At 36.8% G+C, this 1,153,433-nt stretch overlaps 1 protein-coding gene and 3 pseudogenes across 4 annotated transcripts; 3 read left to right on the top strand and 1 right to left on the bottom strand.

The window, feature by feature from the left end:
* Positions 1 to 110,643: 110,643 nt before the first annotated feature.
* Positions 110,644 to 781,200, top strand: SPOCK3 (SPARC (osteonectin), cwcv and kazal like domains proteoglycan 3). 4 transcript variants are annotated; one of them, XM_054252809.2, is made up of 11 exons: positions 110,644 to 110,730; positions 111,351 to 111,533; positions 329,829 to 329,874; positions 413,764 to 413,872; positions 549,360 to 549,483; positions 596,510 to 596,624; positions 719,302 to 719,421; positions 767,347 to 767,568; positions 773,490 to 773,552; positions 777,019 to 777,156; positions 779,506 to 781,200. In XM_054252809.2, the coding sequence occupies exons 2-11, from the start codon at positions 111,351 to 111,353 to the stop codon at positions 779,673 to 779,675; spliced, it is 1,290 nt and encodes a 429-aa protein (XP_054108784.1). In that variant the 5' UTR covers positions 110,644 to 110,730; the 3' UTR covers positions 779,676 to 781,200. The 4 variants fall into 4 exon arrangements, with proteins under 4 accessions (XP_054108784.1, XP_008990730.1, XP_078222439.1 ...); XM_008992482.5 differs by lacking the exon at positions 110,644 to 110,730 and adding an exon at positions 110,851 to 110,934; XM_078366313.1 differs by lacking the exon at positions 110,644 to 110,730 and adding an exon at positions 110,851 to 110,934 and having other exon boundaries at positions 779,512 to 781,200.
* A 66,029-nt stretch (positions 781,201 to 847,229) lies between these two features.
* On the top strand, positions 847,230 to 848,514 carry LOC100411018 (glyceraldehyde-3-phosphate dehydrogenase pseudogene; annotated as a pseudogene).
* Positions 848,515 to 895,511: 46,997 nt separating this feature from the next.
* LOC144581671 (glyceraldehyde-3-phosphate dehydrogenase pseudogene) lies at positions 895,512 to 896,750 on the top strand (annotated as a pseudogene).
* Positions 896,751 to 1,089,480: 192,730 nt separating this feature from the next.
* On the bottom strand, positions 1,089,481 to 1,090,351 carry LOC100411369 (mitochondrial translation release factor in rescue pseudogene; annotated as a pseudogene).
* Positions 1,090,352 to 1,153,433: the final 63,082 nt, after the last annotated feature.

Consider the following 1,153,433-nt stretch of genomic DNA (forward strand, 5'->3'; position numbering starts at 1 on the left):
AATCCCCCCACCCACTGCTATCCCTCCCATATAACCCCCACTCCCCAACAGGTGCTGATGTGTGGTGTTCCCCTCCCTGTGTCCATGTGTTCTCATTGTTCAACACCCTTTTATGAATGAGAACATGCTGTGTCTGGTTTTCTGTTTTTGTGTCAGTTTGCTTAGAATGATGGTTTCCAGCTTCATCCATGTCCCTGCAAAGGACATGAACTCATCCTTTTGTATGGCTGCACAAACACAGTGTATATGCACATATCACAGTGTATATGTGCCACTTATTTTGTAATCCAGTCTATCTTTGATGGGCATTTGGGTTGGTTCCAAGTCTTTACTATTGTGAACAGTGCCACAATAAACATACATATGCGTATGTTTTTACAGTTGAAAGTTTTATAATCCTTTGGGTATATACCCAGTAATGGAATTAATGGGTCAAATGGTATTTCCAGTTACAGATTTTTGAGGAACTGCCACACTGTCTTTCACAATGGTTGAACTAATTTACACTCCCACCAAAAGCATAAAAGCTTTCCTTTTTCTCCACATCCTCTCCAGCGTCTGTTGGCTCTATATTTTTTAATGATTGCCATTCTACCTGGCGTGAGATGGCATCTCAATGTAGTTTTGATTTGCATTTCTCTAATGACCAGTGATGATGAGCTTTTTTTATATGTTTCTTTTTTTTTTTTTTTTTGCTGCATAAATATCTCCTTTTGAGAAGTGTCTGTGCATATCTTTTGCTCACTTTTTGATGGGGTTGTTTGTTTTTTTCTTGTAAATTTCTTTAAGTTTTCTGTAAATTCTGGTTATTAGCCCTTTGTCAGAGGGGTAGATTACAAAATTTTTTTCCATTCTGTTGATTGCTAGTTCACTCTGATGATAGTTTCTTTTGTTGTGCAGAATCTCTTAAATTTAATTAGATCCTATTGGTCTATTTGGCTTTTGTTGCCATTGCTTTTTGTATTTTAGTCTTGAAGTCCTTGCCTACGTCTATGTCCTGAATGGTATTGCCTAGGGTTTCTTCTAGGGTTTTTATGGTGTTAAGTCTAATTTTTAAATCTTTAAACCATCTGGAGTTAATCTTTGCATAAGATGTAAGGAAGGGGTCCAGGTTCAACTTTCTGCATATGGCTAGCCAATTTTCCCAAGACCACTTATTAAACAGGGAATAATTTCCCCCATTGCTTGTTTTTGTTAGGTTTGTGAAAGATCAGATGGTTGTAGATGTGTGGTGTTATTTCTGAGACTTCTGTTCTGTTCCATTGGTCTATATCTCTGTTTTGGTACCAGTACCATGCTGTTTTGATTGCTGTAGCTTTGTAGTATAGTTTGAAGACAGGTAACATGATGCCTTCAGCCTTTTTTTTCTTGCTTAAGATTGTCTTGGCAATACAGGCTCTCTTTTGGTTATATAGGAAGTTTAAGGTAGTTTTTTCAATTCTGTGAAGAAAGCCAATGGTAGCTTTATGGGGATAGCATTGAATCTATAAATTACTTCAGCAGTATGGCCATTTTCATGATATTGATCCTTCCTAACCATGATCATGAAATGTTTTTTCATCTGTTTGTGTGCTCTCTTATTTCTCCCTGAAGAGGTCCTTCACATCCCTTGTTAGTTGTATCCCTAGGTATTTTATTCTCTTTGTAGCAATTGTGAGTAGGAATTCACTCATAATTTGGCTCTCTGTTTGTGTGTTATTGGTGTTTAGGAATGCTTGTGATTTCTGCAAGTTGAATTTGTATACTGAGACTTTGCTCAAGTTGCTTATCAGCTTAAGGAGATTTTGAGCTGGTATGATGGGGTCTTCTAACTATACAATCATGTTGTCTGCAAATAGAGACAAATTGAATTTCTCTTTTCCTAACTGAACACTCTTTATTTCTTTTTCTTGCCTGATTGCTTTGGCCAGAAATTCCAATACTATGTTGAACATGAGTGGTGAGAGAGGGCATCATTGTCTTCTGCCAGTTTTCAAAGGGTATGCTTCCAGTTTTTGCTTATTCAGTATGATATTGGCTGTGGGTTTGTCAATAGCTTTTATTATTTTGAAATACATTCCATTGATAGCTAATTATTGAGAGTTTTTAGCACAAAGGGCTGTTGAATTTTGTCAAAGGACTTCACTGCATCTTTCGAGATAGTCATATGGTTTTAGTCTTTGATTCTGTTTATGTGATGGATTACATTTACAGATTTGCATATATTGAACCAGTCTTGCATCCCAGGGATGAAGCTGACTTGATCATAATGGATAAGCTTTTTGATGTGCTGTTGGATTTGGTTTGCCAGAGTTTAATTGAAGATTTTCACATCAATGTTCATCACGGATATTGGCCTGAAATTTTCTTTTTTAGTTGTGTCTCTGCCAGGATATGGTATCACAATGTCTTTGGTCTCATAAATGAGTTAGCAAGGATTTTCTATTTTTGTATTTGGAAGAGTTTCAGAAGGAATGGTACCAGCTCCTTTTTGTATGTCTGCTAGAAATAGGCTGTAATCATGTCTTGACCTGGACTTTTTTGGTTGGCAGGCTGTTAATTGCTGCCTCAAGTTCAGCCCTTGTTTTTGGTCTATTCATGGTTTCAACTTCTTTCTGGTTTAGTCTTGGGAGGTTGTAAGTGTCCAGGAATTCATCCATTTGTTCTAGATTTACTGGATTATGTGCATAGAGTTATTTGTAGTAATCTCTAATGGTAGTTTCTATTTCTGTGGGATTGGTGGTAATATCCCCTTTATCATTTTTTATTGCATCTATTTGATTTTTCTCTTCATTTTTATTAATCTGGCTAGCAATGATCTTTTTTTAAAAAAAGCAGCTCCTAGATTTATTGATTTCTTTAAGGGTTTTTTGTTTCTCTGTCTCCTTCAGTTCTACTCTGATCTTAGTTATTTCCTGTCTTCTGCCAGCTTTTGAGTTTGTTTGATCTTGCCTCTTTAGCTATTTTAATTGTAATGTTAGGGTGTCAATTTTAGATCTTTCCTTGCTTGTCATGTGGGCACTTAGTGCTATAAATTTCCCTCTAGAGACTGCTTTAAACGTGTCCCAGAGATTCTGGTACATTGTGCCTTCATTTTCATTGGCTTCAAAGAATGTCTTTATTTCTGCCTTCATTTCATTGTTTATCCAGTACTCATTAAGGAGCAGGTTTTTCAGTTTCCAAGTAGTTGTGTGGTTTTTAGTGAATTTCTTAATCTGAGTTCTAATTTGATTGCACTGTGGTCTGAGAGACTCTTTGTTAGAATTTCCATTCTTTTGCATTTGCTAAGTAGTGATTTACTTCCAATTATGTGGTCAATTTTGGAGTAAGTGCGATGTGGTGCTGAGAAGAATGTATATTATGTGGATTTGGGGTGGAGAGTCCTGTAGATGTCTATTAGTTCAAGTTCAAGTCCTGGATTTCCTAATTTTCTGTCTTGTTGATCTGTCTAATACTGACAGTGGAGAGTTAGAATCTCCCACTATCATTGTGGGAGTCTGAGTCTCTTTGTAGGTCATGAAGAACTTTATGTATCTGGTTGCTCCTTCGTTGAGTGCATATATGTTTAGGATGTTAGCTCTTCTTGTTTCATTGATCCCTTTACCATTATATAATGGCCTTCTTTATCTCTTTTGATCTTTGTTGGCTTAAAGTCAGTTTTATCAGAGACTAGGATTGCACCCCCTGCTTTTTTTTCCTCTCCATTTGCTTGGTAAATCTTCCTCCATCCATTTATTTTGAGCCTATATGTGTCTTTGCATGTGAGATGGGTCTTCTAAATACAGCACACTGATGAGTCTTGACTCTTTATCCAGTTTGCCCTTCTATATCTTTTAATTGGGGCATTTAGCCTATTTACATTTAAGGTTAATATTGTTCTGTGTGAATTCGATCCTGCCATTTTGATGCTAGCTGGTTGTTTTGGCAGTTAGTTCCTGCAGTTTTACAATAGTGCCAATGGTTTTTACAATTTGCTTTTGCAGTCATTGGTACTGGTTGTTCCTTTCTATATTTAGGGCTTTTCTCAGGAGCTCTTGTAAGGCAGGCCTGGTGGTGACGAAATCTCTCAGGATTTGTTCATGAAGGATTTTCTTTCTCTTTCACTTATGAAGCTTAGTTTGGCTGGATATGAAATTCTACATTGAAAGTTCTTTTCTTTAAGGATGTTAAAAATTGGCCCCACTCTCTTCTGGCTTGTAGGATTTCCGTGGAGAGATCCACTGTGAGGCTGATGGGCTTCCCTTTATGGGTAACTGGACCTTTCTCTCTGGCTGCTTTTAGCATTTTTCCCTTCATTTCAACCCTGGTGAATCTGAAAATTGTGTGCCTTGGGGTTGCTCTTCTTGAGGAGTATCCTGTGGTGTGCTCTGTATTTCCAGAATTTGAATGTTAGCCTGCCTTGCTAGTTTGGAGAAGTTCTCCTGGATAATATCCTGAAGAGTCTTTTCCAACTTGGTTTCACTATCCCCATCGTATTCAGGTACGTCAATCAAACAAGATTTGGTCTTTTCACATAATCCCATATTTCTTAGAGGCTTTGTTAACTTCTTTTCACTCTTTTTTTTCTATAATCTTGCCTTTTCACTTTGTTTCATTGAGTTCATCTTCAGTCTCTGATATTCTTTCTTCCACTTGATCGATTCAGCTATTAAAACTTGTGTATACTTCACAAAGGTCCCATGCTTTTTCAGCTCCATCAAGTGGTTTATGTTCTTCTCTATGCTGGTGATTCTGGTTAGCATTTCATTTAACCCTTTTTCAAGGTTCTCAGTTTCCTTACATTGGGTTAGAACATGCTCCTTTAGCTAGGTGAAGTTCATTATTTTCCACCATCTGAAGCCTGCTTCTGTCAATTCATCACATGCATTCTCCATCCAGTTTTGTTTCCTTTTTGGTGAGGAGTTGTCATCCCTTGGAAAAGAAGAGGTGATCTGGTTTTTGGTGATTTCAGCTTTTTGTGCTGGTTTCTTCCCATCTTCATGGATATATCTACCTTTGGTCTTCAAAGTTGGTGACTTTTGGATGGAGTCTTTGAGTCAACTTCCTTTCTGTTGATGTTGATGCTATTTCTTTTTGTTTTTTAGTTTTCCTTCTGACAGTCAGGGCACTCTGCTGCAGATCTCTTGGAGGTCCACTGCAGACCCTGCTTACCTGGGAACCACCTGCATGGGGCTGCAGAACAGCAAAGATTGCTGCCTGTTTCTTCCTCTGGTAGCTTCAGCCCAGAAAGGTATCTGCCAGATATCAGCCATAGTTCTCCTTTACGTGGTGTCTCAGTTGGAAATGTAAATATCACTCACTGGGAGCTGGGACTGGAGCTGTTATTTGGCCATCTTGGCTGAAGTCTGCATCTTATTGCATATAGTAGTTTACTTTTTTAATATACCACATTTTTTAATCTGATCTACTCTTGATAGACATTTGATAGGCATTTGAAATGGTTCTAGATGTATGTTACTAATTATGTTGCTATTAATATTCTTATACATGGCATTTAGTCAGTGGTGTGTTTGTGTGTGTGTGTGTGTGTGTGTGTGTGTGTACGGTGCATTTCTATTGAGTATGTACCTTATAACTAGAGAAGAAGTTACTGGGTAAAAATGATACATATGTTTGGTTTTAGCAGATAGTGCTAGCTTTCCAAAATATTTGTAACATTTATATTTTCACCAGCAGTACTAAAATGTTCTGATTTGCTCCATATTCTCACCAACACTTGAAATTGTCAGAGGTCCACATTTTAGCTATATCTGGTGGTGATTTTAATTTATGTATCCCTGATGACAAATAAATGTAAGTATTTTATTCTGAATTGGCATTTCTGAGAAATTTTTTTTTCATATTTAAGCATTTTAAATATATTTATTGGTCAGTCACATATTCCATTTTGTAAGGCATCTATATAAATTACTGGTTTATTTTTCTACAGGTTTTTCTTTTTATCTAAGGTTTGTGTTAGTTCTCTATATATTCTGAATATTAGGCTGTTGCCAGATATATGTATTGCAAATATCTTCCCTCATTCTGTGGTTTAGTTTCATTTTTTTCTTGTGTCTTTTGAGTAGACATTCTTCACAATCATGTAAGTTGATTAAAATGTTTTTTTTCCTTTATGGTTTGCATTGTTTTGTATTATGTTAAAAAAATGTACTCCAGGTCATGAAATTGTCTTCTCATAATGTCTTCTGTGGATTTTTATCACTTACCTTTTACATTTAGACCAGCAATTAATACATAACTTATTTTCTGAATGGTGTGTGGAGACAGTCAATAATGTTTTTCAAAACATGAAGATCTCAAAAACACTATCATTTGTGAAAAGACTATATATTCTACATTGTACTGTGGTGACACTTTTATCAGTTATCTGGTATTTGTATATACGTAGAATTCCTTTTCAAGTCTATTTTGTTTCGCTAATCTACTTTTTATCTTTATACCAATACCATGTTGTTTATTATTGCTTTGATAGATGGCAATATAAATATTACAATTTTATTCTTCAAGAATGCCTTGACATTGCCTGGACATTTATATTTTTATACAAATGTTAGAATCAGTTTGCCAGTTTACATACACATAAGCAAACACATTCACATTCCAGTTGGTATTCTGATTGAAATTGCATTTACTCTATAAAATTGAAACTTTTACAATACTGAGTCTATTTATTAATATATTATTACATTTCTTAGGATATAATTTAATTTCTTTAAATAAACTCTAAAGTTTTAGTCTGTATAAATGTCTTATATTACATTTTGTTAGCTTTATTTTTTTATATTTTCCTAATTTTGTAAAAGAACTGCTTGGTACAGTAAATATTAAAAAATACACTGTCATTGACTTATTTCATAGTTTTAGATTTTTTATTTACTTAATGTAGTGCTTAGTGAGTTGTTACTGTGGATTTGTCTTCAGTTTTCATTTCTTGTTTTCAGAAGCTCATTTTCCTCTGTGGATGTCCTTGGTTTCTGGATATTCTTTTAAGGGCTACAAAAGGTTATGATGCTACTATTCTCACAATACGTTGGAGTGCAGAATTCTCTAAATGCTATGCTGTTAGAAAATTCCTTAGGTAAGCAGGAGTGACAATGATGAAGTAAACCACCTGTATGTGTGTAAAAAGGTCATGATAGATAACCTTTGTATTTTCTTTCCCCATCAGGCTGTAACAGCTGGTTACACAGATAACAGTGACCAGTAGTAATAATATATTCTAGCAAATTCCTCTTTAATATTAATACCAGGAAGTAAATAGCTTAATAACATATAAATAAAAAATGATGAATGCTAAGGGTAATGCAAAAAGTTTCATAGCAATGAATATTATCTGTTTGATACCTAGCTTTCCCTAAATCATCCATCATGAAAGGAGTATGAACACAGAACAAGACAACATAGGAGAGTAGAAAAGAGAAAATCAAATAGGAATCTCAAATGCAGCCTCCCCCTTGCCTCCAAAGCATTGTGAACACAAATCTCAATGAACATTCTGGTGAATAATGGAAGTATATTTCATTAATGTCAGTCAAGCAGGCAAACATAGCTTTTGTTTTGTTTTTGTTTTCAACATTGAGGGCTCACTATAAAGAAAGCAATTGTTCAAGGGATAGCTGATTTATAATAATCTTTCAGTGTGCTCATGAAGAATATACAGTTATATAAGTATAGCTAGAAAGGTGTGAATTTCTCATTAGCATAACAATAATTGGTTTAAACTGGGAAAAGTTACAATCAAACTGTTTGGCCTTAGGTCAGGTCAAATGCTATGGAACAGAATTCACTTATTCATTCTTTGATTTATTTTTTCTTGGTTTTCAATATTAATCCAGTACCTAGTCTATGCAAACAGAAACAAAAAGGAAAAAAGAAAGAAAGAAAAAAAGGAAATATGTTTCTTGTCCTCAAGGAATTTTCATTTAGTGGGCATTAACATTCTGACTTATAAACAGTGAGTTGACACTGAGTACAAATATTATCTTCCTAAAATAATTCATTGGATAGTAACAGTGAATATATGAAAGCCTGATGTGTCAATTATAGTGGTGAAGATGTGAAAAGATATCCTTAATTGGCATAAAAAAAATCAGACCTTTTCATTGTAATTGAGGATTCACTAAAAGTGCTCCTTTCTGATATTCTGGAGACAGTATTGTTGAACATTGGCTTTACAAAATTTTAAGTGGCAAAATGTGCTTTTAGAAAACACAGAGTGCCTGGTTAATAGAGGTATGCACCCCTTTTATGCAATTGTTTAATTGCAAATGATCCAGAGACTGAATAAGGCAGATTATGTTCCTAGATCTTATCAGGGTCCTCAGACAGGCCCATCTATGAAAATATATATTTGTCATTATTTTTGTTAAATATAATTGTGAAGCTAGGGTCTGAAAGATAATACACAATTGTTTTAAGAAAGGATGGCATTATATATATATATTATATCAGATAGATAGACAACATTCCAAATTGTAAGCTTTAAGTATTTCTTCTTGTATGTCTGCTTTGAAATGAAGGGCAGAAAAGTATAGTTAAGGGCACATTTATTTCTTTGTGTCCTTTCTACATGTTGCTGTTTATCTGTAGCATTACTTTATAAGCTCATGTAGTTTTTGTTTTATGACATATTATTGAGCTCTTTCTACACTTTGAGTAACTTTATTTTCTAAGTATTGCAGAATGATACTGTTAAAATTCAGTAAAATAAAAATGATTTTCATATTTCAATTGAAAATATGTAAAGCTAAAAGATAATACTTCAATCATAGTTCAGAAAGCAAAATCCAACAGTTTTCAAATAATTGTTGTAAAATTCCTTTCAACTAATCAGTTCTTTATAATCATACAGTTTTTAAATTTTTTTTCTTATTTTCAGGAACATAACCTTAAGAAGTGCTTATGAAAAGAAGAACAGAAAGTCCAAGAGAAGAGAATGGGAAGCAGCCAGAAGGATTCTACATAGTACACTTCTACTAAAAAACTATAGGCAGCTTCTGAAGGACATAAAAAAGATAAATCAAGTGTTTACTCATAACCATGCACCCTTTATTCTGCTTGCCAAATGTTTATTTTAAGCAGCAAGGACATTGAACAATTAGTAATGAAGGCTCATAGTATGAAAACCACAACACAAGATTTAGTACTATATTTATGTGAAATCAAACAATTTTTAATTAGCATTTATATCAACATATTTGCATGTTAAATTTTATGATCTAAATAAATTCTAGCTGCTAATTGTGAGATGCATGAACAAAAAAATGTCACATTTATTGTCTTTTCTTAAAGTAATGTGTACTTGACTAAACTATGGTTCTCAATTGTTGAGGTTAGTAGAATTTTGCTTTTTCTAAAACATCTCAACCTAGCCAAATTATCTATCTATCTGTCTATCTATGTATTTATTGATCGATCTATGTTTTAGAAAACTCTTTTGCCAAAAAAGAAGGGCTTATATAAAAATTTATTTCAACAGTTTATAATTTTTAACTGAGTAAAATGTATTTTAATATATTCCATGTCAATTTACAGTTTAAAATATTCTCTAGAAATTCACTGCTGATTTAACATAGAGAAAGATGTGGGACATTCATTCCTATATTCATTTTATAATCAATGATGTCATGAAAAATCTATTCTTATGGAACTGTTGCTTTCCTATTTCTCTGTAGATACTAAACTTCTCTTCCTAGCCGTTTAAAATTTTTGAATAAATTAAGCTAACATTCTGCCAACTCTGAACCATTTTTTTCTCCCCCCATAGCCTTTTCTATAATCAGATTATTAGAGAAATAATCAATTATTAAGCAGAGGTTTTGAGTCTTTGTGCCATTTGTTTTTTATGAGAACAAAAGGTAAATGTGAAGCAAAAGCAAGTATTCTTTTGGACAATATGAATATGAAGTACATTTGATTTTATATTGAGAGAGAGAAAAAACACACATACATGCACATATATACTGGCTTGATGTAATAGTAACTGCTAAGCCATTAGTAATCTATGACTCATGTAAATCATCCTCAATATCCAAATATAAAAAAAAATTAAATGTCTTTTTATGCCAACATTCCTCTTCAATGCACACTTTAGTGATTACATTTTCATTTTTCAATTAACACTCTTCTGGAATATAAATGCAAAGAACTTCAAAATTATGTTAATTTGACATTATAAATGGTTTTCTATCTTTTTTTACTGTTATGCTTAATAGCTTCATCAAACTTTTCTCCCAAACATTGTTATTTATATTGTTTATACTTTCATTCTACAGAAAGAATAACATAAAACTAAATTTCATAAGAAAATGAGACACTATTTCAAACCAAATATTCTTTTTTTATAAAAAAGCTGGGTAGATGATATATATGACAAAATGAGATGGCAAAAGCTTTGCTGGCTGTAGTGGGACACATCAGCGGAATGACAGTGTTGCCAGTGAGCATTCACTCAGATGATACCGAATTGTGTCAGTCCTCCTCCTTCTCCCATTCAAAACAAAATATGCTTGATGCAAGAATTATTTCTTGCATAGGCCTTAACAGTTACTTCATTAACAATCCACTTTCAACCGGTGACCCAAAATTAAAACACTACATTTCACGAAAGTTCTGGAGAACACTAAACAAGACTTTAAAAATGTCATATCTGAGGCAGGATCCAAGATGGTGGATTAGACACAACTCCAGCGCACAACACCCAGTGAGAGAGATGCAGAAACCCAGAGATCTTCTAGCTCTAACAGAGATACCAGTTGTATTTCAATGGGTCTCATCTAGGGTCAACAAAGCCCACTCATGGCAGACTGAGGCAGGGAGAGGTGCTGCTTCATCCACAAAGTGCATCTGATTGGCGAGTGGAAGTCTCCACCTCTGGCACTCTGGTCCAGATACAGCACATACCCTAAAGCCTCAGCCATACACAGAACAGGGGATTTTTGCCAGTCAAGCACTGGGAATTACAAGGGAGGAGTTGAATAAAAGTCTGCAGACTGAGCTATCGCCCCTTCCCCCTTCCTGGGGAGAGAGGGAGCTGTAGGCTGGAGCAGCTGGGCAGCCCCTGCCCCATGACTGACTGGAGGGAAAGAAAGCTGAAAGGGGGATACTGCTGGGTGTGGCTGTGTGGGTTCCTACCCTCCCACACAAACCCCAGAGGGCTGAAGTTCCGACTCCAGTGGGTTGTCTAGCCAGTGCCACAGTCTGAGATGATCCCTGAATGATCCAGCCCAGTGGAGGAAAGGCACAACCTACCACTAGAGGGGTGGGACTGGGCTACATATTTTAACAAAAATCACAGGAAGCCTATGTAGCAAAAGGACAGCATTCGTGACAACCCAGCAGCACCTACAGGTCAGCGGAAGAGGTGGGCCTAATCTCCCATCATAAACAAAAAGACACAGGAAGCTTCCTTAGTAATCTGAAGGAGTCCCAGGAAACCCAGTAGCACCCCCACAGGCAGACAAGTGACCTCATTGAGCAGGTCTCTGACACCACAGCCGGATAAATCCACAAAGATGGGGGAAAAAACAGCGCAAAAAAGGTGGAACCATCAAAGATCAGAACACTTCTTCTTCTTCAAGAGACCACAACTCCTCAACAACACAGAATCACAACTTGAAAAAGAAGGACTGTGAGGAATTGTTGGAAACAGGATTCAGAAGGTGGATAATAACAAATTTTTCAGAGCTAAAGGAAGACGTACTAACTCAATGCAAAGAACCCAAAAACCTTGAAAAAAGGTTAGACTAAATGCTAACTAGAATAACCAGCTTATAGAGGAACATAAATAACTTGATGGAGTTGAAGAACACAGCATGAGAACTACGTGAAGCAAACACAAGTTTTAATAGCTGAATCGATTAATCAGAAGAAAGGATATCAGAGATTGAAGACCAAATCAATTAAAAAGAAAGAGAAGGCAATACAGAAAAAAAGAGTGAAAAGAAATAAACAAAGCCTCCAAGAAATATGGGATTATGTGAAAAAAACTAATCTACACCTGATATGTATACCTGAATGTGATGGGGAGAATGAATCTAAGCTGAAAAACACACTCCAGGATATTATTCAGGAGAACTTCCCAAGCCTAGCAAGGCAGTCCAAATTTCAAATTCAAGAAATATAGAGAACTTTACAAAAATATGCCTCAAAAGAGCTCCCCAAGGCTCATAATAGTCAGATTCAACATGGTTAAAATGAAGGAAAAATGCTAAGGGCAGCCAGAGATAAAGGTGAGGTCACCCAGAGAGGGAAGCCAATCAGACTCACAGCAGATCTCTCAGCAGAAACTCTACAAGCCAGGAGAGAGTAGGGGCAAATATTCAAGATCCTTAAAGAAAAGAATTATTTTTTTATTATTCTTATTTTTTTATTGCATTTTAGGTTTTGGGGTACATATGCAGAGCATGCAATACAGTTGCATAGGTACACACATGGCAGTGTGTTTGTTTGCTTTCACCCCTTCACCCACATTAGGCGTTTCTCCCCAAGCTATCCCTCCCCACCACCCCCTCCCACTGGCCCTCCCCTTTTCCCCCCAATAGACTCCAGTGTTTAGTACTCCCTTCTCAGTGTCCATGTGTTCTCATTTTTCATCACCTGCCTATGAGTGAGAATATGCGGTGTTTCATTTTCTGTTCTTGTGTCAGTTTGCTGAGGATGATGTTCTTCAGATAAATCCATGTCCCTACAAACAACACGAACTCATCATTTCTGATTTCTGCATAATATTCCATGGTGTATATGTGCCACATTTTCCCAATCCAGTCTATAATCAATGGGCATTTGGGTTGATTCCAGGTCTTTGCTATTGTAAACAGTGCTGCAATAAACATTCGTGTGCATGTGTCCTTAAAGTAGAATGATTTATAGTCCTTTGGGTATATACCCAGTAATAAGATTGCTGAGTCAAATGAAATTTCTATTTCTAAGACCTTGAGGAATCGCCACACTGTCTTCCACAATGGTTGGACTAATTTACACTCCCACCAACAGTGTAAAAATGTTCCTTTTTCTCCACATCCTCTCCAGCATCTGTTGTCTCCAGATTTTTTTTCCAGGCTAAGAGCTCTTTTATTTATATATGGTACAAAAGCAAATGTTTTAAATTTTATTTAATAAATTTTTAGAGTCAGGGTTTTGCTGTGTCACTAAAGCTGGAGTACAGTGATGTGATCATTGCTAACTGCAGCCTCAGCTTCCCAAGTAGCTTGGAGTACAGGCACATGCCACCATTCCTGGCTAATTTTTTTAAATAACTTTTATTTTTTTTAATTTTTTATTGGATTTTAGAATTTGGGGTACATGAGCAGAGCATGCAAGACAGTTGCGTAGGTACACACATGGCAGTGTGCTTTGCTTGCCTTTTCCCCTTCACCCACGTTTGGCATTTCTCCCCAGGCTATCCCTCCCCACCTCCCCCTCCCACTGGCCCTCCACTTTTCCCCCCAATAGACCCCAGTGTTTAGTACTCCCATTTCTGTGTCCATATGTTCTCATTTTACATCACCCGCCTAAGAGTGAGAATATGCGGTGTTTCAGTTTCTGTTCTTGTGTCAGTTTGCTGAGGATGATGTTCTCCAGCTTCATCCATGTCCAAACAAAAAAACACAAACTCATCACTTCTGATTGCTGCATAATATTCCATGGTGTATATGTGCCACATTTTCCAATCCAGTCTATAATCAATGGGCATTTGGGTTGATTCCAGGTCTTTGCTATTGTAAACAGTGCTGCAATGGACATTTGTGTACATGTGTCCTTATAGTAGAACAATTTATAGTCTTTTGGATATATACCCAGTAATGAGATTGCTGGGTCAAATGGAATTTCTATTTCTAAGGCCTTGAGGAGTCACCAAACTGTCTTCCACAATGGTTGAACTAATTTACACTCCCACCAACAGTGTAAAAGTGTTCCTTTTTCTCCACATCCTCTCCAGCATCTGTTGTCTCCAGATTTTTTAATGATCGCCATTCTAACTGGCGTGAGATGGTAACTAAATGTGGTTTTGATTTGCATCTCTATGATGACCAGTGACAATGAGCATTTTGTTATATGATTGTTGGCCTCATATATGTCTTCTTTTGTAAAGTGTCTGTTCATATCCTTTGCCCACTTTTGAATAGGCTTGTTTGTTTTTTTCCTGTAAATCTGTTTGAGTTCTTTGTAAATTCTGAATATCAGCCCTTCGTCAGATGGGTAAACTGCAAAAATTTTTTCCCATTTTGTTGGTTGCTGATCCACTCTAGTGATTGTTTCTTTTGCCGTGCAGAAGCTGTGGAGTTTAATTAGGTCTCATTTGTCTATTTTGGCTTTTGTTGCCAGTGCTTTTGGTGTTTTGTTCATGAAGTCCTTGCCTACTCCTATGTCCTGGATAGTTTTGCCTAGATTTCCTTCTAGGGTTTTTATTGTGCCAGGACTTATGTTTAGGTCTTCAATCCATCTGGAGTTAATTTTAGTGTAAGGTGTCAGGAAGGGGTCCAGTTTCTGCTTTCTGCACATGGCTAGCCAGTTTTCCCATCACCATTTGTTAAACAGGGAATCCTTTCCCTATTGCTTGTTTTTGTCAGGTTTATCAAAGATTGTATAGTTGTAGATATGTTGTGTTGCCTCTGGTGCCTCTGTTTTGTTCCATTGGTCTATATCTCTGTTTTGGTACCAGTACCATGCTGTTTTGATTACTGTAGCCTTGTAGTATAGTTTGAAATCCGGTAGTGTGATGCCCCCCGCTGTGTTCTTTTTGCTTAGAATTGACTTGGCTATGTGGGCTCTCTTTTGGTTCCATATGAAGTTCATGGTGGTTTTTTCCAGTTCTGTGAAGAAAGTCAATGGTAGCTTGATGGGGATAGTGTTGATTCTGTAAATTACTTTGGGCAGTATAGCCATTTTCACGATGTTAATTCTTCCTAACCTTGAACATGGAATGTTTCTCCATCTGTTTGTGTCCTCTCTGATTTCGTTGAGCAGTGGTTTGTAGTTCTCCTTGAAGAGGTCCCTTAAGTTTTTTGTGAGTTGTATTCCAAGGTATTTTATTCTTTTTGTAGCAATTGTGAATGGCAGTTCTTTCTTGATTTGGCTTTCTTTAAGTCTGTTTTTGGTGGAGATGAATGCTTATGATTTTCGCACATTGATTTTATATCCTGAGACATTGCTGAAGTTGCTTATCAGTTTCAGGAGTTTTTGGGCTGAGGCGACGGGGTCTTCTAGGTATACTATCATGTCGTCTGCAAATAGAGACAATTTGGCTTCCACCTTTCCTATTTGAATATCCTTTTTTTCTTTTTCTTGCCTGATTTCTCTGACTAGAACTTCCAGTACTATATTGAATAGGAGTGGTGAAAGAGGGTATCCTTGTCTAGTGCCAGATTTCAAAGGTAATGCTTCCAGATTTGTCCATTCAGTATGATATTGGCTGTTGGTTTGTCATACATAGCTTTTATTACTTTGAGATACGTTCCATAGATACCGAGTTTATTGAGGGTTTTTAGCACAAAGGGCTGTTGAATTTTGTCAAATGCCTTCTCTGCATCAATTGAGATAATCATGTGGTTTTTGTTTTTGGTTCTGTTGATGTGGTGAGTTACGTTGATAGACTTGCGTATGTTGAACCAGCCTTGCATCCCCGGGATGAATGCTACTTGATCATGATGAATAAGTTTTTTGATTTGCTGTTGCAATCGGCTTGCCAATATTTTATTGAAGATTTTTGCATCTATGTTCATCATGGATATTGGCCTGAAGTTTTCTTTCCTCGTTGGGTCTCTGCCGGATTTTGGTATCAGAATGATGTTGGTCCTGTAAAATGATTTGGGAAGGATTCCCTCTTTTTTGGATTGTTTGAAATAGTTTTAGAAGGAATGGAACCAGTTCCTTTTTGTGTGTATGGTAGAATTCGGCTGTGAACCCATCTGGACCTGGGCTTTTTTTGTGTGGTAGGCTCTTAATTGCTGCCTCGACTTCTGACCTTGTTATTGGTCTATTCATAGTTTCAGGTTTCTCCTGGTTTAGGCTTGTGAGGACACAGGAGTCCAGGAATTTATCCATTTCTTCTAGGTTTACTAGTTTATGTGCATAGAGTTGTTTGTAATATTCTCTTATGATGGTTTGAATTACTGTGGAATCTGTGGTGATTTCTCCTTTATTATTTTTTATTGCATCTCTTTGGTTGTTCTCTCTTTTCTTTTAAATCAATCTGGCTAGTGGTCTGTCTATTTTGTTGGTCTTTTCAAAAAGCCAGCTCTGGGATTTATTGATTTTTTGAAGGGTTTTTCGTATGTCAATCTCCTTCAGTTCAGCTCTGATCTTAGTTATTTCTTGTCTTCTGCTGGGTTTTAAGTTTTTTTGATCTTGCTCCTATAGCTCTTTCAATTTTGACAATAGGGTGTCAATTTTGGATCTCTCCATTCTCCTCATATGGGCACTTATTGCTATATACTTTCTTCTAGAGACTGCTTTAAATGTGTCCCAGAGGTTCTGGCATGTTGTGTCTTCGTTCTCATTGCCTTTGAAAAACTTCTTTATTTCTGCCTTCATTTCATTGTTTACCCAGTCAACATTCAAGAGCCAGTTGTTCAGTTTCCATCACGCTGTGTGGTTCTGGGTTGGTTTCTTAATTCTGAGTTCTAACTTGATTGCACTATGGTCTGAGAGGCTGTTTGTTATGATTTCAGTTGTTTTGCATTTGCTGAGCAGTGCTTTACTTCCAATTATGTGGTCAATTTTAGAGTAGGTGTGATGTGGTGCTGAGAAGAATGTGTATTCTGTGGATTTGGGGTGGAGAGTTTTGTAAATGTCTATCAGGATTGCTTGTTCCCGGTCTGAGTTCAAGCCCTGGATATCCTTGTTTATTTTCTGTCTGGTTGATCTGTCTAATATTGACAGTGGAGTGTTAAAGTCTCCCACTATTATTGTGTGGGAGTCTAAGTCTCTTTGTAAGTCATTAAGAACTTGCCTTATGTATCTGGGTGCTCCTGCATTGGGTCCATATATGTTCAGGATCGTTAGCTCTTCTTGTTGTATCGATTCTTTTAGCATTATGTAATGGCCTTCTTTGTCTCTTTTGATCTTTGTTATTTTATCAGAGATTAGAATTGCAACTCCTGCTTTTTTTTGCTGTCCATTTGCTTGGTAAAACTTCCTCCATCCCGTTATGTTGAGCCTTTGTGTATCCTTGGATGTGAGACGGATTTCCTGGATACAGCACACTGAAGGGTTTTGGATTTTTATCCAATTTTCCAGTCTGTGTCTTTTGATTGGTGCATTTAGTCCATTTACATTTAGGGTTAATATTGTTATGTGTGAATTTGATACTACCATTTTGATGCTATGTGGCTGTTTTGCCTGTTAGTTGTTGTAGATTCTTCATTATGTTGATGTTCTTTAGCATTTAGTGTGATTTTGGAATGGCTTGTACTGGTTGTTCCTTTCTATGTGTAGTGAATCTTTAGGAGCTCTTGTAAAGCAGGCCTGGTGGTGACAAAATCTCTGAGTACTTGCTTGTTCGCAAAGGATTTTATTTTTCCTTCACTTCTGAAGCTCCGTTTGGCTGGATATGAAATTCTGGGTTGAAAGTTCTTTTCTTTAAGAATGTTGAATATTGGCCCCCACTCTCTTCTGGCTTGTAGTGTTTCTGCTGAGAGATCTGCTGTGATTCTGATGGGCTTCCCTTTTTGGGTGACCCGACCTTTCTCTCTGGCTGCCCTTAGTATTTTTTCCTTCATTTCAACCTTGTTGAATCTGACGATTATGTATCTTGGGGTTGCTCTTCTTGAGGAATATCGTTGTGGTGTTCTCTGTATTTCCTGTATTTGAGTGTTGGCCTGTCTTGCTAGGTGGGGGAAGTTTTCCTGGATGCTGTCCTGAAGAGTATTTTCCAGCTTGGATTCATTCTCATCGACCCCTTCTTGTACACCTGTCAAACGTAGGTTAGGTCTTTTCACATAGTCCCACATTTCTTGGAGACTTTGTTCATTCCTTTTTGCGGTTTTTTTCTCTGATCTTCGTTTCTCATTTTATTTCATTGATTTGGTCTTCGACTTCAGATATTCTTTCTTCTGCTTGGTCAATTCGGCTATTGAAACTTGTGCATGCTTCGCGAAGTTCTCTTATTTTCGTTTTTAGCTCCTTTAATTCATTCATATTCCTTTTTAAGTTATCCATTCTTGTTATCATTTCCTCATATTGTTTTTTACGTTCCTTAGTTCCTATGTATTGATTTAATACATGCTCTTTTAGCTCACAAAAGTTTCTCATTATCCACCTTCTGAAGTCTAATTTTGTCATTTTTCCACAGCCATTCTCCGTCCAGCTTTGTTCCCTTGCTGGTGCGGAGTTTTGGTCCTTTCTAGGAGGCGAGGTGTTCTGGTTTCGGGTGTTTTCCTCCTTTTTTCGCTGGTTTCTTTTCATCTTTGTGGATTTATCCGCTTGTCGTCTGCATAGTTGCTGACTTTTCGATTGGGTCTCTGAGTGGACACCCAGATTGTTGATGATGAAGTATTTCTGTTACTTGGTTTTCCTTCTACCAGTCTAGCTCCTTCGCTGTACGACTGCTGAGGTCCACTCCAGGCCCTGCTTGTCTGGGGTGCACCTCTAGCAGCTTTGGCACAGCGAGGGATTCTACCAGTTTCTTTTTCTGGTATCTTTGTTCCAGGATGATGCCTCCCAAATTTCAGTCTTTTGGATATAGAGGGGTCAGGGAGCTGCTTGAGGAGACAGTCTATACTTTATAGGAGCTCAATTGCTGAGCTGTGATCTCTGTTGTTCATTCAGGGCTGTTAGGCTGCTATGTTTGATTCTGCTGCAACAGAACTCATTAAAAACACCTTTTTTTTCTCAAATGCTCTGTGTTGGGGGGTTCAGGCTTTATATTTGGATGTCCATTGATGTGTCCTGCCCATCTAGGAGGCAGACTAGCCACTGTTTGCCTGCTGAGGCTCCACCCTGCTGTTGTAAGTTTCGCCCTATGGCTGCAGGCTCTGCTGTTCTGCTGTGGTCTCTGCCACGTCCTGCGGCAGAGTGTCTCTGTTTTAGTGGGTTGCCTCGACAATGGCAGGCTGCGTCAGCAGTGGGCGTGTATCTCAGTAGGGACGGGTTGCCTTGGCAACGGCTGGGTGCGTCAGCAGTGGGCGTGTATCTCAGTTGGGGCGGTTTGCCTCGGTAATGATGGACGCCCCTCCCCCACAGAGCATCTTGGACCGTCTGCTCGGCATCGTTTGAAATCACGGTTTTGTTCGTCCCACTGGGCTACCCCAGACGCTCTGTCCCTGCAATTCTCTGGGCTGGCCCACTGTCCAAGTCTCGTTCTGTCTAAAGTCCAGCCCTCTCAAGTCTCAGGTTGCCGGTTCAACAGGGCACCCAGACAAGCACGCCCTGTGGGGAGTGCTGGGTGGGGCCAGCTGCCGCCACCCCAGCTGCCAGCTTCACCAAGCAGAGGTACTGCCTGGCATCCTATGTCTCCTTTATACTTGGGGAATTCCCCGTCTGTGGGCAACAAAGATCAGTCTGGAAATGCAGCTCCGACTCACCTCTCTGCAGATTCAATGAGAGCTCCAATCCTGTGTTGTTCTCACAGCGCCATCTTGAGTCCTCTCTCACCCTTTTTTTTCTAATCTTGCCTTTACATTTTATTTCATTGAGTTGATCTTCAATCTATGATACGCTTTCTTCTTCTTGATCAGTTTGGCTATTCAAACTTGTGTATGCTTTGCAAAGTTCTCATGCTGTGTTGTTCAGCTCCATCAAGAAGTTTATGTTCTTTTCTATACTGGTTATTCTAGTTAGCATTTTGTCTAATCTTTTTTCAAGGTTTTTAGTTCCTTTGCATTGGGTTAGAACATGTTCCTTTAGCTCAATGAAATTTGTTATTACCCACCTTCTGCAGCCTGCTTCTGTCAATTCATCAAACTCCTTCTTCATTTAGTTTTGTTCCCTTTGTGGTGAGGAGTTGTGATTTATTGGAGAAGGTGGGCCTTCTGGTCTTTGATGATTTTATTCATTTTGCACTGGTTTCTTCCTATCTTCATGGAATTATCTACCTTTGATCTTTAAAGTTGGTGATTTTGGATAGGTTCTCTGAGTGGACATCCTTTCTGTTGATGTTGAAGCTATTTCTTTTTGTTTTTTAGTTTTCCTTCTAACACTCAGTTTCCTCTGTTATATGAGGTAGGTTTTTTTGGTTATACAGGGATCAGGGAGCCACTTGAGGAGACAGTCTGTCCCTTGTCTGTCTGCAGACATGCTGCTGTGCTGCCTTGAACTCAGCCTGTCTGCTGTGTAGGCTTCCTTTGGCTTTTGTTTACACAAGTGAAATTAGAACTGCCTTGGCATGCACTTGCCTCCACCAAGCTAAATTGTCCTGGATAAAACACAAACAAATGTGTTGGCTGCAGAGGGCTTCAGTTATCTGGTCTTTGTGGAGGTGGAACCTTACAAACCATATCACCTGTCTTCCCAATTTCAGCTCTCCCTATTTCTGGGGGTGGGTGGGTAGATCTGTCCTGCAAATGCTCTCCATGCTAGTCAAAACTTCCACCCAGTTCTTTGTTAACAACTTATGGTGCTGGGCTAGCCAGAGATTTTGCTCAGATCTGCACTAGCAACTCAAGGTACTTTTCAATCCAGTGGCATTCTTCCAGACTGTGGGTTGCAAACAGCATGGTATATTTATCTATCTATCTATCTATCATCTATCTATCTCTCTGTCTACCAACCTACTAACCTTCCTTACCATCTATTCTGATGTAAATAGTGGTGATGTAAAAGACTGAATTCTGACTGGAGAGAGAAAGATGGCCATTTAGAAACAGCTCAGGATTGCAGCTCCAAGTGAAAGCACAGAGGGCGAGTGGACAATGCATTTCCAGACAGATTTTTATTGCCCACAGACAAGGCGATTCCCAGCTGGAGGAGCCCCATAGGTTGCCAGTGCAGCTGTTTCGGTCAGCACAGCTGTCTTCCCCACACCCAGGTGTGGCAGTTTTCCACACAAAACACACTAGTCTGGTTTCCCTTTTAAGCTGGCAATTGGAGCTCCAGGAAGGCAGATTTTCCCATTCATATGATTAAACAAAGCTCTGAAACAGGGTGCCAGGCCAGAAGATTCCTGGGCAAAAAATGTGCCATAAATCTCAGTGCCATTGTTTCAGCCAGAACACTGGGTCACTGCATAGGAAATCACACAGATCCTGGCGCCTTCTCAGCAGGTGACTGGAACACTTGGGAGACAGTCAATTGTTCAGCTTAAAAAAAAAAAAAGCTCTAGGGCAGGGAGCCAGGTGATCAGGTTCAGTGAGTTTCATCCCCATAAAAAAAAACAAACAAAAAAAAACCCAGCAATTGAAAACGCTCAGGTTAAGAGTTTCATGACAAGCACAGCTCAACCTGGGATGATGCAGCTCTTTGAGGGAGGGCTGTCTGCCAATACTGTGGCACTCCACCCCTATGAGGTAGTCCACCATTGCTGAGGCAGCCTGCCATTGCCAAGAAAACCTGCCATAAGAGAGAGTCCATCATTACAGAGGCAGGCCACCATTGCCGAGGCAGTTCTAACTCATGCAGATAAACAGGACTGCAGGGAAGTTCACATGACAGCAGGGCGGAGCCCAGAGCAGCTCATCCAAGCCTCTGCAGGCAGACAGAAACTAGGCTGCCCCCTTGCTGGGCAGGGCAGCTGTGAAAAAAAGGTAGTAGCACAACAGGAACTCATAAATAAAGCCTAACTCCCCGGGTCAAAGCACATGGGGGAAAAAAACAAGGGTTTATAAGTTCTGCTTCAGCAGACTTAAACAGACCTGACTAGCAGCTCTGAATGAACAATGGAGGACACAGCTCAGCATGTGAGCTACTATAAAGGACAGCCTGTCTCCTCAAGCAGATCCCTGACCCCTGTATATCCAAAGAGTCACCTTACAAAGGACCAATCAGATTGACATTTGGTGGGCATCATTCAGGGACAAAGATAGCAGAAGAAGAAACTGGTAGCAACCCTTTCTGTTCTGAAGCTGCTGCAGGTGAAACCCAAGCAAGCAGGGCCTAAAGTGGACTTCAGAAGTCCTACAGCAGAGGGGCCAGACTGTTAGAAGAAAAACTAAGAAACAGAAATAACTTCATCATCAATCTGGACGTCAACACAGAGACCCAATCTAAAAATCAGCAACTACAAAGACGAGAGGTGGATAAATCCACAAAGATGGAAAGAAACCAGTGCAGAAAGGAGAAAAACACCCAAAACCAGAATATCTGTACTCTTACAAGGGATCATAACTGCTCCCCAGCAAGGGAACAAAGCTGGATGGAGAATGAGTGTGATGAAATGGCAGAATCAGACTTCAGAAGGTGGGTAATGAGAAACTTCTGCAAGGTAAAAGAACATGTTCTAACTCAATGCAAAGAAACTCAGAACCTGGAAATAAGATTTGAAGAAATGATAACAAGAATTGACAACTTAGGAGACATATAAGTGAATTGATGGAGCTGAAAAGCACAACACAAGAACTTTGGAAAGCATGCACAAGTTTCAACAGATGAATTGACAAAGCAGAAGAAAGGATATCAGAGGTCGAAGATCAACTCAATAAAATAAAACAAGAAGGCAAGATTAGAAAATAAAGCACAAAAAAAATGAACAAAGTCTCCAAGGAATATGAGACTATGTGAAAAGACCTAATCTACGTTTGATAGGTGTACCTAAATGTGACAAAGAGAATGAATCCAAGCTGGAAAATACTCTTCAGGATATTATCCAGAAAAATTTCCCCAACCTAGCAAGGCAGGCCAATATTCAAAGCCAGGAAATACAGAGAACACAACAAAGATATTCCTCAAGAAGAGCAACCCCAAGGCACATAATCGTCAGATTCACCAGGGTTTAAATGAAGAAGAAAATGCTAAAGGCAGCCAGAGAGAAAGGTCGGGTTACCCACACAGGGAAGCATATTAGACTCACTGCAGATATTATGGCAGAAATCCCGCAGCTAAAACAGAGTGGGGGCTGATATTCAACATCATTAAAGAATAGAACTTTCAACCCAGAATTTTATATCCAGCCAAACTAAGCTTCAAGAGTGAAGAAAAAATAAAATCCTTTGCAAACAAGAAAGTACTCAGAGATTTTGTCACCACCAGGCCTGCTTTACAAGAAACCTTGAAAAAGGCACTACACATAGAAAGCAACAAACAGTACCAGCCACTCCAAAAACATACCAAATGGTAAAGAGCATTAACAAAATGAAGACTCTGCATCAACTAACGTGCAAAACAGCCAACTAGCATCAGAATAGCAGGATTATATTTACACATAGAAACATTAACCCTAAAGGTAAATGGGCTAAATGCCCAAAGCAAAAAACACAGACTGGCAAATTGGATAAAAACCAAAACCCATTGGTGTGCTGTATCCGGAAAACCCAAACCACATGGAAGGATACACAAAGGCTCAAAATAAAGAAATGGAGAAAGATTTACCAAGCAAATGCAGAGCAAAAAAACGGCAGAAGTTGCAGTTCTCGTCAGTGATAAAATAGACTTTAAAGCAACAAAGATCAAAAGAGACACAGAAGAACATAACATGATGGTAAAAGGATAGATACAAGAAGAAGAGCTAACGATTGCAAATATGTGCAATCCCAATACAGGAGCATCCAGATACATAAGGCAAGTTCTTAATGACTTACAAAGTTACTTAGACTCTCACAATAATAGTGGGAAACTTTTGCATTCCATTGTCAATATTAGACAGATCAACCAGACAGAAAATTAACAAAAATATCCAGGACTTGAAGTCAGACCTGGAAAAAGCAAACTTGATAGACATTTACAGAATTATCCACCCCAAATCCACAGAATATACTTTCTTCTCAGTACCACATCAAACCCACGCTAAAATTGACCACATAATTGGAAGTAAATCACTCCTCAGCAAATGCAAAAGAACGGAAATCATAACAGTCTCTCAGACCACAGGGCAATGAAGTTAGAACTCAGAATTCAGAAACTAACTAAGAACCACACAGCTTCATGAAAACTGAACAACTAGCTCTTAAATGCTGACTGGATAAACAATTAAATGAACGCAGAAATAAGGAATTTATTCAAAACTAATGAGAATGAAGACACAACATACCATAATCCTTGGGACACATTTAAAGCAGTCTCTAGAGGAAAATATATAGCAATAAGTGCCCACATGATAAAAAAGGAGAGATCCAAAATTGACACCCTATCATCAAAATTGAAAGGGCTGGAGGAGCAAGACCAAAAATCTCAAAATCTAGCAGAAGTCAAGAAGTAACTTAGATCAGAGCAGAACTGAAAGAGATAAACACACAAAAAAAACTTCAAAAAATCAATAAATCCAGGAGCCGGTTTTTTGAAAAGATCAACAAAATAGACAGACCACTAGCCAGATTGATAAAAAAAGAAAAGAGATACTAACCAAATAGATGCAATAAAAATCGATAAAGGACCAGGTGGCTCAAGCCTGTAATCCCAGCACTTTGGGAGGCCAAGGCGGGTGGATCACAAGGTCAACAGATCGAGACCATCCTGGTCAACATGGTGAAACCCCATCTCTACTAAAATTACAAAAAATTAGCTGGGCATGGTGGCGTGTGCCTGTAATCCCAGCTACTCAGGAGGCTGAGGCAGGAGAATTGCCTGAACCCAGGAGGCGGAGGCTGTGGTGAGCCGAGATCGCGCCATTGCACTCCAGCCTGGGTAACAACTGTGAAACTCCGTCTCAAAAAAAAAAAAAAAAAGATAAATGGGAAATTACCACAGATTCCACAGAAATTCAAACCACCATCAGAGAATATTACAAACAATTCTATGCACATAAACTAGTAAACCTGGAAGAAATGGATAAATTCTTGTACACTTGCCTCCTCCAAAGGCTAAAACAATAAGAAGTCGAAATTCTGAAGACCAGTAAGAAGATCAGAAGTTAAGGCAGCAATTAAGAGTCTACCACACAAAAAAGCTCAGATCCAGATGGGTGAACAGACGAATTCTACCATACACACAAAGAAGAACTGTTACCATTCCTTCTGAAACTATTCCAAATAATCCAAAAAGAGGGATTCTTTTCCAAATAATTTTATAATACCAACATCATCCTGATACCAAAACCAGGCCGAGACTCAACAAGTAAAGAAAACTTTAGACCAATATCCATAATGAACATAGATGTAAAATTCTTCAATATAATACTGGCAAGCTGATTGCAAAAGCTTATCCACCATAACCAAGTAGGATTCATCCTGGGGATGCAAGGCTGGTTCAACATACGCAAGTCTATAAATGTAATTCACCACATAAACAGAACCAAAGACAAAAAAAAAACCATGATTATCGCAATTGATGAAGAGAAGTTCTTTGACAAAATTCAACAGCCCTTTGTTCTAAAAACTCTCAAGAAACTAGGTATTGAAAAAACGTATCTCAAAATAATAAAAGCTGTCTGTGACAAACCAACAGCCAATATCATACTGAATGGGCATAAACTGGAAGCATTCCCTTTGAAATCAGGCACTAGACAAGAATGCTCTCTCTCACCACTCCTACTCAATATAATACTGGAAGATCCAGGCACAGCAATCAGGCAAGCAAAAAAAAAAAAAAAGGGTATTCAAATAGGAAAGAAGAAAGCCAAATTGTCTCTATTTGCAGACAACATGGTAATATATCTAGAAGACCCCATTATCTCAGCCCAAAATCTCCTGAAACTAATAAGCAACTTCAGTTAAATCTCAGGATACAAAATAAATGTGCAAAATTTACAAGCATTCTTATACACCAATAACAGACTGAAAGAAAGCTAAATCAAGAATGAACTGCCATTCACAATCGCTACAAACTGAATAAAATACCTAGGAATACAACTAACAAGAAACCTAAAGGACCTCTTCAAGGAAAACTACAAACTACTGCTCATTAAAATAAGAGAGGACACAAACAGATGGAGAAACATTCCATGTTCATGGTTAGGAAAAATCAATATCGTGAAAATGGCGATACTGCCCACCGTAATTTACAAATTCAACGCTATCCCCATCAAGCTACCAATGAACTTCTTCACAGAACTAGAAAAGTACCACGTTAAAAATCATATGTAACCAAAGAAGAGCTCCAATAGCCAAGTAAATTCTAAGCAAAAAGAACACAGCAGGAGGCATCAGGTTATCAGACTTCAAACTATACTACAAGGCTACAGTAATCAAAACAGTATGGTACTGGTGCCAAAACAGAAATATAAACCAATGGAACAGAACAGAGGCCTCCGAGCCAACGCAACATATTTACAACCATACCATCTTTGATAACCCCGACAAAAACAAGCAATGGGGAAAGAATTCCCTGTTTAACAAATGGTGTTGAGAAAACTGGCTAGCTATGTGCAGAAAGCAGAAACTGGACCCCTTCCTGACACCTTACACTAAAATTAACTCCAGATGGATTAAAGACTTAAACATAAGACCTAACAACATAAAAACCCAGGAAGCAAATCTAGGCAAAACCATTCAGGACATAGGAGTAGGCAAGGACTTCATGAACAAAACAGCAAAAGCATTGGCAACAAAAGCCAAAATAGACATATGGGACCTAATCAAATGCCACAGCTTCTGTATAGCTAAAGAAACAGTCATTAGAGTGAATCGGCAACCAACAGAATGGGAAAAAATTTTGCAGTATACCCATTTGACAAAGGGCTGATATCCAGAATTTACAAAGAACTCAAACAGATTTACAGGAAAAAAACAAACAAGCCCATCCAAAAATGGGCAAAGGATATGAACAGACACTTCACAAAAGAAGATATACATGAGGCCAACAAACATATGAAAAAATGCTCATCATCACTGGTCATTAGAGAGATGCAAGTCAAAACCACATTGAGATACCATCTCACGCCAGTTAGAACGGTGATCATTAAAAAATCTGGAGAAAACAGATGCTGGAGAGGATGTGGAGAAAAAGGAACACTTTTACACTGTTGGTGGGAGTGTAAATTAGTTCAACCATTGTGGAAGACATTGTGGTGATTCCTCAAGGCCTTAGAAATAAAAATTCCAGGGAGGAGGACTCAAGATGGAGTTGTGAGAACAACCCAGGATTGGAGCTCTCGTTGAATCCGCAAACAGGTGAGTTGGAGCTGCATTTCCAGACTGATCTTTGTTGCCCAAAGAATGGGGAAACTCCCAAGTATAAAAAAGACACGGGACGCTAGGCAGTAGGTTGGTCTGGTGAAGCCGGCAGCCAAGGCGGCGGCGGCCGGCCCTACCCAGCAATCCCCACAGGGCGCGCTTGTCTGGGTGCCCTGTACAACCGGCAACCTGAGACTTGAGAGGGCTGGACTTGAGACTGAACGAGACTTGGACAGTAGGCCAGCCCAGGGGATTGCAGGGACAGATCGTTTGGGACACCCAGTGGGATGAACAAAACCGCGATTTCAAACTATCGTGAGCAGACGGTCTGAGACGCTCTGTGGGGGAGGGGCGTCCACCACTACCGAGGAAAACCGCCCCAACTGAGATACACGCCCACTACTGACGCAGCCAGCCATTGCCGAGGAAACCCGTCCCTACTGAGATACACACCCACTGCTGATGCAGCCTGCCGTTGCCAAAGCAACAATCTACAACGAAGAGACTCCGCCGCAGGGCATGGCGGAGACCACAGCAGAGCCTGCAGGAACAGGGCGAATCACAGAAGAGCAGGGCGGAGCCCCGGCAGCCAAACAGTGGCTACTCTGCCTTCTAGCTGGGCAGGACACCTCATCGGACATCAAAAAATAAAGCCCGAATCCCCCAACACAGAGCATTTGAGGAAAAAAGAGTTTTTTTTAATGAGCTCTGTCACAGCAGAATCAAACATAGCAGCCTAACAGCCCTGAATGAACAACTCAGCAATTGAGCTCCAAAAAAGAACAGACTGCCTCCTCAAGCAGCTCCCTGACCGCACTATATTGAAAAGACTGACATTTGGCAGGCATCATCCTGGGACAAAGATAGCAGAAAAAGAAACGGGTAGCATCCCTCACTGTGCCACAGCTGCTAGAGGTGCACCCCAGACAAGCAGGGCCTGGAGTGGACCTCAGCAGTCGTACAGCAAAGGGGCTAGGCTGGTAGAAGGAAAACCAAGTAACAGAAATACTTCATCATCAACAATCTGGGTGTCCACTCAGAGACCCAATCGAAAAGTCAGCAACTACGCAGAAGACAAGTGGATAAACCCACAAAGATGGGAAGAAACCAGCGAAAAAAGGAGGAAAACATCCGAAACCAGAACAACTCGCCTCCTAGAAAGAATCAAAACTCCTCACCAGCAAGGGAGCAAAGCTGGACGGAAAGGACTGTAATGAAATGACGGAATTAGACTTCAGAAGGTGGATAATGAGAAACATTTGTGAGCTAAAGAACATGTATTAAATCAATGCAAAGAAACTAAGGAACTTAAAAAAATATGAGGAAATGATAACAAGAATGGATAACGTAGAGAGGAATATGAATGAATTAAAGGAGCTGAAAACCACGATACGAGAACTTCGCGAAGCATGCACAAGTTTCAATAGCCGAATTGACCAAGCAGAAGAAAGAATATCTGAAGTCGAAGACCAACTCAATGAAATAAAACGAGAAACCAAGATCAGAGAAACAAGCGCAAAAAGGAATGAACAAAGTCTCCAAGAAATGTGGGACTATGTGAAAAGACCTAATCTACTTTTGATAGGTATACGAGAAGGGGACGAAGAGAATGAATCCAAGCTGGAAAATACTCTTCAGGACATCATCCAGGAAAACTTCCCTCACCTAGCAAGACAGGTCAACACTCAAATGCAGGAAATACAGAGAACACCACAAAGATATTCCGCAAGAAGAGCAACCCCAAGGCATATAATTGTCAGATTCCACAAGGTTGAAATAAAGGAGAAAATACTAAAAGCAGCCAGAGAGAAAGGTCGAGTTACACACAAAGGGAAGCCCATCAGACTCACAGCAGACCTCTCGGCAGAAACACTACAAGCCAGAAGAGAGTGGGGGCCAATATTCAACATTCTTAAAGAAAAGAACTTTCAACCCAGAATTTCATATCCAGCCAAACTGAGCTTCAGAAGTGAAGGAAAAATAAAATCTTTTGCAAACCAGAAAGTATTCAGAAATTTTGTCACCACCAGGCCTGCTTTACAAGAGCTCCTATAAGAGGCACTACACATAGAAAGGAACAACCAGTACCAGCCATTCCAAAATCACACTAAATGCTAAAGAACATCAACATAATGAAGAATCTACAACTAACAGGCAAAACAGCCACATAGCATCAAAATGGCAGTATCAAATTCACACATAACAATATGAACCCTAAATGTAAATGGACTAAATGCACCAATCAAAACAAACAGACTGGCAAATTGGATAAAAATCCAAAACCCATCAGTGTGCTGTATCCAGGAAACCCATCTCACATGCAAGGATACACAAAGGTTCAAAATAAAGGGATGGAGGAAGATTTACCAAGCAAATGGAGAGCAAAATAAGCAGGAGTTGCAATTCTCATCTCTGATAAAATAGACTTTAAAGCAACAAAGATCAAAAGAGACAAAAGGCCATTACATAATGGTAAAAGATCGATACAACAAGAAGAGCTAACGATCCTGAACATATATGGACCCAATGCAGGAGCACCCAGATACATAAGGTAAGTTATTAATGACTTACAAAGAGACTTAGACTCCCACACAATAATAGTGGGAGACTTTAACACTCCACTGTCAATATTAGACAGATCAACCAGACAGAAAATCAACAAGGATATTCAAGGCTTGAACTCAGACATGGAGCAAGCAAACATGATAGACATTTACAGAATTCTCCACCCCAAATCTACAGAACACACATTCTTCTCAGCACCACATCACACCTACTCTAAAATTGACCACATAATTGGAAGTAAAGCACTGCTCAACAAATGCAAAACAACTGAAATCATAACAAACAGCCTCTCAGACCATAGTGCCATCAAGTTAGAACTCAGAATTCAGAAACCAACCCAGAACGGCACAGCTTCATGGAAACTGAACAACTGGCTCTTGAATGTTGACCGGGTAAACAATGAAATGAAGGCAGAAATAAAGAAGTTCTCCAAAACCAATGAGAACGAAGACACAACATGCCAGAACATCTGGGACACATTTAAGCAGTCTCTAGAGGAAAGTATGTAGCAATAAGTGCCCATATGAGGAGAATGGAGAGATCCAAAGTTGACACCCTATTGTCAACATTGAAAGAGCTAGAGGAGCAAGATCAAAAAAACTCAAAACCCAGCAGAAGACAAGAAATAACTAAGATCAGAGCTGAGCTGAAGGAGATTGAGACACGAAAACCCTTCAAAAAATCAATAAATCCAAGAGCTGGTATTATGAAAAGATCAACAAAATAGACAGACCACTAGCAAGATTGATTAAAAAGAAAAGAGAGAACAACCAAATAATTGCAATAAAAAATGATAAAGGGGATATCACCACAGATTCCACAGAAATTCAAACCATCATCAGGGAATATTACAAACAACTCTATGCACATAAACTAGTAAACCTGGAAGAAATGGACAAATTCCTGGACTCCTGTGTCTTCCGAAGCCTAAACCAGGAGAAAGCTGATACTATGAAAAGACCAATACCAAGGGCAGAAGTCGAGGCAGCAATTAAGAGCCTACCACTCAAACAAAGCCCAGGTCCAGACGGATTCACAGCCGAATTCTACCAGACACAAAAGAGGAGCTGTTACCATTTCTTCTAAAACTATTTCAAACAATCCAAAAAGAGGGAAGCCTTCCCAAATCATTTTACGAGACCAACATCATTCTGATACCAAAACCCGGCAGAGACCCAACAAGAAAAGAAAACTTCAGGTCAAAATTCATGATGAACATAGATGCAAAAATCTTCAATAAAATATTGGCAAGCCGATTGCAACAGCAAATCAAAAAACTTATTCATCATGATCAAGTAGGATTCATCCCGGGGATGCAAGGCTGCTTCAACATACGCAAGTCTATCAACATAATTTACCACATAGACAGAACCAAGGACAAAAACCACATGATTATCTCATTTGACACAGAGAAGGCATTTGACAAAACTCAACAGCCCTTTATGCTAAAAACCCTCAATAAACTCGGTATCGATGGAACATATCTCAAAGTAATAAATGCTATTTATGACAAACCAACAGCCAATATTATACTAAATGGGCAAAAACTGGAAGCATTCCCTTTTATATCTGGCACTAGACAAGGATGCCCTCTCTCACCACTCCTATTCAATATAATACCGGAAATTCTAGCCAGAGCAATCAGGCAAGAAAAAGAAATAAAGGGTATTCAAATAGGAAATGTGGAAGCCAAATTGTCTCTATTTGCAGACGACATGATAGTATACCTAGAAGACCCCATCGCCTCAGCCCAAAAACTCCTGAAACTGATAAGCAACTTCAGCAAAGTCTCAGGATATAAAACCAATGTGCAAAAATTACAAGCATTCGTCTACACCAATAACAGACTTAAAGAAACCCAAATCAAGAACAAACTGCCATTCACAATTGCTACAAAAAAAATAAAATACCTTGGAATACAACTCACAAAGAACGTAAGGGACCTCTTCAAGGAGAACTACAAACCACTGCTCAACGAAATCAGAGAGGACATAAACAGATGGAGAAACATTCCATGTTCATGGTTAGGAAGAATTAATATCGTGAAAATGACTATACTATCCAAAGTAATTTACAGAATCAACGCTATCCCCATCAAGCTACCATTGACTTTCTTCACAGAACTGGAGAAAAACACCATGACCTTCATACGGAACCAAAAGAGAGCCCGCATAGCCAAGTCAATTCTAAGCAAAAAGAACACAGCGGGGGACATCACACTACCGGATTTCAAACTATACTACAAGGCTACAGTAATCAAAACAGCATGGTACTGGTACCAAAACAGAGATATAGACCAATGGAACAAAACAGAGGCACCGGAGGCAACACAACATACATACAACTATACAATCTTTGATAAACCTGACAAAAACAAGCAATAGGGAAAGGATTCCCTGTTTAACAAATGGTGTTGGGAAAACTGGCTGGCCATGTGCAGAAAGCAGAAACTGGACCCCTTCCTGACACCTTACACTAAAATTAACTCCAGATGGATTAAAGACCTAAACATAAGACCTGGCATGATAAAAACCCTAGAAGGAAATCTAGGCAAAACTATCCAGGACACAGGAGTAGGCAAGGACTTCATGAACAAAACACCAAAAGCATTGGCAACAAAAGTCAAAATAGACAAATGGGACCTAATCAAACTCCACAGCTTCTGCACGTCAAAAGAAAGAGTCACTAGAGTGAATCGGCAACCAACAGAATGGGAAAAAAATTTTGCAGTTTACCCATCTGATAAAGGGCTGATATCCAGAATTTACAGAGAACTCAAACGGATTTACAGGAAAAAAACAAGCCCATTCAAAAGTGGGCAAAGGATATGAACAGACACTTTATGAAAGAAGACATATATGAGGCCAACAATCATATGAAAAAATGCTCATCGTCACTGGTCATCAGAGAGATGCAAATCAAAACCACATTGAGATACCATCTCACGCCAGTTAGAATGGTGATCATTAAAAAATCTGGAGACAACAGATCCTGGAGAGGATGTGGAGAAAAATGAAAACTTTTACACTGTTGCTGGTAGTGTAAATTAATTCAACCATTGTGGAAGACAGTGTGGCGATTCCTCAAGGCCTTAGAAATAGAAATTGCATTTGACCCAGCAATCCCATTACTGGGTATATATCCAAAAGACTATAAATCATTCTACTATAAGGACACATGTACACGAATGTTCATTGCAGCACTGTTTACAATAGCAAAGACCTGGAATCAACCCAAATGCCCATTGATAATAGACTGGATTGGAAAAATGTGGCACATATACACCATGGAATATTATGCAGCAATCAGAAATGATGAGTTTGTGTCGTTTCTAGGGACATGGGTGAATCTGCAGAACATCATCCTCAGCAAAGTGACACAAGAACAGAAAATGAAACACCGCATATTCTCACTCCTAGGCGGGTGATGAAAAATGAGAACACATGGACACAGAAAGGGGAGTACTAAACACTGGGGTCTATTGGGGGTAAAAGGAGGGCCAGTGGGAGGGGTAGGTGGGGAGGGATAGCCTGGGGAGAAATGCCAAATGTGGCTGAAGGGGAGAAGGAAAGAAAAGCACACTGCCATGTGTGTACCTACGCAACTGTCTTGCATGCTCTGCTCATGTACCCCAAAACCTAAAATTCAATAAAAAAATTTAAAAAAAGAAAGTTACACCAGACCACTAGCTCCTGCAGAGTCCCTGTAACTTTCTCTAGACCCTAGAACTGGTGACAAGTGCCAAACTGGGATTGCAGCCACTGCGGGGAGAGCATCCTGAACAGAAAACATAAGCCTTTGTGATTCACATCACTGGAGCCCTTCAGACAGTCCCTGGCCCATGCTACACAGGGCTGGGGGACCCAGGGGAACTGGGGCGGGGGAGGCAGAGAAACTAAGCGGCTCACAGCGAACCTGAGGTGGTCAAAGAGGAACTAAAGGGGACCCAGTGGTGTAGGTCTCTTCTTGGGGACGCCTGCTTCTAAGGGAAGGGAGAAGGCAGAGCACCAAGAAAATACCTCTGGTGACAAAGAACACAAGGTCTCCAGGGAGGAGAGTGAGGCAGCTTCCTATCTCCAAGTCTTTTTCTTTAATTGCGTTTTAGAATTGGGGTACATGTGAACAATATAAACGATTGTTAGAAAGGTACACACATGGCAGTGTGATTTTCTGCCTTCCTCTGCATCACCTATATCTGGCATTTCTCTTATAGTAGCCCTCCCCTACTCCCCACCCCTTACTGTCCCTCCCCTATTTCTCATGAAAGACGCCAGTGGGTGATGTTCCCCTCCCTGTGTCCATTTGCTCTCATTGTTCCACACCTGCCTATGAGTGAGAACATGTGGTGTTTGATTTTCTGTTCCTGTGTCAGTTTGCTGAAAATGATGTTTTCCAGGTTCATCCATGTCCCTACAAAGAACACTCATCATTTTTTATGGCTGCATAGTATTCCATGGTGTTTATGTGCCACATTTTCCCTGTCCAGTCTATCATTAATGGGCATTTGGGTTGGTTCCAGGTCTTTGCTATTGGAAACAGTGCTGTAACAAACATTCATGTGCAGGTGTCCTTATAGTAGAACTATTTGTAATCCTTTGGATATATACACAGTAATGGGATTGCTGGGTCAAATGGAATTTCTATTTCTAGGTCCTTGAGGAATTGCCACACTGTCTTCCACAATGGTTGAACTAATTTACACTCCTACCAACAGTGTAAGATTGTTTCTATTTCTCCACATCCTCTCCAGCGTCTGTTGTCTCCAGATTTTTTAATGATCACCATTTTAACTGATGTGAGATGGTATCTCAATGTAATTTTGACTTGCACTTCTCTAATGACCAGTGATGATGAGCATTTTTTTATCTGTTTGTTTGCCTTATGTATGTCTTTATTTATAAAGTGTCTGTTCATGTCCTTGACCAACTTTTGAATGGGCTTATTTGTTTTTTTCTTGTAAATTTGTTGTAGTTATTTTAGATTCTGGATATTAACCCTTTGTCAGATGGGAAGACTGCAAAAATTTTTTCCCATTCTGTTGGTTGCCAATTCACTCTAATGACTGTTTCTTTTGCTATACAGAAGCTGTGGAGTTTAATTAGGTCCCATTTGTCTATTTTGGTTTTGGATGCCAATGCTTTTTATGTTTTGGTCATGAAGTCCTTGCCTATGCCTATGTTTTGAATGGTTTTGCCTAGATTTTCTCCTAGGGTTTTTATGTTGTTAGGTCTTATGTTTAAGTCTTTAATCCATCTGGAGTTAATCTTGGTGTAAGGTGTCAGAAAGAAGTCCAGTTTCTGCTTTCTGCACATAGTTAGCCAGTTTTCACAACACCATTTATTTAACAAAAAATCCTTTCCCTATTTCTTGTTTTTGTTGGGTTTGTCAAAAATCGGATGGTTGTAGATGTGTTGTGTTGCCTTGGAGTCCTGTGTTCTGTTCCATTGGTCTATATCTCTGTTTTGGTACCAGTACCATGCTATTTTGATTACTGTAGCCTTCTAGTATAGTTTGAAATCTGGTAGTGTGATGCCTCCAGCTTTGTTCTTTTCGCTTAGAATTGATTTGGCTATGCAGGCTCTCTTTTGGTTCCATATAAAGTTTAAGGTGTTTTTTCCAGTTCTGTGAAGAAGGTAGTTGGTAGCTTGATGAGGATAGTGTTGAATCTGTAAATTGCTTTGGGCAGTATGGAAAATTTCACAATATTGATTCTTAATAACCATGAACCTGAAATGTTTCTCCATCTGTTTGTGTCCTCTCTTATTTCGTTGAGCAGTGGCTTGCAGTTCTCCTTGAAGAGGTCCTGTAGGTTTCTTGTTAGTTGTATTCCTAGGTATTTTATTCTGTTTGTAGCAATTGTGAATGGCAGTTCATTCTTGATTTGGCTCTCTTTAAGTCTGTTATTGATGTATAGGAATGCTTGTAATTTTTGCACATTGATTTTGTATCCTGAGACTTTGCTGAAGTTGTGTATCAGTTTCAGGAGATTTTGGCCTGAGATAATGGAGTCCTCTAGATATACTATCATGTCGTCTGAAAATATAGACCGTTTGACTTCCTCCTTTTCAATTTGAATATACTTTATTTCTTTTTTTTGCCTGATTGCTCTGGCTAGAACTTCCAATAATATATTAAATAGGAGTAGTGAGCCTTATAGGTTATTAAAATCTAAAATGTTAAGTCTATCTATTTGGATCAGAAAATTCCTTATTATTGGGAACTATTTCGTGAATTCTAAGACAGTTAGGACCATTTATGGCCACTACTCACTAGACACCAGTAATATTTTCACCTTGCTGTGACAATCAAAAATATCTTCAGATTGTGCCAATTTTTTCCTGGGGTAAAACTGCTCCATCTCTGTTAAGAAATTCGAGTCTAGGAAAATGTTCAGAGAAAACTTATTTCTTTTTCTTCTACTTTCCCTTACAAACGTTCTACTTTTTGATGACTGTGAAGTACGAATAATCTGAAAAATATCTACCATTGAAATAGTTGGTTATGTTTTCAGCTTTTACTACAAGCCTTAAAAAGCTGATCAACCTCTGAAAAATTGGCTTTAACTAGAAAGGTTAGTATTCTTTTTAGCCTCCCTCATCTATCAATCACCCTTTTATTCTACCAAACTCTTATCTTGTTCTTTAATATTATTTTTTGACAAATTAAATTGAAAGATTATTTTGTTCATGCTTAGAAATGGAGAGTACAAAATTATTTCAAACTAAACTATTTTGTTACATATAAATATTTTTGTCCTTCCAGAGAAGTATGATACTCTGCGACCTTAATTAGCTTCATTGCTCATAAATTATTGACTGTGGGCAAACAGTTGTCAAATTAGCCTAGTAATTTTATATTAAATCCCCAGTCTTCCATTGACCAAATTACACATTTCTCATTAGTACTACATTCAGTTTAATAATATATTGAATGTCCTCCAGTGTTTCAAATATGCATAAGCCAAAGTTCCCAAGGTCATGGCACCCCCAGTCTCAATGTGAGCTCTGCTGCTTCTTGGATATACACTACTTCCTGTTGGTATCCCTGGCAGTTCCTCTGAGAACTCAGAGGAACACATGGTTCTTTCTATGGTGTCCTAGGTTCATAATGAAGAGTAAACACAAAACACGTCAGATTCATGCTACACCATCAGGAAAATTCCAATCAATGCAAGCTCAGCAGGTTTATTCCCTAGAAACAGTGTTCTATCTCTAGAGAGCCACCTACGTGGGCATAAAAATGGAAAACAGCAGCAGTATATGCATTCTGTGAGCGAGCGTTCTAGAATGTTTAGTGGTTTTCTCAAAACTACTTTCTGATAAGTCTCCATGAAACATTTTCTTTCTACTTCCAGTAAAATAAATTTAAAATTAAAATAGTTTTATGTGCAAAAATAAAGTGCTGGTTGTGTTTAAGGATGAGAAAAACCTTTTTTTCTTAATTAACAAATTTTGCTTAAGATTAGCAGACCTCACTTTTGTATAAGTATTCAGAAATTACGAGGGGGCACTCTTTTAGTAAATACACCAGGGAAAAAAGGTCAGATTTCAGTTTGTGACTTTTTTAAGTTGTTTATTTCATGATAACAGTAGTTTTATTGATATACATATAGTATTGTTTTTAATAAATTTAGGATATTTTTCACGTTACTCTGTCCATTAAAAACTCAATTCACTAACAACCGCAGCAAAAAGGGTAAATAACTGACTTCCCTTTAAAATTGTATTACATTTTTTTCTTGAGAAAATTTCTATTGAGAATGAAAAAAATATTTTCATTGAGAATAAAAGCGTCAGAATATATTTTACTAACTACACCAGGGAAAAAAGGTTGGATTTCAGTTTATGACTTTTTAAAAGTAGTTTTCTTATAAATTATGTGTATATCACTTATATTAATATACATATAATATTATCTTTAATGTTAAACTTAGAATATTCTTTACCTATTACTGTGTCTGTAAAAAAACAAACTCAAACCAGATCCAAGATGGCTGATTAGGAGCAACTCAGGATTGCAGCTCCCAGCAAAGTGCAGAGGGTGAGTGGATGCTGCATTTCCAGAAAGATTTTTATTGCCACAGACCAGGAGATTCCCTGGCAGAGGAGCCCCACTGGTCACCAGCATGGCTGTTTAGGCCACCACAACTGTTTTGGCCAGCGCTGCAATTCTTCACACAAAGTACACAGGTTCAGTCACCATTTTAGCTGGTGATGGGAGCTCCTGGAAGACAGAGTTGCCCATTCAACTGAAAAAAAGGGGGTCTGAAACAGGGAGCTAGGCCAGGAAATTGCTGGGCAAAAAAGGACCATGAATCTCAGCATGGCTCTTTCATCCAGAGCAGTGGGTCACTTCATGGGAAATCACACAGATCCCAGCACCTTTTTAACAGATGACTGAAACACCTTGAGGACAGAGTCACCCATTCAACTGAAAAAGACAAATAAAAAAGACTCTGAGGCAAAAAGCAAGGTGATCAGGCTCGACTGGTCCCCCGACCACAAAAAAGCAGCAATTGGAAATGCTCTGGATTGAAAGTTTCACAGCAAGCACAACTGAACCCAGGATGATCCAGCTCCATTGCAGGGGGCATTTGCCATTAGCAAGGCAGTCCATCAGTATGGAGGTAGTCTGATATTGCTGAGGCAGCCCGCCATTGCCAAGGCAGCCCATTATTACAAAGAAAGTCTGCCATTATAGAGGTGGGCTGCCATTGCCAAGACAGTTCTAACTATACCCATATAAAGAGGACTGCAGTTAAGTTCACATGGCAGCTGGGCAGAGCTCACAGAAGCTCATCAAAGCCTCTGCAGGAAGACAGTGACAAGGCTGCTTTCTTGCTGGGCAGAGCGGCCCTGAAAAAAGCCAGCAGCACAACAGAAACTCATAAACAAAGCCCTAACTCCCCAGGACAGAGAATCTGGGAAAAGAAAGGGCAGCGGGAGGTTATGAGTTCTGCTTCAGCAGATTTAAACATACCTGCCCAGCAGCTTTTTATGAACAACAGGGCTCACAGTTCAGCACTTGATCTACTATAAAGGACAGACTGTCTCCTCAAGCAGCTCCCTGACCCCAGTATATTCAAAGAGTTACCTCATAAAGGAGAGCTCAGACTGACATTTGGTGGGTATCCTTCTAAGGCAAAGATAGCAGCAGAAGAAACTGGCAGCAACCCTTACTGTTCTGCAGCCATTGCAGGTGATACCCAGGCAAGCAGGGCCTGGTGTGGACCTCAGCAGTCCTACAGCAGAGGGGCCTGACCATTAATAGAAAAACTAAGAAACAGAAAGTAATAACATCATCATCAACAAACTGGACATCCACTCAAGACCCAATCTGAAAGTCAGCAACTACAAAGACGAAAGGTGGAAAAATCCACAAAGATGAGAAGAAATCAGCACAAAAAGGATGAAAACACCTGAAACCAGAATGCCTCTCCTCCTAAAAGGGATCACAACTCTTCACCAGTGAGAAAACAAGGCTGGATGGAGAATGAGTGTGATGAATTGACAGAATCAGGCTTCAGAAGGTGGATAATAAGAAACTTTGGTGAGCAAAAAACAAAAAACATGTTCTAATCCAATGCAAAGAAACTAAGAACCTTGAAAAAAGATTTGATGAAATGCTAACGAGAATGGACAACTTAGAGAGGAATATAAGTGAATTGATGGAGCTGAAAAACACAACATGAGAACTTCACAAAGCATGCACAAGTTTCAACAGCCTAATTGACTGAGCAGAAGAACGCATATCAGATGTCAAAGATCAACTTAATAAAATAAAATGAGAAGGCAAGATTAGAGAAAAAAGGGTAAAAAGGAATGAACAAAGTCTTCAAGAAATATGGGACTATGTAAAAAGACCTAATCTATGTTTAATAGGTGTACCTGAATGTGATGGAGAGGATGAACCCAAGCTGGAAAACATTTTTCAGAATATTATCGAGAAAAACTTCCCCAACCTAGCAAGGCAGGCAACTATTCAAGTCGAGGAAATACAGAGAACACCAAAAAGATATTTCTCAAGAAGAGCAACCCCAAGGCAAATAATCGCCAGATTCACCAGGGTTGAAATGAAGGAGGAAATGCTAAGGGCAACCAGAGAGAGGGGTCTAGTTATTCACAAAGAAAAGCCCATCAGACTCATAACAGATCTCTCAGCAGAAACTCTACAAGCCACAAGAGAGTGAGGGCCAATATTCAACATCCTTAAAGAATGAACTTTCAAAGCAGAATTTCATATCCAGCCAAACTAAGCTTCATAAGTGAAAGAAAAATAAAATCCTCTGTGACCAAGTGAGTACTCAGAGATTTCATCACCACCAGGCCTGCTTTACAAGAGCTCATGAAAGAAGCACTAAATATAGAAAGAAACAATCAGTACCAGCCACTTTAAAAACATACCAAATGGTAAAAAGCATCAACACAATGAAGAAACTGCATCAACAAATGGGCATAACAGCCAGCTAGCATCAAAATGGCAGCATCAAATTTACACATAACATTATTAACCCTAAATGTAAATGGGCTAAATGCCCCAATCAAATGAAACAGACTGGCAAATTGGATAAAAAGCCAAAACCCATCAGTGTTCTGTATCCAGGAAACCATCTCCATGCAAGGATACACTAAAGCTGAAAACAAAGGGATGGAGGAAAATTTACCCAGCAAATAGAGAGCAAAAAAAAAAAAAAAGCCAGAGTTGCAATTCTTGTCTCTGACAAAATAGACGTTAAACCAACAAAAATCAAAGGAGACAAAGAAGGACAATACATAATGGTAGAAGTATCAATGCAAGAAGAAGAGCTAACGATTCTAAATATACATATGCACCCAATACAGAAGCATCCATATACATAAAGCAAGTTCTTAATGACTTACAAAGAGACTTAGACTCCCACACAATAATAGAGGGAGACTTTAACACCCCATTGTCAATATTAGACAGATCGACGAGACAGAAAATTAACAAGGATATCCAGGACTTGAAGTCAGACATGGAACAAGCAAACCTAATAGAAATTTACAGAACTCTCCACCTAAATCCAGAGATTGTAAATATACATTCTTCTCAGCACCACATCAAACCTACTCTAAAATTAAACACATAATTGGAAGTAAATAACTCCTCAGCAAATGTGAAAGAATGTAAATCATAAAAAACAGTCTCTCAGACCACAGTGCAATCAAGTTAAAACTCAAAATTCAGAAACTAACTCAGAACCACACAGCCTCATGGAAACCGAACAACTGGCTCTTGGATGGTGACTGGATAAACAATGAAATGAAGGCAGAAATAAAGATGTTCTTTAAAACCAGCGAGAATAAAGACACAACATACCAGAATCTCTGAACACATTTAAAGCACTGTCTAGAGGAAAATGTATAGCAATAAATGCTCACATGAGAAGCAAACGTAGATCTAAAATTGACACTCTATCGTCAAAATTGAAAGAGCTAGAGGAGCAAGATCAAAAAACTCAAAATCTAGGAGAAGACAGGAAATAACTAAGATCGGAGCAGAAATGAAAGAATAGAAACACAAGAAACCCTTAAAAAAAATCAATAAATTCAGGAGCTGGTTTTTCAAAAAGGTCAACAAAATAGACCACTAGCCAGATTAACAAAGAAGAAAAGAGAGAAAAATCAAATAGATGTAATAAAAAATATAAAGAATATATCACCACAGATTCCACAGAAATACAGACCATCATCAGAGATTATTACAAACAACTCTATGCACATAAACTAGTAAACCTGGAAGAAATGGGTAAATTTATGGACACTTGCATCCTCCTAAGCCTAAACCAGGAAAAAGTCAAAACCCTGAATGGACGAATAACAAGGTCTGAAGTTGAGGCAGCAATTAAGAGCCTACAACACAAAAAAAGCCCAGGTCCAAATGGGTTCACAGCTGAATTTCACCAGACATACAAAGAGGGGCTGGTACCATTCCTTTTGAAACTATTCCAAACAATTCAAAAAGAGGGAATTCTTCCCAAATCATTTATGAGACCAACATGTTCCAGATCCCAAAACCTGGCAGAGACTCAGCATAAAAAAAAAGTTCAGGCCAATATCCATCATGAAGATAGTTATAAAAATCTTCAGTAAAATACTAGCAAACCAACTGCAACAGCACATCAAAAAACTTATCCACCATGATCATGTAAGCTTCATCCCAGGGATGCAAGGCTGGTTTAACATTACACAAGTCTATACACATAATTCACCAAATTACAAAAAACCAAAGGCAAAAACCACATGATTATCTCAATTCATGCAGAGAAAATCTTTGACAGAATTCAACAGCACTTTATGCTAAAAAAAAACCCTCAATAAACTAGGTATTAATGGAACGTGTCTCAAAATAATAAAAGCTATCTATGACTACCAGCCAATATCATATTGAAAGGGCAAAAACTGGAAGCATTCCCTTTGAAATCTGGCACTAGACAAGGAGGCCCTCTCTCACCACTCCCATTCAATATAGCATTGGAAGTTCTAGCCAGAGCAATTAGGCAAGAAAAAGAAATAAAGTGTATTCAAATAGGAAAGAAAAAAGCCAAATTGTCTCTATTTGCAGACAACATGATAGCATATCTAGAAGACCCCATCATCTCAGCTCAAAATCCCCTGAAACTGATACACAACTTCAGCAAAGTCTTAGGATACAAAATCTATGTGAAAAAGTCACAACCATTGCTATACACAAACAACAGGCTTAAAGATAGCCAAATCAAGAGTTAACAGCCATTCACAATTGCTACCAAGAGAATAAAATACCTAGGAATACAACTAACAAGAAATGTGAAGGACTTCTTCAAGGAGAATTAAAAACCACTCCTCAATGAAATAAGAGAGGACACAAACAGATGGAGAAACATTCCATGTTCATGGTTAGGAAGAATCAAAATCTTGAAAAGGCCATAGTGCCCAAAGTAATTTACAGATTCAATGCTATCCCCATCAAGCTACTAATGACCTTCTTCACAGAACTGGAAAAAAAAAAACACCTTAAACTTCATAGAAAACCAAAAGAGAGCCTGCATAGCCAAGTCAATTCTAAGCTAAAAGAACAAAGTGGGAGGCATCACACTACCTGACTTCAAACTATACTACAAGGCTATAGTAATCAAAACAGCATTGTACTGGTAACAAAACAGAGACATAGAATAATGGAACAGAACAGAGGCATCAGAGGCAACACCACACATCTACATCCATCTAATCTTTGACAAACCTGACAAAAACAAGCAATGGGGAAAGGATTCCCTGTTTAATAAATGGTGTTGAGGAAACTGCTTAGCCATGGGCAAAAAGCAGAAAATGGATCCCTTCCTGACACCTTACACTAAGATTAACTCCAGATGGATTAAAGACTTAAACATAAGACCTAACCATAAAGACCCTAAACAAAAATCTAGGCAAATCCATTCAGGACATAGGTGTAGGCAAGAACTTTGTGACTAAAACACCAAAATTATTAGCAACAAAAGCCAAACAGACAAATGGGACCTAATCAAGCTCCATAGCTTCTGCACAGCAAAATAAACAGTCATTGGAGTGAATCAGCAACCAACAAAATGGAAAAAAATATTTACAATCTTCCCATCTGACAAAGGGCTAATATCCAGAATCTAAAATAACTACAACAAATTTACAAGAAAAAAACAAATAAGCCCATTCAAAAGTGGGTGAAGGATATGAACAGACACTTTATAAATGAAGACATACATAAGGCAAACAAACAGATGAAAAAATGCCCATTATCACTGGTCATTAGAGAAGTGCAAGTCAAAACTACATTGAGATACCATCTCACACCAGTTAAAATGGTGATCATTAAGAAATCTGGAGACAACAGATGCTGGAGAGGATGTGGAGAAATAGAAACAATCTTACACTGTTGGTAGGAGTGTAAATTAGTTCAACCATCGTGGAAGACAGTGTGGCAATTCCTCAAGGACCTAGAAATAGAAATTCCATTTGACCCAGCAATCCCATTACTGTGTATATATCCAAAGGATTATAAATCATTCTACTATAAGGATACATGCACATGAATGTTCATTACAGCACTGTTTCCAATAGCAAAGACCTGGAACCAACCCAAATGCCCATTGATGATAGACTGGACAGGGAAAATGTGGCACATATACACCATGGAATACTATGCAGCCATAAAAAAATGATGAGTGTTCTTTTTAGGAACATGGATGAACCTGGAAAACATCATTCTCAGCAAACTGACACAAGAACAGAAAATCAAACACCACATGTTCTCACTCATAGGTCGGTGTTGAACAATGAGAACATATGGACACAATGAAGGGAGCATCACACAATGGATACTGTTGAAGGGAAATTGGGGAGGTACAGCAGGGGTGGAAATTTGGGGAGAAATAGAATGGGGAGAAATGCCAGATATAGGTGATGCAGAGGAAGGCAGCAACTTACACTGCCATGTGGGTACCTATTCAATAATCTTGCATGTTCTTCAAATGTACCCCCAAACCTAAAATACAATAAAAATAAAACTCAATTCACTAACAATTGCAGCAAAAATGCTAAATAATTTAACTCCCTTTTTAATTGTACTAAATTTTTCTTTCAAGAGAAAAAGATTTCTCTTGAGAATGAAAGAATATTTCTATGGAGAAGAAAAGCTTTAGAATGCATTGAAATGACATTATATTTCTGCTTGAACTTAGAAATATATTAGTGAGTTTTCCATTTTCAATGTTTCCTTGGTCATCTGGTAACTTGAGCAAACATTTAACATTCCCCATATTTTATATTAAACACTTTAGCAGGAATCCATAAAAATTCTGCATTAAGTTTTTGGGACTCAAGATGGCGCTGTGAGAACAACACAGGATTGGAGCCCGCGTTGAATCCGCAAACGAGACCCAATCAAAAAATCAGCAACTATGCAGACGACCAGCGGACAAATCCACAAAGATGGGAAGAAACCAGCGCAAAAAGGAGGAAAACACCCGAAACCAGAACACCTCGCCTCCTAGAAAGAACCAAAACTCCTCACCAGCAAGGGAACAAAGCTGGATGGACAATGACTGTGACAAAATGACGGAATTAGACTTCAGAAGATGGATAATGAGAAACTTTTGTGAGCTAAAAGATCATGTATTAAATCAATGCAAAGAAACTAAGAACTTTGAAAAAAGATTCGAGGAAATGATAACAAGAATGGATAACTTAGAGAGGAATATGAATGAATTAAAGAAGCTGAAAAACACAATATGAGAACTTCGCGAAGCAAACACAAGTTTCAATAGCCGAATTGACCAAGCAGAAGAAAGAATATCTGAAGTCGAAGACCAACTCAATGAAATAAAACGAGAAACCAAGATCAGAGAAAAAAGCGCAAAAAGGAATGAACAAAGTCTCCAAGAAATGTGGGACTATGTGAAAAGACCTAACCTACGTTTGATAGGTGTACCAGAAGGGGACGAAGAGAATGAATCCAAGCTGGAAAATACTCTTCAGGACAGCATCCAGGAAAATTTCCCCCACCTAGCAAGACAGGCCAACACTCAATTGCAGGAAATACAGAGAACACCACAAAGATATTCCGCAAGAAGAGCAACCCCAAGGCACATAATCGTCAGATTCAACAGGGTTGAAATAAAGGAGAGAATACTAAGGGCAGCCAGAGAGAAAGGTCGGGTCACCCACAAAGGGAAGCCCATCAGACTCACAGCAGATCTCTCGGCAGAAACACTACAAGCCAGAAGAGAGTGGGGGCCAATATTCAACATTCTTAAAGAAAAGAACTTTCAACCCAGAATTTCATATCCAGCCAAACTGAGCTTCAGAAGTGAAGGAAAAATAAAATCCTTTGCGAACAAGCAAGTACTCAGAGATTTTGTCACCACCAGGCCTGCTTTACAAGAGCTCCTAAAAGAGGCACTACACATGGAAAGGATCAACCAGTACCAGCCATTCCAAAATCACACTGAATGCTAAAGAGCTTCAACATAATGAAGAATCTACAACAACTAACCGACAAAACAGCCACTTAGCATCAAAATGGCAGTATCAAATTCACACATAACAATATTAACCCTAAAGGTAAATGGACTAAATGCACCAATCAAAAGACACAGACTGGCAAATTGGATAAAAATCCAAAACCCATCAGTGTGCTGTATCCAGGAAACCCATCTCACATGCAAAGATACACAAACGCTCAAAATAAAGGGATGGAGAAAGATTTACAAAGCTAATGGAAAGCAAAAAAAAGCAGGAGTTGCAATTCTCATCTCTGATAAAATAGACTTTAAAGCAACAAAGATCAAAAGAGACAAAGAAGGCCATTACATAATGGTAAAAGGATCGACACAACAAGAAGAGCTAACGATCCTAAACATATACGGACCCAATGCAGGAGCACCCAGATACATAAGGCAAGTTCTTAATGACTTAAAAAAGGACATAGACTCCCACACAATAATAGTGGGAGACTTTAACACTCCACTGTCAATACTAGACAGATCAACCAGACAGAAAATCAACAAGGATATCCAGGGCTTGAACTCAGACCTGGAGCAAGCAAACCTGACAGACATTTACAGAACTCTCCACCCCAAATCCACAGAATACACATTCTTCTCAGCACCACATCACACCTACTCTAAAATTGACCACATAATTGGAAGTAAAGCGCTGCTCAACAAATGCAAAACAACTGAAATCATAACAAACAGCCTCTCAGACCATAGTGCAATCAAGTTAGAACTCAGAATTCAGAAACTGAACCAGAACCGCAGAGCTTCATGGAAACTGAACAACTGGCTCTTGTATGTTGACTGGGTAAACAACGAAATGAAGTTAGAAATAAAGAAGTTCTTCGAAACCAATGAGAATGAAGACACAACGTGCCAGAACCTCTGGGACACATTTAAAGCAGTCTCTAGAGGAAAGTATATAGCAATAAGTGCCCAAATGAGGAGAATGGAGAGATCCAAAATTGACACCCTATCATCAAAATTGAAAGAGCTATAGGAGCAAGATAAAAAAAAACTCAAAACCCAGCAGAAGACAAGAAATAACTAAGATCAGAGATGAGCTGAAGGAGATTGAGACACGAAAAACCCTTCAAAAAATCAATAAATCCAAGAGCTAGTTTTCTGAAAAGATCAACAAAATAGACAGACCACTAGCCAGATTGATTAAAAAGAAAAGAGAGAACAACCAAATAGATGCAATAAAAAATGATAAAGGGGAAATCACCACAGATTCCACAGAAATTCAAACCATCATCAGAGAATATTACAAACAACTCTATGCGCATAAGCTGGTAAACCTGGAAGAAATGGATAAATTCCTGGACTCCTGTGTCCTCCCAAGCCTAAACCAGGAGGAAGCTGAAACTATGAATAGACCAATAACAAGGTCTGAAGTTGAGGCAGCAATTAAGAGCCTACCACACAAAAAAAGGCCAGGTCCAGACGGGTTCACAGCTGAATTCTACCAGACACACAAGGAGGAGCTGGTACCATTCCTTCTAAAACTATTTCAAACAATCCAAAAAGAGGGAATCCTTCCCAAATCATTTTATGAGACCAACATCATCCTGATACCAAAACCCTGCAGAGACCCAACGAGAAAAGAAAACTTCAGGCCAATATCCATGATGAACATAGGTGCAAAAATCTTCAATAAAATATTGGCAAGTCGATTGCAACAGCAAATCAAAAAACTTATTCATCATGATCAAGTAGGATTCATCCCAGGGATGCAAGGCTGGTTCAACATACGCAAGTCTATCAATGTAATTCACCACATAAACAGAACCAAAAACAAAAACCACATGATTATCTCAATCGACGCAGAGAAGGCATTTGACAAAATTCAACAGCCCTTTATGCTAAAAACCCTCAATAAACTCGGTATCGATGGAACGTATCTCAAAGTAATAAAAGCTATTTATGACAAACCAACAGCCAATATCATACTGAATGGGCAAAAACTGGAAGCATTCCCTTTAAAATCTGGCACTAGACAAGGATGCCCTCTCTCACCACTCCTATTCAATATAGTACTGGAAGTTCTAGCCAGAGCAATCAGGCAAGAAAAAGAAATAAAGGGTATTCAAATAGGAAAGGTGGAAGCCAAATTGTCTCTATTTGCAGACGACATGATAGTATACCTAGAAGACCCCATTGCCTTAGCCCAAAATCTCCTGAAACTTATAAACAACTTCAGCAAAGTCTCAGGATATAAAATCAATGTGCAAAAGTCACAAGCATTCGTCTACACCAACAACAGACTTAAAGAAAGCCAAATCAAGAGCGAACTGCCATTCGCAATTGCTACAAAAAGAATAAAATACCTTGGAATACAACTCACAAGGAACGTAAGAGACCTCTACAAGGAGAACTACAAACCACTGCTCAACGAAATCAGAGAGGACACAAACAGATGGAGAAACATTCCATGTTCATGGTTAGGAAGAATTAATATCATGAAAATGGCTATACTGCCCAAAGTAATTTACAGAATCAACGCTATCCCCATCAAGCTACCACCGACTTTCTTCAAATAACTGGAAAAAACCACCATGAACTTCATATGGAACCAAAAGAGAGCCCGCATAGCCAAGTCAATTCTAAGCAAAAAGAACACAGCGGGGGGCATCAAACTACCGGATTTCAAACTATACTACAAGGCTACAGTAATCAAAACAGCATGGTACTGGTACCAAAACAGAGATATAGACCAATGGAACCAAACAGAGGCACCGGAGGCAACACAACATACATACAACTATACAATCTTTGATAAACCTGACAAAAACAAGAAATGGGGAAAGGATTCCATGTTTAACAAATGGTGTTGGGAAAATTGGCTAGCCATGTGCAGAAAGCAGAAACTGGACCCCTTCCTGACACCTTACACTAAGATTAACTCCAGATGGATTAAAGACTTAAACATAAGACCTGGCACCATAAAAACCCTAGAAGGAAATCTAGGCAAAACTATCCAGGACATAGGAGTAGGCGAGGACTTTATGAACAAAACACCAAAAGCATTGGCAACAAAAGCCAAAATAGACAAATGGGACCTAATCAAACTCCACAGCCACTAGAGTGGATCGGCAACCAACAGAATGGGAAAAAATTTTCGCAGTCTACCCATCTGACAAAGGGCTGATATCCAGAATTTACAAAGAACTCAAACAGATTTACAGGAAAAAAACAAACAAGCTCATTCAAAAGTGGGCAAAGGATATGAACAGACACTTTACGAAAGAAGACCTATATGAGGCCAACAATCATATGAAAAAATGCTCATCGTCACTGGTCATCAGAGAGATGCAAATCAAAACCACATTGAGATACCATCTCACGCCAGTTAGAATGGCGATCATTAAAAATTATGGAGACAACAGATGCTGGAGAGGATGTGGAGAGAAAGGAGCACTTCTACACTGTTGGTGGGAGTGTAAATTAGTTCAACTACTGTGGAAGACAGTGTGGCGATTCCTCAAGGCCTTAGAAATAGAAATTCCATTTGACCCAGCAATCCCATTACTGGGTATATATCCAAAAGACTATAAATCGTTCTACTATAAGGACACATGTACACGAATGTTCATTGCAGCACTGTTTACAATAGCAAAGACCTGGAATCAACCCAAATGCCCATTGATAATAGACTGGATTGGAAAAACGTGGCACATATACACCATGGAATATTATGCAGCAATCAGAAATGATGAGTTTGTGTCGTTTTTAGGGACATGGATGAATCTGGAGAACGTCATCCTCAGCAAACTGACACAAGAACAGAAAATGAAACACTGCATATTCTCACTCATAGGCGGGTGATGAAAAATGAGAACACATGGACACAGAAAGCGGAGTACTAAACTCTGGGGTCTATTGGGGGGAAAGGGGGAGGGCCAGTGGGAGGGGTAGGTGGGGAGGGATAGCCTGGGGAGAAATGCCAAATGTGGGTGAAGGGGAGAAGAAAAGCAAAGCACACTGCCATGTGTGTACCTACGCAACTGTCTTGCATGCTATGCTCATGTACCCCAAAACCTAAAATCCAATAAAAAATTAAAAAAAAAAAAAAAGAAAGAAAATCACTCAAAACCATGCAATTAGAAGGAAATTAAACAACATGCTTCTGATTGACTTTTGGTCAATAATGAAATTAAGGCAGAAATAAAGATGTTTTTGAAACTAATGAGAACAAATATATAACATACCAGAATCTGGGGCACAGCTAAGGCAGTGATAGGAGGAAATTCATGGCATTAATGCCCACATAAAAACGTTAGAAAAATGTCAAATTAACAACCTAACATAACAACTGAAAGAATTAGAGAAGCAAGAATAAATAAATGCAAAAGCTAGAAGAAGACAAGAAATAACCAAAATCAGACCTAAATGAAAGGAAATTGAATTATAAAAGAGTATTCAAAATATCAGCAAATCCTGGAATTGTTTTTTTAATAAAAACTAATAAAATAGTCTACCAGCTAGACTAATAAAAAATAAAGAGAGAGAATATCCAAAGATACACATTTAGAAATGTCAAAGAGGACGTTACCGCTGACCTCACAGAAATGCAAATAACCATCAGACACTACAATGAAAACCTCAGTGAACACAAAGTAGAAACCCTAGTGAAATAGATAAATTCCTGGACAAATACAATCCCCTTAAGACTGAACTAGGAAGAAATTGATTACCTGAACAATCCAATAATGAGTTCTAAAACTGAATGAGTAATAAATAGCTTACTAACCACTCACACACACAAAAAGGCCAGGACCGGGTAGATTCACAGTTGAAATCTATGAAATGTTCACATAAGACCTGGTACCATAAAAAAAAAAAAAAATTCTGCATTAAAATGAAACTGTATTATTCTCCTTATATGATGCTAGTGTTATTTGGAGTGTTTTAGAGATGGTAATGATATTTGAAGATAAACCAATAGAGATTTTCTTTACTGACAACATTAGGACTAGAAATATGAGGTAGTAGGTGTATTAATAATCTAAGTGTTTCACATGAGTATAAAGCCAACATTACACTAAGCCAGAATATAATGTATTCCTCTTATTAATTTTCATAAATACAAATGAAAAGTAGATAATAACTCTTACAATTTTAATTTTAACACTTTTTATGTGAATTAAGGGTATTCCAAGATAAACAATGACAAATTTATTAATTTGGTATTATTATTTTAATTTAAGATGATTTGGTCAGATTTCAGTTGTTTCAAATGAATGATTTAAATGAAAGTTAAGCCAGTCAATAAAAGAAGTTTGAATAACAAATATAATTAGGTTTATAGGGAAGCTAGAGCAGAGCTTAGAGTAGTTAAAAACCTCTAGGAGTAGTGAAAAAAAAATAGTTAGATGAGTTAGGGGTTCCTAGATAGCTGACTAGAAGCAGCAGTGATCAAAGGCGCCCATCACAATGAACCATGATAGCATGTGAATTCTGCATCAACAATCAAAGTATCCAGGTTATCTTATCAGAACTGACTATGCAGTGGATGTGATCCATGGAAAGGAAGGAAGAGCAATGTGGTGCAGTGGCCCACTCAGAGTCACACAGGGCAGGGGTGCTCCCACTGCCCAGTCAAGGGAGGCACCTCCTTTAATGACATCTCCAGGCATGGGAGAAAAACAGATGAATAGGGCCTGAAGTGGACACCTAGCAAACCACAGAAGCCCTACAGGAGAGGGATCCGACCATTGAAAGATAAACAGAAAGCTGCAACACCAACATCAACAACAACAACAAAAAGACCCCAAAAAAGCCCCATCCAAGGGTCAGGAACCTCAAAGATCAAAACTAGATAAACTCATGAAGATGAGAAAAAAATTACAAAAAAAAAGATGCTGAAAACCCAACAGGCCAGAGTGCCTCTTCTCCTCCACATGACAGCAATGCCTCTCCAGCAATAGTGCAGAACTGGAAGGAGGTTGAGATATATGAATTGGCAGAAGTAGGCTCCAGAAGACGCATCATAAAAAACTTCTCTGAGCTAAAGAAGCATGTTCCAATGCAATCCAAAGAAGCTAAAATCCTTGATAAAAGGTTAGAGGAGCTGCTAACTAGAATAACCAGTTTAGAGAGAAACATAAATGACCTGATGCAGCTGAAAAACACAGCACGAGAACTCCATAAAGCATACACAACTATCTATAGCCAAATCAACCAAGCAGAAGAAAGGATACAAGATTTTGAAGACCACCTTGCTGAAATAAGACACAAAGACAAGATTAAAGAAAAAAGAATAAATAAGACCTTCAAGAAATGTGGTACTATGTGATAATACTGAACCTACGATTGATTGGAGTACCCGAAGGAAACAAGGAGAATGAAAACAAGCTGAGAAACACACTTCAGGATGTTATCCAGGAGAACTTCCATGATCTAGCAAGACAGGTTAACATGCAAATTCAGAAAATACAGAGAACATCACAAAGATGCTCCACAAGATCAACCCGAAGACACATTATCATCAGATTCTACAAGGTTGAAGTGAAGAAAAATTGTTAAGGGCAGCCAAAGAGAAAGGCCAGGTCACCAATAAAGGGAAGCCCATCTGACTAACAGCAGAATTCTCAGTAGAAACCCTACAAGCCAGAAGAGAGTGGAGGCCAATATTCAACATTCTTAAGCAAAGAATTTTCAACCCAGAATTTTATATCCAGCCAAACTAAGCTTCATAGTGAAGAAGAAATAAAATCTTTTTCAGACAAGCAAATGCTGAGGGATTTCATCACCACCAGACCTGCTTTGCAAGGGGTCCTAAAGGAAGCACTAAATATGGAAAGGAAAAACTAGGACCAGCCACTGCAAAACACACCAAAATATAAAGACCAAGGACACCATGAAAAAACGTCATCAAGTATTGTGCACAATAACCAGATGGCATCATGAAAACAGGATCAGGTTCACACATAACAGTACTAATCTTAAATGTAAATGAATTAAGTGACAATAAAAAGACACAGACTGGCATATTGGATAAAGAATCAAGACCTATTTGAGTGCTCTATTCAGAAGACTCATCTCATATACATAGATACACATGGCTCAAAATAAAGGTATGGAGGAATAGTTACCAAAAAAAAGAAAAAGCACAGGTTGCAATCCTAGTGTCTAATAAAACAGACTTTAAACCAACAAAGATAAAAAAGACAAAGAAATTGTTACATAATGGTAAAGGGCTCAATTCAATAAAAAGAGCTAAATATCCTGAATATATATGTACCCAATACAGAAGCATCCACATTTATAACACAAGTTCCTAGAGACCTACAAAGAGAGTTAGACTCCCACACAATAATAGTTGGAGATTTTAATACCACACTGTCAATATTAGACAGATCCGTGAGACAGAGAATTGACAGGGTTATTCAAGACTTGAACTCAGTTCTGGATCAAGTGAACCTAACAGACATCTACATAACTCTCCTCCCCAAATCAACAGAATATACATTCTTCTAAGTACCATGGTACTTACTCTAAAATTGATCACATAATTAGAAGTAAAATACTTCTCAGGAAATGCAAAATAATGGAAATCATAGCAAACAGTATCTTAGAACACAGTGCAATGAAATTGGAACTCAAGATTAAGAAACTCACTCAAAACCAAATCATTACATGGAAACCGAACATCTGCTCCTGAAGTTCTCCTGGGAAAATAATAAAATTAAGGCAGAAATCAAGACATTCTTTGAAACCAATGATAAAGAGACAATGTACCAGAATCTCTGGGACACAGCTAAAATAGTGTTAAGAGGGAAATGTATAGTACTAAATGGCCACATAAGAAAGCTAGAAAGATCTCAAACTGACACCCTAAAATCACAATTAAAAGAGGTAGAGAAGGAAGAGCAAACTAGTCCAAAAGCTAGCAGAAGGCAAAAATTAACTAAGATCAGAATAAAATTGAAGGCTTTAGAGACCAGAAAAATTCTTCAAAAAAATCAGTGAATCCAGGAACTGTTATTTTTAAAAAACTAACAAAATAAATAGACCTCTAGCATGACTAATAAAGAAGAAAAGAGAGAAGAAGCAAATAGGCACAATAAGAAATGATAATGGAGATGTCATCACTGACCCCACAGAAATACAAACTACCACCAGAGAATACTAACAACATGTCTATGCAAATAAACTAGAAAATCTAAAAGAAGTGGACAAATTCCTGGACACACACACCCTCCCAAGACTAAATCAGGAAGAAGTCGAATCCCTGACTAGACCAAAAACAAGTTCTAAGATGACCAGACAGACACAGCTGAATTCTACCAGAGATACAAGGAGGTGGTACCATTCCTTCTGAAACTATTCCAAACAACTGAAAAGGAGGGACTCCTCCCTCACTAACTTTATGAAGCCAGCATGATTCTGATTCCAAAACCTGTCAGAGACAGAACAAAAAAAGAAAACTTTGGGCCAGTATCTCTGATGAACATCTATACAAAAATCCTCAATAAAGTAATGGCAAATTGATTCCAACAGCACATCAAAAATGTTGTCCAGCATGATCAGGTTGGCTTCATACCTGGCATCCAAGGCTGGTTCAACATATGAAATCAGGAAACATAATCCATCACATAAACAGAACCAAAGACAAAAACCATATGATTACCTTTATAGATGCAGAAAAGTCTTTTGATAACATTCAACATCACTTCATGTTAAAAACTGTCAACAAACTAGGTATTAGTGAAACATATCTCAAAATAGTTAGAGCCATTTATGACAAAGCCACAGCCAATATCATATGAAATGAGCAAAAGCTGGAAGCATTCCCTTTGAAAACTGCTACAAGACAAAGATGTTCTCTCTCACCACTCCTATTCAACATAGTATTGGAAGCTCTGGTCAGGACAAACAGGTGTGGGTAAGAAATAAAGGGTATTCAAATTGGAACAGAGGATATTCAAATTGCCTCTATTTGCAGATGACATGACTCTATATTTAGAAAGCCCCATGATTCTTAGTCCCAAAACTCCTTAAGCTGATAAGCAAATTTAGCAACAGCATACAAGGTCAGTGTGCAAAAATCACAGGGATTTCTTTAAACCAAAAATAGACAAGTGGAGGGCCAAATCATGAGTGAACTTCCATTCACAATTGCTACAAAGAGAATAAAATACCTAGGAATACAGCTAACAAGGGATGTGAAGGACTTCTTCAAAGAGAACTCCAAACCACTGCTCAAAGAAATAAAAGAGGACACAAACAAATGGAAAAACATTCCATCTTCATGGATAGGAAAACTTGATATCATAAAAATGGCCACACTGCCAAAAGTAATTTATAGATTCAATGCTATTCCCATCAAGCTATCATTGACATTTTTCCTAGAATAAAAAAAATCTACTTTAAATTTTATATGGAATCAAAAAGGACCCTGTAAAAACAAAACAATCCTAAGCAAAAAGAACAAAGCTGGCTACATCATGCTACCTGACTTCAAACTATACTGCAAGGCACAGTAACCAAAAGAGCATATTTCCTGGTGCCAAAACAGACATATAGACCAATGGAACAAAACAGAGGCCTAAGAAATAACACCACACATTTACAACCATCTGACCTTCAACAAACGTGACAAAAATAAGCAATGGGGAAAGGATCTTCTACTTAATAAATGGTGCTGGGACAACTGGCTAGTGAAAAACAGAAACTGGAACCCTTCTTTACACCTTATACAAAAAATAACTCAAGATATATTAAAGGCTTAAATGTAAAACCCCAAACCATAAAAACCCTAGAAGAAAACCTAGGTAATATAATTCACGACATAGGCATGAGCAAAGACTTCATGGCAAAAACATCAAAAGCAATTACAACAAAAGCAAAAATTGACAAATTGGATCTAATTAAACTAAAGAGCTTCTGTACAGCAGAAGAAACTATCAATAGAGTGAACAGGCAATATATAGAATGGGAGAAAGTTTTTACAATCTACTGATCGGACAAAGGTCTAATATCCAGAATTTACAAAGAACTTGAACAAATTTACAAGAAAAAAAAAACAAACAACCCCATCAAAATTGGGCAAAGGATTTGAACAGACACTTCTCAAAAAAGCTATTTATGTAGCCAACAAACGTGAAGTACAGCTCATTATCACTCATTGTTAGAGAAATGCAAACCTAAACCACAATGAGATACCACCTCATGCCAGTCAGAACAGCAATCATTAAAAAGTCAGGAAACAGTAGATGCTGTTGAGGCTGTCGCAAAATAGAAATGCTTTTCCACTATTGGTGGGAATGTAAATTAGCTCAACCATTGTGGTAGACAGTATGGCAATTCCTCAAGGATCTAGAACCAGAAACAGCATTTGTCCCAGAAATCCTATTTCTCGGTATATACCCAAAGGATCATAAGTAATTCTACTATAAAGATACATGTACATGTATGTTAACTGCAGCACTGTTCACAAAAGAAAAACATGGAATCAACTCAAATGCCCACCAATAATAGACTGGATAAAGGAAATATGGTACATATATACCATGTAATACTATGCAGTTTAAAAAGGAAAGAAGTCATGTCCTTTGCAGGGACATGGATGAATCTGAAAGCCCTCATCCTCAGTAAACAAACACAGGAACAGAAAACTAAGCACTGTGTGTCCTCACTCATAAGTGGGAGTTAAACAATGAGAACCAATGGACACAGTAAGGCAAACAACGCTCATCAGAGTATGTTGGTGGGTAGGGGCCCAGGGGAGGGAACTTTAAGGATGGGTTAATAGCTGCAGCAAATCACCATGCCACATGTATATCTATATAACAAACCTGCACATTCTGCACATGTATCCTGAGACTTAAAGTAAAATTAAGAAAAAGTTAAATATTATTCTGGCTCTCTCATTTCATTAGTTGTACAGTTGTGCATAGATCAATTGACCCCCGAGATTCTTAAGTTTTTAATTGCAAAATGAGATAAACTATATTAACTTTTAAGTCCCTTCCATTTCTAATATCTATGATTCTAATAATTACCTTTAATAATACTTATACCTCATATAATAAGCAATCATTTGCTGGTCCTTCAAGTAATTAAGGATCAGAACAGTCAGTAAAGGAAGGCAAACTACTTTTTCATGGAGTTCGTAAATGTCAAATTACATAATGACATGTTCTAAGATTGCAATAACCCTGTAAGAAATTTTAAAAAAACAATATGTAATAATAACTTATATTGAAATATATGTAAGAAATTTGCATGACCTAAATTAACATCCTAGCAAAATTACGTGACTTTTAAAAATAAATACTGTTGAACAACATTAGAGAAATGACAGTTATCATAATAAACCATCAGGGTGAAGCTCTTAGAATTTCTTCTCATTATACTCAGATTTGCATTTTAAAATTTATATTTATGCCAGATATAATCATGTGTTGATTGTGGTTCTATGCATGAATTTTTACTATACTGATTTTTAGAATGCTCTGTGTAATTTAAGAAAATGTTACTGTTAACGATTACATTGGGCACTCATTTTAACATTGGGTTTAATCATTCAGTTTCAACAATATTTTAATAGCTTCTTGTTCACCAAAGCCAAACTATATGTCAAAACCTCACAGCTGGTTTTAGTCACAGCTTTGAATTGGAACTCAGTTTATTTAATTGCAATCCTAGTGATTTTTCTTCCCACGATGTCAGACCTTCCAGAAAATATATTTCCTGTGTAGTTGACCATTAGTCTGAAGCTTTAGAATAATCTTAAATTTTAAACTGGTAGACACTTGAGAAAACTATGTTTATCATGATTTTGTTGTATCAAAATATAATTGACTTTAATTACTTGGGTGTTTTAAAGAAAACTATACCCCTGAAAAAGAAAGCCCAACTTCTCTGTCAACATATTTTCCTAATATCATCATGGCATGTGTTTGCATCATGGTAAAACTGTTGTGGGTTTTGAAAAAAATATGATAATAACCCTTAAGGAGGGATGGCAAAAAAAAAAATAGGCATGACTGAAGAAGTGTTTAAATGCTACAGGCATTAAAAAGAGATCACCTATTGTTTTTCAGGATGTACTGTACTGACTCACACCTGAAATTCTGAGTAATGCACAAACATCAGAAATAAGGACTTGCACTGAGAGAAGAAAATGTATATGACTGTATAGCTTTTCTATAGCAACATGTAAGCCAAAAGTATAATTTTCTTTTTTTCTTCCTTCCTCCTTCTTTCAGTTTTTCCTTGACTAATTTTTCCTAAATCTACCCTTGACTTTTTCCCTTTCTACTTTCTTTTTATAGAATATAATTGCCTAATAATTTTTTCACATCAGTCATCTGCATTATTGCCAAGAATATGTTTTAGACATGCTGGTGGGAAAATGCTGTTTCTCTTCCATATGTTTGCTTTTTTCTTTTTGTTTTTTTTTAATTTTTTATTGGATTATAGGTTTTGGGGTACATGAGCAGAGCATGCAAGACAGTTGCGTAGGTACACACATGGCAGTGTGCTTTGCTTTTCTTCTCCCCTTCACTCACATTTGGCATTTCTCCCCAGGCTATCCCTCCCCACCTCCAGGAAAACTATCAATAAGAAACAATAGTATTTTATGTTTAATGAGCAATTGACCACAAGAGAAAAAGAAGAAAAGTTGCCCAGATAAATTTGGGGCCTTCAGAGACATTTTGAAGAAGAATTTAGGCTTGAAAGTGTTTAGGTGTCATGAAGCCATCTAGGAAGGTAAAACAGCATATGTTAAGGTATGAAAACTTTTCACATGTATTATAAAAATCCAAAGGAGGATACAGCTGTAAAGAAAAGTGTAGTAAACTGTGAAAACTGCCAGAGAGATGTCAGGAGGAAAAACAATGTTGTTTTGACCTCGGGAGACTCTTGCAGCACTGTGGTATGGGCAAGAGCCAGATTGTGTTGAGTAGAGTGGTGAATAGGGAATGAGAGCGGAAATGATAAAATGAAAGATATAGGCTCATATCTCAGTGGCAGAATAAGATTAAGGGAGGTGGGTTTTATTTCGGTCTTCATTAGTAACATATTTATTGATGACTTACTCTACATTCTAAATTGTAACAATATAGCAGAGAACAAAAAACAATCTCTGCTATTTGTTACTGATTTCCCATTTGGGGTAAACATATGTATAATATGAATATATAAAAACTAAACAAAATAATCTTAGGTAGGTAGATTCCTTGAGGAAGCCCACCATGGTAATATGGCACTTAGCCACATGGCAAACCTGCTTGACAAGAGGTCATGGAAGATGCTATGTTGAAGTTATAGTTCAACTACAAAATTGATGTTATAATGAAGACAGTCATTAAAAGATCTGGTGGAAGAGGATCCTAAAAGAAAAAAAGTGGAAAGGTACTGAGACTGTTAGGAGCTTCATGAATTGGAAGGAGGGAAGCTACTATATAGCTAATGAAAAGGACAGAGAAGAGACAACAGGGTGGGAGGGAAAGTTAGCAGACATATTATAGAGGGCCATGTGGGAAGGAGTGTGGTGTCCTGATGTGTATTCTAGTTGAAATGGTGATCTGTTAAAGTCTTAAAGAAAGAAGCAACATAATATATATTTTAGGAAAATTGTTTTGCTTGCTTTGTGGACTTAAAATAGAAGACAGAGCAGCTCAAGAGGAACCAATGAAAGTAGAGCTTGATGCTAATTTAAGCTATTGCATTGGGAGAAAGTTATACTCTTTTGATAGTTACCATATTTTCTTGAGTATACTATATTTTGTAAATTTGTAGAAGCTACTTGAGCCTTATATGCCTCTGTTTTCTAAGCTGTGAAATGGTTTAGTAAAAATAACTTTCGTACTCCTCACGGGTTTGTTATTTGGATTAAACAGAGTCTTCTCTACGAAAGCTTTAAATAAGCTGTAAAGGATTTGACTTGTGCTATGATGATCTGCTCTGTTAAATTGGCACTGGCAAGAGCATCTGCTTCCTCAGAGTTACTTCTAACACTGAAAGGACTAAAAGGAAATATAACATATAACAGTTTTCTTTGTGAAACTCAACAGAAAGTATATATATTTCTGTGAAATATGACTTAATGGTATTAGTTTTGATGCTTAGTGACTTATCCAAATTCCCACAGTTATTTAGTAGCGGACTTGACATTAGTCAATGTATCATGCTCAGATGTCTATTCTTCCTTTCAGTATTCAGCGATCAAATATTAAAATTATAGCCCAAATAATTTAAAATAAACAAATTAAGGGGTTATGCTTAATCACTATTAAAATTATGCTCAATCAAGTCAAGAAATATGGTATATATATGTGTGTGTGTGTGTGTGTGTGTGTGTGTGTGTGTGTGTATGATTTCTTGAGTGGTGGTTACCAAAAAGACTCAGTGTGACCAAATCAAAGTTACAGATGCATTTAGGGGAAAAGTCAAGGCTTTCTATTATCCCACTAATGTGGTCTCTATGCACTTTCTGTCATATTTCACTTTTAAGTTAAATAACACTCTAAGCTATATGGCTGCTATTGATAAGTATTTGTTTGGTTTCTGATGTGTTGTAAGTAAATGCACACTCCTTTCTGCTTACTCCACTCATGGAAACAAAGAGCAATCTAACATCAAAATGATACTGCAATTTTGTTTTTTTCACTTAGCATTTTTTATTTGTTTTGTCAATTATGAGCAAATTGGAATATCCAAACTTATAATTTAGGTGACTTCTTGACCTGTGCATTTTAAATAAATTTTAAATTCTTCAGATTACTCCATTTTATTTCTAATCAGAATTATTTCCTTTATTGAAACTCTTTAGACCAAAATCCTTTTGTATATTTTGGGCTACCTAAAAATTGAACAATAAATCTATAGCAAGATTACATATTTCATAAAATAAATCTGTTATTTTAAAATGAGTCCAACTTGAAACTAATAGTGATTCATTTGTTTGATAATTACATATTGAATACCTTTTCTTTTCTTTTTTTTTTTTTTTTAATGCCACTTTGGCAATAGAAGTGCTAAGGCATTGTTCTCAGCACTTGGTACACATGGATAGAAAAAAAAATCCTGACAAACATGGAAATAAGTTTCTAGTTGTAGGAGACAATCAGTACACAATAAACATAATGTTGAATGAGGTATATGATATTAGAAGTGAATTAACACTGGGAAAAAATTAGAGCAGTGTAAGGATTTGTATATCTATTTCATACCTTCTTTTTTTCTGATGACCTACTTTTACAGAACTGGCATCCTCAGCCTCAGACTCTGCATTTATAGTTTAATTTTGGTGTTCATCCCAGACTGGCAGGAATTCTTCAATGTCATTTCCTAATTTCTGTGGGAGAGCATCTGACTGTTCCAGCTTGAGTCAGGGTTATAGTCAATTATGAACCAGAGCCAAAACGTTATAGATCTGAGTTAGAGGCTTATTTCTGTGTATGGAAGAGAATTTCTCACAGATGAGGGTGGTGAGCTAGGCACACATAGTGTATTGGCTTTTTATCTTCCAGTTCGTAATTGTAAAATGTCTCACAGAGGATGTATTTCTATGGCACCCATTCAGTGTTCCAAAACAAGGCAGATTGGTGAGATAGTTTGAGGAGAGTTGTATTCACATGTCTTTTTTTTTTTTTTTTATGAAGGAATTCTTCTCCAGACACTCTTCTTCAGACTCTCATATCTCATTGGTCAAGACCAGTTAGATAGGCAGGCCATGTCGGTAAAGAAAATGTGGTAGGAGATTTAGGAAACCCATGGAATTGGCTAGAATTAAATTATCAGGTTTTGTGACACTCCATCAACGTATTAAGTGCATTTTTTTTGTCCTTTACTCATTAACCTTTGTAGAAGTTAAAAATACATAGTTTATGACATTTTATTACAAAAATTAGCTTGGTTAAAATTTTCAAGAAACACTGGGAAGTTTATTAGTTAAATATTGTAAATACACTTACATAAATAACTTACTGAACATAAGTAATATATGAAGAAGCCAAAGATCTTAAAGATATAATTAAATGATTACTAATACTTTTACTAAGGCAGTTCAATTAAAATATCTAAAGTCATGTTTATGTTGATAAATTACAGTTTGAATTGACCAGTGTCTATTTTGAACTAAATTTATGGCAAACACATAGAATCTAATTATAAATCAGGATGTTTTGGAGAATAGATTTTGGGGGACATTAAATATAGAGCAAAAACTCAAAAATTATTTCTTCAAATAGAAACGTTTTGTTCTCCTTTCTCTGTAAAACACAGGGACATTCTTCCCATACTGAAGACCAAAGAAGAGAGTAAAAATGTTATTCTTTCTTTTAATAAATAGGTCTTCACTGATAATTACTATTCGAAGCTTAGGGCACAATGTTAAGTTATTCATATTCTTGTTACAGAAAAGGGTCCCGAAACAGATCCCAGGAAAGGGTTCTTGGATCTCACACAAGAAAAAATTCAGGGTAAGTCCATAGAGTGAAAGCAAGTTCATTAAGAAAGTAGAGGAATAAAACAATGTCTACTCTATAGACAGAGCATCCCTGAGGGCTGCTGGTTACCCTTTTTTTATGGTTATTTCTTGATGCTATTCTAAACAAGGGGTGGATTATTCATGCCACCCACTCCTTATTAGACCATACAGGATACCTTCCAGATGTTGACATGACAATTGTAAACTGTCATGGCCCTAATGGGAGTGTAGCAACTAGGAGAACCAGAGGTCACTCTCATGGCTATCTTGGCTTTGGTGGGTTTTAGCCAGTTTCTATATGACAACCTGTTTTATCAGCAAGGTCTTTATGACCCGTATTTTGTGCTGAACTCCTACATCATCCTGTGATCCAGAATGCCTAACCATCTGGGAATGCTGCCCAGTAGGTTTCAGCCTCATTTTTCCCAGCACAATTCAAGATGGAGTTGCTTTGGTTCACAAGCCTCTGACACTCTGGTTTTAAGGACAGTGCTGTGTCATCTGGTAAAGATATTGGCATGAAAAAGTTAATTAAAATAAAATATAAAGGCTATAATAGAAACATGAGAACAAGATACAATATTTTCTGGGAACATGGAGGAGTATTTATTACCATTGCATAAAGAAATAGAGGAAGTTTCTAGAGAAAGGGGGCATCTGAGCTTGTTGAATAAAAATTATTTTCCCATAGAGTTGAAAACAAGTGGCCACCAATGGGGAGGAATCAGGATACACAAAAGCACAGGGATAGGAGAAAGGCACTGAGTATTCAAGAAATGCTTAATCTATGTATTGAGAACAGAAGAGTAAGAGTAAAAAAAAAGACAAAGATGGGACTGGTAGTATGATCACATGACATGATGTGTTCTGGAGCATTGTGAAAGACCCTAGAGTGATGCTGAGGAGAGGGACTTTTTTTTGTAAAGGAGCAGGAAAGCTACCAAGTCACCAAAGCTGTTGAAAGAAGAAATGGTATGAACTCATTTGATTTTTAAATTGTCATTCTGACAGCAACAATGAAATACCATTAAACACCCACCAGATGTCAAAAACTAAAAGAACTAATGACATGGAAAGTTGGCAAGAACATGGTACTCGAGTAGTTGGTGCACTCAAACACTTGGGGAGTGGGAGTAGGAGTGGGAGCATAAAATGTACATCACATTAGGAGAGTGTTCCGTAGCTTTTTACAATGTTAAACAAATAAACTTACCCAGTGGACCAGGAATTCTACTCCTACATATTTATCCAAGAGAAATGTGTGTTTATATATACATATATATGTATATATATGTGTGTGTGTATTGCACTAGAATTTTACAGCAGTATTATTTATAATTGCCAAAAATTGGATTCAATCCCAATGTCCCTAATGGCAAAGTAGACAAACATATTGTGATATATGCATACAATGAAATATGACTTAGCAACAAAAAGGAATAACCTACTTTAAAATGGGAAAATATGAATAAATTTCAGAGACATTATGCTGAGCAAAAAAAACAAAAGCTAGCCACAAAAGAGAATGTACTGAATTCACCTATATGAAGTTTAAGAAAAGACAAATGAATCTATTAATATATATAACATAACAGTGGATTGTTATGAGAGATGAAGATTGACTGGAAGTGCCCTTTGAGGAAATTTTTGGAGAGATTAACATTTTCTAAATCTTCATTAAGATCATGACTACATGAAGTATATATTTATTAAAACTCATTAAATATTTTGTATTCTCTGAATTTTATTAAATGTTGCTAATTGAGGCAAATATTACTTCAATTTGTAAAAAATGACAACTTTGAAAGTAATATAGAGAACTACAAAGGGAAGAGACTGATACTAAGAATAGCATGGAGGATGACTAATTACAGGTAGAAGGTACAGAATTGAGTGAAGACAGTGTGATGCACAGAAGAGAGCAGATTCTGTAAAATTCCAGAAGAGAGACTGGGTTAACAATAGCGTGATGTCAATGTTGGGTGAGAAGAAAAGAAAATTAAGAATAGATGTATTTTGTTGTCAATGTTAGATAAAAGGATTGAAGGGCAAAAGTCCAAGAATAGCCAAAGTAATAGCTAAAAAAATAATGAAGGCTGACATTATCAGACTTCAAAACTTACTCTAAATCTTCAGTAATAATTGCAGCATGGTATTGGTGAAAGAATCCGCAAATAGATCAGTGGTACAAATGGATAACTAAGAAATTCGCCACACAAATATAGATAACTGGTCTTTTAAAAGAGCAATTGAATGCAGAAGAGATAGTCTTTGCAGTCTAATGATGTTGGAACAACTGGACGTCCACATGTAAAAAAGTGACAGATTTTATACTTTCAACAACAATGAACTGAAAATGAATTGCATACCTAAAGGCAAAATGCAAAACTATAAAACTACTATGCTAAGAGAAAACCTTAGACAAATTTATGTTAACAGAGTTTAACTGAGCAAAGAATAATTGGCAAATCGGATAGCCTCCAAACCAAAATGGGATGAGATAGATTTTAGAACTGTCATGTGGTCAAAGAAGATTTACACAGAAAAGGAAAGGAAGGTGCAGAAAATTTAAGTGAGGTACACAAATAGCCAGATCAGTTATAGCTCAGCATTTGCCTTATTTGAACATTTGAACAGTTGACTGCCACTGATGGGCTGAAGCTTGATGATTGGTACAAAAGAAGATTACAGTCTATTTACACATCCAGTTATGTTATAGTTCACTATGTACAGAGAGACCTTCAGGTTGCACTTAAAATATATAAGAAGGCAGCTTTTAGCTAAACTTAATTTAACACCTAGAAGAATCTTGGGTTTGGAAATGACTTCTTTCATATAACATCAGAAGCATGGCCCATGAAAAAAATTGACAAGTTGAACTTCATTAAAATTTTAAAACTTCTGCCCTGCCAAGGACACTGTTAAGAGAGTAAAAAGAGAAGCCAGAGACTGGAAGTAAATATTGACCACATATATGATAACAGAGAACTGTCTAAAATATATACAAAAGAAACAATGTAAAAAAAAAATGGGCAAAGGATCTGAATAGACACCTCACCAAAGAATATATAGAGATTGTGTATAAGCATGTGAAGTGTTTGTCCATATCATAGGTCATTAGGGACCTGCAAATAACAACAACAATGGAATGCCACTACATGTATACCAGAATGGCTAAAATGCAAAACACTAATGACAGAAAATGCTGGTGAGGATAGGCAGCAACAGCAACTCTCATTTATTGCTTGCGGGAATGTAAACTGTTATAGCCACTTTGAAAGACAGTTTGGCAGTTTCTTACAAAGCCAAACATATTTTTACTATATGATCAAGCAATCAAACTCTAGTATTTACCCAATGGAGTTGAAAACTAACGTCCACATGAAAGACCTGCACACAAATATTTATAGCAGCTTTACTCATAAATGCTAAAACCTGGAAGCAACCCCACCTTGAATAGGTAAATGGATATGTAAATTGTGGTATATGCAGACAATTGAATATTATTCTGCAAGGAAAGAAAATGAATTGTAAGTTACAAAAACAATGAAAGAATCTTAAATGCATAGTGCTAAGAAAGAAGCCAACCTGAAAAGGCGATAGAATATATGATTTCACTTATGTGACATTCTAAAAAGGCAAAACTGTGAAAACAGTAAAAAAGATCAGTGGATGCCATGGTTTAGGGAAAGAGGGATGAATAGGTGTAGCTGAGGACATTTTGCAGGTGTGAAATTATCTAATATGATACTATAACGGCAGATAGATGCTATTGCACATTTGTCAAAACCCACAAAAAGTACAACACAAAGATTAATCCTAATGTAAACTAGGAACTTTAGTTAATAGAAATACATGAATATCAGCCCATCAATTTTAACAAATGTACCACACTGAAGAAAAATGTCAGTAGGGGAATTGGGGAGTATTGGGGAGGGAAGGTATAAAAACTTTCTGTATTTTCTGCTCAATTATTCTATAAATTTAAAGTGCTTTGAAAATATATATTTAGGAAAAATACTAAAGAAAAGATTTAATATAAAACAATGATTTCAGTTTGATGTAGGCTATGTAGGTCATGTTTTTTATTCAGGGGAAGAAATATAAAAGCAGTGAATATATCTAAGATTCAATAAGACATGAATCTAAATATATGTAGAGGAAGAAAAACAATAGTCTACCTTAGAAATCTAAGAAACATCAGCATTTAAGATGAAGTTGATGGCTGGGTGTTGTGGCTCACGCCTGTAATCCCAGCAATTTGGGAGGCCCAGTCAGGCAGATCACTTGAGGCCAGGAGTTCAAGACTACCCTGGCCAACATGGCAAAACCCCATCTCTACTAAAAATACAAAAATTAGCCAGGCATGGTGGTGCATGTCTGTAATCCCAGCTACTTGGGAGGCTGAGACATGAGAATTGCTTGAACCCCGGAGGCAGAGGTTTGTTGCAGTGAGCCAAGATGGCAACACTGCATTCCAGCCTGGGTGACAGAGCAAGAATCTGTCTGGAAAAAAAAAGAACAAGTTGACAAGCCAGAAAAAGAGAGAGTGAGGTATTGAGTAAGAGCTGAGAAGAAACAGAATGGATTGGTTTTATGTAAGCCAAGAATGAGTAGGTTTTGTTGTGTCAAGTGCTGCAGAAAGATAAAGAAGCTTATAGATAGTGGGAAACAATGTGAAACCTAGACTACTATTTTTAGTAAAGTGGTAAGGATTTAAGCCAATTTGTAATGAGTTGAATTTTTAAAAAGGGTTTGAGAACTTAAATTAGAAGTGCAGAGTCATAATTTAAAAAGTATGATGAAGAGGAAAAAGAAAGGGAAACCACCACTGAATCATGATTTTTTTTCTGGAATTTCAAGTCAGCTTTACTTCACTAGAGTTAAAATGGGAAATTCAGGTCTTTGATGAAATTTTGCTGTTGTTATTGCTGACATAGCATATAGCTAGTAAATTTTGAACTATACCTACAAAATGTAATCAGTTCATGGACTATCCAACATATAAAATAAATTTCTCCAGTATATATTTAGCAACACATTATTGAAGCCCTTTTTTTTAAATTTTCTTTCTTTTTTTTGAGACAGAGTCTCACTCTGCTGCCCAGGCTAGAGTGAAGTGGTGCAATCTTGGCTAACTGCAACCTCTGCCTCTGTGGTACAAGAAATTCTCCTGCCTCAGGCTTCCAAGTAGCTGGGATTATAGAAGTCTGCCATGACACTGGCTATTTGTTTGTTTCTTTCTTTTGTCTTTTTAGTAGAGACTGGATTTCACCATCTTGTCGAACTGGTCTTGAATTTCTGACCTCGTGATCAACCTGCCTTGGCCTCCCAAAGTGCTGGGATTACAGGTGTGAGCCACTGCCTTGGCCATGATTGAAACTTTTAAGAGATATATGAATGTGTCTGCTTGTGATATTTAAACAGAATCCCCTGGAAAGCTAAAGATACTTTTACACACTTTATCTTTACCTCTAATTTATGTTTTATTATTAAATTTAATATCAGGTGTCAGTCTGAAAAGTATAGTTTTTATTTTTAAATGATGTATTGATTACAACAAAAGTATTTGTCTTATTAACACATTTTCTGTTTAGGAAAAACAGTGAAGTTTACTGCCAGTGCTTATTTAATTTTACTTAAACATGCTCTTTGAGATCAAAGCAAATGTGACTGATTTTCAACGTGATAATAAAACATAAAACATAAAAACTGCTCTTGGAGTTCTTTATAAACAAAACTGGTCTCTAATCCTAATGTAACAGAAATGTTATAGGTTTAGAGAGAGAGTATTCTCAGGACAAATGGGAAATGGGTTAATAGTTAATTTCCTAAGATAATCAGGTTGACCATATAATAATTCAGCATTTAGGCAGTTTGGTCACTCACATTAGCTTTTGTCAACTATTATTTAAGCTTCTCTCTAAAAATGTTTATCAAAATAGTGAGAATAATCATAACATTACAAACGTGATTTACTGAATAAATGAGATACAATGTTTTAGAAATACTCGGAACAATAAGAATTTTAATTTTAATTTTGTTTTCTGATGGGCTTTTGGTTGTTAAAAGGTAATTCAGGAGTGGATCCAAGATGGCCAATTAGGAGCAACTCAGGATTGCAGCTCCCAGTGAAAGTGCAGAGGCTGAGTGGATGCAACATTTCCAGATAGATTTTTATTGCCCACAGACCTGCAGATCCCCAAGCGGAGGAGCCCCATGGGTTGCCATCGTGACTGTTTTGGCTGGCATGGCTGTTTTGCTGGCACCCCAGAGCAGCGGTTCTCTGTATAAAATACACTGGTCTGGGGGCCCTTCTAAGCTGGTGATTGGAGTTCTGGGAAGGCAGAGTCACCCATTCATTTAATTAAAAAGGGGATTGAAACAGGGAGCCAGGCCAGCAGATTCCAGGGCAAAAATGCGCCATGAATCTCAGTGCCCCCTTTTCAGCCAGTGCAGTGGGTTGCTGCATGGGAAATCACACAGATTATGGTGACTTTTCAACAGAAGACTGGAACAAGTGGGAGATAGTTGACTGTTCAACTAAAAAAAAAGGCTCTGAGGCAGGGAGCCAGGTGATCAGACTCCACTGGTCCCACCCCCCAACACACACACAAAAACAGCAATTGGAAACCCTCTGTGTTGAGAGTTTCACAGCAAGCACAGCTGAACCCAGGATGGTCCAGCTCTGTGGGGGAGGGGCATCCACCATTACCGAGGCACTCCACCACTATGGAGGTAGTCTGCCATTGCTGAGGCAACCTGCCATTACAGAGAGAGTCCAACATTACAGAGGCAGGCCACCATTGCCCAGGAAGTTCTAACTACACCCACATATACAGGACAGTAGAAAAGTTCACACAGCAGCTCAGCAAAGCCTCTGTAGGCAGACAGTGACTAGGCTGCCTCCTCACAGGCAGACAGTGACTAGGCTGTCTCCTCACTGGGCAGGGCAGTCCTGAAAAAAGTCAGCAGCACAACAGAAACCCAATAAACAAAGCCCTAATTCCCCAGGACAGAGCACCTGGAAAAAAAGGTGGGGGAGGTTGTGAGTTCTACTGTAGCAGACTTAAACGTACCTGCCCAGCAGCTCTAAATAAACCCCAGAGCTCACAGCTCAGCACTTGAGATACTATAAAGGACAGATTGTCTCCTCAAGCAGCTCCCTGACACCTGCATATCCAAAGAGTCACCTCATATAGGAGAGATCAGACTGACGTTTTGTGGGTATCCTTCTGGGACAAAAATATCAGAAGAAGAAACTGGTAGCAACCCTTATTGTTCTGCAACCATTGCAGGTGATCCCCAGGCAAGCAGGGCCTGGTGTGGACCTCAGAAGTCCTATAGCAGGGGGCCAGACTGTCAGAAGAAAAACTAAGAAACAGAAATAACTTTATCATCAACAAACTGGACATCCATTCAGAGACCAAATCTGAAAGTCAGCAACTACAAAGACAACAGGTAAAAACCCTTCAAAGAATCAATAAATCCAGGAGCTGTTTTTTTGGAAAGATCAATGAAATAGACCACTAGTCAGATTAATAAAAAAGAAAGGAGAGAATAACCAAATAGATGCAATAAAAAACGATAAAAAGAATATCACTACATACTCCACAGAAATTCAAACCATCATCAGAAATTATTACAAACAACTCGATGCACATAAACTAGTAAACCTGTAAGAAATGGATAAATTCCTGGACGCCTGTTTTCTCCCAAGTCTAAACCAGGAGGAAGTCAAAACCCTGAAGAGACCAAGAAGAAGGTCTGAAGTTGAGGCAGCAATTAAGAGCCTACCACATAAAAAATGTCCAGGTCTAGATGGGTTCACAGCCAAATTCTACCAGACACACAATGAGGAGCTGGTACCATTCCTTTGGAAACTATTCCAAATAATCTAAAAAGAGGGAATCCTTCCCAAATCATTTTATAAGACCAACATCATACTAATACCAAAATGCGGCAGAGAATCAGAAAGAAAAGAATACTTCAGGCCAATATCCATAATGAACATAGATGCAAAAATCTTCAATAAAATATTGGCAAGCTGATTGCAACAGCACATCAAATAGCTTATCCACTGTGATCAAGTAGAATTCATCCTGGGGATGCAAGGCTGGTTCAACATATGCAAGTCTATAAACGTAATTCAACACATTAACAGAACCAAAGACAAAAACCACATGATTATCTCAATTGATGCAGAGAAGGCCTTTGACAAAATTCAACAGCACTTTATGCTAAAAACACTTAATAAACTAGTTATTGATGAAACATACCTCAAAATAATAAAAGCTATTTATGACAAACTAACAGCCAATGTCACACTGAATGGGGAAAAACTGGAAGAATTCCCTTTGAAATCTGGCACTAGACAAGAGAGAACAAGTGGTCCTCTCTCACCACTCCTATTCAATACAGTACTGGAAGTTCTAGCCAGAGCAATCAGGCAAGAAAAAGAAATAAAGGGTATTCAGTTAGGAAAGGAGGAAGTCAAATTGTCTCTATTTGCAGACGACATGATTGTATATCTAGAACACCCCATCATCTCAGCCCAAAATCTCCTGAAACTGATAAGCAACTTCAGCAGTCTCAGGATACAAAATCAATGTGCAAAAATCACAAGAATTCCTATACACCAATAACAGACTTAAAGAGAGCCAAATCAAGAATGAACTGCCATTCAAAATTGATACAAAAAGAATAAAATATCTAGGAATGCCAGTAACAAGGAATACAAAGGACCTCTTCATAGTGAACTACAAACCACTGTTCAATAAAATAAGAGAGGACATAAACAGTTGGAGAAACATTACATGTTCCTGGTTAGGAAGAATCAATATCATGAAAATGGCCATACTGCCCAAAGTAATTTACAGATTCAACACTATCCCCATCAAGCTACCAGTGACCTTTTTCACAGAACTGGAGAAAAAAAAATTTTTTTCTTTTTTGAGATGAAGTATTGCTCTTGTTACCCAGACTGGAGTGCAATGGTGCGATCTCGGCTCACTGCAACCTCCGCCCCCTGGGTTCAGGCAATTCTTCTGCCTCAGCCTCCTGAGTAGCTGGTATTACAGGCACACACCACCATGCCCAGCTAATTTTTTGTAATTTTTAGTAGAGACGGGATTTCACCATGTTAATCAGGATGGTCTCATCTGTTGACCTCATGATCCACCCTCCTCGGCCTGCCAAAGTGATGGGATTACAGGCTTGAGCCACTGCGCCCAGCCGAAAAAAAACATTTTAAGCTTCATATGGAACCAAAAGAGTGCCCGCATAGCCAAGTCAATTCTAAGCAAAAAGAACACAGCGGGGGGCATCACACTACCGGATTTCAAACTATACTACAAGGCTACAGTAATCAAAACAGCATGGTACTGGTACCAAAACAGAGATATAGACCAATGGAACAAAACAGAGACATCAGAGGCAACACAATATATATACAACCATACAATCTTTGATAAACCTGACAAAAACAAGCAATGGGGAAAGGATTCCCTGTTTAACAAATGGTGTTGGGAAAACTGGCTAGCCATGTGCAGAAAGCAGAAACTGGACCCCTTCCTGACACCTTACACTAAAATTAACTCCAGATGGATTAAAGATTTAAACATAAGACCTGGCACCATAAAAACCCTAGAAGGAAATCTACGCAAAACCATCCAGGACATAGGAGTAGGCAAAAACTTCATGAACAAAACACCAAAAGCATTGGCAACAAAAGCCAAAATAGACAAATGGGACCTAATGAAACTCCACAGCTTCTTCATGGCAAAAGAAACAGTCACTAGAGTGAATTGGCAACCAACAGAATGGGAAAAAATTTTTGCAGTTTACCCATCTGACAAAGGGCTGATATCCAGAATGTACAAAGAACTAAAAGATTTACAAGCAAAAAACAAACAGGTCCATTTGATAGTGGGCAAAGGATATGAACAGACACTTTACAAGAGAAGATATACATGACGCCAACAACCGTATGAAAAAATGCTCATCATCACTGATCATTGAGAGATGCAAATCAAAACCACATTGAGATACCATCTCACGCCAGTTAGAATGGCGATCATTAAAAAATCTGCAGACAACAGATGCTGGAGAAGATGTGAAGAAATAGGAACACTTTTACAGTGTTGGTGGGAGTGTAAATTAATTCAACCATTGTGGAAGACAGTGTGGCTATTACTCAAGGACCAGAAATAGAAATTCCATTTGTCCCAGCAATCTCATTACTGGGTATATATCCAAAGGATTATAAATCATCCTACTATAGGGACACATACAGGCGAATGTTCATTGCAGCACTGTTTACAATAGCAAAGACCTGGAACCAACCCAAATGCTCATTGATGATAGACTGGACAGGAAAAATTTTGCACATATACACCATGGAATATTATGCAACCATCAAAAACGATGAGTTCGGGTCCTTTGTAGGGACATGGATGATCCTGGGAACCATCATTCTCAGCAAACTGACACAAAAACAGAAAATCAAACACCACATGTTCTCACTCATAGGCAGGTGTTGAACATTGAGAACACATGGACACAGGGAGGGGAGCACTACACACTGGGGTCTGTTGGGGGGAAATAGGGGAGGGACAGTGGGGGTGGGGAGTTGGGAAGAGAGAGAATGGGGAGAAATGCCAGATATAGATGAAGGGGAGGAAGGAAGCAAATCACACGGCCACATGTGTACTTATGCAACAATCTTGCATGTTCTTCACATGTACCCCAAAACCTAAAATGCAATAAAAAAATTTGGAAAAAGAAAGGTAATTCATAGGGCTGGGCCTATGTCTCAACTTTAATTAGTTAGGTTTTTGTTTTTGTTTTTTGCAATACTTTCAGTCTAAGAAGGTATTTTCTTCACTTTTTGGCTAAACATTTTAAATCTGAAATATGTTGTATGAGGTTTTCAGATAAATCTAAGTTCTGAAATATTCATACTCTTAAGGTATGACTGTACATAAAAGGTAAAATATTCCAAAAATTCCAATAGCCTATTTATGTTGATTTCATGCCTTATGAAGATAAAATACTAAAAACTTCATCATGTTTTTAGCAAGCAAGCACACTCATGAGAAGATCACAACATAGTTGAAGTTCTCTACTAGCACAAATTAAATCAGTCCCATAAGACATCTTTAAGAATTATTAAACATTCTATGATAATCATATTTGTATCACTGAAATGCTTATTAGGTTGCTCTGGTCAATGGAATTAAATTAAGAGCAACAGTTGATATAAAAATAGATTGCTACAGGATAATTGCTAATAACTGTAGAACATTCAGAACTTTTTTAGTTTTACCTGGGATAAGTAACAATGAAAGTTGAATTTAGTTATGTTGATGTAGAAAAGATTTGCAACAATGCAAAGATACAACAATGAGCATTAGTTAATTTAAAGTAATACTATGAAATCATTTTAAATTATATGTTCAAGACTGTAATGGTATAAAAGATATTAATAACATAGTGGTGAGGTGAAAAAATTCAATTGTAGTGCCTTTTGAGGAAGACAAATTCTTACTCTAACAAGTGATATATTTTATGCAATTTCTGGAGACCTGGACTCATTCTCATAGAGAGAAGATGCCAATTCTACAAGCTTTCCTTGTATGCTTGTATTTAAGTTCAGTTCAGATGGAAAAGGGAAGTTTTCTCACCAGGAGGACCAATTCTTTGATCTTTATGTTTCATACATTTTCTAATTTTTACAGTAATAGAGAAAGAAATTATTGTTAAAGAATGGTTCTCACAGGTGCCTTAAATAAAATTTGTTATAAATTAAAATCACAGAATGACATATTTGGCAGGAACCTTGGAAGTTATCTAGTTTCTCCTATTATTTTAGTGGAAAGGGACATTGAGGAAGTAAACTCTTGACTTAGTTCTGAGTTCAAAAGTTGACACATTTTGGGATAGAATTCAAAACATAAATATTATGCAAAACTTACCATAGATTTTAAGTATGGAACAAACTTGGCAAAAATTTAATAAGAAATTGAGAAAACCACATTTCTCAGTCATTGTGGGAGACTTTATTACAACTCTTAGAAAACAACAGATGGCTTACTGAAATACAAGTAAGGATGCAAGGTTTTGGGTAAGAAAATTTTAAAACATGATCATATATAATATATCTATAGAGATATACACATGACTAATTAACAGAAAAAATGTATTATGTTCAATATTGTACATTTCCAAAAAATAAGAAGAAGTCAAAATTTATAAAAAGAAAATTCTAAAATGGTATAGAAACTTGGTGAAGAAGATTAGTTAGTTGACAGACACACTAATATCTTCAAAAGATATATAAACTAATTTCCTCCCTCATTCTTGAGTTACTGAACAGTCTATGTTTTGTCTTATCAATATTAAAGGAACTCTTTAAAAATACCCATTTATTGTCCATATATTTTGCTAACATCCATTGAATGCTTAAGGTATAATAATATTTATTTTCTGTTTAACATATAATGAACTAAGTAAATTATCTAAACTCATTCAAATTAGATGTTTTCTATTCTGTACCTATCAATTTAATGTTTCTCTATTGAATCGTAAAATATTTTCTTATGATTTATATTTTTTCATAATAAATGAATTGATCCTATTTGTATGTATTAAACATACATTTTCCTCAGTTTTTGCTATTATTTTACTTTTCTTTTGGCTACTTATATTGTTTTGCCTAAAAATTATTTTCTTTTTTTGTTGTTATTAAATTGAACTGTTTTGATGTTTTTGCCTTCTGGGTTTTGGTTATTCTAAACAATGCGCTCCTCATTCTAAGATTACAAAGTTAATATTCTTTAAAGATTCTGTTTCTATGGTTTAAATGTTTGATACACCAAGATGTAGTCTGATATGATGAGTGAGGTGTTAGATTTTGGAGTCAGTGTGATGCTGACACCTACAAGATTCCATTTTTTTTTAAGCATTAAAACTGTTTTTATTTATTTATTTATTTTTAAATTTTTTATTGCCTTTTAGGTTTGGGGGTACATGTGCAGAACATGCAAGACAGTTGCATAGGTACACACATGGCAGTGTGTTTTGCTTCCTTTCTCCCCTTCACCCACATTTGGCATTTCTCCCCAGGCTATCCCTCCCCAGTTCCCTCTCTTGCTGGCCCTCCCCTTTTCCCCCCAATAGACCCCAGTGTTTAGTACTCCCCTCCCTGTGTCCATGTGTTCTCATTTTTCATCACCCGCCTATGAGTGAGAATATACGGTGTTTCATTTTCTGTTCTTGTGTCCGTTTGCTGAGAATGATGTTCTCCAGATTCATCCATGTCCCTACAAATGACACAAACTCATCAATTATGATTGCTGCCTAATATTCCATGGTGTATATGTGCCACATTTTCCCACAACAGATGCTGGAGAGGATGTGGAGAAATAGGAACACTTTTACACTGTTGGTAGGAGTGTAAATTAGTTCAACCATTGTGAAAGACAGTGTGGCCATTTCTCAAGGCCTTAGAAATAGAAATTCCATTTGACCCAGCAATCCCATTACTGGGTATATATCCAAAGGACTATAAATCGTTCTACTATAAGGACACATGCACACGAATGTTCATTGCAGCACTGTTTACAATAGCAAAGACCTGGAATCAACCCAAATGCCCATTGATGATAGACTGGATTGGGAAAAAGATTCCATTTTGTAACTTTCGAATAACTTAAATAACTTTATAATTTACCTGCTTCTAGAAGATTTGAGGAAAATTAGTCTATGTAACAACCCCTAACATGCCATTTTTTCTCAATTTCATTTGTGCCAGTTAGCACTTTTAGTATAGATAATAATTTTCTTCATCTTTTTGTGGTAAGGATGATTTATATTTTTATGGAAAATTATTAGTTTATTCCAAATTCTTTAAATGTATTTGCCTATAAATGGGGCTAAAGATATTTGTATTACTAACATGTTTACATCAGAATATGCAGTTATTTATCTAGTCAGAAGCCAAATTTAGGTCATTCTTCCTTTTGTTTTTCTAGATTAGGTTACCTAAATGTTTTTCACTTTTACCCAATCATTTCTGAAGTTATTTATCAATTCCATTTTTTTCAGATTAATATTTATATTTTCTTTATACATTCAATGGGGTTTTCTGGGTTTCTTTTGTTCTTTTTTGGTTCTCTATAAGTATTTATGAAATAATCACTTCATTCATTATAAAAATGAGTAATTTTCAAGCATATACATTTAAGGTTAGTCATGTCTTAGTCTCTTTCTTTACACCCATGGAAGACCTCCCCCTTCTCCCCTCCCACTGGCCCTGTAAACCCTATTGTATTCCCTGCTTATACTAGTTTGAGCATTATAGATACCTCATGTGAGTGGAATCATGTATTTTTTTTTTTTAGGTGCCTGGTTTGTTTCTCATTGCATACTGTCCTCTAGGTTTAACAAATAGTAACATATGACAAGATGTCCTTCTTTTTTCAGGCTGAATTTTTTTCCATCCTATGTATGTGCCACATTTTCTTTATTTATTCATTAATAGACCTGTACTGTTCCCATGTCTTGGCTATTGTGAATAATGCTTCTATGAACAGGAGAGTGCAGATTCTCCTTAAAATCCTGATGTCAGTTCTTCTTGATGTACATCTGGGAGTGAGACTGCTGAACTATGTAGCTGAATTATGTGAATTATTACATTTTCAATTTTTAGGAAATTACATACTATTATTTTAGATGATGCCCCATTTTATGTTCCCATCAACAGTGCAAAAACAGAGTTTTAATTATCCACAAACTCCTGCAAACTTACCTTTGTTCTTTTACCACAGACATCCTAACAGGTGTGATGTGACATCTCACTGTATGTTACTGAAAATGAATGATGTTGAGCACTTTTCCATACACATGTTGGCTATTTGATGTCTTCTATGCAGAAATGTCTGCTCAAGTCCATTGGCCATTTTTTAATCATTTTTTTGGAGTTTTTTGCTATTGACCTGTAGAAATCCTTTAAACATTTTAGAAGTCAACTCCTTATTGTGCATATAGTTTGTGAATATTGTAGGTTGAATTTTTATTTTGCTGATGATTTCCTCTGTTGTGCAAAATTTTGACAAACAGAACATAAATAAACCCACATATATACAGAAATAAACCCACATATATACAGTCAACAGATCTTTGAAAAGACATTCAAGAATACACAATGGCCAAAGAATAATCTGTTCAACAAATGATATTGGAAAACAGAATATCCAAATATAAAAAATGAAATTTAGACTCTACCTTCTTCATAAACAAAAAGCAACTCAAAATTAATTAAAGACTTAAGTACTCCTTGTCTGGGTAGCAACAAGCAGCCTGTGGTGGTCAGCCTCTAAAATCATTCCTCTGGGACCCTGGTCTCTTCCAGTACCAATATTTGCCCTAGAGTTGGCTAGGGGAGATAAAAGACAATAAAAAAAAACCTGTCAGAGGAAAGAACTTTGCAAGATAACAAGACATTCTTCCTTAGAGGAGATAGAAATAGTTATATTGAATAATCAAATCAGTTAATCCTTTTGGAAAAAGCTCTAGTGCTGGCAGCTGTTGACCAGTATGTTCTGTGTTTTTCTTTTACAATTGGGAATTTTTATTTGGCTCTACTGTTACCCATCTGCCACTGTACACGGATGTACAGAGACAAGATATCATGTCTATTAGCTGATGGCTAGGATATGAGCAGCTATATCTTAGATTGAAGGAGAGCATAGCACATTGCCCAGAAAACCCAACTTGAAGCTGGTGGAACAAAAGCTTGGCTCATTTATGAAGGCCTGAGTATTTTGCAAGCATAGAAGTACATATGGAGATATAGATACTAAAGGGACAGTTGAACGTAGGTAGATAGATACAACCCAATATCCGCTTTCCCTGTCTTAATAAAAACCATCTTGGCTTTTGTTGAGCACATTGCTAAAGCTAAAAGAATACATTCCTCAGCTTTGCTTACAGTTGGGTATGAGGCCATCCTTAAGTTTTGGCCAATGAAAGCTAATTGAAAAATATACCCTTACTATACCTTTCTTTGCTTCTTCTTCAATTCTATTATTTAAATATGATGTCTACATGTCCAACAGTCATTGTTGATAACATGACGGCCACTACCTTGGGATGGTTGAGAGCTGGAAGAATTTCTAGTTTCCAATTAATGTGACACTGCATTAAGAGGCATGCTTATGTATGGGATTCTGTTATGTGCTACTATATTAGCTAGATAAGGATACTATTAAATTGGCTTTCTATAATATATTCAGTCAAGCTTCATCCTAATTGATACATTAGTTTTTTCAACTGTTATAAATTGTATTACTCACCTTTTCATGTCCTTATATTTTGCCTTCCTCATTGGCCATGGGCTAAGAAACATGAACTAATATTTTAGTATTATTAAAGTTCTAATAATTTCCTACACACTATCATTACTCTTTTGTTTACATATTTAATATGATTTGTTGTATTTACATATTTCTAAGAGTGATTTCAATAACCTTAAAAATTTCCATCAAACTATATATAGCTATACAGCCTTCTATAAATTTAAAAAACAATAATGGAGGGGAGAGGACTCAAGATGGTGCTGTGAGAACAACCCAGGATTGGAGCTCTTGTTGAATCCGCAAATGGTGAGTCGGAGCTGCATTTCAAGACTGATCTTTGTTGCACACAGAACGGGGAAACTCCCAAGTATAAAAAAGACATGGGAGCCAGGCAGTAGGTCTGCCTGGCAAAGCTGGCAGCTGGGGCAGTTGCGGCCGGCCCTACCCAGCAATCCCCACAGGGCGCGCTTGTCCGGGTGCCCTGTTGAACCGGCAACCTGAGACTTGAGAGGGCTGGACTTGAGACTGAACGAGACTTGGAGAGTAGGCCAGCCCAGGGGATTGCAGGGACAGATCGTTTGGGAAACCCAGTGAGACGAACAAAACCGCGATTTCAAACTATCCCAAGCAGACGGTCTGAGATGCTCTGTGGGGGAGGAGCGTCCACCACAACTGAGGCAACCCACCCCAACTGAGATACACGCCCACTGCTGACGCAGCCAGCTGTTGCCAAGGCAACCCGTCCCTACTGAGATACACGCCCAATGCTGACTCAGCCTGCCGTTGCTGAGGCAACCCGTCCCTACTGAGATACATGCCCACTGCTGATGCAGCCTGCCATTGCCGAGGCAACAGCTACAATGAAGAGACTCCGCCGCAGGGCATGGCGGAGACCACAGCAGAGCCTGCAGGAACAGGGTGAATCACACAACAGCAGGGCAAAGCCTCGGCAGCCAAACAGTGGCTAGTCTGCCTTCTAGCTGGGCAGGACACATCGGACATCGAAAAATAAAGCCCGAACCCCCAACACAGAGCATTTGAGAAAAAAGGGTATTTTTAATGAGCTCTGTTGCAGCAGAATCAAACATAGCAGCCTAACAGCCCTGAATGAACAACAGAGCTCACAGCTCAGCAATTGAGCTCCTAAAAAGTACAGACAGTCTCCTCAAGCAGCTCCCAGACCCCTCTATATCCAAAAGACTGACATTTGGCAGGCATCATCCTGGGACAAAGATAGCAGAAAAAGAAACGGGTAGCATCCCTCACTGTGCCACAGCTGCTAGAGGTGCACCCCAGACAAGCAGGGCCTGGAGTGGACCTCAGCAGTTGTACAGTGAAGGGGCTAGGCTGGTAATAGGAAAACCAAGTAACAGAAATATTTCATCATCAACAATCTGGGTGTCCACTCAGAGACCCAATCGAAAAGTCAGCAACTATGCAGACGACAAGCGGATAAACCCACAAAGATGGGAAGAAACAAGCGAAAAAAGGAGAAAAACACCCGAAACCAGAACACCTCGCCTCCTAGAAAGGACCAAAACTCCTCACCAGCAAGTGAGGAGAATGACTGTGACGAAATGACGGAATTAGACTTCAGAAGGTGGATAATGAGAAACTTTTGTGAGCTAAAAGAACATGTATTAAATCAATGCAAAGAAACTAAAGAACTTAAAAAAAGATATGAGGAAATGATAACAAGAATGGATAACTTAGAGAGGAATATGAATGAATTAAAGGAGCTGAAAAACACAATATGAGAACTTCACGAAGCATGCACAAGTTTCAATAGCCGAATTGACCAAGCAGAAGAAAGAATATCTGAAGTCGAAGACCAACTCAGTGAAATTAAACGAGAAACCAAGATTAGAGAAAAAAGCGCAAAAAGGAATGAACAAAGTCTCCAAGAAATGTGGGACTATGTGAAAAGACCTAACCTACGTTTGATAGGTGTACCAGAAGGGGACGAAGAGAATGAATCCAAGCTGGAAAATACTCTTCAGGACATCATCCAGGAAAACTTCCCCCACTTAGAAAGACAGGCCAACACTCAAATGCAGGAAATACAGAGAACACCACAAAGATATTCCGCAAGAAGAGCAACCCCAAGGCACATAATCGTCAGATTCAACAAGGATGAAATAAAGGAGAAAATACTAAGGGCAGCCAGAGAGAAAGGTCGAGTTACACACAAAGGGAAGCCCATCAGACTCACAGCAGATCTCTCGGCAGAAACACTACAAGCCAGAAGAGAGTGGGGGCCAATATTCAAGATTCTTAAAGAAAAGAACTTTCAACCCAGAATTTCATATCCAGCCAAACTGAGCTTCAGAAGTGAAGGAAAAATAAAATCCTTTGCGAAAAAGCAAGTACTCAGAGATTTTGTCACCACCAGGCCAGCTTTACAAGAGCTCCTAAAAGAGGCACTACACATAGAAAGGAACAACCAGTACCAGCCATTCCAAAATTACACTAAAAGTTAAAGAGCATCAACATAATGAAGAATCTACAACAACTAACAGGCAAAACAGCCACTTAGCATCAAAATGGCAGTATCAAATTCACACATAACAATATTAACCCTAAATGTAAATGGACTAAATGCAACAATCAAAACACACAGACTGGCAAATTGGATAAAAATTCAAAACCTATCAGTGTGCTGTATCCAGGAAACCCATCTCACATGAAAGGATACACAAAGGCTCAAAATAAAGGGATGGAGGAAGATTTACCAAGCAAATGGAGAGCAAAACAAAAGCAGGAGTTGCAATTCTCATGTCTGATAAAATAGACTTTAAAGCAACATAGATCGAAAGAGACAAAGAAGGCCATTACATAATGGTAAAAGGATCGATACAGCAAGAAGAGCTAACGATCCTAAATACATATGGACCCAATGCAGGAGCACCCAGATACATAAGGCAAGTTCTTAATGACTTAAAAAGAGACTTAGACTCCCACACAATAATAGTGGGAGACTTTAACACTCCATTGTCAATATTAGACAGATCAACCAGACAGAAAATCAACAAGGATATCCAGGGCTTGAACTCAGACCTGGAGCAAGCAAACCTGATAGACATTTACAGAACGCTCCACCCCAAATCCACAGAATATACATTCTTCTCAGCACCACATCACACCTACTCAAATATTGACCTGATAATTGGAAGTAAAGCACTGCTCAACAAATGCAAAACAACTGAAATCATAACAAACAGCCTCCCAGACCATAGTGCAATCAAGTTAGAACTCAAAATACAGAAACCAACACAGAATCACACAGCTTCATGGAAACTGAACAACTGGCTCTTGAATGTTGACTGGGTAAACAATAAAATGAAGTTAGAAATAAAGAAGTTCTTCGAAACCAATGAGAACAAAGACACAACGTGCCAGAACCTCTGGGACACATTTAAAGCAGTCTCTAGAGGAAAGTATATAGCAATAAGTGCCCATATGAGGAGAATGGAGAGATCCAAAATTGACACCCTATCGTCAAAATTGAAAGAGCTAGAGGAGCAAGATTAAAAAAACTCAAAACCCAGCAGAAGACAAGAAATAACTAAGATCAGAGCTGAACTGAAGGAGATGAGATACAAAAAACCCTTCAAAAAATCAATAAATCCAAGAGCTGGTTTTTTGAAAAGATCAATGAAGTAGACCGACCACTAGCCAGATTGATTAAAAAGAAAAGAGAGAACAACCAAATAGATGCAATAAAAAATGATAAAGGGGAAATCACCACAGATTCCACAGAAATTCAAACCATCATCAGAGAATATTATAAAACAACTCTATGCACATAAACTAGTAAACCTGGAAGAAATGGATAAATTCCTAAACTCCTGTGTCCTCCCAAGCCTAAACAAGGAGGAAGCTGAAACTATGAATAGACCAATAACAACGTCAGAAGTCGAGGCAGCCATTAAGAGCCTACCACACAAAAAAAGCCCAGGTCCAGACGGGTTCACAGCCGAATTCTACAAAACACACAAAGAGGAGCTGGTTCCATTCCTTCTAAAACTATTTCAAATAATCCAAAAAGAGGGAATTCTTCCCAAATCATTTTAGGAGACCAACATCATCCTGATACCAAAACCCGGCAGAGACCCAACAAGAAAAGAAAACTTCAGGCCAATATCCACGATGAACATAGATGCAAAAATCCTCAATAAAATATTGGCAAGCCGATTGCAACAGCAAATCAAAAAACTTATTCACCATGATCAAGTAGGATTCATCCCGGGGATGCAAGGCTGGTTCAACATACGCAAGTCTATCAACGTAATTCACCACATAAACAGAACCAAAAACAAAATCCACATGATTATCTCAATTGACGCAGAGAAGGCATTTGACAAAATTCAACAGCCCTTTATGCTAAAAACCCTCAATAAACTCGGTATCGATGGTAAGTATCTCAAAGTAATAAAAGCTATTTATGACAAACCAACAGCCAATATCATACTGAATGGGCAAAAACTGGAAGCATTCCCTTTGAAATCTGGCACTAGACAAGGATGCCCTCTTTCACCACTCCTATTCAATATTGTTCTGGAAGTTCTAGCCAGAGCAATCAGGCAAGAAAAAGAAATAAAGGGTATTCAAAGAGGAAAGGTGGAAGCCAAATTGTCTCTATTTGCAGACGACATGATAGTATACCTAGAATACCCCATCACCTCAGCCCAAAAACTCATGAAAATGATAAGCAACTTGAGCAAAGTCTCAGGATATAAAATCAATGTGCAAAAATCACAAGCATTCATCTACACCAATAACAGACTTAAAGAAAGCCAAATCAAGAACGAACTGCCATTCACAATTGCTACAAAAAGAATAAAATACCTTGGAATACAACTCACAAGGAACGTAAGGGACCTCATCAAGGAGAACTACAAAACACTGCTCAACAAAATCAAAGAGGACACAAACAGATGGAGAAACATTCTATGTTCATTGTTAGGAAGAATTAATATCGTGAAAATGGCTATACTGCCCAAAGTAATTTACAGAATCAACGCTATCCCCATCAAGCTACCATTGACTTTCTTCACAGAACTGGAAAAACCCACCATGAACTTCATATGGAACCAAAAGAGAGCCCGCATAGCCAAGTCAATTCGAAGCAAAAAGAACACAGCAGGGGGCATCACACTACCGGATTTCAAACTATACTACAAGGCTACAGTAATCAAAACAGCATGGTACTGGTGCCAAAACAGAGATATAAACCAATGGAACAAAACAGAGGCACTGGACGCAACACAACATATCTACAACTATACAATCTTTGATAAACCTGACAAAAACAAGTAAGGGGGAAAGGATTCCCTGTTTAACAAATGTTGTTTGGAAAACTGGCTAGCCATGTGCAGAAAGCAGAAACTGGACCCCTTCCTTACACCTTACACTAAAATTAACTCCAGATGGATTAAAGACTTAAACATTAGACCTGGCACCATAAAAACCCTAGAAGGAAATCTACGCAAAACTATCCAAGACATAAGAGTAGGCAAGCTCTTCATGAACAAAACACCAAAAGCATTGGCAACAAAAGCCAAAATAGACAAATGGGACCTAGTGAAACTCCACAGCTTCTGCACGGCAAAAGAAACAGTTACTAGAGTGGATCGGCAACCAACAGAATGGGAAAAAATTTTTGCAGTTTACCCATCTGACAAAGGGCTGATATCCAGAATTTACAAAGAACTCAAACGGATTTACAGGAAAATCAAACAAGCCCATTCAAAAGTGGGCAAAGGATATGAACAGACACTTTACGAAGGAAGACTTATATGAGGCCAACAATCATATGAAAAAATGCTCATCGTCACTGGTCATCAGAGAGATGCAAATCAAAACCACATTGAGATACCATCTCACGCCAGTTAGAATGGTTATCATTAAAAACTTTGGAGACAACAGATGCTGAAGAGGCTGTGGAGAAAAAGGAACACTTTTACACTGTTGGTGGGAGTGTAAATTAGTTCAACCATTGTGGAAGACAGTGTGGCGATTCCTCAAGGCCCTAGAAATAGAAATTCCATTTGACCCAGCAATCCCATTACTGGGTATGTATCCAAAAGACTATAAATCGTTCTACTACAAGGGCACATGTACACGAATGTTCATTGCAGCACTGTTTACAATGAAAATGACCTGGAATCAACCCAAATGCCCATTGATAATAGACTGGATTGGAAAAATGTGGCACATATACACCATGGAATATTATGCAGCAATCAGAAATGATGAGTTTGTGTCATTTGTAGGGACATGGATGAATCTGGAGAATGTCATCCTCAGCAAACTGACACTAGAACAGAAAATGAAACACCGCATATTCTCACTCATAGGCGGGTGATGAAAAATGAGAACATATGGACACAGAAAGGGGAGTACTAAACACTCGGGTCTATTGGGGGGAAAACGGGAGGGCCAGTGGGAGGGGGAGGTGGGGAGGGATAGCCAAAAAAAAAAAAAAAAAAGAAAAAACAATTATGTATTAAATTTAATCATATTTAATGTTAATATATCAACCCATGCTTTCTTTTCCTTGTATTTACTTGGTTTTATTCCCATTTTAATTTCAACATTTTGAATCACTCTTTCTTTTTGACAGTCTATTGATTGTGAAACAGGATATTCACATATAAGAAAATAGAGTCAATACTGATATAGTCAATATTGGAACTCATTTATTGATCAAATCTGATAATCTTTTATTTGGAAAATGAGTTAATCCCAATTATATGTGTTTCATTTTTTTGTTTGTTTTTTGAGGCATTTTCCATCTTGTCTCCTAGGCTGTTGTGCAATGGCACAATCTTGGCTTAATGCAGTCTCCGCCTCCTGGGTTCAGCTGATTCCCTGGCTTCAGCTTCCTGGGTAGCTTGCACCTGCCACCACACCTGGAGAATTTTTTTGTATTTTTGTTGAGATGGGGTTTCAGTATGTTGGCCAGGCTGGTCTCAAACTCTTGACCTCATGATCCATCTGCCTCAGCCTCCCAAAGTGCTGGGATTACAGGCAAGAGCCACCGCTCCCAGCATTTATATGTATTTCATAACCAATTTAGTTGGCCTTAAGCCTGTGTTCTAATTTTAGTATTATGTACTGTTTTATTTTCAAAACTTCCTTGCTCCTTCATTTAGTTTCTCTTTTTAATTATGTAATCTTTATTTGTTCATGATTTTTCTAATTTGAAAAGAATGATTTATTTAGTTTTATAGTTGTTACTATTTGAATATTAAGTAATATAGATAAGCCTTCATGGTTTAATTTACAAGCAGAGGGTTCAGTTGGTGGTGGCTGAGGACCCAGGGTTGAGTATGTCTCTTTTAGTTTTCAAGTCATCAGGGGAATTCACAGGAAGCAGATTATGAATAACAATGTAGAGAGAGCTGAGGATAACTTAATCAGTAATTTCAAAATGTTTAGATATATAACATATAGACCTTCATTTATATGTACACTGGCCCAGAACCCATAAATATTAGGGAAGATATATATTTTTTAAATCACCATACTGAAATATAATTATTATAAAATATTTGAAGCAACATTATGTTCAAAGGCTTCTCCCATCCCTAAGTCTTGAGATTAAATTGACATGCTTAGCATCACTGTGGTGAGTAATACCATACCTATGAAAGACCCATTTTCTCTCTTCAGAAGCAGAAACCCCAAATTCCTATTATACTTGAATCTTTCCAGTTGGAATTTGCCAGTAGATTCATTTATACTCACTTACAACATTTGAGAGTGTAAACTGTTCTGCATTATATTGACATGAATTTTTATGTAATAGATATGTATCACTTTGGCTTTGGAAATAATTGTGCATACACAGCTCTTATATTCCCTACTTATTGTTCTTCTATTTATTTTATCCCTTGAAGCAAATACAGTTTTCTTATGTTTTGTTTTACTGTAATGAACAATTTTTTTCTTGATCAAAATATGTGAACTCAAAGGACTACTTTGAATTGATTTTTATCTAAGTCAATATGTAAAAGAAGTTTGATGAGGACAATATGAAAGCAAGAGAGTTATCTGTGAGGTTGATAAAAATATTGCAAAGCTTACCAGACAGTAGCAGCAGTAAATAATATCTGCCTGAAGAACTCACGTGGTAAAATCTATCTATTTTTCTAACCTTACAGTAGTAATGCAATATAATTTTAATTGATTGTTAATACTTAAATTCTCAGTGTTATCTCCTTTTGCCCCATAATAAGATAAAAGGCATTTTACAACAGATTTCAAAAGAGAAGATTCTCCCAATGGCAAAGGATTTTCTATTAAATGTTTCAGGAAGACTCATTTTACCACTGAAATATTTAATGTGAATATATTGTCTTGTTTTAAGGTGAGAAAGGTAAGCTTAACTCAGGGCTCATAATACTTACTGGCTCTGATGGACAGCAGTGACCTTCTATGTGGTTTACATGAGTTTTTTAATTTTTAAAACTAAACTGAAATCTCATCTTCAGTGTGTCCATCTTGAAACATCAACAGTTTTATAATTATTTCTAGAGAATTATAAATCATTTTTTCCTCACAAACTAATGAATAGGTTGCAACTAATCTAAAAATAGGGACATGATTCAGTCTGAAACTCTTCAAATGTTTTATTTTATTAAAAATGATTTCATATTAAAAGAAGACTTCAGGAAATATGGAAGATAGAATACATTCATTAACTTTCGCCCTTTCTTAAAACCACACTAAAATGAAGATAAAGAAATTTTTAAAGGTGCATAAATGAAGAAGGAAAGAACAAGGCAGTTTACATCAGGTACAAAATGCCAATGATGAACATTAGATGTTGAGAGAAGATAAGTGACCCCCAAAACACAGAATCCTTAGGAGGTACACAGGAAAGCAAATTACACCATTATAACACTGCACCATCCCCACAAGACAACAAAATAAGTGGAACCCAGTTAGTTTTACATGTGTAAGTGAAGAAAAGGCTAAAATAAAGAGGATTAGCTGAAAATTCACTTAAGAAGCATATTCCCAAATCAGATCCCCCTTGGATCGATGCTCAGAATATATAAACCCAATATACAGGCCCAAAATAGTCAGTATATGAGTTAAAAGACATATGAGGTAACATTTAAAAAAAGATAGAAAGTAAGATAAAGAAACAGAAGAAAGCAACAAAAAGAAATCAAAGTTTGGGCAGATTTTAAAAATAATTCAAGAACTATAATTAACATCCTTGGAAAGATTGGCAAAAATGCTGCAACCATCAATCAAGAACAGAGTACAATAAAATTGGGACTGTGAGAGGAAACAAAGAGCTCTTGGAAAAAAAGATATATATATATATATATATATTCATATTTATATACATGTGTTCATATATCCTTTCTGATTATATGCATGTCATAAAGAATATCTCAACATAATATTCAGGAATTGACATGGCAGACAGAAGGGAAATTATTTTCTCTGAGAGTAGAGAAAATGCAAACAGACAAATAAAAGTGGGACCAAGACTCTTTTTTCTAAGTTCAAGAGATTAAAAACGTAAAATAAAGGAATTCTAGAAAAGAGGAACCAAGCAAGTTGGGATTAAAAATAACTAATAACTGTTGTTAATGAGGATTTTTACTTCCCTTCTACACTCATAAGGACATCTACTGGATGGTGTATTCCACCAAACAAGGGCAAATTCCAAGAAAGAGGATGGTGCCAGATATGCGGTGGGAGGTCGGTGGCAGAAGAAAAGCATCAGAACTCAGCAAGGTGATGGTGAAGGTCGATCCTAGGAGGACAACTGTGTGCTAAACCGAGAGAAGAAGGCAAACCATCCAGTTGGGAGTGGTCCAATGTCTCTGATTTAGATTTCTTCAGAAAGATAAAAGATGGCAAAGCTGTTTTCTCTGGACATTTTCAAAGAGGATTTAGAGAATTGGTAAAAAGCTAAAATGTGTTACAAATTGAAAAGATCTAAAAAGAACGTTAACTTCAACAATAAAATATTTGCAAGAAAGAAAAAGCAATTACAACTTAATACATGGTTCAACTCTGAAAAGCATTTACTTCATGAGATGAAGCAAAAGCTGTATATTTCTATCTTCAAAGTGATACTACACTTGTGCTGGGATGATGGGGGTGTGTGTGGGCAGCAGGTGAGTTGCAGAGAAGGAAGCAAGGATAATCAATAAAGGAATACCTAATAACAGAAGAATAAAAAGTAGTAACAAATGTATAATGGAGAGACATGGAAGTGAAAGGTAAAATTAACAAAACGGTGAAAAAAAATCAAGAAGTGGGAGAAAAGAAAGTGTTGTTCTGCAATGCTATTTATGCAGAATGATTTATCTTACACTGGGAGGCTGAGGTCAGGGAATCACTTGAGATCAGGAATTTGAGATCAGCCTAATTAACATGGTGAAACCCTGTCTCTACTAAAAATACAAAAATTATTTGGGCGTGGTGGCACATGACTGTAATCCCAGCTATGTCAAGTTGCATGTCAAGCTCATTAGTGAGCTATGAAATGCATTTAGTTGGCTCCACTGCTTTAACCAAATAGGTACAATTGGAATAACAATACAGAAAATATTAAGGCAAAAAGAATACTGCTATCAATGTAGTAAAGGTGAGTTGTTTTTGTGAAACTTGTGTCTGTTTGAGTTTTTTTGCATTGTTTTAATGTGATATAAAGTAAAATGTATTACGTACTTCTAATTTGAAAATACATTGTTTAGTTAGTCTAATTCTCTAGTTATAAAGAGGGAAAGAGTGCCAAGTAGGTGTTGACTTTTACACAGAAGCAGGTAGCTGAGAACAAAACTCCTCTTACATGAGGGCAATTAGTAAAACATCTAATGTAATGGAGTGTTCAAAGCCTGTCAAATCAAAAGAACCTATGGTGATACTTTTGTAAATCAATTAAATGGCCCTACCATTTAATTGATTTACAAATAGTGCTGACTCCTTCAGTTTTCTGTCACCTCTTCTCCTGCTCTTCTTGTCTATTTCATTTATAACATTTGCATTGTTTTATCATTTTTGAGGTTTCCTAAGGAGCCAGAGATAAATGCCTATGTTTGATTCTCCAGGTTGAACTCCAGTCTGCTAACCTTCTATTATGCTGTGATGAGAAAAACGTGCTACCTGAGGGATTGTGTTGCTTACTAACTTTATAGTTTGGGATAATATTTATTCTCTGGCCTTCAGCTTCTCTGTTCATAACATAATGAGGCTGGTCTAGTGTCATATCTCTACAAACTCCACTTCAAAAATCCAAGTTTGTCCTTTATTTTATGGCCTATTCCTTTCCAATGTCCATTTTTAGAGTTTTTAAATAGAAATCTTCCAATTTGAATAACTAAGTCTCATAATTTAATAAGGAATTACTTCTTTTTCAGAAAAGCAACATGAAATAAAAGGCAAAGCTTACCAAGAAACTAAGATCAAGTAACTATTGTAAATAATATGATGTGATTTTAAACTCTGTCATTTAAAAATTTTCCCTAGAGAGAGATACCAACGTGAAATTTGGTTGGCTAAGAAAATCAAGTGTTATTTTGAGTTTATGTGTGTGTTTGTGTCTGTGCCTGTGTTCATGCAGACAGATACTTATATACTAATTTGCTTTGGGGTTTGTCACCATCACTAAAAGAAATTCTAACACAAAAGTTAGTACAGTTGGTGGATGAATTATTTCTTTGAGGCTGAGATATTCTAACAAGATGCCTAGGCAGATTAAAAACCATATAGATTCAGAAGTTCAAGGTAAAAAGAACTTTACATTTGTTATCCATTCAACTGAGGCAGAAATTCCTTACAGATATTTCTTTTTTTTTTTTTAATTTTTTATTGCATTTTAGGTTTTGGGGTACATGAGCAGAACATGCAAGAGAGTTGCATAGGTACACACATGGCAGTGTGTTTTGCTTCCTTTCTCCCCTTCACCCACATTTGGCATATCTCCCCAGGCTATCCCTCCCCAGCTCCCCCTCCCGCTGGCCCTCCCCTTTTCCCCCCAATAGACCCCAGTGTTTAGTACTCCCCTCCCTGTGTCCATGTGTTCTCATTTTTCATCACCCGCCTATGAGTGAGAATATGCGGTATTTCATTATCTGTTCTTGTATCAGTTTGCTGAGAATGATGTTCTCCAGATTCATCCATGTCCCTACAAACGAAAAAAACTCATCATTTCTGATTGCTGCATAATATTTTATGGTGTATATGTACCACATTTTTCCAATCCAGTCTATAATCAATGGGCATTTGGGTTGATTCCAGGTCTTTGCTATTGTAAACAGTGCTGCAATGAACATTCGTGTGCATGTGTTCTGATAGTAGAACGATTTATAGTCCTTTGGATATATACCCAGTAATGGGATTGCTGGGTCAAATGGAATTTCTATTTCTAAGGCCTTGGGGAATCGCCACATTGTCTTCCACAATGGTTGAACTAATTTACACTCCCACCAACAGTGTAGAAGTGTTCATTTTTCTCTACATCCTCTCCAGCATCTGTTGTCTCCAGATTTTTTAATGATCACCATTCTAACTGTCATGAGATGGTATCTCAACCTGGTTTTGATTTGCATCTCTCAATGACCAGTGACGATGAGCATTTTTTCATATGATTGTTGGCCTCATATATGTCTTCTTTCGTAAACTGTCTTTTCATAGCCTTTGCCCACTTTTGAATGGGCTTGTTTTGTTTTTTTTTTTTTTTTTTTTTTCCTGTAAATCTGTTTGAGTTCTTTGTAAATTCTGGATACCAGCCCTTTGTCAGATGGGTAAACTGCAAAAATTTTTTCCCGTTCTGTTGGTTGCCGATTCACTCTAGTGACTGTTTCTTTTGCCGTGCAGAAGCTGTGGAGTTTCATTAGGTCCCATTTGTCTATTTTGGCTTTTGTTGCCAATGCTTTTGGTGTTTTGTTCATGAAGTCCTTGCCTACTCCTATGTCCTGGATAGTTTTGCCTAGATTTCCTTCTAGAATTTTTATGGTGCCATGTCTTATGTTTAAGTCTTTAATCCATCTGGAGTTAATTTTAGTGTAAGGTGTCAGGAAGGGGTCCAGTTTCTGCTTTCTGCACATGGCCAGCCAGTTTTTTCAACACCATTTGTTAAACAGGGAATCCTTTCCCCATTGCTTGTTTTTGGAAGGTTTACCAAAGATTGTATAGTTGTAGATACGTTGTGTTGCCTCCGGTGCCTCTGTTTTGTTCCATTGGTCTATATCTCTGTTTTGGTACCAGTACCATGCTGTTTTGATTACTGTAGCCTTGTAGTATAGTTTGAAATCCGGTAGTGTGATGCCCCCCCGCTGTGTTCTTTTTGCTTAGAATTGACTTGGCTATGCGGGCTCTCTTTTGGTTCCATATGAAGTTCATGGTGGGTTTTTCCAGTTCTGTGAAGAAAGTCAATGGTAGCTTGATGGGGATAGTGTTGATTCTGTAAATTACTTTGGTCAGTATAGTCATTTTCATGATATTTATTCTTCCTAACCATGAACATGGAATATTTCTCCATCTGCTTGTGTCCTCTGTTTTTATGTTGAGCAGTGGTTTGTAGTTTTTCTTGAATAGGTCCCTTACGTTACTTGTGAGTTGTATTCCAAGGTATTTTATTCTTTTTGTAGCAATTGTGAATGGCAGTTCGTTCTTGATTTGGTTTCTTTAAGTCTGTTATTGGTGGAGACAAATGCTTGTGATTTTTTCACATTGATTTTGTTTCCTGAGACTTTGCTGAATTTGCTTATCAGTTTCAGGAGTTTTTGGGCTGAGGCGATGGGGTCTTCTAGGTATACTATCATGTCGTCTGCAAATAGAGACAATTTGGCTTCCACCTTTCCTATTTGAATACACTTTATTTCTTTTTCTTGCCTGATTGCTCTGGCTAGAACTACCAATACTATATTGACAGGAGTTGTGAAAGAGGGCATTCTTGTCTAGTGCCAGATTTCAAAGGGAATGCTTCCAGTTTTTGCCCATTCAGTATGATATTGGCTGTTGGTTTGTCATAAATAGCTTTTATTACTTTGAGATACATTCCAGCGATACTGACTTTATTGAGGGTTTTTAACAAAAAGGGCTGTTGAACTTTGTCAAATGCCTTCTCTGCGTCAATTGAGATAATCATGTGGTTTTTGTTTTTTGTTCTGTTTATGTTGTGAATTACGTTTATAGACTTGCATATGTTGAACCAGCATTGCATCCCCGGGATGAATCCTACTTGATCATGGTGAATAAGTTTTTTGATTTGCTGTTGCAATTGGCTTGCCAATATTTTATTGAAGATTTTTGCATCTATGTTCATCATGAATATTGGCCTGATGTTTTCTTTTCTTGTTGGGTCTCTGCCGGGTTTTGGTATCAGGATGATGTTGGTCTCCTAAAATGATTTGGGAAGGATTCCCTCTTTTTGGATTATTTGAAGTAGTTTTAGAAGGAATGGTACCAGCTCCTCTTTGTTTGTCTGGTAGAATTTGGCTGTGAACCCATCTGGACCTGGGCTTCTTTTTGTGTGGTAGGCTCTTAATTGCTGCCTCGACTTCTGACCTTGTTATTGATCTATTCATAGTTTCAGCTTCCTCCTGGTTTAGGCTTTGGAGAACACAGGAGTCCAGGAATTTATCCATTTCTTCCATGTTTACTAGTTTATGTGAGTAGAGTTGTTTGTAATATTCTCTGATGATGGTTTGAATTTCTGTGGAATCTGTGGTGATATTTCCTTTATCATTTTTTATTGCATCTATTTGGTTGTTCTTTCTTTTCTTTTTAATCAATCTGGTTATTTGTCTGTCTATTTTGTTGATCTTTTCAAAAAACCAGCCCTTGGATTTATTGATTTTTTGGAGGGTTTTTCGTGTGTCAATCTCCTTCAGTTCAGCTCTGATCTTAGTTATTTCTTGTCTTCTGCTGGGTTTTGAGTTTTTTTGATCTTGCTCCTATAGCTCTTTCAATTTTGACGATAGGGTGTCAATTTTGGATCTCGGCATTCTCCTCATATGGGCACTTATTGCTATATACTTTCCTCTAGAGACTGCTTTAAATGTGTCCCAGAGATTCTGGCATGTTGTGTCTTCGTTCTCATTGGTTTCGAAGAACTTCTTTATTTCTGTCTTCATTTCGTTGTTTATCCAGTCAATATTCAAGAGCCAGTTGTTCAGTTTCCATGAAGCTGTGCGGTTCTGTGTTGGTTTCTGAATTCTGAGTTCTAACTTGATTGCACTATGGTCTGAGAGGCTGTTTGTTATAATTTAAGTTGCTTTGCATTTGCTAAGCAGTGCTTTACTTCCAATTATGTGGTCAATTTTAGAGTAGGTGTGATGCAGTGCTGAGAAAAATTTATATTCTGTGGATTTGGGGTGGAGAGTTCTGTAAATGTCTATCAGGTTTGCTTGCTCCAGGTCTGAGTTCAAGGCCTGCATATCCTTGTTGATTTTCTGTTTGTTTGATCTGTCTAATATTGAAAGTTAAGTGTTAAAGTCTCCCACTATTATTGTGTGGGAGTCTAAGTCTCTTTTTAAGTCATTAAGAACTTGCCTTATGTATCTGGGTGCTCCTGTATTGGGTCCATATATGTTTAAGATTGTTAGCTCTTCTTGTTGTATCGATTCTTTTACCATTGTGTAATGGCCTTCTTTGTCTCTTTTGATCTTTGTTGCTATTTTATCAGAGATGAGAATTGCAACTCCTGCTTTTTTTTTTGCTCTCCATTTGCTTGGTAAATCTTCCTCCATCCTTTTATTTTGAGCCTTTGTGTATCCTTGCATGTAAAATGGGTTTCCTGGATACAGCACACTGATGGGTTTGGGATTTTTATCCAATTTGCCAGTCTGTGTCATTCGATTGTTGCATTTAGTCCATTTACATTTAGGGTTAATATTGTTATGTGTGAACGTGATACTGCCATTTTGATGGTAGCTGACTGTTTTGCCTCTTAGTTATTGTAGATTCTTCATTATGTGTATGCTCTTTAGCATTTAGTGTGATTTTGAAATGGCTGGTACTGGTTGTTTCTTTCTATGTGTAGTGCCTCTTTCAGGAGCTTTTGTAAAGCAGGCCTGGTGGTGACAAAGTCTCTGAGTTCTTGCTTGTTTGCAAAGGATTTTATTTTTTCTTCACTTCTGAAGCTCAGTTTGGCTGGATATGAAATTCTGGGTTGAAAGTTCTTTTCTTTAAGAATCTTGAATATTGGCCCCCACTCTCTTCTGGCTTGTAGTTTTTCTGCTGAGAGATCTGCTGTAAGTTTGATGGGCTTCCCTTTGTGGGTGACCCGACCTTTCTTCCTGGCTACCCTTAGTATTTTCTCCTTTATTTCAACCATGTTGAATCTGATGATTATGTGCCTTGGGGTTGCTCTTCTTGCGGAATATCTTTGTGGTGTTCTTTGTATTTCCTGCAATTGAGTGTTGGCCTGTCTTGCTAGGTGGGGGAAGTGTTTCTGGATAATGTCCTGAAGAGTATTTTCCAGCTTGGATTCATTCTCTTTGTCACATTCTGGTACACCTATCAAACGTAGGTTAGTTCTCTTCACATAGTCCCACATTTCTTGGAGACTTTGTTCATTCCTTTTTTGCACTTTTTTCTCTGATCTTGGTTTCTCATTTTATTTCATTGAGTTGATCTTTGACTTCAGATATTCTTTCTTCTGCTTGGTCAATTCGGCTACTGAAACTTGTGCATGCTTCGCAAAGTTCTCGTATTTTGTTTCTCAGCTCCTTTAATTCATTAATATTCCTCTCTAAGGTATCCATTCTTGTTATCATTTCCTAGAATCTTTTTTCATATCTTTTTTCAAGGTTCTTATTTTCTTTGCATTAATTTAATACATGTTTTTTTAGCTCACAAAAGTTTCTCATTATCCACCTTCTGAAGTCTAATTCTGTCATTTCGTCACAGTCATTCTCCGTCCAGCTTTGTTCCCTTGCTGGTGAGGAGTTTTGGTCCTTTCTAGGAGGCGAGATGTTCTGGTTTCGGGTGTTTTCCTCCTTTTTGTGCTGGTTTCTTCCCATCTTTGTGGATTTATCCACCTGTCGTTTGTGTAGTTGCTGACTTTTCGATTGGGTCTCTGAGTGGACACCCAGATTGTTGATGATGAAGTATTTCTGTTACTTGGTTTTCCTTCTACCAGTCTAGCCCCTTCGCTGTACGACTGCTGAGGTCCACTCCTGGCCCTGCTTGTCTGGGGTGCACCTATAGCAGCTGCAGAACTGTGAGGGATGCTAACAGTTTCTTTTTCTGCTGTTTTTGTCCCAGGATGATGCCTGCCTGATGTCAGTCTTTTGGATATAGAGGGGTCAGGGAGCTGCTTGAGGAGACAGTCTGTACTTTATTGCTGAGCTGTGAGCTCTGTTTTTCATTCAGGGCTGTTAGGGTACTATGTTTAATTCTGCTGTAACAGAACTCATAAAAAAATCCCTTTTTTTCTCAGATGCTCTGTCTGGAGGGGGGGGGTTGGGGCTTTATTTTTGAATGTCCGTTGCGCTGTCCTGCACAGCTAGGAGGCAGTCTAGTCACTATTTCCCTGCCGAGGCTCTGCCTTGCTGGTGTGATGTTCGCCCTGTTTCTGTAGGCTCTGCCCTTCTGCTGTGGTCTCCACCCTGCTGCCGTGGGCTACGCTCTGCAGTGGAGTCTCTCTGTTGTATCGGATTGCCTCAGCAACGGCAGGCTGGTCAGCAATGGGCGTGTGTCTCAGTAGGGGCGGATTGCCTCCGTAATGGTGGACGCCCCTCCCCCACAGAGCTGTGCTTTCAGGGACTGTCTCCACTGGGAGCATTTGGAATTGCTGTTTTGTCTGTCCCACTGCACTACCCCAAATGCTGTGCCCCTGCAATCGCTGGGCTGGCCCACTGTCCAAGTCCTGTTCAGTCTCAAGTTCGGCCCTCTCAAGTCTCAGGTTGCCGGTTCTATAGGGCGCCCAGATAAGCGTGCCCTGTGCAGAGCACTTTTTAGGGCCTGCCACAGCCACCCTGGCTGCTGGCTGCACCAGCCAAAACCTCTGCCTGGCGTCCTATGTCTCCTTTATACCTGGGAATTTTCCCGTTCTTTGGGCAACAAAGTTCAGTCTGGAAATGCGGCCCTGACTTATCTCTCCACACATTCACTGAGATCTTCAATCCTGGGTTGTTCTCACAGCGCCATCTTGAGTCCTCCCCCCTTACAGATATTTCTTACACCAAGTATTTCTCTGGCTATTTCAGTCATTGAATACCCAATGTTATTCAATGACTAAAAATTTGTCAAATCATTGCTCTGTTAATCATCTCTAAGGCAGTATTTCTGGATCCTTCTAACTGTAGTGGATATCTGCTGTGTTTTTTGGTATTTTTTGAAGAATCATCTTCTGTTTAAGGAAGTTTCTTACAGGTCCTGGCTACCCAAGACAGAAGTCAAAAACTTGTTTGTACAGTCTTGCTGAAGTTAGGCTCTATGGATCAGACACTATTACATTCCAACAATGTCATGCAGCATGCATAACTCAGGACACATTTTTCTGGCAATGATGGTGGCAGTGACTAGAGTGACAGAATCTTCACAGGAACAGTTCTGGGTAGGTCAGTGTTTTTGAAAGTATAGTCCTCAAGAATGATTTTCTGGCTGTCCTGGATACTTGATGAGTTTCCCCAGATCTTTTTATTAAGAACGTTCTGTTTAACCTCAGCTGTCTGGATACTGCAGAAGGAAAGTGACCCAAAGACTAAGATTTTCTTCATGTCTACTCATATTAGGTGAAGAACTAGGGCCGAGTTGGAAAGCATTAAAAAGGAAAACTACATATGAGATAATCGATAAAATAACCTTTTCAAAATTTAATTCAGTTTCTCTTATCTCTAATTAGAGATTTGCTCACTTACCATGTTGAACACCTATTTTGGCCCAAGGCATGCAAAGATCATTAAGCAAGCTCTCTTCCTACAGGAATATACAGCATAGTTGGAATATAACAAATGGAGAAAATTGTAGGGCACTGTTTTAGTAAGTACCACAACATAGAAATACACAAAGAAAAACAGATAGAGCAGAGAGTAGCCAGTCAGTAACAAGGGAATCAAGGAAGGCTTTCCACAAGTGCTATTTTGGTTAAATAGACACATCTCTAGACTTAAAAATCTTTTAATCCTTATCCTAAAGTTAGAAAAAAAATATGTTGTCTTGTGCAAGGAGGTAGTTCATAAAGAAGAATAACCCAAAAAAGCTTGCCTTAGGAAATGGTAAAGAGCATGTGTAAGTGACTTAAATGGGACTGTGTGTCCCTCATTTTTCCATCTCCTTTTACAGAAAATGTCTAATCCCACCCTCTTCAGATACCTTCCTTTTTTAGCTGTTCAACTGGAATATGTAACCTATCTTGTTTTTAATAGAAAAGACTTAGCCCCTTCCTGAGAATGGATATAGCATGTCAGACTATTGATGGTTCCATATCGTTCAACTAAGTGGGGGATGTTGGCCATAGTTAAAGAAAAGTAGGTCAATGTGTAGAGAGAAATTGAAAGATGTGGCATAGTCATTGTGGCTCTCAGGTTTCAGATTATGATGTTCGAAGTCCAACTATATCCCAGTGCTCCTCACAGTGTTTCCATCCCCTCCTCTGAGTAAGTCCATCAGTCCAGATCAGGTTCAGATGCCCTATTACAACATGTAACACACAAACACACACACATACACACACACACACACATACACACAATAAATGACCTAACATAATAGACTTTGCATTATTTATTTATTGCTGCATAGCAAATTATCTCCAAAACTTAGTGGTTTAAAGCACTAAGTATTTACAACTTCTCACAGTTTCTGTGAGTCAGGAATTCAGGAACAGTTGACTGGTCAGTTCCTGTTCAGAGGCCCTCATAAGGTTGCAGTCAAAATTTTGTCCAGAACTACTGTCATTCAAAATTTTAACTGTCCATGGAAGATGTGCTTCTCAGAGTGGCTCACTCCAGGCCTGGCTGGTTGGTAGCAACTCTTACAACATGGTGGCTAGCTTTTCTAGAGCAAGCAATATGATAAAGAAAGAGAGACATACAGAAAGCCAGGTGAAAACTATTATTTTTATTACCTAGCCTCGGAAGTCACATAGCATTATTCCACATTTGATTTGTAAGACATGAGTCACTAAATTCAAAGTATTTGCAGACATGTTTTAAAACCATCCCACTTTTATGAGTTTGTTTGTTTGTTTGAGACAGTTTCAATCTTGTATCCCAGGCTGGAGTGCAATGGCACATTCTTGGCTCACTGCAACCTAGAGTGCAATGGCACATTCTTGGTTCATTGCAACCTCCTCCTACTGGGTTCAAGTGATTCTCCTGCCTCAGCCTAAGTAGCTGGGATTACAGGCATCCACCACCACACCCAGCTAATTTTTGTATTTTTAGTAGAGGCATTGGCCAGGCTGCTCTCGAACTCCTGACCTCAGGTGATCCACCCTGCCTCAGCCTTCCAAATTGCTGAGATTACAGGGGTGAGCCACCATGCTTAGTTCAGTTTATTTCTTTCTAACTGAAGTGGCTACCCAATATCATCAGGGATTCATGTTCCTATCATGCTATTCTGACATCTTCAATAACTGATTGCATTATGGAGATGACAAAACGGCTGGTAGAATTCTAGCCATGTAGGCCTTTATCTCAGAAGTGGGAAGAAGAAAACTGGTAGCACCCTTACCTTGTAAAGACACTTCAAGAAAGTATTAATGAATTTTATTTAAACTTGGCTAGAACTATGTTGCTCCCTTAGCTACATGGAAGACTGAGAACTATTATCTTTTATTACCAGCTAAACTTTGGGGTTTTGTTTCAAAGAGGGATAGTGAAAGCAGATGTCAGGGTAGAGCCAATGAATTATTATTTAAAAGCTCTAAAGAATGGCCAGGTGCAGTGGCTAATGTCTGCAATCCCAGTACTATGAGTGGGTGAGATAGAAGAATTGCTTGAGGTCAAAAGTTCAAAACAGAGTGAGATCACCATCTCTACAAAAGACTAAAACAGCAGCAATAACAACAAAAATTTAACCATGTGTGGTAATGGGCACCTGTAGTCCCATCTTCTTGGGATGGTGAGGGAGGAGGATCACTTAAGCCCAGGTGTTCAAGACTGCACTGAGCTGTTGTTGCACCACTACAGTCCAGCCTGGAAAACGGAGCAAGACCCTGACTCTACAAAAAACAAAACAAACAGTCAAGAGATTCCTAGTTTTGGTGAAAATGATGAAGTAGCCCATTTTGCCCAGACCCTCCTTCTTAACAACAGAATAATACCCTAAACACAATTCAAAATATTAGTATGGAAAACTCTGAAAGGTGGGAAAGAAGGAACAGAACTGCTTAGGTACCTCAAGATTTGAGAAACAACATGAAGGTGAGTTTCCCAGGTTCCTTATTCTTATCCATATATCCCAGACAAGGTACTGCAGAAGGTTCCCATAATGAAGTTACAAGGGGAACAGATAAAATCCTCAGAAAAAAATCTGGTTTTCTTTAGCAAAGGACTCAGAAAAGAGTGCCCTTACAACAGAACATGTTGTTGGCAGAACATGTTGTTGGCCACTCTACTCCAGCCAAATATAAGTGAATAAACAGCAATTTCAATGTGCAGCTGAGTGTCCACCCTCACTAGTCATCAAAAGATTTAATAAGATAAAGTGAGTCTCAGGTAATCAGCACTCCACTTTTTCCCAGTTATTAGTGTTACTGGAGTCCAGTGGGGATTCAAACTTCCATACCCACCAGTCATTAACAAGGGTGACTGAGGTACTGGGAGTAGAAGCCAGTTGGCATTTATGTCTCTATCCCATCCTTTAATGTCAGATGTCTCCAGAATAGTTGCACTTAGCAACAAAGAAGTGTGGGTTGCTCTTCTAATTCCCACCTCCCAGATGCAGTCATTGCTCAGTAGGGAGCTAAGTTCCCTGCCTTGCTCCTCAACCCAAAGGGAACTACTTTTGCTGGGAAGATGTTGGCAGTGGCTCAGTGTCCACCTCAAGCATCTTTCAAAGACAATATGATGCTCCAATTTTGCCAGCAGTAGGGTTGGCAAGACCCAGACAGTGGGAAAACTGAACTTACCTACCTAGCTCTGGTTATATAATTCAATAGGGGTGTCTACTAAAAAAATGATTAAATAGAATCAAGTCGTAACAGAATATCCAAAATGAGAAAGACAACTGACACACATCAATACCAAGGTGAATCAGTTGTTTGAATTAGCTGACAAAGATTACTGAAGCATTAAAATGGTCTTCAACAAGCAGTTACAAATTCTCTTTAAAAATGAAAAAATATTAGCAAACAAACAAAAATATAAAAAGAACCAGATGGAAATTACAGAACTGAAAAGTATAATAAGTAAATCTGTGGACTTGAAAATCAGTGGAACACATGGACACAGGGAAGGGAGTACTACACACTGGGGTCTACTGGGGGAATAGGGGAGGGACAGTGGGGGGGGCGGGAAGGGAGGAGGGATAGCCTGGGGAGAAATGCCAAATGTGGGTGAAGGAGAAGACGGCAGCAAAACACACTGCCATGTGTGTACCTATGCAACTATCTTGCATGATCTGCACATGTACCCCAAAACCTAAAATGCAATAAAAAAAGAGGAAAGCTGAAGAAATGTTTAAAAAAAAAAACAATTGAATAAAAGTTACTGAATTGCGTGAGATTAAAAAAAAATATATAGTCCAGACACAGAATAACCAACCCTGGTAATGACTTTATCTCCATGCATCTAGCTATTAGGATTGTTTTAAAAAGGCTTAAACAATAAGGACATTTAGTAAGGTTCCTGTTACTGCAACCAAAAGCATTTCAACTGATAGGCCTTTTCTCTTTCAATAGTTTCACCCTTACATAGTAGGTTTCTCAATATAACAAGGGGTGTTAGGTTGGATAACTGCCAAAATTTCCTCCCATGATCAAGCTGCTTAATGTCTATTTTCCTTTTCCACCAATCTAGTCCTTCTGTCATGAATACTGCAGAAGTATGTAATGCCAGTTCCAGATTTAGGCTTTAAGAGAATTAGCATCTTTCTTCCTCCTTCACTCTCTTGGAAGCCAGTCACCATGTAAGAAAGCTTAGGCCAACTCTTGAATGGAGAGAGTCCTTGTGGAGAAGAATCAAGTTAGCTGCAGCTAAGAGGCAGCACCAAGACTTCAGCAATATGAGTGAAGCCATCTTGGACCTTCCACCCCAGTTAAGTGAAGACAGCTGCCTTATAAAGCAGAGACTAGCCATCACTGCTAAGCCCTGTCTGAATTTCTGGCTACAGAACTGTGAGCAATAAAATATCTGCTGTTTTTAGTCACTAAGTCGAGAAGTTCATTATGAAGTAATTGATAATTTATAAACAAATTAATATTATTTGGTTTTTCGCTTTGTAAAATTGCTATAGTCATTTCGCAATGATAAAGAATTATTTAGTGAGTCACTAATAGCTTTGAATGCTAATAAATATTTTTCTCAAATACTTGTATTTTAACAGCCTTGGCTCATAAAGGAGAATTTGTTTCTATGTATCGCCTTGTTATTATCCTATGCATTTTTTTAAAAATATAACATTTAAAAAATATGTAACATTTAAACATGTAAAATGTAACATTTTAAAAATAAATACAAATAAACGGGGGGGGAGGGGCGGGGAAAATAAAAGAAAATCAGCGAACACATCAATCAAATGTATTTAAAAAATAGAGAATGTCAGTGAGCCATGAACCAATAACCAAAGAGCTAACATTTATTTATTGGAGTCAAAGAAGAGGACTCAGAAAAAAATGCTAACAAGGTACTTGGAAAAAAATAATGGGTAAATACTTCACAAATCTTGTGAGACACTGACCTACTAATTCAAGACACCAAAGAAATATAACCCCCACACATTCTAAACTTCCCAAAATGAGAAATAAAGCAAATAATCTTGAAACTGTCTGTAGAGAGAGACTATGTTATGCAGAGAATAATAATTCACATGATAGTGGATTTCTCATATAAAACAGAAATCATGGAGGATAAAAGAAAAGGGTCCATCATTTTCCAAGTGGTAAAATAAAAGTACCATGAATACTGTATATGGTGAAACTATCATTCACGAATGAAGAAGAAATAAAGACATTTTCAGATCAAAGAAAACTAAAAACAAAAATCACTAGCAAACCTACCTTAAGTTTTCTAAAGAGAAAGAAAATGATAACTCAAAAAAGTCTTAGAACTTCAGAAAGAAAATAAGAACATTAAACTGGGCACAAAGCAGGGTAAATAAATGACTCTGCTTTCATAAGTTTGTTAAATCATATTTGATGGTTGAAGCAAAAATTATAATGTCATTTAAATGTAGTGCCTAATGTATGTAGAGAGAATGTTCAAGGTAAGGAATGAAGGTAAGATTTTTTAAGTTTTGTTCAGAGGTAAAACCTCAATCTGAGAAGTTAAATATGTACGTTTTCTTGTGTATAATAACTAAAATCTTTGGTCATAAAATAAATCTCAGCCAATTAAAAATATTGAATCATACAGAATATGTTCTCTGACCATTGTGAATAAAACTAGAAATTAATACTAAAAAACGTAAAAATCTCCAAACATTTGGAAATTATACAACACATTTCTAAACATATATGTTAAAGAAGAATTCTGAAAGGAATCCAAAAATCCATTGAACTGAAAAAAAATGAACATAAAATACATAAAAATATGTGGAGTGAAACTAAGGTAGTTCAAAGAGGAAAATTTGTTACATAAAATGCTTATAATCAGGAAAGAAGAAAATTCCTAAATTCATAATCTAATTTCTTACCTTAAGACATTAAGAAATAAAGAGCAAAATAGCCCCAGACAGGCAGAAGGAAGAAAATAATAAATATATGAAATAAATAAATAAATAAAATTGAAACCACAAATATTTTAGTTTGGCGCAAAAGCAATTGTGGTTTTTGTCACTAAACATCATTAAAGGTAATGAAAAAAACTGCAGTCACTTTTGTACCAATCTACTAATAGAGAAAAATCAACAAAACAAAAAGTTAATTCATCAAAAAACTAACAAAAGTCATAAACCTCTAGCAAGACCAACAAAAATTAGATGAAGAAACAAATCACCAATCTTGGTAATAAAACAGAAGCTATTACTACAGATCCTGCAGCCAGAAGAAAGATATGAAGAGAATGGTACAAATAACTTTATATTCATAAGTTCCAAGATTTAGAAGAAATTAATCAGTTCCTTTAAATCTACCCACTACCAAGCCAAGATGAAATATATAATTTGAATAGTTCCTATACCAAGGAAAAGATGACATTTGTTTTTAAATCGCCTTTAAAATGTTAAGAAAAATACCTCAATTCAGAGTACAACCCAAAATAAATTGAGCTGTCATTGCTGATTGCAGCCCAGAGCTTGATTAGAAGAACAAATCATTTAAATTAATGTTGCTTGTTTAAAACATTTTAAGAGCAAAAATATTTTACTTATTAAAAAAAGAGGAGTTTGCATTATGGATCTGTGTTATCCCAAGTGTCATTATGTTCTAAAAAGGAAGACAAGAATTTGCTTGATTCACAGGAGAATTCTCTGAGCATCAGTGAGCACTGGAAAGCTTTTCATGCTGCTAAGTGAGGCATATTAGTTTGAGAAACACTTCAAAATGCATTTTAAGAGAGTTTTTTTTTGCTTTGACTTTTCACTTAGTGTTATACACTCTACTTGTGTCTATGTACTAATGTTTAAGGTAAGAAAAACCAATATTAATGTGAACATCATGTTATTTCACAGCTCTCTGATTTTACCCATCTTCCTCCCTCCACAAGACATATTATTTTTACATTTTTCCTAGTAACTCTCATTTTTCAAGGTTCACATCTTGTCTCTTAAATGGCTCATTTCTTTGCTCCCACAGCATCCCCTGCAAGTCTCTGGTAGAATCTGTTACATTTGCCATCCTTGATCCTGCCATTGGTGAAAAAAATGCCCTTTGGAGAACTAGGTCCTCTCAGACTTACAAATCAAAGATTTGGTAGTAACTGCTTCCTATCACTGCTTGAGAGTTGGGTTACCATTGTCCACTTCTCATCCCCCTTGTCACCAGGGATTAGTTCAGGGTTGGACGTGTAACCAAATGAAAACCAATATGATTCAAGGTCAGAACTGTTAAAGCTTCCAAGGTGGAGGAACTCTCCTTTTCTTGTGAATGAATTTTAGGAAAAGAATCTGTCCGTTTTCCATAATGTGAGATATGTAAGTGATACTCCATAATGTGAGATGTGGAAGAATTGTGCCATTGTTTAAGACACCTGAATTTGGAGGGTTGGAGTTTCATGTTATAAAGTCCATTGACTGAAACTGACAGATGATGGGAAAGATCACTAGCTTTGAGCTGTTTGTCTGAGGTCAAGCCTTACCTTTCAACTTTTTATTTATATGTGACAATACATTCAGATTTCAGTGCCCTCATATTAGTTCAGGAAGAAACCTGTTTCATATATTACCTATCTTCACTCATCATACTCTAATTAAATTATTAATTTATGTGTTTTTTTCTCACAAGAGTTTGAGAGATAATATAGCAACTTAGATATTTTTAGCCCCAGTTTGAAGCTTACAGCATACCATTTAGAGAACAATGAGTAAACATATTTAAAAACTGTTTCACATTTTAGTTTAATTTTTAGTTCCTTTCTTTACTTTCAGTTATCTTGTAGAGAACAGGATGCTTGGCACAGTATGTACAAACAGTAATTATAACCTTATATTCATTTTTAGTATGACTGCCTCACATTAAGGGAACTGTCCATTTACCCAAGAGGACAGAAATAAGTGGCAAGAATTTGCAATGGCACTTGGAATAGTTTTTGTCTTCTGAAACAGCTAGCCCATGGCAATTTAACAGAGAATGATATATAATGCCTATTTTGCACTAGTTAGCTAACAATAAACAAACAACTTACAAAGATAAACATAAAAGGTTCTTTGTCAGTCCTGACTTAGAGACTCTATATCCATTTTAGAACAGTATGCTTTACCAGGACAAGTAGAATTCTGAGTCAAAGAATAAACTGGCTCCACATATATTCTTATATTAAGATTATTAAATTAATAAATATGCAGGTCTCACAAAATTTTAAAACCACATTGGTGTAAATCTATAGAGCCGAAGTGTTTCTAGAAATCTTTTTCACATGCAAGTTTTTAAATTTAATGGCCTTAAGAATATATGTATTTCTGTTCATGAGCATAGAGTGAAATTATTTTAAAACTATTCTTAAACATTTTATTTTATCCTTTTTGGTGTCAGTACCTCATATAAAAATTTAAGTATTTCTAATTAATGCTCATTGAAATTTTTTAAAAAGTCTTTATTTTACAAAGTCAATATATCTCAATCTAAACAAAAAACAAATTTTAATTGTCTTGCCGTTTTCCAGTATCATATACTTAGTAATCAATTAATTCAATCAGATTCACCCTATGGTTTAAATGTTGAAAAATACTTTTAAGAATTACAGTAATTGAACTGACTGATGTGCTTCCAATATCTACTCCAGCTGTTAAAGTCAGTTTATTTACAGAATGTTTTAGATTAAGTTAAATCACAAGAGGGCCCGTTTATCAAATTAGGTATCTAATATTGTCTAAGTTTACTTAAGTGGATTCATCTCTAAAAACACAAACAAATAACAACAAAAGCCTGTAAACATCCTATTCTAGAAATTTCATTCTGAATTTTTTTTCTTTTTTTTGAGATAGAGTCTTGCTCTGTCACCCAGGCTGGAGGGCAATCTCAGCTCACTGCAACCTCTTCCTCCTGGGTTCAAGTGATTCTCCTCCTCCCCGAGCTTCATGAGAAGCTGGGATTATAGGCACCTGCCACTGTGCCCGGCAGCTAATTTTTTGTATTTTTAGTAGAGACGGGGCTTTGCCATATTGGCCAGGCTGGTTTTGAACTCCTGACCTCAGGTGATACGCCGGCCTCGGCCTTCCAAAGTGCTGGGAGAACAGCTGTGAGCCACTGCTCCAGGCCCTCCATTCTGTTTTTCTTGTTTGTTTTTGATTTCCTCAATGCAAACATTAGTAGTTGCTGCTATTTTCTATTAAATTAATATTTTTAAGACTTACAAGGCTTCAGTAAATACAATTCCCAATTGAAGACACAGAATGTTCCTTCTTGACATCATTTTATATTGTCTTTAATTTACTCGTGAGTCTTTAATATCCAGGTTTTTGCTTTATTTTTTTCTCTTTTATATGCTTAATTTAAGCTCACAGATGGATTTGGTATAAGACACCATTCTAGATGGTTGACTTTTACAGATCAGGTACTGTTTCCCTAGCCTTATAATGAAATGTTTAAGAAATGGCCAAATTTTTGTTTTTAGGTTAACTCATCCATCATTAAACTACAGCTTTGGGTGAAGTCAGACACTTGGAAGTCCTTTAATGCAAATGTCTCCATATCTTCCATCAGCTGGGAAGGTGATGGGAAGAATGTCTTCCTACAGAGAAGACAAACAACATCTGCTTGATTGGCAAACACTTTTGCAATAAGGATCAACACACAGACACTCTTGGTTAATTCCCTTCTCAGTCCAGTTGGATTGCCTGCCAGGCTACTGGCTGGATGCTGCTGAGATGAAAGATTCCAGTGGACAGGGTCATCATTTGAGTCAGGGACTAAGGTGTTCATTACACAAGTGCAGCTGCTTCTTCCTAGCTTAGTAAGCTCCCTGATGTAGCCATTCTCTCTTTTCCTGCCTTTAATTATAGATGAGTTCTAGCTTTTACTGAAACAGAGATAAATAATTATGCAACAGGTGGAGAAGGAAAGATATGGGGGCAGTAGAATTAAAAAACATAAACAGAAAATGATTCAGAGATATTTCTAGATGGTGAAAAAAATATCTAAAAACAATGTAGCTTGATCATTCTCCAGAACTTTCCTTTGCACTTACTAGCTATGGGATCTTAGGCAGGCAGTGAAGAATGGCTCTGTGTCTGGCACATGGAAGATGTGCAATAAATTGGACCCTTCCTACATATTCTCATGTTGGTTACAGATAACAGAGTAGCATGCTTTCATACTCACTGCAAAAAAAATCCTATGAAAGACAGCTCTGTGTATGTGCATGCACGTTTGTGCACATGCTTGTATGTGCATGCATTTAAATGGTGTTATATTAAGGTCTTCACAGATCCAACCTCAAAGGTGGTTAGAAATGGACCAGCTGTCATTATATATGCTTAGCATTTTTCTTTCTAGAGCTGTGGCAAAGTCTGAAAATGAGGGTAAGGAAACCTACAGAAGAAATGAATTAAAATAATACCTATCAAAAATATTCTTTATATCTTTGATAATAGATAATTTTGGACTGATTTACTGAACGTTTAGTAGAGAAAGAAAGGGACAACTAAACAAATATGAAGGCAAAGTTCAATCTAGCAGTGGCACCAGTACTGGCTTTTCATATCTAAACTTTGATTCTGCATGAGGTGGCTGAGTGACACAAAGGGGCTGGGAATTTGAAGACCTGTGCCCTGCTGTGAGTTCCAATTTTGTAAACCATGATCAGAAAAATAAAATCAAGTCCTGGCCATGGACCCAGTGTCTCACTCTACCTATCTCCAATGCTGCACCCTGCTTTCTGCTTTTATGGCTTCTCCAGTTTCTTAAACTGGCTCTCCATCAAACTGAGAAGTACTCAGTGAAGTATTTCCTGTCTACTCACCTCCGTTGACTTGCAAAGTTCCTGACTACTCTTCCAATATCTTACCTCCCACCTAATCCTCTTTCCTTATTTTTCCCTGCTGTGTTTTGCTCTCAGCAAGCTTTCAGTGAATCCCCACTAAGGTGATAACTGATAACCACAAGTGTTAACTGAAGTGTGAATTCCCCTAGGATTATTTAAACCTTGAAAGCAGGCTGTTTGAGGACCCAAATGTTGATGTATAGAGAAACTGACAGAAAGCTTTCCCTGTGATTAATAACATCACAACGTCACACCTATTACACTTTGACTCTCACTACCAAGGTGCCTAGTGACTTAACCTAGAAGATGACAGTGGCTTAAAAAGAGAAGCTTAAGGAGCTGTAGAAGCATGAGCATGACTGAACCACACCAGGCCAACAAAAACACACTGTAGACAGGTGCACTCTGCCTCTTTCCACTTTAGAATTTTAAACTTGCAGTTTGCTGGTGAATCCTACTCTATCATCAGACATGGAGTTTAAGACCCTATCAAAGCCTTTTCTCCCAAGATGCATTCAACTGTCATTATTTGTTTTTCAACAAATTTCACAACTTGGTGAAGTCCCTGTGGAGATGCAGTATGGGAAGCTGCCAGTGAAAGTCAGATGTGAAAACAAGCTATGAATATTAGAGAGTCAGCCACAAAATAGATGTACTGGGGGGGGGGGCGGGGAAGGGATGTGGTATTAACATATGTGCTTCCAAAAATCTAAAGGTGACCATGTTGGGCTTAGATGGTCGCAATTACTGAGCTAAAATGTATGGCAGATGCTGAAGGGGATGAGTGTTTGAGGATCATTCCTCAGCAAATATTTTCTAGCTAATAGCGACTTTTTTAAAGGTAAGTTACAAAGGTTTGAAGGTCATTTTTACTTTTAAAATTATTGACTTCTGCCGCATTTCAGTTTCTCATAAGAAGCAATTTCTGTGCTTCCCCTATTAGATTTCAATTTAGAAATAATGAGGTTATAAACCATAATGAGATATTAAGAAGAAAGTATTCCAAATTCTGAGGTAGAGAGCTAAGGGTGAGAGTGTGGGAGGTGAAAGGACCAGGGGGTCAGAAAACGGTGATAGTGGAGGATGGACCACCACTACTACTGTCTTAATAAATGTAGTAAACAAGAATTTAAATATGGCAACTTCAAGGCCACGACCCTCTGTGGATAGGCTAAAATAAATATCTTTGAAGAATTAGCATACATCTACATTCTTAGAGTTTTCTGACATTTGTTTGTGTCAATCAGGGCTCCCATGAATTGCAATAGTAAGTTCTGTGCTTTTTCTCCATTCATCACAGTAGAAATGGGGGCAATTGAGGAAAGTATCTTTTTTTCTAAGTTAAAAATAGTAATTTCTTTCCTATGCAAATATTACATGCATATTTCCTACCATACGTATTATATGTTCATTTGGAAATATTACATTAAAAATAGAAATTAATATTAATCATTGTACAGTAAATACTGTATCACTGTATCAATCTAGTCTAAATTTCTAGTAGCCTCCAAACACTAAAGTGTACTGCTACTATTCAAATATCTTCTTAAGTTTTGGAGGCTACTAGAAATTTTCAAAGGTCATAACTTTGGGAGATGTAGTTTTGGCTGAAATCTTTAATAATTCAAATAGTGATACAGAACATTATCGCAGTCTATTGGCTTGCAGACATTTGTTGATTTACGTGAAATATTCACGTCCCCTAAATCCTCTAAATATGAGAGGTTCTCTGTATCAGATTCTCTCTACAGGGGGCTAAACACTGATTTCCTCCCAGTTTATTTAGAGCACGTCGAAAAGACATGGAAAGCCAATATTTTGTCATAAATGAACAATGGAATACAGAACTGGTGTTCGGGCTTCCAAACTCTCTTCTGGTTTTGCAGGAAGGAGACAGTAGGCTTTAAAAGTTTCTGATTGTAAAGTGCAGTTGCCAGGGAGTTTTTATAAAGGGAAAAATACAGATAGAGTATGTGGGAGATACAGGTGTTCTTCAACGCCTTACCTGGTGATGCTTCTCTCTTTAAAAAATGAAAGAAAGAAAGAAAGAAAAAACAAAACAAGAAACTGCCACCTTTAACACGAAACTTCGCTTTCGGTAATAATCCGGAATTTCACACAAACTTTAAATTTTCTGAAATTAAAGAGTTCTCCCCAGACCTCCTGGGTATCCGGCGTTGCTGGAGGGCGGAGCTGGGTGCAGAAGGCCATCAGGGCTGGAAGCTCGGGGATTCGAGTCTGTGGACCCAGGAAGTTTTCCTCAGCTCTCCTTCCTCTTTCTCGCGCCGGCCTGTGCACCCGAGACTGTAGCAGAGCCGCCGCAAGAGGTGGCGCGCCGTGTTCCTCCCGGGCGCGGGGTGGGCGGGCGGCTCCCACGCGAGCCCCTCTCAGGAGGGGGAGGGGTGTAGAACGGGTCCAGATTCTCAGGCGCGCAGCCACCTCATCCTCAGGTTCCAGCCGAGCGTCCTGCCGCGGATCCCGCGCGAGGAAGGTGGGACGGGAGGGGGAGGAGGAGGAGGAGGGGGAGAAGGGGCGGGGGAAATGAGCGGAGCTCCGCGTGGGGCGGGGGGGCGCCGGGGAGGGAACGGAGTGGACGGCTTGACACAGCGGCGCGTGCGGCTCTGGAGCGCGGCGAGTTGGCAGAGCCAGGCTGCGCTTCCGCAGGAGCGGCGGGCACCGTGGGGCTCCCGACAAGGTGAGGTGCGGGGCAGTGGCGGGGCGCCCTGGCGGCGGGGCTGGGGCTGGAGCTGGGGCTCCGTTCTCACCCCATCACCCTCCTCCCGGGTCTCCTTCCTCACCCGTCGCCCTCCTCCCGGGGCTCCCTCCCCAACTAGCGCCCTCCTCCCGGGTCTCTGTCCTCACCCGCCGCCCTCCTCACCCCACCTCTTCTCGGGTCTTTCTCCTAACCCAGCGCCCTCCTCCCGGGTCTTCGACCTCACCAGCCGCCCTCCTCCCGGGTCTGCTGAGCGTGTGCGCGGGGCCGTGGGGGCACAGCCTGCAGGGAGGGACGCGCGGCCTCAGCCGGTCTCCCCCGCACCCCCGCGGCTCGCCCAGCTCCCCGGGCCCCGGCCTTGCCCCTCGCCGACGCTAACGCTCCCCGTGTCCCCCCAGATGCTGCGGGTCCCAGCAGTGCTGTGCGTGTGCGCCGCCGCCTGGTGCAGTCAGGCTCTGGCCGCCGCGGGGATCGCGGGCGGGGGGCGCTCGGACGGCGGCAATTTCCTGGATGACCAGCAGTGGCTCAGCACGGTCTCGCAGTACGACAAGGAAGCCGGGCGCTGGAACAAATTCCGAGACGTGAGTGCCGCTTGAGTGCGGGGGGGCGGTTCCGAGCACCGGGGAGGGGGCTCCGGGGCGCGCGGCGGGGGTGCTTCGCGGCTCGCGGCCTCTCCGGTCCGGCTGCCGGGCTGTATCTCGGAGGCGCCAGGCTCGGGTCTCAATGGGTCCCACCGGGTCCCGCCCCTCCTCCGCCCTTAGCTCGGGTCCCGCAGAGTCCCGCCGGGTCCCGCCTCCTCCTCCCGCCCCGAGTTCGGGTACCGCCAGCTCTCTCCTGGCCCTCCTTCCACAGAGGCTGAAAGCGCGGCGCTCCCTCCGCACTTCCCAGAGGCGTCGCCGACCCGGGTGCCAGTGCTCGGTGTCGCTGTGAAAGCCCCTGGGATCGATCCCTTCACTAATGATCCGTTAAGGAATTTGAGGGAAGGTTTCTAAAAGCCACGCGGGCGGTAGGGTGTGTGGCGGCCCCAGCTGGCGCTCGTTGAACTGCTCCCGATGACCTAAAGTGTCGGCCAGGTTTACACTTCGGTGTGACTTTAATCCACAGCACTTCGTAATGCACTTTAATTTCGCTTTATTCCAACATGGATCGGTGACCTGAGGTCTTCGGGGAGTGCGTGCGTGGGCGGGGGTCCGTGACAGCCATGAAGGGCTTAAACCTTAAACCCCCCGTCCCCCCCCGTGTTTTCACCACCGAGATTAAGGGGGAGCGAGGTTCAGACCCCCGAAGCCAGTCCTTATTTTCCTCACTTGATGTGAGCTGAGCCCTGTGAGAGCCGCCTACGTGGAAGCCTTGAACTCGGTGGTCCCAGGAAGAGGCCGCCCTGATGGTGGGTCCCCGTCCCCAGCCCAATTGGCCTGGAGCGGGACAGGTTCATAGGCACATGGCCAGTCCTTCACGTGACACTGAAGGTAATTTCTCGTGAAGTCCATCTGCAGTGCACTACCTGGAGATGATGGGTTAACTTCTGCCATCAGCTCTGACTTGGGCACCACTAGGGAAAATAAATCCGAGCCTAAGCGAGCTCCGTCCGGCCTCCCCTAACCCATTCTCTCAGACTCTCCAGGAGGTAGCTGACAGCCAAACCTAGCAGAGCGATTCCTGAAGAAACGCTCATGCTTACTTTAACATTTGCTGTAGCCAGTTGATTGGGAATATTTAATAGAGAACTTTGCCTACATACTTTATGAACAAAGCTTAAGCATCATTTTATTGATAAATAAATGCCCTTATAAAAGCATAACTTTTGCATCTTTAAGTTTATACTTATATTGAGTACAAGGAAAAAAGCAAGCAAGTGAGATATTCCTATACCTAAAGAGAATTGGTTTATCATGCCCTCATTTGGCAAAAACATATTGAACATTTTATAAGTATTTGAACAGTTTCATATTACGGCATTTCATTATCTAATGGCTGCTTGAAAATCTTTTAGAAATGAATTTTTGAAACCCCTTTCAACCATGGGATATGTCTAGCGGATACTGGTTGCATGCTGTTTTCTATTTGTTTTTTTCTTTTTGTTTGTTTCTTTGTTTAGCTCTGTTTGATAGTGATAAAATCAACTACAAAAGATTCCTCAGTGGGAGAATTGTAGGAGTACAATTATAATACCTTCACCAGGAGCGGAGATAAAAGCTTTCTTCTCTAAATTGTATTTTAAATTTTGAGTACTTTGTATTCTTACTTTATTCAAATTAGTTTATTGAATTATTGAGTGACTTGGATGGTTTGTGAATTTGTTTGATTTAAACTATTGAGACAAGCTGAGTTGTCTATATAGAACTAAATATGCTAAAATTTATGCAGTCAATTTCTGTAGAGACAGTATTCTATTGCTATATCATTTTCAGATATTCTTCTCTGATCTCAAGGAAAAAGTCCATCAAAATTGTACATACATTTTCAAAAGGATTTACTGATACATTGTAAGCAAATATTTGCTTTGAAGTATATGCAATACCTAAAAATATAATACTGATGTACTGGAAAAACTTTCATCAGGTTTGAGTATTACCATTTTAGTAAGACAGTTACATTTCTGTAAAGATGACTTCTGCAGGGCATGGAGCAGATAAACGCTATCATGTTTTACCCGTGAACCACCTGTTGCTTATTCTTAACATGATGAAATGTATGCTGACAGTGTGGTTTCTCAAATAATAACTCAGAGTGCATATTACAGAATCCTTATCTAAAGCTTCCATCCCACTGCTATTTATGCATATTCTTTCCCTTTTGGGGAATCATTAGCTTATTAATCTTTTCTGTAGCTTTCAGGATGTTATTTTTCAGTTCATTTGCAGCTGGAAGCACATGATGATAAGGCATTACTTGAAATAATACTCGACTGCATGAATCTACCTTTAAATGTTCTCCATGAGCTTTGTTATCTTAAATAATGGATTATGTACTCAGTTTATACGAGGGCAAAGAAACATGGAATTCTGAACCTCTTATTTGAGAAACAATTTAACATTTGTGTTTTTCCCCCATATTTTTGAGGTACATTTGTGCTTTTTTCTCCCATGTTATTTGTGAGGTACATTTGTGCTTTTTTTTCATATTAATTTATTTATTAAAAAAAAGCCTTGGGAAGCATCAGCATAATTGTTGCTGAGACTAATCCTTATGTTTTTTTCTTCCCAAGTGACTGTTTAACATAATCAGCATTGCTTTGCAAGTAACTCCTTAGTGAAAGTTTGAACTGTTCCTTCTTTTGAAATATATTTGAAAACTATCTGAAATAATTAAAAAATATAATTTATCATTATATTTAAATAGAATGATTTAAAAATGTTTCTTTTTGTATATTTTATATGTAATGTGTAAATATAATTTATTTATAAGAAGGTTTTAGGAACAAAGGGCATTGATGGAGTTACGTGAGAGTAGGTGAGCATGAGAACCTCTGTCATTGAGGCTCATTTTCTCAATTTCCCCAATATAAATGCCAGAGAAGTAATGACAGCAAAGACAAGCTTACAGTGAGAAAGCGTTAATGCGGAAGAAACCTCAAAGACTTTTGACTACTCTATGCTAGCAATGTCTGTTAAAGTTCATTACCTTTGTTGTCCTTTTGAAAAACCTTGAATATACCATGTTTAATGCTATAGATGTAAAGAGCTTTCACTGTTTTGAAAGTTATTAATTTATTTGGTTATTAGTATCAAAATTCTGATAGAGATTTTAATATCCATGTTTTAGGAAAAGATAAAAGTTTCACTTAATCTAAAGATACAGAAAAGTCAACACATTTAAACCTAAGTACAGTAGATAGAACCAGCATGCTTTACTTCGGTTATAATTATGTAATTTTTAAAAAATTGTACTTTAGGTTCTGGGGTACATGTGCAGATCAAGCAGGATTGTTGCATAGGTACACACATGGCAATGTGGCTTGCTGCCTCCATCCCCTATCACCTACATCTGGCATTTCTCCCCATGTTATCTCTCCCTGACCTCCCCCTATAACTCTTTCAACAATGGGATATATTCAGTAGATATACTGTAGTGATAAAATTAAGTATGCAAGATTCATCAGTGGGAAAATTGTGGGAATACCATTATCTTCTCCCAGAGCTGGAGTAAAGGATTCATTCATCCCATTCTTGTGACTATATTAGGAGAATTGGAAATCAGGATCATTATGAGCAAACTGAATTATTAGCTCAGGTGGCTTATGTATTGCATATTTTAAACATATTTTATAGTTTAATTAAACCATACCCTTTATCATGTAATAAATGAGTATGGAATTTGGAACCAATGAATTTATTAGTAATACACGGTATAATAATATTATTAAAATTATCTATTACTGATTTTACTGAAATACATGCAGTAATTAGGGATGACAAAGATAGAATATGAGAAGCCCTCAAATACTGCATTTTGGAACCAGAAAAAAGAGGAATGATGGCCATGCTATTTTTAAGTAAACTATATAATGAAAACAGGATTGTACTCTTTAATGGAAATTAAAATAGTTCTAGATTAAATTTGTTTTTCAATAAAAATACCTGGGGCCCATTTTGAACTTTTTGTTTTAAGGAATGTTTAGTGTTGTAAAAACCATAATCAACTTCAGTTTACATTTATTCCTTCAGTGATGTTTGATATCCTTCAGATATATTTAATACGATAATCAGGTTCTACAGTATAACTTTGCAAATTTAACCTTAATATGAGCTTAAGGACATTAGAATATTGGGAAAATATAAAATACAGGCTGACGTGTCTCGGAGCACTCGATATACGTTGACTTTTAAAAAATACTGATTTGGGGCCATTGAAGAGTAAGTAGAACATTATAATTTCTTTTTTCTTTTTATTCTCCTTTTTCATCTAAGGTGAGGTTCTTAAGTGTATGGATTATTTAAGAGATAATGGCTGATGGTGAGGGATATTTCCTGGCACTTAGTGGGCTACAGAGGAGTAAAGGTTCCCTAGGGTCTGTCAACTTCTACTGTTGTTAAAATGTAAATACAACAATTGGTTTCTATATCTATGCAAAATAAGGTATCCTATGGGTCTAGAGAACATGAAAATTCAAGCAATGAGAATCTTTAAGGAATGCTCTCTCAGTACATTTTTTAGGTTTATGATGTGCCCTGGTTGTATTTCTTGAGTCCCACTCATACCCTTACCATTGAAGGATCCTTTTTTCTGGCAAAAAGTTATGCTATTATACTTTTCAACAGCATGTATCAAAAATGAAATTAAACATTTATTAATAATTTGGATATATTTAACAAACTACAATTCTTTCTGTCCAAGAATGCTTTCTCAATAATGGATATCCAATTCTTATGAAAATGTACATTTTCAGTGTTTCTCACCATGGAGCAATATTTGTAACCTTGGTAATAATTACCTGTACTTCACTGTAGTTGAGAACACAGGCATTTCTTGGGAATTCTTCACAGTTAATTGCGTGCATTATTATGAGTGTTTTTCTCTCTTTTGCTTTTATGGTGATTGTGAGCACTGTGTTTAGTTCTTAAAAGCTTGTGAATATAGTGTATCTGTTTGCAGATAGAGCTGTTGAAGACTGTAGCACCCAGTAGTATTTTTATTGGACTATTATTCATATTGTTTAAATCATGGGGAGATTTAATCGAGAGAGGCACTTGACCTCCTAAGAGAAGCAATAGGCAACCTTTGACAATTCTGGGGCCAGTGAGTACAGCAGCAAAGAGTTAGGCTTGGCAGCATCCTGACTGTTGTTTCTGTCATCAGGATACCGCTTAAGCCATGATCATCGTATCAGTTCCACACCCGTTTATTAAACCTGCTACTGCAACCACTATCATGCTTACCAGTCAGGATTTAAGTTTGGTTTTGTCATCAGTTATCACATGATGAAGGAAGGCAGGTCAGAGAATGTCCATTCATCTGATTGTTTCTGGAGGGAATCTTAGCTCTAGCTGGTATCACATTATCAGACTCTGTCTGGAGCTATGAATTGATCACAGAACTTTAGCCCATTTTCCATGGGTTCATTTTAACAGAAATTAAAGAGCATAAAACAATACTTTTAACTCTCTGGCTCTCCTAACTTCCAGTGAATGATTAGAAAAGTGTAACTAAGTGTAAAACTGTAAGTAAGAGAAACAAATTACTCTGTGTATGTTATATATATTTATAAGTATTTATGTGTAGATTCATGTGTGAATGTATATCTGTTACGTATATGTATTATACGTGTGTATGTCAAGTTGATAACAGATTAATCAAAAAACAGAGGCAATTATATATTGTGCTATACTTTTTTTTGTATGCACCATAAATGTGTGTAGTTATTATATATAACATGTTGAGTAGAATGCCAATATCCATCTACCCACCCCCAAAATATTAAGACATGTTAAGTTTCCTTGTTTTTTGTTTTGTCCTGGTTAGGTTTTGTTCATCTTGTAACTTGAGAAGTTGATTTCATTTACTGTTACATGTGTGGACACAATGTACTTTTCTGTTTTTTACAGCTAGTCAGCTTGTTTGGCATTACATATTTAAACTTTTTAGCTAGATATACAAAAGGAACATCGTGTACTGCTATAAAGCATTTACTTTGCTGCTCTGACAGTAAGACTTTGGGGTTGGATGCTTTTAGATCTCATGATTGTGACTCAGAGTGACATTTTATGTTCTTATATAACTTTAGTTTTCATGATCTGGGTCATAATTTTATCTCATTTTTTGTACTTATTTTTAAAAGCTGACCTTTGGCTTCTATAAACACTATCCAAGTCCTGTAAGCTCCTGGAGTATTTATATGTCTTTTTTCATTTCTGAAAATCATCTTTTCTCCTCTTTCTGCCTCTTCTAGTTTATAGATTTGGACACTCCATTAGACTGTGAACTCCTTACAGCTACAGATTCTAGTCTCCATTCCTCTCCACAGTCCTATAATTCACCTGGCATTACCACAGAAATTGTCTCAGAGTTATCACTAGAAAATATTTACTAAATGAGGGAACATTATATTCAAAACACATTGCCAATTGAAACATCCTTACCTAAAGGTTTTTTAGAACTGTGTGGTCTTTCATTGGCCAATTCCATTTCTGATCACCGCAAGCCCAGTTTTGCAATTTAAATAAAAATTCAATTTTTATATAATGTAAAGTTATATGTATTAAACCACTTAAGTCCTACAGGTTCCGAAATGTGTCAAAATAGAAATGCCGTGTGCAAACTGTCATGGTCAGTTTCAGAATAGTCAACAGCAGATGACATTAGCGTGCATCACAGTGCTCCCTCTGCCAATTTGTCCAATTTTTTTTCCGTAGTTTCTCTTTGACAACATAATTCTGTCACTCCAATATCTTTAAATAGTTTTCCTGCCTAATAAGTAATATCAATCACTAGTATCTTCCCTTTCATCTTCAACTACTGAACTTCAATTAATGGTTGTATAGGTAAGTCCAGATACTTTACCAACAGTTCAGATTTATTTCTTTCATTTCCACCTCCCTCAGCTGCCACTGCATTGGTTAGAGAGAGATTCAGTTCCTGTAGAAAGAAGACCCTGGCCGGGCGCGGTGGCTCACGCCTGTAATCCCAGCACGTTGGGAGGCCGAGGCAGGTGGATCACAAGGTCAAGAGATCGAGAACATCCTGGTCAACATGGTGAAACCCCGTCTCTACTAAAAATACAAAAAATTAGCTGGGCACGGTGATGCATGCCTGTAATCCCAGGTACTCAGGAGGCTGAGGCAGGAGAATTGCCTGAACCCAGGAGGCGGAGGTTGTGGTGAGCCGAGATCGGGCCATTGCACTCCAGCCTGGGTAACAAGAGCAAAACTCCGTCTCAAAAAGAAAAAAAAAAAAAAAAAAAAAAAAAAGAAAGGAGACCCTGAATCAGAGTACCTGAGAAATGATAGAATTCTGCTGGCCAAACATGAGACCATCAAGAAGTGGGTGTCCAGCCTGGGCTTCATGGTGACTTCCTTAAGCAAGCTTCTCTATGAATGGCCATTTCCAATCTAACAGGAAGGGTTTAAGAGAAAATCTAGGACAATCACCTTGTCCCAAAATTGAACTGAAAGTGATCACACATGACGTCTACTTGTATCCCACAGGCCTGAACTTAGTTACATGTCAACACCTAGCTGCAAGGGACACAGGGAAATTTAATCTTTAATGGGAATGACTGACCCTTAAAGAAAGAAAGCAATACTCAGCACTAGGAGAAAATTTTGGTAACTGTGTTATCTGGTTATGCTCTTTCAGTCATCTCAATAGCTCTTGAAGATATTCACCCCTGTGTCCTCTGATGGGATTTTTTTTTAATCATTGTCTGTCCATTGTTTCCTTCCCTAATCAGTCTTTTGAATTCCATATTATCCCAGTATCCTCTTAGCCATGATGAACACGCTTGAGTAGTGCTGGTTGGGCAGAACTATGACACCTAGTACATAAGGTTCTAGGTGTAGGAGTTTGGTGATGAGTAGTAGTGTGCTAATTTCTAAGAGGAAATTTTGAAGGTCAAAAACCAAAGAAGAGTATCCAAAAAGTTATCATGTTAAGGAGAGCCTGAATCTACTGACCAATGCTATTTTCCTTTAGTGAAATCATTTAGCCTGTTTTCTGTGAAACTTTTTTTGAGCTGTAGGTCTTCGGTGGTAGGTCTGGAATTCCTGTGTTAAGGCATTTATGGTGATTGGTTGGAAAGAATCAGAATTTGCTTCTCACATCTCTTAGTTAAAGAACAGGATACTCTCCTGCTGCTGCTGGTGTATTTCCCTGATGCAGAAAAAGGAAGGTAATGAACACAAACAACATTTGGCTGAAATAATAGTAGAAGTGACACCCTTGCCAGGTTCATGTAGCTCTTAGGCTTGAAAGCAAAGAAAACAGTCTTTTTGGTTCTAGTATCTTTGGAACAGTTAGGAAATAAGAACTGCAGCAAATCAGATTTGCCAGAATTCCCATACAGCCTTTAATCTTTAGAATTTTTTTTTCTTGACATAGGAGATTGCTGGCAATTAGAATGCTTGTGCTCCTTAACTGAATCATAAGTAGAGATGGTGAATTGCTCTATTTGTCTATCAGGTTTTGTTTTTTTGGAGAAATCCTTGATTTTTTTCCTTCTTCCTACTTGATAAATAAAAACTTCCATATTTATTTATTATTTTTATACATATTCATGGTATGATTATATTACAAGGGATGATTATATAATTTTGCTTAATATTTTATTACACACAAATTAATAGTAATAATATAATTTACAGATATATAAGGTAAAAAGGTAGGTAAAAAATCTTCATACAGTTATTTTTCCCTTGCAGTCATGTCGTTTCTCCCAAAGGATTGCTGCTTTCCCTAATATTCTTCAACCAGAAGTCATTGGGCCTTCAGTTTTCTGCTCACAAGCTGATTCCTTTATCAAGGAAATAATGGTCTGAATCAGAAATATTGTGTCCCACCTCCAAATATATATTGCAGATTTTTCGATTTAGAATTTAAGAATAATGATCTAATAAAATTTTTTATTTGATCCTTCGGAAATATCATCATTAAATTTCATTAGTTCATTCATTGGTTTTAAAAGCATCATGTTGAATAAATAATAATCTTAAGAATCTGTGTGAGGTAGATTTTTTCATTTTTGTATGTGGCTTGTATGCTTTGAATACTTTTAAGCCATATTATCACTCTTATTGTCAAACAGATAATTAAGTTCAATATTCTGTTTTCATAACTGATTAGGAAAGTTATTGATTATTTAAATTATGCTATTTCAATATAGAAAATAAAGTTTAAGTACCATTTTATTGCAGCAGTCTGTAATTATATTATTTTTTTGTTAGGTTTGAACATTTGGTAGCTTGGTTAACTACTAACATAATTTAGAAAGGGCACTAACATTTGGTATACATAGCTATTTTATACACACAATCAAATAGCAAGTGACATATACAAAAAGTGCTTCTTTTTCCACAGCATTCACTTAAGCTTTTTATATTGATTTAGGAATGAAATATATACTAATATTTCTATTTTCAGATTATTATAGAATTTCATCAGTAAAATCATACCACATCCTTATTTATCTATGTTTTTGAATATACAAGGAAGAAATAAAGTCGATTTTAACTTTTCCATACTATTTTATCATGGATTCCTCTTTTTGCCTTATTTTATTGTCTGAAAATTCCGACTAAGTATGACAATTATGTCTAAATACAATGTCGTTGTAGTGCGCTAAACATGTGTATAGTAAGCAAGATGCCAAAAATGGAACAATATGTGTTGGAAAACTGGTCTCAGAATGTATAAGGTAAATACAACTTTATTAGTTATTTGCCTGAAAATAATTAAAAGATTTTAATTTAATTAATGGCTGTTTTTCTAACCAGATTACTTTGAAAAACAAGCTAAATGCATAAAAGATCTGTATTTTATGTGTGGATGGGAACTCAAAGTTTGACTTATTTTGGCTATAAAGGATGATGATGATAGAATGCACTCATCCAAAATATTAAATGAGGTAAGTACTAAAAATTTAATAATAAAAATATAATGACAGGGTCCTTCTGGTCTAGAAATTGATAATAATATAATAATAACAAGCTCTTTTATATGGCATATTACATGCAAGTATTATAAGTTCACTTTTAATTTTAATTTTTTAGGGATAGGGTCTGGCTATATTGTCCAAGCTGGCCTTGAACTCCTAGAGCTCAAGTGATTCTCCTCCCTTGGCTTCCCCAAGTTCTGGGATTACAGATGTGATCCACTGTGCCTGACCAGAAAATGTATTGATTAGTAACATCCCTGTAAGGAATGTGCAACTTTTAATCCATTGTGTAGCTGAGAAAACTCAGGGCCAAGATCACACAGATAGTAAATATGGTCAGGGCCCTCCCTCGAGTAATAGAATTTTGACTCCAGAAACTTTGTCGTTAAACATAGGAGAGTAATACTTCTTCATCTGTTAATGCTGTTTGGAGTATCTGTTATATGCTACACACTTTAAATATGTTGTCCCACTTAGTATAATCTCTCTCTATATATAATTTTATTATTTACATGTTATTAAATTATATTATTCATTGTATATAATTATATATATAATTTTTAATTGTAAAAAGCACATAATATAAAATTTTAAATTGTGGTAAAAAACACTTGACATAAAATTTACCATATAGCAATTTTTAAGTCTGTAATTCAGTAGTATCAAATATATTCACATTGTTTTGTGACCAATCTCCAGAATGTTTTCATTTTGGAACTGAAACTTTATACTTATTTAACCACATCCCATTTCACCCTTTTCAGCCGCTGGGAAAAACCATCCTACTTTTTGTTTCTACGAACGTCACTAATTTAGATTTGTAAGTGGAACAATTGTATTTGTTTGTTTGTGACTGGCTTTTGTTAGTTAGCCTAATGTCCTCAAGTTTCATCCATGTTGTAGCATGTGACAGGGTTTCCTTTTTCTTAAAGATCAAACAGTATTCTATTATTTGTATATTCCACATTTACCCACTTATTTGTCAATAAATACCTTGGGTTACTTCTACCTTTTTGCTATTGCAAATAATTCTGCTATGAACATAGGTATGCAAATATTTCTTCAACATCATTCTTTCAGTTCTTTGGATATATACTCAGAAATGGATCATATAGTATTCTATTTTTAATTTGTTTTTAGGAACTGTCATACTGTTTCCCATGGTGGTTATGCTGTTACAGTCCCACTCACAATGAATAAAGGTTCCAGTTTCTTCACACCCTTGCTAACACTTGTTAATTTACGTTTTGTTGTTGTTGTTCTTGGTAGCATTCTGAATGGATGTGAGCTGATTTCATGGTTTTGATTTGCATTCCCCTAATGATTAGTAATATTAAGCATATCTTTGTATACTGTTAGCTACTTATATATCATTTCTGAAGAAATGTCTATTCAGGTCCTTTGCCCATTTTTAATTGGATTACATTTTTTTTTTCTTTTTTGGAAAGTCTTTTAATCAAAAAAGTAGAGATTAGTAATCTTCTTACACAAATAATGTAACTCAGTATCACCAAGCTTAATCAACCTGCTCAAAATCAGTGGAGTATGAAATGATTTTTCAACTTTAAAGACCACAGGTTGTTTGTTTGTTTAATTAACAGTTGACCACTTTAAATCAGTTATTACAGACAGCTCAAATTGGTTTTTTTGTTGTTTTAATTATTTTATTTATTTATTTTTTAAGAGTCAGAGATTTAGCAGATATGCAGGGATAGCATTAGGAAAAATACCTAATGTAGATGACGAGTTGATGGATGCAACAAACCACCATAACACCTGTATACCTATGTAACAAACCTGCACATTCAAGTGTACCTCAGAACTTAAAGTATAATAATAATAATAATAATAATAATAATAGTCCACTATTTGCTCTGTTGCCCAGGTTTTAGTACAATGGTGCCATCATAGCTCTCTGCAGTCTGGAACTCCTGGGCTCAAGTGATCCTTCCACCATAACTTCTCAAGTAGCTTGGACTACAGGCATGTGCCACCATGTGTGGCTATTTTTTTTTTTAAATTTTTTAGAGACTGGGGTTTCACTTTGTTGCATAGGCGTGTCTTGAACTCCTACGGTCAAGGCATCCTCCCCACTCACCTCCCCGAATGTTGGGATTACAAACGTTGCACATTGTTTCTGGCTTGGTTTTCTATCTTTTGACTTACAGTTAGTCTTTTTAACCAAGGAAGTGATTAAGATTTGTAATTTGTATAAGAATGTGTTGTTCTTTATACAGAATCACTATGATCTTGCTATAATTCAATCACTGTATCTTGAAGCTGTAGTAGGAAACTTCTAGTTGCCTGTCCTTCATTAGTCTTACAAATGTCAGTAGCTTCAAATCACATGCTGTTCAAATAGTAATGTTTATCCCTATAGAGATATTATATTTGACCACAGCATATTACTGGCATTTTTATTACCGACCTTTTTTGATGTCACAGTACAGGTCTGAATATTTTATGTGGTCAGAAATAGCTGTTAAAAGAAATACTAGGCCGGATGGGATGGCTCACGCCTATAATTCCAGAACTTTAGGAGGCCAAGGTGGGAGGATGACCTGCTGCCAGGAGTTTGAGACCAGCCTGGGCAAGAAAAACCAGACCTCCTATCTGCAAAATTTTAAAAAAGAAAAAAAAAATGGTGGGTGTTAGTGGTACATGCCTGTGGTCCCAGCTACTTGAAAAGCTGAGGTGGGAGGATTGCTTGACCCAGGAAGTTCAGGCTGCAGTAAGCCGTGATCATACCAGTGCACTACAACTTGGATGGCAGAGTGAGATCCTGTCTCAAAAAAAAAATTTTTTTTCTTACAGCTGCTGTTGTTTGTCTTGTAAGTTTACTTAACATCTTTGGAAGCTGTTTTTTTAAAGTGTTACTATGCCTAATTTTTAATTTCTAGAGTTGTGTCCCCACCCTGCCTTGTTTTTGGCTGAAGAGACATTAACTTCCTACTATTATCAAATTAGGTAAAACGGAAATGAAAAATGAATTATTTTTTAAAATTAAAATTTAGGAGTTCACAACTTGTTATATATAATCAACACATACAATATAATTGTAACCATTGTTGAATGAGTTCTAAGAAAACTTACCAATCTCTGTCCTAGTAAGAAACGTAGTTTTCTGTTTTCCATGTTGAATATCAAAGAGAGATTTAATGTTATTGACTTAAAAATGAAATCTTTCAATATATAAGATAGATTGGAATATATGTAAGTTTTTAAGAATATTTTGTTTACATATATTTTGGAGTCCTTTATATCTAGAATTTCATTTAAGATATTATGAACAATAACACTGAACATGGATTCTATTTTGGAGTTTTTTTAGCAAAATACAAAAAGCAAAATTAATCTGCTACACTGAAGAAAATATAGAATAAATTAAAATTCGGTAATTTCTATAATTTATTTTTAAGTTACAGAGAACATAATGCTAAATTTCATACTAAGTATGTGAACTAAATTGTTATATGGAATATTCTCTGATGAAAATTAAATCTTTCAGTCAACTAGAAATCTTTGAGTGTTTCAGATAATTCTGTGAGTTCTTTATTCTTAGCATAAGTAAAAATCTCATTTAGCAGGAATGAGAGAGGAACCAAAAATGCTACAACTTAATCTAATTGTCTTCTGAGTTATAAAACATTGTAGGCCATTGTGTGCCTGAATACTGCTAAAATATTAGATATAGTTCCTAAAAATAGGAATTCGATAGTCCCTTAATCACAGCTCAGTTTTACTCTTCTATCACCAGGCTACGTTGTGACTTTCAAAATATTTACATAGGGTGCTATAGGCAGTATACTGTGAAATATGAGTTTGTTAATTGCCTTAGCACATGGTATTAGCATCTGCTGAGAATCAGTTTTAGAATATCAGGATAATATTTATAGCCTTTCATGGCATACAGTATAGTGTGAAATTATAGGCAACCTGCTAGTCTTCCAGTAAGGCTGCCTAAGGTGCCCTTGGCAACATCTGATATTCTCCTCAGATGTCCCTGAGGCAGTCAGATTCATCTAAAATGAACATTCCCTGAGGCAGAACTTTTCTAGAACATTGTATCAACAGCATTAACCTAGTATTACCTAAGACATTTTTCCTTGACATAAAATATATTTTTTTGAAGTTGAGATGTTATACACTTGATAGTTTTAAAGAACTATTGTGCTTACTGAAACTGTGAGTTAAAGGCACACTCCATACTGATAACTAAGGAAGTGCTAGTTTGAAAGCTGTGAAATTTGAAAGTAACACAAGGCAAAGCGATATTTGTACATAGACCACAGGTTTAGTATATTACCCTTGGAATTTCTTATTACGTATATTAACTTTCTTTGCTAATGTTATTGTCATTTAAAATTGTTTATTTCAGAATTAAAATATTTTTTGTCTTTAATCTACATATTTTTCTAGATAAAAACTTTTAAAAATGGGAAAGTTGTCTATGGGGAATGACATGTTTGACTCAAATAACAAATTAGTAGTCAAGATAGGAAAAAGAATATCCCACATTATTTTTTTAAGGAATATATTAAAAAAATTAAATGTATGCCATGAAACAAGTTTGGAATACGATTGAGAACCATAGGCAGTTTTTAGGTCAGTGAATGAGATCTGGACATTTAATTTTAAAGCTGTGTGGTTTGCTCTGAGTAGCTGAAAGCCACCTGGCTTTGCTACAAAAAGTCTTATGTTTATTCTTGGAAGGAGTATCTCTTTATTGAATGTGCTGTTTGCTCTGATGTGTGGATTCTAGAGGAAGCTTGGCATTTCCCTCAAAGATGACAAAAGCACTCCTGGGGCCCGTTGCTACTCCTGGAGCTAGGATCAGAATTCAAGTAAAACGTCAACACATCATCTGAGGCCAAGTTAATGTTCACTTGGGATCTCAGACACTTCTTTTGCTAATAATGCAGGATCATTTTTGAGCTAAGGGCAGTTCCCTGACTTCTGATTGTTCAGCCTATGTGCTCCTGAATTGCTTTTAAGTGCTATTCAGAAATACTCCATCTTAGAAACATAAGTAAGATATTTGTGAACAGTAGTTCTTTTTTATTTTGAGACAGAGTCGCTCTTGCTACCCAGGCTGGAGTGCAATGGCGCAATGTCGGCTCACCGAAACCTCCGCCTCCTGGGTTCAGGCAATTCTCCTGCCTCAGCCTCCTGAGTAGCTGGGATTACAGGCACGCACCACCATGCCCAGCTAATTTTTTGTATTTTTAGTAGAGGCAGGGTTTCACCATGTTGACCAGGATGGTCTCGATCTGTTGACCTCGTGATCCACCCGCCTTGTTCTCCCAAAGTGCTGGGATTACAGGCGTGAGCCACCGCGCCCGGCCACTCAAATTATTCTTTAACAAACTTTTGTTTTCTTTTTAAAGTTCATATCCCTTAATAAAAGGCAAATAAAGTAGCCACATACATTTTATTTCACAGTATTTACCAAATTGTTTCTCGATCTTTAAGAAAGCCATTGGCTAAGGCAATTTGTACATGTGTTTAGTTTGGCACAGTAGTTTATTCTCTGATCTTATTTATATTTATTTTAGGATTTTTCTATAATATTGTCATTCAATTATGAGTGTTTACTTTTGCAACATAATTAATGAAGTGCTTCTACATTTATTAAACTTATGCTTTTCCAAAGCTAATCTTCTGAGCTAAAAATTCTTAATTATTTTGGGGTACAGAAACTCAGAATTTGAGGCCATCTGTGGTCACTTTTTGAGAAAATATTTAGATATACCAAAAATTGTGTATAGTATTCAAAGAATTCATAGTTCTCTGCTGTGATTAGTTAAAACGTAGGTAAAACTGAGCTGTGCAGTGAAAGTCTTTTCTACAGAACATAATCCTTAAAGCTATCCAAAAAAGTTTTAAATGATCTTGTAATTACAGGAAGTTTATTATTGCTGATTCCTCCAACTCCTGTCTTCCTCCTCAGTGTTCCCAATCAAATCACTTGCATATTTTGTCAGGGTCTTCTCTGCAGTATTTTTTGAATCCAAGACTGTTCACTCTTCCTTGGGCCAGATCCTCATTTTCTATCCCCTAGGCTAGTTGTGTAGATAACCTTCATGTTTTCAGGCTGCTCTCTGCCTGCAAGCACCTCTAATGCTTTTTTGATCAATTAACTTTTTCCAAATCATAGGTCCGATCTTGTTCTTCTGTTTAAAAGCTTCCATAGAGCCTTTCATTTATTACAGAATAGGATTGCATATAGCTGCCAACTATAAGTGGCCTTCCAAAAATCTGTGAACAAGATTGTTTTTGGTGAATAAACTGCAAACTCCATATAAAGGATCAGTTCATATAGATGTATAGTCAAGTTAGAGGGAGATCATGTGATTCCTAAGTCTATTGGAGACTCTTTAAATATTGTAACATATACTTGAAGAAAGATTGTTCATCAGAAGGAGTCTGAAATGAGACAGAGGAAAATCATTTACCCCGGCAAACTTTGCCAGTGTTAAGGAAAGAGAGTGGTCATTTCTAACATTAGTCTAATGTTCTACAACATGTACAGGTCAAAAAATTTCCTTTCTTTAATTCCATGCTCACCCAGCAAATTTCTGATTTTAATGTAGCTCAGCCTCAGGGAACAAATGTACCAGTCTTCCCGACATGTGTTTTCTGCTGACAGAACCAGGTTTCTGAGGCTTTAGGGCTGAAGTCCAGATCCTGTGTGGTGGTAAATTCAAGGCAATACTGCAGTGTGAGCTCTTTCACAGGTATCCAGGATGTTCCTGATGATAGACTGGTCTCACCAGGAGCTTTCTATTCAGATGTCAACACCAAGCAACATCCAATATTCCTATTCCCAAATCCAAAATCCCACTACCTACCTGCCTCCAAAGCACATGTGCTTTCTTATCCTTATTTCCTCTTTCATGCATTCTTCTTTCAAATCAGCAAACACCTATCTTCATACCACATTTGCAGCTCTTTCTTTTTTTGTGTCTTCTTCATATTGAATTGTTTTACTGGGAAAGAAGGCCTTTGCCCTGTTATTTATCTCATTCTCGTTTTTCACGACCCCTTTTTATGTTTCCCTTTTTCCATGACCTCTTCCATGATTTCTGTAGTCAAATGCAACCTGTCTTTTCCATAACCACCTGGAGCACTATTTGAGAGGCAGTGTCAGCAGTGGAAAAAGCCATGTTTCCTCAGAGGTCTGTGCCTTGCACTCCAGGAGTGCAGAAGGAATATGCATAAAACATTCAAATATGAGTAAGTGAAGCAAACTGTAACCCATTTTCTGCAGATTAAGTATAGGAGTTAGTAGTTAGAATAAATACCCCAACCCAGATTAATACTATTAGTTGTTAACACAACATTTTATCTTATTTCTTCTGGAGAAATTTTTTATTGAGTCTGGCAGTTATGGAGCACATGTGCATTTTTAATTTCTAGTCAGTCTTTCCCAAATTTTGGTTTATGCATTTAAACTCATTTACTTTACAAGAATACTTCTTACTACCATGTTTGAACCATAGTAAATATACGTATTTAATAAATATATTGATATATATAGTAAATATATATATATATATATATATTAGCAAGGGTTTGCCATGTCATATGCAACACGTTTTTGCTCTTCAGAGCAGCCAACTCCTGATCTATAATTACTATGAAAATGTCAACAGTAGGCTGCTGGATTTCTGCCATAAGTCATCACAGAAATTAGCTGCCCCAAGGTAAGCTAGATAAAGAATTTTCAAACCTAAAGAATTTTCACTGCCTCTTGTTGTCTGAACTCAAAATTTCTAAAAATGAGAAACATCTTAGTTAAGAAGAAACATTGGTGACCTGCCGCTAAGACTCAAGTGATTCTAAGATTCACTCTTAAGATTCATTCTCTGTATGTAAAATTAGAGAAAAGTGAAATTTATAGACTTTCTGTTTTCTGGAAGAGCATCTATTGTAAGCTAACTTTTAAATCTAATTTTATAATGAAAATATGATAAGAACAATCACTGGGGAAAAGCCAGATGATTGTTACTGAGAAGCAAATAATCTGAGATATATTAGGTAACTTGAAGTTTTATTTATGAATTTTAAAAATTACAATGTTTTTAGTAGCTCAGACAAAATTGAAAACACAATTTTTCAGAAAACTTTTTTTTTATTTTGCTTATAATGGTATAGTGTTGTACATTCAACTCTGGAGAATCTAAAATACTAATGAGAGACAACTGGATATATAATCTATGCTATAAAGTTACTTAAGAAAGATAATGACAACTATTGTTTATAGGTATTTCATTCTTTAAACTACATAGAAATAGTAATAAATACAATACTGAAAACATTATAAATACTACCTATTGGGTGGTTTCATGATGTTATGCTTTGCTATATTCTTAAAACCTCTTCTAACTTTATATCTTGGAAGACATCCTCAGCCAGTTTAGTAAAGGTGGCCTCTACACTCAAAGTCAAAACAGAAATGAGGCCTTTGAGAACATAATTTGGTATCAAATTATGTGCTCTAAATGCTTCAATATTACTATAGCATTTTATAGTATTGGATTATATTGTTTCAGTTTTCATCATAATAAAAAATAAAAATATTTATATCATGTGATCTTATGACAGAGCAATAGATAAACTCATCTATGTGATGAAATGCCACCTTGATGTTTACCGTTTTTTATGGTGACTGCTCATTTATATTGTGATGTGATATTTTATACATGATATATTTATACATCTTTTATAAGATTTTTAAGGATTCAAGATTCATGATGCATCATCTTTTAGGCTTTCATCATCAAACACTGATAATACAAGGTTATGAATTTAGGAAGCTATGATGTTTTGGCTTATAATTGGTTTTGAAATTGATCAGGGGGAAAAAGACATTTCTATTTCCTCCATTATATTTAAATGAATATTTCTGGCCAGACTGTTTATGTTTCAAACTATAGCTCTATTTTCTCCATAAAATAGCAGATTATACTGGTGAAAAGATGAAAGACCACAATAAAATAAAAATTTTCTTGTTAAATATTTAAGTTTTCTAAGTTATGGGGAGAGTTAATGTTATAATATCACTTAGAACTTCTACTGTTATTATTAATGCAGTTTTGTGACATGAGAAAAATCCGGAATATTTAATATCAAATAGCAGAAAAGATTTAAAAATAGTTACAATTTTGAATAAATTGTGATATATCTATATGGCATTTTGACTCCATGTGATACAGAATTGCATCTGCTTTTGCACAAACATAGGAAGAAATTGTACATGTAAACAGTTTTATTCCATACACAAAAATAAAACAGTAGGTTGATGTTTTAAAATCACATGAGAAGGGCAGAGCTCTTTCCCTAGCAAGGAACTGAGGCCTAGAAGAGCAACTTTGCTGCTTACTTTGCCATCGGTGAGCATATGCTGACACCAGGCTATCTATGCTAAACTTAAATGATTCAATGACATGCTGCCGAGTGACAGTATTAACATTTCTGTAAATACATGTCTAGAAAACGCTTAGATTTAGATTGTTAATCTTCATTACAGACAGGAGTAGTGGCCAAATGAAATATTCTAAGCTAGTTCTTAAAGGCATGTGAGAATGCTCTATGTTTCATTTGTTTTGTATTTTGTTATGCATCTTGAAAAAAGTTCAAAAATCACTCTAATTTTATAAAAATACTTCAACCTTATCAGGTATTTCTAGTACCCTCGAGTATAATTTCTAGTGACATTGTGTAAGCAAATTGCAAAAAATATTACTTTATCAATTTTGAAATGACCCTAAATGTATTTCGAATTGAATGTGATTTCTGTTCTCTATTATGATGTAGTGGATGAAGAAATGTGTCCCTTGAATGTTGGTTCTCTGAATTACATTAAATAGTTTACTGATGATTTCTAAATTCTGTCCTTAAATGTGAAAAAAAGAAAAGATTTCATGATCCATTTAGACTTAATTTAAACTGGAATAAATAAATGCTGAAATGTTTTATTATGGGTTAAAAAATAGTTTACTGATACAGATACAACTTGTGCAAAGCAATATTAATAGAAAAAAATGATTTATGTTAAAATTATGAAAGTTTTGAGTCCAGATTTCTGTCTGTATTGAGAGGAATAAGAGTAAATATTTTTTATAAAGTCAAATAGACAAAAGAAAAACTGTAGTGAAAAATCTGAAATGAATATTACCCAGAATGTAGTGCCTTGGAGTAAAAAAATCATGTATTAGAACTGGTTTTGTCATGTATTACGTGTTTGTTTATATTAATAACCCTGTAAGGTAGGTATTGTTGTTTTTTTCCAGAAGGCCAGAGTAAGCAGATGAACAGAAAATAGTGGTCAGAGATTTGCCAAATGATGCTAGAGGTAGTACATTTACGCTGTACATTGTATAGAAGTTTGAACAATTTGGTAAATAGTAATGCAAATCAGTCTTGAAGTTTCTGTTTTATATGTGCATAGTTCAGCACAGGAAAATTGTTTCATTAAAACGATTTAAAAGTATGCCAGTGTCTATTGTTAAAATGAAAACTACCATATTTACTATATTCCAGTATATGCATGTATTAGTAGGTTTTCACACTACGGATAAAGACATACCCTAGACTGGGCAATTAACAAAAGAAAGAGATTTAATGGACTTAAACAGTTACACATGGCTGAGGAGGCCTCAGTATCATGGCAGAAGGTGAAAGGCATGTCTTACATGGTGGCAGACAAGAGAAGAGAGCTTGTGCAGGGAAACTGCTCTTTGTAAAACCATCATATCTCATGAGACTTTCTATCACAAGAACAGCATGGGAAAGACCTCCCTCCATGATTCAGTTACCTCCTAGTGGGTAATTACCTCCTAGTGGGTAATTGTGGGGTCCCTCCCACAACACCTGAGAATTCAAGATGAGATTCTGGTGGGGACACAGCCAAATCATGTCATTCTGCCCCTGGCCCCTCCCAAATCTCATATCCTCACATTTCAAAATCAATCATGCCTTCCCAACAGTCCCCGAAAGTGTTAACTCATACCAGCTTTAACTCTAAAGTAAGTTTCATCTAAGACAAGCAAGTCCCTTCGTCCTATGAGCCTGTAAAATCAAATGCAAGTTGGTTACTTCCTAGATACAACGGGGGTACAGGCATTGGGTAAATACAGCCATTCCAAATGAGAGAAATTGACAAAAACAAAGGCCGAAATCCAGCGGGGCAGTCAAATCTTAAAGTTCTAAAATTGTCTCCTTTGATCCTGTGTCCCACATCCAGGTCATGCTGATGCAACTATGTATATTAAGTACATACATAATATATGCTTATCATTATTTCTGTCATTATCAATTACATAATTTATAAATTAAGTTGAACTTAAAATCATTCATTGGCAACTAAACCACATTTAGATTAAGCATGTTTTCCAAAATATGTAGGGTCTATCATTTTCCAGTATATCAGAAGTATCTATGCAATAACTAAAATATGTGATCAGATATTAAAATTATATAGATACATGTAGAGAGTGACATAGGGAGAGAAACACGCCTTCCACACTTATCTATTTTGCTCTAAAGCTAGTCATATATTTGTGTGACTCAGCCTTTAAAAATGAGAATGATGTTTGTTTTTCAGGAAATGAGAGGATTATTATGAATATCAGATAATCAAATGTATGAGAAAACACTTTGGAAAATAATAAATTGCTAAAATATATTTCAAAAACAAACATTCTTCTGTAGAAAATTAAAGTCCTTTGCTAAATACACACATTTATCTTTTAATATTTATAGAATTTATAATAATCACTGAGATTGAAAATACGTCAAAAAAGAGGAAAAGCCTTCTTTGTTTTTAAATAATCATATGTGCCACTTTTAGCCCACTACCCAAGACATGCCATCTCCTCCCTGAAGAATCCTTGTAAGAGTTGAAGAAATTGAAATATTGAATAATGATTCAATGCACTGTGACAACAGAGGCCAGATAAGTATATGCAAATTACATGTGTAGGGGGAGGTGATTCAATGAAGGCCTCAAGGAGTCCATGACACTTAATCTTTGTTTTGATGAATGAGCGGAGTTTGCTGTTTGGACAAGTAGAAGAAAGCATACCTGACAGGGATCTACATGTGCAAAATTATAGAGGCATAAATGCACATGGCATATTCCATAACAATAAGAAATTAAGCGTGCATAAAGAGTGAATGATAGGGAATCCCCACTATCGAGAGAAAAGACTGAAAATTAATAGGACTAGGAATTGAAGTTTTTTCCAAAACCTGCTAATCTGATGATTTTCATAAACAACAGAGAGTTCCCACAGTTGCCTCCTTGACAGATTTTGATGGATATCCACAAGGTCAGAGAAAAACCTTTGCAGGTGCTGCTACCTGAACAACTTGTATTGCACCCTCACTGCCATATATGCAATTCAAAATAGAAAGCAGAGTGAGAAGTTAGTATAAGAAATTCCAGTGAATTTGTGCCTTTTTCTCCTGTGATGTCTACTTTGCTTTATTTCAAAAAAATTAAGAATACAAAATTTATTAAAGTTTTAAAATTTTTTCTTTTATATTATAATTTGTTTGAGTGTCCCCAATTTGTTAGTGTTTAAGCACATGCTCCTAAATTCTCAGGTAATGCAGTACAAAATTATTGATCTCCTATGTAATGGATGGTGAATCCATCCACATTTTGTAATCTGGCTATTTAAGTGAGAAAATGAGAACTGAGAAAATTTGTATTCTAAATAGGGCAATAAGAATTCTTTAATGAAAGTGGGGAGTTTTTGAACCTAAGGATGTACAAAGACATGAAAGATTTTCTTCTGGCCTCCAAACACAGAAAATGTGATTAATTTCCATACGATATCAGATTGAAATACTCTTCAATGTTGGTATTATGAAATATCTTTGAAATATCATTTTTATTTAAAATTCGTATGCCTTTTGCATTCTGTTCCATTTTCATACTATTGAAAAATTCTACTCATCCATCAAAACCTAGTTTAAGAATCAGAAAACATATTTACTTCAACTTAAAAATAATATTTTCAAATATTATTTAGAAAACTGACATATTGGGAGTTCAGGAGAAACCACTATTTTTCCAGTAACATCAAACATTCTGTGTTATGTCACCCAATACATGAACCCCAGTCTGAGAAGCACAATGTTAACAAAAGCTAGTTTACTTTTTTCTTGGCTTCTTGAAAGTAAATTCAGATGCCCTTCTGACTTTAGTCGTGACTCCAATAGTTGTGATTGTTTTACGGCAAACAAGACAATAATCACAGTATAGTCATCCACTTCATTTGTTTATTAAAATGCCAATGAAGAAATTTCACTATTAGTGATCTATGTGCAGAATACAAATAAATGATTCTTAACTAGCATAAGTAATTTTTGAAAACAGTGATTGCAAACAAATATAAGCTGTTCACAAGATTTTAATGTTTCCCTTATGAAGATACTAAGATTCTTACTAGTTGTAACCTTCATAGGACAATTTCCAACTATTAATAAAATAATCACTATTCCTTTTAACAGATAAAATCATGCTATATTTACAGTAATATTTTCTCATATTTTTAGCAGATCTACGTGTATAAACAAAAATCCGAATCAAATGTCATTCAGCTTACTATCAGGTGGGAAATGTGCTTAGTTCAACAAGGATTAATGAGATAAAAAAGAAATAATAAAGGCCAGTTAAATTTGGAATATTAGATTGAAGATTTTAGATGTTTGCTCAAAATGCCTTAACTAGTAAGTCTTAGAGGTGGCCTGTTTGATTCTGAAGCCAAAGATCGTAGTGTTCTCTACTGATTTCCCAAATTGCAAAGAATTTTCCTAAAAGTAAGTGACTTAATAACTATTTGGAGAGAAATATTGTTCCAAAATAAAAGAAACCAACTACATTTCTTTCTTTCTTTCTTTTTTTTTTTTTTTTTTGAGACGGAGTTTCTCTCTCGTTACCCAGGCTGGAGTGCAATGGCGCGATCTCAGCTCACCGCAACCTCCACCTCCTGGGTTCAGGCAATTCACCTGCCTCAGCCTCCTGAGTAGCTGGGATTACAGGCACGGGCCACCATGCCCAGCTAATTTTTTGTAATTTTAGTAGAGACGGGGTTTCACCATGTTGACCAGGATGGTCTTGATCTGTTGACCTCGTGATCCACCTGCCTTGGCCTCCCAAAGTTCTGGGACTACAGGCTTGAGCCACTGCGCCCGGCCCTACATTTCTTATTAAATCTCTGCTCTCAGAGGAACAACTATGAATGAAATAGCAAAATACAAATAATTGAAATAAATGTTCCGTCTGTTGTTATTATACCATTTTAATTTTAGTTATCATTTAGTAAATCTCTAAGAAACTGCCCCCTGACCAGTTTGTTTCCCACTTTCTGGCAATGATGATTCAAAGACAAATTTTTTTTTTTTTTTTTTTTCTTGAGACGGAGTTTCTCTCTTGTTACCCAGGCTGGAGTGCAGTGGTGCGATCTGGGCTCACCACAATCTCCGCCTCCTGGGTTCAGGCAATTCTCCTGCCTCAGCCTCCTGAGTAGCTGGGATTACAGGCATGCGCCACCATGCCCAGCTAATTTTTTGTATTTTTAGTAGAGACGGGGTTTCACCTTGTTGACCAGGATGGTCTTGATCTCTTGACCTCGTGATCCACCCGACTCGGCCTCCCAAAGTGCTGGGATTACAGGCTTGAGCCACCGCGCCCGGCCCCAAAGACAAGTATTTTAAGGGTCCTGCCTTCATCTTTTCAGTTGGAAAATTTCTTGTAGAACACGTTTTATTGGCACAACTGTTGAATGAAAAAGTGTTTGCCTAATGCTTAGGCATCTGGGACGGAGTTGGCCTTCAAATCAGATGGAGCATTGAGTAAGAGCTAGTCCATGGGAAGCTCAGAAGGCCGTTTACACATCAAGCTTCCTTGGCTTCAAGATAAAATGTGTTTTCATAAAATGAAAAGCATTGTGGCTCAATTCTTAGTTACCAGAGACAACTGATAACTGAATTTTGTATATAGTTCAGAAAATGAGTGATTCAAAACTTATAATTGCATATCAATTTATTGAAATAGGTTTTATATTTATTATTAACTATTACTTGAAAATTCTCTAACCTGCTTCACAAGATTTGAAATGAGATATTAAAAGAAGTATTTTAAGTAGGGCCACAGACCTGGGTTTGTAGGTAATAAATGAATAACCAACATGGTTTTACATTATGCTCTTTATTGTTTAAAATAATTAAAGGTTTATATTTTAAAAATATACAGCTTTAGTGATTTTATACCAAATACATGACATATGATGTAGTAATTAAAAATATTTTAATTTTGTTTTCTACGTTTATTTTTTAGTTTTTATATTAGAAAGTAAGACGGTGTTCTGTTAACATATAATCTTTCTAAAAATACAGTCTTTCTAAAGTCATAATGCCAGGACTCTGAGAATGCTAGCACTTGAATGTTCATTTAACTCCATGAGCAGATCTTTATTTTGTCAAAGTAATAGTTTGTTATCAGAGAGTTTAAATAAATCACAATATTATCTAAACAGTAAATCAACAAATCTGTCAATACTTAGTACCTATGCATTCTCATGTAATTTTATTTCAAATAAATGAAAAAAATTAAAAAAAATTATACTTTAAGTTCTGGGGTACATATGCAGAATGTGCAGGTTTGTTACATAAGTATACACAGGCCATGGCGGTTTGCTGCATCCATTTCCAGGTCATCTACATTAGGCTACATTAGGTATTTCTTCTAATGCTATCTCTCTTCTATTCCCCCAGCCACGGCTATCCCTCCCCTACTCCTCGCTGCCCCACAACAGGCCCTGGTGTCTGATGTTCCCCTCCTGTGCCCATATGTTCTCATTGTTCAGCACCCACTTACGAGTGTGAACATGTGGTATTTGGTTTTCTGTTATGTGTCAGTTTGCTGAAAATGATAGTTTCCAGCTTTATCCATGTTCCTGCAAAAAACATGAACTCATCCTTTTTTTTGGCTGCATGGTATTCCATGGTGTATATATGCCACATTTTCTTTATCCAGTCTGTCATTGATGAACATTTGGAAAACAACTTTTTAAAGACAAAAGCCATAGTTTGTTTTTATAAGATTTAATTAAAATTTTAAAGATGAAATATAATAGTTGCACATGTTTATAGGGTACATAGTATTGTTTCAATACATACAGTATATAGTAATCAGATCAGGGTAATTAGTATATCCATCACCTCAAACATCTATCTTTTTTTTGTGTTGGAAACATTCCATATCCTTCTAGCTATGCAGTCATCCTACAGTGCTGTAGAACACTGGAACTTGTTTCCCTATCTAGATGTAGCTTTATATCCTATAAGAGATTTTTTCAATGAAGTATTTTCAAATTGGCAGGCGGCCACTTAGTTACATAATTTTTATAATTTTTAGTAAGGTAAGTTGGTCCTTATACTAAAAACCCCCAAGTCCAGGACCATAAAAAAAAAAAAAAGATACTGTGACAAAAAAGAAAAAAAAAATAGTTGGTATCTGTTAACAGAATTACTGGAGTCTTAAGATGGAGTTTTATTGTGTTCGATTGATACAACATTCCTTTGAATTTAGTATCTTCTATTTCACTGGAAATATTTATTGCTCCTCAAGACTCACTGCTACCAAAGCAAACATACCTTTGTTGAGAAAAGTGCCACAAGTCATTCTTGCTGATGAACTTTTTAAAGAACATAATAGTTTTATCTTTTTATGTAATGTTTATATATTTTTAAACAGCTATTGTTTAATAAAAAAATAATTCATTAAATTTTGTTTGCATATATATATATATATATATATATATATATATATATACACACACATACATTTTTTTGTTTGTTTGTTTGTTTTCAGGATTTAAATGTTCTGTGTATGCAACATACTTTTTTTTTTTGAAACAGAGTTTCACTCCTGTCACCCAGGCTGGAGTGCAATGAATGGCATGATCTTGGCTCACTGCAATTACCACCTCCCAGGTTCAAGCAATTCTTTTTCCTCAGACTCCTGGGTAGCTGGGATTACAGTCACACACCTTCATGCCCAGCTAATTATTGTATTTTCAGTAGAGATGGAGTTCTACCACATTGGCCAGGCTGGTCTTGAACTCCTGACCTCAGGTGATCCTCCTGCCTTGGCCTCCCAAAGTGCATAAACAGACTACTTTAAAAAATCTAAAATTATAGGAACGTAATAGGAATATACAGGTAATTAAGTTGAAAAATCAAAAAATTTTCTAAACTATTTCAACAAATTTAAACTGAAAATAAAAACTATTTTTGGGATGGGCTCAGTGGCTCATACCTGTAATCCCAACACTTTGAGAGGCCAGGGCGGGTGGATCATTTAAGGTCAGGAGTTCCAGACCATCCTGGCCAACATAGTGAAAGACTGTCTACTAAAAATGCAAAAATTAGCCAGGTGTGGTGGTGAGTGCCTGTAGTCCCAGCTACTCCAGAGGCTGAAGCAGGACAATGGCTTAAACCCAAGAGACAGAGGTTGCAGTGAGCTGAGATTGTGCCATTGCACTCCAGCCTGGGTGACAGAGTGACGACGTCTCAGGAAAAATCAAAACAAACTACATATTATTTATATATGTATATATAATATATATGTATATATATTGCATGTACTATATATATTTTATAAAATATATATTGTGTTATATATATTTTATAATATGTTATATATGAAATATATCTATTTTATAATATATATAAAATATATTTTTTTTCCAAAAAACAAACAAACAAATATATATTTTTTGTTTTTTTATTTTGGTTTGTTTTGTATCTGTAAAGAAATATATATTTATATTTATATAGGTTATTATTTATATGTAAATATATATGTATTTACAGCCAGGCATGGAGGTTCATGCCTGTAATCCCAGCCCACTGGGGCACAGAGGTGGGAAAATCACTTGAAGCCAGGAGTTCAGGACCAGCTTGGCACCATAGCAAGACCCCTTCTCTGTCAAAAAAGAAAAACAAAAATTAGCTGGGCATGGTACTGTGCAGTGCCCCCAGCACCCATAGAGCTCACTATCTGGGAGACTGAGGGAGGAGGATTGCTTGATTCCAGAAGTTCAAAGGTGCAGCGAACTGTGATACTACCACTACACTCAAGTCTGGGGTGACAGAGCAAGACTTGATTTCTAAAAAATAAATAAATAAACAAATATTAGTTTTATTAGAATAAAAGCTGTAATTATAACAAAGACTCCTTCTCCCCAAAAAATCAATGACTTTAAAAGGTTAGAAGATGATTTTTTTTCTTGTGTAACAAGACTAATGATAGTGGCACAGTGTGTGGGTGATGTGGTCTGGCTCCATGTTTCCATCTGTAATAGTAATCTAATCTCATCTTGAATAGTAATTCGAATTGTTATCCCCACGTGTTCAGTGAGGGACCTCGTGGGAGGTGATCAGATCATGGGGGTGGGTCCCCCCCATGGTGTTCTTATAATAGTGAGTGAGTTTTCATGAGATCTGATGGTTTTTTAAGTGTCTAGCATTTTTCCTGCTGGCACTCATTTTCTCTACTGCTGCCCTGTAAAGAGGTGCCTTCCGCCATGGTTGTAAGTTTCCTGAGGCAGCCCCAGCCATGTGGAACTGGGAGTCAGTTAAACCTTTGTCCTATAAATTACTCAGTCTTGGCTGATTCCTCATAGCAGTGTGACAACGGATTAATACAGGGGGATACAAGTTTTTCTTTCCTGTTTTGTTCCATCCTTGTTTCTAGGGAGTTTTTATCCAGTGGCTTATGATAGCCACTCTCCTTGAGCCAGGACACCTATATTCCAGCCACTGGGAAGGGGAGGGAAGGAGGAAGGGCAGGATTACTTTACAGGGCTCAACCTAGGAAGTTGTATGAAACAATTCCCTTCATATCTCTTTTGCTAGGACTTAGTGATATGTGTTCACATAGCTACAAAGAGATCAGGAAGTCAAATCTTTAGCTGTGTGTACGTCTAAAACTGGAGGTTCTATTACTGTCACAAGGAAAGAATGGATGTTAGATGAAAACAAGCAGTTTCTGCTACAGAAATGTTAGAATGTATTATTTTAGAAATTTTACAGAGAAATAATCCTTGCCTTAAATAGTAGTGTATCATTTAGAATATTTCCAGCTGCAAGTATTAGGCGACATAGCTAAAAGTGGTTTGTATTATAAGAATATTTTTTATCTCATATGGGTAGAGCTGTGACATGATTGGTTATTTCATTTCACAGGGATTTTATCAAGGACTACACTCTTTTTCTTCAGTTTTACTCCACTTCCTCAACAAGATAGTCATTCATAGTTGTTTCTTCATGGCCTTAATCAGTATCACATTCCAAGAAAGTCATATCCAAATGCAGGGAGGATGGTTCCTCATTGCTTTACGTTTCTTTTCTGTTTTTTTTTTTTTTTTTTTAAAAATCAGACAAATATCTTTTCTGTGATCTCCTAAGCAGTCTCATCTCAGGTTTCCATGACAAATACTGGGTCACACATTCTTTTCCTTAGTTTCAGGGAGTATTAATATTGGCCATTTTTAGCACTTTACCAGAAAAGAAGGTATTTAAGAAAGTCTGCTGGGATGACATCCAAGGGCCTCTACCACAATTAAATGATGTAGCTTAAAATATATATATAGCTAAGATGTTTGCTTATTTACTTAAAAAAAATCCTAGAAAGTTTATGTAGAAGTTACTACACAAACTGAAGTGTTTTGCTTCTTTAACATTGGATTTCTAATAAATAAAATGTTGATGACCTTATGTTATTGTACTAATGCTATTCATAAACTTTAGAAAAAAAATCAGTATGTAATATTTTCACATTATAATAGTAATTACAAAGTATAGAAATTCAGTAATATCTGAAAAGAATTTTGGAGTTTCAAGTCATGATTTCATCTAATTCAATATCTTATAATTTACTCACAGAAATAATCATATTTTAATTGTGTATGCATCAAAGCAAATATCAAAATAACATGATTATTATTTTATAATATTGACCTTTTAAAAAATCAAAAGAAATATAAAAATTACAAAAGAATGTTTAATAGGAGAGAAAAAAGTTACTATTAAATATTTTTAAATATAGGCCAAATGGTTTAGTATTCCCCTTTATCTACATCTTAATATTGCTGACATCTGTTTTTGAGCTAAGAATGCTTGAATAGGCGAAAAAAAGCAGTCTCCACGGGTTTGTTCATGAATACACTTAACTTTATTTTTGGAAGAGTTCATTTATCAAACTTATAAAGAGATCTTTATTTCATAGGTGGAAGGTGATATATTCATATCTCTACCCTTCACAATTGAGATTGGCAATATGGTTTGTAAGAGAAGTATCAAAAATCAGAAGGAGAATTATAACAAATTTATTGCAAATAGTGACAATTGGATTATTTAAAGTGGTTGTGGCATAAATGCTAGGATTCATGTGGTATTAATGAATGCCCAATCCCATGAATAGCAAGTGTGTTTTAATGATACCTGCTGACTAGTTAAAATGGTTACTTTCACACAGCTGATATATTTTATATGCTTTGCATAAATTTTCATGTACACAATCTATTTTTTCTTTTTCTCATGTCTGTGTAAACCTTTATAAAAACTATAAAGTGATTCTGTATATACTACTTTAATAAAAATTACTATGTAATCTGCATAAATAATAGATTGCAGTTATGAGACTGCTAATATAGTACTGCATAATTGGAAAAAAAATTTGATGAAAATTACATTGTTTCAAGTGTGCAGGTGGAACATGGCATGTAAGAGTAAAGTTTAACATTTAATGCAACTATATATTTGGATTAGGTGAAGGAGCTAGTTCTAATAATGGTTGTAAAATTATAAAACAACATTTTCTACATTGTTATTTGATAAATTACAGTTAATTTTTGATGGCAAAACATATTGACTTGACCAAAAGATCAATAAATTCTGATCTATAAATTAAAGTTCATGAAGATGAACAAAGTTGAAGAAGAGTAATTATATCCTTGAGAGTTTATGATAACAATATATGGAACTGGAAAATAAATCATACACAAATCATATTATCAGTTTGGTTTATTCTGGAAAGGTCTGCAGGTACAACTCTAAATTTCTTTAGTTAGGTTCCTTAGAAGATACACTAGTTTAAATTTAGTTCTCCTACAATATTGCTAACTTTAGGTACATCACATAACTACCAGATGCAATGTGTGGTTTAGAAATTGTTCCACATTAGTAGTGATTAAAGAAGAAAAAAAAAAAAGAAGAAAAAAACAAGGGTGATTTCTTCTTCTGTTATAATTCAGTAAATGTGTTTTTAATATGCATATATTTATGTAGGCACATATTTTTGCATCTTGATAATTACATAAATTTATACAAGCATTTTTATTAGACAATATTACTCATGCAAAAGCAGGTATGCATTCATTTATACATATATATATATATATATATTTATTATTATTTTTTTTAAGACGGAGTCTTGCTCTGTCTCCATGCTGGAGTGCAGTGGTGTGATCTTGGCTCACTGCAACTTCCGCTGCCTGGGTTCCAGCGATTCCCCTGCCTCAGCCTCCCAAGTAGCTGGGACTACCGGCGCCTGCCACCACACCTGGCTAATTTTTTATATTTTAGTAGAGACGGGGTTTTACCATGTTGACCAGGCTATTCTTGATCTCCTGACCTCATGATCCACCTGGCCTCCCAAAGTGTTGGGATTATAGGCATCAGCCACCACGCCCTGCCCTATATTATTTTTAATCACTGAGAAAAATGTCAGCATCAATTATCATCATCATTTGAAATAACTTTTAACCCATTATAATTTTGTAACAATGTACAGTAATCATATTTGTTACTACTGTTGAAAAGAGAATGAATACCGTATGGCTATGATTTTCAAAGTTTTTGTATTCTTACCTAATTCTTGATTCATTTTTATTTTTCTTCTCCTGACTTTTCTCTTCTTAGACCTTGAAATATCTCTCCTCTTTCCATCTCTGTCTCTGCTTTTCTTTCCATCATGGCTCCAAGGAGAAATTGCCAATATCTTAAGGAAGAAATTGTACTCAGCTCAGTTGTTTTAAAGTGTGATAAGAAGCTGTAATAAACTGTGCAGCAAGAGTTAAAATTAAGTTGTTTAGTTATAGCTGGTGTGCCTGCATACACCACCGTGGGTGGCTTCTGCTGAAGGGCTGTGTTTTGGATGAATTGCTATGAAGAATGCCATGCCCAGAGGATACACTTTTATTGTCAACCAAAATTTCCAGGTGCTTTTGTTTTTAATACAGTAGTGTTTTAATCTCCTACATTTATAATAAAGTGATGCGATATAACTCAATAGAATTTCCAACTTGTTTTCTCAACTTCCAAGCTTAGAAATTTCCTAGTTACTCTTGTGGGAGCCCTGTTGGTGGTGAAATCAGCAACTCTGGGGAGGCAGTTTACATCATTTGACCTTCTTCTGCTCCTTAGTATCTGTTCATTATCTACTGACTTTCCATTCATAGCTGTTATCAGTTGTAATATTACATGTATGTTATTAGAGTAAAATGCTTAGGTATGAAATATATGAAAAAGTTGTTTGCTGAGAGCACTGTATGGCATATCTAGTGACTGATGGAGCCCATTGCCTTTTCAATATAGCGCTCCTTGCTGTACGTTGTGATTTCAACCTATAAATTTAGTTGTTAGTGAAATTTAATGTGGCATCCTTAAACAACATAAAGGGTATATTTTATAATAGTATTGTACCTGTGTCAGTGAAACAGACTAGATTTTAATTTCTACACTAGTTTTATATGTTTAAGCCAACAGTAGATGCTATTGTGTTTCTTTGAATACATAGAAATATCTAAGCTGATCATCTGTTTAAGCAGGATTTCAATCCATCAAGTAAATGAATCCCCTTTGTATTTTATCTCTTGCATCTTGGATTTTCAGACAAGCAGAGATTATTGGAAATACTTGATTGTATTTTTACTAATATCTATGGAACAAATTTTATATGTTGCTACTGAGTTTCCATTCTCGAGAAATCCAGAAATTTAAAAAGTACTTTCTTGTCTATATAATACTTATATCCATATTTGAAAGCATCTGTTATGTCTTCTATTTTCTCAAATATTCACTATTGAATAGATTATATATTTTTCATGGAGTTTTTTTCATTTTTAGTAATTACATAACTTTTTCATTTATTTGTAGGATTTTTCTAAAGAAAGATTTTTTTGGAAATATATAAGGGGGCTCAGATTTTGGTATATACAATAAGTACAGAAAAGTACAGAAAAATTTTTCTATTATTTCATTACTCAGAGATGATAATAGTTATATGTATTGGTACTTAAAGTTATTATTATTTATTTCACACATTATAAGATGGGTTTCTCAGAATACCAGCTTTCAGATTTGAATGCAAGAGGTTTCCTGGGGGCTATTCTTTTTGAACATCTATGAGAGGACAAGGGGAGAGAACTGGGTAGAGGAAGAAGCTGACCTGGAATGAAGTCACAGCAGCTGCCGTAACCAATCACATGAGGAACTGTGAACCCTTAAGAATGACCCGTAAGAACTGAATCACTGGAGGGAAGGGGCCAGTCTTGGTTTCTGCATATTGACTAGTATTTGGATATGGGTTACTAGAGGGATAGAGTGTACCTTTGGGTTAGGCAGCTGCCACTGGCAGAAGGCATTACCTGCAGAGTATCTCACCTGTAAGCCATGAGCAACCAGTGTACCTCACAGCTGGAGAATGAGATACCTGAAGAGATGTCTGGGGAACACTACTAAATACACACACAGATATTTGGCCTATTGAGGATCATGACTAATATAATTCCTTGAAATTGTTTATACTAACAATGATTTCTGTGACTTTATGCATTACAAATTTCGGGCAACAATCAGTGCTATGCTGCTTTCAAGTAACATGAATGCAATTTGAGCTTTACTTATTTGTTTCTCTGATGAGTCTATACAAATAGTGATCACTTTATTATGTATGTAAAAATATACTTGTGGCCAATACAAGATGAATAATTGGATAATTTCCATAAAAATGATGGTGTTTTTAGCTACTACCTAATGTTTTCTGGACTTTCTTAAACTAATAAATAAGCTTTAGAAACATATTATAGGTTGGATTAATGAGAATTTAAATTTGTGATTTATGCTCTAGCCTATTACATTAGAAACAAATTTACTGAGTTTAATGTAATCTAAGTAGGTTGCTGTAAAAGTTTCCTTGAGTGAGCTGAAATCTGTTGTCATATTTGAACTATGGTTCTTAGAAACTGAGCTGGGCAAAGAGGTGAGGTAGGATTCAAAGCATGTACACTAAGAGATCTGAAACAGGATAACAAAATAAAAGAAAAACAAATAAAAACTAACACAAAAGTATGGTTTTCCTAATTTTTTAAAAAGTTATTTTGAGAAATATCCTAATAGTAGATTGTATATACTGGCCTTATATCAACCAAATGCAGATTTTGGTATTTCTACTCTAATTGACATTTGGTAATTTTAGAAATATGTGTGAACTTATTGCATAGACATAGGATTCACGAACTCTTACTTTTTAGAGAAGCTACAGGTTCAACAAGGTGGAGTTCACTATTTCCTCCAGAAAGCTGTGAGACATCTATAACCAAACTATCAGATTAGGGATGTCACCTAGCAGGGCCATAGCCATGCCAGACACTCTAGCCTGGCTTTGGGGATTGGGATAGGGACCTCCACAGAAAGCCTTTTGTTTTTTTAAATACTAAACAACAAGAAGATTATGATAGCATTAATAACATCAAATGGATCTCATTCATCATAGCTCCATTTTGAAATTCTTATTTTCAAGAGGAAAATATATTTTTCAAGACCTGTATTTCTGTGGTTGGCTAAAAATATGTATAATCTGGTACCAGCTATATTCTATTTTAGGGGTTTAAATCCAGCCATGGACATAGATTTTTTGTATATCATAAAGATGGACCAAACACAAATGAATAGAAGGCACACTCTTTAGTGAGAAAAGCTACATTAGCAACTTAGTGGAATCATTGTCAAGAATGTCACAAACCCACACAGGTTGGTCTCTTTGGAATCAGAGAGAATGAGGTTTCTTCTGTAGACTTGTCCTACACAGTTTGGATTTGCCCTTTATGAATAGTAATGAGGAAAATAATGTTTATTGTAAGGATCAAGAAACTTCCTTTTGCAAAGGCCATTTGGGGGTTCACTTCATTTTTCATGCTTATTATTTTTATTGTACTTTAGATTCTGAGGTACTTGTGCAGATCATGCAAGATTGTTGCATAGGTACATTCATGGCAAGGTGATTTGCTGTCACCATCCCCCCATTACCTATACCTGACATTTATCCCCACATTACCCCTCCTTAACCTCCCTCCCACTATCCTTCCCCTAGCCCTCCACAACGGACCCCAGCATGTGATGCTCCTTTCTCAGTGTCCACATGTTCTCATTGTTCAACACCCACCTATGAGTGAGAACATGCATTGATTGATTTTCTGTTCTTGTGTCACTTTGCTGAAAATGATGGTTTCCAGATTCATCTATGTCCCTACAAAGGACACAAACTCATTGTTTTTAATGGCTGCATAGTATTCCATGGTGTATATATGCCACATTTTCTTTTTCCAATCTACCACTGATGGGTATTTGGGTTGGTTCCAGGCTTTGCTATTGTGAACAGTGCCAAAATAAATATGCATATGCATGTGTCTTTATAATAGAACAATTTATAGTCCTTTGGGTATATACCCAGTAATGGGATTGCTGGGTCAAGTGGAATTTCTGTTTCTAGATCCTTGAGGAATCACCACACTGTCTTCCACAATGGTTGCACTAATGTACACTCCCACTAACAGTGTAGAAGTGTTCCCATTTCACCAAAACCTCTCTAGCATCTGTTGTCTCCAGATTTTTTAACCATCACCATTTTAACTGATGTGAGATGGTATCTCAATGTGATACCATCTTGATTTGCATTTCTCTAATGACCAGTGATTATAAGCATTTTTCATGTGTTTGTTGGCTTCATATATATGTCTTCTTTTGAAAAGTGTCTGTTCATATCCTTTGCCCACTTTTGAATGGATTTGTTTATTTTTTCCGTGTAAGTCTGCTTTAGTTCTTGGTAGATTCTGGATATTAGCCCTTTGTCAGAGGGGAAGATGGCAGAAACTTTTTTCCCATTCTATTGGTTGCTGGTTTGCTCTCATGATTGTTTCTTTTGCTGTACAGAAGCTCTGAAGTTTAATTAGATCCCATTTGTCTGTTTTGGCTTTTGTCACCATTGGTTTTGGTGTTTTAGTCATGAAGTCCTTGCCTATGCCTATGTCCTGGATGGTTTTGCCTAGGTTTTTTTCTAGGGTTTTTATGGTGTTAGGTCTTATGTTTAGGTATTTAATCCATCTGGAGTTAATTTTAGTGTAACATGTCAGGAAGGGGTCCAGTCTCTACGTTCTGCACATTGCTAGCCAGTTTTCTCAACATCATTTATTAAATGGGATTCTTTCACCATTGCTTCTTTTTGTCAGGTATGTCAAAGATTAAATGGTTGTAGATGTGTGGTGTTTCTCTGGAGGCCTCTGTTCTGTTCCATTGGTCTATGTCTCTGTTTTGATACTAGTAACATGCTGTTTTTATTACTGTTGCCTTGTAGTATAGCTTGAAGTCCAGCATCATGATGCTGCCAGGTTTGTTCTTTGTGCTGAGGATTGTCTTGGCTATGCAGGCTTTTTTTAGGTTCCATATGAAGTTTAAAGTGGTTTGTTCCAGCTCTGTGAAGGTCACTGGTAGTTTGATAGGGATAGCTTTAAATCTGTAAGTTACTTTGGGCAGTATGGCCATTTTCATGATATTTATTCTTCCTAACCATGAGCATGGAATGTTTTTCCATCTGTTTGTGTCTTCTCTTATTTCATTGAGCAGTGGTTTGTTGTTCTCTTTGAAGAGGTCCTTTACATCCTTTGTTAGTTTTATTCCTAGGTATTTTATTCTTCTTGTCACAATTGTGAATGGGAGTTCGCTCTTGATTTGGCTCTCTGTCTGTTATTGGTTTATAGGAATGCTTGTGATTTTTGCACACTGATTTTGTATCCTGAGACTTTGCTGAAGTTGCTTAGCAGCTTAAGTAGAGTTTGGGCTGAGACGAAGGGGACTTCTAAATTGACAATCATGTTGTCTGCAAATAGGGACAATTTGACTTCCTCTTTTTTAATCAAATACCCTTTATTTCTTTTTCTTGCCTTATCACTCTGGCTAGAACTTCCAATATTACATTGAATAGGAGTGGTGAGAGAGGGCATTCTTGTCTAGTGCCAGATTTCAAAGGGAGTGCTTTCAGTTTTTGCCCATTCAGGATGATATTGGCAGTGGGTTTGACATAAATGGCTTTTATTATTTTGTGATACATTCCATCAATACCTAGTTTATTGAGAGTTTTTAGCATAAAGTTCTGTTGAATTTTGTCAAAGACCTTCTCTGCATCTACTGACATAATCCTGTGGTTTTTGTCTTTGGTTCTATTTATGTGGTGGATTATGTTTTTGGACTTGCATATGTTGAATCAGCCTTGCATCCTCAGGATGAAACCTGCTTGATTGTGATGGATAAACTTTTTGATGTGCTGTTCCAATCGGTTTGCCAGTATTTTATTGAAGATTTTCACATCTATGTTCATCATGGATATCGGCCTGAAGATTTTTGTTGTTGTTGTTGATTTTTGCCAGATTTTGGTATCAGAATAATGTTAATCTCAAAATGAGTTGGGGATGATTCCCTCTTTTTATATTGTTTGGAATAGTATCATAGTTTCAGAAGGAATAGTAACAGCTCCTCTTTGTATGTCTGGTAGAATTCGGCTGTGAACCCGTGTGGTCCTGGGTTTTATTTGGTGAGTAGGCTATTAATTGCTGCCTCAACTTCAGCTCTTGTTATTGGTGTGTTCAGGGTTTCAACTTCTTCCTGGTTTAGGCTTGGAAGGGTGCAAATGTCCAGGAATTTATAAATTTCTTCCATGTTTACTGGTCTATGTGTATAGAGTTGTTTGTAGTAATCTCTGATGGTAGTTTGTATTTCTGTGGGGTCACTGTTAATATCCTCTTTATAGTTTTTTATTGCATCTATTTGATTTTTCTCTCTTTTCTTTTTTATTAATCTGGCTAACAGTCTATCTATTTTGTTGATTTTTTTTTTTAAAAAGGTCCTGGATTTATTGAGGTTTTGAAGGATTTTTTCTGTCTCTGTCTCCTTCAGTCTTGCTCTGATCTTGATTATTTCTTATCTTCTGCTAGCCTTGAGTTTTTTTTTTTAGATCTTTTCCCTCTAGCTATTTCAATTTTTATGATAGGGTGTCGATTTTAGATCTTTCCTTGTTTCTTATGTGGGTATTTATTCTATAAATTTCCCTCTATTTACTGTTTTGATTGTGTTCCAGGGATTCTGGTACGTTGTGTCATTTTTCTCATTGGTTGCAAAGAACATCTTCATTTCCGCCTTTATTTCATTGTTGATCCTTTCCACATTCAGGATCAAGCTATTCAGTTTCCATGAAGCTGTGTGGTTTTGAGTTATTTTTTAATCATGAGATCTAATTTGATTACACTGTGGTCTGAGAGGCTGTTATGATTTCCATTCTTTTACCTTTGCTAAGGAGTGATTTACTAGCAATTATGTAGTCACCTTTAGAACAAGGGCAATGTGGTGCTGAGAAGTATGTATATTCTGTGCCTTTAGGGTGGAGAGTTCTGTAGATGTCTATCAGATCTGTTTGTTCCAGTTCTGTGTTTAAGTCCTGGATATCCTTGTTGGTTTTCTGTCTTGTTGATATAATGTTGACAGCAGAGTGTTAGAGTCTCCTATATTGTGCAGAATCTAAGTCTCTTTGTAGGTCATTAAGAACTTGCTTTTATGAATCTGTTTTTTTCTGTATTGGTTGCATATATATTTTGGATCCTTCGCTCTTCTCGTTTTTTTCTTTTTTCTTTTATTCCATTTTAGGTTTTGGGGTACATGTGAAAAACATGCAAGATAGTTGCATAGGTACACATGGCACTGTGTTTTGCTGCCTTCCTCCCCTTAACCCACATTTGGCATTTCTCCCCATGCTATCCCTCCCCAGCTCCCCGCTGCCACTATACTGCTCCTATTCCCCCAGTAGATCCCAGTGTGTAGTGCTCCCTTCCCTGTGTCCATGTGTTCTCGTTATTCATCATGCACCTATGAGTGAGAATATGTGGTATTTCATTTTCTGTTCTTGTGTCAGTTTGCTGAGAATGATGTTCTACAGATTCATCCATGTCCCTACAAAGGACATGAACTCATCATGTTTGATTGCTGCATAATATTCCATGGTGTATATGTGCCACATTTTCCCAGTCCAGTCTATCATCGATGGGCATATGGATTGGTTCCAGGTCTTTGCTATTGTAAACAGTGCTGCAATGAACATTTGTGTGCATGTGTCCTTATAGTAGACCAATTTATAGTCCTTTGGATATATACCCAGTAATGGGATTGCTTGATCAAATGGAATTTTTATTTCTAGGTCCTTAAGGAATCGCCACACTGTCTTCCACAGTGGTTGAACTAATTTGCACTCCCACCAGCAGTGTAGAAGTGTTCCTATTTCTCCACATCCTCTCCAGCATCTGTTGTCTCCAAATTTTTTAATGATCACCACTCTAACTGGCGTGAGGTGGTATCTCAATGTGGTTTTGATTTGCATCTCTCTGATGACCAGTGATGAGCTATTTTTCATATGTTTGTTGGCCTCACCTATGTCTTCTTTCGTAAAGTGTCTGTTCATATCCTTTGCCCATTTTTGAATGGGCTTGTTTGGTTTTTTCTTGTAAATCTGTTTGAGATTTTGTAAATTCTGGAAATCAGCCCTTTGTCAGATGGGTACACTGCAAAGATTTTTTCCCATTCTGTTGGTTGCTGATTCACTCTAGTGACTGTTTCTTTTGCCACGCAGAAGCTGTTGAGTTTGATTAGGTCCCACTTGTCTATTTTGGCTTTCATTGCCAATGCTTTTGGTGTTTTGGTCATGAAGCCCTTGCCTATTCCTATGTCCTGAATGGTTTTGCCTAGATTTTCTTCTATGGTTTTTATGGTGCCGGGTCTTATGTTTATATCTTTAATCCATCTGGAGTTAATTTTAGTGTAAGGTGTCAGGAAGGGGTTTAGTTTCTGCTCTCTGCAAATGGCTAGCCAGTTTTCCCAACAACATTTGTTAAATAGGGAGTCCTTTCCCCATTGCTTGTTTTTGTCACGTTTATCAAAGATTGTATGGTTGTAGATATGTTGTGTTGACTCCAAAGCCTCTGTTCTGTTCCATTGTTCTATATCTCTGTTTTAGTACCAGTATCATGCTGTTTTTATTACTGTAGCCTTATAGTATAGTTTGAAGTCTGGTGTGATGCCTCCTGCTGTGTTCTTTTTGCTTAGAATTGACTTGGCTATGCAGGCTCTCTTTTGGTTCCATATGAAGTTCAAGGCAGCTTTTTCCAGTTCAGTGAAGAAAGTCAATGGTAACTTGATCGGGATAGCATTAAGTCTGTAAATTACTTTGGGCAGTATGGCCATTTTCACGATATTGATTCTTCCTAACCATGAACATGGAATGTTTCTCCATCTTTTTGTGTCCTCTCTTATTTCGTTGAGCAGTGGTTTGTAGTTTTCCTTGAAGAGGACCCTTACGTTCCTTGTAAGTTGTATTCCTAGGTATTTTATTCTCTTTGTAGCAATTGTGAATGGCAGTTTGTTCTTGAGTTGGCTTTCTTTAAGTCTGTTATTGGTGTATAGGAATGCTTGTGATTTTTGCACATTGATTTTATATCCTGAGACTTTGCTGAAGTTGCTTATTAGTTTCAGGAGTTTTTGGGCTGAGATGATGGGGTCATCTAGATATACTATCATGTTGTCTGCAAATAGAGACAATTTGGCTTCCTCCTTTCTATTTGAATACCCTTTATTTATTTTTCTTGCCTGATTGCTCTGGATAGAACTTCCAGTACTATATTGAATAGGAGTGGTGAGAGAGGGCATCCTTGTTTAGTGCCGGATTTCAAGCGGAATGCTTCCAGTTTTTGTCCATTCAGTATGATATTGGCTGTTACTTTGCCATAAATAGCTTTTATTATTTTGAGATATGTTTCATCAATACAGAGTTTATTGAGGGTTTTTAGCATAAAGTCCTGTTGAATTTTGTCGAATGCCTTCTCTGCGTCAATTGCGATAATCATGTGGTTTTTGTTTTTGGTTCTGTTTATGAGATGAATAACGTTTATAGACTTGTATATGTTGAACCAGCCTTGCATCCCCGGGATGAATGCTACTTGATCATAATGGATAAGCTTTTTGATGTGCTGTTGCAGTCGTCTTGCCAGTATTTTATTTAAGATTTTTGCATCTATGTTCATGGATATTGGCCTGAAGTTTTCTTTTCTTGTTGGATCTCTGCCAGGTTTTGGGATCAGGATAATGCTGGTCTCATAAAATAATTTGGGAAGGATTCCCTCTTTTTGGATTATTTGGAATAGTTTCAGAAGGAATGGTACCAGTTCCTCTTTGTGTGTCTGGTAGAATTCAGTTGGGAACCCATCTGGACCTGGGCTTTGTTTTGTGTGGTAGGCTCTTAATTGCTGCCTCAACTTCAGACCTTGTTATTGGTCTGTTCATAGTTTCGGTTTCCTCCTGGGTTAGGCTTGGGAGGACACAGGTGTCCAGGAATTTATTTCTTTCAGGTTTACTAATTTATGTGCATAGAGTTGTTTGTAATATTCTCAGATGATGGTTTGAATTTCTGTGGAATCTGTGGTGATTTCCCCTTTATCATTTTTTATTGCATCTATTTGGTTATTCTCTTTTTTTCTTTTTTATCAGTCTGGATAGTGGTCTATTTTGTTGATCTTTTCAAAAAAACCAGCTCTTGGATTTATTGATTTTTTTGAAGGATTTTTCGTGTCTCTATCTCCTTCAGTTCTGCTCTGATCTTAGTTATTTCTTGTCTTCTACTAGGTTTTGAGTTTTTTTGATGTTGCTCCTCTAGCTCTTTCAATTGTGACAATAGGATGTCAATTTTGGATCTCTCCACTATTCTCATGTTGGCATTTATTGCTATATATTTTTCTCTAGAGACTGCTTTAAATGTGTCCCAGAGATTCTGGTATGTTGTGACTTCATTCTCATTGGTTTTGAAGAACTTCTTTATTTCTGTCTTCATTTCATTCTTTATCCATTCAACATTCAAGAGCCCATTGTTCAGTTACCATGAAGCTGTGCAGTTCTGAGTTTTTTTCTGAATTCTGAGTTCTAACTTGATTGCACTATGGTCTGAGAGACTGTTTGCTATGATATCCGTTCTTTTGCATTTGCTGAAGAGTGGTTTACTTCCAATTATGTGGTCAATTTTAGAGTAGGTGTGATGTGGCACTGAGAAGAATGTATATTTTGTGGTTTGGGGGTGGAAAGTTCTGTAAATGTCTATTAGGTTTGCTTGTTCCAGGTCTGAGTTCAAGTCCTAGATATCCTTGTTAATTTTCTGTCTGGTTGATCTGTCTAATATTGACAGTGGAGTGTTAAAGTCTCCCACTATTATTGTGTGGGAGTCTAAGTCTCTTTGTAAGTCATTAAGAACTTGCCTTATATATCTGGGTGCACCTGTATTGGGCCTGTATATATTTAGGATTGTTAGCTCTTCTTGTTGTATCGATCCTTTTACCATTATATAATGGCCTTCTTTGTCTCTTTTGATCTTTGTTGCTTTAAAGTCTATTTTATCAGAGATGAGAATTGCAACCCCTGTTTTCCTTTGCTCTCCATTTGCTTGGTAAATCTTCCTCCATCCCTTTATTTAGAGCCTTTGTGTATCCTTGCATGTGAGATGGGTTTCCTGGATACAGCTCACCCATGGGTTTTGGCTTTTAATCCAATTTGCCAGTCTGTGTCTTTTGATTTGTGTGTTTAGTCCATTTACATTTAGGGTTAATATTGTTATGTGTGAATTTGATACTGCCATTTTGATGCTAGCTGGCTGTTTTGCCTATTAGTTGATGCAGATTTTTCATTTTGTTGATGCTCTTTAGCATTTGGTATGTTTTTGGAATGGCTGGTACTGGTTGTTTCTTTCTCTGTGTAGTGACTCTTTCAGGAGCTCTTGTAAAGCAGGTCTGGTGGTGACAAAATCTCTGAGTACTTGCTTGTTTGCAAAGGATTTTATTTTTCCTTCACTTATGAAGCTCAGTTTGGCTGGATATGAAATTCTGGGTTGAAAGTTCTTTACTTTAAGGATGTTGAATATCAGCCCCCACTCTCTTCTGGCTTGTAGAGTTTCTGCCAAGAGATCTGGTATGAGTCTGATGGGCTTCTTTTTGTGGGTGACCCGACCTTTCTCTCTGGCTGCCCTTAGCATTTTCTCCTTCATTTCAACCCTGGTGAATCTGACGATTATGTGCCTTGGGGTTGCTCTTCTTGCATAATATCTTTGTGGTATTCTCTATATTTTCTGGACTTGAATATTGGCCTGCCATGCTAGGTTGGGGAAATTTTCCTGGATAATATCCTGAAGAGTATTTTCCAGCTTGGACTCATTCTCTTCATCACATTCAGGTACACCTATGAAACATGGATTAGGTCTCTTCACATAGTCCCACATTTCTTCGTGACTTTGTTTATTCCTCTTTTTGCTTTTTTTTTTAAATCTTGGCTTTTCATTTTATTTCATTGAGTTCATCTTCGACTTCTGATATCTTTTCTTCTGCTTGGTCAATTCGGCTGTTGAAATTTATGCATGCTTCGCAAAGTTCTCGTGTTGTGTTTTTCAGCTCCTTAAATTCACTCCTATTCCTCTCTAAGTTGTCCATTCTTGTTATCATTTCCTCAGATCTTTTTTCAAGGTTCTTAGTTTCTTTGCGTTGATTTAGAACATGTCCTTTTAGCTCACAGAAGTTTCTTATTATCCACCTTATGTAGTCTGATTCTGTCAATTCATCACACTCATTCTCCATCCTGCTTTGTTGCCTTGCTGGTGAGGAGTTTTGTTCCTTTGTAGGAGGTGAGGTGTTCTGGTTTCAGGTGTTTTGCTCCTTTTTGCGCTGGTTTCTTCCCATCTTTGTGGATTTATTTACCTGTCGTCTGAGTAGTTGCTGATTTTCTGATTGGGTCTCTGAGTGGACATCCAGACTATTGATGATGAAGTATTTCTGTTTCTTAGTTTACCTTCTAACAGTCTGGCCCCACTGCTGTAGGACTTCTGAGGTCCACTCCAAGCCCTGCTTGCCTGGGGAACACCTGTAGCAGCTGCGGAACCGTGAGGGTTGCTACCAGTTTCTTCTGCTGCTATCTTTGTCCCTGAATGATGCTTGCCAAATGTCAGTCTGATCAGTCCTTTGTGAGGTGACTCTTTGGATATATGGGGGTCAGGGAGCTGCTTGAGGAGACTGTCTGTACTTTATAGTAGCTCCAGTGCTGAGCTCTGAGCTTTGTTGTTTATTCAGGGCTGCTAGGCAGGAACCTTGCAGCAGAACTCATAAAGCCCCTTTTTTTTTCCCTCAGGTACTCTGTCCCGTGGAGTTAGGGCTACATTTATGAGTGTCCGTTGCACTCTCCTGCCCAGCATGGAGGCAGTCTAATCACTGCTTGCCTGCAGTGGCTATGCTGAGCTGCCATGGGCTCCGCCCTGTTGCCGTGGGCTCTGCCCTGTTACCGTGGGCTTCACCATGCTGCCGTGGGCTCTGCCCTGCTGTTGTGGGCTCCACCCTGTTGCTGTGGGTTCCACCCTGCTGCCATGTGCAATTCCCTGTAGTCCTGTTTATATGGGTGTGCTCGCCTCTGTAGTGGTGGACTCTCTGTTATATCGTGGTTTGCCCCGGCAGTGGCGGGTTGCCTTGGCAATGGCAGGCTGCATCAGCAATGGCAGTGTAGCTCTGTAGGGGTTGAGTGCCTTGGTAATGGTGGACGCCCCTCCTTCTCTGAGCTGCACTGTCCTGGTTTCCTCTGTTCTTTCCATGAAACTCTCAACCCCAAGCGTTTCCAATTGCTGTTTTGTTTGTTTTTGTGTGGGTGGGACCCACTGAGCCTGATCACTTGGCTCCCTGCATCAGAGCCCTTTTTTTTTTTAAGTTGAGCGGTTGACTCTCCCAGGTGTTCCAGTCGCCTGCTGCAAGGGCGCAGGGATCTGTGTGATTTCCCATGCAGCGACCCACTGCGCCATCTCAAACCACGTTGCTGCCCGGGAATCTCCTGGGCTGGCTGTCTGTTTATGTCTCGTTTAATCAGAAGAATGTCCTAATCTGCCTTCCAAAATCTTTAATTGCCCGTTTAATGGGGCAACCAAACCAGCGTATTTTGTAAGGAGTGTCACTGCGCTGCAGCCATGGCCCAAACAGCCGCGCTGGCCCAAACTGCAGCATGGCTAGTGGGGCTCTTACACCTGGGTATCTCCTAGTCTGTGGACAATAAAGATCCATATGGAAACGCAGCATCCACTCACCCTCTGCGGATTGGCTGGGAGCTGTAATCCTGAGTTGGTCCTACAGTGCCATCTTCCTAAGTCCCCCACCAGCTCTTCTTGTTTCATTGATCCTTTTTAACATTTCCTAATGTCCTTCTTTGTCTCTTGATCCTTCTTGGTTTAAAGTTTATTTTACTAGAGACTAGAATTTTAACTACTGCTCTTTATTCCTCTCCATTTGCTTGGAAAATCTTCTTCCATCCCTTTGAGTCTACGTGTGTCTTTGTGTTTTAGATGGGTCTCCTGAATACAGCACACTGATGAGTCTTCACTTTTACTCAGTTTGCCAGTCTTTGTCTTTTGATTGGGGCATTTAGGCCATTAAAATTAATGTTAATATTGTTATGTGTGAATTTGATCCTACCATTTTGTTCCTGGTTGTTTGTTGTGCCTGTTTGTCGCTGCAGTTTTCTCATTGTGTCTTTGGTCTTTACCGTTTCATTTTTGCAGTGGCTGGTACTCGATGTTTTTTTCTGTGTTTAGTGCTTCCTTCAGGAGCACTTGTAGGGCAGGCCTGGTGCTTACAAAATCTTTCAGTAATTGCTTGTCTCCAAAGGATTTTATTTTTCCTTCACTTATGAAGCTTAGTTTGGCTGAATATGAGATTCTGGGTTGAAAGTTCTTTTCTTTAAGGATGTTGAATATTGGCCTCCACTCTCTTCTGGTCTGTAGTGTTTCTGCTGAGATATCTGCTGTGAGTCTGATGGGCTTCCCTTTGTGGGTGATCCCACCTCACTCTCTGGCCGCCCTTAGCATTTTTTTTTCATCATTTCAATCCTGGTAAATCTGACTTTTATGTGCCTTGGGGTTGCTATTCTTGAGGAATATCTCTGTGTTGCTCTCTGTATTTCCTTTATTTGATTGTTGGCTTTCTTTGCTTGGTTGGGGGAGTTCTCCTGGATAATCTCCTGAAGTGTGTTCTTCAGCTTAGATTTATTTCATCTGTCTTCTTCAGGTACACAGATGAAGGCTAGATTAGGTCTTTTTACAGAATTTCATATTTTTTGGAGGCTTTGTTCATTTCTTTTCATTCTTTTTCTCTTTTCTTGCCTTCTTTTTTTATTTCATTGAATTCATCTTCAATCTCTGATATCCTTTCTAATGTTTGATCAATTTGGCTCTTGAATCTTGTGTATGTTTCAGGAAGTTCTCATGCTGTGTTTTTCAGATTCACCAGGTAGTTTATGTTCTTCTCCAGGTTTGTTATTCTAGTTAGCATTTCATCTAATCTTTTTTCAAGGTTCTTAGTTACTATGCATTGGGTTAGAACATGTTCTTTTAGCTCAGAAAAGTTTATCACCCATCTTCTGAAGCGTGTTTCTGTCAGCTCGTCAAAATCATTTTCTGACCTGATTTGTTGCCTTGCTGGTGAGTTGTGATCTCTGGGGAGGAGAGGTGTTCTGGACTTTGATGTTTTCGTCCTTTTTGTGCTAGTTTCTTTCCAACCTTTCTGAGTGGATGTTTTTTCTGTTAATGTTGGGGTTATTTCTCCTGTATGAGGCTTTTCTTTTTTTTCTTTTTTTTTTTTTTTTTAATGCAGGTGTCAGTGTGTCGATTGAGTCAGTGTCCGTTGTCTGTCTGTGGAGGCGCTGCTGAGCTGCCTCAGACTCAGCCAGACTGCTGTTTATTTTTCTCCTGGTTTCCCATTAGGCTGGTCATCTTAGCCCCACCTTCCCAGTGGCAGGCTTCTTTCCCTCTGCCAAGCCTGCTGCTCCCAGATCGAGTTCTGTCTGATGTGTTAACTGCAAAACTCTCCCAGGAGAGAGGCTCTGGTCACTAGATCTTGTGGGGGTGAGGCCTATCTGGCCATATCTCTCTACCCACTTCCAAGTCTCCCTTCTGTGGGATGGCAGTTCCTTTTCGCAAGCTATCTTGATGTTAGTCCAAATCTCTGCCCTGGTCTGCACTGACAAAGTACCAGTCTGTCTGCCGCTGCTGGCCTGGGCTTTCGTCTGGGTCTGCAACTCTGGGCAGTTCTCAGCCAAGTGGCATTTTCCTGGTATGTGTGCTACTGAAGTCTCAGAGTGAATCGCTGTATCTGATTCAGAGTTCCAAGGGAGTGATGCCCCACCAGTCCTTTGTGCCAGACACACTTTCTAGGAGGGGCAGTGCCCCACCTTGCCTCGGCTCACCCAATTTGGTCTGCTTTCACCTCCTTTTTGGGGGGTTAATCTCACCATTCAACCAGTGTTTTGGGGATGAACCAGGTACCTCTCTTGGAGATGCAGATATCGCTCTGGTTCTGTGTCTCACTTGGTGGGAGCTTCAGTCTGGAGAAGCTGCCTTTTGGCCATCTTGGATCTTTCATGCTTATTTTTTGAACACAAACTTAAAAGCTAACATTAGATGAGCTTGGAAGTGGAAATAGCTAATTGTGGCAAAACGTTATTTTTGTTCTATTCCTTAATTATTTTAACTTTATCTAAATTACTTTCACAAGTTTACTTTCACTTTGATGTGATGTTTCTTTGTTCCTGGTTGAAGACAATTAAAATATTAGAGTACAATCTTAAAATAATGTTAAGGAAACTTAACTTTTGAGCATTTATCTACAGATTTAGAATTAATGAAGTATAAATTTCTCACACTTAAATTTCCATTAGTTTATTTTCACTTTTGTTACAATTTCATCTACTTTATAGGTAATAGCCTAAATTTCTTACACAATAAATGAAAATGTGTAAATTTAAAATAATTTCTAATTTTTATAGATGTTTAACCTGCTTGTTTTGCATTTGGTATTATTTTTGAATAGCTCAGAATGTACTCCTTAATCTGTATTATTGAAAATGGTGAAATTATACAGCGTACAATTCTGCATTTCAGGTAGATTTGAAACTTAATTTGACCTCTGATAAAGGCAAATTGACAGCACACACAAAAGCTTTAACAAAAATGTGTAATAATCCATCCCAAGGCTAGAAATTCAAGACTGGGTAAATTATCATGGCTACACAGAGTGGACCCAAGCATGGTAGGTGTACCCTGAGGTAACCCTCAATGAGTCATACCCTCACACCCTTGTATTAACCTCTACCTCTAAGTGTAGGTGGAAACTGTGATATGCTTCTCAGCAACAAACCTTTGTAAAGGTAATAGAATGTCATTTTCTTGATTAGCTTATGTTATATGGCAAAAACAATGGACAGGCCCTCCTATGATAATACCACAGTATATAAAATTCCATTTTAGCAGACTATGGGAAGAGATTCTCCTGCTGGTCTTGAGAAAGCAAGCTGCCAGTGTATGAGAGGACCGTCTGACATGTGGCAGTGGCTTCTGGGAGTCAAGAGTGGATCCTGGTAATATCTATTGAAAAAAATGAGGTCTTCACTCCAGTAATAGCAAATAAATGAATTTTGTCAACAACCATCAAAGCTCAGAAAAGGATCCTGAACTCTAGAAAATAATGCAGCTGGTCAACACCTTGATTACAGTCATTTGAAACCTTGAGTTGAGGAACCAGTGAAGTTGTGTCCAGATTACTGACACATGGAGAGTGTGAGATTAATTAATGAGTGTTGTTTTAAGCCCTTATATTTGTCTTACATAGCAATAGATAACTAATACAACAAACGTTAATTTTTGCAGTTCTGTATACTTTAAAAATGTAAATAAAACCCCAAAACAAAGCAAGTACAACATAAAGTAATAGGAATATTTTGGTATATTTATATACCAGGGTACCCAGGCATTAAAAATGATATAGTAACTGTTGGTGTATTTTTAAATGATTAAAATTGGTTGCAGAGTTTACTCTTTGCAAGCATTCTGAGTATACAGTGAATATGCTCTGTATGATACATTTTTTTTCTTAAAAATCAGTAGATATAAATACATTACAAAATAACTGATAGAATATACACTGAATCAAATATGGAGAACAGGTTTATGACAATCTAAAGTTTATTTGAGAGTGACATGAGCAATAGGACAGACTGGGAGGCTCCCCGCTGGGTATCCCCCACAGCAACAGTAACTTGGTAGCCATTCACAAATAAAAGCACCTTTGTAAAAGTTTTGGGACCCAGGTAGTAGGTTGTGACACCCTGGCCATTTTGAGAAGGAAAGTCTGCACCCAGGTGGCATAACTTCCTTGACCATGGTCCCTGCCACAGACACAGAAACAATCCCCTCCTCCTGTGGACCCATCTGCAATGCTGTTTAGCCTCAGTCCTGCCACCAGCACCATCTACCAAGGGACCCAAAAAGAGTCACACCCACCCACATATGGGGTAATTGGCCTGCTGATCTTAGTTCCACAGTCAATACTAAAATAGCTCTAAACTTGGCTCTAGCCTGTCTCAGTCCTCATCTAGGTGAGGTTCTGCTTAGCTGGGAACTCACCCAGTGACATGCCTGTCTATGCCCTTAGATGCAGGCTCACCAATCTGGTCCCACAGCAGATCTTGAAATGGCCTGCAGCGTGGTTCTAGCCTTTCTCAACAGTTATGCACTTTCAACTACCTGCTTGGAAACACATCCATAGTGACCCTGCAGGCAGGCTTGCTTACTCTAGTCTGACTTTGGATCCTGAAATGGCCTTGTAACTCATCTTCAGTCCCTCTTGGTCATGGTCTGAAAATGGGACAAGGAGTAACCTGAAGAGAGACTCATGAATCCACACCTTAAGTTTCAGGCCGGCTGTCCTCAGATTGAATGCAAATCTTGAAGCAGCTCTGTACTTAGGCTCCAGCTCCTCTTAGCTACAGTCTGAGAACAATCTTGCCTGCCCAAGTACCCAATGGGTGAGAGACCCATCAATGTCCCTTGGTCTGACATCAGATCCTGAAGCAATGCTGTGACCTGTCTTCAACTTGGCTTACTCATGGTCTGGGTCAGTCTTGCTCACCCTGGAATCCAGCAGAAGGCATGCCCATCCACTTCAGTGGAGTTAGTCCTGCAGACCTCAGTTTAGCTCTGGACCCTGAAGCAGGCCTGACTCAGTTTCAGATCCCCTCAGCTGTGGTCTTGGGGCTAGTACTGCCCAGGGCTCCTCCTAGAGACCCAGTGGGAACCATATCAATCCAAGCTATCGTAACAGTCCCCATGTCTTAGGACCCTACTGTGGAGCTTGAAGTAGTGTAACGATGTCCCAGCACTAGCCCTACTGGCCAAGGTCCTGGAGACAATCCAGTCTTCTCAGGGAATAGACAGGATCCACAACTACCCACGTCCATGAGACAGGCCTGCCAGTCAGGGACCCAACAGCGGATCCTGCAGCAATACTGTGACCTTGTTTCAACACTGGTAAGCTACAGTCCTAATGGCAATCATATCAGCTGAGGCATTAAAACAGGAGAAGGTCTTTACCTGCTGAAACTAGTCTTTACACCGAGAAAGGCGTTGACTCCTTCAGCTGCACAGACACCAATGAAAGCCTACATGGATCACAAGGAATTAGCAAACATGACACCACAAAAGTAAACTAATAAAGCTCTAGTAACAGACTTGAAACAAATGGAGATCTATAAACTGCATGATTTAAAAGAAATTATCTTAAAGATGAGATGCAGGTGGACAACTAAACAAAATCAAGAACACAAAAATGAGAAGTTGAACAAAATAAGAAGTGTAATACAAAATTAGAAAGTGTAAGAAAGAGAACCAAACAGAAATTCTAGAACTGGAAAATACAATGACAGATGTGAAATATTCAGTAGAGAGTTTTAACACCTGATTGAGTCATGCAGAGAAAAGAATCAGTGAACTTAAAAGCAGAGCATTTAAAGTGAGACAGAGGAACAAACTGAAAAGAGAATGAAAAAGAGTGAAGAAGGCAGAGGAACAAACAATAGAGAATGAAAAACTATAGAAAACATACTGTACCTATGGGATACCAAAAAGCAAATGAATATGTACGTTATGTAATTTTCAGAAGGGGAAGAGAGGAAGAAATGGGTAGAAGGCATATTTAAATAAACAATGGCTGAAACATCCCATATCTTAAGATATGGACATCTAGATTTGTGAAACTCAGAGAACTCCAGGCAAAGTCAGTCCAAAGAAATTGACCATGAGATATGTTTTAATCAAATTGTGAAAAGTCAGACAGAAAAAAATTAAAAGCAGCATGAGGAAAGTGGTTTGTCACCTATAAGATTGTCTTTGGGTTTCTCAGCAGGAACATTGCAGACCTGTAGAAAATGGATTAGTATATTTAAAGTGTTGAAATAAAAATAACTACCAATCAAGAATACTATATATGGTAAAACTGAACATAGAAAACTCACGGGTAAAGACAAATGTATAGTGAAGTTGGAATATTAAAATACTGTAATGCTGATATGTAAATGGTGTGCATAAATTACTTTTAACGTTATCAAAAAGTTAAAAGACAAAAGTAAGCAATAGCTTTAATTTATTAATAGATGTGCAGTATAAAAAGATGCAAAGAATAACACTGATAGTATAAAATATATGTGGAGAAGAAAAGGAAATGTGTTGGGTTTATATGCAATTGAAGTTAGTTATCTTAAAATAGACTGCTATATTATAACAAAGTTGTTTTATGCAAACCTCACAGCACTAACAGCACAAACCTCTAACAGGTATGTAAAATACAAAGAGAAAGGAATAAAAGCATACTACTACAAAGAAAATCAGCAGGTTACATAAGAGACAGCAAGAGAGAAAGAAAGGGACAAAGGAACTCTAAAACAGTCAGCAAACAACAAAATGGCAAAATAAGTCCTTGTAAATCAATAATTACTTTAAATGCGAATGAATGGACCCAACAGGCACATAATGAACACTTCACCCAGGGGCAGCAAAATACATATTCTACTCACACAGAACATTTTTGAAGATAGATCATATGTTGGGTTGTAAAATAAGTGCTAACAAATTTAAGAAGACTGAGATTATTTCAAGTATCTTATTCTACTGCAATAGTATAAAACTAGAAGAAAATAACAATAGAAAATTGGGAAATTCACAAATATACAGAAATTAAACAAGACACTCCCGAACAACCAATGGGTCAAAGAAGAAATCAAAAGAAATAAAAAAAGTATTTTGAAACAAATGAAAATTGAAACACAACATATTAAAACTTATATATGGGAGGCAGTAGAAGCAGTTCAAAGAGAAAAGTTTATAGTGATAAATACTGCATTAAGAAAAAAAGAATTTCAAGTAAATAAGTGTACACCTTGAGATGTTAGAACAAACATACTAAGCTGAAAGCTAATAGAAGGGAAGAAATATTACAAATTAGAAGATAAAAAATGGGACAAAACTAGAGAGACAACACAAAATGTTGGTAACTATAAAAGAATGATTTTTCTTTGTTTGTTTTTGTTTTTGTTTTTTGAGATGGAGTCTCACTCTGTCACCCAGACTGGAGTGCAGTGGCACGATCCCAGCTCACTGCAACTTCTGCCTTTGGGGTTCAAGCAATTCTCCTGCCTTAGCCTCCTGAGTAACTGGAATTACAGGCCTGTGCCACCCTGCCCAGCTAATTTTGTATTTTTTTGGAAGAGACAGGGTTTCACCCTGTTAGCCAGGCTGATCTCAAACTGCTGCCCTCAGGCAATCTGCCCACCTGGGCTTCCCAAAGTGCTTGGATTACAGCCTTGAGCCACCATGCCCAGCCAAGAATGTTTTCCTTAAAAGACAAACACAATAGATAAATATTCAGAAACATACAACCTACTAACAATGAATCAACAATAAATAGAAAATGTAAACAAGGCAATAACAAGGGTGGAGATTGACACAGTGACAAAAAAAATCTCTCAACAAATAAAAGCGTAGGAACAGATGACTTCCTGAAGTAAATTACACTAAGAATTTAAAAAAGACTTTGTTCAATTCATATCAAACTCCACCAAAAAAATTGGACTGGAGAGAACACTTTCAAATTCATCTTATGGGGTTGGAATATTATGAGGCCTAATACCAAAGCTAGAAGAGGAAATTACAAGAAAAGAAAATTATAAGCCAGTATCTCTGAATAATTTAAATGCCCAAATATTAAAGAAAACTTTTATCAAACCAAACTCAACAATGAATTAAAAGGATCATATAGTATAAACAAATAAGCTTTATCATTGGAATGCAAAAATTGTCCCAACATAAATCAATAAATGTGATATACTGAAGTAACAGAATGAATGGTAGAAATAAAATGATGATTCCAATAAGTGCAGAAAGATTATTTAGCAAAATTCAATAGACTTTTATGATAACAACTCTCAAAAACTTAAGTAAGAAGGAATATACTTCAATATCATGAAGACTATATATGAGAAACTTGTGGCCAACCTCATATTAAATAATGAAAACTGAAGGCTTTCTTTCTAAAATCAAGAACAAGATGGGATTGCCACTCATCACTTCTATCAATATGTTACTGGAAGTCTCAGCCAGGGCATTAGACAAGAAAAATAAATGTAAAACATTCAAATATGAACTGAAGAATTTAAATTGTCTTTGTTTGCAGATGACATATTCTTATATGTAGAAACATCTAAAAACTTCACAGAAAACTGTTAGAACTATGGCATGAATTCAGTAGAGTTGTATCATACAAGTCGGTAAACAAAATTATTTGCATTTCAGTCTACTGCCAACTATCTGAAAAAGACATTAAACAAACAATCCATTATAAATAGCATCAAAAAGAATAAAATGCTTAGGAATAAATCTAACCAAGGAATTGAAAAATCCATATACTGAAAACTGTAAGATACTGAGAAAAGAATTTTAAAATGACAGAAATAAATGAAACGATATCACATGGATATATTCATAGATGGAAGAGTTAATGTTGTTAAACTGTCCTTAAAATCAGCTCTTGAGCCACTTGCTTGAGCTCACTTTCACTATATTGAGTGTACTTTTGTTGAAACAAATCTGTGCTGTTTTCATTCTTTTCTTGCTTTGTTTGTGAATTTCATCCAATTTCTGTTCAATAATAAAAAATGTTTAAATTTCCATATAATCGATTTTAAACTACAAATTTAATGCAGTCCCTGTAAAATTTTCAGTGGCATTTTTCACAGAAATTAGATATATAAAAGCAAGCCTAAAATGTTTATGAAACCACAAAAGACCCTGGATAGTCAAAATAGTGATTAGAAAGAAGAGCAAAGCTGGAAACATTATACTTCCTGATTTCAAAATATACTACTAAGCTATAGTAATCAAAAGAGTATGTTCTGGCATAAAAACAGAAACGTAGATTAATAGAACAGAATAAAGAGATCAGAAATTAATTAATACACTTAATGGTAGACTAATCTTTGTGAGAGGTGTCAAGAATACACAATGAAGTCCGGGCATGGTGGCTTAAGTCTGTAATCCCAGCACTTTGGGAGGGCGAGGTGGGTGGATCATGAGGTCAAGAGTTCAAGACCATCCTGGTCAATATGGTGAAATCCCGTCTCTACTAAAAATACAAAAAATTAGCTGGGCATGATGGCACGTGCCTGTAATCCCAGCTACTCAGGAGGTTGAGGTAGGAGAATTGCCTGAACCCAGGAGGTGAAGGTTGTGGTGAGCCGAGATCATGCCTTTGCACTCCAGCCTGGGTAACAAGAGCGAAACTTCGTCTCAAAAAAAAAAAAAAGAATACAGAATGCAAAAAGATATTGGATAAATGGTAGTAGTAAAACTAGATGTTCAAGTGCAAAAGAATGAAATTGGACCCATATATCATACACAAAACTTACACAATGGATTAAAGACATAAAAGTAAAATCTGAAACGGTCAGACCCCTAGGGAAAAAACATAGGAACAAGCTCCTTGGCATTTGTCTTGGCAGTGATTCTTTGGATATGGCACCAAAAGCACAGGGAACAAATGCAAAAATAAACAAGTGAGACTACATCAAAATAAAAAGCTTCTTCATAGCAAACAACCAACAAAATGAAAAGGCAACCTGTATATGGGAGAAACTATTTGTGAACCACAAATCTGACAATGGCTTAATATCCAAAAATATGTAAGTAATGCATGGAACTAAATATACCAAAACAAACAATTTAAAAATGGTCAAAGGACATGAATAGACTTTTTTCTAAAGATGAGATGTGAATGTCCAATAGGTCTGTGAAAAGATGTTTAACATCACTAATAATCAGGAAAACACAAATCAAAACTGCAATGAGATATCACCTCACCTGGCTAGGTGAGGGTGTCTAAAAGAGAAACCTTATACACTGTTGGTGGAACTGGAAATTAATACAGCCAGTAGTATAGCGTTTCCTAAAAAAATTAAAAATAGAGTTACAATCAATAGGACCTAGCAATCTTGCTCTGGGTGTATTTCCAAAGGAAATGAAATCAGTATCTTGAAGAGATATCTGTATCTATGTATTTATTGCAGTATTATTCACAATAGATGAAATATGAAAACAATCTAAGTGTTCATTATGAAGAAATAAAAAGTTATATATATGTACAATGGAATATTATTCAGCCAAAAACAAGAAATATTTTCATAGGTGAAAACATGGATGAGACTGGAGGACAGATTTCTCCTGTACTAAGTAAAGTAAGCCAAACTCAGACAAATACTGTGGGATATCACTCATACATGGAACCTTAAAAGTTGTACTCATAAAAGCAGAGAGTAGAACAGTGTTTTGCAGAGACTGGGTGGTGGAAGAAATGAGATGCTGGTCAAGGATACAAACTTTCAATTATGAGGTGAGAAAGTTCTGGGGATTTAATGTACAGTGTGTGATTCTGACTAGTTAATACTGTATTACGTTCTTGAGGTTTTTTGTGAAAATACATCTTAAGTGTAATCACCACACACACACAGTGGTAGCTATTTGTGAGGAGTGAGGGATGTGTTAATTAACTTGATTTTGGTAATCAAGTTTCATAATGTATATGTAATCACATTGTATGCCTAGAAATTTTTATTAGCCAATTATACCTCAATAAAGCTGGAAAAAATAAAATTTTTTGAACTTATTAATGCCTTTACAAATTTATAAAATCAGCTTGTTTCTTTGTTAAATGGTATTATTGACTTATATGGTAAGTGTATTATTAATTGCATTTGTAATGAGCTGGCAAACTGTTTCTACATATGATACGGCAAAGTAAATTAATTGACTTTTAATGTTGAAGCAGTCTTGCACATTTTGCACATTTAAGTGAACTTCAAATTTGACTTTGTGTAGTGTACTTTTCTTATTACATATTGTTGGGTGTTATTTGCTAATATTTGTAAAGGTTTTTTATGTTTTCTCTTTTGTATGAACTCACGGGAATACTCCTCTGTAGTTTTCTTGTAATATGTGTATTTTTGACATTGGGGTAAGGTTGACTTCATAAAATGAGTTGGAAGGTGCTTCCTTCTTTTCTTGTTTGAGAAGAATGTCTATAGGGTTGTTGCTATTCATTCTGAAATGTTTGATAAACTTTAACAATGAAGCCTGGAGTTTTGTCTGGGAGAAGAATTTTAACTGCAAATTCAAGTTCTTTAATGTATCTAGGGCTATTAAGGTTACATCTTTTCTTGTCTTAACTTTGGAAATTGGTATCTTTTAATCATTTTGTCAAGTTCGTTTAAACTGTTGTATTTATTGACAAATACTTCTAATAATCCCTTATCATCAATTTAATGTTATAAGATCTACAGTAATGTTCCCTCTGGCTTCCTTCATATTAGCAATTGTGGCTTTTGAAAAATAAATGTGGTGGTTGTTTAACAAGTACAGTGATATTTTTAAAGAACCAGGTTGTTTTGATAGATTCTATTATTTTCTGCTTTTTTTTTTTTTTTTGAAATGGAGTCTAGCCCTGTAACCCAGGCTCAAGGGCAGTGGTGTGATCTTGGCTCACCACAACCTCTGCCTCCCGGGTTCAAGCAATTCTACTGCCTCAGCCTCCAGAGTAGTTGGGATTATGGGCATGCACTGCCACACTCATCGAATTTTTGTATTTTTAATAGAGATGGAGTTTCGCTGTGTTTATTTTTTTCTGCTTATTTTGGGCTCAAATTTTTCTCCACTTTTCATGTTTATTGATTTTAGACTTTGTTTTGTTATTTTTATTTCTTTAATCTTCATGCTGTCATTGTGCTCTTAAAGTTCCCCATCTTTTATATATTGTTCACTTTTTTCTGTATCATCATATTAATTATAAATTTTAAAGACCTTTTTTCTTATAGTTTCAATATCTGTGCTATTTCTAGTTATATGCTGTTCACTATTCCATTTATCAATGGTGATCTCTTTTCCTCTTTGGTATGTCCAGTAATTTTTTATAGAATGCCCAGTTTTGTGAGTAAATATATAAATGAACAGTAGAAACTGAGTTAAGTAATATTTACTCCCCAAAAGGAGCCACTCTTCTTTTCATCAGGTCTTTAGTATGGGAGCCATAATGAATACAGCGGGTTGTTGGGCTGAGTTTGGGTTTGATTGCTGTCATATGTACATTTTGTGCATGAGTCTTCAAACTCTTTCAGTCGTCAACCTCCACTACTTTGTGCTGTGTGGATTACTGTGGGATTTTTCTCAATATTCCTCTATCCTCAGCTTTTGGCAGCAGACCCTTTTCTGAAACTCAGAACAGAGGATTTCTCATATTCCTATCACTCCTCTGGTACAAACAACCTCTGTCTGCCACTCAGTGCAGCGTGTAGTGGGCAGTCTTTCTTCTTCCCCTTCCCCTTTCCTGACAGCCCAGATCCACTTCATATGTGTCCATTATCTAAGACATAATTCATGGCCTTGCATAGCAAATGTCGTCTGTAATTAATGGCGTCAGAATAATATTTACTAAAGTAGCACTGCACGTAACTCATACTCATTTTAAATGATGAATCATTTGATAATAAAGGAGTTCATTTTTCTAAAATTATTGATCAGAAGATATATATATGAAAATGGAAGTTCCTAATAAAAAGATTTTAAGTGAAAAATTAATAGCATTTATAATATCTTAGTGACCAAGAAAAAAATTTAAAGCATAAAAATACTATTTACAGTACTTTACAAGAGGAAAAAAAGACTGCAGGTGGGGGGAATACCTCTAATCCCAGCAGTAGTTCATTTGTTTAAGAACTTGTGGAATCAAAAGTGGATGATTACAAATGAGTGAGAAAAAATTGTAATGTGTAGGGTGCTATAATATGGAGAAAGTAGAGACCATATTGGATTCATGAGGGAGGCCATCTGACACACTGTCATTGAGAGAGGGAAAATCAAAGTAGAACCCTAAGGTTGCTTCTAGAAAGAAGGGGCAAAGTTTTGTGCAAAGGAAACATCAAATAGTCAAAGATAAGGCAGAAGCTGCAGCATCATGAGATCCTGAAAGAATGTAAGGTTGCCATGATAAATGAGGTGGCACATGATGGATGCTTTAATATGATCCCTGTAAGTCTATTAACTGTGTATTTTTTAAAAAAATAGCCAGCATAAAGTTAATATAAAAGTATCATTTCTGACCTCTGTTCTTAGGGAGATAATTCATATCTAGGAAGTGGACTACTGTGTACTGTCTTTTTTTTTTTTAATACAAGAAATAAATAAGATCAGAACAGAACTGAAGGAGATAAGAGACACAAAAAAACCCTTCAAAAAATCAATAAATCCAGGAGCTGGTTTTTTGAAAAGATCAACAAAATAGACAGACCACTAGTGAGATTAATAAAAAAGAAAAGAGAGAACAACCAAATAGATGCAATAAAAAATGATAAAGGGAATATCACCACAGATTCCACAGAAATTCAAGTCATCATCAGAGATTATTATGAACAACTCTATGCACATAAACTAGTAAACCTGGAAGAAATGGATAAATTCCTGGACACTTGCCTACTCCCAAGCCTAAACCAGGAAGAAGTCAAAACCCTGAATGGACCAATAACAAGATTTGAAGTTGAGGCAGCAATTAAGAGCCTACCACACAAAAAAAGCCCAGGTCCAGATGGGTTCCCAGCCGAATTCTACCAGACACACAAAAAAGAACTGTTACCATACCTGCTGAAACTATTCCAAATAATCCAAAAAGAGAAAATTCTTCCCAAATAATTTTATGAGACCAACATCATCCTGATACCAAAACCGGCAGAGACTCAACAAGAAAAGAAAACCTCAGGCCAACATCCATGATGAACATAGATGCGAAATTCTTCAATAAAATACTGGCAAGGCAACTGCAACAGCATATCTAAAAGCTTACCCACCATGATCAAGTAGGATTCATCCCCGGGGATGCAAGGCTGGTTCAACATACGCAAGTCTATAAACGTAATTCAGCACATTAACAGAACCAAAGACAAAAATCACACGATTATCTCAATTGACGCAGAGAAGGCCTTTGACAAAATTCAACAGCCCATTATGCTAAAAACCCTCACTAAACTAGGTATTGATGGAGCATATCTCAAAATAATAAAAGCTATTTACGACAAACCAACAGTCAATATCATGCCAAATGGGCAAAAACTGGAAGCATTCCCTTTGAAATCTGGCACTAGACAAGAATGCCCTCTTTCACCACTCCTATTCAATATAGTACTGGAAGTTCTAGCCAGAGCAATCAGGCAAGAAAAAGAAATAAAGGGTATTCAAATAGGAAAGGTGGAAGCCAAATTGTCTCTATTTGCAGACGTCATGATTGTATATCTAGAAGATCCCATCATCTCAGCCCCAAATCTCATGAAACTGATAAACAACTTCAGCAAAGTCTCAGGATACAAAATCAATGTGCAAAAATCACAAGAATTCCTATATACCAATAACAGACTGAAAGAGAACCAAATCAAGAATGAACTCCCATTCACAATTGATACAAAGGGAATAAAATACCTAGGAATACAACTAACAAGGACTGTAAAGGACCTCTTCAAGGAGAACTATGAACCACTGCTTAATGAAATAAGAGAGGACACAAACAGATGGAGAAACATTCCATGTTCATGGTTAGGAAGAATCAATATTATGAAAATGGCCATACTACCCAAAGTAATTTACAGATTCAACACTATCCCCATCAAACTACCAATTATCTTCTTCCTAGAACTGGGAAAGTTCTATGGAGTTTAACCACCTTAAATTTCATATGGAACCAAAAGAGAGCTCACATAGCCAAGTCAATGCTAAGCAAAAAGAACACAGCAAGAGGTGTCACACTACTGGACTTCAAACTATACTACAAGGCTACAGTAGTCAAAACAGCATGGTACTGGCACCGAAACAGCGATGTAGACCAATGGAACCGAACTGAGGTCTCGGAGGCAACACAACATATCTACAACCATTTGATCTTTGACAAACCTAACAAAAACAAGCAATGGGGAAAGGATTCCCTGTTTAATAAATGGCATTGGGAAAACTGGCTAGCTATGTGCAGAAAGCAGAAACCAGACTCTTTCCTGACACCTCACACTAAAATTAACTCCAGATGGATTAAAGACTTAAACATAAGTTTTAACACCATAAAAACCCAGGAAGAAAACCTAGGCAAAAACGATTCAGGACATAGGAATAGGCAAGGACTTCATGACCAAAACACCAAAAGCATTGGCAACAAAAGCCAAAATAGACAAATGGGACCTAGTCAAACTCTACAGTTTCTGCATGGCAAAAGAAACAGTCATTAGAGTGAATCAGCAACCAACAGAATGGGAAAAAATTTTTGCAGTTTACCCATCTGACAAAGGGCTGATATCCAGAATTTACAAACAACTAAAGCAGATTTACAAGAACAAAACAAACAAGCCCATTCAAAAGTGGGCAAAGGATATGAACAGACACTTTACAAAAGAAGACATATATGAGGCCAACAAACATTGTTTTTTTGAGACAAAGTCTTGCTCTTTCACTCAGACTGGAGTGCAGTGGCACAATCTTGTTTCACTGCAACCTCCACCTCCCAGGTTAAGCAATTCTTTTGTGTCAGCAACCTGAGTACTTGGGATTACAAGTGCATGCCACCACACCCAGCTAATGTTATATTTTTAGTAGAGACAGGGTTTCACCATGTTGACCAGGCTAGTCTCGAACTCCTTACATCAGATTATCCACCTGTATCGGCATGCCATAGTGCTGTGATTACAGGCATGAACTGCCGCACCCATTTGGACTACTGTCTTTAATAGAGATTTGTTTTAAATGTAAACGAATATTTATAAAATGAGAAAAGTGTAAAGCCAGAATATTTATTTTTAAACATAAACTTTTAGATTTTTCTCTTTGTATTATGAATCTTATTCTACTTTTTGCATTTATGTTTCTAGTTGAGTGGTAAGATCCAGGTATAGTATTTTACAATTAATTGTTTTATTTGATTTTGTTTTTCTGAAAAACATTCATCCTAAAGAGAAACTCTGCATACTATGGGAGTCTTCTAAATTATTCTTCCATCTTGGTTCTCTTTCCAGTATCAGTATCATCTACTTTTACATCTTCAGAGTAAATAAATATCAGCCAATGGTATGAATATAGGGCATATGTTATATTTGAGGGTACATATGCAGTTTGGAATTAGTGCAAAGCATTTTACTATTCCCTTTCTGTAATTAATATAGTGGTGTTTGTGAAAGAATGTAGGTTATCAGAATCTGTGATAAGGGTGAAAGAAAGAAATGAATTAATATTTTCATTTTTATTTTAGAAAGTCATTGGTTACAAAAAGAAATCCTATGATTGTGTTGTCAGGATCTACATTCTAATTTTTGTGAAAGGGCAGCTGTTGCTAATGAGGAATGCCCCTCCCACACTATCAGTTTATGCTAAAGTATGGCGAACTCCAGTCTTTCTGGTTTTTTGTGCTCCTTATCATAGATCTGACTTCACTGAAAATAGTATTTTCCTAATTAGCTCAATTATTTGTGGGAGAAGGTATATACCATGTAGCAGGTGGTATTTATACAGGGAACCTTGACTCATGGTTCACTTTGCAGAGCTTTGGATGATTTAGGGTCGGTTCTCTGGTGGAGAAAGGAAAGAAGGAAGGGAAGAAGTCAGAGGAACAGGAAAAAAGAATGGAAAGATTAAAGAACAGACAGAAAGCTTCACTGACTGTTCAGTGTGTAGGCACAGGGTGAGGTACCTGCTCTTGGAAGTATGGGTAACTGTGGAGGCCAAGAGGATATGGCTGCCAATGTATCAATGGTGGGAAATTACAGTAAAAGATAAATGTGGGACAAATTATCAACTGGGTTTAATCATTGTTTTAATATTTAGTTAAACGTGATTCCAAATGCCCCCATATTCCATGCCCTGATGAGAGTTCAAGGCCTTAAAATTTTTTTTAAGGATTTCTGTGAATTTTTAAGAACCTAAGATTGTCATGATTACTACGACATTTTACGTTTTGCTTTCACTGAGTTAAACTAATATAAACCCAGAGATAGAACTCAGACTCTTGATTTCCAACCATCCACAATACGTAACGCAAACAAAATATAATTCATATAAGGCAGATAAAATGTAACCAACTTGTTAATTCGAAATAGGGATTGGTAGGGGTTTTATTTACATATTCAAACAACTTACAATTGAATATCAGACATTTCTGTTTTTAATAACAATTTCTACTCCCTTTCTACTACATAAATGTCTTGACTTAACTCCAGTTCACTCTTCAACACCAACTTGCCTTGCATTTCATATTTAAAGGAAGTTAATGGTGATTTTGTTTTCTTCCCTAAAATATTACAGATAGCTAATTTTCTCAGAGTCTCAGCTTCCAAATTAAGAAATTTTAAAGATATTTTAAAATCAGACTGTTCACATACTAAGAGGAAATCTAGTGATAACTTTTATTTTCCGGTTTTTAAGAGTTGTGACATAATGGCTAAGAGAATCAGTCTGCCTGGAATAGTATGCTGGTTCCATCTAGGGTTAGCAAATCTATTCCTTACTTCTCTAACCTATAAAATCGAGATGACAAGATAGTCTATTTTATAGGTTGGTGATGAGTGTTAAAGGAATTAATTCTGGTAAAGTGCCTGCCTGCAGTGGTGCCTGGCTCATGTGAATGCTCAGTAAAAGTGATCTGCTACTAAATCTTGCATAAATGAATTTTTTTGCTGAATATGACAGAGTACCAATTACCATAGGAGAGAATGATATATAATAAATTAGGAGCATTTAAGACATACATAACCAAGGGTCCATGCTATTCCCCTTCTGAATTCCTGTGAGTGGAAATACAACACCTAAAACTGAATTGGCTGTTTCTTGATTAAATGTGGTGATATATTCTCTTGTCAGACTAAAGGAATAGTTAATGCCTAGATACATGTATGATGATTCTTTTGGGAAAATAGGGAAGAGTGAAAGGGGATTAATTTCAAAGTCCCTCCAAATTGAAGCCTCCATTTAAGAGACATGTTCAGTGAGCACGTAAAGGGGACAATTTCTTTCAGTGTATATGCATTTAACAAGAACAAACGGGAAGTTAAACAAATTACCTTCACAACCATTTTGATTTATTAGCATCTTGGTAACTCATGAACAATTTGGACTTCAAATAAATAATCCTGGTATAATATTCAAAAAAGTTTTCACTCAATGTTTTATGACCATCTCTAATAAAAGTTTCCATGTCTAGATATTTCATCTGCATCTTCTTTAATAGGCCCTGAGGGTTATGTTAGGTTGATTCTGGTAAGCTCTCATGGCTGAAGACTATTTGCTGTCATTGTTCTCATAGGACTTTAGACAACCTCTTATTTACAGTCTGATAAATTGTAGGCTTCTCTTCATTCTATTTTTCAAAGGGTAGCTTTTATTATTCTAGGAATTCATTTCTTTTCATCAAACTATAATTTTATGTGGCTACTGTACACTAAGATTCTTTTTGAAATAATAAAATATTAATATCAATGAATATCACAAGTATTTTATTCTCTTTATTTCTATTTTGTTTTGTTCAGACATTTTTTAATTATGAAAGCACTTCAGTATCATATTTTATTCATATTTCTTTAAGAAGATAATTCATTAGAAATTCCTTCTATGCATTTTGTTTTAAAGAAGTGTCATTCTTTTCATGCCGAATATTTCAACCTAAATTCTGATTAGAAGTCATTTTATATTTTTGTACTCAGTTGAACTTTTTTTTCTCACTTAGAAAAGAAAGGCTTTTAAGTAAGTATAAAAGATATTTTGGAAAGAAGATTATATTGGTATTATGATGTGCATAATAAGCTACCTAAAAACTCAGTGGCTTAAAACAATTAGCATTTATTATCCTTCGAATGTCTGTGGCTGGACCGGTCTGGGCTGGGCCATGCTGAATGCTTTTTTCAGGACTTTGTGGCTGGGAGTCTCTGCTTGTTAAGGCAGTGCTGTGGGTTAGCTGGAGTTGCTCTGCTCCATATTCTCTGATTGTTCTAGTACCAGGAAGGCCTGATGTAATCATTGTAATGCTCAAGAAACAAGAACAGGGCCGGGCGCGGTGGTTCAAGCCTGTAATCCAAGCACTTTGGGAGGCCGAGGCAGGTGGATCATGAGGTCATGAGATTGAGACCATCCTGGTCAAAATGGTGAAACCCCGTCTCTACTAAAGATACAAAAAATTAGCTGGGCATGGTGGTGCATGCCTGTAATCCCAGCTACTTGGGAGGCTGAGGCAGGAGAATTGCCTGAACCCAGGAGGCGGAGGTTGCGGTGAGCCGAGATCGCGCCATTGCACTCCAGCCTGGCTAACAAGAGTGAAACTCCGTCTCAAAAAAAAAAAAAAAAGAAAAGAAAGAAAGAAAGAAAAAAAGAAAGAAACAAGAACAACCAGGAACTTGCCCAGCCTTTTCAACTCTGCTCAGAATGGCCATACTGGGCACATGGGCAGGATGCAGAGTGAAGGGATGAGCATCTGCTTTGTCAATAATGAAGCCATGGACAGGTATGAGCACAAACACATGTAAAAGACTGAGGGCAGTATTACAATCTGCCAAAAGATAAGGAAGAAAGATAATGGGCCAGAGTGGTGGCTCACACCTGCAATTCCAGCACTTTGGGAGGCAGAGGTGGGCAGTTCACAAGATCAGGAGTTCAAGATAAACCTGGCCAATATGGGGAAACCCCATCTCTACTAAAAATACAAAAAATAACTGGGTGTGGTGGTGTATGCTTGTAGTCTCAGCTACTCAGGCGACTGAGGTAGGAGAATCGCTTGAATCCAGGAGCGGAGTTGCACTGAGCCAAGATTGAGCCACTGCACTCCACCCTGGGCAACAGAGTGACTCTGTCTCAAAAAAACCAATAATAGAAAGGAAAGAAAGAAAGAGAGAGAGAGAAAGAAAAAACTGCTTTGCCAGTACTTGTCAGGTATATTTTTATGATTGCAGATTATTTTTTTATTGACTTCTGACTTCTTCCAAATATCTTCCAGCATGAGAGGAGTATATCTTTTTTTTTTTTTGGTCTTTCTTTTTTCTTCAAGGAACTCCTTCTAGAATCCTTTTGTTCATATATAAATGTGAAAGGATTTGGTGGAATCAGATTGAGGGGGATAATGTTAGTTCTGCCCAAGTATGCATACTTTCTTTTCTGCTGGAAAACTAGAAAGACAATTGTAGTCTATGGTTGTACTTTGAGGGCTAGGAAACTAAGCATTGTTTCAAATCGATAACCAAGGGGATAAAAAGTTGCCAGATTAGGTACTATGCATTCTCTAGTATTTTGATAAAAAACAGAAAAATTGCTAGAAATTTACAAATTGTAACTCTGTACAATGAATTATTTAGAAAGTCCTTAATGGATAGATTAAAAGACAATAGCTTAAAAAATCATGAAGTTCTAATTTTTCTGCTATTATTTAATTTATCCAATAGATCTTTATTGAGCATCTAATCACACGTGCAGGGGATACTACAGGGGACCTCATGGTACTTACATTTTAGTGGTAGAAGACAAATATGAACAAAAATGAGTATTACTTGGGTGACGACTGAAATAAAGAAAAATATAGCAGATAAAGTTAGTGAGAAGAAGCAAACACAGGATGATCAGAAAAGACCTCTCGGCAAATGCAGCTACTGAGTATAGCCTGGAACAAAAGGAAAGTAAGGACCGTATGTTTATTTAATTAGAGAGCTTTGCAGTTAGAAGACAAAGCAAGTGAAAAGATCGTGGGATGCGAGTATGGGAATTTGAGTTACACCAAGGAGGCCTTTATGACTGGAATGGAGGAAGCTGAGGGAAAATACAGAAGACAAAGTCAGAGCGGTAGTAAGGAGCAAGATCAGAATATAACCTTTAGGCAAAGACTAATAATAATAATTTTAGACAGATAAAAAGCTATTGGAAAGTTTTAAACAAAGCAATAAGTTGATCCAATTCTCTGAAGAATAGACTAAAGGTAGAAACATGGAGCCAAGTTAGGAAATTCTTGCAACAGTCTTGCAGAGGAGGACTGGTAGCAACAGAGATAGAAGTGGTTAGACTGGAGATAAAGTTTGAAGCAGGCAACCACAGAATTTGCTGATGAATCCTTGGGGAGAGGAGTCAGGGATGACTCAAGGCTTTTCGTCCTGTGCAGTTTAAAAATACAGTTCCTTTTTAACAAGATGGGGAATGCTTACGGAGAGATTCAGGAGCGTTTTTGGGAGCATGCTAAGTTTAAGGTCAGTAGGGATATAGATTTCACAGTCTTGAGGATTAAGGAAAACATGGGAACAGAGGTATACATTTGCAAGTCATTAACCTATGCCGGTAATCCCGGCTACTCGAGGCTGAAGCAGGAGAATTGCTTGAACCCAGGAGGCCAAGGGTGCAGTGAGCTGAGGCAGGAGAATTGCTTGAAGCCAGGAATCCGAGGTTGCAGAGATTAAGCCACTGTACTCCAGCCTGGACAATAGAGCGAGACTGTCTCAAAAAAAAAAAAAATGAACTAACAAAAGTATATTTATATGTATGCAGTCTCTTATATGGATGTTCTTATTCTAAAAATATTTGGCCATGTCTTCCTGATTTAAATCTGACCTTTCTTAAATACCTGGATTATTGGATTCACAGTCATAATCTATGCAAATTTTCAGGTGGCTATAAAATATAAACAGGCCAGGCACACAATGAACCACCAACCAGGTTATTAATTTTAAAATATAAATGCTGCAATATCAATGTGATCTATCACTGTGTGCATAAAAATGAGACTCCCTGATAGGCCTCAGTATTTTTGCTTATTAGAACCCATGTGCATATTTACAGAAACGTAACCTCTTTCAAGGTTCTGTTCATGTTATGCTTTCTTCTCATGGGTAATGAAACTTGAGACTGTGATTGTGGTTTATCACTAACTCTCAGGCTGCCGCCCACATGGTCTTGCCCCTAATGCCCCTGTTTTGGCTTGACCATGACCGCCTCTGCTTTTGGGGGCACTCTTTAGTGTTCAGGTGTTCCTGCTGCTCAGTACAACTTTGTATGAGCTGAATCATCCTCGATTCTGCCTCTCGGTCTCCTTGGCATATGTCCTTCTCCTCTGATTTCTGTGTAAGAAGCATTCCAGAGCAGAGTTTCCTAAGACCCTGAGTAGTTACTGTTTTTCCAAATGTAACTTGGCTCTTTTCCACCAAGGTGCTCCCAAGGAAGGCTGGATCAATTTGAAATAGCAGTGCCACAATTTTACTCAGAAACGCTACTTCTCTCAGACCCTCTGGCTCTGTCACTGAGTCCAGCTTGTACACCATAACGCTTTCCTTGAAATGGAATCCCTCCCTGGAAAGCCACCTTCCCTTCTTGCAGTATACCTTTTTTGGGGCATTAATCTTGCTTCTCTGTCCATCCTGTACTAATCCTGGTACATTTATCATTCTGTGAGTTACTTAATTCTCACCATTATATTTTGAGTTCTATTCTTGAAAACTCACAAGCCTCCAAGTCAGTCGGTAAACACAAATACATTTTAAATGCAAGGAGAGAGATTTCTTCTTAGTTCTTCTAAGAGACATGCCTAAAATTCAGTTTTGACATAACTGAGACCACTGCTTCTTACATACTGTGAATGAAAATATCCTTATTAATATAATGTGCTATCATTCTGACATGCATATAGCAAAATGCGCAATGTCTACTGCTTTTGAAGGTTAAAGGATAGCAGGTAAAATCAATATAGATTGTCATGGTTGTTCATGAAGTTTTTGTATTAAGATTTTAAGAAATCCATATGTAATAAATTAGATAAACAAAATAGAACATCTATGAGTGAATAAAAGTTACTTGATTATAAAAAATATTTCCTCTGGGATATTATGTTAGCAACTCAAAGAGGATTGTGGAACCACAACTGCTCAGGTGAGGGCATGGGAAGTAGATTAATACGTAAGTTTATGTGTGTGTGCCTGTGCTCTGGTACCTTTGTAGGGCTTGTCTGTGGTGGTTTTTGTTTTGTTTTAAAGATTGTGAGCTGGACACAGGCTCTGAAGCAGAGAGTCTGGCTCATTGGTTGTAACTAGCATAGACATGTAAAAGGGAGACTCTCATCCTGGGAATTTTCTACCTTGATTAGTAAGGAAAACGCATTTTTGTAACAATGGAATGAAACGTCAGAGTATCTAATCAGGCCCTATCTCCAGTGTAAATGTTATCCTAGCCTCCTGGGGTTCCATTTGGTAAAGACTCTCCAACTGTCTTGTGCAAATAGCAGTTATAAGTCAGTCATCTTTACAAATTTTATTCAGGAAATTCCAAAAATAATTCTGGAAAAGAAATAACTACTTGCAAAATTTTTAAATTGACATTGAAAGTTTTTCATCAAATTTAATTCGATATGATATAATCTCAAACATAGTATAAAAATTGGCATTTTAAAAATTCTTTTTAGGCCTCTAACAGTATATAAAAATATGCCATTTTGTAGTACCATGTATTTTATTTTAATTACGAATTTTATGTTTACATCATCTTTTATTTTTATGAAATCATGGTTTTTATCCCCTTTCTTAAATTGTACAGATTTTCTAAATTACACTATAACATTTTGAAAATATTTTGCTCAGGATGTTATTATCATATCTCTTTGAATAAATGTTAAAAGTTATTGAAATTTTTTCTTACATCGTGAGTGTCTAAATGTTAAAAATGTCTTTAGGATTAAGTTATATGAGAATTAATATTAATATATATTGATCAAATAAAGAGCATATATTATAAACTTATTTTAATAGTTAGCATAAAATGTTAGGAAGGTGATGAAATTGGGACTGCCAGGGAAACAAATGGGGAAGTTTGGTGACTTGATTAAAGGTAATTTCATGGACAACAGTATTTTAAGTTGCCTTAGTGATTTTTCATTTAGGAGGTTTTTTCATCTCGGTGTAATGCTGAACGTATAGTAAGAGTCCGCATAAATGAAAACTGTTATTCATATGGAAGAATATAAATTATTTAAACCACGGCAAAAAGTTGAAAGTAAATATTGCGATGTAAAACCCTCACCTTTGGCACCCATTCAGGCAGAGTAGTTTTAAAAATAGAAGTTTACAGTCACAGAAATTGAATCCTATGAAAGCATTCATAGCATCATACCTCTGAGATCTTTGTAGGAGCTTTGGACTGGGGAATGTGGCATTATGTTTGTCACTACAGCTGCTACTGGCTCCTGATAATGCAGCACAATGGCCAAAGGCTTAGAATCTGGAACTCAGTTACTTGGGTTCAATTCCTGCTTTGCACATAGCTCAATGATTTTTCGTGAGTTTCTGAAACTTTCTGAGCCTTTGCTTCTCAATAGATAATACAGAGACTGAGACAGAGGGAAGTAGCCGTGGTATTTGGAAAAGGAACTTGAAAACTTATATCTAGGCCTTAGTGTGGGTAGGAGCTGCCCTGGCAATCACAGCAAAGACTTGGTGTTCTCCTATGAGACATAAAGAAATCTCACAGAACATTAACCTTGGACAAGATGATTCTGTGACCTTCATAAAGACAAAGAGGCAAGTTGACAAGTTTGACAGTGCAGATAAAAGAAAAAGGTCACTGTAAAAACCACAAAATGTCTGCAGATGTGAGGGATTGCTACTTCGTTAGCTTTATTATGTACTGGCCTCCCTCTAGAAAACATGTATTAATATACCCAATCATAGAATTATTCCTGTCTCTCCACAGCACCCAGACTAGAGAGATCTGCTTTCTGGAGCCCTGTTCCCAAATCTCCTTGCTTAAGACCGAATCCCATAATAAGTCCTTCCTGTCACTCTCTGAGGTGCGCCATGATTCTCCATGTACATCCCTCACTGCCACAAGTATTAAATCCAACTCAGGGAACTACAGATGTTCCCTTTGTTTTCCTTGCTTAGAAGCCATGTCAGTACTGATGTTTTCACGATGATTAATTAGTATGTGGAAAGTGCTCAGAACATGCCAGACTAGAAAAAAAAGTGCCCCTCTGTGCCTGTTTCCTGGGCCTTTTGATTTGTGTTTTTCTATGTTCTTCTCCTGAAGACCTTCCATTCTCTGTCATCCCCTGCTCTCAGGTTATTCTCAGGTCAGTAACTCAGTTGTCTGTTCATATCAAGAAGAGCCTATGATGACTAGTGCCTCGCCAAATAATTGCCCTTCCAGTTTCTTGAACTTGGCAAACACTTTAACCTATTTGGTAGAGGTTAGTTGAATATTGCCTTGTTAATGATAAAATTGGGGATATTTTGAAAAAATAGCCTGTCTCTCATTTTGATCAACTGATTTACTCAGCAATCAACAATGCTGAGGACATAGGTGGGAACAAACATAGTCCTTGTACTTGGTACTGCTGTGATCCTGTACTGTGATTTTGTGCTAAGTAGCTGTGTTCACAATGTTTGACAGGGCTCTGTCTGCCCCTGTATTCCAGTTGGCCTTGTCTGCATATGGAGCAGTTCTTACTACCTGATTGTAAATGCTGAGGATTTCCCTGCTATGTTATGGACAGTTTTATTTCTACCCTATTCAGTACCAATCCCTTTTTTGTATCACACTCATTATCTAGTTTCTACTGCTCCATGTTTGGTAGACAAGACTGAATGGGATATAGTGAATTGATACCCAAGAACTGGAAGAGATGGAAGCACTTAACTGTATGCAAAAAATTAGTTGAATATACAGACAGTGAAGATATATTGACAAAAAACAGCATTTAATGATGTAATTTAAGAAGGTTTAGAGTAGAGCAATTCATTAGAAATACATAAAAATAAAATCCTCAGGTAAAATGGGCATGCTAATAGTATGTACTTTATAAAGTGTTTGGGAAGATGAAGATTAAGTGGTTGGTGAGAAATTTAAGGTAAAGTACTTAGCTGGTTGCTTCTGTGTGCTAATCACTCAATATATTTGTGGTAGGTAGAAAAATGGTTCCCCAAAGATGGTCATGACCTGATTCCTGTAATATGCATATGTTACTTTACATATGAAAAGAGATTTGGCAGATATAATTAAGTATTTGAGGTTGGAAGATTATCCTGAATTATCTAATGGGCCCAGTGTAATCCTTAAGAGTCATGATAAAAGGGAGGCAGGAGGATCAGAGTCAGATAAAGAGATTTGGTGATAAAGAGATCAGAGTCAGATAAAGAGTCAGAATGGCCGGGCCTTGAGCCAAGGAATGTAGGCAACCTCTAGAAACTAGAAAAAGCAAGGATAGAATTCTATAACACCTCCAGAAGGAATGCAGCCCTGATTCCACCTATATTTTAGTTCAGTGAGACTCTTGACTTATGGAAATATAAGATATTAATTATCATTGGTTAAGTCATTGTTTGTGATAAATTGTTACAGCAGCAATAGGAAATGAATACAATATACTAAATAGATTTATTATTATTGATAGTATTGTATTAGTACCAAAGTGGCGTAAACAGCAGAAATCGATTTTCTCATAGCTCTGGAAGCTAGAAGTGTAAGACCAAGGTGTGAATAGCGCTATGTTTTGTAAGGCTGTGAGGGAAGGATGTGCTACAGGCCTTTGTTTAGCTCATGGATGGCTGTCTTTCCCAAGTCTTCGCAGCATCTCTCCCCATGCATGTTTCTGTGTTCAATTTTCCCCGTATTCTAAGGACATCAGTCATACTGTGTACAGGTCCTCTCTAATAAATTCAGTGTAACCTGATTACATCTGTAAAGATCCTCTCTTCAAATAAGGTTACACTTGGAGGTATGTCGCTTAGGCTTTCAACTTACACATTTTGAAGGAAACAAAAAATCCATAATCATTGTTTTGTTATTTTAAAGAAAATTCTAAAATTTTAGAGCAATGACTGTATTCTCAGAAACACAAAATATCTAATAATTATTTTAATCATAACTTTGATTTGACAAAGGTGATTCTTTTAAAGGACACTATAATTGGGAATGTGCTGTATTGCAGATGGACCATGACTTATTGGTTTAATAAGAAGTAGTATCATTGATTCTACCATTGGGATACAACCTCAATTATGGGAAATGGCAATTTAACAGTTCTAAAAACAAGTCCCTTTCATAATTATAGAGAATTTCCTCTAGTGGCATCAGAAGGTCTTTAAGTCACTCATGTCTTCCCCCGAGGTCCCCGTAACTATGTGGTTACTACATCATTTTGAGTATCCCTGATAGTTCTGCAGATAGTAGGCAAAGTATCTTGTTGAATATAGCATGTAGCAACAGTATCCTAGTACAGAAGAAGCAAACCAAATCAGAATTAACAAAAATCTGCCTTTTATTCGATTTGTCCTGCTTAAAACTTCAAGGATTCCTTTGAGAATGTGTATTACAAAAGAAAAAAAAAAGACTAGTTTGTCATTGGAAGAGTTTGTGTGCAAGCCTGTGTGAATATGTATGTATGTGCTTAAGGTTGCATAACTTTCAAACAATAAGCTTCAAAGCTTACGGATGGAGCCCCCAAGGCCCTACTCTAGAATGTTTTATCTGAAGCAGTTTTTCCTCAAGATCTCCTTTGCTTTAGCCACTTGTTAAGATGCCGCATCTTTTTTGGCTTCCAGAGCCTTCATTCTCATTCTACAAACTCCAGGCTCATCTCTTGATTCCACAGCAGTACCTGCTACTTAGTGTTTGACTTGACTGGTCCTTTAAAACTTCTCTGAATGCTGTTTTTCATCAGCTGCCTCCTCCTTTCATCCTGGGAACTGTCCCTATATATTTCTGGTCACCTCTGTTTACTTTCATGGAGTGTTTTTATTCTTTTCAAAATTTTAGTGCAATCTGTAGTGCATATTTAACTAGTAGCTTTGCTCATATCTTTTTTCTCTGAAACATAAAATACACCATTAAAACACATTTTTATGAGAGTGATCATGTATTTTAAATTGTATATCTTTTATTCTTTTAAAAAGATTATGATTTTTTATAATTTTTAATAAAATTGCAATTTGCTTTATGAATTACAATAGTTCTTGTACTGACAAATCATACACTAATATAATATCTGTGACTGCTGTTTACATCAATATTATATAGTTGTATGTTTTATTTGGATGGATATTCCATTGTGTTCCTGCATAAAGAAGTCTTGAATAAAATGTTATTGTTTCATTTCTGAAGCTATTAAAAACAACAATAGTAATCGAATATTGAAAATCATGAGGAAAATGTAGCAAAAACCTTAACTTGGAATGAATTATGTTGCATGTTACCTTCACTTTATTTCTCCACCTGAAATGTCTGGTTTATCTTCACTTTCTTCAAGTTAAAACTCCATCAGTGAAGCATTTCCTGAACCTACAATTTAAAACTCCATCAATGAAGTATTTCCTGAACCTCTCAGGCTTATGGGGCCCTATGAATCCAGGGATACTCTGTTTAAGCAATGATCATATAAGGTTGTAATAGCTTATTTCTTCTTCCTCTTCTCTTTCTTGTCTTGGTCATCATCCTCCTCTTTTTTTGTCAGCTTTTCTCACTGTACTCAGATTTGTGAAGTCAAAGATGGTTATTGTTTGAAACCCCAGCATTTAGCACAGTATCCGTTACTCAGTAGGCACTCAAGCATGCCTGTTCGGTCAAGAAAAGGAAGCTCAAGCCAGTAAAGAAATGATTGGGGACAGGGCTTGGAATATTTCTTGTATTATAAAAAAATTTTTTTGTCATTGTTGCTATGAAATAATTTTAGAAGACCATATGAAGAAATTTACTAGCAGTATGTAATAAACATCTCCTTTATATTCAGGGCACTGGTCAGGTAGATGTAATTAGGGAAAAGACAAACACTTCTTTCAGGAAAGTAGTTGGAAATATAGGCTCAAAGTACCAGAAAGAAAAGTTACAAAATTCAAAGGAACTTAAAAATATGTAAGGCAATATTTTTCAGGCAATTTACATATATATTGAGAATTTGTAATAAAGGCGATTGTACTCACTGTAATAGAAGGAGCAGAAAATAATGAAAAGTTAAAATACAGAGATATTTTAGTTTGTTCTGCAACATCAAATAAAGTGCCACTTCTGCATAGATAAACAAAGTGCTTCTGGGTGTCTATTTCCTGCCTTTCATCCTGAGGAATGAAAGTGAGAAATCATAAAAATACAACTCTAGGCAAGTGGAACATAAACATGGACTACTGTCCTGGACTGTAAATGCCTCGTGCTAATGAATGATAGAGATGAAAGGAAGACATTCAATTGGCATATGGTTCTATACATTTACAGCTTAATTAATATAAAGGATATGAAAGAGAAATAAGACAAGGATTTATTTCCGTGATCAATTATCTAAGATTTTTAAATAATTGGTACATGAAAAATTATTTAAAAGAATGTGCTCTTGAAAAAGCATAAGCTCTGAAGTCTTGCCAAATTCCTTGAAACCTTTGGTGAACTGTCGACTAGATAATGTCTTTCCAAAATGAAATACTTGCACATGCGCGCGCACGCACACACACACGTACACACACACAGATGTATACATACATTTACACATATACATATTCTCTTTGAAGAATGTTTGTTACAAATTGTAACCAATTTATAAAAAATATGTCCCTAGAAATAACTTGAGTATAGTAAAAACTAACTGATTTAATTCATTTGGACGAATTAAGGGAAACTGGTTTGAAATTGCTTATGTATTTTAGGAAATATTCTTTCATTGACACTAATTTGAACTATCAAAAGAAGAAATAATGATTAGGAATCCTATTTCAAGAAATAGATATGAATGGTTGATTGTCAGTTTATATATAGAAACACTGGATTGAGCAGCTTTTGCCTTCATTAGAGATGTGCCATTTTAGAAAACGAGTGACTCTCTGTTGGGTATGAAAAATGATATTTGATCATTTACTTCCACACTGTCAAACTAAAAATTGGTATAGTCCCAGTGTAAAGACAGATACTAAGTCAATGAAGTTTAAAAGGATGACCTGATGAAGAAATTCTGATTATGAATTTTGGTTCTTACTTCGTGTGTGTAATATTGGATTTGTAGACAGGGAGAATGCTGTACCCTTCCCCTTCCTATGTCTGTCTCTCTGTCAGTCTCTGGGTGCCTGTCTGGAGTGCCCATGGCTGACAGACTCCAGGCTGGTCTGCACAGACTCCTCTGCCTAGAGATTTGCCAGAAGCAGCTGACTTTTGCTGTCCTACCCATTAGCTTCTTTTATGTCTTATAATCCTGTTAAGTTCATCTCCTTCCATATCTTTTTACCTTTATGCAGAATCCTCTTTATCCTGTTCCTATAGTTCAGCCTTTTCTATTGCTTTTTTTTTAAATTATCTGAGGGAAAAAATCCTCTTCTTTTCTTTTCTTTTTTTTAATTTACTCATTTTTTTTTAGGCCCTCCCTGGTGGTCATATTCTAGCTTTGCTGTGTTAGCCTGCTTTCTTTTGTTTACATGAGACAGGAGTCATCAGCTCACAAAGCACATGATGTCAAGTTTCTAGAACCAGATTGACTAGGGCCTGCTGATGAGCTCACTCTCAGGGTCTATGTTCTTGCCTGGAAATACAATATTGCATACATTTTTAAAATAAGCCATTTGGGCCAAAAATTATTTTTAAGCTCATTGCAATGGTTTCTAGCTGTTTGTCCTCATTTTCATAGCTTTTAAACAACTGGATAAACAGAAAATTCCTGTCTTGTCCCACATACAAGAGAAAAGAAATATATGAGATCATGATAGTGATGCCTAGTAAGACATAAATGTTATGGGGAAATAAGGGAAATATTTATGTTAAGGGAAAAAATGCCATGTGTTTTAATGCAAAGTTAGATATAATCAAAATATAGTAGCATTAACTTTCAAAACATACTTACATCCCCAGGGTCTGCTCCTGGATTGTCTCACCTGCCTTGTAATCTTCTTCTAATTAAGTCTGTGTTGTCTTCTGAAACAAACATTTAGGAGGAAATATAAAATGTGGTCATTTGGTTAATGAGCACATCATGATATTATTATCTACTTTTTATAAATACTAACATTTCAGTGAAAATAAGGCCTGATTAAGCTATTGATGATCAGCGTGATAACTTAAGCACCTTTTATATATTTTTTCCCCTTTGAAAAATGGGTTACCTACTTTAAACAAGTACTTTAAACACACACTCTTGGAAGCCAACCTGCTTTGTATTTGGAGATGTCTGAATTACATTAAATTTCTAATGATACACTGAATATCTCATACTGTTTAAAAGATGTAATCCTCTTAAACTGCATATTTTCAGTTCTTATCAACCTGTGCACATTCTACACCTTTAATGTGTAGCTGGTTAGTTTAAATAATCAAAATAAATCATTTGTCAAATAAATAAGCCCTTCCTTTCTCATTTATTGCTTTAGTAAGTCAAATTTTTATTCATACCAAATGTGTTTTAACTGAAAAACTTGGGGAATTGGATGCTTTAGTTTTTCAAGTTGTCTGTTCTTTATATAGGTAAGGCAAAATACCTTTCAAGCATTTTGGTAGTTTCTGAAACATGCTGTTCTTTTGGTAATTTCTGAATCATGATGTTCTTTATGAAGTATGTTTAGGTTTTAGATAATTGTTTATTTTCTTTATCAAGTTTTCTTATGAAAACATAAACTTATAAACTTGATAGAGACTAATAGCTTAAATATTTGGCTCACAGCTAAATTGCTGGATTCAAAGATAAGTTCTGTCACTTTCCAACTCTGTGACTTTTGCAAGATATTATGACTCCCGTGTGCTTTGGTCTTCTCTTAGGAAAACTGGAATGATTATAGAATTGTCATGAGGATTTAATGAGTTAATACAAGTTAAGTATCTAGATTAGTGCCTTTCCCATTGAAATTGTTCAATAAATGTTAGCTCTCATTATTATCTTTGATTAGAAAAGTATATAGTTGATGATGGCCATATAGCAAATATTATTGAATGCATGATGTATTGCCTCTAGGTACCATCAGTGCCTGGTGCATTTTTAGGGCTTTTGAGTTACTTAAAGATATCAGACGTACAAAAACTGTGTTAGAGTAGGTAAAGTTTAGGTTACTTTTCTTTCTAGCATTTTATATAGAGCAAACCAAATAGACATTTCTTATTTCTATTTTAGTGAAACAGTAGCTTTCCTAAATGGTGACCCTGGGCATAAAGACAGAAATGACTAGTCTTTTAAATCAAATTTCAGCAATTTTAATATTATTCTACCATTGTTAAATGTACTATTTGTATTAGTCCATTCTTAGCTGCTAAAAAAAGAGATACCTGAGACTGGGTAATCTGTAAAGGAAAGAGGTTTAATGGACTCACAGTCTCACATGGCAGAAAGCAAATGAAAAGCAAAGTCATGTCTTATATGGTGGCAAGCGAGAGAGCTTGTGCAGGGGAATTCCCATTTATAAAACCATCAGAACTTGTGAGACTCATTCACTCCCATGAGAACAGTATGGGGGAAACTGCCCATGGAGATTCCGTTATCACCACCTGGTCCCACCCTTGACACTTGGGGATTATTACAATTCAAGGTGACATTTGGGCAGGGACATAGCCAAACTATATTATTCCTCTCTTGGACCCTCCAAAAATCTCATGTTCTCACATTTTGAAACCAATTACCAAAAGTCCCCCAAACTCTTAACTCATTTCAGCATTAACTCAAAAGTCCACAGTCCAAATTCTCATCTGAGACAATGCAAATCCCTTCCTCCTATGGGCCTATAATAACAAAAGCAAGTTAGTTACTTCCTAGATACAATGGAGATACAGGCATTGGAAAAATACACCTACTCCCAATGGAAGAAATTGATCAAAACGAAGGGGCAAAAAGCCCCAGGCAAGTCCAAAATCCAACAGGGGAGTCAAATCTGAGAGGTCCAAAATGGTCTCCTTTGACTTCATGTCTCACATCCAGGTCACACTGATGCAAGCATGAGCACCCACAGACACTGTGGCTTTGCAGAGGACAGCTCCCCTCCTAGCTGCTTTAACAGTCTGGCATTGAATGTCCATGGCTTTTCCGAACACAGAATGCAAGCTATTGGTGGAACTACCATTCTGGGGTCTGGAGGATGGCAGCCATCTTCTCACAGCTGTGCTAGGCAGTGCCCCAGTGGGGGCTTCAACCCCATTTTGTTTCTGCACTGCTCTAGTAGGGGTTCTTTATGAGGGTCCCACCCCTGCAGCAAACTTATTCCTGGGTATCCGGGCATTTCCATATATCCTCTGAAACCTAGGCAGAGGTTTCCAAACCTCATTCTTGACTTCTGTGCATCTGCAGGCTTAATACCACATGGAAGCTGCCAGGGCTTGGGGTTTGCACCTTTTGAAGCCATGGCATGCATGAGCTGTATCTTGGATCCTTTTAGCCATGGCTGGAGCAGCTGGGACTTAGGGCACCAAGTCCCTAGGCTACACACAGCAGTGGGTATTATGTGCCTGGCCCAGAAGACCATTTTTTCTCTTATGCCTCTGGGTCTGTGATGGGAGGGGCTACTGTGAAGGTCTGTGCCATGCCCTGTCAAGACATTTTTCCCATTGTCTAGGCAATTCACATTTGGCTGCTTGTTACTTATGCAAATTTCTGTAGCTACTGGAATTTCTCTCCAGAAGATGGGTTTTTATTTTCTCTTGCATTGTCAGGCTACAAATTTTCTAAACTTTTATGCTCCGCTTCTCCTTTAAACCTAACTTCCAATTTCAGATCCTCTCTCTCAAGTTCAAAGTTTCACAGACCTCTAGTGTGGGGGCAAAATGCTGCCCGTCCCTTTGCACAGCTAGAGTGATCTTTATTCCAGTTTCCAAAAAGTTTCTCATCTCCATCTGAGACCACTTCACCCAGGACCTTACTGTTTATAATCACTATCAGCATTTTGGTCAAAGCCATTCAACAAGTCTCAAGGAAGTTTCAAACTTTCCCATATCTTCCTGTCTTCTGAGCCCTCCAAGTCTCTCAGAAGTTCCAGACCTTCCTACATTTTCCTATCTTATTCTGAGCCCTCCAGATAGTTTCAACCCCTGCCTATTACCCAGTTCTAAAGTTGCTTCCACATTTTCACATATCTTTGCAGCAGCACCTTATTCTACCAGGACCAATTTACTGTATTAAGTCCTTTCTCCTGCTGCTAGTAAAGGCATATAAAAGACTGGGTAATTTGTAAAGGAAAGAGGTTAAATGGACTCACAGATGTACATGGCTGGGAAGGCCTCACAATCATGGCTGAAGATGAATGAGGAGGAAAGATATCTTACATGGCAGCAGGCAAGAGAGCTTATGCATAGGAACTCCCATTTATAAAACCATCAGGTCTCATGAGACTTATTCATTACCATGAGAATAGTATGAGGGAAAGTGCCCCTTGATTCAATTTTCTCCACCTGGCCCCACCTTTGAAAATTGGGGATTATTACAATTCAAGATGAGATTTGGGTGGGGACGCAACCAAACATAGCACTACGATTTAACACTATTTGTACGTATGTTAAAGGGACCGATATGAACAGTGCCCTGAATTTTCAATGCCTACAGTAGCATGTTTATTATTACATATACAGAATTGTTAGTATATATTGATAAATTAAATCAAGTCTTCTCAACTGCTTTATACTGGAGCAAACATTCCCTGACTATATTTGACTCAATTTGATCTTGGTGTATCTTCTTATTATACAGATCCTCTATCACAGAAAGTGAAGTTTTGTATTTCTTAGAATGAATTATTTCACAACAGATACTAATTATTTTTCTTTCATGCTCTTCTCTTCATAATAGAAATACTATACACTCTGATTTTTTTTTTACAATTTTCCAAAAGTGTTTAATAGGCAGACGGAATTTGACGCAAGTTAATTACATCGAATTGCAAAGCACTTGGAGAAAGATGCCCCAGCTTTTAAATCATATCTCATAATTAAGAATTGCCAAAGGCTGTTGGTGAAAGAGGGATCTTGCTAAAAAACACCCCGAATCTTACCAAAATGCAATCAACTTTCACAAAGGCAATGGAATGACACTCCTTAAATCCTCTTCTATTTGAAACTATTTTTAAAACATTCAAGTTTTGGCCAGGCGTGTTGGCTCCTGCCTTTGGGAGGCCAAGGCGGGTGTATCATCTGAGGTCAGGAGTTCAAGACCAGCCTGGTCAACATGGCAAAACCTGACTCTAATTAAAATGCAAAAAAATTAGTCAGGAGTGGTGGTGGATGCCCGTAGTCCCAGCTACTCAGGAGGCTGGGGCAAGAGAATTGCTTGAACCCAGGAGGTGGAGGTTGCAGTGAGCTGAGATCATGCCATTGTACTCCAGCCTGGGCAACAAGAGTGAAACTCCATCTCAAAAAAAAAAAATGAAATAAAAATTGAAGTTTTAATACTGTGAATATTATATTTGTATGCTTATGTCTGGGATTATTGGTGATCTCATTCTTTGTAATCTAATTGAATTATTCTTAAGAAAGATAAAGAAAACAGTACAAAATGTCCAGGTGAAATTTGCATTGGGAAAGACAGGACTGTTACTTAAGGAGCAAGAATAAAAATAACATGCAACAAAACATCATATGAGAGCAGCTGAGTTAGAAGTGTCCTATAAACTCCCAGAAATATATGGAAGCTTAATATTTTCATGACATTTTAAAAATATTTAGGACATGGGACACCATTATAATTTATTATGAAAAGACTCAGTTTATTTCTTAAGACTTAAATCTTTGAGAAATACTCAGAATAGGTTCATTTAATATTTTATTCCACTACAGAATCATGATACAAAAAGAATCCTTGGTATTTTAAAACCATTGCCATTTTAAAAATCCTATGCATACATTTTTAACAGTTGTCAAAAGAAATATGTAAACTGCTATTCTTCCTCCAAGGAGTGAAATTAATGATAGGTGGGCCACATTTCAACAGACCATTTACCTTCCATTGTCATAAATATTAGCTGTCTGACAGGGCACTATTAACTAGTCCCCAGGAAACTAATTGCTGAAAAGGCTTACAGGTGCTTTTATAACCAGAGTTATAAAAATGCAGAAAACTCTTACAGTAAGAGCTCATGAACTCTTGACAGTATAGTAAGAAATTAAACATTTTCCTGCTCTTGAGAGATAGATTGTAGAACCAGGGTCACTGACAGATCAGTTTACCTTTTAGTGCAGTATAAAGAGAGAGGGTTGTAAGCTGTCAACTACTTGAGGAAGTAAGAAAAAAAATGTTATGTAGCTTTGAGGTACAGTTGAAAAGAATTGTGCCTATTGGATTCTGTGGAATACTCAGTTATGTTTTAATTTCTTGGAATCGTAGGTATTTACTTCTTATTTTTAAAAAGATTTTTTTCCTGAAATGTTCTAGTTTTGTCTAGAGAATATTAAAATAGTGTAGAATTTCTAGTTCTCTACAATATCAAAGCAAATAGCTATACTGGATTTGATAAAATACAAGTTTTGTAAAAGTAATAATTTTTCAATATTTTTTGCTATAGAATTTCATTGAATGTGGTCTCTGTTGTCTGTAATTGTTTATTTTGAGTAGTAACTTGTCATCTATCTTAGAGTTTACTGCCTTTTCATTAAGATGGTATTTAAACCATATAAAATTTTATAAGTCACTACCTGAAACATTATTTTTACTCTTTTCATTTCATGGGTTACCCTAATGATGCCAATTACTGGTTGAAAATAACGACAAAAAATTTAGTACTTCTCTGTTCTTCTAAGTGCTGTGAATCTCTGTGAATAAAGATTTTCCTGACCCATCCCAAAGAGATTATTTTTCTTCAGTTCACATATGTCCTCTTAGGGTGATGTAATATCTTTTCATTTACATTTGGATTTTTCTTGAATCTTTGATAACTCCCTCTTGTGTGCAATTGCAATATTGTGTGATTGATAATATTTTGGTGTGCTCAACAGGTCTCCCTCACACGCATGCTCCATTTGAAAGTCATTTCTTATGGCATTTATGTGTAGTTTTAACCATAATATTTTTGGTTTATGTATACTTTTCAGTGTGTGTATGTATGCTTTCAGGTATTGCTTCTAATTTCTAGGAATTAAACCAAATTTAACACTGGAAGAGCTTTTACCTTGTTTCTTGTTTAGAATTTGTGATCCTGACTTTTTAATAATCACCATTCTGACTGGTATGAGATGGTACCTCATTGTGGTTTTGATTTGCATTCTCTAATGACCAGTGATGATGAGCTTTTTTTCATATGTTTGTTGGCTGCATAAATGTCTTATTTTGAGAAGTTTCTGTTCACATCCTTTGCCCATTTTTTGATGGGGTTGTTTGTTTTTTTCTTGTAAATTAGTTTAAGTTCCTTGTAGATTCTGGATATTAGACTTTGTCAGATGGATAGATTGAAAACATTTTCTCTCATTCTCTAAGTTGCCTGTTCATGCTAATGATAGTTTCTTTTGCCTTGCAGAGGCTCTTTAGTTTAATTAGATTCCATTTGTCAATTTTGGCTTTTGTTGCAATTGCTTTTAATGTTTTAGTCATGAAGTCTTTGCCCTTGCCTATGTCCTGAATGATATTGCTTAGGAAAAAGTCAGGAAACAATAGATATTGGTGAGGTTATGGAGAAAATGAACACTTTTACACTGTTGGTGTGAGTGTGAATTAGTTCAACCATTGTGGAAGACAGCATGGAGATTCCTCACTGATCTAGAACCATAAATGCCATTTAACCTAGCAAACCATTACTGGGTGTATATACCCCAAGGGTTATAAATCATTCTATTATAAAGATGCATGCACACATGTTTTTTACTGCACTGTTTACAACAGCAAAGACTTGGAACCAAACCAAATGCCCATCAATGATAGACTGGATAAAGAAAATGTGGCACATGTACACCATGAAATACTATGCAGCCATAAAAAAGAATGAGATTATGTCCTTTGCAGGGACGTGGTTGAAACTGGAAGATAACATTCTCAGCAAACTAACACAGGAAGAGAAAACCATATTCTCATTTGTAAGTGGGAGTTGAACAATGACAGCACATGGACACAGAGAGGGGAACATCACACACTGGGTCCTGTCAGGGGGATGGGGGCTTGGGTTGGGAGAGTATTAGGACAAATACCTAATGCATGTCAGGCTTAAAACCTATATGATGGGTTGTTAGGTGCAGCAGATTACTATGGCACATGTATACTTATATAAAAAACCTGCACATTCTGCATATGTATCCTGAGCTTAAAGTAAACTTAAAAAAAATTAAAAAAGAATTTGTGATCCTAATAAATCGCATTTTTTAAATTCACATGTTTTTTATCAAATTCATGTATACTTAGAACAAATACTTTTAAATTTCTGAGCAGTATAATAACATTACTTGTAAAAACCCATATGATTTTGTCATATATGTGAATATGCTGAAATCGTTTATTAGCTAGAATGTTACGTATTTTGGGGGATACAAAAAGGAATAATTTGGGAGTTTATTTAGTTAATTATCAAAATACATTGATCACAACATCCTGTTCCCAACTGAAGCTTGTGTAGTTCTTGTCTGGACAAGAGTAAACAGTCTTGTCTTTTCTGGGTTTAGTATTTTAAAGAAAATGAGATCTGAACATTTTAACCTTAAATCCTACAATTTTATTTTTTATTCCATGCTCTCAAATCAAATTTCTAAGATTTCATCACATGTCTAAATTTTTTATGGAGTAAATGAAGACTTTTCTTCTAATAGACTATAATTGATATGTTATAGAACCAGTTACATCACATAAAAATGTGATAACTCTTGTCGTAAGACCTAATTTATCTTCACATTTAGGTCAGAATTTTTTTCTGGATCATTCTAAATTGAATCACATTCATTGTTCACTTGAGTGATTATCAGCTAATTTGCTGGTTAAGAAAATCTGGCATGAAGAACACATATTCTGAGTGAATCTACAGGACATTATGTTAAGTGAAATCAATCAAGCACGAAAGATAAACTTCACTTGTTCTTTCTTATTTGTAGGAGCTTAAAATTAAAACAATTGAACTTATGGAAATAGACAGTGGAATGGTTACCAGAGGTTGGGAAGTGGGGAGGGGTGGAGAAAGTAGGGAGAGTTAATGGGCACAAAATATAGCTAGATGAATAAAATCTAGTGTTTGATAGCATGTCGGGCTTACTATATAGTCAATGATAATTTATTGTACGTTTAGAAATAAGAGTATAAGTGGAATGTTTGTAATGCAAGAAAATGATAAATATTTGGTGTGGTGGATAACCCATTTCCCCGATGTGATTATTACATGCTGTGTGCCTAAATCCAATATCACATGTACCCCATGAACATATACACCTACTATGTATCCATCAAAATAAAAAAGTAAAGAAACTTTTCATGGAAAAAATAATAAATGTTTTTAAAAAAGGAACATGCTTAATATGATGAGGATTACCCAAAATTTAGGTTTGGCAAAAAAAAAAAAAAAAATTCTTCCCCACCCAAAATAGACTACATTTTAATTATTGCATTCAAGTAGTACAAAAATTTTATTTAAATAAAATTTATAATAATAAAGTTAAGAAAATTTTTAAATAATACTTTAATATAATTCAAACAGGTTATAGTATCAACTATGTATCATAAAACATGGACGATGTATAAATTTATATTTATATTTTATTAAATAATTATAAATAAAAAACTATGTAACCACCCAGAAAATAAAAATAAGCTGTTATTGCCACTGTGGAGTTCACCTGTAAATCCCCCCCACTATAATTGTATAATTAATTTCCCACTATAATTTTGCATAATAAATTTAGTATGATTATTGAATAAACACTGCACATCTTCATATTTGTTGTTAAAAATTACCTGGTCCGCACGCATTGGCTTATGCCTGTAATTTCAGCGCTTTGGGAGTCCTAAGCGGGTAGATCACCTGCAGTTGGGAGTTTGAGACCAGCCTGACCAACATGGAGAAACCCCATCTCTACTAAAAATACAAAATTAGCCAGGCATGGTGGTGCATGCCTGTAATCCCAACTACTGGGGAGGCTAAGGCAGGAGAATCATTTGAACCTGGCAGGTGGAGGTTGTGGTGAGCTGAGATCATACCATTGCCCTCCAGCCTGGGCAACAAGAGTAAAACTTCATCTCAAAATAAATAAAATAAAATAATATCCTTTAAAAAATTACCTTCAGATTTAAAATTATGTAAGCAAAAGTTGAGAGTAAATACAGTTGGCATTTGCTGAACATTTGGCATGATAGGAAAGGCAGAATTATGCAATGGAAGCAGAGGGCCATGATTTTCTTCCAGCTGCCAACCTTTCTGTAACTCTCTTTCCTCTTCTGTAATATTAAGAGGTGATTGGTAATAATGTATATTTTGAGCAGCCCTGGCCCACCGGAACGTCATCTGTGGTGATGGCATTGTCTGTATTCTGTGCTGTCGGTCATCGGGTACATGTGCCAGCTGAAGTGAAAAACTACATCTTACTTTTGATAATTTAAACTTCAGTAAGTACATAGGGCTAGTGACAACTGTATTGGACAGCACAGGTTTTAAAGTGTGTTGTTCAAGTGTTAAATGAGATAATATATGGATAGTGCTTAAAATAATGCCTGGGTCAAGTAGAAGAGTATTTATTTTCCCCACCCATTGCTAGGTTTGGGGCTAAGTCTTCTATAAAAAAAAGCAGATTAATAAAAGAAATGCATATAAATTTATTTATGTGTAGTGTAACACAAAAGCCTTCCAAAATACCTCAGAGAAACAGATAAAGTTGTGTATTTTTTATGCTAGATTTGGTGAAGAGGTAGATAATCAGGGAGACATGTTTAGACACAAGGGTATAATCTAATGTTCATTAACAGGTGAGCAGTGGCTTAGCAAGGCCTGTTTATTCAGAGTCTTTTCTGTGTCTTCTTGGAGAAGTAGTTTTATTTTCTCTGGGTTCAGGGGGCCATCTCAGGATAAGGATATTATGACCTGCATTATGAGAGAAGGGCAAATGGAAGATCAGAGAGAACTTTCTGCTTCTGATATTTTCTCAATTGCCAAGATGCCATATTTTGGGTGGTTGTTCTGAATCCTATCACAAGCATATGTTAATTATTATAATAATAATCACCATGGCACATATTGTAATAAAAATTAAAAAGACATTTTTTTCTTTTAATACTTACAGTAGTTATGCCAGATAGCGATTACTTTTTAGATGAGAAAATAAAAGCGTAATCAGGTTAAACGACTTACCTCAGATTATGAAGGATTCACACCAAGGAGAGATGGATAATTAGAACTCTGTTCTTGCTAGTTCCTGTGCATTTGCTAACATATATCATTGTGTGTTTGAGGATTGAGCTCAGTAAGATGTTTCCTTTTGAAGTTTTTGTTCTAACTCTGTATACATGAACACATCTGGTTATGTAGCTCTTCCTGCCTTCCAGTTTGCATAAGTAAGTATTTTACTCTTACTGAACTCTTTCCACGGGAAAAACAGACAATAAACAAAATAAAAATATTCTGATGAACACTTACCTCAGTTATATTTATTTAAAAATCCTCGGTGTTATCTACTGTAAAGATTTCAATTATAAATTCAGGTAAGAGTTTAGATAACATGTATGGATTTCATTTTACTACGAATTTTACTTCTCCTATGCTATTTCCAGGAAATAGAGCTTGAGTTGAACTATGTGAAAACTAGAATATTCTTAGGCTTTTATTAATAACTATTACACATCATGTTCTGAAAGAAAAGCACTTGAGGGTTGGTTCATTTTTTAGTAAGTCTCAAAGGTTATTTGCTTGGTTCTAGGCTGAATTGCGTTCTGGTAGGGAAAATGATCTTCTGTGTGTAATAACAAATCCTGACAAAACTCCACTGTGCTTCAGAATTAAAACAAGATATGTGATGGATTGTTACTGACAAGCTAGTGATGACACCCACCATATTTCATATGGATGTGTATATGTATTCACATTTGATGGCCAGGCTTGACGTCTTAATATCTTTTTCAATTATTATTTAAATAATTATGTTTAAAACCACAATAGAGACCATTCTTGGGGATGATGACATAAGGAGGACTCTATATTTCTGTGACTTATTACCAAAGACTATAGTGTATATCCCATTTCTGTGTTTCTTTTTAAAGCACCTCATTTAAGCATAGAGCTTAAAATCACTATAAGCTACAACTGAGTAGGTTTAGATTTGTTTTATTTTACATGTATATATTTTTTTCTATCCTCCTTGGACTATGAACAATCATTTTCAGCATCAAATATCTATGTTATATTAGTAATGAAATGCTGTAATGATATGCTTATTTTTATACTTGGTCTATACAGCAAGTCAAACATATTTGCAATTTAAAATATAAAAATTGAAAAGAATATAAAGAAGACCTTTGGATTATTATCAAAACAGAAATCCACAGTGACTTGCATATATGGCTTGTTGCAAACCCTATTACTTCCATTACTTTCACTGAAGTGGAACTGATGTAGCAAGAAAGAAATACGGTCAGAGTGGGATGCAGATTTCCATAGATTTGGAGAAAGCTCAGAGAAACAAAAACTAGGTTTGTATGTGTTTATTTTCGTACAATAATAATAGTTACACTATAGTAGCATTTCCAGAAGTGTGCTTTTTAGAATCTGGACTGGTAATATGTTTACTAATATTATATTAAAAAGGTTAAAAAAAAGAGTTTTTAAACAATCATTAATTGTGGCATTAAAAAAATAAAAAAACAATTTTTCCTATCTGAAAATGCTTGGTAAATGGCTGAGAGAAGAAATATAATGTGTTTCATTTCCCAGATGTTATTAATGCCAGAAACTCCCACCCCCCCACTCCCCACTGCCACTTTTTTTGTGTGTTGATCAATCCACAGGGTTACTCAAATTAAAACATTTTATATATAGTTGGTCAAGAAAAATTCTAATAGCTTTATGCAAGTGTTATTTTATCACTTTGCATAAGTACAGTTTAAACCAAAAAATCGTAAATTTCTTTAAATTATTATATGCTTCACCTTTTAACTTATCCTCCCAAATCATGATATAATACTATACTTAAACCATGTCAGAGCTTGGGAAATCAGCCTTACAATCTTTGTAGAGCTGCTTATTCTCAAAAATATAACAGGTAACAAACTAAGCTTTATGGTTTTGAATTTTTCCTCACTTTCTCCCTCTACTACTTTTTAGTTAATAATCTGTTTCATAAGTTGTTAAAGCAGAACTTGGGTAAAGTCATAGGTTTTGAAGGAGTTGTTCTGAATATAACTATTTTCTGTACTTCCGCTGCCCCTCCCAGAATAATGCGGTCACAGACTTTGTAAGTAAAATTTAATGCAAGAGAACCATCATTTACTGTCAGAGTTTCACATCAAGTTTCAGTATCATGATATTTGTTAAAAAATTACAGAATATTTTCAGTGAATCCTTTGTTAGAAATACATTGTTTGGCCTAATTCCAGTTCAAGTAATTGTCTTTCTTTAAGTCTTGCCCTGTAATTTCCATTCTTGAATTGTGGAACAGCCTTAATAATTCCATTTTTAGCTCTTTACATGTCTTGGATGAGAAACTCTGGATGCTATAAATGCTTACAATGGGATTGGCATAGCTGATCATGCTTCAGGGCTAATTTTGAAGAGACTGTTTTACATGAATTAGGGAAATTATGCACACATCAGTAAGTCACAGAATTTATTTTTCTAATTCTTTGCTTTTTTTTTTTTTACTTTTAAGTAAATCCTGTATTTTACATTTTTTATAATTAAGAGAAAACACTTTTATGTCTCATAGTTTTGGTCCATGGAGTTGCTCTTGTTTATCTTTTCACCTGCCTGAACTACAAAAAGGTTACTAAAGCACTCAGTGCTTAACACTCATACTCAAAACGTCGTTCATGGTGCAGACAGATCAAGCTGTGCACATGTTCTTACATGTGCAGCATGTCTTCCGTTGTTACAAGATAATTGGCAGATGATTTAGAAAAATCAAGTTCTAAGTTATTAACTTCCCTGTGTTTTTATGGATTAAAGTTCAAAGAGTCATGAAACAGGATGATCATCATTGCATCCTCATTCCCATTAACCATATCTCTGTATCTTTGCTGGCCCATAGGGTCACTATCAAGCACTTGGAAGGCAGATGATACAAGTCAAGATTTTGCCATAAAACAGAACACACATTGTGAACACTAAGTGTTAAACATAATTTAAACTGGATCCCTTCCTAACACTTTACACTAAAATTAACTCCAGATGGATTAAAAATGTAAACATAAGCCCTAACATCATAAAATCCCTAGAGGAAAACCTAGGCAAAACCATTCAGGACATAGTCATAGGTAAGAACTTCATGACTAAAACACCAAAAGCATTGGCAACAAAAGCCAAAATAGACAAATGGGATCTAAACTCCAGAGCTTCTGTACAAGAGAAACAATCATTAGAGTGAACTGGCAACCAACAGAATGGGAAAAAATTTTTGCAATCTACCCATCTGACAAAGGGCTAATATCCAGAATCTACAAAGAACTAAAACAGATTTATAAGAAAAAAACAACCCCATTCGAAAGTGGGTGAAGGATATTAACAGACACGTTTCAAAAGAAGACATATATGAGGCCAAGAAACATATGAAAAACCGCTCATCATCACTAGTCATTAGAGAAATGCAAATCAAAACCACATTGAGATACCATCTTACTCGAGTTAGAATGGCGATCATTAAAAAATCTGGAGACAACAGATGCTGGAGAGGATGTGGAGAAATAGGAACACTTTTACACTGTTGGTGGGAGTGTAAACTAGTTCAGCCATTGTGGAAGACAGTGTGGCAATTCCTCAAGGACCTGGAAATAGAAATTCCATTTGACCCAGCAATCCCATTACTGGGTATGTACCCAAAGTATTATAAACCATTCTGTTATAAAGACACATGCACACCTATGTTCATTGTGGCACTGTTTACAATAGCAAACACCTGGAACCAACCCAAATGCCCATTGATGATAGACTGGACGATGAAAATGTGGCACATATACACCATGAAATGCTATGCAGCCATAAAATAGGATGAGTTTGTGTCCTTTCTAGTGACGTAGATGAATCTGGAAACCATCATTCTCAGCAAACTGACACAAGAATGGAAAATCAAACATTGCATGTTCTTACATTAGGTGGGTGTTGAACAATTCGAACACATAGACACAGGGAGGGGAATATCACACACTGGAGTCTGTTGGGGGTGACTAGTGGAGAGGCAGTGGGCATAGGTAGTTTGGGAAGGGATAACAGGGGGAGAAATGCCAGCTATAGGTGACAGGGTGATGGAGGCAGCAAACCACATTGCCATGTATGTACCTATGCAACAATCCTGCATGATCTGCACGTGTACCTCTGCACCTAAAGTTATATATAAATCTATAATGTATACAACTATATATATATATATATATATATAATGTAAACAACTATCTCAACAGATACCGACTAAATGTTGCAATATTATTTTGAATTGTATTAAATATTTTGTTAAAATTTATTTTATCTGTTTTGTTTTACTTTTCTTTGTGGCTACCAGAAAAACTTTTTTTTTAACCTTTTTTTTTTCTGGGAGGCTGAGGCTGGTGGATCACTTGAGGTCAGGAGTTGAAGACCAGCTTGATCAAGATGGTGAAACCCCATCTCTACCAAATGTAGAAAATATTAGCTGGGCATGGTGACAGATGCCTGTTATCCCAGCTACTCAGGAGCTGAGGCAAGAGAACCACTTGAAGCTAGAAAGTGGTGATTGCAGTGAGCCAACATTGCACCCTTGCACTCTATCCTTCAACAGAGCAAGACTTCTCCAAAAAAAAAAAAGTGGATACATCACAATATTTTGGAATAAATTATAATACATCACTAGACATACTATGTAACTTCCTGTTATGAGGGCAATAAAACCTTACTTGGATGACTGATTTAACACAGGTATTAGGTCAAAATAATTTCAAGGCAAAACATTAAAATAATTGAATACTGTTTTTCCTCTCATCCTCATAATTACCAAACACCAAGAAAACAGGAGAGATTGAAAAGTGCAGCATTATTGTCACCACTTTGCTGGATGCTGGCAATTTCATGTAAGATTTCTGTGATCAGATTTTTGAGATGCTATTCAGCAGGGCTTATATTTCTCAACCGTGGATTCCAATAAAATTGACACTCTGTAATGACGCTCTGAAAATCTGTAGTCATTCTGTAACGTAAAGATTGATTTGTAGGAAGATCACAGATTTGATAGAAATTTTCAATTTTTGTTGAATAGCAAGTAATGATAGACAGGGGGGATTGTTGAAGAGGTTATGTCAGGATTGTACTGGAAAGGAATGCTGAAGAAACTTTCCCCTGACTTCTAGTGAGATAATTTGTTTCTTTAGCTCAGTTCTCTAAAGCTATGACAGGTGCGTAGGAACTGAGAACTAAAATCGTTTAGCATGGCAGCCAGTTATTACTTTTTTTCCCCTCTAACCTTCTCATATTGGAAAAATAAGCTCATTTTTTTCTTGGTGATGACCCACATTCATTCTACACATATGATTTATGCTGGGGCCCCTGAGTGTTCCTAGAACCTTAATCCTGGTCCCAAAACAGGCCCCAAATTTGAACTGCTTAACCCCGTTTCTGGGAATTTTGGAGTTTAGGCTAGAGGGAATATAATTTTACCCCATTTAGATGCAGTATTCATAAATTGTGTGTGTGTTTGTGACAAGGGTCACTTTGGTGAAGTCTATATACCCCTTCTTGGAAAAATGTTTTCATATGAATATAATAACATACTTGTGATTTTAAAGGAAACCAATTTTATTAAAATGTATCAAAACATAACAGAAAAACTAAATCTGTGATAAATATTACATGTGATTCTTACAGAGAGAATAAAAACTAGTATGGATGCTGGAGGTGGAAATGGGGATGAAACAGTGATGTGGAGAAAGCAGAGAGGAGACATGGAAAGCAAGGTTCTGACAGGGATAAAAGCCCTGGATCTACTTTTTCCCCAAAACCTACCTATGTCTTGTCATTTTTTCCTACTTAAACTAATTTGGAATCAGTTACTGTCACCTGTAATCGGAATATCACTCAGTAATATAATTGTATTTATTAGCTGATGACTTAAAAGCGCCTTCTGTTTTGATGCTATGAGTCATTTGAATGCTAATGATGTATTCACTGTGATTTATAGACATCCAACGTGCTAAGAAAAGTATTGCTAACATTTAAAGCTGCAAAGTAAAATATATGACTTTCTGTCTCTAAGATTTTTAAGGTAATGGTATAATAGAGTGTTGTCCAGGAAGACTTTCTGTGATAATAAAAATGATCTATATTTGCGCTATCCAGTACTGCAGCCACTAGAGCTGTGTTGTTCCGGAGCACTGGGAATGTGGCAGGAGTTTCTGAGGAGCTAAATTTTTAAAATTCAATTTAATTTTAATTATTTTGATTTAGGTTCAAGTAGTCACATATGGGACAGCAGCCCTATAAAGCAATCCTGTTTATTTTCTATAATCTAACAGTTTTCTAAGCAAGAATGTCTAGAATCGATACCAGAAATGGCTCTGCTTTACTGTCCCACGAACACCCCACTTACTCCCATGGTTTTATGTTTTGCTTTTGTTTTTTGAGAGTGATTGCTAGGTGCACAGCAAGAAGATAGCACATGGAGTGCATAGGGCATTAGAAGACAGACAGACAATCTGCAGTTCAGTGAAAGCCTGATCACACACTAACCATATATGATGATAACCTTTGATGAGTTGTCTCACATTCCTGGACCTCAGTTTTATCATTTGCAGAATGACGAACGTAATCTCTCTCTCATGGTGTTGTTAGAAAAAAAAAACTAAATACCTTTAAAGAGCTTAGCACAGAAACTAACATTATTGTTAATCAATAAATGATAGATATTATTGGATTTCTTTACGTTGAGTAATTGTCAAACTATCCAAATGGAGTTAAACAAATAAAACGTTTCATCTTAAGGAAAAAATTTAATTTTTATCTCAATATATTTGGAACACATTTTAAAAAACATTTTGATAAGTACTCTGGTCAATATATTAATATATATATTAAGTGGATTATTACTTTGAAAGCATGTGATGCTTCATTTATTTGTTTTGTTGAACTTTACCTACTTTTTGGAAAGATGAGTTATCCTCCTGAAATGGGAAATTCTGCTCTCAGCCATCAACAACCACTTATAATTACATTTCACTTACATTTAAGAGGACTGTGATTATTGAAAAGCTGAAATTTCAGTTTAGCCCTAGCTTAGATGATTATTTCAAGTGTTCAGGCGTTGCTTTTATCACATAGATCTGTCAGATATCTGTTACAAACTATGAGGGAAATGAGTGTTTCATGACCGTACTCAACTGTCTGGATTAGTTTCATTCTCTACACTGATTAAATTCAGAAACTACTCCATGGTTCATTGTTACATATGTAAAATATCAGCATTGGTCACATTCTTCTAAAATATTTCTGTCCTTAATCATTTTGCCTCTCTTTTCATCCCTGTGTAGTTATTGGTAGATAATCTGGTTTGTGTATGCTGAAACTTTTAGTCACCTAACAACTCTTCCACAGTTTTCTGAAACATTTATATTAATGGTGTACTTTAGCTTGTAATCTTAAGTCATAAAATTATCTATGGATGTTCTCATAACTAATGGCCATTTTAGGACATGCAGTGTTATTTTTTACAAAGACAAAAGCAATTTATATTTGTATCTTAAAAGACCTTATCTCACTTTGTAAAACTGTTATTTTTCTTCTTTATTAATTTGCCTTGGGACTTCATTATGTATTTTAAACTCTAAGTAAAAATTTCAGTCATTAGTGTGTTTTGTATGAACAAAGAAGGTTTGTTAAGAGGGCCTGTCTCTACTACTGTCTAGCACTGAAAGTCAGTCTGACACTAAATATGCATGCAGTAAGTCATTAGCTGTGAGATGTCTTACTTAGCAGAGCATAGCAATGAAACCATTAAGCTACAGAATATGACAATATTTTCACAGTTAGAGGAAAGATATTTCACACACTTTAATTTTCTCCCTTCTTTTGCTCTTTATCCTTCTATCACATTGAAAAGTCACTAACAACAAAAAGCTAGCCTGAGCAGCCTTTGGGTTGGCAGGCTTGTACCTGGTCCTGCTGTGCCCTCTGTCCTGAGCTCTTGGTAGCCTGCTCTTGGTAGCCATCCTCTCCAGAGTGAGGCTTCTATGCAAAACCTGGTGCCTCGTTTCCTCAATTTAGAGTAATGAGTTTCAAACTTGACTACAAATTGTAATCACCCGAAAAGCACTAAATGTTGTTGATGCCTGAGACCTACCTCAGAGACTCCAGTTTAGCTCATCTTGCGTACGGCCTGCACATCAACATTTCTATAAACAATTGTCAACAGATTATTGTAATTTGCATGCAGTTTGAGAACCACTACAGAAAACATCGACATCCTGATCTAGCACATCATGCTTCACCAGATGATGGGCTCAGTTGCAATATTATCTTCAGTTGCCTCAGCCAAAAAGGAAAATAAGGCAATCAATACTCTTAAATTTTATACTCTGATTATAAATATTTTTAAAATGAAGAACATGCTTATCATTCACAGTAATTTGGGGATCCATACTGGTGACTCTGGATTACTTGATTGTCTTGACACAGTGAATTTCAAAATATTGACTGTGGATATCAGCTGCCATCCTTAGGACTATTTAGGAAAACTCCACCTCTGCAAGCACTAAGTCAGTATGTCCCCACTGACAGTCGGATAACCCCTTGAGAGCCTCACCCTCTCACTTTGTGGATCAAACATAATTTCCTTACTTATTCAACAATATCAGATATTCATCTCTCATTACACGCATACGACTATACTGATTTCTCACAACTGTACATCTGCAGTTTTCTATTTTCTTACTATATTTAGCCATTTATGTTTTAGTACTGTCCAAGTACTGGTTTGCTCTCCCCAGACAGTTTAGTATTTGGCTATGTCGTCCACTTATTCCACCATGTTTTAGGACATTTCTTCCTCTGATCATTTCTGATTTCACCTTGCCTTTCCCTACTTTTCCTGGTTGTACATAAGATTAAGAACAGAAAGCCAAACACCATATGTTCTCACTCATAGGTGGGTGTTGAACAACGAGAACACATGGACTCAGGGAGAGGAGCATCACAGACTGTGGGCAGTTGGCGAGGATGCGGGGAGAGGTAGGGAGAGACAGCAGGGGATGGGGAGGGAGGGAGGGTGGGAAGGGATAACATGGGAAGAAATGCCAGATACAGTATGCACCTAAAGTAAAATAAATAAATTAAAAATAATAAAAAATAAAACAAAAAAATAAAAATTTACATCTGTTCTTCCTCTTTCACCTAAATATTATATATTTATTCAGTAACTTTTCTGCCAAACTCCTCCTCTACTATTTAAAGTGTATTCATTTTTACATTAAACAAAAAAATCAGTAGTCTTTACAGCGTACACACTGACCTTCAGACTAACCATACTTCTAATAATCTTTGTAAAAAAAAATTATAGGGTCTTTATTGCCAAATTCAAGGATGGCATTTCAGGACTCTAAATGCTCTTGGAAAACATATTAAAAGCCTTTATTCCATTCATACATTACTTGGAACAGTTACAGAATATCTGATATGTAGGTGTCTCTTTGAAAAAATTAGTTACACATCAAGAGAACAATTTAGCTGTTTATTGAGTAGTTATTGTAGTCAGATAGTTTCCCCCCAGTCACTCCTTTTCATCCTCATGACAAGCATTTAAATGAAATACCTGAAGCTTAGAGAAGTGTCCTGCCCAAAGTCACAAAGTAAGTAAGTGGCTGAGTTCAAATTCAAACTCAGATCTCTGCATATATACTTTTAGTATATGTGTATGTGTATATATAGTAATAAGCATTATGTGTGTATATATACATACATATAGATATAGACTGTATATCTATATACACTGTATATAGATATGCATGTATGCATCTCAAATATGGAAGATTCTCTACAATTAAGGAACTCATGCATTAATAGTAGTAATATTGAATATTTGGTTAGCAGCTGAAAGACATCCTGGTATATGTACTTTAAGACTCCAAAATGAGAGAAAGCAATGTCATGCAATGGTAATAGCCACGTGTTAATGTTCAAACACTAATAGGTTTAATAAATATTTAGATTTTGACTTGATTTCAAAATGTTAGTATATAAATGAACAATGTAAATTTATGTAGTTATGAGCAATATCAAGGAATAGAAGAATCTATTTTCTTCAAAGCATAATTGTAGCCCAGGGCATATCAGTTTACAGTATCCCATTGACATATGTATTTTGGCAGGTATTTCCCTCATGAAGATGTCACAGGAATTTTTAATTGTGTGCAAATGAACAATTTTTAGCAAGAAGTACCTTCTGCATAGCAAGTAGGGATTGCTTAGGAAAAAAATTTAAAATGAGTAAGTAAACCATGAGTAAGTAAATCAGCATGAGAACAAAGATTATGCCTACCTTTTTTTCTGTTGTTTTCTCAGTACATTGGAATTTTTTTTTTAGCATAGTAGACTGTATATATTTGCTGTGCACAAGAATGAATTGAGAACTACTGAAATAATTGAGTGAAATACAGTTGTAATTGCTTTCAAATATCTATTAGACCAAAAGCAGTTATTGCTCTTGTTGTCACATGGCTTAGAGTTCTTTTTAATTTAATTTTATGTATGCATTATTATTGCTCAGTGAATTTAGTTCAAGAGACATGTCCAAATTTTCTTTTTTTATATGGTCAATAGTCAAAATATTTACTCAAATTAATACATTCTTCAAAGTGAATCAAAATATTCAGTCTATTATGTAGCACATCTTAGTTTTATTTCGATGTTGTTTGATTCTAAAATAATTTTCCAAATAATTATTTTAGCTTTCAGAACAAATAAATTTACCTTGTTCACTTTGCCTTGAAAATTATGTTTAATATGTATGAACAGCTTTATGAAATTAATTTATTTAGTTTTGGTTTCAAGAAAGGCACTATATTCAAAGGAAAACCCAATTTGTTAAATAATTTTGAAATCTGAAATTAAATTTAAAAAATTGCATATCTTCTTAACTGCTATTAGGTAATGTATACATGTGAGACTATACACGGTTGTATTTATAGGAAGCTTAGGGAGATATCAGTGATAACAGAAATCTATATTTAGAGAATTACATTTTTGGGGGGACCTAGTCTCACTCTGTCACCAGGCTGGAGTGCAGTGGTGCACTGCAATCTCTGCCTTCTGTGTTCAAACCATGCTCCTGCCCCAGCCTCCCAAGTAGCTGGGACTACAGGCACCACACCAGCACACCCAACTAATTTTTTGTATTTTTAGTAGAGACAGGTTTTCACTGTTTTAACCAGGATGGTCTCCATATCCTGACCTTGTGATCCATCCACCTTGGCCTCCCAAAGTGCTGAGATTACAGGCGTGAGCCACCATCCCAGCCTGATTTTCTTTTATAAGATGATTATCTAGTATGTTGCCCTCATTTTAATGATGACAAAAGAGGTAAGGGTTAGTAGAGTAAAAGTTTAGTATGATTGGTTGAAGTCAATTAGTTATAGTATTTTATCATACTTAAGACACTATTCCTCATTTGTGAACTCTGAGAGTCATCATTTCTCGGAATGACCAGGCCATGCTAGAAGATTCCTTCAGGGAAAGGTTTTTCAGTCTCACCGCCATAGACATATTTGGCCAAAGAATTCTTTGTTGTGAGAGAGAGGCTTTCCTGTTTGTATCAGGACATTAGCAGCATCTCTGGTCTCTACACACTAGATGCCAGGAGCAACTCCCCAAACATCTAAGTTGTGACATCAAAATGTCTCCTGATATTGGCAGAGATCCACTGGAAGACAAATTCAGTGGTTGAATACACTGTTGAGAGTGATGAAATATGGAAATGAGACCGTATCTCCATCATTCCACTGCGACTTCTGATTTCAAAATCACCAGTGAATTGCTGGCTACAGAGGTCATTTTTTAGGTTTCAGTTTACTGCTTTGTCTGAAACATTTCTCAGCATTTCTTTCTATGTTGAAATACTTTCTTCCTTTGGCTTCTGAAAAATCACTCTTGATTTTTCTCAGATTTCACTGGCATCTCCATCTCAGCTGCTTTTTGTTTGTTTGTTTGCTTGCTTTTTGGTTCCTTTTCATTTTCTTGGCCTTTAAATTACAGTGACACACAGCCTCACTCATGACAACTCTTTTTCATAAATTTCCTTGGTGACCCTGTTCAGGACCATGGCTTAAAAAAATTATATGCTTCCCACGTTTATATCTTCATATATCACTACTAATGTATCTGACAGCTTAATGATACTTCCATCTGATTATGTAATAGGTTTCTTCAAGTTCATATGTCCAAAGCAGAAATACTGGTCTTCCCACCTGCCCAGCTACCTCTCCCACAGTCTCCCATCTCAGTAAAAGGCAATCCTGTTCTTTCACCTTATTCAGCAAAACAAATAAAACAAAAAATAATCACTGACTTCTCTTCTTGATGGTACATATTCAGTTTATCAGTAAATCATATTGACTGTATTTCAAGTAAATCCAGAATTAGTTTCTCCCCATCTCCAGCATGACCACCCTGCATATATTATCATGTATCCACACTGGGATTAATTTCGTATCTCACAATGCTCTGTGATGCAGTTTTTTTCTGAACAGCTTTGTAGTTGTCCTTCTGAAAATAAAATGAGCTTGTATCATTGCTATTGATTTTGAGATGCCTATGACAATGCTACGTTGTCACACCCCCCAATGGCTCTCTATATTAATGATAGACTCTTTGCTCAACAACTCCTCTCTACTCTCTGCTTAACTCTGACCTCTTTTCCACTCTCTTCTCCAGCTTCCTGCTCTGAAACATGTGATATGTTGCTTCCACATCAGGATTAATTGCACTTGCTTTTCCTTTTACCTAAGGTTTTTTTCCCCCTAGATATCTGCATGGTTCTGTCTTTCACATTTCTTTCAGTGAGACCTGTTCTGTTTTAAATCACAACCTTCTACTTTTCTCTGATTTATCTTTCCTCCCTTCTCCCTTCTCCATATCATTTATTAACTATCACTATCTAATGCTCTTTGCTAATATTCTTTTTTCTCTGATTTTATATCTTATAGAGTACTTGTTAAACCCGAAATCTAGGGCTATGCCTGGCCAATAGTAGATGTTTACTAAAAACTTGCAAACTGAGCAAATGAATGTATGACATGTAAACAGCATTAAGCAGCTATTTTTTTTTTCTGGAGACATTAAGCACTTGAAATTATTTTAAGGAGTTAGTGCATAATTTTGCACAGCATATTTTCTTATGTGTGGGCAATTGTACATTATAAATAGGGGTTTTTTTTAGTGTAGTTGAGAAGTTACTTCTACTGAAGCACAAAGATAATTGTTACGGTGCTTTTATCAGGTTACTCATAGAAAAAAGTAGAGAAAGTAGACTGTTTATGATAGTTCCATAGGCTTTTATTTTTATTATTTTTTTTTAGGGAGGGAAGGAGGAAGGGAGGAAGGCAGGAAGGGAGGGAAGGAGGAAGGGAGATAGGAAGGAAGGGAGGAAGGAAGGAAGGGAGGAAGGAAGGAAGGGAGGAAGGGGGGGAGGGAGGGAGGGAGGGAAGGGAAGGAAGGAATTCAAGCAATGAGAGAGACATTGCTGACCTGGATCTAGAGGTTTACAAGTTGATTTCTTTTTTTGAGAGAAGGAAAGAAAAAAAAATGAGTAAAGGATAGAAAGAAAGAGGAAGAGAGAGAGGGAGGGTGAACAGAAATATTGCTTTATTCTGAAAAAAAAAGGGTATTAATAATGGCCAATCAATGTTTCATTTAAACCTATGAGTAGGTGTGATGTGGTATTGACAAGGATGTGTATTTTGTGTATTTGAAGTGGAGAGCTCTATAAATATTTATTAAGTTTGTTTGTTCCAGATCTGAGTTCGAGTCCTTGATATTCTTATTAATTTTCTGTCTCATTGAATCTAAGTCTCTATGTATCTGGGTGTTAGGATTGTTAGCTCTTGTTGTTGTATTGATCCTTTTACCACTGTATCTTTGTTGCTTTAAAATCTATTATATCCGCTATGAGAAGTGCAACTCCTGCTTTTTATTTATTTATTTATTTTTGCTCTCCATTTGGTTGGTAAATCTTTCTCCATTCCTTTGTTTTGAGTCTTTGTGTATCCTTGCATGTGAAACAGGTCTGGATGTAACATGCCATTGGGTTTTGGCTGTGTCTTTTGATTGGGGGATTTAGTCGATTTAAATTTAGGGTTACTGCCATTTGATGTTAACTGGCTGTTTGATCCATTCATTGATGAAAATTCTTATGTTGGTGCTCTATACTTTTTGGTATATTTTTAGTAAGGCTAATACTGGTTGTTTCCTTCTGTGTGTAATGCCTCTTGCAGAAGCTCTTGTAAAGCAGGCCTGGTGGTAATAAAATCCCTGAGTACTTGCTTGTTCATAAAAGATTTTTTTCTTCAGTTGTGAAGCTTAGTTTGGCTGGATATGAAATTCTGGGCTGAAGGTTCTGTTCTTTAAGGATGTTGAATATTGGCCCCCACTCTCTTCTGGCTTGTAGAGTTTCTGCTGAGAGATCTGCTGTAAGTCTGATAGGCTTCCATTTGTGGGTAACCTGACCTTTCTCTCTGGCTGCCCTTAGTATTTTCTCCTTCGTTTCAACCCTGGTGAATCTAACGATTATGTGCCTTGGGGATGCTCTTCTTGAGGAATATATTTGTGGTGTTCTTTGTATTACCTGGGGTTGAATATTGTCCTGCTTTGCTAGGTTAGGAAAATTTTCCTGAATAATATCCTGAAGGGTATTTTCCAGCTTGAATTCATTCTCTCCGTCACATTTAGGTTCACCTATCAAACCTAAATTTGGTCTTTTCACATAGTCCCACATTTCTTGGAGACTTTACTCATTCCTTTTTATCCTTTTATCTCTAATCTTGTCTTCTTGTTTTCTTTCATTAAGTTGGACTTTGACCTCTGTTATCCTTTCTTCTGCTTGAACAATTCAAGTGTTTAAACCTGTGCATACTCCTCAGAGTTCCTGTATTGTATTCTTCAGTTCCATTAATTCACTTATATTCCTCTCTAAGTTGTTTATTCTCAATAGGATTTTGTCAAACCGTTTTTCAAAGTTCCTAGTTTCTTTACGTTGGGCTACAACATGTTCTTTTAACTCACAGAAGTTTCTTATTATCCATTCTTTGAAGAGTGATTCTGTCATTGGATGCGCTCGTTCTTCATCAAGCCTTGTTCCATTGTTGATGTGGAACTGTGATCATCTTTAGAGGGAGAGGCATTCTGATTTTGAGTATTCTCAGCCTTTTTATGCTGGTTTCTTCCCATCATTGTAAATTTATCCTCCTGTTGTCTTTGAAATTACCAACTTTCAGATTAGGTCTCTTGATTGGATGTCCAAGTTGTTAGTTCCCAGGGCCAGAACAGCGGCGTTAAGACTGACGGTGCTTTTCTGCCCAGGATTCTCCTGTCTGGCTACCTTTTTGTGTCCGTACTGGGCAACTCTGCCTTCCCTGGGCTCCAAACTGTGGTCAGAAGGGGAACCAGTCTCGTTTACTCTGCGCCGAGAGCTGCCACGCTGAGGTGCCGTCACAGCCACTGCGCCGGTCTCAGGAGTCATGCTGGGGACCCGTGTGGGTCCTCCAAACCTGGGTCAGAAGGGGAGCCGGCCCTGTTTACTCTGCTCTGAGAACTGCCACACGGAGGTGCCGGCAAAGCCACTGCGCTGGCCACAAGAATCGCACTGGTGACCTGTGTGGTTCCTCCACTGGGGATCTTCTGCTCCGTGAGCGACCAGAATTTGTCTGAAAGTGTGGCATCCTCTTGTTCTCTGCGCTCTGACTGAGAGCTGCAATCCCGAGCTGTTATTGATCGGCCATCTTGGATCGTTCCCAGTTCCATAGGCTTTTAAGTTGAGGTTGTTATAGATGTCCCCAGGAGAAGAGGAAAAGAGTAAAACAGGAAAAGGGAAGGCTAGAAATAAGAGAAAGATATGAAGCAAGTTTCTGAAGAGCATGTGCTTGTTTGACTCCATTGTATTCCAGCGACTTCTTCCATGCCTGGAACATAACGTGTGCTGTGTAGCATTAGTTAGGTAAACGAATTGTGGATAAGTATCTTCAGTGACTTTGATGCCATCCACACTGTCTTCCATCTGGCTTGCCCAATATTAACTTTCATGCCAATTTCCAAATCTTTATCAGGTCTATTATTTTATTGGTTACACACCTCATTCATTGAAAGAATTTTGCATATAAGCTAAATGTTTATTTAAAATATTTGGCCTGTTTCACATTAAAGTTTTGCCATTTGGGGCAGTGGGGTGGTGAGTAGTGTCTGACTGTATTGTATTGACTTTCCATTTGGAAAATAAATTGAAGTTTATTTTAGTTTTTGATTTTTAAGCCATATTTTTTGCCTAAGATGCTATCTATTATAAACCAGTCCTATTTCAGGGATGATAAAATGTAAAAAAATGGTAGCTGGCAATTTTAAGACACAGTTGCTTATCCTCAGCTCAGCAAAGTAAAGGGTAAGTATCTTTGAGTCAATAAAATACAGTAGCTGGCTTTTCTACTGCCTGTATTATGTTATCAAGGATGGGAGGGGACTAAAAATAATGATCACTTACTGTTTGCTATGTATTCATTAAGAGCTTAACTTTTGTATTATTTGATTTTTTAATAAAAAATATTATCATACTTGGAGATAGATGACAAATCAGAAATTCATGAAGTGAAATCCAAATCCAAGTTTCTCCGAATCCATAACCCACAAAAAATCTTTCCACTTACAAGTAACATGAAGGTGGCTGAAGGACAAAAGTATCTTTGGCACGTTTTTCAGTTTGCTTGTGATTCTGTAGGAGTGTGAAAGAGATGTGTATTCTATTGGACCAAGCTAATTTTTACTTGAAATTATTTTAAGGAGTTGGTGCATAATTTTACACAGCGTATTTTCTTATGTTTGGGCAATCTGAGTAGCATATGCACACAGTTTTAAAGACTTGAATAGTATTCAGAGGATATAATAAAAATGGGACTCTCTGTCTCTATTTCCTCACCGTTGATGCAACCATGATCTGTTTGGCTTTTACACATCTCTGTATTTCTAACTACCTGGGAAAGCTGCTAACTATTAATTGATCAGCTTGTGTCATCACAGTATGTATTGACTTCCTGTTATCATAATGAGGAACTGGTGGTATTGCTGTGTGCACACCTTTGTTGCCTTGCTCTGTCCTTCAATTTATTTAGTTAAAATTTTTACTAAATCAAATATATAAAAAATAAATTTATATAGCATACCTTTGTTCCTATTGTTCATTTTTAGCATTATTGTGTGCTCTGATTATTTTTCCATTCTTAATCTATTTCCCAAAATTAATAATTTGGCAACTAGTTTTCATTTGCTTAATCTCCTTTGCATCTATTGCTACTCTTCCTCAAACTTTCAAATAAAACTTCAGTGCAATTTTCAATGAGGTCAACATAAGGTGTGATTTCTTTATCCACATTATTTTCTTCCATTGTTTTGTTTAAAGCTTTCCTCCTAAAAATAACTATACTCTTTCTATTTGTGTGGCTGTTATGTGATGTCATTCTAAGACATTCTTTTTCAGCATAATTTCTCATTGGATTTTTTTTCTCTCGTGGCTGCCTCTTTTTTTTTTATTTACTGCTTTAATAGGTAAAGATAGCATCCAGTAGTTTGCTCAGCATGAAAGCATGGTGATGGCATGCCTGCTCACTGAGTCTTACTGCACCAACCTTTTGTGTCTTAGAATGGTTGCCAGCCTGGAATCTCACCTCACAACCATTATGGAGTCATCCTTGACTATTCTCTTGACTAGATCTTCAGTTTTCTCTATTTTGTGGCTGCCATTTATTTGTTTATATTGCTTGGGTACCTCTTCCAGAAGCCCTGAGGAAACCCAAAAGTTTTGAGACTTTTCATGTTTAAAAATGCTTTATTGTTCTCACATACTTAATTGATGTGTCAATAAAGTATATTGCAGTTTTGGGCAGGGTAAAAGCATTCTAAATCAGAAATAATTTTTCTTTAGAAACCATGGATCCATTAACATCTTCCTTCTAACTGCTGTTGAGAAAGCCAAAGCCATTAGATTTCTTTCCTTTTCAAATAAGCATATTTGCTTCTGAAAGACAGATGTTTTCTTTGCTCTAATTACAGTATGTTGCCTTACTATAGTTTTTAATCTGTTGTGCTGGGTTCTAGGTAGCCCTTTGAAGTTTGGGAACTGATACACTTCAATTATAATTATTTAGTTTATAATTTGTTGCCTTCTGTTATCTCAGTGTAATGTATCCTGTACTTTTATTCAGAAGTTGGTCTTCTGGATTTGCCCTCTAATTTCCCTATCTATTCTTTCCTATTTTCCATCTTGACCTTTTTGCTCTATTTTCTGGAGGTGTAATAACATTTATCTGCCACCTGCGTTATGCACCAAACACAGATGGACAGGAGCACACAGCAGACCTATTGGATCAGCTGCCATTGGGAAAGACACTATGGTAGAATAAAAGCAAGTTTGGAGATTCCCATTTATGTCTGTATCCTAGGGCTGAATTGGCAACCAGATTTAGGAGAGGGACCCTGATTTTAGAGCTGTGGTGCTTTTAAATGTAATGATTGGAAAAGCACTAGGTTCTCCCTTATTGTGATCAGAGATTAGAATAAACTAGAAATGTGGTGTCTTGAACATTTGCTCTATTTATAGCCTGTCAACACAACCCCAGTGGTGAGAGATGAGCACTAGGACATCTGGAAAAATTGGGAGGCTGAGGTTCAAGAGTTTTATTTATGACTGTACAACATCTCATACGAGCTTCCAGATTTGCCACAATGGCATTTTGGTATGAGAAAATATAAAATATCTACCCTTCTCCTGGTGTAATTGGGGCTGATGTCCAAATCTGTTAGCTGAACAGGACTTCTTACCTTAAGCAATCAGCTAAAACTATTTGCCATACAGCTTCTCAGGAGGCCAGCTTCTCTGAAGTCAGCCTAAAAGGATTGCAGGGACTAAGAGAATTTTTCCTCCCCGTCTGAAGGTTAGAATCTGCTGAAATAAACTGATGGTTAATAAACAGGAAAAAAGCATATATAAGTTTATTAATGTGCACATGAACATGGAAATCCCTCTATATGAAACTTAAAGAAGGGCCAGGTGGTTGGTGCTTAAATAGCACCCTCTTTTTTTTCCTCTTTGATGAATTATATTATTATTATTATTTATTGTACTTTAGGTTCTAGGGTGCATGTGCAGATCATGAAGGATTGTTTCATAGGTACACACATGGCAATGTGGTTTGCTGACTCCATCACCTGTCACCTACATCTGGCATTTCTCCCCATGTTATCCCTTCCTGACCTCCCCACCACCCTGCTGTTCCTCTCTTGCCCCCCTGCCCCGCCACAACAGACCCCAGTGAAATAGCACCCTCTTTAAAGGAGAGAGAAAGATAGGGGATGGAGGCAATTGTGAGGGTAGTAAACAATTTTTGGGGAAAATCAATAAGACCAAAAAACAGACCATGGCCTGAGACAAAGCTTTTCTGAACTCTCAGGGTGGTGGCAGGAAATGAGGGGTGGAACTTCACTGTGAACAGAGGTTTTCTTATTTTGTTAATAAAGTCTCCCAGATAATCTCTTGAAACTGTCATCAGGAGAATAGATACAAAATCTGTCTGGTTGCAGTGACAACTTTTAGTCTTTTCTCCAATACTTAATTTTTCCTGGTTGGCAGATGAGATTCCCAGGGAAGGGGTCTTAGGACAATTGCAATTCTTTGGAAGCAGCTTTCTTCAGGCAGGTAAGTTCTCTGTCACCTAATATTAGTATTTACACTATATAGTATTGGGGAAAATGATCTATTTGAATGAGTAGTGGTGTTATTTGCTATGAATTATTTTAAGTGCAGTGAAGCTATGCACATCATAAGACTGATTAGGTATAAACTATATCTATTAAGATAAATATGTATAACATTTTCAGTAAAGTTAATCTTCCAGAATATTTACAACTGTCACTGACAATATGTTCCAGAAGATTTATTGTCTTAAATGGAGTTGATGGAGCATATACACTCATTCACTATTATCCAGTGTGCTTTGTGCTACAAGCAACTGAAAGCCAAATTCAAATATAAAAGTAAATGAATCCATCATCTCACAGAAGGAAATCAAAATTAAGATGGCTGCATCTGGTACATTCAGCTACTTAATTATATGACTGAGCACCCAGATTCTTTCAGCATCCACATTCTGCTATCCTGTGTTACAATTTCTGCTGCAGACTTGATTCCATCATAATGACAAACTTGCTCAGGTATCATATTCAGATACAGTAATGTCCAGGAGATTAAGGGGGCTGCCTACTTCTTGATGAGAGGATAAAACATGTCTCATAAGACTGTGGTGCAGAATTGGGTTGCATGGGGACAACTGAGTCACATAGCCTTTTGTAAAATAAAAATTGGCTAGGGTAATGTAATTGCCACAGCTCAGTTCAAGTAATAATCTGAGAGATGAAGGATATAAGCTATAATGGAGATGTTATATAAGTTACTTTTTATATTGAATTGAAATGGCTTTGTAAAATGAAATTCAGGGAAATTACTGAGAGTTTGGCAAATAAAATTGTTATGAAAATATGAGCCATTGCTGATTGTGTTAAGAAAACCTCAGTCATCTTATTTTGAAAATTCTCATAGCCACATCCTCCAATTTTACATTTAAAGAGAAATAAAAATACTTTTATATATTGAAAATATATCAAGAAATTGACTATTAATTATTACCCAATATGTCAGCTCTGTTAGTCCATGTTTCTATTTCATACTAGCATAACCTTCAGATTGACAATAATTTTAAATCTAGTTTTTCTATAATTACTTTCCATGTTTTCTACCAGAATTATTATTTCTTACAGAAATTTGGGCCATATTTATAAACACATTTAACATGTATAGTTTTGTATGCTTTGTTTTTTAGTGTAGTTCATTAATTTATATGTATCAGTTGAGTGAATAACATTCAGTGACGGACACATAACTTATTTTCTAAGTGTCTTCTGAAAAGTTTCTGGATGCAATTGTATACTCACATTTACATGTTCAGCTTCTTATCTGCTTTCTTACATGATTTCAAGTGGATCAATGGACTATGTGAATCAATTATATGGGCTTAGAGATGAAGCATGGATGTAGGATGGAAGGGCTTCTGCCAGAGACCCTTCATATTACAGAGAAAAGGCACCTAATGAATAGGTCTTGTCAAATTGATCCTATTAAGTGACATTTTTCACCGCCCTTATCTTCCAACAGATTTTCTGACACTGCAGGGTTTAACTTTTTATTGTTTTTAAAATTCTAATGAATTAATTCAATTGTAAGTCATATTAATTATCATGGAACTGCATTAATTTATTCTAGTCCTGTGAATATTTTCCTCTTCAAATGATTCCTGGAAATGTTCAGAAGATATAAATATCTCATATAAAAGGTTCCCACTAGTATATTTCCTTTTATCCACTTTTGCATTTGTTCTTTTCTTTTTAGAAAATAGAATGACGGCTGGGCGCGGTGGCTCAAGCCTGTAATCCCAGTACTTTGGGAGGCCGAGGTGGGTGGATCACGAGGTCAACAGATCGAGACCATCCTGGTCAACATGGTGAAACCCCGTCTCTACTAAAAATTACAAAAAATTAGTTGGGCACGGTGGTGTGTGCCTGTAATCCCAGCTACTCAGGAGGCTGAGGCAGAATTGCCTGAACCCAGGGGGCGGAGGTTGCAGTGAGCCGAGACCGCGCCATTGCACTCCAGCCTAGGTAACAAGAGCGAAACTCCGTTTCAAAAAAAAAAAGAAAAAGAAAAGAAAATAGAATGACATTGACATTTTTAAGGGTATTTTTCCCAAAGCAAATTGACTTTTGCTTAAGACCACTCTTTCTTATCAGTGGGGATGCAGCATGCAGCACGCTCTCACTTCTCCCTTCTCCCAATCTTATGTGTTCTTGATATGAACTTATTTATGTTTTTATTTACAGTGCCCAAATATTGGTTTTCTCTTTAGACTCTTAAAGTAGGTGGGAAATGAATAGAATCATTCTAGGCTATGACGTGTAACCAGCTCTTCCTTCTTCCAAGCCTGGAAGAAGAGAGAAACGAAATCCTGAATCTAATTATTGTTTTTCACTCACTTTAAAAGTCTCTGTATATGTCTTTCTCAATGACAATGTAAGTCTTTAATAAATAATACTATATATATATAAACAATCATAAAACTGTGAGAATAATCTTGTTCAGTGATAGAAATTCAGTAAATAGGACTAAACATTGAAGGCAGAATATAGTAGAGATACTAGAGGTGATCTGAAGTTGACACCTAATGTTTTCATGATACCCTGTTCCAGAACCTTCTTCCTTTATCATGTCTGCTCCTGTTGTGTCTGTGGATACCATGAAAAATAGAGAAATGACCCGAGAGTTGCTTTCATTCTAGTTATCTAACATCACTGAATAAAACTGACTTATTAATACAATGGTGCTGGGATAATTGGTCATTTAGGAAAATATAAATATAAAATACTATTAGAGTCAAAACCAACAGTAAAATAAATTTAAGATTATTTAAAATGTTAAATATTAAAACGTGATACCATAAATATCTTAGAAAAATATGAGTATTTGAGTTTTACATCTTCCAATAGAGAAAGACCACCTTAGCTTAAAACCAATAGCAGAGTCACATTAGAATAGTTTCTATTATATATTTCTATTATTAGAATAATAGAATGCATATTCATATATTAGATTTATTTGCATAAACACTTAGGCATATTTTAAAATGCAGTGGTATGAAAAATAAACATACTAAAGCCCAAGTGTTTTAGTTACTATTTCTGTGATTTTGGTATTTTTTTAAAGTTTTACCACCTTTCTTTTTTCTGTATTTTGCCTATTACCTATAATGGCCAGGATTTAGTTGTATAGTCAGAAAATAAGTAAAAAGTGGTAGCCCTTTATGAAAGAATCAATGATATCTAGTAATGAGGTCAGGCTGAAGTGTTGTAAAGTTGATAGCTGAGATAAATTAAAATTTTATTTTAGATTTTAAACAGCATATATGCAAAAATCAGATTTCATCCAAATAATTAATCAATAAAAGTAATAGGATTTTCAATTTTAAATAAAAATAATGGATTTTAAAATTTATTCTATCCTCCTTTATATTGAATTTTTTAGAAGATGCCAAACTAAGTTTGAAACGTAACCAAACCTATTTTATATGATACTTACTTAACTCAGGTTCTGTTATTTCTCTATTTTCCACTGGATCCCATGGATGACAAACACTCAGGAAAAAATGGCTGTAAGTATTTATGATTTTTGTTTTCACAGAGCATTTTTATTAGCAATTTATCTACTAATTTATTTATTGCCTCAAGATATTTCAGAGGAAATGCAATTTTTCTCTGTGCTCAGTCCATATTTGCTTTAGGGAAGCCCTCACATAAGGAAGAGAAAGGGAAATGAGAGGCTACATTTATGGTTAATACAGTACTTTACATAAAAATTACTTATATTTAGTATTTGGCAAAGTGGTCTACCTATTACCCCAGAATTATAATGCAGGATTTTTTTTATAATCAAAGATGTTAATGTTATAGGTGAGAGAGGTGAGATGCCACAGGATTAAATAACCTGATCAAGGGCATTCATTCATCAAACAACTATTGACCACTCACTGAGCCAGCTTCTCAGCACTGGAAATCTAGCATTAATATATTTCATGGAAATTCCTACTGTCCTGGAACTCGTGTTCTAATGGAAACCCCTGAATTTTCCTAAATGCTATTCTTAACACTCCCTCAGCAATGGAAAATTTTGTTAGTATTAGCAAACCCTCACGTCTGGTATTCTTTAAAAAATTATAGAATGAAATATTTCTCAGCTTTTTTGTTTTCTAGATCCTCTCTAGCATTCTAAATGGGCCAGAAGTACCAGAGATTCATAAAAAATAAACTGCAACAGTAATCAGCAAAATCGTTTGACAATATTTGGAGTAATAGATATTTATTACTGCAGACAAAGAGTACTGCTCGTTAAAACGAATGTTTCCAAACTTGTTTGAAATATATAGAATTTTTGATATGACAATAAGTTATACTTTCACTGTTGACCACCCTACTTGAGTGCTTTAATTGTTAAGTTTATTTTGTTCTTTTTATAGAAATATATGTTATCGGTGTACCCAGCCCAAAAAAGGCATTAAGAGAAAATTTCAAATCATTCATAATCTTACAACTAGAAAATAAACTTTCTTTTTTTTTTTTTTTTTTTTTTTTTGAGACAGAGACTTGCACTGTCACCCAGACTAGAGTCCAGTAGCGCGATCTGGGCTCACTACCACCTCTGCCCCTGGATTCTCCTGCCTCAGCCTCCCAAGTAGCTTGGATTACAGGCATGTACCACCATGCCCAGCTAATTTTTTTTTTCTTTTTTTTTTTTGTATTTTTAGTAGAGCAGGGATTTCACTGTGTTGGCTAGGTTGGTCTGGAACTCCTGATCTCGTGATCCGCCCACCTCAGCCTCAAAGTGCTAGGATTACAGGCATGAACCACCAGGCCCAGCCAAAAATAAACTATTTTTCATCTTTGTGTCATATCTTCACCACACACAGACACACACACACATACAAACGCATACACTTACACATGCTCAAATACCCTCTGTCCCTAGATGGCCATAGAACAGCCATTCTCAACTTTAGCTTACATGAGAATCACATTGAGGACTGACAGATTCCTGGGTTGCACCACCAGTTTCTGAAGCTCCTGGTTGGGGGTGGGGCTAGAGTTTGGATTTTTAACAAGATTCCAGGAGGTGCTAATACTGCTTGTCTTGGAGTTCACACTTTGAAAACCACTGCCTGAGAGGGGAATACATGAAAACAAGCATATTTGGACAGTAGCTAAAGGGTGGGATATTCTTTTTATCTCTTCACTGTTTGTTGCTTTAGGAGGGTTTTTATATTTACTTTTAAAAAATGGTCTATTCTTAGTAGGACATTGAAAGGATATGGTTTCCTTTTTTAGCTCATTGACAGATCAGATCAGAAGTAGGATGATACCTTTGCAGCATTATGTAACTGGAGAATGCATGTGTTTTCATTCAGTCATTCCGGTGACAAGTATTTTATTCAGCAATCATTAAAACTTTTGTTTAAAAAAAAAAACAAAAAAAAAAAAACTTTTGTTTTAGTTTCTGGTGGATTAAAACAGCCTGACAATTTTACACATACACGTGCACGCACACACACACACACACACACACACGTTTTCTATAGGAAAATCACATTTTCTATAGGAAAATAAATCTATTAATGTATCTAGGTTAAAAATGGATAAAACATTGTATACATGCTAGGTTTTTGATCTGCCGTGAAATTTCAGTACATTTCCAATATGACTTCTATATAATACACTGGTGGTCAGAGTGTTTACAGGCTGCTGAGACAGGTGAGCTCTCTCCAGTGAGATGTTGAACACGGAGAAAGATGACGACTACTTGTGACTGAATCTGATTAATATTATCTTCCAATGATGACAATCCCAAATTACTCGTTTAGATCTATGTACCTTCTATTACAAATGGCAAGATGGGGAATCACTTTTCTCCTCCCATGTGTGTTACATTTTAAAATGGAACATTGCCATCTTTTAAACATTTCCAAATCTTTTATATATTTTGAATGGTAGTGGATACAATGCCTTAAAACAAGATGGTTTCTATGTACACATTTTTAGACTCTGAAGATAAATGATAAGACAAATAGTCTTTTCACTTTTAATCTAGACATAATCAGGAAAATTCAAATCAGTCACTAATAATTAAATATATATATGTACATATATATTTATATTTTATGTGTTTGAGCCAACAGCATCTTAAAAGTATTTTCTTAAGTTCTACTTGAACTATAAAGTAGACTACTATAAAGTAGACTTTATAGTTCAAGTAGAACTTAAGAAAATACTTTTATTAAGTATTTTCTTGGGATTAATCCTTTTTGCTTTATGGATCTGGAAACTCTAAATAGAACTTGGAATAAGGTATTGAATAATGCTGACCAGTGCACTAAGAAAAAGTCAATAAGATGAAACTGAGAAATAATCTAAGTTAGAAAGGTAAACTTGCTACAGAGTTCTATCTTTTCACTTTACTTTTAAGGAAATCTCCTGTAATGGAACAATGTGGGCAAAATAATAACAACTGAAAGACTATATGCAACAACAACATAGAATAGTCTTAGTGATGGTAAGTATGAGTTTTGAAGGCTTTGAATACTTTTGATAACCTTCAGAATTTAATTTTAAAAAGAAAATTAAAGTTTGTGATGCATAAATAAAACCAGCAGAAATTCTTAACTTGACAATCGTATTTGGTAAGGCCATAACTACCCAAACAACTTTCATGCTATGAAAACGACACTGAGGTTGGGCGCGGTGGCTCAAGCCTGTAATCCCAGCACTTTTGGGAGGCTGAGGAGGGTGGATCACAAGGTCAAGAGATCAAGACCATCCTGGCCAACATGGTGAAACCTCGTCTCTACTAAAAATACAAGAATTAGCTGGGCATGGTGGCATGCACCTGTAGTCCCAGCTATTCAGGAGGCTGAGGCAGGAGAATTGCTTGAACCTGGGACGCAGAGGTTGCAGTGAGCTGAGATTGTGCCATTGCACTCCAGCTTGGCACCTAGTGACAGAGTGAGACTCTGCCTCAAAACAAAAAACAAAAAAAAAAAACAGACACTAAAATGGAAAAATAATAGCAAATAAAAATTAAATTGAGAAATCAGTTTATTAATATCAGTACTCCTTGCCATTTGCCCTCCAACAGCAATGCTCCCACCTGCAAATATCTAGCTTTTCCTTCAGGAAAATTTAAATGAAATGTGTACAAGTTATCAAAGGCCAGGCATCATGGCTCACACCTGTAATCCCAGCACTTTGGGAGGCCGAGGCACGCAGATCACCTGATGTCAGGAGTTGATCACGCTGACCAAGATGGCAAAACTGCATCTCTACTAAAAATACAAAAAAAAAAAAAAACTAGCAAGGCATAATAGTGCAGGCCTGTAGTCTCAGGTACACACCTGTAGTATCAGCTACTGGGGAGGCTGAGGCAGGAGGATTACTTGAACCAGGGAAGTGGTGGTTGCAGTGAGCCAAGATCATGCCACTGCACTCCAGCCTGGGCAGCAGAACAAGACTCATCCCCAAAAATATTAATAATAATATAAAATAAAATAAATGTGTACAAGTTATAAAAGTAATAAGGCAAAGCCTAACAGATTCTGTTTGAAATTTATTAGCTGTTTAATACTCTAAAGTGATTTTTATACCAATTTATTTTATAGTTTTAAACATAAAGTTTTGGACACAGGTTTCTAATAGGGGAAGGACTTCTGAGCATGTTCCTTGAAATGTTGTGTCCATTCATTACCTGTCCTCTTACAGCATGAATCTCAGGCATCGTTTATAAGCCAAGGAAACACAAAACAAGCTTCTAATTACTAATGATGTTAGAATTGAACCCAAGTTAAGTAAAATAACTCATGTGATTAAAAATAAAATAGATTTTCTTCACTTTTCTCAGTTAGGCAGTCTCAACTCTCTGCCTGACCACAGTAATCAGGCTCTGTTCTTAAAAACATCTACAAATGGTTACCTGCTTTACAAGAATGCCCAACAGGGCATTAGTCTCCTATTACTCTGCAACATATTACCTCAAATTTGGTGGCTTAAAACAGCACACATTTATTATGTCACAGTTCTGGAAGTGGAAGTCTACAGCTGGTCTGATGAGGCTAAATTCAAGTGCTGTGATACATCTGGGGGACCTGAAGGATACACTCTTCCTTGCCTTGTCCAGTTTCTAGGCACTGCCGGCAACCCTTGGATCCAGGTTCCATCACCCTGACCTCTGCCGCTATCCTCACATCTTTCATGCTTACCCTCCAGCCTTCCTCCTAAAATGATGCTCCAGATGATATTGGGCCCACCCGAATAATTCAAATACTCTGTCTATCTCAAGATCTTTAATTTAACCAGTCTGGCAAACACTCATTTGCTTTGTAAAAACGTAACATGTTCCAGGAATTAGGATGTGGACATATTTGAGAGGCCATTATTTTGCCTGCTATAGACAATAATGGAAAAGTTTATATAATTATGATATCTAGTCTCTGCTGGATTGAATGGTAGTCCCCAAAAAGATACATCCATGTCAAATCCCTGGAACCTGGGAATGTTATCTTGATTGGAAGAAAGGACTTCAGCAGATGACGTTAAGGACCTTGAGAAGACGAGGCCACCCTTGATTATCCAGATGAGACCAAAATCCAATGGCATGTGTGTATATAAGAAACACACAGAGGAGAAACAAACAGAAGAAGGAGAACGTGTGAAGATGGAGGCAGAGATTGGAGTGAAGTGGCTACAAGCCAAGGAATACCAGGGTTCACTGGCAAGTATCTGAAGCCAGCAGAGAGGCAAAGAATGGGTTTGTTCCCCTCGCTTCTGCCAACACTTTGATTTCTGACTGCTGGCCTCCACGACTGAATAAAAATACAACTCTAGTTTCAAGCCATCTAGGCTTTGGCAATTCATTACAGTAGCCAAAGGAAAGTAATACAGTCTCTAAATTTCAAAGTTCAGAAATATCCTTCAAATACTAGGGGCTTTTTAAAAGGAGATTAAAATAAATAACTTTTGATAGTTACTTATTTCATAAATTGTAACTGTATGATCTTCAAGACCTTAACATGCTAAGACACATCTTTAAACAACTATGTAGAAATCTCATCTCTGGATATATGATTTGTCATTTATGTTAATATATGGCTTGTATTCTGTGATAACAATATGACAATTGAAAGATAAATGCTTGGTCTCTGGTATGAAAGGTTTTAGATTAATGATTTTCTTTTCTTGAGACTGAGTTTTGCTCTCGTTGCCCAGGCTGGAGTGCAGTGGTGTGATCTCGGCTCACAGCAATCTCTGCCTCCTGGGTTCAAGCAATTCTGCTGCCTCAGCTTCCTCAGCAGCTGGGACTGCAAGCATGCACCACCACGCCTAGCTAATTTTGGTATTTTTAGTAGAGATGGTGTTTCACCAGTGTTGGCCAGGCTGGTCTCAAACTCCTGACCTCAGGTGATCCACATGCCTCTGCCTCGCAAAATGCTGGAATTCTAGGCGTCAGCCACTGCACCCAGCTTTACTCCTAGTTTTTTGATGTCATAATGTAGCACATCTTATCTTTGGTTGAGTTCATTCTTTAAAAGTTTATTTTTAATAATTTAATTTTTAATGTAATGGAGAAAGTGGCAACACTTGAGCTATGGGCAATGAAAATAAAGTAATCCTGGCTATGTCACTCACCATTGGATCTTTTTCATGTCTCGTTGTGCTTGTACAATTAGTTTAGTAATATTAAAAAAAATAACAACTCTGAGCCTTAAATTTACTCTACTAATATAAATTTAGAATGTAAGCTTTATTAAGGTTTGTTGATTTTTGTACATCATTACATCTAGAGTCTAGTTCACCTAACATTAATGTAATTGCTTAAGGAAAATAGATATGAATGACATCTATAAGCTATTTATTAGTAATATTTTCCTCTAGAATTAAGCCATCTTTTAAATAAGTATATTTAAGTATGGTGCAACATATTGTAATCTAGATTTTTCTAGTGACATGTTTATAATACATGATTTTATGATTCACTCTTTTGCTTGTAGTTTTTGTTTTGATGACTATAAGACAAAAGTGATTTTATAGAGCATTTCTAGTAGAGAAATTGCTAGTCATACCTTGTAAATTGCTAGTCATACCTGTCTTACTTGCATGGGTTTTTTTAACTGCCAGTTTTTGATGATAATACTGATTTTACACAGATGACTATGATGTTTATTTGCAAACTGCTGGTGGAAAGATGTTTATAGTAAGTACAAAAACATGTAAACTAAATACTATTTTTTATTTTAAGTTTCACAAATGACTCATTAGGTTAAAATATGGGTAACGAGTGTGAGTCATCAGAAATGTTTAGGCATTATACCTAATGATTTGACATCTTTCTCCATATTGACCTTGCCTCTTATTCTTATATTCTATATGTTACCCACTAGATATGCAAAATATGCTTCTTGCAGTAAATTCAAAAACCTCCAGATTTTTATGTCTAATTAAAATTAAATTTTTATGTCTAATTTAACTTTGATAATGAGAAATTAATACAATCTATTATTTTAAATTTATTTAAATCTAGTATTTAATTTGGTTGGGTGCAGTGGCTCAAGCCTGTAAACTCAATGTTTTGGGAGACTGAGGTCGGAGGATTGCTTGAGGCTGGGAATTTGTGACCGGGTTGGGCAACAAAATGAGACCCTCTCTCTACAAAAACTGGAAGGCTGAGGTGGGGGTGAAGATGGCTTGAGCACAGGAATTGGAGGCTGCAGTAAGATGTGATTATGCCACTGCACTCGAACCGGGGTGACAGAGCAAGATCCTATCTCAAATATTTTTTTAATGAACTTTATTTTTGGAAAACATATTTGGAAATATGTTTTTGCCTTAGGTTGTTAAATGTAGATGTCACTGAAACATTCTCTCATGACAGCTTCCAGATTTTCACTGTGGAGATGAAATAAAAAACTGTGCAAGTTGAGCATAAGAAATTTCAGTGCAACTTTAAATAATATATATCTCACCCTTTTATGCAGTTTCAAAACTGACAGTTTTTCTCCTTCCATTATAACAAATTTATATTTTATTTTTTATCTAGGTTCTTTCATAGTGAAATACAAGCTTCTAAATTTATGTATTCTCAAGTCCATAGGTTTAAGTGCATTTGCTGACTACTTGTTTAATGGTTCTACATAGCAGTCTGTGCTTTCACTATCATATTTTTTTAATATTGTATTTGGAGTGACAAGGAAATGAAGAAATGTTGTATTTCAAAAAAACAAAGAAACAGGATGTCTGAAATTAGAAATGGAATAGACCAAAAGTATACAAGAAAAAGAGATTGTTCAAACACTAAACGGAACAGGATGAAAAAGATGAAACAGAACGCTGGCAAGGAGAAACTCCAATGTGCTGTGCCTGCCTCAGTAAATAAATGATTCAGGAGACAGGGCACCAGATGAGAGTGTGTTTCCAGAAATATTCCCCAGGGCTGTTTTTAGTGAGTCCAGAGCTAGCACATTGGCACTTAAGCAGGTATCTGATGTTCTCCAGCCATGTTTCTCAAACTTGGGCCATGTTTCTCAAACCAAGTCATGCAATGAGATGCTTAAAATTCAGTTTGTCCTATCTTCACAGTCACCTAATTGGTAGATCTGGGGCAGGACTTGAGAATCTGCATTTCTGACGTCTTTCTGGGTGATGCTGATGATGCTTTTACATGTGTCAAAGACAGTAAGTTGAGAAACACTACTCTGTGCCATTCTCAGCCTTGTGCCTCTCCTGGTGTCTTTGTGTTAGGGGATGGTGACAGTGGGAAGCAGCCACTGAATCATGGGAATGGAGCAGGGATACAGTATGCTCTCGGGGTCATTTCTCATCAGTGTATTTCACCCCACTGTCTGGTAGGAATTGGAAATGGCCCAGGTGCCCACAAGAATAAAATAAAGCCCACCCATCACCTGGGAATTCTCCATTCAGGGTGGGTGAGGAGGAAGACTGTTGGGATTGGGTGCTCCTGGTAAGCCTAACAAAAGAGACAAAGTAAGCAGGGAGAGTGGGCTTTAAATTCCTTCATGTAGAGGAGTGATTAGGAGGAGAACGAATGGTAATACAGGTTTCCAACCCTTGGTATGAGGACTTTTTGCTTATCTGTGGTGGCAGATATCACGAAAATTTTGCACAGACCTTTTGTTTAGCTCATCAGCTGTCATTAGTGTTAGTGTGTTTTATATGTGGCCCAAGACAATTCTTCTTGTTCAGATGTGGCCCAGGAAAGCGAAATGGTCAGACCCCTCCATATACTATGTGGGAATGTGCAGGAGGCACAGCAAGTAAGAGACAGGGAGATAAATACTGAGAAGAAGATGAGGGCCACTACCTTTTTGCACAATGTAATAAATGGTGGTATACCAAGAATTCATGTGGGGAATCAGAAGAGAGATAAGTGATCTACAGTGTTAGATTTTACAGAGATGTCCAGTAAAATGAAGAGTAAAAAGCCTATGTTTGAGGCCAGGTGCGGTGGCTCACACCTATAATCTCAGCACTTTGGGAGGCTGAGGCAGGTGGATCACGAGGTCAAGAGATCGAAACCATCCTGGTAAACAAGGTGAAACCCCGTCTCTCCTAAAAATACAAAAATTAGCTGGGCATGGTGGTGCATGCCTGTAGTCCCAGCTACTCGGGAGGCTGAGGCAGGAGAATTGCTTGAACCCAAAAGGCGGAGGTTGCAGTGAGCCGAGATCGTGCCATTGCACTCCAGTCTGGGTAACAACAGCAAAACTCCATCTCAAAAAAAAAAAAAAAAAAAAAAGCCTATGTTTGGCAATAAAAGGACTAACTTTGGGAAGAGTTGGGTGAAGTGATTCTGGGAGAAGCAGGGTGGTTTGGGGCTTAGGAATGAATGAGGGGAGGTGCAGGGAAAGAGCTTTTCAGTGTGCTTGAGTATTCAGGGAAAGAGTTAGAAGATCTGTCTAAGTAATTTTACAATTTATGCATGAAAAAGAAGCTCGAACAATTTTATCTGCTGAAAGCAAAGATCTAGTGAAGAGTGAGTTTGAAGAACCAGCAGGAAAGTGGTAATTAATTATTGGGGAGGAAGATAATTGATCCTGCAAGTTATTTTGGGAAGTGGAAGGGATAATGTGTCCAGAGCACCAAGGGAGCTATGAAATGTGTAATGCTGTTTCAGAGGTCTTCCTCAGACTGCTGTCACAGTGTACAGTAATTTGTTTTGATAATTTCATTATACCTCTTTTGTAATGGGAAACCAAAGTCTGAAAAAGTTTAGGAAAATTTATTTTCTTCCCATCTTTTTCAGGTCTTTGCTATTCATCATCACTCTATTTTTATAGAATAATTATAAAATAAAAGAATAGTTGGTTACCAATTAAGAAATTTTCCAGGCTGTGAGAAGAGGCTCACCCCTATAATCCCAGCACTTTGGGAGGCTGAGGCATGTGGATCACCTGAGGTCAGGAGTTTGAGACCAGTCTGGCCAACACAGTGAATCCCTGTCTCTACTAAAAATACAAAAATTAGCTGTGCGTGGTGGCAGGTGCCTGTAATCCCAGCTACTTGGGAGGATGAGACAGGAGAATCACTTGAATCCTGAAGGGAGACGTTACAGTGAGCCGAGATCAGGCCACTGCACACCAGCCTGGGTGACAGAGTGAGACTCTGTCTCCAAAAACAAAAACAAAAAAAGAGAGAAATGTTCCAGTAATCTTTTCCCCAACTATCTTTTAGATGGCTTATTTTTTTTCTTTAATATAAAAAAGTAGCCTTGGGAATACAACTAAGTACAGAAGAAATCAGTTTGACTTGGTGTGTGTGTGTGTGTGTGTGTGTGTGTGTGTGTGTGTGAGAGAGAGAGAGAGAGAGAGAGAGAGAAAGAGAGAGAGAGAGAGCACATGCTTGTGTGTGTTTGGTTTGCTTTGGTTCCCTATATTTATCAAAGCAAATTAGTATCTGTTGATACATATGAGGCATAAAAAAGAACCAATACTTGATTTTGAGTCAAAATCTTGATAGTATCTTTCCGGAATACTTTATTGGAAACCTTTATAACACATCTCGTTTTAAGTTTAATTTTCCTTCCTAAAATATCAATCAAAAAGTCAATTCCATTCAACCAATTGTCTGTTCTATGGATGGTTCATAATGGTCTGAGCCATTTATTACCAGGATATGTCCTGGCTGTGCCTTGTGGTATGATGGTAAAGTTGCCAGAAGAAGAGAGGGGAATATATAGGCCCAGGAACAGGGCAGGTTTCTTTGGTGTAGTTTTCTACCAAAAACAGTATGAGACTAGGTAAGTAGGAAAAAGTGAGGGGTGGAAGAGGGAACAGAGGCAGAAATGGAAGATGGAGTAGGATTCAAATGCCTGGAACAGATAAAATAAAATTAAGCAGATTTTGCTGTTACTGCATATGTAGTTAGTTTTCTAAAAGGGTAAGTCATGGGCTAATTAGGACTTAATTGTTAGGATGAAAGGCTGGCATACTTAGGTGTGCTCAGGTATAGTGTGCCTGAGAAGATCATTGTCTATTTTAAGGATTATTTTTTCTTTTCTATTTTCAGTATTGCAAGAGTTAGAAATTCATAGGTATATAAGCTTATCAATATGTTGGAAATTAACTTTATTTTTTTTGAGACAGAGTTTCATTCTTGTTTCCCAGGCTGGAGTATAATGGCATGATCTCGGCTGACTGCAGCCTCTGCCTCCCAGGTTCAAGCAGTTGTTCTGCCTCAGCTTCCAAGTAGCTGGGATTACAGGTGTAGTTTTAGTAGAGGCAGGATTTCGCCATGTTAGCCAGGCTGGTCTCGAACTCGTGTCCCTAGGTGATCTACTCCCTTCGGCCTCCTAAAGTGCCGGGATTAGAGGTAGGAGTCACAGTGCCCAGCCTGCAGTGAACTTATTATAAGGTTTCTTTTCAGACTTGTCCAGTCAGACTGTGGACTGACCGACCTTACCTTAGGTGTCAGTCACTGTACTTGATATAGGATTAGGAGTTAAGAGTTTGTGGAAACTTTTGCCTCTTTTAATCCAATAACACTTCCACCCTTTTTTTGTTTAAGCTGGATGTATATATATATATACACATAGTGACCTATAAGTATGTATTTCCAAGCCTCTGTTGTGGTTAGGTGTATTTGTGCCTGTTAATGCCAATAGGCTATGAATAAAAATAAAATGTGTGACTTCTGGATTGTGCTCTTGAAGAGAAAGGAGGTCATGCCCTCCATCTCCCTTTTCCCTTTCTTCCCTGCAACTGTAAATCAAAAATAATGATCATGGGAGCATCTTAGAGCATGAAATGAAGCCAAGATATTGAAGGTGATAGAGCAATCAGTTAGAAATAGCATCATTCACCAACACTGTCAAACTGAACTACTATTTCTGCATTCCCTGAGTGATCTACATGAAAGAAAGAAATGGAATTGGTATTTTTTTAGCACCATTTTCTTTCTTTCTTTCTTTCTTTCTTTCTTTCTTTCTTTCTTTCTTTCTTTCTCTTTCTTTCTTTCTTTCTCTTTCTTTCTTTCTTTCTCTTTATTTTCTTCTTTCTTTCTTTTCTTTCTCTTTTCTTCTTTCTTTCTTTCTTTCTTTCTTTTCTTTCTTTCTTTCTTTCCTTTCTTTCTCCCTCTCTGCTTTCCTCCCTCCCTCCCCTCCTTTCTTCCTTCCTTCTCTCTCTTCTTTTTTCTTTGTCTTTTTTCTCTTTCTTTCTTTCTCTTTCTTTCTTTCTTTCTTTCTTTCTTTCTTTCTCTCTTTCTCTCTTTCTTTCTTTCAAGCAGGCTGTGTCCTAATTAATACACTTGTCAAGATCTCTCATCAATTTATTTGATAAACATTTATAAAGTGCTATATGCCTGCCTGTTTTCTAGATCCAAAAGAGAAACAAAACTCTGCCCCCATAAAAAGAACATTCTTACTGAGGAGTTACCCCATAAGAAGGATAAGTAAGTGAAAAGGTATAATTTCTTAACTTAGTACTATGGATGATGTAGGTGATGGGGAGGAAGGCAGCAAATCACACTGCCGTGTGTGTACCTGTGCAGCAGTCTTGCATGTTCTTCACATGTACCCCAAAACCTAAAAATGCAATAAAAAATATGAAAAAAGTACAGTAAGGGAAGGAGGAAAATAAATTTTAAGTGGTAAGTAAATTTTAAAATAGCATCACCAGAAAAGACTTTGCTGAGATAGTGACTTTAGAATGAAACATTGAAATAAGTAAGTAAAGCAACCAGGCAGATATTGGGCAGAGAAAGAATATTCAAGCAGAAGCCCAGTGAAAGCCAAGACCACATGGCCTTACTGTGTCATAGCGAGGAAAGAAGACAGCTGGAGGTGAGTGAGGGAGATGAGAGTGTTGAAAGATGAGGTCAGTGTGATGAAGGGACTGTAGATTGTAAGTCATGGTAAGTACTACGGCTATTCCACAGATGAACTGTGAAGACAACTGAGGGCTTCTATCTGATGACATAATTCGATTTGTTTTAAAAAAGTCATTCAGTTTTTTAGAATTCAGTTTTAGAATTTGTAGAAAATCAACTGAACATCTCAAAAAAAGAAAAAAGAAGGCAAGCTTCATAGGAAGCTGTTGCATCATGCAGGGTTGAGAAATGTTAGTAATTGAGTTAGGGTGTTGACAGGATATATTTTGAAGGTAGAGCTGACCGAACGGAGGGTGTGAGAGAAAAAGAGACATCAAAGTTATTGGTATGAGGAACTAGAAGAAAAGACTTTCTGTTAACTGAGATGAAAATATCTGACCACATGAAAACCTGATCCTGGCTGTGGGAAACAAAAAATAAGAGGGTTTTAGATATTCTGAATTTGACGTAGAGATGATATATTGAGTAGAGAGGATATACATCTCCAAAGTGTAGGGGAGAATCTGAGTTGGAAAAATAATTTAACAAATCCTAGCATTTAGACTATATTTTAATCATAAGCCCAGCTGAAGTCCCTGGGGAGTGACAGGCGAAAAAGAAACAAATTCAAGGACTAGTTTGTAGCCTTGGGATTTCATCATTGAGAGGTCAGGAATATTAAGAGGAAGCAATAAGAGGTAATAGGAAGGAGGAATATATATGGGGCTGGTATCCAGAATTCTTAGTGAAGAAAACATACTATAAGGATGTCTTTTTGCAGCTATCTTTTCTGGGCTCTGAGAAGAGCAGAAAATATGACTGAAGGGTACTATCTTCTGCAGACATGCCATGCATATGTTAATTAGACTGTCAGTCTGGCAGAGAGTGGCAGAGGCAGATGGAACGGTATACAATCAATTCTAGATCCATGGAAACAGCTTGGTACAAGAAGGTGATTGGCAACTGTAAACTGACTGAATCCTGCCAGGAGTGTTGATTATCTGAATTGCTGTAGATCTATACATTTTAACCTTAGCACAACTACCAGTATATTTGACGCTTTTTAAAAGAAATTTGCGGTACCTAGTCTGGATAGCTCATTGAATAGAACTCTACACCGTTTTTAGGAGGTAAGCTGGGAAAGAGAATATTAAGTTATGACACTTTTTCTCACAAAATGATACTGGACTTCTAAGGATATATAGCTGCTAATGAAATCACTTAATTGTTATTATTCATTAACTTGTTAATTCCCAAATCAGTCATAGTAAATGATTTATAATAGGCTGCTTTGTGTCACTATATTGAAATAGACTTTACCACCTTAAACATTTTTCAGCTTTTCTACATTCTTGTGTTTTGTTTGCCCAGCTTAGCGTTAGCTTCTTGCAGACTGGAGTGATTTTTTTTACTTTTTCTATTCTGCCCTCCCTGCTTATTCTACCATTTTCCCCCTTTAACCACATTAGTGTTCTTGAGGACATGATTTTTAGTTTTTGAAAATAATCTCTTTAGTTCTGAAAATTCTCCATATTTTTTAAATTATTTGGTAACATACTGTCTAGTGCTAGTTACCATTATTCTGAGCCTGGCACTGCTACTATTTTGAATAAAAGGTAAAGATGCTTGGTAAAGATTGCAATGGTGGGTAAACTTTATTGAGCTGATTATTGTTCTTAAGCGCCATTCATGAATACATTGAAAATTTATTTTATAATTTAGTGTTCTCCAGAAGTTGTGAGTTTGAAGTAATTATACATTTTATTAATATTCATATATCTCTTTCCTATATTTACTTCCTTCTTTAAATACCAGCTCTAAGTAACAAAGGAAGAATAACTGATATGTATACACATGTCAGTGTTGTATTATATTCATCTGAATGGATGATGACTTTACCAGTACAATAGAACAATGTTTTTACACTACATTCTAGTTGTATCATGTTCATGAGGTATTGTATCCCAAAAGGAGGTAAGATGACTTTTCCTCCCTATCTACAGGGATGAAAAAATTAACTGATGGCCTTTTACGATTTTTACTGCATAGTGTGACATAACACAATTGAAAATTATTAATCGGAGGCCAAAGAGGGTAATCATTTCAACTCAAGAGTTCTAGACCAGCTTGGGCAACATGACAAAACCCTGTATTTACAGAAAATACAAACATTAGCCAGGCATGGTGGCTCATGCCTGTCTCAGCCATTTAGGAGGCTGAGGTGGGAGGATTACTTGAGCCCAGGGAAGTTGAGTCTGTAGGCCTCAGTGAGATGTGGTGATAGAGTGGGAACCTGTCAAAAGAAAGAAAGAGAGAAAGAAGTGAGCGAGAGAAAGAAAGAAAGAAAAGAAAGAGAAAGAAAGAAAAAGAAGAAAGAAAGAAAGAAAGAAAGAAAGAAAGAAAGAAAGAAAGAAAGAAAGAAAGAAAGAAAGAAGAAAGGAAGAAAGAGATAAACTCAGGGGAAAATGCAATTGGATTGCTGACAGGAAGAGAGATGAGAAGTGGCTAAGAAAGAAAGAAAAAGAAAGAAAGGGAAGAAAAAGAAAGAAAGAAAGGGAAGAAAGAAAAAGAAAAGAGAGAAAGAGAAAAAGAAAGGAAAGGAAGTTGGAAAGAAAGAAGAAATGAAGGAAGGAAGGAAGGAAGGAAGATAGACTATTAATGAAGAGAACTGGAAATTATGGTTTGCCATGGGTAAATTCACATTTCTATTGTTTGTAGTTATCTTACATTATGTGAATGTATATTTTATTCATTATACTCAAAATAGTTTTGAGTATAGTATTAATATATTAAAGTTATCTGAATTATTATTTCAAAGGGATGGCTTTTTAGTGTCCCCAAACTGAGAGGAGCCTCAAAGCAACTGTATTTTGATGAAAGTGTTTGGAACAGCGGGCTATCACTGCTATGCAGTTGTTTTCTAAGGGTGAGAAAATGGGGAGGTAGTCGGTGAGCATGAATCCTGCTGGAAATATTTTTCCCAGATTAGAAATGAATAGTATAAAATTATGTTATGCCGTCTCATAATATGAGGAATTCTATCAGATAAAATTTTGCCCTCCTTTATCTCTTTCAATATTCTCCTCTTATCTCTTCCTATTGCTTCCTATCACTTGATTTAGCTCTGAGGTAGGAAAATTAATCTCATCCACATTCACTTTTTTTAAATTTGAAACCAGAGAAGAAATCTCTACATGAGGTGCTAATGGATTCTGACATCTCTCATCCAACGCTATAACACAAAACTCGGGGGAAAATGCATTCAGATTGCTGACAGGAAGAGAGATGAGAACTGACCAAGAGAGATTTTTTTCTTTATTATTGTACTTTATGTTCTGGGCTGGTGTTGAACAGTGAGAACACATGGACACAGAGAGGAGAGCGTCACACACTGGGGTCAGTTGGATGGGACTAGGGGAGGGACAACATGGGGTAGGGAGGGATAATGTTGGGAGAAATGCCAAATATAGATGATGGGGGAATGGAGGCAGCAAACCAACTTGCCACTTATGTACCTATGCAACAACCCTGCATGATCTGTCCATGTACCCAAGAGAGACTTTTTAATGAGGAATTTATGATTGTTATCCATCCTGTGATCTGCGAAAATACAAGCCATGGCTAAGGAAAGAATAAGCTTCTTTAACCTGGAGAAGTCCTGTGTGGTACATAGCTATATCCTAGAACTGTTCTGACCATTTGCATATGAATTTATATAAATTGTATGTTGTTTAATATGTCTTAGATTGAGACATGGCTATCCTTTGTTTATGATTAATTTTAAACCAGATTTTTTTTTTCTTTTTTAAAATTATACTTTAAGCTTTGGGGTACATGTGCAGATCGTGCAGGTTTGTTACATACGTATACATGTGCCATGACGGTGTTTTGCTGCACCCATCGCTCTGTCATCTATGTTAGGTATTTCTCCTAATGCTATCCCTCCCCACTCCACCCACCCCTGCTATTCCTCCCCTAATCCTCCACCCCTTAGGCCCTGGTATGTGATGTTCTCCTCCCTGTATCTGTGTGTTCTCCTTGTTCACCCACTTATGAGTGAGAGCATGCGGTGTTAAACCAGATTTTTAAACATACAGGTTAGATTGTTGAACTTGTCGGTGCCATTGAGTGGTTTCTGGGTCTGCAGAATGAGTATCAAAATCCACTGAAGGTTGAGGAGTACTAATAATCTGGTGGAGTTAGGCATTTTAATATATAGAAAAAATAGACAAGTGGTAGTTATAAATTTAAGTGACTTAATTTACATTGAAACTATGATGTTACCCAATGTTGGAATTGATTGAAATGGCAACATTGGAAAGAACAGATCTTTAATCTATAGGGTATACATATCAAAGGGTAACATTTTTTTAAAAGTGCAGTTAGCAAATTCAGTAACAAATCCTAAATTCAAGGACAAACAAAAATCCTCTTCATTATTTCTTGACAATATATGCTAACAGAAATGACTAACTGTAATACTAAATACAAACACTAAGTGATTGAATTATTAATTTTTCAAAAGCATTTTAGTAATCAGTGCTCGATTGTCAAGTTGTTCCTACTTTAACACGATAGCCAGAAGCAACAATGTTGCTCCTGTTTACATAAATGGACTTTGAACATAACTATAAAATCTAAAATTTCTACAACCTTACTATGTACCAGGTACTGTGCTAAGGAATTTATATATATAATATATAAATATAATAATATTAATATATATTATATATAATTATTATATTAATATATTATATATTATATATAATTATAATATGTAATATATAATTAATATAATACTTACTATAATATAATTATTATATTAATATAATATATTTAATTAATATATAATTAAATATGTTGTATTAAATAATAATATATAATTAATATATATTATATAATTAATATATATTAATCCATTTAATCCTCACATCAACCATTTAGGATAAGATACTGTCATTTCTATTTTATACATTAGAAAATTGAAGCACATTGTTTTTAAGTAGCTTGTCCAAAGCATCATAGCTAGAAAGTGATAGAGCAGATATCTCAACTAAGGAACCCTGGGCACAGAGTCTAACTTGTTAACCACAATATTATTGTGCCTCTTGAAATTAGGCATAATTTTGACACTTGCATTTAATATACAAACATATGTATGTGTACACGATGTCCCTTGTTTACAGAAACATAAAATCTATTATGTATATAATTTAAGAGGCATACTGCTTTAACGTAAGATATTTCATTGGAAATGATGTACCAGTTTTAAATGTAGCTATTTTCATCAGCAAGGAGTTTATTCTATTTTATTTTTTCCTTTTTTGGTTGAAACCTTTTTAGAAGAAAAATTATTATTTGACAGGACAGTAGTGATGATCATACAAAATCACATCCCCTTGTATTCTGGGCTCCGTCAGGTAATGAAATTGTTAAACAAATGTTAACGTGGAATAGTGGGTAGCAGAGTATCCACTATGTTATAGACATAACATTCCCTATTTAAATACTTCAAATTTGCTGTTTCTCTGGTATGCGTCAAACAAACAAGTCAGTGATGGATGTCATCCCTCAGGCCTTCACTTGTAGTTTATTTCTGCTGTATCATAATGCCAGCATTTCTCATGATGGTTTAAATTACTTCAAGAGATGTTACTTTGGCGATTACTATTTTGTTAAGATATAATATCAACATTTGTTATTCTGAAAACTTCAGTAACCTTTTATTTACTGGCAAAAGTTATTTTTAAGGGATATTAGAATAAAAGCCATCAAAAAGCATTTTTTTTTAAATAAGGCTCAGGGATGTCAAATTCTAAAACATCTGCTCTCAAATGTATTTATTGGGAATTATTTCATATCTTCACTCCATCCTTTCATGAACGTATATGTGATTACTCTCTGATAACATCCTGTATGTGAGAGATTGTTGAAATGTGCTCTTCACCTATCTTAGAGGCTACGTTCCACCATAATCAATAGAAATTGTGTTTCTATTTAATTCTAGAATTGCCATTACAGGTTATTCTTGTGCGCCATCATTGAAAGGAAATGGTGCTTTTCCCCCCCCGTTCTTCTAGTTCAGAACATAAAATTGCAGTGAACTAGCTGTGGTATGTGATAGCTATTTGTGCACCTCTCGTTTACTTGGGAGCATGATAAACTTCATGATTCAGCCCAGACTCCTAGACATGTATATGAATTGGAAAGGCTGAGATTGGTTGCTGAGAGAACAGTGAGATTCTGAAATAATCAAAGTACAAGTAAGGAGGGCTTAAACCAGCAGCAGATAATAGAAGATGGGGGATAAAAATGGGAAGGTTGATATGGGTTACATAAATCCCTTCTCATGGATTTGCTATTGACCTTTGTGTATTTAGGAAGAAGGTAACAAAATAGCTAAAAGAAACTAGCATTTATGCTTCCTGAGCAACAAATGCCAAGTTGTCCTTTTTTTTTCCTGTAGGAAAAAAAAAATGCTTGTGAAACAGGACATAATGCCACTTTGATGAAGCTCTTTCAAGAATAACTATACATGAAATATGAGCAATTTGTCTATTTAAGATTTAACTGAGATGGCAGCTGGTGTTCAGAGGGATTCATTGACATGAATTTTAAAGTTGAAAATGCTGCATAAGCAATCATAAAATATAGACACAGTCAAAATAAATGAGACCATCTCTAAAGATATGAACTATTCATAAGGACATTTAGACTATAACATCACCACCTTTTAAAAAGAGTAATAATGGGTATTTCTCGGTATCATTAGGATGAATTTATTTAATTAAGGGTGAACTTTAGAGATAGGCATTCTATGAAATATAATGGAGCAGTAACCAAAAGAAAAGTAAGGAAATAATTACATTGGATTTATAAGTGATTGTGGAGCTCTTATGGTAAGAAAGCACTTAAATAAGATGTGTGATTCTCATTATGTTCTATAAGCTATAAAATCACTTTGAGCTTCTGGATCTAGCTAGTTTACTTTTTGGATTAATTATAATACACACATAGAAAGAAATAGCACATTCAGTACATTATTGCTTAGCCAAATTCAAACAGGCTTTCAAGTAGGAAAGGTTGTTAGAATACCTAAAGAACTTTTCAAGCAGGAGATCAGAGCCCAAATGTTGCTTTGACCCAAAGAGTCTAGTGCTTCTAATTATGGGTCACATCTGCTGCGTACCAAACGTTTAATGTAAAAGAATAGTAGAGGCTGAGATAGGTGCCATTTCCTCTCACTGTTTCTCTGCCATGCTCCCAAAGTGGAGTCAGAGTCATCATAATCTGTATTTGTGCTGAGTTGTGTGACACAATCTGTTGGGTCTTAGTAATCTTTGGTTGCATTTTAGTTAGACTCACTTCTCATCTGTTTCAAAGATGTAGAATGAGACTAAGTCTTTCCCTGGAATATTTTCATTCACTTCCAGAAATCTCTCTTTTTTTTTTTTCATTGAAAAGCACAGAGACTTAAAATACTTATAAATTGAGACCAGTTCATACACTATAATGAAGGTACAGTTACATTGTCTATTTTCTTGGTATAAAAGATGAAAAAATTAATGGTTTTCCTTTTAATCAGCCATTTAATCTTGTAGATAGTCTTCATAAATGTCTTCCTTCCAATCTTCATTAGTAATATTCTTTCCTTTTTGAAATAATAGCTCAAAACATCTGTATTTTATTTGCTATTTATTTTATTTTTATGTTTTTGGGCTAGAAGAGGGATAGCAGGGGGTGGGGAGATAGGGGAGGGATAGCATTAGGAGAAATACCCAATGTAGATGATGGGGTGATGGTTGCAGCAAACCACCATGGCATGTGTATACCTATGCAACAAACCTGCATGTTCTGCACATGTGCCCCAGAAATCTCTTTATTCCTTGCCGCCTAACTATCAGTTCTCAGGATAGTAACTGGAGATTGCACTTGGCTCTCCAGAGCCTCCCTTGGATTTTCACCTCCTGGGAGAGCCCTTCCTACCCTGCTGCTCTGCCCGAGATTTCAATTGTGTGCTGCTTTTACTTCCTGAAAGCCCTGGGCATGTTCTGTCCAGAGTTCTGCGTTCACCCTGGCTTCGGGCAGCTCTAGTCTGTCAGTGTACTAGGAGGCTGTGTACTACATGGGCGCGGGGTCCCCTCTCTCAGTTTCTCTGCCTGAGCCAGCCTGCTGCAGCTTTCCGCTGCTCTGTGCACTGCAGGGCATAACCTTCCTCTCTCTTGCCTGTGACTCAGACTTCCTCACATGCCCCCCTGTTGTCCTATGGAAATGAATTGGTAGGCAGGTCAGAACACATTGCATGACTAAGGCTCTTCAGAATTCTCCCTCATACCAGCTCACAAGTGGCAGTTTACTGTGTGTTACATATTCTACTAATGTTACTTTTCTTCTTCTTTTTTGAATTTTTATGAATATGTAATAGTTTTACATAATTATGGGGTATATGCAACTTTTTGATACAAGCAACAATGTGTAATGATCAAATTTGGGTAATTGGAATATTCATCACTCAAACATTGGTCATTCCTTTGTGTTGGGAGCATTCCAGTTTTTCTCTTGCATTTACTATGGCCCAGGGTTGGAGGCAACCATGGGTCATTTCTGTCCCAAGAAGCATTTGTCTGTATCTGGAATTTAGTGCATCTAAGTTTTCTCTATGGTGGGTTTAAAATATAATAAAATAATATTGTAATTTATTTGACTTGCTTTCATTTTCAAAGAGGAAGCGATAGTCTTTTTGTATTTTTCTATGTCTTAACTATAATTGGAGCTACATTTATTATGTTTCCAGTTTTTGCCATTAAAATTAATATTGCAAGGAATTTTCTTCCTCATGCCTTTTGGGGTGTGCATGTGTGCACGTGTATGTATGTGTCTGTACACATGCATATAGTCGGGTATTTTTACAGGACTGAAATTTCTGGGTCACAGAGCCTGCATAAGTCATGAATTTTATTTACATATATTTTGTACTCCATAGATGTTATTAATGCTTTAATCATTGATATTTATTTAGGTTACCCACATAATTTTCCTTTTTATTATTCTTTATTCCTTACTGAATTTTAGTCCTTTTCTCTGTTATATCCGCCTACCTGAAGGACTACTTTCAGTAATTGTTTCTAATGTGACCCCACTGCTGATGAATTCTCTGTTTAAGTTTGCTTGGATATATTTATTTTTATTCTTTAATTTCAAGTATATGGGTACAGACTTTTGTTCGGTAAACTATTTTCTTTCAGGACTTTAAAGATGCTCAAAATTATTAACTTCTGTTATAATTTCTTTCTCCTGGCGTCTGGCTTTCATCATTACAGCTGAGAATAGTTAGCTGTTAATTTTAATTGTTGCCCCTTTGAAGGCAAGCATCTCCATCTTTCTCTACTTCCTAACAGCTGCATTTTAGTTTTGGCTGTTGTCCCTTTACCTTCGACTTTAAGGTGCCTAGGTAGTTTTCGTATGTTTGTTTTTATTCACCAACACGAAAATCATATTTCTTGAATCTATAGTATATTTCACTCCTTTTAAAAATATCTCAACAATTATTTTAAGTATTACAGCAGTATTACTTTCTCCTCTCTTTCTTCAATTATAATTACACGTAAGTTATCCAAGACCCATATTTTTTTTTTTTTTTTAAGAGACGGAGTTTCGCTCTTGTTACCCAGGCTGGAGTGCAATGGCGCGATCTCGGCTCACTGCAGCCTCTGCCTCCTGGGTTCAGGCAATTCTCCTGCCTCAGCCTCCCGAGTAGCTGAGATTATAGGCACGCGACACCATGCCCAGCTAATTTTTTGTATCTTTAGTAGAGACGGGGTTTCACCATTTTGACCAGGATGGTCTGATCTCATGACCTCGTGATCCACCCGCCTCGGCCTCCCAAAGTGCTGGGATTACAGGCTTGAGCCACCAGGCCCGGCCCCAAGACCCATATTTTATCTTATGCTTCACGTTTTATTTCCATTTAAGATATTATTTTGGTGCTTCAATCTGGAAATTTTCTCCTGAAATATATATACATATATATATTATGTTCTCTGGCACGGAAGTTGATATACGTGTCAACAATTTTACTGCTTCCCCAAGCCTGGAAAAAACAAAGTTCTTTTCTTTACTCTTTCTTCTGAAGCTGTTCTCATCTCTCAGGTGATTCTCTGGGAATCTCCCGCCCTCCTCTACCCAACACCACCCCATACTTAAGGAGGTATTCCTATGGCAGAGAAAAAGGAAAAGCTGCTCACTCAGGGTTGTAGTTACTCCTTCTCTTACACTTCCCAGTGAGCTTTACAGAGACGAGGAAAGAGGCAGCGATGCATGCAAATCCCAGAATTGGTGCCCAGCCAGAAGGGTTTGTGGCTTTGCCCAAGAAAGAATTCAAGAGCAACATGACAGTGCAAAGTAAAGCAAACTTATTAGAGTAACAGAGTAGAGGAAAATGGCACTTTACAGAAAAAATAATAGTAGCAGTAGCAGCAGCCGTTGTGGATTGCTGCATAGCTATATATGTGGCTATTTCTTGATTACATGCTAAATAAAGGCAGGTTATTCATGCGTTTTCTGGAAAAGCAGTGGGGAGTTGCTGGAAACAAGGGTTCTTTCCCTTCTTAAAGTATATAAAGTAACTTTGGGGTGTTGTGTGGAATTTGTACATTTGTCACACACTGATGGGAGTTTCTTGTAGCATGCTAATATATTGTAATCATTATGTAATGAGCAGTGAGGGAAACGAGGTTATTTTCATTACCATCTTGGTTTAGCTGGAATTGACCACTTTTTTTGCTTCATCCTATTTTGATCAGATCCTGTTTGTTCAGTGGGGTCCTGTGTGCTCAGAAAATAAGTCCTCCTGATCTACCTCATTCCACTGTCAGAGAGTATATACTCCTCCTTAATCTTAAAGGGTTGTAGATGTGTGAAGGTACATCTTCTGTAACTGCTTCCTGCTGATTTTTTTTTTTAAGGAGAGAAGGAAAGAAATAAAAGGAGTGGAGAGGAAGAAAGAGGAAGAAAAAGAGGGAGAGAGAATGGAAATGTTACTTTATTCTAAAACTGGGTATTAATAATGGCCCATCAATATTTCATTTAAACCTATGAGTAGGTGTGATGTGGTATTGACAAGAATGTATATTTTGTATATTTAAAGTGGAAAGCTCTATAAATATTTATTAAGTTTACTTGTTCTGGATCTGAGTTCAAGTCCTGGATATCCTTATTAATTTTCTGTCTTGTTGAGTCTAAGTCTCTTTATAGGTCTTATGTATCTGGGTATGAGGATCGTTAGCTCTTACTGTTGCATTGATCCTTTTACCACTACATCTTTGTTGCTTTAAAATCTATTTTATCAGATGTGAGATTTGCACCTCCTGCCTTTTATTTATTTATATATTTTTGCTCTCCATTTGTTTGGTAAATATTTCTCCATCCCTTTGTTTTGAGACTTTGTGTATCTTTGCATGTGAAATAGGTCTGGATGTAGCGTACCATTGGGTTTTGGCTGTATCTTTTGATTGGGGGATTTAGTCGATTTAAATTTAGGATTATTGCCATTTGATGTTCACTGGCTGTTTTATCCATTCGTTGATGTACATTCTTCTTTCTGCTGATGCTCTTTACTTTTTGGTGTATTTTTAGAGGGCTAATACTGGTTGTTTCTTTCTATGTATAATGCTTCTTTCAGAAGCTCTTGTAAAGCAGGCCTGGTGGTAATAAAATCTATGAGTACTTGCTTGTTCATAAAAGATTTTCTTTTTCCTACAGTTGTGAGGCTTAGTTTGGCTGGATATGATATTCTGGGCTGAAAGTTCTGTTCTTTATGGATGTTGAATATTGGCCCCCACTCTCTTCTGGCTTGTAGGGTTTCTGCTGAGAGATCTGCTGTAAATCTGATAGGCTTCACCTTTGTGGGTAACCTGACCTTTCTCCCTGGCTGCCCTTAGTACTTTCTCCTTCGTTTCAACCCTGGTGAATCTAATGATTATGTGCCTTGGGGTTGCTCTTCTTGAGGAATATCTTTGTGGTGTTCTCTGTATTACCTGGGGTTGAATATTGTCCTGCTTTGCTAGGTTGGGAAAGTTTTTCTGAATAATATCCTGAAGAATATTTTCCAGCTTGGATTCATTCTCTTTGTCGCATTCAGGTACACCTATCAAACAAACGTAAAAGAGTCTATTCACATAGTCCCATATTTCTTGGAGACTTTGCTCATTCCTTTTTATCCTTTTTTCCCTATTCTTGTCTTCTCATTTTATTTCATTAAGTTGGTCTTCGACCTCTGATATCCTTTTTTCTGCTTGATCAATTCGAGTGTTTAAACCTGTGCATACTTCTCGGAGTTCCCATATTGTATTCTTCAGTTCCATTAATTCGCTTATATTCCTCTCTAAATTGCCTATTCTCATTAGGATTTCGTGAAACTTTTTTTCAAAGTTCTTAGTTTCTTTACATTGGGCTACAACATGTTCTTTTAACTCACAGAAGTTTCTTATTATCCACCTTCTGAAGCCTGATTCTGTTAATGGAATGTACTCGTCCTCCATCAAGCCTTGTTCCCTTGTTGATGAGGAACTGTGATCCTCTTTAGAGGAAGAGGCATTCTGATTTTGAGTATTCTCAGCTTTTTTTACGCTGGTTTCTTCCCATCATTGTAAATTTATCCACCTGTCGTCTTTGTAATTACCAACTTTCAAATTAGGTCTCTGAGTGGACGTCCAAGTTGTTAATTCTCAGAGCCGAAATTTGAGCAACCCACTGCGCCGGCCAAAACAGCGGCATTAAGACCGCTTTTCTGCCGGAAATCTCCAGTCTGGCTTCCTTCTTGAGTCCGTAATAGGTGACTCTGCCTTCCCAGAGCTCCAAACGTCGGTCAGAAAGGGAACCAGTTCCGTTTACTCTGCACCAAGAGCTGGCACGCCGAGGTGCCGGCAAAACTGCTGTGCTGGCCACAAGAGTCACGCTGGTGACTCGTGGGGCTCCTCCACTGGGAATCTTCTGGTCCGTGAGCGACAAAAATTTGTCTGAAAGTGTGGCGTCCTCTCGTTCTCTGTGCTTTCACTGGGAGCTGCAATCCCGAGATGTTAGTGATCAGCCATCTTGGATCGTTCTCCCTGAAATATATTTCAATCAGATATTTTTCCTTGCCTAATTCTTGTGTCACTATTTTTTTCTGTAAAAGGTCAGATAGCAAATATCTTTTACTTTGTGGGACACACAGTCTTGGTTCACAGCTAGGTGACTCTGCATTTAGCACAGAATCCGCCATAGACAATATGTAACCAAATGGACATAATTGTATTTCTAAGAAAAATAGTTCTCAAAGCAAGTAATAAGCCAGATTTTGCCCATAAACTTCATCTTCCACTCTGTGGATCAATCTAATCTATTAGTTGCTCACAATTTTAATTATTATATTTCCTGTGGCTATAGCATTGCTCTATTTATAGGCTCTCATTCCCTGGTGAAATTTAACTCATTTACTGCTATTTTCCAAGCATATTAGTTTAAATTATTTTAACATAGTATCTTATTTTAATGTGTGGGTCTGATTCTATTGTTTATTTTTTCTCTAAGTCATGTCTCTTGTTATGCCTAGGGTAAACCTTCCATGAATGCCGGAGTCTTAGTATGAATACTCTGGTGACTCTGGATGAGACATTATCTTTAGCACATGGTTAATGTAGGAATGTATCACCTTACCACAACATGGTGAGTTATATCAAGGCTGAGTTTTAGTACCTACAGACTAAGTCTGTTTCTTGTTCTGCGTTACTCCTAGAGTTACTTATTTTCAGAAATCTCAAGAGAAAATCTCAGGAATTTACTAGGAACTCCAGTTATTGCCAAGCCTTGTGTGTCACACTTTATCTCCCTGCCACTCTGACTACTGAAACTTACATTTAAAGCCTCACATCTCCATACTGGATATATTATTATTTTTTCTGTACCTGCACTGCTTATAAATGTGTGTGAGTATTAGAGGGGATACGTGCAGGCCTTCTTATCTTCCTTTCTTGAGGGAGCTTGTATATTTAATCTTTGCTGTCTTACAATCCCTGAATTTTATCTACTGGTCCTAAGAAATGGGAAGACACTCTCTTCAGATTCTCTGTCTCTTCACAACTGTTCTACTTGCTTATCAGCATCTTTTTCTCAACTTAGAAAATGGTATTTTTACCTTTCACTGAGAAGTGGCATAGCTATTAGGTTTTCCTCCATGAGTTTCTCTTCTTCAAAATTTTGGCTTTTCAAGTACTGGCTCACTTGCTAGCTCTCCAATGCCTCAAATAGTTGTGTATTTTCTCATTGTTTGTTTGTTGGATTAACTTCTATCTTCTCTTGTTTGTTTTAGAGGAGAGTTTTGTCTGCTATAAGCAGTCTGCCATTCCTGGAGTATAAACATTCACCTATGACTTTTTAATTTCTTAAATACAATTAAAAAGGAAGGTTTTCCCCTCTGTCTCTCACTTTGTGCTGGTTATTTCCACTTGCTATTTCCACTTTGTTCTCTGTATTTTTCTATTCTGCTCTGTGCCTCAGAAGATTTTAGAATTGCCTTTGGCCACACTCCCTTGCTGAATGGCTTCCTGTTGGGTTGGAGAGAAAGAAGCAGCAAATGAAGGAGCAGAGTGCTGCAGCTAAGAGAGGCTGAGACACTCATTCCCTCTCCACATTTTTTCACCTTTGGCCACAGTGCTTGTGGGTGGGTGATCTTCCACTTGGTGCTGGTATCATTACATTCTGCTTCTTTGTTGTACCTTAGGCCAACGAGGATTCCTGCTGTTGCTTGAAAGTTGGTGTGTATCCTGCCTTTGGTTGTTCTTTTAATCCTGCCAACAACTCCCTTAATAGACCCTTAAGTAAAGTTTTTATCAGTTAATCCTTTGAAAGTGCCATCTATCTGCTCAGACACTGACTGAAACACATTCTTATTCCTATTCTGATAATTAGAGGGTGTTTTAAGCCTATATGGCTAGGATAGTTTTTGTCTAAAACTATGGCCTTTTTCCTTATTCAGACTTGTGTTTGATTGAGAACAAAGCCTATAAGATAGTTAGTAGTAAAAAAAACTTCGTAAGAAGAACCCCCTCCACCATGCAAGTGCATATTACTATAAATGGTATAATCATAAAGCACAGGATTGAAAATCAGAAAGTCAGGTTACTGTGTGGAAAAAGATTTACAGAGTTGTTAAATGTGAATCTAAGTAGCAATGTACTTCAGAAATAAGTCAGTAATTAAAATGCAGTGGCTTGGACTAGAGTGAGATTAAAAAAGCTCAACCAGCTTTAGTTTGTCACTGTCACTGACTTTGAGTAGTTTTCATTACTACAACAATTGGCCTAAGATTTGCACTTCTTCTCTTGACATGTTGACCTTTTCACATTGATTCTTTCTACCTTCTGCTAAGATACAAAATCAATATGATCAAGCAGGCAAATCACTTGATACTGAAATAGCCTGATAATAGGGGAGGAAATCCAGTTATCCAGTGTCCTTGGATGTACTTATACAAGTATAAAGACAAGCACACAGGACTACATTCAGGTAGTTCTTGGTTTACACTTACACATCTGTGACTTTTATTTTTAAAAGAGCACTTTTGAACAGAGTCCTGGGAACATAGGTTTTTTTAGGAAAATTTGTGATGGGGTCTCTCTTGGATCACACATCACGATATTTCTGTCTGTTTTCATTCTAAAGCAATTTTGTGAGGTTTCCTCCAATACTCATTTCTTTCCTATTGCTGCATTGCACCTGACAGAGCTCTTTGAAACCAGGTCTGTACTGGAACAATTTTCAAGGAGTAATACAAATGGTGAAACTTTATGTTTTTCTGCCCTTTCCCATCTTTTCCACCTTCTGTTGGAGACATTCCAATCTTTTGAAGTATTAGCAACAGCCCCCTCATTCTCTGTGTTTTCCTGCAAGGGTCCTGGATCTTGAGGAAAAGCCCAAAACCGTTTGTTTTCTTCATGTGGGAATAAAGCAGGTAGGCAGACCCTGGCAAAATCCATTAAATAATAGCAAGCCAGTACCTATCTAGTTATAAAAATGCTTTAATACACTATTTAAGCAATTTATATTTAAAAACTGACAGGAGTTACACACTTGTAACATTTTAGAAAAGTCATTTTAGAACACTTTGCTCTATTGTTTAAGTGTTTGTGGTTACTTAATATTCTATCCTCTGCCAAAAACACTCCTCTGGGGCTTCATATAATTTAGATGTTTTCAGGAAATTATATTGTACTCAGGTGTTTTATGAGCTAATAGTTTTTTTGTTTGCTTGTTTTTTGAAATGGGGTTTTGCTCTTGTCACCCAGGCTGGAGTGCAATGGCTCGATCTTGGCTCACCGCCACCTCTGCCTCCTGGGTTCAAGTGATTCTCCTGCCTCAGCCTCCCGAGTAGCTGGGATTACAGGCATGTGCTACCATGTAGCCTGGCTAATTTTGTATTTTAACAGAGATAGGGTTTCTCCATGTTGGTCAGGCTGCTCTTAAACTCCCAACCTCAGGTGATCTGCTCGCCTCGACCTCCCCAAGTGCTGGGATTACAGACAGGAGCCACTACACCCAGCCAAGCTAATAGTAAGAGTGTTAAAGCATTTATACATATTTAAGATGCTAGCATATTTCCTGTTGAATGTTTCACCAAACTGAAGCTTTTTAAAAGTTACTTCTAGGCTGGGGGTTGTGGCTCAGGCATTTTGGGAGGCCAAGGAAGGAGGATTGCTTGAGCCCAGGAGTTTGAAACCAGCCTGAGAAACATAGTGAGATCCCATCTCTACAAAAAAATAGAAAAAATTAGGCTGGCATGTTGGTTTACTCATGTAGTTCCAGCTACTTGGAGTCTAAGGTGAGAGAATCACAAAATCCTGAGATATCAAGACTGCAGTGAGCTGTGATTGTGCCACTGCATTCCACCCTGGGCGAAAGTGCAAGACCATGTCTCAAAAACAAAAAACAAAAAACAAGCTCTATTTTTAAACTAGTAGCACTATCTTTTATGATCCATTGTTATGAATCCAGTCATCAACTCTAGCAACAGGATGCTTTTCAAAATTTACAACCCACTTTGGCCTTTGTCAGCAATCTTCCTATAACTGAACTGTGATAATGATATTGTATATTCTCATGCTGGGGTGAAATAATGTTAACTAGAGATAAGCTGAGATATTTACTTTTAGTATCTGGTGACAAATTAGTCTCAAACATTTTTAATTGTTACTTTTAAAAACTAAGCAAGTCTTATGTACAATAATGTCTTTTAATAGTTTACTTAGAATAAACAGGTCAGATGGGGCTAATGGTATTAGCCTGTCAGTGAGAGCCTCATAATGTTTGGCTGGGATTGGGTCTCATTACTGTAATTTAAAAACACATCCAGGCTAAAGACCAGTAGTTTATCTCAACATTTAATGAAAAAAAAAAAAAAGATTGGGCCGGCGCGGTGGCTCAAGCCTGTAATCCCAGCACTTTGGGAGGCCGAGGCGGGTGGATCACGAGGTCAACAGATCGAGACCATCCTGGTCAACATGGTGAAACCCCGTCTCTACTAAAAATTACAAAAAATTAGCTGGGCACGGTGGCGTGTGCCTGTAATCCCAGCTACTCAGGAGGCTGAGGCAGGAGAATTGCCTGAACCCAGGAGGCGGAGGTTGCGGTGAGCCGAGATTGCGCCATTGCACTCCAGCCTGGGTAACAAGAGCGAAACTCCGTTTCAAAAAAAAAAAAAAAAAAAGATTGTTGTGAATGTGAAAATTATGAAAATTCTCCCTAGGATTGTGCTGCAATTGGAGAATATGTTTTTGAGTCAGCAGGCTTTGTTATCTATCTTAATGCTTTTATTTGCATGTTTACATTTTGTGTTTGAATCAGTTGAAAAATTTAACCAGTTTTTAGTTTTGAACTTTTTTTCTTATTTAAGAATTATATATAAAGTATATATGTAGTCTATACATATAGACTATATATAAAGCATATAATCTATACAGCCACATTTTAAAATGTGTCCTTTATTTTTAAAAAGGGAAAATAACACATCAATGATTTTGTATTAAATTATATTTTCTTTTTTGTCCCTGTAAGTGTCCAGTAGCTCATTATCAAATAAAATATATTAGTATGCCATTTCAAAATACAGTGATGATAACTATGTAGCATACTCTTAATGATTATATTTTCAAAAAAATAAAAGAAAATAAACTATAAAACCTCCCAATCAGTATAATAAATTACACGGTAACATTGTCAGCACTGACAGACTCATCTTCATTTTAGGAACATTCACTAGTGGGTACTAATCTTATGTTGAAAGGGATTTTTTTTTTTAAAGAGATCTTTATATTATTAAAACTATCCTGGAATTTGGGGCTGTATTTTAGAATTTTCTCCCCCATAAGTGTATCTATTCATTCATCCAAAAAATATTTATTACTTCTTTACACATAATAAGGATTCAATGGGTATTGTCTTATGGATAAATGATTAAATAGAAAACACATGAAGGTGATATTCATTCTTTCTTTGATGAATTCTTCCCTTTTACCTTTTTGTTCTTTGGTTCATTGATCTTTCATTGATTAAGAGTCTATAATTTATCAGCCCTGACATTGGATTCTGCAGTAATAAGTTCAGCAACTAGAATCGTGTAGATAAGAGGTGAGAATCCCTTCTACAACTATGTATTTCCTAAACAAAGTAAGATTTTAAAAGACATTTTTGTACTCAGACTCCTCCATAACCTAAAAAGAAATGTAATTATGGTGGTGAGAGTTTGTGAAGTAATTTCTTTTTCTTTCCTCTGAGAAATACAGAAAAAGTGGCCATAACCTGAGGAAAGATGGGAGAGAAGATACTGCCACTTCAAGAAAGAAAGATGTGGAATACTCTTGGGGGAATGAGAGCGTGAATGCATTCTAGGGCAAAGGGTGTTTGGTACCATTAAGCTTCCCTTTTAGATGAGAGATCACAAATGTCAAAGCTTGTGTGGCTGAGTGACTCCCTCCAACTCCACATAGCTTTGTATTTCAGACCCCAAGGAGCATTGGATGTGGCTGAAAATAGAATTATGATCTACCCAAGCAAATACTCTAGAGAGAGGAAGGCATCAGGGAGTTGTGTGTTTATATGTCTAAAAGAAATTAAAATAATTACCACGGAATTTAGGCTAGTAAGACTGGAAAGGAGGACATGGTAGGTGGGGTGGTAGAAACATTGACAGTGCAGCAGGAATAGGATTTTAGGATGGCTTATACTGCGCTGTTTATTTTCATTTTTTCTGAGTGGAAGCTTTCATTGTTTCTTCACATAGTACTTTGTTTTTCTCTCTGTTTTCTTTTTTCAAGGTTTTGTTTTTCATTTTATTTTGTTTTTAGCATAATTTGTGGTTCTTTGCATATACTTTTGTGTGCTTCAAGTATTTCTGTTTGTAAAACAAGTAAGACCAAGAGGTGTTAGAAGAATTAAACTTTATGTGAGTACATATTTTATATATATATACATGGGGTACATGAGACATTTTATTAATTAATTAATTTATTTAAATGTACTTTAGGTTCTGGGGTACATGTGCAGATCATGCAGGATTGTTGCATAGGTACACACATGGCAATGTGGTTTACTACCTCCATCCCCCCATCACCCACATCTGGCATTTCTCCCCATGTTATCCGTCCCTACTCGCGTGCTGTCCCTCCATTCGCCCCTCTCTACAGACCCCAGTGTGTGATTCTCCCCTCCCTGTGTTCATGTGTTCTCATTGTTCAACACCCACCTATGAGTGAGAACATGTGGTGTTTGATTTTCTGTTCTTGTGTCAATTTGCTGAGAATGATGGTTTCCAGATTCATTCATATCCCTATGAAGGACACAAATTCATTGTTTCTTATGGCTGCATAGTATTCCATGGTGTATATTTGCCATATTTTCCTTGTCCAGTCTATTGTTGATGGGCATTTGGGTTGGTTCCACGTCTTTGCAATTGTAAACAGTGCTGTCATGAACATACGTGTGCATGTGTCCTTATAAGAGAATGATTTATAATTTTTGGGCATATACCCAGTAATGGGATTGCTGGTCAAATGGAATTTTTATTTCTAGGTCCTTGAGGAAGCGCCACACTGTCTTCCACAATGGTTGAACTAGTTTACACTCCCACCAACTGTGTAAGAGTGTTCCTATTTCTCCATATCCTCTCCGACGTCTGTCTTCAGATCTTTTAATGATCGCCATTCTAACTGGCAAAAGATGGTATCTCAATGTGGTTTTGACTTGCATTTCTCTAATGACTAGTGATGATGAGCATTTTTTCATATGTTTGTTGGCCTCATGTGTGTCTTCTTTTGAAAAGTGTCTGTTCACATTCTTTGCCCACTTTTTAATGTGTTTTTTTTTTTTTTTCTTGTAAATCTGTTTTAGTTCTTTGTAAATTCTGGATATAACTTCTTTGTCAGATGGGTAGATTGCAAAAATTTTTCACATTCTGTTGGTTGCCATTTCACTCTAATGATTGTTTCTTTTGCTGTACAGAAGTTCTGGAGTTTAATTAGGTCTCATTTGTTTATTTTGGTTTTTATTGCCAATGCTTTTGATGTTTTAGTCATGAAGTCCTTGCCTATGCCTATGTCCTGAATGGTTTTGCTTAGGTTTTCTTCTAGGATTTTTATGGTGTTAGGTCTTATGTTTAAGTCTTTAATCCATCTGGATTTAATTTTAGTGTAAGGTGTCAGGAAGGCATACAGTTTCTGCTTTCTGCACACTGCTAGCCAGTTTTCTCAACACAATTTATTAAACAGGGAATCCTTTCCCCATTGCTTGTTTTTGTCAGATTTGTCAAAGATCAGATGGTTGTATATGTGTGGCATTGCCTCCAAGGCCTCTGTTCGGTTACATTGGTCTATATCTCTGTTTTGGTACCAGTCCTATGCTGTTTTGATTACTGCAGCTTTGTAGTTTAGTTTGAAGTCTCAGGTAGTGTGATGCCTCTGGCTTTGTTCTTTTGGCTTAGAATTGTCTTGGCTATGTGGGCTCTCTTTTGGTTCCATATGAAGTTTAAGGTGGTTTTTTTTCCCACTTCTGTCAAGAAGGTCATTGGTAGCTTGATGGGGATAGCGTTGAATCTATAAATTACTTTGGTCAGTATGGCCATTTTCATGATATTGATTCTTCCTAACCATGAGCAATGAATGTTTCTCCATTTGTTTGTGGCCTAATGTGAGACATTTTTATACAGATATGCAAAGTAAAAACATCAAGAGCATGTGATTTCTGCTCTTTCTCTGCCTGGCTGATTGCACTTAACATAATGACCACCAGTTCCATCTATGTTGTTGTAAATAGCAGAATCACATTCTTTTTATGGCCTAATACTAAGCCATTGTGTATATTTACCACATTTTCTTTATCCATTCAACTGTCGACAGACACTTAGGTAGCTTTTAAATGTCGGCTATTGAGAATAGTGCCACAATAAACATGAGAGTGAATATATCTCTTCAGTATACTTATTTCCTTTATTTTGGGTATGTGCCTAGCAGTGAGATTGCTGGATTGAATGGGAGCTCTATTTTTAGTTTTTTGAGGAACCTCCACACTTTTCTCCATGGTGGTTGTATTAATTTACACCAACAGTGTATGGGGGTTTCCTTTTGTGCACATTCTCACCAGTCTTTGCTATTACCTGTCTTTTGGATAAAAGGCATTTTAACTGGGGTGAGATATCTCATTGTAATTTTGATTTGCATTTCTGTGATGATGAATGACGTTGAACATCTTTTTATATGCCTGTTTGTCATTTGTATGTCTTCATTTGGCAAATGTCTATCCAGACCTTTTCTCAGATTTTGATTAAACTATTAGATTTCTACTTATAGAGTTGCTTGAGTTCCTTATAAATTCTGGTCATTAATCCCTTGTTAGATGGAATACTTCACTTTTTTTGTTAAACTAATTTCTAGGTATTTAATTTTATGTGTGGCTATTTTAAATGGGATTATCTTTTTTATTTCTTTTTCACATTGCTCACTGTTGGCATATAGAAATGCTACTGATTTTTGTATGTTAATTTTGCATCCTGTAACTTTACTGAATTTGTCCTAATTACTTTTCTGTGATGTCTTTAAGTTTTTCAAAATATAAGCTTATGTCATCAGCAAACAAGGATAATTTGACTTTTTCCTTTACAATCTGGATGTTCTTTATATCTTTCTCTTGTCTGATAACGGTGGGCTTCCTTATTGTGTTACCAATCTTAGAGGAAAGGCTTTCAGTTGTTCTTCATTCAGTATGATACTAGCTGTGAGTCTGTCATACATGGCTTCTATTATGTTGAGGAATTTTTCTTCTGTCACCATTTTTTGCAGGTTTTTATTATGAAAGAATGTCAGATTTTATCAAATGCTTTTTCATCATCAACTGAAATGATCATATGGTTCTTGCCCTTCATTCTGTTGATGTAATACATTGACTGATTTGTGTTTGTTGAACCATCCTTACATCACTGGGATAAATCTCAGTTGGTCATGACTAATGATCCTTTTAATATGTTTTTGAATTCAGCTTGCTAGTATTTTGTTTAGGATTTTTGCATTAATATTCATCAGTCATATTAGCTTGTAATTTTCTTTTATTTACATGTCTTTGTCTGGTTTTGGTATCGGGTAAAACTGGCCTAGCAGAATGAGTTTGGAGGTATTGCCTCTCCTGCTATTTTTTGAAATAGTTTGAGTAGGATTTATATTAGTTCTTTAAAACTTTGGGAGACTTCAGCAGTGAGGCCGGTGGGTCCTAGGCATCTCTTTTATTGGAACTTTTTATTATGGCTTTTATTTTTTTAGTTGTTATTGATACATTCAGGTTTTTAATTTTTTTCTTTGTTCAATCTTGGTAAGTTTTATTGTCTAATAATTTATCTATTTCTCCTAGATTTTCCAATTTGTTGGCATAAAATTGCTCATAGTAGGCACTAATTATCCTTTGGATTTCTGCTGTATCACTTATAGTGTCTCCCTGCTCATCTTTTATTTTAATTACTTAGGTCTTCTCTCTTTTTTTAAATTTGTTAGTCTACCTAAAAGTTGTCAATTTTATCTTTTCAAAAAGAAACTTTTTGTTTTATTGATCCTTTACATTTTTTTCTTATTTCAATTCATTTATCTGTGCTCTAATCTATATTATTTCTTTTCTTCTACTAATTTTGGGTGTGGTTTGCTCTTGCTTTTCTGAATAAATCATTACACTATTTATTTGAAGCTTTTCTTCTTTGATTTAGGTACTTATAATTATATATTTTCCTCTTAGTACTGCCTTTGCTATATCCAATAGGTTTTGGTATATTGTGTTTTCATTATCATTTGTTTCAGTAAACTTTTCAAATTCTTTTCTTAACTTTTTAATTGACCCACGGGTCATTCAGGAGCATATTTGTTTGATATCCATGTGTCTGCATAGTGTCCAAAATTCCTCTTGTAATTGATTTTTCTTTTTATTACATTGTGGTCAGAGAAGATGTTTTATATTATTTCAGTTTTTGTTTGGAATGTTTTAAAATGTTTTGTTACCTAACATGGTCTGTTCTTGACAATGATCCATGTGTTGAAGGGAATACTGTGTATTCCAAAGCTATTGGATGAAATGTTTTGTATGTACCTGTAATTGATTATATTATGTAGACTAAGTCTGATATTTCTCTGTTGATTTTCTGTCTGGGAGATTTGTCCAGTGCTGAAAGTGGGATGTTAAACTCTCCAGCTATTATATTGAATCTCTCTCTTTAATAGTATTTGCTTTGTTTATCTGGGTGCTCCAGTAGTGGGTACATATATATTTACAATTATTATATCCTTTTGCTGAATTGACCACTTATCATGATATGATGTACTTCTTTGTTTCTTACAATTTTTGTGTTAGAATCTATTTTGTCTGATGTAGCTACTCCTGCTCTTTCTTGGTTTTCATTGTCATGAAATATCTTTTCTAATTGTTTATCTTCAATTTATATGTGTCTTTACAGGTAAAGTGTGATCCTACTAGACAACAGATCTTTGAGCCTTTTTTAAAAAAAAATTATCCATTCTATATTTTTTAATTAGAGAGTTTAATTCATTTACATTCAATGTATTATTGATAAATAAGGATGTGCTTCTGCCATGTTTTGATTTTTTGTTTCCTGGTTGTTTTGTGGTCTCTCTTCCTTGTTTTCTTTGTCCCAGTCTTCCTTTTAGTGAAGGTGATTTTTTTCTGGTGGTATGATTTAATTTTGTGTGGGTTTGTGTGTGTGTGTGTGTGTGTGTGTGTGTGTGTGTGTATTTGTTGTATTTTTTAAAAAATTGAGGTTATCCATCAGTGATAGACTGGACAAAGAAAATGTTGCACAAATACACAATGGAATACTGTGCAGCCATAAAAAATGATGAGTTTTTGTCCTTTGTAGGGACGTGGAAGAATCTGGAAACCATCATTCTCAGTAAACTGACACAAGAACAGAAAATCAAACACTGCATGTTCTCACTCATAGGTGGGTGTTGAACAATGAGAACATATGGACACAGGGCGGGGATCATCACATACTGGGGTCTGTTGGTGAGGGCTAGGGGAGGGATAGTGTTGGGGAGAGGGTGGAGAGGGACAATGTGGGGAGAAATGCCAGGTATAGATGATAGGGGGATGGACGCAGCAAACCACCTTGCTAGGTATGTACCTATGCAACAATCCTACATGATCTGCACATGTACCCCAGAATCTAAAGTACAATTTAAAAAATTTGATATTATCCTGAGACTTGTAATTATTATATTCTAATTGATTATTTTAAACTGAAGACAACTTAACACTGATTGCATAAACAGAAAAGCAACCAACAGAAATCTAATAAAACTGTTTTAACTCTGTTCCTCTGTTATTTAAATTATTCTTGTTTCTATTTATATCTTATTGTACCTTCTCTGTCTTGAAAAGTTGTTGTAGTTATTATTTTCGATTGGTTCGTCATTTAGTTTTCTTACTTAAGATTAGTTTATACACCCTAATAAACTAATATTCTGTTATAATATTCTGTGTGTGTTTTTTTTTATCTTTCTGACTTCAAAACTCTCTTGCATTTCTTGTAGGATTGGTCTCTTGATAATATCCCTCAGTTTTTGTCTTGGAAAGCCTTTATTTTTCTTTATATTTGAAAGATGTTTTCACTGGATATACTATTCTAGGGTAAAAGTTTGATATTGTTGTTTTTCTTTTCTTGCTTCAGCACTTAAAATAAGGCATGCCACTCCCTCCTGGTTTGTAAGGTTTCTAGTGAAAAGTCTGCTGCCAGATGTTTTGGGGCTCAATTGTGTTATTTCTTTTTTTTGGCTGATTTTCGGATTCATTATTTATCCTTAACCTTTGGGACTTTAATTATTATATGCCTTGAGGCAATGTTTGGGTTCAATCTGCTTGGTGTCTCTAACCTTGTTTTTCTTGAATTTTCCTAGGTTTGGGAAGTTCTCTGTTGTTATTCTTTCAATAAACTGTTTACCCCTGTCTTTTTTGTTACCTCCTCTTTAAGGGCAATAACCCTTAGATTTGTCCTTTTTGTCTATTTTCTAGATCTTGTAGGTGTGCTTCATTCTTTGTATTTTATATTTCTTTTGTTTACTCTGACAACTTGTTTTCAAATAGCCTGTCTTCAAGCTCACTAATTCTTTCTTCTACTTTCTCAGTTGTTATTGAGAGACTGTGATGCATTCTTCAGTATGCTAATGCATTTTTCATCTCCAGAATTTATGCTGATTCTTTTTAATTATTTGAATCATTTAAATGTACCTGATAGAATTCTGAATTTCTTCTGTGTCCTCTTGTATTTACTTGGATTTCCTCAAAACAGCAATTTTGATTTTTCTATCAGAAATGCACATATCTCTATTTCTCTATGACTGGTTTTTGGTGCATTATTTAGTTCGTTTTGTAAGGTCATGTTTTCCTGAATAGTTCTGATGGCTGTTGGTGTTTATTTGTGTCTGGGCATTGAAGAATTAGGTATCCATTGTAGTCTTCACAGACTGGGTTTGTTTGTACCTATTCTTCACGTGAAGACATTTTAGGTACCTGAAAGGACTTCCATGTGTACTCTAAACCATGTCTGCATTAGGGCCCACCGAAAGCCTAGTAATGCAGTGATTCTTGCATACTCATTGTCGTACCGGATTACCATACAGAGATACTTGTTCTCTTATTTTCTCCCAATCAAATGGGATCTCTGTGCTGAGCTGCCCAGAGCTGAGCATGAGGAGACACAAAAAACCCTGTGGCCATCACCACTGGGACAGCACTGAGTCAGAATTGAAGCTAGCACAGCACTGGGTCTCACCAAAGGCCCATGGTAACCATTCCCTGGCTACTGCCTTTATTTGCTCAAGGCCCGAGGGCTCTACTCTCTGCAGGTGGTGAAGCCAGCAAGGCTTGTGTCCTTCCCTTCAGAGCAGTGACTTCCCCCAGGCCTCAGGTGGATCCAGAGATGACATCTGGGAGCCAGGAACTGGAGTCAGAAACCTTAGAGATCTACCTGGTGCTCTATTTTACTGCAGATAAGCTAGTGCTGAAACTGCAAGACAAAGTTCTTCCCACTCTTCCTTGTCTTTTCCACAGACAGAGGAGCCTCTCACATTAGCAGACACATAGGAGCTACTGCCAGGCTACTGCTGATGCTTCCATAGACTAAAGGGCTCATCAGCAAGCTTGTGGTGAGTGGTGCCAGCCCTGGGATTCACCACTCTGGGCAATGGGATACCCTCTGGTCCAGGGCGGATCTAGAAATACCACCCAAGAGCTAAGGCCTAGAATCTGAGACCTCAAGAGCCCACCTGGTGCTCTGTCCTACTGTGGCCAAGCCGGTACCTGAAGCCAGCATTCTCAAAGTCTTTCACAATATCCATGATGTACTACCTGGGTATTGCTGTTGGTTTTTCAGTGACCAAGGGCTCTTTAGGCAGCTGGTAAATAATTCTTCCAAGACTGCGTCCTTCCCTTTCAGGCAGTGGGTTCCCTTTTGGCCTAGGGTGTCTCCCGATATGTGGTCTGGGAGTTAATACCTAGAATGGGGCCTCCTGACCCTACCTGTGCCCTCTCCCAATGTGAGTGAGCTTGTATTCAAGATGTAAGACAAAGTCCTCTTTACTTTTCCCCCTCCTCTCCTCAAGCAGAAAGAAAGAGTGACTTTGCTGCTGTTGTTACTGTAAGCTGTATTGCCTGGTGTTGGGGAGGGGCAATACAAATGCTTTTTTGGCCATACTGGCTGGTGTCCCACATTCACTGTCTCTGAGCCCAGGACAGTACTAGTGCTTGCCTGACAATGGCAGTCCTTGTGGTCTAGAATGCCTTTCTAGTTTACTTGGTACCCCAGAGCACTTTAGGCCATGGTGGTGAGGTGTGACATAATCCAAGTTTCAGCCGCTGGGGTGGACAGTTCTCCTCTGGCTAGGACTGGTTTAAATGCTCCCTTCATGTATGGGCATTGGCTGAGTTTAGCCCAGTTTTGATGTTCACTGTGACAGAGCAGTACTGAGTTCAATACAATGAGTTCAGCAGCACGGGGTCCCACAGTCACTGTACCGTCTCTCCACATTGCACACATACTCTCCACGCCATGGAGTCCACTGCTGGAGGATGGGGGAGGGTGGTATTAGCAATTCAATACTGTCTTTTTGACCATCTTCAGAGCTTCTTGGTGATATGAAGTAAAACCAGGTACTGTGATTGCTCAACTGATTTTTGATTCTTAGGGAGGTGCTTTTTTGGTGTAGATAGTTGATAAATTGCTGTTCCTGAGGGGAAAAGGAGGCACCTGGTGAAGGCTTCTATTTAGCCATATTGGTCTGCCCCATCTGGAATGTTCTCCAGAATATTTAAACTTGAGGTTGTTGTCTACTGAGGGCTGATCTTTGAGCTTTATTTTGAGGTCATTTCAAACCACAGCTGAAGAAAGAGATGCCATCTATAATCCATCTTGTTACCTAAGGCTTCAATCTGATCTCCTTAGAAAGCTGCTTCTTCCCAGTCTCCACTTGTCCTCATTTCAGCTTAGATAATAAAATAAAGTTGTTATTTCAACCCACAATAATCCAAGTTATGACACTCTTGCTAATTTAGATTTTAGGCTACAAAAAATAAAAGGAAAAAAAGAGTAACAATGATGAATTGAAGAGACTGGTGAGTCTTAGGCATTTGGGGAATTAGCATACTGAAAGAAACAACCTGGAGAAGGAGGAGTAGCTGCTGGTGAGGAGGATGTTTCAATTGAGTTCTTAAATAAATAGCACTATTGCTGGTTGACAAGCTTAGATATACTCTTGGGAGTGTCTGAGGTATGTAGAGAATTGTATCATTGAAGAAAAGGGCAAGTACCTGAGAGGCCAGTATGGAAAGTCATCAGCGTGGATAATTGAAATTACCAAGGATTTTGATGAGAGTGGTTGTGGAGAAATTGTCATTAAGTCAGTCTCAGGGAATAAGTGGGGTGACTAAAGAGTCAAAAGAAGGTTATAACTAGGGAGAAAGGTAGTTAGTACAGTAAGAAGGGTATAGAGAACCAAAGTATAAAATGTTTGGGAAAGGGGAGGGAGAGAGAGCTTAGAAATGACAAGCAGGCCCTGTCACTGTTCTTAGAAGTCAGAAGAACAACTACCCCATGCCTGGGCCTTTGCAGGACGAGTGTAATAAAGAAAACAGTCACAGCTGAAGAGATCATTAGGGAAAGCAGTATCCTTAGTACAGAGTCAGTTTCAATTAGAGAAAATATTAATGAGAATATTGTGACTAAACATTTAGGAAGTTATACCAAACTGACCCTGAGCTTCAAACAATTGCCATGCCTGTGTTGCAGGATGTGTACAGTGGTGTTATGTAACTCAGTGAAAATTTGAGGTGATGGTAACACATTTAGGGTTTAAATCCTAGAAACTCTTTATGCAAACATAAGAAACTAGAAAGATTTGTAGAACATTCTCTCTTTCTCAGAAATATATTCTAGAAGTAAATGCAAGTGATTACCTATTTGGGAATATAATGATCTGATTGATTGTATTTTGCTTAACCAAAATCATCTCCTGATAAAGTAACTAACATGTAAATAATTAGCATACAATAAAATAGAAACATCAAAACGCTTTTCAGAATATTTTAATCTTTTTATTAGATGCAAATCCATTGCTTTTCAGTTGATATTTTATATCCTAATTATTTCTGAACATTTTTAATGCAGAAGGGATAAGATAGGAGTGTGAGGTTGACTCTTCATTGATTAATAAATCTGAGAAATAATATTCTGAGATAGAATGAGGTTTTGTTTGTGTATGTGAGAGAGAGAGAGAGAGAGACTGAGACAGAGACAGACAGAGACAGACACGGAAAGGGAAGTGGAAGATGTATCCTTCAGGATGTTTTTGGTCACTGAGCTAAGCAAGCAGTGAGATAATCACTTTTAGTAACAGAAAAGAGAAGGCTGGCAGCTACTGAATAGAATCAGCTGGTTAGAAGAGGTCAGAGAAAGAGAGGACATTGAACAATAGCTGCCTGTGTTACATGGCATTTGAAATTACTGAGACAAGAGACCTTGGCAAATTACATCTTGGTTGCTTTATTTATTGATGGAAATAAAATATTTTGTAAGAAATAAGTTGATAGAGTTTGACATTCATTACTTTTAAAAAGGATAGACATGTCTTAGTGATATAGGCATAAATTCATATAAAATGTAAGAATAAATAACTTCTGAGTGTATCATAAATACAAAGTGAAGCCTAAGTGATATTAGGTTATACTTATTATGATACCTCAGACCAAGTTGTACATAATTGTCATGAAGAAAGAAACTATTATGTCAAATTATACTACAATTTTGAAAAGCTCTTCAAGGCTTTACCAAGATGCTTTTGAATTGTAATATAAGTTTTTCTGTGAAGTAATAGGTTAATCATTTGAAAAGGGTCACTTAAGCAGAGGAAAGAAAAAATTACAGTGACAGACCTGATTCAAACTGAAGTCCATTAAGTGACAACCAAGTGTTCTTTTTAAATTAAAAAAGTAAAAAAAAGTAACAAAGTTTAAGTAACTACAGTTTATATACCTGTTGTTTTCAGAAGGTAATAAAATGAAGAAATTATAATTAAGAGAAACTTTAAATTTACTGCTTAAATGTGAAAGGTAAACATAAAGCATAGCTTTGTGTATATGCCACCAATATCTGAGCCTTTGCAGAACTTTGCATGTCAAATATGCTTGTTTTTCATTAACTCCAACTTTCGCAGGTATTAAGTTTCATATACTTCTGATCTAAGTCATTTGTCACATATGCATCTAATTTTCAACAAGAAAATATTATTTTGATATATCAAAATAACCATTATATTTGTCCTTTTATATTCCTATTTTGTGCCTTTACAGTAGGAAGTCAGGAATTATATATGCTGTTAGATCAGCTTTATTTAATCCCAGTTTTTTAAAATATACAAATATTTAAAAAATATTTGTATATTTTAAAAATACACAAATATTTAAAAAAATATTTGTATATTTTAAAAATATACAATGTCTTAAAATTATTAAACTACTAATAAATGAAGAAAATATTAAAATCTTGCAATTTTATGCTTTTAATACATGAACTGAGATTTGAAAACATAATTGTATATGTTAACTATGAAAAGTATAATAAAAATAATGGGAAAAAATCTCTTAAAAAGAATAAAAAACAACTATTATGTTCTTACTCATTTATAATAACATAATGATTCTACATATCCTATGTGACATACTTACTATACTTGGTGATCTGGATCTTATGAAGTTGAATTAGACACTGATCCCTTCCTTCTAGGTGCATAAATTGCAGTAAAGCAAATAATCCATAATATAAATAAGCATAAGCTTTGTTAGAAAAGGAGCCATACATCAGAAAGCAATAGATAAAAAGTTATGGGCATTAAAAAAAGGCATAGAGTTTCTTCAGGGGAATCTGGAGAGGCTTTTTGGAATATTTGCCATGGAGATGCTTATCAAAGGTTAGAAAATATTTGGACTTGAAGACAGTAGCAAAGAGTGACAGTTAACCCACCAACAAAGCAATGATAAAGTGGCTAAATTAAAATGCTGGAAACAGGAAATAAGCTGAGTGGGAGAATCACAGATGTGAAAGAGAGAAAAAAAACAAGGTTGGAAAATCACTGTACTTCATTTTGTAGGTGATGAGAAGCTTTGAAGATTTAAACAAGGTTGTGAAATAAGAGCTGTACATCAAGATCAGTTCTATAAATATGTAACACTTAAGTAAGTGGAGAATTATTTTCAAAAATTTTAAAGATTAAAAAATGACTTTAAATAAATAATAGATTAGATGGAAAGAAAGATAGCTTAGATATTCTTGCTTGGAGCAGAAGATAACTGAGTAACAAAGTACTAGGAACTCTAAAATGTTCATCAAGAAAAATTGTTGGAGGGTGTGTGAAGGCTAGGCAGAGATGGGGAAATCCCTAAAAATCTGTAGTCTTAGGAGGAAGAACCCACTTTATTCTGTGCTTTACCTCCAGAAATTCGAGCAGGTTCTCATAGTAAAACTCTGAGAAAGAGTCCTTCTTGGTTCAAGCAGGTGGAGGGTAAGAGTAATCATTGCTTAACACACCTAGAATATTCTTCATGATGAGACTTAGTCTCCAGTAGAAAAGATCTTCTATTTTGGCTTTTGTTGCCAATGATTTTGGTGTTTTTGTCATGAAGTCCTTGCCCATGCCTTTGTTCTGAATAGTTTTGCCTAGGTTTTCTTCTAGGGTTTTTATGGTGTTAAGGCTTATGTTTACATCTTTTATCCATCTGGAGTTAATTTTAGTGTAAAGTGTCAGGAAGGGGTCCAGTTTCTGCTTTCTGCATTTGGCTAGCCAGTTTTCCCAACACCATTTATTAAACAGGGAATCCTTTCCCCATTGCTTGTTTTTGTCAGGTTTGTCAAAGATTGGATGGTTGTAGATATGCTGTGTTGCCTCCGAGGCCTCTGTTCTATTCCATTGGTCTATATCTCTGTTTTGGTACCAATACTGTGCTGTTTTGATTACTGTAGCCTTGTAGTTTAGTTTGAAGTGTGGTAGTCTGAGGCTTCCCTCTTTGTTCTTTTTGCTTAGAATTGACTTGGCTATGCAGGCTCTCTTTAGCTTCCATATGAAGTTTAAGGTAGTTTTTTCAGTTCTGTGAAGAAGGTCATTGGTAGATTGATGGGGATAGCGTTGAATCTGTAAATTACTTTGGGCAGTATGGCCATTTTCACGATATTGATTCTTCCTAACCATGAACATGGAATATTTCTCCATCTGTTTGTGTCCTCTCTTATTTCATTGATCAGTGGTTTGTAGTTCTCCTTGAAGAGGTCCTTTATGTTCCTTGTTAGTAGTATTGCCAGATATTTTATTCTCTTTGTAGCAAATGTGAATGGCAGTTCATTCTTGATTTGGCTCTCTTTAAGTCTGTTATCGATGTATTGGAATGCTTGTGATTTTTGCACATTGATTTTGTATCCTGATAAGCAACTGATAAGTTGCTTATCAGTTTCATGAGTTTTTGGGCTGAGATGATGGGGTCTTCTAGATATACAATCATGTCGTCTGCAAATAGAGACAATTTGGCTTCCTCCTTTCTTTTTTGAATACCCTTTATTTCTTTTTCTTGCCTGATTGCTCTGGCTAGAACTTCCAGTACTATATTGAATAGAAGTGGTGAGAGAGGGCATCTGTGTTTAGTGCCAGATTTCAAAGGGAATGCTTCCAGTTTTGCCCATTCAGTATGATATTGGCTGTTGGTTTGTCATAAATAACTTTTATTATTTTGAGATACATTCCATCAATATCAAGTTTATTGAGGGTTTTTTAGCATAAAGTGCTGTTGAATTTTGTCAAAGGCCTTCTATGCATCAATTGAGATAATCGTGTGGTTTTTGTCCTTGGTTATGCTTATATGGTGAATTACGTTTATAGACTTGCATATGTTGAACCAGTCTTGCATCTCTGGGATGAAGCCTACTTGATCATGGTGGATAAGCTGTTGTGGATAAGCTGTTGTAATGGGACCTAATCAATCTCCACAGCTTCTGCACAGCAAAAGAAACAGTTACTAGAGTGAATTGGCAACCAACAGAATGGGAAAAAATTTTTGCAGTCTACCCATGTGACAAAGGGCTGATATCCAGAACCTACAAAGAACTAGAACAGATTTACCAGAAAAAAACAAACAAGCCTTTTCAAACGTAGGCAAAGGATATGAACAGACACTTTACAAAAGAAGACATACATGAGGCCAACAAACATACGAAGAAATGCTCACCATCACTGGTCATCAGAGAAATGCAAATCAAGACTACATTGAGATACCATCTCACGCCAGTTTGAATGGTGATCATTAAAAAATCTGGAGACACAGATGCTGGAGACGATGTGTAGAAATAGAAACACTTGTACACTGTTGGTGGGAGTGTAAGTTATTTCAACCGTTGTGGAAGACAGCCTGATGATTCCTCAAGGACCTATAAATAGATATTCTATTTGACCCAGCAATCCCATTACAGGGTATATATCCAAAGGATTATAAATTGTTCTACTATAAGGACACATGCACACGAATGTTCACTGCAGCACTGGTCACAATAGCAAAGACCTGGAACCAACCCAAATGCCCATTGATGATAGACTGGACAGGGAAAATGTGGCACATATACACCATGGAATATTACACAGCCATAAAAAATGATGAGTTCATGTCCTTTATAGGGACATTGATAAAACTGGAAACCATCGTTCTTAGCAAACTGACACAAGAACAGAAAGTCAAACGTCGAATATTCTCACTCATAGGCGGGTGTTGAAAAATGAGAACACATGAACACAGGGAGGGGAGCATCACACATGAGGGTCTGTCGGGGGAAATAGTGGAGGGAAAGCAGTGGGTGGGGAGTTGGGGAGAGATAGCATGGGGAGAAATGCCAGATGTAGGTGATTGGGTGGAAGTCAGCAAATACACTGTAATGTGTGTACCTATGCAACAATCTTGTATGTTCTTCACATGTACCCCAAAACCTAAAATGCAATTAAAAAAAGACCTTCTAAGAGCCTTCTTACAGGTCTGGGATAAAGGCATTTCTGCCACTAGTAGATACTCTAGCTTTTTTGTTGCATCTAAGATGAGCTGCTTGGGGGAAGCTGTACCACTAGGACACATTTGTGACAGTCACAGGTCAGAGACACAAGCACACTAAAAGATTAAGATTAATCATGTATTATTTAGTTTGCTCTTTTTGTTTTAATTTGCTTAGAATAATGGGCCCCCACGACATCCATGTTGCTGCAAATGTCATGATTTGCTTCTTTTGTATGGCTGCATTGTATTCATGCTTTGTACGTATCATGTTTTCTTTCTCTAGTCCACCAGTGATGATCATCTACACTGATTCCATGGCTTTCCCATTGTGAATGGTGTTGTGATGACGTGAGTGCATATGTCTTTTTGGTGGACAGATTTGCTTTCTTTTGGTTATATACCCAATAATGGGACTTCTGGGTCAATATGCTCACTACCTAGGTAACAGGAACAATTGTACCCCAAACGTCAGCATCATGCAGCATATCAACATAACAAGTCTGCATATGTGCCTCCTGAGTTAAAAATTAAAGATAAAATTAAAAAATTAGTTATAAGGTGACAGATTGCTTCTACTCCACACATCTTACCACCATAAGACTCGAATAAAATAATAATAGTAGATTACAGTAAAAAGCAAGGTCACACACAGCTTTTTTGCTGAGGAGCAGTATTGATGAAACCCGAATGTCAAGAAAGTAGACAGAAAAAAGCAAAGATACTAAAGAATATTTACTAATAAACCAAGACAAGTAATAAAATGATTCATTATAAAATACTTTAAACTTGAGAATATACGTTCTCAAAACTGAGAATGCAGAAAACAAGAGGCTTAAAGAAAAAAGGCATGCAACAAATAGAAAGCAGTTATTAAAATATTACGTGTTAACCCATAGTCCTAATATATGGTGATTTTTTAGAAACTCAGTTTAAATGTAAACATATAGATTGGTTACAAGTAAAGAAATAAAAAATACATGATATGCTAACTCTAATGAAAATAAGATAGGAGTAACTGTATATTAATTTTAGATGAAGTCACCTTCAGAACAAAGAAAATTATTAGGGATAGAGGGGGCATTATACAATGATAAAGATATCAATTCTCTAAGAAGACATAGCAATACGAAACCACAAAATAGTGTAAAAATATGTAAGGTAAAAACTGATGGAACCAAAAAGAGGAATAGATGCATTCCTTACTATAGTTGGAGATTTTAACATCCCTCTTTCAGTAATTGATATTTCAAGCAGGCAGAAAATATGTGAAAACACAGATGACTGTACAGTAGTATTAATCAACTTGATGTAATCGACATTTGTAGAATACTACATCAAGGAGCAGCAAAAACCCCCACATTCTTCTCAAGCTCCTATGGAACATTCACGATGACAGACTATACTGTGGATGACAACTTAACATCATATATTTGAAGAATAAATATCATTGAAAATACATTCTCAGATTATAGCAGAATATATTAGAAATCCATAACAGAAAGATAGCTGGAAAAAGCCTAAAGAACATAATTCTAAATCACACATGGGTCAAAGAAGAAGTATCAATATATTTAAAAAATAGATCTAAATAAAAAATGAAGTTAAAACTTACCCAAATTTGTGGTATGCAGCAAAAGAAATGCTTATAAATTTATGATGCTAAATACCTATGTCATCAAAGATAATTCCAAATTCAATAATCTAAGTTTACATTTTAGGAAAACCAGAGTTAAAATGAAGTGTATTGAAATATAGTTGGCTGGGCTTTTGATTTTGACTGTACTAAATCTACAGAAAAAAAATGAGGAAAATCAACATTTGAATGATATTGAAGCTTCCTATCTGCATACATGAACAATCTCTCCATTTATTCAAGTCTTTTTATGGTTTTCTTCAGAGTTTTGTAGTTTTGCACATACAAAGCAAATACCTATTTTGTTATATTTACACCTGAGCATTCCGTTGGTTGATAACATTGCAAATGTTCTGCTTTTTTAAAATGAAATTCTTATTGTTTCTTGAAAGCACATAAGAAAGCCAGTAACATTTGTGTAATTATCCTTGTATGCTGTGTTTTTTTGCATCCTTGCTTATTAGTGACAGGAGTGTTTATTTTGTTGCATTTACTAATAAAACAATCAATGCTAGTTCTTTCTTTTTAGAAGATCACTAATTATTAAAACAATCACACACACACACACACACACACACACACACACACACACACACATTCAGATAGTCTGATTTCCCTTATGGGAGTTTGGGTTGTTTATCTCATGCACAGAACTGATCCATTTCAACTAAGGTATAAATTCGATGAGTACAGAGTTCTTTATAGTATTTGTTTATTATCCTTTCAATGTCCGTGGGTGGGTAGTAACTGAGTCCTCTTACATTTTTATATTGGTATCTTGTTCTCTCTTTCTCTCTCTCTTTATTTACTATGATTACAATTTTATTTTCAAACAACATGTGTTAATTTTATCTACTGTTTCAATTTTCAATTTCATTTCTGCTCTAATTTTTGTTATTTTTTTCTACTGCTTGCTTTAGGATTAGTCATAGAATATAATAGAGTACTTTCCCTGGTTTTTCTAAGGTATAAATTTAGATTATTAAACAGAATTATCTTTGATGACATTACTATTATTCAACATACTACTGGTACAGTAAGACAAAATAATAGAATAAAAAAGTAAGTAAAAGTTATATAGAATCACAAGGAAGAATTCAAACCATCTGTGATGGTTTATTTTATGTGTCAGGTTGACTGTGCCAGAGGGTTCCCAGATACTTAATCATTATTCTAGGTGTGTTTGTTAGGGCGTTTCTGAATAAGATTAACATTTGCACAGTAAACTAAGTAAAGCATATTGCCCTGCTCAAAGTGGGTGGGCCTTATCTAGTTTGTTGAATATGCAAATAGAATTAAAAGCTGAGTAAGAAATAATTCCTTTTGTTGCGTGACTGTCTTCTAGCTAACAGTGGTCCTCCTCTGCCTTCAAATTTGGATTCAGACTGGAATTGATACCATTGTCCTACTCAGACTCAAAGTGGATCAATACCATTGGGTCTTCTGCATCTGGACTTCTAAGGTTCATAATAATGTGAACCAATCCTTAGAATAATCTCTTTCTCTCTGTATCTATATCTATGTACATTATTCTTTAAAAAACCCTGAAAAATACATAATCTTTGTTCTTCTATGACAATGTGTTCTGTATAGAAAATTTCTATGAATGTAATAATAGTAATAAGAGAAGGCATAATTTACCTTCTTTCATATTGTTAGAGGAAAGTGTATAGTTTCACATTATTAAGTATAATAATAACACTAGGGTTTTTGTGGATACTGTTTTGTAAAGTCAAAAAAGGTGACCTCTGTTCTTAGTTTGCTCATAGTTATATTATGAATACATGATGGTTTTCTCAGATGTTTATTCAGCATTAATTGATAGGATTTTAAGATTTTTTTCTCTTTACCTTTTGATGTGGGTGGATTACTTGTATTGATGTGGGTGGATTACATGTATTGAGTTTGAATTTTGAACAAGTTTGTATATCCAGAATAAATTTCATTTTGTCAGTGTATATACTTATATGTTGTTGATTTTTGCCTGCTAATATTTTGTTGAGTGATTTTACACATATGTTTATTAGAGTGTGTGTATGTGTATAAATTTATTTATACTCACAATGGAAAGAGCCCAAAAGTGAGCAGGAAGAAAATAATGTGCTTATATTTTTTTATTTTAAAAATATTGTTATATTTTTGTAAATGCAGTACCTCAGCTGATAGTCTTCTTCTATCTTCTTATAAATTTCTGAATTATTCTATTTTCAATTTTAATAAATGATCCTCATTTTACATATGTTATCACATGTATTAAACTTAATATTAAAGATATAATATTTACCGGCAGTTTAAATTTCCCTCTATTTTATATTTACAAAAAAATCTGTTACTGAAAGTTAAGTTACTGTGACAGATGCAGTTTAAGAGAATTATACATTTGTGCTAAACCAAACATTCTTAGTCTATTTACTCTGTACATATATGCTGTTATGTGAGGCAAAGGCAAGTAAGTACCATCAAAATGCATATTGAGATTCTTCAAGTATCTAGAACCAGAAATACCATTTGACCCAGCAATCCCATTATTGAGTACATACCTAAAGGATTATAAATAATTCTACTATAATTATTATATTTATAGAATTCCAAATAATTCTATAAATAAAGATGCATGCACACTTATGTTTATTGCAGCACTGTTCACAATAGTGAAGACTAGAACCAACCCAAATGCTCATCAGTGATAGACTGGATAAAGAAAATGTGGCACATACACACCGTGGAATACTATGCAGACATAAAAAGGGTGAGATAATGTTTTTTGCAGTGGCATGGAAACCGTCATTCTCAGCAAACTAACACAAGAACAGAAAACCATATACCACATGTTCTCACTCATAAATGCATGTTGAACATGTTGAACAGTGAGAACATATAGACACAAGGAGGGGAACATCAACCACTGGGGTCTGTTGGTAGGTGGGTGGAAAGGGGAGAGATAGCATTAGGAGAAATACCTAATGTAGATGATTAGGGTTGATGGATGCAGCAAACCACCATGGCACCTATATAACAAACCTGCACGTTCTGCACATGGATCCCAAAACTTAAAGTATAACTTTAAAAATTGAAAATATAAAGCTCCTTTATGCTCACCACAAAATCAAGTGGAAATTACATGGAATTCCTGTAAGCTCCCAGTTCCCACACACACATGCACAACCTCCCCCACTATCAATGTCTGTATCAGTGTTACATTTGTTACAGTTGATGACCCTATATTGACACATACTGTTATGCAAAGTCCATACTTTGTATTAGTGTTCAGTCTTGGTGTTGTATGTTCTATTGATTTGGACAGTTACATAATAATCTGTGTCCACCATTATAGTACAATACAAAATAATTTTACTGTCCCTGATAGCTCTGTACTCTTTTTATTTGTCCTTTCTCCCCTGATAAACCTGGCAAATGACTGATCATTTTACTAGCTCCACAGTTTTGTCTTTTCCAGAATGTCATTTAGTTGGTATAATACATTATATCGCCTTTTTAGTTGGTATAATACATCGTATCGCCATTTCAGATGGACTTCTTTCACTTTTTAATATTCGTTTATGTTTGTCCATGGCTTGATATCTTATTCCCCTTTAGGACTGAATAACATTCTATTGTCTAAATCTATATTTACTTATCTATTCACTAACTGAAGGACATCTTGGATGCTTCCAAGTTTTTGCAATAATGAATAAAGTTGCTTTCATGCGTGAGTTTTCATGTGAACAATTTTCACCTCATTTGGGTAAATACCAAGGAAAACAGTCGCTGGATTATATGGAAAGAATACATTTAGCTTTACAAGAACCTGCCAAGCTATCTTCCGAAGTAGTGTTACTATTTTGCATTCCCACCAGCAGTGAAGGGAGTTCCTTTTGCTCCACATCCTTGAGGACAGGAGTTCAAGACCAACATAGCCAACAATGTGAAACCTTATCTCTACTAAAAACATAAAAAATTAGCTGGGCATGGTAGTGGGCTTATTCTTATCAGTATTAGGTGTCAGCTTTTTAGATTTTGGTCATTCTAATAGGCATATAACAGTACCTTGGTGTTTTAATTTATAATTTCTGAATATATAAGATGTTGAACATCTTTTCATGTACTTATTTTCCATCTTTATTTGTTGGTAATGTGTCTGTTCAGATCTTTTGCACACTGTTTATATTATGTTTCTTGTTTCTTTTTCCTGAAGACTTTTTTTTTATAAAAAACCTGTATTAGATTTATTTTTTGCAATTATTTTCTACCAAACTGTGGCTTATTTTCTCATTCTCTTGAACAAGCTATTTTTACATATAGAAAAACTGATTTAAAACTTTTTTTAAAATCTAGCATAGTCAACACAATGCTGAAAAGAAAAACAAAGTTGCAAAATTCAACCAGATTATACAAATTTTATTTTTATTTCTTATACAAATAAAAAATTATTTGTATAGCTATCGTATTCAAAACAGCATGACTCTGGTAAAACCAATAGACACATAGGTCAATGGGACAGAGTAGAAAGCGCGAAATTGAACCAATACAGATATTATCAACTGGTCTCCAACAAAGAAGTAAGTTAATTTAATGGAGAATGGATTAGTATTTTCAACAAATGGTGTTGGAACAACTTGATGTTCAATGTCAAAAGAAAAAAGAATTTAGACACAAACATTTGATGTTTTACAAAAGTTCCTCAAAGTGGATCAAAGACCAAAATGTAAAAGACAAAACTCTAATACTTCTTGACAAAACTCTAATATTACTTGAAGCATACATAAGAGAAAATATGCATGAACTTGGTTTGTTTGATAAGATTTTAGATATGATCTGAAACCATGCTCCATGAAAGACAAAAGGATATGTTTTGCTTTATTAAAATTAAAATCTTCTACCTTGTGAAAATTGCTATCAAGGTAATGTGAATTATAAGCCACGGATTGATAGAAAATATTTGCAAAGCACATATCTACTAAGGACTTGAATCTATAATATACAACAGACATTTACAACTCATTCATAAGAAAACAAACACATTTGTAAATGGACACAAGCTCTAAATAGACACGTCACCAAAGATGATATAGAGATGCCAAATAAGAATATAAAAAGAAGTTCAACATGCTTTTCAATAGACAATTGAAAATTAAATCAGCAATCAAATACCATCTATATACCTATAAGAATGGCAAAAAAATGCAGAAACGGACACAACCAATTGCTGACAAGTTTGCCAAGCAATAGGGATTGTATATGAGACCTAAATGAATTAAAATGACATGATATTTTGAGAGTCAGTCACTTAACCTGATTAACATATATAATTATAAAAAAATTATTTGTATTTTTTTCTTTTTATTTATTTGCACTAATCTTATAGCTATAGGCTATGGGAATTGACAGAATACTGGAATTGATTATTTTATTGTGACTGTGTAAGTGTAACTATTTTGGTTTGTAAAATATGTCTTATAAAAATTGTTCCCCAAATAAAGGTTTTCCTTCATGTTAACAATATTTGAAAAAGCATATATTTACAAATCATTTTGTTAATAGAAGCCTGAGAGTTGAATTTCCATTTTAGCCTAGTTGTGTGACATTCTTCACTAAATTCCAAATAATTTATGTGGAAAGATTTGAACAGTTATTAAAGAGGGATGACAGTCTTCTGGTTAGTCTCTCTATAGTTATACATTAGAAGATAATTTACAGCATAAGAAATTTATTATAGTTTTTTTCTCAAAGGCCATAGATCAAACTGTTGCTTATTTTAAAAATATGGTAAAGAAATGTAGGCCATTTTGCTCCTGCACATGCTCACTTTAAAGTATAATTGAGTATGATAATAGTATGATGAAAGAGTTCCTCCTTTATGAAAACATTAATCTCTAGTCTAAGGGATTTCCCCATTAGTGTCACTAACATAAACAAAACCTCTTTGATGTGTCTTCTGGGTTGTCTCCTGATTTCCTTCTGTAACCAACAGTCCCAACCTGCTCCCTAATCTCCTCAAATACTCCTGACAAACATTTTCTTTTTGTCTCAGTGCCTTTCTTTGAATTGTCTCTCCTTAGAATTACTGCATGGATCTGATTTGATAAAATGTATTTGAAACTTTCAGTGATTTGCTTTTGATTTTCCTTTTATTTAGGTAACTTTAAATTCTTTGTAGAAATTGAGAACAGTGATAACTTGGAGGATATAAATTACTGGAATATCCAAAACATGATTTTTAGCCAGATCTTTCCATGTCTTGATTAGTAATTTGTAAACTTTCTATTCTGTTCTGTATTGTGGCAGAGTCTATATCCTTTTAACGTAATTTCTGCAGATACTCAGGATAATGCTGAGAAGCTGTAAAATGTCCAACAGTGAAGAATAATAGGGAAAAGTTTTCATTCAAAAGCTTGAATGAAAAAATTAAACAAACTCCTAAAATTATTGCCTTCACCAACTCTGAAAATTACCCTGATACAAAATACGGTCCTCCTTTTCACTTTTTACATTCCCTATAGTGTCAGATAAATAATAGTGCGTTTTTCATTTGTCTATGCATTCCATTTTCCCTTTGGCCAAATAGTTTGTAAGTTCTATAAAATATATTTAATGAAAATGACAAAGAAATTCTGGAGAATTAATGATTAAGTGCTTAATTTTAATTCTTTTCAGAAATTATAATATTTTCTTACTTCACCCATTTTAATTCCTAAGACTTGCAACTTGGAAATGTTGCCTCTGTTACAATGCACTACTTCTGTTATTTTTATTTATTGTACATGTCATATTGTACCATAATTATATCAAAAATCTTAGAATCCTTTTGTTTGCTTTGGAGAATTACTCAAATCTCTACTGTGAATAATGAATACATATTGATAACCATTTAATAGAATATATCCCTCATTTCTTTTTTTTTTTAATTTTTTATTGGATTTTAGGTTTTGGGGTACATGAGCAGAGCATGCAAGACAGTTGCGTAGGTACACACATGGCAGTGTGCTTTGCTTTTCTTCTCCCCTTCACCCACATTTGGCATTTCTCCCCAGGCTATCCCTCCCCACCTCCCCCTCCCACTGGCCCTCCCCTTTTCCCCTCAATAGACCCCAGTGTTTAGTAATCCCCTTTCTGTGTCCATGTGTTCTCATTTTTCATCACCCACCTATGAGTGAGAATATGCGGTTTTTCATTTTCTGTTCTTGTGTCAGTTTGCTGAGGATGACGTTCTCCAGATTCATCCATGTCCCTACAAATGACACAAACTCATCATTTCTGATTGCTGCATAATATTCCATGGTGTATATGTGTCACATTTTTCCAATCCAGTCTATTATCAATAGGCATTTGGGTTGATTCCAGGTCTTTGCTATTGTAAACAGTGCTGCAATGAACATTCGTGTACATGTGTCCTTATAGTAGAACGATTTATAGTCTTTTGGATATATACCCAGTAATGGGATTGCTGGGTCAAATGGAATTTCTATTTCTAAGGCCTTGAGGAATCGCCACACTGTCTTCCACAATGGTTGAACTAATTTACACTCCCACCAACAGTGTAAAAGTGCTCCTTTTTCACCACATCCTCTCCAGCATCTGTTGTCTCCAGATTTTTTAATGATCGCCATTCTAACTGGTGTGAGATGGTATCTCAATGTGGTTTTGATTTGCATCTCTCTGATGACCAGTGACGATGAGCATTTTTTCATATGATTGTTGGCCTCATATATGTCTTGTTTCGTAAAGTGTCTGTTCATATCCTTTGCCCACTTTTGAATGGGCTTGTTTGTTTTTTTCCTGTAAATCCGTTTGAGTTCTTTGTAAATTCTGGATATCAGCCCTTTGTCAGATGGGTAAACTGCAAAAATTTTTTTCCCATTCTGTTGGTTGCTGATCCCCTCTAGTGACTGTTTCTTTTGCCGTGCAGAAGCTGTGGAGTTTCATTAGGTCCCATTTGTCTATTTTGGCTTTTGTTGCCAATGCTTTTGGTGTTTTGTTCATAAAGTCCTTGCCTACTCCTATGTCCTGGATAGTTTTGCCTAGATTTCCTTCTAGGGTTTTTATGGTGCCAGGTCTTATGTTTAAGTCTTCAATCCATCTGGAGTTAATTTTAGTGTAAGGTGTCAGGAAGGGGTCCAGTTTCAGCTTTCTGCACATGGCTAGCCAGTTTTCCCAACACCATTTGTTAAACAGGGAATCCTTTCCCCCTTGCTTGTTTTTGTCAGGTTAATCAAAGATTGTATAGTGGTAGATATGTTGTGTTGCCTCTGATGCCTCTGTTTTGTTCCATTGGTCTATATCTCTGTTTTGGTACCAGGACCATGCTGTTTTGATTACTTTAGCCTTGTAGTATCATTTGAAATTCGGTAGTGTAATGCCCCCCGCTGTGTTCTTTTTGCTTAGAATTGACTTGGCTATGTGGGCTCTCTTTTGGTTCCATATGAAGTTCATGGTGGTTTTTTCCAATTCTGTGAAGAAAGTCAATGGTAGCTTGATGGGGATAGCGTTGATTCTGTAAATTACTTTGGGCAGTATAGCCATTTTCAGGATATTGTTTCTTCCTAACCATGAACATGGAATGTTTCTCCATCTGTTTGTGTCCTCTCTGATTTCGTTGAGCAGTGGTTTGTAGTTCTCCTTGAAGAGGTCCCTTATGTTCCTTGTGAGTTGTATTCCAAGGTATTTTACTCTTTTTGTAGCAATTGTGAATGGCAGTTCGTTCTTGATTTGGCTTTCTTTAAGTCTGTTCTTGGTGTAGATGAATGCTTGTGATTTTTGCACATTGATTTTATATCCTGAGACTTTGCTGAAGTTGCTTATCAGTTTCAGGAGTTTTTGGGCTGAGGCAATGGGGTTTTCTAGGTATACTATCATGTTGTCTGCAAATAGAGACAATTTGGCTTCCACCTTTCCTATTTGAATACCCTTTATTTCTTTTTCTTGCCTGATTGCTATGGCTAGAACTTCCAGAACTATATTGAATAGGAGTGGTGAAAGAGGGCATCCTTGTCTAGTGCCAGATTTCAAAGGGAATGCTTCCAGTTTTTGCCCATTCAGTATGATATTGGCTGTTGGTTTGTCATAAATAGCTTTTATTACTTTGAGATACGTGATACCAATGTTTTATAAAATATTTCATATAAGAGAGGTAAAACAATATGTAGATGATGTTAAGATAATGAAACAATACCATCGTAAGCAACATCAGATTAAGAAATAAAACATGGTTAAAACTTTTAAATCTCCTTTTGCAATTCAATTGTTCTGCCTTACACAAGAGTAATACCTGTTCTGAATTTTGTTTGTATTCTCTTGCTTTTCGTTGTAGTTTACTGCATAAATATACTCCCATTCATATATTCTTTTTCTATAAATGTCACTGAGTTGGATGCATAGTTTCACGTTTTCACATAGCATTGTTTCTGATATATACATTGATATATGTGTGTATATATTTGCATGCATATATATGCGTGTGTGTGTATATACAATTGAATTTTTTACATTGATGTATGCTGTTTCAGTGAATGGATGCTATGCATCATTATACTATAGTATAGAATAATGTACATCCTAGTGATATATTTATTCACTGAAATTATATGTAAATGGTAGCCCTTTTAAGTGTAGATATGTTCTTCTCCCATTGGTGAACACATTTGGATTGTTTCTGTTTTTCTGCTACTAAAACAGTGCTTTTGGGAACAATTTACCTACCTGTAAGAGCAGAACTACTGTGTTGTGGAGTATATATATCATCACATTTAGAAATACATAGTCCCAGTCTGGTGCAGTGGCTCAAGCCTGTAATCCCAGAACTTTGGGAGGCTGAGGCGGGCAGATCACGAGGTCAGGAGATCGAGATCATCCTGGCCAATGTGATGAAACCCCATCTCTACTAAAAATACAAAAATTAGCTTGACATAGTGACGCGTACCTGTAGTCCCAGCTACTCGGAAGGCTGAGGCAGAAGAATCCCTTGAACCAGGCAGTTGGAAGTTGCAGTGAACCAAGATGTTGCTACTGCATTCCAGGCGGGGCAACAGAGCAAGAATCCATATAAAAATAAAAAAGCATAATCCCATATTATAAGAGTTCTACATATTTACGAACACTTGGTATTGTGAATGTTAAAATTAGTCCAGTTTATTTGGCTCAAATAGTATATCTTATGTTTTGCATTTCTATTTCTATGATATAATGTTTGACAGTCTTTAAAAAGATTTTTTTTTTGGCCATTAGTATGTTCTGTTCTCTAAAATATGTATTTATGAAGTTTGTTTGTTTTCTATTGGGTGATCATTTTTTTTTGTTTACAGTTGTCACTTTTAAACAATTCTAAATAAAGATTTAGTTGATTTTAAGAGCAAATAATTTCTTTGGTAGCTGTTTCTTTTAAAACTTTTATTAATTAGTTACTGTTTATTATATAGTTCTGAATTTTAAGGCATTAAATTAATCAATATTTCTTTTTGTAAGAACTTCGTGTTTCTTATGAAAAAATCCAGCTGATTTTAAAGTCATGGTGATATTCTTTTAACTGCACTTCAAAATTTCCAAATTATATTTATAAGTTAGCAACTTAAGGTTTAGAACATATTCTTATGTTTGTGTTAAGTGTGAGATCATGATTTATTTTCATTTCTTTATAGATAACCTGTTCTCTCAGAACATTTATGTAATAAGATTCTGGCATGTGACCTTAAATGAACATCCTGTCCTGTATAAATTTTTCTTATATGAATGCATCAGTTTCTGGGACGTCTAATCTCTTCCAACTGTCTATTTGCACTGATATCAAACAATTTAATTACAATATGTTTGTAAGTCTTTAGAACAAGTCTTGATATCCTGTAAGACATATTGTTTCCCACTTTGTTCTTGGGTATTCTTTGTTTCCCACCACCATAAGAATTTTGGTATGAGGCTATCACATTTCATGAATAAACAAGTTGAGACATTGATTAGGGTTGCCTTAAATTACCAATTTAGAAATAAATGACATCTCATTCAAAGTTATTCTGGTTGTCTATCCATGAATGTAATATAGTTATTCATTAATTGAAGTTTTCTCAATGACTTCCAGGTTTGCCATCTTTCTTTAAGCATGTATGTAATTTATCATATTCATTAGACTCTAATGTATACAATTTTAAAATTTAAGAAATTCTATTGTATTTTTAAAATCTATATCTTTTGGTATCAGTCATTTGTTATTTGCTTTTTTATATAATGCATTTGTCTTCATACCTTAAATATATATTTATATTATGAATCTCATAATCCAGCATATGAAATCTTGGCTCTTGAAGATTTAAATTTCATTATTTTTTTGTAGTTACACTTTCTCCCTATACACTCTTATTAATGTTTGCTTGTTTCTTCATAAGTTTCATAATTTTATTATCATATTTTTTTATTGAGACAGAGTCTCACTCTGTTGCCCAGGTAGGAATACAATGGCAGGATCTTAGCTCTCCACAACCTCAGTGGTTCAAGTGATTCTCCTGCCTTAGCCTCCCAAGCAGCTGGGACTATAGGCACGTACCACCACACCCAGCTGATTTTTGCATCTTTAGTAGGGACAGGGTTTCACCATGTTGGCCAGACTAGTCTCAAACTCCTGACCTCGTGATTTGCCCGCCTAGACTCCCAAAGTGCTAGGATTACAGGCGTGAGCCACTGTGCCCGGCCAAGTTTGGTCATTTTAATATGCAGTGCTTGAACTTAGTTTTGTGGAATACCCAGGAACCTGCATTGGTCATGTTTGTACTTTAAGAAAAGATTGGAGTTGACTATAAGTTCACAATCAAACTGAATTCATTTTAATTGAATTTCTCAGTTTGAGGCTTCCCACAAAATCATCATAATGTATTTTAGTGCATGAGTCTCATATGAAAGGAAAGCGGTTACAAATATGAGCAGACAATATTACTATTGGTGATGTTAGTATACATGTTTTAATAAATAGGATTTCTCCTTGGTTACGATTGACTGTGTATTTTTTTCATAGCTTAATATTTTATTGTATGTACAAACCCATTTTTAGTTTTGTTGGTTTTTTGTGAGACTGCTGATTTGCCTGTTCAGATTAATTCAAACACAAGGCTTACTCTCCCATTCCTCTTATGTGGCTAACAATTCCTGAAATTCTAGGTTACTGATACTCGTCATTTCTTCCAAGTAACCCAGCTTCCATATTTCTTTAAGTGCATTATTTTAACGTGTGTGTTTGTGGTGTGTTTGTGTGTGTGTGTGTCTACTATTTGGCTTTAGAGGTATCTTAAAAGTTCAGTAGTACATTTAATAGTATGTTTCTTATAGTTTATCCAGCAACTGTATATTTTATGAATTCAAAACCTCTCAGTCTCTCTAGTCTTTTAATTCAAATGTCCAGGTCTTGTGTTAATTTCTGTTACCTATCAAAGTTCTTGACACATAATTGGCATTCAATAAATATGTAACATGATAGGTTAAGATAAGCTTTCTAAACAATTTCATAACCTTTTGTAGAAAAATATTTCCTGTTCCCTCTCTTGCTCTTTCTATTTTTTATTCTTTATTATTATTATTATACTTAAATTTCTGGGATGCATGTGCAGAATGTGCAGGCTCACTATGTAACTATACACGTATCATGGTGGTTTGCTGCACCCATCACCCTGTCATCTACATTAGGTATTTCTCTTAATGCTATCTCTCCCCTAACCCCCCATGCCCTTGTCAGGTCCCAGTGTGTGATGTTCCCCTTCCTGTGTCCATGCGTTCTCATTGTTCAACTTTCACTTATGAGTGACAACATGTGGTCTTTGGTTTTCTGTTCTTGTATCAGTTTGGAGAATGATGGTTTCCAGATTTATCCATGTCCCTGCAAAGGATGTGAACTCATCTTTTTTATGGCTGCATAGTATTCCACACTGTATATGTGCCACAATTTCTTTTTCCAGTATATCACTGCTAGGCATTTGAGTTGGTTCCAAGTCCTTGCTATTGTGAACAGTGCTGCAATAAATATACATGTGCATGTGTTTTTATAATAGAATGATTTATAATCCTTTGGATATATACCTAGAAACGGGATTGCTGGGTCAAATGGTATTTCTGCATCTAGATCATTGAGGAACTGCCACACTGTCTTCCACAATGATTGAACTAATTTACACTCCCACCAGCAGTGCAAAAGTGTTCCTCTTTCTCCACATCCTCTCCAGTAGTTGTTGTTCACTGACTTTAATGATCACCATTCTAACTGGTGTAACATGTTGTCTCAATGTGGTTTTGATTTGCAATTCTCTAATGACCATTGATGATGAGTTTTTTTTCATGTTTGTTGGCCACATAAATGTCTTCTTTTGAGAATTGCCTGTCCATATCCCTCCCCCACTTTTTGATTGGATTTTTTTTTTCTTGTAAATTTGTAGATTGCGGCTATGAGCCCTGTGTCAAATGAATAGATTGTAAAAATTTTCTCCCATTCTGTAGGTGGCCTGTTCATTTGATGGTAGTTCTTTTGCTATGTAGAAGCTGTTTAGTTTAATTAAGTCCCATTTGTCAATTTTGGCTTTTGTTGCCATTTATTTTGGAGTTTTAGTCATGAAATATTTGCTCATGTCTATGTCCTGTATGGTATTACCCAGGTTTTATTCTAGGTTTATTATAGTTTTAGGTATTACATTTAAGTCTTTAATCCATCTTGAGTTAATTTTTGTATAAGGTGTAAGGAAGGGACCCAGTTTCAGTTTTCTGCATATGGCTAGTCAGTTTCCCAGCACTGTTTATGAAATAGGGAATCCTTTCCCCGTTGCTTATTTTTGTCAGGTTTGTCAAAGATCATATGGTTGTAGATGTGTGGCATTATTTCTGAGGCCTCTGTTCTATTCCATTGGTCTATATCTCTGTTTTGGTACCAGCACCATGGTGTTTTGGTTACTGTTACACTGAAGTCAGGTAGTGTGATGCCTCCAGCTTTGTTCCTTTGCTTAGCATTGTCTTGGGTATGTGGGCTCTTTTTTCATTCCATATAAAATTTAAAGTAATTTTTTCTAAATTCTGTGAAGACAGTCAATGGCAATTGATGGGGATAGCATTGATTCTATAAATTACTTTATGGCCATTTTCACAAATCGATTCCTCCTATTCATGGACATGACATGTTCTTCCATTTGTTTGTGTCCTCTCTTATTTTTTTTTTTTTTTTTTTTTTGAGCAGTGGTTTGTAGTTCTCCTTGAAGAGGTCCTTTACATCCCTTGTAAGTTGTATTCCTCTATATTTTGTTATCTTTGCAGCAATTGTGAATGAGATTTAACTCATAATTTAGCTCTCTGTCTTTTATTGGTATATAGAAATATTTGTGATCTTTGCACATTGATTTTCTATCCTGAGACTCTGGCGAAGTTGCTTATCAGCTTAAGGAGATTTGGGGCTGAGATAGTGGGATTTTTTTTTTTTTTTTTTTTTGAGACGGAGTTTCGCTCTTGTTACCCAGGCTGGAGTCCAATGGTGCAATCTCGGCTCACCACAACCTCCGCCTCCTGGGTTCAGGCAATTCTCCTGCCCCAGCCTCCTGAGTAGCTGGGATTACAGGCACACGCCACCATGCCCAGCTAATTTTTTGTATTGAAGACCTTTTCTGCATCTATTGAGATAATCATGTGGTTTTTGTCTTTGGTTCTGTTTATGTGATGGATTGTGTTTATTGATTTGTGTGTGTTGAACCAGCCTTGGATCCCAGGGATGAAGCTGAGTTTATTGTGCTGGATAAGATTTTTGATGTGTTGCTGGATTTGTTTTGCCAGTATTATTATCATTATTATTATTATTTTTTTTGAGACAGACTCTTGCTTTGTTTCCCAGGCTGGAGTGCAGTGGTGTGATCTCAGCTCACTGCAACCTCCGCCTGCCAGATTCAGGTGATTCTCCTCAACCTCCCAAGTAGCTGGGACTACAGGCACCCACAACCACACCCAGCTAGTTTTTTGTATTTTTTTAGAGATGGGGTTTCTCAGTGTTAGCCAGAATGGTCTCCATCTCCTGACCTTTTGATCCACCCGCCTTGGCTTCCCAAAGTGGTGGGATTACAGGGGTGAGCCACCATGCTTGACCGATTTGCCAGTATTTTATTGAGGATTTTTGCATTGATGTTCATAAGGCATATTGGCCTGATTTTTTTTTTTTTGTATTGTCTCTGCCAGGTTTTGGTATCAGGATGATGCTAGCCTCATTAGAGTTATGGAAGAGTCCCTCTTTTTCTACTGTTTGGAATAGTTTCAGAAGGAATGGTAACAACTCCTCTTTGTACGTCTGGTAGAATTTGGTGGTGAATCCATCTATTCCTGGGCTTTTTTTGGTTGGTTGGCTGTTAAATACTGCTTTAATTTCAGAACTTGTTGTTGGTCTATTCAAGTATTCAACTTCTTCCTGGTTTAGTCTTGGGAGGCTGTATGTATACAGGAATTTATTCATGTCTTTTAGATTTTCTGGTTTATTAGCATAGAGGTGTTTACAGTATTCTCGGATGGTAGTTTGTATTTCTGTGGGTCCAGTGATGATATCCCCTTTATCACTTTTTATTGTGTCTATTTGATTTTTTTCCATCCATTTATTTTTAATCTATGTGTGTCTTTGTACATGAGATGGTTTTCCTGAGCACAGCACACTGATGGGTCTGGACTCTACCCCATTTTAATTTTATCTTGTCATTATGGTGCTATCTGGTTATTTTGACTGTTAGTTGATGCAGTTTCTTCAAAGTGTCAATGGTCTTTAAAATTTGGTATGTTTCTCCAGTTGCTGGTACCAGTTTTTTCTTTTTCACATTTAGTGCTTTCTTCAGGAGCTCTTGTAAGGCAGGCCTGGTGGTGACAAAATCCCTCAGCATTTGCTTTTCTGTAAAGGGTTTTATTTCTCCTCCGATTATGAAGCTTAGTTTGGCTGGATATAAAATTCTGGGTTGAAAATTCTTTTTTTTAGAATGTTGAATATTGTCCCCACTTTATTCTGGCTTTTAGGGTTTCTGCCAAGAAATCCACTATGAGTCTGATGCGCATCTCTTTGTGGGTAACCCGACATTTCTCTCTGGCGGCCCTTAGCATTTTTTCCTTCATTTCAACCTTGGTGAATCCGAGGATTATGTGTCTTGGACTTTACTGTTCTCAGGGAATATCTTTGTGATGTTCTCTGAATTTCCTGAATTGGAATGTTGGCCTGCTTTGCTATTTTGAGGAAGTTCTGCATAATATCCTGAAGAGTGTTTTCCAACTTGGTTTCATTCTCCCCATTGCTTTCAGGTACTCAAAACAGATTTGGTCTTTTCACATAGTCCCATATAACTTGGAGGCTTTGTTTCTTCCTTTTCATTCCTTTTTCTCTGATCTTGTCTTCACTGCTTTATTTCATTAAATTGATCTTCAATCTCTGATATCCTTTTTTCTGCTTCATTGATTCTGCTATTGATACTTGTGCATGTTTCATTAAGTTCTCATGCTGTTGTTAGGTTATTAATGTTCTTCTCTAAACTGGTTATTCTTGTTAGCAATTCCTTTGACCTTTTTTCAAGGTTCTTTGCTTCCTTACATTGGGTTAGAATATGCTCCTTTAGCTCAGAGGATTTCGTTATTAACCCACTTTCTAAAGCTTACTTCTGTTAATTTTTTGAACTCAGTCTCTGCACAATTTTGTTCCCTTGATGTCGAGGACTTATGCTTCTTTGGAGGAGAACAGTTGCTCTGGTTTTTGGAATTTTCAACCTTTTTGTGATGGCCTTTTCTCTACCTTTGGTCTTTGATGTTGGTGACCCTCAGATGGGTATTTTTGTGTGGACATTCTTTTTGTTGATGTTGATGTTGTTCCTTTCTGTTTGTTAGTTTTCCTTCTAACAGGCCCATTTGCTGCAAGTCTGCTGGAGTTTACTGGAGGTCCATTCCAGACCCTGTTTATCTGCATATCACCAGTGGAGGATGCAGAACAGCAAAGATTGCTGCATATTCCTTCCTCTGGAAGTTTTGTCCCAGAGGGGCACCCACCAAATGCCAGTGGGAGCTTTCCTGTATGAGGTGTCTGTCGACCCCTGCTGGGAAGTCTCCCTGTCAGGAGGCATGGGGGCCAGGGACCCACTGGAGGAGGCAGTCTATCCCTTAGCAGAGCTTGAGCACTGTGCTAGGAGACGTGCTGTGCTGGGAGATCCACTGATCTCTTCAGAGCCAGCAGACAGAAACATTTAAATCTGCTGAAGCTGTGCCCACAGCAGCCTTTTCCCCCAGATGCTCTGTCCCAGGGAGATTGGAGTTTGATCTATAAGCCCCTGCCTGGGGCTGCTGCCTTTCTTTCAGAGATGCCATCCCCAAAAAGGAGGAATCTAAAGAAGCAGTCTGCCTGCAGCCGCTTTGCCTGGCTGTGGTCAGCTCCACTCAGTTAGAACTTCCGGGAGGCAGATTTGTTTATTTACACCATGAGGGGACAACCATCTACTCAAGCCTCAGTAATGGTGGATGCTCCTCCCAACACCAAGCTCAGTGTCCCAGGTCGACTTCAGACTGCTCTGCTGGTAGGAAGAATTTCAAGCCAGTGGACCTTATCTTGCTGGGCTCTGTGGGGGTGGGACCCGCTGAGCAAGATCACTTGGATCCCTGGCTTCAGCCCCCTTTTCAGGGGAGTGAATGGTTCTGTCTTGCTGGCATTCCAGGCACCATTGAGGCATGAAAAAAAAAAAAAAAAAACATAAAACTCCTGTAGCTATTGTCTGCCCAAACAGCTGCCCAGTTTTGTGGTCGAAATCCAGGGCCCTGGTGGTGTAGACACCTGAAGGAATCTCCTGGTCTAGCAGGTTGCAAAGATCCTGGGAAAAGTGCAGTATCTTGGCTGGAATGCACTGTTCCTCATGGCACCGTCCCTCACAGCTTCTGTTGGCTAAAGGAGGGAGTTCCCTGACCCGTTGCAGTTCCCGGGTAAGGCAACACATCACCCTGCTTTGGCTCACTCTCCGTGGGCTGCACCCACTGTCTAACCAGTTCTAGTGAGATGAGCTGGGAACCTCAGTAGGAAATGCAGAGATTACCTGCCTTCTGTGTTGATCTCACTGGGAGCTGCAAACCAGAGCTTCTCCCCTTCAGGCATCTTGCCAGCCAACCCCTGGTGGAAGGAGAAGGAGGCACTTTCTTCACAAGGCAGCAAGAAAGACAGATATTTTTATTACTAATATCCATTTTTCCCCTTACTGCCTTGCCATTCTCATTGCAGGGAAAGACTTATGTAATTTCATTTTGCATATTATTTGGCAAAAATATAGATTATACACTATTGTTCATAGGACATAGAATTTAGTAAACTAGTAGGGAGAAATGGGTTCATGGAGGCTTTTCACTTTCTTTATCCTTTAGGATTTCACTATTTGGCTACAGTATTATAAAAGTTAGAGCTTTTCTATTATTCTCCAGGATCATTAGAATGTACATTTATTTCTGATGGAAACATTGCTTATGGCATGCAAAAAGTTGTGTCCACAACTGTATTAAATAAATTATATCCTAATGAGGGAGCAATGATTTTCATATTTTAAATTATATATTAAGAGACACAATATTAATATTTAAATATCAATATACAATCTAGAGAGTGTTTATATATATTTTTAAAAACTGTAAAGTAGTTATTTTCACCATTTGCAAATGAGGAAATTAAGCTTTGAGAATGAATATAACCTTGTCACGTAATGAATACTTTATACTGGCATAATTCCATGCTGATCTTCAAAATCTCTGATCCTACATATATTTAATATTTCATTATGAAATATTGTAGCATGTTATTAGTACTTGTAATCAGTTCATTGTTAATAGTATGCTATTTTTGTTATACCTTGTAGGTATTTAAATATTTCAATGTCATTTAAAATAGAATATAATTTTTTATTTGGCATCTAAGACATAAGATGGTTAGAGAGGCGTCCAGGGCCAGTTGTTAGGGGACAATTTGCAGCATTTTACTGTGAAATGCTTTAAACTATGATGTTTTTGTTGTACTTAATTATTATAAGTATTTGGCCAAGTCTGAACTAATAGTATGTAGCCAAAGTAATAAAAATACTTTTATTTGATTATAATTGGATAATTTTGATTACCTTTTAAACTTTTAAAGACAGTATGTCCTGATTTCTACTTGAACCTCTCAATTTCTTAGATCTCCATTATTTGTTGGAAAAATGTAATGTTATTTAATGATGGTTAATTTTGTTCTTTAAACCACTCAACTGTACTTGAACTTTTTTTTAAAAAAAGGCTAGTAAAATAGTTTTCAAAATATCCATATCTGCTTCTATTGCCTCGGAAATTTAAAATATTACATGCTAAAAAATAGAGACTTCACCAAAGAGGCCATAACATAATCAACATTATTAGTCATTGTGTAAATGCAAATTAAAACCTAAATGAAAGACCACCATACCTTATTAGAATGACCAAAATAAAAAAGAATGAAACGGAAAAAAAAATGGCAATGCCAAGTGCTGATGAGGATGCAGAGCAACTGTAACTTTACATACTATCCCCAAATGTAAAATGGTACAACCAATTTGGAAAGCAATGTGGCAGTTTCTTACAGTTAAACCTACACATATCGTATGACTCAGCCATCCTACTCATAAGTTTTTATACATGAGAAATAAAAACATATGTCCACACAGAACCTGTTATAAATATGCTTAGCACTTTTGTTCATAATTACCCCATACTGAAAACTATCCAAATGTGAAGCTGCCGAAAAGATACCCAAATTGTTGTACATACAGACAGTGGACTATTACTCATCAATAAAAAAAAACATACTACTGAACATTGCAGCAATATGAATTAATGCATGCTATGGGAAAGAAGCAAGGACTGAGAAAGCTATGTGCTCCATTATTCCATTTTTATCACGTTTGGAAAAGACAAAACTTGGGGAGAAGAAAGCAGATCAGTGCTCACTGAGGCATGAAGATAGAGAATTTACTAGAAAGGGATATGAAAGAACTTTTTCAGGTGATGGAAATGTTTTGTATCTTGTTTGTGTTGATATTGACAAGACTATATATTTGATACACTTCACTGTACATCTAAAGGGGGAAGTATGTCATACATAAATTAGACTGCCACAAAATTGGCATAAATATAAAACATATTATTTTTGTAAAAGTCTAATTTGTGGGATTAAAAGTTCCCCAATATACTTGATGTGTTTATTTTGGGCTGAAGCTGTCAAGGTCTCAACTTTAGATTTTGTATAAAAGCCATATAAATGTTCAAAAGTAGCCAATCACAGAATAAAAACTATATAACTGTCATATCAGAGCACAGGCTAAAATCATAGAAAACAAAGCAATGATTGATATTTTAAAAATTCAGGGAAAAAAATAGAAAATTTAAAGAGTAAGGTGGAATCCCTTAACTCATGCAATTTTTCTGGGAAGCTATCCCTGGACATATGTTATTATCTGGAATAATTTTTATATTATGCATAATTGCAACATCCTAGACATTCTTGCTCTTTTGCATTTTCTTTCAGATTTTGTTTGGTTGGTTTTCTTTAGCAGTAATGTGAAATGGCATGTGTAAATATCTGTTGTATGTATATATATATATATAAATGTATGTATATATATATACACACACATATATATTTAAAATTATTTTTAACCTTTATTCTAATTTACATACCAGGTTTGTCTGTTTTTTGTTTATTTTACATCAGCACCTCATAACTACATGCAGTTTCAATATGTATATGCTGACCTAATGAATTGATGAATTATTGAACACAACAAATAAACTTTGTATCTGACATACAGGATAAACATATCTACAAAGAGTAAGGATGGATTAGTCATTTGTTGTATGGGAACAAGTGTGAATGACTAAAAATAAATCAAGTATTTACAACCTGTTTGGTACAATTACGATTACAACAAGTTGGGATTCATCATTGAATGTAGATACTAGCTACTATAGAAGGGATTTTTTTAAGCATAAACATTTTTAATACCTCAATTGACTTTAAAAATGAGCATGATCATTTTTCATGGGTGTTATTTGCAAGACAACCTATATTTCCTCCATGTTTGGAAACAGAAAGTGATTCAAGGCTGGTGGTCTTTCACACCAGCTTTCCAAGAAAAGATTAAAACTCTAATGCAATGATTCTATTGTGGCACCAGACGACAACAGCATCAGCATCCCCTGAAACCTTGTGTGAAATGCAAATTCTGAGGTTTAACCCAAGACCAGCTTACTATCCTGCTGAGGATTGAGCCCAGAAATTTATCTAATAACAAATTTCTGTGTAACCACAAGTCCATGTTATAGCAAGTCCTCTTGGTAATTCTGTTGTAAGCTAAAGTTTGCAAATTCCTAAGACATCTATTATATGTTAACTTTTCTCCTGTGCCTCTAGAACAGTACTAGTTATATATCATCCTTAGGAAAAATTAAGAAAAGAGCCATCTTTACTTTTGCTCCTAAGATGTTATTTTCTGGAATAATTTGTCTTATTTCTGATTGACATAGCTCATAAACTCTCTTAGTGTCAGTATATTGGTGGTATATGTTATCAGATTTTGCTTATCTACTACCATGTTTATCTGGTTCCATAAAAACGACAGTTAAAAAGTATCTATATCCACATCACTGATTTTATTAAGCACAATTCTGATAGCTAAAAGCAGTAGGCTTTTATTTAGATTATAAACAAATGATTAAATGTGCCAGAATTCTATCATGATAGTCTACTTTCGCTCCCTAATATGTGGGAAGTAAGTGAAACATGAGGAAATGAAATATCTTCTATGTCAATAATGTTGTTTACTTTATATATGATAACTTGAAATAAATTCCATAACTTTAGGCAATTTACTGCTGGAGCAATCTCAGATAGCATGTACTCATCATCAAACAGTTCTAAATTATTCTGAATGATTCCTAACATCTATCTTATGGTGACATGTTGTAAGAATTGTTTAAGCACCTAATGGGGGAAAGGAACAGATATGTTCTGGGGGTAAGATTTGTGGAAAAGTATGCTCTGTTGTCACTAGTTCAAGTAAAAGTAAATTTTCTATCAGTGGTTTGTACTATAACCTCAAAATATTTATTAGAAATGTCAGGATAATTACACTCCATATTTTAAGCAAGTAGTGATGCCACATATTTTGAAATTCCACATCATGATATGGTAGTTAGGAAAGCAGGAACTGTACATCCTTTGCCTGGTTTCAAATTCTGGCTCGAAATTTATAAGCATTGTGGTCCTGAGCATGTTATTTATTTAATATCTATGTTGCCATTTTCTCACCTATAGAAAGGAAGTTATAGTAACACGTGTACTTTATAGAGTTGTTAATGATTATTAAATGAATAAAAAATATTAAATTAATACAAACACAGCCTGGTATAGACTAAACACTATCTAAGAAATAAAATTATATGCAGATAAATTATTTAGTTCATTTTGTTCAAAGAAATATGTCCTGTTTATAGTCTTATAGATTCAGTTAGGCCAAGTACCACAGTTTGCTGTTTCTGCATCATGACTGGATAGTTTGCTCATTAATATTCATTGTTAAGTCCCTAAACTAGCTTTACCTATCAATTTCTGAGGTTGGTTAAAAAAATACTATACGAGGAGGGGACACAAGATGGCGCTGTGAGAACAACCCAGGATTGGAGCCCGTGTTGAATTCGCAAACGGTGAGTCAGTGCTGCATTTCCAGACTGATCTTTGTTGCCCACAGAACGGGGAAACTCCCAAGTATAAAAACACACGGGACGCCAGGCAGTAGGTCTGCCTGGCGAAGCCGGCAGCCGGGGCGGCGGCGGCCGGCCCTACCCAGCAATCCCCACAGGGCGCGCTTGTCTGGGTGCCTTGTTGAACCGGCAACCTGAGACTTGAGAGGGCTGGACTTGAGACTGAACGAGACTTGCACAGTAGCCCAGCCCAGGGGATTGCAGGGACAGATCGTTTGGGATACCCAGTGGGACAAACAAAACCGCGATTTCAAACTATCCCGGGCAGACGGTCCGAGAAGCTCTGTGGGGGAGGGGCGTCCACCACTACGGAGGCAACCTGCTCCAACTGATATACACGCCCACTGCTGAGGCAGCCAGCCGTTGCCGAGGCAACCCGCCCCAACTGAGATACACACCCACTGCTGACACAGCCAACCGTTGCCGAGGCAACCCGTCCCTACTGAGATACACGCCCACTGCTGACGCAGCCTGCCATTGCTGAGGCAACACGCTACAAAGAAGAGACTCCGCCGCAGGGCGTGGCGGAGACCACAGCAGAGCCGGCAGGAACAGCGCGAATCACACAACAGCAGGGCGGAGCCTCGGCAGCCAAACAGTGGCTAGTCTGCCTTTGAGCTGGGCAGGACACCTGATCGGACATCCAAAAATAAAGCCCAAACCCCTCAACACAGAGCATTTGAGAAAAAAAAAGGGTTGTTTAATGAGCTGTGTTGCAGCAGAATCAAACATAGCAGCCTAACAGCCCTGAATGAACAACAGAGTGCACAGCTCAGCAATTAAACCCCTATAAAGTACAAACTGTCTCCTCAAGCAGCTCCCTGACCCCTCTATATCCAAAAGACTGTCATTAGGCAGGCATCATCCTGGGACAAAGAGAGCAGAAAAAGAAACTGGTAGCATCCCTCGCTGTGCCACGGCTACTAGAGGTGCACCCCAGACAAGCAGGGTCTGGAGCGGACCTCAACAGTCGTACAGCGAAGGGGCTAGACTGGTAGAAGGAAAACCAAGCAACAGAAATACTTCATCATCAACATTCTGGGTGTCCACTCAGAGACCCAAACGAAAAGTCAGCAACTACGCAGACGACCAGCGAACAAATCCACAAAGATGGGAAGAAGCCAGCGCAAAAAGGAGGAAAACACCCGAAACCAGAACACATCGCCTCCTAGAAAGGACCAAAACTCCTCACCAGCAAGGGAACAAAGCTGGACGGAGAATGACTGTGACGAAATGACGGAATTAGACTTCAGAAGATGGATAATGAGAAACTTTTGTGAGCTAAAAGATCATGTATTAAATCAATGCAAAGAAACTAAGAACCTTGAAAAAAGATTTGAAAAAAGATTCGAGGAAATGATAACAAGAATGGATACCTTAGAGAGGAATATGAATGAATTAAAGGAGCTGAAAAACACAATACGAGAACTTCGCGAAGCAAACGCAAGTTTCAATAGCCGAATTGACCAAGCAGCAGAAAGAATATCTGAAGTCGAAGACCAACTCAATGAAATAAAACGAGAAACCAAGATCAGAGAAAAAAGCGCAAAAAGGAATGAACAAAGTCTCCAAGAAATGTGGGACTATGTGAAAAGACCTAACCTACGTTTGATAGGTGTACCAGAAGGGGACGAAGAGAATGAATCCCAGCTGGAAAATACTCTTCAGGACATCATCCAGGAAAATTTCCCCCACCTAGCAAGACAGGCCAACACTCAATTGCAGGAAATACAGAGAACACCACAAAGATATTCCGCAAGAAGAGCACCCCAAGGCACATAATCGTCAGATTCAACAGGGTTGAAATAAAGGAGAGAATACTAAGGGCAGCCAGAGAGAAAGGTCGGGTCACCCACAAAGGGAAGCCCATCAGACTCACAGCAGATCTCTCGGCAGAAACACTACAAGCCAGAAGAGAGTGGGGGCCAATATTCAACATTCTTAAAGAAAAGAACTTTCAACCCAGAATTTCATATCCAGCCAAACTGAGCTTCAGAAGTGAAGGAAGAATAAAATCCTTTGCGAACAAGCAAGTACTCAGAGATTTTGTCACCACCAGGCCTGCTTTACAAGAGCTCCTAAAAGAGGCACTACACATAGAAAAAATCAATCAGTACCAGCCATTCCAAAATCACACTGAATGCTAAAGAGCTTCAACATAATGAAGAATCTACAACAACTAACAGGCAAAACAGCCAGCTAGCATGAAAATGGCAGTATCAAATTCACACATAACATTATTAACCCTAAATGTAAATGGACTAAATGCACCAATCAAAAGACACAGACTGGCAAATTGGATAAAAATCCAAAACCCATCAGTGTGCTGTATCCAGGAAACCCATCTCACATGCAAGGATACACAAAGGCTCAAAATAAAGGGATGGAGGAAGATTTACCAAGCTAATGGAAAGCAAAAAAAAGCAGGAGTTGCAATTCTCATCTCTGATAAAATAGACTTTAAAGCAACAAAGATCAAAAGAGACAAAGAAGGCCATTACATAATGGTAAAAGGATCGATACAACAAGAAGAGCTAACGATCCTAAACATATATGGACCCAACACAGGAGCACCCAGATACATAAGGCAAGTTCTTAATGACTTACAGAAGGACTTAGACTCCCACACAATAATAGTGGGAGACTTTAACACTCCACTGTCAATACTAGACAGATCAACCAGACAGAAAATCAACAAGGATACCCAGGGCTTGAACTCAGACCTGGAGCAAGCAAACCTGGTGGACATTTACAGAACTCTCCACCCCAAATCCACAGAATACACATTCTTCTCAGCACCACATCACACCTACTCTAAAACTGACCACATAATTGGAAGTAAAGCACTGCTCAACAAATGCAAAACAACTGAAATCATAACAAACAGCCTCTCAGACCATAGTGCAATCAAGTTAGAACTCAGAATTCAGAAACCGACCCACAACCGCACAGCTTCATGGAAACTGAACAACTGGCTCTTGAATGTTGACTGGGTAAACAACGAAATGAAGGCAGAAATAAAGAAGTTCTTCGAAACCAATGAGAATGAAGACACAACGTGCCAGAACCTCTGGGACACATTTAAAGCAGTCTCTAGAGGAAAGTATATAGCAATAAGTGCCCATATGAGGAGAATGGAGAGATCCAAAATTGACACCCTATCGTCAAAATTGAAAGAGCTAGAGGAGAAAGATCAAAAAAACTCAAAACCCAGCAGAAGACAAGAAATTACTAAGATCAGAGCTGAGCTGAAGGAGATTGAGACACGAAAAACCCTTCAAAAAATCAATAAATCCAAGAGCTGGTTTTTTGAAAAGATCAACAAAATAGACAGACCACTAGCCAGATTGATTAAAAAGAAAAGAGAGAACAACCAAATAGATGCAATAAAAAATGATAAAGGGGAAATCACCACAGATTCCACAGAAATTCAAACCATCATCAGAGAATATTACAAACAACTCTATGCACATAAACTAGTAAGCCTGGAAGAAATGGATAAATTCCTGGACTCCTGTGTCCTCCCAAGCCTAAACCAGGAGGAAGCTGAAACTATGAATAGACCAATAACAAGGTCTGAAGTTGAGGCAGCAATTAAGAGCCTACCTCACAAAAAAAGCCCAGGTCCAGATGGGTTCACAGCCGAATTCTACCAGACACACAAGGAGGAGCTGGTACCATTCCTTCTAAAACTATTTCAAACAATCCAAAAAAAGGGAATACTTCCCAAATCATTTTATGAGACCAACATCATCCTGATACCAAAACCCGGCACAGACCCAACGAGAAAAGAAAACTTCAGGCCAATATCCATGATGAACATAGATGCAAAAATCTTCAATAAAATATTGGCAAGCCGATTGCAACAGCAAATCAAAAAACTTATTCATCATGATCAAGTAGGATTCATCCCGGGGATGCAAGGCTGGTTCAACATACGCAAGTCTATAAACGTAATTCACCACATAAACAGAACCAAAAACAAAAACCACATGATTATCTCAATTGACGCAGAGAAGTCATTTGACAAAATTCAACAGCCCTTTATGCTAAAAACCCTCAATAAACTCGGTATCGATGGAAAGCATCTCAAAGTAATAAAAGCTATTTATGACAAACCAAGAGCCAATATCATACTGAATGGGCAAAAACTGGAAGCATTCCCTTTGAAATCTGGTACTAGACAAGGATGCCCTCTCTCACCACTCCTATTCAATATAGTACTGGAAGTTCTAGCCAGAGCAATCAGGCAAGAAAAAGAAATAAAGGGTATTCAAATAGGAAAGGTGGAAGCCAAATTGTCTCTAGTTGCAGACGACATGATAGTATACCTAGAAGACCCCATTGCCTCAGCCCAAAAACTCCTGAAACTGATAAACAACTTCAGCAAAGTCTCAGGATATAAAATCAATGTGCAAAAATCACAAGCATTCGTCTACACCAATAACAGACTTAAAGAAAGCCAAATCAAGAGCAAACTGCCATTCGCAATTACTACAAAAAGAATAAAATACCTTGGAATACAACTCACAAGGAACGTAAGGGACCTCTTCAAGGAGAACTACAAACCACTGCTCAACGAAATCAGAGAGGACACAAACAGATGGAGAAACATTCCATGTTCATGGTTAGGAAGAATTAATATCGTGAAAATGGCTATACTGCCCAAAGTAATTTACAGAATCAACGCTATCCCCATCAAGCTACCATTGACTTTCTTCACAGAACTGGAAAAAACCACCATGAACTTCATATGGAACCAAAAGAGAGCCCGCATAGCCAAGTCAATTCTAAGCAAAAAGAACACAGTGGGGGGCATCACACTACCGGATTTCAAACTATACTACAAGGCTACAGTAATCAAAACAGCATGGTACTGGTACCAAAACAGAGATATAGACCAATGGAACAAAACAGAGGCACCGGAGGCAACACAACATACATACAACTATACAATCTTTGATAAACCTGACAAAAACAAGCAATGGGACAAGGATTCCATGTTTAACAAATGGTGTTGGGAAAACTGGCTAGCCATGTGCAGAAAGCAGAAACTGGACCCCTTCCTGACACCTTACACTAAAATTAACTCCAGATGGATTAAAGACATAAACATAAGACCTGGCACCATAAAAACCCTAGAAGGAAATCTAGGCAAAACTATCCAGGACATAGGAGTAGGCAAGAACTTCATGAACAAAACACCAAGAGCATTGGCAACAAAAGCCAAAATAGACAAATGGGACCTAATGAAACTCCACAGCTTCTGCACGGCAAAAGAAACAGTCACTAGAGTGGATCGGCAACCAACAGAATGGGAAAAAATTTTCGCAGTCTACCCTTCTGACAAAGGGCTGATATCCAGAATTTACAAACAACTCAAGCAGATTTACAGGAAAAAAACAAACAAGCCCATTCAAAATTGGGCAAAGGATATGAACAGATACTTTACGAAAGAAGACGTATATGAGGCCAACAATCATATGAAAAAATGCTCATCGTCACTGGTCATCAGAGAGATGCAAATCAAAACCACATTGAGATACCATCTCACGCCAGTTAGAATGGCGATCATTAAAAAATCTGGAGACAACAGATGCTGGAGAGGATGTGGAGAAAAAGGAACACTTTTACACTGTTGGTGGGAGTGTAAATTAGTTCAACCATTGTGGAAGACAGTGTGGCGATTCCTCAAGGCCTTAGAAATAGAAATTCCATTTGACCCAGCAATCCCATTACTGGGTATATATCCAAAAGACTATAAATCGTTCTACTATAAGGACACATGTACACCAATGTTCATTGCAGCACTGTTTACAATAGCAAAGACCTGGAATCAACCCAAATGCCCATTGATAATAGACTGGATTGGAAAAATGTGGCACATATACACCATGGAATATTATGCAGCAATCAGAAATGATGAGTTCGTGTCGTTTGTAGGGACATGGATGAATCTGGAAAACATCATCCTCAGCAAACTGACACAAGAACAGAAAATGAAACACCGCATATTCTCACTCCTAGGCGGGTGATGAAAAATGAGAACACATGGACACAGAAAGGGGAGTACTAAACACAGGGGTCTATTGGTGGGAAAAGGGGAGGGCCAGTGGGAGGGGGAGGTGGGGAGGGATAGCCTGGGGAGAAATGCCAAATGTGGGTGCAGGGGAGAAGAAAAGCAAAGCACACTGCCATTTGTGTACCTACGCAACTGTCTTGCATGCTCTGCTCATGTACCCCAAAACCTATAATCCAATAAAAAATTAAAAAAAAAAAAATACTTAACTTGAAAAAGTTTAAATTTGTGATCTCATTAATTCAGTGATCAAATATTTCTCCGTCAACTGTTTTGTGTATGGTGCTAAAGGTTGTAGAGGTAGAGGCTTTATAAAGAATGAGCCTTGGTTGTTTTTAGGGAGCTTTTTGTTCAGTGGAGTAAATTCAATATTTATATAATATAGCAGAAGTAGAAAGTGATGATTTTCATCTGAAATAGGAAAAAAAGTGACAGTTTAATGACACTTTCTCTGTGCTTAGAAGAATAAAAGTGTTGATTCTTACAAAAATGCTGTGAAATAAACATTATCATTATTCCCATTTAATAGTTGTAAACAAAACAAATCTGAAATTTCAAGATAACTTTCTTCAAAGCACAAAGCACGTCAGTTAGCAGAACCCAGAGCGATGTTCAGACTGATTTGATTCCAAACTAGCTCCTTTTTTTGTCTGCTTCTTTGGTAAAAGGATGACAGAAATAAGATCTGTCTGAATTTCCACTGTTGGCATCCTTTTGTTTTAGCTGCTATTGTGTCTGATCAGTTGATCGTTAGTGATTGGAGAGTATGTTAGTCCCACTTTAAATAGATTTCTATTTACAATATTAAATAGAATCTATTTACAGTCTCATTGTAAATAGATTTTATTATATGAAGCTATGATATAATTAAAATATGATTCATTTTCCAATAACAAAACAAGGACCAAAATGTCTTCTGATGAAGACATTAATTTTAAGTTAAGTATAGTTAAGTATATTATTTCCAATAGATTTTTCAGAAAATATTTCCAATAGATTTTTAGAAAAAAATTAATAGATTTTCAGAAAACATTAAAATCAATAAGCTAAGTATAATTGCACTATTTTATTATCAAATAATTTTATTTTTTGACATTTAAAAAGTTTATTTGTTGGAAAATGGCTCCTTCCTTTCAATGGGAGGTAATTTTTCTTTTAATGAGGGGGAGACATGTGGTGAAATTCGTCCTTTGAAAAGGGGAATGTAGCGTCATGAAGGAGGATGTGTCATAGCCAAAAGAGAGGAGAGTCATTCTAAATACACATTCTAGGAATGGCTGGATTAAGATAAAGAACATAACCCGATAAATACATTAGTAAAGAACTGTAAAATGTTTCCACCAATAATTTACTTTCTCACAGCCCAGTAGGCCAAATATCTTATTCTCTTCTTCCTGCATTACCATTATAATCTGGTAGTTTATCTCCATAATGGATGTTTATTATTAACTACTCACAATATGTAATATGCTGTGTTTAACATACATAGCTGTATCATAATGAGATGTCATTTCTGTTCTGGAAACTTAATATAAACATATATTAATTCCAGTTTGAGTTGGTATGGACTTACCATCTTGCCAAATAAGTTACTGTCTATACAGGACCTTATAAAACTGGACTGTATTTCTCCAAGTAAAAATGATGAAGGAAAGTTACAGAAACCCAGTATAGCACAGCATGAAAATTTAGTAATTCCTACAGTGTATATTTAGAATGACTCTCCTCTCTTCGCCTATGACACATCCTCCATTATGACGCTAGATTCCTCTTTTCAAAGGATGAATTTCATCACATGGGTCCCCCTCATTAAAAGAAAATTTACCTCTCATTGAAAGGAAGGAAGCAGATATTTCAATTTAGTGTTGTTTGATCCCAAAGTCACCAAACTTATGACCTCTTAAAAATGGTCATGTAAAGAATATTGAAACTGGAAACAGAGGTCCTGGAATAAATTTACTTGTGCTTTTTGCCAACCAATATGATCTTTCTGGGCACTTGCCAGAGTTCAGTCTGATTTGATAAGCAATTTAATAGCAAAGGAAAAAGTCTGTTTGGCTTTTTTTTCTCTCTCTTCATTTATTCTCTGCTCTTTCAAGTGTTTACTCTTCCAAGATAAGCATCTCAAATTCCTGTAGTCATTACTCAAAGGACATTTGTTTTTTTTCCTAGATTCAACTATCAGACAAGGGAAGAATGAACTGAGGTTATTACTTTCTTTGATCGTGACATTTTGCTTGGCTGCATTTGATGACATTGGAGTTTTTATCCAGATCCCTGTTAACTGTGTCAAATGGTTTGCTCACATAAGCTTGCAGCCAAGTGAACCCATCACCCTGGATCCCTCTGGACAAAAGCAGAGGGAGAGGAACAAAAACAGATTCCTCAATTAATAAGCCTCCCACTGTCAAACTGAATTTCCAGCAGCTGTTTGTACTTGCAATACTTTATATTATATAATAGTTTTCTATTTATGATTGCTCTCATTTTTATATATTTATACCTCACATTGTTATCTACTTTAACATTTTAATGTGAAATTTAAAAAATATTATTTCTTGCTGATTATTAATAATCAGTGTGTAGCTTATATTTATTTTCAGTCTAACTTTCACCAAAGACACGAAGATGTAAATTGAACTCTTAGGAGGGCGGGCACTTCAGATACCTAAGTTCCTTTAGCGTGGCTCCTCCAACACTTCTTGTTTCCTATGAAAGGCAATTGACAACAATTTCGAGACTGAAGGCAGTACTAGTCATCACTAAAACGTTTTTGGCTACAGTCCATGTACATAAGGGGTGCTGCAGAAGCAGCTGTCAAGGTAATGTTTCTGAACTCTGCAGTTTCTATCTGGATTTCAATAGACATCAGTGTATTTGCCTGGGGGCTGTGCAATGACATTGAGTATCCAGAGTGGACTTATTCTCAGAGAAGAAAAAATGTAAAAGAGAGAAACACACAAATGAGGAATATATTGCAGAGAAACTGAATTTAAAGAGGAAGAAAATATATGCCATAGTGTCTTACTGTAGAACCAAAGCTATTATGTACATTTCCTCTTTGGAGGTTGACAGAGACTATGATTTCCAGCATACTCAGGCAATTATAAATGCTATCATTTTTTTTTTCTGGTTCACATTCTCTCATGATATAACCTATATCTTTTAATAACTTTTAATATATAATACAAACTGAGAGACCTAATATTACATGCTATTGTACATGTGTCTTAGCAACACATAATCTCATAAACCATGAAATCTGAGACCAATTATTATAGTGTGGTAATGCTCATATGTTTCAAGTATTGCAAACTAAGGATTCTCCTCCATATTTTACATGACCTTGAAAAACACTGGACCTTTCTGCTAAATAGTCACCCAAGTCACTGACATTTTATATTAATTAAAAGTTTTCAGTTAGCCTACCCAGAGGATGTACCATTACTTACCATTTGGTGATCTTGGTGGAAATATGTAACATAAGAATTTAGGTTTAAGAGCCCTGTAGCTAAAGAAACTAACTTCTGAGACTTCAGTGTTATAATTGGTGTTCAGGAACTGTGAACAAAGAAAATTAATAACTTGTATAAATTTCTATAATCCTCTTTTGTTACCCCTATCCTTCTGATATTAATATAAATATTATCAATGGGTTTCACATCATTCATGCAGACTCAATACTCTGCTGAATGATATAACCTAGTTTGATCACAGCATTTCAGGTAGACAATTGTACTAGCAAAAGTCCTAAACTAAGCCTTCCCCTGAATGTAAGTATAAAATGAACTTGAAATGAAAGGACATGCTTTGTTGTCTGTGAAATATGGCAAGGTTTCTCTTCAAACAGCCTCCCCAAACTTTTATTCTTTAATTCCAAGTACCTTCCTCCCCAACTTCTCTTTCTTCTCTTTTTCTGCTTTCTAATTTTACTACATGCCCAGGCATGCCACAACACCAACTCACATTTCTTTCCTTATTTGGGAAAGTACTGGTTTTCTAGCCCGCCACAGACAGTCCCTTTCTCCTCTCCCCTCTCTCCCATCATGCATCCACCTTATCTAAAAAAGTTTAAATGTTTAGTCATCTGGTGTAATTTAAATTTTCTGTGGTCCAACACTAACCAATAAGGAAAAGACACAAAAATGAAAACTGCGTTAGAGATAATAAAAGCTCCTGCTTTCCTGTGTTCTGTGTGCTCTCGCCATTACTCCATACACGAGACACACCCTTCTGCAAAAATAAATTTACTAAAAAATCTTTTGTCTAAGTGCTTGTTTTCCTTATGACTCCAAGCTTTATTTCTAACATTGTCTAAACAAGATGGTAATATAGTCCTCCACAAGTTGAACAGTCTGCATGCAGAGACCAGGTTTACACTCTGCTATCTTGCAGACAGAAGTACTAAGAAAGGAAAGGCCAGGCCAGTTGCATCAGGACATGGGAAAACTTAGAGCTGAGCCATTTGAATTCGTTCCCCACTGCAGCAAGGGCGAATGCATATGGTGGGGAACTCAGGGGCATCTCAGGATGAGGGGCTGAAAGGAACCTGATGCAGGATTTGGGCTTGGTTGGAGGAAGCTTAGGGAAAGTCTGAGGCTTGCTTTGTGTTGGGAGTGGACAGAAATTTGGTTGCAAATCTATGATTGGCTATCTCAATACATCTTATCTGTAGGTAGACTAGTCCAGGCTGACCATAAAACTGTAATTAGTTAAGAAGTATCACAAATTCATTTTGTGAGAAGGGGGCTCTTTGCTATTTTGAAGTTTTTACAATGACCTTATCTAAAGTGAGTGTTCTTTAAGATTGTGAATATCCAGCAGGAGACCATAATGGCATATCTGTGAACCCAACAAGTGTAAAATCACATTGAGCATGAGCTCTGGAGTCACATTGGTTTCCAGTATCCTCTCTCTCTCTCTCTGTCTCTCTCTGTCTCATACACCCACTCTCACTCTTTCTCCCTCCCATTCCCTTTCCCTCCCTTCCTCTGCCTTCCCTCCCCATCCCTCTCTCCCTCCGAATTGAAAAAAATGAAAGAAAGTAACTCTTAGAAAATTGCAAGAAAATTTAGGCTAGTTTTTGAGTCTGGTTTTGTTTTCAAATCAATGTCAGTGGTTCTCAAACTTCTGCATGCATCAGGATCACCTGGTTAGAACATAGATTGCCTTGTCCTCAGATGTTCTGATCAGTAGCCAAGGTTGAAGGCTGCCCGTCCTTCCTTCCTTCCTTCCTTCCTTCCTTCCTTCCTTCCTTCCTTCCTTCCTTCCTTCCTTCCTTCCTTCCTGAAAAACTTCCAACATGGCATTCTTTTGGGATTTGTGTTACTACTAAAAACTAACCAAAGATCAAGGAAGACTGTAGGTCCCTGCCCCCACAACCTCACCAAGACATGAGTAAAAGGAAGTCTTAGTCTTAATTTATCCAGCTTTATTTTAGTAAGCAAGCATAAATCCTCACATAGCCTCTGCTTTTATATGCTTCCATATCTTTCCATTCTCATTCCTCAGAAACAAAGAAGCTACTTGCAGAATTTCCTACTAAAAGGAATGCAATGATGTAAAGCAGAGCTCATAAAACTTTCTGTAAAGGGTCAGATAGCATATGTATTAGGTTTTCTGGTCCATTCAGTTTCCTCAAACTATTAAACTATGTTGTCAAAGTTTCTAAAGCATCTACAGACAATATGTAAACAAATTACAGTACAAGTTTATTTACAAACGGGCAGTAGCCAGTTTTGGCCTGTCAGCAGTAGTTTACAAAACTCTCTTTTGAAGGCAAAATGAGCTGATCTTCTGGTCATATTGGGCAACTTCTTCTGTAAAAGATTTGGCATAAAACCAAACAGATCACACCAGGGATTTGGGGCTCACACTTTTTCTATCCAACAATATGACTAACCTGTACTGGTTGATTAATCTTGTGCAGATTTCCATGACATGAATGTTGATTCACGTCATGAATCATAAGTCACATGTATGATGATATAAGGGATTTCAAATGCAAAGTAATCAAATGTTAAGCACCTTTTAAACATAAACAGCACACATGTGTGTGCTTCAAACTCTTCATACCAAAGTATTTAAAGTAAATTGCCACTTAGATGATGTATCTGTGAGATTTGGGTTTGGTAGGATAGAGACTCACTCTGATACCCTAAGTATGTATTGGATATTGAGTATGAGGGTGAATATGCTGATAAGAGCCATGCATGAAGAATTCATGGGAGGAACAAAACTCCAGCTTGACATTGTGAAGGCTGGAAGGAAATGTCAGTCAGGAGATGAAACAGAAGCTAGCCAGTTCTTTTGGTTTGCTCCTATATCTTAATAAGACTCAATTCTGCTTTCTCTACTTAACCTGCCTATCCATTCTGGGTCTCTATATTTTCTTCTTCATAATTTCATATTAGCTGTAGATTTTCCTTGGCCATCCCTGTGGCATTCTTCTATTTTTGGCTCCCTCATTGCCTCTCTCTTTCCCAAGGAATTCCAGCTGCTGATCTTGCTACTGAATCTTTATTTATTCACATAGTTCCCATTTAAATGATCCGGAGGGCGATTTTAACGACAGCTGGATCCTGTTGTAAAAGTATTTTTCCATACTTGGTTTTGCTTTTTCTTTTTATGGGGTTGTGGCAGAGGTATATAAATGGTATGTTTGTGTTGTCTTTATTTCGTTTTAACTACACATGAACATCATAGACATGAGCGAGTGAACATGACCATCGTAGGCATGAGTGAATGAGTGAATAATATGAACAGAGTGTTGATTCTCTACAATCGTAACAGGAGAGCCACTGGATGATTTTTCCCATTTAACATTACTTCATAATCAAAAAAGAAGACATCAAATAAATTTTCAGTTATTTACTGAAAGCTTGTTAAATGCTGGAAATTGTGCTTGGTGTATTTATGTATTCCACATGGCAATATCTTCCAAGTCCAGTTTTGCCGTTTTTCTGTTGAAGATATTGAAGCAAAAAGTATATATAACTTTTTCAGTGACCTGCACCCGTTACTGGTTGACCTAGAACTTTTACCCATCTCTATTATTTCTAGATTTTCTGCTATGCCATGCTGCCTCAAAAGCCAGCATAAGAGCAAAAGCAGGGAGTTATGGGGTAAGCTTCAAAGAAGCATTCTTTGAAGAATATAGGATATCGTCATCAAGAATATGGGTCATGATCATGAAGATAAGACAAGAAGTTGGCATAGAAAATGGGATCTCAAGGTCTCCTTTTGACCTCTGCTGGGTGTGCCTCCTCCTATCCTCCTAGAATGGGATAATCTATTATCCCCTTTATTTTTCCATCTCAGGTAGGTAGAGATAGACAATATAACTTTTCTACCAAAACCTAGGTCAGAATTGCATGGCAGGTATCATTTTGTCATTCCACTTACTCTTCTAAATCTAATTCTTCCTAATTCCTCAAGCTGCCCTATAGGGTTTTAAACATTGTTTAGGGGTCATTCCTAGACTTCTGCTTTCCAAAAAGGGCATATGATCTTAAATGACTGTTTGTCCTTTCTATTTACTTGGGGTGGAGATGAGAGAAAGACATTCCCATTAATAAGAGTCTAGTACTGCTCAAGATTGCTGTATTTGCATGTTCTCAGGGAATGTTTGTAATACAAAAGGGAAGTTATCAATCAAAATAACTAATTGTTGGGACGATTGGAAACTTGTTTGCAAGTGGCATTCCTTAGTGTCAACTAACTTTATGCCATTTCACTTCCTCGGCCACTAGTGCAACAGAACGTAAGTCAGACAATACTGATGGCAAATTGCCTTACTTTTGCCTGCAAGGTGAGCTGTCTTAGAGAGTATGCAAGTGACCATTAGGAATATATGTAGTTCTGAAGCCAAAATCCATGAAAAGTATTCAAGTTTGGAAAACGGCGGGAGTGGAGAACATCTGTAAAAGGCAAATTTGCCATCTATGCATTTTGCAAGAACTCTGCTTGGTGAGAGATTACCTACTCGCCCCCTATAGCAGATTCTCTCACCTTCATTATAGGGATTTTTAACTCTACTCACTGCTTTTTCAACTGTCTAAATCCTTTTATCTTTATAGCACATATGGCCTCCCACTCTGAAAATGGTAGGCACAGTTTCTGATCTAATTTAATACCCACATTAGAGTATGCTTTAAATATCATTTCACTAAATCCATTAACAACTATGCTAATGTATGAAGTAGCTTGGCACTGCTCAAAACACACTGCAGTTGCCAACACCATAAAATCCCATTTACATTTGCTTAAAAGTGTTTGATATTGAGTTTGCTTTCCCCTGAACAATAATTAACAGTATTCTGAACTGTTTACAAGATTCAATTGACTGGCAATATTAATCACACGTCCACAGAGAAGTTGACTATTACATTTGATTTTTCTCTTTCTTACGTGTTTTTGGCATCTAATCACTGACGAAAACTAAGGAAATGGCCCTTTTCACCATGCTCCATGGACATTTATTTTCTCTACGTGTTTAGTATATAAGGATTTTTCCCCATTTTTATTGGATACTGATTGTAAATTTCTATAGACTATAGAAGTAAACCAAGAAACAGCATTTCTTGTCAAGAGGAACAGTTTATTCCAGATAATTAAATCCAGGAATGTTAAAAGAAAACACAGCAAGAAGCATAAATTAGATTCTATCAAGGGATATAGGTCATTCCTCGTGAATGGATACTGACAACACAATTTTGTGGGAAGCTTTGAAAAGTCATTAATAGTTTTGAAAGTTTTGAAGACTAGCACATTTTGAAGAGGAAAGAAATAAGGTTTAGTTCTCTGTTTTAAAAATGTACTTCAGACATTCACAGATGTTTCAATGTTTCCTTTTTTTGTACTTGACAGTATCTTTGAGCCTGCATCTAAGATTTCTGTGCATACACAATTATAAATGCTAGGGAGGTCTTTTTTGTTTATTTGTTTGTTTTATTTGCATTTGTCCAAATACCATTTGGAAATACAAAGAATAAAATGTAAACGTCAAAATAGAATAAATTTAGAAAAACTGAGATATTCCCAGTGGTTGTACAACTGTTCTCTTATTTATAAAAATTATTTAGAACTGTATTGAGTACAAAGTCCCAGAGTCACACTGTAAGCTCCAGGCACACACAGGCAGTTTACCATTTGCTTGTAGCTGCAGTATAAGAGGACAATAAATATTTGCTGAGTAAATCAATGAGCAATAATAATTTAGGTTAGGATTCCTAAATTATTTTTCTTAGCAGATTGCCACTTACATTTGGAAATTAGATAATAAAAATTAAACACTGGAAAATTGAAGCATAATAAAATTAACTTCTTCTTGTCTGTAACTTGAGGTGAAGGACGACACCTGGATTACAGGGTGATTACAATGTTGAAAGAGTGACTAGTATATGCTAAGCCTATATATGAGATTATGGTTATTGTTATTCAACAAAACCTTAATACCTAAACTCTCTCTAGGTATTAAGGACTCATACAAATATATTAATGTATTGATTTTTCCAGAATGCACACATCAACCATAGAACACTTAGGCTTGCTTTGAATCTGGAAATAAGTAAGAAATACATAACTTGCAAAACCAACCCTGATTACGAGTTTGCCTGTCTTTCTGTAGCTGACTTACCTTTCGCTCTAGCACCTACACCCATTCCCATTTCTTCCCAACATTCCAGATCCCCCTGCACACACACACATACAGAGTTATGATCTATGTGATTTTGACACACATAAGTATACACTTACATAATAATTATAAACTTAATGATTAACTTATAAACACAGTTTCTGATCTGATAGTGCCTGTGGTTTCTAGACTTCTCTGCACTTTTTTGCATCTCTGTGTCTTTCTATTTGTCACTATTTCTGCATGAAAGATCATACCTTGCCATTTTTCAAACCATAGTTCTTGTGGCGTGTACTCTGACCCTGATCATATCAAGTTAAGGCAGGTTTTACATTTTGCATTCATATGTAGCTACATTATGTTGCTGCTATGACTCTTTCTATAGAATGTAAATTACATGAGAACAGACACTGTGCATATGTATTTTCATCTTCCAATGGCTAGAGGCTACTGGCGCATAAAGGTGTTGAAGGAATGGTTCATTAAATTAAAACCATGTTTTCTCTCCCTGTTGCCTCCCTTTTTCTTTTCTTCCTTCTTTTCTTCCATCTTTCCTCTCTTCCATATATAAATGGACTTACCTGAATGTACTAAGTGCAACAAATAATGAAACTAAATATATAAAATAGTTACCAATAGTAATATTTCTTCCAGAATATTCAAAACTTACTTAACTTTGGGCCATATTAAGGTGTGAATGAGGAGCACAGAGCATCAATAAAACCAAATATTTGGTAAATATTAGTATTGAACCACATTAGAAAGTCATTCTTTTTCTTTTATTCAAAAGAAGGAAAAGGAAAACAGTATTTTATGTCTTAGATGTTTGAAGCAACTTTCTTTTTTCTAACTTAAAACACATGTAATAGAGATACTGTCTTTATACGCAGGATTCTTCTAAAGGGAATCTTGCTCTCTTAAAATTGTTCTGGTAGTGTAAGCTAAGATAAAATTAGATAAGAACATCTTATGCATTTCCTTATGAGTTTTGTTTCTACACTTTTGATTTGGGCTATAGAATTTTTTTTCTGTTATGGATAAGATAACATTAGTGCAAAATAGTAGGCACTGCAGTTTTATTTGCCTCTAAGGAATTTTGAAGTGTGTGTGTGTGTGTGTGTGTGTGTGTGTAGAATGATTATCCTTTGAAAACTTATCTCTCTATATTTTATGAAAATTATTATCCTTTTAAAACTGACATTTTCAAATCACAAATACTGAAGAAATCTCATTATTTTAGATGCATATATTATTTAGTGTCACTTAATATAAAATGAAATGCGAACCTTTCTGGTGCATTTCACCTGTACAATTTTTCGTTTCTTATTTTCATCTCAATTGACATATTTTAATGCAATTTCTAAAATATCAACTTAATTCCATGCATAGGTTACACAGAAGTTTCAGATTGCCAGATTTTCATTTTAATCTCATGTGCAGACTTTACTTAATAATGGTAAACATGTATTTTTTGATATGTTGCTAAAAGGATGTAAAAATAACAAGCTAAGTTTTTAAAATACTATATACAATTTAAATATTTCTGTTTTTAGTTTTTGATTTTTGAAACCACATCGTTTGGAATTTCTTGTTACACATTATTCTATTCTATTCTACTGGCTGATGCAAAATATAGTTTCGCATTGGGGCTTAAGCTTAATTATTTATTGAACACCTAAGAAAACAAGCAGTTTGTACAGTTTTAAAAATTTGTTTATTTTGTAGATTGTTTATTGTTATAGGGAATATTTTTGATCATACAGGGTAGAATTTTTATATTGGTTTTTATTGCATAGAGTGTAAGCATTATTTAAAATCTTCTATTGTGTATAGTTCATTATAATTGAAGATGAAAGATGCAAATGATATAATATTGCCTATATTATACAGTTTTTCTGTGATTTATTTTTTGATATAATAGACTTGGGATTTTTTAAGTTTCCCAGAAATATTGAGCAAGCAGAAGGTCCATAGTCTCCCATACACTCTCTACCCCCACTGCTCAGGTCTCCCATTATCAACATCCCTATCAGAGTGGTCACACTTTGTTACAATTGATAAACCTTCTGGACATATCATTTGCATCCAAAATCTATAGTTTACACTATGATTCATTGTTGATATTTCTCATCCTACTTGTTTGAACCAAGGTATAATGACATGTGTCCACCATTATAGTATGGCACAAAATAGTCTCCCTGACCCCAAAATCCTCTGGGCTCTGCCTCATCCTTCTCTCCACCCAAACCATGGCAACCATTGATTTTTTTCTCATGTTTCAATAGTTATACCTTTTCCAGAATGTCATAGAGTTGGAATCATACAGTTTATAGCCATTATAGATTGACTTCTTTCACTTAGTAATATGCCCTAAGTTTCTTCAATGTCTTTTAATGGCTTGATGTCTCTTTTAATGTTAAAGATGTGATTCATTTTAATGTAAGTTTTTAAATGTGCAAACATATTTATCTTCCATGGCTACATTTGTTGATAGCTGCTTGATGGGTAGAGTAAGGTAAGACAGAAAACAGATATATGTCCTAAATCACATACAAATAAGAAGTAAAATAGTGATGAGGTGTGGTGGTGTGCACTTGTAGCTCTAGCTACTTGCAAGGCTGAAGAGGGAAGATCTCTTGATCTCAGGAATTCAAGGTTGCCAGGAGCTGTGAACATGCTCCTGTATTCCAGCCTGGGCACACAGTAAGATTTCATCTCTAAAAAACAAAAAGAAAGAAGTAAAATATGGTTATTGTGTTTCTCTTCCTTTATCATTAGCAAAAATGATATGTATACTTTTCCCAGTTATCAAATTAACTAACATATTCACAGCCTTTTGGAGATGTGACATTTTATTATTGGTTGAAATCACATGTTTTTATCAAAAATTGCAAACTTTGAGGCAGATGTGTAGGAGACACATCTCTACCTACATTTCTCTATGTCCTGGAGGTCAATGTGGTTCAAAGAATAGTTCACAGATTGGTGCTGCTTTGTAACCTGAGTGGGATGGGTGTAGAAATTGAGTGTTAGCCCTGGAAAAGCTTTCACAGCAACTTGACAGAAAAATTGTATATTGATTAATTCTAATAGCAATACATTTGCTTTTGTATTTTGCATGTCTTCTTTTTCGTTTCAATTTTTAATTGGTTAATTTTCTTGTATTTTATAGAAGATTATTCAGTAATGGATTGGAAAAAAAATCAAACTGTTTTTTCGTGACAAATAGCTTTAGAAGTGCTGCTAAATAGTACAGGAATACATAGCAAAGTTTACTGAATTTGAAATTAAACAAAATGAGTGCACAGTAGGGCAAGTTTAGTTAACAATAACTTATTGTATTTTTCAAAATAACTAAAAGAGCGGAATTAGAATGTTCCTAAACCAAAAATGAAAAATGCTTGAGGTGATGGATATTTCAGTTTCCCTGATTTGATTGTTACACATTGTAAACTTGTATCAAAACATTATATGTACTCTATAAATATGTATAACTATTAAGTATCCATAAGCATTTTAAAAAGAAAATGAGTGAGGTTAGACCTTCTTTCTTTGAACATCCTGATAATAGAAAAATGAAGCACTCTTGTGTCAAATAGAAAAAGAGTTTCCAGAGGTTTTCCAGTGACTCCTCGCCCTCCCTCTGTGGAAGAGAACCTTTAAGATGGCCACCATGACCCTTACATTCTGATATTCATGCTTTTGTGCTCAAATGTGAGCTCATGACTCACTTCTCACAAAACAGTGCTATAGTGATAGGATGTCATTATGAAATCGGCTTAAAAAAAAAAAAGACCGCATTCAATAGCAGCCATCCTCCCACTCTCCTGGAGTTCTCTCTCTAAGGGAGGCCACCATGTGATTTGGCCTGTGGAGAGGCCCCTGTGGCAAAGAACTGGAGCTGAACCAGTGAGAACCTGAAGCCCTCAGTTCAACACGTAACAAGGAACAAAATCCTGCCCCCAAATACGTGAAGGAGTGGAAGATGATCCTCCCTTGGTCAAGGCCTCAGAAGTGCAGACAGCTCTGGATGACACCTTGGTGTTAGCCACATGAAGAGGTGCAGGTAGCAGCATTTTACTCAACCATGCCCAGATTTCTGAGCTTCAGAAAGTGTCAGATAAATATCTGTTGTTCTAAACTGCCAAATGTTGGCATAATTTATTTTGTAGCTAAAGACAGCTGATGCATGTTTACTGAGAAATGAGACGTCACTTACTGCCACTGCAAACTCAAGTGGATTCTTGAGAACTATTGTTAGCTATTGTCTTCCGTATAACTCTTGACTGATTATTATAATTCTCAGTTTGAGTTTCAGGAAAACTAGCTATTTTTAAGAAAAAGTGTGTTGATTATTTGGCAGTATTACTTTAGTGTTTTGAAAAAATAGAAATCTAAAATATAAATATTGGGACAAACCCCAAGATATACATATTACACTAAATTTTTGAATGGTACAAAGGGTTATTTTTGAGTCTTTGTTTATATAATGCTAAAGGGATAAGAAAGGCTAATAGTCACAAACTAAAGCTTTTAGATAAAAATGAATCATATTTTAGTTCAAAGACTTTAGAAACCAGTAAACTATGAATGTAACACTGTTACTACAGATAATAGCAATTATGCATCAGAATCTCAATTTATGCATGTAGAAACCAAATAACAACAATGAAATAAAAATAGTATCTTAAAAACAAAAATCAAAACTCAGTGGTAACAAAACAGCTTTTAGTTGGTGTCTAAAAACAGATATGTTCAAAAAGGTATTCACAGGTATTAATCACAATAAAGGACTCAGAGGGAAATAATTAAAGTTCAGTTATACATTCATACTCCCTAAGACCTAACCAGTATAAAATACAAAAGAGCTTATTTTTGCTACTAGAGGGAAAAAGAAGCATAGAAATACATTCTTGACACAATAATGAAACAATGAATGCAGTGTTTCTCAGGATAGCCCATTCTTAAAAAAATAACTTTTCCTTTACTTTCATTTATGAGGATCGTTACCGACTTTACACAGTATTTGGTTAAAATTTGAACAGCACTGTATTTTTATTGACTCTGAAAATATTTAATCAGATTGACATGCATTTAACATGTAAATGTTATATAAGTTTATTTTTTATTTATATTTGATGATATGATTAAACATTCTTTTAAACTATATGCAGTATTTAGCATTATAGAGGATTTAAAAATCATGAATTTTGGACACTAAGATAATGCTGTTATAAATATCAGATGCAAAATAAATATGTAAATAGTATAAATATTTTATAATATAATACAAATATATTAATATTTATTGTACATGTAGAAACAAATTTTCACAAAGAATGCAAAATAAATATGGAAATATTGGCATTGTTATTTGCTTAATCACCAAATAATATCTAAAGTTTGATTTACTAATCTAAGAAATATTCTAGGATTAGAAGCACATTTTTAGTACTTAGAGGTGCTTAACCTTAATTTAACCTTTGATTTTCATTTTAAATTGAGGATCATGAAAATGCAGAATAGACATTTGAAACCTGTGCCTAAAATCTTTTTGTATAATACATCATAAAGCTTTTTATAATCATATTTTCCTTGGCTTCAGATTATACATCGTGCTTTTTTTTTCTAAAAATATGATACATTCATCTGTAGATTGTATCCAAAGCTAGATGAGATACTGATGGTCAGAAATGAAAAATAAAAGTACTTAGAAAACTTAGAGGTGTTAAGATTTTAGACTAGAATTACGCAAATTCTATTAATGTTCTTAAAATTAATGTTTTTTAAGAACAACAAAAATCTTCCCCAGCTCCACAAAAGATTTTTTGTTTCCTATATGGAAATAGAGAAGTATTCCATTAAATATTGTTTTCTCACTTTTTGAGCCTTCTTTTATAGGTAAGATATAGATAGTGTAGAACAGGGGTCTTTTTCAGTAAAAGACCAGATAGTGAATATTTTAATCTTTGGAGGCTTAATGGCCTCAGTCATAACTATTCAACTCTCTACTGTAGTAAGCACTAAAGCAGTTATAGCAATATGTAAAAGAAGGGGTGTAACTAATAAAACTTTATTTACAAAAACAAGTGGTAGGCCTGGGCTGTAGGCCATCATGGCTGCTGACCTGTGGTATACTGGAATGATTTCAAATGCAGACTTTGGGTTACACTTCTTGGGTTCAAATACCAAAAGTACTTCTAAATAGTAGTGTAAATATTAGCAGATTCTGTAATCTCCTTGCTTCACTTTCACATCTGTACAATGGGAGTGATAGAATCACCTACCTCTTGCAGATATTGAGAGTAAAATGTTTAGAATAGTTACTGGTACAAGGTAAGTGAGTAGTAACTTCAAGCCATTATTTTCCTTAAATTTTTTTACATGTGTTAATGTCTTTATAGTTACAATGAAGATTCCCAATATTTAAAAGTTCTTAGCATATTTCTGTTTCTTTGTGCCTTTCTTTGACATAAATGAATCAGAAGTTTTATATATATCAATGTAAAATTAGCCAGTATACATTCTCTATATATTCGGAGGGATTCTAACCTCAATTTTCAGAGACTTTCAGAGACAGGTGAGGAATTATCTCAGTGTCACTGTCCTTTTTACACAATGGATTTTATTTATGTTTTTAATCTGTGGTAAGTCAGGGAGCATAAAATGCTCTGTAAAAAATAAAGGCCTCACCAAAGTGTTACAAATGAATTCTTTCAGGATTCTAGGCCACAACATGGAAAAATGAGTGCTACGTGAGTAATAAATATGACAGTTGGGGGCTTGAAATTGATAGTTTGTCTCATATAGATAATTCCTTTATACCCAGATGAAGCTTTACCTAATCTATCTCGTGATCAAATCATGCCTTAAGTATTTCTATACAGAAAAGTTTCCTCTTTTATGAAATTTATTGGCTTCACTATTATGCTAGCCATTCTTCCCATAATAGGATGAGATATGTAAATGAGATCATATATATGCCATAATCTACAACATATTTCAGAAAAAAACAGATTTCCATTGCTATTTTTTAGCTTTAGAACTAGCAATGCCTTATGATTTAGCTGAGCTGTCAAAATATAGCAAGCAGTAAAAGTTAATTATAATAGGAAAATTCTAAAGTTTCGTTTGAGAGGGTTTGGGGGATTATAATCACAAAATACAAAAATCATAGAAAATTTCCCTCTCAACTCCTTGGCATAGAGTTACAAAATTATTATATTATTTATACTTCTGTGTAGACATATAAAGATAACAAAGTATTTGTCAGTAAGTGGAACAGTAGCATATTAAACTTGTGAGGTTGACTGAAAGGATGGAGGCAGACCCAGGATCAGGTTTAGCAAGTTTATTTCAGCCTGCCAGGTTGGCTGCCTCACCACAGGCAGTTAAGGCAGCAGCCTGGCTTACAGGCTATGGGGATTATGTAGGGGGTTTGCAGGTAGCTGGGTGCTATTCTAAGAAGAACTGCATCCTGGTTCTCAGGGGCGGACATTCTGCTTAATTGGGTTAGTATCCAGGGTTCGAGAGCCGGATATGACCGCATTCTGGAACCTGGGTGTGCTGTTTACAAGGGTTGAGGTTGTTTTTGTTATAAGCTTGGCTTTGCAGGGAAAATGGGGAGGGGGTCTATGGGATTCCCTTGATGTGACCCTAACACAACTTTGCTTTGATTATGGAGATTTGAATAAAAATAAAAAGGTTGTAGAAAGGTTAAAAATCAGGGCTGTCTCATTTATACTTTCCCCAAATATGAATATTTTGCTTTTTGACCTTCTTCTTGGGAAAAAGTAGGATCTTTCAGTGTGGGACTTCTGACCCAATCTTTTCTTTCCTGGAGAAGACTTGGGGCACAAAACACTTTCTGCAATTTTTGTTGTGTTTGTAATTATGTCCTATTTGGATGGAATGTGAGGCTAGGACCCATTTTTCCACATACTGGATTGTGGAAAAAGAATTCAACAGTGATGGTCATTGCTTTCAAGCAAGACTTAATCAAAGCCAATGCAACAAGATTGAGAAGTTAGTCAGGAAAGTAGGTTTGGATTCAGAATAACTGATGGGTAACAGGGGATAAATTATTCCTTCAGACCATGGGATAGTTTATCAGTACAGATGTCACTGTGTGGACACAAATGAACCAAGCAGTTGACCTTTCCATGTAAAGTTCAATTCTATACTATACCCAAAAGGAGACAGCCTTTTACAATACTACTGCTAAGATGTTCACTGTAATAATATAGTGTCAATAAATATAGTAAGTAGTACCATAGCTGAATCTAAAGTTGGTTTGTATGTATTTCAAATGGATGACTGTATACAAAAGTCTTATATGAAATCCTAGAGAGTTTGACATCAGACTTCAGGTAAGAAAGTGAAATAGTATGGAAACATTATTAGCTAAACTGTTTTGATGTAGATTGACCAGAATATTCTATCCCCCACACAGAACTGGACTGTCTTATTTACTTAGAATATGAGCATATTTTATCAAAAATAGCTACCATTGATAATCATCATTTTGACATTAATTTTATATTTGAAATGTGCCTTCAAAAGTATTATCCTCTGTGTCTCACTTCATAATGATGTGATCTTTTTCTCCACAGTTTAAAAAAACTTTGGAGCAGTTAATATAAATTGCAAAATAGTAGTGGGAATATATGACAAAATTTTGTTCAGTAGACTTCAGTCGTAGCTCTGTTTACTAATATTTAAAAGTGGGATGCTTCGTTAGCATTTCTGTTCGAACATGGATATTTAGTAAGATTTTATTGCCAAAACAGCTCTTCATAGCCACTAGGATGGCTTAAATGGCTTGATAATGGCTACCATAATGCCTGAGGATTACTTTTTATGTTCATCTGTAGGCATTTATGGAGCTTTTGGGCATCAAGACTCTCCTATTCCCAATTGATTTTGTATGAAAATCTATGAGGATGTTTAAGCAATCTCTCACCTAGTTCTGCGCCAATTGCAATTATTCCTTCAGACCATGGGAGAGTTTATCAGTACAGATGTCACTGTGTGGACACAAATGAACCAAGCACTTGACTTTTCCATGTAAAGTCATCCTTCTGACCCACTTTAACTGTACAAAGCCTGGTTGTAAGCAATTATTGGGAAAGGAAACCTGTTTCTTAATGCTGGATGTTGGGTTTCTTTACACTGATGACCTTTCTGAACTTAGTTATATTTTTTATTTATAAGAAAGTAGAAATTTAGTCGGATATATTTTTATGTTATTTATTCTAGCTAAATATTATAAGCAATATAAAGGCATAGACATGACAGCATAGCTAAATAAATGATGGTAAATTCCTACCAAAGGGTATTATATAGGCTATTAAATATTTTGAAGAAAAAAACCTATACAGTTGTAAAATGATCTTAATAAAATGTTACACAAACTTCGACATTTAAAGTGGAATGCTTAATACGCTATCAATATTATACAACGTTTGTGAAGAAAATCTGTTACTCGTAGCAGTATTTTGTTATAAGATATTTTGATTCATTTGTCTTTATTTACCAACAACTCCACATCAGCAGTCCTCAGATGAGTGATTTTTCTTCCAGAGTACATTTGGCCATAACTTGTCACACTTCTCTTTTGTCCCACTTTCGGAGAATATCCACACTGGTATCTCATGAGTAGAAGCAGGGTACACTGCTAAATAGAGAGCAGTGACAGGAAAATCTCCCCACCCCTGACACAACAAAGAATTATCTGGCTCAAAATATCAATAATGCCAAGGCTGAGAAACTATGCTCTGCAATACCTAAGTGTTTTCAATAAAGTACATATATATTTTATTTAAAATTAGAGGAAAAGATACAGCATTAGAATCACAAGGAAACAGTTTAAATAATAAATTATATGAACCCAATTTTTATGTAGACTTTATTTTATGGAAAAATTACAGTATTATTTTTATAAGTACAAGACATTGGCAGTGGTGTAATACTAAATTTGAATGGTCTCTGTAACTCACTAGCATGCGTTTTTGAACGTGCGTGACAAAAATCCAACTTTGCCTCTTGAAACACTCAGGATTGGTTTCAGTCATTTAAACCCAGAATTTCTCCGGTTGAGGGCATTTCTTGTAGTTGCTTTCTAAATCCCTGGTTGACTTACTTTGCATCAAAAGTGAAGCCTGAGAACTATCAATATTCACACAAAGCTTTTGAAACAAAAGAAATTGCACCTGAATCAACATTTATGTGAAAGTACTTTTATTTCTTACCCTTGCAAAATTCCTAACATTTAATGAGGTGAAACTGTTTTTTTTTTTCTTATTTTTTTTTAAACAAGTCTAATGGTGTGAGAACACAACGAATATGTCAAAAATTGGCTTAGTAGTGGAATGACTTTGCATTTCCATCATATATTTGTTTGAGCCTCACAGTGGCCAGACTTCAAACTTGCCCTTGACATAACCAAGAGAACGAAGTTCATGTTTTACACTTGTGATTACGGATTTTTAAATAGCTATGGTCCCAGATGAACCAAACTTGACCATATTATTCTGAAGGAAGATCATTAAATGTGGTTGAGATCAAATTTCAAAATTATGTTCTTTTTAAATATGCATTCCCCTAATTCCTGCTCATCTATACAGGTGTTCAGTGTTGCAAATGCTGTGTGTTGTGTGAAACACACCCCTTTGACATGATCTGACGTCAGTGCTAACAGTGACAATTAGTTCTACACCTTTTCCACCTTCTTGGGCTCTGTGATGTTTATATGAATGGAGTCACTGTCACAATAAAAACAGCCACATCATTTTGGGTTTTGCTACTGGTAGCCATACCATGTCAGAATAGTCTGAGATGATAGCAAAGACATTTGCCTTCTTGCGTTTACTATAGCAATAAATGTAGGCATTTACAAATTTGCTTCATTTGACTGTTTTGTTTTGTTCTTGTTGTTGTTGTTTTTTCATTGCAGAGGAGCAGTTTAGACATTGGATTTGAAAATAGTAGGAGAAGTTTATGGCTGTTTGTAAGAAACCCGAAAAAGAAAGGATTTGGTGAGCTTGCCCATGGTGTTACCCAAAGACACTGATAGATGTAAACTTGACCCTTATGGGTAGCTATTAAGATTACATGGACAAAGGGAGGGGAAGACCATACACTGGGGTTTGTTGGGGGCTGGGGAGCTACTGGAGGGACAGTAGTGGGTGGAGAGGTTGGGGAGGGATAACGTAGGAGAAATGCCTGATGTAGGTGACGGGGGAGATGGAGGTAGCAAACCACCGTGGCATGTGTGTACCTATGCAACAATCATACAGGATCTGCACATGTACTCCAGAACTTAAAGTATAATAAAAAATCACAAAACAATGGATACTGTTTATTAGACTACTCAAAAGATAATAGGCAAATTAGTTTTATAGAAAGCTGCTCTTTTTAAAATTCATTAATATTTTAAATTATCAAATCATAATTTTATGCATTTATGGGGTACAGTGTAGTGTTTTAATATGTATATAATGTGGGATGTTTAAAGCACAATAATTAATATAAAAACAAGATTTAGCATCTCCTCTAGTTCAGATACTGTGCTGGCATTTTACACATTTGATAACTAACTCCAATATACCTCCTCTCAAATAGGTAGAGTTTATTGTTCCAACTTTAGTCACAGGGATCTTAGGAGAGTCTAGGCCATCATCTTTTCTAAAGTGATGCAGCTAGTGAGTGGTAGAGCCAGACTTAAAGTTCTGGTTTGCCTATCTCCAAATCTATCACTCATCTATCACTCACGTGTGCACGTCGAGCTTTCTGTTCAGCTTCAGGGGAGACCTAAAACTGTAGCTGCCCAATTCCTCCCTATGCTTGAAATGAATAATAGTCATCATCCTCAAATAATAAGATACATTTTTAAAAATAAAAGATATTAGATGAGTATGTAATGATGCTTAGCTCAAGTTTTGGGACTTGATGGGAGTAATTTAATTTGAAAGTCTAATCTTCCAAGAATTATATCATGCTATAATTGTATTTAAAATATTTTTAAGACAATACATAATCAGTGTTTATTTAATTATCCAATGGCGTTATCCTTCCTTAATCTAATCCTAAAAAATTTATTGCAAAATATGTTGGAGTAGATTGCTATAATTTGCCCTCCTCTTAATATAACCCTATCTTTATACAAATATATCAACTACAGTGATGTCTTGTCATTTTTTTTTAATTTGAAGTTGGTGGGGTAGGATTACAGAAGGTAGTGATGAACTGTTAAAAAACTTTTGAGACTTAAATTTTCTTAAATAAAAAATTGTATTTATTTCTATAATTAAAATCAGTGCTACATTTTCTTCCTTATACATTGGAGATACTAACAAAGAGGTTAGAAAGAAGATTTTAATAAGGAAAATAAGTCATTACATAAAAGGGATAACTGCACTTGTATGTTTATCACAGCACTATTCAGAAGAGTGAATGTTTTGGATTCAATCTAACTGCCCATCAACAGAAGATTGTATAAAGAAAATTGAATACTATTCAACCATAAAAAGGGAATGAAATTATGTCTTTTGCCTCAACATAACATAGGTGGAACTGGAGACTATTAAGTGGAACAACTGAGAAAGAGAAAGTCAAATACCTCATGTTCTTACTTATAAGTAGAAGCTAAATAATGTGTGCACATAGACATAGAGTGTGAAATAATACACATGAGATACTTAGAAGGGTGGGACAGTGTGAGGGGTGAGAAATTTCTTGATGGGAACAGTATGCACTATTCAGGTGATGTTTACACTAAAAGCTGAGACTTCATCCATGTGTGATATTCATGTAACAAAATCGCATTTTTGCCCCTAAAATTTATACAAAGAGAAAGAATCTCTGCTTAGCCCCGTTGAATTCTGTAGGTTCTGTAGCTTTCCAATCATCTGACTTGAGTGGGTCTGATAGTATAGAGCTAGGAAATGTGACAGCTTCACTGTCATGAGCCACCATCCTCTGGCAGGCTACCATAGTGAAAACAGTGCCTTGATTTCAAGAGTGACATCTTTTTATTTACCATAAAATATGATATTAACGAGATAATTCTATAAGGCTTTTAGAGTGGTAAAAACGGTAAACAGACATAGTTCATTTGGCTTAAAATTTTTTTGTGTGTGTACTTTAGGTTCTGGGGTACATGTGCAGCTCATGCAGGATTGTTGCATAGGTACATGCATGGCAATGTGGTTTGCTGCCTCCATCCCCCCATCACCTATATCTGGCATTTCTCCCCATGTTACCCTTCCCCAACCTTACCACATACTGCTGCCCCTCCCCTAATCCCCCCAACAGACCCCAGTGTGTGAGGCTCCCCTCCCTGTGTCCATGGGTTCTCATTTTTCAACACCTGCCTATGAGTGAGAACATGCAGTGTTTGACTTTCTGTTCTTGTGTCAGTTTGCTGAGAATGATGGTTTCCCGATTCATCTATGTCCCTAGAAATGACACAAAATCATCCTTTTTTTTTATAGCTGCATGGTATTCCACAGTATATATGTGCTACGTTTTTCTTGTCCATTCTATCATCAGTGGGCATCTGGATTGGTTCCAGGTCTTTGAAATTGTAGACAGTTCCACAGTGAACATACATGTGCATGTGTCTTCATAATAGAATGATTTATAATCCTTTGGATATATACCCAGTAATGGGATTGCTGGGTCAAATGCAATTTCCATTTCTAGGTCCTTGAGGAATCGGTATATTGTCTTCCACAATGGTTGAACTAATTTACACTACCACCAACAATGTAAAAGTGTTCCTATTTCTCCACATCCTCTGCAGCATCTATTTTCTCCAGATTTTTTAAAGATCACCATTCAAACTGGCATGAGATGGTATCTCAGTGTGGATTTGATTTGCATTTTTCTAATGACCAGTGATAATAAGCATTTTTTTCATGTGTTTGTTAGCTTCATATATGTCTTCTTTGAAAAGTATCTGTTCATGTCCTTCAGCCACTTTTCAATGGTTTGTTTTTTTCTTGTAAATCTGTTTTAGTTCTTTGTAGATTCTGGCTATTAGCCCTTTGTCAAATGAGTAGATTGCAAATTTTTTTTTTCCATTCTGTTGGTTGCCAGTTCACTCTAATGATTGTTTCTTTTGCTGTACAGAAGTTCGGTAGTTTAATTAGATCCCATTTGTCTATTTTGGCTTTTTTTTTTTTTTTTTTTTTTTTTGAGATGGAGTTTCGCTCGTTACCCAGGCTGGAGTGCAATGGTGTGATCTCGGCTCACCTCAAGCTCTGCCTCCTGGGTTCAGGCAATTCTCCTGCCTCAGCCTCCTGAGTAGCTGGGATTACAGGCACGCACCACCATGCCCAGCTAATTTTTTGTATTTTTAATAGAGACGGGGTTTCACCATGTTGACCAGGATGGTCTCGATCTCTTGACCTTGTCATCCACCCACCTCGGCCTCCCAAAGTGCTGGGTTTGCAGGTGTGAGCCACCGCACCCAGCCTATTTTGGCTTTTGTTGCCAATGCTTTTGGCATTATAGTCATGAAGTCCTTGCATATGCCTATGTCCTGAATTGTTTTGCCTAGGTTTTCTTCTAGAGTTTATATGGTGCCAGGTCTGATGTTTAAGTCTTTAATCCTTCTGGAGTTAATTTTAGTGTAAGCTGTCAGTAATGGGTTTAGTTTCTGTTTTCTGTACATGGCTAGCCAGTTTTCTCAACACCATTTATTAAACAGGGAATCTTTTCCCTATTGCTTGTTTTTGTCATGTTGTCAAAGATCAGATGTAGATGTGTGGTGCTGCCTCTGAGGCCTCTGTTCTCTTCCATTGGTCTATATCTCTGTTTTGGTACCAGTACCATGCTGTTTTGTTTACTGTAGACTTATAGTATAGTTTGAAGTCAGGTAGTGTGATGTCCCCAGTTTTGTTCCTTTTTGCTTAGGATTCTCTTTGGATCCATATGAAGTTTAAGGTGTTTTTTTTCCAGTTCTATGAAGAAGGTCATTGATAGCTTGATGGGGATAGTGTCAAATCTATAAATTACTTTGGGCAGTATGGCTATTTTCACAATATTAATTCTTCCTAATCATGAGCATGAGTTTTCCATCTGTTTGTGTCCTCTTATTTCCTTGAGCAGTGGTTTGTAGTTCTCCTTGAAGAGATCCTTTACCTCTTTGTTAATTGTATTCCTAGGTATTTTATTTTCTTTTTAGCAATTATGAATGGGAGTTCACTCTTGGTTTGACCCTAGTCTGTTACTGGTGTATATGAATGCTTGTGATTTCTGCACTTTGTTTTTGTATCCTAAGACTTTGCTGAAGTTGCTTATCACTTTAAGGAGATTTTGGTCTGAGATTATGGGGTCTCCTAAATATATAATCATGTTTTCTGCAAATAGAAACAATTTGAATTTCTCCTTTCCTAATTCAATACCCTTTATTTCTTTTTCTTGCCTGATTGCTCTGGCTGGAACCTCCAATGCTATATAGAATAGGAGTCGTGAGAGAGGGTATTCTTGTCTAGTGCCAGATTTCAAACGGAGTGCCTCCTGTTTTTACCCATTCAATATGATATTGGCTGTGATTTTATCATAAATAGCTTCTATTATTTTGAGATGCGTTCTGTCAATAACAGGTTTATTGAGAGTTTTAGTCATAAAGGCATGTGGAATTTTGTAGAAGGCCTTTTCTGCATTTATTGAAGTAACCATGTGGTGTTTGGCTTTGGTTCTCTTTATCTGGTGGATTGGGTTTGTGGACTTGCATATGTTGAACCAGCCTTACATCCCCAGAATGAAGCCTACTTGATTGTGATGGATAAGCTTTTTGATATGCTATTGCTATTGCTTTGCCAGTATTTTATTGAAGATATTTGCATGTATTTTCCTCATGGATATTACCCTGAAGTTTTCTTTTTTTGTTAAGTTTCTGCAGGGTTTTGGGTATCTGGATGATTTTGGTCCCAAAAAATGATTTGGGAAGGAATTTCTCTTTTTGGATTGTTTGGAATAGTTTCAGAAGGAATGGTACCAGCTCCTCTTTGTATGTCTGGTAGAATTCAGGTGTGAACCCATCTGGACCTGGGCTTTTTTTTGGCTGATAGGCTCTTAATTGCTGCCTCAACTGCAGCCCTTCTTATTGGTCTATTCAGGGTTTCAACTTCTTTCTGGTTTAGGCTTGGGAGGGTGCAGATGTCCAGGAATTTATCCATTTCTTCCATGTTTACTGGTTTATATGCATAGAATTGTTTGTAGTAATCTCTGATGGTAGTTTGTAATTTCTGTGGAATCAGTGATGATACCCCCTTTGTCATTTTTTATTACATCTGTTTGATTCTTCTCTGTTTTCTTTTTTTATTAATCTGGCTAGTGATCTATTTTGTTGATCTTTTTTTAAAAAAACAACTTTTGGATATATTTATTTATTTATTTATTTTTTTATTTTTTATTTTTTTTTATTTTTTTTTTATTTTTTGAGACGGAGTTTCGCTCTTGTTACCCAGGCTGGAGTGCAATGGCGCGATCTCGGCTCACCGCAATTTCCACCTCCTGGGTTCAGGCAATTCTCCTTCCTCAGCCTCCCGAGCAGCTGGGATTACAGGCACGCACCACCGTGCCCAGCTAATTTTTTTGTAATTTTAGTAGAGACGGGGTTTCACCATGTTGACCAAGATGGTCTCGATCTGTTGACCTTGTGATCCACCCGCCTCGGCCTCCCAAAGTGCTGGGATTACAGGCTTGAGCCACCGCGCCCGGCCCGGATATATTTATTTTTTTTAAGGTTTTTTTGTGTCTCTGTCTTCTTCAGTTCTACTCTGATCTGAGTTATTTCCTATCTTCTGCTAACTTTTGAGTTTCGTTGATCTTGCTCCTCTAACTCTTTCAATTTTGATGATAGAGTGTCAGTTTTAGATCTTTCCTCGCTTCTAATATGGGCATTTATTGTTATAAATTTCCCTTTACACACTGCTTTAATCTCTGGGACATTGCACCTTTGTTCTTGTCTGTTTTAAAGAACATCTTTATTTCTGCCTTCATTTCATTGTTTATCCAGTCGACATTCAGGAGTGAGTTGTTCAGTTTCTAGAAGTTGTGTGGTTCTGAGTTACCTTGTTAATCCTGAGTTCTAATTTGATTGCACTGTGATCTGAGAGACTGTTATGATTTCTGTTCTTTTGCATATGCTGAGGATTGATATTACTTTCAATTATGTTGTCAGTTTTAGAGTAGGTGTGATTTGGTGCTGAGAAGAATGTATATTCTGTGGATGTGGAGTGGAGAGTTCTGTAGATGTCTAGTACATTCCCTTGGTCCAGATCTGCATTGAAGTTCTGGATATCCTTGTTAATTTTTTGTCTTGTTGAGCTGTCTAATATTGACAGTGGAGTGTTACATTCTCTCACTATTATTGTGTAGGAGTTTATGTCTCTTTTTAGGTCATTAAGAACATGGGGAGAAATGTCAGATATAGGTGTTGGGGAGGAAGGCAGCAAACCACATTGCCATGTATGTACCTATGCAACAATATTGCATATTCTTCACGTGTACCCCAAAACCTAAAATGCAGTAAAATATATATTTAAAAAAAAGAATTTGCTTTATGTATCTGGGTGCTCCTATATTGGGTGCATATATGTTTAAGATCATTGACTCTTCTTGTTGCATTGATCCTTTTAACATTATATGATGCCCTTAATTGTCTCTTTTGATCTTTGTTGATTTAAAGTCCATTTTATCAGAGACTAGGATTGCAACTCCTCCTCTTTTTAATATCCATTTGCTTGGTAAATCTTCCTCGATTCCTTTATTTTGAGCCTATCTGTGTCCTTGCATATTAGATGGGTTTCCTGAATACAACACACTGATGAGTTTTGACTTTTTATCCAATTTGCCAGTCTGTGTCTTTTGATTGGGGCATTTAGCTCATTTACATTTAAGGTTAATACTGTTTTGTGTGAATTTGATCCTGCCATTTTGTTGCTAGCGGGTTGTTTTACCCATTAGTTGATGCCGTTTCTTCATTGTGTCAATGGACTTTACCATTTGGTACGTTTTTTGAGTGGCTGGTACTGGTTATTCCTTTTCATGATTAGAGCTTCTTTCATGAGCTCTCATAAGATAAGTCTGGTGGTGACAAAATCTCTCACCAATTGCTTGTTTGTAAAGGATTTTATTTTTCCTTCACTTATGAAGCTTAGTTTGGCTGAATATGAAATTCTAGGTTGGAAGTTCTTTTCTTTAAGGATGTTTAATATTGGCCCCTATTCTCTTATGGCCTGTAGGGTTTCTGTGGAAAGATATGCTCTGAGTCTAATGGGCTTCCCTTTGTGGGTAAGCCCATCAGAACTTTCCCTCTGGCTGCCCTTAGCATTTTTTTCTTCATTTCAACCCTGGTGTATCTTACAATTATGTGCCTTGGGGTGGCTCTTCTTGAAGAATATCTTTGTGGTGTTCTCTGCATTTACTGGACTTGAATGTTTGCCTTCCTAGCTAGGTTGGGGAAATTCTCCTGGATTATATCCTGAGCAGTGATTTCCAGCTTGGATTCATTCTCTTGTCACATTCTGGTACACCTATCAAATATAAATTTGGTCCTTTCGTATAATCTCATATTTCTCAGAGGCTTTGATTTTTTCTTTTCATTCTTTTTTATCTAGTCTTACCTTCTCATTTCGTTTCATTGAGTTCATCTTCAATCTCTGATATCCTTTCTTCTCCTTGGTTGATTCAGCTATTGAAATTTGTGTATGCTTCAAGAAGTTCTCTTGTGTTTTTCAGTTCCTTTAAGTCATTTGTATATTGTTCTCTAAGCTGTTTATTCTCATTAGCATTTTGTCTAGTCTTTTTTCAATGTTCTTAGTTACTTTGTATTGGGTTAGAACACGTTCTTTTAACTCAGAGAAGTTTGTTATTACCTACCTTCTGAAGCCTGTTTCTGTCAATTGATCAGACTCATTCTCCATCCAGCTTTGTTCCCTTTGTGGTGAGGCATTGTGATCCCTAGGAAGAGGAGAGGTGTTCTGGTTTTTGGTGCTTTCATGCTTTTTGTACTTATTTCTTCCCATCTTTGTGGATTTATTTACCTGTGGTCTTTGTAGTTGGTGACTTTCAGATGGGGTCTATGAGTTGGTGTTTTTATTTTGTTGTTGATGTTGAAGCTATGTCTTTCTGTTTTTTAGTTGTCATTCTAACAGGCCCCTCTGCTGCAAGACTGCTAGAGGTCCACTCCATACCCTGCTTGCCACTCCAGACTCATGGGGGCTGCAGAACAGTAAGGCTTGCTGCCACTTTCTTCTTCTCTTATCTTTGTACCAGAAGGGTACCCACCAGATATCAGCCTGAGCTATCGTTTATTAGGTGACTCCTTGGATATCCAGGGGTTGGGGGCACTGCTTGAGGAGACAGTCTGTCTGTTATAGGATCTCAAGTTCTGTGCTGGAAGCTCTGTTGTTCCATTCAGAGGTGCTGGGAAGGTATGCTTAAGTCTGCTGCAGTGGAACTCATAACTGCATCTTTTTCCTGGATCTCTGACCTGGGAACATAGGGCTTTATTTATACATTTCTGATGTGCTGCTGCCTTTTTTCAGAGATGCCTTGCCCAGCAAGGAAGTAGCCTAGTCACAGTCTGCCAGCAGAGGCATTGCTAAGCTGCTACAGGCTCTGCCCAGCTGCTGTGTAAACTTCCTTGCAGTTTTGTTTACAGAGGTACAGTTAGAACTCCCTCTTAATGGTGGACTGCCTCAGTAATGGTGGAGTGCCTCAGTAATAGCTGATGCCCTTTCCCCCACCGAGCTGGACCTTCCTGGGTCCAGCTTCATTTGCTGCCTAACTGGCAATCTTGAGCATTTCAGATTGCTGGTCTTTGTGGGGGTGGGACTTGCCAAGCCAGATCACCTGGCCCCCTGTTTTCAGCCTCCTCTTTTTCAGTTGAATGGGTGGCTCTGTCTCCCAGCCATTCCAGGTGCCAGTTGAAACTGCCTCCTAGATTTGTGTGAGTTTTTCTGCAGGAACCTGTGACACTGGGTGAAACAGCTGTGCTGGAAACAAGTGGCACTTTTTGTCCTGGAAATCTCCTGTTCTGTGGCTAGTAAAAACTTGTCTGGAAATGCAGTGATCACTCACCCTCTGCATTGTTCTCGATGAGTACTGTACTCCAGAGATGTTCTTATTCCACTATCTTGGATCTCCCTATCTGTACTTTAAAAACTTCTTTTCAGTGTATGTTTCCCTACATTTGTGCTGTAATGTCATATTTACTAAGTATATTGGAAATATATTGCTTTGATTCTTTTCATATTAATGAATTAAACTTTAGGCAGGACTTAATTAGGTGTGCATTTTTTTCAACCTCTAGGTTGTATTTTGATGAACTTAGATATTCAATTAACAAGAGAATGATTTGCATAAACCATATTTATACTCTATGGGCTATTGCAGAATTACTTGGTAGTTTCTCTACAATATGAATAGTTCCATTTTCTGTTGTATGAGGGGGAAATGAAGTTGTATAATTGGAAAGTGATAAGATACTTAATTGCTTATTAGCTTAGGGTAGTTATCTGCATGTTATATTATGTGCTGAATTGTAATTGAAAGTATTGTGTTGTAATATTTAGGAGAAGTGGCAAACAAAAATAGTTAAATTGTAATAGTAAACTTGACTTGCAATGAAGATGAACACATTTACTGAAAGACATTTCTGTAACTTGCAAACAGTGTGTTCCATTTTGGTAACTATTCTTTTTCTCTTGTTTCTTTTTCATTTTTATTTATTTATTTATTTTATAATTCACTGCTTGCCATTGCAGGAAGTAGAGGTTTGTATACATCTTCTGTGTTTCATATTTTATTTTAAATTTTTTATGTACCCTTGCATTTTAATTACTCATATACACTCAATTCACATTATTTTCCCTTTTAGGATGATTATTTCCGTACTTGGAGTCCAGGAAAACCCTTCAATCAGGGTAAGAATCTAAATATTTTAAAATAAAAATCTTTTCCCGTTCATAATCTTGGTACTTTTAGAAATGATATTTATTGTCTAGTTAAACTTGAAAACACTAGATGGAAGAACTTACAGGAATGGGAAAATTTATGCAAAAAATGTCTTCCATTTCAGCATACTTTTAGACATAAGCTAATTGGTTACGATTATGTCAGCATGTCTTTTATTTTTAGATACATGTTTTAGATTACTCTTTTGGGCTTCTGAACTTTACCGTGTTTATTTTTATCAGTAGATATAAGTTACTTCATCCAGTTATCAAGCACATTCACTGGGCAATATATTTAATGTGCACACTTTTAAAACAAATGGCTTTTTGGCCTCTTTTCCAATTAATAAAAGGTTTCATTTAAAATGAGTAAATTGGTAATTAGACTCAGCTGGCAAGACCAAAAAGGAAAAGTGTTATACAAAATTAGGGCTTCCCCACCTCTTCAAACAGCTTGCAGTTCTGATTAACTTACCTTTAAGAGGAAAACAGAAATATGGATGAGAATGAAAATACTTATACATGTGCAATGAGAATGGACACCTCAAACACCCAGCAATCATAGTCACATAAATGACTAAAGAAATTTGTTCACTAAATTTCACATTTAAAAATAACTTACTTGTAAAGTTTCTTTATGTTACTTTCTATAGTCTGTGCGAAGTAGAAAAAATTCTTCTTTATATAGACTTCATAGTATCTGTGCAAAAGATAATATTCTCTGAAGTAGGCTGACTTAAAGATAGAAGTCTTTGTAAGAGTGCTTATGTAAGTGATTGGTTGAAGAAGAACTAATATGTTATTTAAAGGAGCTTAAAGTATTTTACTCTACTACCAGATTTTTACTTCATGTTTGGGATAAATGCTACAACAACTAACCTGTATGAGTGAGAAACAACCTGTGTGGACCTAGACATAGACTGTCATCAACATTGGTATTAACATGGAGTCTGAACAGTCATTCACATCTAGTATCTTCTTAGAATTAGCTTTTTTCCTGTATATATTTTATACAATTTCACTATTGCTATCCAGAGTGTTTTTGGTATCTGCTTGCTTGCTTTCTTTTCCTTCCTTCCTTTTCTCTTTCCTTCCTTCCTTCCTTCCTTCCTTTCTTTCTTTTCTTTTCTTTTGTTTTCTTTTCTTTTGTTTTCTTTTCTTTTCTTTTCTTTTCTTTTCTTTTCTTTTCTTTTCTTTTCTTTCTTGAGATGGAGTCTTGTCACCAGGCTGGAGTGCAATGGTGCAATTTCAGCTCACTGCAACCTCCACCTTCTGGGTTTAAGTGATTCTCCTGCCTCAGCCTCCTGAGTAGTTTGGATTACAGGCACATACCACCATGCCTGGCTAATTTTTTTGTGTTTTTAGTAGAGACAGGGTTTCACTATGTTGGCCAGACTAGTCTTGAACTCCTGACCTTCCTGAGGTGTGATATTCCCACCTCAGCCTCCCAAACTGCTGGGATTACAGATGTGAGCAACCACACCCAGCTAGGATCTGTATTTTAAAATTCTAAAAGAATTAATTCTTAATTAGTCACTAGTACGTCAAGCCAGGGCTCTAAAACGCAGGCAATAAAACAAATAATGACATGCAGACAGAGATGTTTTTTGCTGGCATTCTTGGGAAATGAATTTTTATGATGGAATCATAAACCTTGAAAAATGGGTGTTATCTATGAAATTTGTCATACTTGGTGCCTCCAGTTATAATAAAGATGCTTTCATTTTTCCTTTGTGTGTGCATGACAATGTATTGAATTTTGGTTTATCTCTCTTTAAAAGAGAATACTATATGAGAGTCTTCCAAACAATTAATGATACAGGATTGACTTGCTTTAATTTTCAGAGAGATTTTTAACCTACTAACTAAAAAAATATTATATTTGTCAGCCAGGGATAAGCTTATGACATGATATCTAATATTTACGAAGAATGTCCTATTTTGAGTCACTACTGCAGGTGTTGATACATAGTAATTAATTTAATCATTATAGCTCTGCAAGGTAGATTAGAAAGTTAAGATATTGAAAGAAGTTAAGCTTCTGCTCAGGTTATAGTCCCACAGTATGGCAGTGTAGGGATTTCGATTCAGTCAGTGTGAACCCCCAAACCTGTTTCCTAGTTGCTCTGCAATATTACCACACCTATGATAACACTAACAAGAAATAATGGCATACTAATGATATTTTGAAGTTTATGCTTTAAAAATGTACATTTACTGGAACAAACATTAGAAATGAAGTGTGCTTTATTCCTGTATGTTAAAATAATATTTTGTAGACTATCAGACATGGAGTTTTGAGTTTTTGAACATGTATAGTTAATAAACATGTAAGAAAGTTTTGTATCAAAAAAATAAAAATAGAACAAAAATTAGATGGAGGTGTGTATTTGTTTTTGGCTTTGTGTCAAATTAATGAACCCAGTTTTAGATCACAGTGAGGAGTGAGCAAAATAATCCTATTTCCGTCTAGCTCTGAGTAAGAAAATGTGTATCAACTAGACAGAAAAGACTTGAGACATGTCCATTTCTAGCTTCCTGTTTTTTCTGATGACAGACCCTTCTTCCAGTAACATTTTCAAAAGCTGAACGGTGTGTTGAACATAAAATCATTTAAAAGGCTTTTCAAGAGTGTTTATAATTTTTAATTTACCATGTTTTTCACTGAATTATGGACATCCTTATTATATCAATATGTTTTTTTTTGTCCTATTTCCTTGTAAGAGGTTTGCATGTTTCCTTAAAAAAGTGAAGAAAAAGTTACTTTGTCAGTATATCTTTATAGTGGTATTTATAATTTTAAAAGGATTCATATATCCATTTAAGGTTATCTTTAACTTCCATTTCTATAGAATGCACCATAAAGCATGCTGAAATTAAAGTACCACTAATGACAATATTAATTAATATTTTATAATATGAAGGGTATAACTATTCAGCACAAAATTCCTTTTTATACATATGGATACATATGCACACAATTACAATACATACATAAACATGTAGATTACAACATGTTTACACACAGACAGACACATGTGCACTTGCAAAGTTGCTTCTAGGTAAAATCAACTGATTGTTCATATGCATCTGATCTACCTTTTGGTTTAACTGTGACATATTTTTCATCTCATTTGTTTCTTTTAAGCAATGATTTTTCCAGTATGTTAATTTTTTTAGCCACTAAAACAGTAAGAGTTTTGGGGAAATAAAATGTTTTCAAATAAGCTTAAGTAAATATTCTATTTTTATGGTGATAAATCTGCTGCAAAATGGAGTAAATCATGCCAATTCTGACAATCAGTTGGTCTGGAAATCTCCACACCGATTGTCCTGAGCTATTATTTCTCTTCATTAGTGCGGCTAATCATGAGTTAACATGACAGACATTACCTGAGAAATGGTTTTGATGAGGAAAGACATCTTCAATAAGGTGTAAAAATACACACACCTTACTATATTTACTATGCTAAATAAACTCAAGGGAAATGTCTCTAGGCATATGAACCTAGGTAATACATGATAAAGCTTTTCAATGATTTAATCAATGCTTTAGATAAATATGCTATAACTTTCAAAATAAATATACACATCTTTCCATTCACTCTTAGGTCTGCCTTGTTTATGAACATGTTTTAATATTGGTGTGTAGCAGATACATGAGTGAGATTTCTAGCAGTGAATCCTTATCATCATTCACAGAATCTGTTTGAACCAAGGTGCCCTATCTACAAGGATCACTTTTTATTTAAACATTATTTTCCCCAGTATATGATAAATATCATAAAACTCCAGGTGTCCTGAGGTGAAAGATTTAGAAGAAAAATATGCTTTCTGTGTTTTCATAACTTCACTATCCAAAGGAGCTTTGGGTTGCTCTACTTGGCATCTACCATAGCAGTAAATTAAATAAGAACAAATCCGTTGCATTTTTTGATGTGTTTCTTCTGCTCCTGAACAATTTTGGGGATCTGGAATTAGGAGCAAGGAGTAGCTGTGGCTTAGATCAGCACCCTTCTGTCTTTTCTCAGCAGTTTTGTTATATCAGAGTGAGTTCAAAAGAATGTGCCACACACTAAGTTCCAAATTATGAGTCCTTTTAATTGGCTGGTGACCAAGAGATGGCTAATGATCAAAGTTCTCTCAGCCTCAAGGAAGGGGCTTGATTATCTTTTATACCTTATTTTAAGTAGGGGAGGGAGGACCTAACTGAAGCAGAATTTTACAGAAGCAGAAAAGCAGGTTAGAGGAAGGGGCTGTGGGCACAGGTGGTTTCCATACAATTCAATGATCAAAGGAAATGGGCGTGATCAGGCTCTACTCACACAATGATCAAAGGGAAACATTTTTCTTATAATAGCAGGGGGAGGTATGCCAAGCAAGCAAAAGGATGCAGTACAATGGTTACAAGTATTAAGAACAGTATGCTTCAATGCTTCTAAGTGCAGCATGACCCAGTTATGCACCCAAAGGGGCTGTGGTCAGGAGGGGGAAGCCGGTTGGAATTCACTGCTAAGATGGAGTCAGTGATGTTAGCTCACGGTAAGTTATTACATTCCCCACTTGTGTTATGGGGGAGTGAAAGCATTTACTCCTCAGTTATAACAAGGGGGTTATAGGGGATCCTGAGATACATGAGTTTAAGAGAATTTATGCGCTGCCTTATAAAAGTAAGGAGCCAGTTTAATAGGCAGGGTCCAAAGATTAAGCCTAACAGGAGAAGGAGAAGAGGTCCCCTAGCCCAATTTCTAAGGTAATTAACCATGGGCTCCAGTGAAACATGTTTTGGAACCATGTGGCATTCTTATTTCATTCTCATTGGCGTCTATCTAAGTTTTCCTGGAGCTTTTGGAGGGTGTCTTTTATGACTTCAGAGTTATTAGCATAAAAAAAACAGCTTTCTCCCAATGCTGCACATAAACCTCCTTGGGAGAGGCATACTAAATCTAAGCCTCGGTGATTTTGGAGAACTACCTCAGCTAAGGATTCTACTTGGGCATGTAACATCCTTATGGCAGACTGGATGTTTCTTAAATCAGAGTCTACTTGTTGAGTTAGGGACCTTAGTCCAGTTTCTCCCCAGACCAGGGCTGCCAATGACTGCTGATCCAGCTATGCTGAGAACAACTAGGATAGACACAATGAGGGGGACACCTCGACGAAACCTGGAGTGTAGCCCCAGAGAAGGAAGGAGGTGTCATCCTTCTGCTCTGCTGTACACATAGACCTGGGGAAGCACGTGAACCAACAAACATAGGACAGGTCCAGGTTCAGTTTCATTGATGCAGCTGGTGAGGCCTTACGTGCCGGCCAGTCAGGTACTGTTGGATGCATTGTAGGAGACTGAAGTGTTTAAGGTAGTAAGTAGAGACCGGTTACAGGTAGCCTGAAAAGGAGAATTAGACAGTTTATATCCATTGCTAATTAGGCAGGTGGCATTTCCAGCAACGTCCCCTAGCATAAGGGAACAGGGGAGCATCTAGCTGGTCAGAGGACCGGAGTTGAGAGAGGCCACAACTTCTCAATGGGGGTTTTGCCTTCAGGCACAGCCATAACTCCTGAGCCAATTGAGGCTGGGTGTTATTAAGGAGGAGACACACTTCATTTAGTATGGACATTAGGCTGGGTTGGAGATGCTCGCTTTGGAGCTAGGACTGGCAATGAGGCTGCTGAACTAGCTGATTCTGGTGAACTGACCAAGCTGACTTGGTTAGGGTGTAGAAGAAACATACGATCACCCAGATAACTTAAGGGACCGATCGGCTTAGGTGAGTGCAACGGGACTAGAAGCTTCTTTTGGATGGTGAACATGGATCCAAGGTCAAAACCTGTCATATATAATCTGAATCCCCAGGACATGCCATAATACCAATGAGCCAAATTTGGGCCATGGATGGTAAAGACAATAGGGTTGCAATTCCCCTTATAATGCTGCCAAGGGGGAGACCCATGGGCAATGGAAAGAGTGGAGGACAGAGTAACACAAGACCAGGAAGGGCAGAAGAATTCATAACTTCGGAGGCATTCAACATCTTTATGGTCTCTTGGACACATGCAGAAGTCGATTGACTGAAGCCTTTGTTCAGCCTCGCCTGATTCTCCATATCTGGGTACCTGTGTCCTTCAACAAGGTCAAGACCACCAAGAGGAAGACAGAGCTTTTCCTCATGTGTTAAATCCCAACTTGGAGAGTAAGAATTTTGAAACTAATCACACATGTCAAACTTAAGAAGGAACCGATTAGAAGTACCTTCTTCCCAGGAGGTGTTTGCGAGCACGCACACATTTCTAAAATCAGGAGAAAAGAGTAGATGGGGGTAGAGGGCATGACTGGAGGAAATAGACCAGACAGAGAAGAGGATAATAGGAATTATCTGAGGGGTTCTACCTGACTTAGACTCAACATTAAGGGACCTGAGCCAGGCTGTGAGAACCATGTTTCTTCTGGATGTTTACTGGCCTTCTTCATACATAAGTAGTGGATCCGAGTAGGAATAACATCAATTTTCAGAGCTGTTGGGGTGGTGAGAAGGTCAGTGTGAGGCCCTTTCCAGGCATGGGTGAGTCCCTCCTTTTGGAACTTTTAGACATAAAAGACCAGGTCATCAGGATGGAAGGGGTGGCAGGGCCCAGTCAGATCAGGAACTGGATAAGGGTTTGCTACCCAAACAAGTGGCTGGATGATGTCCTGAATCTGTTGGAGAGACTGTAAGTTCTGTAACAGATTTGCTGGGGATATTTCTGCCAAAAGGGCATCCTTTAACCTGGTGGTATAGGAGGTGCCCTTCCATACATTATTTCAAAAGGAGAGAACCCAGCTTTATAGGGAGTGCATCTTACTCTAAGAAGGGCTAAAGGAAGGAGATTGGCTCAACCTTCACTGGTTTCCAAGGTTAATTTTCTAGGAGTACTTTTTAAGGTCCGATTCATGCATTCTACCTGTCCAGAGCTCTGGGGCCAACAGGCACAATGGAGCTTCCATTGAATGTTCAATGTCTTGCTGACTGATTGAGCTATGGATGATGTGAAGGCTGGCCCATTATCAGACCCTATGGCAAATGGCAGCCCATGTTGAGGGATGATCTCATTGAGCAAGAATTTAACCACTGTAAAGGCAGTCTCATTTCTGGTGGCAAATGCCTTAGTCCATCCAGAAAATGTGTCTACCAACACCAGGAGATACTTATATCCTGCCTGGTGTGGCTTTATTTCAGTGAAGTCTATTTCCCATCTTTCTCCTGGGCTACATCCGCGAAGATGGCATCTCAGTCCAGGTTTTGGGCCTTGTCTGGTTTTTACCTGCACACATGCTGTGCATTGGGAGGCTGCAAGGTTAGTCAAATCTTGAAGATGGGAAATTTAAAACTGGCTTCTTAGAAGCTGGTCCAGTTTTGTTCCCCCTAGATGAGTGGATGAATGGAGGCAACCAACCAAGGCCTTTCCAAGGGTCTGGGCAAGAAAATTCTTGAATCTGGGAGAACCCACCCTCTGTCCCAGTTACTGGCCTGAAGATCCAATGCTTGTTTTTCTTCTTCCAGAGAGTAGACTGGATGATTGGGTAATTCAGCCTGTGGGAAAGATACAGTGGGTAATAGAGTTAAAGGGGTAACTGGAAGTTGGGCTACCTCTTGGGCAGCAGAGTCAGCCCTTTGGTTCCCTCAGGCAACAGCTGTATTTTCCTTTTGATGTTCTTTGCAGTGGATTACAGCCACCTGCAGGGGGAGCCAAACGGCCTCGAGTAAGGCCAGGATTTCTTTGTTTTTGATCGTTTTTCCAGCGGAGTTGAGAAGCCCGCACTCTTGGTAAATAACTCCATGAACGTGCACAGTTGCAAAGGTATACCTTCTGTCAGTGTAAATGTTGATGTGTTTATTCTTACACTATCGGAGGGCCTGAGTGAGAGCAATTAACTCAGCCTTTTGCTCTGATGTTTTGGCTGGCAGAACCCGGGCCCACACACTGTCAATTTCAACGGTGAAGGCTGCCCCAGACTTTTGCACTCCCTGTTTGAGGAAACTGCTGCCATCAGTAAACACCATAGCATCAGCCTTCTCCACGGGAACATCCTGATGTCCGGGTGGCCAGTCTCCAGAGTTGCCAACAATTCCTGGCAATCAGACTGGTGTGGTCAGCTCTGGATGAGGTAACCAGAGTGGCTGGATGTAAACACCTGGCGAGGGAGAAAGTTAAACATGGCTGATCTAACAGCAGGCTTCGGTATTGTAGAATGCAAGGCATTTGACATCCACTTTCCAGAGGCACTGCCCAGCAATGTCTCAACAGCATGAGGAGCCATGAGGGTTAAGTTCTGACCCACAGTTAATTTGTCAGCTTCCTGGACTAGACTTACAGTTGCTGCCATGGTTCGCAGATTGGCCATCCGGAGGCCACAGGATTAAGCCTCTTGTACAAATAGACCACTGGGCAGTGCCATGGCCCCAGGGTTTGATTGAGTACCCCCTCAGTGACCCCCTTTCTTGAACAAACAGGTGAAATGGTTTTGAGATATTTGGGAGGGCTATAGAAGGGGCTTCAGTCAGTGCCTTTTTTTGGTTTTGGAAAGCTTGCTTTTCCGTGTCAGTCCAAACCAGTGAGCTATTCCCACCTCTAGCCATGTACAGAGGCTTGGCAATTTCTGCAAAACCCCATTGCCATAGGCGGCAATATCCCATGGCCCCCAAAACGTCACGTACCTGTCTCTTGGTGGTAGGAGTGGGGACATGCAGCATTGCCTCTTTTCGAGCATTGATGAGTACCCTTTTTTCTCTGTTTATTTTGTACCCCAGGTAAGAAACCTTGGAAAGACAAAGTTGGGCCTTTTTGGCTGAGACCCAATTCCCAGGTTTCTGAAGGAGGTAAAGCAAGTCTTCAGTATATTGCAGGTAGCTGTCAGTAGTTTTCATAGCCAATACGAAATCATCTACATATTGAAGCAAAGTACAGTTAGGATGGCTGGCTCAGAAGGGTGTTAAGTCCTGTTGGATAGCCTCCCCAAAAAGAATGGGGGAGTTGTTGAAAACCTGGGGCAACCGAGTCCAAGTAAGCTGGGTGGTGTCACCCAAACCAGGATCTGTCCATTCAAAAGCAAAAATTGCCTGGCTTTTGGGGGCCAAAGGATGGCAATGAAGGCATCCTTTAAATCAAGTACTGTGTATACCATATGCTCCAATATGGTATAATGGCTTGGGGACAGTTGGATGGACTGTGACTGTCTGCTTATTGACTTCTCACAAATCCTGTACTGCTCAGTAATCATTTGTCCCAGACTTTTGGACTGGCAAAAATGGAGTGTTACTGGCTGGCAAGGCATGAGTATATGGGTCTGTAATAGCCATTGAATGTAAGGGTTGATTCCCTTTCAAGTTCACTGGCTTACAGAGTATTGTTTTACCTGAACTGGCTGAGCTGTCGCCAGAAGTTCTACAACTACTGGCGAGTGGTGTTTTGCCAGTCTGGGGGGATTTGACTCTGCTCAGACTCAGGGGATAAAAGTTTGTAGATTCTGTAGGAGGGGGTTAAACTCATTTTCCACTAGTTACAAGGACGGGGTTAAGAGGTACTCCTCTGACAAGGGGGGAAGTTAGTAGGAGCTGAGCAGTGGGAGGTGTTGTGGTCCCCATTGTGAGGTGGGCTTGATCTGCTGAGAAGGAGATAGATACCTGTAACTTATGGAGTAGGTCTCATCTGAGGAGGGGGAAAGGGCATTCTGGCATTACAGGAAACATACGGGTTACTCTCTTTTGACTCAAATTTACTTCCTGGAAAGGGGTAAGTGGATATTCCTGAAAAGGTCCTGTGGTGCCCTGCATGGCAATCTTTTGGTTGGAGATGCTACCCAAAGGGGCTTGTAATACAAAATGTTCTACCCCAGTGTCAACTAAGAAATGTTCTGCTGGCCCCCCACTGCAGCAGTAACCTTGGGCTCTCAGGGGCTGGAGGGCAGGGAGCCCCAGCCCCATCAGTCCTCCTCCAACTCTCTGGCTTCCGGAAGAGTGAGAATTTTCCCTTCCAACCTTTTTGGATATTTCTTCTTCCAGTGTCTAATGTTTTGCAGTAGACACACTGATTCTGTGGTAAGGGCATATTTCCCTTTTTCTTGTGGGGGTCTGAGGTTTTTGACTTGAGCCTTTCCCCAGTATAACTTTTCTACAGAGGGCTGTACTTTTGTTTCCTGAATTGCAGCTACTATGATTTTTGCCTGTCTCTGTGATGCCTTTTCACCTGCCAAAGCAATCTGTTTCTATTTTTCTTGTTCTTGATTGTCATAAATTTTTTGGACTATGTCCAGGAGCTGGGAAATATTCATTCCAACAAATCCCTCAAGACTTTGCAACTTTCTACAAATATCTGGGGCTGCTTGGACCAGAAATGCTAAATTAATAGCACTGCCGTTTTTGGTAGCCACTGGATCAAATGGTGTATGAGTTTGATAAGCTTACTGGAGGCACTCTACAAATGATCCAGGGGACTCCTCAGGCCCCTTGACAACTTCCAATATCTTAGACAAATTTATGGGCTTTCAAGTGGCTCCCTTAATACCTGCTAGAAGATACCGGTGAAATTGTCCAAAGCTTTCCTCCCTCCTGCAGTGTTTGGGTGCCAATTTGGCTGAGTAGAGGGGAAAACCTCCTTTAACTGGTTTTTGGCCTCCTCTCCTGGCCTACCTGCTGAGGTAAGAAAAACCTTTCTAGCCTCCCTACAAATGCGGTCCCTTTCCTCAGTGGTAAGGAGGCTTAGAAGAAGCTGCTGGCAGTCATTCCAAGTGGGTCGGTCAGTTTGAAACACAGACTCCACTAGTGCAGTCAGGACCTGGGGTTTCTCAGTAAATGGTGGGTTTGATGTTTCCAGTGGTACAGGTCAGAAGTAGAAAAGGGAATATAGGGCCAGGCATGGTGGCTCAAGCCTGTAATCCCAGCACTTTGGGAGGCCGAGGCAGGTGGATCACGAGGTCCAGAGATTGAGACCATCCTGGTCAACATGGTGAAACCCTGTCTCTACTAAAAATACAAAAAATTAGCTGGGCATTCCAGCTACTCAGGAGGCTGAGGCTGCGGTGAGCCGAGATTGAGCCATTGCACTCCAGCCTGGGTAACAAGAGCAAAACTCCATCTCAAAAAAAAAAAAGAAAGAAAAGGGAATATAGGCCATAAGCAGACCAGCTTGTCTGCTGCCTGGTGGGGGCAGTGCCTCTCTTAGGGGAAGCAATAATGTGACCTCCTCTGCCTGGGACTGCAACCTAGAGGCTATGGGCTAAGGATCTGTAGGGGAGGAGAGGCCACAGGGGACGAAGTTGAAGAGACAGAAGGGGATCCCAATGGAGGTGAAGGTGAGGGCAGTGGAGGATTGTAAGGTGGAGGCAACGGAAGAGAACTGTCTTCCTCTTCTGAAGTGGGCAACACAGGAGGAAGGGAGGGAACCCAGGGTTTGGGCAAAGGAGAGATTTGGCTTAGAAGGACCCTGGATGAGGGATTGTAAGCAGTGCAGGATTGTAGCCAAGGAGGGGATTCTGGACTAAGTCCAGCCATTGATTAATATTGGGAAACTGATCAGGGTGCTGAGATGTTCTGATAATGACTTCCCATGCTGCCTGTACCATTTTAGCATCTAGTGACCCAGCTGGGGACCATCCCATTCCAAACTTTGGCCATTCCACTTCAGAGAGTTCGGAGCCTACCTTTTGTAAGGCAGACTCTGTACTCTCCTGAAATACCTGAGATAAAATTATTCACCGTGCACTGGAGGGGTGTAGAGGGTGGAGAAGAGGAAGAACCCATTGTGGGAAGTACTGAGGGAGACAAGTTCTTCCCGGAACAACACTTAACCTCCTTCTGACAGAAAAGACAAGCTTGGGGAGACCAGCCCAAGCAACAAATGAGAGAGATGAGGCACTGAGGTAGATAAATGATTGTAGTTTTTAATAGACAAGGGGAGGGGAATCCCGTATAACTCTCAGATGCCCTCCTGGCCGCTCCCCTTATGGGGACGCCAGTGCCTCTTGACACAGACAGTTCAGTATAAACCCCCGACTCAGATCAAAACTATTCCAACTCAGCAGAACTAGCCTGATGCTGTCATTAGGCCATTTGAGGTCACCACAGAACCACAGTTGGGACTCTGTGGTTGCCACAAACTGGATCCTTAGACGCAAGCCTCTAAGGCCCCCATGCATGCACTTAGAGGTCATTACAGTCTTTTTACACTTTGTAAACAGTTTAAAACCTGAATAACTTTTTTTGGTCTTCTTTGTAAATATTTCAATTAAACAGAAACCAGGGACTCCATCCTCCAGCATCCTGCAGTAGCGACAGAGTCCAGAGGATGTCCTCATCAGGGCTGAACCCCTCTAAATCAGACAGAAGGACAGAACCAGGGACCCTGGACACCCAGAGTCCAAAAACCAGACAGAACCAGGAACTCTAGACCCTCAGAGTTCAAAAAGAGAACAGAATCAGGAATCCTGGACACCCAGAGTTCAAAAACCAGAACCAGGGACTCTTCCAGAGTCCAAATACCAGAACTAGGACCAGGGATTCTGGGGCACCCAGAGCCCAAGATCAGAGAAATCACTGTAGTCAATTCTGGCCTCCTCGTAATTGGATGACCCCTGTAACTTCCAGAAATAACCAGATCAGGCCTGACTTACCTTCTCTGTGGACTCTGAAGAATAATTTGGTGGAGCATGCTGGGAGTCGATCTGCTCTTCTCTGGCAAGGGATGGTGTTTGGGACCCTTTAATATCACAGGGGGCACCTCCCCTATAGTCCACCTCCCAGCTCGGAGGAGCCCAGAATGAGTCCAGTCTGCACCCAGTGGCAAAAAAGAATAATAGGGATTATCTTGCTGGGGCCTCCGAATGTTTTATACTAGTTAGATAAAAGGAATGTGCCACACACTAAGTTCCAAATTAAGAGTCCTTTTAATGAGCTGGCGACTCATTTAATGAGCTGGTGACTTTTAATGAGCTGGCCATCTCTTGATGGCTAATGCTCAAAGTTCTCTCGCCCCAAGGAAGGGGCTTGATTATCTTTTATACCTTATTTTAGGTAGGAGAGGATGTACCTAACTGAAGCAGAATTTTACAGAAGCAGAAAAGCAGGTTAGAGGAAGGGGGCTCCGGGCACAGGTGGTTTCCATACAATTCAATATTCAAAGGAAATGGGGGTGATCAGGCTTTTCTCACACAATGATCAAAGGGAAACAGTTTTCTTATAATAGCAGGGGAGAGGTATGCCAAGCAGGATGCAATTACCGTGGTAACAAGTATTAAGAACAGTATGTTTCAATGCTTCTAAGTGCAGCATGACCCAGTTATGCACCCAAAGGTGCTGTGGTCAGGACGGGGAAGCCAGGTTGGAGTTTAGAGCTAAGATGGCGTCAGTGATGTTAACCCAGGGTAGGTTATTACAGTTTCATTGTATATTTTCTTCTTAAATCAGAGCCTATCAGGGAAGGGCAGCCTAACACCTACTGGTTCATTGAATGACAAGTTTTTGTTTTTTTTTTTTTTTGCGATCGAGTCTGAATGCAGTGGCCCGATCTTGGCTCACTGCAACCGCCGACTCCTGGATTCAAGAAATTTTCCTGTCTCAGCCTCCCAAGTAGTTTGGATTACAGGTGCCCACCACCAATCCCAGCTAATTTTTATAGTTTTAGTTGAGATGGGGTTTCAATGCATTGGCTAGACTGGTCTCAAACTCCTGACCTCAGATGATCTGCCCCTTGGCCTATCAAAGTGCTCAGATTACAAGCCTGAGCTACAGTGTCTGGCCAAGATTGCAGATAATTCAGTGAAAGTTCCTGAAGGGGAGGTATGTGAGGAAACAATTTTTTTTTTTTTGAGACAGAGTCTCACTCTGTGGCCCAGGCTGGAGTGCAGTGGTGTGAAGTCAGCCCACTGCAGCCTCCACTTCCCAGGTTCAAGCAATTCTTTTGCCTCAGCCTCTTGAATAGCTGGGATTACAGATGTGTGCCAGCATACCCAGCTAATTTTTGTATTTTTAGTAGAGACGGGGTCTCACCATGTTAACCATGATAGTCTCCATCTCTTGACCTCGTGATCCACACACCTCGGCCTCCCAAATTGCTGGCTTTATAGGCATGAGTCAATGTGCTTGGCCAGAAACTCTTTCTAAACTCAAGCAGCTCAGATAGTCTAGCCATGAGTGATAGATACATGGCAGCTAAACTTATAACTAGAGGAAGCATTTGGCAAGGAACAGAGTGTCAGGGATGGGGCATCGTGAGAAAAAAATAACTAGCTCTTTGGAAGGCAGTCATGTGTTTAGCCGTATACTTACCCATTGTATATATCTCTTCAGAATCATTTCTTAGAGCTTTGTCTCACTCCCATATTTTTTTCCATCCATATAATAACAGTCACAGCCTGATATGTCCTTTTGCAATCAGTATTTGGCTACAAAGGAAAAGCTGTTGAGATTTCATCTGGAGCTTTTATTTCCTTCAATGAACAGAGCTGTTCATAGCGTTATGGGTGTAATTATTTCTGAAACCAAAAAAGACTTGTGCTTGAGGAAATGCATCATAACTTGGCCTCCTCTTCTGAAAATGCATTATCATAGTTTTTAAGGAATAGTTATGTAGATTAGACAAGGTCGATATTGGCTGTCTTCCAGTTGCCTTTCATTTTTACTTGTTTACATGAGTATCATTTTTCGTATGTGTTTTCATATGGCATTTTTATCGATAGCATTCTGAAACAATAGAAGGGTCTGATTCATGCATCAGAGTATGGGCATGGTGGTATCTTAATACTACTTTGTTTAAGAGCTCGGGGACTTTGGGCATTTTTCCAGTGGAAAAAATGGTGTTCCCAGAATTGAAATTCAGTGGAGGCAGCACGCAAGGCTGATTACATGATTACAGCATTTCCCGAAACTGATCTCAGTCATTTAGAAATGTAAATTGTGAGCCTTTATTTGATTGAATCATTAGTTGATTAATTCACATGAATTGATTTAGGATTTTTGGACAAGTTTCCTGCTAAGATATTCAACTTCTAAAGTTGTATCAATTTATATCCTACATTGGTTGGATCATCCATATTGACAACTATAGAACATAGAAGTCCTTTGTATCCCTGAGGAAAACCTGCTAAGAAATTACGTTCATCCCAGAAACCAGCAGTAAATGCTCATTTACTCTGTGTCAGATTTAGTACCTAAGAAGTACAGAGGGCTTCTAAATGAGAAAATTACTCCATTATCCAATTCTTACTTCTTTATACAGTGATGGTGTATTACTTGTTTTACACCATAGCCTATAAAACATAGGACCAAAAATCTTAAATTGTGTTCTATACCAAATGAAGATACATGTTCCATAATATAATAAATGCTATGTAAAGGTCTATGTTTTTAATTCATAAGGTAAAATCAAGATTAGTATATAATACTTGATTAGCTTCATATCACATTAGCCTACACTGGTGGACAAGAAAGCAAATTTTGTCATTTTCCATGTCCTTATGTGGAATTAAATTGTAAATCAAATAGATATAGCAGGAAACTAATCAGATTTATTTTGAAGGTGTTCAGTGACTTAAGAAACAATATTCTTCACAAGCCAACCCTGACTTCCAGGAAGTGAAATGAAAATGGCAGAATTTATCCAAAGTGCCACAATCTAGAAAGAGAACCACTGCTCTTTTGACAGGTGCCATCTCAGTGGAATCACTGGAAAGTCCAGATTGCCTGGTACACTGGTAAGCAATGATTGGGGGGTCAGTTCAGAGTCCGGGTCAGCTCGTGAAAAGTTGTTAAACAACATATTGAAAGTAAAATATCAATCCTCACTCTAAACTCTGCCTGTTCCGAGCATTGAATGAAGATTTTGTCAGGTTTTCTAATGGCCGTCCGATTTTTGGTAGTCTATGGAAGAAGAGAGTTTAAAAGTTGTTGCATACTGTTAACAATTTTCCATGCATTTCCTGCCTGAAATACCAAGATTGTTTATGATGAGTATATTTAATAAAGCGGGATATAGTTTGGCTTTCAAAAAAATAAAAGAAACCACTTTCTTATCTCAAGCCTCATTAATCTAACACAGAAGTATTATGAAGATTGAATAAACTCTGGACATATCTAGAAAGTCATACTTTTATCGGGAAGTCTCTACTGGCTAGAGAAGTGATTCTGAGTCTTGGCTGTGCATCAGAATTACTTCACACTCATTTAAAAAGTGGAGTTGCAGGACTCCACATTTAGATCCCCTTCCACACTCTCATGGAAGCCTATCTTCCCCTCCAAAACTCCATCTCTCTCTCTATTCCCTTCCACTCAGTGTGGAAGCTGCTTTCCTTCCTGGATTCCATCTTTCTGGATTCCATCACTCAGTGTGAGAGGAGCTTTCCTTCTCTCGTTTTCCCCCTCTGGGAACCCTTCTCAGTCAGTGTGGGTGGCTTTTCTTTCTCTCACTCAGTGTGAGAGTTAGCTGTTTCTCTCTCCTTCTCCTGTTCCTCTATCTCTTTAAATAAATCACTTTCTACAAACAAACAGACAAAAAGTGGAGTTGCCTAGGCTTGATCCTTGAATGCTTGATTTAATTAATCTGGAGCAGAATCTGGGCACTTGGTATGGGTGTTTATGCTTGTTTTGTGTGTGTGTGTCTTTTACTTTTTAAAAATATTGCAGTAATATATATATATATATATAATATTTACCATTTTAACCATTTTTAGGAATATAGTTCAGTGGCATTAAGTACATTAACACTGTTTTGCACTCATCATAATTTTCATCTCCAGAACCCTTTTCATCTTCCCATTAATGGCTGCCTTCAGTTATTGGATATGAACTGAAATTATACATGCACAAGGCAGTAACTCCCATTTCCCCCCACCCAGCACTTGATGACCCCCATGATGCTTTCTGTTTCTTTGAATTTGACTTTTCCAGGCATTTCCTGTAAGTGAAATCATACAATCTGTGTCCTTTTGTGATTCGCTTATCTCACTTGGTGTGATATCTTGAAGGCTCAGCCATGTTGTGGCATGTGACAGAATTTCCAACTTATTTAAGGCTGAGTAATATTTCATTGTATGTATATCCCACATTTTGTTTCCCTATTTATCTATTCATAGACACCTATGTTATGTCCAGCTTTTGGCTATTGTTAGTAACACTTCTATGAAAGTGTGGGTCTAAGTATGCTTGGGTCTCTGCTTTCAGTTCTCTTGGTTATGAGCCTGGGAATGGAATTGCTGGATCATATGGTAATTGCATTTATTTGAGAAAGCACCATATTGTTCTCGATAGCAACTGCATAATTTTACATTTTCACAGGCGATGCACAGTGTTTCAATTTTTCCACATCCTTATCAACTTTTTTTATTAAAATCTATCTTAATGGTTGTGAACGTGATTGGGTTTTAAACTCCAAAATTTGTTGTTTTATGCAGGTATAGTAGAAAAGCAATGGCTTGTCAAAATAATTCCTTTCTGTCATTTCATTTGGTGGTACTGAGAATTTTCTGTTGAAAGAGCTCTTCTTTTGAAAACAGCCCAGATTGTCAGAGCATTTTAACTAATCTATTCACTTTTTCAGACCTGGTGCCAGAATCACGTACCAAAGGGCTTTGAGAATGAATTGAGGGAAGCAAGGAAACCTCCAAAGAAAAATCACTGCCTCCATTGAACAAACACCACTTAGATGCTGAGTATTTTATAGAAAACACTTACACTACCTTCAAAAGTAGATACAAAGCTAGCAAATGGTGTAGCAGAGGTTTGGAATTTTTTATTGGTTGTTTTGAAGGACATTTACTTTTTTATTATGAAATGCTAATTTATAATCAGTTTACCTGGTTTATTTCTCAAATGAGACTACACCCTTTTAATGAGAAGACATGCTGGGAATGGCAGAGGTGAACAAAGGCAGTGAAAGGGTCAGTGATTTGACAAATGTTGAATCATATTTGGAATCGTTCCACAACAGAGGATATGAGGTGTTGTTTGTAACTTGTATTCTAATTTTTAGAATCTAGAAATATAGTTTTTTAAACAGACTGCCTCCAATATCTGATCTTTGTAAATGATCTTTGGATAAATAAAGCATTCATTTAATAATATATCAATTAATATCTAAATTTTAGAGCCTAATTTTCTGATTCTAATGAATATTCTACACCAAATCTTATAAAAATCCTTTCTCAGGTCAAAATATATCTATTTTCACTGCTCCTCAAACTGACTAATGGTCAGTGTAAAAATGAAGTGATGAAATACAGGATTCTGTATTTTAGAATCCTGATTGAGACCCCAGTGACATTAGTGTGTTTCTTTGCTTCCACATAAACCTTTTCAAAGTTCCACATTTAATCAACCTATACTTCACTTCCAGCTTTTAGTCAGTGTATGTTGTATTGTGAAGAAGCTAATATCCTAAAGAATTTGAAATTTGCTAATATTGTGCCCAGTTTCCTTATAAATATTTAATAATTCAGTTTTGAATCTTTTTTACTAATAAGAAGGGAAATAAAAACAATAAAAATCGCAAAGATGTTCAAACCCAGGAGGTGGAGGTTGCAGTGAAAAGAGATCACACCATTGCATTCCAGCCTGGGGTGACCAGAGTGAAACTCTGTCTTAAAAAAAAAGGAAAGGAAAAGGAAACTTTCCTTGAAATGCATTGGAATATCCTGTGCTTCTATCTTTGCATATCTGATTATATCCATAAGTTTAGGATTTAACTTTGATATGAAAAGGAGCTAAGTGATTATTCAGTTAACAAATTATATTTTTATGGTCAACCACAAGTAATTCTTAAAAGTAAACAAATACTTTTACACAAATACCTCTCCCCAACCTATGTGTCTATCATTATTTATCCATATGCCATAATGATTATTGTGTAATTAATTGGTCCAAAATTACAAGAATAAATAAATGAATTAATGAAGAATAAATAAAAATACAATGACCACTCAATTCTTCAATCCCAGTTGTATTGAGATTGCATCTAATTGGAGCCTTCCACTTAATCAGAAATGAATTAATATGGCCTTAGATTTAGAAACTTATAAAATTATCTTCACTAAAACAAGTTTCCCTCTATTACATATTTTCCTCCATGGAACTATTCTTTTATAATTTATGTAGTGGCTGAAAATCTTTTCCTAAGGCATTTTTTGTGGAAGGAAATAGCATTTCCTGAGCTGTTGAGTTTTCTAGGTATGTTCAGTTTTATACGGTTGTCAAGAACTTCCAGTTTTCCTATCATCTGTATAACAAAATACTATGTAATAAGATATATTAGGTGTGTCTGGTTTTCTCTGACACTGTTTTAAAACAATATAAAATCATGTATATTTTTACTTACTTACACTTTTTAAAGATATCACACACTGCTTTGTTTTTTCCTTTTGTATATCTGTAAGTTACCTCATAAACTCGTATGTAAACTCTAGACTAATGCTTGCTTATGTGAACTTATATGTCTAAAAATATGATGATTGAACGTATTTACTTCTATTAATGAATACGAGATTTTTAGACAATATAATTAATATATAATTGTTTTAGGAAATTGTCTCTTACATGCTTTAAGATAATGTCTAGTATTTTTATACACTTCCTATAACTTTCTAAAGGAAATTATATGTATGGAGCTCAGGAATAGTTCTAATTAACATGAGATTACAGATGCACATCACTGCACCCAGCTAAATAAGATGGTCTTTTGCCATTTTGACCAGGCTGATCTCGAACTCCTGACCTCGAGTTATCCGCTGTCCTAGGCTTCCCAAAATGCTGGGATTACAGGGGTGAGCCATTGCACTAGGCCTACTTATTTTCAACTACCACTTAGCCTTCTCATTTAGTTTCAATTATTACAGACTAGTTAGTAAAGATAGTGGAAACTTCAGTAAGAACAAATATTAAAATCTCTATGGAAATATCGTTGTCTGACTACCAAAGTTAGAATCTAAATTTTTATAGTGTCTTAAGTTTAGGTCAGTAATGATAAACAAGTTGGCAAGCTTCATAAACCAACCAATCCAATAATTCCAACATAATGCATAAATTCATATTATGCATTTTTCTTGGTGGCTTATTTTAGGAAATTCATATAATTATTTAAAATTCATAGTTTGGCCTTTGAAAAAGATAAAAGTTTATGACTACCTATCAGTCAATATGAACGTATATGTTTTGCTTCATAGAGTTGTTAGAATACATCTTCAGTCAAAAGGAAAATAGTACCTTTTCTGATTTTTTAATCTTTAACTTTCTACTTAGTATAACTTCTCTCTATTCAGATTATTTTTAGAGTTACCTTACCTTTAAAATACTCATTAGATGTTACAGGCAGTTACATTTATGACAAGATGTTATCTATCAAATTCCAGCTCTGCTCTCCTTATGAATATGCCTCTTCTGACTGTGAATGCATTCTCTTTTAAGTCCACTATACTTAGCTTCAGGAATGCCTGCTTTAGAATTTACTTGGTCTTTGTTTTGTGAGAGTTAATGTGCCTTCTTGATTGAGATCATGAGCTCGTCAAATTTCCAGCACATAGTTATACCTATATGTCCCCTACAATGCCCTGCACCATTGTAGATAAATATCATACACTCTTTACTAGAGTCACATTTAGACATTTCTCTGTCCCCATTTTGTTTCTCTATTTCTGAGTCTTTGCTTCTGGCTCCCAACCACTTTTTTGTTACTTCTAGTTTTAATGATCAGCCTTCCTCTTAACACTATTGTTTATTTCATGCTCATTATGTACAGCTATCTTACAATAATTTGAGTTTTTAAAATAAATACATAAGAATTAAGGCTCATGCCTGTAATTCCAGCACTTTGGGAGGCTGAGGTGGGTGGATCATGAGGTCCAGAGTTTAAGACCAGTCTGGCCAACATAATGAAACCAATCTCTACTAAAAATACAAAAAGTTAGCTAAGTGTGGTGGCAGGTGCCTGTAATCCCAGCTACTCAGGAGGCTGAGGCAGGAGAATTACTTGAACTTGGGTGGTGGAGGTTGCAGTGAGCTGAGAATGCACCATTGCACTCCAGCATTGGTGACAGAGCGAGACATTGTCTCAAAAAAAAAAAAAAGAAGAAGAAAAAGGGGATATCAGAAAGAAAATAAAGATAATAAAGGAACATAAATATTTGGAAAAAATAATGATATAATTTTTTTAAAATTTGTGTCAGGCACCAAGCATGGATCCAAGAATCTTAGAGAACATAAAGAAGAACAAATGCAGAAGAAAACTACCCACATCTAGGCATAGTATTTTCAAGCTGCAGAAAATAAAAACAAAAGAAAACGAAACTCAAAATAATCTGGGCAGGAAGAGGGGAACACATTACCTGAAGAGAGTCAAACACAGGAGTCACACTGGCTTTGCCTCAGAAACCATACAAACAAAAAGAGTGAATCAAAAAATCAACATGCTAAAAGGGGGGGACAAATTAGAAATATATACCCTGATGTACCTTGGTAAATTTTACTTCAAAAGTGAAAGAGAAATAAAGAGTTACCCATACAATGAAGATCAAGGGAATTTGTTGCCAGTAGACATATATGCCTTGCAAGAAATATTGAAAGAAATTCTTTAGAGACAAGGAAAATGATATAATTTAGAAACTGAGATATACAAAGAAAAGGAAGTCTACTGAGAAAAGAAAAATGGAGGATAAAGTGAATACTAGTTCCTTTTAATTTTAATGTGTTTAATAGATTTTAATTGGTTCAAAATTATAATAGCAACAGTGTATTCAAGTAGATACATTTATATATCTATGCTTATTTATGCTTATGTATAGGTGAAGTGAATGACAACAAAGGTATGGAAAGAAAGAATTATGAATATTTTATTATTATAAGATACTTGCACTCCCCCATAAAGTGGTAAAGTATTATTTAAAAACGGATATGGATAGTTACAAATACGTGACACAAACTCTAGAAAAACTACTTAAAGTAGTATAATATAAGTAGTAGAAACTACTTTAAACAAGTATGATAAATATTCTATGAAAGGAGATTATTTGAATCATAAAAATCTGCTCAAAAGGCAAAAAAGAAATAAAATGGAAACAAAGAACAAAGCTAACAAATGGAAAACAGTAACACATATGGTACATATTATTCCAACTATGTCAATAATTACTTCAGATACCATTAGTCTAAAAGCACCAACTGAAAGACAGAAATTCTCATAGTGGGTCAAATATGAGACCCAACTAGATATTTAAAAGGAACCCAATTTAAATTTAAAACTACATATAAATTAAAAAATGAGAAAGATATACCATGCTCACTCAAAAATAAGCAGCAGTAACTGTATTAATTTCAGAAAATGTAGACATGAGAACAAAAAAAAATCATCAGGAACAAAGACGGGCATTATATAATGATTTTCCAAAGAGATTATCTTTAATTTGCATATGCCTAAGAAAATAACAGCAAAATATACAAGGCAGCCCTGAGGGAACTGCAAGGAAAAGTACAACTCACTATCATACTTTATACAACAGCATATATATATATATATATATATATATACACACACACACACACACACACACACACACATATGAATATACAGTATATATATATATATATATATATATATATATATATATATAATGCACAGATCCACCAACAGGCAGGAAATTAGACATAGTTGAACTCACAGCGCCATCAATCAAATGGATGAAATTGACAGCAATAGACTGCTTCATCCAACAACAGCAGAATAAACATCCTCTTGGAGCTCACATGGAACTTTTGTCAATATAGGCTACATACTGTGGCATAAACACACTTCAACAAATGTAAAGTAATAAAAATCATACAACAGCTGCTGACTGATCACAATGGAATTAAAGTTGAAAGCAACAACAGAAAGATAACTGGAAAATTCAAAAACACATGTTGATTAAGCAGCACATTTGTAGATATCACGTGTCAAAGAAATATCAAGACAAATTCTGAAATATTTTGAATTAAATAAAAATCAAAACTATCAAAATTTTTGTCATGCAGTGAAAGAAGTGCTTACAAAGAAATTTATACCATTGAATGCATGCATGAGAAAATAAGAATGATCTAAAATCAGCCATACAGGCTATCTTAGTAAACTTGAAAAGCAAATTAATTCTGAAATATAAAGGATAAAAAAAAAAAGAGGAAAACAGGAAATTAATTGACAGCAACACCAAAAACTGGTTCTTTGAAAACGTCATTAAAATTGTCAATACTCTAGCCAGGCTAAGAAAAAGAGAGGACACAAATTACTATTATCAGAAGTGAAAGAGACAAAATAGCTACAGATTTCATGAACATTATAAAAATAATAAGTAAATACTATGACCAACTCTATGCCCATAAATTTGGTAACTTAGATGAAATGGACCAATTCCTTAAAAGACACAATCTGCCAAAACCTGCACAAGAAAAGATAGGCAATTTTATACCCTGATGTGTATTAAAGATATTGAGTCTATAATTATTTACCTGCCAAAACCAAAATATTAAACTGAGCTGGAGTTACTGGTGAATTCAAATAAACTATTAACAAAGAGATTAAAATAATTATCTGCAATAGAAGATAGAAGAAGCAAAGGAAATACTTCCAAACACATCCTAAAAGGCCACCTTTATCCAAATACCAAAATCAGACACATACATTACAAAGAAAAAAAAATACAAAATACAGATTAGGCTCTGTCGTAACATGGATGCAAAAATCATCAAGAAAATATTAGCAAATTGAATCCAATAATGTATAATAAGATAAATGTACTACAACTAAGTGAGATTTATCTCAGGAATGCAAGACTGACTCAATGTAATTGAAAATCATTTATCCCAATACAATAATATTATAGAGAAGGAAAAAAAAATTCCATAGTCACATAAAGAGATGTATAAAAAGCATTTGAAAGAAATCAACATCTATTCATGATAAAAACTATATATAAGGTAAGAATTGAGGTTGACTTCCTCAACCTGATAAAGAATGTTTATAAAAAACCTATAGCTACCATCATCTCTAATGATGAGAAACTCTAAGCTTCAGGAACAAGGCAATGATGTTCCTTTTCACTACTGCTTTTCAACTGTGTAAAAAAAAAAAAAAGTCTTAACTAACGTAATGAAACAGAAAAGGAAACAATGGTTTATAGATTGAAAAGAAATAAATAAAACTGGTTTTCCTCCCTACGGATGTGGTCATTTATGTAGATTATCCTAAAACAAAAACTCCTGGAATCAACAAAGATTATAACAAGGTTGCTGAATACAGAGCTCTCATGCAAAAGTCAGTGGCTGAGGATTCTGCCAAGATAGCTGAATAGGAACAGCTCCAGAGTGCAGCTCTCAACAAGAGAGATGCAGAAGGTGAGGGATTGTCATATCTCCAACCGAGGTACCAGGTACATTTTAATGGGACTGGTTGGACAGTGGGTGTAGCCCAATGATGGCAATCCATGACAGGGCAGGGCATTGCCTTATGTAGGAAGTGCAACTGACCTGAGGATCAGGGACTTCCCCCCACCCATGGTACTCCGGTTCAGACATTGTGTTTCTCCCATTCCCACTGCCACCCACAGACAAAGAGATCCCCACCAGGCTGAAAAGTGCCACGAGTTACCACCACAGATCTGAGAAACAGCTCCGGGAGACTCCACAGGTTTTTGGCAAAGATCTGGGTGAACGTTTTGACTGGCACTGAGAACACCTGCAAGACGGATCTACCCGCTCTCCAGAAAGGGGGAATTGAAAGCAGGGCAACAGGTGATATGGCTGGGTGGGTGCCACCCCTTAAAACATGAGCAAACTGAAGCCCTCTTGCTTGAGAGTTTCATAGCCAGCACATCAGTTCAGGCTCAACCCCGGACAATAGAGCTCGGTGTGAGGAGGACAGGTCTAAACCCACATGTGTAAACAAAAGCCAGAGAAAGCTTACACAGTAGCTGGATTCAGTTCATGCCAGCCCAGCAGTGCCTCTGCAGACAGACAAGGGACAGACTGCCTCCTCAAGCAGCTCCATGACCCCCGTATAATCAAAAAGATGTCTCATACAGGACAGCTCTGGCTGTCACCTAGGGGCTAACCTTCTGGGATGAAGTTACCAGAGGAAAGATTAGGCAGCAATACTTGCTGATCCAAAACCCCCATGGGTGATTCGCAGGCAAGCAAGGTTTAGAGTGGACCTCCAGAAGTCCTACAGCAGAATGACCTGACTGTTAAAAGGAAAACTCAAAAAGAAATAGCTTCAACTTCAACAGAAAGGACATCCATAGAGAGACCCCATCTGAAATCACCAACTTCAAATATCAAAGGTAGATAAATCCAGGAAGATGGGAAGAAACTAGTGCAAATGATAATAATAATAAAATCATAAAAGACCAGAACGCCTCTCCCACTCCAAGAGATCGAAACTCCTCACCAGCAAGGGAACAAAACAGGATGGAGAATGAGTTTGATGAATTGTCAGAAGCAGACTTCAGAAGGTGAGTAATAACAAACTTCTCTGAGCTAAAAGAACATGTTCAAACCCAATGCAAAGAAACTAAAAACTTGAAAAAGGTAGACAAAATGCTAACTAGAATAACCAGCTAAGAGAAGAACACAAACGACTTGATGGAGCTGAAAAACACAGCATGAGAACTTCATGAAGCATACACAAGTTTCAATAGCTTAATTGACCAAGTAGAAGAAAGGATAGCAGAGACTGAAGATCAACTCACTGAAATAAAACTAGAAGGGAAGACTAGAGAAAAAAAAGTGAAAAGAAATGAACAAAGCCTCCAAGAAATATGGGATTATGTGAAAAGAACTAATCTACACTTGATCTGTGTACTTGAATGTGACGGGGAGAATGAATTCAAGCTGGAAAACGCTCTTCAGGATATTATCCAACATCCCCAACCTAGCAAGGTGGGCCAACATTTAAATTCAGGAAATGGAGAGAACATCACAAGCAACTCCTCAAGAAGAGCAATCACAGGTCATGTAATCATGAGATTCACCAGGGTTGAAATGAAGGACAAAATGCTAAGGGTATCCAGAGAGAAAGGTTGGATCACCCACAAAGGGAAGCTCATCAGATGTAAAGCAGATCTCTCAGCAGAAATCCTACATGCCAGAAAAGAGTTGGGGCCAATATTCAACATCCTCAAAGAAAAGAATGTTCAACCTATAATTTCATATCCAGCCAAACTAAGCTTCATAAGTGAAGAAGAAATAAAATCCTTTATGGCCAAATAATTGCTGGGGCATTTTGTCACCACCAGACCTGCCTTACAAAAGCTTCTAAAGGAAACACTAAACATGGAAAGGAACAACCAGTACCAGCCACTGCAAAAATGTACCAAATGGTAAAGAACAACAATGCAATGAAGAAACGGAGTCGACTAACCAGCAAAACAGCTAGTAAGAAGATGGGAGGATCAAATTCGCACATAACAATACTAATTTAAGTGTAAACAGCCTAAATGCCCCAATCAAAAGACACAGACTGGCAAACTGGGTAAAAAGTCACGAACCATCATTGTGCTGTACTCAGGAGACCCGTCTCATGTGCAAAGACATACATAGACTCAAAATTAAGAGATGGAAGAAGATTTACTAAGCAAATGTGGAACAAAAAAAAGCAGGGGTTGCAATCCTAATCTCTGATAAAATAGACTTTAATCCAACAAATATCAAAAGAGACAAAGAAGGGCATTACATAACGGTAAAGGGATTGATGCAACGAGATGAGCTGACTGTCCTGAATATATATATGTACCCAATACAGAAGCACCCATATACATAAAGCAAGTTTTTAATGACCTGTAAAGAGACATAGACTCCCACACAATAATAATGGGGGATTTTAACACTCCACTATCAGTGTTAGACAGATCAATGAGACAGAAAGTCAACAAGGATATCCAGGAACTGAACGCAGATCTGGACCAAGTGGAACTAATAGACATCCACAGAACTCTCCATCCCAAATCCACAGAATATACATTCTTCTCAGCACCACATCAATCTTACTCTAAAATTGACCATATAATTGGAAGTAAATCACTCCTCAGCAAAACAAAAGAACAGAAATCATAACAAACAGTCTCTTACACCACAGTACAATCAAATTAGAACTCAGGATTTTAAAACTCACCCAAAACAGCTCAACTCTGTGAAAACTGAACAACTTGCCCCTGAATGACTACTGGATAAACAATGAAATGAAGACAGAAATAAAGATGTTCTGAGAAACCAATGAGAATGAAGACACAACATACCAGAATCTCTGGGACACATGTAAAGCAGTGTCTAGAGGGAAATTTATAGCAATACATGCCCACATGAGTAGCAAGGAAAAATCTAAAATCGACACCCTATCATCAAAATTGAAAGAGCTTGAGCAAGATCAAAAAAACACAAAAGCTAACAGAAGACAGGAAATAACTAAGATCAGAACAGAACTGAAGGAAATAGAGACACAAAAAAACCCTTCAAAAACTCAATGAATCTAGGGACTGGGTTTTTGAAAAGATCAACAAAATAGACAGACTGCTAGCTAGACTAATAAAACAGGAAAGGGAGAAAAAATGAATAGATGCAATAAAAAATGATAAAGGGGATATCACCACTGATTCCACAGAAATACAAACTACCATCAGAGATTACTACAAACAACTCTATGTACATAAACCAGTAAATCTGGAAGAAATGAATAAATTCCTGGGAACGTACGCCCTCCCAAGATTTAACCAGGAAGAATTTGAATCCCTGAATAGACCAATAGCAAGGGCTGAGGTTGAGGCAGCAATTAGTAGCCTACCAATCAAAATTTCCAAGTACAGATAGGTTTGCTGCTGAATTCTACCAAATGTACAAAGAGGAGCTGGGACCATTACTTCTGAAACTATTCCAAACAATACAAAAAGAGGAATTCCTCACTAAATCATTTTATGAGACCAACATCATCCTGATACTAAAACCTGGCAGAGAAACAACTACAAAAGGAAACTCATGCCAATATCCATGACGAACATGAACACAAGAATCTTCAACAAAATACTGGCAAGCCGACTGCAACAGCACATCAAAAAGCTTATCCATTACGATCAAACAGGCTTCACTTTGGCGATGCGTATTTCAACATACACAAATCTATAAATCACATCACATAAACAGAATCACCAAGACAAAAACCACATGATCATTTCAATAAATGCAGAGAAGGCCTTCAACAAAATTCAACAGCCCTTTTTGCTAAAAACTCTCAATCGATGGAATGTATCTCAAAATAATGAAAGCTATTTATGACAAAACCACAGCCAATATTACACTGAATGGGCAAAAACTGGAAACATTCCCTTTTAAAACGGACACTAGACAATGATATTCTCATCATTCCTATTCAATATAGTGTTGGCAGTTCTAGCCAGAGCAATCAGGCAAGAAAAGAAAATAAAGGGTACTCAATTAGGAAAAGAGGAAGTCAAATTGTTCCTGTTTGTCAACCACATGATCATATATTTAGAAGACCCCATTGTCTCAACCCAGAACTTCCTTCAGCTCATAAGCAACTTCAGCAAAGTCTCAGGATACAAAATCAATGTGCAGAAATCACAAGCATTCCTATACAACAAGAACAGACAACGTGCCAAATCATGAGTGAACTCCTATCACAATTGCTACAAAGAGAATAAGATACCTAGGAATACAACTAAGAAAGGATGTAAAGGACCTCTTCAAGCAGAACTATAAACCACTGCTCCAGGAAATAAGAGAGGGCACAAACAGATGGAGAAACATTCCATGCTCATGCTTAGGAAGAATGAATATCAAGAAAATGGCCATACTTCCCAATTATAGATTCAATGATGTCCCATCAAGATATCATTGACCTTCTTCACATAACTGGAAAAAAACACCTTAAACTTCATATGGAACCAAAAGAGAGCCCACATAGCCAAGACAATCCTAAGCAAAAAGAGCAAAGCTGAGGCCATCATGCTACCTGAATTCAAACTATACTACAAGGCTACAGTAATCAAAACAGCATGGTATTGGTACCAAAACAAAGATATAGACCAATGGAACAGAACAGAGCCCTCAGAAGTAACACCACACATCTACAACCATCTGGTCTTTGACAAACCTGACAAAAATGAGCAATGGGAAAAGAATTTCCTGTTTAATTAATGGTGTTGGGAGAACTGGCTAGCCATGTTCAAATAGCTGAACCTGGTTCCCTTCCTTACATCTTACACTAAAATTAACTCCACATGGATTAAAGATTTAAACATAAGACCTAACCCCATAAAAACCTTGGAAGAAACCCTAGGCAAAACCATTCAGGACATAGGCATAAACAAGGACTTCATGACTGAAACACCAAAAGCAATGGCAACAATAGCCAGAATAGATAAATGGGATCTAATTAAACTTGAGAGTTTCTGCACAGCAAAAGAAACAATCATCACAGTGAACTAGCGACCAACAGAATGTGGAAAAAATTTTGCAATCTGCCCATCTGACAAACGGCTAATAATCCAAAACCTACGAAGAACTAAAACAGATTTACAAGAAAAAAACAAACCCATTCCAAGGTGGGTGAAAGATATGAACAGACACTTTTAAAAAGAGGACATTTATGAGTCCAACAAATGTGAAAAAATGCTCATCATCACTGGCCATTAGAGAAATGCAAATCAAAACCACATTGAGATACCATCTCACACCAGTTAGAAAGGCAATCACTAAAAAATCTGCAAACAACAGATGCTGGAGAGGATGTGTAGAAACAGCAACACTTTTATACTGTTGGTGGGAGTGTAAATTAGTTTAACCATTGTAAAAGACAGTGTGGCAATTCCTCAAATAGCTAGAAATGGAAATTCCATTTGACCCAGCAATCCCATTACTGGGTATATACCCAAAGGATTATAAATCATTTTATTATAAAGATACCTGCACATGTATGTTCATTGTGCCACTGTTTACAATAGCAAAGATGTGAAACCAACCCAAATTCCCATCAAGGATAGACTCCACAAAGAAAATGTGTCACATATGCACTATGGAATACCATGCAGCTATTAAAAATAATGAGTTTAAGTCCTTCACAGGGACATGGATGAGTCTGGAAGCCATCATTCTCAGCAAACTGCCACCAAAACAGAAAACAAAACACTGCATGTTCTTACTCATAGGCAGGTGCTGAACAATGAGCAGACATGGGCACAGGAAGGGGAACATCACACACTGGGGCCTGTTGGAGGGTGGGGAGCTAGGATACGGAAAGCAAGTGGTGTGGAGGTTGGGAGGGATAACACTGGGAGAAATGCCTGATGTAGGTGATGGGGGGATGGAGACAGCAAACCACCATGACATGTGTGTATCTTTTGAACAATCCTGGAAGAGCTGCACATGAATCCCAGAACTTAAAGTACAATTTTTTTTAAAAGTCAATGGCCTTCCTATACTTCAGAAATAAACAAATGGAATTTTATATTAATGCAGTATCATTTACATTAGTACCCTGTAAAATGAAATGCATTGGTATAAGTCTAGCCAAATATAAACAAGATTTTTATAGGAAAAGCAGAAAAGACTGATGAAAGAATGAGCTATCATGCCACAAAGGAATGACTGAGGCATACTACTAAGTTAAAGAAGCTGATCTGAAAAGGTTGCATACCATATAATGCCACCAAAATGACATTCTGTAAAAGACAAAACTATCGAGGCAGAAAAAGTGATGGGGTCGCCTTGCATGGAGAACCAGTGGTGTGTGCCTCACCAAAATTCCAGCATCTCAAAAAAACAGGATAATCTGCTACCGGTAATAAGTAAACATAACTGAATAGCAATGATTGGGACACACCTATAACTACCCCTGACCCAACTTAGTTTTTATGACTTACTTGACCCTTAGGTATCAACCTGAGTTCTTATAAAGGATCTGGAAATAAACTTGGTTGATTATTCTATTTTTTTTTTCTAAAAATTCTATGAACATGTTCAGAAATACTAGATTATTTTTGAAGATATGATAGTGAAATCCTTTTTAACCTTAAGAGGGATTTATTGTTTTTCCTTTATGGGGGTGGTGTAAGTATAAAACTGTCTTAAATATGTATTACTTTTCACATTTCTCTTTTCTTCCATACACTAATTTAAGACATACTTGATAAATCAGAGTTTTCTGATCAGCCTACTGATGAAACTCCACTAGGTAGGACTTTAGTGTATAATTGTATGAACCTCAGGCCTGTGTACTACATCATCAGCTCCAAGCCTCAATCTCTGAACTTCTTATATTTACAAATTTCATAACATATGTATTTGATCCAGACAAGTTAAAAAAATGAATGACTTCTATTTGTTGGTTCTCTTCTTTTAATGCTGTCTTCTATAAGTAGCAGTTATAGTCAGCCTGCCTTATCCACAGGTTCCACATCCAAGGATTCATCGCACATGGATAGAACATACCTTTATATGGATTGAATCCCTTGATTCAAAACTCATAGATAAGGAGACCCGACTAATGGACTTGGGCGTCTGCACATTTCAGTGTCTTCTGGAGATCCGGGAATCAATTCTAAGCCAATGCTAAGGGATGACTGTACATTGTGTTATCTGTTATGTTGGGATATTTATTTCCACAGTTGATATATCTAATTAAAGGACTAAATAAAAGTCTAATAGGATGGAAAATGGATTTTGAAACTTATTTTATTCAAATGTAAACAGATGAATTTGTCCGTTTAACGCAATGCTTATTTTTTAAGAAGTTATTTTAAATATATTTAACTTGTAATTTACATTTACCATTTCTTTTTTATTTAATTTTTTTTGTAATTAATACAATAATAATTCTATATATTTATGAAGTACAATGGGATTTTTTAATGCATGTATGCATGGTATAATGTCAAATCATATGAAATACCATATCCCTTACTTTAAGCACTTTAAGCACTTACCATTTCTTTGTGGTAGCAGCATTAAAAAATCTTTACTTTCATCTATCTTGAAACATACAATACATTGTTATTTGCTATAGTCACCCTGAAGTGTAATAGAACACGAACGCTGTTTCATTTCTTTCTTGAAGTGATTTTGCTCCTCGTTAGAGCATTTTCATAGTGTTTTTCACATACATTGATTCATTTTTCCTCACAAGAAAAAGCTTTCAAAATTTGTAGGGGGAGTAGGATTGTTGCTAATTCTAACACAAGAAGAACCTGGGAATATTTTAGGGTTTGTTTTGCAGAGATTACACCAATATTAACACATGCAGTTGAGATTAGATTTTAGATCTTCTGGATACTGGTTTTGTGGTTTTCAAGATATCATGTAGCCTTTGTTAATTTAACAGTTTATTAATAATGGTTTATTGTCAGAATAATTTTAATGAGTGCAAAATTTAATAATATTAGATTTTATCTGTTGAACACAAACTATACACCATTAGCATTTAGCCTATCTCACTCAAGTCTCACACAAGCTCCCATTTTTATTGCTTTTATTCTGTGGCACTGTTTATTATCTTACTGCTCCTATTATAAAGAGGAGAGTCATTGATATTCAATGAGGAAAAATAATTTGTCCATAATTCTTTTTTTTTTTAATTTTTTTATTGGATTTTAGGTTTTGGGGTACATGAGCAGAGCATGCAAGACAGTTGCGTAGGAACACACATGGCAGTGTGCTTTTCTTTCCTTCTCCCCTTCACCCACATTTGGCATTTCTCCCCAGGCTATCCCTCCCCACCTCCCCCTCCCACTGGCCATCCCCTTTTCCCCCCAATAGACCCCAGTGTTTAGTACTCCCCTTTCTGTGTCCATGTGTTCTCATTTTTCATCACCCGCCTATGAGTGAGAATATCCATAATTCTACAGCTATTTATAGTAAGAACCAGATTTTAAATCTATTTTATTTTACTCCAGATTTGGAGTTTCTCTACTCATACATGTTGCCTGCCTCTGAATCATGAATGAGGTGGTCATTTATGCCAGTGAGCTTGACTCTTCCCATGACCACCTGTTACACCTTCAAGTGAGACCTCATGGGGAAGCTGCTGTTGCCACTAGAAATTAGACTGAATTATTGCCACTCATTGTAACTTTGTACTAATAATTTAATCAAATCTATTGGATTTTTAATTTTTTATTTTTAAAATGAAAAATTGCAGAAAATAACTTCCAAGATCTATTTTCTCCCATTTTATCATTCTAATATTCTGCAAATTCATTGAATGACATATTAATAATCATGTCTTTGAATGTAAATATTGACACATTATAACATTTAATTTTGCCAATAGTTTACATTCATATTTCTGTGCAGAAGAAGAGTGATTTGTCTTTATAAGAATGAATTTAGCTTTTAAGATAAATTTACAAAAAACATGTTGTGACAGTCCTTGTTAGCAACATATTTTATTAAATGTATTTTAAAGCACATACAATCAGCTAAGCATTAGTCAATAAATGCATCTGTAATATTTTTCAGTTTCTTATACATTCTAATTTGAGGCTAACAACATGTCTATATGAATGGGAGAATGAGGCTTGCTATTCCCAACATCACAGTCATGTAATCAAAAAGGTAAAGGACTTGCATAAAGGTACATTAATGGTACATTAAATAACTATACAGCTAGCCATTTATATTAAATGATACATCTAGGGCCACAACTCATGTCATTTGTCACTGAGTGCTGTGCCTTCCTACTATCTCTTCTAAAACAAACACATGCTACTTTTCACCATTACATTAAAGATGAGCTAGCTCTTGCCTCACTGCAGTGGGGTTGCCTGTGTTTCCAGGTAAAGCCAGAACTTTTAGAAATTAAAATATGTTTAATGCAAGATAGGAAGCAGTATATTTAAAGTTTCTAAGTGACCTTTAGCAGAAGACAGGCAGCATAACTTAACAAAATTTAGTCTGTTTTGGAATCAGACAATACTAGACTTGAGTCTGGGCTCTACAACTTAGTAGCTCTGCAAAACTGGAAAAATTAATTAACTCACGGCCAAAGGTAACATTTCCAGATTAACATTTAGCCTAAGCCCAAAAGAATTCCAAGAGATAGATAATAAGGAAGGTAGAGAAAGAGGAGGGCTGGGACAATTCGATCTGTCATTCAGGCTCAAGGTGTCTCCCTTGCTTATACAACTCTATAGTATATATACATAACATTCATGCATTTTGAAGTGCTTTTTTATATACATTTAAATTATGTGTAACATCTTTTAGTCTAAAATATTAAAAATTCCCAATTTTCACTTAATTTTGACACTCTATACAGTTTGCAACTTTTCAACTTTTTTTTAGTAAATGGAGGTAAGAGCCAATGCATACATTCCTATCCTCTACTCATTTTAAATTAAAGTATCCTCTACTCATTTCTATCCTCTACTCATTTTATTTCTTAGGAACAAAATGGATGTTAATTCTGTAATATATAATATATATTACATATATATAATGCTGTAATATATATATATATATACACACACATACATCCATACACACACATATGCAATGTAGTAGACATTAATCCTAGAAATAAAATTTTTACATTTATTGCATGTAATATTAGATTTTAAGTACTATCGCCTCCTATAAGGTAAGGTGAGGTCAGTGTTGTGGATGGAGTTATGTTCCCCCAAAGATATATTGAAGTCCTAACCTCCTGTACTTATGAATGTGACCTTATTTGAAAATAAAGTCATTGTAAATATAATCAAGTTAAGACAAGGTCTTTAGGTGAACCTTAATCCAATATGACTGGTGTCTTTATAAGAGAAAAAAGAAAGACATGGATAGACACACAGGACAAGGCCACATCATGAGGGAAGTAGAGACTGGAATTATGCTGATAGAAGCAAGGGACACCAAGAATTGCTAACAGCCCAGGAAGCTAGGAGAGAATAATGGAATAGAGTGTTCCTCTGAGCTCTCAAGGACCCAACACTGCCAATTCCTTGATTGCAGACTTCTAGCTTCTTTAAATGTAAGATAATAAATTTCTGGTTTTTTTTAATGCTGTCTAGTTTGCAGTACTTTGCTACAGCAGTGCTAGGAAATGAATACAATTAATCTTATTAAAATAATTTTTAAATAATTTGTTATTTTTTTATGTAGCTCAGGTTTCATCTTTTTCTAGCAGCATTTCTTTTTTTTTAATACTTTAAGTTCTGGGGTACATGTGCATATTGTGCAGGATTGTTGCATATGTATACACATGCCATGGTGGTTTGCTGCATCCATCCACCCACCACCTACATTACGTATTTCTCTTAATATTATTTCTCCACTATCCCCCCAACCCCCTAACAGACCCCAGTGTGTGATGTTCCCCACACCATGGAATACTATGCAGCCACAAATAATTTCTATAATTTCTGAACATATTCCATCATATAAATGCAAAACCTGATGTAGAATAAACCTAGATGAATGCCTAACTTTGATTTTAATAATATTAAAAATATATATTAATTATGTTTTAATATGTGAGTTAATTCTGTAACTTTATATAGAGTGTATATATTTTGGATGAATATTTTTGGTGAAGCAGTAGCTGTTTTTTTGGCTTTATCATTCTGGTTTTTTTGTTTTGTTTTGTTTTTGGCAATAAAGAACAAAACAGGCACTGAACTCTTAGTCTTAGAACACAGGTTCTCTATAGGTGGATGACACCCTGGGAGAGGTCATGTGACCCCGATGTGACCAATTTCGAGCCTCCCTGCCCTCTGCTCTCAGTGAGCAGTTACCATAATCAGGGTATTTAGATTCTGGGACGTGCAGAGTGAATTATAGGAATGAGCAGCTCTCTTTTTCAGGATTAGGTAGAAACCTAAGTTTGGAGATAATCAAGCCACCTTGGCAATAACACAAAGTATAGGAACACTGTGTTAAGAGATGAAGAAAGTATGCCATGTCAAGCAAACATAAACTTTGCTTTTTCTTTTCTTTACTTGGTCAAGCCAGTTTTGATTCTCTTATGTCCCACAGAAAGTGTTCTAATGATATAGATGCTAGTGTCTGAACCTAAGTTGTAAGGAATCCTAAATTTTAGAAGTTGAGTGAGCTGAGATAGTGGTAGAGGGGATTCCTCATATATAAGAAGTTGGCATATTGTGCTGTGTTATAGGAATGCAGTGACTATTCTGTAGCCTGCTGTCTCTGGGGTCTCATAGTGTGTGCTGTTGAAACTGGTTCTTTTGGGGACATGCCAGGTGATTGTCCTTTTCATGAAAATTGCCTATGTTCATAGTGTATAAAATTGCATTTGCCCTAAAGCTTTCTTTTTCTGTGACTGGCCTTTATCTAATTAGGTCTGTAGACAAGTTCAGGAAAATACTCCATGTAACTATGTTATGACAAATTGTATGTTTGGAAAGAGCCAGATTTTCTTAAAAAGTCCAAGACACCTCCACCTAAGTTTATTGTTTCGGTGATACATTCAGTTATAGTGACTTCTTTGTTGCTTTTCCATCTAGCTCCAGCAATGCAGAAGAGTCCAAGTGTCTCTTAGAGCTCAGGCATAGAGTGTGCAGGTGGAGCCTGAGCTCTGAGAGCAGTGAGCTAATCGAGGCAGCCGTGTTGGAGATGCTTTGAGATACTGCAAAAAATCCTTAGTGTGTGGACAGTTTTCCTGTAAAATAATTTACCTGAGTAGTTTATATGAAGTGCAAGCAAATATCCTTAATTTCTTCCCTACTTTTGAGGATGGCAAAGTTGCCTCAGTGAGTGAACAGCTGAGCAGCAATGGTCTCAAACTCAACTCTCCAACCTCTTTTGTAAAAAAACGCATAATTTGTAAGTGTAAATTTTCAACCTATCTTGTCATTTGACAGTGGTCAAGACCTTTCAAGCAGTAAGAATAAGATATGAAACTAGACCCATAATCTCACCCAGGGAGAAACACTTGACGTGATCTCTGAATGTAAAATTACAAAATTTTCAAGCAATGTGGATCCCCCAGAATATTATTTTGTTCTTGGTGTAACAGAGTTAGAGGGTATCCATCCATCTAAGCCATCTAAATATTTTTTAAATTAAACCATAAAAATCTAGAGCCATATTGATTTTTATTAGAATATAGAATAGTATAAGCAATATGTGAGGCTATAACTTGCTTGGCTGGTAGCTGTATATTTTTGTTGTGATCGATTGCACTTCACAGAGAGGAATAAAAAAACACAGAATTTAATTTTAGACTATTTCATGGAAAACATTTTATATTTATTATTATTATTATACTTTAAGTTCTGGGGTACATGTGCAGAACGTGCAGGTTTGTTACATAAATGTACATGTGCCATGGTGGTTTGCTGCAACCATCACCCCGTCATCTACATTAGGTATTTCTCCTAATGCTATCCCTCCCCTTCCCCCAACCACTGACAGGCCCCAATGTTGATGTTCCCCTCTCTGTGTCCATGTGTTCTCATTTTTCAACACCCACTTATGACTGAGAACATGTGGTGTTTTATATTTCAAAATACGCCATATCTTAAAGGTATTAGCTACTCTATCAGAAGTCTTTTATTTCTGAGGCCACTAAATAACAACCTAAAATGATCTTGAATAACTAAGTCAGCAAGAATATTTTAAAATAGTTTTTTTGTGCATTTCTTCCTCATCTGCCTTACGGTAAGACTAAAATTTATTTTTGGATGAAACAGTGACTAGGCACAAGACTGAAGTGGGGATATAAATAAAGAAATAAGGTCAAGGAAGACAAGATCATGAATGAAGGAGAAGAAACTTTCAAACACTGGGTGTTTTTCACTTAATATAGAACAGATTTTTTAAAAAGCAGAAAAGGGCACTTTAAAGTCAAATGATCAGTTCTAAATGTCCAGGGAAATACATTTTGACACATCACAAAAGCATACCAAATAGAACTCAAATATTGGAGCCAATTTGGGTGTCTCCTTAGGAATATTACCTTCTATCACTGGGTAGCTACATGAGTAGGGAGATTCTGATTTAAATATATTTGGACAAGGTAGATTAAGTGGTCTTTTATAAAAGTTTAAAATATGAAGTTAAAAAAAGGATTATCTTATTGGGAGCTGCATTCAGCAGAAACTCAAATGTAATCTTTATCTTTAATGATATTTAAGCTATGGTGAATAGTTTTTCTAAAAGAGAGGGAAAATAGGAGTTGTTAAGGTAAAAGTAAATTGGAACAGAGTTGCTAATGCAGAATGACATGAAATTTCATAACTCAGGAAAAAGTAGTGATTGTAGAACTCCCAATAGTAGGCACATGAGTTTATAGGTTTTAGCTGACAGGACATCTAATGCTTTAGGAAAAGAATGAAGGTTTGACTACATCAGGGCAGATCTAAGTCCAAGCTAGGATTCTAGGAAATGTTTCCTAGCCAGGATTCTGGTAGGGAAAACAGATGGGGGAACCAATTACCACAACTGTGAAAATTGCAGACTGAGTTTCGGGTTAGAGAGTAGCCTGATATCACATGTGAGACATGATCAGGGGTGGTTTCATAAAAAGAGTAGTTCAGGGTTAATCCATGGGACTGTGTTACATTTGGAGCAGTTTAATTTCCTTCTGCTTAAGGAAAGGTAGGTCCTGTAGGGACTTCTCTTTAGCTGGCCCATAAGGTTTCATTGTCCTACCCTGGGATACTTACTTTTTATCACATCTTACATTATTTCATCTGCTTATCCTGACATTTAAATGTGTTCTACTTTCTGAATTACCCTCCAGTCTAAATATGGGATCACACTGAGATGTTCTGGTAATTATATAGAAATAATAAAAGGCATACAGCAAAACTCATAGACAACAGCAACAATAACAACAAAAATTTCTGCTACATCAGGGTTTTACAGAAGAAATAGCTTTTTATGTCCTTTGACCTTTACCCCCAAACTTTACTCGTGTTTGTATTTTTCTTCTACTTGGAGTTGACCTACGTATTTAAGTCATCAGATACTCACTTATTGCTACTCACTAGTCTAGTTTTTTGGTTGTTTTTTAAACTTATACTGGATACGTTGCTATAAAGGCTTAAACTGATTTATGAAGGTGTATATTTTATCCACGGATAGATATGAATGTGGGAACTAATGCATTACTCAGAATATACTTGAGAACAAATGTATTTGTTGATAAAATATTTGCTTACCATAGGAAGAGTCTCAAAATTTGAAATTCTTTATGGAGTTAAACTACTTTTATATTCATGTATTCTGCCTTTTTTGTTTCCAACCTGAACACCACATTATTGTTGATTAGTTTAAAATAACTGTGTCCTTTCAAATGAATTTAACATTATTTCATATGTAGATATATTAACCCCCAGTGATTTTTCTATATAGAGCATTGCTGGCTTAAGTTAAATTGGAATTCTCACCAGATACAGATCTTGGAGGCCATATTTTATCTATATTAAAAAGTTTTCTAGTAACATGGGGAGAAATGCCAGATATAGTATGCACCTAAAGTTAAATAACAAAAAATAAATAAAGTCTATTCTGATTTAAAAAAAAAACAAACAAACAAAAAAGAAAGTGTTGCCAGACTCTGTGTAACCAAAAATGGAGTAGACAATTTAGAGACTTCTGTTTATTTTAGCAAGTCTTTTGGAATTGGTTAAGTCTTTAAACAATGTATATTGTTTAACTTTGTACATGCATGTAAACTGTACAGATACATGATTAAAATAAAAAAATGTTAAAAAGTTTGCTAGTGAGAGTACACGTGTAAGAGCTATAGTTTTAATCATAGAATATGACTTAAGTCTTGCTGAGCTGATAAAAGTGAAGTCATTCCCATGCTGCCAGGGCAGGTTTTATATCACAGTAGTGTTTTTAATTAGGTGGTTATCCTGGTCTCAAAGTGTGCTTTTAAATCTTATCTCTATCTTTCTATTTTTTTTTTTTTTTTTTTTTTTTTGAGATGTTGTCTTGGTCTGTTGTCAGGCTGGAGCTCAGTGGCGAAATCTCGGCTCACTGCAACCTCCACCTCCCGGGTTCAAACAATTCCCCTGCCTTAGCCTCCTGAGTAGCTGGGACTACAAGCAAGGGCCACCATGCCTGGCTAATTTTTTTTTATTTTAGTAGAGATGGGGTTTCATCATATTGGCCAGGATGGTCTCGATCTCCTGACCTCCTGATCCACCTGCCTTGGCCTCTCAAAGTACTGGGATTACAGGAGTGAGACACCATGCCCGGCCATCTCTATCTTTCTATTAAGCAGAAGACATTCAGTATCTCATACTGAAAAATACAGGGATGACCTTTTATCAGTTGAATCTCTCCCATGCCCAAGTTAGTTTGTTATTCAGCAGTTTCTTTTTTGGTGTTGCTTTGATACATATGGGTATATGGACTCAAATTTTATCTCTAATTTCTAAGACTCATATCTTGTTTGAGAATGCCTTTTTTGCACATGAAAAATTAGTAGATACAATTTTGCATATATATATATATGTATATATATAAATTTTTTTTACTCATTCCTACATTGGCTACATTTAAATAGCCTTATGAAATTCATAAGAATTCTGAGGGTTTTGATAATCTGGAAATCTTTTAGTTCTAATAGATTCTTCCTGAAAGTTATTATCATAAGATATTTCTGCAATAAGATAGTGGCTATTTCTGTTGATATTTATTTTCTTATGATAGATATAATTTCTGTGGGATAGAAGGGAACTCTGAAGTCCAGAAGTACATAAAAAATTCACTAATTTACTTAGTAAAACACTTTTAATGAAGTATAAGACAGCTTATGAATTTGACGTGTGATTACTAGAAGAAAACAAAGAATGTATTGTAATTTTATAGAGGACTGCCTTAATCTAGTAAGTTCAAATGGAGAAGTAAGACTGTTTACTAGTAACACTAACCTTAAGTTCATCTTAAATTTCTTTAAGTATTTTTGGTAACACTGGGGCAGAGGCAGGCAAGGAAGATTCCCTTAGCATCCTAATTCCTGTGATTTGAGACCATTATAGTGTGGTGTTGAGAATCATTCTGAGGTTCACCATGGATAAGGGGTGTGAAGACCTGCATGCCATGTATTTACTGACTTGGTAGAGTGATTATTTAATTGTCACACTGATGATTTCTATTATTATGTGTTCGTCTCTGTCCTTTCAATTCAACCTTCACTTTCCTATCTTCAAATAGTAAAAAACCTCATTTTATAAGACTTGTGTGAGAATTAAATAAGATCAATGAAGCCTTGAGAACTTTAGCTCATGTCAAACGATTAATAATAATGAAGATGATGGTTAATTACATATATCATGGAAATATAACTTCTTGAATTATTATTTAACAGACTATAAATATAAATTGGGTATTTTTTGTTTTTCCAGACATGACGCTTTCTTTATTTAAAATATATTTACAATATATTGATTTGAAAATACAAGCTCTTAAAGATGTTCAATGGTGAATTACTTTGGCACTAGAGAAGAATTATTTTTAGTTTAAAAAATTCACATAATACTGCTTGACACTGGTGATTTCCTCCTCCTAATTTAGCAATAATGTTTATTATAGTAATGATGTCATGAAGCCATGATATTATGACTAATATGTTCTGCCAGTGGCTCTGAACTAAATTAAATCACAGTGACAATAATGGACAATCCTGCTGAGTATCTCTGCTAAGCATGAACAATTAAGAAACAAAGTCATTAGTAATTAAAGAATTTCTGTTTATATATAGCAGTATTTCACAGGGAACTTAGAAGATGAATCCAAAGCAGCCCCAAATAATGAAATAACAGTCCTCATTGCCCCACTAGCATCTTGAGAGACAGCGACAATTGAGCTCTTCCCTGTGTTTTTGAGAACCTAATTAGAAATGCAGCTTTTAATTTTCAGAATTGAATACAGATCATGTATCTGTCAAATCTCATTAAAGTTGGAATAGTCTCTTCTATGCCCTTTTCCTATGATAATTAATAAAATTAAAATTATATCTTAGTATTATGAAGTATTTTCTTTTTGTAAAGCTTGGGTATTTTAGTCATAAGCACATATGTATGTTGTGCATACATGTAGGGATTCACAGCCAGTTAGCAAGTATCAGCTGAACATATAATACCGGCTGAGAGTGACATAAGATACTTTTTATTATCTTAGGAATTGCACAATCCACTAAGTAATTTTACTGATGAAGAAACCAAAATTCGACAGTGTTGTAATCTGTGAAGCTGGCCAACTTTTAGCCCTTCTAGCCCAACCATTCTCTTCAACAGCAGAGCAGCCGCCAAGCTTCATTCCTCATTATCTTATTTTATTTTCTGACTGATACCCAGTTTGCTATGCCCAGAAATAATTACCATGTCAATTTTTGCCTCTGGAGCTTCAACTGACCACGTCTATTAATGAGCATTAATATTATTAACTGAGCATCTTTATACTAATGAATTAAATCATATGTAAAAAAAGTGGAGAACTTTATCTTTGCTTCATATACTACCTCCCTCTCAAAAACAAAATTCTGTCCTAAAATCTTGGTTTCATTTAATGATATTTGCTATTTTGATTTATTGGGCTTGTAAGTTTGGATTTGTTTTTCAGCCTCTTCTAAATTATGATTCTTTGTTAATTTGCTGAAGTAAGTGTTCCAGCTATAGTAAGTTTATGGGAATTTTGGTCTTTTTGTTTGTTTTTTGAGATGAGTCTCACTCTTGTTTGGCAGTCTGGAGTGCAATGGCACAGTCTTGGCTCGCTGCAACCTCTGCCTCCTTGTTCAAGGGACCTCTGCCTCAGCCACCTGCATAGCTGGAACTACAGATGCACGCCATCACGCCTGGCTATTTTTTGGTGTTTCAGTAGAGACGGGGTTTCACCATGTTGACCAGGCTGGTCTTGATCTCCTAACCTCGTGATCTGCCCGCCTTGTCCTCCCAAAGTGCTGGGATTATAGGCATGAGCCACTGCACCCGCCGAATTTTGATCTTTTAGTGCAAGCAAAATAAACCAGTCCTGGCCAAGTTAAGCAAACACGAAATGACTAACAGATCCTGAGATACTTTAAATAAAGGAATAAATAACGTTGCTACCTCTGTATATGGTCTAGACACAAAATCTTAAAGAACTGATTTTGAATGGCAGAATTTAAATATTCCCTTTATAACTAAAGTTCTGTCATGTCTACCTTTGTAGTACAACCACATTGGCAGGAGGAAGGTCAGCTCCTGAAAGGAGATGCAACAAAGAGAGGAAAAGATTGCTGGCTGATGTATCCACCCTGTTTTTAATTACTTTCCTTCCATTCCTATGTCATAATCCTCTACTTCATGCCCAGTCTTGTCTCTAGTTATTCTTTGCTTAGTGTTTTAATCCACTGTAGGTGAGCAGAGGCATCTGTAAACATTTAGCTCTGTAATTCAAATTGTTTCTCTTTTCTGCCATGTTCACTTAACAGTATACCTTTTTCTTTTAAGTGAGCCATTTATCATTATAATAATATTGGAATATATTCAAAAATACTTTGATCACAGTAATGTGCTTTTTAGGACTTTATGTTGTTGTTAGGGAATATAGTATTTTAGTAAAATGGGACAATATTTGTGTTTGTGATAGACGATTAATAATTATCAAGTAACTGGTTTTTTATTCCCCTCAGCAAATGTAAATATCCCTTTACTAAAGTAGCTCCAATAATAAAACAATTGGTAATACTTAGGCTATAACAAATATATCCATTCTATTTATGTTGGTTTTTTTTCATAGCTCTAATAGAGATAGTACCTTTGAGACTCTCAATATTAGACCAGTTTTTTATTAATTGGAAGCTTTTAATCTGAATATAAAAATATATGTATTTATCTAAACATTAAGGTGAAGATTAAATCCAAATTAACTTTTGGTGGTTTACTCATTAAATATAATTTGTCAATTATCCTTCAAAGATATGATGTGATATATAGAATCTGATGATAGAAAAATTTTAAAACTACACACATGACAGGTATCTCATGAATGGGAAATGGTGCAATGTGCCTTGTTCAGGCTGTGTGCATTTTTACTTTAGTCTCAAATCATAAAGAATTAACCTAGAGTCCATTCAGGTTGTTGGAGAAACAAGGATGAAAAGTGTCCTTGCTAGAAACTTTATATAAGAACTAGAATTACTATTCAAAAATATGTTTTGGGTTAAACGCAAGAATTCAGCAACTGTGTCCTGTCAACTCCAGTGGCTTATGGTAGAGTCTCTTTACTGGGGACATTCACACAGGAATATTTAAATGTCTTGTCTATGCTGAACCATCAAATCGAGCCAGTCCTCAACAAAATGAGGTGCAAATCACAAAAAAAATAATTATTTTAGCCAAACAATGTAAAAAGGCTAACATATCATACCCCCCAAAACAGTCATAGGCCTATTGCTATAGAATGTCATTCTATAGAGCTATAGAATGTCATTTTCTTGCCTATAGGTAACACATTTCACTACTTTGGCAAACAGTTAATACCTTGAGGTAAACAAGAAGTCAGTCCAGACCAGCTATGATTCACATGTTCCTTGCAGCCAAGAAACTAAATCAATTGCTAAAAAACAAACTCAGCACAAGCAATGTGAACAAAATATGATAATCTGATCTTGATAAAAGTGTTTATCTCACTCAAAATGATAATTAAAACAGGTATTGGAAAGAAAAAACATTAATCAAAAGCAAGTAAATGTGAAATGAGACTAGGTGTATAATTTTAAAATGTAATTAGAAAACCAAAAAAGAAATCTCTCTACAAAGGCCACAGGTAGATATATCTACCACAATGGGAAGAAACTAGCACAGAAAGGATGAAAACACCAAAACCAGAACACCTCCCCTCGTCCAAGGGATCACAACTCCTCACCAGCAAGGGAACAAAGCTGGATGGAGAATGAGTCTGATGAATTGATAGAAAGAAGCTTCATAAAGTGGGTAATAACAAACTTCTCTGAGCTAAAAGAACATGTTCTAACCCAATGCAAGGAAACTAAGAACCTTGAAAAAGGTTTCACAAAATGTTAACGAGAATAAATAGCTTAAAGAAGAATATAAATGACTTGATGGAGCTGAAAAACATAACATAAGAACTTGGCGAAGCATACACAAGTATCAATAGCTGAATCAACCAAGCAGAAGAAAGGATATGAGAGATTGAAGGTCAATTCAGTGAAATGAAACAAGAAAATTAGAGAAAAAACAGTGAAAAGAAATGAACAAAGCCACCAAGAAGTATGGGATTATGTGAAAACACCTAATATACATTTCATAGGAGTACGTGAATGTGCTGAAGAGAATGAATCCAAGCTGGAAAACACTCTTCAGTATATTATGCAGAAGAACTTCCCCAAACTAGCAAGGCAGGCCAACATTCAAGTCCAGGAAATACAGAGAACACTACAAAGATACTCCTGAAGAAGTGAAACCCCAAGGCACATAATCATCAGATTCACCAGAGTTGAAATGAAGGAAAAAATGCTAAGGGCAGCCAGAGAGAAAGGTTGGGTTACCCACAAAAGGAAGCCCATCAGACTCACAGTGGATCTCATGGCAGAAACCTACAAGCCAGGAGAGAGTGGGGACCAATATTCAACATCCTTCAAGAAAAGAATGTTCAACCTATAATTTCATATCCAGTCAAACTAAGCTTCATAAGCGAAGGAGAAATAAAATCCTTTATGAACAAGTAATAGCTGAGAGGTTTGGTCTCTACTAGGCCAGCCTTAAAAGAGCTCTTGAAAGAACCACTAAACATAGAAAGGAACAACCAGTACCAGCCACTCAAAAAATGTACCAAATGCTAAAGACCATAGACACAATGAAGAAACTGCACAAATTAATGGGCAAAACAACCATGTAGCATTAAAATTGCAGGATCAATTTCACACATAATAATATTAACCATAAATGTAAATGGGCTAAATGCCCCAATCAAAAGAAACAGACCGGCAAAATTTATAAAAAGTCAAAATAGGTGTGCTGTATCCAGTAAACTCATCTCACATGCAAGGACCCACATGGTCTCAAAATAAAGGGATGGAGGAAGATTTACCAAGCAAATGGAGAGCAAAACAAAGCAGGAGTTGCCATCCTAGTCTCTGATAAAATGAATTTTAAACAAAGAAAGATCGAAAGATACAAAGAAAAGCACTACGTAATAGTAAAAGGATCAGTGCAACAAGAAGAGTCAATCATCCTAAATATATATGCACCCAATACAGGACCACCGAGATACATAGAGCAAGTTATTAATGACCTACAAAGAGACTTAATAATAGTGGGAGACTTTAACATTCCACTACCAATATTAGATCAACAAGACAGAGAATTAACAAGGATATCTAGCACTTGAACTCAGATCTGGACCAACAGACGCTAATAGATGTCTACAAAACTCTCTACTCCACATCCAGAGAATATACATTCTTCTCTGCAACACATCACACTTATTCTAAAATTGACCACATAATTGGAAGTAAATCACTCATCAGCATATGCAAAAGAACAGAAATCATAACAAATGGACTGTCAGACCACAGTGCAATCAAATTAGAACTTGGGATTGCAAAAACAACTCAGAACCACAAAACTTCATGGATACTGAACAACTGGCTCTTGAATGTTGACTGGATAAACAATGAAATGAAGGCAGAAATCAATTTGTTCTTCAAAACCAACAAAACAAATACACAATGTACCGGAACCCCTGGGACCTCTAAAGCAGTGTCTAGAGGGAAAATGATAGCAGTAAAAGCCCACAGGAGTAGCAAGGAAAGATGTAATATTGACACTCTATCATCAGAATTGAAATGAGGAGCAAGATCAGAAAAACTGAAAAGGTAGCAGAAAAAAAGAAATAACAAAGATCAGAGCACTGAAGGAAAGAGAGACACAAAAAAATGCTTCAAAAATCAATAAATCCAGGAGCTAGCTTTTTGAAAAGATCAAGAAAATAGACAGACTGCAGCCAGATTAATAAGAAAAAAGAAAGAACAATCAAATAGATGCAATAAAAAACGATGGAGGGGATATCACCACCAAGTCCACAGAAATGCAAACTACCATCAGAGATTACTACAAACAACTATATGCAAATAAACCAGTAAACCTGGAAGAAATGGATAAATTCCTGTACACTTGCACCCTTCCAATCCTAAACCAGAAAGAAGTCAAAACCCGGAATAGACCAATAACTAGGGCTGAAGTTGAAGCAGCAGTTAATAGCCTATCAATCAAAAAAAGCCCAGGTCCAGATGAGTTCACAGCCAAATTCTACCAGACATACAAAGAGGAGCTGGTACCACTCCTTCTGAAACAATCCAAAAAGAGGAAATCCTTCCCAAATCATTTTATGAGACCAACATCATCCTGATACCAAAACCCGTCAGAGACTCAACATAAAATGAAAACTTCAGGCCAATATCCATGATGAACATAGATGCAAAAATTTTCAGTAAGATACTGGCAAACTGACTGAAACAGCATATCAAAAAGCTTATCCATTATGATCAAGTAGGCTTCATCCCCAGGGATGCAAGCCTGGTTCAATATGTGCAAGTCTATAAACGTAATCCACCCTATTAAAAGAACCAAAGACAAAAACTACATGATCATCTTAATAGATGCAGAGAAGGCCTTCAACAAAATTGAACAGCCCTTTATGCTAAAAATTCTCAAGAAACTAGATGGAACATATTTCAAAATAATAAAAGCTATTTATGACAAACCCACAGCCAATATCATACTGAATGGGCAAAAAACTGGAAGCATTTCCTATGATATCTGGCACTAGACAAGGATGCCTTCTCTCACCACTGCTGTTCAATATAATTGGAAGTTCTAGCCAGAACAGTCAGGCAAGAAAAAGAAATAAAGGGTATTCAATTAAGAAAGGAGGAAGTCAAATTTTCCCTATTTGCAGACAACATGATTATATATTTAGAAGACCCCATAGTCTCAGAAGAAAATATCCTTAAAGTAATAAGAAACTTCAGCAAAGTCTCAGGATACAAAATCAATGTGTAGAAATCACAAGCATTCCTATACACCAATAACAGACAGAGAGCCAAATCATGAGTAAACTCCCATTCACAATTGCTACAAGGAGAATAAAATACCTAGGAATACAGCTAACAAATGATGTAAGGGACCTCTTCAAGGAGCACTACAAACCACTGCTCAATGAAATAAGAGAGGATACAAACAGATGGAAAAACATTTCATGGTCATAGTTAGGAAGAATCAATATAGTGTAAATGACCATACTGCCCAAAGTAATTTATAGATTCAGTGCTATCCCCATCAAGCTACCTGTGACTCTCCTCCCAGAACTGGAAAAAAACACATGAAACTTCACAAAGAACCAATAGCGAGCCTGCATAGCCAAGACAATCCTAGCAAAAAGAACAAAGCTGGAGGTGTCATGCTACCTGACTTCAAACTATACTACAAGACTACAGTAATCAAAACAGCAGGGTACTGGTACCAAAACAGAGATAAAGACCAATGGAACAGAACAGAGGCCTTGTAGTCAACGCCACACATCTACAACAATCTGATCTTTGACAAACCTGACAAAAACAAGCAACGGGGAAAGGATTTAATAAATGGTGTTTAATAAATGGTGTTGGGAAAACTGGCTAACCATGTGCAGAAAGCAGAAACTAGACCCCTTCCTGACACCTCACACTAAAATTAACTCCAGAAAGATTAAAGACTTAAACATAAGACCTAACACTGTGAAAACCCTAGACAAAATCATTCAGGACATAGGCATAGGCAAGGACTTCATGACTAAAACACCAAAAGCTTTGGAAAGTAAGAAGCCAAAATAGATAAATGGTTCTAATTAAACTCCAGAGCATCTGCACAGAAAAAGAAACAATCATTAGAGTGAACTGCCAATAAAGAATGGGAAAATTTATTTGCAATCTACCCATCTGACAAAGGGCTGATATCCAGAATCTACAACAAACTAAAACAGATTTACAAGAAAAAAACAAACAAACCCATTCAAAAGTGAGCAAAGGACATGAATGGACACTTTCAAAAGAAGACATATATGAGGCCAACAAGCATATGAATAAATTTTCATCCTCTCTGGTTATTAGAGAAATGCAACTGAAAACCAAATTGAAATATCATCTCACGCCAGTTAGAATGGCAATCATTAAATAATCTGGAGACAGCAGATGCTGGAAAGGATGTGGAGAAATAGGAACACTTTTACACTATTGGTGAGAGTTTAAATTATTTCAACCATTGTGGAAGACAGCGTGGTGATTCAGGGACCTAGAAATAGAAATTCCACTTGACCCAGCAATCCCATTACTGGGTATATACCCAAAGGACGATAAGTCTATCTATTATCAAGACACATGCACACGCATGTTCATTGTGGCACTGTTTACGATTACAAACACCTGGAATGAACCCAAATACCCATCTATTATGATAGACTGGACAAGGAAAATGTGGCACATATATACCATGGAACACTATGCAGCCATAAAAAAGGATGGGTTCAGGTCCTTTGTAGGGACATGGATGAATCTGAGAACCATCATTCTCAGCAAACTGACACAAAAACATAAAATTAAACACCACGTTTTCACTCATATGCAGGTGTTGAACAATGAGACATGGACACAGGGAGGGGAGCATCACATACTGGTGTCTATTGGGGGTCAATAGGGGAGGAACAGTGAGGGGTGGGGAAGTTGGGGAGGGATAACATGGGGAGAAATGCCAGTTATAGGTGATGGGAGGATGGAGACAGCAAACCACATTGCACTGTATGTACCTATACAACAATTCCGCCTGATCAGCACATTTACCCCAGAACATAAAGTGCAATAAAATATATATATTAAAAAATGAGAAAGTCCAATACAAAGAAAAGGTTTAGAATAATAGAAGGGTGATTAACTCAACATTGGCCTAATATGAATTCCAGAAGTTACTATTAAGTGAAAATGAAAATAACACTAGAACATTTAAAAATGTAATCATTGAGAATTTTCTATTTTAAAAGAGGAATGTAAAATATATATGCAACAAACGTCACGAAAGATTGAAAAAATTCATACACACATCTTTATTGATGAAGAGCAAATGTAAATAAAAATTATAATCATGCTGGAGAGAGAAGACTGATTATCTAAAAGGAAAGCCAATTATGCTTATGGCATATATCTTACTACTAACAATAGATATGGAAGGAAAATTGACCCATATCTTTAAAATTGAAGGAAAGGAAATTACAATGTACAAGTCTATATTTTGTTAAATTGTAATCTGAGAGCAAATGTAAATAATGACAATTACAAACACATAGAAAAATAATTTTTATACTTAGGCCCCTTCTAAAAGAACATCTGACAGTTACGCTTCAAAAGAAGAATAAATAACACCTGGGAATAGAGTAAAATGCAAAAAAATAATGGTACATTTAGGAAGATTATCAGAAAAGATAAGTAAGTTTACAAGATAGTAAATTTAATTTATTTTGACTCTAAAAGGCCAGAGAATAATTTTATGTGCCCAAAATGTTTCAGCCAAAATGTTAGAAATCAATAATGAGTTTCATGTCAGTACTAGTTGGTGTGATTGATGATTGCTGGAAGCCATTCCCCTCAGCAAACAAACTCAGGAACAGAAAACCGACCACCAAATTTTCTCACTTATAAGTGTGAGCTGAATGAGGAGAATACATGGACTTCTGGTGGGTAACAATGCATATGTTGTGGGGGGATCAGTGAGAGCATCAGGAAGACTCACTACTGGATGCTGGCCTGAATACCTGGGTGATTGCTTGATCTGTGCAGCAAACCAGCATGGCACTCCTTTACCTGTGTAACAAACCTGCACATCCTGCACATGTATCCCAGAACTTAAAATAAGCACTTAGCGAAAGTAATTGCTAAGAGCCTAGTGTTTGAGAGAATAGACAGTGAAGACTTCAGGATTTGTTAGTAGAAACTAAGAGTTAAGTTAGTTTATGAAGTGTGATATGTTCCTACTTAAAGGATATCTATGATAGAGTGTTCATGGCAGAAAATGGATGTTGTTCCTATCCTTTTTTAATAGTAGAATGGCAAATTTTTGTTGAGCACTTGGCTACCCAAACTAAAGAGATTTTTCAGTCTCCTTGGAGGCAAAGTATGGCCATAGGACTAAATCTAAGTGGAATACTTTTGGGAAAGTCATATGTAACTTTGGAAAATTATACATAACTGGAACTCAAGAGGTCATGATAGACACGAATAGCAAGCCTGGTGCCAAGAATGGCAGAACAGTACAACAAGAATGGCTGAACATAACAGCTACAGACTTGGGCTCTCAAGTCTGTAGCTCCATACTTGGCCCAGACAGCATAATTTTTTATTAAATTATTATTACTTTTTATTTCAATAATACACATGCATTGTTCTTTTTTTTTTTTTTTTTTAAGATTGGTCTCTGTCACCCAGGCTGGAGTGCAGGGATGTGATCATAGCTCACTATAGCCTCGATCTCCTGGGCTCAGGTGATCCTCTTGCCTCAGTCTCTCAAGGAGCTATGCATGCAGCACCACACTTGGAATTTAAAAAATAATTGTAAAGACCAGGTCTTACTCTATTGTTCTGGCTGGTCTTGAACTCCTGGCCTGAAGTGATCCTTCTGTTTCAGCATCCCCTTATTCTTAACAATACATATTTTTACTCAATTTTTTTTTTAAATGAGAAGAAGAAGGAGCATTACTATTTCAACAGAAGGTATCAAGGAGAAAAACAGAAGTATGGTAAATAAAACAAAAAATAAGGGGACAAGAATTTCAAGCATGTGCTGATCACAATTAAATATAAACATATGAACCCAGCTGTTACGTTGAAGAAAACAAAAACCAAAATTTAGGTACAGTTAATTCTTGAACAACATGTGTTGAACTGTGCATGTCCTCTAAACAGATTTTCTGACACCTCTGCCACCCCTGAGACGGCAAGACCAATGCCCTCTTCCTCCTCCTCTTCCTCTGCCTATCTAACTTAAAGGCAATGAGAATAAAGGTTTTTATGATGACCCAATTCCACATAATGAATAAAAAATATATTTTCTCTTTTTTATGATTTTCTTAATAACATTTTTTTCTCTAGCTTACTTTATTGTAGAAATATGGAAAAGAATGCAAAATATATGTAATGGACTGTTATTGGCAAGGCTTCCAGTTAACAGTAGGATGTTAAAAGTTAAGTTTTGGGAGACTCAACAGTTGTACATGGATTTTTTCCCAATCCCTATGTTTGAAATTAAAACAACTAAAACAACATAAAAATTTTATAATAGGAGGTTTAATTATGTATACCATTGAATAGCACAAAGAGAATCCCCAAACAAAATTCGAGACAATCTGCATTACCTAATGAGAAAAGGAACAATTCCCCAAGAAAAGATCAGGTATCATGAAGATGTATGAACCAAACAACATAGTCTTTAACCTGTGAATACTGACAAAATTAATGAGAAAATGGATGAAAAGTGCAAATATTTAATAGAAATTTAGTACATTTTAATCAGAAACATTTTAGAACAATTAGATAAATGTTCTAAATTGTGAAGAGTGTATGAAGAAATTTTTCACAGTGTTATGGTGTCATATTAGAAGAAAACCTGATCTTTTTTGTCTGAAGAAGTTGGGAAAGATTTCTCTGAAGAATGACATTTCAAAAAATGTCAAGGATAAATTAGGAATTAATCAAAGTGAGGGGGTGACCAAATTCTAGGTAAAAGAACATGAAAGAAAAGATTTGGGGATTTAATGATTTGATTAGAGTTCAGGGAGAAAATTATATGATATAAGGTAAGAACAGGAAATTCTGTACAAACCATGTCATATAAGGTATTCTATGATTCTCTTCAGTCACCACAAAATGTCACATTTTAGAAAGGAAGATGTATGAATTCAAAAACAAAAGCCAGACACTTGCAGGAAAAAAAAAATTCAAATGCCAGAACTTACTTTCCACCACTGTGGTATGCTTTCAAATTAAAATAACTTAACACATAGAATAAATTATATTAAAAATGCATACAACACCTAGATGTAAAATAGTGTATTGTCATAAGCTATTTTTATTAATTAATTCATAGAAATTCTTATGTTTTATTTTATTATTTTGACTTCAACAATAAGAAACAGCTGACTTAGAATTTAATAATTTAATTAATTACTACTGTATAGTAATATCTGCAGTGAGTTTAGAGCTATTATTAGACTTGCTCAGAGGCCTAGGCCAAATGATTTTATTTGGCCAAAGGCGTCACTCCAATCATCATCTTCTCTGTCTCAGAAAGGACTTCCAATAAGCAGAAAATTGCAGAGTTGTTTTCTCCCTTATGTTACTATCCTTAATATTTTCTTTCAGATATTGTTTATAGTTCTTGATAAAGATGCCCATACCTCTAATATGAAGAATTGAGGTAGTGATCTGACATACATGGCAACTGAGAAATTCAAACACTAAGTCTTATTGAATTACATAAAGTGAGGAGATGACCCTGACAGGGCAGTTCTTTCCTTTTCTCCAGTATGTGGCTAGTTAACCCGACACAGGGCTCTGCATGGCATGTATTCAACATGGATTGATTTACAGTCATGTGCCTCATGATGCTTCAGCCAACAATAGACCACACACAGGACGGTGGTTCCATGAGATAACAAGCTGAAAACTTCCTTTCACCTCTGATGTCATAGCCACTGTAACATGGCTGTGTGACGTAATTAACTTTTCTGTGTTTATATATGTTTAGATGAACACGTTTTTTTCTTTTTCTTTTTTTTTTTTTGAGACAGAGTCTCACTCTGTTGCTTAGTCTGAAGTGCAGTGGCGTGACTAGGCTTGGCTCACTGCAACCTCCACCTCTCGGGTTAAGCGATTCTCCTGCCTCAGCCTCCTGAGCAGGTGGGATTACAGGCTTGCACCACCACGCCTAGCTGATTTTTATATTTTTAGTAGAGACAGGGTTTCACCATCTTGGCCATGCTGGTTTCGAACTCCTGACTTCGTGATCCACCTGCCTCAATCTCCCAAAGTGCTGGGATTACAGGTGCTAGCCACTGTGCCTGGCTCATATACACATTCTTACCATTGTGTTACAAGGATGTACAGTGTTCGGTGCAGTACCATGCTGTACCGGGTTGTAACCTAGGACAATAGGCTATAGCATGTAGCCTAGATGAGTAGTAGGCTTTACCATCTAGGTTGGGTAAGTACACTGTATGATGTTTGTGCAAGGATGAAATCGCCTAACAATGCATTCCTTAGAGGAGATCCCCATTTTTAAGTCAGGCATGACTGTATTTATGTTATCTAGTATTTTTAAAATGTAAGAATTATTCAAGAGGTAATTATAATTTAAAAACACATGCAGCCAGGTGTGGTGGTTTACTCCTATAATCCCAGCACTTTGGGAGGCCAAGGTGGGCAGATCATGCAGTCAGGAGATCCAGACCTGGCTGACACAGTGAAAACCTGTCTCTACTAAAAATTTTAAAAAAATTAGCCAGGCATGGTGGCACATGCCTGTAGTCCCAGCTACTTGGGAGGCTGAGGCAGAATAATTTGAACCTGTGAGACAGAAGTTGCAGTGAGCTAAGATCCCACCACTGCACTGCAGCCTGAACTACAGAATGAGACAAAACAAACTCACATGCTTTTGGGGTGATATCTTGTCCATTTTGTTTGTACTACTTTGGGGTTACACGCTCTGGGTCTGGAGTTGTTGGTTATACTGACAGTTGCTAAAGCTGACTGTAATCCTGCTTTGGTTCTCACAGCCCTAGGTAACTGACCTGGTAGAGAAACCCCTGGATGATCAAGTGGGCCTCTAATTGGGTTAGTATTGTTATACATAATATTTCTAAGTTAAATCCATAGTAAAATGTAATTAAATTTCAGAAAGTCATGGTGCACACGTTATTATATTTAAGGCCACAGGTGTAGTGCGTTTGTATTCTTTCAACTTGTTTAAGACACTGCCAGTTTCATTCAGAGAGCTGCGTAATGGCTGCTTTCATGGATGAATAATTTTGGTAGGCTTGGCCTGCTGGTGAATGGGGGAGTTTGAAACTTGAAGTCAGGGTGAAACCTTCTGGAAATGGGTGTGTTTTTCTAAGAATAAAAAACATTCAATGGCTAAAGAATTGTGCACAGCTGCTGAAGATCAGAGAGTGTCTAAGGAACACAAATAGAAGGACAAAGATATTTTCAGATCTCTTATCTACTCACATGGCATCTGTTCCAAGAGGACTATGCACATATCCCTCCCACTGCATCTAATCCTCAATGATCCAGTCCAGCCAGAGAGCTTCTTATAACCCATGGCACAAATCTAGGAAATTAATAATTTACATTTCTGCCATTGAAAGATAAGCATGATTTCAAGCACTGAAGAGGCACAAAGAATAAAATAAGATATTAGTAAATACATGAAGTCCTTGCCTATGCCTATGTCCTGAATGATATTGCCTAGGTTTTCTTCTAGGGTTTTTACAGTGTAGGTCTTAAGTTTAAATAGTTCATTCATCTGGAGTTAATTTTTGTATATGATGTAAAGAAGGGGTCCAGTTCCAGCTTTCTGCACATGGATAGCTAATTTTCCCAACACCATTTATCACCAAAAGCCAAAATAGGCAAATGGGATCTAATTAAATTTAAGAGCTTCTGCACAGCAAAAGAAACAATTATTAGAGTGAACCAACAACCAACAGAATGGAAAAATTTTTGCAATCTACCCATCTGACAAAGGGCTGATATCCAGAATCTATAAAGAACTACAACCAAATATACAAGTGAAAAACAAGCAACCCCATTAAGAAGTGGGCAAAGAATATGAACAGACACTTTTCAAAAGAAGACATTTATGTGGGCAATAAATGCTCATCATCACTGGTCATTAGAGAAATGCAAATCAAAACCACATTGAGATACCATCTCACACCAGTTAGAATGGCAATTATTAAAAATAGCTGGAGACAACAGTTGCTGGAGAGGATGTGGAGAAATAGGAATGCTTTTACACTGTTGGTGGGAGTGTAAATTAGTTCAACCATTGTGGAAGACAATGTGGTGATTCCTCAAGGACCTAGAAATAGAAATACCATTTGACCCAGCAATCCCATCACTGGGTATAGACCCAAAGTATTATAAATTGATCTGTTTTAAAGACACATGTACACATATGTTCATTTCAGCACTGTTTACAATAGCAAAGACCTGGAACCAACCCAGATGCCCATCAAAGATAGACTAGATAAAGAAAATGTGGCACATACTCCATAGAATTCCATATAGCCAATAAAAAAGGATGAGTTTGTGTCCTTTGCAGGGACATGGATGAATCTGGAAACCATCATTTTCAGCAAACTGACACAAGAACAGAAAACCAAACACTGCATGTTCTCACTCATCTGTGGGTGTTGAACAATGAGAACCCATGGGCACAGGGAGGGGAACATCACACAACTGGGTCTGTTGGGAAGTGGGGGTCTAGGGGAGAGAAAGCAAGGGGTGGGGAGATTAGGGAGTGATAACATTAGGATAAATACCTAATGCAGGTGACGGGGGATGGAGGCAGCAAACCAATATGATGTGTATACCTATGTAACAGTCCCGCAAAATCTGCACATGTACCCCAGAACTTAAAGTAAAATTAAAAAAAATCAAAAAGATACTAGTAAATACAATATTTTTAAAGGACTCTTTTGAGAAAAATATATTTTTCTTTTATTTTTCCATAGGTTATTGGGGGTATAGGTGGTGTTTGATTACATGAGTAAGTTCTTCAGTGGTGATTTCTGAGATTTTGGTGCACCCCTCACCCAAGCTGTGGGCTCTACAACCTGTGTGTGGTCTTTTATCCGTTGTCCTCACTCCCACTTTTCACTCCAAGTCCCCAAAGTCCATTATATCATTCTTATGTCTTTGGGACTACATAATATCTTATTTGAGGGATTATTGACACAGATGCCAACATATTTGTTCAAATTGAAATCGAAGAATATTTCTGTTGATTTTCTTTGTTTACATCCTGAACAATGATTATTTTGGGATTGATTTGTATAAATAAAATTGTAGTGTTAAAATTAACTTTCAGGACAATTTTTATGTAGCATGATAGGATTTATTAGAAGAAATTTATGAATCATTTAACTTGTAAGAAATTTATAAACCATTTAACTTGTAAGAAATGTATATATATATATAATTTTGACCCTATTATATTATTTGAGCTACTGGTTTTACCTGTACATGAAAAATAAATTTGAAAATAGTTCTGACTATTGGAATTAATAATATGATATTTCTACAGTTTTAATTTTTAATTCTTTTGAGGAAATCTTTCATTTTCAGCTGGAAAATGTCAGAAAAAAAGTTGTACAATTTAGCAATTGAAGGAAATTGAGTAGAAGTTGTGGGCAAAGGTATGAACAGGTGAAGGGGTCTGACCAAGGATGGTGAAGCACCCAGGATCCCGCAACAGAGGAATTTGCCATCAGTCTTAGGCCTTATAAGATACAGGGAACCCAGGCAGTTTTCCAAATCAAATTTAACCATGGGAGAGAAATTCTCCATTCACAGCATCTGCAGAGGTAGAAGCATGCAGACGTGGAGCAGCAGCGAGAGAAAAGGGAGAAATGTACATTTGGACTTCTTTCTGCTTCTCTCCACCAATAATTTTGGAGAGAACAAGGAGGCCAAAATGATCAATTCTAAAGAGATCAGACTTACAGTATAGAACAGGAGAGACAACAACCTGGTTTTCATTCGGAGATGTTCAGCATGGTCTACCATCTTTCTCCCCAGCATGTGCAGTCTTTCCTTTCTATGGCCCGTTTCTCCAAGAGGGAAACATAGAAAGTTTCCCTCTTGGGGAAACATACTGTGACATGGGAAACACCATGTCACAGTAAGGGAGTTTCAGTTTTGCCATATTCTTTACATAACCATAACTGGAGCATTACCCACCACCAGTGCTCTTGATGTAAGAAAGCAGAAAAAAAAGGGAGAAAAATAACTCATGAAAGAGCCATAGCTGCTAAAGTCACCCTGGTGTCATGAAGGCCAAGTTAGTAATTAACTGCAGCTTCCTGTACCATTCCATACCAACGCCTTACTCTGTCAACAACTTTTGCTTGTTGAATTTTTCTTTTCCTCTTTTAACACAGTGTGGTGATCCAAATCTTAATTCCCATAGGATTGAAATAATTATGGCATCTGTATTTGGTGTTTGCAATAACCAGTAGACCAGTAGTATTAGACATTTGAGTACTAGAATGCACTGGCTTCCAAACACAGTACCCATGGCTAGAAATAAGGCTTTTTCTCAGTTCATAGAAGTTAGTTCAGGCAGATGCATTTTGGCTTCCAAGATGGAACTCAGAAAAAGCAGTTTTGGCCAACGTCAGTAGCCAGATAAGACTTGTGAGGGAAAGATCATTAGTTCGCATTGACCAAGTTGAAAACCATTTACCCAAAAAGCTTCTGTGCATACTCTCTATACATGTCATCATAGTCATCAAGTACGTGAACTACTTGAACAAAAACTGGGAAGGCTGGAGGAAAGATTTTGGGGAACTAGAAAAAGAGCTGACTGTTATAAAAGATTTGAGAGCTCTCTCTGGGTGGTATTTATATGTAATAAAAAAATCTGCTTTTTCTGAGTGTATTCCTAGTGGATTATCTACATATCTCTTTCACTGACTTCTTGTCCCAATCATTCTTTCCATTCCCATAACCAGCTGGCCAGCATATCTGGTCTGGCCCATGCCTCAGGGTCTGTTTGTAATTTAAGTCATGTTACCTCCCACATGCAGCACTTTATGGGATATGCTGCCTTGCACTCTAATAGGATTTACTTTTATCACCATATTTCAGGGTTACCTCTGAAGAGGTCCATAATGCAATGGAATTAATTTCTGACCTATCCATTAACTTGGACCATATTTTTGATTGTATCTTTGTCACCATCTGAGGCCCTACTTGTGGGCTGAGAGAAAGGTACTACAACAATATGGCTCAGCACCATGGGTATTGGAGTCCCTCACTCAGTTTACTTGTCTTATCCACAACTTCTTGGCCCTGCTCTTATATATACATGTTTTATTTAATAATGGAATTTTCCTACACATTACAAGTCCTCCAGTTTATAACAGGCAAATTTGGCTGCCTAGTTTCTTTGTTTACTCTGGTCAGGCTTTGGAGGCAAGCTAGATATTTTTCAATTGCAAAACAGTTGATGTTAAAAGAGAAATGTGTCTCGTGATTATCTTAGAGATGTATATTGTATTTATCCTATTGAATCTTGGATCATACGGCTCACATAGCCAGGCTGTGGGCATCTTAATCTGGATCTGGTACAGATTTTTGTTTGCTCCATACCCTACCTAGACACACAGTGTTATGAGTTACTCTGCAGTGGATGGGAGCAGTACATCCAGATGGCGTGGGGGATTGTGACAAATCCCAGAACGTTTGCAGGGTTTACCTTCTGTTCTCTGGCAAGTAAAAGAATTACTATGTTATAGAGGTAGTATTATGATACTCCAGGTATTATCATTATAAACATTTAATCACCACTGTAGGAATCCAAAAAAAGAAAAAAAAAAAGAAAGAAAAAACTCGTTGAATGGGAAGTAAGGATATGATTATTTTATGTAAAAAAAGATGATGCTTTTTTTTTCATGTGCCTTAGAGTTATTTTTAATATTTCTGTAAACTTGGAGTCTGGGATATGATAGATATCTTATTTGTTTTGATATAACAAAATACCACAGTCTGGGCAATTTATAAAGACCAGGTACTTATTTCTTGCAGTTCTAGGGGCTGAGAAGTACCAGATCAAGGCACTGGCATCTGGTGAGGGTTCTATGCTTTGCCCCACATGGCAGAATGTGGAAGAACAGAGGGGAGGTGTGAGCACTCTCTTCACATGATAAGGAGGAAGAACAGAGGGGATGTGTGAACACTGTCCTCACATGATAGAAAAAAGAAGAGGCCGGGTGCGGTGGCTCAAGCCTGTAGTCCCAGCACTTTGGGATGCCGAGGCGGGTGGATCATGAGGTCAAGAGATCGAGACCATCCTGGTCAACATGGTGAAACCCCATCTCTACTAAAAATATTAAAAAAAAAAAAGAACAGAGGGGATGTGTGAACACTGTCCTCACATGATAGAAGGAGGAGGAACCTAGGAGATATGTGAACACTGTCCTCACATGATAGAAGGAGGAGGAACCTAGGAGATGTGTGAACACTGTCCTCACATGATAGAAGGAGGAGGAACCTAGGAGATGTGTGAACACTGTCCTCACATGATAGAAGGTGGAAGAGCAGCGGGGATGTGTGAACACTGTGCTCACATGATAGAAGGTGGAAGAGCAGTGGGGATGTGTGAACACCACTGCCCTCACAGAATAGAAGGAGGAAGAACAGAGGGGATGTGCGAACACTGTCCTCACACGACAGAAGGTGGAGGAACAGAGGGGATGTGTGAACACTGTCCTCACATGATAGAAGGAGGAAGAACAGCAGGGATGTGTGAACACTGCTCTCACATGGCAGAAGAGTGAGAGTGAATTGATACCCAAAAGCCCTTTACATAAGAGCCTAGTTCCCTCATGAGGACAACACCCCCCATGACTTCATAACTGCCCCCAAAGACTCCATATGGTTTTGTTTTTGGTTTTGTACTTGTTTTTGAGACAGAGTCTTGCTTTGTCACTCAGTCCAGAGTGCAGTGGCACAATCTTGGTTCACTGCAACCTCTGCCTCCCAGGTTCAAGAGATTCTCATGTCTGGGCCTTCCGAGTAGCTGGGACTGCAGGTGCCCGCCATTATGCCTGATTAATTTTTTTTATTTTTAGTAGGGATGGAGTTTCATCATATTGGCCAGATTGGTCTCAAACTCCTGACCTCGTGATCTGCCCTCCTTGGCCTCCCAAAGTGCTGGTATTACAGACGTGAGCCACTGTGCCCAGGCTCCATCTCTTAATATGCCAAAATGCAGGTTAAGTTTCAAAATGAATTTTTTACGGGACACATTCAATCTATAAGCAATAGAGAAACTTTGAATAAATGTTACTCTCTTGGGAAACTGCAAATGCTATTCTAGAAATTTCTCCCAGAGGCCAAATAGGCACTTCATCTGCCTTAAAAGTTATATGACAATGTTACAAGATGTTTTATTACTGCACAGCATGGGTTTCCATATTTCCGAACTATGGTATCTGTGTTCATACTACCTGCTACCTGACTAGTAAGAAAATGCACACAATTTAGGTTTCTTTTATGTAGGCACCCCACTGCAAGACAGCAATATCTGCCTCAGTGAAATTTATTCAGCTGCAGTAACAAATGGTCCCAAAATTACCTCATTTCAATTAAAGTTTTACTTCTGTAAAATCCAAAAGTAGTTCCCAATTAAGAGGGGCTTCTGCTTCAGCCGCTCATAGCAGCCCAGTTCAATGCAGCTTTTCTGTCTTCAAGTGCCTGACCTTCCAATGCCTTGGAGATCACCATTTCAGAGGAAGGGGAAATATGTTACAGAGGATTGTGATGGAGGGATAATTATGGGATGAGTCTAAAACTTGTGCACATTGCTTTTATTTATGTTCTATCAATTACAATTTAGTCACATGGCTGTAATTCTTTAGAAAAGAAGATCAGAGAATGTGGTTAAATGATTTGTTCAGGAGAAAAAAATAATGACATTTGGAGGATGCTCAGTAGTCCCTAACATGCTTTTTAATTTTCTTAAATAAATACCTTTAATGTTTACAGGTACAAAATTGAAGAATACACGATTTATTATTTACTACTTTTATATTTAAAAAATTGGAATAAAAACTAAATGTAAACAATTTGAAATAGAAAACTTGTATGTTATAGTATATATAAAACAAGAAACGTAAAATATAAATATATGTTTATATTGTGTTCTATATATAATTTAGTATATTTAACATTCTCTATAAATGATACATGATTATAACTCTATATCTATCTTACATATATTTAACTATATGTATTTGTATTTATCATACATAAGCAGAAAATTACAGAAAGAGTAAGTGTGCATCATTTTACTACAACCCTAAAGATTTTCAGAAAAATTTAGCTTTTTATTCTGAATGACAGGACAGATTAGGTTAAATTTGTTTGTGGTTTAGAAGTCTCAGTAGAATCCTCAAAGTCCACAAACAATAAAATGGGTGCCCAAGACCCAGAGACTTGAAAGCCTAACTCATAATGAAAGAGCGCTTATTTGGATAGCGTGAAGAGATTGTGAAGCTGGTTTTCTGAGCCTCAGCTCTGAGTTTTAACAGAGAAACTGAAGACTGACTAGAGGGTGGATTGCTGTTTCCTTGTAAAGAGCTGGTGGTATGCCAGTGCATCCCCTGCCTCTTGGGAAAGGAAAACAGCTGATTTTGTATCATTTCAAATGGCTTCATGCTGCTCACTTGGAGAGACTACTGTCCCATTGATCCTTAGGGACCTGGGAACTGGTAGTCTTTCCAGGCTGGATATTTTAATGATAAAAATCAATGGAAATTGCTATCTTTGTTTGTAGCAGGGCAAAATTGAGGTGGCTCCACAGAGAAATAAAATACCTTCCTTCAAAGATAGGGTTAGGGCTTCCCTTTGCTGGGTACTCTGCTGATAGGAGCCAACATAAACCATTTCAAAGGGACCAAGAAGACCCCCTGAAGGAGAGGTGGGATTCCACCTGAAGGATGTGATAAGATCCTGGGTTCTCAAAGGCTGCTGCCTATACTCCCCAGCGGGGAGAAATGACTGATCCAGGAGATACAGTCAGATATCCTGAGGGAGAATCTCTAAAGAAACCAAAATAGCATGCTGGAAGTACCTGCAACTGAACATTGACGATCTAGGGCATAGACGCCAGAAGGGCCTGTGCACTTAGGGAGGCTAAGGTGGGCAGATCACGAGGTCAAGAGATCGAGACAAGTCTGGCCAACATGCTGAAACCTCATCTCTACTAAAAATACAAAAATTAGCCGAGCATGGTGGCAGGCGCCTGTAGTCCCAGCTACTGGGGAGGCCTAGGCAGGAGAATTGCTTGAACCCAGGAGGCGGAGGTTGCAGTGAGCCAAGATCACACCATTGCACTCCAGCCTGGCAACAGACAGAGCAAGAGCAAGACTCCAAGAAAGAAGAAGAAGAAGGAGAAGGAGAAGGAGGAGAAGAAAGAAGAAGGAGAAAAAGAAGGAGGAGGAGGAGGAGGAGGAGGAGGAGGAGGAGGAGGAGGAGGAGGAGGAGAAGGAGAAGGAGAAGGAGAAGGAGAAGGAGAAGGAGAAGGAGAAGGAGAAGGAGAAAAGGAGAAGGAGAAGGAGAAGGAGAAGGAGAAGGAGAAGAAGAAGAAGAAAGAAGACGGAGACAAGAATTTTTCAAGATTTTCCTTATCCCACTCCAGAATTCCAAAATGGAATTAGGACCCCAGTTGGAGAATAAAGGGAATATGGAGACATTCAGAAATAGACAATGATTAAACTAGGCTGGACATTTCATTATGTAAAGGTGACTAAAAATACTGCCTTAGATTTTATCTGGGAAAAGAAAATACTAGGTGAAGGAGAGATAGTAGGTGTAAGAAGCAGAAGTCATCTGGAGCAAATTTAACACTGCAGACACTTTCTGAGAATTAGAATTTTTTATTAATACTTGTATTATATTAATTATTATACATTTATTCAAGTTATAACTATATCTCAGCATAAAAACTGGACTTGAATATGTGAAAAAATAGAATATATTTACTTAGTCTATGTTACCTCCCAAGTTTCTTCCCAAGTCCCTAAAAGAGAAAAATCTCTTAATAAGTCCCTTTATGAGAAAAAGATGTACAATATAGTATTTTATTTACTCTGTAACAATTAGATAATAATTGAATAAAATAATTCAATCTAATCACCTGTGGGTGTTGGGTCTCTCAGCTGTCTCCTCATTCATTTTTCCTCTTTTCAAGTCTGTCTAGGAGTAAGGTGGGCATGACTGGTGAAGGGCAGACTTAGTCCTGCTGAGTGCAGACTTCCAGTTATCCATCACGGCCTCTGTCTGTCCGCTGGCTCCACTCAACTCTGGAGACAAGATCACTTCACTGTGGAGAACAGGCCTCATGGCAAGCCCTAGCAGCTTTCTGACTAGTGACTACACTGGGCAGGAACTGAGGTGGCCGTAAATGAAAACAAAGATTTCCTTCAGACTGAGCAGCTCTCCTCCCAAGCTTATTAAGACATGTCCGTGTCTGAGACTATGTGCGTGATGGCCTCTGTGTTACTGTACAAATGTAACAGCCACACAGGGGTGTCGAATGATCCCCTGCCGAACTGTTTGGAGTTTTACCCTCACTATTCTGAGTTTTGCCCGAAAATTGAGTTGAAGCTCAAAGGAAAGGGAAGTGGGAACCCAGGTTCAATCACTTTGCCAGCTGCCCTTGTTCATTCTCCATTTTTCTCCTCACTTTTTCCAAGACAGAAAATGTGGGAAGGCTCTTGTATTCTTCCCATGTTTCAAATGATTTCTTTACTACATCGTAGCCTAGTAGAGATCCATTCCATTCCACAGAATAATCCTATGATCTTGGTCTTTGAGAATCATTGTTGATAGCTTAAGTAGGACAGCAATAGTGTAAATAGAAATCTGGGAAACACTTTTCCAAAGCTTTGTTTCTTAAAGTAATTAAATTGCAAGTTCAACAGTGGCTCACAGCCTGTAATCCCAGCACCTTGGGAGGCCAAGGCGGGTGGATCACCTGAGGCCAGGAGTTCATTACCACCCTGGCCAACCCGGTGAAACTCTACTAAAAACACAAAAAGTTAATCCCAGTGTGGTGGGGGGGCACCTGTAATTCCAGCTATTCAGGAGACTGAGGCAGAAGAATCACTTGAACATGGGATTCAGGGGTTGCCATGAGCCAAGATCGTGTAATTGCACTCCAACTTGGGCAACAAAGCCAGACCATTCAGACCATTCAGAAAAAGATTTTCTAGGTCCTTTTTGCATCTCTCAGTGACGTCTCCCATTTTCTTAAAGGGGAAATTATGTACAATAGAGTGAAGTTTTTACACTCTAAAAGCGAAAATAACATTTTCCAAACATTTTATCTATTATATAAGTTTTAAAGTTGAACAAAATCATATAGCAGCATTGTATGCTCTTTACCTTTTTTTTTTTTTTTTTTTTTTTTTTTTTTTTTTTACCATTGATCAATCCTGAAATATTTTAGCATCTCATGTTTCAGATTCACTGTTGTTCTATGGTATTTTTCTAATTATGTTCTCTTTATTTTTCTAATAGATTAGTGAGAAAAATAAACTTCTAATTTTTAATGTGAAAACTACTTACAGACTTAACTGCTTAGCCGTTTGCATTGCTTCCATTATTTTTCATATCGTTGAGCCACATATTATAATTCTACAGGCTTTCCTTTCAGTTTTTAAAATTGATAAAGTCAGGCCTAATTAGATCTTATTTAATTGTCAATTTACAACCCCAAGAAACTGACTATAAATACTTTTTGAATATTTTAAATATCTGGATAGTACTTTTTTTTGACAAAAAATTTCCATTGTCTTTAGATTTCTAAATTAGGCACTTTGGCATATTAGCTCGCCATATATAGCAAACTATTAATCTGATAGATCAGTGTTAAAGATGCAGTCCTTTAGTAGACAACAGTTAGGAATTTTCATTTGCACCGGGATAAACCACAGATTAGCATGTCTTACAAAATAAGGTTACTGAAAGGACTGAGCTTCAGAAACCACTCTATCATTTGACACAATTACTTCGATAACTTTTGGTTTTAATCTAATCACATCTAAGTAGGTGGCAGTCAATGAAAGCTTCATTTAACAACAGTAGGACCATTACTTTCCAATGGATTGTTTCTTGTAAGCAGTGATATGAATTGCAAATGACAAACTAAAGGCAAAGAAAGATCCATAAGGCTCACATACCTGCCAGGGTGATTATTAACATGCTTAGCTAAAATAGTTTATTAATGTTGCGATTGTAGTACTGTTTAAGCAACATCAATCTCCTGAAAGAAGAAATATTTGAAAAACATTTACAAAGCTCTAATGTGTAAACTGTGTTCTAAAATTACTATAAAAAATTAAAAAGAATTCTTAGTTTAAAATGTTATTAACTTGTTACCTTAGCCAGTATTATTATTGGTTATACAATATAGTTTCAATTTTAAAAGTCTGAACATATATAAAACCTCTTCCCACTTTAGAGTATTCAGATTCCAGTAGTTAAATCAAAGGCTTTTATAAATATTGCCAACAGTATTTGAATGCAGTTTTGGGAAAATGAGATCCAGTTCTGTGTTTTTTTTCCTGTCATAACTTGGTTTTTTAAAATTAATTTTATCTGTCTACAGTGAGAAATATTTACCTTCTATAGGAGCACCCTCTATGAATTGGGAAAAACTGAATTATACTATCTAAATTTTAGTGCTGGAATGTGTGATGTTTTATTTCTGATTGCATGGTTTTTCTGCTCTGAAATAGTTGATTTAAAAGGCTTTTAATATTTTTATATTAAAAATATTTTTAAAAATAATACCTTAGAAAAAAGTAATTTTCTTTTTCATTGAGATATAATTTACTAAAATAAAATGTGATCATTTTAAAAGTAGTTTGAGACATTTTTGTGAATGAAGATACCTGAGTTAAGACCATTTTTATCACTATCTGCATCCCTCACTGCCATTTGTTTATGTGTATGTGTGTGTATGCATGTGTGTGTTGGCTATTTTGATAGCAATGTTTGACACAGCTTTCAAAGGAAATGTATCTGTACTTAAAACCTTTGTTTCAGTCTGTAAAAAAATTAAAAGCAGGATATCTCTCTGTCACCCAGGCTGGAGTATAGTGGCATGATCATAGCTCACTGTACCTTCAAACTCCTGGGCTCAAGTAATCCTCCTGCCTTAACCTCATGTGTAGCTGAGACTACAGGTATATGTCACCGTGCTCGGCTAAAGTTTTATTTTAGTTTCTGATGATATGGAGTCTCACTTTGTTGTCCAAGCTAGTCTTGAACTCAAGGCCTCAAGCAATTCACTTATTTCTTCTTCCCAAAGTACTGGGATTATAAACATGAGCCATCTTGCCCGGTCTGTTTTAAGCCTCAGTTTCATTATTCTTTGAAATGAGTTTACTTGAAAATTGTTATGTTTACTTTAAAATAGCCCCCCCCCAAAAAACACCTCTCAAGAAAAAGTGGAATTTATTTAGGGAATTGGTGAGTTTAGAGTCAAAAGGATTTTATTACATGAAGAAAATTCTGTGTCGTAGTAGAGGGCTGAGAAAGTCAGATTCTTACTCAAGGTGGGCCAGAGGACCTCCAGGAGGAGCTCAGCAGAACTACAGGGCACATAACTAGAGATTTTATAGGGATTTTGTAGCTAATCAACCAAAAGACAAATGATAATACCCAAATACAATGCTTACTGTGTACCTGCAAATACTCTAGGCACATAGCATACATTCACTCATAATTACATACACATCTTTTCAAGTCAGTGTGAATTTTTAAATATATTTCTTATGTTTTTACATACTACTCCCCAGACCAGATAAATCTTACAACTGTAGGATATTTTATTTTACATTTTAGAATTAATAACCCAATTTCTTCAATTTACAAATGAAAACATTAGGTTTAGGATGGTTAGGGGACATCACCAAGGAACTACAGATAAACATAAAGCCAAAGCCTGCATTGGCGTATTAGTAAGGGCTTTCTTGTATGATTCTATTTCGGACAGCCTTTTTTAAATAAGCAAATCATAGAGCTATTCAGTTCTAGCACTGGAAAGGCAATCCCAAATAGAAATCCTTAGGGTGGGAGTTCAGTATCTTCATCTTTGTATATCAAGTAATAGATTACAAAATGTAAACTGGTAAAAATAATGTTTTATGATAATATTTTATAATACATTTTATAAATAATTATTATTGCTAATATTTATTTGTTATAAACACTTAGGAAATATCCACTGTAACACATACAGTGATCAACATTCTGAAAAGCATCTATTTTATAAAAGAAACACTATTAGCATTTATTTTATTAAGAAGTTTGGAAGACAATGTGATGTATTGACAAAGAAAACAAATGGCAGAGAACCAAAGAGAATAATATCTTAAAATCATCAATCCTTTAACTAGAGTAGAGCAATAGTAGAATAAATTTCTGCCTGGTAATAGCATTTAGATTTTTCATTGGCTTTGATTTGTCAATGTAGTAGCTATCGCTTTTAATAAACATTTATTAGGATATTATTGAAATAAATATTATGGTTTTTTGATATTTATTTATTGCAAAATAAATTAATCCTGCAAATACATCAGAATCTGCTAATAGGCAGCCCTCTGCAATTCATATTTGCACTAAGGAGATCAAACTTAGAGTAGATGGATTGTATACAACTGAAGTAATATTAAGGTTTGAAACTAAGAAAGTCACTGCAAAGACTCACTGCATTTAATCACATGTAGTACCACAAAATTGGCTGTCAAAAGTCTAATTAACTATCAAGCATTAGCTCTACTTTCTATGCTGTTCACTTGCAGACCCTTTCATTATAACATCTGGCAAGTTTAAAAAGTTCCCTGGAAAACCTCTTCTTCTATAGCTTTACAGCATAGAGTTACAGTGAAAGAAACTGTTATTGCAGGCTCTTACAGGCTTAAAAAACGGCAAAAACATATTTAATGCTTTATTGTTAAACTATTAAAAAGATTTTAAAATAATGTTGAACTTACTGGTCACCTCATTTTTTGTGAGAGCACCCAAACAAGCTTAAAGAAACATTTTAGCAAATGAATGGTGGCTGTGTACCGATTGCACTATTTCGTGATGTGGCTTTTCCAAAATTGCCACTAAACTCTCAGTTTTACCATTCATCTGTTTTTAAATCATGATAAATGTCTAACTTAGTCTTTGCTTTCCTGATTTTTTTCTCCAAGTGCTAAAGAGCTATCTCATTACCTAAATATACTTTGTTATAATTTAAATTCAACAGAAGGGTATATTTGCTTATGTGTTTGCCATAATAATGGCAGATATATGTGCCACATTACAAAATTTTTATGATAAAATACAATACCCAAGAAGTAAAGGCAAACTGAATTTTACATATACAACATTTTTTCAGCTCATATGAGGAAAGCTACACAATTGCATATACAATAATAGAGGCTATATACTACCAATAGTGTTTAATACTTGACAACTTTCTTCCAAATAAATTATATAACTACTTCTACATCTATTCACAGACATTTGTGTTTGCACGCTTCTTTCAGGTTTTCATTAATTATTAAAACACAGTCCAAAATAATTACCAAAAAAGTCATTTTGAATACAAGTTGCCTCATTTTTTTTTTTTGAGACGGAGTTTCTCTCTTGTTACCCAGACTGGAGTGTAATGGCGCGATCTCGGCTCACCGCAACCTCCGCCTTCTGGGTTCAAGCAATTCTCCTGCCTAAGCCTCCTGAGTAGCTGGGACTACAGGCACGCTGCACCATGCCCAGCTAATTTTTTGTATTTTTAGTAGAGGCGGGGTTTCACCATGTTGACCTGGATGGTCTCGACCTCTTGACCTCATGATCCACCCGCCCCGGCCTCCCAAAGTGCTGGGATTACAGGCGTGAGCCACCACGCCCGGCCAAGTTGCCTCATTTTTTAAAGTTTAAAAAGATTAAAACTATTCATCCCAATCTATATTTTTAAAAGAATGAAAGGAATGTAGAAAATGTATTTAAAACACACACAAAAATATTAAAAAGATATAAAATAAAACAATTAGATGATTATTACATAAGATGTATATCCTTAAAGATTTTACACAATTGTAAAAAGTACACCTCATATTCGATTCTGAACTTCTTGGTGGCTAAATGAAGGAGGGAATGTAATTACTATTTACAAGATTAATGATCTCCAAGAGATCATTAATCATTCAGTCTCCAAAGAGACTGAATTCAATAAAGCAATATGTTTTTTATGTATTTATTTGTTGGAAAGCTACATTTGCTGATGAGTTGATGTTTATATGGCCAACTAACTTATTTATCTTTAAAACACAAAGCTTAATATTCTCTGAGACATGTTCAAATTCTTGAGGATATAGCATTTAAAGCTCTATTTTAGCAACCTTGATCTTGAAGGACACGTTTTGTTGTTACGGTTATTGTTAATATTTTTAAATTGTTAAAATTGTTTTAACTTTGCATATTGAAAAATTTGAAATTGGAATAAATAACAAATATTTGAATTGTGCTAGAGGAAAGTAGCGATACAAAGCAGAGGTTTGGAAATACTGCAGCATGGAAACAATGGTGACTATGGAATAGAAAAGCAAAGTGCTGTAGAGAGGTTGTTTTAATAGATACGCTTAAGGCAATAACCCCTAAATCAACTGACTACATTTCCGGGTCTCTCCTTCCACCAGTTGGAGATTTTTTTATGTGATGTAAATATTGCCATAACTGCTTTCCTTTGGATTAGGATTTGCCAGGTAAGCTTTCCCCCATTCAAAAAAAAAAAAAAAAAAAACTCTTAATTTTTATTGTATATTAGGTGCAGGTTTCAAGAACCCTTAAGAGGTTTTAATAAGTCCAGTCTAAGATTATCTTTTTTTTCTGTTTCACCAACTGTAAGTTTTGATACATTGAGTTCCTTTTTATCATTTTGCTTTCTGCTAGTTTACAAGTTAAGAAATCTCTTGCTCTTCTTTGAGTGACTTAATGTTTACATGCACAACCAGCAACTATGTAATAATTTGCTCTATTGTCCTGCTGAATAATACTGGACTCTTAACCCAAATTAGCCCCAAATCTTTCACATTCAACTTACTTCCTCACTTTTTCTAATGAATTTCACCTCATTTTATCTCCTCTCCACTGCAAAGTAGTTTTTCGATTAACATTTTCACTAACACAGATAATTTTAAATTATTCACTTTTTATCAGTTTATTGCTCAATATCACTTCTTGCAATTCACTATTCCTTTTGGGTCCATTGCTATAATTTCCTGCTGTTAGTTGAAGCATATCATTTTGTTGTTCTTTCAACATGTACCAATTGTACTATACATTTAATAATGTTTTATGGATGTGTCTTTATAAACATATTTTTTTAATAAATGTATCTTTCTTAAAGAATAATTTGGGTCTGTCTGGATTTTTTTTGAGACAGCTCTCACTAGATGCCCCAGACCGGAGTGCAGTGGTGTGACCTTGGCTCACTACAACCTCAACCCCCTGGGCTCAAGCGATTCTCTGCACGTCAGCCTCCTGAGTAGCTGGGACTACAGGCACAGCCACCACAGCCAGCTAACTTATATGTATTTTCCGTAGAAATCGGTTTTTCCACGTTGCCCAGGGGGGGTCTCAAACTCCTGAGCTCAAGCGATCTGCCCACCTCAGCCTCCCAAAGTCCTGGGATTACAGGTGTGACCCACTGTGTGTGGTCTGGAATTCTTAATTGATAATTATTTGTTCCTCACCACAATACATGATTTCACATATTTTGCCATGATTTGCCATTAACTCGTAAATTTGCTCTTAGTCTGTGGTTGCTCCCTGTAAACAGACTGCTCTTTCCCTTTGTTGCTTTCAGTTTATTCTCCCCACCCACTTATTGTTCATTTCTTTGCAGTTTCAACATGATGTGTTTTGGTAGTTACTTTATTATTAATAATTGTACTCACAACTCACTATTATTTCCTCTGAAGACTGGGGTTATTAATCTATAACTACTTTTTAAATATTGATTCTTTTTTATTTCTAGAAGGTCTTTTTTTAATAGTATCTTTTTTATATTTCTATATATATTTGTCTTATATCTTTCATCAAATATTTTATGTTTTGAATTAATGCAAATGTACTTAATATTTTGCCCCTTTCTGATTTTACAATAATATTTTGATTTCTTGATATGCTAATTTTTGAGTGGATTGAATTTGTTGAACCCCCCCCATGATTATTCATTTCCTGATGTGGTTTGCAATTTTGTGTGCATGATCCTCTTCATAATGTTTATTTTGTTATTTTTCTTGTTATTTTTGGTGTTGTGAGGGTTCTATATGCACTGGCTTGTGAAAAATTTCCATACTGCAGACTTTTGCATGTGTTTCTCTCACAGCCTTAGAATTTATAATCAGTTTCTACCAATATTTTATTAAACAAGTAGCTTGAAATTTTTATACCACACAAACAATATAAATTAAAATATCACCACCAATGTGGGAAAGACTTGGAGTTTTATATTTTTTCATCATAATTATTTCTTAAACCAGCATCTGGATACACTTGCAATTTTATATTTATTTTGGTTAGTTGCTGGGCTTTCCTATTTAATTAAAGAAGAAGCTCTTCAGAAATCCAAGCTTTAAAGAGTTCCCAAGTTCCCATTTTCTTTGCATCCCCCAAGAGAACATGTAATGCCCTTGGATACATATTAAAATCGCCAGATCCAAACCTATGGTTTAGTTTTTTTTTAAAGTTATTTTGTTGTTATTGGATGTTTATTGATATTTTTATTTATCACTTTTATGCATATTGAACAGACTTTATTGGAGCAGAAATAGATCATCAGGGAAATATGCTATGAAGCGTATTCTACAAAAGAAAAAGGAATGAAATACCTTTTTTATTTTATTTTTTAAATTATACTTTAAATTCTGGGGTACATGTGCAGACGTGCAGGTTTGTTACATAGGTATCCACATGCCATGGTGGTTTGCTGCATCCATCACCCTGTCATCTACATTAGGTGTTTCTACTAATGTTGCCCCTCCCCTATCCTCCCACTCCCCTGCTATTCCTCGCCTAGTCCCCCACCCCCTGACAGGGCCATCTCATACCGGTTAGAATGGTGATCATTAAAATATCAGGAGACAACATGCTGGAGTGGATGTAGAGAAATGGAAACACTTTTACACTGTTGATGGGAGTGTAAAGTAGTTCAACCATTGTGGAAGACAGTATGGAGATTCCTCAGGGAGCTGGAACTAGAAATAACCATTTGACCCAACAATCTCATTACTGAGTGTATACCCAAAGGATTATAAATCATTTTATTATAAAGACCTTTTATATTTTAAAAGTGTTTAGGGATACATTATTCTTTTTCATTGTAATGGATTCTGGGGGTCCATGTGCAGGTTATTACATGGATGTACTGTGTAATGCTGGGGTTGAAGCATCTGGCGAACCCATCACTCAAATAGATACCATAGTACCAAGTAGGTAGTTTCTCAATTGTTCCCCCACACCCTCCCTTTCTGCTTTTAGAGTCCCCACTGTGTATTGTTTCCATCTTTATGACTATGTGTACTCTTTGTTTAGCTTCTGCTTATAAGTGGGAACCTGTGGTATTTGATTTTCTGTTTCTGTGTTATTTCATTTAGGATAATGGCCTCCAGCTGTGTCCATGTTGCTGCAAAGGAGATGCTTTCATTCTTTCTTATGGCTGCATAGTATTACCTGTTATACATATACTACATGTTACAAAAGACGTTTTAAAAGAGGAGTCAGCATATAAGTACAGTGTACTTGGTTAAAGAGATGAATGTGACTATCTAAAATGATAATTCATTTTTGGAGAAGGAGTTTCTTAAAAAGACTGTGTAACATCATTATACGGTCACTACATAGGTAAGACGTACATATTCAAATACGCTACCATAGCTTTTTAGCTACAATTTTTATAGCTTCATGCTAATATTACTGCTAGTATATATTTTATAATGTTGCTAAGAGGAATTGTTAATGTTCTAATATGACTTAATCATCCTCTATTTGAAAGTAAGAATTAAGTATATATTTACATCATAGTAGGATTGGCCTCCTACAGGAATTAAAACATTAGAACGTTAATCTTCCTGAAATTCGTTATGATCTAGTACATTTGCAAAATTAGTCATTTTAAAAATGCTAATTTTTAAACCTTCAACTCCGTGTATAAAAAGTCATTTTTAGATGTAAAGCAACCTTGCTATTATAATACTAATGGACTGCTACTGCTGCTAAAGCTCAAGAAATAAATATATTTATAGTTTTACAACTTATTTTAATTAAGTGTCTTCTTAGCCTTCCCAATTTTCATGAACCTTGTACATATTTTATTTTTAATTATTATATTTGAAGTTCTGTGGTACATGTGCAGACCATGCAGGTTTGTTACATAGCTATACACATGCCATGGTGGTGTGCTGCATCCATCACCCCATCATCTACATTAGGTATTTCTTCTAATGCTATCCCTCCCCTAGCCCTCCACCTTCTGGTTTCCCTCCCTTAGTCCCCCATCCCCCGACAGACCCTGTTATGTGATGTTCTTTTTCCTGTGTCCATGTGTTTCAACCCAAATGCCCACCAATGATAGACTGGATAAAGAAAATGTGGCACATATACACCATGGAATACTATGCAGCCATAGAAAGAATGAGTTCATGCCCTTTGCACGGACATGGATAAAGCTGGAAACCGTTATTCTCAGCAAACTGACTCAAGAACAGAAAACCAAACATCGCATGTTCTCACTCATAAGTGGGTGTTGAACAATGAGAACACATGCATATTTTATTAACACTGGATTATCTTTTATTCTTTTTCCTTTCAACACTTAAGTTTGTGAAAAATATATTTCTTTATAAATTCTCTTGAAACAAAATACAATTATGAAATAGATATATTAAACTGATATTTAGAAGGTCTGATTCCTTAGCGTCATTAGATTTTGGCCAATGGTAATATTTATAATTATGCCCTGCCCTGTCACCTTCACTCACTAAAGGAGGAAAAGCTGTTGACAAAAGCATCATTAGTAAGCTTTTAGAGGTTCCATTGAATAGAGGCAGGCTTATCACACATTTAAACTTCTCATTTTAATGTTGTTAAGCCTAGTGAGTGTTTTTCTTGTCACAGAAGAAAAGGATCTTCTACATCTATAATAAAGGGCATTTTAGATTTCCATAGGGCAATGACTTTGTTTTATGAGCCATATGACTAACTTCTTGGCAACCAGACATTTTAAGGTTTTATGGAAGTTGCAGTGAGGACTGACTTGTTGCTTAAATCTGATATCTGGTCCCCAATATAGGCAGACTCCACATCTGTGGATTCAACCAGCTATGGATCAAAAATATTTGAAAAAAATTAAAATATAAATAGAACAATAAAAATACAAATGAAATAAATACAGCAACCATTTTATAACATTTACATTGTATTAGGTATTACAAATAATCTAGAAATTATACAAGGGGATGTGCGTAGATTATTCGGAAACACTACACTATTTTATACAAGAGTCTTGAGCATTGAGGGTTGTGGTAGTCTCTGGGGTCTTGGAACCAATGCTCCACAGATATGAAAGAGTGACTGTATATTGATTGTATTAGTCACACAAGAATAGAGCCAGAGGTGAGGGTATTCATGCTTGCTGGAACTCCATCAAATCCACAAATTTCTGAGACCTGAAAAACAACATGACAAGGTGAATGCAGGAATGTATATACTACTTGGAAGAAGGCTCTGGTGATAGAGAACAGGCTTACAAATTCTAGCGATATTAACAACAAAAACTTCCCTTAAGTACATCTCCATGGAAAGAAACCTTTATAGAAAAGAATGACAACAAAATGTACCCAAAGAATCCTTGGACGTGCCTACTCTGTGATGAAAGAGCGAAGTGGCACATGAGAGTGTTGAATCACAAGGGCTACAGAATGTGGGAGGGAAGCAGTGCTGTGGTAGCAACAGGGATGAGGAAACAGAGCCCCTGACTAGAAAACGTGTAGAAAAAGAGGCAGATTGAAAACACAACATGGGATGGATATTTTAAAAACAGTGAAAAATTGATAAACAGATGAAATAGTTAAAGGGTTTCCAAAACTGTATTTTGCCTTAAAATGATAGTGCTTTAATGTGAAACGTAAAGATCAGATTAAATAGATGGCTTTTAGGCCCTACTGAATGATTTTCTGGGTAAGCTAAATATCAGAATATAGTATTAGGTTCTAAGCAATTGTATATGGAACTGATTTACTAGTGAGAAAGAAACAGATGTAATCATAAGAATGAACTCTTAGAATCAAAACTAGACAAATACTCTGGTCATAGTCAATCTTACAATCTTTTATGCTTATCTTACTAGATACTAATACTATTTCAGCAAAGGTTTTTCTTTTTATTCCATGTTATAGAGAATTTAAAGATCAGCTGATCCCAGGACATTGTTTTAGCTACTCTGAATCTCACAGAAAGCTATGGAAACAGGATTCTTCAGGGGCAAATTATTTAAGTTTTCCAATTCCAAGGGCTTGGGTTTGAGACCTGGTTCTACTACTTACTAGTTATACAATCCTGTGACGTTGTATTTCAGCTCTAGTTTCTTAACATCTAAAACTGAGATGCTAACATGTTTCAGAAAATGGCTTTAATGATATTTTACACAAACACCAAAAAGAACTGTACTGGCACATGGCAAATACTGAATAAATTGCAATCATTGAATGCTCATATAATATCCCATTCCAATCCTTATAACAGATGTGTATGGAATTTTGAAATTATTATACTGTAAAAAAAAGATCTGTGTATTGTATACTGAGTACAACTAAATGCGTATCCTGTAAAAAAATTAAAATTCTTCAGCACACCACCCTGCAATTAAAAATAGTAATCCTTTTGAAGCTGAACACTAAATTGAGTTAAAATCATAAATTAATTTACATTAATTCACAGTATTAATTCACAGTATTATCAAATGAGATTTTCACGAATGTTTGCAAGCTCCGCCATCCCCAGGGACAACAACAACAACAAAGAAAAAAAAAGACCTTTTTTTTTTTTTTTTTTTTTTAATTTTTTATTGGATTATAGGTTTTGGGGTACATGAGCAGAGCATGCAAGACAGTTGCGTAGGTCCTTTTAATTGTCAGAGGTTTTTGGGTTTTGTGATTATATTTCAGTATTTTAAAGGGTATTGAAATTCTAAGGTCAAAGAACTTCCCAATCATTTCTCGTCTAGAGTAGAACATTTGCACAGACAGAGCACTCTTTTTCTAATGCTTTCAGCATAGCTTTTCTCAAAATGTTAAGATGATGGGCGAGAAGTTGATGACTCCAAGAAAATCATTGTCCATTAATCTGTTCCCGGTATGCGTAAAACCTGGGAGACTGTGCCTGAGTTCTCTGTTCCAACCCAAAAATGTGCTGTGGGAAGAGAATAAGAGAGCTGGCCATAAAAATAGGTTTTCCATCTTTTACTTTAAATATGTCATTAAACTGAGCATCCTAAAAATCTAACTAGATTGTTTCAAAGGTACATTCTTTAAGGTGACTAGCAGAGGGACATCTTTCCCCTAACTTCTGATTGGAATACTAGATCCTTAAGTTTACCAAGCATTGTATACAGAATGATTTAAGAGTAATTTTGTGGCTAGGTGTGGTGGTTCATGCCTGTAATTCCAGCACTTTGGGAGACCAAGGCAGGTGGATCACGAGGTCAGGAGTTCAAGACCAGCCTGGCCAACATGGCGAAACCCCATCTCTACCAAAAATACAAAAATTGGCTGGGTGTAGTGGCAGCATGCCTGTAATCCCAGCTACTCAAGAGCCTAAGGCAGGAGAATCACGTGAATTTGGGAGGCAGACATTGCAGTGAGCCAAGATCATGCCACTGTACTCCAGCCTGCACAACAGAGCAAGACTCCATCTCAAAAAAAAAAAAAAAAAAAGGGGGGGGGGAGTAATTTTGCTTAGATTCAATCTTCTGAAATACCTGTTTTGTTAGGAAATGAATATGAGTCTGTACAGATTAGGAGTTTCATCCTACCATGTTGAAGTTCATTTCAGTTCATTTTAAAAATCTATTTATTATATATATATTTTTTACTGTACTTTAGTTTCTAGGGTACATGTGAAGAACATGCAGGATTGTTGCAGAGGTATATACATGGCACTGTGGTTTGCTGCCTCCATCACCATCACCTATATCTGGCATTTCTCTCCATGTTATCCCTCCCAACTCCCTACCCCATGCTGTCCCTCCCCAGGTCCCCCCCAAAAGACCCTAGTGTGTGATATTCCCCTCCCTGTGTTCATGTGTCCTCATTGTTCAACACCAGCCTATGAGTGAGACCATGTGGTGTTTTATTTTCTGGTCTTGTGTCAGTTTGCTGAGAATTATGGTTTCCAGGTTCATCCATGTCCCTACAAAGGACACAAATTCATCCTTTTTACGGCTGCATAATATTCCATAGTGTATAAGTGCCACATTTTACCTGTCCAGTCTATCATTGATGAGCATTTGGCTTAGTTCCAGGTATTTGCTATTGTAAACAGTGCCTCAATGAACATACGTGTGCATGTGTCTTTACAATAGAACAATTTATAATCCTTTGGATAACCATCCAGTAATGGGATTGCTGGGTCAAATGGAATTTCTATTTCTAGGTCCTTGAGGATTCACCACACTGTTTTCCACAATGGGTGAACTAATTTACACTCCCACAAACAATTTAAAAGTGTTCCTATTTCTCCACATCCTCTCTAGCATCTGTTTTCTCCAGATATTTTAATGATTGCTATCCTGAATGGTGTGAGGTGGTATCCCAATGTGGTTTTGATTTGCATTTCTCCAATGACAAGTGATGAAGAGCATTTTTTCATATGTTTGTTGGCCTCATATATGTCTTCTTTGAAAAGTGTCTGTTCATGTTCTCTGCTCACCTTTGAATGGGTTTGTTTGTTTTTTCTTGTAAATCTGTTTTAGATTTTGTAGATCCTGAATATTAGATCTTTGTCAAATGCGTAGATTGCAAAAATTTTTTCACATTCTATTGGTGGCCAGTTCACTCTAATGATTGTTTCTTTTGCTGTGGAGCTCTGTAGTTTAATTAGATCCCATTTGTCTATTTTGGCTTTTGTTGCCAATGCTTTTGTTGTTTTAGTCATGAAGTCCTTGCCTATGCCTATGTCCTGAATGGTTTTGCCTAGGTTTTCTTCCAGGGTTTTTATGGTGTTAGGTCTTATGTTTAGGTCTTTAATCCATCTGGAGTTAATTTTAGTGTAAGTTGTCAGGAAGGGGTTCAGTTTCTGCTTTCTGCACATAGCTAGCCAGATTTCCCAACACCATTTATTAAACAGGGACTCCTTTCCCCATAGCTTGTTTTTATGATGTTTGTCAAAGATCAGATGGCTGTAGATGTGTGGGATTGCCTCCGAGGCATCTGTTCTGTTCCATTGGTCTATATCTCTGTTTTGGTACCAGTACCATGCTGTTTTGATTACTGTAGCCTTGTAGTATAGTTTGAAGTCAGGTAGCATGATGCCTTTAGCTTTGTTCTTTCTGCTTAGAATTGACTTGGCTATGTGGGCTCTCTTTTGGTTCCATATGAAGTTTAAGGTGGTTTTTCCAGTTCTGTGAAGAGTGTCATTGGTAGCTTGATGGGGATAGCATTGAATCTATAAATTCCTTTGGGCAGTATAGCCATTTTCACTGTATTGATTCTTCCTAATCGTGAGCCTGGAATGTTTCTGTTTGTGTGGTCTCTTATTTCCTTGAGCAGTGATTCGTAGTTCTCCTTGAAGAGATCCTTTACTTCATTTGTTAGTTGTATTCCTGGGTATTTTATTCTCTTTGTAGCAATTGTGAATGGGAGTTCATTCTTAATTTGGCTCTCTTTAAGTCTGTTATTGGTGTATAGGAATGCTTGTGATTTCTGAACATTGATTTTGTATCCTGAGACTTTGCTGAAGTTGCTTATCAGTTTGAGGAGATTTTGGACTGAAACAACAGGGTCTTCTAAATATACAATAATGTCGTCTGCAAATAGAGACAATTTAACTTCCTCCTTTCCTAACTGAATACTCTTTATTTCTTTTTCTTGCCTGATTGCTCTGGCTAGAACTTCCAATAGTATAGGAAATAGGAGTGGTGAGAGAGGGCATCCTTGTCTGTGCCAGATTTCAAAGGGGATGCTTCCAGTTTTTGCCCATTCAGTATGATATTTTATTATTTTGAGATACGTTCCATAGATACCTAGTTTATTGAGGGTTTTTAGCATAAAGGGCTGGTGAATTTTGTCAAAGGCATTCTCTGCATCTGTGGAGATAATCATGTGGTTTTTGTCTTTGCTTCTGTTTATGTGGTCATTTGTATTCTTAATACTAACATTAATGTCAATTTTTACACCTCAGTGGTGTGACTGCCTTTTCTTAACCACAAACACCAGAAATGAATAGCAATATAACTTTTCTGCTCCTCCCTGTAAATTGCCACCCAGGTCTGTTTTCTTGACTTCCTTGTTCCCTTTACATTAGGACTTCTCATGAATTACATCTCTTTTTTCACTTAACCCAGGGCTCCATTCACTTACGTTTCTACTCTCACCTGCCCTTGTTTACTGCGGCATTCACACCATTATGGGCTAGATGAGGCCGGCTTCTTCCTAGTTTATACTCACCTGGAAATAACTGGGAAAAATTCTGGACTGAAATACAAGTATTCTGGTAAAAAATTGAGGGAAATACTACATTGCAAATATGATGAAGCTCAAAGGATACATTATATGCCAGTTGTTTAAAATACAGATGGCATTTTCTAAAACACAACCAAAAAAGAAAACCGTATTTGTCATGTGCCCAGGTTAGTTTCCACTGACCAGAAAGTTTATTAGGGGTGAAGAAAAGAGCATAGCCAAGAGAAGTCAAATGCACTTGCTGAAATCTTTCTAGAGGAAGTTTGTCTTGTTGCTTGAGAGAAAGCGGAATACAACCATTCAGAACAGAAGAGAGATGTCAAATGGAAAACAGGATGGAAAGAAGAACACAACAGAGTGAGATGATGAGTTTATGCCAGACCTCTTTAAGGCACAGGACCGATTGGGCTTCAGCCAAGAGAATTTTGTTGTGTTATTGTTATGGTTTCAAGAATAAAATCTTGAGCATCTGTATTTACAGCATGTAATGTTTTGTGTTTTTTAAGCTGCCAACAATGTGAGTTCTACTAAAAAATACAGATGGTTAAAATCTGATGCACAGAAAGTGGTCTTTTTGTTATTGTAGATGCTTGCATCTTATTCTTTATTTTCACTCCTGTGTTTTCCACCTCATGACAAATACTGCTTCTCTCTTATTTGGTCACTTACGTAGAATCCTATGTAAACTCATTACATTGTTTTCATGTGTCATTTCATTGTTTTCATTGGTATACATTTCACTGTATACCAATTTTTGAGTTCCACTTTCTTGAGCATATGTGACAAAAGTGTGTCATAGAACTTTTGGAAATTATCAAATGTAGATATAAGGTAAAGAAAAAAATAGCTGTAATATTACTGGTCTGCACTCAAATTGTAACTACATTAATAATGATAATTTTAAATGTACTATAGTGTTTTATTTCAAAATGAAAAGACTCCTTTTTCAGAACTTACATCCAAGATAGAATACGCTCAAAAGTAGTATATAACATATATGTCTGTATAGTACAGAGGCAGGTAACAATGGCATTATTTAATTGTTAGGCAGAACTGTTTAATAAATTTTTTTGTTATTTTAATAATTAGAAATCAACAGAGACTAAACATTAGAAATAGCTCAAAACATTTTTGATGTCTTTTAGGTTATCGTGTGTGGTTTTTTTTTTATGTTATCCAACAAAAAGTCATACACTCTTATAGTGCAGTATTTTGAAGAGAGCATTTCTTGACTAATGATGATTCAAAGTGATAGTCTGAAAAGAATGTTGTAGCAATTTACATTTGCATAGTGAACTTTAGCATGGATTAATATAAAATGTCTGTAATATTTCACCAATGATACATGTTAACATTCTTTATTTTAAATCTCATAGTTATATAAAATCTCTAATAAGATTTTTGCATAAGTAAAATTTATATATTGAAATCAGTAAGATCTATATGCATATACATTATAGCTTAGGTCTGTATTTTATTCATTGTATTGTATTAATTATCAGGTTGAGGGCAATGCCTCACACTTGTATTCCCAGCACTTTGGGAGGCTAAGGTGGGTCAGAGTTCCAGAGCAGCCTGGCCAACATGGTGAAACCCTACCTGTACTTAAAATACAAAATTAGCTGGGTGTGGTGGCACGTGCCTATAATCCCAGCTACTTGAGAGGCTGAGGCTGGAGAATCACTTAAGCCTGGCATGCAGAGGTTACAGTGAGCCAAGATCGCATCACTGCACTCCAGCCAGGGTGTCAGAGAAAGACTCTGTCTCAAAAATGAAATTTTAAAAATGCATTGATTATCAGAATATATCCACCTTTTTTAGGCTATTGACTAAATATGCTTAAGAGTTAACACATACATGAAAAGCTAAAGTTGATTTTTACATCAGCTTGAGCTTACCCTCAAAGATTATCTCAAATCCACATTTTATGTCCACCGGCAGCTGGAGCCCTTCCAAATATTTCTGCAAATTCTGAATGCACATTATTCTGGTTCTACTTCTTTCTGTGCACTAGAATTGTTTTGTTTAGCATATTTCATTGTTTCTTTCTTTCAATTTTGGCATGAACCAAATCTGGACACTCAGTGCCTTTTGTTTATTTGCACCCCCCCTCTGGTCTGCCCACAACAACAAATTATAACCAAGTGTCACTAGGATTAATCATGAATGATCACCAATAGCAGTATTATTCACAATAGCCAAAAAGTGGAAACAAGCAAAATGCTACTAGTGAATAAATAAATGTGATATATCTGTAAAATAAAAAAGATTATAATAATTCACTATAGAAAGGAATGAAGCAGTGATTCATGCTGCAACATGATTGAACTTCAGAATCATTGTTCTAAGTAAGAGACACCAGGCAAGAAGCATCATGAATTTTATCATTCAACTTAAATAAAATGTCAAAAATAGGCCAATCTTAGAGATGGAAATGAGATGGAAAGTTGGCTAATATTAGTGGAGGGGAGAGGGAATAGGAGATGATAACAAGAGGTTAGTTTAGGTATTGTTGGGATAGAATTACTCTATTATTGATTGTGGTGGTAGTTTACAATTGCAAAGATACTGAAAATCATTAACTGTAAACTTAACTGCCTGAATAGTGTAATATGTGAATTATATGTAAATAAAGCTGTTACCAAAAATAAAAAATCAACACTCCATGTAGACTTTTTGTTGGCAGCCATGGAGACAGAAGTTTGTTTGAAGAAATGGTGGTAAAAATATTATGCACAAATTATATAAAACTAAAATGCAGTATCTCAGTTCTTACATGCTATACTCATCCAGTCGCCAAGCACAGTTCTAGACTATTTTTGGATATCCAAAGTTATCCATTGATGTCCAGTGACATTTTTGTTTGTTCGTTTCATCCTTTGTATTTACCCACCAGCATTTATCTAGGGAAAGCAAAGGAATACATTGTAGTTTTCCACTGTCATAAAATATTCCAGGAACATATTCTAACTTTATTTCACCACCTTTACTGCTTAGAAGGTAGTAAGATTACAGAGTTTGGGTCTCCAAGTTTCTGTTTTGATTACACATTGTCTGATCATAGAGGTATGTGCATCTCAGCTTCTGAATAAAGTGGGTGAGACTAAACTACAGCTGACTGTTAACTCTTTGTTATGTGGGTAGAAGCAGAAGTATCTCTTAATAGAGGAAGAATGTGAAGAAAGTTTATAACTAAACACTATGTAAATTACCTGATCAAATTGTGTTTGACAGGATTTGATAACTCCCTTTTACAGAAGCTGATTTTAATATTTTCTATGAATTTTTTTAACTTTAGATCCAGCTAAAGATCCATGCTTAAAGATGAAATGTAGTCATCATAAAGTATGCATTGCTCAAGATTCTCAGACAGCAGTCTGCATTAGTCACCGGAGGCTTACACACAGGTAAACACTGTTAAATCTAATCTCACTGATTGAACAGCACTCCTTATTGGGAATAACTGCAGAGTGTAAATATTTGACCGTGCCTGCTAATCTTTTATGCAGAATTTTATGAAACAGTTTCAGAAGCTTATTTGATACAATTATGATTCATTTAGGTTAAACATTGGAATCAATCACAATTACTATGGATTATAGAATTTGAGGCATATATTATTGAATAAAGAAGATCTTACAAAGATTATATTTAAATGTTATAGCTAAATGTTTGTGCTTTTTCAAAGTTTAGGGAACAGTTAGTTTTGTACCCACCATGTACTTTTGTTTATGGCTATTAAACCATCTTTATTTCCCTCAGGAGACAGTTGGAAAGTTAAAGGAGAAAAAATGATTGATGTTTATAAAAAGAGTTTAAAGGTCACTAAATAGGGATTTGGGACTTGAAACCTTCAGCACAACTTCTTTAGGAGGCACTGCTACTGGTGTAGTCCTTGCGTCAATTCCCTGGATGCTAAGTCACAGTTTCTAAAGAGGATGGGAGGATTTCAAGTATCTTACAACAACAATCACTGCTTCTGTAAGATAGGCTCTGTTTGCAGAAGGACCCATAATGTGGAAATAGTCTGTGTAGTTTGGTGCCGAGTCTTAAAATTTGAATATGCCACAATCAAAAGTGAATTCATTGGTTAACTGACTAAAACAAGTGGTGTATTCATTTTCTATATGATTTTTAAAGTTATTTTTGAGAGAATATTCTTTCTGTGATAATGGACTTAATGTATTGCTTTTAAATTGAATGAACAAAGAAAATTTTGCTCTTTGTTTATGCTCAGAGAAAAATTGGGTTTTTGGCTTTAGTGTACTTGCATGTAAATAAATTCTGTTACTCAAACACACCAACAGGAAGAGAATAAGAATATTGAAAAATAAGAATAAGAATATAAGTAGCATTTCTAGGAAACAGCTAATATTTAAGTTACATTGATGTTTCTTATAATGTAAGAGCACATGTACATGACACCCTCTTTTACATGCTGAGTGGATTAGGAGAAGTCTTTATTCCACAATGTTAACTCTATAGTGGCAGATTTCTATAACCAAAGGAGGTTGATGTAACAGAGGTCGGGGTTTTGGAAATGTGTTCAGTCAGAATAGAATCATGGTGTATCAGTAAAGTACTTTTGGAAATAAGAGAGAGAGGGAGTAGGAGAAAGAAGACAACAGTTTGGTGATATAAAGAACAAAAGACTTCTTGCAAATAACAATTCCATAAAGGCAGGGTACTACAGGAAAGCACAAAGGGGTGAAGCAGTTAACAGTGACATACCCCCCACAACCATGACTTTGATGTTAGTTTTACAGAGGGATAACAAAGCTTTGGGCCAGAAATTCATTTTTCTATTTAGGATTGTAAATTTCTTGGCATTTCCATTAATTAATCATGCAAATTAAAAAAATATTAGTATGTGAACGTGTGTATATTGGGGGTGAAATAAAAAGAGAAGGGTGTAAATAGGGATTTATATATGATCTCTCTCCTAAGTTGCAGAAACTAAGTTTATTTCCCATAAAAGCAAAAACTGTTCTATCACAAATTCTAGAGACTTTGGGAAAAATTTCTACGTGCAGACATTTAACAGCTTTCAAAAGGTTCACCTGCCACTTCAACTCTGGCCCCCTGAACCCAAGTCAAAGAGGAACAAAGACCTCACAATTAATGTCATGTCTGTGGCAGAGACACATCATCTTGACACTTCTTGGACACTGAAGCTAAAAGAGGTTAAACTAACTGACTCAGGGCTACAAAGCTAGACATTTTCAGAGCTTCAATTCCTATCTGTATTGATTGACGCCAGAGTCTATGCTTTTTACAACTGTGCTGTCTCATTCATTACTTCTCTGATTTGTTAAATGATTTAACTACATACAAAAACTTACTTAACATGATAAAGGCTAACAGAAACCAATAACCAAATGCCCCTTAGTACATATAATTGAAGGATCCTGAATAGGACACTACTGAAGCTTTGCCTTTGGTGTGGTGGAGCGGGGTTCAGAGGGGAGACTAATATGCTTTTAGTGCGTGAATTTCAAAATGTTTTATGTAAATAGTATTTGGTCCTGTTCTATTTCTGATAGAGACTATTTATAAATGTACACTCAATCCATGCTCTACTCAATAAATAAATCACTAGTTTCCAACAAATTGATTTTAAGATTAATATTTGATATGCTTTATTTGCTTGGAGGATGTCAGTACATAGTGAATGTTTATACAACACTTAGGGAAGAAGAGCTTTGCCAAGCACTTTGATCAATAAAAATGGCTAATATAAATAATCTAAATCTTAGATTTGAGGATTGTGTGTATTTGGGGGATGGGGTAGAGAAAGCAGAGAAAGATGGCTTAATTAATCAATTTTTGCCCATTTACACAGTTTAGAATAAGAATTGCTACCTTTTTCCATTTAAAGAAACAACTGAATTTTTCTTTCCTTGATCTCATAAAAGAGAAAGAAAATTTACTGTTCCTTTCTGCAGGGGATATACAGTTTTTCAAAGATGCTTTCCAGCCTCCTCTTCCCAATACTATATATCACACTCATTTCTTCATTGCCTTAGAATTTTAAACTTTTCATCTCAGAAGGCTCATGACATTTATAATAGTTTGTCAGATCTCAATCTCCTTTGACAGTCTGAAAGCTCAATGAAGGTAGGGTCTGCTTCTAATTTACTACTGTGTACCCAGATCTTGAATTACTGGCAAGTACATGTTTTCTTTGAGGAGTTTCGTAAAATATTGGTAGAATATTTAGGGAAGAATATTTTAACAAATAGTTTGATCAATTGAAGTGGTCAGTCTAGATAATCTAAGTTTAAACATTATTTTCTTTGTGCTTTGTGTATATTTGTTGAAAATGAATTAAGAAGGGTATAGGCATCAATCAACAAGTATGTTTTAATTGGCAGAATAAATGAATGCATGATTTACAGACTAGAAAAGAAGGATTTTTAAATATTTTATTTTACATTCTGGGATACATGTGCAGAAGGTGCAGGTTTGTTACATAGGTAAAGGTGTGCCATGGTGGTTTGCTGCACATTATCAGCCTATCACCACATGCATTGGCTATTTATCCTGATGATCTCCCTCCCCCTTCCCCCCACAGACGGGCCCCAGTGAGTGTTGTTCCCCTCCCTGTGTCCATGTGTTCTCATCGTTCAGCTCTCACTTATAACTGAGAACATGTGATATTAGGTTTTCTGTTCCTTTGCTGGTTTTCTGGGATGCTGGCTTCCAGCTCCATACATAATGCTTCACAGACATGATCTTGTTAAAGAGGAATATTTAAATATGAAACAAGGGATGTAACAATTGGTTTTATGAAACTGGTAGGTCCTCCACTTGGATTTGTAGATAACTGAAATAATTAGCAAATTTCTCCTTCCTTAGTGTTTTAAATAACAATAATTGTCCTCTGAAATCAGAAAATAACATGAATCATAGTTTTTACTTTAGCTTTGACCACTACTGCTGGTGTAAACCATCCAAATATGTGATGTTCAAAGTCATATATTTGGATATTGTCTCCTAATGTTTTTTTTCTGTGAAGAACTGGTCTCAAACAAGACGGTATCTTTGTATTGTGCTAAGATTCTTTTACCATTGTCATTTCCAGTTAAAAGAAAATAGTGTTATGAATAATGAGAAAGAACTTTAGCTGCAGCACGTTTTTCCAATATGGTCACCTAACCCTTTTTTTTTTTTTTTTTTTTTTTGAGACAGAGTTTCGCTCTTGTTACCCAGGCTGGAGTGCAATGGCGCCATCTCGGCTCACTGCTTCCTCCACCTCCTGGGTTCAGGCAATTCTCCTGCCTCAGCCTCCTGAGTAGCTAGGACTACAGGCATGCGCCACCATGCCCAGCTAATTTTTTGTATTTTTAATAGAGATGGGGTTTCACCATGTTGACCAGGATGGTCTCGATCTCTTGACCTCATGATCCACCCGCCTCGGTCTCCCAAAGTGCTGGGATTACAGGCATGAGCCACCGTGCCCGGCCACATAACCCATTATTTAGATGTTTTAATATGAAATACCCGATGGCTTTCCCAAGCTTTGAATGTGATCCACTTTTTGCATTGTTACCCTTGGAGACATTGCTGGTGATGCGGACAGCGAGTTGTTGTTTCATTGTTTTTGTAGATCCTGAGCAAGAAGCCCAGTGTTTTATGCTCCCCGACTGCCCTGCAGCTGCAGATAATTAACACTATTTCTAGATTAGTGTTGCTGGCACCAATCGATGCTGCTGATATTAAAAGAAAAAGGGTTGGCATAATAAGACAGAGGAAGGTTGGAGAAGCTGGTATAGGGCAAAACTAGCCATGTTAATTCTACCTAATTTACACGTAAGGATTAAAGAAAGGGAATCAATAAGGAAGTGCTTTTGACCTCCCAAGAAGCCATTACCTAGAAAATGATGAAACTAATAGAAAATGATACTTATCAAAACTCATTATCAAAAGAAAGCTGGTTCTAAAATTGATCTATTTTAACTATGCAATTTTGGAATTCGTGGTTTTTAATGACTATTTTTAAAACAAGACATAATTTATTTATATGATCACTAATTGAATAGTTACTTGCATTTTCTTTGTTGAAATATTGAAGACAGAAAGATTTAATTACAAAGCCTAAGTTATAGTAGAGTTCCACAAATGTTTGTCGAACTGAATTGAACTTATCATAATCATTTAAAAATGATGCTTCTATTCTTACAAGACATTTAGCTTCTGTGGAATATAAATGTATCAATAATATTTTCAGAGAGAATGAAATCTAGTATTTATTTTGTACTTAATATATGTAAAACTTTTTACTAGATGTCTTACATTGATTTAGCTTTTACAATGACATTGTTGTTTATATTAAGCATTATTATGCCCATACTGAGGTTCAGAGATTCTGGGTTTTCTGCCTGAGAATAGATAGATAGAAGCATAATTGATAGGGATGGATGGATGGATGGATAGATATAGATACATAGATAGATACAAATTATAGATTTCAGATTTAAAATTATGCCTATCTTGTTTATATATACATTCTTTTCCATAATTATCAATTTTATATATATGAACAGACGTTTATAGGTACTTAACTTTTCATAAATTTATTTTAGTTAGGATGATGAAGGTTTGCAAAACTTTTTAAAATTAGTTACATTTACAAATGGTCATTGCACTGTGGATAGTGAATTAGTATAACACTGACTCCTCTTCTTAAAACACAGATCACAACTGAACTTCACAGAGTTTTCTTTATGTCTGTAATTTGTATCTTTTTGCACACACACACATACACATACATACATGCATATGTGTGTATGATTCATTTAATCTTAGAGTAGTTGGAAGTAAGGTGAGTTACAGTTGTTATCCATATTTTACCTATGATAAAAGCTGAGACAGATAATTTATTTAATTTGTTCTATTGGTAATGTGGACATTAAACCTGGCCATTGTGGTTCTAGAATTTGTGGTCTTATTATGTTGTATTGTCTTATGTTACTTATAAAGCATGTTATATAAATGAGACATTCTTCTAAGCATTGTAGAATTGTTAATTCATGTTATCTTACCACAACCCTATATTTTTTAAAAAGAAATTTCTCTATATCTATTGCCTAATATATTCTCAGCATGTTTTAACCCACATTCTTTTATTGCTGGATATACAATATTTAGCTTCTCCTGTTATTTTGCTATCAAACTGAAGGGAGTATAATCTACCCTAGTTGAAAATTGCTTAATATCAGAAAATTCAACTACTTCAATTATACATCTTGATCAATCATCATGATTTGGTCAGGCTTTATGTTAGGTGTTATGCATTACAAAAACAGAAAGCATGTTTCTCATATATGAAAATAAGTCACAGGCTTGACTTTATTTTTGAAGTACAGTACACCTTATCATTATTGGGATATATTTCTTCTCCAGTTGAAAATCAGGAATCTATTGATTAAAGTCCAGCATCCTTCTCCTGGTACTCCATGACCTGGCCCAGGTAGCTTTAGAGCCTCCTCTGTGGTTTTCACCCAGTGATCCACTGCAGTTTTCTCACAGCAGGAAACTGATTCTGTAGAGCGCACAGAATGTGTTTCAGAGCCCAACGGGCGAGAACCAGAATGCCTAGCTTCCCGGTCTAGCCCCACTGTTCTTAGCTATGTAATCTTGGACAGGTTGCTCAAGCTCTGAGTACTTCAGACTTTTCTGCTGTAAAGTAGTTGTCATACAAATGGTACCTTCTGTGATGCTGTTTTAAGGATTAGTGACTTTATGTGCAAAAACCACTAGATCTATTTGTTCCATATTATGGAACAAGTAGGTCTTCCATATCATGGAACAAGTAGGTCTAGTTGTTTTTGCACATCCATAGGGATTTTGATAAGGTTACCTATTACTATTTTTTCCTAAACACATTGTATATTTTACGATCATGGGTGTGGGTTACGGCTGTGTTTTATTTTCTTGTGATATGTTCTGCCCATTTATTCCTTTGTTCTTCTGGCAGCCTCCATTTCTGAGAAGGCTTTTAGCATAATGGTTAATGGTATGTAATTTGAAGCCGAACTGACTGGCTTTGAAGTCTGGCTCCATCTCCCTTTCTCCAGAATGATTCTGAGGAAATTAAATTCTCACAGACTCAGTTTTCTTGTTTAAAAGATAGAGTGGGTAATTATACTATGTATCTCCCTCTGTTCTTGTGAGAATTAAAGACATAATTTGTGTAAAGCACTTTTGACAATGAAAGCACTCAATAAACATTAATTATTGAGAAAGGTCTATTCAGTCTTCCCTCCCAGCCCAAGGTAGAAATAAATGCTCCTCCGTCTTTGTGCCCATGACACATTAGAAATGCTTTTTAACCCACAGAGATTATAGTGATTTGTTTGTATATTTAATAGTTAATAGGTGAGTTGTTGGGTTGCCATTAACAAAGTATTTTAGAAAATTGATCTACTCCTGTCATGATTATAGGAGATGATATTTAAGATTACCTTACACATTAAATAAAAGGAAGGACATGATTTTGGCAATTGAGAGGAAGAGAATGGGAACAATGAGCCCTCATTGTGTTATAGAAAATGGGAGACAGATGTTTAAAGAGAAATAGCAAGGGGGGCAGGCATACCTTTGGTGGGTTAAAGATTATTAGACTACTTAAATTCAACAAATTGGCTGCCCTTAATGATTCTCTACTTTACATCCTTTGGCACTGCTCATGTCCCCATGACCAGAGAAGAGGAACTGTAGACCAGAAATTCCAAAATACAGAAGGATTCTAGATGCCTCAAGGAATGTCACACCTTTTATGAGTGAGCATAGCTAAGTCCTTGCATGTCCTGCCAGAGGGATTTTATTTCTCCACTGGGCCTAAAGATTCCTTCTGCTTAGCAGGAACCCTCCTGCGTTTGGAGGAATGAAATTCTAAGTCTGAGTATAGATCTTTCCGAGCTCTATTTGCCTTATACACTAGCTTTAAAGTCTGTCTAAAAGATTTGTAACGAGTGTGCCTCTGTGTGTACTTCTGAATCTCCTATACCAAGATTTCAGTTGTGAGAACAGGGTTTTAAATTGTGATGATCAGTAGATGGGGCAAATGGAGCAGCCACAAAAAAAAAAGTGCTATATGACACAGGGAATAGATGAAGGCCAGGTGGTGGTGTAATGTGAACAGTGAACGGAAGGAACTCCTTCACACAGAAGCCATTTCTCTGCCTTCCAACTAGGGCTTCATGAATGTCCCCTGTACATTCCCCTATACAAGGAAAAGAGTATGAATTGGGGGGAAAAGTATAGCAAAGGAAGTTTCAAGTATTTCTTGGGTTTCTTCTTGTTCCCCAAATAGACAAGAATCTGATATAAACCACTGAAGAGAGAAAAAATTGGATATTAACGAAGGTTACTTTTAAAGAAGTATTTTGGTTGGACCTTAATGTCTCTTAGTCAAACTTCCTTAAAAGACATGGACCTTAATATCTGTTAGTCAAATATCCTTAATAGATGAAGATTAAAATGCTCAGATTACAAAGTCCAATTACATTACTTAGGTTTCTGAATTGTAGAAAGGGAGATATTTACACAGGTATGTAATAGATACTTTTCATATAAAAGCAAAACCCTATTCTTTTGTCTATGAGAAAGAGAAAACTAGCTGCCTATTAAGAATAATGATTATTCTAGTTCTTCTAAATTGAATCCTTTCCTATGTTGCTTTAATTTATAATTTTGAAAGAACTGAGAAAAACTATGATTGTTTATTAGCTACACAGAAGAGGGTAGAAAAATATTATACAAAGGTGGTATAAGTGATAGCAATTTAAAAACTTTTATTTTTAAAATTTAACACTTACAAAAACAACATGTGAATAAGGTAACAACTCCATAGGATAGAAAAGGGAGTACAGATTTGATTCCTTCCCTGCTTCCCCCGACCACTCAGTTCTACTCCTACACTTCCAGAAATTATCTACACACACACTCACAGACATTTACACAGACACACTTACCTCCAAATGGGAATATTTATGCATGTTTTTATGCCTTGTTTTAATATAACATGCTTTGGACATTTGCAATTCAACAAATGCATTTTATCTCATTTCTTTAAATGGCCATAAAGAAATCCATTCAGGACTATCCCACAATTTACTTAATACTTTATTGATGGACATTAGGGTTAGTTCTAGTTTCTTTTATTATGGTGCTTTGTACAACACTATTCCACATGTATCTTTGTATACATGTGTATGAAAATTTTTGCCATAAATTTCTAGTAATTGGATTGCTATGTCAAAAAGAAAATATGTTTAAATATTAATATATATTGTCCGACACCCTCCAAAGGAGAGTGTACCAATTTCTCTACTGTAAACAAGATGCTGGTGCCTGTTGTTTCACACCTTCACCAGTAAAGAATACTGTTTAGACATTGGTAATTTTGAGTTTTCAACTGTTACAGTTTATTTTTTATTTAAAATTGGTAGGGGCTGGGCACCAGTGGCTCATGTCTGTAATCCCAGCACTTTGGGAGACTGAGGTGGGCAGATCACTTGAGCCCAGGAGTTTGAGATGAGCCTGTTCAACATGGTAAAACCCCATGTCTACTAAAAATACAAAAATTAGCAGGGTGTGGTAGTGCATGCCTATAATCCAAGATAATCAGGAGGCTGAGGCACCAGAAATCTCTTGAGCTGGGGAAGCAAAGGTTTCAGTGAGCTGAGATTGCACCATTGCACTACAGGCTGGTTGACAGAGGGAAACTCTTTCTCGAAAAATAAATATGTAAAAATAAAAGTCACATTATCTCTTCAGTTTCAGGAATGAATGTATGTGTGTGTGCCTTTAATAATGGAGTGGCTATGCAGATAGTGTTGGTGGTTTGATATCAGCCATTACCTCTAAGTTGTAACATGGTGAATCATGGTAAAAAAAAAATAGTGGTGAATTAAAAGAAATTGACTATACTGATAACATTTTTTGGAACTTAAGCAATTTTTTTTCGGAGACGAGGATAGTTTTAGCACAAGATAAGGAGACTTAAGATGCTCAACAGTGGAAAAGAAGAACTGGATCTTCAAGCTGCAACAAAATGTGCATAATTTATTTACTTCCACTATTATTTAGACCTCTTGCTTTTAAAGCAATTAGTGCTTGATGGGCAGGTACTATAATGAATTTAATTAGTGCTTTACATGTTTCTGTTTTTGGTAATCTTTGTTGGTGGGGTATTTCTCATTCTAAATATTTCTCTCTCCAGTTAATTATATTTTTTAAATGTTAGAGTATTTAATATTATCATTCTTAATAATGTGATTTCCAGTGATCAATTGGAATGATGGTTGCTATTAATTAACAAATTTATTTTATTTTGTGACATTTTAAATATTAAATCCAAACCTGCTGTTACTGAGCCTGTATTAAAGAATCCAACATTTTGGGTAAATTACAGCTAAATCTCCTGCTAGCCAACTGTTGGAAAAGACACAACTGGTTTTCTGGGTAATGGACATTAAGTGCTGGAGCATATTGATTTTTAAACTTTGTAGAAAACCTTTTTTCTTGTTGCTGACTAATGTAGATAAATAATTAGGAAATTAGTAGTCATTGCTGCTATATTTCAGTCTGAATAATCTTTCTATTCCTGTATCTTGCTTAATTTTACTTATCTTCTTTAAATTTCTTTAAAATATTTTCAAGAATGTTTTTTTCACATTGGACCTATCTAGTGTCAAAATATGGAGCTCAATTTACTTCTTATTTATTTCTGTCCTTACATTGTGATTTTGAGTATGTAATTTGTACTCATTGGTATTTAGTTTTGGGCAGAGAGACAGCTAGCCATAAAACAAAGGATATATTCCTCTTTCACAGAGTAGACTTGTTTCTGGAAAGTGCCTTCGAGGCCAGGTACTAGTTTCCAACCACTCTTCCCACCAGCCCTGATGTATCTGTGAAATCATGGGACTATGTTTTACTTGTCAAAACAGAACAAAAGTAATGCTTATCACTTGGGAGTTCAGATGGTTAAGATATGGGTATCACTGCTTCCTCCCTCTCTCTGGACCTATAAGATGAAAGCAGATAATTTTGAGACCTAAGGGATGACATAATCACTTATATAATGAAATTTATATTCGGAATCACCACAGGAATGATCATCCAAGAAATAGCCTCATTGGCCTATTATATGAAAGAAAAATAAGCATTTGTATTAAGACACTGAACTTTTAAGATGTGTGATAGTAGCTATCATTATCCTGATTAATAATTCTATTTGAAATCTACTACCAAGAAAATTTAAGAATTAATTGATGGTGGAAAAATTATAGACATATGTGATGGAATCTTAGTAACTATCTCATCAAATTTTATGTTAGTTACAAGTAAAGTAGACTGTATAAGTGTTTGAAGAACTTGTCTACTGGGGACCAGATGTAGATATGCCCTAATAATCGCACATAATTAATTTGCAAATGTAAACACTTTACTCCCACAGACAAAACTGTAGCACATAAAACACAAGAAATACTGGAATTTCCAGATGATCATAAAATGTTAGTCATAAAATAATTATCATAAATATTACTATCATAAAATAATTCATTAAACTTAGAGGGATTTTGCTTATTATAAAGGCTTTATATAAAAACAGAATATAAAATATATTAACTTAAGCCTGGGTCACAGATACTTAACACATAATTATTTAAGTCAGGAGTAAAGTATATTCATCTGTAGTGACATGAAGACAGACACACATATTCAGTAATAATGTGTGCAACATAGAAATCTAGATTTCAGTCATAAATGTATTAATAAATAGATAGCTGTGTGACTCTGGACAATCCAGTTAACAGGCAGCTAGCTATGGCAGCAAATAATTGGAGGCTTTGAAATCCAACAGGCCTACTGCTTTAGTGACAAAATACCAACAGGGGTTGAGTACATTCTTTATCATTTTTGTAGGTTTCTTTCCTCTTGTTTTAGCATCAGGTTGACTGAGATGTATCTAGGGTTTGGATGTAACTGTAATAAACTAATTTTAGATATAGAAAATTCTTTAGAGAAATTCATCCTGCATTCTAAATGTAAGGTAAAGATTTTCATGATTGTGAAAATGATAAGAAAGAGGATTAGGTTGAGAATCATAGAAATAACAATACCTGCTATTGATAAGAGTTTACTAGGAAATTTATAGGTACTTTACATGTGTTACTTTATTTTGTAGTTACTATCATTATCCTCCTTTTACAGGTTAAGACACTAAAGCTCAGTTAATATTAATTAAAAAGGCTACACCAGTATTAAGTGCCATAGATAGGAATTGAATTTAGATCTGTTCAATTTCAAAGCTTCCAACTATCTGCTGCCTAGTAACTCCATTATTAGTTGCCTGTTAACTGACTTATCCACAGTCACACAGCTGTGGGCACAAATATATTTCTTATATTTGACACTAAAATACACATATTATTATTGAATCCTATGTGGCTGTCTTGATACTACTACAGATGAATATGCTGTATTCCTAACTGGACCATTCACATTTTCTGCTAATAGTTCTGTGTCAGGAATCAATTTATATCTCTGTTTATAAAATGCTATTGTAAAACTCTGTTTACATTAAGCTTTATATTACTGTCTTCCTTTTTTTTCTCCATGAGAAAACTCAGTATTTTGTTCACAAAGAAAGTAAAAAGCATCCAGTTGGGTCTTTTCTGATTTTGCTTACTAAGTTATGGAGATACCAGTTTAATTAATAGTCATGAAACACTCGGGACAGTGGTTTCTATTCTTATTGTTGCTTTTAGTGTTGTTACTATTATTGTTACAAACCATAACCTTCATCATCCTCTTCTATATATCCCATATCCATCAGTTTATGCTCTCAGCTCTAGAAGCATCAATTCTTTTCTTTGTATTTCTTGCTCTAACAATTATTGCTTGGTATAATATTTTTAATCTTTCTGTATCTGCTAGCTTATTGCTTAGCATATATGAACAAATTAAAATTTCTGTAATGATTTTTTTAAAGCAAGCATACAAAAATTCCACATAGTCTACAATGTAGGAGGAGAAAAGAACTCTACATCCTCTCTTTAGCTATGGTTTCCTTCTAATTCATATTGTGCAATTATGCTGCTCTTTTTGGGTGCATATTTTAGAAAAATTTTTTTTTATTCTTTTGACTCCTATTTGTTTTTCCACTTGCCACACATTATAAAAAATTTCAACAAGTTATGTAGTCTTTCTGTAAATAGAGACTTTTACCTCATCTAACGTGATTAATTATTAATTTGGATTGTTTATGCAGCTAAAGCTGTGAAACTCCTTTTCCTCAGGACATTGGCAACTTCTATGCTGCCAAATTTATTGTTTAGTGTTTTTCTGTTACTTGAGATTTCTACTGAATTCATTTACTCAAAATTTGTTTATCACTGAACACATGTATTGAGCATCTACTGTGAGCCAATAGTGCATAGAGGCTCTTGGATTATCATATTAGATGGACAAAGAAAGCCTCTAATCTTGTTACTTTCGCACTTTGCAGTGGAAGACAGACAATAAAGAAATCATGCAATACACAATGTAATTTAATATAATGATCAGTGTCAACACAATTATAGAGGTGACTGAGGGAAGAGGCAGGGTCAGAGCAGTTAAGTAAGCTTTTTCATTATAGAAAATATCTGAAGACTTGCTTGAGTGAAAAGAAATGAGTCATTTTCAGATATCAGGGAATAGTGAGCCAGACACAGGGAACAGAGATTGCAAAGATTTTGTAGCAGAAACAGACTTGGAATGTGCCCATAACACAGTGAAATAGTCAGTATGTAAAACAGTGAAATGGCCAGTTTTGTCATGAAAGAAGTAAGATATCAGGTCCAAAACTGCACAGCACTCAGATCTTATAGAGCTTTGAAGCTGTGTAAAGGGGAATTTTATCATAAATGTAACCGGGAAACCATGGGAGGGCTTTGGTCAAAATACAAATAAGAAAAGTGTTTCATTTGCAAAGGATCACGGCAGGTGCTGTGAGAAGCAACAGTGAAATTCTAGGTCCAGCTAGTCAGAGGGTGAGGGCAGTAACTCTGCGGGGAAGATTCTGGTGGTGCAGTGGGATGGGTGAGAGTACTAGTGTACGGAATGCATTTGGACAGTCAAACCAAATAGACTTGAGGATGAGTTGCATATCTCATGTTGGTATGTGTGCACGTGTATGTGTTGTGGAAGAAAGTTGTGAATCTATAATAAATAATTACAAATAGCCTATTATTGTTGAAATGGCTATGGAAAATCACTAGAGTAAAGTCGTGACAGTGATATATCAACCTGGATATGTGATTTTATTTCTTGTCTCAGAGATTAGAGTCCCTTTTATTGCTGCCCTAGTTTTCCCATTTCACTTGCTGGTAGTGATCATAAATTGCGAGCCTGCTTTTGTGATGGTGGTACACATCACAGGGTTCAGGAATTCTTCATTCATGTGCTGTAAAATTATGAATGGTAAGATGGCTTGGAAACATGAGGGTCTAATCCTGAGGAGGTGCAGATTTCCCAGCCAATCACCGTGGACAGGCTGGTGGGACACTGTGACTAGGCAGTCTGTGTGATATGTGTTTCTCTTTAGGAAGGATATTTGATATTATCATTGGGAATCCCATTACAATCATATGGAGTTTAGGAGGACAGTTTCTCCAACTCAGGAAAGAGACTTTTTAATAAGTGTCTGTGTGTCAGGGTTGGGTAGGATGGGTAACCCTCTAACACTCTAGCATCCATGCTATGAGCAAAAGCTCCTGTGGAAAACATGACAAAAAGATTTTTCAATTATTATTTTAACTTATGATTGACATAATAATTACACACATAAAAAGAAATTCTTGAACAAGTGAAACATGATAAAATTTGACTTTGAGATGTTTTGCTTTCCAGGGTTTTACTTTGTCTTTGAAACACGAAGATATATGAAATAATAGTGTTTTAGGCTTGGAAAATTTGGAACAGTTAAGTTTGGAGTGAAATTATTTCATTTACAGTTTCTGTGATGTAAAATTTTATATATTTTGACACACTATTATAGATTAAAAGCAGAAAGATCTGTTAAACTTTTAGCACCTAGGGACGGAAAATATAATATCATGTTAACTTTATCTGTTCCTTTTTTTGAATGTACTAAACCAAAGTGGAAATGTTGATATCCTAATATTTGTACAATTACAATTTTCTATTAAGATACAAGAGGCATCTGCTTATCTACTCTTCCCATTTAGCTTCATAGAATAAATTATTCTCATTCCAAGAAATGGCCTCTGTGTTTCTTTTAATGTGAAAACAAAATTGCTTGTGTTGTCAACTAATTATATAATGCTGGCGTTAATGTGAATGCCAGAAAATGTGGTTCATTATTATCATTTTATAGTCACACCCAATATTGAAACTTTGTAATACTGTAGACCAGGTTCCAAGGATTATTATTATTGAGATGCTTTTCAACCCAAGAAATTCTAACATTGAGGACAGCATTCAGTCCTGAATGTTTGCTAAAAGCAGATAATGAGTACAAAGTTATATGTTTTCTGTGAACAGCCTTTCTTTTAAGGGAGATGTGTACTATTATTTTATTTTTAATTGAGACATTATTATACATATTTTATATCATGGTAAGTAACATATTAATCACCTCAGATTTGATCACTTCTTCCTGTTGAGAGGATTTAAAATCCTGTCTTCTGGCTAATGAAAAATATACACTAAATTATTAACTATATTCATTCTACACAGCTATAAAACACTAAAATTTATTTCTCCTATCTAGAGGTAATTTTATTTATGTTTAACAACCTCTTCCTTTAGGGAAACATGGATGAGCCCAGAGGGTGTTACAGTAAGTGAAAAAAGTCAAGGCATAAGAAGGTAAATATCACATTATCAGTCATATGTAGGAACTAATGAAGTTGGGGTCATAGAAGTAGAGAGTAGAACTGTGACTATTAAAGGCTGAAAAGATAAGGAGGAGGGAAGATAATACTCATTTAAATATAAATATAAAATAATATAAAGAAGTAAATAATAGGTTTCGGTTATATGCAGTCCTGTGCCATGCTGTGTATATAAAACAAGCAGGAAACAAAAAGGCAAAAACTGGCAGGAATAAAATTAGTAGTCATTAAAATGATCTCTTTTCAGCCACACAATGGCTTAGTTTTCCACCTTGGGGTATAGACTCAATTCTACGTGTAAAAAGTCCTGAAAGTTAATGATTGCATTATTAGAATGCAAATACATTTTATATAGTTGCACAATTCGTCCTTACTAACAACAACTCCACTAATGCTTAATGGACAGTTTGCTCCAGAAAGAACTTGGGGAAAAGGGTTTGTTAAATCACAATATTGCCCCTTATCCTAAGTTATAATTGGCTGCTATCCTAGTTCCTAGGAATGTTTTATTTGAGTGCAAGTATGGCCTCAAAATACAGGGCCACTGTGTTCTTCATAAATGATCTAAAAAAATAAATATGGCTTGCATTTAGTGAGTCAAAGGTCTAGTTATTTTCAATGTATATAGAAATGTAAACATAATAAATCCAAAGTGCATTTTCTCCCTTTAGTAAAATTCATAATTTTTTTGATATTTATATGGATAATCCTAAAATGTGATTTTTACCTATAGGAGTTATTTGTAATGCATTTATTATTATGTGATATTGCAAATATGTGCTCAGATTTTTCTACATAAAAGATGGATAAAAGAGATATGAAGTCACTAGAAGGCAGTTTTGTGTCATCGGTAAACTCTGTATTGATCATATGATGTATCTTCCGCTGTAGTGATGGCAGCAAAGGCAGTTTTGTGCCATCGGTAAACTCTGTATTGATCATATGATGTATCTTCCGCTGTAGTGATGGCAGCAAAGGCAGTTTTGTGTCATCAGTAAACTCTGTATTGATGGTTTAGTGTATCTTCCACTGTAGTGACTTCAGCAAAGACAGTTTCATGTTACAGTAAACTCTGTATTGATGGATTGGTTTATCTTCCAGTGTAGTGATGGCACCAAAGGCAGTTTTGTGTCACTGATAAACTGTATGTTTATCTTCCACTGTAGTGATGGCAGCAAAGGCAGTTTTGCATCATTGGTAAACTCTGTATTGATGGTTTGGTAAATCTTCCACTGTAAGGATGGCAGCAAAAACAGTTTTCTGTCATCAGTAAACTCTGTATTGATTGTATGGTATATCTTCCACTCTAGTTATGGCAGCAAAGGCAGTTTTGTGTCATCATTAAACTCTGTATTGATCATATGGTATATCTTCCACTGTAGTGATGGCAGCAGCCACCCGTCTGTAGCAGCCTCTGTGAAGACATTGGCTGCAATGGGAGGCGTGGCTGGGGCCACATGTTCCAAGGAGCCAGTAGGGAGTCAGGAACACTGGGAGCCTGGCACCCTACTGAGTCAGCAGAGTGAGAGCACTGTGTTCCTGGGCATAGCTGCAGCCAGCCAACTGCAGCTCTAGACCCAAGCATCGCTGCACTCGGGGGCCCAGGAATCCCCATGTCCACACAGACTGGGAAGTACCTGCTCCCACTTCCTGGCCTCTCCCCATTCTGACATCTGCTCTATGGTGTGGTAAAGCTGCTGAGCATGTGCAAGATGAGGGAAGTGCTGACACACTACAACCCTGCCACCTCAGCTCCCACCAGACTTTGGGTGCTGACAAGTGCAAGAGGGAGGCCGGGGTTGCTGAGACCTGCTAGCATGGGCCTGCAAGCACCCCATGGTGCAGACATTCAAGGTGCCATAGATGACATAATTGATAAATGGCAGAGTCAGACAGGTTCCTGGTCAGGAAGGGGTGAGTCCCTGATGAAACCACTCTTTCAAGCCAAGAACAACTTGAACCCTGGGGGCTGGGCTGCTAATCCTGGATGAAGTCAGTGGACAGGTTTAGAACTTATGGTGCATTTTCCAGACCTATCCATAGCCTCCCATGGACCAATCAACATGCACTTCCTTCTGAGCCCATAAAAACCCCGGACTCAGCCAGGCTCACACAAATACTGCAACTACCAGCTACAGAAGGAGCTACCCACTTCAGGTCTCTTCTGCTTGTCGAGATGACATGCCTGCAGAAAGAAGCTACCCACTACAGGTCTCCTCTGGGCTTAGAGCTAGACACTCATTGGGACGACCTGCCTCCAGAAAAGAGCTACCCACTTTAGGTCCCCTGAGGGCAGTTCTATTGCTCAATAAAGCTCTTCTCTGCCTTGCTCACCCTCCAGTTGTCCATGTGCCTCATTCTTCCTGGACTGGGACAAGAACTCAGGACCTGCCAAATGCTATAACTAAAATAGCTTTAATACAAACAGGGCTGAAACACACCCCCACCCCAACTCACCATGTTGTGGGTGGCAGAAAGGAGAGAAGAGCTGTGGTCATTTTGGGAGCCCAGACCTAGGGGCTCCCCAAGCAGGGCTATGACACCCTCTTTGGAGCTTTGGGGTTTCTGGTGTCTCCAAGTTCTGGGCACCATCACATTCCACTCAACCAGACACAGGTGCTACAGTAGAAGCTGCTTGCAGTGCATCTGATTGAGCCACTTGCTTGCATGGAGCCAATGCCTGTGCCAGAGCCTGAAGCTGTGCACCCTGCTGCAGCTCCTGGTTTGCCTAGCTGTGCACAGCAGCTGGACCCCACATTTGCTCATTCATGTACCCCTCACCACTCTGCTTCTGGCTTTACGTTGGTAGATGTGGGACATGGGCTGGTAGCATGAGCCAAGCACAGCCTGCCAGGCTGAGTGGGTGGAAGGAGCCCAGAGGGCCTGAGCAAAACTTGGTCAAAGGCACCACCAGCCACAGAGATTTTGTGCTGGAAAAGTGACACCCAAAGGATTCTGTGACACTGGTGAGCTCTCAGTTGATACAATCAAGCAAATTCTTGGTAATGGTAATGGAGAATGATTAAGGAAGATGCTATTGTATCTCTTTGTTCATTTATTTGACAATTATTCATTACTGCAATATGCCAGATATTATAGGCCTGCCAAATGCTAATGAATAAAAGAGATGCACATATTGCTCTTCTGCAGACTAACATCTAATATGTTTTTCTTTAAATGAAGAATATATATATATATAGCATAAAATTCTTGCTATGAAGTTCATCATGAAAATGAAGTTGGTATGATATCAAAATTGGCAGAGTTGTCAGGTCTTTAAAGGTATTGCCATCAAAGCATGAACACAGAGAACTAAGTGGAAGTCATCAGACAAAACACCAGAAGAAGAGTGAGGCAAAGGAGATAGCTTGTGAACAGGCCCTAAGGAAGAAAAAACTTGATGTGTTTGAGAAACTGAAGGGGAGAGGAACAAGAATCTAGAGTTCCATTTCGAACTTGTTAAATTTATAAAGCTCATGTGGTAACCAGTAAAGATGTGAAGTAAGGTGGGTGGGAGGTTACAGTTAAAAGAGTTCAACCTAGAGACTGATTTCAACACATGAATATTAAAACTCATGGAAATCGATGAGAACATTTAAGGAGAGACTGAAGAAAAGAAAGAGAATAGATCCCTGGGAAATTCCAACTCTTTAGAGGTAGACATTGTGGAAGAGTCTACAAAAAAGACTGGGAAGGAACAACTGATGAAATAGGAAGATGATACAGAGTCCCTGGTGTAACAAGAGCCAAGAAAAATTTTAAGATGTAGTGTGTTGTTGATTGTGGTTGTTCTGCAAAAAAGTTAAAAGAGATAATTACAGTTCTTCCCACCATCCTGGCTCCTGTGGAGGCCTGCTGGGAACAGGACTTCTAGAAGGAACTGTGTCTAGAAGGCTGTGGTCTAAGGCCATTTTTGCCAGCTAACCAAAGGGAGCACACAGTTCTTCATAAAATTGAAGGTATTTGTGCCCAAGATGAAACAGAATTCTATTTGGAAAAGAGATACACTCACATATACAAAGCAAAGAAAAACACAGTGACTTCCGGCAGCAAACCACACAAAACCAGAGTAATCTGGGGAAAGGTAACTCTGACCCATGGAAACAGTGGCATGATTCATGCCAAATGCTGAAACAACCTTCCTACTAAGGCTATTGGACACAGAATCCAAGTAATGCTGTATCCTTCAAGGATTTATCTAATGAAAAGTCAATAAATAAGGGTGGATTTGTACAAAAAAAGAGAGAAAGAGAGATAATTCCAGAAAAATATTACCATTAAATTTGGCAATTTGTAATTGGTATTCAGAGCAGAGTAGTTGGAGGAATGAAGAGAAAATAGGAAATTAGAAATTAGATTTGGGGGGAAAAAAAACAATGAGAATGTCTCGTTAGAAATCAAGAAGTTTTGTACTGTTTTATGTTGTTTTATGGCAGGGTTGGAGTTTACCACTAGAGACTGTTTTTAATTGTTGGGGTGTTCATTAAAGCAGGAGAGATCAATGGTGCAGGAGAAAGAGGGGCAGAGTCTTTGAGACAATGAGAAGAGAGGGACCCTGCAAATGGATGGATGCATGGGGCTTACTCTGGGTAGAAATAAGAGCTGTTTATCAGTCTCACCAGAAATAAGGAAGACATCTGCAGAGATGCATGTAAATCTGTGGCTCTTAAATTATGAAAGGAATTTTTTTCCCCAAGAACCTTCCATAACATAGCAAGTATTTGGAAAACTTAATTATAATTATTGTTCTAATTGTTATTTGAATAAAAATACATTCACATGTTTCACAATTCAAAATGTGCTAAGATATGTACAGGAAAATGTCTCCTTCCCACACTCATATCCCTTTCCTGGAAGACATATTTTTGATGTCTTCTGAAAATTTTTAGAAATATTTTATTCACATGCAAACAAATACATTTTATTATTTTATTTTTTCCCTTTAATTTTCTATTGTCTTCACTTTGTATATGAGTGTGTATTGTATGTTCACACTCAATAAGTTATTTTGACATCATACTTAGCAAGTAAAACTATCTTACCTTTTCTCCTCTTCCTCCCTTCCTTCTCCTCCTCCTCTCATTCCTTCTCCTCCTTCTCCTTCAGAGTTACATTGCATGCCTTATTACTGTTTTTTTTTTCAGTTTTTGTTACTGCATTTTAGGTTTTTGGGTACATGTGAAGAACATGCAAGATTGTTGCATAGGTACACACATGGCAGTGTGATGTGCTGCCTTCCTCCCCATCACCTATATCTGGCATTTCTCCCCATGCTGCCTCTCCCGAACTTCCTACCACCGCTGTCTCTCCTCTATTTTCCCCCTACAGACCCCAGAGTGTGATGCTCCCCTCCTTGTGTCCATCTATTCTTATTGTTCAACACCAACCTATGAGTGAGAACATGCGGTGTTTGATTTTCTGTTCTTGTGTCACTTTGCTGAGTATGATGGTTTCCAGGTTCATCCATTTCCCTATAAAGACATAAACTCGATTTGAGCTCTCTTTGAGTCCGTGGAGAGGTGAGTCGGAGCTGCATTTCCAGACTGATCTGTGTTGCCCACGGAACGGGGAGATTCCCAAGTATAGGGGAGACGCTGGACGCCTGAAGTGCCTCTGCCTGGCGAAGCTGGCAGCCGGGGTGGTGGCGGCCGGCCCTGCCAATCGCTCCCTGCAAGGCGTGCTTGTCCGGGTGCCCTGTTGAGCCGGCAACCTGAGACTTGAGAGGGCTGGACTTGAGACTGAGTGAGACTTGGACAGTGGGCCCGCCCAGGGGATTGCAGGGAAAGAGCGTTTGGGCTAGCCCAGTGGGACGAACAAGACCGCGATTTCAAGCGATCCCCATGCAGTCGGTCTGAGACGCTCTGTGGGGGAGGGGCGTCAACCATTACCGAGGCAACCCGCACCAACTGTGATACAGGCCCACTGCTGAGGCAGCCTGCCATTGCCGAGGCAACCCGCTAAAACAGAGAGACTCTGCCTCAGGGCGTAGCGGAGACCACAGAAGAACAGCAGAGCTTGCCCTAGCAGGGCGAGCCTCACAACAGCAGGGCGGAGCCTTGGCAGGCAAACAGTGGCTAGTCAGCCTCCTAGCTGGGCAGGACACCTCAACGAACATCCAAAAACAAAGCCTGAACACCCCAACACAGAGCATATGAGAAAAAAGGGGTTTTTGTAATGAGCTCTGTTGCAGCAGAATCAAACATAGCAGCCTAACAGCCCTGAATGAACAACAGAGATCACAGCTCAGCAATTGAGCTCCTATGCAGTACAGACTGTCTCCTCAAGCAGCTCCCTGACCCCTCTATATCCAAAAGACTGACATTTGGCAGGCATCATTCTGGGACAAAGATAGCAGAAAAAGAAACTGGTAGCATCCCTCATTGTGCCACAGCTGCTAGAGGTGCACCCCAGACAAGCAGGGCCTGGAGTGGACCTCAGCAGTCATACAGCGAAGGGGTTAGACTGGTAGAAGGAAAACCAAGTAACAGAAATACTTCATCATCAACAATCTGGGTGTCCACTCAGAGACCCAACCGAAAGGTCAGCAACTACGCAGATGACAAGTGGATAAATCCACAAAGATGGGAAGAAACCAGCAAAAAAAGGAGGAAAACACCCGAAACCAGAACACCTCACCTCCTAGAAATGACCAAAGCACCTCACCAGCAAGGGAACAAAGCTGGACAGATAACGACTGTGATGAAATGACGGAATTAGACTTCAGAAGGTGGATAGTGAGAAACTTGTGTGAGGTAAAAGAACATGTATTAAATCAATGCAAAGAAACTAAGGAACTTGAAAAAAGATATGAGGAAAAGATAACAAGAATGGATAACTTTGAGAGGAATATGAATGAATTAAAGGAGTTGAAAAACACAATACAAGAACTTCGCGAAGCATGCACAAGTTTCAATAGCCAAACTGACCAAGCAGAGGAAAGAATATATGAAGTCGAAGACCAACTCAATGAAATAAAATGAGAAACCAAGATTAGAGAAAAAAGTTCAAAAACGAATGAACAAAGTCTCCAAGAAATGTGGGACTATGTGAAAAGACCTAACCTATCTTTGACAGGTGTACCAGAAGAGGACGAACAGAATGAATCCAAGCTGGAAAATACTCTTCAGGACATCATCTAGGAAAATTTCCCCCAACTAGCAAAACAGGCCAACACTCAAATACAGAAAATACAGAGAACACCACAAAGATATTCTGCAAGAAGAGCAACCCCAAGGCACATAATCATCAGATTCAACAAGGTTGAAATAAAGGAGAAAATACTAAAGGCAGCCAGAGAGAAAGGTCGGGTCACCCCCAAATGGAAACCCATCAGACTCACAGCAGATCTCTCAGCAGAAACACTACAAGCCAGAAGAGAGTGGGGGCCAATATTCAACATTCTTAAAGAAAAGAACTTTCAACCCAGAATTTCATAACCAGCCAAACTGAGCTTCAGAATTGAAGGAAAAATAAAATCCTTTGCGAACAAGCAAGTACTCAGAGATTTTGTCACCACCAGCCATGCTTTACAAGAGCTCCTGAAAGAGGCACTACACATAGAAAGGAACAACCAGTACCAGCCATTCCAAAATCACACTAAATGCTAAAGAGCATCAACATAATGAAGAATCTACAACAACTAACAGGGAAAACAGCCACTTAGCATCAAAATGGCAGTATCAAATTCACACATAACAATATTAACCCTAAATGTAAATGGACTAAATGCACCAATCAAAAGACACAGACTGGCAAATTGGATAAAAATTCAAAACCCATCAGTGTGCTGTATCCAGGAACCCCATCTCACATGCAAGGATACACAAAGGTTCAAAATAAAGGGATGGAGAAAGATTTACCAAGCAAATGGAGAGCAAAAAAAAAGCAGGAGTTGCAATTCTCATCTCTGATAAAATAGACGTTAAAGCAACAAAGATCGAAAGAGACAAAGAAGGACATTACATACTGGTAAAAGGATTGATACAACAAGAAGAGCTAACAATCCTGAACATATATGGACCCAATGCAGGAGCACCCAGATACATAAGGCAAGTTCTTCATGACTTACAAAGAGACTTAGACTCCCACACAATAATAGTGGGAGACTTTAACACTCCACTGTCAACATTAGACAGATCAACCAGACAGAAAATCAACAAGGATATCCCGGGCTTGAACTCAGACCTGGAGCAAGGAAACTTGATAGACATTTACAGAACTCTCCACCCCAAATCCACAGAATACACATTCTTCTTAGCACCACATCACACCTACTCTAAAATTGACCACATAATTGGAAGTAAAGCACTGCTCAACAAATGCAAAGCAACTGAAATCATAACAAACAATCTCTCAGACAATACTGTAATCAAGTTAGAACTCAGAATAAGAGAAACCAACCCAGAACCGCACAGCTTCATGGAAACTGAACAACTGGCTCTTGAATGTTGACTGGGTAAACAATGAAATGAAGACAGAAATAAACAATTTCTTCGAAACCAATGAGAACGAAGACACAACATGCCAGAACCTCTGGGACACATTTAAAGCAGTCTCTAGAGGAAAGTATATAGAAATAAGTGCCCATATGAAGAGAATGGAGAGATCCAAAATTGACACCCTATCGTCAAAATTGAAAGAGCTAGAGGAGCAAGATCAAAAAAACTCAAAACCCAGCAGAAGACAAGAAATAACTAAGATCAGAGCTGAGCTGAAGAAGATTGAGACACGAAAAACCCTTCAAAAAAAGAACAAATCCAAGAGCTGGTTTATTGAAAAGTTCAACAAAATAGACAGACCACTAGCCAGATTCATTCAAAATAAAAGAGAGAACAACCAAATAGATGCAATAAAAAATGATAAAGGGGAAATCACCACAGACTCCACAGAAATTTAAACCATCATCAGAGATTATTATAAACAACTCTATGCACATAAACTAAAAAACCTGGAAGAAATGGATAAATTCCTGGACTCCTGGGTCCTCCCAAGCTTAAACCAGGAGGAAGCTGAAACTATGAATAGACCAATAACAAGGTCAGAAGTCGAGGCAGCAATTAAGAGCCTACCACACCAAAAAAGCCCAGGTCCAGATGGATTCACAGCCGAATTCTACCAGACACACAAAGAGGAGTTGGTACCATTCCTTCTAAAACTATTTCAAACAATCTAAAAAGAGGGAATCCTTCCCAAATCATTTTATGAGACCAACATCATTCTGATACCAAAACCCGGCAGAGACCCAACAAGAAAATAAAACTTCATGCCAATATCCATGATGAATATAGATGCAAAAATCTTCAATAAAATATTGGCAAGCCGATTGCAACAGCAAATCAAAAAAGTTATTCATCAGGATCAAGTAGGATTCATCCCGGGGATGCAAGGCTGGTTCAACATACACAAGTCTATCAACGTAGTTCGCCACATAAACAGAACCAAAAACAAAAACCACATGATTATCTCAATTGACGCAGCGAAGGCATTTGACAAAATTCAACAGCCCTTTATGCTAAAAGCCCTCAATAAACTCGGTATCGATGGAACGTATCTCAAAGTAATAAAAGCTATTTATGACAAACCAACAGCCAATATCATACTGAATGGGCAAAAACTGGAAGCGTTCCCTTTGAAATCTGGTACTAGACAAGGATGCCCTCTCTCACGACTCCTATTCAATATAGTACTGAAAGTTCTAGCCAGAGCAATCAGGCAAGAAAAAGAAATAAAGGGTATTCAAATAGGAAAGGTGGAAGCCAAATTGTCTCTATTTGCAGACGACATGATAGTATACCTAGAAGAACCCATCGCCTCAGCCCAAAAACTCCTGAAACTGATAAGCAGCTTCAGCAAAGTCTCAGGATATAAAATCAATGTGCAAAAATCACAAGCATTCGTCTACACCAATAACAGACTTAAAGAAAGCCAAATCAAGAACGAACTGCCATTCACAATTGCTACAAAACGAATAAAATACCTTGGAATACAACTCACAAGGAATGTAAGGGACCTCTTTAAGGAAAACTACAAACCACTGCTCAAGGAAATCAGAGAGGACACAAACAGATGGAGAAACATTCCATGTTCATGGTTAGGAAGAATTAACATCGTGAAAATGGCTATACTGCCCAAAGTAATTTACAGAATCCACGCTATCCCCATCAAGCTACCATTGACTTTCTTCACAGAACTGGAAAAAACCACCATGAACTTCATATGGAACGATAAGAGAGCCCGCATAGCCAAGTCAATTCTAAGCAAAAAGAACACAGCGGGGGGCATCACACTACCGGATTTCAAACTATACTACAAGGCTACAGTAATCAAAACAGCATGGTACTGGTACCAAAACAGAGATATAGACCAGTGGAACAAAACAGAGGCACCAGAGGCAACGCAACATATCTACAACTACTCAATATTTGATAAATCTGACAAAAACCAGCAATGGGGAAAGGATTCCCTGTTTAACAAATGGTGTTGGGAAAACTGGCTAGCCATGTGCAGAAAGCAGAAACTGGACCCCTTCCTGACACCTTTCACCAAAATTAACTCCAGATGGATTAAAGACTTAAACATAAAACCTGGCATGATAAAAACCCTAGAAGGAAATCTAGGCAAAACTATCCAGGACATAGGAGTAGGCAAGGACTTCATGAACAAAACAACAAAAGCCAAAATAGACAAATGGGACCTAATGAAACTCCACAGCTTCTGCACAGCAAACGAAACAGTCACTAGAGTGAATTGACAACCAACAGAATGGGAAAAATTTTTTGCAGTTTACCCATCTGACAAAGGGTTGATATCCAGAATTTACAAAGAACTCAAACAGATTTACAGGAAAAAAAAAGCCCATTCAAAAGTGGGCAAAGGATATGAACAGACACTTTACGAAACAAGACATATATGAGGCCAACAATCATATGAGAAAATGCTCATCATCACTGGTCATCAGAGACATGCAAATCAAAACCACACTGAGATACCATCTCACACCAGTTAGAATGGCGATCATTAAAAAATCTGGAGACAACAGATGCTGGAGAGGATGTGGAGAAAAAGGAACACTTTTACACTGTTGGTGGGAGTGTAAATTAGTTCAACCATTGTGGAAGACAGTGTGGCGATTCCTCAAGGCCTTAGAAATAGAAATTCCATTTGACCCAGCAATCCCATTACTGGGTATGTATCCAAAAGACTACAAATCTTTCTACTATAAGGACACATGTTCACGAATGTTCATTGCAGCATTGTTTACAATAGTAAAGACCTAGAATCAACCCAAATGCCCATTGATAATAGACTGGATTGGAAAAATGTGGCACATATACACCATGGAATATTATGCAGCAATCAGAAATGATGAGTTTATGTCATTTGTAGGGACATGGATGAATCTGGAGAACATCATTCTCAGCAAACTGACCCAAGAACAGATAATGGAACACCGCATATTCTCACTCATAGGCGGGTGATGAAAAATGAGAACACATGGACACAGAAGGGGAGTACTTAACACTGGGGTCTATTGGGGGGAAAAGGGGAGGGCCAGTGGGAGGGGGAGGTGGGGAGGGATAGCCTGGGGAGAAATGCCAAATGTGGGTGAAGGGGAGAAGCAAACAAAGCACACTGCCATGTGCATACCTACGCAACTGTCTTGCATGCACTGCTCATGTACCCCAAAACCTAAAATTTAATAAAAAATTAAAAAAAAAAAGACACAAACTCATCGTTTTTGATGGCTGCATAGTATTCCATGGTGTATATGTGCCACATTTTCCCTGTCAAATCTGTCATCGAAGGGCATTTGGGGTGGTTCCAGGTCTTTGCTATTGTAAACAGTGTGGCAATGAACATTAGTGTGCATGTGTTCTTATAGTAGAATGATTTATAATTCTTTGGATATATATCCAGTAATGGGATTGTTGGTTCAAGTGGAATTTCTATTTCTAGGTCTTTGAGGAATTGCCACACTGTCTTCCACAATGGTTGAACTATTTTACACTCTCACCAACAGTTTAAAACTATTCCTATTTCTCCACATCCTCTCCAGCATCTGTTGTCTCCAGATTTTTTAATGATAGCCATTCTAACTGGCATGGGGTGGTATCTCAATGTAATTTAGATTTGCATGTTTTTCATGTTTTTTGGCCTCATGTATGTCTACTTTTGTGAAGTGTCTGTTCATGTCCTTTGCCCATTTTTGAATGGGCTTGTTTGTTTTTTCTTGTAAATCTGTTTTAGTTCTTTGAAGATTCTGAATATCAGCCCTTTGTCAGACTGGTAGACTGCAAATTTTTTTTCCCATTCTATTGGTTGCCTATTAACTCTAATGACTATTTCTTTTGCTGTGCAGAAGCTGTGAAATTTGATTAGGTCCCATTTGTCTATTTTGGCTTTTGTTGCCAATGCTTTTGGTGTTTTGGTCATAAAGCCCTTGTCTAATGCCTAAGACCTGAATGGGTTTGCCTAGATTTTCTTCTAGGGATCTTATGGTGTTAGGACTTACATTTAATTATTTAATCCATCTGAAGCTAATTATAGTGTAAGGTGTCAGGAAGGGGTCCAGTTTCTGCTTTCTGCACACGGCTACCCAGTTTTCCCAACCTTATGTATTAAACATGGACTCCTTTCCCCATTGCTGGTTTTTGTCAGATTTGTCAATGATCGGATTGTTGTAGATGTGTGGTGTTGCAACCGAGGCCGCTGTTCTGTTCCATTGGTCTATGTCTCTGTTTTGGCACCAGTACCATGCTGTTTTGATTACTGTAGCCTTGTAGTATAGTTTGAAGTCCATGACGTGTTACCTTCTGCTTTGCTTTTTTTTTGCTTAGAATTGACTTGGCTATGCTGCCTCTATTTTGGTTCCATATGAAGTTTAAGGTGTTTTTTTCCAGTTCTGTGAAGGTCATTGGTAGCTTGATGGGGATACCATTGAATCTATAAATTACTTTGGGCAGTAAGGCCACTTTTATGATATTGATTCTTCCTAACCATAAGCATGCAGTGTTTCTCCATCCGTTTGTGTCCTCTCTTATTTCCTTGAGCAGTAGTTTGTAGTTCTCTTTGAAGAGGTGCTTCATATATTTTATTAGGTGTATTCCCAGGTATTTTATTCTCTTTGTAGCAATTGTGAATGGCAGTTCGTTTTTGATGTGGATCTCATTAAATCTGTTATTGATGTTTAGGAATACTTGTGATTTTTGCACATTGATTTTGTATCCTGAGACTTTGCTGAAGTTGCTTATCAGTTTCAGGAGATTTTGGGCTGAGATGATGAGGTCTTGTAGATACACAATCATGTTGACTGCAAATAGAGACAATTTCTTTCTCCTCTCCTATTTGAATACACTTTATTTCTTTTCCTTGCTTGATTGCTCCGTCTAGAACTCTCAATAGTATATTGAAGACGAGTGGTGAGAGGGGGCTTCTTTGTCTAGTGCCAGATTTCAAAAAGAATGCTTCCAGATTTGCCCATTCAGTATGATATTGGCTGCTGGTTTGTTGTAAATAGCTTTTATTATTTTGAGATACATTTCATCAACCTAATTTATTTTGAGTTTTTAGCCCAAAGGGCTGTTGAATTTTTACTTCACTTATGAAGTTAAGTTTGGCTGGATATGAAATTCTGGGTTGAAAGTTCTTTTATTTAAGGATGTTGTATATTTGCCTCCACTGTCTTCTGGCTTGTAGGGTTTCTGCTGAGAGGTCTGCTGTGAGTCTAATGGGCTTCCCTTTGTGGGTGACCTGACCATTCTCTCTGGCTGTCCTTAGCATTTTCTTCTTCATTTCAACTGTGGTGAATCTGACGATTATGTGACTTCGGGTTGCACTTCTTGAGGAATATCTTTGTGGTGTTCTCTGTATTTCCTGGACTTGAATATTGGCCTGCCTTGCTAGGTTGGGGAAGTTTTCCTGGATAATATCCTGAAGAGTATTTTCCAGCTTGGATTCATTCTCTTCATCACATTCAGGTACACCTATTAAATGTCAATTAGGTCTCTTCACATAGTCCCACATTTCTGGGACAGTTTGTTCATTTCTTTTTTTTTTTTGTTTAATTTTTTATTGGATTTTAGGTTTTGGGGTACATGAGCAGAGCATGCAAGACAGTTGCGTAGGTACACACATGGCAGTGTGCTTTGCTTTTCTTCTCCCCTTCACCCACATTTGGCATTTCTCCCCAGGCTCTCCCTCCCCACCTCCCCTTCCCACTGGCCCTCTCCTTTTCCCCCCAATAGACCCCAGTGTTTAGTACTCCCCTTTCTGTGTCCATGTGTTCTCATTTTTCATCACCCGCCTATGAGTGAGAATATGTGGTGGTTCATTTTCTGTTCTTGTGTCAGTTTGCTGAGGATGACGTTCTCCAGATTCATCCATGTCCCTACAAACGACACAAACTCATGATTTCTGATTGCTGCATAATATTCCATGGTGTATATGTGCCACATTTTTCCAATCCAGTCTATTATCAATGGCATTTGGGTTGATTCCAGGTCTTTGCTATTGTAAACAGTGCTGCAATGAACATTCGTGTACATGTGTTCTTATAGTAGAATGATTTATAGTCTTTTGGATATATACCCAGTAATGGGATTGCTGGATCAAATGGAATTTCTATTTCTAAGACCTTGAGGAATCGCCACACTGTCTTCCACAATGGTTGAACTAATTTATACTCCCACCAACAGTGTAAAATGTTCCTTTTTCACCACATCCTCTCCAGCATCTGTTGTCTCCAGATTTTTTAATGATCGCCATTCTAACTGGCGTGAGATGGTATCTCAATGTGGTTTTGATTTGCATCTCTCTGATGACCAGTGACGATGAGCAATTTTTCATATGATTGTTGGCCTGATATATGCCTTCTTTCGTAAAGTATCTGTTCATATTCTTTGCCCACTTTTGAATGGGCTTGTTTGTTTTTTTTCTGTAAATCTGTTTGAGTTCTTTGTAGATTCTGGATATCAGCCCTTTGTCAGATGGGTAGACTGCGAAAATTTTTTCCCATTCTGTTGGTTGCCGATCCACTCTAGTGACTGTTTCTTTTGCTGTGCAGAAACTGTGGAGTTTTATTAGGTCCCATTTGTCTATTTTGGCTTTTGTTGTTTTGTTCATGAAGTCCTTGCCTACTCCTATGTCCTGGATAGTTTTGCCTAGATTTCCTTCTAGGGTTTTTATCATGCCAGGTCTTATGTTTAAGTCTTTAATCCATCTGGAGTTAATTTTAGTGTAAGGTGTCAGGAAGGGGTCCAGTTTCTGCTTTCTGCACATGGCTAGCCAGTTTTCCCAACACCATTTGTTAAACATGGAATTCTTTCCCCATTGCTGGTTTTTGTCAGATTTATCAAATATTGAGTAGTTGTAGATATGTTGCGTTGCCTCTGGTGCCTCTGTTTTGTTCCACTGGTCTATATTTCTGTTTTGGTACCAGTACCATGCTGTTTTGATTACTGTAGCCTTGTAGTATAGTTTGAAATCCGGTAGTGTGATGCCCCCGCTGTGTTCTTTTTGCTTAGAATTGACTTGGCTATGCGGGCTCTCTTTTGGTTCCATATGAAGTTCATGGTGGTTTTTTCCAGTTATGTGAAGAAAGTCAATGGTAGCTTGATGGGGATAGCGTGGATTCCGTAAATTACTTTGGGCAGTATAGCCATTTTCACGATATTAATTCTTTCTAACCATGAACATGGAATGTTTCTTTATCTGTTTGTGTCCTCTCTGATTTCGTTGAGCAGTGGTTTGTAGCTCTCCTTGAAGAGGTCTCTTACGTTCCTTGTGAGTTGTATTCCAAGGTATTTTATTCTTTTTGTAGCAATTTCGAATGGCAATTCACTCTTGATTTGGCTTTCTTTAAGTCTGTTATTGGTGTAGACGAATGCTTGTGATTTTTGCACATTGATTTTATATCCTGAGACTTTGCTGAAGCTGCTTATCAGTTTCAGGAGTTTTTGGGCTGAGGCGATGAGGTCTTCTAGGTATACTATCATGTCGTCTGCAAATAGAGACAATTTCGCTTTCACCTTTCCTATTTGAATACCCTTTATTTCTTTTTCTTGCCTGATTGCTCTGGCTAGAATATCCAGTACTATATTGAATAGGAGTGGTGAAAGAGGGCATCCTTTTCTAGTGCCAGATTTCAAAGAAATTGCTTCCAGTTTTTGCCCATTCAGTATGATATTGGCTGTTGGTTTGTCATAAATAGCTTTTATTACTTTGAGATACGTTCCATCGATACCGAGTTTATTGAGGGTTTTTAGCATAAAGAGCTGTTGAATTTTGTCAAATGCCTTCTCTGCGTCAATTGAGATAATCATGTGGTTTATGTTTTTGGTTCTGTTTATGTGGTGAATTACGTTGATAGACTTGCATATGTTGAACCAGCCTTGCATCCGTGGGATGAATCCTACTTGATCTTGATGAATAACTTTTTTGATTTGCTGTTGCAATCGGCTTGCCAATATTTTATTGAAGATTTTTGCATCTATGTTCATCATGGATATTGGCCTGAAGTTTTCTTTTCTTGTTGGGTCTCTGCCGTGTTTTGGTATCAGGATGCTGTTGGTCTCATAAAATGATTTGGGAAGGATTCCCTCTCTTTGGATTGTTTGAAATTGTTTTAGAATAAACGGTACCAGCTCTTCCTTGTGTGTCTGGTAGAATTCCGCTCTGAACCCGTCTGGACCTGGGCTTTTTTGTGTGGTAGGCTCTTAATTGCTGCCTCGACTTCTGACCTTGTTATTGGTCTATTCATATTTTCAGGTTCCTCCTGGTTTAGGCTTGGGAGGACACAGGAATCGATTAATTTATCCATTTATTCCAGGTTTACTAGTTTATGCGCATAGAGTTGTTTGTAATATTCTCTGATGATGGTTTGAATTTCTGTGGAATCTGTGGTGATTTCCCCTTTATCATTTTTTATTGCATCTATTTGGTTGTTCTCTCTTTTCTTTTTAATCAATCTGGCTAGTGGTCTGTCTATTTTGTTGATCTTTTCAAAAAACCAGCTCTTGGATTTGTTGATTTTTGAAGGGCTTTTTGCGTCTCAATCTCCTTCAGCTCAGCTCTGATCTTAGTTATTTCTTGTCTTCTGCTGGGTTTTGAGTTTTTTTGATCTTGCTTCTCTAGCTCTTTCAATTTTGACGATAGGGTGTCAATTTTGGATCTCTCCATTCTCCTCATATGGGCACTTATTGCTATATACTTTCCTCTAGAGACTGCTTTAAATGTGTCCCAGAGGTTCTGGCACGTTGTGTCTTCATTATGATTGGTTTCAAAGAACTTCTTTATTTCTGCCTTCATTTCATTGTATACCCAGTCAACATTCAAGAGCCAGTTGTTCAGTTTCCATGAAGCTGTGCGGTTTTGGGTCTGTTTCTAAATTCTGAGTTCTAACTTGATTGCACTATGGTCTGAGAGGCTGTTTGTTATGATTTCAGTTGTTTTGCATTTGCTGAGCAGTGCTTTACTTCCAATTATGTGGTCAATTTTAGAGTAGGTGTGATGTGGTGCTGAGAAGAATGTATATTCTGTGGATTTGGGGTGGTGAGTTCTGTAAATGTCTATCAGGTTTGCTTGCTCCAGATCTGAGTCAAGCCCTGGATATCCTTGTTGATTTTCTGTCTGGTTGATCTTTCTAGTATTGACAGTGGAGTGTTAAAGTCTCCCACTTTTATTGTGTGGGAGTCTAAGTCCTTTTGTAAGTCCTTAAGAACTTGCCTTATGTATCTGGGTGCTCCTGCATTGGGTCCATATATGTTTAGGATCGTTAGCTTTTCTTGTTGTATCGATCATTTTACCGTTATGTAATGGCCTTCTTTGTCTCTTTTGATCTTTGTTGCTTTAAAGTCTATTTTATCAGAGATGAGAATTGCAACTCCTGCTTTTTTTCGCTCTCCATTTGCTTGGTAAATCTTCCTCCATCCCTTTATTTTGAGTTTTTGTGTATCCTTGCATGTGAGATGGGTTTCCTCTATACAGTACACTGATTGGTTTTGAATTTTTATCCAATTTATCAGTCTGTGTCTTTTGATTGGTGCATTTGGTCCATTTACATTTAGTGTTAATATTGTTATGTGTGAATTTGATACTGCTATTTTGATGCTCAGTGGCTGTTTTGCCTGTTAGTTGTTGTGGAATCTTCATTATGTTGATGGTCTTTAATTTTTAGTGTGATTTTGGAATGGCTGGTACTGGTTGTTCCTTTCTATGTGTAGTGCCTCTTTTAGGAGCTCTTGTAAAGCAGGCCTGGTGGTGACAAAATCTCTGAGTACTTGCTTGTTTGCACAGGATTTTATTTTTTCTTCACTTCTGAAGCTCAGTTCGGCTGAATATGAAATTCTGGGTTGAAAGTTCTTTTCTTTAAGAATGTTGAATATTGGCCCCCACTCTCTTCTGGCTTGTAGTGTTTCTGCCGAGAGATCTGCTGTGAGTCTGATGGGCTTCCCTTTGTGGGTGACCCGACCTTTGTCTCTGGCTGCCCTTAGTATTCTCTCCTATATTTCAACCCTGTTGAATCTGACGATTATGTGCCTTGGGGTTGCTCTTCTTGCGGAATATGTTTGTGGTGTTCTCTGAATTTCCTGCAATTGAGTGTTGGCCTGTCTTGCTAGGTGTGGGAAATTTTTCTGGATGATGTGCTGAAGAGCTTTTTCCAGCTTGGATTCATTTTCTTCGTCCCTTTCTGGTACACCTATCAAACGTAGGTTAGGGCTTTTCACATAGTCCTACATTTCTTGGAGATTTTGTTCATTCCTTTTTTTCGCTTTTTTCTCTAATCTTGGTTTCTCATTTTATTTCATTGAGTTGGTCTTCGACTTCAGATATTCTTTCTTCTGCTTGGTCAATTCGGCTATTGAAACTTGTGCATGCTTCGCGAAGTTCTCGTATTGTGTTTTTCAGCTCTTTTTATTCATTCATATTCCTCTCTAAGTTATCCATTCTTGTTATCATTTCCTCGAATCTTTTTTAAAATCTTTTTTCAAGGTTCTTAGTTTCTTTGCATTGATTTAATACATGATCTTTTAGCTCAGAAAGGTTTCTCATTATCCACCTTCTGAAGTCTAATTCCATCATTTCATCACAGTCAGTCTCCGTCCAGCTTTGCTCCCTTGCTTGTGAGGAGTTTTGGTCCTTTCTAGGAGGCGAGGTGTTCTGGTTTCGGGTGTTTTACTCCTTTTTACGCTGGTTTCTTCCCATCTTTGTGGATTTGTCCGCTGGTCGTCTGCGTAGTTGCTGACTTTTAATTGGGTCTCTGAGTCGACACCCTGAATGTTGATGATGAAGTATTTCTGTTGCTTGATTTTCCTTCTACCAGTCTAGCCCCTTCGCTGTATGACTGCTGAGGTCCACTCCAGACCCTGCTTGTCTGGGGTGCACCTCTAGCAGCTGTGGCACAGCAAGGTATGCTACCAGTTTCTTTTTCTGCTATCTTTGTCCCAGGAGGATTCCTGCCTAATGTCAGTCTTTTGGATATCGTGTGGTCAGGGAGCTGCTTGAGGAGACAGTTTGTACTTTATAGGGGCTTAATTTTTGAGCTGTGAGCTCTGTTGTTCATTCAGGGCTGTTAGGCTGCTATGTTTGATTCTGCTGCAACAGAGCTCATTAAAACATTCATTTTTTTATCTCAAATGCTCTGTGTTGAGTGGTTTGGGCTTTATTTTTGGATGTCCGTTGAGGTCCTGCCCAGCTAGGACACAGACTAGCCACTGTTTGCCTGCCGAGGCTCCGCCCTGCTGTTGTGAGGCTAGCCCTGGCTCTGCTGTTCTGCTGTTCTCCGCCACGCCCTGCGGTGGAGTCTCTCTGTTGTAGCGGATTGCCTCGGCAACAGCAGGCTGCGTCAGCAGTGGGCGTGTATCTCAGTAGGGACGGGTTGCCTCGGCAACAGCTGGCTGCATCAGCAATGGGCGTGTATCTCAGTTGGGGCGGGTTGCCTCGGTAATGGGGGCCGCCCCTCCCCCTCAGAGCGTCTCGGGTCGTCTGCACGGGGCTTGTTTGAAATCGCAGTTTTGTTCATCCCACTGGGCCAACCCTAATGCTCTGTCCCGGCAATCCCCTGGGCTGGCCCACTGTCCAAGTCTAGCTCAGTCTCAAGTCCCTCCCTCTCATGCCTCTGGTTGCTGTTTCAACGGGGCACCCGGACAAGCACGCTCTGTGGGGAGCCTTGGGTAGGGCCGGTAGCCAGTTCTGCCTGGCGTCCTGCGTCTCCTCTTCACTTGGGAATTTCCCCGTTCCGTGGGCAACAAAGATCAGTCTGGAAATGCAGCTCAGACTCACCTCTTTGCGGACACAACGAGAACTCCAATCCTGGGTTGTTATCACAGCGCCATCTTGAGTCCTCTCCTGTTCATTTCTTTTTATCCTTTTTTTCTAATCTTGCTTTCTAGTTTTATTTCATTTAATTGATCTTTGACCTCTGATATCTTTTCCTCTGCTTGGACCATTTGGCTGTTGAAACTTGTGTATGCTTTGTGATGTTCTCACGTTGTTTTTTCCAGCTCCTTCAGTTTATTTATTTTCCTCTTTTAAGTTGTCCGTTCTTGTTATTATTTTGTCAGGTCTTTTTTCAAAGTTCTTAATTTCTTTGCATTGGGTTAGAACGTGTCCTTTTAGCTCACAGAAGTTTCTTATTACCCACCTTCTGAAGCCTGATTCTGTCAGTTCATCAAACTCATTCTTCATCCAGCCTTGTTCCCTTGCTGGTGAGGAGTTGTGGATCCCCTGTAGAAGGAGAAGTGTTCTGATTTGGGGTGTTTTCATCCTTTTTGTGCTGGTTTCTTCCCATCTTTGTGGATTTATTCACCTGTCATCTTTGTAGTTTTGACTTTCAGATTGGGTTTTTGAATGGACGTCCAGTTTGTTGATGATGAAGTTTTTTTCTTTCTGTTTCTTAGTTTTCCTTCTACCAGTCAGGCCCCTCTGCTGTAGGACTGCTGAGGTCCACTCCAGGCCCTGCTTGCCTGGGGATCACCTGCAGCGCCTGCAGAATAGTAAGGGTTTCTGCCAGTTTATTCTGCTATCTTTGTCCCTGAAGGATACCTGCCAGATGTTAGTCTAAGCTCTTTTTTATGAGGTGACTCTTTGGTTATATGGGGGTCAGGGACCTGCTTGAGAAGCCAGTCTGCCCTTTATAGGAGCTCAAGTGCTGAGCTCAAGTTGCTGGGTGGGAATATTTAAGTCTCCTGCATCTGAACTCATAAACCCCCCCCCCTTTGTTTTTTTTATTAGGTGCTCTGTCCCAGGAAGTTAGGGCTTTATTTATCAGTTTCTGTTGCACTGCTGGCTTTTTTCAGTGCTGTCCTGCCCAGTGAGGAGGCAGCCTAGTTACTGTCTGCCTGCAGGGGCTTTGCTGAACTGCTGTGTGCTCTGCCCAGCTGCCCTGTGAACTTCCCTGCAGCTCTATTTATACAGGTGTAGTTAGAACTGTCTCAGCAATGGCAGCCCATCTCTGTAATGGTGGGCCACCTCAGCAATATCAAACTACCTTCATAGTGGTGGACTTCCTCGGTAATGGTGGACACCCCTCCCCCACATACCTGGACCATCCAGGTTTCAGCTGTGCTTGCTGTGAATCTTTTAATCCAGAGCATTTCAAATTGTTGTTTTTTTGTGGGGGTGGGGCCAGTCAAACCTGACCACCTGGCTCCCTGCCTCAGAGCCCTTTTTTTTTTGTCTCCCAGGTGTTCCAGTCACCTGCTGAAATGGCGCTAGGGTCTGTGTGATTTTCCATGCAGCAACCCACTATGCCAGCTGAAACAGCCACTCTGAGTAGTGGCGCTTTTTTGCCCAGGAATTTTCTGGCATGGCTCCCTGTTTCAGTCCCCTTTTCTAACAGTTGAATGGGCGACTCTGTCTTCCCTGAGTTCCAATTGCCAGCTAAAACAGTGCCAAGACCTGTGTATTTTGTACAGAGAACCACAATGCCAGGGCACTGGCCAAAACAGCCACTCCAGCCAAAACCGCCACGCCTGCCAAAACAGTTGCACTGGTGACCTGTGGGGCTCCTCCGCCTGGGAATCTCCTGGTCTGTGGGCAATACAAATCCATTTGAAAATGTGACATCCACTCACCCTCCACACTTTCGCTGGGAGCTGCAAACGTGAGCTGCTCCTAATCAGCCATCTTGGATCTGTCCACTGTTGTTTAACTTCTAATGCAAGTAGCAATTTATATAATGTATATTCCTCCAAGCTCAGCACCTGCTGGGTGTGCAATAATTGTTCATTTCCTTCCTTTTCCCCATGAATTGGAGATTTTAAGGGAATCCAGACCAAAATAAGCAGAACAAAATAAATTCATCTGTGTTGTTTATTCATTTGTTATCTTAAAACCTGGGTTCTAACAACAGAGATCTACTGTTTCCAATACCCTCCTGTTCCAATTCTTTTATTACTCTCCCTATTTGAGTCATAAGTTCTTGCTTTGATTGCTGTTTATTATCCTTTTTCCGTACTTGTACTTAATCTCTGCTTTCCATTTTCCAATTTGTCTTAAGCAGGGCTCCTGGTGACAGTGGGTCCCAGGAATTATTTCATGTAACATGAAAAATAAAATAGGAATTGAAAAGAGAAGTAAGAATTCTGGAGTATAAGAACTCAACTGTCTTAACTTGTGAAATTGCCACTCCTAATAATACTAATATGGCTCTTGGCCCAACATTAGTGAACACATGGTTATGATAAACTTAATGGAAGTCTAAATCAGAAACCTTGAATCAATATCTGCTTCCTCTGTAATAGAAGACTCATTCTTTGTTTTAAAAGAGTCTTTGGAGACTTTTCAGCAGATTTGTAGCAATAACTTTGAATCATGGCTAGACTTAGGTCAAAAGCTTGTGTTGCTAATAGGAATCTAAAATCTTTATGTATATGCATTTGCAGTTTTGTCAAGAGAGAGAAAATTGATATAATGCTATACTGATTCAAATCTGTTTTACAACCTTCTTCTTAAAAGAGAAGAGCTTTGGCAGCCTTCCCAACTAATGGAAAATTTCCAGAAAAAAAGTCAGTGACTATCAGATTCTGGCTTTATTATCAATGGAACAATCACTTAAGAAGCATTAGGTTTAAATGACTTACTTAGAATGCTCATTCAGACTTATCTGATAACAAAATCCTCCAAATATTCTTGAGAATATATATTCTGAAATTGAAAACACAAGTATTTGTTATCAATCCATATTACACATTACCATGAAATTAACAGACAAAAACATTTCTAGAATTTCTGCCATTCATGACAGTCATTTTAAAAATTGGCAAGGAAAAGCTACAATAGTATCAAAAATGCTATGATTATGAACTTTAATAAATAGCTCTATCTTGCCTACTAAATAATTATCATAATGAATATTTTAGAGTATTTACAACTCTTCATATATTATTGTCTTGATCATTTTATCTGAATTTTCATAATGGAGATTAAGTCAAAATAAGTCTGAATTAATTGACTCTACAAAACAAGACCTTTAAAAATAAGTTAATCAATCCCTAACTTGTACATCTCTATATGATTATGAAGAGATTAAAAATCTAATAACATAAAAATACAGACTTATTAAAGGTAGGTTTTGAGTAAAATGTCTGAGAACCATAAATAATAATCTTCATTGAATTGCATTAAAGACATAAAGAAGAATCACCAAATACTGTAACAATAAAAGTTTCAAATATAAGTTTCAAATTAAGAAGACTGGCTTGAATTTTTGCTGTGCCTCTTATTGACTATGTGAGCTTGGGCATATTCACCTTTCTCAATTTGTTTCTTTGCATATAAAAATCTAATTTTAAATAATAGTTTAATTATTAAAAAGAACTAAATGGTATAGTAAAAGAAATACAATTTGACTATATATATAATATCTGTGAGATTTTTTTAGCAAATATAAAGTTATAAAACAAGTGGCAAAAATATTTAGAATGTAATGGCTAGATTAAATTTCTGAAACTAGAAATAACAGGATCAATTGCAGTTGGTACTTAAGTAAATATTTATTAAGCAATTATTTGCATCATATGCTTTTCTTGATGCTAGAGGTACAGAAATGTAATTTTAAGGAGAAAGATAAAGGAGGAGGATAGGGAGTATTGGGAGGATGAAGGGGGGAGGCATTGCAAGTCTAGTTAGAGTAGCCAGAGATGGCCTCATTAAGGAAGAAAGAACCTAAAGAAACACAGTGGGAGGTTGAGTCATGTGGGTATCTAGGTCCAAATTCAAATATCAAGGGCGAAAGTTGAAGGCAAGAGTGAGAGTTTCAGGAACAACAAAATTCAAACTCCTCACTAAATGTAAGCTCTGCCTAAGCTCTTGGGCTGTGCTGACTTTGGGCTGCAATCAGCCAGTGTAGAACCATGGAGACCAATTATAGTGAGTCAGGTGGGAGATCTTGATGGCTTAGACAGGGATGATTGCAATGCAGGAGGTAAAAAAGGATTGGGCTTTTGAAATACTTACACTGAAGAGCCAGTAGGGTTTGATAACAAGTTGGAGAGAAGAAATCAATAACGTTTGTCTGAGCAACACAAAGGATGAAGAGTAAGATGGGAAGAAGTTGGTGGGAACAGATATTTTTCTTGGTTGGTTAATTTGTTGGTTATTTTTTTGTGGTGTGGGGAGAATGTTGTATGTTGGGATTGAATAGACCCTCACTTCAGGACATACTAAGATCAAGATGCTAGATATACACCCAAAAGAAGGGAAATCAGTCTAGTGAAAAGATCTCTGTGCTACAATGTTTATTGCAGCACTAGTCACAATAACCAAAATATGGAAGTAACTTCAGGGTCCGTGAACAGATGAACAGCGAAAGAAAATGTGCTGCATATATGCAAGAGGGTACTAGTCAGCTGCAAAAAAGAGTGAGGTCCTGTTCTTTGTAAGCATATTGCAATTATTATTAATATAATAGGTACATAGGTACAGATGATTTCGCTGTAAATGAATTCTACGTGTGTTTGAAAATTATTTGAAGTGTTATTCTGTTCTTTTAATATTAATAGATTTTAAAATCTGGAAACTTCCAGTGTCTGTCCCCAATTCCAAATTCTGCAATCTTGTTATTCTTAATAAAAACCTTCATAACTTAAAGGTAGACATTGGTGGGTACCTGACTATTATTGTCAGAAGATTTTGAATGATGATATAAAATAATATTCTATTTACAATAAAATTGAAATTATAAATAGTTTCACAGTAATCTTACCTATTTTAAAATTTTGTCGAAGGACTGCTAGACTTCCACGAGAATCTTAAAAGTGACATTTCAAATTTACCTCAAGAAGATGACCTGGTGGACTTTGCCACTGATGTTATTTTTCAGTTTACTCTTTAATCTTTAAATATTTCTCAGGTAGTAGCTTCATATTTTAAGGAACTCTCAGATTTAGATACATAAGTAGGCAATATTTGTTCATCAGATACATATTTTAGCTATAGACAACTGATCTCCTTAAGTAAAGAGTTTGTTAAAATGTCTGCATATATTTATGTATTCCAAAGTCTTATATAATAATATTTCTTGGTAAAAGTTGTTTTATTATCCTTAAAACATTAGAAGTAACCTGCATTTCCATTGCAGTTATCTTTTGTCAATCTTGGATTCATCTTTTCCGGCAGCAATTAAATCAACTAGTGATTAAACCACTCACTTTGTCTAGTGGCAGTGAATTTACGACAAATTTATTTTGCATGAAATTTAATCCAGGCCTAGGAGACAAATATTTTTTTATTTACATTTCATGCCAATTATATTTATTTCTTCTTATATTTCATACTAATTATATTTCTTATTATTTGATAACATTTAAGAATTTAGTTGGTGAGCCTCATCTGGTTTCAGCAGCAATAACTTGTAATAAAATCAGTACTTTCTATTTAGCTAAGAGGTGACCCCTCCCCCATTAACAAGTTCTTTACTCTGCACTGTTCTAGTGTTGAGTATATTTTGGAGACACTTCTTAGTAATATGGGTATTGCTGCATCATGGAAATAATAACATATTAATTTATTTTCACACTGCAGTAAAGATACTACCTGATACTAGGTAATTTATAAATGAAGAAGGTTAATTGACTCTCAGCTTTACATGGCTGGGAGGTCTCAAAAAACTTATAATCATGGCAAAAGTTGAAAGGGAAGAAGGCATCTTCCTCACAATGTAGCAGGAGAGAAAGAGAGGGCAAGAGAAACTGCCAAATACTTTTAAAGTAGCAGATCTCATGAGAACTCACTCACTATCACAAGGACAGCATGGGAGAAACTGCCCTCCATGATCCCATCACCTCCCACCAAGTCCCTTCCTCAACATCTGGGGATTACATTTCAGATTACAATTCAAGATGAGATTTGGGTGGGGACACAGAGCCAAACTATATCAACATATACATCTGAATATGCCTAAACCATTGTTTGTAGTTTAAAATAAGAAAGACATACTTTATTCCAACACTTTACCCAAACTACAGGATTACTTTAGTATTATGAAAATTTAGTGTAATTTGATTTAGTTTTCAACATGTCACACCTTTAGTTATTTTATATATTGTTAGTAGTAATTTACTTATTGTTATATATTTTGTATTATTTTATATAGTTTGATATATTGCTAAGACTGTAGTGTAACTGACCCCATAGTTGATTAACAATTAAGAAAAATAACCTACATTTGCTTGCTTTAAAATAAACATCTTGAAAACAATGTTGAATCACAACTGGGCCAATTTTAGTATGCATTAAATAGGTTATGAAGTGTTTGACATCAGATTATAGGACTTTTCATTTTAACATGTTTTAATCACCTTATGAGCTATCAGTGTGAAAATTAGTGTTTTTGTTGTTTCTTTTTCTCCCCTCTGAGAGTTTTAAAAAGTGGATGATGTTCTTTTGATTTGTCAGTTTTTCTTTTTGATGTGCTTGTCAAAACAGGGAGCTAACTTGAGACAGTCTGCTGCGGCTGCCAACAGGGCTATTCAGAATGTCATCATTTTACATTGTAATGTTGCTGAGTGATGAAGGCCAGCTGGTGCATTTAAGTTTCTTATTGAAGATTTTCATCTGGTTCATTATTGTGATTTGTGGTTTTGTGCAGAAATACTTAATCATGCTTATGTAGCCACCACTTCTGAAGCTGCTGAAGGCTTTTACTTTTGCTGAGTAATTTGTGCTATCAATCTGCTAGTTTGGAAGAATTTCCAGCTTGTTGTATTATCAATGTTTGTTTTGCACAGGAAGTGAGACACCATAAAGGCTGAATTTATAGTAGTGGTTTGCAATGCAATAATGAACAACACTGCTTCCTTTATAATATTATCATTATATAACTTGGATTAGCACAATTATTGTGTATCTATCCAGTTATAATTCTCTTGTACCATCTTATGAGTCAGCAGAAATCACTTGTGTTTTTGCAAAGCAAAAGTACACTGTACCTTGTGCCTTGGTTGTGTTCATTTTAAAGATACTGGCCCTTAATATTTTGGTATGTTTCCGGTAGTAGTAATCTCACACAGATTCATTGTCCATTTGCCATTAGTGAAAATTGCCCTAATATTTGTGTTTAGTTGTAAGCTGAAGCTATTAATGTCTAGTGTGTTTCAGGAAAATACACACATAGAGAATGCAGTATTTTACTGCATTATTGGAGCATTAGTTGAATTAAAGGAGTTATATAGTCTTAAGCAGTTCATGTTTTGATTTATAGCTTATTTTAGATTCACGTTTAGTACTTAATATTGGACAAATAAAAGGTATTCGCAGAAAATCAAGATGAAAATTATTTTTATTAAATACTTTAAATTATCTTTTATTATTAATTGACAAAAAATACCCTTCCATTCTTTTGAAAAGGAAAACATGACTCCATATTTAGTAGTAATTGGGAGAAATAGAGTCATGTTAAAAACCACAGACATGAATGTAAGTACAAAATATCAGGTAATCTTCAAATTCTGTTAAAGACGTTTTTTCCCTTTCCTCATGTTTTCCTTCCAAAACAGTCAAGCAGTTTAAAAAAGAGAACCTCTGTTCTTATGGAGTTAAACAATACAAAATATATCTGATGCATTAGAACATGAGGGACAAATTAAAAACACAAAATAGAAAAACTATTTACATGATGAAAAACCTAGGGATACATTATGTACAAATATTTTTTGTGATAGAAAATTCATGAACCTTTTACCCTTCACTGTGTCACCTCTAAAAGTTTCTTCTGAAGTATGTAAATTATGCACCTCTAAAACTTTCTTCTGAAGTATGTAAATTATGCATTGAAGTTGGGTGCCAGAAAACATATATGCCTATGCTTATGATGTGCTTCAACTTGTCTTTCCTAATTTAAAAAGTGAAACCCTATATGGTGGTATGCACCTATAATCCCAGCCATTCAGAAGGCTGAGGTGAGAGGATTCCTTGAGCCCAGGTGTTTGAGGCCAGCCTAGGCAACAAGACTCTGTGTCTTATAAAATAGTAATAACAAAATCAAACTTAATAAGTCATATGACTATAGTTTGAGTTGACACTATACCAAATGGTGTTGATATATTTCAGAGGTTTGGGGTTTTGTAATTGTAATTTCATGATACACCAGAAGGAATCAAGTCCTGTATCACTCTGGGTTTTTTGTTTTGTTTTTTTTGTTTGAGATGGAATCTCACTCTGTTGCCCAGGCTGGAGTGCAGTGGCACAATCTTGACTGACTACAACCTCTGCCTCTCAGGTTCAAGTGATTCTCCTGCCTCAGCCTCTTAAGTAGCTAGGATTACAGGTACAAGTAACCTCACCAGGCTAATTTTTGGTGGAGAAAGGGTTTCACCATATTGTCCAGGCTAGTCTTGCATTCCTGACCTCATGTGATCCACCTGCCTCAGCCTCCCAAAGTGTCAGAATTATAGGCATGAGCAACTGCTCCCAGCCACTCTGTTTTTGAAACCTTGTTTTTGGAATTTATAGTTGTCTGTATGGCAAGAAACATAAGAGTGGTGATACATTGATGTTGGATTCACAAGGAATTCCAAAGAAGTGTAGCCAATCCATAATAAAGTCCCAAATCTGAATAGTATAGGTAGAGAGCTAGTGAAAGTCCACCTGGCGTGAAGATCTGTGTAACTAATAACTGAACGAAACAAAAAGTCTACGTGTAGATGGAAAAGGTCAATGAACTCCTTAGACCAGAATGTGGCAAGATGATAAAGTGGAGGAATCAGATTACTCAGACTACAGTTACTTTCCCTCTGATAATTAAAGTTATTTATAATTGCATTTTGGCAATAAGAAAGAGGAGTATGTTTCTAAGCCTTGAGATATAATTAGTTGAAGAAAAATGTTTGCATTTGATAGGCTGAAATACTTTTGAATAGTGGTCACTATTGAAAGAATTATTTGTCTGTATATTGACACAGAAAAATCAATAAAACATAATACATTTTTATCAAAATCAGTAATAGTTTCATAAGACTCCCTAGAAGTCTGCCAGAAAACATAGCAGGCAATGGCTATAGTTACATCCAATTTTTGAATTCCTTAATAAGAAGGTTTGATGGAATGATTGGTATTGGGCTAGCCTTCCATATTAATCTGTTCTCACCCTGCTGTAAATAACTATTTGACACTGGGTAATATATAAAGAAAAGAGGTTTAATTGGCTCATGGTTCCACAGGCTGTACAGGAAGCATGGCTGGGGAGGTCTCACAAAACTTACAGTCATGGCAGAAGGGCAAAGAGGAAGCAAGCACATCTTCACATGGCAGCAGAAGATAGAGAATGAAGGGGGAAGTGCTACACACATTTAAACAGTGAGTTCTAATGAGAACTAACTACCACAAGAATGGCAAGGGGAAAATTCACCTCCATGATTCAGTCACCTCCCACCAGGTCCCTCTCTCAGCATTTAGAGCTACAATTTGACATGAGACTTGGATGGGGAAACAGAGCCAAAGTGTACATTCCATCACTGCCCCCTCCCAAAACTCATGTCCTTCTCACACTGCAGAACACATACATACCTTTCTAATGGTTCCCCAGGGTCTTAACCCATTCCAGCATTAACTCAAATGTCCAAGTCCAAGGTCTCTTCTGAGACAAGGCAAGTCCCTTCTGCTTATGAAACTGAAAAATTGAAAACAAATTATTTACTTCCAAGATACAGTGGGGTACAGGCACTAGGTAAGTACTTCCATTTCCAAAAGGACAAATCCAGTCAAAAGAAAGGGGCTACTGGCCCCATGCAAGTTTGAAACACAACAGGGCAGTCACTAAATCTTTAAGCTCTGAAATAATCTCCTTTATGTCTCAGAACCTGATGCAAGCCGTGAGCAGTCATGGCCTTAGACAGCTCCACCCCTGTGGCTCTGCAGGGTACAGCCTCCTTGGCTTTTTCATGGGCTGATGTTGAGTGCTTGCAGCTTTTCTAGGTGCACGGTGCAAGCTGTTAGTGGATCTACCATTGTGGAGTCTGGAGGATGGGCCCAATTCTCATAGCTCCACCAGGCATTGCCCCAGTGGGGACTCTGTGTGAGGGTTCCAGTCTCACATTTCCCTGCTGCACTGTCCTAGAAAAGTCTCTCCATAAGGGCTCTGCCCCCACTGCAGACTTCTGCCTTGACATACAAGCCTTTCCATATATTCTCTGGAATCTTGCCAGAGGCTCCCAAACTTCAGTTCTTGCCTTCTGTGCACCTTCATGCCCAATACCACATGAAAGCCACTAAGGCTTGTGGTTTGCAACCACTGAAGCAACAGCTCAAGCTGTACCTTGGCCTGTTTAGTCATAGCTGGAGCTGGAGCAGCTGGGAGGTAGGGCATCATGCTCTGAGGCTGAAGAATCCTAGGCCTACCCACCCAAAACATTTTTTCCTCCTAGGCCTCCAGGCCTGTGATGGGAGGGGCTGCCACAAAAGTCTCTGAAATGCCCTGGAGGCATTTTGTCCATTGTCTCAGCTATTAAAATTCAACTCTTAGTTAATCATGCAAATGTCTGCAGCCTTGATTTGCCCCCCCAAAATTAGTTTTTCTTTTCTACCACATGGTCAAGCTGCAAATTTTCCAAACTTTTATGCTGTGTTTCCCTTTTATATGTAAATGCTAGTCATTTCTTAGTTTATGTGAGTGAGCAGAGACCTTTGGAAGCAGCTAGGCTACTTCTTGAATGCTTTGATGCTTAGAAATTTTTTCCACCAGCTACCATAAATCATCTTTCAAAATTCAAAGTTTCACAGAGTTCTAGAGCAGGGACACAATGCCAGCAGTCTCTTTGCTAACACATAGCAAGAGTGACCTTTATTCTAGTTCCCAATAAGTCCCTCATCTCTATCTGAGACCACCTCAGTCTGGACTTCACTGTCCATATCACTATCTGCATTTTGGTCATAACCATTCAACAAATTTCTAAGAAGTTCCAAACTTGCCCTCACCTTTCTATCTTTTTCTGAGCCCCTCAGACTGTGCCAAACTTTGTCTTTTACCCAGATCCAAAGTTGCTTCCACATTTTCAGGTATATTTGTAGCAATACCACATACCTGGTATCAATTTTCTGTATTAATTAGTTCTCACACTGTTTTAGAGAACTACCCAAGACTGGGTAATTTATGAAGAAAAGAGGTTTAGTTGACTCACAGTTCTATGAACAATATAGGCGGACTGACTGGGGAGATATCAGGAAACTTACAGTCATGGTGGAAGGGGGAAGTAAAAACAAGCATGTCTTCTCATGGTGACAGGATAGAAAGAACAAAGGAGAATGTGCTATACACTTTTAAACATCCAGATCTTATGAAAACTCACTATCATGAGAACAGCAAAGGGGAATTCTGCCCCCATGATCCAGTCACCAGGTCCCTTCCCCAATGTTGGGAATTATAATTTGACATGAGATTTGGGCTGGAGGGCACAGAACCAAACCACATCACCTTCCCTTCAAAAATGACCGTAAAAATGGTCACAATATATGAGGCAAACATTTTCAGACATTGGATACCAAGCTGTAGAGTTCTTCAATCTTTAATTTAGAAGGAATCATATTAGGTGTGTGTCAGACAACTATGCAAATAGGTAGAACCCAGAACATGAACTATGGTTCCCCAGCTGAGAATTCAGGGCTGCTGAGGTGGCCAGATTTGCAGACAAGGTTAATAAAAATTAGGGAACTAACTCCTTCCAGGAGGTACTTCATAAATAAACATTGGGTAGTCTTGCATCTTTGACCAAATAGACAAGATGCATGTTTAGGGCCAAATATAGCTCAAAGGGAGCTGCGAATTCAGTGGATATCAAGAGTTTGCATGATGCTGGTAGATATGAGAGTTTCAATGAGTCAGAACATGGAAACCTCTCTTGGGAATCAGTGGGGATCATGACACTCTAAATGAGTCAGTCTTTGGAAAATATATCTAATTTTTCACTATGACAGTACAATCAAAGTGTGGTCTATAAACTCCTTGGGATCCCCAAGACTCTTCTAGAGGGTCAGTAAGCTCAAATTTTAAAAATACTATTATTATTATGTTTTTGCATTTTCTTTCTGCTTGTTAAAATTTGCAACGATGTTGCCAAAACATGGTGAATAAACCTTCTAATACCTTAGTGGTGAATAAACCATCTAATACCTTAGCACAATTCAATACAGTGGCAATGAATGATGGTAGTAATTATTTTATTCTTCATTACTTATAAACTGCAGTATAAAATACCAGTTTCACTTCAGAATATCCTTGACAAAGTAGTAACATGTATTGATTTTTATTATCCTTAACCCTCAAGTATACTTTTTAATTATCTGTATAAAGAAATCAGAAGGATGCATAAAAACATCCTGCTGCAAAATAGAGTAAAATGGTTGTCTGAAGGGAAAGCACTTGTGAGATTTAGCTGAATACAGGAGTGGCCACTTTTTTCTTTTTCTTTTTTTTTTGGTCGCAGAATAACAATGTCATATGAAATAATGACTAAGGAAAACTATGGTTATTCAGAATTGGTCTTTTGGAAGATATATTTTTAATGATGAATGAAGTAAATATGTCACTTCAAGGAACCCAAACAGAAAATAGCCCTGACAGAATGGATGAATAAATGATGGTCCATCAGACAATGAAGTATTCATCAGCTCTAAACAGAAATGAGCTACCTAGCTATGAAGAGACATGGGGGAAACTGAAATCCATATTACCAAGTGAAAGGAGCTAATTTGAAAAGGCTACATACATGCTATATGATTTCAACTATATGACACTCTGGAAGAGGCAAAACTATGGAGTCAGTAACAAGATCAGTGTTGCCAGGGGCTGAAGGAAGGAAGGAATGGAAAAAGGGAGCATGGAGGATTTTTAGAGAATTGAAACTATTCTTTGTGATCCTGTAATGGTGAAGGCATGTCATTATACATTTATCCAAATCCCATGTAATGTATACCAAGAGTGAAGCTTAATGTAAACTATAGACTTTGTGTCATTATGATGTGTCAATATAGATTCACTGATTATGATAAATGTGCCACTCTAGTGGGGACGTCAATAATAGGGGTGTTGATAGGCATTTGCTGAGGCAGTGAGTATATGAGAAACCTCTGTACTGGCTACTCAATATTGATGTGAATCTAAAGCAGCTTTAAAAAATAAACTCAGAGACAAAATGTTTGATTAATGGCAAACATTTTTCAAATTTGATAAACTACACAATTTATAGATCCAAGAAGTCCAGTGAATAACTGGAGAAAAATTACACATTCCACAAAGGAGAACAATGATATCAATAATGACTGAGTGATTATCAGAAACTGTTGAGGCATGACAATAATAGAGTAACACATTTAAAGTGTTCCCAAAAAAAATCTGGAGTCTACAAAATTAACTTTCAAAATTGAAGGTAGAACAAAGACATTTTAGAAAAAAATAACAACAATAGAAAATACATTGCCAGCAGACCTTTCACTACAAAAACTCTAAAGGCAGAGAGAAAAGGACAGTGAGGGAAAGAAGGAGAGAGAAAAACAGAAAGACAGCCATGAAAACAATAGCAATAGTAAGAGGCTGAGTGTTTGCAAATGAAATTTACTATTACCCAGTTCTAACATTTTGCATGAATTTGTAGAATATTGACTCTAAGTAGTCTGAATACGTTTTCAGGCATTTCAAATTGTTAATAATAAAAAAGCATGTTCTTTGCATAAAGAATTGCCTTTTTATTTCTAAAAAGTTTTCCAGATAAACAGATAATTCATTAATCCAGTTAAAAGAGCTCAAAATGGCTTCATCACCAGATGCATAGAGGTTAGCCTTGAGTACACTGAAAAGCCCCATCATGAGAGAGATTGGCATTTTTGTCTTTACATCTTTAGAATTTTTCACATTACTGGGTATTGAGTCACAAAATAATAGCATGCAAATTAGTTAGTTAATATATATGTATTACTTATGATGCCTTAAAATATTCTATTTCTCTTTTTTCTTTTCTTTTTTTATATATCAAATTAAACTTTAACAAATTATCAAAAGTATTATCAAATTAAACTTAAGTCTAGAGTGATGACAAATATAAGAATGCTCAATCACTATACTGTATTTCTCTCTTTTTTTAAGAGGGAAAAAGAGAAAAAGAAGGGGAAAAAAAGAAAAAGAGGGAAAAAGGAATATTACTTCATTCCTAAAATGGGTTTCAATAATGGCCGATCAATATTTTGAGTGTTTAAAGTGGTTAATGCATATTTTATGTGTTTAAAATAGAGATCTCTATTGTGTTTATTTGTTCTGGCTCTGAGTTCAAGTCCTGGATATCGTTATCAATTTGTTGTCTCGTTGAATCTAAATCTCATTATGTGTCTTATGTATCTGGGTGTTAAGATCTCTTATTATTACATTAATCCTTTTACGCTTGCATCCTTGTAGCTTTGAAATCTATTTTATTAAGTGTGAGAATTGCAACTCCTGCTTTTTATTTATTTATTTTTGCTCTCCATTTGGTTGGTGAGTTTTTTTCCATCCCCTTGTTTTGAGTCTTTGTATATCTTTAGATATATCGTTAGATTTTGTAGATAATGTATATTTTGTGTGTTTAAAATGGAGAGCTCTATTGAGCATAATATATATGTATTACTTATGATGCCTTAAAATTTTCTAAAAGAAAAATAAAATTAATTCCCTTATTAAAGAGTGATCCAATTTATTAACTTTCTTTAATTCTAGTTATTTGATTTTTCAAACTGTTTATTTTTCTTTCACCTGTCCTGTTCTGTTTTAGAGCTAGGATATTTTAGCAAACTTAGTAGATTTGCAAGGCTTCCCTCCATCTCCTCATATAAATATTATTATATATAATATCAACGATATAGTTACATATGTGTGTTTAGATGTGAAATTTTGGGGATTCAAACTCAGCCTTTTGTATACTGTATGATGGAATAGAATAAATATATATGATGAGGACATTACTTGAGATCCTGTGTGCCCTAATTGTTTGAAATTATTAGTATTTTGTGTGCATTTTTAGTGCCTATTTTTCTAAGGACCTAGAGAGTATTTTACATAAATCAACGATGATGTGGTTGAGATTTAGGAGGATACTGTAAAAGTATCTGATGTCTAAATACTTTTAAATCACATAGAAACATAGGTTAATCTGCTGTTCTTTAGCGTTGTTCCTAGTTCTACTTAGTTTTTTTCTCTCTCCTCTGAAAATATACAACAGTGAATACTGATAGGAAGAAAGGAAATGTTTATTCACAAGTAAGACTTCAGGAGAAATTTAAGTTATTTTGAAAATAATATATTTAAAATGCAGGAATATTTATTTCTAATTTATTTATTCAATCAGAATTTATTGATCACATTATATATATTTACAACACAAGGCAGTAGGTTTGTTCTCAGAGTACATAATCTTATGTAGAGTATAAAAATGTACAAGATAGTGTACAAATTATTATTTGAAAGTAAGTGCAGATTTTTTGAAAACAGGAGATTCTCAATTTATGTTTTAAATCATATTACTAATCAAGGTGTTTGACTCAAAGATTTATGATACCTGATTTCTCATATAATCATTATTTGTCTCTCATTTATGCTTTTGAAAGTAAGGAGAAAATAAAATCTGACATTGGGATAAAAAACAAGTTGCAAATTATGTAAACACTGTATTCATATTCACGTCCTTCCATCGAAAAATACAGAATGTTAGCCAAAGGCTTTGCATAAAAAGAAAGTAAACAACATTTTGTGTACAGAATATTTAATAGCACATTTAATTATTTTTTAATTTGAATAAAAAAATAAATAAATTAGTTTTACATGAATCTTGCCTATTCAATGTCATCTCCTGAGGCTTAAGTTAATGAATTTTAATACCAAGACTTTTTGGCTGCATGGAGGCCTCAAAAATCCTCTTAGTGTTATGGTGCTAACACTAAATTGTTAAATATATTTCATTATCAACAATGGTGATTTAAAAACAAAATTCTAACTGATAGAAAATAATGTTACTTTCTGGTAAAGAGTATAAAAGAAGCATCTGCGTCCTTCTGTAAGGCTAGTATTTCAAATTCCACATATTACATTAAATGAAATAAATATCATTGTTCACTCACATTTCTATTTCTCTTTTCAAATCACATGGATATTTTGCTATCTGTCAAAAACATCAAAAAGATACTCTTACTTAACTAATTTTAGTAATGGTAGTAAAGTTCAGGACAAACATTTTTACAATCAGGGAGAAAGATATGAGGTCTCATTTCAAGTGACAGAATTAGTAGAGATGAGGCTTGGAAAAATCAGGAATTATGATTTGATGATGCAGGTTCCTAGGACATATACTTGGAGAAATTTGGAGTGCAGCAAAGACTAGGCAAATTGTTGTATCTAGACCATATTATTTATTAATGACTGCATGATAAAATGAATGATATTTATTCAATAATGGATCTAAATAAGATAAACAACATACAGAAAATTTTAAACTGACCATGTCATGGTCCTTGCATGCTGACACTCTCATGATTGAATGAGCAGATGCCTTTTATTTTTAAATTATTCTTGGATTATTCGAGTCTGATAAAGTTTCCTCTGGTGAATAACCATGATATTTCCCATAGTGGGATTTTGAAAATGATTTGTTCTTTGTTTGAAAATAGAATAAGTTGTTTTTCAACAGCTACCTAGGCTTCTCTGTTCCTGAGACATTGCAGGGTCTATGGAAGTTGCGACTTTAGTGGTGTAAGTAGTTTTCTAATATTAAAGTGTCATAGAGTGTTCTTCAAGATAATATTCTAGCATTTAGATACAAATTCTAAGAACACAGGTTTCCATTATAACACCTTCTCTTTCCCTTCCTTTCCTACATCTTTCCTCCCTAAAATATTTCTCATTGCAAATGGCATCCTTGTTAACTATAAAAGATGCTCTAATACTGCTTAATATCATGATACAAACACTAAAAAGAATTATACAGTAACACTTAGAAGATGTTGACGAGAAATAGGAAATGTCTGAAAGTTTGCCCTAATTGAGTGCTTCCAAGTTAGCCTTCTACAATTTCATAGATGCCAGGAGAAGATACAACACTACTGGGTTAAAGACAGATGACGGTTTATCACTCACAATATCAGTAGTCAGAAAAGTGTCATTTTACAAGATCCCTGTGCCCCAATATCCCCAGGGTGACATAATAAGAGTCATGTGACATCTTTACACACAGAGAGGACATCTAAATATCTTAAAAGTAGTGTGGCACACAGAAGAATGGCCTCACAAAGATATACAATGTTATCAAACTTGTGAATATCTTACATGTCAAAGAGGGAACTAAGGTTGCTTATGATATGTTAATTTTGTGGATCATTGGAGTAGGCTCATAGTAATCATAAGAGTCCTTAAATGAGTGAAGGAAGGAAGAATAGTCAGCTTCAGAGTGATCCCATGTAAGAAAAACTGACTAATTCTTTGAAGACAAGGGGAACAGCAGGCAACCCAAGCTAAGGAATGCAGGCAGCTTATAGGAGCTGGAAAATACAAAGACTAATTCTTTCCTAGAGCTTCCAGAAGGAAAGCACTGCTATGATATCTGAATGCTCACAGAAAATATGGAACAGGAATCAGGATGACTCCCATTTTTCTGATGAAGATGCTCAAGTCTCTGATGAAGATGGAAGGCAGATGACTGAACAATTGCTCTGCCTCCAGGGCTTATTTAACAACTGTTAAACCCTCCAGGGTTTAACAATTAAAATAATATTCCTGACTTTTCACGTTTTTTTGTTTGTTGTAATTTTTGAATTGCAAGGAAAAAAATGTCCCAGAAACTATCCTTTGAAAGGTTTTGAGAAGATTTTCTTTTATAAGCATTAAGGAGTATCTCACAGAACTCAAAGAGCAGAATTGATTCTGGCCTCAGGAATAAACTTGAGCCAAAACTTGAATCATATCAAAACACTTGATATCTGCATTTTTCTTCTTCATTTTTTTTTAAAGGAAATGACATCTTGGTTTCTTTGCCCATGACTACCAAATTTATGTATGTATATCCAAATTCAAGAGACAAGTTAAATAGGTCAAACAAAAAACATATTTTATTTTTATGATTCCCACTAAATTATCCTCCAAAAGCTTTCTTTCAATCATCAGATTTTGAGAATGCTGAATTCTGTGCTGTCCTCAGATTATATGCTTATAATTTTTGTACCTTTCTATGGGTGCCAATGTATTATATGCACTCAAGTTTTAAAATTTTGCAGGGTTTTTTTTTTATTTCATGGGTGAGACTCACATGTCTAAAGCTTCTTTTTTTAAAATTCATGTTTAAAATGTGAATTTTTTGGATATAAATGTAATTAGGTTATTTTGTGCTTCACCAAGTTGATAGTTTTTAAATTGTTTTCTTCTTTTATCGTATGATTATATCATTTGCCTATCTTTCCATAGTTATCAATTTTTTAACATTATGAGTACATTTATTTCAGCAAATGTAAAACTCTAAATCTACAACTGCCAGATTATCTAGCCTTAGGAACAATATTGGCCATCTCTCATCCTATCTACAAGCTGTGTTGGATCTAATCATCTAATATGTGATCAATTCTCCTCAGCCCTTGAGTCTTCCTATAGCATGGTACCCGGCTTCATTCCCCTAATTCACTTCCCTGTCCCCTGAAAGACTGACTGGACAGGATTTCTTAATACCTGATCCCTCCTGTGCCTGCCCACTGCAAGGGTTTTTCTCCTGTTAATTTTTGCACATAAATATTCTCCTGCATCCTCCACTTATAAGTGTTCAAACTATTATGGGCAGAAGCACAATTTGTCACATTCAGATCCCAAGCATTGATTTAGCTTATCTGACTAAACTGGGAGGGACTTCTCTTGTTTTAACAATTCCAAATACAATTGTCACACTCAGGGAGAGGCTGAAAAATAAAGGTGCCTGAGAAGCCCCTTTGTTTCTATGGCATCATTTTTGTAGCTGTGCTGCATGCACTATCAGACTCACTGCCAAAGCTGCTAAGACTGTTTCTTTTATATTCTGAGGTAATGAATATTCTGAGAGGCAGACACATCTCTCCATCCTTCAGAGTAAATTCCAAGTGCTTGATATTCAGTGAATTTTTTATGATGTTACTCACCTAAAGTTATTTATCCTTCTTCTATACCTCATAGAAATTTATATACCTCATTGCAGCCTTTTGTTGTAATATGAGTGATGCCTACCATCTGTTTGGGTCTATAACTCTCCTTGTCTATTTTACCATTGCATTCTCCATATCACCTGCCCAAAAGCTTGCTTTGATGTTAAAGTATACAAATTCCCAAAATAAAAGAAATAAAACTGTTTAAAAACTATCTTTCAGTTATCAAGGGATTTTATTTCTCAAATCAATAATTCTCGTATTGTTTAATGTTTTATAACGAGTAATATTACTTTCATAGTCAGAAAAATAAAATTATATATGTGAGTTATAAGGTTTGTACTCTAGGAGTAACGTTATGAAAGAGTTCCAAAAATCACTAAATCTAATTACAGTAAATTGTTTCAATTATTAGTCTTGTATGCTTTTATTGTGTTTCATTTTGAAAATAACCATAAACGGGAAATGGAAAATCTTTAATGTTTTGTGCCTACTCCCTTAATTAAATTCTATGTGAATATTTTCTTTATTATTTTGATATATATGGTACACATAAAATAGTTTATTGTAATTTTAATAGTATTGCTGGTATTTAGTAAATAAAATCTCAGCTGCAGCTCTACAAGGTCTAAAAATTGTGTTTATATTATTAAGCAAAAATAGTATTTCACATTTTTTCCAGTGATGATTCTCTCTTACTTTTCCAGAGTCCTTGAAAATTCAGTCTTTGAGCTCACCTCCCCAGTTAACCTAGTTTTCTCATTTATCTCATAAACATTAATTAGTTGAAAAAAGTCATTGGCTGTATTTTCTAACATATTCAAATTTTTCTTGATAATTCCTTATTTCTTTCCTATTTTTTTTTGGCCTCATTAACTTAAGAGGAACCAGGTAAGCAATACCAAATGAGCAATCCACATTTGCAATAACAACATTTCATACATGTTAAAATCATTAACATGTAATTAATGCTATTTTTATAGCATCAATTGGATACTTGACAACCTTTATAAATAACAATCTCTTTGTAACTAGTTTTCATTGAATATAAAATGTTATAAAGACATAACTTTCTGTTTTTATTGCATTTTAGGTTTTGGGGTACATGTGCAGAACATGCATGATAGTTGCATGGATACACACAGGGCAGTGTGTTTTGCTGCCTTCCTCCCCCTCACCCACATTTGGCATTTCTCCCCAGGCTATCCCTCCCCAGCTCACTCCCCTATTCCCCCCAATAGACTACATGGTGTAACACTCCCTTCCCAGTGTTCACGAGTTATCATTTTTCCTCAACTGCCAATGAGCGAGAATATGTGGTATTTCATTATCCGTTCTATTTTTTTAAAATTTTTTATTGGATTATAGGTTTTGGGGTACATGAGCAGAGCATGCAAGACAGTTGCGTAGGTACGCACATGGCAGTGTGCTTTGCTTTCCTTCTCCCCTTCACCCACATTTGGCATTTCTCCCCAGATTATCCCACCCCACCTCCCCCACCCACTGACCCTCCCCTTCCCCCCCACCAGACCCCAGTGTTTAGTACTCCCCTCTCTGTGTCCATGTGTTCTCATTTTTCATCAACCGCCTATGAGTGAGAATATGCAGTGTTTCATTTTCTGTTCTTGTGTCAGTTTGCTGAGGATGATGTTCTCCAGCTTCATCCATGTCCCTACAAATGACACAAACTCATCATTTCTGATTGCTGCATAATATTCCATGGTGTATATATGCCACATTTTCCCAATCCAGTCTATCATCGATGGGCATTTGGGTTGATTCCAGGTCTTTGCTATTGGAAACAGTGCCGCAATGAACATTCGTGTACATGTGTCCTTATAGTAGAACGATTTATAGTCCTTTGGATATATACCCGGTAATAAGATTGCTGGGTCAAATGGAATTTCTATTTCTAAGGCCTTGAGGAATCGCCACACTGTCTTCCACAATGGTTGAACTAATTTACACTCCCACCAACAGTGTAAAAGTGTTCCTTTTTCTCCACATCCTCTCCAGCATCTATTGTCTCCAGATTTTTTAATGATCGCCATTCTAACTGGCGTGAGATGGTATCTCAATGTGGTTTTGATTTGCATCTCTCTGATGACCAGTGAGGATGAGCATTTTTTCATATGATTGTTGGCCTCATATATGTCTTCTTTCGTAAAGTGTCTTTTCATATCCTTTGCCCACTTTTGAATGGGCTTGTTTGTTTTTTTTCCTGTAAATCTGTTTTAGTTCTTTGTAAATTCTGAATATCAGCCCTTTGTCAGATGGGTAAACTGCAAAAAATTTTTCCCATTCTGTTGGTTGTTGATTCACTCTAGTGACTGTTTCTTTTGCCGTGCAGAAGCTGTGGAGTTTCATTAGGTCCCATGTGTCTATTTTGGCTTTTGCTGCCAATGCTTTTGGTGTTTTATCATGAAGTTCTTGCCTACTCCTATGTCCTGGATAGTTTTGCCTAGATTTCCTTTTAGGGTTTTTATCGTGCCAGGTCCTATGTTTAAGTCTTTAATCCATCTGGAGTTAATTTTAATGTAAGGTGTCAGGAAGGGGTCCAGTTTCTGCTTTCTGCACATGGCTAGCCAGTTTTCCCAACACCATTTCTTAAATAGGGAATCCTTTCCCTATTGCTTCTTTTTGTCAGGTTTATCAAAGATTGTACAGTTGTAGATATGTTGTGTTGCCTCCAGTGCCTCTGTTTTGTTCCATTGGTCTATATCTCTGTTTTGGTATCAGTACCATGCTGTTTTGATTACTGTAGCCTTGTAGTATAGTTTGAAATCCGGTAGTGAGATGCCCCCCGCTGTGTTCTTTTTGCTTAGAATTGACTTGGCTATGCGGGCTCTCTTTTGGTTCCATATGAAGTTCATGGTGGTTTTTTCCAGTTCTGTGAAGAAAGTCAATGGTAGCTTGATGGGGATAGCATGGATCCTGTAAATTACTTTGGGCAGTATAGCCATTTTCACGATATTAATTCTTCCTAACCATGAACATGGAATCTTTCTCCATCTGTTTGTGTCCTCTCTGATTTCGTTGAGCAGTGATTTGTAGTTCTCCTTGAAGAGGTCTCTTATGTTCCTTGTGAGTTGTATTCCAAGGTATTTTATTCTTTTTGTAGCAATTGTGAATGGCAGCTCGTTCTTGATTTGGGTTTCTTTAAGTCTGTCATTGGTGTATAGGAATGCTTGTGATTTTTGCACATTGATTTTATATCCTGAGACTTTGCTGAAGCTGCTTATCAGTTTCAGGAGTTTTTGGGCTGAGGTGATGTGGTCTTCTAGGTATACTATCATGTCATCTGCAAATAGAGACAATTTGGCTTCCACCTTTCCTATTTGAATACCCTTTATTTCTTTTGCTTGCCTGATTGCTCTGGCTAGAACTTCCAGTACTCTACTGAATAGGAGTGGTGAAAGAGGGCATCCTTGTCTAGTGCCGGATTTCAAAGGGAATGCTTCCAGTTTTTGCCCATTCAGTATGATATTGGCTGTTGGTTTGTCAAAAATAGCTTTTATTACTTTGAGATACGTTCCATCGATACCGAGTTTATTGAGGGTTTTTAGCATAAAGGGCTGTTGAATTTTGTCAAATGCCTTCTCTGCGTCAATTGAGATAATCATGTGGTTTTTGTTTTTGGTTCTGTTTATGTGGTGAATTACGTTGATAGACTTGCATATGTTGAACCAGTCTTGCATCTCTGGGATGAATCCTACTTGATCATGATGAATAACTTTTTTGATTTGCTGTTGCAATCTGCTTGCCAATATTTTATTGAAGATTTTTGCATCTATGTTCATCATGGATATTGGCCTGAAGTTTTTTTTCTTGTTGGGTTTCTGCCGGGTTTTAGTATCAGAATGATTTTGGTCTCGTGAAATGATTTGGGAATGCTTTCCTTTTTTTGGATTGTTTGAAATAGTTTTAGAAGGCATGGTACCAGCTCCTCTTTGTGTGTCTGATAGAATTCGGCTGTGAACCCATCTGGACCTGGGCTTTTCTTGAGTGGTAGGCTCTTAATTGCTGCCTCGACTTCTGACCGTGTTATTGGTCTATTTATAGTTTCAGCTTCCTTCTGGTTTAGGCATGGGAGGACACAGGAGTCCAGGAATTTATCCATTTCTTTCAGGTTTACTAGTTTATGTGCATAGAGTTGTTTGTAATATTCTCTGATGATGCTTTGAATTTCTGTGGAATCTCTGGTGATTTCTCCTTTATCATTTATTATTGCATCTATTTGGTTGTTCTCTCTTTTTTTTTTAATCAATCTGGCTAGTGGTCTGTCTATTTTGTTGATCTTTTCAGAAAACCATCTCCTGGATTTGATTTTCTGAAGGGTTTTTCATGTCTCAATCTTCTTCAGTTCAGCTCTGATCTTAGATATTTCTTGTCTTCTGCTGGGTTTTTAGTTTTTTTTATCTTGCTTCTCTAGCTCTTTCAATTTTGTCGATAGGGTGTCAACTTTGGATCTCTCCATTCTCCTCATATGGGCACTTATTGCTATATACTTTCCTCTAGAGACTGCTTTAAATGTGTCCCAGGGGTTTTGGCATGTTGTGTCTTCGTTCTCATTGGTTTCAAAGAACTTCTTTATTTCTGCCTTTTTTCCATTGTTTACCCAGTCAACATTCAAGAGCCAGTTGTTCAGTTTCCATGAAACTCTGCGGTTCTGGGTCTGTTTCTGAATTCTTAGTTCTAACTTGATTGCACTATGGTCTGAGAGGCTGTTTGTTATGATTTCAGTTGTTTTGCATTTGCTGAGCAGTGCTTTACTTCCAATTATGTGGTCAATTTTAGAGTAGGTGTGATGTGGTGCTGAGAAGAATGTGTATTCTGTGGATTTGGGGTGGAGAGTTCTGTAAATGTCTATCAGGTTTGCTTGCTCCAGATCTGAGTTCAAGCCCTGGATATCCTTGTTGATTTTCTGTCTGGTTGATCTGTCTAATATTGACAGTGGAGTGTTAAAGTCTCCCACTATTATTGTGTGGGAGTCTAAGTCTCTTTGTAAGTCATTAAGATCTTGCCTTATGTATCTCGGTGCTCCTGCATTGGGTTCATATATGTTCACGATCGTTAGCTCTTCTTGTTGTATCGATCCTTTTACCACTATGTAATGGCCTTCTTTGTCTCTTTTGATCTTTGTTACTTTAAAGTCTATTTTTACAGAGATGAGAATTGCAACTCTTGCTTTTTTTTTTTTTTTTTTTCTCTTCATTTCCTTGGTAAATCTTCCTCCATCCCTTTATTTTGAGTCTTTGTGTATCCTTGCATGTGAGATGGGTTTCCTGGATACAGCACAGTGATGGATTTTGGATTCTTACCCAATTTGCCAGTCTGTGTCTTCTGATTGGTGCATTTAGTCCATTTACATTTAGGGTTAATATTGTTATGTGTGAATTTGATACTGCCATTCTGATGCTAAGTGGCTGTTTTGCCTGTTAGTTGTTGTAGATTCTTCATTATGTTGATGCTCTTTAGCATTTAGTGCGATTTTGGAATGGCTGGTACTGGTTGTTCCTTTCTGTGTGTAGTGCCTCTTTTAGGAGCTCTTGTAAAGCATGCCTGGTGGTGACAAAATCTCTGAGTACTTGCTTGTTTGCAAAGGATTTTATTTTTCCTTCACTTCTCAAGCTCAGTTTGGCTGGATATGAAATTCTGGGTTGAAAGTTCTTTTCTTTAAGAATGTTGAATATTGACCCCCACTCTCTTCTGGCTTGTAGTGTTTCTGCCGAGAGATCTGCTGTGAGTCTGATGGGCTTCTTTTTGTGGGTGACCCGACCTTTCTCTCTGGCTGCCCTTAGCATTTTCTCCTTTATTTCAACCTTGTTGTATCTGACGATTATGTGCCTTGTGGTTGCTCTTCTTGCGTAATATCTTTGTGGTGTTCTCTGTATTTCCTGCAATTGAGTGTTGGCCTGTCTTTCTAGGTGGGGGAAGTTTTTCTTGATGATGTCCTGAAGAGTATTTTCCAGCTTGGATTCATTCTCTTCATCTTTTTCTGGTACAGCTCTCAAACGTAGATTAGGTCTTTTCACATAATCCCACATTTCTTGGAGACTTTGTTCATTCCCTTTTGCGCTTTTTTCTCTAATCTTTGTTTCTCATTTTATTTCATTGAGTTGATCTTCACCTTCAGATATTCTGTCTTCTGCTTTGTCAATTCGGCTACTGAAAGTTATTCGTGCTTCACGAAGTTCTCATATTGTGTTTTTCCGCTCTTTAATTCACTCATGTTCCTCTCTAAGTTATCCATTCTTGTTATCATTTCCTCATATCTTTTTTCAGTTTTCTTTGTTTCTTTGCATTGATTTAATACATGTTCTTTTAGCTCACAAAAGTTTCTCATTATCCACCTTCTGAAGTCTAATTCCATCATTTCATCACTGTCATTCTCCGTCCAGCTTTGTTCCCTTGCTGTTGAGGAGTTTTGGTCCTTTCTAGGAGGCGAGGTGTTCTGGTTTCGGATGTTTTCCACCTTTTTTTGCTGGTTTCTTCCCATCTTTGTGGATTTATCTGCTTGTCGTCTGCGTAGTTGCTGACTTTTCGATTGGGTCTCTGAGTGGACACCCAGATTGTTGATGATGAATTATTTCTGTTACTTGGTTTTCCTTCTACCAGTCTAGCCCCTTCGCTGTACGACTGCTGAGGTCCACTCCAGGCCCTGCTTGTCTGGGGTGCACCTCTAGCAGCTGCAGAACAGTGAGGGATGCTACCAGTTCCTTTCTCTGCTATCTTTGTCCCAGGATGATGCCTGCCAAATGTCAGTGTTTTGGATATAGAGGGGTCAGGGAGCTGCTTGAGGAGACAGTCTGTACTTTATAGGAGCTCAATTGCTGAGCTGTGATCTCTGTTGTTCAATCAGGGCTGTTAGGCTGCTATGTTTGATTCTGCTGCAACAGAGCTCATTAAAAAAACCCTTTTTTTCTCAAATCCCCTGGTTTGCGGTGTTCGGGCTTTATTTTTGGATGTTTGTTGAGGTGTCCTGCCCAGCTAGGAGGCAGACTAGACACTGTTTTCCTGGCGATGCTCCGCCCTGCTGTTGTGACGCTTGCCCTGTTGAGGCAGGCTCTGCTGTTCTGCTGTGGTCTCTGCCACGCCCTGAGGCGGAGTCTCTCTGTTGTAGCAGGTTGCCTCGGCAACGGCTGGCAGCGTCATCAGTTGGCGTGTATCTCAGTAGGTAAGGGTAGCCTCGGCAATGGCTGGCTGTTTCAGCAGTGGGTGTGCATCTCACTTGGGGTGGGTCACCTCGGCAATAATGGATGCCCCTCCCCCACAAAGCGTCTCGGACTGACTGCATGGGGATCCTTTGAAATCGCGGTTTTGTTTTTCTCACTGGGTAGCCCAAACGCTCTGTCCCTGCAATCCCCTGGGCTGCCCCACTGTCCAAGTCTCGTTCAGTCTCAAGTCCAGCCCTCTCAACTCTCAGGTTGCTGGTTCAACAGGGCACCCAGACAAGCGCGCCCTGTGGGGAGCGCTGGGTAGGGCCGTCCGCCACCACCCCGGCTGCTGGCTTCACCAGGCAGAGGTACTGCCAGGCGTCCCGCATCTCCTCTATACTTGGGAGTTTCCCTGTTCTGTGGGCAACAAACATCAGTCTGGAAATGCAGCTCCAACTCACCTCTCCGCGGATGTTAGGAGAGCTCCAATCCTGGCCTGTTCTCACAGCACCATCTTGAGTCCTCTCATTTTCTTTTCTTATGTCAGTTTGCTGAGAATGATGTTCTCCAGATTCATCCATGTCCCTAAAAAGGACACGAACTCATCATTTTTGATTGTTGAGTAATATTCCATGGTGTATATGTGCCACATTTTCCGAGACCAGTCTATCATCAATGGGCATTTGGGTTGGATCCAGGTCTTTGCTATTATGAACAGTGCTGCAATAAACATTCATGTGCGTGTGTCTTTATAGTAGAACGATTTATTGTCCTTTGGATATATACCCAGTAATGGGATTGCTGGGTCAAGTGGAATTTCTATTTCTAAGGCCTTGAGGAATCGCCACACTGTCTTCCACAACGGTTGAACTAATGTACACTCCCACCAACAGTGTAAAAGTGTTCCTGTTTCTCCACATTCTCTCCAGCATCTGTTGTCTCCAGATTTTGTAATGATTGCCATTCTAACTGGCATGAGATGGTATCTCAATGTGGTTTGGATTTGCATCTCTCTAATGACCGGTGATGATGACCATTTTTTACATGTTTGTTGGCCTTATGTATGTCTTCTTTTGTAAAGTGTCTGTTCATATTCTTTGCCCAATTTTGAATGGGCTTGCTTGTTTTTTTTTTTTTTTTTCCTGTAAATCTGTTTTAGTTCTTTGCAAATTCTGGATATCAGCCCTTTGTCAGATGGGTAAACTGCAAACATTTTTTCCCATTCTGTTGGTTGCGGATTCAGTCTAGTGACTGTTTCTTTTGCTGTGCAGAAGCTGTGGAGTTTCATTAGGTCCCATTTGTCTATTTTGGCTTTTGTTGCCAATGCTTTTTGTGTTTTCTTCATGAAATCCTTGCGTAGTCCTATGTCCTGAATGGTTCTGCCTAGATTTTCTTCTAGGGTTTTTATGGTGCCAGGTCTTATGTTTAAGTCTTTAATTCATCTGGAGTTAATTTTAGTTTAAGGCATCAGGAAGGGGTCCAGTTTCTGCTTTCTGCACATGGCTAGCCAGTTTTCCCAACATCATTTATTAAACAGGGACTTTTTTCCCCATTGCTGATTTTTGTCAGGTTTATCAAAGATTGTATGGTTGTAGATATGTTGTGTTGCCTCCGATGCCTCTATTCTCTTCCCTTGGTCTATATCTCTGTTTTGGTACCAGTACCATGCTGTTTTGATTACTGTAGCCTTGTAGTATAGTTTGAAATCTGGTAGTGTGATGCCTCCCATTGTGTTCTTTTTGCATAGAATTGACTTGACTATGGAAGCTGTCTTTTGGTTCCATATGAAGTTCATGGTTGTTTTTTCCAGTTCGGTGAAGAAAGTCAATGGTAGCTTGAAGGGGATAGTGTTGATTCTGTAAATTACTTTGGGCTGTATAGCCATTCTCATAATATTGATTCTTCCTAACCATGAACATGGAACGTTTCTCCATTTGTTTGTGTCCTCTCTTATTTTATTGAGTAGTGGTTTGGAGTTTTCCTTAAAGAAGTCCCTTACGTTTTTTGTAAGTTGTATTCCTAGGTGTTTTATTCTCTTTGTAGCAATTGTAAAAGGCAGTTCGTTCTTGATTTTACTCTCTTTAAGTCTGTTATTGGTGTAGACGAATGATTGTGATTTTTGCACATTGATTTTATATCCTGAGACTTTGCTGAAGTTCCATATCAGTTTCAGTTTTTGGGCTGAGACGATGGGGTCTTCTAGGTATACTATCATGTTATCTGCAAATAGAGACAATTTGGCTTCCTCCTTTCCTATTTGAATACCCTTTACTTCTTTTGCTTGCCTGATTGCTCTGGCTAGAACTTCCAGTACTATATTGAATGGAAGTGGTGAGAGAGGGCATCCATGTTTAGTGCCAGATTTCAAAGGAAATGCTTTCAGTTTTTGTCCATTCAGTATGACATTGGCTGGTGGCTTGTCATAAATAGCTTTTATTACTTTGAGATACATTCCATCAATACCGATTTTATTGAGGGTTTTTAGCATAAAGGGCTGTTGTATTTTGTCAAATGCCTTCTCTGTGGCAATTAAGATAATCATGTGGTTTTTGTTTTTGGTTTTGTTTATGTGATGAATTACTTTTATAGACTTGCATATGTTGAACCAGCCTTGCATCCCCGGGATGAATACTACTTGATCATGATGGATAAGTTTTTAATGTGCTGGTGCAATTGGTTTGCCGGTATTTTACTGAGGATTTTTGAATCTATGTTCATTATGGTATTGGCCTGAAGTTTTCTTTTCTTGTTGAGTCTCTGCCGGGTTTTGGTATCAGGATGATATTGGTCTCATAAAATGATTTGAGAAGGATTCCCTCTTTTTGGATTATTTGGAATAGTTTCAGAAGGAATGGTCCCAGCTCCTCTTTGTGTGTCTGGTAGAATTCGGCTGTGAACCCATCTGGATCTGGGCTTTTTTTGTGTGGTAGGCTCTTAATTCCTGCCTCTTCCTCTGACCTTGTTATTGGTCTATTCATAATTTTGGCTTCCTTTTGGTTTAGACTTGGGAGGAAACAGGCGTCCAGGAATTTATCCATTTCTTCCAGGTTTATTAGTTTAAGTGCATAGAGTTGTCTGTAATATTCTCTGATGATGCTTTGAATTTCTGTGAAATCTGTGGTGGTTTCCCCTTTATTGTTTTTTATTACATCTATTTGGTTGTTCTCTCTTTTCTTTTATATTGGTCTGTCTAGTGGTCTGTCCATTTTGTTGATCTTTTCAAAAAACTAACTCTTGGATTTATTGATTTTTTGAAGGTTTTTTTGTGTCTCTATCTCCTTCAGTTCTGCTCTGATCTTAGTTATTTCTTGTCTTCTGCTAGGTTTTGATTTTTTTGATCTTGCTCCTCTAGCCCTTTCCATTTTGTGGATAGGGTGTCAATTTCGGATCTCTTTACTCTTCTCATATGGGCACTTATTGCTATATATTTTCCTCTGAGGACTGCTTTAAATGAGTCCCAGAAATTCTGGTATGTTGTGTCTTCATTCTTGTTTGTTTTGAAGAACTTCTTTATTTCTGCCTTCATTTCATTGTTTATCCAATCAACATTCAAGAGCCAGTTGTTCAGTTTCCATGAAGCTGTGTGGCTCTGCGTTAGTTTCTGAATTCTGAGTTCTAACTTGATTGCACTATGATCTGAGAGACTGTTTGTTATTATTTCAGTTGTGTTGCATTTTCTGAGGAGTGTTTTACTTCCAATGATGTAGTCAAATTTAGAGTAGGCAAGATGAGGTGCTGAGCAGAATGTATAATCTGTGGATTTGGGGTGGAGTTCTGTAAATGTCTATCAGGTTTGCTTGCTCCACGTCTGAGTTCAAGCCCTGGATATCCTTGTTAATTTTCTGTCTGATTGATCTGTCTAATATTGACAGTGGCGTGTTAAACTCTCCCACTATTATTGTGTGGGAGTTTAAGTCCATTTGTAAGTCATTAAGAACTTGCTTTATATATCTTGGTACTCCTGTATTGGGTTCATATATATTTAGGATCATTAGCTCTTTTTGTTGTATCGATCCTTTTACCATTATGTAATATCCTCTTTGTCTCTTTTGATGTTTGTTGCTTTTAAGTCTATTTTATCAGAGATGAGAATTGCAACTCCTGCTTCTTTTTGGTCTCCATTTGCTTGGTAAATCTTCCTCCATCCCTTTGTTTTGAGTCTTTGTGTATCCTTGCATGTGAGATGGGTTTCCTGGATACAGCACACTGATGGGTTTTGGATTTTTATCCAATTTGCCAGTCTATGTCTTTTGATTGGTGCACTTAGCCTATTTACATTTAGGGTTAATATTGTTATGTGTGAATTTGACACTGCCATTTTGATGCCAGCTGGCTGTTTTGCACGTTAGTTTTTGTAGATTCTTCATTATGTTGGTGTTCTTTAGCATTAAGTGTGATTTTGGAATGGCTGGTACTGGTTGTTCTTTCTTATGTGTAGTGCCTCTTTCAGGAGCTCTTGTAAAGCAGGGCTGGTGGTGACAAAATCTCTGAGTACTTGCTTGTTCGCAAAGGATTTTATTTTTCCTTCACTTCTGAAGCTCAGTTTGGCTGGATATGAAATTCTGGGTTGAAAGTTCTTTTCTTTAAGGATGTTGAATATTGGCTTCCACTCTCTTCTGGTTTGTAGAGTTTCTGTCGAGAGATCTGCTGTGAGTCTGATAGGCTTCCCTATGTGGGTGACCCAATCTGTCTCTCTGGCTGCTTTTAGTATTTTCTTCTTCATTTCCACCCTGGTGAATCTGACAATTATGTGCCTTGGGGTTGCTTTTCTTTTGGACTATCTTTGTGGTGTTCTCTGTATTTCCTGGACTTGAATATTGGCCTGCCTTGCTATTTGGGGGAAATTTTCCTGGGTAATATTCTGAAGAGTATTTTCCAGCTTGGATTCACTTCTTTGTCACATCCTGGTATACCTATCCAACACAGATTAGGTCTCTTCACATAGTCCCGCATTTCTTGGAGACTTTGTTCATTCCTTTTTGCACGTTTTTCTCTAATCTTGGCTTCTTGTTTTATTTTATTGAGTTGATCTTTGACTTCTGATATTCTTTCTTCTGTTTGGTAAATTCAGCTGTTGAAGCTTGTGCATGCCTCTTGAAGTTCTTATGTTGTGTTTTTCAGCTCCTTCAATTCATTCATATTTCTCTGTATGCTTTCCATTCTTGTTATCATTTCCTCTAATCATTTATCAAATCGTTTTTTAATGTTCTTAGTTTTTTTGCATTGATTTAGAACATGTTCTTTGAGCTCACGGAATTTTATTATTATTCACCGTCTGAAGTCTGATTTCGTCATTTTGTCACACTCATTCTCCGTCCAGCTTTTTTCCCTTGCTATTGACAAGTTTTGGTCCTTTGTAGAATTTGACGTGTTTTGGTTTCGGTTGTTTTCCTCCTTTTTGTGCTGGTTTCTTCCCATCTTTGTGGATTTATCCACCTCTCTTCTGAGTAGTTGCTGACTTTTCAATTGGTTCTCTGAGTGGATTCCCAGATTGTTGATGATGAAGTATTTCTGTTAGTTAGTTTTCCTTCTACCCGTCTAACCCCTTCACTATATGACTGCTGAGGTCCACTCCAGGCCCTGCTTGTCTGGGGTACACCTGTAGCAGCTGTGGAACAGTGAGGGATGCTACCAGTTTTTTCTTCTGCTATCTTTGTCCCAGAATGATGCCCGCCAAATGTCAGTCTGATCAGTCCTTTTTTGAGGTGACTCTTTGGATATACAGGGGTCAGGGAGCTGCTTGAGGTCACGGTTCTTACTTTATAGGAGCTCAAGTGCTGAGCTGTGCGTTCCGTTGTTCATTCGGGGCTGTTTGGCTAGTGCATTTAAGTCTGCTGCAGCAGAACTTATAAAATCGTTTTTTATCCTCAGATCCTCTGTCTCGGGAGTTAGGACTTTCTTTATAAGTATCCGCTGCACTGTCTTGCCCAGCTAGGAGTCAGTTTAGTCACTATTTGCCTGCCGAGGCTCTACCCTGCTGCTGTGGGATTTGCCCTGCTGTTGTGGGCTCCACTCTGTTGGCGGCCTCTCTCTGTTATGGCGGGTTGCCTTGGCAACTGCAGGCTATGTCAGCAATGGGAGTGTACCTCAGTAGGGGCAGAATGCCTTGGTAATTGCGGACGCCCCTCCCCCACTGAGCTGCACCATCCTGGATTCAGCTGTGCCTGCTGTGAAACTCTCAACCCCATGTGTTTCAAATCACCATTTTGTTTGTCTCTGTGTGGTTGGGACCCCCCCAAGCCTGATCACCTGGCTCCCTGCCTCAGAGCCCTTTCTCTTTCTTTCTTTTTTTTTTTTTACGTTGAATGGTTGACTCTCTTCCAGGTGTTTCAGTCGCCTGCTGATAGGGCAGTGGGATCTGTGTGATTTCCATGCAGCTACCCACTGCACCGGCTCAAATGTTGCTTCCCAGGAATCTCCTGGTCTGGCTCACTGTCCAAGTCCCGTTTAATCAGATGGATATGCTAATCTGCCCTCCCAAATTTCAGATTGCCAGTTTAACAGGGCACCCAGACCAGTGCATTTTTGTGCAGAGTGCTGCTGCGTTGTGGCACCAGCCGTAACAGTCACGCCAGCCGAACAGGCTGTACTGGCATCCCGTGTTTTTCCTACACCTTGGAACTTCCTTGTTCTGTGGGCAACAAAGATCTGTCTGGAAATGCGGCTTGAACTCACCCTCTGCCCCTTCACTGAGAGCTGCAATCCTGAATTGCTGCTACCATGCCATCTTCAGAATTCCCCTTGAGACATAACTTTTTTTAAGCCCGTCACTCTCTTCCCTTCCCCAACATATTTACTGACTTTATGTTCAAAAAAAGGAAGAAAGACTTTCTGTCTTGGTTGTCTCTTTCATGTGCCTATGGAGCATTTGTTGAAGGAATGCAGTTTTCAGTTCTGGTTTCCATTAATGAACAAAGGAGACCAAAATGTCTGCCATCACAAACCTTAGGTTCTAGTAGAAGGAGACAGCCAGTTGCAAAATAAAGACATTTTCACTTAAATATTACATTCTCCCTGTGGACTTTCACAGTCACCTAAAGTTGCAGCCCTTCCTCCTTTGCGATGTCCATTTTCCTTTTCCCTGATTATTCTCCACAGACCTTTATCACCTTCCGTATATTTTATTATGTAGTTAAGGTATAGAAGAAAAGGATCACTCTAAGTGCTTTTTCTGAGAAAATACTGAGGGGTCAAGGACAAGACTGGAGTCAGGGAGACCTGTGAGGACTTACTGCAGTAACACGGAGGAGAGATGGCAATGGCTTAATTCAAATTAGTGGTGGAGTAGTTGTATTCATTTGATATCACATTGCTACAAAGAGATCCCTCAGCCTGCTTAATTGTAAGAAAAGAGGTTCAATTGGCTTGCAGTTCTGCAAACTGTACAGGAAGCACAGCAGGATATGCTTCGGGGAGGCCTCAGGAAGCTTCAAATCATGGCAGAAAGCAGAGGGGGAGCAGGCACATCACACAGAGAAAGCAGGAGTAAGAGGGCAAAGGTGGAAGATGCCATCCACTTATAAACAGCCAGACCTCATAGAGCATGCTAACTATTTTGAGGATAGCACAAAGGCGGATGGTGTGAAGTTATTCCTGAGAAACCCTCTATCATTGTCCAGTCAACTCCCAACAACTGTTACTCCCAGCATCAGCATTACATCTAATATGAGATTTTGGCAGGGACATGCATCCCAACTATATCATTCTGCCTCTGACCCCTCCCAAATTTCATGTCCTTCACACATTTCTAAATACAATTATGCCTTCCCAGTAATCCCTATATCCTTCCCCATTTCCAGCATTAACTCAAATTCCAAAGTCTCATCAGAGACAAAGCTAGTGTCTTCCATCTATGAGCCTATAAATCAAAAGCAAATCTGTTACTTCCAAGATAAAATGAGGGTATAGGCATTGTATAACTACTCCCATTCCAAAAGAGAGACATTAGCCAAAAGAAAGAGGCTAGAGGCCCCATTCAAGTTCGGAACACCACAAGGAAGTCATTAAATCTTAAAGCTTCAAGGTAATCTCTTTGGACTTCATGTCCAACATCCAGTGTGCACTGATGCAAGGAGTGGGCTCCCAAAGCTTTGGACACTGTCTCTACTAAGTGATGGATTCAGAAGATATTTTTAAGAAAGAACCACCACTTCTGCCATAGACTGTGAAAATAAAGAATAGTCAAAGAGGGCTCCAAGATTTTTGCTTGAGCAACTAGAATGATGGAGTTGCAAACAACTGATATGGGAAAGAATGACGGAGGGGCACATTTAGGGAATAAGGAAGTCAGGAGTTCAGGTTGGCAGATTATTATTAAATGGTAGTATACTTTGAGAGAGAGTAGAGTTAGTGTTGCAGGAAAATAATGCATGAGTTCAGAGCCCACTAGAATTTAATGGTCCTCAGTTTTAAGTGAGACAAAATATTCACATGATGTTTTTGCATTTATTATTATTTTCTCTTTTGACATAGGGTTTGGGTCTGTCACCCAGGCTTAATGCAGTGCAGATCTCGACTCACTGCAACTTCTGCCTCCTGGGCTCAAGAGATCCCCTCACATCAGCCTCTTAGTAGCTGGGACTACAGGCACCTGCCACTGTGCCTGGCTTTTTGTATTTTTCTGAGAGACGGCATTTCACCATGTTAGCCAGGCTAATCTCAAATGCCTGATCTCAAAGGATCTGCTTGTCTCTGCCTCATAAATTGCTGGGATTACAAGCCTGAGCCACCACTCCTGGCTGTGTTTTCTTTTAAACATGTACAACTGTATTAGGGCAAGGGCAGAGCTGGGACATCACTAATGGTGTATGATGAAGTGAACATTATGATAATGTTTTCAGGGGAGTGGTCATGATTATGCTCTCTAAACTGGGTAAGTTGAGAAGAAACAAATGAGCACTGTGAGAGGGACTGAGAATATTCTGGTTGAGTGGAAGAACTGTGGGAGGTGGGTATGAGACGGAGTGGGCTTAGACCCGTTAGTCATGGAGATTCTAGTTTTTGGTAATATAGTAGTGTCTCCTCTTTACCTATGGTTCTGCTTTTTGTGGTTTCAGTTACCCATGTTCAACCACATTCCAAAGACACTAAATGGAAAGTTTCAGAAATAAACAATATGTAAGTGTTAACTGGCTTCCTGCCCTGGGTAGTGTGGTGAAGTCTCCTACTTTCTTGCTCTGTGAATTCTCTCTCTGTCCAGGGCTCCCAAGCTGTGTGTGCTACTTACACACTAGTTAATTAGTAGCTGGTATGGTTATCGGATTTACTGTTGAGGTATTGCAGTGGGTGTGTTCAAGTAACCCTTATTTTACCTCACAGTGCATCTAAAGTTCAAGCACAGTGTTGCTGGCATATTGCTATAATTTCTCTATTTTAATTATTAGCTATTGTTGTTTATCTCTTACTGTGCCTAATTTATATGTCAAATTTTATCACATATGTATCTATAGAAAACGCATTGTGTGTATATGTGCATGTGTGTGTGTGTGCGCATGTGTGTGTGTGCATGTGTGTGTGTGTGTGTGTGTGTGTACCTATGTGGTTTAATATTATTAATGCTTTCAGGCATCTGCTTGGAGGCTTGGCACGTAATTCCCAAAATAATCAGGGACTACTGTAACATGAACTAATGTATAATCATAGAAGTGAGTGGCTGAATTTGGGTGGTGGAAAAGATCATTGTTATCAAAAGTAATGGACGTATCTTCTATATTGATATTAAACTCACCAAGAACTGTTGGAGTTAGTGACAATGTACCAGGAGCAAAAGCCATTGAGGAATAATCAGAGTAAACCATCTGTAGAGGATTATAAAGAGGAAGGATGGTAAAATTTGATAATGTGAGATTCAGAAGTGAACACTTTCCAGAGAAAGTGACAGAAGAGAGGAGAGAGATACATCTATCCAACTTCTCAGCTCATGATGGTAGTCACATAAGAGTGGGGGATAAAAGTCATTGCTTGATAGGGTCGAAGAAACAGTGTGTTCAAGGCACATATAAGTTCTGTGAGAGCAAGAAATTAGACGTATAAATATAGTTATAAATTACATATTTGTAAAAGAAAACATTATTACTAATTTATATTTATTTCTTTTACAAAATACTCGAACTGTGCTGATGAGATACTGACGTGCTAAAATGCATAGTGGTCTATTTAATCAGTGGTAGTTATGGCTTTTGAGTGCCTGTTGGAATGGAAAATTGGTAATATAGAAGGCAGCCCAAGGGAGTGAGCAAGAATGCTTAATTAAAATAAATATAGGTGATAAAGCGACTCAAGATGGCACTGTGACAACAACCCAGGATTTAAGCTCTCGGTTAATCTGTGGAGAGGTGAGTCAAAGCTGCATTTTAAGACTAATCTTTGTGGCCCACAGAATGGGGAAATTCCCAAGTATAAAGGAGACGCGGGACACCAGGCAGAGGCTCTGCCTGGGGAAGCTGGCAGCTGGGATGGCAGTGGCCGGCCCTACCCAGCGATCCCCACAGGGCGTGCTTGTCCAGGTGCCCTGTTGAAATGGCAACCTGAGACTTGAGAGGGCTGAACTCGAGACTGAAAGGGACTTGGGCAGTGGGCCAGCCCAGGGGATTGAAGGAACACAGCATGTGGGATAGCGCAGTGGGACAGACAAAACGGCAATTCCAAATGCTCGCCATGGAGACGGTCCCTGAGGCGCTCCGTGGGGGAGGGGCGTCCACCATTACCGAGGCAACCCGCACCTACTGAGATACACGCCCACTGCTGATGCAGCCTGCCGTTGCCGAGGCAACCTGCTACAACAGAGAGACTCCATTGCAGGGCGTAGCCCGTGGTGGAGAACGCAGCAGAAGAGCAAGAGCCTGCAGCAACAGGGCAAGCCTCACAACAGAAGGTGGAGCCTCGGCAGTCAAATAGTAATTAGACTGCCTCCTAGCTAAGCAGGACACCTCAACTGACATCCAAAAACAAAGCCCCAAGCCCCCAAGAAAGAGCATTTGAGAAAAAAAGGGGTTCTTTAATGTGCTCTGTTGCAGCAGAATCAAACATAGCAGCCTAACAGCCCTGAATGAACAACAGAGATCACAGCTCAGCAATTGAATTCCTATAAAGTACAGACTGTCTCCTCAAGCAGCTCCCTGACCCCTATATATCCAAAAGACTGACATTTGGCAGGCATCATCCTGGGACAAAGATAGCAGAAAAAGAAACTGGTAGCATCCCTCACTTTTCTGCAGCTGCTATAGGTGCACCCCAGACAAGCAGGGCCTAGAGTGGACCTCAGCAGTCATACAGCAAAGAGGCTAGACTGGTAGAAGGAAAACCAAGTAACAGAATTATTTCATCATCAACAATCTGGGTGTCCACTCAGAGACCCAATCGAAAAGTCAGCAACTACACAGACGACAAGCAGATAAATCCACAAAGATGGGAAGAAACCAGCGAAAAAACAATACACCCGAAACCAGAACACCTCGCCTCCTAGAAAGGACCAAAACTCCTCACCAGCAAGGGAACAAAGCTGGATGGAGAATGACTGTGATGAAATGATGAAATTAGACTTCAGAAGGTGGATAATGAGAAACTTTTGTGAGCTAAAAGATCATGTATTAAATCAATGCAAAGAAACTAAGAACCTTGAAAAAAGATATAAAAAAAATTTGAGGAAATGATGACAAGAATGGATAATTTAGAGAGGAATATGAATGAACTAAAGGAGCTGAAAACCACAATACGAGAACTTCGCGAAGCATGCACAAGTTTCAATAGCCGAATTGACCAAGCAGAAGAAAGAATATCTGAAGTCAAAGATCAACTCAATGAAATAAAATGAGAAACCAAGATCAGAGAAAAAAGCGCAAAAAGGAATGAACAAAGTCTCCACGAAATGTGGGACTATGTGAAAAGACATAACCTACGTTTGATAGGTGTACCAGAAGGGGATGAAGAAAATGAATCCAAGCTGGAAAATACTCTTCAGGACAACATCCAAAAAAATTTCCCCCACCTAGCAAGACAGGTCAACACTCAAATGCAGGAAATACAGAGAACACCACAAAGAAATTCTGCAGGAAGAGCAAACCCAAGGTACATAATCGTCAGATTCAACAACGTTGAAATGAAGGAGAAAATAAAAAGGGCAGCCAGAGAGAAAGGTCGGGTCACCCACAAAGGGAAGCCCATCAGACTCACAGCAGATCTCTCGGCAGAAACACTACAAGCCAGAAGAGAGTGGGGGCCAATATTCAACATTCTTAAAGAAGAGAACTTTCAACCCAGAATTTCATATCCAGCCAAACTGAGCTTCAGAATTGAAGGAAAAATAAAATCCTTTGCAAACAAGCAAGTACTCAGAGATTTTGTCACCACGAGGCCTGCTTTACAAGAGCTCCTGAAAGAGGCACTACACATAGAAAGGAACAACCAGTACCAGCCATTCCAAAATCACACTAAATGCTAAAGAGCATCAAGACAATGAAGAATCTACAAAAACCAACGGGCAAAAAGGCCACTTAGCATCAAAATGGCAGTATCAAATTCACACATAATGATATTAACCCTAAACGTAAATGGACTAAATGCACCAATCAAAAGACACAGACTGGCAAATTGGATAAAAATCCAAAATACATCAGGGTGCTGTATCCAGGAAACCCATCTCACATGCAAGGATACACAAAGGCTCAAAATAAAGGGATGGAGGAAGATATACCAAGCTAGTGGAAAGCAAAAAAAGCAGGAGTTGCAATTCTTATCTCTGATAAAATAGACTTTAAAGCAACAAAGATCAAAAGAGACAAAGAAGGCCATTACATAATGGTAAAAGGATCGATACAACAAGAAGAGCTAACGATCCTAAACATATATGGACCCAATGCAGGAGCACCCAGATACATAAGGCAAGTTCTTAATGACTTACAAAAGGACTTAGACTCCCACACAATAATAGTGGGAGATTTTAACACTCCACTGTCAATACTAGACAGATCAACCAGACAGAAAATCAACAAGGATATCCAGGGCTTGAACTCAGACCTGGAGCAAGCAAACCTGATAGACATTTACAGAACTCTCCACCCCAAATCCACAGAATACACATTCTTCTCAGCACCACATCACACCTACTCTAAAATTGACCACGTAATTGTAAGTAAAGCACTGCTCAACAAATGCAAAACAACTGAAATCATAACAACAGCCTCTCAAACAATAGTGCAATCAAGCTAGAACTCAGAATTCAGAAACCATCCCAGAACCGCACAGCTTCATGGAAACTGAACAACTGGCTCTTGAATGTTGACTGGGTAAACAACCAAATGAAGGCAGAAATAAAGAAGTTCTTCGAAACCAACGAGAACGAAGACACAACGTGCCAGAACCTCTGGGACACATTTAAAGCAGTCTCTAGAGGAAAGTATATAGCAATAAGTGCCCATATGAGGAGAATGGAGAGATCCAAAATTGACACCCTATTGTCAAAATTGAAAGAGCTAGAGTAGCAAGATCAACAAAACTCAAAACCCAGCAGAAGACAAGAAATAACTAAGATCAGAGCTGAGCTGTAGGCAATTGAGACAAGAAACCCCTTCAAAAACTCAATAAATCCAAGAGCTGGTTTTCTGAAAAGATCAACAAAATAGACAGACCACTAGCCAGATTGATTAAAAATAAAAGAGAGAACAACAAAATAGATGCAATAAAAAATGATAAAGGGGAAATCACCACAGATTCCACAGAAATTCAAACCATCAACAGAGAATATTACAAACAACTCTATGCGCATAAACTAGTAAACCTGGAAGAAATTGATAAATTCCTGGACTCCTGTGTCCTCCCAAGCCTAAACCAGGAGGAAGCTGAAGCTATGAATAGACCAATGACAAGGTCTGAAGTTGAGGCAGCTATTAAGAGCCTACCACACAAAAAAAGCACAGGTCCAGACGGGTTCACAGCCGAATTCTTCCAGACACACAAGGAGGAGCTGGTACCATTCCTTCTAAAACTATTTCAAACAATACAAAAAGAGGGAATCCTTCCCAAATCATTTTATGAGACCAACATCATCCTGATACCAAAACCTGGCATAGACCCAACAAGAAAAGAAAACTTCAGGCCAATATCCATGATGAACATAGATGCAAAAATCTTCAATAAAATATTGGCAAGCCGATTGCAACAGCAAATCAAAAACCTTATTCATCATGATCAAGTAGGATTCATCCCGGAGATGCAAGGCTGGTTTAACATACGCAAGTCTATCAACGTAATTCACCACATAAACAGAACCAAAAACAAAAACCACATGATTATCTCAATTGACGCAGAGAAGGCATTTGACAAAATTCAACAGCCCTTTATGCTAAAAACCCTCAATAAACTCGGTATCGATGGAACGTATCTCAAAGTAATAAAAGCTATTTATGACAAACCAACAGCCAATATCATACTGAATGGGCAAAAACTGGAAGCATTCCCTTTAAAATCTGGCACTAGACAAGGATGCCCTCTCTCACCACTCCTATTCAATATATTACTGGAAGTTCTAGCCAGAGCAATCAGGCAAGAAAAAGAAATAAAGGGTATTCAAATAGGAAAGGTGGAAGCCAAATTGTCTCTATTTGCAGACGACATGATAGTATACCTATAAGACCCCATCACCTCAGTCCAAAATCTCCTGAAACTGATCAGCAACTTCAGCAAAGTCTCAGGATAGAAAATCAATGTGCAAAAATTACAAGCATTCGTCTACACCAATAACAGACTTAAAGAAAGCCAAATCAAGAGCGAACTGCCATTCGCAATTGCTACAAAAAGAATAAAATACCTTGGAATACAACTCACAAGGAACGTAAGGGACCTCTTCAAGGAGAACTACAAACCACTGCTCAAACAGATGGAGAAACATTCCATGTTCATGGTTAGAAAGAATTAACATCGTGAAAATGGCTATACTGCCCAAAGTAATTTACAGAATCAACGCTATCCCCATCAAGCTACCATTGACTTTCTTCACAGAACTGGAAAAAACCACCATGAACTTCATATGGAACCAAAAGAGAGCCCACATAGCCAAGTCAATTCTAAGCAAAAAGAACACGGCCGGGGGCATCACACTACCGGATTTCAAACTATACTACAAGGCTACAGTAATCAAAACAGCATGGTACTGGTACCAAAACAGAGATATAGACCAATGGAACAAAACAGAGGCACCGGAGGCAACACAACATACATACAACTATACAATCTTTGATAAACCTGACAAAAACAAGCAATGGGGAAAGGATTCCATGTTTAATAAATGGTGTTGGGAAAACTGGCTAGCCATGTGCAGAAAGCAGAAACTGGACCCCTTCCTGACACCTTACACTAAAATTAACTCCAGATGGATTAAAGACTTAAACATAAGACCTGGCACCATAAAAACCCTAGAAGGAAATCTAGGCAAAACCATCCAGGATATAGGAGTAGGCAAGGACTTCATGAACAAAACACCAAAAGCCTTGGCAACAAAAGCCAAAATAGACAAATGGGACCTAATGAAACTCCACAGCTTCTGCACGGCAAAAGAAACAGTCACTAGAGTGGATCAGCAACCAACAGAATGGGAAAAAATTTTTACAGTCTACTCATCTGACAAAGGGCTGATATCCAGAATTTACAAAGAACTCAAACAGATTTACAGGAAAAAAACAAACAAGCCCATTCAAAAGTGGGCAAAGGATATGAACAGATACTTTACGAAAGAAGACATATATGAGGCCAATAATCTTATGAAAAAATGCTCATCGTCACTGGTCATCAGAGAGATGCAAATCAAAACCACATTGAGATATCATCTCACGCCAGTTAGAATGGCGATCATTAAAAAATCTGGAGACAACAGATGCTGGAGAGGATGTGGAGATAAAGGAACACTTTTACACTGTTGGTGGGAGTGTAAATTAGTTCAACCATTGTGGAAGACAGTGTGGCGATTCCTCAAGGCCTTAGAAATAGAAATTCCATTTGACCCAGCAATCCCATTACTGGGTATATATCCAGAAGACTATAAATCGTTCTACTATAAGGACACATGTACACGAATGTTCATTGCAGCACTGTTTACAATAGCAAAGACTTGGAATCAACCCAAATGCCCATTGATAATAGACTGGATTGGAAAAATGTGGCACATATACACCATGGAATATTATGCAGCAATCAGAAATGATGAGTTTGTGTCGTTTGTAGGGACATGGATGAATCTGGAAAACATCATCCTCAGCAAGCTGACACAAGAACAGAAAATGAAACACTGCATATTCTCACTCATAGGTGGGTGATGAAAAATGAGAACACATGGATACAGAAAGGGGAGTACTAAACAGTGGGGTCTATTGGGGGAAAAGGGGTGGACCAGTGGGAGGGGGAGTTGGGAGGGATAGCCTGGGGAGAAATGCCAAATGTGGGTGAAGGGGTGAAGAAAAGCAAAGCACACTGCCATGTGTGTACCTACGCAACTGTCTTGCATGCTCTGCTCATGTACCCCAAAACCTATAATCCAATAAAAAATTAAAAAAAAAAAAAAAAAGCAAGAAACAAACAAATCTACCTTGGGAGGCTGAGGCAGGCAGATTAGGAGTTCAGAAGATCAAGGCCATCCTGGCTAACATGGTGAAACCCTATATCCACTAAAAATACAAAAATTAGCCAGGCATGGTGGCACACACCTGTAGTCCCAGCTACTCAGGAGGCTGAAGCAGGAGAATTGCTTGAACCCAGGAGGCAGAGGTTGTAGTGAGCAGCGATCACGCCACTGCACTCCAGCCTGGATAACAGAGTGAGAGTCCATCTCAAAAAAAAAAAAAAATCTAGAAATAAAAAATCAAGTGACCTACACTGAAATAGTGGATTTATTTACCACATCTTAATGTCTAGTTAGAAAATCCAAGGGAGATACAGTAACATTTAAGTGTTTAAAAATTGTGTATTAAAAATAACAAATGGCATTGTAATAGATTTTTATTTCTGTGTAACAAATTACTGGAAAAAAAGTGGCTTAAAACAGCAAATGCTTATCTCAGTTTCTATGTGTCAGATGTGTGAGTGCAGCTTAGCTTGGTGTGTCTGGCTTAAGGTCTCTCATGAAGTTTTATTCAAGCGGTTGTTCTAAGCTGGAGTAATTTCAAGACACTGTGGGGCTGAGTGATTCACATTTATCCACACAACCCTCACAGTTCTCTAAAGACTCAGTTTTTACAGTTCCTAGGAACTCCCCACAGGACTACTCACATCATGCAGCTGGCTCCTTAGTGAGAGTAATTTGAGAGAAAGCAAGAGAAAGTGAGCACTCACCAAGGGCAACGACAGTCTTCTTGTAAACTAATTATGGACATTTCAACACAATTGTCTCCTATGTATTAATAGGAAGTCAATGAGTTTAGCTCACACTCAAGGGGAAGGATCACACAGGTGTGAACCAGAGGCAAGGATCCTTGAGGACCATCTCAGAAACCAACTATTCACAGAGATTAAAATGTTAAGAGAACAACACTGTATTACAAAAAGCAATAATAATAATTCCCCTCTTGGTAGATATTTTAGCTTTCAGAGTATAGCTGGAAGGAGTAACACTACAATTGATAAAATGGGAAACAGTTACAACACATGTTTCTAATTGTTCTGTTTCATCCTACAGTTAGTAACCAATATGTCTTTCTTAAGTTTACTTTTGCTAATCCTAAGGAAAAATCGTGACAGAGAAGGATCCATTTTTTTCTGTTTCTCTTGTCCACAGATTCTTAGTTTACATTCTTATAGTTTTAACGTACCATTAGAAACTGGACAGGTTTTTTCCTACTTTATTGGAAGGCGTAAATTGATTGGTCTAGCTTCTGCCTGCTGGCCCTCCTGAATTTGTTTTAACTGTGACCAAATGTGACTGTGTTGATGACCAATGTGATACCTCGGTTCTTGACAGTTTGAGGACAGGTAAAATAAAAATGTTCATGATGTCTAGAAGAGAAAGTCCCTCCTGAAGATAGCTTTGCTTGAATGAGCTCAATTACAATCCAGAAGCTGAAGCATATTGTGTTGACTGTATGGTCATCACGGCTGCAGCCTCCCAAGAACATGGTCACTTCCTTGACTCCCTTTCCAGTTTCCACTGCAGAATCCACATCTGCTTGTAAAGAATGGTCAATGTCTCTGTTGTGGACTTGGGTAGGGAGGCTGGAATGGCTGAAAATCAGCCCAGATTACCTGGTAGTTTTGAGAGAAGAGAGGATATTGTAATCAAGGCACACACTCAAAAGGAGCTTCCTAAGATTATTATATCATCATGGTCAAAAGGATAACTGAATCCCCAGACAAATATTTCTTCCCTCCTGAAAATCATTCCTATATTGTTTTAGCTGTAGTAGAAAAGATGCCATTGATCAGTCTGACTGCTCACCATGCATGGCATATACACTTGGTCACTGCATGTTCACGTCCATTTTCCCCGTGTGTTTTATTAATTTCATTTTAAATGGATTTCCTTTAGTACTACAGAAAATGTTATTTTTTTGCATCATTAAATCAAGTTATCTGTCTATTGTCAAAAAAACCCTGGAAAAAATTAAATAAACTAAAGGATTTTTACCTTATGTTTTTATAGGTTCTCTTAATTTTAATAAGATACATTTATGGTATCATTGATATGTTTCTAGTAGCAATGACTTTAAACAGGAGAAATAAATTCAGTTATGCTTTCCAATGTTGGAAATATATTTTTTGGAACAGCTTTTCCTCTATTAAAAGAATAATGCAATTTATTATTTAGAATATTATAATCAGGACTCTGGTTTTGAACTTTTAACAAGACCAAGGTGATTAGATAAGATCAATTTAGAAACCAATTACCATTTAATGAACTCCTACTATGTATTATATCTACTACAGCTTCTTTCTGCCACCCCAGTCACACACTTAGACACATTTTATTTGCTAAATAACTTCTCTTCCTGCAGATCTCAGCTCAGGTATCATCTCCTGCATAGAGCTGTGGAACTCCTTCCTTGCACTATGCTAGTAACAATTTTACATCTATTTGATCTTCTTTAAAATTCACAATTGCTTCCCATCTACTGTTATCTTCCTAAGAAGAAAATTCTTATGTTATTTGTTTTTATTGCTTTTTTGTTATTATTGTGTGTATGCTGAGATCTTTTATTTCCATCATCTCATAGGGCTGATTTTGCATGATAAACAGTAAGTAAATATGTATTGAAAAAATAAATGAAAAAAAGAATGAATCCATGTTATGGTATGATGTTAACTCTCAATTGCATTCACCAAGTAAGTTTTTGCAGTCTATTTTCATTTCCCTCAATTCTGTCACCTAATTTTTAATTATATTACATTACTAAAATCCATCCTTTCTTTCTAAGTGTCTGTTTGAGAAAAGAAAGAATCCAGATTCTACCAAATACTAGCTTCTGGTAGGACAAGCATGCCATTGAACTGTATAGAGCCTCTTTCCTTACTGTGTAAACATGGATTATAATGCATACAAACATATAAACATGTTATATACATTTCATAAGATTTAAAGATAATCTCTGTATCTCTCTTTCTGTGTGTGTGTGTCTGTGTGTATTTGTGTGTGAATGTGTTTCTTTATATATCCAGCAAGACAAACAGTAGATACTCAGAAAAGTATCTGCTTTCCTTTTCTGATAACCACTGATATATTTGTCTTTGCACATTAGCACTTCTTTCCTTGGAACTCTTTCCTTCTTTAACATCTTTGGTATCACTATATGATTACCCTTTTTATTTAACTAGAGTGTGACTGGTACTATGTTATGTTGTATCTATTGCCTAAATGCTGATTATATATTTTCTATTCTCTTCATGTCCTTTTCATTGTTTTCCTGTATCCTAAATATGTGTGCACAGAATAGTATTTTTAATTCTTTTTTCCATGTTCTTATATTTCAGAGATTTCATTTGTATCTATTAATTAAAATAATGGCTTCACATTTCTAATCATTAATTCTCAAACTTTGCACTTATGTTCTTTTCTGGGTTTATTATAAACTTGCAATTACATACTAAACATTTTTTTACCAGATTTATCACCAGCATCTGAAATTCAAAATGTCTTTAACTCAAGTAATTATCAATATATACTTCCTATATTGGTATTTGTTTCACAGAATCGAAGCCAGAGGAAACTCATTCTTTCAGGTAATCAATGACAAAATTATATAAATTTATCTTCCCAAGTGGTTTTATGCTTGCTCCTTCAATATTTTTTCTCTGTGGTCCACTTTTTGTATTTGTATTAACTTAGCAATCCTTTTACTACTTGAGAGGATTCCCATTGTCATTCTTCATATGGCACTATACTAATCTTTGGAAATCACTTCTAGCCCACTGTTTTAAAAGTTCTGTTTAAAAATATAAACTCACATTACCTTAGGGATAAGCTTGAAACATCTTTGCCTAATAACCAAAATTATCAAAACTCCAATTATCCCTCCAGCTGCATTTCTTACAACTTTCTGGCTTGAAGAAATTTCTGTTTCAGCTTAACTGGAACAACTACAATTACTGAAAATGGTTTTCACTGGAAATACATATATATACACACATACCTTACACATCATTTATAGGCTTGATCAAATCCTACATTTTCTAAGATTCTCTATGGTAATCTTATGAAAAATTGGTTTCCTGTTTTTTCAAATTTCCAGAAATGTATTACACTCATTTTCTAGTCATAACTTGATGCTTATTGACGTTATTATGGTTTCTGCTGTGTTAAATACTTGTGTGCTTATTTTTGTTTATATATTTTAAAATCTACCTATTGTCGTCACCAGGACAAATACTTTGGGTTGTAATGGAAGTCTCAAATAATTATTTACATATGTCCTTAAACATAGTTGAATTCAGCTAAAAATAATCAATTTAAAAAGTGAATAAAAAAGTTCTCAATGTGTGAATATCAAGGAATATTCTTGGGAGTAACCCATTATCAAAGAAAAAAGGAACAATTAAGAACTATGAAGAGTTTCAGTTTTTTGTTTTGTTTTGTTTTGTTTTTGGTGAATGTACTTGTACCACTTAATGAAAGAAGAATATACTACAAATCTAGGCTCCCCAACTCCTGCTCTGAGAAGCTGATGATTCAATATTTTACTAGCACACCACTGAATAAACAGTAGAAAATGCTTTTGGATTTTTAGGTAGTAAGTTATTTTAGAAAGGGTTTTTAAAATTTTTTTTTGAAAGAAAAAAAAGGAGAGAAGGAGAGGAAGAAAGAGGAAGAAAAAGAGGGAGAGAGAACAGGAATATGGCTTTATTTTAAAAATGGGTATTAATAATGGCCAATCAATAATTTGTGTATTCAAAGTGGAGAATGTATATTTTGTGTATTTAAAGTGGAGAGCACTATAAATATTTATTAAGTTTACTTGTTCCGGATCTGAGTTCAAGTCCTGGATATCCTTACTAATTTTCCGCCTCGTTGAGTCTAAATCTCTTTATGGGTTTTATGTGTCTAGGTGTTAGGATCGTTAGCTGTTATTATTGCATTAATCCTTTTACCACTGTATCTTTGTTGCTTTGACACCTATTTTATCAAATGCAAGAACTGCAACTCCTGCTTTTTGTTTATTTATTTATTTTTGCTCTCCTTTGGTTGGCAAATTTTTCTCCAACCCTTTGTTTTGAGTCTTTGTGTATCTTTGGATATAAAATGGGTCTGGATGTAGCATACCATTAGGTTTTGGCTGTATCTTTTGATTGGGGGATTTAACCAATTTAAATTTAGGGTTACTGCCATTTGATGTTAACTGGCTATTTTATCCATTCGTTGATGTAAATTCTTCTTTATGTTGATGCTCTTTACTTTTTGGTATATTTTTAGAAAGACTAATACTGGTTGTTCCTTTTTATGTGTAATGGTTCTTTCAGAAGTTCTTGTAAAGCAGACCTGGTGCTAATAAAATCTCTGAGTACTTGCTTATTCATAAAAGATTTTATTTTTTCTTCAATTCTGAAGCTTATTTTGGCAGGATATGTAATTCTGGGCTGAAAGTTCTGTTCTTTAAGGATGTTGAATATTGGTCCCCACTCTCTTCTGGCTCGTAGGGTTTCCACTGAGAGATCTGCAGTAAGTCTAATAGGCTTCCCTTTGTGGGTAACCTGACCTTTCTCTCTGGCTGCCCTTAGTATTTTCTCCTTCGTTTCAACCCTGGTGAATCTTACTAATATGTGCCTTTTGGTTGCTCCTCTTGAGGAATATCTTTGTGATGTTCTCTATATTACCTGGGGTTGAAAAGTGTCCTGCTTTGCTAGATTGGGAAAATTTTCCTGAATAATATCCTGAAGAGTATTTTCCAGCTTGGATTCATTCTCTCCATCATATTCAGGTACACCTATTAAACTTAGATTAGGTCTTTTCACATAGTCCCATGTTTCTTGGAGACTTTGCTCATTCCTGTTTATCCTTTTTTCTCTATTCTTGTCTTCTCATTTTATTTTATTAAGTTGGTCTTCGAACTCTGATATCCTTTCTTCTGCTTGATCAATTCGGCTATTCAAACTTGTGCATATTTCAATATGTTCTTGTGTTGTATTTTTTAATTCCGTTAGTTCATTTCTATTCCTCTCTATATTGTCTATTCTTTTTAGCATTTCATCAAACCTTTTTTCAAAGTTCTTAGTTTCTTTACATTGGGGTAGAACAAGTTCTTTTAACTCCCAGAAGTTTTTTATCATCCACCTTCTGAAGCATATGTCAGATAATGGAACACATTCCTTTTCCATCAGGGCTTGTTCCGTTGCTGATGAGGAACTGCAATCCCCTGTAGAGGGAAAGGGATTATGATTTTGGGTATTCTCGGCCTTTTTAGGCTGGTTTCTTCCCAACATTATAAATTTATCCATCTGTCATCTTTACAATTATCGCCTTTCTAGTTAGGTTTCTGAGTGGACATCCAATGTATTTATTCCCAGTACTGGAATCCGAGCAACCCACTGTGCCTGTCAAAAAAGCAGTGATAAGACTGATGGTGCTCTTCTGCCCGGGAATCTCTGGTCTGGCTTCCTTCTTGAGTCTGTAACAAGCAGCTCTGCCTTCCCAGAGCTCCAAATATCGGTCAGTAGGGGAACCAGTTCCGTTTACTTTGCACGAAGAGCTGCCACACAAAGGCACTGGCAAAACCACTGCGCTGGCCACAAGAGTTGCACTGGTGACCCGTGGGGCTCCTCCACTGGGAATATTCTGGTCCTTGAGCGACGAAAATTCATCTGAAAGTGTGGCATCCCCTCGTTCTCTGCGCTTTTGCTGGGAGCTACAATCCCGAGCCATCTTGGATCTCTCTCCTGTCCCATCTCAAGAGTTTGAGATTTTTATTGTACCTGTCAGCTAACAAATCTGCCTGTTTTCACTCCATGGATACTTGTAAAAGACTCCTGGGTCAGAGAAAAAGGACCTGATTACCTGCAAAACAGAAAGCAACATGAAGCATCAGCATATTTATTCATTTCTCTTGTTCCTAATCCCATGGGGCAACATGGCTGGGCCCACATACCATGGACTGCCTTGCAGGAGAAAGATCCTGAACTTAGATAACCAAGAATTTTATAACAGTAATAAGACACCCTGTGTTTTACTCTAGAGGTAGACGTTATCTTTACTATAATGGAGAGTGAACAATTCTGCCCTTCCTTTCATAGGAAAGCATTATCTCTATGTTTTAAGGCTTTTCACAATTTACTCTTCCTCAAAAGAATTGTCTAGAAGAGCAATTGGTGCCTTGCTTGTAAGATGAGCAGACATGGAGGATTCACATGAATTGTCTCCTAACTTTAATAATATATGTTAAATAATATTAATAATACATTTCCTATTTGGAAAGAGAATCGAGATTTCCTGAGAGAGAAAGAGGTGAGTGAGAAACAGAACTTTCTGGAAGGAATATAACCAGTCAGGAAGGGATTCTCTGTGGAACCAGCACTTGAGCCAAGATTATGACTGCGCATCTAGAGCCAGGAGAGCAGAGTGAGGCGAAATTGGGGGAAGTCAGGCAATCTCATAGCTTTGAAGTAAGGTGAAGGCCTTCTCGCTTTATGTAAAGATCAAAAGGGACCCACTAACATTTTAATGATAGTTTTTTGTTATTATTTATTTTATTTTATTATTTTTAACAAGAGAGTGGCAAAATTAGATTATAATTTGAAAAAGCTCTTCTGATTTTAGCACAGAGACAGGAGTCAAAAGGGATTCAGAGAAATCATTTAATGTTATTTGTAGTATCATCATTTTAATATTGTATAAATAAGATTTATTCAGGTTTAAAGTTTGAGTAAATTTGGCAATCACATTTAAAAAAACTTTCCCCAAAATACCTTCTGAGCAATTTATTAATGAAAGGAGTTGTCACCACCTTTATACTTACTAGGATTCTTATTACAAGTATAAATGGCGACTTACAATGATTAAATGTACAAATATCTCATTCAAAACAGAAATGCCTAGACATAGGTGATTTCCTTATTATTTTAAATATTTAATTATTTTTAATTATCAACAATCAACCTGTTACATGAAAATCAGAGGGATACTTGACACACAACAAACCTTTCCCCTATCAATTAGATAGCTCTTAAAATCAATTTAGTTTGCCAAAAAAAAGCACTTATACTTTGTAATATCCACAGATTTAAGTAGCAGAGTGAAAAAAATAAGCAAGTGAAAATTTTTTTACCTCTCTATTTATCTATCTACCTATTGGTGCATCCATACATAGATCAAATAGGCTACATTCACATGAAGTAGAATTAAGCAAATAATTTTTTAAAATTTCCCCTAGATTTTTTTTTCTTTTTTTTAATTGCATTTTAGGTTTTGGGGTACATGTGCGGAACATGCAAGACATTTGCATAGGTACACACATGGCAGTATGTTTTGCCGCCTTCCACCCCTTTACCCACATTTGGCATTTCTCCCCAGGCTATCCCTCCCCAGCCGCCCTTCCCTGCTGTCCTGTCCCCCTTCCCCCAAATAGACCCTAGTGTTTGGTACTCCCTTCCCTGTGTCCATGTGTTCTCATTTTTCATCACCCGCCTATGAGTGAGAATATGCGGTATTTCATTTTCTGTTCTTGTGTCAGCTTGCTGAGAATGATGTTCTCCAGATTCATCCATGTCCCTACAAACGACATGAACTCATCATTTTTGACTGCTGCATCGTATTCCATGGTGTATATGTGCCATATTTTCCCAATCCAGTCTATCATCGATGAGCATTTGGGTTGGTTCCAGGTCTTTGCTATTGTAAACAGTGCTGCAATGAACATTCGTCTGTATGTGTCCTTATAGTAGAATGATTTATGGGTCCTTTGGATATATGCCCAGTAATGGGATTGCTGGGTCAAATGGAATTACTATTTCTAAGGCCTTGAGGAATCGCCACACTGTCTTCCACAATGGATGGACTAATTTACACTCCCACCAACAGTGTAAAAGTGTTCCTATTTCTCCACATCCTCTCCAGCATCTGTTGTCTCCAGATTTTTTAATGATTGCCATTCTAAGTGGCATGAGCTGGTATCTCAATGTGGTTTTGATTTGCATCTCTCTGATGACCAGTGATGATGAGCATTTTTTATGTTTGTTGGCCTCATGTATGTCTTCTTTTGTAAAGTGTCTGTTCATATCCTTTGCCCAATTTTGAATGGGCTTGTTTGTTTTTTTCCTGTAAATCTGTTTGAGTTCTTTGTAAATTCTGGATATCAGCCCATGGTCAGATGCGTAGACTGCAAAAATTTTTTCCCATTCTGTTGGTTGCTGATTTACTCTAGTGACTGTTTCTTTTGCCGTGCAGAAGCTGTGGAGTTTGATTAGGTCCCATTTATCTATTTTGGCTTTTGTTGCCAATGCTTTTGGTGTTTTGGTCATGAAGTCCTTCCCTACTCCTATGTCCTGAATTGTTCTGCCTAGATTTCCTTCTAGGGTTTTTATGGTGCCAGGTCTTATGTTTAAGTCTTTAATTCATCTGGAGTTAATTTTAGTGTAAGGTGTCAGGAAGGGGTCCAGTTTCTGCTTTCTGCACATGGCTAGCCAGTTTTCCCAACATCATTTATTAAACAGGGACTCCTTTCCCCATTGCTTGTTTTTGTCAGGTTTATCAAGGATTGTATGGTTGTAGATATGTTGTGTTGCCTCCGATTCCTCTGTTCTGTTCCATTGGTCTATATCTCTGTTTTGGTACCAGTACCATGCTGTTTTAATTACCGTAGCCTTGTAGTATAGTTTGAAATCCGGTAGTGTGATGCCTCCCACTGTGTTCTTTTTGCTTAGAATTGACTTGGCTATGCGTGCTCTCTTTTGGTTCCATATGAAGTTCATGGTGGTTTTTTCCAGTTCTATGAAGGAAGTCAATGGTAGCTTGATGGGGATAGCGTTGATTCTGTAAATAACTTTGGGCAGCATGGCCATTTTTATGATATTGATTCTTCCTAACCATGAACATGATATGTTTCTCCATCTGTATGTGTCCTCTCTTATTTCTTTTTTTTTTTCAATTTTTTATTGGATTTTAGGTTTTGGGGTACATGAGCAGAGCATGCAAGACGTTGCGTAGGAACACACATGGCAGTGTGCTTTTCTTTCCTTCTCCCCTTCACCCACATTTGGCATTTCTCCCCAGGCTATCCTTCCCCACCTCCCCCTCCCACTGGCCCTCACCTTTTCCCCCCAATAGACCCCAGTGTTTAGTACTCCCCTTTCTGTGTCCATGTGTTCTCATTTTTCATCACCCACCTATGAGTGAGAAAATGCGGTGTTTCATTTTCTGTTCTTGTGTCAGTTTGCTGAGGATGACGTTCTCCAGATTCATCCATGTCCCTACAAACGACACAAACTCATCATTTCTGATTGCTGCTCTCTTATTTCATTGAGCAGTGGTTTGTGGTTTTTCTTGAAGAGGTCCCTTACATTATTTGTGAGTTGTATTTCTAGGTATTTTATTCTCTTTGTAGCAATTGTGAATGGCAGTTTGTTCTTGATTTGGCTTTCTTTAAGCCTGTTATTGGTGTAGAGGAATGCTTGTGATTTTTGCACCTTGAATTTATATTGTGAGACTTTGCTGAAGTTGCTTATCAGTGTCAGGAGTTTTGGGGCTGAGGCGATGGGGTCTTCTAGGTATACTATTTTATCGTCTGCAATTAGAGACAATTTGTCTTCCACCTTTCCTATTTGAATACCCTTTATTTCTTTTTCTTGCCTGATTGCTGTGGCTAGAACTTTCAATACTATATTGAATAGGAGTGGTGAAAGAGGGCATCTTTGTCTAGTGCCGGATTTCAAAGGGAATGCTTCCAGTTTTTGCCCATTCAGTATGATATTGGCTGTTGGTTTGTCACAAATAGCTTTTATTACCTTGAGATATGTTCCATCGATACCGAGTTTATTGAGGGTTTTTAGCATAAAGGGTTGTTGTATTTTGTCGAATGCCTTCTCTGCATCAATTGAGATAATTATGTGGTTTTCGTTTTTGGTTCTGTTTATGTGATGAATTACATTTATAGACTTGCATATGTTGAACCAGCCTTGCATCTCGGGGATGAATCCTTCTTCATCATGATGGATAAGTTTTTTGATGTGCTGTTGCAATCGCCTTACCAGTATTTTATTGAAGATTTTTGCATCTATTTTCATCATGGATACTGGCCTGAAGTTTTTTTTTCTTGTTAAGTCTCTGCCGGGTTTTGGTAACAGGATGATGTTGTTCTCATAAAATGATTTGGGAAGGATTCCCTCTTTTTGGATTATTTGGAATAGTTTCAGAAGGAATGGTACCAGCTCCTCTTTGTGTGTCTGGAAGAATTCGGTTGTAAACACATCTGGATCTGGGCCTTTTTTGTGTGGTAGGGTCTTCATTGCTGCCTCGACTTCTGCCCTTGTTATTGGTCTATTCATAGTTTCAGCTTTCTCCTGATTTAGGCTTGGGAGGATACAGGTGTCCAGGAATTTATCCATTTCTTCCAGGTTTACTAGGATATGTGCGTAGAGTTGTTTGTAATATTCTCTGATGATGGTTTGAATTTCTGTGGAATCTGTGGTGATTTTCCCTTTATCATTTTTTTATTGCATCTATTTGGTTGTTCTCTCTTTTCTTTTTTATCAATCTGGCTAATGGTCTATTTTGTTGATCTTTTCAAAAACCAGCTCTTGAATTTATTGATTTTTTTGAAGGTTTTTTCGTGTCTCTATCTCCTTTAGTTCTGCTCTGATCTTAGTTATTTCTTGTCTTCTGCTAGGTTTTGAGTTTTTTTTGATGTTGCTTCTCTAGCTCTTTCAATTTTGACGATAGGGTGTCAATTTTAGATTTTTTCATTCTTTTCATATGGGCACTTATTGCTATATATTTTCCTCTAGAGACTGCCTTAAATATGTCCCAGAGATTCTGGTATGTTGTGTCTTCATTCTTATTGGTTTCGAAGAACTTCTTTATTTCTGCCTTCATTTCATTGTTTATCCAGTCACCATTCAAGAGCCAGTTGTTCAGTTTCCATGTAGCTGTGCGATTCAGTTTCTGAATTCTGAGTTCTAACTTGATTGCACTATGGTCTGAGAGACTGCTTGTTATAATTTCAGTTGTGTTGCATTTGTTGAGGAGTGCTTCACTTCCAATTATGTGGTCAATTTTAGAGTAGGTGTGATGTGGTGCTGAGAAGAATGTATATTCTGTGGATTTGGGGTGGAGAGTTCTGTAAATGTCTATCAGGTTTGCTTGTTCCAGACCTGAGTTCAAGCCCTGGATATCCTTGTTAATTTTCTGTCTAGTTGATCTGTCTTATATTGACAGTGGAGTGTTAAAGTCTCCCACTATTATTGTGTGGAAGTCTAAGTCTTTTTGTAAGTCATTAAGAACTTGCCTTATATATCTGGGTGCTTCTGTGTTGGGTCCATATATATTTAGGATTGTTTGCTCTTTTTGTTGTATCGATTCTTTGACCATTATGCAATGACCTTCTTTGTCTCTTTTGATCTTTGTTGCTTTAAAGTCTATTTTGTCAGAGATGAGAATTGCAACTCCTGCTTTTTTTTTGCTCTCCATTTGCTTGATAAATTTGATTTCAAATCTTTTTTTTTTAAGATTCTAAGTTTCTTTGCATTGATTTAGAACATGTTTTTCTAGCTCACAGAAGTTTCTCATTACCCACTTTCTGAAGTCTGATTCCGTCATTTCGTCACAGTCATTCTCTGTCCAGCTTTGTTTTTTGCTGGTGAGGAGTTTTGATTTTTTTGTAGGAGGCGAACACTTCAGGTTTTGGGTGTTGTCTTCCTTTTTGCGCTGGTTTGTTCCCATCTTTGTGGATTTATCCACCTGTCATCTGATTAGTTGCTGACTTTTTGATTGAGTCTCTGAGTGGACTTTCAGATTGTTGATGATGAGGCCTTTCTGTTACTTGGTTTTCCTTCTACCAGTCTAGCCCCTCTGCTGTACAACTGCTGAGGTCCACTCCAGGCCCTGATTTTCTGGGGTACACCTGAAGCAGCTGCAGAATGGTGAGGGATGCTACTAGTTTCTTCTTCTGCTATCTTTGTCTCAGAATGACGCCTACCTATTGTCAGTCTGATCAGTCCTTTTTGAGGTGACTCTGGATATTCAGGGGTCAGGGAGTTGCTTGAGGAGACAGTCTGTATTTTATAGGGGCTCAAGTGCAGAGCTGTGAGCTCCATTGTTCATTTAGGGCTGTTATGTAGGTGCGTTTAAGTCTGCTGCAGCAGAACTCTTAAAACCCCATTTTTTCCTCAGATTCTCTGTCTCAGGGGGTTGGGGTTTCTATATGAGTGTCCGTTGCACTATTCTGCCCAACTAGGAGGCAGTCTAGTCACTATTTGCCTGCCGAGGCTCCACCCTGCTGATGTGGTGTCCACCCTGTTGCTGCAGGCTCTGCCTTGCAGCCATGGGCTCTGCCGCAGGCTCCACCTTGCTGCCACTGGCTCTGCCCTGCAGGGGAGTCTCTTGGTTATGGCAGGTTTCCTCGGCAACAGCAGGCTGCATCAGCAATGGGAGTGTACCTCAGTAGGGGCGTATTGCCTCGGTAATTGCAAATGCCCCTCCTTCACCAAGCTGCACCATCCTGGGTTCAGCTGTGCCTGCAGTCAAACTCTCCACCCAGAGCATTTACAATTGCCATTTTGTTTGTCCCTGTGGGGGTGAAACCCATGGAGCCCTCTCGCCTGGCTCCCTGCCTCAGAGCGCCTTTCTTTTTTCGTTTTTAAGTTGAACAGATGGCTCTCTCCCAGGTGTTTCAGTTTCCCGCTGTTAGAGCACCGAGATCTGTGTGATTTCCCATGCAGCTAGCCACTGCACTGGCTCAGACACTGCTTCCCAGGAATCTCCTGGTCTGGCTCACTGTCCATGTCCCGTTTAATCAGATGGATATGCTAATCTGCCCTACCAAATCTCAGATTGCCTGTTTAGCAGGGCACCCAGGCAAATGTGTTTTGTGCAGATTGTTGCAGAGTGCTGCTGCACTCTGACACTGGCCAAAGCGGCTGCAACAGCAGAAATGGCTGCGCTTGTGTCCCGTGTCTTTCCTACACCTGGGAATTTCCTCATTCTCTGGGCAACAAAGATCTGTCTGGAAATGCAGCTTCGACTCACCCTCTGAGCATTCACTGAGAGCTGCAATCCTGAGTTGTTCTTACTGCGCCATCTTGAATCTCCTCCTAGATTTTATTTCATTGAGAAACAAATTAGTTGACATTCACCAAAATTGACATTTTTAGCAACAAAAATCTTCCAATATTACATTTTATTATAAAACATAATACAACTTTAGAGGAATTCACCTGTGGCTGGATTTTCTTAAAGAGAGTTTTTTTAGTTTGAAAAGTGTCTGTTTATATCCTTCACCCACTTTTTGATGGGGTTGTTTGTTTTTTTCTTGTAAATTTGTTTAAATTCTTTGTAGATTCTAGATATTAGCCTTTTGTCAGATGGGTAGATTGCAAAAATATTTTCCTATTCTGTTGAATGCTGGTTCACTCTAATAATAGTTTCCTTTACTGTGCAGAAGCTCTTAAGTTTAATTAGATCACATTTGTCCATTTTTGCTTTTGTTGCTATTGCTTTTGGTGTTTTAGTCATGAAGTCCTTGCCTATGCCTATGTCCTGAATGGTATTGCCTAAGTTTTCTTCTAGGATTTTTACGGTGTTAGGTCTTCTGTTTAAATCTTTAGTTTATTTGGAGTTAACTTTTATGTAAGATGTAAGGAAGGGGTCGAGTTTCAGCTTTCTGCACATGGCTTGCCAGTTTTCCCAACACCATTTATTAAACAGGGAATCCTTTCCCCATTGCTTGTTTTTCCCTCAGGTTTATCAAAGAGCTGATGGTTGTAGATGTGTGGCATTACTTTCAAGTCCTATGTTCTGTTCCATTGGTCTATACCTCTGTTTTGGTACCAATATCTTGCTGTTTTGATTACTTTAGTCTTATAATATAGTTTGAAGTTAAGTAGAGTGGTGTCTCCAGCTTTGTTTTTTTTGTTTTTTTGCTTGGGATTGTCTTGGCTATTTTTGGTTTTATATAAAGTTTAAGGTGGTTTATTTCCAGTTCAGTGAAGAAGGTCAATGGTAGCTTGATGAGGATAGCGTTGAATCTATAAATTACTTTGGTCAGTATGGCCATTTTCATGATATTGATTCTTTCTAACCATGAGCATGGAATGTTTTTCCATCTGTTTGTCTCCTCTCATTTCCTTGAGTGGTGGTTTTTAGTTCTCCTTGAAGAACTCCTTCACGTCCCTTGTTAGTTGTATTCCTAGGTATTTTATTCTCTTTATAGCAATTGTGAATGGGAGTTTACTCATGATTTGTCTTTGTTTGTTATTGATGTATAGGAATGCTTGTGATTTTTACACATTTACTATGTATCCTGACACTTTGCTGAAGTTGCTTATCAGCTTAAGGAGATTTTGGGCTGAGATGATGGGTCTTTTCAATATAGAATCATGACAAGGTTCATATCAAAGATAAATTATCTATATTGGCTTAATTATCATATTATTGTTTATAGTTTTGATGTTTCCAGAATAAGAACTTAGTCTGCATTTGATGGAAAAACATGATATTGTGTGAAGAATACCTGAACACTTATGTAGGAGAAAGGCTCTTGACAATATGACTGAAGATTAATATCCAACAGTAGTCACTTTAGGAATTTTTCTTGATAAACTAGATATGATACTTCATCATTATTTCCAGAACAAAATAATATTGACCAATAACTCATAGGACATTCTTAGTTGTATCTTTGTTAAATTAACTGTGGTCTTATTGAACATTCATAAGTTAAATAATGCAATGAGTTGACATATTTTCAGGCTTATTCCCATGGTTCAGGGATATAATCTTAAAATATGCATATGAAACGCATTATTCTGAAAGCAATAATGGTAGTGAATTTGAAATTTGAGTTTCTGTCAATACTCAGGAAACATCACAATTCATATTTCCTTCCTCTATATTTCTATATTCACAAACTTTAAATGTATAGAATGTAGGATATAGGAGAAATGCCTTGAAAAGAAGAGAATAAAAAACCTGAAATGCCAATAGTAACAGGGAAGGCCAATAGTAAAAGATAGGGTATATCCAACTGCCCAAAAATTTTCTGCATAATGCCTATTGAGATCCTGTTACTGGCTCCTCCTTCTCTCTAAAAAAACACAACTGTCTCCCTGCTCTAAAATCAACAATAGAAAATGTAGCACCAGTGATCAATACTTGGAAAATAAACTTTAGAGTAAAAATAAACACAACACATAAATTTAATGCTCTAAACAATGAAATGGCTGCAGACAAAGAATAGATACTAATTACTGTCTATTATTCATTCTTTAAAATAAATATTTTTGAACATGTATAGTACAGAGTATTCCACTCATAACACATACAGCAAAATAAGATATGCATAAATCTCCATTCAAAAGGAGCTTATATTCTGAGTGAATAAATTTATAAAGAAAATTAAAACCTAAAGGATATAATATTAAATATTTGGTAAACTAATGTAACATAGGTTTTTTTATGTGCATCTGTGGATTGCTTTAAAGCTATATTCTAATTGCAGAGCTGAAAGCAACTCAAAGGTTCTCTTGGTACACACACACACACACTCACACACACACACACACACCTTAAGTAGTGTATTTGTATGCATATAGAAAATCGTCTCTATGTGCAGCCAAATAACTTCAAGAAATATAGAGTGAAACATTTGTGAAACCCTAAAATAGCCAATTTACCCATTTTAGCAAATGACAAATTGACACATTTATATTTTTAGTAATAAACCTAATAAGAGGGTGTGTTTTATATTTAAAACCTAATTTTAAAAAGTGATGTTAGCAATTTAAAACTGTTATAGTTTGCGAACAAAAATAAATTGATCTTTTGGGCATATGTCTTATAAGATAACAGATGCTGAGTTTCCTAACTTTCCTGCTATGCTTTGACTCGTGTTCACTTGATAGGAAACAAAAATGTTTTCTATAAGTGCCATCAGTCTAAGTGTCTTACCTTTTCAGAGCGTAGTAATTTATTCTTAGTCATTTCCTTTTGATTTTTTTGTCCTCATGTAAGGTTGCTTTTTTATCATTTTTATGCCAGCAGAATTACTAAAGAGGTATCTATTGAACTATGATTATCATTGTCTTTTTTTTAACAAGGATAGAATACTAAAAATATTTATGTCAATTTTATAATACCAGCTCCTTTCTACATAAATATACTTGTTGCTTAAATGATAGAGGAAACTGCTATAATCAATGATGATTAAAACAACCTACACACACATAGCACAAATAGTAAAAGAGGTATGTTGACAGATTTTATATATGGAAATATTTATTACTTTGTGATTATAGCTGAATCTTTGCTGCCTGTAATCTTCCCTTTCATCTCCACTGTTTCAAGGAAAAATATATTTTCTTCATAATTTTATTAAAACTTTTTTTACAAAGAGTAGTCATGCATCTTACCAAAAAATTTTTTATTTAAAAAGTTAGTCAATTACATCTAGCAGTAAAAAAGATTCAATTAAAATCATATATAGAAATAAGGAGTTAGAGAGTTAAAAGTTTAGTAGAAGATATCTCAAAACAATATTACTCTACATCATGATTCATTTATCTCATTTAAAACTTTAAGTATGTCATTTTTTAAACATTATTTAGATGAATAGTTTTATCAGACTAAGTAAGACCACTACATCTATGATAGTTATTATTACTATTTTAATTGATGCAAACATTATACATACATCAAACATTTAAATGTTTTGAAATTATGTTCTCACATATATTAGACTAATAATTTACATATCTTAGACTAAAATTCAAGCTAAGTAGGGTGTGGGGAAGAGCTAAGAGGAAAAATCATATAGTTGATAGATACCTTATTTTCCAATTGAGCAAGGTGAATAGTATACGTCTTGTTTTTGTACTTAAATGAAGCAGCATCTCCCAGGAGCCCTTGAGAACTAAACAGACAGTTGAAAAGAAGGGATTCTTGAATTTATGAAGAATCTGCATAAAAATTGAGATTTCTGATGAAAAAAACATTTACAAGGATTCACAAAATTACTATAAGGATATTTAAACTACTGAAATCTTGCTCTTTGGAGTTGATCTCCCTGAAATCTTCTAGGGAGAAAATACCAATTCCAACTTTGAGAAAGAAAAAAAAAAGCTTTAATAACATTGATCTACAATCTATTTACACCTACATTGTGAAAACAATCAAGAATGAAAAAATCACAGCATTCATTTTCTGAAGCACTCTGATGTCTCTGGGAAGATTTAGAATCTGCATTAAAATCTATCAAATTGTTCACTTCTGCAGTGGGAAGGAATAGGGAATTACCTCTAAACTAGTGTTCTCAGAGCACTAAACTATCAGTTCAAACCAGAGCATCTCTCCTATATGTGTTTTAAACATAAAGCTAACATTCTGCCTTTCTTTTTAAAATACTTACTTTTTTAGAGCTGTTTGGTTCACAATAATACTGAACAGAGGGCATAATGATTTCCCAGATACCTACTGCCTTCACACATTGCAGAGCCTTCTCCATTATCAACATACTTCTCCAGTGTGGTGCATTTGGCACAATCCATGAATCTACATTGACACATCATTATCATTCAAAGACCATAATTTAATACATTAGAGTTGACTCTTGGAGTTGTACATTCTATGAGTTTGGATAAATTCATTTATTTATTTAATTTATTTATTTATAGACAGAGTCTTGCACTGTCATCCAGGCTAGAGTGCAGTGGTGCAGTCTTGGCTCACTGCAACCTCACCTCCCAGGTTTAAGCAGTTGTCCTGCCTGAGCCTCCCAAGTAGCTGGAACCACAAGTGTGTGACACTACACCCAGCTAAATTTTGTATTTTTAATAGAGACCAGGTTTTACCATGTTGGCCAGGCTGGTATTGAACTCCTGACCTCAGGTTACCCACCTGCCTCGGCCTCCCAAAGTGCCAGGAATACATTCATTTATCATTATACATTATACAGTGTAGTTTCAGCGCATTAAAAGTCATTTGTAATCTCCCTATTCATCCTTTCTTCCTTAATATCCCCTGGTAACCACTGATCTTTTTTGTGTGTTCATAGTTTTGCCTTTCCCAGTGTGTCTTATAGTTAGAATCATACCATCAGTAGCCATTCAGATTGACTTCTTCCACTTAATGCATTTAACTTTCTTTTTAGTAATGACTAATATTTCATTGCCTGCACATACCACAGTTTATCCAATGATTTGCTGAAGGACATGTTGGTTGCTTCCAAGGTTTTGGAATTATGAATAAAGCTGCTATAAACATCTGTCTGCTTTTGTGTGGACATACCTTTTCAAATATTTGGTGTACATAGCAAGGAGTAAAATTGCTGGATTGTATGATGAGAATGTGTAGTGTGAGAGGAAACTGCCAAACCCTTTTCCAAAGTTGCTGCATCATTTTGCATTCCCACCAGCAATGAAGTAGACTCTCTGTTTTGCCATATTCTCCCCAGTTTTTTGCTGTTTTCAGTGTTCTAAGTTTTGGCCGTTCTAATAAGTTCATAGTGCTATTTCACAGTTTAAATTTGCAAGTCCTGAATAGCATATGCTGTAGGTCATCTTTTAAAGTATGCCTATTTGACATATGCATATCATCTTTGGTGAGTTATCTACCAAGGCCTTTGGGTCATTTTTAAATTGGATTTTTTTCTTAGTTCTGAGGTTTTAAAATTATTTTTGTATTTTGAATAACATACTTCTATCGGGTATATCTTTTGCAAATATTTTCTCCCAGCCTCTGGCTTGACTCCTCATCATTCTCTTGACACTGTCTTAAAAAAATTACTTTTAATTAAACCTAGATCTTCAATTCTTTCTTTCATGGATCATGCCTTTGGGGTTGTATCTAAAACAGTTTCCAAAACCGAGGTCATGTAGATTTTCCTCTGTGCTGAATTCTAGGTGTCTCATAGTTTTGTGTTGTCCATTTAGGTCTATGATCTGTTTTGAGTCACATTGTGTGAAGAATGTGACAACTTTATGGGTTTATTAGTATGTTTTTATGCTGTTAATGAAGACATCTCCAAGACTGGGAAGAAAGATAGGTTTAATGGATTCACATTTCCATGTGGTTGAGGAGGCCTCACAATCATGATGAAAGGTAAAGAGCACTTCTTACATGGTGGCAGCAAGAGAGAATGAGAGAAGCAAAAGCAGAAACATCTTATAAAACCACTAGGTCTAATAAGACATATTCACTACCATGAGAACTGTATGTAGAAACCACCCCCATGATTTATTTATTTCCCACTTGGTCCCTCCCACAAAGCATGGGAATTATGGGAGCTACAATTCAGGATGAGATTTGAGTGGGGACATAGAGCAAAACCATATAAATGGGACACTTTTACTTGTCGGGTTGTAAAGTATTATTATTGAAGAAATTATCTGAACTTATTCTGTATTATATCTTCCCACAATGAAATCCATATTTTTATCTGAAATTCATATTTGTAGCTTTTCTGTCATGATTTTCAGCTATGAAATATATATATGGATTTTTTAGAGAATTTACTGTCCATTGCCATAAGCCACCTTATACCCCTTTTCAGGGATTTCAGCATTATAAAGCTAGAAATTAAATTATTCTGAATTTTTCATCTTTCATACCTTATGGAAATGTTGAAATGAGAGAGAGACTCCTCTTTTGCTTTACTTTGTTTAATATATTCATTGTCCTTCTTCTTACTGTATTTCAGAAGGTCTATTTGCACAGTTTTGGGAAACAGGGCATTTTACTAACTTGCTAAAAGAGAACTTGGGATGATTTTTGTCTAAAAATAATTTTGGCATACATACCTATTGCTAATTTCTCCTGAGTTTCATATAGAGGAAAGAAGGTCAAGTGTCATAGGGTAGAGGCAAAAGTTAAAGCATCTCTTACCAGCTGTTGGGTTGCTTGGACATAAAGGCAACATTTTAAAATTCTGTCAGAGAAGCTTAAAACTAAGTTCAAATACTCATCAGAAAAAAATAAAAACACCCAAATATCAAACCTCCCCACATTGTTATTTCAAGTGGGATCTGAATAACCTGAAGCAAATACCAAAGGCAGCCATTGTCTCTTAAAAACGTGTATAATATTCCTCAGATCTTTGAGAAAACTGAAGTTCTACAGATTTGGCTATGCGTGCTGTGTGGTTCCAAGCGTGCTGACCCACTCTTAAGAATGTATAGGGTTCACATAATTACTGAATATGTGACTCAATGAATAATTCATAAACTGCATAATTTCTTCTTGTGTTCTGTATTTAGTAAAGCTTTAACATTTATTCAACATCTGTGTTTCATTCCAGTCAAAGGGCTTGTAAAATTTAGCTTCAACAGAAGGATTATTATGTCATAATTTATTTCTCTTGTTGATTATCCTATATGAATAATAATCTTTCTATAAAAAATTCTCTAAGCTTTGAAAAAAATGTTTCTACTAATCATTGACTCAAGTGGTTGTGTAAATTAATGAGTGTCAATTAATGTGTGTAACTCAGAAAAGAAGAAGTTTGCTTGATTTTCCATTAAGACATAGATATATTTACATACTTGTTTAAAGAGAGTTGTTAAACAGACAAACAAACAAAACTGGAAAATAAGTTTAATGCCTTCATGTGGTTTCATGAGTTTTCTTAAAATAAGATGCATTTTGGAACTCTTTCTTTCCACATTGGGAAATCCAAAAGCACAGCATTGACTGAGGTATATTTTTCTTTTAAAATTTCTTCACACTTTCAAGTCCAAGATTGACATTCTATGCTTGGAAAGTTAGAATGGTTTGCAAATATTTTTTAAAAAATAAATTTTCCTTGGAGTGCTTGAATTGATGTCTGGTAGAAACCAAAAAGGCTAGAAATCATTTTCTACTATTTCATTTCTAACTCTGTGTTAAAATAAGATGTATTTTAGATATTAATATGTCTAGATTGCTTCAAACAATCTACATTATTTATCATAATGCTAAAACAAATTTACCCCCAAATTTCAATGGTATGACACAATATAAACATACTTTTTATATACACTTTAAGCTAATAAGGGTATTCTCAGGGTCGGGCAGTGAGGTCTCTTTTATGTTGATTTAGAGAGTAAGTTGTTTTTTTTTAATTTTGTAGCTCTACTACTTTCTTAGAGCAGAATCAAAAAGTAGGCCTGTGTACAAAATCCTGCTGACAGTCTTTTTATGTAGGACTTGAGAGTTAGAATGGCTTTTATGTTTCAAATAGTTGAGGTAAATAAACAGAAAAGTAATATTTAGTGAGATATACAATTATACAAAATTCAATTTCATCATTCATATGAGTGTCTTATTAGAACTCAGCTACGGATACTGGTTTATGTATTGCCTGTTCTATAAGCAAGCTTGTAGAGTTTCCTTCTCTACCATAATTACTGTAAAGTTATATTTAATCTGTTGATAGGAAGTGATATAAGTAATCCAGGAAACCCCAATCCTAAATAATGCAAGTGTTATTTTTGTCAAACCAATGTTAAAACAAATAAACTTCTGACAAAAAAAACGAATGAGATTACAACAGTGTTAATATTTTATCAAAAGTCTATATGAAATTGCACTGGGTCAAGTTGCCCATTTCAGCTTCCCTTCAATATAGTGGAAGACAGTTGCTAGCTCTGTGCCAGCATTTTCCAGGTCAGTTTAACTTAATCTTGGGAGTCTACACCCTGGCTCACTAACCTTTTGCTTCAGCCTAACAATTCCACTTTCCATCCATTTGTTCAGCAAACATGATAAATGATTAGCCACCGTTCTACACCTTTCAGGGATTGTTAGTGAGAGAATCAGGAAGTGTAGACAACTCTTAGTCTACAGTATATTTTATGGCTTCCAGCTGGTCCAAAAAAATCTCTCAGATGGGCAAGAGAGACTGTGGGGAGCATTGGTCAAAGGGAAATAAGCATGACTTTGTAGATTAAATGGATTTTGTAATTCTAAAAAGTCATGTGAGAAACTAAAAATGCAGTAAATTAACAGTGTTCTGAAAGGTTTAAAGTATTGTTTCAAAGCCTGTATAAATTACTCTTCCACTTAGAGTTGTGAAGAGCCAAATTTTTAATTTCCTGAATGCTTGCTTCCTAAATGAATAATGGAAAGCATGATAAAATTACAAAACACAAGGCAGAAAAGAGTCCTTGAGAGACTGAACCTCCCAAAGGAAAGAAATTATGTTAAATGCATCATCATGTTCCTTTATATCATGGCATAAAATAATATTTAGGGAAAAAAAGACACTTGTTTGAATTCAGTGGCAAATTTGTTATTTGTATTCTATTCCAACTGCCTGGCTTTTAACATGGCAAGCTGATGTCAACCTTGAATGTCACTAAGCCTGTATGCTTCTCAATTCTGTGACACTAAGCCTTGTATCCACTACTTTCTTTCAGCTTTCTCCAGTGACCGCTACTGCTAAATGCAAAAGAACAAAAAGAAAAATCTCATTGTCATTAGCCCCTGGTCTAATAAAATTGAGGGTCAAATGAGACATGTTGATATGGCCAAAATTTTTAATTTTAAAGGCGTAATATTGTTTTCTGTTCTTCACAACTTTAGCCCTTATATAACATCTAAAAATCAGTAAAGTAAGAAAATAAAAATGGTGTTGTATTTCACGGGGAAATTAGATGAATTTAAATACTTTTCCTGTGGGATCCTGCAGTTGGTCTTTATTGACAGAAGGTCAGTTAGATCTGGCTGTGGTGGCCGGGCGCGGTGGTTCACGCCTATAATCCCAGCACTTTAGGGGGCCGAGGCGGGTGGATTACGAAGTCAAGAGATCGAGACCATCCTGGTCAACAAGGTGAAACCCCGTCTCTACAAAAATACAAAAATTAGCTGGGCATGGTGGTGCACGCCTGTAGTCCCAGCTACTCGGGAGGCTGAGGCAGGAGAATTGCTTGAACCCAGAAGGCAGAGGTTGCAGTGAGCCGAGATCGAGCCATTGCACTCCAGTCTGGGTAACAAGAGCAAAACTCCATCTCAAAAAAAAAAAGAAAAAATTTTGCTGTGATGTGTAATTAAGACAAGGCATAGATGGGAACAGTCTTGAGGTTGCTAATGGGCAATGAATGAATCCCAAAATGTGACCATGAACCATACACTTCCGCATTAGCTGTAAAAGAATTGATTAGACTGGGAAAATATACTATCTATGTGAATGTATGCATAAGATTAATTATGGCATCTCTCCAAACTAGGGATTCCATTCCTGAAGCTTCTTTGATGTCAGACCTATAGAATCTTTCTATTCTGAATATTCTCCCTGTTGTGAGCCAATTGATGTTCCCCAAAAAATGACCATATCATAACTGCCCATAATCTGTGAGTATCATCTTATAAAGCATAAGAGTGAATATTATTAATATTTTTTTAATTTTTTATTGGATTTTAAGTTTGGGGGTACAAGAGCAGAGCATGCAAGACAGTTGCGCAGGAACACACATGGCAGTGTGCTTTTCTTCCATTCTCCCCTTCATTCACATTTGGCATTTCTCCCCAGGCTATCCCTCCCCACCTCCCCCTCCCACTGGCCCTCACCTTTTCCCCCCAATACCCCAGTGTTTAGTATTCCCCTTTCTGTGTCCGTGTGTTCTCATTTTTCATCCCCCGCCTATGAGTGAGAATATGCGGTGTTTCATTTTCTGTTCTTGTGTCACTTTGCTGAGGATGATGTCCTCCAGATTCATCCATGTCCCTACAAATGACACAAACTCATCATTTCTGATTGCTGCATAATATTCCATGGTGTATATGTGCCACATTTTTCCAATCCAGTCTATTATCAATGGGCATTTTGGTTGATTCCAGGTCTTTGCTATTGTAAACAGTGCTGCAATGAACATTCGTGTACATGTGTCCTTGTAGTAGAACGATTTATAGCCTTTTGGATATATACCCAGTAATGGGATTGCTGGGTCAAATGGAATTTCTATTTCTAAGGCCTTGAGGAATCGCCACACTGTCTTCCACAATGGTTGGACTAATTTACACTCCCACCAACAGTGTAAAAGTGTTCCTTTTTCTCCATATCCTCTCCAGCATCTGTTGTCTCCAGATTTTTAATGATCACCATTCTAACTGGCGTGAGATGGTATCTCAATGTGGTTTTGATTTGCATATCTCTGATGACCAGTGACGATGAGCATTTTTTCATATGATTGTTGGCCTCATATATGTCTTCTTTCATAAAGTGTCTGTTCATATCCTTTGCCCACATTTGAATGGGCTTGTTTGTTTTTTTCCTGTAAATCCATTTGAGTTCTTTGTAAATTCTGGATATCAGCCCTTCGTCAGATTGGTAAACTGCAAAATTTTTTTCCCATTCTGTTGGTTGCCAATCCACTCTAGTGACTGTTTCTTTTGCCGTGCAGAAGCTGTGGAGTTTCATTAGGTCCCATTCGTCTATTTTGGCTTTTGTTGCCAATGCTTTTGGTGTTTTGTTCATAAAGTCCTTGCCTACTCCTATGTCCTGGATAGTTTTGCCTAGATTTCCTTCTAGGGTTTTTATGGTGCCGGGACTTATGTTTAAGTCTTTAATCCATCTGGAGTTGATTTTAGTGTAAGGTGTCAGGAAGGGGTCCAGTTTCTGCTTTCTGCACATGGCTAGCCAGTTTTCCCAACACCATTTGTTAAACACGGAATCCTTTCCCCCTTGCTTGTTTTTGTCAGATTTATCAAAGATTGTATAGTTGTAGATATGTTGTGTTGCCTCCGGTGCCTCTGTTTTGTTCCATTGGTCTATATCTCTGTTTAGGTACCAGTACCATGCTGTTTTGATTACTGTAGCCTTGTAGTATAGTTTGAAATCCGGTAGTGTGATGCCCCCGGCTGTGTTCTTTTTGCTAAGAATTGACTTGGCTATGCGGGCTTTCTTTTGGTTCCATATGAAGTTCAAGGTGGTTTTTTCCAGTTCTGTGAAGAAAGTCAATGGTAGCTTGATGGGGATAGCGTTGATTCTGTAAATTACTTTGGGCAGTATAGCCATTTTCACGATGTTAATTCTTATTAACCATGAACATGGAATGTTTCTCCGTCTGTTTGTCTCCTCTCTGATTTCGTTAAGCAGTGGTTTGTAGTTCTCCTTGAAGAGGTCCCTTACGTTCCTTGTGAGTTGTATTCCAAGGTATTTTACTCTTTTTGTAGCAATTGAGAATGGCAGTCCGTTCTTGATTTGGCTTTCTTTAAGTCTGTTATTGGTGTAGACGAATGCTTGTGATTTTTGCACATTGATTTTATATCCTGAGACTTTGTTGAAGTTGCTTATCAGTTTCAGGAGTTTTTGGGCTGAGGTGATGGGGACTTCTAGGTATACTATCATGTCATCTGCAAATAGAGACAATTTGGCTTCCACCTTTCCTATTTGAATACCCTTTATTTCTTTTTCTTGCCTGATTGCTCTGGCTAGAACTTCCAGAACTATATTGAATAGGAGTGGTGAAAGAGGGCATCCTTGTCTAGTGCCAGATTTCAAAGGGAATGCTTCCAGTTTTTGCCCATTCAGTATGATATTGGCTGTTGGTTTGTCATAAATAGCTTTTATTACTTTGAGATACGTGCCATCGATACCGAGTTTATTGACGGTTTTTAGCATAAAGGGCTGTTGAATTTTGTCAAATGTCTTCTCTCCATCAATTGAGATAATCATGTGGTTTTTGTTTTTGGTTCTGTTTATGTGGTGAATTACGTTGATAGACTTGCGTATGTTGAACCAGCCTTGCATCCCCGGGATGAATCCTACTTGATCATGGTGAATAAGTTTTTTGATTTGCTGTTGCATTCGGCTTGCCAATATTTTATTGAAGATTTTTGCATCTATGTTCATCATTGATATTGGCCGGAAGTTTTCTTTCTTGTTGGGTCTCTGCCGGGTTTTGGTATCAGGATGATGTTGGTCTCATAAAATGATTTGGGAAGTATTCCCTCTTTTTGGATTGTTTGAAATAGTTTTAGAAGGAATGGTACCAGCTCCTCTTTGCTTGTCTGGTAGAATTCGGCTGTGAACCCGTATAAATCTGGGCTTTTTTTGTGTGGTAGGCTCTTAATTGCTGCCTCAACTTCTGACCTTGTTATTGGTCTATTCATAGTTTCAGCTTCCTCCTGGTTTAGTCTTGGGAGGACACAGGAATCCAGGAATTTATCCATTTCTTCCAGGTTTACTAGTTTATGTGCATTGAGTTGTTTGTAATATTCTCTGATGATGGTTTGAATTTCTGTGGAATCTGTGGTGATTTCCCCTTCATCATTTTTTATTGCATCTATTTGGTTGTTCTCTCTTTTCTTTTTAATCAATCTGGCTAGTGGTCTGTCTATTTTGTTGATCGTTTCAAAAAACCAGCTCTTGGATTTATTGATTTTTTGGAGGGTTTTTCGTATTTCAATCTCCTTCAGTTCAGCTCTGATCTTAGTTATTTCTTGTCTTCTGCTGGGTTTTGAGTTTTTTTGATCTTGCTCCTCTAGCTCTTTCAATTTTGACGATAGGGTGTCAATTTTGGATCTCTGCATTCTCCTCATATGAGCACTTATTGCTATATACTTTCCTCTAGAGACTGCTTTAAATGTGTCCCAGAGGTTCTGGCATGTTGTGTCTTCGTTCTCATTGGTTTTGAAGAACTTCTTTATTTCTGCCTTCATTTCATTGTATACCCAGTCAACATTCAAGAGCCAGTTGTTCAGTTTCCATGAAGCTGTGTGGTTCTGGGCCGGTTTCTGTATTCTGAGTTCTAACTTGATTGCACTATGGTCTGAGAGACTGTTTGTTATGATTTCAGTTGTTTTGCATTTGTTGAGCAGTGCTTTACTTCCAATTATGTGGTCAATTTTAGAGTAGGTGTGATGTGGTGCTGAGAAGAATGTATATTCTGTGGATTTGGGGTGGAGAGTTCTGTAAATGTCTATCAGGTTTGCTTGCTCCAGGTCTGTGTTCAAGCCCTGGATATCCTTGTTGATTTTCTGTCTGTTGATCTGTCTAATATTGACAGTGGAGTGTTAAAGTCTCCCACTATTTTTGTGTGGGAGTCTAAGTCTCTTTGTAAGTCATTAAGAACTTGCCTTATGTATCTGGGTGCTCCTGCATTGGGTCCATATATGTTTAGGATCGTTAGCTCTTCTTGTTGTATCGATCCTTTTACCATTATGTAATGGCCTTCTTTGTCTCTTTTGATCTTTGTTGCTTTAAAGTCTATTTTATCAGGGATGAGAATTGCAACTCCTGCTTTTTTTTTTTGCTCTCCATTTGCTTCGAAAATCTTCCTCCATTCCTTTATTTTGAGCCTTTGTGTATCCTTGCATGTGAGATGGGTTTCCTGGATACAGCACACTGATGGCTTTTGGATTTTTATCCAATTTGCCAGTCTGTGTCTTTTGATTGGTGCATTTAGTCCATTTACATTTAGGGTTAATATTGTTATGTGTGAATTTGATACTGCCATTTTGATGCTAAGTGGCTGTTTTGCCTGTTAGTTGTTGTAGAATCTTCGTTATGTTGATGCTCTTTAACTTTCAGTGTGATTTTGGAATCTCTGGTACTGGTTGTTCCTTTCTATGTGTAGTTCCTCTTTTAGGAGCTCTTGTAAAGCAGGCCTGGTGGTGACAAAATCTCTGAGTACTTGCTTGTTCGCAAAGGATTTTATTTTTCCTTCACTTCTTAAGGTCAGTTTGGCTGGATATGAAATTCTGGGTTGAAAGTCCTTTTCTTTGAGAATGTTGAATATTGGCCCCCACTCTCTTCTGGCTTGTAGTGTTTCTGCCGAGAGATCTGCTGTGAGTCTGATGGGCTTCCCTTTGTGGGTTACTCGACCTTTCTCTCTGGCTTCCCTTAGTATTTTCTCCTTTATTTCAACCTTGTTGAATCTGACGATTATGTGCCTTGGGGTTGCTCTTCTTGCAGAATATCTTTGTGGTGTTCTTTGTATTTCCTGCATTTGAGTGTTGACCTGTCTTGCTAGGTCGGGGAAGTTTTCCTGGATAATATGCTGCAGAGTATTTTCCAGCTTGGATTCATTCTCTTCATCCCCTTCTGGTACACCTATCAAACGTAGATTAGGTCTTTTCACATAGTCCCACATTTCTTGGAGACATTGTTCATTCCTTTTTGCGCTTTTTTCTCTAATCTTGGTTTCTCGTTTTATTTCATTGAGTTGGTGTTCGACTTCAGATATTCTCTCTTCTGATTTTTCAATTCGGCTATTGAAACTTGTGCATGCTTCGCGAAGTTCTCGTATTGTGTTTTTCAGCTTTTTTAATTCATTCATATTCCTCTCTAAGTTATCCATTCTTGTTATCATTTCCTCATATCCTTTTTTCAGTTCCTTAGTTTCTTTGCATTGATTTAATACATGTTCTTTTAGCTCACAAAAGTTTCTCATCATCCACCTTCTGAAGTCTAATTCTGTCATTTCGTCACAGTCATTCTCTGTCCAGCTTTGCTCCTTTGCTGGTGAGGAGTTTTGGTCCATTCTAGGAGGCGATGTGTTCTGGTTTCGGGTGTTTTCCTCCTTTTTTCGCTGGTTTCTTTCCATCTTTGTGGGTTTATCTGCTTGTTGTCTGTGTAGTTGCTGACTTTTCAATTGGGTCTCTGAGTGGACACCCAGATTGTTGATGATGAAGTATTTCTGTTACTTGTTTATTTTTCTACCAGCCTAGCCCCTTCGCTGTACGACTGCTGACGTCCACTCCAGGCCCTGCTTGTGTGCGGTGCACCTCTAGCAGCTGTGGCACAGTGAGGGATGCTACCCGTTTCTTTTTCTGCTATCTTTGTCCCAGGATGATGCCTGCCAAATGTCAGTCTTTTGGATATAGAGGGGTCAGGGAGCTGCTTGAGGAGACAGTCTGTACTTTTCTGGAGCTCAATTGCTGCGCTGTGAGCTCTGTTGTTCATTCAGGGCTGTTAGGCTGCTATGTTTGATTCTGCTGCAACAGAGCTCATTAAAAAAAACCCTTTTTTTCCTCAAATGCTCTGTGTTGAGGGGTTCGGGCTTTATTTTTCAATGTCCAATGAGGTGTCCTGCCCAGCTAGAAGGCAGACTAGCCACTGTTTGGCTGCCGAGGCTCCGCCCTGCTGTTGTGTGATTCGCCCTGTTCCTGCAGTCTCTGCTGTTGTCTCCACCATGCCCTGCGGCACAGTCTCTTCATTGTAGCATGTTGCCTCAGCAATGGCAGGCTGCATCAGCAGTGGGCGTGTATCTCAGTAGGGACGGGTTGCCTCGGCAATGGCTGGCTGCATCAGCAGTGGGCGTGTATCTCAGTTGGGGCAGGTTGCCTCGGTAGTGGTGGACACCCCTCCCCGACAGAGCGTCTCAGACCGTCTGCTCAGGATAGTTTGAAATCGTGGTTTTGTTTGTCCTACTGGGTGTCCCAAACGATCTGTCCCTGCAATCCCCTGGGCTGGCCTACTGTCCAAGTCTCGTTCAGTCTCAAGTCCAGCCCTCTCAAGTCTCAGGTTGCCGGTTCAACAGGGCACCCGGACAAGCACACCCTGTGGGGATTGCTGGGTAGGGCCGGCCGCAGCCGCCCCGGCTGCCGGCTTCACCAGGCAGACCTACTGCCTGGCGTCCCGTGTCTTTTTTATACTTGGGAGTTTCCCCGTTCTGTGGGCAACGAAGATCAGTCTGGAAATGCAGCTCCGACTCACCGTTTGCGGAGTCAACCAGAGCTCCAATCCTGGGTTGTTCTCACAGCGCCTTCTTGAGTCCTCCCCCAAGAGTGAATATTATTATATGTGCCAAAAATATGGTTTAATTAAGGATCTTAAGAGGAAGGATTTATTTTAGATTATTCAGGTGAGCCCTCAACATAATCACATGTATCCTTATAAGAGAGAGACAGGGAGTTTTGATGCAGACACCAAGAAGAGAAAGTGATATGAAGATGTAGTAGAAAGTTGTAGCTGTAAGCCAAGAAATGTCCACAGCTACCAGAAACTGGAAGAAGCAAGGCATAGATCATCACCTGGAACCCCCAGGAGAGTATGTTTCTGCCAACACCCTGATTTCAGTCAAGAGATACTGACTTCAGACTTTTAGATTCTTAACTGTGAGAGGTTAAATTTCTGTTGTTTAAATCAGCACACTTTTGGTAAGTTATTACAGCAGACAGAGGAAAAAAATACATTCCCCATCTTAGAAATGCTATTTCTGGGAGTGTGATCTAATGAAAAAAAAAGCAGGCATGTGATTGGGTAAATTGCACAGAGGTCAGAATGCTTGGCATGTAGACTCCAAAGGATGCTGAGATTAAATTCAACTTATATGCAATAGCATACTGTGATTAAAATGATATCTTTTTCTGCCCTGCTGCTTTCTGTGCACTTGTAAGTGGAGTTCAACACAAGTTAGAAATATTTTTAGACTACAGAAAGTGGCCATTGCTCTAAGTGGGTCCATAATCTCCCAAACTTCATAGTACGGGAAACAACATAAGGAAGAAAAGAGTAGGAATGAGGCACAAATATGTCTTCTAATGGTTTAGATGTTAAGAGAGCACAGAAGGGACTCAGAATGAGGAGAGTGTGAGTCTAAGCTGGGTCAAAAAGGAAAGATGACCATATGGATGACTAATAGAATTGACAAGTCATATAAAATCATAAGGGGAGTCAGAAAATATTTACAAAGTCAGGACCTCAAAGATAAATATACATTCATGAGACAGGCCCTTTTTTGTCCTTATTACTTCCTGGATTATAGAAAAATTCTACTCCCAGCTACTCCTATTTTTTGTTTACAAATAAATGCTGTGCTCCATACTTTAATGACTCTGTCCATCTGGTGCCTAGCACTAGAGTGTGAAATGGTTCCTGAATGTATTGTAGGGCAGTGGTTTCCAAACTTTTTGACATCAAGGACTGGTTTGCAGGGGGATGGTTTAGGTATGAAACTGTTTCACCTAAGATCATCAGGAGTTAGATTCTTATAAGGAGTGCAACGCCTGGCCCCCTTGAGTGTGCAGTTTACAGTAGGGCTTTCACTCATATGAGAATCTAATGCCACCTCTGATCTGACAGGAGGTGGAGCTCAGGTGATCATGCTGGCTTGCCTCCTGCTCACCTCCTGCTGTGCGGCCACAGCCTGGTGGTTGGGAGCCATGTTGTACATTTATGAGCGAATAAATGAACAGTATCTAGAAGAATCTATAGGTACTATCAGTAGGTTAGAAGATGAGAATTTATTGGGAGAGATAGTTATGGTAATTTTAATGGTATCTGATTCCGTTCATAGAACATTTATGTGACTGTAACTATAAGTAATAATATGTAAGTATAAGTAACAATAATAAGACTGTTTTTGAAAGGCTTTTTTATAGTCTTTAATACATAGTATAAAGTATTGAGATAAAATTTCCAGGAGAACAGTTCCTTGTCTAGTGACTCTGCCCCTACTCCTGGTTATACCATAAAGAGTCAACATAGGTGGGCGCGGTGGTTGACACCTGTAATCCCAACACTTTGGGAGACTGAGGTGGGAAGATGATGAGATCAAGAGATCAAGACCATCTTGGCCAACATGGTGAAACCTGACTCTATTAAAAATATAGAAAATTCTCTGGGCGTGGTGGCAAGTGCCTGTAGTCCCAGCAACTCAGGAGGGTGAAGCAGGAAAATTGCCTGAACCTGGGAGGTGGAAATTGCAGTGACACATGATTATGCCACTGCGTTCCAGCCTGGACAACAGAGCAAGACTCCATTTCAGATGTAAAAAAGAGTCAACACATCATTGAAAGTATACTCTTTCATGACAGGAAACAAATACAATCTGAAATTAAAAGGCTTTAGAATAAAATATTAGACTGCCCTTCAAATTTTATTAATTAGTTGTTAAATTGAAAAAGTCAGGCATGAGGTTGGGCAGATTGCTATTCTTTTTTTTTATAATTTTTTATTGCATTTTAGGTTTTGGGGTACATGAGCAGAACATGCAAGACAGTTGTGTAGGTACACACATGGCAGTGTGCTTTGCTTCCTTTCTCCCCTTTACCCACATTTGGCATTTCTTCCCAGGCTATCCCTCCCCACCACCCCCTCCCACTGGCCCTCCCCTTTTCCCCCCAATAGACCCCAGTGTTTAGTACTCCCCTCCCTGTGTCCATGTGTTCTCATTTTTCATCACCCTCCTATGAGTGAGAATATGCAGTGTTTCATTTTCTGTTCTTGTGTCAGTTTGCTGAGGATGGTGTTCTCCAGATTCATCCATGTCCCTACAAACGACACAAACTCATCATTTCTGATTGCTGCATAATATTCCATGATGAAACTGCAAAAATTTTTTCCCATTCTGTTGGTTGCCGATTCACTCTAGAGACTGTTTCTTTTGCTGTGCAGAAGCTGTGGAGTTTCATTAGGTCCCATTTGTCTATTTTGGCTTTTGTTGCCAATGCTTTTGGTGTTTTGTTCATGAAGTCCTTGCCTACTCCTACGTCCTGGATAGTTTTGCCTAGATTTCCTTCTAGGGTTTTTATCGTGCCAGGTCTTATGTTTAAGTCTTTAATCCATCTGGAGCAGATTGCTATTCTTGAAATATAGCTGTCAGAGCTAATGCATATTGAAAGTTTCACATTCAATCTTTTGTTTCATCCTGTAAATCAGATTCAAGCAAAACATGGTAGTTTCTTTCTTCTTCCTACAACTTTCCTTTTTCAGTAAAGCGGTAAGCTAGGAGAAAGGCAATAATGACTTCCACAAAGACAGTGTATAAAGGAAAAGCTATGTTTTGTTTCCCTGTATTTTGGATGGTCTCTAATGACTGTTTACTGAAATAAAATGCAGGATTTAATTGTTAAATGGCTCTGCTAAAGCTTTTAGATCTATTTTTAAAAGCAGCTAAAACTATTGGCTTTCGTTAAGAACATTTTTTTAAAAATTAAAAGAATTTTTCACCATCAAGACATTTTTATATACAAAATGTATTTTTAGTTGTCAAATAGAATATTTTTCCATGTCTTTAGGAAATGTTGCACTGTTAGTCATTTTCTTTTGGTAAAATATTTTTTCTCTTTTTAAACTGCATATCTGTCACTATTATTTTTAAACTGTGAATACATCTTTCCAAATGTAGAATCTCCTTGAGAGAATCACATATTTTTATGAACTCAAATCTTAATTCACACTTTGCTCGGAGCTGACACTGTAAGCTAGTTCACGTTAAAATAGTAGTACAGTTATTTGTTGAAAGTTTATTTTGCTTATGAACATTAATATATGGAATGAAAATAAATATATCTATCAACGCAAATTAAATAGAACCAATTCATACATTATTTATTATTCCTGTTACTGATTCTGAATCTGGATTATAATATTGTATTACTTATTTCACTCTATATAAATTTCAGATTTAATTAGCCAGGTATCCTCCCTAGATACCACCTTGTATTTTGGTGGTGGTGAAGAGTCTAACTAAAATCTGAGGTAGTGATGCTGTCATTTTTAACCTATTAAGTCAACTGGTCGAGAAATGTATGAAATACTGGAATGCGGTTTTCCATCACATTTACAATTTTTTATATACACTTATGGTAGGAAAACATAAATGGCCAAATGAAAAGGATAACCCTTGAAGTCCATATTAATCAGTTGTATGCACCAGAAGCTTGATAATTAAGCTCTTTCTACTTAATTCTTCCTAGCCTCACAATTTAAAGGCTAATACACACTGCATATGATTGTTAAAATGATAAAATGTTATTAAATATTATTAAAATGTAATATTTATTGACTTAACTTTTTAACACTTCTTTCAACGAAGGTAACTATACATAGCTATTAATTAAATAATGAATTTGTCATACATGAGATTATGAATTCTCAATCTGTTGGTCTGCATTTTGCTGGAAATAGATTTATAAATATTTCTGGTCCATTATAAGTCCTGGTAATGACTCTTTATATCTTATAAAAAAAAAGATCATTTGCAGTTGAATATAACTTTTTAAATGAAGAGGGCTTCAGAAACTGAACTAGTGTGGAATTAACTATGTGGAAACAGTATGAACCTGGGTTACTACAATCTGAATTTAACATCAACTACATTTTATACATTTCAAAGCTATTTTACTCATTCAGTATGTTGAGGGTCAGATTGAGAAGATTATAAATATGCAGTCATGTCATTTGTCTTTATGCCTATTGAAATTTTGAAACGAGTTTATTGATGCCTTCAATAATTATAAATGTGCTCACCACTTAAAAAATCATTTACTTGACAGCATATATTATTCAAATATGATAAGTGGATCTGTTCAAAGAAATTGGTGCTTATTATAAATTACCCACTTCTCTTTAAATGCTAAATTCTGATGTTTAATTTTAATGCTCTGTAAAGCATTTACTTTAAATCACTGATTATTTTGATTTCTTGGTAACTTTTCTACATCATACTAATTGGCCTCATAAGCACAGTTCATATTGAAAATTTATTGTTACAATTATTTTTTAGAGTGTGTCTTAGTTTGTGTTGCTAAAAGGAATACCTGATGCTGACATAATTATAAAGAAAAGAGGTTTGTCACATGGTTCTGCAAGCTGTACAAGAAGCAAGCTGCCAGCATCTGCTTTTAGTGAGAGCCCCAGCATGCATCTACTCATTGCAGAAGCTGAAGAGGATCAAAGATGTGCAGGATCACAGGCCAGAGAGAAATCAAGAGAGAGAGGCAGGCTCCTTTAAATAATCAGCTCTCACAAGAACTAATAGAGCAAGGACTCACTCATGATCATGCAGATGACATCAAATCATCCATGATGGATTCAGCCCTCTGACTCAAACACCTTTCCCCAGCCCCCACCTCCAACAGTGCACATCAAATTTCAGCATGACATTGGGAGGGAAAAACATGCAAACTATATCAGATCAGTTAATTTATTTTAGAAATAATTTTAAAAGGATTTTAAATTAATTACTCTTACCACTTTATTTTAAAACGTGTTTAAAAATTGGCTTCTTCGTGAATTTCTGTCCTTCAAAAATATATAGAGCAAGTCAGGTTTTTTTATTTGCCAATATTCATATGCCAAATGATTTCTTATAACATTACGTTTTTGTTTTTTGAGATGGAGTTTCTCCGTGTCTCTCAGGCCAGAGTGCAGTTGCATGATCTCGGCTCACTGCAACCTCCGCCTCTCAGGTTCAAGTCATTCTCCTGCCTCAGCCTCCTGAGTAGCTAAGATTACAAGCGTGTGCCACCACACCTGGCTATTTTTTTTTGTATTTTTAGTAGAGACAGGGTTTCATCATATTATCCAGGATGGTCTAGATCTCCAGACCTCATGATCCGCCTACCTCAGCCTCCCAAAGTGCTGGGATTACAAGCCTGAACCACCACACCTGGAAAATTATACATTTTTAATAGCAACATTATTAATAATATTTTCTTTTATAAATTTTAATCTACAGCCTGAACCTATACCATCCTGATCCTATGTGACCTCTTCTGATCTAGGAAGCTAAGCAGAGCTGGGCCTGATTAGTAATTGGATGGGACACTGACTGAGAATACGTTTTTGTATTCATAGAGTACATACCTTACTTACAATTTATTTCTTATGATATTTTGCTTTAATGCTCAAACTCCTGACATACAATATAGAAATCACTTAAAGTAAATAGTATTTGCTTTAGATTTCATAAGATCCACGTAGGGCTTTCCAGCTTTCACATAATATTCTCGCACTGAAAGATAATTTACTGCACTTGGCTAATACCATCTGTCCTTTGCTAAGACACATGGCATACCATGATAAAAGTAGCCTTGTTTCCTGAAAAGTTATGACCACTAGGGGAAAAATCGTGACTTGGCAGTCATGTCTTAAGAAAGAATTTCTGCCACAACTCTGGCAGAATTTTTAAAAGCCAATGATTTGGGACATGAAATTGTAGGTGTATTGAGTTGAGAAGAAATACATCAAGTTATTGTTAGTTGAGGTATTCTACAGAATATCTCTTCTCACTTGAATTATATATATATGTATATATATATGAATTATATATATATACATATACATACACACACACATATTATATAGACTTGAATTATTTTAGGTTCTGGGGTACATGTGCAGAACATGCAGGATTGTTGCATCAGTACCTACAGGGAAATGTGGTTTGCTGCCTCCATCTCCCCGTCACTTATATCTGGCATTTCTCCCAATGTAATCCCTCCCCAACCTTCCTACACCCCCTGTCCCTTCCCTACTCTCCCCCAACAGACCTCACTGTGTGTTTCTCCCCTCCCTGTGTCCATGGGTTCTCATTGTACAACACCCACCTATGAGTGTTTGATTTTCTTATCATGTGTCAGTTCGCTGAGAATGATGGTTTCCAGATTCATCCATGCCCCTACAAAGGGCAAAACTCATTGTTTTTTATGGTTGCATATTATCCCATTGTGTACATGTGCCACATTTTTCTTGTCCAGTCTATCATTGATGGGCATTTGTGTTGGTTCCAGGTCTTTGCTATTGTAAACATAAATGTGCATGTGTCCTTATAATAGAACAATTTATAATCCTTTGGATATATACCCAGTAATAGGATTGCTGAGTCAAATGGGATTTCTATTTCTACTTCCTTGAGGAATCATCAGCCAGTCTTCCACAATGGTTGAACTAATTTATACCCCCAGCAACAGTGTAAAAGTGTTCCTATTTCTCCACATCCTCTCCAGGATCTCTTGTCTTCAGATTTTTAATGATTGCCATTGTAACTGGCATAAGATGGTATCTCAATGTGGTTTTGATCTACATTTCTCTAATAACCAGTGATAATGAGCATTTTTTCATGTGTTTGTTGACCTCATAAATGTCTTCTTTTGAAAAGTATCTGTTTATATCCTTCACCCACTGTTGAATGGGTTTGTTTGCTTTTTTCTTGTAAATCTGTTTTAATTATTTGTAGTTTCTGGATATTAACCCTTTGTCAGATAGGTAGATTGCAAAAAACTTTTTTCCATGTTGTTGGTTGCTGGTTCACTCTAATGAATGTTTCTTTTGCTGTACAGAAGCTCTGGAGTTTAATTAGATCCCATTTTTCTATTTTGGCTTTTGTTGCCAATGCTTTTGGTGTTTTGGTCATGAAGTCCTTGCATATGCCTATGTCCTGAATGGTTTTGCCTAGGTATTTTTCTAGAGTTTTTATGGTGATAGGTCTTATGTTTAAGTATTTAATCCATCTGGAGTTAATTTTAGTGTAAGGTGTCAGGAAGGGGTTCAGTTTCTGTTTTCTGTACATGGCTAGCCAGTTTTCTCAACACCATTTATTAAACAGGGAATCCTTTCCCAATTGCTTGCTTTTGTCATATTTGTCAAAGATCAGATAGTTGTAGATGTGTAGCATTGCCTCTGAGGCCTCTGTTCTGTTCCCTTTGTCTATATTTGTGTTTTGGTACCAGTATCATGCTGTTTGATTACTGTAGTCTTGTAGTATAGTTTGAAGTCAGGAAGCATAATGCCTCCAGTTTTGTTCTTTTTGCATAGAATTGACTTGGCTATGCAGGCTCTCTTTTGGTTCCTTATGAAGTTTAAGGTGGTTTTTTCCAGTTCTGTAAACAGGGTAATAGGTAGCTTGATGGGGATAGTGTTGAATCTATAAATTACTCTGGGCAGTATGGCCATTTTCACAGTATTGATTCTTCCTAACCATGAGCATGGAATGGTTTTCCATCTGTTTGTGTCCTCTCTTGTTTCCTTGAGCAGTGGTTTGTAGTTTTCCTTGAAGAGGTCATTCACATCCTTTTTTAGTTGTATTCCTAGCTATTTAATCTCTTTGTAGCAATTGTGAATGGCAGTTCATTCCTGATTTGGCTCTCTTAAAGTCTGTTATTGGTTTATAGGAATGCTTGTGATTTCTGCACATTGATTTTGTTATTCCGAGACTTTGCTGAAGTTGCTGATCAACTTAAGGAGATTTTGGGCTAAGACAATGGTGTGTTCTAAATATACAATTATGTCATATGCAAATAGAAACAATTTGACTTCCTCCTTTCCTAATTGAATACCCTTTATTTCTTTTTCTTGCCTGATTGCTCTAGCTAGAACTACCAATACTATATTTAATAGGAGTGGTGAAAGAGGACATCCTTGTCTAGTGCCAGATTTCAAAGGAAATGCTTCCAATTTTTGCCCATTCAGCCTGATATTGGCTCTAGGTTTGTCATAAATAGCTATTACTATTTTCAGATACATTCTGTAGATACCTAGTTTGTTGAGAGTTTTTACCATAAAAGGCTGTTGAATTTTGTCAAAACCCTTCTCAGCATCTGTTGAGATAATCATATTTTTTTGGTCTTTGGTCCCATTTATGTGGTGGATTACGTTTGTAGACTTGTGTATGTTGAACCAGTCTTGCATCCCCAGGATGAATCCTAGTTGATCATGGTGGATAAGCTTTTTGATGTGCTGTTGCAATCGGCTTGCCAGTATTTTATTGAAGATTTTTACATCTTTGTTTATCATGGATATTGGCCTAAAGTTTTCTTTTATTGTTGCATCTCTGCTGATTTTTGGTATCAGGATGATGTTGGTTTCATAAAATGATTTTGATTTTTGGATTTTTTGGAATAGTTTCAGAAGGAGTGGTACCAGCTCCTTTTTGTATGTCTGGTAGAATTTGGCTGTGAACCCATTTGGACCTTGGCTTTTTTATTGTTTGGTAGGCGATTATTTGCTGCCTCAACTTCAGCCCTTGTTACTCGTCTATTCAGCGCTTTGACTTCTTCCTGGTTTAGGTTTGGGTGGCTGCAGGTGTCCAGGAATTTATCCATTTCTTCCAGGTTTACTGGTTTATGTGCATAGAGTTGTTTGTAGTAATCACTTATGGTAGTTTGTATTTCTATGGAATCGGTGATGATACCACCTTTATCGTTTTTTATTGCATCTATTTGATTACTCTCTCTTTCCTTTTTTATTAATCTGGCTAGTGATCTGTCTATTTTGTTTTCCTTTCAAAAAACCAGCTCTTGGATTTATTGATTTTTTGAAGGTTTTTTGTGTCTCTATCTCCTTCAGTTCTGCTCTGATCTTAGTTATTTCTTGTCTTCTGCTAGCTTTTGAGGTTTGTTGATCTTGCTCCTCTAGCTCTTTCAATTTTCATGATATGGTGTCAATTTTAGATCTTTCCTCACTTTTCGTGTGAGCATTTATTGTTATAAATTTCCCCCTAGACAATGCTTTAAATATGTCCCAGAGATTATGGTATGTTGTGTCTTCATTTACATTGGTTTCAAAGAACATCTTTATTTCTGCCTTCATTTCATTGTTTATCCAGTCAACATTCAAGAGCCAGCTGTTCAGTTTTCATGAAGTTGTGCAGCTCTGAGATACAATCGTAATCCTGAGTTCTAATTTGATTGCACTGTGATCTGAGAGACTGTTATTATTTCCATTCTTTTGCATTTGCTGAGGAGTAATTTACTTCCAATTATGTGGTAAAAATTAGAGTAAGTGTGATGTGGTGCTGAGAAGATTGTATATTCTGTGGATTTAGGGTGGAGAGTTCTGTAGATGTCTATTAGGTTTGCTTGGTCCAGATCTGAATTCAAGTCCTGGATATCCTTGTTAATTTTCTGTCTTGTCAATCAGTCTAATATTGACTGTAGAGTGTTAAAGTCTCCCACTATTATTGTATTGGAGTCTATGTCTCTTTGTAAGTCATTAATAAATTGCTTTATGCATCTGGATGTTCCTGTATTGTGTGTGTATATATTTAGGATCATTGGCTCTTCTTGTTGCATTGATCCTTTTATCATATGTAATGCGATTCTTTGTCTCTTTTGATCTTTGTTGGTGTAAAGTCTATTTTATCAGAGGCTAGGATTGCAACTCTTATTTTTTTTTTCTCTCTCTCCAGTTGCTTGGTACATCTTCCTCTATTCCTTTATTTTCACCCTGTATCTGTCCTTGCACATGAGATGGGTTTCCTGGATACAGCGCAGGGATGGGTTTTGACTTTTTATCCAATTCACCAGTCTGAGTCTTTCGATAGGGGTATTTCGCCCACTTACATTTAAGGTTTATATTGTTATGTGTGAATTTGATGCTGCCATTTTGATGCTACCTGACTGTTTTGCTCATTAGTTGATGCTTTTTCTTCATTGTATCGATGGTCTTTAGCATTTGGTACGTTTTTCGACTGGCTGGTACTTGTTGTTTCTTTCTATGTTTAGTGCTTCTTTCAGGAGCTCTTGTAAAGCAGGCCTGGAGGAGACAAAATCTCTCAGCAATTACTTGTTTGTGAAGGATTTTATTTCTCCTTCTCTTAGGAAGCTTAGTTTGTCTGGATATGAAATTCGTGGTTGAAAGTTCTTTTCTTTAACAATGTTTAATATTGCCTCCCACTCACTTCTGGCTTGTAGGGTTTCTGCTGTGAGATCTACTGTGAGTCTTATGGGCTTCCCTTTGTGGGAAACCCGACATTCCTCTCTGGCTGCCCTTAGCATTTCCTCCTTCCTTTCAACCCTGTTTAATCTTTTCTTTTTATTTTTTTTATTTTTTATTTTTTATTGCATTTTAGATTTTGGGGAACAGGAGCAGAGCATGCAAGACAGTTGCATAGGTACACACATGGCAGTGTGTTTTGCTTCCTTCTCCCCTTCACCCACATTTGGCATTTCTCCCCAGGTTATCCCTCCCCACCTCCCCCTCCCACTGGCCCTCCCTTTTTCCCCCCAATAGACCCCAGTGTTTAGTACTCCCCTCCCTGTGTCCATGTGTTCTCATTTTTCATCACCCGCCTATGAGTGAGAATATGCAGTGTTTCATTTTCTGTTCTTGTGTAAGTTTCCTGAGGATGATGTTCTCCAGATTCATCCATGTCCATACAAACGACACAAACTCATCATTTCTGATTGCTGCATAATATTCCATGGTGTATATGTGCCACATTTTTCCAATCCAGTCTATTATCAATGGGCATTTGGGTTGATTCCAGGTCTTTGCTATTGTAAACAGTGCTGCAATGAACATTTGTGTACATGTGTCCGTATAGTAGAACGATTTTTAGTCTTTTGGATATATACCCAGTAATTGGATTGCTGGGTCAAAAGGAATTTCTATTTCTAGGGCCTTGAGGAATTGCCACACAGTCTTCGACAATGGTTGAACTAATTTACACTCCCACCAACAGTGTAAAAGTGTTCCTTTTTCTCCACATCCTCTCCAGCATCTGTTGTCTCCAGATTTTTTAATGATCACCGTTCTAACTGGCGTGAGACGGTATCTCAATGTGGTTTTGATTTGCATCTCTCTGATGACCAGTGACGATGAGCATTTTTTCATGATTGTTGGCCTCATATCTGTCTTCTTTCGTAAAGTGTCTGTTCATACCTTTGAATGGGCTTGTTTGCTTTTTCCTGTAAATCTGTATGAGTTCTTTGTAAATTCTGGATATCAGCCCTTTGTCAGATTGGTAAACTGCAAAATTTTTTTCCCATTCTGTTGGGTGCCAATCCACTCTAGTGACTGTTTCTTTTGCCGTGCAGAAGCTGTGGAGTTTCATTAGGTCCCATTTGTCTACTTTGGCTTTTGTTGCCAATGCTTTTGGTGTTTTGGTCATGAAGTCCTTGCCTACTCCTATGTCCTGGATAGTGTTCTCTAGATTTCCTTCTAGGGTTTTTATCGTTCCAGGTCTTGTGTTTAAGTCTTTAATCCATCTGGAGTTAATTTTAGTGTAAGGTGTCAAGAAGGGGTCCAGTTTCTGCTTTCTGCACATGGCTAGCCAGTTTTCCCAACACCATTTGTTAAACATGGAATCCTTTCCCCCTTGCTTGTTTTTGTCAGGTTTATCAAAGATTGTATTGTTGTAGATATGTTGTGTTGCCTTTGGTGCCTCTGTTTTGTTCCATTGGTCTATATCTCTGTTTTGGTACCAGTACCATGCTGTTTTGATTACTGTAGCCTTGTAGTATAGTTTGAAATCCGGTAGTGTGATGCCCCCCGCTGTGTTCTTTTTGCTTAGAATTGACTTGGATATGCGGGCTCTCTTTTGGTTCCATATGAAGTTCATGGGGGTTTTTTCCAGTTCTGTGAAGAAAGTCAATGGTAGCTTGATATTTGATAGCGTTGATTCTGTAAATTATCTTGGGTAGTATAGCCATTTTCACGATATTAATTCTTCCTAACCGTGAACATGGAATATTTCTCCATCTGTTTGTGTCCTCTCTGATTTCGTTGAGCAGTGGTTTGTAGTTCTCCTTGAAGAGATCCCTTACTTTCCTTGTGAGTTGCATTCCAAGGTATTTTATTCTTTTTCTAGCAATTGTGAATGGCAGTTTGATCTTGATTTGGCTTTCTTTAAGTCTGTTATTGGTGTAGATGAATGCTTGCGATTTTTGCACATTGATTTTTTATTCTGAGACTTTGCTGAAGTTGCTTATCAGTTTCAGGAGTTTTTGGGCTGAGGCAATGAGGTCTTCTAGATATACTATCATGTCGTCTGCAAATAGAGACAATTTGGCTTCCACCTTTCCTATTTGAATACCCTTTATTTCTTTTTCTTGCCTGATTGCTCTGACTAGAACTTCCAGTACTATATTAAATAGGAATGGTGAAAGAGGGCATCCTTGTCTAGTGCCAGATTTCAAAGGGAATGCTTCCAGTTTTTGCCCATTCAGTATGTTATTGGCTGTTGGTTTGTCATAAATAGCTTTTATTACTTTGAGATACGTTCCATTGATACCGAGTTTATTGACGGTTTTTAGCATAAAGGGCTGTTGAATTTTGTCAAATGCCTTCTCTGTGTCAATTGAGATAATCATGTGGTTTTTGTTTTTGTTTCTGTTTATGTGGTGAATTACATTGATAGACTTGCGTATGTTGAACCAGCCTTGCATTTCCGGGATGAATCCTACTTGATCGTGATGAATAAGTTTTTTGATTTGCTGTTGCAATCGGCTTGCCAATATTTTATTGAAGATTTTTGCATCTATGTTCATCATGTGTATTGGCCTGACGTTTTCTTTTCTTGTTGGGTTTCTGCCTGGTTTTGGTATAAGAATGATGCTGGTGTCGTAAAATGATTTGGGAAGGAGTCCCTCTTTTTGGATTATTTGGAATAGTTTTAGAAAAAATGGTACCAGCTCCTCCTTGTGTGTCTGGTAGAATTCGGCTCTGAACCCGTATGGACCTGCGCTTTTTTTGTGTGGTAGGCTCTTAATTGCTGCCTCGAATTCTGACCTTGTTATTCGTCTATTCATAGTTTCAGCTTCCTCCTGGTTTAGGCTTGGGAGGTCACAGGAGTCCAGGAATTTATCCATTTCTTTCAGGTTTACTAGTTTATGTGCATAGAGTTGTTTGTAATATTCTCTGATGATGGTTTGAATTTCTGTGGAATCTGTTGTGATTTTCCCTTTATCATTTTTTATTGCATCTATTTGGTTGTTCTCTCTTTTATTTTGAATCAATCTGGCTAAGTGGTGTGTCTATTTTGTTGATCTTTTCAAATAACCAGCTCTTGGATTTATTGATTTTTGAAGGTTATTTTGTGTCTCAGTCTCTTTCAGTTCAGCTCTGATCTTAGTTACTTCTTGTCTTCTGCTGGGTTTTGAGTATTTTTGATTATTCTCCTCTAGCTCCTTTAATTTTGACGATAGGGTGACAATTTTGGATCCCTCCATTCTCTTCATATGTGCACTTATTGCTATATACTTTCCTCTAGAGACTGCTTTAAATGTGTCCCAGAGACTCTGGCATGTTGTGTCTTCATTCTCATTGGTTTCATAGAACTTCTTTATTTCTGCCTTCATTTCATTGTTTACCCAGTCAACATTCAAGAGCCAGTTGTTCAGTTTCCATGAAGCTGTGCGGTTCTGGGTTTGTTTATTAATTCTGTGTTCTATCTTGATTGCACTATGGTCTGAGAGGCTGTTTGTTATGATTTCAGTTTTTTTGCATTTGTTGAGCAGTGCTTTACTTCCAATTATGTGGTCAATTTTCAAGTAGGTGTGATGTGGTGCTGAGAAGAATATATATTTTGTGGATTTGGGGTGGAGAGTTTTGTAAATGTCTATCAGGTTTGCTTGCTCCAGGTCTGAGTTCAAGCCCTGGATATCCTTGTTGATTTTCTGTCTGGTTGATCTGTCTAATATTGACAGTGGAGTGTTAAAGTCTCCCACTATTATTGTGTGGGAGTCTAAGTCTCTTTGTAAGTCATTAAGAACTTGCCTTATGTTTCTGGGTGCTTCTGCATTGGGTCCATATATGTTTAGAATAGTTAGCTCTTCTTGTTGTATCGATCCTTTTACCATTATATAATGTCCTTCTTTGTCTCTTTTGATCTTTGCTGCTTTAAAGTCTATTTTATCAGAGATGAGAATTGCAGCTCCTGCTCTTTTTTTCTCTCCATTTGCTTGGTGAATCAACCTCCATCCCTTTATTTTGAGCCTTTGTGTATCCTTGTATGTGAGATGGGTTTCCTGGATACAGCACACTGATGGGTTTTGAATTTTTATCCAACTTGCCAGTCTGTGTCTTTTGATTGGTGCATTTAGTCCATTTACATTTAGGGTTAATATTGTTATGTGTGAATTTGGTACTGCCATTTTGATGCTAAATGGCTGTTTTGCCCGTTAGTTTTGTAGATTCTTCATTTTGTTGATGCTCTTTAGCATTTAGTGTGATTTTTGAATGGCTGGTACTAGTTGTTCTTTTCTTTGTGTAGTGCCTCTTTCAGGAGCTCTTGTAAAGCAGGCCTGGTGGTGACAAAATCTCTGAGTACTTGCTTGTTTGCACAAGATTTTATTTTTTTTTTTTTTGACTTCTGAAGCTCAGTTTGGCTGGATATAAAATTCTGGGTTGAAAGTTCTTTTCTTTAAGAATGTTGACACAGAAAGGGGAGTACTAAACACTGGGGTCTATTGGGGGGCAAGGGGAGGGCCAGTGGGAGGGGGAGGTGGGGAGGGAGAGCCTGGGGATAAATGCCAAATGTGGGTGAAGGGGAGAAGGAAAAAAAGCACACTGCCATGTGTGTTTCTGCGCAACTGTCTTACATGCTCTGCTCGTGTACCCCAAAACCTAAAATCCAATAAAAAATAAAAAAAAATTAGGAAAACTAATCATCACAAATTAAAGTATTAAAAAAAAAAAAGAATGTTGGATATTGGCTCCCACTCTCTTCTGGCTTATAGTGTTTCTGCCGAGAGTTCTGCTGTGAGTCTGATGGGCTTCCCTTTGTGGGTGACCCCACCTTTTTCTTTGGCTGCCCTTAGTATTTTTTTCTTCATTTCAACCTTGTTGAGTCTGACGATTATGTGCCTTGGGCTTGCTCTTCTTGTGGAATAGCTTTGTGGTGTTCTCTGTATTACCTGGGGTTGAATATTGTCCTGCTTTGCTAGGTTGGGAAAGCTTTCCTGAATAATATCCTGAAGAATATTTTCCAGCTTGGATTCATTCTTTCTGTCGCATTCAGGTACACCTATCAAACAAATGTAGAAGAGTCTTTTCACATAGTCCCATATTTCTTGGATACTTTGCTCATTCCTATTTATCCTTTTTTCTCTATTCTTGTCTTCTCATTTTATTTCATTAAGTTGGTCTTCCATTTCAGATATTCTTTCTTCTGCTTGTTCAATTCAGCTATTGATACTTGTGCATGCTTTGTGAAGTTCTCGTATTGTGTTTTTTAGCTCCTTGAATTCATGCATATTCCTCTCTAAGTTATCCATTCTTGTTATCATTTCGTCAAATCTTTTTTCATATCTTTTTTCAAGTTCCTTAGTTTCTTTGCATTGATTTAATACATGTTCTTTTAGCTCACAAATGTTTCTCATTATCCACCTTCTGAAGTCTAATTCCGTCATTTTGTTACAGTCATTCTCCATGCAGCTTTGTTCCTTTTCTGGTGAGGAATTTTGGTCCTTTCTAGGAGGCGAGGTGTTCTGGTTTCGGGTGTTTTCCTCCTTTTTCTGCTGGTTTCTTCCCATCTTTGTGGATTTATCCACTTGTCATCTGCATAGTTGCTGACTTTTTGATTGGGTCTTTGAGCCTACACCCAGATTGTTGATGATGAAGTATTTCTGTTACTTGGTTTTCCTTCTACCAGTCTAGCCCCTTTACTGTACGACTACTGAGGTCCACTCCAGGCCCTGCTTGTCTGGGGTGCACCTATAGCAGCTGCAAAACAGTGAGGGATGCTAGCAGTTTCTTTTTCTGCTATCTGTGTCCCAGGATAATGCCTGCCAAATGTCAGTCTTTTGGATATAGAGGTGTCAGGGAGCTGCTTGAGGAGACAGTCTGTACTTTATATGAGCTCAATTGCTGAGCTGTGAGCTCTGTTGTTCATTCAGGGCTGTTAGGCTTCTATGTTTGATTCTGCTGCAACAGAGCTCATTAAAAACATCTTTTTTTCTCAAATTCTCTGTCTTGCAGGGTTCGGGCTTTATTTTTGGATGTCCGTTGAGGTGTCCTGCCCAGCTAGGAGGCAGTCTAGTCAGTGTTTGCCTGCCAAGGTTTCGCCCTGCTGTTGTGTGGTTTCCCCTGTTGCTGTAGGCTCTGTTCTTCTGCTGCAGTCTCCGCCACGGGCTACGCCGTGCGGCGGAGTCTCTCTGTTGTAGCAGGTTGCCTTGGCAATGGTAGGCTGCATCAGCAGTGAGCCTGTATCTCAGTAGGGGCGGGTTGCCTCTCTAATGGTGGACACCACTCTCCCACAGAGCATCTCAGGGACTGTCTGCATGGGGAGCATTTGGAATCACGGTTTTGTCCGTCCCACTGGGCTACCCCAAACGCTGTGTCCCTGCAATCCCCTGGGCTGGCTCATTTTCTGAGTCCCATTGAGTCTCAAGTCCAGCCCTTTCAAGTCTCAGGTTGCCAGTTCAACAGGGCACCCGGACAATCGCGCCCTGTGGGGAGTGCTGGGTAGGGCCGGCTGCCGCCACCCCGGCTGCCAGCTTCACCAGGCGATACCTCTGCCTTGTGTCCCACGTCTCTTTTATACTTGGAATTTCCCCGTTCTGTGGGCAACAAAGATCAGTCTGGAAATGCAGCTCTGACTCACCTCTCCGCGAATTCAATGAGAGCTTCAATCCTGGGTTGTTCTCACAGCGCCATCTTGAGTCCTCCTCAACCCTGGTTTATCTGATGATTATGTGCCTTGGGGTTGCCCCTCTTGAGGAATATCTTTATGGTGTTCTCTGTATTTCCTGGACTTTAATGTTGGCCTACCTTGCTAGATTGTGACGTTCTCTTGGTTAATAACTTTAAGAATGTTTTCTAGCTTGGAGTCGTTTTCTCTATCAAATTTAGGTACACCTAATAAATGTAGATTAGGTCTTTTCACTTAATCCTGTATTTATTGGAGTCTTTGTTCATTTCTTTTCACTCTTTTTTCTCTAATCTTCTCATTTCATTGAGATGAGTTGATCTTCAATCTCTGATATCCTTTCTTCTGCTTGGTTGATTCAGCTACTGAAACTTGTGTATGCTTTGTGAAGCTCTCCTCCTGTGTTTTTAGCTCAATCAGTTCATTTATATTCTTTCCTATGCTCTTTGTTCTCATTAGTATTTTGTCAAGATTCTTAGTTTCTTTGCGTTGGCTTAGAACGTGTTCTTTTAGCTCATAGAAGTTTGTCATTATCCACCCTCTGAAGACTGTTTCTGTCAACTCATCAAACTCATTCTCCATTCAGCTTCATTCCCTTCCTGGTGAGGAGTTGTGATCCCTTGGAAGAGGTAGTGAGTTCTGGTTTTGGATGTTTTCATCCTATTTGTGCTGATTTCTTCCCATCTTTGTGGATTTATCTACCTGAGGTCTTTGTAGTTGGTGACTTTCAGATGGGTTCTCTGAGTGGACAATCTTTTTGTTGATGATGAAGTTATTTCTTTCTGTTTTTTGGTTTTCCTTCTTACAGTCAGGCCCCTCTGCTGTGGGACTGCTGAGGTCCACTCCAGGCCCTGCTTGTCTGGGGTGCACCTATAGCACCTGCAGAACAGTAAGGGTTGCTGCCAGTTTCTTCTTCTGTTATATTCGTCCCAAAAGGGTACCCACCAGATATCATACTGAGCTCTCCTTTATAGGTTTCTTTTTGAATATACAGTGTCGAGAAGCTGCTTGAGGAGAAAGTCTGACCCTTATAGGAGCTCAAGTGCTGAAATGTGAGCTCCATTGTTCCATTCAGAGCTACTGGGCAGGTATGTTTAAGTCTGCTGCAGTGGAACTCAAAACCGCCTTTTTTTCCCAGGTGCTCTGTCCTGGGAAGGTGAAGCTTTATTTATAAGTTCCTGACATGCTGCTGCCTTTTATCAGAGATGCCCTGCCCAGCTAGGAAATAGCCTACTTACAGTGTGCCAGCAGAGGTGTTGCTGAGTTGCCCTGGGCTCAGCCCATCTGCTGTGTAAAATTCCTTGCAGTTTTGTTTATAGAGGTATAGTTAGAACTCCCTAAGTAATGGCAGTGTACCTCAGTAATGGTGGACTGTCTCTGTAATTGTGGACTGCCTCTGTAATGGTGGACTGCCTCAGTAATGGTGGACTGCCTCAGTAATGGCGGAGTGCCTCAGTAATGGTGGACTGACTTAGTAACAGCAAACTGCTTTGTAATGGCAGACTGTCTCGGTAGTGGTGGACTGCTCCCGTAATGACTGACATCCTTCCCCCCCACAGAGCTGGACCTGGGATGGTGTACTTGCTGTGAATCTCTCAAATCAGAGCATTTCAGATTGCTGGTCTTTGAGGTGGGTGGAACCCACTGAGCCAAATTTCCTTGCTCCCTCTTTCAGCCCCCTTTCTTTTTCAGTTAAGTGGGCAGCCCTGTCTCCCAGGCATTTCAGACACCAGGTAAAATGGCCACCAAGATTTGTGTGAGTTTTTGTGCAGAGACCTGCTGTGCCAGCTGAAACAGCCATGCTGTAAAATCATGGCACTTTTCAGCCTAGGAATCTCCTGGTCTGTGAGCAGTAAAAATTCATCTGGAAATGCAGTGATCACTGGGAACTGCACTCCAGAGCTCTTGAATCTGATACCATATATTAGAAAGTCTCAGTCCTAAATATGTAAGCAGAATAAAATGCCAATTTATGCATTATATAGTTACCATATTAGAGAGATGGTTTGATTCTGTGTCCCACCGAAATCTCATCTCAAATTCTAATTCTCACATGTCAAGGGAGGGATGTAGTTGGATAATGGGGGTGGTGCTCCCATGCTGTTCTTGTGATAGTGAGTGAGTTCTCATTGTTCTGCATTGTTCTCGCTGGGAACTGCACTCCAGAGCTCTTCCTATTTGGCCATTTTAGATACTCCTTGAATGTAATTTTATCAGATTGTAAGCAAATCCTTCTGTTAATAACTAAATTAATATTGGTATGTATTAGTTAGTTTTCACACTGATATAAAGAAGTGCCCAAGACAGGGTAACTTCTAAATGAAGGAGGTTGGATTGACTCACAGTCCCACATGGCTGGGGAGGCTTCAGGAAATTTAACAGTCATGAGGGAGGGGAAGCAAATCACCTTCTTCACCAGGCAGCAAGAAAGAGAAAAGTGAAGGAAAAATTCCAAACACTTATAAAACCACCAGAATTCATAAGAACTCACTCACTATCACAAGAACAGCATGGAAGAACCACAACCCATCATCCAACTACATCCCTCCCTTGACATGTGGGAATTAGAATTTGAGATGAGATTTCTGTGGGACACAGAATCAAACCATCTCTCTAATATGGTAAATATATAATGCATAAATTGGCATTTTATTCTGCTTACATATTTAGGACTGAGACTTTCTAATATATGGTATCAGATTCAAGAAATACAGGGGTAAGAAAAATAATATATTTATTTAGAGAATTAATCTGTCATACTATTTATTTTTATGATTTACTATTCCTTTACATTTTAATGGAAATATTATTTGATTCATAGATATGCTTTTATGGAACTGATGCCTCTTTAAACACAACCACACCACCTTTTATTTTCCTTCATTCATTGATTATCATATGACAGGGCTCCTCCATGTCTTTCATTTGCTATGAGAGACAGTTCTGCTTTGTACCTTCAGCATTTCTAGCTATCTCTTTTAACACTCAACCTCATCCTTCGCACCAATGATAGATTTGCTTCACTTGGTAACACTTAAGTCAAACCCTAAAATCATAACTTATGGCTAATATGAACTATCTATGCTTCTAATTTTTGCTAAGAGTCTTCATATAAGTAATTATATTAAAGACATATAGACTCATGTATTATTCAAGATCAAATAATCTACAATAATGAAGCCAGTCTTTGTACAAGTAAAGAAATTAAGACCCAGGGAGGTGGCTGGCTTGCCAAGGCTGATTAATGAAATGGGCATATGGCAAATTTAAATCAAATTAGAAAAGATGGTTTTTTGTGTTTTGGGGTTTTTTGCTAACCATTTTGGTAACATCATTTACCCTCTTTAAGAAGTCAATTGTGAAACATGGAAGTTTTGTTGAAATTATTTTGTTAAAATGAACAACATAATTCACTTAAACAGAAAACTAAGTAGTCCATAAATGAGTAAGCAGATGTAGCAGCAATTAGTATTGTAGTTATTAGGAAAATGAGACTGTTGAGCTTTCCATATGAGACTGATGCTGGGGACACACTGAAGACCAGAGTGAGAGTTAAATCATGAATACAAGATAATAGTTCAGGTAGTGAGAAGTTAATATTCAATTGCCTAGAAGTGAGTCATTTAAAAGAAAACTAATAATAGTGTGAATTCCTCTTTAATTATTAGTTTAACTTTCCAGCTCATAGAAACATAATAATATTTTTAATGATATTAAACTAACTTAGGGTCTTGAATCTAGAATCTTCAAAAAGAATGATTCTGAGGGAAAAATTAAGAAACCTTGACCTTTGTTTATTATATATTATTTAATTTGCTTCATTTTTCTTGGTTCAAAAATAGTTTCCTGCTGCTTAAAAGAAGGGATGTGACCATGTATAAATTTTTAATTCAGATTTTTACAATTGAATATTTTTTTGAAAAAATAATTACCTGAAATTCATACATTTATCCAGTGGAGCTGCTGTCAGAAGAACAATTTCTGAAAATGTTCAGAGTTTTTCAGCCAGCTTAGGTTTTGTACTTCATTCATGGAAGCAAGTTGTAGCACCATATTGATAATAATTTAAAACAACTAACTGCAAATGACCTTTGGTATATCAAAAATTAGATGTGTGCTCAAAGGTGAATCTTTTCTGCACCTAAAATGTTCAGAATAATGTATCTCATTGTGCTCTTTCCAGATATAGCTCTTACCTGTCCTTCCTCTCGCCACAGTTGCCAGGCAACCAATCCCATAGCCTGAGCCAAATGTGTCTTTCCCTATCATGTTGCTTTGCTCATCTTTACTTACACATTGACTACCATGACTTCATCACTCTCTTAGAAATAGTTGCTCTCTCTTAAATGGTGCTTTCAAAATATGGTTAAAAACCAACAAACAAAAAAGATGATTCCCATGTATATGTAATTTATACATGTTTTCATATTATGTATAATACATAGGTATTAAATTATGTGTTCAGTTTTTAATGTTGTATCTTCATCTACTTGGCTAATTTTTCTAAGAACAAAAAATTTTTATAGATTATGAAGAACACTAATTCCGAGAACAATCTCTGATGCCAAACCAAACACATTTTGCGTCATAGGATACATTTTTTTTAACTTTAAGTTCTGGGGTACATATGCAGAATGTGCAGGTTTGTTAAGTAGGTATATATGTGCCATGGTGGTTTGCTGCACCTATCAACCCGTCATCTAGGATACATTTTTATGAAAGGAGTCTGGCAATACAAAAATCTCTTCCATTATGAATAATTATATCAGATCTAGTTGGGCAGATGATAGCTCATCGAGTTGGACAGGTGATATCGCGTAGAGTTGGATTTCTATAAATTTGTTTAAGTACTCCTGTATTCTGACAGTAAGACTTACAAATGCATTTGTATATTGCTGATGATTATATTTCACTCCAGCAAATCCTGACTAGCATTAAAATTAAATTAAAAGTACCATTTTTATAAATATACTTTAGTAATTAGAACACGTTTACTTAGTGTTCAGTATCTTCTAAATTGGAAGGAATAAGAACAACTAATCTGTTTTACTTCAAAATTTATTTTATATGTACCCCAGAACTTAAATTATTTTAAAAAATAATAGCTCAATTTTAGGGAGTCAAAGTTTGTACTTACTTTGTCATTTTACTTTTTAAGAGTTCATGTCAATTTCACAAATTTCTAATAAATCTTCAAATAGTTAAAGAATTTACTTGTAGTTATATTTACTCTTTGAATTAAATATCAAATATTTTCTAAGTCTTTTTTTAGTAGAGAAGGGGTTTTTCCATGTTGCCTGGGCAAAACATTTAAAAATATATTTCAAAATGTTTCCAAACGTCTAAAATGTTTGTAATTTTTGGGACTTTCTTACTGATAAACTTAGCTCAATTACTGAGCACTATCAATACAATCTTATTTCTTAAACTAATTATATGGTTCTCATTAAAAACCCTTGTTTCTACAATTAAATTCTATCAATTATAAGATCATGTCAAAAGATTTTCAATAAATTATTAATGATGATAAAATTATTTTCTAAGTCATAAAAGATTATATTTATAAAAGAAATTTATTAATACAACACTTTTTAGTTTCCAGATATCATTAGAGTTTTTTAAGTTATATGTGTTTAAGAAAGGAGAATAATAGAATGATTTATAATCATTTGGATATATATCCAGTAAAGGGATTGCTGGGTCAAATGGTATTCTGGTTTTAGATTCTTGAGGAATCACCACACTGTCTTCCACAATGGTTGAAGTAATTTACACTTCACCAACAGTGTAAAAGTGTTCCTGTTTCTCCAGATCCTCTCCAGCATTTGTTGTTTCCTTTTTAGTGATCGTCATTCTTACTTGTGTGACATGGTATCTCAATGTGGTTTTGATTTGCATTTCTCTAATGACCAGTGATGATGAGCTTTTTTTTTTTTTTTTTTTCATATGATTGCTGGCTGCATCAATGTCTTCTATGGAGAAGTGTCTGATCATTATTGTGACACTTTTCATGATAGCAAAAAGTTGGAATTGACCCAAATGTCCAGCAATCATAGACTGGATAAGCAAAATGGGGCACATAAACACTTTGGAATACTATGCAGCCATAGAAAGAAGGCTGAGTTCATGTCCTTTGCAGGGACATGGATGAAGCTGGAAGCCATCATTCTCAGCAAACTAACACAAGAACAGAAAACCAAACACTACATTTTCTCACTCATAAGTGGGTGCTGAACAATGAGAACACATGGACACAGGGAGGGGATCATAACACACCGGGCCTGTCAGGGGGTGGGGGCCTAAGGGAGGGATAGTAGGGGGTGGGGGAATAGGTGAGGGATAGTATTAGTGGAAATAACTAATGTAGATGATGGGGTGATGGATGTAGCAAACCACCAAAGCACATGTATACCTATGTAACAAACATGCATGTTCTGCACATGTACCCCAGAACTTAAATTATTTTAAAAAATAATAGCTCAATTTTAGGGAGTCAAAGTTTGTACTTAGAAAAAACATTAAAAGTAAATATGCCATATATTAATGACAAAAAAAAGAAAGGAGAATGAAATGAAGAAAAATAGAGATATAGAGTTGGGATGTAAACCTAAGCACAGGACATACACATCCTATTTTTTTATTACAATCCTATTTTGTTATAATAAAATACTTTTCACTGAATTAAAGCCCAAACTTGCTTATACTGTCTCCTCATGTATCTGAAGAACAAATAATTTTGCATAATTTTCTGTCTTATTTTATTGCAAACAGTGAAAATTCAGTGCAAGGAGAATGTTTTAATTTTTTTTTAAATTTCTCTCTGCTGCATTTTTGTAATTTATAAACCTTTAAGTGCTATAGAACAATAAAAATTTTTCAGTCATTGTTTTATTTACCACTAGGATCTTGTGTCAACTGTTTTTCAGGAAAAAAATTGCATGTTTCTTTTCTCCCATTGTATCTGTTATAAAATGAATTCTGTAGCAAGCCAAGGTTTTAATGTGATCTTTTGGCAGAATGTTCAAAACTGAAATAAAGAGAACTGAAACTACGATATTTGAAACTATGATAGGCTTCATGAAAATATTTTTCTAAGAGAGAGAGAGAATAATCAATGTCTAATAGCCACCTTGATTTTGACAAAATTTGAAACACATAGTTCAAACATTTCCTTATAATGAAAGTCCTTAAAATGTCTCTTGATAGTCTGTTGGGACCAATATTTTGTAGGTTTGACATATTCATAAAAAGAAAACACAAAGCTAAGGAAAAATAAGTTTGTAGTAAAATTTCTATTCTTATCCTGAGATAGGCATCATATTACTCTCTCCACAAGCACTTTTAATAAATGAATATTGAACTACAAGACTTTTAAATATTAAATGTTCTGTATGAATTCTCAGTTACTTGTTTTCTAATTTTTAATCCATTTTCCTGTCTCTGTATAAATTGTTCACACAAATAGGCAAAGGAATAAAGCAATTTACTCAGAGTGGAGAAACAAATAATTGTAAGTTTAGGTAGCAGAAGAGAATGGATTTTTTCCAAGTTATTCTATATCAAAGCTGCATAGATCTATTATAAGGCACTTTTACACTCTAAAAGGAGATTCACTACTAGTAATTTGACTTTCTAAATACTGGTAAATGCTGTAAAATTCTAATTCTTTATTTTTGTTTTTCTAAAGGTGAGCCATTTTTATTTTTAGGCACCCAGTGAATTAAGTGTGGTTGTTTTTTTTTTTTTGAATATTGTTCCCAATGGAATGCGAGGACAGCTCTTTTGTTTGCTTTTTTAATTATACTCTAAGTTTTGGGGTACGTGTACAGAACATGCAGGTTTGTTACATAGGTATACATACGCCATGGTGGTGTGCTGCATCCATCACCCCATCATCTACATTAGGTATTTCTCTTAATGTTATCCCTCCCCTAGCCTCCCACCCCCCTGCTATCTCTCCCATTTTCTCACACACCCCTGACAGGCCCCAGTGTGTTATGTTCCCCTCCCTGTGTCCATGAGTTCTCATTTGTTCAACACCCACTTATGAATGAAAACATGCAGTGTTTTGTGTTCTGTTCTGGTGTTAGTTTACTGATAATGAAGATTTCCAGCTTCATTCATGTCCCTGAAAGAACTTAAACTCATTCTTTTTTAAGGCTGCATAGTATTCCATGGTGTAAGCCACTCTTATTTTTAGGCATCCAGTGAATTAGGTGTTTTTTGTTTTAAATTATTTCTAACAGAATGTGAGGACAGCTTTTACGAAGGTGCCAGATGTGTGAGTCCTTGATTGCTGAGCAAGTGTTTCTTCTGTTTCTGGGGCTATCACAAGTGTTCACATGAAGAAATATCACTATCATTTATATGTGACTAGCAGAATATGTTTAAGGAACATATTCTTGTTTTAAAGAGGCAAGTATTGAGATATAAATCAAAAGATTATAATGATAAATATGGCATGAAATAAATTGAAAATGAGAATAGTTTATTGATTCTAATGTATCTTCAGCAGTTAGAATGGCAGTGGAGAAGAGGAATGAGCTAATATAAATGTATATTTTTAAATAAATATGCTCAATATGCTTGCTTTATTTTTTTAACAGGATGAAAGAAGCAGGAGTAGGCCATAGGCAGTGGAGGGGTTCCATATCATCCACCTGCAAGCAGTGCCCACTGGGCTATTCCAGCCCTGTTTGTGGTTCAGATGGTCATACCTACTCTTTTCAGGTAAAGACACCTACAGTCATTTAGTATGAAATAAGTGATACGTACTTATTAGTAAATGATTAAAACCACTGGTTATTCAATGTGATAATTCAAATTATTCATTTAACTTATAAAACAGTATGAATAATCTCACAGATTTGGAATATGATTCAATGTATATTTGTCTTTTTCTGTATCAGAACTTTTAAGGTTTGAAATACTAAAGCTATAAACCCTCAGATATGAAAACCAACATTTCCTTTGTTGCATGAAAAGAGGTCAGAAACATTAACATGCTGTGCAATAGGTTTAGTGATCAATATTATATTAACAGCAATAAATGTGCCTCAATCTGTCACTACAATTACCTTTTTAAATATCATATCTTGTCTCTTATATTGTCTCATTTAAGGCTTCAAAAAACTCTTACTAGATGAAAAACACAGGATTAGAAAGGACATTTGGCAAGTTTCACATATTTAGTTGGCATTGAAGCCCGATTTGCTGTCATCTCTGATTCAGTGCCTTTGCTCTCTCTTCCACATTATTCTTCCTCCCAATTAGTTGTCCCATATTGTTAAAATATTTTGGTATTTTTACAAACATACCTAAATAAGACATCGATAAATTTTCGTAGCTTATATTACAGAACGGAAGGAGTTCAGGCTCACTGTCTTTTACCTGAAATCCTGGGGATGAATACATTTACAAATTTAGATTTTAAAAAATACGTATTTTAGAAAGATAGTGTAGCATATTATGCAGTGTCTCTAGAAGGAGCTTACCCTAAAATTAAATGATTAGGCTGGGTGCCATGGATCATGCCTGTAATCCCAGCACCTGGGAGGCTGAGGAGGGCAGATCTCCTGAGTCAGGAGAATGAGACCAGCCTGGTCAATATGGTGAAACCCCATCTCTACTCAAAGTACAAAAATTTTCCAGGTGTGGTGGTGGGCATCTGTAATCCCAGCTGCTAGGGAGGCTGAAGCAGGAGAATCACTTGAACCAGGGAGGCAGAGGTTGCAGTGAGCTGAGATTACACCACTGCACTCCAGCCTAGTTAATAAGAACAAAACTCTGTCTCACAAAACAAGAGCAACAACAAAATGATATTAATATTTCTTTAAGCAACAATTTGAATATTTTTATTAAAGAGTATACATTAATTCCATAAATAACCTTTCCTCAGTTCATATCTGATTGTGCTTACTGCAAAGTCATTTCTAGAATTTTTTTTTTTTTTTTTTTTTTTTTGCCAATCAGTTTGAGCTTATGAGGTTGCTCAGGTTAGCCTTGAACCGATGACCTCACCTTCGCAAGCGCCATGAGCTCCGGCGGGAGCCACTTTGGACCCCCATTTCTAGAATTTTTTTACCTTTTATATGCTTTGGTTTTGTGGATACCTGCTTATGAATCATAACTTGTCTGAGCAAATATTTGCCTACAGCTTCCACTTGCCTTTTACAACTACAAATCTGGGTAAGAACACTACCATGCTCTTAATTAAATACATACATAATACATGCCAGGTGCCAAGTGCTGTGTATCCTTAGTGAAGCTGTCATATGTCTACCTGCTAAACTCATAGATGTATACAGAAGTGGAGTTATGGGTAGGAGAAGGCATCCTTCCAACAGTTTCTTGCTCTTGGTGAAATTAACATGGTAAGGGCCTTGGATTTGCAAGTTTACAGAATTCATGTTGTTAGAGAGTGAATCTAACTCATATTAATTCCCACAGGAAAATGAAATATAAATAATTATACTGATTTATTGACTTACAATGAAGGATGCAGACTGTAATATTCAAATGCATAGGAATAGCTACAGAGGAAGAAACAAATTTAATCCCAATTTTATCTAGTGAACAAAGATGGTGGAACAAATTGAGTCAGCGGTAGAGAGATTGGAAATTTATACTGGCATCCAGATAAGTATGTCCTTCTCAACATTGGAAATATGTGCCAGACATCCATAGGTTTGTGCCTAGGATGCCATTATCCCCAGAGAATGCTAACAGAAGTCTGCTGACTTCTGACCTGTTTGGGACTCTTTGTAGGTTGCTCCTAGCAGGTGATCTCTCCTTTCCCAATTTAGTTTCATAGGACACCACGTTACAATTATACATGGAACTCCGAGACTTGATTGATGATGTTAGAGTTACATAACATGTAAGAAATAGTCTTCATATTCTCATTCAAGACTGAAAGCACCTGGTATAAGTAGATTAATTCAGGTGTATTTTCAATTCATTGGAGTTTCCTCATTTTTCTCCTTGTGTATGGGGCACATAGTGATACCTTGGCTTATTAATCAGCTGGCCTTATTAATATTTTCAACAAAACCAATCTTATAGATAATCCATATTTTAATTATTATTTTAATATTTATTTGCATAAATGTCACTTTTAACAAATGCTTTCTTTATACAGAAAGACATTACAAGACACATGCTTCAAATGAGTATGTCTTTAATAATCCTAAATCACCATTTTTATTTCTGTTAATTCTAATTTAGCTTAGTGACTTTTCCACTGTGGACCATCCATTCTGATCTTCAGCTTTTGCATTGACAGCAATGAGGCTGAGCTACACAACACAATAAAAACTAAGTGGAATATTTGTACAGTAAGAATTTAGGTAAAACTATACTTACTAATGTTTTTTAAGACTTTATTTGATTTGAATCTCAAATTAAGGACATCAACTTGCCCCCCTCCATAAGAAATTATTGCTGAGGCTATTGAGATACTGGATCAAGAGCAAAGACCACAGAAGCCAGTACCCTTTTGTAAATGTCATTTTATTACATTCCCAACACCTGCTTGTCAGAGTTGAAAATAGAAGATAGCTAAGAGATCACAAGATCTTTCTTCTGGCTCTTGGCTCACCTAATTTTGTGAATAAACTTGCAAATTATGACAGGGCAGATGTGAACACATTTGAGGTCATTACCTCACCTCCATACAGTTGGTGCAGGAGTTGGGGATGTGGTGGGAAAGAGGGTTGTCAGAAGGTACACAAAGAAAGACTTTACTCAAATGACATAACTAAGATATAATTTTGAAGGTAAACTTCGTTATGCAATGTGACCAGTTTTGAATAATTATTTTATTGGAGTTCAAGCTTTGAAGTTAATTAGCATTTCTAGAAATCCTCAGCAGAGTATTTTAAAAATGCATACACAAAAGAAAAACTGAACAGAGAACTATGCATTAATAGGCTTACTTGAAAAAACCATGGGACATTTATGATTTTCATAAAAAGTATTTTTGGAACTTTGTCTTTTTTCCTGTTAAGAAAAATGATTTACTGTTTTTAGAACCATATTTAATCTTTCTTCTTAAAAGAATCAGTGTTCTCTGAATTCTTTCAAATTCAGCAATGCCAGGAAAATCAAGATAAAGTCTGTTCAAGGTTGTTTGAGAGGTAATCATTCTTGAAATTGACACAGAAGACTAAAGCCTTTATTTCTTTACTTCAGGCAGTCTATTTTGATTGTATTGTCAAGCTTCAGTAAGAACTAGGAATTGTTCTTCAATATAGTGTCTGTGTTAGACCATGGTTATGTTCATTATGTTTCCCATGGGCACAAGTCAATAAACAACACCAATGTTTTAAACTTTAGTAGAACAGTGTAATATAAAATCCTGAGGAAAACAGTGGATGATTTGAAACTCTCTTCTATCATATTTAGTGATGCACTGCTTGGCAATTGAACTAATCAAGGTGAAATCTTTAGAAATCAGTATTGTTCATAAAATTGTGTGTGTGTGTGTGTTGTGTGTTTTGAAGGAAGGCAAATATAAAGCTTTCCTATTTTAGACTAGTTTCCAAATCCAGCTCTAGAGATGCTGCTTAAATTGGGTTGGAATGGGGCCTCATGGATTTGAATTTTTAAAACTCCTCATGTCACTTTTATGTGTAGCCATGGTTGAAAATCATTGTGCATCCCTTCAAATTATTGCCTTTGAATACTTAAATATAAGGATATAGGGTAGAAAGGTGTGTGTGTGTGTGTGTGTGTGTGTGTGTGTGTGAATGATAACATTAGCATTAAAGGGGAAGCCTTTTTTATTACAATTCAAAAATTTCTAAGTTTCAATTATCTACTATAATTGTTATTATTATAGTTTAAGTTCTGAGGTACATGTGCAGAATGTGCAGGTTTCTTACATAGATATGCATGTGCCATAATGGTTTGCTGCACTCATCAACCTGTCACCTTCATTAAGTATTTCTCCTAAATCTATCCCTGCCCTAACCCCCCACCTCCCCACAGGCCCTGGTGTGTGATGTTCCCCTTCCTGTGTCCACGTGTTCTCATTGTTCATCTCCCACTTATGAGTGAGAACATGTGGTCTTTGGTCTTCTGTTCTTGTGTTTGCTGAGATTAATGGTTTCCAGCTTCATCCATGTCTCTGCAAAGAACATGAACTATTCCTTGTTTATGGCTGCATAATATTCCATGGTATATATGTGCCACATTTTCTTTATCCAGTCTATTGTTGATGGGTATTTGGGTTGATTCCAAGTCTTTGCTATTGTGAATAGTGCCGCAATAAACATACATGTGCATGGGTCTTTATAGCAGAATGATTTGTAATCCTTTGGGTATATACTCAGTAATGGGATTGCTGGCTCAAGTGGTATTTCTGATTCTGATCCTTGAGGAATTGCCACACTGTCTTCCACAATGGTTGAACTAAGTTACACTCCCACCAACAGTATAAAATTATTCCTATTTCTCTCATCCTCTCCAGCATCTGTTTTTCCTGACTTTTTAATAATTGCCATTCTAACTGGCATGAGATGGTATCTTACTCTGATTTTGATTTGCATTTCTCTAATGACCAGTGGTGATGAGCTTTTTTTTCATATGTTTGTTGGCTGCATAAATGTCTTCTTTTGAGAAGTGTCTGTTCATATCGTTTGCTCACTTTTTGATGTGGTGGTTTGTTTTTTTCTTGTAACTGTAAGTTCTCTGTAGATTCTGGATATTAGCCCTTTGTCAGATGGATAGATTGTGAAACTTTACTCCCATTCTGTAGGTTGCCTGTTCACCCTGATGATAGTTTATTTTGCTGTGCAGAAGCTCTACTATAATGTTTTAATCTTTCTGTCATTTATTTTTTTCACATCTGAGGCATGTTGTTACTTTCTCTTAATAGTTACTAATTCATGCAACTATATGCACATTTTGAAAGGTAGATAATTTCTGACATCTAATTATGAGAAGATTGTTATGTTACACTTTTTAGTATGTAGTTGTTCTATCTTCTTTCCTCTGACTATTTAGAGCTGAGACCACTTGATTTTGAAAGATCTATATTATCCTAAAATGTAAGCTATACTGTCAGAAATGGCTGTGCACTCTTTCTATTTGACCTGCTTTTCTAGTTAGGCTGGGTTTTTTGGCTGAGGTATGCCAACTCGGTCAATATTATGACACCAGCACATTATCATGATCATTTATGAGGATAAATTCTTATTATAGCACTTAACATTTAAAGAAATAATAGGAATGAACTTTATCAAAAATCTCAAATTTAAAAGGAACTTAAAAAAATATGTAGGACAAAATTCTACTTGATAAAGTCTCTGGTATAAAATCATATTCTACAAGTTAAACCTCTATATTTAAGGAGTGTTCTAATTGCCAGAAAAGCTTTCCTCTTCTTACATTGATTTTGTTTCCAACACTCCCTATCCTTATTCCCTGGAGCCAATGTTGAAGCACAAAATACATCCTCTCTTGTCTTCAGTTACTGGGAAAAATGTGAATTCTTAACTTTGCCACTTACAGTGAAGGAGACAGCTAAAAGACACCTGCAAAGCAGCTCCATAGATAGAATATTATTTAATTTTTACAAAACTTTATTCCCTTTCTTTTAGTTATCCCACAGACACATTTGTTTAGATAAGACTTATTTTGTATAGCCCACCTTCATTGAGTCTGAGACATTCAATATTGTTTTTAAATAGAAATCCAACCCTCCATTTTATATTTTAATTATATTGTCACATTTAATAAAATTATATAACTATGATATGAATTATGATCAGTTATTATTAAAAGATATTAGAAACCACAGAAATGGAATAGAGGTAAGCATAAAATTCATGTGAAAGAGATAAAAGTTTGGGGTCCTGTATAAGCCCTAAATGCTAAGAATGCTGCAGGCATCAGCTATTTCTTTTACATTTGATTGAGAGAGATCTCCGAGTGTGATTTTTGATCTTGTCAACCAAAATTATTTATTCAGGAGAAACTAATTAATATGCTCCTTTTCTGTACATATTACATGTGTGTGTCAAATATCAAGTCAAGATAAAATGTTTTTATCTATCAGTGGTATTTGAAGAATTATTAATAATCAATGAATTAAAATGCTTAAATATTTTCTGAAATATAGAATATACATAAATTTTAGTGATTCTGTTCTTTCATCCTAGATTTATTTTCTTCTCATAATGTTTTGTGTGTATGGAGCATTATGTGTTGAGAAAGTTAGTGTTTTATAATATACTATTTTATTAGTAGTATGTTTAAATGTACACATAAATGTAAGGGAAATGGTTTATAGCCATGAAGGATTTTGTCTTTCAGAAAGGAAAAGGAGAAACAAAATCACTCAATTTAAACACACAAACATGCTCTGTGTCTGTAAAAGTATTGTTCCAGGAAACTAGCTGCTTCCATTGTTTAATATTCAAAGAATTCTTCAGTTATATAGAGTGCAACATCACATTGCTGTGGCGAAGATTATTTTTGCTTTGCTTCTAAGTTATTTCATTGACTAAATCACTTTTCTGCAACCTGTATTATGTTGAAGAAAGTAACATTATGTTAATGTTTTATTTCATAGTCTGTATTATCCTAAAAAGTAAAATATACTTAAGAATCATGATTATCTCTGGAAGAATGATTTATTGAAGTTGCTAATGAGCATTCTGTATTTTTGAGGGTATATACTCTAATTTCTACCATACTTCTAATATCTGCCCCTCCTTCAGTTCCAGAAGTTTGCTTTATTTGTTAATTTATGTTTTTCTTTAACCTTAACAGGCTTACTTTCTTGACCTGTTCAAGATCTCTTGAGTTATAAATATTAACCGCTGCATTTCATAGAGTTTAGAAAAGTATTACTAATTTCCAAATTTATACATTGATATATTTTGAGATTCTAACCTTCATACTTTGACGTGTCAGACTACATGTTAAAATGGTATTTTATAAAACTAAGTGATATTTAAGAGTATATGTAATTTTATTTCCTTAACACATAATTTATTAGGAAAATGAAAAGTTGGTAAATCTATGCCTCTTTGCACAAACAATAAATGGCTTTTAAAATTGGGATTCTGATACACTGTCTAGATCTGAAAGATTCTGAACTACCTGTTTTACTTTCTCCCATGCCAATTCCACAACACACTAAGAAATGGTTTCTGCTCCCACCCCTTCACCAAAACAGTTGGACAACGTTCATCAGGAATGTAGAATGTAAAAAAAGTTAGTTATTATTCCAACATCTATTCCTCATTAGATGAAAATGAAGTATTTAACAGTATTAGGAGTTCCTTTTTTTTTTTTTTTTTTTAGACGACGGAATTTTGCTCTTGTTACCCAGGCTGGAGTGCAATGGTGCTATCTCGGCTCACTGCAACTTTCACCTCCTGGGTTCAGGCAGTTCTCCTGCCACACCCTCCTGAGTAGCTGGGATTACAGACACGCGCCACCATGCCTAGCTAATTTTTTGTATTTTTAGTAGAGACGGGGTTTCACCATGTAGGATGGTCTCGATCACTTGACCTCGTGATCCACCCGCCTCGGCCTCCCAAAGTGCTGGGATTACAGGCACAGTATTAAGAGTTTTATATCATCTTCTCCTTTTTTGTTTGTTTGTGTTTTTATAAATCCTTGATTGGTCGTTGACTTGATCAATGACTGGTGACTTTGAGTAGCCTTCTAAAAGAACCCAGGGTACATTGCTCCAGAATACTTTCATCCCTGTCCCTCTACTTTGACAGATATTTCTAGGTCCTAAATTATTTTCCTAATGCCCCAATCAATGGTTCCCACAGATTGGTGCCAGTGACCTGTCTGTGGGGAAGGTATAATATAGTAAGTCAGAGGCACAGGTGCCTGGTTTTTGTCTACCATTTACAATAACTTGTGTTTTGATCTTGCAGTATGATAACCCATGGCCTTTTCACTGAATTAACTTTCATAACTTCATATATACATGTCTGTGTGCATATGTATAGTATGTATGTACATTTATACATCAAACATTTATGTAGAGCATATGTTCTGGCAAATGCTTTAAATATTTTAAATATATTAACTGGTTATTATCCATCCTTTATAGATGAAAACTGTGATGCACAGAGAATTTAAGTCATTTGCCCAGTGTTATTCAGCTAAGTCCAGAGCCCATGTTCTTAATTACATTTCTAATGTAAAATTGAAGCAGATTCATTTTTTTAATTACCCTTCTTTTTTTTCTATATTGCTACACATAATGTCGTGACTACATTTATTTGAATCACTAAAAAGTCATAATATAGGGCTTTTAAATTTATTGAGTTGTTTGTTTCTAACTGGCTTAAAGCCTGTGATATTAGATAAATACTCAAAATTATATTTTTAGTTATGCATGATAAACCTAACATCAAATTTCTACAACTCTTACTTGTAAAAAAAGTCGTCTATGTCTTCTAGAAGCTTTAAAATTTTAACTTTTAGGTATAGGTCTATGATACTGATCAGTTTCTGTGTATAGTAGAAGGTAGGGCTTTTTGTTTTGTTTTGTTTTGTTTTGTTTTAGTGTAGCCAACCACGCCAGGTGGGGGTGGCTTATGCCTGTAATCCCACCATTTTGATAGGCAAAGGTGGAAAAATTGCCTGAGCTCAGGAGTTCAAGACAAGCTTTGGCAACATGGCAAAACCCTGTTTCTACAAAAACTTTTTTTTAAGTAGCAAACCAGTTGCAGAATTATTTGTAGCATCTTACTTCATTGGATTGCTTTGATGTCTTTGTCAAAAGCAAAACGGTCTTAAAACTGTGTGTCTGCTTCTGTCTTTATTATGTTCAGTGAATAATTGTCCTTAAGCCTGTATCACATGTCTAATTTGCTGTACCTAAATGTTAAAACTTTTGAAGTCAGGTGCAAAGTCCAACTCTGTTTAACTTTTTTAAAAAGTTAAAAGTTTTTTAACCTTTAAGCCTTAAAAGTTAAAGTTTTAAAACTTCTTTGGTGTTTTAAAATTTAAAATTGCTTTGGTGTTTACCCTTTGCATTTCCATATGAAATTCAGAATCAGTCTGTCGATTTCTATAGAAAACAAGCTAAAACCATTTTTTGATATTGTGCAGTACTGAATCTTCAAATCCACAGGCTTGGTATATCTTTTTATTTAGTTATATTTCATTAATTAATGTTTGGTAATTTTCAGTATTGAATTTAATAATGCCCTTTGTTAAATTTGTTAAGCATTTTTTTATTAGCACTATTGTAAATTTAATTTTAATTTAGTTTTTAACTGTTTGCTGATAGTATATTGTTATACTGTTAATTTTTTGTACTGACTTTTATATTGCCACTTTTCTAAGTTCACTTATTATTTCTAGTAATGTTTGGTAGATCTGTCCAGAATTTTTACATATAATATCCTTCTCTACAAATAGAGGCAGATTTATTTCTTCCTTTTTTATATTTTTATTTCTTGCCTTAGTCCCAATTTATAAGAAAAGTGTTCACTATTTTCAACATTAGGTATGAAGTAGGCACTGATAGATTTTTGTATGTAAAACAATGAAAACTTTTAATAAAGCTTAAGCCCATGTTAATTAACTTTTTTTATAGCCATCACACAATAGAACACATAATATCAATGTCTACATCTTATCTTACTGTATACTGAAAAAGGAATAACACCATATATATTCACTTGTGGAATTTTTATGTTAACATTTATATCTTAGAGATCTTGTATTTTATGAACAGTCCATCTAGTTTGTATTTGTAAGGAACCCATTTGTCTAAAAAATCCCAAACTATGTCAAACATGTTTAAATATATATGTTCTTTAAGAGAAGTGTAATGATAATAATACTATGCATGAATACTAGCTGCGGTAATGGAAGTACTAGTAATATTTGTAGTAATTGCTAAAATAATTGTGCAGTAATATCAACCAATATTCTAGATATTTGATGTGTAGTAACTTAATGTTTTAAAATTTCTAAGACTTTTTTAACAATGATCAACAAACTATAGGAAAAGACTCCCACACAATAATAGTGGGAGACTTTGATACCACATTGTTAATATTCATAAAAACTAGATGGACTGTTAATATTCGATGGATCAACAAGATAGAAAATTAACAGGAACATTTATGATTTGAACTCAGACTTGGAACAAGTAAACTCAGTGAGTATTTATAGAATTCTTCACCCCAGGTCCACAGAACATACCTTTTTTTTTTAGTATCACATTACACCTATTTTGAAAGTGACCAGATAAATGGAAGCAAATCACTCTTTAACACTTGCACAGCATTTCACAGATTTAAATGAAATATTGGTTGGCTGTTTGTTTGTTATTTTCTTTCCTTATTCCTTCCTGTCTCGATTGTTAAGCACAATTATCAACATAAAAGAGGTTTTTAATACCTATTTTTAGATCGCATTCCAGCCTGGGCAATAGAGCAAGATAGGAGTTCTCTCTCCCCCTTTTCTCTTTCTCTTTTAAAAAAAAAGAAAAAAAGAAAAAGAGAAGCCCAGGGCATCCATGAAGCTGGTTAAATTACAGTGCTAGAAATGGAGCACAGTTAAGCTCACACACATTTAACCATGGCACTGCACTGTGCAGTAAAACTCCCAGCTAGATCTTAATCGATGCATTTATCACATGTAAATTTTACCCTAATAATGTCCTTTGTAACATTAATTATTCACTTTGCCAAAGAAAAAGAACATGGGAGGCAATGGGAGAGATACAAAGAAACTGTATACTTTTCAACTCTCCAAAAAATTGTAGAAAAGTAAATAGGTTATCCATGTGTATCTATAAACCAACCTCTTTTCATCATCCCCATTTTTCTCCCCTTCCCAGACGCTAAAACCCCCAAATCTACTCTCCACTTTCAGGGGCTGTAAACATTCTTTTAGCTACCACATCTTTCTGTGTCTGGCTTATTTCAATTAATATAATGTTATTCAGATATAAACCTAATAATAGCATGTGCCACCCTTACTATGTTACTAGAAGTTATTTCAGCTAAGTTTCTCAGAAAGTTTCTAGGTAATTAGAGTAAATTTACGTACAGCACCTTTGCCTTTCTTTTCATCAAAGGCATACAACTCCTATAAACAAACAAAGTATTCTTTTAAAAAATTAACATATCATTAATTCATGATGTGTGTTAATCAGTGTTTTAAATTAATATATTGATGAATGAATTAAGTTAATGTATTAATTTATATATGTATTAACTGACTTTTTAAACAATGCTATGAGATATATAACAAACTAACACACACTAATATTATTCCCATTTTAATCAGAAGGAATATGAAAAAGATTTTAAATAAGTTCATAGGGGCATAGAACTAGTAAAGAGTAACTCCAGTAATATGGCTATGAATAAAAATATGGATAATATAAAAGTAATATCATAAAATGATCTCATATAACATGTAATTAAACATGCTAATTTTATATGAATAACAATACACAAATGATTTTTTTATTGCATTTTAGGTTTTGGGGTATATGTAAAGAAAATGCAAGATTGTTGTATAGGTACATATGTGGCAGTGTGATTTGCTGCCTTCCTCCTCTTTACCTATATCTGGCTTTTCTCACCATGCTATCACTCCCCAACTACCCACCCCTCATGGTCCCTCCCCATCTCCCCCCCAACAGACCCCAGTGTGTAGTGCTCCCCTCCCTGTGTCCATGTGTTCTCATTGTTCAACACCCACCTACGAGTGAGAACATCAGGTGTTGATTTTCTGTTCTTGCATCAGTTTGCTGAGAATGATGGTTTCCAGGTTCATCCATGTCCCTACAAAGGACATGAACTCATTATTTTTGATGGCTGCATAATATTCCATGGTGCATATGTGCCACATTTTCCCTGTCCAGTCTTTCATCAATGGGCATTTGGGTTGGTTCCAGGCCTTTGCTATTGTAAACAGTGCTGCAATGAACATTTGTGTGCATGTGTCCTTATAGCAGAACAATTTATGATCCTTTGGATATATACCCAGTAATGGGATTGCTGGGTCAAATGGAATTTCTATTTCTAGGTCCTTGAGGAATTGCTACACTGTCTTCCATGATGGTTGAACTAATTTACAATCCCACCAGCAGTGTAAAAGTGTTCCTGTTTCTCCACATACTCTCCAGTGTCTGTTGTCTCCAGATTTTTTAATGATCGCCATTCTAACTGGCGTGACATGGTATCTCAATGCAGTTTTGATCTACATTTCTCTAATGACCAGTGATGACGAGCATTCTTTCATGTTTGTTGACCTCATGTATGTCTTCTTTTGTAAAGTGTCTGTTCATATCGTTTGCCCAATTTTGAATGGGCTTGTTTTTTGCTTGTAAATCTGTTTGAGTTCTTTGTAAATTTTGGATCACAGCCCTTTGTCAGATGGGTAAACTGCAAAAATGTTTTCCCATTCTATTGGTTGCCAATTCACTCCAATGACTGTTTCTTTTGCTGTGCAGAAGCTGTGGAGTTTCATTAGGTCCCATTTGTCTATTTTGGCTTCTGTCGCCAAAGCTTTTGGTATTTTGGTCATGAACTCCTTACCTACGCCTATGTCCTGAATAATTTTGCCTAGATTTTCTTCTAGGGTTTTTATGCTGTTAGGTCTTGTGTTTAAATCTTTAATCCATCTGGAGTTAATTTTAGTGTAAGGTGTCAGGAAGGGGTCCAGTTTCTTCTTTCTGCACATGGCTAGCCAGTTTTCCCAACAACATTTATTAAACAGGGAATCCTTTCCCCATTGCTTGTGTTTGTCAGGTTTATCAAAGATTGGATGGTTGTAGATATGTTGTGTTGCCTCCAAGACCTCTGTTCTGTTCCATTGGTCTATATGTCTGTTTTGGTTCCAGTACCATGCTGTTTTGATTACTGTAGTCTTGTAGTATAATTTGAAGTTCGGTACTGTGATGCCTCCCACTTTGTTCTTTTTGCTTAGAATTGACTTGGCTATGCAGGCTCTTTCATACAAAGTTTAAGGTGGTTTTTCCCAGTTCTGTGAAGAAGGTCATTGGTAGCTTGATTTGGATAGCACTGAATCTATAAATTACTTTGGACAATTTGGCCATTTTCACGATATTGATGCTTCCTAACAATGAACATGGAATGTTTCTCCATCTGTTTGTGTCCTCTCTTATTTCTTTGAGCAGTGGTTTTTAGTTCTCCTTGAAGAGGTCCTTTAGGTTCCTCGTTAGTAGTATTTCTAGGTATTTTATTCTCTTTGTTGCAATTGTGAATGGCAGTTCATTCTTCATTTCACTCTCTCTAAGTCTGTTATTGGTGTATAGGAATGCTTGTGATTTTTGCACATTGATTTTATATCCAGAGACTTTGCTAAAGTTGATTATCAGTTTCAGGAGTTTTTGGGCTGAGACAATGGGGTCTTCTAGATATACCATCATGTCGTCTGCAGAGACAAGTTGGCTGCCTCCTTTTCTATTTGAATACCCTTTATTTCTTTTTCTTGCCTGATTGCTCTGGCTAGAACTTTCAGTACTATATTGAATAGGAGTAGTGAGAGAGGGCATCCTTGTCTAGTGCCAGATTTCAAAGGGAATGCTTCCAGTTTTTGCCCATTCAATATGATATTGGCTGTTGGTTTGTCATAAATAGCTTTTATTATTTTGAGATACGTTTCATCAATACCCAGTTTGTTGAGGGTTTCTGGCATAAAGGGCTGTTGCATTTTGTCAAAGGCCTTCTCTGCATCAATGGAGATAATCATGTGGTTTTTGTTTTTGGTTCTGTTGATATAGTGAATTACGTTTATAGACTTGTGTAGGTTGATCCCGCCTTGCATCCCCGGGATGAATCCTACTTCATCATGCTGGATAAGCTTTTTGATGTGCTGTTGCAATCGGCTTGCCAGTATTTTATTGAAGATTTTTGCATCTATGTTCATCCTGGATATTGGCCTGAAGTTTTCTTTTCTTGTTGAGTCTCTGCCGGGTTTTGGTCTCAGGATGATGTTGGTCTCATAAAATGATTTGGGAAGGATTACCTCTTTTTGGATTATTTCGAATAGTTTCAGAAGGAATGGTAACAGTTCCTCTTTGTGTTTCTGATAGAATTCAGCTGTGGACCCATCTGGACCTGGGCGTTTTTGGGTGGCAGTCTCTTAATTGCTGCCTCAACTTCAGACCTTGTTATTGGTCTATTCAGAGTATTGACTTCTTTCTGGTTTAGGCTAAGGAGGAGGCAAGTGTCCAGGAATTCATCCATTTCCACCAGGTTTACTAATTTATGTGCATAGAGTTGTTTGTAATAATCTCTGATGATGGTTTGAATTTCTGTGAAATCTGTGGTGATATTCCCTTTATCGTTTTTTATTGCATTGATTTGGTCATTCCCTTTTCCTTTTTATTAATCTGGCTAGTGGTCTGTCTATTTTGTTGATCTATTCGAAAAATCAGCTCCTGGATTTATTGATTTTTTTAAAGGGATTTTTCTGTCTCTATCTCCTTCAGTTCTGCTCTGATCTTAGTTATTTCTTGTCTTCTGCTGGGTTTTGAGTTTTTTTGATCTTGCTCCTCTAGCTCTTTCAATTTTGACAATAGGGTGTCAGTTTTAGATCTCTTCTTGCTTCTAATGTGGGCACTTATTGCTGTATATTTTCCTCTAGAGACTGCTTTAAATGTGTCCCAGAGATTCTGGTATGCTGTGTCTTCATTCTCGTTGGTTTCAAAGAACATCTTTATTTCTGTTTTCATTTCATTGTTTATCCAGTCAACATTCAAGAGCCAGTTGTTCAGTTTCCATGAAGCTGCACGGTTCTGAGTTCGTTTCTGAGTTCTGAGTTCTAATTTGATTGCACTGTGGTCTGAGAGACTGTTTGTTATGATTTCCATTCTTTTGCATTTGCTGAGGAGTGATTTTCTTCCAATTATGTGGTCAATTTTAGAGAAGGTGTGATATGGTGCTGAGAAGAATGTATATTCTGTGGATTTGGGGTGGAGAGTTTTGTAAATGTCTACTAGGTTTGCTTCTTCCAGGTCTGAGTTCAAGTCCTGGATATCCATGTTAATTTTCTGTCTAGTTGATCTGTCTAATATTGACCATGGGGTGCTAAAGTCTCCCACTATTATTGTCCAGGAGTCTACGTCTCTTTGTAAGTCATTAAGAGCTTGCTTTATGTATCTCAGTGCTCCTGTATTGGGTGTGTATATATTTCGGGTCATTAGCTCTTCTTGTTGCATTGATCCTTTTACCATTATGTAATGTCCTTCTTATTCTCTTTTGATCTTTGCTGCTTTAAAGTCTATTTTATCAGAGATGAGAATTGTAACTTCTGCTTTTTTTTTTTGCTCTCCATTTGCTTGGTAAGTCTTCCTTCATTTCTTTATTTTGAGCCTTTGTGTATCCTTGCATGTGAGATGGGTTTCCTGGATACAGCACACTGATGGGTTTTGGCTTTTTTATTCAATCTGCCATTCTGTGTCTTTTGATTAGGTCATTCAGCCCATTTACATTTAGGGTTAATATTATTATGTGTGAATTTGATACTGCCATTTTGATGCTAGTTGGCTGTTTTGCCCATTAGCTGATGCAGATTCTTCATTGTGTTGATGCTTTTTACCATTTGGTGTGTTTTTGAGCTGGCTGGTACTGCTTGTTCCTTTCTATGTTTAGTCCCTTTTTCAGGAACTCTTGTAAAGGAGGCCTATTGGTGATAATATCTCTGAGTTCCTGCTTGTTCACAAAGAATTTCATTTTTTCTTCACTTATGAAGCTTAGTTTGGCTGGATATGAAATTCTGGGTTGAAAGTTCTTTTCTTTAATGTTGTTAATATTGGCCCCCACTCTCTTCTGGCTTGTAGGGTTTCTGCTGAGAGATCTGCTGTGAGTCCATTGGGCTTCTCTTTGTGGGTAACCCGAGCTTTCTCTCTGGCTGCCCTTAGCATTTTCTCCTTCATTTCAACCCCGGTGAATCTGATGATTATGCGCCTTGGGGTTGCTTTTTTTGAGGAATGCCTTTGTGGTGTTCTCTGTATTTCCTGGACATGAATATTGGCCTGCCTTGCTGGGTTGGGGAAGTTTTCCTGGATGATATACTGAAGAGTATTTTTCAGCTTGGATTCATTCTCTTCGTCACATTCAGGTACACCTATCAAATGTAGATTATGTCTCTTCACGTAGTCCCATATTTCTTGGAGACATAGCTCATTCCTTTATACCTTTTTTTCTCTAATCTTGCCTTCTACTTTTATTTCATTGAGTTGATCTTCGACCTCAAATATCCTTTCTTCTGCTTGGTCAATTCAGCTGTCGAAACTTGTGTATTCTTTGCAAAGTTCTCGTGTTGTGTTTTTCAGTTCCATCAATTCACTTATGTTCCTCTCAAAGTTGTCCATTCTCAATAGGATTTCATCAAATCTTTTTTCAATTTTCTTAGTTTCTTTGCATTGGGTTAGAACATGTTCTTTTACCTCACATAAGTTTCTTATTACCCACCTTCTGAAGCCTGATTCTGTCAATTCATTACACTCTTTTTCCATACAACCCTGTTCCCTAGCTGGTGAGGAGTTCTGGTCACTTTTAGGAGAAGAGATGTTCTGGTTTCAAGTATTTTCATCCTTTTTGCACTGGTTTCTTCCCATCTTTGTGGATTTATCCACCTGTCAACTTTGTAGCTGCTGACTTTCAGATTGGATCTCTGAGTGGACGTCCAGTTTCTTGATGATGAAGTTATTTCGTTTTCTTAGTTTTCCTTCTAACAGTCTTTCCCCTTGGCTGTAGGACTGCTGAGGTCCACTCCAGACCCTGCTTGCCTGGGGATCACCTGCAGCAGCTGCAGAACATTAAGGGTTGCTACCCATTTCTTCCGCTGCTATCTTTGTTTCAGAAGAATGCCCAGCAAATGTCAGTCTGATCGCTCCTTTATGAGGTGACTCTTTGGATATATGGGGGTGAGGGAGCTGCTTGAGACAGTGTCCCTTATAAGATCTCAAGTGCTGAGCTGTGAGCTCCATTGTTCATTCAGAGCTGCTGGGCAGGTATGTCAAGTCTGCTGCAGCGGAACCCATAAACCTCTTTTTTTTCCCCCCAGGTGCTCCATCCTGGGCACTTAGGGCTTTATTTATGAGTTTCCATTGTGCTGCAGCCTTTTATTCAGGGCTTCCCTGCCCAGCAAGGAGGCAGCCTAGTCCCTGTCTGCCTGCAGAGGCTTTGCTGGGTTGCTGTGGGCTCTGCCCAACTGCCATGTGAAGTTTCCTGCAGTCCAATATATATGTGGGTGTTGTTAGAACTGCCTTGGCAGTGGTGGCCCACCTCTGTAATGGTTGAATCTCTCTGTAATGGCAGGTTTCCTCAGCAATGGCAGGTTACCTTGGCAATCACGGGCTGCCTCGACAATGGCGGGCTACCTCTGTAGTGGTGGAGTACCTTGGTAATGGCAGACGCCTCTCCCACACAGAGCTAGACCATCCCAGGTTCAGCTGTGCTTGCTGTGAAACTCTCAACCCAGAGTATTTCCAATTGCTGTTTTTTTGTGGGGGTGGGACCAGCCGAGCCTGATCACCTGGCTCCCTGTTTCAGATCCCTTTTTTTTTCAGTTGAAAGGTGGACTCTGTCCCTGGTATTCAAGTCACCTGTTGAAAAGGTGCTAGAATCTGTGTGATTTCCTGTGCAGCAACCTACTGCACTGGCTGAAACAGCAGTGCTGAGATTCATGACTCTTTTTCGCCCAGGAATCTTCTGGCCTGGTTCCCTGTTTCAGTCCCTTTTTAGTTGGATGCATGGGTGACTCTGCCTTCCTGGAGCTCCAATCGCTGGCTTAAAAGGGCACCCAGACCAGTGTATTTTGTACAGAGAACTGCCACACTGGGGCGCCAGCAAAACAGATGTGCTGGCCAAAACAGCTGCAATGGCAACCTGTGGGGCTCCTCTTCCTGGGAATCTCCTGGTTTGTGGGTAATAAAAATCTATCTGGAAATGCAGCAACCACTTACCCTTTGTGCTTTCACTGGGAGCTGCAATCCTGAGCTGCTCCTAATCGGCCATCTTGGATCTTCTTGACAAATGATTTTTAATTAATATGACAATTATTTTCCCAGATAATGAAAAAAATAGTAAGTCATATATTGTATCTATATAAGTTTATAATCATTTAAATCATAGAATAAATTCAATAGAATATGGCTGTCATATCTTTTATGGTACATGAGCAAATTATATTTTTTTTCCACAGTCACACTGTATATACTCTATGATGACTGTATGTTTTACTGGCCTTTAACCTCATTCCACCCTAAATGCACTCTAATAAGAAAATTGGTCTTGTTATGTGAATTGACAATGGATTAAGTATGTTTTTATATCTGAAGTAAGCCAGATAAACAACCAACTGAAGCACTAATATAGAAACTGAGGGGAGAAATCTGTCAATAACTAGAATTGAGAAATCTTAAGGTGAATGGCCTGTGACAGAATGGTAGAGTAGGCTCCATGTGAAGGCACAGTGATGTCAATGAACTAGACAGTTTTACAAACAGCTGTACCTCCAGTGAAAAGAAAGAAGGGAATATTGTCATCAGGCACTTGGAATCTGAAAAGTAACCTGCAGGTCTCTGTGGTGGCTTTCAGTAATAATTTCATTATTGTGATGGAATGTTGATGCTTTGGAGCTGCTCTTGCATGGATCTGGTGTTCTGAATGACACTACATTGGAGCAGAGTTCAGGCAAGCCCTAAGCTGAGAACTTGTAAGGGATTTCTTTTTTTTTTTTTTTTTTACTTTTTTTTAATTGCATTTTAGGTTTTGGGGTACATGAGCAGAACATGCAAGATAGTTGCATAGGTACACATGTGGCAGTGTGTTTTGCTGTCTTCCTCCCCTTTACCCACATCTGGCATTTCTCCCCATGCTATCCCTCCACAGCTTCCCCCCTGCTGTCCCTCCCCTATTTGCCCAAGTAGACCCCAGTGTGTAGTGCTCCTCTTCCTGTGTCCATGTGTTCTCATTGTTAATTACCCACCTGTGAGTGAGAATATGTGGTATTTCATTTTCTGTTCTTGTGTCAGTTTGCTGAGAATGATGTTCTCCAGATTCATTCATGTCCCTACAAAAGACATGAACTCATTTTTTTTGATTGCTCCATAATATTTCATGGTGTATATATGACATATTTTTCCAATCCAGTCTACTGTCGATGGGCATTTGGGTTGGTTTCAGGTCTTTGCTATTGTAAACAGTGCTGCAATGAACATTCGTGTGCATGTGTCCTTATAGTAGAACAATTTATAGTCCTTTGGATATATACCCAGTAATGGGATTGCTGGGTCAAATGGAATTTTTATTTCTAGGTCTTTGAGGAATCGCCATACTGTCTTCCACAATGGTTGAACTAATTTACACTCCCACCAGCAGTGTTTAAAGTGTTCCTATTTCTCCCATTCCTCTCCAGCAACTGTTGTCTCCAGTTTTTTTAATGATCATCATTCTAACTAGCATGAGGTGGTATCTCAAGGTAGTTTTGATTTGCATTTCTCTGATGACCAGTGATGATGAGCATTTTTTCATATGTTTGTTGGCCTCATGTATGTCTTCCTTTGTAAAGTGTCTGTTCATATAGTTTGCCCATTTTTGAATGGGCTTGTTTGTTTTTTTTCTGTAAATCTGTTTTAGTTCTTTGTAAATTCTGGATATCATTCCTTTGTCAGACGAGTAAACTGCAAAAATTTTTTCCCATTCTGTTGGTTGCCGATCCACTCTAGTGACTGTTTCTTTTGCCATGCAGAAGCTGTGGAGTCTTATTAGGTCCCACTTGTCTATTTGGGCTTTTGCTGCCAATGCTTTTGGTGTTTTGATCATGAAGTCCTTGCCTATGCCTATGTCCTGAATGGTTTGCCTAGATTTTCTTCTAGGGTTTTCATGGTGCCAGGTATTATGTTTAAGTCTTTAATCATCTGGAGTTAATTTTAGTGTAAGGCGTCAGGAAGGGGTCCAGTTTCCGCTTTCTGTACATGGCTAGCCAGTTTTCCCAACACCACTTATTAAACAAAGAATCCTTTCTTCAATGCTTGTTTTTGTCAGGCTTATCAAAGATTGTGTGGTTGTAGATATGTTGTGTTACCTCCAATGCTTCTGTTTTGTTCCATTGGTCTATACCTCTGTTTTGGTAGCAGTACCATGATGTTTTGATTACTGTAGCTTTGTAGTATACTTTAAAGTCTGGTACTGTGATGCCTCCTGCTGTGTTCTTTTTGTTTAGAATTGACTTGGCTATGCGGGCTCTCTTTTGGTTCCATATGAAGTTCAAGGTGTTTTTTTCCAGTTCTGTGAAGAAAGTCAATGGTAGCTTGATGGGGATAATGTTTAAGTCTGTAAATTACTTTGGGCAGTATAGTCATTTTCACAATATTGATTCTTTCTAAACATGAACATGGAATGTTTCTCCATCTGTTTGTGTCCTCTCTTATTTCATTGAGCAGTGGTTTGTAGTTCTCCTTGAAGAGGTCCCGTACATTTTTTTTAGTTGTATTCCTAGGTATTTTATTCTCTTTGTAGCAATTGTGAATGGCAGTTCATTCTTGATTTGGCTTTCTTTAAGTTTGTTATTGGTGTATAGGAATGCTTGTGATTTTTGCACATTGATTTTGTATCCTGAGACTTTGCTAAAATTGCTTATCAGTTTCAGAAGTTTTTGGGCTGAAATGATGGGGTCTTCTAGATATACCACCATGTCATCTGCAAATAGAGAAAATTTGGCTTCCTTCTTTTTTATTTGTATACCCTTTATTTCTTTTTCTTGCCTGATTGCTCTGGCTAGAACTTCCAGTACTATATTGAATAGGAGTAGTGAGAAAGGGCATTCCTGTCTAGTGCCAGATTTCAAAGGGAATGCTTCCAGTTTTTGCCCATTCAGTATGATATTGGCTGTTGGTTTGTCATAAATAGCTTTTATTATTTTGAAATGTTCCATCAATACCAACTTTATTGAGGGTTTTTAGAATAAAGGGCTGTTGTACTTTGTCAAAGGTGTTCTCTCCATCAATTGAGATAATCATGTGGTTTTTGTTTTTGGTCCTGTTCATGTGGTGAATTACGTTTATAAACTTGTGTATGTTGAACCAGCCTTGCATCCCCGAGATGAATCCTAATTGATCATGGTGGATAAGCTTCTTGATGTGCTGTTGCAATCAGCTTGCCAGTATTTTATTGAAGATTTTTGCATTCATGTTCATCATGAATATTGGCCTGAAGTTTTCTTTTCTTGTTGAGTCTCTGCCGAGTTTTGGTATCAGGATGATGTTGGTCTCATAAAATGATTTGGGAAGGACTACCTCTCTTTAGATTATTTGGAATAGTTTCAGAAGGAATAATAACAGTTCCTCTTTCTGTGTGTGGTAGAATTTGGCTGTGAACCCATCTGGACCTGGGCTTTCTTAGTGTGGTATGCTCTTAATTGCTTCCTCAACTTCAGACCTTGTTATTGGTCTATTCATAGTGTTGGCTTCCTCCTGGTTTAGGTTTTGGAGGACACAAGTGTCCAGGAATTTATCCATTTTTTTCAGGTTTTCTAGTTTATGTGCATAGAGTTGTTTGTAATATTCTCTGATGATGGTATGAATTTCTGTGGAATCTGTGGTGATTTCCCTTTTATTGTTGTTTGTTTGTTTGTTTGCATCTATTTGGTAATTCTCTCTTTTCTTTTTTATCAATCTGGCTAGTGGCATGTCTATTTTGTTGATCTTTTCAAAAAACCAGCTCTTGGATTCATTGATTTTTTTGAAGGGTTTTTCATGTCTCTATCTCCTTCAGTTCTGCTCTGATCTTAGTTATTTCTTGTCTTCTGCTAGGTTTTGAATTTTTTTTTATCTTGCTCCTACAGCTCTTTTAATTTTGATGTTAGAGTGTCAATTTTGGATCTCTCCACCTTCTCATGTGGGCACTTATAGCTATATATTTTCCTCTAGAGACTGCTTTAAATGTGTCCCAGAGATTCTAGTGTGCTGTGTCTTCGTTCTTGTTGGATTCAAAGAACTTCTTTATTTCTGCCTTCATTTCATTGTTTATCCAGTCAACATTCAAGAGCCAGTTGTTCAGTTTCCATGAAGTTGTGCAGTTCGGAGTTACTTTCTGAATTCTGAGTTCGAACTTTATTTCACTATGGTCTGAGAGACTGCTTGTTATGATTTCAGTTGTTTTGCATTTGCTGAGGAGTGCTTTACTTTCAATTATGTGGTCAGTTTTAGAGTAGGTGTGATGTCGTGCTGAGAAGAATGTATATTCTGTGGATTTGGGGTGGAGAATTCTGTAAATGTTTATCAGGTTTTCATGTTCCAGATCTGAGTTCAAGTCCTGGATATCCTTGTTAATTTTCTGTCGGGTTGATCTGTCTAATATTGACAGTGGAGTGTTAACGTCTCCCACTATTACTGTGTGAGAGTCTAAGTCTCTTTGTATGTCATTAAGGACTTGCCTTATATATCTGGGTGCTCCTGTATTGGGTCTATATACATTTAGGATTATTAGCTCTTCTTGTTGTATCGATCCTTTTACCATTATATAATGTCCTTCTTTGTCTCTTTTGATCTTTGTTGCTTTAAAGTCTATTTTATCAGAGATGAACATTGCAACTCCTGCTTTTCTTTTTGCTGTCCATTTGCTTGGTAAATCTTCCTCCATCCCTTTATTTTGAGCCTTTGTGTATCACTGCATGAGAGATGGGTTTCCTGGATACAGCACACTGATCGGTTTTGACTTTTTTATCCAATTTGCCAGTCTGTGTCTTTTGATTGGTGTATTTAGCCCATTTACAGTTAGGGTTAATATTGTTATGTGTGAATTTGATACTGCTATTTTGATGCTAACTGACTGTTTTGCCCATTAGTTGATGCAGATTCTTCATTTTGTTGATGCTCTTTGGTATTTGGTATGTTTTTGGAATGGCTGGTACTGGTTGTTCCTTTCTATGTGTAGTGACTCCTTCAGGAGCTCTTGTAAAGCAGGCCTGGTGGTGACAAAATTCTGAGTACTTGCTTGTTTGCAAGGGATTTTATTTTTCCTTCACTTATGAAGCTCAGTTTGGCTAGATATAAAATTCTGGGTTGAAATTTCTTTAATTTAAGGATGCTAAATATGGTTCCCACTCTCTTATGGCTTATAGGGATTCTGCTAAGAGATCTGCTATGAGCCTGATGGGTTTCCCTTTTTGGGTGACCCAACCATTCTCTCTGGCTGCCCTTAGCATTTTCTCCTTCATTTCAACCCTGGTGAATCTGACAATTATATGCCTTGGGGTTGCTCTTCTTGAGGAATATCTTTGTGGTGTTCTCTGTATTTCCTAGACTTGAATATTGGCCTGTCTTGCTAGGTTGGGGAAATTTTTCTGGATGATATCCTGAAGAGTATTTTCCAGCTTGGATTCATTCTCTTCGTCATAGTCAGGTACATCTATCAAATGTCGATTAGGTCTCTTCACATAGTCCCACATTTCTTGGATACTTTGTTCATTCCTTTTTGCACTTCTTTCTCTAATCTTGGCTTCTCATTTTATTTCATTGAGTTGATCTTCGACTTCTAATATCCTTTCTTCTGATTGGTCAATTCAGCTGTTGATACTTGTGTATGCCTCGCGAATTTCTCGTGTTGTGTTTTTCACCTCCTTCAATTGACTCATATTCCTCTCCTAGTTGTCCATTCTTGTTATTATTTTCTCCAATCTTTTTTCAATGTTCTTAGTTTCTTTGCATTGATTTAGAACATGTTCTTTTAGCTCACAAAAGTTTCTCATTACCCACCTTCAGAAGTCTGATTCTGCCATTTCATCACACTCATTCTCTGTCCAGCTTTGTTCCCTTGCTGGTGAGGAGTTGTGGTCCCTTGTAGGAGGTGAGGTTCTCTGGTTTCGATTGTTTTCCTCCTTTTTTTTCTGGTGTCTTTCCATCTTTGTGGTTTTATCCACCTGTTGTCTGAGTAGTTGCTGATTTTCTGATTGGGTCTCTGAGTGGACATCTAGATTGTTGATGATGAAGTATTTCTGTTTCTTAGTTTTTCTTCTCACAGTCTGGACCCTCTGCTGTAGGACTACTGAAGTCCACTCCCAGCCCTGCTTGCTTGGGGTACACCTGTAGCAGCTCCAGAACTGTGAGGGTTGCTACCAGTTTCTTCTTCTGCTATCTTTATCCCTGAATGATGCCCACCAAATGTCAGTCTGATCAGCTCTTTGTGAGGTGACTCTTTGGATATATGGGGGTCAGGGATCTGCTTGAGGAGACTGTCTGTACTTTATACTTGAGGAGACAGTCTGTACTTTACAGGAGCTCAAGTGCAGAGCTGTGAGCTCCGTTGTTCATTCAGGGCTGCTAGGCAGGTATGTTTAAGTCTGCTGCAGCAGAACTCATAAAGCCCCCTTTTTTTTCCTCAGGTGCTCTGTCCCGGGGAGTTACGGCTTTATTTATGAGTATCCATTGCACTGTCCTGCCCAGCAAGGAGGCAGTCTAATCACTGCCTTTCTGTAATGGCTACGCTGAGCTGCCTTGGGCTCTGCCCTGTTACCATGGGCTCTGCCCTCTTGCTGTGGGCTCCACCCTGCTGCTGTGGCCTCTGCCTTGCTGCCATGTGTAATTTCCTGTAGTACTGCTTATATGGGTGTGGTTAGACCTGCCATGGTGATGATGGCCCACCTCTGTAGTGGCATACTCTCTCTGTTATGGGGGGGTTGCCTCAAAAACGGCAGGCTGCATCAGCAATGGCAGTGTACCTCCGTAGGGGTTGAGTGCCTCAGTAATGGTGGATGCCCCTCCTCCTCTGAGTTGCACTGTCCTGGGCTCTGCTGTGCTTGCCATGAAAGTCTCAACCCCAGGCATTTCCAATTGCTGTTTTGTTTGTTTTTATGGGGGTGGGACCCACCGAGCCTGATCACCTGGCTCCCTGCCTCAGAGCCCTTTTTTTTTTTTAAAGTTGTACAGTTGACTCTCTCCCAGGTGTTCCAGTCACCTGCTGAAAGGGCGCCAGGATCTGTGTGATTTCCTGTGGAGTGACCCACTGTGCTGGCTGGAACCATGTTGCTGCCAGGGAATCTCCTGGCCTGGCTTTCTGTTTAAGTCCCGTTTAATCAGATGAATGTGCTAATCTGCCTTCCAAAATCTCCAATTGCCGGTTTAACAGGGCAACCAAACCGGTGTATTTTGTACGGAGTGCCACTGCGCTGTGACTCCAGCCCAAACAGCCACACCAATCCCAACATCCGTGTTGGTGACTTGTGGGACTCCTACACCTGGTAATCTCCTGGTCTGTGGGCAATAAACATCCGTCTGGAAATGCAGTGTCCACTCGCCATCTGTGGTTTCACTGGGAGCTGCAATCCCGAGTTGGTCCTACAGCGCCATCTTCTCTTGGAACCCCTTAAGGGACTTCATACATTAAGTTCCCCAAATACTTGGAAGCCTCAATATATATTTTCTCTATAGAAATCTACTACAAATTCAAACTTCTTAGGATTTTGCCAACTCAGAGGTTATACACGTTTAAATAAAGATCACAAATAAAGAAGCACACTAATACAATACGAATAAAGTAAAAAACAAAATGAGGCAAGCTAACAGGAGCAAGAGTGAACAATGTCATGAACAGCAAGAACAAGATAAGATTTATGTTTTAAATACTTAAAATTCTAAAATTGTTAGAAACACATTAGTAACATGTATCAACTGTATTATATGTATTCAAGGTGTGAAGCATTTAATAATTTTAAAATGATATTGATATATTCAAGTAATACCAAACACAATTTCAGAAAAAATTACTCAGCTTTTAAAAAACCAAATATCATTTACTTAATTAAAATACCATTTAATTAAAAATTAAGTCAATAGATTAAACAGCAGATTAGATGAACTTGAAGATAATGAACTATAATTTGTATACATTTGTGAGTATATATGTATATGTATTATGTATGTAACATAATAAACTGTATACATAATAGACACAAATATTAGCTATTATATACTACATATGTGTGCAATACATGAAAATATTATATATTTTATATATGTGTGTACATGTATACACATACATATTTCTAAAAAATTACCCATAAAGGTAGAATATATAGACTACAGAGTAGAATGAGAAAGTATCCAAAGGTTAATCTGAAATATAGAAAGAGTAATCATAAGTAATAACACAGAGAAAATAGTAGAATAGAATTTAGTTGAGAATTTTTGTTGAGAATATTAGGTGAAAATTTTCCACATATGATCAAATATATGATTCCACAAGTACAGGAAACATAGTGTATACCAAGTAAGATAAATAAGAAGAAACCCAAGTCTAGACACATTACAGGAAAAGGAGAGATTACCAGAGTAAAGTCCATCCAGATAGAAAAGCTATATCACTTACCAAAAATATTGTACCATTAAACCAACAAAAGGCAACTCAGCAAGATTAATGTGATTCAGAAAGCAGTGGAAATGTACCCTTAAAATATTGAAAGAAAATTTTTAAAAGTTCAAAAGCCAGCATTTCAGAAGGAAAAAAATCTTCTAAGACCATTTGCTACATAAACATCCTTGAAAAGAGTACACAGAACAAAAGCTGGCAGTGCCTCTGATTGCAGGATGTGCAAATGTGTGCCTGAACCCTGGGAACTGCCTCCAAACACTGTCCTCTGTTCCCACATCTTGGCTTCTGGAGAACATTCCTCTACATAGGCCACTCCATCAACAGGTGATTGAACCAAACCTGTTCACTTTATCTCATGAAGCTTTTAATTAAGGATATTGTCAAGGGAACTGTAAGCAAGAGATAATACAGGAAGCTTGCAGGCAACATTTATGTCAGCAGTGACTCTGACCATCACTCCAGGATCTCAGAGCCAACCACATGGACACAATGCATAAATCATCCAGACCTACCTTATATATCCAAGGTGGCTTTGGCCTTATGTTTTCATCTTGGCCTTTCTGTTTGGCCTGTGGAATTTAGTCACACAAAGCAGAATACACTAGTAATTGCATAGATGTTACTACTTTACCTGCAGAGAAGGATCTTGGACAATCGTGTCATCCAGAATATCTGGTCAGTAGACTGTGACTGACCTGAATGCCTTTCAGAAACGACATTGTGTTATTGATTACTTCACTTCACAAATGTGTTAGTGACACATTTTGTTACCAACTTTTCTAATTGCATACTCCGGTTGTGGAAAGAATTTCCTGCAAGGTGCATAGAAATAATGAGTCTGGTGTCCCACTTGAAAATATGTCAGTGGTGGAAAGTTGACTTTAGACAGCACTCTTGAGTTAGCTGAGGGCTACATTATCTACTGGTACTGTTTCCTAAAGAACTTGAGGGTCTCGACCCTCAACTTTTTGTATTTTCAGTACAAAAGCAAATTAATTCCTGTGTTTCTTTCCAGAAGTACATGCTAGCAGTGAATAAGGTACCCTGAAGAGAAAGTGTTGTTAAACTGGTGTGACTCTGCAGGTGGGACATATATTGCTCAGGGACATACATTGACAGTTCATCACATACGGCTCTCCAGCCTGCTGTTGGAACTCAGGTTTCCCGATTCACATAGAATAACAGACTCTACTCCTCGTATTTGGAGTGCTAGCTTGAGGAAACTCTACCTAATCTTCCGTGTTTTTTCTAGCAACCAGACTGGTAGCGTCCATTCACCCCACAGAATGAGAGTGGAGGTGAGAAAGATGTTTGGTGATGTTGACAGGTTTTGCATGGGAGGTTCAGGAGCTGATGCCATCTCCTTCTGTCTCTAGACTTCTCTGGTATGGTTAAGTGAAATGGAAAAAGGAATGTCTGGGGAAGGCAGATCCAGCACACAGTTAAATTTAAGGCACTTGCACACTTGGGAGACACACAAGGGCATTTTCCATGGGGAAGAAAGATGTCAGGGTGGCTTGGAAAAACAAAAGGTCATGAATGTTTCTTGTTTCTCTGTTGATTTCAGAGTCTCAGGGGCTCCTCCAATAATATCTGGTGTTGTCACCTTTAGCACCACAAGTTTAGTGGGTTCCATTGCAATCACTAACATTTTCCTTTCTTCCCATCAACTCCTAAACTTTACACCAGAATATTTTATCCATAAAGGTCTATTAGGAGGGACAGGGGAAGTTTTATAAAAGAGAGACCCATTTTGTTCTCAACTTTGCCTTCATGGAAGTAGTCATAGGTGGAATCTTTGATTCCATCTGTGGAATCAAAGAGCAATGTGATCTAAAATTGACTTTGAATCCCTCAGACCCAATATGGACAGGCTGCCACCTGGAGGGTACAGCAACCAGGCCAGCCTGCAGTAAGGAGAAATCCTGAATATTTCAAACAGGTATATATATATCAAACATATATATATATATCTCCTTTTATCTTACTAAATGCCTGGGAGCCAGCTGAGAGAGGATGCTCCTTTTCTGGGGACAGCAAAATTCAGGGACCAAATTGTCTTCCTAAGGTATGTGAACCACTGAGGGAGGCAGATACATGACACTTTCTGAGTTTATGTTTTAAGAGCCAGTCCCAGTGCCCAACACTATCAGATTATTGTGGATGGTCGGGAGCATGGAAGTCCTTAAATACCTTGCAGGTCAGTCCATTACTGAGTAGATTTGGTGATAAAAGGGGCACTGTTGTGAGGCTGCATATAGGCCAAAGAGCTGAACAGACAAGGATTCCTTTTAAATGGTGCAGTGATGCTGTAAGAGTCAGTTGATAACACTAGAACAGCGACAGCATAGAGATTTGTAGCTCAAGGTACTCACGAGGGTTGTGGAGCCCCACAGGTAGCAGATGCCACACAACTCACTAGATGACTTCCAGATCACCCTGTGGGTTTAGTTGCAAAGGACCAAGGAGAATGTCTAGGTGGGGAACGTACTCCCTCCAATACCCAAAGCAGGCAAGAAGGTTTGGGGCCTACATTTTGGTGATAAGAATAAAAGATAGCAGTTTCTCTTCAGAGTTGGAGAGATGAGCCTTGCAAATTCACCCAGATATCCCTAACGAATATAGTGAACAGGTGCCGTATTTTGCTGGAGGTTATCAGTCATCTCTTCCGGCAGAGGTGGAATAATATTGCAGTCGGTCATTGACATTCAGGCTTTGGACTTGCCAAACAACAGGGTATCTATCATCTGTGTAGGAAAAGCTTTGGGCATTGAAGGATTGTTAGAGTTATCCAGAGAATTACAACCAACAGGATATATACAGGTAGAAATGAGATGTATTCTAGGAATTGAGTCATGTGGCAATGGAGGCTGACAAGATCTGTTGTCTATAAGCAGAGAAGTCAGGAAAGCTGATGAGGTGATTCAGTACATGGCCCAAGGTCTGAGAGTCAAGGGCTATATGGTGGAAGTCCCAGATGTGAGTCCAAACCCCAGAAAAGAATGAGTGCTAATGTCAGAGGGCAGAAGATAGATGTCTCAGCTCAAGCAGAGAGGCAGTTTGCACTTTCTAGGCTTTTTAAATTTTATCCAAACTTTCAGTGGATAGGATGATGCCCACCCACATTGGTGAGAGGGTCTTCTGTACTAGGTCCACCAATTTGAGTTTGTCTCTTCTGGACACATCCTCATAGACAAGCCCAAAATTAATTTTTTACCATCTATATGGTATCCCTTAGCCCATTCAGACTGACACATCAGATTAACCACCCATGAAGTTATACTCACCTGTTTGTGGCAAACGATAAGAGATTGCCGCCTCCCACAAGAAAACTTCTTTACACATGGATCTTGGGTCACTCATGGAAAGGGAGAATCTCCTCTAGCATTTACCAGTAAAGAAGTACAGAGAGGAGGACTCAAGATGGCGCTGTGAGAACAACCCAGGATTGAAGCTTTCGCTGGACGCATGGAGAGGGTGAGTCGGGAAGCATTTCCAGACGAATCCTAGTTGCCCACAGAAAGGGGAAATTCCCAGGTATAAAAGAAACGTGGGATGGCAGGAAGAGGTCTCCGCTGGCGTAGCCAGCAGCCGGTGTGGCTCCGGCCCGCGCTGGAGCGCAGAGGCACTCCACAGCGCTCCATACAAAAGCACACTGTTACGGGTGCCATGTTGAACCGGCAAACTAAGACCCAAGAGAGCTGAACCTGAGACTGAACGGGTCTTGAACTGTGACCCAGCCCAGGAAATCCCAGGGATGCAGCGTTTGGGGGAGCACAGTGCGACAAAAAAAAAACAGCGATTCCAAACGCTCCTGGTGAATAGGTTTTTTTTAAAGTGCAGCTCTGCGGGGGAGGGGCCTCAGCCATTACCGAGGCAATCATCCCCTACTGAGGTACACGCCCATTGCTGACACAGCCTGCCACTGCCGAGGCAACCCAATACAACAGAGAGACTCCGCCACAGGGCGTAGCCCGTGGCAACATGGCAGAGACCACAGCAGAAGGGCAGACCCTGCAGGAAAAGGGCAAACCTCACACCAGCAGGGCAGAGCCTCGGCAGGCAAAAAGTGACTAGTCTGCCTCCTAGCTGGGCAGGACAGCGAGGCAGACAATAACAAGGAAAGCCCCAACTCCCCAACCCCAACAGAACATCTGAGGGAAAAAAAAGGGTTTTCTTACGAGTTAGGTTGCAGCAGAACTAAACATAGCAGCCTAGCAGCCCTGAATGAACAACAGAGCTCACAGCTCAGCACTTGAGCTCCTACAAAGTACAGACTGTCTCCTTAAGCAACTCCCTGACCCCTCTATATCCATAAGACTGACATTTGGCAGACATCATCTTGGGACAAAGATAGCAGAAAAAGAAACTGGTAGCATCCCTCACTGTTCAACAGCCACTACAGGTGCACCCCAGACAGGCAGGGCCTGGAGTGGACCTCAGCAGTCGTACATCGAAGGGGCTAGACTGGTAGAAGGAAAACCAAGTAACAGAAATACTCCATCATCAGCAATCTGGGTGTCCACTCAGAGATCCAATCAAAAAGTCAGCAACTACACAGACGACAGGTGGATAAATCCAGAAAGATGGGAAGAAACCAGTGCAAAAAGGAGGAAAACATCCGAAACCAGAACACCTCACCACCTAGAAAGGACCGAAACTCCTCTCCAGCAAGGGAACAAAGCTGGACGGAGAATGACTGTAACAAAATGACGGAATTAGACTTCAGAAGGTGGATAATGAGAAACTTTTCTGAGCTAAAAGAACATGTTTAAATCAATGCAAAGAAACTAAGAACCTTGAAAAAAGATTTGAGAAAATGATAACAAGAATGGATACCTTAGAGAGGAATATGAATGAATTAAAGGAGCTGAAAAACACAATACGAGAACTTCGCAAAACATGAACAAGTATCAATAGCCGAATTCACCAAGCAGAAGAAAGAATTTCAGAAGTCGAGGATCAACTCAATCAAATAAAACGAGAAACCAAGATCAGAGAAAAAAGCACAATAAGGAATGAACAAAGTCTCCAAGAAATGTCGGACTATGTAAAGAGACCTAACTTACGTTTGATAGGTGTACCAGAATGTGATGAAGAGAATGACTCCAAGCTGGAAAATACTCTTCAGGACATTATCCAGAAAAATTTCCCCAACCTAGCAAGACAGGCCAACACTCTATTGCAGGAAATACAGAGAACACCACAGAGATATTCCGCAAGAAGAGCAACCCCAAGGCACATAATCGTCAGATTCAACAAGGTTGAAATAAAGGAGAAAATACTAAGGGCAGCCAGAGAGAAAGGTCGGGTCACCCACAACGGGAAGCCCATCAGACTCACAGCAGATCTCTCGGCAGAAACTCTACAAGCCAGAAGAGAGTGGGGGCCAATATTCAACATCCTTAAAGAAAAGAAATTTCAATCCAGAATTTCATATCCAGCCAAACTGAGCTTCAGAAGTGAAGGAAAATAAAATCCTTTGCAAACAAGCAAGTACTCAGAGATTTTGTCACCACCAGCCCTGCTTTACAAGAGCTCCTGAAAGAGGCACTACACATAGAAAAGAACAACCAGTACCAGCCATTCCAATATCACACTTAATGCTAAAGAACATCAACATAATGAAGAATCTACAACAACTAACGCGCAAAACAGCCAGCTGGCATCAAAACGGCAGTGTCCAATTCACACATAACAATATTAACCCTAAATGTAAATGGACTAAATGCACCAATCAAAAGACACAGACTGGCAAATTGAATAAAAAGCCAAAACCCATCAGTGTGCTGTACCCAGGAAAACCATCTCACATGCAAGGATACACAAAGGCTCAAAATAAAGGGATGGAGGAAGATTTACCAAGCAAATGGAGAGCAAAAGAAAGTAGAAGTTGCAATCCTCATTTCTGATAAAATAGACTTTAAAGCAACAAAGATCAAAAGAGACAAAGAAGGACATTACATAATGGTAAACGGATCGATACAACAAGAAGAGCTAAGGATCCTAAACATATATGGACCCAATACAGGAGCACCCAGATACATAAGGCAAGTTCTTAATGACTTACAAAGAGACTTAGACTCCCACGCAATAATAGTGGGAGACTTTAACACTCCACTGTCAATATTAGACAGATCAACCAGACATAAAATCAACAAGGATATCCAGGGCTTGAACTCAGACCTGGAGCAAGCAAACCTGATAGACATTTACAGAACTCTCCACCCCAAATCCACAGAATATACATTATTCTCAGCACCACATCATACCTACTCTAAAATTGACCACATAATTGGAAGTAAAGCACTGCTCAGCAAATGCAAAACAACTGAAATCATAACAAACAGCCTCTCAGACCATAGTGCGATCAAGTTAGAACTCAGAATTCATAAACAAGCCCAGAACCGCAGAGCTTAATGGAAACTGAACAACAGGCTCCTGAATGTTGACTGGATAAACAACGAAATGAAGGCAGAAATAAAGAAGTTCTTGGAAACCAATGAGAATGAAGACAAAACATGCCAGAATCTCTGGGACACATTTAAAGCAGTCTCTAGAGGATAGTATATAGCAATAAGTGCCCATATGAGAAGAATGGAGAGATCCAAAATTGACACCCTATCGTCAAAATTGAAAGAGCTAGAGGAGCAGGTTCAAAGAAACTCAAAACCCAGCAGAAGACAAGAAATAACTAAGATCAGAGCTGAACTGAAGGAGATTGAGACACGAAAAACCCTCCAAAAAATCAATAAATCCAAGAGCTGGTTTTTTGAAAAGATCAACAAAATAGACAGACCGCTAGCCAGATTGATTAAAAAGAAAAGAGAGAACAACCAAATAGATGCAATAAAAAATGATAAAGGGGAAATCACCACAGATTCCACAGAAATTCAAACCATCGTCAGAGAATATTACAAACAACTCTATGCACATAAACTAGTAAACCTGGAAGAAATGGATAAATTCCTGAACTCCTGTGTCCTCCCAAGCTTAAACCAGGAGGAAGCTGAAGCTATAAATAGACCAATAACAAGGGCAGAAGTCGAGGCAGCAATTAAGAGCCTACCACACAAAAAAAGCCCAGGTCCAGACGGGTTCACAGCCGAATTCTACCAGACACACAAGGAGGAGCTGGTACCCTTTCTTCTGAAACTATTTCAAATAATCCAAAAAGAAGGAATCCTACCCAAATCATTCTATGAGACCAATATCATCCTGACACCAAAACCCGGCAGAGACCAAACAAGAAAAGAAAACTTCAGGCCAATATCCATGATGAACATAGATGCAAAAATCTTCAATAAAATATTGGCAAGCCGATTGCAACAGCAAATCAAAAAACCTATTCATCATGATCAAATAGGATTCATCCCGGGGATGCAAGGCTGGTTCAACATACGCAAGTCTATCAACGTAATTCACCACATAATCAGAACCAAAAACAAAAACCACATGATTATCTCAATTGACGCAGAGAAGGCATTTGACAAAATTCAACAGCCTTTTATGCTAAAAACCCACAATAATCTCGGTATCTATGGAACGTATCTCAAAGTAATAAAAGCTATTTATGACAAACCAACAGCCAATATCATACTGAATGGGCAAAAACTGGAAGCATTCCCTTTGAAATCTGGTACTAGACAAGGATGCCCTCTCTCACCACTCCTATTCAATATAGTACTGGAAGTTCTAGCCAGAGCAATCAGGCAAGAAAAAGAAATAAAGGGTATTCAAATAGGAAAGGTGGAAGCCAAACTGTCTCTATCTGCAGACGACATGATAGTATACCTAGAAGACCCCATCGCCTCAGCCAAAAAACTCCTGAAACTGATAAACAACTTCAGCAAAGTCTCAGGATATAAAATCAATGTGCAAAAATCACTAGCCTTCCTCTACACCAATAACAGACTTAAAGAGAGCCAAATCACGAATGAACTGCCATTCACAATTGCTACAAAAACAATAAAATACCTTGGAATACAACTCACAAGGAACGTAAGGGACCTCTTCAGGGAAAACTACAAACCACTGCTCAACGAAATCAGAGAGGACACAAACAGATGGAGAAACATTCCATGTTCATGGTTAAGAAGAATTAATATCGTGAAAATGGCTACACTGCCCAAAGTAATTTACAGATTCAATGCTATCCCCATCAAGCTACCATTGACTTTCTTCACAGAACTGGAAAAAACCACCATGAACTTCATATGGAACCAAAAGAGAGCCCGCATAGCCAAGTCAATTCTAAGGAAAAAGAACACAGTGGAGGGCATCACACTACCGGATTTCAAACTATACTACAAGGCTACAGTAATCAAAACAGCATGGTAGTGGTACCAAAACAGAGATATAGATCAATGGAACAGAACAGAGGCATCAGAGGCAACACAATATAGCTACAACCATACAATATTTGATAAACCTGACAGAAACAAGCAATGGGGAAAGGATTCCCTGTTCAACAAATGCTGCTGGGACAACTGGCTAGCCATGTGTAGAAAGCAGAAACTGGACCCCTTCCTGACACCTTACACCAAAATTAACTCCAGATGGATTAAAGACTTAAACATAAGACCCGGCACCATTAAAACCATAGAAGGAAATCTAGGCAAAACCATCCAGGACATAGGAGTAGGCAAGGACTTCATGAAGAAAACACCCAAAGCATTGGGAACAAAAGCCAAAATAGACAAATGGGACCTAATGAAACTCCACAGCTTCTGCACAGCAAAAGAAACAGTCTCTAGTGTGAATCGGCAACCAACAGAATGGGAAAAAATTTTTGCCGTTTACCCATCTGACAAAGGGCTGATATCCAGAATTTACAAACAACTCAAACAGATTTACAGGTAAAAAACAAACAAGCCCATTCAAAAGTCGTGAAAGGATATGAACAGACACTTTACGAAAGAAGACATATATGAAGCCAACCATCATATGAAAAGATGCTCATCGTCACTGTTCATCAGAGAGATGCAAATCAAAACCACGTTGAGATACCGTCTCACGCCAGTCAGAATGGCGATCATTGAAAAATCTGGAGACAATAGATGCTGGAGAGGATGTGGAGAAAAAGGAACACTTTTACACTGTTGGTGGGTGTGTAAATTAGTCCAACCATTGTGGAAGACGATGTGGCGATTCCTGAAGGCCTTAGAAATAGAAATTCCATTTGACCCAGCAATCCCATTACTGGGTATATATCCAAAGGACTATAAATCGTTCTACTACAAGGACACATGCACACGAATGTTCATTGCAGCACTGTTTACAATAGCAAAGACCTGGAATCAACCCAAATGCCCAATGATGATAGACTGGATTGTGAAAATGTGGCACATATACATCATGGAATATTATGCAGCAATCAGAAATGATGAGTTTGTGTCGTTTGTAGGGACATGGATGAATCTGGAGAACATCATTCTCAGGAAACTGACACAAGAACAGAAAATGAAACACCGCATATTCTCACTCATAGGTGGGTGATGAAAAATGAGAACACATGTACACAGAGAGGGGAGTACTAAACACTGGGGTCTATAAGGGGGAAAGGGGAGGGCCAGTGGGAGGGGGAGGTGGGGAGGGATTGCCAGGGGAGAAATACCCAATGTGGGTGAGGGGGAGAAAGCAAAAAAAAACAGACTGCCATGTGTGTACCTATGCAACTGTATTGCATGCTCTGCAAATGTACCCCAAAACCTAAAATGCAATTAAAAAAAAAGAAGTACAGAGATATAGCATAGCACTAACTATTGTGAATTCAGATGTGGAAGCAAAGATAGCATGTATTGAATTGGTTCCAAAACCTCACATGAAAGATCATGTTTGCTGGCCTCCCTTATGGCCTTTCATAGTGCAAACCATGCCCAAACCCTATCAATTGAATCTGTGCCACCTTCTCCAATAGAACCTGATGTAACAGTGACTTGGGTTGGGTGCCTGCATCCAACACCATCTTAAAAGCTTGAATCATTTCAATCGCAATGTTCTTTAGTATATGTGAATGAGTGTTCTTGGCCTTCTGTCTCACCTGGATAGAGAGAAACCTTAAGCCCATTGTCAAGATAACACCCCTTCCTCTTCCTGCCTGGAGGTTAGTGAGCAATACCAACCAAAGCACCATTTGAATGGTTTGAGCAAAACCTACTGTCCAGACTTGAAACATATTTGTTTTTCTTTTATAGGGAGAGGGTCTTGCTCTGTCACACAGGCTGGAATGCAGAGATACAATCACAGACCACTGCAGGATGGAATTCCTGGGCTCAGTATTCCTCCTGCCTCAGATTTCTGATTAGCTAGGACTACAAGTACACATTACCATACCAGCTACTTTCTTTTTTTTTTAATTTTTGTGTAGAGATGGGATCTTATTATGTTGCCCAAGCTGGTCACAAACTCCTGGCCTCAAGTGATCCTCCTGCCTTGGCTTCCCAAAGTGCTGGGATTCTAGGCATAGGCCACTGCACACAGACTAGGCATGAAACTTTTAATCCCAGAGAGTATGAGTGAGACTTTTACTATCCTGGTTCATGATTCAGGTGATAGAATTCGCCCCTAGGTCTTCTCATCTGGTCTGAGGGGCCTATGTTCTTCCACTTCCAGAAGCCACATCTCAGTCAGCATCTCATCATCACTGCCGAAACCACCAGAACTGTGAAGGGTCCGGAAATTGTATCCTATTTGCAAGATGCCACAATGTCTTGGAGGTTGGCAGAAGACACGATACCCTAGGTCTGAGACAAAGGAATATCTTACTTTGCACAAGAAGCATTGTTTTTTATGCTCGTGTCAGTTCTTCCTTCCTCACAAGTCCCGCAGGGGTAATGCACAGTGGCATAATTTCATGTTCTTCACACATTGGTTTTATGTTGCAACTGAGGAAATCCCAATATCTTCTAAAAGACTGCAAACAATCCTGTCCAAACTTTGCCCATGAAGAGACCTTATCTTTGTTTCACCAGACAGAAAAAAAAAGACTCTTCCATCTTCTCCAGAAAGAGACACTACCTCTGTCTTGCAGCTATGTTTTCTAGACAAACAAAATGGAAGAGATGATACAAAGCAAAAGACTTCCAGTGTCTCTGTCCCTGCAAGGTGCAGCAATACATCAGGTACCTGTCCCCCAACATTACGTGATAATAGGCCAGCTCTATTAATATTCCACAAACTAGACCTTCACATAAAAAGACATTGAAAATGGCAGAGAGGGCCAGTTGCAGTGGCTCATGATGTAATCCCAGCATCTTGGGAGGCCGAGGCAGGTGGATCACAGGTCAGGGGTTTGAGACCAGCCTGGCCAACATGGTAAAACCCCATCTCTGCTAAAAATATGAAAATTAGCTGGGCATGTTAATGCACACCTGTAATTCTAACTACTCAGTAAGCTGAGGCAGGAGAATTTCTTGAACCCAGTAGGCAGAGGTTTCAGTGAGCTGAGATCATCCTACTGCACTCCAGCCTGGGCAAAGTGTGAGACTCTGTCTCAGAAAAAAGAAAAAGAAAATGGTGGAGAAAATTGCTACATAATAATTAATATGTTAATTCACCTGAAAAATCTGATACAATAGTTCTAACCATGGATATATAACAAGATAGTGACGAGATATATAAAGCTATTTTATTGGAACAAGCTGTCCTATCTCAGCAGTACATAGTAAGATTTTATTACTCTTAGTAATTGATGGATCTATAGGAAAAAAATAAGTTAATCTTTTCCCCTGCCCTCCCTGGGGAGAGGATTTAGCTGTCTAATATAGTCCTGATGGTAAGCCCACCTGTATTTAAGAGCATGGACCATGAAGTTAGGAAAGTTCCTAGAATTTTTATACTACAGAGGAAGGCAGCATGATTGTGAGACTGATTCTATTGCACATTTAAGAACACTGGTTGAGCATATCACTAAATCTAAGTTTCTTATTCATGGAGAAAGTATTTACAAACATGGAGAAATACACACTGCAAAGAACGCTGAGGCGTTGGATTGGCAATTGGGAAGGCAGTTTTCACATGCAGTCTTTTGACTCCCACTCATCCACACAGAGTTGGGCCACGAGCCTGGAACACCTCCTTACCAAGAGATATGCAGGCCACACAGCTGGAGCTTGGCTGAGTACCTGGTGTGGGAGTATCTCTTCCTGTTTCAAAGGCAATGAGTGTTGCTTTGTTCTGTTTGAGCCTACACCTCATCGGACCCCAGCAGGTCCAAAGCTTTCAGAATTTCAGATTCCACGTAAGAGAGGATAAGTCCTACTGCAGCACAGAGAAAGGCGGCAAGATTGTCAGAATAATTCTCTTGCATATTTAAGAAAATTGTTGCACTAAATGGGTGCATGTCAGTTGCCTTGTGTCAGCTGCTGGAGAGTCCATTAGCCACGGATGGGGGCAGGTCACAAACACACTGAAGCCGATCTTGTTTTGTCTCTTCCCTCTGTAAGTAAAGCATCATTTCCTCCAGGGCTGCCTTGTGAAAGTTTCCCTTGGTGGCTCCCATGTTAAGACACAGCAGACAGACATGTGTAGGGTTCTACCCTGAGATGGATAGCCCAGAGTGCATAATGTCCCTCTCAACAGTTGAAATTGGAGAGATCAGTATAAACGCAGGTTGAGTATATTGTGTGATTCTTAACAATATAAATACACAAGGTACCTTTAGAAATAATTCCAGGTGTGTTTTGGGGCATGTAAATCTGAGAAGGATAGTTTTTAAATAATATTTAATAGATTTTTAACCTTTAAATGGTTAGTTTGTTTCCACTCTGTTTCTCATTACTCTCATGATCCTTCCTTTTTATACTCAACTTTCCTATAGAAAGTTACTCTTAATAATGTTCTAACTGCTCTGATTAACAGATCCTGCCTCTTCACTAAGCCACCATTACTAGGATTTCCCCTTCCCAAATGTGTTTTTTGGGCCCTGGTGTCAGATATATAAGTTTCCCTGAAGTGAGTCAACAGCGGACACTTTAAGTCTCAGAAAGTCATGGCTTTTTAGGTTAAGCCCTAAGATTTACTCAAGGGGAGACTTTACATAGAGCCACACTTTATGTGTTCATATAACTGTGTAAAAGCTAAATTCACCAGCTCTTGCCCATCTCTCTCAGTTAGCAATCCCAAAATGGTCTGTTGTTACCATGCATGAAACCGTATGGGGACCTTTTTGCTCATTCAACATGTATCTTCCATACAAAAATAGTGCATAAGCCCTTGCTATTTCTTAAGCATAATAAACAAGAAATTTCTTCATGTTTTATGTATTTTAAAGCAGTTCATATAAAAATCTAGTTATGTGAGCCTCATAGACATTGAAATGTTTGCACAAGCTATCATACTTCAGTGTTATTGTTTGGGAAGCCATTGAAATCATCTACCACTTTGAGATGTCCAAAGTCTTTTCTCTTGTTAGCTAAATTTAGCCTTCTGTCCTGAATCTTTCAGCTCCTTCTATGTTTTCTTCCCACAATGCATCCCTTGTTGCTTAACTCCCTTGTTTAAAAAGAAAGTTGACTCTCATTTACATCTGTGAAATTAATTTCTCTAAAATGCCGTCCTCATGACCTTCTATTCTCATCTAATTTTTATTATGTTTAACAACACTTGTATCTCTTTGAAATGTTCTTTTAGTTGTTATTTGTCAAAGCTCCTATTACATACTAAGGTAAATAATAAAAAGTGCAAGTTAAGAGAAGTAAAAATGATTTCATTAATCGTATTTATCATACCAATCATTAAACAACACATTTTTATAGTTTTTATTTTACTGAAAGCTATTTTAAACGAAAGCAACATTAATCTGGAATAATTTAAACTAGAATCTTGATTTGAATGACAAAGTTTAATGACACAAATAAGAATGAAATTGCTATAAGATAAACCTGCTAGCCCTTTGATCTTTAAATTTTTAAATTTCCTCATCACATTTTGAAGTTTAGGATAATCCATGTGTCCAGTTGTTTTCTTTTGGCATTTCCTGATACTGCACTACAGGCTACTGTGAGCTTTGTGTCAAATGAGAAATGTTTGCAGAGTATTTTGAGATGTATTTAGCTTGGGGAGTAAAGGAAAATATTTGTACTAATAATTCCTGTTTGGAAAATTAGAGATATACTGGTCCAACTGAGAGAATGTGTTTGGTAAGATAAGGGTTAGGTAGGCTATAATAGTCCAGAGAGAATGTGTTTGGTAAGATAAGGGTTAGGTACAGTTTTGTTCCTTTTTCTTCCTGGCAGTTCTCCTTGGTTGGTTAATTTGATTACCTGCTGGAGCACTATTTTAACTTGTTCATGACTACCTGACAAAGATTACAAACTTACTAACCTGGGTTGTAGTGTTCTTACTTCCCTCATCTCATCTCAGCTTAGCTACGTTAACTTCAGCTAGTCCCTTACAGTGCCCCGTTTCTAGATGCTGTCTTGAATGCCTAAAGTTGGAAGTAAAAGGCTGAATGAAAATTTAACTTGCACATCTGTGAGCATTAGAGACTGCTCAAATTAAGAACTTTAAGATTCTCAGGACTCTGTTGGTCCATTCCTTGTTTTCAGTTTGCTTAGCAGCCCCTGTGCTCACATCTCTAATGCTGTCCTGGAAAGGGCTTGCCTCTCTTCCCTCTGCTTCAATTAAGAAAGCAGGAAATTGACTCTCACTGTCCTATGGCACAAGATTTTTTTTCCCTGTGGTGAGGCTGGTATGATAGATTATCAATATAACATTTTATGATATAAAAAGTTTTTCAAAATAAAGTTTCTAGTGAGAAAAGGAAATGCTCCTCCAAGTAAGCAGGGTGTTACTTGTGACAAAATGTAGAGTGTTGCACAGAGAGAACAATGGTGTAGTGTCCACTGTGTTGCAGAGGGCTTTTAATGCTGTTACTGTGGTTAACTTTGTGTGTGTGTATGTATATGCTGCAATTAAGACAGTTCTGTGTAAACTGTATGTCCTGATTGAATGAACAAATGGAATTAAGGCTGAATGGAGTCCTCATTTCCTCTTGTGATTAGGTTTGAGTGGGGAACACCATTCAACAATGATCAGAAGAACTTTAGTGAGAGCTGTTTTGGGGAAGAGGTTAGATACAGCTGAATATGAGGAATTCTGTTTACGAGAGTTCAAAGCATGTCTTTGATATTGGCTCTCTAGGGCATTAGTCAGTCCAAGATAGATGAAAACACAGGATAAAAAAGTGATTTATGATATTTCATGTTTTCTGATTTTTTTCACTTGGATAAAAATTTGTATTGCTACCACAAGAAAAATAACATTGCTGCTATTTCTACTACCAATTATGTGCTTGTTCTACATTAGAACAATAAAATAGTTCTTTTTTTTATTTTTTATTGCATTTTAGGTTTTGGGGTACATGTGCAGAGCATGCAATACAGTTGCATAGGTACACACATGGCAGTGTGTTTTGTTTGCTTTCTCCCCTTCACCCACATTTGGCATTTCTCCCCAGGCTATCTCTCCCCACCTCCCCCTCCCACTGGCCCTCCCCTTTCCCCCCCAATAGACCCCAGTGTTTAGTACTCCCCTCTCTGTGTCCATGTGTTCTCATTTTTCATCACCTGCCTATGAGTGAGAATATGCAGTGTTTCATTTTCTGTTCTTGTGTCAGTTTTCTGAGAATGATGTTCTCCAGATTCATCCATGTCCCTACAAACGGCATGAACTCATCATTTCTGATTGCTGCATAATATTCCATGATGTATATGTGCCACATTTTCCCAATCCAGTCTATCATCAACGGGCATTTGGGTTGATTAAATCCCATTTCAGCCATATATTTTTCATCAGTTACATAAGCTCTCTAAACTTCACTTGCAACATTTATTGTAAAAATATCTCTGTCTTATTTTTTATGATCAAAAGAATAATGCATCTAAACTATGGTGGTGCCTCAATGAAAACAGGCCATTGTCAACTGTATATTTTCTTGTTTTTGCTGATTTATATTTTCTGGTTTATCTAGATAATTAAAGTATTTCTGATGGTTGGCTAGTAGAATTGTTATTTTATATGGATTACTTTAGTGAATGCCTAAGAAAAAATTTCTAAGGGAACTGTCGAAGGAGTCTTGAAAATTCAATTAAACTCTTTTGTTGTCTTACAGTAGACTAATGCCTAATCCAAGCTTCTCAAAGTAGGCACTATTGACATTTGGGGCCAAATAAATCTTTGTTCTGGCGGGGGCTGTCCTGTGCATTCTAAGATGTTTAGCAGCATCCTTGGCTTCTATCTAGTAGATGCCAGAAACAGTCACTCCCTATCTGCCTTCAGTTATGACAAATAAAAATGTCTCCAATGTCCTAGGAAGGGGGAGTGAAATTACCCCCAGCTGAAAACCCTTCTCTAAGCCATACAGCAGGCCCAGGATGATTTCATCATCTGGAAACCTGGTAACAACAGCCTATCCCAGTGTTTGCGGACTCTGATGGTTGGGATCTTTTTCATATGCTGCATATTTCTCCAATAATAAAATTATATTTTCTTCTTCAGTCCTCTTATTAAACTAATGACGATTAAACTTTCTGTGACTAGTGTCAAACTCATTCTGCAGGCTTGCTTTTCGCAAGAACTCATAACTTAAGTGATCTCAATACTTGGATATTAGATAATCAGGAATACATTAATCATGTCTTTCTCTATATTATTTGCATTTTCTGGTAATTATAGACTAATGAGCATGCCCTTTATGTGATATTTTAGTTCACATATACCTTCATAAATATTTCAGCTCTGTGGTAATTAAGTAAATTGAACATTATTAATTTAAAATGCAGTCCATGGATGTAGCTAAAAAATATTTTAGAAGTAGCATTTTTTAACATCCTAATACTCTTTGAGTAAAATTGCCTATGGAATTTTTTTCCAAAATTAATTCCCAAGGAAGTAAAACTAAGTAGCTTTCTAATAACAAGAAGCTGTAATCATATAATTATATACACAGGGTATATTTGCTATACATCTGATTCTGTTATTCCTTATAGAAATGCATATAAAAAGAAGTGCTGAGTAGAATCTTTCTGAAATCATTTCACATGTACAGTAATTTTTTTGCAAAGCTATAATTTTATTATTTCATGAAAATCATAAAGATAGCCTTGAAAATTTTAAATTGTAATCATGTCAAAGAAAGCTCAAAGGTGAAACATTTTTTGATGAAGAATTAACCACATTTTTAGAAAGATCATGTGCTTCTCTAGTAAATTATTTTCCTGATGCCTAACAATTTAAAAAAATGAATCGGTGGCAGGGCACAGTGGCTCACACCTGTAATCCCAGCACTTTGGGAAGTCAAGGCAGGTGGATCACAAGGTCAGGAGTTTGAGACCAGCCTGGCCTATATAGTGAAACCCTGTCTCTCCTAAAAATATGAAACCTTAGCCAGACATGGTGGCAGGCACCTGTAATCCCAGCTACTTTGGAGGCTGAGGCAGGAGAATCACTTGAACCCAGGAGACAAAGGTTACAGTAAGCCAAGATCACACCATTGCATGACAGCCCAGGTGACAGAATGAGACTGTGTCTCAAAAAAAGAAAATGAATCAACTTTTGGGCAAATAATATTACTCCTGTTTTTAATAAATGAATAACTGTTGTATGTTTGTTGCTACATCAAGTATTATCCAGATTTTTATGTTTTTTATATTTTAAAAAATCACTCTAAATAAACTACGTTTAAAACAAATGAGTGTGGTATAACACACCTATGAAGGGAGATAAACATATATTCAAATGGTAATATTCAATATTAGCTATAATTAATATTGGCTTTTGGCTTCATCTGTTCATATACCACTGACAATTGATCCTGATCTTTTCTTAAATTATGTCATGAATCAGAATTATATGAGCAAGTTTGGGGTTGTGAAATATTAAGTTAACAGAAGTTACAGTGCAGAATATTAAATTTGAAGTTTCAGACTTTCATAAAATTCATTTGGCTTTCATTAAAGCATTCATAGTTGCTTAACTATTTATGTCTACATTTGATTAGATGCTGGACTTTTTGATTACATTTAAAAATGAACTGTGATTTTACTATGACAAAATATTTTTTTTCAATTTTTGAAGCATTGAATAATGAAAAATAAGGATACCATTGAAAGCGTTTGTTCCCCTGAAAGGGCCAGTATGCTACTATAAACATGTTCAAAGCCCTTAATAATTTTAAATCATTTGTTGCAGAGCTAGTTAAGAATTTTATCTGCCCATTAAGGAGCTATTTTACAAGAAAAAATAAAAACATTGTAGAGATGTGAGTAATCTGATTAGCTATTGGGTACATTCAGTGTTTCTTGGTATCAGCTGAAGCCAAATTAAATTAGTCACTGGTGCATTTGTCCGTTGGAGCCAGAAAGTCTAACCTATTTAATTTTAAAATAATTTTCTCTGAGTAAATTATGGCAGTAGCCACTAAAGAAGTCATATTACTTCAGAATTAGCAAGATTTATTTCTTTTATAATGAAAAGATAATTATTGACTCTTAAAAGATGGAGCACACATAAGCTGAATATAAAAGGATGGAGGAATATTTAGCAAGCAAATGGAAAGCAAAAAAAAAAAAAAAAAAAAAAAAAAAACGGGGCTTACAATCTTAGTCTCTGTTAAAACAGACTTAAACCAACAAAGATCAAAAAAGCCAAAGAAGGATGTTACATAATGGTAAAGGCATCAATGCAACAAGAAGAGCTAACTATCCTGAATAAATATTCACCCAATACAGGAGCATGCAGATTCATAAAGCAAGTTCTTCGAGACCTACAAAGAAACTTAGACTCCCACACAGTAGTAGTGAGAGACTTTAACACCCACTATCAGTATTAGACAGATAGATCAATGAGACAAAAAATTAACAAGGATATTCAGGACTTGCATTCAGCTCTGGACCAAGTGGACATAATAGACATCTGCAGAACTCTCTACCCTAAATAAACAGAATATACATTCTTCTCAGCACCACATTGGACTTACTCTAAAATTGACCACATAATTGGAAATATAATTTTAATTATGTCAAGTATGCAGTTATAAAATATTATCTTAAAAGTAAATGAAAGGTACTCTGGATTAAAATTCCACCAGATGTAATGTTTACAAAGAAAATCAAGCCAAACACAACTAAAACTAAGAAGTTAGCAAATGAATAAAAATCTCATGTGCCATATTTTTGATTTAAGATTATTCACCTTTTACTAGCATTTACTGAGAGCCTGCCTCATGATAGCTACTGCATGGGGAAAAACTGGCTCTTTGGCACTCAAAACTTTGGAAATTAGATATCATGATCTCAGATATTTTTAATGGGAAAATTGAGGTTGAGAACATTTGAGCAACTAGCCCGAAATGTCACTTTTAGGAGATGACACTCAGAAGAATCAGCTCCAGACATTCCTCTCTTCTAGACTTCTTATTTATCTTTTTCCATTACATGTGTTATGGAACCATGAATGTACTGTTGTCACGTCTTAAATGTTTTCAATCCTGTGGTCATACAAGCAATGAAGAAAGGCTGCTATACTGCTTTTTGTAAAACAAGTGAAATAATCTCTGGGGCTTGTAGAAACAGTCTTATGTGACAATATCTTATTACAAATGCACATTTCTTCAAATGTAAGACCCATGGGAAATTCAGCCTAAAAAACAATTACACATGAGGATTTGAGAGACACCAAGTACATCATCATACCCAAAATTTATGTGAAATGTGTATAGAAAGGAGTATATTATAGAAAGGCTACATATATATTTGGTTTAGTTTATATGTAAATATATATGTCTGTTCTCTATGTGTATGAATGTGTGTTTGAACTATTGTGTTATGTTTGTGGAAAACCACAAGTAAATATAGAAGTATTTAAAGAACACATCAATTTACAAATATATATTTTACAATGTTTTGCCTAGGGTGATAAAAGATGGGGCATTTGACGCTGTGCAAGTCACTGGCTAAAGACTGATGCAGAGTCTGTAGCCAAAACTTAGAGTCCAATAAGAAAGAGAAGACATGCTTACTCAAGTAACCAAAAACTGAGATTCTATTTGAGAAACTCAAAGATGTATTATCAGACTTTCTGTTATGTCTCTCTCCATTTGATTCTAAAATTTTCTACTCATGTCATATAATAGATCTGGCAAACTAAGAATTACTTTAAAAATTATTATGTTTCTCAGTGACTGTTCACCAAAATTATACCCAAGGCAACTGCATTTCTGCCTCCTTTATGAATCAGTAATATTGTATCTGAGTGTGTAAAATTGCACCTTAGTATTGAAGACTTATTATCTGATGGAAAAATCTTCAAATTATATGCATAAAAATTACCTTTCTTTCCAAATATTTCTTGAGTTTCTACTGATATAACTAAAGCATTTGAATTACTTTTTTTCTCTTTTTATACAGTGCAAACTAGAGTATCAGGCATGTGTCTCAGGAAAACAGATCTCGGTCAAATGTGAAGGACGTTGCCCATGTCCTTCAGTTAAGCCCACCAGTACAAGCAGAAATGCTAAGAGACGTAAGTCATAAAAATATATTAATGATTTTACATTTATTTTTCTCTATTAAAATGTTTTGCAATAAATGTTAAATACACAATGAAGTTTGTTTTATACATATGCCTAATATTATTACATTTCATTGAAAATATTTTTCCTTTAGCCTTAACTATTACAGCAAGAAATGATTTTCTGTAGATTTCCACTTATTTTGATCCTAATAACGAGATACTTCTTTCCTGTGTGCTTGCCATATATAGGATTCTTTAAATAATTGCATCTAAAACGTGTATTTTAGATCTATTTTTTTCTTTTAGAGCAGCAAACTGATTATTGATAAAATAGTAAGTAATTTAGTGGTTTGATCAGATCTGTAGCTGCCCAATTACTACTAACCATTTTAAATGAAATGTCTACTTCATGTATACTGTTTGTGTTTCATAATTTTCTATGGAATAATTTTATAGTTAAACTTACTTTTGATCAGATGAAGTCTTTAAATGATATTTATTTGTTTAATATCTAATAAAAATGAAATGCATTTAGCCAGCTATGTACTATAATATATAACTCGACTTCTCTTAAGATTATTTATTATACTTTACATTATTTATTCTATTTGAAATATTGTTTATGCCTTTTAAAAAAAAGTCTCCATAGTGGCTAGCTTCAGTCCCCAGCATGTCTAGATAAAGAAGGAAGTGTGGAGAATAGATGCTTGTTTAAGTCAAAAATTACTTTAGAGCTTTAGAGCACTGTCATCAACAATTATCATATAATTTATTACTATTCCACCTTTCTAATCTAATAATTATTACTGGATACCCTTATTAATATGAATAAGTCATTTTTGCCCGTTTTCCCTGAAAAATATGAAGAATGGATATGCAAATAGAAAAAATGTACTGAGTATGAAATTTATTTCATATAAACTTATGTATTTCCTTGAGCATGATGTACTGAAATAAAATATAAATATTTTATTTCAGATATAACTTCTAAACCCCAGTTATGCCACTTACATTGGTCTTAACTCATTAAGTAATATTTAAGATGAAAAATCAAAATAAAACTAAATGTTATAGCATTGCCTTTAAGAGAGACTAGTTAATTTTACTATACAAAAATAAATTAGTTGATTTGAAAATTAAAGGTAAATTAGTGCTCAATCATTAGGCCATGTGAAGAATGATGCCAGCTGGTAGAAGAGAGATGCCACACTGCCTTCCAGAATTCCTCTCCTTTTTTTTCCATAAGTTTTTGGGACACAGGTGGTATTTGGTCACATGAGTAAGTTCATTAGTGGTGATTTATGAGATCCTGGAGCACCCATCACCTGAGCAGTATACACTGCACCGTATATGTTGTCCAGAGCCCTGTTCTTAAAGCCTCATCCTTGCTGACTCACCCCAGTCTAGGTTCAATTACCCAGTGTGGTTCCTTCTGTAATCCTCAGCCCTCGTCTCCCTCAATACATTCTCTTCAACACCGCCCAAATAAGGACTTTCACTACCACCTTGAATATGCTAATTTGCTCCAATTAATCCAAACACTAATTGTGATTTTTTTTTAACTGAAATGCTTTGATGTTTGTGTCTTTCTCATTCCCACTCCTGATGGAATACATTTTCTCAGTGAAATTGAAGACACAATTGACCACATTTATCTTTGAAAATCACTTCAAGAGGAAAACATATCCTACCAGGTTCAATATCCACATGCCAATTTTTTCACTGAAGACTATTAAGAACAACATTTGAGAAGTGGTCATAGTAAGTGTATATCTTTAGTGTATCACAGCCTTTCAATGAGATTTTACTTCAATGAGACTTTCTGCTTTTAGATTTCGTTTTGAATGAAAAGGCATTTTTGGTATAGTATTAATTTATCATAATCTTCCACAAGCTGCAAAAGGAACTCTATGTGCATTAAAGATGGAAGCTAACACATCTGAGAAGAGTATCTCTTGTGAATAAACAATAATTATTTTTCACATTACTCAAATGTTCTGTACAGTGTGTATATTAATATATCAAGAAGAAAACTTTTAAAAGTCATATCGTCAAGAGATAAAGATCATTTGTGTTCAATTGTGCATAGAAGGAGAGGCAAGAAGAATTTAATCCTGCTTGATGAATTGTCAGAGCAAAGCAAGTGCAGGATTTTGCTAGCTGCTATAGAAAAGCAGTACAGTGGCCGGGCACAGTGGCTCAAGCCTGTAATCCCAGCACTTTGGGAGGCTGAGACGGGTGGATCACGAGGTCGAGAGATCGAGACCATCCTGGTCAACATGGTGAAACCCCGTCTCTAGTAAAAAAAAAAAAAAAAAAAAAAGAAAAGCAGTACAGTCCATTGTGAACATCATTTTACACAGTGCCAAAGGCCGAGAGACAGGGGAAATGTAAGACTGAGTTTAGTATCATTTCTCATCTTTCAGCTGTTATTTACATTAGAAGCATGCTTTAGGTAGACTGTGCAGTGCAGGAAATTCTATTTAATATCATCCCTGTTCTAGAAAAAGTGAAAAATAAACTTTTTTAAAAGGAATTATTTCTTAAATCTTTCTGACTTCGTACATTTGAGATCAAATTGGCACGACGATATGTTTTCCTATGTTAAAAGCAGAATCTTTAAATCTACTTAAAATGCATTAACATTAATAAATATAGATTTTCTTCATAAAGTATGTATAAAGTTTTCTCCTATTTCCCTAATATACTTATTATACATAAATTCATCCAAATACATATGTTAAGTATTTTAAATAAATAAAAGCAGGTACATTTCTTGTTTTAACCTCTAGATTCTGACTTTACATAAATAGGTAAGCATACTCCCTTCAATTAGTAACTTAACTATACAGTTTTCTTCTTTTCTAACTCATCAATTCTGTATTACAAAAGCCGGTGCTCTCGGATCTCTTTAACGGATTCCCTCCTTTTATTCCATCTTTTTGTGTTCACTGATTATTTAACTGCAAATAAAAAGTATTATTTGGAAGGTAGATCAAAGTCATTCAAAGAATATTGAAAGCTGATTTTTAGAGGCCTCTCATATTTTTATGGCCAGAAAAATAAGAGATTCACACATGTAAGCATGATCTATTAATAGACCGTTTTTCTTAGATTTTATACATATATATATAATGCAATCCTAACAATTAGAAGGGACTTGCAAAACAAAAGGTCATTGAAAAATATTGTAGAAAACATTTATTTTGCAATAGGATTTTTCTGCCCTAGACAAATCTTACATTGTCTACACAGCAGTGGCACAAAAGCACAGTAAACTTTAGATATTGGGCTTATCTAAAGTGCTCCATTTGGTCATTCATTTCACTGGTTAGATTCAAAAGATCATTTTAATTGACATTTTGCATTTGTTTCAAATTTGGGTATTGCAAAGTTCGAAACACTTTTTTTATGATTATGGCTTTTATGGTTTTATATGTCAAACCTCATAAAATACAATTTATTTTAAATAATATCATTTTGAATACTTTAACCCCAACATGCATCTAAACACATACTCATCATGCACCTTGATAGCTTGAATTGTTGAGTTTCAGTGAAGCCTGCATAGAGAAGGAAAATAATCTGTGAGAGTTTAAATTAATTCAACCATTGGGGAAGACAGAGTAGCAATTTTTCAAGGATCTAGAAATAAAAATACCATTTGTATTCCAGCAATCCCATTATGGGGTATATACCCAAAGAATTATAAATCATTCTGTTATAAGGATACATGCACATGTATGTTCATTGTGGCACTGTTTACAATAGCAAAGACTTGGAGCCAACCCAAATGCCCATCAATAATATACTGGATAAAGAAAATGTGGCACATATACACCATGGAATACTATGCAGCCATAAAAAGGATGAGTTCATGTCTTTGCAGGGACATGGATGAATCTGGAAACCATCATTCTCAGCAAACTGACACAAGAACAAAAAAACAAACACCACATGTTCTCACTCATAAGTGGGTATTTAACAATGAAAACATGTGGACACAGGGAGGGGTCATTCATTTCACTGGTTAGATTCAAAAGATCATTTAATTGACATTACACCAGGGCCTTTTTGGGGGTAGGGGCCTAGGGGAGGGATAGTAGGGGGTGGGGGGATTGGTGAGGGATAACATTAGGAGAAATACCTAATGTAGGTGGTGAGGGAATGCAGGCAGCAAACCACCATGGCATGTGTATACCTATGTAACAATCCTGCAAGATCCACACATGTACCCTAGATCTTAAAGTATAATTTGAAAAAAGTAAGATGTGAAGCTAGGTGAAAGAGGAGCCCTCAAGGCCAGAATTGGCTTCAAGCCAACCATCCCTTTGTTCCAGGACACAGAGCAAATAGGTCATTGCTAGACATAAGAGCTTTGGAATTAATTTGAGTCAGATATATGAAAATGTTTATATTCTTGAGAAAAGAGTTAACATTTACAAAACTGTTTTTCTAAGTTTTACCTGAGAAACTTATTATGTTACTGAGACAAGTTTTTGTTCGTTTGTTTGAGGTTGGGGTGGGTGGTTATTTTAGAAACAAGGCAACCAAGTCACAACAAGGATAGTAGATGAAGAAATAACAGGAGAAACTGAATTGGAGTAATGTTACTGAGATGAAATTCACAAGGCTTGAAATCCAATTGGATGTGATGGACAAGGAAGAAGAATCCCTCAAAGATAATTCTGAATTTAGTAATCTGGGTGATTTATAGAATGCTAGCCAAAATGACCAGCTTATTTTTCTGGGCCTGTGGTTTATAATTCCTACTAATCTTCACCTGCATATTTTTTTCTTTTTTTTTTGAGACGGAGTTTTGCTGTTGTTGCCCAGGCTGGAGGGCAGTGGTGTGATCCTGGTTCCACCTCCCAGGGATCAAGGGATTCTCCTGCCTCAGCCTCCATAGTAGCTGGAATTACAGGCATGTGCCACCACACCTGGCCATTTTGTCTTTTTAGTAGAAACATGGTTTCTATATGTTGGTCAGGCTGGTCCCCAACTCCCAATCTCAAGTGATCCACAAGCCTCAGCCTCCCAAAGTGCTGGGATTACAGGCATCAGCTACCATTCCCAGCCCTGCATGTTTAAAAATACAACTAGAGCTTTCTTTTATTGGGAGCTGAGAATCTTGTAACTTATCATATTTCTCTTTTCTCCTTATTCTCCAAGAGTGTCAGAATTAAATTGATGCTGAAACATATTACTCTGTTATCCTACGTAATTGACATTAATCCTAAGAATGAGAAGAGAGAGACAGAGAGAGAGAGAGAGAGAGAGAGAGAGAGTGTGTGTGTGTGTGTGTGTGTGTGTGTGTGTGTGTGTGTGTTTAACCAGTTTACAGAATTTCTTTCTGGTTTGTGCATTGTTATCCTGTGGAGTAGCACAATTTATTCATTAAGGGTACATATTTTAAAATTCCAGTCCTTCACTGCTGCGTGGTCCTTAGCTATATTTTTAAGTTTATGAGTCTCATTTCTTCATCTATAAAATATAAAATATATAAATCATAAGGATTTATGGATGTATTTCCTCAAATGTAATCATCTTTGCATTTCTATTTCATCTGAACAGATTATACCTGTAAAATGCTGTTGAATTCTAGTAAATTACTTAACTTTTGCATATGTTAAATGCCAATTTTAATTTTATTTGTGGTGTTTTTAACATCATATTGGGTGACACATATTGAAGAGATTTAATTTTTCCTAGAGTAAATAGATGTATTTGCATATTTTGCAAAATATCTGTACATTGAGACCTTGAAACAACACAGCAGTATAATTCTTTAGCCTGCAAGTTATTATTGGTCATTTTCCTTGGTGAATCTTTCACATTCTTTTTTTTTTTTTTTTGGAGACGGAGTTTCGCTCTTGTTACCCAGGCTGGAGTGCAATGGCGCGATCTCGGCTCACTGCAACCTCCGCCTCCTGGGTTCAGGCAATTCTACTGCCTCAGCCTCCCAAGTAGCCGGGATTACAGGCACGTGCCACCATGCCCAGCTAATTTTTTGTATTTTTAGTAGAGACGGGGTTTCACCATGTTGACCGGGATGATCTCAATCTCTTGACCTCGTGATCCACCCGCCTCGGCCTCCCAAAGTGCTGGGATTACAGGCTTGAGCCATAGCGCCCGGCCTCACATTCTTTTATAGCTACTAGCCACTGCAAAATATATTTATAGATTCATAGATAGGGATATGTAGGGATATAGATAGATATATACTGTTTCTTGATACAATTATTAGCCTAAATATACATTATATTATTTTGCAATTAAAAACAGCTTTTCTTTGTCATCAAAAGAATCAGGAAAGATAATAGTGAACTACCATCCAGACACAGTATTCTCATTCCTTTATTGTTTTAGCAGTTATATTCTTGTGACATTATTTAAATTTTCTTAAATTCTTCAGTACTTGATTTTTGACAATTTCTATCAGAATATGAGTACTAAAATGCGAATTTGGCACTATTAAGTGAAAGCAGGTTTTAATAATTCATATGCTTTTGTCACAAGTTAGTATAAGACATTTTTTATTCAAATTTTTGGACTTCATGTGAGCCATACATTTCTAAGTACAGTGGATCCAGCAATAAAGTACAAAAATCTTGTGCTTGCTTTAATTATTTCTTGGGACCCACACCAGACACAAGTTTGAGATGGATTTTCTTCTCATATCAGAGATCATTGGTACCCATGAAATTTTGGTGTGGAGTCAGAGATCATTCAACAACCACAACATAAACAAAAACATAGCTGTTTATTTAACAAAAGATGCCTCATCTGAGATTGACTGTATTATTTGTAAATGGATGTGGGAACAATAGGTATAGGTTTGTAATTTTTAGTTATCTTTCTATATTAAACTGCAAAGCCTGATAGTTTTTATTTACACTACGACAAAGTATGGGGATGAGTTCTTCTATAATCTGATACAGTCATTTTATCTGTTCATTTCAGTACTCTGAATCCCATGGAACTCTGTCATGAAACAATTGTTATTTCATTATTGTGCTATGATTATAAATTAATTTATTTAAGGAAAAAGTATTCATTTAGAATTCATGTGTGCCATTTTCCAAGTGGCAAATGAATTAATTTTAACATTTAATTTTGTATGATGGAATTTTTTATATCCCCTGAATTATGGAATTTTCAATAAGAAACAGATTAACATCAGTGTATTAATATACTCTTGCAACTTGCATACTTCTCCATAACTAATATAGTGTATTCATAAATGGGAAGTTCTTCTGTAATTTTGTTTAATTGGATTCATGGAAAAATAAAATTAAGTAAATTTTTTGGCAAGTGTTGCATAATGATTTATAATAAAAATAAAGTTTTACTCATTTGGATTATTTAAAATATGTTCTTGGATTAGTGTTTTTGAAAACAGAACAGAATCTGATGGGGAGATTGTTCAATCTCTTCCCTAAAGACTATTTTTGTGTTAAATAATGAATTTCATATTTTACACAAAATTTTACATTATATGTGAAATGGATGTTGGACTAAATTTTGACTTCTCTACAAATTCTGCCTAGAAATTTTGAATTTTGACTTTATGCAGTTACATGTTATTAAAAATAAAAATGAAAATAGCCCTGTATTAATTCTTGTAGCACTAAAGAACTATTTATATTTATTTCTTGTTTAACTCCTTTCCAGCACATAATATGGCATGTCCTTTCAAGATAATTATTTACAAAATGCAATATAAGCACTCACTTAAAAGCAGTGGTCATTCTCACAATATTTATCATTTGAACTGGGTCCTGACAAATCAGAATTGATGCCATCCTGGTCAGCACCGTGGTACTGTGTGGTTTAGCCTACCAGTACTTTCTGTTGAACGTTAGATTTAAATACAAACAGAAGTTGAAATCAGAAGCTGAATATTTCTTCGTTTAAAATGGATATGTGCAATATATTAGAGAATGATATCAGTGAACTCTTCCTGAGATCTGGATGTTAAGATGTGTACGTTTCTTGAAAAAACACATAAAATTACCCTGGAGGGAATGATACTCGTTTTCAGACTATCATCTCTACACTTTAAGCCATAGCATGCTGAACTTACCTAAAGTTTAATTTACACATTTTAATTCTAACCTAGAAACCACATGCCATTCAAGCTTATTACAAGGAAGGAAATACATAAGTATATACCCACAAATAATAGTACAAAATCAAATATTATTTATGAATGCACATGGCTGTCATCCCCCTTTCCATCCAGTATGTATCTTAAAAAGTATGCTCTACCACATATTCAAAAACATTTACTTCTATCAATATTTAACAATAGATAATAAGGAGGTATTTGCTATTCCACTTCTAGTATAGAATGTATCAGCCTTCCAAATATATAAATGAGGTCAATTGATTTGTATTTAGAAGTTCTCCTCTGAAATCCTTTTGTGTACAAAAGAATAATGAAATATATCTGAAGTTTAGCAACACACATTCTGAACAATGTTTTGAAATAATATTTGAGATTATAGTTTCTTTATGTAACTTATCAGCTTTAAAAAAAATCTAGGGAGATTTCAGGATCTGATGATAATTTTAAGCCTCAAAATAATTACTGTAGCCTTGTAGTATAGTTTGAAATCCGGTAGTGTGATGCCCCCCGCTGTGTTCTTTTTGCTTAGAATTGACTTGGCTATGCGGGCTCTCTTTTGGTTCCATATGAAGTTCATGGTGGTTTTTTCCAGTTCTGTGAAGAAAGTCAATGGTACCTTGATGGGGATAGCGTTGATTCTGTAAATTACTTTGGGCAGTATAGCCATTCTCACGATATTAATTCTTCCTAACCATGAACATGGAATGTTTCTCCATCTGTTTGTGTCCTCTCTGATTTCGTTGAGCAGTGGTTTGTAGTTCTCCTTGAAGAGGTCCCTTACGTTCCTTGTGAGTTGTATTCCAAGGTATTTTATTCTTTTTGTAGCAATTGCGAATGGCAGTTCGCTCTTGATTTGGCTTTCTTTAAGTCTGTTATTGGTGTAGACGAATGCTTGTGATTTTTGCACATTGATTTTATAACCTGAGACTTTGCTGAAGTTGTTTATCAGTTTCAGGAGTTTTTTGGCTGAGGCGATGGGGTCTTCTAAGTATACTATCATGTCGTCTGCAAATAGAGACAATTTGACTTCCACCTTTCCTATTTGAATACCCTTTATTTCTTTTTCTTGCCTGATTGCTCTGGCTAGAACTTCCAGTACTATATTGAATAGGAGTGGTGACAGAGGGCATCCTTGTCTAGTGCCAGATTTCAAAGGGAATGCTTCCAGTTTTTGCCCATTCAGTATGATATTGGCTGTTGGTTTGTCATAAACAGCTTTTATTACTTTGAGATACGTTCCATCGATACCGAGGTTATTGAGGGTTTTTAGCATAAAGGGCTGTTGAATTTTGTCAAATGTCTTCTCTGCGTCAGTTGAGATAATCATGTGGTTTTTGTTTTTGGTTCTGTTTATGTGGTGAATTACGTTGATAGACTTGCGTATGTTGAACCAGCCTTGCATCCCCGGGATGAATCCTACTTGATCATGATGAATAAGTTTTTTGATTTGCTGTTGCAATCGGCTTGCCAATATTTTATTGAAGGTTTTTGCATCTATGTTCATCATGGATATTGGCCTGAAGTTTTCTTTTCTCGTTGGGTCTCTGCCGGGTTTTCGTATCAGGATGATGTTGGTCTCATAAAATGATTTGGGAAGGATTCCCTCTTTTTGGATTGTTTGAAATAGTTTTAGAAGGAATGGTACCAGCTCCTCCTTGTGTGTCTGGTAGAATTCGGCTGTGAACCCGTCTGGACCTGGGCTTTTTTTGTGAGGTAGGCTCTTAATTCCTGCCTCGACTTCAGACCTTGTTTTTGGTCTATTCATAGTTTCAGCTTCCTCCTGGTTTAAGCTTGGGAGGACACAGGAGTCCAGGAATTTATCCATTTCTTCCAAGTTTACTAGTATATGCACATATGGTTGTTTGTAATATTCTCTGATGATGGTTTGAATTTCTGTGGAATCTGTGGTGATTTCCCCTTTATCATTTTTTATTGCATCTATTTGGTTGTTCTCTCTTTTATTTTTAATCAATCTGGCTTGTGGTCTGTCTATTTTGTTGATCTTTTCAAAAAACCAGCTCTTGGATTTATTGATTTTTTGAAGGGTTTTTCGTGTCTCAATCTCCTTCAGCTCAGCTCTTATCTTAGTAATTTCTTGTCTTCTGCTGGGTTTTGAGTTTTTTTTATCTTGCTCCTCTAGCTCTTTCAATTTTGACGATAGGGTGTCAATTTTGGATCTCTCCATTCTCCTCATATGGGAACTTATTGCTATATACTTTCCTCTAGAGACTGCTTTAAATGTGTCCCATAGGATCTGGCACGTTGTGTCTTCGTTCTCATTGGTTTCGAAGAACTTCTTTATTTCTGCCTTCATTTCGTTGTTTACCCAGTCAACATTCAAGAGCCAGTTGTTCAGTTTCCATGAAGCTGTGCGGTTCTGGGTCGATTTCTGAATTCTGAGTTCTAACTTGATTGCACTATGGTCTGAGAGGCTGTTTGTTATGATTTCAGTTGTTTTGCATTTGTTGAGCAGTGCTTTACTTCCAATTATGTGGTCAATTTTAGAGTAGGTGTGATGTGGTGCTGAGAAGAATGTGTATTCTGTGGATTTGGGGTGGAGAGTTCTGTAAATGTCCACCAGGTTTGCTTGCTCCAGGTCTGAGTTCAAGCCCTGGATATCCTTGTTGATTTTCTGTCTGGTTGATCTGTCTAGTATTGACAGTGGAGTGTTAAAGTCTCCCACTATTATTGTGTGGGAGTCCAAGTCCTTTTGTACGTCATTAATAACTTGCCTTATGTATCTGGGTGCTCCTGTGTTGGGTCCATATATGTTTAGGATCGTTAGCTCTTCTTGTTTTATCGATCCTTTTAACATTATGTAATGACCTTCTTTGTCTCTTTTTATTTTTGTTGCTTTAAAGTGTATTTTATCAGAGATGAGAATTGCAACTCCTGCTTTTTTTTTTGCTTTCCATTAGCTTGGTAAATCTTCCTCCATCCCTTTATTTTGAGCCTTTGTGTATCCTTGCATGTGAGATGGGTTTCCTGGATACAGCACACTGATGGGTTTTGGATTTTTATTCAATTTGCCAGTCTGTGTCTTTTGATTGGTGCATTTAGTCCATTTACATTTAGGGTTAATATTGTTATGTGTGAATTTGATACTGCCATTTTGTTGCTAAGTGGCTGTTTTGCCTGTTAGTTGTTGTAGATTCTTCATTATGTTGAAGCTCTTTAGCTTTCAGTGTGATTTTGGAATGGCTGGTACTGATTGATCCTTTCTATGTGTAGTGCCTCTTTTAGGAGCTCTTGTAAAGCAGGCCTGGTGGTGACAAAATCTCTCACTACTTGCTTGTTCGCAAAGGATTTTATTCTTCCTTCACTTCTGAACCTCAGTTTGGCTGGATATGAAATTCTGGGTTGAAAGTTGTTTTCTTTAAGGACGTTGAATATTGGCCCCCACTCTCTTCTGGCTTGTAGTGTTTCTGCCGAGAGATCTGCTGTGAGTCTGATGGGCTTCCCTTTGTGGGTGACCCGACCTTTCTCCCTGGCTGCCCTTAGTATTCTCTCCTTTATTTCAACCCTGTTGAATCTGACGATTATGTGCCTTGGGGTTGCTCTTCTTGCGGAATATCTTTGTGGTGTTCTCTGTATTTCCTGCAATTGAGTGTTGGCTTGTCTTGCTAGGTGGGGGAAATTTTCCTGGATGATGTCCTGAAGAGTATTTTCTAGCTTGGATTCATTCTCTTCGTCCCCTTCTGGTACACCTATCAAATGTAGGTTAGGTCTTTTCGCATAGTCCCACATTTCTTGGAGACTTTGTTCATTCCTTTTTGCGCTTTTTTCTCTGATCTTGGTTTCTCGTTTTATTTCATTGAGTTGGTCTTCGACTTCAGATATTCTTTCTTCTGCTTGGTCAATTCGGCTATTGAAACTTGCGTTTGCTTCGCGAAGTTCTCGTATTGTGTTTTTCAGCTCCTTTAATTCATTCATATTCCTCTCTAAGGTATCCATTCTTGTTACCATTTCCTCGAATCTTTTTTCAAATCTTTTTTCAAGGTTCTTAGTTTCTTTGCATTGATTTAATACATGATCTTTTAGCTCACAAAAGTTTCTCATTATCCATCTTCTGAAGTCTAATTCCGTCATTTCGTCACAGTCATTCTCCGTCCAGCTTTGCTCCCTTGCTGGTGAGGAGTTTTGGTCCTTTCTAGGAGGCGAGGTGTTCTGGTTTCGGGTGTTTTCCTCCTTTTTGCGCTGGTTTCTTCCCATCTTTGTGGATTTGTCTGCTGGTCATCTGCGTAGTTGCTGACTTTTCGTTTGGGTCTCTGAGTGGACACCCAGAATGTTGATGATGAAGTATTTCTGTTACTTGGTTTTCCTTCTACCAGTCTAGCCCCTTCATTGTATGACTGCTGAGGTCCGCTCCAGACCCTGCTTGTCTGGGCTGCACCTCTAGTAGCTGTGGCATAGCAAGGGATGCTACCAGTTTCTTTTTCTGCTCTCTTTGTCCCAGGATGATGCCTGCCTAATGTCAGTCTTTTGGATATAGAGGGATCAGGGAGCCGCTTGAGGAGACAGTTTGTACTCTATAGGGGTTTAATTGCTGAGCTGTGCACTCTGTTGTTCATTCAGGGCTGTTAGGCTGCTATGTTTTATTCTGCTGCAACAGAGCTCATTAAAAAACCCTTTTTTTTTTTTCTCAAATGCTCTGTGTTGAGGGGTTTGGGCTTTATTTTTGAATGTCCGATCAGGTTTCCTGCCCAGCTCAAAGGCAGACTAGCCACTGTTTGGCTGCCGAGGCTCCGCCCTGCTGTTGTGTGATTCGCGCTGTTCCTGCCAGCTCTGCTGTGGTCTCCACCACACCCTGCGGCGGAGTCTCTTCGTTGTAGCGTGTTGCCTCAGCAACGACAGGCTGCGTCAGCAGTGGGCGTGTATCTCAGTAGGGACGGGTTGCCTCAGCAACGGCTGGCTGTGTCAGCAGTGGGCATGTATCTCAGTTGGGGCGGGTTGCCTCGGCAACGGCTGGCTGCGTCAGCAGTGGGCGTGTATCTCAGTTGGGGCAGGTTGCCTTGGTAGTGGTGGAACCCCTCCCCCACAGAGCATCTCGGACCGTCTGCTCGGGATAGTTTGAAATCACGGTTTTGTTGGTCCCACTGGGTATCCCAATCCCTGCAATCCCCTGGGCTGGCCTAGTGTCCAAGTCTCGTTCAGTCTCAAGTCCAGCCCTCTCAAGACTCAGGTTGCCGGTTCAACAGGGCACCCGGAGAAGCGCACCCTGTGGGGATTGCAGGGTAGGGCCGGCCGCCGCCGCCCCAGCTGCCGGCTTCGCCAGGCAGACCTACTGCCTGGCGTCCCGTGTCTTTTTTATACTTGGGAGTTTCCCCGTTCTGTGGGCAACAAAGATCAGTCTGGAAAGGCCGCTCTGACTCACCATTTGCAGATTCAACGAGAAGAGCTCCAATCCTGGGTTATTCTCACAGCGCCATCTTGAGTCCTCCCATAAATAGCTTTTATTACTTTGAGATACGTTCTGTTGATACCAAGTTTATTGAGGGTTTTTAGCATAAAGCGCTGTTGAATTTTGTCAAATGCCTTCTCTGCATCAATTGAGATAATCATGTGGTTTTTGTTTTTGGTTCTGTTTATGTGGTGAATTACGTTTATAGACATGCGTATGTTGAACCAGCCTTGCATCCCCGGGATGAATCCTACGTGATCATGGTGAATAAGTTTTTGATTTGCTGTTGCATTCGGCTTGCCAATATTTTATTGAAGATTTTTGCATCTATATTCATCATGGATATTGGCCTGAAGTTTTCTTTTATGGTTGGGTCTCTGCCGGGTTTTGGTATCAGAATGATGTCGGTCTCGTAAAATAATTTGGGAAGTATTCCCTCTTTTTGGATTGTTTGAAATAGTTTTAGAAGGAATGGTAACAGCTCCTCCTTGTGTGTCTGGTAGTATTCGGCTGTGAACCCATCTGGACCTGGGCTTTTTTGTGTGGTAGGCTCTTAATTGCTGCCTCGACTTCTGACCTTGTTATTGGTCTATTCATAGTTTCAGCTTCCTCCTGGTTTACCCTTGGGAGGACACAGGAATCCAGGAACTTATCCATTTATTCCAGGTTTACTAGTTTCTGTGCATAGAGTTGTTTGTAATATTCTCTGATGATGGTTTGAATTTCTGTGGAATCTGTGGAGATTTCCCCTTTGTCATTTTTTATTGCATCTATTTGGTTGTTCTCTCTTTTCTTTTTAATCAATCTGGCTAGTGGTCTGTCTATTTTGTTGATCTTTTCAAAAAACCAGCTCTTGGATTTATTGATTTTTTGAAGGGTTTTTCGTGTCTCAATCTCCTTCAGTTCAGCTCTGATCTTAGTTATTTCTTGTCTTCTGCTGGGTTTTGAGTTTTGTTGATCTTGTTCCTCTAGCTCTTTCAATTTTGACGATAGGGTTTCAATTTTGGATCTCTCCATTCTCCTCATATGGGCACTTATTGCTATATACTTACCTCTAGAGACTGCTTTAAATGTGTCCCAGAGGTTCTGGCATGTTGTGTCTTCGTTCTCATTGGTTTTGAAGAACTTCTTTATTTCTGACTTCATTTCATTGTTTACCCAGTCAACATTTAAGAGCCAGTTGTTCAGTTTCCATGAAGCTGTGCCGTTCGGGGTAGGTTTCTGTATTCTGAGTTCTAACTTGATTGCACTATGGTCTGAGAGGCTGTTTCTTATGATTTCAGTTGTTTTGCATTTGTTGAGCAGTGCTTTACTTCCAATTATGTGGTCAATTTTAGAGTAGGTGTGATGTGGTGCTGAGAAGAATGTATATTCTGTGGATTTGGGGTGGAGAGTTCTGTAAATGTCTATCAGGTTTGCTTTCTCCAGGTCTGAGTTCAAGCCCTCAATATCCTTGTTGATTTTCTGTCTGGTTGATCTGTCTAATATTGACAGTGGAGTGTTAAAGTCTCCCACTATTATTGTGTGGGAGTCTAATTCTCTTTGTTAGTCATTAAGAACTTGCCTTATATATCTTGGTGTGCTCCTGCATTGGGTCCATATATGTTTAGGATCGTTAGCTCTTCTTGTTGTATCGATCCTTTTACCATTATGTAATGGCCTTCTTTGTCTCTTTTGATCTTTTTTGCTTTAAAGTCTATTTTATCAGAGATGAGAATTGCAACTCCTGCTTTATTTTGCTCTCCATTTGCTTGGTAAATCTTCCTCCATCCCTTTATTTTGAGCCTTTTTGTATCCTTGCATGTGAGAAGGGTTTCCTGGATACAGCACACTGATGCGTTTTGGATTTTTATCCAATTGGCCAGTCTGTGTCTTTTGATTGGTGCATTTAGTCCATTTACATTTAGGGTTAATATTGTTATGTGTGAATTTGATACTGCCATTTTGATGCTAAATGGCTGTTTTGCCTGTTAGTTGTTGTGGAATCTTCATTATGTTGATGGTCTTTAACTTTTAGTGTGATTTTGGAATGGCTGGTAGTGGTTGTTTCTTTCTATGTGTAGTGCCTCTTTTAGGAGCTCTTGTAAAGCAGGCCTGGTGGTGACAAAATCTCTGAGTACTTGCTTGTTCGCAATGGATTTTATTCTTCCTTCACTTCTGAAGCTCAGTTTGGCTGGATATGAAATTCTGGGTTGAAAATTCTTTTCTTTAAGAATGTTGAATGTTGCCCCCCACTCTCTTCTGGGTTGTAGTGTTTCTGCCGAGAGATCTGCTGTGAGTCTTATGGGCTTCCCTTTGTGGGTAACTCGACCTTTCTCTCTGGCTGCCTTTAGTATTTTCTCCTTTATTTCAACCTTGTTGAATCTGACGATTATGTGCCTTGGGGTTGCTCCTCTTGCAGAATATCTTTGTGGTGTTCTCTGTATTTCCTGCATTTGAGTGTTGGCCTGTCTTGCTAGGTGGGGGAAGTATTCCTGGATGATGTCCTGAAGAGTATTTTCCAGCTTGGGTTAGTTCTCTTCGTCCCCTTCTGGTACACCTATCAAACGTAGATTCGGTCTTTTCACATAGTCGCACATTTCTTGGAGACTTTGTTCATTCCTTTTTGCGCTTTTTTCTCTAATCTTGGTTTCTCATTTTATTTCATTGAGTTGGTCTTCAACTTCAGATATTCTTTCTTCTGCTTGGTCAATTCGGCTACTGAAACTTGTGTATGCTTCGCAAAGTTCTCGTATTGTGTTTTTCAGCTCCTTTAATTCATTCATATTCCTCTCTAAGTTATCCATTCTTGTTATCATTTCCTCATATCTTTTATTAAGTTCCTTAGTTTCTTTGCATTGATTTAATACATGTTCTTTTAGCTCAGAAAATTTTCTCATTATCCACCTTCTGAAGTCTAATTCCGTCATTTCGTCACAGTCATTCTTTGTCCCGCTTTGCTCCCTTGCTGGTGAGGAGTTTTGGTCCTTTCTAGGAGGCGAGGTGTTCTGGTTTCAGGTGTTTTCCTCCTTTTTTCGCTGGTTTCTTCCCATCTTTGTTGGTTTATCCGCTTCTCGTCTGTGTAGTTGCTGACTTTTCGATTGGGTCTCTGAGTGGACACCCAGATTGTTGATGATGAAGTATTTCTGTTACTTGGTTTTCCTTCTACCAGCCTAGCGTCTTCGCTGTACGACTGCTGAGGTCCTCTCCAGGCCCTGCTTGTCTGGGGTGCACCTCTAGCAGCTGTGGCACAGTGAGGGATGCTACCAGTTTCTTTTTCTGCTATCTTTGTCCCAGGATGATGCCTGTCAAATGCCAGTCTTTTGGATATAGAGTGGTCAGGGAGCTGCTTGAGGAGACAGTCTGTACTTTATAGGAGCTCAATTGCTGAGCTGTGAGCTCTGTTGTTCATTCAGGTCTGTTAGGCTGCTATGTTTGATTCTGCTGCAACAGAGCTCATTAAAAAAACCCTTTTTTCTTAAATGCTCTGTGTTGAGGTGTTCGGTCTTTATTTTTCGATGTCCGATGAGGTGTCCTGCCCAGCTAGAAGGCAGACTAGCCACTGTTTGGCTGCCGAGGTTCCACCCTGCTGTTGTGTGATTCGCCCTGTTCCTGCAGGCTCTGCTGTGGTCTCCGCCCTGCCCTGCGGCAGGGTCTCTTTGTTGTAGCGTGTTGCCTCAGCAACAGCAGGCTGTGTCAACAGTGGGCGTGTATCTCAGTATGGATGGGTTGCCTCGGCAATGGCTGGCTGCGTCAGCAATGGGCGTGTATCTCAGTTGGGGCGGGTTGCCTCGGCAACGGCTGGCTGCGTCAGCAGTGGGCGTTTATCTCAGTTGGGGCAGGTTTCCTCGGTAGTGGTGGACACCCCTCCCCCACAGAGCGTCTCAGACAGTCTCCTCGGGATAGTTTGAAATCGCGGTTTTGTTCATCCCACTGGGTATCCCAAACGATCTGTCCCTGCAATCCCCTGGCCTGGCCTACTGTCCAAGTCTCTTTTAGTCTCAAGTCCAGCCCTCTCAAGTCTCAGGTTGCCGGTTCAACAGGGCACCTGGACAAGCACACCCTGTGGGGATTGCTGGGTAGGGCCGGCTGCCGCTGCCCCGGCTGCCAGCTTCGCCAGGCAGACCTACTGCCTGGCGTCCCATGTCTTTTTTATACTTGTGAGTTTCCCCGTTCTGTGGGCAACAAAGATCAGTCTGGAAATGCAGCTCCGACTCACCATTTGCGGATTCAACGAGAGCTCCAATCCTGGGTTGTTCTCACAGCGCCATCTTGAGTCCTCCCCTGGATATATCATTTTCTCTATTTGCAAATAACAAGCTTCCGACATTTTGCAAATGACTAAAATATGAAAAAGAAAAAAATGACGCAATTTTTTGACTGATGTTTCTGTTTACGGGTTGAATGTAAACTGCGCCTGTGAATTTTTTTAATTTCAAAAACATTACAAAGGTAAAATTATATTATAATATTACATTTTATTCTATAAAATAACTAATTTAAAAGTATATTTTAAAAGTTTGTATAGTTTTCTAAGTTTTTATTACAATACTTCTTTTCAGTATTCATTGGCTTCGTTCATTTGGAAATTATATTACAAATGTCTGTGAATAAATAGGGAGTAATATTAAAAAGTAGTAATATATTTAACAAATTATTGAACAAACCAGTCCACCAAGATTTTTAGTGAATTCAACATGTATAAGGAATGTTATATATGGATTTATAAATACTTAATTAGGGATATATAAAGGTTAAACATGATGGTTCAAGAATGGAGAAGCATGAGCAGTTAGGAAATTGGTAAAGGTTGAGGCTTGAAATGACTGTGATTAAAATATTAGAGATGGGAAGCAAATGATAAATTCAAGAAACGTTTAGGAAGCTAAATGGCCCCACCTTGCTGATTGACTTCAGGAAAGGAAATTAGAATTAATGATAACTTCTGAGAAGATTATGGTGATAAAACCAGGATGGAAAACTTGTTAGAGATTTCAAACGACATGGGAAAGTTGTTAGGTTCAATATTGGACACTGTTTTTAAGGTGCCAGTGGCCAAACCAAGTGTAGACACACTTGTGTTTACGCATCTAAGAGAAGTAATCTGGGTTCTTCTAAAGTAAACACTGGAGAATTTACAGGTTATACATCAGATTATGACAGTGAATGAAATCCCCCATGGAACAGAAAGTGAGAAAAGCAGGGGCTGAGTTCTGGAAAAGACTAACATGTATGGGTCAGAAAAGGAAGAAGAATCTATGGAGGACTTAGGGAGAAACAGAAGAGAACAGTGTACCAGAAGCTGAGGAATAATTCTGACTGGAAAGAGATAAAGAGCTTCACTCTTGACTACAGAATGGATGTTCAGTAATCTGATGCCTGAGAAATGACCAAAGACTTTAGCAATCAGAATATCAGTAGTGAGGCCTGGCGCAGTGGCTCAAGCCTGCAAACCCAGCACTTTGGGAGCCCAAGGAGGGGCAAATCACGAGGTCAAGAAATCGAGACCAACCTGGCCAACATGGTGATAACCCTGTCTCTACTAAAAATACAAAATTTAGCCGAGTGTGGTGGTGCGTGCCTATAGTTCTAGTGACTCAGGAGGCTGAGACAGGAGAATTGCTTGCACATGGGAGGTAGAGGTTGCAGTCAGCCAAGATCTCACCACTGCACTCCAGCCTGGCAACAGAGCGAGATTCTGTTTCGAAAAGAAAAAAATTGTTGGGCTTAAATTCTTAGCCATTTTAGAGTGAAAGGGCTGGACTAATACCATTTTGCCCTTTCTGGTGTATGCTGGGCACTGCTTTAGGTGCATGTAGTATTTACAGGACCTATTTCATCTAGTCCTTGCAAAGCCCTAGGAGGTGGGTGCTATTTGTATCCTTACTTCATTTTACAAATGATTACCCTGAACCACAGAGAAGTTACCCGTCTAGAGTCACACAAGTAAGAAGCATCAAAGCAAGGGTCTGAAGTGATGATTGCTGCCCCCTCATAACAGTGTCCTATAGCCCTTTGGAGTCTCTCTTTCTGTTATGGGCATACGCCATGTGTTCCTTCAATAACAGCATATAATGTTAATTTTGTGTGTGAAATAACTTAGAGTATTTGTATTATTTTACCAAGTTGAGATATATAAAGAATTGACATTGTATTTTATAGTGAACTGACTACAAGCTAAGAGTTAAATATACATTTTAAAGAAGCAGTGTTAAATCATTTAGGGTTGCTTGCTGAACATCTAAAAATTTACTGGCTTATGTTGCCTATGATTTTGGCCAATGTCTGATAGTGTATATATTTGAGAGCCAAATTTTCATAAAATATTACATAATAAACATTCTGAGATGCCAACAAAGAAACATGCATTATTTATTCTCTTTTTCTCCTTAGATTTTTAAAAAAATTTTTTTAACTGTTTTTTGAGATGGAGCCTTGCTGTGTCACCCAGACTGGAGTGCAATGGCATGATCTCCAGTCACTGCAACCTTCTCCACCCAGGTTCCAGCAATTCTCCTGCCTCAGCCTCCCAAGTAGCTGGGATTTTAGGCATACACCACTGTGCCTGGCTAATTTTTGTATTTTTTTAGTGAAGACAGAATTTCACCATGTTGGCCAGACATCTCAAACTGCTGATCTCAGGTGATCCACCTGCCTCGGCATCCAAAAGTGCTGAGATTACAGGTGTGCACCACAGTGCCCAGCCATTTTGTCTATATCTTTCCTGTAGCATTTTTCATGTTTCCAAGGTGATGCAGGAATATAGCTATGGTAGCAATAGACAATTGACTTAATGAATTACTCAATAATCTTTTATCCGCATTTTCTTTAAAGTATATTCATACCAAATTTCCACTTATTGGCAAAAGTGTTAGTTTCTACTATTTTTACACAATTAGTAATATCTGTAAAATGTAAAATCACTTGTAATAAAGTTATTGTCATGAACAAAAAATATTGATTCAGCAATTTTAATATGTTTTTCCCAAATAATCTCTAATAATGAAAGTATGGTTTATCTCTGAACATAAATGACCCTTTAATGAGAATTTTTACATTATAATGTACTCTGAAACATTTTACCTCCTGTTCACTTTCCTTTTGAGATTTTCATGTTTTTTTCTTCTGTCTTTCCCTACCAAAGATCTGGCATTTAATAGCACTTGATTTAAATTCTGTTACATTTGCTTTAGAATATATTTATATTTATTTGTACTTAGCTTATGTTTCCTGAAGATGAGGGCTCTAATTACATTTGGTTTTTTTCTTCTGTAATGGAACTCTTTCTTAAAATTTGACAGTTTTAACACCATAAAAGAAATATTTCAACTGTAATAACAGAATTTACCGAAAGCAAGAATAATCAAGGAATATTTCAATGATACCAGAGAAAATAGCCACAGAGAAGTCTGCTTTTTGAATCACAATCAATACATCTAAAATGGCCCTGAGATGTTCAGAATTTCAGTTTCTATAAGAGGATTTTTTGACACAAATAATTTGTGTACATAGTAAAATACTAACTAGTACACATCAAACTATAATGAGATCAACTCTTCTTGCACAAGCCCTTAAAATTCTGTTTTATTGATTGAAAGTAACCATCTTAACTGCTACAGTTGGTTTTATCTATTGTAACTTTGATGTGTGTATCCCTTCACTGATAATGTATCAATTAGAGATGATATTTACTATTTTGAAAAATAAGTATTTATCTTACTTTTCTTCCCCAGCCTTCCCATGGTGATAGTAAATTATTATTAAAGTTATCCCATTGTTAATTTTTAACCTTTCAATAATAAATGTAAAATGTTTCTTGTTCCATCAAGTTCAGAAAAGTGTCCCTAGTACCCTTAATTTTACCTTAATTTTGTTCATTCATCTCAACTTCCTTCACTACATATATTTTACATTGTTTACACTTAAATAATATTGTTTAACAAAAACAAGTATTGCATGGTTAGTCTGGAGTTTGATGCTGCATGTTAAAAATCAACAAATACTATTAATATTGTCTATAAATACTTTTTACTATAATACAGTTTATTATGCTATATATACATGTCCATCACCACTATAAAATGCTGTACATTCTTGTGCTAGTAAATCGAGAGTGCCAAGAACTGATGGACCATCTATTCAACATTTGCTTAACGTTGTGCCAAATTTTAATTTACATGATATTTGATTTCTTTTTCTGCTTTACTTAATGTGTATTTATTTTATAATTTCCCCCAGGCCATAAGTTTTTGTTTCTTCAGTTTCTTCACTCTCTTCCATGGAGCTTCTAAATAGCTGCTTTTTTTTCTTTTCATCAAGATGGATGAACAAAATTCCATTGCCATATTTTCAAAATTCTTTAATCTCAAATTGTAGGACCAGTCACATTCCCAGCGGTATGTAGGAAAGCAATTCTCCACAGTGTTCCCACAAGTCTTAAACTATCTTTCCAAGCAAATGTCCTTGGAATAACGTTTCCATTCAAGTTCGTGAGTGCAGTTATTGAATTAGACTATCATAAAGCTTCTCACTTCTCTGAGGAGATGTGTTGATTTATCATGGTAGTAAAGGTAATGCCTTCTTCCAAGGCAGCCGTGAGGAAGTTTGCTCTCAGTCCCATTTAAGTTGTGCTTTTCCTGAGCCCAGTGCTCCTCAGCTGTGCCACATAGGTGTGTGCTTGGCCTTCCACTAGGCTGGCTCCTCCTGCCTCTGTGAGATGTGCAGGGCAGTGGGAACTCATGCGATCAAGAAGCTTTTGCTAACCTGCTGCGTCATGAGTAGTGAACTGTCTAAATTCTTTTAGAGTTGTTTAAATTACTGACCAAATTTATGAAAATGTGGCGACATGACAGCTTTCTGCTGCTTAAAAACCACTTGATCTTCACTCAGCACTTTGTCTATTGTAGGCCTTTCTACACTCTGTTCCAGTCCAGACCTGTTTGTTCCTAAATCAGCAGCAAATTCTCATCTGTAACACTTGTAATTTCCACTCTTACTCTATATCCACAATTACTCTAATTCAATATTTTTCATTTTCTGACGTTGTCTGCTTTGGTTTTCTTGACTATAGCTACATGCTTTAATATTGTCTTAAATAGTATGTGGGCACGGTAAACTTTTTAAGAGTTTCAATATCAGAAAAGTCTTTATTTTGAACATAGAATTGGTATATAGTAGGGCTGAGGATTTAATGCCAGATAAAATAGCGTATTCCCTCAATATATGAAAGCTTTGATCTTTTGTCTTCTACCTTCTAGTGTTATAGACAGGAATAATTTACAGTATAGAAAATGCTGTACGAATCATGTACACATGAAAGAAATGTCATGATTAAGTATTATACCAGTAAAATTAATAATATAGTCTAAAATATTATACCTACTAGAAAATCGAAAGCTATATAAACTAATTGGATTTTTTGAACTATTTGCTTTTTCTAAAAGTATTTTAATAATACATAGTTTCAGCTTATTTTTTAAATATGCAAAAGTATTGCAGAAAAGTGGTACTGATTACCAAAAGTAATAATAAACATATTATAAATATTTGTATGTCATTAATGGTTTACATATTATAAATATGACAAATATATCTATATGTCCTTTTAAAAAACTCTGTAGATCAGTCACTCTTCCATCAGATAATTTTCTTAAAGATTTTAGCCATATGTAAGCATAGCACAAATTAAGGTGCACAGTTATTTGTTTAAAACAAAAATGTCTTACAATTTGGAGAGACATATAAATAGAAGGTATTTATATAATTACCTAACTAGGTCAGGCAAAAGAGTTATTATTAAAATTCAACAACTTTAGGGATTCCTTTTTCCAGTAAGATATTAAATTTGCATCTGTTCTAATTCCTGTCATTTTGCATGTATGTCTTGTACCAAATAAAATCCCATAATTTACTTTTCTAAAAATTTTCATTATGATAAAGTCTTCTATTTAAAACCCAAGCATTCAGGGAATCCCTTGATCCAAGTATTTAAACTCCAGTTGTTGGAGCCACACATGTATGTGCTTACATTGGTGATACTGCCACTGACCTGAAGCTTGACGTTGAGGAAGTTAGCAATATATGCTAATTTTCAGTTTCCTCTTCTACAATAATATACTTATTGTAGAAGTATATTATTGTAGAAGTAAAGTAAATCAACTGGGTATTTGTGAAGGTCAAATTGAACACAGATACAGTACCCTTAGCACAGTATCTAATCAATTCTATTTATCAAAGACCTATATTTTTTAAGGATCTGATGCTTTTCTCTGCTTGCAAGCTAACACGCCAGCCTGCCTCAATCTCACAGATGCTGGCAGCATACAGGGGACTTTGAGAGCAGAGATACAAGACTTTACTGTTCACAAGAGCTTCATGTTGGCATTCATTCCCCTTGTTTGCAAGCTCACAGGTGGGATTCAGCTCAGGAGAATACTGTATGCATGGTTGGGTTGAGTCTTAGCTGAGGAATGCCAAGCTTAGGTAACCACCATCCTTATAAAGAGGATAGTAGCAAAGTTGTTCAACCTCTACCCCAGAGAAATACATTACCTTTGCTATTCAGGAGAGCAACACCTGCATAGTATTTTGTTCTCTCACCTGTATGGGGACACGATCTCAGCCTCCTAAGACCATTTGCTATACATGCATCTTTCGAATGACAGTCTGGGACAAAAGCTACTACAAGGTGTGTGTACAAGGAAAAGACACCGGAGAAATTGTCCTCAATGATATTATTATCGAATCCATTTCTATTTCTAAGTGAACACCCAGATGCTTTTGAGTGAACACCCACATGCTTCTGAGTGAACACCCACCTGCTTTTGAGATCTTCGATGCCACTTTGCCGTCATGTTTTTTCTTTAGAATCTGTCCCTTTTATTTCTGTTGTGTTCTATACCTTTCCCAACTACCAACCTATGATCTTAGCATCTTCCACAGGGCCTTGTTTGTAGAAAATGCACAGAAAATAATTATTCAAATTAAGTGAGTTGAGTTTATGAATGTATTGGTCAGGAATCAAACAAATTTAATAGTAACAGAGAATCTTAAGAAAGTACATTAAAATTTATCCACATAATGATTCTCAAAGTTCAATACATGTCTCCTATAAGTACTTGAAATGAAAACTTTCATTTTTATTAAAATAGGCTTTCTTTGTGGAGCAGTTTAGGTTCACAGCAATACTGAGCCAAAGACACAGCAATTTAACATATAACCCATACATCCACACATGTATAGTCTCTTCCTTATCAATGTCTTTCATCAGACTAGTTCATTTGTTGTAATTGATAAAGCTATTGATACATCATTATCATCCAAAGTCCATAGTTTACATGCAGGTTCACTCTTGTTATTATACATATTATGGGCTTGGACAAATTTATAATGACAAGTATCTATCATTATGGTATTATACAGAGTAGTTCATTGCCATAAAAATGCTCTGTGCTCCACCTTTCCATCCCTCTCTTCTCCAAGCCCTGGAAACCACTGATCTTTTTTTTTTACTTCTTCATTGTTTTTCTTTTCCAGAATGTCATTGCTGTGGTTTGGCTTGTTTCCATGAAAGCTCATGTTGAAATTTGTTTTCCTGACTGGTGGTGTTGGGAGATGAGACCTAGTACAAAGTATTTGGCTCATGGTAGCAGATCCCACATCGAGACTAATGGCCTCCTACGGGAGTGAATGAGCTTCTCCCTCTCCCAATAATGGATTTGTTCTTGAGAGAAAAGGTAGCTAAAAAGACTCTGGCTTCCCCTGTTTCTCTTTCTTGCTTCCTTTTTCACCAGGTGACCTCTTTACACATGCCAGCTTCCCTTCTGCATTCCACCAGGAATTGAAGCAGTAGAAGATCCTCTCCAGATGCGGATGATCAATTTTGAACTTTACAGCCACCAGAATCATGAGCCAAATAAGCCTCTCTTTAAAATAAACTACCCAGTCTCAGGTATTTTGTTATACCAACAAAAAAAATAACTAAGACAGTCATGTAGTTAGAATCATAAGGTACATAGCCTTTCATATTGACTCCTTTCACTTAATAATGTTTATTTAAGTTTCCTTGATGTCTCTTCATGGCTTAATAGCTCATTTCTATTTAGTACTGGAGAATATTGCTTTGTCTGGTTGCCCCACTGTGTGTATTTATCCATTTACATACTGAAGGATATCATGGTTTATTCCAAGTTTTGGAAATTTTGATTAAAATTTTATAAACACTCATGTACAAGTTTTTGTGTGGACGTAAGTTTATGTGTATATACATGTGTATAGCTCATTTTGTTTTTCCATTTTGAGTTTTAGTTTGTCAGTGCTAATATTTAGGAGGCTGATCTTGTATCCTGCAACTGTGCAAAAATTAGCTTATTATTTTCAAGAGATTTTTGTAGATTCTTTGGCATTTTTCATGTAGTCAGTAATGTTGTCAGTGAATAAAGATAATTTTATTTCTCTTTATCCCATATGTACGCTTTCCACCTTCTATTACTCATTCTGTCACTCATTCTGGTCTTATTACACTAATTGGACTTTTACTGTTCTGTTTAATATGAGTGATAAGGGAGAATATTTTTCTTATTCTCAACCTTAGGTTTTGCAGTCTGTCATAATTAAAATAATTAAGATATATATCTTTGTGTGTGTGTGTGTGTGTGTGTGTGTGTGTGTGTGTGTGTATGCCCTTTATTAGAATGAGAAAGATTTTCTTTATACTTTGTTTTGTCAAGAGTGGATATTAAACTTTGTTTAGTTAATACTTCCTGCACTAATTGATATGGTCATATTTTTTATTTGATTTTTTTTTTTTTTGAGATGGAGTTTCGCTCTTGTTACCCAGGCTGGAGTGCAATGGCTTGATCTCGGCTCACCACAACCTCTTTCCTGGGTTCAAGCAATTCTCCTGCCCCAACCTCCTGAGTAGCTGGGACTACAGGTGTGCACCACCATGCCCAGCTAATTTTTGTATTTTTAGTAGAGACGGGGTTTCACCATGTTGACCAGGATGGTCACAATCTCTTGACTTCGTGATCCACCGACCTTGGCCTCCCAAAGTGCTGGGATTATAGATGTGAGCCACCACACCAAGCCTATTTGATATTCTAATATGTTAACTTGCATTGATTTATGAATGCTGAACTTGTCTTACTTCTTGGAATAAATTCTGCTTAATTCTTTTATTTTATTTTATATATCAAAAAATTTAATAGAATTTTAATTTTTTTTTGCATTTATAGTCATATTTTAGTTTATATTCTTACTATAACATCTTTATCTGGCAGTAGCATTAGAGTAAAGACTGTCTTATATTATTTGTAGTGTTTCTGTCTCTTCAAATTTCTGGAAGATTTTGTATAGAATTGGTAATTTGATTTTTCTACATGTTCCATGGAATTTTCCAGTGAAGTACTTGGGCAGGATTTTTTTTTTCTTTCTTTCTTTCTTTTTTTTTTTTGCAATGTTTTAACCAATTATTCTATTTTTAAAATAGGTATAGTGCTCTTCAGATTATGTATTGCTCCTTCAAAGAATTTTGGAAGTCTGAGTCTGCCAAGGACATGGTTTTTTTATAGAAATTATCAAATTTATGAGCATAGAGCTGTTAATAATATTATCTTGTTATCCTTGTCATGTCTATAAAAGCAGTAGTGTTGACCTTTCTTCTGTCTGTTCTGATATTGCTAATTTTTCCCTTTTTTATATTTTGGTTGATTGATCTAAACATGTCTCAATTTCATTGATATTTTCAAAGAATTACCTTTGGTATTATTGATTTTATTTATTGATTTACTGTTTTTAGTTATATTGACTTCTGCATTTTTATTATCATTTTCTTAATTTTACCTGTTTATATTTCATTCCTTCTTTTTTCTCTAGCTTCTTAAGGTGGAATTGTATTAGTTCATTCTCACACTGCTATAAAGGAATACCTCAGACTGGGTAATTTATTCAGGAAAGAGGTTCAGTTGACTCACAATTCCACATGGCTGGGGAGGCCTCAAGAGACTTACAGTAATGGCAGAAGGCAAAGGGGAAGCAAGGACCTTTTCACATGGTGGTAGGAGAGACAAGTGTGAGCTGGGGAAATGCCAGGTCCTATAAAACCATCAGTTCCTGTGAGAACTTACTCATTATTATGAGAAGATCATGGGGGAAACCATCCCCACAATCCAATCACCTCCCATCAAGTCCCTCCCTCAATATTAGGGATTATGGAGATTACCATTCAAGATAAGATTTGGGTGGGGACACAGTCAAACCATACGGGAAGCTTAGGTTATCTTCTTTTCTAACATATCTATTTAATGCAATAAATTTCCCCCTAAGCACTTCATTACATTTCAAAGATTTTGATAAGTCATATTTTCATTTAGCTCAAAGTAATTTTTGGTGTTTCCTGAGACTTCACAATTCTTAGAATTGTCTGTTATTCAGAAATATTTTGTTTATCAAATATTTGAGGCTTTTCAATGATCTCTCTTATTGAGTTCTAGTTTAATACTTTTGTGTTCTAAGAATATAATTAATATAATTTTTATTATATTACATTTATTAAGATGTGTTTTATGGCCCAGAATGTATACTGTCTTGGTGAATGTTCCATGCATCTTTTAGAAGAATGTGGGTTTGGGATGGAGTATTCTGTAAATATCAATTAGACTGAGATGATTGGTAGCACTATTTAGGTCCCCTATTCCCTTAAGAATTTTTTCATGCTTTATCAGTTACTGACAAAGGAATGTTGAAGGCTTCAACTATAATAGCACCACTATCAATTTACTACATTGATAGCTTTGGTTCCAACTAAGCTGATCTCAGCTGTCTCTCTCTTGTGGGAGTGGAACGGAGATTGTGTCCCTGAACTGGGTTATTGGACAAGCATTGCCCTCTTGTGAAGTCCTTCTTCTGAAGACCAGGGATTCATTAGAAGAATAGTCTAAGATGATTTCGTGATAACCACACTTCCCTTCCTGTTTCCAAGGCCTCTTGGAACTTTCTGAAGTCCTCCCACGAGGACATTGTAGTGTTCCTGGAGGACAAGTTATAAAAGTGTGAGCCTCTACCCCTTTGATTGTAGCTCCAGGAGCTTCTCAATTTCAATCTGGACCACACTCAGCCTCTAGCAATTAATCAACATTACTGTTTAAGTGTTTCTACTTGTGTATGGCATTCATCAGCTTATGCTTTAAGTAAGAAAAAAAAAAATCTCAGATGCTGTATTTCTATGGAATTGCTCAACGCTGTAGAGTCAGTGTGATGATTTGCCCTATAATCTGTTATCTAAAGGGTCCCAAAAGAGTCAGTGTTTTCCAGTTTCTTCAGGTTTTCTTAGTATAAATATGGGAATGACTTTGAAGCTCCTTACATGTTGGAATTAAAACTGGAAATCTCAAACACACACACACACGGAATTGTGTGAGTTTTTAGTGCATAATGTATTGGTATATAATGCTGATCAGTTGCCTTTTGAATACAAAGATGGCACTGTGACTCAGTGTAAAAATTTTTAACTAGACATAGTGCCATTTCTTTCTCATCAATTGTAGATATTATAATGTTGTTATCTTCTGACCCCGATTTTCTGGAACTCAAGAGCACAAATATGCAAAACAAAAGCTGCTCTCCTTGAGGGTTTTGTTTGGAGTTCTGAGAGAGAAAAGGGAGAGCCAAAGATCTTAATTTCCCTGGTTGACTTAGATAGCCGTATGCCTACTGCTTTAAGACTTTTGACTATACACTTTGGCATGTGTTTAATTCTGATTGCTTGAACTGAAAAGACCAAAATATCAGCAATTTACATTTTGTGAAGTTAGCAGCACTGTCCTTTTAATGATTCCTGCTGATCCTGCAAGATCAGGCACCAGAGAGTCCTCCCAGCATTTGTCTGCAGTCCCTCAGTTGAGTCAAATGGAGATCTCTGCTCCATTAGCCTGGGAACAGCTTTGTAATTTTCTGAATAATCAGTTAAAACACCAACAGTTCTCCCATCCAACTAAACATTTGGTTTTAATTGATTTTCTTAGCATATAGTTCTTTAAAATTTTATTTGCAAAAATTGGACTTGATTATCAAAACAATAAATTTCATTAAAGCCACTAATGTGTAAACATAAAATCATGCCAGTACATCACAGCATAGAAAAAAAGATAATAGAGAAATTTTGTATATTTTGGCCAGAGACCATTTGCTTGCTTTAAAGAGGCCTCAATTCCAAGTAGTTTGAGAAATTTACATTTAGCATGTAGTCATTGTTTTATTTTTGTGGGATTAAGTGAAGAATGTTTTGTATTGATATTGTTTGGCTTTTTCAACAATGTTGTCCTTTTCTTCTAATGTATACATAAATAAAAATATGCATAAACTAGATTACTATTTCTCAGAAGAATGTGAGTTTTCCTGGATTTATTTTATGATCTATATTTGAATACTATGGTCATCCTCCTGAGATTATCTGGATATAGGTTTGAAAAAACCTTAACTTTACACCTCAAAGTAGTCCAAATGACACTCAGTGTAAGATTATACATTGAAAGATTTAATTTTTTCAGAGACAGGGTCATATTTTGTTGCTCAGGGTGTAGTTCAGTGGCACAATCATACGTCACTATACCCTCTATTCTGGGCCCAAGTGATCCTCCCACCTCAGCCTCCAGATTAACTACAATTGCAGGCCTGTGTCCCCATGCCAAACTTTTTTTTTTTTTTTTTTAAGACATAAGGTCTTGCTATGTTGCACAGGTTGGTTTCTAACTACTGGTCTCACACGATCCTTCCATCTCAGCCTCCCAAATTGTTGAGATTACGTGTGTGAGCCACTGCACCTGGGTAATTTTTATATTTTTCTACCAGAATGCATAACTACAGGAGCAAGAAACAACAACAAAAACTCAAAATTATGAAGTAGTTTGCAGTTAGCTAATTTATTTTCTTAAAATCACAACTGAAATGGAAATAAAGAAGTTTAAGTTCTCAAAATTATTTTTAAAATAATATCATTTACTTCTTAATCCAACAAATCAATTAGTATATACAGCATATACATATATACTATATACATATAAAGGTAATTAAATTTAAAACGGAAACTTTTTTTCTGGAACATATATATGTTGGCAGTCAGTAATATTTTTACTTCAACATAATGTGTTTCTAAATTTCAGTTTTTCCTTTCACAAATTAGGATATGGTACTTAAGATTAAAAACATTGTAATCCTTTTATGCTCTAATTTATATACCTATTATTAATATTTTATAACTATGTCTAAATATAATTATTTTATTTTATCTTTATATTAGCATAGTACTACACATTTGCCTAATCCTTAAAATTATTTGTCTTTACCTATAATCAATTATTTTAATTTATTTAATGTAATTTATTAATCAGTAATCATTTAAAATTTAGCCAAATAACTTTTCCAAAATTATGGAAGTTATTCTCAGTGTATTGTACTTATAAACCATTCATCTCAACATGTTATTAGGTACTAAGTAACAGTAGTGACTGTTTTATGTTAATTATAGTAGCTTAAACTCCGACTTCCTTTGTACTGAAACCTGTCCATTATATCCTATAATTTTAAATAATATTTTTTTTCTCACCAGTATGGAACTCTCTACTCTTCTCTACCTCTTTCTCATGCATATGAAAACTTTATGGTTGGAAGATATAAAGATAACTTCTATCTATATATCTGGGAAATTATTGTTATTATAATTATCATTACAGTTACTGTGATCTTCATCCAGACTGTCGGAGGAAACAATAGTTTGAAATAAGACTGTAGACTATCTTATTCCACAGAATCTCACTGAATAACTCCACTCTGAATTTTGCAAAGTGTGCATTAAAATGATTCCTTCATTAGATATCTCCTTCACTGTTCTCATATGGTGGGTCTAACTTAGGTTAAGATTGCAGAGGGGAGGGTTCTGTTTGTTCACTCTTTTTAGCTACACTGTCATCGTCCAATTTAGTTAGAACTGAAGCATTCATCACTATATTTATTCAGAAGCTCGATTTTTTGTATGATAAATAATTAGTTTTCAGAATCATGTTTTAATTATATTTTTCTTAAACTATTTCAACCTAGAAATAATATGGATGTGTAATATGGAGTTGCTGAGGTGATAATGCATTCATGAAGATTAGAAACATTTTTCAATAGAGAAACCTATTTATATTTGTGGGTATTTCACTTGCTCATTTCTGATTGGAACTATAATACTTTCCAGGAGTATATACTTTTGAAATACTCAATTTTCATAAAAGTTGTCAACCAGACTCCTAGTTTGATCATAAGTTAGTACTATATTCCATCTTACTAGAGAATACTTTTCTTGAAATACTTTTTGGCAGGAAATTTGCATAGGATAACACGTGAACTAACTGATTACCAGTGAGTATACAAAGTTCAGTTGTAATAAAAAAATGATTATGATAATAATAATAGTGGTAGTAGGAGTAATAATAGAAAAAATGGTGACTGTTATCTTATGTTATTTAACTGGATTGTTATAAATATTTTCCTGGACTCTGTTTTAAAAATTAAATATGTATCTGTTTTCTATTCTGGGAGTGCTGCATTTAAATAATTGTTTTTGATGTGATGTTCTGGTTATATTAATAGACTTGAGAACTTTTTTGTGAACTTATATCTCAACTCATTGATGATGCTGATTATTTTATACGGTCACCTATTTATGAGTCCTTGCTGGGAATTTTCTTTCTTGATTTATTTAGATTTCCTGAATATACCCACAGAACGATCTAAAAATATTATTTAAAATGCCATGTTTATCATAACTCAAGTGAATTATCTTTAAGATGAGGAAAATATACAGTACTATTAGAAATTCTGGCCTATAATTTAGGAAACCAGAATAAATAAGAAGATTAGAAAAGAGACAAACTTATTGCTGTTAGCAAACAATATAATTATTTTTATAAATGCTAACATATTGAGAATTTGAAAGCAATCATGAAAATTTAGGAAGATCTGGATGGAAGATCACAAGGATAATAACTTATGAAATAAACAGTATTTCTGTATAACATCAATAACCAAGTTGACACTATAAGCTAATACAAGTTTTAGTTCTCCATAGAAAGAAAATCTCTAAAGAAAGGGATAAACAAAAGAATGCACAAAACTTTAAAAGAAAATAATAATACATATTAAAAGACTTTCAATTTAACAAAATAGTAATGATAAAATAATAATACCTAGGATTGGGAGGGTGTGGTGAAATGAGAACCAACAGAAACACAATATTACAAATACATTAAAATGTTGACACTAACTTTATCATGAAATAATTATTGAACATAGGTAGCCATTGGAGAAAACAAAATTTATGACACAGAAATCTGGAGAAAACTGAATATCCAGTAACACAGAAGTGCCTTAATAAAGCATATGTGGATTTGAATATAGCCATTAAATGATGTTTTAGTAATATTAAGTGTTGTATATAAAAAGTAAGGCATAGGAGACCCCAGTTATGTTAATTATCTCTGTAGAAAAAAACATCTGAATTCCTGGAATATTACACACATTTTTTAACAGAGTTTTCTTCTCTAAAACAGAAGACTTTTCTTATTGTGCATTTATACTTTGTCTAAATAGTCTTAGTCACTATATAAATTTATTTGGAGCAAAGGGGTGAAAATATTATATTTAATGCCCTGATAAACTCAACAGTGGACTTCTAATATTATGTTTTCAGAGTGGATGTGCATTTTTGATCAGATAAGAGGTACTTACTACAAATTTTCCTGATTTTTTTAAGTAAAAGCTGAATCATAATCTATAATTCACAGTAAAAATATAATTCTAACTAACCAGAATATTTAATTAAATTAATTATTAGCTTAAATTATTGATCGGACTCTAAAAATACACTACACAAACACCTGTATTTTCAATAGACTGGTGCTCCTAGAAATTTTTCCTGTATTTGTAAATATTCTAACTTTGCCTTTCTCAGGTACAATGATTGATCTGATAAGCTAATAACAGAAAAGTTGTGACAAAAGAGATGATAATGGAAAAAAAAATTTAGTGATTTAAAAGTAACATTTTACTTCATGTCTTAATTTGATGCCCCTTTCAATTCTATGAAATAGTCAGGAGACAAAATATTACACCCAATACTTTTTTAATCAATTAAACAAAAATCCAAATAATTTGTATAAGTTGATTAATACTATTTAATACATAACTCAGATGTTGTAAAATAAATTTAAGCTGGGTATCTGATGTCTATCAACAGACACATGCTGAAAGGGATAATTTTTTTATTTTATTTTAAGGTTTGGGGTACATGTGCAGAACGTGCAGGTTTGTTACATAGCTATACTTGAGTCACGGTGGTTTGCTGCACCTATCACCCCATGATTTAGGTTTTAAGCTCCATATGAATTAGATATTTGTCCTAATGCTCTCCCTCTCCTTGCCCCCACCCTGATACAAGCCCCAGTGTGAGATGTTCCCCTTTCTGTGTCCATATGTTCTCATTGTTCAACTCCCACTTATGAGTGAGAACATGTGGTCTTTGGTTTTCTGTTCTTGTGTTAATTTGCGGAGAATAATGGTTTCCAGCTTCATCCATATATCTGCAAAGAACATGATCTTATTCTTTTTTGTGCCTGCATAGTATTCTGTGGTGTATTGTGCCACATTTTCTTCATCCAGTCTGTCATTGAGTGGGACTTGGGTTGATTCCAAGTCTTTGCTAGAGTAAACAGTGCTGCAATAAACATATTGTGCATGTGTCTTTATAGTAGAATGATTTATAATCCTTTGGGTATATACCTAGTAATGGGATTGCTGGGTCAAATAGAATTTCTGATTCTCGATCCTTGAGGAATGGTCACACTGTCTTCTATAATGGTTGAACTAATTTACACCCCCACCAACAGTGTAAAAGCATTCCTATTTCTCCACATCCTCTCCAGCATCAGTGGTTTCCTGACTTTTTAATGATCCCCATTCTAACTGGCATGAGATGGTTTCTCATTGTGGTTTCAATTTGCATTTCTCTAATGACCAGTGATGATGAGCTTTTTTCGTATGTTTCTTGGCCACATAAATGTCTTCTTTTGAGAAGTGTCTGTTCATATTCCTTGTACTTTTCGATGGGGTTGTTTGGTTTTGTTTTGTTGTTGTTGCTGTTGTTGTTCTTTGTAAATTTGTTAAGTTCCTTGTAGACTCTGGATTGGTGCAGAGGAATACTCATGATTTTTGAACATTGGTTTTGTATCCTGAGACTTTGCTGAAGTTGTTTATCAGCTTGAGGAGTTTTGGGGGCTGAGATGATGGGATTTTCTAAATATACAATCATGTCAACTGCAAACAGAGACAATTTGACTTCCTCCCTTCCCATTTAAATAAGCTTTATTTCTATGTTTCCTAATTGCCCTGGCCAGAATTTCCAATACTGTGCTGAATAGGAGTGGTGAGAGAGGGTATTCTTGTCTTATTCAAGTTTCAAAGGGAATGCTCCCAGCTTTTGCCCATATTCGCTATGGGTTTTTCATAAATAGATCTTAATTTGAAATATGTTTGATCAATACCTAGTTTATTGATAGTTTTTAGCATGAAGGGCTGTTGAATTTTATCAAAGGCCTTTTCTGCATCTGTTGAGATAATCCTGTGGTTTTTGTCATTGGTTCTGTTTATGTGATAGATTACATTTATTGATTTACAAATGTTGAACCAGCCTTGCATCCCAGGGATGAAGCTGATTTGATCATGGTGGACAAGCTTATTGATGTGCTGCTGGATTTGTTTTGCCACTATTTTATTGGAAAATTATGCATCAATGTTCATCAGTTATATTGGCTCAAAATTTTTTGTTGTTGTTTTTTCTCTGCCTGGTTTTGGTATCAGGATGATGCTGGCCTCATAAAATAAGCTAGGGAGGGATACCTCTTTTTCTGTTTGGAATAGTTTCAGAAGGAATGATATCAGCTCCTCCTTGAACCTCTGGTAGAATTTGGCTGTGAATCCAACTGGTCCTGGGCTTTTGTTGGTTTGCAGACTCTATTAATTACTGCCTCAATTTCAGAACTTGTTGTTGGTCTATTCACAAATTCAACTTACTTCTTCCTTTTTTTTTTTTGATAAAAGCAAACTGCAGAATATATGGGATCACAGATATACTAAATTGAAAAGTGTGTGTGTGTGTGTGTGTGTGTGTGTGTGTGTGTGTGTGTGTAAATGCATGGCAAAAAGCCTGGAATTCCTCACAACCAACCCAGGCAGTAGTGTTGTTAACTCCATTTAAGCTTCTGTGCGGTTAAGTAACTTGACCATATGGCAAGTAAATATGGCTATTTTTTTGGTGTGAAAGAAAGGAAGAAAGAGAAAGGGGGAGAGAGAACAGGAGTCTTGCTCTATTGCCCAGGCTGGAATGCAATCTAAAAATAGGTATTAAAAACTTCTTTTATGCCTGTAATTGTGCTTAACAGCAGAGACAGGAAGGGATAAGGAAAGAAAATAACAAACCAACAGCCAACCAATGTTTCATTTAAGTCTGTGAAATGCTATGCAAATGCTGAAGAGTTATTTACTTCCAATTATGTGGTCACTTTCAAAATAGGTGTAATGTGATACTGAGAAAAATGTATGTTCTGTGGACCTGGGGTGAAGAATTCTATAAATATTCACTGAGTTACTTGTTCCAGGTCTGAGTTCTACTCATAGGCATCCCTGTTAATTTTCTATCTAGTTGATCTGTCAAATATTAACAACGTGGTGTCAAAGTCTCTCGCTATTATTCTGCAGGAGTCCAAGTCTTTTTGTAAGTCATTAAGAATCAACTTCTTCCTAATATAGTCTTGAGAGGGTGCAGGAATTTATCCATTTCTTCCAGATTTTCTAGTTTATTTTGGTAGTGGTGTTTATAGCATTCTCTGATGGTAGGTTGTATATCGGTGACATCAGTGGTGATGTCATTTTTTATCATTTTATCATTTTTTATGACGTCTATTTGATTCTTTTCTCTTTTCTTCTTTATTAGACTTCCTAGTGGTCTATTTTGTTAATGTTTTCAAAAAATCAGCTCCTAGATTCACAATTTTTTAAGGATTTTTTGTGTCTCTATCTCCTTCATTTCTATTCTGGTGTTAGTTATTTCTTGTCTTCTGCTAGCTTTTGAATTTGTTTCCTTTTGCTTCTCTACTTCTTTTAAATGTGAGGTTAGGGTGTCAGATTCAGATATTTTCAGCTTTCTGATATAGGGATTTAGTGCTATAAATTTCATTCTTAACGCTGTGTTAGCTGTGTCCCAGAATCTCTGGTACATTGTGTCTTCATTCTCATTGATTTCAAAAAACATCTTTATTTCTGCCTTAATTTTGTAATTTATCCAGCAGTCATTCAGGTGTAGGTTGTTCAATTTGCATGCAGTTTTGTGGTTTTGAGTGAATTTCTTAATCCTGAGTTTTAATTTGACTGCACTGTGGTCCAAGAGACTGTTATGATTTCCATTCCTTTGCATTTGCTGAGGAGTATTTTACTACCACTTATGTGGTCAATTTTAGAATAAGTGTGATGTGGTGTTGAGAAGAATGTATATTCTGTCAATTTGGGATGGAGAGTTGTGTAGATGTCTATTAGGTCTTCATTGTCCAGATCTGCTTTTAAGTCCTGAATATCCTTGTTAATATTCTGTTTGATTGATCAGTTTCATATTGACAGTGAGGAGTTAAAGTCTCCCACTATTATTGTGTGGAAGTCTAAGTCTCTTTGTAGGTCTCTAACAACTTGCTTTATGTGTCTGCGTTCACCTGTATTGGGTGCATATATATTTAGGATAGTTAGCTCTTCTTGTTGCATTGATCCCTTTACCATTGTGTAATGCCCTTTCTCTTTCTTGATCTTTGTTGTTTAAAGTCTGTTTTATCAGAGACCCTACATTTTTGTTTTTGTTTTGCTTTTCATTTGCTTGGTAAATTTTCCTCCATCTCTCTATTTTGAGCCTGTGTATGTCTCTGGGTCTCCTGAATACAGCACACAGATGGGTCTTGACTCTATTCAGTTTGCCAGGCTGTGTCTTTTAATTGGGGTATTTAGCCTGTTTACATTTAAGGTTAATATTGTCAAGTGTGAATTTGATCCTGTCATTTTGATGCCATCTGGTTATTTTTCACATTCCTTGATGAAGATTCTTCATACTGTCATTGGTCTTTATATTTTGGTATATTTTTGCAGTGGCTCGTACTGGTTTTTCCTTTCCATATTCAGTACTTCCTTCTGGAGCTCTTGTAAGGCAGACCTGGTGTTACAAAAGTCTTCAGCATTTGCTTGTCTGGAAAGGATTTTACTTCTCCTTTGTTATGAGGCTTAGTTTGGCTGGATATGAAATTCTGGGTTGTTAATTATTTTCTTTAAAAATTTGAATATTGGCTCCCACTCTCTTCTGGCTTGTAGGGTTTCTGCTAAGAGATCTACTGTGAGTCTGACAGGCTTCCTTTTGTGGGTAACCTGACCTTTCTCTCTAGTTGCCCTTAGCATTTTTTCTTCATTTCAATTTTGGAGAATCTCACGATTATGTGTATTGGGGTTGCTGTTCTTGAGAAATATCTTAGTGCTGTTCTCTGTATTCTCTGAATTTGAAGGAATAATTATGAGTATGTAAAAATTATAATATTTGTGACCACAAATTGTAAATGATAATACAAATTAAACGAAGGGGTAAACAAGGAGTCCTATGATAGATAGTAAATGCTGGGTTGAAAGCTCAGCATTCAACCCAGCATTTACTGAGAGAAAATAAAGACATGGTAAAAATATAGTTCAGTCCTCATTTTTACTTGACTTATCTGCTAGAAATGGGAAAAATCAGTATCATCAAATAAAATGATTTGTGTAATATTAGCATAAGCATTTTACATACTTTATAACAGCTTCTCAGAAAAATTAAGTGATTATCCAAATATTTATGTTTCTAAAAACATAACAAATAATTGTAAAGAGAACTCTTAAAATGTTTTTTTTTTTTTTTTTTTTTTTTTTTAATTTTTTATTGGATTATAGGTTTTGGGGTACATGAGCAGAGCATGCAAGACAGTTGCATAGGTACATACATGGCAGTGTGCTTTGCTTTTCTTCTCCCCTTCACCCACATTTGGCATTTCTCCCCAGGCTATCTCTCCCCACCTCCCCCTCCCACTGGCCCTCCCCTTTTCCCCCCAATAGACCCCAGTGTTTAGTACTCCCCTTTCTGTGTCCATGTGTTCTCATTTTTCATCACCCACCTATGAGTGAGAATATGCGGTGTTTCATTTTCTGTTCTTGTGTCAGTTTGCTGAGGATGATGTTTTCCAGATTCATCCATGTCCCTACAAACGACACGAACTCATCATTTCTGATTGCTGCATAATATTCCATGGTGTATATGTGCCACATTTTTCCAATCCAGTCTATTATCAATGGGCATTTGGGTTGATTCCAGGTCTTTGCTATTGTAAACAGTGCTGCAATGAACATTCGTGTACATGTGTCCTTATAGTAGAACGATTTATAATCTTTTGGATATATACCCAGTAATGGGATTGCTGGGTCAAATGGAATTTCTATTTCTAAGGCCTTGAGGAATCGCCACACTGTCTTCCACAATGGTTGAACTAATTTACACTCCCACCAACAGTGTAAAAGTATTCCTTTTTCTCCACATCCTCTCCAGCATCTGTTGTCTCCAGATTTTTTAATGATCGCCATTCTAACTGGCGTGAGATGGTATCTCAATGTGGTTTTGATTTGCATCTCTCTGATGACCAGTGACGATGAGCATTTTATCATATGATTGGTGGCCTCATATATGTCTTCTTTCGTAAAGTATCTGTTCATATCCTTTGCCCACTTTTGAATGGGCTTGTTTGTTTTTTTCCTGTAAATCTGCTTGAGTGGTTTGTAAATTCTGGATATCAGCCCTTTGTCAGATGGGTAGACTGCGAAAATTTTTTCCCATTCTGTTGGTTGCCGATCCACTCTAGTGACTGTTTCTTTTGCCGTGCAGAAGCTGTGGAGTTTCATTAGGTCCCATTTGTTTATTTTGGCTTTTGTTGCCAATGCTCTTGGTGTTTTGTTCATGAAGTCCTTGCCTACTCCTATGTCCTGGATAGTTTTGCCTAGATTTCCTTCTAGGGTTTTTATGGTGCCAGGTCTTATGTTTAAGTCTTTAATCCATCTGGAGTTAATTTTAGTGTAAGGTGTCAGGAAAAGGTCCAGTTTCTGCTTTCTGCACATGGCTAGCCAGTTTTCCCAACACCATTTGTTAAACATGGAATCCTTGCCCCATTGCTTGTTTTTGTCAGGTTTATCAGAGATTGTATAGTTGTATGTATGTTGTGTTGCCTCCGGTGCCTCTGTTTTGTTCCATTGGTCTATATCTCTGTTTTGGTACCAGTACCATGCTGTTTTGATTACTGTAGCCTTGTAGTATAGTTTGAAATCAGGTAGTGTGATGCCCCCCGCTGTGTTCTTTTTGCTTAGAATTGACTTGGCTATGCGGGCTCTCTTTTGGTTCCATATGAAGTTCATGGTGGTTTTTTCCAGTTCTGTGAAGACAGTCAATGGTAGCTTGATGGGGATAGCATTGATTCTGTAAATTACTTTGGGCAGTATAGCCATTTTCACGATATTAATTCTTCCTAACCATGAACATGGAATGTTTCTCCATCTGTTTGTGTCCTCTCTGATTTCGTTGAGCAGTGGTTTGTAGTTCTCCTTGAAGAGGTCCCTTACGTTCCTTGTGAGTTGTATTCCAAGGTATTTTATTCTTTTTGTATCAATTGCGAATGGCAGTTCGCTCTTGATTTGGCTTTCTTTAAGTCTGTTATTGGTGTAGACGAATGCTTGTGATTTTTGCACATTGATTTTATATCCTGAGACTTTGCTGAAGTTGTTTATCAGTTTCAGGAGTTTTTGGGCTGAGGCGATGGGGTCTTCTAGGTATACTATCATGTCATCTGCAAATAGAGACAATTTGGCTTCCACCTTTCCTATTTGAATACCCTTTATTTCTTTTTCTTGCCTGATTGCTCTGGCTAGAACTTCCAGTACTATATTGAATAGGAGTGGTGAGAGAGGGCATCCTTGTCTAGTACCAGATTTCAAAGGGATTGCTTCCAGTTTTTGCCCATTCAGTATGATATTGGCTGTTGGTTTGTCATTAATAGCTTTTATTACTTTGAGATACGTTCCATCGATACCGAGTTTATTGAGGGTTTTTAGCATAAAGGGCTGTTGAATTTTGTCAAATGCCTTCTCTGCGTCAATTGAGATAATCATGTGGTTTTTGTTTTTGGTTCTGATTATGTGGTGAATTACGTTGATAGACTTGCGTATGTTGAACCAGCCTTGCATCCCTGGGATGAATCCTACTTGATCATGATGAATAAGTCTTTTGATTTGCTGTTGCAATCGGCTTGCCAATATTTTATTGAAGATTTTTGCATCTATGTTCATCATGGATATTGGCCTGAAGTTTTCTTTTCTCGTTGGGTCTCTGCCGGGTTTTCGTATCAGGATGATGTTGGTCTCATAAAATGATTTGGGAAGGATTCCCTCTTTTTGGATTGTTTGAAATAGTTTTAGAAGGAATGGTACAAGCTCCTCCTTGTGTGTCTGGTAGAATTCGGCTGTGAACCCATCTGGACCTGGGCTTTTTTTTTTTTTTTTGTGAGGTAGGCTCTTTATTGCTGCCTCAACTTCAGACCTTGTTATTGGTCTATTCATAGTTTCAGCTTCCTCCTGGTTTAGGTTTGGGAGGACACAGGAGTCCAGGAATTTTTCCATTTCTTCCAGGTTTACTAGTTTATGTGCACAGAGTTGTTTGTAATATTCTCTGATGATGGTTTGAATTTCTGTGGAATCTGTGGTGATTTCCCCTTTATCATTTTTTATTGCATCTATTTGGTTGTTCTCTCTTTTCTTTTTAATCAATCTGGCTAGTGGTCTGTCTATTTTGTTGATCTTTTCAAAAAACCAGCTCTTGGATTTATTGATTTTTTGAAGGGTTTTTCGTGTCTCAATCTCCTTCAGCACAGCTCTGATCTTAGTTATTTCTTGTCTTCTGCTGGGTTTTGAGTTTTTTTTTTTTATCTTGCTCCTCTAGCTCTTTCCATTTTGACGATAGGGTGTCAATTTTGGATCTCTCCATTCTCCTTATATGGGAACTTATTGCTATATACTCTCCTCTAGAGACTGCTTTAAATGTGTCCCAGAGGTTCTGGCACATTGTGTCTTCATTATCATTGGTTTCGAAGAACTTCTTTATTTCTGCCTTCATTTCGTTGTTTACCCAGTCAACATTCAAGAGCCAGTTGTTCAGTTTCCATGAAGCTGTGCGGTTCTGGGTTGGTTTCTGAATTCTGAGTTCTAACTTGATTGCACTATGGTCTGAGAGGCTGTTTGTTATGATTTCAGTTGTTTTGCATTTGTTGAGCAGTGCTTTACTTCCAATTATGTGGTCAATTTTAGAGTAGGTGTGATGTGGTGCTGAGAAGAATGTGTATTCTGTGGATTTGGGATGGAGAGTTCTGTAAATGTCTATCAGGTTTGCTTGCTCCAGGTCTGAGTTCAAGCCCTGGATATCCTTGTTGATTTTCTGTCTCGCTGATCTGTCTAGTATTGACAGTGGAATGTTAAAGTCTCCCACTATTATTGTGTGGGAGTCTAAGTCCTTTTGTAAGTCATTAAGAACTTGCCTTATGTATCTGGGTGCTCCTGCATTGGGTCCATATATGTTTAGGATTGTTAGCTCTTCTTGTTGTATTGATCCTTTTACCATTATGTAATGGCCTTCTTTGTCTCTTTTGATCTTTGTTGCTTTAAAGTCTATTTTATCAGAGATGAGAATTGCAACTCCTGCTTTTTTTTGCTTTCCATTAGCTTGGTAAATCTTCCTCCATCCCTTTATTTTGAGCTTTTGTGTATCCTTGCATGTGAGATGGGTTTCCTGGACACAGCACACTGATGGGTTTTGGATTTTTATCCAATTTGCCAGTCTGTGTCTTTTGATTGGTGCATTTAGTCCATTTACATTAGGGTTAATATTGTTATGTGTGAATTTGATACTGCCATTATAATGGTAAGTGGCTGCTTTGCCTGTTAGTTGTTGTAGATTCTTCATTATGTTGAAGCTTTTTAGCATTCAGTGTGATTTTGGAATGGCTGGTACTGGTTGATCCGTTCTATGTGCAGTGCCTCTTTTAGGAGCTCTTGTAAAGCAGGCCTGGTGGTGACAAAATCTCTGAGTACTTGCTTGTTCACAAAGGATTTTATTTTTCCTTCATTTCTGAAGCTCAGTTTGGCTGGATATGAAATTCTGGGTTGAAAGTTCTTTTCTTTAAGAATGTTGAATATTGGCCCCCACTCTCTTCTGGCTTGTAGTGTTTCTGCCGAGAGATCTGCTGTGAATCTGATGGGCTTCCCTTTGTGGGTGACCCGACCTTTCTCTCTGGCTGCCCTTAGTATTTTCTCCTTTATTTCTACCTTGTTGATTCTGATGGTTATGTGCCTTGTGGTTGCTCTTCTTGCGGAATATCTTTGTGGTGTTCTCTGTATTTCCTGCAATTGAGTGTTGGCCTGTCTTGCTGGGTGGGGGAAATTTTCCTGGATGATGTCCTGAAGAGTATTTTCCAGCTTGGATTCATTCTCTTCGTCCCCTTCTGGTACACCTATCAAACGTAGGTTAGGTCTTTTCACATAGTCCCACATTTCTTGGAGACTTTGTTCATTCCTTTTTGCGCTTTTTTCTCTGATCTTGGTTTCTCGTTTTATTTCATTGAGTTGGTCTTCGACTTCAGATATTCTTTCTTCTGCTTGGTCAATTCGGCTATTGAAACTTGTGATTGCTTCACGAAGTTCTCGTATTGTGTTTTTCAGCTCCTTTTATTCATTCATATTCCTCTCTATGTTATCCATTCTTGTTATCATTTCCTCGAATCTTTTTTCAAGGTTCTTAGTTTCTTTGCATTGATTTAATACATGATCTTTTAGCTCACAAAAGTTTTTCCTTATCCATCTTCTGAAGTCTAATTCCATCATTTCGTCACAGTCATTTTCTGTCCAGCTTTGTTCCCTTGCTGGTGAGGAGTTTTGGTCCTTTCTAGGAGGCGAGGTGTTCTGATTTCGGGTGTTTTCCTCCTTTTTGCTCTGGTTTTCTCCCATCTTTGTGGATTTGTCCGCTGGTCGTCTGCGTAGTTCCTGACTTTTCGATTGGGTCTCTGAGTGGACACCCAGAATGTTGATGACGAAGTATTTCTGTTGCTTGGTTTTTCTTCTACCAGTCTAGCCCCTTTGCTGTACAACTGCTGAGGTCTGCTCCAGACCCTGCTTGTCTGGGGTGCACCTCTAGCAGCTGTGGCACAGCGAGGGATGCTACCAGTTTCTTTTTCTGCTATCTTTGTCCCAGGATGATGCCTGCCTAATGTCAGTCTTTTGAATATAGAGGGGTCAGGGAGCTGCTTGAGGAGACTGTTTGTACTTTATATGGGCTTAATTGCTGAGCTGTGCGCTCTGTTGTTTCTTCAGGGCTGTTAGGCTGCTATGTTTGATTCTGCTGCAACAGAGCTCATTAAAAAATCCTTTTTTTTTTCTCAAATGCTCTGTGTTGAGGGGTTTGGGCTTTATTTTTGGATGTTCGATGAGGTGTCCTGCCTAGCTAGAAGGCAGACTAGCCACTGTTTGGCTGCCAAGGCTCCGCCCTGCTGTTGTTTGATTCGCCCTGTTCCTGCAGGCTCTGCTATGGTCTCCGCCACGCCCTGCAGCAGAGTCTCTTCATTGTAGCGTGTTGCCTCAGCAAGGGCAGTCTGCGTCAGCAGTCGGCGTGTATCTCAGTAGGGATGGGTTGCGTCGGCAATGGCTGGCTGCGTCAGCAGTGGGCGTGTGTCTCAGTTGGAGCGAGTTGCCTCGGCAATGGCTGGCTGCGTCAGCAGTGGGTGTGTATCTCAATTGGGGCAGGTTGCCTTGGTAGTGGTGGACGCCCCTCCCCCACAGAGCGTCTCAGACCGTCTGCTTGGGATAGTTTGAAATCGCGGTTTTGTTCGTCCCACTGTGTATCCCAAACGATCTTTCCCTGCAATCCCCTGGGCTGGGCTACTGTCCAAGTCTCGTTCAGTCTCAAGTCCAGCCCTCTCAAGTCTCAGGTTGCTGGTTCAACAAGGCACCCGGACAAGCGTGCCCTGTGGGGATTGCTGGGTAGGGCCGGCCGCAGCCGCCCCGGCTGCCGGCTTTGCCAGGCAGATTTACTGCCTGGCGTCCCGTGTCTTTTTATACTTGGGAGTTTCCCCGTTCTGTGGGCAAAAAAGATCAGTCTGGAAATGCAGCTCTGACTCACCTTTGCGGATTCAACGCGAGCTCCAATCCTGGGTTGTTCTCACAGCGCCATCTTGAGTCCTCCCCCGAATGAGTTTATTTTATAGATACCAGGTTATTCATAAATTGCTTGCACTCCTTTATCATCGATTTTACCCAATTTAAGTAGACATCTCAGTGTTTCTATTTCCAGCACTTAAATTTATCTAACAGTCTCATTAGCTATTTAAAGTCTCTCTAGCTCTCTCTCCTCTTTCTTGCTTCATTTTTTAAATTTGTTTTAAATCCGTGTACCTCATGGTTTCTCATAGTGATGAAAAAAATTTTATTGCTGCTAAATTTTTCAGCTATAAAATATTTTCCTAAATAATTTTACTTAAAATGCCTCCACCAAAGACAGGTAAGTAGTGATTGACAGTATGATGCTTATCGAACAGAAGATTCTGATTCAGAGAACAACATCCTGGCTAAATGGGCATCATGCTAGTGTGTTCCTTCCCAGCATAATCTTCCCTGAAAAGTCCTAAAAATCCACTGCCAATAGACTTTTTGCATTTGACTTACAACACTTTAGGTGATATGATGCCTACTCTGCCTGATTTATAAGAACACGGGAATCTGTCACTCATCACTACCTAGTTGAGTGCCTTGCAGTTATATTAGATTCTCTTACGTTCTCTTACATGCCAGTGGCAAGATAAATTCTAGCCACTATAGTTAGCCTAAATAGGTTATGGTCTTCTTGATAGATACTGGTAAATATTTGCTCTTGTCATGGATACATTTGTAAACTGTCTTCACAGATTCCTTATAAAACATAGGATACTTCTGCTCTTGTTGACTATGTAGGGTTTCCCTATAATGTCTTTGGAGAGTGTTTTTTTTTTTTTTCAGATGTGGTGCCCTGTGTCTGAAGATGTGTCCTATTTAGTACAAGGAACCCCCTGGGTGCTAATTATACTTGAAACATTCCCCTTCTGATCTTTCTTTACAAAGAAAAATTAGAGTTTATTTAAGTTCCCAAGGCTCATTGAGTGAATTGTCCAATTCATTGCAATAATTTTATTCCAGTCGATTATAAGAGACAGAAATTTTCTAAGAAAGCTCATCTTACTGGCATATGTGTGTGATTACAGATGTTAAAATGCTCTGGCACTAAAAATAGTCACTGTTTATCGTACGTTGTATCTATTTTGTGTCAAATGTTAGCTCAAATATTTAAGACCAGTTTGTTTTCTTTGTAATTAATGACTGAAGAAGAGTAAATACATTTATGCAATTTTAAACTCAAGTTGACTTAATAGAAATTAATTGCTCTGACAGACCAGATGTGGTTAAGACATAAATCTCTATTAGAAATAACACCAGTGTTTATTTTTTATATTTTTTTTTACCAGTCTAAGCCTTCTATATGTATATGTATATGATTATGTATATTTGTATAATACTTAATAACAGATACATTTTGAGACATGTGTTGGGAAGGTGATCTCTTCATTGTGCAAACATCACAGAGTGCACTTACATTAATCTAGATGGCAGATCCCACTGCACACCTAGGCTATATGGTACAGCTGTTGCTCCTTGGCTACAAACCTGTGCAGCATGGTACTGCACTGAACACCATAGACAATTGTAGCACGATGGTAAGTATTCATGCTTTTAAACATCAAAAAGTTAATGCATGGTGCTATAATTTGACAACCTCTACTACATTACCATGGGCTACAAATTTTTCCGCTCCATTATAATTTTATGGGACCACCATTGAATATGCAGCCAGCTGTTGACTGAATGTTATGTGACTTGTGATTTCGTATATACATAGAGCAAATTGTATGTGTGGGTGTCTGTGTGTATAAATGTATTTATACTCACAATGAAAAGAGCCCAACAGTGAACAAGAAGAAAATAATGTGCTTACGTTTGTTTTGTTTTAAAAATATTGTTACATCTTTGCTCATGCAGTACCTTAACTGATAGTCCTCCTCTGCATTCTGATATTTTTCTGATTTATCCTATTTTCATTTTTAATAAATAATTTGTTTCACATGTATTATGCTTTATATTAAATACAAAATTTACCTCTATTTTGTATTTACCAGAAATCTGTTTCTGAAAATTAAGTCACTGTGGCAGATGCAGTTTAAGAAAATTATAGATTATTCTACTCCAAGAATTCTTAGTCTATTTACTCTGTTCATATGTGCTATAATATGAGGTAAAGGTAAACAATTAGCATGAAAATATGGAGACTAAATTCTGCTGAAGTTTGGAAGAAATCTGAATGGGCTTAATAGAAGAGTCACCATTTGCCATAGACCAAAGATTGCATATTGAGACAGAAGCATGGAGAATGTAGACAGAGCAAAGAACCTGATAAAACTCACAGCAATAAGATTTCACAGGAGTTTGGTAAAATAGGGAGCCTTCCAATTTCGCAGTAGAATTATGTATACCTGACGCTGCCAGATACTAACTCTTTTTTTTTTTTTGAGACAGAGTCTCACTCTGTTACCCAGGCTGGAGTGCAGTGGTGTGATCTTGGCTAACTGCAACCTCTGCCTCCAAGGTTCAAGCAATTCTCCCGCCTCTGCCTCCCCCATAGCTGGCATTATAGATGTGCACCACCATGCCCTGCTAATTTTTGTATTTTTATTAGAGATGGAGTTTCACAATGTTGGCCAGTATGGTCTCAAACTCCTGACCTCATGTGATCCACCCACTTAGGCCTCCCAAAGTGCTGAGATTACAGGCATTAGCCACCATGCCTGGTCTAACTCTTAACTATTTGGTATTAAATTGGGTCTTACACATGCACACTCATGTTCATCACAGAACTATTTGCAATAACAAAAACCTGGAACAAACTCAAATGCCCATCAATGATAGACTGGACAAAGAAAATGTAGCACATATACACCATGGAATACTATGCAGTCATAAAAAATGATGAATTCATGTCCTTTGTAGGGACACGGATAAACCTGGAAATCATCATTTTCAGCAAACTGACATGAGAACAGAAAAATCAAACACCACATGTTCTCACTCATAGGCAGGTATTGAACAATGAGAACACTTGGACACAGAGAGGGGAGTATCACACACCAGGGTCCGTTGAGGGGGGAGCTAGGGGAGGCTCAGTGGGAGGGAGGGTGGGGAGAGATAACATGGTGAAAAATGTCAGGTATAGGTGATGGGGGGATGGAGGCAGCAAACCACCTTGCCATGAATGTACCTATGCAACAATCTCACATGATATGCACATGTACCCCAGCATCTAAAGTACAATGAAAAAAATGGGTCTGAAGTGGCCAGTGAGTATAATGGAAGAAATCACATTTTATTAAAAGAAATCTATCAAGTGTCTTCCATAACCAAGTGCTATGCTAGGTACTACAGGAATACCCATAAGCATATATTGTAACATAATTATGTTATGAAGCCAGTTTTGTTAATGTTAGAATTCAAAATGTTGGCTAAAGGAATTAGCCAGGGTTTGTTTTACTTTTGGACTATAGGTTAAGAATTTATTCCATTGTAACATTATTCCCAAGATGCACAGAAAAGAAGAACACAATTATAAGAGAATAGGATCATATAGATCACTTCTTCTTGGCAAGGCAAAGGGACTAAAGGCCGAACCATGTACAGACAAATTCCTGCAGGACTGTGGTTAGCCTGTCTGGCACACAGTTCCTATATTACTTTCTCTGCATATGAATGAATTACTTGAATGACTTTGTATTTGGAGCTGGACAGAAATTTTATCTGTTAAATACCTTCTGAAAATATTTTTTTCTTGTGTATTCAGATCACTTATAATAGAAAATTTAAATTCAACTTTTAATTTTTTTTCCAAATTTCACCTCAGTTGCAGGAAAGAAGACTCTGAAATTCCTATCTCTGGTTACTTCTTGAACAAGTTTGGGTCCAAAGCATACTGGAACCTCCATAATGGATGGAGAAAAAGCCTTGTGTGAATCCAGCTCAGGTTCCTGTCAGAGGTGGGGGGCATTGAGAGGCTCTGGGCAGGCATATGGAGGCCACATTCCCTGAGGAGCTCAATGCAGCTCCTGTTGACCACTGAATGAAGACCATGCCACCAGCATGAGTGAGCTTGAAAATCAGAGAAACTACTACTTAAAACTCAAAACTTTAAAAGACAGACTGTCTTCTGTATGTCAATATGATATCATTTACCCATTTTAGAGTCAGAACAAGAAATCAGTATCTCTGAGTAACTCATTTTACCCTTGAAAGCTCGCTAGATGTGACTTCAGATGATATTGTGCCTTGTATTTGGTTAGTGCGGCAGGCATAGGAATCCAGGCATGGATTAGTAGAATTAGGCAATCAAACTACTGAAGAAAAATACTGCTTTAGTGTATATATGGTTTCAATTCAGCCCATTTTTATTGACCTAATAATGGGCAAGGCACTCTTTTTCTCTAGTCGATTGTGTGTGTGTTTGTGTGTGTGTGTGTGTGTGTGTGTGTATATATATATATATATATATATATATATATATATATATTTTTTTTTTTTTTTTTTGAGATGGAGTCTCACTCTGTCACCCAGGCTGTGGTTCAGTGATGCAGTCGTGGCTCACTGCAACCTCTGCCTCCTGGATTCAAGCAATTCTGCTGCCTCAGCCTCCCCCGTAGCTGGGACTACAGGTGCCAGGCTAATTTTTGTACTGTTAGTAGAGATGGGGTTTCACCATGTTGGCCAGGATGGTCTTGATCTCCTAGCCTTGTGATCTACCTGCCTCGGCCTCCCAAAATGCTGGACTTATAGGCGTGAGCCACCAAGCCTGATGGATTGTATTTTTATGTTTTTTAATTGACAAATAACAATTACATATGTTTATGGAGTACAACATGATGTTCAATGTATACATTGCAGAATGACCAAATCAGGCTAATTAGGATATCTTCAACATTTTATCCTTTCTTTGTGGCAAGACCATTAACAATTCTCTCCCTTAGCTATTTTAAAATATACAAAACATTACCGACTGCAGCCCCCATGCTATGCAATAGAACATCAACACTATTTCTGCTTTCCAACAGGAACTTTGTACTTACTGGACAACCTCTCCACTATTTCTATGCACTCCGACTTCTTCTTCTCCTCCTCCTCCTCCTCCTCCCCTCAGTCTCTAGCAATCATGATTTCATTGGCCACTTCTGTGAATTCTGCTTTTTTAGACTCCACATATAAATGAGATCATGCCATATTTATCTTTCTGTACGTGGTTTATGTCACCTAACATAATCTCCTCTACGTTCATCCATTTCACCTTTTCGGTAGTCTTCTACTAGAATAAACTTGATAACAAAAGAAGTTTTGTCTTCCTTGCCCTTGCAACTCCTGCCCCTGTAAGAGTGTTTGTCAAAGTGTGGTCCCCAGATCAGCAGAATCAGCATCACCTGAGAAAGCATTCAAAACATGATAGAATTGGAAATACAAATTTTCAGGCCCCTCCCCACACCTACAGAATCAGAAACTCAAGAAACAGGGGTCCAGAAATGTGTGTTTTAATTACCCTCCAAGTGATTCTGATGTAAGATTTTCCTGGGACATTATGCATAACCTACAAGTTCAAGGAATTAAGAAAGGTTAAATAAGAATGGTAGTAGACAGAAGACAGTCAAGACTACATTTTTGCTTTTTGCCTGTGCATACAAAATATTTTACAGCAAAAATATTTTTTCACGTGTATAAAGAATAGCTGACCCAATTTAATAAGAAGCAGTTGGCACTACATGGAAAAATGTTGGCTAAAATTTCACAGCACTCAGGAGCTAGAACTAACCCTGTGTTACCAGTAAAGATTAGCTGCTTGTGGGAAGAAAATAGAGTTGCTTTGCCCCTGTTGCTGGCCAATTCTCTCTGATCTCCTTGGCTTGTATACCACAGGTGGTTGTGAACTTAAGCTGCAATTTATTTTGATTTTTTGTATGTATGTTTTAAAAATGTATGTTGCATTTCTCAATGAAATGTCAAGATCACAAAAATCTGTGTGAGAAGCACTGAGCTGATTGCTGTGGGGTCAAGGGGAGACTTTCTCTTGGCCCTCTGAAGATTTGCTGAAAATTCACTTACAGTGAATTTCATTTTTCTTTTTCACAGTGAAAAAGTCTTTTCAGGTGTGGTTGCATTCTTGGTTTTAAAGGAAAAGGAAAACAGTGGTTCATGGAGGTGGTTGTGCTTCTTAGGCAGATAAAGGAACATCAGCTTCTTTGAGACAGGCAGTGGGGCAGGTAAAGTTAGAGACTTTGAGGATTCTTAATTCAGCATGTTGATGTGCTGTAGTTTGGAGTATCCGTTTCTGAGCCCCAACATGATACTCCTGGTGATAATGGAAAGAAGTTTCCTGGCTCTGGATCAACAGAAAAATAAATAGGCCCACTCCTTAGTAGCTGCTTAGGGATTTACATATTTTTTTATCAGTTTTGTTAACAGCTCATTAACTTATTCATTACCTCTTCACTATTGGAATTCCAACAGCAAAACAATTTTGCTGTATCTGAAACTCTCCAGCATCTCTCTACCTCCAATACTCCCCTTCCTACTTAAACAATTGAGTCAACAGTATAAATTTGATAACATATTGGTTAGGAATTAAATTCTTAAGTTATATAAAAATAGCATACATTGCTTTAAATATTATGGACTGTATATAATATGATTGACAGAAATCTTTAAATGAATTATAACTGATGCTGAGGCCATACCTTTTTATAATGATTTTTAAGAGAGTCAAAGAATTTATTGGAACTATTTGGGTATTTCTTAATTATTCTGTTCAGTGCACAAAGCTGAGCAAACAGTAGCAAACATAATCTGTTAGTTAAATCAGGATTTGGACAATTACAAATAGAATACATTTGTATTTCAAATCAAGTCACATATTTGTTGAGAGTTTACTGTGTAGACTACCTGTTAGAGCACTGTTGGGAAACAATGACTATCAGAATTCTCCTCTCACAGCAAGAATCTGCACAAAACATGACACCAATACAATGGGAATTCTAATGTTCAAAGGTTTGCTGATGTAGGACAGTATATTCTTCTTTGCTTTTGGACGGAGAGTTTGTTTATGTATAAGTTCAATACATCTACAGTGATTAGAATGCCAGTAAAAAATGCAAAATATATTGAATTGAGCTATAAGAAATTGCCTTTTTGTAGGTAAAAAATATAAGAATATTGGAAATTTCGTATTGCTCAATAACATTGATTCATTGTTTTAAAAGGCTGATTAACATTTTGTAGAAAATGGTGCTTTGGTTTTGGCTGATTTCATTGTTGATTCTGTCGTCCATGGCTGACTTTGGAGACTATCTTTTTTCTTTTTTTGGAAACAGAGTTTTCCTCTGTTGCCCAGGCTGGAGTGCAGTAATGTGATCTCAGCTCACTGGGTTCAAACAATTCTTATGTGTCCGCCTCCCAAGTAACTGGGACTACAAGTACATGATACCATGTCCAGCTTATTTAGTGTTTTTATTACAGATGGTTTTTTGCCATGTTTGCCAGGCTGGTCTGGAACTCCTGGCCTCAAGTGATCTGCCTCTCTGAGTACTGGGATTACAGGAGTGAACTAATATGCCCAGCCCACTGTACAACCTCTGTTTAACTCCATTACTCATCCTGTAAAATGCTTTGAAAATTTCTGAGTGAAAAATTGAGAGAGAGGTTTAATGCCTTTATGTACAACAAACCGAATGGTGTTATTGTGGCCTTGAACAGTTGTTTCAGTTTAAAAAAAGCATACAGTCCTCTAGGAAAATAATTTATAAAAATAAGAGATCAACACATAGAAAATATTTCATGCTGCTTAATAGATTCATTTTTATGTTATAAAATTGGTGTAAACAATTTAGAAAAGAGTCTTTATACTTATTCTTAAAATAACTATTCACCTCTCTTACATTTGACCTTGACTTTCACCTATTGCCAGTTTGAGTTCTTCTATTACTGTTTTTTGTGTCGAATAAATTTTAAATTACAATTTAATTTTTAGAAATAGTAGCAACTTCTTTCAATATCTAAATAGATACAATTTTAAATGTGTCATCAAATTTTAGATTTTTCCTTTGAGAAATTATCATTTTTTAAATGATATTGAGTCTTTATTTTATAAAAGAAAAAAAAATCAAGTCATGGAATACTACGCAGCTGTAAAAAGCGATGAGTTCGTGTCCTTTATAGGGACATGGATGAACCTGGAAACCATCATTCTCAGCAAACTGACACAAGAACAGAAAATCAAACACAGCATGTTCTCACTCATAGGTGGGTGTTGAACCATGAGAACATATGGACACAGAGAGGGGAGCATCACGCACTGGGGTCTGTCAGGGGAAAATAGTGGAGGGACAGCAGGGGGTGGGGAATTGGGGAGAGATAGCATGGGGAGAAATGCCAGATATAGGTAGTGGGGAGGAAGGCAGCAAATAACACTGCTATGTGTGTAACTATGCTACAATCTTGCATGTTCTTCACATGTACCCCAAAACCTGAAATGCAATTTTAAAAAATAAAAAATAAAATAAAAATAATAAAAAGAAAATAACCAGCCCAGGCATTAAAACTGAACTACTCACATCTAGTCCAAAGATGGTCTCACTAATTCAGACTTTAACAGGCAGTTCATGTACTTTTTTTAAATATTTACATTAATAATTTATTACCAGCAATAAAATATAACAATTACCATTTTAACAATATGTTTTGAGACTTTATTCTGCTCTATTCAATCCCACACGGTGTTTCCATAGATTACATATACCTCTTTCCTTTAAAAGCACTGCTAATTTCTGTCATCTGAAGAGTGATGAAGTTCCTAGATTTGGATAGGAGAGGTTTATTTCTCATAAAGGGTTGTGGCATGCAGGGGCCAAGCTGATGGTCTGGGAAGCATAGCCTCTGGTCAGTAGCCAGAACAAACCCTTCGAGGAAGGAAAGAACAAGATGGGGATTTATGACTGGACAGAACCCCTTTGTGGCTGGTGGTCCCTTCTCAGAAAAGAATGTGAGTTGATTGTTTTACAGAAACCATAGAAGAGCAGAGCAGTGTCAGGAGTGGTACAGGTGTTTTCAAAGGGTTCCTCTCTGCTTAACTCTTGAAGAAGAAAGCCTTATGGTGACTGGGGATGGAGGGGTTGGTTGGATGGGGCCTGTCCAACCTCCTATGGTGGCTGAGGATGGAGGGGTTGGATGGATGGGGCTTGTCCAACCTCCTACGGTGGCTGGGGTTGGACAGCTTGAATGAATGGGGCCTGCCCAACCTCCTATGGTGGCTGGGGTGGAGGGGTTGGATGGGTGGGGCCTGTCCGACCTCCTATGGTGGCTGGGGATGGAGGGCTTGGATAGATGCGGCCTGTCTGACCTCCTCTGGTGGCTGGGGATGGAGGGCTTGGATGGGTAGGGCCTGTCTAACCCCCTATGGTGACTGGGAATGGAGGGGTTGGGTGGGGCCTGTCTGACCTCCTATCCTGTCACAGCAGGAACTCAGTGTTCAAGGTATCTCTGGAATCTCCTTTGCCAAAAGGTTTGGTTCTCTCCACTGGTTGGAAAGTTTAGGATTTTATTTTTCACTTCTTTTCCTTAAAATAACATTCATATTTCTTAAAATCACATTCAGAGTCCTTCAAAATCTAGACCCCTAGCATATCATGAATGTATTGCATAGCACTTTAACCTAGAGATCTTCTATTCCATTCCAATTTGTTTATTGAAACAGCAAATGACCTACACTGTGATACACTACCTTATACATATTCATATGTCTACTGTCAGGGAACAGAAAATACTAAGTCTTGGCAAAGATGTGGAGAAATTGGTACCCTTGTATACAGTTGATGGGAATGCAAAATGATGCAGATGCTATGGAAAACAGTATGGCAATCCCTAAAATAATTGAGAACAGAATTACCATGTGATTCAGCATTTCCACTTCTGGGATATACTCCCTCAAAAATGAAAGGAGAGTGTCAAAGAATAATTTGAAGACCTGTGTTCATAGTAGCATTATGAACCATTTCCATTATGTAAATGGTGGGAAGCAGTCCCGGTGTTCATTGAGAGATAAGTGAATAAACAAAATATGATCTACACAGAAATGAAATATTATTCATCCTTTAAAAAGTTAGAGAATTCGGGCACATGCTACATGTGGATGAACCTCAGGGCATTCTGCTAAGTGAACTATACCAGTTCCAGAAAAAGAGATGCTATGATTCCACTTACATGGGGTAGCTAACCTGGTCAAATTCATTGAGACAGAAGATAGAATGGTAGTTGTCAGGAACTGAGGAGGTAAGGGTGAATGGAGTGTTGCTGGTTAATGAGTACAGAGTTTCAGTTTGGCATGATGAAAATTACATTGCTGTAATTACACAACATTGCAAATGTTCTTAATACTACAGAAATGTGTGCCCCAAAAATGGAGGTGCTGGTAAGTTTTATGTTATGTGTACTTTAACACAATTAAAATAAAATATTTTAAAACAGTAAATCAATCTAGATGCCTTTAATTTTCTTGCTCTCTTGTGAAACTTTGCCTGACCAAACATTATTAAATGATTTTTCTCTAATTGTGCCTATTATTAGTGGTCTTTCCAGTGACGTGGAGACTCCAGGTTACTTACATTACTTTTAATGACCAAAAAGAAAAAAAAACACAATTATTTTTGCATCAACCAAATAAAATAATCCACTATAGTACAGATTTGGATTTTTTTTTTGTTTTTAGTAAGTGAAACTTACTGTTGAATGAACAGATTTGAATTTTTTTAATTTTTAGTAAGTGAAGGAATTGCCATCTCATTTATATGTAATGTACAGACTGACAGAAATACAAACACACACACATAAATTATGTGTATAGAAACAGGAATGAACATAAAAATTTTACTGATCAAGATACCAGCTAGTTATCAGTCTGTTAATATTGACGGTACATACTAATTTCCTGATTTTCTTGAAAGATTATATGTCTCACTTCCGCAAACTATAGACTCAATGACTAGGCCTCTGTTGTAGTATTCAGGCAGTTCTAAATTCTCTAACTATACTCATATGAAATTAACAAACAAAAAGTTGGTAAAATGTTGGCTTCTTTACTTACACAATTTCTTGGGTTTCTAAATAAAATTAAGTCTGATGATGCCCATGGTGTTGGTGAATTTTGAACAGCAATCAATGACATATTTTACATCACTGGTTAGAATAAAGTAGTCAACAAAATTATCCATGTGATAATACAGAGGGGGTACGATGTTGCAGTTGGAACTAAGGGAGTGAACAAAAATGGAAAACAGTAGCATGCAGGAAGAAATTACACTATGACCTCTGCACAGGCCCTCTTCAAATGCTGGCCAGCATGTTGGCTCCCAGAATCTTATCAGTGAGTACCTGCACAAGCGTCTTATATTTAAGCTCTGAACCAAAGAACAGCAAAGGTAGATATAATAAATTCTGTTTGTACATACAACAGAGTTCAGATGTTGGGTCACCTTTGTTCATCTGACTGGTTTTGAAGGCAAGTACTTGTTTCATGAGGTATCCAGCCTGGAACACTCAAAGCACATGGCAGCTCACCAAGCATTTCAAATGCAAATGCTTTCCTAGTATATCCAGCTAAGATGCTTACTGACCATTTCTCTAATGGTGTTTTATATCTCTGAGCATTTCGAAGCATCCCTCTGTCGCAAAAGAAATTTTGTCTGCCTTAGGGCCAAGTGATTGGTCCCAAGCATTCTGTAAACCCTGACAGAGGTAAAAGGCAGGCAACTGTTTTAGTATTTTACTCCCCTTCTCCTCAAATTCAAAGTTTCTGACTCCCTTTCCTAGTCAACAGAAGTACATCTATGCTGCAGTCATTTGAAGAGTTAGTTGATCAAAGCTCTACTATACTCCATCAGTTTGTACGTAACTTGAAATATGAGCCTTTATAAACTTCAATGCAAAGGTAGATTTTATTGAATCCAAATTTAATAATATCATATTGAAAGTATTATGGTAGCTATAATGTACTGCTACAGAACTGAAGTGTTGGTTGTTACAATTTTTTGAAAGTTTCCATGAGAACACCACCATCCAACATTCTGAATTTCAGGAACTATTGTGTGTAATTTGTTGGAAACTTGATTGTGATTTGATTTTTGGTTATAAGCCAAATGGTTTCTAGCTTTGATTTTAGTAGTTTCGTGAAATATTCACAGAATTCAAATGATACAAATCTTTCCCCAATTTGGCTGCATAACTAGAAGTCTTTGAGTTAGTATATGCTTGATATCAGAATTATCAAAACTTTAGTGATATTGCTTTTTTTCCTGTTTGTTTATTGTACATAGAGTAAATTCTCCCTAATTAGTCTTTTTTTAAAGCAGACCTATACAGAGATGGCTGGTGTTGGATTACTCAAATAATCCTGAAAATTGTCATCGCAAGCTGTAAAAAAAGTAAACATGCCTTCTGATAAATAAAGCTTTTGCTGAATAAAAAAAAAAAAGTAAACATGATTCTTATTTAAAAACAACAACGACAACAATGTAGGATTTTCCTTTTAAATTGTGGCTTAATTACGCCCACGAATGGTCTATTTTCTCCAAATTCCAGGACTGTATGAAGATGTAATCTCAGGTGCTGTTTGCTTCACAACATTGTGTCCAGGTATAAATATCTGCATATTCTTTAACAGACCATCAATTCTGTTTTCCCTCAGAATTGCAAGTTCAATGTATTCAGGTGCCTTACGATATCAGAAAATAGAAGGTCCTGATAGGTTGCATTCCTCAGAAACCTTTAATTTATATAAATCATTGGCCTGAAAGCAGAAATTCAGTCTATGTTTAACAAGTCTCCCTATACTACCTATCTGACAGAATAATAAAAGGAATCTCCAAAGTTGCTTAACTCTTCCCACATGGCCTGTGAACGGGTAAATGTAAAGCACTTTGCTTGAAAAGGAAACTTAATCTATTTTCTCCAACACATGACCAGGATTTTGCAGTACCAGATGACATATCAGTCTTCAGTTCTGATGTAAATGAATGCTTGATTTTTGTTTTGTTTTCTTCTTTCTCTCACTTTTTTTTTAATAGATCTCTTGATGGATAGTGAGATTATTTTGCTTACTCACAGAGCACCATTTTATTTTTGTCAAAAGTCAATTTTTTGCCAAAATTAAGCACAGCCTTTCTTCTTGTGAGATTGATTGAGTTTAATATATTTCATGATTTAACCACATTTTAGGAACATTTATCTGGGATGATACTGTGTTGTGTACATTTCTTGGAAAATGGGGAATCAATTTTCTTTTTAAATCTTCTGTTGCACTTCTTAAGTATGTCATTATAGACTACAATATTCTGTTAGGCTATTGAAAAATTTTAAATTGCTTTGCCAATTACCAGAAACCTAGAAATTACACCCAAATTATTAAAATATAAATAAAACATAACACTAGCACACTACAGCATGAAGCTCCTATTATTTGCTTAGGGCATTACACTATACCAATTTCAGGTATGTGAAGGAAAGTGAGCTGATGTCCAAAAATAAAAGCAGGCTCTAAAGTATTTTACCAACTGTCTGGCAAAAATGTACGATCAATGATGTTTTGGTTTGTGCCTGAAATGTTGAATATTAGACATCTTTGTTTTTCATGTGGATAGGATGAATCATAAATATTTTTTCAAACTTGTTTATTCCTGTTCACTGTTGGGATGCTTGGAATACTATATTAGTCCAAATTAATTAAAAGGATAATCTATTAATCTACAATAATACAAAATTATATGTGATAATATTACTTGCATTTATATCATCCATTGTTTACATAATGAATCAATATGAATCTGTCATTTAACAGGTAAAAGATAGAAACATTTTGGTTGCTATATTCTTATACCTTTGGTATATAGCATTTCTCTAATTTTCTTTCTTAGCCATAATTCCTAGCAGATCAAAAAAAAAAAAAAAAGTCAGGTATCACATTGCAATGTTTCAATTGTTGGCAAATAAAAAGATGGTCTCGTGGATTATAATGGAGTTGGAATAATCCCATTTGAGGGTGAAGATGTAGTCCTGCTGGTGTGTAGCCAGGCATCAACAACCTTGACCATTAGACCATGGTCTCCAGGCTGATGTAAGTGCATTCTGTGATGTTCTTGAAAGGACCAAGTCTCCTGACGATGCCTTTCTCAGAACCTATTCTCATAGTTAAGTGACATGTGACTGTCTACCTCTATACAAAAAATTTTATTGCATCATAGAGTAGGATTTTTTGTCCCATTGCTTTAAAAATCACTTAGTTAATATCTTAGTGGGAATAACTCAGAACAGGGCATTTTGGATTATGAGTTTGAAGTTGTTGAACTATTGCTTGGTAATTGTAAAAGAAATGTTCAGTTTGCCATTGCAAACTGAACTCTGGAGCCTATTTCCTACCCTTTGGTAAAGTTGATTTGTTTGTTCTCATAGACACATTGTTTACAAAATATAAACTGCATCAAAATTTCTTCAATTACTTAAACAGTACTCAGGAAGTTTTTTTGCTGAAATATAAGAAAACATATGAGATTATAAGTTATAGCACAAAGTGAAATATTTAACATAAATTAAAGTCACAGTTAGATTTGTATTTTTTTGTACAAGGAAGTGTCATTGTCTAGGGCATATGGTTTTTCTGCTAAAATTTCATATGCCCTGTGTCACTTTTTTAAATTAATAAATATTTGTTAAAAGGAAGAAATATATTTTTGTATACCAATGGTTTTTTTTTAAAAAAAATAGTTCGGTCATAAATTACCAATTTTTTTACCAAATGATGCAGTAATAAATTACTAATTACCATATGATTTTAACATTTTAGTATTATAAAATATGATTTCTTGTAGCTAATTTATCCTTATCTATAATATCAGAAAGGCTGATTATTTATTATACCATAATATTACTGAATAATGTGGGTTACAGTAGAACATTTTATATTTGTTTAACATCATTTTAATTTATAGTGTTAATTCAATCATGTTGTCTGTGAATTTTCATGCTAGGTTACAGCTATTAACAAGTCTTTTACCTTTGATACCAACACATGCATTGTATTCTGCCTCAGCAATCCAAAGATTAACAAAGAAAAAAAACAAGGACAAATAAGATTAGAACAAGGTATCACTAAACAGAAAGCTATTTCAATATATTTTGAGCAACTATAGTTAGGAAAAATGATGATAGTTACCCTTTGTATATATACTGTATTAGCCAGGGTTCTCCAGGGAAACAACAAAAGGGATCTATCTGTAGTTTGATTGATAGATGATTGATAGATAGATAGATAGATAGATAGATAGATAGATATAGATAGATAGATCTGGTTATCTATATATTTTCTTCCTAGTAATATCTTACTAGGAAGATCTATGTCTAGATCTATCCATCTGTATCTATCTATATCTCTACATATATCAAGAAAGAGAGAGAGAAAGAGACAGACAGACCATGGCAGACTAGACACCCCAAAAAGTGTTGCAGTTTGAGTCTAAGGTGATCAATTGGCAAGAAGAATTCAACCTTTTGCTAGTATGGTCTTCAACTGGTTGGATGAGGCTCAACCCAACTGTGGAGGATAATCTTTTTACTCAGAGTTTACTGATTTAATTGTTAATTGCATCTAAAAAAATGCCTTCACAGAACTATGTAGAATTATATTTGATCAAACATCTGGATACTGTGGCCAAGCCAGGTTGATTCACAGAATTGACCATGACATAAAGTCTGTGCTAAGACATGTATTACATCAATTTTCTGTAGTCACTGCAAAAATACTATGAGGCAGGCATATCAAACCCAATATAAAGATGGGGAAAAAGTGGTTAATACAAGTCAAGTAACTAGTAAATGACAGTGGGAGAATTTGAACTCAGGTAGCCATTCTGGTACTTTCTGTTTATTTGTTTGTTTTTGACCCAGAGAAACACAGACATCAATGGTCTTTTCTAAGTAACTTCCCCAAATGTAGTATCTTAGAACCACTTTTGGTCTGGGCTGGCTCAGACACACTCTGTTGGCCCACATTGTGTTTATGCCTAGCTGGTTTCTGGGCTGGGGCTGAATTGTGTAAATGGGCATGTTCACATACCTGGTCATTAGCTTAATGTTATCTGGGATGATGAGAATAACTAGGTCTCTCATCACCTAGAAAGCTAGCTCAGCCTTTTCTACATGATGATCTTAGAATTTCAAGTGCCGTCATTTAGGATGGTTTCAAGCCTCTGTTCATGTCACCTTCGGCAACATCCCACTGACAAAGGAAGTTGTGTTGCCAAACTAGATTCAAGGGATAGAGAGAGGGACACTGTATTAGTTATTTTCTTGTTGTATAACCAAGTATGACTAACCTAAGGGCTTACAACAACATGCATTTAATACTTTCACAGTTTCTATAGATTCAGAACCAACTGGATCCTTTGCTTGAGTACTCACAAGACTGCAGTCAAGCACAGGCCAGGGTGAGGGTCGTGTGGGAGCCCCAGGGCTGTCTTCCAAGATTAGCAGATAGTTGGCAGAACGTATTTCCTTGACATTACAAGATACATGGTAGATTCTTTTTTCAAGACTAGTAACAACATTTCTACTCCTGTAACTTGTCCCTTACTTCTACACCATTTTTAAAGGACTCACCTATTAGAGGAGGTCCAAATGTACTGATGTCCTTTTTCATTGGCTCACAGTCAGCTGATTAGAGGCTTAATTGCATCTACAAGATTCCTTACCCTTTGCCAGAAAATATAACCTCATCATGGGAGAAATATTTCATCATTCAACGGTGACATAAGTCACTGTTCTTATTCATACTCCAGAAGGCTGTGTGGAGCAGGAAGTGGGAATGGTAGAGGTCTTCTTAGAATTCTACCTTCCACAGACAAAGAAGAGGATTTGGAATATTACTTTGAAATAACATATATGCAAAAGGACAATTATGGACATTTTTATAATCTCCCATACTAAGAAATGAAAACAAGTAATTGAAAAATTAAATGAAAAAAATTAAGGAAGGGCATATTTATAAGATCTAGTCAAAAGTGACCAACACAAAAACAAGAACTAGAAAGTACAGGGAAACTAAATAGATGTAAATTTGGAAGAAGTAGAGAATGATTTCTTGTTATTTGTTAACAATAGAAGCCAGAGCATAATGTAAAAGTATTTTTATTTTTCTCTTACTTTAAGACTTTTTAAAAAAAATTATTGTAAATTGACAATTTATAATTGTATAAATTTATGTGAAGTTATTTTTCTTTTGCTTGAATCTATATCTAATATTCTTATTGTTCTGTGACATCCTACTGGTATGGCTCACATCTGGCACACCCCAGCTAGAAATGGAAATGATTAAAGAAATTAGGAATTGATAACTGACCTTAAGTTAAATAGCCAGAGCTCCATGTTTAAAGCCTTTTTGGACCCAAAATTCTAGCATGTTTACATCAGTCTCTAATAATTGAAGAGGTAAACTTCAGACTCACAACACTTAGGGTTGCTTCTTTCCTCTCAAAGAATTAGTTTTAAAAAAAAAAAAAAACAAACTTTTGCTCCTGGAAAGATGGATAAGACATTGTTTTTCCTATTCTTTCTCCTAACCACAATTAGAAATTTTAAACTTATGTTTATGAAAAACATATCTCTGAAATGTAGGGAGAAGGTGGCCAACTAGCTAGGGAGCTCAGGAACCAAAGAACAGGTGAGTCCCCTGGGTTTTCTTTTTGCATTATGTAAACAAGACATGGAGCTGACAGAACTAGAAAACCCGGAACCTAGACAGTCCATTAGATATGATAGGTGTATTAAATAGGAAATGATGGGCATTAGATATAATGGGCACAGATAAAATAAACAAACAAAAAAGCCCAACTAAACCCTTTGCTCTTTATTGACAAAGGGCAAGGATAAGGTAAATCTAGCAAGAGAGAAAACTTTAGACAGTAATTGTTCTCTTGCATCTAAATAAGATTTTTTAAATAATGTAGCCAATACTCACCCAAATCAGACAGGGCTGAATGGGGAGCCTAGACTTTGAACATTTTCAATTGACTAAGAAGCATCCCAAGTGTGTACCAAAGTACTATGAAAAAACTGCCAGGTAGGGAGCTGGAATTTTCTGCTCCACTAGGTGGAAATGAGTCTCCCTTCACTGAAGTGTCAATATAAATCATACAGGGAACTTAGACTTCACTTCCCCTGGAAGTAATGAGGCACCACTCCCTTTTTTTACTGAAGATATTACTAAGAATTCTGCATTGGGATGGACCCTTTAACTGAGGAGGTCAATGGAGCCGAAGCTCTGGACCAGCAATCTCAGTTGTTGTGACAGTGAGTAAAGAAATACAAACTAAACACCAAAATGCAAGCTCAAAGCAAAGTTTACTGAAGCACACTAATATACTCTCAGAGGGAGACTGTACTGATTTCGTCAAAGTGAAATCAGCCCCTCTTTACAAAACCCAGTGGGCTTTTATGGGGGTTTTGTGGGGAAGAGTTGAGGTTTGGGCTGTGTCTGAGTCTTGGACAGAAATGGAAAGTCAAGTGGAGCTGAAAACGTTTTTGAGAAAATAGCAGTGGAAAATGGCACATTTGACAAATGACATAAACTTATTCAAGAAGCTGAGCAAACCCCAAACAAGATAACGCTGAAGAAATCCACACTGAGACACATCATAATCAAACTTCTGTGAAATTAAAGATTAAGAAAGAATCAAGAAAGCAATAAGAGGGAAACGACATTTTTCTATAAAGCATAAACAATTTGTTTGGCAATGGACTTAACATTAGAAACAATGGGGGCAAGAAGAAAGCAACACAATCTATTTCACAAAAAAAAAAAAGAAAAGAACTGTCAACCCAGAATCCTTTGTCAAGTGAAAATGCCTTTCATGAATTAAGGGAATGTCAAAACACTTCCAGAAGAAAGAAAACTAAGAAAATTTGTAGCAACCAAGGCTTCCCTAAAAGAATAACTCTAGGAAAGTCTTCAATAAGAAAGAAAATGCTAAAGAAAACAATCTTGGAACATCAGAAAGGAACAAAGGGCATGGTAAGAAGTTCAAGTAAACACAATTGACTTCCCTTCTCCTATTGAGTTGCTTGAGGACAGAAGCAAACATTGTAACTTATGGCTTTGCATCATAAAAAAGGGAAGGTAAAGTGATATAACTGGAAGTACAATTTCTAGAGTACTTTACAGCTAGTGAAATGATAATATCAGTACAATCTATTGATGTTTTGTATATATAATGTAATGGCTACAGCAAGCAGTTAAAAGCTATGCAGGCCAGGTGTGGTGGCTCATGCCTTTAATCCCAATATTTTGGGGGATTGAGGCAGGAGGGTCGCTGTAGTCTAGGAGTTTAAGACCAGCCTAGGGAACATGGTGAAACCTTGTATCTACCTTAAAATAAAATAGAGCTCAAGTCCAGAAGATATTGGTGGGCTTATTCTGAAATTATTCACAGGGGCATTGTAACTATTAAGGCTTAATGGCTAAAGCTGGTGTTTCTAACTTCACACCACTTAGAAAGAAGACCCACCTAAAATCAGCCATGAATCTAAATGCTTCCTAGTCTTTAAAGAAAAACTCCTGCCAGCTTTTTGAAGGCACAATAATGAAGGAGTAAGTCCTCTCTGGGAACTTATTAAAGATGTTGAGGTAGACTGTATTCAAGCTGTGCCATTGCCACAGGTTTAGAGCCGCTGCAATGAGGTCTTGCAATGGGAGCAAAATTGAACTCAATTCCAAATGCAGCATGGACAAGTAGGATTTGGTAGTCAAGTAGCAAGGCCCAGTTAATGAGTGGAAAATTACTAAGATAAAGCCTCAGGAGTAAGGGAAATTTTTGTTTGACTCATCAGAATTATCTCTGAAAGTAGGCCAGGGAGGTAAGATATGGATGGTGGTCAGATAACAAGAGCGGAGATTTTCACTAAATTAATTTATCAGAATTCTTTCTCAGACTAAATTCTACAAGGATAGAGCAAAAAGCCTAAGGTCAAACCTGGTCAGAAAATACTTAGAGGAGAGTTACTAAAGGTTTCATGAAAAGAGTCTTAGGGAATGAAGTGCCACGTTCAACAGAAATCCATAGAAATCTAGATGAAGCAAAAACAAAAACCACTCCATACAGAACATTTTTACCACCTAGGAAATGAAACTGTCACAAAAAACAATCTTCACTGAGGTAAATTCACAGGGCAAAAAATCTCAACTCACATAAGGAAAAATATGTGTCAGTAGATTCAACTAAAAAATGAACAACAAAATTTCCTCAAGCTCTACAAACAATACCCTGTGGCAGTTTTAATATAAGTTCATTGTAGTTTTTTCTTTATGCCATCAGAGAAAGAAAATGAAAAGAATGGGCAACCAAAATATTAGTGATGTTCTATTTTTAAAATATTTCTAAGAAAGACAAATAAAATAATAACATCATGTTGAGAACTTAATATATGAATCTGTTACATTATTCTTACACTTTTTTGTGCTTTAAACTTTCAGAAAATGACTCAAAAGACTGAGAAGGGGTACTAGACTTAGCTAAAATACCAAATTTAGGATATAGTGGGTCCTCATTTCATCTATTTTTCTTATTAGATGAAGACAACTTGAGAGCAGAAAGACTAAGAATAACGCTTACTAGAAAATTTTACTCCACTAAGGTTCATATAGTTCACATAATACACTTTTTTGAAGGCCTCTCAAAGGTTTCAATAACTAAATAGAATTTTTTGTAGGATTATGTATATTGTCTCGTGAGATTCCTGTGGTGACCAAGAAAAAGTGTCTACAAAGGATAAACAATATTTAAAACCCACAAACAAGTAGCTCACTAAAACTGGAATATGGAACAACATACAGGATAACTAACAAATTGTCTAAGAAATAGTTTAACAGAAAAGGAACAGTGACGATTTCATACAAATGTATAAAAAAGGAAGGCCTAGCTCTACATTGGCTATTACCATTTGGCCCTTTTTGAATAAGATATAACACAAAAAATAACCTCAGATATTTAAAAAAAATAAAGGATTTGTTTTGTTTCCTCAGGTATTTTCTACTTAAATATTGTTTTAGAATCTTTCTAACAAAATGCTGATGTCAAAGTTGAAATTATAGTCATTCTTGGCTTTATGAGTTCTGTGAATAGACAAAAGTTTTTGAACATTATGATAATATTTAATTGTAGGAAGAAATAATCTCAATAATGATAATATTTCTTTACATTCTAACAGTGTAGCCAATTAGTTCAGAAACCTTTACTATTTTATCATGAGTAACAATTTTGTAGATAAATGTAAGATATTGCTGTTAACAGTACTTATATAAATATCACAGTAAATTAACAGAAAGACATTTTTACTGGTAATCTGTTTATGTAACACAAATTCATATTTTTACATAGTAATGGTAAATCTTCATAGATCTATTTCAGGAATAATAAAAACCATCCAAATTTACCCAAGAAGGTGTTGGGAAAGTAAAAAAAAAAAAGTAAAGGTTAGTTTATACAACTATTTTTGAGAAATCAGTGCAGTAGAAGTACAGATCAATCAAACATAGTCAAAATTTTTTAATTAAAAGAGAGATGAAGAAAGTGGGGAGAAAGAGAAAATACTTAGAAATCACACATAAAATCTTCTCAAGCAAAATATAGAACTCTGTGGTCATACATATTTTGGGAAACAAGAGGTTCATTTCCCAGATTATTTTTTTATTCATTTTGTTTGCTCTTTCTCACCTAATTTCCAAAACTATTTAACAGTTCAGGTATTTTGTGAAACACAGTCAAATAAAGATACCAAAGAAAATGTCCTATTAGACTCATCCAAAAACACAGACTTGGGCTTTTACTCGGCTGTAGACATCCCTAAGAGAATATGGATCCCACTTGAATTTTATCACCTGACCATGGAGAAAAGACCTGGTACTCAAAATTTTATTTGTTTTATTTTATTTTACACAGAGTCTTACTGTCACCCAGGCTGGTGTGCAATGGCGTGATCTCAGCTCACAACAATCTTCACCTCCTGGGTACAAGCGATTCTCCAGCCTCAGCCTCCTCAGTAGCTGGGATTACAGACACTCTCCACTAGGCCCAGCTGATTTTTGTACTTTTAGTAGAGACAGAATTTCACCATGTTGGTCAGGCTGATCTCAAATTTCTGACCTCAGGTGATCCTCCTGCCTTGGCCTTCCAACCTGCACCTGGCTCTCTAAAATTTATAGTTTTCTTGAGCTCATCAGAGAGCTGTGGTGGTAAAGCAATCAAACTGAATTTCAAAGAGGAGCAAGATCTCTCCGATAAAGACAGGTCACATGGGCTGTTTCAGATTTGGCAGAACATTTGTGAAAAAAAGTGGCTGCTTATGAGCAATCAGAAGCTGGGGAATTGTGTGAGTTAGCAAAGCCTGATTACAACAAGATGAGTTGGTTTGAAATACTTGGGAGCCAGAAACACAGAGAATTTGCAGTCAATGCTAAGTTATTTTCCATGGACTTTTATTGGTGCTCAAGAGAAAGATTTGGGACAGGGCAAAAGACCAGAGAAGTGTGCAATAGTGTGAAGTCTCTGGAGGGAACACATTCTCTCACCCCTCCTCCCTAAAGCAGGACAAGAGGTCTTGCTTCATGAGGAGGAGTAGAAGCAACATATTTTTGCTCTGGGTAAGGTATTGGAAACTATCTTTGCCAGTTTCCTTATAAGGCTGAGGTAGAAGCAAAATCTCTCTACGTGAGGAAAGACAGGATCCCTCTTAAGCAGAGGAACTAATAGAAACATGTTTCCTCAAGAGAGGGCAGGTGACATGACACGTGCCCAAAGGCAACCACAGAGAGAAGGCAGAATTTGGAAGGAGAAGCAAGAATGGTGAAAAGGACACAGTGCAGGTTCTAGGTGCACCAGGCAAGACTAAGAGATATAACAGCCATTTGTGCAGAAAAAAAGGAATATCATAAAACTTTAATTAATTTAAAAGGCAGAAAAAGAGGCAAAAAAGAATGGGGAATAGATGGGACAAATAGAATTTAGCAATTTGTAACTAGCATATGGTGGGTTTAAATCCAACAATATTTAAAAATTACAATAAATGTAAATGTAATGCCAAATGTATACACACTTAACAATGTAATGTTAATGCACAGAAAACAAAAACTGCTAGGAATTGAAAGGAAAATAGATATATCCACTATTTGAGTTGGAAACTGCAACATTTGTCTCTTAATAACCAATACTACAAAGAGAGAAAATCAGTAAGTTTATAGAAGACCTGAATAATACTGCCAACCAGCTTGGCATAATTGACATTTATGGAACATATCACCCTAAAAGAGCAAAATACACATTCTTTTTAAGTGCACATATGATATTCACTAGTCACCCCTATTCTGGATCATTAAACAAACATCAAGAGAATTGAAATCATGTAATGTATATTACCTGACAAAAATAAAATTAAACTATAAATTACTATATGTTTGAAAATTAAACAATGCACTTCTAAATAAGCCATTAATTAAAGTGGTAGTCACAAGTGAAATTAAAAATACACATACACACACACACACACACACACACACACACACACGTATCTGTTTGCTTTTTAAAAAATAATTTCAATTTTAATTTTAGATTCAGGGATACATGTGCAGGATTATTACATGGGGATATTGCATGATGCTGAGGTGTGAGGTACAATTGATCCTGACACCCAGATAGTGAGTATTGTACCTAACAGTTAGATTTTCAATCCTCGTCCACCTTCTTCCCACCCCACTCTAGTTGGACCCAGTGTCTGTTGTTGCCATCTTTATGTCCATGAGTACCCTGTTTATCTTCCACTTCTAAGTAAGAATATGTGCTGTTTGGTTTTCTGTTACTGCATTAATTTGCTTAGAATAATAGCCCCTAGCTGCATCCACATTGCTGCAAGGAAATAACTTTTTTCTTTTTTATGACTGTGTAGTATTTCATGATGTGTGTGTACCACATTTTCTTTATCTAATCCACTGCTAATGGGTATCTAGGTTTATTCCATGTCTTTGCTCTTGTTAATAGTACTGCAGTGAAAATATGTGTGTCTTTTTGGTGTGACAATTTATTTTATTTTGTCTATATACCGGAATATAGGGATTACTGGGTTGAAAGTTAGTTCTGTTTTAAGTTCTTTGGAAAATTTCCAAACTGATTTCCATAGTAGCTGAACTAATTATATTCCTGCCAACAATGTATACATGTTCTCTTTTCTCCACAGCCTCACCAGCATCTGTTTTGATTTGTTTTGCTTTTTGACTTTTTAATGATAGCCATTCTGATTGATGTGAGACGTTGTCTCATTGTTGTTTTGCTTTGCATTTCTCTGATGTGGGGCATTTCATTGCTGGCTAGCCATATTCAGAAGAAAGAAACTGGACTTCTACCTTTTACCATATACAAACATTAACTCAAGATTGAGTAGATTTAAATGTAAGACCTCAAACTTAGAAGCATGGGAAACATCATTTTGGACATTGGCCTTGGGAAATAATTAATGACTAAGTTCTCCAAAGCAGTTACAACAAAAACAAAAACTGAAAAAAATAGTACCTAATTAAACTAAAGAGCTTCTGCACAGCAAAGGAAACTATCAGTAGATTAATCAGACAACTTACAGAATGGGAGGAAACATTTGCAAACTATATATCTGACAAAGGTCTTGTGTTCAGAATTTATAAAGAACTTAAGCAAAAAAAAAAACAAATAACTGCATTAAGAATGAGGCAAAAAAACATTAGATGAGTCTCAAAAGACATGCAAGCAGTCTAAGCTGTTTCCTTAAGAACCTAGAGAAAGAAGAGGAAATTAAATATAAAGGAAGCAGAGGATAGGGAATATTAAAGATCAGAGCAGAAATAAATGAAATTAAAAAACAAAAATAGACAACATTGATGAAACCAAAAGATGTTTTACAAAGAATCGGTCCATATAATAGACAAGACTCTACTGAGATTGTTCAAGAAAATAAAAGAGAAGACACATATTACCCCTATCACCATAGATGTTATTTAATAGCATAATGAGAGTATGTTGCAAACAACTAATTTCAATGAATTTGATATGTTAAATGAAATAGACAAATAATTTCAAAGGCATAGATTACCAATGCTTACTTAGGAAGAAATTCATATCTTGAATAGCCTTATATCTTTTTATCCTATATATTTTAATACAATTTCATTTGTAATTAAAAACTTTCCCATAAATAAAACTCCAGACCCAGATAGCTTCACTGGCATGTTCTAACAGATGTTTAAGAAAAATAAAGTGATACCAGTTTCTACCCAAATTTGCTAAATAATAGAAGAGAAAGGAATATATGCCAGCTCCCTTGTGAGGTTAACATTGTCTTGACACAATTTCCCACATTAAATAAAAACTACAGAACATCAATGAGCAAAATCAAAAATGACTTAACAAATTCAGAGAGATATGTACCATTTTAATGACTCTGAAGACTCAACATTGCTAAAATGCCATTTCTCCCCAAATTTTTCAATAGATTCTACACAAAGATAAACTAAAATTCCTACAGATTTGGGTTTCTTTTTGTTAGTTTGTTTGTATGTTTTTGGTAGAAGTTGATAAATTGATTCTAAAATGTTCATGAAAAAGCAAAACAGAATAGCCAAAATAATTTTTTTAATGCTGGAGAGTTTGCATCACCTCATTTCAAGATCAGAGATAATTTTTAATGACATTTCTACAAATCAATGAAAATATTACAAAAGAAGTAAATAGTTTCTTCCTTGAGGAAGTTACCTAGCTTCTTTTAGATATTAGTCGGTACTTGGTCCTATCTTGTTGATCAGTTTCCCCAAAAACCTAGAAAAATACATAGAAGATATACTTGTTGAATCTTTTTTTTGGAGGGTGGGAGTGGACAGGAGGGAGACAAAGTCTTTCTCTGTGCCCAGACTGGAGTGCAGTGGCATGATCTTGACTCACTGCAACCTCTACTTCCAGGTTCAAGCATTTCTTGTGCTTCAGTCTCCCAAGTAGCTGGGATTACAGGTGTGTGCCACTATGCCCAGCTAATTTTTGTAATATCAGTAGAGACAGGTTTTTGCCATGTTGACCAGACTGGTCTTGAACTCTTGCCCTCTTCTAGGGGAAGAGGTTCCCCTGGCCTCCCATAGTGATGGGATTTCAGGAGTAAACACTGCACACAACATTTGTTGAATCTTATTACGAAATAAGCTGAAGAAGAATGGAGCCTTTAATGAATTAGAGATTAGAATTGTTAAATTAAGTTATGAAATATCTTTAAAGCAACAAGATTTAAATGAACAGAAACATTTATTAAGACATATATTTTGAGTCCTAAAACTCATTTCTGAAATGACATAATAAATATGACCTGATTTGAAAGCAACTCATGTAAAAAACAAATTTACTTGTAATAGTTTTCAATATGCAAATTAAGAGACAACAGTTACTATTAGGTTATTAAGGCAACCTGTTTAATGGGAGTGTCAGATTAGGATATGCAAACCATAGAATAAAAAGGGTGGTGTTGGATAGATATCCTATGTAAAATGAAGAGTGATATAAGAAATTAAGTTATTTAGCCTGAACTTTCTAACATGCATGTTAGAAAGTTGGACAAGATAGAAAAATAGTTCTAATAGTGGTCTAACATTGCTGGTCCAGAAAGGTGAGCATTTAAAAATTCAAATAGTTGCCAGATGAAACAGAAATGATATTTTTAAAATTCTCACAAATACAAATTTTCAAGAAACATAGATGATACAGTCAGTTCCATCACAATGTCATGGAGGAAGCTTTTTATCTTGGAAATATTATTAAACTTTGTGATAATAATCTATGTGCCTTGGGAGAGAAGTAATATGCTACTACTAGACAATGCCTGGTGTAAAGCAATCAGTAGGAAAAAATGTTGAACACGTATTACGATTAGCTACAAGATATTATTAACAGTATGGTCTATCTGAGACATAGATGATACAGTCAGTAAGTCCTGTGTGTTTAAGAAATTTAAGTTTGTGTCAACAATATAGACTATCCTACCAAGCAGGAAACTTTCTCAATGCAAATTTGCCCAGAAAATATTTTTGTATTGAGACTACTAATAAGTTAAAAGATCATTCCAAAATGCTTGTGCTTTTAAAATTGTTTTAGTACTTTTAGCAAATAACTAAATAAATAGTAAAATGTTATCATGCTCCTTTCAACTTAAAATATTGGTAATCAAATAAAACATGCACGTTAGAAAGTTGGACAAGATAGAAAAGTAGTTCTAATAGTCTTTTGTCCCTAAATGTATATTCAGCCCTATTTACAAAATAAAATATGGTGTTAGTGAGTACAAATATTTTCTGCTATCCCACTAGTTATGAATGCCCTCATTCTTTACAAAGGTGGTCTTTAAATGATCTGCTAACCTTTACATAGTGTAATCTCCAGTTAAAAAACATTACAACATTTTTGGCTGTGTTGAGCCATGTTACTCTGATATATTATGTATACTATAAAGTCTATATCAGCAGTATCTAATATAGTGTCTGTGTTTGTGCTTTCCTCTCTGTGTGTGGTGAGATTACATCATTCCTGTAAAGTTTTTTGGAAACCAGTTGCCAAAACTTAATAGACCTGGTATCAGTTATTTATATCGTTTAAATTGACTACTTAAAAGCCTCATCAGCAAACACACTCACAAGACTTTCAGTATTTCAGATAAAATTATTTTTAATCGGGAAACAGTAGATGCATCCAGTCTTTTCAGCAGAAAGATTACAGCTCATCACATTCCTCTCTATTAAAAGCAAGATACATTTCTCTTGGGGGATTCGAGCCTTTTTGGACAAGCTTGAGCAAAATAAAGATCCATAATCAAGAGAAATACTTATTTCACTGAAATGTAACATTTGTAAATCACAGTCACTATGTATGTGATATCCCATATTCTGCAGACATTTTTGTTCTTGATGTGTTAAAATGAACAAACAATCAACCCAGATAAATGCTTATTCTGCATTTCCACAATGCAAAACAATCATTTTCCTATCACCACAATGTCAAGGAGGAAGCTTTTTATCTCAGAAATATGATTAAACCCTATGATAATATAATAATAATGTGTATGCCTTGGGAGATAAGTAATACAATACTATGAGACACCTCTGGGTATAAAGTTAAAATTGGGAAAGATTGTTCCCACATAATATGATAAGCTACCTGGTATTATCTAATTCCTATGTATTGCTGATAATAAATATTTCTCTTCTCTGGAAATAGTCAACAAAAATCCGTAAATCGCAAGCTAAATTACATTTTGAAAAAAGATGTCATTTTCTAATTGAATACAAAGGAAATTTTGAAAAATTTGGGCTATAAAAATTTAAGTATGAAATTGTAGAACAAATAATATATCATGGCACTGAATTTATAAACTGTGGCTAGTTGTTTTCCATATTTTTCCATTTGTAAGAAATTAATATTCATTCTAGTTCTATGGTATTTAGAATATATATAAGAATAAATCTATTGAACATATCAACTAACAATTTTTAAAAAGCTGAAGATACTATACTAAAACTAATTAGTCTTGCAATATAAAAAAAGGAAATGATTATGCAGTTGAATGCTGTGTTGCTTATGTATGTTTCTGATGTATTTTCTTTTAAATAATAATTCATACTCAGTGATTTGGAGAAATTTAAATCATATTTATGGACTGCTAAAAGTTTTTAGTTAAAAAGATAGATGCTCTGTTATATGAGCCATACTTAGCATCCTCATAATGTGGTCTTAGAATGATTCCCATCCTGTCATACAGTTTTGTTTTCCATGAGTGGTAAAGTATATATAAGGACCATTTTTCTCACTCTCAGATTTGAAGTGGGTGTCAAGGGCAAAATGGTGTCATGTATGGGGAACTTACTTCTGTAGCAGTAAAACTCTACAGATTTACTGCTAATCAGAGCAAGTAACAGCCAACTAAAGTTAGCCAGAACGTACAGTCCAAATGTATTTTTCTCACTTAAAATGATGTTGTTGTAGTTGTTTGTGCTGTTGTTTTCACTGAATACTGACCAGAGCCATGTATTTTTCCTGTGGGAAAGCCTAGTGGTAACTGAGGTCAGCTCTGCATTACCATAAACAAAACAAAACGTGCTACTAGAAAATCCACGTCCATGGTACAAGAAGTGTCAAATAAATGTTATTAAATTTTATTCAACTCAATGAACAGCTGTAATGACTGCCATTCTTTGGATGCTTGTCTCATGCCAGGCAGTGTTCCCAGCTGCTGTACACACCCTTATCTCAAGTAAACAGCAAACCTCTTAATTACCTCTTCTTATCTCCTTTCCAAAGGCAGGAGGTGGTTCTCAGGAAGGAGATATATAGTAATTAAATCACTTGTCAAAGATTAGGTATTCAAGGAGAACTTCACTTAGAATTAGTTCATATAGTTTGACACTATTGGTTCTTTATTAACAGGTAAGTTAATGCTAATTATCAGGCTATACGCTCCAGAAAATGTTGGCAAAGTAAAAGCAAAATGAAAAACAACATTGGAAAGATAAAGTTTGACTGAATATAGGGAACACTGGCAGCTTCAAGTCTGTACTTCCCATAAACTTTAGATTACTAAATAAATAAACAAGCAAAGGTAAATAAATTCTTATTTTTATTTTCTTCATTGGCCCAGCAAAGAAAAATGTCTCTAATTATTTCAGTTTTGTCTTAGTCTGATTCCTTATCTGATCTCTGGAGGCCGGTGAGACTGGACAATCAGATTCTCTGTCCAGGCCATTTGCCCTCTTCAAGGGCTAGAGGTGAATCAAACCTAACTTCACCTAATGCACTAGAAGACTACAAAGGGGAAAGTAAGGTAGATCTAAAGAAAAGAACAAAAAAGGAATGCCACAAAGACAAAAATCATACTCCTATGAAAGTATTGTGCTTTCTCACATCATCCAAAGTTAGAATGTCAATTGAAAAAGAAAAATATTTGATATATTGACTCTAAAATTGACATATTCTTTGACCTATTAAGTTCATGGCTTGGAAATTATCCTCAATATCCATTTGGAGAACTCTTCACAAGAATGGTAGCCACACCAAATGATGTAGAGCCCAGAACAATTAGTTGGACCATTCTCTTATTGAAATGTTTGCTCCTTCCTGTTATTTGAATGAATGAGTGAATGAATAAATAAACTTTGACTTGACAGTCTATTAAATTATCATGTTCCATTGACCTGAAGATGAACAGATGATGCACCATTATATCATATGCCACTAAGAAGTTGCTTATGTTACTTTTAAAGCACCTTCAATTGCCAAACTGTAAAATATTTAAGTGAAAAAAAGTGCATCTTAATGACGTACAATAATACACAGCACAAGATACAGCTCCATATTGACCTCTGTTTTGTATACTATAGGAAAATAGATCCTTTTTTACAAGTTATTTTTTTTTAAAAGTGTTTATAATCTCTTTTGCTTTGGTTTATTTGAAACATGAATACTCTGTGCTTTGTATCTAACCCTTACCCACATCTTGGCTTCTGTATCTTATAATTCTATTACATTATTTTCTTTCTTAAAAAAAAATTGAATAGTTTTTTTGTGAATGGGTGGTTTTGGTTACATGGGTAAGTTATTTAGTGGAGATTTCTGAGATTTCGGTGCACCTGTCACCTGGCAGTGTACATTCTACCCAATATACAGTCTTTTATTCCTCACTCTTCCCTTCCACCTTCCCCCAAGTCCCCAAAGTCCATTCTATCATTCTTATGCCTTTTGCATCCTTAGAGCTTAATTCCTACTTATAAATGAGAATATACAAGACTTGATTTTCCATTCCTAAGACACTTCACTTAGACTAATGGCCTCCAACTCCATCCAGGGGTACCCAAGGCCATGACTTAGTTGTTTTCTGGCTGAATAGTATTCCATTTTGTATGTATACTATACTTTTTATCCACTCATTGGTTTATGGGCATTTAGGCTTGTTCCATATTTTTGCAATTGTGCTGCCATAACTTGCATGTGCATGTGTCTTTTTTGTGTAATGACTTCTTTTCCTCTGGGTAGATACCCAGTAGTGGGATTGCTAGATTGAATGGCAGTTTTACTTTTAGTTCTTTAAGAAATCTCCATACTGTTTTCCACAGGAGTTGTACCAGTTTACATTCTCATCAGCCATGCAGAATTGTTCCCTTGAAGTTGTGAAAAATATTTTTGATATCTGTTACATTTCAGATGAGTATAGGTAAGCTTTGCAGTAAAATGCCTTAATAATAATATATTATTATAGTAAATTAACAATAGTAGACTCCTAATAGTTTTAGTTTTCAGGTCAGAAAACAGAAAAGAGAAACACTGGAACCTATGGTAAAATTAGGGCAAGATCAAATCTATTATTACTTGAGAACTTCATCAAGTGGATTCTTTTCTTAGGTACTTTATTTGTCACATAATAGTGACTATTTTTATTTCCATGGGTCATATATGTTTGAAATCTTTAGCTTCCTTATGAGTATAAAAATATCACAAACAACAAAATGTCTGAATAAATGAAATATTTCAAAGCCAAATTATTATTCCACAGTTCCATCTAATTAAATGTGATTTCATTACTACAGTAGACTAATATTGCTAATTTCATGTATTCATCTTCATAGAGTAGGTTTAAATTGCTTTGCTTCCCCATTGGCAGTACAACTTTAGTAAAGTATATCAATTAGTGTAATTTTCCCTGCAAGGATATGAGAACTCCAGTCAATTATGTAAAAATAATGGGATTGATGATCTCCTGTAGTATGTATAAAGACTGGTGATCTGGGATTGATAAATTTAGTTAACACCATCATCAAATGGAAAAGTTCTTTCTATCTTTCTATTCTTGTGTCTTTAATCTTCTTCTCAAGCTAATGTGTAACAAAAAACTGGCCTCTGCAAGTTCAGGAATCATGTGAAGAACCAGCCATGATCACTAATAGAATAGTCCTGACTCTTCATGTCTTGATTTTATTTTTGTGTGTTAACCAAAGAAACGTTTCACAGACTCTCCCAGCAGACTTAGTGCTCTGTGTCTTTGGTTGGAAATGGGTCACATGCTTATTCAGAAATATGTCAGTAGCAAATTAACTTAGACCCGTCAGATATTATCATACTAGAGAGAGAATAAATACTCTGGAATAAGATCCAGGCTCTATAAATGTGGAAAGAAAGGTAAACTGCTTTGGGGATGGCAGCGATCAGGGTGGCCTCAGCAACTCAATGTTCCAAAGACTCTACGCTTATAGTTATAAATGGGATAATCTATTAAATATATGTAGAACAAGCGATTTGGAGCTGATCAAGGAAAAAGATATGGTCACTAGCAGTAGTAGCAAACAAACTTTATTGGGTAGCAATTGAACAGGTTGCATAAGATAAAAATCCATCATAGCATGAGACAGTTGAAAGGCTACGGTTCCAGGTCACTGTCTAGAAAGGAACTCAATGTAGAGGGCGATTGGATGAATACTGATATGTCTTGGTGATGTCAGGAGCAGGGAAGGGGTCCCTGGGTCAGATAACTACCTGGCAGCAGCGGCTCAGGGCCTTAATACTGCAAGGCCCAATGTCATTAACAGATAACAGCTGTTGGGTGAGGTTTCGTAGATTATGCAAACCAGGCAGATGCTAACGGAAAAAAATTGCTTGCTTGGACTATTTTTCTTTCTAACAATAAACAGATTTTTACAAATTTGAGTTTGGTGCCAGTGGGCTTTTAAGGAAGCGGGTCTCAGCCTGCCATCAAGAAATCAGTAACCTAGTGGCAAAAAAATAGACGCTATATTTGGCTTATTTATGTAACACCTACCTCATAACGTCATTGTGGTGGAACTAAAGAGACTAGGGATGCCGATGCAATGCATATTCACAAAGGAAAGAATGGATATTCCCATTTTCATGTTGGTAAGAATTTATTCTTCTCCCGGTGACCTGCCTCAGGACCACAGTGCTGCTGCCAGTGTTCCTGACCCTGAAATCATGTTTGTTGTTGTTCTAGAAAAGAATGGGTCAGAATTTTCACAGAAATAACAAAATGACTTATGTCAGTTGGCATAAGGTAAGTATTGCAATAAAACAATACCTAAATCTCAGCAACTTGGCATAGTAAAAGTTTACCTCTTTCTCACGTAGCAATGTAATAAAATACGCATCAGTCGACTTTTCATGCTGTGACTCAAGCACCCAGGATTTTTTTTTGTTTTTCTGAGTCAGAATTTCGCTCTTGTTACCCAAGCTGGAGTGCAATGGCGTGATCTCGGCTTACTGCAACCTCTGCTTCCTGGGTTCAAGCAATTCTTCTGCCTCAGCCTCCCGAGTAGCCGGGACTGCAGGCGCATGCCACCATGCCCAGCTAATTTTTGTATTTTTTTAAAAATTTTTTATTGCATTTTAGGTTTTGGAATACATGTGCAGAACATGCAAGACAGTTGCTTAGGTACACACATGGCAGTGTGTTTTGCTTCCTTTCTCCCCTTCACCCACATTTGGCATTTCTCCCCAGGTTATCCCTCCCCACCTCCCCCTCTCACTGGCCCTCCCTTTTTCCCCCCAATAGACCCCAGTGTTTAATACTCCCCTCCCTGTGTCCATGTGTTCTCATTTTTCATCACCCGCCTATGAGTGAGAATATGCAGTGTTTCATTTTCTGTTCTTGTGTCAGTTTGCTGAGGATGATGTTCTCCAGATTCATCCATGTCCCTACAAACGACACAAACTCATCATTTCTGATTGCTGCATAATATTCCACGGTGTATATATGCCACATTTTCCCAATCCAGTCTATCCTCAATGGGCATTTGGGTTGATTCCAAGTCTTTGCTATTGTAAACAGTGCTGCAATGAACATTCGTGTGCATGTGTCCTTACAGTAGAACGATTTATAGTCCTTTGGATATATACCCAGAAATTGGAATGCTGGGTCAAATAGAATTTCTATTTCTAAGGCCTTGAGGAATCGCCACACTGTCTTCCACAATGGTTGAACTAATTTACACTCCCACCAACAGTGTAAAAGTGTTCCTTTTTCTCCACATCCTCTCCAGCATCTGTTGTCTCCAGATATTTTAATGATCACCATTCTAACTGGCGTGAGATGGTATCTCAATGTGGTTTTGATTTGCATCTCTTAATTTTTGTATTTTTAGTACAGATGGGGTTTTACCTTTTTGACCAGGATGGTCTCGATCTCTTGACCTCGTGCTTCACCCGCCTCGGCCTTTCAAAGTGCTGGGATTATAGGCATGAGCCACTGCACCCAGCCCTGGGACTTTTTTATCTAGTGTCTCTGCTTCAGAGTCCTGTAACAGGTCCTCTGGATTTGGTCAGAAGATGAAGGAAAATGGTAGAGTAAAGTAAAGCTGTTTTCAGTTGTCCCAGCTTTAAAGTGTTTATGACTTTGACTCACATTCTGCTGGTGAAAATGCAAGATTGTTTTTGAAAAAAAATCAAAGGTTTATGTTTTCACAATGAAGTTTTTAAATGTGTTACAAAATAAAGGACCTTTACAGAAAATCCAAAGATGAATGTGAGTGTTAGCCACAGTGTAATCTCTTGGGAAGCAGTGAAGTGAATTCCTGAATATCTACTCCAGTCACATACGCATGTGGCTTCCTAAGTATGCATTTTCATTGATCGTTAGCCAAGACAAACTTATATTTTGCTTATTTTGATTGTTTTCTCTTTTTGTACCATTAATAGCAAGAGGAAAAAATGTGAACTTCTCTCACTTTTTGATCAAAGGTATTAAACCAAACAAAAGCCACTTAATAAACAAAATAAATTCAAATCCTTCACATCTGAACTTTTATATTACCTTTCTAGAGTTAAAAGCCCAGAACTTATTCACATTTTTCTAGATGGACTGAACAGAAGACATATGTACTTAAGGGAAAAAAAGATGATAAATTACAGGAATAAAAGATTTTTAGGAACTAATTGTTGTCAGGATTTCTACTCAATCCTATTTGAAAAAGACAGCTTGGAGTGTATGGAATGTAATAGTGCCTTTGAAAAGGGCTGTTATTCAATCCAAGAAACAATCAGCTTAGCTGCCAGTTCTCTGCATGAGAGATCAGACATCCTATGAATGCCAAGAAAGCTCTCAAAGTAATTAAGAAACCGCTTCTGTGGGTGAATCTATACATCCTTAGGACTGAAAAATCTCAGAGACATTTAAAAATGTTAGCCAAAACTTATTGAGGACTTCTGATGGCCAAAGAGTGTTCAAAGAGATTTACATGGGATAGGTCCTATAATTCCCATAATGACTATGTGACAAGTATCGATCCACATTTTCAGAGGGAAAATTAAGAGACAGAGAGATTAAGCAATTTGTTTGAGTTCATTTCATTGGTGAGTGGAAAAACAAGGATGTGAAGATAGAGTATTATGCGTCAGAGCAAACACCACTCATGACTGTGCTACCTAGACACTCACCAGGGAAATGTGGCAGCTTCATTGTGAGATAAGCACCGATATGATTAATGTGATTATATAATTCAAAATCAATCCTCAATATTATTTGTATTGTTAGGATCAAATTCAGTCTAAAAAAAGGCAGAAATATTTCCAGAATACTCAATTTTACAAAGCATCCCTAAAATGCTATTTTACTTAAATGCCTACTTGGTCATTTGTATATTTTTTCAAACATTTGATAGCTAATTGGTCTATCTTAATCAACAATAACACATGCAATTTTAACAGTTATATTTAGATAATTGATATAACAAAGTTCACCCCCATTTCACATAGTTAATTTTAGTAAATTTACAGACGTGTGCAACCTTCACTACCACCTAATTTTAGAGAACGTATATTATCCCCAAAGAAACCTCATGCTCATATGCAGACATTCGTAGTTCCCATCCCCATCTCGCGGCAACCACTAATCTACTTTCTGTCTTTGTAAATTTTTCTTTCTGATCTCTGGAGGCTGGATTCTTCTTAGTGTCATTTTTTTTGAGGTTCATCCATGTGGTAGCATGTTTCAGTACTTTGTTCCTTTTTATTGCTGCATAGTATTTCATTGCAAGGATATACTATGTTTTGTTTATCCATTTGCCAGGAAATGAAAATTGGATAGGTTCCACTTTTTTATTACTGTCAATAACACTTCTATGATTATTTCCATGAAAGCCTATGTGTTGCCATATGTTTTCATTTCTGTAACAGTGGGATTGCTGAGTCATAAAGTACGTTTAGAGTTAAATATTTTAGGAACTACCAAACCATTTTTCAAAATGTCTTCACCATTTTACATTTTCACGAGCAGTGTATGAGAGTTCCAATTGTGGCAACACCTGTTACACTCCATGACAAATTGTAACTGTGAAGTGGTATTTCATTTTATTTCTTATTTGCATTTTCCTATGGACTAATGATGTTGAGCATCTTTTCATGTGCTTATCAGAAATTTGCATATCTTCTTTAATAAAATACATATTCAAATGTTTTGTATTTCAATTGGATTTTTCTATTTTCAACTGGATTATTTTAGGGCTTATTATTGAATTATAATACTTCTTTATGTTTTCTGGTAGTTTTTTTTTAATCAGATATATCATTTGAAACATTTTTCCCTCAAGCTGTGACCAGTCTTTTCACATTCTTGGTAATGTCTTTTGACCTGCAGACATTTTGTGTTTTTATGAGGTTTGTCAATTATTTCATTTATTGATAGTTTTTGGTTTCATAGCTAAGATGTCATCATCTAACCAAAGGTCACAATGATTTACTTCTGTTTTTTTCTGAAGAGCTTTATAGTTTTAATTCTTTTAAAAAATGTTTTGAGATGGGTCTCACTCTGTCACTAAGACTGGAGTGCAGTGGCATGGTCTTTGCTCCCTGCAGCCTCCACTTGCAGACTCCAGCAATCCTCCCATCTCAGCCTCCAAAGTACCTGGAACCACAAGTGCACACCAACATATCTGGCTAAGTTCCCTAGAGATGAGGTTTTGCCATGTTGCCTGGGCTGGTCTTGAACTCTTGTGCTGTAGTGATCCACTCACCTCGGCATCCCAAAGCACTGGGTTTTAACTCTTAAAGTTGGGGATACATTCACTTTAAGTCAATCTTAAATTTATATAACCCTCACCTGGGTTTGGTAGCTCACGCCTGTAATCCCAGCAATATGGGAAGCCAAGGCAGGCGAATCACAAAGTTAAGAGATCAAGACCATCCTGGCCAACATGGTGAAACCCCATCTCTACTAAAAATACAAAAATTACCTGGGCATGGTGGTGCATGCCTGTATTCCCAGCTACTTGGGAGGCTGAGGCAGGAAAATCACTTGAACCCAGCAGGCAGAGGTTGCAGTGAGCTCAGATTGCACCATTGCACTCCAGCCTGGATGACAAAGTAAGATTGTCTCAAAAAAAAATTATGTGATCCTAAATGTAAGGATTTATATATAGATTCTCAATTTTGTTTCATTAATCTATATGTCTAAATGTCTATCTGTATAAGTTTGTAGTGTCATACTATACCACTACATTGTTTTATTTTTACTTTATTTTTAGTTAATGAATAATAACTCCATCTATTTATGAAATACAATGTTTTGATATATGTATATGGAGTGACCAAATCAAACATGTTAACATATCTATTGTGTCATCAATTTTTTGTGATGAGAACATATAAAATGTGTCTTTTTAAATAACTGTCAAAATATATGTTATTACAACTGTAGTCACTATGCTGTTCACTGTTTTAATTAGACTTGCTTGTTTCTGTAAAAGACTCTCCTGAGAATTGATAGGCACTGCCTTCTGTCTATATACAAATTTGAACAGAATCACGATCTTAAAAATGCTTAGTCCAGGCTGGGCCCAGTGGCTAATGCCTGTAATCTCGGCATTTGGGGAGGGTGAGTCAGGAAAATCACTTGAGGCCAGGAGTTCAAGACTACCCTATGCAATATAGCTAGACCTCGTCTCCAAGAAAAATTATAAATATTAAGCTGGGTGTGGTGATTCATGCCTGTAGTCCCATCTACTTGGAAGGCTGATGCAGAAGGATTGCTTGAACCCAGGAGTTCAAGGCTGCAGTGAGCCATAATTGCCCCATTTCAACCTGAGTGACAGAGTAAGACCCTGTCTCAAAAACAAATTTTTTCAATTGAGTCTTCCAATTCATGAATGTGGATATCTCTTAATTTATTTAATCTTTAATTTCTTTGAGCAACTTTTGTAGTTTCAGTGTGTATTTGTTAAATTTATGCTTATGTCATCCATTTTCATTCTTTTGTGAATGGAAATGTGTTCTCGATTACTTTTTTTGATTGTCCATTGTTAGGAGTATATAATTATATTTATGTGTATTGATCCTATATCCTGTAACCTTACGGAACTCTTTTATTAGTTCTCTTAATTGTGTATATGTTTGTGTGTATTTCTTAGGACTTTCTATACAGATCATGATGTCTGCAAATAAAGACTGTTTTACCTTTCCCTTTTTAAATCCTGTTACCTGTTGTTTATTTCCCTTGACTTCTTTCTCTGACTGAAAGCCCAACACTATGTTGAGTGCAAGTAGTAAGAACAGATACCAGCCAGGCATGGTGGCTCACATCTGTAATCTCAGCACTTTGGGAGGCTGAGCCGGTGAATCATGAGATCAAATCGAGATCATTCTAGCCAGCACGGTGAAACATCTCTACTAAAAATACAAAAAAATTAGCCGGGCGTGGTGGTGCATGCCTGAAGTCCCAGCTACTTGGGAAGCTGAGGCAGGAGAATGGCTTGAACCTGAGAGGCAGAGGTTGCATTGCAGCAGTGAGCCTAGATTGTGCCACTGCACTCTAGTCTTGGTGACAGAGTGAGACTCCATCTGAAAAAAAAAAGGATAGATATCTTGTTCTTTATCATAGAGGGAAAGCATTTAGTCTTTAGTCATGATGTTAGTTGTAGCCTTTAGTTATGATGTTAGTTGTAGGTAATTTTTTGTAGATGCCCTTTGTCAGATTGAGGACACTCTTTTAATCCTACTTTTTTTAGCATTTTTTTTGAGAATGAGTGAGTGGGTATTAGGTATGCTGCATGATTTTTCTGCATCTGTTGAGATCATCATGTATTTTTTTTCCTTAGTATGTGGAGTTTAAAAGTAATGACAAGGATAAGCAAGAATTGGATTTGTTTTGTTCTTTGTCGAAATATTACCAGGAGAGTGAGTACTTATATGCTATGCTAAAAATCTGGTAATTTTACATGTATGGGTGGGAATAGATTTTTATGTGTCAAATTATTAAAAAGTTTAGAGACTTTTAAAAGTATCTTGTGTTCCTATTAAATTTTCACAGAAGAAGTTTTAAAAGAAGCATAAGTCTTAGGTGCAATTTAGCTTTTAGCATTAGTTGTGATAAGTGACATATGTGTCTCTTCTAATTGGTAATAAGAAAGAAAAAGAGAAACTTACTAGATATGATGTTTTAAGTTTATATTATGTAGAAAGCAAATATAGCTAGTAATTTATGACACAAATAAAACTACATAAATCAAGAAAGTAAGTTAAACTTAATCATGCCAGAAGAAAATTGGAAACAACTTCTTTTTAAAAAGTTACTGCATAATTTTCATCAAAATATTTTTACTATAATGCCAGTAATGGTATTGGTGTACTATATAATATACTAAGCAAGTGTTTTAAATCACAAAATACGAGCTAACATTTATTGAATACCTTTATAATTATAGGCACTATACTGAGAAACTTAAAAGGATCCTCTTTTATTTTTAGTTGACTCACAATACACATGCACACACACATACACACACACAATGGAATACCATTCAGCCACACGAAAATGGATGAAATCCTGTCATTCACAGCAACAGGAATGAGCCTAGGGAAGATTATATTGAGTAACATAAGTCAGGAACAGAAAAATAAATGACATTTTCACTCATCTGTGAGAAGGTTAGCTACTTTTGTTTTTAAAACAGTTATCTGACAAAAGTGATCAGTATGTAATCTTGGACATATTATTTAACTCTTTGTATCTTTTTTAATTTTCAAAAAGGAACATTATAATGGTAACCTAAGTCATAAAGTTACTGACGTTATTAAAAGAATTGGTGATTTTAAATAGCTTAGAAGAAGACCAGACACATTGCATGCATTAACTCAAGGCCCTTATTTTGTGTTTTAGAGCTGTATCGCTATGTGTGTATCTGTCAATTACTGTCCCAGTTTCTTAATCCACGCCACCTCTTGAAATCTGCATTATATCCCTCTCTGCTTTTGAAGCTATTTTTCTACTTGTATTTTGTTTGATATTAATGTTGTTACCTTGGCTTTCTTTAGATTTTAATTGCCTGTTCTAGTTTTTACGTTCCTTAAATTGGATTCTTTCTTAGTGCTCCTCTCTCTCTTGATTCAATGGCTCCAGACTCGGGATGAGGAAGTGGTGTCCAGGGACACTCAGGAGTAGATAATGTGTTTGTATGAAACCAAATCTGCTTTCCACCCAATTTTGATTCTTGTTTCACTTGATATCACTCTGTGACCCTAAACTTCTGCTACTCTCAGTTGAGATACAATACTCAACGGATCCCTCACATTTATGCCCATATCATGAGCAAAGGCACTGACTGCCCTCATTCTGGAATGCTTTTTCAAGGACATCTGCATGTTGAACAGCCTTAGAAGAAGATGAAAGTGTCTCCTTTTAGAGTAAAAGGCAGGTTGGCTTATGTCTTGGAAAATAAGAGGTAATGTTTCTCACCTAGTGAAGACGGAAAGTTTGTCCACAGCTCAGCACGAAGATGCAAGTTGCCGAAACTCAAGTTTCATGCAACACACCACACAGGCAGGTATTACCTGTCCTTGCCTTGTCATCTAGCCTTTGTCACATTGCCCTGTGAATCAGACCTTGGAGAAGTAGCAAAAAAGTGATTATCCTCTGGCTGTCCCTGTTGCTATGGGTAATAAACTGACCTTGGTTTCTTGCCCTGACTCTGGGTCTTCTGCCAATATTCATAAAACTATGTCAGGCTACTGGGTAAATAGGGTAAACATTCAGACTGGTCATGTTCTTGACACTATTCTTTTGCCACAAAGTGGAAAGGATGAAAATGACATACCCAGTACAAAGTGAAGATAAAAGGGCATCAAACCCTTCCCATTTCACTGGGCCCTCAACCTCTGGGCCAAGATTTTCTGCTTAACACCAAATCACAGAGGCCTTCTATCTTCAAGGAGAATTTTAATATTGTTTTCCTTAACATTTTTATCCATATTTATTTCTTACTTCTGTGGTTTCACTATATTTGGGCTGGGGAAGACAATAAAGGTGATGCACCTTTTCAATATCTTGTCAGACTGAATAGAGTTGAGTTTCTGTGATTTAAAATTAGTTATGCATTTATCCTAATGTAAAGTGTTTGACTTGTATATAGTATCCTTTAAAATCAACATGGTGATATTATGTGGCAGCAGAGGAAGCTTGCCCTTGAAGGGAACAAAAACAAAACAAAACATATTTGGCAGACTAGAAAATTGCATCCTTACAGAACACACTAAATGCTTTAACTTGATGACAATGAAATTAACTGAAAATCCTCAGGGCCAAAATGTATACATACATAAGAATCATTTTGGCATGAATTAGCAGAATGAATAATGCAGTATATAGCACTAATTAGCCAGGATATAGAAAGAAGTTTGAGACAGCCTAGAAGGACAGCACATATTGAAAATTACACACATATACACAGTTGAGATAGAATCTATAAACAAAGCCTGTTCATTTTTAAAGCCAAAACAATTTGAAGGATAATTTAATTTTTAGAAAAACAGGGGCTCTTTATATAAAAATTACATTAAATGAATTTGAAATGAATTACTTTTATTTTCAAAGAAGACAGAAAAGGACAATATGAACTGCAGTTAAAGCAGAAATTATTTAAACTAATTTTCTAGATGATTACTTTATCTTAATATAGGAATTTTTAAGTAGTTCCTACCAGATTATGCAGCTATGTTTTTAACCTCTGTAATTGTAAGAATGTAGTAGCATAATAGTAAGAACTATGTGAGTTGCATAGCCTTTAATAACAGGATTTAATACATTTTTACGCAATTTAGCTAGCTGTATAGATGTGGGTTAACTATGTATATAGTTTGAGCCTCAGTTTCCTCATTTTTAAAACAGTGATAATGCCTCTTAGGGTTGATTAATGGGTTAATCATGTTAAAAGCCAATTAGTAGAGGTAACTTTTTATTATTTATTTATTTATTACTTAAGACATAAAGTCTTGCTCTGTTGCCCAGGCTGGAGTGCAGTGGCATCATCATAGCTCACTGTAATCTGGAACTCCTGGGCTCAAGCAATCCCCCTGCCTCAGCCTCCCAAGTACCTGGGCTTATAGGTGCCCACCACCAAGCCCATATAATTTTCGATATTTTTGGTAGAGACAGAATCTTGCTATGTTGCCCACTCCTGGCCTCAAGTGGTCTTCTCACTTGGTCTCCTGAAGTTCTGGGATTACAGGTGTGAGCCACCCTGCCTGCCCTACATGTGTTAAATCTTAAAAATATGCACACCTTTTTTAGTAGATCATACTCAATGAATGTAGATGTTTCATGGAAGACAAGTTTATTTATAATTTTGTAATCACATCAAATAAATGTACAGTTTCTCGTTCCTAATAAGGTCAGTGTGGTCAGTATTAAAGCTACATTTAATAACATTATAAATGTTTTTCATTCACTTTTTAAATTATATAATTTTGTGATCATAGGTCTTTATTTTTTCTTCTGTTTTTTACTAATTAGTTGATGGGCACACTATCAGCAGTCTAACAATGTGTGGAAACTCCCAAATACAAAAAAAATTTCTCCTACATCAGTTAGATCTTAGTTCTGAAAGGAAAAACGTTACCATGAAGTTTTAAAATTAAGCCTTTCTATACTCATTCTAACAGCCATTTTTAAAAATGAGTATATATATATATATATACACACACACAAGGGAACTTCAAAAACTTTATGGAAAAATGGAATCAAAAGATAAAAGTAAAAAATATGGATTTCGTTTTTCAAGTAAGCTCCATCAAGTTCAGGACACATTTGTAGTGATGATACCAGCCACCATTGAGTCCATCCCTAAAAAAGTGGGGCTCTGAGAATTTACCATGCAGTCTTTTTACACTTGTAACTAGAGAAAAGTGGGTGCTGTATTAGTCAGGGTTCTCCAGAGGGACAGAACTAATAGGATATATGTGTATATGAAAGGGAGTTTATTGCGGAGAATTGGATCACACGATCAGAGGTGAAGTCCCAGCATAGGGCATCTGCAAGCTGAGGAAGAAAGAAGCCAGTAATGGCACAGTCCACCCAAATCCTCAAATGCAAGGAAGCCAACAGTGAAGCCTTCAGTCCATGGCCAAAGATCTGAGAGCCCCCAACAAACTACTTATGTAAGGTCAAGAGGGTCCAAAGGTCAAAGCCTGATGTCCAAGGGCAGGAGAAACAGAGGTAAGCATCCAGCAAAGGAGAAAGTGAGAGCCAGAAGACTCAGCAAGCCAGCTTCTCACACCTTCTCCCACCTGCTTAGTTCTGGCAGAGTTGGCAGCCTGTTGGATGGTCCCTACCCAGCTATTGAGGATGGGTGTTTCTCTCTCAGTCCACTGATTCAACGTCAATCTCCTCTGGCAAAACCCCATGGACATGCCTAGAAACAATACTTTACCTGTCAGTCACCTAGGCATCCTTCAATCCAATCCAATTAACACCTAACATTAACCATCACAGATGCCCAAGAGGATTTTTTAAGATCAGGAAACAAAAAGAAGTCAGATGGAGCCAAGTTAGACTGTAAGCTGGAGGCCTAATGATTTCTCACTGAAGCACTCGCCAAATTGCCCATGTTTGATGAGAATGAACAGGCACATTTTCGTAGTGAAGAAGAACTCTCTAGTGAAGATTTTCCAGGTTCTCTCCTATTAAAGTGGAAAGTTATCCATTTGTAAATTGCTGGTTTAGGGTGGGGGATATTGTTCCTGTGTACTTTTTGTAAGTCATCAGTAATTTCTCTGTTCTTACCCAAGTTCTACCAAAATTTAATGTTCACTTGTGCTTCAGTTTTAGCAGAATTCACGTTGCTCTGATAGGGACTCTTTGAAAATTGATCCTCCTTAGTGCCTCAAACTAGATTCTGTTAAAAGAGTTATAACAAATTAATATCAGTCTTTTTATTTGTATTTTATCTTTTACTTTTTTTATACCCTCTCTCTTTCAGAATATGAATTTATTTTGGTACAAAAGAATTTTGAAATCCATGCAGTTATTTCATAATATGCATTTTCCATAAACTTATCATAGACTCCTCCATATGCAATTTAAAATACACATATTTTCTTATTTCCCCAAAATTTAATGGATACATAATTATATTTTATAATATATATGTGGCACATAATATGTTATAAAATATACAGTTATATCTGTTACTCCAATTTTTCCTAATTATATATATATTTTTTAAATTTTTTATTGCATTTTAGGTTTTGGGGTACATGTGCAGAACATGCAGGACAGTTGCATAGGTACAAACATGGCAGTGTGTTTTGCTTCCTTTCTCCTCTTCACCCACATTTTGCATTTCTCCCCAGGCTATCCCTCCCCAGCTCCCCTACCTGCTGGCCCTCCCCTGTACCCCTGATAGACCCCAGTGTTTAGTACTCCCCTACATGTGTCCAGGTGTTCTCATTTTTCAACACCCATCTATGAGTGAGAATATGCGGTGTTTCATTTTCTGTTCTTGTGTCAGTTTGCTGAGAATGATGTTCTCCAGATTCATCCATGTCCCTACAAACGACACAAACTCATCACTTCTGATTGCTGCATAATATTCCATGGTGTATATATGCCACATTTTCCCAATCCATTCTATCCTCAATGGGCATTTGGGTTGATTCCAGGTCGTTGCTACTGTAAACAGTGCTGCAATGAATATTTGTGGGCATGTGTCTTTATAATAGAACGATTTATAGTCCTTTGGATTTATAGTCCCAGTAACGGGATTGCTGGGTCAAATAGAATTTCTATTTCTAAGGCCTTGAGGAATCGCCACACTGTCTTCTAAAATGGTTGAACTAATTTACACTCCCACCAACAGTGTAAAAGTGTTCCTTTTTCTCCACATCCTCTACAGCATCAGTTGTCTCCAGATTGTTTAATGATCGCCATTCTAACTGGCGTGAGATGGTATCTAAATGTGGTTTTGATTTGCAGCTCAATGATGACCAGTGATGATGAGCATTTTTTCATATGATTGTTGGTCTCATATATGTCTTCTTTCGTAAAGTGTCTGTTAATATCCTTTGCCCAATTTTCAATGGGCTTGTTTGATTATTTCCTGTAAATCTGTTTGAGTTCTTTGTAAATTCTGGATATCAGCCCTTTGTCAGATGGGTAAACTGCAAACATTTTTTCCCATTCTGTTGGTTGGCGATTCACTCTAGTGACTGTTTCTTTTGCCGTGCAGAAGCTGTGGAGTTTCATAAGGTCCCATTTGTCTATTTTGGCTTTTGTTGCCAATTCTTTTAGTGTTTTGTTCATGAAGTCCTTGCCTACTCCTATGTCCTGGATGGTTTTGCCTGGATTTTCTTCTAGGGTTTTTATGGTGCCAGGTCTTATGTTTAAGTCTTTAATTCATCTGGAGTTAATTTAGTGTAAGGTGTCAGGAAGGGGTCCAGTTTCTGCTTTCTGCACATGGCTAGCCAGTTTTCCCAACACCATTTGTTGAACAGGGAATCCTTTCCCCATTGCTTGTTTCTGTCAGGTTTATCAAAGATTGTATAGTTGTAGATATGTTGTGTTGCCTCCGATGCCTCGGTTTTGTTCCATTGGTTTATGTCTATGTTATGGTACCAGTTCCATGCTGTTTTGATTACTGTAGCCTTGTAGTATAGTTTGAAATCCTGTAGTGTGACGCCCACCTCTGTGTTCTTTTTGCTTAGAATTGACTTGGCTATGCGGGCTCCCTTTTGGTTCCATATGAAGTTCATGGTGATTTTTTCCAGTTCTGTGAAGAAAGTTAATTGTGACTTGATGGGGATAGCATTGATTCTGTAAATTACGTTGGGCAGTATAGCCATTTTCACGATATTAATTCTTCCTAACCATGAACATGGAATATTTTTCCATCTGTTTGTGTCCTCTCTTATTTCGTTGAGCAGTGGTTTGTAGTTCTCCTTGAAGAGGTCCCTTACATTCCTTGTGAGTTGTATTTCAAGGTATTTTATTCTTTTTGTAGCAATTGTGAATGGCAGTTTGTTCTTGATTTGGCTCTCTTTAAGTCTGTTATTGGTGTAGAAAAAGGCTTGTAATTTTTTCACATTGATTTTATATCCTGAGACTTTGCTGAAGTTGCTTATCAGTTTCAGGAGTTTTTGGGCTGAGGCAATGGGGTCTTCTAGGTATACTATCATGTCGTCTGCAAATAGAGACATTTTGGCTTCCACCTTTCCTCTTTGAATACCTTTATTTCTTTTTCTTGCCTGATTGCTCTGGCTAGAACTTCCCGTACTATATTGAATAGGAGTGGTGAAAGAGGGCATCCTTGTCTAGTGCCGGATTTCAAAGGGAATGCTTCCAGTTTTTGCCCATTCAGTATGATATTGGCTGTTGGTTTGTCATAAATAGCTTTTATTACTTTGAGTTTTGTTCCATCGATACCGAGTTTATTGAGGGTTTTTAGCATAAAGGGCTGTTGAATTTTGTCAAATGCCTTCTCTGCGTCAATTGAGATAATCAAGTGGTTTTTGTTTTTGTTTCTGTTTATGTGGTGAATTACATTCATAGATTTGCGTATGTTGAACCAGCCTTGCATTCCTGGGATGAATCCTACTTGATCATGATGGGCAAGTTTTTTGATTTGCTGTTGCAATCGGATTGCCAATATTTTATTGAAGATTTTTGCATCTATGTTCATCATGGATATTGGCCTGAAGTTTTCTTTTCTTATTGGGTGTCTGCCGGGTTTTGTTATCAGGATGATATTGGTCTCATAAAATGATGTGGGAAGGATACCCTCTTTTTGAATATTTGGAATAGTTTCAGAAGTAATGGTACCAGCTCCTCCTTGTGTGTCTGGTAGAATTCGGTTGTGAATCCATCTGGACCTGGGCTTTTTTTTTTTGGTAGGCTCTTAATTGCTGCCTCGACTTCTGACCTTGTTATTGGTCTATTCATAGTTTCAGCTTCCTCCTGGTTTAGACTTGGGAGGACACAGGAGTCCAGGAATTTGTTTTATTTTTTAGGTTTACTAGTTTATGTGCATAGAGTTGTTTGTAATATTCTCTGATGATGGTTTGAATTTCTGTGGAATCTGTGGTGATTTCCCCTTTATCATTTTATATTGCATCTATTTGGTTGTTCTCTCTTTTCTTTTTAATGAATTTGGCTAGTGGTCTGTCTATTTTGTTGATCATTTCAAGAAACCAGCTCTTGGATTTATTGATTTTTTGAAGGGTTTTTCATGTCTCCATCTCCTTCAGTTCAGTTCAGCTCTGATCTTATTTATTTTTTGTCTTCTGCTAGGTTTTGAGTTTTTTGATCTTGCTCCTCTAGCTCTTTCAATTTTGATGATAGGGTGTTAATTTTGGATCTCTCCATTCTCTTCATATGGGCACTTATTGCTATATATTTTCCTCTAGAGACTGCTTTAAATGTGTCCCAGAGATTCTGGCATGTTTTGTTTTCATTCTCATTGGTTTCCAAGAACTTCTTTATTTCTGCCTTCATTTCATTGTTTACCCAGTCAACATTCAAGAGCCAGTTGTTCCGTTTCCATGAAGCTGTGCAGTTCTGGGTTGGTTTCTGAATTCTGAGTTCTAACTTGATTGCACTATGGTCTGAGAAGCTGTTTGTTATGATTTCAGTTGTTTTGCCTTTGTTGAGCAGTGCTTTACTTCCAATTATGTGGTCAATTTTAGAGTAGGTATGATGTGGTGCTGAGAAGAATGTATATTCTGTGGATTTGGGGTGGAGAGTTCCGTAAATGTCTATCAGGTTTGCTTGCTCCAGGTCTGAGTTCAAGCCCTGGATATCCTTGTTAATTATCTGTCTGGTTGATCTGTCTCATATTGACAGTGTAGTGTTAAAGTCCCCGACTATTACTGTGTGGGAGTCTAAGTTTCTTTGTAAGTTTCTAAGAACTTGCCTTATGTATCTGGGTGCTCTTGTATTGGGTCCATATATGTTTAGGATCGTTAGCTTTTCTTGTTGTATCGATCCTTTTACCATTATGTAATGGCCTTCTTTGTCTCTTTTGATCTTTGTTGCTTTAAAGTCTATTTTATCCGAGATGAGAATTGCAACTCCTGCTTCTTTTTGCTCTTCATTTGCTTGGTAAATCTTCCTCCATCCCTTTATTTTGAGCCTTTGTGTATCCTTGCATGTGAGATGGGTTTCCTGGATACAGCACACTGATGGGTTTTGGATTTTTATCCAATTTGCCAGTCTGTGTCTTTTGATTGGTTCATTTATTCCATTTATGTTTAGGGTTAATATTGTTATGTGTGAATTTGATACTGCCATTTTGATGCTAGCTGGCTGCTTTGCACGTTAGTTGTTGTAGATTCTTCATTATGTTGACGCACTTTAGCATTTAGTGTGAATTTGGAATGGCTGCTACTGGTTGTTCCTTTCTATGTGTAGTGCCTCTTTTAGGAGGTCTTGTAAAGCAGGCCTGGTGGTGACAAAATCTCTGAGTACTTGCTTGTTCACAAAGGATTTTTTTTTTCCTTCACTTCTGAAGCTCAGTTTGGTTGGATAGGAAATTCTGGGTTGAAAGTTCTTTTGTTTAAGGATGTTGAATATTGGCCCCCACTCTCTTCTGGCTTGTAGAGTTTCTGCCGAGAGATCTGCTGTGAGTCTGATGGGCTTCCCTTTGTGGGTGACCCAACCTTTCTCTCTGGCTGCCCTTAGTATTCTCTCCTTTATTTCAACCTTGTTGAATCTGATGATTATGTACCTTGGGGTTGCTCTTCTTGCAGAATATCTTTGTGGTGTTCTCTGTATTTCCTGCAATTGAGTGTTGGCCTGTCTTGCTTGGTGGGGGAAATTTTCCTGGATAATGTTTTGAAGAGTATTCTCCAGCTTGGATTCATTCTCATTGTCACATTTTGGTATACCTATCAAATGTAGGTTAGGTCTCTTCACATAGTCCCACATTTCTTGGAGACTTTCTTCATTTCTTTTTGTGCTTTTTTCTCCGATCTTGGTTTCTCATTTTATTTCATTGAGTTGATCTGCGACTTCTGATATTCTTTCTTCTGCTTGGTAAATTCAGCTGTTGATACTGGTGCATGCTTTAATAAGTTCTCGTATTGTGTTTTTCAGCTTCTTTAATTCATTCATATTCCTCTCTAAGGTATCCATTCTTGTAATCATTTCCTCGAATCTTTTTTCAATCTTTTTTCAAGGTTCTTAGTATCTTTGTATGGATTTAAAACATGTTCTTTTAGCTCACGAAAGTTTCTCATTGTCCACCTTCTGAAGTCTAATTCTGTCATTTCATCCATCACAGGCATTCTTCGTCCAGCTTTGTTCCCTTGCTGTTGAGGAGTTTTGGTCCTTTGTAGGAGGCGAGGTGTTCTGGTTTCGGGTGTTTTCCTCCTTTTTGCGCTGGTTTCTTCCCATATTTGTGGATTTATCCACCTGTCGTCTGTGTAGTTGCTGACTTTTCGATTGGGTCTCTGAGTGAACGCCCAGATTGTTGATGATGAAGTATTTCTGTTACTTGGTTTTTCTTCTACCAGTCTAGCCCCTTCACTGTATGATTGCTGAGGTCCACTCCAGGCCCTGCTTGTCTGGGATGCACCTATAGCAGCTGCGGAACAGTGAGGGGTGCTACCAGTTTCTTTTTCTGCTATCTTTGTCCCAGAATGCTGCCTGCCCAATGTCAGTCTTCTGGATATAGAGGGGTCAGGGAGCTGCTTGAGGAGACAGTCTGTACTTTATAGGAGCTCAAGTGCTGATCTGTGAGCTCTGTTGTCCAGTCAGGGCTGTTAGGCTGCTACGTTTAATTCTGCCACAAGAGAACTCATTAAAAAAACTGTTTTTTTCTCTGATGCTCTGTTTCACAGTGGTTGGGGCTTTATTTGTGAGTGTCCATTGTGCTGTCCTGCCCAGCTAGGAGGCAGTGTAGTTACTATTTGCCTGCCAAGTCTCCGCCCTGCTGGTGTGAGGTTCTCTCTTTTGCTGCAGACTCTGCCCTGCTGCTGTGGTCTCCGCCCTGCTGCCATGGGCTTTGCCCTGCAGTGGAGTCTTTCTTTTGTAGCGGGTTGCCTCGGCAATGGCAGGGTGCGTCAACAATAGGCATTTACCTCAGTAGGGGAGGATTGCCTCGGTAATGGCAGATGCCCCTCCCCCACGGAGCGGCACGGTACTGGGTTCAGCTGTGCCCTAAGGGAACCTCTCCACCGGGAGTGTTTGGAATCTCCATTTTGTTTGTCCCACTCTGCTAACCCAAACGCTGTTTTCCTGGAATCTCCTGGGCTGGCTCACTGTTCAAGTCCCATTCAGTCTCAAGTTCAGCCCTCTCAAGTCTCAGATTGCCAGTTCAACAAGGCACCCAGACCAGTGCACTTTGTGCGGAGCACTGTGTAGTGCCACTGCGCTACAGCGCCAGCCACCAGCCGCACCAGCTGCCGGCTGCACCAGACAAAAGCTCTGCCTGGCGTCCCACATCTCTTTTATACCTGGGAATTTCCCCTTTCTATGGGCAACAAAGATTCGTGTGGAAATGCAGCTCTGACTCACCCTCTCTGCGCATTCTCTGAGAGCTTCAATCCTGGGTTGTTCTCACTGCGCCATCTTGAGTCTTCCCCCTAGTTATATTTTTGCACATTTCTTTTTCTGATAATTTCTCACTGAAATGAATTAGCATTTGAGTGAATAAATATTTGATAATAAACTTCTAGTTGCTATGTAATATTTTTAGAGTTGCTGTTCTTCAGTTTCAGGTAACTGACACATTGATGTCATTTCAGGTACATTGGTCAGAGCTGACTTAATCATTGAGTTTTCATTTCTATCTTCAGATTTGAATCTTAGGGTGACCATGATATGTTATGTGAGAATATGCTGCACACACTTCGTAAACCTTCCCTGGATATTTATTGCTTATTCATCTGCACAATTATTTAGCCTTTGTCCTACAGACCATTAGTGGTCTTCCCAATTGTGGTGAGACAATGTGATCAGATTTACTTCGTGAAAATGTATTTTAATTTAAATTGTTTAAGTTTTATGATACATTAATCATGGGAAGGATGTGTATATGGAACATTAATCTGAAGCGGTGAGAATTAGCGGCTGTGTTTCCCTGATATGATAACTGTAGTGTTTATGTTATTATTTCTGAGAATGAGTACCAGGACACTTTCTGCAATGTCTGGCATTCAATATTTTATCTAATGAAGTTAGTTGGTATGTGAAGAGAAATTAAATAAACTAATGTTAGTGATATGTTATTATAATTTGTTTCCTTTATGCACGTCATTTCCCTCCAGTTGAAGATCTCAGGGAGCCACACAATGTCAGACAAAGGGAGGTTGGTGGGCTTACTGCAATAAAGGACAGTACACATTTGCACTTGTGTTCAGTGATTTGGGGAAGGGTTCAACAGACTGGGGCTTGACTCTGTATTGGATATTGGCAAAAAAGAGGATAACTGCATGTTTAAGTTGTCATAATTTTTATGGAGAAGTGGGTAAAAATGAAGTAGACCTAAAACTGTAATAGATAAATTTGTGGTTGTTATTGATATTAGTCAGGAAAGGTGATGAAGAGACATACTTGATTAATTTCATGGTATGGAGAAATTTTTGGTTTTGTCTGTGCTCTAACATGATTACAGAGTGGACTACATTTTTGTCTTGCTTCTATTCATATTAGTCAGAAAGGTGATGGAGGGACATATTTGATTAATTTCATGATATGGAGAAATTTTTGGTTTTGTCTGTGCTCTAACATGATTACAGAGTGGACTACATTTTTGTCTTACTCCATCATGGTCATGGGTGGCCTTGTCTGACGTTGGTGTTCTGAGAGGTACCATGGCTTAGCTGGGAGGCCAGAACAACTTAGGAACACCAAAGCTTCACAGTTGGTGCCCAGTCATCTCCAGCTATCAGGTGTCACTTATCTCTTTATCTCATATTATATCAGTTGATTATTACATCAACATAGCAAAGTAAATGTCATTAGCTTTATCGAATTGATGAAGCAGCAACAAAACCTGAAAGAATAATTTGTCTGAATAGAACATAGAGTTCGAACATTGACTCTGACTCAACGTATTATCCTGTTTCAGTGTCTCTACATTTGGGCTCAGAGTTCATGGAATGAACATAAATATATATCAGAATTGTTAGTTAATTTTTAAAATTATCTTCATTTATTCATTAGCCATAGGATGGTGTTAATCACTGAACAGAGGAGAATGGCGTAAATATTTGGAATAAGAACTGAAAAGGAATATTCACAGGGATAGTATTGCTTAAGTGATAAAAAAAAAAGTTGTCCTACAGTATGTAAGCTGTTTAACAAAAGATTTTTGAGTTTTCTGGTCAATTGTCCATACTGACACATTATGTGAATAGTAGAGGGATCAAAAAAAAAAGGAACAAAAATAAAAGAAAAGAACGATGGAAGTCAAGCAGAAGAATGGAATAATTTAAAATTTATAGTTTTGAGCATATCGGTCTTGCAATATTCACTTTTTTTTACTGTTTAAGATCATCATTATTGAGAGAAGTATGATGGAATCTATAAACCATGTAATATTTGATCTAAGTGTAATTTCATTGTTATATTTTCTTAAAACTCTTGTTTTTATACTCTAAAGATGTCTAAGAACCAAATTTATATCCATTTCCTAATGATAGATATTTGTTTAAAAGATCATTAAAATCGGTCTTCTGTAGGACTGATTCTGGTTTGAAGAGGGAGCAAAATGACTTCATTTGAGAAATAATGATGTTTTTGCACCATCAAACAGAAATATTCCTAATCCATGAGAACCCATCCAATTTTGCCTCTGTTTGTAGATGAGGACTTTATAGACAAGGCTTAAAAATGCAGGAACCTCTCAAGGTATTTCAGGGTAATATGATATGTTTCCATAACACTGAAAATGTTGGAGAAACCAAAGCCAAGAGAGGCAGGTAGTAGAATCAGAGTTTGGCTAGCTTACAGGAAGTGCATCAGTTAGCTCAGTCTGCCATAATAAAGTGCCATAGACTGGATGACAGATGACAGAAGTGTCTTTTCTCACTGTTCTAGAGGCTGAAGTCTGAGATCAGAGTGCTGGACAGCATGGGGAAGTTCTGGTGAGGGCTCTTTTCCTGGTTTGCAGATGGCAGCCTTCTTTTTGTGCCTTCACATGGCAGAGAGAGAGAGAATCTCTTCTTTGTATGAAGCCACAGTCTTATCAAATTAGGACTCCACCTATATGTCCTCATTTAACTTTATCTCCCAGGGACCTAATTTGCAGATACAGTCACATTGGCAGTTAGGGCTTCAATATATGTCTCTGGGAGATAAATAAATCCATCTATAGCATGGAGAGAGATGGTAGGTACCAAAATCAGCTACCACATCACTTAGTGACTTTTATGAAAAAACAAGCAAACACACAATCAAACAAAATGAACAATCAAACAAACAAGCAAAACAAACAAACAAAAAACAAAGGGCAACTGCAGAGCTTACATCTAACAATGCTCATAGGTCTGCTTGCTCCTGCTAGGGGAACAAAAATACTATGACTGCCCTTTTTTTGTATTTCAAATCTAGCTTGATTCCCTGTTAAGGTAAAATCTAGTCTGGAAATATGCTGCAGGGATTCTGGAAATGTAGTTTAAAGTTTTGCAGCCTTGTAATGTAATAGAGAACATAGCAAGACAAAATGGTCCTGAGTTAGTAGTTATTATATCATTGACATGCTATCGAAACTAATATATGGAAGAAAAATCTTAAGAAAACTGTGAACTTCTATGGAAAGATAATTTAGGAGCAGAGAAGATATTATATAACTCAAATGCTGTCCAAGATCAATATTGTAAAGTATATATAATCTAGGAAGGAATGCAAATAGTAAGAATTTTTCTTCTTACCTACTACATAGAAGAGTTGAAACAGATGATCATTAAATTTTGATTTCTTTTTTATAGTATGAGTCCCATTCAAACTTCAGTATTGGCAAAAGAATCTGACAGAAAAGAGTTCAATCAAAAAGGGATTGTCGAGTACCTCACTCATTCTGCTCAACTGGCAGCAGTGGTCTTGAGTTCACACTGATGAATAAAATAATGGGGCAGGTCAGGTTTTTACTAATATACATTTTCTTTGCTCTATTAAAGAATACAAGGCAGGCAATGATTGAACACGCATAGTGACAGCATGGTGAAGCTTTCAGGGCTCCAGGCATGACTTTGCTAATCAGTCACTCTCCACTCAGACATGCAAAAAACTCCTTAAATGATGAAGATGAGTTAACATGATCCATCTTACCTCGAGAATCCACTGACCCTGTTTTGTTGTTGTTGTTATTGTTGTTGCTATATGCTTTGTGCATAGTCACTCAGCCCCAAAGCTGGCCATGTGACTCTCAAAATTTTATGTCAAGCTTCTATTCTCCAACCCAGCTTCAACCCCTCACTACAGATTGCTTACTACTTGCAAAACTCAACAATAAAGTCTATATTCTTGGTCTACCACACAGTGCTTGGCTGAATTCTGTTATCTTTGATCTGATATAACTACACAGTATTTTCCCCTTATCTGCAGTTTCACTTTCTGCAGTTTCAGTTACAGTCCTAAAACAGATGAGTACAGTTATAGTACAATAAAATATTTTGAGAGATAAAGATCATATTCAAACAAAATTTATTACAGTATATCACAATAATTTTATTTTACCATTAGTAATTGTTCATGTTTTACTGTGCCTAAATTATAAAGTTTATTATAGGTATGTGTGTATAGAAAAACATAGTATTTATAGATTTTAGTACTATCTAAGGTTTCAAGTATCTACTGAGGGTCTTGGAATACATCTCACATGAATGAAGTTGGGAGATCACCATTCTACCAAAACTTCCTAGAGTCAGCATTGCAAGTATTTGAACCTTAATTATAGGGATGCCTACTTTAGGACAAATGTATTAACAGTATGAAACACTAATAATCCAAACAAACAATTGTATGTTTCAAAATTTTACTAAAATGTTGTCACCTACTTTACATAATACACTCACGTATTTGATATATACGTAGGACCAATAGTGTTGAATGTGTTTTAAATATATATTTCATTTTATAAGAAATAATATTTTCATGAACATAGCCTTTTCAATTCTATCATTGTTAAACTTAGTTCATTCACATGCAAAATGGAAGCATCAATTATAGGTTAATTGCTTGAGGAGAAATAAACGACCTTGTTAAAACAAAATTATTCCCTTATTGTCAACTGTAAAATTGAAGATATAAAACATGTAGCATTATGTACTGATTGTAATCAAAAAGCTCACATAATTTATTATTGAGGTCTTGCCAAAGACCTGAGCCATATGAAGTATTTGAGACAATAATAAAGAACATTTTCTAATTTGTGTATTCAAATTAAAAAGTGGCTTACATCTAAATGTATGTTGTTTACATACATGAAATTTAAATAAGAATGAGGTGATAATTAAGAAAAATATACCTGTTTTATCAACATCTCATAATTTAAGCATTTTTTTCAACATTGCTTTTAAGTAATATTACTTTTCTACAACTCTCAATTACCTTTAAATTCAGGGTCTGGTGTTAAGCTTTTGTTGTGCTTTCCCACAAACAGCAACTATATTTAAATGCAATTTTAGACTAGACTTTTTAATCTATGTGGAAGAAAACTGGCTAAACTATTTAAATAGTATTTATTGTAAACAGTTTTCTGAAACATGTACTTACGGTATTTTATGAACTTGAAATTTTGTCTACTTGATTCAGACTTACATATTTTGCTCTTGCAAAGCAAGTCAGTTTTTTTTATTTCAGATGATTGCCAAGTGTACCAATCTTTTAGCTTACAATTTTTTTTTTAACCCCAAAGTAATTTTATTAATGGCTACTAGAATTGATTATAATAGCAGGGGTGCCTTCTGTCAATACTATGCAGGAGGAAAAGCAGTTCTTGGCAGGTTCCTGAATGGAACTCATCTAATTAAATATGCATTTTTTGATTACCATCTAACCTTCTGCAACCTCTGCTGTCTGTCTTTTGCCATTAAAGATTAATCTGCCAGTCTATTGGATAAAATAATAATCTAAATGGATCTGCATTACTTTGCCTCATCTATCAAATCATATCAAACTATTATTTTTACACAATGTAGATATATGTGACCATTAAATAACCATCCAATAAAAAAGAAAACCTACTAGAATGCAATATTATATTTGTAAACTGTATGTATTACAAAACATATTTTCTGGATATTTAAAGTTTGCTATACCCACGAAAGAAGAATCTCAAGGAAAGTTTCTTTTAAAGTAGGGAGCAAGCGGAGGGATAACATTAAAAGAAATACCTAATGTAGATGACGGCGGGGGATGGATGCAGCAAACCACCATGGCACATGTATAACTATGTAACAATCCTGCACAATCTGCACATGTATCCCAGAACTTAAAATATAATAATTTTTAAAAACCCACCTGGTATCAAAGAAAAAATTCACAAGAGATTGGATTCCAGTAAAAAAAAAAAGTAACATTGTAGTTTCCATTGTTTTATTCATCCATTCATCCAATAATTTTGGAGATCTATTTATTATCAGTGTACTTCTACTGTGAAAATTAGGTATTCCTGGAAAATATATAATAGGTGTAGTTCAGTTTCCCTTTTATGAAGTATCATTTGAAAAAAAGGACATATACTGCACACATACATATCCATAGAATATTATTGCCCATAAAAAAATATTGTCCTATTGTAATGAAAAAAAATAAAGTTTTGATGTCACTAGATATTACATCAATCTTGGAGGTACATTTTGGTTGAAAGCATCTTAAACATCTAATGTAACACATTTTCAGTTCTGTTTTTGTTTGTTTGTTGTTTTTTTGTTTTTGATGCAGAGTCTGGCTCTGTTGCCCAGGCTGGAGTGCAGTGGTGTGATTTTGGCTCACTGCAACCTCCGCCTCCTGGGTTCAAGCCCTTCTTCTGCCTCAGCCTCTCAAGTAGCTGGGACTACAGGTGTGTGCCATCACACTTGGCTAATATTTGGTATTTTTAGTAGACACGGGGTTTCACCGTGTTAGCCAGGATGGTCTCAATCTCCTGACCTCATGATCTGTCCACCTCAGCCTCCCAAAGTGCTGGGATTACAGGTGTGAGTTACCTCGCCTGACCAATTTGGGCATTTTTAACACTTACTTGACTTTGGAACCTTTCTTCATGAAACAACACACAACACTCCACCAAATTGTGATTGTTGCAAATGTCTTGGGAAATGCAGTAGTAGAATTGAATGCTTAATCAGTGTGTTTTTCTCAGGCTGGCACTGGCTAGAGATAAATGCATTGTTTCTAGACATAGCACCATCAGTTGAACTTGGGGACAAAGGAAACATATACATTTGTTTTTTCCATCACTTTATTCAATATGCAAGTATGAGTGGTAATTGTCAAGGATATGTAAAGTTTAATATTCAAAAAGGAACACATACAAAGATTTCTAAATGTATATAAAGATTTAAAATATATCTAAAAACATGTTTGAGAAGAAGAGCTTTTTAATGTTCATAGTGCAAGTTTTAGATGGTAGCAATTATGTCCTGTGACTTTGGGATAAGGTGTCTCCAGCTCAGGGCTTGCCTACCATTATGGCCTGAATTGTGTCATATATTGAAGCCCTAAGCTCCTCTGCCTCAGAATGGGACTATATTTGAGTGATAAGACGTTTAGGAGGTAAATAAGGTAATATGAGGTCACGTTGGCAGCCCCGATCCAATCTGACTCATGGCCTTCAAAGAGGAGAAGATTGTCTTCTGCAAGCCAAATAGACACCACAGGACAAAGCAAAGCTGCTGACCCCTTGATCTCGGACTCCAGCCTCCAGAACCATAGGAAGATACATTTCTGTTATTTATATTTCACCCAGCCTGTGCACTTTGTTATGTCAGCCCCAGAAATCTTACTACTTACAAATATTATACTTACTAAGAAACCTTACTACTTACTAAGCTTAGACTTACATCCTGAGAAACCTTACCACCAACTAAGCTTAGACTTACTTACTAAGAAACCTTACAACTGACTAAGCTTCGACTTACTTGTTAAGAAACCTTACGACTTACTAAGCTTAGACTTATTTCCTAAGACACCTTACCACCAGCTAAGCTTAGACTTACTTCCTAGGAAACCTTACCACCTACCAAGCTTAGACTTACTTCCTAGGAAACCTTACCACCTACCAAGCTTAGACTTACTTCCTGGGAAACCTTACCACCTACCAAGCTTAGACTTACTTCCTGGGAAACCTTACCACCTACCAAGCTTAGGCTTACTTCCTGGGAAACCTTACCACCTACCAAGCTTAGACTTACTTCCTAGGAAACCTTACCACCTACCAAGCTTAGACTTACTTCCTAAGAAACCTTACCACCAACTAAGCTCGGACTTCCTAAGAAACCTTACCACCTACTAAGCTCAGACTTCATAAGAAACCTTACGACTTACTAAGCTCGGACTTCCTAAGAAACCTTACCACCTACTAAGCTCAGACTTCATAAGAAACCTTACGACTTACTAAGCTTAGACTTCCTAAGAAACCTTACCACCTGCTAAGCTTAGACTTCCTAAGAAACCTTACCACCTACTAAGCTCAGACTTCCTAAGAAACCTTACCACCAACTAAGCTTAGACTTCCTAAGAAACCTTACCACCTACTAAGCTCAGACTTCCTAAGAAACCTTACCACCTACTAAGCTCAGACTTCATAAGAAACCTTACGACTTACTAAGCTCAGACTTCCTAAGAAACCTTACCACCTGCTAAGCTTAGACTTCCTAAGAAACCTTACCACCTACTAAGCTCAGACTTCCTAAGAAACCTTACCACCAACTAAGCTTAGACTTCCTAAGAAACCTTACCACCTACTAAGCTCAGACTTCCTAAGAAACCTTACCACCTACTAAGCTCAGACTTCATAAGAAACCTTACGACTTACTAAGCTCAGACTTCCTAAGAAACCTTACCACCTACTAAGCTCAGACTTCCTAAGAAACCTTACCACCTACTAAGCTCAGACTTCCTAAGAAACCTTACCACCTACTAAGCTCAGACTTCATAAGAAACCTTATGACTTTCTAAGCTTAGACTTCCTAAGCATGGGCTGGGCCAAACCAAGCCAAAGGCACAGTGCAATGCTGCTTTCACACTTCTGCCAATAAAAGAAATCTTCAAACCCCCTTCATCCAGTAGAAGCTGCTAGTGAACCCCTCTTTCTTTCAGTTTTATTATTGCTGCAGGGTTCTGTGGTTTCTTTGAGAATATAGAGTAGACATTAAATTAGAGGAACCTTTTTCCTCTAATCAACTCCACAGTTAATTGTCATTTAATAAGATAATAGAAAGAATCCTGTATACATTCAGATGAATTAGAGAAGTATATCTCACTGCTCTTTCCAGACATACAAATTAGTAACAATAACTCTAGACATTGAATTTTAATAGCATTTTGGCTACATTATTAGCAAATGTCATAGATAAATTTAAGTTTTGGTTTCATGTTCCATTAGTACAAAAGATCAGCAGATATTTGAAGCCTCAAATATATGGATTCAGATGCTTTAGATTAAAAAGTGTGTTGGCACAAGCTAATATTCATTCTCTCCCTGTCCTCAGGACATACATAGATTTATCTATGTTTTGCAAGACATTAAATATTCTAACAAAGTTTGTCATCTTTAAGATGTTTGCCTGGAATGCCACTTTGTCACTTGGTCCTGTCCCCAGTTGCTCCTGATTTTTTGAGAGACCTTTATATAACCCCAAATGTCACTGGCTGTCAGAATATAATGAATCATGCATTACTACTGCCCAAATGCCTGTATGGAGACTCATTTATTCAACTTGTACTCTCTAATGTCTGAACAAAATGCCTTCAGTGCAGAACAGCTCCATCCTTAGGCTGGTCCTCAAAAGGCAAATTATTTATGAATCACAAAGTTTCAGAAATACTTGTGAACATCAATATTCTTTAATGGCTATAGAAATTGCACCTCGTGTTTTAATAAAACTATGTGATTTATAGCAATGCTGAGGATTCATTCTTCCACTTTCAGAATCCATCACTTAAAAATTTTAGTGTGACTTTAATATAGAGCACACTCAGACTGAAATGATCTTTGGTAAGGAATAATTTTTAAAGATATATGTGCATGTGTGCTCATGTGTATGTGCTTTGTCAGAGAGCAATTGGATACCAACTTAGCTGATTTTGCACTTTTGTGCAACAGACACACCAGTACTGCAGACTCCACTCCAAATCTGTCTCTCTGTAACAATTCCTGGAGGAATTTTTAAACTTAAAATTTTAAGCAAGAAACCTTAGAATTACTCAAACCTGCCCTGGAATGATGCTTATGTGCATTTTACTCTAAAATCAGGCAAAATGGTGTCAGTCGTGTGTGCTTATTTATTTACATATATAACCTGCTTTACATTTTCAGTTCCTCTTTATTAACCAGGCTAACCTAGCATAGTGCTATGCTGAACGTTTGTGACCCCTTCAAATTCCTATTCTCCGAGGTGATGGTACGAGGAGGTGGGCCCTGTGGGAGGTGGGCCCTGTGGTAGGTGATTGGGTCATAAAGGCTGAGGCCAAGTGAATTTGATTAGTACCCTTATAAAAGAGGCCCAAGGGGGCTCGTTAGCCCTTCTGCCATGTGAAACTATCACAATGAAAAAATGCCATCTAGGAAGGGGGCCCTCAGCAGACACTGAACTTGCTAACTCTGCCAGCCCCTCAGCACAGCTTCTGAACTCTGAGAAATATATTTCTGTTTATAAGCCACTCAACTGAAACAGCAGTTATTACAGCTGATCAAAGGAATTGCTGTTCATCAGATCAGAGACATGCTGATCTTTTTCCCTTCCTTCACACTACCTTTGTCCCTTCAATCTTTTCCTGACGTCTTAAGCCTCTGCTTGTTTGTTTTCTCACAGAAATCTTTACCCATCGATTTTGACAGAATAAAACTCGAATACACCTGCAAATGTTCAGCATCATTTACTTATTAGCCAGAAAATGTTTGCTTATTCTCTATTTTTTCTCTAATTTATTTGTTTTTGGTGTTCTGTGCATGTATCATCTACCTCAAGGCAGTGATGGATATGTTTTTTTGATTTTGCTTTAGGAAAAAAGTTCTGACTTGGCTCTGTGTCAAAAAGATGTCTCACAATTGAACAGAATGTAGAAGCTGACATTTATCTTAAAGCTTCTTGAATATATTCCTGGGGGAATTCAGGAAACTCTCTGTTTCTGGCCTTCTTTCATTGTGCAGTGCCTGTTACTCTGAGGACTACACATTCTACATTTATTTTTAGTGAGATTGTCCTAGATAAATATGTAATTAATACCATTTATGCTGCTTTATACTAGAGAACTTTTTCTAAACTTCATTGTGTTGTTTCAATTGCTTCATTCCTTTATTACTTCATTCTCAACAATTCAATTATTAATAAATTATAAATAAAACAGTACACATTTTAAATATACTTGAAATGTTTTCTGGAGTTTAAAGTTTGTATATTAAAGAAACAAGTTATCTATATGTACTAAGAGCCTTTAAATATTTATCTTATTTGATCCAGTAACTCCATTTTTAAGGTTTTTCAAAGGAAACACAGTAATAAGATACGGTAATTATGTGTTGAATAAAAGCTAATCCTATGTCTTTTTTGTAAGCCCATAAACTAGAAACTATATTCTTGACACAATATTTACTGTGGGAATTTTTAACATGCTGTAATATATTTATATAATGGAATTTTTATATCTACCAGATATCGTCATGTGTTGTTTGATGACAGAAATATATTCCTATTTTTTTCGTAGGGAAACATACTAATTTAAAATAATAGAAATTGTTTTGAGTTAATACTAGATGTGCTACCTAGTACCTATGATTTGTACAAGGTGACATGAATTCACTAGCTGATGGTGTTATAAAAGAAGCTGATACCCAGTATCTGAGTTGATGAATATGATCAATGATATATTTTATTCTTTGTTATTGTGGGAACACCATAGAGCATAGTTAAGCAGATCCACATGGCGTAGCTAACTATACACGCAGGTTACATGGTGTAGCCTGCTGCTCCCTGGTCACAAATCTGTACATCATGCTAATGTACTAAATATTGTAGGCAATTGTAACGCAATGGTAAGCATTTGTGAAGCTAAACACATCTAAACATAGAAAAGGCACAGTCAAGATATGGCATAAAAGATTAAAAATGATATGTTTCTATAGGACATTTACCATGAATGAAGTTTTCAGGACTGGAAGCTTGTCTGGGTGTCACCAAGTGAGCAGTGAGTGCATGTGAAGGCCTGGGACCCTGGAGGCCTTAGAGATACTGTCCATTAGGATAGATGCAATATTTAAAACTATGTTCTATCACTCATAAAAATTAAACCTGGCTTCTGTACCTATTTTACTTTATAAACGTTTAATTTTTTTAACTTTTTGATACTGCATAATAAAATTTCCTTTAACATAGAAACACATTGTACACTGTACACAAATTTCACTTTCTTTACATCCTTGAACTATAAGTACTTTTTTATTTTTTACTTTTTTTAAAAAACTTTTTTAAATAAAACTAAGACACAAACACACAGATCCTGACACAGGGTCAGGATCATCAATATTACGGCCTTGCACCTCCACATCTTGTCCCATTGGAAGGTTTTCAGAGGCAATGACAGGCATGGAGCTGTCACCTCCTGTGATCACAATGCCTTCTTCTAGAATACCTCCTGAAGGATCTGCCTGAGGCTTTTTTTGAGGAGGTGTCACTCTTTTCATAAATATGTCTACAGTGGTTTTCTTGGTTTATTTTTTTTTATCACAGATTTTCTTGTAAGCAGATAAGGCACTATGAGTATTACTCTCTATTAATAAAGACCTTTAAATGTTGAGGTCCATGTTTTCATGCTTTTTAAGGAACTTGTTGAAGTCTGCAAAGCTTTCTGCTAAATTTTTTACTATGAACGTTCTTGGGGGTGGAGAGTTCCTCTTCTTTTTCTTCTCAGTTCCCTTTTATTTTGCCCCTTTAGCTCTGTGTTCCTGCTTCAGTTCCAACAACTCCCCATTAGCCAGTTTCTCAGGAATGACTTCTAGGAGCTCCTCAATATCATCCTCATCTACACCCAGATTATACTTTTTTGCCATCTCAGCTACAGGCTTGTTGGTTTTTGCAAACTTCTATTCCTGCAAAAGTGTTTAAAATTGCATATGGACTTTTTCAGTATCTTCTTCCTAATGCCATTTATATATTGCTTGGCAACATCACCCTATGCCCAAGCAAGATCCTGGATTCAGTCACAGATGGCATAGTCTTTCCAGAGTAGCATCAGTGGCTTCTGAAGGTCTTACTCAGTTGCAGCAGTAGCCTGGGCAAACGTCCTCAGGTAGTCAGACTTAAAAGGTACTATTACTGCATACTATTCCATGGTGTCTATGTGCCACATTTTCTTTATCCAGTCTACCAAGGATGAGTTCATGTCTTTTGTAAGGACATGGATGAAGCTGGAGACAGTCATTCTCTGACACAAGAACAGAAAACCAAACACGTGTATTTACTCATAAGTGGGTGTTGAACAATGAGAACACATAGACACAGGGAGGGGAACATCACACTCTGGGGTCTGTCGGGGGTGGGGGGTGGGGAGAATTAACAGGGGGGTCAGGATTAACAGGGATTAGGGAGGGATAACATTAGAATAAATACCTAATGTAGATGATGTGGTGATAGATGCAGCAAACCACCATGGCACGTGTACACCTATGTAACAAACCTGCATGTTCTGCACATATACCCCAGAACTTAAAATATAATAAAGAAATAAAATTTAAATTTAAAAAAAGACTGAATAAAACCAATAAAAAATAATTTTTTTTATAGCTGCTATTACTCCTTTATCTATTGGTTGGTTGGAAAAGGTGATATTTGGAGGAAAAACTCTCCCTTTGGGATGAAGGACACCCATAAAAAGATGCTGTGCAGCAGCATTATCAACAATAAGCAAAATCTTGGCAGGCATGCTATTCTTCAAACAGTACTTCTCTATTTTGCTCACGTAGCAACTCAGAAGGGCATATTGGGAGAGAAGCTGGGTCATCCATAAATGATCGCTTCTGAAGTACCCAGGCAGTGTGTGCTTGTTGATAATATGTTTGAAAGCCCTAGCATTCTCACTGTGCCAGCTCACAAAGGGTTCCCATTTGCAGCCTGCAGTTCTGCCCCCAAGCGACACTGTTACCCTGTCCTTAAAAAATCCATTAAGTTGGCCTCCTTAGGGATAAAAGTCCTTTAAGGCATTTGTTCCCAGAATAGGGAGTTTTCATCCATATTGAAGACTTGCTCTGGCAAGTAATTTTTCTGCACAGTCAGCTTGTCTGAATGTGGAATCACACAATCTGATTTTCGGAAGTTCCAAAAATTCGTCAGCTGCTGTCACGTCAGCACTTGCATACTCACGACTCACTTTTACGTTATATAATGAATAATTAATCATGAGCTGTTTAAACCACCCAGAGCTAGAGTACGTTCCACATAGTAGTTGAGTCCTGTCTTTTCTTACCACGTTGCAAACAAACTTTCGCTTTGGTTATAGTTATCATGGTGCTGAGAGGGATACGCTTCTGCATCTAGTCTTTAATCCAAATCATTAGAAGTTTCTCTATATCTGATATAGGCCATTCTTGAGGAGTTTTTTTAGTCTTATTGCCTCCAAGAAGCAGATTCTTTCACAGCTTCTTCCACTTTGTTCTTGCTCTTGATCATAGCTATGGCAGAACGGGATATGCATGCTGGGGAGCAATAGCCATCATTGATTTTCCACCATCGTGGCCTTAATCACTATTCATTTGGTCTCCACAACACTCACTCTAAGGAATCTTTACTGGCAGGATTAGCAGAGCCTTTTGTACAGTTAGGGGCTATGGTGAACTAAACAAGAGATTCAGTCAACTGAGATCACACAGTCAAAGGATGCAGGAAACACAAGATGCATGAGGCTTATGCGGGCTTCACACAGCACACTGTCCTAATGTCAACTTCTTGTTTAACAAGTAGGATCACACTCTAAAATAGTGATAAAAAGTAGAGAATAATACATACATAAGTCACTAGCATCGTTGTTTATTGTAGTTATCAGGTATTATATACTGTACATAATTATATGTATCAGACTTTCTTACCACTGCAGCACAGTAGATTAGTTTACAATTTCACTATAAGCACGAGTGATGTGTTAAACTATGACATAATTAGAAAATAGCAATTTTTTGGCTACATTGTAATCTCATGGGAGCAAAATTTGTATGATGTCCTTTGTTGCCCTTAAACATTGTTATGCAGCACTTTACCCTATTTTGTTGTCAGATTTTTTTTAATTATACTTTAAGTTTTGGGGTACATGTGCAGAACATGCAGGTTTGTTACATAGGTATACATGTGCCATGATGATTTGCTGTATCCATCCCCCCATCATCATCATAAGGTATTTCTCTTAATGTTATCCCTCCCCAATCCCCTCATACCCTGCTATCCCTCCCCAGCCCCGCTACTCCCCAACAAGCTTCAGTATTTGATGTTCCCCTCCCTGTGTCTATATGTTCTCATTGTCCAACTTCTACTTATGAGTGAGAACATGCAGTATTTGGTTTTCTGTTCTTGTGTCAGTTTGCTGAGAATGACAGTTTCCAGCTTCATCCATGTCTCTGAAAGGACATTAATACATCCTTTTTTATGGCTGCATAGTATTCATTGGTGTGTATGTGCCACATTTTATTTATCCAGTCTATCATTGATGGGCATTTGGATTGGTTGCAAGTCTTTGCTATTGTAAACTCCTAAAAAATTATCATTTTATAACATAATGAAAAGGTTTAAGAGTAAATATTGTTTATCTGATATTATTCAAGCTATGCAAAATATGCATAGCAGATATAGGCAATAAATATTTCATAGTAGCTACTTATTGATTTTGGTGTTAATATACTGGTTTATTTTTATTATTGTTAATATATAATACAAATATACATTTACAAAATTGGCATCTCTTACTCTGTTACTCAGAAAAAAGTTTTTAATACTGTTATTAAAAATGTAAAAGTGTTTCAATCATTCATGTAAGGTAATCTAGAGTTTAAAATTTCTAACAGCTAGATGATTCATAAATGGCCTTTCCAATGAAAGAAAGAAACAACCATTATGGAAGATTAGAGCATGGGAAAAGGAGATAGAGATTCTTGAAAGGATATCATAAACTAAAAGTCACTGAAAAATAAATAAAAAGCCAAAAGAGTTCTTCAAAATTATGTAATTTCATCTTATTCTTTACATATTTGTAGGCAGGTTTATCTGAACATGTATTGAATAAAAGATGAAATAAAGCAAGTACTCAAAGCTTTGTTTAAAAAAAAAGCCACTCAGAAACAAAGGTGGGAATCTGTTCCACTTAAATCATGAATAGTTATAAATTATCTTTTGTGCCTGTTGCAGCAAGGTATAAAAATAGAGACAATTCAAGATAATATGATTATCTGTACTTGAATAATTAAGAGTAGAGATCAACAAGTAATAAAATCTTCTTGCTCCTCAATCTGAAGTAAACATTGTGCCAGCAGAGCACTTTGTCTTCTATAGTCCTTTTCACATCTCTAGGGCATTCTGGCCCTATGTAATGGGAGGATTGGAGTTGGCACTGAGACTTCTTTGTGTGTAATTGGCTTGTCTTAAAGAATAATCACATCGGAGCCAACTGAAGGCTTTTTGCCTTTAGAGTAATTGTATTCTGCCAGATTTTAACTATACCACACTTACATACAAACTAATCCCATCAGGAAGACTATCAAAATTCCTAAACATTACATTGTTGGTAGATGGTGATAGCAAATATTTGTTACTTATGGAGAGAGGGAATGGTGTGTTGCATTTTTCACCTCGTAGATCAGACTTAGAAAATTTTCACCAAAAATTCATAAGGGAAAATAATAATTTATGCCTGGTAATTTGTGAACTAAATTTACTGAACTTCTTTATATCATGAATACCTATACTACTTCATTTCATCATTTTTGATGTAAAGTATTATTTTCTAACATTAAGCAAAAATGAATGGTGACCTTAGTAGTGCTTTTAAAAACTTTGTCAATTAACTGTAATGGATATGGAAGACAACTTGTTAAATGTACTATTGGAACAAAACTGATAACACTTTCTGAAAAATAATGCACAATAAAATGTGGACTCCGCCTCTGATTTGAAACTTCCCAGAGCATCCCCTTTGCCTGGACCTCTGTGTTTACATCTCAGCTTCCTTATTGAATAACATAGTTATAATTGACAACTCACATTGCCAGATACCAGCATATTCATTCTTTAATCAACTCATGTTCTTGATAAGTACATTACAGCATGTTATAGTGTGTCATAGTCAATTAAGGCTACTAAGAATAACAGAATGCCACAGGCTTATAAACAACAGAAATTCATTTCTCACAGTTCTGGAGACCAAAAGTCCTAAATGAGGGCAGTTCCAGCAAATTCCATATCTGACAAAAGCACTCCCTGGTTCTAGATGGCCTTCCTCCTACTGTGTTCTGATGTGGGGAAGGGAGAGGGATCTTACTGGGCTCCATTTTAAAAGAGCATTAATCCCAATGGTAAAGACTAATCACCTCCCAGAGTCCCTACCTCCTAATACCCTAACATTGTAGATTAGGTTTCAACATACAATTCTGAGTGAACAGAAACATTCAGTTAGGACCATGTGAAGGAGCGAGGGTCATTTTAAGAGATTTTTGTAATAGGCAGAGAGTTTTGTGCCTATTAAAATATAACCACTTATGTAAAAGTTTGAGAGCTGAAAAAATATTTATTGACTCTGAAATAAAAAAGTGAAAAAATTCATAATAAATACTTCATTTAATAGTTGTAAAATATGTCAACTTTGTTAATTTTTAAATTTTATATTTATCAAATTTAATTAATTTCAGGAAGTGTATGGTTTACAGTTTCTAATTTGACAAGAATCCCTTCTTTGGCCAATGGTTTTCAGATAAATCATTGCCAATTTTAAAGTAAATCTGATAATTGTTGGCAAAGGAAAATTAATTTGAAAAATTATTTTAAATATTTTCAAAAGTTTTATACATAAAGTATAAATTTTAATAAATGCTACAGATTGGGGCCTCCAAAACTAAGATATCCTGGGCTTAAGGAAGTTACTGAACTGTTTTTGAAATCTCTATCAAATCAATTCTCATTATACATGAATCTTTCTGAATAACAAATACCAAGAATCTGGGATGTGACTATACAGTATCCTTGTGTGTAGATCTATTGATGATATACTGTTTGTTTTTTTTGTTTTGTTTTGTTTTTTGGTAGGGAAAGGTGTTAATTTGAAATAATAGAAATGGTTTTGAATTAGAATTACCAGAACAAGATTACATGAATTCACTAGCAGATGGTGTTATCAAAGAAGCTTGTACCCCAATGTTTGAGTTGATGAATATGATCAATAAATGTTCATTGCCTTTCCTCAGATCTCACCTCCATAATGTTCATCATGAAGTGTTATGCTGTTAACAAGCTTGCTATTAAAAATGTGCTAAATATGGCACATTTAAATGAATGTGTTTGTATACATGTGGTATACCTGTATGATACCTTTTAAGAAAGAGAATTGCTTGATCAAGGGTTAAATGCATTTGTAATTGTTTTTTAATTTTAAATTTTTTGTTGAGTTTTGAACATTAATACAGCTATATGGTACATAATCTAAAAGAAGAGATGAATGGTAAAAATAAAACTCTACCATTAATCCAGCTCCCTTGGTAGTTACATCTTCATAGAAATCCTTCTAAAGATATGTGATGCTTACACAAGCATGTATGAATATGCAGAATTCCTCTTTTTCAAGTACATTTTTGTTTTCTTGTGCCTATGCCTTTAAGGGGAGCAGAAGACCTGTGCCAAGAAGGCTTAAACAGACACACCAGGCTAAAGTGTAAGCATTCATATCAGGAGTATGCTATTTTTTGCCTTATCACCTCAGCCTCAGCTGTGGTGGATCTTATCAGTAAAAGTGATGTTTCTTTGGTTTTCACTATTGCTTATTGTTTTCCCTGGATAAAAGGATACCAATGAATTATGCATATTCCTCTGTTGCTGGCTGAAAATTCTCAATCCTACCTGCTATTTTTCTCTGCATGCAGCACACACTCTGTAATTACCCTTCACCCGCTTCCTAGAAATGCCCTCACCTCTCTCTTCTGTAGTTCCTGTGACTCAGACATCCTCTTGTTGATTTTCACTCTGGTGTATCTCATACGGTAGTAGCATCCTGGGCAAAGGTTGTATGGATGGTTAGTTTTTCAAACCTTGTACATGCAAAAATTTCTTTACCTTACTTTCCTACCTTGTTTCTCTTAGAAATATGAAATAATTTTTTTGTTGCAGTGCTGCCTTCCAATGTTATTGAAAAACTGGAAGGTATTTCTGATTTCTTATTCCTTGTATGTAACAACGTTAGTTACTTGCCCGCATGGAAGTTTATAAGATCTTCATTTTGTCTCCAGTGTTCTAAAATGTCACAATGATTTGCTAATTTGGTCATTCCACCATACCAGGTACTGGAGAATTTCTTAAATTTAGGACCTTATTTCCTTTAGATCAAGCTTGTCCAACCCATGGCCCACAGACTGCATGTGACACAGGACAGCTTTGTATGTGAACTTTCTTAAAACATTATGAGATGATTTAGCAATTTATTATTGTTATTATACATTACGTCTGGGATACATGTGCAGAACGTGCATGTATTTTTGCAATTCTTTTTTAGCTCATCAGCTATCATTACTGGTAGTGTATTTTATTTAAGGCCCAAGACAATCCTTCTTCAAATGTGGCTCAGGGAAGCCAAAAGATTGAATACCCATGCTTTAGAGCTAGGAAATGGTCAGATGGTATAACATCTAATTACATTCCATTATGTTGTTTGTGATACAAATAATATAATGTATATGGTATATATTAAATGTAATAAAGCATACTATAATATAATTGCATAATTTTTTAACCAAATGGACAAATGAGTATTAGCATGAGTTACCTGTTAGTTAAGGAAATTGCACATTTGTGGCATGGTCTGCAGTAATATTGTCCTCTAAACAATATAAATTCGTGACTTTTAAAATGTGTTTTCAAAATATTTTTGCAGTAAAGTACTAAATTTGAATACTATATATTAATGCCACTCACACACACATAATATATTCTGGTATTGCTTATTGAATAAACTACTTTTAAAGAATATAATTATTGATATATAATGATATCTTTAAAAAAGGAAGGGCAAGTTTACTTTAGTCCAAATGTCAAAGTTTGGTAATACATTCTTTTTACAACAGAAACATTATAGTATTTTCTTAAATATTTTATAGTTTTTTTCCTAACTACAAGTTATATAGCTGTCTTTTTTTTTTTTTTTTAATTTTTTATTGGATTATAGGTTTTGGGGTACATGAGCAGAGCATGCAAGACAGTTGCGTAGGTACACACATGGCAGTGTGCTTTGCTTTTCTTCTCCCCTTCACCCACATTTGGCATTTCTCCCCAGGCTATCCCTCCCCACCTCCCCTCCCACTGGCCCTCCCCTTTTCCCCCCAATAGACCCCAGTGTTTAGTACTCCCCTTTCTGTGTCCATGTGTTCTCATTTTTCATCACCCACCTATGAGTGAGAATATGCGGTGTTTCATTTTCTGTTCTTGTGTCAGTTTGCTGAGGATGATGTTCTCCAGATTCATCCATGTCCCTACAAACGACACGAACTCATCATTTCTGATTGCTGCATAATATTCCATGGTGTATATGTGCCACATTTTTCCAATCCAGTCTATTATCAATGGGCATTTGGGTTGATTCCAGGTCTTTGCTATTGTAAACAGTGCTGAAATGAACATTCGTGTACATGTGTCCTTATAGTAGAACGATTTATAGTCTTTTGGATATATACCCAGTAATGGGATTGCTGGGTCAAATGGAATTTCTATTTCTAAGGCCTTGAGGAATCGCCACACTGTCTTCCACAATGGTTGAACTAATTTACACTCCCACCAACAGTGTAACAGTGTTCCTTTTTCTCCACATCCTCTCCAGCATCTGTTGTCTCCAGATTTTTTAATGATCGCCATTCTAACTGGCGTGAGATGGTATCTCAATGTGGTTTTGATTTGCATCTCTCTGATGACCAGTGACGATGAGCATTTTATCATATGATTGGTGGCCTCATATATGTCTTCTTTCGTAAAGTATCTGTTCATATCCTTTGCCCACTTTTGAATGGGCTTGTTTGTTTTTTTCCTGTAAATCTGCTTGAGTTGTTTGTAAATTCTGGATATCAGCCCTTTGTCAGATGGGTAGACTGCGAAAATTTTTTCCCATTCTGTTGGTTGCCGATCCACTCTAGTGACTGTTTCTTTTCCCGTGCAGAAGCTGTGTAGTTTCATTAGGTCCCATTTGTCTATTTTGGATTTTGTTGCCAATGCTCTTGGTGTTTTATTCATGAAGTCCTTGCCTACTCCTATGTCCTGGATAGTTTTGCCTAGATTTCCTTCTAGGGTTTTTATGGTGCCAGGTCTTATGTTTAAGTCTTTAATCCATCTGGAGTTGATTTTAGTGTAAGGTGTCAGGAAGGGGTCCAGTTTCTGCTTTCTGCACATGGCTAGCCAGTTTTCCCAACACCATTTGTTAAACATGGAATCCTTGCCCCATTGCTTGTTTTTGTCAGGTTTATCAAAGATTGTATAGTTGTATGTATGTTGTGTTGCCTCCGGTGCCTCTGTTTTGTTCCATTGGTCTATATCTCTGTTTTGGTACCAGTACCATGCTGTTTTGATTACTGTAGCCTTGTAGTATAGTTTGAAATCCGGTAGTGTGATGCCCCCCGCTGTGTTCTTTTTGCTTAGAATTGACTTGGCTATGCGGGCTCTCTTTTGGTTCCATATGAAGTTCATGGTGGTTTTTTCCAGTTCTGTGAAGAAAGTCAATGGTAGCTTGATGGGGATAGCGTTGATTCTGTAAATTACTTTGGGCAGTATAGCCATTTTCATGATATTAATTCTTCCTAACCATGAACATGGAATGTTTCTCCATCTGTTTGTGTCCTCTCTGATTTTGTTGAGCAGTGGTTTGTAGTTCTCCTTGAAGAGGTCCCTTACGTTCCTTGTGAGTTGTATTCCCAGGTATTTTATTCTTTTTGTAGCAATTGCGAATGGCAGTTTGCTCTTGATTTGGCTTTCTTTAAGTCTGTTATTGGTGTAGACGAATGCTTGTGATTTTTGCACATTGATTTTATATCCTGAGACTTTGCTGAAGTTGTTTATCAGTCTCAGGAGTTTTTGGGCTGAGGCGATGGGGTCTTCTAGGTATACGATCATGTCGTCTGCAAATAGAGACAATTTGGCTTCCACCTTTACTATTTGAATACCCTTTATTTCTTTTTCTTGCCTGATTGCTCTGGCTAGAACTTCCAGTACTATATTGAATAGGAGTGGTGAGAGAGGGCATCCTTGTCTAGTACCAGATTTCAAAGGGAATGCTTCCAGTTTTTGCCCATTCAGTATGATATTGGCTGTTGGTTTGTCATTAATAGCTTTTATTACTTTGAGATACGTTCCATCGATACCGAGTTTATTGAGGGTTTTTAGCATAAAGGGCTGTTGAATTTTGTCAAATGCCTTCTCTGCGTCAATTGAGATAATCATGTGGTTTTTGTTTTTGGTTCTGTTTATGTGGTGAATTACGTTGATAGACTTGGGTATGTTTAACCAGCCTTGCATCCCTGGGATGAATCCTACTTGATCAAGATGAATAAGTTTTTTGATTTGCTGTTGCAATCGGCTTGCCAATATTTTATTGAAGATTTTTGCATCTATGTTCATCATGGATATTGGCCTGAAGTTTTCTTTTCTCGTTGGTTCTCTGCCGGGTTTTGGTATCAGTATGATGTTGGTCTCCTAAAATGATTTGGGAAGGATTCCCTCTTTTTGGATTGTTTGAAATAGTTTTAGAAGGAATGGTACCAGCTCCTCCTTGTGTGTCTGGTAGAATTCGGCTGTGAACCCATCTGGACCTGGGCTTTTTTTTGTGAGATAGGCTCTTAATTGCTGCCTCAACTTCAGACCTTGTTATTGGTCTATTCATAGTTTCAGCTTCCTCCTGGTTTAGGCTTGGGAGGACACAGGAGTCCAGGAATTTTTCCATTTCTTCCAGGTTTACTAGTTTATGTGCATAGAGTTGTTTGTAATATTCTCTGATGATGGTTTGAATTTCTGTGGAATCTGTGGTGATTTCCCCTTTATCATTTTTTTATTGCATCTATTTGGTTGTTCTCTCTTTTATTTTTAATCAATCTGGCTAGTGGTCTGTCTATTTTGTTGATCTTTTCAAAAAACCAGCTCTTGGATTTATTGATTTTTTGAAGGGTTTTTCGTGTCTCAATCTCCTTCAGCTCAGCTCTGATCTTAGTAATTTCTTGTCTTCTGCTGGGTTTTGAGTTTTTTTGATCTTGCTCCTCTAGCTCTTTCAATTTTGACGAAAGGGTGTCAATTTTGGATCTCTCCATTCTCCTCATATGGGCACTTATTGCTATATACTTTCCTCTAGAGACTGCTTTAAATGTGTCCCAGAGATTCTGACACGTTGTGTCTTCGTTCTCATTGGTTTCGAAGAACTTCTTTATTTCTGCCTTCATTTCGTTGTTTTCCCAGTCAACATTCAAGAGCCAGTTGTTCAGTTTCCATGAAGCTGTGCGGTTCTGGGTCGGTTTCTGAATTCTGAGTTCTAACTTGATTGCACTATGATCTTAGAGGCTGTTTGTTAAGATTTCAGTTTTGCATTTGTTGAGCAGTGCTTTACTTCCAATTATGTCGTCAATTTTAGAGTAGGTGTGATGTGGTGCTGAGAAGAATGTGTATTCTGTGGATTTGGGGTGGAGAGTTCTGTAAATGTCCACCAGGTTTGCTTGCTCCAGGTCTGAGTTCAAGCCCTGTGTATCCTTGTTGATTTTCTGTCTGGCTGATCTGTCTAGTATTGACAGTGGAGTGTTAAAGTCTCCCACTATTATTGTGTGGGAGTCTAAGTCCTTCTGTAAGTCATTAAGAACTTGCCTTATGTATCTGGGTGCTCCTGCATTGGGTCCATATATATTTAGGATCGTTAGCTCTTCTTGTTGTATTGATCCTTTTACCTTTATGTAATGGCCTTCTTTTTCTCTTTTAATCTTTGTTGCTTTAAAGTCTATTTTATCAGAGATGAGAATTGCAACTCCTGCTTTTTTTTGCTTTCCATTAGCTTGGTAAATCTTCCTCCATCCCTTTATTTTGAGCCTTTGTGTATCCTTGCATGTGAGATGGGTTTCCTGGATACAGCACACTGATGGGTTTTGGATTTTTATCCAATTTGCCAGTCTGTGTCTTATGATTGGTGCATTTAGTCCATTTACATTTAGGGTTAATATTGTTATGTGTGAATTTGATACTGCCATTTTGATTCTAAGTGGCTGTTTTGCCTGTTAGTTGTTGTAGATTCTTCATTATGTTGAAGCTCTTTAGCATTCAGTGTGATTTTGGAATGGCTGGTACTGATTAATCCTTTCTATGTGTAGTACCTCTTTTAGGAGCTCTTGTAAAGCAGGCCTGGTGGTGACAAAATCTCTGAGTACTTGCTTGTTCGCAAAGGATTTTATTCTTCCTTCACTTCTGAAGCTCAGTTTGGCTTGATATGAAATTCTGGGTTGAAAGTTCTTTTCTTTAAGAATGTTGAATATTGGCCTCCACTCTCTTCTGGCTTGTAGTGTTTCTGCCGAGAGATCTTCTGTGAGTCTGATGGGCTTCCCTTTGTGGGTGACCCGACCTTTCTCTCTGGCTGCCCTTAGTATTCTCTCCTTTATTTCAACCCTGTTGAATCTGACGATTATGTGCCTTGGGGTTGCTCTTCTTGCGGAATATCTTTGTGGTGTTCTCTGTATTTCCTGCAATTGAGTGTTGGCCTGTCTTGCTAGGTGGGGGAAATTTTCCTGGATGATGTCCTGAAGAGTATTTTCCAGCTGGGATTCATTCTCTTCGTCGCCTTCTGGTACACCTATCAAACGTAGGTTAGGTCTTTTCACATAGTCCCACATTTCTTGGAGACTTTGTTCATTCCTTTTTGCGCTTTTTTCTCTGATCTTGGTTTCTCGTTTAATTTCATTGAGTTGGTCTTTGACTTCAGATATTCTTTCTTCTGCTTGGTCAATTCGGCTATTGAAACTTGCGTTTGCTTCGCGAAGTTCTCGTATTGTGTTTTTCAGCTCCTTTAATTCATTCATATTCCTCTCTAAGGTATCCATTCTTGTTATCATTTCCTCGAATCTTTTTTCAAATCTTTTTTCAAGGTTCTTAGTTTCTTTGCCTTGATTTAATACATGATCTTTTAGCTCACAAAAGTTTCTCATTATCCATCTTCTGAAGTCTAATTCCGTCATTTTGTCACAGTCATTCTCCGTCCAGCTTTGTTCCCTTGCTGGTGAGGAGTTTTGGTCCTTTCTAGGAGGCGATGTGTTCTTGTTTTGGGTGTTTTCCTCCTTTTTGAGCTGGTTTCTTCCCATCTTTGTGGATTTGTCTGCTGGTCGTCTGCGTAGTTGCTGACTTTTCGTTTGGGTCTCTGAGTGGACACCCAGAATGTTGATGATGAAGTATTTCTGTTGCTTGGTTTTCCTTCTACCAGTCTAGCCCCTTCGCTGTACGACTGTTGAGGTTTGCTCCAGACCCTGCTTGTCTGGGGTGCACCTCTAGTAGCCGTGGCACAGCGAGGGATGCTACCAGTTTCTTTTTCTGCTCTCTTCGTCCCAGGATGATGCCTGCCTAATGACAGTCTTTTGGATATAGAGGGGTCAGGGAGCTGCTTGAGGAGACAGTTTGTACTTTATAGGGGTTTAATTGCTGAGCTGTGCACTCTGTTGTTCATTCAGGGCTGTTAGGCTGCTATGTTTGATTCTGCTGCAACACAGCTCATTAAACAACCCTTTTTTTTTCTCAAATGCTCTGTGTTGAGGGGTTCGGGTTTTATTTTTGGATGTCCGATCAGGTGTCCTGCCCAGCTCGAAGGCAGACTAGCCACTGTTTGGCTGCCGAGGCTCCGCCCTGCTCTTGTGTGATTCGCGCTGTTCCTGCCGGCTCTGCTGTGGTCTCCGCCACTCCCTGCGGTGGAGTCTCTTCGTTGTAGCGTGTTGCCTCAGCAACGGCAGGCTGCGTCAGCAGTGGGCGTGTATCTCAGTAGGGACGGGTTGCCTCGGCAATGGCTTGCTGCGTCAGCAGTGGGCGTGTATCTCAGTTGGGGTGCGTTGCCTCGGCAACGGCTGGCTGCCTCAGCAGTGGGCGTGTATATCAGTTGGGGCAGGGTGCCTCCGTAGTGGTGGACGCCCCTCCCCCACAGAGCGTCTCGGACCGTCTGCCTGGGATAGTTTGAAATCGCAGTTTTGTTCGTCCCACTGGGTTTCCCAAACGATCTGTCCCTGCAATCCCCTGGGCTGGGCTACTGTGCAAGTCTCATTCAGTCTCAAGTCCAGCCCTCTCAAGTCTCAGGTTGCCGGTTCAACAAGGCACCCGGAAAGCGCACCCTGTGGGGATTGCTGGGTAGGGCCGGCCGCCGCCGCCCCGGCTGCCGGCTTCGCCAGGCCGACCTACTGCCTGGCGTCCCGTGTCTTTTTATACTTGGGAGTTTCCCCGTTCTGTGGGCAACAAAGATCAGTCTGGAAATGCAGCACTGACTCACTGTTTGCGGATTCAACGTGGGCTCCAATCCTGGGTTGTTCTCTCAGCGCCATCTTGAGTCCCCTCTCATATAGCTGTCTTTTATCTGTGCTTAATAAATGTATAATGTTAAATCAAATAGTAACATCATGTATTTATAATCGTGCATTCTTACATATACTGGGTATATCAATGAAGAATAAATTGTGACATCTTATAACAGATATGACCAACAATAAATGTATAATATTCATTTTGGGTTTTCAACCCTTTATTTTCTCAGATGACCTACCACCCCAGCATAAAAAAGTATTTATGACATAAATATTAGGTCTCAATTTTTGTGGTGTTAATAATACAAATCTTCCCAGTGCCATATTCTAATGAAGAGTACAAATAGAATTCCACTGATACCACTTCTTTATTGAATAAAATGTTCTTGTCATATTAAATCTTATTTTGAAGCATATATTTAACTTTGAAAAGCTAAAACACAGTTACCTTTTTCTTTTAGTTGTTATCTTTCAATTTGTTGGAATAATGGGGGAAGTAGCCCTGACATTATACTGAGATTTTTTCAACACTGTTGTTTCTCTGTTTTAGAATGCAGTGACCTGGAGTTCAGGGAAGTGGCAAACCGATTGCGGGACTGGTTCAAGGCCCTTCATGAAAGTGGGAGTCAGAACAAGAAGACAAAAACCTTGCTGAGGCCTGAGAGAAGCAGTAAGATATCTTCTATTTGATCATTGCTACTGTATCATCATCTGATAGGAAGTTTTATTTCCAGCGAACAACTTAGAACAAAACACACATTTCAGTATTTATTCACTGTGTATATACTGAGTAAAAATCAGAATATTATTACTTCCAAGGACACCTGTATTATTTTGCAAGGAAATAAGGTTTTGGGGACAACTCTCATTGGAGGAAAAGGGAATGTCTCCTCAGAGGGTGTTTAGCTTTCAGAGAAATAGAAAGAAGGGGAATATCCTTCAGTGTTTTATTAAGGTGCTAAAGAGTAGAACAACCAGAAAATAAAGGTAAAATATTGGAGTATTTAGATTTTTAGAGAATACAACAGGACTCCCCCATGTGGTAGCCTTTTTAAGATTGTTTTGCTGATGTCTCTATTTTGACCCTCTGTGAAATGGATCAGTAGACAAGAAAGGATATTGGCAAATTAGATAAGTAAAGCAAACACAGAAGAGAAAAAGGAGCCCTATACCTCTTACAATATATATATATATATATTTTTGAGACAGAGTCATGTTCTGTCACATGCTGGAGCGCAATGATATGCTCTCAGCTTACTGCAACCTCAAGTTGCTTCTCAAGTTCAAGTGATTCTCCTGCGTCAGCATCCTGAGTAGCTGGGTTTACAGGTGCCCACCACCACGCCCTGCTAATTTTTGTATTTTTAGTAGAGATAGAATTTTACATTGTTGTCTAGGCTGGTCTCAAACTCCTGACCTTGTGATCCACCCACCTTGGCCTCCCAGAGTGCTGGGAATATAGGCGGGAGCCACCGCGCGCAGCCATAAGTTGTTGCTGTTGTTGTTTATCAGTATAATACTCTAAAAGATTTTTTTTAATTCCTTGGAAATAAGTAATACAAATTGAAATAGGGTACTTGTTATGAATAATTTTGTAAACTTTTCATTTTATATTATTATCTTTTGTATAAAAACGTGTGTATTATTTAAAGCATATAAAACGATACTGAAACACAGGCTGAATCTTTCAAAGATTGAAGCATGTACTTCAAAACACAAGTAAAGAGGAAGGAGCAGCAATTATGAGCCACATCTCTTGGCTGACACGGAAGAGCTGTCTGTGATACTCATCACCTATCATGACGTGATCCATCCACTTTCACCTGCTACCCTCAAAGTGGAGTTTCTAACAAAATTATGTAGTAAGATCACATAATCCTCTATACATACCTAAAATGCCTTATTTTTGTTTTTACATTAAGAAATTTTCTACAATTTCAACCTATTGTAGTTACAAATCTAATTTGCATACTGAAACGATTTAAATGCAGAAGGGTAATTAAGCCATTACCTTTAGGTTAGTAATTGTTTTGAATGTGTAATGACTATCCATATATTTCTTTTTATTAATTTCAGGAAGAAATTATAGTCTTTTTCATATCCTATAGGAGAGTCCCTTGGGCTTACCTCTGGATTTATTAGTTAATTTTTTGGAAAATGTAAATATTTTGATGACTTTTAGCTTGAATTTGCCTAATAGAAATAATGATTCAGTATATTTGCCTCTGTGTTTATGAAGAAAAGATGTCTGGAGTAGGGAGGTTTATTCCACACCCTTATATATTGCTTTTTGAAGATTCATGTTCACACCTGTTTTTAAAATTCGTATTCACTCCCAATATTCATACTTGAACATTTTCATTGCTTGCTCTAAAATTTTTCCTTTGAGCTTGAGTTCAGACTGATGCTCCCTTCCAGATACAGACATAGATAATGGAGAACATCTACAACACTCTGCAAGGTACTGGGCAATTGTACACGTTCATAAATATCTCCCTTTCTATTTTTTTCTGTCAATAAATGCCATAAGACTCTCTAAAGGTAGTAGATTAATTGTAAGAAGCTTCTTCAGAGTTGAATATTCACAGGATTATTTATACAGCTTGAGGAGTCAGAAGCCAGCTAGAAAAAAAAATTCCAAAGGGAAGTTATTCATTAGAATAGATATGACAAATCCATAGACAAGACGTGGCTGGCTCCTTCAGTTCCTCAGATCTGTGCACCCTCTGTGGAAATCCAACATCAGACTCCCATCTCCTTTCTATTTTTATTCTCCCTTCAGAGGTTTTATTAGTTCTAATATAGTGATGACCTACTTGTTTATTTAATTGTCTCTCTCTTTCGCAACCAGAGTACTTTAAACTCAATGAAGTCAGAAGTCTTTATTTACCACTGTATTGCCAGAATGTAGGATATAGTTTAACATATAGTAGTCACTAAATAAAACTGAAATGAGTTAACAAATGAATGAAAGAATCAAAGAAGCAATCACTTTACTACATTGTTTAGCTATACAATAGTCATTCAGTTAGTGCCCTAGGAATGATTATTGATGGTATTCATTATTTTCTTTATGATAGTAATTAGTGTAGTCAACTTGTATGTTTTTATTTCTAAGAGAAAGATTACAAGAAGTGGAAGGCATAAGTCAAAATGTGCATACATTTTAAATTACATAAGATCATAGATATTGCCAGACTGATTGTAAAAAGTTTAGGGCATTTTGCATTTTTACCAGCAAGACATGAGAGTTAACTTTTACCTGCATCCCTGATAGCAAAAAAAAAAATCACCATTCATTTTAACTTTTTGATTCTGATGAATATGCTCTTATATTTCATCGTTAATTACATTTGTACTTTTTTTATTAGTAGTGAATTTGAATATAAAAACTGGGAGAAAACTACAAACACAGTTTTGAACTTATCTGACATTAATGTTATCACCCCTACATTCCATTTCATCAAGTTTGTTTAATATCTTTGTTAACAATTTTGATCAACTTTCCTTTATTACATGCATTTAAGTGTCTTTCTTGTGAAAACCCAAAGTTTGGTTTTGATTTCTTAATATGACAGTGAGCAAACATTGGAGTGTTTCAGTTTTTTTATTTTTAATAATTAAGGATGTAGTTAAGTCCTCATAAGGCAGAGAAAAATAATCTGATAAGTTAGCAAATCAAAACCACATTGAGATGCCATCTCCTGCCAGTTAGAATGGCGATCATTAAGAAATCAGGAGACAAGAGATGTTGGAGAGGATGTGGAGAAAGAGGAACCCTCTTACACTGTTGGTGGGAATGTAAATTAGTTCAACCATTGTGGAAGACAGTGTGGCAATTCCTCAAGTATCAGAACTAGAAATAAACACCAGCAATCCTATTACCTGGTATATACCCAAAGGATTATAAATCATTACATTATAAAGACTCATGCACAGGTAAGTTTACTGTGGCACTATTCAAAATAGCAAAGACTTGGAACCAACCCAAATGCCCATCAGTGATAAACTGAACAAAGAAAATATGGCACATATATACCATGGAATACTATGCAACCATAAGAAAGGATGAGTTTGTGTCCTTTGTCAGGACATGAATAAAGCTGGAAACCATCATTTTCAGCAAACTGCCACAAGAACAGAAAACCAAACACTGAATGTTCTCACTCATAAGTGTGTGTTGAACAATGAGAACACATGAAACAGGGAGGGGAACATCACACACCATGGCCTGTTGGGGGTGGGGGCTTAGGGGAGGGATAGCAGTGGGTGGGAGTTAGGAAAAGGATAGCATTAGGAGAAATACCTAATGTAGATGACAAGGTGATAGATGCAGCAAACCACAATGGCACATGTATATCTATATAACAAACCTGCATGTTCTGCAAAGGTACACCAGAACTTAAAGTATAATAAAAAGTAAAATAAAATGATATAGAATGTTTGCCTTCCAGCATTTTATACTGAAACCAAATTAAAACGTATTTTACAATCTCTTATTCATAGCAAACAAGAAGTCCAATAACATTTTGTCATTTTAATAGAGAAAAATCAAATTTTAGTTTTGCATCAGTAAAATATTTGATCCTATTTTTAAAAATCTTCTAAGAAACCTTTTAAAAATTAGTCAACATTGACCATGAAAAAATAATGTTTAAGGAATCTTTATAATTTTTACATTTTATTCATTACTTAAAAATTTTTAGAATGATTAGTCATTTTCTATTAGGATAGCACTATATCTTTTAAAAAATGTCTTGTATATCTTATTTATAAAGTTGCCTTATGGCATGATTTTTCCTAGGAAAACCATTTATAATTTTTAATTATAATAATTTTTATCTTATAGCTATAACTATAAGATGGATAGTTGTAAGGTTTGTCGGCATTTTGTAGTAAATAAGCAGATATTTTGAATATAAATTTTATACTTTTTAAATATTCATATCCTTCTTTATAGTATAACATTTTAATCTGGCAAGAATCAACATGTTTATTAACAGAGCCAAGTATATACAGCTTCTCTATAAAAATAAGAGATGAAAAGTATATAAATTACAAAGCATGCCTTTGTGTTTTATCATTTTTAAAATGATCTAGATATTACATTAGATATTAAGTAATACCTATTGACTAACTTAATATAATATACATCTAACATTTTAAATTACCAAAAGTTATTGGAGATTTATTTAAGTTGGCTTTATTAGGAAACATAATTACTGTTTAAATAAAGTTTGTCATTTACATGATTTAATTTAGTTAAACTTTCATGCTTTTTTTTTTTGAGATGACATCTCACTCTATTGCCCAGGCTGGACTGGAGTGGTGCCATCTCAGCTCACTGCAACCTCTGCCTCCTGGATTCAAGCAATTATCCTGACTCAGTCTCTCAAGTAGCTGGGACTACAGGCACATACCACCACAACAGCTAATTTTTGTATTGTTAGCAGCAACAGGGTTTCACCATGTTGGCCAGGCTGGTCTCAAACTCAATCTCAGTTTATCCACGTGCCTGAGCCTCCCAAAGTGCTGGGATTACAGACGTGAGCCACTGCACCCAGCCAAATTTATGTCTTTTTATGACACAAACACCTAGATGTAATGCTAACTAATTGCATCAGTATACCTATACAAGTTTAGGAAAAATATATCCAAATAGAATAATAATGTAGTCTGTATTATATTTAATGCTGATAACACTAGAATCATAGCTATGTTTCATTAAAATAATATTAAACCAATCATTTTTGACAGTCATTTTTAAATTACGTGAATTGAATTTTTAAACCATTAGACTTATTCTCAATAACCCTATGCCTAACCATTCAAGTTTAATATAGAACATATGACAGTAGGTCTGCACAATAATGTAGAAAAATCCTTGTGTTTTTTATTAAATGTTTATTATCTTAGTTAGTTTTAAAATTATTTCTTATTGATGTTCAGTGAATAGAACTATATATTCTTGAATAGTAATTAAAATAAGAATCTTAAGTAAATCACCTGTTTCTTCTAATACCAATCTCCATTTTTCTTAGTTACTACTTACCAAGTATTTTGTGCTTGTTTGTATTTAGTATCAGAATAGTGAGGTTGGGGCAAACATGCAACAGAGGGCCAAATCACACACCTTTTTCTGGTTGTGTGAGGAAGAATTCTTAAGGCCGGGTGCAGTGGCTCACGTCTGTAATCCCAGCACTCTGGGAGGCCGAGGTGGGTGGATCACCTGAGGTCAGGAGTTCAAGGCCAGCTTGGTCAACATGGTGAAACCCCTGTCTCTGCCAAATATACAAAAAACAAAAATTAGCCAGGCATGGTGGCAGGCATCTGTAATCTTAGCCACTTGGGAGGCTGAGGCAGGAGAATCACTTGAACCCAGGAGGGGGAAGTTGCAATGAGCTGATATTGTGCTACTGCACTACAGCCTTGGTGACAAAGCAAAACTCCTTCTCAAAAAAAAAAGAATATTTACATGCCAATATCTATCGTTTAATATGTACAATATTACCTTTGAGGTAGATCTTTGTCTTTTGATGAATCTGTGTCTCCAATTACATTTAAAGTATTAATGTAATGTTCATTAAAATGGTCACATTTACTATCTAGAAATACCATAGCACTTGTTTACTATAGTATAAGAATGTGTGTGAACAAAATATGCAGTTTCTTGAAAAACAATCCTCAGTATTTACATCCTTTTGGTCTAACTTTATAGACTAACATACAAGTGGAAAGTTAATGAATGACTTGCAGAGGTCCATCTGAGCTGGCGCTGAGCTGCTGAGCACACAGAAGGAAAGAGCAGAAAGGATGTTAGCATGTGTCTTCTTTGTCAATACTTTATCTCCTTAAATAACCTGAAAAATTCAGCACTCCGTTTCACTGCAAAGTCTTAATATGTGATCTTTTCCAACCCCAAATATAGAGTAGTAAGGCCCATAAGTACCATCCAGAAGTCAGCTGGAAATCATGTCCAAAGCAAGGGCCCATGCTTTGCCAAACATTGTCAAGCATGAATGCATATATTAAGTTGAACCTTAGGAAATTACCAAATTTGGAATTACAAAACAGCAGTTTTTGTTTGTTTGTTTGTTTTGGTTTTTGTTTTTTGGGACAGAGTCTCATTCTGTTGCCAGGCTGGAGTGCAGTGGTGCAATCTCAGCTCACTGCAACCTCCACCTCCCAGGTTCAAGTGATTCTCCAACCTCAGCCTCCCAAGTAGCTGGGACTACAGGCAGGTGCCACTACACCTGGCTAAATTTTTGTAATTTTGGTAGAGATGGGATTTTATCGTGTCAACCGGGCTGATCTCGAACTCCTGACCTCAGGTGATCCACCAGCCTTAGCCTCCCAAAGTGCTGGGATTACAGGCATGCACCACCATAGCCTGGCTATTTTTTGTATTTTTAGTAGAGACGGGGTTTCACCATGTTGACCAGGATGGTCTCGATCTCTTGACCTCATGATCCACCCACCTCAGCCTCCCAAAGTGCTGAAATTACAGGCATGAGCCACCTCGCCTAGCCAAAACAATAGTTTTTAGAGGCCTACCTGATATAAGTCATCTAAGAATTGACTACTGGTTATATTTAAGTCAGTCTTTAGACTTTAACCTGTTTTCTCTTCCTGAGTAACACATAACTTTTATTTGGGTTTAATTTTCCAGTTGTGTTATAATGGGTAAGGAAACAAATTAAGTCATATTTTCTGTTTTGTTTTACCCTAGTCTCATAACCCATGATGCTAATGTCATTCGTAGCATTTATATTCTAACTGCGTGGCTGCTCATGATCCATAGGCTGAATGCAGAATAGGGAGCATGCTCTCTAACTTCATCTCCTAATCATAAGCCAGATTGCTAAAAACTGTGAGGACAGATTACTCTCAGGGAACTCACTATTGCCTTCTGGCTTCTCTGTGACTTACAGAAACTGTTGTAGAAGTTTTGATTAATATAATTCCTCATAATAAAGGCAAATGCTTCATATTTGCCTTTTACCTGACCTGGAATGCTTTCCCTCAGGTCTCTGCATGGCTCACTCCCTCACTTCATCCAGCTTGTTGCCCAAACATCCCTCACCAGGTGCCTTCCCTTCCCATCTAAAATAGCAATAGCACCCCAGAGCATCCACCTCCTCTTCATCCTGCTTTGTTATTCTTTCTAGCAAATATTGCTACTTGATGCACGAATGTTTACTAGTTTATTTTCTCTCTCTTCTAAATAAAATATAAGCCCTTTAAGGTCAATGGTTTTCCACTAGAACCTACAGCTACTAGAAAACCACTTGGTGTATGGTAGGGTGTATGGTAGGGACTCAGTAACAATTTGTTTACTGAATACACTAAGAAATCTAATCACAAATTGTTACCTAGACAATGTACTAACTCCAGAAGAGTGATAAATTCACCTGTAGCTGCTTTCTTAGGTTTGCTACATAACATAGTTTCCAAAAGGACATGATTCTGATGATAGCAGAATTCAATTAAATGGGTCGAAGCTTAATGAAACTTAAATGGAATGATATTCTGCATTTTCAAAAAAGTCAACTAACTTTGAAAGTGGAATATAATTTTATGAAAAAGGGAGATACTATCAAATTAACATTGCTATATATGTTGCATTAGTTGAAATTTAAAATATGATGAAATATCTTTTTAGTACCCACTTTAGTAATTATACTTAACTCTTAAACACATTATGATAGTAACCTGAGATTTTAATCAACCAAATTTTATTACACCATTTTCATAAAGAATTCCACAGTCGTTACTCAAGAATTGTTTTTTTGTTTGAATCTTGGACAGTGTAAATATTTCATAGCTACATGGTTTGAGTTGAAAAAATGGTCAAAAATGTTGTAGCTTTTTAAAAAGTCAAGTTTATACAGTCTGTCATTATTTTTTAACAACCGACACCTAATTTTTATTTTATAAAGTCAGGCTTCTTGAACATATTTTGTTTGGGTGTATTTTATAACTGTCACTACAAAACAAAGGAAGGATCATAGAAAAGTAACTAAGGTAGTAAAAATCTTAAAATCTGTTTTACGGTAAGAAGTTGAAAGAAATGGAACTATTTAGCCTCTCATTCTGTTATAATTAGCATGAAAATACTTGGTGATGCTTTATTCTGTAAGAATATGTTCTGCCTGTTATTATTAATATAGTTTGATTTGTTTTGTTATTTAAATTTCCAAAAATTGCACACCAGAAGTACTATACCCAGGCTTTTAAAAATATGGCCATGATCAAGAATTTATAGTTCTTGAAAGTGACATTTTACTAATTTTCCCTTTAACACTTTGGAAAGCATGAGGACATTAACATCATATGCAAAATCCCTGGATTAGCAGTCTGACTCAAATTAAGATAATGTCTTATTTCTGCTTTTGTACACACCAAATGTTCTCCTCAGTCAGAGAAAATGATGGAATTACTTAAACCTCCAGAGTAAATGAATATGTTCTTATTTCTTAGCAAGATATTGCTCACTTTATGTCCTGCTGTCTTCACATTAAGAGAAAGATTGAATTTGGAATCAGATGGTTTAAAACAATGCCACATTTTAATGCAATTAGGAGTCTTTTAGGTATAGCAGGAGACTTCATCTTTTGAAAACAAAATGTTTGAGAAGATTAGATAAATTTTCTTATTTCAAGTAATAAAATGAGATATCCAGATCATTGCTTATTTTGGTTCTAATTATTGAGACATCTGGCGTTTTCTTCTCTTTTATTCTGTAAATTATAACTCCCTATAATAAAATTTAATTACATACTTAAGTATTACTAAGATATTACCTTAAGAATTGTATATTTTAATTTTATTGAAATAATACGTTTCATATATTTCTAAGCAAATATAATTCCATGTAGTTTAAAGGTATTGCTATAAAATAAAATTACTAAGTGAATGGTGAACTGCAGTGAAATTATTGGTTACATTATTGTGTCCTGATAAATTACTGCATTAGATGTGCTAGGGAGCAAACTTTGTTTATCCTTTATTCTTTAGGAACTGTATTATTCCAGACAATGGCAATTACTATCAGCATTGATTTTTTAACACTTCTCACTGGATGAATGAAATGTTGTCAACTTTATTACATTTCGTTTTCAATAATGTAAACATTTAATTTCAAAATAAAACCATGGAGAGTGTTCAGGCAATCTTAACGAGCTGTCTGAACTATTGGAACCTATTCAAAATGAAACAACACCCCCCCCCCCAAAAAAAATGAAGTGGTTAACAAAAGATATCTGCAGAAAAATAAAACAAATAAGAAAATTTTACATTACCACATATATTTAGTCAATTATAATCAATTATAAACATTATTCCTGTTGAACTTTACTCCAATGCCAGTTGAGTAATACATAAAATACTTGAATGTTTGCTAAATAGGTGTCTTGAAAACATCAAGAAGTGATAGTTGAAACCCAGAAAAAGTATATATAAAATCAAGTAGAATAACTTAAAAAAATAAATATCTGGGGTTGTTTAATGTGAAAACAAGTGACTCTATATACCACTGCAGTTCTTTAACCATATGCAAGCCAATAAAAAAATAATTACTGAGGAATGTTCAAGATGGCCATGTAGGAACAGCTCAGGATTGCAGCTCCCACTGAGATCACAGAGGGTGAGTGGATGCCACATTTCCAGACAGATCTTTATTGCCCACAGACCAGGAAATTCCCAGGCAGTGGAGCCCCATGGGTTGCCAGCACAGCTGTTTTGGCTGTGGCGGCTGTTTTGCCAGCACCCCAGCATGGCAGCTCTCCATACAAAATACACTGGTCTGGTTGCCCTTTTAAGCTGGCAGTTGGAGCTCCGGGAAGGCAGATTAGCCCATTCATCTGATTAAATGGGACTGAAACAGAGAGACAGGACAGGAGATTCCTGGGAAAAAAAAGCACCACGAATCTCAGTGCCATTATTCCAGCCAGCACAGTGGGTCACCACACAGGAAATCACACAGATCCCATCTCCCTTTTCAGCAGGCAACTGGAACACTTGGGAGAGAGTCAACCATTCAACTTAAAAAAAAGGGAGGGGGCTATGAGGGAACCAGGTGATTAGGCTCAGGGGGTCCCACCCCCACAGAAACAAATAAACAAAAAACCCAGAAATTGGAAATGCTCAGGGTTGAGAGTTTCATGGCAAGCATAGCTGAACCCAGGATGGTCCAGCTGTGTGGGGGATGAGTGTCCGCCACTACCGAGGCACTCCACTCCTATGGAAGTAGTCTACCATTGCTGAGGCAGCCTGCCATTGCCGAGGCAACCCACCATAACAGAAAGAGTCTGCCATTACGGAGGTGGCCCACCACATCCAAGGCAGTTCTGACCACACCCATATAAACCAGACTGCAGGGAAGTTCACACAGCAGGAGGGTGGAGCCCACAGCAGCTCATCAAAACCTCTGCAGGAAAACAGTGACTAGTCTGCCACCTTTCTGGGCAGGGAGGCCCTAATAAAAAGGCAGCAGCACAAGGGAAACTCATAAAGCCCTAACTCCCCAGGACAGAGCATCTGGGGGGAAAAAAAAGGTTTATGAGTTCTGCTGCAGCAGACTTAAATGTACCTGCCTAGCAGCTCTGAATGAACAATGGAGCGCACAGCTCAGCACTTAAACTCCTATAAAGGACAGACTGTCTCCTCAAGCAGCTCACTGACCCCTGTATATCCAAAGAGTCACCTCACAAAGGACTTATCAGAATGACATTTGGCAGGCATCATTCTGGGGAAAAGATAGCAGAAGAAGAAACTGGTAGCAACCCCTACTGTTCTGCTGCTGCTGCAGGTGATCCCCAGGCAAGCAGGGCCTGGAGTAGACCTCAGCAGTCCTACAGCAGAGGGTCAGACTATTAGGAGGAAAGCTAAGAAACAGAAATAACTTCTTCATCAATGATCTGGATGTCGATGCAGAGACCCAATCTGAAAATCAGGAACTACAAAGACGACAGGTGGATAAATCCACAAAGATGAAAAGAAACAAGTGCAAAAAAGAGGAAAATACCCAAAATGAGAACACCTCTCCTCCTACGAGGGATCACAACTCCTCAGAAGCAAGGGAACAAAGCTGGATGGAGAATGAGTGTGATGAAATGACAAAATCAGAATTCAGAAGGTGGGTAATGAGAAACGTCTGTGAGTTAAAAGAACATGTTCTAACACAATGCAAAGAAACTAAGAACTGTGAAAAAAGATTTGACGAAATGCTAAGGAGAATGCACAATTTAGAGAGGAATATAAGTGAATTGATGGAGGTGAAAAACACAACATGAGAACTTCATGAAGCATGCACAAGTTTCAACAGTCAAATTGACCAAGAAGAAGAAAGGATATCAGAGGTCGAGGATCAACTCAATGAAATAAAACGAGAAGGCAAGACTAGAGAAAAAAAAGCATAAAAAGGAATGAACAAAGTCTCCAAGAAATGTGGGACTATGTGAAAAGACCTAATCTACATTTGATAGGTATACCTGAATATGACGAAGAGAATGAATCCAAGCTGGAGAATACTTTTCAGGATATTATCCAGGAAAACTTCCCCAACCTAACAAGGCAGGCCAATATTCAAGTCCAGGAAATACAGAGAACACCACAAAGGTATACCTCAAGAAGAGCAACCTTAAGGCACATAATTGTCAGATTCACCAGGGTTGAAATGAAAGACAAAATGCTAAGGGCAGCCAGAGAGAAAGGTCGGGTCACCCACAAAGGGATGCCCATCAGACTCACAGCAGATCTCTCCGCAGAAACCCTACAAGCCAGAAGAGAGCAGGGGCCAATATTCAATGTCCTCAAAGAAAAGAACAACCCAGAATTTCATATCCAGACAAACTAAGCTTCATAAGTGAAGGAAAAATAAAATCCTTTGCAAAAAAACAAATTCACAAAAACGTTGTCACCACCATGCCAGCTTTACAAGAGTTCCTGAAAGAGGCACTGCACATAGAAAGGAACAACCAGTACCAGCCACTCTTTAACAAATGGTAAAGAGCATGAACAAAATGAAGAATCTGCATCAACTAACAGGCAAAACAGACAGCTAGCATCAAAACGGCAGTATCGAATTCACACATAATAATATTAACCCTAAATGTAAATGGGCTAAATGCACCAATCAAAAGACACAGACTGGCAAATTGGATAAAAAGCCAAAACCCATTGGTGTGCTGTATCCAGAAAACCCATCTCACATGCAAGGATACACAAAGGCTAGAAATAAAGGGTTGGAGGAAGATTTACCAAGCAAATGGAGAGCAAAACGAAACAGGAGTTGCAATTGTCATCTCTGATATAATAGACTTTAAAGCAACAAAGATCAAAAGAGACAAAGAAGGACATTACATAATGGTAAGAGGATCAATACAACAGAAAGAGCTAATGATTCAAAATAAATGCGGACCCAATACAGAAGCACCCAGATTAATAAAGCAAGTTCTTAATGACTTACAAAGAGACTTAGACTCCCACACAATAATAGTGGGAAGCTTTAACACTCCACTGTCAATATCAGACAGATCAACCAGACAGAAAATTAACAAGGATATCCAGGACTTGAACTCAGTTTCGGAACAAGCAAACCTGATAGACATTTACAGAACTCTCCACCCCAAATCCACAGAATATACATTTCTCAGCACCTCATCACAGCTACTCTAAAATTGACCACATAAATGGAAGTAAATCTCTCCTCAGCAAATTCAAAAGAACAGAAATCATAACAAACAGTCTCAGACCACAGTGCAATCAAGTTAGAACTTAGAATTCAGAAACTAACTCAGAACCGCACAGCTTCATGGAAACTGAACAACTGGCTCTTGAATGTTGACTGGATAAACAATGAAACGAAGGCAGAAATAAAGAGGTTCTTCAAAATCAACGAGAATGAAGACACAACATACCAGAATCTCTGGGACACGCTTAAAGCAGTCTCTAGAGGAAAATATATAGCAATAAGTGCCCACATGAGAAGAGTGTAGAGATTCAAAATTGATACCCTACCTTCAAAATTGAAAGAGCTAGAGCAGCAAGATCAAAAAAACTCAAAACCTAGCAGAAGACAAGAAATAACTAAGATCAGAGCAGAACTGAAGGAGATAGAGACACATGAAACCCTTCAAAAAATCAGTAAATCCAGGAGGTGGTTTTTCGAATAGATCAACAAAATAGACAGACCACTAGCCAGATTAAAAAAAAAAAAGACAATAACCAAACAGATGTAATAAAAATGATAAAGAGGAAATCATCACAGATTCCACAAAAATTCAAACCATCATCAGAGAATATTACAAAAAATTCTATGCACATAAACTAGTAGACCTGGAAGAAATTGATAAATTTCTGGACACTTGCATCCTCCCAAGCCTAAAGCAGGAAGAAGTCAAAACCATGAATAGAACAATAACAAGATCTGAAGTTGAGGCAGCAATTTAGAGCCTACCACACAAAAAAAAGTCCAGGCCCAAAGGGGTTCACAGCTGAATTCTACAAGACACACAAAGAGGAACTGTTACCATTCCTTCTGAAACTATTCCAAATAATCCAAAAAGAGGGAATCCTTCCCAAATCATTTTATGAGACCGGCATCATCCTGAAACCAAAACCCAGCAGAGACTCAACAAGAAAAGAAAACTTCAGGCCAATATCCATGATGAACATAGATGCAAAAATCTTCAATAAAATACTGGCAAGCCAATTGCAACAGCACATCAAAAAGCTTATCCACCATGATCAACTAGGATTCATCCCGTGGATGCAAAGCTGGTTCAACATACAAAAGTCTATAAATGTAATTCACTGCATAAACAGAACCAAAGACAAAAACCACATGATTATCTCAAGTGATGCAGAGAAGGCCTCTGACAAAATTCAACAGCCCTTTATGGAAAAACCCTCATTGAACTCGGTATTGACAGAACATACCTTAAAATAATAAAAGTTATTTATGACAAACCAACAGTCAATATCATACTGAATGGGCAAAAACCTGGAAGCATTCCCTTTGAAATCTGGCCCTAGACAAGGATGCCCTCTCTCACCATTCCTATTCAATATAGTACTGGAAGTTCTAACCAGAGCGATCAGGGAAGAAAAATAAATAAAGGGTATTCAAATAGGAAAGGAGGAAGCCAAATTGTTTCTATTTGCAGACGACATGATTTTATATCTAGAAGACCCCATTGTCTCAGTCCAAAATCTCCTGAAACTGATAAGCAACTTCAGCAAAGTCTCAGGATACAAAATCAACGTGCAAAAATCACAAGCATTCCTATACACCAATAACATACTTAAAGAGAGCCAAATCAAGAAACAGCTGCCATTTAAAATTGCCACAAAGAGAATAAATTACCTAGGAATACAACTTAAAAAGGAACATAAAGGACCTCTTCAAGGAGAACTACAAGCCACTGTTCAATGAAATAAGAGAGGACACAAACAGATGGAGAAACATTCCATGATCCTGGTTAGGAAGAATCAATATCGTGAAAATGGCCATACTGCCCAAAGTAATTTGAAGATTCAACACTATCCCCATCAAGCTACCAATGACCTTCACAGAACTGGAAAAAACCACCTTAAACTTCATATGGAACCAAAAGAGAGCCCGCATAGCCAAGTCCATACTAAGCAAAAAGAACACCGCAGAAGGCATCACACCACCGGACTTCAAACTATATTACAAGGCTGCAGTAATCAAAACAGCATGGTACTGGTACCTAAACAGAGATATAGACCAATGGAACAGAACAGAGGCATCAGAGGCAACACAACATATCTACAACCATACAATCTTTGATAAACCTGACAAAAACAAGCAATGGGTAAAGGATTCCCTGTTTAATAAGTGGTGCTGGGAAAACTGGCTAGCTATGAGCAGAAAGCAGAAACTGGACCCCTTCCTTACACCTTATACTAAAATTAACTCCAGAAGGATTAAAGACTTAAATGTAAGACCTAACATAAAAACCTTAGAAGAAAATCTAGGCAAAACAATTCAGGACATAGGAGTAGGCAAGGACTTCATGAACAAAACACCAAAAGCATTGGCAACAAAAGCCAAAATAGACAGATGGGACCTAATCAAACTCTTCAGCTTCTGCACGGCAAAAGAAACTCATTAGAGTGAATTGGCAACCAACAGAATGGGAAAACATTTTTGCAATTTACCCATCTGACAAAGGGCTGGTATCCAAAATTTACAAAGAACTCAAGCAGATTTACAAGAAAAAAACAAACAAGCCCATTCAAAATGGGCAAAGGATATGAACAGACACTTTACAAAAGAAGACATGCATGAGGCTAACAAACATATAAAGAAATGCTCATCATCACTGGTCATTATAGAAATGCAAATCAAAGCTACTTTGAGATACCATCTCATGCCAGTTAGAATGGTGATCATTAAAAAATATGGAGACAACAGATGCTGGAGAGAATGTGGAGAAATAGGAACACTTTTATACTGGTGGTGGGAGTGTAAATTAGTTCAACCATTGTGGAAGACAGTGGGGCGATTCCTCAAGGACCTAGAAATAGAAATCCCAATTGACCCAGCAATCTCATTTCTGGGTATATATCCAAAGGACTATAAATTATGCTACTATAAGGACACATGCACACGAATGTTCATTGCAGCACTGTTTACAATAGCAAAGACCTGGAACCAACCCAAATGCCCATCAATGATAGACTGGACTGGGAAAATGTGGCATATAGACACCATGGAATACTATGCAGCAATAAAAAATGATGAGTTCCTGTGTTTTGTAGGGACATGGATGAACCTGGAAACCATCATTCTCAGCAAACTGACAAAGAACAGAAAATTAAACACCACATGTTCTCACTCATATGTGGGTGTTACACAATAAGAATATATGGACACAGGGAGGGGAGCATCATATGCTGGGGTCTATTGGGGGGAATAGGGGAGGGACTTTGGGGAGTGGGGCGTTGGGGAGAGATGGCATGGGGAGAAATGCCAGATATAGGTGAAAGGGAGTAAGGCAGCACATCACACTGCCACATGTGTACCTATGCAACTATCTTGTATGTTCTTCACATGTACCCCAAAACCTAAAATGCAAGAAAAAAATAAATAAAAACAATTACTTTTATTATGATTTCTTTGAGATATTAATGAATGTTAAGTGATTTTCAACATATCACAGCAAGGAATAATCTATATGACATTTTTTATTTTCCATTGTCTTCACTTTTATATTCTGTATTTTGATTACACAAGTAATGCATGCTTATTTTAAAAAACAGCATGTGAAGGTATATTGTGAAAGTATCCTTTCACCAACTTTCTTCATTCCCTTTGGTCATGAGGTACAAAACTTTAGCAGCCTACTTTTTTTATATATATTTTTTTTTCCATGAGACACAGTCTCATTCTGTTGTCCAGGCTGGAGTGCAGTGGTGCAATCTCAGCTCACTGCAACCACCACCTCCCAGGTTCAAGCGATTTTTCTGCCTCAGCCTACAGACTAGCTGGGATTACAGGCTTGCGCTACCACACACAACTAATTTTTGTATTTGTAGTAGAGACAAGGTTTTGCCATGTTGGTGAGGGTGGTCTTCAAATCCTGACCTCAAGTGATCCATTCACCTCAGCCTCCCAAAGTTCTGAGATCACAGGAGGGAGTCACTGTGCCCTGCCAATTCTGCTTCATTTTCATACAAAAATACATACTCACATAAACAGACCTATTTAAAAATGTAAGATCATACTAGCACAGTACGTGCCAGCTTGCTTATTATTACTAGCTCTTTATTTTGACCATTTAACACTTCATTGTGTTGCAAATATTTTCTCACTACATCCTTTCTATTTTGACTTTAGTATATCTCTTAGTTCACGTTTTTTAAGAAAGTCTTTCTCACAAAAATACTGATGTGTACATTCGCATAATGTATATATTTTTGTACTTAAATCTTTAAACCTATTCACAATTTATTAATGTGAGCTGGGATTCTGGCAATAAATATGTACCCTTATTGAATTAAAAATAATATATTTGCAGTTATTATGTTTGTTTTTATGTTTGAATTTTTTTAAATGCTATCCATTTTTTCATATTTCTTTCTAATATTGATTTATACTGTGATTATCTTTAGTTCTGGTATCAGACTTTGAATGATTTTATTTCTTTAAATTTGTTGAGGTCTAGTTTATGGCCAGGAATATGTTCCAACTGCACCTAAAAGGAACATATATTCTGTTATTATTTGTTGGACTATTCTGTTAATATAAATTATGCCACATTGTTGACAGTGAATTTCAGATCTATACCCTTACTCTTTCTCTATCTACTTTGGTGAGTACTTTTTTAGAAGAGTATTGACATTTTCAGATGTAATTGTCTATTTCTCTCTTCAGTTCTATTAGATTTTTCCTCAGATATTCTGAAAATTCTTTTAGGATATCTACATTATACATTTAGGGTTACTATGCCTTGTTTAATTCTTCATTATTGTGTGATGCATGTTGGTTAATGGGTACAAAAAGAAAGATTAAAAGTAGTATGAGCTCATGTTTGATAGTACAGTGGAGCAACTATAGAAAACTGTGCATTTATTGTATGTTTCAAAATAACTAGAAAGAGGATTCGGAATGTACCCAAAACAAATATTTGAGATAATGGATACTCCTATTACCCTGACTTGGTCATTATTCGTTGTATATTTGTATCCAAATATCACATGTACCCATAAATGGGTAAAGATATTATATATCCACAAAACTTAAAGATATTCCTCTTTCTTTTTTAAAATGCATTTTCACTAGGTACAGTATTCTGGGTTAAGAGCTTTGTGCTTTTTGTTTTGTTTTGTTTTGTTTTCTTCTTCAGCATGTATCCCTGTCATGCTGTTGTTTCTAGCTTGTGTGTGTCTGATGACAAACCTGTTATTTTCTTTACTACTCTAGTGAAATATGTATTTCTACTGAAATATGTATCTGTTTTAGAGATGTTTCTTCTCATCACTCTTTAAACAGTTTGACTATGGTGCATCTAGATTTTGTTAGTATCACTGTTTGATTGGTTGGTGTTTATTCTGTTTGGTGTTCTCTAAGATTCTTATTTTTGTTGTTTGATGTAATTCATTAATTTTGGAGAATTCTCAATTAATCATTGAAATATTTCTTCAACCTCATTTTCTGTCTTTCTTCTTCTTCTATTTTAATTACTTCTCTGTGAAATTGCTTGTTAATAACCATAGTTTTAATATGTTCTGTTTTCTTCCTACTTCTTTATATCTTCTTCTTCCTCCTTTGTCTCCTATCTTCCTTCTCTGGTTTCTTTTTTTTTTTTTTTTTAATTTTTTATTGGATTATAGATTTTGGGGTACATGAGCAGAGCATGCAAGACAGTTGCGTAGGTACACACATGGCAGTCTGCTTTGCTTTTCTTCTCCCCTTCACCCACATTTGGCATTTCTCCCCAGGCTATCCCTCCCCACCTCCCCCTCACACTGGCCCTCCCCTTTTCCCCCCAATAGACCCCAGTGTTTAGTACTCCCCTTTCTGTGTCCATGTGTTCTCATTTTTCATCACCCACCTATGAGTGAGAATATGCGGTGTTTCATTTTCTGTTCTTGTGTCAGTTTGCTGAGGATGATGTTTTCCAGATTCATCCATGTCCCTACAAACGACACGAACTCATCATTTCTGATTGCTGCATAATATTCCATGGTGTATATGTGCCACATTTTTCCAATCCAGTCTATTATCAATGGGCATTTGGGTTGATTCCAGGTCTTTGCTATTGTAAACAGTGCTGCAATGAACATTCGTGTACATGTGTCCTTATAGTAGAACGATTTATAATCTTTTAGATATATACCCAGTAATGGGATTGCTGGGTCAAATGGAATTTCTATTTCTAAGGCCTTAAGGAATCGCCACACTGTCTTCCACAATGGTTGAACTAATTTACACTCCCACCAACAGTGTAAAAGTGTTCCTTTTTCTCCACATCCTCTCCAGCATCTGTTGTCTCCAGATTTTTTAATGATCGCCATTCTAACTGGCGTGAGATGGTATCTCAATGTGGTTTTGATTTGCATCTCTCTGATGACCAGTGACGATGAGCATTTTTTCATATGATTGTTGGCCTCATATATGTCTTCTTTCGTAAAGTATCTGTTCATATCCTTTGCCCACTTTTGAATGGGCTTGTTTGCTTTTTTCCTGTAAATCTGCTTGAGTTGTTTGTAAATTCTGGATATCAGCCCTTTGTCAGATGGGTAGACTGCGAAAATTTTTCCCATTCTGTTGGTTGCCGATCCACTCTAGTGACTGTTTCTTTTGCCGTGCAGAAGCTGTGGAGTTTCATTAGGTCCCATTTGTCTATTTTGGCTTTTGTTGCCAATGCTCTTGGTGTTTTATTCATGAAGTCCTTGCCTACTCCTATGTCCTGGATAGTTTTGCCTAGATTTCCTTCTAGGGTTTTTATGGTGCCAGGTCTTATGTTTAAGTCTTTAATCCATCTGGAGTTAATTTTAGTGTAAGGTGTCAGGAAGGGATCCAGTTTCTGCTTTCTGCACATGGCTAGCCAGTTTTCCCAACACCATTTGTTAAACATGGAATCCTTGCCCCATTGCTTGTTTTTGTCAGGTTTATCAAAGATTGTATAGTTGTATGTATGCTGTGTTGCCTCCGGTGCCTCTGTTTTGTTCCATTGGTCTCTATCTCTGTTTTGGTACCAGTACCATGCTGTTTTGATTACTGTAGCCTTGTAGTATAGTTTGAAATCCGGTAGTGTGATGCCCCCCGCTGTGTTCTTTTTGCTGAGAATTGACTTGGCTATGCGGGCTCTCTTTTGTTCCATATGAAGTTCATGGTGGTTTTTTCCACTTCTGTGAAGACAGTCAATGGTAGCTTGATGGGGATAGCATTGAATCTGTAAATTACTTTGGGCAGTATAGCCATTTTCACGATATTAATTCTTCCTAACCATGAACATGGAATGTTTCTCCATCTGTTTGTGTCCTCTCTGATTTCGTTGAGCAGTGGTTTGTAGTTCTCCTTGAAGAGGTCCCTTACGTTCCTTGTGAGTTGTATTCCAAGGTATTTTATTCTTTTTGTAGCAATTGCAAATGGCAGTTCGCTCTTGATTTGGCTTTCTTTAAGTCTGTTATTGGTGTAGACGAATGCTTGTGATTTTTGCACATTGATTTTATATCCTGAGACTTTGCTGAAGTTGTTTATTAGTCTCAGGAGTTTTTGGGCTGAGGCGATGGGGTCTTCTAGGTATACTATCATGTCGTCTGCAAATAGAGACAATTTGGCTTCCACCTTTCCTATTTGAATACCCTTTATTTCTCTTTCTTGCCTGATTGCTCTGGCTAGAACTTCCAGTACTATATTGAATAGGAGTGGTGAGAGAGGGCATCCTTGTCTAGGGCCAGATTTCAAAGGGAATGCTTCCAGTTTTTGCCCATTCAGTATGATATTGGCTGTTGGTTTGTCATAAATAGCTTTTATTACTTTGAGATACGTTCTATCGATACCGAGTTTATTGAGGGTTTTTAGCATAAAGGGCTGTTGAATTTTGTCAAATGCCTTCTCTGCGTCAATTGAGATAATCATGTGGTTTTTGTTTTTGGTTCTGTTTATGTGGTGAATTACGTTGATAGACTTGCGTATGTTGAACCAGCCTTGCATCCCTGGGATGAATCCTACTTGATCATGATGAATAAGATTTTTGATTTGCTGTTGCAATCGGCTTGCCAATATTTTATTGAAGATTTTTGCATCTATGTTCATCATGGATATTGGCCTGAAGTTTTCTTTTCTCGTTGGTTCTCTGCCGGGTTTTGGTATCAGTATGATGTTGGTCTCCTAAAATGATTTGGGAAGGATTCCCTCTTTTTGGATTGTTTGAAATAGTTTTAGAAGGAATGGTACCAGCTCCTCCTTGTGTGTCTGGTAGAATTCGGCTGTGAACCCATCTGGACCTGGGCTTTTTTTGTGAGGTAGGCTCTTAATTGCTGCCTCAACTTCAGACCTTGTTATTGGTCTATTCATAGTTTCAGCTTCCTCCTGGTTTAGGCTTGGGAGGACACAGGAGTCCAGGAATTTATCCATTTCTTCCAGGTTTACTAGTTTACGTGCATAGAGTTGTTTGTAATATTCTCTGATGATGGTTTGAATTTCTGTGGAATCTGTGGTGATTTCCCCTTTATCATTTTTTATTGCATCTATTTGGTTGTTCTCTCTTTTATTTTTAATCAATCTGGCTAGTGGTCTGTCTATTTTGTTAATCTTTTCAAAAAACCAGCTCTTGGATTTATTGATTTTTTGAAGGGTTTTTCGTGTCTCAACCTCCTTCAGCTCAGCTCTGATCTTAGTAATTTCTTGTCTTCTGCAGGGTTTTGAGTTTTTTTGATCTTGCTCCTCTAGCTCTTTCAATTTTGACGATAGGGTGTCAATTTTGGATCTCTCCATTCTCCTCATATGGGCACTTATTGCTATATACTTTCCTCTAGAGACTGCTTTAAATGTGTCCCAGAGATTCTGGCACGTTGTGTCTTCGTTCTCATTGGTTTCGAAGAACTTCTTTATTTCTGCCTTCATTTCGTTGTTTACCCAGTCAACATTCAAGAGCCAGTTGTTCAGTTTCCATGAAGCTGTGCGGTTCTGGGTCGGTTTCTGAATTCTGAGTTCTAACTTGATTGCACTATGGTCTGAGAGGCTGTTTGTTACGATTTCAGTAGTTTTGCATTTGTTGAGCAGTGCTTTACTTCCAATTATGTGGTCAATTTTAGAGTAGGTGTGATGTGGTGCTGAGAAGAATGTGTGTTCTGTGGATTTGGGGTGGAGAGTTCTGTAAATGTCCACCAGGTTTGCTTGCTCCAGGTCTGAGTTCAAGCCCTGGGTATCCTTGTTGATTTTCTGTCTGGTTGATCTGTCTAGTATTGACAGTGGAGTGTTAAAGTCTCCCACTATTATTGTGTGGGAGTCTAAGTCCTTCTGTAAGTCATTAAGAACTTGCCTTATGTATCTGGGTGCTCCTGTGTTGGGACCATATATGTTTAGGATCATTAGCTCTTCTTGTTGTATCGATCCTTTTACCATTATGTAATGGCCTTCTTTGTCTCTTTTGATCTTTGTTGCTTTAAAGTCTATTTTATCAGAGATGAGAATTGCAACTCCTGCTTTTTTTTGCTTTCCATTAGCTTGGTAAATCTTCCTCCATCCCTTTATTTTGAGCCTTTGTGTATCCTTGCATGTGAGATGGGTTTCCTGGATACAGCACACTGATGGGTTTTGGATTTTTATCCAATTTGCCAGTCTGTGTCTTTTGATTGGTGCATTTAGTCCATTTACATTTAGGGTTAATATTGTTATGTGTGAATTTGATACTGCCATTTTGATTCTAAGTGGCTGTTTTGCCTGTTAGTTGTTGTAGACTCTTCATTATGTTGAAGCTCTTTAGCATTCAGTGTGATTTTGGAATGGCTGGTACTGATTGATCCTTTCTATGTGTAGTGCCTCTTTTAGGAGCTCTTGTAAAGCAGGCCTGGTGGTGACAAAATCTCTGAGTACTTGCTTGTTCACAAAGGATTTTATTCTTCCTTCACTTCTGAAGCTCAGTTTGGCTGGATATGAAATTCTGGGTTGAAAGTTCTTTTCTTTAAGAATGTTGAATATTGGCCTCCACTCTATTCTGGCTTGTAGTGCTTCTGCCGAGAGATCTGCTGTGAGTCTGATGGGCTTCCCTTTGTGGGTGTCCTGACCTTTCTCTCTGGCTGCCCTTAGTATTCTCTCCTTTATTTCAACCCTGTTGAATCTGACGATTATGTGCCTTGGGGTTGCTCTTCTTGCGGAATATCTTTGTGGTGTTCTCTGTATTTCCTGCAATTGAGTGTTGGCCTGTCTTGCTAGGTGTGGGAAATTTTCCTGGATGATGTCCTGAAGAGTATTTTCCAGCTGGGATTCATTCTCTTCGTCCCCTTCTGGTACACCTATCAAACGTAGGTTAGGTCTTTTCACATAGTCCCACATTTCTTGGAGACTTTGTTCATTTCTTTTTGCGCTTTTTTCTCTGATCTTGGTTTCTCGTTTTATTTCATTGATTTGGTCTTCGACTTCAGATATTCTTTCTTCTGCTTGGTCAATTCGGCTACTGATACTTGCGTTTGCTTCGCGAAGTTTTCGTATTGTGTTTTTCAGCTCCTTTAATTCATTCATATTCCTCTCTAAGGTATCCATTCTTGTTATCATTTCCTCGAATCTTTTTTCAAATCTTTTTTCAAGGTTCTTAGTTTCTTTGCATTGATTTAATACATGATCTTTTAGCTCACAAAAGTTTCTCATTATCCATCTTCTGAAGTCTAATTCCGTCATTTAGTCACAGTCATTCTCTGTCCAGCTTTTATCCCCTGCTGGTGAGGAGTTTTGGTCCTTTCTAGGAGGCGATGTGTTCTTGTTTTGGGTGTTTTCCTCCTTTTTGCGCTGGTTTCTTCCCATCTTTGTGGATTTGTCCGCTGGTCGTCTGCGTAGTTGCTGACTTTTTGTTTGGGTCTCTGAGTGGACACCCAGAATGTTGATGATGAAGTATTTCTGTTGCTTGGTTTTCCTTCTACCAGTCTAGCCCCTTCGCTGTACGACTTTTGAGGTTTGCTCCAGACCCTGCTTGTCTGGGGTGCACCTCTAATAGCCGTGGCACAGCGAGGGATGCTACCAGTTTCTTTTTCTGCTCTCTTTGTCCCAGGATGATGCCTGCCTAATGACAGTCTTTTGGAAATAGAGGGGTCAGAGAGCTGCTTGTGGAGACAGTTTGTACTTTATAGGGGTTTAATTGCTGAGCTGTGCACTCTGTTGTTCATTCAGGGTTGTTAGGCTGCTATGTTTGATTCTGCTGCAACACAGCTCATTAAACAACCCTTTTTTTTTTCTCAAATTCTCTGTGTTGAGGGGTTTGGGCTTTATTTTTGGATGTCCGATCAGGTGTCCTGCCCAGCTGGAAGGCAGACTAGCCACTGTTTGGCTGCCGAGGCTCCGCCCTGCTCTTGTGTGATTCGCGCAGTTCCTGCCGGCTCTGCTGTGGTCTCTGCCACGCCCTGCGGCGGAGTCTCTTCGTTGTAGCGTGTTGCCTCAGCAACGGCAGGCTGCGTCAGCAGTGGGCGTGTATCTCAGTAGGGACGGGTTGCCTCGGCAACGCCTGGCTGCGTCAGCAGTGGGCGTGTATCTCAGTTGGGGCGGGTTGCCTCGGCAAGGCTGGCTGCCTCAGCAGTGGGTGTGTATATCAGTTGGGGCAGGTTGCCTCCGTAGTGGTGGACGCCCCTCCCCCACAGAGCATCTCGGACCGTCTGCCCGGGATAGTTTGAAATCGCGGTTTTGTTCGTTTCACTGGGTATCCCAAACGATCTGTCCCTGCAATTCCCTGGGCTGGGCTACTGTGCAAGTCTCGTTCAGTCTCAAGTCCAGCCCTCTCAAGTCTCAGGTTGCCTGTTCAACAAGGCACCCGGACAAGAGCGCCCTGTGGGGATTGCTGGGTAGGGCCGGCCGCCGCCGCCCCGGCTGCCAGCTTCGCCAGGCAGACCTACTGCCTGGCGTCCCGTGTCTTTTTATACTTGGGAGTTTCCCCGTTCTGTGGGCAACAAAGATCAGTCTGGAAATGCAGCACTGACTCACCGTTTGCGAATTCAACGCGGGTTCCAATCCTGGGTTGTTCTCACAGTGCCATCTTGAGTCCCCTCTCCTCTGGTTTCTTTTCCTTCTCTTTCTCCTTAACTTCTCTGCCTCCTCCTCCCAAACAATTTTATTTGTTTCTTTCCTACCTTTACCATCCATAGTTTTATTGCAAGTATTCATCATTTATACTACAGCCTTTAACTTATTAATCATTTTAATTTTAAGTTGTCTGTTTATGTCTACATCTGTTATTTCTATCAAGTGCCTTGTCTCTTGGCAGTGTTTATTGTTTGTTTATTGTCTTTTCCTTTTATACATGTCTCTATCTTTTTGGTTAAAACTGGATGTCTTGTATAGAACAGTAGAGATTTATATAAATAAATTTGTGCCTAGAAATGGTGATACCTCTTCTTTTGCGAGGCTTTTAGTAAGGCAGTTGAGCCAGTCTATTCACATAATTAAACTAGGTTTGGGGTTTGGTTTCGTTAACTGTAGCATTGCCTTGTGCTTTTCATGAGACTGGCTTGCCACAGGTTTTTCTTCACTTGTTTCATCTTGTCTTTTCCTTTGCCTCTGAGCCTCAGAAAGGAACCCCTCCTTGAGTGTAACCCTCCACCATTGGTGGAAAGTTGGTACTTCAGGTAGTGGGAACACTCCTTCATATTTTTGTTAAGCTACAGCTTTAGAAAGATGCTGTGTGTTTGAATATCAAAGGTGGGACTTTCTTAGAAATCCTATTGCTCCCCTAGTGGAAGGGGTTCTTTAGTGGTCTGTACTCAGGATATTCTCCTGATACCTTCCAAGGTATACCTGTGTTTTTAGTTCTTTTCCTTTTCCCTTGGTTCAAGGGATCCTCACCTGTATCTACAGAGCGACAGGATATCAGTCTTACCCCTAGGAATTTAAGAGTTTTTTCCATAAGGTATGTAGGGAAGAGGGATGTGGATAGGAGTTCATACCTCTCCACCAGCAACTTCTGCTCCTCAGATGGTTTCCTGAGCTGCTTATCTTGCCCTAAGTGTTCTTTGAGAGCATGCACTGAGATCCCTGGAGTCATGTCTGTCAAGGCTTATGAAGTCCTCTTCTTTTTGTGGTTTCAAGAGGTTATTTGCTATCATGCAAGCCTACACTCAGCCTTTAGTAATTCACTGAAAATATAAATTGAGTTCTTCTTATTTGCTTACATGGTATTTGGTATCTGTCTTAAGTAAGCAAGTGTTCACATTCCATCCTTTCTTGAAGGCACATGTCTTTTTTTGATTCTGGGTTACTGCATTGCTTTGGGACAAAAACTCACTCATGGATTCAAGAAAACTGTGGTTTTGCTAATTACTCATACTTTTCTTACTGTTTGTTTGTGAGTAATACTCTTTAAACTTCCTGCATTCTAGGTCAAAGCAGAGAGTCCTTGCCTTTACTCCTAAATAATATTTTCATAAATGGAGATTATTGAGTTGAAAGTTTTCAATGTTTTATTTGCTTAATGATATTATTCAACTCCTTTTTGGTCTCTAATATTTCTGAAGAGATGCCAGACAAATTAATGTATTGTTTACCTTACATGTCACATTCTTCTTGCTGCTTCCAAAATTGGTTTAATCTTTAGTTATTGAAAGTTTGATTAGGAATGACCTTTGTGTCATTCTGCCTGAAAACTCCTGCATATCTTTAATATGTAAATGTAAACATTTAAGCAAATTTTCTGACATTATTTCTTCAAATATTTTTCTTACACTACTACCTTTCTTCTTTCTTCTGGAGTTTTAAATATATTGGTCATACCGCTTGATATTAACTGACAGTTCTCTGAGGTTCTATTTAGTTTTTCTTTCCTCAATCTTTTTTTTAATTGGATAATTTCGATTGATCTTTATTCAACTTTACTTACCTTTTCCTTTGTCAGCTTAGTTCTACTATTATATCCATGTACTTCATTTATATTTCTTAATTTACAAAGGTTTTTTGTTACTGTCATTCTTACATTCATTCCCATTTAGTTTATTCTTATAAATTCTATTTCTCTACTGTTAGTTTCTATTGTTGCAATTATTACAAGCATGTTTTCATTTACTTTATTGAAGTTAACAATTTTAGTTGCTTTAAAATGACATGCTAATCTCAACAACTGGATCATCTCTAATTTATTCTTTTTTAAAATTTATTTATTTTACTTTAGGTGCATACTATATCTGGCATTTCTCTCCATATTATTCCTCCCCACCCTCCTTTCCCTCCCCACCCCCCATTGTCTCTACAGTGCTTGGCTTTCAGTTCTTGGGTCAATTTGCTGAGAATGATGGTTTCCAGATTCATCCAAGTCCCCACAAAGGACTCGAGAACTCATCGTTTTTTATGGCTGCATAGTATTTCATGGTGTATATGTACCACATTTTCTTTTTCCAGTCTATCATTGATGGGCATTTGGATTTGTTCCAGGTCTTTGCTGTTGTACACAGGGTGGAAATCAACATGTGTGTGCATGTGTCCTTACAGTAGAATGATTTCTAGTTCTTTGGGTATATACCCAATAGTGGGATTCCTGGGTCAAATGGAATTTCTATTTGAGATCCTTGAGAAATCGCCACAGTGTCTTCCACAATTGTTGAACTAATTTACGCTCCCACCAACTGTGTAAGAGTATTCTGATTTCTCCACATCCTCTCCAGCATCTGTTGTCTCCTGATTTTTTAATGATCACCATTCTAACTGGCGTGAGATGATATCTCAGTGTGGTTTTGATTTGCATTTCTCTAGTGACCCATGATGATGAGCATTTTTTCATATGTTTGTTGGCCTCATGTATGTCCTCTTTTGAAAAGTGTCTGTTCATATCCTTCACCCACTTTTGAATGGCATTGTTTGTTTTTTTTGTAAATCTGTTTTAGTTCTTTGTACATTCTGGATATTAGCCCTCTGTCAGATGGGTAAACTGCCAAAATTTTTTCCCATTCTGTTGGTTGACAATTTACTCTAATGATGGTTTCTTTTGCTGTGCAGAAGCTGTGGAGTTTAATTAGGTCCCATTTGTCTATCCTGGCTTTTATTGCCATTGCTTTTGGTGTTTTAGTCATGAAGTCCTTGCCTATGCCTATGTTCTGGATGTTTTTGCCTACATTTTCTTCTAGTGTTTTTATGGTATTGGGTTTTATGTTTAAATCTTTGATCCACCTGGAGTTAATTTTAGTGTAAGGTGACAGTTGGGGGTCCAGTTTCTGCTTTCTGCACATTGCTAGCCAGTTTTCCCAACACCTTTATTAAACATGGAATCCTTCCCCATTGCTTGCTTTTACTGGGTTTGTCAAAGATCAGATGGGTGTAGATGTGTGGTGCTTCTTCTGCATTCTCTCTTCTGTTCCATTGGTCTATGTCTCTGTTTTGGTACCAGTACCATGCTGTTGTGATTACTGTAGCCTTGTTGTATAGTTTGAAGTCTGTCAGTGTGATGCCTCCGGCTTTGTTCTTTTTGCTTAGGATTGTCTTGTCTATGTGGGGTCTCTTGTGATTCCATATGAAGTTTAAGGTGTTTTTTCCAGTTCCATGGAGAAAGTCACTGGTAGCTTGATGGGGACAGCATTGAATTTACAGATTACTTTGGGCATTATGACCATTTTCACTATATTGATTCTTCCTAACCATTATCATGGAATGTTCTCCATCTGTTTGTGTTCTCTCTTATTTTGTTGAGCAGTGGTTTGTAGTTCTCCTTGAAGAGGTCCTTTACATCCTTTGTTAGTTGCATTCCTAGGTATTTTATTCTCTTTGTAGCAATTGTTAATGGGTGTTCACTCTTGATTTGGCTCTCTGTTTGTCTGTTATTAGTATATAGGAATGCTTATGATTTTTTCACAATGATTTTGTATCCAGAGACTTTGCTGAAGTTGCTTATCAGTTTGAGAAGATTTTGAGCTGAGACAATGGGGTCTTATAGATATACAATCATGTCATCTGCAAATAGAGATAGTTTGACTTCCTCCTTTCCTAATCAAATACAATTTATTTCTTTTTCTTGTCTGATTACTCTGGCTAGAACTTCCAATACTATGTTGAGTAGGAGTGGTGAGAGAGGACATCCTTGTCTAGTGCCTGATTTCGAAAGGAATTCTTCCAGCTTTTGCCAATTTCATATGATATTGGCTGTAGGTTTGTCATTTATAGCTTTTATCATTTTATGATACATTTCATCAATACCTAGTTTATCAAGAGTTTATAGCATGAAGGGCTGTTGAATTTTATTGAAGACCTTCTCTGCATGTATCGTGATAATAATGTGGTTTTTGTCTTTTGTTCTGTTTATGTGATGGATTACATTTATGGATTTGCATATGTTGAACCAACCTTGCATTCCTGTAATGAAGCCTATTGGTCAGGATGGATAAGCTTCTTAATGTGCTGTTGTAATCTGTTTGCCAATATTTTATTGAAGATTTTTCCATCGATGTTTATCATGGATATTGGCCTAAAGTTTCCTTTTTTAATTGAGTCTCTGACTGGTCTTGGTATCAGGTTGATATTGGTCTCATAAAATGAGCTAGGGAGGATTCCCTCCTTTTGTATTGTTTGATACAGTTTCAGAAGGGATGGAAGCAGCTCCTCTTTGTACATCTGGTAGAATTTGGCTGTGAACCCCTCTGGACCTAGGCTTTTATTGGTTGGTAGGCTATTGATTCCTGCCTCTACTTCAGCCCTTGTTATTTGTCTATTCAGGGTTTCAGCTTCCTCCTGGTTAAGTTTTGGTAGAGTACAAGTATGTAGGCATTTATTCATTACTTCCTGGTTTACTCGTTTATGTGAGTGGAGCTGTTTGTGGTAATCTCTGATGGTAGTTTGTATTTCTGTGAGATCAGTGGTGATACCCCTTTATCGTTTTTTATTGCATCTATTTGATTCTTTTCCCTTTTCTTTTTTATTAATCGTCTAGCAGTCTGTCTTTTTGTTGATCTTTTCAAAAAACCAGCTCCTGGATTCATTGATTTTTTTGAAGGACTTTTTGTGTCTCTATCTCCTTCAGTTCTTCTCTGATCTTAGTTATCTCTTTTCTTCTACTAGCTTTTGAGTTTTTTTGATCTTGCTTCTCTAGTTCTTTCAATTTTGATGATAGGATGTTGATTTTAGATCTTTCCTCTCTTCTCTGGTGGGCATTTATTGCTATAAATTTCCATCTTGATGCTGCTTTAAAGGTGTCTCAGAGATTCTAGTAAGTTGTGTCTTCATTCTGGTTGGTTTCAAAGAAAATCTTTATTTCTGCCTTCATTTCATTGTTTATCCAGTCAACATTCAGAAGCAAGTTGTTCATTTTCCAAGTGGTTGTGCAGGTATGAGTGTTTCTTGCTCCTGAGTTCTAGTCTGATTGCACTGTCGTCTGATAGAGTGTTATGCTAATGATTTACTTGAGGACTCAGCAATTGTCCTTAAGGACTAAGAAATTGCACCTTGCAAACAAAGTACAATTGATAATATAGGCATGCTAGTTCATAAGATCAGGACATAGACTGTTTATGTGTCTACGTTCTAGAAGTAAATAACCTCATTTTCTACAATAACATAAATAATCAGGAAATGTTGAATTTTTGTTGTCAATAAATATGTATGTATAATAGTTTCTGCTTTTCAGAATTTTTTGAAATATGTTTGAAGAGAAGAGACATTCCTTGACAATTCTTACAAAAGATGAGAAGTTCTGTGGGAGCTCTGGTCCTTTCCAAAGGATTACAAAGATTGCAGAGTGTGGGAGGATAGGAGGCAGGACAAGCAAAAGCATTTTCAATATTAATAAGCACATGGTGGTCTGGACCTGGAAGTTGTTATCTAGTAATAGTGCCAATACCATATGGTTCAGCAATTAAACATAAATATTTGCCTTATTTCATGTAACCTTTACAATTCTTGAGAAGTAGGTATTACTTGTTTCACTTTATGGTTGAGAGGGAAAACCGAAAGTCATAGAGTTAGTCATGGTAGAGCAAGGATTTAACCCCAGGTTTTTTGGAGTAAGAAATGTAATTTTGATTGATTGATTTTGAGAAAGGATCTCACTTCGTGACCTAGGCTAGAGTGCAGTGGTGCAATCATAGCTCATTACAGCCCCAAACTCCTGGACTCAAGTGATCCTTCTGTGTCAGTCTCCCTAGTCATAGCTGGAATGATAGGTGCAGTTTCTTATTTTTTATAGAGACATTGGTGATCCTCCCACCTTGGCCTTACAAAGCACTGGGATTAATGGCATGAGCCACCACACTGGGCTTGAAACCTATACTGTTTCACTAATTATATAATTTCTCAATCACTCTCTCAGAGTCTAAGTAATAGCAAACCAATATCAAGTACCTGACTCAGCTAGCTTGCAATAACTACCTTTGGTATACGTGTATACTCTGGTACATATACATGCTTGCACAGAGAATGTTTTCTTATTGCATTTTACCTAGTTTGGGAATCTTTACAAAAAAATAATAACAATTATTTTGCTTTTATTATACTGTTTCTGAATGTTTTTGTTTCTTTTCATGTAAATACAAATAGCTAACATTGAGTTAGATCAATATATGCATTTAAAACTTTCTTAAATGAATTATATTGAAAACCTCTATCCACTCTCTAGAGAAAAATTTTAGTTCATTTAATTCTTTCTGTGTTTCAGTTGCTTATATTTATTATTGGTCTTTGTGCTAACTATTCAAAATTTATAAAATTTATGTGAGTTTTAGAATCCTGGCATTTAATAATTATAAACATATTTGTAATATTCATATTTTCATAACATATTTTCACATTCATAAACAGCAAATGTTTTCCCAGTGTCCCTCAGTCTTTGTATTTCTGCCTAAAGGAATCATTTTAAATCATTACTTTTAATACAATTGTTTATGTATTATTTATTTCCCTGATAATTTTCTATGCCCTTAAGTGAAGATCTCTTTATGTTAATATATTCCATAAATGATGGCATCTACATGTAGTGGCAGATTTCTAGGTGATGATATTTCTTTCTTTTTACAATTAAAAAAATGGTCTCTTCATAACATTATTTTTATGATAACACATGGGATATTGGTCTTCTTCCTTAAATTTGTCCTTGAGTGAGTTTTGTATTTTACTTCCTAGATCCATTTGTTAAGTTGTACCTGCCAGCTACTAATGATAAATTTGTACTGTTTGGGTTGCATCCACTACTGGTAGTCTCATTTATTTTTTGGCATCCAAAGTCATCAGTGTTATCTAAAAAAATGATAAGTTAATGGAATATTTTCTTCCAGTTCATTTTTTAATTGCATTTTAGGTTTTGGGGTACATGTGAAGAACATGCAAGATTGTTGCATAGGTACACACGTGGCAGTGTGATGTGCTGCCTTCCTCCCCATCACCTATATCTGGCATTTCTCCCCATTCTATCTCTCCCCAACTCCCCACCCCCCACTGTCCCTCCCATATATTCCCCCAACAGACCCCAGCATATGATGCTCCCCTCCTTGTGTCCATGTGTTCTCATTGTGTAATACCCACATATGAGTGAGAAAATGTGTTTGATTTTCTGTTCTTGTGTCAGTTTGCTGAGAATGATGGTTTCCAGGTTCATCCATGTCCCTTCAAAGGACACGAACTCATCATTTTTGATGGCTGCATAATATTCCATTGTTTATATGTGCCACATTTTCCCTGTCCAGTCTATCACCATGGTCCAATTCATATTTTTTAAATGTCCTTTGAAACCCAGCAGAAAATGGTTTTGTGTGTGTGTGTGTGATTTGTGCTTGATTTTGTGTGTGTGTGTGTGTGTGTGTGTGTGTGTGTGTGTGTGTGTGACGGAGTCTTGCTCCGTCACCAGGCTGGAGTGCAGTGGCGTGATCACGGCTCGCTGCCGCCTCTGCCTCCCAGTTTCAAGTGATTCTCCTGTCTCTGCCTCCTGAGTAGCTTGGACTACAGGCGCACCCCACCAAACCTGGCTAATTTCTGTTTTTTTAGTAGAGACAGGATTTCACCATGTGGTCAGGATGATCTTGATCTGCTGACATTGTGATCCACCCACTTCAGCTTCCCAAAGTGCTGGGATTACAAGCGTGAGCCATAGTGCCCAGACTAGAATATGCTTTTTTTTAATCTACTGCCTCCTCTCCTTCTGTCTCTCTGACAAATTTCTCTCCATCACAAAGCACTATTACTGGACTCTTTGTAAATTTTCTAATTTCACCTCATGTGTTTGGTTTCAACCTTTATTGAGCATTCCTCACACTTTACACTGTTTTCTTTTTTCTCTGTTCTTAAAGCACCTCCTCTACCACTTGTCACTTTGAGTTTGTTGTTGTTGTTTGAATACATATGTATACCTGTTCCATATTTTGTATTCTTCATGCATGTGCCTCACCCTTTATTTGGCATATGCTTACAGTGTTTGACATATACGTAGCACTTAATGCATTAAATGGTCTTTACAAAATATTTTTAAATTCATACTAATTGCCAAGCACTGCCCAAGCCATTCGGGATAACAATAGTGAATAAATAGAGATTTTTTACTTCATAGGCTGCTCTCTGAGTCTACCTTCCTGACTGCTTCTCACCTGTTTGATATCTAAAAGTTGGTAGTCTCAAAGACTTGATACTTTTTCGGTTTTTTTTTTTTATTTTTTATTGGATTTTAGGTTTTGGGGTACATGAGCAGAGCATGTAAGACAGTTGCATAGGAACACACATGGCAGTGTGCTTTTCTTTCCTTCTCCCCTTCACCCATATTTGGCATTTCTCCCCAGGCTATTCCTCCCCACCTCCCCCTCCCACTGGCCCTCCCCTTTTCCCCCCAATAGACCCCAGTGTTTAGTACTCCCCTTTCTGTGTCCATGTGTTCTCATTTTTCATCACCCACCCATGAGTGAGAATATGCGGTGTTTCATTTTCTGTTCTTGTGTCAGTTTGCTGAGGATGATGTTCTCCAGATTCATCCATGTCCCTACAAACGACACAAACTCATCATGTCTGATTGCTGCATAATATTCCAAGGTGTATATGTGCCACATTTTTCCAATCCAGTCTATAATCAACGGGCATTTGGGTTGATTCCAGGTGTTTGCTACTGTAAACAGTGCTGCAATGAACATTCGTGTACATGTGTCCTTATAGTAGAATGATTTATAGTCTTTTGGATATATACCCAGTAATGGGATTGCTGGGTCAAATGGAATTTCTATTTCTAAGGCCTTGAGGAATCGCCACACTGTCTTCCACAATGGTTGAACTAATTTACACTCCCACCAACAGTGTAAAAGTGTTCCTTTTTCTCCACATCCTCTCCAGCATCTGTTGTCTCGAGATTTTTTAATGATCGCCATTCTAACTGGCGTGAGATGGTATCTCAATGTGGTTTTGATTTGCATCTCTCTGATGACCAGTGACGATGAGCATTTTTTCATATGATTGTTGGCCTCATATATGTCTTCTTTCGTAAAGTGTCTGTTCATATCCTTTGCCCACTTTTGAATGGGCTTGTTTGATTTTTCCTGTAAATCCGTTTGAGTTCATTGTAAATTCTGAATATCAGCCCTTTGTCAGATGGGTAAACTGAAAAAAATTTTTCCCTTTCTGTTGGTTGCCGATCCACTCTAGTGACTGTTTCTTTTGCCGTGCAGAAGCTGTGGAGTTTCATTTGGTCCCATTTGTCTATTTTGGCTTTTGTTGCCAATGCTTTTGGTGTTTTGTTCATGAAGTACTTGCCTACTCCTATGTCCTGGATAGTTTGAATAGGAGTGGTGAGAGAGGGCATCCTTGTCTAGTGCCAGATTTTAAAGGGAATGCTTCCAGTTTTTGCCCATTCATTATGATATTGGCTGTTGGTTTGTCATAAATAGCTTTTATTACTTTGAGATACGTTCCATCGATACCGAGTTTATTGAGGGTTTTTAGCATAAAGGGCTGTTGAATTTTGTCAAATGCCTTCTCTGCGTCAATTGAGATAATCATGTGGTTTTTGTTTTTGGTTATGTTTATGTGGTGAATTACGTTTATAGACTTGCGTATGTTGAACCAGCCTTGCATCCCCGTGATGAATCCTACTTGATCATGGTGAATAAGTTTTTTGATTTGCTGTTGCATTCGGCTTGCCAATATTTTATTGAAGATTTTTGCATCTATGTTCATCATGGATATTGGCCTGAAGTTTTCTTTTCTTGTTGGGTCTCTGCCGGGTTTTGGTATCAGGATGATGTTGGTCTCATAAAATGATTTGGGAAGTATTCCCTCTTTTTGGATTGTTTGAAATAGTTTTACAAGAAATGGTACCAGCTCCTCTTTGTGTGTCTGGTAGAATTCGGCTGTGAACCCATCTGGACCTGGGCTTTTTTTGTGTGGTAGACTTGATACTTTTTCTTCTCTCTGTAATCATTACCTTTTAGATTTTGTTCAGTATCCCATTTAGAAAATCAGCTATATACAAATAGGCTTCAGATTTATACTTCTAGCTTTAATGTCCAGAATCTTACCTTTGACTTCGTGTTCCAATCTTCTCTTGAAAATTCAGCAGACATTTCACATTAACATACCCAAAGCCAGATGCCCCATACAGGCCTGCTCTTCTGCAGTCTTTCTCAACCCAGTAAATGTCAAGTCTATTATTTCAGTGGGTCAAGTCAATCACTTGGAAGCCATCCTCAAGAAAAAGAAGCAGAGATGAATACAGAGGATCTCTAGGTAAAAGCCAAGCCTCCACTGTGACCATGTGAGTGAGCAGACCTCTCATGCTCCGTCCCCTCCACCTGCCTCTCTCTCTTCATCCACTCTGCTCCAGTCACCTCGGTGTTTTGTTTCGGCAGTGAGAGTTTCTCCAGTCACCTCAGTTTTTTGTTTCAGAGTTAATCATGCTCTAACCATGGATCAGTGACTTTTCCTCTCCTTCTACATGGAATGCCCTTCTCCCATTCCCCTAGATTAGTCATTTCACTTCCTTTAAATTTCTGCTCGAATAGTCTCTCAGTAGAGGCACAGTGATAGGAAGAATTCTGAAAATGTCTCTCCCAAGATTCCTGGTCCCTTTTATTCAGTCACACAGCAGTCTAGGTACAGCTTTGATGAGAAGGTATTTGCAAATATAAGTAAGTTGCATTTAAACCATCATCATATCCAAAAGGTGAATCTGAAAGAGGTAAGGCAGCAAAGAGGGCAACAGAATCTGTGAAGAGGGTCTTTGGAAAGACCTATGCTATGATTTCAGCATTCCTATAAGGAGGGATGAAAGTACTCGGCACTTCAAATCGTGAGAGGGATTTCAACAGAACCTCTCAGACAGCTTGATATATGCTCCCAGACAAGCAGACTATGGCCTGAATTTCACCAGAAAATCTCAAATTCAGAGGCAACCACAATCTGCTTACTTATTTGGTGTCAAAGCAAAGTTGCTGCTGCTTTGAAATTAAAGTTCTGAGCAAGAAATACAAGAATACTTATTGTGGACTAGATTTGAATGCTACAGGTGAGAATGAACGTAAATTCTTTCCAGGAGGGCTGTTGGGAATACTGAGTAAACTCCAGCAAAACCTGGATCACAGATATCCGGGGATGAAGAGGTGGTAGCCAGAGAAAAATATTACATATGATGGGATGTAAACTTGTATATTTACTCTGTTTACCCCTGGAAGACTCAAAAAGAGATCTAGGAGTATAAAAATAGATGAAGCTTTTAAAACCTGATAGGCCCATACAGCACAAAGTTTTCCTGAGACAGTTATCTATTTAGTAAGAAGCTCGCTGCCCACTCTTACATATCTATCATCCATCCAAATAGAAACTTGAGGTGGTCATAAAAAAGATGGAGGAGGAGAGTTACAAGTAAAAACAGAGAACGATTAAGGAAACGTCATTTTTTCCATACCTGACTTTGCACCAGCAAAATATCCAGCTACAGAAAGGAAAAATCAAGTTTGGAATTGTGATTATTATATGACATTAGACATTTTGCAATGGCAATTAACTTACATTTGTACCTGACAAGGACAATACAACTTTTTGTTACTGAAAGCTGAGATGAACAAATTATGGGACAACCTGAGTTTTCATCCTGAGATAGAAGAAAACCTTCACCAATCAACACATATAGTTTTATATTTACATATATAATATAAAACTAATATATTATAAAAATCAATATACTGGTTGTTATAAAACTAAACTGTCAGTTTTTCACACCTTTGTTAGAGTCCCATAATAATTAAAATTTTAGCTTAAATATCTTTATAATAATTACTTGACTTTTGCTATATAGATAAATTGCAAAGGTTTTGCTTAAAAAGATTTTCGATTAATTTCTGGTACAGCATTTCTCATAAGATTTGAAAACTGGTTACCTCCATTTAGAAAAATTATTACGAAAGTTGGTGTTCCTATGCTGATATACGTGTAGTGTGAAGCTCAAATGATGTAGCTGGATTAGAGATCAAGATTGTGTGTGAACAGAATGTTAGTTAAAACCGTATAATTGAATGAGCACCCATAGAGAGCTTATGTACACTAGAAGAAAATCAGCTGGAAAATGAATATGGAGAATACCAATCTTTAGGAGCTAAATAGTGAAAGAAGAAGACTGAAAAAGTGAATAAATAAGAGAACAGAATGTTGTAAAAATGTCTTTAGAGTTAAGTATTATCTTCTTATACTATTCCTGGTATAAATTTTCAACACAATGCAATCTAGCTTTAAACTCTAGAATCCTATTAGTGATTGTCAAACATCTAAGTCTAAAAACAGTTACTTTTATTACACTTCAAAATAAAGGGTCAGTTTTTCACACCTGTATAGAGTCTCATAACAGAATTTAAATTTTAGCTTAAAATTTTAGCTTAAATGATGTGAATTGTACACTCCTGGAAATTGGGACATCTTTATGATAATTACTTGACTATTGCAATATAGAAAAATTACAAAGTTTTTGCTCAACAAACTGACACAAGAACAGAAAATCAAACACCACATGTTCTCACTCGTAGGTGGGTGTTGAACAATGAGAGCACGTCGACACAGGGAGGGGAGCATCACACAAAGGTGGGGACTAGGGGCAGGATAGTCAGGGGTAGGGAGTTGGGGAGGGTTAACATGGGGAGAAATGCCAGATATTGGTGATGGGGATGGAGGCAGCAAACCATATTGCCATGTATATGCCTATGCAACAATCCTGCATGTTGTTACATATACACCAGAACCTAAAATGCAACTATATATATATATATATATATATATATATATATAATAAAATTTAAAAATTTAAAGGTTTTCTTTTAATTTCTGGTATGACATTTCTCATAGATTTGAGACCTGTTACTTCCATTTAGAAAAATAATTACAAAAGTTTGTGAAAATAATCATAATAGAGGAGACCGTTGTAGAAACAATGAGCTAAGAATTAATTTTAATGAAGTCAAGGGATGCCAGCAACCTTAAGATGAAGCTAGGCATGGTGGCTCATTACTGTAGTCCCAGCACTTTGGCAGGACAAGGCAGGCAAATTGCTTGAGGCCAGGAGTTGGAGACCAGCCTGGGCAACACAGCAAGACTCTTTCTCTACAAAACATAAAAATCAAAAATAATTCTCCAGGTGTGGTGCCATGTGCTAATAGTCCTATCCTTGGGAAGCTGAGGTGGGAAGATGGCTTGAGTCCAGGAGGTGGAGGCTGCAGTGAGCCGTGATTATACCACTGCATCTCAGCCTGGGTGACAGAGCAAGAACCTGTCTCAAAAGCAAGCAAGCAAACAAAAGGAAAGAAATCTAAAGATGACTACACTTAGAGTCACACCTAGCAATCTGAATTCGCTCTAAAAAAAAATAATTTTTGTAAAACTCCACAGTATATTGTTTCTGAACTAGTTAAAAAGGTTATTTTTAAGTAATATTTAGACTCCTAAAAAGTGCTTGTGAATATTCTGTTGTATCAATTTCCCAATAATATCATATTTCAGTTTTATAAATTTAAATTTTCCCTTAGTTTTTTCTTTCTTCTAATTTGAAAGAATTGCAGATTTGATTGTATTAGATGGCTATTACATAATATTTCACATGTAATTTCTTCACCATTATTATGATGATGTGAATTGTACGCTCCTGGAAATTTCACACAGGATATTTTAGGGAAAGAAAAGTTTTCGTTGACATACTTCTGAGGTCACATTGCAATTCAGACACAACATAGACACATTCAGAATAACATAATAGAATAAATGAATATGGAATGTGGCATTTTTGGAAATACTAACAGCATATAGCATTGCACACTTTAAAGACACATTTTATGTACTTTGTGTTCATTTGACATCTACTGTATTATTTGTAGTATTTCATTCACTAGTCCAAAATCTTAAACGTGAAAAACTGAAGAGCAATAATAAATTCTAACTGTTTACATTTAACTTTTCTTATGTACAGTCTTAGCTTCATGGTAGTTTTAAGATTGATTATAAAATAAAATGAGATTTGTACTAATCTATAAACATACTAATTTTACAAGATTTTCTTCAAAGTCTTGAATTTTATGGAATTTATTTTGAGGCAGTTTTGACTGAACATTCTTCCCTGCAATTTTCACACTTCTTCATCATTCAGGACAAGGGAGAAAGTGAATGCGTTGGTGAATGTATTGGGCTGGGGGAAAACATTCATTTGTACCTGGATTTCACACTGAGTATGTACAGTCTCAGAAGCAAATCAAGAATAATATTTCTGAAAGGCAGGAGTTAAAATGGGAGAAGCAGAGTTCTTGGAAGTGTATCAGCCTGCATAACTTCTGAGTTCTGTGATAAAGAACCTGAGTGCAACAAGTAGGAAGACACTAGAATTTAGTATTTTCCTGAGCCATTCTCTTCCATCCAAGGAGGTATCATTACTAATAAGTCACTGCAATTACCCCATGCAGTATTGCAGCCATGTCCAGCAAGGTGTCAATGCATGACCCTCCAGCATGTGCAAAACACAGGGAGCATTCACAGAAATGAAAAACACTGTCAGGACCCTCAGCCGAAAGCTTCACTGTAGTTCTCATCCTACCCAAAATGGAGGAAGCATGGCTTCAGCATTCATTTTTGTCCATTTGTGAAGTGGATGAAATAGAATTCCAAGGGCATTATTTACCTTAAGTAAAAGTCAATCTATTTAAATGAAAAACCTAACACCATAAAACTTAAAGAAGAAAACGTAAGGAGTAATATGTGTAAACTTTGGTTAGCCGAGGTTTCTTCTTGACATGTAAAAGGAAAAAATGATAAACTTCATCAAATTTAAAATTATTGATTTCAAAAAATATCAGTATAAAATGAAAAGACAAGCCAAAAACTGACAGAAAATATTTTCAAAATACATACTTAAATAATACTTGCACTAGCAAAAATAGATAACAGTTAAAGCTCAATAATAGTAAAACTAACAACTGAACTTCAAAAAGGTGTGAAAGAAGCAATAAACACTTATTCATTGCTGATGGGAATGCAAAAGTAGTGCAGCTGCTTTGGAAGACAGTTTTGTAGTTTCTTACCAAATGTAACATATTCTTATCATACAATTCAGCAGTTGCTGTCTTTGGTATTTACCTAAGGAGTTGAAAACCTCTCCCCACAAAAATCTGCAAATAAATGCTTATAGCAGCTGTATTTATGTTTGCCAAAACTCAGAAGCACCCAAGGTGCTCTTCAGTTTCTGAATGGTTAACATAACTGAGGTAGAATGCCTAATGAAGACATGAAGAGGCATGGGGGAAACATAAGTGCATATTACAAAGCAAAAGAAACCAATCTGTAAGTGCCACATGCTGTATGATTCCAGCCATATGGCATTCTGGGAAAGGCAAAACTATATAGACAGTAAAAAGACTCATGGTTGCCAGGGGATATGGTGGAAGGAGGGGTAAACAGGTGGAGCAAAGAGGATTCTTAGGGCAGTGAAACTTCTCTGTATGATCCTGTAATGGTGGATACATGTCATTATACATCTGCCAAAAACAGCAAAATGTACAACACCAAGAATTAACTCTAATGTAAATGATGGAGTGTGAGTGATCATGATAATGTAGGTTCATCTGTTTGAACAAGGGTACCACTCTGATGGGGGACACTGATAACAGAGGAGGCTGTGCATGTGTGAAGGCAGGGGATATATGATACATCTCCATACCTTCCTCTCAATTTTGCTGTGAACCTAAAACTGCTCTAAAGAAAAGTAGCTCTTTAAAAAAAATTGGCAAAATATTTGGACATTTCACCAGGGAAGTAGATGGACGTCAAATTAATACACAAAGAGATTCAACATTAGTCATCATTAGGAAAATGATGAATGAAGAGATCACAAGGGCATACCTCTTTTATACATATTAGAATGGAAATAGCTAAATAAACAAGAGTACCAAGTGCTGGTGCGGATGGCAGTAACTGGATCTCTCACACATGGCAAATAGGAATGCAAGTGGCTTTAAAGAATACTTTGACAGTGTTTTCTAAATCAACACTCAAACTTAGTATTAGTCTGTTCTCACACTTCTAGTAAAGACATATCCGAGACTTGGTGATTTATAAAGGGAAGAGGTTTAATTGACTCACAGTTCTATATGGCTGGAGAGGACTCAGGAAACTTAATCATCGTGGAAGACATCTCTTCACAGTGGGGCAGAAAAGCAAATGAGTGCCAGCAGGGGAAATGCCAAACACTTATAAAACCATCAGATCTCGTGAGAACCTACTCCTATCATGAGAACAGCATGGGGGAAACTGCTCCCCTAACTCAGTTAGTTCCCACTGTTCCTTCCCATGACATGTGGAGATTATCCAGATACAATTTAGGATGACTTTTGAGTGGGGACACAGCCAAATCATATCACCCAGAAATCCTATTTCAAGATATTTATCATAGAAAAATTAGAACATATGTTCACATAAAATAATATATGTGGATGTTTATAAAATTTTGGAATAACCAAACCGAGTAATAACCAAAATGTCCTTCAACTGGTGAATGAATGAACAAATGCTTCTGTATCCATATAATGAAATAAGATAAACATTAGTAGTAAGGATAAATTGGTTTTGGGACGAAGTCTGCTCTGTGCCTGCCCTAAAAACACTTTAATCTTGGTCCAATCTTTTAAGTTCCCTGGGCCACCTTGGAAAAAGGATTTTCTTGGGGCACACATGAAATACACTAACAATAGCTGATGTGCTTAGAAAATAAAGTGAAAAAAAAATCACATGATGTCTTACGAAAGTTTATGAATTTGTGTTGAGCTGCATTCAATACCATTTAGGAGGCATAGGATGGAAAATATTGCTTTAAAGCTATCCTTAAAAAGATCAGGATGATGTGCAATTTATTAAATTACTTGTCAGAATAAAACCTGAGACTGTGAAAAAGCACCACAAAATGAAGTAACCCACAATTTAAAATTCATAAGTTAGGTATCCAATTAAATTTTACCAAGCATGCTAAGAACTAAAAAAATATGTTATATAATTAGGAGAAATATAAGTCTAGAAAATATTACCAGAAATAACAGTAGTTACAGGATAAAGACTTTAAAAGGGGCAGTATAAATAACTGTATGATATACCATGTAAACATCTTTGACAGTTTAAATACATTATTAGTTATTGTTTTTGTCAATATAGTGTGAAACAAAAGTATATTTAAACTTGCAATAATTACTGTAGCTGTACTCTGAGGAAAGCTTATTCCACAATTCATATATTAATATAAAAGAATATTTCTAAACATACAGTGTGCACAGATATTAATGACATTTAGACACATTAGAACAAAATTGAATCTTTTATATTAAAAGTAAATGAAATGCATATAGGTGTGCATGCTTGATAGAAAATCAATTTGATGAAATGTAATAATAATGATTTGGACTAAGGATATCAAACTATCTAACTTGTACTTAGGTCATTGGACTGTATTCTGCCACTACGTTGCCTTGTTTGTTACTAATACGCCTAGGCCTTAATGTACACAGCTAGATAATGTGGGGATTCTTCAAAATCATATATTTCCTTGAAATTCAAAGATAGAGCAAGCTTATATTATTATTGTCTTAATAAACAAAATTATGTTACAAGATTCATCAGGATAATGAAGCAACAAATACTATGAAGAATGTTAGATATTAAATGATTATAGTATTGTAAATTATATGTATATCTTTCAAATATTATTCTATTGATGCTGCAAACATAAAACGAAATAATTTTGGGGAAAATTTTTCTGAACTTTTTTTCTTTTTTTTTGAGACAGAGTTTTGCTCTTGTTACCCAGGCTGGAGTGCAATGGCTCAATCTCGGCTCACTGAAACTTCTGCCTCCTGGGTTCAAGCAACTCTCCTGCTTCAGCCTCCCGAGTAGCTTGGACTACAGGCGTGCACCACCATGCCCAGCTAATTTTTGTATTTTTAGTAGAGACGGGGTTTCACAAGGTTGACCAGAATGGTCTCGATCTCTTGACCTTGTGATCCACCCACCTCGGCCTCCCAAAGTCTGAACTTTTAAAAGAATAGCTACTATTTTGTGACTATGAGAGCTCTTGAATAATGCTATAATATCATCACTATATAATACATATATATTTATATAATCTATCATACATTTTGTATATCATTATAGCATTGTATATATAGCATTATATGATAAATATTTATAAACAAGATTGATAAACATAAAAAGAAAACTGAAGTTCAAACCTGAAATATGATATTTGTCACTAAAATGAAAATTAGACTTTTAACTCCATTTCTGGTGTCTAATTTGTCTTATGTAAGCATAGCCACTCCAGTTTTTATGAATAAATGCTCCATTATTTTACTCTTAATCAATCAGTATTTTTATATCTAAAATGGGTCTCATAGAGACAGCATAGTGTTGAGTTTGACAATTTTGTCGGATCCGACAATCTCTACCTTTTTATTTAAGGGTTTAGCCCATATTAACTTAATGATTGTCATTTTGGTTGCATTTTAAAATTTCATCTTGCATTATTTTATTTTCTTGCTGTTATTTTCTTTTTCTTTTTCTCTTTGCCTTTTTTTTTAATTAAACATGTCCATTTTATACTTTTTCATTATTTGCATTTCAGCTCCATATTTGGTTTAAATGGGGGGCTAGTAATGACTTATCAAAGATGTTCACATTCTAACCTCTAGATCTGTTATATTACATGGCAAATGGAATTGAGATTGCAGATGGAATTAAAGTTAGGAATCACCTGACATTTAAATGAGAATATTATCCTGGATTATCTGGATATACCCTATCTAATCACATACATTCTTAAAAGTGGAGAGTTTTTCCTACCTGTAGTCAAAAGGAGATGAGATGGAAAAGGGAGTGGAAGAAATGGCTTTGAATATGAGGAAAGAGACCACAAGCCTAGAAATATGGTTGGTGGCTATGCAGAAATTGTCTTCTAGTTATAACCATCAAGAACATAGGGGTCCCTATATTATAACTTCAAAGAAATAAATCTTGCCAACGCCACTGAACAAAGAAACAGATTCTTTGCTATGGCCCCAAGGAAGGAACTTAGTCCTACAGAAACTTTGATTTTAGTGTGTTGAGATCTCTGTTGGACTATCAGCCTATAAAATTTAAAATAATTAATTGATGTTATTTAAGATATTAAATTTTGTGGTCATCTGTTACAGAAGCAAAACAAAACTATCATAGTTCATTAACTATATTACTTTTTGGTGTTTGCTCTAGCTTTATAGTATACATCACTAACTTACCACAATGTACTTCAAATAATGTAGCACTTCACATACTCTGTAAGAAAGTTAGCAGAGTACACTTCCACCCCATAGCCCAGCACACACATATTTTGTGCTATTAGTTTCATACATTTTAATTCTATAAATGTTGTAAACTCCACAGTACTTTGTTATGCTTTTTGCTTTAAACAACTCATTAGCTTTTAAAGTGATCAACATGAGGGGAAAACTTTTCTATGTTTACCCACATATATAGCATTTCTGGCCCTCTTCATTTCTGTTTGTAGGTCCAACTTTCAATGTGGCATTATTACCTTCTTTGTCAAGAAATTATTTCAATAACTCTTGAAATATTTCAGCTTTAAATTGTTTTTTAGAAGGTCTTTCTTTTAGCTTAGTTTTTGAAAGATAATTTTGATAGGTATGGCTTTTTTTTTAAGCTCTTTAGAAATGTTCCTTTGTCTTCTGGTCTTAGAAACCTCAGAGGAGAAGCTTGCTGTCATTCTCATCTTTGTTTCTCTGTACAAAATTTCTCCTCTTTTGGTATTTATTCTGCCTACTTTTAAGTTTTTCTTTTTCATTTTGATGCTGACTTTCATCAATTTGTTTATGGTATGCTTTAGTTTGGTTTTCTTTCTTTCTGCTACTTGATGTTAACTGTACTTTGTGTATCTGCATATTTGTAATGTTCATCAAATTCAGAAAGTTTTACGTCATTTTCTCATATAATTTTCTAAAACCCCACACTTCCAGTATCCTTCTGAGACCCCAATTGCTTATATGTTATGGCAAATGACATAGTCCCACGGTTCAGTAAGGCTCATAGTGGTTTTTTTCTTTTTAACATCTTGTTTCCAATGTGCTTTATTTTGTATAATGTCCTTCATATGTCTTCAGTTTCATGGATTTTTTTCTTCTGTAGTGTCCAGTGTGCTTTAATACCATCCAGTACATGTTTCATTTCGTTTATTGCATGTTTCATCTCTAGACATTCTAGTTAGAAGGTTGCATATGTTCTCCAGACAGAAAAGCCTAATTGGTGAATCCCCAGGTCTTGGTTTCTGCTCAGTATCTCTGGGAAGTTCCTTTGACCTACAAAACCCTGTAGGCACAGATCTTATTTACTTCTGCATCCTCCAAACTGGGTCTGAGCTTTCGGACTTGGTTGAATCCTAGAGAAGTTTTCGTCTTTCATCTGTGTGGCTGTACCCAACACTCTTTTTCTGCCAGCCATAAGGTCGATAACAGATACTCATTTTAGAATGAAATGGCCTTTTCTCTATGCAAAGCGTTATATACTTTGGATCAAGGACATATCAGAAATCTCATACCAAGTTTGCTTTACTCATGCACTCGCTAGGCATTTGGCAACTTCTGGTAATAATAGTTTAAACCAATATCTCACAGTATGCTGGGGTTTTTTGTTGGTTTGTTTGTTTTTTGTTTTGTTTTTGTTTTTGAGACGGAGTTTCGCTCTTGTTACCCAGGCTGGAGTGCAATGGCGTGATCTCGGCTCACCGCAACCTCTGCCTCCTGGGTTCAGGCAATTCTCCTGCCTCAGCCTCCAGAGTAGCTGGGATTATAGGCACGCGCCACGTGCCCAGCTAATTTTTTGTATTTTTAGTAAAGACGGGGTTTCACCATGTTGACCAGGATGGTCTCGATCTCTCGACCTTGTGATCCACCCGCCTCGGCCTCCCAAAGAGCTGGGATTACAGGGGTGAGCCACCGGGCCGGCCAAAGTATGCTGTTTTAAAAATAAGCTTCAAGGGAATAGGGACCTAATCTGCATTTTTAAACCTTACATTTCCAGAATCAAGGTCAGGGCCTGCACAGTAAATAGGAAATAAGGAATTTATGTTTACTGTTTGAGGGTGATAACTCTGTTTTGATTCTATAAACAATCTTACAAAGATAATTTAAACAAACAAAACACTGAAATTCCTTCTCTATGCTTTTATCAAAATGCCACAAATATATCTTTTAATTTGCATTCCCATTTTCTCAAATGGTGATTCACAGACATGAGCAGTAAATATCTGCTGAAAAATTAATAAAACAAATTCCAAAAAGTTTTTAAAATTTTAAATTTTTCAAGCCCCCAATCTTCTATTTAATTTTAATCCTATCTACATTTTTATTTCTATTAATTTTATAACAAAATGTAACAAGAAAAAACTATCAAAATTGATTCTGTATTACTAGAACATAAAATTAGCTACAAAATCTGAGAGAATTGCACTAATAAATGTTTAAACTACTCCTCAAACCCTGTTGTTGAAGATTGCATCTTTTTGATACTGTTTTCATAAGTCCCTGTGGGTCTAATACATCTTCCCTTCCATGCAAACAACTGAGTAATTAGTTTACTTTCACTTGTAATGAGTAGAGAAGATCAAATTAAATAACAACTAGATGAGCAACATACATATTAGGGCCTACCGAAACCTTAAAAGTGAGAATTGTTGAAAAAAGTCTTTTAAGATAGTTCAAAGCATTGACATTACATCTGATGCTATTTAGGACACTGAGGTTAGTGAGGTCTGCAGCTTACCAGGGATAACCCATATGGAATAGTGTGTATCTTGAATACAAACCCAGTTCTGTCATCTCTCTATATCTGCTCTATCCAGTGCACCATCTGGCCTCCCATAATAACACATTTGCAATTGTAAAATTTTATTGAAATAGTGCAGTCACCATAGTCCTACCAAGATATAGGGTATTATTAAAATTATTTTTTATTTTGTGTAAAGTTATTACTTATTTTGTGTATTTTTTAAAAAAATACATTTTTTGTTTTAAAATGGTATTTTCAGTTCGATGAATCAAAATAAATTCTATTTTTTGTTAATAGGATGTTTTAAAATTAATATTTATACATATCTAATGAGACATTTATCATGATATACTGTTTATTCAAAAGAAGCTTGAGCAGTAAAGTAATAAATATAATATATAATTATAATACTGCCATCTAATGAATGACTAATTAGTGTCAGATGCTTTCTCGTTAATTAATTCTCACAACTATCCTTAAATGTAGATATTACTGTGTCCACTTTAATTTGAAACAATTACTCAAGGTGAATTTAATGGTCTACTTCTCTGACTATTCATTAGATGTCCTACACTAGCTACCTGCTATGTTTGCCTTGTTTTGCTTTCTGCTGATGGTGTCTTTCATATTTACCTTATTGTTTTCTTTCTTTGCCTTTAGGATTTGATACCAGTATCTTGCCAATTTGCAAGGACTCACTTGGCTGGATGTTTAACAGACTTGATACAAACTATGACCTGCTATTGGACCAGTCAGAGCTCAGAAGCATTTACCTTGATAAGAATGAACAGTGTACCAAGGCATTCTTCAACTCTTGTGACACATACAAGGACAGTTTAATATCTAACAATGAATGGTGCTACTGCTTCCAGAGACAGCAAGGTAAAAGAACACCTACAGATGCATAGAGTTGACCTGCAAGTCAAATTTTACTTATTTTTAATAATAAAATAGTATACTATGCCCATTCATTTTGTATACATTTTTGTAATTCAAGTGTTTAATAAAAGCAAATAAGCTGCATGTTGAACAAATAACTCTGCTAGAGATGTGACACATGCTAAATAAGATGAAAAATAGTAATTAATATTTTATATTAATGCACTTCATTATAGTTTTCATTATGAACCACCAAGAAGCACAGAGAGGTACAAGAACATAGATATTAAAAATAATCATTAAAATTAATTTGCTATCTGCTTTTCCCACAATATAAAATAAATGGGTTTTTTATCACTCTACTGCAGAGTTTTAATGTTCTATTCTGTGGTCTTATTCAATGAGTTGAATAAACCAGAGCATTTACCATAGGACATTTTTATTCATGTGAGTTTAAAATGATTTAGTCTTTCAAACTTTTCAAAATAGCTTGACTTTTATAAAATTCACTAGCAGAAAAAGTGTCTTTAATATAAAGGAGGAGGTAAAGCAAGTGAAGATTTGGAATAATACCAATTCTTTATGCATCCTTGTATATTAGGATAATGTAAAATGTAATGGAATCATACAGAATCAATAAAATGATAATCTATAGTAAGTGTGTATGGGGAAAAAACAAGAATCTCACATTATGATAAAGTTTTGAGAAACTAAGGAAACAATGGTAAGTGTAATTTTGATGTTAATTTAGGAAAATACGCTGGGAATTAATGTGATAAAGCTTGCTATTGTGAATGCTTTTTAAAATTCTTCAGAGCTAAGGGAAATAACAAGACACTTTATCAATGATTCTCAGTCTTTGATATGGAAAACTAACACATTATATGGGGTATTTTATTATCTCAATGACTTTTTTATGCTTAGTTTAGTAATTAGGGATGAAATTAGTATGCATAAATTGATTATTGGTGAGTCAACAGGAGCTTTAGTTGAGTACAGTAATTTTTAAACCAGTCTAAACAAAGTTTAAGAAAATATTTACTGTATTAAAATATTTATTACACACACAAACACACATTGTTAACTTCATTCCATATGTGCTTTCTAGTTAGGCACTCCTAACTGTAACTATTAATACATACTAGTATTAATGATTAGAGTACATTTAAATAATTTAAATAATAAAAAGTAGTAGATCCAACTAAAGTGCCAGAATGTATGTCATGTAGTCTTTTCTTATGATGACAAATGTTACTTTTGTTGTTTTTGGTGTTATGCTAGCATTTTTTTGGTGTATATACACAAACATTTAAAATATTCTGGGTAACTCCGAATGCTTTGTCAACAGAAATAGGTAAGTACCTTTATCTTAGAGTGTTCTTGGGTTTTGTAGCAATAATTGTAGAATTGGTTAAAAGTCCCCATAGCAAAATTTTACTCATCTATGTTTCATTTAAAAAGCAGCATTCTCCCAAAGTTCCAATTTTTGTTTAGCCATATGAAGATTTACTCTCTGAGATCTTGTGATTCATAGCAGAAATAATTAAATAAATGCTACCTAAGAGGGTAAAAGAGCTTATACAGTCTCTCTAATTCCTAGAAGGGTTTGGCTAAACTGTTGGGCAATATTTCATTACTTTAATCACTAGAAGTTACAGAAGTTCTCAGGGTAACTGAGAGGATGTGCTAGTGACATGATACAACTTTGTTTTTATGTACTCTTTTAGTTCAATAAGCAATTTTATTTAAGAATAACCATTAATTTAAAAACATTTTTTAAATATTTCATATTATAAAGAATGTTTTCCTGAAATTCTTAAGTTTATTGTAGCTATATATATATATATATACACAGCTGTGTATATATAGTAGCCATATATATATATGGCTATATATGTATACATATATAAAGCTGCTCTATATATAGCTGCTATATACACACACATATATAATTCATGTACATATATGTTTTCTAAATTCATGACTATATACATAATTCATGACAATATATATTTTCTAAATCCATTAATTTTCTAAAATCATGACAATTAAGCAATACAAAATGAACATGGATGTAATTTGTAGTATTCTTTATTCTAAGTAATCCTGAAAGAGTAAGAAGAAATATTAAATTGGAATTTCAGTTACCTTACATGTTAAGAATATACTTTCATAACAGTATGTCTACTTTTACTTATTCTAATAAGTAAATCATTTATTAGTTTCTACTTCATTGAAAACCCTATTGTGTAAGATAAGGGAAAGATAAAGAAAACTAACATTTATTCAGCTCCACCTATATTTTATGTACATAAAATTATTTATTACTCAAATAGCCTTGTGAAAGTGTAAATATTCCCATTTTATGGCTAAAGACTGAAGTTTATCTATAACTAATAACTTCACATTATGAAATGAATACATGAGTAAACTGGTATTTCATATGAAACTCTTTGATTTCTGTCTCCAAATAGTTTAATTCTACTTTCAGAAATAGCAACATAATTATATAAAAAATGCCATAGAATCATCACTGCAACTTATTGGAAAGTCTTATTCAGTATGGAATAACATCTTATTCAGTATGGAATAACAACAACATCAACATACAATAACTAATTTATGCAGTATGTTTTTCTTAGGAATGCAATTAAAATTGATGACTTTTTGGAGGTTATGTATATATTTAATTAACAGGAAGAGATATCAGTATGTAGTGCACAAGGGATTAATTCATTATTTGAAAAGATATGGTTTTTCTATTAAATGAAATAAATGTGGAAGATTTGGAATTGTGAATGTTTGAAATTTCTATGGATGAAATGTACCTAATAAAATTTTAAAAGTATAACCATTCTGTGAGAGGCCACATGACCAATAAAGTATTGAGAAGAAGAGTGCATGAGTGCAGTGGCTTACTTAAAAACCGTTAGAGGGCTGGCTTATTGTAAAACCTCAGGGCACCATTGAAAGTGCAATTCAAGTAGATGGTCCCTAGTGGACTTATGCAGTGTGCGGCCTGTACAGCCATATGCTGCCAACTTAAAATTCATTCACAAAACTCCATATGTCCAGTTTCTTTTCAGTTTTCACTCTACATTATCCATATATACTTGACAGCTAAAAACAAATATTTCTTAGAAATTTCTTAGAAATGACTACTTTCAAGTATAGAATCATACTTTATGTTGTAGTAACTATTGTAAACACATGGTATTTTACCTTTATTTATCCCAATTATGCTTCATTTAGTTCAGAATTTCATGGGTAAAATAAAAATGTGTTGTTACTGTTTTATTGAAAATTACCAATTCCTTCTGCAGTGACTCCAATGTAGGGGTTTGGGTCTTTAAATTCAGAATGCAGACCAATAAACAATTTTATTTTAAAAATAAATAACATCTGGAAATTTAACTTTTTTTCTTCTTGTCTCATATTAGTTCAGAATAATTAATAAAAAATGATTAAGTTAAATCTTACATTTTCATAATTTGTGATTCTCATACATTTCTTAAGCACATAAGAATTTAACATAAACTTAAAACACTTGGTAGTAAACACAGTAGGGGAAATAAATGTAATGACATGAATCTTTGTCTATACCCAGTTAACCTATTAGTTCAAACCCTATGTAGATGCAATAGTCTGATTCTGTCCAAACTTTAATGCAATTAGTTGGGTTACTATTATTTTATCTAGATCAGTTCTTTGCAAGTAAGTTTAAATAATAGATGAAATCTAATTTAAGTGCTCTAAGAAGGCCTAAAGGCCAGACTTACAGAGCTGGTTAATAAAAAATAAGAAAATAGTTTAAAATCAAATATTATATGTACTTGGACAGTTCAATCGGTCATGATTTTTCTTGAAACTATAAATGTTCCCTTACACAGAGCTTGTAGCATTGGTAGTCAGGCTTATCCTGTGAGGTTGCTAATCAAAAAAAAGATCAAACGTTCCTGGATTTTCAGGTACAGACAGAAATGTACCAGGATGTTCAGGTAAACATTAGCTATATTATTTCTACTTTATAACTAGCCAATTGTAACTAGAAGAACAGTTTTTAATATAATATTGCAACTCCAGCTGGACTCTTTTCTTGTAATTCTTAGATGTCATATTTAGAGGGCTGTAAAATTTTAAATGTCTATAAAAAACCTATGCAATTTGATTCCTAATTCTTTAATATAGGAGACTCATGAGATTGTTAGGAATAACCAAGGGATCAATTGGATACATTTCAAAATGAAATAGAACAATATGGTAATTATACAAGATTTTCAAACACACCTCTTTTTCGTTACAGTTTAGATTCTGTAAGATGAAACTTTTTAGATTCTGCAAGATGGAAGTCACATATTAAACTACAAAGTATGTGTTAAGCACCTATCGCATTCTTTATTCTACATCGTTGCATACAATTTAATAATTAAATATTTTGAATTCAGTTTATCATATGATTTTTAAATCATTTAAATTGATTGTGCTTTGCCTTTTGCCTAAAAAGTTGTACCACAGGACAATAAGGACTAGTTTATTATTTTGCAGTTTTAATATTTTATAATGCCACTTTTTTTTTGAGCAGAGTTTTGCTATTGTTACCCAGACTGGAGTGCAATGGCACGATCTCGGCTCACCGCAACCTCTGCCTTCTGGGTTCAAGCAATTCTCCTGCCTCAGCCTCCCAAGTAGCTGGGACTACAGATGTGAACCACCATGCCCAGCTAATTTTTGTATTTTTAGTAGAGACGGGGTTTCACCTTGTTGACCAGGATGGTCTCGATCTCTTGACCTCGTGATCCACCCGCCTCGGCCTCCCAAAGTGCTGGGATTACAGGCGTTATAAAGCCACTTTTATATAGCAAGCATTAACAGCAAGTTTTTAGAATATGAATATAAAATCCATTAAACTGCATTCAAACAACACGACATATGTTTCGTATTATATATGTATATGATTATATACAGTTATCTCTCATTATCCAAGGGGGATTGATCTCAAGAACATTTGTGAACACCAAAATCAAATTACTTAAATCCCTTCTATAAAATGACAAAGTATTGACATATAAACTATGCATATCCTCTTATATACTTTAAACCATCTCTAGATTCTTATTTTTTGAAAATTTCCCATTAGAGGTGCATAACTCACAGATATGAAGATCCAACAGTAAATATAAGAGTAATAATATAAGGCAAACTATATTCTGACTGTTTAGAATTTTACATTTCTTTACAAATGTCCTCCTTCAAGTGGTTGAGTTTGAAAATAAGCAAAGACTATTTCCAAATTGGTTGAAATGTCTTCAGCTTATTTAATGGCTTATCAGAAATAATTTTATATTATGTCCCATTTCTAAGTTGCATATATGGATGAAACTAAAAAGAACAATATCTGTTAACATTATGCAATGTGAAAATTTATAATAGGGTCTCTAACATAACTGGAAAGAAACATTAACTCTTTCATAGATTACTGTTATGCAAAGCTATTTATATCATAGAAACTTTTAAATGATGGAAAAATATAAATTAATTGCTTCAACAGTAGTGAATTTATTGAATTTACATTGCTGTTAGAGTTGGTTGTCATTTTAAAAATAAATGGTAAGAAGTATTTTTCATTATATGAATATAAAATACTTTTAAAAAGTCCAAACCAGGCATTCCTAGGAAAACCAAGGTGATCTGTTGACAATTAGGAAAGCAGTATGAGTGATCTCTCTTTATAGCTAGCTATCAGATAGATGATTAATTGATTAATAGACACATACCATATGAAGGTATTTTCACAAGTAAACCAATTAATATGTAATATGTGTTTTCTAAGGCACACAAAGACTAATTAAAGTTTGATAACATAGGAATTAAACTTTCTTTGTTTAACTACAATCCTTGAAGTAACATTTTTAATGTCATTGCAGACCCACCTTGCCAGACAGAGCTCAGCAATATTCAGAAGCGGCAAGGGGTAAAGAAGCTCCTAGGTGAGTAATAGATCATTCTTCTGAAGCCTTTATTGCTTACATAAATAACCCCAGGGAAACAGCAACATAAAATCAATATTAATCCAACAAAGATAGGCTGCACTAAATTTCAGCAAGAAAATTTATGAACTTTTTGAAAGCCATTAAACTTACTTTTATTACCTTACCTATTGAAAGATATGATGTCTGTTTTATTACCCTAATATAATGTTCATTTTGAAAGTTATTAAGTAAAAAGAAGGATTTAAGCAATGCTAAAGTTATAACCTCAGCAGAAAATTCAGTTCTATGTTTAAGATTTAAGAATTGGTGACAAATATGTACATGTGTATGTGTTATTTAAACCAAGTACTTTTATAAATTGGGTGAAAAGATACTTTGAGTACCTCAGGGAAGTTTGAACAGACTTGTTAGTATTTTTCATTAGTATTTTTTACTGCCTTACATTTAATAAGTAAATATATAAGTATGTAAATAGATATTTCAAATGTTATTCAAAGCTTTAAAATATTTGAATGTTTGGCTATAAACAGATCATTAAATCATTTTATAAGAGTTTTATTTCTTATAATCATAGTTTTTAAACAAAGTACTTTTGGAATAGTTCTAAATTTATAAAAAGTTACAAAGTTCCGAACGTTCTTCACCCAGCTTACCCTAAATATAACATCTTGCATGTGCCAAATAACAGTGAAACATTTGAAAAATCTAAGAAATTAGCATTGCTATAATCCTATAAGTAAGCTTCAGACTTTATTTGGATGTCACCAGTTTTGCCACTGATCTTTTTCTATTTTAGAATCTAAAGCATGACACCACCCGTGCAGTATTTATTTTCATATATATTAACATGCTTGTGTATTTAGTGGCACATAACTCTAATGTTTCTGGATCTGATTAATCTGTGCTATATTTTGACTTGCTATCTTTGTAATTACAATATATTATGTTTCAATAAGAGGATTTTTAATATTACTTGCAAATCCTTGGTTCAGTGCCCATTATGCAAAATTAAAAGTTTAATGTTTTGTAATAAAACATTTTTAAGCGTGAAAATTACCCAGGATAGATGCTACCATATGTCATGTTTCTTTTACCTTTGTTACAAGATGCATATCACTGCTCACAGATGAAAATAATACATTCTGACTGGGCACAGTGGCTCACGGTAATCCCAACACTTTAGGAGGCCAAAGTGGGCAGATCACCTGAGGTCAGGAGTTCAAGACCAGCCTAGCCAACTCAGCAAAACCCCACCTCTACTAAAAATACAAAATTCAGCCTGGCATGGTGGCATATGCCTATAATCCCAGCTACTAAGGAGCCTGAGGCAAGAGAATTGCTTGAATCTGGGAGATGGAGGTTGCAGTGAGTCGAGTGGTTGCACTCCAGCCTGGGCGACAAAGCAAGACTTCGTCTCAAAAAAATAAAAAAGAAAGATTTTAGCCATGTGCCAAGGAGAAAGCCATTGAAATCAAACTTAAAAATATTTTCTACTTAAGGTCCATTAGTAACAAAAATGTATTAGAATCCAGGTTTTGATTATTTGAAGCTATAAAAAAAATTATGCCCATTTGGAAATAGTTATCTTCATTCTTCTTTCATAATATAAATGAAAATTATTACAGAGAACAGGAAAGGCTTTAAGCATCTCTTCTAATTTGGGTGGGATATGAGTATGCATCTAAAATTGATCACTTGTTAGAGAGGAGTATGGTGCCACATGTCCTGATTTTGTAGTTTCAGTCTTTGAATGTAAAAGAGAACACTCTGAAGAATTATACTGAAACTGCAGACATCAACCAACTTTGCTGGCATAAATTATCAATTATGGTCACACTAATTATACATCCTAACATTTGTATGTCAAATATGTCAAATGATGGTGGTTGTAAAAGATGTAGATGTAACAATGTTGAATTTTTTCCTTATTTTTTTTCTGGCCTTTAATCCAGAGAAAGTGTTCTGAAGTTAGTGATATTCTGTATATTTCATTGAAAGATTAGCAGTTCAGATATTTCAAACAAATTATGGTTTTTAAACTAAGTTAATCGTCTATGTATGACTATTTTCAAACTTTTTGAGATAGTGAAATTATTATCCCATATGGTTACAACACTAAGTAATTTTGTCTTTTATCCCTTTACTTATATTTTTTTAATATTACCAAAGAACTATTTTGCTTCTGGGCACAGAAAAAAAATAGTCAAAAAATAAAAGAAAATATTTTTATCTGCTAGAACTTATATTCTCATGTTGGGAGTACTTACTAAAGAACATGACATCACTTTTAAATTACTAATTAAGCATTTATTATGAGCATTGTGCCATAGAGTATGTTATATTTTATGCATATAAAAATAGTGTCTGGCCAGGGGTAATGGCTCATGCCTGCAATCCCAGCATTTCTGGGGGCTGAGGTAGGCCGATCACTTGAAGTCAGGAGTTCAAGATCAGTCCTGAAAACATGGTGAAACCCCATCTCTACTAAAAAAACAAAACTTAGCCAGGTGTCATGGCACACACCTACAATCTCAGCCACTCAGGATGCTGAGGTAGGAGAATCACTTGAACCTGGGAGGTGGAAGTTGCAGTGAGCTGAGATCACACCACTGCACTCCAGCCTGGGCAATAGAAAGAGAATCAGTCTCAATAAATAATAAATAAATAAATATAAGTGTCTATCTGTTCTACCATTCCCAATAGACTGTGTTCCCACTAGACTGTGGGTTTGAGATGTTGTTTACACAACAATGAAAATGAAGAGAACCTAAATATTTCTGACCATAGATGATATCACAATGTAGTGTTGAAAGTATTCAGTGACAGTCAACACACAAAAACACACACATAGAATGCAAGAAGTAATCAGAAATCTTTCACTTGAAAAGAACTCTTTAAATCGCAGTCACATTTAAGTCAAATCCTAAAATGGAAGAGAGACAAGAGAGATTCTAGTTGAGATAAACAATGCGTAAAGAGATGAAACAGCGCTGAATTTGGAAAAACAGATAGCTTGATTTGGAAAGAGCATGGCATATAGGAATGAACCTTTGGGGAAATGAAAGTATAAAGTTGGCAATGACGAAGGCAGATGGTGACAGGTCTGCCAGGCTAAGTGGTCTAGGTGATTTAATATAAGCATGGCACCAATCAGATTTTAATTTTGTATTGTGCCTGTGAAACAGTACACTTCCCACTTACTAGTGGGAACTAGTAAGATAGCAATTTGCTTAACAAAGAAGATGAATCCATGAACCATAAGCAGTTTATTATGGCAATAATGACAGGAAAGACTTCCCTGATTTCTTCTAAGGCATCACTGGTATCTATCCCAAAATATAGTGGACACTCCATATGTGTATGTCTTTGATGCATTAATGCATATGGGGTACCTATCAAAAGGAGCACAGCTTATGCATAAACTGTATGTGTGTGTTTGTATGTCTACATGCTGTTTCCACAGGACAGTATATCCCCCTGTGTGATGAAGACGGTTATTACAAGCCAACGCAATGTCATGGCAGTGTCGGGCAGTGCTGGTGTGTTGACAGATATGGAAATGAAGTCATGGGATCCAGAATAAATGGTGTTGCAGATTGTGGTAAGGAGAGGATTACTTATTTCACAATTTTCCAAGCATAGAATTAAGCGCTTTAGAGCCTCATTCATTTATTCAAGAATTTAATGAGGACTTACTCTATGCAAAAACTATAGAATATATATAGGGTGGAGGGATTGACAAAAAGACTTGCTTCCAGTATGTTAAAAACTTGGATAGATAATTAGTGGCCATTGCATAATTTAGATTTTCTAGAGAGATTAATTAAATGTTGGGTTGCTTTCCTACTTCAAATTCAGAAAGCTGTTTCCATACTTCTTTTCCTCTCAGGTAAAGCAGCCCTTTTTCATTCTGCCTACTATATGTCAAAAAACCCTATTTATCATATTCAGATGACTCCATTTTGTCTGTATACCTCTGGAGATGGTGATTTAGGGAATATGTGGGTTCACTGGCCAAAGAAAAACAAACCTTTTTAAAGTAAATATCCATAAATTACAGCTATATGAGCATGTTTCCTTGTGCTTGAGTGAGGAAAATGTAGTTTGTTTAAAGGGAATTATAGTTAATAGTCTAATTCTTTTTTAGGAACATGCATTTATGTATGTACTTAAAATAGAATGTAACAATTAGTTGAACAGCATATACATGCATTTAAAAGTTTCCATTGTGGTACCATGTGTAGTTCATAAAACATTTTTCTAGAAGTGTCAATTATGTTTGTATTATGGACAGTTTTTATGACAAAAGCCACTTTATTATACACACACACACACACACATCAGGAATTAATTGTGTTTCAATTAATATAAATGAGCAAAAATAAGAATAAAGTAGTTATTCAGTTATGCATTTTAGAAATATGTAGATGTATTCTTCAAGCAATTTTTAGACTAGTAAACCAAGCCTATTAACAAAAAGATGATGAATAGGAAAAGTAATCTCATTTAATCTTTAAATTCCTACTCTGAATTCATTTGTTCATAACATTTTTAATAGCTTAGTTTTGGTTTGCTGACCTGGCCAATGTGATAAGATTTAGGTAGGAAGAAGGAGTATTTTCAGTAGCTGTCTTACGTAAATGTTACATGCAGGGAACATGTCTTTGTAATATACTGTAAAGTAGTTGCGTTATTAATTACTTCAGTTGTTTGACGATGATAATCCATAAATAACTTTTTTATGTTATAAATAAAAACTATACGGAGATGAGTTCCTTATGTGAACAAGAACATTGTCTTTGAAACATGGACATCCAAATTTTGTTAACATTTTGTAACTAATACAGTAGATGAAGTTGGAGAATAGAAACAATATTTTATTCAGTTAAGATGAAGATTTTAGTGTGTTGTCTTGAGAGATCAACCAATTTACAAACCTTGAATTACATCAAATAGGATTTTTTTTGTAATTAGCTACCAAATAATTATAAAAATAAAATATTAGCAAGAGTAGAAAATAAACACATTCTATCATTTGAGGAGTTGAAAAGTCAAAACACTGAGTGCTAAGAAGTATGTGCATTATTGCCTCGACGAACATTAATAGTTATTTTTAAAATATTTTGTAAAATAGTAGTTTTCTGTTGCTATAATAATTAATTCCCACTGAGTGGCTTAAACAACACAAATTTATTATCCTGCAGTTTTGTACATCAGAAGTTCAACCAGGTCTCACTAAGCTCAACATGAAGATGTCAGCAGGTGATGCTCCTGTCGAGGTTTTAGAGAAAACACTGTTTCATTGCCCTTTCCACTTAGAGGGGGCTCTCATCCCTGGACTTATGAACCCTTTCCTTTAACCTTAAGCTGACAACATTGCATCTCTGATTATTCTTCTGTAGTCATAGCTCCTTCCCAATATATCTGGAAAACATTCTTTGTTTTTAATAACCTAAGTGGCTATTTGGACCCACCTGGATAATTCAGGATAATCTCTCCAATTCAAGCTCCTTTACTTACCCACATTTGCAAAGCCCATCTTTCATGTAAGGTAACATATGTATAGGTTCTGGAGATTAGGAAATGGACATCTTTGGTGGGGCAATTATTCTGCCACACTTGTAGAAGAAATTTTAAATTATTTGTAAAATGGACAGTCTGACATAAATTTCTGTAAAAACTGGGCTGAAATCAATATCACTGGACTGGAAATCTTGCATAACACACCTCAATAATGACTCTGCTTTTAGCAAATACATTTTAAGAAATGATAGAATTTAACAAGGGATAATTTTCCAAATAATGGATCTTTACTTGTCTTTGATAAATAAGATAGAAAACAAATTACATTTTACAAAATATTCTTAATTTTCTTAAGGATTTTATCTCTCAGAAATTATCTCACTAATTAGTCAAATAAGGGGTATGTTTACTTTCACTTTTTTTTAAGCAATAGATTTTGAGATCTCTGGAGATTTTGCTAGCGGAGATTTTCATGAATGGACTGATGATGAGGATGTTGAAGATGATATTATGAATGATGAAGATGAAATTGAAGATGATGATGAAGATGAAGGGGATGATGATGATGGTGGTGATGACCATGATGGATACATTTGATTGATGAGAGCTGAAATCCATAAATTCTACATTTCTAATATTTACAGATTGACACCCTATTTAAAATTATCTTCTTGCCCAATAACAAAATGATTCTAAACCTCACATATATTTTGTATAATTATTTGAAAAATTACAGCTAAAGTTGTATAACTTTATGTTTAAATAATAACCATTTGCTTTGAGTTTTCATATTCCTTATATAAAAAGAAAATACATATGCAGTCTAGCCAGACAAAATAAAGTTTTGAAGTTATTACCATAAATTTTTCGTGAGACCAAACTGTGTAAATCTTCCATAAGCAAAATGACAACCAGTGCTTGGTATCATAGTGTTCATTTTTTGAAAGATAATTCTAAGAGAAATTAGAAACAAATAACTTACTAATGACCCGAGTCCTGAGGATTTAAGAAAAATATGCATGACCTTCATTACAATTCCAAAGCAGCATCTTGCTAGACCTAGATGAGTCAAGATAACAGAGAGATACCACATGGCAAGAAAAACAAAGTGACAATTGTAGAGTTCTCCATTGTGTTTAAATAGTGGTGTTTTTAACTGGTATTGTTCTGGATCTAACAGGACATTTTACAAAATGGCAAGTATGGAAAAACCATGGATTCTGAAAGTTAAAAAATTTAATTGATCTTTCCAATGTGTATTTTAATTTGGATGGCAGTCTCATGCAGATTTTTAAAAATATTCTTTAAAACATGAATTTCTTGCCTTTCTAGATTTCATTATCTTTCTGGTCAGCAACTTAGGGTGCAGAATTTAAATTAGGAAGACAAAGGGAAAGATTGATTTAAAGCATATTTTTACAAAGTTTGTTATTTGCCCCAAGGTCAAATTTTAAATTCTTAATTTTCATTTTATTTCCCAATTTAGATAAAAATTTGCATTTAATCTTAGAATTATGTATTTTTTGTTATTAATGCCTAAACTTAGAGAACGTATTGTATGGTGCCTTGCAAAAATAGAAATAGAAAGATTTTAGCATGCATACCAATATAGTATATTAGGCAATATATAAGCACACCTAATTAACAGATTAATATCAGTAAAGGTACTGCTGCTGGAATGAAGAAGAATGGGACATGTTTCTTTCTTTTTTTCTATTGTTACATAATTGCCATGTGAACTTGTTTATGATTATTGTGTAAAGTAGCATTTAACTGTAGCAAAAATTACTTTAACCACTGTATTTAAGTTAGCATGTTAATTAATTGTGCAGACATTTGGCACAGAATCACTCTTAAGTATATCAGACCAATGGTTTTGTGCCCATAATAAAAAATGGAAAGACCTATTGAATGTTGCATATTGGTATCATCAATTTCAACAGTGGATAAACTGGTTTCCCAGTATAAAATTCATTGAAAGCAAAATTGATGAATTATTTCCATTTAATTTATACGCAATACAAAATTTAATGTTGACTTTATGTAATATTTAAAGTATAATGCATTTTCTTTTTTTAACTGTTTATGTACAGTTTACAAAATAAAGAATCTTGTAACCAAATTAAACTGTTCTTCAATGGTTTTTCCGGAGTACAACATGGTAGCATGAAGGCTTCTTAAGCTATTCCTTGATTTTTAAAATGAATGCATTGCAAACTAGCTAGGGGAGCTTCCTGAATTTTAGAATTTCAAAATTAGGGTTCTTGGAATCTTGAATATTATTGTTCAATGTATGCTAAAATGTATTTTTCTTGGTGGTGGTTTGTTTTAATTTGTTTCATTTGTCATAATATTGTAAAATGGATCATATTTTTGTCAAGGCTGTGTTTTAAAACCCATTTTCATGGAGTCATACTTAACATATTTGGCTAAATTTATATAGCAACAGGATTTTGAAGAGTTGTCAGATAGCCTTGTCTATTTAACAAATGTATATAAATATAACTGATTGGTTGGGAAGAGACAAAATCAAATTCTATACAGATGTTTAGCAAATGAATTTAAAATAACAAATATAGCAATGTTGAAGTTAAGCTATTTTTTAAAGACGTGTCTCTGAGACTCCGAAAAAGCAACTAACTCAACAGCAGATAGAAAATGAAAAATATTACACTATAAAACTTTATGTAAATTATTTGTATACAGTATATATTTTTATGTGTGCATTTTAAAATTCTATTTGTAGTGTATATTAGGTCTTTTCATTATCATGTAATTCATTTTAAATATTTTGGCACAATACAATTATATCTTTATGTTTATCCCCCAAAACTTAAATACTAGATAGCTACTGTAAAGCAGACAGTATTCTAGACCCTAGAGATTCATTAATTAACAAAATAACTATGAAGAGTAAAGACACAATACATTTAATTCCTAGCCCTTAATAAAACAGTTCTAATCTTCATTGGAATAAATCAAAGGTGGATATTTACTAGACTTAATTTGAATAAAGAATGAGGTATTTTGAACCCCCAATAAGAGTCCTTGATACAAACCCGAAATCTTAACATTTTAATTAAAAAGAAACCAAGTACCTCAACAGTTAGTTCTTTCTTAAATTGAAATCTGATTCATAGGTATAAAATCATACTATAGAGTCTATAATAATGTCTTATCTTTCTCATCTGTGTTATTTAGGAAATACACATGAAACTCAAAAATTACAAGACATTCTGAATCACAGCAAACTGAAAATTTAAACATTAGAGAAAATGAGAAGAAGAAACATTCAAATAAAATAGCACGGGTTCCTTATATGCCAAAATCTAGTAAAGAAACTAATGATGCTTTATTGCTGTACGTATTCAGGATGGTAATGCTCCCTAATACTATTGGGGGAAGAAAGCTAAGTTTATAATAAACATAAAACATTTCAATATTGATCAAAATGATATGTGGCCTAATTGAAACTCTGTATTTCTGTCAATAGAAAAAAATCCATCAAACCAAAATATCAAAATTATGAGGAAAATTTTGTAATTAATAAAACAGCTGCTAAAAGTACCTTATTCTGTGTATACATTTTACAGTATTTTTATTTTATATGAAACTAAAGATTTGAAAATTGTCCCATAAGCACTGATCCTTATAGGCTGGTAATAGCTTATTTAGAGCAGATTTACAGAATTGCATGAATAAATACACATTTTATAACAAACATTTTGATGATCTGTTTTATATAAAATTGATGAAGACTTAGCTGTATGCAACAGAATATGAAGGGCTCATACACAGTTGATCTTAGAGATTCCTAATAGCTGGCGGGAAAGTGGAGAAATATGAAGGGCTTCATACACAGTCTATTTTAGAGATTTCTGATAGCTTGGGGGAAAGTGGAGAATGAGCCAAACCAAACACAGTCATTATCAGTAATGTGCTGGCTCTACCTGATACAAGTGTGCACATATGCACACACAAACGTGTGCATGCATGATTCACCCAGAGTTTTCTTTGTATTTAAAAAATTCAGTACATTGCTTCACATTTATTTTTCTTATCTTTTGTTCATAATGAACAAAATGTGCTAGACCATATCATACATTGTTCAGATGAAATAAGAATATTTTAAAATCTAGAATATTTAAAGTGGCATGAAGATGTAAATAAATGATCATATTAGCTTCTTGAAGCTTATTCTATTTGACATTGTTTTAAACATAATAGCTGATATTAAGGTTAATATAATGGAGACATTTTTATTATTTCTAGTACACATTTTTATAGAAAATAATATCAACTGTTTAATTCTGTGTTTTAAAAATATTTCATGAATTATAACTTGGCTTCATGAAACTTTTATTAGTGATTAAGTCAATAAACAAGTCAAAGAGAACATCTTAAGCTTTCACTGTATACGATATATACATTATCTCTCTTGGGGCCAGACAAATTGAAATAGTCCTTTTGAATAGTAATTATTTTCTCTCCTCAACCGCATATGAATGTCTGCTTCATTGTTCTACTTAATATCTCTACCTAATTTCCCAATTTCTCAGTTAAAAGCTTAGTAAGTAAAATTAAGATAAATGAATATATGGTCCAACTTGATTTAAAAAGACATAGTAAACCATTGTAGGTGAAAAGATATTTTTAAATCGCAAAAATCAATAAACACCATCACATCCATATTCAACTCTTTCAAAGACATCCTTGGGGAATACATTTTTAATATACTTTAGTGATCATGCATCTCATTCATCCTTAAGAATGCAAATATATATATTCCTAGGTTTGGAGTCTACATGTCATCTTTCTCACCTTCAACGTAGCTTAGTGTATTTATCCTGGAGAATTTATATGACGGTTACATGCACACAAATTTAAAGCAGAAGCACTGTGTTTATCCTGTAGTAGGTGTGCACTAAATGCTAATTTTTTTCAAAACTTTAAAATAGGTTAACAACAGCAGTATTACTGAAGTTTTCAAGATATGCTGTCAGAATTATCTTCTCTTTTTACAGCTTTATTCACAGTAATTCAAACAAATGATCTAGTTGATAGTACCCTCATATACCAAGTAAACATAATAAATAGCGCTCACATCGTAGAGTCAGTGTGAAGATGAAATGAGTTAACACATGGTGTCTGGAACATAGTAAATACCAAATAAATGTAATTATTTTTGTTACTTAAAGAAGCTTATAAACCATAGCAAAAGTCATATGAAGAAATGAAAAATTGAACTCCAAACCCAAGCATCTTAACTAATTGGCTTCTCTAAGTAAATTACTCATTTTTGAATAGGTACATTTCAAGAGAAACATGTACTAGGGTTTGTGTCAGTTTAGTGTATGTACCATACATGAAATGTCATAAGCATTCAATTCATGCAATAAGCTAAGAGGTGGCATTAGTTTTTCTTATATTAAAGATGAAGTATCTTAGAAATCATGAATACTCACCATTCCCGTTTCTTCTCTCCTTTATGGACATATGTAATATCTTCATTTTTCCTTCACAGTCAGATTGAGGCCCTGCAACTAGTTGAGGCCAACTGACTGTGAGTTGAAGTAGCCTGTATGGAGCTTGACACTGTCACCCCCATCCGTGTACGGGCAGTTGGGATGGAACCATGACAATGCTCTATCTTTACCCAGGCCTCCTTGTTCCACAGGTTATTTAGCCATGTCATGCTACTTCCACATTTAAATTTGCAACCACTAGCCGAAACGTCTTCTTAAACAACATACAACACGTTTTGAAGCCATCTGAATTCCTTGTTAAGTGAAGAGAACATAAACAAATTAATTCAGCTGTTGAATGAAATGTATTTGTGTAGCAGTACAGGAAATGCAGTGCCTGGCAGTAAATCTCTGAGCTCCATCTGATACTGCCTTGTGATGTTGGGCCAGTAATGAACTTTTCTGTCACTGATTTTCTTCACTTATAAAGTAATAGTAGTGTTTGGATTTCTTAAGGCTATAGTAGCACCTTAGTGGAAATTCTAGTAAAATACCTAGCTCAAAAAAAATTAGTTATAATAAAAAAAGATAGTAAACATAGTGGTAAAAGCTGTGGGCAGTACAGTCTACCAGTCTTGAATCCTGGCTCTGGCTCTCATGGACCATGAGACTTTAGGCAAGTTACTTGACATCTTCATGGCTTCGTTTTTTCATCAGTAAAATAGGCATGATATTAACTATCACCTTAGAGCATTGTGACAGAGGATTACAAACTTTAATACTTATAAAAGCACTTTTTTTTAATACTTATATAAAAAAAAAAGTGCCTAGCCTCATAGTCAGCACTGAATAGTAGTTATTATTAAGAAGAGGAAAATGAAGAACAGCACAATCAATAAATCATCCACTATTTATAGATCCATCTTATTTTTAAAATGGGAATATAGAAATTGTTATTCCTGTTTTCTGTTAGAAAACATCCAGTCCAGGCTGGGCGCAGTGGCTCACGCCTGTAATCCCAGCACTTTGGGAGGCCGAGGCAGGTGGATCACGAGGTCAAGACATCGAGACCATCCTGGTCAACATGGTGAAACCCTGTCTCTACTAAAAATACAAAAAGTTAGCTGGGCATGGTGGTGCAAGCCTGTAATCCCAGCTACGCGGGAGGCTGAGGCAGGAGAATTGCCTGAACCCAGGAGGTGGAGGTTGCGGTGAGCCTAGATTGCACCATTTCACTACAGCCTGTGTCACAAGAGCGAAACTCCATCTCAAAAAAAAAGAAAGAAAGAAAACATCCAGTCCAGAGAAGTAAAGTGGTCTCTAAAGTTCACCAGGGACATCAATATAGAAACTAAACCACAAACTTAAGGAACATCAACTCAATACAGTCCAATATCAACTTTCTCTTGAGCTCTCATAAATATTCTCTCTTACAATGTAATTCCTGTTTAAGGGCGAACCTTTTCAAAACATTGATTAGCCACAACTTCTTATCAAAAAGAGTGGTTATTTATAGAAAATTCTTAATGTAGTTTCACTGTAATACTAATATTTAATGTGTCCTTTTAATTGGTATATTAAATAGTGCTAAGTTTCAATATTCTTTTTAGCCCCGTGGGGTAAGTTGTTGAAGTGCCAAAGTTGAAATAAAAACAATAATTAGAGATTATAAATCTGTTTTAGAGCTTACCAGAGGTTGCACCAAAGTGTAATTTAGAGCTGACTAGATTTAAAAGAAAAAGCAAAAAATTTTAAAAAGCAGTGTTATAATTTAAAAACAATTTATTATGTTTAGGGGGATAAAAAAATAGAGGTGGAACTATGAGACATATGGAAGAAACAATTTGACGTTCTCAAATAGCTTCTAAAGAGTGTAAATAAATATGTGACAAATCATGTCACATTTATATAAAATGTGAGAACTCTTATTTTCTCATATAAGTGAATATTAGTATGATAATAGACCATTATTGGTAAACTACTTCTCAGTCTGTTTTAGCCAGGTACAATATTTCTTGCTATGAAATGTAAATATTTAAACATTTTTCTCTTTTAGGATAATGTGTTTCAGGTGCTCATCATTTTCTTACCAAACAACTTTTTCAAAACGAATTTGCTCATCTGGAGAGAAACACATAAAATATAAAAGGAAAACGCCCTTTACTGTAAGACCTTTTTTTGGAAAAATTACCCCCAAAAAAAAGCCTCTAATTTAGACCTCGCTTTCTTCTCATAAAATTAAATGATAGCAAAATAGGTTGTGTATGTGTTATATTTGGCCAGAGAAAAAATGAATGATTTTGTACAATACTGGTTCAGTTGGTCATGTGAATCCCAGATTATTGGGACTCTTTATTTGGTTTATTAATTCAATGTGTATTTGGTATCAACCTCATAATTACAGGAGCAATGTGTGACTATGTCAATCTCAGTTTAGTTTATAAAATTTGACATAATTTGAATAAATTTTTGTTTTCATGTGAGTCATCTTGGTATTATTTTTTACTGATTGTTCCAAGAAGGATTATTTAAAATGAAACTGCATGCTGATAATTTATAGTGCGGAGAAATGGAAGTCAATTAATAAGTATAAGTAAGTTACGTTACCTTACATTTTATGTTAATTACCATATACACTTGGCATTTAACACACTTAAAGTCCTTCAGGGCCACAAATGCATCTTTAACTTGAATCACTCATACCCTAGGCAGGTGAGAGTAAACTGCTCTCTTGGTGCTATGGTTTAAATATGGTCTGTTTGGCTTTGTCAGGTCTCCTGTTGAAATCCGATCCCCAGTGGTGATGGTTAGGGATGCTTGCGGGGTGTTTGGGTCATGGGGGTGGATCTATCATGAATGGATTGGATTCTTGTAGGAGTGAGGGACTTCTCACTTAGTTCCCACAAGAAGTGGTTGTTGAAAAAAGTCTGGCGCCTCCTCCCTCTCTCTTGTTCCTTGCTTTGCCATGTGATTTCTGCCCTCACCTCTTTCCTTCCCTTTTCACCATGAGTAGAAGCAGCCTGACTTTCTCACGAGAAGATGCTGGCACCACGCTTCTTGTACAGCCTGCAGAATGTGAGTCAGATAAACGTCTTTCCTTTATAAATTACCCACCCTCAGATATTCCTTTATTGCTGCACAAACTGACTAAGACACTTGGCTAGAAAAGAAACCCAGCCAGCCATTCACCCAGCATCCCATTTCAACATAGCTTTACAGGAGCTAACTCTTCCTTTTTTTTTTTTTTTTAAACTAGCGTCAAATTGTTATTTGTGTTTTGATCCCCTGCCGTTTTTTTGTTTTTTTTTTTTTCTTTTTGAGATGGAGTTTCTCCCTGTCACTCAGAGATGTCACGCCATCTCGGCTCACTGCAACCTCTACCTGCTGGGTTCAAGAGATTCTCTTGCCTCAGTCTTCCGAGTAGCTGGTATTACACGTGCATGCCACCATGCCGGGCTCATTTTTATGTCTTTTTTTGTTTGTTTCTTGGTTTGTTTTTCTGAGACGTAGTCTTGCTTGTGGCCAGGCTGGAGTGCAGTGGCGCAATCTTGGCTCCCTGCAACCTCCGGCTCCTGGGTTCAAGCGATTCTTCTGCCTCAGTCTCCCGAGTAGCTAGGACCACAGGCGTGTGCCACCATGCCCGGCTAATTTTTTGTATTCTTGGTAGAGACAGGGTTTCAACGTGTTGGACAGGATGGTCTTGATCTCCTGATCTTGTGATCCTGCCACCTTGGCCTCTCAAAGTGCTGGGATTACAGGCCTTAGCTACTGTGCCCGACCTAATCGCCCCCCACCAACCTTTTTTTTTTTTTTTCTAAAGAACATTGAGGTATAGTTTGAAGTCGGGCAGCATGATACCTCCAGCTTTGTTATTCTTTCTTAGGATTGTCTTGGCTATATGGGCTCTTGTTTGGTGCCATGTGAATTTTAAAGTTTTTCTGATTCTGTAAAAAATGTCAATGGTAGTTTAATGAGAATACCATTGGATCCATAAATTACTTTGGGCAGTAAGGGCATTTTCACATTATTGATTCTTCCTATCCATGAGCATGGAGTGTGTTACAATTTATGTGTTCTCTCTGATTTCCTTGATCAGTGGTTTGCAGTTCTCCTTGAAGAGGTCCTTCACATCCCTTGTTAGCTGTATTCCTAGGTATTTTATTCTTTTTGTAGCAATCGTGATTGGGAGTTCATTCATGATTTGGCTCTCTGCTTGTCTATTGTTGGTGTATAAGAATGCTTTCGATTTATACACACTGATTTTGTATCCTGAGACTTTGTTGAAGTTGTTTATCAGCTTAAGGAGATTTGAGGCCAATAAATTTATGAGAAAAAGTTCAACATCACTGACCACTAAAGAAATGCAAATCAAGACTTCAATGAGATTCCATCTCATGCCAATCAGAATGATGATTATTAAGAAGTTAAGAAACAACAGATGCTAGTGAAGCTGTGGAGAAACAGGAACACTTTGACACTGTTAGTAGGAGCGTAAATTAGTTCAACCATTGTGGAAGACAATGTGGCAATTCCTCAAAGACCTAGAGCCAGAAATACCATTTGACTCAGCAATCCCATTACTGTGCATATACCCAAAGAAATATAAATTATTCTATCATAAAGATACATGCACACATATGTTCATTGCAGCACTGTTTACAATAGCAAAGACATGGAGTCAATCCTAATGCCCATCAGTGGTAAACTGGATAAAGAAAATGTGGCACATAAGCACCATGGAATACTATGTGGCCATAAAAAGGAACAAGATCATGTCCTTTTCAGGACGGAGGTTAGACTGCAAAGCAATTATCCTCAGCAAACAAACACAGAAACAGAAAATCAAACATCGCATGCTCTCACTTTGAAGTGGGAGCTGAACAGTAAGAAAACATGGACACGGCGGGGGGCGGGTAACAATACACACTGTGGCCTGTCAGGGAAGGGCAGTGGGAGGGAGAGCATCAGGACAAATAGCTAATGCGTGTGGGGCTTGAAACCTAGGTGATGGGTTGACAGATGCAGCAAACCACCATGGCACATGTTTACTTGTGTAGCACACCTGCATGTCTTGCAAATCTATCCCAGAACTTAAAATAAAATAAAATACTTTTTTAAAAAAAGAGAAAGAAAATTGCAAACCATAGGGTATACAGAAAACTTTCACAAATATCTCTGAAGAATGTTCAGTATGTACCAAACTACTGCCAATAGTTTCTAGTTGCTTTTATAATGATCTCTGATAGGAAGTGACTTTATGACTAGTTTTAGCTGGATAATAACATATGCTCTAATGTGATCACGGGAACCATTGTGCCAGAATCTGGTCTAGAATCTTGCAAGAGCACAACAGTTCATATTGCAACTCAGTTGTATTCTTCCCAGGGTTGGCTGCAGCCTGAGCTGCTTTAATGCCAGGACAGACATTGCCATTTCTCAACCAAAACAATTGCACTCTGCTCATGGAGTACCTCAGGCAGATTAATTTTAGCCCTGAACTTTGATGGGGCTCCATTCAAAGAGCTGCTCATTTAAAACACAGTCTAGGATATGTTGTAAGGAAGATCTGTTAAACATTTATAAATATCACAGTCTATTTTAATCCTTCATGCTCAAGGAAAAAAATGACAAATAATAAAGCCAAAAAGGAAAATTAAATTTATGTAATAGATATTACATTCTCTTGCTCTAGGACCTAGTTAAAAATATAGCATCTCTATTAATCATTTTCAAAGGGCATTCCTAGGGCATTGTTCATGCATGCATTATTGTGGATGAGGCTACACCTGGATGGGCAATGCCCCATGCAATCTTTTGCATCTCCAATACTCACTTCTGAAAATGAAAATGACACATTAAAGATGAGAAAACAAATCAATCAATTTTACACTTGTCAGTGCCCAAATGAGAAGAGGATAATAATAATAGATGTAATTAATCTGGGAAAGTTCTATTGGATTTTCATGAACTTTGTAATTTCTATTCCCCAATAGCATATATATATACACACATACATATAAATATATATACATATATTTATATTTATACACATCCATATAAATATATATACACATACATACACATGTATTGTGTTGTCTACATATATTGTATACAATTATATATGTATATGAATATACATACATTGTATTATACATATATTATATGTATACATATAATGTATACATATAATACATATACATATGTATACATCTAATAATATACATATAATACATGTATACATATATATGTATACATATGTAATATATTTTTAAATGTATACATATGTAATATATGTATACATATAATACATATGCATATGTATACATATATATGTATAAATATATATATGTATATATATATATCGTCCCAAATGGCCATTATAAATGAAACTCTTTGTGAAAAATACAAGCTATTAACCAGAAAGTCTTCATAGAGAGGGGGATTGGAAGAAATTCAATGAATAGTGATATCCCTTTAAAAGAAAAAGAAAGTAGCTGAGTTCCTAGAGCCAGAGATGAGCAACAAATGGTTAGTATAACTGTGGCCTGAGTCCAAAAAGCCAAGCTCTCTAGACTCAGCAGAAGCACCTTTGCAGTATTCAATGGCTACCAAATTAATAAAGTCAATGTTGTTTGGTCAAATAACTATGCTAGTAGGCCTTTCTTTTTTTGTTTTTCACCTTTAGTCAAAAATTGCCCTAGCCACCCTCTAATGGAAGAAAAATATACCTTTCTTCAGCATGTTTCCTGTCAAGTACAGTTTTATCCTGATAGTAATTATATAACACTTGAAATAATGCAGTTCAATGAAGTTGTGAAAACTTATTTTTTAATTGATCCCCTCCTTTAATCTTGCAAATTCCATGTAGCAACATGTTGGCTAGTTAACAGTTCATCAGATTTGCTGACCAGGAAAGACCTTGATTTGAAAGTTTCAGCCACTGCAACAATTCACTTGTTTTTGTTTTCATCAAAAAATAAAAAGAATGACTAAAGATTATCTTGTTTCATGGTAGTATACCTTGTAAATGTTTCCACATGGATATTTATAACTGGCTGCAGAATAATTGATTATGCTATGTTATACTCCCTAAAACTTCTGTTAAACATGATGATTCATTCTTTTCCTTCAAGTTCTAGCTATCTCAGAAATGGCTGAAGGCTGTTGCCTCTCATTTACATTTGTTACCACTCTTTTCTACTTCTCTCTTCTTGCAAAGCAATAGAAAAGATGAGTCAGTTTTCAAAGCACATGTGCACATGTGTGTGCGCACATACACACACACACAGTTTTCTACACCTGTACATGCAAAAGAGAAGCAAAATACCCAAACGTTTATTTTTATATAATCCAAGAACTTTGAAACATTTTAAAGTTTATTCTTCCTTCCACAGCACATGTAACGAGCAAATATGTAGAATATAATCACACTTGGAAAGTTGTTTATCAATTTCAATATGTTCAAAACTAATTATGCTAAAGATTCTATCAAAGTTGTGCTGGTATTGATGGGGCCTGTAATGATGTCTTCCTTGCATGAAAAGGCCATAAACAAATTGCTGTTGCCCTACAAGCACATTAATTTCTGATTGTAGGAGGAAGTTTCTTTCTGACAGACTGAGCTTACAGTCTAAGCACCACCTGCTTAATCATAAAAGCATATGCTATAATATAATTGTGTTCTAAGTTAACTTCTTCATAAAATTGATGAGGAAATAAGTGATTGGGTATTAAAGTAATATACTGAGTGATTATTTTATATTCTTATATAAATGCCTATAACTACCAATGGTAATAGTAATGAGGCCAGAGCTGCTGCGAGAAACAGACCTCTCAGACGTGGAACTAGAAAAGGAAGGGGTTTTATTATTATGGCCTGGGAGCAAGGCTTTATGTTTCATCCAAACGTCCACGCTCCCCTAAGAAAGAGAAGCTCTGCCTTTATATAGGCTTACACTCTAGATATTACAAGTGAAAGGATCTTAGGTTTACAGCCTTAGAAATTACAAGTGAAAGGGTCTTGTGTTTACAGCTTTAGAAATCACATTTGAAAGTGTCTTGGGTTTACATTGATCTTATTTAAGTAAAAACAATGTCTTCCTGAGAGATTCCCCCATACCATGCCTGCTATCTTATAGGAAGGTGATTCAGAAGGTGCCGCCAGTCAGCCAGCCTTTTCTTCTATTGAAACGCAGTGTGGAGGTGAAGGGGGAGGTGATCCCAGGTGCCTGGGTCTCCTTCCTCAGTAATACCAATAGTTTTACTATTGGTAAATAATCTACCAAACCTACATAACAATAGGTCTAGTATAATAATGTGAATTGTCTGACTTCTTTAATTGTTTCATAGAAATAGAACCTGGGCAATGTAGTGAGACTTTGTTTCTGCCAAAAAAAAAATTATGTTATTTTTAATAGCTGGGCATGATGTCATGTTCCTATAGTTCCAACTACTTGGGAGGCTGCAGCAGGAGGATTGCTTGAACTCAGGATTTGGTGCTGCACTGACCTATGATCATGGAACTGCATTCCAGCCTGATAAACAGAATAAAACCCTATTCCTAAAAATAGTAATTTTATAAAAACAAGTGCTTAACTGAAGTCTTCAATATACTTGACTACAAACCAGAAGTGGTCTTGATATATAATTTCACAGGGAAAAGCATTTGGCAAATTTACAAATAAATAATACGTAATACCTTTTCTTACAAAAAACCAAAATCCTAGATATGGCAATAAAGGAGCAAATTTTCAAGGAAATTGAAATTAGACTGCCCCTCAAGTCTCATGTTAGCCATGAAGCCTTTCCCATGAACTATTACCTCTTTTAGACAGTTATTCTGCTCCTCCACTATATTTTCATAGTGAGTTATAACACCTCTTACCCCTCTCTTATGGAACTTACAGTGTTGAAATGTAGCTATCATTTGCATATCCATCTCACCAACATGAGAATGGCTTATCCTTTTTAAATCACAGCAATAAACACCACCACTAGATATAGCTGAGGCTGAACACTTGTTAAGGAGTGAAATTATTAGGCAGAAAGCAAACAGCTCATAACACTAATGGGACCTCAGAATGCAGGGTAGGATACAGTGAGCTAGATCCTGAGATAGGGGAGACGGGCTGGCAATTGAGCCAATTAACAAAAGCAAGTTTGATAGTTGCTGGGTTCTGGAAATACTTTAATGGAGAGCTGTGTAAGAATGGCTCAGGTTTGGAGAGTTAGAAAAGTGTTCCAGAAAACAGAATTTGTTAAAATGCAAGTGTGTTTTAAAAACTAAAGAGTATTAATGATCAGTTCCATCAGTAGAGATTTGACAGATATGATAGTATTTGCTCTATGGATCACACTGAACCTTAAAGAGGTCTGCTCTGAAATGCTTTGATAAACTCAAATATGCCTCAGTGCTATTTCACTGGAAAAATCAATTGTCAGTCCCACGTGGATGCTTCAGCCTCCCTTGACAGCTAAGATACTTTCCATTCACTGTACTGCTCAAAGATAAGAATCTGTTCATCTGTTTCAGGGACATTCTCTTATACTTTGAAACTTAATGACCAGAAATTGAACTAGGAGAAACCATTTATTTATAGAAAATATTATAATTAACATGACTAAAGAGTCATCCTAAGGATGAGATAATTTATAAGGTAATGTTCTATTAATTTGATTATTTGGGCTACACATAAAAGAAACCAAACTCAAACTATTATGAATAAAATAGAAAACACTGCATTTTATCAATAGAGGTCAAGGGTGTGCTAGGCTATAGGCCCAGTTTAATCTAAAGATTTACCTTCCTTAAAATGTACTCTCTCTCGCCTTTTTGCCTTTTCTGCTGTCCTTTGCATGTACTTCCAGCTAAGAATACATTGCCTTGTGGCAGTTCTTGGTATCCATATCTTGGTAACCCACTGTTAGCTTAAGCCAGTGTAGTAAGAGAGAGCATTATTTTTCTACACAATCTCTAAGAAAGTCTAGATTTAACCCTTATTGGCCCTGTTTGGTTACCATCAGATTTGTGAAATCATCATTACAGAACCAGAATGACCAACTCATCTACGTGGATGGGAAGTAAGAGATTCTCCAAAAAGAAGAAGTGGCTCTATAATACAGGAAATTTTTCTTGCCTGGGGCTAATGGTGGATTGCAGATTTTATTTTTTTAAGAGAGATAGATCGTATGGAAAAAAATAGGTCTGTCTATTGTCATAAAATGTTAAGGTTCAAAAAATGTTTATGATTGCAGCCGATTCCTATCAGCTTTGTTTTCCCACCTTTCTGTACACACCTCCACATGCAACAGCACATCCCTGGCCCTCTTGAACTCTCTTTTTTGGCTCTTGCCTTTATGTATTCAAAATGGCTTTGAATTGTCTACCATGATATAAAATTCTATAAAAAGAAACACAATCTATAATTGGGGCTATGTAAAAACATGCATTTCAACATATTGCTGGTAGGAATGCAAGGTGGTGCAACCTTTTTGGCAGTTAATTTTGCAATCCTAACAAATACCTACACATCTACTTACTCCATTAATTTGATTATTTGGGCTACAAATAAAAGTAGCCCATCACATCACATTCATATCAAAAGGGTCAGAAAAGCTTAGACATACTCAACAATTCCACTTCTAAGAATCTTCCCTGAAGATAGCATTTAAAAACCCAAAAGTACATATGCACATGTTCTCTGTAATTTCAAAAGATTGGAAACAATATACATGTCCATAATGACGAACTTTCACATAACGACGTAAGAAAGTATTTTGAGTACTTAAAAATAAATGAGGAAGACCTCTTTGAAGTTAAATGAAGTAATTTTCAGGAAACAATTTTTAAGTGAACAAAAGCAAAGGATATGTGTGCAGAATATCTCTCACAAGGTACTTATTTTAATTACATAGGAAAAAAGTAACTTTATACTGGATAAACAGAGCAGACACCATGCTAACAATGAAATCACAGCTAATATACTTAGAAATAAGACATATCTACAATATGTATCTTCTGATATGTAGTACAAAAAAGGCACTATATGATTTCTGTGACCTTCTTGCAAACTTCATAATGGCAATTTCATCTTAAGAAAACATCAGGCCAGGCGCGATGGCTCATGCCTGTAATCCCAGCACTTTGGGAGGCTGAGGCATGTGGATCACCTGAGGTCAGGAGTTCTTGGTGAAACCCTGTCTCTACTAACAATACAAAAATTAGCTGGGCACAGTGGCAGGCACCTGTAATCTCAGCTACTCGGGAGGCTGAGGCAGGAGATTCACTTGAACCCTGGGCAGAGGTTGCAGTGAGCTGAGATTGCACCATTGCACTCCAGCCTGGGAGACAGTACAAGACTCCATTTCAAAAGAAAAAATAGAAAAAAAAAACCCATCAGATAATCAGATAGTGATTGCAGAGAGTGACACCAGCAACATTGTACAAATAGGAAGCTCCTGACTTCCTCTAAATATGCAAACACCAAAGAAACATCTATTCATAGATGCTTTTCTTCTGAAAGTCAGAGATGCACCAAACAACTGTTCATGTGTTTCAGGGACATTCTCTTATACCTTGAAATCTAATGAACAGAAATTAAACTAAGAAAAACTTTATTTCGAGGAAATGTTATAATGACTAAAAAGTCATCCTAAGGCTGAGATAATTTCTGAGAGTATACTCTATTAATTTGATTATTTGGGCTATAAGTAAAAGTAACCCATCACATCACATTCATATCAAAAGGGTCAGAAAAGCGTAGACATACTCAGGCACTATAAAATAAAGAAAGGAATCTCCAGTATCCAGCTTCTCCTTGTGGAGAGGAGTTTGGACTTCACATGTAGCACCTTAACTCTAAGGTTCCCCATAATATGGCTCTTAATTAACAACTATGTCTGCATGAGAATTATACAGCATGAGTCTTCCTAGACCATGGGGAAAAAAGTGATAGTTTAATCTAGTAGCTCAAGGGCTTCCAGGGGCTGTACTTCCTGGAAGCAGTACCAAAAAGTGGCTTAAAATATGCAGGCTTTTGTCTCTCCCCAAATCAGGTTTGTGATATGCTCTTCCAGTATATACTTGGTGGTCTGGCTGCTAACTAACTTGTATCAGGGAGTTAACAGAGCAGATAAATATTAGCCTAGGTGGCAGCCTGAGAGGCAGAGTGGCACTTCTCCAGCCTGCTCCCATTACTTGCCCCAGAAATAACTCCAAGATTTATTAATTTCCCTCCTGGAAGGAGTTAGTTCACATATCTAGCACCCCAATTTTTACAGTTTCCACTTGAGGGACTGTATCCTAACCCTCTTAGCACTGGGAGTAGAGGGGACTAAGTGTATGCAAGTCTATACAGGCCACAGAAAAAAGTGATAGTTTCACATGGGCATGTAAGCACTCTAAGAGCCTTTGTGCCCCAGGGAATTTCAAACAATGGACTTAAAAAATGTATCTTCTTGTTTTTCCCTGGAAAATGTTTATGACGTGCATTGAGTACCCCAGATTTCACAGCTACCTTCTGAGCAACTTCATGCTAAACCTCTTAACTTGGGGAATGGAAGAAAATAGGCATATGTGAGTCTCCCCAGATTACAGAACAAAGACATGGTCTTAGTCAGATAAGCATTATTAGGGGCTACATCCTCTTGGAGCAGTGCAGAAAAGTCTGGAAGGGACTTAGAGCACAAAATTCCAGTGGGTAATTGATGGCCTGGATGCTAACTAACTTGTATCAGGGAGATTACTAGGCAAACAATAACCCTTTGACAGCAGGAATCAAGCTTGGCACTTCCTTTTAGCCCATAAATTCACACCTACCCATTCTTCCTGGAAGGAGTTTGGCAGTACACTGAGTGCCACAGCTTCTACAATTCCCACTCAAGGGACTGTCCTCTTAACAAATATGCTCTGGGAGTCAATGGTGCTTTACATTTTTGAGTGGCTCTAAACCAAAGAGTTTCATATACAACATACTGTATTCTGGTATCTCCCCAGGATCAAAGAATGAAGAATGAAAGTGAGTACAGACATTTGCCACAGACCCTCTCTCTGACTTAGTGGAGAGGGAGTTGAAGGTAGACATTTATGCTCAGCTTCACTGTGAAGATACAAGAAACTAAAACACAACCAAGACCCCTACCTTATCACTTACATCTAAAGAGGCTAGATCCTACTTTTCCAGTCTGAGGTACTGATATAACATGGTATATCCTAAGTTGGAGGGGGCCACCAAAAACAAAGACAGGAATCTGAGCAAGCACAAGGATTAGAGGGACATCTTAAAATCGTTGGACAGATGGATTGGTGATATTCTTCTCCTACATGAGGTCAAACTGGCAAGATTAGGAGAAGTAGTTGTGTTATCCAATATGTAGAAACAAACACAGAAAGTGAAGGAAAATGAAACAACCTGGGAATATATTCTGAGCAAAAGAACAAGATAAATTTTAGAAACTGACCCAAGTGAAGTGAAGATATATGATTTACCTGACAGGAAATTCAAAATACTGGTGACTGAAATGCCTATCAAGGTCAAGAGAGCAATGCAAAAACAAATAGAGAACTTCAACAAAGACAAAAAGTATAAAAAACTAGCCAAAAAAAAATTACACACCTGAGGAATATAGCTGATCTTAAAATTCAAAAGAGCAATTCAACAGCAGACTGGACTGAGGAAATAAAGTGACAGTGAACTTGAAACAGGTAACTGGAAATCATCCAATGTGAGGAGCAAGAAGAAAAAAAAGGAGTGAAGGCAGCTTAAGAGAATTTTGAGACATCATCAAGTAGTACAACTTACAAAATATTAGCATGCCAGACAGAAAAGAGAGGTAAAAGGACAAAAAAAAAATGGAAAAACAAAAAACACCAAAACCATTATTCAGAGAAATAATGGCAGAAAGTTTTCCAAGCCTGGGTAAGGAAACAGAAAGCTACAGGAAGCCCAAATACACCAATAAAATGAACCAAAAAGAGCCACACAAAGAGATATTATAATCAAATTACTAAAAATTAGACTAAGCTGAAAGCAGCAAGGAGAAAATGAATTAACACACATAAAGGAATAGCCATAAGACTATCAAAGAATTTTTCAGCAGAAATCTTGAAGGCCAAAAGGTAGTAGGAGGGTATATTCAACATCTTGAAATTTTTTTTAAAAAGCCAATCAAAAATACTATACCAAGCATTTTGTCTTTCAAAAATAAAGGGGTAATAAAGACTTTCTTAGACAAACAAATGCTGAGACAGTTTACCACCACTGGGCAAACCATACACAAAATACTAAAGGCATTCAGGTTGAAGGAAGAGGACATTAGTTGTAGCATGAAAATATATAAAAGTATACAACTCACTGGTGAAGTAAGAACATTGTCAAATTCAACACACTGTAATACAATAATGGATTGTACTCATTCTAGAATTAATTATGTTTCTAGAATGAGTACAAAGGAAAAACTATTAAAAGCAATTAAAGCTACAATAACTTTTTAAGAGATGCAAATTACAAAAAGATGTAAAATATGGCATCAAAACCATAAAATGTAGAAGGAGGTGTAAAAGTGTACAGTTTGTGTATGCAATTAAAATTATCAACTTAAAATACCCTACTGTAATATAAAATATTTTATACAAGTCTCACGGTAACCACAAAGTGAAAACCTATAATAAATATACAAAAGATAAAAAGAAAATATTTAAAGCATATCACTACAAGCCATCAAATCACAAAGAAAGAAAACAAGAGAAAAAAAAACAAAAAATTTACAAAAATGTCAGAAAACAATTAAAAACAGCACCAGTAAGTTCCTTACCTATCAATAATTACTTTAAATGTAAATGAATTAAATTCTTCTATCAAAAAACAGAGTGGCCAAAATGGATATATATACACACTCATACAAACATACACCCCAGTATATCCTGCCTACAAAAGACTCACTTAATCTTAGATGATAGTGATAGACTGAAAGTGAAAGGTTGGAAAAATATATTTTATGCAAATGGATACAAAAGGAGAGCAAGTGTAGCTGTTCTTAATTTAGACAAAATAGACTTTAGAGCAAAAGAGACAAAATAAAGCATTATATGGTAAATCCATCAAGAGAACATAATAATTGTATGACTGGAATGCAATTATAATTGGGGACTTCAATACCTCACTTTCAACATAGAACAGGTCATCTGGACAGAAAACCAATGAGGAAACATTGAACTTGAACCACACTTTAGATCAAATGGATCTGTATAGATGTATCAAACATGATACCAACAACAGAAAACACATTTTTCTCAAGTACGTACAAAGCCTTCTCAACAATAGACCACAAAACAAGTCTTAATAAATTTAAGAAGACTGAAATCACATATTTCAAGTAACTCTTCTAAGATTATATGAAACTAGAAACTAACAAGTGAATAAATTATGAGGAATTAATGAGTATGTAAAAATTAAACAATAACTATTGGGTCAAAGAAGAAATTAAAGGAGAAAGTATCTTAAGACAAATGAAAATACAAACTGCCAAAACTATAGAATTCATCAAAAATAGTTCTAAATGGATAGATCATAGCAATAAATACATCTAAAAAAGAACAACCTCAAATATGTAGACAACTTCAGGCTACATATCAAGGAACTTTTAAAAGAAGCCCAAAATTAGTAGAAGGAGGGAAATAACAAATAACAGAGCAGAAATAGTGGAAATAAAGACTTTTAAAAAATAGAAAAGAGCAACAGAAATTAGAACTGTTTTTTATTCTTGAAAAGCTAAAGGCAATTGATTGCCAACCCCTTAGTGAGCTAAGAAAGAGAAAAAAATTCAAGCAAAATATAATATGAAAATGAGATGTTACAACTGATAATACACAAATATAAATGATAATAACAGACTACATTGAGAAAAAATGAACAACTTAAAAGAAATAGATAAATTTCTAAAAACATATAACTTACCGAGGATTAACAAAGAATAAATTGGAAATTTGAACAGACCAATGAGTAAGCAAATTAAATTAGTAATTTAAAATCTTCCATCAAAGAAAAGCTTAGAACCAAATGACTTCACAGATGAATTCTACAAAATACTTATGAAAGAATTAATACCAATTCTTCTCAAACTTCTTCAAAAACTGAGGAAGTGGGAATACTTCCAAATTTATGGGGCCAGCATCACCTTGACACCAACATTAGACAAGAACACTATAAGAAAACTACTGGGCAATATCACTGATGAATATGGATGCAAATATCAACATAATACTAGCAAACCATGTTCAACAGTATATTAAAAGGATTAATCATCATGATGTTGTGGGATATATCTCAGGGATGCAAGGTTTATTAGACACAGGCAAATAAGAACATATGATTCAACATACTAAGAGAAAGAAGGAAAAAAATATGATGATCCCAATAGATACAGAAAAAAACATTTGACAAAATTCATCATCCACTCCTGATTAAAACTCTCAAAAAATTAAGCATGGAAAGAATGTTGTATAAGTCAGAGACAGAACTGGTCGAATAGATGTGTAGAGAGGAGTTTATTAAAGAGTCCCCAAAATGTCCCTTTCCCCAGTGCACAGTTACCCTGGTTAAAAGGCCAGAGGTCACAATGGGGAAAGATGGGAGAAAGATGAACAGCATTAATTGTCTATAGTGTAGTGGGGCTCTTCCTCAAGGGAAACTGGTCTTTCATTCATTCAAAAGGTTCTAGGTCAGTAAAATGGTTCAAGTCTGAAAAATGATTGAAGGCTCATGATTCTCTGTTTTTATAATTTAAATTAGTCTTTTGTCTACTCAACCTGGAAGTTTTCTGCTTATATAAATTAAGTAACAATGCAGCAGGCTTCCTAATGTCTTCACTTCTAGGAATTCAGTGATTAATTACCCAATAACAGATTTCTACATGAGACAGACTATTCTGATTGCTTCTTTGTTTCTGTTGTTCATTACGGTAGCAACACCCACCTTACCTTTGATGGTTGAGTGCTGCCACTTGGCCCCTGCCATTTTGGAATACCATTGCATTTAAATTTTGTAGTTGGTTTACTGCTGTTTCTACTATAGGATCTGGCATGCAGAGAAGAGCAATCACAGAACACTTCAAGGATGTAGGTGCTGCCCTCACAAATCTATTTCACAAAATATTGGTCAATGGTGTATCTTCTGGACCCTCCCAGGTGAGATGAGTAGATTAAAGTGACTAATCCACTCGAGCATCCCAAGTCCCCTAAGTCTTAGGATACCTTTCTATTCATTATACAAGGCAGATCAGGCATTTCCAGCTCACTCACAGTGGGCCTTCTTTTAATCCATACTTCAGCTATCCAAGCAAATAAAGGTTCTATTCAAACATTTTTAAGCTCTATTAATAATTACATTATTAAAACATAATTTCTTTAATATAAGTGAATGAAAAATGAGTTCCTGTCACTTGCAAGTAAGGGTCTTGGGAGTGATGAGTATAATAAATGCTATTTTTAGAAAATAGTAAATATCTGGACATGTTATATTATATATTAAATGTCTTCATAAACCTACTCTTATGAAAATACTGTAATTCTTTCAATACAAAATGTTTTAAATATCCAAAGACATAAAAATAAAATGTATTTGTTAGGCATAGTGGCTCACACATGTTATCCCAGCACTTTGGGAGGCTGAGGCCAGAGGATTGATTGAGCTCAATATTTTGAGATTTCGAAGTTGCAGTGAGCTATGATGTTGCCATGACACTCAAGCCTGTCAGAGTTCAAGAGCCTGTCTCTAAATTTATAGATAGATATCTCTATATCTATCTATTTTCATATCATACATACATGATATATAAAATTAGTACAGCAATAATTCATAAGTCAAGTAGCATAACTGGTAAGTCTCCTGGAAAAAATATATAATTTACATCTTATGTCACATGTACATAAAATAAATTAATAAATCTTTGATTATTAAATATAAATATTAATAAATGTTTAATTTTTAAAAGAGCATCATAAAAGTTCTAAAGGAAAAATACTACTTATATGATCTTTGCATAGAATAAAATCTAATAATATTTCCAAAATCAGAAACTCTAAAATATAGATTGACATTATTATATTAAAATAATAAAATAACTGTTTTAATTATATATGAAGCAAAATACTGTAAACCTATTTTAAAATTAATGTATTTGACAAAAAGTTGCAGCAATGAAATACACATAGGACTAATATTCCAATTAAGAAATATTCCCCTTTATGCCTGCATGCTATTCCATGGTGTATATGAGCCACATTTTCTTTATCCAGTATACCACTGATGGGCATTTGGGTTGGTTCCAAGTGTTTGCTATTGTGAACAGTGCTGCAATAAACATATGGGTGCATGTGTCTTTATAATAGATTGATTTTTAATCCTTTGGGTATATACCCAATAATGGGATTGCTGGGTCAAATGGCATTTCTATTTCTAGAACCTTGAGGAATCACCACACTGTTCTTCCACAATGGCTGAATTAATTTATACTCCCACCAACAATGTAAAAGCATTATGGTAGAATGTGTAATGATTAAGTCAGAGTAATTAGAAAATCCATCACCTTTTGTATTTACGTGTTGGCATGTTGGGAACACTGCAAGTCTTGCCAATAAAAAAAAAGAAGGAAATATTCCTTGATTACATAAATAATAGATTTTAATGATTAAATTTCTAAAACAAAATATATATACACACCCCTCTGATAAACTCAGGTATGGTAATGTTCCCATACTGTAAATATGCATTAAAAAAATTGAGGATAATATGGTAAACTTCATCTAAAGTCCAAAATACATATCAATAAAATCATGTTTGTGAAGAATTTATCTACAGTCTCATCAACATTGTGCTATTTGTAATACAGATAATCAAAAACAATCTGATTATCCTAATGCCAGGAAAATGGTAAATGGTGCACATCAAACAAACAAAAGAAAGAATATTATGCAACAAATAAAATGGATACTTGAGAAAAACTCTTGATGACATGTATAACTGTTCACAGTATATAAATAAAATGAATATATGTCTCTATATGAAGAGTACCATTTTTATACATAGATTATATAAAATATTCATATATTTTTTCAACAATTTATATATATACATGAAAATAATACATATAAATTGTCTACTTATAGACTGTATATATAATTATTCACACATACAAAAGATATATGCAAATATATACACATGCATATTGATTTAGTTTAGATTTGCATTCCTGCCCAAATCTCATGTTGAAATGTCATCCCCAATGTTTAAGGCAGAACCTGGTGAGAAGTGTTTGGATCACAGGGTTGGATTTCTCATGAATGACTTAGTAGCATCTCCTCGGTGCTGGTGCTGTCCTCATGACGGTGAGTGCATTCATGTGAGATCTAGTCACTTAAAAGTGTGTGGCACCTCCCATCCCAATCCTGCTCCTGCTTTTGCCATGTGATGTGCCTGCTCCCACTTTGCCTTCCACCACGATTGTAAGTGTCCTGAGGCCTCTGGAAATGCAGAAGCCACTAAGCTTTCTGTATGGCCTGCAGAACTGTGAGCCAATCAAACCTCTTTTCTTATCAATTGCCCAGTCTCAGATACATATATATATATATAATATAGTAAGATTCTATATATAATATAGAATCAGATTTTATATATATATAATCTGATAAGTTTATATAAAATATATATAATCAGATCATATATCAGATCATACATAATCTAATCAGATTATATATCAGATATATGATCAGATTATATATCAGGTATATATGATCTAATAGAATTATATATAATATATAATCTAATAATATATACAATTGATATCTATAATTTATAAGATATATATATTCTATATAATATAATTAATATCTACAATCTATAAGATATATATATATTCTATATATAAAATCTTATTTTAAGTTCCAGGATACATGTGCAGGATGTGCAGGTTTGTTACATAGTTAAACATGTGCCATGGTGGTTTACTGCACCTATCAATCCATCACCCAGGTATTAAGCCCCAGTTGCTTTAGCTATTTTTGCTGATTCACTCTGTTCCTCCGTGCCCCCCACCCCTGCACCAGGATGTGCTCTTTCAGGCATCCTTGTGTAGCTTATCTGGTTTCAGACGACTTGGCTATGGTTCTCTATGTAAAGTTATTTCTTGTTAATACATGGGCAGGCCCCAGTATGTGTTGTTCCCCTCCCTGTGTCTGTGTGTTCTTATTGTTCAGCTCCCACTTATAATTGAGAATGTGCAATGTTAACTTTGCTTGCTTTTGCTTTGCAATGTTTGTTTTCCTGTTCCTGTTTTAGTTTGCTGAGGATAATGGCTTCCAGCTTCATCCATGTCCCTGCAAATGGCATAATCTTGTTCCTTTTTACAATGAATATACATGTGCATGTGTCTTTATAATAGAATAATTTATATTTCTTTGAGTATATGCCCAGTAATGGGATTGCTTAGTCAAATGGTATTTTTGGTTCTAGGTCTTTGAGGAATTGCCACATTGTCTTCCACAATGCTGGAACTAACTTACATTCCCAACAGTATAAAAGCACTCCTATTTCTCCACAGCCTCACCAGCACTTGTTGTTTCTTGACTTTTTAATCATCACTATTTGACTGGCATGAGACGGTGTCTCACTGTGGTTTTTATTTGCATTTCTCTAATGATCAGTTATGTTAAGCTTTTTTTCATAAGTTTGTTGGCCACATAAATGTCTTCTGATAAGTGTCTGTTCATGACCTTTGCCCAATTTTTGATAGGGTTATTTGTTTTTTTCTTGCAAATATGTTTAAGTACCTTGTAGATTCTGGATATTAGATTTTTGTCAGATGAATAGATTGCAAAATTTTCTCCCATTCCGTAGGTTATCTATTCACTCTGATGACAGTTTATTTTGCTGTGGAGAAGCTGTTTAGTTAATTAGGTCTCACTTATGAATTTTTGTTTTTGTTGCAATTGCTTTTGATGTTTTTGTCATAAACTGAAATCCCATGTCTGTGTCCTGAATAGTATTGCCTAGATTTTCTTCTAGGCTTTTTATAGTTTTAGGTTTTACAGTTAAGTCTTTAACCCCTATTGAGTTAATTTTGCCATTCCTATGTAACAATAGACAAGCAAAGAGTGATATCATGAATTAACTTCTATTCATAATGGCTGCAAAGAGAATAAAATGCCTAAGAATATGCTAACAAGGGAAGTGAAGGACCTCTTCAAGGAGAACCACAAACCATTGCTCAAGGAAGTTAGAGAGGACACAAACAAAGGAAAATCATTGCACGCTTGTGGACAGGAAGAATTAGTATCATGAAAATGACCCTACTGCCCAAAGTAATATATAGATTCAATGCTATTCCCATCAATCTACCATTGACATTCTTCACAGAGTTAGAAAAAAACTACCTTAACCCCATATGGAATCAAACAAGAGTCCATGTAGCCAAGACAATCCTAAGCAAAAAGAACAAAGTTGGAGGCATCATGCTACCCAACTTCAAACTATATTACAAGGCTACAGAAACCAAAACAGCATGGTGCTGGTACCAAAACAGAGACATAGACCAATGGAACAGAATATAGACCTCAGAAATAAGACCACACATCTACAACCATCTAATCTTAGACAAACCTGACAACAATAACCAACAGGGAAAGGATTCCCTATTTAATAAATAGTGCTTGGAAAATTGGCTAGCTGTATGCAGAAAATAGAAACTGGACCCCTTCCTTACACCTTATATAGTCTCAGGTATTTATAGCAATGCAAAAATGGACTAATACACATATTTATGCAATTATATATGCATATATATACATAAATACATGTATATATACACAAGAATATTTATCTTAGATAAAATAATCTGTTTATATACAGATATACATATGTATACTGTATATATATGTGTTTGTATCTATAAGAGAGAACCAAATATTTCACTTACCATATTGAGCAATTACGTGTGCATTTGTAATGGTGAAATTTTAAAGAGTTTTATTTTATTTTTTGTACCATTTTGTACTCCTCAATAGATTCTAAATTTTATATAATGTTTTTGAAATGTCCTGCAATGTTTCTAATTTTGTTATTTTAGATTTGTTGAGGAACTGAATATTAAGAACTCTAGATTTTCCACTTTACTGTAGTTGGCTGGCCCTTTCCATAGTTATTGTGTAAATGAAACAGTTTATTCTTGAGTGCTTCTACAGAAGAACAGCAGGTGCTTTTAAAAAAAAATCCTTTTCACATTTTAAACTGTCATGTTTTTACTGCATAAAAGATAGCTCATCAGATGGAAGATATATTTTCCCCTATGATTTCTCATGACTGACGCTCTGCCTCCTGATTTTTCACCACATTGACCTGACACTCTTCCTAGTTTGAATCAGACTCCTGTTCTGATAGACATGATTCGTTTCTGCTTCCTTTGGCCTTCAGGTTTGCTTGTTTCTTTGATGCTACTCTCCCTATCTTTACACTTTGGTGATAAGCTCTATTAGCCAAACAAAGCTACTTTCAGCTTTTTGCAAGGAACAGGCTAACCAGAACATTTTAAAAATGAAAGTATACTTCAAACACTTGCTTTAATAACATAACAAAAAATAATATGTATTTTTACTTCTCTGCTCTCTATTATCTGTATCAGTTATGCTATAAAGATATTTATCAAAAGATTTTCAAACTAGTTAAAACTGTACATCTTGTTGAACAGATGATAATTCTATTCCTTCTAAAAGAGTTTATTTTATGATCCCTGATGTTAATTTCTCCAGAGATTTTATAAAGCACACTAATATATATGAGGATATTGAAAACATCTTAAAAGAGATTTTGCATGGGCATTTTTTGATTTATATGGTTGGAAGAATAAAACTTATTGCATATTATTACTTAATTTACCAAAATTTACAAAGACATCTAATATATTGGCCACATTCAACATTTCCGGATTCTAGAGTAAAATACAACAATTAAGGTAGCTATTTATGTACTTTAAACTCTCTTAATTATTGTCCCCACAAGCTGTGAATGCTATTCGCAGCCACTCTAATTTTCAAATTTCCTTTGAAATATCAAAGCACCTAGATATGCTAAAGGTATGAAACCAAGAATGCCAAAGAAGATTGACAAAAGAAATGGCAACTCTTAAAAAGAATTCCAAACTCTTTGTGATTAGATGTTAGTAAACTTTTGTTAGAGTTTCCTGAGGTACCTTCTCTTTTTTGTTTTAGATGAAACTCTTAAACATATGAATGGACATGATATTTCCCTAACCTCACTATTTAAGATCCAGAGAAGAGAATGTTCAGATAACTTTAACCATCTCTCACCTCACTATTTTTCAAGATTAAAGTCTCTCATGTTTCATTATAGTTTAAAATGATACAATGATTTTGTAGGGCAATTAAGAATGATAATATATGACAGAGATGTCAATGAGAGTAAATTCCTATAAAAACAAAAGTGACAATGACCTTTTTTTTCAAAGTTTTAATTTGTCTCAATTGAATAACTTCCCCTATATTTTGAAATAGGAAATTTGCAATTATATCTAATGTAAATTACTTGGACCTACTCATAGGCACCGAGTAAAATCGAAGCAGCATAAGAAAACACCTTTCTTGCTGCTCTCTTCTATTCTGTTCACACGTTATCTCTATCTCTTAACACTTGTTATCAGGATTGCTGTAATTGTCTTCTCACACATCACTATTCTTTCCAGATTCTCCTAACTCCAACTTCCATTAACGTCTTCTTCAAATGGCTGCAGCTATTTTTACTAAAATGTGTATCAGATTACCTTCTCAGCTTGGATTATTTAATGATTTTCAGTCACTTCCAAACCCTTAACATGGCCTCTCCAATCTACCCAGACATCTGTGTGCCCACACATCGTATATTTCGGTTAGCCAGAATAATGTGTCCTGCTGCCATTTGCCTTTGTGTCTTGGCACTGTGTCAGGAATAGCACTCTTCCTTCTCTGTCTTCATAATTCCAACTCATCTTTCAAGACTCAGTACAAATCAAGATGGGATTCAGTTCGCCAGTATTCAATGCCTCTCCTTGAGGTGCTTATCCTTGTGGGAGGATGAGGCATGCCCAGCCTGCTTGACTAAATTGAAACTGACTTGCATTGCCTTATGACATGAATGCAGACTTGGCGAGAAGTTTTAGAGTCAGCATACTCCATGCTACTCCATGATTCTTTTCCTACTCCAGGAGATGGAGGGCAATGCAGTAGAAGCTATCCCATCACAGGCTGTCCCAGTTTGTATACCTGAGTGAAGATGAAACAGACAAGTAGCACAGAAGCCACTGAGATTTTTCAGTGCTTTGTTGCTAGAGCATAAAATAAACTGTCATGACTGGTGCATTATCTATTTCTACGCTGTAACTGATCACTTTATTGTTGTTTTTCATTAAGTCTCTCCTGCTGGCCTTGTAAGCCTTTGAAGAAAGAAACTGCAATTTTCACTCTTTTTTAAAGAGCAAATAGTACCATGCATCATGCATTAAAAGAAGGAAGTAAATGTTGATAGAAGAAATGAGAATAAAGGTATGTTATAAAAATTTAAGTTCGCTATTCTAGCAACTCTAGAATTCAGATAAAAGCATCAATAATTTTTCACTTAAGCAATAAACCAACATTTTGATTCTCTGCAATTAGTTTGCTTAGATTTAATAGAGACCAGGTGGACAGACTTAGGCATGCATTTTCTTCCATTTCTTCAACAACCACTTAGTGGTGTCTATCATGTGCCAAGCTCACGGTAGGCATTGTTATACATGGATACGAATCCTGCCGTCAGGGGGTGCATTGTGCAGTTCTAAGAGGGAAAATGGGCTAGTGTAATAAGCATTTAACATAGAATACGATAACTACAAGGAATAAAGGCATCAAAAGAACACTCAAGAGGAGGACTCAAGATGGCGCTGTGAGAACAACCCAGGATTGGAGCTCGTGTTGAATCCGCAAACAGTGAGTCTGAGCTGCATTTCCAGACTGATCTTTGTTGCCCACAGAACGGGGAAACTCCCAAGTATAAAAAAGACATGGGACGCCAGGCAGTAGGTCTGCCTGGCAAAGCCGGCAGCCAGGGCAGAGGCGGCCGGCCCTACCCAGCAGTCCCCACAGGGCGCGCTTGTCCGGGTGCCTTGTTGAACCGGCAACCTGAGACTTGAGAGGGCTGGACTTGAGACTGAACGAGACTTGGACAGTAGCCCAGCCCAGGGGATTGTAGGGACAGATCGTTTGGGATACCCAGTGGGACGAACAAAACCGCAATTTCAAACTATCCCGAGCAGGCGGCCCAAGACGCTCTGTGGGGGAGGGGCGTCCACCACTACCAAGGCAATCTGCCCCAACTGAGATACACGTCCACTGCTGACGCAGCCAGCCGTTGCCGAGGCAACCCGCCCCAACTGAGATACACGCCCACTGCTGACGCAGCCAGCCGTTGCCGAGGCAACCCGCCCCAACTGAGATACACGCCCACTGCTGACGCAGCCAGCCGTTGCTGAGGCAACCCGTCCCTACTGAGATACACGCCCACTGCTGACGCAGCCTGCTGTTGCTGAGGCAACACGCTACAACAAAGAGACTCCGCCACAGGGCATGGCGGAGACCACAGCAGAGCCTGCAGGAACAGGGCGAATCACACAACAGCAGGGTGGAGCCTCGGCAGCCAAACAGTGGCTAGTCTGCCTTCTAGCTGGGCAGGACACCTCATCGAACATCCAAAAATAAAGCCCAAACCCCTCAACACAGAGCATTTGAGGAAAAAAAAAAAAAAGGGTTTTTTAATGAGCTCTGTTGCAGCAGAATCAAACATGGCAGCCTAACAGCCCTGAAGGAACAACAGAGCGCACAGCTCAGCAATTAAACCCCTATAAAGTACAAACTGTCTCCTCAAGCAGCTCCCTGACCCCTCTATATCCAAAAGACTGACATTAGGCAGGCATCATCCTGGGACAAAGATAGCAGAAAAAGAAACTGGTAGCATCCCTCTCTGTGCCACAGCTGCTAGAGGTGCACCCCAGACAAACAGGGTCTGGAGCGGACCTCAGCAGTCGTACAGCGAAGGGGCTAGACTGGTAGAAGGAAGATCAAGCAAAATAAATACTTCATCAACAACATTCTGGGTGTCCACTCAGAGACACAATCGAAAAGTCAGCAAATACACAGAAGACGAGCGGAAAAATCCACAAAGATGGGAAGAAACCAGCGCAAAAAGGAGGAAAACACCCGAAACCAGAACACCTCGCCTCCTAGAAAGGACCAAAACTCCTCACCAGCAAGGGAACAAAGCTGGACGGAGAATGACTGTGACGAAATGACGGAATTAGACTTCAGAAGATGGATAATGAGAAACTTTTGTGAGCTAAAAGATCATGTATTAAATCAATGCAAAGAAACTAAGAACCTTGAAAACAGATTCGAGGAAATGATAACAAGAATGGATACCTTAGAGAGGAATATGAATGAATTAAAGGAGCTGAAAAACACAATACGAGAACTTCGTGAAGCAAACACAAGTTTCAATAGCCGAATTGACCAAGCAGAAGAAAGAATATCTGAAGTCGGAGACCAACTCAATGAAATAAAACGAGAAACCAAGATCAGAGAAAAAAGCGCAAAAAGGAATGAACAAAGTCTCCAAGAAATGTGGGACTATGTGAAAAGACCTAACCTACGTTTGATAGGTGTACCAGAAGGGGACGAAGAGAATGAATCCCAGCTGGAAAATACTCTTCAGGACATCATCCAGGAAAATTTCCCCCACCTAGCAAGACAGGCCAACACTCAATTGCAGGAAATACAGAGAACACCACAAAGATATTCCGCAAGAAGAGCAACCCCAAGGCACATAATCGTCAGATTCAACAGGGTTGAAATAAAGGAGAGAATGCTAAGGGCAGCCAGAGAGAAAGGTCGGGTCACCCACAAAGGGAAGCCCATCAGACTCACAGCAGATCTCTCAGCAGAAACACTACAAGCCAGAAGAGAGTGGGGGCCAATATTCAACATTCTTAAAGAAAAAAACTTGCAACCCAGAATTTCATATCCAGCCAAACTGAGCTTGAGAAGTGAAGGAAAAATAAAATCCTTTGTGAACAAGCAAGTACTCAGAGATTTTGTCACCACAAGGCCTGCTTTAGAAGAGCTCCTAAATGAGGCACTGCACATAGAAAGGATCAACCAGTACCAGCCATTCCAAAATCACACTGAATGCTAAAGAGCTTCAACATAATGAAGAGTCTACAACAACTAACAGGCAAAACAGCCACTTAGCATCAAAATGGCAGTATCAAATTCACACATAACAATATTAACCCTAAATGTAAATGGACTAAATGCACCAATCAAAAGACACAGACTGGCAAATTGGATAAAAATCCAAAACCCATCAGTGTGCTGTCTCCAGTAAACCCATCTCACATGCAAGGATACACAAAGGCTCAAAATAAAGGGATGGAGGAAGATTTACCAAGCTAATGGAAAGCAAAAAAAAGCAGGAGTTGCAATTCTCATCTCTGATAAAATAGACTTTAAAGCAACAAAGATTAAAAGAGAAAAAGAAGGCCATTACATAAAGGTAAAAGGATCAATACAACAAGAAGAGCTAACGATCCTAAATATATATGGACCCAATGCAGGAGCACCCAGATACATAAGGCAAGTTCTTAATGACTTACAAAGAGACTTAGACTCCCACACAATAATAGTTTGAGAATTTAACACTCCACTGTCAATACTAGACAGATCAACCAGACAGAAAATCAACAAGGATATTCAGGGCTTGAACTCAGACCTGGAGAAAGCAAACCTGATAGACATTTACAGAACTCTCCACCCCAAATCTACAGAATACACATTCTTCTCAGCACCACATCACACCTACTCTAAAATTGACCACATAATTGGAAGTAAAGCACTGCTCAACAAATGCAAAACAACAGAAATCATAACAAACAGCCTCTCAGACCATAGTGCAATCAAGTTAGAACTCAGAATTCAGAAACCAACCCAGAACTGCACAGCTTCATGGAAACTCAACAACTGGCTCTTGAATGTTGACTGGGTAAACAACGAAATGAAGGCAGAAATAAAGAAGTTCTTCGAAACCAATGAGAACGAAGACACAACGTGCCAGAACCTCTGGGACACATTTAAAGCAGTCTCTGGAGGAAAGTATATAGCAATAAGTGCCCATATGAAGAGAATGGACAGATCCAAAATTGACACCCTATCGTCAAAATTGAAAGAGCTAGAGGAGCAAGATCAAAAAACCTCAAAACCCAGCAGACGACAAGAAATAACTAAGATCAGAGCTGAGCTGAAGGACATTGAGACACGAAAAACCCTTCAAAAATCAATAAATCCAAGAGCTGGTTTTTTGAAAAGATCAACAAAATGGACCACTAGCCAGATTGATTAAAAAGAAAAGAGAGAACAACCAAATAGATGCAATAAAAAATGATAAAGGGGAAATCACCACAGATTCCACAGAAATTCAAACCATCATCAGAGAATATTACAAACAACTCTATGCGCATAAACTAGTAAACCTGGAAGAAATGGATAAATTCCTGGACTCCTGTGTCCTCCCAAGCCTAAACCAGGAGGAAGCTGAAACTATGAATAGACCAATAACAAGGTCTGAAGTTGAGGCAGCAATTAAAAGCCTACCACACAAAAAAAGCCCAGGTCCAGACGGGTTCACAGCCAAATTCTACCAGACACACAAGGAGGAGCTGGTACCATAACTTCTAAAACTATTTCAAACAATCCAAAAAGAGGGAATCCTTCCCAAATCGTTTTATGAGACCAACATCATCCTGATACCAAAACCCGGCAGAGACCCAACGAGAAAAGAAAACTTCAGGCCAATATCCATGATGAACAAAGATGCAAAAATCTTAAATAAAATATTGGCAAGCCGATTGCAACAGCAAATCAAAACACTTATTCATCATGATCAAGTAGGATTCATCCCAGGGATGCAAGGCTGGTTCAACATACGCAAGTCTATCAACGTAATTCACCACATAAACAGAACCAAAAACAAAAACCACATGATTATCTCAATTGACGCAGAGAAGGCATTTGACAAAATTCAGTAGCCCTTTATGCTAAAAATCCTCAATAAACTCGGTATTGATGGAACATATCTCAAAGTAATAAAAGCTATTTATGACAAACCAACAGCCAATATCATACTGAATGGGCAAAAACTGGAAGCATTCCCTTTAAAATCTGGCACTAGACAAGGATGCCCTCTCTCACCACTCCTATTCAATATAGTACTGGAAGTTCTAGCCAGAGCAATAAGGCAAGAAAAAGAAATAAAGGGTATTCAGATAGGAAAGGTGGAAGCCAAATTGTCTCTATTTGCAGACGACATGATAGTATACCTAGAAGACCCCATTGCCTCAGCCCAAAAACTCCTGAAACTGATAAGCAACTTCAGCAAAGTCTCAGGATATAAAATCAATGTGCAAAAATCACAAGCATTCGTCTACACCAATAACAGACTTAAAGAAAGCCAAATCAAGAGCGAACTGCCATTCGCAATTGCTACAAAAACAATAAAATACCTTGGAATACAACTCACAAGGAACGTAAGAGACCTCTTCAAGGAGAACTACAAACCACTGCTCAATGAAATCAGAGAGGACACAAACAGATGGAGAAACATTCCATGTTCATGGTTAGGAAGAATTAATATCGTGAAAATGGCTATACTGCCCAAAGTAATTTACAGAATCAACGCTATCCCCATCAAGCTACCATTGACTCTCTTCACAGAACTGGAAAAAACCACCATGAGCTTCATATGGAACCAAAAGAGAGCCCGCATAGCCAAGTCAATTCTAAGCAAAAAGAACACAGTGGGGGGCATCACACTACCGGATTTCAATCTATACTACAAGGCTACAGTACTCAAAACAGCATGGTACTGGTACCAAAACAGAAACATAGACCAATGGAACAAAACAGAGGCACCGGAGGCAACACAACATACATACAACTATACAATCTTTGATAAACCTGACAAAAACAAGCAATGGGGAAAGGATTCCATGTTTAACAAATGGTGTTGGGAAAACTGGCTAGCCATGTGCAGAAAGCAGAAACTGGACCCCTTCCTGACACCTTACACTAAAATTAACTCCAGATGGCTTAAAGACTTAAACATAAGACCTGGCACCATAAAAACCCTAGAAGGAAATCTAGGCAAAACTATCCAGGACATAGGAGTAGGCAAGGACTTCATGAACAAAACACCAAAAGCATTGGCAACAAAAGCCAAAATAGACAAATGGGACCTAATGAAACTCCACAGCTTCTGCACGGCAAAAGAAACAGTCACTAGAGTGGATCGGCAGCCAATAGAATGGGAAAAAATTTTTGCAGTCTACCCATCTGACAAAGGGCTGATATCCAGAATTTACAAAGAACTCAAACAGATATATAGGAAAAAAACAAACAAGCCCATTCAAAATTGGGCAAAGGATATGAACAGTTACTTTTCGAAAGAAGACATATATGAGGCCAACAATCATATAAAAAAATGCTCATCGTCACTGGTCATCAGAAAGTTGCAAATCAAAACCACATTGAGATACCATCTCACGCCAGTTAGAATGGCGATCATTAAAAAATCTGGAGACAACAGATGCTGGAGAGGATGTGGAGAAAAAGGAACACTTTTACACTCTTGGTGGGAGTGTAAATTAGTTCAACCATTGTGGAAGACATTGTGGCGATTCCTCAAGGCCTTAGAAATAGAAATTCCATTTGACCCAGCAATCCCATTACTGGGTATATATCCAAAGGAGTATAAATCGTTCTACTATAAGGACACATGTACACGAATGTTCATTTCAGCACTGTTTACAATAACAAAGACCTGGAATCAACCCAAATGCCCATTGATAATAGACTGGTTTGGAAAAATGTGGCACATATACACCATGGAATATTATGCAGCAATCAGATATGATGAGTTTGTGTCGTTTGTAGGGACATGGATGAATCTGGAGAACATCATCCTCAGCAAACTGACACAAGAACAGAAAATGAAACACCGCATATTCTCACTCATGGGTGGGTGATGAAAAATGAGAACACATGGACACTGAAAGGGGAGTACTAAACACTGGGGTTCTACTGGGGGGAAAAGGGGAGGGCCAGTGTGAGGGGGAGGTGGGGAGGGATAGCCTGGGGAGAAATGCCAAATGTGGGTGAAGGGGAGAAGAAAAGCAAAGCACACTGCCATGTGTGTACCTACGCAACTGTCTTGCATGCTCTGATCATGTACCCCAAAACCTAAAATCCAATAAAAAATTAAAAAAAAAAAGAACACTCAAGAGTTAGTAAGACTTATTCAGGTACAAAGAACAGGTCAGCCATTTTAGTTAGAGGCAGCAGCAGGCATAAAGGCCTAGCATGAAAGGAAAGCAGATTCTCTGAGTGAGACTGTGATTCATGCCTACTGTAAGATGCAGGCTACCTGAGATGCTGGCACACTTGCTGTGTGAGAATTTGATGATCCGTGTCTACTGTAAGATGCTGGCACATTTGCTGTGTGAGAATGTGTGATTCATGTCTACTGTAAGATGCTGGCATACCTGCCTTGTGGGAATGTGTAATTCATGTATAGTTAAGATGCTGGCACGCTGTGTGAGAATGTGTGATCTGTGTCTACTGTATGATGCTGGCACACCTGCTGTGTGAGAATGCATGATTCATGTCATCTGTAGGACACTGGTATATGTGATGTGTGAGAATGTATGATTCGTGTGTAGTGTAAGATGCTGGCACACTTGCTGTGTTGGAATGTGTGATCTGTGTCTACTGTAAGATGCTGGCACACCTGCTGTGTGAGAATGTGTGATTAGTGTATAGTGTAAGATGCTGGCACGCTGTGTGAGAATGTGTGATCTGTGTCTACTGTATGATGCTGGCACACCTGCTGTGTGAGAATGTGTGACTCGTGTCTTCTGTGGGACACTGGCATATGTGATGTGTGAGAATGTATGATTCGTGTGTAGTGTAAGATGCTGGCACACTTGCTGTGTTGGAATGTATGATCTGTGTCTACTGTAAGATGCTGGCACTCCTGCGGTGTGAGAATATGTGATTCGTGTCTTCTGTGGGACACTGACACACATGTTATGTGAGATGTGATTCATGTGTAGTGTAAGATGCTGGCACACTTGCTGTGTGAGAATGTGTGATCTGTGTCTACTGTAAGATGTTGGCACACCTGCTGTGTGAGAATGTGTGATATGTGTCTACTGTAATACGCTGTCACACTTGTGTGAGAATGGGTGATTTGTGTCTATTGTGGAATGCTGGCATACTTGCTGTGTAGGTCCCTTGATGTGACTTTCCTCCACTTCCTCCTTGCATGAGCTCCTTCAAGGAACATCCCTAACTTCCCTATCTCTTACATCACTTCCTGAGTCTTTAAAATAATCCATCCATTCTGAGACATGAGATTGTTTCTGCTCTTTATTAAAAAAATATCTTAAAACAGATGGTAGATTAATAGCAATATGCGATCAATAACTCACATAAACTTCACAGTCATTTCAGGAGGGAGCAATTATACAGGAGGAATAGGAAGCACAGGACATGGAGCTTGATGTGCAGGGTGATAGGACCTTAAAGGAGAATTTTTTATTTCATTTACATGTTCTAAAACAATATATTCTTCAGCTACTGAGAAATTAATCAATATGTCCATGTATTTCAATATAGCAAAGTTATTCAAATTGCATGTCTTGAAAAAGCACCTTGGGATATTTCCAGATAAGAGATGTTGTCGTAATATAAAAGCTTATTTTTCACTCTTTGGTGTTACACATTTCTTTTTTAATAAGTTTGTCTGCTTCAGGGTAATAATATTTTGTGACATGAGGCAGAGTGTTTTGATGTGTATCAAGATTCCCTTTCACCACTTTCTCTTCTTTGAGATCCCACTGCACACAGCTATTTGGAGCCTGAGGGAAAAGGGATCTTGGGTGACAGAATGACGAATTGAAGTATTTGACAATCTTCTTGCAGTTTTCGGTCCCATTGGGATCAAATGTGAGTAAAACTGTGATGATCCAATTTATGGCACAGTAAATTCCATTGGCAGAACAGCCTTAGGCCACTTGGGAAGTGTAGTTGCAAGTCCGTTGATACACTAGAATTTTTTAAATATTTACTATGATAACATGAGTTGAAAAATTCATAAAGGCATGAAGGGTAAAAGGACGGGATTCTTTCTGCAAAGTTTTATGATCTGGGTTAGGCTGTGTGCAGTCACAGTGGCTGTTTTCCCCACAGGATAATGTGGTCCAGAGATTAAGTACTAAAATAGAAATACGAACATCTGTTCACACACTCGGTCTCACCATTTGTCCTTTATTTCTTTATATTTTAAAGAAGCCATAGCCCCTTTTCTATTTTGGAAAGTGTTATGACTATGACTGAAGCAAATACACATAATAGTTAGAGTTAGTAAGTGGAAGCTTGTTGTAAGAAGTGTGCAAAGCTCTGAATTAAGAGGGCATCATTTCTCCCAGGTATATTTGACAGAATATGGAAGCCCTAAATTATGAAATACTTATTGAAGTTACTTGCTATTACTTCAAGAAGAACTTAACAAAAAAAGTTTTTAAAAATAAATAAAAATATAAAAACTATAACTGTATAGTAATTATTGAGTATTTAGATATCCTAAAAAGGGACATATATAAAGATATGTGTGTACCTAACTGAAATGATAAATAGGCTATTTTAATCAGTGTTGCATTGATTTTAATGGATCATTTTATTATAAATCCTGGGAACTATTTGTACACCTAAGTAGGAACTGTCCTAGAAGGTATGTGAAAAGGATCCTGCCCACATTTGACTGTCACACTCTTTAGAATGATAATTCTTTTAATACCTTTCACAAAAGGACTGTGAACATCCTTGTCCCACAGGAGGAGGATGTCTGTCTTCCAACCTGGGAAATATACTTTGCAAGTTCTGTTGTTTTTACCCTGCCTTAAATGAAATAGCATTCAAACAACCCAAGAGGTTTCTTGCTTTAAAACTTTAAAAACGTAGAATACCATGTTACTATACCTATTTTGTGGTTTATTATAAAACCTGTGCTGTCCTATAGGTTGGTTTGTCCTGGAATCTGTACTGCTACACTCATCGCTAGCCGATGTTGCTGTTGCGGACTTGAAATGAGACTGGTGCATCTGAGGAACAACTAAATTTTTTATTTTGATTAAGTGTTAATATGAAGGCAGTGTGTGATTACTAATTTTAGGTGTCAACCTGTCTGGTTTAAGGAATGCTTGGAACACTGATAAAGCACTATTTTTTAGTGTGTCGGTGAGAGTGTTTGCAGAGGGGATAAGCAAGTGAGTTAGAGTGGATTAGATTGGGAAGATACATCCTAAAGATGTACAGGTTCCCTCCAATTTGCTTGTGATCTGCAGAGAAAAAAAAGAAACAAAGGTGAAAGACACAAGGTGAATGTATTGATCTATTTGCTGAAACTTCTCAGCGTATGCATTCCAGGACGAACCCTACAGGCCCCTGGGTTGTCAGGCCATTGGCCTCACACTGAGACAGTGACATCAGCTTCCCTGGTTCTTTGGACGTGAACTGAGCCCACTGCCACCATCTAGGGGCTCTAGCTTGCAGACTGTCATGGGACTTCCAAGTTCCATAATTGCCTGAGCCAATCCCCAAATAAATTTCCTCTCATATATACTATACATTAAAAATATATAGCTCCTGGCAGGGCGCAGTGGCTCACGCCTGTAATCCTAGCACTTTGGGAGGCCGAGGTGGGTGGATCACTTAAGGTCAGGAGTTCAAGACCAGCCTGGCCATCATGGTGAAATCCCATCATAAAAAAAAAAAAATTTATATATATATATATATATATATATATATATATATAGAGAGAGAGAGAGAGAGAGAGAGAGAGAGCTCCTATATATATGAAATATATATGGCTACTATATATCTGAGATATATATATGTAGCTCCTATATAGGATATATATATACCTTCTATATACATTATATATGTCTCTCTCCTACTGATCTTCTTTCTCCTGAAAATCATTAGTATACTTTAAAAAATATTTCTCTGTTAAACATAGTTTTTTGATTTCCTGTACTGGATCTCATTTTAAACTTGCAATGCATAAGACATTTTTGGCACATCATAGCATATTTAGGACACATATCATGTCTAGTACTATACATATGCAAAAATGTAGATTTAGCTTGCATAATTAAGTGCAGGAAACTATTTTGTTTTAAACAATGGAGTAATTCTGATGTAAAAATCAAATGAAGATGCAAAAGCTAGAACTGTTACCAGAAAAGTTGAGAGAGAGAATGAGAACTTTGCACATTTCATGATTAAAGATAATTATACTCTGTTGCAGCAGAGTAAAATAAATGAGCTGTGTGTTGTGTGAAACAAATATGTTAAATTTGACAAAAGGAAAAATATTAAAATTTTTTGCCAAATAAATAATAAATTTGATGAAGAATTTTCTCTCAACCTTCAAAAAACTATTAACAAAACTAGTTGTCTAAAATCAGAATAAAGTGAGCACGAAAAATACTGATGATTTTAAAATATGTTATCAGCTTATAACTTTGGCTAGCTAAAACGTGGCTGAGTTTTTGCCTAAAAATCCACCACATTTTTAGGTGAAAATATAGTAAAAAAATTATTTCAGTGATCAATTTTTTTTTAGAAAATTATGATGGAAAAGCTAAAAAAGATGTTTTACAGAAATTGAAGAATCTTCAGTGAAGCTATCAAACAATTTTGCATAAAATGCAAAACCATTCTAATAACATCAAAGATTAATGGATTCCAATTCTGAAAACTTGAAAATACTTAACCTTAGATGTGTCATAAAAGAGACACTGTCCAATTAGCATATTGGTATGCTTTGTGTGAAAGGGCTTCTAAATATACAATGAAATTTTGTTATTTTGCAGACTAAGTAATTAATCTCCTGGCTTAGATAATTTGAATATTTTATATATGTTAAAGAATAATTTCAACTAGAAAAAATAATTTTAATTATGTGTGCAGTTCTCCAGCAATATTAGATCAAAAATCCAGAGTTATTGCAATTTTAAATTATGGGATATTTTCAAAGACAAACCAAATTTTCTAAAAACTAAGAATAAGGTTTGTTAGTGTATGTACAAATAATAAAGGAAAATTTTGTGTTTGAATTTATTATGGGAAAATTGTAAGTATGGTTGGAAAAGCTTGGGTATGTGAGTCTTACTTTCAACTGTAAATTTCAGGAATTCTAAATACAGATATTTTTAAACAAATTTGCGTCAAATTAATATATGCTATAAGTGTTAATATCCATCAGGTTTTTAATTTTATGTAGAAAAAATGTAAATCTTTTTAAATGTTTACACTAATTACATGTTAAAATGATAAGTTTTGGGGTATACTTTCTTATATAACATTATGGAAATTAATTTCACCTGGTCTTTTTAAACTTTTAAAAATATATTTTAAAATATTTAATTACATATATGGGTCACATCGCATTTCCATTGGGCTGAACTTGCTGTTTAGAAATATTATTCATCAATGTCTTTGTTATTATTATTGTATCTTTAGATCCTCTTCCTAACATTTCAAACAATTTCCTCTATGCCATAGATTAGCATTTCAACATATTATGTAATATTAACAAAACATTCTGTTTAGTTTATAATTAACTATATTTTATTTGTGAATTCAAAAGTATGTAGAACAATTGGCATGTTTTGTTGGTCAACTTGTTCTCTAACAAGAGAAAATAAATGGATTTGAAGTATCAATAAAATATCACAAGAAACCAAATTTGTGAAAAGTTTAGCTCCATGTTTTGGAGAGCAGATAAATCACAGCCAACATGTCAATGTTTAATAATATTATTCGTATAAAGGTAGACAGAACTCCAATTCTTATTAATGATTCTAGAGTGCTCCATATTTAAAGATTTCTGAATATTCCATATTATCCAGTGTTGGATCATATTTTCCAGTTTTGGATTGAGAAAATTGATGTATAAATATAATAAATGAATTGAAGTTTCTATGGTCATTAGGATGACATCAAAAGGTATATTGATTCCTGTATCTACATAGTCACAGAACATCAAATTGTGCTTGTCTACTAAGATTTACACCTTTCTTATTGCAAAATTGTACTTGCCTTCTAACACTTATGTGTTGCTTGAAATTTTTTGCAGGAAAAAAATCAAATTACATTTTTTGTTTATTAGTTTATTTTTTTCTTGGTAAGTCTGTGAATTTATTCATTAAGTGAAAGTAATTTGCAAATTCATTTTTTTAGTCACCAAATCTCATCGTTGAATTCAATGGTATCAACATAGATGTCATGGCTCAGCTCGTCATAGTTGGAGTATTATGCCATCATTATGGAAAACATTACAAATCAAGGCTAATTTTTTTTCCCTTTGAGAGTTGGTTGTAATCACGTACCAACATGTCATAGTGAAAAGATCAACTTTTACTGAGTACTACTTTGTATAAATGCTAACAATGACTTGAAAATGAAACAGGTTCAGTGAGTTCTAATAATTTAAAGATAAACTCCCCAAATTCAGAAGAGTAACACAAGGCTCACTTTCAGCCTTTTCTTTACTTCCTAATTATACTTTCATTGGATTAAAAGGCGTGGACATAAATAGAACTGGATAGATTGTGGTTCTTGGGAACTAAAGGACTGAAATAATCTTCGTGCATTTTTAAAAGGGAACTCAGAGTACAGCTGCATTAGCAAATCAGGAAGCAGGCTCAAGAAGAAATCAACGGCTAGAAAGACCTGCCTCTTGGGGTTAAAGAATGTGACATGGTGCACAGTGACAAGCTGGGTGGGTGTTGGCTTGGAAAGGGTCACCATTGGTCCTTGAAAAACTCTTCATCCTCACATCTGGTTTACCTCTCTTCAGGAGGATTAAGACATTCTCAGCTAATTCACTTCCTATTTTCATGCTGAAACTGTTTCCCACTTTGGAAATGCAGGCCTCTCCTCCCACTTTTCAGTTGCTAATCTGTACTCCTTTTTGCTTCCTGGGTCAGCTCAAGTCTAGAGCTAGTGAAGGTTTTTCCTGTCTTCCTGGGCACTCCTAGCCTACCCGTATCATGTAAGTTACCACGCTGTTCAAAAGGATATGTTAATTTACCTGCCTTCTCCACAAGACAGTAGAGGATTGGACAGCCAAAATGTGTCTTTTCCAATTTTATATTCCCTTTGACTAACATATTGGGTTTCATAAGCTGGACACTAGTAAACGTTTGCTGATTTTACTGCCAAGCAGAGCTCTGGCTTTGGGTAGTTTGTTTAAACGAACCCTTCTGCATATTATCTTTAGGCTTTATGTAAATTCTAAGGACTGACTCTGTGTCCCAGCTTTCACTGGAAATAATTCCGGTAAGATTATTGTAGTCAGTTTTCAGTCATATAAATGGCAGAATGCCAAAAGTGACATATTCAGTCCATTCGCTGACAATTTGGTACCAAGTTTAAGGCTGATCTGTTTTTATTTAGGAATATTTCTCTAAATATCTTGATATGAAATCTAAAATCATGTAGTCAACTACATACAGGCATATTATAATTGTCTGATAAAAATATAAACATATAATCAAGAATGCCAATATTACCATTGCCAGCATGAGAGTCGTTTCAGACTTAGCTTTCTAAAATAAAATGATGAGAAACTGCCTATATGAGGCTTATTTCCTCCAGGCTAAATATACACTTGCCTCAGTAACAACAGTTTTAGGAATTTTGTGATCAGCACCATCACTACATTTGTAATGCATTTTTAAACCAGATTATTCTCATTCAGAAGTTAAGTGAATGTCTCTTACATCCATAAGAAAATTAATTATTAATTCCTTAACCGCTTCTAGAAAAACTGCTAATTCTTAGGGCTTTTCACCTCTTTTCAGTGAAAAATGACAAATTAATGAAAGGGTTTCCATGAGGTATTTCCACTAATCACTCTGTAAACTAAGCAAGTTAGTTAATTTCTTTGTGTTGCCTTAAGACAGAAGTCAGGATAATTCCCAAACTATACAGACAAAGCAAGAGGACTGCTTTTGAATATTAACAAACAGTAGTCTATACCTGACAGGAGGCCCTTCTCTTTGGGAAGGATATTTAGTAATGTGGAGGAGGAAATAGCTGGCTATTAAGAATAGAATGTTGCAAAATGTACTATAAGAATAATCAAGATATCCAAGATCTAACTGAACCTTCACACATTTTCATGATTTTCTGCAGACTGCTGCATCCATAATGACTTTCGGCTTTGGAATGGACTTTGATCCTGAAGTGTTCTGATTAAATTGCATAGATCATGAGCTGTCAGCTGTGTTTATGCACAGGCAACCACCAAACCACCAGACATCGGTATTGGCTTCAGTGTTCCCATCTGCCTCTGTTTCCTCACATGCTAATTTCACTATCTTGAAATATGTTTCTTTCCTTCTTTCTTCTCTTTTTCATTCATATTTAATATTTTTCCAAATATTTATGAAGAAAAGATAGGCAAATATTGATGGCAAAATGATTGATGGCGAAGTGTAACTAAGCTTGCTATTTATAAAATAAATACATTGATATTTTATGTGATGAAATTTTTTTCACTCAAATGAAATTTCCATCTGGAAACAGTATAATGAATATGTGTTTGAGGACTTATTTGAGCCTCTAATATATACATGTTTTATAAAATATAATATGTAGTGTGACTTTGATGAGATTCAAACAAATCATTGTATAATCCTCCTCAGAGGAAGGGGTGCTTTGATAGCCTCTGCATTAATCTTGACTATGTTGGATAGACCTGAGGCAGATTTATTAGGCTGACAGATTCTTATTTAAGGCCAGAGATGAATAGATAGATTACAGGGAAGAAGAGTGCATAATATGTCTGTATCAAGATCGCCACATAAGCGTGGAATTTAAGTCTACTAATCAAGTTTCCCTTATGTCTCTTTATGCAGCAGATAAGGTGTATCAAAAGCACAATTATGAAAGAACCAGAACAAAGGCAGAACGGGTGCTTGTCCTTCCTCCCTTATACCTGAGAAATACAAAGAAAGAGAAGGAAAGAAGTGAGGCCTATCATTTGGTACTAAGGCTATTTGTCACTGATGAAAGAAGAAGAAATAACATTCCAGCAGCAACTAGTTCAAGGACACATGAGGATATAGCAAGGACAATTCTTTTTTGAATTTAAAGAAAAAATACCTATGAGGTTTTGTTAAAAATATTTTTCAATCCATTTAGATGGATTTACACTTATAATCTCATGGTGTTCACAATCAACTAAATTTGTTTAGCTATCTGTATATACATTTGTATGTATACTGAAATAATAGAATAGGATTGAACAAAGTCCATTACCATCATTGTGTATGCCTTCTTTGTCTTTTAGTTTTTCATGCTCTGTGTGTGTACATATGTCTGTGTGTAGGAGAGGATTAGAGAGTGAGGGAGAAGGGACAGAAACAGAAACAGGAAGAGGGAGAGAGGTTGAGAGAGAGAACATTGTTGGGGGAAAAGAAAAATACACAAAATTCATGACAAGAGAAAAGAATATAAATTACCAGTTATTGCACCTTCACTATGTGCAAAAATTGTTGGTTGCTTTCTCCTATGCTGCCTTATTTTACCCCATCACAATCTACTTATTGACTATTGTTGTGGACATTTTACAGATGAGTAAACAGGTTCCTCTTTCTAGGTCACAGAGTGCATAGTGAAATAGGATTAAATTCACACTTGCCTGTCTGCCAAATTCCAAACCCATTAAATTCCCACTATATTATGTCACTAGTTTTAAGAAAATGAAGCAAGCTAGATTTTATTACCTTGGAATAATATCTCATAACTTAATAACTCTTTTTGTTGATAATAATAAGCATTATATGTCAGATGAATCTCTGAACAGAAAAGTCAAAAATCAGTCAACAGATTTTTTTCAGGTTTTTCAATGGAGAATAAATAAAACTATGTTATATGAAAAATATTTTCTTACAAGCAGTTTATAGGCTATTTGAGTCAATAATTCTTTCTAAGAATTTTTTTAGCATGGCATTTTGTCCATAAAAGAATGAATTTAACATAATTAGGAGGATCTAATTTGAAACGGCAGCTTGTTTCTACCAAGAAATCCTGAACACAAATGGAACAAATTGCACATTAGAGATCAGGATGCTTACTTTTAAGGATATTTTAATTTTGCAAATAATAACTAATAATCATGCAAAAATGAAGAATGTATTTTTATGCTGAAAAGGAATATGCTTTTCCAGAATCCCAAAGAGAGATAAATAATAAAATATGCCTGTGTAAACTTAGGGTTATTACAACTTTATTGAATGGAACTAAAATGTGGAAGTATTTGGGTTTCATACCACTATGAAAACATTTAAGTGCACTGAAATTTTTAAAATATATTTCTGCCATTTGTACAAGAATATGATCATTCAGTCTAGGGCAATACAAAGGAAATAAGACTACAGTTTTGAGGGCAATAACTTTGAAAAATAGTGCAAATTTAATTTAAAATAATGGTGCTATATTTCTTATTGACATTATTTTATAAGCTTCCAAAGTGAGTGATCCTTCTTCCAAGTCCTCTGCTGCTCTCTGATCTTCTGTTATGTTTATATGTTTATATCTTGCTACCAAAGAAGATGGTAAATTTGCCATGAGATATAAGAAAAATTGACATCGATAGTCACCAGCATGTTTTACACAAAATGAGAAAACCTGCCAACCCATCAGTGACCTATGCTTTTCAAACTATTATCTCTTTGAGGTATATAAAATAGGAACACATTGATTTGTTTGAAGACTATGTCGATAAAGGACACAACTATTTTAACACTTCAACAAAGTTATCTGGAATTAAAGAACCAAGGAGATGTCTATGTCTATGGATCATTTTTAAAAGCCTTCATGAGTCAGACAGTATAAATCTAGATCAACCTGAGTTTCAAACAGTTGAAACACAAAAAATCTGCAAAGACCTGAGAGTTGGGAGTAGAACTAAGGTCAGGGCTGAGTGAAGTATTTGAAGCTACGTCCAGAGAAACCCAAGTTTTGCAAATGCACAAGCAGTTGGGGACTAGGTAAAAGGAGGTAGCAGAATGAGATGAGATCCCTTAAAAAGGCTTGAAGAACATCACATTTTGGTTTAGTTTTTCTTGGACTACAGCCTATGGGATTGTGTTTTGCTTGAAAAGCTATGGACAAGATGGAAAAGCTTTTTGATAAATGAGACTTTTCCCAAATACTGTTTGGGAAAAAAAAAGAAATGAGTTAGTGAATTAGATGATACTTTTGAATCAAGTCAAAAGAGGGCAAGAAATGTAAATCTTGAGCCATATTCTATGAATGTTCAAGATCCCTGGGACTGAAGAAATTATACGATTACACTTCTCCCTTCTCTTTTTCTTTCAATCCTTGACTTTTCCGTTTCTGATACTAGGTTTTGTTTTCATTTGTTTGTTGTTTTCTTACTTTTTTATTTTCTTGTTTTTATTTTTTAAGATTCAGAAAATTACCTGAGAAATACAAGCTACTATATATCCCAGGCATGAGGAATCAGGGAAGTATGATTTTTTTCTTCTTCTTCTTTTTTCCCCTTTGGCAATACTTTTGTACATTCTTACACATTATTTTTAATCAAGATTTGTGATAGCTGGGATACTCCAATGAATTGTGGTTGTAGAGCTGGGAAGTCTCTCAAATGACCGCATTAAGTCTAAAATTGAAGAGAGGCAAACTTCCACATCAAATCGAAAACTAAACTGTTCAGTGTAAGTAGGTTTATTTATTTTTAGTTTTTCAGCTCTAATATCTAGATACATATGCCCACCCACCCTAATGTGTTCTTCTCCTCTCCTCTGAGGATGTGACTGCAAGAAAAAAATCTTTATTTTTCTCACGTTTGATTACACTTTTGTTTGTTTTAACATGTGTTTGTGTATGAACTCTTTCCCCTATGATAGCTACCCAAGGACAGCCTCTAACATAAAACTTATGTTGACTTCCTCATGCTTTGTTATACTGGTTTCCTCCTTTTAGCATGTGATTCTTTGGACAAGACTTGAGAGAACTCTGTAAACTTCTTGACACAGTGTGAAAAGTTTTGTTTCACATTTACATGATGAACATGAGCTACTAGTACATTACATTTGGTTTCAAGACATGACACAGTTAAAAAAATTTTATCAAATATGAATTTAGCCCTAACTGCCCAGTCGGTGAAACATCTAATTTCAGTCAGCTGGTGATACTGCTTCATAGTGGTTCAAGTTCCATTGCAGAAAATAGAATTCTTAGAAAGGGATTTTATTCTGAGATATTAATATTTTATGGAATGACTGCTAGGGTTACAGATATAGACTCTGGGAGAAATTTTTAATTTGATTCCCCTGGTGGCCTACCAAAGCAGCTACTGCCTTCAAACTGAGAAACTGCTTTAGCGCCATACTCTGTTGCTCATCAGGAATCCTCCATATTCAAGAAGCTTTTCACTACTTCAAGTCATAAAACCATTCTCTTACACATCAGAAAAAAAGATGCATTGCAATAGGTCTCTGCTAACACAGTAGTTGAATGAGTACATTTCTGTAAAACTAGGTTTATGTGACAAGTAACAGAAGCTTTGGGAATACTATTTCTGCCTCGGTTTCTCCTCAACTTACAATGCATCCTACTACAAATCTAAACCACATTCTGAAATCATTGAGAGCCTAGACAATTTAATGTTTAGCCTTCAGAGTATATGGTACAGGAATGAATGAACGCTCAAAGAAAGCTGGGATTTATACTACACCTAAATCCCCCATATCCATTATATCCCCTTCTCCTTTCTTATTGGGCAAAAAAACCTTGCACATGATGGAATTTATGAAAAATTGTCAAAGGCCACTGATCACTAATGAAATGCTCATTTCCAAGGCTCTGTGGACTGCTCCTCCTCTATACCACCTTTTAAGGTTGCTTACTCTCAATAAGGGTCTCTGATTTCTGCTGCCAAGTATACCTGCAGCTGCCCTCACCAGTAGACCCATCATTTCAGGTCTTATTCATCAGCACCTGAAAACAGTCAACTGTCTTCTGAGTCTCTGAAACCCTAACCCTTTCCATGTGTTTGTCAAATTCTTCTCTCAATTCAAAGTATGAAATTTCCCCTACTCGCTTCTTCTAAGGCAATTTAACTCAATTCCACTGTAAAGACTGAAATAGTTGGAAACTCTGAACTCAAAAAAACAAAATTCCCTTAGGTGAAAGAAAATATTTACAATTTCATTTATGCTGCTTATTTTCTGATAAATGGAGTGAAGCAAAAAGGAAAGGCAATACTTAATTTTACAATAACTCATTGTTGATGTCTATGTGCCTTTTCAGTGTGGAACAGGTGGAAAGTGGCTCATAGCTTTATTTGGATTACTGAAGGGATCTGTGATTGCAGTATGCTAAAATCACTTCCTTGGATGATTCCACTCTAATCTAGGGATGTTCTTTATGGCTCTTTCTCAGCCTACAGGTTCTTCTACAGACACTTCATAAAAGACTGGCAAAAATAAAAGAGTTTGCCAAATTACATCTAGAATGAGTGCCCCTTCTAAGCTCTGGCACTCATTCTAGATTTAACTTGCAAATACTGTTTCATTTTTCTTTTTTTGCCTGTTGTCCCTTACTTGTCGGAAACACTTAATTTCCCTTAGAGCTTAGCCTCTCTATGTGCCCATGGACTTCAAATTTTAGATTTCTTATTGCCTCCTCAATTCCCTTCCCTGATAATCAGAGTATAGATCTTCTAGTCCTCATACACGACAGCTGTCCTCAGATTCTGGAAGCCCAGACTCAGCCGATATCACCAATTGCTGCTAGTACCATGATTTTCTTGTTTGGATGAGAGAAAAATGTAATCTGCTGTTAAATATATTTTGTATATAAGACTTTGCAGCATTTAACATTAGTGCCTACCAAATATAAAAATTATATTCATTACAAAAAATTCATTTAGCTTTATTTTATATTTTGGTATGATATATAATATTTTAATACATAATCAAAAGTATCACTGTACTATGATACTAAGAAAAGATCCTGCCTTTAAAAATCAATTTACATAACTCAAAGAACATGTGATTTGCCAAACCATCTGTGAGCATGGAGGGTGAGTAATAACACATCCAGGATTGATTCCTTGCAGATTGGTTACCTCCTGAAATGCTCCCATAAACCAACTACAGTGGAGTGGTTAAACCAATCAATAGTAACCAACACAAAGCTTGCAGTTCACTCCCTGCTGGTGCTCGGAGAGAGATCTGTCCTTTCACAACCATGAAAAAGGCTGATCAAACCCTGAGAGTAGTTTGCAATAGAATGTAGCTGCAACTGGAATGCTTGAGGCCAGATCTTCTGATGATTTCAGACTCAGGACTAGTGGGTCCTTTTGACTATGAACACCAAGCTGACAGGTTCTGTGATGTCATATTGTTATTATATCCTGGACCTTGATGCCATAAAATGTTGGCTCAGTGCCTTGCTAGTCCTAGAGCTAAAAAGTCTTGCAGCTCAAAACTTATGCCTGGAATTGAACATCTGCATTACTTTAGAATGCAATTAAAAGCACAGGACATAAAATCTCCTGATACTATTCCATCTCTATTACTTTTCTCAATAATGCTACTCCAGCAGGTCTAGGTTGGGAAATACTGGGCCATTTGCCTCTGTTCTCAGGAAAAATATCATTTTGAATTTCCAAATCAATATTCTTTGTCATATGGACATTCTGCTAACTGTTTACTCTTCGGTGAAGGCACAGAGGCATGCACTTAACTGCCACAGGTGATGGGGAGTAGGAGTGTGTTCAGGTGCCTGGATGATTTCTCAGTGTTTACTGGGTGGTCTCAGTGGATACAGGTCATATGGAATGAATACTTTTCATGAAAAACTCACTATCAGAAAGGGAATACATGAAGCCTACAATGTGGGATGGTAAAATGCATGTTGTCGTTTATGTCCTAAAACCTTTTCTGGGAAAACTGCCAGGCTGCCTTGGATTCCTTGAAGTGTCTCTTTCAGGCAATGATATCATCACTAGTCTGTCAGAACACTGAGCAGCCATCTTGTACTGGACATGGCTGTGGGGTGACAGGGACTGACTTCAGTGTTTTCTAATTTGCTACTCTGTTTCTGATACAGCTCAAACTTCTGAAAATTCCACATATATACAGAATTCAGGACCTGGTTCTCAAAAATAAATTTATTGAGATACTAAGGTAGTTTAAGCTTTGGGCTAACTTCTAAGAGGCCATTGCATCTAGTTTTACGTTATAAACACTGTTTCCTCAAAAATGCTCTCAAATTTTCTAAGTGTCAGGCCCAAAAAGAATGTGGTTAAACAATTGCTACCAATGCAAATAAATATCATCAATGAATCCTATGATGACAATGAGCAAGCCAAGTCAATGTCTGTTCCACTCTACAGGACTGACACATTTTCCCCAGGCAGAGGAAGAGGCGTGGGAGCAATACTGTAGGCTCTGGTCAGCTTTCTCTTGAGCCCACAGTTCCGCTGTAGACAGAGCCTCATGTACACAATGGATTGGATAATGTGATTCGATTCTCTGGGCCATTCTTTCAAAGACTTTTGTTTGTCATGTCTACTTATCTTCAATTGTCTTGAATAAAAATAGCCTCAGTGAATAGCCTCACAATCCTTGAAGACTGTTGCATGAGGTTTAGAGGTTGTGATTTTGCATTGGGGTAGACTGAGAGAAAACTGACCCAAGGCTGATCTTCTGCAGGAACATTTCCCAGAAAATGTTTATTATTTTTATTCCTAATTTATTATGAGAGCTATTGTAGAAGTCTTTTGAGTTGATAAGGAAAGATCAGAAATGGTAGTCTTCTACTCAACAGAGGAACTCTGTTTTCTTGAAATTCCATTAACTGAATGAGACACATTTTTTATTTCTCTGGATGCATAATGGTGCTCTTGCATTATCAAAATGAAATACCTGAGACTGCGTAATTTACAAGAAAAGAAGTTTTGACTGATGGTTCTGCGGACTGTACAGGAAGCAGAATGCTGGCATCTGTTTTGAGGAGGCCTCCGAGAGCTTAGAATCATGGTGAAAGATGAAAGGGTGTTGGTGTCTCATACAGGGGAAGTGGAAGCAGGAGAGGGACAGTGAATAAGGAGGTGCCACACACAACCAGATCTGGTGCTGGTGAGAACTCATTCACTATTGTAAGGACAGCACCAGGCCATGGAGGATCTGACTGCATCACCCAAACATCTCCTATAAGGCCTCCCTTCCAACATTGGGCATTATGATTCAAAATGAGACTTGGTGGGTACATACGTTCCAGCTATATCAAAGCGTGAATAAAAATTCTCAATTTTAATTTATATTAACGTCTCCCCTTGTCAGTCTTGCAATGGTATTGTTGACTGGAATAAAAGAGAATAAATGGTACAAGACAGCAAACCTTCCCCAATACACTTTTGCTTGCTTGTCAGCTTCTATTTCAAATCATAGCCATTCTCATTGCTTTACCAGCCTAGAATTCTCTTTCACTACCCCTGAGACTTGATACATGATGCACAAACTGCAAAATTCAAAAAGACATCTTAATATGTATACTGTGAATTTCTCACCTACTTTATCTATTGGGCTTTGGCTACAGAAAATGGGTTGTATCTCTTATGTAAAGTGAAGGCAAGGATTTAATTAATCTTAAAGACTTTCCAGTCAAAATCCAATATCAAGAAAATATTTGGCATTAAGTATCATTTGGAGTAGGGATTTGATGTCTGGGAGAATAATATTTTATTAACATTTTCTTATTGTTGATAAACACTAGGCAGATAGCATTGTGTGAGTTAATATCAAAGTGTTTGATACAAAAGGGGGTCCGACTAACACTGATTTAGAAAGTGAGTTGGAATTACGTGTGCTTTGCTCACATTTTTCTGCATAGCAGGACCAAGTTAAACTGAATCATGGTCTGATGATGTTGCTTGTTTACTGCGTCCTCACAGGAGCACCTTTGAGAATTCGCCAGTTTAAGAAAGAAAGCTGTCAATCTATCCTGATTTGTAGGTCTCCTTGGGAAACGAACATTTATTTGTTGTTGAAATGCTCAAAAAACAAAGAATCCAGATGGTTGCTATCTGCACTGCACATCATTCCTTCCCTTCAGGCTTTTATCTGTAGTATATTACAACTACATTGTTTTCTCTCAGTTTATATTTTGCCATTTTTGGCTTAAATTGATAGAAATCTTAGCTTTATTCTTTTCCTTCCTTTTTTTTTGTGCATTTAGGACAACTGGGGATTAAAAGATACAAACCAACAGTGTATTAAGTAAACTGCCTTTGTAGCATAGCAGAAAGATTTTAAACAAGCTGAATATGAAGCATTACTATTTAAGCCTTATTTTAAAATAATATTTTATTCAATTCTTTATATATTTATACATATGTATAATTTAGATATACATTTAGATACATTTAAAAATCCAGTTTACTGAGATATACTTTACATTTAACAAAATGAACTGCATTAAGTATATATTTTGATGAGATCTGAAAAATTCATATACTTGTGTAATCACTAGAAAAAATAATATACACAATATTTCTGTTAACCTCAACTTTCTTTATGACACTTCCAAGTCAACTATACACATACCTGACCCTCAGAAACTATTGGACTGCTTTATGTCACTAAAGATTACTTTGTCATTTTTAGAGTTTCATATGGAATCATACTTTGTGTATCCTTTTGTGCCTAGAGTCTTTCTCTCAGTTGAAGGATTTTCAGCTTCATCTCTGTGTTACTATTTGATCAGTATTTCATTTACTTTTGTTGGTGAATAGTTGTCCAATGTAGTGATATGCCTTTTCTTGTTAAGGAACATTGGGGTGCTTTCAGTGTTTACCCATGATGTTAGAAAGCTGCTATAAAGATTTGTGTGGAAATATATTTACATTCGTCTTGCATAAATACCCAGGAGTGACACTGCTGTGTTAAGTATAGGTTTTAATTTACAAGAAACTGCCAAACTGTTTCTAAAATGATTGCACCATTTTCTATTTATCAGCAATATAAGAGAGTCCACTTTTAAGCCCTATTTTAAAATAAATCTCTATATTTAAATATAATGCACATGTAGAAAAGTGTACAGCTCTTCAGAAGTCTCCTTTGGGTCTCACTATAGTCATTACAACTCAGTGGTCATCATTATTTTGACTTCTATGACCTTAGAATAGTTTCTCTTAAATAAAAGGTAATGTAAATAGAATCATACCTGCAGAATGCTTTCTTGTCTATTGCGTTTGGTACTGTGTTTTGAGATTCTAACATACATGTTGCATACAGTTAAGGTTTATTTTTTCATTGCTGTGTAATATTTCATTGCAGGAACACAATAAAAGCTTTCAACAATATTCTATTGATGATAGAGATTTTTTTGGTTTTTAAATTTGTAATAAAACAAATAATGCTGCTGTATACACCCCAGAGAATGTTGTTTGGTGCATATATGTGCATATTTTTATTATTTTAAATTAGCAGACACCAAAAAGTAGAACAGTGGGTTCTAGAACAAGTGTCTATTTGACTTTAGTAGATAACCACCAATTTCTTACAATGATTATACCAATTTACAAAGTCAAAAGTAGCCTATGATAGTTCAGTCTATACTATATATCTGCTATCATTTGATACTACCAATTTTATTTTATATAAGTTTAGCTGTTCTGATCTATAGCCGTATTATTTTGTGGTTTTAATTTTGTCCAATTGTATACATTATTTTCATTGATTGAATTCTTGTTGAATATCTTCTTTGTAAATGGTCTTTGCTCACTGATTCATCGAGTTTTCTGTTTTTAGCTTATTGATATTTAGAAGTTCTTTACATATTTTGGGTACCAGTGCTTATTGAATAAATACATTATAAATATATTTTTTCTTTTTCCTTCATTTTAGCTCCTTCAGTGGTTTATTTTGATAAAGAGAAGTTCATAATTTTAATGAGATCCTATTTATTGACCTCTTGTCTTTACTGCTCTTTGAATTATAATTGGGAAATATGTACCAATCCTAAAGTCAGGAGGATATTCTTCAATGCAATATTTTAGACACATTGTTGCTTTGTCATTTACAATTAAATTTTAAATCTATTTGAAATTGACATTATGTATGATGTAAGATTAAAGGCAAAGTTATTATCTGCACAGTGGTATCAGTTCACCTAGCACTGTGTATCAATATAATAATCCCATATTTATTCTTATAATTATATTACTTTGTTGTTAAGCAGGTGAAAAAATGCATAAATATTTATGTTTTGAGACTCATTTATATTTCATTTATGTATCTATTATTTAAATATTACTATACATTTTAAATTACTATAGCTTTGTAGTAAGTTATGATATATGAAATGGTAAATCTTTCATGGTGTTCTACTTCTTTAAGACTGCATTGAATATTCCAAACACTTTGAATTTCCATGTAAATTTTAAATCATCTTGTAAATAGCCACCAAAAACATGCAGAATTTCTGTTTACTGCAATTTTCTTGAAATTATTATTTAGGAAGAATTAAGCTTTTAATATATTAAGACTAACAATGATAAATGGCTAATTTTCTAATCAATAAAGCCATCTTTAATTTTTAAAAATAATTTAAAATTTTTGACATATTCTGACTAGGCATGGTGGTTCATGCCTCTAAATCCCAGCATTTTGAGAGGCCAAGGCTGGAGGATTGCTTGAGTCCAGGAGTTTGAGACCAGCCTGGGCAACATGGCAAATCCATGTCCCTACAAAAAATACAAAAATTAGCTGGGTATGCTGGTGCATGCCTTTAGTCCCAGCTACTCAGGAGTCTGAGGTGGGACAACTGCTTGAACCCTAGAGGTAAAGGCTGCAATGAGCTGTAATTGCACCACTATACTGCAGCTGAGGCAACAGAGAGATACTCTGTACCCGTGCTACCCCCAAAATTGACATATTGAGTGGAGTGTTTACTAAACGTTTTCTTAGATTGAATCACAAGTAGTGGCTTTGTGTATACATTTAATTTGCTATATTTTTGGTGTAATTATATACAGATTTGAGTTTTATATTGACAGTAAATCCAGCAGGTTTGGTTAATTTACTTAATAATTACAAGTAATATTATTACTTTCTATTTAAACAATGTTGCCATCTTTAAATTTTACGTAGTACTGTGTAGACACACATACACATGAATTTACATGTACACACACAGAAACACACATATAAACAAATGTCTACTGTCCAGGTTAGGCTCTCTAGCACACATTTAATACAAACAGTAAAGGTAGATAGTCTGACTTATTTTCAGATATAGAAGAAAAATTTTCACTATTTCACAGTCACGAGGTTAACTGCAGGTTTTTGTAGACAAATTATACCAGGGTAATGAAATGTTAGTCTACTTCTAGTTTTCTATTTACAGAACTTATTTATAACATCACAGACATTGTTACTCTTGTAAACAATAATAATTTTAGTTTTCTCGCATATTTACAATTTCCCAAACTCTTCATGTTTTCATAATAACATTAGAATCTGGGAACATTTTTATCGTGCCTGAGAGTTTTTTTGAAGTATTTTCTTGGTCTGAATCTGCCCATCAAAAAATTTATTAATTTATAATCATCTGAAAACTTTTGCCTCCATTTCTGAAGATTATTTCTGCTGCATATAAAAATGTAGTTTCATCTAGTGTTTTGGTCATGTCATATTTTTGTCTTCTGACTCCCATAATTATTGATGAGAAGTCATTTGTCCATCCTATTGTTGCTACCCTGAAAGACATACATTTTTCCTTCAATTGCTTCACAGATTTTTATTTTTACCTTTCATTTTCAGCTATTTTAACAGATTATTTGTTGGTGTGATTTTCTTGATATACGTCTTCCTTTGAGTGCACTGATAATTTTGAATCTTGGGTTTACTGTCTTTCACTGGTTTTGAAAAATTTTTAGTCAGTAGCTCTTCGACGACCCATTTACTTTCTCCTTTCCTTCTGTCTTATGATTACATGGATGTTAGGTAGATATTTTGGCGCTGTATCTTATGTTTATTTTATTCCTTACTACAAGTACTTTTTCTCTTTTAGTTTGGATCAATAATATTCTATTCCAATGTTAATGATTTGTAGCTAAACTCAAAAATGAGTTCTTAGTTTGAATTACTGCATTTTCTGTTCTAGAATATTGATTTTCTTTGCAGATTCTAATATACTGGTGAAATTCTTGATCTTGTTATTGACTTCCTTAAAAACAATTATTTTAATCCTTTCAAAGTTTATACTATTCTCATCAAGTGGTCATATATATATGTACCTCGCATTGGAACTGGTGGGACCTTATTGACTCCCTTGTATTCAATAAAATATGATGAAAATAGCGCTATATAGAAGTTGAAGCTACATTAGAATGGTGATAGAGTTTCCACCTATCTTTTGGGATAACAGCTTATCTTTAGGCCTTCAATCGCCATAGATTATACCATGTATCCTAAGACCACCATGCTCCCAAGGATGCCAAGTTAAGCCACATAGAAATACAATACATTGTGAGCCCTAAGACAGGGTTCAGAGGAGGGACAAGAGGCAAAAGAGATGCCTAGAGCCAAGAAAAAAAAAAGAGGAAAAAAATATTTATTGTTACAGTCTTGCAAGTGAAGACTTTCTATTAAAAAAAAATGTGCTTTTGAGTTTTGTACTGTAGGTGTCTCCAAAAGACACTCCTCTCAAGGCCTTGGAAGTGCCACATCTGCACTTTCATGACCCTAAGCAGGAAGGCCTCCTTGACTTTTGTGTTCTAAGCACCTCTAGAGTTTTGTGTCACTCTAGGCCAAGTTCTCTGAGTTTACATGGAGAGAGATACTCAGCTATCCCGGAGCTTCTACAGCCCACAAGTGAAGCTTCCTCAACAGTTTGACCACAGCTATGTGAAAGGCCTTTTGCCAGAAATGTCCAACCAATCCCTACACCAGTTGTTGATGCAACTTATTATCAAGAAACAGTCTTGATAATAAAATATTTGTTGTTGTAGACCACCAAATTTTTAAATTACCTGCTATGTAATAGTTGAAACTAAAACAGTGCTATTATTGTATACATGTTATACAATAATATACATGTTATACATGGAATGTGAAAACTTTCAGGGTCTGCAGATCATATTTCCTTCCTCCAGAGAAGGTTTAATTTTTTTGGAAGGCAGATCAACTTATTAAAAGAGTAATGAAGGTGATCTGAAGTTTAATTTTAAGTGGGTTTATTCTGGTTCGCAAGTAGTTTAAGGTTCTTTCTTTCTGTGGTTTTAATTGTAAAAATGAAGTGTTTTCTCTTTCTTGTAACATTCTAAGTTACATTTGTGTGTGTGTGTGTGTGTGTGTGTGTGTGTGTGTGTGTGTGTGTGTCTTGGGTTGGTGAGATGGCCAAAGCTTAGGCTTCTTGTTTAACATTTTAGCAGTATGTTTCTGCTGTGTTTCTTTCCTTTTGAAACAGAGCATTTCAAAATCACCAAATAACTTTGAGGACAAACCTAGGCAGAATGTCCAATTCACTCTTCTAATAATCCAATTTGTCTAGCACTTTGTCAAGTCCTGTCTTCTTAGTGCATGTACATTTTAATTTTTGCTTTCCATGCCAGCAAGGCTGCCAGCAACTCTGGACCACAATTCAGCTGAACTTCAAGGCCTCAGCAGATAATGGGAAAAGCCTGGGGAAAAAGTAACAGTTAATGTGAATCTCACAAAAATGAGTTTCCATCATTTCTTGGATCTCAATTTCTTTCTTCATTCCATGTCTTAGCTGCTGTATTTGCTTAGCAATGAAACTAAAGAGGTAGTTTTATACCTCATTCAACATTATACTTTTTGGTGAGTTATAGACAGAGGTCTTTCCAAGCTCTTTTGCAGTTTGACACATGGGAAATATATTTCTGTTTCTGCGTATGGATCTACTCTGATACTTTCTATTATATTTTAATTCAAATATAGATATTTTTGAATATTCACTATGTAACTTTCGATTTTATAGCATTGGACAAAATACATTTCCTTTCTTTAAGGACCCTAAACTCCAGGGATTGTTTTGGGTCATATTGATAAGGAACTCGAATCCCATGTGGAGTAATATATATTAAAAGAAAAAGATTTATAATAGTTTTGACATTCTTGATGCTATATGTCTTTTGATTTTACTGCCTGGTCTAAGAGCCATCTTCTTCAGATATTGCAAATATTAAAATCCTATATTCGTCTGTTTCGTAACCTGTGTCTGAGTGAGGCAACCATGCTGCCATCTGTTATATTTCTTGGATGATGGCTGTTGCCCTCATTAAAGGTTATTGCGAGTCTCCAAGGGCTAAAATCTCTGCCTTTGAGCCATTTTCCAACAAAATAAAAATGGCTTGCATTTCCTCTTGTCACTGCACAAGCTGTATTGTAAAGATTACCTCAATTATAGCATCACTTATGTTATCTTAAGCAGAATTGATTTTGTTTTCATGTTGTGGGAATGAAAGTTGGCTCAGTAAAAGCTTCTCTAAGTACCATGTTGCTATATTTCATGTACCTGAATCTTCACATCATGCTGATTTTGCATAATAATAGTGACATTATTTGGTATTTATTCTGGATATTTAGACAGAAAAGCATTTTGAGATACAATCTGCCATATGTGTACTAGAGGAAGAGGCATTCTTTAGAGTTCATTATCAGAAAATTAAAACAGGGTAGTTCTTTCAATTTAGCATTAAGACACTAGTGTCAATTATCTTCTGTTATTCTGGCCAAAGACAGTAATTTTTACAGGAGAACAGAATAAATCTTGTCACTCAGCTTTTATGCTCTGCTAGATAATGTGAGAGGCACATTATCTGTGTTTGAGAATTTTCAATTCATCATTCTATTTTTTCACAAAGGTACAGCTAAAGTATTTTTAACTTGCTGAAAGCCAAGTGTCAAATTCTAAATACCTTTAGAATCTAATAACACGACCATGCACCATCACTATCAGCCTCAGTTCTGGATTTTTCTGTTCAGATATTTCTGAATTTGTCTGAATTGAGTGTAGGCATTTTTTTCATCAATTTTTGTAAAAAGAAAATGGCACTTAATCAAAAGTAGGAAGAAACAGAAAGTAAGTCATAGCATAATAACTATGGGACAAAACTGAGATCCAAGAAAACTGGGTTCTATTTTTGTTACTGTAATTTGAGGTATGATCATGGAGAGTAAATTGATTTGGCATATTTTCACTTATAATGCAGGTAGAATATATTTCATAAGCTTTAAGTTTACTTTCTGTCAACCGTGTGAGAATTTTATGACAGCTAGCATAGTCCTGGCCACATACATGTAAGCCATCCCAGAAAAAAAAAAAAACACTTAGTAATCCTATTATTTATTAATTCAGCGTCAGAAAGTACATATTTTTTCCAAAATGCTTGAACAGTTTTTTAAAATAATTTTTATATATTTATAAATTGTTATTTTCTTTTACTAGACTTAATGTCGTTAAACTCTTTATATTCAGGTCTATATCCTGACCCTTCTATAATTTGTATTACTTGTCTCTAAGTCTGTATAATACTCTGAATTATCTAAGATGTCACTATCTCTCAACTTCCTTCTATCTTTGGCAAATTCCATCTTGCACTAGAGAATAATCGGTAATTGATACAGGTTATCATCTGTGAAAATGTAGGTAAATCTAATGTTTAGAAAACAAAATCCAAGCTTCAAACCACCTACATACTAGCCATCAAATATATATGTCACAGAGGCTGATGAGAAGTATCTAATTTTAGAAGAGGTAGAAAGAAGAATAAAATGAATGAAAACCATGTAATAAGAATATTATTCTATTTTTTACAAAAAACTAAACATTATGTAGAATTGATATTGTAGCAACTAATGTACAGCTGATGTTGTACATAAGTGGGATATTTTTGGTCAGTATGATAAACCTAAGTGCCGTAAATGTTTTTTGACTATGAATTACACTAGTAATTCAAGACATTTTCATGTACATTTTGAGAAATCTGAAAATATTTATGGAAAATTTCTGCATTAGGTTATTGCATGTGAGTACATATTAAACATATTATCAGACCTGTAATGTGCTATTCTTTCTGTTCAACAAGAAAGAATCCTGAAAAAGACAGAGATAGCAAATAGAACCATTTTGAAAATAAGTGATGTGACAGAATTTTTAAAAATATTTATGTTGTTCTACTAATAGTGAAACTACTATTGAGTAAAAAGCACCACCCATGTTCTAATCATTGATGAAGCACACGCTCTCTGTCTCTACTGAAGATGCTGACTTACAATTGTCCCTCACAAATCACATAGTCAAACATCCACGTACACTTTTCCCTACCACCAAACTTGGCAAAAATTACTTCATCATTTTCTCCTAACAGTACTCATATGCTAATCATCCACTAACTCTTCAGATTTTCTTATTTTAAATCTGCATTTCTTATGTACATGATATATAATGTTGCTTATTAATTTATGTATTAAAAATTAGGTTCCTTACTGGTAATATTTGCACCAACCTTATGGAGTTTAATTAAGGATCTAATGTGAGACATTCAAAATTCTAATTATAATACCTCCTTTTTCTCTTTTCTTTTAGATCAACTAATGCTGTTGAATATAATGTTGATTACTGAAAGCTTGCCCTTTTAGTATCTTTTGTGTGAAGCACATGCTTCGTATAATAACCATTTCCCAATTTTGAAATATTGCTTTCCAATATTTTGCTGTTCCAAATAATGCTTTATTGAACATGCTCACATGCATATGCTTACGTATTTGTCTTATTTAAACTTTAATAGTCATTTTCAAATTGTTCTCTAAAATGATTATAACAAGTTAAATTCTTATCAAAAGTACAATTGTCTTTCCCAGCACTAAACATTTCAATCTTTTAAAATTATCTTCTAATCAACAAAAATGAAATATCATTAGTGTTTTTATATTTTATTATTTTAAAAGATAATAATCCTGTAATTTTCATATGCATTTATCAGTTGAATTGAATATATTTTAAATTTTTATATTATAGGAGCTCTTTGGACTTTGGGGATATTAGCTCTTGGTCTTTTTTCCAGGTGGTAAATGATTTCTCCTGGTTTTTTATTTTTATTTTGAATGTATTTATGGCCTATTTTTGAAGATTTAAATTAAACTTTATGTAACCTGTCCTGCCTTCATTGCTGGTTTTGTTCTTTATGGTTTGTGACTCCTGTTGACAAAAGCATCCTCCGGGGAAAGATGTGTCAAAGTTTTAGTGTCCTGCATGTCTCTTCCATATTCTATAACAATAAAACTGATATTCCCTAAGGGTTTAAGTAAACCAAGACTACACTTTCCCCCTCAGACTTCCATTGTGACTGTGTATGGAAGTGGACATTCCTGCAATAAAGGTCAACCTTTAGGGTTAGTGTGTGAATACAATGGTGACGGCTTCATAAGAACAAACTCTTTTCTAAAAATCATCATTAAAAAAAGAAAATATATATATTGAAGGACAAGAGAGGTCTGTTTCAATGCATTTTATGAGAATGATTTTCAAGATATAACCTCTCCTGAAATCACTTAAGCCTGGGAATTTGGCAGTTAATCTATTTTGAAATAATTTAGTTTTAATCTCAATCTAATCTTAAATCCTACCTAGTCATAACTGATGTGTTAATTTATCATTTTACAATGTTTTTCACTTTTGACTTTCCCTTCCATGAAGTTAATGGGAAGATAAATACTTGTATAATTTTTGTTCATATTTCCCATGAATATTTCAAAGTACATAAAATCTCTCTCTCTCTCTCTCTCTCTCTCTCTCTCTCTCTCTCTCGCTCTCTCTCTCTGTGTGTGTGTGTGTGTGTGTTTCAAAAACAGTATGGGAAGAGTTAGATCTCAATAGCAATCAAAGAAATTCAAATGAGAACACCGAGAAATCATCTTACTCTCTTAGATTAGCAGAGTTAATGATATAATCCAGGGTTGTCAGTGATGTTCTTAAGCACTACTACTGGGTGTGTAAATCAATATAATAGCAGAGAACAATTGCGAATCAAAAAATATGCATAGTCTTTGATAAGAGCAATTCCACTTATAGTAATTTATTCTGAAGAAATAATTAGATGAGAACACCAAGATTTATACCTATTATTTTTATTAGGTATAAATAAAAATATTATATTTATTATAATAATATTATTATTTTTTTAACGATAAAGTATTAGAGACAACCTAAATATCTATCTTAATTATCTATTGCTACAAATCAAATCACTCTGTTAATGAATTAAAACAATATTAATCATTTTAGTATTTCTAATAATTCTGGGCATCAACTGAACTCAATTAGGCATTTCTTACTCAGTATCTCACTTCATGACTTACAGATAGAAACTAGTGCTGGAACCAGCTGAAGATTTACTCGCATGTCTGGCACCTGAGATTGAGTTTTTCGAAGGGTTGAGGAATGGAATAGCTGAGTTTCCTCAGCCAATCCCTTTATCTCTGTGTGGAATCTTTCTGTGATATTTCCAGCAAGGTAGCTTCCCAGGTGACTTCCGAGGTGACTGACTTTTCCATGTGATCCAAGACTCCAAAGTCACCATCCAAAGAGTGACAGAGAAAGAGAAAGAATGAGAGAAAGAGAAAGAAAGGGGGGGGGAGGGGGAGGAAACCAGGTGGAAAGTGTATCACCTTCCTCAACCTAGCCTTGATAATCACTTGGCATCATTTCCATCTTAATCTTTCCACACAGACAATAACAAGTGTTTTTCAAGATTGAAGGAAAGGACATAGAGACTCTATATTTCTATTAGAAGTATGGTAAGTAACTTGTACACATATACAAAATCAATTGTGATGTCAAAAAATAAGAAATTCTTTAAATTATTTAATATATAAAAGTACTACAGAATACCATATAACATGAAAACCAATGATATAGCTCTCTAAATATTAAGAGGGAAAGATCTTTAATAATTTCATTTTGAAATATTTTCATTTTTAACATATTGAGATATGCCAGCAAATATGTTATTGACTCTTAAAAAATATAACACATTGAAATAGAACCATCTCATTGTTTTAGTTATATTTTCTTTCCATGTGGTTAATAATAATAATACAGAGTTGATGGTGACCATTTATGATCCAAAAGGTTTTTCTTCCTCACAGTTTAGATGAATATACTACTTGAAGTAACTAGAATATATATATTTTTAATATTGATCTGGAGAATTTTGTGCTCATTTTGTCACATCTCTGAATGTTTTATAACAACAGAAAATTGTGTTCTTTAATGTGAACATTCTTATCTTTACCTATCCATACATGGTGAAAACTACAGATAAATAAGACAGATAAAACTGTATTTTTTCAGGTTGGTGCCAGTAAAAGAACCAGGAGTCAGTTTTAGGGTTTAATTTATACCTAAAGCTTCTCTTTACATAAACTTTTAGAAACCACAGTGAATCTGGACAACTCAATTTGAAGATTAGTGCAATGATCATCTCTACTTTCTCTTTATCAATAAAACATCCATGTATGAATAGCTCAAACTTATTTTTCTGGTTTAAACATAAAAAAGTTTATATGCAGTCTCTTTTATTGAAGTACTAATAGTCATCCTTAGATGTATTTGCTTACAATTTCTCCAGTAATATTCTGTCACTTTCTGCTTCTCATCAAAATTTCCCAAAATAGAAGTATATAATTGATATTTTTCCTTTAGCTCTTAGTGAACTTTAATATCCACCTTTATCTTTCTGAAAGTCAGCAGTCAATATAATTAACAATAGCATTGAAATTGTATAATTTGGTGGGCATTTTCTAATCCTTTTCACTAAATGTTACCATGCATAGAATCCTTGAACCATAGACAATGCAAGTATAGAAAAAGTGGAGAACTTGAATCTTTCTACTTTTTTCTATATTTACATTGTCTATTTTATGTAGCTTTTATCACCTTATTCTTTTATTCATTCATTCAACATTATAGACATACTTCCCTCTTTTTTGGAATAAGTAGGTTGGTGGAAGACACATAGAAGTGCACATGAAACTACCATAATGTTATTATCATTCATGGAAAATTCATTAGTTCGTATGCTGTGCAGATATATGAGAGAGATGCCTATTTCAGGCTCATGAGTTATAGAAGGCTTCTTGGAAATGGGGGGCTCTCAACTTACTCTAGAGGACAAGTAGGAATTATTCAACAGAAAGATTATTTAGAAGTGGGAAATTATTCCATACAGAGGGAGTAATATTTAGAAGGGGTGTATGGGGAAATTGAAAGTTCAGTCTTGTTGACTTTCGTGAAGTGGAATGTGTTAAGAGTTGAAGTTGAAGGGATAAGTCTGGGCCACATTTTGCCAGGATGTTATTTCAGCCCTATATAATTATAAACCACTGAATAGTTTACAATCATAAAATGTATGCTCAGATTGGTTTATTTTATCCACTCTATTTTAAAATTGTTTCTCTTTTGTAAATGTATGCTCTAATTCCATATTTTCCTCTCTCCTACTTTCTTTGGGTTTACCTGGATACCTCTTTTTAAAACTTACATATGTTTAGCTTACCAATTTTAAGGCTTTGTATTCTTTTCATATATATATTTACTATATTAATTTTCTCTAAGAATTAGTTACAGAAAAAAACTGATATATCTTTCCATTATCAATATTTTAAAAATATTTTTAATATGTATTATGATTTATTATTTTATCAATGGGTTATTTTAACACCTTTATGACAATTCCTAAATTTATGGGCATTTCTTTTTACAAAATTGTATTGATTGTTAGCTTATTTGGAGTGAGGTCAGCAGTCATACCTTATAGGATTTCAGTTCTTCAAAATGTGTTGATACTTGCTTTTTGACTAAAGTACCCATATAAATTATATCCAAACAAGTGCACTATAAAAGATGAAAAGGGGAAATAATAATTAATGTTGAAACAACAGGAGAGGACAAAAAACTATCTCAGGCAAACTGGATGCATTGTTACTCTAATTATAACTCAATATGTGGTCAATAATTATAAATCGTGTTGTTGAAAATAACACATTATTTGAAGGTCATGAGTGTTGTGTCATAGGAGACCATTGGGTCAGCTTTACCAATTTTTTATAACATTTATATTCTTATTGAAGTTGTGTTTGATTGTTTCATTAATTACTGAGAGATTTATGTTAAAATCTCCAATGTAATTTAGACTGATTTCACCTCACAATTTTACAGCTTTTGTCTTAATTTTTTGAGACCATGGAATGGCGTGTATAAGAATTCTTCATTTGAACCCAGAAGTTAGAGGTTGCAGTAAGCCAAGATTGTGCCACTGCACTCTAGCCTGGGTGACAGAGCAAGACTCTGTCTCAAAATAAACAAATAGATAAGTAAATAAATTAAATAAATAATACTTTTATATTATTAGTTAATTTAACATTTTATCATGAAGTAATTAATTTTTCCTATGAATGCTCTTTTATCTCAACATCTAACTCACCTATTAACAATATTACTATCATTCTTTAATAAGGTTTATTGTATTTATTTTTATTGATTTCTTTTCAAAGAAATAAAAAGCATTTGATTGTTTCCTCAAATATTACTTCTGCATAGTCTATATACTTTCTCTTAGTAGGATTTTAATTTAATATTATTTCTAAATATATTTTCTATATATTTATGAATATGGTTTATAATGTTTCTTATCAATAGCATTTTATTATTTTATCATGAGCAATAATTGTAGTCCTTTAATTGGTGTTTATTGGATTTTTATTTGGTGGATTTATTTCCTTTCCATTTAATGCATTTAGTGACATATTTATATTTGAATTTACCATCTTACTGTATTCTTTTTGTTTGGTTCAGCTATTCAGCTCTATGTCTGTTTTCCCTTCTCATAGCTTACTCTTGTTCACTTTAGCAAGATATTTTAAAAATTTCTCTTTATTTACTTATTGTATTTTGGCAATTATTTACCTTTTTTTTTTATATGGAGTCTTGCTCTGTCTCCCATGCTGGAGTGCAGTGGTGCCATCTCAGCTCACTACAACCTCCACCTTTGGGTTCAAGCGATTCTCCTGACTCAGCCTCCTGAGTAGCTGGGATTACCTGAGTAGCAGGCCACCATGCCCTGCTAATTTTTTGTATTTTTAGTAGAGACAGAGTCTCCCATGTTGGTCAGGCTGGTCTCGATCTTCTGACCTCATGATCCACCATCCTCGGCCTCCCAAAGTGCTGGGAATACAGGCATGAGCCACCTTAAAAGATTTTGAAATATTTGTAAGACTGTATTCTTACATAGAATATATACTAATGAATATACTAATAATATACACTCATTCTAATACATATATGATATATATACCAATTCTCTTACACTACCCTTACAGGTTTTATTCTTTACTAATACAGGTATCATGATAATAGGAATTTTACACTCCTTTTGGAAAAGAAGAAAGCAAATAAATTAAAATACTTTAACTTCATGGGCTCTCTGCTCCTCCTGTTCGACAGAGAGCTGCTTCTAGTCTCCCATTGCCAGCCACATCCCTGGGACACCATAGGGAATGTGAAGGTCGGAGTCAACGAATTTGGTTGTATTGGCAACCTGGTCACCAGGGCTGCTTTTAACTCTGGTAAAGTGGATATTGTTGCCATCAATGATCCCATCATTGACCTCAACTACATGGTCTACATGTTCCAGTATGATTTCACCCATGGCAAATTCCATGGCACTGTCAAGGCTGAGAACAGGAAGTTTGTCATCAATGAAAATCCCATCACCATCTCCCAGGAGCAAGATCCCTCCAAAATCAAGTGGGGCGATGCTGGTGCTGAGTATGTGGTAGAGTCCACTGGTATCTTCACCACCATGGAGAAGGCTGGGCCTCACTTGCAGGGGAGAGCCAAAAGGGTCATTATATCTGACCCCTCTGCTGATGCCCTCATGTACATGATGGGCATGAACCATAAGAAGTATGACAACAGCCATAAGATCATCAGCAATGCCTCCTGCACCACCAACTGCTTAGTGCCCCTGGCCAAGGTCATCCATGACAACTTTGGTATTGTGGAAGGACTCATGACCACCATCCACGCCATCACTGACACCCAGAAGACTGTGGATGGCCCCTCCAGGAAACTGGTGTGATGGCCGTGAAGCTCTTCAGAACATCATCCCTGCCTCTACTGGCACTGCCAAGTCCGTGGGCAAGGTCATCCCTGAGCTGAACAGGAAACTCACTGGCATGGACTTCGGTGTCCCCACTGCCAACGTGTCAGTGGTGGACCTGACCTGCCATCTGGAAAAGCCTGCCAAATATACTGACATCAAGAAGGTGGTGAAGTAGGCATTGGAGGGGACCTCAAGGGCATCCTGGGCTACACTGAGCACCAGGTGGTGTCCTCTGACTTCAACCGTGACACCCATTCTTCCACCTTCGATGTTGGGGCTAGCATTGCCCTCAACAACCACTTTGTCAAGCTCATTTCCTGGTATGACAAAGAATTTGGCTATAGCAACAGGGTGGTGGACCTTATGTCCCACATGGCCTTCAAGGATTAAGACCCCTGGACTACCAGCCCCAGCAACAGCATGAGAGGAAGAGAGACTCTCACTGCTGGGGAGTCCCTGCCACACTGAGTCCCCCACCACACTGAATTGCCCCTCCTCACAGTTTCCATGCAGACTCCTTGAAGAGGGAGAGGCCTAGGGATCCCCACCTTGTCGTGTACCATCAGTAAAGTCCCCTGTGCTCAGCCAAAAAAAAAAAAAGAATACTTTAACTTCATTAATAACATGTTATTCTTCTTGTGTTTTCTGATTATATATGTGTGTATATATAGAAAGACAGATTATGTAGATTATATTAATTAATTTTATTCAAAAACCTAGTTGCATTTATCACCATTATTTGATATTTTTAACCATTTATCATTATTTAATATTATTTTTAATAATATTTTAACTATTATTAAATAATTTTCTATTTTTGCTTGATGCCTCTCCAACAATATTTCTGAGAATCTCACCCTCTAATTAAGGACACCTTCACAATTTTCTGTTTTTACTTTTTAGAAGATGGTTTTTATTTATTATTATTTCATAAAGATTCTGGAGGAGTGTTGATTTTTAGGACAGAAGATACATTCAGTTAGCACATTGAATAACTCTCATTACATGTTCTTGGCTCTTACAAAACATATTGAGAAGTATTTTTATAAGATTAAAAATTTTTTTTGTTGTTGCAGATGTGGTTTTTAATTTTGTTTTGTTTTGTTTTTGGAGGTTGCTGTTTTACTACAGTTTTTTAAAGCTTTGCTTTCTTTCATCTTATTTGTGTTTCGTTAAACATCTTGAATTTTTGGATTACTGGCATTCATCAGTTTTTGAAAACCTTAGTCATTATTGCTTCAAATATTACTTCTCCTATTTTCTATATTTTCTCCTAGCATGACTACAATTTAATATTATTTTAGCACTTCTCACTATATTTTCTATATCTTTTATCTCCTCTTGTTTTATTATTTTGAATCTCTCCTTTATTCTAGAAGGATTACTGTGAGTTCTCCCCTAAGTTCGTAATTTTCTCTTCAGTTTTGCGTAACACACAGTTATATAAGGTTGGTACACCGACCTAATACAAACATTGTATACCATCATTTTTCTGGGACTGCCATACCACAAAGGCAAACAGGCTACCTCAGGTATTTCTTTGCTTATAGATGACTGTCTTGTCCCTGTGTTTAACATTGTCTTCCACATGTGGTTGTCTCTGTGTTCAAATTTTTCCTTTGTAAGGATTCCAGTCATATGGATCAGGGCCCATTCTAGTGAGCACATTTTAACTTGACTGCCTTTGAAATGGTACTGTTTTAACTTAACATCTCATTCTGAATATTGAGGAAAAAGACTTCAACATTTCTTTTTTTGGAGGCTAAAATGTATCCTTTAACACCATTCACTGAGTTCTTAATTTGGCTTAACTTTTTTTTTGGTCGGAGTTTCCATTCAGTTCTTTAAAAAACAAAAGTATCATTTCCTTTTTATAGTTTCTAGTTCTCAGCTAAAATTATTCATTTTTAACAGTATTTTCCTAAGAATTTTAAGCTTATTTGTTTTATAGTGTTAACCAAAAAACAGATTTGTGGACGAGTTTGTGAAAAATGTATGTATATTTTTGAGGGAAGTCAAGCATGTGTGTAATGGCTAAACAGATGTAATATAAATTCTACGTTCACTTTGTGGTAGGATTTCAATACTAAAATAAGGGTGATTTTGCCTCAATAAGTCATATGGGGAACTACTGGGCAAAGGAAAGTTTTTGTACCTCCTCTACAAGTCAATGGAAACTGGCTGGAAGTTTGTGGCAGTTTATCAGGAAAGAACGTCTGTAAGGCCTGTCTCAGTCTATTCAGAGTTGTAGCAGGCCAACAAAGCAGAAGTCATCAAAAGGGCAAGGAGAAAAGCCTGGATTGGATGGTCTTTAAAACAGAAAGCTACAAGTTTTCTAATTAGCAGGTTCCAGCTGGTCAGTCAGTCTCCACCAGGTGTTCTGTCTGAGGTCAGTTGGGGAATTTACAGCCATAGCTGTTTTGACATGGTTTTTGAGAAACTGGTTCTGCTTAATTATAGGAATAAAAACCTTGTGACAGATAGTGACATGTGTTTTCTTTGTGAGCACAGGGATACGTGACCAACCTCTCACCCTGCCATGGCCATTTGGGTCTGTTTTGTCATTTTAGTATGTCTCTTTTTAGCCAGAGAGTTCATTATGTTTGCCTGCTGAAGTGTATTTTAACAATAGTCAGTATACTAATTTCAATATCAAGAGTCCTTGTAGGTTAGTTTTCACTCACTTTCTTTTTTGATTGTTTTCATTTAAGTTCAGGTTTTTTCTTATCTTTGGTTAACATTGTTTTTGCCTAAGTGATTTCAGAAATAAGACTAACATTGTCTTTTACCAAGGGAATTTTTATATGATCAGATGAGTTATGTGATGACACAAGCAATCAAGTATTGCCATAATAAAATTTCAACCAGAGAAATGTCTAATATATGATAATATATGTGAAAGATGGTTCGTGTTTGCTGTATTCCTACTCCAGTGATTCACCTCTTCAAAGGTCTAATTTGAAGCACAGAGCAGTGTATCAGAACCCCCATTCAGAAAGAATCCTGATTTTATTCTCTTCCCTCTCACTAGGTTTTCAAATATATTGTTCAGAATTTTGTGTCTTCTAGTTTGTCAAATTCATCCAAGCCTAAATACTGGGTTCAGTTTCTTCGATAATGAAGTATTACAGAAAAGCAAGCCTGAGGGTGTATATTCATGGAAACAAGAGTGGTCAGGCTTTGCTGAAAGACCTAGTGAGATAAAGGGTGGTAAGTTTCAACTGGACTCAGCAGCAGAGAATCACTGGTGATCTTGGCAAGAACATTTTCAATGACATACTGAGTCAGAATATTACATAAGTTGGAAGGAAAAAATAGTTTGCTAAATATTTTAAATCCTTCATATTATCTAGAGAAATAGAGGCACTTAAAGTGTTTATTAAGTTAAATATGTAATTTCAGGAGTAAAGCATTTTTAAAGAGATAAAAGAGGAAGAATAAAAGAAACAAAAATGTATTAACACTCAAAAAGGCAGTCAAAAAAGCAATGAAATGTGGAAAAAATCAAAATAAATGAGGTTGTAGAAATAATGCAAAATACATCTAAAAATAAGTGATAAAATGCAACAAATAGATCTATTATTTAAAAAAAAAAAGCTGTGTGCTCTTTGCAAGTAATCCATTTTAATTTTAATGTCAGTCAGGTGCAATGGCTCACACCTGGAATCCCAGCATTGTAGCAGTCTGAGGCAGGCAGATCATATGAGCCCAGAAGTTCAAGTCCAGCCTGGGAAACATGGCAACACCCTGTATCTACTAAAAATGTGGTGGTGTGTGCCTGTCGTTCCAGCTCCTTTGGAGCCCAGGGGGTTGAGGCTGTAGTGAGCTGAGATGGCACCATTGAACTTCAGCCTGAATGACAAAGTGAGACTTGTCTCAAAAAACAAAAAAAAAACAAAACCCAAAAGATAATGTCATGGGAGTTTGCAAAATAAATATATGTTTGCATATATATATATATATATATATATATATATATATATATATACACACACACATACAAACTACTTATATACATACATACACACACACGAAGGAAAAGAAAACGGGTGATAGCTTTATAAATGCAAAACAAAAAGTGGACTACTAAAAATGCATTATCATTAGATATAGAGAATACCACTAACTAATTTTAAAAGCATTAGAGAGACGAAAGATTTAACAGTTTAAGATACTGGCATTTCTCATAGTACATGGACTAAAAATTAATAAAATTAGAGCGACTGATAAATGTCCTTCTATAGTTGATGTTTTACCATAACTCTTTCCATATAATGAGACCCTGTTTATGCCCCCAAAACAAAGAAATACAAAATAATTTTAAAAATAAAAAAGACCAAAGAAATCAATGATTATAGAATATTTGACACAGTACACATGCTTGGTCTAATGAACATATAAAATATGAATGGAACCTATAAGAGAGTATGTGTTTTTCTCAAGGAAATCTATAACATTTACAAATATCAATCATGCACTAGACCACAAATCCCAACGAAATTCAAAGAACTTCATACAGACAGAGACAATGGTCAAAATATTTATCAACTGTTACAAGATGGTACTGATAAATTTAAAAAGATGCCTGACCTGTCCAATGGACTATTTAATTAATAATCAAAAAGCAATACAGTCAGCCCTTCCATAATTGTGGCTTTCCCACCACAAAATTTAACCAGCCATAGAAAATATTTTTAAATATACAATTAAAATATATAGTATAACAATTATTTTCAAAGCATGTACATGGTATTAGATATGATAAGTAATCTAGAGATGGTTAAAAGTATACGAAAGGATGTGTGTAAGTTATATGCAAATACGGTGCCATTCTATGAAGGATTTGAGCATACACAGATTTTGGTATCTGAGGGGGTCCCAGAACCAATTCCTCGGATACTGAGGGATGACTACACATGCTGGCTGTCAGGTGGTACTGACTGAACGTCAGCCCTGAGTATAGGTTAAGTTTTTATTATTAGACAATTAAGATAAAAATGATAAAGAAAATTTGTGTGTATTTGGAAACTTACAAACATGCTTTTAAATAACTCATGAGTGAAAGAAAAAACTGAGACTGAGAAATTACTTAGAACTGAAAGATAAAAGTTCCATATTAGAATTTGGTATGCACAGGACATCTACTCTGTTTATGATGGAATAGCTTGTGGTAGACACATTAATCTGTTCTCTCCTTTTTCATACTCTTTCTTCACTTCGTTTCTGAGAACACATTCTCACTTATGTTTCTTTTTATTTCTTTTTCACTCTGTGGCTGCTTTATCACAGTCTTACTTGCCAGATCTTTTCCTACATTGTCTAAATATTAGAGTTCCCCACAGCTCAGTGCTTAAATCTCACCTCTTGTCCCTCACTGTACTCTCCCTCTGGGTTATTTCATCCAGCCTCAAGATAGTAAATGTAATCCATGTGCTCAAGGCCCCCAGATGTATACCACTAGCCAGCTCTTCTCCCCTGAACACCAGGACAGAGTATCAGTGGCCCGCTTGGTATCTTTGCACAAGTTGACAAAGTAGAATTGTTTACATCCACTACTTCTAAAACCTAACATTTCCTAAAGTGAGCTTCAGGTATTTAATTGCCAACCCTGTTACTCTCAGTTTTTCAAACGCAGTAAATGGCAACAACATTCAACTTGTAGCTCAGACTGAAACGTGGAGTGTTCTTAATCTCCTCTCTTTCTCGCCATATTCTGTTCGTTTTATCTTCAAAATCTGTCCAGAAACCAACTTATTTTTTCAACACCCACTGATACAACTCTTCTCTAATCTATTATTGCATGTATTGTAGGTGACAATAAGGGCTTCACATCTATTCCCCCTAACTTCTACCATTATCCCTTTTCATTTACCTTGAATTTAGCAGCTACAGTGATCTTGTTAATCCTAGCTAGATAAACGTAATTTTTCCTTGAAGTCATGCAATAGTTGTCTAGTTAACTTGTTAAAAGCCACTACTGGCTGGGGATGGAGAGGCAGGCAGATCACTTAAGCCCAGGACCTCCAGATCAGTCTGGACAACATGGTGAAACCTGATCTCTACAAAAACTACAAAAATTGGCTGAACATAGTAACTGACATCTGTAGTCCTAGCTACTTGGGAAGTTGCGGCAGGAGGATTCCTTGAGCCTGAAAGGTTGACACTGCAGTAAGCCATGAGTGTGCCATTGCACTCCAGTCTGGGTGACAGAGCAAGACCCATTCTCAAAAAATAAATAAATAAAATCTTCAAATGAGTCATGAAGGATATGTGATCATGTTCTCAACACACCTGCATCTTCTCTCTGACTTCACCTACTGCTATTTCCCTTACATAAGGAGATAGCATTCAGTTCCAGCATGATTAACCCCTTCATTTTCCTTAAAATTGCCAGACACACTTTTTCCTCAGGACCTTTGCATTAGAACACTTTTCTCCAGATAACCTCTAGTTCACACTCTCATCTTTTTAGGTCTTTATTCAAATATCAACCCAAAAGTTGGCTGTCTGTCTACACTATTCAAAATTGCATTTTTTCCTTTTTCATGGCATCGCCTTTGGCCTTCCTTGCTCTGTTGTTCTCATGAGCCCTTAAACAAGATTACTTTTTCTATTATTAATTTGTTTATTGCCTCTTTTCAGTAAGTAATAAATCTCATGAGGATAGAGATTTCTATCTGTAGCATTCTACAATGTATTTACAGACTATTGAATTGTACTTAACCATATTACATATTCACTGTTCTTCAATATATATTTGCTGAGTTAATGAATGAATGGATAAGTGAATAATGCACTACAGAATGAAAAACTATGATTGTAGTAATAATATCTGAGATCTACAAATAAATATGAGCATAAAATTGGAAATTTTTTCTAAAATGAAGAGTCATATCCTGGGTAGAGCAGTAATAATTATATTAAAGTTTTATTTCAAAATATGCATGAGTCTTAGTTACTATACTTCCTTTCGATTAATACACTATCTAATTGGATTAAAATTTTTTGATGCAAAATACATGTTTGAACTTTAATATATGATTTTATTTAATTGGACAATTTATTTCTGTAATAACTTGGGTTAGTGTACAGGGCCTTAGCCTTAAAACTTTACATACTGCTTAATAAATATTTGAGTCTATTTTACACATCTTTTGTCAGTGCTGTTTTCCAGTTTTGTGGAAACAAATGGCCTTCTACTCATTTATTATTGAACTGTCATGGGCTGAATTTTTGACCTCAAGTAACATGAGGCAGAAATACTTTATGGTTGGTAATTGTGGTATTGAGATTTTAATGTTCTCATATTTCTTCAAATTCTTTCTTTGAAAAGATGAGCCTAATATATACCATTTTACAAAAGTAGACTCAAATTCAGAACGTGAAATACCAGCATCTGGCCTCCATGGTAGTGACGTCAGTCAGCTGTCTTGTTCTGCGCTTTTCAGAGCTCTTGGAATAGTTGTCAGTGTGACAAACCGTGGCTTTCTGCTTCACTTGTTTGTCTAAAGCTGTATTGGTGTGTAACCTAAAGTTGAAATTGGAGAAAATCTATTAATTTTCTAAATAAATATTTTAGGTATGAACTTACCATTCTTTGAAGCATGTTTCAAACTAAATGGTTCCTTGGTGTCCACAGAATTACTAATTGTTTTGTGGGAAATTAAAAACATTTACATTTTAATATAGACCATTTGTCTCCACAAAACTGGAAAAAAATCACCTAGTAAGTCATAGTTTTAGTATTAAGAAATGTTATCTGGAACTTATTTATTCATCTGTCCTCATTGCCTCCTAATTTGCATATACTCTTTTAAATTCTTGACAATATTTTAAACTCTTATTACTCAGAGCTGACTTTTAAACATTAACCATCATTACCTGGAATCAATCATCAGCAGGCAGTAAAGAAAGTCTTCAGATAAGCCTTGTGCATTAGTCTTTGGCCATAAAATGGCTTAATTCTGGCAAAGTCAGGTCAATTTGGTATCACCTTTTATCTTCCTTTGACTCAGACGCATAGCAAAATAGAGGCAGCATGTAAGTATTTATATCCAGATTATCACTGTTTTATGCAGGGTTTCAAAGGAACATGATTTATTGGAGAAATACTTTTCAGGGAAAAAAAAATCTGTTAAGGGAGTGAACAAAGTAAGAGGAGGAGGGGAAGAAGCTATGAAAGAATGTGGCCTCAGTTCTAGTACTGGTCTGATCCACATGGTAGAGATTGGATTCTGAAGCCTTTATTACAACAGAGACTTGGTCCCCATTTCATCCAGGGCTTTGAATGTTGTAGTCCTTTATTAGTCAGACAGTGGCTACTCTGCTGATGAAATGTGTGACCTCCCAGCTCTTCCTGGTGCTGTTGATCCCCATCAGTCAAGGAATTCCTTTCAAGAAGGTGACAGGTAGAAGCCATCAGCCAGGACACTTGCAGCCACTGAGGAATGGCCGTGCTAACTGGAAAATGGGAACTGCTTCTACATCAGTCTGTTCCTTGCACTCACATTATATTTTATTTATTTATTATTTTTTTTTATTTATATTTATTTATTTTTTTAAAGAGACGGGGTCTTGCTATGTTGTTCAGGCTGGAGTGCAATGGCTATTCATAGCCGTGATCTCACTACTGATCAGCAAAGGAGTTTTGACCTGCTCCGTTTCCAACCTGGGCTGGTTCACCCCTCCTTAGGCAACCTGGTGGTCCCCGGCTCCCAGAAGTTCACCACATTGTTGCCAAACTTAGTGCAGACACCTGATTGGCATAGCGCACTACAGCCCAGGAGGGCTGGAGTGATCCTCCCACCTCAGCCTCCTGAGTAGCTGGGACTATAGGCATGTGCCAGTGCACCCATCGCATTACATTTACTACAACTCTATACAAGACTCCAGTTAGTCAGAATTTCATTTTGGAAGAAGTAGGTTTAGTGGGATAAAATACAGCTCCAAATGCTATTGTTAATCCTCGAACCATAGTATTTATTCATCGTACCCCTTCTCTACCACATATTTTACTCTCCTCTCACCCTTGGGTAGCACTTCCACTGTTGATGTGGTTTCCCTGGTAGGGTGACACAGACCCATATCATTGAGAGTTCTGAGCCTGTTTTTTATGTTTTTATCTGGATATAGCTGCAGTCTTTGAATATTTTCATTTAACACTGTACATAGAGGAGCAAAAGATGCTCAGCAGATCATATAAATGTCAAATATTCCTTCCTGACCCTATTAAGAAGAAGTAGGCCTGCATCCTTAGGACATTCCATTTCAATTACCCCTGCTAGTATTGTAACTCATTTTGGAGCCTGTCTGCCTAGTGGAATGACGAGCTTAGATTGACTAAACACTAGCTCCTGATTTAAAATTACTGAAACTCTGATCATACTCCCTCATAGACTTGTCTCCTCTATGGAAACCAGGCCATCCAGTTTTATAAAGTTTAAGAAGTTGTGAAATAAATACAAATATTCTCAACAGGTTTTTAAAAGTGAAGGTTACTTTTGTCTCTACCCATGATTCCCAGACTCATGTTGTCTGTCAATGGAGGGAAAATAAAGTTGTAATAACAATTTGTTTAAGGTCTATTACTTATCCTTAAGGATGGCACCTTATTCTCTGAGGTGTCATCTCCAAGCTAGTTTCCTGCTATGTTTTCAAGAATCTTTTCTGCTACTCTATTAAGTCAGCCATTTCTGGGTGGGGCATTTTATAACAGAATCATTCAATCCTATGGTTTTGTGGCACCAATAAATCATTGCTATGATGTTATATGGGTTACCATGTCAATTGTACATATTCTGTGAGCCCTTGAATAGTGATGTTGGCATTGCAGGTTAGATATGTTTATTTATGGGGGAGGACTCAAGATGGCGCTGTGAGAACAACCCAGGATTGAAGCTCTTGGTCAATCCGCAGAGAGGTGAGTCAGAGCTGCATTATCAGACTGATCTTTGTTGCCCAAAGAACGGGGAAATTCCCAAGTATAAAGGAGACATGGGATGCCAGGCAGAGGCTCTGCCTGGTGAAGCTGGCAGCTGGGGTGGTGGCGGCTGGCCCTACCCAGTGCACCCCACAGGGTGTGCTTGTCTGGGTGCCCTGTTGAACCGGCAACCTGAGACTTGAGAGGGCTGAACTTGAGACTGAATGGGACACGGACAGTGGGCCAGCCCAGGGGATTGCAGGGAAACAGTGTTTGCGGTAGTGCAGTGGGATGGACAAAACAGTGATTCCAAACGCTCCCCATGGAGATGGTCCCTGAGATGCTCCATGGGGGAGGGGTGTACACCATTACTGAGGCAACCCGCCCCGACTGAGACACACGCCCACTGCTGACACAGCCTGCCATTGCCGAGGCAACCCACCCCTACTGAGATACATGCCCACTGCTGATGCAGCCTGCCATTGCCAGGGCAACCTGCTACAACAGAGAGACTCTGCCGCAGGGCATAGCCCATGGCGGAGACCGCAGCAGAAGAGCAGAGCCTGCAGCAATAGGGCAAACATCACAACAGCAGGGCGGAGCCTCGGCAGGCAAATAGTGACTACACTGCCTCCTAGCTGGGAAGGACACCTCAACGGACATCCAAAAATAAAGCCCCAGCCCCCCAACATAGAGCATTAGAGAAAAAAGGGTTTTTTAATGAGCTCTGTTGCAGCAGAATAAAACATAGCAGCCTAACAGCCCTGAATGAACAACAGAGCTCACAGCTCAGCAATTGAACTACTATAAAGTACAGACTGTCTCCTCAAGGAGGTCCCTGACCCCTCTATATCCAAAGACTGACATTTGGCAGGCATCATCCTGGGACAAAGATAGCAGAAAAAGAAACTGGTAGCATCCCTCACTGTTCCGCAGCTGCTATAGGTGCACCCCAGACAAGCAGGGCCTGGAGTGGACCTCAGCAGTTGTACAGTGAAGGGGCTAGACTGGTATAAAGAAAACCAAGTAACAGAAATACTTCATCATCAACAATTTGGGTGTCCACTCAGAGACACAATGGAAAAGTCAGCAACTACGCAGAAGACAAGTGGATAAATCCACAAAGATGGGAAGAAACCAGAGCAAAAAGGAGGAAAACACCTGAAACCAGAACACCTCGCCTCCTAGAAAGGACCAAAACTCCTCACCAGCAAGGGAACAAAGCTGGACAGAAAATGACTGTGATGACATGACGGAATTAGACTTCAGAAGGTGGATAATGAGAAACTTTTGTGAGCTAAAACAACATGAATTAAATCAATGCAAAGTAACTAAGAATCTTGAAAAACGATATGAAAAAAGATCTGAAGAAACAATAACAAGAATGGATAACTTAGAGAGGAATACGAATGAATTAAAGGAGCTGAAAAACACAATACGAGATCTCTGTGAAGCATGCACAAGTTTCAATAGCCAAATTGACCAAGCAGAAGAAAGAATATCTGAAGTCAAAGATCAACTCAATGAAATAAAACAAGAAACCAAGATCAGAGAAAAAAGTGCAAAAAGGAATGAACAAAGTCTCCAAGAAACGTGAAACAATGCGAAAAGACCTAACCTACGTTTGATAGGTGTACCAGAAGGGGACGAAGAGAATGAATCCCAGCTGGAAAATACTCTTCAGGACATTATCCAGGAAAATTTCCCCCAACTAGCAGGACAGGCCAACATTCAAATGCAGGAAATACAGAGAACACCACAAAGATACTCCGCAAGAAGAGCAACCCCAAGGCACATAATCGTCAGATTTAACAACGTTGAAATGAAGGGAAAAATACTAAGGGCAGCCAAAGAAAAAGGTCAGGTAACCCACAAAGGGAAGCCCATCAGACTCACAGCAGATCTCTCGGCAGAAACACTACAAGCCAGAAGAGAGTGGGGGCCAATATTCAACATTCTTAAAGAAAAGAACTTTCAACACAGAATTTCATATCCAGCCAAACTGAGCTTCATAAGTGAAGAAAAAATAAAATCCTTTGAGAACAAGCAAGTACTCAGAGATTTTGTCACCACCAGGCCTGCTTTACAAGAGCTCCTAAAAGAGGCACTACACATAGAAAGGAACAACCAGTAACAGCCATTACAAAATCACACTAAATGCTAAAGAGCATCAACATAATGAAGAATCTACAACAACTAACGGGCAAAATGGCCACATAGCATAAAAATGGCAGTATTAAATTCACACATAAGAATATTAAACCTAAATGTAAATGGACTAAATGCACCAATCAAAAGACACAGACTGGCAAATTGGTTAAAAATCCAAAACCCATCAGTGTGCGGTATTCAGGAAACCCATCTCACATGAAAGGATACACAAAGGCTCAAAATAAAGGGATGGAGGAAGATTTACCAAGCAAATGGAGAGCAAAAAAAAACCAGGAGTTGCAATTCTCATCTCTGATAAAATAGACTTTAAAGCACAAAGATCAAGACACAAAGAAGACCATTACATAATGGTAAAAAGATTGATAAAAAAAAAAGAAGAGCTAATGATCCTAAATATATGTGGACCCAATGCAGGAGCACACAGATTCATAAGGCAAGTTCTTAATGACTTACAAAGAGACATAGACTCCCACAATATAAGAGTGAAAGACTTTAACACTCCACTGTCAATATGAGACAGATCAACCAGACAGAAAATCAACAAGGATATCCAGGGCTTGAACTCAGACCTGGAGCAAGCAAACCTGATAGACATTTACAGAACTCTCCACCCCAAATCCACAGAATGTACATTCTTCTCAGCACCACATCACACCTACTCTAAAATTGACCACATAATTGGAAGTAAAGCACTGCTCAACTAATGCAAAACAACTGAAATCATAACAAACAGCCTCTCAGACCATAGCGCAATCAAGTTACAACTCAGAATTCAGAAACCAACCCAGAACCGCACAGCGTCATGGAAACTGAACAACTGGCTCTTGAATGTTGACTGGGTAAAAAATGAAATGAAGGCAGAAAGAAAGACGTTTTTCGAAGCCAATGAGAACGAAAACACAACATTCCAGAATCTCTGGGACAAATTTAAAGCAGTCTCTAGAGGAAAGTATATAGCGATAAGTGCCCATATGAGGAGAATGGAGAGACCCAAAATTGACACCCTACCATCAAAATTGAAAGAGCTAGAGGAGCAAGATCAAAAAACTCAAAACCCAGCAGAAGACAGGAAATAACTAAGATCAGAGCTGAACTGAAAATACCCTTCAAAAAATTAATAAATCCAAGAGCTGGTTTTTTGAAAAGATCAACAAAATAGACAGACCACTAGCCAGATTGATTAAAAAGAAAAGAGACAACAACCAAATAGATGCAATAAAAAATGATAAAGGGGAAATCACCACAGATTCCACAGAAATTCAAACCATCATCAGAGAATATTACAAACAACTCTATGCACATAAACTAGTAAACCAGGAAGAAAGGGATAAATTCCTGAACTCCTGTGTCCTCCCAAGCCTAAACCAGGAGGAAGCTCAAACTATGTATAGACAAATAACAAGGTGAGAAGTCGAGGCAGCAATTAAGAGCCTACCACACAAAAAAACCCAGGTCCAGACGGATTCACAGCCAAATTCTACCAGACACACAAAGAGGAGCTGGTACCATTCCTTCTAAAACTATTCCAAATAATCCAAAAAGAGGGAATTCTTCCCACGTCATTTTATGAGACCAACATCATCCTGATACCAAAACCTGGCAGAGACCCAACAAGAAAAGAAAACTTCGGGCCAATATTCATGATGAACATAGATGCAAAAATCTTCAATAAAATATTGGCAAGCCAATTGCAACAGCAAATCAAAAAAGTTATTCATCATGATCAAGTAGGATTCATCCCAGGGATGCAAGGCTGGTTCAACATATGCAAGTCTATAGACGTAATTCACCACATAAACAGAACCATAAACAAAAACCACATGATTATCTCAATTGTCACAGAGAAGGCATTTGACAAAATTCAACAGCTCTTTATGCTAAAAACTCTCAATAAACTCGGTATTGATGGAACATATCTCAAAGTAATAAAAGCTATTTATGACAAACCAACAGCCAATATCATACTAAATGGGAAAAAACTGGAAGCATTCCCTTTGAAATCTGGCACTATACAAGGATGCCCTCTTTCACCACTCCTATTCAATATAGTACTGGAAGTTCTAGCAATAGCAATAGGGCAAGAAAAAGAAATAAAGTGTATTTAAAGAGGAAAGTTGGAAGCCAAACTGTCTCTATTTGCAGACGACATGATACTATACCTAGAAGACCCCATCATCTCAGCCCAAAAACTCCTGAAACTGATAAGCATCTTGAGCAAAGTCTCAGGATATAAAATCAAAGTGCAAAATTCACAAGCATTCGTCTACACCAATAACAAACTTAAAGAAATCCAAATCAAGAACGAACTGCCATTCACAATTGCTACAAAGAGAATAAAATACCTAGGAATACAACTAACAAGGAACGTAAGGGACCTCTTCAAGAAAAACTACAAACCACTTCTCAACGAAATAAGAGAGGTCAAAAACAGATGGAGAAACAATCCATGTTCATGGTTAGGAAGAATTAATATCGTGAAAATGGCTATACTGCCCAAAGTAATTTACAGAATCAACGCTATCCCCATCAAGCTACCATTGACTCTCTTCACAGAACTGGAAAAAACCACCATGAGCTTCATATGGAACCAAAAGAGAGCCCGCATAGCCAAGTCAATTCTAAGCAAAAAGAACACAGTGGGGGGCATCACACTACCGGATTTCAATCTATACTACAAGGCTACAGTACTCAAAACAGCATGGTACTGGTACCAAAACAGAAACATAGACCAATGGAACAAAACAGAGGCACCGGAGGCAACACAACATACATACAACTATACAATCTTTGATAAACCTGACAAAAACAAGCAATGGGGAAAGGATTCCATGTTTAACAAATGGTGTTGGGAAAACTGGCTAGCCATGTGCAGAAAGCAGAAACTGGACCCCTTCCTGACACCTTACACTAAAATTAACTCCAGATGGCTTAAAGACTTAAACATAAGACCTGGCACCATAAAAACCCTAGAAGGAAATCTAGGCAAAACTATCCAGGACATAGGAGTAGGCAAGGACTTCATGAACAAAACACCAAAAGCATTGGCAACAAAAGCCAAAATAGACAAATGGGACCTAATGAAACTCCACAGCTTCTGCACGGCAAAAGAAACAGTCACTAGAGTGGATCGGCAGCCAATAGAATGGGAAAAAATTTTTGCAGTCTACCCATCTGACAAAGGGCTGATATCCAGAATTTACAAAGAACTCAAACAGATATATAGGAAAAAAACAAACAAGCCCATTCAAAATTGGGCAAAGGATATGAACAGTTACTTTTCGAAAGAAGACATATATGAGGCCAACAATCATATAAAAAAATGCTCATCGTCACTGGTCATCAGAAAGTTGCAAATCAAAACCACATTGAGATACCATCTCACGCCAGTTAGAATGGCGATCATTAAAAAATCTGGAGACAACAGATGCTGGAGAGGATGTGGAGAAAAAGGAACACTTTTACACTCTTGGTGGGAGTGTAAATTAGTTCAACCATTGTGGAAGACATTGTGGCGATTCCTCAAGGCCTTAGAAATAGAAATTCCATTTGACCCAGCAATCCCATTACTGGGTATATATCCAAAGGAGTATAAATCGTTCTACTATAAGGACACATGTACACGAATGTTCATTTCAGCACTGTTTACAATAACAAAGACCTGGAATCAACCCAAATGCCCATTGATAATAGACTGGTTTGGAAAAATGTGGCACATATACACCATGGAATATTATGCAGCAATCAGATATGATGAGTTTGTGTCGTTTGTAGGGACATGGATGAATCTGGAGAACATCATCCTCAGCAAACTGACACAAGAACAGAAAATGAAACACCGCATATTCTCACTCATGGGTGGGTGATGAAAAATGAGAACACATGGACACTGAAAGGGGAGTACTAAACACTGGGGTTCTACTGGGGGGAAAAGGGGAGGGCCAGTGTGAGGGGGAGGTGGGGAGGGATAGCCTGGGGAGAAATGCCAAATGTGGGTGAAGGGGAGAAGAAAAGCAAAGCACACTGCCATGTGTGTACCTACGCAACTGTCTTGCATGCTCTGATCATGTACCCCAAAACCTAAAATCCAATAAAAAATTAAAAAAAAAAAGAACACTCAAGAGTTAGTAAGACTTATTCAGGTACAAAGAACAGGTCAGCCATTTTAGTTAGAGGCAGCAGCAGGCATAAAGGCCTAGCATGAAAGGAAAGCAGATTCTCTGAGTGAGACTGTGATTCATGCCTACTGTAAGATGCAGGCTACCTGAGATGCTGGCACACTTGCTGTGTGAGAATTTGATGATCCGTGTCTACTGTAAGATGCTGGCACATTTGCTGTGTGAGAATGTGTGATTCATGTCTACTGTAAGATGCTGGCATACCTGCCTTGTGGGAATGTGTAATTCATGTATAGTTAAGATGCTGGCACGCTGTGTGAGAATGTGTGATCTGTGTCTACTGTATGATGCTGGCACACCTGCTGTGTGAGAATGCATGATTCATGTCATCTGTAGGACACTGGTATATGTGATGTGTGAGAATGTATGATTCGTGTGTAGTGTAAGATGCTGGCACACTTGCTGTGTTGGAATGTGTGATCTGTGTCTACTGTAAGATGCTGGCACACCTGCTGTGTGAGAATGTGTGATTAGTGTATAGTGTAAGATGCTGGCACGCTGTGTGAGAATGTGTGATCTGTGTCTACTGTATGATGCTGGCACACCTGCTGTGTGAGAATGTGTGACTCGTGTCTTCTGTGGGACACTGGCATATGTGATGTGTGAGAATGTATGATTCGTGTGTAGTGTAAGATGCTGGCACACTTGCTGTGTTGGAATGTATGATCTGTGTCTACTGTAAGATGCTGGCACTCCTGCGGTGTGAGAATATGTGATTCGTGTCTTCTGTGGGACACTGACACACATGTTATGTGAGATGTGATTCATGTGTAGTGTAAGATGCTGGCACACTTGCTGTGTGAGAATGTGTGATCTGTGTCTACTGTAAGATGTTGGCACACCTGCTGTGTGAGAATGTGTGATATGTGTCTACTGTAATACGCTGTCACACTTGTGTGAGAATGGGTGATTTGTGTCTATTGTGGAATGCTGGCATACTTGCTGTGTAGGTCCCTTGATGTGACTTTCCTCCACTTCCTCCTTGCATGAGCTCCTTCAAGGAACATCCCTAACTTCCCTATCTCTTACATCACTTCCTGAGTCTTTAAAATAATCCATCCATTCTGAGACATGAGATTGTTTCTGCTCTTTATTAAAAAAATATCTTAAAACAGATGGTAGATTAATAGCAATATGCGATCAATAACTCACATAAACTTCACAGTCATTTCAGGAGGGAGCAATTATACAGGAGGAATAGGAAGCACAGGACATGGAGCTTGATGTGCAGGGTGATAGGACCTTAAAGGAGAATTTTTTATTTCATTTACATGTTCTAAAACAATATATTCTTCAGCTACTGAGAAATTAATCAATATGTCCATGTATTTCAATATAGCAAAGTTATTCAAATTGCATGTCTTGAAAAAGCACCTTGGGATATTTCCAGATAAGAGATGTTGTCGTAATATAAAAGCTTATTTTTCACTCTTTGGTGTTACACATTTCTTTTTTAATAAGTTTGTCTGCTTCAGGGTAATAATATTTTGTGACATGAGGCAGAGTGTTTTGATGTGTATCAAGATTCCCTTTCACCACTTTCTCTTCTTTGAGATCCCACTGCACACAGCTATTTGGAGCCTGAGGGAAAAGGGATCTTGGGTGACAGAATGACGAATTGAAGTATTTGACAATCTTCTTGCAGTTTTCGGTCCCATTGGGATCAAATGTGAGTAAAACTGTGATGATCCAATTTATGGCACAGTAAATTCCATTGGCAGAACAGCCTTAGGCCACTTGGGAAGTGTAGTTGCAAGTCCGTTGATACACTAGAATTTTTTAAATATTTACTATGATAACATGAGTTGAAAAATTCATAAAGGCATGAAGGGTAAAAGGACGGGATTCTTTCTGCAAAGTTTTATGATCTGGGTTAGGCTGTGTGCAGTCACAGTGGCTGTTTTCCCCACAGGATAATGTGGTCCAGAGATTAAGTACTAAAATAGAAATACGAACATCTGTTCACACACTCGGTCTCACCATTTGTCCTTTATTTCTTTATATTTTAAAGAAGCCATAGCCCCTTTTCTATTTTGGAAAGTGTTATGACTATGACTGAAGCAAATACACATAATAGTTAGAGTTAGTAAGTGGAAGCTTGTTGTAAGAAGTGTGCAAAGCTCTGAATTAAGAGGGCATCATTTCTCCCAGGTATATTTGACAGAATATGGAAGCCCTAAATTATGAAATACTTATTGAAGTTACTTGCTATTACTTCAAGAAGAACTTAACAAAAAAAGTTTTTAAAAATAAATAAAAATATAAAAACTATAACTGTATAGTAATTATTGAGTATTTAGATATCCTAAAAAGGGACATATATAAAGATATGTGTGTACCTAACTGAAATGATAAATAGGCTATTTTAATCAGTGTTGCATTGATTTTAATGGATCATTTTATTATAAATCCTGGGAACTATTTGTACACCTAAGTAGGAACTGTCCTAGAAGGTATGTGAAAAGGATCCTGCCCACATTTGACTGTCACACTCTTTAGAATGATAATTCTTTTAATACCTTTCACAAAAGGACTGTGAACATCCTTGTCCCACAGGAGGAGGATGTCTGTCTTCCAACCTGGGAAATATACTTTGCAAGTTCTGTTGTTTTTACCCTGCCTTAAATGAAATAGCATTCAAACAACCCAAGAGGTTTCTTGCTTTAAAACTTTAAAAACGTAGAATACCATGTTACTATACCTATTTTGTGGTTTATTATAAAACCTGTGCTGTCCTATAGGTTGGTTTGTCCTGGAATCTGTACTGCTACACTCATCGCTAGCCGATGTTGCTGTTGCGGACTTGAAATGAGACTGGTGCATCTGAGGAACAACTAAATTTTTTATTTTGATTAAGTGTTAATATGAAGGCAGTGTGTGATTACTAATTTTAGGTGTCAACCTGTCTGGTTTAAGGAATGCTTGGAACACTGATAAAGCACTATTTTTTAGTGTGTCGGTGAGAGTGTTTGCAGAGGGGATAAGCAAGTGAGTTAGAGTGGATTAGATTGGGAAGATACATCCTAAAGATGTACAGGTTCCCTCCAATTTGCTTGTGATCTGCAGAGAAAAAAAAGAAACAAAGGTGAAAGACACAAGGTGAATGTATTGATCTATTTGCTGAAACTTCTCAGCGTATGCATTCCAGGACGAACCCTACAGGCCCCTGGGTTGTCAGGCCATTGGCCTCACACTGAGACAGTGACATCAGCTTCCCTGGTTCTTTGGACGTGAACTGAGCCCACTGCCACCATCTAGGGGCTCTAGCTTGCAGACTGTCATGGGACTTCCAAGTTCCATAATTGCCTGAGCCAATCCCCAAATAAATTTCCTCTCATATATACTATACATTAAAAATATATAGCTCCTGGCAGGGCGCAGTGGCTCACGCCTGTAATCCTAGCACTTTGGGAGGCCGAGGTGGGTGGATCACTTAAGGTCAGGAGTTCAAGACCAGCCTGGCCATCATGGTGAAATCCCATCATAAAAAAAAAAAAATTTATATATATATATATATATATATATATATATATATAGAGAGAGAGAGAGAGAGAGAGAGAGAGAGCTCCTATATATATGAAATATATATGGCTACTATATATCTGAGATATATATATGTAGCTCCTATATAGGATATATATATACCTTCTATATACATTATATATGTCTCTCTCCTACTGATCTTCTTTCTCCTGAAAATCATTAGTATACTTTAAAAAATATTTCTCTGTTAAACATAGTTTTTTGATTTCCTGTACTGGATCTCATTTTAAACTTGCAATGCATAAGACATTTTTGGCACATCATAGCATATTTAGGACACATATCATGTCTAGTACTATACATATGCAAAAATGTAGATTTAGCTTGCATAATTAAGTGCAGGAAACTATTTTGTTTTAAACAATGGAGTAATTCTGATGTAAAAATCAAATGAAGATGCAAAAGCTAGAACTGTTACCAGAAAAGTTGAGAGAGAGAATGAGAACTTTGCACATTTCATGATTAAAGATAATTATACTCTGTTGCAGCAGAGTAAAATAAATGAGCTGTGTGTTGTGTGAAACAAATATGTTAAATTTGACAAAAGGAAAAATATTAAAATTTTTTGCCAAATAAATAATAAATTTGATGAAGAATTTTCTCTCAACCTTCAAAAAACTATTAACAAAACTAGTTGTCTAAAATCAGAATAAAGTGAGCACGAAAAATACTGATGATTTTAAAATATGTTATCAGCTTATAACTTTGGCTAGCTAAAACGTGGCTGAGTTTTTGCCTAAAAATCCACCACATTTTTAGGTGAAAATATAGTAAAAAAATTATTTCAGTGATCAATTTTTTTTTAGAAAATTATGATGGAAAAGCTAAAAAAGATGTTTTACAGAAATTGAAGAATCTTCAGTGAAGCTATCAAACAATTTTGCATAAAATGCAAAACCATTCTAATAACATCAAAGATTAATGGATTCCAATTCTGAAAACTTGAAAATACTTAACCTTAGATGTGTCATAAAAGAGACACTGTCCAATTAGCATATTGGTATGCTTTGTGTGAAAGGGCTTCTAAATATACAATGAAATTTTGTTATTTTGCAGACTAAGTAATTAATCTCCTGGCTTAGATAATTTGAATATTTTATATATGTTAAAGAATAATTTCAACTAGAAAAAATAATTTTAATTATGTGTGCAGTTCTCCAGCAATATTAGATCAAAAATCCAGAGTTATTGCAATTTTAAATTATGGGATATTTTCAAAGACAAACCAAATTTTCTAAAAACTAAGAATAAGGTTTGTTAGTGTATGTACAAATAATAAAGGAAAATTTTGTGTTTGAATTTATTATGGGAAAATTGTAAGTATGGTTGGAAAAGCTTGGGTATGTGAGTCTTACTTTCAACTGTAAATTTCAGGAATTCTAAATACAGATATTTTTAAACAAATTTGCGTCAAATTAATATATGCTATAAGTGTTAATATCCATCAGGTTTTTAATTTTATGTAGAAAAAATGTAAATCTTTTTAAATGTTTACACTAATTACATGTTAAAATGATAAGTTTTGGGGTATACTTTCTTATATAACATTATGGAAATTAATTTCACCTGGTCTTTTTAAACTTTTAAAAATATATTTTAAAATATTTAATTACATATATGGGTCACATCGCATTTCCATTGGGCTGAACTTGCTGTTTAGAAATATTATTCATCAATGTCTTTGTTATTATTATTGTATCTTTAGATCCTCTTCCTAACATTTCAAACAATTTCCTCTATGCCATAGATTAGCATTTCAACATATTATGTAATATTAACAAAACATTCTGTTTAGTTTATAATTAACTATATTTTATTTGTGAATTCAAAAGTATGTAGAACAATTGGCATGTTTTGTTGGTCAACTTGTTCTCTAACAAGAGAAAATAAATGGATTTGAAGTATCAATAAAATATCACAAGAAACCAAATTTGTGAAAAGTTTAGCTCCATGTTTTGGAGAGCAGATAAATCACAGCCAACATGTCAATGTTTAATAATATTATTCGTATAAAGGTAGACAGAACTCCAATTCTTATTAATGATTCTAGAGTGCTCCATATTTAAAGATTTCTGAATATTCCATATTATCCAGTGTTGGATCATATTTTCCAGTTTTGGATTGAGAAAATTGATGTATAAATATAATAAATGAATTGAAGTTTCTATGGTCATTAGGATGACATCAAAAGGTATATTGATTCCTGTATCTACATAGTCACAGAACATCAAATTGTGCTTGTCTACTAAGATTTACACCTTTCTTATTGCAAAATTGTACTTGCCTTCTAACACTTATGTGTTGCTTGAAATTTTTTGCAGGAAAAAAATCAAATTACATTTTTTGTTTATTAGTTTATTTTTTTCTTGGTAAGTCTGTGAATTTATTCATTAAGTGAAAGTAATTTGCAAATTCATTTTTTTAGTCACCAAATCTCATCGTTGAATTCAATGGTATCAACATAGATGTCATGGCTCAGCTCGTCATAGTTGGAGTATTATGCCATCATTATGGAAAACATTACAAATCAAGGCTAATTTTTTTTCCCTTTGAGAGTTGGTTGTAATCACGTACCAACATGTCATAGTGAAAAGATCAACTTTTACTGAGTACTACTTTGTATAAATGCTAACAATGACTTGAAAATGAAACAGGTTCAGTGAGTTCTAATAATTTAAAGATAAACTCCCCAAATTCAGAAGAGTAACACAAGGCTCACTTTCAGCCTTTTCTTTACTTCCTAATTATACTTTCATTGGATTAAAAGGCGTGGACATAAATAGAACTGGATAGATTGTGGTTCTTGGGAACTAAAGGACTGAAATAATCTTCGTGCATTTTTAAAAGGGAACTCAGAGTACAGCTGCATTAGCAAATCAGGAAGCAGGCTCAAGAAGAAATCAACGGCTAGAAAGACCTGCCTCTTGGGGTTAAAGAATGTGACATGGTGCACAGTGACAAGCTGGGTGGGTGTTGGCTTGGAAAGGGTCACCATTGGTCCTTGAAAAACTCTTCATCCTCACATCTGGTTTACCTCTCTTCAGGAGGATTAAGACATTCTCAGCTAATTCACTTCCTATTTTCATGCTGAAACTGTTTCCCACTTTGGAAATGCAGGCCTCTCCTCCCACTTTTCAGTTGCTAATCTGTACTCCTTTTTGCTTCCTGGGTCAGCTCAAGTCTAGAGCTAGTGAAGGTTTTTCCTGTCTTCCTGGGCACTCCTAGCCTACCCGTATCATGTAAGTTACCACGCTGTTCAAAAGGATATGTTAATTTACCTGCCTTCTCCACAAGACAGTAGAGGATTGGACAGCCAAAATGTGTCTTTTCCAATTTTATATTCCCTTTGACTAACATATTGGGTTTCATAAGCTGGACACTAGTAAACGTTTGCTGATTTTACTGCCAAGCAGAGCTCTGGCTTTGGGTAGTTTGTTTAAACGAACCCTTCTGCATATTATCTTTAGGCTTTATGTAAATTCTAAGGACTGACTCTGTGTCCCAGCTTTCACTGGAAATAATTCCGGTAAGATTATTGTAGTCAGTTTTCAGTCATATAAATGGCAGAATGCCAAAAGTGACATATTCAGTCCATTCGCTGACAATTTGGTACCAAGTTTAAGGCTGATCTGTTTTTATTTAGGAATATTTCTCTAAATATCTTGATATGAAATCTAAAATCATGTAGTCAACTACATACAGGCATATTATAATTGTCTGATAAAAATATAAACATATAATCAAGAATGCCAATATTACCATTGCCAGCATGAGAGTCGTTTCAGACTTAGCTTTCTAAAATAAAATGATGAGAAACTGCCTATATGAGGCTTATTTCCTCCAGGCTAAATATACACTTGCCTCAGTAACAACAGTTTTAGGAATTTTGTGATCAGCACCATCACTACATTTGTAATGCATTTTTAAACCAGATTATTCTCATTCAGAAGTTAAGTGAATGTCTCTTACATCCATAAGAAAATTAATTATTAATTCCTTAACCGCTTCTAGAAAAACTGCTAATTCTTAGGGCTTTTCACCTCTTTTCAGTGAAAAATGACAAATTAATGAAAGGGTTTCCATGAGGTATTTCCACTAATCACTCTGTAAACTAAGCAAGTTAGTTAATTTCTTTGTGTTGCCTTAAGACAGAAGTCAGGATAATTCCCAAACTATACAGACAAAGCAAGAGGACTGCTTTTGAATATTAACAAACAGTAGTCTATACCTGACAGGAGGCCCTTCTCTTTGGGAAGGATATTTAGTAATGTGGAGGAGGAAATAGCTGGCTATTAAGAATAGAATGTTGCAAAATGTACTATAAGAATAATCAAGATATCCAAGATCTAACTGAACCTTCACACATTTTCATGATTTTCTGCAGACTGCTGCATCCATAATGACTTTCGGCTTTGGAATGGACTTTGATCCTGAAGTGTTCTGATTAAATTGCATAGATCATGAGCTGTCAGCTGTGTTTATGCACAGGCAACCACCAAACCACCAGACATCGGTATTGGCTTCAGTGTTCCCATCTGCCTCTGTTTCCTCACATGCTAATTTCACTATCTTGAAATATGTTTCTTTCCTTCTTTCTTCTCTTTTTCATTCATATTTAATATTTTTCCAAATATTTATGAAGAAAAGATAGGCAAATATTGATGGCAAAATGATTGATGGCGAAGTGTAACTAAGCTTGCTATTTATAAAATAAATACATTGATATTTTATGTGATGAAATTTTTTTCACTCAAATGAAATTTCCATCTGGAAACAGTATAATGAATATGTGTTTGAGGACTTATTTGAGCCTCTAATATATACATGTTTTATAAAATATAATATGTAGTGTGACTTTGATGAGATTCAAACAAATCATTGTATAATCCTCCTCAGAGGAAGGGGTGCTTTGATAGCCTCTGCATTAATCTTGACTATGTTGGATAGACCTGAGGCAGATTTATTAGGCTGACAGATTCTTATTTAAGGCCAGAGATGAATAGATAGATTACAGGGAAGAAGAGTGCATAATATGTCTGTATCAAGATCGCCACATAAGCGTGGAATTTAAGTCTACTAATCAAGTTTCCCTTATGTCTCTTTATGCAGCAGATAAGGTGTATCAAAAGCACAATTATGAAAGAACCAGAACAAAGGCAGAACGGGTGCTTGTCCTTCCTCCCTTATACCTGAGAAATACAAAGAAAGAGAAGGAAAGAAGTGAGGCCTATCATTTGGTACTAAGGCTATTTGTCACTGATGAAAGAAGAAGAAATAACATTCCAGCAGCAACTAGTTCAAGGACACATGAGGATATAGCAAGGACAATTCTTTTTTGAATTTAAAGAAAAAATACCTATGAGGTTTTGTTAAAAATATTTTTCAATCCATTTAGATGGATTTACACTTATAATCTCATGGTGTTCACAATCAACTAAATTTGTTTAGCTATCTGTATATACATTTGTATGTATACTGAAATAATAGAATAGGATTGAACAAAGTCCATTACCATCATTGTGTATGCCTTCTTTGTCTTTTAGTTTTTCATGCTCTGTGTGTGTACATATGTCTGTGTGTAGGAGAGGATTAGAGAGTGAGGGAGAAGGGACAGAAACAGAAACAGGAAGAGGGAGAGAGGTTGAGAGAGAGAACATTGTTGGGGGAAAAGAAAAATACACAAAATTCATGACAAGAGAAAAGAATATAAATTACCAGTTATTGCACCTTCACTATGTGCAAAAATTGTTGGTTGCTTTCTCCTATGCTGCCTTATTTTACCCCATCACAATCTACTTATTGACTATTGTTGTGGACATTTTACAGATGAGTAAACAGGTTCCTCTTTCTAGGTCACAGAGTGCATAGTGAAATAGGATTAAATTCACACTTGCCTGTCTGCCAAATTCCAAACCCATTAAATTCCCACTATATTATGTCACTAGTTTTAAGAAAATGAAGCAAGCTAGATTTTATTACCTTGGAATAATATCTCATAACTTAATAACTCTTTTTGTTGATAATAATAAGCATTATATGTCAGATGAATCTCTGAACAGAAAAGTCAAAAATCAGTCAACAGATTTTTTTCAGGTTTTTCAATGGAGAATAAATAAAACTATGTTATATGAAAAATATTTTCTTACAAGCAGTTTATAGGCTATTTGAGTCAATAATTCTTTCTAAGAATTTTTTTAGCATGGCATTTTGTCCATAAAAGAATGAATTTAACATAATTAGGAGGATCTAATTTGAAACGGCAGCTTGTTTCTACCAAGAAATCCTGAACACAAATGGAACAAATTGCACATTAGAGATCAGGATGCTTACTTTTAAGGATATTTTAATTTTGCAAATAATAACTAATAATCATGCAAAAATGAAGAATGTATTTTTATGCTGAAAAGGAATATGCTTTTCCAGAATCCCAAAGAGAGATAAATAATAAAATATGCCTGTGTAAACTTAGGGTTATTACAACTTTATTGAATGGAACTAAAATGTGGAAGTATTTGGGTTTCATACCACTATGAAAACATTTAAGTGCACTGAAATTTTTAAAATATATTTCTGCCATTTGTACAAGAATATGATCATTCAGTCTAGGGCAATACAAAGGAAATAAGACTACAGTTTTGAGGGCAATAACTTTGAAAAATAGTGCAAATTTAATTTAAAATAATGGTGCTATATTTCTTATTGACATTATTTTATAAGCTTCCAAAGTGAGTGATCCTTCTTCCAAGTCCTCTGCTGCTCTCTGATCTTCTGTTATGTTTATATGTTTATATCTTGCTACCAAAGAAGATGGTAAATTTGCCATGAGATATAAGAAAAATTGACATCGATAGTCACCAGCATGTTTTACACAAAATGAGAAAACCTGCCAACCCATCAGTGACCTATGCTTTTCAAACTATTATCTCTTTGAGGTATATAAAATAGGAACACATTGATTTGTTTGAAGACTATGTCGATAAAGGACACAACTATTTTAACACTTCAACAAAGTTATCTGGAATTAAAGAACCAAGGAGATGTCTATGTCTATGGATCATTTTTAAAAGCCTTCATGAGTCAGACAGTATAAATCTAGATCAACCTGAGTTTCAAACAGTTGAAACACAAAAAATCTGCAAAGACCTGAGAGTTGGGAGTAGAACTAAGGTCAGGGCTGAGTGAAGTATTTGAAGCTACGTCCAGAGAAACCCAAGTTTTGCAAATGCACAAGCAGTTGGGGACTAGGTAAAAGGAGGTAGCAGAATGAGATGAGATCCCTTAAAAAGGCTTGAAGAACATCACATTTTGGTTTAGTTTTTCTTGGACTACAGCCTATGGGATTGTGTTTTGCTTGAAAAGCTATGGACAAGATGGAAAAGCTTTTTGATAAATGAGACTTTTCCCAAATACTGTTTGGGAAAAAAAAAGAAATGAGTTAGTGAATTAGATGATACTTTTGAATCAAGTCAAAAGAGGGCAAGAAATGTAAATCTTGAGCCATATTCTATGAATGTTCAAGATCCCTGGGACTGAAGAAATTATACGATTACACTTCTCCCTTCTCTTTTTCTTTCAATCCTTGACTTTTCCGTTTCTGATACTAGGTTTTGTTTTCATTTGTTTGTTGTTTTCTTACTTTTTTATTTTCTTGTTTTTATTTTTTAAGATTCAGAAAATTACCTGAGAAATACAAGCTACTATATATCCCAGGCATGAGGAATCAGGGAAGTATGATTTTTTTCTTCTTCTTCTTTTTTCCCCTTTGGCAATACTTTTGTACATTCTTACACATTATTTTTAATCAAGATTTGTGATAGCTGGGATACTCCAATGAATTGTGGTTGTAGAGCTGGGAAGTCTCTCAAATGACCGCATTAAGTCTAAAATTGAAGAGAGGCAAACTTCCACATCAAATCGAAAACTAAACTGTTCAGTGTAAGTAGGTTTATTTATTTTTAGTTTTTCAGCTCTAATATCTAGATACATATGCCCACCCACCCTAATGTGTTCTTCTCCTCTCCTCTGAGGATGTGACTGCAAGAAAAAAATCTTTATTTTTCTCACGTTTGATTACACTTTTGTTTGTTTTAACATGTGTTTGTGTATGAACTCTTTCCCCTATGATAGCTACCCAAGGACAGCCTCTAACATAAAACTTATGTTGACTTCCTCATGCTTTGTTATACTGGTTTCCTCCTTTTAGCATGTGATTCTTTGGACAAGACTTGAGAGAACTCTGTAAACTTCTTGACACAGTGTGAAAAGTTTTGTTTCACATTTACATGATGAACATGAGCTACTAGTACATTACATTTGGTTTCAAGACATGACACAGTTAAAAAAATTTTATCAAATATGAATTTAGCCCTAACTGCCCAGTCGGTGAAACATCTAATTTCAGTCAGCTGGTGATACTGCTTCATAGTGGTTCAAGTTCCATTGCAGAAAATAGAATTCTTAGAAAGGGATTTTATTCTGAGATATTAATATTTTATGGAATGACTGCTAGGGTTACAGATATAGACTCTGGGAGAAATTTTTAATTTGATTCCCCTGGTGGCCTACCAAAGCAGCTACTGCCTTCAAACTGAGAAACTGCTTTAGCGCCATACTCTGTTGCTCATCAGGAATCCTCCATATTCAAGAAGCTTTTCACTACTTCAAGTCATAAAACCATTCTCTTACACATCAGAAAAAAAGATGCATTGCAATAGGTCTCTGCTAACACAGTAGTTGAATGAGTACATTTCTGTAAAACTAGGTTTATGTGACAAGTAACAGAAGCTTTGGGAATACTATTTCTGCCTCGGTTTCTCCTCAACTTACAATGCATCCTACTACAAATCTAAACCACATTCTGAAATCATTGAGAGCCTAGACAATTTAATGTTTAGCCTTCAGAGTATATGGTACAGGAATGAATGAACGCTCAAAGAAAGCTGGGATTTATACTACACCTAAATCCCCCATATCCATTATATCCCCTTCTCCTTTCTTATTGGGCAAAAAAACCTTGCACATGATGGAATTTATGAAAAATTGTCAAAGGCCACTGATCACTAATGAAATGCTCATTTCCAAGGCTCTGTGGACTGCTCCTCCTCTATACCACCTTTTAAGGTTGCTTACTCTCAATAAGGGTCTCTGATTTCTGCTGCCAAGTATACCTGCAGCTGCCCTCACCAGTAGACCCATCATTTCAGGTCTTATTCATCAGCACCTGAAAACAGTCAACTGTCTTCTGAGTCTCTGAAACCCTAACCCTTTCCATGTGTTTGTCAAATTCTTCTCTCAATTCAAAGTATGAAATTTCCCCTACTCGCTTCTTCTAAGGCAATTTAACTCAATTCCACTGTAAAGACTGAAATAGTTGGAAACTCTGAACTCAAAAAAACAAAATTCCCTTAGGTGAAAGAAAATATTTACAATTTCATTTATGCTGCTTATTTTCTGATAAATGGAGTGAAGCAAAAAGGAAAGGCAATACTTAATTTTACAATAACTCATTGTTGATGTCTATGTGCCTTTTCAGTGTGGAACAGGTGGAAAGTGGCTCATAGCTTTATTTGGATTACTGAAGGGATCTGTGATTGCAGTATGCTAAAATCACTTCCTTGGATGATTCCACTCTAATCTAGGGATGTTCTTTATGGCTCTTTCTCAGCCTACAGGTTCTTCTACAGACACTTCATAAAAGACTGGCAAAAATAAAAGAGTTTGCCAAATTACATCTAGAATGAGTGCCCCTTCTAAGCTCTGGCACTCATTCTAGATTTAACTTGCAAATACTGTTTCATTTTTCTTTTTTTGCCTGTTGTCCCTTACTTGTCGGAAACACTTAATTTCCCTTAGAGCTTAGCCTCTCTATGTGCCCATGGACTTCAAATTTTAGATTTCTTATTGCCTCCTCAATTCCCTTCCCTGATAATCAGAGTATAGATCTTCTAGTCCTCATACACGACAGCTGTCCTCAGATTCTGGAAGCCCAGACTCAGCCGATATCACCAATTGCTGCTAGTACCATGATTTTCTTGTTTGGATGAGAGAAAAATGTAATCTGCTGTTAAATATATTTTGTATATAAGACTTTGCAGCATTTAACATTAGTGCCTACCAAATATAAAAATTATATTCATTACAAAAAATTCATTTAGCTTTATTTTATATTTTGGTATGATATATAATATTTTAATACATAATCAAAAGTATCACTGTACTATGATACTAAGAAAAGATCCTGCCTTTAAAAATCAATTTACATAACTCAAAGAACATGTGATTTGCCAAACCATCTGTGAGCATGGAGGGTGAGTAATAACACATCCAGGATTGATTCCTTGCAGATTGGTTACCTCCTGAAATGCTCCCATAAACCAACTACAGTGGAGTGGTTAAACCAATCAATAGTAACCAACACAAAGCTTGCAGTTCACTCCCTGCTGGTGCTCGGAGAGAGATCTGTCCTTTCACAACCATGAAAAAGGCTGATCAAACCCTGAGAGTAGTTTGCAATAGAATGTAGCTGCAACTGGAATGCTTGAGGCCAGATCTTCTGATGATTTCAGACTCAGGACTAGTGGGTCCTTTTGACTATGAACACCAAGCTGACAGGTTCTGTGATGTCATATTGTTATTATATCCTGGACCTTGATGCCATAAAATGTTGGCTCAGTGCCTTGCTAGTCCTAGAGCTAAAAAGTCTTGCAGCTCAAAACTTATGCCTGGAATTGAACATCTGCATTACTTTAGAATGCAATTAAAAGCACAGGACATAAAATCTCCTGATACTATTCCATCTCTATTACTTTTCTCAATAATGCTACTCCAGCAGGTCTAGGTTGGGAAATACTGGGCCATTTGCCTCTGTTCTCAGGAAAAATATCATTTTGAATTTCCAAATCAATATTCTTTGTCATATGGACATTCTGCTAACTGTTTACTCTTCGGTGAAGGCACAGAGGCATGCACTTAACTGCCACAGGTGATGGGGAGTAGGAGTGTGTTCAGGTGCCTGGATGATTTCTCAGTGTTTACTGGGTGGTCTCAGTGGATACAGGTCATATGGAATGAATACTTTTCATGAAAAACTCACTATCAGAAAGGGAATACATGAAGCCTACAATGTGGGATGGTAAAATGCATGTTGTCGTTTATGTCCTAAAACCTTTTCTGGGAAAACTGCCAGGCTGCCTTGGATTCCTTGAAGTGTCTCTTTCAGGCAATGATATCATCACTAGTCTGTCAGAACACTGAGCAGCCATCTTGTACTGGACATGGCTGTGGGGTGACAGGGACTGACTTCAGTGTTTTCTAATTTGCTACTCTGTTTCTGATACAGCTCAAACTTCTGAAAATTCCACATATATACAGAATTCAGGACCTGGTTCTCAAAAATAAATTTATTGAGATACTAAGGTAGTTTAAGCTTTGGGCTAACTTCTAAGAGGCCATTGCATCTAGTTTTACGTTATAAACACTGTTTCCTCAAAAATGCTCTCAAATTTTCTAAGTGTCAGGCCCAAAAAGAATGTGGTTAAACAATTGCTACCAATGCAAATAAATATCATCAATGAATCCTATGATGACAATGAGCAAGCCAAGTCAATGTCTGTTCCACTCTACAGGACTGACACATTTTCCCCAGGCAGAGGAAGAGGCGTGGGAGCAATACTGTAGGCTCTGGTCAGCTTTCTCTTGAGCCCACAGTTCCGCTGTAGACAGAGCCTCATGTACACAATGGATTGGATAATGTGATTCGATTCTCTGGGCCATTCTTTCAAAGACTTTTGTTTGTCATGTCTACTTATCTTCAATTGTCTTGAATAAAAATAGCCTCAGTGAATAGCCTCACAATCCTTGAAGACTGTTGCATGAGGTTTAGAGGTTGTGATTTTGCATTGGGGTAGACTGAGAGAAAACTGACCCAAGGCTGATCTTCTGCAGGAACATTTCCCAGAAAATGTTTATTATTTTTATTCCTAATTTATTATGAGAGCTATTGTAGAAGTCTTTTGAGTTGATAAGGAAAGATCAGAAATGGTAGTCTTCTACTCAACAGAGGAACTCTGTTTTCTTGAAATTCCATTAACTGAATGAGACACATTTTTTATTTCTCTGGATGCATAATGGTGCTCTTGCATTATCAAAATGAAATACCTGAGACTGCGTAATTTACAAGAAAAGAAGTTTTGACTGATGGTTCTGCGGACTGTACAGGAAGCAGAATGCTGGCATCTGTTTTGAGGAGGCCTCCGAGAGCTTAGAATCATGGTGAAAGATGAAAGGGTGTTGGTGTCTCATACAGGGGAAGTGGAAGCAGGAGAGGGACAGTGAATAAGGAGGTGCCACACACAACCAGATCTGGTGCTGGTGAGAACTCATTCACTATTGTAAGGACAGCACCAGGCCATGGAGGATCTGACTGCATCACCCAAACATCTCCTATAAGGCCTCCCTTCCAACATTGGGCATTATGATTCAAAATGAGACTTGGTGGGTACATACGTTCCAGCTATATCAAAGCGTGAATAAAAATTCTCAATTTTAATTTATATTAACGTCTCCCCTTGTCAGTCTTGCAATGGTATTGTTGACTGGAATAAAAGAGAATAAATGGTACAAGACAGCAAACCTTCCCCAATACACTTTTGCTTGCTTGTCAGCTTCTATTTCAAATCATAGCCATTCTCATTGCTTTACCAGCCTAGAATTCTCTTTCACTACCCCTGAGACTTGATACATGATGCACAAACTGCAAAATTCAAAAAGACATCTTAATATGTATACTGTGAATTTCTCACCTACTTTATCTATTGGGCTTTGGCTACAGAAAATGGGTTGTATCTCTTATGTAAAGTGAAGGCAAGGATTTAATTAATCTTAAAGACTTTCCAGTCAAAATCCAATATCAAGAAAATATTTGGCATTAAGTATCATTTGGAGTAGGGATTTGATGTCTGGGAGAATAATATTTTATTAACATTTTCTTATTGTTGATAAACACTAGGCAGATAGCATTGTGTGAGTTAATATCAAAGTGTTTGATACAAAAGGGGGTCCGACTAACACTGATTTAGAAAGTGAGTTGGAATTACGTGTGCTTTGCTCACATTTTTCTGCATAGCAGGACCAAGTTAAACTGAATCATGGTCTGATGATGTTGCTTGTTTACTGCGTCCTCACAGGAGCACCTTTGAGAATTCGCCAGTTTAAGAAAGAAAGCTGTCAATCTATCCTGATTTGTAGGTCTCCTTGGGAAACGAACATTTATTTGTTGTTGAAATGCTCAAAAAACAAAGAATCCAGATGGTTGCTATCTGCACTGCACATCATTCCTTCCCTTCAGGCTTTTATCTGTAGTATATTACAACTACATTGTTTTCTCTCAGTTTATATTTTGCCATTTTTGGCTTAAATTGATAGAAATCTTAGCTTTATTCTTTTCCTTCCTTTTTTTTTGTGCATTTAGGACAACTGGGGATTAAAAGATACAAACCAACAGTGTATTAAGTAAACTGCCTTTGTAGCATAGCAGAAAGATTTTAAACAAGCTGAATATGAAGCATTACTATTTAAGCCTTATTTTAAAATAATATTTTATTCAATTCTTTATATATTTATACATATGTATAATTTAGATATACATTTAGATACATTTAAAAATCCAGTTTACTGAGATATACTTTACATTTAACAAAATGAACTGCATTAAGTATATATTTTGATGAGATCTGAAAAATTCATATACTTGTGTAATCACTAGAAAAAATAATATACACAATATTTCTGTTAACCTCAACTTTCTTTATGACACTTCCAAGTCAACTATACACATACCTGACCCTCAGAAACTATTGGACTGCTTTATGTCACTAAAGATTACTTTGTCATTTTTAGAGTTTCATATGGAATCATACTTTGTGTATCCTTTTGTGCCTAGAGTCTTTCTCTCAGTTGAAGGATTTTCAGCTTCATCTCTGTGTTACTATTTGATCAGTATTTCATTTACTTTTGTTGGTGAATAGTTGTCCAATGTAGTGATATGCCTTTTCTTGTTAAGGAACATTGGGGTGCTTTCAGTGTTTACCCATGATGTTAGAAAGCTGCTATAAAGATTTGTGTGGAAATATATTTACATTCGTCTTGCATAAATACCCAGGAGTGACACTGCTGTGTTAAGTATAGGTTTTAATTTACAAGAAACTGCCAAACTGTTTCTAAAATGATTGCACCATTTTCTATTTATCAGCAATATAAGAGAGTCCACTTTTAAGCCCTATTTTAAAATAAATCTCTATATTTAAATATAATGCACATGTAGAAAAGTGTACAGCTCTTCAGAAGTCTCCTTTGGGTCTCACTATAGTCATTACAACTCAGTGGTCATCATTATTTTGACTTCTATGACCTTAGAATAGTTTCTCTTAAATAAAAGGTAATGTAAATAGAATCATACCTGCAGAATGCTTTCTTGTCTATTGCGTTTGGTACTGTGTTTTGAGATTCTAACATACATGTTGCATACAGTTAAGGTTTATTTTTTCATTGCTGTGTAATATTTCATTGCAGGAACACAATAAAAGCTTTCAACAATATTCTATTGATGATAGAGATTTTTTTGGTTTTTAAATTTGTAATAAAACAAATAATGCTGCTGTATACACCCCAGAGAATGTTGTTTGGTGCATATATGTGCATATTTTTATTATTTTAAATTAGCAGACACCAAAAAGTAGAACAGTGGGTTCTAGAACAAGTGTCTATTTGACTTTAGTAGATAACCACCAATTTCTTACAATGATTATACCAATTTACAAAGTCAAAAGTAGCCTATGATAGTTCAGTCTATACTATATATCTGCTATCATTTGATACTACCAATTTTATTTTATATAAGTTTAGCTGTTCTGATCTATAGCCGTATTATTTTGTGGTTTTAATTTTGTCCAATTGTATACATTATTTTCATTGATTGAATTCTTGTTGAATATCTTCTTTGTAAATGGTCTTTGCTCACTGATTCATCGAGTTTTCTGTTTTTAGCTTATTGATATTTAGAAGTTCTTTACATATTTTGGGTACCAGTGCTTATTGAATAAATACATTATAAATATATTTTTTCTTTTTCCTTCATTTTAGCTCCTTCAGTGGTTTATTTTGATAAAGAGAAGTTCATAATTTTAATGAGATCCTATTTATTGACCTCTTGTCTTTACTGCTCTTTGAATTATAATTGGGAAATATGTACCAATCCTAAAGTCAGGAGGATATTCTTCAATGCAATATTTTAGACACATTGTTGCTTTGTCATTTACAATTAAATTTTAAATCTATTTGAAATTGACATTATGTATGATGTAAGATTAAAGGCAAAGTTATTATCTGCACAGTGGTATCAGTTCACCTAGCACTGTGTATCAATATAATAATCCCATATTTATTCTTATAATTATATTACTTTGTTGTTAAGCAGGTGAAAAAATGCATAAATATTTATGTTTTGAGACTCATTTATATTTCATTTATGTATCTATTATTTAAATATTACTATACATTTTAAATTACTATAGCTTTGTAGTAAGTTATGATATATGAAATGGTAAATCTTTCATGGTGTTCTACTTCTTTAAGACTGCATTGAATATTCCAAACACTTTGAATTTCCATGTAAATTTTAAATCATCTTGTAAATAGCCACCAAAAACATGCAGAATTTCTGTTTACTGCAATTTTCTTGAAATTATTATTTAGGAAGAATTAAGCTTTTAATATATTAAGACTAACAATGATAAATGGCTAATTTTCTAATCAATAAAGCCATCTTTAATTTTTAAAAATAATTTAAAATTTTTGACATATTCTGACTAGGCATGGTGGTTCATGCCTCTAAATCCCAGCATTTTGAGAGGCCAAGGCTGGAGGATTGCTTGAGTCCAGGAGTTTGAGACCAGCCTGGGCAACATGGCAAATCCATGTCCCTACAAAAAATACAAAAATTAGCTGGGTATGCTGGTGCATGCCTTTAGTCCCAGCTACTCAGGAGTCTGAGGTGGGACAACTGCTTGAACCCTAGAGGTAAAGGCTGCAATGAGCTGTAATTGCACCACTATACTGCAGCTGAGGCAACAGAGAGATACTCTGTACCCGTGCTACCCCCAAAATTGACATATTGAGTGGAGTGTTTACTAAACGTTTTCTTAGATTGAATCACAAGTAGTGGCTTTGTGTATACATTTAATTTGCTATATTTTTGGTGTAATTATATACAGATTTGAGTTTTATATTGACAGTAAATCCAGCAGGTTTGGTTAATTTACTTAATAATTACAAGTAATATTATTACTTTCTATTTAAACAATGTTGCCATCTTTAAATTTTACGTAGTACTGTGTAGACACACATACACATGAATTTACATGTACACACACAGAAACACACATATAAACAAATGTCTACTGTCCAGGTTAGGCTCTCTAGCACACATTTAATACAAACAGTAAAGGTAGATAGTCTGACTTATTTTCAGATATAGAAGAAAAATTTTCACTATTTCACAGTCACGAGGTTAACTGCAGGTTTTTGTAGACAAATTATACCAGGGTAATGAAATGTTAGTCTACTTCTAGTTTTCTATTTACAGAACTTATTTATAACATCACAGACATTGTTACTCTTGTAAACAATAATAATTTTAGTTTTCTCGCATATTTACAATTTCCCAAACTCTTCATGTTTTCATAATAACATTAGAATCTGGGAACATTTTTATCGTGCCTGAGAGTTTTTTTGAAGTATTTTCTTGGTCTGAATCTGCCCATCAAAAAATTTATTAATTTATAATCATCTGAAAACTTTTGCCTCCATTTCTGAAGATTATTTCTGCTGCATATAAAAATGTAGTTTCATCTAGTGTTTTGGTCATGTCATATTTTTGTCTTCTGACTCCCATAATTATTGATGAGAAGTCATTTGTCCATCCTATTGTTGCTACCCTGAAAGACATACATTTTTCCTTCAATTGCTTCACAGATTTTTATTTTTACCTTTCATTTTCAGCTATTTTAACAGATTATTTGTTGGTGTGATTTTCTTGATATACGTCTTCCTTTGAGTGCACTGATAATTTTGAATCTTGGGTTTACTGTCTTTCACTGGTTTTGAAAAATTTTTAGTCAGTAGCTCTTCGACGACCCATTTACTTTCTCCTTTCCTTCTGTCTTATGATTACATGGATGTTAGGTAGATATTTTGGCGCTGTATCTTATGTTTATTTTATTCCTTACTACAAGTACTTTTTCTCTTTTAGTTTGGATCAATAATATTCTATTCCAATGTTAATGATTTGTAGCTAAACTCAAAAATGAGTTCTTAGTTTGAATTACTGCATTTTCTGTTCTAGAATATTGATTTTCTTTGCAGATTCTAATATACTGGTGAAATTCTTGATCTTGTTATTGACTTCCTTAAAAACAATTATTTTAATCCTTTCAAAGTTTATACTATTCTCATCAAGTGGTCATATATATATGTACCTCGCATTGGAACTGGTGGGACCTTATTGACTCCCTTGTATTCAATAAAATATGATGAAAATAGCGCTATATAGAAGTTGAAGCTACATTAGAATGGTGATAGAGTTTCCACCTATCTTTTGGGATAACAGCTTATCTTTAGGCCTTCAATCGCCATAGATTATACCATGTATCCTAAGACCACCATGCTCCCAAGGATGCCAAGTTAAGCCACATAGAAATACAATACATTGTGAGCCCTAAGACAGGGTTCAGAGGAGGGACAAGAGGCAAAAGAGATGCCTAGAGCCAAGAAAAAAAAAAGAGGAAAAAAATATTTATTGTTACAGTCTTGCAAGTGAAGACTTTCTATTAAAAAAAAATGTGCTTTTGAGTTTTGTACTGTAGGTGTCTCCAAAAGACACTCCTCTCAAGGCCTTGGAAGTGCCACATCTGCACTTTCATGACCCTAAGCAGGAAGGCCTCCTTGACTTTTGTGTTCTAAGCACCTCTAGAGTTTTGTGTCACTCTAGGCCAAGTTCTCTGAGTTTACATGGAGAGAGATACTCAGCTATCCCGGAGCTTCTACAGCCCACAAGTGAAGCTTCCTCAACAGTTTGACCACAGCTATGTGAAAGGCCTTTTGCCAGAAATGTCCAACCAATCCCTACACCAGTTGTTGATGCAACTTATTATCAAGAAACAGTCTTGATAATAAAATATTTGTTGTTGTAGACCACCAAATTTTTAAATTACCTGCTATGTAATAGTTGAAACTAAAACAGTGCTATTATTGTATACATGTTATACAATAATATACATGTTATACATGGAATGTGAAAACTTTCAGGGTCTGCAGATCATATTTCCTTCCTCCAGAGAAGGTTTAATTTTTTTGGAAGGCAGATCAACTTATTAAAAGAGTAATGAAGGTGATCTGAAGTTTAATTTTAAGTGGGTTTATTCTGGTTCGCAAGTAGTTTAAGGTTCTTTCTTTCTGTGGTTTTAATTGTAAAAATGAAGTGTTTTCTCTTTCTTGTAACATTCTAAGTTACATTTGTGTGTGTGTGTGTGTGTGTGTGTGTGTGTGTGTGTGTGTGTGTGTGTTCTTGGGTTGGTGAGATGGCCAAAGCTTAGGCTTCTTGTTTAACATTTTAGCAGTATGTTTCTGCTGTGTTTCTTTCCTTTTGAAACAGAGCATTTCAAAATCACCAAATAACTTTGAGGACAAACCTAGGCAGAATGTCCAATTCACTCTTCTAATAATCCAATTTGTCTAGCACTTTGTCAAGTCCTGTCTTCTTAGTGCATGTACATTTTAATTTTTGCTTTCCATGCCAGCAAGGCTGCCAGCAACTCTGGACCACAATTCAGCTGAACTTCAAGGCCTCAGCAGATAATGGGAAAAGCCTGGGGAAAAAGTAACAGTTAATGTGAATCTCACAAAAATGAGTTTCCATCATTTCTTGGATCTCAATTTCTTTCTTCATTCCATGTCTTAGCTGCTGTATTTGCTTAGCAATGAAACTAAAGAGGTAGTTTTATACCTCATTCAACATTATACTTTTTGGTGAGTTATAGACAGAGGTCTTTCCAAGCTCTTTTGCAGTTTGACACATGGGAAATATATTTCTGTTTCTGCGTATGGATCTACTCTGATACTTTCTATTATATTTTAATTCAAATATAGATATTTTTGAATATTCACTATGTAACTTTCGATTTTATAGCATTGGACAAAATACATTTCCTTTCTTTAAGGACCCTAAACTCCAGGGATTGTTTTGGGTCATATTGATAAGGAACTCGAATCCCATGTGGAGTAATATATATTAAAAGAAAAAGATTTATAATAGTTTTGACATTCTTGATGCTATATGTCTTTTGATTTTACTGCCTGGTCTAAGAGCCATCTTCTTCAGATATTGCAAATATTAAAATCCTATATTCGTCTGTTTCGTAACCTGTGTCTGAGTGAGGCAACCATGCTGCCATCTGTTATATTTCTTGGATGATGGCTGTTGCCCTCATTAAAGGTTATTGCGAGTCTCCAAGGGCTAAAATCTCTGCCTTTGAGCCATTTTCCAACAAAATAAAAATGGCTTGCATTTCCTCTTGTCACTGCACAAGCTGTATTGTAAAGATTACCTCAATTATAGCATCACTTATGTTATCTTAAGCAGAATTGATTTTGTTTTCATGTTGTGGGAATGAAAGTTGGCTCAGTAAAAGCTTCTCTAAGTACCATGTTGCTATATTTCATGTACCTGAATCTTCACATCATGCTGATTTTGCATAATAATAGTGACATTATTTGGTATTTATTCTGGATATTTAGACAGAAAAGCATTTTGAGATACAATCTGCCATATGTGTACTAGAGGAAGAGGCATTCTTTAGAGTTCATTATCAGAAAATTAAAACAGGGTAGTTCTTTCAATTTAGCATTAAGACACTAGTGTCAATTATCTTCTGTTATTCTGGCCAAAGACAGTAATTTTTACAGGAGAACAGAATAAATCTTGTCACTCAGCTTTTATGCTCTGCTAGATAATGTGAGAGGCACATTATCTGTGTTTGAGAATTTTCAATTCATCATTCTATTTTTTCACAAAGGTACAGCTAAAGTATTTTTAACTTGCTGAAAGCCAAGTGTCAAATTCTAAATACCTTTAGAATCTAATAACACGACCATGCACCATCACTATCAGCCTCAGTTCTGGATTTTTCTGTTCAGATATTTCTGAATTTGTCTGAATTGAGTGTAGGCATTTTTTTCATCAATTTTTGTAAAAAGAAAATGGCACTTAATCAAAAGTAGGAAGAAACAGAAAGTAAGTCATAGCATAATAACTATGGGACAAAACTGAGATCCAAGAAAACTGGGTTCTATTTTTGTTACTGTAATTTGAGGTATGATCATGGAGAGTAAATTGATTTGGCATATTTTCACTTATAATGCAGGTAGAATATATTTCATAAGCTTTAAGTTTACTTTCTGTCAACCGTGTGAGAATTTTATGACAGCTAGCATAGTCCTGGCCACATACATGTAAGCCATCCCAGAAAAAAAAAAAAACACTTAGTAATCCTATTATTTATTAATTCAGCGTCAGAAAGTACATATTTTTTCCAAAATGCTTGAACAGTTTTTTAAAATAATTTTTATATATTTATAAATTGTTATTTTCTTTTACTAGACTTAATGTCGTTAAACTCTTTATATTCAGGTCTATATCCTGACCCTTCTATAATTTGTATTACTTGTCTCTAAGTCTGTATAATACTCTGAATTATCTAAGATGTCACTATCTCTCAACTTCCTTCTATCTTTGGCAAATTCCATCTTGCACTAGAGAATAATCGGTAATTGATACAGGTTATCATCTGTGAAAATGTAGGTAAATCTAATGTTTAGAAAACAAAATCCAAGCTTCAAACCACCTACATACTAGCCATCAAATATATATGTCACAGAGGCTGATGAGAAGTATCTAATTTTAGAAGAGGTAGAAAGAAGAATAAAATGAATGAAAACCATGTAATAAGAATATTATTCTATTTTTTACAAAAAACTAAACATTATGTAGAATTGATATTGTAGCAACTAATGTACAGCTGATGTTGTACATAAGTGGGATATTTTTGGTCAGTATGATAAACCTAAGTGCCGTAAATGTTTTTTGACTATGAATTACACTAGTAATTCAAGACATTTTCATGTACATTTTGAGAAATCTGAAAATATTTATGGAAAATTTCTGCATTAGGTTATTGCATGTGAGTACATATTAAACATATTATCAGACCTGTAATGTGCTATTCTTTCTGTTCAACAAGAAAGAATCCTGAAAAAGACAGAGATAGCAAATAGAACCATTTTGAAAATAAGTGATGTGACAGAATTTTTAAAAATATTTATGTTGTTCTACTAATAGTGAAACTACTATTGAGTAAAAAGCACCACCCATGTTCTAATCATTGATGAAGCACACGCTCTCTGTCTCTACTGAAGATGCTGACTTACAATTGTCCCTCACAAATCACATAGTCAAACATCCACGTACACTTTTCCCTACCACCAAACTTGGCAAAAATTACTTCATCATTTTCTCCTAACAGTACTCATATGCTAATCATCCACTAACTCTTCAGATTTTCTTATTTTAAATCTGCATTTCTTATGTACATGATATATAATGTTGCTTATTAATTTATGTATTAAAAATTAGGTTCCTTACTGGTAATATTTGCACCAACCTTATGGAGTTTAATTAAGGATCTAATGTGAGACATTCAAAATTCTAATTATAATACCTCCTTTTTCTCTTTTCTTTTAGATCAACTAATGCTGTTGAATATAATGTTGATTACTGAAAGCTTGCCCTTTTAGTATCTTTTGTGTGAAGCACATGCTTCGTATAATAACCATTTCCCAATTTTGAAATATTGCTTTCCAATATTTTGCTGTTCCAAATAATGCTTTATTGAACATGCTCACATGCATATGCTTACGTATTTGTCTTATTTAAACTTTAATAGTCATTTTCAAATTGTTCTCTAAAATGATTATAACAAGTTAAATTCTTATCAAAAGTACAATTGTCTTTCCCAGCACTAAACATTTCAATCTTTTAAAATTATCTTCTAATCAACAAAAATGAAATATCATTAGTGTTTTTATATTTTATTATTTTAAAAGATAATAATCCTGTAATTTTCATATGCATTTATCAGTTGAATTGAATATATTTTAAATTTTTATATTATAGGAGCTCTTTGGACTTTGGGGATATTAGCTCTTGGTCTTTTTTCCAGGTGGTAAATGATTTCTCCTGGTTTTTTATTTTTATTTTGAATGTATTTATGGCCTATTTTTGAAGATTTAAATTAAACTTTATGTAACCTGTCCTGCCTTCATTGCTGGTTTTGTTCTTTATGGTTTGTGACTCCTGTTGACAAAAGCATCCTCCGGGGAAAGATGTGTCAAAGTTTTAGTGTCCTGCATGTCTCTTCCATATTCTATAACAATAAAACTGATATTCCCTAAGGGTTTAAGTAAACCAAGACTACACTTTCCCCCTCAGACTTCCATTGTGACTGTGTATGGAAGTGGACATTCCTGCAATAAAGGTCAACCTTTAGGGTTAGTGTGTGAATACAATGGTGACGGCTTCATAAGAACAAACTCTTTTCTAAAAATCATCATTAAAAAAAGAAAATATATATATTGAAGGACAAGAGAGGTCTGTTTCAATGCATTTTATGAGAATGATTTTCAAGATATAACCTCTCCTGAAATCACTTAAGCCTGGGAATTTGGCAGTTAATCTATTTTGAAATAATTTAGTTTTAATCTCAATCTAATCTTAAATCCTACCTAGTCATAACTGATGTGTTAATTTATCATTTTACAATGTTTTTCACTTTTGACTTTCCCTTCCATGAAGTTAATGGGAAGATAAATACTTGTATAATTTTTGTTCATATTTCCCATGAATATTTCAAAGTACATAAAATCTCTCTCTCTCTCTCTCTCTCTCTCTCTCTCTCTCTCTCTCGCTCTCTCTCTCTGTGTGTGTGTGTGTGTGTGTTTCAAAAACAGTATGGGAAGAGTTAGATCTCAATAGCAATCAAAGAAATTCAAATGAGAACACCGAGAAATCATCTTACTCTCTTAGATTAGCAGAGTTAATGATATAATCCAGGGTTGTCAGTGATGTTCTTAAGCACTACTACTGGGTGTGTAAATCAATATAATAGCAGAGAACAATTGCGAATCAAAAAATATGCATAGTCTTTGATAAGAGCAATTCCACTTATAGTAATTTATTCTGAAGAAATAATTAGATGAGAACACCAAGATTTATACCTATTATTTTTATTAGGTATAAATAAAAATATTATATTTATTATAATAATATTATTATTTTTTTAACGATAAAGTATTAGAGACAACCTAAATATCTATCTTAATTATCTATTGCTACAAATCAAATCACTCTGTTAATGAATTAAAACAATATTAATCATTTTAGTATTTCTAATAATTCTGGGCATCAACTGAACTCAATTAGGCATTTCTTACTCAGTATCTCACTTCATGACTTACAGATAGAAACTAGTGCTGGAACCAGCTGAAGATTTACTCGCATGTCTGGCACCTGAGATTGAGTTTTTCGAAGGGTTGAGGAATGGAATAGCTGAGTTTCCTCAGCCAATCCCTTTATCTCTGTGTGGAATCTTTCTGTGATATTTCCAGCAAGGTAGCTTCCCAGGTGACTTCCGAGGTGACTGACTTTTCCATGTGATCCAAGACTCCAAAGTCACCATCCAAAGAGTGACAGAGAAAGAGAAAGAATGAGAGAAAGAGAAAGAAAGGGGGGGGGAGGGGGAGGAAACCAGGTGGAAAGTGTATCACCTTCCTCAACCTAGCCTTGATAATCACTTGGCATCATTTCCATCTTAATCTTTCCACACAGACAATAACAAGTGTTTTTCAAGATTGAAGGAAAGGACATAGAGACTCTATATTTCTATTAGAAGTATGGTAAGTAACTTGTACACATATACAAAATCAATTGTGATGTCAAAAAATAAGAAATTCTTTAAATTATTTAATATATAAAAGTACTACAGAATACCATATAACATGAAAACCAATGATATAGCTCTCTAAATATTAAGAGGGAAAGATCTTTAATAATTTCATTTTGAAATATTTTCATTTTTAACATATTGAGATATGCCAGCAAATATGTTATTGACTCTTAAAAAATATAACACATTGAAATAGAACCATCTCATTGTTTTAGTTATATTTTCTTTCCATGTGGTTAATAATAATAATACAGAGTTGATGGTGACCATTTATGATCCAAAAGGTTTTTCTTCCTCACAGTTTAGATGAATATACTACTTGAAGTAACTAGAATATATATATTTTTAATATTGATCTGGAGAATTTTGTGCTCATTTTGTCACATCTCTGAATGTTTTATAACAACAGAAAATTGTGTTCTTTAATGTGAACATTCTTATCTTTACCTATCCATACATGGTGAAAACTACAGATAAATAAGACAGATAAAACTGTATTTTTTCAGGTTGGTGCCAGTAAAAGAACCAGGAGTCAGTTTTAGGGTTTAATTTATACCTAAAGCTTCTCTTTACATAAACTTTTAGAAACCACAGTGAATCTGGACAACTCAATTTGAAGATTAGTGCAATGATCATCTCTACTTTCTCTTTATCAATAAAACATCCATGTATGAATAGCTCAAACTTATTTTTCTGGTTTAAACATAAAAAAGTTTATATGCAGTCTCTTTTATTGAAGTACTAATAGTCATCCTTAGATGTATTTGCTTACAATTTCTCCAGTAATATTCTGTCACTTTCTGCTTCTCATCAAAATTTCCCAAAATAGAAGTATATAATTGATATTTTTCCTTTAGCTCTTAGTGAACTTTAATATCCACCTTTATCTTTCTGAAAGTCAGCAGTCAATATAATTAACAATAGCATTGAAATTGTATAATTTGGTGGGCATTTTCTAATCCTTTTCACTAAATGTTACCATGCATAGAATCCTTGAACCATAGACAATGCAAGTATAGAAAAAGTGGAGAACTTGAATCTTTCTACTTTTTTCTATATTTACATTGTCTATTTTATGTAGCTTTTATCACCTTATTCTTTTATTCATTCATTCAACATTATAGACATACTTCCCTCTTTTTTGGAATAAGTAGGTTGGTGGAAGACACATAGAAGTGCACATGAAACTACCATAATGTTATTATCATTCATGGAAAATTCATTAGTTCGTATGCTGTGCAGATATATGAGAGAGATGCCTATTTCAGGCTCATGAGTTATAGAAGGCTTCTTGGAAATGGGGGGCTCTCAACTTACTCTAGAGGACAAGTAGGAATTATTCAACAGAAAGATTATTTAGAAGTGGGAAATTATTCCATACAGAGGGAGTAATATTTAGAAGGGGTGTATGGGGAAATTGAAAGTTCAGTCTTGTTGACTTTCGTGAAGTGGAATGTGTTAAGAGTTGAAGTTGAAGGGATAAGTCTGGGCCACATTTTGCCAGGATGTTATTTCAGCCCTATATAATTATAAACCACTGAATAGTTTACAATCATAAAATGTATGCTCAGATTGGTTTATTTTATCCACTCTATTTTAAAATTGTTTCTCTTTTGTAAATGTATGCTCTAATTCCATATTTTCCTCTCTCCTACTTTCTTTGGGTTTACCTGGATACCTCTTTTTAAAACTTACATATGTTTAGCTTACCAATTTTAAGGCTTTGTATTCTTTTCATATATATATTTACTATATTAATTTTCTCTAAGAATTAGTTACAGAAAAAAACTGATATATCTTTCCATTATCAATATTTTAAAAATATTTTTAATATGTATTATGATTTATTATTTTATCAATGGGTTATTTTAACACCTTTATGACAATTCCTAAATTTATGGGCATTTCTTTTTACAAAATTGTATTGATTGTTAGCTTATTTGGAGTGAGGTCAGCAGTCATACCTTATAGGATTTCAGTTCTTCAAAATGTGTTGATACTTGCTTTTTGACTAAAGTACCCATATAAATTATATCCAAACAAGTGCACTATAAAAGATGAAAAGGGGAAATAATAATTAATGTTGAAACAACAGGAGAGGACAAAAAACTATCTCAGGCAAACTGGATGCATTGTTACTCTAATTATAACTCAATATGTGGTCAATAATTATAAATCGTGTTGTTGAAAATAACACATTATTTGAAGGTCATGAGTGTTGTGTCATAGGAGACCATTGGGTCAGCTTTACCAATTTTTTATAACATTTATATTCTTATTGAAGTTGTGTTTGATTGTTTCATTAATTACTGAGAGATTTATGTTAAAATCTCCAATGTAATTTAGACTGATTTCACCTCACAATTTTACAGCTTTTGTCTTAATTTTTTGAGACCATGGAATGGCGTGTATAAGAATTCTTCATTTGAACCCAGAAGTTAGAGGTTGCAGTAAGCCAAGATTGTGCCACTGCACTCTAGCCTGGGTGACAGAGCAAGACTCTGTCTCAAAATAAACAAATAGATAAGTAAATAAATTAAATAAATAATACTTTTATATTATTAGTTAATTTAACATTTTATCATGAAGTAATTAATTTTTCCTATGAATGCTCTTTTATCTCAACATCTAACTCACCTATTAACAATATTACTATCATTCTTTAATAAGGTTTATTGTATTTATTTTTATTGATTTCTTTTCAAAGAAATAAAAAGCATTTGATTGTTTCCTCAAATATTACTTCTGCATAGTCTATATACTTTCTCTTAGTAGGATTTTAATTTAATATTATTTCTAAATATATTTTCTATATATTTATGAATATGGTTTATAATGTTTCTTATCAATAGCATTTTATTATTTTATCATGAGCAATAATTGTAGTCCTTTAATTGGTGTTTATTGGATTTTTATTTGGTGGATTTATTTCCTTTCCATTTAATGCATTTAGTGACATATTTATATTTGAATTTACCATCTTACTGTATTCTTTTTGTTTGGTTCAGCTATTCAGCTCTATGTCTGTTTTCCCTTCTCATAGCTTACTCTTGTTCACTTTAGCAAGATATTTTAAAAATTTCTCTTTATTTACTTATTGTATTTTGGCAATTATTTACCTTTTTTTTTTATATGGAGTCTTGCTCTGTCTCCCATGCTGGAGTGCAGTGGTGCCATCTCAGCTCACTACAACCTCCACCTTTGGGTTCAAGCGATTCTCCTGACTCAGCCTCCTGAGTAGCTGGGATTACCTGAGTAGCAGGCCACCATGCCCTGCTAATTTTTTGTATTTTTAGTAGAGACAGAGTCTCCCATGTTGGTCAGGCTGGTCTCGATCTTCTGACCTCATGATCCACCATCCTCGGCCTCCCAAAGTGCTGGGAATACAGGCATGAGCCACCTTAAAAGATTTTGAAATATTTGTAAGACTGTATTCTTACATAGAATATATACTAATGAATATACTAATAATATACACTCATTCTAATACATATATGATATATATACCAATTCTCTTACACTACCCTTACAGGTTTTATTCTTTACTAATACAGGTATCATGATAATAGGAATTTTACACTCCTTTTGGAAAAGAAGAAAGCAAATAAATTAAAATACTTTAACTTCATGGGCTCTCTGCTCCTCCTGTTCGACAGAGAGCTGCTTCTAGTCTCCCATTGCCAGCCACATCCCTGGGACACCATAGGGAATGTGAAGGTCGGAGTCAACGAATTTGGTTGTATTGGCAACCTGGTCACCAGGGCTGCTTTTAACTCTGGTAAAGTGGATATTGTTGCCATCAATGATCCCATCATTGACCTCAACTACATGGTCTACATGTTCCAGTATGATTTCACCCATGGCAAATTCCATGGCACTGTCAAGGCTGAGAACAGGAAGTTTGTCATCAATGAAAATCCCATCACCATCTCCCAGGAGCAAGATCCCTCCAAAATCAAGTGGGGCGATGCTGGTGCTGAGTATGTGGTAGAGTCCACTGGTATCTTCACCACCATGGAGAAGGCTGGGCCTCACTTGCAGGGGAGAGCCAAAAGGGTCATTATATCTGACCCCTCTGCTGATGCCCTCATGTACATGATGGGCATGAACCATAAGAAGTATGACAACAGCCATAAGATCATCAGCAATGCCTCCTGCACCACCAACTGCTTAGTGCCCCTGGCCAAGGTCATCCATGACAACTTTGGTATTGTGGAAGGACTCATGACCACCATCCACGCCATCACTGACACCCAGAAGACTGTGGATGGCCCCTCCAGGAAACTGGTGTGATGGCCGTGAAGCTCTTCAGAACATCATCCCTGCCTCTACTGGCACTGCCAAGTCCGTGGGCAAGGTCATCCCTGAGCTGAACAGGAAACTCACTGGCATGGACTTCGGTGTCCCCACTGCCAACGTGTCAGTGGTGGACCTGACCTGCCATCTGGAAAAGCCTGCCAAATATACTGACATCAAGAAGGTGGTGAAGTAGGCATTGGAGGGGACCTCAAGGGCATCCTGGGCTACACTGAGCACCAGGTGGTGTCCTCTGACTTCAACCGTGACACCCATTCTTCCACCTTCGATGTTGGGGCTAGCATTGCCCTCAACAACCACTTTGTCAAGCTCATTTCCTGGTATGACAAAGAATTTGGCTATAGCAACAGGGTGGTGGACCTTATGTCCCACATGGCCTTCAAGGATTAAGACCCCTGGACTACCAGCCCCAGCAACAGCATGAGAGGAAGAGAGACTCTCACTGCTGGGGAGTCCCTGCCACACTGAGTCCCCCACCACACTGAATTGCCCCTCCTCACAGTTTCCATGCAGACTCCTTGAAGAGGGAGAGGCCTAGGGATCCCCACCTTGTCGTGTACCATCAGTAAAGTCCCCTGTGCTCAGCCAAAAAAAAAAAAAGAATACTTTAACTTCATTAATAACATGTTATTCTTCTTGTGTTTTCTGATTATATATGTGTGTATATATAGAAAGACAGATTATGTAGATTATATTAATTAATTTTATTCAAAAACCTAGTTGCATTTATCACCATTATTTGATATTTTTAACCATTTATCATTATTTAATATTATTTTTAATAATATTTTAACTATTATTAAATAATTTTCTATTTTTGCTTGATGCCTCTCCAACAATATTTCTGAGAATCTCACCCTCTAATTAAGGACACCTTCACAATTTTCTGTTTTTACTTTTTAGAAGATGGTTTTTATTTATTATTATTTCATAAAGATTCTGGAGGAGTGTTGATTTTTAGGACAGAAGATACATTCAGTTAGCACATTGAATAACTCTCATTACATGTTCTTGGCTCTTACAAAACATATTGAGAAGTATTTTTATAAGATTAAAAATTTTTTTTGTTGTTGCAGATGTGGTTTTTAATTTTGTTTTGTTTTGTTTTTGGAGGTTGCTGTTTTACTACAGTTTTTTAAAGCTTTGCTTTCTTTCATCTTATTTGTGTTTCGTTAAACATCTTGAATTTTTGGATTACTGGCATTCATCAGTTTTTGAAAACCTTAGTCATTATTGCTTCAAATATTACTTCTCCTATTTTCTATATTTTCTCCTAGCATGACTACAATTTAATATTATTTTAGCACTTCTCACTATATTTTCTATATCTTTTATCTCCTCTTGTTTTATTATTTTGAATCTCTCCTTTATTCTAGAAGGATTACTGTGAGTTCTCCCCTAAGTTCGTAATTTTCTCTTCAGTTTTGCGTAACACACAGTTATATAAGGTTGGTACACCGACCTAATACAAACATTGTATACCATCATTTTTCTGGGACTGCCATACCACAAAGGCAAACAGGCTACCTCAGGTATTTCTTTGCTTATAGATGACTGTCTTGTCCCTGTGTTTAACATTGTCTTCCACATGTGGTTGTCTCTGTGTTCAAATTTTTCCTTTGTAAGGATTCCAGTCATATGGATCAGGGCCCATTCTAGTGAGCACATTTTAACTTGACTGCCTTTGAAATGGTACTGTTTTAACTTAACATCTCATTCTGAATATTGAGGAAAAAGACTTCAACATTTCTTTTTTTGGAGGCTAAAATGTATCCTTTAACACCATTCACTGAGTTCTTAATTTGGCTTAACTTTTTTTTTGGTCGGAGTTTCCATTCAGTTCTTTAAAAAACAAAAGTATCATTTCCTTTTTATAGTTTCTAGTTCTCAGCTAAAATTATTCATTTTTAACAGTATTTTCCTAAGAATTTTAAGCTTATTTGTTTTATAGTGTTAACCAAAAAACAGATTTGTGGACGAGTTTGTGAAAAATGTATGTATATTTTTGAGGGAAGTCAAGCATGTGTGTAATGGCTAAACAGATGTAATATAAATTCTACGTTCACTTTGTGGTAGGATTTCAATACTAAAATAAGGGTGATTTTGCCTCAATAAGTCATATGGGGAACTACTGGGCAAAGGAAAGTTTTTGTACCTCCTCTACAAGTCAATGGAAACTGGCTGGAAGTTTGTGGCAGTTTATCAGGAAAGAACGTCTGTAAGGCCTGTCTCAGTCTATTCAGAGTTGTAGCAGGCCAACAAAGCAGAAGTCATCAAAAGGGCAAGGAGAAAAGCCTGGATTGGATGGTCTTTAAAACAGAAAGCTACAAGTTTTCTAATTAGCAGGTTCCAGCTGGTCAGTCAGTCTCCACCAGGTGTTCTGTCTGAGGTCAGTTGGGGAATTTACAGCCATAGCTGTTTTGACATGGTTTTTGAGAAACTGGTTCTGCTTAATTATAGGAATAAAAACCTTGTGACAGATAGTGACATGTGTTTTCTTTGTGAGCACAGGGATACGTGACCAACCTCTCACCCTGCCATGGCCATTTGGGTCTGTTTTGTCATTTTAGTATGTCTCTTTTTAGCCAGAGAGTTCATTATGTTTGCCTGCTGAAGTGTATTTTAACAATAGTCAGTATACTAATTTCAATATCAAGAGTCCTTGTAGGTTAGTTTTCACTCACTTTCTTTTTTGATTGTTTTCATTTAAGTTCAGGTTTTTTCTTATCTTTGGTTAACATTGTTTTTGCCTAAGTGATTTCAGAAATAAGACTAACATTGTCTTTTACCAAGGGAATTTTTATATGATCAGATGAGTTATGTGATGACACAAGCAATCAAGTATTGCCATAATAAAATTTCAACCAGAGAAATGTCTAATATATGATAATATATGTGAAAGATGGTTCGTGTTTGCTGTATTCCTACTCCAGTGATTCACCTCTTCAAAGGTCTAATTTGAAGCACAGAGCAGTGTATCAGAACCCCCATTCAGAAAGAATCCTGATTTTATTCTCTTCCCTCTCACTAGGTTTTCAAATATATTGTTCAGAATTTTGTGTCTTCTAGTTTGTCAAATTCATCCAAGCCTAAATACTGGGTTCAGTTTCTTCGATAATGAAGTATTACAGAAAAGCAAGCCTGAGGGTGTATATTCATGGAAACAAGAGTGGTCAGGCTTTGCTGAAAGACCTAGTGAGATAAAGGGTGGTAAGTTTCAACTGGACTCAGCAGCAGAGAATCACTGGTGATCTTGGCAAGAACATTTTCAATGACATACTGAGTCAGAATATTACATAAGTTGGAAGGAAAAAATAGTTTGCTAAATATTTTAAATCCTTCATATTATCTAGAGAAATAGAGGCACTTAAAGTGTTTATTAAGTTAAATATGTAATTTCAGGAGTAAAGCATTTTTAAAGAGATAAAAGAGGAAGAATAAAAGAAACAAAAATGTATTAACACTCAAAAAGGCAGTCAAAAAAGCAATGAAATGTGGAAAAAATCAAAATAAATGAGGTTGTAGAAATAATGCAAAATACATCTAAAAATAAGTGATAAAATGCAACAAATAGATCTATTATTTAAAAAAAAAAAGCTGTGTGCTCTTTGCAAGTAATCCATTTTAATTTTAATGTCAGTCAGGTGCAATGGCTCACACCTGGAATCCCAGCATTGTAGCAGTCTGAGGCAGGCAGATCATATGAGCCCAGAAGTTCAAGTCCAGCCTGGGAAACATGGCAACACCCTGTATCTACTAAAAATGTGGTGGTGTGTGCCTGTCGTTCCAGCTCCTTTGGAGCCCAGGGGGTTGAGGCTGTAGTGAGCTGAGATGGCACCATTGAACTTCAGCCTGAATGACAAAGTGAGACTTGTCTCAAAAAACAAAAAAAAAACAAAACCCAAAAGATAATGTCATGGGAGTTTGCAAAATAAATATATGTTTGCATATATATATATATATATATATATATATATATATATATATACACACACACATACAAACTACTTATATACATACATACACACACACGAAGGAAAAGAAAACGGGTGATAGCTTTATAAATGCAAAACAAAAAGTGGACTACTAAAAATGCATTATCATTAGATATAGAGAATACCACTAACTAATTTTAAAAGCATTAGAGAGACGAAAGATTTAACAGTTTAAGATACTGGCATTTCTCATAGTACATGGACTAAAAATTAATAAAATTAGAGCGACTGATAAATGTCCTTCTATAGTTGATGTTTTACCATAACTCTTTCCATATAATGAGACCCTGTTTATGCCCCCAAAACAAAGAAATACAAAATAATTTTAAAAATAAAAAAGACCAAAGAAATCAATGATTATAGAATATTTGACACAGTACACATGCTTGGTCTAATGAACATATAAAATATGAATGGAACCTATAAGAGAGTATGTGTTTTTCTCAAGGAAATCTATAACATTTACAAATATCAATCATGCACTAGACCACAAATCCCAACGAAATTCAAAGAACTTCATACAGACAGAGACAATGGTCAAAATATTTATCAACTGTTACAAGATGGTACTGATAAATTTAAAAAGATGCCTGACCTGTCCAATGGACTATTTAATTAATAATCAAAAAGCAATACAGTCAGCCCTTCCATAATTGTGGCTTTCCCACCACAAAATTTAACCAGCCATAGAAAATATTTTTAAATATACAATTAAAATATATAGTATAACAATTATTTTCAAAGCATGTACATGGTATTAGATATGATAAGTAATCTAGAGATGGTTAAAAGTATACGAAAGGATGTGTGTAAGTTATATGCAAATACGGTGCCATTCTATGAAGGATTTGAGCATACACAGATTTTGGTATCTGAGGGGGTCCCAGAACCAATTCCTCGGATACTGAGGGATGACTACACATGCTGGCTGTCAGGTGGTACTGACTGAACGTCAGCCCTGAGTATAGGTTAAGTTTTTATTATTAGACAATTAAGATAAAAATGATAAAGAAAATTTGTGTGTATTTGGAAACTTACAAACATGCTTTTAAATAACTCATGAGTGAAAGAAAAAACTGAGACTGAGAAATTACTTAGAACTGAAAGATAAAAGTTCCATATTAGAATTTGGTATGCACAGGACATCTACTCTGTTTATGATGGAATAGCTTGTGGTAGACACATTAATCTGTTCTCTCCTTTTTCATACTCTTTCTTCACTTCGTTTCTGAGAACACATTCTCACTTATGTTTCTTTTTATTTCTTTTTCACTCTGTGGCTGCTTTATCACAGTCTTACTTGCCAGATCTTTTCCTACATTGTCTAAATATTAGAGTTCCCCACAGCTCAGTGCTTAAATCTCACCTCTTGTCCCTCACTGTACTCTCCCTCTGGGTTATTTCATCCAGCCTCAAGATAGTAAATGTAATCCATGTGCTCAAGGCCCCCAGATGTATACCACTAGCCAGCTCTTCTCCCCTGAACACCAGGACAGAGTATCAGTGGCCCGCTTGGTATCTTTGCACAAGTTGACAAAGTAGAATTGTTTACATCCACTACTTCTAAAACCTAACATTTCCTAAAGTGAGCTTCAGGTATTTAATTGCCAACCCTGTTACTCTCAGTTTTTCAAACGCAGTAAATGGCAACAACATTCAACTTGTAGCTCAGACTGAAACGTGGAGTGTTCTTAATCTCCTCTCTTTCTCGCCATATTCTGTTCGTTTTATCTTCAAAATCTGTCCAGAAACCAACTTATTTTTTCAACACCCACTGATACAACTCTTCTCTAATCTATTATTGCATGTATTGTAGGTGACAATAAGGGCTTCACATCTATTCCCCCTAACTTCTACCATTATCCCTTTTCATTTACCTTGAATTTAGCAGCTACAGTGATCTTGTTAATCCTAGCTAGATAAACGTAATTTTTCCTTGAAGTCATGCAATAGTTGTCTAGTTAACTTGTTAAAAGCCACTACTGGCTGGGGATGGAGAGGCAGGCAGATCACTTAAGCCCAGGACCTCCAGATCAGTCTGGACAACATGGTGAAACCTGATCTCTACAAAAACTACAAAAATTGGCTGAACATAGTAACTGACATCTGTAGTCCTAGCTACTTGGGAAGTTGCGGCAGGAGGATTCCTTGAGCCTGAAAGGTTGACACTGCAGTAAGCCATGAGTGTGCCATTGCACTCCAGTCTGGGTGACAGAGCAAGACCCATTCTCAAAAAATAAATAAATAAAATCTTCAAATGAGTCATGAAGGATATGTGATCATGTTCTCAACACACCTGCATCTTCTCTCTGACTTCACCTACTGCTATTTCCCTTACATAAGGAGATAGCATTCAGTTCCAGCATGATTAACCCCTTCATTTTCCTTAAAATTGCCAGACACACTTTTTCCTCAGGACCTTTGCATTAGAACACTTTTCTCCAGATAACCTCTAGTTCACACTCTCATCTTTTTAGGTCTTTATTCAAATATCAACCCAAAAGTTGGCTGTCTGTCTACACTATTCAAAATTGCATTTTTTCCTTTTTCATGGCATCGCCTTTGGCCTTCCTTGCTCTGTTGTTCTCATGAGCCCTTAAACAAGATTACTTTTTCTATTATTAATTTGTTTATTGCCTCTTTTCAGTAAGTAATAAATCTCATGAGGATAGAGATTTCTATCTGTAGCATTCTACAATGTATTTACAGACTATTGAATTGTACTTAACCATATTACATATTCACTGTTCTTCAATATATATTTGCTGAGTTAATGAATGAATGGATAAGTGAATAATGCACTACAGAATGAAAAACTATGATTGTAGTAATAATATCTGAGATCTACAAATAAATATGAGCATAAAATTGGAAATTTTTTCTAAAATGAAGAGTCATATCCTGGGTAGAGCAGTAATAATTATATTAAAGTTTTATTTCAAAATATGCATGAGTCTTAGTTACTATACTTCCTTTCGATTAATACACTATCTAATTGGATTAAAATTTTTTGATGCAAAATACATGTTTGAACTTTAATATATGATTTTATTTAATTGGACAATTTATTTCTGTAATAACTTGGGTTAGTGTACAGGGCCTTAGCCTTAAAACTTTACATACTGCTTAATAAATATTTGAGTCTATTTTACACATCTTTTGTCAGTGCTGTTTTCCAGTTTTGTGGAAACAAATGGCCTTCTACTCATTTATTATTGAACTGTCATGGGCTGAATTTTTGACCTCAAGTAACATGAGGCAGAAATACTTTATGGTTGGTAATTGTGGTATTGAGATTTTAATGTTCTCATATTTCTTCAAATTCTTTCTTTGAAAAGATGAGCCTAATATATACCATTTTACAAAAGTAGACTCAAATTCAGAACGTGAAATACCAGCATCTGGCCTCCATGGTAGTGACGTCAGTCAGCTGTCTTGTTCTGCGCTTTTCAGAGCTCTTGGAATAGTTGTCAGTGTGACAAACCGTGGCTTTCTGCTTCACTTGTTTGTCTAAAGCTGTATTGGTGTGTAACCTAAAGTTGAAATTGGAGAAAATCTATTAATTTTCTAAATAAATATTTTAGGTATGAACTTACCATTCTTTGAAGCATGTTTCAAACTAAATGGTTCCTTGGTGTCCACAGAATTACTAATTGTTTTGTGGGAAATTAAAAACATTTACATTTTAATATAGACCATTTGTCTCCACAAAACTGGAAAAAAATCACCTAGTAAGTCATAGTTTTAGTATTAAGAAATGTTATCTGGAACTTATTTATTCATCTGTCCTCATTGCCTCCTAATTTGCATATACTCTTTTAAATTCTTGACAATATTTTAAACTCTTATTACTCAGAGCTGACTTTTAAACATTAACCATCATTACCTGGAATCAATCATCAGCAGGCAGTAAAGAAAGTCTTCAGATAAGCCTTGTGCATTAGTCTTTGGCCATAAAATGGCTTAATTCTGGCAAAGTCAGGTCAATTTGGTATCACCTTTTATCTTCCTTTGACTCAGACGCATAGCAAAATAGAGGCAGCATGTAAGTATTTATATCCAGATTATCACTGTTTTATGCAGGGTTTCAAAGGAACATGATTTATTGGAGAAATACTTTTCAGGGAAAAAAAAATCTGTTAAGGGAGTGAACAAAGTAAGAGGAGGAGGGGAAGAAGCTATGAAAGAATGTGGCCTCAGTTCTAGTACTGGTCTGATCCACATGGTAGAGATTGGATTCTGAAGCCTTTATTACAACAGAGACTTGGTCCCCATTTCATCCAGGGCTTTGAATGTTGTAGTCCTTTATTAGTCAGACAGTGGCTACTCTGCTGATGAAATGTGTGACCTCCCAGCTCTTCCTGGTGCTGTTGATCCCCATCAGTCAAGGAATTCCTTTCAAGAAGGTGACAGGTAGAAGCCATCAGCCAGGACACTTGCAGCCACTGAGGAATGGCCGTGCTAACTGGAAAATGGGAACTGCTTCTACATCAGTCTGTTCCTTGCACTCACATTATATTTTATTTATTTATTATTTTTTTTTATTTATATTTATTTATTTTTTTAAAGAGACGGGGTCTTGCTATGTTGTTCAGGCTGGAGTGCAATGGCTATTCATAGCCGTGATCTCACTACTGATCAGCAAAGGAGTTTTGACCTGCTCCGTTTCCAACCTGGGCTGGTTCACCCCTCCTTAGGCAACCTGGTGGTCCCCGGCTCCCAGAAGTTCACCACATTGTTGCCAAACTTAGTGCAGACACCTGATTGGCATAGCGCACTACAGCCCAGGAGGGCTGGAGTGATCCTCCCACCTCAGCCTCCTGAGTAGCTGGGACTATAGGCATGTGCCAGTGCACCCATCGCATTACATTTACTACAACTCTATACAAGACTCCAGTTAGTCAGAATTTCATTTTGGAAGAAGTAGGTTTAGTGGGATAAAATACAGCTCCAAATGCTATTGTTAATCCTCGAACCATAGTATTTATTCATCGTACCCCTTCTCTACCACATATTTTACTCTCCTCTCACCCTTGGGTAGCACTTCCACTGTTGATGTGGTTTCCCTGGTAGGGTGACACAGACCCATATCATTGAGAGTTCTGAGCCTGTTTTTTATGTTTTTATCTGGATATAGCTGCAGTCTTTGAATATTTTCATTTAACACTGTACATAGAGGAGCAAAAGATGCTCAGCAGATCATATAAATGTCAAATATTCCTTCCTGACCCTATTAAGAAGAAGTAGGCCTGCATCCTTAGGACATTCCATTTCAATTACCCCTGCTAGTATTGTAACTCATTTTGGAGCCTGTCTGCCTAGTGGAATGACGAGCTTAGATTGACTAAACACTAGCTCCTGATTTAAAATTACTGAAACTCTGATCATACTCCCTCATAGACTTGTCTCCTCTATGGAAACCAGGCCATCCAGTTTTATAAAGTTTAAGAAGTTGTGAAATAAATACAAATATTCTCAACAGGTTTTTAAAAGTGAAGGTTACTTTTGTCTCTACCCATGATTCCCAGACTCATGTTGTCTGTCAATGGAGGGAAAATAAAGTTGTAATAACAATTTGTTTAAGGTCTATTACTTATCCTTAAGGATGGCACCTTATTCTCTGAGGTGTCATCTCCAAGCTAGTTTCCTGCTATGTTTTCAAGAATCTTTTCTGCTACTCTATTAAGTCAGCCATTTCTGGGTGGGGCATTTTATAACAGAATCATTCAATCCTATGGTTTTGTGGCACCAATAAATCATTGCTATGATGTTATATGGGTTACCATGTCAATTGTACATATTCTGTGAGCCCTTGAATAGTGATGTTGGCATTGCAGGTTAGATATGTTTATTTATGGGGGAGGACTCAAGATGGCGCTGTGAGAACAACCCAGGATTGAAGCTCTTGGTCAATCCGCAGAGAGGTGAGTCAGAGCTGCATTATCAGACTGATCTTTGTTGCCCAAAGAACGGGGAAATTCCCAAGTATAAAGGAGACATGGGATGCCAGGCAGAGGCTCTGCCTGGTGAAGCTGGCAGCTGGGGTGGTGGCGGCTGGCCCTACCCAGTGCACCCCACAGGGTGTGCTTGTCTGGGTGCCCTGTTGAACCGGCAACCTGAGACTTGAGAGGGCTGAACTTGAGACTGAATGGGACACGGACAGTGGGCCAGCCCAGGGGATTGCAGGGAAACAGTGTTTGCGGTAGTGCAGTGGGATGGACAAAACAGTGATTCCAAACGCTCCCCATGGAGATGGTCCCTGAGATGCTCCATGGGGGAGGGGTGTACACCATTACTGAGGCAACCCGCCCCGACTGAGACACACGCCCACTGCTGACACAGCCTGCCATTGCCGAGGCAACCCACCCCTACTGAGATACATGCCCACTGCTGATGCAGCCTGCCATTGCCAGGGCAACCTGCTACAACAGAGAGACTCTGCCGCAGGGCATAGCCCATGGCGGAGACCGCAGCAGAAGAGCAGAGCCTGCAGCAATAGGGCAAACATCACAACAGCAGGGCGGAGCCTCGGCAGGCAAATAGTGACTACACTGCCTCCTAGCTGGGAAGGACACCTCAACGGACATCCAAAAATAAAGCCCCAGCCCCCCAACATAGAGCATTAGAGAAAAAAGGGTTTTTTAATGAGCTCTGTTGCAGCAGAATAAAACATAGCAGCCTAACAGCCCTGAATGAACAACAGAGCTCACAGCTCAGCAATTGAACTACTATAAAGTACAGACTGTCTCCTCAAGGAGGTCCCTGACCCCTCTATATCCAAAGACTGACATTTGGCAGGCATCATCCTGGGACAAAGATAGCAGAAAAAGAAACTGGTAGCATCCCTCACTGTTCCGCAGCTGCTATAGGTGCACCCCAGACAAGCAGGGCCTGGAGTGGACCTCAGCAGTTGTACAGTGAAGGGGCTAGACTGGTATAAAGAAAACCAAGTAACAGAAATACTTCATCATCAACAATTTGGGTGTCCACTCAGAGACACAATGGAAAAGTCAGCAACTACGCAGAAGACAAGTGGATAAATCCACAAAGATGGGAAGAAACCAGAGCAAAAAGGAGGAAAACACCTGAAACCAGAACACCTCGCCTCCTAGAAAGGACCAAAACTCCTCACCAGCAAGGGAACAAAGCTGGACAGAAAATGACTGTGATGACATGACGGAATTAGACTTCAGAAGGTGGATAATGAGAAACTTTTGTGAGCTAAAACAACATGAATTAAATCAATGCAAAGTAACTAAGAATCTTGAAAAACGATATGAAAAAAGATCTGAAGAAACAATAACAAGAATGGATAACTTAGAGAGGAATACGAATGAATTAAAGGAGCTGAAAAACACAATACGAGATCTCTGTGAAGCATGCACAAGTTTCAATAGCCAAATTGACCAAGCAGAAGAAAGAATATCTGAAGTCAAAGATCAACTCAATGAAATAAAACAAGAAACCAAGATCAGAGAAAAAAGTGCAAAAAGGAATGAACAAAGTCTCCAAGAAACGTGAAACAATGCGAAAAGACCTAACCTACGTTTGATAGGTGTACCAGAAGGGGACGAAGAGAATGAATCCCAGCTGGAAAATACTCTTCAGGACATTATCCAGGAAAATTTCCCCCAACTAGCAGGACAGGCCAACATTCAAATGCAGGAAATACAGAGAACACCACAAAGATACTCCGCAAGAAGAGCAACCCCAAGGCACATAATCGTCAGATTTAACAACGTTGAAATGAAGGGAAAAATACTAAGGGCAGCCAAAGAAAAAGGTCAGGTAACCCACAAAGGGAAGCCCATCAGACTCACAGCAGATCTCTCGGCAGAAACACTACAAGCCAGAAGAGAGTGGGGGCCAATATTCAACATTCTTAAAGAAAAGAACTTTCAACACAGAATTTCATATCCAGCCAAACTGAGCTTCATAAGTGAAGAAAAAATAAAATCCTTTGAGAACAAGCAAGTACTCAGAGATTTTGTCACCACCAGGCCTGCTTTACAAGAGCTCCTAAAAGAGGCACTACACATAGAAAGGAACAACCAGTAACAGCCATTACAAAATCACACTAAATGCTAAAGAGCATCAACATAATGAAGAATCTACAACAACTAACGGGCAAAATGGCCACATAGCATAAAAATGGCAGTATTAAATTCACACATAAGAATATTAAACCTAAATGTAAATGGACTAAATGCACCAATCAAAAGACACAGACTGGCAAATTGGTTAAAAATCCAAAACCCATCAGTGTGCGGTATTCAGGAAACCCATCTCACATGAAAGGATACACAAAGGCTCAAAATAAAGGGATGGAGGAAGATTTACCAAGCAAATGGAGAGCAAAAAAAAACCAGGAGTTGCAATTCTCATCTCTGATAAAATAGACTTTAAAGCACAAAGATCAAGACACAAAGAAGACCATTACATAATGGTAAAAAGATTGATAAAAAAAAAAGAAGAGCTAATGATCCTAAATATATGTGGACCCAATGCAGGAGCACACAGATTCATAAGGCAAGTTCTTAATGACTTACAAAGAGACATAGACTCCCACAATATAAGAGTGAAAGACTTTAACACTCCACTGTCAATATGAGACAGATCAACCAGACAGAAAATCAACAAGGATATCCAGGGCTTGAACTCAGACCTGGAGCAAGCAAACCTGATAGACATTTACAGAACTCTCCACCCCAAATCCACAGAATGTACATTCTTCTCAGCACCACATCACACCTACTCTAAAATTGACCACATAATTGGAAGTAAAGCACTGCTCAACTAATGCAAAACAACTGAAATCATAACAAACAGCCTCTCAGACCATAGCGCAATCAAGTTACAACTCAGAATTCAGAAACCAACCCAGAACCGCACAGCGTCATGGAAACTGAACAACTGGCTCTTGAATGTTGACTGGGTAAAAAATGAAATGAAGGCAGAAAGAAAGACGTTTTTCGAAGCCAATGAGAACGAAAACACAACATTCCAGAATCTCTGGGACAAATTTAAAGCAGTCTCTAGAGGAAAGTATATAGCGATAAGTGCCCATATGAGGAGAATGGAGAGACCCAAAATTGACACCCTACCATCAAAATTGAAAGAGCTAGAGGAGCAAGATCAAAAAACTCAAAACCCAGCAGAAGACAGGAAATAACTAAGATCAGAGCTGAACTGAAAATACCCTTCAAAAAATTAATAAATCCAAGAGCTGGTTTTTTGAAAAGATCAACAAAATAGACAGACCACTAGCCAGATTGATTAAAAAGAAAAGAGACAACAACCAAATAGATGCAATAAAAAATGATAAAGGGGAAATCACCACAGATTCCACAGAAATTCAAACCATCATCAGAGAATATTACAAACAACTCTATGCACATAAACTAGTAAACCAGGAAGAAAGGGATAAATTCCTGAACTCCTGTGTCCTCCCAAGCCTAAACCAGGAGGAAGCTCAAACTATGTATAGACAAATAACAAGGTGAGAAGTCGAGGCAGCAATTAAGAGCCTACCACACAAAAAAACCCAGGTCCAGACGGATTCACAGCCAAATTCTACCAGACACACAAAGAGGAGCTGGTACCATTCCTTCTAAAACTATTCCAAATAATCCAAAAAGAGGGAATTCTTCCCACGTCATTTTATGAGACCAACATCATCCTGATACCAAAACCTGGCAGAGACCCAACAAGAAAAGAAAACTTCGGGCCAATATTCATGATGAACATAGATGCAAAAATCTTCAATAAAATATTGGCAAGCCAATTGCAACAGCAAATCAAAAAAGTTATTCATCATGATCAAGTAGGATTCATCCCAGGGATGCAAGGCTGGTTCAACATATGCAAGTCTATAGACGTAATTCACCACATAAACAGAACCATAAACAAAAACCACATGATTATCTCAATTGTCACAGAGAAGGCATTTGACAAAATTCAACAGCTCTTTATGCTAAAAACTCTCAATAAACTCGGTATTGATGGAACATATCTCAAAGTAATAAAAGCTATTTATGACAAACCAACAGCCAATATCATACTAAATGGGAAAAAACTGGAAGCATTCCCTTTGAAATCTGGCACTATACAAGGATGCCCTCTTTCACCACTCCTATTCAATATAGTACTGGAAGTTCTAGCAATAGCAATAGGGCAAGAAAAAGAAATAAAGTGTATTTAAAGAGGAAAGTTGGAAGCCAAACTGTCTCTATTTGCAGACGACATGATACTATACCTAGAAGACCCCATCATCTCAGCCCAAAAACTCCTGAAACTGATAAGCATCTTGAGCAAAGTCTCAGGATATAAAATCAAAGTGCAAAATTCACAAGCATTCGTCTACACCAATAACAAACTTAAAGAAATCCAAATCAAGAACGAACTGCCATTCACAATTGCTACAAAGAGAATAAAATACCTAGGAATACAACTAACAAGGAACGTAAGGGACCTCTTCAAGAAAAACTACAAACCACTTCTCAACGAAATAAGAGAGGTCAAAAACAGATGGAGAAACAATCCATGTTCATGGTTAGGAAGAATTAATATCGTGAAAATGGCTATACTGCCCAAAGTAATTTACAGAATCAACGCTATCCTCATCAAGCTACCATTGACTTTCTTCACATAACTGGAAAATAACACCATGAACTTCACATGGAACCAAAAGAGAGCCCGCATAGCCAAGTCAATTCAGCAAAAGAACACAGCGGGGGCATCACACTACCGGATTTCAAACTATACTACAAGGCTACAGTAATCAAAACAGCATGGTACTGGTACCAAAACAGAGATATAGACCAATGGAACAAAACAGAGGCACTGGAGGCAACACAACATATCTACAACTATACAATCTTTGATAACCTGACAAAAACAAGCAATGGGGAAAGGATTCCCTGTTTAATAAATGGTGTTGGGAAAACTGGCTAGCCATGTGCAGAAAGCAGAAACTGGAACCCTTCCTAACACCTTACACTAAAATTAACTCTAGATGGATTCAAGACTTAAACATAAGACCTGGCACCATAAAAACCCTAGAAGGAAATCTAGGCAAAACTATCCAGGACATAGGAGTAGGCAGGACTTCATGACCAAAACACCAAAAGCATTGGCAACAAAAGCCAAAATAGACAAATGGGACCTAATGAAACTCCACAACTTCTGCACAGCAAAAGAAACAGTCACTAGGGTGAATTGGCAGCCAACAAAATGGGAAAAAATTTTTGCAGTTTACCCATCTGACAAAGGGCTGATATCCAGAATTTACAAGGAACTCAAACATTTACAGGAAAAAAACAAACAAGCCCATTCAAAAGTGAGCAAAGGATATGAACAGACACTTTACAAATGAAGACATATATTAGGCCACAATCATATGAAAAAATGCTCATTGTCACTGGTCATCAGAGAGATGCAAATCAAAACCACATTGAAATACCATCTCACTCCAGTTAGAATGGCGATCATTAAAAAATCTGGAGAAAACAGATGCTGGAGAGGATGTGGAGAAAAAGGAACACTTTTACACTGTTGGTGGGAGTGTAAATTAGTCCAACCATTGTGTAAGACGGTGTGGCGATTCCTCAAGGCCTTAGAAATAGAAATTCCATTTGACCCAGCAATCCCATTACTGGGTATATATCCAGAGGACTATAAATCTTTCTACCATAAGGACACATGTACACGAATGTTCATTGCAGCACTGTTTTCAATAGCAAACACCTGGAATCAACCCAAATGCCCGTTGATGATAGACTGGATTGGAAAAATGTGGCACATATACACCATGGAATATTATGCAGCAATCAGAAATGATGAGTTTGTGCCGTTTGTAGGGACATGGATGAATCTGGAGAACATCATCCTCAGCAAACTGACACAAGAACAGAAAATGAAACACCGCATATTCTCACTCATAGGCAGGTGATGAAAAATGAGAACACATAGACACAGGGAGGGGAGTACTAAACACTGGGGTTTATTGTGGGGAAAAGGGGAGGGCCAGTGGGAGGGGGTGGCGGGGAGGGATAGCCTGGGGAGAAATGCCAAATGTGGGTGAAGGGGAGAAAGGAAGCAAAACACACTGCCATGTGTGTACCTACGCAACTATCTTGCATGTTCTGCTCATGTACCCCAAAACCTAAAATGCAATAAAAAATTTAAAAAAAAGATATGCCTATTTATATCAAGAGCAAATACCAGTTCTGATCAAGTTAATCATTGCTATTTCTTGGCTGGAAAAGATTTCATGTAATTCAATTGCCATCAGAAGGCCCATTGGTCTATTTGAGTCATGGCATCATATCAGAGATTTAACCTCAGTAACTTTTCTTGACAGGATCAAAATTCAGCAGAGACAGTGACTGGATTAGAATTTATGAGAGAAATCCAAAGTGTTGACCCTATGGATAGCCTCCATCTCTGCCACATGTCTATCCCATGAGCCTATTGTATTAATACTGTGGAGGCTGATGATAGAAACTGACTCATATCTATTGGCTAAGTCATTCTATTTACCTGGTTGATTACTGCTCTTTTACAGTGGATAGTTGCTGGTGGGTATTCACAATCTTCCGAATATAAAGAACTCTGCACGATGCATCCAATTCTATAGATCTATCCAGACATCTCTTTCCTAGACCTCCAGGCTCTACTGGTCTGAAAAATCTCACTCCTTTTAGGCCCTCTAAATTATCTTCTAAGTCTGTACACACACACACACACCCCTCTCAGGTGATTTCTATTGCTCACAACCTGTAGGATTTACACTACCTTATTGGCATCATTTCCACACCAATTTTCCCCTAGATGTTGCTTTGTAGAAAAATGTCAATGAAAGACAGTTTGAGGTTTTGTCTGATACTGTAGGGGGTCATTCTGGTTTTACCAGATTGTATCCTTCTAAGCTGAGTTTTTGCAACTCAATCATTCCCATAAGGTGTTTCTTTTTTTTTGAATTTGTCAGTCTAGAGTTTGTATATCTATAAATCTCTGTAGATTTGCTACTTGATTTTTTAATCTGTAAGAAAGTCTTTTTTATACACGTTATTTGGAACAGCCAGTCAAAGATAAAAACCTGCTAAAGGATTTTTTGACGTATTTAAATACATTTGCATAGTATTTCTACAGTATATCTACACTCTTCACAGTGTAAGACACTAGCTCCTATAATATCTTGTTTACTTTGAGAATCTATCTTTATGACAATTATTCATGGAAGCATCAAGGTATCAGGTAATTCATGTTTTTTTTTAAGTTTAAATAGCATCCAATGAGTCTGAGGAAATGTTATTGTTTCTATATTATTTCAGAGAACTGAGTTCTTTCAAAATTATGCACTAGTATATAGATCTGTTTTATTCAGGTAATTTGACATGCCCTAGAAAATGTAACAATTCTGTCACTTGAGCTTCTGGTAAGCAAATGGATTCTATAGAAATAAATATACTGGGCTGGAGCCAAGGTGGCCGAATAGGAACAGCTCTGGAGTGCAGTCCCCAGAAAGAACAACGCAGAGGGTGAGTGCCCACCACATTTCCAAACAAATTTTCACTGCCTACAAACCAGAAGATTCCAGGGCCAAAACGCACCCACAAGTTTTCAGCACAGCAGTTTCAGCCAGTGCCAGGTTGGTGCACAGAAACTCACACAAATCTGGGGGACTGTTTCAACTGTTGCCTGGAGCCTCTAGGAGACAGAGTTGCCCATTCAACTGAAAGGGATGGGGCAGAGACAGGGAGCCAGGCAATCTGTCTTTGTGGGTGTCATCACCATGAAACAAGCAATCTGAAATGCTCTGTATTGAGTTTTACAGCAAGCACATATGGTCCCAGGGTGGTCCAGTTTACTGGGGGAAAGGGTGACCACCACTACCAAGGCAGTTTGCCACTACAAAGGCAGTTCACACAGGAGCTGGGCGCTCTAGAGCCTATGGCAGCTCAGCAATGCCTCTGCTGGCAGACTGTGATTAGACTACTCTTTGTGGGGCAGGGCATCTGTGAAAAAAGGCAGCAACATGACAGAAACTTATAAATAAAGCTAACCTTCCTAGGACAGAGCACCTGGAAAAAAAGGCAGTTATGAGTTCCACTGCAGCAGACTTAAAAGTACCTGCCCAGCAGCTCTGCACAAAACAATGGAGCTCCCAGCACAGTACTAGAGCTCCTATAAGGGACAGACTGTATTCTAAAGCCATTCCCCGACCCCTGTACAGCCAAAGAGATACCTTATAAAGGAGAGCTCAGGCTGACATCTGGCAGGTACCATCTGGGATGAAGATAACAGAAGAAGAAACCAGCAGCAACCCTTACTGTTCTGCAGCCTCTGCAGGTGACCCCCAGGCAAGCACGGTCTCGAGTGGACCTCCAGCAGTCCTGCAACAGAGGCTCTTGACTGTTAGAAGGAAAACTAAGAAACAGAAAGAAATAAATTCATCATCAACAAAAAGGATGTCCACTCAGAGACCCCATCTGACAGTCACCAACTACAAAAACTGCAGGTAGATAAAGCCACTAAGATGTGAAGAAACCAGTGCAAAAAGGATGAAAACACCCAAAACCAGAATGCCTCTCCTAGTCCAAGGGATCACAACTCCTCACCAGCTAGGGATCAAAGATGGATGAAGAACGAATCTGATGAATTGACAGAAACAGGCTTCAGAAAGTGAGTAATAAAATTCTCAGAAATAAAAAAACATGTGCTAACCCAATGCAAAGAAACTATGAACCTAGAAAAAAGGTTAGATGAGATGGTAACTAGGAAAAACACCTTAGAGAAGAATATAAACGACTTGATGGAACTGAAAAACACAACACAAGAACTTCGTGAAGCATATTCAAGTTTCAATAGCAGAATTGACCAAGCAGAAGAAAGAATATCAGAAACTGAAGATCAACTCAATAAAGTAAAATGAGAAGGTAAGAATAGAGAAAAAAGATTGAAAAGAAATAAACAAAGCCTCCAAGAAATATGGAATTACGTAAAAAGACCTAATCTACGTTTCATAGGTGTACTTGAATGTGACGGAGAGAATGAATCCAAGCTGGAAAATACTATTCAGGATGTTATCCAGGAGAACTTCCCCAATCTAGCAAGCCAGACCAACATTCAAGTCCAAGAAATACAGAGAACACCAAAGATATTCCTCAGGAAGAGCAACCCCAAGACACGTAATCGTCAGATTCACCAGGATTGAAAAGAAGGAAAAAATGCTAAGGGCAGCCAGAGAGAAGGGTCAGGTTACCCACAAAGAGAAGCCCATTAGATTCATAGTGGATCTCTTTGCAGAAATTCTACAAGTCAGAAGAGAGTGGGGGCCAATATTCAACATCCTTAAAGAAAGAACTCTCTACCTAGAATCTCATACCAAGCCAAACTAAGCTTCATAATGAAGGAGAAAGAAAATCCTCTGTGGACAGCAATTGGTAAGAGATTTTGTCATCACCAGGCCTGCCTTACAAGAGCTCCTGAAGGAAGCAGTAAACAAGGAAAGGAACAACCAGTACCAGCCACACCAAAAATGTACCAAGGTAAAGACCATCAACACAATGAAAAATATGTGTCAACTAATGGGCAAAACATTCAGCTAGCAACAAAATGGAAGGATCAAATTCACACATAACAATATTAATGTTAAATGTAAATGGGCTAAATGCCCCAATCAAAAGACACAGACTGGCAAATTGGATAAAAAGTCAAGACTCACTGATATGCTGTCTTGAGGAAACCCATCTCACATGCAATGACACACATAGGCTCAAAATAAAGGGATGGAGGAAGATTCATCAAGCAAATGGAGAGCAAAAAAAAAAACCAACAAAGATCAAATGAGATAAAGAAGGACATTACATAATGGTAAAAGGATTAATGCATCAAGAAGAGCTAATGATTCTAAATGTATATGCACCCATTACAGGAGCACTCAGGTACCTAAAGCAAGTTCTTAATGACTTACAAAGAAGACTCCCACACAGTAATAGTGGGAGGTTTTAACACTCCACTGTCAATATTAGACAGATCAATGAGATAGACAATTAACAAGTATATATAGGACTTGAAATCTGATCTGGACCAAGCAAACCTAATAGATATTTACAGATCTCCACCCCAAATCCATAGAATATACATTCTTCTCAGCACTGCATTGTACCTACTCTAAAACTGACCACATAATTGGAAGTAAATTACTCCTCAGCAAATGCAAAAGAATGAAAATCATAACAAACTGTCTCTCAGACCACAGGGCAATCAGATTGGAACTAAGTATTAAGAAACTAACTCAGAACCACACACCTTCATGGAAACTGAACAACTGACTTCTGAATGTTGACTGGATAAACAATGAAATGAAGGCAGAAATAAAGATGTTCTTTGAAACCAATGAGAATGACACAAAATGTACCAGAATCTCTGGGACACATTTGAAGCAATCTCTAGAGGAAAATATATAGCAATAAATGCCCACATGAGAAGAGTGGAGAGATCCAAAATTGAAAGAGCTAGAGGAGCAAGATCAAAAAAACTCAGAAGTTAGCAGAAGACAAAAAATAACTATGATCAGAGCAGAACTGAAAGAGATAGAGACACAAAAAAACCCTTCAAAAAAATCAATAAATCCAGGAGCTGGTTTTTTGAAAAGATCAACAAAATAGAACACTAGCCAGATTAATAAAAAAGAAAAGGGAGAATAATCAAATAGATGCAATAAAAATGATAAAGAGGATAGTACCACTGATTCCACAGAAATACAGACTACAATCAGGGATTACTACAAGCTACTCTATGCACATAAACCATTGAACCTGGAAGAAATGGATAAATTCCCGGATACTTGCACTCTCCCAAGCCTAAACCAGGAAGAAGTTGAAACCTTGAATAGACCAATAACAAGGTCTGAAGTTGAGGCAGCCATTAATAGCCTACCAATCAAAAAGAGTCCAGGTACAGACAGGTTCACAGCTGAATTCTGCAAGACATATAAAGAGGGGCTGGTACAACTCCTTCTGAATCTATTCCAAACAATCCAAAAAGAGGGAATTCTTCCCAAATTATTTTATAAAACCAACATTATTCTGATACCAAAACCCGATGGAAACTGAATAAAAAAAAAAAATCAGGCCAGTATCCATGATGAACATAGATGTAAAAATCTTCAATAAAATAGTGGCACACTTATTGCAACAGCACATCAAAAAGCTTATCAACCAAAATCAAGGCTGGTTCAACATACACAAGTCTATAAACATAATATACCACATAAACAGAATCAAAGATAAAAAGCACATGATTATCTCAATAGATGCAGTGAAGGCTTTCAACAAAATTCAACAGTGCTTTATGCTAAAAACTCTCAATAAAGTAGATAGTGAAGCAACATATCTCAAAACAATAAAAGATATTTACAACAAACCTACAGCCAATATCATACTGAATGGGCAAAACTGGAAGCATTTTCTTTGAAATCTGGCACTAGACAAGGATGCCCTCTCTCACAACTCCTACTCAATATACTATTGGAATTTGTAGCCAGAGTAATTAGGCAAGAAAAAGAAATGGAAGGTATTTCATTAGGAAAAGAGGAAGCAAATTTCCTCTATTTGAAGATGACATAATTGTATAGCAGGAAGACTCTATCATGTCAGCCCAAAATCTTGTTAAACTGATAAGCAACTTCAGGAAAGTTTCAGAATACAAAATCAATGTGCAATAATCACAGGCATTTCTATACACCAATAACAGATTAACACAGAGTCAAATAATGAGCAAACTCCCATTCACAGTTGCTACAAAGAGAATAAAGTATCTAGGAATACAACTAACAAAGGATGTAAAGGGCCTCTTCAAGGAGAACTACAAACCACTGTTCGACAAAGTAAGAGAGGACACAAACAGATGGAGAAATGTTCCATGCTCATGGATACGAAAAATCAATATCATGAGAATGGCCACACTGCCCAAAGTAATTTGTAGATTCAATACTATCCCCAGCAAGCTACCAATGACTTTCTTCACAGAACTGGAAAAAGCACCTTAAGCTTCATTTGGAACCAAAAGAGAGCCCGCATAGCCAAAACAATCCTAAGCAAAAAGAACAAAGCCAGAAGCATCATGCTACCTGATTTCAAACTATACTACAAGGCTACAGTAATTAAAACAGCATGGTACTGGAGCCAAAACAGAGACATAGACCAATGGGACAGAACAGAGGCCCTGGAGGCAATGCCACACATCTATAACCATCTGATCTTTGACAAACCTGATGAAAACAAGCAATGGGGAAAGGATTCCCTGTTTAATAAATGGGTTTGGGAAAACTGGCTAGCCATGTGCAGAAAGCAGAAACTGGACCCTTTCCTGACACCTTACACTAAAATTAACTCCAGATGGATTAAAGACTTCAACACCAGACCTAAGACCATAAATAAACCTAGAGGAAAACCTACGCAAAACCATTCAGGACATAGATATAAACATAGACATAGACATAGACATAGACATAGAAATAGACATAGACATAGACATAGACATAGACATAGACATAGACATAGACATAGACATAGACATAGACATAGACATAGACAAGGACTTCATGACTAAAACACCAAAAGCATTGTCAACAAAAGGCAAAATAGATGAATGGGACCTAATTAAACTCCAGAGCTTCTGCACAGCAAAAGCAACAATCATTAGAGTGAACCAGCAACCAACAGAATGAGAAAAAACGTTTGCAATCTACGCATCTGACAAAGTTCTAATATCTAGAATCTACAAATAACTAAAACAGATTTACAAGAAAACAACAAACAAACCCACCCAAAAGTGGGCAAAGGATATGAACAGACACTTTTCTTTTCTTTTTTTTTTTTTTTTTTTTTTTTGTTGTTGTTGTTTTTTGTTTTGTTTTTTGAGATGGAGTTTCACTGTTGTTACCCAGGCTGGAGTGCAATGTCGCAATCTTGGCTCACCGCAACCTCCGCCTCCTGGGTTCAGGCAATTCTCCTGCCTCAGCCTACTGAGTAGCTGGGATTACAGGCATGCGCCACCGTGCCCAGCTAATTTTTTTGTATTTTTAGTAGAGACAGGGTTTCACCATGTTGACCAGGATGGTCTCGATCTCTTGACCTCGTGATCCACCTGCCTCAGCCTCCCAAAGTGCTGGGATTTACAGGCGTGAGGAACAGACATATTTCAAAAGAAGACATATATGAGGCAGACAAACATGTGAAAAAATGCTTATCACCACTGATTATTAGAGCCATGTGAATCAAAACAACATTGATATACCACCTCATGTGAGTTAGAATGGCCATCAATAAGCAAATCTGGAGACAACACATGCTGGAGAGGATGTGGAGAAATAGGAACACTTTTACACTGTTGGTGGGAATGCAAACTAGTTCAACCATTGTGGAAGGCAGTGTAGTGCTTTCTCAAGGACCTATAAATAGAAATTCCATTTCACACAGTGACCCCATTACTGGGTATATACCCAAAGGATTATAAATTATTCTAGTATAAAGGCCTATCTACATGTATGTTCATGGCAGCACTCTTTACAATAGCAAAGACCTGGAATCAACCCAAATGCCCTTTGACAACCGACTGAACAAGGAAAATGTGGCATATGTACACCATGGAATACTATGCAGCCATAAAAAATGATGAATTTGTGTTCTTTGTAGAGACATGGATTAATCTGGAAACAATAATTCTCTGCAAACTGACACAAGAACAGAAAGTCAAACACTACATATTCTCACTCATAGGTGGGTGTTGAACAATGAGAATACACGGACACAGGGAGGGCAGCATCACATACTGGGTTCTGTTGGGGGGGTGAGGGTAGATAGTAGGGGGTGGAGATGTTGGGTAGGGATAACATGGGGAGAAGCGCCAGATGTAAGTGACGGGAGGATGGGGACAGCAAACCACATTGCCATGTGTGTACCTATGCAACAATCCTGCATGATCTGCCCATGTACCCCAGAACTTCAAGTACAATTAAAGAAAAAAAAAAGAAATAACTATACTACATGTTTTAATGAACGCTGATGTTCTATTTACATATTTAATATAAAATTCACAAAGTCAAAAACATTAAGTCACATTGGGGTTTTGCAATATACAAAGAAATCTGTTGTGAGCATGGATAGTTCTTTAATGACAGATATACAAGCCTGTGACTTTTTCCTTCATTGGTGTTGCAAACCTGGTGTAATAGGAATGCTACAACAGGGGATAGTAAGATGAGAAAGATAACGTCAAAGTAATCAATCATTTGTTAGTTAATAGAAAAAGATTGAGTGGTTTTATTACAAATATAAAATTTTACTGATTGTAGTAACCTCAGGTTAAAAAGTTATCCTTTTACAAAATCTAAAGGTGCTTTGATTAATTTAATCAAATTTTTAAAAGCAAGCAATTTTTAGTCTGAAATTTTTAGAAGCAAGCAAGTTAAACCTTGGCTACTGAATCAAAGTTTATTTCTTTTTTTGTTTTAGGGTTGGATCATTTTTATTGATACATAATAATTACACATATTTATGGAGTAGCAAGGAGGGAGGATGAAAAGAGGTTGGCTAATTAGTAGGAAAATACAGTTTAGATAGTTGAAACAAGTTCTAGTGTACAGACGGTTTTTATTCTACTTTATTTCTATTTTAATTTTATGGGATTATAGTATATTTATGAAACACATGAGATGTTTTGATACAGGCATGCAATGTATGATAATCACGTCATGAAAAATGGGGTGTCCATCCCCTCAAGCATTTAGTTCAGATGGGTTTTTATCATGTATCAAGTTGTTGAGATAACACTTCTTGTCTAGTGTCTTTATTTTTGCTCAAAAGATTTTTAATAATCTGAGTTTTGATATGCTCCACTTTAATCTGTCTACAACTATAGTGTTGTGTGTTTTGCCCATAGGATTCTGTGACTACAACTAATATTCTGGTAATGAATCAAGCCATACATACTACAGTTATTATGATGCCTAGATCCATTTTGATCTGATCATGCCTTGGGATTGAAGCATAATTTTTTGCAAAAATGTATATTACCTATTGTATTTGTAGTAATATGTCACCAAGACTAAAGACGTATTCTTATAATAAAGCCTAAATATCAGAATATGGAACTTTGGAAAGGACATAAGATGGTGAAAAATACTCAGTGCTTAAATGGCTTTAGCAAACTGAGGTAAATGAAGTTCATTTTTCCTCTAGCCATCTATAATTTACTAGACAACAAGTGTACCTTTTTTTAATCTTCTTTCATAATCTGACGCAACCAGTGATCTTTTTTCTTTAGCCAAAAATTCTTTTTCTTTCACTTGCTACAAGTCAACGTGCCCTCTATCTTGCTTTTCAGATCTGTATTTTACTCTAGGGAGTCTAATATTTTATAGAGCTAGGATGAGTGGTTGATTACAGTGGCATCTATAGCAACAAGAAAGGTGACTTGCTCATATGTAGTTATCAACAAATTCCCCTTGGAAATTTAGATAAAGGTCATGGAATTTTTGAGTACCTATATCTCCCTAGAAGCAACACCACTGGACAGATTTTGGACAGTTCTCTTAGTGTTTCTTAATCATCATGGAAAATGGATTTCTTTAATGGCTTTTTTGTTTGTGATATGTACCGATTTCCATATGTCAAGGTTCCAAATTCACACAGATAGTCTTGTTTTTTTCTTTTTGTTTTTGTTTTTGTTTTCTGGAGGGGAGAGTTATTTTGTTTAAAGAACAAAAAGTTTTACTAATTATCCATTTGCTTACTTTCTAAATTTCTGAAAGTGTCCATCCACACACTGGAAATTTCCAGATGTATCTTATTTTATTTTTAAAAAACTCCACTAATTCAGTTTTACAAAAAGAAGAGACATAACATCTTTACTTCAGTTGCTGGGTCTACTCTGAAATACTGAAATGTTTAAAGTTTGAAAGTTTGCTGGTGTCTAGTCTTAGTTTATAACATTGAGTTTTTGCCTAATCTAATCTTAAAATGTTCTCAACTTGTTTTACATGGAGTATTTTATTTTTATGAGCCTGTAAAGTGAATTATTTTAAAATTTAATACAAATGGGTTATTGACATCTTAACTTATTTTTAAGAATTTCATAAATGCTTAAATATTCTGTTTTTTTTAAATGCTAAAAAAATAGAGCAACAATTAATAGGACTAATTGATGTAGACCTGTAGGCCAGGACAATTAGTATCTAAAAAACTTATGAATTCTGTAAGAAATTTCAGCCTGCATTCCAAAGGTTAGAAAAAAATCTTTGATTATGAAGATACTTTGGTTCTAGACCATGGTTTTAATTCAGCTCCTCTAAGTCTGCTTCTGGTCTAGAAATTTTAAAATGTTACTGTTATTTTCCTTTGAAAATCCTAAAGAAAAGATGACATTATAAGGTCAGAGAAAGAAACAGAAGGAACAGAAAAAGAATGAATGGGTTGCTCAGATTAAGTGAGTATGGAAGAGAGAGATGAGTTGAATAGGATTTAAAAAGAGAGTCTATGGGGGGAGGACTCAAGATGGCACTGTGAGAACAACCCAGGATTGGAGCGCTTCTCGTTGAATCCGCAAACGGTGAGTCAGAGCGGCATTTCCAGACTGATCTTTGTTGCCCACAGAACGGGGAAACTCCCAAGTATAAAAAAGACACGAGTCGCCAGGCAGTAGGTCTGCCTGGTGAAGCTGGCAGCCGGGGCGGCGGCGGCCGGCCCTACCCAGCAATCCCCAAAGGGCATGCTTGTCTGGGTGCCCTGTTGAACCGGCAACCTGAGACTTGAGAGGGCTGGACTTGAGACTGAACGAGACTTGGACAGTAGGCCAGCCCAGGGGATTGCAGGGATTGGGATACCCAGTGGGACGAAAAAAACCACGATTTCAAACTATCCCGAGCAGATGGTCCGAGATGCTCTGTGGGGGAGGGGCATCCACCACTACCTAGGCAACCCGCCCCAACTGAGATACACGCCCACTGCTGACGCAGCCAGCTGTTGCCGAGGCAACCCGCCCCAACTGAGATACACGCCCACTGCTGACGCAGCCTGCCGTTGCTGAGGCAACACGCTACAACGAAGAGACTCCGCCGCAGGGCATGGTGGAGACTAGAGCAGAACCAGCAGGAACACCGCGAATCACACAACAGCAGGGTGGAGCCTCGGCAGCCAAACAGTGGCTAGTCTGCATTCTAGCTGGGCAGGACACCTGATCGGACATCCAAAAATAAAGCCCAAACCCCTCAACACAGAGCATTTGAGAAAAAAAAAAGGGGTTTTTTTTAATGAGCTCTGTTGCAGCAGAATAAAACATAGCAGGCTAACAGCCCTGAATGAACAACAGCGTGCACAGCTCAGCAATTAAACCCCTATAAAGTACAAACTGTCTCCTCAAGCAGCTCCCTGACCCCTCTATATCCAAAAGACTGACATTAGGCAGGCATCATCCTGGGACAAAGAGAGCAGAAAAAGAAACTGGTAGCATCCCTCGCTGTAACACAGCTACTAGAGGTGCACCCCAGAAAAGCAGAGTCTGGAGCAGACCTCAGCAGTCGTACACCAAAGGGGCTAGACTGGTAGAAGAAAAACCAAGCAACAGAAATACTTCATCATCAACATTCTGGGTGTCCACTCAGAGACCCAAACGAAAAGTCAGCAAGTACGCAGACGACCAGCGGACAAATCCACAAAGATGGGAAGAAACCAGCGCAAAAAGGAGGAAAACACCTGAAACCAGAACACCTCACCTCCTAGAAAGGACCAAAACTCCTCACCAGCAAGGGAGCAAAGCTGGACGGAGAAGGACTGTGACGAAATGACGGAATTAGACTTCAGAAGATGGATAATGAGAAACTTTTGTGAGCTAAAAGATCATGTATTAAATCAATGCAAAGAAACTAAGAACCTTGAAAAAAGATTAGAAAAAAGATTCGAGGAAATGATAACAAGAATGGATACCTTAGAGAGGAATATGAATGAATTAAAGGAGCTGAAAAACACAATACGAGAACTTCGCGAAGCAAACACAAGTTTCAATAGCCGAATTGACCAAGCAGAAGAAAGAATATTTGAAGTCGAAGACCAACTCAATGAAATAAAATGAGAAAGCAAGATCAGAGAAAAAAGCGCAAAAAGGAATGAACAAAGTCTCCAAGAAATGTGGGACTATGTGAAAAGACCTAACCTACGTTTGATAGGTGTACCAGAAGGGGACAAAGAGAATGAATCCAAGCTGGAAAATACTCTTCAGGACATCATCCAGGAAAATTTCCCCCACCTAGCAAGACAAGCCAACACTCAATTGCAGGAAATACAGAGAACACCACACAGATATTCCGCAAGAAGAGCAACCCCAAGGCACATAATCGTCAGATTCAACAGGGTTGAAATAAAGGAGAGAATACTAAGGGCAGCCAGAAAGAAAGATCGGGTCACCCACAAAGGAAAGCCCATCAGACTCACAGCAGATCTCTCGGCAGAAACACTACAAGCCAGAAGAGAGTGGGGGCCAATATTCAACATTCTTAAAGAAAAGAACTTTCAACCCAGAATTTCATATCCAGCCAAACTGAGCTTCAGGAGTGAAGGAAGAATAAAATCCTTTGCGAACAAGCAAGTACTCAGAGATTTTGTCACCACCAGGCCTGCTTTACAAGAGCTCCTAAAAGAGGCACTACACATAGAAAGGATCAATCAGTACCAGCCATTCCAAAATCACACTGAATGCTAAAGAGCATCAACATAATGAAGAATCTACAACAACTAACAGGCAAAACAGCCACTTAGCATCAAAATGACAGTATCAAATTCACACATAACAATATTAACCCTAATGTAAATGGACTAAATGCACCAATCAAAAGACACAGACTGGCAAATTGGATAAAAATCCAAAACCCATCAGTGTGCTGTATCCAGGAAACCCATCTCACATGCAAGGATACACAAAGGCTCAAAATAAAGGGATGGAGGAAGATTTACCAAGCTAATGGAAAGCAAAAAAAAGCGGGAGTTGCAATTCTCATCTCTGATAAAATAGACTTTATAGCAACAAAGATCAAAAGAGACAAAGAAGGCTATTACATAATGGTAAAAGGATCGATACAACAAGAAGAGCTAACGATCCTAAACATATATGGACCCAACACAGGAGCACCCAGATACATAAGGCAAGTTCTTAATGACTTACAAAAGGACTTAGACTCCCACACAATAATAGTGGGAGACTTTAACACTCCACTGTCAATACTAGACAGATCAACCAGACAGAAAATCAACAAGGATATCCAGGGCTTGAACTCAGACCTGGAGCAAGCAAACCTGGTGGACATTTACAGAACTCTCCACCCCAAATACACAGAATACACATTCTTCTCAGCACCACATCACACCTACTCTAAAATTGACCACATAATTGGAAGTAAAGCACTGCTCAACAAATGCAAAACAACTGAAATCATAACAAACAGCCTCTCAGACCATAGTGCAATCAAGTTAGAACTCAGAACTCAGAAACCGACCCAGAACCGCACAGCTTCATGGAAACTGAACAACTGGCTCTTGAATGTTGACTGGGTAAACAACGAAATGAAGGTAGAAATAAAGAAGTTCTTCGAAACCAATGATAACGAAGACACAACGTGCCAGAACCTCTCGGACACATTTAAAGCAGTCTCTAGAGGAAAGTATATAGCAATAAGTGCCCATATGAGGAGAAAGCAGAGATAAAAAATTGACACCCTATCGTCAAAATTGAAAGAGCTAGAGGAGCAAGATCAAAAAAACTCAAAACCCAGCAGAAGACAAGAAATTACTAAGATCAGAGCTGAGCTGAAGGAGATTGAGACACAAAAAACCCTTCAAAAAATTAATAAATCCAAGACCTGGTTTTTTGAAAAGATCAACAAAATAGACAGACCACTAGCCAGATTGCTTAAAAAGAAAAGAGAGAACAACGAAATAGGTGCAATAAAAATTGATAAAGGGGGAATCACAACAGATTCCACAGAAATCCAAACCATCATCAGAGAATATTACAAACAAATATATGTGCATAAACTAGTAAACCTGGAAGAAATGGATAAATTCCTGGATTCCTGTGTCCTCCCAAGCCTAAACCAGGAGGAACCTGAAACTATGAATAGATCAATAACAAGGTCTGAAGTTGAGGCAGCAATTAAGAGTCTACCTCACAAAAAAAGCCCAGGTCCAGACGGGTTCAGAGCCGAATTCTACCAGACACACAAGGAGGAGCTGGTACCATTCCTTCTAAAACTATTTCAAACAATCCAAAAAGAGGGAATCCTTCCCAAATCATTTTAGGAGACCAACAGCATCCTGATACCAAAACCCGGCAGAGACCCAACGAGAAAAGAAAACTTCAGGGCAATATCCATGATGAACATAGATGCAAAAATCTTCAATAAAATATTGGCAAGCTGATTGCAACAGCAAATCAAAAAACTTATTCATCATGATCAAGTAGGATTCATCCCGGGGATGCAAGGCTGGTTCAACATACACAAGTCTATCAACGTAATTCACCACATAAACAGAACCAAAAACAAAAACCACACGATTGACGCAGAGAAGGCATTTGACAAAATACAACAGCCCTTTATGCTAAAAACCTTCAATAAACTCGGTATCGATGGAACGTATCTCAAAGTAATAAAAGCTATTTATGAAAAACCAACAGCCAATATCATACTGAATGGGCAAAAACTAGAAGCATTCCCTTTGAAATCTGGCACTAGACAAGGATGCCCTCTCTCACCACTCCTATTCAATATAGTACTGGAAGTTCTAGCCAGAGCAATCAGGCAAGAAAAAGAAATAAAGGGTATTCAAATAGGAAAGGTGGAAGCCAAATTGTCTCTATTTGCAGACGACATGATAGTATACCTAGAAGACCCCATTGCCTCAGCCCAAAAATTCCTGAAACTGATAAGCAACTTCAGCAAAGTCTCAGGATATAAAATCAATGTGCAAAAATCACAAGCATTCGTCTACACCAATAACAGACTTAAAGAAAGCCAAATCAAGAGCGAACTGCCATTCGCAATTGCTACAAAAAGAATAACATACCTTGGAATACAACTCACAAGGAACGTAAGGGACCTCTTCAAAGAGAACTACAAACCACTGCTCAACGAAATGAGAGAGGACACAAACAGATGGAGAAACATTCCATGTTTATGGTTAGGAAGAATTAATATCGTGAAAATGGCCATACTGCCCAAAGTAATTTACAGAATCAACGCTATCCCCATCAAGCTACCATTGACTTTCTTCACAGAACTGGAAAAAACCACCATGAATTTCATATGGAACCAAAAGAGAGCCCGCATAGCCAAGTCAATTCTAAGCAAAAATAACACAGTGGGGGGCATCACACTAACGGATTTCAGACTATACTACAAGGCTTCAGTAATCAAAACAGCATGGTACTGGTACCAAAACAGAGATATAGACCATTGGAACAAAACAGAGGCACCGGAGGCAACACAACATACATACAACTATACAATCTTTGATAAACCTGACAAAAATGAGCAATGGGGCAAGGATTCCCTGTTTAGCAAATGGTGTTGGGAAAACTGGCTAGCCATGTGCAGAAAGCAGAAACTGGACCCCTTCCTGACACCTTACACTAAAATTAACTCCAGATGGATTAAAGACTTAAACATAAGACCTGGCACCATAAAAACCCTAGAAGGAAATCTAGGCAAAACTATCCAGGACATAGGAGTAGTCAAGGACTTCATGAACAAAACACCAAAAGCATTGGCAACAAAATCCAAAATAGACAAATGGGACCTAATGAAACTCCACAGCTTCTGCACGGCAAAAGAAACAGTCACTAGTGTGGATCGGCAACCAACAGAATGGGAAAAAATTTTCGCAGTCTACCCATCTGACAAAGGGCTGATATCCAGAATTTACAAAGAACTCAAGCAGATTTACAGGAAAAAAACAAACAAGCCCATTCAAAAGTGGGCAAAGGATATGAACAGATACTTTACGAAAGAAGACATATATGAGGCCAACAATCATATGAAAAAATGCTCATCGTCACTGGTCATCAGAGAGATGCAAATCAAAACCACATTGAGATACCATCTCACGCCAGTTAGAATGGCGATCATTAAAAAATCTGGAGACAACAGATGCTGCAGAGGATGTGGAGAAAAAGGAACACTTTTACACTGTTGGTGGGAGTGTCAATTAGTTCAACCATTGTGGAAGAAAATGTGGCAATTCCTCAAGGCCTTAGAAATAGAAATTCCATTTGACCCATCAATCCCATTACTGGGTATATATCCAAAAGACTATAAATCGTTCTACTATAAGGACACATGTACACGAATGTTCATTGCAGCACTGTTTACAATAGCAAAGACCTGGAATCAACCCAAATGCCCATTGATAATAGACTGGGTTGGAAAAATGTGGCACATATACACCATGGAATATTATGCAGCAATCAGAAATGATGAGTTCGTGTCGTTTGTAGGGACATGGATGAATCTGGAGAACATCATCCTCAGCAAACTGACACAAGAACAGAAAATGAAACACCGCATATTCTCACTCATAGGTGGGTGATGAAAAATGAGAACACATGGACACAGAAAGGGGAGTACTAAACACGGGGACTATTGGGGTGAAAAGGGGAGGGCCAGTGTGAGGGGGAGGTGGGGAGGGATAGCCTGGGGAGAAATGCCAAATGTGGGTGAAGGGGAGAAGAAAAGCAAAGCACACTGCCCTGTGTGTACCTACGCAACTGTCTTGCATGCTCTGCTCATGTACCCCAAGACCTATAATTCAATAAAAAATTAAAAAAAAAAAAAAAGAGAGAGAGTCTATGAAAGAGGACTCTCATAATGCTGAAATTGTGTTTTCAAACCTTAGCATGGTGCCCACATAACTATTGAATGTTTATTGTTTTTCTTCTTAGTATTTTTAGGGTTCCTCTTAAATACATCCATTCATTGATTTTGAAATGAGAAAATTACCCCATAATAGACATTGACATTATAAATCAGAACACGTTTGCAGTTTAGTAAGGAAAGAGTGAGACTTCGGGTCCTAGTGTGATTTATACAGGAAATAGTTCTAGGAGAACCTGAGGCTATGGCATAGACCCTCTGTCACAGAAACACAAATGGCAAACAAAACAGGTAACCATGGAGTGGTCATGATTATTGAAAAGTAAACCATTGTGGATGGTGGTTAACATTTTGAGACCATGCTGAAGCCAGGAAGAGCTTTAAATCAATGAATCAACATTAAATCACCCTAAGCAAAGTGAGCTTTTTTCATGACTGACAAGTCCCCTCATGATGGTCGTGAGAGAAAGGTGAAATTAAAGTTGTTATTTCAAGACTAAGTTATTTAAAATGTCAAGACAGAAATCAAAATGCATTACACCCTAAGTGTTGAGTCCTTCTCAGCACAGAGCCTTCTAATATCTGTACTGGATTATAATTGTCCAAGTGAGTTAGAATTTTACATATTAATCTAAAAGGAAATGGATGATGACTTGAATAAAATCAGTGTAAGTGGAGGTAGTGATATATTTTAAAAGAATTGACTTCTGAATTTGTTATGGGGTATGAAAGAAAAAGATTAATTAAGACTTTTAGTCAGAGCAATTTGAAGATTGGATTTGGCCATGAACTGCAATATGCAAGGCTGCAGAAGGTGCATGTCTTGAGAAGAAAGAGAAGTTTGCTTCTGAATGTGTTAGCTTTGAGAGATCAAATACAGATACAAATGGATATTTTAAAATTATGCACATATTTGCTTCCCTGGAGTTCTGTAGAGATGATTAGGTTAGAAGCATAATTTGGCCACCATGAACATTAAAAAGTAGCATTTAAATGTACTTTTAATTTAAATGTAGCTTTGGGTAGCCACAGAAATACAAACCACCACAAGAACATACTTTAAACACCTCAATGCAAATAAACTAGAAAATCTAGAAGAAATTGATCAATTCCTGGACACATACAGCCCCCTAAGACTGAACCATAAAGAAGATGAATCCTTGAATAAATCAATAACGAGTTCTGAAATCGAGGCAGTAGATAGCCTTCCAACCAAAAAAAAGCCCAGGATCAGGCAGTTTTACAGCTGAATTCTATGAAAGTTACAAAAAGGAGCTGGTACCATTTCTTCTGAAGCTATTTCAAAATATTGAAAAAGAGGGACTTCTCCCTAACTCACTTTATGAGGCCAGCATCATCCTGATACCAAAACCTCGCAGAGACACAACAAAAAAGAAAACTTCAGGACTATATCCCTGATGAAAATCAACGCAGAAATCCTCAGTAAAACACTGGTAAACAGAATCCAGCAGCACATCAAAAAGCTTATCCACTACTATCAAGTCAGTGTCATTCCCAGGATGCTAGGCTGGTTCAACATATGAAACTCAATAAAGTAATTCATCACATGAAACTCAATAAAGTAATTCATCACATGAACAAAACTAAACATGGGAACCACGATTATCTCAATAGACACAACAAAAGGCCTTCAATAAAATTCAACATCCTTTCATGTTAAAAACTCTCAATACACTAGATATTGATGGAACATATCTGAAAATAATAAGAGCCATTTATGACAAACTCACATCAAATATCAAACTGAATAAGTGAAAGCAGATTGTGCCCCTTGAAATCTGGCACAAAACAAGGATGGTCTCTCTCATTACTCTTATTCAACATAGTATTGGAAATTCTAGTCAGGGCAATCAGGCAAGAGAAAGAAATAAAAGGTATTCAAATAGAAAAAAAATGAAGTCAAACTCTCTTTGTTTACAAATAACACTATCCTATATCTAGAAAACCTCATTTTCTCAGCCCAAAAGCTTCTTAAGCTAATAAGCAACTTCAGCAGTCTCAGGATACAAAGTCAATGTACAAATATTACAAGCATTCCTATATACGAACAATAGACAAGCAGAGAGCCAAATCATGAATGAGTTTGTATTCACAATTGCTAGAAAGACAATAAAATATCTAGGAATACAGTTAACAACACAAGTGAAGGACCTCTTCAAGGAGAACTACAAACCACTGCTCAAGGAAATCAGAGATGACACAAACAAATGTAAAAACGTTCTATGCTGATGGATAGAATCGATGTCATGAAAATGGTCATACTGCCCAAAGTAATTGATAGATTCAATTCTATTCCCATTAAAATACTATTGACATTCTTCACAAAACTAGAAAAAAAATACTTTAAGGTTCTTATGAAACCACAAAAGAGTGCATATAACCAAGATAATCCTAAGCAAAAAGAACAAGCTGGAGACATTATGCTACCCAACTACAAAGCATAGTACAAGGCTACTGTAACCAAACAGCATGGTACTGGTACAAAAACAGACACATAGACCAGTTAAGCAGAACAGAGATCTCAGAAATAAGACTGCACATCTACAATCATCCGATTTTTGACAAACTTGACAAAAACAAGCAATGGGGAAAAGATTCCATATTTAATAAATGGGGCTGGGAAAACTAGCCACATGCAGAAGATTCAAACTGGACCCCTTCCTTACACCTTATGTGTAAATTAACTCAACATGGATTAATGACTTAAATTTAAAACCCAAAACTATAAACAGCCATAGGAAAATCTAGGCAATCCCATTTAGGACATAGTCATGGGCAAAGATTTCATGATGAAAATGTTAAAAGCAATGGCAACAAAAACAAAAATTGACAAACAGTGTAACTAAACAACTTCTCTCCATAGCAAAAGAAACTATCATCAGAGTAAACAGACAACCTACAGGATGGGGCAAATTTTCTGCAATCTATATACCTGACAAGGTTCTCATATTCAGAAACTACAAGGAACTTAAACAAATTAAAAAAAAAACACATTAAAAAGTAGGCAAAGCACATGAGCAGACACTTCTCAAAAGAAGATATTTATGTGGCTTACAAACATGAAAGAAAGCTTGGCATCACTGATCTTTATAGAAATGCAAATCAAAACTGAAATGAGATACCATCTAACACCAGTCAGTATGGCACTCATTAAAAAGTCAGGAAACAACAGATGCTGGCAAGGATGTGGAGAAATAGGAACACTTGAACGCTGTTGGTGGGAATGTAAATTATTTTGACCATTGTGGAAGACAGTGTGGCAATTCCTCAAAGACCTAGGACCAGAAACACCATTTGACCTAGGAATTCCATTACAGGGTTTATACCCAAAGAAATAGAAATAATTCTATTATAAAGATACATGCACATGTATGTTCATTGCAGTACTATTCACAATAGCCAAGCCATGGAATAAACCCAAATCCCCATCAATGACAGACTCTATAAAAAAATGTGGTACATATATGCCATGGAATACTATACAGCCCTTAAATAGAATGAGGTCACATCCTCTGCAAAGACATGAATGGAGCTGGAAGCCATTACCCTCTGCAAACTAACATAGGAAGAGAAAATCAAACACTGCATGTTCTCATTTTTAAGTGGGAGCTGAGCAATGAGAACATATGGACATAGGTAGAGGAACAACACATGGGGCTTGTTGGGAGAGAGGTGGAGGGAGGGCATCAGGACAAATACCTAATGAACATGGGACTTAATATCTAGGTGATGGGTTGATAGGTGAAACAAACCACCATGGCAAATGTTTACCTGTGAAACAAACCTGCATGTCCTGAACTTGTATCCCAGAACTTAAGTTAAATTAAATTAAATTGAAAAAATATTTGACATACATGAAAAAAAAAAAAAACTTTGGGTAGGAGGGGATTACTACAGAAGAGAAATTGGGTAGAGAAAGATAGAGATCTGAGAACTGATCCTTGGGACATCAGTGCTAGCACATTGAGGAAGAAAAAGAGCAAGCAAAAACAGCGAGAATAAGGGGTCTTGTAATAGGAGCAAAAATGAGAGCAAATTTTCCAGAATCAATGTGAGAAAAATATTTCAACAAGTAGGAAATAGTCAAACAAAGATGTCAATGAAGGTTCGAGTAAGTTGAGAATGAATCATTTCCTTTACCAATGTGAAAATTATTGGTGACTTTTCAAAAGCGAATTCAGCAACAATATCCAGAAAAATGTTCAAAAGTAAATTCTGGGGAAGGGAGTAACTGGAATCAGTGAGTAATAACCACTATTTTAGGAAAGGGAGGAGAAAAGGGACAAGGGCTAGAGAAGGATATGAAATTTTAGTAGAGAGTAGTGGAATCATGTGGGCACAGGTGCTCATGGTAGGGTAGATGCAATGGTGGGAGGTTGTGGGAATCTCTTCGACTGTATTTTATGAGTCAACTGGATTTCAGGTCATCTCCTAAGAGTGAAAATAGAGCTGGAAATATTAGGGATTTGACAAGAGGAACACATAAAATCATCATCTATGAAAGGAGTAGAGTGAATGGACTAGACAGAGGCTTGTATTGTTTCCAGTAGAAAGCAATAATGGCCAATTTGAAATTAGATATCCTACATTGAAAGCATGATAGTCAGCATACCTGCTGGAGCTCAGATATAATTTGTCTGGCCCCACCAAGTCTCGTGTTGAACTTTAATCCCCAGTGCTGAAGATGGGAACTGGTGGGAAGTTTTTGAATCATGGAGTGGATTTCTCCTGAATGACTCTGTGCCATTCTTACTGTAGGGATTGGGTTCTTTTTTTTTTTTTTTCAGTTTCAACTTTAGACATTTTTTAATCCTTTAAGTTCTGGGATACATGTGCAGATAGTGCAGGTTTGTTACATAGGTATATAACACATGCCATAGTGGTTTGCTGCATCCATCACCCCGTCATCTACATTAGGTATTTCTCCTAATGCTATCCCTCTCCTATTCTCCCACCCCCTGCTATCCTCCCCTTGCTCCTACTCCTAATAGGTCCCAGTGTGTGATGTTCCCCTCCCTGAGTCTATGTGTTCTCACTGTTCAACATCCACTTATGAGTGAGAATATGTGGTGTTTGGTTTTCTGTTTTTGTGTCAGTTTGCTGAAAATGATGGTTCATTCCCAGCTTTATCCATGTCCCAACAAAGGACATGAACTCATCCTTTTTTATGGCTGCATAGTATTCCATGTTGTATATGTGCCACATTTTCTTTATCCAGTCTATCACTGATGGGCATTTGGGTTGGTTCCAAGTCTTTGCTATTGTGAACAGTGCCATAATAAATATATGTTTAGTTACTGTGAGAGAGGGTTGTTGAAAAGGGTCTGGAACATCTTCGTCCATCTTCCTTCCACCATTGCCAGGTGATTCCTGCTTCTCTTCTTCACCTTCTGCTATGAATGGAAGCTTCCTAACACCATCACCAGAAGATGTTGATGCCATACTTCCTGTACAGCCTGCACAGCTGTGAGCCACATACACTTGTTTTCTTTATAAATTTTCCAGCCTCAGGTATTCCTTTATAGCAAAGAAAATGGACTAAGATGATGGCTGTGTATTTTTCTTCTCTCATATTTGAATACACAAGTGTAGACATAGGCTTAGAGGAGATGAGATTACATTTCAAATGCAGATTTGCCCAGCATCCGTGTATTAGGCAGGGAACCTCAGGCAAAAGTGAGGTTTTGGAATTTAAGCTATTTATAGAGAGGAGTGAGATAATAAGGAATTAGTAAAAATATGTTGGGATCAACGACTTGTACATATTAGTAGGGTCTAAAACTTACAAATAAGAATCCGTATGTGAAGTCATATGTATAATTTCTATTTTCAAATGGCAAAAAAAATCCAGTCTCAGAAATTTTAGATGTCTGTTTCAAAATTGAACACACTGACACAGTTCATGTCAATCCCAAAAGTGAAGGCATTCCTGACCCCACACTTACTGTTTTCCACAAGGTTAAGCTTAGTGCCTCTATAGAAATAATAAAAATGCCTCTGTAAAATAGTTGACTTTTAACAGATCATCACTTTGTCATTTTCCACAATGATAACCCCAGGAATTGTGCTGGTAAGTACCTACTTTTGAGCAGACATCTCTTGATTTGATTATCTCTCACCTGAGTGCCTTTATACTCAATCTTAAATGTCTACAAACTTTTTTCTTCAATTCTATAGCTTAGCTGAAAAACAGTAAAATAAAAGCACTTGACTTATTTAAATATAATCCTTGTTTGGCTTTATATTGAGCATGTTGCCAATGGCTTGTGCCCCCTGAAGCTTCCTTACTCACCTCATATTTCTCTTTAACTCTCTGGTTATTTAAAAATTCAGATGTATCAGATGGGTACAACATGGCTGATTAGGCACAGCTCAGGATTGCAGCTCCCAGCAAAAGTGCAGAGTGTGAGTGGACACTGCATTTACAGACAGATTTTTATTGCTCACAGACCAGGAGATTCCCAGGCAGAGGAGCCCCATAGGTCGCCAGCATGGCTGTTTTGGCTGGTGCAGTTGTTTTGGCTGGTGCCCCGGTGCAGCGGGTCTCTGCACAAACTACATGGGTCCTGGCATGGATTTAGCTAGCAATTGGACCTCCTGGGAGACAGAATCGACCACAATACTAATAAAAAATGGGACTGAAACAGGGAGACAGGCCAGGAGAGTCCCAGGAAAAAAAGTGCCACAAATTTCAGTGCAGCTGTCTCAGCCAGCCAGTGGGTTGCCCAATGGGATATCACACAGATCCCAGCGCCTTTTCAACAGGTGACTGAAACACCTAGGAAACAGAGTAGAGTATTCAACTTAAAAAAAAAATGGTGTCTGAGTCAGGGGGCCAGGTGATCAGGCTCAGCTGGACCCACCCCCACAAAAAAAAAAAACAGCGATCTGAAATACTCTGGATTGAGAGTTTCACAGCAAGCACAGCTGAACCCGGGATGGTCCAGCTCTGTGGGGGAGGGGCGTCTGCATTAACAAGGCAGTCCACCACTATGGAGGTAGTCTGCCATTGCTGAGGCAGCCCCACATTGCTGAGGCAGCCAGCCATTACAGAGAGAGTCTGCCATTACTTACAGAGGTAGGTTGCCATTGCTAAGGCAGTTCTAACTATACCTGTATAAACAGGACTGCATGGAACATCACACAGCAGCTGGGTAGAGCCCAAAGCAGCTCAGCAAAGCCTCTGCAGGCAGACAGTGACTAGGCTGCCTCCTCGCTGGTCAGGACAGCCCTGAAAAAAGGCAGCAGCATGACAGAAACTTATAAATAAACCCCTAACACCCCGGGTTGGAGCACCTGGGAATAAAAGGGGAGGGGGTTATGAGTTCTGCTGTAGCAATATTAAACGTACCTGCCCAGCAGCTCAGAATAAACAATGGAGCTCAGAGCTCAACATTTGATCTCTATAAAGGACAGACTGTCTCCTCAAGTAGCTCCCTGACCACTGTATGTCCAAAAAGTCACGTCATAAAGGAGAGCTCAGACTGAAATCTGGTGGGTATCATTCTGGGACAAAGGTAGCAGCAGAAGAAACTAGTAGCAACTGTTACTTTTCTGCAGCTGCTGCAGGTGATCCCCAGGCAATCACAGCCTGGAGTGGACTTCCATAGTCCTACAGCAGAGGGGTCTGACTGTTAAAAGGAAAACTAAGAAGCAGAAAGAAATAATTTTATCATCAACAAACTAAACATCCACTCCGAGACCCAATCTGAAAGTCAACAACTACAAAGACGACAGGTGGATAAATCCACAAAGATGGGAAGAAACCAGCACAAAAAGGGTGAAAACACCTGAAACCAGAATGCCTCTCCTCCTGCAAGGGATCACAACTCCTCACCAGCAAGGGAAAAAGGCAGGATAGAGAATGAGTGTGATGAATTGACAGAAACAGGCTTCAGAAGGTGGGTAATGAGAAACTTCCGTGAGCTAAAAGAACATGTTCTAACCCAATTCAAAGAAACTAAGAACCTTGAAAAAAGATTTGATGAAATGCTAATAAGAATGAACAACTTCGAGAAGAATATAAGTAAATTGATGGAACTGAAAAACATCACAGGAGAACTTTGCAAATTATACACAAGTTTCAACAGCTGAATTAACCAAGCAGAAGAAAGGATATCAGACATCGAAGATCAATTCTCAATGAAATAAAATGAGAAGACAAGACTAGAGAAAAAAGGGTAAAAAGAAATGAACAAAGTCTCCAAGAAATATGGGACTATGTGAAAAGGCCTAATCTATGTTTGATAGGGGTACCTGAATGTGACCAAGAGAGTGAATCCAAGCTGGAAAATACTCCTCAGAATATTATCCAGGAAAACTTCCCCAACCTAGCAAGGCAGGACAATATTCAGGTCCAGGAAATACAGAGAACACTACAAAAGATATTCCTCAAGAAGAGCAACCCCAAGGCACATAATCATCAGATTCACCAGGGTTGAAATGAAGAAGAAAATGCTAAGGGCAGCCAGAGATAAAGGTCAGGTAACCTACACAGGGAAGCCCATCAGATTCACAGCAGATCTCTCAGCAGAAACTCTACAAGCCAGAAGAGAGTGGGGGCCAATATTTAACATCCTTAAAGAAAAGAACTTTCAACCCAGAATTTTACATTCAGCCAAACTAAACTTCATAAGTGAAGGAGAAACAAAGTCATTGTGAACAAGCAAATACTCAGAGATTTCATCACCACCAGGCCTGCTTTACAAGAGTTCCTGAAAGAAGCACGAAGCATAGAAAGGAGCAACAAGTACCAGCCACTCCAAAAACATACCAAATGGTAAAGAGCATCAACACAATGAAGAAACTACATCAACAAATGGGCAAAACAGCCAGCTAGCATCAAAATGGCAGTATCAAATTCACACATAACAATATGAACCCTAAATGTAAATGGGCTAAATGCCCCAGTCAAAAGACACAGACTGGCAAATTGGATAAAAATCCAAAATCCATCAGTGTGCTGTATCCAGGAAAGCCATGTCACATGCAAAGATACAAAAAGGCTCAAAATAAAGGGAAGGAGGAAAATTTACCAAGCAAATGAAGACCAAAAAACAGCAAGAGTTGCAATTCTAATCTCAGATAAAATAGACTTTAAAGCAACAAAGATAAAAAGAGACAAGAAGGTAATCACTTAATGGTAAAAGGAGCCACACAACAAAAAGAGCTAATGATTCTAACTATATAGCACCCAATATGAGAGCACCCAGATACATAAAGCAAGTTCTTAATGACTTACAAAGACACTTAGACTCCCACACAATAATAGTGGGAGACTTTATCACTCCATTGTCAATGGTAGACAGATCAATGAGTCAGAAAATTAACAAAAATATCCAGGACTGGAACTCAAGCCTGGACCAAGAAAACCCAATAGATATATACAAAACTCTCCACCCCAAATCCACAGAATATAATATTATTCTCAGCACCACATCACACCTACTCTAAAATTGACCACATACTTGGAAGTGACTCACTCCTCAGCAAATACAAAAGAATGGAAATCATAAGAAACAGTCTCAGACCACAGTGCGATCAAGTTAGAACTCAAAAATGAGAAACTAATGCAGAACTAAACAGCTTCATGAAAAATGAACAACCGGCTCTGGAATGTTGACTGGATAAACAATGAAATGTAGAAATATTCTATGATCATTGTTAGGAAGAATCAATATCGTGAAAATGGCCACACTGCTCAAGTAATTTACAGATTCCATGCTATTCCCATCAAGCTACCAATGACCTTCTTCACAGAACTGGAAAAACCACCTTAAACTTCATATGGAACAAAAATAGAGCTTGCATAGCCAAGTCAATTCTAAGCAAAAAGAAGAAAACTGGAGGCATCATGCTACTGGACTTCAAACTATACTACAAGGCTACAGTAATCAAAAAAGCATGGTACTGGTACCAAAACAGAGATATAGACCAATGGAACAGAACAGAGGCCTCTGAGGCAACACCACACTTCTACAACCATCTGATCTTTGACAAACCTGACAATAACAAGCAATTGGGAAAGGATTCCCTGTTTAATAAATTGTGCTGGAAAAACTGGCTAGCCATGTGCAGAAAGCAGAAACTGGATCTCTTCCTGACAGCTTACACTAAAATTAACTCCAGATGGATTAAAGACTTAAATATAAGACCTAACACCCTAAAAACCCTATAAGAAAACAGGGAAAACAATCCAGGACATAGGCATAGGCAAAGACTTCATGACTAAAACACCAAAAGCATTGGCAACAAAAGACAGAATAGACAAATGGGACCTAATCAAACACCACAGCTTCTGCATACTAAAAGAAACAGTCATTAGAGCAAATCAGCAACCAACAGAATTGGAAAAAACTTTTGCAATCTACCCATCTGACAAAGGGCTAACATCCAGAATCTACAAAGAACTAAAACAGATTTACAAGAAAAAAACCAAACAAGCCCATTGAAAAGCGGGTGAGGGTATGAATTAACTCATTTTACTATAAGGCATATGATAATTAGAATTATCACCTGTTGTCCTACAGCTCTTCCCTGTATCTTCTAGTTTTTCTGTTTTGTTTTGTTTTGTTTTTCTGGTCATATTATTACACATGGCCAGAGTTTATAATACTTACAGTCTATTAGGTATAATAATTTCCAGTTTCTAAGGTTCAATCTCACATCTAAAGTAATACCAGACCTTGTATAATGGCCTCTCCATTTTTCAATTTATATTAATTTCTTAATTGGCTATACAACAAAATTTGAATGATAAAAAGAGTAGGAACTATCTCACAAGATTGTTTTAAAAATAAAATTAAGCAAATCATACAGAAGACAATTTTAGGGAAACCATATTCAGTGAAAAATGACTCATGTTGGGCACATTACATACACAAGCCTTCTAGGGCAAATTATCTCCATTTCTTTAGATGTAGAAATTGAAGCTCACTGGTGACAATTAGTACTTCAAAGATGACTGGATAATGATGAAAGATAGTGACAATGTTCAAAGCCAGGTCTGTCTGATGAACTCATGGGCATTTTCCACTGCAGATTGTAATCTATATAGATATACTAGTGACAAGTTTTCTTCTGTGGAAGATGCTCTTCCACACTGGGATACATTCTGTCTGTGATTTATCCCCTGTGGAATAAAATTTAGGCTGTTGCAGGACATGCTTGGAGCAAGAGGTAAATTGCTTAGGATCTAACGGGAAGGACAATGAGTGCCCAAAAGATTGTTTTCAAGCTTCAGAAGAAGAACTAGGATTCCTATAAAACTATAAGAATGTATTTAAAGTCATGAATATCCAGCAAAAAGATAAAGAGATAAATCAATTTTATGAGCATTCTAGGTTATTCAACTGTTCATTTTGAAGTTTGGATTAAAGCCTTTAATCTAGGCAATATGAAAATGTATAGCTTTCCTCCTATTGTGTTAGGTAGAGATAAAAGGAATTATCTTTTCATTACACATGTTTGTGTTTCTCTTTCCTACAATTTATGAAGATCATGGTAAGATCCCATTAGAGAATATAACTTAAAAATATTTCTTCAAATTAATAAATAAAAGTACATGAAAAGATTAAAGTGAGGCTAATTTGACTACTTCTCAGTTTCCAAGATGTCTGTATTTCTTATGCTTTATAATTCCACCTATTATTTTCTTTAACTCAACATAAAATAAATTGAAAAATTATGCCCTTCAATTTTTTTGCCATATCAAATGTCATAAGTTTACTTACATCTATATATCTAAACAATTCCAGTTGCTGGTATGTTTCAGGAGAAAGTAATGAGGGTATACTATTTTTAACTGTATTTACACTTATACTTGCAGCATAATTTTCAATAGTCTTTTACCAGAGGCCAGAAAGGGAAGAGGATGAAGGAAAAAATACATAAATGTATTTATTGTTGCTGAACTGGACATTGAAAAATGGTAAAGATGGTAAATTATGTAAGTATATTTTACCTCAATAAAAAGAGTTTTAATGCAATTGTGTGATATAAATGCATCTAACTAGAAATTTCATCTAATAGAATACTATAGAGACAAGTATCGACACACACACACACACACACACACACACACATTATAGATATTAGTAGTGTTTTTTCCTCTGGGTGGCAGAATCAGAGGAAATCTTAAAGATTTCTGTGTACCTTTCAGTAAGTTACACATTTCTTTCAAATTTGTATAACTTTTATAATTTAAAAGATTACTTATCTAAAAAATATAAACAGTGTGTTTACTATAAAATAGCACTTGCAAAATAAAAAATTTCTCCCCAGAATTTTTTTTTACAACATTTCATCATTCAAACCTTGGAACAGAATATTAAGCACAAGGCCATTTCCTAACAGCTATGGAAGAAAAGTGTGTTTAACAAAATTACTCTCATTCCAAGTAATCATACAAGCAAAATAAAATGAAATGTGTGTGACTTCCCAGCATCACAAGTTTAATTCTTTCTTCCTTTTGTGCTTTTGTTTTCAATGTGTTTTGTTTCGGTGTGGCTTAGAAAAGGATCATTTTGTGTGAATTCCTCATCTCTATAGGAACTCTAAGAAAATAGAGAAAGAGCTGGCAAAGTTGGAACAAACACAACCAATGAAATTCGGGTTTTTTGGCTCTTTTGTTGTGGGTGATTGTCCAGCCATCTATATTTTTATTGTCTGTATGCTGAAATTCTTCACCTGCCCATTTGTATTGCCTCTGCTGCCTGTGGGACAGATTGTTCTTCCAGACACACATTGCGAGGAAGAAAGGATTTGCTATCATAGATAATAGCATCAGCAGGAAAGTTGTTTTTATCTTTGCCAATGTGTTTGGGATTCGGAGGTAAAGAAAATGAGTGCTTTCTTGTTATAAGGCTTTGCTGTATTTCTTTTCATTCTCCTTGATGGAAACTAACACTCTATAAATGGCTACTTAGTAAAATAGTTTAGCCTTTCTTTCCTAGTGAAGCCAAAATGAAAGCATTTAAAAGTGCAACTTATCTCTGGAGGTAATGTATCACCAATGTGTATGAGTGTGTGCATGTGTGTGTTTGTATGATAGGTACATGTAACATATAAATGTATATATGCATATTTATATGTACACACAACACTCCCTATCCAAAGATGGGCTCTAATTGCAAAAACCTAAAGGTGAAATTATTTAATGTACTATTTTCCAAAATATATAGTGTAAAAATCAGTTAAACAGGAAGATGTAGTTGTTTTAGAGAAAAGATTTCAAGCAAAGAACAATAGAAAATAAAATTTTAGAAACAATAGAAAATAAAATCAAAACTTTTTTTAATCAAAATTTCTTAAAGCTTCATATACTTATGTGCCTTGTAAACTTTATAAAGTAAATAATAAAGGCTGTTCACATCTTATTTGACAATAAATTACTTTTCTCATGAAGCATTTTTCATGATTTTTGTTAGGTACAATACTCTTCTAGGGTTTAAGGGGTTGTGATAATAATGGAAAATATCTACTGGCAAAAACTAGATATTATCTAAGACATCAACAAGGTGGTGAGTATAAGTTTAATATATAAAAAGACAGAATAAAACAATACAATAGCAATAAAAATAGAATACCTAAGATCATATTAAAAAGGAAGACTCATTTGGATAATATATGTATTTGTATACACACATATGCTTCTCTCGAACATAAATATATGCTCAAGATTTATATATATTTATATAAAATCATATATTATATATGAAATATATAAATCTTACATATATTATAAAATATATGTTATCTTGTATATATTATATTCCCTAAATAAGTATATAAGATTTATATATTTCATATATATACACATATATGTTCAAGATTTGCACAAGTCTGCTGACTGCAGCATTCTACATAAGTAATAAATTGTTAACAAAATTAGCAATAGCTTTAATGAATCAGATTTTATTATGCAACCAATATCCATAAAGAGATAATTCTCCATACATTTTTCATATTTTCTCATGTTTCTGAGAAAAGTAACTGACTGCCACTGATTCATATTAGTTTTTCAAGGATTTTTGTGTGGCGAACAGTCTTAGAAGATGGAAGAATGTTATGCATGATTACCATCCATTTGAAAACACTCAGGTTCCCTGCAGTTCAGTGTTTCTCTCCTGTAACATAATTCTCTACATGCATTGGAGTCTCCTGGACCTCTTTGAATTTTCCTGTGAGACAAAAGAAAATGTGTTAGATCCTCTGACTTCTGTGACTATTGAGAGAATTAATATCTGTTGTCTCTGACCTAAGAGTGTTATGTCTTCAATACCTATAAAACTGTAGCAGGCAGACTTGTGAGCCTGCAAATAGTATAAAATCCGACTTCTCCTAATTCTTGTAAAAAGAAAACAAAACGAAAATCAGAGACACATATATTAATATCAGCAAATCTATAAAATTTAATGTAAGATGAAATAATTGCACACAATATAATTGCTTATGTAAGATTTTAAAATGGGAAAAAATGTTACTATATATATTTTGTATGGGTGTGCACATATAAAATAGATGTATAATATTACTCCTCTATATGGCAAACACTTGAAATGTGTTTGTGTCCCCCTAAATTTATATGTAAAAATCCTAAATCCCAATGAAATCCCAGTGTGATGGTTTTAGGAGGTAACTAAGAAACTGAAGGAAACTGGGTGGAGCCCTCATGAATGAGAGTAGTGCCTTTATTAAAAAAAAAAAAAAAAGCTGGGAGCAGTGGCTCACACCTGTAATCTCAGCATTTTTGGAGGCCAAGTTGTGTGGATCCTGAGGTCAGGAATTTGAGACCAACCTGGCCAACATGGTGGAACCCCATCTCTACCAATAATACAAAAATTAGCTGGGCATGGTGGCCCATGTCTGTAATCCCAGCTACTTGGGAGGCTGAAGCAGGAGAATCCCTTGAACTCAGGAGGCAGAGGTTGCAGTGAGCCAAGATTGTGCCACTGCACTGCAGCCTTGGTGACAAAGAACACTTCATCTCAAGAAAGAGAAAAAAATCCTGGTCCTGGAAGGTTTTCTCATCCTTGTTATCTCATGTCAGGATATAGGAGAAGACTGTCTGAAAGCCAGAAGAGGGTTCTAACCAGAACTGAACCACCCTGGCACTCTGATCTCAGATATTTAGGCTCCAGAACTGTGAGGAATACATTTCTATTGTTTAGTCTACAGTCTATGAGAGTTTGTCATAACAATTTGAACTCTCTAACACAAAAAGTGGTACCTAAAAGTGGGGGTGCTATTTTAACAATACCTAAAAACTTGGAAGTAACTTCAGAATTGGGTAAGGGTTTGGAGGTGAATGCTAGAAAAAGCCTAGATTTTCATAAATGAATTTGAAAGACAATTCTGTTGAGAGCTTGGAAAGAAAAGAGGAGGGCTGTAGAGAATGCCTGTGTCTTCTCAGGGCATATCTTTGTAATCATGAACAGAATATAGGTAGAAATAAGGATGGTAGAAACCACTCTGATGTTGTCTTAGATGAAAATGAAGAAGATATTATTGGAAACTGGAGGAAAGACTATCCTTGCTATAAACTGGCAAAGAACACAGCTGAATCATTTTTATATTCTAGTGTTTTGTAGAAGGTAAACTTGTGAGTGATGAAATTGCATATTTAGCCAAGGACATTTCTAAGCAATGTGCTAAAGGAGTGGCTTGATTTCTCCTGATTGCTTATGTTAACATGTAAGAAGAAAGATGAATTGAAGATGGTATTGATAATCAAAAAAGGAACCAGAACTTGAAGATTCAGATAATTCCCTGCCTTTACATATTACCAAAAATGAGAAACAGTGTTCAGAAGAGAACACTCACAGTGTGAACCACAGACTACATCAACCATCTCAGCGAAAGCCAGAATGGAGATTGGATTACAACAGCAGAAACACTGCCAGCAGGAACTCAAGAAAACAGAGAAAATAGGACAAAATGGTGGAAGACTGCCAGACTTCTCAGACCTAGGGCCAGACAGTAGAGCTGTTCAGCTGCAAATGTGTGTTATTATTCAAAACCAAGGGAAGAAGGCTCAAAATGCACAGGCTTAGGGAGCAGGATCCTTTACCTGGATTTCAAAGGATAAGAACCATATCCAAAAGAGCCGTGGGGGGGGGGGATGTAGACCACTCTGCAGACCCTAAGGTGCTACCTTTGCCCTGACAGAAAATAATCATGGCATGGATGGGGCCACCCCAAAGCACTATGGCAGGAGTGAAGTCACTATAAAAGAGATAGCGTGGAGAGTGTTCCAGTGAGCTGTGGCTCTGGAAGTCAGGACCTCTGCCCCAGTTTTTCTGAAGGTGGGACTGCCACTGTAGTGGGGCTGGAAGGTAGGGTATGGAACCAAAGAGGATTATTCTCAAGCCATCAGCTCTCGTGGAGTTTGCCTTGCTTAGAACCTCTTACCCTTACACCCTTCCCTACCCCACTCTTGGAATAAGGATGATTATCAATGCTTGTGCCTCCACTGTATTTTAGAAGCATGTAACTCATTTGGTTCACAATCTGCAGGTGGAGAAAAATTTTGTCTCAGGATAAATCATACCTTAAGTCTCACCCATTTATTAAGTCACCACTAATTTAGATGATATTTAGGTAAGATTTTGGACTTCAGACTTTAGAGTTGATACTGAATGACTTAAAACTTTTAGAGCTATTGGGATGAAATGAATATATTTTACATGTGAGAAAGACATGGATTTTGAAAGCATAGGACCAAAAAGTGTTGGAATGTTGTGTTCTCTCAAAATGTATATGTTGAGATCCTAATCCCAGAGGTGATGGTAATAGAGGTGGAGTCTTTGGAGGGTAATTGGATTTTGGCAGAGTCTTCCAGATGATGAAGTTGAAGCCCTAATTAATGGGAATAGTTCTCTTCTAAAAGAGAACCCAGAGAACTGCTTTCTCACTCTCTTTCTGCCACTAAAGACACACAAAGATAGCATGCTGCAACTCAGAATAGGGTCCCACTATTTTCTGATAACTCTTGGAACCCTGACCTCAGAGTTTCAGCCTCCAGAACTGCAAGAAATTAAGTCATGTTGCTTAAATCTCCCAGGTTATGGTAATTCTTTGTATCAGCCAGAACTAAGACGATACCTGAGGCTAGAGCTGGAATGAAATCACTGAAGATCACATGGGAGCTTCCATTGCATTTGTAGTAGCTTTTTTAAAGAAATCTAAAGGACTTTGGTGTCTTATATGACATATAAAGAGCTGAGAAGCCTTCATTTCTGCCTTTACAACAACAACAGAAAAAAAAGCAAACTGATAATCAACAACTCTTTAGATCTGTCAGAAAATTGAAGTCACGAGCAAACTGCTGCCAAAAGAATTGGAGAGACAGGTAAACAGAGAAAATAGCTACTTAATTGAAACAAAAACCCAGGAGCAGAATCTTGCCACTGGATCCAGTGCTGGAAGAACACTCGAATTATAATTCAGGAATTGCTGGACTCTTGGTGTGCATGAGCTGACAGTTAAAAATTAAGAGGCCCAGTATTGGGAGACTCAAAATTTTCATGAGTTTTCCCTGCAGGAGTCTGACCAATTTCTCCTGTGAAGATCAATGAAACATCCCCTCCAGCTTCCAGTAGCAGGAGGACAAAAGTAACAATTTCAAAATAATTCCAGAACATTCTCCTGTATTTAACAGAAGCCTGCCTTCAAATGAAACTACTGTACCAGAGCCCACACAATTTGGGTTTTCCAGAACCTAACTGGAAGAAGGTGAAAACCCAACTTATGCACCCTCTAGCATCTCTAGGGATTAAAAAAACAAAAAAAATATCCTAAAACACCTCAGAAGCACTTGAGAAGGTCACATGTCTGGTACACAGTCTCCCTAAAGACTGAAATTGAAGAACAGGATTATAGACTGCTTCTCCTAACACATTTTACACTACATAACTTATGCTCCACTCTTGTATAAGGGATTACAATGGAAAGAACACCAAAACTCGGGTCCTATTTAAAATGAGTCTCTAAAGACACACAGAGATATCCAGGAAAACAAAAACAAGGACACTAGCAGACATGATACCTTTGACACACAGAGCTACTATAAAGAGTAGACATTTCTGACTAGTAATCATAAAACCTCACATTAAGGTCTATTTATTGCAGTTTCTTTTCATGCTCCCCAACCACAAAATGAGAAAAAATTAAAAGGCATGCTGCAAGACAAAAAATGCAGTCTGAAGATAAAAGTAAACATTTGAACCAGACACTGATATGGCTGGAGTTTTGGAAGCATCAGACTAAAAATTTATAGTAATTCTGATTAATGTGTCAGGAGCACTAATGGATAAGTTGTACAACAAGCAAGAACACATGGCTGTTGTTAGCCAAGAGATGAGCATTTTAAGAAAATGTTATAAGGACATTGTTGAGTCAAACAAAAAACAACTGTAACACAAATGCAGAATGTATTATATGCTTATCGGTAGATAAGATATGGACAAGGAAATAACTTACATGCTTGAAAATGAAACTTCCTAAACTGAAATGGAAAAAAGAAAACAAAACAACAAAATATTCCCTAACTATAGAACAATCACAAAAGTTTCATCATGTTTAATGAATTGAAATACTAGAAGCAGAATATGTATTTAAAGTAGTAATGGCTAAAAATTTTTCTTAATTAATGACAGACACCAAACCACAGATCCAAGAATCTCAGAAAACAAGAAGCAGGACAAATGCCAAAAAGTCTACACCTAGGCACACTGTATCAATCTGCAGAAAACTAAAATAAAAGACAAATATTAAAAGAAGCTGAAGTGAGGGCAAGAGCAGGTACCCTACTTTTAGAGATCAAGAATAAGAATTAAATGAAACTTCTGTTTAGAAAACAAGCAAGCAGAAAGTAGTGTGAGATATTGAAAGTGTTGAAAGAAAAGTAAAATACTAACCCAATGGAATTTTTCTTCAAAACTTAAGGAGAAATAAAGACTTTCTCAGGCAAACAAAAATGTATTGCCAATAGAGCTGCCTTTCGAGAATTATAAAAAGTAGTACTTCAGAGAGAGGGAAATATAGCTGAGAAACTCAAACCTACATAAAAAAAAGGAGAATAATGGCAAAATAAAATACATGATGGCAAAATAAATGGCATTTTTAAAAATTATAATTGATCTAATTGATAAAAATTTCTTCAAAATACTCATATTAACAATGTATCCAGTGATTATAACTGACAGGTAAATGTCATGAATGGCAGATACGTTAATAAACAGGAAGAAAGAATTTGGAACTTCACAAAAGACAGAAGCTCCTGCATGCAGGCCTCTTCCAGACCTCACTCTATGTATCTCTTTATCTCGCTGTTCATCTATATCCTTTATTGTATTCTTTAGTAGCAAACCTGTAAGCTAAGTGATGTCCTTCCCTGAGTTTTGTGAGGCACTCTAGCAAATTAATGGAACCCTAGGGGGGGATCATGGGAATTCTGATTTATAGCCAATGGGTCAAATGTATAAGTTAACAACCTATTACTTACAACTGGAAAAAGAAATGGGAGGCAGTCTTCTGAGACTGAGCCCCAAGCCTAAAAGATTTGACAGTATCTCCAGGTAAGTAGTATCAGAATTCAGTTAAATTCCATTGAATTGATGTCTGCTGCAGAGTTACCTGGTTTGTGGGGTAACACACATCTGTTGCCAGAAGTACTGTACTGTGTGAGTGTGTGTAGCAGCAGAAGAAGTTCTGCTACATAGATATCAAACAATAACATTCTGTAAAATGTGAAAGTATAGAGATGAGAAAATAATTAGTCATTGCCAGGGTTTCAGCAGAAGAAAAGAAGACAAAATAGGTAGAATGAAGGGATCTTTAGGGCAGTGAAACTCTTTTGCTTGATGCTGTAATGCTGGATTTATGATGTTATTACATTTGTTAAAATGCACAGAACTGCCTGTCACAAAGAGTGAATTTCTAATCTAAACTATGGACTTAAATTAATTATCATATATTGATATTGGTTTATCAGTTGTACCACAGTAACGAAAGTTGTTACTAAAATAGACTGTTTTGGATAGAGGGTACATGGGAACTCTATCTACTTCTGTTCAATTTTCCTGTAAATCTAAAACTGCTCTAGGCCAGGCACGGTGGCTCAAGCCTGTAATCCCAGCACTTTAGGAGGCCAAGACGGGTGGATCACGAGGTCAACAGATCGAGATCATCCTGGTCAACATGGTGAAACCTGTCTCTACTAAAAATACAAAAAATTAGCTGGGCATGGTGGCGCATGCCTGTAATCCCAGCTACTCAGGAGGCTGAAGCAGGAGAATTGCCTGAACCCAGGAGGCGGAAGTTGCAGTGAGCCAAGATCGTGCCATTGCACTCCAGCCTGGGTAACAAGAGTGAAACACCGTCTCAAAAACAAAACAGAACAAAAAAACTAAAACTGCTCTAAAAAATAAAGTCTATTACTTAAAAAAATGAAGCAAATAAGGCAAATTCACAGAATTTGATACAGCTAGCTATGGGTACTAGTATCTGTTATACTTTAAAAATAGTTCTTGTATATAGCACTTATTTGTGCTAAAACACATATACATATTACATAATTACTTTGGTCATCTTTATTCTGAAAAATGCTCTGATTTCTTTTGTTATCACCTCTTACCAAGACAACATTAAAGAAAACACTTCACATTCTGGTGTATTCAATTTGCTGTTGTTTTAATCTAACTTGACATCCTTCATTTACCAGTCTAAGTGTTGCATTTACATTCTTGTCCTACTGTGCCTTAGGTCAGTTGTGCTACTGTAACAGAATATCTAAGAATGGGTAATTTACAAGGAACACAAATTTATCTGCTCATAATTTTGGAGGCCAGCAAGTCCAAGATCAAGTCACGGGCATCTGGTGAAGGCCTTCTTCACATGGCGGAAGACAGAAGGGCAAAAGGTCAAGAGAGCAAACCCTACTCTCATAGGTCCTTCTCCAATGGCCTGAAACACACCCCCTAGTCCTCACCCTCCAACACTGTTGCATGAGAGTTTGAGTTTCCAATACCTGAATTTCAGGGGCAAATTCAGACCATAGCATACTGCATCTCTCTGTTTTCTTTCTCCAAAGTGAGAAATCAGAAACATCTACCAATATTTTCTCATGGGCCTCAGTGATTCAAACTTGCAAGTATTTCTCTTCAGCCTCTAAGCTCTGTTTGTGCATCTTGTTGAGACAAGGTTTTCAAGAGACAAACGCACACTACTGACTGGGTGTCTGCAGAACGTATATTCAGACAATAGTCTTATGATGAGTTCCCCTGCCTCTGTAGGGGTTTGGGCGTCATGTTGAAAATGTATTGGGTAGTTCTCTTGCGAACAATACCTATGAGGAAATTATTGGAACAAGCTTGGTATAAGTAGATTTGGGACTCAGCTGCAGTCACAGCAAAAGCCCTAGCTGATCTTCTCAAGAGCTCTGGAGCTGATATGGCTCTTAAGTGTTAACCTCAATGAGGGCCAGAGAAGAAGGAATATGGAGCTCTGCATTCACTAGTTATAGGATGCAGGCTATCCCTAGCGAAAGATTCATCTGTAGAATGTCTGCAGCCAGCACTCCCAGAAGCATGTGCCCCAGTCCAAACATGGCATCTGTGTGGTTCCCTATGACATCACTACAGCTCATCACTTGTGCTACTCAGATCTATTTCAGTATAATAAATGTATCCTACCTTGAAAGAGCTCCTCCTGAATTCTACCTGTTTTCATTTCCTGAAAAAGAGGCTGAGTGTGGTTGTGTATGTCTATAATTCCAGCACATTGAGAGGCTGAGGTGGGAGGATCACTTAAACCCAGGAGTTGGAGACCAGCCTGGGCAATATAGCAAGACCTCCTCTCTGCTAAAGAATTAACCAGGCAAAGTGATGTGTGCCTGTAGCCCTAGCTTTTCAGGAGGGTGAGGAAGAAGGGTCACTTGAGCCCAGGAAACTGAGGCTGCAGTGAGCTGTGATCACACCACTTGCCACTGTACTCCAGCCTGGGCAACAGAGTAAGACTCTGTCTCTTAAAAACAACAACAATGGTTGGTTAGTAGAATAAACTCTAGCCCTTGCAGCTGCAATATCTATTGTATACACCTTTAAATCTTGGGTATAAATTCTGGATCTAAAGGGTCTACATCTTTGGCCTCTCTACACCTATCAAGTCATAGCTGCTATACTGGTCTATTTGCCAACAAGGAGTATCAAGAGGTATCCAACTGTAGTCTTGCAACCCAGTATGTTCTTCCCACTGCTTATTGTGTAACGAGTCCTTTTTCTCATGGAAAATTACCACTGGTGGCTCCTTTCCTTTCCTGTTGATTCCTTGGCATCTACAGCTTAAACTTTCACAGAAATCTTGCTACTTCCCACAGTTTAAGACTTCTACCCTAAACTTTAAACACTCAGAACTCAGATTAAAAGGGAAATGAAGCACTCACAGTGGTTGTGTATGAGTTTCTATTGCTACATAAAAATTATCACAAATTTGGCAGCTTAAAATAACTCCCATGTATGGTTATAACCATGTCCTGGTTGCCATAGGTCATCTCTCCTCGGATCTTGAAGAGCAGAAATGAAGGCATCATCCAGGGCTTCTCACTTATTTGAGGTTCAAGATTCAAGATTCTCTTTCAAGTTTATTCAAGTTGTTTGCAGAATTGTGATTACAGTGCTGAAATCCATCTTTTCCTTGTTGGCTTTCAGCTTTAGGTCACTCTCTGCACCTGGAGGCTACTTACTCAGCTTTCTTCTTATGTTGCAAAGTCAGAAGCAGAGGATTTCTGGGGTGTGGAATCATCCTCGTATTGAATTTCTTCTTCAGGAAGAGCAGTGTGGCATTCAAGAGTTCACCTTGTTAGATCAGATTCACCAAGGTAAATCTTGCTTTCTTAAAGTCAACTTGTCCCTGTACCATAACCTAATCATGCCAGTGCCTATATTTTCAGACTTAGAGATTCTGCCCAGACCCCAGGAGAAAATATACAGTGGAGAGGCAAATTTTAGAATTCTTCCTACACTGAAGGTAAGGAGGACTGTATCTACTTCCACATCTTAGCTCTCAGATTCGAATTCTGTCGATTGGAGACTTCACCATATAAAGATTCCTGATTTATAGCAGGGAGCAGCAAGGGGTTTGGTTCTTCTTAAAGTAATAGATAATATTTTAGATTTTGTGTACATCTGCTCTCTCATAGCCACTCTTCTCTACTGTTGGTGTGGCAAAGCAGCTGAAGGAAGTATGTGAAGGCGTGAGTATGTCCATGTTCCAACAGCATTTTACTTGCAAAAGCAGAATGCAAAGCTGGATTTCGCATATGGTCCATAGTTTGCTAACTCCTGATTTAGAATGTACATTGTAACCTAGAGAATGTCTACCCATTTTCACAAATTTCTGCTTCTGAGTGTGTTCTAGCAGAGCCTTCAGCAGGCTGTCTTGTTGCTCTATCTTGGTGGCAGTGTCTGGATAGCATATTATGCTACAGGACCAGAAAACCACATGGTCCGCTGCCCAACTTTCTCAGCAGAGTTGCTACAAAGTGCAGGCTTTGTTTTGACACAATACAGTGTGTGATCTTGTATCAGTAAAAAACAACTCTGTCCACACTCAGACAGAAGTTGCAGCTGAGGCCCTGCAGGCAGAAGAGGCAAATTGATACCCAGAATATGTGTCTGTTCTTATCGAAGTCAGTTGCTATTCAGTAGAATTAACTGGTTATCAAGTAACTGATTGGTCTCCTCAAGGGCTGGAGTAGTATCAGGAGTTTTATGTTTCAGAATTGAGTAGAACACACTGGCAAAAACAAAGATTACATACTATGTGCCCTGGGCCACAATAGTCTTCTCCAGATAGGACAACATCTCTGGCACAGCAGCTGCAAAAGAAGCTTAAGCTTCATTGAATTTAATGTAGTTCAGTTTCATCCTCCAGTATCTGTTGCACATTTGGAAAATCAGGTTACTACAATACATGGCAATACAATGGAGATAACACTTCTGCTTTTCAGGTATTTAAGAGTGGTGCTGTTCTCCACCATTCCCACTTGGATATAATAGTATTCTGGTTTGCTTTCTTGACTGATTGTGCGGGGTTTCAAAAGTTTCTACCTACTCTTTTTCACTGATGCCTTATGCCCCCTACAAGCTAAGGAACCAATGTCCAATATGTGGCATATGCCCATTGCAATTACACACGCAGTAACTAGAGCAATGTCCATGGAGTGTTGGTATACCCACTGAAGCATGGTCCTGGGCCTAGAATTCTGTCTATTACTTGTGTCTATTTGTTCTTCCCTAGCACAGAGGCCATGGTGATACATTGAATCTCTGGAAATCAGTGTTAACTCAAGACTGTTTCTAGAAGTTCTCACAATGCCTGAATGGCACCCTATTCCCATTGTACTAACATTCAAAAATGACTACATGATCCTTTAAGAAAGACTAGAGGAATCATTGCTGCACAAATTTGCCCCTGTGCTGCAGGCTCCTTCCTCCTGGGGCCTGTGCTTTCCTTCAGTCAGTGGGTCCTAGGTCTGAGAAGTAGCTAAGAGCTGGGAACTGGGCAATAATTCTCAATCTCCTTTAGCATCCTGATCATTCTTTTTGCTTTCAGTTTGTTATTCAGGTAGATCAATACTCTTGCTCAATGCCTATTTACCTTACTGCCAGCAAGGCCAGGCTCTGTTAAATATCTTCATAGTTCTCCTTGGTCCGGGCCCCTAGTTGCCATTGCAAATTTACTGCTCATTTATTTAATTGTACTCACTTTTAGTTAAGAAGTTTAGTGACAACTCCACTTGGGATTATATTATCTCTGTTGCTGTTAGGTGGCATAGATGGAAATGCAACGAAATCTGAGCACGAGGACAGCCAGCAATGAGATTCTCAATGGTACTGATATCCCTGTCTCCAAGATATTCATTTAAATTTTGATGAGACAAATAACCTCTGGGCCCTTCCATGGAACAAAGTTAGCTGGTAGGTTCTCCCCATATATAGAAATGTATATTATACATGTGTACTATATACAGAGTCTACATGATCTTTTATTGGAAACACACTGTCTCTCTCTCTCTCTCTCTCTCTCTCTCTCTCTCTCTCTCTCTCTCTCTCTCTCTCTCTCCCCCCCCATTAGGCACAGTATATCTAATCTTACATGCCCACTAGTATAAACCCGTTGGTTCCTTTCACTGTGGCAGTTCTGGCATTTTTATTTCACTAAGTGTGGGCCATCACACTTTGTTCTTCCAAGAGCCAATCCTAGGTTCTGTTTTTTATTCTTATTTTTTTATTGCATTTTAGGTTTTGGGGTACACGTGCAGAACATGCAATACAGTTGCATAGGTACACACATGGCAGTGTGTTTTGTTTGCTTTCACCCCTTAACCCACATTTGGCATTTCTCCCCAGGCTATCCCTCCCCACCGCCCCCTCCCACTGGCCCTCCCCTTTTCCCCCCAATAGACCCCAGTGTTTAGTACTCCCTTCTCTGTGTCCATGTGTTCTCATTTTTTATCACCCGCCTATGAGTGAGAATATGCGGTGTTTTATTTTCTGTTCTTGTGTCAGTTTGCTGAGAATGATGTTCTCCAGGTTCATCCATGTCCCGAAAAACGACACAAACTCATCATTTCTGATTGCTGCATAATATTCCATGGTGTATATGTGCCACATTTTTCCAATCCAGTCTATCATCAATGGGCATTTGGGCTGATTCCAGGTCTTTGCTATTGTAAACAGTGCTGCAATAAACATTCGTGTGCATGTGTCCTTATAGTTGAATGATTTATAGTCCTTTGGGTATATACCCAGTAATGGGATTGCTGGGTCAAATGGAATTTCTATTTCTAAGGCCTTGAGGAATCGCCACACTGTCTTCCACAATGGTTGTACTAATTGACACTCCCACCAACAGTGTAAAAGTGTTCCTTTTTCTCCACATCCTCTGCAGCATCTGTTGTCTCCAGATTTTTTAATGATCGCCATTCTAACTGGCGTGAGATGGTATCTCAATGTGGTTTTGATTTGCATCTCTCTGATGACCAGTGACGATGAACATTTTTTCATATGATTGTGGCCTCATATATGTCTTCTTTCATAAAGTGTCTGTTCATATATTTGCCCACTTTTGAATGGGCTTGTTTGTTTTTTTCCTGTAAATGTGTTTGAGTTCTTTGTAAATTCTGGATATCAGCCCTTTGTCAGATGGGTAAACTGCAAAAAATTTTTCCCATTTTGTTGGTTGCCGATTCACTCTAGTGACTGTTTCTTTTGCCGTGCAGAAGCTGTGGAGTTTCATTAGGTCCCATTTGTCTATTTTGGCTTTTGTTGCCAATGCTTTTGGTGTTTTGTTCATAAAGTCCTTGCCTACTCCTATGTCCTGGATAGTTTTGCCTAGATTTCCTTCTAGGGTTTTTATGGTGCCAGGTCTTATGTTTAAGTCTTTAATCCATCTGGAGTTAATTTTGGTGTAAGGTGTCAGGAAGGGGTCCAGTTTCTGCTTTCTGCACATGGCTAGCCAGTTTTCCCAACACCATTTGTTAAATAGGGAATCCTTTCCCCATTGCTTGTTTTTGTCAGGTTTATCAAAGATTGTATGGTTGTAGATATGTTGTGTTGCCTCCGGTGCCTCTGTTTAGTTCCATTGGTCTATATATCTGTTTTGGTACCAGTACCATGCTGTTTTGATTACTGTAGCCTTGCAGTATACTTTGAAATCCGGTAGTGTGATGCCTCCCGCTGTGTTCTTTTTGCTTAGAATTGATTTGGCTATGTGGGCTCTCTTTTGGTTCCATATGAAGTTCATGGTGGTTTTTTCCAGTTCTGTGAAGAAAGTCAATGGTAGCTTGATTGGGATAGCATTGATTCTGTAAATTACTTTGGGCAGTATAGCCATTTTCACGATATTAATTCTTCCTAACCATGAACATGGTATGTTTCTCCATCTGTTTGTGTCCTCTCTCATTTCGTTGAGCAGTGGCTTGTAGTTCTCCTTGATGAGGTCTCTTACGTTCCTTGTGAGTTGTATTCCAAGGTATTTTATTCTTTTTGTAGCAATTCTGAATGGCAGTTCGTTCTTGATTTGGCTTTCTTTAAGTCTGTTATTGGTGTAGACGAATGCTTGTGATTTTTGCACATTGATTTTATATCCTGAGACTTTGCTGAAGTTGCTTATCAGTTTCAGGAGTTTTTGGGCTGAGGCGATGTGGTCTTCTAGGTATACTATCATGTCGTCTGCAAATAGAGACAATTTGGCTTCCGCCTTTCCTATTTGAATACCCTTTATTTCTTTTTCTTGCCTGATTGCTCTGGCTAGAACTTCCAGTACTATATTGAATAGAAGTGGTGTGAGAGGGCATTATTGTCTAGTGCCAGATTTCAAAGGGAATGCTTCCAGTTTTTGCCATTCAGTATGATATTTGCTGTTGGTTTGTTATAAATAGCTGTTATTACTTTGAGATACGTTCCAACAATACCGAGTTTATTGAGGGTTTTTAGCATAAAGGGCTGTTGAATTTTGTCAAATGCCTTCTCTGCGTCAATTGAGATAATCATGTGGTTTTTGTTTTTGGTTCTGTTTATATGGTAAATTACATTGATAGACTTGCATTTGTTGAACCAGCCTTGCATCCCCAGGATGAATCCTACTTGATCATGATGAATAACTTTTTTGATTTGTTGTTGCATTCGGCTTGCCAATATTTTATTGAAGATTTTTGCATCTATGTTCATCATGGATATTGGCCTAAAGTTTTCTTTTCTTGTTGGGTATCTGCTGAGTTTTCGTATCAGGATGATGTTGGTCTCATAAAATGATTTGGGAAGGATTCCCTCTTTTTGGATTATTTGGAATAGCTTTAGAAGGAATGGTACCAGCTCCTCTTTGTGTGTCTGGTAGAAATCGGCTGTGAACCTGTCTGGACCTGGGCTTTTTTTGTGTGGTAGGCTCTTAATTGCTGCCTCGACTTCTGCCCTTGTTATTGGTCTATTCATAGTTTCAGTTTCCTCCTGGTTTAGGCTTGGGAAGACACAGGAGTCCAGGAATTTATCCATTTCTTCCAGGTTTACTAGTTTATGTGCATAGAGGTATTTGTAATATTTTCTGATGATGGTTTGAATTTTTAGGATCTTTTTTGCACCAACATTCAGGGTACATCCTAACCTGCTAACTGCAGCTGAGTTTTATCTTTATGGGAATCCACTCCTATGATTAGTTTCTCTGTACATGGCACCTGTTAGACGTGAACCCTCCCTTACACAGCTTCATGTCTCCCAGCTGTAACTGAGGAATTTCAGGATCCAGTCCTCCACACCTTCTCTTGGCTTCTGTTCTGGATTACATGTTGGCCAGATCCTAGAGTTACTAGGGGGCGTAAGCCCTTTCCTTCCTGAGCAGTCCCAGAATGACTTTGTTATGAATTAAACTAGTCATTGCTCTGGCACTCAGATGTTGTGGAATCAATCCTGGAGGTAGAGGCCATGAGTTACCTTGCAAGGCAGAATCCTAGAACCCTTGCTAGATTTCAGCAGAGAAGAAAGGGCCACTTCTTCCCACTCAAGAATTTCTGAGTATCTCGGATTCAAGATTTTCAAGTGCACTAACTTTGACATGCCCGTCAGACCTTCCCAGGTCCTCCTCCTTTTCATCAGGGCCTTAACCTTGGAAAAAATAATTTACCAGGGTTATGATTTTCTTTTCCTATATATACAAAGTGAATCTTCTGATTTTTTTTTCTCTGCAGCTGCAATAACTTAGTTTCTTTTTATATGTTGCCAAGGAGATCTTCACTGTTATTCTCTAGGGCATAATTGCACTCCTCATGGCCTATCTGATTCCATTGTACTTATAATTATGACTTTCTCAACACCTTTCATATGCCTGAGTTGTATCTGCCAGGGCATTTGCTCAGCCAGTGTTTCCTCACAGTTCAACATTTCTAGAAATTTAACATCAGTATCGCTACCACATGCCAGGTGTTACCATATCCACTCTCAGTGGAGTAAGGGTGATGATTCTTCCGTGTTCACAGGTGGAAGGTGTGTCCACCTTCAAATATACTTTTTGAGTATGCTTCCTCAGACCACTCTTGACCCACTCTCTGAATTTAGATTCTATAGAAAACAAGATCTCTGTGTAAAATGTGTGTGCAGGATTTTAATTTGTGTGTGCCTTTGGAAGGAACAACTATGAGGGGATGATGGAAGGAGAAGCTGACTTATATGTTACACACTGAGGCCTCAGGAGCTGGGTGGGATGTCTCTTCTCAGTTGTAAACTAAGGCCAGGGAATTGGGTTTTGGACACCCACAGTGACAAGTATTGGACACATGCAGCCCCTGAGGAGTTACCTAATTTGGAGCCAGGCAATGTCTTTCAGCCACTGGTGATTTCAGGGTGGGACTCTGTTGGGAGCACATAGCGCCCTGCATTTGCAGCAGCTGGGATAGAAATACTTAGGCATAACTGAGGAGGCAGGGGAACCACAGACAGCATTACCGTGCACTTTCTTCATTTAAGACGTGCTTTGGAACAATAGATAAAAGACCTTTGACTTTTATTCAACATAAAAAACACAGCTTCATACATACGCATTAGTTTTGTTCATTTAACAGATATTTATTGAGTATGATAGGCATTGCATTACACAATTGAAACCAACATTCACTGTGGGTATTACAACTATTTTAATTGCAGTACAGCTTAATTTGAGATAAAAGAGCTTTTAAAATGAAACAAAAATGTTCTACCTATTCTGATGACACTTCTTTGCTAAATATTAATGAAAAGATGTGAAGATAATTAGCATGAGAATTTTCTAGTGGTTATATGAACCACTTTATAGCTTTATATCCATGTATTGTAAAGGTCATCATTTTGTTTTAGAAGTCACATGTTCTTACCAAGTTTTACCTTATTTCTTTTCTTTGTTGCTAAGTGGGACATGTTGAACTTACAGATTTTTATTCTGAAAACAAAAGTAGATCAGACATTAAATGCAGCTCAGTTTGTAAGTCATTACCTTTAGGAATCAAACCTTGCTGTAACAACAAATCCTTTCTTTTTTATTGTACTTGAATACCTGGCTGGGTTTCTTCTTCACTTGGTGCTATGATATAACATCCTGCTGGTTTTGATGTAGCTATTACTGCATACTAAAAGAGCAATTGTGTGTTCAGTCTCAGTGTGTTCAATTGTGTACTTGATATATCCTCAGTCAGGGATACTTGAAGATGTGCTCTGGAGTCCTAGATTTGGAAGTTTTAAAAGGCTTCTTTTATGTTTTCATGTAATGCCAACAAATGTATTTAACTTTCCAGGATGTTTCTCCAACTTTGAAATGATTTCATTTAATTAGTTAGGGTTATTATGAACTAATGTTAAAAAATAAGGAGAAATATGTTTTTAGAGTTATTTTATTTACTCAGAGATATATTTATTCTGAGACTGCCCCTCCTTAAGCATGATGAAACTCTGCTTTTAAAACATTGTGGCTGAAGGGATTGACCATTTTAAAAAATGAGATTGGAGAACAACCCAGGATTGGAGCCCGCGTTGAATTCGCAAACGGTGAGTCAGTGCTGCATTTCCAGACTGATCTTTGTTGCCCACAGAACGGGGAAACTCCCAAGTATAAAAAGACACGGGACGCCAGGCAGTAGGTCTGCCTGGCGAAGCCGGCAGCCGGGGCGGCGGCGGCCGGCCCTACCCAGCAATCCCCACAGGGCGCGCTTGTCCGGGTGCCTTGTTGAACCTGCAACCTGAGACTTGAGAGGGCTGGACTTGAGACTGAACGAGACTTGCACAGTAGCCCAGCCCAGGGGATTGCAGGGACAGATCGCTTGGGATACCCAGTGGGACGAACAAAACCGCGATTTCAAACTATCCCGGGCAGACGGTCCGAGACGCTCTGTGGGGGAGGGGCGTCCACCACTACGGAGGCAACCTGCCCCAACTGATATACACGCCCACTGCTGAGGCAGCCAGCCGTTGCCGAGGCAACCCGCCCCAACTGAGATACACGCCCACTGCTGACGCAGCCAGCCGTTGCCGAGGCAACCCGTCCCTAATTAGATACACGCCCACTTCTGACGCAGCCTGCCGTTGCTGAGGCAACACGCTACAACGAAGAGACTCCGCCGCAGGGCGTGGCGGAGACCACAGCAGAGCCGGCAGGAACAGCGCGAATCACACAACAGCAGGGCGGAGCCTCGGCAGCCAAACAGTGGCTAGTCTGCCTTTGAGCTGGGCAGGACACCTGATCGAACATCCAAAAATAAAGCCCAAACCCCTCAACACAGAGCATTTGAGAAAAAAAAAAGGGTTGTTTAATGAGCTGTGTTGCAGCAGAATCAAACATAGCAGCCTAACAGCCCTGAATGAACAACAGAGCTCACAGCTCAGCAATTAAACCCCTATAAAGTACAAACTGTCTCCTCAAGCAGCTCCCTGACCCCTCTATATCCAAAAGACTGTCATTAGGCAGGCATCATCCTGGGACAAAGATAGGAGAAAAAGAAACTGGTAGCATCCCTCGCTGTGCCACGGCTACTAGAGGTGCACCCCAGACAAGCAGGGTCTGGAGCGGACCTCAACAGTCGTACAGCGAAGGGGCTAGACTGGTAGAAGGAAAACCAAGCAACAGAAATACTTCATCATCAACATTCTGGGTGTCCACTCAGAGACCCAAACGAAAAGTCAGCAACTACGCAGACGACCAGCAGACAAATCCACAAAGATGGGAAGAAACCAGCGCAAAAAGGAGGAAAACACCTGAAACCAGAACACATCGCCTCCTAGAAAGGACCAAGACTCCTCACCAGCAAGGGAACAAAGCTGGACGGAGAATGACTGTGACGAAATGACGGAATTAGACTTCAGAAGATGGATAATGAGAAACTTTTGTGAGCTAAAAGATCATGTATTAAATCAATGCAAAGAAACTAAGAACCTTGAAAAAAGATTAGAAAAAAGATTCGAGGAAATGATAACAAGAATGGATACCTTAGAGAGGAATATGAATGAATTAAAGGAGCTGAAAAACACAATACGAGAACTTCGCGAAGCAAACACAAGTTTCAATAGCCGAATTGACCAAGCAGAAGAAAGAATATCTGAAGTCGAAGACCAACTCAATGAAATAAAACGAGAAACCAAGATCAGAGAAAAAAGCGCAAAAAGGAATGAACAAAGTCTCCAAGAAATGTGGGACTATGTGAAAAGACCTAACCTACGTTTGATAGGTGTACCAGAAGGGGACGAAGAGAATGAATCCCAGCTGGAAAATACTCTTCAGGACATCATCCAGGAAAATTTCCCCCACCTAGCAAGACAAGCCAACACTCAATTGCAGGAAATACAGAGAACACCACAAAGATATTCCGCAAGAAGAGCAACCCCAAGGCACATAATCGTCAGATTCAACAGGGTTGAAATAAAGGAGAGAATACTAAGGGCAGCCAGAGAGAAAGGTCAGGTCACCCACAAAGGGAAGCCCATCAGACTCACAGCAGATCTCTCGGCAGAAACATTGCAAGCCAGAAGAGAGTGGGGGCCAATATTCAACATTCTTAAAGAAAAGAACTTTCAACCCAGAATTTCATATCCAGCCAAACTGAGCTTCAGAAGTGAAGGAAGAATAAAATCCTTTGCGAACAAGCAAGTACTCAGAGATTTTGTTACCACCAGGCCTGCTTTACAAGAGCTCCTAAAAGAGGCACTACACATAGAAAGGATCAATCAGTACCAGCCATTCCAAAATCACACTGAATGCTAAAGAGCTTCAACATAATGTAGAATCTACAACAACTAACAGGCAAAACAGCCACTTAGAATCAAAATGGCAGTATCAAATTCACACATAACAATATTAACCCTAAATGTAAATGGACTAAATGCACCAATCAAAAGACACAGACTGGCAAATTGGATAAAAATCCAAAACCCATCAGTGTGCTGTATCCAGGAAACCCATCTCACATGCAAGGATACACAAAGGCTCAAAATAAAGGGATGGAGGAAGATTTACCAAGCAAATGGAAAGCAAAAAAAAGCAGGAGTTGCAATTCTCATCTCCGATAAAATAGACTTTAAAGCAACAAAGATCAAAAGAGACAAAGAAGGCCATTACATAATGGTAAAAGGATCGATACAACAAGAAGAGCTAACGATCCTAAACATATATGGACCCAACACAGGAGCACCCAGATACATAAGGCAAGTTCTTAATGACTTACAGAAGGACTTAGACTCCCACACAATAATAGTGGGAGACTTTAACACTCCACTGTCAATACTAGACAGATCAACCAGACAGAAAATCAACAAGGATACCCAGGGCTTGAACTCAGACCTGGAGCAAGCAAACCTGGTGGACATTTACAGAACTCTCCACCCCAAATCCACAGAATACACATTCTTCTCAGCACCACATCACACCTACTCTAAAATTGACCACATAATTGGAAGTAAAGCACTGCTCAACAAATGCAAAACAACTGAAATCATAACAAACAGCCTCTCAGACCATAGTGCAATCAAGTTAGAACTCAGAATTCAGAAACCGACCCAGAACCGCACAGCTTCATGGAAACTGAACAACTGGCTCTTGAATGTTGACTGGGTAAACAACGAAATGAAGGCAGAAATAAAGAAGTTCTTCGAAACCAATGAGAACGAAGACACAACGTGCCAGAACCTCTGGGACACATTTAAAGCAGTCTCTAGAGGAAAGTATATAGCAATAAGTGCCCATATGAGGAGAATGGAGAGATCCAAAATTGACACCCTATCGTCAAAATTGAAAGAGCTAGAGGAGCAAGATCAAAAAAACTCAAAACCCAGCAGAAGACAAGAAATTACTAAGATCAGAGCTGAGCTGAAGGAGATTGAGACACGAAAAACCCTTCAAAAAATCAATAAATCCAAGAGCTGGTTTTTTGAAAAGATCAACAAAATAGACAGACCACTAGCCAGATTGATTAAAAATAAAAGAGAGAACAATCAAATAGATGCAATAAAAAATGACAAAGGGGAAATCACCACAGATTCCACAGAAATTCAAACCATCATCAGAGAATATTACAAACAACTCTATGCACATAAACTAGTAAACCTGGAAGAAATGGATAAATTCCTGGACTCCTGTGTCCTCCCAAGCCTAAACCAGGAGGAAGCTGAAACTATGAATAGACCAATAACAAGGTCTGAAGTTGAGGCAGCAATTAAGAGCCTACCTCACAAAAAAAGCCCAGGTCCAGACGGGTTCACAGCCGAATTCTACCAGACACACAAGGAGGAGCTGGTACCATTCCTTCTAAAACTATTTCAAACAATCCAAAAAGAGGGAATCCTTCCCAAATCATTTTATGAGACCAACATCATCCTGATACCAAAACCCGGCAGAGACCCAACGAGAAAAGAAAACTTCAGGCCAATATCCATGATGAACATAGATGCAAAAATCTTCAATAAAATATTGGCAAGCCGATTGCAACAGCAAATCAAAAAACTTATTCATCATGATCAAGTAGGATTCATCCCAGGGATGCAAGGCTGGTTCAACATACGCAAGTCTATCAACGTAATTCACCACATAAACAGAACCAAAAACAAAAACCACATGATTATCTCAATTGACGCAGAGAAGGCATTTGACAAAATTCAACAGCCCTTTATGCTAAAAACCCTCAATAAACTCGGTATCGATGGAACGTATCTCAAAGTAATAAAAGCTATTTATGACAAACCAACAGCCAATATCATACTGAATGGGCAAAAACTGGAAGCAATCCCTTTGAAATCTGGTACTAGACAAGGATGCCCTCTCTCACCACTCCTATTCAATATAGTACTGGAAGTTCTAGCCAGAGCAATCAGGCAAGAAAAAGAAATAAAGGGTATTCAAATAGGAAAGGTGGAAGCCAAATTGTCTCTATTTGCAGACGACATGATAGTATACCTAGAAGACCCCATCGCCTCAGCCCAAAAACTCCTGAAACTGATAAACAACTTCAGCAAAGTCTCAGGATATAAAATCAACGTGCAAAAATCACAAGCATTCGTCTACACCAATAACAGACTTAAAGAAAGCCAAATCAAGAGCGAACTGCCATTCGCAATTGCTACAAAAAGAATAACATACCTTGGAATACAACTCACAAGGAACGTAAGGGACCTCTTCAAGGAGAACTACAAACCACTGCTCAACGAAATCAGAGAGGACACAAACAGATGGAGAAACATTCCATGTTCATGGTTAGGAAGAATTAATATCGTGAAAATGGCTATACTGCCCAAAGTAATTTACAGAATCAACGCTATCCCCATCAAGCTACCATTGACTTTCTTCACAGAACTGGAAAAAACCACCATGAACTTCATATGGAACCAAAAGAGAGCCCGCATAGCCAAGTCAATTCTAAGCAAAAAGAACACAGCGGGGGGCATCACACTACCGGATTTCAAACTATACTACAAGGCTACAGTAATCAAAACAGCATGGTACTGGTACCAAAACAGAGATATAGACCAATGGAACAAAACAGAGGCACCGGAGGCAACACAACATACATACAACTATACAATCTTTGATAAACCTGACAAAAACAAGCAATGGGGCAAGGATTCCATGTTTAACAAATGGTGTTGGGAAAACTGGCTAGCCATGTGCAGAAAGCAGAAACTGGACCCCTTCCTGACACCTTACACTAAAATTAACTCCAGATGGATTAAAGACTTAAACATAAGACCTGGCACCATAAAAACCCTAGAAGGAAATCTAGGCAAAACTATACAGGACATAGGAGTAGGCAAGGACTTCATGAACAAAACACCAAGAGCATTGGCAACAAAAGACAAAATAGACAAATGGGACCTAATGAAACTCCACAGCTTCTGCACGGCAAAAGAAACAGTCACTAGAGTGGATCGGCAACCAACAGAATGGGAAAAAATTTTTGCAGTCTACCCATCTGACAAAGGGCTGATATCCAGAATTTACAAACAACTCAAGCAGATTTACAGGAAAAAAACAAACAAGCCCATTCAAAAGTGGGCAAAGGATATGAACAGATACTTTACGAAAGAAGACATATATGAGGCCAACAATCATATGAAAAAATGCTCATCGTCACTGGTCATCAGAGAGATGCAAATCAAAACCACATTGAGATACCATCTCACGCCAGTTAGAATGGCGATCATTAAAAAATCTGGAGAAAACAGATGCTGGAGAGGATGTGGAGAAAAAGGAATACTTTTACACTGTTGGTGGGAGTGTAAATTAGTTCAACCATTGTGGAAGACAGTGTGGCGATTCCTCAAGGCCTTAGAAATAGAAATTCCATTTGACCCAGCAATCCCATTACTGGGTATATATCCAAAAGACTATAAATCGTTCTACTATAAGGACACATGTACACGAATGTTCATTGCAGCACTGTTTACAATAGCAAAGACCTGGAATCAACCCAAATGCCCATTGATAATAGACTGGATTGGAAAAATGTGGCACATATACACCATGGAATATTATGCAGCAATCAGAAATGATGAGTTCGTGTCATTTGTAGGGACATGGATGAATCTGGAAAACATCATCCTCAGCAAACTGACACAAGAGCATAAAATGAAACACCGCATATTCTCACTCATAGGTGGGTGATGAAATATGAGAACACAAGGACACAGAAAGGGGAGTACTAAACACTGGGGTCTATTGGGGGGAAAAGGGGAGGGCCAGTGGGAGGGGGAGGTGGGGAGGGATAGCCTGGGGAGAAATGCCAAATATGGGTGAAGGGGAGAAGAAAAGCAAAGCACACTGCCATGTGTGTACCTACGCAACTGTATTGCATGCTCTGCTCATGTACCCCAAAACCTGTAATCCAATAAAAAATTTAAAAAAAATAAAAAATAAAAAATAAAAAATAAATAAATAATGAGATTGTAATAGTCTGGAAAACATAAAGTTGAGAGATTTTCTTTTTTCCTATTTTTTTTCTGAGACAGGGCCTTGTTGTGCCACCCAGGCTGGAGTGCAGTGGAGGGATCATGGCTCCCTGTAGCCCTCAAACAATCCTTGTACCTCAGCCTCCTGAGTAGCTGGGGCTATACGCACATGCCACCAAGCCATAACTGTTTCCTTCATTTACTCAATATGTATGTACTACTTAATGCTCAGTACTAAAGATGTAGTTACAAACATGGAAGAATAAGTTTTCTTCCTTCACAGATTTTCTGTAAAGGGAGATATGTCATAAATAACAAAATATTTATTGATTTATGGATGTGAATATTGTTGGTTATTCTTTATTACAAAGAATGCTACTGTGCATAACATTATCTATTTCATTTTTACATGTATGTAAATATCTGTAAGACCAATTCTTAGTAGAATTGCCAGCTTAAAAAATACCTAAAATTCAAAATAGTTCAAATTGCCCCCTACACATGCCTTCTATACATTTTTATATTTACTAATACTCTTTGAGTGTAATGATTTCCCAACTTATTTTTCAGTGTGGAATGTTATAAAATATTTTATTGTCAGCCAATCTTATAGGTACAAATGGTATCTCATTAATGCTTTATTTTGCTTTCATTTGTGCATGACTTATATTTTGGGTATATTATTAATTTTGTTTACTTTTATGAATAAAGTCTATTCTATTTTCAAATCATGTTGTATATTGATTAATTGACTTAAAAGTTATCTTTACATATTATAGATTGTTATTGTTTGCTAAATATGTTAGTCAACTGGTTCCACTTTATCATTTATTCTTTCATTTGCTTGTGTAAACTTTGCCATATATTTTTAAAGACTTTAATAAAATTATGTGGCTAATTGTTCATTCATAGGCTATGTCTTTCTGTGGGAGACTTTCTCCATAATAATGTTTTAAAATATTAACTTACAGTACCTCTGGATCCAGACAACATGGAATATATGCATTCTAATCTGTTCCTCCTGCTAGTTGTAACGAGTACTCTGAATAAAATACATAAAGAAGACTCTGAATAACAACAATTTAAAAGCAACAAGACAAACCAAGTAGGCATCTTAATTTACTGCAATCTCAATTAAAATCCCAGATATTTTTAAAAGCAACATAAACTTCCAAAACTTATATGAAACTGTAAAAGTCTAAAAATAACCAAGATTGGAACAAAAAGATAAAAAAAAAGGAAGATCTAATCTAACCTATATCAATGTATTTATAAACTTGTAGTAAATAAGGTAATGTACTATGAGCTCAAAGATAGTCACTTTAACTTATCATGGGTAAGTGTTGTTTCAGAGATTGGCTAATGTAAATAATCCATGTTCTTCTATATACGCCTGAGACCACTGGCTTCTATTGCACAGATATAAGCAGGGTTATAATTCAGAATTTGTTTATAATGATATCTTAAAAATATACTTTTTAAAGATAAAATACTTTTTTCAGATATCAAATAATATCTTCGTTAATGAATTTTACAAGCATTTTTTAAAGTTTATGCCTTTGAAGTAATTCTCTTGATTTTATTATGTTTGATGACACATTGGTTTCTTGAAAACACTTCTTCCTACTGGGATAATAGTTAAATGAGAATATTATTCATACTTTTAAATGAAAAATAAATATGAAAGGAAATGTAATACTTCAAAAAGTTTTAATGTAAAGTTCAGTGGTTTCACTTGGCATTAATCCATGCAAGTTAGCCTAAAAAGGAGTAGAAAATAGTACATTTCAAAGATGAAAGTGCTGCAAGATTTAGCAATGCATAACAAGGACGTTTCTAGAGTAAGCAGCTCATTAACAACTTTATCCACAAGGAGGACATGATATAAACAGTTTTAATATTTACTTATTCCTCAAATCAAAATTTGTACTTTCTTAGATTACACAAAAATCTGAATTACTTACAATAAAGTCAACAGGTTAGTATCAATACTTTGCAATCTTTAGGGCATCAAAACAGACAACTAAAAATATATTTTTAATAGTAAAACTTAAAAAGGAGTGGTAATTTTCTATTAAGAGAGAGAAGTCACAAGAAAATCATTGATTATTCTCCCATTGCTTTCCCACTGGTCTGAAACCTAAAATTCACCTTTCACTGTGTGATGTATCTTTTATTCAGTGATATACTGAAGGTTTTGTGTTCAGCTACCCATACGTTATATAATATGTAGATGTTTCCACTACATTGCAGGTAACATCAAATATATCAGGTCATTTTCAGAAGAACAGATTTTGATAAGTGGAAATGCAATATCGCATGTCCTTTCTGATGGCTCTGAAGAGAATGTGTTTCCTGGCTATTTACTATTTCTTGCCACTAACAACATTTACTTCCTCATGACCCCCTTCTGCCAACTTCAGAGACAGTGATGGTGAGTCTTTCTTTCTCACACCATGTAAATCTGCCTTCCCCCTCTTCTTAAGAATCCATATGATAACATTAGGTCCACCTGCATAATTTAGGATAATCATACTTTCTTAACCATATCAGCAATTCTAAATATATCTGCAACATCAAGTCCCATTGGCAAAGATGGTAAAATATTCATAGGTTCAAGGGATTCGAATGTGGACCTCACTGGAGGGACATTATTCTGCCTGCCACACAAATAAATATCTTCATAATCATTTAGGATCATGAAGTAGTGACAGAAAAGTGCTGTAGAAGCAAACATATGAAAGACTATTTAAATATTACTTCATTAAACATTTATTTTACTCGTGATTCTCTATTTTTGTTTTTATATTTTTTTGTCATCTAGCTGAAGTGACATTGTCATCAAAAAAACTGTGAGTCCTGGCTACTGCCAATTTTCTTTTTCTCAACACAGTTTCAGGGAATTGCCAAAAAACACACTTTACAATGTATTAAAATAGAGCTCAAATTCTAGCACTACAAAATCTTTATGCCCTATTTTATTTCCCATTTTAAACACAAAGATTTCAAACTAATAAGCTTAACACAATATTAGTCTTAGAGTTTCACATCATGTGAATGAAAAAAACCCATCAGATGTTGAATTTTATTTTCTGTGTATAATAAATAAACTATATTTTATGATTCTCTTATGGGCATCTACAAATATTTTTCTATGTAAAATGTCTTTCTCAATAAAGTGTTTTCTACAAATGTAGTTGAAGCTAAGTTATTTTGATAGCATATTTTGTGCAAGCTATGTAGTTGCATGTTAATGAGAGGTCAAATCTCCAAGGAACCTTGTTCTATCATATGTGAGGTAAAAGATGATGCTCCTCAAATCTGCAATGTTTTGGCATTTTGTATTTTTTCCCCAAAATTCAGAGACAATCAGTAATGTTACCATGGTAATTTTTCCATATTTCCTTAAGACATACAATAGTGTAGAGTGACATTAATCCCAACTAATAGATAATTAAGATTAAAAAATTTAAAAGCTTAACATGAAAGAAAAGATTTAATAGGAATACATATAGAATTATACTGAAATTATATAATAATGGGTAAATTCTAGTTATTACTGGTTATCATTTTCTGAAACACACTGTATCATATTTAGATTTGTAATAAAAATTCTAAAATGTTAAAATTTATACATGTTAGCCAAATATAAATACATTTTCAACACTTTGTAGGTTATAGATCAAATAAGACACCACATAAAAATAGGGGTTTATTCAATCAATCATTCATTCTAAGGTGCATTTAATTTTGTATTCCAAGCACTGGAAATAGAGTACTGACAACAGTACAATCATTCACTGAGCTTAAATTCTAATAAATGATTAATTTTAAAGCTTCACACAATATTACAAAATGATATGTCAAGAAGCTAAGCAATTATTGCTATTACTTATCTGTACTATTTCCAAACCTATTTGAAAGTATAATGTATCAAGGATCAATTTTTTAAAATTATATTCTTTCTTGCAATGAATGATATATTTGTTCTTATGGGACAATATATCTCCTGCATATAGTACCTATGACCTGTAAAATAATTATTTCAAAAATTAACTTTTAGAAAACATTTAGGATTTGGCCAAGGTTTGTCATATAAGACCAATAACTTTGGATGGTGGTTTCATCTGACATTCACATCACAGAAAAAAATACATTTCTCATGAAGCACTTTCTCTGACTCACCAGAACTGATTTCTCCACAATGATTGCAGCTTCCAGTAGCCATATAATTTATTAACTAAACTAGACTTTATTTTAAGAGTGAAAAGGAACAGTATTAATAATTGTGTGTAAAAACAATTGTAAACTTGGACTGTCTCATGTGAACCAGTGCATATAAACAAACATGGCTTCCATATGGTCACAGTACCTTTCTGCAATGTTTTTAGTTTTAGGTTTTTTTAACCTGATTTTCCTTCATCGCTACATTTAGAAACTGAAGAGGGCATATCAAACTTGACTTGAGGTTAAATTATTGCTCAATTTTACTTCTTAGTTTCAAATATCATTTGTTTTCTTTTACTCCACTAATTCAATCTGAGTTTCACATAGTTCCATGTGCATTTCTTATACAGTACCTTTTAATAAAAGGTTTTATTTTTTATTTTAACCTTTGAATATTCTCTAGTACTCTAAACCACATTGGAATAGCTAGAAAAAAAAAACACTGTACACAAAGGACTGATAACTTTTAAGCAGTTTTCCATAAAAAATATGTGCAGGAAAGAAAGAACTGGCAGACCAGGGTTCCTCAAACCCTTTACGTTACAAATAAAGCATTGACTTCAGAATTGGCCTTGGTCAGCTCCTGGGAGGTATCTTCCAAATCCTTGGAATATTGTGGCTGTTAAAAATGTTTGTTTGTCTAAGGCTTTGGACCATGCATGACTAATTTGATCAGATAGTGATGAGTCCCGGCAATAGTTCTCAGAAAGAAAGAAACACAGGAGATGAGGACATGCAGTCAAGCAATACAATCAAAGGATTGGGTGATAGGCTTAACCACGGCCAGAATGATAATGTAGAGAAAATCAATAGAAAAATGAAGAGTGTAGGTCAGTCTGTGATATTGGAGATTAAGATTTTGGAAGTGGTGGATTTTCTGGCAATGAAGTGTTCTAGAATATGACCATGGGAATGAGTAGTTGAGAAAGGAGTGAACAAAATTGTTATACAGAATATATAGTTACTATAATATAGGATATATTATCTGGTTACTGAGTGGTCAGGGTTTTGGATGAAGTGTTGATGTACATACTGAGCACAACAAGGTAATTGAAGTGTAAAAGTATATTTATCTTATATCCCCCTCGGCACCATTACTGTGCATGCTTCGAGGAAAGTGATGTTCTTTCATTTTTTCACCATTTTGAATAATGTGGTATAATACATATAACGTAAATTGTGCTATCTTAATCATTTTAATTATACAGCTCAGTTATACGAAATACATTTATAGTGAGTGGCCATTACTACCATCTATCTCCACATCTCTTCATGTTGTAAAATTAAAATTCTATATTCATTAAACAATAACTCTTCATTTGTCTCTCCTCCCAATTCTTGCAAACTACCATTCTACTTTCTGTCTCTATGATTTTGAATCCTGTACATCCCTCATAGAAGTGGAAGAACACAGTATTGGTTTTTTTGTGTGTGCTTGGCTTCTTTCACTTAGCATTGTGCTCTCATGTGTCTTCCATATTGTAGTGTATCAGAATTTCCTTCCTTTTAAAGCTGGTTAATATTCACTGTATGTACATACCACATATTCTTATTTATCCAATGATTAACATTTTGGCTGCTTCCATGTTTTAATTATTGTGAATGATGCTGCTATGGATATGAGGGTAAAATATCTCATTGCGATGCTGATTTCAATTCTTTGGGGCATATATCCAGAAATAGGACTAATTGGACCATATGATAATTCTATTTTTATTTTTTTTGAGAAGCCACCATACTCTTTTCTACAGTGGCTGTATCATGTTTCATTTCTACCAACAATGTGCAAGGGTTCCAGTATCCTCATCAACATGAGTTATTTTATGTTTTTTTGACAGTATCTGTCCTATGTGTATGAGATGGTATCTCAATGTAGTTTTGATCTGCATTTTACTAATGTTGAACATCTTTTCATGTGTTTATTGGCCATTTGTACACATTTGTGTATCTTTTTTAGATAAATGGCTGCTCACATCCATTTCTCATTGAATTGGGTTTGGTTTGTTCAGTTGGGAATTCCTTGTTCTGGATATTAATCTGCTAGGTCTATATGATTTGAAAATAGTTTCTCCCAATTTGTGCACTACCTTTTTACTCTGTGGATAGTGTCTTTTAATGCACAAAATTTAAAGTGTTTATGAAGTCCTATTTGTCTAGCTTTTTTTTGTCACCTGTACCTTCAGTATTATATTCTGAAACTATTGTCGAATCCAATGCAATAAAATGTTTGCCTTATGTTTTCTTCTACAAGTTACGTAGTTTCAGGTCTATGGTGGGTCTTTGATATATTTTAAACTAACTTTTGTGTATGGTATTAAGTAAGGGTCTATATTTGTTCTTTCACATGGGGGTATTTTTTCCTTTCCAATTCAGGTGCACCTCCACTTTTTTTTTTCTTGCCTAATTGTCGTGGCTAGAACTTCCAGTATTATGTTGAATAGAAGCAGAGAAAGTGGGCATATTTTTTCCTTTCTAATTCAAATGCACCTCCACCTTTTTTTTCTTGCCTAATTGCCATGGCTAGAACTTACAGTATTATGTTGAAGAGGAGCAGAGAAAGTGGGCATCTTTTTCTTGTTTCTGATCTAAGAGAAAAAATTTTTGGTTTTTAACCACTGAGTATGATGTTCACTGTGGGCAGTGTTATTTTTTTCCTTCACAATCTGGCCCTTTTATGTTGAGCTAATTTTTTTTGATTCCTAGTTTATTGAGTATTTTCACCAGTAAAAAAAGACCTGTGTTTTTCTCAAAAAAAGGTGATAAATTATGTAATTTGCCTTTTCCGCATCAATTGAGATCATCATCCTTCATTATATTAATATGGTATATTACATCGATTTATTTTTAAATATTGGATTACTCTTATATTAAAGAATAAATCTTACCAGATTATACTGCATAATAATCTTAATATTCTATATAATTCAGTTTGCTAGTATTTTGTTGATGATTTTGGCATCAATATTCTTAAGGAATATTGGTCTGCAGTTTTCCATTCTTGTAATGTCATTGTTTGGCTTTAATATCTGGGTAATGAATAGCCTCCTAGAAGGAGTTGGGAAGTATTCCATCCTTTTCAATTTCTGGAAAAGTTTGAGAAAGATTAGTGTTAGTATACATATATTATATACATATATATGTATATATATATGATATATATATAATATATAATGGCACTTTAGGTTCTGGAGCACATGTGCTGATGATGCAGGATTGTTGCATAGGTACATACATGGCAAGATTGTTTGCTGCCTCCATCCCCCTGTCACCTACATCTGGTAATTCTCCCCATGTTATCCCTCCATAACCTCCCTACCCCACACTGTACCTCCCGACTTGTCCCCAACAGACCCCAGTATGGATGCTCCCCTCTCTGTGTCCATGTGTGCTCTTGTTGTTCAACATCAGCCTATGAGTGAGAACATGTGGTGTTTGATTTTCTGTTCTTGTGTCAGGTGGCTGAGAATGATGGTTTCCAGGTTCATCCATGTCCTTACAAAAGACATAAACTCATTGTTTTTTATGGTAACATAGTATTCCATGGTATATATGTGCCACATTTTCCCTGTCCAGTCTATCATCAATGGACATTTGTGTCGGTTCCAGGTCTTTGCTATTGTAAACAGTGCTGCAATGAACATACATGTGCATATATCTTTGTAATAGAATGATTTATTATCCTTTGGGTATATACTCAGTAATGGGATTGCTGGGCCAAATGGAATTTCTATTTCTAGGTCCATGAGGAATCATCACATTGTCTTCCACAACAGTTGAACTAATTTACACTCCCACCAACAGTGTAAAAGTTTTCCTATTTCTCCACATCCTCTCCAGCATCTGTTGTCTCTAGATAATTTAATAATTGCCATTCTAAATGGCATGAGATGGTATCACAATGTGGTTCTGATTTGCATTCCTTTAATGACCAGTGAAGATGAGCATTTTTTATGTTTGTTGACCACATATGTGTCTTTTTTTGAAAAGTGTCTGTTCATATCCTTCACCCACTTTTGAATGGGTTTGTTCATTTGTTTTTTCTTGTAAATCTGTTTTAGTTCTCTGTAGATACTAGATAATAGCCCTTTGTTGAAAGGGTAGATTGCAAAAATTTTTTCCATTCTTTTGGTTGCTGATTCACTCAATGATTGTTTCTTTTGCTGTGCAGAAGCTGTGGAGTTTGATTAGGTCCCATTTGTCTATTTTGGCTTTTGTTGCCGATGCTTTTGGTGTTTTTGTCATGAAGTCCTTGCCTGTGCCTCTGTCCTGAATGGTTTTGCATAGGTTTTCTTCTAGGGTTTTTATGGTGTTAGGTTTTATGTTTAAGTCTTCAATCCATCTGGAGTTAATTTTAGGGTAAGGTGTCAGGAAGGGGTTTAGTTTCTGCTTTCTGCACATGGCTAGCCAGTTTCCCTAACATCATTTATTAAACTGGGAATCCTTTCCCTATTGCTTGCTTTTGTGAGCTTTGTCAAAGATCAGTGGTTGTAAATGGGTGGCATTGCCTCCAGGGCCTCTGTTCTGTTCCATTGTTCTATAACTCTGTTTAGGTACCAGTACCATGCTGTTTTGATTACTGTAACCTTGTAGAATAGCTTGAATTCTGGTAGCATAATGTCTCCAGCTTTGTTCTTTTTGCTTAGAATTAACTCCTCTAAGCGGGATCTCTTTTGGTTTTATATGAAGTTTAAGTTTTTTTTTTCAGTTCTGTGAAGAGGGTCATAGGTAGCTTGATGGGGGTACTGATGTATCTATAAACTTCTTTGGGCAGTATGGCCATTTTCACAATATTGATTCTTCCTAACCATGAGCATGGAATGCTTCTGCATCTGTTTGTGGCATCTCTTATTTCATTGAGCAGTGGTTTGTAGTTTTCCTTAAGAGATCCTTTACATCCTTTGTTCGTTGTATTTCTAAGTTCCTTCTTGATTTGGCTCCCTTTAAGTCTTTTATTGGTGCATAGAAATGCTTGTGATTTCTGCACATTGATTTTGTATCCTGAGACTTTGCTGAAGTTGCTCATCAGTTTCAGGGGATTTTGGGCTGAGACCACCGGGTCTCCTAAATATATAATCATATAATCTGCAAATAGAAACAACTTGATTTCCTCCTTTCCTAATTGAATACCCTTTATTTCTTTCTCTTGCCGAATTGCTATGACTAGAACTTCCAATACAGTATTGATAAGGAGAGGTGAGAAAGGGCATCCTTGTCTAGTGCCAGATTTCTAAGGGAATGCTTTCAGTTTTTGCCCATTCAGTATGATATTGGCTATGGGTTTTTTGTAAATGGCTTTTATTATTTTGAGATATGTTCCACTGACACCTAGTTTATTGAGAGTTTTTAGCATAAAAAACTATTGAATTTTTTTGAAGGCTTTCTCTGCATCTATTGAGAAAACCATGTGGTTTTTGTCTTTGATTCTGTTTATGTGGTGGATTATGTTTATATACTTGCATATGTTGAACCAGCCTTGCATCCCTAAAATGAAGCCTGCTTGACTGTTGATGTGCTGTTGCAATCTGTGTGCCAGTGTTTTATTGAATATTTTTGCATCTATGTTCATCTTGAATATTGGCCTGAAGTTTTCTTTTCTTGTTGAGTCTCTGCTGGATTTTGGTGTCAGGATGATGTTGGTCTCATAAAATAATTTGGGAAGGATTCCCTCTTTTTGTATTGTTTGGAATAGTTTCAGAAGGAATGGTAACAGCTTTTCTTTGCATGTGTGGTAGAATTTGGCTGTGAACCCAACTGGACCTGGACTTTTTTAGGTGGTAGGCTCTTAATTGCTGCCTCAACTTCAGCCCTTGTTATAGGTCTATTCAGGGTTTCGACTTCTTCCTGGTTTAGGCTTGCGATGGGGCAAGTGTCCAGGAATTTATCCATTTCTTCCAAGTTCACTGGTTTATGTGCACAGAGTTTTTTGTACTAATCTCCAATGGTATTTTGTATTTCTGTGAATTACAAAGGTATATACCACTGGGTGATATACCTTTGTCGTTTTTTACTGCATCTATTTGATTCAGTAAAAATCTTTTCTTTTTTATTAATCTGACTAGCAGTCTGTCCATTTTGTTGATCATTTCAAAAAACCAGCTCCTGTATTTATTGATTTTTTCAAGGGATTTTTGTGTCTCTATCTCTTTCAGTTATTCTCTGATCTTAGTTATTTCTTGTCTTCTGCTAGCTTTTGAGTTTTTTTTATCTTGCTCCTCTAGCGCTTTCAATTTTTGTGATAGAATGTCAATTTTAGATCTTTCCTTGCTTCTCATGTGGGCATTTATTGCTATAAATTTCCCTCTAGATGCTCCTTTAAATGTGTACAAGAGATTCTGGTACATTGTGTTCATTCTCGTTGGTTTCAAAAAACATCTTTATTTCTGCCTTCATTTCATTGTTTATTCAGTCAACATCCAAGAGCCAGTTGTTTAGTCTCCATGAAGTTGTGCAGTTCTGAATTGGTTTCTGAATCCTGAGTTCTAATTTGATTGCACTATGGTCTGAGAGACTGTTTGTTATGGTTTCTTTTCTTTTGCACTTAGTGAGGAGTGATTTACTTCCAATTATGTGGTCAATCTTAGAGTAGGTACAGTGTGATGCTGAGAAGAATGTATATTTTGTGGATTTGTGGTGGAGAGTTCTGCAGATGTCTATTAGTTTTATTTGGTCCAAATCAGAGTTCCACTCCTGGGTATACTTGTTAATTTTCTGTCTTCTTTATCTGTCTAATATTGACAATGGAGTGTAAAAGTCTATCACTATTATTGTGTGGGAGTCTAATTCTCTTTGTAGGTCATTAAAAACTTGCTTTATATATCCAGGTGCTCTGTATTGGGTGCGTATATATTTAGGATCATTAGCTCTTCTTAATGTGCTGATCCTTTTACCATTATGTAATGCCTTTTTTGTCTCTTTTGATCTTTTTTGTTTTAAAACCTATATTTGTCAGAGACTAGGATTGCAACTCCTGCTTTTTTTTGCTCTCCATTTCCTTGGTAAATCTTCTTCCATCTCTTTATTTTATTTTGAGGCTATGGGTGTCCTTGCATGTGAAGTGGGTTTCCTGGATACAGCACACCGATGGAATTTGACTTTTTATCCAATTTGCCAGTTTGTGTCTTTTGATTGGTGCATTTAGCTCATTTACATTTATCATTAATATTGTTATGTGTGAATTTGATTTCGCCATTTTGATGCTACCTGACTGTTTTACCCATAAGTTGATGCAGTTTCTTCATTGTGTCGATGCTCTTTATTATTTGGTACATTTTTGTAGTGGCTTGTACTGGTTGTTCCTTTCTATATTTAATGCTTCTTTCAGGAGCTCTTGTAAGCCAGGCCTGGTGGTGATAAAATCTCTAAGCAATTGCTTGTTCATTGTGGATTTAATTTCTCCTTCATTTATGAAGCTTAGTTTGGCTGGATAATAAATTGTAGGTTGAAAGTTTTTTTCTTTAAGTTTGTTGAATATTGGCCCCCACTCTCTTCTGGCTTGTAGGGTGTCTGTTGAGAGATCCACTGTGAGTCTGATGTGCTTCCCTTTGTGGGGAATCCAATCTTTCCCTCTGGTGACCCTTAGCATTTTTTCCTTCATTTCAACCCTGGTGAATCTGCTGAGTATGTGCCTTGGGGTTGCTCTTCTTGAGGAATATCTTTGTGGTGTTCTCAGTATTTTCTGGACTTGAATGTTGTTGGCTTGGCTTGCTAAGTTGGGGAAATTCTGGAGAATATCCTGAAGAGTGTTTTCCAGCTTGGATTCATTCTCTCCATCACATTCAGGTACACCTATCAAACGTAGATTAGGTCTTTTCACATAATCCCATATTTCTTTGTTCATTTCTTTTCGTTCATTTTTCTCTAATCTTGCCTTCTCATTTTATTTCACTGAGTTCATTTATAAACTCTGGTATACTTTTTTTTTTTTTTGCTTGGTCATTTCGGCTATTGAAACTTGTATATGCTTCACAAAGTTCTCATTTTGTGTTTTTCAGCTCCATCAATTCATTTATGTTTCTCTCTAAGCTGCTTATTCTTGTTAGTATTTCATCAATCCTTTTTTCAAGGTTCTTATTTTCTTTGCATTGAGTTAGGACATGTTCTCTTAGCTCAGAGAAGTTTGTTAATACCCACCTTCTGAAGACTGATTCCTTCTGAAGCCTGATTCCTTCTGAAGCCTGATTCTGACAGTTCTTCAAACTCATTCTTCATCCATCTTTGTTCCCTTGCTAGTGAGGAGCTGTGATCCCTTGGAGTAGGAGGGGCATCTGGTTTTTGGTGTTTTCATCCTTTTTCTGCTGGTTTCATCCCATTTTTGTAGATTTATCTATCTGTTGTCTTTGTAGTTGGTGGTTTTTTGATGGGGTCTCTGAGTGGATGTCCTTTTTGTTGATGTTGAATTGATTTCTTTCTGTTTTTTAATTTTCCTTCTAACTGTCAGGTCCCTCTGCTTTAGGACTGCTGGAGGTCCACTCCAGACACTGTTTTTCTGAGGATCAACTGTGGTGGGTATAGAATAGTAAGGGTTGCTGCTGGTTTCTTCCTCTGTTATCTTTGTCCCAGAAGTATGCCCTTCAGATGTCAGCCTGAGCTCTCCTTTATGAGATGTCTCTTTGGATATATGGGATTTGGGGAGCTGCTTGAGGAGACAGTCTGTCCCTTATAGGAGATCAAGTGCTGAGCTGAGAGCACTATCATTCTGTTCAGAGCTGCTGGGAAGGTATATTTAAGTCTGCTGCAGAAGAACTCATACCTGTCTTTTTACCCAGATGCTCTCTCCTGGAAAGGTGGGGCATTATTTATAAGTTCCTGTTGTGCTGCTACCTTTTATCAGAGTTGCCGTGCCCAGCAAGGAGGTAGCCTAGTCACTGTCTCCCAGTTGAGGCATTGCTGAACTGCCATGCACTCTGTCTAGCTGCTGCGTGAACTTCTTTGCAGTTTTGCTTACAGAGGTATAGTTAGAACTGCCTTGGTAATGGTGGTCTGCCTCAATAATGGCAGACTAACTTCAGTAATGGCGGATTGCATCAGTAATGGCAGACTGCCTTGGTAATGGTGGATCACCTTGGTTGTGGTGGATTGCCTTGGTAATGGTGAACCCCCTTACCCCCACAGATCTGTACTGTCCTGGATCCAGCTGCACTTGCTGTGAAACTCAATCCAGAGAGTTTCAGATTGTTGGTCTTTGTTGGATTGGGACCCGCTGAGCCAGATCACCTGGCTCCCTGTTTCAGCCCCCTTTTTTCAGTTGGATGTGTGGGTCTATCTCCCAGGCATTTCAGGCACCAGTTGAAATGGCTGCCCAAATTTGTGTAAGTTTTCATATGGAGACCTGCTGCATTGGCTGGAGTAGCCATGCTGGAAACTCATGGCACTTTTCAGCCAGGGAATCTACTGGTCTGTGGGCAGTAAAAACTTTTTGGAAATGTGGTGATCACTCACCATCTGCATTGTTCTTGCTGGGAACTGCACTCCACTAGTGTTACTTTTTTAAATGTTTGGTAGAATTCACCAGAGATGCCATGTGGTACATGGCTTTTATTTGTCAGCAAATTTTTATTTACTGATATAATCTAGTTTACTAGTTGTAGGTCTATTACTTTTGTTTAATATTAATAGTTTTATTTTGATTGTCTATTTATTTGTGATTTAGTCTTTACAGTTTTTGTGTTTCTAGCAGTTTGTCCATATAAATCTAGGTTATGTAATTAATGTCTGTAGAATTGGTAATAATGCCCCCACTTTCATTTCTGAGGTTAGTAATTTGAATTTTCTCTCTTAAATCCATCTAGCTAAAAGTTGATAAATTCTGGTGATCTTTTTAAAGGAAAAATGTTTTATTTTATTAATTTTTCTTTTCTTTTCTAGTCTCTATTTTATTTATCTCTGCTATGTTTTTTATTACTTCTTTGTTTCTGTCAGCTTTAGTTTTTATTTGTTCTTCTTTTCCTAGGTCCTTAAGTTGTAAAGCCAGATTGCTGATTTGAAATATTTCTTATTTTTTAATGTGCTTATAGCGATACATTTTCTTTTAGTATTGCTTTCTCTGTATCCCTAAGCTTAGTATGTTTCGATTTCGTTTTCATTCATCTCAAAATATTGTCTAATTTACTATGTGATCAATTGGTAGCTAAAACATGTGTTGTTTAATTTCAACAAATTTGTAAATTTTTGTTTTTCTTCTATTGTTGATTTAAAACCTTTACATCTTGTGCAGAAAGAAGAGGCTCTTATCTTGTAAAATCTGTTAAGAATTATTTTGTGGCCTGCACATGGTGTGTCACAAAAAAATGCTACAAGTGCACTTTAAAAGTATGTAGATGCTCTTGTTCGTTAAATTGTTTCTTATATGTCTTAAATCTAGTTGGTTCTTTGTGTAGGTTAAGTCCTGTATTTTATTAGTTATTTTTTATTGTTGTTACATCTGTTATTGAGAATCGGGTATAAAAGTGTACAAGTATTACTGTAGAACTGTCTAGCCCTTAAATTATGTTAGTTTTTGCTTCATATATTGTAATGGTATGTCATTGGGTGACAAAAAGTTACTAATTGTTATAACTTCTTGCTGGATTGAACCTTTTATTAATATATAATATCCTTTTCTCTTCTAAATTTTTAATTTAAAACTTAATTTCTCTGGTATAATTATAGCTAGCCCTGCTCTCTTTTTATTATAATTTGCATGAAATATCATTTCTTATTCCTTCACTTTCAATTAATATGTGTCTTTAGATCTAAAGTAACTCTCTCATAGAGAGTATATAGTTAAATAGGTATTAAAAAATTCGGACACGCTATGTCTTTTAATTGGAGAGTTTAATTCATTTACATTTTTTATTGCATTTTAGGTTTTGGGGTACATGTGCAGAGCATGCAATACAGTTGCATAGGTACACACAGGAAAGTGTGTTTTGTTTGCTTTCTCCCCTTCACCCACATTTGGCATTTCCCCAGGTCTATCCCTCCCCACCTTCCCCTCCCACTGGCCCTCTCCTTTTTCCCCCAAAAAACCCCAGTGTTTAGTACTCCCCTCTCTGTGTCCATGTGTTCTCATTTTTCATCACCTGCCTATGAGTGAGAATATGCGGTGTTTCATTTTCTGTTCTTGTGTCAGTTTGCTGAGAATAATGTCCTCAGATTCATTCATGTCCCTACAAAAGACACAAACTCATCATTTCTCATTGCTGCATAATATTCCATGGTGTATATGTGCCACATTTTCCCAATCCAGTCTATCATCAATGGGCATTTGGGTTGATTTCAGGTGTTTGCTATGGTAAACAGTGCTGCAATGAACATTCGTGTGCATGTGTCCTTATAGTAGAACGATTTATAGTCTTTTGGATATATACCCAGTAATGGGATTGCTAGGTCAAATGGAATTCCTATTTCTAAGGCCTTGAGGAATCGCCACACTGTCTTCCACAATGGTTGAAGTTATTTACACTCCCACCAACAGTGTAAAAGTGTTCCTTTTTCTCCACATCCTCTCCAGCAACTGTTGTCTCCAGATTTTTCAATGATCGCCATTCTAACTGGGGTGAGATGGCATCTCAATGTGGTTTTGATTTGCGTCTCTCTCATGACCAGTGACAATGAGCATTTTTTTATATGATTGTTGGCCTCATATATGTCTTCTTTCATAAAGTGTCTGTTCATATCCTTTGCCCAATTTTGAATGGGCTTGTTTGTTTTTTTCCTGTAAATGTGTTTGAGTTCTTTGTAAATTCTGGATATCAGCCCTTTGTCAGATGGGTAAACAGCAAACATTTTTTCCCATTTTGTTGGTTGCCGATTCACTCTAGTGACTGTTTCTTTTGCCGTGCAGAAGCTGTGGAGTTTCATTAGGTCCCATTTGTCTATTTTGGCTTTTGTTGCCAATGCTTTTGGTGTTTTGTTCATGAAGTCCTTGCCTACTCCTATGTCCTGGATGGTTTTGCCTAGATTTCCTTCTAGGGTTTTTATGGTGCCAGGTCTTATGTTTAAGCCTTTAATCCATCTGGAGTTAATTTTAGTGTAAGGTGTCAGGAAGGGGTCCAGTTTCTGCTTTCTGCACATGGCTAGCCAGTTTTCCCAGCACCATTTGTTGAACAGGGAATCCGTTCCCCATTGCTTGTTTTTGTCGGGTTTATCAAAGATTGTATGATTGTAGCTATGATGTGTTGCCTCTGATGCCTCTGTTCTGTTCCATTGGTCTATATCTTTGTTTTGGTACCAGTACCATGTTGTTTTGATTACTGTAGCCTTGTAGTATAGTTTGAAATCCGGTATTGTGATGGCCCCTGCTGTGTTCTTTTTGCTTAGGATTGATTTGGCTATATGGGCTCTCTTTTGGTTCCATATGAAGTTCATGGTGGTTTTTTCCAGTTATGATAAGAAAGTCAATAGTAGCTTGATGGGCATAGCATTGATTCTGTAAATTACTTTGGGCACTATAGCCATTTTTACAATATTAATTCTTCCTAACCATGAACGTGGAATGTTTCTCCATCTGTTTGTGTCCTCTCTAATTTCGTTGAGCAGTGGTTTTAGTTTTCCTTGAAGAGGTCTCTTACGTTCCTTGTGAGTTGTATTCCAAGGTATTTTATTCTTTTTGTAGCAATTGTGAATGGCAGTTCGTTCTTGATTTGGCTCTCTTTAAGTCTGTTATTGGTGTAGAGGAAGGCTTGTGATTTTTCCACATTGATTTTATATCCTGAGACTTCGCTGAAGTTGCTTATAAGTTTCAGGAATTTTTGGACTGATGCGATGGGGTCCTCTAGGTATACTATTATGTCATCTGAAAATAGAGACAATTTGGCTTCCATTTTTCCTATGTGAATACCCTTTATTGCTTTTTCTTTCCTGGTTGCTGTGGCTAGAACTTTCAGTACAATATAGAATAGGAGTGGAGAGAGAGGGCATCCTTGTCTAGTGCCAGATTTCAAAGGGAATGCTTCCAGTTTTTGCCATTCAGTATGATATTGGCTGTTGGTTTGTCATAAATAGCTTTTATTACTTTGAGATTCGTTCCATCGATACCGAGTTTATTGAGGGTTTTTCGCATAAAGGGCTGTTGAATTTTGTCAAATGCCTTCTCTGCGTCAATTGAGATAATCATGTGATTTTTGTTTTTGGTTTTGTTTATGTGGTGAATTACGATTATAGACTTGCGTATGTTGAACCAGCCTTGCATCCCCGGGATGAATCCTACTTGATCATGATGAATAAGTTTTTTGATTTGCTGTTGCAATCGGCTTGCCAATATTTTATTGAAGATTTTTGCATCTATGTTCATCATGGATATTGGCCTGAAGTTTTCTTTTCTTGTTGGGTCTCTGCCGGGTTTTGGTATCAGGATGATAATGGTCTCATAGAATGATTTGGGAAAAATTCCTTCTTTTCGGATTATTTGGAATAGTTTCAGAAGAAATGGTACCAGCTCCTCTTTCTGTGTCTGGTAGAATTCGGCTGTGAACCCGTCTGGACCTGGGCTTTTTTTGTGTGGTATGCTTTTAATTGCTGCCTCAACTTCTGACCTTGTTATTGGTGTATTCATAGTTTCAGCTTCCTCCTGGTTTAGGCTTGGGAGGACACAGTAGTCCAGAAATTTATCCATTTCTTCCAGGTTTACTAGTTTATGTGCATAGAGTTGTTTGTAATATTCTCTGATGATGGTTTGAGTTTCTGTGGAATCTGTGTTGATTTCCCATTTATCATTTTTTATTGCATCTATTTGGTTGTTCTCTCTTTTATTTTTAATCAATCTGGCTAGTGGTCTCTCTATTGTGTTGATCTTCTCAAAAAACCAGCTCTTGGACTGATTGATTTTTTGGAGGGTTTTTTGTGTCTCAATCTCCTTCAGTTCAGTTCTGATCTTAGTTATTTCTTGTCTTCTGCTGGGTTTTGAGTTTCTTTGATCTTGCTTCCCTAGCTCTTTCAATTTTGACTATAGGGTGTCAATTTTGGATCTCTCAATTTTTCTCATATGGGCATTTATTGCTATATACTTTCCTCTAGAGACTGCTTTAAATGTGTCCCAGAGATTCTGGCATGTTGTGTCTTTATTCTCATTGGTTTTGAAGAACTTCTTTATTTCTGCCTTCATTTCCTTTTTTATCCAGTGAACATTCAAGAGCCAGTTGTTCAGTTTCCATGAAGCTGTGCGGTTCTGTGTTGGTTTCTGAATTCTGAGTCCTAACTTGATTGCACTATGGTCTGAGAGACTGTGTGATTTTGGAATGGCTGGTACTGGTTATTGTTTTCTATGGCCTGGTGGTGACAAATTCTCTGAGTACTTGCTTGTTCGCAAAGGATTTTATTTTTTCTTCACTTCTGAAGCTCAGTTTGGCTGTATATAAAATTCTAGGTTGAAATTTTTTTTTTTTAAGGATGTTGAATATTGGCCCCCACTCTCTTCTGGCTTGTAGAGTTTCTGCCGAGAGATCTGCTGTGAGTCTGATGGGCTTCCCTTTGTGGGTTACCCAACCTTTCTCTCTGGCTGCCCTTAGTATTTTCTTTTTTATTTCAACCCTGTTGAATCTGACGATTATGTGACTTGGAGTTGCTCTTCTTGCGGAATATCTTTGTGGTGTTCTCTGTATTTCCTGTAATTGAGTGTTGGCCTGTCTTGCGAGGTGGGAGAAATTTTCCTGGATAATTTCCTGAAGAGTGTTTTCCAGCTGGGATTCATTCTTTTCGTCCCCTTCTGGTACACCTATCAAACGTAGGTTAGGTCTTTTCACATAGTCCCACATTTCTTGGAGACCTTTTTCATTCCTCTTTGCGCTTTTTTCTCTGATCTTGGTTTCTCGTTTTATTTCATTGAGTTGATCTTCGACTTCAGGTATTCTTTCTTCTGCTTGGTCAATTCAGCTGTTCAAACTTGTGCATGCTTCATGAAGTTCTCGTATTGTGTTTTTCATCTCCTTTAATTCATTAATATTCCTCTCTAAGTTATCCATTCTTGTTATCATTTCCTCGAATCTTTTTTCATATCTTTTTTCAATGTTCTTAGTTTCTTTTCATTGATTTAAAACATGTTCTTTTAGCTCACAAAAGTTTCTCATTATCCACCTTCTGAAGTCTAATTCTGTCATTTCCTCACAGTCATTCTCCTTCCAGCTTTGTTCCCTTGCTGGGGAGGAGTTTTGGTTCTTTCTAGGAGTCGAGGTGTTCTGGTTTTGGGTGTTTTACTCCTTTTTGCACTGGTTTCTTCCCATCTTTGTGGATTTATTCACCTGTTATCTGTGTATTTGCTGACTTGTCGAATGGGTCTCTGAATGGACACCCAGATTGCTGATGATGAAGTATTTCTGTTACTTGGTTTTTCTTCTACATGTCTAGCCTTTTCGCTGTATAACTGCTGAGGTCCACTCCAGGCCCTGCTTGTCTGGGGTGCACCTATAGCAGCTGCGGAACAGTGAGGGGTGGTACCAGTTTCTTTTTCTGCTATCTTTGTTTTAGAATGATGCCTGCCAAATATCAGTCTTTTGGATATAGAGGGGTCAGGGAGCTGCTTGAGGTGACAGTCTGTACTTTACAGAAACTCAATTGCTGAGCTGTGAGCTCTATTGTTCATTTAGGGCTGTTAGGCTGCTATGTTTATTTCTGCTTCAACAGAACTCATAAAAAAAACCTTTTTTTCCCAGCTGCTTTTTCTGAAACGGTTGGGTCTTTCCTTGTGAGTGTCTGCTGTGCTGTCCTGCCCAGCTAGGAGGCAGTCTAGTCTCTATTTGCCTGCCGAGGCTCTGCCCTGCTGGTGTGAGGTTCGCCTTGTTGCTGCAGGCTCTGCCCTTCTGCTATGGTCTCTGCCCTGCTGCCACCGGCTACACCCTGCGGCGGAGTCTCTCTGTTGTACCGGGTTGCCTCGGCAATGGCAGACTGCGTCAGCAATTTGCGTGTACTTTAGTAGGGGCTGATTGCCTCGGTAATGGTGGACACCTCTCCCCCACGGAGCTGCGCTTTAAGGGAACCTTCTCACCGGGAGTGTTTGGAATGGCCGTTTTATTTGTCGCACTGTGCTACCCCAAACACTGTGTTCCTGGGATTTCCTGGTCTGGCTTACTGTTTAAGTCCCGTTCAGTCTCAATTTCAGCCCTCTCAGGTCTCAGTTTGCCAGTTTAACAGGGCACCCATAACAGTGCGCTTTTGTATGGAGCACTGTGGAGCACCTCTGCTCTCCTGCGTGGGCCGTAGCCACACCGGGTGCCAGCTACAGCAGCCAAAACCTCTGCCTGTCGTCCCATGTCTCTCTTATACCTGGGAATTTCCCCATTCTGTGGCCAACTGAGATCCATCTGGAAATGTGTCCCCGACTCACCCTCTCCATGCATCCAGCGAGAGCTTCAATCCTGGGTTGTTCTCACAGAGCCATCTTGAGTCCTCGGAAATTGAAGTTTTCATATTTAAGTACTCAAAACTGGAGACACTTAAATCCTTAGAAAGAAGACTGTTAAGGCCCCATGACAGATTGGGCCCAGGAAAGGAATCAAGAAAAGGTGGAGATCTTTCTAATGTGGAAATTTTGCCCAACATAGAGAGTGCCTCTTTATTTCTTTCCCACTGGTTCTGGGCTGGCTCGATGGAATCCCACCAAGTGCAGCAGACAGAGGAATAATCTGCTGGAATTTTTGTCTCTCGTGTCAGAGCAAGGATTCATCATTATCTCCAAAAGAGCTGAATTAATTAAGCATCATAACAAAGCAGGGTCTGCTGCATCCAAATTCTCAGGACTGCATAAACTCGAGAAGGATGGGAGAAGGAGCCAGGCACTGAAACAGCACCAAAAAGCAATTCATTTACATTTAAAGTAATTATTGAAAAAGGAGGGTATTTTTGTCCGTATAATATTTTAAATATATATACCAAATGGCTTTTTTGTCCCTAACTTCCTACATTACCGTAGTATTTTGTGTTTAGGTGATTATTTTTAATAGTGAAATGTTTAAATTCCTTTCTCATTTGCTTTTTGGGGTTTGCTCTAGTTATTTTCTTTGTGGTTCCCATAGGGATTATAGTTAACCTCTTAGATATATGAAAACTTAATTTAAATTTATACAAGTTAATTTTAATAATATATAAAAACCTGTTCCTATGAAACTCTGTCTCTATTCCTTTCAGTTGTTGATATCCTCAAATTACATTGTGTGCCTGAAAGATAAACTTTAGTTTTAAGTGCATTAGTCTGTTATGCAGAAAATCAAAACAGAAACTACAAACCACTGTTAAAATACAGCTAGTTTTATAATTGTCTTTGTATTTACTTTTATTGAAATATTTACTTCTTCAATTGGGTTCAAGTTACTCTCCAGTATCTCTTCATTTCACCCATTAGCTTCTTTGAGCTCCCCTTCCCCAACCCCACAGGGCAGGCTCATGGTAATAAATTCCTTCAGTTTTTGTTTATTTAGAAAATAAAATAAACCTTTCTTTAGGAAAGTAAAATTATATGCTGCGTAATGGCATTTCAGTCAATGACAGACTGTATATATGACAGAAGTCTCTTTACTTTGAAGAACTGGTTTCCCTTACATTTGAATAACTGGTTTGCCAGATAAAAGGCTCCTGTTTGACAATGTGCATGTATTATTTTTTTCTTTTATCACTTTAAATATATTGATGCATTTCCTTTTGGCCCCCAAGGCTTCTGATGAGAAATCTGTTGACATTCTTTTTAGGGATCTGTTTTACATTGGGAGTCCTTTTTTATTGCTACTTTCAAAATTATCTTTGTCTTTTGAAAATTTGATTAAATATGTCTCACTGAGAGTATCTTTGAGTTAATCTTACTTTGAGTTTATTTATCTTCTTAGATAAATATTCATGTCATTTATCAAATTTAGGACATTTGCGAGGGTTATGATGTCCAATGGATCCTTCAGATTGTGTTCACTTTCCTTCGATTTTTTTCCTTTCTGCTCCTCAGACTTGATAATTTCTGCTATCCTATCCTTAAGTTTATTAATTCTTTCTTCTGACTGCTCAAATCTGCTTTCAAATCCCTTCAGTAAATCCTTCATTTGATTTAATGTACATTTTATCTTCAGAATTTATTTTCTTTCTTTTTTGAGTTATATTATTGTTTCCATTTTTGTTTATACATTGTTTTCTTGATTTTCTGTACATCTCTTTTCAAAACTATTTGAGCTTCAAGACAGTAGTTTTAAAGTGCTTATCTGTTACATCTTTTATCAGGTCTTTTTTCAGGAATAATTTTTGTTGATTTTTTTTTCTTTAAATGGGCCACAGTTTCCTAGCATGACGTGATTTTTGTTGAAAACCAGACATTTTAATCTAATTAAGTAATAATTATAGAAATCATATTTTTGATCTTTCTAGGATTTCCTCTTATTTATTTATTTAGTACATTATTTTCTATCATGCTTTCTCCACAAGGAAAAGCCTAATGTAAGATCTCATGTCTTTCCTGAACCTAACGTATGTGCAGTTCTGTTATTTTGTGTATATGAAGTTGCATTTGAATATCTTGGTGTTTAACCAGCCCCCCAAAAAATAGATAAAGAGAAAAATGAAGGGGGGAAAAAGAAAGCACCACTCATCTAACTTACCTAGAAGTGACTTGTGCTACAGTGAGGAGGCTTGTAATAATGGACAGAGGTGCAACAGTAATGACCACTCATATCTTCGTCTGTACTTCTATCATTAGAAACAACAATCAGAGCATTGAACCCCAAGATTGGTAGGGCAGGTAGGATTGCTTTCCCCACTCTGGCTTGTGCAAGTTGAGTGCAAACTACTCCAAGAACATGTGCATGGCTGCTTGCCATGATACTGGAGGTTGGGGGACCAGTAGTTACTGTGTTAAGAGCTGAAATTGGCTGAACATAACTACAACTTACCATCCAAGCCTTCGGCTGGAAGTCACAAGCCTTAAATAGTCTCTACAGTTCCAAATATGGTCACACATCACTTAACAAAGGGGATACATTTTAGGAAAGGCATTCTCAGGCAATTTTCATTGTAAGAACATTATGGAGTGTACTTTCACAAAGCTAAATGACATAGCCTACTATACACCTAAGCTATATAGTATAGCCATTGCTATGAGGGTACAAACCTGTATGGCATGTTACTTTACTGAATACTGGAGGTAGTGGTAGCACAATGGTAAATATTTGTGCATCTAAACATATTTAAATAAAGAAAAGATGCAGTGAAAACACAATATTATAGCCATATGGTACCACTGCCATATATGCAGTCTGTCATTGAAATGTCATTATGTAGCACATAACTTTAGTTATGTTAGGCAGATTCTGCCAGGGCAATTTTTATCCAGATGTGGAGGCAGATAACTGGCACTTCTCACTCTGCCATTTTCCCAGAATTCTCTACCTCTTTCATTTATTTTTTTGCATCGTAAAGTTGCTGATATGGACTTTGCATCTAAAATGAAAATCATAACATAATATTGAAGGAATTCACATTATATATGCCATCAAATCAAAAACATTTTTTAAAACTGTGTTAAAATTTCCCTTTCGGGAAATTGGAAGACCCACTGCTCCTACGCATTATGATTTTTTTTATTATTTAAACCACCCTTGCTATTCTAAATACATAAATTTTTACATCAAAAGGCCCGTCATTAATATAAAAATATAATTCTAATAGATAAAGTCACTTCTTCTTTCCCTTCTGTGTCTGTGTCTCATTCTATTTCTCTAACACACACACACACACAGAAACACACATCACACACACACACATCTAAGTCAAGAAGGTGGTAACTCCATAGAGAAAAAGTTTTTAAGGTCAGATGATAAACATTTTAGATTTGTGAGCTACCAACTCTGTTGCAGCTACTCCAGAGTTTTAGCGAAAAAACAACTGTAGATAAAATTCAAAGCAATGAGTATGGCCATATATCTATCTAACCTTATATGCAAAAGTAGATAAAAAGTGTAAGGCTTATGTTTGGTGACTCTTGCTCTAGTACATTAAGAATTAAAAAGAAAAAGCAGTTAAGTCTTTAAATCACTTGATAATGCTAAAGTCCACATATTCAGCAGAATTTGCCTATAGTTGCATCTCCTTGTTTCTAGTTGCACATTTGTTAAAATTTGATATTTTTTTATGGTACTTAAAAAAATAATTCCCATCAGTTTGGATTTTGAGAATCTAAGTCAAGAGATGGTTCTTATTAAATTCCACTTCTTTTTTACTTTATTAATAATTTATATGATTAGGGTTTATAATAATATAATGCAACTTCTTTTAAATTACCATGGAATTATTGCTATATGTCTTTACATAGCAACATATAACTATACCTACATCTATCTATTTTGGAGAAATGTTACCTGTCAGCTTTGCATAGGAATTTCCAGGGCATTAACCCTATATTATTTTTTAAAATTCCTTCACAATGTTTCTGTATTTAAGATATTTTAAGAGACTATGAAAGGGGAACAAACAATTGTTTATACTTATTTAAAATGAATTATTATTTCTTAGAATAATATCATGAAGATCTGTTGTTCTTCTTTTGAAAACTATCATTAAAAATTTTCTCTCAAAAATATTAAGTAAAACTTCAGGGTATAGAAAAGATTTTAAGTAATGATTAGAGTATTTTTTGTAATCTGTATGTTTTCTGTAATGGCCATAATAATTAATGCTTACATTTTGGCCAAAGGTTTACACTTATGTATTAGTTAAATCAAGTAAAGGCTATTTCTTCTTATTTTAATTAATCTAATTCTTTCTGCTGACAGGACACATGTCAGGGATCTTAGTATCTTTCAGTCATAAAAATTAACACAGGGGCAGAAATTAGCAAGACGTTTTCTAAGGTTCTGGATTCTCACCAAATGAGAATTTCTAGCAAAGTGTTCTTTTTAGATTAAACTGAAAGATACCAAAAGTGAAATTATGAATAAAAAGAGCAGAAGAGAGCCTGATGAAGGAATTGCTGAGTTATCTTGCCAGTCTCAATGAGAAAGCCCTTAAATGTTTAATGGCATTATAATGATGATAAGCTATGAGCATTAGTCTGCTTCAGCAGTGTTCATGCCTGGAGAGAATATCTGATGCACTTTAAAATGTCATTTATGTGGGATTTTCATAGATAGGGATAGTTAGATACACATATGGATATCAACTAATATTTGCTTTGCTTTGACAATTATTACTACAATCTATGACAAGACACATAAGAATATATCAAAACATTTTGCATGACTATTGAAAGAGGCAAATTAACCAGTTGCCATGGGATTTTTAATTGAAAAAATGACCAAATCTAGTCATACTATTATTTCTCTAGATTAGTCAATTTTAGAGTCCAGAGTGTTGACCACTAAATGATGGATCCAGTTATGATTAGAAAATTTTAATGAATTAAAGACATAAATGTAAAGAAGCAGATCTTTCATTGTTTGTGATTGCCTAAAAGATTTTCAAATGTTAGGTATCTAAGTCAGATAAGGCTCTGTCCCTAGAAAAATAAGTAGCAACGGGTGAGTCTGTCTTATTGTTCACATGCAGCTTCACAATTTTATATAACTCAAGTTTAATGTTATTCTTTTGCTCTGAGTATTCGGTCTCAGAATAAGCTAGTAGTATTAATATCCAGAATTTTCAATAAACATGTTTATGTAGAAAATTATTATTAATACCCACATATTTTATGCAGAAATAAATCCCTCAATACCAAGCACAAGCTCTTAAACATTTAATAAACTATTGATAATAAACTGTTTGGTGTTTCAGGCTACTTTTTTATCAGACCTAATATTACTTCAAATAAACCAATTGAATTCGGATAAATCTAGAAAGAAAATCTACTTTCCCAGCTCTGTTGGTGCTCTAGATAATAATTGACAAGTGGGAGGACTCAAGATGGCGCTGTGAGAACAACCCAGGATTGGAGCTCTCGTTGAGTCGGCGGAGAGGTGAGTCAGAGCTGCATTTCCAGACTGATCTTTGCTGCCCATGGAATGGGGAAATTCCTAAGTGAAGAGGAGACGCGGGATGCCAGGCAGAACCTCTGCCTGGTGAAGCCGGCAGCTGGTGTGGCGGTGGCCGGCCCTGCCCAGCACTCCCCACAGGGTGCACTTGTCCGGGTGCCCTGTTGAACCGGCAACCAGAGACGTGAGAGGGCTGGACTTGAGACTGAGCGAGACTTGGACAGTGGGCCAGCCCAGGGGATTGCAGGGACAGAGCGTTTGGGGTGGCCCAGTCGGACGAACAAAACCACGATTTCAAACAATCCCTGTGCAGACGGCCTGAGAGGCTCTGTGGGGGAGGGGCGTCCACCATTACCGAGGCAACCCGCCCCAACTGCGATACACGCCCATTGCTGACGCAGCCAACTGTTGCCGAGGCAACCCGTCCCTAATGAGATTTACACACACTGCTGGCGCAGCATGCCATTGCCAAGGCAACCCGTCCCTACTGAGATACACAGCAACTGCTGACGCAGCCTGCCGTTGCTGAGGCAACCCTCTACAACAGAGAGACTCTGCCGCAGGGCGTGGTGAAGAACACAGCAGAACAGCAGAGCCTGCACAACAGGGCGAACCACACAACAGTAGGGCAGAGCCTCGGCAGGCAAACAGTGGCTAGTCTGCCTCCTAGCTTGGCAGGACCTCAACAGACATCCAAAAATAAAGCTCAAACCCCTCAACACAGAGCATTTGAGAAAAAAGTGTTTTTTTAACGAGCTCTGTTGCAGCAGAATTAAACGTAGCAGCCTAACAGCCCTGAATGGACAACAGAGCTCACAGCTCAGCAATTGAGCTCCTATAAAATACAGACTGTCTCCTCAAGCAGAGCCCTGACCCCTCTATATCCAAAAGACTGACATTAGGCAGGCATCATCCTGGGACAAAGATAGCAGAAAAAGAAACTGGTAGCATCCCTTGCTGTGCCACAGCTGCTATAGGTGCACCCCAGGCATGCAGGGCCTGGAGCGGACCTCAACAGTCATATAGTGAAGGGGCTAGACTGGTAGAAGAAAAACCAAGCAACAGAAATACTTCATCATCAACATTCTGGGGGTCCACTCAGAGAACAAATCAAAAAGTCAGCAATTACGCAGACGACAAGCGAATAAATCCACAAAGATGGGAAGAAACCAGCGCAAAAAGGAGGAAAACACCCGAAACCAGAACACCTCGCCTCCTAGAAAGGACCCAAACACTTCACCAGCAAGGAAACAAAGCTGGACGAAGAATGACTGTGACAAAATGATGGAAATAGACTTCAGAAGGTGGATAATGAGAAACTTTTGTGAGCTAAAAGAGCATGTATTAAATCAATGCAAAGAAACTAAGAACCTTGAAAAAAGATATGAGGAAATGATAACAAGAATGGATAACTTAGAGAGGAATATAAATGAATTAAAGGAGCTGAAAAACACAATACGAGAACGTGGCGAAGCATGCACAAGTTTCAGTAGGCGAATTGACCAAGCAGAAGAAAGAATATCTGAAGTCGAAGACCAACTCAATGAAATTAAACGAGAAACCAAGATCAGAGAAAAAAGCGCAAAAAGGAATGAAGAAAGTCTCCAAGAAATGAGGAACTATGTGAAAACACCTAACCTACATTTGATAGGTGTACCAGAAGGAGATGAAGAGAATGAATCCAAGCTGGAAAATACTCTTCAGGACATCATCCAGGAAAATTTCCCCCACCTAGCAAGACAGGCCAACACTCAAATGCAGGAAATACAGAGAACACCACAAAGATATTCTGCAAGAAGAGCAACCCCAAGGCACATAATCGTCAGATTCAACAAGGTTGAAATAAAGGAGAAAATACTAAGGGCAGCCAGACAGAAAGGTCTGGCCACCCACAAAGGGAAGCCCATCAGACTCACAGCAGATCTCTCGGCAGAAACACTACAAGCCAGAAGAGAGTGGGGGCCAATATTCAACATTCTTAAAGAAAAGAACTTTCAACCCAGAATTTCATATCCAGCCAAACTGAGCTTCAGAAGTGAAGGAAAAATAAAATCTTTTGCGAACAAGCAAGTACTCAGAGATTTTGTCACCACCAGGCCTGCTTTACAAGACCTCCTAAAAGAGGCACTACACATAGAAAGGATCAACCAGTACCAGCCATTCCAAAATCACACTGAATGCTAAAGAGCATCAACATAATGAAGAATCTACAACACCTAACAGGCAAAACAGCCACTTAGCATCAAAATGGCAGTATCAAATTCACACATAACAATATTAACCCTAAATGTAAATGGACTAAATGCACCAATCAAAAGACACAGACTGGCAAATTGGATAAAAATCCAAAACCCATCAGTGTGCTGTATCCAGGAAACCCATCTCACATGCAACAATACACAAAGGCTCAAAATAAAGGAATGGAGGAAGATGTTCTAAGCAAATGGAGAGCAAAAAAAAGCAGGAGTTGCAATTCTCATCTCTGATAAAATAGACTTTAAAGCAACAAAGTTCAAAAGAGACAAAAAAGGCCATTAAATAATGGTAAACGGATCGATACAACAAGAAGAGCTAACGATCCTAAACATATATAAACCCAATGCAGGAGCACCCAGATGCATAAGGCAAGTTCTTAATGACTTACAAAGAGACTTAGACTCCCACAAAATACTAGTGGGAGACGTTAACACTCCACTGTCAATATTAGACAGATCAACCAGACAGAAAATCAACAAGGATATCCAGGGCTTGAACTCAAACCTGGAGCAAGCAAACCTGATACACATTTACAGAACTCTCCACCCAAAATCCACAGAGTACACATTCTTCTCAGCACCCCATCACACCTACTCTAAAATTGACCACATAATTGGAAGTAAAGCACTGCTCAACAAATGCAAAACAACTGAAATCATAACAAACAGCCTCTCAGACCATAGTGGAATCAAGTTAGAACTCAGAATACAGAAACCGACCCATAACCGCACAGCTTCATGGAAACTGAACAACGGCCTCTTGAATGCTGACTGCGTAAACAATGAAATGAAGGCAGAAATAAAGAAGTTCTTCGCAACCAATGAGAACGAAGACATAACATGCCAGAACCTCTGGGACACATTTAAAGCAGTCTCTAGAGGAAAGTATATAGCAATAAGTGCCCATATGAGGAGAATGGAGAGATAAAAAATTGACACCCTATCGTCAAAATTGAAAGAGCTAGAGCAGCAAGATCAAAAACTCAAAACCCAGCAGAAGACATGAAATAACTAAGATCAGAGCTGAACTGAAGGAGATTGAGACACGAAAAACCCTTCAAAAATCAATAAATCTAGGAGCTGGGTTTTTGAAAAGATCAACAAAATAGACAGTCCACTAGCCAGATTGATTAAAAATAAAAGAGAGAACAACCAAATAGATGCAATAAAAAATGATAAAGGGGAAATCACCACAGATTCCACAGAAATTCAAACCATCATCAGAGAATATTACAAACAACTCTATGCGAATAAACTGGTAAAACTGGAAGAAATGGATAAATTCCTGGACTCCTGTGTCCTCCCAAGCCTAAACCAGGAGGAAGCTGAAACTATGAATAGACCAATAACAAGGTCAGAAGTCGAGGCAGCAATTAAGAGCCTACCACACAAAAAAAGCCCAGGTCCAGATGGGTTCACAGCCGAATTCTACCAGACACAGAAAGAGGAGCTGGTACCATCCCTTCTAAAACTATTTCATACAATACAAAAAGAGGGAATCCTTCCCAATCATTTCATGAGACCAATATCATTCTGATACCAAAACCTGGCAGAGACCCAACAAGAAAATAAAATTCAGGCCAATATTCATGATGAACATAGATGCAAAAATCTTCAATAAAATATTGGCAAGCTGATTGCAACAGCAAATCAAAAAACTTATTCATCATGATAAAGTAGGATTCATCCCGGGGATGCAAGGCTGGTTCAACATACGCAAGTCTATCAACGTAATTCACCACATAAACAGAACCAAAAACAAAAACCACATGATTATCTCAATTGACGCAGAGAAGGCATTTGACAAAATTCAACAGACCTTTATGCTAAAAACCCTCAATAAACTCGGTATCGATGGAACGTATCTCAAAGTAATAAAAGCTATTTATGACAAACTAACAGCCAATATCATACTGAATGGGCAAAAACTGGAAGCATTTCCTTTGAAATCTGGCACTAGACAAGGATGCCCTCTTTTACCACTCCTATTCAATATAGTACTGGAAGTTCTAGTCAGAGCAATCAGGCAAGAAAAAGAAATAAAGGGTATTCAAATAGGAAAAATGGAAGCCAAATTTTCTCTATTTGCAGACGACATGATTGTATACCTAGAAGACCCCATTGCTTCAGCCCAAAAACTCCTGAAACTGATAAGCAACTTCAGCAAAGTCTCAGGATATAAAATCAATGTGGAAAAATCACAAGCATTCGTCTACACCAATAACAGACTTAAAGAAAGCCAAATCATGAATGAACTGCCATTCGCAATTGCTACAAAAAGAATAAAATACCTTGGAATACAACTCACAAGGAACGTAAGGGACCTCTTCAAGGAGAACTACAAACCACTGCTCAACGAAATCAGAGAGGAAACAAACAGATGGAGAAACATTCGATGTTCATGGTTAGGAAAAATTAATATCGTGAAAATGGCTATACTGCCCAAAGTAATTTACAGAATCAATGGTATACCCATCAAGCTACCTTTGCCGTTCTTCACCGAACTAGAAAAAACCACCATGAACTTCATATGGAACCAAAAGAGAGCCCGCATAGCCAAGTCAATTCTAAGCAAAAAGAACACAGCGGGGGGCATCACACTACCGGATTACAAACTATATTACAAGGCTGCAGTAATCAAAACAGCATGGTGTTTGTACCAAAACAGAGATATAGACCAATGGAACAAAACAGAGGCACCAGATACAACACAACATATCTACCACTATACAATCTTTGATAAACCTGACAAAAACAAGCAAGGGGGAAAGGATTCTCTGTTTAACAAATGGTGTTGGAAAAACTGGCTAGCCATGTGCAGAAAGCAGTAACTGGACCCCTTCCTGACACCTTACACTAAAATTAACTCCAGATGGATTAAAGACTTAAACATAAGATGTGGCACGATAGAAACCCTAGAAGGAAATCTAGGCAAAACTATCCAGGACCTAGGAGTAGGCAAGGACTTTATGAACAAAACACCAAAAAAATTGGCAACAAAAGCCAAAATAGACAAATGGGACCTAATGAAACTCCACAGCTTCTGCACGGCAAAAGAAACAGTCACTAGAGTGGATTGGCAACCAACAGAATGGGAAAAAATTTTTTCAGTTTACCCATCTGACAAAGGGCTGATATCCAGAATTTACAAAGAACTCAAACAGATTTACAGGAATAAAACAAACAAGCCCATTCAAAAGTGAGCAAAGGATATGAACAGACACTTTACAAAAGAAGACATATATGAGGCCAACAATCATATGAAAATATGCTCATCGTCACTGGTCATCAGAGAGATGCAAATCAAAACCATATTGAGATACCATCTCATGCCAGTTAGAATGGCGATCATTAAAAAATCTGGTGACAACAGATGCTGGAGAGGATGTGGAGAAAAAGGAACACTTTTACACTTTTGGTGGGAGTGTCAATTAGTACAACCATTGTGGAAGACGGTGTGGCGATTCCTCAAAGCCTTAGAAATAGAAATTCCATTTGACCCAGCAATCTCATTACTGGGTATAAATCCAAAAGACTATAAATCGTTCTACTATAAGGACACATGTACACGAATGTTCATTGCAGCACTGTTTACAATAGCAAAGACCTGGAATCAACCCAAATGCCCATTGATGATAGACTGGATTGGAAAAATGTGGCACATATCCACCATGGAATATTATGCAGCAATCAGAAATGATGAGTTCGTGTTGTTTTTAGGGACATGGATGAATCTGGAGAACATCATTCTCAGCAAACTGACACAAGAACAGAAAATAAAACACTGCATATTCTCACTCATAGGCGGGTGATGAAAAATGGAACACATGGACACAGAAAGGGGAGTACTAAACATTGGGGTCTATTTGGGGGAAAAGGGGAGGGCCATTGGTAGGGGGAGGTGGGGAGGGATAGCCTGGGGAGAAATGCCAAATGTGGGTGAAGTGGAGAAACAAAGCAAAGCACACTGCCATGTGGGTACCTACGCAACTGTCTTGCATGCCCTGCTCATGTACCCCAAAACCTAAAATCCAATAAAAAATTAAAAAATAATAATAATAATAATTGACAAAAAAAAACACATTTTTTAGCTATGTTACCATAGCTAATTGAAGTTTTATATTTTATGCCTTTATAAACATCTAATCATTTTAGCAATTTTTTTTCTTTTTTAGCCTAAGTTTTATACAGAAAATTACAGTTATTTCATACTGTGAGGTCCTAGAGCTGAGCTGGATATTCAGTCCATAAAATAATTGTATCACAAAACTAGCAAATTCCTTCATATTCCAGGCTTACCCACTCCTCATCAAGAATGCATGTTTTTAATAATTCAAGACCCCAAATAAAACAGAAGTGAAAACTCTTTGCTTACTTCCATTTGAAGAATTTATTATCAAAACAGCATTCTAAATGTTTAAGAAGGAATAGCAAAACTACTGAAACCCTCCAAGACTTCTTGGCTGTCAATTTTTGCTAGTTTTATTTTTAGCAGTGGTTTGCAAACACTCTTTGAGAATAAATATGTTTGTCTGCTGGAGAGAACTAATTATCTGAATGGTGCCTGAGATAGGAGCCAGGGCACTCTTCCACTATTGACACCATTAAAAATAAAACAAACCCTAAGAAAGCATTCCTGGGATGGAGGCTTGTTCTTAGTCTGTGGATTGATCAGACCTATATTTACAGGGAAATTGTAGGGGATAAATGTTTGTGACTCTGTTGCATGACAAATTCAGGATAGCAGTACTCTCCATTCAAGATTCCCAAGGAAAACAGATATCAAGAGAGGGAAAAGGAAAACTTTGTTACCAACTACTTCATGGCAGTCTACTGGTGAGGTGAACTTGACAATATGGGGAATAACCTGTCCGAGGTCAATGGCAGCTAAAGCACAGCACTATTGCAAGACCAAATGCCAGTTTTTTATGTTTCCCACATTACCATGGCACTCAACCAGGAGTATCAGATCATTACTCCGAGCACATAACAGGGTCTCAATATTGTTGAGTAAATGAGTAAATATCACTCTTTTGACAATGAAAGGCAAGTTCAGAGCAAGAAGTCAGGTAAAATAGTGTTTGACCATCTGCTAAGGCTCATTCCCATAAAACGTGAAAAAGCCAGTGGTCTTGGTTTTGCAGAAGTAGCAAACAAACCACAACAAAAAGATTACTTTTTCATGGAAGTACATTGAGGGGATGCAATGTGAAAATCTTTGGCCATATATTTCAGCTATTGTGTTTGTTCTATTATTTTATTTAATAAGATAAATTTTAAACCACACATGTGGTCAACCAGAGATTTTATTATTTTTAAATCAGTACACTAATTTTATAACAGGTTTCTATTCATAGTAAAATTGAACAGAAAGTACAAAGAGTTCTTAAATAATTTTCTCATAGATCCTTACACAAAAACACACAACTTTCTCCACCATCATCCCACACAAGTGTGATAAATTTGCTTTAATCAATGAACCAAACATTTACATACATTATCAATCAAAGTACATAGTTTACCTTAGACTTCACTCTTTGTGTTGTATACTGTATGGTTTTGACATAGGTACATAGGTACAATCACACAGAGTATCTTCACTGCCATAAAAATCACCTGTGCTCTACCTTCTTCCTCCTTTTCTTTCTCAAAACTCCTGGAAATCACTGACTTTTGACCATTTCCATAGTATAGCCTTAAAAAAAATGAGAATGTCTTATACTTGTAATTATATAGCACATAGCCTTTTTAGATTGGATTATTCCATTTGATAAAATGCATTTAAAGTTTCTCCAAATCCTTTCATAATTTGATTGCTCATGTCTTTCTTTCCGTGAATAATATCCATCCATTTGAATGTAGTTCTACTTATTTGTCTGTTTACCTACTGAAGGACATTGTGCTTGCTTCTACATTTGGGCAGTTATGAATAAGCCTGCTGTAAACATCTATGTCAGGTTTCTTTGCAGACATTGTTGGTAATACAGTTTCGGAAATGCCAAGGAATGTGATTGCTGGATCTTATGGTAAGAGTACATTGAGTTTTGTAAGAAAATGCCAAAATGTCATCCAAAGAGAGTGTACCATTTTGTATGCCAATGGCAATGAATGAGAGTTCTTGCTGCTACACATCCTTGTCAGCAATCGATATTGTCAGTATTTGAGATTTTCTTATTCTAATAGGTATATAGTGATATCCCATTGTTGTGTTAGTTTGCAAACCTATGATACCATATAACTTTGATATGAACATCTTTTCAAGTGCTTATTCATCATCTGTATATCTACGTTGGTGAGATGTCTATTCAGATCTTTTATGCATTTTCATTTTCTTGAGTTCTTTGTATTAGTGTATCAATGGAACAGAAAAATAAGCCCAGAACTTGACCTATACAAATATATATAGCTGATCTGGCCTGACTGTGACAATGCCTTGATCAGAAGCAAAGACAATTAAATGTGGAAAGATGTTGAAACAACTGAACATCTATATTAAAAAATAATCAATGTAGACCTTACAGCTCTCAGAAAAGTCAACTCAAAGTGGATAACAAGCCAAAATGTAAAACACAAGACTACACAATTCTTAAAGATAATACAGTATAAAATCTGTGTGGCAGTGAATTTGGCAATACCTTTTAAATACAACACCAAAGATTCAACCTAAAGAAGGAATGTATAACGTGGATTATTTATTTTACATTTCAGATATTTTGGATAACAGTTATGTCAGATATATCTCTCACTGTTCTCCCAGTCCATGGCTTGTCTTCTTATTCTCTTAATAGTGCTTTACAGAACAAAATTTTTTAATTGTAATGTAATCCACTTTATCCATTTTTTCTTCATATTGAATCTTTGGTGTTGTATCTAAAAAAGTATTGCCAAATTCAATGTCATGAAAGTTTTAAACTGTATTATCTTCTAGAAATTATGTAGTCTTGAGTTTTACATTTTGGCCTGTTACTCACTTTGAGTTGATGTTTCTGAGAGCTGTAAAGTCTACATTGATTATTTTTTATGTAGATGTTAAGTTGTCTCAGCAACTTTCTACTTTTAATTGTCTTTGCTCCTAATCAAGGCATTGTCACAGTCAGTCCAGATCAACCGACTATATATTTGTATAGGTAAAGTTCTGGACTCATGTTTCTGTTCCATTGATACATTTGTTTAGCCTTAAGCAAATACAACATTGTCTTGATTGCTATAGTTTATCATACTATTTGAAGCCAAGAGTGTCAGCCCTCTGACTTTGTTCTTCTTCAGTAGAGTGTTGGCTACTCTTTTCCCTTTCCATGTCCACATAAACTTTAAAGTAATTTTATTGATATCCACAAAATAACTAGCTGGTGTTGCATTAAATCCACAGATTACATGCAGAAAAGTTGACATCTCAGCAATATTGACTCTTTATATCTATAAACATGAAACATCTCTCCATTTATTTCATTCTTTGATTTTCTTTAAGAGTTTGGTAGCTTTCCTAATTTAGCTCTCAAATATATTCTATTAAATTAATACCTCAGTATTTCATTTTTGGATTAATGTAAATAGTGTTCTGTGTTTAATTTCAAATGCCTTTTTTTTTTTTTTTTTTTTTTTTTGCTGGTCTAGGAAAGTGATTGACTTTTATACATTAGCCTGCATGCTACAACTATAATCGCTCACCAGTTCTAGGTGTTTTCTGTCAATTCCTTGGTATTTTCTACATAGATAATCATGTTTCTGCAAATAAAGATATTTTAATTTCTTTACAATCCATATACCTCTTAGTAATTTCTTTTTCTTACTGCATTAGCTATGACTTCCATTATGATAGTGAAAAGGCATAGTGAGAGGAGACATCCTTCTCTTGTTGTGGATCATAGTAGGAAAGCTTCTAATTTATCTCCATGAAGTAGAATGTTAGCAGGTGGTTTTGAAATAGATTTTCTTTACCAAGTTGTGGAACTTTCTCTTTATTCCTAATTTGCTAAAAGATTTTTGTTTTTTTTCTTTTAGTATGAATAGGTGTAGGATTTTATCTAATGTTTTTCTTCATCTATTAATAGGATTATGTGGCTGGGTGCGATGGCTCATGCCTATAATCCTGGCACTTTGGTAGGCTGCAGCGGGTGGATCAAGAGGTCAAGGGATCGAGACCATCCTGGTCAACATGGTGAAACCCCGTCTCTACTAAAAAACAAAAATACAAAAATTAGCTGGGCATGGTGGCTCATGCCTGTAGTCCCAGCTACTTGGGAGACTGAGGCAGGAGAATTGCTTGAACCAGGAGGCACAGGTTGCGGTGAGCCGAGATTGCACCATTGCACTCCAGCCTGGGTAACAAGAGTGAAACTCCGTCTCAAATATATATATATATTTATATATTATTATGTGATTTTCTTTTTTAGCAGGCTGATGTAATAAATTATGTTAATGGATTTGAATTTAGAAACAGCCTTTCATAGCTTGTATAAATCCTACTCTACTATGGCATATAATTCTTTTGTACATTGTTGGATTCAATTTGCTAACATTTTGGTGAGAATTTTTATACATTTTTATGAGAGATACTAGTCTGTAGTTTTCTTTCATATAATGGTTTTGTTTGGTTTTAGTATTAGGGTTATGCTGGCTTCATAAAATAAGCCAGGAAGTGTTTCCCCTGTTTCTTTCCCCTGGAAGAGATAGTTGAGGCTTTGTTTCATGTTTCTTAAATGGTTGTTTAAATTCACCAGTGATCTTAGGTTATGTGCTTTATAAAAAATAATTCGAAGGGAAAAAAAGAGAAAATAAATAAATAATTTCACCCATGAAGCTATCTGACCCTGGTGTTTTCCATTTCTGGTTTAGCACCAGGTGTTTCTGTTTAGAATAATAATTAATTATTCTATTTATTTAATAACTAAAGACCTCTTTAGGTTGACTATTTTTCTTGTGTGTATTTTGACCGATTGTGTCTTACAAAGAATAGGTCCATTTCTTCTAAATTATCAAACTTGTAGACATAGGGCTTTTCATATTATTTTTTTCCTAGTCTTTAATGTCCATGGAATTTGCAGTAATGTAATGTTTTCATTTTTATGTTAATATTTTGTCTTCTCTTTTTTTCTTTGTTAACATGCCTAGAGACATTGATTTTATTAATTTTTTCAGTGAGCCAAATTTTGGTTTCATTGATCTTTCTCTGTAATTTCTTGCTCTCATTTGGATTGATTTCTGCTCAAATATTTATTTCTTTTCTTACCTTGGATTTAGTTTATTCTGTTTCTTGTTTCTTAATGTATACATTTAGGTAATCAATTTTAGATTTTTTTTCTATTCTAATATGTGAGTTTCATGCTCTAAATTTCCATGTCAATAATAGTTTTGCTTTATCCCACAGATTTTGATGTTTGTAATTATTAACTTGTTACAAATGTTTTTTAACTTTTCTTGAGATGTTATTTGACTTGTGTTATTTACCCATTGACTTCTTAACTCTTCAGAAGATGCAAATCTTATACAAAATAAGTGGCCCAAAATACTGCTCTAAAAACATCCTTGAGAGAAAACCCTGTAAGCACAATGATCAGCATAGAGAAATAAAAGTGACTTCTTACGTTATAACAATCAGAACTTTGGAACTCAAAAACTATATAAACATCTAGAAAACTTGACTTAAACACTTAGAAAACTTCATAATTGTCCACTAAAGAAAGGTTTATCACTAAAGCCAGGCTAAAGGAGCTAAAAATGACAGTCATCAGGAGACTATGGGCTTCAGGTGGGGAAAAATTTCTCTGATCTGGTTCCCATACAGTAGTAGATACTGAATTTGTTATTTTATTACAACCAAAGGAGAAAGACCATCACCAAATATAAATGAACTTTTAAACTTCTGGATAAAATTGATCCAACTGGGAAGGCTAAAGGAAGGTTTTGAGGAGAAACCTGGAACTTCTCCAGGAGTCTGACATTCTTCTTCTCATTCTTTCTTTCACAGAACAAACTTCTGCTCCCAAAATTCAGTATACGGAAAGCAGATACAGAGAAAGACAATATATGTGAGCAAACATCCGTGAGCAGAAACTTCATGGGATCTAGAACTGGGGTAGGGAAACCTAACATGTAAATAATGAATTCTAGAGATTCAGTGTGGACAAGTTTGTATCTAAGCAAAAACCCATGCTATGTTCCTGGTATTGAATTCTGTTGACAGTTTATCTTTTCATACTGCCATCACTTGCTAGCTTTCGGGTATTGATTTCTATTTTAAATACATTGTCATCTTAAAGTATACATCGTATGATCCTAATACTTACGTATTTTTAAGGTATGTTTTATGCTACAGAATGTGGCCTATATTGGTAGAAATTCCCATGTGAACTTGAGAAGAATGTGTTTGCTGCTACTGTTGTGTAGTCTGTCAGTGTCAATTAGATCCAGTGCTCACTTAGGCTGTTCAGTTCTATTATATTCTTTCTAATTTTCTGCTCCCTGGATGTGTCATTTACTGATAGAGGGTAGAGAGGTGTGGAAGTTGCCTCACCAGGAACTCAGGCACGTTCCTGGTTTCAGGCATAGTTTCCATGCCTGAAAACTATGTCACCAGAATCTGCACTCAACACACGCCCACTTCTGCACTCTGCACCAGAATCTGCACTCAAGACTAAACTCTGCACTTGGCACCTAGCCCTCCATTGGAAAACCCCACCAAAATTTAAAAGAAGCCCTGCCAAAACCTATCCAATAGCACAGCCTGCTCACCGGAAATCCTACCTACCTACCAATAGTAGCTCGTCCTGTCTATGTCCTGTTTCTCCACAGCCTATCAAACACCTTCACTCCCTATAAAATCCCATGACTGGGAGGAGTCATGCGAGACTTCTCTGGCCCCTTTCCCCAGGACCACAGAACATTGTCCGGGAGTTAAATAAGTTGGCATTGTTCTTATACTGGCCTCAGTTTCCTTATTTTAAACTCGGCAATAACCCTTACATATACAATGTATTTTCTTTCTCCTTACAATTCTATCAGTTTTTGTCTCATTAATTTTGATACTATATTATGCACATACACATTATGGATTGTCATGTCTTCTTGGAAAATTGACCCCTTAATCGATATGTAATGTTCTTCTTTATTCTTGATAATTTTCTTTGTTGTGAAGGCTGTTTTCTCTGAAATTAATATAGCTATGTTACTTCTCTTTTGATTACTTTTACCATAGTTTCTTTTTTCTATCTCTATACTTACAATCTATTCATGTTTTTATAATTAGAGTGACTTTCTTATAAATGACAATAGAGTTGGGGCATTACTTTTTTTTCTTTTGAGATGGAGTTTCGCTCTTGTTACCCAGGCTGGAGTGCAATGGCGCAATCTCAGGTCACCGCAACCTCCACCTCCTGGGTTCAGGCAATTCTCCTGCCTCAGCCTCCTGAGTAGCTGGGATTACAGGCATGCGCCACCGTGCCCAGCTAATTTTTTGTATTTTTAGTAGAGACGGGGTTTCACCATGTTGACCAGGATGGTCTCGATCTCTTGACCTCATGATCCACCCGCCTCGGCCTCCCAAAGTGCTGGATTTACAGGCGCGAGCCACCACGCCCGGCTGGGGCATTACTTTTTGAATAACTCTGACAGTCTATCTTTTATTTGATGTATTTATTCCATTTATGTTAATAGTGAATATTGATATAATTATAGCAATCTCTATCATATATCTTGTGTTTTCTATCCTTTTCCCTTATTTTGTATTTTCATTTTATGTCCTCCACTATTTATTAGTTGCGTTTGTTTTCATTTGATTGTCCTCCACTATTTATACGCTGTACTTATAAATACATTGTTTTCATTGGAGCATTTCCTATGGTTCTATTTTCTCTTTTCTTAGTATATCAATTATACTTCTTTTCCCTTTCTTAATGGTTCCCTTAGAGTTTGTAATATGCATTTAAAATTGATCCAAGTCCACTTTCAAATAATACTTTACTACTTCAGTGATAGTGCAAGTATCTTCTAATAAAGTACTTCTAATTCTTCCCTTTTGTGATTTTTATTATTGCTGCCATGAACTTCACGTATTTTTGGCAATCATCATGGAATACCTTTGTGCTATTATTGTTCTGTACCAACTGTTGTATATTCGATTAATTATCAGAAAAATAAAATATTTTATTTTATCTTATTTTTTCCTGTAGTTTAAAAAATATACATACAAATTTCTCATCTTTTTCATTTCTGTGTCTCTGTTAACTTTCGTAACAGTTCTATTTTTTTGATTTGCATTTTTTTTTGCATTTTAGGTTTTGGGGTACATGTGAAGAACATGCAAGATAGTTGCATAGGTACACACGTGGCAGTGGGATTTTCTGGCTTCCTCCCCTTCACCTATATCTGGCATTTCTCCCCATGCTATCTCTCCCCAACTCCCCCCCACTGCTGTCCCTCCCCTATTCCACCAACAGACCCCAGTGTGTAGTGCTTCCCTCCCTGTGTCCATGTGTTCTCATTGTTCAACACCTGCCTATGGGTGAAAACATGCGGTATTTCATTTTCTGTTCTTCTGTCAGTTTGCTGAGAATGATGTACTCCAAGTTCATCCATGTCCCTATAAAGGACACAAACTCATCGTTTTTGTTTGCTGCATAATATTCCATGGTGTATATGTGCCATTTTTCCAGTCCAGTCTATCATCGATGGGCATTTGGGTTGATTCCAGGTCTTTGCTATTGTAAACAGTGCTGCAATGAACACTCGTGTGCATGTGTCCTTATAGTAGAACGATTTATAATCCTTTGGATATATACCCAGTAATAGGATTGCTGGGTCAAATAGAATTTCTATTTCTAGGTCCTTGAGGAATGTGTAAGACAGATCTACTGGTAGCAAAGTCTCTCATTATTTGTCTGTCTGAGAAAGATGTTTTTTCATTTCCCAGGGATCATTTTGCTAGTTATAGAATTCTATGCTGTTGTTGTTTTTCAGCACTATAAATAGTTTACTCCATTCTCTTGCTTGCGTTGTTTTTGAAAATCAATGTAATTCTTACCCTTGCTCCTCATTAGATAATGTACATTTTCCTCTGCCCTGTTTCAAGATTTTCTGAAGTGAATATGATATAGAGGGCTATGCTGTGCCAGTGAATATGACTTTGATATAAATGTATATTTTTTGACATTGATCCTACTTGATGCTTTCTGTGCTTCCTAGATTTGCAGTTTGGTGTCCAATATTAATTTGGGAAAAATTATCAGTCATTATTTCTTCAAACAGTTCTTCTGTTCGTTTCTCACTTCTCTCTCTGTTGTTACTGTAATACACATTATCCTTTTATACTAGTCCCACAGTATTTAGAAAATAAGGTTTCTTTTTTCTTCTTCTCTAGTCTATTTTCTCTGCTATTTTAGCTTTTCCTTTGACACACCATTAATTCGATTGATTCTTTCCTCAGCCATGCCCAGGCTACTAATGAATCCACCAAAGGCATTCTTCATTTATGTTAGTGGTTTTGTTTTTAGCATTTAATTTATTCTTTCCTAGAATTTCCATCTCTTTCTCTGTTGCATATCTGTTCATGTATGTTGTCTACTTTAGCCACTGGATATTAATGAATCACCTTTGACATGAATTGGCATATTAATTATTATTTTTTAATTCCCAGTCTGATAATTTCAAAATTCTAGCCATATCTGAGTCTGGTTCTTATGCTTGCTCAGTCTTTTAAAGCCATTATGGAAGACAGTGTGGCAGTTCCTCAGGGATCAAGAAATAGAAATGCCATTTGACCCAGCAATCCCGTTACTGAGTATATACCCAAAAAATTATAAATCATTCTATTATAAAGATACATGCACACATATGTTTATTGCAGCACTCTTTACAAGAGCAACAACTTGGAACCAACCCAACTGACCATCAGAGATAGACTGAATAAGCAAAATGTGGCACATATACACCATGGAATACTATGCAGCCATAAAAAGGATGAGTTCATGTCCTTTGAAGGGACATGGATGAAGCTGGAAACCATCATTGTCAGCAAAATGACACAAGAACAGAAAACCAAACACTGCATGTTCTCACTCATAAGTGGGTGTTGAACAATGAGAATACATGGACACAGGGAGGTGACCATCATACACTGGGACCTGTCAGGGTGTGTGGGAGCTAGGGGAGGGATATCAAGGGGTGGGGGGATTGGGGAGGGATAACATTAGGAGAAATACTTAATGTAGATGGTGGGGGGATGGATGCAGCAAACCACTATGGCACTTGTATACCTATGTAACAAACTTGCACGTTTTACACACATACCCTAAAAATTAAAATATAAAAAAAAAATTTTTAAACTGTTATGTTTTCTTCTTTTTTTTTTTTGCTTTTTGATGTGACTTATAATCTTTATTGAAAGCAGATGTGCTATATTTAGTAATAGAAGCTGTGGTAAGTAGGTATTTAGGGATGTGGAGGTACTGAGTTGGAGGGAATAGAGAAGAACTAAAAGTTTATGACCTATTCAGGGGACTATAGAATGCCTTCTCTGCATTCTATAGTCCCCTGAATAGGTCTTACACTTTTAATAAACAAAAATACCTAGGCTATGACCTTCACAAGTCCTAGTCAGTTTACCTTTTCCCTGTTTCTTTCAGGAATGACAGAATGGCCATAGGTAGCTGGAGTTGAATATTTCTCTTCTCCCCATGTGGAAGGCTATGGGCTGTAACTGAGTATTTTTCTAACCCTAGGTCAGATAGGCCCTGGCGTAACTCAGTTTAGTCTATAGTGAGTGATTTTTTATGAGGGAAGTCATTGTTAAAAACAGAATGTTTTGGGCATATTTCAATGAGTCTACTTTCCTCCTCCCTCTGCTGGAAGAAGGAGTTGTTTTTTTTCATATCTTCACTGTGAGAATTTGTAGGACTCCTGAAGATGAAATTTACAAAAATGTGTAGTATTCTCTGTGACCCCTGGATTTCTTAACCCTCAAACTTGTCCACACTGAGTCTCTAGAATTCTTTATTTATTGTTTAGGTTTTCTTCCCCTAGTACTAGTTCCCACAGAAATTTCTGCTCATGGATATTTGCTCAGGTAAATTGTCTTTCTCTGTATCTGCCTTCCTGTCTGCCTAACTCTGGAAGCAGAGGTTTGCTCTGTGAAGGAAAGAATGAAAAGGAGAATGTTAGACTCCAGGAGAAATTCCAAGTTTCTCCTCAAAACCCTTTTTAGCCTTCCCAGTTGGATCAATCTTGTTCATGAGTTTAAAACACTCATTTATATATGGCAATAGTCTTTCTCATTTTATTATAATAAAATCACTAATGCAGTATCTACTTCTATTTGGGAACTAAATCTAATGGATGTTTTCCCACTTGAAGCCCATGATCCCCACATAAAACCGATGTGGGATCACTGCCTGGCACCAGTGAAGGGCAGAGGGCTATAGTGTTACAGCCTTTTTTATATCCACATTCAGCAGGTCCTGAGTTCTTGTCTTATATCCAAGAAGAATAAGGTTACACTAACAATGGAAGGGAGAGAAGGGTGGAGAAGAGTTTTATTGAGCAACAGAAAATCTCTCAACAAAGAAGGGACTTGAAACTGGTGGTCCCCCACTTAAAGATGGCTATTCCCCCCAATGCAAAAGTCAAAACACCCAAAGTGTGTCTGAGTCTTGGACTTTTATGAACTAAAAATGGGGAAGTGCATGCTGATTGGTTTGCGAGTATGCAAGAAAGGCTAAAAAATGGCACACTCAGAAATAGGCATGACAGTGCAAAAAAAAAACAAAATTAGGGCAGTGTAGGCACGTGAAATATAGGTGAAAGGTGGGAAGCAATCAGGAAAGCACACAGAATGGAAAGAGAGGTTCTCAATTCAGTCTGTGAATTTATTCCAGACTTGGAGCTTGGTTTTCAGGCTTTAAACTGTCTTTGGTTTGAAGCTGGGGTTTCACTGGGGACCTACCCCTTTCTGCCAAGGAGTTGTTTGCCTCCTGTCACTATCAGAATTTTCTAACAATGCTGAGGTCTAGAAAATTGACCCTGCTTCTCAAAATATTAAGTTGTTGTGCCACTAAACTCAGCTGTACTAGTTCATAATGGAGCACGAAAGTAGCACTATAAAGCAATGACATTCCAAAAGCAAAAGCTAAATCACATAAGCAAATGAATGAGGAGTCCATGAGTGAGTACAAGCATAGGTAACATTTCTTGGTATGAGTAAAAATCATAAATTGTTACACAAACACAAAGGTTTGTTCCAGGTCCTGCTGCTTGCCACACAGAAAGCCAATCATTGAGATGATAAGTAATGCCAGAGAAGGCTTAAATTGGGTGCTGCATCTGAGGAGATAAGTCCATCTTCTTGACCAACTAAAGTAGAGGTTTATATAGCAAGGAAAAGAATGTAAGCATGTGTGGGAAGACAGAGACTAAGCAGAAGTAAGGAAGCAGTCTTCATGAATGAGCAGCCTGGCATCTCATTTTTTGGGTGAGAGGATCTGGGAAGTTTCCATTCTTTTATGCTTTCTGAGAGGCCAGGTGTCCTTTTCTGAGGAAGGAACTCAGACAATAAAATACAAGTTTCAACTTTTAAGACCATAAGGGTCAATTTATATGTTTATCCAAAACAACTGTCTATGGGACTATTGGGTCAATTTCAACATTAGATTTTGACTTGACTTACTGATTATTTTCCTTTTTATATTCTCTATATATAGGTGGCCTGGACCTTTTAATGGCAATTTTATGACTTTTAAGGCTTCAAGAAGTAGTTACATTTAGAGTTAGATTTGACTTTCTGCTCTTTGTGTTTAGAAACTGTATATAGTAAGTAAAAGCTGAGTGTAGATCTGTACAAATAATTCAAGGAACCTTGAAAAGCTAAGTATGTAGGCAAGGTGTTATGAACTCCATGGTAGACAAGTGTATGATAGTGATTGGTTGTCTTGGAGATGAGATATTCAGGGCCACATAGGAGGACAATTCAAACCCTATTCCTTAGCAAGGTCTTACAAACAGTACTATTCTGAAGTGAAATAGACCTGTAAAACAACAATCTATTGATAAGAACTGTGAGTTTCCTATTTATTTATTTATTTTTTTCCCACGCTTAGAAAATGAGGGTGCTTTCTTTTTTTTTTTTTTTTTAATTTTTTATTGGATTATAAGTTTTGGGGTACATGAGCAGAGCATGCAAGACAGTTGCGTAGGTACACACATGGCAGTGTGCTTTGCTTTTCTTCTCCCCTTCACCCACATTTGGCATTTATCCCCAGGCTATCCCTCCCCACCTCCCCCTCCCACTGGCCCTCCCCTTTTCCCCCCAATAGACCCCAGTGTTTAGTACTCCCCTTTCTGTGTCCATGTGTTCTCATTTTTCATCACCCACCTATGAGTGAGAATATGCGGTGTTTCATTTTCTGTTCTTGTGTCAGTTTGCTGAGGATGATGTTCTCCAGATTCATCCATGTCCCTACAAATGACACGAACTCATCATTTCTGATTGCTGCATAATATTCCATGGTGTATATGTGCCACATTTTTCCAATCCAGTCTATTATCAATGGGCATTTGGGTTAATTCCAGGTCTTTGCTATTGTAAACAGTGCTGCAATGAACATTCGTGTACATGTGTCCTTATAGTAGAAAGATTTATAGTCTTTTGGATATATACCCAGTAATGGGACTGCTGGGTCAAATGGAATTTCTATTTCTAAGGCCTTGAGGAATCGCCACACTGTCTTCCACAATGGTTGAACTAATTTACACTCCCACCAACAGTGTAAAAGTGTTCCTTTTTCTCCACATCCTCTCCAGAATCTGTTGTCTCCAGATTTTTTAATGATCGCCATTCTAACTGGCGTGAGATGGTATCTCAATGTGGTTTTGATTTGCATCTCTCTGATGACCAGTGACGATGAGCATTTTTTCATATGATTGTTGGCCTCATATATGTCTTCTTTCGTAAAGTATCTGTTCATATCCTTTGCCCACTTTTGAATGGGCTTGTTTGTTTTTTTCCTGTAAATCTGCTTGAGTTGTTTGTAAATTCTGGATATCAGCCCTTTGTCAGATGGGTAGAATGCGAAAATTTTTTCCCATTCTGTTGGTTGCCGATCCACTCTAGTGACTGTTTCTTTTGCCGTGCAGAAGCTGTGGAGTTTCATTAGGTCCCATTTGTCTATTTTGGCTTTTGTTGCCAATGCTCTTGGTGTTTTGTTCATGAAGTTCTTGCCTACTCCTATGTCCTGGATAGTTTTGCCTAGATTTCCTTCTAGGGTTTTTATGGTGCCAGGTCTTATGTTTAAGTCTTTAATCCATCTGGAGTTAATTTTAGTGTAAGGTGTCAGGAAGGGGTCCAGTTTCTGCTTTCTGCACATGGCTAGCCAGTTTTCCCAACACCATTTGTTAAACATGGAATCCTTGCCCCATTGCTTGTTTTTGTCAGGTTTATCAAAGATTGTATAGTTGTATGTATGTTGTGTTGCCTCCGGTGCCTCTGTTTTGTTCCATTGGTCTCTATCTCTGTTTTGGTACCAGTACCATGCTGTTTTGATTACTGTAGCCTTGTAGTATAGTTTGAAATCCGGTAGTGTGATGCCCCCCGCTGTGTTCTTTTTGCTTAGAATTGACTTGGCTATTCGGGCTCTCTTTTGGTTCCATATGAAGTTCATGGTGGTTTTTTCCAGTTCTGTGAAGAAAGTCAATGGTAGCTTGATGGGGATAGCGTTGATTCTGTAAATTACTTTGGGCAGTATAGCCATTTTCACGATATTAATTCTTCCTAACCATGAACATGGAATGTTTCTCCATCTGTTTGTGTCCTCTCTCATTTCGTTGAGCAGTGGTTTGTAGTTCTCCTTGAAGAGGTCCCTTACGTTCCTTGTGAGTTGTATTCCAAGGTATTTTATTCTTTTTGTAGCAATTGCGAATGGCAGTTCGCTCTTGATTTGGCTTTCTTTAAGTCTGTTATTGGTGTAGACGAATGCTTGTGATTTTTGCACATTGATTTTTATATCCTGAGACTTTGCTGAAGTTGTTTATCAGTTTCAGGAGTTTTTGGGCTGAGGCGATGGGGTCTTCTAGGTATACTATCATGTCGTCTGCAAATAGAGACAATTTGGCTTCCACCTTTCCTATTTGAATACCCTTTATTTCTTTTTCTTGCCTGATTGCTCTGGCTAGAACTTCCAGTACTATATTGAATAGGAGTGGTGAGAGAGGGCATTTTTGTCTAGTGCCAGATTTCAAAGGGAATGCTTCCAGTTTTTGCCCATTCAGTATGATATTGGCCGTTGGTTTATCATAAATAGCTTTTATTACTTTGAGATACGTTCCATCGATACCGAGTTTATTGAGGGTTTTTAGCATAAAAGGATGTTGAATTTTGTCAAATGCCTTCTCTGCGTCAATTGAGATAATCATGTGGTTTTTGTTTTTGGTTCTGTTTATGTGGTGAATTACGTTGATAGACTTGCGTATGTTGAACCAGCCTTGCATCCCCGGGATGAATCCTACTTGATCATGATGAATAAGTTTTTTGATTTGCTGTTGCAATCGGCTTGCCAATATTTTATTGAAGATTTTTGCATCTATGTTCATCATGGATATTGGCCTGATATTTTCTTTTCTCGTTGGGTCTCTGCCGGGTTTTGGTATCAGGATGATGTTGGTCTCATAAAATGATTTGGGAAGGATTCCCTCTTTTTGGATTGTTTGAAACAGTTTTAGAAGGAATGGTACCAGCTCCTCCTTGTGTGTCTGGTAGAATTCGGCTGTGAACCCATCTGGACCTGGGCTTTTTTTGTGAGGTAGGCTCTTAATTGCTGCCTCAACTTCATACCTTGTTATTGGTCTATTCATAGTTTCAGCTTCCTCCTGGTTTAGGCTTGGGAGGACACAGGAGTCCAGGAATTTATCCATTTCTTCCAGGTTTACTAGTTTATGTGCATAGAGTTGTTTGTTATATTCTCTGATGATGGTTTGAATTTCTGTGGAATCTGTGGTGATTTCCCCTTTATCATTTTTTATTGCATCTATTTGGTTGTTCTCTCTTTTATTTTTAATCAATCTGGCTAGTTGTCTGTCTATTTTGTTGATCTTTTCAAAAAACCAGCTCTTGGATTTATTGATTTTTTGAAGGGTTTTTCGTGTCTCAATCTCCTTCAGCTCAGCTCTGATCTTAGTAATTTCTTGTCTTCTGCTGGGTTTTGAGTTTTTTTGATCTTGCTCCTCTAGCTCTTTCAATTTTGACGATAGGGTGTCAATTTTGGATCTCTCCATTCTCCTCATATGGGCACTTATTGCTATATACTTTCCTCTAGAGACTGCTTTAAATGTGTCCCAGAGATTCTGGCACGTTGTGTCTTCATTCTCATTGGTTTCGAAGAACTTCTTTATTTCTGCCTTCATTTCGTTGTTTACCCAGTCAACATTCAAGAGCCAGTTGTTCAGTTTCCATGAAGCTGTGCGGTTCTGGGTCGGTTTCTGATTTCTGAGTTCTAACTTGATTGCACTATGGTCTGAGAGGCTGTTTGTTATGATTTCAGTTGTTTTGCATTTTTTGAGCAGTGCTTTACTTCCAATTATGTGGTCAATTTTAGAGTAGGTGTGATGTGGTGCTGAGAAGAATGTATATTCTGTGGATTTGGGGTGGAGAGTTCTGTAGATGTCCGCCAGGTTTGCTTGCTCCAGGTCTGAGTTCAAGCCCTGGGTATCCTTGTTGATTTTCTGTCTGGTTGATCTGTCTAGTATTGACAGTGGAGTGTTAAAGTCTCCCACTATTATTGTGTGGGAGTCTAAGTCCTTCTCTAAGTCAATAAGAACTTGCCTTATGTATCTGGGTGCTCCTGTGTTGGGTCCATATATGTTTAGGATCGTTAGCTCTTCTTGTTGTATCGATCCTTTTACCATTATGTAATGGCCTTCTTCGTCTCTTTTGATCTTTGTTGCTTTAAAGTCTATTTTATCAGAGATGAGAATTGCAACTCCTGCTTTTTTTTGCTTTCCATTAGCTTGGTAAATCTTCCTCCATCCCTTTATTTTGAGCCTTTGTGTATCCTTGCATGTGAGATGGGTTTCCTGGATACAGCACACTGATGGGTTTTGGATTTTTATCCAATTTGCCAGTCTGTGTCTTTTGATTGGTGCATTTAGTCCATTTACATTTAGGGTTAATATTGTTATGTGTCAATTTGATACTGCCATTTTGATTCTAAGTGGCTGTTTTGCCTGTTAGTTGTTGTAGATTCTTCATTATGTTGAAGCTCTTTAGCATTCAGTGTGATTTTGGAATGGCTGGTACTGATTGATTTTTTCTATGTGTAGTGCCTCTTTTAGGAGCTCTTGTAAAGCAGGCCTGGTGGTGACAAAATCTCTGAGTACTTGCTTGTTCGCAAAGGATTTTATTCTTCCTTCACTTCTGAAGCTCAGTTTGGCTGGATATGAAATTCTGGGTTGAAAGTTCTTTTCTTTAAGAATGTTGAATATTGGCCCCCACTCTATTCTGGCTTGTAGTGTTTCTGCCGAGAGATCTGCTGTGAGTCTGATGGGCTTCCCTTTGTGGGTGACCTGACCTTTCTCTCTGGCTGCCCTTAGTATTCTCTCCTTTATTTCAACCCTGTTGAATCTGATGATTATGTGCCTTGGGGTTGCTCTTCTTGCGGAATATCTTTGTGGTGTTCTCTGTATTTCCTGCAATTGAGTGTTGGCTTGTCTTGCTAGGTGGGGGAAATTTTCCTGGATGATGTCCTGAAGAGTATTTTCCAGCTTGGATTCATTCTCTTCGTCCCCTTTTGGTACACCTATCAAACGTAGGTTAGGTCTTTTCACATAGTCCCACATTTCTTGGAGACTTTGTTCATTCCTTTTTGCGCTTTTTTCTCTGATCTTGGTTTCTCGTTTTATTTCATTGAGTTGGTCTTCGACTTCAGATATTCTTTCTTCTGCTTGGTCAATTCGGCTATTGAAACTTGCGTTTGCATCGCGAAGTTCTCGTATTGTGTTTTTCAGCTCCTTTAATTCATTCATATTCCTCTCTAAGGTATCCATTCTTGTTATCATTTCCTCGAATCTTTTTTCAAATCTTTTTTCAAGGTTCTTAGTTTCTTTGCATTGATTTAATACATGATCTTTTAGCTCACAAAAGTTTCTCATTATCCATCTTCTGAAGTCTAATTCCATCATTTCGTCACAGTCATTCTCCGTCCAGCTTTGTTTCCTTGCTGGTGAGGACTTTGGTCCTTTCTAGGAGGCGATGTGTTCTGGTTTCGGGTGTTTTCCTCCTTTTTGTGCTGGTTTCTTCCCATCTTTGTGGATTTGTCCGCTGGTCGTCTGTGTAGTTACTGACTTTTCATTTGGGTCTCTGAGTGGACACCCAGAATGTTGATGATGAAGTATTTCTGTTGCTTGGTTTTCCTTCTACCAGTCTAGCCCCTTCGCTGTACGACTGCTGAGGTCCGCTCCAGACCCTGCTTGTCTGGGGTGCACCTCTAGTAGCCGTGGCACAGCGAGGGATGCTACCGGTTTCTTTTTCTGCTCTCTTTGTCCCAGGATGATGCCTGCCTAATGACAGTCTTTTGGATATAGAGGGGTCAGGGAGCTGCTTGAGGAGACAGTTTGTACTTTATAGGGGTTTAATTGCTGAGCTGTGCACTCTGTTGTTCATTCAGGGCTGTTAGGCTGGTATGTTTGATTCTGCTGCAACACAGCTCATTAAACAACCCTTTTTTTTTCTCAAATGCTCTGTGTTGAGGGGTTTGGGCTTTATTTTTGGATGTCCGATCAGGTGTCCTGCCCAGCTCAAAGGCAGACTAGCCACTGTTTGGCTGCCGAGGCTCCCCCCTGCTGTTGTGTGATTCGCGCTGTTCCTGTCGGCTCTGCTGTGGTCTCCGCCATGCCCTGTGGCGGAGTCTCTTCGTTGTAGCGTGTTGCCTCAGCAATGGCAGGCTGCGTCAGCAGTGGGCGTGTATCTCAGTAGGGATGTGTTGCCTCGGCAACGGCTGGCTGCCTCAGCAGTGGGCGTGTATATCAGTTGGGGCAGGTTGCCTCCGTAGTGGTGGACGCCCCTCCCCTACAGAGCGTCTAGGACCGTCTGCCCGGGATAGTTTGAAATCGCGGTTTTGTTCGTCCCACTGGGTATCCCAAACGATCTGTCCCTGCAATCCCCTGGGCTGGGCTACTGTGCAAGTCTCGTTCAGTCTCAAGTCCGGCCCTCTCACGTCTCAGGTTGCCGGTTCAACAAGGCACCCGGACAAGCGCGCCCTGTGGGGATTGCTGGGTAGGGCCGGCCGCTGCCGCCCCAGCTGCCAGCTTCGCCAGGCAGACCTACTGCCTGGCGTCCCGTGTCTTTTTATACTTGGGAGTTTCCCAGTTCTGTGGGCAACAAAGATCAGCCTGGAAATGCAGCACTGACTCACCGTTTGCGAATTCAACACGGGCTCCAATCCTTGGTTGTTCTCACAGTGCCATCTTGAGTCCCCTCCAGTTTCCTATCTATTGAATTTTGTTTATGTAATCTGTTTTTGTCCAATATCTTAAACTGCCCTGAAATTTTACTATGGTGCTTCTATTCAACATAGAAATTGAAGAATGTTATTGTGAGCATGGCCAGAGAAAAAATGTGTATTTTTAAATGATAGAGTGAAAAAAACTTCTACTTTTACCTGATTTATTCTGAAAGATATTGACAATTGTATAGTAGGGTGTAAATAGTGAACTAAGATGAGAATGTTTTAAAAATACTCTTAGCCATTAATGCACTCAGCCATTAACATTGATAAACATTTCTTTATAAGTTTAAGTTCCTTTTTTTTTGAGTAGAGAAAATTAATACTGCTTACAATATTTCCAAAATTATATTATATCACATTAGTATGTCTCAGGAGGTATATAAAATTCTAGCCTATGGCAATAAGAGAAGATAAAATTTTTAAATATCTTTTTAGAAATATAATATGCACATATAAAGATAAATATGCATAATTTGCTCATTTCTATCTCATTGAATTTTTATGAAATGAACACTGTCCCTCTAGCACCCAGATCAAGCAACATATGACCAAAAACTTACCCTTGCTGTCTTTCTATCACTATCCCTCATTTGGGTAACTATAATCCTCTCTTCAAATACACTGAATAGATATTCCTGTGTGTGACTTTAATGTAAATAAAATCATACAATATGCATTGTTTTGTGTTGGGCTTCTCTCAGCATTATGTTTGTGAGATTCATTCATAATATCCCCTGCATTCTCATTGCTTTATAACGTTCTATATTATGCATTTTATTTTGTTCAAGCATTTGTTCTTTGCATGAATACTGATTTTTTAAATTATTTATCCATTCTCTAGTTGATAGGCATGTGGTTGCTCTAGATTTGGGATATTGTACGTAGTATTGCTGTGATTTTGTGTAGATTTGGCTATTGTACATAGTATTGCTGCAATTCTGTGTAGATTTGGCTATTGAATTTAATATTGCTGTGATTCTGTGTAGATTTGGGCTATTGTACATAGTATTGCTGCAATTCTGTGTAGATTTGGCTATTGAATTTAATATTGCTGTGATTCTGTGTAGATTTGGGCTATTGTACCTAGTATTGCTGCAATTCTGTGTAGATTTGGGTTATTATCAATAGCATTACTTTTGTTTCAGTAGGGGCTAAGAGGTATTACAAAGGAGAGTTCACCTGATAGAGTTAAAAGAGGAAACACTGAAAGGGTGTCTGATTGGCAAGTGTTTAATTAAGGTGAAAGTTTGGGAAGTGGAAGATTTCTAATCCATCTTCAGGCACATTTGGTAGTCCGGATTGGCTGCAAGGGAGCATTTCAAAATAAAACTTGCTTTTCATTGCTTTAGTGGAGAAATTTCCATGGCTGAGCCAACTCCTGGAACAAGTGGGGATGTTTGTCCAGAAGTTGAACTGTTATAACAGTGTTTATGGACCTGACATAGGGAAATATTTGGCCATAGAAAGAGGTTTCTCAGAGCATTATTTAATTTTTCATGGGATGATGAAAGCATTTATGTATAGGTGCTAGTCTGATTTATGGACTTGAAAAGTAACAAAAAGATTTTCTCCTTGGCCAAACTCTAGTCAGAATCCTTTAAAGCCCTCTAGGTGTAGATCTTCAGTGCCTGTTCCTATCAAGGGCATCACCTAGTTTTAGCAAGAATTCTGGTAATCCTGTTTAGAACAAACCCCTCTTTGAAATCTGATCATCCTCATCTAATAAGCTGTTTCTTTTTTGTGTGTGTGTGAGATTTTTTTATTTGAGAAGTTTCAATCTTGCTGTCCAGGCTGGAGTGCAATGGTGCAGTCTAGATTCACTGCATACTCTACTTCCTAGGTTCTGCTTCCTAGGTTCAAGCTGGTATTACAGGAGTCCACCACCATGCAAGACTAATTTTTTATTTTTAGTACAGACAGATTTTCACCATGTTGGTCAGGCTGGTCTCGAATATTTATCTCCTCCCACCACCCTGCAGATGAGTCTGCTCACCCTGGTCTGCCTTCAGCAAGAATCCAGCTATGTCAACTTCACCAGAATACCCCTTTATCCCCAAATTTTCTTCTTAGTAAATTTTCATTCACTGAGCTCCACACCCTACCCAAACTATTCCTTGGCTATGAACACACACTTGTTTTTATTGTATTCTGAATTGAGTTTGTTTTATACTGTAGTCTCTTTTCCTGTACTGAAATAGTTCCTGGTTAAGATCTGCTTAACCACTCAAACTATTATTCAGCTCTGTTTTGCTTTAATGGAGAAAAAATAAAATAATAAAATAAAATTATTAACTCTGGCTAATGAATCTCAAATAAAATCTAAGGTGGATACTAATACATTAGTCTGGTTGCATGGCACCAAAATCAGCCACAGTTTCTTTTCAGTCTTTTCTCCATAATGCTGAGAAGGGTGTTGGCTTGGATGTTCCTCCTGAAAGTCTCTTGGGAGTTCTGGCCAAGCAAAGTGCTCAGTAAACAATGGTGTACAACCCAGAAGCCCCAACTTTGCTGCCAAAGAACAACTAACTAACTGATGCAGAAAAGCAACTTTCCACTAAAGACAATATAAACTGCAAAGCCCAAGTTCAATTTGTATTACATGAACAAAGCTCAGCATCCACTCCTAGACAGGATACTAAATAATGCTGTCTGAAGCAGTATGCTTTCTTTCAGTAAATTTAGGTATCACTCTCCAAAACTGAGTAGGTAGTTATTTTATATGCATATAACTAAAAGTCACTCTTAAATATTACACTTCATCTCACATAAGAGATTTTTACTTCCAAAAGCAAATTGATGTTTACACTTTTAGAATTATTGAAAAATGTAAAATCTGTAATAAATTTAAAATGTCAGTTTTTGAAATTAATACGTAAAACAATGAGCAAACTCTTAACACCTATTCACTGCTATACCACTGTTAGTTCTTTGAATATTCAAAATTTGCATTCTATCTTACTCTGAAATGATCAAATAATAAAAAAGTACAATCTTTATTTTTTATGTGTATTAATTTTAAATTATATATGTTTAGCCATTCTTGCCTTGCTATCAATAAATACCTGAGCCTGGGTAATTTATTCAAGAGAGGTTTAATTTGCCCATGCTTCTACAGGCTTTACAGAAAGCATAGCACTGACATGTGCTTCTAGCGAGGTCTCAGGAAAGTTTTCCTCATGATCAAAGGCAAAGGGGAGTATACACAGCTCATGGCCAGAGCAGGAACAAGAGAGAAAGACTGCAGGGAGGAAATGCTACACACTTTTAAATAACCTTATCTCATGAGAACACTCTCACTATACCAAATACAGCAACAAGCCATGAGGGATCTGCTCCCACGATTCAAACACTTCCCGCCAGGCCCCATCTCCAGCGTTTAAAATTATAGATCTACATGAGATTTGAGCAGGGGCAAAAATCCAAATGATATCATTCTGCCCCTGGCTTCTTTCAAATCTCATGTCCTTCTTTCATTGTATAATGCAATCATGCCTTCCCAAAAATCTCCCAAATTCTTAACACGTTCCAGCATTAACTCAAAAGTTCGAAGTCTAATCTGAAAGGCAGCAAACTCCTTCTACTTATGACCCTGTAAAATTCTTTTTTAAAAGTTTTTTACTCCCAAGGTTTAATGGAAGTATAGGCATTGGGTAATCATTCCCATTCCAAAAGAAATCAGACAGACTAAAGGGGCTACAGGCCCCTTGAAAGTTTCAAACACAGCAAGGCAGGCATTAAATCTTAAAACTCCAAAGTTATCTCCTTTGAATCCATGTCCCACATCGAGGCCATATTGGTGCAAGGGGTGCATTCCTAATGCCTTGGACAGCTCCACCTTTGGAGCTTTGCAGGTTCTAACCCCTGGGGCTGTAGTCATAGGCTCGATTTGAATGTCTGTTGCTTTACCAGGTACAGAGTTGAAGCTGCTGGTGGTTCCACCATTCTTGAATCTGGAGGATGGTGGGCCCCTTCCCACAGCTCCACTAGGCAGTGTCCCAGTGGAATCTCTCTATTTGGTCTCTAATGCTGCATTTCCCCTCCAAAGTAGGAGGGTTTCTATAAAGGCTAGCATGGCTTCTGTGAGGGCTTCACCACTAAAGAAGGTTTCTGCCTGGATGTCCAGGCTTTTCCATACATCCTCTGAAATGTAGGCAGGGGCTGCCTAGGATCCACTACTCCTGCACTCTATACATCTGCAGGCTGAATGCTACATGGAAGCCACCAGGCTTATAGCTTGCATAAGTGACTCACTCCTATAATCCCAGCACTTTGGGAGGCTGACATGGGCAGATCACCTGAGGTCAGGAGCTCAAGACCAGCCTAGACAACATGGTGAAATCACATTTCTACTAAAAATACAGAAAAACAAAACAACTAGCCAGAGCAGTGGTGTGCATCTATAGTCCCAGCTACACTGGAGGCTGACACAGGAGAATAGCTTGAACCCTGCAGGCAGAGGTTGCAGTGAGCTGACATCACGACACTGTACTCTAACCTGGGCAACAAGAGCAAATCTCCATCTCAAAAAAAAAGAAGAAAGAAAGAAAGAAAAAGACATTGCAAACCGTCCCTTATCTTCCTGACTTCTTCGGAGCCCTCCAAACTTTACCAACCTCTTCTTGTTACCCAGTTTCAAAGCTGTTTCCACATTTTCAGGTGTCTTTATAGCAGCATAGCAGTATCCAAATCCTCAGTACCAATTTTCTTTTCTTTTTTTTAATTGCATTTTAGGTTTTGAGATATATGTGAAGAACATGCAAGATTGTTGCATAGGTAAACACATGGCAGTGGGATTTTCTGCCTTCCTCCCCATCACCTATATCTGGCATTTCTCCCCATGCTATCTCTCCCTGCCCTCCATTCCCTGCTGTTTCTCCAGTATATCCCCCCGACAGACCCCAGTGGATGATGCTCCCATCCCTGCGTCCATGTGTTTTTATTGTTCAATACCTGCCTATGAGTGAGAATATGCAGTGTTTGATTTTCTGTTCTTGTGTCAGTTTGCTGAGAATGACCGTTTCCAGCTTCATCTATGTCCCTACAAAGGACAAAAACTCATAGTTTTTGATGGCTGCATATTCCATGGTGTATATGTGCCACATTTTCCCTGTTCAGTCTATCATCAATGGGCTTTTGGGTTGGTTCCAGGTCTTTCCTATTGTAAACAGTGCTGCAATGAATATTCGTGTGCATGTGTCCTTATAGTAGTAGTATATATACTTTGGATATATGCCCAGTAATGGGATTGCTGGGTCAAATGTAATTTCTATTTCTACGTCCTCGGGGAATTGCCACACTGTCTTCCACAATGGTTGAACTAATTTACACTTCAACCAACAGTGTAAAAGTTTTTCTATTTCTCCACATCCTCTCCAGCATCTGTTGTCTCCAGATTTTTTAATGATCACCATTCTAACTGGCGTGATATGGTATCTCAATGTAGTTTTGATTTGCATTTCTCTAATGACCAGTGATAATGAGCATTTTTTTATATGTTTGTTGGCCTCATGTATGTCTTCTTTTGTAACATGTCTGTTCATATCCTTCACCCACTTTTGAATGGGCTTGTTTGCTTTTCTCTTGTAAATCTGTTTTAGTTCTTTCTAGATTCTGGATATCAGCCCTTTGTCAGATGGGTAGATGGCAAAAACTTTTTCCCATTATGGTGGTTGCCGATTCACTCTAATGACCGTTTCTTTTGCTGTGCAGAAGTTGTGGAGTTTGATTAGGTCCCATTTGTCTATTTTGGCTTTTGTTGCCAATGCTTTTTTTGTTTTGGTCATGTAGACCTTACCTACACCTATGTCCTAAATGGTTTTGCCTATTTTTCTTCTAGAGTTTTTATGATGTTAGGTCTTATGTTTAAGTCTTTAATCCATCTGGAGTTAATTATAGTGTAAGGTGTCAGGAACAGATCCAGTGTCTGCTTTCTGCACATAGCTAGCCAGTTTTCCCAACACCATTTAGTAAACAGGAACTCCTTTCCCCATTGCTTGTTTCTGTCAGGTTTGTCAAAGATTGAAATGTTGTAGGTGTGCCGTGTTTCATCTGAGGCCACTGTTCTGTTCCATTGGTCTATATCTCTGTTTTGGTACCAGTGCCATGCTGTTTTGATTACTGAAGCCTTATAGTATAGTTTGAAGTTTGGTAGTGTGATGTCTCCTACTTTGTTTTTTTTTTTTCCTTAGAATTGACTTGGCTATGTGAGCTCTCTTTTGGTTCCATATAAAGTATAAGATAGATTTTCCCAGATCTGTGAAGAAGGCATTGGGAGCTTGATGGGGTAGTTCTGAATTTGTAAATTACTTTGGGCGCTATGGCCATTTTATTATATTGATTCTTCCTAACCATGAGCACGGCATGTTTCTCCATCTGTTTGTGCCCTCTCTTATTTCATTGAGCAGTGGTTTGTAGTTCTCCTTGAAGAGGTCCTTTATGTTCCTTGCTAGTTGTATTCCTAGGTACTTTATTCTATTTGTAGCAATTGTGAATGGCAGTTCATTCTTGATTCGGCTCTCTTTATGTCTGTTATTTGTGTATAGGAATGCTTGTGAATTTTGCACATTGATTTTGTATTCTGTGACTTTGCTAAAGTTGCTTATCAGTTTCAGGAGATTTTGGGCTGAGATGATGGGGTCTTCTAGATACACAATCATGTCATCTGCAAATAGAAACAATTTGACTTCCTTCTTTTATATTTGAATACACTTTATTTCTTTTTCTTGCCCAATTGCTTTGGCTAGAACTTTCAGTAGTATATAGAATAGGAGTGGTGAGAGAGGGCACCCTTTTCTAGTGCCAGGTTTCAAAGGGAATGCTTCCAGTTCTTGCCCATTCAGTATGATATTGCCTGTTGTTTTGTCATAAATATCTTTTATTATTTTGTGATACATTCCATAAATACCTAGTTTATTGAGGGGTTTTAGCATAAAAGCTGTAAAATTTTGTCAAAGGCCTTCTCTGCATCTATTGAGATAATCATGTGGTTTTTGTCTTTGGTTCTGTTTATTTGGTAAATTATGTTTATAGACTTGCATATGTTGAACCAGCCTTGCATCCCCAGGGTGAATCCTACTTGATGATGGTGGATAAGCTTTTTGATGTGCTATTGCAATTGGTTTGCCAGTATTCTATTGAATATTTTTGTGTCTCTGTTTATCATGAATATTAGCCTGAAGTTTTCTTTTCTTGTCTCTGCCAAGTTTTGGTATCAGGATGATGTTGGTCTCATAAAATGATTTGGAAGGATTCCCTCTTTTTGGATTGTTTGGAATAGTTTCAGAAGGAATGGTACCAGCTCCTATTTGTATATCTGGTAGAATTTGATTGTGAACCTATTTGGACCTGGGCTTTTTTTTGGGCTGATAGGCTCTTAATTGCTGCCTCAACTTCAGCCCTTATTATTGGTCTATTCAGGGTTTTGACTTCTTCCTGTTTTAGGCTTGGGAGGAGGCAAAAGTCCAGGAATTTATTCATTTATTCAAGGTTTACTAGTTTATGTGCATAGAGTTGTTTGTTACAATCTCTAATGATGGTTTGTATTTCTGTGGAATCTGTGGAGATATCCATTTATTGTTTTTTATTGCATCTATTTGATTATTCTCTCTTTTCTTTTTTATTAATCTGGCTAGTGGTCTGTCTACTTTATTGATCTTTTTGAAAAACCTGCTTCTGAATTTATTGATATTTTGAAGGGATTTTTTGTGTCTCGATCTCCTTCTGTTCTGCTCTGATCTTAGTTATTTCTTGTCTTCTGCTAGGTTTTGAGTTTTTTTGATCTTGCTTCACAAGCTCTTTCAATTTTTGTGATAGGGTGTCAATTTTAAATCTCTCCTTGCTTCTCGTGTGGGCATTAATTGCTATATATTTTCCTGGAGACTGCTTTAAATGTGTCCCAGAGATTCTGGCATGTTGTGTCTTCATTCTCATTGGTTTCAAAGAACATCTTTACTTCTGCCTTCATTTCATTGTTTATTCAGTCAACGTTCAAGAGCCAATTCTTCAGTTTCCATGAAGCTGTGTGGTTCTGAGTTAGTTTCTGAATTCTGAGTTTTTACTTGATTGCACTGTGGTCTGAGAAACCATTTGTTATGGTTTCCATTCTTTTGCATTTGCTGAGGAGTGACTTACTTCCAATTATGTGGTCAATTTTAGAGTAGGTATGATGTGTTGCTGAGAAGAATGTATATTTTGTGGATTTGGGGTGGAGAGTTCTGTAAATGTCTATTAAGTTTGCTTGTTTCAGGTCTGAGTTCAAGTCCTGGATATTCTTGTTAGTTTTCTGTCTGATTGATCTGTCTAATATTGACAATGGGGTGTTAAAGTCTCCCACTATTATTGTGCAGGAGTCTTAGTCTCTTTGTAAGTCATTAAGAACTTGCCTTATGTATCTGGGCCCTCCTGTATTTGATACGTATATATTTAGGATTGTTAGCTTTTCTTGATGCATTGAACCTTTTACCATTATTTAATGTCCTTCTTTGTCTGTTTTGATCTTTGTTGCTTTAAAGTCTATTTTATCAAAGATGAGAATTGCAACTCCTGCTTTTTTTTTCTCTCCATTTGCTTGATAAATCTTCCTCCATCCCTTTATTTTGAGCCTTTGTGTTTCCTTGCATGTGAGATGGGTTTCCTGGATACATCACATCGATGGGTTTTGGCTTTTTATCCAATTTGCCAGTCTGTGTCTTTTGATTGGTGCATTTAGCCCATTTACATTTAGGGTTAATATGGTTATGTTTGAATTTGATACTGCCATTTTGATTCTAGCTGGCTGTTTTGCCCGTTAGTTAATGAAGATTCTTCATTTTGTTGATGCTCTTTACCATTTCATATGTTTTTGGACTGGTACTGGTTGTTCCTTTCTATGTCTAGTGCCTCTTTCTGAAGCTCTTGTAAAGCAGGCCTGTTGGTGATGAAGTCTCTGAGTACTTGCTTGTTTGCAAAGAATTTTATTTTTTCTTCACTTATAAAGCTTAGTTTGGCTGGATATGAAATTCTAGGTTGAAAGTTCTTTTCTTTAAGAATGTTGAATATTGGCCCCCACTCTCTTCTGACTTGTAGGTTTCTGCCGAGAGATCTGCTGTGAGTCTGATGGGCTTCCCTTTGTGGGTAACCCAACGTTTCTCTCCTGCTGTGCTTAGCATTTTCTCTTTTATTTTTACCCTGGTGAATCTTACAATTATGTGCCTTGGAGTTGCTCTTCTTGAGGAATATTTTTGTGGTGCTCTCTGTGTTTCATGGACATTGATTGGCCTGCCTTGCTAGGTTGGGGAAGTTTTCCTGGATAATGTCCTGAAGAGTATTTTCAAGCTTAGATTCATTCTCTTCATCACATTCAGGTATACCTATCAAACATAGATTAGGTCATTTCACATAGTCACATATTTGTTGGAGACTCTGTTAATTCTTTTTTACCCTTTGTTCTCTAATGTTGCCTTCTCATTTTGTTTCATTGAGTCGATCTTCGACTTCTGATATATGTTTTTCTGCTTGGTCAATTCAGCTGTTGAAATTTATGTAGGCTTTGCGAAGTTCTCATGTTGTGTTTTTCAGCTTTATCAATTCACTTACATTCCTTTCTAAGTTGTTTTTTCTCATTAGCATTTTGTCTAATGTTTTTTCAATGTTCTTAGTTCTTTACATTGAGTTAGAACATGTTCTTTTAGCTCACAGAAGTTCCTTATTACACACCTTCTGAAGCCTGATTCTGTCAATTCATCACATTTCTCCTTCATCCTGCCTTATTCCCTGGCTGGTGAGGAGTTGCAATTCATTGTAAGTGGAGAGGCTTTCTGGTTTCAGGTGTTTTCATCCTTTTTGTGCTGGTTTCTTCCCATCTTTTTTTATTTATCCACCTGTCATCTTTGTAGTTGTTGACTTCAGATTGGGTTTCTGAGTGGATATCCAGTTTGTTGATGGTGAAGTTATTTCTTTCTGTTTCTTAGTTTTCCTTCTAACAGTCTGACCCCTCTGCTGTAGGACTGCTGATGTCTGTTCCAGGCCATGCTTGCTTTCAGATTACCTGCAGAAGCTGCAGAACAGTAAGGGTTGCTGCCAGTTTCTTATTCCGCTGTCTTTGCCCCAGAAGGATACCCGCCAGATGTCAGTCTGAACTCTCATTTATGAGGTGACTCTTTGGATATATGGGAGTCAGGGAGCTGCTTGAGGAGACTGTCTTTTATAGGAGCTCAAGTGCCGAGTTGTGAGCTCCATTGTTCATTCAGTGCTGCTGGGAAGGTATGTTTAAATCTGATGCAGCAGAACTGATAAACCCCCCATTTTTTTCCCAGGTGCTCTGCCCTGGGTAGTAAGGCTTTAGTGTGTGTTGTGCTGCTGCCTTTTTTCAGGACTGCCCTGCCTAGTGAGGAGGTGGCCTAGTCACTCTCTGCCTGCAGAGGATTTGCTGAGCTGCTGTGGTCTCTGCCCAGCTGCCATGTGAATTTCCCTGCAGTCCTGTTTATACGGGTATAGTTAGAACTGCCTCAGCAATGGCAGCCCACCTCTATAATGGTGGACTCTCTCTGTAATGGTGGGCTGTCTCCGCAATAATGGCTGCCTCAGCAATTGCAAACTATCTCCATAGTGGTGGTCTGTCTTGGTAATAGTGGACACTCCTCTCCCACAGAGATGGACCATCCCAGGTCTAGCTGTGCTTGCTGTGAAACTCTCAAATCTGGAGCATTTCTGATTGCTGTTTTTTGTGGGGGTGGGACTAGCCGAGCCTGATTACCTGTCTCCCTGCCTCAGAGCCCCCCCCCCCGCTTTTTAGTTGAACTGTCGACTCTGTATCATAGGTGTTCCAGTTGCCTGTTGAAAAGGCAGCAGGATCTGTGTGATTTCCATTGCAGTGACCCATTGCACCAGCTGAAATAGCTGCACTGTGATTCATGGCACATGTTTGCCCAGAATATCCTGGCCTGGCTCCCTGTTTCTGTCCCCTTTGTAATCAGATGAATGTGTGACTCTGTCTCCCAGGAGCTCCAATTGCCAGCTAACATGGTGCCTGGACCTGTGTATTTTGTCTGGAGAACCGCTGCACCGGAGTGCCAGCAAAACAGCCATGCTGGCCAGAACAGCCCTGCTGGCCAAAACAGCCATGCCAGCCAAACCAGCCACACTGGCGACCCATGGGGCTTCTCCACCTGGGAATCTCCTGGTCTATGGGAAATAAAACTTCGTCTGGAAATTCAATGTTTACTCACCCTCCATGCTTTCACTGGGAGCTGCCAATTCTGAGCTGTTCCTAATCAGCCATCTTCCAGTGCCAATTTTCTGTGTTAGTTGATTCTTACATTGCTATAAAAATATACCTGATACTGGGTAATTTATAATTAAGAATGTTGAATTGGCTCACATTTCTGCAGGCTGTACAGGGAACAAAGCACTGACATCTGCTCATGGTGAAGCTTCAGGTAGGGTTCATTCACGGCAGAAAGTGAAATAGAAGCAGGCACCTAGCATGGCCAGAGCAGGAGCAAGAGAGAGAAAGTGGTGGAGGTGAAGAGTGTACAGCTTTAAAAGACCAGATCCCACAATAATTTTTTCACTATTGCAAAGATGATGACACCAAGTCATGAGGGATCTATTTGTCCCTTTGATCCAAAAAATCTCCCAATAGGATGCACATCAGCATTGGTAATTACACTTCAATGTGAGATTTGGGCAGTGATAAATATCCAAACTACATCATTATAAGTATTTATTCTGTATAACATATTATATATATATCAAAACATGTTATAATATATATATATATATATATATATATATATATATATATATATATATATATATATAATAAGGTCACAATAAAAACAATAACAAAAATACAGGTCAATATCCCCCATCAACATAGTTGAAAAATTTATAAATTTAAGTCATTTTATATATATGTGTGTGTGTGTGTGTGTGTGTGTGTGTGTGTGTGTATACTTTTGAGAATTGTTATATCTAGCTAATTAACAATGACTTATCTCGCATAAATTTTTATGGTAAGAACACTCAAAATCTCATCTCACCATTTCTCAAAAATACAATATACTGTCACTAATTATAGGTAACCATGCTATACAATAGATCTCTTGAATTTACTTCTCCTTTATAAATGCAATAATGTAGGCTTTGACCAGCATTTCCCCAATGTCCCCCTCTTTCCCTAACACCCCAGCCTCTAGTAATGATTTTACTTCAGAATTATGTGAAATCAACTTTTTAACATTCTACATGTTATTGGAAAGACCAATATAGATGAGGCTTTATCAATTCACATGAACTCTAAGCTTAAGAAAACAAAATCACTATGGGTGGAGGGTTCAGAGCCCAGCTGGCATGAAAAATTTCTAAATTCCTATGGGTGTAAGTTATAACAATAGAAACTGTGAAGTGAATTATTAAAACTGCCTCAGCAATGGCAGCCCACCTCTATAATGGTGGACTCTCTCTGATTTACAGCCCATACCACTGCAACTCTGATAGGACAGAAAAGTGGCCTTAAAGTTTCAGCCAACTTACAGGGGCTGCAAACAAATTATCTTCATGTTCTATAGTTCACCTTTAGATCAAAATTGCCAAATTATACCTCATTTTAATGATAAAAATCCCACACCAAAGTAAACAGGGAATGTATATTACATGTTTACCCACTGCATGTGCTTGGTTACTTTCCAAAACATGTATACCTTTTCCCCTCCATCCTATTTATTACATATGACTTTATTGTATGATACCAACTTTGTGAGGCATAAAGCCCGACCTGCCCTTACCCTCTGCATGGAGTGAGCACTTTTCTTCCATGCTGGAGGCTTTTTCTTCCTCGCACACAAACCAGTGTTTTTCAATTTTTGTATAGAGGTATTTCACCTCTTTGGTTAAACTTATTCCTACATATTTTTTGTAGCAGGGATAAATTGATTGTTTTCTTTTTCTTTTTTAGATGGTTTACTGTTAGTGTATACAATTGCTACTAATTTTTGTACATTGACTTTTTATCCTTCAACTCTCTTCTTTACTATTGAGCCATCCTGGCGGTCTTTTGGAGAACACACACATGAGTGATATCATGTGGTGTTTGTATTTCTTTGCCTGGCTTACTTTGATTAATTTAATTTCTTCCAGGTTTATCAATGTTGAAAATGCCAGGATTTCCTTTTCTATTTTTAGATAATATCCCATTGCATATACTTACTACATTTTTTATTCACTAGTCCATTGAGGGACATTTAGGTTGATTATACTATGATTTGAAGTCAGGTAAGGTTATGCCTCTAGCTTTCCCTTTTTGCTCAAGATTGCTTTTGTAATTGGAAGTTGTTTGTGGTTCCATGCATGTTTCAAGATCCTTAAAATTTTTATAAAGAATGTCATTGATATTTTGATGAGGACTGCATTGAATCTATAGATAACTTTGGATGGTATAAATGTTTTAACAATATTAACACTTTCCATACAAAAACAGGATCCATCTTTCAATTCATTCATGACTTCTTCAATATCTAGTATCCATGTTTTATAATTTTCAGTGTAGAGATATTTCACACCCTTGGTTAAATTTATTCCTATTTTTTGTAGCTATTGTAAATGAGATGGTTTTCTTATTCTTTTTTAGATGGTTTACTGTTAGTGTATAGAAGTGCTACTAATTTTTTGTATGCTAACTTTTTATCCTTCAACTTTACTAAATTTATCAGTCCTAACCATTTTTTTATAGAGTCTTTAGAGTTTTTTTAATATAAAACATTACGTCACCTTCAACTGAGAACAATTTAACTTTTACTTTCCTAATTTGGATGTTTTTAATTTCTCACCTAATATCTTGGGCTAGGAATTCTAGTACCATATGGAAGAGAAGCAGCAGGAGTGGTCATCCTTGTTATGTTTTAGTTTCTAGCAGAAAATATTTCACCTTTTTCTCATTCAATCTAATGTTAGCTGTTGGTTTGTTATATGTGGACTTTGTTATGTTAAGATAAATTCCTTTCATATATTATTTGTTGAGAAATTTTTATGATGAAGAAACATTGAATTTTGTCCAATACTCACCCATGAAAATGATTGTTTTTCCCTATATTATATTAATGTGATGTTTATATTTATTTATTTATTTATTCTTTTTTTTAAATTTTTTATTGGACTTTAGGTTTTGGGGCACATGAGCAGAGCATGCAAGACAGTTGCGTAGGAACACACATGGCAGTGTGCTTTTCTTTCCTTCTCCCCTTCACTCATATTTGGCATTTCTCCCCAGGCTATCCCTCCCCACCTCCCCCTCCCACTGGTCCTCCACCTTTCCCCCCAATAGACCCCAGTGTTTAGTACTCCCCTTTCTGTGTCCATGTGTTCTCATTTTTCATCACCCGCCTATGAGTGAGAATATGCGGTATTTCATTTTCTGTTCTTGTGTCAGTGTGCTGAGGATGACGTTCTTCAGATTCATCCATGTCCCTACAAACGATACAAACTCATCATTTCTGATTGCTGCATAATATTCCATGGTGTAGAAGACTCAAGATGGCACTGTGAGAACAACCCAGGAGTGGAGCTCACGTTGAATCCGCAAACAGTGAGTCCGAGCTGCATTTCCAGACTGATCTTTGTTGCCCACAGAACGGGGAAACTCCCAAGTATAAAAAGACACGGGACGCCAGGCAGTAGGTCTGCCTGGCGAAGCTGGCAGCCGGGGCGGTGGTGGCCGGCCCTACCCAGCAATCCCCACAGGGTGCGCTTGTCCGGGTGTGCTGTTGAACCAGCAACATGAGACTTGAGAAGGCTGGACTTGAGACTGAACAAGACTTGGACAGTAGCCCAGCCCAGGGGATTGCAGGAACAGATCGTTTGGGATACCCAGTGGGACGAACAAAACCGCGATTTCAAACTATCCCAAGCAGATGGTCCGAGACGCTCTGTGGGGGAGGGGCGTACACCATTACCGAGGCAACCCGCCCCAACTGAGATACACGCCCACTGTTGACGCAGCCAGCTGTTGCCGAGGCAACCCGTCCCTACTGAGATACACGCCCACTGCTGACGCAGCCTGCCATTGCTGAGGCAACAGGCTACATAGAAGAGACTCCACTGCAGGGTGTGGCGGAGACCACAGCAGAGCCTGCAGGAACAGGGCGAATCACACAACAGCAGGGCGGAGCCTCGGCAGCCAAACAGTGGCTAGTCTGCCTTCTAGCTGGGCAGGACACCTCATCGAACATCCAAAAATAAAGCCCAAACCCCTCAACACAGAGCATTTGAGAAAAAAAAAGGGTTTTTTAATGATCTCTGTTACAGCAGAATCAAACATAGCAGCCTAACAGCCCTAAATGAACAACAGAACACACAGCTCAGCAATTAAGCCCATATAAAGTACAAACTGTCTCCTCAAGCAGCTCCCTGACCCCTCTATATCCAAAATACTGACATTAGGCAGGCACCATCCTGGGACAAAGATAGCAGAAAAAGAAACTGGTAGCATCCCTCGCTGTGCCACAGCTGCTAGAGGTGCACCCCAGACAAGCAGGGTTTGGAGCAGACCTCAGCAGTCGTACAGCGAAGGGGCTAGACTGGTAGAAGCAAAACCAAGCAACAGAAATACTTCATCATCAACATTCTGGTTGTCCACTCAGAGACCCAATAGAAAAGTCAGCAACTATGCAGATGACAAGCAGACAAATCCACAACGATGGGAAGAAACCAACGAAAAAAGGAAGAAAACATCCGAAACCAGAACACCTCGCCTCCTAGAAAGGACCAAAACTCCTCACCAGCAAGGGAACAAAGCTGGACGGAGAATGACTGTGATGAAATGACGGAATTAGACTTCAGAAGATAAATAAGGAGAAACTTTTGTGAGCTAAAAGATCATGTTTTAAATCAATGCAAAGAAACTAAGAACCTTGAAAACAGATTTGAAAAAAGATTCGAGGAAATGATAACAAGAATGGATAACTTAGAGAGGAATATGAATGAATTAAAGGAGCTGAAAAACACAATACGAGAACTTCGCTAAGCAAACACAAGTTTCAATAGCCGAATTGAACAAGAAGAAGAAATAATATCTGATGTCGAAGACCAAGTCAATGAAATAAAACGAGAAACCAAGATGAGAGAAAAAAGCGCAAAAAGGAATGAACAAAGTCTCCAAGAAATGTGGGACTATGTGAAAAGACCTAACCTACGTTTGATAGGTGTACCAGAAGGGCACGAAGGGAATGAATCCCAGCTGGAAAATACTCTTCAGGACATCATTCAGGAAAATTTCCCCCACCTAGCAAGACAGGCCAACACCCAACTGCAGGAAATACAGAGAACACTACAAAGATATTCCGCAAGAAGAGCAACCCCAAGGCACATAATCGTCAGATTCAACATTATTGAAATAAAGGAGAGAATACTGATTTTTTGAAAAGATCAACCAAATAGACAGACTACTAGCCAGATTGATTAAAAAGAAAAGAGAGAACAACCAAATAGATGCAATAAAAAATGATAAAGAAAAAATCACCACAGATTCCACAGAAATTCAAAAAATCATCAGAGAAAATAACAAACAACTCTATTCACATAAACTAGTAAACCAGGAAGAAATGGATAAATTCCTGGACTCCTGCATCCTCACAAGCCTAAACCAGGAGGAAGCTGAAACTATGAATAGACCAATAACAAAGTCAGAAGTCGAGGCAGCAATTAAGAGCCTACCACACAAAAAAAGCCCAGGTCCAGACGGGTTCACAGTCGAATTCTACCAGACACACAGAGAGGAGCTGGTACTATTCCTTCTAAAACTATTTCAAACAATCCAAAAGGAGGGTATACTTCCCAAATCATTTTAGGAGACCAACATCATTCTGATACCAAAACCCAGCAGAGACCCAACAAGAAAAGAAAATTTCAGGCCAATATCCATGATGAACATAGATGCAAAAATCTTGAATAAAATATTGGCAAGCCGAAAGCAACAGCAAATGAAAAAAGTTATTCACCATGATCAAGTAGGATTCATCCCAGGGATGCAAGGCTGGTTCAACATACGCAAGTCTATCAACGTAATTCACCACATAAACAGAACCAAAAACAAAAACCACATGATTATCTCAATTGACGAAGAGAAGGCATTTGACAAAATTCAACAGCCCTTTATGCTAAAAACCCTCAATAAACTCGGTATTGACAGAACGTATCTCAAAGTGATAAAAGCTATTTATGACAAACCAACAGCCAATATCTTACTGAATGGGCAAAAACAGGAAACATTTCCTTTGAAATCTGGTACTAGACAAGGATGCACTCTTTCACCACTCCTATTCAATATAGTTCTGGAAGTTCTAGCCAGAACAATCAGGCAAGAAAAGGAAATAAAGTGTATTCAAATAGGAAAGGAGGGAGCCAAACTGTCTCTATTTGCCGACGACATGATAGTATACCTAGAAGACCCCATCACCTCAGGTCAAAAACTCCTGAAATTGATAAGCAACTTCAGCAAAGTCTCAGGATATAAAATCAATGTGCAAAAATCACAAGCATTCGTCTAAACCAATAACAGACTTAAAGAAAGCCAAATCAAGAATGAACTGCCATTCACAATTGCTACAAAAAGAATAAAATACCTTGGAATACAACTCACAAGGAACATAAGGGACCTCTTCAAGGAGAACTACAAGCCACTGCTCAATGAAATCAGAGAGGACACAAACAGATGGAGAAACATTCCATGTTCATGGTTAGGAAGAATTAACATCATGAAAATGGCTATACTGCCCAAAGTAATTTACAGAATCAACACCATCCCCATCAAGCTACCATTGACTTTCATCAAAGAACTGGAAAAAACCACCATGAACTTCAAATGGAACCAAAAGAGAGCCCGCATAGCCAAGTCAATTATAAGCAAAAAACACAGCGGGGGGCATCACACTACCGGATTTCAAACTATACTACAAGGCTACAGTAATCAAAACAGCATGGTACTGGTACCAAAACAGAGATATAGACCAATGGAACAAAACAGAGGCACCGGAGGCAACACAACATATCTACAACTATACAATCTTTGATAAACCTGATAAAAACAATCAATGGGGAAAGGATTCCCTGTTTAACAAATGGTGTTGGGAGAACTGGCTAGCCATGTGCTGAAAGCAGAAACTGGACCCCTCCCTGACACAAAACACTAAAATTAACTCCAGATGGATTAAAGACTTAAATATAAGACCTGGCACGATAGAAACCCTAGAAGGAAATCTAGGCAAAACTATCCAGGACATAGGAGTAGGCAAGGACTTCATGAACAAAACACCAAAAGCATTGGCAACAAAAGCCAAAATAGACAAATGTGACCTAATGAAACTCCACAGCTTCTGCACAGCAAAAGAAACAGTCACTAGAATGGATCGGAAACCAACAGAATGGGAAAACATTTTTTCAGTTTACCCATCTGACAAAGGGCTGATATCCAGAATTTACAAAGAGCTCAAACGGATTTACAGAAAAAAACAAACAAGCCCATTCAAAAGTGGGCAAAGGAAATGAACAGACACTTTACGAAAGAAGACATATATGAGGCCAACAATCATATGAAAAAATGCCATCGTCACTGGTCATCAGAGAGATGCAAATCAAAACCACATTGAGATACCATCTCACGCCAGTTAGAATGGCGATCATTAAAAAATCTGGAGACAACAGATGCTGGAGAGGATGGGGAGAAAAAGGAACACTTTTACACCGTTGGTGGGAGTTTAAATCAGTTCAACCATTGTGGAAGACAGTGTGGCGATTCCTCAAGGCCTTAGAAATAGAAATTCCTTTTGACCCAGCAATCCCATTACTGGGTATATATCCAGAAGACTATAAATCGTTCTACTGTAAGGACACATGTACACGAATGTTCATTGCAGCACTGTTTACAATAGCAAAGACCAGGAATCAACCCAAATGCCCACTGATGATAGACTGGATTGGAAAAATGTGGCACATATACACCATGGAATATATTTTTTTAATTTTTTATTGGATTATAGGTTTTGGGTTACATGAGCAGAGCATGCAAGACAGTTGCGTAGGTACACACATGGCAGTGTGCTTTGCTTTTCTTCTCCCCTTCACCCACGTTTGGCATGTCTCCCCAGGCTATCCCTCCCCACCTCCCCTCCCACTGGCCCTCCCCTTTTCCCCCCAATTGATCCCAGTGTTTAGTACTCCCCTTTCTGTGCCCATGCGTTCTCATTTTTCATCACCCACATATGAGTGAGAATATGCGGTGTTTCATTTTCTGTTCTTGTGTCAGTTTCCTGAGGACGATGTTCTCCAGATTCATCCATGTCCCTACAAACGACACAAACTCATCATTTCTGATTGCTGCATAATATTCCCTGGTGTATATGTGCCACATTTTTCCAATCCAGTCTATTATCAATGGGCATTTGGGTTAATTCCAGGTCTTTGCTATTGTAAACAGTGCTGCAATGAACATTCGTGTACATGAGTCCTTATAGAAGAACGATTTATAGTCTTTTGGATATATTCCCAGAAATGGGATTGCTGGGTCAAATGGAATTTCTATTTCTAAGGCCTTGAGGAATCGCCACACTGTCTTCCACAATGGTTGAACTAATTTACACTCCCACCAACAGTGTAAAATTGTTCCTTTTTCTCCACATCCTCTCCAGCATCTGTTGTCTCCAGAGTTTTTAATGATCGCCATTCTAACTGGCGTGAGATGGTATCTCAATGTGGTTTTGATTTGCATCTCTCTGATGACCAGTGACGATGAGCATTTTTTCATATGATTGTTGGCCTCATATATGTCTTCTTTCGTAAAGTATCTGTTCATATCCTTTGCCCACTTTTGAATGGGCTTGTTTGTTTCTTCCTTGTAAATCTGTTTGAGTTCTTTGTAAATTCTGGATATCAGCCCTTTGTCAGATGGGTGGACTGCGAAAATTTTTTCCCATTCTGTTGGTTTCCGATCCACTCTAGTGACTGTTTCTTTTGCCGTGCAGAAGCTGTGGAGTTTCATTAAGTCCCATTTGTCTATTTTGGCTTTTGTTGCCAATGCTTTTGGTGTTTTGTTCATGAAGTCCTTGCCTACTCCTATGTCCTGGATAGTTTTGCATAGATTTTTTTCTAGGGTTTTTATGGTACCATGTCTTATGTTTAAGTCTTGAATCCATCTGGAGTTAATTTTAGTGTAAGGTGTCAGGAAGGGGTCCAGTTTCTGCTTTCAGCACATGGCTAGCCAGTTTTCCCAACACCATTTGTTAAACAGGGAATCCTTGCCCCATTGATTGTTTTTGTCAGGTTTATCAAAGATTGTATAGTTGTATGTATGTTGTGTTGCCTCTGGTGCCTCTGTTTTGTTCCATTGGTCTATATCTCTGTTTTGGTACCAGTACCATGCTGTTTTGTAGTATAGTTTGTAGTATAGTTTGAAATCCGGTAGTGTGTTGCCCCCCGCTGTTTTCTTTTTGCTTAGAATTGACTTGGCTATGCGGGCTCTCTTTTGGTTCCATATGAAGTTCATGGTGGTTTTTTCCAGTTCTGTGAAGAAAGTCAATGGTAGCTTGATGGGGATAGCGTTGATTCTGTAAATTACTTTGGGCAGTATAGCCATTTTCACGATATTATTTCTTCCTAACCATGAACATGGAATGTTTCTCCATCTGTTTCTGTCCTCTGTGATTTTGATGAGCAGTGGCTTGTTGTTCTCCTTGAAGAGGTCCCTTACGTTCCTTGTGAGTTGTATTCCAAGGTATTTTATTCTTTTTGTAGCAATTAATAATGTCAGTTCGCTCTTGATTTGGCTTTCTTTAAGTCTGTTATTGGTGTAGACGAATGCTTGTGATTTTTGCACATTGATTTTATATCCTGAGACTTTGCTGAAGTTGCTTATCAGTTTCAGGAGTTTTTGGGCTGAGACAATGGGGTCTTCTAGGTATACTATCATGTCGTCTGCAAATAGAGACAACTTGGCTTCCACCATTCCTATTTAAAAACATTTTATTTCTTTTTCTTGCCTGATTGCTCTGGCTAGAACTTCCAGTAGTATATTGAATAGGAGTGGTGAAAGAGGGAATCCTTGTCTAGTGCCAGATTTCAAAGGGAATGCTTCCAGTTTTTGCCCATTCAGTATGATATTGGCTGTTGGTTTGTCATAAATAGCTTTTATTACTTTGAGATACGTTCCAACGATACCGAGTTTATTGAGGGTTTTTAGCATAAACGGCTGTTGAATTTTGTCAAATGCCTTCTCTGCGTCAATTGAGATAATCATGTGGTTTTTGTTTTTGGTTCTGTTTATGTGGTGAATTACGTTGATAGACTTGCGTATGTTGAACCAGCCTTGCATCCCCGGGATGAATCCTACTTGATCATGATGAATAAGTTTTTTGATTTGCTGTTGCAATCGGCTTGCCAATATTTTATTGAAGATTTTTGCATCTATGTTCATCATGGATATTGGCCTGAAGTTTTCTTTTCTCGTTGGGTCTCTGCCGGGTTTTGGTATCAGGATGATGTTGGTCTCGTAAAATGATTTGGGAAGGATTCCCTCTTTTTGGATTGTTTGAAATAGTTTTAGAAGGAATGGTACCAGCTCCTCCTTGTGTGTCTGGTAGAATTCGGCTGTGAACCCGTCTGGACTTGGGCTTTTTTTGTGTGGTAGGCTCTTAATTGCTGCCTCGACTTCTGACTTTGTTATTGGTCTATTCATAGTTTCAGCTTCCTCCTGGTTTAGGCTTGGGAGCACACAGGAGTCCAGGAATTTATCCATTTCTTCCAGGTTTACTAGTTTATGAGCATAGAGTTGTTTGTTATATTCTCTGATGATGGTTTGAATTTCTGTGGAATCTGTGGTGATTTCCCCTTTATCATTTTTTGTTGCATCTATTTGGTTGTTCTCTCTTTTCTTTTTAATCAATCTGGCTAGTGGTCTATTTGGTTGATCTTTTCAAAAAACCAGCTCTTGGATTTATTGATTTTTTGAAGGGTTTTTCGTGTCTCAATCTCCTTCAGCTCAGCTCTGATCTTAGTAATTTCTTGTCTTCTGCTGGGTTTTGAGTATTTTTGATCTTCCTCCTCTAGCTCTTTCAATTTTGATGATAGGCTGTCAATTTTGGATCTCTCCATTTTCCTCATATGGGCACTTATTCCTATATACTTTCGTCTAGAGACTGCTTTAAATGTGTCCCAGTGGTTCTGGCACGTTGTGTATTCATTATCATTGGTTTCGAAGAACTTCTTTATTTCTGCTTTCATTTCGTTGTTTACCCAGTCAACATTCAAAAGCCAGTTGTTCAGTTTCCGTGGAGCTGTGCGTTTCTGGGTCGGTTTCCGAATTCTGAGTTCTACCTTGATTGCACTATGGTCTGAGAAGCTGTTTGTTATGATTTCAGTTGTTTTGCATTTGTTGAGCAGTGCTTTACTTCCAATTATGTGGTCAATTTTTGAGTAGGTGTGATGTGGTGCTGAGAAGAATGTGTATTCCGTGGATTTGGGGTGGAGAGTTCTGTAAATGTCCACCAGGTTTGCTTGCTCCAGGTCTGAGTTCAAGCCCTGGATATCCTTGTTGATTTTCTGTCTGGTTGATCTGTCTAGTATTGACAGTGGAGTGTTAAAGTCTCCCACTATTATTGTGTGGGAGTCTAAGTCCTTTTGTAAGTCATTAAGAAGTTTCCTTATGTATATGGGTGCTCCTGTGTTGGGTCCATATATGTTTAGGATCGTTAGCTCTTCTTGTTGTATCGATCCTTTTACCATTATGTAATGGCCTTCTTTGTCTCTTTTGATCTTTGTTGCTTTAAAGTCTATTTTATCAGAGATGAGAATTGCAACTCCTGCTTTTTTTTGCTTTCCATTAGCTTGGTAAATCTTCCTCCATCCCTTTATTTTGAGCCTTTGTGTATCCTTGCATGTGAGATGGGTTTCCTGGATACAGCACACTGATGGGTTTTGGATTTTTATCCAATTTGCCAGTCTGTGTCTTTTGATTGGTGCATTTAGTCCATTTGCATTTATGGTTAATATTGTTATGTGTGAATTTGATACTGCCATTTTGATGCTAAGTGGCTGTTTTGCCTGTTAGTTGTTGTAGATTCTTCATTATGTTGAAGCTCTTTAGCATTCAGTGTGATTTTGGAATGGCTGGTACTGATTGATCCTTTCTATGTGTAGTGAATCTTTCAGGAGCTCTTGTAAAGCAGGCCTGGTGGTGACAAAATCTCTGAGTACTTGCTTGTTCGCAAAGGATTTTATTTTTCCTTCACTTCTGAAGCTCAGTTTGGCTGGATATGAAATTCTGGGTTGAAAGTTCTTTTCTTTAAGAATGTTGAATATTGGCCCCCACTCTCTTCTGGCTTGTAGTGTTTCTGCCGAGAGATCTGCTGTGAGTCTGATGGGCTTCCCTTTGTGGGTGACCCGACCTTTCTCTCTGGCTGCCCTTAGTATTCTCTCCTTTATTTCAACCCTGTTGAATCTGACGATTATGTGCCTTGGGGTTGCACTTCTTGTGGAATATCTTTGTGGTGTTCTCTGTATTTCCTGCAATTGAGTGTTGGCCTGTCTTGCTAGGTGGGGGAGTTTTCCTGGATGATGTCCTGAAGAGTATTTTCCTGCTTGGATTCATTCTCTTCGTCCCCTTCTGCTACACCTATCAAACGTAGGTTAGGTCTTTTCACATAGTCCCACATTTCTTGGAGAGTTTGTTCATTCCTTTATGCGCTTTTTTCTCTGATCTTGGTTTCTCGTTTTATTTCATTGAGTTGGTCTTCGACTTTAGATATTCTTTCTTCTGCTTGGTCAATTTGGCTATTGAAACTTGTGTTTGCTTTGCGAAGTTCCCGTATTGTGTTTTCCAGCTCCTTTAATTCATTCATATTCCTCTCTAAGGTATCCATTCTTGTTATCATTTCCTCGAATCTGTTTTCAAGGTTCTTAGTTTCTTTGCATTGATTTAATACATGATCTTATAGCTCACAAAAGTTTCTCCTTATCCATCTTCTGAAGTCTAATTCCGTCATTTCATCACAGTCATTCTTTGTCCCGCTTTGCTCCCTTGCTGGTGAGGAGTTTTGGTCCTTTCTAGGAGGCGAGGTGTTCTGGTTTCAGGTGGTTTCCTCCTTTTTGGTCTGGTTTCTTCCCATCTTTGTGGATTTGTTCGCTGGTCGTCTGCGTAGTTGCTGACTTTTCGTTTGGGTCTCTGAGTGGACACCCAGAATGTTGATGATGAAGTATTTCTGTTGCTTTGTTTTCCTTCTACCAGTCTAGCCCCTTTGCTGTACGACTGCTGAGGTCCCCTCCAGACCCTGCTTGTCTGGGGTGCACCTCTAGTAGCTGTGGCACAGCGAGGGATGCTACCAGTTTCTCTTTCTGCTCTCTTTGTCCCAGGATGATGCCTGCCTAATGTCAGTCTTTTGGATATAGAGGGGTCAGGTAGCTGCTTGAGGAGACAGTTTGTACTTTATAGGGGTTTAATTGCTGAGCTGTGCACTCTGTTGTTCATTCAGGGCTTTTAGGCTGGTATGTTTTATTCTGCTGCAATAGAGCTCATTAAAAAACCCTTTTTTTTTTTCTCTCACATGCTCTGTGTTGTGGGGTTTGGGCTTTATTTTTGGATGTCCGATCAGGTGTCCTGCCCAGCTAGAAGGCAGACTAGCCACTGTTTGGCTGCCGAGGCTCCGCCCTGCTCTTGTGTGATTCGTGCTGTTCCTGCCGGCTCTGCTGTGGTCTCCGCCATGCCCTGCGGTGGAGTCTCTTTGTTGTAGCGTGTTGCCTCAGCAACGGCAGGCTGCGTCAGCAGTGGGCGTGTATCTCAGTAGGGATGGGTTGCCTCGGCAACGGCTGGCTGCGTCAGCAATGGGCATGTATCTCAGTTGGGGCGGGTTGCCTCAGCAAGGGCTGGCTGCCTCAGCTGTGGGCGTGTATCTCAGTTGGGGCGGGTTGCTTCGGCAATGACTGGCTGCGTCAGCAGTGGGCGTGTATCTCAGTTCGGGCGGGTTGCCTTGGTAGTGGTGGACGCCCCTCCCCTACAGAGCGTCTCGGACAGTCGTTTGCGGATTCAAGGAGAAAAGCTCCAATCCTGGGTTGTTCTCACAGCGCCATCTTGAGTCCTCCCCCTAAAATTAATTAATCTTAATGGACACATGTATAAAAAATTTTAATTTTAGCATCAAATTTTGCAGATGATAAAATTTTGTCTAGATTGTCATTTTTGAATTTTTATTATACATGTAATGTTATGTAAAATGAAACTTCATGCATATAAAAATTGCCTTAAGGAAACCCTTCTTTGTTATCTCTGATTTGTATTTTATTTCTCAGAAATCATTTAAAATAATTACCTACTTAGGAATATTGGCTAGCTTTTGTTTCTATAAAAGATAAAACTAAAGTGAGAAACAAATAACTATCTATTTTGCTGTCTTTTTCTCCACAGAATATATTTTACATAACTGACAATTTTTTAGGTGATTATGTGTGTATATACATGAACTCATGTTTGGTTACTGGAGTTGTTTTTCTATAAAAATTTAAAATGCTAATTTGAACTTTGTTTAGTCAATAAGACCTCTATATTTTTTATATTGAAATTTACATGTTTCTAAATACTATTAATTAACTTAAATTTAATATGTGTCTAGGGTCCTCAAACTGATCAAAATCTTAAAATTGTAATTTAAGCCAAGACAGTTTTTTAAAATAATCTCTAGGATTATGAGACATCATAAAAATAAACCCTTTAAGCTATTTAAAAGAGATAAAATATTGAACTATAATTTCATTAAGCATAACTTTATATTTTAAGATTTAGGCAATTTGTGGAAATAATAATTTACCATAGAATTCTGGGTCCATAGAAATGTGCTAGAGATGTAAACAGTATGAATTATAAGAAATTAAGTTCAGGTTTCGTGTCAAATAAAATCTATCCTAACATCTTTTCCCCCTCTGTTATAAATCAGAGACAAAATACAGTTATTTTTAACACAAAAAATAATTTGTTTAATAAAATTCCCACATATTATGAGTATAATGTAAACTCTAATATAAACATATCTCATTTGTAGATACAAAATAATATTTTCAAAGCTCTAACTGTATAGCTTCTTATCAAAGAACAGAGACTTTTACTCAAACTCACAATTGTTGCACTACTACACAAAGCAATAACAATATTTAGTATTTTTCATATATTTTGCATATTATTAAAAATGTACTCAATTGGATCTTTCTAAAGTATAAACAGAAACTTCAGAACAATATTTTATGTTCAATAGTAAAATTTTCCTATTACTATGTGCGTAAAATCTAGTATATATTAATCTACTAAGTATAAAACCAATGAGCAGAGTTGTTTTTTATATTGATCTAAGTGAACTACCTTCTAGAATTGAAAAGTGACTTTACTAAGATACCTGTTCCTTTAGTTTTCTGATGAATTTCTTAATTGGAGTTTTGTTATTCATTTTCTGTCTAAATACTATTTAAATTGTTGATAAAAAGAAAAAGGAAAATGTTTTAATTCAAATTTTTACATTTAAAATTCTAATTACATAAATGTTACAGGTAAAATTCTGATTACAGACACTTTTACAGGTAAAATTACATGTTTGAGAAATATAATTTTCAAATATAATGTAGTTTTCAAATACACTTTATCTTTCTTTCTTCCATTCTCTCTCTGTGTGTATGTCTCTCTCTCCCCCTCTTTTTAGTATACTTAACATAATACTGGGATAACTTGAATATTTATAGATCCAGGGGAGAGGACAGTGAATGGACGACAATAAATTGTAAAATGTAAGTGAAAGAATTAACAACCAATCAAGATCCTTACAGTGGTAAGATGGAATCAGAAGAAGGCAGACATTAAACTGAAAAGAAAGTGAAAAAAAATACTGGAAGTTATTCAGAATTATTGAGATGGAGAAGTTATATAGAAAATATTGAAGTTGAAACAAAAAGACTAAAGGCCTAATGTTACTTGGTTCAGCTATATGCATAAATTGCGATAAAATTGCCGAATGTATTACCAATCAGTGTAAATAATGTATGAGTCAGTGAGCAATTTAAAAATTGTTAAATGCCAGAGTGGACTCTAAGATGGTTCATGAGCATGGTGATCCAAGTCCTAATCCCTGCAACTTGTTACTGTCACCTCCCATGGCAAAGTGGCTTTACAAAGGGGATTAAATTAAAGCATTTTGGCCTATAGATGGAAAGGTCCTCTTTGATCATCCTGATGGTTGTACTAAAACTTCCTGGTTTTTTGAAAGCAGAAAATATTTCCCAGGTAGAGTCAGCAGGACATGTAAATGAGGATGAATAGTCAGAGACCATGAATGCTCAGATTATTTATTTATTTTACTTTAGGTGCATACTATATCTGGCATTTCTCTCTGTGTTTTCCTTCCCCACCCTCCCCTCCCTCCTGTCTGTCTCTCCCCTACCCCCTCAACTGCCCCCAGTGTGTGATGCTCCTCTCCCCTTGTTTTGAAGACTAAAAAATCTACAAGAAAAAAATGGAAAAGGCAAGGAAATACATTTTTTCGCAAAGTTTCCAGAAAGGAAGACATTTTGCCTACACCTTGATTTTTGCCCAGTGAGAACTTTCTTGGACTTCAATCCTATAGAACTTAAGATGATAAATTTGAGTCATTGAAGCCATTAAATTTGTGATAATTTATTGCAACCACAATAGAAAACTTGTATAAGCATGAATTGTCTATCTTTTGTTAGTTTTTCTCAAATTTCAAGATCCTGAAATAAAAGCATAAAAATCAAAGATTTTTCTCAGTAATAAGGATATGCAAACAAGAACAGCAGAAGGAAAAAGCTAATGCTTTAGTTGATAGTGTAATATTGCATATATCATGCATGCCTGTGATGTCCGTATTTCCATGAAAGTTGTTCAAGTGCTGTGGGTATTTATTCTTGTGCCACACTTAGGACAAATTATTAAGCAGACAAGGCTTAGAAGACTAGGTAATTCACTTTTCTTTATTGATCACAATATATATATGTAATTTTGTTTCTCTTTATTACATAATGTTTTAGAATCAGCTCAAAACTTGTGTAAATTTTCTTTACTTGAGCACATTGTTCTACATAAATATAACCTTCAGACTGATAGGCATTTTTGCCTATTTTTACCCTATTTATTACCAGTGCCTGGAATACAATAGGCTCTTAATAAAGTTTTATTAAAATGAATGTGTTAATCAGTATAGATATTTTAGATTATTTTTTCAGAAGTTTTCATATGTGTTTTTATTGCTGATCTCATACATTACTCTAACTGTGTGTAGAAGCCAATTACATTGTTTGCAGCTTTTCCTTCTGATTGAGAGTGGAAGACTTCAATGGCTGGAGATGTCCTGGATCCGGAACTGCCATGGCTCACTCACACTGAGGGCAAATGACTGGGGAAAATGGCACACATCCTACTGTTGAGTTGTGAGAGGAATTTCAAGAATATTCCATGGTACCAACAGAAAAGGAAGGCCTGGTTTTCTATGTTTTGGTAGTTTTTGCATGGAAATATATAACATAAATATAGAAATATTATAAACATGTATACACAGCTCACAGCTTTTTCACAAAAAATGCTTGCATAATCAGCACACAAATAAATACATCATGACGAGAAGCAACCTTGTAGTCATTGCCAGTTACTTACTGACCCCTACCTCTACCACCACAGATGGACACTATCTTCTACCACCATAGAATAGTTTTGCCTGCTTTTGAAAATTATATGTATGGTGTACACACACACACACACACACACACACACATATATACACACACATAACCATACTGAACTACTTTGAATAATCTAGCCTGTGGCAGTTGCATAGTTGCTGATAAAATTTGCTTTAGTACTTCTCAGGACTTAAACTAATGAGCTTTTCAGGGAAGAAAAAATATCAGGTAATTTTTTAATCAATATGATCAAAAAGTATAATCCTCATAGATTAGAAGGAGTTATATTACTGCGCTCCCTTAAGCAAAACAAACAATGCAAAACAAAAATTCCAACAGGAGAAAACAATATAAATAATTTTTTCTCTGTTAAACTCTTTAAAAATTTAAAAGAACTAATGCCAGCCAGACACAGTGGCTCATGCCTGTAATCCCAGCACTTGGGAGGCCAAGGTGGGTGGATCACAAGGTCAGGGGTTCTAGACCAGCCGGGCCAACATGGTGAAACCCCATCTCTACTAAAATACAAAACTAGCCGGGCATGGTGGCTGTAATCACAGCTACTCAGGAGTTTAAGGCAGGAGAACTGCTTGAACCCAGGAGGTGGAGGTTGCAGTGAGCCAAGATCACACCACTGCACTCCAGCCTGAGTAACAGAACGAGACTCTTTCTCAAAAAAAAACTAAAAAAAGAAAGAAAGAATGCCAATGTAGAGCATATCAATAAATATGTTAATATTGATTTTTTTTGCAATAAAGATTTGAAAATTACAAAGTGGTTACATAAATAAAAGTGAGAATTTTTTACCAAACTAAAGTCTCCTAAAAACTCTGTGTAAACATGTTTCTAGGATAAAAAGAGATGAATGATTAGGCAGTAAACAGGTCATCAATTAATGAATTTGCTAACCATATTTTTAATACATTAGCCATCTTTGATTTCTCTGTGAAAAATAACCTGTGTTTAAATTTACAAGAGCTTGTATGTAGCAAGTAAATTATGATAACTGATATCTCTGGAAGAGAAAAATAAGCAAAAATGATCTTTGCCTCTCTAGTTACAAAAGTAGCCATAACCTTTGTTTCTGATCTTTTGAACTAATTGGCCATGATGCTTTCATTAATTAATTTTAGAAAAAAATTAATATTTTTTATAGTGTTCAAAACAGTGATGCTTGTTTCTGAACATTCTATTAAGTAGCTGACAAAGGGTATCTCAATAAAAATCAGTATTTTCCAAATTTAAGATCCCAATATTATAATAAAGAATATATTGTCAGCCTATATTTCTTAAGTAAAAAATACAATTAAAAATGTATATTTATGTCAAAAAGTAGAAAAATGCATAGAAAATGGTATATCTTAAAATGTTGAATTTTACTAAGCACTTCTTTAAAGAAATTACAGATATGCGGCCTCTCCCAGAAAAGTATGGTCATAACTTCTCTCTCCTCAAATTTCCAACCACTTCTCCCATCTCCTTACTCTCAGATACCGACTTTGACTCTTACTTCTTTGAGAAAACAGTAGAAATAAGATAAGTTCCATAAGATTCCTCAGCATCTTCCAATCTACCTTAATCTGACCCAATATACACACCTTATGACTTATTATTATGGGTGAAGCTCAACTTCTCTATTTGTGCACCAGCCCCTTCCCCTGTTACCACATGAGCACATGCTGTAGTAACTCTCTCCTTTCTGCATCATGTTTTCCCCATCTGTGATATCTCCACATTGCTAAATGACAATCCACTAGTCTTCTCTTAGTCCTCAGTACTTTATGTATCAGCAGCATCTGTCAACGTGGATCACTTCCTCTGTCTTAAAATGTATTGAATTTTTTCTCTTAGCTTTCAGATGTTACCCCCTTGTTGTTCCCCAACTTGCCCATTTGTTTCTCTATCATATTCACTTGTTATTTTCTCCTCTTCTTCTGACTGCCTAAAATTGCAGTTTCCCAGGCCTCCTTGACCCTATTTTTATATGTAATTGTATTCATTCCTGTGGTGGTTTCATTTAATCTCATGACTTTACCAAATATCTCTGATAACTACTAAGTTTTCTTTGCAGCCCAGATTTTCTTCCTCAAATCCAGACTTATTTATCCAAAGGTCTACCTGACATCACCTTTTGTATATATAATGGAAATCTTAAAATTACTTTGCCATAAACGGAACTGAACATTTTCCATCACAAACCTTCTTGATTCTTATTATATTCATTGTATCTTTCTACTCTATAATGACAGTTCCAAGCCCTTAATGACTTAGACCAAAGGCTGTAGATTTAATCCTGATGAGCCATACATGTAAAGAACTTATTTGCCAGTACAATATCTAATAAAAGATTCATTTCAAAAATATATAAAATCTTATAAAATTCAACAATGAGAAAATAAACACTTTTAAAAAGGCAAATAATCTGGATGGAAATGTCACCAAAAGAGATATACAGATAGTAAATAAGCCTATAAAAATGTCCAACATTGTCAGTTATTAGAGAAATAAAAATTAAAATCAAAATGAGATCCTAGTCTTAGGATTTATGCAAATAAGTTGAAAACTATGTTAACATAAAATATGGAATATATATGTATATATAAAATATGGAAAATATATATGTGTATATATATATATTTTTTAGTTTTATTAAAAAATATCCAGAATTTGGAAAGGACCAAGATGTTCTCCAATAGATAAATATAAACAAACTGGCATATCCATACAATAGCATACTATCTGCAATAAAAAGGAAGAGGTTTTTATTCACGTAACAGCCTAGTACTAGATGGTAGATACATAGCTAGGCATTCCTCAAAACTCACAGACTATACACTATAAAATTTACTGCATGAAAATTGGGAATTCACATAATGGAATGCAGAGTATAAAAAAGGACTCGAACTGCATTACAAATGTGTGATATATATTAGGAAAGGGGGTGGGGGAAGTTAGATGACCTAAGTAATTTTGGAAAGCAGCTTTTTTAGTGGTTATTGTATATATATATATATTATATATATTTAACTACATGAGCATGCCAGATCATAACAAACTATTTAAAGGAAACTAATTTAACTCTGTGTGATTAAAAACTGGTTAAAACTAGCATGATAATATATTCAAATTTAGTTTTCTACTTTAAGTTAATTGACAGCATTTAATTTTTAACAGAAAAAGTTTAAATTTTCTACCAATGGGCTAGGACTGGAAAGCAGATATTTTTACTAGCTTTAACAAATGAAATTGTAAGATATTTTACTCAGTGTAATTTTATTATTAAGGCCTTTTCCTGTAAATTTTAAAAAGTGATCTTTAACGATAACTTTTGGAGGATTGAAGCCATATATAATAATGATATAAAAATTTACTCTCTTGGATTATCTAAGTAAAATCTGTTCAACCATATTTGTAATGAGAATGAGTTCTGAAGAATATTACTTTACACCATCATAGATAATTGCAACTCTAATTTAACAGCTTGCTAAGCAAGATAAATTAAATTGACTGCTATCTTCAAATAAAAGAAGATAGACTTAGTTACTATAATTAAAATATGACTTTTGAAAATCTTCTTACAAATAGAGCGGATGTTTCTTATGCAGAATTACATATTAATAATATACAATTTCCATGTTTTACTAAGCAAATCAAATCAGTAATCTATATCGTATTACATGAAATATTTAGAAAATCTACCCTCTCACTGATAATTTTAGATACTGCTGAAATCCCGTGAATGAGTTTGTACTCTTACTATGTAGTTGACTATTTTTCCTATGATACTATGGAGAGATATCGGCAAATGAACACAGTTTTCTGATTTAGAAGAGCTAATTTTTTATCAACATTTTATTATATTCTTTTTGTATCAAAAGAGAGCCCCTTGAGCCAGGCACTTACTGTGTGGTGCACCCTTGTAGGATGAGTAACTCAGATGAGGGAGGATAATTGCTTGAGCCCAGAAACCCAGAAGTTAAGCCTGCAGGGGGCAATGATCTTGACTATGATTAGCCACTTCACTCTAGCCTGAATCAGAGACTCCCTCTCAAAAAAAAGCACTTCCATAAGCAGTTTTCTACAAGTCTTCATTTTCAGACAAAGTAAATGTTACAAAGTCAGAAAAAGCTACCATGCTCTGCTCTGAAAGGCACTCACTAGATTTGCTTTATCAGGATTCAATTATTCCACCTTGGACAGGATGTACCCTCCCTGTGGACTCATGGAGATCCTCAAACTTGGGGCAGAAGGGACTGCAGGGCCCTGGTCCAGCTTTGTTTCCATTTGTCAGTGCACATGACCTACAAGATGGCTAAAAATTTGGAGAAATAAATGTTTTATATGGGGCACTAATACATCGATAGAATGACTCTCTTTTAGTTTATTATTTTTATAGAAATCAACTCATTTTCTTTACAAATATTAACACAAAATTTCTTTATAAATTCCACTTTTCTGCAACATGGACATATAAACTAAGAAATAATCAGGGTGTGTATTTTAGTGTTGGAAATGTGAAGAAACGTCATGGTGTTTGGGAACCTAAGAACCTAACACCTAACCTTTTTTCTGATAAATTTATATAATTTTCAGTATAAACTTTTGTACTTTTTAGGTATCAATAAAGTCATAAGTTCATACTGTTTTCTTCCTTTCTCTCTTTCTTTTAAATTTTTTATTCTTTATTTTTTTTTGAGACAGAGTTTTGTTCTGTTGACCAAGCTGGAGTAAAATGGGCTATCTAAACTCACTGCAACCTCTGCCTCCAGGTTCAAGCAATCAATTCTCCTGCCTCTGCCTCCTGAGTAGCAGGGATTATAGGCGTGCACCACAACACCTGGATAATTTTGTATTTTTAGTAGAGAAGGAGTTTTGCCATGTTGGCCAGGCTGATCTTGAGCTCCTGACCTCAAGTGATCCTCCTACCTCAGCCTCCCAAAGTGCTGGGATTACAGCTGTAAGCGACTGTGCCCAGTTGAGTTTATTTATTCTTAATTAAAAGCTAATTTATATTCCATGTCTGACTATACTTGACAGACATGGATAAATAATAATTAGTAATGGCCAAAGCAGAATTATTTTGTTAATTTTAATGAGAATTACATAGTGTCATTGATAACATATTTAATTTGACATAGGAATACATTCATATATATTAAAATATCTTCTATTATTTTTACTTTATTAGGAAAGAGTACTAAATTTGATAAAATGTTGGGGGAACTCATTTAATCTGTTAAGAATCTAACACTCCAATATTATTATGGAATGGTATATTCTCCATGTACTGTATTTATTGTTATGTAGTTATATTTATCAATTAATATGTCAATTAAATTTAGAGTATGTCTTGCTATTTTTTTATTTCAAGATTTTCTTTAGTTAACAGAGGTAAAATATTTATTTAAATAATATTACAACCTTCTCTGTTACCAAAAACTTTATGGAAATATTTACTGGAAACTTCTCACTACCCAAAACTTTAAAGTAACTAGAAATTTTAATAAAAACTGGCCACTATTTTCAGTGACAATATGCAAATACTACAGTTGTTACTATTACAAATCTTGTGCCATGTTGGGAAACACTGCAAAGGAGAAAGGACTTACACAGTGACTATATAAATTGGTTATGAGTAACATGCAAACAAGGAACAACAAACTGTGGAAGGCCGCAGTAGGCCTCTGAGGAGGAAGGTCACTTCATACCTCATGTTCTGGTGCAGGGTGACCTAGGCTCTATTACCATAAACATTGTGCTCAAGGATGTAAAACCCCTTCATAGCACTATGACATAGCCAGACTTGTAACTTCTTGTAAGTCCCAAGTTTCATCAGCTGTACATAAATAATGAGCTAAAGATACCCACGTGTTCTTGTTTTGTGAAACTTCCAAACCACCACTTTGATCAATCCTTAAGATAACACACCAGTTCTGGCTCACTGAATCACTTCTGGTTCACTGATTCATACCACCATCACTCCACCACTACCTAAGGATGAAAGTGATTGTAATCAATAAATAGTGTGAATGATCAGAGCTCAGAGCCTTCACTATTTCCTCCAGAGTAATAAACTGATGGCCTTCTGGTCCCACTTTTCTATTAATCTGTCTTTTTCTCATTACTTTGTTGCCACTGAACTCGGGGTACCCACAGGTGATGTAGGGTTGACTCCCTACATTCTGGTGCTCATTGTAGGGCTCATAGATCCCTACATTCTGACACCAAATGTGTGGGGCTCATGGATTCCCTACAGTGCCCAAACACCAGATTTGTAGAGATCTCATAGATAGCTTTTCAATTTTATAATGTGCACATAAAGATGGATGGATAAATGTTCTTTTACTAGCTATGGAAGCAAAGGCATATTAGATCAGTTTATTTCCATTAACATTTCTGAACATGCTAATTTTATGTTAGACAATTTGCTAGCAGATGGATAGCAGAAAGACAGAACTTCAAAATTATAAATAAATATTATTGTAAAATGAATTAGGATAGAATAAAATCTCAGAGATAAGTGATAAAGACACATCCAAAGGATAAATCAATATATGTACCACACAAAATTTCTTTCATTATTCATTTTTTATATTCTGAAAATATTTCTATTATTTATTATTTCTGAGCCAAAACGTCAATTAATTTCAAATAGTGTCTTACTATAACACAGAAAGCATGTTGCAGTACAATCACAGATAAATGGCTTCCCAGTTAAAGTCCTGTGATTAAAATCCAACAGGATTCTCCTGAACTTTTGCCCTTATGTAAAATAGTGCTTCTACATTTATTTTTCATTTACCCAAATTTCTGGATCACAATATAATAATTAAAAAAATTAAAGCAGTGACATTATAAGATGACAAAATAGGAGTTCTTTGGTTTTACTCCTCTCCACAGAACTCCAACCAGTAGCTAGTCAAAGACAAAAATACCACCATGAATATATGAGAATTTGAAAGTGAGGGTGAGATATCCTCTTGGACCACAAAAGTAGGAAAAACTTTGATCAAACAGTGAGAGGAATGACTCTCTTTGACTGTGTCACAGCTACCCCAAGACAGCATGGCACCACACAGAGAGAGTTTTCCAGGCTGGGAAAAGTGAGTTGGAAGTAAACATCCAGCTTCTGGGATTCTTTATAGGAGGCTCACACCTGATTCACTTCACAAAAAATCCTTGGTTATATTGACAAGCTAAACCACCTGGTGTCATTTAAGAACCAAGAGTAGGGTTGGGGCCCACAGCAACAAGCATGCAGATTTCGGTGGTTGCCTGCATTTTAGCCAATGAAGACAACCACCCAACAGCAGTTCTCTTCATTACACTTCAGAAAACATGGTTGGTGGGTCTTGAAGGCTTAAATCTCTGACTGGCTGCCCTGTGCAGCCCAGTAGCTCTCACTGAGTCTTCCCCAGGTTAATTCTAGCTAGCAACTGTGCCAGCCATTGAAGCCAAAAGGCTTCATCCAGGATGGTGCCAGCTCCAGCAGTCCTGGACATAGTGTACCCTCTAGTGCTACAGCAGATGCAGTGGTCAGGGATTTAAAGACCAGAACAGATGGTCTGTTTAGAATTTCTGGACAGGTTTACTGTTGGACATTCTTTGTCAAAGCTGGACTAAAAAAATTCAATAAATATACAATTCTTAAATGCACAGATATCAATGCCTGACCATAAGGATCAAGAACAATCAGGGAAACATTATTATATCACCAAACAGAAATAATAAGGGGCTGGTGACTCATCATAAAAAAAATAAATGAATTAGTTACTTTCTAAAAAAGTTAAAATATCTCTTTTAAGAAAACTCAGCAAATTTAAATAGAATGTAAAGTAATCAGAAACTTAGAGAAATTTAACAGAGAGATTGAAATAATAATCAAAAATTAGCAGAAATTTTGGAGCAGAAAATACAATGAGCAAAATGAAAAATAAAATAGCATGAACAGTTGACAGAAAGAATCTGTGACTCAAGACAGGTTATTTGAAAATATATTGCCAGAGGAGAAAGGAGAAAAAAAGAAAAAAATAACAATAAGAAATTAGGAAAGCTTACAGTACTAATGGAACACTGTTGCAAAAGCAAATGTTTGAGTTATTGGTGTCATGAGAAAGTAAAGAAAGATAAAGGGGTTAGTGTATTTAAATAAATAATGGCAAAAAATTTTCCAACCTTGTAGAAAGACATAAATATCCAAGTAGGGGAATGTCAACAGTTTCCTCACAGATTCAATTCAATTAGGAATAGCCCAAGACATAATGTAGTCAAACTTTTAAAATCAAAGACAAAGAAAGTATTTGGACAGTAGCAAAAGAAAAAAGCAAATAGCATGTAAGAGAGTCCCAATACATGTAGCAGCAAATTCTCAGCAGAAATCTTACAGGCCAGAAGGCAGTAGGATGATATATTTAAGGTATGAAATGAAAAAGCAAAAACGACAATCAAGAATATGGTACCCAGAAAAACTGCCTTCAGAAATGAAGAAGAGATAAGACTTGTTTAGATAAATAAAAGCCAAGGGAGTTTACTACCACAATACCTACCTTACTAGAAATGTTAAGAGTTTTTCAAGCTTAACAAAAAAAAAATGTTAATAGGTAACATAAAAATACTTGAAAGCACAAAATTCACTGGTAAAAGTAAGTACATGGTCAGAGTCAGAATCCTTTAATACTCTGTTGGTGATATATGAATTGTTTATATCTTTAGCATAAGGATTAAAAGAAAAAACGTTAACAATAATAAAGTAATTTTAAAAAAATATGCAATGTGAGAAGGTGTAAACTGTGACAATAAATATTGAAAAGGAAAGGAAACAAGTAAAGTGTAGAGGGTTTTATTTGCAATCAATATTAAATTGTTATTAGTTTATATAGTTATACAGTTAAAACTATGCAATATTTTCTCTAAGCCTCATGGTAACTACAAAGAAAAATTTTACACATGCACAAAATAAATGCAAGAAATCAAAACATACTAATAAAAAATCAGTTAAGCACAAAAAAAGATAGAAAGAGGTAAAGAAAGTATCGGCAAACCAAGAATGCAAAAAGAAAATGGCAATAATAAATTGTTACCTGTCAATAATTACACATAATCGTCAGATTCACCAGGGTTGAAATGAAAAAAAAAAAAAAATGCTAAGGGCAGCCAGAGAGAAAGGTCAGGTTACCCACAAAGGGAAGCCCATCAGACTCACAGCAGATCTCTTGGCAGAAACCCTACAGGCCAGAATAGAGTGGGGCCAATATTCAACATCCTTAGAGAAAAGAACTTTCAATCCAGAATTTCATATTCTGCCAAACTAAGCTTCATAAGTGAAGAAAAAATCAAATCCTTTGCAAACAAGCAAGTACTCAGAGATGTTGTCACCACCAGGCCTGCTTTACAAGAGCTCCTGAAAGAGGCACTACACATAGAAAGGAACAACCAGTACCAGCCATTCCAAAAACATACAAAATGGTAAAGAGCATCACCACCATGAAGAATCTGCATCAAATAACGAGCAAAACATCCAGCATCAAAATGGCAGTATCAAATTCACACATAACAATATTAACCCTGAATGTAAATGGGCTAAATGCACCAATCAAAAGACACAGACTAATAAATTGGATAAAAAGCCAAAACCCATTGGTGTGCTGCATCCAGTAAACCCATCTTACATGCAAGGATACACAAAGGCTAAAAATAAAAAGATGGAGGAAAATTTGCCGAGCAAATGAAGAGCAAAAAAAGCAGGAGTAGCAATTCTCGTCTCTGATGCAATAGACTTTAAAGCAACAAAGATCAAAAGAGACAAAGGAGGACATTACATAATGGTAAAAGAATTAGTACAAGAAGAGCTAATGATGGTAAAAATATACAGACCCAATACAGGAGCACCCAGATACATAAGGCAAGTTCCTAATGACCTACAAAAAGACTTAGACTCCCTCACAATAATAGTGGCAGACTTTAACACTCCACTGTCAATATTAGACAGATCAACCAGACAGAAAATTAACAAGGATATCCAGGACTTGAAATCAGACCTAGAACAAGCAAACCTGATGGACATTTTCAGAACTCTCCACCCCAAATCCACAGATTCTTTTGAGCACCACATCACACCCACTCTAAAATTAACCACATAATTGGAAGTAAATTACTCCTCAGTAAATGAAAAAGAATGAAAATCATGACAAACAGTCTCTCAGACCACAGTGCAATCTAGTCAGAACTCAGAATTTAGAAACTAACTCAGAACCGCACAGTATCATGGAAACTGAACAACTAGCTCATAAATGTTTACTGGATAAACAATGAAATGAAGGCAGAAATAAAGAAGTTCTTCAAAACCAATGAGAACAAAGAAACAACATACCAGAATCTCTGGGAGACATTTAATGCAGTCTCCAGAGGACAATATATAGCAATAAGGGCCCATATGAGAAGAGTGGAGAGATCCCAAATTGACACCCCACTGTGAAAACTGAAAGAACTAAAGTAGCAAGATCAAAAAAACTCAAAACCTAGCAGAAGACAAGAAATAACTCAGATCATAGCAGAACTGAAGGAGATAGAGACACGAAAAACCCTTCAAAAAATCAATAAATCCAAGAGCTGGTTTTTTTGAAAAGATTAACAAAATAGACAGACCACTAGCCAGACTGATAAAAAAGCAAAGAGAGAACAACCAAATAGATGCACTAAAAAATGATAAAGGGAAAATCACCAGAGATTCCACAGAAAGTTAAACCATCATCAGAGAATATTACAAACAACTCTATGCACATAAACTAGTAAACCTGGAAGAAATTGATAAATTTCTGGACAGCTGTGTACGACCAAGAATAAACCAGGAGGAAGCCAAAACTATGAATAAACCTATAACAAGGTCTGAATTTGAGGCAGCAATTAAGAGCCTACCACACACAAAAAGCCCAGGTTCAGATGGGTTCACAGCCGAATTCTACCAGACACAGAAAGAGGAGCTGGTACCATTCTTTCTAAAAATACTCCAAATAATCCAAAAAGAGGAAATCCTTCCCAAATCAGTTTATGAGACCAACATCATCCTAATACCAAAACCCAGCCAAGACTCAACAAGAAAGAAAACTTCAGGCCATTATCCATGATGAACATAGATGCAAAAATCTTAAATAAAATACTGGCAAGCCGATTTAAATAGCACATCAAAAAGCTTATCCATCATGATCAAGTTGGATTCATCCCAGGGATGCAAGGTTGGTTCAACATATGCAAGTCTATAAACGTAATTCACCACAAAAACAGAACCAAAAACAAAAACCACCTGATTATCTCAATTGATGCAGAGAAGGCCTTTGACAAAATTCAGCATCCCTTTATGCTAAAAACCCTCAATAAACCAGGTATTGATGAAACGTATCTCAAAGTAATAAAAGCTATTTACAACAACCTATCATTCAATATCATACTAAATGGGCAAAAACTGGAAGCATTCCCTTTGAAATCTGGCATTAGAAAAGGATACCTTCTCTCACCACTTCTATTTAATATAGTATTGAAAGTTCTAGCCCGAGCAATCAGGAAAGAAAAAGAAATAAAGAGTATTCAAATAGGAAAGGTGGAAGCCAAATTGTCTCTATTTGCAGACGACATGATAGTATACCTAGAGGACCCCATTGCCTCAGCCCAGAAACTCCTGAAACTGATAAGCAACTTCAGCAAAGTCTTAGGGTATAAAACCAATGTGCAAAAATCGCAAGCATTTCTATACACCAATAACAGACTTAAAGAGAGCCAAATCAAGAACGAATTACCATTCACAATTGCTACAAAAGGAATAAAATACCTAGGAATACAACTAACAAGGAACGTAAGGGACCTCTTCAAGGAAAACTACAACCCACTGCTCAACGAAATAAAAGAGGACACAAACAGATGGAGAAATATTCCATGTTCATGGTTAGGAAGAATTAATATCGTGGAAATGGCTACACTGCTCAAAGTAATTTACAGAATCAATGCTATCCCCATCAAGCTACCATTGACTTTCTTCACAGAACTGGAGAAAACGACCTTGAACTTTATATGGAACCAAAAGAGAGCCCACATAGCCAAGTCAATTCTAAGCAAAAATAACAGCGGGAGACATCACACTGCCGGCTTTCAAACTATACTACAAAGCTACAGTAACCAAAACAGCATGGTACTGGTACCACAACAGAGATATAGACCAATGGAACAAAACAGAGGCACCAGAGGCAACACAACATATCTACAACTATACAATTTTTGATAAACCTGACAAAAACAAGCAATGGGGAAAGGATTCCCTGTTTAATAAATGGTGTTGGAAAATCTGGCTAGCTATGTGCAGAAAGCAGAAACTGGATCTCTTTCTAACACCTTACACTAAAATCCACTCCAGATGGATTAAAGACTTAAACATAAGACCTAACAACATAAAAACCCTAGAAGAAAATCTAAGCAAAACCATTCAGGACATATGAGTAGGCAAGGACTTCATGACCAAAACACCATAAGCCAAAATAGACAAATGGGACCTAATCAAGCTTCACAGCTTCTGCACGGCAAAAGAAACAGTCATTAGAGTGAATTGGCAAGCAACAGAATGGGAAAAATTTTTTGCAGTTTATCCATCTGACAAAGGGCTGATATCCAGAATTTACAAAAAACTAAAACAGATTTACAAGAAAAAAAAAAAAAAAACAAGCCCATTCAAATGTGGGCAAAGGATATGAACAGACACTTTACAAAAGAAGACATATGTGAGGCCAACAAACATATGAAAAAATGCTCATCATCACTGGTCATTAGAGAAATGCAAATCAAAACTATATTAAGATACCATCTCATGCCAATTAGAACGGCGATCATTAAAATATCTGGAGACAACAGATGCTGGAGAGGATGTGGAAAAATAGGAACACTTTTACACTGCTGGAGGGAGTGTAAATTAGTTCAGCCATTGTGTAAGACAGTGTGGTGATTCCTCAAGGACCTAGAAATAGAAATTCCAGTTGACCCAGCAATCCCATTACTGGGTATATATACAAAGGATTATAAATCATTCTACTATAAGGACACATGCACACGAATGTTCATTGCAGCACTGTTTACAATAGCAAAGTCCTGGAATCAACCCAAATGCCCATTGATGATAGACTGAACAGGGAAAATGTGGTACATATACACCATGGAATATTATGCAGCAACAAAAATCAATGAGTTTGTGTTGTTTGTAGGGACATGGATGAACCTGGAGAATATCAATCTCAGCAAACTGACACAAGATCAGAAAATAAAATACCATATATTCTCACTCATAGGCGGGTGTTGAAAATTGAGAACACATGGACACAGGGAGGAGAGCACTACACACTGGGGTCTGTTGCAGGGAATAGGGGAGGAACAGCGTGAGGTGGGGAATTGGGGAGGGATAGCATGGGGAGAAATTCCAGATATAGGTGATGGAGAGGAAGGCAGCACATCACACTGCCATGTGCGTACCTATGCAACTATCTTGCATGTTCTTCACATGTACCCCAAAACCCAAAATGCAATAAAAAAGTTTGAACATGCCTACAAAAAAAAAACCTCATAACTTTATAATCAGAAGTTCAGCTCCTATTGTTAATATTATGCCTTTAATTAACCTTCTCCTATTTGTTAATCCATCTCTAATCACTATAGCATTCCTTACACTCATTGGATAAAAAATCTTACGTTATATACAACTATGCAAAAAACCCATCATTGTAGGTCTCTATGGGTGGCTCCAGCCAATCTCTGATCCAATAGAACTATTCACCAAAGGACTCTTGTGGCCTTCAACATCTATTACACTTTCTATTATTGCTCCAACCCTGGCCCTTTCCATCACTCTTCTCTTATGAACTCCCCTCCCTGTACTAGACCCTCTAATTAATTTTAATATGGGCCTTCTATTTTTATTAGCCACATCAAGCCTAGGCATTTACTCTATTCTATGATCAGGATGAGCATCTCATTGAAATTATACAAACTGGCTCATGATGATCTGTTGCCCAGACAATTTCACATGAGGCCACCCAAACCATCATCCTGCTATCCTTTATACTGATAAGTGGCTCATTTAACTTATATGCACTCATCACAATGTAAGAATTCCTCTCACAGCATCTACCATTTTGGCCCCTAGCTGTAATATGATTCATCTACACACTAGTAGAAACTAGCTGAACCCCTTCTGATCTAGCAGGAGAGTCAGAATTAGTCTCAGGCTTCAACATCGAATATGCCACGAGTTCATTTACCCTATTCTTTATAGCAGAATACATGAATATTATCATAATAAATGCCCTAACTACTACAATTTTCCTAGGAGCACTACACACTATGTATTCACCAGAACTCTGTACCATAAATTTCATTATCAAGACTCCTTTTTATGAATTTGAGCAGCATATCCTCAATTGTGCTATGACAAGTCATATATCTTCAATGAAAAAACGTCTTATCACTTACGCTAGCATTCTGCATGTGATATATTTCAATATCTGTTCTAATATCCAGCATTCCACCCCAAACATAGAAAATACGTCAGACAAAAGAATTACTTTGATGAAGTAAATAATAGAGGCTAAAACCCTCCAGGCATCTGGTGATGTGACCTGTCTTCAAGCCTTCCAAGAGTGGGTACCACTAGTGGAGGTGGCAAGGGAGTAACACAGACTCTGTGAGATTCCTTCGTTGTAGGTAGGCTTAGTGCGCTGGTTTTCTCAAATGCTGGTTATGACTGTTATGAACTTGTCACATAGGCAGACTCAGGACCTCTCTCTAGTGAGGGTGTTTTATGCAGTGATGATAGTTGATGTATTTATTTTCTTCTTCCTGGATGTAGTGTTCTTCTACTTGGATACATGATAATGTACTCTCAGTAGCCTCTAGCCAGGAGGTGGTGGTTGCAACAGGGCACCAGCTGCAGCAGTAATAGTGGTATTTGAGCTTGCCCCAGAGTACCCAGGGTAAGTAACCTAGTTTTTCAGGCAATGAGCAGGGCTACTAAAGCTCCCAGAAGTGTGTGTCTTTTGGTTTAAGCTCTCAGGACAGGTGGAGGAGTACACCCTGTTGGGGCAGTGTTAGCTATAGAAATGTGCTTTTAAATCTGTATATTTCTTGGTTTTAAATAGTGAGTGATAAAATGCATATGGAGTTAAATAATACCATCAACTCGGTTTATCAAAACAGAAATTTAGAAATTTATTCTTCACTCTTCCTTCTTCCACTAGTTATTACATCCTCTGGAGAGACAGTTCATTAAATAGAGACTCACTACTTTACTTCAAACCACTATTGACTTTTACTGGGGCTATTGAGATGACTCCCATGAAGTCTACTGCCTTCAATGTGGCTTTCCTCTACATATCAATCTCTTACTTCAAAGCTCTCAGAGGTTTTCTGTTTTGTTTTGTTTTTGTTTGTTTGTTTTGGCATATGGGCAAAATTCAAAGGCTTTGAAATGACACAAAAATTCACAATCTGTATCTTGTGAATCTCACTTGCTCCATTCTTCATATGCAAGTATTTCTTTGCTCTGATATGCAAAATATTTATAATTATTTTATTCATGTCTCCTCATCTTTGCACATATTATATTGTTCTCTCTTGATTGCCTGAAAACCTACCAATGTCCTTCAAGAGTTAACTAATGTGAACTTTTCTAAGAGGACTTGTTTGTCATTAGAATAGTTTTCAGCAAGTACATTTTGAACATCCCCTTTCAAAAGTATTGCACTAGGCTGCTGAGGTAAAATATTGAATAATTTCCTTGCCTTTGAAAATGACACAAATTATTATTGACCAACTATATTCCTTTCTCTGTAGTTCCATAGTATCTTATATGAACCATAAATATTACTAGTGTCATAATATACCACAGTGGTTATGTGTCAGCCTCTCCCTTTAAAATACAAATGTCATTGATTTAATGATTATGTCTTACACATCACTGTGTCTCCAAATTCTGTGGATGTCTTTACTAAATATTTATAAATGCATGCAAAATGGTCCTTTTCTTAGGATAACTTATTTCTAGTACTTTAGAAATGGATATTCACTGATTTTCATAAAGTAATGGTTTACTTTATGAAAGTAAGTGAACACCATGATTGTAAGCTGCTTAAGTTTGAGAGCCGTAACTTCTCCTTCTTTTTAATCTTCTTAAATTGCCATTGAGCTTTCCATTTACTGGACTCCATATGTGTTTGTAACGGATTAAACATAACCATGATTTGAAGACACTGGTGAAAAACAAAAGCCACATATATAAAACAATAGACAATTTTTTCAAGATATAACCATTTTAACATATTATTATTGCATGAGGACTAACATCGTCAATGTGAAGGACATTCTATGTTCATTAAAAACAAATGCATATCATTTAGAAGCTCTTTTATTTTATTTAAGTTAGAAATACAAAGAAAGATCTAATATAATAAAGATCCAATTTCAATTATTAAAACATTAAACCATTAAAGAAACAGAGGGAATTGTTGCTGAGATGCAGTGGCCTGCAGAGCTCCTCAGCACTGTTCTCCCTCAAGGCCTTCTCTGGTGTCCCCACCTGGAAGGCAATTAATTGCCAGAGAAGAGGTTGTGCCACCGTCCAGAGCTGAAGAAGCTGGCACCAGTTTGCTATTGGGATTCTGCCATCTCTCAGAGTCATGAGCTACAGCTACCTGCTCCAGACCTGGAGGATTTGACCTCCCTCAAGGTGGACAATCGGACCTACTGCACCTCTCTTGACAGGTTGAGGCATGTCTTGGAGAAGTATGGTCACAGGTGACACGTGCATCCCATGGGATGTTACACCAAGGAATCCCCCAGCTTTGCCTTGGTCTGCTTCCTTCCATGACAAGCTCTACACCAAGGATGCCATGGATGGCATGGCCTGGGTATGCTGGATGAGCGTGAGCTAGACTCTCACCACAGCCACCCCAGGAACTGCCACCTGGCAGATACAAAGCCTGTGATTACTTCCACCAGAGCCACAGCCCTGGGCAGTGTTACAGCCCATCCTGGAGTTGGAGTCAGCCCAGGTTCCCCAGCTGATCTCACTATAGCCACCCAAGTCTCGTCGGCACTCACTCTGGATTTTTGTCAACCTCCGAGTCCAGATCTCCACGAAAATCCAAGTTCAAATTTTCCTCCAACTACAGATCACACTTGTGGTCCAGGTTCCTATCTCTGTCAAGGAGTCCTCCCCAAGTCCAAGAGGAAATCCAAATCCAGGTCACTATTGAACAGTCACACCTAAGTCTCCTGAAGAATAAGGAGCAGTGTCCTCTTTAAAAAATGATGTATCAGCAAGGTGTATAAATGCTCCTGAAGAAAACAGTGAACATGGAAAGGAACAATCACTACCAGCCACTGCAAAAACATGCCAAATGGCAAAGACCATCAACACAATGAAACTGCATCAACTGAGGAGCAAAACAACCAGCCAGAAACAAAATGGTGGGATTAAATTCACACATAAAAATATTGACATAACTGTAAACAGCCTAAACGTCCCAATCAAAAGACACAGACTGGCAAACTGAATAAAAAGTCAAGAATCATAGGTGTACAGTATTCAGGAAACCCATCTCACATGAAAAGACATGCATAGACTCAAAATAGAGATGGAAGAAGATTTATCAAGCAAATGGAGAGGAAAAAAAGAAGCAGGGGTTGCAATCTTAGTCTCTGATAAAAAGGACTTTAAACCAACAAAGATCAAAAGAGACAAAGAAGGGCATTACATAATGGTAAAATGATCAATGCAGGGTAGGATCCAAGATGCCTGATCAGGAGAAGCTCAGGATTGCAATTCCCAGCAAAAGTGCAGAGAGTGAGTGGATGCCATATTTCCAGATAGATTTTTATTGCCCACAGACCAGGCAATTCCCAGGCAGAGGAGCCCCATGGGTTGACAGCACAGCTGTTTTGGTTAGCGTGGTGGGTCTCAGTACAAAATACATGGATCTGGGTGCCATTTCAGCTGGCAATTTGAGCTCCTGGGAGACAGAGTCTCTTTAACTAATAAAAAGGGGACTGAAACTGGGAGCCAGGCCCGAAGATTCCTGGGTGAAAAAGTGCCATGAATCCCCAGTGGCTGTTTCAGCCAGTGCAGTGGGTCTATGCACAAGAAATCACACAAATCCAAGTGTCATTTCAACTGGTGACTGGGATGCCTGGAAGAAAGAGTCACCCATGCAACTGATTTAAAAAAAAAGGGGGTCTGACAGTTCACAGCAAGCACAGTGGAAGCTGGGACAGCCCAGCTCTGTGGGGAAGGGCAGTCCATTATTACCAAGGCAGTCCACCACTACCAAGGTAGTCTGCCATTGCTGAGGCAGCCTGCCATTGCCAAGGCAGTTCTAACTATACCCCCATAAACAGAACTGCAGGGAAGTTCATATAGCAGCTGAGTGGAGCCCAGAGCAGCTCATAAAAGCCTCTGCAGGCAGACTGTGACTAGGTTGCCTCCTCACTGGGCAGGGAAGCCCTGAAAAAAGGCAGCAGCATGACAGAAACTCGTAAATAAAGCCCTAACTCTCTGGGACAGAGTACCTGGGGGAAAAAAAAGGCGTTTATTAGTTCTGCTGCAGCAGACTTAAATGTACCTGCCCACCAGCTCTGAATGGAAAAACAGAGCTCACAGCTCAGCACTTGATCTTCTATAAATGACTGACTGTCTTCTCAAGCAGATACCTGACCTTGTATTCCAAAGAGTCACCTCATAAAGGAGAGTTCAGACTGACATCTGGCTGGTATCCTTCTTGGTCAAAGATAGAAAAAGAAAAAACTGGTAGCCACACTTACTGTTCTGCATCCACTGCAGATGATCCCCAGGGAAGCAGGGCCTCAGTAGTCCTACAGCAGAGGGGCCTGATCATTAGAAGGAAAAGTAAGAAACAGAAAGAAATAGCTTCATCATCAACAAAAGAAACACCCATTCAGAGACCCCATCTGAAAGTCAACAACTACAAAGGCCACAAGTAAATAAATCCACAAAGATGGGAAGAAACCAGCACAAAAAGGATAAAAACACACAAAACCATAATGCCTCTCCTCCGACAAGGGATCACATCTCCTCACCAGCAGGTGAGCAATGCTAGATGGAGAATGAATCTGGTGAATTTACAGAAACAGGCTCCAGATGGTGGGCAATGAGAAACTTTTCTGAGCTAAAAGAACGTGTTCTAAGCTAATGCAATAAAACTAAGAACCTTGAAAAAAGGTTTGATGAAATGCTAAATAGAATAAACAGCTTAGAAAGGAATATAAGTGAATTGACAGAGCTGAAAACACAACATGAGAACTTCGTGAAGCATACACAAGTTTCAGCAGCTGAATTGACCGTGCAGAAGAAAGTATATCAGAGGTCAAAGATCAACTCAATGTAATAAAATGAAAAGGCAGGATTAAAGAGAAAAGGATAAAAAGAAATGAACAAAGTATACCAGAAATATTGGACTATGTGAAAAGACCTAATCTATGTTTGATAGGTGTAACTGAATGTGACAGAGAATGAATTCAAGCTGGAAAAAACACTTCAGGATATTATCAAGGAAAATTTCCCTAACCTAGGAAAACAGGACAATATTCAAGTCCAGGAAATACAGAGAACACCACAAAGATATTCCTCAAGAAGAGCACCCACAAGGCACATAATTATCAGATTCACCAGGGTGGAAATGAAGGAGAAAATGCTAAGGGCAGCCAGAGAGAAAGGTCAGGTTACCTAACAAGGGAAGCAAACGGGAAACAGAGGATCTCTCAGCAGAAACCCTACGTGCCAGAACAGAGTGGGGGCCAATACTTAACATCCTTAAAGAATAGAACTTTAAACCTAGAATTTTATATACAGGCAAACTAAGCTTCATAAGTGAAGGAGAAATAAATTTCTTTATAAACAAGCAAGTACTCAGAGATTTCATCACCACCAGGTCTGCTTTACAAGAACTCCTGAAAGAGGCACTACACAAAGAAAGGAACAACCAGTACCAGCCAGTCCAAAAACATACCAAATGGTAAAGAGCATTGACACAATGAAGAAACTACATCAACTAATGGGCAAAACAGCCAGCTAGTATTAAAATGGCAGTATCAAATTCACACATAACAATATTAACCCTAAATGTAAATGAGCTAAATGCCCCAATCAAAAGACACAGACTGGCAAATTGGATAAAAAGCCAAAACCCATTGGTGTGCTGTATCCAGGAAACTCATCTCACATGCAAGGATACATAAAGGCTCAAAATGAAGGGATGGAAGAAGATTTTCCAAGCAAATGGAGAGCAAGAAAAAGCAGGAGTTGCAATTCTAGTCTCTGATAAAACAGACTTAAACCAACAAATATCAAAAAAGACAAAGAAGAACATTACATAATGGTAAAAGAATTAATGCAACAAGAGGAGCTAAAGATCCTAAATATATACGCACCAAATACAGGAGCACCCATATATATAAGGCAAGGTCTTAATAACTTACATAGAGAATTAGACTCCCACACAATAATAGTAAAAGACTTTAACACTCCACTGTCAATATTAGACAGATCAACCAGACAGAATATTAACAAGGATATCCAGAAACTGAACACAGACCTGGACCAAGCAAACCTAATAGACATTATAGAACTCTCCACCCCAAATCCACAGAATATACATTCTTCTCAGCACCACATCACACTTTCTCTAAAATTGACCACATAATTGGAAGTAAATCACTCCTCAGCAAATGCAAAAGAATGGAAATCATAACAGTCTCTCAGACCACAGTGAAATCAAGTTAGAATTCAGAATTTAGAAACTAAGAACTGCACAGCTTCATGAAAACTGAATAACTCGCTCTTGAATGGTGACTGGATAAACAACGAAATAAAGGCAGAAATAAAGATGTTCTTTGAAACCAATGAGAATGAAGACACAATGTGCCAGAATTTCTGGGACACATATAAAGCAATGTCTAGAGGAAAAGATATAGCAATAAAGGCCCAAATGAGAAGCAAGAAAATAAAATCAACACCCTGTTGTCCACACTGAAAGAGCTAGAGAAAAAAGATAAAAAGAACTCAAAACCTAGCAGAAGACAAGGAATAACTAAGATCAGAGCAGAACTGAAGGAGATAGAGACACAAAAAACCCTTCAAAAACTCAATAAATCCAGGAGCTGGTTTTTCAAACAGAACAAAATAGACCACTAGCCAGATTAATATAAAAGAAAGGAGGTAATAATCAAATAGATGCAATAAAAAACAATAAAGTGGATATCACCACAGCTTCCACAGAAATACAAATAATCATCAGAGATTATTACAAACAACTCTATGCACATAAATTAGTAAACCTGGAAGAAATAGATAAATTCCTAGACACGTGCATCCACCCAAGCCTAAACCAGAAAGGTGTCAAAACCCTGAATTAGCCAATAAGAAGGGCTGAAGCTGAGGCACCAATTAATAGGCTAAAAAGTCGAGGTCCAGATAGGTTCACAGCTGAATTCTACCAGACATAAAAAGACCTGGTACCATTCCTTCTGAAACTATTCCAAATAATCCAAAAAGAGGGAATCCTTCCCAAATCATTTTATGAGACCAACAGCATCCTGAGACCAAAACCTGACAGAGACTCAACAAGAAAAAAAAACTTCAGACCAATATCCATGATGAATATAGATGCAGAAATCATCAATAAAATACTGGCAAGCCAGTTGCTGCAGCATATCACAAAGCTTATCCTTCACCATCAAGTAGGCTTCATCCTGGGGATGCAAGGCTGGTTCAACATATCCAAGGTTATAAACATAATCCACCACATAAAGAGAACCAAAGGCAAAAATCATATGATTATCTCAATAGATGCAAAGAAGGCCTTTGACAAAATTCAGCAGCCCTTTATGCTAAAAATCCTCAATAAACTGGGTATTGATAAAACCTATCTTGAAATAATAAAAGCTATTTATGACACACCAACAGCCAATATCTTACTGAATGGGCAAAAACTGGAAGCATTTCCTTTGAAATCTGGCACTAGACAAGGATGCCCTCTCTCACCACTCCTATTCTATATACTATTGGAAGTTGCAGCCAGAGCAATCAGGCAAAAAAAAAAAAAAAAAAAAAGAAAGAAAGAAAGAAAGGGTATTCAAATAGGAAAGGAGGAAATAAAATTGTCTCTATTTGCAGATGACATGATTGCATATTTAGAAGACCACATTGTTTCAACCCAAAATCTCCTAAAACTGATAAGCAACTTCAGCAAAGTCTCAGGATACAAAATCAATGTGCAAAAATCACAAGCATTCCTATACACTAATAACAGACTTAAAGAGAGCCAAATCAAGAATGAACTGCTGTTCACAACTACTACAAAGAGAATAAAATACCTAGGAATACAACTAACAAGGAAGGTAAAGGACCTCTTCAAGGAGAACTACAAACCACTGCTCAACGAAATAAGAGAGGACACAAACAGATGGTGAAACATTACATGCTCATGGTTGGGAAGAATCAATATTGTGGAAATGGCCATACTGCCTATGGTAATTTACAGATTCAACGCTATCCCCATTAAGCTACCAATGACCTTCATCACAGAACTAGGAAGAAAAACACCTTAAACTTTATAAGAAACCAAAAGAGAGCCTGCATAGCCAAGTCAATTCTAAGCATCAAGAACAAAGCAGGAGGCATCACACTACCAGACTTCAAACTATACTACAAGGCTACAGTAATCAAAACAGATGGTACTGGTACCAAAACAGTGATATAGACCAATAGAACAGAAAAGAGGCCTTGGAGGCAACACCATACATCTACAACCATCTGATCTTTGACAAACCTTACAAAAACAAGCAATGGGGAAAGGATTCCCTGTTTAATAAGTTGTGTTGGGAAAACTGGCTAGCCATGTGCAGACAGCAGGAACTGAACCATTCCTGACAGCTTACACTAAAATTAACTCCAGATGGATTAAAGAGTTAAACATCAGACCTAACACCATAAAAACCCTAGAAGAAAATCTAGGCAAAACCATTCAGGACTTTGCATAAGCAAGGACTTCATGACCAAAACACCAAAAGCATTGGCAACAAAGCCAAAATAGAGAAATGAGACCTAATCGAACTCCAATTGGTTCTTCAAACCAATGAGACCAAAGACACAACATATTATAATCTCTGGTAAAATAGATACCCTATTGTCAAAATAAAAGAGCTAGAGGAGCAAGATAAAAAAAAAAACTCAAAAGCTAGTAGAAGACAAGAAATAACTAAGATCAGAGCAGAATTGAAGGAGATAGGAAAATAAAAAGTGCTACACAAAAAATGCCCCAAAATCAATAAATTCAGGAGCTGGTTCTTTTGAGATGATCAACAAAGTAGACAGACCACGAGCCAGATTAACAAAAAAAGAAAAGAGAGAAAAATCAAATAAATGCAAAAAAAAAAGATAAAGGTGATACTACCACTGATTCCACAGAAATACAAACTACCATCAGAGATTACTACAAACTCTGTGCATATAAACCAGTAAATCTGGAAGAAATGGAAAAATTCCATAAGGCAAGGACTTCCTGACTAAAACATCAAAAACAATGACAACAAAAGCTAAAACAGACAAATGGGATCTAATTAAATTCTAGAGCTTCTGCACAGCAAAAGAAACAATAGTTAGAGTGAACTGGTAATCAACAAAATGGGAAAAAATCTTTGCAGTCTACCCATCTGACCACACATATCTATGGCATGTGTGTACCTATGCAATAATCCTGCAACATCTGCACAGGGATCCCAGAACTTAAGGTACAATTAAAAAAAATATATACAGAGGAAGAAAATTATTGTATTTTATTATTGAAGACTTAACATTAAAATTAATTTTTCTTAATATTACACAGAAAACATAGACTTGCACCCTCCCAAACTACAGTGTCATTTGTTTTAGATAATTACACAACATTTGATGCATTTTGCTTAAGCATTCATGTCACTGATTATCAAATTTTTTAAGTGATGGAAGTATGTGTTTACTTACTGTGTATATAATAGCTTACACGTTTTTCACTGACTACATTTAAAATTTTCTTCTCAATTTTGTTTTTAGTAGTATGATTATGCTATGCATACTTGAGGTTTTCTATGTATTTATTCTGCTTGGATTGCACCATAACTTTGGTTGATTTTTAAAATCAAATCTGGAAATTTTTTACTATTTCTTTTCTTTTTTTTTAAAATTTTTATTGCATTTTAGGTTTGGGGGTACATGTGCAGAACATGCAAGACAGTTGCATAAGTACACACATGGCAGTGTGTTTTGCTTCCTTTCTCCCCTTCACCCACATTTGGCATTTCTCCCCAGGCTATCCCTCCCCACCTCCCCCTCCCACTGGCCCTCCCCATTTCCTCCCAATAGACCCCAGTGTTTAGTACTCTTCTCTCTGTGTCCATGCGTTCTCACTTTTCATCAACCACCTATGAGTGAGAATATGCAGTGTTTCCTTTTTTGTTCTTGTGTCAGTTTGCTGAGGATGATGTTCTCCAGATTCATTCATGTCCCTACAAATGAGACAAACTCATCATTTCTCATTGCTGCATAATATTCCATGGTGTATATGTGCCACACTTTTCCAATCCAGTCTATCATCAATGGGCATTTGGGTTGATTCCAAGTCTTTGCCATTGTAAACAGTGCTGCAATGAACATTCGTGTACATATGTCCTTATAGTAGAACGACTTATAGTCTTTTGGATATATACCCAGTAATGGGATTGCTGGGTCAAATGGAATTTCTATTTCTAGGGCCTTGAGGAATCGCCACACTGTCTTCCACAGTGGTTGAACTAATTTGCACTCCCACCAACAGTGTAAAAGTGTTCCTTTTTCTCCACATCCTCTTCAGCATCTGTTGTCTCCAGATTTTTGAATGATCGCCATTCTAACTGGCATGAGATGGTATCTCAATGTGGTTTTGATTTGCATCTCTCTGATGACCAGTGACAATGAGCATTTATTCATATTATTGTTGGCCTCATATATGTCTTCTTTAGTAAAGTGTCTATTCATATCCTTTGCCCACTTTTGAATGGGCTTGTTTGTTTTTTTCCTGTAAATCTGTTTGAGTTCTTTGTAAATTCTGGATATCAGCCCTTTGTCAGATGGGTAAACTGCAAACATTTTTTCCCATTCTGTTGGTTGCCGATTCACTCTAGTGACTGTTTCTTTTGCCGTGCAGAAGCTGTGGAGTTTCATTAGGTCCCATTTGTCTATTTTGGCTTTTGTTGCCAATGCTTTTGGTGTTTTGTTCATGAAGTCCTTGCCTACTCCTATGTCCTGGATAGTTTTGCCTAGATTTCCTTCTAGGGTTTCTATGGTGCCAGGTCTTATGTTTAAGTCTTTAATCCATCTGGAGTTAATTTTAGTGTAAGGTGTCAGGAAGGGGTCCAGCTTCTGCTTTCTGCACATGGCTAGCCAGTTTTCCCAACACCATTTGTTGAACAGGGAATCCTTTCCCCATTGCTTGTTTTTGACAGGTTTATCAAAGATTGTGTGATTGTAGATATGTTGTGTTGTCTCTCTTGCCTCTGTTCTGTTTCATTGGTCTATATCTCTGTTTTGGTACAAGTACCATGCTGTTTTGATTACTGTACCTTGTAGTATAGTTTGAAATCCTGTAGTGTGATGCCCCCGGCTGTGTTCTTTTTGCTTAGAATTCACTTGGCTATACGGGCTCTCTTTTGGTTCCATATGAAGTTCGTGGTGGTTTTCTCCAGTTCTGTGAAGAACGTCAATGGTAGCTTGATGGGTATACCATTGATTCTGTAAATTACTTTGGGCAGTATAGCCATTTTTCGATATTAATTCTTCCTAATCATGAACATGGAATGTTTCTCCATCTCTTTGTGTCCTCTCTGACTTCATTGAGCAGTGGTTTGTAGTTTTCCTTGAAGAGGTCCCTTACATTCCTTGTGAGTTGTATTCCAAGGTATTTTATTCTTTTTGTAGCAATTGTGAATGGCAGTTCGTTCTTTATTTGGCTTTCTTTAAGTCTGTTATTGGTGTAGAGGAAGGCTGGTGATTTTTGCACATAGATTTTATATCCTGAGACTTTGCTGAAGTTGCTTATCAGTTTCAGGAGTTTTTGGGCTGAGGCAATGGGGTCTTCTAGGTATACTATCATGTCGTCTGCAAATAGAGACAATTTGGCTTCCACCTTTCCTATTTGAATACCCTTTATTTTTTTTCTTGCCTGATTGCTCAAGCTAGAACTTCCAGTACTATATTGAATAGGAGTGGTGAGAGAGGGCATCCTTATCTAGTGCCAGATTTCAAAGGGAATGCTTCCAGTTTTTGCCCATTCAGTATGATATTGGCTGTTGGTTTGTCATAAATAGCTTTTATTACTTTGAGATACGTTCTATTGATACTGAGTTTATTGAGGGTTTTTAGCATAAAGGGCTGTTGAATTTTGTCGAATGCCTTCTATTCATCAATTGAGATAATCATGTGGTTTTTGTTTATGGTTCTGTTTATGCGGTGAATTACGTTTATAGACTTGCATATGTTGAACCAGCCTTGCATCACCGGGATGAATTCTACTTGATCATGATGGATAAGTTTCTTGATTTTCTGTTGCAATCGGCTTGCCAATATTTTATTGAAGATTTTTGCATTTATGTTCATCATGGATATTGGCCTGAAGTTTTCTTTTCTTGTTGGGTCTCTGCCGGCTTTTGGTATCGGAATGATATTGGTCTCATAGAATGATTTGGGAAGGATTCCTTCTTATTGGATTATTTGGAATAGTTTCAGAAGGAATGGTACCAGCTCCTCTTTGTGTGTCTGGTAGAATTCGGCTGTGAACCCATCTGGACCCGGGCTTTTTTTGTGTGGTACGCTCTTAATTGCTGCCTCGACTTCTGCCTCTGTTATTGGTCTATTCATACTTTCAGCTTCCTCCTGGTTTAGGCTTGTGAGGGCACAGGAGTCCAGAAATTTATCCATTTCTTCCAGGTTTGCTAGCTTATGTGCGTAGAGTTGTTTGTAATATTCTCTGATGATGGTTTGAATTTTTGTGGAATTTGTGGTGATTTCCCCTTTATCATTTTTTATTGCATCTATTTGGTTGTTCTCTCTTTTCTTTTTAATCAGTCTAGCTAGTGGTCTGTCTATTTTGTTGATCTTTTCAAAAAACCAGCTCTTGGATTTATTGATTTTTTGGAGGGGTTTTTGTTTCTCTATCTCCTTCAGTTCAGCACTGATATTAGTTATTTCTTGTCTTCTGCTGGGTTTTGAGTTTTTTTGATCTTGCTCCTCTAGTTCTTTCAATTTTGATGATAGGGTGTCAACTTTGGATCTCTCCATTCTTCTCATATGGGCATTTATTGCTATATACTTTCCTCTAGAGACTGCTTTAAATGTGTCCCAGAGAATCTGGCATGTTTTGTCTTCGTTCTCGTTGGTTTTGAAGAACTTCTTTATTTCTGCCTTCATTTCGTTTTTTATCCAGTGTACATTCAAGAGCCAGTTGTTCAGTTTCCATGAAGCTGTGCGGTTCTGGGTCGGTTTCTGTATTCTGAGTTCTAACTTGATTGCACTATGGTCTGAGAGGCTGTTTGTTATGATTTCAGTTGTTTTGCATTTGTTGAGCAGTGCTTTACTTCCAATTATGTGGTCAATTTTAGAGTAGGTGTGATGTGGTGCTGAGAAGAATGTATATTCTGTGTATTTGGGGTGGAGAGTTCTGTAGATGTCTATCAGATTTGCTTGTTCCTGGTCTGAGTTCAAGCCCTGGATATCCTTGTTGATTTTCTGTCTGGTTGATCTGTCTAATATTGACAGTGGGGTGTTAAAGTCTCCCGCTATTAATATATGGGAGTCTAAGTCTCTTTGTAAGTCAGTAAGAACTTGCCTTATGTATCTGGGTGTTCCTGTGTTGGGTCCATATATGTTTAGGATCGTTAGCTCTTCTTGTTGTATCGATCCTTTTACCATTATGTAATGGCCTTCTTTGTCTCTTTTGATCTTTGTTGCTTTAAAGTCTATTTTACCAGAGATGAGAATTGCAACTCCTGCTTTTTTTGCTCTTCATTTGCTTGGTAAATCTTCCTCCATCCCTTTATTTTGAGCCTTTGTGTATCCTTGCATGTGAGATGGGTTTCCTGGATACAGCACACTGATGGGTTTTGGATTTTTACCCAATTTGCCAGTCTGTGTCTTTTGATTGGTGCATTTATTCCATTTACAATTAGGGCTGGTATTGTTATGTGTGAATTTGATACTGCCATTTTGATGCTAGCTGGCTGTTTTGCCCATTAGTTGTTGTAGATTCTTCATTATGTTGATGCTCTTTACCATTTAGTGTGATTTTGGAATGGCTGGTACTTGTTGTTCCTTTCTATGTGTAGTGCCTCTTTCAGGAGCTCTTGTAAAGCAGGGCTGGTGGTAACAACATCTCTGAGTACTTGCTTTTTCACAAAGGATTTTATTTTTTCTTCACTTCTGAAGCTCAGTTTGCCTGGATATGAAATTCTGGGTCAAAAGTTCTGTTCTTTAAGGATGTTGAATATTGGCCTCCACTGTCTTCTGACTTGTAGGGTTTCTGCCGAGAGATCTGCTGTGAATCTGATGGTCTTCCCTTTGTGGGTGACCCGACCTTTCTCTTTGGCTGCCCTTAGTATTTTCTCCTTCATTTCAACCTTGTTGAATCTGACGATTATGTGCCTTGGGGTTGCTCTTCTTACGGAATATCTTTGTGGTGTTCTCTGTATTTCCTGCAATTGAGTGTTGGCCTGTCTTGCTAGGTGGGGGAAATTTTTCTGGATAATGTCCTGAAGAGTATTTTTCAACTTGGATTCATTCTCTTCGTCACATTCTGGTACACCTATCAAACGTAGGTTAGGTCTTTTCACATAGTCCCACATTTCTTGGAGACTTTGTTCATTTCCTTTTGCGCTTTTTTCTCTGATTTTGGTTTCCTGTTTTATTTCATTGAGTTGATCTTCGACTTCTGAAATTCTTTCTTCTGCTTGGCCAATTTGGCTATTGAAACTTGTGCATGCTTCACGAAGTTCTCGTATTGTGTTTTTCATCTTTTTTAATTCATTCATATTCCTCTCTATATTATCCGTTCTTGTTATTATTTCCTTGAATGTTTTTTCAAGGTTCTTAGTTTCTTTGCATTGATTTGAAACATGTTCTTTTAGCTCACAAAAGTTTCTCATTATCCACCTTCTGAAGTCTAATTCCGTCATTTTGTCACAGTCATTCTCCATCCAGCTTTGTTCCCCTGCTGGTGAGGAGTTTTCGTCCTTTCTAGGAGGCGAGGTGTTCTGGTTTCGGGTGTTTTCCTCCTTTTTGCGCTGGTTTCTTTCCATCTTTGTGGATTTATCCATCTGTCCTCTGTGTAGTTGCTGACTTTTCGATTGGGTCTCTGGGTGGACCCCCAGATTGTTGATGATGAAGTATTTCTGTTACTTGGTTTTCTTTCTACCTGTGTATCCCCTTTGCTGTACGACTGCAGAGGTCCACTCCAGGCCCTGCTTGTTTGGGGTACACCTATAGCAGCTGTGGAACAGTAGGGATGCTACCAGTTTCTTTTTCTGCTATCTTTGTCCCAGAGTGATGCCTGCCAAATGTCAGTTTTTTGTATATAGAGGGGTCAGGGAGCTGCTTGAGGAGACAGTCTGTACTTTATAAGAGCTCAAGTGCTGAGGTGTGAGCTCTGATGTTCATTCAGGGCTGCTAGGCTGCTATGTTTAATTCTGCTGCAACAGAACTAAAAAAAAGCCCTTTTTTTTCTCAGCTGCTCTTTCTGAAGGGGTTGCGGCTTCATTTTTGAGTGTCTGCCGGGTTGTCCTGCTCATCTAGGAGGCAGTCTTGTCCTGCCAAGGCTCCGCCCTGCTGGTGTGAGTTTCACCCTGTTTCTGCGGTTTCCACCCTGCAGCCATGGGCTCTGACCTGTAGCGACGGGCTCCGCCCTGCTGCAGAGTCTCTCTGTTGTACCGGGTTGCCTCGGCAACAGCAGGCTGCGTCAGCAATGGGCGTGTATCTCAGTAGGGGCTGATTGCCTCGGTTATGGTGGACGCCCCTCCCGCACAGAGCTGCACCTTATGTAACCTCCTGGCAGCGAGCGTTTGGAATCCCGTTTTGTTTGTTGCACTGTGCTACCCCTAACGCTTTGTCCTGGGCTGGCTCACTGTTAAAGTCCCGTTCAGTCTCAAGTTCAGCCCTCTCAGGTCTCAGGTTGCCAGTTCAACAGGGCACCTGGAACAGTGCGCTTTTGTGCAGACCTCTGTGGAGTGCCTCTGCGCTCTGGGGTGGGCCACCGCCCCACCTGCTGCTGGCTACACCAGTCAAGATCTCTGGCTGGTGTCCCACGTTTGTTTTATATCTGGGAATTTCCCCGTTCTGTGGGAAACAAAGGTCCGTCTGGAAATGCGTCCCTGACTCACCTTCTCCGTGCATCCAGTGAAAGCCTCAATCCTGGGTTGTTCTCACCATGCCGTCTTGAGTCGTCTCCCTATTATTTCTTATGATATGATTTCTCCATCATTCTCTCTATCCTCTCCATCTGAGACTCCAATCACACACTGTTAAAACATTGTATGTTATTCCGTAGGTAATTCATGATCAATTCATTCAATTATTTTCCTTCTCTGTTTCAGTTTGTGTAGATTTTTTCTATGATTTCAAGGTCATAATATTTCTTCTGCACTCTGTAATTTGAGCTTAAGTCCAGGCCTAGGTGTATCAAAAGTAATGAGCTCAGGTATTGCAAAATGCATTGCACAAAATATCAATAGATAATGTAAAGCAGAGTTGCTTTTACAATTATGGCCTAAAGGAAGCTTATTTATGCTACAAAACTAAAGGTAAAATTATCCAAATTCCTTCTGTTATCTGTTAATGAAGTAATAGCATAATTAAAGGGAAGAAGATAATCTGTAAATTACTAAATAAATCCACAGTTGCTACTCTGAAGTGGGCATTTACTTTACTAATTGTCTCTTGGCTGACTTCTTCATGTTCAACATGCAAAAATCATGTTGAGCAAACACCATTATGATGAATAAATAACAATGGTTTCCTCACAGCTCTCATAAGATGACATCGGCAACTAGTATCTAGTAGAATATTTAGGGTAAAGGGCTTATTAAATTATATATACACTGCAGAAAACAGTTGATTTATTTAACATTTGGAGTAATTATATTTTCCAACAAAAATATTTTTAAGGCTAAGATTTTACAATATAGATTTCTTTATTCATAAGACTAATAATAGTTTTAAAATGCTAATAGCTAAGATTTAATGAGCACTTTTGTTGTAATAGATACTGCTTCAGTCTAAGGAGGTGTTTCTAAAAATAACTCACTTAGCATGGTGCTTGTGGTTGAACATGGGGCAAAAATGGTAGCCAACAACCTTAAGACATAATCTGATGAAGGTATTCAGAACTATATTAGCTGGCCAATTACAAAAATATGTCTTTGCCTGCTTGCCACTGCTTAAGATTTGGTGCCCAGAGTATCCTAGGAAAATTAACTTTCTCAGGATTTTCTTTTGTGTCTTGGATTTTTTTAGGCTGGTAATGATGTTGGTAACAACTCCATGCAGAGCATCCATTTCCAAAACCATGGTCACTGTCGAAGCTTATTAAGTAAGCACAGGTTGGTGTATTAGTATGTTTTCATGCTGCTGATAAAAACATCCCCAAGACTGGGTAATTTGTAAAGAAAGAGAGGTTTAATGGACTCACAGTTCCATATAGCTTCCTCCTCACAATCATGGAGGAAGGTGAAAGACAAGAGAGAGAACTTGTTCAGGGAGATTCCTGCATAGAAAACCATCAGATCACAAGAGATTTATTCAGTATCATGAGAACAGGATGGGAAAGGCCAGCTCCTATGATTCACTTACCTCTCACCAGGTCCCTCCCACAATTATGGGAGCTACAGTTTAAGAAGAGATTTGGGGTGGGGACACACCCAAACCATACAGGCAGCTAAGAGTAGAAGTTAACTAATATGCATTAGGCTTACCTAGGTGATTGATAATGACGTTCTACTTTCTGGATGCCATTTGGTGATCATTTGCTTAAAATATTTATGTGACTGTAGTCTCATTCTATTTGAGTGTTCCATAAATACAATTCTTTTCAATATCTCCTAGTTATGATTTCCCAGTCTTTATCTTGATAAGAGTCACTGCCCATGGAGCAGAACAGTGAGACACAATTTAAAATTTTAGAAATGGTACCAGTTTTGGGGAAAACATTGATATTTAATCATGTTAACATTTTAAGTCAATAAGAAAATAAATACATAAACATATTATGTGATAGCAAACTTAAACTGCAAAAGTCATATTCCTACTTACTACTTCAACAAAATAAAAGTAGCTTAATGAATTAAATATAAAAATAAAACTATAATGTGACTAGATTTTAATGTAATGGGATATATAAGTAGCTTTTTAGTTAGAAACATTTTCATACATTTAATAAATTGGTTAAACATATATGGTATAGCTAAATTGTGAAACTCTTGGCATCTGACAATGAATGACACAGATATAATCTCTGCCCTTACAGAGTTAACATTCAACAATATAGCTAATTTTTTCTTAAAAATGAAATTATTATGAATTAAAATGAACTCTACAAAGAAAGAAAAGGAAGAGTCAAAGACAGATAATTATGTTCCTGTAGAATTCTCCACTTTAGAAATAATAGTGTGATGATTGTTAAGTTGAGGTGTAAATGATGAGGTTTGACCACACAAGTTTAACAGGAAAGCATAATCTATGAGTGGGAGTAGAATGTGCAAATCTTGCAAAGTGTACCGAAAAGAGATAGGATGACGAGTGTCTAGATGAGTTTGAAAGATGACACAGAAGATGGAAAATAATAGGATTGTTAACAGCTTTCATTTAGAAAAATGTCACCAAACTAAAAACCAGAGAGGAGTCTAGAATAAATTATTTACAAATAACTATGTCAGAATAATATCCTTCAACTATGTTTTTAAAATGAGTCAAAAGGAAAACTTAATACCATGGGACAGAAATGGGCTAGGAACATGATTTGCCAAATTATGATTTAAAAATCAATATAAGCAACAAGATAAAACAATAAATGTGTTTAAACTCACAAAGGACTTAAATAAACTTACCATAGATTAAATTTTTATTAATTATAAAATCAAATGTTATCTTGCATTTAGTGTAAAACATTTATATTTTTGGAGGTAAAAATAATAGCCAGTTGGCAGTACATATGAAAACAAACATATCATAACACAGATATAGAAGATTAATCTTGTAAGGTGCTTTAATAGCACATAAAGGCATGCATATGTGGGATGTATATTTTTCTATTATTTACAAGAATAAAACAAAAAATTCAAAAATCAACAAAAACATATTTTTAAATAATTAATAAGTACCAATGAAGTTAAAAGTTAATTCCAATAATATAATGATTGAATAATTGAGGATATATATGTTTGGATGAAAAATCCAAGTTGTTACGCCAGAACATGTTAAATTTCTTAACTTTATATACGTATTATATATACTTTATATTAGAATGGAAATATGTTTCAAATAATTTGCTTAAAATGTTATCACTGGTTACCTGACACTAGTGGAATTTTTTTTAATTTTGTTTGTCTGCATTGTTTAATTTAGACTTTTGGCTTTAATCAGTATTTGTTATGTAATAAAATATTAAGTATGTAGTTTTAAAAATCTAGTGCTAAATTTGTGATTTTTTTTTACAACTTAAACACAACAGTCTTTCTTTTGTACTTAATCATATAGCAAGAGATTATTTGTCTCTAGTTATTCCAAATGTAAGAACAAACATATTTTTCCAAAAGTAATTTTTGTTCTTCTTTCTTGTAACAATAGCCATCTAAGAGTCTGTCATTATACACTAAATTTCACTCAATTGAAAAAAAAGTGTTAAAAATAATTTATATTTTACCTTAATGGAGAAAATAATTACTTAGTGTTCTTTTAAGTGAACTTGCTACTCTTCAGGTCATATGTAAGTATATTTTTAAATAGAAAAATAAAATGCAATTTTATATTTTCAAATCTTTTTTTTAATTGCATTTTAGGTTTTGGGGTACATGTGCGGAACATGCAAGACATTTGCATAGGTACACAAATGACAGTGAGTTTTGCTGCCTTCCTCCCCTTCACCCACATTTGGCATTACTCCCCAGGCTATCCCTCCCCAGCTCTCCCCCCCGCTGTCCCTCCCCTCTTCCCCCCAGTAGACCCCAGTGTTTGGTACTCCCTTCCCTGTTTCCATGTGTTCTCATTTTTCATGACCCACTTATGAGTGAGAATATGTGGTATTTCATTTTCTGTTCTTGTGTCAGTTTGCTAAGAATGATGTTCTCCAGATTCATCCATGTCCCTACAAACGACATGAACTCATCATTTTTTGATTACTGCATAATATTCCATGGTGTATATGTGCCACATTTTCCCAGTCCAGTCTATCATTGATGAGCATTTGGGTTGGTTCCAGGTCTTTGCTATTGTACACAGCGCTGCAATGAACATTCGTGTGCATGTGTCCTTATAGTAGAACGATTTATAGTCCTTTGGATATATACCCAGTAATGGGATTGCTGGGTCAAATAAAATTTCTATTTCTAAGGCCTTGAGGAATCGCCACACTGTCTTCCACAATGGTTGAACTAGTTTACACTCCCACCAACAGTGTAAAAGTGTTCCTATTTCTCCACATCCTCTCAAACATCTGTTGTCTCCAGATTTTTTAATGATCACCATTGTAACTGGCATGAGATGGTATCTCAATGTGGTTTTGATTTGCAGCTCTCTAATGACCAGTGATGATGAGCAGTTTTTCATATGTTTGTTGGCCTCACGTATGTCTTCTTTCGTAAAGTGTCTGTTCATGTCCTTTGGCCATTTTTGAATGGGCTTGTTTGTTTTTTCCCTGTAAATCTGTTAGAGTTCTTTGTAAATTCTGGATATCAGCTTTTTGTCAGATGGGTAGACTGCAAACATTTTTTCCCATTCTGTTGGTTGCCGATTCACTCTAGTGACTGTTTCTTATGCCGTGCAGAAGCTGTGGAGTTTCATTAGGTCCCATTTGTCTATTTTGGCTTTTGTTGCCAATGCTTTTGGTGTTTTGTTCATGAAGTCCTTGCCTACTCCTATGTCCTGAATGGTTTTGAAGTCTCAGGATATAAAATCAATGTGCCAAAATCACAAGCATTTATATATTCAAATCTTTAATATTGTTCTCATCTTTAAAATTGTAAGCCTTTTAAAAATACATTTATATTGGATCAAGCACTTCTTTTTTTTAATTGCCATTAAGCTTTTCATTTTGGAGAATAAAACATTAGTTGTCATGGTGTTACCCTTCACTTATTTTAAAATATAGTTCTCAATAACATTCTTTCACTTAAAAACTATAGCAAATTGCTACCTGGTTGAATTAACAAAGGAACCTATGGGGGCTGAAAACTAAAATTCTATAAAAATGTGAATAAGGTCACTGTTGTTTCTTAAATATATCATTAAAATTCCAGGGCCATGCATCAAATTTCTTCAAACTGTGAAAGTTCTCATGTGATATGCATAACTCCCACACAAAAAATAATTAAACATGGTTCCTTTGTATTCCTCATGATCTCATTCTCTATATAAACAATTTTGTTGAGCTTTTAATTGTATTAATAAAATGTGCATTTTTGACCTGCATTTTACCTGATATAACAGTAGACAGTTTCCCCTTTCCTTTTGCTGAAACACTCTCTTCTCTAAATAGGGCAGATTGCAAAGAATTGTTGACATTTTTTACAGCTTTTTGCGAAACAATTTTAATTCCCAGTGCCCTTTTTCTGAACTGTACTTGTTGCCAACTTTGACCTAGAGCATATGATAGAAATGACTTGTGTGCAGCTCTGAGCCTGAACCTCAAGGAATATTACAGTTTGGGCTCTCTGTACTGGAAACCTTCCTCCATGGAAATAATTTAAAGTTGACCTCCATATGGTCAGGAGATTTTGTGAACAGAGGCCTCAGCCATGCCACTGTTACCAGATGAGATCCAGAGGTATAGAGGAGCCCAGGTGATTTTATATGGAGTAGAAACAAGCCACATCTGCAGAGCCCAACCTAACATGTCAACCCACAAAACCATAAACAATAAGCAAACAATGGTTTGCTTTTAAGCCAACACACTTTACAGCAGTTTGTTATATGCCTGTAGATATCTAATACACTTGTCTTTCAAGACACCAAATCTTAGTTTTCCTCATACCTCTGTAGCCATTGCTTCTGAGTTTGTTTTGTTGATCATCCCTTATCTGTTTTTCTGGTTTGAATGAGATAGGGTTCTCTCTTTTACTGTTGTCTTTATAATCAGATTTCTAAAGACAAATGGCTGGCTTAAAGTCAAATGACTGACAACTACTAAATTTATATATTTAGAACTCTCTCCTAAACTATAGGTTTGTATGCCCAAATATATGCTTACTTCCATTTATATATCTACTAGGCCTCGAAACATCATATCTCCAAAACCATACTCCTGTTTTCCACTCCAAGTTTGGTCTTCTAAGAATCTTGCTTATCATGCCTGTAATCCCAGTACTTTGGGAGGCCAAGGCGGGTGGATCACGAGGTCAGGAGTTTGAGACCAGCCTGACCAACATGGTAAAACTTCGTCTCTACTAAAAAATATATGTATGCAAAAATTAGCTGGACGTAGTAGCACATGCCTGTAATCCCAGCTACTCAGGAGGCTGAAGCAGAAGAATTGCCTGAACCTGGGAGGTGGAGGTTGCAGTGAGCCAAGATTGTGCCACTGCACTCCAGCCTGTGCAACAGAGTGAGACTTCATCTCAAAAAAAAAGAAACTTGCTCACCTCAATGATTGACAATTCTATAAAACTAATTCCTCAGACCAAAATCTTTAGGGTCTTTCTTGACTTCTTTTGTCTTACACCCCATATCCAATTCATGAAAAAAATTCTTTGTCTCTACCATAAAGTGATCATACAGTATCCTGTCACTTCTCATCACTTCCAACTTACCATCCTGGTTCAGGCCACTTTTCTCTCTCACCTGGATTGTTGCGATAGCCCTCTAGATGGTTTCTTAACTTACTTTCTTGACACACAATCACATCTGTTGCTGTATTCTTCAACCTATTCAACAGACATTTCAGTACCATTAGATTAAAACATCAGTCAGATCGTATTTTAGATCTCCTTAAAACCTTCCACTAGATTATGAGGTGAGGCTCTACATCATCAATTTTCTCCCATAACTTTTTAACATAAATCTCTTCTTTCTCTTATTTTCTGCGGATGTACTCCATTTCTTTGTTCTTTTTTGCTCTCCTAGAAATTTCCAGGAACAAATTCAGTTGGTTTTTTGTCCTGCTGGAAACTGATTTTTCCTACTATGATCAGGAATCACATGCTCACTTCCTTCCAGACTTTGTTTAAATATTATTGTCTCAGCAGGGTTTCTCCTGACCACTTTATCTGAAATTACATAGCATTCCCCATTTAACCATCTGATATCTATTGCTTCTACTTTATTTATTTTTATGCTACTTATTCTAGATTTATTTTTATGTCACTTATTACATTCTAACCTAGTGTGTGTGTGTGTGTGTGTGTGTGTGTGCATGTGTGTGTGTGAGAGAGAGAAGGAGAGAGTGTGTGTGTGTGTGTGAGAGAGAGGGAGAGAGAGAGAATGGTATTACTTTTTTTTCTTGTTTCCCTGACTAGAAGATAAGTTCTATGAGAAGAAAACAGAAAGTTTCGTCTTTTTCATTCACCACTCTATTTCTAGTGCTTGGAAGAGTAACTGACATATGATAGTTGTCCTGTATTTTTTTCAAATGCATTAGTTTGGTAATTTATTGAATAGTTATAAAACTCAGTTTGTTATTATGTAAAATAGGAACAATAATGCATTTACTTCAAAGAGTTACTGTTAGGATTAAATAAAATGTTCTCCTTCATTTTTTGTTATTATAATTATTGTTTTCTCTTTTTTTCCTTAGTCTGTGTAGTTAATGTATCATTTTTGACAATCCTTTGACAAAATCAGCTTTGGTTTCATTAATTTTATTGTTGTTTTACTTCATTGACTTCTGCTCTGATCTTTATCATTTCCTTCCTTTTACATAATCTTTTACTATGCTTGTAATAGCTGCTTTAAAACCTTTGTCTGCTAAATCCAGCTACAAGATCCATTTAAGTCAGATTAAACTGACTGTATTTCACCCTTAATACTAGTAAGAATTTCCTGTTTCTTTGTATATCTGCTATTGTTTTATTATGAAAGCTGAACATTTAGATGATATGTCAACAACTCTGGATTCTGTTTTCTTTTTCTCATCAGTGTACCACCACTGATGTTTCTGTTAGTTTTGTATTCTTATTTGAGTTTTCAGTCTGCATAGTTTAGTCATCGGTTGCTGCTGTTGATGGAGGTTATGCTAAGCACCACAAGCCCACAAAGCTTTCATCTGCTAATTGGAGAGGATGCAGGCTGGAACACATGTGATACTGTGGCCTGTTCTGAAATCTCCTTTGGAGCTCATGATTTGCAGGACTCCCTTGTCTCTCTCACACGAGCATAGTTTCGGTCATCCTAAGGACTGTGGTGAACTCTCACCTCACTCCTTCTATCCATGGTTTCCTCAGTTTTCAGAATATCTCTGTTAAATTTCTGGCTGGACTGTTTCTTGCCCTGAACCAGGACCACAAACTCAGTTTTTTCTGACTGTGACAAAATCTGCCACTTGTAGTTAGCAAAGTTGTAGGTTTTTACATCTCTGGTTCTGGATTAAATTTTCTATATTGGGCACCAAAGCTGCTGTTTTCCAACCCCCCCCCCAACCTTTTTTCCCCTGGCCAGATTCAATTTGATGCAACTAACAGTGTATACATGTAAATAACGTGAAAGGATGGAGATGGTCTCTCCAGCAAGAAGACCACGAACTCCAGTTTCTCTGTTTTTCCAGGATAAACACGCCTCAATCTGTTTTCTAATTTTGGTTAATTTTCAGTGTACCTGAAATGTTTCTGACAAATTTTTCCTGATTTTACAATTGATTTCTTCTGTGAGAGAGTAACCAAATTGGCAACCTCTTCAGATTCCTCTTCCCAAGAGTATCTCTTTGTATTTTATTGCTGATAACTCAGATATACTACATCTTCAAGAATAATCTCTAAATTATGTGCCAGAAGTTTTACATTTACATAGTAAACACAAATATGGATAATATCCAAGATTTTCAGGTGTGCAGAGATCTATCATAATAGGGCTGAGTGGAATTTTTTAAAATAGCTAGCAATCTGCCATGGTGTCACAGAATTTGACTAAAGAATCTAAGAGCAGGAATTATTCTTAACAAATCAATTTTCCTTCTGATTTGAATTAAGCATATGTCTCTGTGAAACACACCTTTAATCATAAAAGCGTTTATAAAAATTGATGTTTCAAAATGTGAAGCATGAGTGTATGTCCCTATCTGAAGAGCATGTATATAGTGGCAAGGATTGTCAAACTTCTATGGAATTGTTTCCTCCTTGTTCAACTAAGCCTCTGGCACTTGGCTCCAACAGAATAATATAGGGCAGAAAAAGCAAAGACGAAAAATTGCTGACCTCTAGTCCGAGTCAGAAATAATTTAAAGAATTGAAGTGAATGAATTTGCAGAACTCAATAATTTTTAACTGTTCTCTCCTTCCCTACGTCTTTCCATCTCTTCAGCTCCCAGGAACAGAAAACAAAGAAATAAACAACATTAGTTGGTGGAGTCCTAGTTCCTTCCACGCAGCTTTTCCACCACTGTATAGTCATTTCCGGGCTTTCCTTCCATGAGCACACCTTGACGGAGCCACCATGTGGTCCTCAAGAAGTTTAGTGAAACTATGGAGACAAGTCACCACACAGGTATTGCCTCTTCTGACCCTGAGCTGATTTCTTTTCAGATGTTCACCCAGAGGAAAGCATTGTGAAATCATCTCTTTGGGTCATCATAGGTAATTTATAAAGCTGTGTTTGGCTCATAATTCTTCAAGGATTTTAATAAAGTGGATAAATTCAGTGAAAAGTCAGAAGTAGTGAGCAGAAAGGTGCATTTTCCTTCCGAGGTTGCCAAGGGACGCTTTTCCATGGAGTAAGCAATGATGACCTTTCAATGCTTGTCCTTCCCATTGATGCTCTTCACTACATTGTCAATTTGAAAGACCAAGTTTTATTCCTTAAGATTTTCTCATTGGAGAAGTGAAGGAATCAGGTTTTACTTTCAATAAGTAAGAAAACCCCTAACTTCTCCCTTTCTACTTTTCAGTAAGTCCCTAAAATGGTGATAGTTTTTCAAATTTCTCTAAGAAAGTAACATTTGTGCCATTCTTAATGCTTCACTAATCCTTTGCCTCTCTCCCATTAACTTCTAGACAACTGGAAACCTTAGGAGTGTGCAACTTGGTAACGTTATGTTGAGCTCATAAGGCTGATTTAAAGCGTTCTCAGTAATTATTTGAAGTCACTTATCAATATGTTAGTTCTTCATAATAAGTCACTTCTTTTCAAATTTCCAATGTTTGAGTAAGCTCAAAATGAAAACTGAGATTGTATTGGTTTAAAAATATGAATGCTAAACTCTCTTTTCCTTTCATTTAAATTACAAAAAAAATTGTGCCATAAAGAAAGATTCAGTCGTGCCTGTGATGGAAGTTATCATTTGAAATTAATTTAGTTTGTCTGACATGCACATCCCTTTCGTATAGTCACTACTTTATCATCTTGGGAAAAATTATCTTTCTCGTTTGTTTAATAGAAAAATAATGATGTTGATTCACATCACAGGATAAATTTCATTTCCAAGTAAATAATGTGCAATAATTACAATGCGCATATAGATTTTTGTTGGTCTGAGCCAAGAAGTACTAAGATCAGGAAATCATATCATTTATCACTCTTTGGTATGAAAGATTGTTTTCTCCCTGTAGCTGTTGCTTGTTTACAGTTAGTAACAGCAGGTGGGGAGGAAGAAGCAACTCACTGCTTTCTTTGCTTCGAAGTGATTTATGCAATTCTTAGTGATGCAGACAATATATATGATGGATGTGCTGTTTAATTAGACTGTTGTAAAACCTGTAAATACATCTACTAAGTGCACTTTTATGTCTGTGTACATAAGCAATTTCAAGGAATGTCATTTATACTCCACCAGGCATTGTCTGGGCTTTTGGAATTGGTTTTGGGGTATACATGTGTTTCTTCCAGGTTCTTATTTTATAATCAATAAAGGTTTCTAAATAAAAGGATCTATTTGGAAATATACTTAGAAAATATGGAAGACAAGAAAACTATAAGAGCTCTTTAGCATGAACTTTTGGGACACAAACGTTATCAGTTCTACAATTTAAATTAAGCCACTTAAAAACATTCATTTTGAACATTAAAAAAAACTCGACAATCCAATATGTTGAACATCTTCCACAGCCATTAGCAGTGAAGTCTACAGAACTAATAGTGTTCACCATATTCAATTTATTCTAACATTTGTGTCATGTTCATACCCTCTTTGTGGTCCATTAGTAAAATGGCTTTGCCTTATTACGTGGAGTAAAAGTGATTTATTTTAAGGTTGCTATTAGACTTTGGACTCATGCTGCAGCTTCAGCTGTTAGAGAGCTATTGGAGCCAATACAAATGCATCCTACATCTGAAACCGATGAAAAACATTTGCCAAAAGGCAAAATAAAATTGACTTGAACAGCTCAGAGATTCTATGTAAATGAGCTGCTGTTCTTTTATTGTTTTTGTTTTCAAATTTTTCTATTCATTACAATCTATCAATAGCACAGGTAGGCAAATTATATGTGCAGTAATTTCAAAGTTTATTTTCAGAAAATTATAAATTTTCTACTTGAACCTAAATTATTTTTAAATAGAAATATTGTTATTTTATTTTATTTTTGAGACTGAGTTTTGCCCTTGTTACCCAGGCTGGAATGCAATGGTGCAATCTCAGCTCACCGCAACCTCCACCTCCTGGGTTCAGGCAATTCTCCTGCCTCAGCCTCCTGAGTAGCTGGGATTACAGGCATGCGCCACCATGCCCAGCTAATTTTTTGTATTTTTTTTTTAATCTCAAAAAAATTTTATTACAAAACAGATATAATCACACAGACAAAGGTATAACTTGAAATATGGGAACAGGCTGGGTGAAGTGGCTCACACCTGTAATCCCAGCACTTTGGGAGGCCAAAGTGGGAGGATCACAAGGTTAAGAGATGGAGACTATCCTGGCTAACATGGTGAAACCCCATCTCTTAAAAAAAAAAAAAGAAATATGGGAACCCACTTCTAACTACCACCCAGGGGAAGAAACAACTTCGTCAGGCATCCCAGAGCCCCTCCAAGTGCCTATCTTTGTGTGTTACTGATTTTGTGTTTCTTTATAGTTTTATTTATTTTTTTCACCACTTCCTCCTCCCTCTATAGTTTTATTTTTTAGAGACATGGTCTTACTCTGTCACACAGGCTGGAGTGCAGTGGTGCTCACAGCAAACTGTAATCTCGAGCTCTTGGGCTCACGCGATTCTCCTGCCTCAGCCTCCCAAAATGCTGGGATTATAGGCATGTGTCATTGTGCTCAACCTAGTTTTCATTCTTTAGAGATGGAGTCTCGGTGTTGCCTTGGTATTGCCCAGGCTTGGGTGCAGTGGCGCGATCTCAGCTCACTGCAACCTCAGCTCACTGCAACCTCTGCCTCCCAGGTTCAAACAATTCTCCTGCCTCAGCCTCCTGAGTAGCTGGGATTACAGGTGCCCGCCACCACACCTGGCTAATTTTTCGTACTTTTTAGTAGAGATGGGGTTTCATCATGTTGGCCAGGCTGATCTAGAACTCCTGACCTCAAGTGATCTGCCTGCCTCAGCCACCCAAAGTGCTGGGATTACAGGTGTGAGCCACTGCACCTGGCCGTTTTATTCTTGAATCGTGGAGGTCTCTGTTCACTGTAGTTTAAGGTGTACCACTTAAATAACTTTGTTATCTTCCTTTTTACTTGATTCCCATAGTTCTTTCAGTAGCTTCTTTTTTTCCAAGGTTTCCTTTGCTCTTTTTTTTTTTTTCTTGGTTTTTCTTCGCTGCTTCTTGTTTTTCTTTGTGAACAGAACTGTTTTCACCATTGTAGAAAATATCCACTTTCTCTTGTAGGATTTTCCGAGCTAGCTTTCTGTTTTGATCAACTGATCTTGTCTGATGGCACTTTACGACGATGCCTGAGGGGATGTGCTTTAGTACCACACAGTTGCTGGTTTTGTTGGTTGCTTGGCCCCCTGGACCGTGTCCTTTCACAAACTGCTCTTCGAGTTCATTCTCATCCAGGGAGAGCAGTGCAGGATAGCCCTTCTTGCCTGCAATCTGGACTGGAATGACAGCTATTCCTGGGGATAACAACCTCAGCTTCTCCCAAAGCCGGAGTCCCCATGGCGCTGGGCATATTCGGGTCAGTGGTCTAGGAAAATGAAATAAACCTGCGGTGCTCATAAGGAACGTGGCTCTGCTGGCTGAGGACCTGGTCTCAGGACCCGACTCCTTCACTCAACGTTTTAGGGGAACCGAATCACCGCAGCAGAGGACTGTCAATCGCGTTCCCTGAGCTGCGCACGCGCTCTACTCTGGTCGCGGTTTCCCTCATCTGCCAGAGGCTCAAGTTTACTAACTGCGCATGCGAGAAACTGAGGCTTCTTTCCCGCGTGGCAGCGGCAAGCTCTCAGAGAGCCAATCAGAGAAGAGACCTTAACAGCAATACCTCCCCCTCCTCACTCCCCTGGGGTTGGACATCTCTCTTTGGCTGGAGCTGAGCGAGAAGGAAGAGCGAGGTGGACGCGCGCGCCAAGCTCGGCCGTCTCCCCCTACTTCCGGGCAGCCAATCACTGGGGAGACGCCGGACGCGCGCACTCTCCTTCGAGTTTAACGGTCGCGAGAGGCCACGGGGCTGACTCTGACATTTGCAGCGGGAGTGGCTGCCAGGTAAGAGGCCGCCGGCCTGCAGGGAGTTGTAGACCGCGGGGGACAGGGGACGAGACTTAGGAGACACCATCTTAGCGGTCCCGAGTGTGGTGATGGGCTGAGGTGTGCGGAGACGACGGAACCCTGCAGCGTGCCATTTTTTGTATTTTTAGTAGAGACGGGGTTTCACCAGGTTGACCAGGATGGTCTCGATCTCAGAAATATTGTTATTTAATGTGGCTAAATGATCTTACTTAAAATATACCAAAAAAAACCTCCATCTGCAAGCCTAACTTATATCACTTGTGTTATTAAGTCTTTTGTGTGAGCCTCTGTCTCCATTTCACATCACTTCCTAGCCAAGTCTTTACCCCCGGGTTCTAAAGCATACCAGGCCTACATTAGACTTTTTAAAACTTCCAGTGAGGAAGAGGTAAAGTCAATATTTTTGACAACTGTTATGTGGTTAGGAGCATAAGAACAAAGTTTTGAAATGCCAGTAGATCAACCTGATTTACTGTTATGCCTGTGAATAATTGTTGAAGTTGTAAAAACTAATTGCACCTCCCTCCTCTCTAACAAATATTCTACTGAGTTAAAGTTAGAATAGTCTGAGAGTAAAACAGATAAAATGGATGAACTTAACTTTGTTCTTCCATATTTCAGGACTCAGCCACTGTTATGCCTCATAGGTATGGAAGTATAATTTGAGAAATGATCAGCTACATTGGCAAAAAGCTTTAAATAACTAATAAATCTTTCTTTTTCATATCTTAATTTGATTCTGTGGCATTGTTTCATGCACAGAAGCTTGAGTTTGAAATAGCTTTATGAAAATTAGAAGCACATCCAAATATGTTCTTAAAATTCAATGACTTTTGAAAACTGGAAGATACCTTATTGTTTGAGACATCTTTTCTTATTTCCTAAGTATTTGCTTAAGAATCAAATAATCATAACGAAGGAATTTTTGGATGCATATATCACAAAATACAAATTTTCAACAGTAATTAACAATAAAACATTTATAAATCTGCTTATTTACATTTAATTCATAAGCTCATAATAAATCTATGTAGCAAAGCAGCATGACTTAATGGTTGAGAAGCTGGATTTTGGAGCCACATTTCTTTGGCTCAAATTCTTATTCTGAGACTTATTACTTGTGTGACCTTGAGCAACTTGAGCTTCCTCAGATTATATTTCAATTTAAAAAATTGGAATAAAAAGATCAATTTAATTCATTCATGTATTTGTCATAGTACACATTTTACAAATGATATCTTATATCACCTTACAAGAAGCAACAGTATTGTGAGACGTAAAATTCTCAAAATGATATTCACGTCTTTGCTGTCTTTTAATTTCTAAATTTAAGGGCTTTGGACTGCTTTAGATGATATTTCTAGTATTTGTTGAGTGGCTACTTTGAGCCAGGCACTGTCATACATGGCAGAAAACACAGTAACAAAAATAGAAAAAAAAATCTTTTTTTTTTTTTGATAAATTAATGACTACCATGACTCATGGACTAATGAACAACTGAGGATAAGCTGAGGCAAGCTGCCATTTCTCTCAGGCCTTAGAGCAGAGGCCAAAATGTTTAGCAGAGAATCTTCCACATAGTAAGTGCTCATTAAGGATTAGCTGTTTTTATTTACTGTACATCTCTTCTGAGTCTTAAAAATGATATTTCAGTAATTCAGAGTAAATGTCCTAGCTATACTAACCTAGCTAAATTAGCTATAACTTAGTGATATAGCTATACTGAAGTCAGACTTGTTTTTTCTTTTTAGTCTGATATATAAAGGAGTGATAGAAATGTGATCTTTATTCTCTTCCTCCCTGTCGTTGCCTATATTTCTTCTTTTCAACATTCTGCCTTCCCCCAGCGTGAATCTTTAATAAAATGAACCTCAATGAACCTAGAGAATTATTTGACATAGATGACTGGTTTTTAGAAGAAATGACAGACATTTAGACACAGTGTAGAGTATTTAGCACTGACTTTTACTATTAAAATGAACATTATTATGTTTTTCACACTTAATAGCTATGTAGCTATACTGAAGTAGAACACAGAAACAAAAATATGATTCCAGAAATGTCATACGAACTCAGTCACAATCTTCATATACTAGGCCAGGATATATTATGAAGCTTAACATAATTTTGAGTACTTACAGCACGTCCATAGATTATTTATTGAAAGACAAAAGCATCTCTCTTGCACTATACTAGTAACTTTCAATACGTCAAAAGATGATGAAAGTACTATTGATTGTGACTATGAACATGCGTGAGGACAGTAGTGATCAGATACTAGCCAGAGCACATTTGAACAGATGTCATGGACTCTTCAGCAGCCAGGTTTATCTTCTTTCCATGTGCTCCATGCTCAATATGAGAGCTCATTACAAAATAACAGAAAGTCACAGAAGAATTTGGTGTATAATTTACATTGTCTTAATTTTCTATGAAATTTAGGGGATTGCTAATATTTCTGAAATGGGTGGAGCTAAGCATCAAAAGTTGTCTTCTTCTTGATATAATAACAAATAGAAAAAAGAAATACAACATTTTTAATTTAAAACATCAGTTTACATTCAAATAAGCTTTTTTGGTATGTATATGAGAGAAAGGTACATTTTTTTTTTCATTAAAACACCTATTTAAGAATACAGTTGACCTTTGAGCAACTAGGTTTGAACTATGTGGTTCACATGTACATGAATTTTCTTCCTCCTCTGCCACCCCTGAGATAGCAGAATCCCCACTTCTTTCTCAGCCTACTCAACATGAAGACAACAAGGATGAAGACCTCTATGGTGTTCCCCTTCCACTTAATAGTAAATACGTTTTCTCTTCCTTTTGATTTTCTAAATGACAATCTCTTTTCTCTAGCTTAAACTAAAATTAACTCCAGATGGATTAAAGACTTAAACATAAGACCTGGCACCATAAAAACCCTAGAAGGAAATCTAGGCAAAACTATCCAGGACATAGGAGTAGGCAAGGACTTTATGAACAAAACACCAAAAGCATTGGCAACAGAAGCCAAAATAGACAAATGGGACCTAATGAAACTCCACAGCTTCTGCAAGGCAAAAGAAACAGTCACTAGAGTGAATTGGCAACCAACAGAATGGGAAAAAAGTTTTTCAGTTTACCCATCTGACAAAGGGCTGATATCCAGAATCTACAAAAAACTCAAACAGATTTACAGCAAAAATCAAACAAACCCATTCAAAAGTGGGCAAAGGATATGAACAGACACTTTACGAAAGAAGACATATATGAGGCCAACAATCATATGAAAAAATGCTCATCATCACTGGTCATCAGAGAGATGCAAATCAAAACCACATTGAGATACCATCTCACGCCAGTTAGAATGGCGATCATTAAAAAATCTGGAGACAACAGATGCTGCAGAGGATGTGGAGAAAAAGGAACACTTTTACACTGTTGGTGGGAGTGTAAGTTAGTTCAACCATTGTGGAAGACAGTGTGGCGATTCCTCAAGGCCTTAGAAATAGAAATTCCATTTGACCCAGCAATCACATTACTGGGTATGTATCCAAAGGACTATAAATCGTTCTACTATAAGGACACGTGCACACGAATGTTCATTGCAGCACTGTTTACAATAGCAAAGACCTGGAATCAACCCAAATGCCCATTGATGATAGACTGGATTGGGAAAATGTGGCACATATACACCATGGAATATTATGCAGCAATCAGAAATGATGAGTTTGTGTCATTTGTAGAGACATGGATGAATCTGGAGAACATCATTCTCAGCAAACTGACACAAGAACAGAAAATGAAATACGGCATATTCTCACTCATAGGCGGGTGATGAAAAATGAGAACACCTGGACACAGGGAGGGGAGTACTAAACACTGGGGTCTATTGGGGGGAAAAGGGGAGGGCCAGTGGGAGGAAGAGCTGGGGAGGTATAGCCTGGGGAGAAATGCCAAATCTGGGTGAAGGGGAGAAAGGCAGCAAAACACACTGCCATGTGTGTACCTATGCAACTGACTTGCATGTTCTGCACATGTACCCCAAAACCTAAAATGCAATAAAAAATTTTAAAAAAAAAGAAAATCAGAAGAAAGAGAAAATGTGCTAATCAACTGTTTGTGTCATCAGTAAGTCTTCTGATTAACACTAGGCTATAAGTAGTTAAGTTTATGGGGAGGCAAACCTTTTACTCAGATTTTTGACTGCACAAGGTGCTGTTCCCCGAGGCACTCATTGTTCAAGCGTCAACCATATAGTCATAGTAAAATTTATTCTATGCATCTTACACACATATCAAAAACAACATTGAAAAAGGTAACACATTATTTCTCATGGCAGGAAGAAGATCCAAACTGTCTTGAGAAATAGAGAGAGATTAGCAGATGTCATTTCTCATAAGTGAGTTAGTTCTTAGATCATTCATGTTCAAAGTAGGAAAAAAAAGAAGTCACATTGATTGGATACTTACTATGTACTATGAACCATGCTAGCTGCATTTATAATCATATTACATTAATGGAAGTATATGATTAAATTTTTCTCAGTGTTGTGTCAATTAACTCAAAGGTCCACTCCTGTCATATTCATTTGCCATAAAAATCTATGGAAGAAGTAATGCAAATGCAGTCCATGCTTTCATGAAGTTAAAAAGCCAGAGGAAATTTTAATTATATTCACTAATATAGCTCCAATATTGGCCAAAGTCTGTAGTAAAATATACAGGACTATGTCTATGTGTTCTGGCTCTAAGACTTGCCCCATCTAAAAACTGCTTTTTGGCAGCAGCCATATGGAACAATGTTTACAGAGATTAACAGAGCAGAAAGCAAATATCAGATTCTTTGAAAAACTGCCTATAATTCAACTTTTCTTCTTGAATTCTAACATGATGACTCTGAACTTCAGGTGATTTCACCTGTGTTCTTAGAATAAAAATAATGAAAAAATTAGAAATTTAAATCCAAAATAAAATTTCACAATTTTTTCTTTTTCTCTTTGGAATTAGTGGGTCCTTTATATTTAAGAATGACTTTGACACAGCCTGAACTCTGGTCAATCTTTCATTTTTATGTTGTAATAGAAAATGTCAAAACTTTTTTTATTACTTAAATATTCTTCAAGAAACAAAACAGAAGGCTTTTGCTTTTGTTTTCAATAAGTGACACCACAGCTTCTTTACTGTGAGAAATGCTGCCCAACAGTGAGAACATGGGTATCACAAGTCATCGCAATATGATATCTCCTCCTCTGACCTCTCAAAGGATGTTTTTTTCCCCCAATTTTTGGATATACAATATGTTGTTATAAACTACAATCACTATGATGTATAATAAGTATGATAGCTTTCTTGAACTTGTTTCTCCTATCTAACTAAAATCTTCTGTCCCTTCACCAACATATTCCCAATTCCCCCACCCTCAGCTTCTGGCAACTACTATTCTATTCTCTGCTTATATTCTCAAGTGAGTTTGACTTTTTAAATTTTCACATATAAATGAGATCATGTGGCATTTATCTTCTTGTTCCTGTCTTATTTCTCTTAACATATGTCATTCAGATTCATCCATGTTGTCACAAATGACAGGATTTTCTTCTGTTTCAAGGCTGAATATTAAATATAAATAAATATATATCTATATAAAACCACTTTTTTAATTCATTCCATTTTAATGAACACTCAAGTAAATTCCATATTTTGGTTATTGTGAGTAATACTGCAATAAACATGGTAGTACAGATAACTCTTTGGCATAGTGATTTCACTTCCTTTTTATATATAACCAGTGGTGGGATTACTAGATTGTATGGCAGTTCTATTTTTAATTTTCTGAGTAATCTCCATACCATTTTCTGTAAGAGCTGTACCAATTTACATTCACATCAGCAGTGTACAAACCTCTTTTTTAAATACATTCTCACCAACACTTGTTATCTTTTTGTAATAGTTATTCTAATAGGAATCAGGTGATATTTTCTTGTGGTTTTTGATTTGCATTTCTCTGATGATTCGTGATGTTGAGCATTTTTCCATATACCTGCTGGTCATTTGTATGTCTTCTTTTGAAAAATGTCTATATTGGTTCTTTGTTTATTATTGAGTTTTAATTCCTTAGGTTCTGGCAGTTAGAGGAAAGGAAACTTTGTTTAAAAAAAAAAGACCTTAGTTTTCTTGAAATAATTTGGTACAATTTGTCTCATCAGTAATTGAGGCTTATATTTACTCTGGTTGGAATAACAATACACTTTATAAATGAAGAAGAGTTTACTGGTGTACATACATATCATTTAACATAATCTTAAGTCAACCAGAGAGACAAGTATTTTAGCAGCTGTGACAGGAAAACTCTTCACCTCTTGCTGATTGTGAATCCCTGTAACACTCTGAACATGGTATTTAAATGAGATTTTTTGTGTTCCACTTATCCTACTTTCTTGGTGATTGACAGTGATCTATTGCTCACAAAGCAGAAGCTCTGAAAGAATAATGAAGAACTGATTGCTTACTCTTCCAACACAGCGTCTTTTCATCTCTTTCTCTAATCTCTTCTTATTTTTCATCTTTGGCATTGTCAATCACAAGGCTGTACAGATTACAAATATAGATGCAACAGGGGATAAAAAATTGTTGATCCAGTAATACAAAGTCTATGAAGTACCTGCCTGGCTGCAGCTTGAAACTCCTTCTCCAAGCTCTTGTGAAGCCAGATCAGGGCTTATATCAGAGTTTTTCTTTATAAAAGCAAATGGATTTTTCCCTGTTCTTTCAGAAGTGCTACTCTGAGAGATGAGATGGCTTAGTCAAGGGCCTAGTCTTCTTTTTTTGGACAGAGACAGGTCAAATTTGGGAAGTAATAAAGAGAGCCAATGACACCTGGGTTTCTCTTTGTTAGAGAAAACACTTACACAGTCTATAGAAAAAAATTCATACGACTACTTGGCTTTCAGGCCAATACAATGTAATGCCTATTACTATGCTTAAAATGAAAATAAACTCATTGCAAAGTTTCTTATTAACCAAAACTTGCAGAATTTTGTCCACAGAGCTGAACAAACTGGTTGCAACAATAATAAACTCTCACTGTTTAAAGAGTATCTTTCATTTTGTGATTTATCTGTTTTAAAAGTAAATTCAATTTTGATTGAAATTAAGTTTAATTGATTATTCAGAATATTGAATGTGTTCACTATGTAGATGTTTTCTCTTAAAAATTAGACAATATAATTTTTACTATAATATAAATTATATGACAATATAATTTTTCGTAATTGTTATACCAAGTAAATAAGGTAACAGAGGAATGTGACCTTACACAGATTCTAGCAATGTATGGGTTTTCAGTTAACAGTGGCTATTGGAATCTTATTATATTTAAAATTCAAGGATAGGAAGAAATTTACTAAAGAGTAATTAAAATTGGAAAATACAATGCATTACACTTATTTTGAAGAAAAAGCACACTTCATAAGACCTGACTGAATCTGATCTGTTCTCAGCACATTCAGTGTGATAAAGCCATTGCACACTATATTCTGAACTGATCTGACTTCATGTGAGATATTGTGTTGTATTCTGGGTAAACTTTCTTTAGACACACACACACACACACACACACACAGAATATTCTCCCACTTAAATATATAAAAGAAAGTTTATTAAGTGTTATATCAAAGTCAGACCACATGACAAAAACCTAAAATTTAGCCTGGAAAAGAAGATTTTTAGCAAGGAAATCTTGATTTTCTTTAAATTTTATTTATTCCTTGTTCAATATGATTAGTCATAGTTATGTGAAGTATCAAAGAGCAAAATTAAAACCAATAATTTTTATAAGAATTTGGGTTTAATATTAAAGAAAAACATTTTAAATTTAAAATTATGGGAGACTCTGTTGCTGGTAAGGTATCAGTTCCTATTTGACCAACGCTCTATAATAAAACAACTTTAAATTCTGCATAAATTATAAAATCAACTATCTGAAGAGAGGGAAGTGTGAGCAAAAATAGAAAGAAACAAAGAAGATGGAACTTATACAAGACTGACTATTGAAAGAAGACAACATCTTAACTAGCCTGGGGAAGGCCCTAGATTTCCCAACCAGAGCTACTCGGATGGAAAATTAACAGTCCTACTGGCTTGAAAAACTAGAAACTGGGTGTGTTAGCTTTCTATTATTATCTTAAGAAAATTACCAAAAGTTTAGTGAATTATAAAAAGGAAAATGAATCATCTTATAGTTCTTTAGTTTGGAAACTTGACAAAATTTCACTGAGCTAACATCAATGTGTTGGCATGGCTGTGTTTCTTTCTTGAAGATCTGGGGGAGGATCCATTTCCCTGCCTTTTCCATTTCTAGAGGCCATTACCATTCCTTAGCTCATGGACGCTTTTCTCTACCTACAAAACTAGCAATGTATTAATCATTTATTATATCTCTCTCTGACCAAAGCCAAAATAGTTCTCTGGTTTTAAGGATTCACGTGATTAGATTAAGCCTACTCAGAAAATCCAGAATAATGTTTCCAACTCAAGATCCATAACCTTGATCACATCTTTGAAGTTTCTTTCACCAAGTAAGATAACACATACAGGTTCTGGGCATCAGGACAGAGACGTCTTTAGTGGGGAGAATCATTGTTCTGCCAACTACAATGAGGTCTGGGGAAACTGCAGTTTGTATAAAATCAGAGAAGTAAAATTCCAGATTAGAAAAAGCCAGATAGGGATACTGTCAAATTGTATGTTTAAGTTTTGCCCAGTTATCTGAAGCACCAGTGCATGACATAGATTCCAAACAGACCAGCAGAGGCTATATAAACAAACTGGTAAAATTTAAGCTCCTGTCTACTGTAGGGGAAAAGAGGTTTTCAGTTTTAGTGTAGCTAAGCGAACTGTATGCTTACATTGAAATAATTGTAGTAGTAATAATTAAAAATGTCAAACATCCCGACAAAGCCCCACAAAATGAATTTCTTATCAAGGAAATATCCAAATAGACCCTGGCTGCAGTCTTTAGAAAACATTGCACCACATGAAAGGTTGAGCTACCAGTATTCAAAGTACTTTCCAAATCTAATATTTTTTGATCATGATATTTGTTTTATGAGAAACAGGTATACCTTTTTTAAAGGGTATGTCTTTCAAGTTTCAAGTCAGTAAAGCTTAAATCTTTTTGAGCTTTCAGGATTCCTAGAGAAATTTAGAAGAGTGTTAAACTATTGAATTGCCATGATTAAGAATAAATCTCAAAACCCCAGATAGTTTATTATGTTTAGCTGAAACCCTGAAGAGAAAAAGAAACTACTATTTATTTTATGTGTCAGAAAATTAACCCAGTAATTTTTATACACTAGGCATTTACTTCACAAAAATTCTTTTGAAAAATAAACTATTCTTATTTGCATTGGCAGATACCAAGGGTAAGAAGATGAGTAGTCCTCAGAAGTCACAGATTTGGTAAGTTGTAGACCCCATGGACATTTAAACGCCAGCTGAGTTTCATCATCTGCTGCCCTATTGGGAAACTCACTTGGGGAACCACAGTTGCCTCAACATTGAGAACATAATGACAATAAAAGTCATTAAAACCTTCCAGTATAATAACAAGAAAATAAAGTGAGAAGTTTCATAATGGCTGAATTGGTGTTGTTTTCTGATATTTATATACACTGACATTAGAAAAAATATATACTTCTATTTTCTTTAATTTTTTATTGCATTTTAAGTTTTGTGGTACAAGTGCAGAACATGCAAGACAGTTGCATAGGTACACACATGGCAGTGTGTTTGCTGCCTTTCTCCCATTCACCCACATTTGGCATTTCTCCCAAGGCTATCCCTCCCCACTTCCCCTCCAACTGGCCCTCGCCATTTCCCCCCAATAGACCCCAGTGTTTAGTATTCCCCTCCCTGTGTCCATGTGTTCTCATTAATCATCACCCGCCTATAAGAGAATATGCGGTATTTCATTTTCTGTTCTTGTGTCAGTTTGCTGAGAATGATATTCTCCAGATTCATCCATGTCCCTACACACAACACAAACTCATCATTTCTGATTGCTGCATAATATTCCATGGTGTATATGTACCACATTTTCCCAATCCAGTCTATCATCAATGGGCATTTGGGTTGACTCCAGGTGTTTGCTATTGTAAACAGTGCTGCAATGAACATTCGTGTGCATGTGTCCTTAGAGTAGAACTATTTATAGTCCTTTGGATATATACCCAGTAATGGGATTACTGGGTGAAATGAAATTTCTGTTTCAAAAACCTTGAGAAATCACCACACTGTGTTCCACAATGGTTGAACTAACTTACACGCCCACCAACAGTTTAAAAGTGTTCCTTTTTCTCCACATCCTCGCCAGCATCTGTCTCGAGATTTTTTAATGATTGCCATTCTAACTGGCATGAGATGGTATCAAAATGTGGTTTTGATTTGCATCGCTCTGATGACCAGTGACCATGAGCATTTTTTCATATGATTGTTGGCCTCATACATGTCTTCTTTCGGAAAGTGTCTGTTCATATCCTTTGCCCAATTTTGAAAGGGCTTGTTTGTTTTTTCCTGTAAATCTGTTGGAGTTCTTTGTAAATTCTGGATATCAGCCCTTTGTCAGATGGGTAGACTGCAAACATTTTTTCCCATTCTGTTTGTTGCCGATTCACTCTAGTAACTGTTTCTTTTGCCATGCAGAAGCTGTGGAGTTTGATTAGGTCCCATTTGTCTATTTTGGCTTTTGTTGCCAATGCTTTTGGTGTTTTGTTCATAAAGTCCTTGCTTACTCCTATGTCCTGGATGGTTTTGCCTAGATTTCCTTCTAGGGTTTTTATGGTGTCAGGTCTTATGTTTAAGTATTTAATCCATCTGAAGTTAATTTTAGTCTAAGGTGTCAGGAAGGGGTCCAGTTTCTGCTTTCTGCACATGGCTAGCCAGTTTTCCCAACACCATTTGTTAAACAGGGAATCCTTTCCTCATTGCTTGTTTTTGTCAGGTTTATCAAAGATCGTATGGTTGTAGATATGTTGTGTTGCCTTTGATGCCTCTGTTTTGTTCCATTGGTCTCTGTCTCTGTTTTGGTACCAGTGCCATGCTCTTTTGATTACTGTAGCCTTGTAGTATACTTTGAAATCCGGTAGTGTGATGCCCCTCGCTGTGTTCTCTTTGCTTAGAATTGACTTGGTTATGCGGGTTCTCTTTTGGTTTCATATGAAGTTCTTGGTGGTTTTTTCCAGTTCTGTGAAGAAAGTCAATGGGAGCTTGATGGGGATAGCGTTGATTCTGTAAATTACTTTGGGCAGTATAGCCATTTTCACGACACTGATTCTTCCTAACCATGAACATGGAATGTTTCTCCATCTGTTTGTGTCCTCTATTATTTCATTCAGCAGTGGTTTGTAGTTTTCCTTGAAGAGGTCCCTTACGTTCCTTGTGAGTTGTATTCCAAGGTATTTCATTCTTTTTGTAGCAACTGTGAATGACAGTTCGTTTTTTATTTGGCTTTCTTTAGGTCTGTTATTGGTTTAGAGGGATGCTGGGATTTTTGCACATTGATTTTATATCCTGAGAGTTTGCTGAAGTTGCTTATCAGTTTCAGAAGTTTTTGGGCTGAGGCGATGGGGTCTTCTAGGTATACTCTCATGTCGTCTGCAAATAGAGACAATTTGGCTTCCACCTTTCTTATTTGAATACCCTTTATTTCTTTTTCTTGCCTGATTGCTCTGGCTAGAACTTCCAGTACTATATCGAATAGGAGTGGTGAAAGAGGGCATCCTTGTCTAGTGCCGTATGTTAAAGGGAATTCTTCCAGATTTTGCCCAGTCAGTATGATATTGGCTGTTGGTTTGTCATAAATAGCTTTTATTACTTTGAGATACGTTCCATCGATACCGAGTTTATTGAGGGTTTTTAGCATAAAGGGCTGTTACATTTTGTCGAATGCCTTCTCTGCGTCAATTGAGATAATCATGTGGTTCTTGTTTTTGGTTCTGTTTATGTGGTGAATTACATTTATAGACTTGTGTATGTTGAACCAGCCTTGCATCACCGGGATAAATCCTACATGATCATGATGGATAAGTTTTTTGATTTGCTGTTGAAATTGGCTTGCCAATATTTTATTGAAGAGTTTTGCATCTATGTTCATCAAGGATATTGGCCGGAAGTTTTTGTTGTTGTTGTTGTGTCTCTGCCGGGTTTTAGTATCAGGATGATATTGGTCTTATAAAATGATCTGGGAAGGATTTTCTCCTTTTTGATTATTTGGAATAGTTTCAGAAGGAATGGTACCAGCTCCTCTTTGTGTGTCTGATAGAATTCGGCTGTGAACCCATCTGTGCCTGGACTTTGTTTGTGGTAGGCTCCTAATTGCTGCCTCGACTTCTGACCTTGTTTTTGGTCTATTCATAGTTTCAGCTTCCTCCTGGTTTCAGCTTGGGAGGACACAGTAGTCCAGGAATTTATTCATTTTTTTCAGGTTTACTAGTTTATGTGCATAGAGTTGTTTGTAATATTCTCTGATGATGGTTTGAATTTCTGTGGAATCTGTGGTGATTTCCCCTTTACCATTTTTTATTGCATCTATTTGGTTGTTCTCTCCTTTCTTTTTAAACAATCTGGCTAGTGGTCTGTCTATTTTGTTTATCTTTTCAAAAAATCAGCTCTTGTATTTATTGATTTTTGAAGGGTTTTTCGTTTCTCTATCTCCTTCGGTTCAACTTTGATCTTAGTTATTTCTTGTATTCTGCTGGGTTTTGAGTTTTTTTAATCTTGCTCCTCTAGCTGTTTCAATTTTGACAATAGAGTATCAATTTTGAATCTCTCCATTCTCCTCATATGGGCACTTATTGCTATATATTTTCCTCTAGAGACTGCTTTAAATGTGTCCCAGAGATTCTGGCATATTCTGTCTTCATTCTCATTAGTTTCGAAGAACTTCTTCATTTCTGCCTTCATTTCCTTGTTTATCCAGTCAACACTCAAGAGCCAATTGTTTAGTTTCCATGAACCTGTGTGGTTCTGGGTTGGTCTCTGAATTCTGACTTCTAACTTCATTGCAGTATGGTCTGAGAGACTGTTTGTTACGATTTCAGTGGTTTTGCATTTGCTGAGGAGTGCTTTACTTCCAATTATGTGGTCAATTTAGAATAGGTGTGATGTGGTGCTCAGAGGCATGTTTATACTGTGGATTTGGAATGGAGAGTTCTGTAAATATCTATGACGTTTGTTGGTTTCATGTCTGAGTTCAAGCTCTGCATATCTTTGTTGATTTTCTGTCTGGTTGATCTGTCTAATATTGACAGTGGAGTGTTAAAGTCTCCCACCATTATTGTGTGGGAGTCTAAGTCTCTTTGTAAGTCATTTAGAACTTGCCTTATGTATCTTGGTGCTCCTATATTGGGTCTATACATGTTTAGGATTGTTAGCTCTTCTTGTTGTATTGATCTTTCTACCATTATGTAATGCCCTTCTTTGTCTCTTTGATCTTTGTTGCTTTAAAATGTATTATATCAGAGACGAGAGTTGCAACTCCTGCTTCTTTTTGCTCTCCATTTGCTTGGTAAATCTTCCTCCATCCCTTTATTTTGAGCCTTTGTGTATCCTTGCATGTGAGATGGGTTTCCAGGATACAGAACACTGATGGGTTTTGAATGTTTATCCAATTTGCCAGTCCACGTCTTTTGATTGGTGCTTTTAGTCCATTTACATTTAGGGTTAATATTGTTATGTGTGAATTTGATACTGCCATTTTGATGCCAGCTGGTGGTTTTGCCCGTTAGTTGTTGTAGATTCTTCATTATGTTGATGCTCTTTAGCATTTAGTGTGATTTTGGAATGGCTGGTACTGGTTGTTCTTTTCTATGTGTAGTGCCTGTTTCAGGAGCTCTTGTAAAGCAGGCCTGGCGGTGACAAAATCTCTGAGTACCCGCTTGCTCACAAAGGATTTTATTTTTCCTTCACTTATGAAGCTCAGTTAGGCTGGATTTGAAATTCTGGGTTGAAAGTTCTTTTCTATAAGAATGATGAATATTGGCCCCAACTCTCTTCTGGCTTGTAGTGTTTCTGCCGAGAGATCTGCTGTGAGTCTGATGGGCTTCCCTTTGTGGGTGACCTGACCTTTCTCTCTGGCTGCCCTTAGTATTTTCTCCTTTATTTCAACCTTGTTGAGTCTGACGATTATGTGCCTTGGGGTTGCTTTACTTGCCGAATATCTTTGTGGTGTTCTCTGTATTTCCTGCCATTGAGTGTTGGCCTGTCTTGCTAGGTGGGGGAAATTTTCCTGGATAATGTCCTGAAGAGTATTTTCCAGCTTGGATTCATTGTCTCCGTTACATTCTGGTACACCTGTCAAACCTAGGTTAGGTCTTTTCACATAGTACCACATTTCTTGGAGACTTTGTTCATTCCTTTTTGCGTTTTTTCTCTAATCTTGGTTTCTCTTTTTATTTCACTGAGTTGATCTTCGACTTCTGATATTCTTTCTTCTGCTTGGTAAATTCGGCTGTGGAAACTTGTGCATGCTTCACAGAGTTCTCGGATTCTGTTTTTAACCTCCATTAATTCATTCATATTCCTCTCTACAGTATCCATTCTTGTTATCATTTCCTCGAATCTTTTTTCAATTTTTTTTCAAGATTCTTACTTTCTTTGCATTGATTTAAAACATGGTCTTCTAGCTCAAAAAAGATTCTTATTATCCACCTTCTGAAGTCTAATTTCGTCATTTTGTCACCGTCATTCTGCATCCAGCTTTGTTCTCTTGCTGGTCAGGAGTTTTGGTCCTTTGTAGGAGGCGAGGTGTTCTGGTTTCAGGTGTTTTCCTCCTTTTTGAGCTGGTATCTTCCCATCTTTGTGGATTTATTGTCCTCTGTGTAGTTGCTGACTTGTAAATTGGGTCTCTGATTGGACGCCCAGATTGCTGATGATGTAGTATTTTTGTTAATTGGTTTTCCTTATTCCAGTCTAGCCCCTCCACTGTACGACTGCTGAGGTTCACTCCAGGCCCTGCTTGTCTATGCTAAAAACCCTCAATAAACTCAATATCAATGGAACGTATCTCAAAGTAATAAAAATTATTTATGACAACCCAACAGTCAATATCATTCTGAATGGGCAAAAACTGGAAGCATTCCCTTTGAAATCTGGCACTAGACAAGGATGCTCTCTTTCACCACTCCTATTCAATATAGTACTGGAAGTTCTAGCCAGAGCAGTCAGGCAAGAAAAAGAAATAAAGGGTATTGAAATAGGAAAGGTGGAAGCCGAATTGTCTCTATTTGCAGACGACATGATAGTATACCTAGAAGACCCCATGGCCTCAACCCAAAAACTACTGAAACTGATAAGCAACTTCAGCAAAGTCTCAGGATATATAATCAATGTGCAAAAATCACAAGCATTCCTCTACACCAATAACAGACTTAAAGAGAGCCAAATCAAGAGCGAACTGCCTTTCACAGTTGCTCCAAAATAATAAAATACCTTGGAATACAACTCACAAGGAACGTAAGGGACCTCTTCAAGGAAAACTACAAACCAGTGCTGAATGAAATAATCGAGGACACAAACAGATGGAGAAACATTCCAGGTTCATGGTTAGGAAGAATCAATATCATGAAAATGGCTATACTGCCCAAAGTAATTTACAGAATCAACGCTATCCCCATCGAGCTACCATTGACTTTCTTCACAGAACTGGAAAAAACACCATGAACTTCATATGGAACCAAAAGAGAGCCCGCATAGCCAAGTCAATTCTAAGCAAAAAGAACATAGTGGGGGGCATCACACTACCGGATTTCAAAGTATACTACAAGGCTGAAGTAATCAAAACACCATGGTACTGGTACCAAAACAGAAACATAGACCAATGGAACAAAACAGAGGCATCAAAGGCAACACAACATATCTACAACCATACAGTCTTTGATAAACCTGACAAAAACAAGCAATGAGAAAAGGATTCCCTGTTTAACAAATGGTGTTGGGAAAACTGGCTAGCCATGTGCAGAAAGCAGAAACTGGACCCCTTCCTGACACCTTACACTAAAATTAACTTCAGATGAATTACAGACTTAAACATCAGACCTGGCACCGTAAAAACTCTAGAAGGAAATCTAGGCAAAACCATCCAGGACATAGGAGTAGGCAAGAACTTCATGACCAAAACACCAAAAGCATTGGCAACAAAAGCCAAAATAGACAAATGGGACCTAATGAAACTCCACAGCTTCTGTACGGCATAAGAAACAGTTGCTAGAGTGAATCGGCAACCAATAGAATGGGAAAAAATGTTTGCAGTTTACCCATCTGACAAAGGGCTGATATCCAGAATTTACAAATTACTTAAACAGATTTACAGGAAGAAAACAAGCCCATTCAAAATTGGGCAAAGTATATAAACAGACACTTTATGAAAGAAGACATATATGAGGCCAACAATCATATGAAAAAATGCTCATCATCACTGGTCATCAGAGAGATGCAAATGAAAACCACATTTTGATACCATCTCATGCCAGTTAGAATGGCGATCATTAAAAAATCTGGAGACAACAGATGCTGGAGAGGATGTGGAGAAAAAGGAACACTTTACACTGTTGGTGGGAGTGTAAATTAGTTCAACCATTGTGGAAGAGAGTGCGGTGAGTCCTCAAGGCCTTATAAATAAAAATTCCATTTGACCCAGCAATCCCATTACTGGGTGTATATCCAAAGTACTATAAATTGTTCTACTATAAGGATACATGCACACGAATGTTCATTGCAGCACTGTTTACAATAGCAAACACCTGGAATCAACCCAAATGCTCATTGATGACAGACTGGATTGGGAAAATGTGGCACATATACACCATGGAATACTATGCCGCAATCAGAAATGATGAGTTTGTGTCGTTTGTAGGGACATGGATGAATCTGGAGAACATCATTCTCAGCAAACTGACACAAGAACAGAAAATGAAATACCGCATATTCTCACTCATAGGTGGGTGATGATAAATGAGAACACCTGGACACAGGGAGGGGAGTACTAAACACTGGGGTCTATTGGGGGGAAAGGGGACGGCCAGCGGGAGGGGGAGTTGGGGAATGATAACCTTGGGAGAAATGCCATATGTTGGTTAAAGTGAGAAAGGCAGCAAAACACACTGCCATGTGTGTACGTATTCAACTGTCTTGCATGTTCTGCACATGTACCACAAAACCTAAAATGCAATAAAAAAAAAGAGATGAAATCTTATGGAAAGGTTGGTGATTTTATTTTGCATTAAAAGTACCCAGCGATAACTTGATCATGAGATTAAAGTAATGAACAATGAAGAATAAGCGTTAAAATAAACTATTTTATTTAAAGAAGAGAAATCTGAATGCTAGCAATCTTAGTTTTTGGTTCCAAATAAAAAATCCATCACTAGATGGCAAGTAGAAATATATTACCCTTTATCAAAGAAGAAACAGACAAAGACATAGTGCTAGCCCAGTAGGAACAGTTCAATTTGGTCATAAGAATACCTCACAATGTATACAGACTTTTAAAGTTTCCCAATGATTAAGGGTTGCATAAGTGCAACATTTGAAAACTTGGGTAGTAGGGTGATTTGCAATATCTAGTTGACCTTAATGCTAACCCACGATCTCTCTTCTTTTTCTTGGTCAGTTTACTTTCCCAGGGATTATTTCAAATAACCTTTACATTTTAAAAAATTAACTCTATATTCCACAGTAAATGACCTTCCACTCATGCTTTATAGATAATATTAAATAGCATCTTTCTTACTTTTCAATCACAGAATTATTTAAAAATAGCACTTCTTAGAGAAATTTATCAGAAACATTTGTCAAATTTTATTAACTTGCAGAAAAGGAATAAAAATTATGACAAATTTTTGCCGTTTCAAAGTATAAAAAATAGCATTCCATTTCAGAGCGGGTATGAAACATTTTTCTTTTATAAGTGGCTAGTTTTGTTTTTCAGAAACAAGTTATTTTTTTAGTTCTCGAGTTTAAAAGAATGTGTTTACAGGTGTATGGGAAAGAAAGAATCTATCTTATATGTACACAAAAGTTGTTAAAAGGAAAGACTGACAACATGGTTCAAGATGACATCAGTATCATCTATCAGAATAATAACAGCATATAGAAAAAGCAAATGTGAGAGACACATCTATATATGATGTTAGAATTTAAAAGTTTCACACCTCCCCATCAGTGCACAATACAGCCAACTAGCGGGACAGCATAAAATGGAATCAGACAGAAAACAGAAGCAGAGCAACAAGCAATAATAGAGTTCTATTTTAAACATACCACTATTAAAGATTGTTTTAAGCTGCAAAGGTGCAGTATACAAAATACACTCATTTGTTATGTTTGAGACAAAACTTTTCCTTTGACAAATCTGTCAATTTACCTGACTCATAGATTCCCTCTTCCCTGTCATTAACATAGTGCATATCAGTTTCCATATTGCTTTTAAAGGCAAATCTTTCTGCCCTTCCTAGTGACTTAAGTCTATTCACTATCACTGAACTCTCTTGACTCTTCTATTAATTTCTGTACTGAATTATAATAATCAGTATTTACATATACTAGAGGAACTCTCTTTTGAATCAAATTGAGTACACACAACTCTCCAGACTTTGATCCTTCCAATCTTTGGTTTGCTAATCTTTTTGAGTTCAATGTCAATTATTAAGATAATTTTTTCTGGCCTTACAAATGCAAATACCTTTTCCAATATCACCATTGTTCTATCTCTTTTGCTAAATTCATATACACTTCTATCTATATTTGTCTAGCTGCCTATGCATTTATATATATGTTTAGCCCTTTTATTACTTAATGATTTATTAGCACTGACAATTCATATGGTTTGGCTCTGTGTCTCCAACCAAATTTCATTTCTATTTGTAATCTCCATAAGCCTCATGTGGCCAGTGAGGACCAGGTGGGAGGTGACTGGTTCATAGGAGTGGTTTCCCTCATGCTGTTCTCATGATAGTTAGTGAGTTCTTACAAGATCTGATGGTTTTATACGGCACTCTTTCACCTTCATTTCTCACGTGCACATTCCCACCTAATAACCAAATTCTCTGACATCGTCTACTAAAATCTCTGCAGTCTGGTTTCTGCTACCATCCCTGTCTCTTCATGGGTCATGACTTCCTACCTTTGCCCACTCAAGCCACAAATTTAAAGTAGTTGCTATAAGCCTTTCTATCACAGAACTGTTTTTCACTTGATATGCCCTCTTCATGTAATGTTTTTTCTCATCCCTCTATTACCATAATAACACCAACTCATCCTTTAAAAACTCAGCTGAAGGACTATTCTTTCCATATCCTTCCTGGACCTCCCTATTATTCCTCTTATTATGCATGTGTCTCTTCATGTTGCTTTTCATACTATGGCTTTACAAGTACTTCTGTTATGAGAATTTGATTTCTATTAATTTAGTAAGAGTAAACTCCATGGTTTTCTTTTATCTCCTTTATATTCTGTGTCTAGTGAAGTGCTAAGCATTATAAATAAGTCAATAGATAACTAATATCAAAGCTCACCACTGTAAAAATAAACATTTTGATATTGTATTTTCATACATTATTTCCAGTTACATGGTGCAATAGATTGGTTCTCTTCCAAGTGTATCAATTCATACCAACTACAAATGTACTATCCATTTTAAAAACCTAAAATATGAAAGGAAGAGGATGGTGAAATGTCCACTATTAAAAATTGAAATAACCACTTTGATTAAAGTGGATACCATCCTTTATAGTTGATTGTGTTCCCCAGATTAACAGTTACTTCAACATGTTTTAGACACAGTCATAGTTGAAAGTATTTCTTCATGAAATTTGTAAAAAGACTGCACAAAACACTTGCAGAAACTCTCTCACACACATTTCAAAGTGAAGGGAGCAAAGCTGCCTATAAAACTCCCATTAATGTCAATGAGAATCACTGACAAATTCCCAAGCAATACTTTGAAAACATCTTCATTGTTACCTTGGGGCTATTGCTAATGCTGTGCACAAATAAGATTTAGCTCTTAAAGAGACAATTGCTTTTATGCTGCTGAATCTGTAGGTTCACTAATGCCCAAAAGAGATGGCAACACAAGAATGCACCATTCTTTCTACTTATCGAAATGCATTATTACACTCTTTCTCCTCTGTGTCCTAATTTAAAACAGGCAAAGAAAATATTTCTCAAAATACAGCTGCAATATGATCAAATGGAGGTGACTTCATTTTGTCTTTTTTTTCCAAATATATAGACGTAAAACTATATTTAGCCATTCTTTATGAACCAGTTGCTGAAATTTTTCCTCAGATGCATAAAATAATAACTGAATAAATTTGATTCACTATAATTTAAAACAATGTAAATTATCTTTTATTTTGATCCAAACATTAGATTGCAAAAATTAGAAGGCCAAAAAGAAAGAATACTTTTATGCACACTCTAGAACTCTGTTCTTTAGTGTGACATTTTAAGGAGACACTTTATACATTGGTCAAAACAAGTTTTCAAATTCTAGACTCCAGGTTTTTGAGAGCATATGTACAAAGCATTTAAATGAGAAAGAAGCAACTGAAAATGGCTGTTCAGGAAAACTTTAAATAGCCTGAGTGACTATTGCATTTTGCTCTCCCACTTCTTCCATAATTGTTTTCTAGGTTTTCAATTTACCATTGGGAAATGAGGATTTTGAAAATAAGCAGACTTGCCTTTTCTAACTGATTAAATGGAGTGGAAAGCAAGAAAGAAGAAATACTCATTAACAGAAATCAATGGAAATCCTCAGTAGCTTCAAAATTGTGTTCGCCTTTTTATTTGTTGAAAGAAGTAATTGGTTTTATATTTGTTAACATTCACACAATTATATTTCAATTTTATTTTATTTATTTATTATTATTATTTTTGAGATGGAGTTTTGTTCTTGTTGCCAAGGCTGGAGTATAATGGTGCGATCTCAGCGCAGTGCAACCTCTACCTCGGGGGTTCAAGCGATTCTCCTGCCTCAGACTCCTGAGTAGCTGGGTTTACAGGCATCTGCCACCACACCCAGCTACTTTTTATATTTTTAGTAGAGACAGGGTTTCACCATGTTGTCTAGGCTCGTCTGAAACTCCTTACCTCAGCTGATCTACCTGCTTCAGCTCACAAAGTGCTGGGATTACAGGCATGAGCCACTGCACTCAGCCAAATTATTTAATGTCTTAGTTTGCCACTTGTTCATTCCTATTTGTAGATGGCACCTTAGTCTGTAGTGGGCATTGACTCTGAGAATCTCTATATGTCAAAGCGAAAAGATCAAAGATTTCCATTTTCTTCCTGTGAAAAAACTTTCACCTTCTGTAGTATTGAGGTCTTGAGCAGCCCTGACTTGATCTTACAGCTCCTTTTCTAAAAACAAATTCCATAACTTGGTGTGTAAATAGTCTTGAGAAGAACCATATTTTCTACATTTAGCTTGTGGTTATTGGAATCTGGCCCAAACCTACAAACCTAGGGGGCGTGAAGGAAAATTTCAATGGTGGAGTTAGTTTCATTTTAGTACCTGGGGAGAAGAAAGGACAATAACTCACACAGTAAGTCCTAGAGGCAGAAAGAAATCCATTCTATTCTTCGGTACAAGGGTAATAGATTGTCAATACTTCTTCTTTTTTTTTTTTTTTTTTTTTTTTGAGATAGAGTTTCACTCTTGTTACCCAGGCTGGAGTGCAATGGCGTGATCACTGCTCACTGCAACCTCCGCCTCCTGGGTTCAGGCAATTCTCCTGCCTCAGCCTCCTGAGTGGCTGGGATTACAGGCAAGCGCCACCATGCCCAGCTAATTTTTTGTATTTTTAGTAGAGACGGGGTTTCACCATGTTGACCAGGATGGTCTCGATCTCTTGACCTCGTGATCCACCTGCCTCGACCTCCCAAAGTGCTGGAATTACAGGCTTGAGCCACCGTGCCTGGCTGATTGTCAATACTTATATAGCAGCTCTCAACATCAGAAAGTTTAGTTTGTTCCACTCGTTCTTGTCTGCCTCTATTCAAGAGTCTAATAGCTTCATCTGTAGAGGTTTGAGGGGAACACAAAACCATGAATAAGTAAAGAAAAATAAATCACTGAAAGAAACTCAATAAGCAAAATGTAGAACAGTAAACTGATTATGCAACATAGATTTTTCCAAATTGCAAGTATTAAATGAAAGAGGATAACTTCAACAATTAAGTCATGAAATTTCTGTTTGTTCCATGAATTACATTCCATAGACTAAACCCTTCTCACTAAAGAATAATTTAAAATACTCAAAAAACTATTATGTTTTTAAGTGTATAGATGAGTTTAGAAGAAAATAAGATAAATCTCAAGACATCAACTGCGAAGTGATGTCTATGTGAAATTATAATTCAGTCTTCTATGTAAAACTGGATATATCCTCAGTAACAAGTTCCAGAAAAATAAATAAATAATAAGTGTCTTAGAAGAGGTAGATATAATGGAAACATGTCTTTTAACTTGAGATTGTTAACATTTCAGAATCACATTTATGCCCTCAATCCATCTGTGATGTAAATATATGTTCTTGAGTAGCTCAGGACTCTACACTGAATAAATAACAGATTAGGCAGTCCTAAGGCAGAGAGAGCCTTGGATACTCGGCAAAAGCAAATGCCAAATTGATTTGGACAGATACACCCTCAAGCCAGGTCACATAAGATTCAAAAAGAGGATGATTTAGAATTAAAATAATAATAATAATAATAATCTCCCATAAACAAAAGGCATCACATATAATGAACTAATCTGAATTTCAGATAACAAAAAATTAATGAAAACCAAAATAAAGATATTTATGATGATCAAAACAAAATTGTATAAATGGAAGATATAAGGAGAGGATGACAGTATTTTTAAAAGGACAGATTTGAAAAATAAAATCTTGATACTAACAACAGCAATTGAAATGATAACATAAGTGAATGGTTTTAACAACAGTTTAGACGTGGCAAAGAAAAGAATAAATGTCCCCTAGAACTGATTATTTGCTGAGAATAAAACACAGAGTGTGATCAAAGTGGAATATATGGAAAAGAGGTTGAGAGATGGAGAATAGAATAATAATCTCCAGTGTATATGCAATATAAGTTACAGAAAGAATAAAAACAAAGGGTACAGGTAACTTCAAAAGAAATACTGAGTGAATATTTTTCAGACGTGGTGAAAGACATGGATTCACAATATGCATCACGAGTCCAGAATACTTAACATTATTACTGTGCCCATTCACGTCGTGAAACCATAAAATCCCAACAACATAGAAGGTTGTTTTTCAAGATGTCTGACTAGACCCATTGATTGCCAGTTATCTCCATAAAGAAGATAAATGTTACTGGTGAACAGACGAGTTCCAAATGGAAAACTGAGCGAAGAAAGCCAGGGCCTGGAGTGCCTATGGGAGAAGCTGGGCTGCAGAAAAGGAAAGCTGCAGGAATCTGTGGAGATTGCCTCCCAAGGAACCCAGAGCCCTGCGGAAAGGGTTGGTAGGAGGGCTTCTCTGCTCCCCTCCCCCATGCGACAATCTGCAGACTGCTACGCTGTTTGGAAGTCCTCTGCCCTCATAACCCAAGGCAATGCAATCTGTGACGATTTGGGAACTCACCGAGGATGCTCATGCAGGCATGCTGCACTCCCCTCAGGCTTGAATCCACACGGTAGGTGCCATACTGGTGGTCATTCATGGTGGGCCACTGCTCTGTGCAGGGATCTCCGCCCTTGAGTCACCGCACCACCAGATCCCTCCCAAACACACTCCACACCTCAGTCTGACTTTGGCATGCACAGGGGACTAGTGGATCACTGAGTAACATAACCTGCGTGTGGACCACCCCTCAGGGAGAGGGGACCAAAGCCTTAGAGAATCCCTCTCGGGAGGAAGGAAGCGTGGTGCAGCCCCAGTCACTGCAGGAGGCAGAAGCACGGATGCCTGGGAACTGACTTGCGGAGGTGCTCTCCTGCCCCACCCCGTCCTCTGTCGCTGTCGTAGCAGCGGTTCTTCACCCTGGGCCTGGTGCCCCTGCACCCACAGAGTTTTCCCTCACTTTTCGTGGCGGCCCCGCCCCCACGGAAAGCACGCTTTTACATGAAGTTTGGATCCACTTCCAGCTCCTGCACAGAGCAGCAGCAGCGCAGGGCAGACCAGTCATTCACGGAGTTAGCCTGTCCGCACTGAGGCTGGGGAACAAAGAACAAAGTCTTTACCAACTGAGTGTCATGAGCCCTGCAACAGGGTACTATAGGGAAGCCGACCGTATTCCTGCCACTCAGGACTAGGCACGGTCCCACCCCGGAAGCCCCCCTTCCCCGAGGCCTTCCCCGAGGCCTTCCCCGAGGTCTCAGTGTACGCCCCAACACCGTCTCCTCCGGGCACTTCCAGGGGTACCAAGGGTGCTTCTGCTGTCCTCAGCCCGCCCCAGGGCGACCCGGATACAGCTTTTTGGCGCTACCTATGGGACGGCAGTGGAAGGCGTGTAAGCACAAACGGGGAGAGGACTTCGGTTCTTTTTCTGTAAAGCAGGGATATCAAATAGTCTGTGAGCATAGTTTATTATTCAATATCTCTGTGTATTATTATATGCTATAACACAGAAGAGTTTGACTACAGATACTAACTTTGTCTCTGGTCCCTTTGTCCCTTTAAATCCTTAACCTAACAACAGATTGTAAAGACGCTTCTCAGAAGCTCTTCCTGCCAGTCAGCCCAACCGCAACGTCATCACTAAGGCTAACGTGATCTTTTAAACCCATAACTTATTTAAGAGGGTGCCAGCATTGGGCACTTCTGGCATTTCTTCTTCCTTAACATATTACCTTTCATCATTTTCTGTGGCACTACACTTTCATGGTTTTCTCTTCTCCCTCTGTTTCCTAACCAGGTTTTACCAGCCTATTACGAAAGTGTGAACACTCTTCAGAGTTGTGCCCTAAAAACTCTCCTCTCCTTTCCTCTTGACTTTTTTTTTTTTTGGTCTTTTTCCAGATTAGATGCAATTCATACATAAAAAAAAAATCTCTTGGACGGGCATGAACTCTTTGTTTTTTTTTCTCCCACTCCTATGCGTTTATTTGGGGACTAAGTTTACACATCTATATTTCTTTCCTGGATCCAGCAGCATTAGAATTCAGGGTGCTTATGTACTCTTTCCCTGGGCAACCACACTTCCTCTTTCAGCTTCAGTTATTATCTGAATGTTGCTAGTTCTCAAATTTCTACCCTGACGAGAAACATCTTTACTGAGCTATTGACCCATATGTTCCACTGAATCTTAGACCCTCCACTCAAATGCCTCTAGCACTTCTGCTTCCACATCTAAAATTGAACTTTGTCTCCAAATGTACTAGCTCTCCATTGTAGATGTTAGTATCATCTTCTATATTCCCTAATATATAAATTTTTATGTGATTCTTTATTCCTCCCCATCCCATTCAGACACTCAACCAGCCCTAGTATTTCTACCTTTTCAAATCAAGTGTAGGTACTCCCTTTCATCTCCACAGTCCCTGCATAAACACAAGCATTCCTCAACTCAGTTGCCTCTTAATTACCTTCATCTCTCCAGTATTATTCCATTATGGATGCTAGCCCCAAAGAGATGCTTTCAAAATTCACACCTCATTGTCTTTCCCAGCTTAACATTGGTAAGTTATTTGGCATTGCGTGTGGAATAATGTGTTAAAAATGCAGCGTGGTTTCAAGGCTTCTCATGAGATAATCCCTGCTTACTTCAGGCTTCACCACCACGGCCACTTCCCACATCTACTACATTTCAGCCTGTTTAATTACATCATTTATGATAAAGATGTCCAATGTCTAAAGCAAACTTCCTCCCTTTACCTTTTGCCTACAATTTGAATGGCTCCTCTTTTTTTCCTTCCCTGATTATTGAGTAAACAAAATAAATTTAAAATTTCTTTAAAGAAGCGTGTCTGAAAAATTGTCAGGCTTTGCAAATAAGGTTGTAGAAACATAGAAATAGCAGGATTTTTGATGTTTTTCTTAAAGATACATGGTGTCGAAGTTTCAGTGTTTCTAAAAGACAGCTGAAGTTCACCAAATGCGTGGAGTAAACAAAGAAAGTGTCTGGCTACAGACCACCAGGAACATATCTACAGAGCAACAGTGAAGACCTCTGCAAAAAGCATTAAGTGAGAATTATTAAAGGATTATGGCTTATTATGGATGATTTTTTTGGAGGTCCCTCGAAATGGTGGTGAAGCCTGAGGTAAGCAGAAAGCTTTTCTCTGACCTGGGAGTTCTCAGGAAGAGGGAGTAATTCTATAATTGGGTATCTAATTTTTGTGGGGGTTTTGTTGTTGTTGTTGTTGTTGTTTATACTGAGAAAGGAGGAGTGACTGTTGGAGCCTGATTGGTGATGAAGCAGCATTCGCTGAAGCAGATGGGAGAGAGCGAAGTCGGTCATGTCTGTGGTTTGCGCAGTTTCTTCTTTTTATATGGACTCAGTGAAAGTGAGAAAGGTGTCATCTTGCTCTTCTTGCAGAATATCTTTGTGGTGTTCTCTGTATTTCCTGCATTTGAGTGTTGGCCTGTCTTGCTAGGTGGGGGAAGTTTTCCTGGATGATATCCTGAAGAGTATTTTCCAGCTTGGATTCATTCTCTTCGTTTCCTTCTGGTACACCTATCAAACGTAGATTAGGTCGTTTCACATAGTCCCACATTTCTTGGAGACTTTGTTCATTCGTTTTTGCGCTTTTTTCTCTAATCTTGGTTTCTCGTTTTATTTCATTGAGTTGGTCTTCAACTTCAGATATTCTTTCTTCTGCTTGGTCAATTCGCCTATTGAAACTTGTGCATGCTTCGCGAAGTTCTCGTATTGTGTTTTTCAGCTCCTTTAATTCATTCATATTCCTCTCTAAGTTATCCATTCCTGTTATCATTTCCTCATATCTTTTTTTAAGTTCCTTAGTTTCTTTGCATTGATTTAATACATGTTCTTTTAGCTCACAAAAGTTTCTCATTATCCACCTTTTGAAGTCTAATTCCATCATTTTGTCACAGTCATTCTCCGTCCAGCTTTGCTCCCTTGCTGGTGAGGAGTTTTGGTCCTTTCTAGGTGGCCAGGTGTTCTGGTTTTTGGTGTTTTTCTCCTTTTTTCACTGGTTTCTTCCCATCTTTGTGGGTTTATCCGCTTGTCGTCTGCATAGTTGCTGACGATTCTATTGGTCTCTGAGTGGACACCCAGATTGTTGATGATGAAGTATTTCTGTTACTTGGTTTTCCTTCTACCAGCCTAGCCCCTTTGCTGTACGACTGCTGAGGTCCACTCCAGGCCCTGCTTGCCTGGGGTGCACCTCTAGCAGCTGTGGCACATTGAGGGATGCTACCTGCTTCTTTTTCTGCTATGTTTGTCCCAGGATGATGCCTTCCAAATGCCAGTCTTTTGGATATAGAGGGGTCAGGGAGCTGCTTGAGGAGACAGTCTGTACTTTTTTGGAGCTCAATTGCTGAGCTGTGTCCTCTGTTGTTCATTCAGGGGTGTTAGGCTGCTATGTTTGATTCTGCTGCAACAGAGCTCATTTAAAAACCCCTTTTTTTCTCAAATGCTCTGTGTTGGGGGGTTCGGGCTTTATTTTTCAATGTCCGATGAGGTGTCCTGCCCAGCTACAAGGCAGACTAGCCACTGTTTGGCTGCCGAGTCTCTGCCCTGCTGTTGTGTGATTTGCCCTGTTCCTGCAGGCTCTGCTGTGGTCTCCGCCATGCCCTGTGGCAGAGTCTCTTCGTTGTAGCGTGTTGCCTCGGCAACGGCAGGCTGCGTCAGCAGTGGGCATTTATCTCTGTTGGGGCGGGTTGCCTCGGTAGTGGTGGACGCCCCTCCCCCACAGAGCATCTCAGACCGTCTACTCGGGATAGTTTGAAATCGCAGTTTTGTTCGTCCCACCGGGTATCCCAAACGATCTGTCCCTGCAATCCCCTGGGCTGGCCTACTGTCCAAGTCTCGTTCAGTCTCAAGTCCAGCCCTCTCAAGTCTCAGGTTGCCAGTTCAACAGTGCACCCGGACAAGTGCACCCTGTGTGGATTGATGGGTAGGGCCGGCCGCCACCGCCCCGGCTGCCGGCTTCGCCAGGCAGACCTACTGCCTGGCGTCCCGTGTCTTTTTTATACTTGGGAGTTTCCCCGTTCTGTGGCCAACAAAGATCAGTCTGTAAATGCAACTCCGACTCACCGTTTGCGGATTCAACGAGAGCTCCAATCCTGGGTTGTTCTCCCAGCACCATCTTGAGTCCTCCCTCCCCATAATTTGTTTCTAAACTTAATATTTCCTAGGTGGTATTCTCACATTGAAAACAATCAATCTGCTAAATAAATCTCGTTCAAATATCTACTTAAGTAATATGTTGCAGTAATCAGTAGAAATATTTTATACAACACATATTGAAACCTGAGAAGCGAAGATCTGCTTTCATACTATCAACTGATATTTTTTTCCACATTTAGAAATTTCTCCTGTGTTAGCTACTTATTTTCTTGCTGATATAGGATGAGAATTTCCTTGAATGGGGAATATAAGTGTAATACTAGAATAGACAGTTCAAGTCATGAGGTTTTTGGAGGAAGTGGTGAACTATTTCCCTGCATTTGAATTCAGAGATAATTGTCATATACAATGCTTTTTCTCTCACTGTGCAGTTGTCCTGACATTTTTCCCTATGCCCTCTCAACTGTAGTATAGTCTATGTTGAATTAGACTGGATTTGGAAAATTAGTTTAATCTAGAGAAGTGTTGAATGTGTAACAGATTGGCAAATATAAAATCCCATCAGAAAATTAACATGTATATTCTAGTGTTGTGTTCTTAAATAGGCCATCTTGCTCTAAACCGACTCATGTAAGAACAACAAAATCAAACTTCTCAGGATGACTTCTTATCTGTCTCTTGGTCATTACAATATTGGATCTTCTAGATTTTAGTTTGTCTTCTCACTTTGGACATAGGTTTTAGCTATAGTATTTTTACTTACTAGTTACTTTCTATTAAGGCCTTGGTTACTCACAGTATTTCAGGTCACACATTGAACCCACCATCTTCTTATGATCAGGTGCTGTCACCGAACATTCATTTTACCTTTTGTCTAGCTCTATACCACTTTAGAGAGTATATTACCTCTATCAGCTTCTAACACACCAGAATTCATCTATTTTTTGTATATGTTATTTTTATGCATTTTGCAGAAGGTATAAGGTAAATCTAAAGTGACAGAAAGCCAGAAGGTAGTTTTTGAGAATTTTAAGAAATAGAAGCAAAATTTTAGATACTGCTATTAAAAATAATGTCTATTTATGTTATCCATTTTATTCATTTGCTCAACAGGCAATAAATAATGTATTTTTATAAATTTTTAGTTTTGTTGGTAGTTGTGGTGCTTCTAAAATCTAAGTTGGACAGAATGTGTTTTTATATATCTATGTATATTCTTTAATTCTGTCATGCATGTCACTGGGAGTTTGCAATCTGTCTTTCTCTGCTTGACTTAATGCATTACATCTTCTACCAATTTTTAATAGCAAGGGAAATGTTCCATATTACTACAACTCCTAAATAGACCTTCATATTGAGAAATTAATTATACAGTCTGGTTAATATAATAGTATGGAAGGCTATGGTTAAGGAAACACATAATGAATATAAAATAAAATCTCCAAATAGAAAAGGAAAAATGCTAGGACATGCAAGTATTTACTTTCATTTGAGCTGTTTCTTTGATGGACAACTCTAGGTAACATGATCCATAATTGTGGCAAATACATTTTTCCTAAGAAATGAGTGGTATCATCTTAAAATGATACCATTTTAAGGAAGGAAACTGACATTGAGTGATGGAAGATCCTCCTTATAAATCACCTAGGAAGAAGTTTTAGGCCAGACAGAGTAGATGCCTTCAGACACACAATGAGTGGGTCTTGAACCTTTCAAATTGGGTCTTGAATTCTTTCAAAATTATTCTTTATTCTTCCCTGTTAATTCAGTTTTTCTCCTAGTATTGGAAACCAGAAGTTAAGATTAAGTTAACTGTACCAGCCATCAACACACACGTCAAACTAAGATATTCAGTTCTATTATAGTCATACTGGAACAGCATTCTCAACACCTAAATTTAAGCATGTCTGACTTATTTTTTTCTCTGCATTTTTATTACACTATATTTTAGAATACAATAGACTTAATCAATTTTCGGTATATGTTTTCATAACCTCTTTTGCCATCACCATAATCAAGATAGAGATTCAAATATTTACAATTCATGTTTTTTTCTGACTCCTTGTAAACCATTATTATTTTTTTAACTATGGGTCTCATTTTCTAGAATTTTATGTCAATCAAACTATAAATACTACACTACAGTTTTTTGTATTAAACTAATATTTTGAGAATCATCTAGGTTGTTTTACTGTATTTTGCTAATTTTACTGCTGAATATTACAATTGTTTATCCATTGCTCAAATGAAAAACATTGGTGTTTTCTAAATTTGGGATTATTTTGAAAAAAAACTTTTTGGAACACTTTTTTCAGATATACATTCTGTGATTTGTCCTCCAATATGTGCCTTACTTTCTCATATTCTTATGAAGAAATCAAAAGACTAACTTTTTGATGTCTACTTTACCAATTTTTTTGTATGATTCTTTTTTTTTGTCTTGTTTAGAAATCTTTTCCTAACTCAATGTTACAAAGGTTTCCTTCTTTGTTTTCTTGTGGAAATTGTAGAATTTTAGCTCAGAGAATGATAAAGAAAGATTTTGATACATTTTATGTGAGGCACAGGTTTATTTCTTTTTGTTTGTTTGTTTGTTTTGAAATGGAGTTTCGCCCTGTCTCCCAGTATGGAGTACAGTGGCATGATCTGGGCTCACTGCTACCTCTACCTCCCAGGTTTAAGCAATTCTCCTGCCTCAGCCTCTTGAGTAGCTGGGATTACAAACACTCACCACCACCCTCGGCTTTTTGTATCTTTAGTAGAGACATGGTTTCACCATGTTTGCCAGGCTGGCGTGGAATTACTGACCCTGTGGTTTACATGGCTTGGCCTCCCAAAGTGCTGGGAGTATAGGCATGAGCCACTGTGCCTCGCCTATTTCATTTTATTTTCTTTCAAATATTCATTCTTTTTAATACCACTTATTGAAAATATTATTATTCCTTACTGAATTACCTTGGCATCTTTGAATAAATAAATAAATAAATAAATAAAACAAATAGGGGTTTGGAATCTATATTTGGTCCCATTAATCATGTGTCTATTCAATGTTAGCGTCTCTTGATTATTGCAGCTGCAACAGTAAATATTTGAAGCAGTATGAGTTACATACTCTTGTTCTTTTTCAAAATTCGATTCACTATTCTAGATGATTTTCAGTTTCAAATAATTTTTGGACTTGTTTTTCTTTTTTCCAAGCATATTTTATAGGACCTAATAGACATTACATTCAATTTAGAATTTTCTTTTGAATAATCATGATACATATAAATAAATATAATTTTACATGCTTTACTCCAATCTACATTACTTTATTTCCTTTTCCAGCCTCAATGCACTGACTATACTTTCCAGTAAATAGTTACATAGAATTTGTGAAAGACATCCTTACTTTATCCTGATCTTGAGTAGAAAGCCTTGAAACTTTTATCATTGATTTTATATTAGCTGTGGGTTTTTCTTACATGTCTTTTATTGAATTAAAGAAATTTATTTACTTTTGTAGAGTGCTGAAGCTTTAAGAAATTACTAACTACTACTACTCATTATTATTAGAGACAGGCTATTGCTCTGTCACCTAGGCTGAAGTGCTGTGGCAGGATCATAGTTCACTCTAACCTCAAACTCCTGGTCTCAAGTGATTCTTCCGCCTTAGCCTCCCAAGTAGATAGGACTATAGCATGCACCACCATACCTGAATAACTTTTTATATATTTTTTTTTTTGTAGAGGCCTGGCCCTCCTGTGTTTCCCAGGCTGGTCTCAAAGCCCTGGCATCAAGTAATCCTCCTGCCTTGGCCTCCAAAATTACTGAGATTACAGGTGTGAGTCACCATGGTGGGCCCTGAAAATTTTTAACATAAATTATTGTTTAATACTTTTCAAGATCTTTTTGATTTCCTAATTATGTGCTGTTTGCATAAGTTTTCTTCCCTTTAGTATAAACATGATTAAGTTATATTAATAAATTTTCAGATATTAAAACTGTATTACACTTTCATGACAACTTCCACTTTCATAGTGTATGATCCTCTTGATAGATGACCAATTTCAGTTTGCTAATATTTGGTAAAAGTTCTCGCATCTATTTTCATAAAAAATTTTACTCTGTGGTTCTCCCTTTTTATGATGTCCACAGTGTTTGGAAAAAATACTGATGTCAGTGTAATACTGGAGTCCTCAATTCAGTTGAAATATTATATCTCCTCCTTATGTTTTCTGACAGAATTTATAAGAGATCATTGTAATGTCTTTCTAGAATTCTTGAAATAATTCACCAATGAGAACATTTGAGTTTTAGCTTTTCTTTGAAGACAAGGTTTTTAATTACAAATTAAATTTCTTTATTTAATACAGATATTTTTAAGTTTTCTGTTTTCTCAAACAGTTGTAACATTTTTATATTTCAGTAAATTTGTTCACTTCATCTAAGTTGTCAAATTTATTGCATGCATTATTAATACTATTCTGTTATTCTTCTATTAATGTCTGTAGGGCCTTTAGTGATGTCTCTTCTTTCTATCTTGATATTTGTCATTTGTAATTTCTTTACTTCTTTATCTGTTTGTGTATCATTTTACCAATTTTATACATATTTTTCAAAGAATTAGCATTTGGTTTTAGTGAATTATCCTCTGCTTATTTATGTAAATTTCATTTTTGCTCCTATTTATTTCTCTCTATCTGCTTTGCATTTATTTTTATATTACTAGTTTCTTATGTTGGAAACATTAATTTTAGATTTCTCTGTACTTCTAATATATGCATTAAAAGCTATGAATTTTTAGTATGCACTTCTTTACTTTTCTCATATCGTGATATGTTTTACTTAATTATTATTTAGTTGGTAATATTTTCTATTTGCCTTGTGATTTCACTTTTGTATATTTCTATGTAAAAGTATATTGTTTAAAATTTTATTTTATGTTAAAATTAAATATTTGGGTTTACTTGGTTGTCTTATAGTTGTGAATTTTTAATTTAATTCAACATTTTCAGAGAAATAAACTCTGATTATAATTTTTAAATTTAGGAAAACATTTTATTGGTCCAGTAAATTCTAGTGGATACTTTCAAGTATTCATATGGGTACTTGAATAAAAATGTGTTCTATAAACATGAACTAGGTCAACACAGTTTAAGGTATTGTTCAGTATTTCTGTATATTTCCTAAAATTTTTGTCAATTTATTTTGACAATTGGTAAGAAATGGTGTTAAAATCACTAAGTATATTTTGGTAATTGTGTATTTTTCTGAATGTATTTTGAAGGTAGACTGTTAGGAAAAATATTTTTGTGATTTTTTTTTCTTTCTGACAAGTTGACCCTTTTAAAAATATTAAACACTATTTTTATCTTGGATAATGGATTATTTTTATTAAAACATATTTTATCTGATATTGATTTAGTCATCTCATATTTTTCTGCTACTTATATAGTAGCTCTTTTTCTATCAGTTTTCTTTCAATCATTTTTTATGCTTACACTGCATATCTTGAAGATAACCCATAAGTACGTTTTGTTTATTTAATTCAATCTGACAAACCCTTTCTATTTAATTGCACAATTAGTATAATTGTTAATATAGTTGAGTGACCATTTTATTATTAGGTTTCATTTCTCCTGCTTTTTAAAATTTTCCTTCTTTTTTAGTATTTTTCTATATTAAAAGCTCATAGTTTTATATTTCACTTTTTTGTGTTTGTTCAGGAAATTACCGTATAAATCTTTTTTTATCTCTACTAATACTTTTTATTTTTTTTCATTTTTAATTTTTTAATATTTTATTTTTTATTTATTTATTTATTTATTATTTATTTATTTATTTTATATTTTTATTGCATTTTAGGTTTTGGAGTAATGAGCAGAACATGCAAGACAGTTCCGTAGGCACACACATAGCAGTGTGTTCTGCTTCCTTTCTCCCCTTCACCCACATTTGGCATTTCTCCCCAGGCTATCCCTCCCCACCTCTCCCTCCCACTGGCGCACCACTTTTTCCCCCAATAGACCCCAGTGTTTAGTACTCCCCTTTCTGTGTCCATGTGTTCTCATTTTTCATCACCCGCCTATGAGTGAGAATATGCGGTGTTTCATTTTCTGTTCTAGTGTCAGTTTGCTGAGAATGATGTTCTCCAGATTCATCCATGTCCTTACAAACGACACAAACTCATCATTTCTGATTGCTGCATAATATTCCATGGTGTATATGTGCCACATTTTTCCAATCCAGTCTATTATCAATGGGCATTTGGGTTGATTCCAGGTGTTTGCTATTGTAAACAGTGCTGCAATGAACATTCGTGTACATGTGTCCTTATAGTAGAACGATTTATAGTCTTTTGGATATATACCCAGTAATGGGATTGCTGGGTCAAATGGAATTTCTATTTCTAAGGCCTTGAGGAATCGCCACACTCTCTTCCACAATGGTTGAACTAATATTTACACTTCCACCAACAGTGTAAAAGTGTTCCTTTTTCTCCACATCCTCTCAAGCATCTGTTGTCTCCAGATTTTTTAATGATCGTTATTGTAACTGGCATGAGATGGTATCTCAGTGGGTTTTTTATTTGCATCTCTCTGATGACCAGTGACGATGAGCATTTTTTCATATGATTGTTGGCCTCATATATGTCTTCTTTTGTAAAGTGTCTGTTCATATCCTTCGCCCACTTTTAAATGGGCTTGTTTGTTTTTTTTCTGTAAATCTGTTTGAGTTCTTTGTAGATTCTGGATATCAGCCCTTTGTCAGACGGGTAAATTGCAAAAATTTTTTCCCATTCTGTTGGTTGCCGATTCACTCTAGTGACTGTTTCATTTTTTTTTTTAATGTTTTATTGGATTTTAGGTTTTGGGGTACATGAGCAGAGCGTTCAAGACAGTTGCGTAGATACACACATGGCAGTGTGCTTTCCTTTTCTTCTCCCCTTCACCCACATTTGGCATTTCTCCCCAGGCTATCTCTCCCCACCTCCCCCTCCCACTGGCCCTCCCCTTTTCCCCCCAATAGACCCCAGTGTTTAGTACTCCCCTTTCTGTGGCCATGTGTTCTCATTTATCATCACCCGCCTATGAGTGAGAATATTTGGTGTTTCATTTTCTGTTCTTGTGTCAGTTTGCTGAGGATGATATTCTCCAGATTCATCCATGTCCCTACAAACGACACAAACTCATCATTTCTCATTGCTGCATAATATTCCATGGTATATATGTGCCACATTTTTCCAATCCAGTCTATTATCAATGGGCATTTTGGTTGATTCCAGGTCTTTGCTATTGGAAACAGTGCTGCAATGAACATTCGTGTACATGTGTCCTTATAGTAGAACGATTTATATTCTTTTGGATATATCCCCAGTAATGGGATTGCTGGGTCAAATGGAATTTCTATTTATAAGGCCATGAGGAATCGCCACACTGTCTTCCACAATGGTTGAACTAATATTTACACTCCCACCAACAGTGTCGAAGTGTTCCATTTTCTCCACATCCTCTCCAGCATCTGTTGTCTCCAGAGTTTTTAATGATCGCCATTCTGACTGGCGTGAGATGGTATCTCAATGTGGTTTTGATTTGCATCTCTCTGATGACCAGTGACGATGAGCATTTTTTCATATGATTGTTGGCCTCATATATGTCTTCTTTCGTAAAGTATCTGTTCATATCCTTTGCCCACTTTTGAATGGGCTTGTTTGTTTTTTTCCTGTAAATCTGTTTGAGTTCTTTGTAAATTCTGGATATCAGCCCTTTGTCAGATGGGTAGACTGGGAAAATTTTTTCCCATTCTGTTGGTTGCTGATCCACTCTAGTGACTGTTTCTTTTGCCGTGTAGAAGCTGTGGAGTTTCATTAGGTCCCATTTGTCTATTTTGGCTTTTGTTGCCAATGCTTTTGGTGTTTTCTTCATGAAGTCCTTGACTACACCTATGTCATGGATAGTTTTGCCTAGATTTCCTTCCAGGGTTTTTATCGTGCCAGGTCTTACGTTTAAGTCCTGAATCCATCTGGAGTTAATTTTAGTGTGAGGTGTCAGAAAGGGGTCCAGTCTCTGCTTTCTGCACATGGCTAGCCAGTTTTCCCAACACCATGTGTTAAAAATGGAATCCTTTCCCTATTGCTGGTTTTTGTTGGGTTTATCAAAGATTGTATAGTTGTATGTAGGTTGTGTTGCCTCCGGTGCCTCTGTTTTGTTCCATTGGTCTATATCTCTGTTTTGGTACCAGTACCATGCTGTTTTGATTACTGTAGCCTTGTAGTATAGTCTGAAATCCGGTAGTGTGATGCCCCCCGCTGTATGCTTTTTGCTTAGAGTTGACTTGGCTATGCGGGCTCTCTTTTGGTTCCATATGAAGTTCATGGTGGTTTTTTCCAGTTCTGTGAAGAAAGTCAATGGTAGCTTAATGGGGATAGCATTGATTTTGTAAATTACTTTGGGCAGTATAGCCATTTTCACGATATTAATTCTTCCAGACCATGAACATGGAATGTTTCTCCATCTGTTTGTGTCCTCTCTGATTTCGTTGAGCACTGGTTTGTAGTTCTCCTTGAAGAGGTCCCTTAGGTTGTTTGTGAGTTGTATTCCAAGGTATTTTATTCTTTTTATACTAATTGTGAATGGCAGTTCGTTCTTGATTTGGGTTTCTATAAGTCTGTTATTGCTGTAGACGAATGCTTGTGATTTTTGCATATTGATTTTATATCCTGAGACTTTGCTGCAGTTGCTTATCAGTTTCAGGGGTTTTTGGGCTGAGGCAATGGGGTTTTCAAGGTATACAATTATGTCGTCTGCAAATAGAGACAATTTGGCTTCCACCTTTCCTATTTGAATACCCTTTATTTCTTTTTCTTGCCTGATTGCTGTGGCTAGAACATCCAGTACTATATTAAATAGGAGTGGTGAAAGAGGGCATCCTTGTCTAGTGCCGGATTTCAAAGGGAATGCTTCCAGTTTTTGCCCATTCAGTATGATATTGGCCGTTGGTTTGTCATAAATAGCTTTTATTACTTTGAGATACGTTCCATCAATACCGAGTTTATTGAGGGTTTTTAGCATAAAGGGGCTGTTGAATTTTGTCAAATGCCTTCTCTGCATCAGTTAAGATAATCATGTGGTGTTTGTTTTTGGTTCTGTTTATGTGGTGAATTACGTTTATAGACTTGCGTATGTTGAACCAGCCTTGCATCCCCAGGATGAATCCTACTTGATCATGATGTATAAGTTTTTTGATTTGCTGTTGCAATCGGCTTGCCAATATTTTATTGAAGATTTTTGCATCTATGTTCATCATGCATATTGGCCTGGGGTTTTCTTTTCTCGTTGGGTCTCTGCTGGGTTTTGGTATCAGAATGATGTTGGTCTCATAAAATGATTTGGGAAGGACTCCCTCTTTTTGGATTGTTTCAAATAGTTTTAGAAGGAATGGTACCAACTCCTCCTTGTGTGTCTGGTAGAATTCGGCTGTGAACCTGTCTGGACCTGGGCTTTATTTGTGTGGTACGCTCTTAATTGCTGCCTTGACTTCTGACCTTGTTATTGGTCTATTCATAGTTTCAGCTTCCTCCTGGTTTAGGCTTGGGCGGACACAGAAGTCCAGGAATTTATCCATTTCTTCCAGGTTTAGTAGTTTATGAGCATAGAGTTGTTTGTAATATTATCTGATGATGGTTTGAATTTCTGTGGAATCTGTGGTGATTTCCCGTTTATCATTTTTTGTTGCATCTATTTGGTTGTTCTCTCTTTTCTTTTTAATCAATCTGGCTAGTGGTCTGTCTATTTTGTTGATCTTTTCAGAAAACCAGCTCTTGGATTTATTGATTTATTGAAGGGTTTTTCATGTCTCAATCTCCTTCAGCTCAGCTCTGATCTTAGTTATTTCTTGTCTTCTGCTGGGTTCTGAGTTTTATTTTATCTTGCTCCTCTAGCTCTTTCAATTTTGACGATAGGGTGTCAATTTTGGATCTCCCCATTCTCCTCATATGGGCACTTATTGCTATATACTTTTTTCTAGACACTGCTTTAAATGTGTCTCAGAGGTTCTGGCATGTTGTGTCCTCGTTCTAATTGGTGTCAAAGAACTTCTTTATTTCTGCCTACATTTCATTGTTTGCCCAGTCAACATTCAAGAGCCAGTTGTTCAGTTTCCATGAAGCTGTGCGGTCATGGGTCGGTTTCTGTATTCTGAGTTCTAACTTGATTGCACTATGGTCTGAGAGGCGGTTCGTTATGATTTCAGTGGTTTTGGATTTGTTGAGCAGTGCTTTACTTCCAATTATGTGGTCAATTTTAGAGTAGGTGTGATGTGGTGCTGAGAAGAATGTGTATTCTGTGGATTTGGGGTGGAGAGTTCTGTAAATGTCTATCAGGTTTGCTTGCTCCAGGTCTGAGTTCAAGCCCTGGATACCCTTGTTGATTTTCCGTCTGGTTGATCTCTCTAGTATTGACAGTGGAGTGTTAAAGTCTCCCACTGTCATTGTGTGGGTGTCTAAGTCTCTTTGTAAGTCATTAAGAACTTGCCTTATGTATCTGGGTGCTCCTGCATTGGGTCCATATATGTTTAGGATCCTTAGCTCTTCTTGTTGTAGCAATCCTTTTACCATTATGTAATGGCCTTCTTTGTCTCTTTTGATCTTTGTTGCTTTAAAGTCTATTTTATCAGAGATGAGAATTGCAACTCCTGCTTTTTTTGCTCTCCATTTGCTTGGTAAACCTTCCTCCATCCCTTTATTTTGAGCCTTTGTGTATCATTTCATGTGAGATGGGTTTCCTGTATATAGCACGCTGATGGGTTTTGGATTTTTATCCAATTTTCCAGTCTGTGTCTTTTTGTTGGTTCATTTAGTCCATTTACATTTAGGGTTAATATTGTTATGTGTGAATTTGATACTGCCATTTTGATGCTAAGTGGGCGTTTTGCCTGTTAGTTGTTGTAGATTCTTCATTATGTTGAAGCTCTTTAGCATTCAGTGTGATTTTGTAATGGCTGGTACTGGTTGATCCTTTCTATGTGTAGTGCCTCTTTTAGGAGCTCTTTAAAGCAGGCCTGGTGGTGACAAAATCTCTGATTACTTGCTTTTTCACAAAGGATTTTATTTTTCCTTCACTTCTGAAGCTCAGTTTGGCTGGATTTGAAATTCTGGGTTGAAAGTTCTTTTCTTTAAGAATGTTGAATATTGGCCCCCACTCTCTTCTGGCTTGTAGTGTTTCTGCCGAGAGATCTGCTGTGAGTCTTATGGGCTTCCCTTTGTGGGTGACCCGACCTTTCTCTCTGGCTGCTCTTAGTATTCTCTCTTTTATTTCAACCCTGTTGAATCTGACGATTATGTGCCTTGGGGTTGCTCTTTTTGCGGAATATCTTTGTGGTGTTCTCTGAATTTCCTGCAATTGCGTGTTGGCCTGTCTTGCTAGGTGGGGGAAATTTTCCTGGATGATGTCCTGAAGAGTATTTTCCAGCTGGGATTCATTCTCTTCGTCCCCTTCTGGTACACCTATCAAACGTAGGTTAGGTCTTTTCACATAGTTCCACATTTCTTGGAGACTTTGTTCATTCCTTTTTGCCCTTTTTTTCTCTAATCTTTGTTTCTCGTTTAATTTCATTGAGTTGGTCTTCGACTTCAGATATTCTTTCTTCTGCTTGGTCAATTCGCCTATTGAAACTTGTGCATGCTTCGCGACGTTCTTGTATTGTGTTTTTCAGCTCCTTTAATTCATTCATTTTTCTCTCTAAGTTATCCATTCTTGTTATCATTTCCTCATATATTTTTTAAAATTCCTTAGTTTCTTTGCATTGATTTAATACATGTTCTTTTAGCTCACAAAAGTCTCTCATTATCTACCTTTTGAAGTCTAATTCCCTCATTTCGTCACAGTCATTCTCCGTTTAGGTTTGTTCCCTTGCTGGTGAGGAGTTTTGGTCCTTTCTAGGAGGTGAGGTGTTCTGGTTTCGGGTGTTTTCCTCCTTTTTGCGCTGGTTTCTTTCCATCTTTGTGGATTTGTCTGCTTGTCGTCTGAGTATTTGCTGACTTTTCGATTGGGTCTCTGAGTGGATACCCAGAATGTTGATGATGAAGTATTTCTGTTGCTTGTTGTTTCTTCTACCAGTCTAGCCCCTTCGCTGTATGACTGCTGAGGTCTGCTCCAGACCCTGCTTGTCTGGGGTGCACTTCTAGCAGCTGTGGCACAGTGAGGGATGCTACCAGTTTCTTTTTATGCTATCTTTGTCCCAGGATGATGCCTGCCTGATGTCAGTCTTTTGGATATAGAGGAGTCAGGGAGCTGCTTGAGGAGACAGTTTGTGCTTTGTAGGTGGACACCCCTCCCCCACAGAGCATCTCGGGCCGTCTGCACGAGACTTGTTTGAAATCGCCGTTTTGTTCGTTCCACTAGGCCACCCCTAATGCTCTGTCCCTGCAATCCCCTGGGCTGGCCCACTGTCCAAGTCTAGCTCAGTCTCAATTCCAGCCCTCTCACGTCTCTGGTTGCCAGTTCAAGAGGGCACCCGGACAGGCGCGCCCTGTGGGGAGCGCTGGGCAGGGCCGGCCGCCACCACCCCGGCTGCCGGCTTCGCCAACAGAGGTTCTGCCTGACGTCCCGCGTCTCCTTTTCACTTGGGAATTTCCCCATTCTGTGGGCAAAAAAGATGAGTCTGGAAATGCAGCTCTGACTCACCTCTCCGCAGACTCAATGCGAGCTCCCATCCTGGGTTGTTCTCACAGCGCCGTCTTGAGTCCTCCCTCTAGTGAATGTTTCTTTTGCCGTGCAGAAGCTGTGGAGTTTCATTAGGTCCCATTTGTCTATTTTGGCTTTTGTTGCCAATGCTTTTGGTGTTTTGTTCATGAAGTCCTTGCCTACTCCTATGTCCTGGATAGTTTTGCCTAGATTTCCTTCTTGGGTTTTTATTGTGCCAGGTCTTATGTTTAAGTCTTTAATCCACCTGGAGGTAATTTTAGTGAAAGGTGTCAGGAAGGGGTCCAGTTTCTGCTTTCTGCACATGGCTAGCCAGTTTTCTTAACACCATTTGTTAAACAGGGAATCCTTATCCCATTGCTTGTTTTGTCAGGTTTATCACAGATTGTATAGTTGTAGATGCGTTGTGTTGCCTCCGGTGCCTCTGTTTTGTTCCATTGGTCTATATCTCTGTTTTGGTACCATTACCATGTGGTTTGATTACTGTAGCCTTGTAGTATAGTTTGAAATCCGGTAGTGTGATGCCCCCCGCTGTGTTCCTTTTGCTAAGAATTGACTTGGCTATGCAGGCTCTTTTTGGTTCCATATGGCATTCTTGGTGATTTTTTCCAGTTCTGTGAAGAAAGTCAATGGTAGTTTGATGGGGATAGCATTAATTCTGTAAATTACTTTGGGTAGTATAGCCATTTTCACGATATTAATTCTTTCTAACCATGAACCTGGAATGTTTCTCCATCTGTTTGTGTCCTCTCTGATTTTGTTGAGCGTTGGTTTGTAGTGCTTCTTGAAGAGGTCCCTTACGTTCCTTGTGATTTGTATTCCAAAGTATTTTATTCTTTTTGTAGCAACTGTGAACGGCAGTTCGTTCTTGATTTGGCTTTGTTTAAGTTTTATTGGTGTAGACGAATGCTTGTGATTTTTGCACATTGATTTTATATCCTGAGACTTTGCTGAAGTTGCTTATCAGTTTCAGGAGTTTTTGGGCTGAGGCGATGGGGTCTTCTAGGTATACTCTCATGTCGTCTGCAAATAGAGACAACTTGGCTTCCACATTTCCTATTTGAATGCCCTTTATTTCTTTTTCTTGCCTGATTGCTCTGGCTAGAACTTCCAGTACTATATTGAATAGGAGTGGTGAAAGGGGGCATCCTTGTCTAGTGCCGGATTTCAAAGGGAATGCTTCCAGTTTTTGCCCATTCAGTATGATATTGGCTGTTGGTTTGTCATAAATAGCTTTTATTACTTTGAGATACGTTCCATGGATATCGAGTTTATTGAGGGTTTTAAGCATAAAGGGCTGTTGAATTTTGTCAAATGCCTTCTCTGCATCAATTGAGATAATCATGTGGTATTTGTTTTTGGTTCTGTTTATGTGGTGAATTACGTTTATAGACTTGCGTATGTTGAAACAGCCTTGCATCCCTGGGATGAATCCTACTTGATCATGATGAATAAGTTTTTTAATTTTCTGTTGCAATCGGCTTGCCAATATTTTATGGAAGATTTTTGCATCTATGTTCATCATGGATATTGGCCTGAGGTTTTCTTTTCTTGCAAACTTTTTTGGTACCAGGATGATGTTGGTCTCATAAAATGATTTGGGAAGGATTTCCTCTTTTTGGATAATTTGAAATAGTTTTAGAAGGAATGGTACCAGCTCCTCTTTGTGTGCCTGGTAGAATTCGGCTGTGAACCCATATGGACCTGGGCTTTTTTATGTGGTAGTCTCTTAATTGCTTCCTCGACTTCTGACCTTGTTATTGGTCTATTCATAGTTTCAGCTTCCTCCTTGTTTAGGCTTCGGAGGACACAAAAGTCCAGAAATTTATCCATTTCTTCCAGGTTTACTAGTTTATGTGCACAGAGTTGTTTATAATATTTTCTGATGATGGTTTGAATTTCTGTGGAGTCTCTGGTGATTTTCCCTTTATCATTTTTTATTGCATCTATTTGGTTGTTCTCTCTTTTCTTTTTAATCAATCTGGCTAGTGGTCTGTCTATTTTGTTGATCATTTTAAGAAACCAGCTCTTGGATTTATTGATTTTTTGAAGGGTTTTTCGTGTCTCAATCTTCTTCACTGCAGCTCTGATCTTAGTTATTTTTTGTCTTCTGCTGGGTTTTGAGTTTTGTTGATCTTGCTCTTCTAGCTCTTTCAATTTTGACGATAGGGTGTCAATTTTGGATCTCTCCATTCTCCTCATATGGGCACTTATTGTTGTATACTTTTCTCTAGAGACCGCTTTAAATGTGTCCCAGAGATTCTGGCATGTTGTGTCTTCGTTCTCACTGGTTTCAAAGAACATTTTTTTTTCCTGCCTTCATTTCATTGTTTAACCCAGTCAACATTCAAGAGCCAGTTGTTCAGTTTCCATGAAGCTGTGTGGTTCTGGGTTGGTTTCTGAATTCTGAGTTCTAACTTGATTGCACTATGGTCTGAGAGGCTGTTTGTTATGATTTCAGTTGTTTTGCATTTGCTGAGCAGTTGTTTACTTCCAATTATTTGGTCACTTTTAGTATAGGTGTGATGTGCTGCTGAGAAGAATGTATATTCTGTGGATTTGGGGTGGAGAGTTCTGTAAATGTCTATCCGGTTTGCTTGCTCCAGGTCTGAGTTCAGGCCCTGGATATCCTTGTTTATTTTCTGTCTGGTTGGTCTGTCTAATATTGACAGTGGAGTGTTAAAGTCTCCCACTATTATTGTGTGGGAGTCTAAGTCTCTTTTTAAGTCATTAAGAACTTGCCTTATGTATCTGGGTGCTCCTGCATTGGGTCCATATATGTTTAGGATCGTTAGGTCTTCTTGTTGTATTGATCCTTTTACCATTATGCAATGGCCTTCTTTGTCTCTTTTGATCTTTTTTGCTTTAAAGTCTATTTTATCAGAGATGAGAATTGCAACTTCTGCTTTTTTTTTTTTTTTTTTTTGCTCTCCATTTGGTTGGTAAATCTTCCTCCATTTCTTTATTTTGAGCCTTTGTGTATCCTTGGATGTGAGATGGGTTTCCTGGATACAGCACACTGATGGGTTTTGAATTTTTATCCAATTTGCCAGTCTGTGTCTTTTGATTGGTGCATTTAGTCCATTACATTTAGGGTTAATATTGTTATGTGTGAATTTGATACTAACATTTTGATGCTAAGTGGCTGTTTTGCCTGTTAGTTGTTGTAGATTCTTCATTATGTTGATGCTCTTTAGCATTTAGTGTGATTTTGGAATGGCTGGAACTGGTTGTTCTTTTCTATGTGTAGTGCCTGTTTCAGGAGCTCTCGTAAAGCAGGCCTGGTGGTGACAAAATCTCTGAGTACTTGCTTTTTTCCAAAAGATTTTATTTTTCCTTCACTTCTGAAACTCAGTTTGGCTGGATATAAAATTCTGGGTTGAAAGTTGTTTTCTTTAAGAATGTTGAATATTGGCCCCCACTCTCTTCTGGCTTGTAATCTTTCTACCTAGAAGTCTGCTGTGAGTCCGATGTTCTTCCATTTGTGGGTGACCCGATCTTTCTGTCTGGTTGCCTTTAGTATTTTTTTCTTTATTTCAACCTTTTTGTATTGACAATTATGTGCCTTGGGGTTGCTCTTCTTGTGGAATATCTTTGTGGTTTTTTCTGTATTTCCTGCATTTGATTGTTGGCCTGTCTTGTTAGGTGGGGGAAATTTTCCTGGATGATGTACTGCAGAGTATTTTCCCGCTTGGATTCATTCTCTTCGTTTTTTTCTGGTACACCTATCAATCGTAGGTTAGGTGTTTTCACATAGTCACACATGTCGTGGAGACTTTGTTCATTCCTTTTTGCGCTTTTTTCTCTGAGCTTGGTTTCTCGTTTTATTTTATTGAGTTGATCTTCGACTTCAGATATTCTTTCTTCTGATTGGTCAATTCGGCTGTTGAAACTTGTGCATGCTTTGCGAAGTTCTCGTATTGTGTTTTTCAGCTCCTTTAATTCATTCATATTCCTCTCTAATGTATCCATTCTTGTTATTATTTCCTCAAATCTTTTTTATATCTTTTTTCCCGTTCCCTAGTTTCTTTGCATTGATTTAGTATATGTTCTTTTAACTCACAAAAGTTTCTCATTATCCACCTTCTCAAGTCTAATTCCGTCATTTCATCACAGTCATTCTCCGTCCAGCTTTGTTCCCTTGCTGGTGAGGAGTTTTGGTTTTTCTTTGGAGGTGAGGTGTTCTGGTTTCGGGTGTTTTCCTCCTTTTTGCGCTGGTTGATTTCCATCTTTGTGGATTTATCCACTTGTCGTCTGCATAGTTGCTGACTTTTCGATTGGGTCTCTGAATGAACACTCAGGTTGTTGGTGATGAAGTATTTCTGTTACTTGGTTTTCTTTCTACCAGTCTAGCCCCTTCACTGTACCTCTGCTGAGGTCCACTCCAGGCCCTGTTTGTCTGGGGTGCACCTATAGCAGCTGCGGAACAGTGAGGGAGGCTACCAGTTTTTTTTTCTGCTCTCTTTGTCCCAGGATGATGCCTGCCAAATGTCAGTCTTTTGGATATAGAGGGGTCAGGGAGCTGCTTGAGGAGACAGTCTGTACTTTATAGGAGCTCAATTGCTGAGCTTGAGCTCTGTTGTTCATTCAGGGCTGTTAGGCTGCTATGTTTGATTCTGCTGCAACAGCATTCATTAAAAAATCCTTTTTTCCTCAAATGCTCTCTTGGGGGTTTTGGGCTCTATTTTTGGGTGTTCATTGAGGTGTCCTGCCCAGCTATGAGACATTCTTGTCACTATTTGTCTGCCGAGGCTCCACCCTGCTGTTGTGATGTTCACCCTGTTGCTGCAGGATCTGCTCTTCTGCTGCGGTCTCTGCCATGGGCTACGCCCTGCGGTGGAGTCTTTCTTTTGTAGCGGGTTGTCTCAGCAATGGCAGGCTGCATCAGCCATGGGCGTGTATCTCAGTAGGGGCGGGTTGCCTCGGTAATGGTGGATGCCCCTCTTCCACAGAGCGTCTCAGGGATCATCTGCACAGGGAGCATTTGGAATCCCCATTTTGTCCGTCCCACTGTGCTACCCCAAACGCTGTGTCCCTGCCTTCTCCTGGGCTGGCCCACTTTCCAAGTCCTGTTCAGTCTCAAGTGCAGCCTTCTCAAGTCTCAGGTTGCCGGTTCAACAGGGAACCCAGACAAGCGTGCCCTGTGGGGAGTGCTGGGTAGGGCAGGCTGCTGCCACCATGGCTGCCGGCTTCACCAGGCAGTACTTCTACCTGGCATCCTGCATCTCCTTTATACTTGGGAATTTCCCCGTTCTGTGGGCAACAAAGATCAGTCTGGAAATGCAGCTCTGACTCACCTCTCCGTGGATTCAATGAGAGCTTCAATCCTGGGTTGTTCTCACAGCACCATCTTGAGTCCTTCTCTATAGTATAAATCTTTAGCTTTCACAGTTGTTGCTGTTATTATGAAACTATTACAAATTAAATACAGAAAATTTGCAGCCACAAGACTATCACTACATCGTGTCATTTATGAGCTTGTTTTAGCATTGTATTTCTATGTTCTGTAACACTACAAAACAATGCTACAAATTTAACTTTAAACAAATATATGAATTATACAGTTATTAAGAAGAAAATGGCAAAACATTTTTTCATATTTGTGTAATATTTACAATTTCTATGCTTATTATTGCTTTCTCTGTACCCCTTCTTTACTGATGGTGATGCAAACCCCCATCAGTGTTTAACTGCATTTGTTTTCTCTGTAGTGCTTTCATATAGTGGCTCGTTCACTATGTCCAAGTTCTACAGTTATTTTCTACTAACAGGGCTGCAAGTCTATATGGTGGTATCTTACACAATCATTAGCAGAAATCTGACTTTGTAAAGTTTAAATTTTCTTCATATTACTAAATTTTAGGGCTCTGGGATCATGGTTCTCTCACTGAGATAACATACTTTATAAATAGCAGTGGTTAGAAAAGGATGAAAATTTAAGTACACAAAATCCAAGACAGTTCCTCTTGCCCTGAATGAAATTAACGTTTCTATAAAACAGTGTATTTTCAAAGCATTATCTGGTTTATAACCAACAGCATTACATAATTTTAAATTGGCAACAAATCTGTGGATTAAGTACTTATAATCCAGTTTTTACCATCAGGGCAAACTGAAGTATATCAACATGTCCAGTTTCACAAGCGTGAGGCTTCAAGACCTATTCGTTTTCCAGTACACTGTGCTGCCACTACTGGTGATGAGGAATCTTCTAACAAAAAACAGCCAGGCATGGTGGCTTAGTCCTATCATCCGAGCACTTTGGGAGGCCAAAGTGGGTGGATTACTTCAGCTCAAGAGTTTGAAACCAGCCTGGGCAATTTGGCAAAACCCTCTCTTTATTATAAAATAATAATGATTCAAGAAAGAAAACAGATAAGGAGTCACAGGAAAAGATGTCTTTTCCATTCTGACTCAGGGCAAGTGTTATCCATTGTCCATGGGTTTCTTTTTGAAACAAATAAAGGGGTTTTGTCAGGTTTTTCAGATTATAATTTATTTAATATATATTGCTGATTCACTTACATATAATTGTTTCCAGTGGTTGAAAGCTTGAATACTAGAAATTAGTTTAAATGAAATGCAAATGTTTTCCAAATACAAGACATGGATTACATAAATAAAATGAGTTGAAGGGTCCAAAGTACATTGATTTCTGGATTTTAGGCCTATACTGTCTGACATAGTAGGTCTATACAATCTGTCAATTGTATTTTTTTTTTAATTTACCCAAGGGATTCTGGTAAGCATTGAATTTTTTAAACCATTTGAATAATGAACCTTGAAGTGTAGGCTGTAATAAAGAAGGAGAGAATTTTTGTTTTGTTTGTTTTTATAGTAAACAAAGTGCACATTCCTGACTGTGAAGTGTTGTTTGCATCTTTACAATTAAAAGAGCCTGAATCCAGAAAAGAATGCTAAATTTCTGAAATTGTAGTAATTTTGGAGAATTGGTATAAATAGTTACATAGCTGAGCAAGCATATCCAGACCTTACCTTGAGTCTATTACAGAATCTACATATATAGTAGAAAAATAAAAGCCTACTGCATATTGTAGCTTTTCTGCAGTTCTTGTATCATTTTTTTGTTTAAGCATGAGGCAAAGCATGACCTGAGATCATCTCTGAGGTGCAGTGAAGTGAGTGATTATACTGGGCCCCATGTGCACTTAAGGCAGCTGCTACAGCATGGTGACTTAGGACGTCTATTGGTGCTGCAGGCTTCTGCTGGAAAAAAAATGACCAGATAAAGAAAAAATTTTTGATCGTATTTTCAACAACAAACCTAAGTAAGTAAGGTTTTCTTTCTCATATGAGCTGCTAGGTGGCCCTTTTGTTAATTTCCAGAGTTTAAAAAGAAGCCATTGGTATTTAACTTGATTTATTCCGTGTTAAAATGCTCAAATCTATGAAGCTAAATAAGACTTGATAGGCATCTCTATACTTCACATTATTGTAGTTAAGGCCTTGAAGTCTATTGTCATATGAAGTGATGTGATTAAAATATATAGCTAGAAATTACTTACAAAGAGAATAAGTCAAATGTAGAACACAGATTTGGCAGTGATTAATTATTCACGTTTCTTGCTAACAAGCACTTGAGAGTCCAATCTATTCTATGCATAAGGCCACAGATTGTAATATTATTTAATTCAAACACAATAAATAGAAATAAAAAGATTAGAAATTTTCACTTATGATAAAAACTTTATAGTCAGAAATTTAACAGTCAGGTGGACATGTGCCTCTTCTGCAGAACATGGCACTGGGAATCTCAGGCAAACATAGAAGACATTGAAGATAAGATTCATAACTATAATGACTCATAATCTAGCTGAAGAACAACTAGCAAATAAAGTTTTGGAAAATCATTGCTTAAAAACAGAACAAATAGTCATTAGTAACTGTCTTTCAAAGGAAGCGACTGAGTAGTGGAGGCCTGGACTACCCTATAGCTTGCTGATGTCAGGCAATTTTATTCAACATATGTGAAGTCGCCCCACCAAAATCCACTAAAATCAGGACTTCATATAGATTATTTAGAATATTTCAAATAATTTTACTGCAAGAACATAACTCTTAGTAGACATAAATGTTGTTTATCTTCCTTTCTTTATAACCATGTGAGAGGTGTTTTAGTTGAAGGAATAAAAGCAATGAACTAGAAATTAGGATGTCTGACCCATAGTCCCTGTTCAGCAATTTACTGCCTCTGTCCTTTTGTAATCACTAGACACTCCTTATTCTTCATTTCTGTTGTATGGACTTTATGCCAATTGCTCTAACCACCACTTACATGTACTTTTTAAAAGCCTAAAACAGCATCCAAATACAATATTATTATTCAATGGAAAGCTGAAGAGAAAAAGAAAGATATTTTGCTGTCAAATGGAAGAAAAATACCTTGTATTTTAGTCTAAATGATCCAGACTTACTGCCTCACTTGATCATGTTTACTGTGAATGAAATGTTTTGTACTTCCACTCCACGTTAGTTCAATGTGAATATGTTAGAATCTCTTGGAGTATACAGATATATGTGTCTGTATGTGTAAGCTCTGAGTTAGGTTTCTATTACTTTGTGAAGTTGCTTTTTATATTCCATTTATATACATGGTAATAATGAGTATTTTCTCTGCATTAGAGTCATAATGTAAGAACCTCTGGTTTTAGTCTCATTGAAGATCTTTTGAGTTATGATTGTCATGACTTAAAAGCCTGGCAATGAGTACACATTTGGAATACTGCAGAAGGGCTTTATTTTTTTGTTCATGATGATATCAAATAGAAAATTTCTGCTATATACTCTATTCCCAGACAGGCAAAAAATAAAAGATATAACTCATAATCATATGCACACTTTTCTTAGGACTTAGATTATTTCAACAATATGAACTGCATGTAGGAAACATTAATGATATTATATAAAATATTAATTTCAATCGAAATGCAAGTTGAGTGTGGTAATATACAATGTTTGAATTTATTAAAATACTTTACTACATTTTCAATTACTCCCTTATTTAGTTCAAAACTGCATTGTCAGCTTTGTAGAAAATATAGAAATAAAAAAAAACCACCGCAATTGATATTAGGAGCTGAGAATGGAGTTAGGGAGACACATATGCATACACCTAAGAGTAAACTCAAGTATGGGCAACTGCCATGAAATTTCAGAAAAGGAAGGAGAGATAGCAGGTATCCGAACACAATGAACACTTTTAGGGGACTGTGATATTATTTGAAGCAATGCAGTCATAGTTGTGAGGAAACAAATCACAATGCATGGCAGTAATAGTCATGCAGCTGCTTTGACTTTAAATAGGAAGTCAGTTTTTGCAGGTCAGAATGTTTATTATTGGGAAACTTAGTGTTATATAATAGGATTTTTCTGCTGTTTTGATATAAATAGAGCAGTGCCCCCAAATGCCCTTTTCTACTCAAGCACAGCAAAGAAATCAGGTGCTGAAATGATTGGGTCTGATAAGTTTTATTTCAGCAAGGAACAAAATCAATCAAGGATGTTCAGTAAAACTACAAAGAAAATGATGAATGCGTTATTTAGACGTAAGAAATCTTCTCTACTTGAAGTTTACGGCAGTGTGGGTATAATTAATGGTTGCCTAAAACAAGTGGTTATTTGCATTCTTTTTCTCACTTAGGATACCTTACTAAAGAAATTTCCAGGGGGGTTGTTTTAGTATTAACTGATTTTTAAATAACAACACCAAAAAACTTCTCATCCATGCTGATTTTGAAAAAAGTGTATATCCACTCTTTCTCAGAATGGAAATCAAGCTTGAGTATATATAACTTGCATATGATATGAAAATTATGGCTTTCATGAAGTTTTTTCTCAATATATTTATTTCAGAAACTTGTCTCTACATTACAGTCACATTTAGGACTATCGAGATTATTTTATCATCTTCAAATTTTGAAACAAGAAAATCAAGTTATCCTTAAAACTAGATCAGTAATAATCTTTGTGTCTATGCCAATGAAAGCTAAAAGTCAGAAGAATGACACAAACTACTGAGACAAAAAGCTAAAATCCAAGAAAATTATACTCTGCTACACAGTATGCAGATACCATGGTTAAAAATACATAGATACACAAGCAAATATGTGGAGTATATCATCCTAGCAATTACAATTTGAGCATTGCTATTTTAGTAAGGAATCATGCATTTTCTCTGAGTCTTTCATGTGTGTTATCAAGGTTCACGTTTTCATGGTACATTCTTTTACAGTTATTTTAAACCTTCTGGAGTCTGTAGTTAGACCTCTAATCTCTTTCTTATATTGTCTGCTTTGTCTTCACTCTTTTAAAAAATTGCTCAGGCTTTTGAGACATTTATTGATGTTTACAAGAAAATATTTGACATATATTAATGGTTATTACTGTTTATATGTTTTCTATTAATAATATCAATTTTATCTTTATTAATAATCCTCTTTTGTTCCTTGCTTTGTATTGTTATTTCTATATCTTAATCTAAGCACTTCCTTCTTTTATTTTTTTATTTCTTATTAAAATTAAAAATATTTTTAATTGTAAGTATTCTTTAGAGAAGGTTTATGGTGACAAACACTTTGGTATTAGTACACTCTATCTTATTGATTTCTTTCTAGTATCTAGACAATAGCACTTTCTATTGTCTTTTTAAGTCTTTGATCAAAGATCTCTCTAGATATGAATTTCTTGTTAAGCAACTAATATTTTTTCTGTTAATTTATTATTACATATTTTTTATATTATTATATGTTGATCTGATAATGTATCTTGCTGTCTACTTTTAAATTAATTAATTTAAAAAACTTTGGCCTGGTACATATTTTTGGTTAATGCCCCATGTATGTGTGTATACATCTAAGTAGAACATATATATGTTTATGCATACATATGTATAAATATGTTCTACTTAGATATATGTAGTATATACATATTAGATATATTACTATATACATATATATGTTCTACTTAGATATATGGAACTTGTTCTATAAAAAAATTACTAATTCAGCTTGATCAAACATACCATTTAACTTTTCTTATGTCTTTTTAATCTTTTGTTTATTTTTATATGTTCAGTTCTTAAAGAGCCATATTGAAATCTCCCACTATATATGAATTGTTTTATCAAGTTTCTTTATAATCAAATAGTATTTTACTTTATGAACTTGACTGCTATGTTTTACACATGTAGATTTGTAATGGTTATTTATTGTTTTATCATACCTTTTATTATTGCCTAATACCTGTTGGTATTAGGTTTATTGATTTTAGCTGATGTATATTTATAATCTCTGTGCTAAATTCTTTTTCAGTTTTTTTCATTGTAAATGTTTTTGTTGCTTATCAATTTTATCAAGCTCTGCATTTTAATGGGAGTTTTTAGCACATATACATTTAATGTATGACATAAATATCTTGCTTATACATTATTTTTCCACTAATAGTTTTCTTCGTTTTTAAAAACAATTGCAATATCACAAAAGTGTGGTTTTCTTACTATAGTTTACTTCCTAGTATGTTTATAAGATTTACACTTTTTAAATATTTTTTTATCTTGACTTTACCAATCACACTTGTTTACAAGATTCATTTCTACTTAAAATACTTAGTAACTGGAAACTTAGAAGGAAAATCATGCTTTGGAGACTCTAGTCCTACTTCCTTTTGAAGGATATGAAAATGCTAACAATTCTTTCTCAACCAGAATTTACCTTACCAGATTTTATTTTTCAAGGGAAGAGATGAAAGATTACTTTAGGCTCTTGAAGTATCATTCTGAAATAAGGATTGCCATTAACCTCTACAACACAATGTACCTACACAGTAGATTTATACGAAATGTCCCGCCTTTTTGCTTTAGCTGTCACTGACTTCAACCTTTTTTAAAGACCAAAAAAATAAGTTAAAGAGCCTGAAACTTGTTACAAGACAAGAAACTCTCTTAAATTCTGAGCAGACAATGTTGACAAATTACATATTGACCTATTTTAAAATTCCTCATTTAAAGCTGAATTATATTTAAAGGTTTCAGAGGACCTGCCCTATATCTTTTTAGGTTAGAATAGCTGTAAAAGCAGGGGTTCTCTCGATGGATGAGCTAATTTTTGTATTTCACTAAAGCACAGATATAAATAGATACTAATAAGTTTTAGAATCCTTGATGGTTTCTAGCATGCTCTACATATTAATTATCTAATCACTCTAAGTATTTCGCTTTTTTGCAAGAGGACGTTGCTGCGGGAAGTCAAAGATTTTACAGCATGAGCCTGTGGATGTATTAATTAGATACAAAACATGGATCACATGTTAGAAGCAAAGTTGTCACAATGGCATGTAATAATTATGCTAGCCATACTGCACTAATCCAGGTTCCTTAGAAGTTTAATATAAGTAATATATATCACACAATTGTGTTGTCATTCCAGAAATTTGTAGTAATGGATGTAGTAAAGGATGTACAAGTTTTGAGACATAATATATTAACAAGAATAAACCAGATTATGCCATGACAACAAGAAATTCTTGAATCTCAGTACCTTCAAATAGTAAACACTTTTTCTTTTTTCTCATATAAATTGTCCAGTGCAAGTTGCTCAATCATAATTGATATTATGATAATTTGAAGAACAAGCCTAGTGTGATAATCACTGTGTTAAAGATTTACTGTTGCTCTGCCAGAGAGAAGAGAAATAAATTCTGAGAACTCTCAACTAAATACCCTTCTCAGATCCTCATCATACCTATTTACAACTCATTGCCAAGAAAAGGCCACATAATCCTATGCACCCAAAAGTGGCCTGTGAAGTGTAGGACTGACTACCTCACAGTATATGGGCACAAACTATATTTTCTTTCTATTTCAGTCATGAACATATACAACTCAGTTTTTGATATGTTCAGTGTTGTATTCTGTTCTCATGGAGACTGTGTAGCAGGTGGTGAGTCAAATTTAATCAAGTTAATCATGCAGAGCATATGGTGAGGACCACGAAATGATATCTTATATATACCTGTGAAAAAATATTTCTGTTTTATTACTACATGACAAAGATCTTTAAGGCTTTATGAGAAGCAAATTTTTGATATTTTAAAAAAATTGACTAAAGTGTAAATAAGTATAATAAAATAAAAATAAACATATTCTGCATATCTTCTAATTTCATGTTAATAAAATATGTAATAAGTGCATAATATTCTGTTAAAGTCATGCACTCTAATAATTTGTCATAATTTTATATTTTGAAGCATTCAGAATTCATATTTTCAAGTCATAAAACCATTAACAGACAAATAATTGCAAACTATTTTTCTAAATTTTTAGGTTATTTACACAAATAAATAGCAATGAAATTACCAAGGCAGATATTAATATGTTCAAAGTTCTTTGTCAAATTCTTTAGCTGTTGAATTATATTTTTATTCAATATATTTATAGAACACATGCTAAGTGCTAACCACATTCCTAAGTGACCATATGCACATAAAACACACACAGCACACACTAAAGTACAACCTAGGGTATTATGAAGTTTACGTTACTGTGATATAAAACTAACAATAGGGAACTATCCAAGATGGCCAATCGCTAACATCCCGGGATTGCAGCTCTCAGGGAAGGCGCAGAGAACTAGAGGACGCCACACTTTCAGACAAAGTCTGGTCACTCACGGAGCAGAAGATCCCCCAGTGGTGGAAACACACGAGTCACCAGTGCTACTCTCGTGGTCAGCGCAGCGGTTCCGCTGGCCCCTTGATGAGGCAGCGCTCGGCGCAGAGTAAACAGGACCGGTTCCCCTTCTGACTGAGGTTTGGAGCCCCGGGAAGGCAGAGTTGCCTACTACAGAAACAAGAAGGAGGCCGGACAGGAGAATCCTGGGCAGAAAAGCACCATCAGTTTTAACGCCACTGCTCTGGCCCTGGGAACTAACAACCTGGACGTCCACTCAAGAGACCTAATCTGAAAGTTGGTAATTTCAAAGATGACAGGAGGATAAATTTACAATGACGGGAAGAAACCAGCGTAAAAAAGCTGAGAATACTCAAAGTCAGAACGCCTCTCCCTCTAAAGATGATCACAGTTCCACATCAACAATGGAACAAGGCTTGATGGAGAACAAGCGCCTCCTGATGACAGAATCACTCTTCAAGGAATGGATAATAACAAACTTCGGTGAGTTAAAAGACCGTGTTGTAGCCCAACGTAAAGAAACTAGGAACTTTGAAAAAAGGTTTGATAAAATCCTATTGAGAATAGACAACTTAGAGAGGAGTATGGGTGAATTAATGGAACTGAAGAATACAATACAGGAACTCCGAGAAGTATGCACAGGTTTAAACACTCGAATTGTTCAAGCAGAAGAAGGGATATCAGAGGTCAAAGTCCAACTTAATGAAATAAAATGTGAAGAAAAGATTAGAGAAAAAAGGATAAAAAGGAATGAGCAAAGTCTCCAAGAAATGTGGGACTATGTGAAAAGACCAAATTTACATTTGATAGGTGTACCTGAATGCGACGGAGAGAATGAATCCAAGCTGGAAAATACCCTTCAGGATATTATTCAGGAAAATTTTCCTAAACTAGCAAAGCAGGTCAACATTCAACCCCAGGTAATACAAAGAACACCACAAAGATATTCCTCAAGAAGAGCAACCCCAAGGCACTTAATCGTTAGATTCACCAGGGTTGAAACGAAGGAGAGGATGCTAAGGGCAGCCAGAGAGAAATGTCAGATTACCCACAAAGGCAAGCCTATCAGACTTACAGCAGATCTCTCAGCAGAAACTCTATAGGCCAGAAGAGAGTGGGGGCCAATATTCAACATCCTCAAAGAACAGAACCTTCAGCCCAGAATTTCATATCCAGCCAAACTAAGCTTCACAACTGAAGGAAAAATAAAATCTTTTATGAACAAGCAAGAACTCAGAGATTTTATTACCACCAGGCCTGCTTTACAAGAGCTTCTGAAAGAAGCATTACACACAGAAAGAAACAACAAGTATTAGCCTTTCTAAAAATACATCAAAAAGTAAAGAGCACCAACATAAAGAAGAATTTACACCAAGGAATGGATAAAACAGCCAGTCAACATCAAATGGCAGTAACCCTAAATTTAAATTGACTAAATCCCCCAATCAAAAGACACAGCCAAAACCCAACGGCATGTTACATCCAGACTTGTTTCACATGCAAGGATACACAAAGACTCAAAACAAAGGGATGGAGAAAGATTTACCAACCAAATGGAGAGCAAAAATAAATAATTAATAAATAAAAAGCAGGAGTTGCAATTCTTGTATCGGATAAAATAGATTTTAAAGCAACAAAGATAATGGTAAAAGGATCAATGCAACAACAAGAGCTAACGATCCTAACACCCAGAGAGGAGACTTAGATTCAATGAGACAGAAAATTAATAAGGATATCAAGGACTCGAACTCAGATCCAGAACAAGTAAACTTAATAAATATTTATAGAGCTCTCCACTTCAAATACACAAAATATACATTCTTGTCAATACCACATCACACCTACCCATTAGTTTAAATGAAACATTGATTGGCCATTATTAATACCCAGTTTTTTTCAAAATAAAACAATATTTCCATTTACTCTCCCTCTCTCTCTTCCTCTTTCTTCTTCTCCTTTACTTATTTTTTTTTCTTTCCTTCTCTAAAAAAAAAAAAAAAAAAAAAAAGAAATCAAATTGTAAATCTCTAGATCCAGGTCGGCAATGTTTCTTTCATTGCTTGATTTCGTTTCTTCCCTTCCCTCCCTCCCTCCCCGCTTCCTCCCTTCCTTCCTTCCTTCATCCCTTCCTTCCTCCCTACTGTCCTTATTCCCTTCCTTCCTGCCTTCCTCCCTCCTCCCCCCCAAAAAAAACTAACAATAAAAAGTAAATTAACTAGATAATTTCAGACTGCCAAAAATGCCATGGTACAACACATGGGGATATTATGTTAGAGACTTGAAACCTTTTTAGGTAATAGAAGAAGGGAGCTCTTTATGGAAGGTTGATCTAAGCTGATAACTAAATTATATGAGGAAAAAAGCAATCTCGGTTAATGCTTTGTGTGAGATTTTTCAACAATATGGAATGACTGTTAAATGGCGTATGGGCAATATTCTAAGTTATTTAAATAGGTAGATCTTATAGATGAAAATTTATGCTCTTGGCATCTTTGTAGAAAACTGACCAAAAATCACTGGATCAATTTCTGGACTCTCTTTTCTGTTCAATTTGTCCATATGTCTGTTTTTATGGTGACAACATGCAGTTTTTATTACTCTAGGTCTGTCATATATTTTGAAATCGGTAGTGTAATGTCACTAGCTTTTTTTTTTTTTTCACTTTGCTCAAAATTGTTTTGGCTATTTGGAGTCTTTTCTGTTGAATTTTTTGATTGTTTATTTTATTTCTGTGAAAGTTTTTAGCAGAATTTTAATCAAGATTACACTGAATCTACTGATTATAAGACATTTTCAAAATATTCTTCCAATCCAAGAACATGGAACGTCTTTCCATTTACTTGTATCTTTTCCAATTTCTTTCATAGATGTTCTTTTGTGTGTTTTTTTCTGTTTTTGTTTTGTTTTATTTGTTTTTGAGATGAAAGCTCACTCTGTCTTCCAGACTGGAGTGTAGTGGCACGATATCAGCTCACTGCAACCTCAACTTCTCAGGTTCAAGCAATACTTCTCCAGCCTTCTGAGTAGCTGGAATTATAGGCACACATCACCATACGTGGTTCATTTTTGTCTTTTTAGTAGAGACAGGGTTCACTATGTTGGCCAGGCCAGTCTGGAACTCCTGACCTGAAGTGATCCAACCTGCCTCAGTCTCGCACAGTGCTGGGACTACAAGCATAAACCACTGTTCTCAGCCTCATCAATATCTTACAGTTTTCAGCATAAAGATCTTTCATCTCATTCATTAAATTTATTTCTAAGTATTTTGCTTTTATAAGGCTATTATAAATAGGATTGCTTTATTAATATTTTTGTTCATTATTAGTGTACAATAATGCTACTGATTTTTGTATATTGATTTTTTTCTTCTCTGACTTTACCAAATTTGTTTATTCTAGTAGTCCTTTGGTGGAGCATTTAGAATTTTCTATTTATAAGATCTTGTCATGTTAGCTTACTTTAACTTATTTTGTTATTTGGAAACCTTTTATTTCTTTTTCTTGCCTAATTTCAAAGACTTTCAGTACTATGTTGAATACAAGTGATTTTTGTCTTTTTGTTCCTGATATTAAAAGTTTTTAAATTTTTACTATTGAATATCCCGGATGTTAGCTCTGGGTTTGTGATATGTGGTTATTATTGCTGTGGCAAATTCCTTATATGCCTAATTTTCAGACAGTCTTATCAAGAAAGAATGCTGAATTTTGTCAAATGCTTTTACTGCATCAATTGGTATGAACATATGTTTTTTTGTCCTTTACTTTGTTAATGTGGTATATCATATTTATTGATTTACCTAAATTGAATCATCCTTGTGTCCCAGGAATAAATCTTACTTCATGATGGCGAATGATTTTTGTAATGTGCTGTTGGATTTGGGTTTGTTAGTATTTTGTTGAGGCTTTTGTGGCTATGTTCAGCAAGGATATTGGCCTCTAATTTTCTTCTCTGACAGTGCACTTGACTAGCTTTGGTTTCAAGGTAATTCTAGCCACAGAAAATGAGTTTGAAAGTGTTCCAACTCTGCATTTTTTTTGGATAAATTGGGGTAGAATGTTAGTTCTTTAATTGATGGTAAAATTCAAGCATAAAGCCAACGGAACTTGCACTTTTCTTTTAATGGGTATATTTTTCTTACTTATTTAATCTATTTGTTGTGTTAAGATTTTTTAAATTTATTTGTGATTAAGCCATGTTAGGTTGTATCTTATTGGAAATTTACCCATTTATTCTAGGTTATTTAATTTGTTAGCATGTCATTACTCATAGTAGTCTCTTATAATCCTTTATTTCTCTGATGTCAGTTGCAGTGCTTCTTATTTCAGTTCTGCTTTTATTTATTTGTGCCTGCTTTTTTTCTTAGTGTAACTAAAGATTTCTCAGTGCTGTTTATCACTTTACAGAAACCTCTTAGTTTTGTTAATCTTTTCTGTTGTTTATCTAGCCTATATTTCATTTATTTCTGCTCTAAATCTGTTATTTCCTTTCTTCTGCTAATTTGGGGCTTTGTTTGTCTTTCTTTTTCTAATTCTTTGAAAAATAATATCAGTTTGTTTATTTGAGATCTTTCTTTTTTTAAAATGCAGGAATCTATCACTGTAAAATTTCCTCTAAGAACTGCTTTTGGCTTTTGTTGCATCTCATAGGTTTTAGTATGTTTTGTTTCCATTTGTGTTTGTGTCAATATGTTTTTAATTATCCCTTTTAGGGAGAGTCTCTTCAATAAATAGTGTTGGGAAAACTGGATATTCACATGCAGAAGAATAAAATTAAACTCTTACTAACATCATGGTGAAAAACTCAAAATATATTAAAAACTTAAATGCAAGAAACTTTAAAGTTACTAGAAGAAAATATAGAGTAAAAACTTCTTGATATTGATTTAGGCAATAATATTTATTATATGGCTCCAAAATGACATGCAACAAAAGCAAAAATAGACAATTGGATCTGGAAACCATCATTCTCAGCAAAGTGTCACAAGAACAGAAAATCAAACACCATATTTTCTCATACATAGATGAGTGCTGAACAATGAGAATAATGAATACAGGGAGGGAAGAATCACACACTGGGGTCTGTTGGTGGGGGATGGGGAGGGACAGTGGAAGGTGGGGAGGTTGGGGAGAGATAACATGGGGAGAAATGCCAGATATAGGTGACAAAAGGAGGGAGGCAGCAAACCACATTGCCATATATGTACCTATGCAACCATCCTGCATGAACTGCACATGTACCCCAGATCCTAAAGTACAATTAAAATATAAAAAAATAAAATAAGCTTCTGCACAGCAAAGGAAATAATAAACAGAGTGAGGAACTACATTTTTGCAGAATGTGTCACAGATTGGAAGAAAATATTTGTAAGCCATACATCTAATAAAATGTTAATATCTAAAATATAAAAGGAACTCAAACATGATATTGAACAACTTTTTATATACCTGTTTTGTATGTACTCTTGAGAAATGCCTATTCAGGTTCTTTTCCCATGTGTTAGTTTTCTTGGTATTAAGTTGTTTGTGTTCCTTATGTATTTCAGATATTAACCTTTTAACCTTCCTAATCATCAGGAAAATGCTAACTAAAGCCACAAGGTGATGTTATCTCACCTCAGTAATAATGTTTTTTTTTATCAAAAATACAAAGCATAACAAGCGTTAGTGAGAATGTAGTGATAAGTGAACACTTGTACACTATTGGTAGGAATGTAAGTTAGTAAAGTCATTAAAGGAAACAGTATGGAGGTTCCTCAAAAATTAAAAATAGAACTACTGTATGATTCAGCTATCCCACTTCTGGGTATATATTCAAAGAGAATGAAACCAGTATATCAAATAAAAAGCTTTGATAAAGTCCAACATCTCTTCATAATCATAATGCTCAAGAAACTAGGCATCAAAGAAACAAACCAAAATATAATATAAGCCATCTATGACAAACCCAAAGCCCACATCATATTGAATGCGAAAAACCTGGAAGCATTTTTTTTAAAAAACAGGAATAAGACAATGGTATCCACTCTCATCACTCCTATTCAAAATAGTTTTGGAAAGTACTTGCTGGTGTAATCAGACAAGATAAGGAAAAAAAGGGCATCCAAATTGAAAGAGATGTAAAAGTATCTATCTTTACTGACAATACTAATCTACACATAGAAAATCCTAAGGACCGTGGCAAAAGGCTCCTGGAACTGAAGAATGATTTCAGTAAAATTTCAGGATACAAAAATCAATATACAGTAATTATCAGTATTTCTATACAAGCTGAAAGCCAAAGCAAGAAAGTAACCGCATTTTCAGCAGCTGTGAAAAAATAAAGTATCTCAGATTACATCTAAATAGGGAGGTGAAAGATCTCTACAAGTACAGCTACAAAACTGTTGAAAGAAATCAGAGATGACAAAAGCAAATGGGAAAACATTGTATGCTCATGGATTGGAAGAATCAATATCATTAAAATGCCATACTGCCCTCAAACAATCTACGTATTGAAAGTTATTCCTATCAAGGTACCAGCATCATTTTTCACAGAGTTAAAAATATACTCTAACATTCCTATTGAAACCACAAAGAACCAGAATAGCAAACTAATCCCTAAGCAAAAATAACAAAGCATTGCATTACTTGACTTCAAACTACACTCTTAGGCTATGGTAACCAAAACAGCATGATACTGGTACTTAAAACAGCACTACTATTTGAGCCAGCAATCCTATTACTGGACATATAGCCAAAAAAACAAATAAATCATTTTACCCAAAAGACACTTCTTGTGTGTTCATCACAGCAGTATTCACAATTGCAAAGACATGAACTCAACTAAGGAACCCATCAATGGTGGATTGGATAAAGAAAATGTAGTACATAGAAACCATGAAATGCTGTGCAGCCATAAATAGGAATGAAATCACGTCCCTTGCAGCAACATGAATGCAGCTGAAGTCATTACCTAAGTGAATTAACACAGGAATAGAAAGCCAAATACCACATGTTCTCACTTATACGTGAGAGCTAAACACTGGGTACCATAGGACACAAAGGTGGCAACAATAGACACTGGGAACTACCAGAAGGAAGGAAAGAATGAAGTGTTGAAAATTAACTATTGGATATTATTCTCTGTACCTGGGTGGCAAGATCAACATACACCAAACCTCAGCATCACACATGATGTGCAGGTGAACAAGCCTGCACATGTATACCTGAATCTAAAGTAAAAGTTTAAATTATAAGATAAAAGAAATAAATCAGTATGGCAAAGATACATCTACAATCTCATGCTTATTGGAACATTGTTCACAATAGCCAAGCTATGGAATCAAACTGTGTTCATGAACAGATGAATGGATAGAGTGTGAAATTTTATGTATATCACACACACACACACATATATATGTAAATATATATATCACAATGGAATACTATTCAGCCCTAAAGAAATAACTGAATTCTATCATTTGCACCTACATGAATAAACCTGGAGGACATTATACTAACTGAAATAAGCCAGATACAGAAAGGCAAATATTATATGATTGTATGTGGAACCTAAATTTGAACTCATAGAAGCAGAAAATAAAATGATATTATCAGAGCCATGATTGTCTGAGCCATGGGGACTTGTAGGATATGAAGATGTTTGTCAAATTTCAGTTAGACAGGCTGGACAAATTTTACACATGTAATGTATAGCGTGGTGACTCTAGTTAACAAGAATGCGTTGTATGTAAGAAAATCAAGAGAGTAATCTTAAATAATCTCAATACGCACACACAATAGAAAATACATGAAGTGATGATATGTTAGTCATTGTGATTTAATCACATCACAGTGTATCAAAACATAACATTGTATGCTAAAAATATGCACAATGTTTATTTGCCAGTTATACCTCAATAAAGTTAAAGAAAAAGAAAATTAATGTGGGACATGTTCACAATTAAAATGTAAATAGTCCTACAGGGGAGAGTAAATTGAATAATCTGTCATTAAGACCTGATGTATACTAATATATCAAG

This window comes from Callithrix jacchus, chromosome 3 (assembly GCF_049354715.1).
Source record: "Callithrix jacchus isolate 240 chromosome 3, calJac240_pri, whole genome shotgun sequence".
NCBI lineage: Eukaryota > Metazoa > Chordata > Mammalia > Primates > Cebidae > Callithrix > Callithrix jacchus.

Coding starts and splice junctions, on each gene's coding strand:
- SPOCK3 (XM_054252809.2), top strand. CDS start 111,351: ATGCTGCGGGTCCCAGCAGTGCTGTGCGTGTGCGCCGCCGCCTGGTGC. Junction 596,625..719,301: donor AAGCAGAAATGCTAAGAGAC/GTAAGTCATAAA, acceptor TCTCTGTTTTAG/AATGCAGTGACCTGGAGTTC. Junction 767,569..773,489: donor CTGCTTCCAGAGACAGCAAG/GTAAAAGAACAC, acceptor ATGTCATTGCAG/ACCCACCTTGCCAGACAGAG.